This window comes from Typopeltis vanoorti, chromosome 13 (genome assembly GCF_054136105.1).
Source record: "Typopeltis vanoorti isolate ZY-2024b chromosome 13, IOZ_Tvanoo_1.0, whole genome shotgun sequence".
Lineage (NCBI taxonomy): Eukaryota > Metazoa > Arthropoda > Arachnida > Uropygi > Thelyphonidae > Typopeltis > Typopeltis vanoorti.
Window position 1 is genome coordinate 75,842,162 of NC_143561.1, and position 1,042,878 is coordinate 76,885,039.

The window sequence follows — 1,042,878 nt, forward strand, 5'->3', positions numbered from 1 at the left end:
AGTAGTTCCTGGCTTACCTATGAATGGAAACTATTGACAAGCTGGTGTGCATTTAGTGATGATCACCCATTTTCTGCATGAAGACATGTCTAAACTACAGACAAAATTGCTATTTTCAGAGCTAGAAAAACTTCCCTCATCATCATCAGTAGAGTAATGGCTACGTGAAAGGCAAAGGTTCCAACTTTTCTGCACTTCCTGAACTTTTCTTTTTTACCCCTAATGTTACTGCTACTGTTTCTGCTATTTGCCATCTCAGAAATGAATTGTGTCTTAGGTTATGCTTGCTAATGTTCCTTTCTGCTTGAGTAACAAGCTGTAAGCTAATGTAGATTACTGAGAAAGAGAGGAAAGAATACGTCCCCGTAGATACTCTAAAAATTACATACAGAAATTTGTTTTATTTTTCATCTTTCTGATTGATTAGCAGATATTTGAAACATTTTATTCTGATTATTGCTTTTGTAGGTTGCCACTGTTTTTAAAACATTAATTTACCCAATATCACATAATTTACTGAATTATAATAATCAGGAAATAATATTAATGAGAAATGAGGAAATATACAAAATTTGTTAATTTATAATCGTGTGTGTGATAGTTTTTTTTTAGTGGGGTAGCGATCAAAGGTGAAATATAATTTCAATTCTATTACAAATATTTTGGAAATGAAATTTCACTTTTCATGCATATACCTAAACGTGTTTTGAATGATAAACGATAGGGAAAGTATCGCTGCTTCAAAACTGCCGTATAAGTATCTGAATTAGCAGAAATATATATACAGACAGTTTACTTCATAACAGCCATTGATTTAAATTTATAATGAGCGATTTGTGGAAACCAAAAAGTTGAAGTGCAAAGAAGTGCGTTATAAAAATTATACATTACGTGATCTGATTCAAGATTTATGTATATGAGTAGTTCTCTATGAAGCAAAATCGTAAAAGTGCAAACCCTCATGCAGTCTGCGAAGTAATCTTTGAACTAATATTATGAACAAAAAAATAAAGAAAACTTAATTTGGGACAGATGTGGGCTGTATTTTTTTAAGAGGTGGATTTTCATTAATTTATAAAATAATTATCTTGAATCAACTTCTGAGAGAATAAAATGTATTGACAACTAAGATAATTAGAAAAAAACATTGATAATGACATCAGCCTTCCAAGTTGATATAATATTTAAGTGAAAAAAGTATGAAAGGATCTCTTATTTTGCACTGGCATTAAAAATTATAATTATATGATAAAAAAAGTAGAAAAAACAAATAAACAAATATAACTTGTAGGTATTTAGTCTAATATAACTAAGAATCCAGTTACCAAGCAAATGTCAAGCATCTGTGTTTCTTACTATAGGTAACTGAATGTAGCTATGTATATGAGATAATGTTGTTAAGTGTTCTCCATAGCCTGATGGATTATCTCACTTTCTAATGGACATGATGGCCAAATTGCACTTCTTATCCATGTTCTTTCAATAGGTGGTATGAATCATATCTAGGATTTGCTGGACATATAAATACACCCTGGTCAGTAGGAAGGTTAAAATGGTTGCATTAGTTCACTTTCTTTTGAATATGTATATTGCCATATACTATGTAAGCCAGTTTAATCTTTATTGAAGTCTCATCAGCTAGACCTGCAAAGATACTGAGAGAGAAAGCAATGCAGAAGTCTTTTTTCTTTCCCCCCCTTATTCATTTCTCTTATCCATTACACAAGTAGCTAAATGGTTCCAGATTATTAAAATATTCTACATGACAGATGATGAAACCTCAATAAACATTAATACTGGTTGAAGTAGTGACATTTTCTGTAATGCCTGGCAATAGAATACATGTCTTACAAGGATACTGAGGCAATTTGATGTGAAGTTAACTACCTTTGTATATATATATATATAGATAGCCTAGTTGTGAAGATACCTCATGTTCAAATTCAGAATTTTGTTGACTCGTACTAGGGTAAAGGCTACACAAGAATATAATTTCTTGTTACATGTAATTTATGTGATATGGCCTATTCCTAGCTAATGCTGTGTTCCTACAGTTCCTGAAGTTCATAAAGATGCACATTAATTCACAAGAGAACACAGAAAACAAGAATAATTTCAAAGATGATATTCAAGAATACTGGGAATTGGAAATAGGAAGTGATCACGTTTGTAGTGCTGACCAAAAAAGAAAAAAAGTATTAATTATGTGAAGAGCCAAAGGCTTCAATTCGGTGACATGAAATTAATTAAGTCCTCATAGTAGGGTATGTAAGTTCTGCTCGCTACAAACTTAATATTATCTAGATCTAGCTACTCACTGATGAGACCTCAATAAAGGTTGAAACCGGTTTGGGTAGTGACCTTCTCTCATAATGTAGAACAGTAATACAGCTCCTAGGAGTTGGATTTCACATTATGGGTAAATACCAAAAATAGTGATCGGAGCTTGCTTCACCTTTGCTATGAATTGCTTCAGTGTTCACTACCAGATGGACTACGTGTTATACTATCCAGGTATTTACTTATGCTTGGACTTGCCAAACTTTATATAGTTTCTATATTCGGCATGAAACAATATGGGATGTGATATCCCTTAACTTAATTTTAAAAAAAGTATGATTTTGAAAAGAAAGCCGTGTGCTAAAGTTTTGAAAAGAATATGTGAATTGTTGCCACAAATAACATATTTTGAAAACAAGTGAAGTGTGAAATGAAACTGTAGGTAAAGATAGAAAAATAAGAAGTAAGGCAGTTTATTAAAAGATGAAATTATATAAAAAGTCTCCGATTAATAAGCCAGCATGTTCTTTAGAGAATATAAAGAAAAATATATAAAGCTAAGTTTTGTGTAAGAAGTAGCTAAATAAAAGTTGTGAAAACATTTTAGAAAGAATATAGATGATAATATCATGAATGTGGAAAGATGTTTTGAAGACTTCTAGGAAAGCTTAAAAATTGAGAAAAATGCACATCCAAAGCAAATGGTGATCACAAAAGTGATGTTGAACTTGAAGAGAGCGGGATGAACTTGTGCCTAGGGTAACACCAGCCTGGTTGGTCAAGTGGTTATCATATCCTTTCCCCACCCAAATATGGGTTCAAATCTTGTATTTGGCATAAATGTTTGTGATTTAGTCCACTTCATTCTTGAAGTGGATTGAAAAAGTTCCTAGTGGTGTCTAGAGACTAAGGCTTACTGGGCTATGTAAAAAAAAATAACTTGAAAATATAAAATCTATAAAATTAATAATAATAAAAAAGGGATAAAATCCACCCATACACACTACTTGAAGTAGCTGATGTCATTCGTAACCTAAAATGTGGAAAACATAGCTATAGCATTAAAAGCTTACTAATTATATAATTATTGCAACATATTTTGTATGAAAATCAGCAACAAAAAGGCTAAAACTAGGAAATATGCAACAAACAGAAAACAGCAAGTGTATTCTCAGTAGTGAACCTATAAAAACATTATGCATTTTACTTTAGGCACAATTTTTAGTGAAGGTAGCAAAAATATGTAAAATATATATCCTTGAATAAGCTTTGGCGGGAAGCTAGTTGAATAAATTTATATGGAATAAGAAAGAAATCGCTGAATTCAACTGAAAAACCATGTTAGAAATAAAGATATTATTATTATTACGGGCAACTCCAAGGAGTTCACAGACTCATCGAGGGAGGCCCCAACATCATGTCAAGAACAATTATTTGACATTCACACGGTATCTATCATACTTCGCCTTGAACTCATTTACAGTCATGGCACCCACAACAGACTCTTGCAGCTTATTCCACTTATTCACCACTCTCCAAGTAAAAAACCTAGCTCTAACGCCCTTGCTAACCAAACGCATCAGAAAACAGATACCAGAAAAAATATACCAGATATCAGATATTTTCGATATCTGAAATATGTAAGCAAAGCTAACTCGGATGTTATGGTCACTTTCACAGAATTTGAAAGGAATGGTGTACGAAACAAGTATTTTTGGACTAAAATAACAAAATGAAGCATAAGATGGAGTATGGTTAGGAGCTTTAAAAATATTAATCAGAAAACCAACAAATAATAGTTCAATGTGGAAGAAACTGGAGATTGGAAGCTGGTCTTTAAGTCTTTTATGTCTCATTGTCATAATATCTGGTTACACACCTTTAAACTACATCCTTTTGAACAACATAAAAATTACATCCAAGATCATCTGTGTGGCAAGTCGAAATTGTCAGACCATGCTCTGGATACTCCTTCACATAGGATCAGATGGAGAAAAACATCTTTATTAAATAGAAATTTGTGACAGCTCTGAGAGGCTCTTCTTAGAATCAGCATCACCTAGGAAGCACTCTCCCAACCTCAACAAGTATGGTTTCATTAATTTACCAAAGGTCTGGGAGACTATCATTTTAAGACCTAATAGCCGGACTTCTTTGAATTAACTTTGTAATTATCATCCCCACAAATAAATGTATTTTTTCCTCTTGGTGTTAGTTATGCTATCAAGCTTTATTATGGACACCTTTAAAGTATGCACTAGAAGATGCTGATGAATAAAATAACATACTGACTAAAAGAAAGTTTGCAAAATTGTGTAATTGCAAACAGTATTTATAATGAATAATGAAGTGAGCTATGAAAGCATAGTGTATGATAGAATGTAAATACCTGAGAAATTTTACCACCATGCCTGAGATACAGATTGGTCTATAATTTGCTACTGCAGTCTTAGAACCTCCATTATGCAAAGGAATAATTCTGTCCTCTTTCCACTTGCTTGAAACTCTACCAGAGCTGAGACTTAAATTAAAGAACTTAGTCAGAGGCATTGCCAGTGCCCTTGTACATTTTCACAAATCCTGAGCTGATTTCCCATCTAATACCACAGTTGTATTTACATTGAGATTCTGCAGTATCCTAAGAACCTCCAATTCATCCACTTCTCTTTCCACATTAGTGTCTGTCACATAGGTTAAGGCAGTCTTCTTCTTCTTCCTAACATGGAATTTAGGCCATGTGGCCTGTTCCAGTCTCATGCCATCTCTTTCTTGGTCTTCCGATTCTTCTTTTTCCACTTATTTTGTATCTGTATAATATTTTTGGTAGTCTGCTGTTGTGCATTCGCCATTTTTGTTTATACTGTCTTATGTAGTAATTAATTGGTTTTATTTTCAGGGATTGTAAGATTTCATCATTTGTTTTGTGGTCCCACTTGGAATATCCAGCTGTTTTTCTGAGGAACTTCATTTCTGCTGTTTGAATTCGTTTTTCACATTTCCTTTTCATGGTCCATGTTTTGCTTTCGTATAGTAGAGTTGGTTTTGACAAGACATTATATAGTCTGATTCTAGTGTGTTTTTGTACCAGGGATGGCTTAAATATGTTATTTATTATGCCATTTACTTTGACAAAGTTTGATATTTTAGTGTCTGTCTTTTTCTTCTTCGTATGATAGATCACATCCCAAGTATCTGAAAGTGTTTACTTGTTCTAGTATTTTATTATCTATCACTATTTTACTTCTTATTGGGTTTTCTCCTTTGAATGCCATTATTTTTGTTTTTTTCTTTGGATATTGTCATGTTATATTGCTTTCAGATATCATTTAATGATTTTAATGATCTTTGTAAGTGGTCTTCTGATGTAGCTAATACTATTTGATCATCTGCAAATAGTAGTATATCTATCTTCATTTGCGGGGTCATTTGTATACCAAATGGGTTATGCTGTTTCCAGATTGTTAATATTTCATTTATATATATATTGAAAAGCAGAGGTGAGAGAGTACATCCTTGTTGTACTCCTCTTGATATATCTTTCCATTCTGAGGTGTGTTCTAATTTAACTGCTATTTTATTTCCTGTATATATATTTCTTGAATAGATTGTAAAAGTTGGTTTGGTATGTTTAAATTGGTTAATATTTTAAACAATTTTTGTCTACTAATTTTGTCAAACGCTTTTTCATAATCAATAAATGCCACATGTGTTTCTTTTTGAAATTCTCTTCTCTTTTCTATTAATAATTTTAAAGTAAAAATTGGATCTATGCAGGATCGGCCTTTTCGGAAGCCATTTTGTTCTTCTAGTAATTTGTTTTCTACAATGCTGCTTAGTTTCTCTTTTAATATTCCCGCAAATATTTTATATCCTGTATTCAGCAGGCTAATTCCCCTATAATTATTTATTGCAATTGTCTTTATTTCCTTTTTTATAGATTGGGATGACCAGTGCTTTTTTCCAAGAGTTAGGGGTTTTTCCGGACATCCAAACCTTATTAAAAAATTTCAAAAGTCTTTCATTAAATTTTTCACCTGCATTTTTGTATAGTTCTATATTTATATTGTCTTCTCCTGGCGTTTTCCTATTTTTCATCTTCTTTATTATATTTTTCAGTTCTAACATTGTGATATTTTCTATTAGGTCATTCTTTGTCTTATAAAATTTTAATTCATTGTTCTCATCTGTCCAGATATTTTGGAAATAGGTCACCCATTTTTCTAAATCTATTGTTTGTATTTTTATCTTTTCTTTTATTTCTTTATTCATGTATTTTATTACTTTATAGGTTTTGGGTTGTGGCTTAAATAAATCCTTTTCTAGTTCTGTTACGAAATTGTTCCATCTTTCTCTATGTTTTTTCCTTACTTCTCATTTTGCAATTGCACTATTTCTTTTATACTCTATTTCTGCTTCTATTGTTTTGGAATTTAGCCATTTCTGGTAACTGTCCTTTTTGGTTTTTATTATATTTTCTATTTCTTTGTTCCAGTCTCATAGTCCTCTTTTTCTAATACATTTGTGCTTTATTCCTAAGGTTTCTGTTGCTGCTTTTGTGAGAATTTGTTTCAAATTTTCCCATTCATCTTCTATGTCACTTGATTCATGTGTGGTTTCTGTTTTTAAGTTTGTGCATTTTTGATATTGTAGTCTAACTTGAGGATCCTGTAATGAAGAAATTTTGTAGCTTGGCTGGTAAGAATTTTCAATTCTATGTGTTTTTAGCCACTTTGGTTTAAAATGAATTTTTGCTGATACCATATAATGATCAGAGTTTAATTCAAAGCCTCGATATGCTCTTACATCTAAAATTAACTCCGCTAATTTAAAATTTGTGATAACATAGTCAATTACTGATTTGTATCCTCTGGCTGACCAAGTATATTTATGTATTTCCTTGTGTTTAAACATTGAATTCATTATTCTCATATTATTATAAATGACAAAATCGCGCAATCTACGACCATTTTGATTACATGTATCTTCGCCAAATTTACCTATGTTTGTTTTGTATTTTTTGTTCCCTATTCTGGCATTTAAATCTCCTGCTAGCAGTAAATAATCAGTTTTGTTTGTTTTATCTATGGCATTCTGTAATTCTTTATAAAATATATTACTGTCTTCTTCTTTTCCCTCTTCTGGTGCATATGCACCAATTGTTATATACTCTTAATGTCTTGAGTCTAATTTCTATTAGTCTTTCATTCAAATAGTTGTAGTATACAATATTGTTCTTTAGGGATTTATGTACCATAATCATTATATCTGCTTTTGCTCTTTCTTCTTTTTTTACCCCACTGTAGATTTGTATATAGTTGTTTGTTTCTTATGTACCTTTTTGTTTTTTCTTTGTTTCTGTTACTATACATATCTTTATGTTTGCTTGGTTTAGTTGTTTATCAAGTTCTTCTTCTTTGTGTGCAATGCTTCTCACATTTCATGTTGCAATCTTCATTATGTGTTCCTTTTTCCAATTTTGTTTACCGTTTCCTGGGTTGTGGTCTTTTCCCTGACAGTCCGTCCGGCTTTTCTTTGCATGAAAATTGAAAGTATTTTGAATTTCCCCAGGGCAGGTTACTAACCTGTTGCTGGGTAAGTCCAGTGGTAGGGCTGCTGCCTAACACCTCTGGACAGGCAGATCTAACAGCATTTACTCTGTTAGGGTGTTAAGGTTATACCGCCCATACTTGGTCGCCAGTGCCTTGTTTGTACTTTTAGAACAGGATGGACCACAGGAAGGTGAGGTTGACATTTGAGTGGGAGAGGCTATGTGTCCCTTGCAAAGTGATCACTCATTAACTCAACTATTTTATCCGCTTCTGTTCCTCGTGACCATCATTACTCATTAAGGTTAATCTTTCATAGTCTTTTTTCCTCTTACTTGCCACATAACAAAAAAACTCTTTGGGATTTCTTTTGGCGTGCTCAGCTAGATTCTTCTCATAATCTGATTTTGCCTTTCTTGTCATGCTGGTCACCTTTCTCTTTATGTACCCTCCACAGCATTTTCTTCTTCTGCAGCTCGTGCTTAATGATATTTTTAGGTATATAATATAATATATTATATCATCGGAAGCCTGTGTAGCTCAGTGGAAGTGGCGCTTGCATCCTCTGCGCTTGGCCGCTCGAAGTTAGACCTAGGTTCTAGTCTAGTCGCTGACTGGAGGAACTTTTTCTAAGCCTATCTTCGACCGGTTCCCGAGTTAGTCGATCTCTGGCATGGGCAAGTGGGTTTTTCCTCCCGGAAACTCAGGTTTTTCGTCCCGTAAACACAAGAAAATCGACCGTAGTACCCACATTATTTCAGACAGTGACATATCTTGTTAGGGTTAGGTCCAAGAGATGGCAGCACTTGTTTGCCAGCCTCTTCATCGGTGGCTGCTATAATTAGTGATAGACATGGGCCAGCTATCTCTGATTGGCTACCGGTGGAGATTGAACTGCCCACTCAGTCTCCAAAAGCTAGATAGGGTATAAAGGCCTCGCCTACTCCCTATAAGGGATTAAAAGGCGTTAGCTGATTTATTTATTTTATTTATTTATTATTTATATATCATCGAGGGAGGAATGGGAAAAATGTGTGTGAAAATTCAGCTGTGGTATGCAAATGTTATAAAGATATGAATGCCTTTGAACATGGTTATGTATGTGGAGAAGGAGTGGAAAAATATGTTCTGGGGAGGGAAAAGAGAAAATTCTAGAACAAGATCAAACAGATTGCATATCTAATTATAAGAATAGGCTAGGTCGTAATTTATTATGTCTATACACCAATGCCAGGAGCATTAGAAACAAAGGGGTGGAGTTTGTTGCTTTATTGAATATGATGTGGCCTAAGATTGTTGGCATTAGTGAAACCTGGTTATCAGAATCAGATATGGTAAGTGGGATCAAGTCTAACAGATATACTATTTTTAGGAATGACAGAAGAAATAGGAGAGGAGGAGGAGTGCTACTAATGATATCAGATGACTTAAGTCCAGTTAGGGTAGAAATACAAGAAAACAACGATGGTAACAATGTCCCATGTGGCACTGAGTTTGATTCTATCTGGTGTGAAGTGGAGGTTAACAGAATGAAATATATGGTGGGGGTGTTACTACAGACCTGGCAGCTCAGTTGTAGGGGACGAAGAAATGCATTGCCAATTTAGCCTTATAGGTACCAAGCGAATGATCATTATGGGTGACTTTAATTTTCCAAACATTGATTGAGTAGAAGAGAAATCTCGTGATGAGAAAGAACAGGAATTTATTGAATTGTTGCGAGACAACTTTCTCAAGCAGAATGTAGAAGGAACTCTAGATCAAAGAGTGTTGGATTTGCTCATAGCATCAGAAAGGATCTCTGTCAAGAATATGGCTGTTTTACCACCAATTGGTGACAGTAATCATGCTGTTCTTTCTTGGGAAGTATCTACTTGTATGGAAGCTCTGATTAAAACAGGCTACATGCTGAACTACAAAGCTGGAAATTGTAATCAACTTAGATGAATACTATCAGTTATTTAATTGCTGAGCAGGCTGGCTTTAGACCAAGCAAATCCTGCACATCACAAATTCTCGACCTCATTCAATATATAGAAAATGGTTATGAGCAAAAACTAGCCACAGGAGTAGTCTTTTGTAGACCTAACTGCAGCATATGATACCATAAACCATTTCACACTCAGAAATAAAATATACAGAATAACTTGAGACTATCGCCTTGTCCTCCTGATCCAACCACTCTTGGAAAACAGATGCTTTTACATGGACCTTGGGGTAGGAAGAGCCACTGGCACCACCAAAAAAAATGGCATCTCCCAGGGAAGTGTGTGTTATCACCATTACTTTTCAACATCTACATCAATGATCTCCCCATCTTTCCAGGAACTAGAAATTTTATCTATGCTGATGACCTTGCCATAGGTACTCAGTCAAAAAATTTCAAGTCTGTTGAAACTACTCTATCACTTGCCTTAAATAATCTAACCACATACTATACCAGCAATCAACTAAAACCAAAATCTTGAAAACCCAGACTGGTCTTTTCCACCTTAACAATAAGGAAGCTGCAGATTTCTTGGGAAGGCTCTAATATAGAACATTCCTGGAAACTCTAATATAGAACATTCTACCTCGGTGTGACTCTCGATCGCACCCTCTCATATAAAACCCACATAGAAAAAACAAAGGCAAAAGTGAATGCAAGAAACAACATACTAAGAAAGCTTACCTTCTCCAAATGGGGTGCAGACCCTAGCACACTGAGATCTTCTGCCTTGGCCCTTTGCTATTCTTCTGCTGAATATGCCTGCCCAGTATGGTCCAGATCATGCAATGCTGAAAAACTTGATTGAGCATTGAATGAAAGCTGCTGCTTAATTACAGGATGCCTGAAACCAACACCACTAAAAGACCTGTATACTTTGGCTGGTATTTCACCCCTTCAATTCGAAGGTCTGCATTCTCAGTTGATGAAAGAAGCAGACAAATGAATGATGAATGCACCCACTGTTCGGCCAGACCGCAGTGCCCCAAAGACTAAGATCCCGACATAGCTTCCTGACAACTGTTGAACCACCTAAAAACCTCCCAGAGACAAGACTTCAACAATGGCTTGCACTATATCCTGAAAATAATACTGGTATTCCAATAGCCGAACATCTTCCACATGGTGCCTGCTTGGACTGGAATACTTGGAAAAGGCTAAACAGACTCCGAACGACAGGACGCTGCAAACAAAACCTCATCAAATGGGGCCACCTCACTGTCCCAGACAATTGCGAGTGTGGGACAACCCAGTCCATGGAATACCTTCTTTCTTGTCACTTTCTTCCATCGCCTTGTGCAAAAGAGGACCTTATATCCTGCACAGAAAGAGCAGTTGATTGTGCAAGCTACTGGAGGAACATCTGACCATGTTTATTGTATATAAGTTATGTATAGGTTCCTATTTTTTCATATTTAATTATTATTCTCTGTATAATTCACCTACCAAATCTAAGCTGATCTCATTGTAATGTATCCTAATTTGTTGTAAATCATGTTGTACCACTTACTTACTACTGTACTACTTGTGTTTGGATACGAAATAAAAAAAAAAGTTATTTAATGGAAAAAATGTCAACAATGCATGGGAATCTTTGAAAAAATGTTTGAATGAAGCAGTATCTCAATGTATCCCTAGTGTTCGAAGAATAAATAGGCCGGGAGTGAAATGGATGTGCAGCCTTATTAAGTAAGAGATCCACAAGAAGAAGATGATGTGGAAAGAATGTCGTGAGAATAGTTATGAAATATATAAAACTCAGGCCAGAAAAGTAATGAGTATTGTGAAGAAAACTAAAACGGAGTATGAAAAGAAATTGGCCATGCAAGCTAAAGGCAATCCAAATGAATTTTATCGTTATGCCACAAGCAAAAGAAAGAAAGAATATGGAAGAAGAACTTTATTGAATGCAGATGGTACACGAGTGTCGAAAGCTAAGGTGATTGTTCAGTGAATGAATGCTTGCTTTGCTAAGATATATCAACCAAGTGTATGTAGCATGGTGCACAGTGCTACTATTACGCTGGATGAAGAGTTAGAGGTTCATGAAAATGAGGTTGAAGAGCTCTTGTATAACCTGGATAAGAATTTGTCAATAGGGACAGATGGAATATCAGCCCTTTTGCTAAAGGAATGTTCAGGTGAATTGGCTAGGCCTTTCACATATTTGTATAACTTGAGTCTTGGCTCAGTAATGATACCACAGGAATTGAAGGAATGTGTGATAGTTCCATTGCGCAATGGTGGTGCAAAAACTGATATGCCTGACTACTGACCTATTAGTATCTCTGGTGCGTTAGTGAAGATTTTAGAGAAGTTGGTAAGAACTCACATACAGAAATGGGTAGATAAGCATTCTATAGTCTGCAGAGAACAGCAGGGGTTTATTAAAGGAAGGTCATGTTTTAGCAATTTGCTTATATTTTATAACAATTTTATGGCCGAGGTGGATAAATGGAATGGATACATTATGATAATGTTCAATTTTTCTAAGGCATTTGATAGGATACCACATGAAAGGCTGTTCCGTAAATGAGAATATGGGATTGGAATATAATCTATTAACTTGGATCAGGGGGTGATTGACTGATAGATATCAAAAAGTAGTATACAATGGGTGTGAATCTGCCAGATTTAAGGTAACCAGTGGTGTACCTCAGGGTTCAGTCCTTGAGCCATTATTGTTCAATCTGTGCGTTAATGACATCAAGCATGGTCTATCATCATATGTCAATTGTTTGCTGATGATGCGAAGATAAGCAGGGAAATCAGGGATGCTACTGATATTCAGCAATTACAAAATGATTTAAATAGACTGGAAATCTCGGCAAACAAAAATGGCTGTCAATTTAATGTTAGTAAGTGTAAAGTTATGCACTTTAGCATGATTAGAGTTCCAGCAGCATATTATATTATGCTACAAGAAACTGAAGAGGCAAGGAATCTTGGTGTATTGGTGGATAAGAATTTAAAGTTCAAAGATCACATAGCAGATGGTGCAAATATAACCCCTCTGGAGTTATATTTGCAAAGATGCAATGATGAAGCAAACCTTGACATGTAAGGATAAGGAAGTAGTTTTGCCTCTTTATAAGGCTTTGATAAGACCACCTCTGGATTATTGTGTGCAGATTTGGTCTCCCAGGTTGCAAGGGGATAAAGAAGCTATGGGAAGGGTGCAAAGAAGAGTTACATAGATTATATCCGGATTATGGGATTTAGATTATGAGGACAATCTTGCAGACTTATAGCAGATTTATTTAGAAGTATAATGTCATCTGCATAAAGCAAAGAACTGAGATTAACATCTCCAATTTTGATATCAGGTTTAATACCACTTTCCTTCATAATGTGATCCATATAGATAATGAATAACAGAGGGGATAATGTACATCCTTGTCTCACACCAGATTTAACATCAAACCATCTTCCTGTACTTCCTTCAATTCTAATTGCTGACTTACAACTCAAATAAAGACTAAGTATTGCTTGATATAATATTTCATTAACACCATATAACTGTAGTGTTTTGAATAACTTCTATCTTGGCACCTTGTCATATGCCTTTTCCAGATCTACAAAACTTAAATACAGATCTTTGTTATATTCCCATGATTTCTCAAACTATCTTTCGTAAAGTGAAGATCTGATTCTGACAGCCTCTATTTGGCCTGAATCCAGCTTGTTCTTCACCGAGTTTCTCTTCCACAATACTTCTCAACTGTTTTTCAAGTATACTTGCATATATCTTATCAGGAACACTTAGTAATGAAAGATTGTTACGTCCTTACTTTTCCTTTTATTTCTTTTCTATATCTTACGCTGCTAGTCTTTATCTTTAATTTCGTCTAATATATTACTTTATTCTTACTTATTTATCTCTATTTGTCTAAGTCACTTGATATAACATTCTTTCTCCCCTTCTTTCTACTATATACTCTTAATAAAATATTCACTTATTAATATTTTCACAGCTATCTTAATTCTCTCACACATGCAAATAAAACGTTTATTTTCTACCAAGTATTCTTTCCATTAGTTCTTTGCAGTCTCATTGGCCTCTTTATATCTTATGTTTTATCTAATCACATAACAATCTAATAGAGTTCACCCAATAAGTATTAACAGAATTTATTTTTTTTTCATTGCGCCAACTAATACCTAGTTTAGATGGGATTCTTACTCAGGGCGACCCTCTCAGAGTGATACATGAAAATTAGATCGAATTTAATCTTATCCCTCCATTTTCTTATTTCTTCCTCACAGTCATGGCTTGCTTTAGGAGATTATATACAAGGGTTTAACCCACTTAGTTCGTTAGCATTTTATGAGCGGTAGTTTTGAATTCATAAAACAAAAGCAGATCAGGCAGGTACTTTTAATTTTTTTTAATTAAATTACATTTTAATAAGCTTGAGGAATTATGCAAATATACATTATAGACATATTATTAGGAATGCTCTCAAGGTAAATCAAATGCTCAAATTTTAATACACTAGACACACACACATACAAACTTGCATTGACCACTATTACAAGCATCTTCAGCATAAATTCATAGGCTAATATCATACCATCCTAATACACGTGGTCATAAATTAACACAATAACACACTCCATACATTAAGTTTAGCTCCTTCAGAGATATTCTCGGCCTCATAGGGCAAAGAAATCTTAACACAATCTTGGCACGTACTAAGTCATAGGCTATCCTTACAGTTCCTTAATTTTAGTCCATTACAAAATACTCTCTTAGGGGAATCACACTCTTCTATAGCTGGAAATAGGAATTCAAAGGTCTACCTTACCATCTCTGATCTTAATTTCCTTGGCCTTCTTCCTGCCTTGTCTGGTCATCAAGGCCTTCTGTTTTAGTTTCCTATGAGGATATCTTTAGTCGGACTGTACGAGTGGAATCTCAGCGGGAAAGATTGGAGGTGGCACGGTAACGTCGCCTTGACCGGATGGCATCCATTTGGTTCCTCCGTTGCACGACAACACACAGCTATCCTACTCCAAGGATATAGCTTGGCCCATTCCTAATGCTGCGACAGATGAACCAAATGCCTTCCACAACTAGCCAGGAACTTCTCCGACTGCGAACTCGACCACTGTCTGCAAGATCTGGAACCAGGAATCCAAGAAAAAAAGCCTGGAATAGTGCTTGCATGGCCTTTTTGTTTAATTTTCTCCTCTCGGTATTTCTCGATCTTCACGATGCGCACCAATGCGGTCACATGTGTTTACGCCAATCTCCTTAGCTCCCTCTATTTAGTCGCACGTGTACCTGATTTCTCTTCCTGGAAAGCGCTTTGGTTTTTCTTTCCAGTACTTCTTTTCCTCCCTTCTTATGCATAATACAGGACGGCAAAGGTGACCCTTGAACCCTGACTCACAGGCTTAGCTATTTTAGTACTAGAGACGGGGTTCTTAAGTGGATTTGCCAGCTTACATTGATCTCTACATCTGGCCCCCACTTAATACAGATTATTTTTAACAGCTCTTTATACAATTTTATACTATTCCTAAATTTTAAATTGATTTGCATTTACAAACTGCTTACACTTATTCTGTTGCCAACGTTCCATATTCTCTGCCTAAGTTGTATTAAAGTTGTGACCTGAATAATTTATAATAAACATTTCTTAGCCTTTTCAGGACACAACGATATCTCCTATAATTCTCATATTCAGTTTTATTTCCCTTTTTATATATGGATAATATGAGAGCTCTACTCCAATCATCTGGAATTTGTCTCTCTGTTAGAGTTTTATACCTCCACACTTCAGCATTTCTGGTTGAATATCGCCTACTCCAGCTGCCTTTCCACGTTTCAGGCTTTTGATGGCTTTTCTACTTCAAGTATGGATATGTATTCCTGACTGCAAGCCCAGTCAGTGTTTTTTCCACTGTGCTGTCATTACTGCTTGTTTCATTTAGCAATTTTTCAAAGTAATTACTTCATACTTTAAGGATATCTTTTTCTCCTGTTTTCCTGTCACCTTTATCATCTCTAATTCCCTTTACAGCACTCTTTCCTCCATTTCTGAGCTTCTTCAACAATCTCCAGAATATCTTGCCATCTTCTTGATATTTATTTTCTATGTTCTTATCAAAATCCTCCCATAACTTTTGTTTAGCTAGTTATACACCAGTTTTACAGTGTTTAGCTTTTCTTACATCTGTCTCTGTATTCTCTACGAGCACAAGCTGACTTATTTGCCAGGAACTTTTGATATGCTTTCTTCTTTTCCATCACTGCCTCTTTAACTTCCTGTGTCCACCATGGAGTTCTGATTTTTCTATCCTTGCAGACAACCTCACCATATGCCTCTCTGGCTGAATCAATCAGTATTTTCTTCAGGGCTTGCCACTGAATCTCCAAGTTTTTGTTCCTGTTCTCAAACTCTTTCATTTTTTCTTGAATAATGTTTGTGTATTTTAGTCTTCAGTTTACATCTCAAGACTAAATAGTGATCACTTCCAATTTCAAATCCTCTGTACACTCTGGTGTCCTGCACCAGGGAGAAAACATCACTATCAACAATAACATATTCATTGAGACTTTTCTTATTCCTTGCCTCTTCTCTCCATGTGAATTTTGTGCACATGTTAGAACATTGTGTTAGTAATAACCAGTCCATATCCTGAACAGAAATCCAACAGGTATTTGCTATGCATAATTTGCCATTATTATTAGCTTTGCTCTTTTCTCCAAATTTTCACAAAATTATTTTTGTATGTCTGACAATCATTTCCTATTTAGAGCCCCAAGGACCGACTTTTCCTTTTTCATTGTGTCAGTTGCTTTCTCTAAAGCCTCAAAAAATTCCTCCACTTCTACCTTAGTAGAACCTTCTGTGACACCATAGGCACAAATAAGTCTCATTATCTAGTTTCCCCTTCTCATATTTGCCAACATCACTCTACTTGAGACTGCTTGCCATTCAGGAAGATTAGCCTCATATTTATTATTATTATTATTTTAAAACTCTCATGGAGTCAAAGACTCATCGTGGGAGGTCCACTGTTATACACACAGTTTATCATACTGTGCCTTAAATATATTCACTGTCTCTGCACATGCCACTCTCTCGGGCAAAGCATTCCAATCACTCGCCACTCTTCATGCAAAAAACCTGCTGCTCACTATTTTAGTAACATGTTCCAGAAATTTTAGGTCCTTGTCTACAATCACTCTCATTTCCTCTACCTCTTCCAAGATATTTGCACTGATTTTTTACTTTACATCCCATCTGTGCTTCCCAAATTTCAAACTCTTACACTTTGAAACATTGAATTGACATCCCCACTTATTTACCCATTCAGCCAGTGTATTCAAGTCCTCTTGCAAAGCTACAGCATCCACACTACTCCTGATAGTTCTCCCCAACTTTGCATTATCTGCAAACAACTGCACATCACCATTCAGACCTCTCCAGATATCATTTACATACAAATTAAACAGCAATGGACCCAAAACAGACCCTTGAGGTACAGCACTAGTAACTTTCCTCTTCTGGGATATCGCTCCTCCATAGACAACTCGCTCATACCTATCAGACAGCTAATCTCCAATCCAGCAAACCAATTTACTGTTCAGCCCCATCCGTTCCAATTTAATTACCAGCTTGTCATCTGGCAATTTATCAAACGCCTTTGCAAAATCTAAATCTACCACTGTATATGCAACACCCTTATCCAACGCATTTGTCACTTTATTATAAAAAGTAAGCAAGTTGCTAAAGCATGATCTTCCTTTAGTAAATCCATGCTGGCTTCCAAAGAGTATTTTTCTGTTGTCAACCCAATTCTGAATCTTATTCCTAACTAACTTCTCTAATACCTTGACCACAACTCCAGACACACAGACTGGTCTATAATTCAAAGCCTTACTCTTATCACTTCCCTTATGAATTGGAACAATTTTACCCTCTTTCCACTCTTTTGGAACTTGACCCAGTGAGAGACTCATGTTGAAAAGATATACAAATGCTGTTGTTAACTCTCTGGCACATTCCCTCAAGACGTGGTGAAATAGCATCAGGTCCCACAGCCGTATTTACATCAAATCTATTCAATTCTTCATATACTTCCCTGTTCACTTACTAACAGTTCCTCTTCCTCCTTTCCCACTGCTTTCAAGTTCTGCATGATGCCACATTCACAAGAATGAAATACCTTTAGAAATTGCTCACTAAACATCTCAACTATATCCTTCGCAGTGGTTATCATTCTTTCGTTTTCACCAATCAATCCCATCCTACCATAATCATTCTTTCTTCTACTGGCGACATATCGAAAAAACTCCTTAGGATTTTTTTTGGCCGCTTTAGCTAACTGCTGCTCATACTGCATTTTTGCTAACCTTATCAAACTAGTCACCTTGATAAGGGTAGCAAAAATTCACCTGCTCTTTATACTTCTCATGCAACTGGTTGTTATAAATGCTCATTTCGTGTTTCTTCCATAATGCCTTCTTCTTCCAGATTGCATACCTTATCTCTTGATTCATCCATTTCACACCCACTCTATTTACCCTCTTGACCCTTGGAATACACTCTGATATTGCTTCCACCAAATAGTTCTTGAGTATGGCCCAAGCAGCATTGATATCCTTTCCATCCAGTTCCTCTTTCCAATTTATTATCGCAAGCTGTTTCCGGAGCTTTTTGTAATTACCAGTCTTATAATTCCACATATATCCCTTTCTAACAGACGTCCTTGAATGACTGGTCACCCTGCATGTGATCGCCTCGTGGTCACTCTCACCAACTGTTGGAAGATTTGACACCTCATTTATAATAACATCATCTGATGAGATGATCAAATCCGATACTCTTGATCCTCGTGTACCCTCCATTACGTGCTGCCTAAGGTAATTATCTTTCAAAAACTCCAAAAATTAATTTTCTTTACCCCCAGATGCAGTCTCTTGCTTCCAGTCTATATTACCATAATTAAAGTCGCTCATAATGATCACTCATTTATTGCTAGATAGGCCAATTTGCCTATACATTTCCTTCTCATTACTCTCCATATTACCAGGTCTATAGCATCACCCAACTAAATATTTCATCCTGTTTGCTTCTACCTCACACCATACCGCTTCAAAACCGTGACCACTATTTACACCTTGCAATTCCACCTTAGATGGGCACAACTGATCTGCTACTATCATGAATACTATGCTACTCCTTCTTTTCTTTGATTGTCATTGCGTATAACATTTTGTATTTATTGCTGAGAAAGATCTCACCAGTTTTTGCCTTTTTTGTTTCAGTCATCCCTATTATGTCGATGTGGTACTTATCTAATTCCTCAGTTAGCTCCATTTCTTTGCCATTCAGGCTTCTTATGTTGATATTACCGATCTTGAACTCTGGTGATGTTGAATTGGGATGAGTTTTAGGATTTGTTCCAGTAGTTGACTTTTTAATAATAATAATAATAATAATAATAATAATATAGCTTCCTCTAGATGACCCTTAACTGTATCCCATACACTACTAACATCCTTACCCTGCAATGTTTTATGCCATGGTACAGATTTAAGCTTCTTCCTAAGCATATTATAATCACCTGCTTTGTAGTATCAAATACTCCATATCAAGACTGCATGATCACTTTCACCAATTGGAGGCAATGTTGTCACCTTGGTTATGGATAGCTCTTCTGATCCTATGACCAGGCTTAATGTTCTCACCCCTAGTCACCTCCATCACATGCTGCCTTAAATAATTATCTCTTAGCAGGTGTATAAATTTTATTTCCTTCCTACCATTTGATATTTCTTCCTTCCAGTCTGTATCTCCATAGTTGAATCCTTCATAATAATCACTCAGCCCATATTCATGTACTAATTTGGTGATGTATGTCTTCCAGATCATCTGTGTAACTCCTTGGCCTATAACAACAACCAACTGTATATTTTGTCTTCCTGGCCTTAATCTCACAGCAGATTGCTTCAGTTGAACAGCCAGCCTCCTGCCTGTTTCCTATTCTTTTTGGCTGCAATTCATCTGCTATCATAAGCAGTACCCCTTCAACATCCTACCTTCTCTGTCTTCACATTCAATCCCTGTAACTACATCAGCTGCTGTTAGCCAAGTCTCACTAATACCTATAACTTTTAGCAAGATTGCGCTAACCAATGCCAAAAACTCCTCTTTCTTGTTCCTAATACTTCTGGCAGTAGTATATAGAAACTGCAGCACCCCTTTAGTCTCCCACCCACTCCTTACTTTCTGAATTAACTACACTGTTCAATATTTTTGCTTGAGAGACCAGATTCCTCACTTGGTCATTCTCACGCTCACTCGCTTCATGGGTGCTTTCACACAAACTCACTTGCTTCCACCCTATTTGCTTAAGTTTCTTAAACAACTAATCATAGATCAACTGTGATCAGTTGCTTGTTTCTAGTTATAGATTCTTCTCCACTAGTCCTGGTCACCATCATCTTGTGTTTGCACATGTCAACTAGGAGATCTGAAGATAAGGTGGCAAGCTGGAGATTATGGGGTAGAGATATAGTGATGTATGGAAAGGTTGGTGTTATTCTGGTTTTAGTTATTTCTTTAATGGTTGCTTCTTCCCTTCTGAATCTTGGATAAGTGATGTAGTGGGAAAGGACAGGCAACCATGGGAGATAGTCCTTATGATAACAGAGATGGTCCATTGTTCTGTGTCTACAAGAGTCATGTGGTGACTTTGGTTGCAAACTGGTAAGCAATACTCTACCACTAGGAACACCAGGACTGCTCTTCTAATTGAAGCATTGCAACCCCAAGTTGTGCTTGTTTGTTTATGATATTATTTATGCCTTTTTGTTTATGATTGTTTCATGTTATTCATGGTAGATATATCTTGCTCAGCCTCACATGTCAACAGCATCTTTAAAGATGCTGTTGACATCTGAGGTTTATTTTCTGTCTTCTGTGGGCTTCATGGTTATTTAGTTGGAAAGCTTAAACACCAGTTTTGCTAAGGTTTGGAGATAGCTCTCAAGTTTCAAAGTAGTTTTGCAGTGAGCTTAGATCTTTGCTCACTGTTTACTTGAGGCATTGGAAAGTGATTACTTATGTCATCAGCATAAATAAACTTTTGACTGGCTGATGGAGGGATGTGACTCTCATACAGGTTGAATACAGCTGTGACAAGGACAGATCCTTGTAGTAATCTGTCTTGTAGGTGAATGTTCTGCTTTTTTTTTTTTTTTTTTTTTGTGTATTCAGGTGACCCTTATTTTCCTGTTGGAGAGCATTTGTTCTAATAGCGTTGGCTTTTTCAAAGGCTTCTATTTTGGCTGTTTTATACTGAAAGTCTCTCTTTCTGTCATAGGCTGATGCTAGGTCAACGAAGGCAGCACCTGTTTTTAACTCTTTTTCTATCCAGCTGTTATGTTGATTGTGAGGTCTGATAACTAGTTGCAGTAGCTTTTGCCAGATCTAAATCCAGTCTGTTCATTGGATAGGATGGCTTCTATTTTTGGAGGTATCCTGGAGAGGGTAATCCTTTCAGAAAGTTCATAAGGAGTGCAGAGTAATGCTCTAGTTATTTGGGTTGAATTTTAGCAGTACTATTTGTGTTTACTTTTTCTTTAATTCTGTTGGGAGTGTTGGTGCCTCCCATTTGGTGGAGCAGTGACCAAGCCTTTCAGCTTGATCTGGTAAAGTTGATGTTATTCATTTCTTTATGTCAGTGAGCTTTCCTACATTCATTCAAAGAGCTAAAGATGGGAGACTACTGCTTTCAGTTGACCAGCATGATGTATAGGTCTTTCTGAATCTTCTTTGGATGTGTCTCTTGCCAGATGATATGAGGTTTAGTAAATATTTCATAGTTATTGACTTTCAATGAATTCAGTCAATTTGGGCCAGTTTGCTTTCCCGAGATTACAGAAAGCTATGCAAGGTATTGGGAAACTGTTTATTCTGCACTGGCTGTATGGAAAAGGAGACAGTAGTTGATAGATTTAGGTGACAAGAGTTCCTTCTGTATCAGTGGTGGTAAAGCAGAGGCTAGACTCATCTCTGATCCTTATTTTCCAGGTTGGAAGTTTCTAGGTTGCTAGATTGCCATAGAGGGGGGGGGGTGAAGTTTGTTTGATAGCATCCAGTCTCTTAGTTTTAGACCTGGGTTGTCATCATCATTGTATCCCCATAACATACTGTACGAGTTGAAATCCCTGAGGATGATGACAGGATAGACTCGTTGAGGAAATGCAGGACTCAGGTAGTCAAGTAGAGAAGGCTTATATACATTGTAGATTGAGAATTTATGCAGACAGATAACAAAGTCACTAAAGTATTACCATCATAATGTTTAGTTTTTTTAAAATAATTATGGCACTGAAAAGTCTTTTCCATCAGGAAACAAATTTCTTTTATGGTGACTTGTTAATGAATACTATACATTCAGGTTTTATCTTCATGCTGAAAGATTTTCAGTTTCAAATTGGTGGCACTAGTGTCACAAGTGAACATAGCAGTAGATCTAGATTTGAGCTGTCCTAAAAAAAAGTGTTTTAAAATTAGTATGTAGTGTAGCTTTTTATTGCATATTGTGGTGCATTTTTTTTTCAGTTTGGATACAAGTGTCCTCCAGACATTTGTTTTGCTACTTGTTTGTTTGTACTGCTTCTGAAAATGGCATCCATAAAGAAATGTATGTCGGTGTCACGGAAGGCTTCGGTATGAAGATCTAACTCTGCCTTGGATTTTTCGCAGTAGATGCATTGCAAAAGTAATGCACTGAAAAATGACTGTTTGGGTAAACAAGAAGGAAAGCATTAACATATGTGAAAAGTGTTTTGATGGATTAAAGCGATTAGAAATGGGAGCAAGAGTCAGGACCATAATAGAAGAGATTAAACAAGAGTTAACGAAAATGCAAAATCTGGAAGAGATTGGCTGATGAGGAGGAAGAGGAAGTTAGTAGTATGAAGAAAGAATCAAAGGATAGTTGTATATCATTTTATGAGGACTCGATCGTTAGTGGCATGATGACTAATAAAGTGCACAAAACATGCTTTAATGGTGGAACAATGAAGCAAATAACTGATGCGTTGTAGAAAAGAAAGACAAGGCATCAAAATTAGTGGTAGTCGTGGGCACAATTTACTTTGTTGAGGAAAAAATGCACGTTAATAGAGACTTGAGGAAGTGATTGCAGCAGCTATGGACTTTAACAAGAATAGTGTTTTTGGACAAATGTTAACAAGAATAGTGTTGTTGGAAAAGCTGTAGGCATGTTGTCCAGTTATGACAACTGTGAATTGAAAAGGAGAGCAGACATAATGAATAGTATGATGGCTGAGTTATGTGAGGCAAAGAGGGTTTAATTTGTAAATCTGTGGAGTGAATTTGAAGAAAAGTTGGAATGGTTTAAAGTTGGTGGATTACATTTGAATGGGTTTAGTTTTATGTATTTAGAAGGTCTGTTGTTTTCTGAGGAAGGCACAGAGTCAAGAAAATGTAGTAAATGAGCAGTCTACTTGTGAAGCAAGCATAGCACAACTAAAGATTGTAAAACAGGAGGAAGATGAATGTGAGGTTGAATATGGGGGTTTGCAGCAACACATGGTGATGAAATACATGAAGGTGAGGATGAGAGATAGGTAGGAATGGAAATCAGAGTCAGGATCAGGGAGACAAAGTGCTCCGACTGAAGAGAGAGGCGTGGTATAGCAGCTAGAATAAAGGATGTTGGTGCTGGTAGAATGGCCTTAAAGACATGTGGATTATTATATTTGTACACAAATTTAAGGAACATTCAAAACAAGAGAGCTGAGTTTGTTGCATTAATGAGTCAGTATGTCCAAAGATAATTGGATGAAACTTAGTTGTCTGAGGAAGATGTGATGTTGGAGATAGAAATGGAACGATGTATAATTTTCTGGAAGGATAGAAATGTAAAAAGAGGAGGGAGATGTTACTAATGATTGCAGAGGAATTGTGTTCACAGAGTGTGGAAGTTGATAGCGCATGCACAGATTTTGAATCTGTGTGGTGTGAAGTTGAAATAAACAGGTTAGTATATCTGATAGGACACTGTTATAGGCCAGTGAATGCAGAGAATACTGATTGTGAAATGTTTAGGCATATTGGTTAGGCATGTAAAAATAAGATGGTCTTGATGAGAGATTTTAATTACAGGAGTATAGAATGTAAGGTTGAGATAGTGTATGGGAACAAGGAGAGTGAATTTGTTGAATTCACTCTCATTGGTGACTGAAGCAACTTGAGATTTTTAATGTTTTGGATTTGGTAATAACTTCACAAGGTGTAATTGTTAATGGGGTGTTGACACTTGACACTGTTGGTTGGTGAGAGTGATCATGAAGTACTAGTTTTTGAAGTGGTGAAACAAGAAAGGGTTACTGCCAGAAATGGATGTATGTTAAAGTGGTTGGTTATAGGAAGCTGTGTAGTCAGTTAGCATCAGTACATTGGGTAAATGAGCTGAGCAGAAAGGATGTTAACAATTATTTTGGGTGAATGAGCTGTGCAGAAAGGATGATGACAATGCATGGAATTCACAAGGCAGTATCTGACACAAGCAATGTGTAACTGCATGCCAAGTGTTAAGTTTTTTTTGCTATAGGGCAAGCAAGAGAAAGAATAATTATGACATGTTGGAACTGGTGGATAGTCATGGCAGCAGAATAACAGTTGCAAAGGGTCATAGTGGAGTTATTAAATGATTACTTTATCTGCATATATCATAATGGTGTAAATGATGCAGTGCAATATATAGAATGGAGGCTAGTATTAGGAGAATTAGAAGTGAAAGAATCGGAGGTGTATCAGGTGTTGATTCGAGTTAGATGTTAATAAGGCTGTGGGAATGGATAACATATTACCATTTATTCTTAAGGAATGTGCACCATAGCTGGCTATGCCCTTGACCTGGTTATTTAATGAAAGTCTTGCAGTGGGTAGGTTCCTAAGGAGTGGAAAGATGGCAAAATAGTACCACTCCACAAGCATGGTTATAGGACAGAGGTTTCCAATTATAGACCAGTCAGTATTACTGCAGTTGTGGTCAGGGTGTTGAACAGATTGGTTAGGAATAGAATATAGGATTGGATTGATGGACATAGCATTCTTTATTATGGTCAGCATGGATTTTTAAAGGGTGGATCCTGTTTTAGCAATTTACTTCCATTTTATGATAGAGTAATGAGTGTGTTAGATAAAGGAGAATCATATATGGTGATATTCTGTGTTTGATAGATTACCACATGATAAATTAGTGTACAAGCTTCAGAGAATGGGATATAGATAGTATAGTGGTTAGATGGATCAGAAATTGGTTTTCTGATCAATACCAGCAGGTTGTGTATGACCGAGCAAAAAAGGAAGGTAACCAGTAGTGTGTCTCAGGGTTCTGTGCTGTTAATCTTCTTTGTAAATGATATGTGGATTGAGATGGGATCATCAGTTGTTTGCTGATGATGTAAAGTTGGGGATAATGATAAGTAGCATTGCTGATGTTAAAAGAGTGAGATTGTAGTTTTAATATTAATAAGTGCAAGGTGTTGCATTTTGGAGTGCAGAAATATAAGGCTGTGTACTATATCAACAGTGCCATACTGCAGGAAGTGGATAAGATTGGTGATTTGGAAATGATGGTTGACAGTAGACTGTAGTATAGAGGGCATATTACTAGTGCTGCAAAAGCTGCGCATCATAGTACTGCTATGATAAGAAGTACTTTCTCATGTAAGGATAAGGAAGTGGTTGTGCCACTGTATAAAGCACTGGTCAGACACACTTGGACTACTGTGCTGAAATCTGGTCACATGGTTTTCAGTGCGATGTGGAAACATTGGAGAGGGTCCAGAGATGAGTAAAACAATATCAGGACTTTGGAATGCTGGCTACAGAGTCAGGTTGAAGAAATGTGGATTGCAGAAATGAGGTGATATGATAGTGACATTTAAGTTAGTGAGAGCATTTTATCGGATTAATTCAGATGAGATTATAAAAAAGAATAGAAGGTGAGAGGAGAAAAAACCAGAGGCCATTCATGGAAGTTATATAAGAGTGTGGTGAAGAAGGGGTGTGAGTAGTAGATTTTTTACATGGAGAATTGTCTGTGAATGGAACACATTACTAGAATGTGTTGTTAATGTAAGGAGTGTTAAGGATTTTAAGAGTCAGTATGATAAACTTGTTGTCAGTTGAATTTTATTTATTCATTCATATGGAGTTTCCTCCCTTTTCTTCCCCGTCCTATTGGGGCGAATTGAACCCCTCATGGGGGGGGGGTAAGTATTTATGGCTATAGATCCGTGTGTGTTCACTGGGCAGGTTTGCCTGCTTGCGGGATGAAAAACCTCAGATAAACTGGGGGGGAATCCTGCTGTCCACGCCTAAGACCGGCTAACTTGGCTATGGCTGAGGAAGATCCTCAAGCACCTCATGTCGACGACGGGAATCAAACCCGGGACACTCCTTCCCCTGGCATATGGTTGCAAAGCGCAAAGTCACTAGGCTACCGCACGGATGTCAGAACCTCCCATGATGAGTCTGCCCACTCCATGGAGGTTGCTATAATGATAATAATGATAATAATAATAATTCAACATAGATGCTGTATTCTAGTGTCTTGTAAACAGTTCTGCAGAACCCAATTTAGAAATCGGGCTCTGTGAAAACTTGTGAAGGTTTCTCAGAACACACAAATGTTTATAACTTCTATTAGATATAGTTTCTGAAAGAAACTGTAACTGACTTCAGGGAAATGCTAATTTTTATTAAATTGACTTATTTCTATCACAGTTATATTACTTTATTATAATATTATGTATCATCTTTTCTTTGTTAAAATATTTTGCACTTGAAGGTTCATTGTCATAGATCTGTTCTGATAATTTTTTATGAAAATTTTCATGTGGGTTTATCATGGAAATGATAAATATTTATTTATCATTTCCATGATAAATAAATATTTTCATGTAGGGTTCTACAGGCTCAGAAATTTAAGAAATGCTGTTCTGTAACATAATTATTTCATCTTATCTCTTTTGTGAGGAGAATAATAGGCACCCCCACTCCCCTTCTAGACTCATCTGTCATGTAATGTTTCTGGCATCATTTTTTACATGTATTGTATTTTTAATATCACATTATAGTAGGTTTTCTTCATTAAAAAGTCTGTATTTATTTATTTATTTTTGGTTTTGTTGTTTTTCTCTTAAGGTTAATGAAGCGTACCGCAGAAGGTGGGCGTAACATGATTGATATTACATTTGATCAAAGTTCGTCACAAGATAAAGAGAGTAAGTTAAATTAACGTTTTTATATGCTGCTTATTTTTTTTTTAAATTTGATGAACTGTAATTATGCATAAAAACTAATTTTAGTATCAACTTTCTTAAGTAATTAAATGATGGTTTTAATCCCAACTAATACTAATGAATCTCATAATGGAACACCCATTATGGAACATCATGTTGATTTAATGGAAGATGGCACTGTTAGGATTATGATAAAGTTCTTGGACTCCTGAAGGTATCAAGTAATAATAATAATCTTGCCTAAGTTACATGGAGATCTTCAGTGATTAGAGCAACAGTGTTATCTTCAATAAAGATTGTGTACGTTTTGATATTGCATACAGTAAGGCTTTTATGTGTTTAGGAAACATGCATAGTGTCCTTATTATTCTATCCTATAGGCATTCCTCTTGGCTTTTCAGTACTGTGGTTGATTCGGTGAATGTCCTTTATCTTGAATATGTTTTTGTCTGGTCAAGTGGCAAAAAAACCACCTCTATGAGAAACTGCCTAACCTAAAGAAATTGACTGAAAGCTCTAAAGAATCCAGGAAGTGTTGTCTGGGAAGCAGGACATGTCACTTTTCTTCAACACATAAAAACATTAATTACATATAATATCACAATATTTTGCCTGTTTTGAGACAATATTGTTCTGATGTATGAAGATATCAATGCTACTGGATGAAATATTGGATGTAATTAAACATGATTTAATTTATCAAAGAGAAGCGTGACTGAGTAGACTTATAAAATGGAATGGAGCTACTATTAAAAATGTCAGTGGTAAGCTGCATATCACTGTTTTATTGGCTAATTAAATTCTCATTAATTGAAATTTCAAATATACAAAGAAATATTATTATTGAAATTGAAATAATAAATTTAGTTTAATCCTTTATCCCAGTGAGAGCAAACAAAGTTTGCGCCTTAAAATATCTTCAGGACTGAATATAGTGTTGTACTATCTTACCTGGGTAAGTAGTGCAACACCAGGGCAACTCGTAGCAATGGTGGAGCAAGATACCAACACTCCTATCCCAGTATCTCTCATAATGCAAAACACATCTCCTTGTGGCTATGTATACTATTATGCATTAAGGGATTGGCCACTACCCAGACTAGTTTCAACCTTTATTGAGGTCTCTTCAGTGGGAGCCAGGCCCAGAGTTGGAGATACCAGGCAGAAGCAGTAGCAAGGTCATCTTTACCTATAGGAGTTGCCAAAAGGTTTATTATTGCCAAAAATATTATTAACATCTAGCCTCCATGGAGACAGAGCCTCATTGCGGGAGGTGCACACAATGCTTATCCAACTGTGCCTTAAAATGATTCAATGTGTCTACATAAATACAGAGTACAATATTGCAGACCTGGGTACAGGATAGTACTGAGTTTAAAATCACACTAAAAATAGTATGACACTGGAAAAAATATGGACAATATGAACCAGAAAGTGTGCATGGAAATATGAAATGGTATGAATTAAACATAAATTAATTAAAAGACACAGAATCAGGTAAGAAATAGAAACTAAAAACAAGTAATATATGTAATTATTAAAAACAACACGTAAGTCCACAGTAATAACTTTAATTAATAAATAAGGTAGATATTTCGTACCAAAAATAATAATACATCTTCAGTGTTACAAACAGATAGGAATAGAATACAAGTAACGAATATTTGGTGGATCACCTCTTAAAATACAGTGTTGTCGCGAGCTAGGAAATGAAAGAAATTAATAAATAATTAATATTTAAGATAATTATTTTTTTAATGATTACATAAAATAAAAGTCTCCCAGATCTTCGAGAGAGAGGCAATCATTTTGATTTAAATTCGGTCAGTGTAAAAAATGCTTCACAACTTTCTTTAAAGAGGCGTTCATATTTGAACCTGCATCTATGAAGTAGAATAGCTTTATCCCACTGGATATTATGGGAAGTGGTAATACTGCGTTGTCCTAGACCAGATGCAGGTTCAAATATGAACGCCTCTTTAAAGAAAGTTGTGAACCTTTTTTACACCGACCGAATTTAAATTGAAATGATTACCTCTCTCTCTCGAAGATCTGGGAGACTTTTTTATTTTATGTAATCATTAAAAAACTAATTATCTTAAATATTAATTATTTATTCATTTCTTTTATTTCCTAGCTTGCGACAACATTGTATTTTAATGGGTGATCCACCGAATATTCATTTACTTGTATTCTTTTCCTATCTGTTTGTAACATTGAAGATGTACTATTATTTTTATTACGAAATATCTACCTTATTTAATAATTACAGTTATTACTGTGGACTTATGTGTTGTTTTTAATAATTATACTATGCCACAGGTCCCTCTAAAAATAAGTAATATATGTGAAAAGTCCACAGTGTGAATGATGTTGTACTGGTCATTTTGTCATCAAATACCAGAAGATGAACTCTCATTATGAATTAGCTGCATGGTCCTCAAGATAAATATAAGTGGAAATTGTTTGATAGTAAGGGAGAGTAATTTATTCTATTTAATTGCTAGTGAGTAAAATTCGATAAGGTCTTTTTATGTTTATCACACATTTGTCGTTTATTTTTATTTTTATTTTTATTTATATATTAAAATTTTTATTTTTATTGTATGGTGATCTTATCAATTTGAGGAATGTGTTTTAATTGTGTAGTAGGATTTCATTGGTGGAATTTTTGCTAATTGCCAGCATGCTTTTGTTTGAGTCTTCTCTTTGTAGCCTATATCATCCATTACCATAATAATACATTGAATGGTGTTATAGTGCTTTTATGTTTTAATAACTTTCGTAGTTTATTACTAGTTGTGAAGACAATTTTGTAATTGGAAATATATGCTAGTACCTTTTGCTTTGCAGATAAATATATGAAAATTTTAGAACTTTACATGCAATATATCCCAATATGGTTTTGGGTAGAATGGATGATATAGGCTATTATCTGTTTCATATATTCTCAAAGATGGAAGATATCTTTGAGGCACTTGATTTTAGAGTTTAAGAGTGGTTGAAGAAGAGTATTCATAAGAATTAATAAATTAAAATGACAGATCTTTTGATAGGAAGAAAAATGTAATTGCTAAAACTGTTAGGTTTGTGGAACACTTTAGTGTATTCCACAGACAACTCATCATCTTGGTCACTTGCCTAGATCTTCTCCATCACTTTCTCGTCCCCAGGAAAATAAGTGACCTAATCATAGTAATCCAGAGGAGACCATATCAAGACCTTATAAGGATTGATGCCTTTTTTTTTTTTAAATCAAGAACTGTACTCCATTAACTCCCTATTCACCAACAGTTGAATAGGGATTTCATGGAATGCACTTCCAAAATTATGCCACCTGTTAGCTTTCGTTGAAAATTCCTGACTGTTGCGATGATTTTCTGTAGATGAGAGTTTCCAATATCAGAGACAATTTGATGCAACCGGATTTGTTTAGTGTTGAAAGTTTTTTCACTTGGTTATACTATAAATTAAAGATGCCAAACATTATTTTACACTTGGTTAGACTATAATAAATTTAGTTTAATCCTTTATCCAAGTGTGTGCAAACAAAGTTTGCGCTTGAAGTATCTTCAGGACTGGGGTAAAGTGGTACAACACCGGGCAACTCCTTGCAAAGGTGGAGCAAGCTACCAACACTCCTAACTCAGTATCTCCCATAATGCAAAACACATCTCCTTGCGGATATGTATAATGTTATGCATTAAGGTAGCTTCTCCACCTTTGCAAGGAGTTGCCCGGTGTTGTACCACTTTACCCCAGTCCTGAACACACTTCAGGTGCAAACTTTGTTTGCACACACTTGGATAAAGGATTAAACTAAATTTATTATAGCCTGACCAAGTGAAAAATAAACTTTCAACATCTTTCTCTAAATACAGAGTAATTTAATAAAAAGGTGGCACACTGTTTGGCAGCTCCTATAGGAGGAGATAACCTTGCTAATGCTTCTGCCTGGTATCTCCAATTGTCTCCACTTGGGCCTGACGCCCACTGAAGAGACCTCAATAAAGGTCGAAACTACTCCACCTTTGCAAGGAGTTGCCCGGTGTTGTACCACTTTACCCCAGTCCTGAAGAAACTTCAGGTGCAAACTTTGTTTGCACAAACTTGGATAAAGGATTAAAACTAAATTTATTATAGTCTGACCAAGTGAAAAATAAACTTTCAACTTGGTTAGACTATAACATAATAGTTTAATCCTTTATCCAAGTGTGAGCAAACAAAGTTTGTGCCTGAAAATATCTTCAGGACTGAGGTAAGGTAGTACAACACCGGGCAACTTGTAGCAAAGGTGGACTAAGCTAACATCACTCCTATCTCAGTATCTCCCATAATGCAAAACACATCTCCTTGTGGATATGTATAATGTTATGCATTAAGGGAAGAGCCACTACCCAGACCGGTTTCGACCTTTATTGAGGTGTATTTAAGTAAAGACCTCTCTAAAAATTACACAATGCTGAAAGATTGCCCAACTTAGCTTTGTTCCATTGAGTGACAGGCTCAACCTGTCACCAAGAAGAACTTCTCAGCGGCGGTTCTACCCAATGGCAGGCTCATCCCACCACCAGACAGAGCCATAATAATCTCAGCGGTGGCTCTACTCAGAGACAGGCAAAAACCTATCCCATGCAGAGCCTCTCATATATATCCAGCATGGAAGGCAGGGCTCGTCAGTGGGAACCAGGCCCAGAAGTGGAGATACCAAGGCAGAAGCAATGGAGAGGGCATCTTTACCTATAGGAGTTGCCAAAAGGTGTGCCACCTTATTATTAAATTACTCTGGATTTAGAGAAAGATGTTGAAAGTTTATTTTACACTTGGTTAGACTATAATAAATTTAGTTTAATCCTTTATCCAAGTATGAGCAAACAAAGTTTGCACCTGAAAATATCTTCAGGACTGAGGTAAGGTAGTATAACACTGGACAACTCATAGCAAAGGTGGACCAAGCTAACACCATTCCTATCTCAGTATCTCCCATAATACAAAACACATCTCCTTGTGGATATGTATAATGTTATGCATTAAGGGAAGGGCAACTACCCAGACCAGCTTCGACCTTTATTGAGGTCTCATCTGCAGGAGCCAGCCCCAGAAATGGAGATACCAAGGCAGAAGCAATGGAGAGGTCATCTTTACTTATAGGAGTTGCCAAAAGGTGTGCCACCTTATTATTAAATTACTCTGGATTTAGAGAAAGATGTTGAAAGCTTGGATAAAGGATTAAACTAAATTTATTATAGTCTAACCAAGTGTAAAATAAACTTTCAACATCTTTCTCTAAATCTCTAAATTGTTTGCTCATACTTGGATAAAGGATTAAACTAAATTTATTATAATTATAGTCTTGGTTTCATCATCCTTTATTCAAGTGTAAGTAAACAAAGTTTGTGCACAAAGGGATTTCACGTACAAGTGACATCACATCAGTTGCTTTAGTATCTCACTGATCAGACCTGAATAAAGGTTGAAACCAGTCTGGGTAATGGCTCTTCCCATAATGCATAGAATTATACATCCCCCTAAGGATATATGCACTGCATTATAGGATACTAAGGCAATTGATGTGAAGTCATTAGCCTCTATATACAAGTAGTCCAGTCGTGAAGTGACTTCACGTGCAAACTTTGTTTGCTTACTCTTAGATAAAGAATGAAATGAAGAATATAATTTCTTGGCATCTTTAATTCATATTTGTTTAGGTTATTATTATTATTATTATTATTGTTCCAGGCAACTCCAAGGAGTCGACAGACTCATCGAGGGAGGCCCTAACATCATGTCAAGAACAACTATTCGACATTGACACAGTATCTATCATACCTTGCCTTGAACTCATTCATGGTCATAGCACCCACAACAGACTCTGGAAGCTTATTCCACTCATTCACCACTCTCCAATTTTAGGATAGGATAAGATAGGTTAGGATAGTTATTGGGAGGCAGAGCAGATTGGAAAAGCCTCTCATGTTTAAATTTGCTTGTTGAGGTAAGGTGTTTTTTTTCCATCTGATACTGTGGTGTACATGGTCTGCTAACCCTTAGTAGCCATAGTTGTGGAAACAGACTTGGTGTACCCAAGGTATATCCAGATGTTTCAGTGAGTCTTTAGGAGCGTGGATAAGGGATGCTGACTTTCTGCATAGTTTGTAAGTGGTCAAAAGATTGTATATTTTAGGATCTAGGATGTTTTGGGATTATGAAACAGTGATGGATTTGTAGTTTGTGTTTGGAGGGAAGGAGTGGGTACCATATATCCAGATGAAAAGAAGGCCAAGATCCTAAAGATATATGCTCTTCCTGCATTTCTCATGTTCTTTCTTAGTTACTGAAGTAGTGCCTGTGTGCACTTGTTGATACAAATGTATTATTCCCCTGAAACAGCCAGTGAAACTTTGGAGAAATATTGAAAATAATAATTAGTTATATCAATTATGTTGTTAATTTCCTTAAATAACAATTTTATACAATGTATAAAGATAAAGAAGCACAGTGTCACCCTGTGGGTAAGAGGCACCTTTGTTCAAAGTTATATTTCAGCGCCCCCCATAAAAAAGAATTTGCAAATTAAAATTAAATTTCAAGAAATTTTTAATTATTTAGTATATAAATACAGTGATTCCTTGCAATTCGACAGTTGAATTTCGCGAGCCAGCGCATGCACGTGCATGGAATTGTGCGATGTTATTTGTCATTTCTTGTTGGACTGCATTGTGTTTGCTCATGTTGTTTGTGCTAATTTTCAATTCTGCATTTTTCAAAAATTAAAAATTTTGTGCTTCTGCAGTGTTATCATTTTTTCGAGTGAAATTTAAGAATGTGTCCAAAGAGAAGTGAACAGAGGAATAATTCACGAAAGAAGCACGCTTGGTTGAGCATAGAGAAGAAGAAAGAAATTGTAGATGAAGTGCAGAAAGGTAGAACAATCACAGATGTAGTTCAAGAGTATTTCATTCCTAGGTTAACGGTGGCAACTTTTTGGCAATAGAGAGTGAAGATTATGGGTTCCAGGGTGTCTGCTGGTGCAATGAAGATATCTGACAAGAATAGATCGTCAATCAATGAAGGGATGGAAAAGCTGCTTATCACCTGGATTAGAGAAAGACAGAAGAAGGGAGATCCAGTAACTCAGGAAATGATCTGTGAGAAGGCTAGGTTAATTTTTGAAGAATTGCAGAAGAAAACTCCAGGATGTACCTCAGATCAAACTGAGGAATTCAAAGCAAGTCAATGCTGGTTTCACAGATTCCAAGGTAGAACAGGCATCCACAGTGTTCTCAGACAGGGGAGAAGCTGCTAGTGCAGATAAAGAGGCTGCAGAAAAGTTTGTGAAAAAATTTGAAGATTTAATCAGGAAGGAAGGCTACCTGCTATAGCAAATTTTTAACAGGTATGAAACTGGGTTATTTTGGAAGCACTTGTCAAATCGAACTTACATCACGCAAGAAGAAAGTGAAGCTCCCAGGACATAAGCCTATGAAAGGTAGGCTTGCCTTGTTATTGGCAGCAAATGCAAGCGGAGACTTTAAACTAAAGCCACTTCTGGTCTACCACTCAGAAAATCCTTGGTGCTTTGGGAAGAAAATCATTAAGTCCAAATTGCCAGTGATGTGGAAATCCATTGCCAAAGCCTGGGAAGACCAGCAAGTTTTCAAAGATTGGATTTTTGAGGTGTTTGCCCCGAGCGTGAAGAAGTTCCTCACTGACAACAGTTTGCCTTTGAAACCATTGCTGATCCTTGCCAATGCTAGTGCCCACCCTCAAGACTTAGAGGACATTATTGAAATTGACTTTGACTTCATCAAAGTCCAGTTCTTGCCTCCAAACACAACATCACTGATCCAACCCATGGATCAAGAAATAATTGTGTGTTTTAGAAAACTTTACAGCAAAGCTTTGTTCTCATGGCTTTTCGACGTGATTCACTCTTCTGAACAAGACACTGAAGGACTTCTGGAAGACCAAGTTCAACATTCTCCACGCCATTTCTTTTATTAAAACTGCTTGGGATGGAGTGACACAGAGAACCCTTCGTGCATCGTGGAAGAAACTCATTCCTAATTTTTCTCAGGATGACAACAGTGCAGACCAAGCAACTGGAGAATCAGAAGCAGCTGCAGCCATGCAAGAGATCATTTCGACGGCAGAGAATCTCGACATAGAAGAGGTTGATGAGGCTAATTTAGAAGAGCTTGTGGAGGATCACAATGACGAACTGACCATGGAAGAAATCAGAGCACTCAGCGAACAGCAAACAAATGAGAGAGAAACAGGAATTTCACCTGAAGAAGAGGATAGCAGGGAAATAGGGCCAATGCGAACAGCTACCATTAAAGACATTTTATTCCATTGGGAGAAGGTGCAGTCTGTTTGTTTGGAATGGCACCCAACACTGCTGATGTGAATAGAATGACAGACTTGTTCAACAACACCATCATGTATCACTTCAAAACCATCTTGAAAAAGAGAGAGAGAGAAACAGTTCACCCTTGATCAGTTCCTCGTCCCTGTTCAAGCAAAGAGGAGACGAGAAGAGGTAGAACAGGATAAAGAAGACTCCCTTCGAACAGCTAAAGCTCAATAGATTGCAAGTATTGTGTATACAATAGTGTATTTTGTAATTTAGTCTGTTATACAATAGTAAAATATAAGGTAATGTAAATAATATGGTGTATTTCTCTCCCACTCCTCCGTTAGGGGAAGTGTTATAGGGGTCCGACACTGAACTAATCTATTTTCCATAGACTCGTATGGGAAATATTGTCTGCGATTCGACATTAGTTCGGTGATCGGATTAGTGTCAAATTGCAAGGCACCACTCTACAAGATATACTTATGTGTACATAAAAATGAAGTATCTCAAAAAAAAATTTTTTTTCAATTATCACAACACAATTCAAACCTGCTTTGACACACCACTCATAAAGTGGTATGTCAAAACAAAGCAGGTAATTGGTTGTTGAGTTTACTGTTCAGTTTTTATCACCTTACTGTTTATTTTAAGTCATGCAATCTATGTAACAAAGTTTTACTTCATGAATAAGAGCTTTCCATAAAAATTTACTATTATTTATTGTCTTGAAATGGTGCCACCTCCTGATCTTCTGATGATAGCACTAGTAGGAAATGAGAATAGAAACCATATCCATTATATGAATTAATACTCAGCACTAGTATATAAAATAATTAAATGTTCAGTGAATTGATTAACATTTCAAACAGACATGAAAATTCTCCTTTTCAATGGGTATATCTTCCTCTTTCCCTTTCTCAAAACAATGTTTCATTAAATTTAATTAAAAAAAAACAAAAAAACTTGCAAGTATAGGTCATAACAGTTTATCACTCTAACATATGCAATCACAGCTGTATATTCCTAGAGATAAGATGATTGCTAATGAATCAATGAGGAGGTTGTGCAGGAGGGATGGTGTGCAAGTTTATTCTTCTTATTATTATTATTACCCCAAGACCTCATGGAGTCAAAGACTCATCTGGGAGGTCCTTTTATCACACACACAGCTCATCATACCATGCCTTGAACACATTCAAACTCCTTGCAGACACCATACTCTCAAGCAAGGCATTCCAATCATTCACAACTCTGCACGAAAAAAACCTGCCTCTCACTCCCCTACTCACACCCTTTTTATACAGTTTCCAGGGATGACCTCTGGTTCTCCCCAGATCTCTCACTATTTTCTGTAGAACTTCTCCAGCATTGATCCTATAACAACCCCTTACCAACTTGTAGGTCTCTATCATATCTCCCCTCTTCCTCCTGTCCACCAGACTCTGCAAATTACATCTTCTCGATCTTTTCTCATATTCGACGTTCCAGAGGTCAGAAACTACCTTAGTCAATCACCTTTGAACTCTTTCCAACATCTCTTCATCCTTCTGAAAACTAGGTGACCAAATCTGGGCACAATAGTCCATGTGTGGCCTAATCAAAGCCTTATACAACGAAAAAGAATCTCCCTACTTCTACATGTCAGTGTCCTCTGCATCATTCCCAGAAGCCTTTGTGTTGTCTTCACAATTTTGGCTATGCGTCCCCTAAATTTCAGATCCTTATCCACTATGAAAATTTCCCCAGATCTCTTATTTCCTCCACCTCCAACAATATATCCTCACCAAGCATAAATTCTGCATGCCATCTTTGTTTTTCAAATTTTAAAACCTTACATTTTGCAACATTGAACTCGCATCTCCATTTCCATGCCCAATCACTCAATTTATTCAAGTCTTCTTGTAAGGCCACAACATCTTCACTACACTTCATGGTTCATCCCAACTTTGCATCATCTGCAGACAACTGAATATCTCCATCCAAATCTTCACCTATATCGTTAATATACAAGTTAAACAGTAATGGCCCTAAATCAGACCCCTGAGGCACTCCACTAGTGACTTTCCTTTTCTTGGATTTCGCTCCCCCATACACAACTTGTTGATACCTATCAGATAGCCAGTCTCCAATCCAATGCACTAATCTAATATCCAACCCCATCTGCTCTGGTTTGACTATCAATTTATCATGAGGTACTCTATCAAAAGCCTTTGTGAAATCCAAGTATATTACTGTGTATCCTTCTCCTCTGTCCAAGGAAGCAGTCACTTTATTGTAATAAGTAAGTAGATTACTAAAACATGATCTCCCTTTAGCAAATCCATGCTATCCATCAAAGATAATATCATTGTTGTCAACCCAACTCTTTATCCTAGTTCTCACAAGCTCCTCCAACAACTTAACCACAACACCTGATACACAGATATCCCTATAGTTTGATCACCTCCTTTATGAAGTGGCACAATCTTGCCCTCCTTCCACTCCTTAGGGACTTGACCGAGTGCAAGGCTCGTATTAAAAAAATATGTTAAGATAGGTGTCGACTCCCTGGCACATTCCTTCAGAATACGTGTGCGATATATTATCAAGTCCCACAGCCTTATTAACATCTAGTTTACTCAACTCCCCATACGCCTCTTGCTCACTTACAGTCAGTCTCTCCTCCCCATCATCTACTGCTCTCAATCTCTCCATGAAGTCACATTCACAAGATTGAAAGACCTTTATGAATTGCTCATTAAGTATCTTCACCACGCATTCTGCAACAGCTGTCCTTATACCATTTTCTCCCATAATCATTCTTTCTTTTGCTGGCTACATATCGAAAGAACTCCTTAGGATTCTTTTTAGCTTCGTTAGCTAACTGCTGTTCATACCTCTCTTTAGCTACCCTCACCAACCAAGTCACCCTCCTTGCCTGGTCTTTGTAGACCTCATGGAATTGGTTATTTCCATCTCTCTTATGCTGCTTCCACAATGCCCTCTTTCTCTGTATCGCATGCTTAATCTCTTTATTCATCCATCTCATACCTACCTTATTTAACCTTCTCACCCTTGGAATACACTTAGACATTGCATCTACTAGATTGTTTTTGAAAATCCCCCAAGCTGCATTGATCTCTTTTCCAGCTAACTCCTCATTCCATGCTACACCTGCAAGCTGTATCAAGCTGTATTTATTGATATATTGAGTGAATTTGATGAACAAAAGGACTTATATGTGCTTGATGGGCTACTTTTAAATGGTTTGAAGTTAGATGTTTGGAAAGTTGTTGTTTAGTGAGAGTTTGGAAGTGCAAAAACCAAGGAAATTTAAACTAGAGATATTAGGGGGACATGAAATCTTGTACGTGTCTGGTCAGTCACTCCCTGTGATTAATAAGGACAGTGCTGTGCTGCGGGTAAGAGGCAACTTTGTTCAGAGTTATATTTCAGTGACCCCATAAAATAGAATTTGCAAATTAAATAAAATTAATTTAAAGAAATTTTTATTTATTTAGCATATAAATACAAGATATATATATGCATATGTAAAAATAGAGCATATCACAAAAAAATCACAAAACAATTTAAACCTGCTTTGATGCACTACCTACTTATAAAGTGGTACGTCAAAGCAAAGCGGCTAATTGGTTGTTGAGTTTACTGTTCATTTTTAATCGCCTTACTGTTTATTTTAAGTCGTCCAATCTATGTAATAAATTTTTACTTCATGAATAAGAGCGTTTTGTAAAAATTTACTATTATTTATCGTCTTGAAATGGCACCCCTCCTGATCGGGTGCCTTTGTGCAGGGCACAACCTGCACGCGGTGGCGCTGAATAAGCATGTTTACACAAATTATTACATAGTGCTGAATACACGGATTTCACAGATTTCCGATTTGAATGGGTTGGTAATGACATTACATGGGAGACGTGAATGTCAGAAGTATCAGGAACAAGGGAAAAATGTTTGTGGCATTGGTCATCTTTACTTGGCCAAAAATTATAGGCATCAATGAGACTTGGTTGGTAGAAAATGAGTAGCGGGAATAGGACGAGATGATGTGTTGTTGATGATAGCTGAAGAACTACAACTTAAAAAAAAAATTAGATGTTAAAGTGGATTTTGGGTCTTGGAGAGATGGTTCATTTGAGGCTATCTGGTGTGAGATAGAGGCCAATAGGACAAAATATATTGTTGCTTTTTTTTTTTTAATGTTGAGCCCATACACAGGAGATTGGTTGGTCAACTTATAGTACATTAGTACCGTGTATGAGTGGTGGGTTGGGAAAGGAGGAATTTGTTTACATTTGATTCGAATGACTTTAAATTGTATTCCTTGGTGGGAGACTGTTCCACAGTGCAGCAGTTGCAGGGAAGAAGAAAGAGGAAAAGAAACTTGTTTTGTTTGTTTCTAGGTGTACTGTGAAGGGATGTTGTGCAGTAGATGCACGTGTTACAATGAGCTTAGTACTGAGCAGAGGAATTATTGATGTTATTTCAGATGAACATTTCCCATGGAAATATTTGTAGAATATACATACTGCAGAGACCATACGTCTGTGTAAAAGTGGGGAGAGAGAGAGTTGGTAAGGGATGGATCATTGATAAGTCTAATTGCTCTCGTCTGTATTGAGTCAAGCATTTTGAGAGAGCTTTTAGGGGCCCCACCCCATATGTGGGAGCAGTATTCAATAGCTGGGTGGATTTGTGATTTGTATAATGTTAATAGCTGTTCAAGGGTGAAGTAACATCTTGAGCGAAAGAGAAATCCTAGTTTTTTTGAGGCTGAGGATGCAATGGTTGTGATATGTTTATGCCAGGAGAGGTTTGATGTGAGGGTGATTCCAAGAAGCGAGATCTCAAACTGTCTGGAAATTTGGGTATTGTCAAAAAGGATACTGGAAAAAAATGGTTCTTTTTTTATGGGAAATAGTACAGAACTGGGATTTATTGGTATTGAAATTTATGAGGTTATCCAAACCCCATTGTAGGATGGCTTGGAGATTGGAGTTGAGGGTGGTGGTGGTGGTTGATGTTCTGTAGTTTGAGGTGAGTTGTGTAGGGTAGGCGTGTAATGTGCTGTTGTCTACAAAACTATGTATTGGGTTGGAAGTCAATTGCAGTAGGTCATTGATATATAGCAGGAAGAGGGTTGGTGAGAGGACAGAACCTTGTGGGACCCCAGCATTAATTGAAAGGTGAGAGGATAGGGAGCCATCCACCATCACAGTGTGCATCCAGACCGAATGATGGTAGTTTGCCTAGTAGGTCTTTGTGCCAGACCCGATCAAAGGCTTTGGAGATATCTAGTGCAACCACTTGAGATTTGCCAAACTTCTCCATAGCATTTGTCCAGAGATGGGTGACGTATGTGAATAGATCTCCTGTTGATCCGCAGTAACAGAATCCATACTTGCGGTCATTTATTTGGTCTGTGTCTTCAAGATAATGTGGGAGTTGGGAATTGATGCATTTTTCCATTACTTTTGACAGGACTGAGGTAAGCGAGATAGGGCAGTAATTGGATGGCAGTAACTTGTCACCCTTCTTGGGAATGGGCTAAATATAGGCCAATTTCCAGTTTGTGGGATAGATTCCAGTGGAATAAGAGAGTATATAGGTGACATAGGATAGGGGTCAATTCTGGAGCACAAACTTTGAGAACAATTGGGGGAATGCCATCAGGGCCAGGAGACTTTTGTGTCTAATTTGGACAGTATTTTTCTGATCTCATCCTGGCAAAAGGATATAGGGGCATTGTATGTTGGGTGTCTGGAATGGTTGGGGATATTTACCATCGTCAGTTATGCATGCATTTGAAGCAAAGTATGAAGCCAGAAGATTGGCTTTTTCTGTGGATGGTGATGCAGTAGAGCCATCTGGGTATGATAGGGGTGGGAATAGTGTTTTACAGAAATTATGGCCATTTGCTTTGGTGAGAGACCAAAAGGCTTGACTGCTGTTTGGACAGGCTGCCAGTTTCCTGCTTTTTGCTCTTTCGAACTCTGATTTGGAAGTGATGGCAAGTGATGGCAAATGTTTTGGGTTGATTATTATTATTATTTTTTTTTTGCATCTGTTATGGGCTTTGGTGTAAGCTTCGAAGAAGGACAAGGTTTTTGATTTGAGCCAGTTGTGGTATGTCTGCCATTCCCTAACGAAACTCTGGTGGAGAACCAGGGTTTCATTAGGGAATGGCAGTTCAGAGTGCTGTGTGGAATGTATGTATTCATGCCAGTGAAGATTACTTTGGTAATAAGCTCAGTGCATATGTTTGGGTTGGAAGGCCGGAAGCAATAGTCCAACCATGGGAAGGAGGATAGAAGTTGTGGAAGCTGTCCCACTTGGCACTGTTATAGTGCCAAACTACTCTTGTATGGGAGTGTCTGTGTAAACGTTGTTGCATGGGGGGAGGGGGGTTTGATCACTATGTTGTGGTCAGAATTGCCCAGGGGGAATTGCTCACTACTTTCACTGTGTATTTGGAAGGGTCATTGGTGAGGAAGAGATCTAGGGTGTTTGGGGAGTGGTTTGGGTTTTCTGGTATTCTGGTTGGCATCTGGACAAGTTGTGTAAGGTCGTTAGTGATGGTAAATGTTTCAGCATCGCTGCCTGCAAGATCTGTACAACTGGAGGAGGAAAGCCAGCTAGTGTTGTGCATGTTAAAATCTCCTAGGAGGATAATTTCTCTGTTGGGAAAGTGGGATTGGAGAAAGTCGATTTTTAGGGAGAGGAAATTGAAGAGCTCAGGGTGGTTGGTTGTGTTGGGGGAGCGATAGAGACAGCAGATGAATTGGACTGAGTTTCTAAGGATTATTTTCAACCAAAAAAGGTCAAAGTTGGGTGATTCTAGGTTGGGTGCTCTCTGGCAAGGTATGTCAGAGTGGATGTATGCACGGACGAAAGTTGTTAAGGAGTGAGTAGTTTGGAAGGTTGAGATAAGTGGTGCTGGGGGGAGGTGGGATTTGAGTTTCTGCCAGGAAGGGTAGGTGGGGTTTGGTAGACTGTAGGTAGTAGTGGACACTATTCAGGTTGGAGTTTAGGCCACGGATGTTGGTGAAGTGGATGTGTAGGGTTTTGTGAGTCATATGTTGGACCGCATGGGTCTTGCACATTTCCTATGCGGTGCCTGCATGGTCTCCATGGTGGCTGCTAGTGGCATCACTTGGTTTTTTCACCAGTTTGTCTGTAGTCGATGGTCCAACTGTTGTCACCATTTTCATGTTTTTCTTCGAGTTGTCTTCAAAGCTGGCGTCTTTATTCCCTTTGTGCAAATGATAAGTCTGGCTGTGCACGTATGTGTGATTGGGGACAGGTGTCTTTGACCTTGTTGTTGATCTGTTTGCTGCTATGAGACTAGGTAGTCCACTGGAAGATATAAATGCCATGCATCAGCATGCCAAGCAATTTTTATGGGAGACTTCAACTATACTGACATACATTAGAGGGAAGAAAAGGGGCCCAAAGGGGGAAGAAGTGGAATTTATCCAGTTTGCTAAGAGATAAATACCTGAAACAGGTTATAGAGGGGACTGGAGATTTGAGAGTGCTGGAACTGTTAATGGCATCACAACAAGTTTCCATAATGAAGGTAGACACTCTGTCTCCACTTGGGAGGAATGATCATGCAGTTGTGTTCTGGGAAGTTACCAACCATGTAGAATTCTCTGTCAAGAAAGAGTTTATGTTGTGAACTATAAAGCTGGTAATTATGACAGACTAAGGAGGCATCTTGGAGCAGTGCCATGGCTTCACAAGATACAAGGAAAGAATGTCAGTAGTGCTTGGAAAGCTTCTCTCAGATTGTTTTGAGAGAAGCAGTGTCAGTCTGCATGCAAGGTCAGGAAGACAAACCAAGTAGGAAATAAGTGGATGAGCAGAGATAAAGCAATAACTGCAAAAACAAATTAATTAATTAATTAGAATAATTAGAATAATAATAATAACACACTGTGGAAGGAATATAAATAAAAAGGTGATTAGCATACTCATAAGCAGTACAAAGTGCAAGCAAAAAGAGTGATGAGTATGCTAAGAAAGGTCAAAGCAGATTATGAGAGAAAATTAGCTAAGTAGTCTAGCTAATTATTCGGAAGAGTTTTTTCATTGTGTAGCAAGTGAGAGGAAAAATGACTTTGGTAGGATGACTTTAAACAATGCTGATGGTATGAAGGTGATAGAGATAAAAAGAAATTTTGCAAAGGTGTATCATCCAGGTGGAGATTTTGCAGTTACTGATGTGACAGAGATGCATATCATAATTGAGGTAGATGAACAGAAGGGGTTCAGCATATTGAAAAATATCAATGTGAATGCAGCAGTGAGATTGGATAGCATGTCGGCTCGTGTTATATGTGAATGAGAAAGAGAATTCGCATTGCCTCTGAAGTTGTTCAATCTAAATCTCAGTTCTGGCAGGGTTCCAGAAGAGTGGAAAGATGGTGTGATAGTGTATTACATGAAGGTGGCTTCACGACAGAAGTAGCAAATGACAGACCAATTAATATATCAGGAGTTTTTGTTAAAGTATTTGAAAAGTGGATGAAAGGTAAAATTCAACAGTAGACTGATAGAGATGTCACACTCTATAGTGGGCAGCATGGTTTTGTAAAGGATAAGTCCTACCTTAATAATTTATTCAAATTTTTTAAATAAAGTGAAGTAGAATTGGATAAAGGAAATGACTACATCATGATACTACTGAACTTTGCAAAGGCATTTGACAGAATACCACATGAAAAACTATTACAAAAATTGGAGCAAATGGGACTGGATTTGAAGCTAGTAACATGTGAAGCCAATTATTGAATGTAAGGTTATGCACTTCAAGTTGAAAAGATTACACGTGGTGTATCATATTGATGGTATTAGATTGCATGAAATTGATGAAGCTAGGGACTTGGGGATAATGGTCGACAGAAAGTTGAAGTATAGAGGGCACATTGAAAAGTTTGTAAAATAGCTCAAATTATTCCTCTTCATAAGGCTATGATTTGGCTGCATCTCAACTACTGTCAGGAGGATTTGGTTCCCTAGGTTTTTTGGGGATCAAGAGGTGGTAGAGAGGATTTGTGGATGAGTGACTAAGCTGGTGACAGTGTGTGGAATGCTCCTTATGAGGATAGCTTCAAGGTATGGGGTTATCAAGTTTAGTTGATATGTGGAAAAGGTGGCATATGATAGAAACTTATAAGATATTAAATGGATTCTATAAAATTGATGCAAAGAAAATATTTTTTGATATATGACCAATAGTCAGAGAACTAGGAGTTATCCATGGAAGTTGTGTAAGAGTGTGGTTAGTAGGGATGGGCAGACTAAATTTTTTTTGCATAGAGAGTTGCGAATGAGTGGAATGGATTGCCAGAATTAGTTGTGAGTGGTGAATGAGTTTAAGGAGAGGTATGATACGTCTTGTTTGTAAAAATATTTAGTTTGTGTCTCCTACGATAAGTTTCCAGACTTCATACTGCATCATCATAATAATAATAATAAGAAGAAGAATGCTTAATTGCACAGAAATCAACCCATTTTTGTAATGTGTAATATTTTTAAAACAAATGTTATATATAAACTAAAAATAAGAAAACATTACTGAGACATTTTCAATACCATGAAGACAGTTAAAAAACATTACATGAAAATTCTATTTAAAAAATAATTCAATCTGGTATAAACCACGCATATTAATAAATGTGACCTGCCAGATGCACAATGTAAACTCTCTATCCATTTTGCATCATTGCCAAACAGCTGTTTCAACCTCACAATGGTCCATTCAGAGTCTTGATGTACACTGCTAGTCACCTGCTTTCTCCTGGATTTTTGTCCTCTATCAGTCACTCTCCTATCCATATAACCAGCTTCATATCCATCTCCATTTGTTCCAGATTGTAATGGAGTTCCCTGTGATATTTTTCTAATTCCTTTGTGAAATCCAGGAGTATCATTATGGAGTCCTCTTTATTCACCTCAGCCATCACTCTTGTAAAAATTGACTAAATTACTAAGGCATGATTTTCCTATTATATTAACAAAGTTATGCTGTCCCCAAGAGTATCATATTCTTATCAACCAAATCCTGACTTTTGTCCTTGACCGACTTCTTCGATATCTTTACCACCACTCCTGCGATACTAATTGGTCTATAATTTGCTACTGAAATCTTGGAGCCTCCTTTATTGCAAAGAACTATTTTTCCCTCCTTCCACTCAGGAAATTATCATGACTGAGACAGACTTATATTAAACAGCTTCATTGAAGTTACTGATACATTCTTTGTACATTTTTGTAACACACGAGCTGATATCTCGTTGGATCTCACAGCCATATTTGCATTGAGATTCTCACTCATAAATTCTCACTCATTAACTTATGTTGTCTGCTTCTGTCATCTCACTGCCATCAGCACTCATTAAAGTTATCATTCCATAATCATTCTTTCTTTTACTTGTCACATAGTGAAAGAACTCTCTGAGATTTCCTTCAGATTGCTTGCTTGGTTAATTGTTTTTCTCACAATGTGATTTTGCCTTCTTTACCATGCTACTTTCTTGTCTTTTCTTTGTACTGCCTGTGAGCATTCTGATCACTTTTATCATAATATATATTCTTCACACTGTTTTCATTTTTTCAGCTCATATTTAAGGATACTACTCATCTAACTGCTGTCTGATTTATCCTCCTGCTGTTGGCCATATAGTCTGGTACTACCTCCTTCAGATACCACTTGATCATTGCCCATGCACTGCCAACATCCTTCCCTTGTAGCTTTTTATGCAATGGCACTGCTTCAAATTTGCCTGCTAAGCTTGTTCATAATCACTTGTTCTTTAGTTCTACATATATCTCTTAACTGAAAATAAATGTGTTTGGCAACCTCCAGGTCAAGACTGCATGGTCACTCTCCTCATTTGGAAGTAGTGTGACTGCCTTGGTTATGAGCAGACTTTTTGATCCTGTGACTAGATCCAGCACTTTTGAACCCTGTGTCCCCTTCATCACATACTGTTTCCAGTAATCATCTCTTAGTAGGTGAATAAATTTTATTTTCTTCCCATCATATGATCTTTCCTCTCTCCAATCTATGTGCCCATAGTCGAAGTCTTCAACAATAATTACTCAACTTGCACTCGTGCTAATTTGTTGATGCGTGTCTTCTACATCATCTCTTGCAACTCATATAGCAGTAACTGTTTATTTTGTCCTGTTATCCTCTAATTTGTATCATACTGCCTCAACAGTACTCCTCTCCCTCATTCTATTCTTTCTTTGTCCTTAAAAATACCATACTCTTCACATTTTCTTTCTATAACTACATTATCTGCTCTCAGTCAAGTCTCACTAATGCCTATAACTTTTGGTGAGGCTACTCCAACCAATGTCAAAAACTTCTTTTCCTGATACTTCTGGCATTAGTGTTCTTCTTCTCTTCTGTCTAAGATGGATTGAGTCTTCTATTGAGCAGGATCTTTCAGTCTTCTCTATTCCTTGCTGTTCTAAAAAGTTCCTTATATGTTCTGCATTAGTGTTCATAAACTGTAATAGTCCCATCCTCCTTTACATCTTATATTGACTACCCCATTCAATTTTGCCACTTGAAAGACTACATTATACATTTCTGGTTATCCTAACATTCACCTTTATCATCTCTGATTCCATTTACAGTTTACTTTCCTCCAATTTTAAACTTTTTCAAGACTTGAAAAAGTTTAAAAATGGAATAAAAGAATAATCAACATTTTTCATTTGTCTTGCACTAGATTGCAAAAATCATCTTCACCTAATGATTCTCTCAAGTGGCCATGCCACTGTGGGTGCTTAAACTGATGACCTGTTGGTTGGAGAACAGATACACTCTCCTCTTGTTTAACCAGCCCTCACACCCTTAGTTGCTTCAGCTGTAATCGCAAACACCAGCAACTAATGATGATGATGATGATGAGGCTCCAGTAAAGCTAGTTATTATTGGCATGCATTTCACTCTTAAATAAACTATTAAAAGGCACTGTACAGCCCTCTTTGGATATTCTACTGTATAATATAAATAAAAAGAACATTACCATTTTTTATATACCATAATGCACTACTTGAAATTTCAGACTCTTTCATAATAAAAATTCTTTGGATTATACCATAGTGGATTGGATAATTGAATTGCTATGATTCTGTCTTCCAGTTTACAGTATATGAAATAGTCAACAAAAATGAGAATGCAAGGTATTTCTCACTGATATTTAATTTATATCAGTGGCATGGAGTGAAGGATAATTTAGATATGGCTTTTCAAGAGAAGCTGGGTAATGCAGACAGATAAATAAAGATTTCAATGAGAATATTAATATGTGGGAAAAAGTATGAGTGTACCTTTCATGTTTCATTTGATTTTGAATTTTTATCCTATTTTTTGCAAGACACAAAAGTCGTTATTTCTTATTAAGTGAGATGGAGTCGCATTTTGCTATCTGTACTTACACTAATAGCACACGTGTATGCACAAACATCTAAATCTATTTAGGGGAGACAGTTGTGCTTTTCAGGGGTGGGGGGACTTATTTCCTCATATCATGCTTCTCCTCCAACCTCTATGATAATAATCAAGGTGCATTTCCTCCTGTTATAGTGTACTTCATACTCTTATCCTCTCTAAGTGTGAGCTTGCTTGAGAGAGAAACATCAGAAAAAGAATAAACAGCTTGGATATAATGGTTTTTCTGATCCTAATCCTTACGTGTGTGAAAACTAAAAGAGAGATGAGGCCAACTGAGACATCACTATGTGAAGGACAGGGAGCACTAGACCAGCACTAATACCATTTATATCTTTAGAGGTGTGCAGGATGTGGAGAATCATGGTTGCCAGTCTCTGCAATGAGATTATGATTAAATGAAGGAATAAATCATATATCTCTTGTCTCAAAACCTCTAACTTACAATGTGATAGAAAAATATGAGATTTTTCTTGAATGAAGACTAGACTTAGTGTTGGATTATGCCTCGGTTCTTGTTGCATTAAGTGGAAGTGCATAACATTTTGAAATAAAATAAATAAATCTGCTAATGCCTTTTATTCCCTTATAGGGAGATAGGCAAGGCCATTTTGCCCTATCTAACTTTTGGAGATCCCCAATAGTAGCCAATCATGGGCCCAACACTACCACTTATTATAAATTGGCATTCAGTAAAGAGACAGCTGACAAGTTTTCAATATTTTGAAATTTTATTTTATTCAATATTTTAAAAATTTATTTGAAATGTCCTGGGAGCTTCACTTCTTGCATGGTGTAAGTTTGATTTGGCAAGTGCTTTCAAAATAAAACAAAAATATTTTTGATGTTTGATATACAGCATACCTCCCCCTTCCCCCCAACAAATGAATACCAGATGGTTTTCATTTGTTGCGTGAAACTAAACCAGATCTTTCTTTTTCGTCATCATCATCATCAATTTCATAATATATACCTCCAAAGGGTATTCAGGTTACTATGACATCGCTACATAATTAAGTTTCCATTATTATTAATCTCTTATCAACAATTTTCCTCCAAATCAATCTATAATGTTAGATATGATAATATTGGAGTACTTGTGAGCACTCCAATATTATCATATCTAACATTTTGTGCTTCTAAGGTACTTCTGACTGAATCAATCCACCTAGACCTTGGTCTTCCTCTGGGTCTCTTTCCTGCATTTTGGCATCAAACACCTGTTTTGCTCAACTTTCTTCACCCATTCTATTTAACTGGCCATACCTTAGGATATTGCTGGTACATTCTTGAATGGTAATAATGTCAAGTTCCTCTCTAATATCTTAATTTTTAATATGATTCTGCCATTGATACCATTGGTTCACATCCCTAATTTTTCTCAGAGCTCTCATATCTGTGGTCACTAGTCTTTGATCAAGTGCTTTATTTCTAACCCATCTCTCAGATCCATAACTTAAAACTGGTTTAAGTCTTTGATCAAGTGCTTTATTTCTAACCCATCTCTCAGATCCATAACTTAAAACTGGTTTAAACACTGTTTTGTATACTGCTAGTTTGGTGTATTAGCTAATTTCTCTCTTATTCCATATAAATTTATTCTGCTAGCTACTCATCACACTAGCTATTCTTATTCTGTTGTCTATTTCCCGATTTAGCCTGCCATTTTCACTAAAAAATTGTGCCTGAATAGCTAATATATTTTACTTGTTATATAGGATCTTCATTCAGAATGCAACTGACATTTTCTGTGCTCTTGCCTACAAGTATTTTCATAGTTTTGGTCTTTTTATTGCTGATTTTCATGCCAAATTTGTAACAACTGTTATTCAATTTAGTTAGTTAATCTTGGAGACTTGCTCTGGATATGTTTAGGAGTATATCATCATCTGCGTAAAGCAAAGAACTAAATTTGTCATCTCCAATTTATCAGGCTTGATGCCAATTTCTTTCATAATGTGATCCATATAGATGATGAATAAGAGTGGAGATAATGTGCATCCTTGTCTTATCCCAGATTTTAAATCAAACCATCTTCCTGTATTTTCTTTAATTCTATCTGCTGACTGACAACTTAAATATAGACTATGTATTGCTCTGTATAATGTTCCATTCACTCCTTATAATTGTAATGTTTCGAAAAGCCTTTCTCTGAGCACCTTGTCATATGTCTTTCCCATTTCTACAAAACTTAAATAACAGATCGTTGTCATATTCCCACAATTTCTGTACTATTTCTCTTAAAGTGAAAATCGGATCTCGACAACCTCTATGGTGCATGAACCCAGCTTCTTCTCCAAGTTCCACAATCTTTCTCAACATCTTTTCAACTATGCTTGTATAAATCTTACCTGGAACACTTAGTAGAGAAATTCCTCTGTAATTTTCACATTCAGTTTTATTCCCTTTTTTTTTTATGGAAGGGTACTATGACAGCTTTATTCCAATCATTGGGAATGATTTGAGTAGAGCTTCTGACCAGGCCCTCCGAATTATGCAGTGTAGCCAATGTAAAACTTTTATATCTCCATACTTAAGCATTTCTGGTCGCATATCATCTATTCCAGCTGATTTTCCACATTTCAAGTTTTTGATGACTTCTTCTACCTCAAATATTGATATGTACTCCACTTTGCATTCCTCTTGAAAATTTTTGATTATGGTTCTGTCACTCACTGTTTGGTTCATTTAACAGTCTTTCCAAGTAATTACTCCAGACATCTAAGCTATACTTATCTTCAGTTTTCATGTCACATTTATTATCTTTGATTTCTTTTACATTACTCTTTTCTCCATTTCTAAGCTTCTTCATTAGCCTCCAGAACATTTTGCATCTTCCTGATATTTATTTTCTATATTCTTACTAATGCCTTCCTGTAAACTTTTGTTTATCTACTTTTACTCCAACTTAGCTCTCTTAGATTTTTCTCTGTACACTTTTAGAACTTCTGCCAACTTATTTTCTAGGAACTTTTTGGTATGCCTTCTTCTTTTCCAGGACCGCTTCTTTAATTGCTTGTGTCCACCATTGTGTTCTTATTTTTCTATCCTTATAGACAACTTCAACACCTCCCCTAGCTGAATCAATCAATCAATGTCTTCTTCAGAGTTTGCCACTGAGACTCCAAAGTTTGGTGTCCATGTTTCCATGTTTTCAATATACATTTTTAATATCCATGTTTTCAATTTGTTTCATTTTTGTTCAATAAAGTTTGTATTGAATCTACAATTTACTTTTAAAAGCTACTCAACTTTAATTTTTAAAACTTTCTTATATACTGTTGTTTTCAAAGTGATGTCCATTTTTATCCTGCAAGTACTAAGTAATGGTCACTTCCAATTTAAAACCCTCTGTCTACTCTTATATCCTGAACCAGCATTATGATATCACTGTCAACAATGGCATGATCAATGAGACTTATTTCTTGTGTCTTCTCTCCATGTGAACTTGTGCACATCTTAATATGAAACATGGTGTTAGTAATGACTAGTCCATGTCCTGAACAGAAGTCCAGTTGATGATGGGGAAGAGAGACTGACTACAGTCAGTCTCTCTTCCCCATCATCAGTGAGCAAGAGGCGTATGGAGAGTTGAGTAAACTAGATGTTAATAAGGCTGTGGGACTTGATAATATATCACCACGTATACTGAAGAAATGTGCCAGGGAGTTGACACCTGCTTTGACATATTTTTTTAATATGAGGCTTGCACTCAGTCAAGTTCTTAAGGAGGACAAGATTGTGCCACTTCATAAAGGAGGTGATCGAACTCAAGCATCAAACTATAGGCCTATCTGTATATCAGGTGTTGTGGTTAAGTTGTTGGAGAAGCTTGTGAGAACTAGGATCTAGAGTTGGGTTGACTACAATGGTATTATCTTTGATGGACAGTATGGATTTGCTAAAGGGAGATCATGTTTTAGCAATCTACTTACTTATTATAATAAAGTGACTGCTTCCTTGGACAGAGGAGAAGGATACACAGTAACATACTTGGATTTTGCAAAGACTTTTGATAGAGTACCTCATGATAAATTGATAGTCAAACTAGAGCAGATGGGGTTGGATATTAGATTAGTGCATTGGATTGGAGACTGGCTATCAGATAGGTATCAACAAGTTGTGTATGGGGAGCAATATCAAGGAAAGGGAAAGTCACTAGTGGAGTGCCTCAGGGGTCTGTTTTAGGGCCATTACTGTTTAACTTGTATATTAATGATATTGGTGAAGATTTGGATGGAGATATTCAGTTGTTTGCAGATGATGCAAAGTTGGGACGAACCATGAAGAGTAGTGAAGATGTAGTGGCCTTACAAGAAGTCTTGAATAAATTGAGTGATTGGGCACAGAAATGGGGGTGTGAAATTGAAATGGAAATGTTCAATGTTGCAAAAGTAAGGTTTTAAAATTTGGAAAACAAAGATGGGATGCAGAATTTATGCTTGGTGAGGATATATTGTTGCAGGTGGAGGAAATAAGAGATCTTTGGGAATTTTCATAGTGGATAAGGATCTGAAATTTAGGGGACACATAACCAGAATTGTGAAGACAACACAAAGGCTTCTGGGAATGATGCGGAGGACATTGACATGTAGAAGTAGGGAGATTCTTGTTCCGTTGTATAAGACTTTGATTAGGCCACACATGGATTATTGTGCCCAGATTTGGTCACCTAGTTTTCAGAAGGATGAAGAGATGTTGGAAAGAGTTCAAAGGCGACTAACTAAGGTAGTTTCTGACCTCTGGAATGTTGAATATGAGGATAGATTGAAAAGATGTAATTTGGACAGGAGGAAGAGGGGAGATATGATAGAGACCTACAAGTTGGTAAGGGGTTATTATAGGATCAATGTTAGAGTAGTTCTACAGAAAATAGTGGGAGATCTGGGGAGAACCAGAGGTCATCCCTGGAAAGGGATGACCTCTGGTTCTCCCCAGAGGTATAAAAAGGGTTTGAGTAGGGGAGTAAGAGGCAGGTTTTTTCCGTGCAGAATTGTGAATGATTGGAATGCCTTGCCTGAAAGTGTGGTGTCTGCAAGGAGTTTGAGTGTGTTTAAGACACAGTATGATGAGCTGTGTGTGTGTGATAAAGGGACCTCCCAGATGAGTCTTTGACTCCATGAGGTCTTGGGGGTAATAATAATAAAAAAATACTTACCATTATTATTAGTTTTACGCTTTTCTCCAAATTTTCCCAAAATGTTCTTATATGCTGGTGGGATTCATTACTTACTCTGCTGTTCATATCTCCAACAAGGACCACTTTTTCCATTTTCTTTGTCAGTTGCCTGTTCTAATGGATCAAAAAATGTCTCCACTTCTTCCTTGTAAGAAACTTCTATGGACCATAGGCATAAATAAGTTTCATTGTCCATCTACCAAGTTTGAAGTTTGCCCACATAACTCTACTTGAAACCACTTTCCAATTGAGAAGTTTATCTGCATGTTTGCTGTTGAATGCTATTGCTACCCCTTCCTTTTCTTGATCATTATTGACTGAAAATAACATCCTATACTTATTATTTAGTAAGATCTCACCTATTTTTGTCTTCTTTGTCTCAGTAATGCCATTTATGTGGTGGTACCTTTTCATTTCTTCTGCAAGTTTGATTTTCTTTCCATTAATACTCCTTATATTGATGGTGCCTATCTTCAATTTTTTTGGTGTTGTGTTTATTCTTTTCCTTCTAGATGTTGAGTTGGAGCTTGTTCCAATAGCTGACTTTTCACTGTTCACCCTGATTCCCAATGGAAACAGCAGGGGGGGGGACTTGTTTAACTGGGCAATGCCCCAGCCGGCATGAAATCTCATCATGTTATACCATCATATGCATTCGTGGCTTAAGCCAATAGAAGTACAATTTGATCAGCTGTCTTTCTTTTTGACATCATTAAAATGCTCTGACATGCAAATTTCTCTGATGTTATTGCCTATAAGATCCACTATTCATACAGCATAACAAATGCTGCATGAATAATGGATCTTATAGGCACCTAGCTTCTTGAGGGGAACATAAGGAGATTTTGTAGCTGTAAGAATCTGGAGATTGTATGTGTGTGTGTGTGTGTGTGTGTATATATATATATATATATATATATATATATATATATATATATATTAAGCAATCTTTGCAAAATCCTTGTGTTCTTCTCGTGTTTATAGTCAAAACTAAGAGGAAGAGCATACAGTTCAACATCTTCTGATTTTTTTCATTTAATTTTTTATTGATATGTTTTTTTTTATTTTAATTTGATTTGTTCAACATCTTGGCAAAAGAGAAGAGAAATCAAGAACTTTGTTATCTCATCTGTCCTCTATCCATTAATGGATGCATTTGTAAGATTATTATCACCAGGATTTTGAAGACATCTCCCAAGATGTTGATAAATAAGTAAGACTTCAAAGGAGTGGTCTCCCTTCCTTACTGTTAGTGTTATGGACAAAATTTCTTGAATTCTCCGAAGTCAAGGCATAAAGGTGGCTTTCATTCACCTATATAAGATCTCCAGATTCTTACAGTCTCCAAAACTCCTCCTCCTCCTCTTAAGAAGCCAGATGTTTACATGATTGATTGTTTGTGTGGCATTTGTTATTTTGGTTAAACAAGGTTTTCTAGAGAAATCTTCGTGTCAGAGCATTTTAAAGATGTAAAAGAAAACTCAGATCTTGTTTAGATTTTCACTGAACCAATGCAGGCCATCTAGTACTTTTGTCTAAAACAGAAATACTATGCACCCTCACTCAATGCAGTAAGAAAAGAGGTATGATCCTGCACTAAATCTGGTCTTCAGTCATCAGAAATCTCACATGTATTGACTTGGGCTATGATGTATACACCACTTTATATCCACCATGTGAGTATCAGCTAGTTGCTTTTACACATTATTGTTTATTTTAATTTTCATCCATGGTATTCTTTTTTATTTCTTACTGTCCTTTGTAAATTACTGCTTGCTATTTACCCTTATGAGCACACTCCTGATGAAACTACCTGTTGGAACATTTAACCAGTCATGCTATTGCATGTGTGTTAATTTTTTTTTTTTTTTTTTTTTTTTTTTTAAGATAAGATCTAATTATGTGATCATTACACCAGAATTTTGAAGAATGGCAAAAGTATTTTAGTCACTGACATATCTCAGTAGTCACTAAAATGACATAAAAGTAATACACTATAAAGTATGCATAGAATCATAATTTTATTTATGCAATAATTAAACAAGAAATCACTGTTTTGGTTTCTTTATTTGTCAACTAAAAATCTTACTTTCAGTGATGAGTGCTTTTTTTCCCCATCTCTAAATATATCCCCACCATTTTTAATGCGTGTAAATATGTATGTCTATTGCTAGGGTTACTGATTGGAACTTTATTTATTCTCTAGTAAACTGCAGTATCTTCAGTTTCACTTTGATTGTGTACTTAAACTACCTCATGATGCTTGCTGATTTTTTCACTCAGTCTGCAATCTCAGATACTACAGCAGTAACAGCACCAGCAACAGTTGTAAAACCAGGTATCTTCAACTTTACTGATTTAATTATGATTATAACATATTTTATAATTTTTACAGTTCATACAAGTAATTTTTACACTTTGTCATGGTTATGCATTATTAAATTAATAATTTTCACATGATTAATAACTATTTAGTGTACCTTTAACTTAATATTAAGTCACATGGAAATTAATGAAGTTATATTTCAGGTATCTTGATTATATTATAAATAAATGATAACATAAATAGCTTCATAAATAACAGTCATCCAGATCTTTTGAATATGTATTTGACTTCTGAAGAGGTTAAAACAAATGTTGGTAAATGAATGTTATGAATGCAGACATACTAATTGCTATTGAGTGTAAAGAGTAGAGTATTTTTAGGAAGGATAGGAGAGGAGAAGGTGTATTAATATTGTTGGATGATTTGAATACAGTTAGAAACCCACAGGTAATGGACAAAAATGCTGAGCTATTGGGTCGCATTATCAGTAGTTGCAATGCAACGACTATACTGCATCAAACACAGATGCAGTTTATATGCAAATATACTCCCGGCATTCCTAGAGACATATATAAACTGGTAAATGGAAGCCTGCTGCTGTTTATTGCACGTTAGGATGGAATCCAGAGAGGACCTAATTGACTTTGAAAGGGCATGATTGTTGGAACCAGACTAGCAGGTGCATCTGTGATTGCTGAAATTGCACAAGTTAGTCAAGGAACAACCTTAAAGTTATGGCAGTTGACAGGATAAACATCATCATTAGCAAAATGTAATAGTTGACGAAAGTGCTTACTGCAAGAAAGGGACATTCGAACATTAGTTCGCTGTACCATGAAAAATAGGCTGAGCAATTGTGTGAAAAATTCAACACTAGTCTTAAGAAGCCAATTTCAAAAAAAAAACTTTGTGCCTGGAACTACACAGAGATGGATATCATGGTCAGATTGCGTTATACAAGCCTTTGATCACTGCTGGCAATGCGCGTCATCATGTCCAATGGTACAAGGCTACACAACAGTGGAAGGATTATAAATTCAAGTAAAAATAAGATAATACGAGGGTGGTCTGAAAAGTTCTCGTCCTTGACCATAGATGGCAACACTATCGGCAAGATTTTTTTTTCTAAGTTGGTACATCTGTCATAAGCATCGATGCGAAATTGCAAGTCATTCTATCAAGTAGTTTGTTTTATACAGCTGTCTGAAGCAAAAGTGTTGTCTGTATCCCTTGAAATGAATAAAATTAAGTATCGTGCAGTTATAAAATTCTTTGTAAAAGAATGTTTAATGCCAAAAGAAATTCATTCGCAGTAAGTTTATGGGCTATTTCGATAATTATGAAATGGACTGCTGAGTTTAAATGTGGCTGTACCAGCCTTGAAGATGATCCCCATGAAGGACATCCAAAAAATGTAACACCAGAAATCATTGATGAAGTGCACAATATGGTAATGGATGACCGGCGAGTCAAAGTGTGTGAAATTGCTTAAACTATAGGGATTTCAAAAGAATGTGTAGGATACATTTTGCATTAAGAATTCCATATGAAAAAGCTTTGTGCTTGCTCACAGCAATCAAAAACGCACTCGCATGAAAATCTCTGAACAGTGCTTGGAGCATTTTAACAAGAATAAAACTGAATTTGTGCATTGATTTATTACTATGGATGAGACTTGGATTCACCATTACACACCAGAATCCAAACAGTGGTCAGAACCCAGTTGTTCAACCCAAAGAAGACAAAGTTGGTTCCATCAGCAGGAAAGGTCATGGCATCGGTGTTTTGGGATACTAAAGGCATTTTGTTTATTAATTATCTTAAAAAGGATAAAACAATAACCAGGGAATCTTATTCCGATCTTTTAACCAGACTAGATGAAAAAAATTCATGAGAAAAGACCTGGTTTGGAGAAGAAGAAAAAAATCATCTTTCATCAGGACAGTGCACCTGTCCACAAAGGTGTTTTGGCAATTGAAATATTAAGGCATCTGCACTATGAATTGTTGGAACATCCACCATATTCCGCAGATTTGACTCCCCTCACTTCTCTCTCTTCCCAAAAATAAAACTCTTCCTTGCTGGTCAGCGTTTTTCTTCAAAATCAAGAGGTGATTGCAGCTGTAGAGTGATATTTTGCAGATCTTGCTGAGAAAACTACAGGGATGGGATAATGGCACTGGGGCATCACTGGAATAAATGTATTAGTCTTAAGGGAGATTATGTTGAAAAATAAAAGTAATTTTGAAATTATAAATTCGTCTTTTCATTGTTAGGCCGAGGACTTTTCAGACTACCCTCTTAAAAATTGGAAGACACCTGGAAGATATACAGATAACACTTAATCAGGAAACCATAGAATAAGTTAATGGTTTTAATTACCTAGATGCATATTTGACTTCAAATATAAATGATATATCAATAATAAAACACAGATTCTCCATCGCATGATTGATAATGAATAAACTGAATCAAATTTCGAAAAATAACAAAATTCCTACAACTCTAAAAATAAAATTATATGAAAGTATAATACTACCAACAGCTCTCTATGGGGCAGAAATTTGGACCTTAAAAAATAGAAGCAGAGAGGAAACTGTTGGCTTTTAAAATGAAATGCTTCAGGAAAATTCAACAGAACTCATTGGATAGAACATAAGACAAATGCACAAGCACTGCAAGATTTGAATATCCCTAATTCAGACTAGTAAGAGCAAAAGTATGGATCAACAAAAAATGGGAACTGAATTACTTATAAGAAAAAAAATCCAATTTAATGAATCTACAAAACCTCTACCACAATAAAAGCTGTTATAGAGAATCACTCAAAAATGAACTAAAAAAAATTAAGCACAGTTACTACCATCGATGATGTTAATGAAATCTTAACAAAATCTCTCTTGAATTGTGCACTCGAAATAGGAGGTGTAAAAAAGCACCAAAGAGAGGAAAAACTAAGAAGGAAACCTTAGATCTGATGAAGAAAAGAAGAGATATGAAAAGAGATTTGTAAAACTATACGCAAAAGGATGAAAAATGAAATTAGATCATATAATACTAGAAAAATTAAAGAAACAATAGAAAACAATAGTAATATGAAGGTCCTAAGAAGAAGATTATCAGTTCGAACAAAGGAAATAGCTACTGTAAGAGGTAAAAATGGTGAACTTATAAAAAAATAGAGATGCAATAAAAAGAATTCAGAAATTTTATACTGAACTCTATGAAGACAAGGACTGAGACATCCAAGAATCAACTATGGCTAACTCGAGTGAGGAAGAATACATTGCCCCTGAGATCTTACAAGGTGAAGTGGAAATGGCACTGCAGGAAATGAAGAATGGAAAGGCCCCAGGAGAAGATGGAATTATGGTAGACTTCTTAAAATTGGGAGGAAGCCCTGTCATCAGACAATTGACCAAACTCTTTAATAAATGCCTAAAACAGAGAAAAATTCCAAAAAATTGCAACAATTCACTCCTAATAATAATTTTTAAAAAGGCTGACAAGGAAGAATATTAAAAACTACAGACCTATAAGCCTGTTCCCTACCATATATAAAGTTTTCACATATATAAGTTTTGTTATTTATAAATAGAAATTATTAATAATAAAATAAAATTTAAACTTGAGGGAATGCAATCCTGTGAACAAGCTGGATTTAGGAAGAATTACAATACTTTGGACCATATTCACACATTAAGCAGCTCATTGAAAAATCAATTGAATACAATAAACCCTTATGTCTGGCCTGTATAGACTACGAAAAAGCATTTGATTCAGTTAAAACATCTGCAATACTAAATACTGCTCTTGAAACCCAGGGAACTGAGAAACCATATATTGAAACACTGAAACATATTTACAATAATGCAACTTCTGTATTTAAATTATATAAAAACATTGAAAAGTTTCCAATACAAAAAGGCATCCGGCAAGGTGATACTATATATCTCCCAAACTATTTACAGCTGCATTAGAAGAAGTCTTTAGAAGCCTTGATTGGGAAACAAAAGGAATAAACACAAATGGAGAAAGGCTGCATCATCTGAAATTTGCAGATCATGTTATCCCAATATCAGATAATCTTGAAGATCTAGAAGAAAGACTAATCAGTTAAATGAATCCTCCAGAGTAATTGGATTAAAAAAAAATAGACAAAAACACAAAAATAATGATGACTAAATACATAAACCAAAGAACTGTCAAAGTTGAAAACCATGAAATAGAGCAAGTTATCTCCTGTGTATTGGGGATTGCCAAAGAAAAGAGATTGAACGAAGAATTCACCTTGGATGGATAGATGGGAAAATGAGAGACATATTCAGAAGTGATATCCCTATGAGTAAAGCTTTCGACCAGTGCATACTTCCTGTCCTAACATATGGGGAAGAAACATGAACTTTAACAGAAGCCTTAAACAAAAAGCTGAGAACAACACAACATCGCATGGAGAGAAGTATTTTAAAAATAACATTAAGAGATAGGAAGACAAATACCTGGATAAGATCTCAAACAGGTGTCACTGATATTGTAAAATACATTAAACAGGCTGAGTGGAGATGGGCTGGCCATATTGCCAAATGCAATGACAGGAGATGGACTAGAAAAATAACAGAGTGGAGACCAATGGATGGAGCAAGATGAAGAGGAAGACCAAGAAGGTGGAGGGATGAACTTAAACAAGTTGCAGGAGTGAGATAGATGAGAGAGGCAGAAAACCAAGTGGTGTGGAAAACCGTGGGGGAGACCTTTGTCCAGTAGCGGACAGAACCAAAAGGTTGAAGAAGAAGAACTCAACAATTCTTAGCATAGCTAAAAAGCATCAACTTTTTAGTTGATGCTTTTGATGATTTGGTCATATTGTGCAAATGGACAGGCTTCCTTGCCAGGTATTTGAAGTCGCTATGAGGGAATCAGACACAGGTAAAGACCAAGATTAACATGCCATAAAGTCCTTAGAATTGCATTGGACTTTCAAAGCTGTTGGTATATTAAAGAGCTTTCTTTGGACAGAGAATGGTGGAAAGCTCTTATCTGCATGAGACTCAACCCATCTTGAGGATGGAAGAGAAGAGGGAGAAGTGGCTTCTCTCAGATACTTTAATATCCATAGATAGTTTGTTGAATTTCTGATGGATAAATATCTTAAGCAGCATGTGATAGAAACAAGGCTTTAGTGTTTTGGATTTGGTGATAAGTTCACAAGATGTAGTTGTTAATGATTTATTAACACTGCTGCTGGTTGGTGAGCGTGATCAAAGGTACTCGTTTGGAAAATGCCTAAACAAGAAAAGGTTTCTACCAAAAAAAAAAGGATACATAATCATCCATTATAAAGTGGGTGATTATGAGAAGCTCTGTAGTCAACTTGCATCAATATGTTGGTTTGATGAGTTGTGCAGAAAAGATGTTAACAGTGCATGGAAATTCATAAGGCAGTATCTGACACAAGCAATGTATAGCTGCATACCAAGAGTTGTCGTGTGTGGGGGGGGTCCCCCCTGGTTTTACCTCATCTGTCCCTTAGGACTGGTTGAGGTTGTGTCCTCCAATGAGGGTTTCTAAGTATGTATTTTTTGACTGTAGATCCATGTGTGTTCATGGGGCAGTTTGCCTCTTCTGAGGGACGAAAAACCTGAGTTTCCTGGTGGGAAAACCCTCTACTGTATGCCCACAGATGCAAACCCCTTCGACACTTCTGCACATGTCAGAAGAAGGTGAATCCATTCTGATAATAAGGTAATTAATCCATCTTGTGGGATGAGTTGTTTATTGTTACATGTCGGAAAATTAACTTTTCTTTTATGAACATTGAAGTTTTTAAAATGGCAACTATTTTGATTGTGTAAGAGTTGAAAACTTTTACGTTTCTGCATGTGATTTCATGTGTTGGTAACAAATTTGTACATCACCTTATTCATTTCTTCCCTTCAACATGAATTGACTCTTCTTGACACTGAGCCAACTGAGGGTCTCAGATCTGTGGTCGGACAGTACCTCAATGTGAGACTGGCTAACTGACCTTTCGTTGAAAGAGACCAGATAAAGGTTCCTTACATCATAGATGTCAATTGAACCCAGTCTCTTTCTGACCAAAGGGCTTTGTCTGTACTGACTGAGCTACAGAGGCTCATACCAAGAGTTAATAAAGTAAACAGAATAGGAGTGCAATGTATGAACAGTGAAATCAAGCAATCTTTGTTGAAAAAAAAAAGTTCTGAAGAAGGTACAAGACAGTTAGTGGCAATCAAATCTGTGAAGAGTATAAATTACAGGCTAGGAAGGTAACGAGCATGGTGAAGGAGGAAAAGATGTAATATGAGAGGAGATTTTCATTATTATATTAATTTAATTTAATTACAGCCAATAGTATTTAGTCTTTAAACACGCTGCTGTTGAGGGATTCCAATGTATGCATGCACACTAATGCATTTTTTTTTAATGTAATTTGTATTGTTGTTTAATAACTGTACCGATGATGTCTTATGATACTTAAGATGAAATATTTACATATTATTAAAAAGTTAATTATTGTGGCATATATGCGAATTTATAGTTATGAGAGGAGATTGGCTAGTCAGGCCAAAGTAAATTCAAGGAAATTCTTCTGCTATATGGTAAGCTAAAAGAAAATAATTATGGCAGGTTGACACTGGTGGATAGTCATGACAGCAGAGGGATTGCAAAGAATATAGTGGAATTGTTGAATGACCACTTTATCAGCATATATTATATTGGTGTAAATAATGCCATGCAACACGTAGAAGGGAGACAAGTATTATGAGGATTGGAAGTGAAAGATTCAGAGGTGTATCAAGTGTTGATTTGGTTAGATATTAATAAGGCTATGAGAATGGATGACATATCATCACATATTTTTAAAGAATGTGCACAATGTTGAAGTATGTCCTATCTCATAATGCAAAGCACATATCCTTATGGACATGTATAATTCTTTGCATTATGGGAAGGGTCACTACCAGACTAGTTTCAACCTTTATTGAGGTCTCATCAGTGGGATAATAAGGCAAGTGATGTGAAGTCATTAGCCTTTATATACAAGTTGCCCAGTCGTGAAGTTACTTCACATGCCAACTTTGCTTACACTTGGATAAAGGATTAAACCAAGAATATAATTTCTTGGCATCTTTAATTTATAGTATAACCAAGTGGAAAAACTTTCAACAAATATTCATATTTTATAATAAAGTGGTTGTAGAATTTGGATAAAGGAAATGGTTATATGAGGATACTACTGGACTCTGCAAAGGCATTGAACAGAATACTGCATGAGGAAAAAACTATTACAATTTAATGCAAATTGAAATGGATGTGAAGCTGATGCCATGTTTTAGGGGTGGCTCATTTACAGCCAGACAAAATAAGTGGTATGTGGCAGAGTGGAATTTGGGTGAATGAGGAATACTAGCGGAGTGCTTTTGAACTCTCTACTAGGGTCACTATTCTTTAATTTATATATTAATGATATAAGGAGTGATTTAAGGGGAGAGGGATATTTGGTTGTTTGCTGATAACAACTGTGTAGGCTAAGGATAATGGTTGTTAATTTAATGTTGCAAAATATCTCAAAGAATTGTAGAAAGACATTGATAAGTATTCAAAATATTGACACTTGTGACAGAACCAGAACAGCAGATGTCGATGCTTTCTCATCAGCTTATTTTCTCATAAAATATGTTATGGTCTAGCTCAGTGGTTCTTAACCAGTGTTCCGCAGGAGGAGAATAGGTGTTCCGCAAGTTCTGGAATTTGTAATTTTTAAATTAATTTGTCAGCACAAATTAATTTAATGATGGTTCTATTGATGTTTAATTAATTATTAAGCAACAATTAATTATCAATTATTGATTAATAATAAAAAATCAGCTAAATTACCAATTAATTATTAATTTATACATTACAAAATAACCAAGGTGTTCCGTCAAAATTTCAGGATTTGTGAAGTGTTCCGTAGTCAAAAAAAGTTTGAGAAACACTGGTCTAGCTAGTGACTTTAGTTGAAAAGACCTGTGTTTAAATCTAGTTTAGGATGCAAAAAAACCTTTGATTCATTTGATCTTATTGATCCATTCTTATTATGATATCTTTTATTTTAAAATTAATAAGGTAAGTTTCTCTTTTTTTTTCAGTTTTTTTATTATAATGATGTTTGTCATAGCAGTCAGTTCATTAAAACAATAGTTTTTCAGAATCACTAAATATTATTCCATTAATTTATTATAGTTAATTTACATTTAATAACTTTGTGGTTCGTTCACTATAAATATTTCTTTTATTCCAGAATAATTATATATTGAGCAAATTCTTATATAAAACTAATGCTTTTTGCTGTTTTGTATAGACAAATCTCAACAGCTCTCAACAATAGCAGAGACTTCTGCTAATGAAACCATGCCTAAAGAAGTTGATTCTTCAACTATAATAAATTTGAAATTGGAACAACCTGATATTGTTTTGATTGAAGATATTGAAAGTATTGATTCAAATGCTATATTTTTAAATGTGAGTATTTTTATTCATTTTAGATTATTTTAATAAGTTACAGATTATCTTAAAATGTTGAAAACACAGTCTGACAAACATGAACTTTGATGGCTACAATGTTTCTGTAGGATGTATACACTCAACAGAAATGCTTATATATCGTCATTGGCTTAGGAATGGTATGCCATTCCTTTCCTTGAAGTGATAATTCACTTCAAGAATATGATCATTCAGATTTCATGGAGTGAAATCTGAAAACATTGATGCAAGAAAAGCAGGATAATCTAGAATTCATAATAAGCCTTGCCATGTATTGGCATAGGGAGAATCTCAAAACAGTCCCTTACTAGAATGCTATTCCACCAAACATCACTATGTTCATCATGTGTTCTACTTGGAAACATTATTGAGCTTGTGCCATAACAGTATGCTTTCATCTTATGCCATTTGTTGAATAATTGTTCAAAAACTATGCATAATAGTGTACCCCATAGTTTAGTTAGTTTGTACGGTGCCTGTTGGTTGGAAAGATCTAGATTAGCTAGTCTCATACAGAGACTAGCTAACCTAGTTTTTTTTTTGTGTTCTTCCTGGAAACTTAGGCTTTTCATGTGGCAAAAACTGGCAGACTGACCAGTAAAACAACATACACAATTTACAAACACAACAAACAATGCACATAGGATTAAACACCCTATTATAAGCATCCTAAGAAGCCAAGTTACTGCCCATGACAGGAAATCTAGCCTAACATGAAAGGGAAGATGGGATGGGTCTGCATATGAGGAAACCTTGTTTTTTATTATTTCCCTGGTATAAGTCACTGCAGGGAGTTTGTAAAAGCCTTAGCCATGATATCCAGTCTTTCTGAATATATAATATAAATCACAATTAGAATGAAATCTTCCAACCATATTTGATACTTTTCTGTGTAACCTTTACTAGTTAATATGCATGATATTATGCATCTGAAGAAGCATCTGATATTATGAATAACAAAACTATTAGTTTGATTTAAATGTTATTAGAAAAGTAAGACAGAGTACACTGAGATTTTATTATTATTATTCAGGCCTCCATGGAGTCAAAAGACTCATCACGGGAGGTCCTTCCTAAGAAAAACAAAGTCTATACTCAAGACTCATCGTGGGAGGTCCCTCCTAGGAAACACTAAGTCTATCATACCATTCCTTAAACTCATTGACTGTTCTCGCTCTCACCACTCTATCAGGCAATGCATTCCATGGTTCAACCACCCTCCATGCAAAGAAACCACTCCTCACCCTCTTACTCACAATTTCCTTTTGTAACTTCCAGGGATGGCCCCTTGTCATCACTCCTTCCTGCTGTTCAGCCAACCAAAAGAACTCCCCAGTGTCAACCCTGTGACCACCTCTCAACAGTTAAAAAGTCTCAATCATATCACCTCTCCTCCTCCTCCTATCCACCAAACTCTGCAGTCCACATTACCTCAGCCGATCCTCATAACTAACATTGTACAGTCCTGAAACCATCTTTGTTATCTGCCTTTGTACCCTTTCCACAGTTAATTTATCCCCTTCGAATCCTGGGTACCAAATCTGAGAACAATAGTCTAAGTGTGGTCTGATCAGAGTCTTATACAATGGAAATTGCTGCAATAGTCCTTCTCACTATTGCAGCAATCCTTTGTGTTACCTTCACCACCTTTGCAATATGTCCCCTAAATCAACCCCAGATCTCTTGTCTCCCCTACTTCCTCTAGTATAGCTCCTCCAATAAAGTATGCAGCATCCCATCAATGTGTCCGAAACCTCAAGACCTTACATTTTTCTGCATTAAACCGACATCCAATTAATTTTCCCATCTGTCTTGCTTATTAAATTATTATTTTTCACTGTGGTTAATACGTGTGTTTCTTTTAATTATGATCGCACCACAGGTTTCATTATTTTAAAAAAAAAAAAAAAGTTTCTTACTGATCTTTTGTTCTGAGCCATCTCAAAAGTTTTTAAAGCTGTAGCTTCCACCAAACTTGATATGATATCCTCCGGTAGTGCAAATTAAAGCATTAGATGTATTTTAATTGCAGTAGCTCTCAGAGAAATTTTTTAAACATTAAATTATTAAATGTTTAATCAAGTATTATACTTGATTTATTATGGAACATTAATTAATACTAACATAAATAAAAACTATAATGAACTGATTAAACACAAATTGAAGTGTGTTTGGTACAAAAACACTTATTTCACAAGTATGTTATCACATCATCAGAGTTAATAGTGAAAAATTTATAGACTAAAACATATATGATGGAGTAATTACTTATAATTAAGAAAATACACTCAACGTTTCAACGTATGTATTGATGTTATCATCAGGAAAACACATGGTGCTGTCATGTAGCGACACTGTAACACAGTGTCGCTACATGACACTGTAACATATGATGTCGAATGCGCTATTGTAATATCTTTATTATTATAGTTATCTAACCATTAGACTTTTAGCATAAAGAAACAAACTCTCCCTTTTCAGTACTAAATGACTATACAATATGATTACTCAATTACTTCTCTGCTTATTAAATCAAATTACTGAAATTAACTTACTCACGAGGAGGTTAGCCAGTTATGCCAAGTTATCTCACAAATTATATTCCAGTTAATAACAATTCAGAGGAGTCTCTTATAAATACTTCTTATTAGTATTTCTTATCAGTCCATCTATAACATATCTCCTAGATTACAAAAGGAATGTGCAACAAAAGGTGGAACAAACTTATAGAGGCTATGTGTCGCATACACTCATCCAAAGGTCCTGCACTAAAGTCCCTTTGCCTTTCCTTTCATCTCGGGCCTTTGGCTTTCTGGAGAGTCTTGCTTCAGGGGGCGTTTTGTCGGGATATTGGCGGTCTTTGGACTGCAATTTTCCAGTACTCAAAAAGCTCAGGCAAGAGGTTTCAGCATACGGGCTTGAAGATTGCTCTGCGGCTTTTGGCTTTGGTTGACCTCCCGTGACAAAAAGACATCCGAATGACACTGCCTCGGGTATTTACATTGGCTGTTCTCTCGCCATTCCTGGATGTTATGTCCTATGGATCGTACTTCTGGAACTTCTGCCTCTAACTGCCGACTCCGATAACGCTAACTGCCCCTACCGATGTTCGGCTCAGTCCCTTTTTACTTCACTTTCTCCAGGACCTTGCACCAAGGGTTGTAACCCCCGAAGAATTTGGCACGACTCCTTGATCTTCTGTTAAGACTGACCCGTTCTTTCTTCTCTGTGCACTCCTTTAATCCTATCTTGTTGGGCAGCGGAAACTTGTCTGAATGTTGCGCAACTCTTGTTAGCTCGTAAACAACTTTCTTGTGCCCTTATACATAGCTATTATACAAAGTTCCGGTAGCAAAGCGCTACCTTTGTTTTTTACATTGTGAAATTTTTGTTAAAGCAGTAAGTACAGTCAATTCCCATAGGGTTATTTACATTAATATTTAGCATAAAATATATAGAGACAAATAAGGTTATTTTTGTAACAATCTCATGAGACTTGACCTCTGTAAAAATCGATGTAAAGTGCTTTGGTATTTCCAACCTACATCGAGTTTAATTTTATAGTGGAACTACATTTAACACATTTCTGCAGTCCTCTTATATTAAGGTTTTCTTGCGTTGGGGTTCTGCCATCATGTTCTGGATGCTATATAGGTTTCATATGGGTCCTCCAGAATCTTGGCATTACTAATCCATCAGTCTTATTTAGATTTGAATGAGGTTTCAGCATCTCACAAGCTTCCTTGGACTTCCTTTAAAACCAGGTTTAGGTGCATTGTAGTGACTTGGTGCCTGTCCATTTAATTCTGTGATATGTTTGAAGTGCATGGTCTGATAGGCCTGTTTTAACATAGTGGAGGAATTTAATGTGCCATTTATATTTGCCTTTTCTTATTGGGATGTTGTGCCCTGTTTCCCCATATGTAGGGTAGGTTGCAGGTGCACTGAATTTTATAAACCCCTGGGGTGGACAAGGAAGGGAAGGGGATCTTTGGATGAGCTGAGTAGACTTCTTAATTTTACAGAAGGTTTGAGGGTTGCCTTAATGTATTTATGTAGTGTTCTGTTTATTTTTTCTGATATTCCCCTAATGTATGGTATGACTATGGCATTCTTGTAATCTTTTTTTTTTTTTTTTTTCGCTTTCAATGGTGTTATTGTGGAGAATCTTGTGAAGTGTTTTTTTTTTGTTGTAGCCATTTTTTTTATAAATGTTTGGCTAATAATTTCATATTCTTTGTTCAGCACCTGCTCATTGGAGCAAATTGTTACGGCTCTATGCTTGAGGATGCTGATGACCCCCCTAGTTTTTGTGTTGGATGATGGAATGAATTTTTATGTATGTATTGGCCTGTGTGAGAGAGTTTGCAGTATATCATGAATGAAAGGCAGCATTCGGGAATACGTCTGTTACACGTCTTGCCTCAGGATTTAAACAAGAATAATGGATTAGTAATGCATTGAAAATGCATTACTCTTGAAATTTTCTAGTATGTTTGGTTTGTTTAACAATCTTTCAAAGTAATTACTCCAGACATCTAGGATATCCTTCAGTTTTCACGTCACCTTCATCATCTTTTTTTTGTCAACTTTATCATCTTAAGCGCATATGGAGTTCAGTGGAGATGACACGTGCATTTCATGGTGCTAAATTACCTGAAGAGAGCGTCGTAATTTCAATTCTAGTCACCTACTAGAGGAACTTTTACTAAGCCTTTTTGCTGGCCTGGTTGACCAAGAGGTTAGTGTATTCGCTCTCCAGCCGAAACGCTGTGGGTTTGAATCCCTCTATGGGCATGGATGTTTATGATTGTCTGTATAAATACTAGTGGTGGTGGTAAACGGTAGATAGCATATGGTAGAGTCCTTTTACAGTACTCTTTCCTCCATTTCTAAGGATTAGTGATTTCAACAGACTCTAGAACATTTTGCCACTTGGCCAACCAGCCGACCTGGTTGGCCAAGTGGTTAGCGTATGCTCAATCCAGCCAAAAGGCTGCAGATATGAATCCTGCTGTGGGCATGGATGTTTGTGATTGTCTGTGGAAATGCTACAAGCTTTGCCATTGAGACAACATGGTTTGGTTCTTGTTTTCAAACTGCTTCAATTTTTCTTCAGTAATGTTTGTATATTCGAGTCTACAGTTTACCTATAAAAGCTGCTCATCTTTAATTCTTTTTAAAACTTTCATACATACTGTTCTTTTTGATGTAATATCAATTTTTATCCTCTTTGTTGCTAAGTAATGGTCACTTCCAATTTCATATCCTCTGTACACTCTTGTATCTTGAACCAGCATGAAGATATCACTATCAAGAATGATGTAGTCAATGAGTCTCCTCATTGTCTCCTCAAGTCCACATGAACTTGTGCACATCTTTATGTTGGAACATATGTTGGTAATGACTAGTCCATGTCCTGAGCAGAAATCCATCAAATGTTATTATTACTTTTATTATTAGCTTTGCCCTTTTCTCCAGATTTTCCAAAAATTCCTATATGCCTTGTGGGATTCATTTCCTACTCTTCTGTTTAGATCTCTTACAAGGACTACTTATACCATTTTCTTTATGTCAATTGCCTCTTCTAATGACTCCAAAAATTCTTCCACTTCTTCTTTAGATTCAATTTGATTTTTTTTGTTTTTTTAATGGAACAAAGACAACAAGGATCATACTGTGCCAGGACTCAGGTCACAACAATGCATATGGTAACTGGTTAGTAAGGCAATCACAAACATCCATGCCCTTGGCGGGATTCGAACCTGCAGCCTCTTTGCTGGAGAGCAGATACATTAACCACTTGTCTACCATCTGTGGGACGATAGGCACATATAAGTTTCATTGCCCATTTTCATTTTCATAGTGAAGCATGCCCACATCACTCTATTTGAAACTGCCGTCCAATCAAGGAGTTTAACTTCTTGTTTGGTGTTGAATGTTATTGCTACTCCTTCCTTTCCCTGATCATTATTGGCTGAATATAACATCCTGTACTTATTATTTACGAAGATCTCACCTACTTTTGTTCTTCTTTGTTTCAGTCATGTAAATTATGTCCACGTGGTACTTTTCCAATTCTACTGCAAGTTCAATTTCATTTCCATTAATACTCCTTATACTGATGTTTCTATCTTCAGTTCTTCTGACTGATGGGTTTATTCTTCTTCTAGATGTTTAGTTGGAGCTTGTTCCAGTAGCTGACTTTTCGCTGTTTGCCTTGATTCCTGACACAAACAGCGGGGACCTTGTTTAATTGGTGATGTCCCAGCTGATATGAAATATCGTGACACATGTACCATCATATTCATTTGTAGTTTAAGCCAATAAAGAGTACAGTTTGGTTGGCTGAGTCCTCATTCATTCAGTACTCAGTAGATACCTACTAAAGGAATTCATCACATGAAGGCGAGGATTGGACATTAGGTCAGAAGTCCCATTCGATTCTCCACATTGCTGAAAAATAATGTGGAGTTTTCTTGCAGTTATTTGGCTTTGACCTTTGAGCGATCTATTGGAAATTAAATAAAATTCATGTCTGAAGATTAGATGGTTTAATTCTAGTCAATTAACATGAAGTCAGAGTTGTGGCAGATTTTAAGAATAAATACTCCTTTCTGTTATGGCCAAGCTTATTGGTTTCAGATGTAATGTAATATGTTCATTGGTTAACCTATAGAAATTATTCCTGTGTAGAGTACGGATCTGCTTTTTAGTATGCAGTTAAGTTGCAGTGAGCTGACTAATCATGTAAATTATGCAATTTAAAAAATCAAGTGTTTAACAGAAACTTATATTTTAAATGGATGTATGTAAAAATGTTTTTTTCCAGATTTATTATGGATTCATTTTACATGTCTTTACTCAGAAAACTTTTGCAAAGCTGTTCATATGTATAAAATGGCATCTCTTCCTCCCAGTCTACATCACAGCATAATTTTTTCTTTTCATGTACTAACCGGTTCAGAGAATGAAATAATGCATAATTTCAGTACTTCCATGCAAATTTCAAAACTATGTTTTTTGTGTGTAGCTCAGTAGAAGTGGCGTTTGCACTCTACAGCACTTGACCGCACGACGAAAGGCGTTCGAATCTAGTCGCTGACTAGAAGAACTTTTTCTAAGCCTTGTCTCGACCGGTTCCAGAGTTAGTCGATCTCTGGCATGGGCTAGCGGGTTTTTTCTCCCGTAAACTCAAGAAAATTGGTCGTCGAACCCATACTATTTTCAGACATTAAAAATATTGTGTTAGGCTTATGGACCACCAGATGGCAGCACTTACTAGCTGCCTTCTTCACAGCATGCTGATTAATTAGTGATAGCCTTGGGCCAGCTATCTCTGATTGGCTGGAGATTGAACTGCCCACTCAGTCTCCAAAAGTTAGATAGGGCTAGAAAATGGCCTCGCCTTCTCCCTATATGGGAAATCTGTCTGATAATTATATTCACTTTCGATGAACAGACTTTTTGAAATCTATTTTCCGTATAGCGTTTTCATCCTTGTGCTTTGTCTTGCTTGTGTTCCTCATCTATCATATATTTCGTATAGATAGATGACCCTCAAGGTGTTTTTTTTTTATTTGTTTTGTGTCCATAGAGCTGTTTTTGTTGCACAACTGTTGGGGGGGGGGGTATATGAATGGCTAATGATGACTACATAGGGTCTCTGTAACTCAGTTGGTTTCAACAAAACCTCTTGGTTAGAACTGGATATGAATCCCCACTTAAAATGCAGTAATCTTTTATCATTGCTTTTCAATTGAAGGTGAGTTAGCTGATCTGATACAGGTGGCAGCCCCCCCCCCACACACAGCTGGAAACTCAGGTTTTTCATCTGTAGACAAGCAAACCAGTGACCAGAAATGCCCAATTTACTCTCAAAAATGTGTAATTTAGGCACAAGACTAACCACTAACCACTACATCCTATAACTATATTTATAAAAGCCACTCCAGGTGGATTGTGGTCCTTTAAGTAATACAAATTATTATTATTATTAATATGATATATGTAAGTAACTCATCTTTATATATTCATATATCATATGTTACCATAAAGGTTTTTTAGAATTCATAAGTAAAGCTGAATATTTTTATAATAGGTGACTCCTAGTGTTAACATGTAATGAACAGTAGATACAAAAGTGTATATAGTACTGTGTCTGTGAAAGTAAGAGTTTAAGAAGAAAGTAGGAATCAATTAATGTTTCTTGAGCAGATAGAGGCTGTAGTTTTTGTGAAATGTCTCATGAGAGAGAAGTTGTTTTGAAGAACAGTAGATGGAATGAAAGAAAAAAAAAAAAAAAACAGAAAATGGAGAATTGATGGTGCACGCTTCAGAAGATCATTGTCCATGAAAAGGAGACATAGGATAGAAACATAACACTTGTGACAGCAATTGGATGATATCTATATGGAATTTTGTGAATGTTTTCAGTAACCATCCCCCAAAATGTGTGATGCCTCCATATCAGGTGGTTTTGATGAAACCTCAGGTTCAAAGACCATGTTTGAATCCTGTCGGACACGTGAGGAACCTTTATCAGCACTTTCATTTGAAAATGAGTTGGCTAGTCTCTTGAAGTTGACAGGGATTTTCTTCCTGAAATCACAAGTTTCTATCCCACAAAATATGCATAGTGGCCATGGCAACACATGCAGTTTACATATGGAAATAAATATTTAGACATAAAACTATAACCCCCTTTATTCTAAAATTGTAGTTATGAAAGCACATCTCAGCTGTTTGTTGACCTTAAGGTTCTATAAGTAGTGTGAATTATTATTACCCCAAATGAATGTGTTAAAAATCTTAAATCTTCCAAAGTTTGGCTATTTGGGATTTATATAAAGTTAGCAGTTGGAGGCTGAAGAAGAAATATAATAGGTTTTTTCCAGAAAAGGTTACAGATATAATTTAGCTTAAGAAGAGACATCTCATTTTGTTTACTGAATTGGGCATAATCACAAGTAAGGGGAAGTGAAGTTAGATCTTTCTTCTGAGAATTAATACAGGATATGCCCTATGATAAATTTAGTTTATTCCTTTACCCAAGTGTAAGCAAACAAAGTTTGGCCTGAAGTATCTTCAGGACTGAGGCAACTTGTGGTAAAGGTGGGCCAAGCTCTCATCGCTCCTTGTCTCAGTATCTCCCATAATGCACAGCACATCTCCTTACTGACATGTATAATGCTATGCATTAAGGGAAGGACCACTACCCAGACCAGTTTCGACCTTTATCGAGGTCTCGTCAGTGGGAGCCAGACCCAGAAGCAACGGAGAAGTCATATTTACCTGTATGAGTTGCCCAAAGGTGTACCACCTTATTATTAAAATATTCTGGATTCTGAGAAAGATGTTGGAAGTTTTTTCCCCCCACTTGGTTAGACTATAATAAATTTAGTTTAATCCTTTACCCAAGTGTAAGCAAACAAAGTTTATGCCTGAAGTATCTCATGGTAAAGCATCTCATGGTGAAGCAACTCATGGTAAAGGTGTACCAAGCTCTCATCACTCCTTGTCTCAGTATCTCCCATAATGCACAGCACATCTCCTTGCAGACATGTATAATGCTATGCATTAAGGGAAGGGCCAGGATATGCCCTATTTTATCAGTACTGAGGATGTTGCTCAATTTGAATATATATTTACATTTAACATTAGTTTTTCTTTTATAAAACTAGAAATTGTAATATAACATAGGATGTAATACAGAATGTTGTTATATTATTTGAAAACAAAATAATAATGTATGCTCATAATTAAAATCACCTCCAGTGATTTAAATTAATATCCATAGGTAACTTTCATGGAACATAAGATTTCTTCCACTGGTAACTTTGTTACTGAATAATAAAATCATTACATGCACTCTATCATACATCATAATGGTAGTTTGTTATATACTCAGTAAAGAGAGGTATACTGTGGGAGATTAGGGAAATGAGATTTTTTTCACTTTCATTAAGTGAAAAAAATCTTACTTCAGATCTCCTGCTTCATTCTCTTCTTAGCCCTGCTAATCTCTTGATGTTTCTACAATTTTCAGTTTCATGCTTTGTTGATCAGGATGTCAATCAGGAAATAGTAAACATGCTATTTTCTGATTGAAGCTCACTTTGTTCTCCTGAACTTCCACCATCACATATTCAACATTAATTCTGTCTACTCTAATAACTGTTGCTTCATTCTCTGCCTACGGGTACTCACTCTGAAAACACTTAATATACACTTGCTTACAAGTTTTTCTTATTTTCCATAAATCCTTCAGCAATTGTAATGAGTACATCTCATGGAGACACTGCACTGAACAAAATCCTGCAAATTTAATTCGCCTCACAATGACATCTTTGCCACCATTGTTCTGCCATGGATTGTCACCATACCACTAATATTGAATTTAAACAGAAATACAAGCTTTTCTTAAAATAAAATAACTCAGCCTAAGCCTACACACACTCATATAAAACAAAAAAACTAGAATGAATTAACCATATTATTACCTCCCGCGATGAGTCTTTTGACTCCATGGAGGCTTGAATAATAAAAATAATAATAATATTAACTAAATTAAGAAAGAATGACTTATCTTTCAACAATGCTAATAACCAGCAACTTATACAATGCACCACCTTGGGGCAACTCATGCAAAGGTGGTATAACTTTTCATCACTTGCCTTAGTATGTCATTATGAAAAGCACATCTCCTTGTGGGCATGTATAATGCTATGCATTAAGTAAAGGGTCACTGCCCAGACTGGTTTTGACCTTTATTGAGGTCTCATCAGTGGGAGCCAGACCCACTGATGAGATAAATTAAGAATCCCTTCATAACGTGCTCCAGGAAATTGATGAGGCACGAGATTTAGGAGTGTTGGTGGATAAGGAATTGAAATTTAGGGGACACATTGCAAAAGTGGCCAAATCAGCTCATCAAATCACTTGGTTGCTGAAGAATACGTTGACAAGCAGAGACAAGCAGGTTATTGTTCCTCTGTATCGAGCCTTGATAAGACCCCATCTCGACTACTGTGCTCAGATTTGGTTTCACCTAGGTTTCTTCTTGATGGGGAGGAGGTGGAGAGGATCCAGAGGCGAGTGACCAAGATGATAGCAGGTCCAAGATCATAGCCGCTTGGTGTCGCACTGATTAGATCGTCGGCTTGTCGAGAGCTCCTGAAAAGATTAGTAGTATTTTGTGTTAATATTAGATATTTTACTAGAATTTTAAGTAGTATTGTTTGCTTTTTGTTTCTTGGTGTGTCTGTGCAATTTTTGCGTGTTTTCTGTTATTTTAATTATTATTTTTAAGAAAAGATAGCGTACACATGGCACCGATAAAGAAAAAAATGGCGGCCAGGTCGCCATGTTTGTTTAAGAGTTTTGATGTAAACGAATTTATGCAATGTGCTGTCTGTGAGATGTATGCCTTGAGAAGAGCGGTGGGAGTCTGGTTAGAAAGTGATAGTGGAGTTAATATGTGTAGAAAGTGTAAAGAGAATGAGGACTTCAAGCGTATTTCGTGTGTTGAGAGTGATATCATTAACAATAGTCAGAATGTAGAAAATGGCGGTGTGCTAGAGAATTGCGTGGTAGTGCCAGATAGGTGTGAGAGCATCGCTGAAAGTGTAAATGAAGGTAGAAACACAGAAAGAATGGATGATTTGATCGATAATGCAAATGGTGAGATAAATGCGAGTAGTGAAATTGCCCATTTGAATGGTGCGATACACAGAGCTAAAAGACAACTGGAGCGTATGGAAAAATGTGTGTTGAACATACCGACAAATAACTGGCGGAAGTCTGTGACGGCAAATAATAGAATGTTCGTAAACGTCAATAAAATGAAGGAGCGAGTGCTGTATGGGGATTCGCTATTAAGAGGCGTAATAATTGAGAGTTTAACGAAGTCGTACCAGCCGGGTGCAAACATAAAGGACGTCAGGGAATCTATTCGACTGCAAAAACAGAGGGTGAAAGAGATGATAATCGTGGCAGGAACGAATAATTTGAGAGAGGACAAAATGAAAATGATAGAGGATGTGAAGGAGTTGTTTGAGGTAGCAAAAGAGAAGAGTGAGAGAGTTAGGATGGTGAGTATCTTACCGCGGTATGACAGCGAAGTGTTTAGAAGGAGGGCCATAATTGCCAATGACTTTATGCGTGGATTATGCATGGAGAGGTGTGGAATTTGTGGATGTGTGGAATGAGTTCGATGGGCGAAAGGACTTATATAAGATGGATGGGTTACATTTGAATGGAGTTGGTGTACGGAGACTTGAAAGAGTGTTGATGAATGATGTGGAAGTGGATGTACAGACTCAGGGAAACTAGATTTATTAAGAGGGGGGAGTAGATATGCAGACTTTAGGGGGGCTGTTAAGTGTATGAATGAGTATATTATGCCCGAGCGAGTACGACGGACAACAAATCAGAATGGGATAGTTAGTATAAGGCATCAAAGTAGGGATGGGACAAATGGGCTTCTGCGATTCATGTACACTAATGCCAGGAGTATTAGGAACAAGAAGGTAGAGATTTTGGCCATGGTTGGCACTTCCAGGCCACAGGTTGTCGGTATTAGTGAAACATGGCTGACAGAAGATGATAAAGCTAGTGGGATTGAATGCGACGGGTATAGCGTGTTCAGGAGTGACAGGGTGAATAAAAAGGGGGGAGGAGTGTTATTGATGATAGCTGATGAGCTTCAGCCAAGGAGTATAGAAGTTGAACTCCAGGATGGGGAAAAAAGCACATTTGAGGCTGTTTGGTGTGAGATAGAATCTAGCAGAACAAAATATACAATTGGGTGCTGCTATAGACCGGGTGATGGAGTGGATGGTGGGGATAGTATGCATAAGCAAATAGAAGAAATGAGTGGAAGGAGGGTAATTATTATGGGTGATTTCAATTATGGTAACATTGACTGGAAAGAGGAGAGGGCACATGGGAGGAAGGAATTGGATTTTATGCGGTTATTAAGGGACAACTATCTACGGCAACACGTATTGGAAAATACCAGGGGGCAGAGAGTGCTGGACCTAGTAATTGCAACTGAGAATGTGGCTGTAACGAACATGACCATGTTGCCACCAATTGGTGAGAGTGACCATAAGGTCATGATTTGGGAGGTGGCTAAAGGAGTGGAATTTACAATTAAGACAGGGTACATGTGGAATTACCAGGCTGGTAAGTATGACAAGCTTAGGTGTGTGCTTGGCTCAATGCCATGGCATGTAAAACTGCAAGGGCTGGATGTTGATAGTGCATGGGAGGTGGTTAAGAACGGTTTACAGGAGGCAATGGTTGACTTTATACCAAGAGTCCGAATAATAAATCAAGTAGGGGTTAAATGGATGAATAACACTATTAAGCTTGAGCTGCAAAAAAAGAAACAGTTGTGGAGGGAATTTAAGGAGAAGGGTGACCATCAGGTGCAGGAACAGTATAAAGCTCAGGCCAGGATGGTAACAAGGGTGGTAAGAAAAGCAAAAACAGATTACGAAAGGAAATTGGCCACGCAGGCTAAAGAGAATCCCAAACAATTTTTTCAATATGTTGCAAGTAAAAGGAAAAATGCTCATGGTAGAATGATCTTAAAAAATGCTGAGGGTAGGGATGTAACCGAATCAGTCAATATTGTGGAATTACTGAGTGAGCACTTTGCAAGAGTATATCATCCAGGTGGTGACTTTGCAGGAATGGAAGAACCAACAGCTTATACTTGAATTGTGATGAATGAAGTAGATGTAACTAGTCTATTACAGAACCTCAATGTCAATACATCCGTAGGATTGGATGGTATACCAGCTCGTGTCGTACGTGAAGCGGCCAAAGAATTGTCAGTGTCCTTGACCATTTTGTTTAATTTGAACCTCAGGACTGGGTCAGTCCCAAGGGGGTGGAAAGAGGGGAAAGTAGTTCCACTGCACAAAGGTGGTTCCAAGGCTGCTGTTGAAAATTACCGGCCAATCAGCATAACAGGAATCATTATCAAGGTCTTAGAGAAAATAGTCAAGAGGAAAATACAAGATTGGATAGAAGAAAATGGAATACTGTATCGGGGACAGCATGGTTTTGTGAAGGGTAGGTCATGCCTCAGTAACTTGCTCACGTATTATAACACAGCGACGACTGAACTGGATAAGGGTAATGGGTTTACAGTGATTCTACTGGACCTTGCTAAGGCCTTTGACAGGATACCACATGGAATTCTAATCAGTAAATTGCAGCATATGGGAATGGACATAGGGTTGGTGAGATGGATAGGAGGGTGGTTGACAGAGAGATATCAGAGAGTGGTTTACTCAGGAGTAGAGTCCACAAGATGGCCTGTGACTAGTGGTGTGCCACAAGGATCTGTTCTTGGACCACTGCTGTTTAATTTGTTCATAAATGATATAGGAAAGGATCTGAGAGGAACAGTTTATTTGTTTGCGGATGATGCGAAGTTGGGTAGGGCAATAGTGAATGCAGATGACGTCAAAATTTTGCAGGATGATTTGGATAGATTGGAGGTCTGGGCTAAGGAGAATGGATGTCAGTTTAATGTGGCAAAATGTAAGGTTATGCATTTTGGAGTGAAAAGATTGGCGGCAGTTTACTGCATTGGTGGAACCGTGCTCCAGGAAATTGATGAGGCACGAGATTTAGGAGTGTTGGTGGATAAGGAATTGAAATTTAGGGGACACATTGCAAAAGTGGCCAAATCAGCTCATCAAATCACTTGGTTGCTGAAGAATACGTTGACAAGCAGAGACAAGCAGGTTATTGTTCCTCTGTATCGAGCCTTGATAAGACCCCATCTCGACTACTGTGCTCAGATTTGGTCACCTAGGTTTCTTCTTGATGGGGAGGAGGTGGAGAGGATCCAGAGGCGAGTGACCAAGATGATAGCAGGTCTGTGGAATGAACCGTATGAGAACAGGTTGAGGATTTGTGGGTTGCAAAAATTGGTTGATAGGCGGAGGAGGGAGATATGATTGAGACATTCAAATTACTGAAGGGCTTCTATAAAATTAATTCAGAAGATATTTTTGAGAACAGGGCTGGTTGTGGGAGGACTAGGGGACATCCATGGAAACTGGCAAAAGTGTGGTTAGTAAAGGTGTTAGAACTGGGTTCTTTATTTTTAGAGTAGTGAATGAGTGGAATGCGCTTCCTGAGTCTGTGGTGGATGCTGTGACAGTGAATGAGTTTAAGGCGAGGTATGATAGATACTGTATGAATGTCGAATAGTTTTGATGAATATGATTTGGGGCCTCCCTCGATGAGTCTAATGACTCCCTGGAGTTGCCCGTAATAATAGTAATAGTAATGTTTCACATGAAGGGATTCTTAATTTATTACAGCATTATATTTAAACTCTTCATGTTTCAGTGATTCAGGACTTTTGAAAATCCATAATTTTGCTTTACAAAATTATGGATTTTCAGTAGTTCTTAATTGTACTGTGTATGATTGTAGTCACATGAACTACAACATTAAAATATCAGCTTCAAAAGTATTTCAGAGAAATATCAGAAAATACAGTTCTACTTTTAAATGATATTTTTGGAAGAACTTCAAATCATGTTTAAGACTTTATTGGATATATGGATTTTAGTCGTATCTTAAGGATTCAAGGGCAGATTTACCAACATTTGGTTAATTTTTGTTACTTCTCAATAAAAATGCACAATTGCAAATATATTTCACAGAGGGTAAAATAGTGTAAACTTCTATGCATTGCATAAGTAATCTGGATACAAAAATTCACATCTTAGAAATGCAGTTACCTCGCTACAACAACAACTTAATTAACATGAGCCATTTGTTGTAGGAAAGTTATTTTGTAGCTGGCTTGAAACAGAGTTTCAGGGAATTCTTGGAATAACCATCTCACAGTATAATGAAAGTCGATAGATAGTTGTGATCAATACACTGTGGTTTCAACCACAGTGTATTGATCACAACTATCTATCTCTAATCCAGAGTATTTTAATAATAAGGTGTGACACCTTTTGGCAATTCATATAGGAAAATATGACTTCTCCATTACTTCCACCTTAGTATCACTACCTCTGGGTCCCACTGATGAGACCTCAATAAACGTCAAAACCAGTCTAGGCAATGACCCTTTCCTTAATGCATAGCATTATACATGTCTGCAAGGAGATGTGCTTTGTATTATGGGATACTAAGGCAAGTGATGAGAAGTTATATCTTTGTCACTAGTTGCTCAGTCCTGAAATTTTTGGTTAATTTGGTTAATTTTTGTTACTTCTCAATAAAAATGCACACTTGCAAATATGTTTCAATATATTGCTTAGACACAGATAATGGATTAAACCAAGTATATAATTTCTTGGTATCTTTAATTTGTTAATACACTGTATTAAATAATTATCTTCAATCTGTATTGAAAGCATATAGATCTCATCAGCTGTGTGTTAAGGCTTAAGTGCTGGGAGAAACTCATGTTAGAGACATAATGCAGCAAACAGCACTGAGAAAGGATTAAAACTAATATTTAATTCTTCCATTATTTAATCTCAGTCGCTGAGATGAAATATTGTCACTTCAGTCACTGAGATTGAAAATCAGCTCCCTCTTCTCTCGGGACTGTATGGGGTACCCTGTTCCTGCGGGTTGGCCTACTGTGAACACAATGGGATCAGCAAGTATCAACAGAAGAACATTAGGAGCGCATCTGCAGTCATGACTATGGTCAGTCGGGCTTTGCAAACCATGCTTTGGATACAGCTCATAGAATCAATTAAAAAAGACTGTCATGCTCCATTGCATTAAATTTAGAAGAGAAAGGCTGTTTCTGGAATCAGCAGCTGCTCTCTGAAATCAGCCTAATTTAAATAAATGTGGTTGCAATGAACTTCCCAAGATATGGGCACCACTAATACTTCAAGATCCCAGTTTACATGCTAGGCCACTAACAGATGTCCACCGAGGGTGCCCTATCTAATGTTATTTGTCACCATTATAAAGGTGAGAGTATACTGTAACGTTGTGTGCCTTCAAAAAAAAAAAAAAAGACTGGGTCTCATGATATTTTGCATTTCTTTTTTTTATATATTTATATATATATATTATTATTATTATATAAATAATCTCTGAAAATTGTGTGCAGCATCATTTATGGAGTAGAACTGCACCATATATTTGGTTTCAGCTGAATCAAAAAAAACAACAACAACAAAAAAAAAATGCTTTGGTATTTGGCGGGCTGAAGTAGACAAATAACCATTACATGCATCTTAACAAATGCAGCAAATTGGGAACAACCTCTCCTCATCTTGACTGCAATACAAATCCTTGTTGCATTTGCTACAGGCACTTACTTTGGTGTTTTTATTTCAGTTCATATTATGTGGCTGTAAATGTTGCTTCAAAGTATTAAAATTTGTCTTAAAATATTAAAAAACAGTTTTGGCCATGAATTAAAAAAAAAAAAAAAAAAAAGAAGGAAAGAAAAAGCAACATTTCAAAGTTTTATGATTTTGAAGTTTCAAAATTTGAAAATGTTAAATATGAAACAACAGAATATCTGATTGTTGCAAAAGAAAGGAAGCACACATATATGATTACCCCTACTAAAATAAAGAGCCAGAAGGCTTCAGTTCAGTGATGCTAAAATTATAAAAATCAAGTGGATGTTAGATCCAGCATTATTTCAAAGCCGAATGTAGAAACTAGGAAAGTTACATAAAAATCAGTTGACCAGAGAGCTTACGGGAATACGCCTGCCAGCACCTATGAGTCATTCCTAGCACAGATCACCTTCGGAAACATGCACGCTGCCCAGGTGTCCATATTTGCTTTCTAATTTGGTCCATTTTTTTTTTTTTTTAAGGTTTCACTGGCCTGACAGCTGTTTCAAACTAGTTGGGTTTTTTTTAACAGACAAGGCAGAAACCTTAAGAGAGCAAAACTCTCTTTCAATACTAAGGAACTTGAAATGCTGGAGAGGTTTAAAAATAAGTGAACCGAGAATTCACTTCTCGGTTCACTTATTTTTAAGCCAAAAGGCTTCAGTTCAGCGATGCAAAAATCGAATTGTATTGAAAGAGAGAGTTTTGCTCTCTTAAGGTTTCTGCCTGGTCTCTGATGAGAAATGTTTGAAATAGCTGTGATGCCAGTGAAACCTTAAAAAATGGACCAAATTAGAAAGCAAATATATGGATGCCTGGGCTGCATGCATGTTTTCTGAGGCGATCCATGCTAGGGCAACTCACAAATGCCAGAGGACATATTCCCATAAGCTCTCTGGTCAACTTATTTTTTACGAAACTTTCATAGTTTCTACATTCGGCTTTAAAATAATGCTGGATCTAATATCCACTTGATTTTTATAATAGATGTGCACATTTGTGCACATCTATTATAAAAATATAAAAATAAAAGAAAACAGTGAAACTGGAATATTAAACCACACTGCAAGAATAAGTAAGCAATCAAAATCTGAAGTAAATCTACCAAAACAATGAAGGTTACTTAAAGATAAAAATAGTATGTAAATGACAAGCAGTCAAAATCTTTGTATTACATTATTGATGAAGTGATTCCATTGGATAATAGGCCATACTCAATTGTTAAAAAATAAATAAATAAATTTAAAAAATCCAAGGTTAATGAGTAAACTTATTTTGTAATATAATTTCTCAGAGAAAGTTTCTTTTGACACTAGCTACCAGTGTATTTATGGAGAGTTTTTTCAGAAGCTAGAAATATTTATGAAGAAACCATATGTAGACTTCTTCCAAAAACTTCAGAAAATTCGTTTGTCTATTCGTAATGTATCTCAAATTCATTTTCTTTAATAAATCCATGATTATTCTCCATATTTCACAATTTAAAATAAATTTTTCATTAATTTTAGAATTATAATTATTATTATTATTACCATCTGACCTCCATGAAGTCAGAGATTCATCGTGGGAGGTACACTATTTGCACACAATGCTTATCCAACCATGCCTTAAAATAATTCAGTGTGTCTATATTCACAACACACTTAGGCAATGCATATCACTCACCAACCACTCTCCATGTGAAGAAACTAAGCCTCACTCCACTGCTCACACTCTTTTTATACAGTTTCCAGCAATGGCCTCTTGTTCTACTCTCCCACGCTTTCATTTTTATGAAAAATCTCTACCATGTCAACCTGATAACAACCCCTGACTATTGTATATGTCTCAGTCATATTCCCTCTCTTCCTCCTCCTGTTCATGAGGCTTTGCAATTTACTTTCTCTCAGTCTGTCCCCGTACTCCACATTCCAAAGACCACTGACAGTCATTGTGAATCTTCTTTAGACCTTTTCCAACATATCCTCATCACCATGAAAACTTGCCGACCACAATAATCCATATGAGGCCTGATCAAGAGATCTACCTCCTTTAATGGAGGACGAGGTAGATCTCTCATTTCCTCTACCTCCTTTAAAGTGTCCCCACAAAGTATATACTTTGTATCTCATCGTTGCTTACCAAATTTTAAAACCTTACACTTTTTCAATATTGAACTGATAATACCACTTACCTGCCCATTCGTTCAATCTATTCAAATCCTTCTGCAAGGCCATAACATCTGCTTGTGCATTGTTCTTTCTAATTTTGCATCATCTGCAAACAGCTGCATATCACTCGTTAAACCCATCCCAATATCATTAATATACAAATTGAACAACAATGCTCCCAAAACCGACCCTTGCAGTACACTACTAGTGATCTCTCTCTTATGGGATTCCACACCCCCCATATACAACTTTCTGATACCTGTTTGACAGCCAGTCACTGATCCAACTTAGAAGTCTGTTATCCAATCCCATCTATTTCAATTTATTTAATAATTTGTTGTGTGAGGGCTTATTTGAAGAAATAAGTGGAATATTTTTTTCTGTTTTTCATGTTGTATTTTTTTTAAATTAATTTTCCCTGTAAAATTTATGATATGTATATGATATGATATGTTTCATGATGATAGAAAAGGTAAAAAGGGAGGGGGGGGGGGGAGTGCTGTTGATGATAGAGAAAGAGTAATGTCCATACAAGGTAGAGATGCGAGAGGGAGATATGATAATGGTTTTGAGGGGCAGTATGATGTGAGATAGAGGTGAATAGAACGAAATACTTAGTCTGATGTTATTTGATTGGAGATTCACTATCTGATAGGTATCAGCAAGTTTTGTATGGGGAAGCAATATCCCAGAAGAAGAAAGTCACTAGTGGTTTGTCTCAGGGATCTGTTTTAGGGCCATTGAGTGACCAAGATGATAGCAGGTCTGTGGAATGAACCTTATGAGAACAGGTTGAAGATTTGTGGGTTGCAAAAATTGGTTGATAGGCAGAAAAGGGATGATATGATCGAGACATTCAAATTACTGAAGGGTTTCTATAAGATTAATCCAGAAGATATTTTTGAGAATAGGACTGGTGGTGGGAGGACTAGGGGGCCATACATGGAAGCTGGGCAAGAATGTGGTTAGCAGGGGTGTTAGAGCTAGGTTTTTTACTTGGAGAGTGGTGAATGAGTGGAATAAGGTGCCAGAGTGGGTGCTATGACCGTGAATGAGTTCAAGGCGAGGTATGATAGATACTCTGTGAATGTCGAATAGTTGTTCTTGACATGATGATTAATCCAGAAGATATTTTTGAGAATAGGACTGGTGGTGGGAGGACTAGGGGCCATACATGGAAGCTGGGCAAGAACATGGTTAGCAGGGGTGTTAGAGCTAGGTTTTTTACTTGGAGAGTGGTGATTGAGTGGAATAAGTTTCCAGAGTCTGTTGTGGGTGCTATGACCATGAATGAGTTCAAGGCGAGGTATGATAGATACTCTGTGAATGTCGAATAGCTATTCTTGACATGATGTTAGGGCCTCCCGCGATGAGTCTGTCGACTCCTTGGAGTTGCCCGAAATAATAATAATAATAATAACCTGTATGTTAATGATATTGGGAAAGAGATTGGATGGAGATATTCAGTTGTTTGCAGATGATGCAAAGTTGAGATGAACTATGAGAAGTAGAGCAGATGTTGTGGCCTTACAAGAACACTTGAATAGATTGAGTGACTGGTATGGGATTGCCAGTTCAATGTTGCAAAATGTAAGGTTTTAAAATTTGGTAAACAAAGATGGGATGTAGAATTTATGCATTTATGCTTGGTGGGGGATATATTGTTGGAGGAAATAAGATATCTTGGAGTGATGGTGGATAAAAATCTAAAATTTAGAGCACACGCTGCCAAAATTGTGAGGACAACACAACAAATTCTGGGAATGATGATGAGGACACTGACTTGTAAAATTAAAGAGATTCTTGGTCTATTGTATAAGGCCTTGATTAGGCCACATATGGTCTACTGTGCACAGATTTGGTCATCTGGTTTTCAAATGGACAAAGAGATGTTGGATAGGGTCCAGAGGCGATTGACTAAAGTAGTTTCTGATCTCTGGAATGTCGAATATGAGGAAAGGATAAGAAGATGCAATTTACAGAATCTAGTGGATCGGAGGCAGAGAGAGTGATATGATAATGATATCACTCCCTCAACCTATACCAACCCCTTATCAACAGAAGTTGGTAAGGGGTTGTTATAGGATTAATGTTGATGAGTTTTTTCATAAAATGGTGGGAGATCATGGGAAAACAAGAGGTCATCCCTGGAAGCTGTATAAGGAGGGTGTGAATAAAGGAGTGAGAAGCAGGTTTTTTTTGCATTCAGAGTTACAAATGATTTGGAATGCCTTGTCTGAGAGTGTGGTGTCTGTAGAGAATTTGAATGTGTTTAAGGCAAGATATGATGAGCTGTGTGTATGACAAAGGGACCTCCTAGATGAGTCTTTGACACCATGGAGTCTTGGGATGATGATAATAATATTTAATGACAGTTTTATTATATGGAAATGGATAATGCTATTTCTTAATTTTACCAGAGCCCTTATGAGAACATGACCTTTGGCATCAGAGTTGCCTTTGCTTACACTGTATAAGAGAGTAAACTCTGCTTAGGAGACTTAAAAACTTTTGTTCATAGAAATTTAATTTATTATGCCTTTGACCAAATATTTGGTGCTGCAGCCAAATTTCAAACTAGATATTCTGTATTCATTTCTCCAGCCAAACCGTAGTTGGCCACATCTCTACTTCGGAGACGATAAAAATGATCATCATAAAATATTGACATTTTCATCAGTTGCTGTATGTGCTAACCACTCGGCCAACCAGTCTGAGTCGTTAGCATATCCACTCTCCAACCAAAAGGCTATGGGTTCGAATCCTGCTGTGGGCATCGATGTTTGTGAAATTCTGTGAAAGTACTAGTGGTGATAGTTGGCAGTAGATGGCGTTGGTGTTAGATGATGAAGTTTGGTGGAGTAGTGAGACGAAGAGTTGTAGAGCAGATGCCGTCCCTCCTTGATGAGTCTTTGGACTCCCTGGAGGTGTGATGTAATAATAATAATAATATGCTATCAATTTATATGCAAAATATGATGGTCCCAAATCCCACAAGTTGTGAGCTATTGATTTGCTGTTATTATTCACAATTCACAGGTTGTTCATGAGATATGTGATATTTATAAATACATTGCCTATATATAAATATAGGCAATATTTAAACCAATTTTGCTGTGTCATTTTCTAGAGGTGTGATATACAAGCAAGAGGATCCTCCTATTATTTGACAGTGGAAGAATTCGTATTGGTTAAACTTTTTAAAGTTTTATTGCCCTTCTTCAAAATAGGTTGGACATGGGCTAATTTTCAAGGTGTAGAATAAATACAATGGAATAGAAGAGCATAAAAAGGTGACACAAAACAAAAGTCAACTCTGCAGTATAAACCTTCAGGATAACGGGAGAGATACCACGACACTTAGAAGATTTTGGTATCTAAATCATATAAGATTGTGTTATGCTTTCCTTTCACATTCTGATGAAAGATCAAATAGGAAATTGAATGTTGTGAGCTTGATATTTACCATCAGCTTACAGTGTTGTGAGTTTGTGGTAAATATTTCTCTTGATAGTGAGTGTGAGGAAAGATATTTATCATGAGGGTCATTGCAAGAATTTGAATAAAAGTCAGCGTTGAGAAACTTCCCTTCCCTGTAATTGGCGGTACAATGCTATCTGATTGCATAAGAAATGGAAGAATGGTTTGTAAAAAATTATGATCACTTGCTTTTGTAAGGGACTTGAAAGCATGATAGCCATTCGTTTATGATGTGAGTTTCCTTATATCTCTCTTTCAGGTTGGAAATTTGAAAGCTATTTGTAAGCTTGTGATTTGTCTTTTGGGCAGCTTGATATACTTAGTGCAGAAACAAAGTTTAGACAAGGGGGATGAAAATTTAAAATGGAATAGGGAATAAATGTTTTCTTACAATAACAATGAATAATTAACGCTGTTAGTGCATATTTTTGGATAAGAATATTGTGGATAAGAATCTGACTAAGAATGTGATGTACGCCCACAGATACGAGACCCTTCGACACTTCTGCGCATGTCAGAAGAAGGAGAATCCATTCTGATAATAGGGTAATCAATCCGTCTTGTGGGATGAGTTGTTTATTATTACACGTTCGGAAAATTAACTTTTCCTTTATGAACATTGTAGTTTTTAAAGTGGTAACTATTTTGCTTCTTTAACAGTTGGAAAATTTTATATATAAAGCATGTGATTTTGCTTGTTGGTGACCAATTCGTACATCAGCTTATTTCTTTTTCCCCTTCAACATGAATTGACTCTTCTTGGCAAGTTGCCAGACTAAGGTCTCGGATCTGTGGTCAGACAGTATCATTAGCTATTATGAAGATATCTACAATTTCTTCTTGAAAGGTTGTAAACCTTTCATAGTCTTCAAGCCTCCAATTGGCAGCATGGTGGTGTGGCGTCATGTCACACACCTGCTTTCTCTAATGACTCAAACTTTCTCCACCTTTTACTTGGGACCTTAGGACTTTCTGTGGGACCTTAGGCACCCATCACTACCATTCAAGATGATTGTCATGTTTAATGTTGAATATTATAGCTATGCCTTTCTTTCTTCTACCAGGTTCCTCCTGCTTTTTCATTCTTGCACTGATGATGACAGAGTTATAATTATTATAACCCCAGTTCTTCTGATGTTGAGTTGGAGTTATAATAATTATGATAATAATCTCTAACTATTCAGCATCAAGTAAGTCCCTTCTCACAGTGGGGTGCATCCTGCAGTTTTGAATCCTTTGATGTAGTCTGAGAAATTCATTATTTATTCAGAAAAAAATAAATAAAAGTGCCAGCAAGCCAATACACTTGTTATTCCCAGTATGTTTACCTAGCAAATGCACTCTGCAATATACACATACTGGCAATTGAATTACAAATCTTTATGCAGACATATGTAACTATCACTTATGCATTGTATATGTAAAATAATTAGTTGTGTGCCAGCCTGGTTGGCTGAGTGGTTAACGCAGTTGTTCTCCAGCCTAAAAGGCTGAGAGTTCAAATCCTACCTTGGGCATGGATGCTTGTGATTCACTGTGAAAATACCAGTGTGGGCGATAGATGCCAGTGGCGTAGATGATGATGGTAGTTGCAGTTTGTTGTAGTTGGTGGAGACAGAGAGTTGTAGAGTAGGTGCCCTCCCCTCAATGAGTCCCTTGTACTCCCTGGAGATGTCGAGTAATAACAATGTGTTCTAGGCAACTATTTAAGATTATTGCTGGTCAATAATTGTGAATAGTGTTGATCAAAATCAGAAAAACAAAGGATTTTTCAGAGTTTGCTAAAGGACTCATTGTGGATGCTTGTCTGGCTGGAGCAATGAGTTTGAAAGCAGTAGAGCTGACTGGTTTCTCAAAAGGTGAGATATCCTGGATGTTTAATCACTGGAAAAATAACCCATTTGCTCATCTAAACAGGCATAACTTTGGTCCTAAGACAGTCTGTCAGGAATGAGATCGGTGTCATCTGAGAAGGCCTTTACAGACAAACAGAACTTCCTCTGTGCTACAATTGATCAAACATTTAATGAGGGCATGTTCCTGACCCATATCTCAACAAACTGTGTACAGAGAATTGAAGAGGATCGGTATTGGCAGTTACATGCCTATATGGAAATCATTGATTTCTGTGAAGAACCGGAAATTTCATTTACAGTGGTGTCAGGAACACTGTGACTGGAAACTGGAAGACCAGAAAAAAGTCGTGTCTGACAAGTGAAGGTGCACTTTGTTCTTTACTGATAGTAGGCAAAGTGTTTTGGTGAGAGCCTCATGAAGCAATGAACCCAGCATACCTTGTAAATCCATCTCAAGGTTCTGGAGGTGGTATCATGGTGTGGGCAAGTTCTGTTGATACGAAACAGGTCCCCTGATATTGTTGGGTGCCCTGCAAGAAATATCTAAACATTGTTGCCATTGGAGTCCATTCTGCAATGTTGGCTTTTTATCCATCAGGTGACGGCAATGCTACTGTCCATCATGAAAGAATTATTCAGCAAGCATGACAGCAACTTTCACCATCTTCCCTGGCCACCACAAAGCCCTGAACTGAACCCCATTGAGAATATGTGGGATATCATAGAAAAACAGATCTGGGAGCAAAGTCCTCTTCTGGCAAATATGATCCAGTTAAGGGACTCTGATATGTTATAGACAGCCGCAATCCAGCACTTTGTGGAATTATGCCAAACTGCATATGTGCTGTGATTCCGGCTAAAGAAGGTCCAACAGAGTATTAAATAAAAGTTTCTAATTCAGTGGTCACTATGTGTATAATAATATTTACAGTAAACATTCTGTTTATTTTTGTAGTACAGTGATGTGCCCTTTACTGTTTTTTATAGAATGAAGTAAAATTGAAAATGCAGATGACATCTCATGCTATGAATATCTCAGGCACAGTTGGCAATCTTCAGATTTTCACAGCATATTTTAATCCTGCTGTCAGAGAAGATTCAAAAGCAAAGGTTTGAAAGAATCTATTTTTTTAAATAATTATATCAATTAAAATAATTTTTTTAAAAAAGTTTTAAAATGTCTGTATTAAAATTAGATTTAAAAATTGTCATTCATTTCTTGATTAACTGATATATGGGTTATTACATTGAATGGGAGAAGAAATTACATATGTGATTGGGTAATTGGGTAATTTTTTAAAGTTTGAACAATTACCCAGTATATTTTCAAAGATATTCTGTATGTTCTGTATCATAGTGTCATTTTTAAACAAACAATAATCAAATTATCTATGCTGGTTATGAACTCATATTAGTAGTGATTTCTGGAATATTTTCTTTATGTTTCATCTAGGACTATACTGGATTTGCTTGTAAGCCATTAAATTTGCATTTCTAATTCTTTGTTAGTTTATTTGTAGTTTTAGAATGTTCAGTTTGTATGTGATTCAGCATCATTCACCAGATATCGAGTTTGTGTTCTCTTTGTGATCACAGGTTACTTACATATCTCAAATATTTCTTGTACCTTTGGTTTTTGGTCATCTGGAATTATGAAATATTACAGTACTGTATTGGGAAATTCACTCTGGGGTCTTTACCAATTGTGTTTCAGCAGCATACAGTCATTAGTACTTTATATTTATGAAATAGGAATAGTGATGCCTTGGTCCTGTGCATTTGGGAAGTAGGAAGGCCATACAGCATATATCTATTTTGTTGGGGCTGTAGCTATTGTCCATTGTCACAATCCCACAAAAACGCAAGTTAAAAAAAAAAAAAAAAAAAAAAAAAAAACAGTATCTTCACATTATAAAAAAATCTCAAACCCTTTGGGTCCCCCCCCCCAATCTATGGGTTACCTAAAATCCACAAACCTGATTTCCCCCCCCCCCACACACACACACACCTAAGACCTATAGTAGATGCCACTGATGCTCCATGCTACAAATTGTCAGTTGGCTAACTCTTTTAGCCCCTCCCACTAGATTTAACACATTCTATATAAAAAAACTCTACCCATTTAAAAACTTGATTGAAAATCTAACTTAATACAGATATATTGGTAAGCTTTGACATCACCGTACTGTTTACCAATATTCACTTTAATGACACCTTCACACTCTTAAAAAACGTTTTTCCTTCTGATATCTTAGATCTCTTTTCTTTTGTCATCAATTCTGGTTATATTTCTTGGAAGAACAAAATTTACAAACAGATAGAGGAAACCATTATGGTTCCCCCTCTCTCATATCTCCTATCTGGATAGAAGTTTGTTAAACGAAGTTGCATATCAAGAGTTTAAAAGGTGTATGTTCATAAGACAAAATACAAGGGTAAGTTTTTTGTTTATTGAGTAGCAAAATTATTGACTTATAAATAAATTTAAATAATTGGCTTTAATTAAAATAAACTGTTTGCCATAAAATTAATTTCATTTATATATGTATTAAACACACATGCAGCTATTAGTAGTTAATGATGTAGAAATCGGTGAAAAAAAAAAAGTGTCTTTTTTTTTTCTTTTTTTTTCTTTTTCTTTTGACTGAAATTTAAAAAATCAGCACGGGTAATTATAGTGTAGATATAATATTGCTTTCCTGTATGAAATAGAGTCGTAGTTCAGTAATAAATTTTGTACTCCTGGGTAGTACTTTCAAGCTCATGAGTGTCATTCTTATCACTTTCTTTTTCTTCTAATATCCTCTGATGTTTTGCTTCAATTTCCTTCTCAGAATCTTCATTTTACTTATAGTATTGAAGACAACTGTCAATGAACTGCAAATGCTTCATAGATTCTGATGTGGTTCAGGTGTAATGGGATGACATTTTCACTGTTGGATGTATCTGGCATATTAATGATTGAATGCTTAAAACCATAGTGAGCAAAATTTTGAATGGTCTTATTACTGATCCCTCTCCAGCTACTGTGTATTGCCATAATGTATTGCTTGTAAAAGATAAACTTTTGTTTGACCTCTTTAGCAATTGTCAAGAACTTGTCAAAATTTTCTTGATTTCCATCCCAACTCATAAGCCAATTCTTATAAATTTCAAATGATATCGATACATATTTGTTTGCATAGTACTGAACTTATAAGATATCCTTTCTAGTCCCATTAAAGCATCAATGCCTGCTCTTTCTCCAGTAACTTGCAGCTGTTGTTTATAATTTCATGACATATTTGAACTCTATAACACTATTACATGAGCGTAGTGTGTTTATAACACATGGAACCATCTGATGTCATCATCATCATCATTCTTTTCAAGGTATTTAGGCCTAGAGTGGCCTGTTCCAACCTTAGAAGTTATTGTGAATTTCTTTAGAGGACGTCCTGGGTTTTCTTTTTCCTATTGGTTTGTAATTTAAGGCTTGTTTGATAATCTTTCTGTTTTCATTCTTTCAACATGTTCCATCCATTTACGTTTATATTTTTTAAATTTTTTCTATTACTGATTCCTGGGATAATTCTTTCATAATTTCTTCATTTCTTTTGTGATCGAATAGGGTATACTTTGCAGTTTTTCTTATAAACTTAATTTCAGCTGTTATTAATGTTCTGTTTTATTGTCTAGATTTCACTTCCATACAATAGGACTAGTAGGGCTAATGTATTGTATACTTTTAGTCTGGTTTGTTATTGAACTAGGTTTAGGTTTAAATATAGAGTTAATGACACCTGCTATTCTGCAATTTTTAAGTTTATATCTTTTTTCATTTTCACATGTAATCATACATCCTAGGTAGTTAAATGAAGTCACATGTTCTAAAATCTTGTTGTCTATTACTATTTTAGTTTTATTGGATCTTATCCTTTAAAGGCCATCGTTTTTGATTTTTCTGTACTTTATCTTTAGAATTTGTAATTATTATTTAGTCATCACCAAAAAAGAGAGTGTTTAAGTTCACAGTAGGAGAAGGTTTAATACCTTGATGGAAATGTTTATTCTATTTTATTATCATTTCATTTAGATAAATATCAAAAAGAGATACTGAAAGGAGGACATCCCTTTGGACTCCTTGTTTTATCTCTCTTGGATATGATAGTTCATAATTTAATGTTGTTTGTATTTGATTCTCTTCATATATACCTATGATAGCTTTTAGAATATTATTTGGGATTTGTCTTTCTTTTAATATGTTAAATAAAATATCCATGGTCCTCTAGCTGGATCTATCCTCTTTTTCCTCTACTTTAAGGAAGTTCCACTCACTTTAATCTTTCTTATGAGATCTTATCAGCCAACTCTTCTTATTTTATAACCCTTATGCTATTAGAGTATTCAAGGACCCTATAGTCCTTGAATACTCTAATAGCATAAGGGTATCTATGTCCCCTTCCATATTCCCTATTCTTTCTACCGGTTTAAATTTGGAAGAAGACTAGTTCGGAAGCCTTAAGGCTTCTGAACTAGCACTGGACTATCCATCGCCAAGCTAGTAACCTGACATGGGGAATATGCAGCTGTCATGAGCACTAAATTTTTGAATCAAGATTACATAATTTTTCCAGCATTCCATGTGGCAGAGGTTACTGGCTGGTCCAATTAAGTGGAAAAATTACATAATCTTGATCCCAAATAAACCAAGCAAATGGTTGTTATATCCACTTCCTTTTTTTTTTGAGACTTCTCTTAATAAAATGGCTACTCTGATTAACCAGAATCTACTGTATATGAAATTAAAAATGTTTACAAGTAATTATTCCACACATCCATACATCAAGTATGCTTGAGAAATGGCTAAGAAAAATTGTGGAATAGAAACTTGGAGAAGAACAAGCTGGATTCAGGCCAAACAGAGCTTGTCAGAATGAGATTTTCACTTTAAGACAAACAGATGAGAAATCATGGGAATATAACAAGGATCTGTATTTAAGTTTTGTAGATCTGGAAAAGGCATATGACAAGGTGCCAAGAGGAAAGCTGTTCAAATTGCTTCAATTATGTGAGGTTGATGGGATGTTATATCAAGCAATAGTTTCTATTTGAGTTGTAAAATCATTGAAGGATGGACAGGAAGATGATTTGATGTTAAGTCAGGTGTGTAACTAGGGTGCGGTGCACATTATCTCCATCATTATTCATCATCTATATGGATCACATTATGAAGGAAAGTGGTATTAAACTTGATACCAAAATTGGAGATGTTAATCTTCTTTACTTTATGCAGATGATGTTATGCTCCTAAACAAATCCAAGACAAGTCTGCAGGACTCCATGAGCAAATTGAATAACTGCTGTAATAAATATGGTATATGAAAATCAGCATTAAAAAGACAATGACAATAGGCAGAAACATTGAAAACATCAACTGCATCCTGAATGGAGAACCTACAGAACAAGTAAAACATTTAGTCGAAATTTATATGGAATATTTTATATGAAATTAAATTTATATGGAATAAGAGAGAAATTACTCTAAATTAGCTGTATACAACACAGTGTTCAAACCAATTTTAACATATGGATCTGAGAGCTGGGTTAGAAATAAAACACTTGACCAAAGATTAGAGATATGAGAGTCTCAGAACTCTAATGTTACAGATATGAAAGTCCTGAGAAAGATTAGTCTTTCTCAGGACTCTCATATTGCCATCGATGCCACAGATGGCATCGGTGGCAATATCATATTAAAAATTGAGGATATTAGGAAAGAACTTGACATTGTTAGCATTCAGGAATGTGTTAGCAGAGCTAATCTCAGGTATTTTGGCAACTTAAACAGAATGGGAAAGGAAAGATTAGCTAAACAAGTGTTCTTTGCCAGGATGGCAGGAAAACGATCCAGAAGACAATAACTTGACAGATAACAGGCTAATCTGGAGGAAACTTGTTGATAGGAAGTTTGTAATGATGTAACTTTTCGTGTAATACTGTAATGATAACTTTTCGTGTAAGATCCTGTACACCCCACTTCTGAGGGTATGTACAGGAATTTGATGATGATGATATTCCATATATCCAGATATCTTTATCTCAGTTTTCTTTGCTTTTATCATTTTGAATTCCTTTGATAGTATCCTTTCCTACTTTTCTAATCTATCAATATCAGGCCATATCAAAAGTAATGTAGTCTTTTATACTGTACTTGTTCCAACATGTCTCAGCTTGTCTAAATATGAATTTTTAAGGCTTTAAAGGTATCGCTAAGCTAAGGCAGCCTCATTCTAAGGAATTCAACTTTGCATGAACATCATATATAAGTTATTGTTTAAATAACCCTTTATTACAATGGATGTCACTGAAAGAGCACATTAGACGCATCATGCTTTATGAGTTAAAAAATGTGCAAGAAGTGTATGGCGATAATGTTTTCAATGTGCAAAAGTGCCCTCAGTGGTTCCAAAAATTTTCACAAGGGTACTTTAGCTTGAAAGACTCCCCCCCCCCCTCGCTCTGGCATCTTATCTACCTCTCTCTTTCTCTTGATAATGATATGCTGGAAGCCGCTCTATTGCAAGAAATGGCAATGCAACCGTTAAAGAGCAAAAGATCTTAATTCATTGTCATTGACCATCCATCGCTGTTTGCAAGAATAATGTTTGTAGAATAATGTTTAAACTCATCAAGTGAATCCTCATGAACTGAAGAACAACTATTGAAGAGAGTGTATTGACATCTGCACTGCTGTACATTCTCAATAGGTTCAATCTCTGTTTTTGAGTCGTGTAGCCACCGGTGATGAAAAGTGGATACTTGACAAGAATGTTAAGTGCCGAAAGCTGTGGGTTCATTCTGGGGAATGGGCTAAACCTCAGCCAAAACAAGACCTTCGGCTTCAGAAGGTCTTTTTAAACAAAATCACGTACACCCTCATAGTGCAAAAATCACCTGTACCAAGATTGAGAAACTCGGCTGGGAAAAGCTTCCACATCCTCCATATTCTCCTAATCTTGCTTCTTCTGATTGTCACTTAATTCAAAGTTCACAACATTTCATTAATGAAAGACAATATGATACATTAGAGGCACTGAAATTGAGCCTACCTATGCTACTTCTTTGCATCCAAATTTCCTGAATGCTATAGAAATAGCATTATGAAGTTTTCACAACATTGGAAGAGTGTTATTGAATTCGAATGGAGAATATATACTTATTAGCAAGTGATTTATCTTTTATATCCTTTCAAAACTTAATGCTAAAAAACTTAATGTTACATTCACAACTCACTCAGACATTGCCTGAGTGTGTTGCGAATGTAGACACATTCAATCAGTTCAAAGCATGGTTGGATGAGCATTGTGTGCAACAGTGTGTACCTCCCATGATGAGTCTCCAACTCCATTGAGGTCAGACCTGATAGCTTCAGTCATATTTTGTCATCTTCATGAATATCATGTCATATTTATCCCATCAGTTTTGTTTGGGTCCTTTTATACTGAATTCAATGCTCATATACAGTTTGGAAGGTGCTTGACTTCTGTTTAAAATTTTTAAATATGTTTGTTTTAGTATGAAACTCTTTTTTATCCTACTGAAAACGAAATGGTGATCACTTTCTGTTTCATATCCCTGTATAATTCTTGTAACCTGAACCGGTGAGGAATATCACCATCAAGAAGAACTTAATAAGATTCTTTGTATGTGTGGGTGTTCTATCCATGTAAATTTGTGTGTCTTAATGTTGAATATAGTGCTAGTAACGAATTCATACTTTTTTATGCCTTGAATAGAAATCACTTTTGTATGCACATAGGCACAAAAGTGACATTTTCCTATTTTCCAGTTGGTCTGCTTGAAGTTCTCTGCCATTCAAAAAGTTTATATTCTATATAACTAGATTAACATTGCCGAAATTGTGAGAACAACACAAAGAATTCTGGAATGATGCAGAGGACAATGACTTGTAGAAGTAAGGAGATTCTTACTTCTACAAGTTATTACCTCTACAAGTAAGGAGATTCTTGTTCCATTGTATAAGGCTTTGATTAGGCTGCACATGGACTACTGTGCGCAAATTTGGTCACCTGGTTTTCAAAAGGATGAAGAGATGTTGAAAAGGGTCCAGAGGTGACTGACTAGTTTCTAATTTCTGGAATGTTGAATATGAGGAAAGGTTGAGATGATGCAATTTACAAAGTCTAGTGGATAGGAGGAAGAGGATGATATGATAGAGACCTACAAGTTAGTAAGGGGTTGTTATAGGATCAATGTTGGAGAGGTTTTACAGAAAACGGTGGGAGATCAGGGTAGAACCAGAGGTCATCCCTTGAAGCTGTATAAAGAGAGCATGAGCAGGGGAGTGAGAAGCAGGTTTTTTGCATGCAGGGTTGTGAATGATTGGAATGCCTTGCCTGAGAGGGTGGTGTCTGCAGAGAATTTGATTGTGTTTAAGGCATGGTATGATGAGCTGTGTGTATGACAAAAGGGCCTCCTAGATGAGTCTTTGACTCCATGGGGTCTTGGGATAATAATAATAACTACGCCTTCTTATCCTTTATTATTGTTGCTTGAATATCTTTAGATATTCTTTAAAAAATATCTTGCCTGTTGAGTCAACTTTGTTAAGATAAATCTGTTTATGTATATATGATATATTTTAACTGCAGTTCATTTCCTCATGACCTATTTTTTGATAGCTAAATTCAGTTAATTTTATTGAGGCAAAGGAATATCAGTGATGCATAATCACTTTTTCAATCAGGTTTTTATTATAACTTTAATGCCATTTCTAGTAAAGTTTGCACCTTTTTTTGCTCTGAAAGTTTTTAGAGCACATAGTTATTTATAAGATTTGTAGTACATGGGGCTTTAATATATTTTATTATGTAGGCCACAGAATTTAAAAACAAAACAAAACATGTTCTTCAGGTGATACTAAACCACTTGTTACCATTATTTAAAAATAATGGTATTATGACTCCTAATACCAACCATAAATTCAAGAACAAGGATTCTTCTCATCATGATGGTGAAGTTATGACCTATAATTGAAATTTCTTTTTCTTCATTGGCATAGTTTGGAGAGGATAGGTTATCTGTAGTTGCCATCATATTACATTATTGTTATAAAGCTTGGTTATTAAATTTATTGATTCCAGTTTTGCCTGCATTGTAATTGTATTCTGGATTAAGAATGCTTTATAAATTTTGAGATGTGATAGTATAGTTTCTAATTGTTATTTACCTGAGATTACAGGTAAATAACAGTTTACTCATCAAAAGAAGCTGTTGATCATAGTTGTAGTAGAACATTCCTGATGAAGCTTTAGCTTAAGGTAACTAGTAAGTAATTTGTTTGCTGTGTATGTACATATGCGTTTGTTCATTATATCTGTTTATTATTTACAACTGACAGTTCTAATTCAATACAACATATCATGTTTATCTTGATAAATTTCTAACATTTTGAATAATAATCTCTCTCTCTCTCTCTCTTTTGTAGATACTCAGTCCATGTGAAATAAACCTTAACTACAGTTCCATTGCTGCATGTCAGCATATTGATATTGCCTTCACTGATATTATACTTCATGTTTCTCCCAATACAGTACAGTTATTAACTAACATATTAAGTGCTTTATCTAAACCAGAAGTGAGTATTCTCCACAGTTTCAAAATTTCATAAATCAGTGCTTGAAATAATTTAAAAGGTTTTTTTATAATACACATAAGCATTTTATGCAACTTCACAGCCTATTTTTTTTTTTTTTTAAGCTACTGATATTTTTATTTCTGTCACATTTTCCTTTGTTCAAGGAAACAAAAGAGGAAGCTGTAGTAAAAGAAATCAAAGATTATAGTGATATTTGGAAAGTTTGTCCTACCAAAGACTGCGAGTATTGGTTTCTGGAATTGCCAGTAGAAAAGACTGTGGAAGTGACAGAAGATCTTCTGGCTTCACCTGAAGAAGAAGAAGAAGCTACTATTGAAGCTATCGTAACTGAGCAGGTAATGAGACGTGCATTTGCAATAAAACAGAAATTTTAAATTATGAATAAAGTAAATACAGTTAAAAGTTACTATACTTTAGGTCATTGATGTTCATTTTTGTAACTCATTCAGAAATTTTGCCAGCCTTTTCTCATAACCAACCAAAACCACTCCATATAAAAAGAGTTGACATAGACAAAATGTAGGTGTGCTGAAATGCACTTCTTCATGGCAGATAAACCATTATACCATAAATCGATCTTTTATGTTTGGGTTTTTATATCTTAATATTACTTTTAACTACTTTTTTTTTATGGCCATATCCTTTCTCGGTTTTATTTTCATTTCACTTTACCCTGATTTTTGAAATTTCGTGTTCGTATAAAACTTTGTCTAACATCTATACATTTTGAAAAAGTTATTGTAACCCTGATAGAAATTCCAGAAAACTAAATTTGAATAAATATGTACGCCATTTATATACTTCATTTTGATTTTTGCCTTTTCAGAATTTGGTATTAGAGGGGAAAGGCAAAAAAAGTTGCACAAATTGTCTTTGCTTTGTTAAATTTTGAATTTTGACTATAAGCTAAACCCTTCCTTCTGCTATTTGGCAAATCTTACACAGGATCAGTTTAAGTATTTTAGAGATCTGAATGATTTCTAAAATATTGCTTTTAGAATTTGTCAGAACACTTTCCTAAAATTGTGATTCTCTTGGAAGAGGAGACAGTCTAATTCTTACAGACTTGCCTCAGTGACTTTCATCACAAGCATTCTGTTACTACCTCATACCTTTTTCATAAGTGCAGCATTCTGCTGGTTTCTATCATTTCCCTTATTTCTATTAAGCTTGGTTCAGTTTGAAACATAGTTCAGATTCGAACTTTCTAAACCAACTTCTCACCTTCTATTTTTATTCTCTCTACTCTCAACTTCTGAATTGATCCAATAACTTGTTAAATAAACCCCATTTTCCTGGTAGACAGGCTTATATGTTGGTTACTCATAACTAGTATTTTTCAGGAAATAACAACAACATATACTGAAATATTAATTATATTTACTTTAATTAATACTTTCCTATATTTTGACAACTTTACGACTCCATTTTTTTTTTGTGAACGGCATCAATGAATTCTTTCTTTATTCATAACTACTGTCCACACTTCACATTAATGTTCTAAATGTTTTGTAATCTGTCATGTTTGGAACAAGTATAAACATTCAACTCAGGAAAACTTTGCTGTGTTCTTATAATGTCCATTCTTTCTCATTAACTGTTATTTGTGATGTTCACTTGCGATAATCATTGATTTTAGAGTCACTTCATAACTTCAGATATTTTCTTTAAATTTGTACATTTATCTCTTTCCCTTTGTTTATGAAAGCAATAAAAATTAAATAAAAAATGAAAATAAAAACTCTTTATTTGTAATTTGATATTTAGTTCGAAAAAAATGTGATTTTGATGGCAAGAATTTTGCATTTTTTAAAATTTTACTCATTTATAAATTAAATTCAAATATGCAGGATGATACCTTAGAATATGAATATAGAAATTAGAGTTCCACACTGAATTGCTTTGTGTTCATAAATATTTACATCGCCTATATGCTTGAACGTTCATTATAATTATAAATTTAATTTTCTTCTTTAATTATTATGATGGTAGGGAAAAAAAACTCATAAAAACGCTTCATTTGGCAACAAAAATAGCAAAAGAAATGTTTGACTTGGAAATTTAAGAGGCAGTACTATGACAAAATATAATTTTTGGCATAGTACTGCACTACATATGATGAAGTACTGTCAGGTACACATATATCCATTTTTGATTAATGATTTTGATTGAGAGTTTCGCTGGCTTAAGAGTTTTGGTTATTGTCAGAGACTAGACAGAACCCTCTCAATACCATGTTGGAAGGTTACATTTTTCATAAACGAACTTCAATTTGAGTCACTGAATGAATCAATTATTGAATGAAAGCACCTTTATTACACTTCATTTAGGCATCAGAAACTATTCAAGAATACTAAGTATCCTTTTTTTTTGTTTTATATTGAAGTAACAAAATGTTATTTATATTGACAATTTAAAAACTTTTGAAAGTGACTAACAATAAGACAAAACTTTAGAATTTGAGAGTTGCTTCAGACAAGTATCAGAAACTGTTATATGGGGGATATAAATCTGCCAGATTTAAGATGACCAGTAGATTTACATGAATGTGTTAAACAACCTTGGACCATTGTTGTTTAACACATTCATGTCAGGGCAATAGTAGCTTGCTCACCTTGAACCTAAACATATGGCAAAGCAAGCAAAATTACTGTCAATTTCTTTCCTTCATATCATTAGATGCACCACTTTTTCATGATGATTTCTTCGATTGTAACTAATCCTGCATTGTGTGTGGGGGAATAGGTGAAAAGGAATGTTCTTTTTGGAATATATTTAAAAAACAATAATTACTTTGTGAAATATCTTTGTCAAATGAGAAACTGCTCTGCAGATTGAAATCATCATCTGAATTATTTGCTACATCTTTGAAAATTCAAACTTCAACAGATGTTTTTTCTTTTTGACACAGGATCAGGAAAGAACATGTATTTCCCACATATGTTTCTAGTTTGTTGGCCTTCATAAAATTGATTCTTCTTGTAGAATACAAGAGCTGTTTTGAGTTGAGAATCAATAAATTTTTACTCCATATGTGCATACTGTCCGAAGACTGGGAGAGTGTAACTATATATTGAACAACACACCCTTCCCAACAACCACTACACTGCAGATGCAAGAAAAACAAATAGATTTATTATATAACTGAATAAGGTACAGAGATATTTATAGTCTGTGTAATATATTTGTCAAAAATAGTGCAATTAGAGGCAACTGGGATAAAAATGGCACTACCTAATGAATCATGTGTCTCCTCTCACAGAAACTATGCCACATACACTAAGCAAAACTGTCTGCCAAAAACAGTGTCTAACTGAAAACAATTGTCCTAACATTTGTTCAAGTTTTCAATTACATGAAATAAGTATTTGTTCGATTGCATTTGAAATTTTCAATGTCATTACGACAGATCACAAATGCTTACTTCAAATAAAATTCTACCGAAAGAGTTGGAACTAACATGCCATAAAAAATGAGTGTCAGTGAGCTTGCACACCTTACCAGTGCAGGAGTGGTACACAAGCCAGCGGCAATAAAATTCTACTGTAAGAGTTGCAACTAACATGCCATATAAACTTTGTGTCAGTTGAGCCTTCATGCCTGACACAGAAGCGGCATGCAAATGGTAATGAGAAGTCCCATAATTACGATAAACATGCGAAACACCTATCGATGAGAACATGTTAATCTATATATTAATGATATTGGAAAGGGGGACTAATCTTTTTTTTTTCTGAAGACGCAAAGATAAACAGGGCAATCAGCGATATTAATGCTATACAGTATTTACAGGGTGATTTGAATAGGCTGGAAGTGTGGGCAAATAATGATAGTGGCTTTCAGTTCATTGTTAATAAGTATCAAGCTATGCATTTTGGAATGTGATATTCATTGGTGGGCTATGCATAGCTTTGCATATTCCACCAATATGCAGGAACTAACAAGGCTAGAGATCTTGAAATCATGTTGTGTACAGAGTTGAAGTTCAAAGGTCACATACCATAAACTGCAAGTACCACTAAAAGGATAATTGTTGAAACGACCATTGATATGTATGGATGTGGAAGTCATTTTGCCTCTACAAGGTGTTGAAAGAACTGCATCTGGACTACTGTTTGCAGATTCCTCTGGATTCCAGAGGGATAAAGAAACTGTGAAAAGGCTGCAGAGAAGAGTTACAAAGATGATGTCAGCATTATAGAAAGTAGATTAGAAGGATATATTGACAATATGTAGACTGCAGACACTTTAGGCAGAAGGAGGAATGGAATGATATGATAGAGGTCATATACTTTTGAGAAGACATTATAGGATATTAGTTGATAAAATTTTTCATTATATGGAAGGTGGAGAGAGGACAATGGAGAATCCATGGAAGTTAAGTTTGTGTGAAGTTAGAAAAGGGATAAGAGCTACATATTTCTCTCAAAGAGCCATGAGTGGGTGGAACAGTTTGCCTGTTGAAGTAGTGTGTGTAAACGCGGTTGACTTATGTCCCAGGGATTCAGGGACTTATGAGTCCTTGACTCCCTCGAGGTCTAATAATAATAGTGTATGTGTTTATCCATCTTTTATTAGCTCTTTTGATGGAGAGTTTTATAGGCCTGACTGCTGTCTAAAACTGTTATTTCTTGTCACAGTTAGGCAGAACTCTCTGAAGACAAACTATCTCAGTAGTATGCAATATTCTGTTTGAAAGTTGTATTTTCCATAAGTGAACTTGATTTTTGCGTAAAACATCAGAAAGAAGAGGGTAAAAGACTTTACTTAGTAAACAAAAACTATTAGAAGAAAGGATAATAATTATTTGAAATTTTTTATAACAAAGTGCTTCTAATGAAACAAACTAGAGAAATGTTTACCTTTGAAAGTTCAGTCACTTTTGCAAGTTTAAGTTTAAAAGTTAAATGTTTTGCTACTTGGCTATATAACAATAATAGATACTTATCTTAAACTAAAAATACAAACCTATTTTGGAAATGGAGCAGATTCTTTTTATTCAACTAGTTTAAAGAGATATTATTTTTAACGAAATATATTAAAGAAGAATTATTAATTTGACATATCTATAGTGATTTTTGAAAGTAAGGATGATAAAGATGTCATAGTACTTGGAACAAGACTTCATTATTATTATTATTATGGGTATCTCCATGGAGTCAGTAGACTCATATCGCAGGAGACCAAAACTATCAAAACAATATCTATCATACCTCTTCTTGAATTCATTTACAGATGAAGAACTCACAACTGAGTCAGGCAGTGCATTCCACTCATTCACCACCCTCCAAGCAAAAAATCTAGTTCTCACACCCTTGTTAACCACACTTTTCCTTAATTTCCAGGGATGACCACTATCATGCAGCTGAAATATTTCCCCTGCATCAATCTTATAAAAACCTTTTAGTAATTTAAATGTTTCTATCATATCCCTTCTTCTCTGCCTATCAACCAACCTCTGCAATCCACAAGCTCTCAATCTATCAATGTAGGGAGCATTTTTTACATCACTCACCAACTTAGTCACTCTCCTCTGAATCCTCTCCACAACCTTCTCATCTCCAAGGAATCCAGGTGACCAGACTTGAGCCCAGTAATCTAAATGTGGAAGTATCAATGCCTTATTGATCACAGCTGAGATGGTGTACAATTAGGAGGTGATGAAGAATCAATAACTGAGCATAGCAATACTTATCAGATAAAACATGACTAAAATCTATAATGAAAAAATTAATTAACCACCTTACCGGCCATTAAAGATCAAATACGCATCCTCAAATGCTTCATATCCATCATAAATTTCAATGTAATATTAATGGTATTACAATTTTAATATGCACTTCGCATCCATGGCAATGTGGACGTATATATACGTCCTGGCCAGTAGCGTGGTTAAATTATACATTGAAAAGAGTTAAACAGCTGAAAATAAAGAACAAAAGGAACATAAAACATGTTTTTTACATGGCAAGCCAGTAGCATGATGGCCTGCATATCAGATGACATTTCATTTGAAATTTCATCTGATATGGAACAAAGATAAACTGTGAGCTTGTGACATGGTTTAATGAGATGATTTGTTAAGAGAAGTTAGGTTGGTTTGAGAAGTGTTGGAGAGTTTCACTGGTTTGAGGGTATTTTGGTGTTTGATTGGCTCAAGAGTCTTGAGAAAGTATATATGTTATTTTTTTTTTTTTCGTCCTATTTTTATATTGATCCAGTACTCATCTATCGGAGGTTGAGAGATTATAGGCACATCAGTGCCATGTGTGGTGTGCAGATGAAGAATGAGATAGAAGTTTATTGATGTGTTTTTGTTTTTTTTTTGAAGAGCAGGTTATAGCTGTTTGGAAATGCTTCTTGAGGAAGGCTGTTCCAGAGGACAGAGGTAGACAGGATAAAAGATGATGGATAAATGCAAGCTCATTGTGTTTGCAGCTGCACAGTAAAGGGGTATTGAGCAGCTACAGCTCTTATAGTCACTGCTCCAATGAATAGGCAACCATCATTCCTTCACTTTCTGTTGCACCTGTTAATACAAGATCTCTTGCTCTCATGGAAGTACCTGTAGAATAATTGCCATGAGAGCAAGAGTAGTAGGGTCTTTTCATGTTGTGTTTTATGTTTAATCTTTTTTTTTTTTTTAATAAATAATAATTTACACACACACACACACACATTAATTGAGAGTTCAGCTTTGGAAAATACAGTTTTTAAACATGTATGCTATTCCTAAATTTGAATATATTTCACTTAGGTTTCTGTCTTGTTTCTGACAAGAGTCACAGTTTAAGAAAGCTATCCCAGTGAAACATGATAATAAATACTGATAAAAGGAAATATGTAAATTCCTGAGCAAATTTTTAGTTTGCAGCAACAGTATAGTATGTAAAATTTTGAATTTACTCTCATATAATCAAACTTTAGGTTATATCTTTTCACTAACTAATATTTGTATACCAAATTCTCTTCCTTCGCTGATGAAGCACTGTACCCCATTTGGGAAATCTTTCTTTCATAGCTGATGATCACAATGAATAAAATACTCCTGACAGTTGAAGCTGGTGTAGGAACAAGAACTGTTCCAATGGTGCTATTGGAAACAAGCTTTCAATCAGAAGTGAAGAACTGGAGTTCCAATGTATGCACTTTATTATTTATTATTATTCTTTTTTTTACAAATATTTAATGTATTTACTACTTCTGTTATTGTGAGTTGATCAGTCTAATGCTAGAAAAATTACCATTTTTGTCTGTTGAGTGTTAATGGGTTATAATTGCATATCCGTGAACTTTTTAATACATCCTTCCATTCTCCCAATTTGCATAGTTCCTCCTCCGCTCCCTTCATGTTTTTCATAAATAACATTAAAATTACATGCCAAAGTTATTAAATCATTATCAAATATATTGTAGACTCACTGATTTATAACAGCAGACACTGGTTAATTTGGAATTATCTAAATTTTTGCTCACTACTCTGCTGTAGAAGAATGAGCAAAAAAATTTGTTTTATACTGAACGTTCTTGAATGATTTTTTTTTATACATTTCAGCTATTAGAACTGAACATAAACATAATCTTAATTAGGAATAATAATTTAAAACCAATATATTATTAATGCTTTATCAGAGCAGTTGCTGACATTTGTTGAAGAGAAAAAGAAGAATTTATAGAGTGGAAGTAAAAATATTTTCTCTTGAGGAAGATGATAATTTAGTAGGATGGAAGATAACTGTATGTAAACATGGAAATGACAGGTAGGATAAGGAAAGATTAGTAATGAGAGTCACATTGGAGCACTTGGTAGGGTGGGGGGGGTCCTTTTTCAACAGAAAAAAGTGAGATTTGAAATCTTAGTTAACTGATTTTCCACTGATCATTCATGGACGTGATTTCTGCTCTGTAGGGAGTAGTTAAAATTTCTTCAGCTTTTCTTTCTGTCTTACTACCCCACAGACCAAGAAACAGACGACATTAGCATAAACTGTACACCTACTAACATGCACCTAGAGATTCAAATATAGACTGAATTTATTGATATATTTTTTATTGATACACATTGAAATATTTTTGTTTATTTTATCATTATTTCCTCTTCAGTTACAATTATCAGGTTAGTGCTTTTTTATGTAGTTAATCTTATGACCTGTTAATTTTAGATCATACCACCTTTGTCTTTAAACAAGTGTACTCTTGGGTTCTTTGTTTTTCCATAACTCAGTCTGTGTTGACAGTCGTTAGTTGGAAAGATCTGAGTTCATATTTTGTCTAGGATGCAAGCAATCTTTATAAGAGCTTTTCAAATGAAGGTGAATTTGAATTTCCGAGGGGAAACCCTTGTCTCCATCCTTTTAGAACCATTATTTGAATTATCTGGAAGATACGCTATTTTCATCCATTCATCCCCAAACTCTCTCTTTGCTTTCAATACGTCAATGAAATTTTTGTTGATTTGCTCATTCTAAATATGAACTCATTGCTTTCCTATATTATTATTTGACACCTCTAGGAAGTCCAAAGACTCATCGAGGGAGAGTGTCCCAACAGCATCGAATGATTGGTCCCCTTCCAACTGCTAACCGCGCTCAAACTTTACTTAACTGAGCCATTAGTAGCAGAGGCTCTACCAATCGACCAACCTTTGCTGGCTCAGATCAATAGTTTTCACCCATTTGTTCATTTCACTGTGGAAAGAAATTGCTGGTAGTTTATGATTCTTGGACACCCTTCTTACTTGCACAGCCTCTGGTAACTTGTCAGTCAGTGTTTATCAGAAACCTACCTTTATTGGCAGATGTAACATCAAAAGTCTGCTCATTACATCTCGCAAAGATCAGTATTGTATGTGTGCTCCCTACCTTTCTTAGGCTCACAACAAGATCCACAGTCAGTCCACGTGATATATCATATACAAACTAGTTAAACAGCAGGACAAAAGAACAGAACAGAACTCTGTAGCACACCACTGGTTACCCTCCTTTTTTGAGATACTACTCCATCATACACAACTTGCTGGTATTGTTCAGAGTCGATCTTTAATCTACCTAAGCAATATTCTATCTATTCCCATCCTCTGCAGCTTGTACATCAACTTATCATGCAGTAATCTATCACACTAAAATAAGATCTACCTTTTGTAAATGCATGCTGATCATCATAAAGAATGCTTTGTACATCAACCTATTCCTGTATTCTCTTCCTAACCATCTCTCCAACAACTTGACTACAACTGCTGTAATTGGTAACTTCTGCCCTGTAACCACGCTTATGGAGTAGTATTATTTTGCCTTCCCACTCCTTAGGAACCCTACCTACTGTCAGACGTTCGTTAAACAACCACATCAAGGGCAAAGCTAACTGTTGTGCACATTCCTTAAGAATATGTGGTGCTATGTCATCCATTCCCACACCCTTATTAACATCTAACCCAATTAACACCTGATAAACCTCTGATTCTTTCACTTCCAATTTTCCTAATACTTGCCTCCCCTATATATATATTGCACAGCATCATTTACACCAGTATGATATACACTTATAAAGCGATGGTTCAGTAATTCCACTATATCCTTTGGAACAGTCATTCTACTCCCATGACTATCTACTAGTATCAACCTTCCATAATTATTTTTTCTCATCATCATTATCATCAAATTCCTGCCATGTATCCTCAAGGGATGTATAAGATATGATAGTACTACATGAAAAATTTACATCATTACTAACTTCCTTTCTACAATTTTCCTCCAAATCAGTCTGTTACTTGTCAAGACTCCAACATTATCAGATCTTATATTTCTATCATCTAAGGCACATTGTACCATATCAATCCACCTATATCTTGGTCTTCCTCTGGGTCGTTTTCCTGCCAACCTGGCAGAAAACACTTGTTTTGCTAATCTTTCCTTTCCCATTCTATTTAAGTGACCACCTGAGATTAGTTGTGCTAATGCATTCCTGGATGCTAACAATATCAAGTTCTTTCCTAATATCCTCGTTTTTAATATGATATTGCCATTGATGCCATCTGTTCATGCCTCTAATCTTTCTCAGGACTCTCATATCTGCGGTTTCTAGTCTTTGGTCAAGTGTTTTATTTCTGACCCAGCTCTCAGATCCATAAGTTAAAATTGGCTTGAAAACTGTCTTGTATACAGCTAATTTAGTGTTCCGACTAATTTCTCTCTTATTCCATATGAATTTATTCAGTTGACTTCCTACCATACCAGCTTTGTTGATTCTGTTGTCTATTTCTATATTTAATTTACCATCTTCACTAAAAATCATGCCTAAGTAGCTGAAATGTTTTACTTATTCCACAGGCTCTCCGTTCACAACGCAGTTGACATATTTAACGATTCTGCCTATTTTCATTGTCTTTGCCTTTTTATTGCTACAACAGTTATTCAATTTAGTCAGGGAATCTTGCAGACTTGTAGCACATTTATTTAGAAGTATAACATCATCTGCGTAAAGCAAAGAGCTGAGATTAAGATTAACACCTCCAATTTTGATATCAAGTTTAATACCACTTTCCTTCATAATGTGATCCATATAGATTATGAATAACAGAGGGGATAATGTACATCCTTGTCTCACACCAGATTTAACATTACACCATCTTCCTGTACTTCCTTCAATTCTAACTGCTGACTCACAACTCAAATAAAGACTAAGTATTGCTTGATATAATGCCCCATTGACACCATATAACTGTAGTGTATTGAATAGCTTCTCTCTTGGTACCTTGTCATATGCCTTTTCCAGATTGACAAAACTTAAATACAGATCTTTGTTATATTCCCATGCTTTCTCCACTATTTGTCATAAAGTGAAGATCTGATTCTGACAGCTTCTATTTGGCCTGAATCCAGATTGTTCTTCACCAAGCTTTTCTTCCACAATTCTTTTCAAGTATACTGGCATAAATCTTACCAGGAACACTCAGTAGGGAAATACCTTTGTAATTCTCACATTCAGTTTTATTTCCCTTTTTATATATGTGTACTATGAGAGCTCTACTCCAATCATCAGGAATTTGCCCCTCTGTCCAGGCCTTCTGAACTATGTAGTGCAGCCACTATAAGACTTTTATACCACCATACTTCAGCATTTCTGGTTGAATATCATCTACTCCTGCTGCCTTTCCACATTTCAAGCCTTTGATGGCTTTTCCTACTTCAAGTATGGATATGTATTCCATACTGTATGCCTGTTGAGTGTTTTTTACCACTGTACTATCGCTGCTTGTTTCATTTAGCAATTTTTTGAAGTAATTACTCCATACTTCAAGGATATCTTTTTCTCCGGTTTTCATGTCACCTTTATGTCATCTCTAACTCCTTTACAGCACTCTTTCCTCCATTTCTGAGCTTCTTTAACAACCTCCAGAATATCTTGCCACCTTGATATTTATTTTCTATATTCTTGCCAAAGTCTTCCCATGACTTTTGTTTAGCTAGTTTTACAAAGTGTTTAGCTTTCTTACATTTCTTATCTGTATTCTTTAAGAGCAATAGCTGATTTATTTGCCACGAACTTTTTATATACTTTTTTTTTTTCCTTCACTGCCTCTTTAACTTCCTGTGTCCACCATGGAGTTATGATTTTCTATCCTTGCAGACAACCTCACCACATGCCTCTCTGGCTGAATCAATCAGGGTTTTTCTTCAAAGCTTGCCACTAAATCTCCAAGGTATGGTTTCTGTTCTCAAACTCTTTCATTTTTTCTTTAATAATGTTTGTGTATTTTAGTCTTTAGTTTACATCTGAGAGCTGCTCAACTTTTATTTGCTTTAAAACTTTCTTACATGTTCTTCTTTTTAATATGAAATTCAATTTTATCCTGCTCAAGACTAAATAGTGATCACTTCCAATTTCAAATCCTCTGTACACTCTGGTGTTCTGCACCAGGGAGAAAACATCACTATCAACAATAACATAGTCATTGAGACTTTTCTTATTCGTTGCCTCTTCTCTCCATGTGAATTTGTGCACATTTTTATGTTGGAACATGGTGTTAGTAATAACCAGTCCATGTCCTGAGCAGAAAATCCAACAGATATTTGCCATTATTATTAGCTTTGCTCTTTTCTCCAAATTTTCTGAAAATATTTTTGTGTGTCTCACAATCATTTCCTACTCTGCTATTTAGATCCCCAACAAGGACCAACTTTTCCTTTTTCATTGTGTCAGTAGCTTTTTCTAAAGCCTCAAAAAATACCTCCCCTTCTACCTTAGTAGACCCTTCTGTGGGACCATAGGCACAAATAAGTCTCATTATCCAGTTCCCCATTCTGATATTTGCCCACATCACTCAACTTGACACTGCCTGCCATTCAAGAAGATTAGCCTCGTATTTAATGATGAATACTGTGGCTACTCCTTCTTTTCCTTGATTGTCATTGCCTGAATATATAATTTTGTATTTATTGCTCAGAAAGATCTCTCCAGTTTTGGTCTTTTTTGATTCAGTCACCCCTATTATGACGATCTGGTTCTTATCTAATTCCTCAGCTAGCTCCATTTCTTTGCCATTCAGGCTTTTTATGTTGATAGTACCGATCTTTAACTCTGGTGATGTTGAGTTGGGGGTATTTTCAGATTTGTTCCAGTAGCTGACTTTTCACTGTTCGCCATGGTTCCATGGCTTGTTTAACCGGGCGATGCCCCAGCCCGCATGAAATTTTGTCGTGTTGTACCATCATTCTGTATGTAACCAAAATACATTCATCATGTATTTTGGTTTAAGCCAATAAGAATATGATTTGGTCGGCTAAATCCCAAATTGCCAGCCCATCCTCATTCGTTCAGTATTTAGGTAGATACCCAACAGGGTACACCATGAGAAGGTGAGGATTGGACATTAGATCAGAAGCCCTGGTCGGTTCTCCGCATTCCTTTAAAGGCTATGTGGAGGTCTCCTCTCAGTTATACAGCTTTGACCCTTAAGCACCCCCCCCCCCCATTATTCTTTCTCTTGCTTGCAATATAGCAGAAAAATTCCCTTGAATTACCCTTTACCTGACCAGACTGTCTCCTTTCATACTGCACCTTTTGTTTCTATACCATTCTCATCACCTTCCTAGCCTGCACTTTATACTCTTCGTAGATATGATCATCACCATAGATCTGATCAGCTGTCTTATACCAACTCCATAACATTTTCTTTTTCAGCACAATTTGCTTGATTTCACTCCTATTTACTCGCTTAACACTTGGTACGCAGTTATACATTGCTTCTGTCAAATACTGTCTTATGAATTTCCATGCACTGACGACATCTTTTTTGCACAGCTCATCTCCCTAGCATATTGATGCTAATTGACTACACATCTTCCCGTAATGACCCACCTTATAATTCCATATGTATCCTTCTTTTGGCAGTAAGCTTTTTTGTTTCACCACTTCCTAAACAAGTACCTTACAAAATCCAAAACATTGAAGCCTTTAGTTGCTTCAGTCACATGCTGCTTAAGATATTTATCTCTCAGAAAATCACCACACTCACTCTCTATGTTCCTTTACACACTCTTTCCATTTTGCTTCAAGAACATTTTTCCCCAATATTAATTCAGAAATCTTTCAGTATAGCTTTTTGGCCTTCAGAGATACTTGCTTGGAAAAGTTAATGAATTTTTCTGAAAAAATTTTCTCTCATAGTTGAGGATAGTCAAACCTTTGCTCATTAGATGGTTACACTATGTATGAACAACTTCCTCTCCTTCGTCACAATTATACTTTTATTTCAAGCATTAAAAATGTATATTTTCATGATTATATTAAGTTTTGAAGATATTAAAGGAACTTTATTTTTATTTTATTTTTCTGTGTGTATTGCAGCATTTATAGAACTACTTGTTTATGTTTTGAAAGTATTAAAACAAGTTTGCAAAAAAAAAAAAAAAAAACATTTTAATAATAATTAGTAAAAAATTAGTAATAATTAGATAATTATTTGTAAATAAATATTTAGATATATTTGTAAATTAATAAATAGATATTTAGATATATTATTAAATAGACAATTAGATAATAGATAATTAGTAAAAAAAAAAGTAGTAAAAATAAGAATCTAATCTTACTTTTACTACTTTTTTTTCTCTTCTAGAAATATAATAGTGTTATACATAAATTTATCTATGTTTACTAGATAATTGTATTACTTTATTTTGATACATTAGTGACTGACTATACTGAACCTATAGGAGCCAAAGAAACAATTTGTTGTAGCTGAGGGCTTGGTTATGATGAAAGTAAGGAAAAACAGAACCTGGCATTTATTGCATAATAAGATTTTTTCCAGAAAATTTCCATTATTATTTTGATTTTTTTTTACAGGTATATATTCTTTTTATAGTTTTATTTGGAGAATGTTTTATCATGAATAATCAGTAACTAATACTGAATTTTTAAATTATTCTCACTTAACTTCCTTGCTGGCTATGACGTGGTAGTGGAGTACTACTTATGATAAGTGATGACTTATGTCCTCTGAGAGTGGAGGCTTTGGAAGGCAGTGACACTAATGGTTTCGAAAGCATATGGTGTGAGTTAGAAGTGGACAAGACAGGATACTTAGTGGGGTGTTGCTACAAACCAGGGAGCACAGAGGGTAGGGAGCAGGAGATGTTTAGGCACTTGAGCTTGGCAAGTGCAAGAAGAAGAAGAATGATTGCTATCGGAGATTTTAACTACAGGAGTATAAGCTGGGAAGAGGAAAATACATGTAGTAATAAGGGGATAGAATTTCTAGAATTCTTGAGGAACAAATTTCTTAGGCAACATGTAATAGAGGGAACAAGAGGTTCGAGAGTTTTGGATTTGGTCATAGTGTCAGTAGAGCTGATATTAAGTGAGGTGATATCTCCCAACAGTTGAAGAGAGTGACCATGTGGTTTTGACTTGGAAGATGAATAAGACTTGGGTGAATCAAAGAGAAGGGAACGTATGTGGAATTATAAGGCAGGTGATTATAATAGTCTTAGGTATCAATTAGGGGCAGCTCCATGGAATGCAGAATTGGAAGGCCTAGATATCATTAATGCTTGGGAAATTGTGAAGGAATATTTGTTAGCAGCAATAGTAAGCTGTATTCCACGAGTGAAGAAGAGGACACAATTTGGTGTAAAGTGGATGACAAACAATATCAAACAGGAACTGCAGGTGAAAAAGAGATTATGGAAGAGATATAAGGAGAGGGGTGGAGGGCAGATACATGAAGAATATAAGACACAGGCTAGGAGAGTGACCAGTATGGTGAGGAAGGCAAAACTGGAATATGAGAAGAAATTGGTACTAAGATCCAAAAAAAAAAAAAATCCTGGGGATTTTTTAGCTCTGTGGCCAGTATGAGGAGAAATGATTGTGGAAGAATGACATTGCAGGAGATAAAAATGGGAATAGAGTGACTGATGCAGAGGACATAGTGGAGTTGTTCAATGAGCACTTTATTGGAGTATTTCATCCTGGAGAAGAAGGTTTTAATACTAGAGGGATACGGCAGGTTCAGGGTTTAGAGGTGCAAGAGAAGAGTGTGTTCCAAATACTGAGTACTCTGGATACCAGTAAAAACTATGGGACTGGATGGTATTTCACCACGAGTTTGAGAGAATGTGCTAAAGAACTGACAGCTCTGTTGACCTGGCTCTTCAATAAAAGTCTGACTGCAGGAAAGGTACCCAAGGAATAGAAGGAAGGTAAGATAGTGGTGCTGCACAAGGGGGGGGGGAGGTAGCAGACTGGATGTGTCTAATTATAGGCCAATTTCTGTGTCATCAGCAGTTGTCAAGGTATTGGAGAAATTAGTGAAATTGTTGATTCTCCAATAAGGTATTGGAGAATCAACAAGTGGGGTTCCACATCGTTTGGCAGATGAGGGTAATGTTATGTGAGAATCAACATGGATTTGTTAAGGGGTGCCTTGCTGTAGTAATACGATTGCCTTTTATAATAAAGTGACAAGAGCAGATGATGAGGGAAAGGCATATACTGCCATTTTTTTGGATTTTGCAAAGGTGTTTGACAGGGTGGCACATGATAAGCTGATATTTAAGTTGCAGCACATGGGTTTAAATGTCGGGTTAGTCGAATGGATTCAGGATTGACTGTCTGATAGGTATCAGAGAGTTGTGCATGGTGGGGCAGTTTCAAGGAGGCAAAGGGTTACAAGTGGGGTCCAACAGGACTCAGTACTGGGACCTATATTGTTTAACCTTTATAACAATGACATTTTCAATGCATTGCAAGGGGATATTCAGTTGTTTGCAGATGATGTGAAGCTGGGAAGGGTTATCAGTAATAGTGCAGATGTGGCAGCCCTGCAAGAGGATTTTAATAAACTAGACAGATGGGCAAATGAATGGGGGAGTGTCAATTTAATGCAGCAAAATGTAAAGTCTTGAAGTTTGGGATCCATTGATGTGAGGATGCATACTCGATTGGAGCTATACTGGAGGAAGTAGGGGAGACCAGAGATCTGAGGGTGATGATTGATAGAAAACTGAAATTCAGGGAGACTATTGCAAAGGTTGTGAAGGTAACCCAGAGGATTGGTGCAATACTGAGAAGGATGCTGACCTGCAGAGATAAAAGAGTTATCATTCCATTGTATGAGCCCCTGATCAGACCACATTTAGACTATTGTTCTCAAATTTGGTCCCCAGGATTTGAAGAGGATAAATTAACTGTGGAAAGGGTATGGAGGCAGATAACAAAGATAGTTTCAGGACTGTACAATGTCAGTTACAAGGATCGACTGACAGAATATATGTGGACTGCAGAGTTTGGTGGATAGAAGAAGGAGAGGTGATATGATTAAGACTTTTAAACTGTTGAGAGGCAGTCACAGGGTAGACATTGGAGAGTTCTTTCACTTGGTGGATTGGCAGGAAAGAGCAATGACAAGGGGGCCATCCCTGGAAGTTACGAAAGGAAGCTGTGAGCAAGAGATTGAGGAGTGGCTTCTTTGTGTGGAAGGTGGTTGGAGCGTGGAATGCATTCCCTGAGAGAGAGAGAGTGGTTAGAATAAGAACAGTCAGTGAGTGGTATGATAAACTTTGTGTTTCCTAAGAACAACCTCCCACGATGAGTCTTTTGACTCCATGGAGGCCTGGATAATAGTAATAATAATAAATTTGGACATGAAGCATATGATCATAGTGCAAACCACTGATTATCTTCATTAAGAGGTGTGATAATTCTTTGCATCTCAGAGCCTGCACTATTTAAAGCCTGAAATGTGTGGTTCCTTATAGTATGCAGGGTAGCTGTAATTATAAATACAGATAGTACATATATTAAATATATACTCGGGGTCTCTTTTTATGCAGATTTGAAGTTATGCAGTGCACGCCCACAGATACGAGACTTTTCGAGACTTCTGCACATGTCAACAGGAGGAGAATCCATTCCGATAATCGTCTAATCCAGCATTTCCCAAACTTTTCCTACAATGGAAATACTTCACAAATCATAAAATTTTCATGGAACACCTTGGTTATTTTGTAATGTATTCATTAATAATTAATTGTTAATTTAGCTGATTTTTTATTATTAATTAATAATTGATCATTAATTATTAATTAATAATTAATTAAATTTGGGCCAATGGAGGAAAAGAAGCACCAAAGAAATTTATTTTCTTTGGAAATGAAAATTGCAATTTTAGATCGCTTAGCAAAAGGAGAGGATTCTACGGTGATTGGTAAACATTTTAATTTAGGCGAATCTATTATAAGAGCAATTAACAAGAATGAAGTCACAATAAGAAAATCTGTCATTTCAGGTACAAAATTAAGTGCCCAATTATCATCGTACTCAAGAGATGCTTTATTAGAAAACATGGAACGAGCGCTCGTAATTCAGATTGAAGAATTAATGCAAAGAAGAATTCCTATAAGTGGTTATTTAATTAAACAGAAAGCTCTTCCATTTTTATGAACAGATGAAGCAATTGGAGCAGTCTACTTCCGCTTCCCAGGCTGATAAAGAATTTTTGGCTAGCAAAGGATGGTAAATCGAATTTTTAAAAAGGAATTCACTTCATAATATTTTCAAGAAATTTTTTAAGAAAAACTTGAATAAATTTTCAAGAGAAGTTAGCCAAAATTATTGAAGATGGTGGATATTGTCCTGATCAAGTGTTTAACGCTGACGAAACAGTATTGTTTTCTATTATTATTCCTGACACCTCCAAGGAGTCCGAGGACTCATCGCAGGAAGACACCTACAACTGTCTCAACCACTACACCGAACCTCTACTATTAATCAACGCCATCTACCATCCATCACCACCACCACCACAACTAGTATTTTTTGTCTGTAAATTGCGTGTGTTCTGAACGGACGATTTGTCTGTATGTGGGATGAAAAACCCGAGTTTCTGGGAGTAAAAACCCTGCTACCTCCATATGAAATTAGCTAACTCACCTTCGATTGAAAATCGTCTTTTGGAAGATGGTGCCTAGTCGAACTTACATCGCAAAGTCTGAGGAAAAAACAAGGACTTAAAGAAGCAAAGATCGAGTAACGGTGTTACTTTGTAGCAATACATCAGGAGATCGAATGTTGAAACCCCTCCTAGTAAATCGATTTCTAGAACCACATGCTCTAAAAGTCAAAGATCTAAAACAGCTGCCTGTACATTGGATGGCTAATGCAAAGGCCTGGGTAACAATTGCTATATTTACTGAATCGTTCAATAATTGCTTTGTACCAGAAGTGGAAACATACATGAAGCAAAAAGCTCTCAATTTTAAAGTTTTATTAATTGTTGACAATGCACCAAGTCAGCATTTAGAACATCCAAATGTGCAGGTAGTGTTTTTTCCACCCAATACAACAAGCATTATTCAGCCATTAGATCAAGGCATAATTGCTACTTTTAAAAAATATTACGTTAAGTAATATTTTGGTCCAAAGTATTAAGCAGTCCAAAATTTTCTATTTTGGACTGCTTAAATCATTTGCATCTGCTATTGCTGAAATAAGACCACAAATTTTAAATGCTTACTGGAAAGCAGCTTGGCCTAGATGTATTGCAAACAGTGCAACCATGCAAACATCTATTCATTTTTCATTTTTGAAAAATGAATAGAAACACTAAATGAATAGAATAACACTAAAAGAAAAGAAAATGCAAACATCTACATTATCAGATGAAATCATTACACTGGCACATGAAATTGGTGGAGAAGGTTTTGATGCATTTAGTCAGAACGATGTAGACGAATTGCTTGTGGATAATGGACAATGGATAATGCCTTAAGTGATGATGATATTATTGGATATCGATTAACTTTAGATATCGTCGAAGATCCAGAAAACGATAGTGAAGTGGAAGAAATAATTCGAGAAGGTCTTGAACTGTGCAATAAATTGGAAAATCATTTTCTTGTTAATGACACAAATTCTGAATGAGCCTTTAAATTCCAACATGAGCTGAAGAAGAACTGTATGTCTGGATATCGTGAGCTGTATAAAAAATTAGTGAAATCATCATTACAAAGTTTAATCACTGATTACATTGTCAGAAGAAAAAAATTAGCACAGAACGAGGGTGAAGCTAATTCTCTTTGTGAAGAACCATTGCCTTTACTATATAGATCTGATGTGCTCACTATCTCTTCTGGTGATGAAAGTGATTTTGCACCAGTTCGCAAACGTTGCTGAATATTGTCTAATAGCAATGATAATTCTGATGACAAAATGTTAAAAAAAAAAAAAAAAAAATGTTACTTTTCAATAAAATTAAATGAGTAAAGCTTTAAAACAACCTTAGGCATTCTTATTTTCCTGAATTTTCATAAACTTATTTTATGCGATTTTAGGTTTATTTTAATTCATTGCTTCAGTTTTATGCGGTTTTAGAAAATTATAGAACATATCCCTGATTTTTCAACATAAATTTAGTCCTTTTTTGTGCAATTTTTTTATATGCGGTTTTCTGTGGAATGTATCTACTGCATAAAAAGAGATCCGACTGTATATAGTTTTTTGTAGATGATATGAGAAACTTCCAGGTTTGTTATTTTTGAGAGAGAGAGAGGGGAACTGGCCATCAGAGCATGAAATATTGTTGTAATCATTTACTGCATATTAAACTTGTATCAGCCTGGAAAGTAATGTCAGAATCAGTTTTTGTGTTAATTTTGCCTGAATTAGCATAGGTGATAATTCTTTTTTTTTTTTTTCTGTTGCTTGAAGATCTTTATTAAAATAATTACTTTCACAAAACAATTATTTTATAAATTTATTGCATATATCTGAGTTTCAAACAGTTTGCTGTTTGGCGGAAATGAAGTTTTGTTTCATAATAATGATCTATAGGATAAACAGTGCCAAGAGAGGAAAAAATATATTTATTAAACTCACTAATATTTTGCTAGTTTTCTAATCAGCATCATCAGAGTCCAATTATAACTGTGATAGTCACAGAGCACTAAACTACTTAATTGAGGAAAGCAATTTAAATCGTTTTCCTCAATTATATAAATAAATAAAAATAAAATTTAAATTGCAACTGACAACACAACTGACAACACGAACTAGTGAACTACTAAAGCCGAACAACTGTATTAGTGTGTTGAATAAATATATAATTTTTCTCTCTTGGGGTAGTTTATCCCATAAAACATTATTATGAATCATGTTGATTGGATTTTAGCAGTATAGATGCAAACACAGATTGATAAGAAAATAACTATTTATTAATTTAAATGCTAATATTTCACTGGTATTATATCCAGCATCTTCAAAGTACACACACAGAGTTTGTTACAGTAGCAAGACAACTGCAATCCGGTGTAACAGTGGAACTAGTATGAGTAATTGTAGCGTGCAACACAAAGACTAAAGTCCTAATTAGGTGCCATCTAAGTTAAAAAAAAAAAAAAAAAAAAAAAAAAAAAAACATATATTAATTTGGTCTTATGATGACTGTCTCCCAAATCTTTGGTAGATTTATACAGCCATACTTGTTGAGGTGTGGAGTATGTTTCAAGGCTTCTGTTGATTCCAAGAACAACCTCTCTGACTTGTAAAAGCTTCTGTGCAGTACATTTATTTTTTTCCAATTGATCCTGTATGCAAGGGTATCCAAAGCATGGTCTGCCAGACCCGACTTGCCATAGCAAAAGTGCTGGATATATTTTTTGTGTTCACCGAGGTGGATGTCCACAGTTCTTTCTGTCTGTCCATAGTAGGCTCGATGACATGAACAGGGCACTTCATAGATTCCTGGATGTGATAAAGGAGAGAATCTGTCCTTAGGTGAACGTATGAGAGTTGCCAATTTCACATAAAGTTTAAATACGATGCGTAGTTGGTGTTTATTAAGCACCTTAGATATTTTTTCAGATGTGCTTTTAATGTATGGGATGGTGATAGTTTTGTTGTAGTCTTCTGTGGTAGGTAGTGTGTGTGGGGGGGATTGGGGGGGAATATTTAGTATTTTATCTCCCTTACGGAGATTATAGCCATTGGTCAGGAAGGTGTGATGCAGGTGAGAAAGTTCAGCATTGAGAGCAATGTCATTTTAAGATACCATATTGTTGAGAAGGGTGATGGTGCGATTGTTTGTGTAAATATCTCCCTGTATGTGTGGGTTTTCTATAAACCAAGAATGATAAGGAATTTTAGGGTGCTGGTTATTTAGATGCACTAAAAGTTATTTTAAAATAGTTATAAAATAGTTATTTTCTTATCAATCTGTGTTCGCATCTATACCGTTAAAATCAAATCAGCATGTGCGACGAACACATAAGCCTTTCCAGATGATTATTATAAATCATCAACAATACCTAAGCCTTTCTATATATATTAAGTTTTGTTTGTCATTTACTCCTAATCCTAGAAAATCACAGAATACTTATAGATTCTATACCACTTTCATAAAACAAATTGTAAATATTTTCACATGCCATGACATTCATAATATTATCTGCAGTTTCCTAGAATCACACATTATGAATTGAAATAAGCACTTAGACATTCGTACAAATTATCATTGGCTAAGTTCTCTGTTTAACAAGCAATTAAAGGAATATCACTATTAATAAGATCATGATCAAGTCTTGACAAATATGCTTTCCCACTCGCCTCTAGCGAGTAGATTTTGTGAGTTGTTTCTTCTTCTGGTTCCCATCTGCCATACAGCCGGGGGGGGGGGGGGGAGCTATATGTTACCATTCTAGGGAGAGATGATTATGAGCAAGGTGGTTTCCCGTTGCCTTCCTTGCCGTAAGTATTTATGACTGTAACCTGTGTGTTCACGGGGCTGGTTTGCCTGCTTACGGGATGAAAAACCCCAGATAAACTGGCGGAAAAAACCCTGCTGCCCACGGCCAAGACCGGCTAACTTGGCTATGGCTGAGGAAGATCCTGAAGCTCCTCACATCGTGGACGGGAATCGAACCTAGGACACTCCTTCCCCAGGTATATGGTTGCGAAGTGCAAAGCCACTAGGCTAACCGCGCGGACTTGTTTAGTAGCTGTAAACTGGACAAAATGGAATATATATTTTTAATAAAAAAATAACTTTCTTAAACAGGATTTTTTTAACTTTAAGGGAACACAGACAACTATGTATAATATAAAGGTCATTTTAGTAGCAAATTATATCGTGAAAAAATATCATGAGAATAAGAGTGAGAGAAGTTATGAAATATATAAAGCTCGGGCTAGAAGAGTATTGGGAGGAAAGCTAAATCGGAGTATGAAAAGAAATTGGCCATGCAAGCTAAAGGCAATCCAAAAGAATTTTATCGTTATGCTGCAAGTAAAAGAAAGAATGATTGTGGAAGAATAACATTATTGAATGCAGATGGTACTTGAATGTTAGAAGCTAATGAGATTGTTCAGTTAATGGGTGCTCGCTTTGCTAAGATATATCAACCAGGTGTATGTAACATGGTGCACATTGCTACTGCTACATTGGATGTAGAGTTAGAGGTTCATGAAAATGAGGTTGAAGAGCTGTTGCATAACCTGGATAAGAATTCATCTATAGGGCAGGTGGAATATCAGCCCGTTTGCTAATGGAATGTTCAGCTGAATTGACTACACCTTTCATATATTTGTATAACTTGAGTCTCAACTCAGGAATGATGCCACAGGAATGGAAGGAATGTATTATAGTTCCATTGAACAAGGGTGGTGTAAAAACTGATGTGTCTTAACTACAGACCTATCAATATCTCTGGTGTGGTAGTGAAGATTTTAGAGAAGTTGGTAAGAACTCCCATACAGAAATGTGGGTAGACAAACATGATATACTCTGCAAAGAACAGCATGGGTTTATTAAAGGAAGGTCGTGTTTTAGCAATTTGCTCATATTTTATAATAATGTTATGGCCGAGGTGGATAAAGAGAATGGATACACTGTGATAATGTTGGATTTTTCTAAGGCATTTAATAGGATTCCACACGAAAGGCTGTTGCGTAAATGAGAATATGGGATTGGAATATAATCTATTAACTTGGATCAGGGGGTGATTGACTGACAGATATCAAAAAATGGTATACGGGGGGGTGTGAATCTGCCAGATTTAAGGTGACCAGTGCCATACCTCAGGGTTCAGTCCTTGGAAGGATTTAACATCAGATGTGCAATTGTTTGCCAATAATGCGAAGATAGGAAGGGCAATCAGGGATGCTACTGATAGTCAGCAATTACAAATTGATTTTGAATAGACTGGAAATTTGGGCAAACGAAAATAGCTGTGAATTTAATGTTAGTAAGTGTAAAGTTATGCACTTTGGCATGATTACAGTTCCAGCAGCATATTATATTAGCAGAGTTATGCTACAAGAAACTGAATTGGCAAGGGATCTTGGCAAGTTGGTGGATAGGAATTTAAAGTTCAAAGGTGCAAATACAACTCAGAGGATAATTGCAATGTTGAAGCAAACCTTGACATGTAAGGTTCACTTCAACTGCAACATCTTAGTATTACTAATAACCTTTCCCAGCTTCACATCATCTGCAAACAATTGAATATCCTCCTGCAATCCATTTACAATGTCACTGATATAAAGATTAAATAATGCAGGTCCCAGTACTGAGCCCACTTATAACATTCTGCCTCCTTGATATTATCCCTGCCATACACAACTCTCTGATACCTATCAGCTAGCCAATCCTGAATCCAGTTCACTAACGTGATATATACATCCATACGCTGCATCTTAAATATCGGCTTATCATGTGGTACCCTGTAAAATCCATAAAATGGCAGAATATGCCTTTTCCTCATCAGCCGCTGTTGTCACTTTATTATAAAAGCAGTCATATTACTAAAGCAAGATCACTCCTTAACAAATCCATGGTGAATCTCACAGATAACATTACCCTCATCTGCACAATGCTGTATATGCTCCCTCAATAATTTATCCAAGATCTTAACAACTGCTGATGAAACACAAACTGGTTTGTAGTTTGACAATTCCAGTCCACCACCACCTTTGTGCAGTGGCACTATCTTACCCTCCTTCCACTCTTTGGGTACCTTTCCACTTGGCCAGACTTTCATTGAAAACTCAGGTCAACGGAGCCATCAGTTCTTTAGCACATTCCTTAGCATGTCTTGAACCTCGTGTTCCTTCTACTACATGTTGCCTAAGATGTTCATCCCTCAAAATCCATGGTGAAATTCCATCCAGTCCCACTGCTTTGTTGACCATGACATCCAGATTACTCATCTCCTCTTGCACTTCTAAACCTTGAACCTTTCCTATTTCTCCAGAATGAAATACCTCAATAAAGTGTTCGTTGAACAACTCCACTGTGTCCTTTGTGTCGCTCTATTCCCATTTTTATCCAACAATGTCATTCTTCCACAATCATTTCTCTTCCTACTGGCCACATAGCGAAAAAATAAATTAAGAATTTGTTTCAATCTCAGGATCAATCTCTTCTCATATTCCAGTTTTGCCTTCCTTGCCATGCTAGTCACTCTCCTGGCCTGAGTCATATTCTTCATACATCTGCTCTCCACCCCCCCCCTCTCCTTATAGCTCTTCCATAATCCCCCCCTTTTTTTTTACTTGCAGTTCCCATACCCACTTTACACCAAATTGTGTTTTCTTCTTAACTGACAGTACACAACTTGCTATTGCCGCTAATAAATACTCCTTCGAAAGTTCCCAAGCACCGATGATATCTCACCCTTCCATTTCCTGAAGTTGAACTGCCCCAACTTGATATTTTTGACTATTATATTCATCTGCCTTATAAGTCCACATATATTCTTTTCTTTTGATACTCCTACATGTCTATTCATTTTCCATGTCAAAACTATATGATCACTCTCTTCAACTAGAGCAGAGATTCTATCTCTGTTATAGTATGCTCTTCTAATGCTATGACCAAATTTAAATTTCTTGAACCTCATACTCCTTCTACTACATGTTGCCTAAGACATTTGTCCCTCAAGAATTCTAGAAATTTTTCCTTACTACTGCATGCAGTTTCTTCTTCCCAATTTTATACTGCTGTAGTTAAAATTTCCCATATGAATCATTCTTTTTGCACTCACCAAGCTCCACTTCCTCAACATCTCCTGCTCTTCATTCTCTATGCTCCCTAACCATTATTGCCATTGCCCTCCAAATCCTCTACTCTGAGAGGACATAAGTCATCAAAAGCAGTACACCACCACCACTGTATTTTCCCTTTCTGTCCTGTCGAAAAATGCTATACCCTGCTACTCATCCATGCCACAGAGATCCTAATAATCTTTGGACAGGCTGATGCTATCAGCACCACTAATTCATCTTCTTTATTCCAAATACTCCTAGCATTAGTATAAACAATAAAAATGCTGTTTCTATACCTATTATTATCCTCTCCAGGCTCCACTGGATTCAACATTACCCAGTGTATGAGGAATATTTAAAAAAAAAACTGACATTTTTAAATAGTGTGCTGTGGCTACTGAGCATACCTAGTGGCAGGTTTTGACAACAAACTGCCATTTTCCCTTTCTGCTATGAACATTAGTCTTCGAGTTACATCCACTGAAGTGAGCATGTACACAGACTGTTTATCGGATTAGTGACAAAGTGAACAATGAAAGAGCTTGAAGAACAACGTGTGTGTGTGTGTGTGTGTGTGTGTGTGTGTGTGTGTGTGTGTGTGTGAGTGAGTGAGTGAGTGAGTGAGTGAAATTTTGGTGCAAACTTGGTAAAACTTTTTCAGAGACCTTTCAATTGCTTAACGAAGCATATGGGAAGGACTGTATGTGCGAAATGCAGTGCTATGAGTGGTTTAAGCATTTTAAAAAGGGCAGAACATTGGTTTGTGAAGATCCCAGTCCTGGACGACCTTCCACTTCAACAGACGACAACCATGTCAAGAGAGTTTGTGCTGTGATTTGTGGAAATCATCCTTTAACTGTCTAAGAAGTTGCTGATGAAGTGGGCATCAGGCATAGGATCTTGCCATCAAATTTTGACTGAAAAACTTCAGATGCATCACATCAGTACAAAATTCGTGCCATTTTGTTGGCTGATGATCAGAAAAAGAACTGTGTTGAAATCAGTCAGGAACTGCTTGCCAATGCAAATGATAATGAAAACTTTCTTAAGAACATCATAACAGGAGATGAGATGTGGGTTTATGGCTATAATGTTGAAACCAAGATGCAATCATCACAGTGGGTGGGGATAGGGTCTCCTGAATGATGGGAAATTCAGGAGACGTGGATGTTGCACCATTACAGTGATCTGGTGCAAACGGCTCTCCTCGTCCCCAGCTATATAGTAACTATTATATATTGGAGAAAAATTAAAAGACTGAAAGCAAAAACCAATTCTTTGAAACACAGTGGTAAAATCTGAAGAAAACATTGATTCATTTGGAGGGGAGGAGGATCATATAATGGTGTGAAATTTATAATGTGAAATGGTATTTGAATCCCCATTTAAAAAAATGAGGTAAAGAAGTTAAAAAAGCATTCCTGAAAAAGAAAGAAAAATCATAACAAAAAAGTTGCAAGTAAGTCAGCACATGCCTTGAAAGAATATAAAGAAAAATGTAAGACAGCTAAGTCATGTGTAATTGTCATCCTGTTTTGCTGAACAGTTAGCATATCTGCTCTCTAACCAGCAGGCTATGATTTCAATATCAAGATATTTGATTGTCTTAAGGTAGAAGATGAATTTTATCATCTGGTGTGAGACCATTGTCTCACTTACTTGAAGGAATGAAGCTGCTTGAAAAAGTTCCATGTTTAGTCTTGAGAGCAAAATTTCCAGACTATGTAAAGATAAAAATTTGCATCCATGGCATTAGGGTGCTCAAAGAAAGATCATTCCAAGTTTGATTCTAGTCGCTGACTAGAAAAACGTTTTGTAAGCCTATCTTTGACTGGTTCCCAAGTTGGTCAGTCTCTGCCATTGGCAAGTAGGGTTACCTTTCCCTCCCAGAAACTTATGTCTTTAATCCTTCAACTCAAGAAAATCAACTGCACAATCATCACTATTTCAGACAATACTATATTGTAGCATTTAATTTTTAAGGAAATGACAATGTATATTGGATATTAATTAAAATCTTTAATCAGTACCTTCTTACATTTCGGCAATGTTACGTTGCTATCTTCATGCATCACAAAACAATGATATGTGCACTCTGGCACTAACATTGTTATGTTATTAATTATGCAAACAAGGCTGAAGAAAGGCAACTGAAGTTCATCTTAGAGTCCTAAAAGTCTCCCCTAGCAAGCTAAATTGGGCTGTCCTGCCTGTTGGGCTGATATCTTAGAATGCGAGCTTCCCAAATTTGGGGCAGTCTCATGCACCCAAATTTGTTGAGGATTGGGAAGTTTTTCAGAGCTGAGGCTGATTCAAGGAATAATCTTTCATACTTGTACTTGCTGTGGTGTAATAAAATGGCCTTCTTCCATCATATTCTGTGGTGGTCCAATGCATGATCAAGTCCTGGGTGGCTGTACTGGCAAAACCAAGATGTAGTCCTTGTGTTTGGATATCCTGATATTGTCTGTCCTGCCTGTTTGGCCATAGTAGGACAGTTTGCAACTGTAAAGGACCTGGTATACTCCAGGTAGGTCTAGGGGAAGTGGCTGGTCTTTGGTGGAGTGGATAAGAGATACCAATTTCTTATATGGTTTGTAACAAGTCGTGAGGTCATATTTTCTTAGAATTTTTGTTAGTTTTTAAGATGTACCGCAGATATAAGGAATGGTGATAGATTTAGAATAAACTCTGTTATGAAGGGGGGGGGGGGGGTTATGGTTAACTGGTATTGTTTAAGGAAGGTATTGATTAAAAGTTTTTAATTAATATTCTAGTATATGTTGTCATTTCCTTAAAACTTAAAAGCTATGTATAACCAACATATAAGTTTATCTACAAGAAATAGTATATTGTGTTAGAGACTATGAAATAGAAGCAGTTGCCTGCCATACTCTCTTCATAGACACCATTTAAAATCATCGATAATTTGGGTCAGCTATCTCTGATTGGCTAAGGAAGGAGAGTGACTGCCCCCTCAGTCTCCAAAAGGTAGACAGAGCTAAAATGGCCTTATCTATTTCCTTTGGGGAATAGTGTATTTATTATTTTTTATATATAAAATTAATTAAAATAGAAAAAAAAAATGTGCACTCTGGCACTAACATTGTTATGTTATTAATTATGCAAACAAGGCTGAAGAAAGGCAACTGAAGTTCATCTTAGAGTCCTAAAAGTCTCCCCTAGCAAGCTAAATTGGGCTGTCCTGCCTGTTGGGCTGATATCTTAGAATGCGAGCTTCCCAAATTTGGGGCAGTCTCATGCACCCAAATTTGTTGAGGATTGGGAAGTTTTTCAGAGCTGAGGCTGATTCAAGGAATAATCTTTCATACTTGTACTTGCTGTGGTGTAATAAAATGGCCTTCTTCCATCATATTCTGTGGTGGTCCAATGCATGATCAAGTCCTGGGTGGCTGTACTGGCAAAACCAAGATGTAGTCCTTGTGTTTGGATATCCTGATATTGTCTGTCCTGCCTGTTTGGCCATAGTAGGACAGTTTGCAACTGTAAAGGACCTGGTATACTCCAGGTAGGTCTAGGGGAAGTGGCTGGTCTTTGGTGGAGTGGATAAGAGATACCAATTTCTTATATGGTTTGTAACAAGTCGTGAGGTCATATTTTCTTAGAATTTTTGTTAGTTTTTAAGATGTACCGCAGATATAAGGAATGGTGATAGATTTAGAATAAACTCTGTTATGAAGGGGGGGGGGGGGTTATGGTTAACTGGTATTGTTTAAGGAAGGTATTGATTAAAAGTTTTTAATTAATATTCTAGTATATGTTGTCATTTCCTTAAAACTTAAAAGCTATGTATAACCAACATATAAGTTTATCTACAAGAAATAGTATATTGTGTTAGAGACTATGAAATAGAAGCAGTTGCCTGCCATACTCTCTTCATAGACACCATTTAAAATCATCGATAATTTGGGTCAGCTATCTCTGATTGGCTAAGGAAGGAGAGTGACTGCCCCCTCAGTCTCCAAAAGGTAGACAGAGCTAAAATGGCCTTATCTATTTCCTTTGGGGAATAGTGTATTTATTATTTTTTATATATAAAATTAATTAAAATAGAAAAAAAAAATCTTAGTTTTCCTATGGTACAAATATACCATAGGTTTATCTCTCTCTCTCTCTCTCACACACACACAAATTTCCAGGAATGAGTGTTTGAATCCCCCATGCTTAGGATATATATATATATATATATATATATATATATATATATATTACATTGTTTATTTTTTAGTTATTAATTTCTTTATTAATATATAACTTATGTTTACTCATTTTCGATGCAGTTATTTATTTCCTCACGTTTGAGCATGGAAATGGCATATTATAATGAAAAAATAGCTGTATGGGAGCCGTTAATAGAGCCAGTTGATATAGGAACAGGTCATAGACCATGGGAATTATTGATACAGGTAATTTTTTTTTTTATTTTAACAAAAAAGTTTAGTTTTTTAAAAAACTATTTTATGCTGAATATAAACTGTTGCCTAGGTTACTTTATTATTTTTTTTTCTCTCTCTCTCTCTCTTAGTATTAAAATCAAATTTTAAACTTTCAGATGGATATGATATCAGAAGTCTTCAAAACAACATTAACTATTACTATGTTATACCAATGATTCCTGACTTGTATCAACCATGGTAAGAGGATTGTGGACAACATTATCAACATTGAAAAATAAGAATAACTGTAAATAAACTTGAAATGCTATCACTTTTCACTAATTTGTATCGTCTTCTGGGCCAGCCTGGTTGGCCGAACGGTTAGCGTATCCACTCTCCAGCCAAAAGGCTGTGGGTTCGAATTCCATCGTGGGCATGAATGTTTTGTGAAAATACTAGTGGTGGTGATGGGCGGTAGATGATGATTGCAGTTGGTGTATTGAGTGGTAGCAACAGACCTGCAGAGTAGGTGCCATCTCTCGATGAGTCTTTGGACTCCCTGGAGGTGTCAGGTAATAATAATAATAAATAGGTATTTATAGAAATTCCACCCATGAAGGATGAACTTATAGTACTGATAAGGAGGGAAGGTTCCATATGTTTCCAGTCTGAGTAACTCTTTCGTTCCCAAAAGATTGTTGCTGTGATCTTTTTGGTGGACTGAGTGACCTTGGTTTTTCTTGGTGGTGCTTTGCATGGTTTGCGCCACTCCATGGATTCCCTTTTGGAAAGAGGATCGTAATAAAGGACCATGGTTTCATCCCTGGTGACAGTGGATTCCAGCACTTCTCTCTGATTCCCTTGCTATAGCTCTAAAAATTATGGGAACAGGTCACACAATGCTCCTTCTGAATTGAAGAGAGAAAGTTGGGGTATCCACCTTGCACTAACCTTCTTCATGTGAAGCTTCTCATGAATAATTCAAAAGACAGTTGTTATAGAAAGCCTCAACCTTCTTAGATTTCATTGAGCTTCAGCCGTCTATCATTGAGCAGTTCCTTGTCAACAAGAGATACATTTTCCTCAGGAATCACTTCCACAGGCTGACCATCATGAGGATCATCTACAATGCTCTCTCTCTCTTCCTAGGTGAAACTATTTAGCCATTCCTTCACAGTGGAATATGAAGGAGAAGCTTTCCCATGAACACACCATCCAATCGCTGTTTGATAGCACTTGTAGAACGTTTAATAAATGTTTAATAAATGCTTGTGCCTAGTTACAAGGTACATGCAATTTTTTATTAAAAAAGTTATCAAGGGTCATTTGAACAGTTTTAGTTTTTTTCTTATCAGCATAAATTTTACGATAACAAGCAAAATGACTCTCTAGACCATGTCAATCAAGCATTCTTTGATTAACATCTGGATCCATATCCATTATTTGCTTCTTAAGCGATTCTAAAATGTGAAATATTCCATCCAGTTCTTTGATTGTTATCTCCTGTAGAACCTAATTTTCACATTCCATTTGTTCGTTTTCTTGATATGAGCGTTGTTTTTCAATTTCAAGAAGATTGTTGTCACTGAAATCTTTTGAATTTGAATCCAATAATTCTTTAACATCTTCTGCATCAACACCATCAAAACCAAGGTCTTCACCAAATGCAACGATTTCTTCAACCACGTTGTTCACAGGATTTTGAAAACCACCTAAGTCATTAGTGCATTCTGGCAAAAGTTTTCCCAAACAGCTCTCATGCAGCTAGAAGACACTTGCTCCCACAAGTCATGAATGTTTTCAATTGCTTGTTTAATGTTAAAATTTTTCCAAAATTCTTGGAGCATCATCACATTTTCTTGTTGTTGTTTCTACTGCCTTTCAGAATGTCTTTTTAAGAAAATAGGCTTTGAAAGTTGCAATGACACCCCCATATCCATGGATTGTAGCAATGATGTCATATTTGGTGGAAAAAATAAAACTTTCACATTCTCACAGATCATTAAGAGAATTTGGATGACCAAGTGTGTTATCTAAAAGCAAAAGAGCTTTGAAAGCTATTTCTCGTGGGAGGAATGACATCATCATGCTCACGACTTTCTTTCTCTCGGTCAGAAAACACTAGTCGAGGATTGCATGTTTTTGCATGGTAAATTTAAACGCACGTTAATTAAAACTTGCCACAAATATAAAAGGATTGTCGCAATTAATTTTGCTGCGTTAATCAAATCCCACATTAAGCAAGGGATAGATACCTTTATAATAGTCTTAGATATCGGCTTGGGGCAGTTCCATGGAGGGAGGAATTGGAAGAGTGAGATATAATCAGTGCTTGGGAACTTATGAAGGAATATTTATTATCAGCAATAGTAAGCTGTATACCACGAGTGAAGAAGTAAACACAATTTGGTATAAAGTGGATGATAAACAATCTGAAATGGGAACTGCAGGTAAAAAAATAGGTGGGGGGGGGGGAGTATGGAAGAGATATTAGGAGAGGGGTGAAGAACAGATATATGAAGAATATGACTCAGGCCATAAGAGTGACTAGTATAGCAAGGAAGACAAAACACATATGAGAAGAGATTGGCCCTGAGATCCAAAGAAAATCCTGAGGAATTTTTTTGCTATGTGGCCAGAAGGAGGAGAAATAATTGTGGGAGAATGCCATTGTTGGATTAAAATGGGAATAGAGTGACTGATGCAGAGGACATAGTGGAGTTATCAGTGAACACTCCTGGAGAAGTAAGTTTTAATACTAGAGGGATAGGACAGGTTCAAGTTTAGAAATGCAAGAACAGAGTGTGTTTCAAATACTGAGTACTCTGGATATTTTATCCCTACCAGATTATTACACAGTATTAAAGCCTGTTTCATTGGTAAATTTAGAAACATTTTTCTTCTTTTCATTGCAGTATTTATTGTTCTTTTTTTAAATTTGTTTAATACAAGTATTTTCAGCATTATCATCAAATTTCTGATAGATACCATCAAGGGAGTATACAATGATAATACTACATGAAAAGTTTACAATATTACTAACTTCTTATCAGCATCTTTCCTCCAGATTAGTCAGTTATCTGCCAAGTCTGTAATATTGTCAGCTCTTATATTTCGTTCTTCTAAGACACTTCTAATTGCATCAGTCCATCTACATCTTGGATTTCCTCTGGGTCTTTTTCCTGCATATCAGCAACAAAGGAACCTGACCACAATGTCATGTTTCCTCTTAATATCCTCATTTTTAATATGATGCTGCAAGTGATGCTATCCACTAATCTTTCTCAGAAGTCCCATATTGGAGGTTCCAGTCTTTGATCAGCTGTTTTGTATTTATAAAACATCTCTCAGATCCATAATTTAAAACTGACTTTAATAATGTCTTGATGAAGGATTATCAAAGAATATGATTTCTTAGCAAGTATAATTTACTTTTGTAACCATGTGAAAAAACATTTTACAACTATCTTGTATGCTGCTAGTTTGATGTTCTGACTAATTTCTCTCTTATTCCATACAGATTTATTCTCCTGACTTCTCACCATACCAGCTTTACTAATTTGGTTGTATATTTTTATGTTTAATTTACCATCTTCACTAAAAGCTGTGTCAAAATAGTTGAAACATTTTACTTATTCTCTGCCAATTTTCATAGTTTAGGTCTTTTTATTGCTGCAAGTTTCATGCCATATTTGTTACAGCAGTTATTAAATTTAGTTAAGGAATCCTGAAGTTTTCAATCAAGAACTGATTTAAGGTAGTTGTGGTACCTGAGTTAGAACTAATACAAGTCCCTTCCCCTCGCGCACACACACACACACACTGAGTAAATTTTAGGTTATCTTTACTGAGATGGAGAACGCTTGTGATGTATTTGTTTAACAGTTTTAATTAACAATATGAGTAATAAGAAAATAATTAATATTTATTTAAATTATTTGCTGATATTTCATTGGTGTTCTGCCCAGTATCTTCAGAGCACAAAGAACAGTTTGTCACAGTATGCAAACAGTAACAATTAGTTAACCAGTTTTAAAATTATAGTGGACAACACAAAGAACTAAGTCTTAATTTGCACACCCTATATTTGTTGGATGAAGAGAGAGAGAGAGAGTTAACAAGTATTAGTTTTGATCTTAAAATAATTGAGGAATGTTTTAAAGCCGATGCTGATTCCAAAAACAGTCTCTCTGACTTATAATGACTTCTGTGTAGCACTTTTATATATATATATATATATATATATATATATGTTCCTGTGGGAAGGGATATCAAAAGGCATAGTCTGATAGTCCCAACTCACCATAAGAATGGTTCTGAATGTATTTTTATGCTTCCTAAAGTGGATGTCAAGTAAGCAAGGTTGCAAGTACAGGGCACTTCATGTACTCCTGGATATGATAAAGGAGACAATTTATCCTTAGGTGAACAGATGAGGGGTGCCAATTGATATATGATTTAAATGTGATGAGGAACTGATATGTATTAAGCACTCTGAGGATATCTTTTCTTATGTGTCCTGAAGGTATGGGATAGTAAAATCCACTTCATAATGAAAACAGGAATCTAATTACTCTTTGCTCTTCATAGAAACACTAGTTGCATGCCTTTCTAATGGGTCATTATCTTATTCTGTTTGTAAAAATCTACACACACACACACACACACACACACTGGAAGATATGTGCACAAACAATGTCATCATCATCATCATCCAGCTCAACAATATGGTATCCTAATTACATTAACTCACAGAGCCAGAGCTATTTGTTCTGGGGATAATGCTTCTTACCACTGAACTCACTCACCTGCACCACACTATTTTAGCCAATGGCTATAATTCCCAAAATAGAAAAAAATACTAAATGCCCCCTCTCAAATCCTCTTCATCACCTACTACATGAGATCACAGCAGAACAGTTGCTACTCAATACTTTCAGGGCACATCTGTAAATATATCCAGGCTACTTAATAAATATCAGTTCCTCATCTCGTTTAAACTATATATCAAATTGGCAACTTGCATCTAAGGACAAACTCTCTCCTTTATCACATCCAGGAGTATATAAAGTGAATGCCAATTGTACCCATGATCTTCCTTAATATAAACATGGAGAACTTTTGATATCTGCCTCAAAAAACATAAAAATACATTTGGCAACATTATTATGGTAATTAAGGACTAGCAGAACTTTGTGAGGGGGGGCATCCATGCCTTGGATGCTCCCTCACAAGGGAGCAAATGTTAAAAAACAAAAGTGCTACACAGAAGTCATAAGTCAGAGAGATTATTTTTGGAATCATCAACAGCTTTCAGACATTCTCCAAACCTCAACAAGTCTGGCTGTATCAATTTACCTGAGGGGGGGGGGGAACAGTCATTTTAAGACAAAATTATTACTTCTTAGCTTTCTCATTATCGAACATTAGTAGTGCCAATTATGGTTTTGTTATTACAATTTTAAGTTAATCCCACTGTTAACTAATTGTTATTGTTTGTGTATTATGATAAAACTGTTTGTGCCCTGAAGATGCTAGGTATAATACCAGCAAAATATCAGCAAATAAGTTATATGAATTTTATTTTTATTTTTTACTTTTCATATTTCCAAATGTGGAACTTTTTCAGGCTATTTCAAGCTTCCGGGTAAAAAATATTCAAGAAGAATTTAATCAAGAGCACATAGCAATACTTCTTGAAATGTATGCAGTCTCACACCGGGTGATGAAATTCATCTCCCACCTAAAGACAATCACAAATATCTATGCCTTCATTGAGATTCAAACTCCATAGTCTGTGGTTAGAGAGAAGATACCCTAACCACTCATCCAGCCAGGCTGGCAACACTTACGCATTTCTGGTCAGATATCATCTACTCTAGCAGCTTTTCTACATTTCAAGTTGTTGATGTTTTTTTTTTCTTTGCCAGCTTGGTTAGTCAAGTGGATAGCATACCTGCTCTCGATCCAATAGGCTGTGGTTTTGAACCCATGGACGAGCTTGCATAGCTCCTTGGGTTTAGGGTTTATACGTTTTTTGTTTTTTTTATTTGAAAAAAAGTATTGCTATGTGCTCTTGATTACATTCCTCTTGCATATTTTTTACCAGAGTTCTGTCATTTGTTACATTTAGCAGTCTTTCAAAAATAATTATTCCAAACATATTTGAGATATCTTCCAGCTTTCATTTTGCCTCTGTCATCTTTGATTCCTTTTACTGCATTTCTAAGCTTTGCAATAGCCTGAAGAACATTCTGACAACACTGCTTTGCATTTTTACATTTTTCTTTGTACTCTTTTAGGGCATCTGCCAATTTATTTACTTGGAACTTTTGATATGCTTTTTTCTTTTCCACAACTGCCTCCTTTCACTTCTTTTGTCCACCATGGAGTTTTGATTTGCTATCCTTCCTTGCAGAGACCTTCACTACATCTCTCTTGCTGAATGAATCATATATTCTTTAGAGGCTGTCAAGGTTTGATTTTGTTTTCCAACTCTCATTTATTGTGCAATAAGATTACATAAATCTACAGGTCACCTCTGAAAACTGCTCACCTTTGATTCTTTTTTAAAACTTTCATACATTTTCTTTTCACTATGGTATTCATTTTTATTCTTCTCATAACTAAATTGTGATCATTTCCTATTTCAAATTTCCTTACTCCTATGTTCTGAACTATTGCTATTCACAATAACATAGTATGTGAGACTTTTCTTATTCCTTGTATCTTCTTTCTATGCAAATTTATGTACATCTTTATGTTTCAACATGAATATTACTGATGAGGTCTGTGTACTTAGAAATCCAGCAGAAGCTTACCAATATTTTTGTTTAAGGGATACTTCTTTTGCCATGAGAAGTTTCTTCAGTTAACATGAAAAAACACAAGGGGGTAAGTAACACTATTTATGTAATGCCATATATTTCAGCCTGAATATTACAGGCCATTATCCATGGTGACAATAGTTAATTACAAAGTAGAATGTGAACAGTGGATTTGAAAAATTCTTGTGTAGAGGCTTAAGTGCTGTGAGGACATTATGTTGGAGGTTTAATGGATTTTTTACAACACTCAAAAAGAATTAAAATAGAATTTAATACTTCCTATATTTCGTCCTAGTCACTAGGACATCTACGGGGATTACAAAGACAATTAATGTAACATGCACACAAAAACTTACAATACTAAGCCCAACCACGTGGGTGACAATACAGTCCTATCTAGGTGGAGCGCCCTCTAAGGGCAGTTGTAGGTGGCCTGGAATGTAAGGTGGGACCTCTGGTGATGACTGTTTCCCAAATCTTCGGAAGCTTAATGCAACCATATTTGTTAAGATTTGGTTGGTTTTTGAGAGCTGCTGCTGCTTCTAAGAAAAGTCTCTCTTTCTTGAATTTGCTGTGGTGGAGCATGGCGGTTTTCTTCCATGATACTCTGTGGGTGGTGTCCAAAACATGGTCAGCCAAGCCTGAACGGCCATAGTTGTGTTTAACGATGTATGACTTGTGTTCCTCCAGGCGGATGGATGCTGATCTGCCTGTCTGTCCAAAGTACGCAAGCTTACAGGAACAGGGTACTTTGTAAACTCCAGGCAGAGAGAGAGGAGGGAGCTGATCTTTTGTAGAACGGATAAGGGTAGCCAGTTTGCGGTAGGGCTTATATGCTGTGTGTAGGTTATACTTTTTTAGTATCTTGGCTATTTTTTCCGAAGTGATACGGATGTAGGGTATGGTGATGGCATTTTTGAATTCTTGTTGAAGAGAGGGACGGGGAATGGGGGAGGAATTTATTATTTTTTTGATGCTGTGTTCGCTGTAGCCATTGGAGAGGAAAGTTCTGTGTATGTGGTTAAGCTCAGTAGTGAGGGCGGTTCCACTGGAACAAAGATTGTGGGCTCTCTTGGTAAGGGTTTTAATGATGCCATATTGTTGTGAGGGGTGGTGGTGGGAGAGTTTGTGAATGTATCTGCCTGTGTGTGTGGGTTTTCTGTATACAGTGAAGGCAAGTGTATCATTAGGCAGGCGCGTGACTAAGGTGTCTAGGAAGGGTAAACAATTGTTCTTTTCCTTTTCCATAGTAAACTGGATTCTTGGATGTAGGCTATTGAGATGACCAAGGAAGGAATCTAACGTGTCTGGGCCATGAGGCCAAATAGAGAACACATCATCTACATATCTAAGCCAGATAGACGGTTTGAGTGGGGCTGAGTCTATGGCTCGTTTTTCGAAATCTTCCATATAGAAATTGGCAACGGGGGGTGAGAGGGGGGAGCCCATGGCGGTTCCCTCTATCTGCTTGTAGATTTTGTTATTCCAAGCGAAATACCCAGAGTTGATGGCAAAGGAAAAGAGATCTAAGATGTCAGAGGGAAAAACGTTTTCTAAGAGAGATAAAGTGTCAGTTAAGGGAATATTGGTAAACAAGGAGGAGATATCAAAGCTTACTAATATGTCTGTATTATTCAAGGTTAAATTTTCTGTGAGGGCTTTAAAGTGGGTCGAGTTTTTTATATAGGAAGCTGAATTTCCGGTGGGGGGGGGGACAGAGAGTTGGCCAGCTGTTTAGACAGTCTGTAACAAGGTGCATTGGTGGCATCTACTATAGGCCTGAGTGGGGAATTAGGTTTGTGGATTTTTGGTAAACCGTATATTCGGGGGGGACGGGAGCGGAAAGGTTTAAGTTTTTTTGTGACGTCGGGGGGCCAGGAGGTTACTTTTTTAAGTAAGATTTTTAATTTCTTAGCTTGCGTTTTTGTGGGGTCGTGTTCTAGCGGGATGTAGGTAGCGCGATCGCGGAGGATAATGTTCATTTTACGATTGTATTCGCTGGTTTGAAAAAGATTTGAAAAAGTAAAAGCCACATGATGTTATACTTAAAATAACGCAATGGTCCTGTTCTATTCCCTCAGCCATAAGGCTGTTGGAGATAGCTATATGCTACCATACTAGGGAGATAATTATGAGCAAGGTGGTTTCACATTGGATTCCTTATTATTATTATTCAGGCCTTCATGAACTCAAGAGATTCATCATGGGAGGTCCTTCCTAGGAAACACAAAGTCTGTCATAACCACTTAAACTCATTGACTGTTCTTGCTCTCACCACTCTATCAGGCAATGCATTCCATGGTTCAACCACCCTCCATGCAAAGAAACCACTCCTCACCCTCTTGCTCACAGCTTCCTTTCGTAACTTCCAGGGATGGCCCCTTGTCATCTCTCCTTCCTGCCATTCCACCAAGTGAAAGAACTCTCCAATGACTACCCTGTCACTGCCTCTCAACAGTTTAAAAAGTCTCGATCATATCACCTCTCCTGCTTCTATCCACCAAACTCTGTCCACGTTCCCTCAGCCGATCCTCATAACTAACATTGTACAGTCCTGAAACAATCTTTGTTATCTGTTTCTGTACCTTTTGCACAGTTGATTTATCCCCTTCAAATCTTGGGGACCAAATCTGAGAACAATAGTCTGAGTGTGGTCTGATAAAGATCTTAAACAACAGAATGATAACTCTTTTATCTCTGCAAATCACCGTCCTTCTCAGCATTGCAGCAGTCCTCTAGATTACCTTCGCCACCTTTGCAATATGCTCCCTGAATTTCAGTTTTCTATTTATCATCACCCCCCCAGATCTCCTGTATCCCCTGCTTCCTTCAGCACAGCTCCTCCAATTGAGTACGCAGCCTCCCATTGATGTATCCTAAACTTCAAGACTTTATATTTTGCTACATTAAATCAATACTCCCCCATTCATTTGCCCATCTGTCTAGTTTATTCAAATCCTCTTGCAGGGCTGCCACATCTTCACTATTACTAATAACCCTGCCCAGCTTCACATCATCTGCAAACAACTGAATATCCCCTTGCAATCCATTGACAATGTCATTGATATAAAGGTTGAACAATACAGGTCCCAGTACTGTGCCCTGTGGAACCCCACTTGTAACCTTCTGCCTCCTTCATATTGCCCCACCATACACAACTCTCTGATACCTATCAGACAGTCAGTCCTGAATCCAGTTGACTAACCCGACATCTAAATCCATGTGCTGCAACTTAAGTATCAGCTTATCATTTGGCACCCTGTCAAATGCATTTGCAAAATCCAAAAAACTGGCAGTACAGTAAACCCTCGATGTAACGGATTTCGGATTTAACAGACGTTTTAAAATTAACACCCTGTTAATTTTGAATTGCTTTTAACCAAGATTTGCTTATAATTAAATTAACAGGTTATTTTTTGTTATTAATTTCCTGTTATTTTTGACAAATTTTGGCGAATAGGCCATCATATGTTGGAAAAACACTGTAGTAATTTAGCTGACATAAATGAGTCACTGCTCATAAAACATGTTCGGCTAATGGTTAGCATATGATCACACCAATCGCGCTGTAATTGGTTCTTTTGTCTTGTGTTTCGTTCAATTATTATTAAGAAACAATGTGCAAGTGGGAAGCAACTGAAGATTTCATTCTTGCGGCCAACTCGTTCACAGTAACCTTCAGCTATCAAGTAAGTTGTGTCAATGTTACTGATTTGTAGACTTCATCAGAAACAAACAAAAAACTAACAATATAAAGGATTTATATATCTAAAAGTGTAAAACAATTTTTTTGTTATTACAGTGCTAATATTGATAAAATTGCAGTATAACATAACATTACAGATATTTTTATTTTAAAAAATTCACGATTTGACGGACACCCCTATTAGTCCGTTAAATTGAGGGTTTACTGTATATGCGTTTCCCTCATCATCTGCTCTTTTCACTTTATTATAAAAGTCAATCATATTACTAAAGCATGAGCACCCACTTAACAAATCTATGTTGATTCTCACGGATAACATTACCCTCATCTGCCCAATGCTGTATTTGGTCCCTCACTAATTTCTACAAGACATTAACAACTACTGATGGCACACAAACTGGCCTATAACTAGACATTTCCAGTCTGTCACTGCCCTATGCAATGGCACTATCTTATCTTCCTTCCATTCCTTGGGTACCTTTCCTGTAGCCAGACTTTCATTGAAAAACCAGGTCAATGGAGCTGTCAGTTCTTTAGCACATTCTCTGAAAATCTGTATTGAAATAGTATCCAGTCCCACAGCTTTACTGATATCCAGAGTACTCAGTATTCGGAACATACTTTCCTCTTGCACCTCTAAACGTCAAACCTGCACTATCCCTCTAGTACTAAAACCTACTTCTCCAGGATGAAATACTGTAATAAAGTGTTCATTGAACAACTCCACTATGTCTTCTGCATCAGTCACTCTATTCCCTTTATCCCACAATGTCATTCTTCCACAATCATTTCTTCTCCTACTGGCTACATAGCTAAAATCTCTAGTATTTTCTTTGGATCTTAGTGTCAATTTCTTCTCATACTCCAGTTTTGCCTTCCTCACCATACTAATCACACTCCTGGCCTGAGTCATATATTCCTAATGCATCTGTTCTCCACCCCTCTATCTCTTCCATAATCTCTTTTTCACCTGCAGTTCCTGTTTGATATTGTTTGTCATCCACTTTTCACCAAATGGTGTCCTCTTCTTCACTTGTGGAATACAGCTTACTATTGCTGCGAACAAATATTCCTTCATGATTTCGCAAGCACTAGTGATATCCTGGCCTTCCAATTTTGCACTCCATGGAACTGCCCCAAATTGATATCTGAAACTTATAATTCCACATACGTTCCCTTTTCTTTGATACTCATGCATGTCTATTCATATTCCCAGTCAAAACCACATGATCATTCTCTCCGACTGGGGGGGGGGGGGAGAGAAATGTCATCTCAGTCATTATCAGCTCTTTTGATGCTATGACCAAATCCAAAACTCTTGAACCTCTTGTTCCCTCTAATACGTTGCCTGAGACATTTATCCCTCAAGAATTCTAGAAATTCCACCCCCCCTTATTACTACATGCATTTTCATCTTCCCAGCTTATACTGCTGTAGTTAAAATCTCCCGTAACAATCATTCTTCTTCCACTTGCCAGGCAACGGCCTAAACATCTCCTGCTCCCCACCCTCTGTGCTCCTTGGGTTGTAGCAACATCCCACTAAATATCCTGTCTTGTCCACCTCTACCTTACACCATATGCTTTTAAAACCATTAGTGTCACTGCTTTCCAAAGCCTCCACTCTTAGAGGACATAAGTCATCACTTATCATAAGCAGTACTTCACTACTGCATTTTCAATTCCTATTCTGCTGAAAAATGCTGTACTCTGCTATTTCTATTCCTGTTATTATATCATCTTCTGTCAACCATGTGTCAGAGATTCCAATAATCTTTGGCCAGTCTGATGCTATCTGTGCCACCAATTCATCTCCTTTATTCGAGATACTCCTGGCATTAGTATAAAGCATAAAAATGTCACTGCTTCTATACTTATCATTATTCCATTCAGACCCCACTGTACTCAGTGTTACCCGATGTCGTCCCTCTTCCACCAAGCACCCATTCCCACAAGAGGCCACCCCCCACCTGCTACCATCCAAGTTTCCCTGCATTGACACACTGACTTGTTCTGGTGACAGCAATCTCTCCAGATGCCTATGTCCTTCCTCATTCAAATGCAAGCGGTCTCTTGCATACAGTTCCTTTCTGCACTCAAATGCCCTCCAAGCATCTGCTTATTCCATTCCTCTCTTCTGACACATTCTGGCTATTCTGCTGTTCATTATTACTGCTCTTCTGCTCAGCTCATCACTATCATACCTGGGTAACACACACGCAATCTTTCCTCTTTGCACTTTTTTTTGTACAATCTCAAGCAAGAATCTCAGATCTCTCACCACCCTATTTACATTGCCTGTCAAGTCATTCGTACCCACCATCACAATCATCTCATCCACCCTTTCATCCTGCTTAATTGCCATAACCACTCACACACACACACTATTGTTCCAGGCAAACACCCCTCTGACATCCTATCTGGCTCACCACGGATCATTGAGTCTCCATACATCACAGCTCTTACTACTCTGTTCCTTGATTGCTCACCTGCATCCCTCATTCTCTCTTTAACTCTTTCACACTGTGTTCTCCTACTTACCTGTTGTCCTGGCATCACTCTATCCCTGGTTTCAGCACTCACTCACATTCTTCTCATTCCCTCTCTCTGACTGTCCATTCTCTCCTCTTCTATCATTCCCATAACTCTCTCTCATTACCTCTCTTCTACTGCCTCTCTTCTATCATTCCCATACCTCTCTCTCATTCCCTCTCTTCTACTGTTTCTATTCTCTCCTCTAGCATTCCCATAACTCACTCTCTCACTCACTCACTCCTACTCTGATTCATCTCTTCCATTTGCCATATCTCATCTTTCATACTTCATCTCTTTCCCGAGACATTCCACTTCCTCTTTCAGCTCATCTATCTCTCTCCTCCAAGTTAGCCACTCTTACTCGCCATTCATCCTCATAATCAAGACCAGTTTCAAAAACTTCACAATCATTCATGCCTTCCACACTTCTCACTCTTATTTTTTCATTCATATTTTGCTCGTTATTCTCACCTTCTATCACACTACTCTTTCCTCGAAATCATTCATGCCTTCCACACTTCTCACTCTTATTTTTTCATTCATATTTTGCTCGTTATTCTCACCTTCTATCACACTACTCATTCCTCGAAATTCTCCCACCTCTGATGCAACAAGGTTGGTTATCATAATATCTAAGTCACTAAGTTCCTCCCATTGCCTACATTTTGCTCATATACGCACTCCCCCTTCTCTCACCTGCTACATATCTAACTGCTGGGATGCATACATACCACAAGCTCCACATGCCACAAAATCCTGCACTATGTTAAAATAGAGTCCTTAAATGTAGGAGGACTTGGTGACACGCCATTTACAGCCTTCCTTCCTGTAGTATATTTTATGACTGTAGCCATGTGTGTTCACTGGATCAGGTTGCCTGTTTTGAGGGATGAAAAACCCAAGTTACTGGGGGAACCCTCCTCCTCTGTATGTGACCGGTTAACTCACCTTTAGTCGAAAGAGGAACCAGATAAAGGTTCCTCGCGTTACTGGCAGAAATTGAACCCACGTCTTTCCAACCAAAGGGCTTTGTCTATACTGACTGAGTTACAGAGACTAACGCAATGGTATAACTGAGGAAATATTACAATATTGATAATTCATTAGCTATTAAGAAAAAAAAAAATATTGATGTGTTATTAAAATAAGACTTTCTCTCAAGCTTACTTCACCATTCAAACTTAAATGTGATTGTCTGTGGAAATATTAGTGGTGGTGATGGTGGCAGGCGGTAGATGGCGTTGGTGTGGTTGCAGTTAGTTGTAACTTGTGGAGAGTTGTAGGTGCCCTCCCTCGATGAGTCTTTGGATTCCCTGGAGGTGTTACATAATAATAATAATAAAAAATTGGAACCACTGTCTCTCTCTCTCTACCTAAGATATGGGAAAGTCTTAAGGATGATGAATTGTTGGAGAGGGTTTAGAGTTGACTAAGTTGGTCTCTGGAATGTGAGGACAGATTGAGAAAATGTATATTGCTGATCCTGGTGGGTAGGAAGAAGTGTGTGTGTGGGGGGGGAGATATATGAGTTGGTAAATGGTAATTGCCATATTTATGCATTGAAAGTTTATTTTTCACTTGGTTAGAGTATAATAAATTTAGTTTAATCCTTTATCCAAGTGTGAGCAAACAAAGTTTGCGCCTGAAAGTATCTTCAGGACTGGGGTAAGGTGGTGCAACACCAGGGCAACTCATTGCAAAGGTGGAGCAAGATACCAACACTCCTGTCTCAGTATCGCCTATAATGCAAAACACATCTCCTTGCGGATATGTCTAATGTTATGCATTAAGGGAAGGGCCACTACCCAGACTAGTTTCAACCTTTATTGAGGTAGAATGGGAGTTCATGTCTCTCATCATTGGCCTTTGGAGAATAAAGCATGCTGAGGATCAGCAGACAGTAAAAGAGGAGTATGATATAAGATAGAGTAGGATAGTAGGAGGTAAAAAGAGGCCTCAGTCAACCTGTTTAGCCGTATTGGCTAATTGGTCTGTAACATATAATCTCAATTTATCTGTTCAGAAAAAGGTTAAACATAGACTTTTGTCTGTAGTTCACATATTATTTTATCTAAAGTAATGATTTACTCCAGTATTAATGGAGGTTCTTTTTATGTTACTAGATGTAATATCCTTATTTTTATTCCAGGTAAATAATTTTTTTTTTTTTTTTTTAAAGACAAGATGTAAATAATAGGACTTATTTAAATATTTATTTTAAATCTAAAATAACAGGACTTAAGGTCCGGTAAGTAGGAATGAATAGGAACTTACTGAGGAACTTGTATACCTGGTACCACTGGGACTTAGAATGGGGAAGAGACTGGTCCGGGAGATGCCGCTCACGAGGAGCGGCACCGCCTCGCAGTAAGCCTTCGCCGCCCGGGTTCTCAGCTCTCCCCCCCTTGTTTGGAGTAAAGAAACCGTGCCAGCGAAAGCTTTGTGGCTAGGGGAGACAGAGTGGTTATTCTTTTTCCTGGGGTGGGGGGGGTGGGGGGTTTTTTGGGTTCTAAAGAGATATACAGGGCTTGATGCGTCCCTGTATAAGAAAGCATATTGTCGGTGGTTTGCAGTATTGATTCACAAATTTAAAGTCTCCTAGTAAGTGCCTTTCATGTGCAAGAAATTTGGGTAAGTAGAAAAAGAAACCTTTTCTTATTCTTGCATACATTAAATTTGCGTCTCGTACCTGGGATTTTTTCCGTACTTTCCAGATGTGATATTTTAGTACATTGATTAGGAAGATAGTGAACTTTTGGGTTTTTTGGACTGGTGGCAGGAATTGTAGTTGTACAACCTCTTCTACTGTCAGCATGGGGATTCCCAATGCTGTGCTGAGTCTCCGCCAGATGCGTTGGGCTGGTGGGCAAAAATAAAAGAAGTGGTCCACCGTTTCCACGTCCCGGCAGACATCGCAGAATGGGTCGCACGGGTTAGGTACATGCCAGGATTTCACCAGTTTCACCGGGAGCCGCCTGTAGGCTATTCTCCAGGCTAGATCCCGATGAAAAGGCTGTCCCCAGCTATTTTTGATGTTTCTGAAGAGAATTTCATTATTTGTACTAAGATTGGGTTTATCATGCCTGGAAAGTTGGAAGAAATCCCAGTATACTGCTTTGGGTTTGTTTGTGAGGATTGCTATTCCTCTGTCTCTGAGTGTTGTGATCGATTTCACTACTGTACGGTACCACTTGGGCACCCCCCCCCCCTTGCGCGGGGTCCAGCATAGTCCGTGATCCCAAAGAGGGGGAGGAAAAGTCCTATAAAATATCTAATTAGTAGGCCAGAAATGTCGTTGGAGTTTAAGGTCTTCCGTACAGTTTTGAACGTATTTGCTTGTAGCAAGCTTTTGTGATCAGGCAGAGCATAATCCCCTTCTTCCTGTTTGAGTTGTAGGTATTCTTTCTTTACTTCGCGTTTTCTCCCATTCCAGAAGAAATCCAGGAGTTCTTTTGATAATTTATTTTCTTGTGCCAGTGTGATGCCTGTGATATTGACAGTGTGCATCAGCATTCGGGTGACGATTGTTTTTATTACTGTCGCTCTGCCATAAAAGGAGAAGGAGGTTGGTTTGAACAGCCTTATCCTTTCCCTGCTTGTCTCCTGCAATTTTTGGATTGGTAGTGCTAGGGTGTCTGAAAAGGGCACGCCTAGTATAGTTAGGGGCTGTGTCTGTAGCATTAAACCGTAGGGAAGTCCAGTGCTATGGAAATTTCCGAAACTTTTGATTTTGGTTTTTTGTGCGTTAACACGAAGACCACTGACTATGCTGAATTTTTGCAGTGTGTGCAGATAGATATAGATGGACTCAGAGTCTCTGAGTGTAGCCACTACATCGTCTGCATATGCCACTATTTTGCATTGTCTGGAGCCTTGGGGCAGTGGAATACCGTTAATTGCGGGGGTGTTATCAATTCTTTTGATTAGGGGTTCTAATACTAGGGAGAAGAGGAGGGGGCTTGGCGGGCAGCCTTGCCTAACCCCTCTCTTTATGCGGATTGGTTCTGTTAGAAACCCATTAATAGATAGTTGGGTCGTGGCTTCCGCATACATGTTTTTAATTGTACGCCGAAGTCTCGGGCCCATGCCTGTTTTTTGTAGGATGTTCTGCAAGTACCTGTGGTTGATGCTGTCAAACGCTTTCTCCAGGTCGGTGGAGAGAAGTGCCAGGGGGTATATTTTCTCTTTGGACAGTTTGATCAAGTCTCTTAACAAAAAGAGATTGAATTCCATAGATCTACCAGGAATCCCGTAGACCTGTGAGCTTGTTATTATTTTTTCGATACCGCCCTTAAGGCACGTGCAGATAATTTTTGCAAAAATCTTGTAGTCTACGTTGGTTAGGGAGATTGGACACCAGTTATTCGACAAAGTCCGATCTCGGTCTTTCTTGGGGATTTGATGGTGTGGCTCTTAACGAATTCCTCGGGGATGTTTCCCGAAGTAGGGAATTCGTTAAAGATGTTTATTAACACTGCCAATGCAAATTCCCAGATAGATCTATAGAATTCTATCCCCAGTCCATCTGGCCCCGGGGTCTTCTTTGTTTTCATCATTCTGCACGTGGCCTTGAATTCGGCTGCAGTTATCGGCCTGTCCTGCAGGGCACTAAAATGATCAGGAAAACGTGTTGCGTCCCACTCACTGAAGTCATCCGTGCCCTGCCGGTCAGAGAAGATACCGATATACTGCTGATGAAAGTGACGGAGTATTTCGTGGGTTGAGCGTAAAATCTGGCCCTTCTCCTCGATTTGGTGAATCGTTTTCTCATCATTAGCCACCACCCGTTGTTGGTTGTAGAATGCGGCGGAAGGTGTTTCCAAATTTCTGAGATAGAGTCTCCTTCGAAAATCGAGGTCTTCGACTCTACTCTGCCGCTCTTGCTGCAGCTCTATTTCTACTTGCCTGATAAGATGTCCGCAGGGAACTCCGCTCCGTTCGTTTGTCCGGTACCAGCCGAGTTCCCTGTAGAGATCCCTCAGCTGTTTGCGTTGTTGGTAGGCCCTTTCGCGCCCGCATTTTTGGAACAGTTCCCTAGCCTGCCACTTGAAGCTCAGCCAGTTTTCCCAGTCCCAGTTGGTGTTTGTCCATCTGTCACAGAGGTTCTGTAGCTGGTCGCTAAAAAGACTGGGAAAGGTGGGAGGAAGCCTCCAAGGCCCTCTGGCTGTTTCCATGGCCTCTGGGAGCGTGATTTTGAGTATGACCATTTTGTGGTCGGTTGTCATGTTGTGCACTGCAGTGTGACGTATCCTCTGAACATATTGTTCCAAGTTTTGGGACACGTACACCCTGTCTAGTCTTGTCGCTATCTGGCCGCGGCACCACGTAGTTTCTACTTTGGAGGGGTTATTCCGCCTCCAGATATCGACGAGATCAAAATTAATACAGCATCGTTTTAAAGCGGCAATGCCGCCAGTTCCGTTGTTTGGATTCCCACCGATTTTGTCTAGATGTGTGTCTTCCACACAGTTCCAGTCTCCTGCAACTATTAGGTGTTCTGCTCCCAGGAGATAGTTTTCAAGGGCAGAGAAGAGACCAGTTCTGTGGTATGGATTGTTCGGTGCGTGAACTGTAGCCAGTCGGATGGTACGGCCACTGTACTTCCAGTCCACAGTTACTAGGCATCCTGTGGCGTCTTTTTGGACGTTGAAGAACCCCCAATCGCAGTTCTTCAACGGGGGGCGAATTAGTATCCCCACCCCTTGCGAGTGAGCGTCCCCGAAGCACCAGTAGCTGGTGACCGGATAGCTTCTTAAGAAGTTCTCCATATCCCAGTGCTTATAGAAATAGGTTTCTTGTATCAGGAGGATATTGATTTTGTGTGTTAACATTAGCCTCCAGACAGCGCTTTGCGCAAAGGGGTTGCGTAGTCCATTAGTGTTTAAGGTTGCGATTTTAACTTCCATGTTGGTGTTAGTATGGGGGGGGGGCGTTATCTGTTGGTTGTTCTATGCAGGCCAGTTCTGGTTCCTCGTCAGTGCTGGTTTCACATTCAGCACCTGAGTCAATGACGAGCCTGTTTGGGGAGTCCCTCTCTCCTTCGTCTTCAGAGTCCATTTCGTGGACTTGTGGTTCTGTCGGTTGATCCCTTACTGGGGGCAGGCTCTTTAGCATTGTTACGTCATTGTCGAGGGGCTTTGTACCTATTGTTTGACATCGACTTTTAGTATGGGTATACTCTGTCTCATCCTCCGATGACATCAGGCTGCTTTGTTTCGTTTTTTTCTTTTCTTTTGATTCCGTTTCTCTTGTGTGCTTTGTTGGGGCACTGGGTGTGACTTCTTCCTCTTTCCTGCGCATTTCATAGTTTGCCACCTTGATGCTGGCGATGTTGTCCTGCGTGTGGCGGCTTGCCTTGGATATCTTTTGGGTTTTTGTGGAGGTTGTGATTTCCGTTGATGCTCCCTTTTCAGCCTGTTGGCAGAGCTCCGGAAAATCGCTCCTTACTACTGTCTCAGGCTTCCCGATGGGTGTAGCCCTAATCGGTGTTATGATCCCTCCAATTGCTTCTGAGCTTGTCCTGTTTGGACATTGTCCACATTGTGGGTCAGATCCCCACACTTCAGACAAGGTTCCGTACAGCTTTCTATTTTATGTTTTGATGCTTTGCAATTTCTGCATTGTATTCGAGGGCAATCTGCTCCAAGGTGTTTCCGAGTTACATCTAAAGCACCTTCTTTTCACACCCGGGTAGTTGATCATTACCCTCGTTCCCCCCAAAAAATCGAAGTTGGGGACTTCTTTTTTCATTTCAATCTGGATTTCGACGTCTCCTGTTTTCCATCCTTTATAGTCTGCGTACTCCATTGCTTTAATCTCGTGAATTTCCCCCCATTGGCTAAAGAATTTCTTGACTTCAGGTTCGTTCTCTAGGTGTTCTAGTGGAAACCTGGTTATTTTTAATGTTTTGCATAGGCTCCCTACTAGAAACGGTCTGATTGTTTGTCCCCAACAAATGAAACCCTCTAATAATTTCTTTTTTGTTTGTTCGCTTTTGACCACTATTTGGAATCTATTGTTCCCATAAGGTATAAAACCGTATATATTTTCAGCCCCTACTGTTTCGATTAGAGCTCTCGCTAACGTCCACTGATCTACGGGCTTCGTGAGCTCAATACCGAGCGTCCTAGTTCTAGGCAAAAAATGCGACATGGTTACAGAAATTCCTGACTACTGGGTGTAGAAAGGGGATGTAAGGGAGGGCAAAATCGAGGAACGTTTGGCATTCCTCGCCGCAAACAAAGTGATACCAGAATAGACGGATAAAACAAGCAATAAAAAGAAAAAAGGTCTTTCCAAAGCTGGGGTACTACTGCGGAATCTGAGCATGGCGCTCTCTTTTCGGGCCATTGAAACTGGGTCTTCTTGAGAGGTAGATGTCTACCTTCGGCCGGAGCTTTCTCGGGGGTCCTCGGGAACTGTCTCTGGAATCCGCTGTGTTCTGTTGATGTCGATATTGAGGTCTCTTCAGTAGGAGCCAGGCCCAAGCTGACAGGCAGAAGCATTCACAGGTCATCTCCACCTATAGGAGTTGCCAAATGGTGTGCCCCTTTTTTAATAAATTACTCTGGATTTAGAGAAAGATGTTGAAAGTTTATTTTTCACTTGGTTAGAGTATAATAAATTTAGTTTAATCCTTTATCCAAGTGTGAGCAAACAAAGTTTGTGCCTGAAAGTATCTTTAGGACTGGGGTAAGGTGGTACAACACCAGAGCAACTCGTTGCAAAGGTGGAGCAAGATACCAACACTCCTGTCTCAGTATCACCTATAATGCAAAACACATCTACTTGCGGATATGTCTAATGTTATGCATTAAGGGAAGAAGGTTGGCACACCATTTGGCAACTCTTATAGGTGGAGATGACCTGCGAATGCTTCTGCCTGGTATCTCAGCTTGGGCCTGGCTCCCACTGAAGAGACCTCAATAAAGGTCGAAACTAGTCTGGGTAGTGGCCCTTCCCGTAATGCATAACATTAGACATATCCGCAAGGAGATGTGTTTTGCATTATAGGCGATACTGAGACAGGAGTGTTGGTATCTTGCTCCACCTTTGCAATGAGTTGCCCTGGTGTTGCACCACCTTACCCCAGTCCTGAAGATACTTTCAAGCGCAAACTTTGTTTGCTCACACTTGGATAAAGGATTAAACTAAATTTATTATATTTATGCATATGAGATTTTTCATAGAATGGCTGGAGTTGTTTCAGGAGGCATCCATGGAAGCCTTATAAGAAGGGGGGGGGGTATATATATATATATATATATATATATATTTTTTTTTTTTTTTTTTAATAGAGAGTGGTGGGTGATTAGAGTGCATTATCTGAAAGTATGGCAAGTGCATAGACAGTCGATGCATATTAAGTCATCATGTGACATGTGTGTGTGTGTGCGTGTGACCTCCTCTGATGAGGTTCTTGACTCTCTGGAAGTCTGATGATAATAATAGTTTGCTATACAGAATATCCTTTAGCACTTCATTGTATCTATGAGGTTTTAAATAGGCCTCTCCAGTTTTGTGTTATAATGGTGTTTGCTATTTTGAAAGTTAACTATATTCAAGTATCCATGCAATCCCCCCCCTCCCCTCACACACACATCCTTAAGATATACTACAGGAATCCTTAAGAAATGATGAAGAGTTTTCATTATAGTGTTTAAATTCATTTGTTGTATATATATATTTATGTATGTGCTTCATTTTTGTTTTATAAAGTTGCTTCAAATATTCTGGCATTCTTTGTGTGAGTGACTTGATTTAATTTGTATTTAATTGAATCTGTATTTAGAGCCTAGTAATGTGTAATAATTTTATTTCAAAACATATGCTTGGAAAGTTGAACCTTATTTTAAGAAATCATCACTATACTTATTACTTTTACAGATTTCAAAAAATTCGGATGAGGTAGATATTTCTCAGAATGATGAAACACAGGAAGAAATTGCATTCCAGATACCTCTGATGAGCATTGCTGTGATTTCTAATGATGTAATGGAATTAACCATGAGTAAAGTCGCTATGGAAGTTCTTACAAATTTAGGCCAAGTACTTGACTTTTCATTGTGAATTCTATGTATAGTTTTGTGATTGCTAATATCTGTAGATCATATAATGCATTATTTAACTAATTGTCACAAACCAATTAAGGAGATTATCTATAATTACCCTGAATCTTGTGATCAAAATTTTATATCTGATTTAATCAGCCTTCTAGTTCTTCTTCTTCCTTTCCAGACTTATAGCCAAGTGGCCTGTTCTGGACTCAATTCCATCCTTTTAAGGGTCTTCCTCTGCATCGGGTACCTTTTGGGTGGTAATTTAGAATTTGTTTAGGTATTCTGTTTCTATTCATTCTGAGTATGTGTTCTTTCCATTTTTCTCTGTAGCAAATAACTGTTTAATTTAGGGAGTTTGTAATTCCAAGTTTATTTCTGATTTCATTACTTTTAATTTTGTTCATTATTGTGACTCCTTTAGTTCTGTGCAGAAATTTCATTTTGGCTGATTCAAGTCTTCTTTCATCTGCCACAGTGGGCTATCATCTTGATAGCAAGGGAAGTGGCTTTCCCGTGATCCCCTAACTGGGTCTATCCTCTCCTCCCCCCTTTCTTTGAGGTTAGCCCCCCCCTTGCTCTTTAAACTTTCCTATATGGCATCCCTCAGCCAACTCTTGTAACTCACGATCCTAATGATATTAGAGTAATCGAGGGCTATGGGTCCTTCTATTTCTATCCCTAATCCATCCCTATGTCTTCTCTTTAAAATTTCCTCCTACCACTTTAAGGCAAGCTTGAAGGCCTCAAAATGGCAGCCCCATCATCAAGCTAGACTGCAAATGACCAGTAATCCTCTGTCGAAATTTTATTCCACTAAAAAGACTCATGAAGATAGTTAATGGACAGACTTTTCTGGTAACAAACTGGCCTGGAATAAGGATTTGAGAAGAAAACTATCAAAAGCAAAAAAAAAAAGAAGAAATACACCTATTGGAATATAGCTACCTGGAATCTGTGAGAAGCATCCACTACAAAATCATAGAATCAGATCAAGCATTAGAAGAAAGAAAGAAATGTAAAAATTGCAGTAATTACAGAATTTCAAATAAAGCAGAGAGGAACAGATGAAACTAAAAATTATATCTATATATACATGGAGTGAAAGCAGAAGAGAGAGCTAAATCTGGTGTAATAATCTTTTTACACAAATCTCTTAGAAACAATATAATACATTACATCTTTTGGAGTGATAAAATAATAGAAATGAGAATTAAAATAGACAGTGGCTACATGACAGTAATTGGAATTTATGCACCCGAAGAAGGAAAAGAGCAGGACTCAGAAAACTACTGCATTTTAAATAAGACCAATCCTAAGGATCATATCTTGGTAATGGGTGACCTTAATGCAAGAATTGGCAATAAACCATATAAACCAAACATAGGACCTATAGGAGAACAACTGTAATAGGAATGGAAATAGATTAAGAGATTTTACTCTAAGCAATAACCTTAAAACAATGGACACCTTCTTTAAACATAAAGACATCCACAAATACACCTGGGAGGCAAGAAACACAAGAAGCATTATTGATTACATAATCAGCAATATCAAAATGTCAGAAATGATTATAGATACAAGAGTATATAGAGGATCTGAAATTGAATCAGATCATTACCTCTTAATTGGAAAAATAAAATGGGAAACAAGATAGAAAACAAGAAAAAAGTATAAGGAAAATAGGAATTTTGAATCCTTCAAGGTTAGACTTCTAGGTGACAATAGTATTAGAGATTTGTACCAAAAATAAATAAATAAATAAAGAATTGGATGATAAATATAAAAGAAAATCAGAACATAGAAGAAGAATGGTCAAACCTAAAAATCATAATGACAAAAGCTGCAAAAGAAAGTTTAGGAAGAAAGAAACAGTGGAAAAGAAAAAGAGGCCTTAGGGATTGGGATGACGAAATGAAATGCATTATTGAAGAAAAGAAAAAAGCATATAAAAACTGGCTCAACCTGAAAACAGTAGAATCAAAAATCAAATACAATAGAAAAAAAAGCAATAGCAAAAGCAGCATGCAGGAGAATAAATAGAAACAAATGGAACAATTTCGTAACAAAATTAGAATGAGACTGTACACTTAAAAGGCCTAACACATACAAAATCCTTAAAGATAACTAGAGAAAAAAACTAGAAAAGAAGTAACAGAACTAGAGAAAAAGCTCATGTTAATACCATTAAAATAGAAACATGGCTAAATTACTACCAAAATCTGTGGTATGATGAAAGCCTTCTAGTTAATTGACTAATTAGCTATTCATTGCTCATTAGGCTGATAGAAATCAGTGTGATCATACTATATTACATATTAACATTAATAGATGGTAATAACAATCATCTATTAATGTAATCTTTTCTGACTTAAATTTTTTGTTTGAGCAGATGGAAACTGTTGGAAAAAACAGTTATTGTAAATGGTGTGGGGGGAGGGGGGAACAGAAGTCAAAATGAGCAACACATACATAGACAGAGTAGGGTGAAAGTAAGTGTTGCTCATTTTGACTTCTGTCCCCCCACACACACACACACCATTTACAATGATTGTTTTTTCCAACAGTTTCCATCTGTTCAAACAAAAAATTTAAGTCAGAAAAGATTACATTAATAGATGATTGTTATTACCATCTATTAATGTTAATATGTAATATAGTATGTAAAATGTAAGATATCGGAATAATACAAAGGATATCCAATTGACCAGAAATGCTTAAGTATTATTATTATGTGACACCTCCAAATGATCCAAGGACTTATCTCAAGAGGACATTCTACTACACTCCGCTCCACTCATCTCGACATCTCCCCTACTACTTAATAGATAGATAACAGAAAGTTGGTATATTGGGTAGCCAGCTGATACATTTATATGGAATAAGAGGGAAATTAGCCAAAACACCAAACTTACAGTGTACAAAGTTCGGTTAGAAATAAAGTACTTGATCAAAGCCTAGAGACCACATGTATAAGGGTTCTGAGAAAAAATTAGGGGAGTGAACCAATGGCATCAATGGCAGAATCATATTAAAAATGACGATATTAGAATTTGATATTGTTAGCATTCAAGAATGTGTAGACAGAGCTAATTTAAGGTGATATGACCACTTAAATAGAATGGGAGAGAAAAGGTTAGCAAAACAGGTGTTTGATGCCAAGATTGCAGGAAAGAGATCCAGAGGAAGACCAAGGTCTAGGAGGAATGATTCAGTTAGAAGTGCCTTAGAAGCATGAAATGTTAGATATGACAATATTGGAGTGCTCACAAGTAATGGATTGATTAAAAGGAAAATTGTTGATAGGAGATTAATAATAATGTAAACTTAATCATGCAGTGCTGTCATAGTAATGTGAACACCCTTTAGGAATACATATCAGGAAATTGATGAAGGTGATTATGACAACAGTTGAGTGGTCTTAAACAGCAAAAGATAATCTTGGCTAGAGGACACACACACACACAAATGTCACATATGATTTGCATATTAAATCATCATAACAGATTTTTTTCTGGCATTGTTCAAAAAAAAAAATTTTTTTTTAGAGTTTAGTATTTATTTGAGGGAAATAAACTGTTATAACTTTGATTTGTGTTGTGTGTGTGTGTATGTGTACATATTTTTAAATTTTAGCTGTTATTTTTATCTCTTATAGTATTGCACTGTTAATGATATTTTATATTAATAATCTGTTATGAATTTTTAGTTTCTCATAATAAATAAACCCATTCATCTTTATTTCGATAAAAAAGTCATGTATTTATGTTAATTGAGGCCCTATGCTCTGCAGGGAGCAAAGAGGATAGGTAAGGTATTTATGTTAATATAACTTCTGTCTGATATATTACTTTTTTTAAAAAAATAAGATTTAGATCTTGGACATTTCATAAGAGGATATTCCACAACAAGGTGAAGGCAGTACATTTGAATAATCTCTAGTTTTTACATTCCTGACTCTACATTCTTCCTTTCCAAAGGCCTTTGACACTTTTCACATGACAGTTATTTAACTTGAAGGAAATAGATTCAATAAGAGATTAGTGAGCTGAAGAGAAGATCACTTTGTGATCAATGTCAGTAAGTAGTATATGTGGAAATGCAGTGTTATAGAAAACAGGAAGTCAACTATTGGTATGCAACAAGTTTCACTGTTAAGGTTGTTATTTTACTTTTGTAATGATATTATTAGCCATGGTGTGGCTTGTAGTTGTATAGTTATCTGCAAACAGCTGCATGCATCCTATCCAATTCTTCCAGAAAAATTCTCACATGATTTAAAAAAAAAAAAACTAAAACAAACAAAAAAAAAAACTCTCAGAAAAACACCAACAGTAAAACATCCTGTTGCCATTCAAGAGACTATTCATACTTCTGTAACCATAGAAGGAAAGAAAATGCAACAGTCACTCAGGTATCGCATTCAAATCAGAAAGAACATGATGTAAGTGTTTTTCATGATTAAGAAAGAGGACAGTACTGAATAGTGCCAGAAAGAGAAACTGAATTATTTTCTGTCAATAATGATTAATGCAAATTGTTAACCTGACAACCAAAATACCCAATTTTCAGTCTCCTTTTGGCAGCTTCAGCTATATCATTGTTCATATTTTCTTTTCTTCAGATTGACCTTCACCCAGCCAATCTTAGACAAACTGTGGTGCCAGTTGAGATATGACCTTTAGGATATATTTGCCTTTTTTTCTGATCTGATTACTCTTTCCACCTTTCCAGATCCAAACATTGAAATAATACTTGTTGAAATGATGGCTTTTCCCACTTCAGATAAAACCTCTGTCCAAACTACTCTCTAATCCTTGATACTGAAACAAGTGTGTCAGATATATGGATTTTTTTTTTAAATACAAGAAAAAAAAAATCAGCATATTTTAAATAGCTCTCTGCTGAATCCCCACCTTTGCATTTGGTCTACTCTGCAGTCCACAACATCTATTGAAAAAAAAAAAAAAAATTCAACTTAAGCTTTGTTTAGTATACCTCGATGCCACACACACACACACAGTGAAAGCCTTGAAAATGTCAAGGGCTACAGCACAAGTTTCTCCAAACCTTTCCATAGTACATGATTCATGGTAGGTGATGTAAGCTACAATGTCAGCTGTGGATCTTGAATGATGGAATCTGTACTGGTGATCACTGATTAATTCATGGGCCTCTAAATAGTGGAGGTCTTAATAGTCAACTCATAAATAGTTGACTATTGATGACTTTTTCCATTATTTTATAGAGGACAAACGTTATGGCAATTGGTGTCGGTAGTTTGATGGTAGACTTCTATCACCCTTTTTTGGAATAGGATGGATATGAGAGTCTTCTTGTCCTGATAGCATCTCCCCAAATGTTCCCCAACAGGATGGATATGAAATTGCTTTATGGAAGCAATCTCATATCCATTCTGTTGTGGAACAACTGGGGAGATGCAATCAGGACAAGAAGACTTTTTAGTGTCCAAGTTACTTATTTTATAGTGTTCAAGTTTTCTGATTACTTTTTGCCTTAAAACTATAGGAGACATACAGTGCTTGGGTTCTAGTATGGTTGGAGGTGATTCCCCTTGGTCATTTATGCAAGAGTTTGAGGAAAAGAGTGATGCCAAGAGGTCAGCTTTACCTTTGGGTGAAGTAACAGTGGTGCCATCAGAATGAGACAGAGGTGGAAGTGCAGGAAAACAGAAGTTGCATCCAGTGGCCTTAGCAAGCAATCAGAAGGCACTTTTGATTTTTTCCAGTTTCCATTTCTAAAGGAGGCATGTTTTCTGCTGGTGGTGTTTATGAATTCAGATTTGGATCTACTAATGACTGATTTGCATATGTTGCCTGCATTGTTATATACAGAGTAAAAACTGGAGTTCTTCATGCAAGCCTCATGTGGTAGGCTGAATTTTTTTCTTTGACTGCTATGACTCATTTTCGGTTGAACCAGGACTTGAAAGGTGGATGTGAATTATGGGTTGAATGGAGGATGAAGGCCTTCATACCAGTGAGAATAATTTCTGTGATTCATTTGTGACATTTTTTGGCTTCAGGTGAGTGAAGGAAGCAATAGTCAGACCAAGGAAAGGAGGAGTTTTGGAAGTCATCCCTAGCTCCTTTGTAGTGCCAGTGGATGTGTCTAGTTGACATTTCCTCCAACTAAGAAGGTGTTTCTTTGTGGTAGGAATACTCTGTGTATTGCATATCCCTGCCCATTAGTGGCCCTTATTGGTATATATATATATATATATATTACTTATATACTATTTAATGACATATCAGATAGCATCCTGTCCTATCCTGATTTACGCTCACACGTAGACCTACACTTTTTACTGTGTAGGCATTCGGAACCGAAATCCTATGGAATAGGTTGGTTACTCCTTATTCCTGGAAGTATCCTATGACTGTAGCCTGTGTGTTCACAGGACCGGTTTTGCCTGCTTGTGGAATGAAAAACCCCAGATAGACTGGGGGGGGGGGACCCTGCTGCCCATGCCCAAGACTGGCTAACTTGGCTACAACTGAGAAAGTTTCTTAAGCTCCTCACGTTGTCGATGGGAATCAAACCTAAGACACTCCTTCCCAGGCATATGGTTGCTAAGTACATAGCCACTAGGCTAACCGCATGGACCATATCATAATGTAATAAAATCATTTGCACTACTTTATTACTGGATATCCTAGAATCACAAATAGGGAACAAACTAATTTCTCTTTCACAATAAGCAATTTGGTGGATATAATACAATAGAATAATGAGCTTGATTGTATTATATATTTTTTGTTTCATATCTTATTTCGTTATAAGAAGACTTTAATGATGCTACTTGTATAATGTGTTTGTATGTTGTTTGTCTTTTAAAAATATTTTGATATATTAATTATAGGCTTTTGGAGAAGCAGTTAAGCAAGCTGCTGCAGTAGGAAGGGAGCAACCATTAGCTCCTTATCGAATTGATAATAACTTGGGTATTCCTATATCTCTCATTTTAGAGAATGGAACATTTCAAGTAGGTACCTTTTCATTATACTGAACTTCTTATATAAATTAGCCTTCTTTGGAATAAATATTATCCATTACAATAATTCTAATCGCATCCAGGAATGCGTTAGCAGAGCTAATCTCAGATGGTATGGTCACTTAAATAGAATGGGAGAGGAAATATTAGCAAAACAAGTGTTCTCTGCCAGGTTGGCAGGAAAACGACCCAGAGGAAGACCAAGATATAGGTGGATTGATACAGTACAAAGTGCCTTAGACGATAGAAATATAAGATCTGATAATGTTGGAGTCTTGACAAGTAACAGACTGATTTGGAGGAAAATTGTAGATAGGAAGTTAGTAATGATGTAATTTTTTCATGTAGTACTGTCATATCCTGTACACCCCTTGAGGGTACATGGCAGGAATTTGATGATGATGATGATGATGATGATAATTCTAATCACACAGTTAGTGCTCTAACTAGCATAAGCTAAGTAAGAAATTCTGTAGCAAAGAGAATGTAGCAAAGTGTGTGTGTGTGGGGGGGGTTAGTTTATGTATAAATGTATTTTGGTGATTGCATCAGCAGATTTGTCCACAGTCCTCCTCAGTCAGAAGTAAGGTTGCTTCTGACTAGGGAGAGTGACCGTGCATTCTTAACCTGTGAGATGACTGACTATGTAGAATTTTCAGTTAAGAAAGGATATATGTGAAATTGCAGAGCAGGTGATTATGACAAGCTAAGGAGAAAGTTTAGAGCAGCAATGGCATATGAAACTGCAAGTGAATGATATTAACATTGGAAATGGTTAGACTGTTGCATACCTCAGATCACAACAAAAAAATATTAAATGTGAAGTAAATGGATGAGAAACATCATTAAGCAGGAACTTCAGGATAAAATAAATAAAAAATGTTAAAATAAAAATAAATTATAGAGGAAACATAAAGAGAAGCATATTAGCAAGCTCATGAGCAACAAGGCAGCAGGACTGATGACTCTCATGGAAAGGAAGTCAAAATCGGGTTATGAGTAGATATTAGCCAGGCAGGCAAGAGGTTTTGATAGTGGTTGGAAAGGAGGGGAGAAACAGAACCACAAGGATTAGCTGAAGTACTGAGTGATCACTATCTGTGAACATGTTCATCCATGTTCAGATGTTGCAGAGGTAGCTGAACTGGAAACACTTAGGTATTGCAAATTTTCTTTGTGAATACTGCCACAAGATTGGATGGGATATATATACATATGTCAACTTATGTTACAAGAAGATGCAAGAAAATAGAGAGGCTTCCAAGAGAGTGGAAAGAGGCCAAAATATTTCCATTACATAGACGAGGAGGAGACTCCAAGAGAGAGTAAGCATATTACTCAGGTACTGACTGGTCTATACCAGTTGCTATCACTGGAGTGGTGATTAAGGTATTGGAAAAGTTGGATAAGGGCAGAACTCAGGAATGGGTAGATAACACCAATTCCTGAAGGGGAAGGGGACATAGTGGTGTAAAGGGTAGGTCTCACCTCAGTAATTTACTGATATTTTATGATTGTAACAGAGGATAGAGGAATAACATTTGGATAGAGGAATGGCTATGCTATAATACTGTTGGACTTTGCATTTGACAGTAACGTGCATAGGACTTTTGCCAGTGGAGTAGATGATATGGTTAAGATAATTGCTGATGGACAAACGTTGAAGTGTGGTATTTGGCAGAATGCAGACGACTAATGTTGTGCTGCAGAGCCCTGTACTTGGACTAGGGCTCTGGATCCTGTACTTTGAACAAGAATATTCAGTTGCTGATAATGCTGGGAAGGATAATAGTTCATGCCTGTAATGTGCATATATTACAGTATAATTTCTAAGATAATTGTTGCAAACCTGAATATGGCAAAGTATGAAGTTATGTATTTCAGGATGAAAAATTTTTGGAAGAAAAATTATAATTTTTTTCATCCTGTACACTGGTAGAACTAGAATTGATGACACCATCGATTTCAATTTGATGATAGAGAAGGAGATAGTTCAGGGGAGACTATTGAAGAAGTGGTTGGAATAACTCAAATGGTCACTAAGATATTGAGAACTACAATGAAACTGCTTGGGGAGTTGTGAAAGATGATCAAGAGGTGAGTGAGCATTCTACAGACTTGTAACCAAGAACTGTGTCTACCTATCAACCAAATTTTGTTGGTTGCAAAATTCCTCAATAGGCAGAAAAGAGGGATATTATAAAAAATAATCGTAATTTACAATTACAAATCCTTTACGGTTGCTTTTGCATGTTACAATTCTTATTAGTTTTGATTTCATAACTACATATGAATGCACTTGCCATGTACTTGGTTAGAGATTGATGTATATATGTTTAGAAATTGAAAATGTTTTATGTTAAATTGTACTCACAAATGTATAGTTTTGTTAATGACAGTGTGGCAACCATTGTTAACTTCTTTTTGCTGTATAGTGTTGCACATGCTCAGCAGAGAGAGAGAGATTCATGGGAGACTGAAGAATATATGCCTTGCTTTGAGAGGTGAATGAGTAGAAACTAGCTTTGTGAACTTCTCATATATAATATAATAATAATAGTATGTTTAGAAACTAATGTTATCTGAACTTTGTGTTCAAAGATTAAATGTACTTTTGTGTTCCAAAGTTCTAAAATCATCATACACCTCGTTGTATTATTTTTTGGATGAAAACACTCTTTATGTATGCATGGAGGGAGAACTCTTAACAAAGCATGATGTTTGATGATGGAAATAGAATACAACTACATCTTCTGGCCAATTCAATGTAAATTACTTCATAAACTGGGAAGGGGATCTTTGTTCCCACCAAGCATCCTTAATAATATAAGGCATTTATGTGTACTGCAAAAGGACAGTTGAGGAAATACATCATGAAAATTATGGAAACTACTATTGTGTTAGAGTAAAACTTTAGTTTAATATAAACCAAAAGAAACACTCGACTTTTCGATCATCTAAAGATAATCTAATCTAATCTAAAGATAATCTTTTCGATAATCTAAAGTTACTGACCAACCGTTACACCGATTGGCCTGACCTCTGATGAAAAAAAAAAACTTACATCAAAGCTAGAGTCCTATTATTATCTATTAGATTACAAAATTAAATTAATCTGGAGAGCAATATGTTTACAAAAAAGGAAAAAATTAATAAATAATAAAAATGAAAAAAATAGAGAATTACTTTTATAAATATACATATAAATTACAACTAACTGGTATGGATAGTTGCCAATAAAAGCTGAAAAATAGCTTAGAGTCCTAAAGCAAGGATTTTCTGGAAACTAAGTGGGCTGAATGTGTGCCATCCAAATTCTTGGGATTTTGATGCCACCATTATTGTTAAGATTGGGGGTGGTTAATCAAAATTTCAGAGGCTTCTTTAAATTTCTGTTCATACCAGATTTTTATAAAGAACACACACAACACTTCATAAACAAAATTAAAAACATAACACTTGGCAAAGATGATTTATTAGTCAATTTTGACGTATCTGCCCTTTTCACAAAGGTCCTAATCAATGACACAATTCTTCTCTTAGAGAACAAATTTCCACCCAACATTATGGCTCTGTTTGTCCACGTACTATATTCTGGTTATTTTGTGTCTGGCTGGCCGAGTGGTTAGCATATCCGCTCTCCAGCCAAAAGGATGTGGGTTTGAATCCCGCCATGGGCATGGATGTTGTGATTGTCTTTGGAAATACTAATGGTGGTGGTCAGCAGTACATGCCGTTGGTGTAGTTGTGGTCATTTGGTGGATTGAGTGATGGAGACAGAGTGGTAGAGCAGGTGCCTTCCCTCAATGAGTCTTTGGACTCCATGGAGGTGTCTAATAATAATAATAAATAAATAAATTTTACCTACAAAAAGAAGGTATGGCCATGGGCTCACCTCTATCCTCCCCAATTGCTAACTTTTATGTGGGAGCATTTGAGCAACATGTTCTTGATTCCTTTACTCTAAAACCTACAGTTTGGCTTAGATACATTGATGATGTTTTCATTATCTGGCCACACGGTCACCAAACTTTAAACACATTTCTTAGCCACATGAACAAACAACACGAGTGCATACAATTTACTATTGAAATTGAAAATCAGAACTCGCTCCCTTTCCTGGATGCACTATTCATATCCAGGAAAGGGATGTGAATAGTGCTTCCCTCAGGCTGGCTATCATTCACTGTTTACTGCACATGCCAGCCAGTATATACATGCTAACTCATATCACCACCCTTCGCAAAAATTTGGAGTAGTTAACACCCTCAAAAACAGCTATAACAATTTGCTCTAATGAACAAGCTCTTAAACCAGAATTAAAAATTATTAGCAATACATTTATAAATAATGACTATAGCAAAAATACTCTTAATAAAGTTCTTCATAAAACTTCATCAAAAAATAATATAGACTACAAAAAAAACATCTCCTCTAAATCAACTCCTCTAAGGATCTTCCCCCCCCCCCCCATTGGCACATCCTGGAATTTGTTGCATCTATTGCACTTGTAACTTACCTTATATTAGGGGCACCGGACGTACAATCCCTATCCATAAAAAAAAAAAAAGAGCACAAATGACACTCATTAAAGTTAACAATTTTGGTGAAGCAGGCCTCTCAGATCATACTCTTAACACTCTACACCAAATTGACTGGAAAAGTACTTGTCGTAAATCATACAAAAACCTGGTATGAATGGAAATTTAAAGAAGCCTGTGAAATTTTGATCAACCACCTCCAATCTTAACAATAATGGTAGCATAAAAATCCCAAGAATTTGGATGTCACACATTCAGCCCACTTCGTTTCCAACAAATCCTGACTTGGACTATAAGCAATTTTTCAGCTTTTGTTGGCCACTATCCATACCAGTTGGTTGTAATTTATATGTATACTTATATAAGTAATTTTTTATTTTTTATTTTATTTTTATTATTTATTAATTTTTTTCCTTGTTTGTAAACATGTTGCTCTCCAGCTTAATTTAATTTTGTAACCTAATAGATAATAATTGGACTCTAGCTTTGATGTAGTAATTTTTTTTTTCATCAGCAGTCAGGCCAGTCGTAAGGGTTGGTCAGGAACTTTAGCATGCCATGTAGATTGTATGCAGCTTCTTTCTTTGTATATAGGAGGGTGGTCTGAAAAGTTCTTAGCCTCGACCATAAATGACAACACTATCAGCAAGTTTTTTTTTTTTTTAAATGTGGTACATATGTCATAAGCATCCATGTGAAATTGCAAGTCATTCTATCAAGTAATTTGTTTTATTTATACAGCTGTCTGAAGCAAAAGTTTTGTCTATATCCCTTGAAATGGATAAAATTGAGTATCGTGTGGTTATAAAATTCTTTGTAAAAGAAGGTTTGATGCCAAAAGAAATTCATTTGCAGTTCATAAAAGTTTATGGGCACTCTTCTCCTTCATTTTCAACAATGAAGAAATGGGCTGCCGAGTTTAAACTTTGCCCCCCCCCCCCCCCCACCCCCCCCCCCCCCCACCCCCCCCCCCCCCCACCCCCCCCCCCCCCCACCCCCCCCCCCCCCCACCCCCCCCCCCCCCCACCCCCCCCCCCCCCCACCCCCCCCCCCCCCCACCCCCCCCCCCCCCCACCCCCCCCCCCCCCCACCCCCCCCCCCCCCCACCCCCCCCCCCCCCCACCCCCCCCCCCCCCCACCCCCCCCCCCCCCCACCCCCCCCCCCCCCCACCCCCCCCCCCCCCCACCCCCCCCCCCCCCCACCCCCCCCCCCCCCCACCCCCCCCCCCCCCCACCCCCCCCCCCCCCCACCCCCCCCCCCCCCCACCCCCCCCCCCCCCCACCCCCCCCCCCCCCCACCCCCCCCCCCCCCCACCCCCCCCCCCCCCCACCCCCCCCCCCCCCCACCCCCCCCCCCCCCCACCCCCCCCCCCCCCCACCCCCCCCCCCCCCCACCCCCCCCCCCCCCCACCCCCCCCCCCCCCCACCCCCATGAAAGGAAACTAGCTATGCAAGCAAAAGAGAATCCCAAACAGTTCTTTCAATATGCTGCAAGCAAGAAAAAAAACTGTACACAGCAAAATGATTTTAAGGAATGACAATGGTAAGGAGGTCACTGAATCAGTCGATATAGTGGAGTTACTGAGCGTGCACTTTGCAAAAGCATATCATCCAGGTGGTGACATTGAAAAAATGAAGGAACCATTAGTTTATACGGGAATAGTGATGAATGAAGTTGAGGTGACTAGTCTATTACAGAACCTTAATGTGAACACATCTGTGGGATTGGATGGAATACCGGCATGGGTCTTGTGTGAAACGGCTAATGAATTATCAGTGCCCTTGACCATGTTGTTTAATCTGAGTCTCAGGTCTGGTTTAGTCCTGAAGGTGTGGAAAGAGGGGAAAATAGTTTCACTGCATAAAGGAGGATCCAAGACTACAGTTGCAAATTACCGACCGATCAGCATATCAGGAGTCGTTGTCAAGGTCTTGGAGAAAGTAGTCAAGGGAAAAATACAGGAATGGATTGATGAAAATGAGATACTGTACAGGGGACAGCATGGCTTTGTGAAGGGGTAGATCATGCTTCAGTAACTTGCTCAAGTTTTATAACAAGGTGACGGCTGAACTGGATAAGGAAAATGGGTTTACAGTGATACTGCTGGACCTAGCAAAGCCGTTTGACAGGATACCACATGGAATACTAATCGTTAAACTACAACATATGGGAATGGATATGGGTTGGTGAGATGGATAGGTGGTTGGTTGATAGAGAGAGATCAAAGAGTAGTTTATTCAGGAGTAGAGTCCAAAAGACGGCCTGTGACTAGTGGTGTGCCACAGGGTTCTGTTCTTGGACCACTGCTGTTTAATCTGTTCATTAACGATATAGGGAAGGATCTGAGTGGAACAATTCATTTGTTCGCTGATGATGCAAAGTTGGGTAGGGCAATAGTGAATGCAGAAGATGTCAAAGTCTTGCAGGATGACTTAGATAGATTGGAGTTCTGGGCTAAGGAGAATGGATGTCAATTTAATGTGACAAAATGTAAGGTTATGCATTTTGAAGTGAAAAGATTAGCAGCATTATACCACATTTGTGGAACTGTACTCGAAGAGATTGATGAGGCCAGGGAACTCGGGAGTGTTGGTGGATAGGGAGATGAAGTTTAGGGGGGTACATTGCAAAAGTAGCTGAATCAGCTCATCAACTCACTTGGTTGTTGAAAAATACCTTGACGAGCAGAGACAAGCAAGTTATTGTACCTCTGTACCGAGCCTTGATAAGACCTCATCTCGACTACTGTGCCCAGATTTGGTCACCTCGGTTCCTTCTTGATGGGGAGGAGGTGGAGAGGATCCAGAGACGAGTGACTAAGATGATAACAGGTCTATGGAATGAACCATATGAGAACAGGTTGAATATTTGTGGGTTGCAGAAACTAGTTGATAGGCGGAGGAGGGGAGATATGATTGAGACATTCAAATTGCTAAAGGGATTCTATAAGATTAATTCAGAGGATATTTTTGAGATCAGGACTGGTGGTGGGAGAACTAGGGGACACCTATGGAAGCTGGGCAAGAGTGTGGTTAGCAGGGGTCTTAGAGCTGGGTTCTTTACTTTTAGAGTGGTAAATGAGTGGAATAAGCTGCCAGAGTCTGTTGTGGGTGCTATGACAGTGAACGAGTTCAAGGCAAGGTATGATAGATACTGTGAGAATGTAATTGCATAGTTGTGTGGACATGATGTTTAGGGCATGAATGGTTGGTATCTTGGTATGTTAAGTTTTATTTTGATTTTTGCAATCACTGGGTTGTGGTCCGATCCTATGTTTGCTCCAGAATATGTTTTTGTTTGTGTTATTGCATTTCGGAATCTTTTGCTTATTATTATATAGTCAATTTGGTTTCTATAGATGTTCCCAGCGCTTTTCCATGTTTATAGTCTTTCCATGTATGTTGGTAATTATTAGGCCATTGGTTTCACAGAATTGAATTAATCTTTCACCTCTTTCATTTCTGATTCCAAGCCCTTGGTTTCCCATGCAAAATGAGATTTTTTCTGAGCCCACCTTGCATTTAGGTCGCCCATCATTATAATAATATCATCTGACTTAGCACTAGAGATTGCAGTTTGGATGTCTTCATAAAATTGTTCCAACTCTTCATCTGGGTGATCTTGAATTGGTGCATATGCTTGGATAATATACAGGTTGAATGGTTATGCAGTTATTTTGGCTGTTATGATTCTGTCATTTATGGGCCAATAACCATGTAGAGATTTTGCAATTCTATTACTTTGGACAAGCACTACTCCGTTGAGGTGTAAGTCACTGCCAGAGTAGATTATAGTGTGATTTTTTCTTCTTATTATGCCTCTGTCCACCTCACTTCACTGATACCAGTGATATTTATGGGCCAATAACCATGTAGAGAGTTTGCAATTCTATTACTTTGGACAAGCACTACTCCGTTAAGGTGTAAGTCACTGCCAGAGTAGATTATAGTGTGATTTTTTCTTCTTATTATGCCTCTGTCCACCTCACTTCACTGATACCAGTGATATTTATGGGCCAATAACCATGTAGAGAGTTTGCAATTCTATTACTTTGGACAAGCACTACTCCGTTAAGGTGTAAGTCACTGCCAGAGTAGATTATAGTGTGATTTTTTCTTCTTATTATGCCTCTGTCCACCTCACTTCACTGATACCTGCAATATCAGCCTTCATCACTTCTAATTTCTAGAGTAGGTTATCTAATTTGCCTGCCTTGTAGAGTGTTCTGACATTCCATGTTACTATTTTCAAGAGATTGCTCTTGGTTTTTAGACAAGGGACGTCTGAGAATATCCTTCTGGAGGGTTTGGGATATTATTTTCATATACTACCTTAGTAGTTCTTGTCTGACAATTCCTGGTTTCAAGCTCTTCTTCCCTGTAGCTATAAGAGCCGATGGTTGCAGGGGTCTCAACCACATCTCTAACTTCATATTGTGACATGGTGTGTTTCATGTTGACAATGGATAAATACATGGCGAGGCTCCAATCTCTTCCACGGCAACTGGCCACAAGTCCCTTAGATGTCAGGAGTGTGTCCTCGATGTGCCGCACATCTTGTTCTCATGCCACTGATCAGTCAGTGTTGATTCTTCTGCCATCTTGGTAATTCCAGACTTCGTGCACATAAAGGTTGACATTCTCTATTTACAGCATTCTATATTGCTGATACCCTCACTTAGTTTAGTCTGCCAGTCGAGGCGGCTTACCGGGGTGTGGCCGCTGGTGTGCACTACCAACTTCTTGGAGCCTTAAGTGAGAGTTGAGTGTATGTGAGGACCAGAGCCCAACATCCTTACCCTGAGATCAGTAGCTAACATCGATACTAAGGTGCTACCTTTCCATACACTCCATACACCCAATGTTTGGCAACTAGATAGTTAAAATTATCCACTCACTCAAAGGTAATTATCAACCAAGTTGGATTTGTCCTAATGGGTCCTTAAAATGCACATATATTTAGCCTTTTCTTTGTTTATCACAAGACCTTTAGTATTATTTGCCTTAAATAAATTAGCTATAGGTTGTATATTAAAAGTCTACAAGAATAACAATGTCATTAGTATAAGCCATTAGGATATTCTTTCCATTAATTTTCATCTTCATTTGTTCATTTAGATCTGTAATAACTTTTTCCAATGTTAGGTTGAGCAGGGTTAGTGAGAGAACATGACCTTGATGAATTCCATTCTTTTTTTTTAATTTGATGAAAAATCCTGAAGGAAATTGTTATTATTATTTGGGCCTCCAAGGAATCAAAAGACTCATTGCAGGATGTCCTTTCTAGGAAACACAAAGTCTATTATACCACTCCTTAAACTCATTGACCGTTCTCGCTCTCACCACTCCATCAGGCAATACATTCCATGGTTCAACCACCCGCCATGCAAAGAAACCACTCCCCACCCTCTTTCTCACAGTTTTCTTTCGTTATTTCCAGGGTTGGCCCCTTGTCATTACTCCTTCCCACTGTTCAACCCAAGCGAAAGAACTCCCCAGGTGTCAGCCCTGTAACCACCTCTCAACAGTTTAAAAGTCTCGCTCATATCATCCCTCCTTGTATTCACCAAACTCTGCAGTCCACATTTCCTCAGACAATCCTCATGACTAACATTGTACAGTCCTGAAACTGTCTTTATTATCTGCCTCTGTACCCTTTCCACAATTAATTTATCCCCTTCAAATGCTGGGGACCAAATCTGAGAACAATAATCTAAGTGTGGTCTGATCAGGGTCTTATACAACAGAATGATAACTCTTTTATCTCTGCAGATCAGCATCCTTATCATTATTGCAGCAATCCTCTGTGTTACCTTCACCACCTTTGCAATATGCCCTTGAATTTCAGGTTTCTATCAATCATCAACCCCAGATCTCTTGTCTTCCCTACTTCCTCCAATAGAGTATGCAGCATCCCATCGATGTGTCCCAAACCTCAAGACCCTACATTTTGCTGCATTAAACCGACATCCTCCATTCATTTCCCCATCTGTCTAGGTTATTCAAATCCTCTTGCAGGACTACCACATCTGCACTATTACTAATAACCCTTCCCAGCTTCACATCATCTGCAAACAACTGAAAATCTCCCTGCCATCCACTGATAATGTCATTGATATAAAGGTTAAACAATATAGGTCCCAGTACTGAGCCCTGTGGGACCTCCACTTGTACCCCTCTGCTTCGTTGAAACTGCCCCACCATACACAACTCTCTGATACCTATTGCACAGCCAATCCAGAATCCAGTTGACCAAACTGAATCCAAACCCATGTGCTGCAACTTAAATATCAGCTTATCGTGTGGCACCTTGTCAAATGTTCGTTAAATCCAAGAAAATGGCAGTATATGCCTTTTCCCTCATCTACTGCTCTTGTAGTTTTATTATAAAAGGCTAGCATATTACTAAAACAAGAGTGCCACCTCACAAATCCATGTTGACTCTCATAGATAATATTACCCTCATCTGCCCAATGTTGTATATGGTCCCTATCTAATTTCTCCAAGATCTTAACAACTACTGATGACACACAAACTAGCCTATAATTAGACACTTCCAGTCTGCTACTGCCCTTATGCAATGGCACTATCTTACCTTCCTTCCATTCTCTGAGCACCTTTCCTGTACACAGCTTTACTGATGTCCAGAGTGCTCAGTATTTGGAACACGTTCTCCTTCTGCGCCTCTAAACCTCGAACCTGCTCTATCCCTCTAGTATTAAAATTTACTCCTCCAGGATGAAATACACCAATAAAGTGTTCATTGAACAATTCCACTATGGCCTCTGCATCAGTTACTCTATTCCCATTTTTAACCCACAATGTTATTCTTCTACAATAATTTCTCCTTCTTCTGGCCACATAGCTAAAAAATTCCCCAGGATTTTCTTTGTATCTTAGGGCTAGTCTCTTCTCATATTCCAGTTTCACCTTCCTTACTATACTAGTCACTCTCCTGGCCTGTGTCTTATATTCTTCATGCATCCGCTTTTCACCTGTCTCGTTATATCTCTTCCATAGCCTCTTTTTCACATGTGGCTACTGTTTAATGTTGTTTGTCATCTACTTTACACCAAATTGTGTCCTCTTCTTCACTTGTGGAATGCAGCTTACTATTGCTGCTAACAAATATTCCTTCACAATTTTCCAGGCACTAATTATATCCCGGCCTTCCAATTCCTCCCTCCATAAAACTTCCCGAAGTTAATGTCTAAGACTATTGTAATCACCTGCCTTATAATTCCACATATATTCCCGTCTCTTTGATACTCCTGCATGTCTATTCATCTTCCAAGTCAAAATCCACATGGTCATTCTCTCTCCAACTGGTGGGAGAGATGTCATGTCAGTTATTATCAGCTCTTCTGATGATATGACCAAATCCAAAACTCTTGAACCTCTTGTTCCCTCTATTACATGTTGCCTAAGATATTTATCCCTCAGGAATTCTAGAAATTCCATTCCCTTATTGCTACATGCATCTTTCTCTCCCCAATTTATACTGCTGTAGTTAAAATCTCCCATAACAATCATTCTTCTTGCACTTGCCAAGCTTAACTGTCTAAACATCTCCTGATCCCTACCCTCTGTGGTCCTTGGTTTGTAGCAACACCCCACTAAATATCCCATCTTGCCTATCTCTACTTCATACCACATCCCTTCAAAATCATTAGTGTCACTGCCTTCCAAAGCCTCCACTCTTAGAGGCCATAAGTCATCTCTTATCATAAGAAGTACTCCACCACCACGCTTTCCCTTTCTATCCTGCTGAAAAATGCTCTACCCTGCTATTTCCATTCCTGTTATTACATCCTCTTCTGGCAACCACATCTCAGTGATCCCAATAATCTTTGGCCAGGCTGATGCTATCACAGCCACCAATTCCTCTCTTTTATTCCGGATACTCCTGGCATTAGTATAAAGCATAAAAATGCCACTATTTCTATACCCAGCATTATCCCCTCTAGACGCCACTGGGCTCTGTGCTACCTGATGTTGTTCCCCTTCTCCCAAGTAACCTTTCCCTCAAGAGGTCACCCCTGCTACCATCCACCTTTCCCATTCTAGTTTCCCTGCATGGACTCGTTCAGGACAGCAATCTCTCCAGATACCTACATCCTTCCTCATTCAAATGCAAGCTATCTCTCGCATACAATTCCTCTCTCTGTCCTCAAACACTGTCCAAGCATCCACATATTCCAATCCTCTCTTCTGACACATTCTAGCTATTATGCCATTCAATATGACTGCCGTTCTGCTCAGCTAGTCACAATCATACCTAGGCAACATGCACACTATCTTTCCTCTCTGTCTTCTTTTATACTACCTTAAGCAAGAATCTCATATCTCTCGCTACTCAATTTACATTACCTCTCGAGTCATTTGTTCCTACCATCACAATCATGTCATCCACCCTTTCACCCCCCTCTTAATTGCCATAGCCACACTTTCTATTGTTCCTCCATGAAACACTCCTCACACATCCTATCTTGCACACCACAGATCATTGAGTCAGCGTACATCACACCTCTTACCCTCTCTCTCCTACTGTTCCCAACACTCTCTCTCTCATTCCCTCTCTTCCACTTATCCTATTCTCTCCTCTTCCATCATTCCCATAACTCTCTCTCTCATTCCCTCTCTTCTACTGTTCCCATTCTCTCCTCTTTTATCATTCCCTCTCTTCCACTTATCCTATTCTCTCCTCTTCTATCATTCACATAACTCTCTTATTCCCTGTTTTCTACTGTTCCCATTCTCTCCTCGTCTATCATTCCCATACCTCTCTCCTTCTCTCTCTTCTACTGTTCCCATTCTCTCCTCTTCTATTGTTCCCATTCTCTGCTCTTCTATCATTCCCAAACCTCTCTCTTTCATTCCCTCTCTGCTACTGCTTCTATTCTCTCCTCTTCTATCATTCCCAAAACTTTCTCTCAGTCCTACTCTGATTTGCCTTGCATACATCTCTTCCATTCTCCTAATCTCATCTTTCATACTTCTCATCTCGTTCACAAGATATTCCACCTCCTCTTTTAGCTTATTTATCCCTTTCTGCAAGTTAGTCACTCTTACTCGCCATTCTTTTACCCAATCAAAACCATCTCCATAAACTTCACAGTCATTCATGCCTTTCGCACTCCTGACTCTTATTTTCTCATTCATACTTTGCTCGTCATTCTCTCCTATCACACTACTCATCTCCTGACATTCATTTCCCATCCCTGAAGCAACTAGGTTGGTTATTGATATATCCAATTCATTAATTTCTTCCTACTGTCTGCATTTTACACATATATGCACCTCCCCCTTTCTCTCACCCACTACATATCCAACTCCCGGGAAGCATACATGCCACAATCACTGCATGCCACTAAGTCCTGTATTATGTTACATATAATAGAGGTCTTAAATGGTGGAGGACTTGGTGACATGCCATTTATGATTGCAGTTGTGTCCACCATCATTCCTTACTGCCAAGTATGTAACTACTAAATTAATCGCCAAAAAAAAATATATATGAACACTGTATCACAGATATATATGTATAAATAAATAAACATATATAAAAAGATAAGCCAAAATTTTAAACGTTTTTATGTCACTTTTTTTGTCTCTTCATTGTTTTGAAACATCCAACAATGTGTTTATTGGACGTTTTCTCTTCCACTACAATACTGCCAACTGTGACCTGGGCTTCTCAGTAACCCAACGAAACTTGGTAAACGACGAAATGCTAAAAGCAGAACCACTAAATAACACTTGTGTTACTGAGAAAAAAATGCAACATAATTCACAAAAGAATTCACACTATACACCACTTCTTGTAAAGGGTATTGTGGTAGTCTAAAAAGTCTCATTGCATCCTATAGGTTTTGGTGTATATACTGTCATATACATGTTTATAGTCAAGAAATAGTATATGTAATTCTTGAACAAATTCATAATGTTTTTTTAACAATTGTGTAGTATGAAAATATGATTAGTTGTCAACTTTTTCTCACAGAAGCAGTACTGACACTCTGATGATGGTTGAAATATGTACATTAATTTTTTTTTTTTCAGATTAGTGTAGACATTATTTTATAGCAAGTATTCAAGGGAAAGATACTTATATAGTTATTGGTAATCATGGGGGAGGGTCTCCCTTTTAAAAAGATAAGGCACAGTATGGCTCTGTTTTAATCAACTAGAATTTCCTCTCTTTGCCATATTAACTCAATGAGTTCATAAATCTTAGTTATTAAGGCTGTTCTTCCAATTTTTAGTTAAACTGTAAATTTACTTTCATTAGCTTCATTCTTTTTTTTTAGTGCTTTAATAATATCTTCAGCTTCATTCAGAGATGGTTCCTCAGATGCATGGTCTTCAACATTTTGTTCTAAACATTGTACTTTGGGTGTAAGGCTTTCATCTGGTGGTGGTGATTTGTTTAGCAGTCTTTTAAAATACTTTATGAATTCCTCAACAATTTCTTTTTCTTTTGTTATTAAATCTCCTTAATTATTAGTCAGTATTTGAGTTCTTTTTAACATTTTTTTCTGCATATGACAAACCTCTGAGTTATTTATATTATTTTCAATTTATTCAGTTACTTTTTATCTCTGCAAGCTTTTTATGCTGTGTTTTATTAGTTAAATTTCTGCAGGTCTATAATTGTGAGTATTTTTGAGTAAATGGGTCCTGTAGCAGTTTTAATCTAATTTTATTAAGTTTCTTAATAACCTCTTAACATGCAATATTGAAATTTATTTTTATTTTTCTTTCTTTTTTGTTTGGGAATTGAAAGATTTCTTCTTCACACTGAGTAATAACATTTTTAATTTGAATCAATTTGTTTACTGTGTTTGTCTTGGGTATAGGAGAGATTGAATATTGTATTTCTTGCTTTATCTTTTCTGCATGTCTTCATATGTTTATGCTCTTATGCTTCTTGATATTATATTGATTAGTGTTTTTGTTGACATTTCTCATTCAGTTACTATTGCGAACATTCTGACTTGTAAACATAATGCCTGGTTTCATAACTATGTTTTTTTTTTATATTAGACGGGCAGTCTGCTAATACTAACAATCTCCAACCTGGTGGACAAGGGTATCTCTCTTAGTGTGGTCTCTACCTTTCGACCAGCCCAGCATTGAAGGTCTCACTATTATCTATGTTTCCTCTGGCATAGCTCTTGAAGTCATTGAGATATACAAGTTTCCCACCATGATGAGGTGCAGACACCATTATTATTATTATTGTTCCGGGAAACTCCAAGGAGTCGACAGGCTCATCGAGGGAGGCCCTAACATCATGTCAAGAACAACTATTCAACATTCACACAGTATCTATCATACCTTGCCTTGAACTCATTCACGGTCGTAGCACCCACAACAGACTCTGGAAGCTTATTCCACTCATTCACCACTCTCCAAGTAAAAAACCTAGCTCTAACACCCTTGTCAACCATGCTCTTGCCCAGCTTCCATGCATGGCCCCTAGTCCTCCCACCACCAGTCATATTTTCAAAAATATCTTCTAGATCAATCTTATAAAAACCCTTCAGTAATTTGAATGTCTCAATCATGTCACCCCTCCTTCGCCTATCGTCCAATTTCTGCAACCCACAAATCTTCAACCTATTCTCATAAGGTTCATTCCACAGACCTGCTATCATCTTGGTCACTCGTCTCTGGACCCTCTCCACTTCCTCCCCATCACGAAGAAACCCTGGTGCCCATAACTGGGCACAGAAGTCCAGGTGGGGTCTTATCAAGGCTCGATACAGAGGAACAACAACTTGTTTGTCTCTGCATGTTAAAGTATTTTTCAGAAGCCAAGTGATTTGGTGAGCTGTTTTAGTCACTTTTGCAATGTGACTGATAGTAATAATAATTCCATCTAATGGTCCTTTTATGTATCAGACCCAATGGTCTGTTAAGGTAAAGTAATTTGGCTTCTTATAAACCTAATTTTAGTAGCAGTTGAACAGAATTCTGTTTCTGTAGTCTTATTAGGCATGCATACACATATTCTCTATCCAATTATCTGCTTTGCTGAGAGGAAAAGTCAGAATTTTAATTTCTGGAAGGAAAATAAACTGCCATTTTATAGGAGCTCTGCTAATTCACTTTCATTTAAAAAAATATAAATAAATATTCCTCATGCCCTAAATGGCATTTGAAACCAGGTCTTTCCACCCAGAGTTTATTAATACTAAGCATTATCAGAGCATGTAAGAGGTTCTCACAATATATGATGCAAAAAATGTGAGGAAAAAACTTAGTGTCGTTATAATTTTTCTTACTACTGCTTTATTAATTTTTCTGCTCTGATAGGCTTAACAAATAATTGAACAGAAGAAAACAATATTATTAGATAAAAATTTAATATCTCAATTTTGTTTCTTATATACTATATGTCTCCGTGTACACATTTGTATATTATATAATTTAATTCAATTTTAGTGGGCAGTTATACTTAAATTGAAATTATTACTAATAATGAGCTCATTTGTTGTTGATGGAGATACATCGATGGCTAAGAACAGAGAGATGCTAAATTTATTATTTATTATGCTTTAATATTTAGATTGCTGAAGATGAAGGTGCTGGATATACTAGTGTGTTACTGGAGCCAGGTTCTCCACCACTTCATTTAACACACACTTTACCAAAGTTCTTTTCAAGAGTGACAGTATCAGTTTTGAAAAAGCAAGATGTTGCAGAGGATATCTTTTTCACAGTTAAGGTTAGCCTTATTTATTACCTTTATTACCGTAATTAACATCAGTGTTTTAATCTAGAAGTTCAAATAGTTTTTTTTTCTCTTTTTAATTTATACTTTGTTAGAATTTTTGCTGCAAATATCTTAGTGAACTGCAATACTTGTTGTACTGGCTTTGCTATTGCTCTTAATCAAACTTTCATTATATTACATTACATTTCCACTACATGACTGAGCAGTGGTTGATCCTTGATTAACAACTTCTTATCACTAACATTGAGCTAGAATTCTCATCCTAACTATTTCAAATGTTCATATGTTAAGACAAAAGTTTAGCCAGCCATCTCACATGAACATAGGAAATGGTTGCTGCTAAAGTTTCGCGGCTATTATATTGTAGTAGTTAGATATAGTGGGGAGGTATAAACCTCCCCACTCGTCCACGCGGTTAGCCTAGTGGCTGTGCACTTCGCAACCATATGCCTGGGGAAGGAGTGTCCTTGGTTCGATTCCCGCCTACGACGTGAGGAGCTTAAGGATCTTCCTCAGCCATAGCCAAGTTAGCTGGTCTTGGACGTAGACAGTAGGGTTTCCCCCAGTTTATCTGGGGTTTATCATCCCGCAAACTGGCCTTGAGAACTCAACACTACAGGCCATAGGATACACCGGGGCATAAGGCTGACCACCTTATCCTGTGAACGGTTTGAGGTCCGACGATTAACTAACTCTCGACACCGCAAGGTAAAAGAGGGTAAAAGGAAGATGATGAGATGATGACCTCCCCACTCTCCCAAACACTAGCTGAAATAATTGTCATAGAAATTAGGCTTTTCTATTTATGTATTGCAATATTATCATTGCTTCTCTAGGAAGTCCAAGGATTAATCAAGGGAGGTGTTCCTTTTAGTCATTCATACCGTACTTGTCATCTCCTTACTCACACACACACACACACCCCTTATCAACCTTACCCAGGTCTATTTCAAGAATGATAGTATGATTTCTGAGAATACAGGATGTAGCAGAGTGCATGCATAAGTGCATGTGCACACGTCCATTCGTCCCATGTGTGTGTGTTTACAGTTTAGCTTTATTTGTATACCACCAGACACGCTTCTGCCATGGCAATCATACTTGCTAGCATAATAGCTTTTTTCAACAAGCTATGAAAATTTTCCACCTCTCCTGTCATCATCATCATCATTGAAGCTCATAGAACTGAATACTCTGATTTTGCACCTGCCTACACAGATGGTTCAAAATTGGAGGACCCAGTGAGATCTTTTGCTGTCTGTATTGATGGTAGTATATCTGCACAAATACAACTAGAGTGTAACAACTTTACTGCTGAGCTGTAAGTGATAGAACTTGCAATAAAATACATCTGATTCAGACTCCCAAAGTTCTCTTCAGGCAATAAGATGTCTAAAGCTACAGAAGCATCCTGTGTTCTTTCAAATCCAACACCTCCTCTTTCAGTTATGAAGCTACACTTGGACATTTGCTTCTGTTGGATTTCATGCTATGTTGGGATTAAGAGAAATGAGGCTGCAGATACTGCATCTAGTTCAGCTCATTTCTTAAGCGTCCACCATCTGCCTATACCATACTGGCAGATTATCAGACAAAAACTTCTTTCCCGGTGTCAGTTATCTTGGGATAGTGTCACTAATAACTGGCTCTGCTAAATTAAGCCTGAAATTAAATTATGGCAGATCTAGCCTGCAGATGATTTGAACAGCAGAAACCTGCATAGGTCATAGTCATCTTACTCATTCTTTCCTATTGAGGGATCATGACAAGTCTATCTGTGAGTTTTGTAATGTTAGACTTTCCATTACTCATATTTCAAACAACTGCCCAATAAATGAATACAGTCATTAGGTGCATGATTCAGACTCCCAAAGTTCTCTTCAGGCAATAAGATGTCTAAAGCTACAGAAGCATCCTGTGTTCTTTTCTTTCAAATCCAACACCTCTTCTTTCAGTTATGATGCTACACTTGAACATTTGCTTCACTGGCCTGGTTGGCCGAGTGGTTAGCTTATCTGCTCTCCAGCCAAAGGGTTGAGGATTCAAATCCTGCTGTGGACATGGATGTTTGTGATTGTCTGTGAAAATAATAGTGGTGGTGGGCAAGGTAGATGGCGTTGGTGTAGATCATGAATGTAGTTGTAGTTGGTGGATTGTGGTGGAGACAGAGAGGTGTGGAGTAGGTGCCCCTCCCTCGATGAGTCTTTGGACTCCCTGGAGGTACTATGCAATAATAATAATAATAATTATTATTATTATTTTAGCCACTTTCATACTTTGTCTGAGCCCTATACACTCAGGCAGATTTTATCAAACTCATTTGCCCGTCACCATGAATTAAAATTTTTACAGGGTATTAATCTTTATCATCTCATATAAATTATATACTTATTAGCTTAAGTTATTATAAATATGCTTTTAAAAACTTGTTTTTTTATGTTTGTTTTATACCCATCTTTTACATTGATTTTTCTACACTGATTTTATGCTATTTTTCTTATTTATTACAAAGTATACTTTCAAGAAATGTCTTACTTAGGATTATTGTTATGTCAGTTTTTATATATAGATTTTAAACCTATATATGCTGATTATTTATTTTACGTGCTCTGGTGTAGCATGACCATAGATGTTTTTATTTCATTAAACTCAAAACAAACAAAGAAACAAACCCAAATCCACATGAATACCACTGAGAATTATTTGAATTGGCAGTCTTATATAATACCATACTACCTACATAATACCTAACCAGGGAAAGCAGAACTGTGACAACGAAACTCGTGAATAGCACAAACCACAGGCAAAAAAGGTGGCATGCATGCATGCTATGGAATGCAAAATCACATTATGAAATGAAACATTACAAACTGAATCCCGAAGAATTCTTTCAGTACTTATTGAGCAGAAAGAAAAATGATTATTGAAAACTATCTTTCAATTCTACCAGTATAAAGGTAACAGAACCTGAAGAAACAGTTGAATTGCTGAATGATTATTTTTGCAAAGGTTTTTTCATCAGGATGAAGATAAAGTAATAGCTGATTAGATAGGCATGGGTATGATCATTGAAGTAGATGAATTGGAGATGCTTGGAACACCAAAAAATCTCACTGCGAATCGTTTCTCAGGATTAGATGTGTTGCGCAAATGTGCAAGGGAATTAGTCTTACCCTAGACCAGGCTTTTTAATGTAAGTCTCAACTCAGGTGGAGTTCCTAGAGCATGGGAGGAAGATTATGATAGTTCCACTGCATAAAGCTGGTCCAAAACATAGATTGAAAATTATTACTATCTCAGGAGTAATGGTTAGTTTTGGAAATATAGGTGCAAGCCAGAATTCAAGATTGATGAATAATAGTTTATTTCTTTTTAGAGGTTACCATGGCTTTGTTAAAGGAAGGTCTTGAGCTATATAAAAGACAGAAAGCCATTCATTTTTTTATCCCTAAGGAATTGTAAGCTGGTTTGTGTTAATAATGCCAGTATATAAACTGCATGAAACAGATTGGTAGTAAATAATATATTTATTTGTTCCATGTGGTTTACATCTGGCATTGTATTAGATCATACCCTGCTACTGCAGAAATCTTCAAAATGAAATCCAATCTCATGGTGAGTCTATACTTGTATAATAAATTTAGTTTAATCCTTTATCCAAGTGTGAGCAAACAAAGTTTGTGCCTGAAAGTATCTTCAGGACTGAGCTAAGGTGGTACAACACCAGGACAACTCGTTGCAAAGGTGGAGAAAGCTACCAACATTCCTGTCTCAGTATCTCCTATAATGCAAAACACATCTCCTTGCGGATATGTCTAATGTTATGCATTAAGGGAAGGGCCACTACCCAGACTAGTTTCGACCTTTATTGAGGTCGAATGGGAGTTCATGTCTCTCATCATCGGCCTTTGGAGAATAAAGCATGCTGAGGGTCAGCAAACAGTAAGAGAGGAGAATAATGAAAGATAGAGTAGGATAGTAGGAGGTAAAAGAGGCCTCAGTCAACCTGTTTAGCCTTATATGGCTAATTGGTCTGTGACACATATTCTCAATTTATCTGTTAAAAAAAAAAAAAGAAAATTTAACCATAAAAATTTTGACTAATAGTTCACTTATAAATTTATCCTTAATAATTTCGTCAGTTATCTATGAAGGAGATCCATTGACCTGTTTTGAAAACAATAATTTCAGTTAGAACTTTTTTAAATTACATAAAAATCAAAGGACTTAAGGTCTGGTCAGTTGAACTGAAAGGGAACAAAATAAGGAACTTGCAGACCTGGTACCACTAGGACTTAGAATGGGGTAGAAGACTGGCCTGGGAGATGCCGCTCACAAGGAGAAGCACCGCCTCACAGTAAGCCTTCGCAGCCCGGGTTCTCAGATCTACCCCCCTTATTTGGAGTAAAGGAAACCGTGCCAGCGAAAGCTTTGTGGCAAGGAAGAACAGAGTGGTTGTTACTTTTCCTAGGGAGAGTTAGGTGGAGTTTTGGAGATACTAAAGAAATATACAGGGCTTGATGCGTCCCTGTATAAGAAAGCATATTTTCGATGGTTTGCAGTATTTGTTCACAAATTTAAAGTTGCCTAGTAGATGTCTCTCTTGCGCAAGAAATTTAGGAAGGTAAAAAAAGAAACCTTTCCTTATTCCTGCATACATTAAATTTGCATCCCGTACCTGGGATTTTTTCCGTACCTTCCAGATGTGATACTTTAAGACGTTAATTAAAAAAATGGCGAATTTTTGGGTCTTGTTGACTGGTGGCGGGAATTGCAGGTGTATGACCTCTTCTAGTGATAGCATCGGGATTCCCAGTGCTGTGCTCAGTCTTTGCCAGACGCGTTGGGCTGGTGGGCGAAAATAAAAGAAATGCTCCACCGTTTCCACGCCCCTTCAGACATCACAAAAGGGATCGCACGGACTGGGTACGTACCTAGATTTAACCTGTTTCACCGGGAGCTGCCCATAAGCTATTCGCCAGGCCAGATCCCGATGAAAAGGCTGTCCCCAGCTATTCTTGATGTTTTTAAAGAGAATTTCATTGTTTGTCCCGAGGTTTGGTGTATCACGCCTGGAGAGTTGGAAGAAATCCCAGTATACTGCTTTCGGTTTGTGTGTGAGGATTTCTGTTCCTTTGTCTCTAAGTACTGTGAGTGATTTTACTAGTGTGCAGTACCACTTGGGCACAACCCTTGCACGGGGTCCAGCATAGTCCGTGGTTCCAAAGAGGGGGAGGAAAAGTCCAATAAAATATCTAATTAGGAGGCCTCAATTATGGTTTGAGTTTAAGGCCTTCTGTACGGTTTTGAATGTATTTGCATAAAGCAAGCTTTTGAGATTAGGCAGAGCGTACCCCCCCCCTTCTTCATGTTTTAGTTGCAGGTATTGTTTTTTAACCTCATGTTTTTTTTTTCATTCCAGAAGAAATCTATGAGTTTTTTGGATAATTGGTTTTCTTGTAGCAGTGTGATGCCTGTGATATTGATTGTGTGCATCAGCATTGGGGTAATGATTGTTTTTATCACTGTGGCTCTGCCATAAAAGGAGAAAAAGGTCGGTTTGAATAAACTTATCTTTTCCGCACTTATTTCCTGTAATTTTTTAACTGGTAAAGCTAGCGACTCAGAAAAGGGAACTCCTAGTATTGTTAGCGGCTGCGTATGCAGCGCTAAACCGTAGGGAAGTCCGGTGTTATGGAAATTTCCAAAATTTTTGATTTTGGTTTTTTGTGCATTAACTCGGAGACCACTGACTATGCTGAAGTTTTGCAGTATGTCAAGATAGATGCAGATAGACTCAGAGTCTCTGAGTGTGGCCACTACATCATCTGCATATGCTACTATTTTGCACTGTTTGGAAACTTGGGGCAGTGGAATACCATTAATTGCAGGGGTGTTCTCTATTCTTTTGATGAGGGGTTCTAATGCTAGGGAAAAGAGAAGGGGGCTTAGTGGGCAGCCTTGCCTAACCCCTCTCTTTATACGGATTGGTTCTGTCAGAAACCCATTAATAGACAGTTGTGTCGAGGCCCCCTGCGTACATATGTTTAATCGTACGCCGAAGTCTCGGGCCTATGCCTACTTTTTTTAGGGTGTCCTGTAAGTACGTGTGGCTGACGCTGTCGAACACTTTTTCCAGATCGGTGGAGAGAAGTGCCAGGGGGTATTTTTTTTCCTTGGCCAGTCTGATTAGGTCTCTTAGCAGGAAGAGATTAAATTCCATAGATCTACCTGGGATTCCATAGACCTGTGAACTTGTTATTATGTTTTCTATTCCGCCCTTAATGCGTGTACAGATAATTTTTGCGAAAAGTTTATAGTCTAGGTTAATTAAGGAGATGGGACGCCAGTTATTTGACAAGGTCCGATCTCAGTCTTTTTTGGGGATAAAGATTGTATAGCTCTTAGCAAGTTCCTCGGGGATGTTTCCCAAAGTGAGGAATTCGTTAAAGATCTTTACTAGTGCTGGCAGTACAAGGTCCCAGATAGATCTATAGAATTCTATCCCCAGTCTGTCTGGCCCTGGGGTCTTTTTTGTCTTCATCGTTTTGCACGTGGCTTTTATTTCAGCTGCAGTTATCGGCCTGTCATGCAGGGCGCTAAGATGCTCGGGAAAACGTTTGATGTCCCACTCACTGAAGTCATCCGTGCCCTGCTGGTCAGCGAAGATGCCAAGATACTGCTGGTGAAAGTGACGGAGTATTTCATGGGTTGAATTTAGAATCTGGCCTTTCTCCTCGATCTGGTAAATCATTCTTTCATCGTTTGCTGCCACCCATTGTTGATTGTAGAATGCAGTGGAGGGTGTTTCCAAATTTCTGAGATAGAGTCTCGTGCGAAAGTCGAGGTCATCGACTCTCGATCCCAGATAGATCTATAGAATTCTATCCCCAGTCCGTCTGGCCCTGGGGTCTTTTTTGTCTTCATCGTTTTGCACGTGGCTTTTATTTCAGCTGCAGTTATCGGCCTGTCATGCAGGGCGCTAAGATGCTCGGGAAAACGTTTGACGTCCCACTCACTGAAGTCATCCGTGCCCTGCTGGTCAGCGAAGATGCCAAGATACTGCTGGTGAAAGTGATGGAGTATTTCATGGGTTGAATTTAGAATCTGGCCTTTCTCCTCGATCTGGTAAATCGTTCTTTCATCGTTTGCTGCCACCCATTGTTGATTGTAGAATGCGGTGGAGGGTGTTTCCAAATTTCTGAGATAGAGTCTCGTGCGAAAGTCGAGGTCATCGACTCTACTCTGCCGCTCTTGCTGCAGCTCTATTTCTACCTGTCTGATAAGATGTCCGCAGGGAACTCCGCTCCGTTTGCTTGACCGGTACCAGCCGAGTTCCCTGTAGAGATCCCTCAGCCGTTTACGTTGTTGGTAAACCCTTTCAAGCCCACATTTTTGAAACAGTTCCTTAGCCTGCCACTTAAAGTGCAGCCAGTTTTCCCAGTCCCAGTTGATGTTTGTCCATTCATCACAGAGATGAATGGACAAACTTTTTGTAGCTGGTCTCTAAAAAGACTGGGAAAGGTAGGAGGAAGCCTCCAAGGACCTCTGGCTGTTTCCATAACCTCTGGGAGTGTAATTTTTAAAATGACCAATTTGTGGTCTGTTGACATGTTGTGTGCTGTGGTGTGACGTGTCCTTTGAACATACTGTTCCAAGTTTTGGGACACGTACACCCTATCTAGTCTCGTCGATATCTGGCCGCGGCACCACGTTGTTTCTACCTTCGATGGGTTATTCCTCCTCCAGACATCGACGAGATCAAAATTTACACAGCATCTTTTTAGAGCGGCGGTTCCGGAGTTTGCGTTCCCGCCTAGTTTATCCAAACGTGTGTCTTCCACACAATTCCAGTCCCCGGCTACTATTAGGTGTTCTGCTCCCAAGAGGTAGTTTTCAAGGGCAGAGAAGAAACCGCTTCTGTGGTATGGGCTGTTCGGGGCGTATACTGCAACAAGCCGGATGGTACGGCCACCGTACTTCCAGTCTACCGTTATTAGACGTCCCATGGCGTCCTTCTGGACGTTGAAGAACCCCCCCCCGTGATTGGGGAGCGAATTAGTATCCCCACCCCTCGCGAGTGAGCATCCCCAAAGCACCAGTAGCTGGTGACTGGGTAGCTTCTCGAGAAGTTCTCCATGTCCCAATGCTTATAAAAATGGGTTTCTTGAATCAGAAGGATATTAATTTTGTACCTTAACATTAGCTTCCAGACAGTGCTTTGTGCGAAGGGGTTGCGTAAACCGTTGGTGTTTAAAGTGGCAATTTTAAAACCCATGTTGGTATTTGGAGAGGGGGGGTTGTCTGTTTGTTGCTCTACATGTTCCACCTGTGATTCACTATCGGAGCTGTTTGGAATATCCATAACGAGGTCGTTTTGAAATTCCACTTCTGTGATGCTATAAATGTCCGTGCTGCAGATATGTGAATGGGGTTCTGCAAGTTGGTCTGCTACTGGGGATAGGTTTCCTGTCTTTGTTACCGCCTCCTCAAGGGGCTGGATGCCTTCGCGTTGGCTTGTAGTTTGGATGTTGTCCATTTCATCTTCTGACGAGAGTAGGCTGCTTTGTTTAGCCTTTTTTGCCTCTTCTGTTTCTGCCTCTCTTGTGCGCTAAAGCGCACAAGTTTATTGGGGCACTGGTTGTTACAACTTCTTCCTCTTTGCTGCGGGTTTCGAAGTTGGCTGTTATTTCCTTGATGTGGCGGGTTGCCCTGGGTGTCTTACCCGTTACGGGTTTCATGGAGGTTGTGTTTTCTGCTAGTGTTTCTTTTTCGGTCTGTTGCCGGAGCTCTGGAAAATTGCTCCCTGATGATACCTCAGGTGTACCGAGGAGTATAGCCCTGATCGGTATTATGGTCCCTCCGGCTGCTTCTGAGAGTGTTCTGTGCGAGCACATGTCCACTTTATGGGTCAAGTCTCCACATTTAAGACAAGCTTCTGTGCAGTTTACTATTTTGTGCTCTGTTGATTTGCAATTTCTGCACTGTAGTTTTGGGCATTCTGCCCCTAGGTGACCCTCAGAGTTACATCGGAAACACAATCTTTTAACACCCGGGTAGTTAACCATGACCCTTGTTTGGCCCACTAAAATGAAGTTGGGAACTTCCTTTTTCATATCCATCTGTATTTCAACGTCGCCTGTTTTCCAGCCTTTGTAATAAGCATGTTCAAATGCTTTGATACTAATAATATTGCACCATTGGCTAAAAAATTTTTTGACGTTGTCTTCATTCTCCAGGTATTCCAAAGGAAATCTAGTTATTCTTAACATTTTCCGTAAACTCCCTATTAAATAAGGTTTGATCGTTTGTCCCGCACAAGGGAAACCCTCTAATAATTTGCTTCTTGTTTGGTCATTTTTGACTACAATTTGGAATCTTTCTTTTGAGTACGGTGTGAAACCGTATATGTTTTCTGCCCCTACTGTATCAATCAGAGCTTTCACTAATGTCTGCTCATCTGGGAGCCGCTTGACTTCGATGCCAAGCGTTCTAGTTCTGGGTAAGAATAACGGCATTGTTGGGGGAAGACCTAGCTAGTGGCTGTAGAAGGGGGGGGGGGAGGTAAAGGAGGGCAAAGTCGGGGAACGCCCGGTGTCCTTCACATCAAGCGAAGAGATAGCAGAAGGAATGGGTAAAAGAGCCAATAATAAGAAAAAAGGTCTTACCAACGCCGAGGTACTTCTGTAGAAAGTGAGCATGGAGCTCTCTCTTCAGGCCGCAGGAACTGAATCCTCTTTTGGACTGAAAGGCACAGGTTCTTTCTTCTTCGAACTGGAACTGGAGCTCTCTTTCACGTCTTGGCGAATAAGATCTCTTCAGTGGGAGCCAGGCCCAAGCTGAGATACCAGACAGAAGCATTCGCAGGTCATCTCTACCTATAGGAGTTGCCAAATGGTGTGCCACCCTTTTTTTAATAAATTACTCTGGATTTAGAGAAAGATGTCAAAAGTTTATTTTTCACTTGGTTAGAGTATAATAGTATAATAGAGTATAATAGTAAAATAAACTTTTAGCATCTTTCTCTAAATCCAGAGTAATTTATTAAAAAAGGGTGGCACACCATTTGGCAACTCCTATAGGTAGAGATGACCTACGAATGCTTCTGCCTGGTATCTCAGCTTGGGCCTGGCTCCCACTAAAGAGACTTCAATAAAGGTCAAAACTAGTCTGGGTAGTGGCCCTTCCCTTAATGCATAACATTAGACATATCCGCAAGGAGATGTGTTTTGCATTATAGGAGATACCGAGACAGGAGTGTTGTTAGCTTGCTCCACCTTTGCAACGAGTTGCCCTGGTGTTGTACCACCTTAGGTCAGTCCTGAAGATACTTTCAGGCGCAAACTTTGTTTGCTCACACTTGGATAAAGGATTAAACTAAATTTATTATACTCTAACCAAGTGAAAAATAAACTTTCATCTATACTTGCATAGTTCATCATCTCAGTCAATGTTGAAATTTTGACATATCTTTTCTTTACATTTCAGTGATACTGACTTATACTCATAGTTGTCATATACATTAATAATCAATAGAATCAGATTTATTTTTTATTGATTTTTTGTGTGATTTTAATATACTGACTATTATTTAATAAATGCTGTTTGTTGAAAATCTAATAACAATCAATATAAGAAATTTAATGTGCACATTAAATTTAATCTTAATATTAATAGAGAATGTAGTTATTAAACTGTATCACATTGTTTCATTTTTTTTTTTTAATAGATCGAAACAGAGCATATGAGTTTGGTAAGAAAAATATCTGTGGCTCGAACAGATAAGCGTTACTTTCAGTTGCCTTATAGAACTTATCCAGGCGACCATTGGGGATTTGTTGTAACTGTCAAGTCACTTTATGGATCTAAAATTGCATCATTCCATTCTGTTCTTCAGGTAAAAAAACAAAAAACTTTCAATCAAACTGATTATTTCTATAACTATTTCAGGAAAAAATTACTGTGAGGTGCTTAATATTATTAACTATGAATGTTATAATAAAGTCCTTATTTTAATGTTTGCCATCAGCATACTTGACAGTCATGCTGAGGCATCTAATGTAGTGATCTGCGTTGATGGCTGTGCAATCATCATCAGTTTATGATATGTAGCACAAGATAATATTCTAGTACTGGGAAATTAAGCTTACATTATTGCCATCTTCCATCAATAACATTTTTTTTTTCCTTCTTCAAATTAATCTATTATTTAGCAAGGTATTATTTCTGGGAAAATTCCCATGTTACTTCTCTAAAATAATTATTTTAATAGTTTATTTTAGAGGAGTAAAATAAATGGCTTTAAACACTTGCTTTTGCTAACTTTTTCTCTTCCTTTCTGTTTACATGATGTTACTGCTTTAGATTAGCTCTGCTTATATATTCACAAGTTATAACAATGCCAAGTTCCTTTGTAATATATTTATTTTTTTATGACTGATCTGAGATTTTTTTTTTTCATTTCTGTGGTCTGCAGTTTTTGATCAATAGTTTTATTTCAAACCCAACTTTCAGAAACATCAGTTAAAATTTTAATACTGTCTTGCATGATGCTGGTTTAGTATTTTGCAAAATTTCTCTAAATGTTTTGATTATTCAATTATCTGTTTTAAATTTAATTTAGTAGCTTGATTAAACATTCTGCTTAAATAGCTGAAATCATAGGTTCTCCATTGAGAATGTGGTTTATGTTTTTTTGTGTGCTTATTTTCATAGTTTTTATCTTTTTGAAAGTTTATTTTTCACTTGGTCAGACTATAATAAATTTAGTTTAATCCTTTATCCAAGTGTGTGCAAACAAAGTTTGCGCCTGAAAGTATCTTCAGGACTGGAGTAAAGTAGTACAACACCGGGCAACTCCTTGCAAAGGTGGAGCAAGCTACCAACACTCCTATCTCAGTATCTCCCATAATGCAAAACACATCTCCTTGCAGATATGTCTAATGTTATGCATTAAGGGAAGGGCCACTACCCAGACTAGTTTCAACCTTTATTGAGGTCTCTTCAGTTGGAGCCAGGCCCAAGTGCAGATACCAGGCAGAAGCATTAGCAAGGTCATCTCCTCCTATAGGAGTTGCCAAACGGTGTGCCACCTTTTTATTAAATTACTCTGGATTTAGAGAAAGATGTTGAAAGTTTATTTTTCACTTGGTCAGACTATAATAAATTTAGTTTAATCCTTTATCCAAGTGTGTGCAAACTGTTGTACCACACTTGTAAAGTGTTGTACTACTTTACCCCAGTCCTGAAGATACTTTCAGGTGCAAACTTTGTTTGCACACACTTGGATAAAGGATTAAACTAAATTTATTATAGTCTGACCAAGTGAAAAATAAACTTTCAACATCTTTCTCTAAATCCAGAGTAATTTAATAAAAAGGTGGCACACCGTTTGGCAACTCCTGTAGGATGAGATGACCTTGCCTGGTATCTGCACTTGGGCCTGGCTCCCACTGAAGAGACCTCAAGTTGCCAGTTACCAGACCCCGAGAGAGAGAGCTACATGTTCCAGTCCTGCTTCGAACCGAAAAGAGAGCTCCGACTGAAGTCCTGCCTTGATAAGATTTCTTTGTTCTTTCTGTGGGTTCTTTAGGCCTATACACGGCATTCCACTATTTTATAGGAAATCCTTCGAAAGTCTTCTTCCTTTCTTTCTTTAAGTAATGTCTTCGGTTTTACTGAGGGTAAGAACCCTCGGGTTTGAAATTGATGCTGATATTGAGAAGAGGACGTTTGCGACGACTATAATTAACTATGTCGGGGCAGACAACATTTCTGGTTTTACCTCTTATGGGAAGGAAGGTTTCAAGTTGTGTGCACTAACGTTGCAACTGGAGAAAAATTACTGACAGGAGTCGAGTGCCAGGGAAAAGTTTTTCATCCTTTTGTGGTGGGAAGTTTTGCCAAAAGAGTAAGAATAGATCGCTTCCCACTAGAATATCTCGAAGAAGACACTGACATCATAACTAAAGTCTTCTCGAAATGGGGAGCCGTGTGTGATATAAAAATTGGCACGGATGCTGATTTCCCTCAATGGAAGTCAGGTGAAGTCACCTTTTCCGTCATGATGAAGGCAGAAATTCCGAATTTCATCAAGATAGGATCGGCCAGGGTAACGGTCAGATACCCTGGCATAAAGCGACAGTGTTTTAAGTGCAGTGCCCGAAAATGAAATGCAGGAACTGCCTGACAGCGGGCCATACATTGGAGAATTGCCAGTCGGCCTGCTTAAAATGTGGAAACACAGACCATAAAGTGGACACCTGTCTAAGTAGAAACCATGCAGAAAGAGTGGGAGGTACTATTACGCCCAACACTGCAACACTAGAAAATGATAGCAGTGGCATGGAGCAGAACGACTTCCCAACCCTGAAGGCTGCACATGAAAGGGCAGCAACAAAGAACCACACTGCCACATCGCAAATTGGAGTAACAGAGAAACCGATAGACAAAACGGTAGAAGCAGCCAGGAAAGATGCAAAGCATGAGGAGCCAGCCAACGACCAAACCACCACCACAGAAAATAAACAGAAACACCAGCAGGAAGGTCCTATCATGGTAGTTGAAGAAACAACAGAAGAAGAAACAGTAGAAATGGAAATTCATAGCGAAGAAACCACACAAAAAAGGCCAGGCGGCCCTGAAGAAGGGAATGTGAAAAAACCAAAACCAGGGAGTCCGGGCATAGCTGAACCTGGAAAGGTAACAGCAGAACCCACAAAGTACCCTTATGCAAAAGCCAGTGCACCGATACTGCATCTGCTAAAAGACTTCCCCGAGGATGCAAAGGTTTTTACGAAATGGAATTGAAACATTCGGGGATATCCTGCTTATCCTCACAGGGAAAAATGGGCCTAAAGTGGTAAGTGCAGAGTGGAATGATATGTTTGTCGAAGACATAGACGAAATCACTCCAGAACAAATCAAAGAATTTATTGATGCAAAAGATGATGTGGGAGCAGCATTGTACAGAGGCCAAACTACTCCCGCGGAGATAAGTTATATGATCACATCCTTAGTACCTACAACAGTAGAAAGCAGGAGGATTCAAGCCCTGCCTAACACGCTGACAAGTCAGTCGACTCGTTGCATACAGCTGCGGAAAAAAAAAAAGGGTCCTTTTTTGTTCTCTTTCAAATTAGAATTTTTGTTTCGAAAAGGTCTTTTCCACACAGGAGGGGGGGGGGGTACCCTGAGAACCTGGGCTGCGAAGGCCTACATCGAGGCGTGCAGCTCCTTGTGGGATGCATCACCCAGGCCAGGCTCTTCTCCCGCTCTTCTGATCATTCAGTTTGAAATTCCGAAATTCACCTAGTTTCTTATTTCTTTGGTTCTGTCTTACAACTTGTTATATGTACGTTTTAATGTTATTTACCAGTTCCTTTTTCATGTGTTGCTTCTTTCATTTGTTTTTTCCCCACTTTCCTCGGGCAGTCATCTGAAGAGGTGACTGACCGAGGAAAGCTGAAAAGAACGGATGGAGGGAGATAATGTCGGAGATCTGCTTGGCGCTGGCATTTGAGTTAGGCCAAGTAGGTCGACTGAGGCCTCTTTAACCACCTACTACTATCAACTCTATCTTTTCTCCTCCTCTCTCACTATCAGGCTGACTCTCAGCACATCTTTTTTTTAAATCTAAAGAGGCCAGTGATGAATGGCATGAACTCCCATTCTACCTCAGTAAAGGTTGAAACTAGTCTGAGTAGTTGCCCTTCCCTTAATGCATAACATTATACATATCTGCAAGGAGATGTGTTTTGCATTATGGGAGATACTGAGATATGAGTGTTGGTAGCTTGCTCCACCTTTGCAAGGAGTTGCCCAGTGTTGTACCACTTTACCCCAGTCCTGAAGATACTTTCAGGCACAAACTTTGTTTGTACACACTTGGATAAAGGATGAAACTAAATTTATTTTATCTTTTTATTGCTGATTTTCATACATACATAATTTAAAAATTGCAGTTATCATTTAGATCAATAAGTTTTCACTTTATGTAAATAGTTCTTAAAGATTTATACTGTGTTTATTAAAACATAATGTCACTATTTTGTAATAGTAAAAAACTTGAATACTTTGATTTTGATATCAAGTTTAATGCCACTTACCTTTATAATGTAACCCATTACATTATGATGGATCCCATTATCATACAGATGATAATGCACCTTTGTTTTTTCTTATATGAGAGGTTGCACCAAACTATCTTCCTTTGCTTCAAATCTGACTTGCAGCTTAATAAATAATGTTGTTCTGAATGTGTTGTTTACCCTACCCAATGGAACTGTGGCACTTTGAACAGCTTTTCTCTTGCCAAATTAATTTTCAAGATGTATAGACATAGAACCTTGTTATGTTATATTCTTGATTCCTCAACTATTTGTCTTAAAGTGAAAATCTGATTTTGACAAATCTCTATTTGGCCTGGACCGAGCCTGTCGAGCCTGTGTTTTTAAGTTTGTTTCCCCTATTAGTTTTTTTTTTTTTTTTTGTAGTCTTTTCTCAAGCATGCTCACATAAATCCTATCTGGAGCACTCAGTAGAGAAACTTCTCTAATTCTCATATTCAGTGTTATTTTTCTTTTTTATATGAGTATCATGAGAGTTCATCTCCAGTGATCTCAAATTTAATCCTGATGAAGACTTGAATTTTGCAAAACTTCAAATGTGGAGGCATATAAGGCATGGAATTTTGCAAATTTACATGCCTTATATGCCTCCACATTTGAATTTTTGATAACCCCTGCTTGCTAATTTGGTCTCCTCCTGAACATGTACTATAACACATCCATGGGAAATAAGGGCCATTTATTTGCCTTATTACACACACTGTTCTATTAAAAATTTTGAGGTTAAGTTTTTTTTTTTGTTGTTGTTGTTTTCCCCATAGACAAAAACTGTATAAGTATGTACATTATTAGCATTGTGTGAATTGATTTGGAACTAGGATTATTGAATAAATAATAAACAAAACTTAGTTAAGGACAAATAGCAAATTCTTGAAGACATTGAAGCATGCATAATCTTATTAAACAAAATTTATTTAGATGAAAAATGCTTTGTCATCACCTAAGCATAATATACACAAAATTAACAGACAAAAAAAGTTTATTCTGACATTCATTTCTTTACAAAACTGATTCAATAAAAAGTTACATGTTTTTTTCTGACAGTTCTTTTACAAAGCAACTGAATATTTATGTGCAGTAAACAATTTAATCTATATCTCTTATCTCTCAATGGTTGCATAGTTTTCTTTCTTCTTCTTTCCCATATATAATAATACAAATATATCTATTACAGTATAGAAATTTCACTCTCGTTTTGGCTTACCATTACAACATCTGTACTGTAAAAGGACTAGTTATATCAAAATATATAGTATTTGTTTATTTTTAAGTTTGTTTGAAATTATAGCCACCTACATAGAAATTGTTTAAGGTACTCTTATTCTTGAGAGACACTTGTGACATTAAATTAAGAATTATAAACATGTTAACACAAGAATATTTTAATGTTTGTCAAATATTTCAGTCTGAAACTAACAGACTATCCTCTTCAGATAAACTTCAGAAAAACTCTTCAGATTTCTTAAATAAATTAAAAAATATCTCATTACAACCTACTGATCTTATGGTGAGCTTTGATGTAGAATCTCTATATACTAATATACCTCTCAAAGAGACTTTACAATTACTTGCTGACATCTTCCCACAAGATATCATAAAATTATTCAATTTCGTGATGCACTCTGGATATTTCTTGTGTCAAAACAAATTCTACAACCAAGTAGAAGGATCAGCCATGGGAAGTCCACTTTCACCTGCTTTAGCCAACTTTTATTTGGAACATCTAGAAGATGTCCTGTTTTCATCTATATTCCCTTAACCAACCTTTTGGGTGAGATATATATAGACATCTTTTCAGTGTGGCCTCACAACAGAGATTCCTTACCTTCCTTTTTAGCCAAAATCAATTCCTTACATCCTTGTATTAAGTTTACCATGGAGATTGAAAAGACAGCAAGTTATCTTTTTTAGACATCCTCTTCATCCACTCACCTTCAGGTATTCTGACAACAACAGTTTACAGAAAATCACTTTTACTGGACATTACATTCTTAAACAATCTGCCCATCATCCTTATCAAAAAACAGGAATCATAAAATGTTTAATTCGACCAGCTAGAACTAATTTGCTCAACTCCACATGAATTACAGGAAGAACTTTCAACTATCAAACATCACATGAAATTAAATGGCTTCTCCAAAAAAAACTACACATCTGTTCGATTCCTACAATCCAATCTAGAACAACAAAAAATCAATACGTCGAGTTCCAATTCCATATATTTCCTGGATTTCAGAACCAATTTCAAGAATTCTCAAGAAATATGATTTAACAGCCACTTATATCCCTATTAACAAAATATCACCTATTTCCCCTCTTCTAAAGATAAACGCTCAACTATATCTCTGCCTGGTGTATATCAAGTTTCTTGTAACTGCAATCTGTCATATTTTGGACAAACCGGACGCTCTATAGAAAAAAGAATACAAGAGCATCAATCATATATTCTTCTCAACAAATCCATTAAGTCTGGATTGGTGCAGCACAGAATAGAGACAAGCTACAACATTCTCTGGTTCAAGACTTGCCTTCTATACAGATGTCGCTATAAATTTGAATGTCTATTCAAAGAGAGTGCTGAGGCCTTGCTTCAACGCCCTAACTTGAATCAAAATGATTGCATTTCCTTATCAAAAATCTAAAAAAAAAAAAAAAAAATTTTTTTTTTTTAGACATCCTCCATTCAGACCTTTAATTCTTACATTAGTCTAATGTTATATCTTTAATTGAATTTATGAATTAAGATTGTTATATGAAATCGCGAATTAATACCTATGATTTATTCATCACTGATGAAATTTACCTCTCTTTAATGCTTAGCAATGTAACATCATGCGGCTCGTTCTACTTTTGAATGATCAGTTGTTTGTATTCCACCTTGTAAAAACTGTTCCTATCAAGGCACTGAGGATAGCCTGTTAGTTTCAGACTGAAATATTTGGCAAACATTAAAATATTCTTATGTTAACATGTTTATAATTCTTGTTTAAGGTACTAAAAGGGTTTTGTATTCCTACCACTCTCCATACAAAAACCTTACTTTCCCTTTTACTCACCACCTTCTTTTGCATTTTCCAGGGATGGCCTCTTGTAGTTGTTCCTTTACCTCATTCTACCATATGAAAAAATCTACTCAGTGTTAATACAATCATAACCCCACAGCTTAAATGTCTTGATCATATCCCCCTTTGCTTTCTATTCACCAACTCTGCAGTCTGCATGCCCTCAGTCCTTTCTCATAACCAACATTGTATAGTCCCAACACCATTATCTGTTTGTACCTTCTCCACGGTTACATCATCTCTTTCAAATCCTGCTGACCGATATGAGCACAGAAATTCAGATGTAGATTAAAAAAAAAAAAAAAAAAAAGAAAGAAAAGAAAAAAAGTGGTTATCATATGATTATTGAGGGGCCTGTGATTTATGTCAGGATTTTTCCATGACTGCAGGTCATAAAGAGTCCAGCTATTCCTGTCTTGGGCCTTTTTTCTCCATTTTCTTCCAATTTTCTTAATCGTTGGGTCTTCCCACTTTAAGGCTAGTCTTCCATGTTTCCTTTTGGTATCTCTCTCTCTCTCTGGTATCTGAATAGGCATTAGAAAGTTTATGGAATTGCAGATTAGATTGGAGCAGATTGGAATTGCAGATCTCTTTGGTATCTGAATAGGCATTAGAAAGTTTATGGAATTGCAGATTAGATAGAGGAATTCTAGATATGGCTTCTCTGAAATGGAATATTGCATGTAATGAATCATGCATTTTGATGTTATGATGGAAGGAATTATACAGAGGGGAATTTGGAGTTTTCATATATCTAAATCTGATTATTTAAAAAGTAACAAATCAGGTTTAGTCGCATAGTGTATGGTTTAGATTGAAGTTAAAACCATTAACATTTGTAAAGTTCATCCAGAATGCAGTTATGTCTTCAGAATTATGTCAGAGGCATCAGAGAGAGAGATCAATTTCATTTCTTCTTTTAGAGCTTTAAAAATGGTTATTTGAATATTGCTAAACAGAATATTGGACAAAATCTAAAGTGAGTGACCTAAAGGGTCACTAGTAAACTCAATTCATATGATCTGAATCACTACAGGACAGAAAACTCAGCAGTGAAGTTGCTACTAAACAGAACTGCTCCATTCTCCAGATTAGTGGGAGCCATCCAGAAGAGATACCATGGTTGAATAAATGCAGAAATCATATATTTCTCATATACAAGTAGTAAAGAGGCATATTACCTTATTATTAAAACACTCTGGTTCAGAGATAGTTGTAGAAAGTTTGACACTTGATTACAAATGAAATTTAACTAGTAAGAAATTATATTGTTTAATCCTATATCCAAGTGTAAACGAGCAAATTTTGTTTGTGATGCATCTTCATATCAATTGTCTTAGTATCTGATAATGCAAAGCACACTACCTTTTGGCAATGCATCATGTTTTGCATTATGGAAAAATTTGTTTCTCATGCTTATTATAGTTTATATTATAAACTGCATGTACTTTTAGCATAAGTTTAGTCTTGTTTTGTTATCATTGAGTGTGGAATGTTTGCATTTCAAAGTTCATCAATTCAAAGACTTTTTCAGAATAACAGTTAACAGAGGAAAAATGGCAGTAAAAACAAAGTAATCCAGATGTACAGTGGTGCAAAAGTCAAATATGTTGAGTGGTATGGATTTCACCCTGCGAAAGGTTGGAGAAATTATAGGAGAAATTTCCAATTACTTACAAAGAAGAAGAAAAATAGGATGGATTTAAATGGAAATGACGCAGCTAATGGACAGGAACTTCTCTTTGAAAAATTAAAAATAGCTACGTGGAATGTCTGTGGAATTGCACACAAAATTGATGAGTTAAACAGAGAACTAAAAACTAGAAACATTGATATAATAGCAATAACTGAGACAAAAAAGAAAAAGAAGGGATATCAAATTCTGGAAGATTGTTATGATCTTCTTAGGGGTTTCAAAAGAAAAATAGGCTCCATATGGCTTTAGATTTTGCAATTTGGATTAATAAAAAATCAGAAAACAAAATTTCGATTTATACTTGAGTATCAGACAGAATAATCAAAGTTAGAATGAAAATTATACATCAAACATTCAATATTTTTGGAATTTATGCACAAGTAGATGGAAGAGGAAGAGACGGAAGAATTTTACAGAAAATGCTTAGGAATGTGTTGATGAAACAAATAAAAATGAAGCAACAATGTTGATGGGAGATTTCAACACTAGAGTTGAGAAGTAACCCAATAACAGGATGCATTGGATCAGAGGGAGAATCAGTACTTAATAACAATGGAATTTTATTAAGGAACTTGTGAATATTTAACAATCTTAAAATCAGCAATACTTTCTTCAGGCATAAAAATATACATAAATACAGTTGGGAAGCAAGAGGAATCAAATAGATTACATTATTATTAACAACAAACTAAATAATATCAAAGATACAAGGGTTTTTAGAGGGAGGAAAAGTGATCACATGTGTTAGTTGAAAATATTTGTACGCTCCAGAAGATGACCTTAACATAAAGGTCGAAACGTCGAATTGTAGATTTTAGTTATATTAAACTAAAGTTTTTATTCAAACATGGTAGTTGTCTCCATAATTTTCAAAAATGCATTCAGATCACCGTGCAAGCCTAAAAGAAAGGATTAGTTGAAAACAGATTTGAATTCATAAAGCGAACCACATACTCCAAAAGAAAAAAGATAAAGAACCAACAGCTAATAAACAGTTTAAAATCCACTCACTTCCTAGAACAGGAGAGTGTTAGAAGCTTATATAAAAGCAGAACGAGATAAAATAAAACCAACTGCAAATAATATTTGAAACTGGCTGGAAAAATATAAAGAAAACTGTCCTATATAAAAGCAGCAAAAGAAAGCGTAGGATACACATCATGGAAAAACAAAAAATGACTCAGAACTTGGAATAATGATTTAATGGAAAGAGTATCCATAGTATTCAACATAAAATATGAGTTTAATCTTCTTGAATGGCAGTCAGTCTCAAGTAGAGTAATGTGGGCAAATATGAGAATGGGGAACTGGACAACGAGACTTATTTGTGCCATTGGTCCCACAGGAGGTTCTACTAAGGTAGAAGTGGAGGAATTTTTTGATGCTTTAGAAAAAGCAACTGACACAATGAAAAAGGAAAAGTTGGTCCTTGTTGGGGATCTAAATAGCAGAGTAGGAAATGATTGTGAGACATACAAAAATATTTTGGGAAAATTTCGAGAAAAGAGCAAAGCTAATAATAATGGCAAATATCTGTTGGATTTTCTGCTCAGGACATGGACTGGTTATTACTAACACCATGTTCCAACATAAAAATGTGCACAAATTCACATGGAGAGAAGAGGCTAGGAATAAGAAAAGTCTCATTGACTATGTTATTGTTGATAGTGATGTTTTCTCCCTATTACAGGACACCAGAGTGTACAGAGGATTTCATATTGGAAGTGATCACTATTTAGTCTTGAGCAGGATAAAAGTGAATTTCATATTGAAAAGAATAAGATGTAAGAAAGTTTTAAAGCGAATAAAAGTTGAGCAGCTCTCAGATGTGAACTGTAGACTAAAATACGTAAAGATTATTGAAGAAAAAATGAAAGAGTTTGAGAACAGGAACCAAACCTTGGAGATTCAGTGGCAAGCCTTGAAGAAAGCCCTGATTGATTCAGCTAGAGAGGCATGTGATGAAGTTGTCTTCAAGGATAGAAAAATTAGAACTCCATGGGAAATTAAAGAGGCAGTGAAGGAAAAGAAGAAAGCATATCAAAAGTTCCTGGCAAATAAGTCAGCGTGTGCTCTTAGAGAATACAGAGACAAATGCAAGAATGTTAAAAACTGTGTAAAACTAGCTAAACAAAAGTCATGGGAGGACTTTGGCAAGAATATAGAAAATAAATCCCCCCCCCCCCCCCACCCCCCCCCCCCCCCACCCCCCCCCCCCCCCACCCCCCCCCCCCCCCACCCCCCCCCCCCCCCACCCCCCCCCCCCCCCACCCCCCCCCCCCCCCACCCCCCCCCCCCCCCACCCCCCCCCCCCCCCACCCCCCCCCCCCCCCACCCCCCCCCCCCCCCACCCCCCCCCCCCCCCACCCCCCCCCCCCCCCACCCCCCCCCCCCCCCACCCCCCCCCCCCCCCACCCCCCCCCCCCCCCACCCCCCCCCCCCCCCACCCCCCCCCCCCCCCACCCCCCCCCCCCCCCACCCCCCCCCCCCCCCACCCCCCCCCCCCCCCACCCCCCCCCCCCCCCACCCCCCCCCCCCCCCACCCCCCCCCCCCCCCACCCCCCCCCCCCCCCACCCCCCCCCCCCCCCACCCCCCCCCCCCCCCACCCCCCCCCCCCCCCACCCCCCCCCCCCCCCACCCCCCCCCCCCCCCACCCCCCCCCCCCCCCACCCAGATGCTGCATGGACATTAAATGCTATTTAACAGCATTGTCTGAGAGTATTGCAAAGGTGATATTGGCTAAACAAGGTAGGAGTGAAATGGATGGATGGATGGATGGATGAATGAATGAATGAAGAGATTCAATATGAAATCTGGAAGAAGGCACAGTGGAGGTAACATAAGATGAATGGTTGTAATGATCAGTTGCATGAAGAATACAAAGAGCAGGCCAGGAAGGTAACTTGATTGGTAAAGGCAACAAAATGCAGCATGAGAAAAAATTAGCTAATCAAGCTAAGAAAAATCCTAGTGAGTTCTTTCGAAAGTTGGCAAATAGAAGGAAAAATGACTATGACAGGATGATGCTGGGAGATTGGTAATGAATGCAGAGGATATAGATGAATTATTCAATCATCAATTTATTTCATCCTTGTGAAGTCAAGAACTGGAGTGTACAGGGTATGGCAGAGGAAGGATTGCTAGTGAATGAGCAGGAAGTATATGAGAAATTAAGTAAACTTGATTTTAATAAGGCAATAGAATTTGACAATATATCACTGCATGTCTTGAGGGAATTCTCTATGGAATTAATGGAACCTTTATTTTTATTATTATTATTCAGGCCTCCAAGGAGTCAAAAGACTCATCGAGGGAGGTCCTTCCTAAGACATAAAGTCTGTCAAGACTCATCGAGGGGAGGTCCTCCCCTGAGAAACACAAAGTCTATCATACCACTCTTTAAACTCACTGACCGTTCTCGCTCCCACCACTCCATCAGGCAATGCATTCCACAGCTCAACCACCCTCCACACAAAGAAACCACTCCTTACCCTCTTGCTCACAGTTTCCTTTCGTAACTTCCAGGGATGGCCTCTTGTCATCACTCCTTCCCGCTGTTCAACCAAGCGAAAGAACTCCCCAGTGTCAACCCTGTAACCACCTCTCAACAGTTTAAAAGTCTCAATCATATCACCTCTTCTTCTTCTAACCACCAAACTCTGCAGTCCACATTCTCTCAGCCGATCCTCATAACTATCCTTGTACAGTCCTGAAACCATCTTTGTCATCCGTCTTTGTATCCTTTCCACAGTTAATTTATCGCGTTCAAATCCTTGCGACCAAATCTGAGAACAATAGTCCAAGTGTGGTCTGATCAGAGAGTTATACAACGGAATGATAACCCTCTTATCTCTGCAGGTCAGTGTCCTTCTCATAATAGCAGCAATCCTCTGTGTTACCTTCACCACCTTTGCAATATGTCCCCTAAACTTCAGGTTTCTATCAATCATCAACCCCAAATCTCTTGTCTCCCCTACTTCCTCCAGTATAACTCCTCCCATAGAGTATGCAGCATCCCATCAATGTTTCCCTAACCTCAAGACCTTACATTTTGCTGCATTAAACTGACACCTCCCATTCATTTGCCCATCTATCTAGCTTATTTAAATCCTCTTGCAGGGCTACCACATCTGCACTATTACTAATAATCCTTCCCAGCTTCGCATCATCTGCAAACAACTGAATATCCCCCTACAATCCACTGGCTATGTCATTGATATAAAGGTTAAGCAATATAGGTCCTAGTACTGAGCCCTGTGAAACCCCACTTGTAACCCTCTGCCTCCTGGAAACTGCTCCACCATACACAAATCTCTGATACCTATCAGACAGCCAATCCTGAAGACCAATCTGACATCCAGACCCATGTGCTGCAACTTAAATATCAGCTTATCATGTGGCACCCTGTCAAATGCCTTCGCCAAGTCTAAGAAAATTGCAGTATATGCCTTTCCCTCATCTAATGTTCTTGAAACTTTATTATAAAAGGCTAGCATATTGCTAAAACAAGAGCATCCTTTCACAAATCCATGTTGATTCTCACAGATAACATTACCCTCATCTGCCCAATGCTGTATACGGTCCCTCACTACTTTCTCCAAGATCTTAACAACTACTGATGACACACAGACTGGCCTATAATTAGACACTTCCAGTCTGTTACCACCCTTATGCAATGGCACTATCTTACCTACCTTCCATTCCATGGGCACCTTTCCTGTAGCCAGACTTTCATTGAAAAGCCATGTTAAAGGCACTGTCAATTCCCTAGCACATTTTCTCAAAACTCGTGGTGAAATACCATCCAATCCCACAGCTTTACTGACATCCAGAGTACTCAGTATCTGAAACACACTCTCCTCCTGTACCTCCAGACCTCGAACCAGTCCTATCCCTCTAGCATTAAAACTGACTCCTCTAGGATGAAATACTCCAATAAAGTGTTCATTGAACAATTCCACTATGTCCTCTGCATCAGTCACTCTATTCCCATTTTTATCCCACAATATCATTCTTCCACAGTCATTTCTCCTCCTACTGGCTACATATCTAAAAAAAAAAATTCCCTAGGATTTTCTTTGGATCTTAGGGCCAATCTCCTCTCATATTCCAGTTTCGCTTTCCTTACCACACTAGTCACTCTTCTGGCCTGTGTCTTATATTCCTCATGCATCTCTTCACCTGTCTCCTTATATCTCTTCCATAGCCTCTTTTTCGCATGCAATTCCTGTTTAATATTGTTTGTCATCCACTTTACTCCAAATTGCATCCTCTTCTTCACTCGTGGTATACAACTTACCATTGCTGATAACAATATTCTTTCACAATTTCCCACGCACTAGTGATATCCCGGCCTTCCAATTCCTGCCTCCATGAAACTTCCCGAAGTTAACGTCTAAGACTATTATAATCACCTGCCTTATAATTCCACATAAGTTCCCGTCTCTTTGATACTCCTGCATGTCTATTCATTTTCCAAGTCAACACCATATGGTCACTCTCTTCAACTGGTGGGAGAGACCTCAACTCAGTTATTATCAACTCTTCTGATGCTATAACCAAATCCAAAATTTTTGAACCTCTTGTTCCCTCTGTTACATGTTGCCTAAGACATTTGTCCCTCAAGAATTCTAGAAATTCCATTCCCCTATTGTTACATGCATCTTCCTCTCTCCAATTTACACTACTGAAGTTAAAATCTCCCATAACAATCATTCTTCTTGCACTTGCCAAACTTAGCTGTCTAAACATCTCCTGGTCCCCATCCTCTGTGCTCCTGGGTCTGTAGCAACACCCCACTAAATATCCTGTCTTGCCTACCTCTACCTCACACCATACACTCTCAAAATCATTTGTCTCACTTCCTTCCAAATTCTCCACTCTTAGAGGACATAGGTCATCACTTATCATAAGCAGTACCCCACCACCATGCTTTCCCCTCCTATCCTGACGAAAAATGCTATACCCAGCGACTTCTATTCCTGTTGTTATATCCCCTTCTGTCAACCACGTCTCAGTGATCGCAATAATTTTTGGCCGGGCTGATGCTATCTGCGCCACCAATTCCTCTCCCTTATTCCGGATACTCCTGGCATTAGTATAAAGCATATAAATGCCATTATTTCTATACCCAGCATTATCCCTTCTAGACTCCACTGGGCTCAGTGTTACCTGACATTGTCTCGTTCTCCCAAGTATCCATTTCCACAAGAGGCCACCCCTGCTATCATCCTCCCTGGGACACACTGACTCGTTCAGAACAGCAATCTCTCTAGATGCCTATGTCCTTCCTCATTCAAATGTAACGGTCTCTCGCATACAATTCCTCTCTTTCCTCAAACGCACTCCAAGCATCCACATATACCAGTCCTCTCTTGTCACACATTCTTGCTATTATGCCATTCAATATCACCGCTCTTCTGCTCAGCTCATCATTATCATACCTAGGCAACACGCACACTATTTTTCGTCTCTCTGTCTTCTTCCGTACAGTCTCAAGCAAAAATCTCATATCTCTTGCTGTCCGACTTACATTACCACTCAAGTCATTCGTTCCTACCATCACAATCATCTCATCCACCCTTTCACCTCTCTTAATTGCCATAGCCACCCTTTCTATTGTCCCTCCTGGCAAACACTCCTCATGCATCCTATCTTGAACACCACGGATCATTGAGTCGCCATACATTATACCTCTTACCATTCCCTCGCTCCTATTGTTTCCATTCTCTCCTCTTCTTTCATTCCCATACCTCTCTCTCTTCTACTGTTTCCATTCTCTCCTCTTCTAGCACTCCCATACATCTCTCTCATTCCCTCTCTCCTACTGTTTCCATTTTCTCCACCTCTAGCACTTCCATATCCCTCTCTCATTCTGTCTCTCCTTAGTACTGTTTCCATCCTCTCGTCTTCTAGCATTCCCATACCTCTCTCTCATTCCATCTCTCCTACCGTTTCCATTCTCTCCTCTTCTAGCACTTCCATATCTCTCTCTCATTCCATCTCTCCTACTGTTTCCATCCTCTCGTCTGCTAGCATTCCCATACCTCTTTCTCATACTCCCTAAATTCTCTCTCTCTCTCTCCTACTCTGATTCGCCTTGCATTTATCTCTTCCATTCTCCTAATCTTATCTTTCATACTTCTGCTCTCATTCACAAGGCATTCCACCTCCTCTTTCAACTCATCTATCTCCCTCTGCAGGGGTCAGTCACTGTTATTCTAAATTCACTCGCCCAAACAAAACCATCTCCTAAACGTTCACAGTCACTCACACCTTCCACACTATCAACTATTATTTTCCCATTCTCTCCTATCACACTACTTGTCTTCCTACATTCATTCTCCGTTCCTGGAGCAACAAAGTCGGATATCGATATATCTTATGTATTTATTTCCTCCAACTCCCTGCATTTTGCTCACATACGCTCTCCACTGTCTTTAACACGCCACATATGTAATTCCCGAGGCGCATACATGCCACAAGTATTGCTTGCCACAAAGTCCCTTATGATATTGCTAATGATTGAATTCTTAAATGGCGGAGGACTTGGCGTTACGCCACTTGCGACTGCTGCTGAATCCACCATCATTCCTTACTGCCGAGTAGCGTAATCTTTAATAATTATTCAATTAATAAATAAGAGGGGAAAAAAGTACAAACATCAGAACATTTAAGTACTAAATATAATTAAATAAAATGAAATATAACTAAATACAGTAACTTAGCTTCGTGTTGTCTTCCACCGTTACACGTTCGATTCCGACGGTACCAAAATATATTATATCGCAACAGCAACTAACTTCCAAAAAACAACCACTGAAGTACACTCGTATTCAGAGAAACAATTTAGCACTCAAAAACGTAGAAAAATGGGGAAAAAAGCGGACTATTCACCGATTAAAAATCACTTTCTTCTGCACAGCTCAAATTCACCGCCACGTGCTACGGCGACGCTAGCGCCACTAGTGCCAACACAACACAACTTTGACACAACAATTTAATAAGTTTTGCAACATGGCAAGTTCCAAAAGAATGGAAGGTGGGGAAAATTGTTCCACATCACAAAGGAATGATAAGACTAAGGCTATAAATTATATGTCAGTCTGTGTGTCTGGGATTGTTTCAAGGTATTAGAGAAGTTGGTGGGGAATAGGATTCAGAAATGGGTTGATAATAGTAGTGTTCTTTATGATGGTCAGCAGGGGTTTGTTAGCAGGAGATCATGTGTCAGAAATCAGCTGACATATTACAAGGTGATAAATTCATTTGATAAAGATGATGCATATAAAGTGGTATTCTCAGATTTTTCAACGGCTTTTTTGACTGCCAACTGGAACAAATTGGATTAGATAACAATCTAGTAAGTTGGAAAGTTGATTGGCTGTTGGACAGGTATCAGTGTTTGAGCATGGAGGAGTGCCACAGAGATTTTTTTTTTTTTTATGTTGAGTCCATACATGAGACGGTAGATCAACCTATAGTGCATTAGTACCGTGTATGGGTTGGGAAAGAAGGTACTTGTTCACATTTGATTTGAATGGCTGTATATTGTATTCCTTAGGAAACACAACAAGGGGAAGACTGTTCCATAGTACAGCAGTTGCAGGGATGAAGGAGGAGAAGAAACTTGTTCTGTGGGTTTCAAGGTGCACTGTGTAGGGATGTTGAGCAGCGGCAGCACGTTCCAACGAGCTTAGAATAGTTTTGGGCAGAAGTTATGACCGATTGCTTTGGCGACAGACCAAAAGGCTTGGCTTCCATTTGGACAAGCTGCTAATTTCCTGCTTTTTGTTCTTTCAAACTCTGTTTTGGAAGCACCGATTGTTTTTTTGCATTTATTTTGGGCTCTAAAGGAGGATTGATTTCTTGATTTGAGCCAATAATGGTATGTTTAGTTTTTCAGATGTACAGCCTTGGTGCATCTTTTGGAAAACCAGGGTTTAGTTAATGGCAGGTCAGAGTACCTGTGGGGAATGTATGTTTCCATTCCACTGAGGATTACTTTGGTTATGAGTTTGGTGTATGTGTTTGGGTGGGAAGATCAGAAGCAACAGTGTAACAATGGAAATGAGGCATAGAAGTTGCGGAAGCTGTCCCGATTGGCACTGTTATGATGCCAATTACTGTTGTATTGGAGTGGCTGTGTTAGCATCGTTGCATGGGGGGGGGGGGGGAAGAGATGAGCACTAGGTTGTGGTCAGAATTGCTTGGGGGGGGGGGGCCCTCTACATTCACTGTGTATTTGGAAGGGTCATTGGTCAGGAAGAGATCTAGGGTATTTGGGGAGTGGTTCCAGTTATCAGGTATTCTGGTTGGCATCTGAACTAGTTGTGTAAGGTCATTAGTGATGGTGAATGTTTCAGCATCTATGCCTGCAAGATCTGCACAGCTGGAGGAGGAAAGCCAGTTGGTGTTGTGGACAATAAAATCTCTTAGGAGGATGATTTTGCTGTTGGGAAAGTGGAACTGGAGAAAGTCAATTTTTAAGGAGAGGAAATTAAAATGCTCAGAGTGGTTGGTTGCATTAGGGAAGCAATAGAGATAGCATATGAATTTGACTGAGTTGGGTAGGGATGTTTTCATCTAAAGAAGATCAAAGTTGGGCGATTCTAGGTTGGGTGCTTTCTGGCAAGGTATGTCAGAGCAGATGTATGCACAGACGCCACCCTTTGGTCTAAAGGAGTTAAAGAGTGTGTAGTTTGGAAGGTTGAGATGAATAGTGCTGTGGAGAGGTGAGATTTGAATTTCTGCCAGAAAGAGTAGGTGGGATTTGGTATACTGAAGGTGGTAGTCGACACTATTAAGGTTGGAGTTTAGGCACGGATGTTGGCGAAGTGGATTGTAGGGTTTTGTAAGTCATATGTTTGACCACAGGGGTCTTGCACATTTCCTATGCAGTGCCTGCATAATGGTCACCATGGTGGCTGCTAGTGGCATCACTTGGTTTTTGCACCAGTTTAACTTGTCTGTAGCCGATGGTCGAATTGTAGTCACCATTTCAACTTTTTCAGCAAGTTTCTTCGAAGCTGGCATCCTTGTTCCCTTTGTACAAATGTTAAATCTGGTCGAGCACCTATGTGCGATTGGGGATAAGTGCCTTTGAACTTGTTGTTGATCGCTGTTATTAGTTTTGATGTGCTTGTCGGCATATCATAAGTCACTTTTATGAGGTGTGGAAAGTTTGTTCCATCCTTTTTTTTTGTTTATGGGTTTGAAACGATGGCTCCTGACGATATTTTTAGAATTGATGTCGTATTCTTCTGCTAATTTGATGATGTGTTCTTTTAGTGCTTTTCCATTTTCCTTTGGAAAGTTCAGAATAACAGCTTTGAATTTTTTGTTTTTGGCCTCCATTGAGTCATGCACTGTTGAAGCGATTATTTCATGGAGTTCATTCGCAGGGAAGGGTGAACTTGCATTGTGGTGCTAATCATCAGTTAATTTGAGCTTGGTTTCTAGTGCTCTTATTCTGGAGGAAAGAGTTTTATTCGTAGCATTGATGTGCTGTTTGAGGTTTTCAATTCATTTGCCTAAGTTCAGGAACTGTTTTACAGACGGGAGGCACATCGAACAAAAATAGGGCTGGTTAAGGTTGATATATATATCTTGTGCATTGTTTCATCCATTTTTGCACCGGAAGCATGTATCCAATGGCAACAGAACTCGCACGCTATACCCTTTTTTTGCAACTGTGGGTTTTGTGGGTTTTGTCAGCAATTGACGGGGCTACCCTGACGAGGCATGGGGTGCTTGTTCACCATTGACTTTTGTTGCCACCATCTTTGCTTCATACGGTAGGCATAGCGGGCACTTGCACATGGCTGATTTTTAGATCAAAATATAACTGGTTTTGGGACCATTATTCTTTAGATTGTATGTTAATTGACATTGAGACCAGTTTAACTGGAGACGTGCAAATGTTCACTAATGATGCCAAGTTGGGAAGGGCTATGAGAAGTAGAGCGCATGTTGCAGACTTGCAGGAGCATCCAAATAGACTATGTGAGTGGGCAAATGAGTGGAGCTTTCAATGTAATGTTGCAAAGTGCAAGGTCATGAAAATTTGTAGGTGAGGTAGTAATGCAGAGTGTATATTAATGGGAAAATTTCAAAGGAGGTGAGAGATCTGGGAGTGATAGTGGACAGAGGTTTGAAGTTTAGGGGTCACATTGCTAAAATTGTAAGGACATCTTAACAGATTATGGCAATAATGAGGAGGACAGTGACATGTAGAATCAAAGAGGTTATGGTTTCCTTGTATAAGGCTTTGACCAAGCCACATGTGGACTACTGTGCACAAATTTGTAACCTGTTTTCATGGGGATGAGGATGTATTGGAGAAGATCCAGAGAAGGTTTACTAAGTTAGTGTCAGTTCTGCGGAATGTCAAATATGAGGAGAGATTGAGGGAATGCAACTTAAATAGTTTTGTAAATAGATGAAGAGGGAATATGTTTGAGACATATAAGTTGAAGGGTTCATACCAGATTAATCTGAAGGAGATTTTTCAGAGTAGAGGTAGGCAATGGTAGAATGAGAGGCCTTCATGGAAGCTATATTAAGCAGGTGCGACCCGGTTTTTTGCTTAGAGATTGATTGGTGAGCAGAATGCATTGCCTGGAAGTGCAGTGAATGCGGAAGCTGTTTATGGGTTAAAGTCAGGGCTTGATGATCTTTTTGCATGAGAAAATATAGACCTCTCACATGAGTCCTTTGACTCCCTGGAGGTCAGAGATTAGTAATAATAATTGAAAAATTAGTCACACACTAAACTAGCTGTATACAAGACCATATTCAAACCAATTTTTACTTAGGATCTGAGCCTGGTTAGAAATAATCCTTCACCTGTTATAATGACTCGTTCAGATTAGTATCCTCTTTCTCATTTTCCATATCATTTGCATGCAGAACTAGCATCCGTTCTCTTATTCATTCTTTCTTTCCTTCCTTCCAAGTAAATGTTTCATATAGTAAAGAATGCCTTTCTAGACTATATACACTATTGTTTCATTGATGAATTACATATTTTTCTGAGGAAGTTTTATTGCACTTTTCTATTTTGTTCTCATTTGATTTCTTTAGATATTAATATATGTATGCAATTATTGTTATTTAATTTTTTTAGGTCCATAATCACTTTTCCATCCCAATAGATGTTTACTACATGATGACACATGGGAATGAAGTGGAATGGTGTGGATCTGTTGATCCTCACAAGGCATTTTTCATTCCAATATATGCATTATACACTCCAACTGGTGAATTATTCTTTAAACCTAAAGATTCAAACAATTCGTAAGTAGCTTTAAAAGAACTAAATTTACATATCAAGTAGAGTTTTATAGTAAATATATAACTTTTATAGTGATATCTATATACAATTTGATCCATATTACAAACTTACTTAAATTATTATTTAATGAGATACACTGCATAGCTACAGCATAATGCATAATAGAATTAGAACTGGTATAGACAGCTAGGTAGAAATCAGTATGTATGTTCATAATAGAGCTTCATCAACAAAAGGAGAAGAAAAAATATGTTTATTAAGCTTACTAATATAGATGAGTACTATGAGAGCTCTACTCCAGTCATCTGGGATTCAGTTCTCTGACCACATTTCTGAATTATGCAGTGTTAGCCATTGTAAAACTTTTATACTTCTATATCTTTCTGCTGGAATTTGCAAGGCATTTGATGGAATATCGCATGGAACTCTATTACACAAATTAGAACAAATGGGGGATGGATAACAGGGTGGCTGCTGGACAGATATCAAAAACTGGTAATATGGTGGTGGTGCAGAATGAAGTTGAAAACTTGTCGCTAGTGGCTTGTGACAGGGTTCAGTGCTGATCCACTACTGTTTAATTTGTAAATAAATGACATAGGAAATAACCTGAAATGAAATATTCAGTTGTTATTGATGCTGATGCAAAAATAGGTAGAGTAATATTTAAAGCAATGTGGATTGCTTGCAGGATAATTTAAATAGGCTATCAGTATGGGTAAAGGATAATGGATCTCAGGTTAACGTGGAGAAATGTAAAGTTATGTATTTTGGGATAAATTGGTTACAAGCTGTGTACAACATTGATGGGAGTGTACTTCAGGAAATAGATGAAGCTACAGATTTAAGAGTGGTGGTAGACAGAGTAAAGTTAAAGAGAGTTATATATTTTGATATATAAAGTAGCCCATAAGATTACTTGGCTGTTGAAGAACACATTAACAAGTAGTGATAAGGAAGTTGTTATTCCTCTTTATAAGGCCTTGGTATGTCCTGATCTGGATTATTGTGTTCAAGTCTGGCCTCCTGGGTTTCTCGGAGATGAGAAAGTGGTGGAGAAGATTCAGAGGTGAGCAACCAAGATGGTGAGTGGTCTGTGGAATGTTCCTTTTGAGGATGGATTGAGGTTGTGTTTATTGCAGAAGTTGGTTGATAGGAGAAAAAGAGGAGACATGATAGAAACATTTGAGTTGCTTAAAGGGTTTTATAGGATTGATGTTTCAGCACTTGACTGGAGGAGCCAGAACAAGGGATCATCCCTGGAAGTTGAATAAAGGTGTAGTTAGTAGGGGTTTTGAGTACTAGATTTTTTTTCTTTGAGAGTTGTGAGTGAGTGGAATGGGTTCCTGGAGTCAGTTGTGAATGCTTTATCAATTAATGAGTACAAGGATAGGTATGATAGATTGTGTGGATAGTTTGGGTCTCCTGTTCGCTCTCCATGGAGGTGCCTATACAATAATAATAATATATTTGAACATTTATTGTCTGATATCATCTACTCCAGCTGCTTTTCTACATTTCAGGTTTTTTGATGACTTTTTTCCTACTTCAAATTTATTTTGATATCTTCTCCTGATTGCATTCCTCTTCATTTTTTTTTTTTTTTTGGCATTGTGCTGTTGCTGCATAATTTCACGTATTAATCTTTCAAAATAATTACTCTTAACATCTAGAATATCTGTCTTCTGTTTTTTTTTGTCACCTTTATTATCTTTGATTCCTTTTAAAGTACTATTTCCTCCATTTCTAAGCTTTTTCAGTAGCCTCCAGAATATTTTGCCACCTTACAGATATGTATATATGTATATGTCGATTTTTGTTTAAGACAAGCTTTATTAAACTCAATGTACTATAAATCTTGTCCAGAGCAGGCTTTTACATACACCTCTGTCTGTAGTGGAACCTGAACCCATGAGCTGTTGGTTGGAGAGCAGGTATACTATCCTCCCTGACAACCAGACTAACTGGCTGAGTGGATAGAAATTATTTTCTATGCTGTTACCAAAGTCTTCCTATGAGACTTGTTTAGCTAGTTTTACATTTTGCTTTGCTTTCTTACATTTTCTGTGTATTCTGTTAGAGCACATGCTGACTTACAAGAGCTTTTATTATGATTGCTTCTTTTCCTTGACTGCTTCTTTAACTTCAAGCCTCTGTAGTTCAGTAGGGTTCGACAATGCCCTTTGGCTGAAAAAACCTAGTTTGGAATCCTGTCTAGAATCCAGAGAACATTTATCAGGGATTCTCAACTGAAGGTGAGTCAGCCAGTCTCATATGGAGGTCGCAGGGTGTTTTCTCCTGGAAATTTAGGGCAAATTTAGGGAGAGCATACATGTGTATTCAAACCATTAGAATACACATGTATGCTCTCACACACACACACACACACACACACACATTAACAAACATAACACACTGGACTCGTAGCCTATCTTTCTTTGCTGTAAATCCAAATCAACCAATGAATTTCTTTAACTTCCTGAGACCACAATGGAGTTCTGATTTTTCTATCCTTCCAAAAAACTCACAACATGACTGAATCAATCACTCTTTTCTGCATGGTCTGTCTATGAATCTCCAAGGTTTGGTTCTTGTCTTCAAACTCCTTCATGTTTTTTTTTTTTAATATTTGTTTATTTCAGTCTACAGTTCACCTCTGAAAGCTGCTCAATTTTGAATCATTTTAAAACTTTCTCTCTCTCTCTCTCTCTCTCACACACACACACACACACTTCTTTTTTATCAGTATCCTGCTCAAAACTAAATGTGAATGCTTATTGTAAATACTGTCTATAATAATCTAGTGTTCTGAACTAGTATGAAGATATCACTATCATCAATAACATGGTTAGTGAAATTTCTTGTTTTCTCTCCATGTGAATTTCTGAACATCTTTTATGTTGAAACATGGTGTTAGTAATGATGCCTCCATGTCTTGAACAGAAAACTGGGCATATACTTACCATTGTTATTAGCTCTTCTCTTTTTCTCCAAATTTTTCCGAAATATTTCTATTTGTTTGATAATAATTTCATGCTTTGCCCACACATGGCACTGATATGCCAGAGGTATTACATGAACTTTAATGTGTGGGTGTGATATATATATATATATATTGTGGGGGCAGGGTGGAAAAGAGATTACAACATGACCAACTTTTCCATTTTCTTTGGGTCAGCTGATTTCTCTAATGCCAAAAAAAAAAAAAAAAAAATCATCCAATTTTTCCTTGGTCCAATTTTTTCCACTGTGCGACCATTGGCAAGAATAAGTCATTGTCCAATTGCCCATTTGGATATTATTTGATCACATCATTCTACTTTTATATGGCTTCTATGTATGAAAGATTTTTGTAAACCTATATTAAATTGGTAACATGGGTTGGACCAAGGATATTTTTTTCTATTTTTATTAATTTCAAATATTCAGATATAATTTCAGCTAGCATGGTTGGCTGAGTGGGTAATGTATCCACTCTCCAGCCAAAAGGCTGTGGGTTCAAATCCCACTGTGGGCATGGATGTTTTGATTGTCTGTGAAAATACTAGTGATGGTGGTTGGCAGTTAGATGGTGCTGGTGTAAATGAAGGTAGTTGTGGTTGGTGGAGTGGTGAAGCTGGAGAGTTGTAGAGTAGGTGCCCTCCCTCGATTTGAACTCCCTGGAGGTGTTATGTAATAATAATAATATTTCTATATATCTTTATTTATTTGTAAATTGACTAGAAACCCCACTCTAGACACAAAACATGGAACTTTTTCAAGTATTTTCAGATCTCCAATAAGCTGTGGTCTCACTCCATGCTATGCAATTCACTTCTCATCTATAGACAATCATACACTCCCATGCCCACAGCAGAATTCAGATCTGCAGCCCATTGGTTGGAAAGCAGATATACTAAGCACTTATCCAACCCAGCCTGGGTGGCCAAGTGGTTTGTTACTGCCTTGCCATTCAAGAAGATTATCCTTGTTTTTGATGTTGAATACTGTAGCTACTCCTTTTCTTTGGTTGTCATTGCCTGAATATAACATCTTGTAATTGTTGCTTAGAAAAATCTCATGGGTTTTTTCTTTCTCTGTTTTGGTATCACCATCACCTATTATATCAATCTGGTACTTACCAAATTCTCCTCTGCTAGTCTCATTTGTTTTCTGTGTTGATGCTGTGTGTTGAACTCTGCTGATATTAATTTTGATTTTGTCCAGTAGCTGACTTTTCACTGTTTGCCATGGATCTCTGACAAAAACAGTTTGGACTTTAACTGGGTGATGCTCTTATCATCATCTTATTTTAGTTTATGCCATTAAGAATATAGTTTAGTTGGTTAAATTCCAAATTTTCAGCTCATCCATATTTGTTCAGTATTCAGGTGAATACCCACTAATGAGGTGCACTATGATAATGTCAGACTTTGGACCTAATGTCCAATTCTCACCATGAGAATGTGAGGATTAGATGAAGCCTCCATTTGCTTTTCCACATTGGACAATGTGGAGATCTCCTTCCAGTTATCTGACTTTGGTCCTTAAGTAACTATTGCTACTCCTTTTAAGAATGTTGCGATATTAAATCATTATATCACTGTTGGGAATTGGTTTTCTTGATGATCTGCATTAGAAAAATAGCAATCATTAAAGTAATTTGATTATCATTGTTGTCATTTTTAACATAAAATTATAGGACTAGTTTTGCATTAATGATTTCCTTTTAGATTGATCTATTATTTGTCAAGTCTGATAAGTTTTATATCAGTCTTTTGAAGCACTCCTAACTGCATCAAGTTACCTTGTAATATATTGTTGTTTCTTTAAAAATCTTATTAAATCTTTGTCTGCAGCACCTTTGTAAAATATTTACTTTATCTGTCTATCTACTTCCTTACTTATTTATTCTTGCCTCCCCTTTTTCTGTAGCTAGATAGACCTCGTGTAATAAGTCTATCTAACGTAACAGTCCCTGAGCAATCGCGCAATATCAATTAAGAAATTTATTTATTCGTAATGACTGCACCACTTAATTGATTGACCCTTTTATGTTTAAAAGTTAGGGCGAAGAGAAAACAAAAAAAATTAATACCTCTATACAATTTCTTTACATGTAAGTCGTGGCTCATAACTTTATTCTATTCCTGCAGGTTCGTTAATATTTTCGGGATAGTGCATTGGCCAAAGAATGGGAACCAGGTAATTACCAAACAAAAACATGTTACAAAGCACATAAAAGTTAATAAAAGAATTACTTAATCTAAAGCACTTTAACACACAAAGACAACTTGCTATCTAAGCAACAGAAACTATAGTGTGTTCACTATCAGTAAACTTATTGTACTTTGAAATATCAGCATCTTCTATCACACCACTTGGCCTGCAAGCATGCATAAATATTCCAAGAAGGATCATGTTAACTTTCTTCCAACACATTCAATACTTAATTGATAATTAATTCAGACACCATCACAAACATCTTATGAATTAGACATACTTAACAATACAAGTTCTTCCCTTATATCAAATTCAATCTAACCTCCAGTTGACAAATAACCTCTCAATCCTTTACGATTTTGAGTTGCATTCATATGACATACTACAACAAAATAATGGCTTACTTTCTAACGAATCTTGAGAGGAAAGTCCGATTTACCTTCGGTAACACACTTAGAGACTGGAGCATCTTCTTTCCGGTTAATCCTCGAGAGTTTTCTTTCGTCTGACGCGCTGGGGTTCTGCCGGAGCCTAGAGAGAGGGCTGACGGAGAAACATCTGGCATCGGCGGTGGGAAGAACGATACTCCTGGATTCAGGGAAGGAACCCCGTAGCCAGGATTAGCCAGAAGCAGTGAAAGAATTGACGTCATCGCTGGCTGCCAGACCTTACGATTTTGGTGGTACTCAGCACTAATCCGGCTTAACTCCTATCAAGCTTTTACAAACAAGTCCAAAGTGCAGGTGCATTTTAACAGTAATTTATTCTTTTATATTTTTACATCTTACTAAGCACAATTTTTTCTTATTAATTCAGACAAAAAAAATTGGAAAATCTTTAGCGAAAATTCTCTAAAAAAAATAAATAATTTCTCATGACATTTTACAACCTATATATATATATATATATATATATACATCTATCTTCCCCTAGATGTTACCTATAATTCTTATTTCAAACACTTATTTGCCAATCTTTCTTATTCTTTCTATTTCTTTGACCAATGCCACCTTAGAATAGGTATATACACAGTAAAAGCATTATTGTAATGAAATCATTACAAATAAGAAATATGAGAAATCGGCTTTTGCTTTTATGAATGATTTTTACCTTATTTCAGTGAATTCTTAGCGGAGATGGAATGTTCACTAAGTCCATACTGTTCATGTGATGTTTGATATAAGACTTATGTTCTTCACAATGAATTAAAGCATAACTTTACGTTTGTCCATAACATGATAAGCTACAAGAACGGAAAACAAAGAGGAAGGAAGGTTTTTCTTAGGAGAGGCAAGAAAATTAGTGATTTTTCTGACAGGACAAATGGCAATTAAAATGTTCAGTGGTTTTAAAATGTTTGCTATACATTCCAAAATATCTTGTTCATAAGGAAATGGAATAAAAGTTATTTCCTCTTGGGTGGAAGAGGAATTTAGCTTTTTACATTGCTAAAGGACTCCCAAACAGTCTGGCCCATTTGGGTTAAAATAAAAGGGGTTGACAAAGATTTCAGAGACAATTCTACAAGTTGCATCATTCAGTTGATTTCAGCTAAATATGGAAATTTTGTTGTTTCTTAGATTGCTTAGTTTCTATTGAAAAGTGCAGATTAAAATGAAGGGGGTAGAAGGTCTAGGGAAGGTCTTTTTCTTTGCAGAAACTACTGCTATTTATATCATTCAAGTGCTTTTGAAATATAGCTCTTTCTAACATTACTAAAAGATCTAGCCCATTTGAACTGAAGTGAAAATGAGAGGTTGCACCTTAAGTAAACACCTCTACATTTTGCTATGTTCATATGGTTTGAGCTAAATTTGGAATATAGTTATTTCTTATGTTTATCATGCTTTAAAATTTTGGTGCAGTCCAGTCTGATTTAAATGAATTTGTGGTTGGGATATTGAGGGACAAGGGTGGCTCATGCATAGGCACTGTGGAACTGCAGCACCCCCAATTTTTCTTGATATATAAATATATTTATTAATTTATTTATATTTGCTTGTAATATTTAATTTTATCATTAATGATCCTATACAATTCTCTTATTTTGTATAAAAAGTAATAAAAATCCATCTTGTAGCACTTAGTAGGGCGAAGGATGCTAGCAGCACTGTGTTTACCACAGTGTCATATTGCTAATATTTACTAAGCATGCAAGCATATGCACGTCATAGTGAGATGCGAGCTATTAGTGTAATGCGGCACTGTCCATCGTGCAGTTCCACTGTTGTTTATATGCAGTTTGTGCCAGTAGTAGAGTGTTCGTAGTGCTTATCCTGTTTACTCCATCTCTTTAAATATTCAGACATTACAATTAAAGATATAACATTTATTATAGTTTTTATTTTAGAACATTATTGTTAAATTTTTTAACAAGGATAAATTAGCTAATTTTAAGAATAAATTGCCTACAGAAGAAATAAAATTGACCACTGAAGCATATCCCATGATCAACAAAGAAAGACTTGAAACTGAACTTCGAGTATTCTACAGTAGACTCGACATGCGTGATTATTGTAAATTAATTGACTTGTTAAAACTTATAACTGAAAATAATTTAGATTGTGTTCTTAGTGAAATAACTGTATTAATAAAAATTCTCTTGACAATGCCTATGACTACATCACAGCCTGAACACTGTTTTTCAACATTAAAGAGAATAAAAACATTTCTGAGGAGCACTGTGAATCAGGATAGGTTAAATGCACTTGCAATGATTTCAACAGAGAAAAAATTCTTCAACAGTCACACAAACATCAAGGAAAAAGTTACTGACTTTTCGCTCGAAACAAAACAAGAATGGATTTTATTTTTAAGTAATTTTGAATTATACTAAATTGTATAATTTTATCAATAATAGACAATATTTTTTCATGAAACAAAACAAGAAGAATATATTTTATTTTCAAGTAATTTTGAATTATACTAAATTGTATAATTTTATCAATAATAGACAATATTTTTTCATGAAACAAAACAAGAAGAATATATTTTATTTTCAAGTAATTTTGAAGTATACCAAACTGTATAATTTTATCGATAATAAACAATATTTTTTCATGTTTAATTTTTTTATTTTTACCGTAATTTTGATATTTTATCCAAACACATATACACTGTACTTATAATGTGTATGTATATTTCGAAAGTTGCAGCACCCCCACGATTTCAAGCCACAAGCCACCACTGTTGAGGGCTATGCTAACCACTCAGCCGGCCTAGTTGACTGAGTGGTTAGCATATCTGCTCTCCAACCAAAAGGCTGTGGGTTCGAATCCCACCGTGGGCATGGATGTTTGTGATTGTCTGTGGAATTCTAGTCGTGGTGGATGTAGTTGTAGTTGGTGGAGACAGAAAGCTGTGGAGTAGGTGCCCTCCCTTGATGACACTTTGGACTCCCTGGAGATGTAATGTAATAATAATAATATTGCAGGAATCTCCTTTTTTATGTGAGACACCTCTCCAGATTGCATCTTTCAAATGTTTTTGACCATATGTGGAATATAGATGTTTCTTTATTGTATAAGGTCCCTTATCAATTTCTCTCCAGGTGGAGACAAAAATGAAAGCCTCTGAAGGGATAACAAAGAAAAGAAAGAAAGTAGAATGATACAGATACCTTTACAGGTCACATCATTTCACTTGCTTTTGACAGTTTATTTGTTTAACTGTGTTAATTCCATCTTCAAAAGAAATAACTGTGATAGCAAGAGGTTGGTTGCAGTAGCAACCACGTTGGCAATCATTATTTAACAAATTTAATACTTGAGCATGTAAATTTCCTTCTGAAATTTTAGCATTCTCATAACAGAGCAACAACAGTTTGAGTAACTATTCTTAAAAATGAAGATGTCCATTGTTAGCCACATCTTAGTTGCATCTGGTTGCTACCAGCTTTAGTACTCGTTTTTTTTTTTTTATATTGGGGATTTTTTTTTACATAATATATAATTCAGTCATTTAAAAAAAATATAGTATCATAATGTATTGTTATAGTTAATGTCACTTTGTGTGTGTGTTCATTTATGATTATGACAACCCTGAACTAACCTTATTTAATGGTGTTTGTATTCATGCTGCACCAAAAACTGTAACTATGTTTATTGATAATATTTCACTGTGAAATGAATGATTAAATGCTTTTGTTAGTAAATGGACTGAATATTTTAATTGAAATAGTTTTCTGCTGTAATATAATAGAACTTACCATATATTCTTAAATTCTTTCTCAGGTATTCTTTGACTCATGAGCCATACTTATGGAAAGAACTGATAGATACTCCTAATATAAACAGAACATTATCTTGCAGATATAAAGATCTTCAAGGTCAACCCTTTTTCTTAAATGTAAGATGAGTTTTTATTATTTTATTTATCATATTAAATAATTATTTCCTGCAATGCTGCTATCTAATTTTTGTTCCCAGTGAAACTTGCAATTTTTTGTCTAATAAAGTTTAATGTACCTTTTTTTTTGTTTAATCCTTTACCAAATATGAGCAAACAAGATCTGCATATAAAATATCTTCATGACTGGGCTGCTTGTATATAGAGACTAATGACTCTATATACCTATATAATGACCCTCCCACCTGCTGTGTTTCCCAAGGAATACAATTTAAAGTCATTCAAATCAAATGTAAACAAATTCCTCCTTTCCCAACCCACTACCCATACATCGTACTAATGTACTATAGGTTGATTAACCAACCTCCTGTGTGTGCACCCAACATTTAAAAAAAAAAAAAAAGACTTCACATTAATTGCCTTAGTATCCCATAATGCAAAGCACATCCTTTTGGGTGTGTATAATGCTATGCATTATGGGAAGGGTCACTGCCCAGACTAGTTTCGACATTTACTTTAGATTACCTCAGTGGGAACCAGACCCAGAAGAGAGACAAAGAACTTCAAGGTTGAAGTAAAGCAGAAATCATACATTTTCCTTGCACAAACTTTGTTTGCTTACACTTGGATAAAGAAGAAAACAAGAATATAATTTCTTGGCAAGTTTAATTTATAACGAAGTGAAAAAAAAAAAGCTTTCTGCGACTATCTATACTCCAGAATATTTTATTAATGAAGTGTGACACCTTTTCACCACTTGTATATGGGAAATATATGTGTTCTGGTTGACTTCGGTGTTGGTATCTGGGGGATTGGCAAGATGGTGCCTATCATGAAGAGAATTTACGTGTATTTGTAACTAAAGTTACTAATCTTGCGTTTTGATTAATGTGATTTTTTGGAGGGAATTCCGAATGATTTTTAGAGGTAAGCTTCTTCGTTTTGTGACTATTTTTGCACTAATATTGTTTAGCTGGTAGACTATTGCATTAGCCAATGCTTGGCATTACTGGCAGTTCTCTACGGCTGCGGGATTCTCTACATAAATTTTACTGGCAGGTCTCTAGACCTGCAAGATTTATATTTGCACTCATATGCAATTAAATCGATATGAGCATGCCTGATTTGGACATTGTCACTGACTTGCTTGACAAAGAGCCAGCTATCATACTCATTAATAAACTTCAAAAGAAGTTCAAACTGAAATGGCCTGCTAACTTGATTGATCCTGACATCGTCGACTCTCTTGACAAAGGGCTAGCACTCACTTTCATTAAAAAGCTTCTTAAAAAATTTGAACAAGAATGGTCTGACTACTTAAACTTATATTCTTTACCTGAAGTTGATGATGAAGAAAATGAAGACTCTCCTCAAATGGAGGAGCTCAATTTACTGGTGTCTGCCTCTAATCCCACTAATCAAGAAGAAATTCATGCTTGTAAGAAGTGAAAAACTTTCGCTTCTGAACCAACAAATGAAGTTGGTCTGGACAAAGACTCTCCCAATTCAGACTCCTCCGCCTCTCCCAATGAGAAGGTTCCACCGATTATCCTAAGGGAGAAGCAGAGATGGACAACCCTAAGAACCACCATGGCTAACCTACAAATAAATTATAGATTGGCCAAAAATGTAGATGAGGGCATAAAAATTTAGCTTGCCACGGTGGCTGATTATAGAAATCTTACAAAGGAGCTGGACACGAGAGGAATACAATACATATATTTTCGCTTACCTCCAAAAAAAAATCTGAAAGTGGTCCTCCGAGGATATTGACATGAATGAAATAGTCACTGACCTCAACTTGCAGGATCTACCTCCCATAAAGATCAGTAGAATATTCAGATCAAATAAGACACCTATGCCTCTAGTTTTAGTAGAGATTCATAACATTTACAAGGATTATTTACAATCTAAAGTCAATTTGTGGACTTAAAATCACCCCAGAACCATTGAGGAAAAGAGCATTTTCTGGGCAGTGCCAAAAGATGCCCAAAAGTTGTGCAAAGCTCAGTACAGATGCTTAAAATGTGGCGAGAATCACCCCCAAACACTTGCACCAAGCCAAAACCCACCCTGCTAATTATAGAGGGTGTATTCCTCACCCCAAAAACAGATGGAACGATCCAAATAATCAACCTACCTCATTATCTAGTGTGAGAGTTCCTGAAATTCAAGCTCCTCAGTCCTCCAAAAGTGAGAACATGACAACAGATGCTTGCTCATCATTTAACTGAGCCCCTTAAGAAAATGAATCTTCAACATCAAACGAGAACATATGCTGATGTGGCCCACTCCAAACAGATCGTACAAAACAAGAACCTGGTAATCCACATTCAAATCTATCAGCTGTTATCACCACTCTCTCTTGCAAATATGCTGCAGGATTTCGGCAACACAAACCCATCACTAAGCATGACAAAAAGATTTTTACAGCAACTCAATCCATTATCTGCACTCTCTGATGCACAGGAAAAAAATCACTCCAGATTCGCTTAGGATTATCACTTTGAATGCCAACGGTATCAAAAACAAAGTGTTGGAAATCCAGGAATTCAATAATAGATATAATCCAGATATACTTCTAATCAATGAAACTCGCCTGAAGCCTGCTGACAACCTAAAAATCAGAGGATATCAGGTTTACAGAAACGACAGAAGACTTGGGTATAGAGGTGGAGCCACCCTTATCAAAAACTATATAAACCATCATTCAATAACCAACCTTGAAATCACAGGCATTAATGTCCTCACAAACCCAGTTGGAAACCTAAAAATTTTTGCTGCTTACAACTCTCAAACAAAGATATTGTTGACCTGATATCTGGATTTAAAAGGACTGGTCATCATCACTGGAGACTTCAATGCAAAACATCCTGCTTGGAACAATAAATCTACCAACAAAAATGGTCACATACTGTTTAACTACTCAAGTCCCAATTGCATAGCTGTGGCTAGTCCTTCAATACCAACTCATCTCAGTCCAATTGGCTCCTCTGATGTCCTAGATATAGTTGTCCTCCAGAATGTCAAATTACAGTACAACTTGGATTCACTTGACGAATTAACCTCTGACCACAACCCTATTCTGCTCCAATTAAGCAATCAGAAGGGACTTTTCCCCTCGCCTCACACCCTCATACCTTGGGGAAAATTATCCAATGTGCTCCTAAACTACTTTGGTCCTGTTCCTCATATTAACTCTAAAAGAAGAAATTGTTCTGCAGTCAATAAATTTACTCAACAAATCAATGCAGCCTTATCATCTATCACCTCAAATATGCCTACTTCTAAGCCTAAAACACTTCCAGAAGATATTATGAACTTAATCAGGGAAAAAAATAAGGCAAGAAAAAGTTACTCAACTGGTTGAATAGTGCAGTGAGAGTGCACTGAAGGCCCACAGAAAAAGACTATGGAAAGATAAATTAGCTTCCATTTCACCCGGTGATCAAACCGTTTGGAAACTGTTAAGAAATATCAAAAATAAAAATAAAACTCTTCCTCCTCTCAAATCGGATTTAGGCATAGTTCACTCAGATGCTGAAAAAGCCAAAACTCTAGTCAAAAACTTAGAAAAGCAGTGCAGCCCGTCATATGATAACCTGAACTTCAATCATATTTATAATATCCACCACCATGTCAGATACATACTAAAACAGTGTGATACCTGTACCAGCCAACTCACACCTACTTCTCCAGCCAAAATCTACGACATCATACAAAATTTACAAAATAAAAAAGCTCCTGGACCTGGCGGCATCCCTAATAAAGTTATTAAACTGCTACCCCGAAAGGCCATTGTACATCTTACAACAATAATAAATGCCATGCTTAGATTCAAATACTTCCTCTATGCTTGGAAGTTGGCAGATGTTTATTTATAAGCTTATTTATAAGCCTGGTAAGGACCCACAGCTGCCACAAAGTTATCGCCCCATCAGTCTGATTTCCAATTTGGGCAAAATCGCTGAAAAAGTCCTCCAAAATTCAAGTTTCTGTAAACAAGCTAAATATCCTACCTATAGAGCAGTTTGGTTTTCGCAAACTCCACAGCACTACTCAACAGTTCCATAGACTAGTTGAATACATTACCACCAGCTTCCACTGGCATCAATACACCGGAGCAGTCTTTCTTGACTTAGAAAAGGCCTTCGACAAATTATGGCACTTTGGACTCCTATACAAGCTGATTTTAGCTGGCATTCCATTGGATCTCATCCACCTCATTAAGTCCTTTCTTTCTGGAAGACGCATGCAAGTTAAACTAAATGGGGCGGTATCTACACAGTGGCAGATCTTGGTGCCGATACTTTTCTCAATTTACATGGCGGACATCCCGCATAACCCAATGTCATCTATCATTGCTCTCTATGCCGGCGATACAGGCCAGATCGCTTAAACCGCATCTTGTTACAAAGAAACTACAAGATAACCTGCTGAAACTGGAACACTAGTTCTCCATTTGGAGACTGCAAGTAAACCCTCAAAAAAGCAGTGCTCTTCTGTTCACAAAAAATTCAACATCTCCCAAAGAAGACATCTTTCTATTTAACATCAGGATTCCCTGGAAAACAGAAGCCAAATCTTGGCATACTGCTAGATAGAAAACTGACCTTCAGCCCGCATACAAAATCCTTATGTGCAAAGGCATCAAAAGTCATAGCACAGCTTTACCCTCTTATCAATAGGAACAGCAAACTAGATACTAAAATCAAATTGCTCCTCTACTTGATGATTCGTTCCATTATCACTTATGCGTCCTCTGCCTGGAGCCATACTTCAAGCTCAAATATCCTTAAACTGCAAAAGACTGCAAAACATATGCTTATGCATGCTCTTAAATGCACCATGGTACATCAGAAATGTTCAACTTCATCGAGACACAAATGTTCCTTATATCTACTCTTTCCTGTGATCTCTCACAGTAAAGTACTTCTCAAAATCGTCCTCACATCCAAATGAATTAATCCAACAAGCAGCAAATTATGATGAATCTGAATTATGCAAATATAGATGACCTAAGGCCATTCTAGTTCCCTTTCAAGATCTATAACTTGCCCAACTCGGGCTGAGCACGTAGCTCATAAATTTTCCCCTACACAGTAACCTTATCAGATAATAGGGATTAAAAGCATTATGCTTCACCCTTATAGACAGTAACATTCTGCGTGTTGGTATCTCTTCTGGGTCTGGCTTCCATTGTCGAGATCTCAATAAAGGTTTGAAACAGTCTGAGTAGTGATGTTTCCCACAATTTCATTATATACACACCTGACTGAATGCGTTCTTTGAATTATGGGATACAACAGATCATGGCAATAACGAGGAGGATAGTGACATGCTGAAGCAAAGAGGTTATGGTTCTCTTGTATAAGGCTCTGATCAGGTCACATATGGACTACTGCTCAGATATTTGATCTCTCGCAGTTTCAAGGGAATGTATTGGAGAGAATCTTACTAAGTTAGTGTTGGGTTTCTAGAATGTTGAATATGAGGAGAGATTGAGAAATGCAACTTACAGAGTCATGTGAATAGAAGAAGAAGGGGGAGGATTTGATTGAGACATATATGTTGGTGAGGGGTTGTTACCTGGTTGTAAGTGGCTATTCCCTTGACCAAGCTATATAATTAAACCAGATTGAAGCGGATGAAATTTTTCATAGAGTAGAAGGAGCAAGGGTAGAACTAGAGACCTCATCCTTGGAAGCTGTATAAGGAGAGTATGAGCAGGGAAGCAAGAAGCAGGTTATTTTAATGGAGTGATTGGGTGGAAACATGGAGAGTATAGACCTACCACGATGATACCTTAGACGCCATGAAGGTCAAGTTTTAATAATAATTATATGGCATTTAATATGAAGTCATTAGCCTCTATATACAAGTAGTTCAGTCGTTGACGATACTTCACACAAACTTTTTTTTTGCTTACACCTGGTAAAGGATTAAACAAGGATATAATTTCTTGACACGTTTAATTTAATTTATAACCAAATGAAAAAACTTTGTACAAAGTTTAATGATTTTCATTAATTTTTTGATTTTATATTTGAATGTGTGTATGAATTATGGGATACAACAGATTACAGCAATAATGAGGAGGATGCTGACATGCAGAAGCAAAGAGGTTATGGTTCCCTTATATAAGAATTTGATCAGGCCACATAATAGACTGCTGTACACAGATTTGATCTCTTGAGGTTACAAGTGGATGAGGATGTATTGGAGAGGATCCAGAGAAGGTTTTCTAAGTTAGCCTCAGTGTTATTTGGTATAGCAAGTCTATCATAAAAAATGCTGTTGATGAGCATGTTGTAATATCAAATTTTCCAGGAGCTAAAATTAAAAACAGCACATGGAATTCAAAAACAGAAAAAAAAAGTAAACAAGATCATAATTGTAGTAGGTGCTAATAACTAGTATTAAGTTCAGTATGAGAAAGGACATGAAAAGGTTGTTGGAAGAGGCAAGAGTGAGAAAGTGAAAATGGTAAGTATATTACCTTGATATGATAAAAATGAATTAAGAAGGGCTATGATGGGAAACATTTCAGTGTATAGGCTGTGTAGAAGGAATGAATGAGAGTTTTTGGATGTATGGAGTGAGTTTGAGGGAAGATTAGATTTGTATAAGAGGTTCAAGACTCCTGATACCAAACACCTGAATGCGTTTGGTATCGGGAGTCTTGAAAAACTAATAAATGGTATGAGACTTAAAACACAGAGAGTCAGGGAAACAAAATTATAATGGGAGGAATGGTGAGAATATGAGTGTTAAGAGTGACAACGTTATATAATTGTGCTAATGACGGAATGGCATTATCATAGAAATGATTACAAGGAAAGAACGATTCTGATTTTGTGTTTGTATGGTTCAGACCAATCAAACATGTGCAAAGATGTCTACATGCATTTTGTACTAGAGAAGAATAGAGATCTGCAAGTTGTCCAACTGAGTCATGCAGACAAGAATGTACAAAATAACATTTAGGTAGCTTATTATGTCTAATGTGAATGCTAGGAGTATCAGAAACAAAGGGATAGAGTTTTTTGCCTTGGTCAGTATGTTGGGACCTCAGATTTTAGGCATTAGTAAGACCTGCTTATCAGAATCAGACATATTAACTGGTATTGGGTATAAAAGGTGCAGTATTTTTAGGAAGGATAAACAGGATAGAAAGGAGGGAGTATGCTGCTAATGATATTGGATGACTTGAATCCAGTTAGTGTTGAGAACCATGATTGTAGTACTAGTAACAGTATTTCATGTGGCAGTGAATCTGGTGTGAAGTGGAATCTAACACAATCATTTACATAGTGGGGTGTTTTACAGACCTGGTGGATTGGTTGCTAGTGACGAAGAAACGCAACACCAAACAGAAAGTGGGTATGAAAAGAGTTATCATAATGGGAGACTTTAATCATTAGATAGCAATAAAATCTCATGAGAAGAATGGAACTGAATTTATTGAGCTGGTGCAGGACAATTTCCTCAAGCAGCATGTGACAGAACGAACTCGAGGTCAAAGAATGTTAGATTTGATTATAGTGACTATTCTGCCTCCGGTTGGTGACAGTGATCATGCAGTACTCACTTGGGAAGTGACTAAGTTTTTGAATTCTCCATTCAGAAAAGGTTACATGCTAAACTACAAAGCAAGAAATTATGACCAACTGACCAGTATATTGAGTTCAGCGGAATGGTATCGGTTGCTGGATGGGAAGAATATTGAGAGTGCATAGGTAACATTTCGAAAATACTTAAATGATGCAATATCAGAATGTGTCCCAAGAGTTAGAAGCAAGTGATTCATAAGAAAGTGGAAGGAATATGTCTGCATGAGAATGATATCTGTCATGAAAATTATAAGCGGCAGGCCAGAAAAGTCAGAACTGTTGTCAGAAAGCTAAGTCTGAGTATGAAAAGAAACTGACTCTGCAAGCTAAAGACAACTTACAAGTAAACACTACAAGTCAGAAAGCTAAGTCTGAGTATGAAAAGAAACTGGCTCTGAAAGCTAAAGACAATCTACAAGTGCTACAAGTAAAAATAAATATGAAAGAATAACTTTTCTGAATGCAGATGGTGTGAAGGTGACAGATGTAGAATAGGTTGTTCAACTCTAAGGAGGGCCCATTTTGTTGAAAGCTATCAACCTGGTGTATAGAACATTGAATTCACTGCTACCTCTTCTGAAGAAATTCAGGTGTATGAAGAGGAGGAGGTATTAGAGCTGTTACACAAACTGAATAAGAATTCAACAATAGGGACTGATGGGATATCAGTACGGGTGCTAAAAGAGTGTTCAGCTGAACTGGCTATTCTCTTGACCAAGCTATATAATTTGAGTCTCAGAACAGGAAAGATTCTGCAGGAATCGAAAGAATGTATGGTGATCCCATTGCACAAAGGTGGTACAAAGACTGTTGTATCCAGCTGCTCGACCGATCACTATCTCAGGAGTGGTGGTGAAGATTTTGTAAAAATTGATTAGGGCTTGCATTCAGACATGGGTTGATGGTGAATCTCTACTTTGCAACGACCAGCATGGGTTTACTAAGGGAAGGTCATGTTTTAGCAACTTGCTCGCATTCTATAATAATGTTACCAATGTGTTAGACCAGGGGAATGAATGCACTATGATACTTTTGGATTTTGCTATGGCTTTTGACAGAATACAGCATGGAGTGCTGTTGTTTAAATTGGAGAATATGGGATTGAATTATAAACTATTGGCATAGATAAGAGGATTGCTGACTGACAGATATCAAAAAGTGGCATATATGGGATTTGAATCTGCAAGATTTAAGGTAATAACCAGTGGTGTGCCTCAAAGTTCAGTCCTTGGTCAATTGTTATTCAATCTGTACATTAATGACATTGGGAAGGATATGACACGTGACTTACAGCTATTTGCTGATGATGCAAAGATAGGTAGGATAATGAGGAATGCTGTTGATATGTAGTACTTGATGTAAAGTCATGCAGTTTGGCAGCATTGTTAGATATCCAATGTTGTATTATACTGGTGGGATTATGCTAGAAGAAACTGATCAGGGATCTTGGAGTGTTAATAGATAGCAAGTCGTAGTTCAGGGGCCACATAGCAAAGATTGCAAATCCAACTCAAAAGATAATTGCAGTGCTGAAACAAACTTGAACATGTAAAGATAAGGATATCATTTTGCCTCTTGATAAATATTACCTCTTTTATTTTTCTTAATATTTTTCACTCTTACAATAAAATTAGTTTGGTGGTTTTAATGAAATTGCAGAATGTCTGAAATGTTATTTTCAGTATTTTTTTTTTAATATTGCATTTTTTTTCTTTACATTGAATTTTTACTTTATTAATTAATTTACTCACTTACTAAATGTAATGAACTTGATATTGGGCTTGGTTTTTATGTGCATTCTAACCATCCAAGTTTATTAACCTATAGTTATGCACTCTGGTAAGAGATATTCACTAGACATCTCCCACACTGACACACATCCATCTGCTCAGTAAAGGGCGTAGCATGATTCGTCACTCCATAATACTGTTTTCGAAGCTTTCCTGTCCCACTGTACACACACACACACACACACACACACACACACACACACACACACACACACACACACACACACACACACATCTTTGAACCACTGAAGATGATGCTGCATTTTGTTTTGGGTAATGTGAGGGTTTGCATATTGTGGTCCTACCATGGAAACACATGTTGTGAGCCTCTGTTCTGAATGTTTTTGTGCAGATTTGTGTTCCAGTTGATTCCCAGAACTCTGCATTTAATGCATTGGCCAGTGAATGGTGGTTTTTACAAATTATCCTTTGTAGCATCCTATGGTCACATTCAGTGAGTGAGGTAGGTCATCCACTGCAAGTATCACTTGCGGTGCTCTCTCTGCACTTGCATTTCAGTATGGTATCACTGATTGGTGACCAGAGATGGCTCAATTTATCAACAGTTTGCCGAATAGATAGGCCTGAGGTATGACATCCTATCACAATGCCTCTTTCAAACTATGTCAGTTCCCTTCTTGCAGCCATTCACTTGGACACAGTTGCACTGACTTGGGAGCATTACATAGTACGATGCAACTTTCTGTGAGGGTTTCCATTGATTTCTTTCCAAGCGGTGTATGCGTGCGTATGCACACTTCCACATGTAGACTGTTGATTGTCACATTTTACTGAATATGAATCTCTGCTAGTTTTGCATACAATATTACTTGGTATCTTTAACGTATAGTATACCCAAGGTAAAAAACTTTCTACATGTGTGTGTGTATATATATATATATATATATATATATATATAAAAACACACACACACACACACACATGTAGAAAGAAAGGAACAAGCAGGAAACTTTAAGTACATTTTTCTTAAACTTTGTACATTAGAAAAGTTAGCAGTTCAAAAGGAGGATATAATACTGCAACTTCGAGTAATATTAAAGTGGCATTATGGGACGAATTAGATTTCGAAAAAGCCTTCAAATTGCTACATAACATTGCCAAAGTAAGCAGAAATTTAAGAAATGATTTAAAAAAGGACATACTAATGGCAGTGAGCGAATTAACGAAGGTATTCAATAAAATGAAAAATGAAGCTAAAGTATCAATTGAACTAAACTCCAAACATCCAGGAACAGGCTAACTTAGCTCAGCCTACTCAGCTATATTTACATGTCATTAAAAACAATGCTAAAAACAGTCCTTGCTATAAATTAATAGTGAAACCGATAGCTCAGCTAAATAGCGAAGAAACCAAAAATATCATAAAAGAAAAATTGATTCAAGAAAAAAATCGGAATCACACAGAAATGAAAAGCATAAATAATGGAGGAGTCTTAATTGAATCCATGCTACATAACGAAATCTCTAAGGAATGCAAAGACATGTTAGTAGTAAATCCAAGTAAGAAATACTCTCCAGAGCTAATCATATATGACATTCTCAGTGAAATCGATACCAACAACAATTGACTCAATCCGCATGCAGAACGATGAACTCTTCAGTGGCGGTACAAAGATAACACACAAATTTATCATGACAAATAAAAAAACTAACAAAGAAAAACTTGATTATAGAAGTTGATCCAACATCAAGGACCAAATTGTTGAAAACCGGGGTAAAATTGCTGTGGAGAATTTGTCATTGTGCAGACTACCTAAACATTCTGAGGTACTATAACTGCAATAATTTTTTTTTTTTTTTTTAAATAACGAAACCTGTGGTGCGTTCATAATTAGAAGAAACACACGTATAAACCACAGTGAAAATTATTTAATTGTAAATATTTCATCCTAAGTATCTTAGGACATCATCAGTACAGTATTTAAACAAAAATTAGGAATAACATACAGTTAGGGCGCATGATTACAATAGAATCTCATGAAAACGTGCATAACGTGGTACAAAAAAAAAAAAACCTTAATTAATTAACACAGTTTTGTATGATAATTTCCCATACTTTAGGAATAGTAAGAGCGTCATTGCGGTTTAGGTTTGGTCTGTGTAGTAGGGCTTCAGAACTTTCTTTGTATAAACATTCATGTTTAAATATAGATCTATGTAAAAGTTTAGCCTTTTCCCAATGGATCCTATGGTTTGGATTTTCAATTCCGTGTTGAGAGAGGCCAGATTTCTGCGATTTAAGAAGACGAATGTGGTCTTCATGTTCCGAGATGCGTTTCTGAACAGACCTACCTGTCTGTCCAAAGTAAGATAATTTGCATGAGCATGGAATCTCATAAACACCAGGTAACATCACGGTGAGAATTTGTCCTTAGGAGAAGGTAATAAGTTGTAAATTTGGTTGATAGGTTTGTAAGTAGTGACAAAATTGTATTTCTTCATAATTTTAGAAAGACGTTCTGAGATGCGTTTAACGTAAGGTATGGGAATCCTATGCACTTCTTCCTGTCTGGTTTGATGTATGCAGAAGTGACTGATGATTTTTTGAGTTGTTTTGGGATTATATCCATTTAGGATGGCTGTATTTTTGATAACTTCTAATTCTTGGTTTAAAGATTCTTCAGAGGAGCAGAATTTGTGTGCTCTGGAAACTAGTGATTTAATAATGCCAGATTTCTGAGATGGATGATGCGCAGAAGAATTGTGAATGTAGCGACCTGAGAATGTAGGCTTGCGAAAGACGGAAGTGGCAATGGAACCGTCTTCTTTTCTTTTGATGTGTAAATCCAAAAAAGAGATACTCTGTGGAGATTCTTTTTCTAACGTAAAGTTGATGCGACGATGAAGAAGGTTAATTTTATCTAGAAACAGTTGTAATTCAGGTTCGGGATGATTCCATACTGCAAATACGTCATCGACATATCTTAGCCAAATTTTTGGTTTGGGTTCAAAAGTGAATATTTTTTCCTCAAGGTGTTCTAGAAACAAATTTGCTAGGTTTGGTGATAAAGGAGATCCCATTGCTGTTCCTTCCTCTTGCTTGTAAATTTGACCTTTCCAGATGAAGTAACCTGATGCAATAACAAACTTGAACAATTCAACTATATCAGACGGAAATTTTTGAGTTAGTAATTCTATTGTTTCTTTATGGGAAATGTTAGTGAAGAGGGAGACAATGTCGAAGCTGATTAACAAGTCAGTTTTTGATAGTTGAATGTCTTTAATTTTTGTGTGAAACTCATTAGAATTTTTGATTGAAGAGACTGAGTGGCCTATGTGAGGGCGGAGAAGGTTAGATAACGACGTTCTTACTATTCCTAAAGTATGGGAAATTATCATACAAAACTGTGTTAAATAATTAAGGTTTTTTTTTTTTTTTGTACTACTTTAGCATGTTATGCACGTTTTCATGAGATTCTATTGTAATCATGTGCCCTAACTGTATGTTATTCCTAATTTTTGTTTAAATACTGTACTGATGATGTCCTAAGATACTTAGGATGAAATATTTACAATTACGAGTGTCTAAGCATGAACTAATTATGAACGCACCACAGGTTTCGTTATTTAAAAAAGTTTTATTCCTTCATGGGGAAATGACAGCGCAGAAGACAAACTTACTAGGAAAACTGCAACTAAAACAGGGTAAGCTACGATCTAGAATATCTTTTTTAAAAAAGTGCAGACGTGATAATCTTATTCCAACCTTTGCAAAACTGAAAGAAACCATCAAATCTCCAGGCGCCCATAAAATCTATCAAAAAGCAAGTCATTCCTTACTACTCAATCAGTTACGAGTGTCTAAGCATGAACTAGCAACAAACAATTTAAATATTACAGAACTAGAAACAGATTTGTCAAATACGTTAAATCAAGAATTGCTACAATTAATTATAACTGTCTCAAAGAATTCGGGAAAAAAAGCTTTTGATAAAAACAATAGTGCTCTTCATATTAAATACCTTAATCTATTAAATCAATCAAAAAAGATCACTAACAAATTACCAACGGAAAAATGGGTAGTCAATTTATCTAACTGTCAACTAACAAAAGATGAATTAAATGTTCTAGCGAGAGGCCATAAATTTGCGATTTCACCAAAGTGTTTCCCATATTTAGACTTTATACATAATATAGAAAGAAACATCAAGCATCTCTCCAGTATTGAAGCCAACAAACTTCGTTTCGAAGTAGCTAAAGTGATCTACAATGCCAAACCTTCAGAATTAAATATCCCACTGTCGGAATTGAAAGCTATTATTTTCTTAAAACGTATTTTTTTATTATTTTCTTATTACTAGAGCTGATAAAGGAAATACCACTGTGGTTCTTGATACCAATTCATATGGCCGAAAAATGAATTTACTTCTTCGAGATCGTAATACTTACTCCAAATTGGATTTTGATCCTACGAATCATCAGCTCAGAAAATTAAATAAGCTACTTAATGAAACTTCCTCCTTAGATGAAGAAACAATAAAAAAAACTTAAGACATACCATGCAAGACCTCCTAGAATTTATGGCTTACCTAAGCTACACAAAACTAATGTTCCACTTAGACCTGTTGTAGACTGTATCGGCTGTCCAACGTACAAGTTATCAAGAGTCTTATCTAACCTTCTCTGCCCTCACATAGGCCACTCAGTCTCTTCAATCAAAAATTCTAATGAGTTTCACACAAAAATTAAAGACATTCAACTATCAAAAACTAACTTGTTAATCAGCTTCGACATTGTCTCCCTCTTCACTAACATTCCCCATAAAGAAACAATAGAATTACTAACTCAAAAATTTCCGTCTGATATAGTTGAATTGTTCAAGTTTGTTATTGCATCAGGTTACTTCACCTGGAAAGGTCAAATTTACAAGCAAGAGGAAGGAACAGCAATGGGATCTCCTTTATCACCAAACCTAGCAAATTTGTTTCTAGAACACCTTGAGGAAAAAATATTCACTTTTGAACCCAAACCAAAAATTTGGCTAAGATATGTCGATGACGTATTTGCAGTATGGAATCATCCCGAACCTGAATCACAACTGTTTCTAGATAAAATTAACCTTCTTCATCGTCGCATCAACTTTACGTTAGAAAAAGAATCTCCACAGAGTATCTCTTTTTTGGATTTACACATCAAAAGAAAAGAAGACGGTTCCATCGCCACTTCTGTCTTTCGCAAGCCTACATTCTCAGGTCGCTACATTCACAATTCTTCTGCACATCATCCATCTCAGAAATCTGGCATTATTAAATCACTAGTTTCCAGAGCACACAAATTCTGCTCCTCTGAAGAATCTTTAAACCAGGAATTAGAAGTTATCAAAAATACAGCCATCCTAAATGGATATAATCCCAAAACAACTCAAAAAAATCATCAGTCACTGCTGCTTACATCAAACTAGACAAGAAGAAGTGCATAGGATTCCCATACCTTACGTTAAACGCATCTCAGAACGTCTTTCTAAAATTATGAAGAAATACAATTTTGTCACTACTTACAAACCTATCAACCAAATTTACAACTTATTTCCTTCTCCTAAGGGCAAATTCTCACCCTTGATGTTACCTGGTGTTTATGAGATTCCATGCTCATGCAAATTATCTTACTTTAGACAGACAGGTAGGTCTGTTCAGAAACGCATCTCGGAACATCAAGACCACATTCGTCTTCTTAAACCGCAGAAATCTGGCCTCTCTCAACACGGAATTGAAAATCCAAACCATAGGATCCATTGGGAAAAGGCTAAACTTTTACATAGATCTATATTTAAACATGAATGTTTATACAAAGAAAGTTCTGAAGCCCTACTACACAGACCAAACCTAAACCGCAACGATGTTCTTACTATTCCTAAAGTATGGGAAATTATCATACAAAACTGTGTTAAATAATTAAGGTTTTTTTTTTTTTTTTGTACTACTTTAGCATGTTATGCACGTTTTCATGAGATTCTATTGTAATCATGCGCCCTAACTGTATGTTATTCCTAATTTTTGTTTAAATACTGTACTACTGATGATGTCCTAAGATACTTAGGATGAAATATTTACAATTAAATAATTTTCACTGTGGTTTATACGTGTGTTTCTTCTAATTATAACTGCAATAAATTCCACCACACATGAGACTGCAGGAAAAAAATCACCTGTCCATTCTGCTCTAAAGAACATAAGTTAGCGAGTGCCCATGAAATAAGTCTGAGATGAACTTCATAAATTGCCAAAATCACGACTATAAATACTTATAGAAATTACCTACAGAATAATTAAAATTTTTGCTAGAAGTATGTATCTAAACTATCACACTGACATAAAGCACGACCTACAAAAAATGGGCAACATCGTGGATTTTATCATCAACCATGGCCTAATTCTAAGAATAGATAGCAATGCCCATTCAGTATTATGGTTTAACAAAAACACAAACAACAGAGGAAAAAATTTGGAAGAGTTTATAGCATCCAATTCTCTACACATACTAAACGACGATTGTAACAGTCCATCATTCAAAAATACCAGAGGAAGCAGTTTCATTGATCTGACAATAGCAAACAACGCTATCTTACCCCGGGTTTCTGAATGGAAATGCGAAGAAGAAGAAAGCTGTTCTGACCATCATATTAACCACCTTACTGGCCATTATGGATCAAATACGCATCTTCATACGCTTTGTATCCATCATATATTTCAGTGTAATATGGCTGGTATTACAATTTTAATATGCACTTCGCATCCATGGTAACTTGGACGTATATATATATACGTCCTGGCTAGTAGCGTGGCTAAGTTTCATTATCAGTAACAAAAATTTAAACGGAATACACAACACAAACCATTGAATTAATACCAAGTTCTTAACCAATAAAACCAAGTTAGAGAAATTTATAAAAGCATTAAAAAGAGAATTTTCACGCCTAATCTCAGAAGATCACTTTAATGCGAACAGCGAACAACAGCCCAGCTTAGACAAAAACCTAGCCATCTGGGCATCAGTGCAAACCGATACAGACTTCCTTGCTTCTGCGCTTTCATCAAGTCTGATAAAATCCAGCGACCAAACACTCAGAACAACCAAGAAGCTAAACATTAAGGGAAGAAAATCAGTTCCAGGAAAACGCAAAACACACACACAAAGTTAGGAAAGATTAGCGGATTTAAAAAGTACTATCTCTCACAAAGTGGATAGATGTGGACCATCATTCTATGAGGAAACAACTTTTATGAAGTACACTTGTCTTGTTTTAGTAAACTCTGTGTTTATTGCAGATGGCATTCAGCAAGTCCAGACTGTTTGGGCTCATGATATTTAATATAAGACTTATTTTATTCTAGACGAATAAATGCAACTCTTCTGGTTTATTCAAAATAATAGAATCCAGAAGAGCAAGGAATCTGGTAGATGCCTGGAAAACCTATACCTGCAAGCTTGTCCGTAGGAGAAGCAAGAAAGGTGTAGATATTGCTTTATGGTAAAAAAGGGAGCAAATTATTCAATGGTTTTAAAACTTCTGCTATGTGTTCAGAAATGCCTTGCACATAAGGGATAATAGGAATGCAAGTTATTTTTGTTTGTTTGAAGAACATAAAGAATGAGCACGATGTTCTGAAGACTTAATAGTTCAGCCTTTTAACTAGACTGATGGTAAGCTTCACTGTGGATATAATGGCCTGAATGAGTCTTCAAAAAACTGAAAATTGTATGCTTCCCATCTGGTTGATGAATAATCAGAAAATCTAAAAAGGCTAATTAGTTATTTCCTCCTTCTAAGGTGAATTGGATCTTGGTATGAAATCTATTTAGAAAGAAACTGCTGCAACTCAGAGGAAGAGCCATTCCAAATTGGAAAAATGTTATCCACATATCCCTAAGAATGTCTAAATCTAGGTTAAATGTTATCAAAGATACATTGGTCAAAGTTTTCTATGAAGAGTTAGCAGTAGTAGGAGAAATAGTATTTCCCATGGCTGTTTGTTTGATTTCTTGAAATAATTTGTTTTTAAAGGAGAATAACCAGAATGTATAAATGAAATAGTTGAAGAACATTCAAAGGAAATTCTCCTTGAAATAATTCATTGGTGTCTAATAAAGGAATATTAGTAAATAAGGATATAACATATATCGCAAGTGTCCAGTAAAGATCGAAATCAGTCTTAATAGAAGATCATATAATCTGGGGGTGGGATGACCAAAGAAGCTTTCAAGCTTTTTCTTTTATTCTTCATCTTAACTAGAAACATTATAGAATGAAGACTGCAGGATTGATACCAGTGGAATAAGAAAGTGTAAATAGGCAGCATAAATTGAGAGTCAGCTCTGGGACACAGGCATTTAGTACAATTGAAGGGATGCCATCAGGGCTGGGAGATTTTTTGGTATCCAGTTTGAGCAAAATTTTTGATCTGTTTCTGCTGTAAGGTCAAAAGTGGCATTGAGTGTTTGGAATGGTTGGGGATATTTACCAAGATCAGTTATGCAAGAATTGGAGGAGAAGCAGCAGAAAGCCAAGAGGTTGGCTTTTCTGTCAGTGGTGATGCAGTAGTAGTACCATCTGGTTGTAATAGTGGTGCAAGTGGGCAGGAGTTATGGCCAATAGTTTTGGCTAGAGTCCAGCCGGCATTGCTGCTCTTTGGGCAGGATATAAGTTTCCTGCTTTTAGCTCCCTTAGAATCAGTTTTCAATTTGGTGATAATCTTATTGTAGCTATTCCAGGCTTTGATGTAGGCTATATAGGAAGATGGAGTTTTGGATGCAAGCCAGTTGCATTATGCCTGACTCTTCTTTTGTTCAGCCTTGGCATATTTGAGAGCGAGAGAGAGAGAAAGAGAACCAAGGCTTAGATAGGGGACAAAATTTTAGGGTGGAGTGGGGAGTGAATGTTTCCATCCCAATGAGAATTATTTTGGTGATTCTTTCTGTACATAGGTTTGGTTCCAGTGGCTGGAAACGGTAATCTGAACAAGGAAATCAGGCATAGAAGTTGTGATGAAGATTGTTACTCTTGATTTTCTGGTAATTCCATACAATGCATGGATGCAAGTGATTTTGTGTGTATTGCTCCATGGGGGGGGGGGGGGGAAGGATCTTCACTATATTGTAATCTGAGCTGCCTAGAGGGCAGACGATACTCACAGTGTACTTAGATGGGCCACTGGCGAGGAAGAAATCCAAGATGTTTGGGGAGTGGTTGAAATTGTGTGATATTCTGTTGGGCATGTGGACAGATGGTGTGAGATTGTTTGTGATTGCAAAAGTCTGAACCTCTCCACCTGCTTGACCTGTGCAGTTGGAAGCTGGCAGACAGCTGGGAGTGTGGACATTGAAGTCTTTGAACATGATTTCACTGTTTAGAGAGTTGAATTGAAGAAAATCAACATTTAAGGAAAGGTGATTGAAGAGTTCAGAGTGGTTGTTGGCATTAGAAGAGCAATGAAGACAACATATGAATTTCGTAGAATGAGGTAGGGTGATTTTTAGTCAAATGAGATCAAAATTGGGAGATTCCAGTCGGAATCTCCCTCATACTCTCTGGTATGATGTATCAGAGTGAATGTATGTACAGATCCCCCACCTTTCAGGTGAAAGAAGTTAAGGAGTGTGTGTAGTTGAGAAAGCAGAGATGAGTAGCGTTTGATGAGGTTAAGATGTGAGTTTCTGTCAGGTAGAGTAGGTGAGGCTTGCCAGATTGAAGGCAGAAGTGAACATCATTAAGGTTAGAACTGAGTTTGCACATATTTGCGAAATGGATCTTGAAGGTTCTATGAAATTTGCCGTTGACCACATGTTTCCTATACATTGTTTTTTGAATCAGGTTTCCATGGTGGTTATTTACAGTTTGATTTTCTCAATAGTATCCCTTCTTTGTAATTGATTATCCATGCTTCATCTCCACTTTGATGTTTCTCTTCCATTTTTTTTTCTTAATTGTCTCTTTTTTTTTTTTTTCACTGTGCATAGGTCAGATCTGGCTGGAATCATATGGTGTGATATAGGTCTGGTGCCTTCTGTTCATGGCCAATATGAATGCCAGTCTGCTTGTCTGGGTATCACAGGTCACTTTTATTAAGTGGGGAAGTTCACTCCATCTCTTTGTGTAATCGATTGCCCAAAAGAATGACACCTGACAGTTTTCTTGTTAAAGTTGCATTGTTTAGTGAGCTTGCAAATGAGAGCTTGCATCATTATTGATGGTCTAAAAACCGCAAGAATATGGAAAGCACATATTTTACTTGCATAACCTTTCTTCCTAAGAGTCAATTATAAATACGATTATAGGTAATCCAGGATCTTAACTCTAATCTAACAACTCTCATGTTAAATTAGGACATCACTTTTGCTGTAATAAAACTATCTATATGAAATTGTTCTGTGATGTTGTCATAAATAGAATATAGCTTTGATGTAGTTATTTTTTTTTTTTCTCTAGAGGTCAGTCTAGTAGAATAACCGTTGATCAAATCATTGTCTCTTTGGCATACTGCGTGAAATGTAATATAGCTTGTCTCTGTGTGTATATATATATATATATGTATGTATACTCCAGATGATGACCTTAATATGAAGGCCACAATGACGGGAAATTAAAATAATTATTTCTAACATGGTAGTCTCCATAATTTGTCTGAAATGAATCTTTGCTTTGCCTGTACTGCAGGCATGGTTTCTCATTGTCTGACTACAGAAAAACCTTTTTTTTTTATTATTACAGCCCTTGTAATTGATTTAGTGATCCTCAGTCCCGTGAAAACTATTAGTACATATATAAAGTACGTATATAATGTCTAAGAAAATCGATTCAGCTACCGCATGTGAAATGAGGTCAGTTATCTGTTTCTTGAATGCAAGGAATGTTAAAGCAGCTGAAATTCATCGGCAAATTATTGAAGTTTATGGAGACACCTAATGCCTGCCCACACACAGCCGTCTTAGCACAACTTCTCGCCACCTTTGGCTGGGAACAATTCCATCATCCCCCCCATATAGTCCTGACCTCACAGCAAGCGACTTTCACCTGTACAAACATCTGAAATCTTTCCTTGGTGGCCAGCGGTTTCAAGATGATGACGACAAGGTCAAAGAAGCCATCGATATATGGTTTGGGACACAGGCGGCAACTTTCTATGACGAAGGTATACAACTCTTGGTGCCCCGTTAGGATAAGTGCCTGAACAGTAGTAGAAAATCATGTTGAGAAGTAGTGAAAGATGTCTACTTTAATTTCCAATAAAGTTTTTTTTTTGTAAGTATAGTTTTGTTTCTGTGACAGCCCATTGGAACTTACTTTCTGGACATCCCTCATAGCTTCATAACTAGGCTACTTGTATATAGAGGCTAATGACTTCAAATCAATTGCCTTGATAACCCATAATGCAAAGTATAAACCCTTTCAGGTGTGTATAATGCTATGTATTATGAAAAGAGCCACTGCAGACTGGTTTTGTCCTTTATTGGGATATGTTAAAGTGCATCAATATGTCTCCAAAAACTTTTCATGATCTACAAGATCACTCTAAATCTCACTGAGTGATCCTGAGGGATCACTACCAAACTCATCACTCTTGACCTTGAATTGCTCCAGGGCAGAAAACTTAGTGGTGGTTCCACCCAGTGACAGGCAATAACTAGCCACTGAGCAGAACCTCTGTGCTGCCTTTAACAAGAAAACTGCTGCCCAAGAAGCTACCATCAGTTGGAGCCAGCATCAAAGAGATACCAAGATTGAGGTAATGCAGAATTCATATATTTTCCATGTACAAGTAGTCAAAAATTGTCCTACTTTATTATTAAAATACTCTGGATTAGAGATAGATGTTGAAAGTTTTTTCACTTGGTTATATGATAAATTAAAGATGCCAAGAAATTATATTCTTGGTTTAATCTAAGCGTAAGCAAACAATGTTTGCACGTGACGTGTCTTCATGATTGCACTACTTGAATATAGAGACTAATCAGTTTACATCAATTGCCTTAGTATCCCATAATGCAAAGCACACTTTTAGACATGTATAATGCTATGCATTATGGCAAGGGCCCAATAATATAATTTCTTGGCATCTTTAATTTATACTATGACCAAGTGATAAAAAACTTTTAACATCTATCTCATCTCATCTAGAATATTTTAATAATAAGGTGTGACACCTTATTATTTTTCACTACTTGTATATGGGATATACAGTGGTGCCTTGGTTAACGATGGTAATCCATTCCAGGATTACCGTCGTTAACCAAGGCGCGGTTCCCCATAAGATTTAATTGAAAATCGATTAATTTGTTCCAGCTCCTTCCCACAACCATAGTACATATTAAAAATGCAGATAAAACTTATTTGAAATGTCATAAAAATATGGTAAATATCATTTATTTATTATACAGTATATGTATTCGCTACAAAAAAATTAACGTTAATAAAATGAATTGTTCATGAAAACACTTTTTAATTATCAATCTTCACCAGAAGGACAATTGGGATCACTTCGGAGTTTTTTGACAAATGGACCTGTAAAAAACATGTCTAGGGTTGTTTGCTTCTGCCTCTTTTATAAAATGTTTCTGAAAAGCTGCATGGACTTTTCATTAAATAGATCTGCAGTTCTGATAACCTCAGATTTGTTTGGATTCCATTTCATAGCAACATTTTGAACTTCCTCCCACTTTGCCAAAACATTTTTGATTTCATCAGTCGTAATTTGTTCTTTGTCTCCATCTTCAGATGAAATTTCCATTTCCTTTTCTTCACATTGCTGCTTGAAAAGTTCTTTTAGCTCATCAGTAGTCAGTTCTCGGTCATGCATCTCGAATAATTCTTCAACATCTTCCTCTACTTCCAAGTTAAGATCATGAGCAGTTACCACAATATCCTTTACCAATTTGTGTCCTTCATCTGAAGTTTCTTCATTACTAAAGGGAAGGACACAGTTTCCTCCATGCTGTTTTGAGACATTTCATTGTTACTTCTTGCCAAGCCTCTACAATTAGCTTAATTTCTATGACAATGTTGAATTCTTCCTTCCAAAATTTTCTTAGGGTTATGTTGGTAGCCTCACACATTTCAAAGCACCTGGTAAAAAGTGCCATTGTGTAAAGTTTTTTAAAATTTGCAATTATCAGCTGATCCATAGGTTGAATCAAAGATGTAGTCTTGGGAGGAAGAAAGTTCACCTTGATAAAATCTAATTCCTCTCGCAGACCTTCTTGTATGCCCGTTGGATGGCCAGGTACGTTATCCAAGGTTTTAAAATGGCTTTTAGAGGCAGATTGTTTTGCTCAAGATAGGCTTTGACAGTTGGTCCAAACACTTTGCGAATCCAGTCTCTAAATTCTATTCTTGTGACCCAAGCTTTGCTGTTAGACTTCTACAAAACACCGAGATTGGATTTAGAGACATAACTTTTTGAATGCTCGGGATTCTCTGAGTGAAAGATTAACATTGATTTTACCTTGCAGTCTCCACTTGCATTTGCTGCTAAAAGCACTTTTAACCATCATTCATTGGTTTATGCCCAGGAAGTGTTTTTTCTTCTTTTGTGATAAATGTCCTATTGGGCATTTTCTTCCAAAATAACCTTCCAGTCTCATCACAATTGAAGACTTGTTGAGGTAGGTTTTCTACTTCTTCTATAATTCTTGTAAAGCTATTGAGAAATTTATCTGCTGCTGCTTTGTCATCAGCATTAGCTGCCTCTCTGTGTCTGACCACACTATGAATTTCTGTTCTTTTTTTAAAGTTGTCAAACTAACCTCTGCTACCTTTGAAATCATCATCATCTACCTCAGAACTTGATCCCAAAGTCTTCTTTTTCAAATCTTGATAAATCTGTTTAGCTTTCTGACAGATTGCATTTTGAGATGTAGTATCGCCCACCATTTCTCTTTCTTTGATCCAAATTAGTAATAAATTTTCCATTTGCTCAAAAAGAAGCCCTCTGACATTCAACCTTGAAGTTCACTTAGCAACCTTAGCTACCATAAGTTCTTCTTTCTTAGCCAAAATGGTTGATATTGTAGAATGACTGGTTTCATATATTCGAACTGCTGCATAACTTTCACACCTTCATAATGTTTTGCTATTATTTCTTTCTTCTGTTCAATAGGGAAATTTTTTCTGTTTTTTTCCCCTCACTAGCTTTCTTTTTGGGACCCATTTTGTCATGGTAAAAAAATTCATTCTATAATAAAAAAAGAAGAACGGAAAACATAAACATCTGGCTATGATGGGTCAAACATATCTGAGCTTCACAGCTGTGCCGCATGGCTGTTCTCTATTTGACAATGTCTTCTCGTGCATGGCTGAGTGCGATCAGAAAATTCCGGTTTTTTAGATCGGATAGAGGTTCACATAATCAAGAGCCGTTAATCAAAGCCTGTGTCGTTAACCAAGAGTTTTTTCTTACAGCCACTCATCGTTAACCAAGTACGTCATTATCTAAGGCTGTTGTTAACCAAGGCACCACTGTATATGATTTCTGCATTCTGTAATCTTCAATCTAAGATATTTATTAATGCTCATCATTGGGTTTCCTTACTTCTTTAAGTAAAGAGGTTCTACTCGCTGATGGGTTTTTGATTGTCACTGGGTAGAACTACTGAGTTTCCTGTCCTGAAGTGATTCACGTCATGTAGTGTGATTTTGTAAATCATGAAGAGTTTTTGGAGAGGTATCCCTGCATTTAAACATACCTCAATAAAGGTCAAAACCAGTCTGGGTAGTGGCCTGCATGAGTTCTCTCAATTCTGTGTGCGGTCCAGCCACAGATGAGAGAACCCATGACACTTCTGCGCATATCAGAAGGCAAATACATTTTGATTATAGGATAATCAATGCATTTTGTGGGATGAGTGTTTATTATTACACATTGGAAAATTAGGTTTTCTTTTATGAAGATTCTAGTTTTTAAAGTAACTATTTTGCTTGTATCAGTTGGAAAATTTTACGTATAAGGCACGTGATTTTGCTTGTTGCTGATGAATTCATACATTGCCTTATTCCTTTCTCTCCTTCAACATGAAATGATTCTTCTTGGCTCTGCCAGCTACAGTTCTCTCAATTGTGGGAAGAATATAACAGGTTTGTATATTGCTTTATCATTATTCATGTCTCATTTTGCAAAGAAATTAAAAATTTATTTTATAAAAGAAATTTAAAATTTATTGGAAACATTAATATTTGACTACCTAGTGAACCATGCATCAATGGATTACACTGTTTGTTCATAATTTAGACAGGTGAATGTTTATTTATGGGGAAGGGAGGTCCCCCCCCCCAGGAGATGCAGACATATTGGGTAGTGATTTCACATGTAGAGTGCATTTACCATATGATCTTGACTGCTTCAATGTTAACTCTCAATAATAAATAACTGATATATTTTTCCCAGGTGGCAGGAGAAGTAGAACGCATATTCTTTGAAGAAACTAACAAGAAGACCATGATAAGCTCATTTTATAAATTACATTTACATCCAACAGTAGTACTAAGGAATTTGTTGCCTGTTTCTGTCCACTATTCCTTACAGGTGAGTTGCTTATGATTCTTTATACTGTATATTGTCTACTGTGTCTATTTGTGTATGTAATTTACTAACTTACATATTGAGACTCTTCAACATCGGAACAAAATAAGTCCATCAATCACAAACATCTACAGGGTTTGTTCAAATTTAACTGGGAAATTTGAGCAAGCATAGCATTTCCTGATGGTGTTGCTAATGGCATATTGGCATAGAATTTTAGGACAGAAAGGAATTAGTTTACTTTTAAGGATAACTGTAAGGTTATACACTTCGTGTTGAAAAGGTTGCATATGGTGGTATTGGTTTGCAGGAAATTGATGAGGCTAAGGACTTTGGGATAATGATGTACAGAGTTAAAGTTCAGAGAGCATATTGTAAAAGTTGGTAAAATAGCTCAATGAATTATTATGTTGAAAAACGTGCTACCAAGTAAAGATAAGGAAGATATTATCCCTCTTTATAAGACTATGATTCAGCCACATTTTTAATACTGCACACAGATTTGGGCACCTGGGTTTCCTGTGGACCAGGAGGTGTTAGAGAGGATTCAACGATGAGTGACCAAGATGGTGACAGGTCTGTGGAATACTCCCTACAAGGATAGGTTGAAAGTTTGTGGGTTACAAAGTTTAGTTGATAGGCAGAAAAAAGAGGACATAATAGAAACTTTTAAGATATTAAAGGGATTTTATAAAATTGATGCAAGTGAAATTTTTCAATATATGACAAATAGTCAGAGAACTAGGGTCCATCTGTGGAAGTTGTGTAAGAGTGTGATTAGTAGGGTGTGCAGACCAGATTTTTTGTGTGGAGAGAGGTGAGTGAGTGAGTGAGTGGAATGGATTTGCCAGAATTGATTGTGAGTTCCCTGAAAGTGAATGGATTTAAGAAGAGGTATGTGAATAGTGTAGTAACAGGTGAACTCATGCTGAAGTTACATTTCATAGTAACTCTGAATCATTTTCTAAACTCTACTTCAAAAGGTCAGTCACTTTCCTATTTGGCTATAAAATGACAGTGGATATTCTTTATCCTTTAAATAAATGAAAGGGAAAAAAAAGTCCCCTTCTCCAACAGTAGCTTAGCTTAGTTTTTTTTTTTTTCCTCCTCTGGCCCTTCTCCCCATAATAAGCCTTCTTTACAGTTATCTAAACTCATGGTTCAGAAGATTCAGAAAAATGCTCAAAAAAATAAATACAGTCCAGTTACAATAAATTTGATATTATATTAATTACTGAAAGTTATTACACTGAATTTATTTGAATATTTTAAAGGCAGATCTTTGTATTACATGTTTGTCTTTACTGTTTTTTTTTTTTTTTTCAGTATAATTGTATTACAGGCCAAACAAAAGACCATTTATCTCAAATGCATTTATAGTAAATAAATTTTGAGTCTATAAATGAAACATCTTCATAGCATGTAACTGGACATATATCCTTCTCTTGGAAAACAATCCAGGTCACTTCATACTGAGTGCAATCTTTATATGCAATTTTTCAAGTAAAGTTGAGTTATCTGATCTTACACGAAGATAGCAGTTTTTTCCCCCTCTGTTAAACTTGAGGTTTTCATCCCACAAAGTAGGCAATCAACCAAAAAACATATGCTTAATAGAAAAAATTATGTGGTTGATAATAGATGGTGTAGCGTGCAGGTGGTTATTGTCTGGTATTGATGGTGGATATCATATAGTGTAGATAGTGAAATTGCTTTCTGCTCTGAGTTCTCAGACTCATCTACAACTAGTACCTTGATCATTGAGCTACATAGTGTCCTTCATTGGGAGTGAGGACAATCAGGTTATGTTCAGTGCCACCAAAACACAAGTCTTGCCTCTTTTTTCACAAAAGAAATCCCTTATGTTTAGTAATACCACCAGACAAGATCAGATATCTGCTTGGATTAACATTTACCTCCAGTCTCTCCTGGCACACAGGACATCATCAATAACCTCCTCGGCATTCAAAAAACTTGGCAGTCTCTTTTGTTCAAGATGCTATTTTACATCCAACCAACTTTTAGCTTTTACACCGCTAAAGATGCATGTTTCCAGTACTTTTAGTTTTGTGTGCAGACTGATCACTTTAATTTTCCAGATGTTATCCATGGCCTTCAGATTTGTTCTTCCCTTTGCAATCCTGATCTTTATTTCTTTTTTACTTCCAATAATATGTGAATTTTTCTACATTTTCTATATCAATTCCATCCACTTGTATCTTTTGTTTCATGTATCTTCTCACCAAATACTATTGTCTTCGTTTTTTCCACATTCATAACAAGTCCAAATCTCTTCCCTTCCTCGTTTAACAGTTTCAGTGTTTTTTGTAGTTGTCTTTTGTCTTCTTCAATAATAACAATGTTATCTGCAAATCTCAGATTGTTAATTCTCATTCCGTGTACAGATATTCCTTCTGCATCTTCCTTCAGTTTGTCCATTGCTCTTTCTAAATGTGTGATGAAAATACTTGGTGATATTGGATTCCTCCTGTCTAGTACTTCTGCTTGTTCTAAACCATTTCCCAAAATCATCACCTATTCTAACTGCTGAAACTGCATTCTGATAAACATCTTTTAATATAGCTATTAGTTTTTTTATCAATTCCATAGAACTGCTAATGTCACTTTCTGGTCAGTACTGCCAAATGCTTTATGAAAATCAACAAAGCAAGTATGTATGTTTTTATTTTTTTTCCTAGCTTTCTCTGCTGTTAACCTCGTTATCAAAATCTGTTGAATTGTAGTTCTATCCTTCCTAAATCCTGCTTGCTCATCTGCAAGGTATGCTTCCAATTGTGTTCTCAATCTTTCTGTCAATATCATCATCATTTTACCAGGTGGCTTGTCAAGGCAATTGTTCTATAATTTTTACATTCTAGCTTATTTCCTTTCTTGTATAATGTCAATAATATTGATTTCATCCACTCCTCTGGCATTTTCCCTTCTTTCCATACCATATTACATAGTTGGTATATTTCTGTAACCATTCTTTTGCCACCATATTTAATAATTTCTCCAGTGATGTTATCATTACCAGGACTCTTGTTGTGTTTTAGCGATCTTATTGCTTTTCTACTTCTCCTCTTAAAATGTCCATATCATGCTCGTTACCTGGTGGTGATATCTGCTTCAATTCTTCACTCAGTTTCCCAACGCTATCTAAATCTAGTTTTTCTTCATATAACTCACTACAGTATCTTGTCCACCGCTGTACAATTTTTTCTTTATTCATCAATACTTTGCCTTTTTCATCTTTAATTGTGGTATATTTTGGTTGCCACTTTCTATTAATGGTTCTGATCATTTTGTATACCTCCCTTGTTTTATGCTCTCCATAGTACTATTCTGTGCCGGCCTGGTTAGCTGAGTGGTTAACGTATCCACTCTCCAGCCAAAAGGCTGCGGGTTCTAATCCCGCTGTGGGCATGGATGTTTGTGATTGTCGGTGAAAATCTAGTGGTTGGGATGGGCGATAGATAGCATTGGTGTAGATGATGATGGTGGTTGCGGTTGGTGGAGCAGAGAATTCTAGAGTAGGTGCCTTCCCTCGATGAGTCTTTGGACTCCCTGGAGGTGTAATGTAATAATAATATTATTGCATTGGGCTTCTAACCATTTCATCTTATCCATTCTGACTGTTTTTTTTTTCACCTCATTACACTTTCTTCTATATTGCTTCTCTATTTGTTCTGATGTATCCCTTCTTATCTTCAACATTCTTTTCTCCTGTACTAATTTCAGTGTTTCTTGGCTAATCCATTTCTTTTTGATCATCTCTTCTTGTGGTACTGTTTCTTCAATTGCATCTTCTATCACATTCATTATTCTTTTCATTCTTAGATTCAAATTTCTTTCTTTCTCCACACTTTTAAGTTTCTCTTCTAACACTGTTCTCTACCTTCTTCTTATTTTTGCTTCACTTATTCTTGCAGTATCTTTTTGTTTCTGATGATGGGGTTTATATTTCTTTTTTAATTTCAACTTGATGTTTGCAATTACTAAGCTATGGTCCGAGTCTATATCCGCTCTTTGAAAAGTTCGCCATTGCTGTACTGATGTTATCCATCTTCTTTTAATCGTAATGATATCAATCGTGTTCTTGGTTTTCCCATCATTTGATTGCCACATCCATTTTCTACACTCCTTTTGCTGGAATCTTGTGTTATAGATCGTCATATTGTGTCCACAGCAAATTCTAATAATTTTTCACCTTGTTCATTTCTTTCTCTGAAACCATATTTTCCCATGACTCTTTCCCAACCATCATTATCTATTCCGACTTTGCCATTCCAATCTCCTTCAATAATTAGCACATCTTACTTTGGTATTGTTTCTATTGTCTCTGTAAGATCTTTGTAAAATAAGTCGATATCCTCATCTGTGTTGTCAGGTGTGGGTGCATATATCTGGACTATTGATATGTTAAATGGTTTTGCCTGAAATCTTGCTACTATGATTCATTCATTGACTGGTTTGTAGCCTAACAGTGCTTCTCTAGTTCTTTTGTTAAGAAGGACGCCAACTCCTGCTTTGTGCTTGCTGTCATGTCCTGACAGTATTACTTCACATTCATTTATCTGTCCTGATGATGTCTATCACTTCTCCACCAATCCTAGTATATCCCACTGATATCTCTTCATTTCCTCACGAAGTAATTCTAATTTTCCTGACATCTAGAGTGTCTGCACATTCCATGTCCTATTGATAATAGTTCTGTTAGTTTCAGTTTATGTTTCCTTTCAGTATCCCACTTTTCGATCCAACCCCAATAATTTTAATTGTGCACTTTCTTATCATGGACATTATTGTTAAGCAAAGAAATCCCCACAGTTATGCAGCTTAATTTCTCTGCTTAATAATTAAATGAACTTATTGTTTTAAACCTTACATTTTAGTGCATAAGAATGTGTGACACCATTCATAATACAGTTTAATATTGACTTTCCTCTACTGTTAATGTGAGTAAGGTATAAAATTTGTAGTGTATTTGAAAGGCATTCTATATAACAGGAAGGATTCTATATATATCACATTAAAGTAGAGGAAAGTCAAAGTTCACTGAGCTCACCAGTATTTAGATGGATATCCATGGCCACCGAATCACTCTAATAAATTGATCTCATAAATGAAAAAATCAACAATCATATGCAGTGCAAACTAAATTGGAATCCAGTTAATCACTGCTATGATTTGATAATGAGAATCCATGATCAGTTTACTTTGACCATCAATTCTTCACTATCTAATTCCACTCTGAGGTTAGGTTAAGATTGTAAATTAATCGGGTCTTTTTCTTAACCACTTCTCCAGTAGCAATTATTTTTCATCCAGAAACTTTCACAACCATCCATGCCATAGCATGGATGGTTGTGTGTTAAATCAACTGTTCGTTACAAAAGGAGATGATATTATGTTTGATCACCCAAATTAGCAGTATATGTAATTATTGTATGCATATGTTATTTATAATTTCTGTATTAATGTGTCCTATTAATAATTATTTATGTGGAATAATAATATAATATAATATAGAAAATAATAATATCTAATATTTCAAAATATTGCTGATATTTGTAATCTACTTGTTGGCTTGGTTGGCCAACAGAATTCAATACAATTGTTCACAAATGTAAATCTGCAGGCTGTAGATTTAGGTTTTTATGTGGTTCTCATTCACTAAAAAGTTTTTGTAACCCTATGGTTACATTTGTACTGTGAGTGAGATAGGAATTTTTTTTTTTATTAATTTATCTTTTTGTATTTATTTATTTTTTAATGAACTCTGCTCTACAGACCAAATGTGGAACTTTTTTTTTTTTCAAGATACTTCACGAGGTGTGGAGTTGGACAGCACTGGATATTGTTTGAGTCTAGGCCTCTTCTTGTCCTACATATGGGACCATAGTATGTAGCACTGTTTCAATGCAAAGTTAGAAAATAAATAAAATGAAATAATCCAAAGTAAGTGTGTGTGTGTGTGTGTGTGGAGGGGGGGGGGGGGGGCTTGGTCTCACACCATAACAAAATTCATTTCCTACCTAAATAAAATTACAAAAACATCCATGCCCATAGCAGTATTTGAACTGCAGCCTGTTGGTTGGAGATCTGCAACTTAAATATCTTTAGTTGTAGATGATATTTCATTGACTGGTGTAAGTCTTCCACTGCCACCTTTCATACTGGAGGTCTGAAATAGCTTGAAAAATTACCATGCTTTGTCTCTAGAGCAGAATTCTCAAGTTATCTAACCCATAGTTGATTCATGGTACTGGTGTATTATAGATTTACAAAAAAAAATTTTTCTTAATCAAACAAAAAAGTATTTGCTAATTGTTTTATTGTAAAAAATTTTGCACATTTGTTTTTATCATTTCTAGGGTGTGAACAAACAGTTTACATTAAATGAAGGTGAGAGTAATGAGCTGTGGACAGTAGAAGTTGGTAAAACAGGAATTGAACTTAAGGTAATGAATTATAAAATTTAATTACTTTTAGAAAATTCGATAATTTTCAGAAGGAATTTTTCATGGTAAATAGATATACTGTGAGATATTTTATATCCATGAAAAATTATTGTATCTGTTGGTTAGCATTCATTTCCACCCTGTGTTTTAATAGTGTAATCCCTCAATCGTCCAGTCATAGTAGGAAGTCAAATTGATGGTCAGATAATTGAAGAGTTGGTTAAATGAAGAAAAGTTCATTGTGTAGTGCTGCACTGGAAGTCAGTTGATGTATTATCTAAATGCGGTTTAGTTATTCATATTGAGAAATCACTGTATTTAGTATACTTGCAGAATTTCCATACCATAAAGAGTTATTATTATTACCCAAGACCTCTTGGAGTCAAAGACTCATCTAGGAGGTCCTTTTATCATACACACAGCTCATCATACTGTGCTTTAAACACACTCAAATTCTCTGCAGACAGGCAAGGCATGTCAATCATCACAACTCTGCATGCAAAAAACCTGATTCTCACTCCCCTGCTCACATCCTCTTTCCAGGGATCACCTCTGGTTCTCCCCTGATCTCTCACTGCTTACTGTAGACCTCTCCAACATTGATTGTATAACAACCCCTTACTAGCTTGTAGGTCTCTATCATATCTTCCCTCTTTCTCCTATCCATCAGACTCTGCAAGTTGCATCTTCTCAATCTTTCCTCATACTCGACATTCCAGAGGTCAGAAACTACCTTAGTCAGTCGCATCTGGACCCTTTCCAACATCTCTTCATCCTTCTGAAAACCAAGTGACCAAATCTGGGCACGGTAGTCCATGTGTGAACTAATCAAAGCCTTATACAATGGAACAAGAATCTCCCTAATTCTACAAGTCAGTATTGTCTTCACAATTTTAGCAATGTGTCCCCCTAAATTTCAGATCCTTATCCACTATCACCCCAAGATCTCTTATTTCCTCCACCTCTGACAGTATATCCTCACCAAGCATAAATTCTTTATCCCATCTTTGTTTCCCAAATTTTAAAACCTTACATTTTGCAACATTGAACTCGCATTCCCATGTCCAATCACTCAATTTATTCAAGTCTTCTTGTAAGGCTACAGCATCTCTACTCTTCATGATTTGTCCCAACTTTGCATCATCTGCAAACAACTGAATATCTCCAACCAAATCTTTGCCAATATCATTAATATACAAGTTAAACAGTAATGGCCCTAAAACAGACCCCTGAGGCTCACCACTAGTGACCTTCCTTTTCCTGGATATTACTCCCCCATACACCACTTGCTAATACCTATCAGACAGCCAGTCTCCAATCCAGTGCACTAATCTAATATCCAATCCCATCTGCTCTAGTTTGACTATCAACTTACCATGCGGTAATCTATCAAAAGCCTTTGCAAAATCTAAGTATATTACTGTGTGTCCTACTCCTCTGTCCAAGAAAGCCATCATCTTATTGTAATAAGTAAGTAAATTTCTAAAACATGACCTCCCTTTAGCAAATCCATGCTGTCCATCAAAGATAATACCATTGTTGTCAACCAATTCTGGATCCTGGTTCTCACAAGCTTCTCCAACAACTTAACCACAACACCTACACACAGATAGGCCTATAATTTGATGCTTGAGTTCTATCACTTCCCTTATGAAGTGGTTATTTCAATGATATTTTCGGTGTAAATGTTTGGATCAGAAAACTGAAAACCATAACTTAATCAAGAAAATGAGGCATAGAAATCATGAAGAGTATTCCACTTGTCATTTTTATAATGCCACAAAACATGAGTGGCTATGTAAATATTGGTCTATGTTAGATGAAATCAATACTGGATTGTTGTCTGAATTGCCAAAAGAACAAACAGCATCTGTGTTTTACTTGTATTATTTTGTAGTGAGCAAGAGATCAAGTATGTTTGGAGAGTGGTTAAAGTTATCTGTTATTCTGATAGGTATGTGAGCAGTTTGTAAGTTAATTTCAGAATGAATCTAGTTATATATGTGTAGAATTAGCAGTGGATGTAATATCATTCTACATTTGTTAAGAGAAAAAATAATTTTCAATATATTTACTTTATGATTTTGCATATTTTTAAGAGGTCAATTAAGTCTGCTAGACAAAAGTTCTGTGATATCCAAAACCTCTTAAGGTAAGAAATGTTTTTCTTGAAAATTATATTTTTCTCTCCCTTAAGAATTTAAGGGAGAGAAAGGAGCTAGGATATGTTGCTCTTTGTTTGGATCTTTACTAAAGCTGTTTAACAAGTGAAGAAGATGATTGTTGTTGAAGGAAGGTTAGATGAGATTGCTCTTCATATTTAAAAAAAAAAAATTTTTTTTAGAACTTAAATATTTAACTTAAAAATACCATGGACAGCAAAAACGTCCAATCAGGAAGTACTGGAACAAATGGGGAAATCACGTGAACTTTTAGATACCATAAAAAGAAAAAGAAAACTGCATATCTTGGTCACCTACTTTGTAATGAAAAATATAAGATACTTCAATTGATTATAAAAGGGAAGATAAATGCAAGAAGAGGACAAGGAAGATGAAGAAAATCTTGGCAGGTAGACATCAGATGGTGGACTGGTATGAACTCTGAGAGACTGCCCACTGTAGCTAAGAATCACTCAAAATTTGCCAAGGTAATCACCGACCTCTGATAGGAGATGGCACTCAAAGAAGAAGAAATATTTAACCATCTGTTTTTTGAAAGTGAATTATAAGTACTACTTCTCTAAAGTGATATTTAGAATATATTACATGTGTGTGTACTGAGGAAAATTGATTTGATCATATCATAAAGCACTTAAAGAAACAAGAGTTTTTGTGTTTTAATTTTTAAAATCTAAAATTTAATCATGACATCAGATTAAAGATGCCAAGGAATTATATTCTTGATTTAATCCTTTATCCAAGTATAAGCAAATAAAAATTTCCACGTAAAGTAACATCATGACTGGGCTACTTGTATATAGAGGCTAATGCCTTAGTATCCCATAATGCAATGCACATATCCTTATTAATCATGACAATCTTGACATCATTGGATTTTGAAGATAATTCTATGTGAATTGTGCACCAAAAGTGAAAGGAAGTATGAATGAGAAAACAAAGTAAGGTGTGGAAGAATGATAGGTAGCAAAACTATGGGAATGACATAGTTTTGCTACCTATCATTCTTTATACATTTTATACATACTTCATACATATCATTCTATGTCACTATGGGAGTGACATAGACTGAAATTGCTGGAATGCAAGATTTGAAGAAAGAGTTCTTCAAAATGAAAAATAAAATGGGGAATATGTTGAGTGATATTAGGTGTGACAATGATAAGTTCAGATGGAGAGCAAGAATCATGGATATATTGCATGTATTTGATAGAAGAATGGAATTATGTAGACCTTATTGTTTAGAGAAAACCAATGAAAGTGTGCAAACAAATAGAATTAAAGAAAAAAAGGGTACAAGAGATGACGAGCAATTCGAGAATAGCAGTGTATGGAGATATAACAATTGTTAGAGGATTGGTTAATGAGAGATTCCATGAAGTCTACTATCCAAGAGGGAGAATAAGCATGATAATTAATGCTTTGGACTTGAGGAGGAAACAAGCAAGAGAATTAGTAATGATTGTGGAAGTAAATGATTTAAATGGACATAAGGAGAATGTAAAGTCAGATATCAGGAGGTTGTTCAGGAGCTTGAAAGATAACAGTATAGTGGAAAATGTGTCGGTGTGTTGCCAAGGTATGACAATGATGAGTTCATATGGAGAGCAAGAATCATAGCATGTATTTGATAGAAAAAATGGAATTATACAGACATGATGAATTGCATTTGAACGGCTTAGGAGTGAGTGAACTGGAGAAACTGTTGCTAGATGGAAGTGCAGTGTGTGATGCAAGCAAGAGATCAAAAGTAAGAGATCACCTCATCTCTTACTTTGATCTCTTGCTTGCATCACACACTGCACTTCCATCTAGCAACAGTGGTATTGAAGAGACAGACGTCTTTGGCACTGGAAACAGTAGTAGTGTGAGAGATGAAGAGAGAGAGAACAGGAATTCATGAGGAACAGGGAAGCAGGGAGACATAGCATAGAAAGAGAGTGGATGTTGGAAGTAGTAGTGAATGTATGTATGGGGATGATCAGCATAGAAATGGAATATATTGGGATGTGAGTGGGGTAGTTGAGACTGAGTAGACATACGTGGTAAGTAGTGATAAACGTGATTGGGCAAGGGCAGGTGTGATGAGGTAATCATAACCAACAAGTGGTTTGGGTGGGACTGGTTATAGACCTAAAAGCGAACTGCTGTGTCTGTTTACAAATGCTAGACATATCAGAAATAAGGGAGATGGAATGATTTCACTGATTGAGTTTACTAATCCCAAAATTGTTGGAATAAGTGAAACATGGTTGAATGAAGATGATATCCTAACTGGAGTAGAAATTGAAAGATACAGTGTTCTTCACGAGGATAGAAAGGACAAGAAGGGAGGAGTGTTGCTGATGATAGCAGGGGAATTATGTCCACATAAGGTAAACATGAAAGGAGGAAATAGTGGCAATGGTTTTAAGGCAGTGAGTTTGAAGTGGAGGTTGACAGGAAGAGATATTTTGATGTTGCTATTAATCATGACAATCTTGACAGGGAATGTGGAGGGTGGTGATAAAGAATAGTATAAACAACTTGAATTAGCGAACAAAGGAAGGATAATTATTATGGGTGACTTTAATTATGGCAATATAGAGTGAAATTAAGAGATAGCATTTGGGAATTAAGAAAATGAATTTCTTGAGTTCTTTAGACACAACTGTCTCAGGCGGTATGTAAAGAAGGTCATAACAAGAATGTGAAGATTTAGGGTTTTTAGATCTGATCATTTCATCAGAGGATGTAATTTTGAGTGTGGTTTCACACTTCCAGGTGAAGTGATCATCTGGGTTGCGGCTAGCCATAAAAAGACTTCTGATTATAACATGCTTAGGATACAGCTTGAAGCTATAGCATGGAATAAGGAGTTGAGTAGTATGGAAATAAATGCTGCTTGGAAACTGACAAAGAAATACATAATGGCATCAATGTGTGAATGTATTCCAAAGGTCAAAAGGCTGAATAAGGTGGGTGTAAAATGGATGAACAAGTGGATTAATCATAAAATCTGGAAAGAAAAAGAAGCACTTTGTAGGTTGGTAGCACAAGATTAATAATGACAATAATCAGTTTCATGAAGAGTATAAAGAGCAGACCAGGAGAGTGACTCAGTTGGTAAGGACACTAAAAGTGCAGTACAAGCAGAAAGTAGCAAATCAGGCCAAGAAAAACCATTGTGAATTTTTTCTATATGTCACAAGTAGAAGGAAGAATGATTATGGTCAAGATGCTGTTAATGGATGACAGTGGAGATTGGCGACTGGTGAAGAGGACATAGTCAAGGTGTTCAGTGAACAGTTCATCAGGGTGCTTCATTTTCAGCATGAAATCAGAATGAAGTGTAGTGAATGAAATGAGAGAAGACTTAATGATGAGTGAGCAAGAAGTGTATGAGGAGTTTAGTAAGCTAGATGTGAATAAGGAGATAAGATTTAATGACACATCACCACACGTTTTAGGGAATGTTCCAGGGAATTGGCATGCCTATTTATTAAAAGGCTTATAACAGTACAGTTTCCAAGGGAATGCAAATAAGATAAAAATCCAATGGCATCACTTGCCCATTTAGGTTGGGTATGCTGTTGTGTGGTATATGCAACTAGCACTATAAACTTCATGTCTGTTTGATCATATGATTGCATATTTATTGATGTATGAAAGCTTTAAGAGTGCATAGTGCATCAACGCTCATCTTAATTAGTCCAGTGCAGTTAATTGTAGGATAACTTTGAATAATACTTTACTTTATCCATTAATATAATTTTAAATATGGAAAGCATAAAGATTCAAATGAACAATAGCTATGCTTCACGCATGTCGTTTATGTGATATCCATATAAACAGCGTGTGTAGTTACGCTTCGTGGTGAGATTAGATTAACATTGGCAAATACTAAAGTAAGATACGGATCATTTGAATTTTGATATGATTTTTAAATGCAGTCGCACAGAAATTAGAAAAAGTAATCACTTGGGAAATTCTTATTTTTCAGGAATGAACCAAAGAAAGACTGAGATAACTCATTTTATTTACTTAATGTACACAAGTCCAACTTCATTCGGCTATAATCCTACAATCTGCAAACCTCTCTCAGAAAATGGGATATTCAGTAGATCGAGACTTTTTGTCGTTATGAGACCATAGGTTCTTTAACACATTCGCTGCCATGCTACTTTGGCATAGTCTGTTCCCGTACGCCAAGCAATTTCAATTCTTCAGGGTCGGTACTGTAATCTCGTTGCCGGCTGTAGGCGTCATATGAGTATACTCGTAGTTGGCTTGTGTAGAACACATACCATCTATGAGTATACACAGTTTTGCTGCTAGCTCCACAAGCCAAGCATTTTCACTTCTTCAAGGTCAGTACGGTAATCTCATTGCTGGCAGTAAGCATCATACGAGTATACTCGTAGCTGGCTTGTGTAGCTCATATACGAACTACGAGTATACTCGTAGTTGGCAGCGAACGTGTTAATTAATACATATATTAGTATAATCCCGCCTACTAGTTTCGCTAGCGACTGTCTGGCTTTGTCAAGGCTCGAACTGTACACACAAAAAATATGAGAGAATACAGAAACGTTGCTAACTGTTAGGCAGTCACATTTGAACATATGCGTGACAATGTGTGCATGTGTTGAGAAGCTTCAGTCAGTATCATGGATACGTGTTGTATGCACACACGTTACATGATTTTTCGCGTATTGTAGTTCCGTTAAACTGAGTGAGTTGATTAAATTTTTCCATATATCTTTCAGTATGGCACCCTATTTCTGTTGAGGTTGTTACCTGTTCTTAATATCACTGTCGCTTCCTTGAAAATTCTGTAACCGTAATCATCATTAAGTACAGCATAGAGCTATTTTCCCAGTCAATTTCATGTTTGGAAGTTGAAAAGTGATATGCTAAGCCTCCTTAGGCTTAGCATATCACTTTTCATATCACTTAGCATATCACTGTTGGTCAGATCATTCCATGAAGTCACAAGTTTAAGTAATTTGCAAACTTAAAACCATCATTCCATATCAGTTAGAAAGAATGTGACTCTTCTGAATGCTGAACTAATTATCATATGGAATGAGTTGACAAATCATTTTGAGAATATTGTATCTCCTGCTTCTCCCTTGCTATGACATATGTAGAAGAATGTTGGTAGCAGCCTTTCTTCATGTGAACAGGCTGCCCTTAAGGAGGTCATTTACTATCTAGTGAGAGGTATAGAAACACTTCTCACTAGATAGTAAAATAACAACTGCTTCAAGCAGTATAGGAGTCCTGATCTTTCCAGCCAAGCACTCTGCATAAAATCTCACAAAATAAAGAAAGAAAGAAAGAAATAATAACAAAACAGATTTTATTGTACTGTGATAATTGTAGATATTCATGTTACTTAAAATACTTGAATTAAAGATTTAATTTAACTTCTTTAGTGTATATCTTTAACTGCTAATAATACATAATGGTATATCCTGAAAGACTTAAACTTATTATTTTATTTAAATGAAATATAAATAAAAAAAATAATGTAAAAACAATCTATTCAGTTGTTCATTTTTATTTCAGATATTAAATTATCTTGATCGAGACTGGACTTGTTATAGAGTTCTGAACTCCACTGTAGAAGAGTTATCTGTTTGGACATTGGAAGCATTTTCATTAGAAAAGAAATTTACTTTGGTATGCTTTTTATTCAAAAATATATTGTTTAAAAACCCATTAGTCTTATTTTTTAAAGTAACTATTTTACATTTCTATGAGAAAAGATGACTACTGAAGCTTATAGTTGGAATAACATTTTTTTAATAATAAAAAAAATGGAAAATTATATTCCAAAATGCTACATATAAAATTTTCTTTATATAAGAGCTGAAAAAACTATATAAAATTATATAAAAGTTCTGTATAATTTTACCCAGGGAATTTAAATTACTCATTTTGGGAGGTTCATCTCAGATACTACAGCCTATCATACAACTCCTTTATCTCATGCACTCTTGCTATCCTCTCACGCAATTTATTTCATGATCTAATTGCTCTCATTTAAAAAAAAAACTACTTGTACCTTCTCACTTAGGGTAAGAGGGATGGCCTCTTGTCCTTGTTCCTTCCATTTGTTTTATCATATCAAAAACAAAAAGTTTACCAGTATCAATCTGGTAGATCCTCTCAACAGCTTAAATGTCTCAATCACATCATTCCTTTACCTTCTATCCACTATGCTCTGCAGTTTACATGCTGTCAGTCTCTCCTCATCAGGATGTGGAATGCTGATGAGGAGAGACTGACAGCATGTAAACTGCAGAGCATAGTGGATAGAAGGTAAAGGAATGATGTGATTGAGACATTTAAGCTATTGAGAGGGAGGATCCAGATCCTCTTAAATCCCAAATCTTAGACCTGGTAATGAGATCTGAGCACAGTAATCCAGATGTGGGCTTTATACATCAGCACCACTATCCTATTATCTCTGCTAATCAATGTCTTTCTCAACATTGCTGAAATCTTCTGGGTTGCCTTCACCATCTTTGCAGTAATTGTCTCTGAACTTCACATTTCTATCATCCATTACCCCCAAGACCACTGCCTCCTTCAGTAGTCTGCCAATCAAGCATGCAGTCTCCCATTTGTGGATCCCAGAGTTGCACTAAATTGATTTCCTTAATTCATCTCTCCCCATTTTCATCTTATTCTAATCCTTCTGAAGAACCACAACATTGGCATTATTTCCAATAACCCTCATCAGCTTCAAATTATCTGCAAACTGAATATACCCCAACAATCCAGTGTATCATTGAATGTTGAACAGTGAAGGTTCCAGAACCGAGCCCTAGTTTACCCCATTTGTAACTTTCTTTCCTTTTCCCTGATATTCTCTCCAATAACTCATTGATATCTGTCAGAAAACCAGTTTCCATTTCCATTCTGCTTAGTTGTAACTTAAATATCTACATTTCATATAGCACCCTATCAAATATCTTTGCTCAATCCAGAAAAATGGCAGTATGTGCTTTTCCCTAATCAACCATTCTTGTTTACTTTATAATAAAAGATAACTAGATAAATGAAACTGCAGTGCCTGACTTTATAGATAATATTACCCTCATCTTCCCAATTCTGTATGTGATCTGTTACTAATTTTTCCTGAATCTTAACAACTATAGAAGAAATGCAAACCACTTTGTCATTTGATGCTTCCATTCTACCACTCTAATGCAATGGCAGTCTTATTCATTTTCCACTCCATAGGGGGGGGGGACTTTTCTAGTTGCAGTACTGTTATTTAACAGCTAGTTCAATGACTTTTGGTTCTAGCATATTCTCTTAAAACACATGATGTAATCCTATGCAGTCCCACTGCTGTATAATAGGAAGCACTTCCTATTTGAAATACATCCACATTATGTATTTCTAAACCTTCATTCCTTCCCATCGCCCTATAAATATAATTTGCATTACTAGGTTGAATTTCATATTGAAAACAAGAGCATGTATGAATGTTTGAAAATGAATCAAGATTGAGCTGCTTTCATAGGTGAACTGCAAACTCAAAGACACAAATATCATTCAAGAAAAAAAATGATAGAGTTTGAAAACAAGAACCAAACATTGCAGACTCAGTGGCAAACACTGAAGAAAATATTGATTAATTCAGCCAGAGAGGTGCGGGGATAAGTCTGTAAGGAAAAAAAAAAAATCAAAACTCCATGGTGGACTCAAGATGAGGAAGTTAAAGAGGCAGTCAAAGAAAAGAAGAAATCATATCAAAACTCCCTGGCAAGTAAGTCAGCTTGTGCTCTTAGAGAATACAGAGAAAAATGTAAGAAAACAAGAATAGTGTAAACCTAGCAAAGAATAAGAACTTTGGTAAGAAATAATAAGAACTTTGGAAGACTTGGTAAGAATGTAGAAAATATCAGGAAAGCAGCAAAATATTCTGGAAGCTATTGAAAAAGCTTAAAAATGGAGGAAAGTAAAAGGAATCAGAAATGATAAAGGTGACATGAAAACTGATGATAAAGGGATTCTAGATATCTGAAGTAATTACTTTGAAAGATTGCTAAATGAAACAAGCAGTGTCAGCACACTGGTAGAAAACTCCCAACAGGAATACGGTCAGGAATATGTATCCATTCTTGAAGTAGAAAGAGCCATCAAAAGCCTGAATGTGAAAAGCCTACTGGAGTAAATGAAATTTGACCAGAAATGCTCACATATAGAGGTATAAAAGTTTTAGAGTGGCTGCACTGCATAATTTAGAAGGCTTGGTCACAGGGTCAAATTCTTAATGACTGGAGTAGAACTCTCATAGTACCCATCTATAAAAAGGAAAATAAAACTGAATATGAGGATTATAGATGTACTTCCCTCTGGAGTGTTCCTGATAAGATTTATGCAATTATAATTTAGAAATGACTAAGAAAAATTGTGAAAGGGAAGCTTGGGGAAGAACAAGCTGGATTCAGGCCAAGTATATGTCATTGGGATCAGATTTTCACATTAAGACAAATAATGGAGAAATCTTGGGAATATAACAAAGATAAAGATCTGTTTAAGTTTCATGGATCTGGAAAAAGGCATTTGACATGGTGCCAAGAGGAACATGCTACAGTTATATGGGTTAAATGGGACATTATATCGAGCAATAATTAGTCTCCATTTGAATTGTAAGTCAGCAGTTAGATGTAAAATCTGGTGTAAGACAAGTATACATATTATCTTCACTGTTATTCATTATCTATATGGACCACATTATGAAGGAATGTGGTATTAAAGCTGATATCAAAATTGGCAACGTCAATCTTATATCTATACTTTATGCAGATCATGTTATACTTCTGAATAAATGCATTACAAGTCTGCAAGATTTCCTGACTTAATTGAATAACTGTTGTAATAAATTTGATATGAAAATCAGCAACAACCAACAGCACAAAGATGTTGAAATTAGGCAGAAACATTGAAAATATCAACTACATTGTGAATGGAGAACCTATAGAACAAGTAAAACATTTCAGCTATTTAGGCACTGTTTTTAGCGAAGATGGTAAATTAGATATGGAAATAGACAACAGAATCAACAAAATCAGTATGGTAGGAAGTCAGCTGAATAAGCCAACGTGGCTGGCTGAGTGGTTAGCATATCCGCTCTCTAGCCAAAAGGCTGCGGGTTCGAATCCCGCTGTGGGCATGGATGTTTGTGATTATCTGTGGAAATACTAGTGGTGGTGGTAGGCAGTAAATGGCGCTGGTGTAGATGATGACAGAAATGGAGAGATGTAGAGCTCCCTCGATGAGTCTTTGGACTCCCTGGAGGTGACAAATAATAATAATAATAATAAATTTATATAGAATAAGAGAGAAATTAGTTAAAACATTAAATTAGCTCTATACAAGACAGTGCTCAAACCAATTTTAACTCATGGATCTGAGAGCTGGGTTAGAAATAAAACATTTGATCAAAGACTGGAGACCTCTGATATGAGAGTTCTGAAAAAGATTAGTGCAGTGAACAGATGGCATCAATGACAGTATCACATTAAAACCGAGGATATTAATAAAAGAACTTGCCATTGTTATCATTCAGGAACATGTTAGTAGAGCTAATCTCTGGTGGTATGGTCAGTTAAATAGAATGGAGAGGAAAGATTAGCAAAATAAGTGTTCTTTGCCAGTTGGCAGGAAAAAGACCAAGATGTAGGTGGATTGATATAGTAAAAAGTACCTTAGAAGGCAGAAATATAACATCTGATAATGTTGGAGTCTTGACAGAGAGCAGATTAATTTGGAGGAAGATTGTTGATTAGAAGTAGTAATGGTATTAACTTTTTCATGTAGTACTATCACATAATATCCTATACACCCCCCTCCCGCTGAGATTACATATCAGGAGTTTGATGATGGTTGAACTACTCCTATCATTTCACAGCTCCACTATATCATTTGCATTGATCACTTGACCACCATCATATTTAGATTAGATTTCATCTGACATTTATCCACAATCAATTTTCTTCCTACTAGCCACATAATGAAAGAATTCCTTGGGATTTTTCTTGGATCAAATTGCTATTGTCCTCTCATATTCGAGCATTGTCTCCAATTGTCAGTCACTTTTCTAGTCACTTGTCGGTCTTCTATTTCTCATGAAAACTGCTGTCCACTTATCTCTTTATGCAGTACTTTTTCCATAATTTCTTCAGTATATGCAGCTGTTTGATTACAATTTTATCTTTATCCACTTCCGATTTTTTTTTTTTTTTTTCCATTTGAGGTATGAAGTCTGTAATCGACACTAAGAAATATTTCTTAATTAGCTCCTATGAATTGCTGTTATCATCCTTCGAGTTTATCCATTATATAGAACTGCCAAGGTAGTTTCTGGGAGAATTATAAACAACTTCTTCATAATTCCACATAATTTCCTTTCACATTGATACTTCTCACGTTTGTCTATATTTTAACTCAGGACTACACAGTTACTCTCACTAAATGGATCAGGGATAACATGTTGGTTATAATCATAACTGTTTCATTCTTTCTTCAATAATATTTGAACAGTTGAATCTACAGTTTACCTGTAAAAGCTGCTCAACTTTAATCCTTTTTAAAACTTTGTTTTACATACTCTTCTTTCCAATGTGATATTCATTTTTATTTACTTAAAACTAAGTGATATTCAATTTCAAATCGTTGTACACTCTTGTATCCTAAACTAGCATGAAGATATCAGTAATGACATTGTCAATAAGGCTTTTCTTATTTCTTGTGTCTTCTCTCCATATGAACTTGTGTACATCTTAATGACATATTGTGAGTGATGACTAGCCTATATCCTGAACAGAAATCCAGCCAATACTCAGCCTTGCTGTTTTCTCCAATTTTCCCAGCACATTTTCCCTGGTGGGATTCACTCCTACTCTGTTGTTTAGATCTCCAACTTCACATTGGATAGAATAGTATATAAGGGATTTGAAATAGGACTTGCTCACTATTGAGTTTTGAGCAGAATAAAAATGAATCTCAAATTAAAAATAAAAATGTGTTTTTCTTTTCAAATGTTTTAAAAACTTTTAGAATTTTTTCAAAAGCTCACCTTAGACCTTTTAAAAGCTCAACTTTAAAAACTTTTAGAATTTTTTTAAAAGCTCACCTTAGAAAGCTGCTCAACTTTTAAAGTTGAGCTTTCAGGGACAAAGTTTAGATTCAAATACACAAATAGTATTCAAAGAAAAAATAAATACTTGAAAACAACAACCACTCTTAAGTATATATACTTTCAGAAACCTATTATCACAATCCCATGTCTGAAAAGTTGGAAACTTACATTTCGTAAGACTTTTAAAGACATTTTGAAAGAAATTTTATTATCATGAATTATAGAAACATCAAATCTTTGGGAGACATCGAGCATGAGAATGTTATTACCTTAAGAAGAAACAGTCCAGGTAAAATTAAGCAGATGTTAAAAAATAATATTCCTATAAAATTGCTACTTGAGATAATCCCTATATAGGCTATCATGTAGGGAAGGGGCAGGAGGAAAGCAAGCACAAAGGGTGCCAAAATAAGCACATTCCAGATGGATTTTCTGTGTTTCCGTATACAAGTTTACTGCTCAAATGCCATTAACCATTGTGGATTGAAGAATATGGCACTCTACAGTTTATAGTGATTGCAGTTTTAACAACTAGTTTAACAAAATGTAAAGGTAAGTGGAGAATGAACAAATGGAATGCATTACTGCAGTGCATGGTGAATGTTTCAACATTAAATGTTTTCAAGGCAAGTTATGATAGGTATCATACATAGTCTATGAGTTATTGCTTCTGTGATGAGTCTTCATATTCCATGAAGCCTGGGAAATAATAATATGTGGCAAATGTTAGTTGACATAATTAGTCTGAAGTGGTATTATTTGTTACAGGAACTGGGAATACATATTCAAAAGAAAAATGGTTCTCTTGTGATCCAGATGTATGCTCCATTTTGGATGGTCAATAAAACAGGAACAATGCTTACATACAGAGTAAGTTAATATAAAACTTATTCATTTGCTTTGTCATTTGCGTTAGTTGTGTCAATAAGAAGCATTATGCAAGAGAAGTGAATTTGCTGCATTGGAAGAATGATTATCATTAGATCTCTTATATTTCTAGTGTATATGAAATAATCATGTTTTGTTTTATAGCATTAGACTCCACAGTGGACTAAACTTTTATTGCTTCTTTAATTATACATTAAGTTTCATATGTAAAGCACAAGGTTTTAGTAGCATTTACACATGACACTTTTGTGACATAGCATACCTTTGATTACAAAATCAGAGAGTATCTTTTATGAAGAGTACACTTGATTAAGTGAAGAGGCTTCAATCTGGGGTAGTAATAGTGTCTGCCATACCATGAAAACAGAGGACTAGTAAAATCACATTTTCTATTCTTACAATAAAAGCACATGGCAAAAGCTTTTTATATTTTGTTAGTAATTAGTTTAGTGTGTAGCATTTTAAAACAGTAAATTAGTTGTTGATAATTTAGTTTAATGTGTAACATTTTGAAACAGATCAGTTTAACTTATGCACACTAATATAGGAATGTAGGTCTGTCACTGCTCGTCATAAGATCCTGAACCTGGATTTTGGTTTGTGCAATTCCAAAATGTCAGAATGAGAATATATATGGCTGCTATATTAATACTATGCATTGGAACAGTGGCTTATATTCTCATTTTCATGCACTACTGTGATAATATAATAGTTTTCTTTTTATAAGGTGAAGTTTTTCCATTCATTCGACACTCGTTAGAAATACCCTATCCGAGGAGTATTTTTCTGAACTGAAAAAAATTCACAGCAAACATGTAGGAATGGAGTACTCCATTCCATGTAATAAATAAATAACAAATAAGAATTTCAAACTTTTCCCTCCTTTACATGGGTATCAATATTCATTTGTATTCAGTATTTGCTAAACAAAATTTTGCTTTGCTTAATTTTGCATGACAGGTGGTCTGTTTGAAAGAACTAAAAGAAAGGAACACAAAATATATAAAATATATATTTTGTGTGCCTTTCTTTTAGTGTTACATGGTGATCAGCATTCATTTTTGCAATTATGGATTCTACAACCGTGTGCCAGTAGAATAGCATGTGATCAATTCATTGTTTCTCTAGCTTACGGTTTGTAATGTAATGCAGCTTGTCTTGTATATTTGTGTATGCTCCAGATGATGATCTTGATATGATGATCAAAATGTTGGGATAATAAAAAAGAGTTATTTTAACACAGTTGTAGAATCTATAATTTCAAAAATGAATATATTTTGTGTACTTACAAATACCAAATTTTACCTAAATTCTATCCATTCACATCACAGTTATTGCAATATGCAATTTTGAATCCCGCTCTCCTCGTCATCCTCCTCCTTTGAGCAACAGAAAATGGTAACAGATATTGATATGGCTGAACATACTTAATCTGGATTCTAAACACTCGGTTTCAATACCATCCGTCCAACCAGAATGTAGTAGGATGCATCATCAACAAATTCCTGCTATGTACCCTCAAGGGGTGTATAGGATATGATAGTACTACGTGAAAAATTTACATCATTACTAACTTCCTATCTACAATTTTCCTCCAAATCAGTCTGTTACTTGTCAAGACTCCAATATTATCATTATCAGAGCTTATATTTCTATCATCTAAGGCACTTTGTACCGTATCAATCCACCTATATTTTGGTCTTCCTCTGGGTCATTTTGCTGCCAACCTGGCAGAGAACACTTGTTTTGCTAATCTTTCTTTGCCCATTCTGTTTAAGTGACCATACCACCTGAGATTAGCTCTGCTAATGCATTCCTGGATGTTGACAATGTCAAGTTCTTTCCTAATATCCTCGTTTTTAATATGATATTGCCATTGATGCCATCTGTTCATGCCTAGAATCTTTCTCAGGACTCTCATATCTGCAGTCTCTGGTCTTTGGTCAAGTGTTTTACTTCTGTCCCAGCTCTCAGATCCATAAGTTAAAACTGGTTTGAACACTGTCTTGTATACGGCTAATTTAGTGTTCCGACTAATTTCTGTCTTATTCCATATGAATTTATTCATTTGACTTCCCACCATACCAGCTTTGTTGGTTCTGTTGTCTATTTCTATATTTAATTTACCATCTTCAGTAAAAATCGTGCCTAAGTAGCTGAAATGTTTTACTTGTTCCACAGGTTCTCTTTTCACAACACAGTTGACATTTTCAATGATTCTGCCTATTTTCATTGTCTTTGTCTTTTTATTGCTGACCTTCATACCATATCTATTACAACAGCTATTCAATTTAGTCAGAGAATCTTGCAGACTTGTAGCGGATTTATTTAGAAGTATAACATCATCCGCATAAAGCAAAGAGCTGACATTAACATCTCCAATTTTGATATCAGGTTTAATACCAATTTCCTTCATAATGTGATCCATATAGATAATGAAAAACAGAGGGGATAATGTACATCCTTGTCTCACACCAGATTTAACATTAAACCATCTTCCTGTACTTCCTTCAATTTTAACTGCTGACTTACAACTCAAATAAAGACTAAGTATTGCTTGATATAATGCCCCATTGGCACCATATAACTGCAGCGTATTGAATAGCTTCTCTCTTGGCACCGTGTCATATGCCTTTTCCAAATCGACAAAACTTAAATACAGATCTCTGTTATATTCCCATGGTTTCTTGACTATTTGTCGTAAAGTGAAGATCTGATCCTGACAGCCTCTATTTGGTCTGAATCCAGCTTGTTCTTCACCAAGCTTTTCTTCCACAATACTTGCATAGATCTTGCCAGGAACACTCAGTAGGGAAATATCTCTGTAATTCTCACATTCAGTTTTATTTCCGTTTTTATATATGGGTACTATGAGAGCTCTACTCCAATCATCGGGAATTCGTCCCTCTGTCCAGGCTTTCTGAACTATGTAGTGCAGCCACTGTAAGATTCTTATACCACCATACTTCAGCATTTCCGGTTGAATATCATCTATTCCTACTGCCTTTCCACATTTCAAGCCTTTGATGGCTTTTTCTACTTCAAGTATGGATATTCCTGACAGCAGTGATGACAGCACAATGGTAAAAAACACTGACCAGGCAGTGTTTTTTACCATTGTGCTGTCATCACTGCTTGTTTCATTTAGCAGTTTTTCAAAGTAATTACTCCATACTTCAAGGATATCTTTTTCTCCCATTTTCATGTCACTTTTATCATCTCTAACTCCTTATACAGCACTCTTTCCCCCAATCCTAAGCTTCTTCAACAACCTCCAGAATATTTTGCCACCTTCTTGATATTTATTTTCTATATTCTTGCCAAAGTCCTCCCATGACTTTTGTTTATCTAGTTTTACACAGTGTTTTGCTTTCTTACATTTGTCTCTGTATTCTCTAAGAGCACAAGATGACTTATTTGCCAGGAACTTTTAATATGCTTTCTTCTTTTCCTTCACTGCCTCTTTAACTTCCTGTGTCCACCATGGAGTTATGATTTTTCTATCCTTGCAGACAACCTCACCACATGCCTCTCTGGCTGAGTCAATCAGGGTTTTCTTCAAGGCTTGGCACTGAATCTCTAAGTTTTGGTTCCTGTTCTCAAACGCTTTCATTTTTTCTTCAATAATCTTTGTGTATTTTTGTCTACAGTTCACATCTGAGAGCTGCTCAACTTTTATTCGCTTTAAAACTTTCTTACATATTATTCTTTCAATATGAAATTCAATTTTATCCTGCTCAAGACTAAATAGTGATTGCTTCCAATTTCAAATCCTTTGTACACTCTGGTGTCCTACACCATTGAGAAAACATCACTATCAACAATAACATAGTCATTGAGACTTTTTCTTATTCCTTTCCTCTTCTCTCCATATGAATTTGTGCACATCTTTATGTTGGAACATGGTGTTAGTAATAACCAGTCCATGTCCTGAGTTGTCCTATTTGCCATTATTATTAGCGTTTCTCTTTTCTCCAAATTTTCCCCATTCTGATATTTGCCCACATCACTCTACTTGAGACATCCTGCCATTCAAGAAGATTAGCCTCGTATTTAGTGTTGAATACTATGGCTACAACTTCTTCTTTTCCTTGATTGTCATTGCCTGAATATAACTTGTATTTATTGTTCAGAAACATCTCACCAGTTTGTCTTTTTTGTTTCAGTCACCCCTATTATGTCGATCTGGTACTTATCTAATTCCTCAGCTAGCTCCATTTCTTTGCCATTTAGGCTTCTTATGTTGATAGTACCAAACTTTAACTCTGGTGATGTTGAGTTGGGGTGTTTTCAGATTTGTTCCAGTAGCTGACTTTTCGCTGTTCGCCCTGGTTCTCTGGCGAAAACAACAGGGGGCCTTGTTTAACCGGGCGATGCCCCAGCTGGCATGAAATTTTATTATGTCGTACCATCATTTTTTATTTTGGTTTAACCAATAAGAATACAATTTGGTCAGCTAAATCCCAAATTGCCAGCCCATCCTTATTCGTTCAGTATCCAAGTAGATACCCAACAGGGTGCACCACGAGAAGGTGAGGATTGGACATTAGGTCAGAAGCCCTGGTTTGTTCTCCGCATTCCTTTAAAGGCTATGTGGAGGTCTCCTCTCAGTTATACAGCTTTGACCCTTAAGCACCCCAGTAGTAGGATGCATATGCTTAAATAGATATAATAGAGAAATCAAATGAATACATCAGTATCTGAACTGAAAAAGTTCAGATTCTCATGCATTCATACTTTACTGAACACCTACTAAAATCCTTTAAGTTGCTAAACACCTAAAATCTCATCATATTAGAATTTAAATTATAATAATATATTACATGATTAGGAAGTTAGTAATAACAAACTTTTTACATAGCACTATAATTGTACCTTGTTCACTCCATGAGGGTACATACAGTAGCAAGAATTTGATGATGATGATATTTTATGACAAAAGATTCAGGTAGGAAAGAAGTGGAGGAATTTTACAAATCATTAAAGAGTGCTGCTGACATAAAGAAAGAGGAAAAGCTAGTTTTGCTAGAGACTTACCCAGCAGAGGTAAGAAATGAATTAAACATATAGAAATGCTCTGCATAACAAAAGAGCACAGCTAATAATAATGGTAAGTATCTGCTAGATTTCTGTTCAGACTACATGTTTCAACACTATATTCCAACATAAAAATGGTGCACAAATTCTCATGGAGTGAACTTAGTTTTCTAAGCAAGAAATAGAAAAGTCTTATTGACTATGTTATTTTTGATAATGATATCTTCAGACTTGTTTAGGGAAAGTATGTACAAAGGAATTGGAATAGGAGGTGAAAAACCAATTAGTTTGACTACGTTGAAAATGAGTATTATATATTTATATATATAGGTATATATATTTATTTAAATATAAAACCATGTCAGTTTTACAAAGAATCAATCAAGCTGAGCTGTATACCCAATTATATGAATGTTACTGGAGAAAACATGAAAGAGTTTGAAAATAAAAACTAATCTTTTTAAATTAGTTTTTATTTTTAGAGATTCAGTGATAAAATATGAAAAACATTCACTAATCAGCTAGAGAAGCATGCAGTGAAGTTATTGGAAAGGAAAGAAAACCAAAACACTTCAATGTGGACCCAATGTGGACCCTAGAGTTGAAGAGGCAGTCATAAAAAAGAGAAAACCATATTGAAAGTTCCTGACGAGTAAATCAGCTTGTGCCTTTAATGCAATACAGAGCGGGGGGGGGAGAACATTATGTATAAAAGCATCTAAGTACAAGTCATGGGAAGTCTTTGTTATGAATATGAAAGATAAATCTCGTAAAGACAGAAAAATATTCTGGAGGCTATTAAAAAAGCTTAGAAATGGTGGAAAGAGTTCTGTAATAACAGTAATCAGAAATAATAAAGGCAATATAGAAAGTGAAGATAAGGATATTCTGGATATCATGAATAATTATTTTGAAATAAAATTAAATGAGATAAACAGTGAGAGAAGAATGGTGGAATAAATTCCAGAGAAAGACAGGAGTGCATGTAACCCTTGAGGTTACATGCACTCCTGTCTTGATAGAAACCTTTTTCAGGTTTCTGATAGAAAAACCTATCAGAAACCTGAAAAGCAGAGGCTTAGTTGTAACAGATAATATTTGACTATAAATGCTCAAATATTCAGTATAAAATTTTATTAATGAATCTTGCATAATTCTTGTATTTATTTCTATTTTGCTTTTTTGCAGATGTGTATTATGATGGCTCTGTTCCAGTCATCTGGAATTCAGCCTTCTAAAGTATGCAGCATAGTTACTATAAAAACTTTTATACTTTCACATTTGAGCAATTCAAGTCTAATATTCATCTACTCCACCTGCCTTTCCACATATTAGACTTCTGGTGTTTTTTGCGTCTCATTTCCCTCTCTTGGTGTTGTTTATACCATGAAGGGCTATTATGAATTCCTCTTATTTTTTTGTACCACTTTTTTGTCACTGCTTATTTCATTTAGCCATCTTTCAGAGTAGTTACTCTAGATACCACACATTGATTGCAGGATATCTTCAGCTTTTTTTTTGTATCATTTCTGATTCCTTTTAAGTACTTTCCAAGTTTTTTCTATTGCCTATCCTACAGACCATTTTCTTACCTTCATGATATTTGTCTCCTATCTTCTTATCAAAGTCTTTTCTTGACTTTTGCTTTAGCTGCCTTTACATTAGATTTCTTACAATTGTTTACAATAAAAAATTCAGAAAGATTTCAGATTTCTACAAGTCTTCAAGATTTAGTTCTGTGTTCCAAACTCTCATTTTTTCTTTAATAAGTTGCTCAACTTTAAAAAAAAAAAGTTATGCATATTTTTCTTCTAAATATGATTTCATTTATATCCTGCTAAAAACTGAATGGTGATCATTTGATATTTCAAATCTCCCATTTGCTTTTGTATGCAGAACCTACCAATAACATAGTCAATAAAACTTTGTTTCTTGTGTGTTCTCACTACACAAATTTTATACACCTCCTAATGTTGGAATATGGTATTGGACTAGTCGGAATGACTAACTTAACCCATTCTGAACAGAAGTCCAGTAAGTACTTACATTATTATTAGCTTTGCCCTTTTCTCCATATTTTCACAGAACATTTCTGTATGTCTGATATTTGTTTCTTACTCCTATTTAGATCTCTGACAAGAACCAGCTTTTTGGCATTTGCCATCACTAGTGACTCAGAAAAATTCTTGGTTTTTTCCATAGTAGTGTTCTGTGAATAATAGGCATACATAAGTCTCATTTTCTAATTTCCTATTTTGAAATTTATCTAAACCACTCCATTCTACATGAGATAGCCTGCCATTCAAGAAGTTTATCTTCATGTTTAGTGTTGAATACTTTAGCTACTTCTTCCTTTCCTACATCATGATTATTCTATGTTTGCATTATTGTTGTTTATTTTTAAATAATGTACTCAGATTACTATTGTAGAAACACTCTATCTTTTAATTTTAAATTATCTTTCCTAGATTGTAAAACTGTTTCTTGTCTGGCTTTTCATTGCTATTTCTTCTTTTCTCCAGAGGTCTAAGAAGTTAGAAAAAATTGATGGAAAAGATCAAAAGGTGATAAAGAAAACTTTTCCTCATGCATGCGCAACTATTTACTGATGATGGAAATAGTTTTCTTTTCTGCAATTTTTAGAATGCAGCATGCTCACTGTTTTTTAGCTTTTGCATTCATTTTTTAGGAAGTTTAAACCAGTGCTGCTTTTGTTCATGACTTAAAAGGCACTTATGATTTGTTTATTTTTGTGCTGTTTGTGTGATACCAAATCTTAACTACTCCTGTAACAAATTAATATAATGGTATGTTTTCTTTATGATTATTTGCATAAACTTGATTATTTAACAAAGTTTTAACTAATTCGTAGGAATATAAATAATGACTTATTAAATAATAATGATAATCACTGTGTGTGTGTATTAGATGCTGTTTGTTTTGAATTTTGATATTGATATACACATCTGAAAATTTGGTGTGTTAAATTCATGTTTATTTTTCTTTGCTAAAATTTGACTCAAATGTTCTGTTATTTAAAATGTGAAATTTACAACAAAAGTTATGAAATTATGCATATAGCTTTAAATGATTGACAGTTTGACATACCAGCAATAGAGACATTATTCTGAATGTGAAGAAACAAGAAAAAAAGAGGAAACAAGGTAATTAGTATGCAAATGAGAGCATAGAAAATCTGAAAAATGATGAATCAGTGAATAATGAATGTAATGAGAGAGAGAACTTCTTGATATAGTCTTTCAGGTGAGCTGAAGCAGTTAAGAAATGTCTGGTAACTAGTAGTGAAGAAGAGGAAGAAAGAAGAGGTAAGAGATAGGAAAGTATGACAGAGTCACAAGGGGAAAGTGAGATTATTGTATGTATAGGAGGTGTATCTGTTTTGCACCTGGAAACCTATTGGAAGTAGGTTTCCAGGTGCAAAGATGAAAGATATCATTAATTCTGTTAGAATGCAATGAAGAAGAGTGAAAGTGCTGATTATTTTGGAGGTATGAATGATTTGAAAGGTACCTAGTATGGAATAGAAGAGGATATGAAATAGTTACTTGAAGAATGATAGTGCTAAGATTAAGTTTGTTACCATGGTAGGCTAGGAGCAAATTGTAAGGAAGTGTAATGATTGAAATGGGTCAATATTATTATTATTATAATTATTATACAACACCTCCAGGAAATCCAAACACTCATCGAGGGAGATCACCTACTTTACATGGCCAGATTCGAACACACAGCCTTTTGGCTAGAGAGCAGATACCCTGACCACTCTGCCAACTAGGCCGGCTTATATGTAGGTTATGCAGGAGAAATAGTGTGCAGATTGTAGATATGAGAAATAAATTTGGATTAAAAGGCTTATTTACAACTAGTGGGTTTTGCACTTTGGAGAAAGTGTTATCCAGTGAGAAATTTGAAAGTGCACATTTGTAGGAACTAGACTATAGGTGTGGGGAAATATAGGTAAGTGTGTGTCTGTGCAGACAACATTCCAATGTATAAGTGAAAATAGCAATGAACAGAAAATGCCAAATCAGTTCTCAAATATGAATGCAACAGTCATTCATTTCAAAATGTAAGGATAAATGAGAGTACAAGCAGAGATTGCATTTCATAAATGCCAGAAGCATGATTCAGGAATAAGGATGGGGAGTTTTTGGTATTGGTTAATTCTGCTTGGTCAAAAGTTATTGGCATTAGTAAGACTTGGTTTATAGAGGATGATGTAGTTATATAATGTGAAGGTGTTGTATTTTTCAGGGAGGATAGGCATTCAGAATGTGATAGTGTGTGTGTGTGGGTATTGCTGATAATTGTATAACAATTGCAACCAGGTTCACCAGAAGGGCAGAAACAAAGACAGTGCATTTGATGCTATCTCTATGCTATAGGCCAGCAGGGCAGAATGTACATTATATACATGGTTTCCTGCTCTAGGCTGAAAAGAATCAACAGAAGTATTATATTTGCAGAAAAGCTGGTTAAGGGCAGAAATCAGAAATGGGTCAGTAATAGGCTCAAAGTAGGAATGAGATGCATAATTAAAAGCATGCAGGTGTATGGAGTTCTAGACTAAGCAGTAGAATCTAACTTGTTTCTGCCTAGTTAATGTGGAAAAGCAGACCATGGCAGTACTCTCAATACTATATATAAGTAGCTCAGCCTTGAAGTTACTTCACCTGCAAACTTTGCTTGCTTACACTAGGATAAAGGATTAAAAAAGGCTGTATTTTAAACCAAAACAAAAGTTAGAAGAGGTGAATTAAGGTTTTTTGATAGAAATAGAAGACAAGACTATGTTTGGTAGCATTGAAGGTAATTAGTTTTGTCCCTATTCCCTTGAAGAATAATATGGTGATCAAGCCATTTGAAGATCTTAGTATGCAGAATGTGTGACCACCTCAAGTTTTGTCCAATTAGAAAATAAGCATATTATAATAAGCAGAACTGAATAGCATTTAAAGTTACTGAAAGAAAGTCTATGCATTAAAAAAAGAATTAGGGAATAGAACAGAGCTCTGAAGTTATGCTGCTTTTGGTAGAAAAATCGGAAGAGAAGAAGTGTATGCCATAATCAACTAGAGAGAAAACTGGCTACCCAATTACAAGGATGGAAGATAGAGCATAGATAGTAGTTTGCTAAAGAATCTTTTATGCCAGGCTTGATCAAAATACCTGGGAAATGACTTGAGCAACAGCACAGGTTTCTCCAAACCTGTTCATATTCAAAGACAGATGATGTAGATTAGGAGATCTGCTGCAGATTTAGAATGGTAGTATCCACACTAGCAGTCATTGATAAACTAATGGATATTCAGGTGGTAAAAAAGTTGGCTGGATAAAGGGTTGTTTACTTAGGCCATTGTTATTTAACTTGTATATTAATGATATTGGACTTTGTATGGATCATAATATACTGTTATTTACTGATGGTACAAAAAAGTTAGAAAGGTGGTGAGAAACATTCCTGATATAAATGGTCCTTGCAGACAAATGAACAATTGCTAAGAACTTCCTCTATAATAGTTTGATTCTACCCTTGCTTTTTAAGAATGGACTGAATATTGACTTGCTTCCATGCCTTTGGATAGATGTCTGAGTGTAAAAGAGTATTGAGAATGATATAGGATGAGTGTTAGTTTTGGAGCAAGCTAATGAGTGCAATTCGTTCAGTAATCAGGACCAGAAGACATTTTGGTATCCAGGTTCTGTGAATGACCACAGAACATGTGTGCTGTTTCTGCTATGGCCAAAAGTTAGTTGCCTATAGCAGAGATAGTAATCTCTCTCTCTCTCTCTCTCTTTCTCCTGTTCATTAGCCTTTCCATGTGGCTAGAAGGAGCAGTAACCGACATCCATCAAATGACATGTCTCTTGCATTTAGCTCTTTTGAAGTTAAATTTGGATTTGTTGATTGTTGTGCAAATTATTATTTAGCTCTGAATGAATATATAGGAAGAAAAAGACCTACATGCAGACCAAGAAGTACTTGGATAAAGTTGCTGAAAGAACATTTCCATCTACCCAGCTATAGAGCCATGATGGAGATGACTAAAGATCGCGATAAGTGGAGAACCTTTCTTCTTAGTGGACTCAACCCATTATCAAGTAGATGAGATGATGATTGTTGTGCATTTGCCATGTTTCATTATAAGTTGAAATGAAGCTGAGGTTTTTTTAATCAAACGACTTCTGATATGATATGATGAATTTTTACTTAGACTGCTGAGGGATGAGAATTTTGAATGCAACATGGAAAGAAGTCCATATACAATCCTTCCTTCCAGCAAGAATACTTTTTGCAATTGTATCAGAGCAATTGTTTGGATCATGAGATTAGAAACAATAATGTGCCATGGAAAAGAGAAAAGTGTTTCTTTTATCCTATTCAGTACTCTTTTAATGTTAAAGAACACAGGGTTGAGAGTGTCTGACAGAGAGGAAAGGTGACCTCCATAATATTTGTGGAAAAAGAATTGGTTAAGTGAAGATCAAGAGTGTTTCAGAGTGAAGAGGAATGTCTGGTTTTCTGATGTTTAGATAGTCGGTTTGCATTTGATTATTACATACAGCAGGTATCTCAGCACTCCCTTTAGCTTTGATCTTCCTTTTCCAATTCCAGTGACAATCTAATAGACAAGTTTAGGTTTTAGACATTATTTATAACTTATTTTAATGGCATTACAACACCAAATGAACTCAATTATAAAAAAAAAGGTGCTTATTAACTGGCTTTTATTTCACTGAATTTCAAACCAACATCTTCAGAACACAAAACATGTTATGGTTTACATGACAGTAAGTGAAACATTTTGATGCTGACTCTAAAAATAATCTTTCTGACTTATAACAACTCCTACATAGCACATTGGTTTTTTTTTCATCTAATCCTCTGTGAAGGGGTGTCCAGAGCATGGTCTGTCAGTTCAAATGACCATTCTCAGACTTGCCATAATAATGGTAGCAAATGTATTTCTTATGTTCTCCAAGGCAAATGTTAACAGATCTTCCTATCTATCTATAGTAGACCAAGTCACAGGGAACTTCATACACCCTAGGATATGCTAGCAGATGGAGTTTATCCTCAGGAGAGTGGATCGGAATTGCTAATTTCATATGCGGTGTGAAGGTCATATTTTATTAGTACTTTAGTTATCTTTTCAGGTGTATCTCAGATATAGGGTGTTGGAATAGTGGTGTTTTATTCTTGTAAGTTTGAGATGAGGAAAGTGGAAAGATCTGTATCCCTGAAGTAGTCATTATTGGAGAGGATAGTTAGAATATATATCCAGTAGTTATAATTATTGGATATAGAACCATATACATAGCACATCAATCCTCTATAGATGATGACTTGGCTTTGTTAAAGATAGGTCATACTTGAACAATTTGCTCATGTATTTTATAATAGAATTCATTGCAGAGTGGATAAAGGGAAATAGATATATTTTAATACACTTGGATTTTGCTAAGGTATTTGACGGGATTATGCAAAAATAATCCCTTTGAGATTATGAAAACTCAAAGGGATGGGGACATAAAATAGGCTTATATCGTAGAAAATAGCTAACTTGACAGGTGTCGGAGAGTAATATATCTAGGTGTTTAGTTGAAGAAGAATGGCCAGTGAGGGTTATTATAGGGTTGTTTACTTGGGCCATTGTTATTTAACTTGTATATTAATGATATTGGACTTTGTATGGATCATAATGTACAGTTATTTACTGATGGTACAAAAAAGTTAGAAAGGTGGTGAGGAACATTCCTAATATAAATGGTCCTTGCAGACAAATGAACAAAAATTTCATTTCATTGTTTTAAGTGCAAGGTTGTATGCATTTTGGACTGAGAACATTACAGTCAGAGTATTACATTAATGGTATTTTGCTACATGCGGTCTATGAAGTTAGAAAGATTTAGCTACGTAAGGTGATTAAGTGACATTGGCTAACTACAATCTTCAACTAACCTTTAGGAATACAGATCTTATTCTTGTGAACTGCTTGCTTAGATATGGTCACCTTGTTTCACAGAGATAAGACAGTTGAAAAGATCCAGAAGAGCGTAACCAAGAAGAAATATGGTCTGTGGAATTGTGCATCTGAGGACAGTGAGTGAATGTGGTTTTCAATGTTAGCATAATAGAAGATAAGAGAGGTGATAAAATATGAGTTGGTAATGGAATCTTACAGTATAAAGTTCCTGGTAGATAGAAGAACAACTCAGTGTCATTTCGAGAAATTGAGTAAGGGTGTATTAGGAAGCAAGAGGTGTAGGTTCCTTTCATGGTGTGTGTGTGGTTGGTAGGTAGGTATGTGGAATGGGCTGTCAGTGGATGTTGTGAGTGCATTTCAATGATTTTAAAGAAAAATAATAGGTATTTAAACATTGTGTGATCAGAAAGAGGTCTGCTTAATTGAGTCTTAAAGAAGCTTGCATATTGTAAGTTCAGGTGATTATTATAGGCCTTGAGTTATTCTGAAAGAAAGAAAACTGTTTTCTGTCCACAAAACATCTAGGCAATATTTCATATTTCCAGGTATTTTAATTTATAAGAGGTTTTTAGAAAATATCATACATTCATAATCTTCCATTGCCCCCACCCAAAAAAAAAAAAAAATAATAATTAAAAAAAAGGATATTGAGCAAAAATAAAAAATAGTACATTGTGCTTCATTGCACAATGTACTATTTTTTATATTTTTTAAGGAATAATACATATTTAAAGTCCTGAACACACTTGATCATGATATATGACTTCACTTACAGTTTTTTCTTACAATGAAGCACATACCCTCCTTCCACATACACACACATCATTTTTTCTTTAGTTTTGCAGATTAAAGAAGAATCAGTTATGTGGAAGGGAATAATTAAATGATGCTTGGAGGTGTTTTGCTGTTCTTCATATCTAAAAGTTCTAATGATAGTATGCATGTTCCATTCCTTCAAAAATAAATATTCATTATATAAAAAATAATGAGGATACCATTGCTAATAATAAAATTAGCAATGTTATCCTCATTATTTTCAAACTAGTACAGAAAATCATGTGTATCACTATCACTTACTGACATTTGTAATTTCTTGCAAAATTTAAAATTTGTTTGACTTCCATTGGGGTTGCTTTCAAAGAACGTTCCATTTCCATTTTCTGAAGCAGTGCTTTCTCACCTACTAGAAGGTGAATTTATGGGATTTCTTGAGATAGATTTGAATATACATTTTACCATTTCCTTAATAACAAACAGTTGACTTTTTCATATGAGCATCCTTTATAAACTAGTTATATGAACTTTAAATTCGAGGAATTGGATTCTTTCATTTCGTTCAGTAATAATGTTGTATAAATATCTTTCATTTGGTTTCATATACATGTAAAGTTCAAAAAAATTCTGCACATGTATCACCATTTGCTTTTTTTTTTTTAACTGCATCAGAAATTTTGATGTGTGCATTGTTTTGGTCTTTGTGCATTTGAACAATGTAGATTCAGTTTTAATTATAAATTATTTGAAATAGTTCTGATATGTGAATTGGTTTAAAAATCTGATGCTGTATTATCATAGTGAAGTTTTTATCAAAACATTTAAATTTGTTAAATGCTTTGATAACTTTTTCCCTTTTCTAATGCTCAATTTTAAATGAATCATGAAATGAGTTAAATGCAATTTTATTAGAATTATCTTGAAGGGGTTTTACTTGTTCATTTTTATTATTTATTTAATTATTTATTAAGACTGATCATCCAACCTGTTCCAAAAAAATGGAAATAAAAATCAACCTATTTTCCAGTTCTCGCACAGTGAGAGGATCAAATAAGCTGATGCTTAATTCACCACTGTGAAACCTACCAGCTAATAAAATCAATAGTTGCAATTTTACACATTTGATCTATAGATCTTCTTACATGCACCACAATCTCTCACTCAGTGGTTTGGAGAAATACAAGCAAATGAATCTTGACAGATTCAAAGACATTTGATAATGTCTGGCTTAGTGGACTTCTCAGCAAGCATCTCTCTTTTGTAATTGTACTGTTTAGCTCCTTTCTCACTTGCCTCACTCCATGACAGATATCTTTCTTTTTTCAGACTACTCTGCCACTGCAGGATTTCTTCAGAACTTGTTTCTCTCTTTCTTCCACCCAAGACACACACCACTGATCTCTTCTCATGGAATATATATTCATAATTTTACTAATAGTGGTACATTTCATTCCTGTGCTTGATTCACCAAATTTTGCATACCTCAAACACCTTTCTCCAGCAAGTTTAAAAGTTTAAAAACTTTTCTCCAGCAGTGTTTTAAATGCATATTGCTATATTGCTCTTCACTGGAATGGATAATCTAGTCAGTTTCAATGCAGTGAAACACTCAGTATTGTCTTGATTCTTGCATATAAAAAAGGGTCACACCTCATCTCTTCTCCATTCTTCTTTCTTATTTAGTGTTAAACTATTCAGACCCACTTGAAACCATTCCTTATAAATAGTTCTTTAATTGCATCTTTGTATAATTCTTCCTTCAATGTATAACTGCATTTTTTAAAGGAAATTACAATGTAGACTAATATTAACTAAAATAGATTTAATTACTACTTCTAATATTTCGGCATAGTCAAATTGCCATCATTAGGGAACAAAATACAATGACTACGATTCCTACCATATACAAAAAAGATTGGCCATAACTATGCTCTTGTACCTATAAAAATTCCTACAGAAGAAATTATGATTCAGATTGAACATGGGATTCTCATCATTCCTATTCATATTACCAACATTATCAGAGTGGATGTTGCCAGTGTATTAATCACTCTCCAGCCAAAAGGCTCAAATCCCACCATGGGCATGGATGTTCGTGATTGTCTGTGAAAATAATAGTGGTGATAGTGGACAGTAGATAGCATTGGTGTAGATGAAGCAGTTTGTGGATGAGCTTGAGTGGTGGAGACGGAGAGTTGTAGAGTAGGTGCCCTTCCTCGATGAGTCTTAGGACTCCCTGGAAGTGTCAAATAATAATAATAATAATAATAAAGAATATGAAGCATTATTGGAAATCAAGAAGAATAATAAAATAGTAATTGCTAAATCTGATAAGGTAAATTCTATCACAGTAGTTTTAAATTACTGTGATTACACAAAACTTGCTTCTTTACTTAAAGGTCATTCAACCTACCTTCCCCTAGACTGACTGATCTACTGATTTACTGATTTTCCCTTTCAGTCATTTCCAACCATAGGTGACTTTTGTAGGCTTTGCCCACAAAGTATTCCTAGTGAGATTTTTATAGGGTAGTTCACCATTGCTTTCCCCAACCTATTTTATCTGGGCTCGGGACCGGCATATGGCTGAGGCGTATTCATAACTGTAATCCATGTATGTGTTCACTGGGCCGGTTTGTCAGTTCTGGGGGACGAAAAACTCGAATTTCCTGGTGAAAAAAAACCCTACCTCCGTATGAGTATGAGACCGGCTAACTTACCTTTCATCAAAAAGACCAGATAAAGGTTCCTCACATCACTGGTGGGAATCGAAACACAGGTCTTTTCAACCAAAGGCCTTCTTCTATACTGACTGAGCTACGGAGGCTCATCCCCTAGACTATGATCCTACTAGTACACAGATGAGATCACTTCACATATCCCTTAAAAACAAGTCACCTCCTGACCTGTTGAAGCTACTAATAAACAAACACCATTATAGTTCTAGACCCTCTCCCCATACATATGGACTACCTAAAATTCATAAACAAAATGTGCCATTACTCCCAATTGTGGAATCCATTGATTCACCCACATACAATTTAGCCAACCTGCTCTCACAATATAGCAACACTCCTTCACACATAAAAATTCTAGCCAGTATTAAATATTAAAAATTAAAGCCAGTATAGAAAACCTTACGCTTCAACACACCGACATTATGGTCAGTTTCGATGTCTCCTCTCTATTTACCAATATCCCACTTAATGATACTTATTGAAACTGAATTTCCTCCTGATATTTCAGCCTTGTTTAAGTTCACTCTTAAAATTTCATTTGTCAAGGAAAATTCTACAAACAAATAGAGGGGACAGCCATGGGCTCCCCCACCCCCCCACACCCCCTGCTGATTTCTTCATGGAAACATTTGAAGAGGGACTCTCTAAACTCCGCCCCATGTAGACCCACTGTTTGGCTATGGCTTTGTTGATGATATGTTTCCCATTTGGCTGCATGGCCTGAATAACTCTCAGTATTTTTTTTTTTGTACACCTAAACAGTCAGCATCCCAAGATCAATTCACATTAGAAAAAGAAAATGAAAACAGTTTTTCCCTATCTAGACAGTTTAATTACATGCCCCCCCTACCCCACCCACGCATACTGGTAAATACATTCACTGACAGTCAGTGAAGTTTCTTAGCCAATGGCTACAATTCCTGTCATATCTCTAAAATGTTAAAACCCCAAATCCACACATCTTCTCCCCCATCTCCCAGAACAGAGACTGCACCATGACTGTTCCATATATCCAAGACACATAAAAAAAAAAAGCTAACAAAAAATCTTCAAAAAATACAACCTTTCACCCACTTACAGACCATATAAGAAATTAGCATCCCTTATCTATTCCACCAAAGATCACTCACAGTCCCTAGACCTGCCAGATGTTTATCAAGTCTCTTGTAGTTGTAAACTATCCCACTATGATCAAATAAGCAGGACAGCCAACATCAGAATTGCTGAACTTAAGGATTAAAGCTGTTTTCATCACTACAGCCACTCAGGACTTTTGATCAGCATGAATATGCTGATCATAGAATGCATATTCTATGATGATCATAGAATATGCTGGAAGAAAGCCACTTTAGTCCATCACAGCAAATATATATATATGAAAGACTTTTCCTTCAATCTAATCTACTTCTGCCTTAAGAAACTACCCTTACCTGAACAAATTTGGTTTCATGAAACTGCTCTAAACTTGGTAGGCCTTCAACCTCTGCATTCAGCTCACCTGCCAAGGACACCCAATCAGCTCACTAGAGGACACTATTTAGGATTTTGGACATACTTTCAGTTGACATGTTTCATTACTTAGTGCAGTTCTTGTTTGCAGATCTTATTATATTTTATTCCCTGATGATGGCAATTTGACTTTACTGAAATATTGGAAGTATTAATTAAATGTGTTTTGGTTAATATTTGTCTACATTGTAATTTCCTTAAAAATGCAATTATGAATAGCCAACATATAAGCTTTTCACCACACTTCCATCATTGTGAATGCAATCTTGTCAGTGTCAGTGTAATAAAATATAGATACAATATTGATTTAACAGACTAATTATGAAAAGTGGCTGCTGTTGGCAGAAGTCCATTAAATCAAATGTATTTTAAAGACATATATTATTATAATATACATTGAGTAATTTATACAATACTAAAACATCTGTGAAAAATAAATTTACGACAGGAACCACACTTTATTTCAGTGGAGTGTTTATTAATGGAGTGTTTCCACTGCTTTTTTTAAATTTTTTTTTCTTATAGCTCACATAAAGTTGTTTTCTGTGTGAACAATAGTTTTTTTTTTTTTTTTTAAATTTAGATCCATTGTAGAGAGAAAAAATATTTTACAGTTCTTCCCCTGTTTACTCTAGTTTTTATCTTCAGCCACTTTCATATGTTTCCTCTACCAACTGTAGAAGTAATAACATTACTTCTGCAGTTGATAATACATTACAAATATTACATATTTATTGCAAAATATGTAAAAATCATAATTTCATAAAACATAAAAACATCCAAAACATAAACAATAGACTGGGACAAACTACATTGGAAGACTGACAATGTTGATACACCATTAATCACTCTCCCTCTGTTAGCTCCACTCTCTCACTTAGATGATGTAATATCCCAAGCCCAACACTATATGCATGACAAAATAATGTGGCTCATTGACCCTACCTTTTTAGCGTGCTCTGTTTGCGAATATAAAAAATAGAAATAAAAAGATTCTAAATTTTTCCTTTAAGGACAGATTTTTTTGTCCATTAAATCTGAAATTCATTAAGGGCCTATTATGTAGTCATACCTCCAAAAAAAAAAAAAAAAAAAACTTCCAAATTACATCTTATCTTTGATACCTCAATCCTAAGAACAAATCGAAAATCTTTCTTGAGTAATCTGTATCTGCAATGTTTCTTTCCATGACAATAACATTGCATCTGTAGCTCAGTCATTCTCCAATAAAATTCATCATCCTCTGGTTTCAGGCACAACCTCTCTTTTTACCTGATCAACTGCTGCAAGTGTAAATTAGTATTGGTATTATTTCTAGACCTTTGCTAATTCATCACTGGAGGCCAAGCCCCAATACTCATAATTATTTGCCTTGAATGCATTCAGTATTGGTGCATTTAACATTCACTCTAGCAATGTTTTCCACTCATTAGCATTTTGCATGGAGAAAAAAAAATCTGCTTTTCACTCACTTTATTCTTGGAAGCTGGAGAGCTACATATGAAGCCTGATTAGTGCATTATAAAGTATAACTACTATCACCTTATTATCTATACTTGGTGTTGTTGTCATCAACAACACCAAGTATATTTGCTGAATAATTTTCTCAATTTTTCCTTGAACTTTAACTCTCTGTCCATTCACCATATATCTCTTATCTTCTTCACTATTTGGAACCAAGTTCCTCCATTTCAGTATGTAAAATGCATGATTCACTTGACAACAGCGAACTGTGATTTCCACTCAGCTGCCAACAGTACCAACTTATTGAAATTCTTTTATAGTAGTATCACATCAAATATCACTTTACTCACTAGAGAAGCCAACATCTTCTCAACTCATGCATGAACTATATCATTGATGTGATATAGTTCATGCGCGATAAGCAGAGGACTGTAATATGCTGCATGTTATTACAAAAAATATTAATTCTAGTTTATATCTCCATTTTTGATTGTGCTATGGATATCAACTTTTTTTAAGGGGGGGGAGGGAGAAGAAAAGTTGATATCCAGTAATAAGGGTATTACTCCTATGGATATAAAGGTCTTAGCCCCAAAACTCATAGACAAATAAGAAGTCTTGTAGATTTTATAAATTCTTATAGAATTATTTCTAGCTGTTCTCTTTTGTTAAGCATCTTAAAAACTCATTAAAGAAAAAGAATCGGCTGCAAAATTCAAGTAGCGTCTTACAGAAGAAACACTTTTCACAGTTAAAAAAAAAAAAAAGGGACTTTCTACTATACTGCTATTAGCTCATCTGAAGCTCAGCCATTTTGATATATCAGATGCCTGCATTGAATGGAATGGGGGGAGAAGAAAAGGATTACTTTCATACCCATAACTTTTCTTTGTGTAAGTTTTCAGAGTCTGAACTTAAGTATACAGCATGATGGTGGGAAGTTAGCAGTTTTTAAACTGTTTACTTTCTGAACAAAAAATATATTAAATCTGATTATAAGCTCTTATCCTCTTTCGAGCATAGAAGGATAAAAATCAAAGAATAGTTACTAAGAGTATGGAAATTTAGAAATTTGTGGATATTTATGTTCTGATCAAAAATGACTATGCTTCTGAATTTTTTTTTTTAATCAATCCTTTATGAAAGAGAATGAAACGATGATTCCACCTCTTAAAAGAGGTAGAGTCATCTTTTCAACATTTTTTTTTTTTAAATCAATTCTCCCCCATCCCATTCAATGGCTAAATTACCATCTTAATACTGGAACCAATTATCTTTATGACGGTCAGTGATCTTCCCTTTTTGGTTCAGTTCAGTTAGTTAATTAAACTGCTTCAGATTTTAGAAAAAATAGTTATTTTACAAGAACAGATAATAAGTAATTTGAGTTTCCTTAGGTACTTATCTAATAATATGTATGCTTATTGATACTTATCTAAGCATATATTCATTAGTCTTATGAATATTGTCTCATGATGATCTTAGAACAAGTGATTCATGGAAAATTCTTCACAAACAATTTATTGCAGGAAAAATTCTTTGCAAGAAAATTCATGTGAAAATTCTTCAGTTGAAATTAAAATAATATGATAGTGAACACATATATGAAAAAACAAATGCAAAACAAGAAATCTAATAGACAGATTTAGGTGTTGGACATTATTCATAACTTATTTTAATGGTATTACTGTACCAGACATTATAAAAAGATTTATAAAAATTACAACACCAAACTAAATTATGAAAAAAGATATTTACTAACTAAATTATGTGTTTAGATGTTTATAGACTTGACAGAATAATGGTAGCAAATGTATTTCTTATGTTCTCCAAGGTGAATGTCAACAAATATTTCCATTGTAGGCCAAGTCATGATAACTTCATACACTCCAGGATATGCAGGGGGGGGGGGAGTTTATCCTTAGGAAAGTGGATCAGAGTTGCTAATTTAACATATGGTACGAAGATCATATTTTTTTTTTATGCTTTTTTCTTGTGTGTGTGAGAAGGGAGGAAGTATGAGGGCTATGTAGCATTTTATTTATTTTGTAGGAGCAGTAGCCATTCACCATACATCACCAGGAAAGTATGGTGAAGATATTTAAGTTCTGTGGAAAGAGCTGCATTGTTAAATAGCCCTAGCTCTCTGTGTAAGTGTATTTTTAGAATAACATACCATTGTTCAGGATGATGATGTGATTTTCTGAAAGGTGGGTGACTAATATGTCAAGAAAAGGCGATAGATTCTTTTTCTACCATGAAGTGATTTTTGGGTGTTGGCTGTTTAAGTAGGTAACAAAAGTATCCAATGTGTCTTGCTCTTGGGACCAAATGGCAAACACATAATCAACAAAGCGTAACTAGACTAAGGGCTTGTATTTAACTGTGTTTATTTTGTTTTCAAAATGTTCCATGTAAAAATTAGATAAAAGGGAGCCTGTTGCAATAGTCTTTTTGCAGATTTTTCCTGGCTAGATAAAGTAACCTGCATACACAGTAAATTTGAATAATTCAGAGGTATCAGGGAAAAATTAGACTATTTAGTTCAGAGTGTCTATTAGTGGTACATTAGTATATAAGGAAGTAAAACTTCCTTATTTACTAATTCTTCATCTACGGAACAAATTTCCGCCCGACATTATGGCCCTCTTTGTCCACGTACTACGTTCTGGTTACTTCATGTGGCAAAATAAATTTTACCTACAGAAAGAAGGTGCGGCCATGGGCTCACCACTATCCCCCCCCCCAATCACTAACTTCTATATGGAAACTTTTGAGCAAAGCGCTCTTGATTCCTCCACTCTAAAACCTACAGTGTGGCTTAGATATGTTGACGATGTGTTCATTATCTGGACACATGGGCGACAAACACTAAACACATTCCTTAGCTGCCTGAACAAACAACATGAATGCATACTATCGAAATTGAAAATCAGTACTCGCTCTCGTTCCTGGATACACTGGTCACACATCTTCCTTCAGGTAGTCTATCCTTCACAGTCTACTGCAAACCTTCACACACTGGCCAATACATACATGCTAATTCATACCACCACCCATCACAAAAATATGGAGTCATTAACACCCTTAAAAACAGAGCTATAACAATTTTCTCTAACCAGCAAGCTCTGAAACAGTAACTAAAAATCATCAGCGACACATTTATAAATAATGGCTATAATAAAAATACTATTAATAAAGTACTTCATAAAACATCATCAAAAAAGAATCTAGATTACAGTAAAATCATAGCCATCCCACACATTAAAGGGTTATCAGAAAAAATTAATAGAATCCTACACCATTATAATCTCAATGCCACCTTTAAACCATCTACAAAACTTAAAAACATATTCAACTCCTCTAAGGATCCTTCCTCCCATTGGCACATCCTGGAGTGTATTGCATTTACTGCACCTGTAACTTACCGTACATTGGTGAAACAGGACGTACAATCCCTATACGTAAGAAAGAACACATAAGACACATTAAATATAACTATTTTGGTGAAGCAGGCCTCTCAGATCACGCTCTCAACACCTTACACTAAATGGACTGGAAAAGTACCCACTCTTTACACCATACAAAAATCTGGTATGAAAGAAAATTTAAGGAAGCCTGTGAAATTCTGATAAACCACCTGAATATCAACAATAATGGTGGCATGAAAATTCCAAGAATGTGGATGGCACACATTCAGCCTACTTAATATTTAGTATCCAGCATACTTCAGGATTCTAGGCAACCTTCAGCTAGTATTGGAAACTATTCCATACCAGCTGGTTGGAATTTATATGTATAATCATGGTGTGTTAATATATATATATATATAAACTTGTTGTTGCTCCCAATGTAATTTTGCAACCAATAGATAATATTAATAATAGGACTCTAGCATTGATGTAGTAAGGGTTTTTTTTTTTTTCACCAGAGGTCAGGCCAATAATTGTTATATCGGTTGGTCAGTAACTTTAACAAACCATGTAGATTGTAGTGCAGCTTGTTTCTCTGTATATAGTATATATGCTCCAGAAGATGACCTTGATATAAAGGTCAAAACGTCGAATGTGGATTTTGGTTTATATTAAACTAAAGTTTTACTCAAAAACAGTAGTTGTTTCCATAATTTTCCAAAATGTATAGAAACTTCCTTATCTACTACTTTAATCTACTGTCTACTTCCTTATCTACTAAGGAAGTGAAACTTCCTTATTGAAACTATAAAATTTATAATATTAACTCTCAAAAGAAAAAGTTTGTAAGTTATTGGGAAAAGAGTGACTTCTTGACCAAGTAATCATCAACAAAATAAAATCTGTTCATGTTAAACCACCTGTATTTTTGTGATACCTAAAATTCACAAATCTAATATTCCTCTCCATCCTATAGTTGATAGCATAGACAGTCCTACTAGTCAAATCACTAGTTAAAAATCACATCCTTAAAAATTAAGCATGCAAGTTTCAATGTCACTTCCTTATTTACTAATGTACCACTAATAGACACTGAACTAAATAAAGTCTAATTTCCTCCTGATATCTTTGAATTATTCAGATTTACTGTGTATGAGGTTACTTTGCCTGGCAAGCGGAAAAAAACCTACAGACTAACGGTACTGCAGTGAGTTCCCCCACCTCTCCTATTTATCTAACTTTTACATGGAACACTTTGAAAACAAAATACTTACCATAGCTACATACAAGCCATTAGTGTGGTTATGCTTTGTTGATGATGTGTTTGCCATTTAGCTCTACAAGCAAGACATTTTGGATTCTTTTCTTATTTACCTAAAGAACCAGCACTCCAAAATTCACTCCATAATAGAAAAAGAATCTGATAACTATTTGCCTTTTATTGACATATTAGTCACCTGTGTTTCAGATGGGTCACTATCTTTTCTTCCATTTACAGAAAGCCAACACACAATGGAAGATATCTGCTTATACAATCTCATCGTCATCCTGCCCAACAGTATAGTATTCTAAAAATACACACACTTACACACAGAGTTAGGCTATTTTTTCTAATGATCTTTACCGTACTTTCTGGGCCAATGGCTACAGCTCTTATAATATAGATAAAATACTACATAGCCCTCCTATCTAACTCTTTCCCACTCCTCAAACACGCAATAACAAAACACCACTATTCCCTATTCTGAGGTCCATGTGAATGAGTGTCTTAAGCATACAAAAAAAAAAAAAATGGTGAATGGTTAAAAACAAGTAAACATTCTTAAATTTGGTGCTCTTATTCCCCCTACCACTGTATCACAGGTTTGTAAAAAAAAAAAAAAAATTAATATCCTGTCTACAGAGCCTGCAGTATCTAAGTATCAAATATTAATTTCACTGTATACAGAATAAAAATATTTTAGAAAAATGCTAAATAAAATCTAATTAGATATTATTATTATTATTATTACGCCAAGACCTCATGGAGTCAAAGACTCATCTGGGAGGTCCTTTTATCACACATACACACACACACAGCTCATCATACCATTTCTTAAACACACTTAAACTCCTTGCAGACACCACACTCTCAGGCAAGGCATTCCAATCATTTACAACTCTGCATGAAAAAACCTGCTTCTCACTCCCCTACTCACAAGCTCTTTATACAGTTTCCAGGGATGACCTCTGGTTCTCCCCTGATCTCCCATTATTTTCTGTAGAACTTCTCCACCATTGATCCCATAACAACCCCTTACTAACTTGTAGGACTCTATCATACTCCCCTCTTTCTCCTGTCTACCAGACTCTGCAAATTACATCTTCTCAATCTTTCCTCATACTTGACATTCCAGAGGTTAGAAACTACCTTACTCAGTCGCCTTTGAACCCTTTCAACCCCTTCTGAAAACCAGGTGACCAAATCTGAGCACAGTAGTCCATGTGTGGCCTAATCAAAGCCTTATACAACGGAACAAGAATCTCCCTACTTCTACATGTCAGTGTCCGCATCATTCCCAGAAGCCTTTGTGTTGTCTTCACAATTTTGGCCATGTGTACCCTAAATTTTAGATCCTTATCCACTATCACCCCCAGATCTCTTATTTCCTCCACCTCCAACAATATCCTCACCAAGCAAAAATTCTACATCCCATCTTTGTTTTCCAAATTTTGAAACCGTACATTTTGCAACATTGAACTCATATCCCCATTTCCATGCCCAATCACTCAATTTATTCAAGTCTTCTTGTAAGGTCACAACATCTCTACTCTTCATGATTCGGCCCAACTTTGCATCATCTCCAAAGAACTGAATATCTCCATCCAAATCTTCACCAATATCATTAATATACAAGTTAAACAGTAATGGCCCTAACACAGACCCCCTGAGGCACTCCACTAGCAACTTTCCTTTTCCTGGATATCCCCACCCCCCATACACAACTTGTTGATACCTATCAGATAGCCAGTCTCCAATCCAATGCAATAATCTATCTAATATTCAGCCCCATCTGCTCTAGTTTGACTGTCAACTTATCATGAGGTAATCTATCAAAAGATTTTGCAAAATCCAAGTATATTACTGTGTATTCTTCTCCTCTGTCCAAGGAAGCAGTCACTTTATTGTAATAAGTAAATAGATTACTAAAACATGACACAGAAAATATTAACACAGAAAGAAACTATATTTTCTAAAATATTTCTTATTTTGCATTTGTTTTTCAAATATGTTAGCATTACAGTATGATTTTAATTTCCTTACTAAGTATTTTAGTCACAATGAATTTTGGGACACTAGAAAAAATATACCTATTAAAACTCTTACTCTTAAGGCAATGAAATTATAATTCTTATCATGCTTCTAATATGGTAGATCACTAAGTATGTGAAAAAACAGTACATCATATATCTGCAAATTTTTTCTAAAAGAATATTAAGAAAGATATAGAAAAATTTGTAAAATGCTGCACTTGTCAAATTACAGACCCTTCAAGAACATTTCAGCAGACATTAGAGAACTTTTGACAATTTCCAAAATAGAGAAATAAGCATATCCTCATCTTCATAGGCATTTTATTAGATATTAACATTTTATAAGATATTAACATCAATCCTTCAAGCAGTCAAAAGACTCATAATAGGAAGTCCATCACTTAACCAGAAAAGTCATCAAACATGCCCTAAACCCATTCACAGTTTCTGCATTCATCACACTCTCAGGCATTTCATTCTACTCCCCAACCCAACCCAACCCAATCCCCAGTCCCTGCAAAGAACCTGCTCCTGACTCCCTTACTCACATCCTATGTATAGTTGCCAGGGATGACCTCTTGTTCTACCCTTGTCTTCTTCTACTTTATGAAAAATCTCTCCCACACTGATCTGATAACAGGCCTTCATCAACTTGTATGTCTCAGTCATATTTCTTGTGAATACTAAGGCAAGGGATGTAAAAGCCTCTATATACAAGTAGCCTTGTTATGAAGATACTTCACACAAACTTTGTTTGCTCACACTTGAATCATCAACAACCTGGGTCCAATGCCCATAGGTGTCTGATGCCATCTTGATATGATTCTTCCATTGCATTCTATTTTGTGCAAGATGACTCAGTTTGTGTATAGAGTTTCTTCACTATTTGACAATGTCACCACTCCATTCTCTGTTTGGTCTTCCTTTTTTGTTCTTTCCTTCAATACTTTAGCTGAAGTAACTAGAACAGGATTACATATGGGTGAGTCTTTGGTGAATGATTCAGTAATAAATAGTATGGGAGTGATTGGGAGTCAACATAATAAAACCACAAGTGGCCTAGAAGAAATGAGATGTAGCGAGAGTGGGGGGGTAAGTAATAGAGAGTTGAGTAATGAAGCTGGGAGAGTCATGCTGAATAGTGTAGAGAATGAGGCCATGAGTGTGGACTTGAATGAAGTTAAGAGTGGTAAAATATATGGTGATTCTATGATTAAGGGTATGGAGAGTGGTATGCATGAGGAGTGCTTGGCTGATGGGACAATAGAAAGAGTGGCTTTAGCAATAAAGAGAGGGCATGAAACAGACAAGATGATAGTTATGGTGGGTACGAATGACTTGAGAGGTAGTATAAATCGGGTAGGAAAAGATTTAAGAACATTATTAGATATTGTGAAGAGGAAAAGTGTCAATGGGAGAATAGTGTGTGTGCTGCCTCGTTTTGACAATTACGAGTTAAGTAGACGAGCAATGATAATGAATGATATAATTGCAAGAATGTGCAGAAAAAGAGGTCTGGAGTTTGTTGATGTTTGGAGTGTGTTTGAAGGGAAAAGGCAGTTGTATGCTAGAGATGGTCTGCATCTTAACATGGAAGGACATAAGCGATTGAAGAAGTTATTGTTTTCTGAACAGGTTGAAGTTATTGGGCAGGGAAACTAATATTGAAAAGGCTGAGTGTAAGAGAGAGAAACTTTAGCACTGATTGTGTATTTATTGATCCTTATAGGCAGAATAAATTGCAGAAGAGAGGGGATAAAAATCGGCATAGGACTACGGTAGTTAGTGACTTATATATCAGTTCTAAAGCCGGTACAAGATCTAGAGGGAATCTGCAATTTTTGTATACCAATGCTAGAAGCATTTGAAATAAGAGAGAAGAATTTTTGGCATTAGTCAATGAAATTTCACCAAAAGTTGTAGGCATTAGTGAAACTTGGCTGTCAGCAGAAGATGTGGTCACTGGAATTGAATGTGATGGGTACAGTATTTTCAGGGAGGATAGAGAAGATAGAACAGGAGGAGGAGTACTGTTGATGATAGCTGATGTGTTGCAGCCAAAGAAAGTAGTATATCATGATGATAGACATGTAAATGAGAGTTCATTTGAAGCAGTCTGGTGCGAAATAGTGACCAACGCAACCAAATATACAGTTGGATGCTGCTATAGGCCAGGGAGTACGGGGGGAGATATTGAATTCATGCATCAGCAACTTAGTGCAATGAGTGAAGGCTTAGTGATTATTATGGGGGATTTTAATTATGGTGATATCAATTGGAAGGAGGAAATATCACGTAGCAAAAAGGAAATGGAGTTCATACATCTTCTACGAGATAATTACTTGAAACAGCACGTAACTGAAGGGACACTTGGTGTGAGAGTGTTGGACCTGGTTATTGGTTCAGAGGTTATATGCATAAGTAAGGTGTCCTCGTTACCTCCAGTTGGTGAAAGCGATCATGTGGTATTGACTTGGGAGGCTGCAAAATCTGTGGATTTTTCTATTAAGAAGGGGTGTGTACGGAACTACAGGTTAGGCAATTATAACAAGCTTCGAAGTGAGCTTGCAGCCATCCCATGGCAGAACATATTGCAAGGGAAAGATGTTAGCAGTGCTTGGGATAAAATCAGCGGGTATCTGAGGAAAGCAATATCAGATTGTGTTCCCATGGTCAGGAGGTCAAACAAGGCAGGCATTAGATGGATGAGCAGTAGTATCAAGCTTGAACTGCAAAAAAAGAAAATGTTATGGAGAATTTACAAGGAGAAGGGCGATCAGAACACCCATGAGCAGTACAAGGCTCAAGCTAGGAAGGTTACCAGCATAGTAAGAAAAGCTAAATCAGATTTTGAGAAGACCTTAGCCAAAGAGATCAAGTGTAATCCCAAAGAGTTCTTCCGCTATGTGGCAAGTAAGAGGAAGAATGACTTCGGAAGGATAACCTTAGTGGGTGCTGATGGTATTGAGGTGACAAAATCAGATGTAATAGTCGAGTTACTGAGTGATCACTTCTCAAAAGTCTATCACCCAAGTGAGGATATCTCTATACCTATAGCAATACCTAATGTGAGAATTGAAGCTAAAGAATCAGAAGTATTAAATATATTGCAAAACTTAAATGCAAACACTGCGGTAGGCTTAGATGGAATATCAGCTCGGGTGTTGCGTGAATGTGCAAATGAATTGTCAACCCCTCTTACCTGGATATTTAATTTAAGTTTGAACTCTGGTATGGTCCCTAGGGAGTGGAAGTTAGGCAAAGTGGTTCCTTTGCATAAGGGTGGCTCTAAAACTGCGGTATTGAATTACAGACCAATCACCATCTCAGGAGTAGTGGTAAAAGTATTGGAAAAGTTGGTTAAAGACAAAATTCAAGAATGGGTGAATCAGGATATGATACTCTATAGAGGCCAACATGGTTTTGTTAAAGGTAGATCCTGCCTTAGCAATCTATTAACTATTCATAATAGAATAACATCAGAGTTGGACAAAGGAACTGGCTACACAGTGGTACTTCTGGATTTTGCTAAGGCTTTTGACAGGATACCCCATAGAACACTGTTACGCAAATTGGAGCAGATGGGAATGGATATTAAATTAGTGATATGGATAGGAGAATGGCTCAGGGAGAGATACCATAAGGTGGTGTATGGAGGAGCCGAGTCCAGAATGAGGCAGGTGACCAGTGGTGTACCTCAGGGCTCTGTGCTTGGGCCACTGTTGTTTAATTTGTATATAAATGATATAGGAAACGGCTTAAAGGGAGATATTCAGTTGTTTGCTGATGATGCAAAGTTGTGTAGTGCAATAAAAAATCAAGCTGATGTTGAAAGTTTGCAGGAGGATTTAAATAAGCTGGTAAAATGGGCAAAAGAAAATGGATGTCAGTTCAATGTGGAAAAGTGTAAAGTCATGCATTTTGGGATTAAAAGATTACCAGCTGTGTACTACATCGATGGAAAGGTACTCCAAGAGATTGATGAGGCTAGGGACTTAGGGGTATTGGTAGATAGGGAGATGAAGTTCAGAGGACACATTGCTAAGGTGTCCAAGATTACACATAGGATTACTTGGTTGTTGAGGAACACACTGACATCCAGAGATAAGGAGGTTATTATTCCCCTTTATAAAGCATTGATACTTCCACATTTGGATTACTGTGCTCAGGTCTGGTCACCTGGATTCCTTGGAGATGAGGAGGCTGTGGAGAGGGTTCAGAGAAGAGTGACCAAGTTGGTGAGTGATATAAAAAATGCTCCCTACATTGATAGATTGAGAGCTTGTGGATTGCAGAGGTTGGTTGATAGACGAAGAAGATGGGATATGATAGAAACATTCAAATTACTAAAAGGTTTTTATAGGATTGATGCAGGGGAAATGTTTCAGCTGTGTGATAGTGATGGAAGAACAAGAGGTCATCTCTGGAAATTAAAGAAGAGTGTGGTTAACAAAGGTGTCAGAACAAGGTTTTTTGCCTGGAGGGTGGTGAATGAGTGGAATTCATTGCCTGACTTTGTTGTGAGCTCTTCATCTGTAAATGAATTCAAGAAGAGATATGACAGATATTGTTTTGCTAGTGTGGGTCTCCCGCGATGAGTCTACTGACTCCATGGAGATACCCGTAATAATAATAAATCCCAAACAGCAGCATTTTTATTTTCCTCTCATTGTTCATTCTACATATATGGCCAAAGAGACGTAGTTTCCTTTTGATGATTTTCTGGATCAGGTTTTTTTTTTTGTTGTTGTATTCGTCTGTAGATTTTCTCATTGTTCACTTTCTGGATCCAGCATATTCTCAAGATCTTTCTATAGCACTTTCTCTCAAATGCTAATATCCTCCTTTCAGATTCTCTCAGGAGTACCCAGGCCTCACATCCATAGAGCATGCTGCTGAAGATACAGGTTTCTACAATGTGCAGTTTTAGTTTGTATCTTTATAGCTTGGCTCTTCCATATTTTGTCCATGGCTTTTAAAATAGTTGTTGCTCTGGCTGTTCTAATTTTTATCTCTTTTTTGGGGTCTAAGTCATGCGTCATCCAAGATATGTGAAGTGTTCCACATTTTCCAGTTGAAATCTGTCTATCGTAACTCTGTTCATTAACTCCTGTTGTCCGAATATCATTGTTTTAGTTTTTTCAAAGTTGACATTTAGTTCATATCTTTTTCCTTCTGTGTATAGTGTTTGCAATATCTGTTCCAGCCTTGATGCATCTTCTTCGATCAGGACGATGTCATCTGCAAAGCAGAGGTAGTTTATTCTCATGCCATTTATTGAAATGCCTCCACCTGCTTCTTTAATCTTATCTAGTGTTCTTCCCAGATATGTGATGAAGATGATTGGTGATATTGGGTCCCCTTGTCTTGTGCCTTGACTAGTGGCAAACCAATCTCCAGTCTCACCTGCTATCCTGATTTTTGCTTGTGCTTGGCTGTTTATATCTTTCAGCAGGCAGATCAATTTATTGTCCACACCATTGGATTCCAAGACACATGTTATATTTTGGTCAATATTATCAAATGCTTTTTGGAAATCCACAAAACAGCAGTATATCTTTTTGTTCTTTCTTCGAGCTTTCTCTACTATTAGTCTTAGTGCGAGTATTTGTTGCACTGTACTCAGATCTTTTCAAAATCCGGCTTGCTCATCAGGAAGATGTGCCTCTATATGACCCTTCAGGCATTCTGTTAGTATTTTCATTGGCACTTTGCCAAGATGGTTCATTAATGCAATAGTTCTGTAATTGGTGCATTCTAAAGCACTGCCTTTCTTACGAAGAACAATCACGACCGATTTTTTCTACTCTTTGGGGCATACCCTGATCTCCATATTTCATTACATAACTTATGCATTTCTTTTACAACTGATTCTCTCCTCATATTTTAGCATCCCACCTATTATGTTGTCATCTCCAGGACTCCTGTTGTTTTTGAGATGTTTTATAGCCTTATTCACCTCCTCTTCCAAGATGTCATTTTCAAAGATCTCTGCCGGGAGAGATTGCTTTTAATTCTTTGATTACTTCTGCTGCAGTATTATTTAGTTGATTTTTATATAGTTCCCTGCAATATCTTGTCCATCTGTGTATGATTTCTGTCTTGTCCAACAATAGTTTACCATCTTCATCTTTGACTGTTACTGATCTTGTTTGCCACTTCCTATTGACATTTCTTATGAGTTTGTAAACCTCTCTAGTTTTGTGTTCTCCATAGTACTGTTCAATGTCTTTGCACTAGTATAACTCATCTGCTGCCTCTGAATTATCTCTTTTAAGTTTCAGTTCTCTTTTCTCTTGTACCAATTTTAGGGTTTCCTGAGTTATCTATTTCTTGTTGATCTTTTCTCTTTCAGGAATTACTTCCTTTACTACTTTTTTTTTACACTGTAGTCAGTCATTCTGCTTTTGTATTTATATTTTGTTTTTCACTTGGGATCTTAATCTTAGTTATGATAGCTCCTTTATACACACACTCCTTTAATATGCATGGTGGTGTGTTGAATAAAGAACTTGAATAAAGGATTAAAAAAGAATATAATTTTTTGCAAGCTCATTGTAACTAGGTTACTGATACAAGACCAGCCTGTTTCGCCAAGTGCTATTGTACCTACTCTCCAACAGGTCCAAATTCTGCCATGTGCATTGATGTTTGTGATTGTTCTTAGGTGGGAGTTTAATTTTATAGCCTGTGGTGAGAAGATGACCCTGCTTACGCGATGCCTGAAAAAGTTTCACGTTTGGTTTCTAGAACAGGATTTCTGAAATGTATAAAAAATAAAAATATATATATAAATAAAAATAAATATTAAAAAAACTTCCTTAGCCTACATATAGTACTAATGCACAATTGGGTTAGAACCTTTAGTGGGTGGAAATCACGTAAAAAAAAAAAAATTGTTCTTTAATAAACTTAGGCTGTCAACCTTAAAAAATTGCTGTTCTCATCAAACTAGCTTTGTATTCTACTTCTAATCTGCATCTTTCCCATGATATATGATACACAAACTCTCCCTTAATTGCCACCACTGATTTTTCTTTTCCTCCTATGCAGTTGCACTGTTTTTCTTTCTTTTTGCTCTTTAGAAACTCTCATTCTTTTTGAATAATCGGTTCAACAGTGCTGTTAGCTCCTTTACACACACTCCTGTTGATAATGTCTAATCCAATCCCACGGCTTTACTTGAATTCACTTAAATTCCAAGCACTTCACATTCATGAACTACTGATTATTCTATGTGCCTTATACTTCTTGTGTAATTGAAGAGTACATTCCTCTTTATATATATCCCTTTTATAATATATCTCCCTTTTATAAGGTGCATTCCTGTATAATTTGATGACTCATTAATTTACCCCAATATTTTTATTCTTCTAAATTTCAGGAGACAGTCTTATATTGTTGTCAGTAGTAGACCTTGAACCAAGTTCCACGCATCTACAACAAAATATTTAAAAAAAAAAAACCGCATATAACTATGAGGGTGGTCTGAAAAGTTCTCAGCCTTGACTATAGATGGCAACGCTATCAGCAAGGTTTTTTTTTTAAGTTGGTACATCTGTCATAAGCATCAGTGTGAAATTGCAAGTCATTCTATCAAGTAGTTTGTTTTATACAGCTGTCCTGTCTGAAGCAAAATTGTTGCTGTATCTCTAGAAATCTGCACTATGAATTGTTGGAACATCCACTCTATTTCCCTAGATTTGGCTCCTTCTGACTTCTATCTCTTCCCAAAACTAAAACTCTTCCTTGCTGGTCAGCATTTTTCTTTGAATCAAGAGGTGATTGCAGCTGTAGAGAGGTATTTTGCAAATCTTATTGAGAACGACTACAGGGACTAGATAATGGTGCTGGAGCATTGCTGGAATAAATGTGTTAGTCTTAAGGAAGATTATGTTGAAAAATAAAAATAATTTTGAAATTATAAATTTGTTTTTTCATTGTTAGGCTGAGAACTTTCCAGACCACCCTTGTACTTTCACATCCTCTTCACTATCCTTTCTTTTGGCTTTAATACAAACATAAATGATGTGCACTATCCACATGCATCATTTCAGCTGTTGTCCTTAACTTTTACCTTACATGAATCCTTCTGTAAAAATGTATTATATATGCATTTGTCAGTCTGCCATTCCATGTCAAAGACTTCCAAAACTCTCCCTCTTTATGAGAGAGAAATATCCTTCAGGCTCAAAATATCCTACAAGAAGGATATTTTGAGCCTGAAGAAAAGATAAGCATTTTAATTTTATTTTTAAAATTAAAATGCTTATCTTTTCTAATTCTACTCAAGCTAGAACTGATGCCAAAGTGTTTGCCATTGGTAATAATCTAACACAAATTGCCCATTAGTACATCTGATAATCCTTGTCATTCTCCAGAACTTGAGATATTTTTTAACCAGATTCCTTCTAAATATACTGCATATGTAAGCTCTTTACCTGGCATCTGCGACTTTATAGTCTCTTGTCCATCTTTGATGAAAGATGATCCTTATGTATGATCTATCACAAAACTATTCTTTCTTGGTCTGTCTGACATGACAGTAGTGTCAGTGGATATGAACCTGTGATTGGTAAATTCCAAGATTTCTACTTCTTCCTTCCATAGTATAATTATTGTTTGCTCTCTTGATCCAAATATTTGCTCAAACTAGCATGCCTAAATAGTCTAAAATGAAACATTTGGCATATCATAATTGGCTTGAGTCAAAAATTCCAACTTCCAGTCCCTTAGTGATTGCACAATATATAGCTATTCTGCCAAGTCAACCCATTTCATCTGATGTGCCCTATATTCACAATCAGGGTGATACAAAAACATATCTTCTGTAATTGAATGAAATGTTAACATGTCCTTCAGATGGTAGATGACTTTCACATGCAGTGTCACTTTGCTTATTAGGGCCTGAAGTTGCTGTTACCACATTTTATCTCTAATACAAGGTCTCTGGTTCTTGTCCTCACATCTTACTGGACCTATATTGTTTAACCTTTATATCAATGACATTGTCAATGGATTGCAGGGGGGGGATATGAAGCTGGGAAGCGTAATAGTGCAGATGTGGTAGACATGTAAGGGGATTTGAATAAGCTAGACAGATGGGCAAATGAATGGGGGATGTCGGTTTAATGCAGCAAAATGTAAGGTCTTGAGGTTTGGGACACATCAATGGGATGCTGCATGCTCTATTGGAGGAGATATACTGGAGGAAGTAGGAGGAGACAAGAGATCTGGGGTTGATGGTTGATAGAAACCTGAAATTCAAGAGACATATTGCAAAGTGGTGAAGGTAACACGGAGGATTGCTGCAATAATGAGAAGGACGCTGACCTGCAGAGATAAAAGAGAGTTATCATTCCGTTGTATAAGACCCTGATCAGACCACACTTAGACTATTGTTTTCAGATTTGGTCCCCAGGATTTGAAGGGGATAAATTAACTGTGGAAAGGGTACAGAGGTGTCTTTGGATAACAAAGACAGTTTCAGGAATGTACAATGTTAGTTATGAGGATCGGCTATGGGAATGTGGACTGCAGAGTTTGGTGGATAGAAGAAGGAGAGGTGAAATGATTGAGACTTTTAAACTGTTGAGAGGTGGTTACAAGTTCTTTTGTTTGGATGAACATCAGGGAGGAATGATTACAAGGGGCCATCCCTGGAAGTTATGAAAGGAAACTGTAAGCAAGAGGGTGAGGAATGGTTTCTTTGCATGGAGGGTAGTTGAACCATGGAATGCATTGCCTAATAGAGTGTTGAGAGCGAGAACAATCAATGAGGTTAAGGAGTGGTATGATAGACTTTGTGTTTCCTGGGAGGGACCTCCCACGTTGAGTCTTGATAGACTTGTATTTCCTATAAAGGATCTCCCGCGATGAGTCTTTTGACTCCTTGGGGGCCTAAATAATAATAATAATTTGAGTTGTGAATGACACCCTTCAAATGCATGCTATACTCATTGTAATGACTCAGGACTTTCCCCAGTTTAAAATCCTTCCATCACGTGGGTACTACATATGCACACATGTAGAATTCCAACCCTAGCAACCTCTCTGATTCCTTGCCACAGGCATTCTTTAAGGGCTATTTTTAGAGGTTAATTTGAATTAGTAAATTATTTATTTGCATTCCAGTTTCTAAGTAATTTTCTGTTCCAGAAACTTTGACATGAATTAAAATGGCTTCCCTTTTCTAATTCTGTTGATCAAGCTAGAAGAGATGCTGAAGTACTTGCTTTTAGCAATGACCTAAAAAAAAATTACCCATTTGCCCAGAATACTAATAGGGCTCCCTGTCAGCACTCTTGATTTTTTTTCCCTTAATCAATCTCCTTTCATACTGTAATCTAATTTCTTTGGCTCTGAACTTTGACTGTAACCTCGTCCAAGTTTTCCTTTCTATACAATGGTATACTGCATGAGAAGGACTTCCACAACATCTACTCTTCTTTTCCACAGTTGATTTATTCTGTTCTCTTGATTTGAAAATATGCTTTAGTTGATGAATGGAAATAATTCTAACTTATAAAAGTAGAATAAAGGGTTTCATTCCCTCATCCTTCTCAAAAACCCTGGCTGCTCTTCAAATTTTGTTCTACAAATCTGCCAAATCATGAAAAAGAATTCAGAGGACAAAACTTCACCTTTTGTACTCAGTCCAGACTGCAGGTTGGAAGGGAGGGGGAAGCTGTAAACAAATCCAGATCTGATTTCAAGTGAGCCAAATGTAGTAAATCTGCTTCTCCATTCAAATGAACCTCCATGTTGCTTAGCAAGTTCACTGACAGAAACTTCTGCCCTTTCACACTCCCATCTTCGATACATCTGAATATTGAAGATACAGATCTGTATCTTCAGTTGATCATCATACCAGCCAAAGATAAGGCAGACAGAAAGATAAAGTAGAACCTACATCAACAACTATGTCAGATTACCTCCCACAGTGCCAAGAATATCTCATTCTGTACCTCTTTTAATAATTGCAAAAAAGAAAGTTTCAAGGAGAGGTATGATAAATATTGTGTTAATAGTTTGGATCTTCCAAAATGAGTCTTAGGACTCCATAGAGGTGCCTGTGCAATAATCTTAAATAATGTGTAATCTTATTAAGAGATTCGTAAGAAAAGGACAATGTGGAAAGGATACCATTTGCATAAGGATGACGTCCGTTATGAATGTTATAAGCAGCATGCTAGATTAGTCACAACTGTTGTATGGAAAGCAAAGTCGGAATATGAAAAGAAACTGGCTCTGCATGCTAAACACAATCCACAAGAATTCTACAGTATGCTGCGAGTAAAAGAAAAAATGAATATGAAAGAATAACTCTTATAAATCCAGATGGTATGAGGGTTACAGAAGAGGTTGTTCAGTTAATGAGTGCTCATTTTGTTAAAAGCAATCAACCTGGTGAATGCAACATCGAGTTCACTGTTACCTCTTCACTCGATGAAGAAACTCAGGTGTGTGAGACCGAGGTATTAGAGCTGTTGCACAAATTGAATAAGAATTCAGCAATAGGGACTGATGGAATATCAGCATGTGTGCTGAAAGAGTGTTCAGCTGAACTGACCATTCCTTTGACCAGACTGTTTAATATGAGTCTCAGAACAGGGAGGATTCCACAGGAATGGAAGAAATGTATGGTAATTCCATTGCACAAGGGTGGTGCAAAGATCAATGTATCCAACTATCGACCAGTTAGCATCTCAGGAGTGATGGTCAAGATTTTGGAAAAATTGGTTAGGGCTCGCATTCAGAAATGGGTTGACAGTGAATCTCTACTTTGCAATGAACAACATGGGTTTACTAAGGGAAGGTTATGTTTTAGCAACTTGCTCACATTCTATAACAGTGTTACCATTGAACTAGACAAGGGGAATGGATACACCATGATACTTTTCGATTTTGCTAATGCTTTTGACAGAATACAGCATGGTGACTGTTGCAAAAATTGGAGAAAATGGGTTTGGGTTATACAATATTAGCATGGATAAGAGGATGACCAACTGACAGATATCAAAAAGTGATATACAAGGGATCTGAGTCTGTAAGGTTTAAGGGGATCATGGCTCCGACTGCTGCCTGACACCCTTACTGCATATTTCCACACGAGGGTGAAAGACGGCAGGCTAAGGATTCCATCACTTAGATGGCTGATCCCACTCCTGCAGCTGTCCAGAATTGCGAAGTTAAAACTATCTTGTTTCCCTATCTGCAGAGAGGCTTTCTATAGCCGATTTAATACAAGAAGACTTTAGGTGAGCTAAAGGCTGGTCCCATTATCAAGGTACCTTAATTGAGTAGCACCTGCAGAACACAAGAGAAGGGCATCTCTGCTGCACTGTTCTGTAGATGGTGCTCCTTTAAAAGAGTCATATCTGGTGCCTCCCCAGCATAATTGGGTAAGGGATTGCACTAGACTCCTCCCTGGGTTCGAATATATTGATCTTATCAGGATGAGGATCAATGCCCTGCCCACTCGAGCCTGCACAGCTTGATGGGGTAGTAATGACTCAAACTGTAGGGCTGGCTGCCACTACAGTGAGACATTGTCTCATATAGCCCAGTGTTGCTTCTGCACCCATGTGGTCAGCGTGTGGAGGCATGACACCGTGGTCTCCATTCTGAACAACCGCTTTAAGAACAAAGGTTAGGAGACAGGGTGGAACCACATTATAGGACCTCTGGGGGGGGATTTGCTTAAGCCAGACTGCCCAGGTGGTGGGATCAGGTTGCCCTATAGCCATAATAATAAGGTAAACTATTATAAGAATAACCAAGATCTGTTTAGTGTGGAGGAGCATGGGGACAACTCCTAGGTTTACCAGTGCCACCATCTCTTTACATGGCATATGGAGTGCAAATATATGTAAGGACTTAAAACAGCTTGGGCCTATGCAGAAGGATATAAAAGTTCTTTCTTTGAGGGCCCAACAGGGCACACTGGTAACATGGCATTGCCACCAGAGAATGACTACAATGATAACTAGAACAGACATAGGGTAAAACACTTGTAGAGACTTAGGCCTATATCATGTCTGGACGTGATGTAAGGGTAGTACTTCCCATAATCAGTACAAAGATTAATAAAATAAATTAATAAATAAAAAATAATAACAAGTAGTGTAACAGAAGGATCAGTGCTTGGTCCACTGTTATTCAATTTCTACATTAATGATATTTGGAAGGATTTGACAACCAACATACAGCTATTTGCTGACGATGCAAAGATAGGTAGGGTAGGGTAATCAGGAATGCTGCTGGAATTGTGGGTATGGGAAAATGGAGTGTTAATAGATAGGAAGTTGAAATTCAGAGCCATGGGGCAAAGATTGCAATACAACTCAAAAAATTTACGAATTTAGGGAGACAAAGCACACGTGTTGAAATGATTATTTTACTTATTATTAATAAAATAACACTTGACGTTTCGACTGCTGTATTGAGGTCATCATCAGAAAGATGCATGTGTATAGGAAAACCAAGCTACATACTCTTGCACTCTATTAAGGTAAATTAAATCTACGCTGTTAATTAATCTTTTTCTTAGCCTGACCTCTAGTGATAAAAAATAAATTAATAAATAATAATAATAATAATAAAATTTAAAAAAAATTAAATAAATAAAAACTACAATAAACTCTGCTAAAGTTCTCTTGTACTAATATTCTTCTGGATTTGTGGAATTCAGATCGTTATATTACGATTTTCTTCTGGACTTGTACAGTTCAAATTGCTATTGAATGTTAAGGGGAAAAAAAAAAACCACTTCACTAAGTCTTCTTGTATTGGGTTTTTTTTTTGGCTTGTTCTGGTTGCTGCAAAGGTTGCATGACTTATTTTTCACGGTATTAACAACACCACAAACACTTTTATCAACAAGGATGTTTTATTAACGCTAATATTTCGCTGATTTTCAACTCAGCATCATCAGAGCACAACACACATGTAAATGCGACAGTGAGTGAGTGAAACAATATAATTGCAGAAAGACAAAAGATCTAAAGTCCTATTTTTGGTGCCCTCTAACGAAAAAAAAAAAAAAAAAAAAACAGTTATCATGAATAAAGAAGAGTATAACAAAAAAATGCAAGATCTCATATGTGACAGTTCTACGTATCAAAATATACATCGAGACCCTACAATGTCGCAAAAGAAAAAAGTCCGAAAATTACTAAAAAAAGTGACATCATGGCCCAAAGAAATCATCAGGAAAATAAAACCAATTCATGTTAAAACACCCCGTATTTATGGATTACCAAAAATCCACAAAACTAATGTTCCCCTACGCCTCATAGTTGATAGCATAGATAGGCCCACATATAAACTGGCCTAGCATTTAGCTAAGTCTCTTGCCCCTCTTACTGGCAACTCCTCTACTTTTGTAAAAAATTCTATCCATTTCAAAACACTGGTTAAAAATCTAATCCTAAAAAATTCAGACATAATGGTTAGTTTCGATGTCACCTCCCTATTTACCAATGTACCACTTATAGACACTCTTGAATTAATCAAGTCTAAATTTCCCCCAGATATTTTTGAATTATTTCAATTTACCATGAATGCAGGTTACTTTACATGGGGGGGGGGGGAAATTCTACAAACAGATTAATGGTACTGCTATGGGTTCCCCCCCCCCCCCTGTTAGCAAATTTTTACATGGAACACTTTGAAAATGAAGTACTTACCACAGCTACATACAAGCCACTAGTGTGGTTGCGCTATGTAGATGATGTGTTTGCCATCTGGCCCCATGGACAAGACACTTTGGATGCTTTTGTCACCTACCTAAACAGCCAACACCCCAAAATTCACTTCACAGTAGAAAAAGAATCAAATGACTGTTTACCATTTCTTGACACATTAGTCACCTGCCTTTCAGATGGATCACTATCTTTTTCTATTTACAGGAAGCCTACACACACAGGAAGATACCTACATAAACAATCACATCATCATCCAGTCCAACAGTACGGCATTTTAAAAACACTTACACACAGAGCCAGAGCCATTTGTTCTAACGATACAGCTCTGACCACTGAACTCCAGTACCTGCGCCATACATTCTTAGCCAATGGCTACAATCCCTACAAAATAGAAAAAATACTACATAGGCCCATTACTCTGCCCCCCCCTAATACACAAGAATACAACATGACCATTTCTATTCCCTATATCAGAGGTACATCGGAAAAGATAGCCAAAGTATTGTTGAAACATGGCCTTCGCACCACCTTCAAGCCTCATGTCAAGCTGGCAACTCTGATCCGCTCACCAAAAGATAAACTTCACCCTTTAGCACACCCAGGAGTGTATGAAGTTCCATGTGACTGTGACTTGGCCTATTATGGGCAAACAGGAAGATCAGTGAACATCCGCCTGGAAGAACATGAAAGATACATTCGCTACTATTACTATGGCAAGTCGGGACTGGCAGACCACGCTTTGGACACTCCTTCACACAGGATTAGATGGAGGAAAACGAATGTGCTATTTAGGAGTCGTTATAGATCTGAAAGACTATTTTTTGAGTCAGCAATGGCTTTGAAGAATTCTCCCAACCTTAACAAATATGGTTGCATTAATTTGCCAAAAATTTGGGAGACGGTTATTCTAAGAAAAACTCCTGGATAACTGCTGCCTTTTTTTTTTTTTTTTTTTTTTTTTTTTTTTTTCGTTAGAGGGCGCCAAAAATAGGACTTTAGATCTTTTGTCTTTCTGCAATTATATTGTTTCACTCACTCACTGTCGTGTTTACATGTGTGTTGTGCTCTGATGATGCTGAGTTGAAAATCAGCGAAATATTAGCATTAATAAAACATCCTTGTTGATAAAAGTGTTTGTGGTGTTGTTAATACCGTGAAAAATAAGTCATGAATAACCAGCAACGCCTAAGCTTATCTGTTAGATGCAAAGGTTGCAAATGGGTCCTCCACATTCTTGGAATAGTTAGGCCATCATTTTTGTTCAGATTTGGATTATGTTTGAGCATTTCACATGCTTCTTTAAATTTCCTCTCGAACCAGGTTTTGGTGCGGTGTAGGGACTTGGTACCTTTCCAATCAATTCTGTGGTATGTTTGGGGTGCGTGGTCAGGGCCAGTTTTTCCAAAATGGAGGTATTTAATGTGTCATTTGTGTTCAACCTTCCTAATTGGGATGGTTTGCCCCATTTCCCCTATCTATGCATGTGGATAGGCTTATGTCTTCATCAGACATGTTGTAATAGGTTTCACGGTATAATAAGAACACAGATGGTTAAGAAAATAACTATTTATTAACTTAAAGCTAATATTTTGCTGGTATTATATCCAGCATCTTCAGAGCACACAACACAAAGTTTGTTACAAATGTAAGACAACCACAATCCGGTGCAACAGTGGGGGCTAGTATAAGTGATTGCAGCGTGCAACACAAGACTAAAGTCCTAATATGGCGAATCTATGTATGGTATCTATGGTAGGTTACATGTGCATTGTATTTTGTAAACCACTGGATGGGTTAGGTGTGGAAGAGGATCTTTGGAAGAACTGAGAAGGTGTCTTAATTTTGTCAGGGGTTTAAAGGTGGTTTTGATGTTGTATTTGTGTAGTGTCTATTTTTTTGGGGGGCCTTTTTTTTATCACTAGAGGTCAGGCTAAGAAAAAGATTAATTAACAGCGTAGATTTAATTTACCTTTATAGAGTGCAAGAGCATGTAGCTTGGTTTCCTATACACATGCATCTTTCTGATGAGGACCTCAATACATCATCGGGTCCAAACGTCAAGTGTTATTTTATTAATAATTAGTAAAATAATCATTTCAACACGTGTGTTTTGTGTCCCTAAATTCGTAAATATGAATGCTGATTACCGTGTAACCTTAAAAGAAAGAGACAACTCAAAAGATAATTGCAATGCTGAAACAAATATTCACATGTAAAGATGAGGATGTTTAGTTGAACTATGTTTAGAAGAACGTCAATGAGACATCAACTACAACAGAACTCGTGCCAGTGCCTTGTCTAGTCATGTTGTATTTTCAGCTAATTCTAATGAAGAAAACCTTCAACATCAGGTACTCTGGGATAGAACTGACAATATTCACCATTGTTGTGATGAGGTAGAAAGAAAAATTATAGAATCTAAAGAAATAATACCCAACCTCATTCATATTAACAACAATCTAAGCTGCAGCCTACTGGCTTCTCACAGCTCTACTATTCAATATTGGCATGCTCGAGATTTCATATGCATGCATGTGCACAGTAATACAACTGGTTCTTCTTTTTGAAACTCTAAGCTGAAATCTCTACAGTTTGTTTGATATGTTTCTTAGTTTTGTTTTTTAAAATACCAGTTTCTTTCCAGTTATTGGTGTGCACCTGAAGAAATCTAGTTTTAGACTAAACTAGTCGTGAAAAAAAAAGTCTTTTATTTTAACCTCAGTTCAAGTCATTCAATATTATAGAAGATATATATATATATAAATTCCCATATATATTATATCTGTCATCTGTGTCTAGTTGACACCACTGATTACATCAAGACCATAAGAAGTACTCCTTTATTTCTAACTTTTCCTTATCTTCACTCCACACAAGACATTTTGATTTATTTTTTTCCACTGAAGCCATTCCCTGCAAGAAGATGTCTTAGCAAACAGAGTTTGCACCTCAAGTAACTTCAGGACCGGGAAACTCATATATGTAAGCTAATGACGACGTCACTTGCCTTAGTATCCCATAATGCAAAGCACATATCATTACAGACATGTATAACGTTATACATTATGGGAAGGGTCACTACCCAGACCAGTTTTTGAAATTTATTGAGGTCTCATCAGTGGGAGCCAGACCCAGAAGTGATACCAAGGCTGAAGTAATGCAGTAGTCATATTTCAGCTGTAAACTTTGTTTGCTTACACTTGGATAAAGGATTAAACTAAGAATATAAATTAAAGATACCAAGAAATTATATACTTGGATTAATCCTTGATCCAAGTGTAAACAAACAAGTTTGCACCTTAACTATTTTCAGGACTGAGGCAACTCATCAACTAAAGAAGATAATGACTTCACATCACTTGCCTCAGTATCTCATAATGCTATGCATTATGGGAAGGGTCACTACCCAGACCAGTTTTGACCTTTGTTGAGGTCTCATCAGTGGGAGCCAGACCCAGAGGTGATACTAAGGTTGAAGTAATGCAGAAGTCATATTTTCATATACAAGTTGCCAGAAGGTGTCACACCTTATTATTAAAATACTCTGGATAGAGAAAGTTGTTGTACATATCCGCATGGAGATGTGCCTTGCATTATAGGATACAGGCAAGTGATGTGAAGTCAGCTTCTTGGATAGAGGATTAAAACCAAGTATATAATTTCTGGGTATCTTTAATTTATAGCATAACCAAGTGGAAAAATTTCCAACAAAAACTAAGAATATAATTTCTTGGCATCTTTAATTTACATTATTCAGTATAGCTGTTCTGATAGTGAGCAATGCAACCATCTTTTACCACTTGTGAGAGATGATTGCATCAGTCATATCATATGCAATAATCTCTCATCAAGTTGCCTTTCCCACAATCTCTCCTCATGTCTGACATTCCGTAAACCTTAGAAGGTAGTCAGTTCCAGCTGATCATGTATTTGACATCTTACATAGAATCATATGGAAAAAAAACTTCTAGGTATCACCACAGCAAATACAAACTTCAAAGACATTTTTTTTTAAGAATCATTCACCATAAGTCTCTCCTCCACCATATCCTCTACACTCCAGTTTCTCCTGATGTTGCCATCATGAGGATGAAATATACTGATAAACTGATCATTGAATACTTCAACTATATCCTCTGCATTATTTACCAGTCTTTGAGTGTCATTAACCAGCATTAACCTCACATAGTCATTTTTTCCTGCTACTTTACACATATCAAAGGAACTCACTGGTATTTTTTCTTAGCTTGATAATTTTCTCTTATACTCCACTTTTGCTGCTTTTACTGACCAAGTTACCTTCCTCACCTGCTAGTTGTGTTCTTCATGCAACTGATCATCACCACCATGTGGAGACATCTTGTGTTTCCTCCATAGTGCCTTTACAGATTTCATTCTTTACCTCTATATTCATCCATTTTACTCTTATCTTATGTAGTCTTTTCACCTTTGGGATATACTCAGATATTGCTGCTTATTAAATAGCTCTTGATCAATGCCCAGTCAACATCTATATCCTTCTCACTCAAAAAATCCATTCTCCTTATTCCCTGATGCTGTCTGTTCATTCCAATCATATTGCTGTAGTTGAAATCATCCATAATAATCACCCTTTGCTTGCTCACTAAGCTATACATTTCTTTGTCTCCACCTTCCACATTCCCTTTCCTTTATTATTGCTAAATATTGCTTTAAAACCAGTGTCACTTTTTTTTTTCTCCTGGTATTTCAACCTTCCACAGGCATAATTTCCCTTCTTATCATTAGCAGCACTCTTCCTCCTCCCTTTTTGCCTTTTTTTCCTATCTTCATGAAAAAAATCATATCATTCCATTTCTGTTCCCATCAAGATGTCATTCTCATCCAACCATGTTTCACTTATGCCAACTATTTCTGGGTACTTTACTGTGTCAGTGCAACAGTTTCATCCTAATTTCTGATATCTCTGCCATACATAAATAAACAACTAACAATTCTGTTATTGGTCTATAACCACTCTTATGCATGCTATTCCCATCTGTGATTTCTCCTCACCTGTTCATGTCTGTTCATTTTCTGTCCCATAAAGGTTTCCCAGATCTATCCCTCCCCATTTATTGCTGCTTATTCCATTCCTGTGCTGACCATACACATTTTTGAATTCATTGCCATTTTCAGAATCCATTCTCATTACACTGGGTCTCTCTGGCTCACTCCATTTCCTTGTTCAACTTTCGTTCCTGCTCTCACATTCACTTCTCCATTCACAACCTCCTCATTCTCACCTAGTTCACTTTCCTGCTTGTTCATATTATTTTGTGTGCATCACTCATCGCACTTCCTTACAGCAGATCTGATCGCTGTAGCTCATCATTACAGTTGAGCACAGCAACTCATCATCATACCTGGGAAATGCAAACTACTGTTGTCTTTCAATCTACTGATATCCAGTTTCACATTCTCCCTATGAACAGCCAAATCATTCATCCCGACCACAACCACTAGTTTCCTCACATTCTTACTTCTTATATCCAGTTCCTCAATCATTCTGTTCATCTCTCTCTCGTGGAAAACATACTATGTGCATGCTCTCATCCAATGACACCTTTTAAGGTGGAATCTCCATATAGTGCTGTTCTTGAGTCATTTGTTTCACTATCTTTCATTTTAATCTTTTGTACTCTTCTGTTCATATCCACCATAAGTTGAATTTAATTCTGTACATGCATCATTTCATTTCTCACTTTAATAATTTTATTCTTTCAACTCTTGCATTCCAGCACTCCTGCTATTGCATCATTAGTTGAACTTCTTTCATTTCCACATTTATGCCAGGTCTTGCTTTGTCAGTCAGACACACTTCTGCTTCTGTAATTACACCAAGTTTCCTTTCTTAATCATTTCCATATTCACAATTGCATTCTTCACACTGATATTCTCATGTTCACTCTTCTGGCTATCATTCTTAGTCTTACATCCATCATTGTATTTTGCCTTTCCTCTAATATTTTTCACTTCTGGTTCCAGATAGTTCCAGACCCTTACTCTCTCAATTTTCTTGTTTTCTCTTATGAAAGATGCATCTCCCATATTTGCCCATGCATACATTTTACATTCCTGGCAACAAATTATCTAGATAAAATTCATACCAATCAACACACTTGATTTTCATGGAACGTGTCTGGATGGCCTTGTTTATACTGCCATTTTTGCTCTGTTAACTGTTATTCTGAAAAAATGCTGCAATTTAATTAACTATGAAATGCAAACACATCACAATCAAACCAGACTAAAATGACACCAAAGTTATAATATATTGCTAACAATTAAATCCTAACTTACATTTTTTTTTTTTTTTTTGCAGGCTGTACATTGCAGGAGACTGAACCCTTATACTGCTCTTTAGTTGCTGCTGCAATAATTATCAACCATACCAGTCATATTCTTTGTCCTCTCCTCGCTCTTTGTTATCATAACTTGATATGACACTGGCAACTCTTCTCCCTAACCATCTAATAATGCTTTCAAATTCTGTTCATCATTCACATTTCCTTGCAAATTATTTGTCCCATCAATAACCACTGCAGTCAATTTCATTACATGTCTCCTCCTTTCTGCTGTCCCACTCTCTAACAGTTTCAACTTGCTTTGTTTTAAAATCCTTTAGAATATTCACACAACACTATAATCTACCTCTCATTGCCTCTGATCTTTACTATCCTGTTTATTAACCATCATTCATCTGCCTCCATCATTCACCTTCAACTCTGTTCATCACAGAAACATCCATTTCCATAAACAGCTAATTTCCTCTCTAACTGTCCCATTTCACTCCTTACCCATCTTATTCATTCCTGAACCTCACTACTTTCATTATCTCTTTCACTGCAAACATCCAAGTCCATTTTCACATCTTCCATAAATTCTTCATCACTCCTCCATTGTCCCCTCTTCTTTCTTGTTACCGTCAACATTAACCATAATCATAATATTTGTCATCCTGTCTTATTTTTGCTTTATTTTCAGTGGCTTTTTTCATATCATGATCATATGCTCACTTTTTTGCTCCTTTTTACTAGTGACTATACTCTTGGCATTTGTATTCCTATGCATGCAGTGTCATTGTATTCTCTCATAAGTCATAAAGTATTAATTCTTCACTGTACATTTTTTCTTTTACTTTCAGCTGGCATATATGAATAAATTTGTATATTCTAAAAATGTATATTTGATAGTGATAATTCTGATCAGTTTTCTTTTATATAGGCCCCAGTGGTATTTTATAAACTAATTGGAGACTTAAAAATAACATTAAATGTTATTAGTTTTATAAATTAATTCATTTTCTAATTCTGTTATTTTTAATGATGAAAATATTTCTTTTATGGAGTATCATGGAAATTGGTGAGTGGAAAAAAAAATTGTATAATTAATATTTTATTATTTTTCAATATTTCTGTTATTTTTTTATTATATTTTATTTTTATGCATACCATATGTTCTCTTTTCAAAATAAAAACTCTTTTGATGTCCTGATCCTCATTATGAATGCATTAACTTTTAAGAATTAATCCATTTCCTAGCATAGTACTGTGTTATTACTACTTATTCACTCCTAAAATGTGTATGTGCAGCCACATGCATCCACTTCATACCTTCTGCTTTATATTTGTCTTTCCTTCCAATGCAGCAAGATATATCAGATGTTGAAGAAGATGAAAGACGTCAATCTACCCTTTCCCTATCGTCTGTGAGTCTAGTCTGTTAACCCCTTCTTCAAACTGCTTAGCATGCATTCTTTTAGTGTTTGCCTACTGCTTGCCTGCCTCTAAATATAATTACCTCAGTCTCTTGTTGTATAAAGTTGTTATAAATGCTGTTAATTTAAATGTTTATTTGACTATTATGCCTAGTATATTTATATTCTCATAGACAGGCTTAAACGTTGGTTGTACATGCATACTAAATAACTTAAGGAAATTACAATGTACAATAGAATAATATTCTATTGTAGTATATTTATAAAATGTTTAAAGTGCAGATGACATTTAGAATTTCAATTGGTTTTCATATTAGAAACATCCTAAAATGTATCATGCATTTTGGGAAGTTTAAGATATCCATAAGAACTTTATATCGTCTCTTTGCTAATCTTTTTATAGCATATGCATATTTATTTAAAGTAGGTAGCTTTTAAAGTTGGCTACAGATTTTTTATTTTTAGATCTTTCAACCTTTGAACTTGCTCTAATGGAGCATAGTAATGTGCAGTCGACTCAAACTTCTAATCATGATTATTCATGTATTTTTTATGTTCTTACAGTCTGCCCATAGTATGTCACAATGATGCAGGAACAAGGTACTTTGTACACATCAGGAACTTAGGATAATGGATAAGGGTAACCAGTTTTAAGTGTGCCTTGAAGGCAGTGCACACGTTTTTTTTTTTTTTTTTTTACTTATATTTTTTGTGACATATCCCAGAATAGGGAATAATAACTGCATTACCATAATATTTCTGCAGAGAAGGATTAAGTATGGCTATATTTTTGTTTTGGATTGTAGCCATTAGGAAAGTGTGGCATCTATTGTTAACTTGACATGTGAGAGAGACTCCATTGTAACAGTATAATAAATTTAGTTTAATCCTTTATCCAAGTGTGAGCAAACAAAGTTTGCACCTGAAAGTATCTTCAGGACTGGGGTAAGGTGATACAACACCAGGGCAACTCGTTGCAAAGGTGTAGCAAGCTACCAACACCCTGTCCCACTGAAGAGACCTCAGTAAAGGTCGAACCTAGTCTGGGTAGTGGCCCTTCCCTTAATGCATAACATTAGACATATCTGCAAGGAGATGTGTTTTGCATTATAGGAGATACTGGGACAGGAGTGTTGGTATCTTGCTACACCTTTGCAACGAGTTGTCCTGGTGTTGTATCACCTTACCCCAGTCCTGAAGATACTTTCAGGCGCAAACTTTGTTTGCTCACACTTGGATAAAGGATTAAACTAAATTTATTATACTCTAACCAAGTGAAAAATAAACTTTCAACATCCATTGTAACAGATTAATGGCTCTGTTGGTTAGAGTTTAATGATACAATACTGTTGAGAGATGGGGAGGGGGAGTTTGTGAGCTACTATAAAATTAAGATTGCCATTAGGAAGGTCTATTATTAAAGTATCTAGAAAAGCTAGACTGTTGTTAGTCTCATCTGTGTATCTTTGCCAGATAGAAACCTTGAAGGGAGGCTGAGTTACCTGGCTTTTCAAAACTTTCCATGAAAAAAATTGGCAAGGGGTGAGAGAGAGAGAGTAACCCATTGCTATATCCTCTATCTGTTTGTAAATTTTGTTATTCCAAGAAGTAGCTGAAATAAATGACAAAGGAGAAACGACCTGCTGATGATCTCAAGGGGGAAAACTTTTTTTTTTAAGTGTTCTTGCCTTAATACTTCCATTCTGGTATTGATGGAGCAATTGTACTGTAACAGTATGAAAGCAACTGGCATGAATGTGTTGTTGCAAGGATTCTGACTTTAGAAGCATTCAGCCATCATCTCATATGAAGGAATAAAGATATTCATTCCTCAAAGTGTGGTGCATGAACCTGAAGACGTTCGATCCATGCTCCATAATTGCACCACTTATGGTTATTTGATTATTATGATGATTATTGCCAGTCATAGTGTCTCTAGCCTTGCTAATATCAAGTCCAGACCAACCATAGATGCAGCCAAATTATGCAGATTATTCAACATTCTATATTCCCAGTCTGTATCTAGGATTATTTTGCAATATATCACCAGTAAGTGATACATTGTTTACTGTATGATCTCTTATTCCTTCAACCACCACCACCACCACATCAGTCCAGCAGGCACATCATTAAGAGTCAAAAAGAGATCCCTAAAATTACATGTGTAGAAGCACATTGGTGATGTCAGGTATTTCCTGGCTCTAACAATGTTAACATTATAGAGTCATTTCTTGCCTATAGCAATGCTTGTAGGTGCACAGCATAGGTAATACAACTCCACATTTCTAGGAGATATCATCAGTGACTTCCTTACCACACAGAGGAAGCATATGGCAGACCTGTCCTATATATTAATAAATGTGCTCCTTTGGAATATACCCCAGATTATAGATTATACAGAGTTATTTTGGCTAGTTTTCCATGTGAATCAGCACCAGGTATCCTAACCATCCACCTTTAGAGACACGTGGTCACTCCCACCATTTACCCACAGTCTTAACTGTTGTTCTTTAACTTACACATTCAAGCCACTAGGTAGATATCTCACTACACCAACACCTCTCAATGAATATTGCAATTCTCTTTTTAATTAAACATTCAGATTTCCCTGAACATTCTGAATCTGCCATTCTGAATCTGCTGTTAGTTATTGGCATCTGACATGCCATGCCGAGGAATTTAGTAGAAAGGCCCAATGCTAGTTCAGGCTGAACTATTTCATTGCTGAACAGTCTTACTCAGTCCTGGTGCAGTGTCATACCTGCTTCAGACTCTCCAGCTTGACGATTACAGTCCTCACAGCCAATCCATGTCCTAAGGTTATGGATCTATCTGGCCAACTTTCCTTACCTACATTTTTCTATCAACTAGAGGCTGTTCCTACTGGAGACCTGTTGCAGATGTGGGAAGGTCTAGCATGAAAATCACAGTTCTCCCTCAAATTTTCAGTGGTTGCTAGGAGTCCTCCACAAATTGCAGGAGGCATGGTGCTTTAAATTTTCGATAGTAGCTTTAAAATGAAAAAAAAATTTTGATGTAAGAAGAGGTATGACCCATGAGAAATTTAAAAATGAAATTTAGAAATTTCATTTAGAAATGAAATTTAAAAATTGAGAAATTTAGAAACATAAAAAAAAGAGATCTATTTGTATGTGAGTTACAATTTATGATGTAGTTATTTAAGTTAAGGGATATTACATCCCTTATTATTTCATAGCCAAATGAGAAACTCAAAGAGTTTCATGCCGAATATAGAAACTATATAACGGCTAGTCCAAGCATAAGCCAATACCTGGATAGTGCAACAACTAACCTGATTGGTAGTGCAACACTGAGGCAACTCATAGTAAGGGTGGAGCAAGCTCTGATCACTATTCTTGGTATTTACTCATAATGTGAAACACAGCTACTAGGAGCTGTATTATTGTTCTACATTATGAGAGAAGGTATTTACCCATAATTTACCCACTACCTAGACTGGTTTCAACCTTTATTGAGGTCTCATCAGTGAGTAGGTAGACCTAGTAATACCAAGTTTGTAGCGAACTGAACTTACATACCCTACTATGAGAATTGCCAAGAAGGCAATTCTCATAGTAGGGTATGTAAGTTCCTAATAAATTATTAATTATATGAAGAACCAAAGGCTTCAATTCGGCAACATGAACTTATTTAAGTTAAGGGATATTACATCCCATATTGTTTCATAGCCGAATGAGAAACTCAAAGAGTTTCACGCCGAATATAGTTTCTGATGATGTTTTTGTGTTTGAGATGAAATAATGGAAGCACTCCGTTATTTATTTATTTCCCTGTGTCAGGAGAGAAGTTAGCAGTCAACATAAAATGTATAAGTAGTATACATTTGATAACATAGATTGGGTTCTGTTGTGAGATATTCTCTCTTTTGCAGATGATGTGAAATTGGGAAGAATAAAACTAAAAGAATTCTGATATGATTTTGTTGAAGAGGGTTTGGATAGACTTTTTGCAGTGAATTGAAGGGTTGGGATATTATTATCAGGTCATTGTTTCACTATGTCAAGTTGATGGAGTTTTGCAATGGGCAAAGTTTAAAGGACATGTTGCAACAGTTATGAAAATTGCCAAAAGGATTTTTATTGTCTTGAGAAGGACACAGCAACTGAGGGCAAGAATGTTTTGCCAATGTATATAAAGTATAGTTCAGACTCTACTTTATACAGATCTATTATTTTGAATATCTAGGAGATATAGAAATATTTCAAAAAATTACTATAATTGCATCAGAAAACATTGTGGAACATTGAGTATGATGATAGGTTGAGTGTCTGGATTTGTAGAGCTTTGCAAATAGAAATAAGAGAGGTAATGTGGCTGAGACTTACGAGTTTGGGAGTGAAAATTTTCAGATGAATGTAGAGGAGAGATTTCACAAAGCAAATGTAGGGAAAATAAGAAGTCAACTCTGAAAGTTTTTTTTTTTTTTTTTAAGTGTTGTGAGCATTAGGAAAGTAAATGGTAAGTGCACCAGCATGGAAAGAATTCTGGATGAGGTTGATAAGTCATAACTGGGTGTTTAATTAAGTTAAAATTAATTTTGGTTGATGAAAGTACATAAACAAAGATTAATGGAATTTTTTTTTTAAAAAAGTGAGAAATTAGTACGACATTCATATTGAAACTGAATCATGATTAACAAGGTCCATGTCCCTTTAGAATCCATTAAATTTGAATAATAAAGAACAGAAAGTCAATTGAGGATATTTAACAAAATAACTTTTCTTAGCTAGTAAAAAATATGTGAAATTTATGTACTAGTGCTCACAGTTTTTTATTTTGTGAAATTTTTCTAATATACAGTGATGTTTGGCAAGAACTTTTTTTGATAAGATACTTTGTGGCTGATAGTAATAGCATGTTCTACAATATCATGTGCTGAATTTTTAATTTTAATATCAAATAATAATATTACACTCTCCATGGAGTCGGCAGACTCATCATGGGAGGTTCATTCAACTGACCACAGATTTATCATAGTGAAACTTAAAATCCTTCACGCTCCCTGCATAACATATTCTGGTGATGTGCTCCATTCACGGACAGTTCACCACATTCTTACATAACTTCCAGGGATGTTCTCTAGATGTCCTCTCACCTTCTACTCTTTTTATGAACCCTATGGTTTAATTCAATAAAATTCGCTCACTAGCCAATCTATCATATCACTACTTTTCCTCCTATTCACCAAACTCTGCAGTCTGCATTTCAACCTCTTTCCATTGCCAGCATTCTAGTGTCCTGATATTGTCTTATTCACTTGTCTCCAGTGGACTCTCTCCAGTGTTTTCACATCAAAATAAAAACCAGATGACCAAATCTGAGTACAGTAGTCCAACATGTCGTCTGACCAGTGGCACAGTGGTTTAAACAGCGGCATAACCACCTCCTTATCCCTTCTTATTTAATGTACTTCTTAACATAGTGGCAATATGATGTGCGGTCTTCGCAATGCTTGCAATAAGGAGACTTGACAGCAGACTGAAATCTGCTGTCAAGTCTCCTGCTGCTCCCTCCCAAAAAAAAGGAGTCAGTATTGAATTGAAATAATTGGAGGTGTTCTTTTTGTTGTTGTTTAGAAAGTAATGTAACACTGCAGCTAAATTTTGAAATCTTGCCAAACTAATTGGCTGATTGGTAAGATATTCTGAATTCAAAATAAAGTAACAAAACACAATTGTGTTTGTGCTTTTCTGTGTAATGTTTTATATTGTTCATGAAAGTGGTACTGAATTTTAGTGAATTATTCACTAAAATTTTTATCACAAAATCACATTCGTAAAAACATCAAACTACTTGTTCTTTTACAGGGAGGTATATATTTTTAAAAAATGCAGATTATTGTAATGATTGTCTCTGTTTTACTTGCTGAATTTGAAGATGATGCAGTACATGTTCATAAAATCTTAGTCAAATATGCATTGATTAGATGTCTTCAATAGATGCAAAAATCACTAAATCACAAAAATCACTGATTCCTGTTATGTAGTGATGCCAACATATATGCTCAGCAAGCTACTTTTCATACATTCATATGTAGAGCAGGGATTTTAGACACAAAATTATGAAATGGAAAAAGTAATTTGGAAAGGAATGAGGTTAAAGGTTTTAATGTTTAATTCAACGTTTAATTTAATTTAATGTTTAATTCACTTTATAAGAAAAACTATTTAGTACATAATTTTTCTCCTGATAATATCAATGCAAATCAATCATAACAATACTATAGAAAACAGTTATGTGCAGATAGGATTGCACATCATGGACTAGACTATTCTTGCTGCCTGCTATTTCATCACTTGTTATATAATGCATGATACTAAAAAAATAATAATAATAAATTGTAATATTATTGGTTATTTTACTTCTGCAAAAGTACAAAGAAATAGTGTTCAAAACTTAACCAATGTTAAAATTCTGCAAAAAAAAAAAAAAAAAAAAAAATCCCATAAATATTATACATTTGTAAAAATAAGTTCTATATGTAGAAAGTACATGATGTATGGTGGAAGAAATTCTGCTCGATGCACAATATGCAATAGCTGTGAATGTGTTAATTCTAGAAGTAAAGGTATTCATTGAGTTGTTTGAATTTTTCAGTACTTGAGAAATAATATCCAAGCTCTAGCAAAACAGTAATTTTTGCTTGAAATGTACATTTCGCATTACTTATTTCATACTGAAAGGTTAGTGAGATTCTTCACTGTGAAATGCTTGTGTTGTCAACTATAATTACAAAGCACTTTAGGTAAGAATGTAGTACTTTTAATTTAGTGTCTCCAACGAAGCATTCAAAAAGTGTCACCATTTGACAACCATTTTGCTTTTTCTTTGAATCCCGTAAGTGGAGAAAAATTCTCAAGAGTGTAGTTCAATTTCCACTGATAAATTTTATTCTGCAATAGATGTCACTTGTTAGTATGTATATCTGAACTTCAGTATTATTGTAATCGTAAATTCTGAATATGACAAAGCATTACTTAAAATGTTTAATTTTTAAGTAATAAAGTAGCAAATGAGAATTACATTGTTCTTTTATGTAAGATACTATTTGGTGCCACTCCTATAATGTTGCAATCCTTTCATGAATAAATATTCAGATAGCAGAGGGACCAAATATTTGTTAATGAGCGCTACTATTGAAAGTGATCAAGTTATATATTTGTATTCCAAAAATTTCTTAACTTAGCTTTCATTTTTTGTCAAGTTCTTGGGATGCCAGATCATTTTTAGGACTTCCTTAAAACAGTATGGACAAAGCCCAACTATCTTCTACTCAGAATGGTGGAGAATGAGCAGGTTAATTTATTGAGATTGAATATAATGAAAGCTTATGAGCATATAGTAAATTACAAGAAATATTTCTATTCTGAAATATGTAAATTTTTTCCTGTTTTTCATTTCGAATTTTTGTCAAAGTTAACCTTATGATGGCAAACTTATTATTTTTTACCACTAAGTTTTCATTTTTCATGCATTCTAAATATACTAGTATTAGAAGTATGAGCAAATAGCTACCATGATCTTACAATGGTAAAATGACCTTGTTGAATGGGCAACAGACATAGCAACAAACTATGATGATACTAAGTAATGTTTTTTTAGAATTTTCTCTTTTATTCTTTCCTGAAAGGATTCTTTCAGGAAAGAATAAAATTTTATTTTCTACTGCCCAGTAGTTTTGAGAACTTACAGGTGTAACTCACTTTTGGAAGGATGGGTTTTGCTTTAGTAATTTTCATAATGAACTTTATCCTTATGCACATGGTATTCCTTCAGCAATCTCCTTTTCTTATGAATCTCTTGCTTGATAAGATTATACATTCATTTGACTCCTGTTCTATTTGTTCTTTGGACTCATGGGACATATTCTAATATTGCATCATTTAAGTAATTTTTATATGCTTCCCAAGAACTGTTGATATTCTTCCCATCTAGCAACCCATACTATTGCACTGAATCCAGTACATTCCTCAGTTTGTCATAATTTCTTACTTTTGTAGTTCAGCATGTAACTTTTTCTGAATGGAATATTCATAAACTTAGCCACTTCCAAGTGAGTACTGCATGATCACTGTCACCAACCAGAAGCTGAATAGTCACACCTTTAACTGAAACACCCTCTGACACTATAATCAAATCTATCACTCTTTGACCTCTGGTTCCTTCTGTTATCCCACTTCCTGCTGGGATTACAGGAAGTGGGATAACAGAAGGAACTGAGGAAGTTCCTTCTGTTATCCCACTTGTCTGAGGAAGTTGTCTGGCAGTAGCTCAATAAATTCAGTTTCATTCTTCTCATGAGATTTTACTGCTACCTAATCAATGTTTGGATAATTAAAGTCCCCATTACTCATTTTGCTCCCATCATCTTCATTTTTTTGATGATTTCTTCATGACTAGCAACCTATCCACCAGGTCTGTAACAACATCCCACTATGTGTTTGATCTTGTTAGAGATCTTGTAAACATTACAATTCATAGCTCTCAACACTAACCGGATTCAAGTCATCTGATATCAGTAGCAGCATGCCCCCCCCCCTCCTCTCTTATCTTGTCTATCCATCATGAAAATAATGTACCCTTTATACTTAATACCAGTAGTATGTCTGATTCTGATAGCCAGGTCTCACTAATTCCTACAATCTGAGGTCCCAACATATTGACCAAGACAACAAACATAGAATTACTATACATTGCACTATACAGTTTTCATTATTAGTATGATTTCCTTCCAAATTTTCCACTTACTCTGAGAGGACAGAACTTTCTTTTATTATAAGTAACACTCCACCACTGTATTTTTACTCTTCCCATCCTTCTGAAATATGTTATACTCTTTTACTTCCATTCTATCAGGACATATCTTCTGTCAACCATGTTTCAGTGATTCCGGTAATCTTTGGGCAGGCTGATGTCATCTTTGCTGTTAATTCAGTTCCTTCATTCCTGCTCCTCCTGGCATTTTTATAATTTGACAATGCATTTCTTATGGAATGTATTGTCAGCATTTCTGTACAAATTATTATTTCCTCCATCCTCCATTTGACTCTGCAACATATCTCTCACATCACAACCCTTAAAGATACTTTGCTTTCTACCATCTGTCCTTAATCCCCCCCCCCCAGTTTTCCTGTCCTACATTTTCACTTGTGCAGAGAACAATAATCTTTCCAGATGTGATCATCCTTCTTGTTCAAATGCAAACCTTTTCTTACATACAGATTGCTTCCATCTTCAGTTGCACTCCAAATACATATATTTCAGATGTCTTTCAACACGCTCCCACTATCATATCATTAATTATTGCTGCTCTCCTCCTCAGTTCCTTAGTGTCATATTTGGACAATGTTCTCACAATCTTCCTTCTCACACATTTTCTGCTGCATAATGAAAATGTGCATAATGAAGCATTTTGAGAAAATGATAATATGGAGCAACTACTATTCACACCCTGCCATGAGACTGTTTCCAGTCTGATGGCAGGGTGTGTAGGCAGCCTGGTGAATGCTTGTAACCACAGTGTGTTGTACCCACAGTAAAATTTGGTGGTGGAGTGTAATGATGTGGGTGCATTCAGCTGGTTTGGAATTGAAGCACTGGTTGTTGTCCATGGGTTCATGAATGCAGCACAGTACCTTGATATTCTCAATAATCAGGTACTGTCTACACTGTGGAGTTTTATGGAAGGACCCGTTTTACTGTCAAGATGACAATTCCCCATGCCACAAAGTTGCAGCTGTTATGTAATGATATGAAGAGATGGGTGTTAAACAATTGCCCTGTCCTGTGCAGAGTCCTGACCTCAGTCCCATTGAACACTTGTGGAATGAATTAAGTGGCAATTGAAGTCCAGAGCAGCACATCTGCTTTGATGGAGGAATGGAGACAAATTCCACCTGATGTCTACTGGACATTGGGTGAAAAGCCTCCCTCAAAGGGTGCAGGAGGTAGTCAAAGCCAAAGGTGGACATATCGGATATTAAGGTTCACCTGAAGATATCAATTGTAAATTGCTAAAGTGTCCAGACAATTATTGTTAGATAGTGTATATTTAGATTAGGTTAGTTTTTTTTTTTTTTTTTAATCTGTTGCAGTGAAACAGTTTTTGTTCATATGATTCTGTGCACGGTATCCAAGGCATGGTCGGCTAGACCTGACTGACCATAGTTGTGGTGGCAGATGTATGATCATGTGCTCTGCACATGACCATACCTGTTGTCTGCTTATATATGTTGAAGTGGCTACTTTCAACAAGCAAGTAACTGGTATGAATGACAAAATTGAAGAGATCAATGATGTAATTAAGGGGGGGGGGGGGGAGGTCTGCCCCAGGTGGCACTTTGCATTTTAAGAAATCTTGCCATACTGTCTATAGAACAGCAACTGAGTGATGAAATAGATTTCGACAATGTCATCGATGATTTTGCTAACAGAAAATCAAGAAAAATAACATTTTAGAATGTTGGAATTAAAGAAAGTTTTACCTCAAAAATAAACAGTTTAATTTATTTCCCTATACGTTGTTTTGACTTTTTGTAGTATTTTTGTGTGTATTGAGAGGGACTGCAAAAGCACTGGGGGGGGGGGGGCATTTTCAAGTAAAGTGTCACAAAGTGGGATATTAGTGAATAAAGATAATGTCAAAACTGACTATTTAAAACAAAATTTTGGATTAAATATTTGAAATGGATAAAATTTTTTATGTAAGATAAAGTTTGGCCTTTCTGACACATTACTTCATCAGAAGGGCACCATATATAAATTGTTCGGGGTACAGCCATGGACACTCCTCCTCTTGCTAATTTCTTTATGCAGTATTCTGAAAAACATGCCATTGATACTTCTGTTTTCTATATGACTGATATACATTTTAGTCCCATTTAGCTAAATGGAGAACACATTAAACTCTTTCCAAATCTAAATTAAAGATGCCAAGAAATTATATTCTTGGTTTAATCCTCTATCCAAGTGTAAGCAAACAAAGTTTGCACCTGAAGTATTTTCAGGACAGGACAACTCACATATTGAAGCTGGCGATTCACATCAGTTGCCTTAGTATCCTATAATGCAAAGCACATATCCTTACAGACATGTATAATGCTATGCATTATGGGAAGGGTCACTACCTGTAAGGATATGTGCTTTGCATTATGGGATACGGCAAGTGATGTGAAGTCATTAGCTTCTATATACAAGTTGCCCTGTCCTAAAAATACTTCAGGCAATAAACTTTGTTTGCTTACACTTGGATAAAGGATTAAACCAAGAATATAATTTCTTGGCATCTTTAATTTATATTATAACCAAGTGGAAAAACTTCAAACATCTTTTCAAATCCATCTTAATAGTCACCATCCCAGAATTCATTATATAAAAAAAAATATAGCCTATCTTCAGACACTCTAATCACACATCTTAACAAATGCATGTTTTCTTTCTCAGTTTACATAAAAGCAGCACTCATTGATATATACACAAACTTTCCCAATATCTCCTCTCTCTCTCTCCCAACAGTATAGTATCATAAAAACCCTTTTATTACGAGCCTTCACCTAACTAGGCTTTTCTCATAGCTGAACTCTGCTTTATTTGCTTTACCTTTCCATCCATTTGCTACAATGCCAAAAAGATTATGAAAATCATTGTTCCTTGCCTCCTTACATCCCTCTCAACGCAAAGATTATAATAATTCTATTACTATTCACTATATTTTGGGCACCTCAAAAAAAATACCCCTAACTATAAAGATATATAATCCCTTTATTGCTTTCAAACCTCATATGAACTGGCTGCCCTTATCCAATGTCCAAAAAATCAGCCCCCTCTACTCTGTTCAAGGTGGATACGATGTTTCTTGCCATATTATGGACAGACATGGAGATCTGCCTTGAAAAATGCAAAAAATGCATTTGCTACCACAACACCACAACTGTGGTCAGTCAGGTCTAACTGACCATGCCTTGGATACCTTTCATAGAATCAAATGGTGCAGCAAATACAAACATAAAAGACTTTTTTTTTTCTTTTTTTTTTTTTTAATCAACTGCAGATTTAAAAAATCCACCTAATCTAAATACATATATTGTGTTAAACTTCTCAAGATTTGTAATCATTAATTCTTAGAGTTTCTGCCTAACAACCAAAGCTGTCTACCAGCATCCATACTGAACATTCTTTTTTAGGACTTTAAACTTCTAGGTCTAATACATTGTTCATGTATTTTTTTGTGTGTTTTTGTTTGTGTTATTACAGTTTTTGTTTCCCAGAGATGTGGCTGACAGAAATAAAATAGTGGAACTATTAAAGCTGTGTTTAATTATTTCTTTGTGCTGTTTTCATTCTATTAAACTTAAGTACTAGTTTAAACCAGCACTCAAGTCTTGATGCATATTTTATATTGTAGTAGCACAGAATTTACTAAATGAAAAAAAAAGTGCAATACTGAAAACTGTATTTCATCATTGCTTCCTAGAATAATATAAGAAGTTTATACATACGTAGGTGGAGAGAGAGAGAGAGACTATTTTGAAGTGAATTATTATTATTATTACCTGACACCTCTAGGGAGTCCAAAAACTCATTGAGGGAGGGCAGCACCTACTCTACAACTCTCTGTCTGCACCACTCAATCCACCAATGAACTGCCACTCCACCAACATCATCTATTGCCCACCACCACTAGTATTTTCACAGACAGTCACAAACATCTATGCTCATGGTGGATTTCTAATCTGCACCCTTTTGGTTGGAGAGCAGATATGCTAACTACTCGGCCAACCAGGCTGGCTATTAATATACTTCCTTGCTCTATGAATAGATTTTGGATTTCACATCATCAGTTTGATATATTTTTTTTTATTAGATTTCAAAAGTATATGTAAATTTCCTTTTTTTTTCTTGTATGTTTTAATTAATAAACACAGTAATTAACAAACTTTAATACTGTATTGGTGACAGTGGATCCCATTGTGTTATGAGTTCTGGAGTATTTTCATACTTAAAATGAAATGCAAAATAATATTTTGAATAAAACTATAGTAATAAAATCTCTTTCAGAGTGATGAAAACAACATTATTAATCATCCTCCAAACTTAGATATGCCAGTCCTATTTTCATTTAAAGCTAAAGCATTTTTTTCAAAGAAAAAGGTGAGTTTAATATTGATAACTGATTAATGAAAGTAATAACTTAACTCATGAATATATCTGATTGTTGTTATTTATAGTATTTGAATGTTGTATGGAATTTGAATATTCATCTTGTAACAGTGATGTAATATAATTTTTCATGTCTTGATTAATGGCAAAAACTGCCTCAGTATTCGTATTGAAAAATGATTCATGTGTATATGTTTCATAGTAGATATTATACACTCACATAAGCATGGGCACCTATCTAATTAGGCTGACTTTTGCAAATATGTCCTATCTCTTTGATGGCCTAGTAGGCTGGGTAGTTAGCATTGTTACTTTCCAGTAAATATGCTATTGATGTAAATCCTGTCAGGAGCATGAATATTTGTGAATATCTTTAAATGGAAGATGAATTTCATCACATAGTGTAAGACCACTGCCCCAGTGGGACCTGAAATTCAGAGTTTTCAGGTTTTGTAAAAAATAAAATAAAGCATAAAAAAAAAATAATAAAATAAAAAAAAAAGTACTGAAAATTATTTTAGCCCACTTATGGTGCTAATGTACTATAGGTTTATGGCTTTCTGTGGTTTCAGTCCCATTAGAAATCTCACTGTGGCATTGATTCATCAGATATCAGTGGATATGCAGTCAAGATGTCTGCAAGACATCCCACACTATCTCTAATTAGTGGAGAGTGCAGTTTTTGTACATTTCAGCTTTTTACACCTATTCCATCACAGGCCATTCAACACCTTTAAGATGTTGAATGGATTGGGATCCGGTGTATAATATTGCTTTTCAAGTTGATGTCCACTGAGTGCTTCTAGCACCAGTGTGAACTAGTGACATGGAAGATGATCATTCAGGAACATTATTGCTATTTGGAACAGGCAAAGACTGTTGAGTACACACTTTATACTCACACAAAAAATTGCAAAGCCTATAATGCAACAGTGCTATATATGAGGGATTGAATTAAGGAGAAAATAAGAATCTCTGGATGCATTTTCTTGACCATCTGGAGATTGTAGTAGTCTGGGAGACAATGATAATAAGGGAGGTTATTCCAAAAAAGAAATAGATAGAATGAAAGAGTAGGAGAAAGCAAAATTTATATGGTAGTTTTGAAGTTTGGTGGTAAATAGATGTTGTTAAGCAGCTACTTGTGCTCTTGCCATCTTAGAAGAAAATAAAGAAATTATAAATACAAGCATAAACACATCATCTACTTTCTTTCTCATGAAAGACTAGAAAGGCATGTGGTGAGTGTTGTGCTTTTGATATTGTGGGAGGTAACTGGAGGGGTAAATTGGTAACTTGTGGAAGATAAAGATGAATTATTACAGTGAAATGGTGGAAAATACTGTATGAGACTCTATGATGAAAGATGTGAAAATGGAGCAGGTATCAAAAGTATGTCTGAGAGGAGCAATCATAGGAACTTCACTGAGGATGTGAAGAGGAGTTGAATATGCTGGTAGGAAGAAATGGTTTGCATTGAAGTGTGAATGGGGTAGCACAGGATTTGAGCATATAGCTGGAGACACTGTAGCAGAAAAATATGAGACAATGATTTGGGAGGGTGTTGCCAAGGTATGATAGCAGAGAGCTGAGGAGAAGAGCAATGATTATAAATGACATACTAGCTAGAAAGTGCAGAAGAGAGGACTTGAGTCTAAATTGTATGAAATAAATTTGAAGGTAGATGAGCTGCACATAGTTTACATAAGTGGCTTGAATTAGTGTTGATTGTGATAACAAATGATTTAAGTGGACATAATAAGAATGTAAATGCAGGCATCATAGGTTATTCAGGAGAGTAAAAGTATTCATCTTGTATTCCACTTCAGAAGAACACAGGATGAATAATGGTAGTAATAAGTTGAATGAAAAGTATAAAGAGCAGGCATAGAGAGTGACACAGTTGATAAGGACAAGTTCAGTAGTTGATAAGGACAAGAAATTAGCAAATCAGACAAAGAAAAATGTTCATGAATTTTTTCGATGTGTGGCGAGTAAAAAGAAGAATGACTATGGTAAAATGATGTTAACACGTTTGCTGCCAACTATGAGTATACTCGTAGTTGGTATATGAGCATCACAAGCCAACTATGAATACACTCGTATGATGCTTAACTGCTGGCAACGAGATTACCCGTACTTACCTTGAAGAAGTGAAAATGCTTGGATTATGGTAACAAACTATGCCTGAGTAGCGTGGTAGCGAACGTGTTAATGGTATTGTAATTACAGTTGATGACAAAAAAATCGATAAATAATCTCAGATTTGCCAATGACATTATCTAATAACAGAGAATGAACATCAAAATAAAAAAGAAACAATGTCTTCAAGCAATAACTGTATGAAAAATTTAGTTAATGATGAAAAATTGGAAGAAGTAGAAAGATTCACCTACTTTGGAAGTACAACATGAGGGATGGCCATTCTAAACATGGACATTAAAGCACACATTGCTAAAGCAACTGTTGCCCTTCGACGATTACAGCGATTTTGGAAGGACAATGAAATACAGCTAACTACAAGACTCTACCTCATTGATACCCTTGTTAACTTTGTCTTACTATACAGATGTGAGAGTGGACATTGCTAAAGGAAGATGAGAATAGATTATTGGCCTTTGAGATGAAGTGCTTCAGAAAACTTTTGAAGATACCATATACAGCACACATAACAAATGACAAGGTTAGAAAGAAAATCCAGGCTATTGCTGGAACACAAGAAAGTATCACTAAAATACTTTGGAAACAGCTATGGTGGCTAGGTCACATAGCTGGATTGACAGCTTACCTAAATTAGCACTAGAGGACTTGATTTCTGGTTAAAGACATCTGGGGAAGACCTAGAATCACTTGGATAGATAATATTAGAAAGTGGACTAATTCTTCATTCTCCACTTTTTTAAGAAGATCCCAAGACAGAAACATCTGGAGAGAAAGAGAGAGAGAGTATGTTAGGACTGTCACCCTTATAGTTCCCCAGCAGTTTACATAGACTATGGGTATAGAAAATGTTAATGGATGAATGTGGGAGATTGGTAATGGCTACAGAGGACATTGTCAAGGTATTCAGTGATCAGTTCATTGATGTGTTTCATTCTCAGTCTAAGATCAGAAGCTCAAGTGTAGAGAATGAAATGAGAGAAGACTCTTACTGGTGAGTGAGCAAGAGGTATGAGAAGTTTAAGTTATCTAGATGTCAATAAGTTGGTAGGATTTGACAGCATATCACCACATTTCTTGAGGGAATGTTCCAAGGAATTAGCATCAGCCTTAGCCTAGCTGTTTAACAAGAGTCTTGTTCTGCAAATTATAGGCAATCTGTATATTTGGAGTTGTAGTTAAGGTATTAGAGAGATTGATGATAGATAGTATACAAAAATCATTTGATAACAGCAGTATTCTTTGTGCTTGGCAGCATGGTTTTATTAAAAGGAGGGTCATGTATAAGGCCCAAAACAGACCCCCATGGCACACCATTAGTGACTAAACTGAAGCAGATAGGATTGGATAACTAGTGACTTGGATAGTGACTGACAATCAGGTACGTATCAGCAAGTTGTGTTAAAGGGTACTATCTTAAAAGAGGAAAGTTGCTAGTGGTGTGCCATGGGGGTCTGTTTTAGGACTATTATTATTTAATTTGTATATTGATATACAACTGTTTGGCAGATGATGGGAAAACTGGGAAAAGTGATGAGGAATATGTCTTAATAGAAGGACTTGAAATTGTATAAGTGAGCAACAGTATGGATCTGTTAATTCAGTGTTATAAGGTTCTGAAATTTGGTTGACAACTGTGCAGTGCAAAGTATATATACACTTAGTATATACACTTGGCAGGGAAATTTTGGAAGAAATTAAGGAGATAAGAGACCTTGAAGTGGTGATGGACAAGGATCTGAATTTCGGAGGTTACATTGCTCAAGTTGTGAAGACATCACATCAGACTATGGCAATGATGAAGAGGACCTTAACTTGTAGAAATAAAGAGGTTCTGGTTCTATTGTATAAGTCCTTGATCAGGACTCGTATGGATTATCGTATCGTGCATATATTTGTTCCTCTGGTTTTCATGGTGATGAAAAGATGTGCAGCTGTTTGCCAAGCTTTTTCTGGGAAGAATTATGAGAAGTAAAGCAGAATTTGTGGCCTTGCAGAAGGATCTAAATTGATTATGTGAGTGAAATTGATTATGAAAAGATGTGCAGCTGTCTGCCAAGCTTTTGCTGGGAAGAATTATGAGAAGTAAAGCAGAATTTGTGGCCTTGCAGAATGATCTAAATTGATTATGTGAGTGAGCAAATGAGTGGAGCTATGAGTTAAATGTAGTAATATGCAAGTTTTTGAAATTTAGTAGGCAAGATTGGGATGCAGCATGTACATTTAATGGATAAGTTTTGAAGGAGGTAGAGAATTTGGTCCACTGGTTTTCATGGTGATAAGGATATATTGGAAAGTGTCCAGAGAAGACTGATTTAGGCAGCAACTTGAAATCCCTCATCTTTGGGATGAGAGATATGAAGAGACAGATTGAGGAAATACAGTTTGCAAAGCCTTGTGAATAGGAGGAAGAGAGGGGGGGATGTGATTAAGACATTTGAGTTGGTTAAGAGTTGTTAACAAGTTAATGTGGAAGAAAATTTTCTGCTTTGTCAGAATATAATCATTTCCTGGGGGCGGTGAAAACCTGAGTTTCTGGGTGAACCCCACCTCTGTATGAGACTGGCTACTCATCTTTTGTCAAAAGAGACCATATAAAGGTTCTTCACGTCAATGACGAGAATCAAACCCAGGTCTTTCCTACCAAAGGGCTTCTTCTATACCAAATGAACTATGGAGATTGTTATCAATAATTATATAGGGGGGGGTGGGATCTGGATAGTTCTGATAAACACCTAGAACAAAAATGATATTAAAGCAACTGATATAAGCACAAGAAAGAAGAACACACACACACACACACACACACTAGTTGCAGAATTATGAAGATAACTTATGTTCTTATATTCTCATTATTTCTTGTTGTTATATCAATTTGCTTTAATATCATTTTTGTTCTAGATGTTTATCAGAACTATCCAGGACCCCCCCCCCCACCATCATATAGTGAAAAAAATAAATAAATAAACTACTGTACAGAAAAACATTTAGTAGAAGAACCAAATGGATTTATGAAGAATCTCCTGTATATCGGTTCAGTCTTTACTCTAAAATGCTGCATTGTAAAACAAAGAGAATTCTACTTAAATGCTCATATCCTACTCACAGATTTTGAAAATGACTTTTATCTAGTAAAAATAAACTGCTTTAATTGTTTGTTAAAATTGAATTACCTTCACAAGTATTAAAAACCGTTGGCAGTATACACAAAATATGCTGGTATCCAAAAGCTAAGAACAAACTATATTTTTACTTGTATATGAAAAAATGTTCATGACTACAGCCAAATGTGGACATAAATTTATTGCTAACATACTAATAAATTATATTACAAAAAAAAAAGTATTACAAATTTCATGCAAATTAAATTGTAATACATTTTGGCAAAAGTTACAAATTTCCTAAGTATGTAGTTAAGGAATTAATGTACAGTGCTTACAGAAAACTGTGCAGAGAGACATTTCAGTATGGAATATGTCCACCCTGAACTGCGATGTAGCTCTCACAATGTTGTATCATGCTTTCGTACCAAGTGACTCAGGAGTTCTTGAGGGGAAACTGGCCCACTCCTCCTTCAGAGCAAGGATAAGGCCTTGTTTTCTTTCTGGAGGAGAATTTCGAGCAGCAGTGCATCTCCCTATTGTGTCCCAAATGTATTCTATAGGGTTGAGATCTGGGGGAGCATGCTGAACACTCAATTTGATTAATATCCTTAGTCTCCAGAAGTATCTCCATTGCTCATATACAATGTGGTGTGCCATTGTTATCCATAAATGAAATTCTTCAATGTTTCAAAGTCATCATCTAGATCATAGATTCCCAAAGTGGGCGGTACCGCCCCCCCCCAGTGGGCGCTGAAGCCTTCTGGGGGGGGGGGGCTATAGTGGGATCAGAAGCATTTGTGGGCATTCAGGCAGTCTAGGGGGTCAGTGGCTCTTTATAGAAGAAATTAATAATATATATTTAAAAATTAATTATTTTCGTGAATTTGCGATTAGATAATTATTTGAAATTTAAATATTGCATTTTAATTCATCTTATGCCGATCTTACACGATCAATTTTTTTTTATCAATTTTCTATTTCAATTATTTAATCATTTAAAAATTTACCATGTCAGATAGAAATAGATGTCAATTTTCTATGTCACTGAGAAAATAGAGCATGTATATATGTGTGTATAATAGGTTATGTTTACAGTAGCAAATATATTCGTTATATTTCATTTCAAAATATATATAAAATATGTAAAACCACTTTTCTAATTGATTTGTACAAAAATAAACCCAATTTTATATAATTTAATATTACGAATAAAATTAATAATGGCAAGAAAGAAATAAAATCGTCAATTTTAGTTAGCTTTGTTAGTACTAACTTATATGTTAGAGGGAAAAAGCAAGAAAAAACTTTGTTTTTTCCCTCTAACTAGAGGGGAAAAAAAAGCAAATATTATTCGATACTTATTATACTGTTTTCTGTATGTTATGTTTTGCAGGTTTGTTGTTTATATCTTGTGTAATTATTTTATTTATAATTATTCATTGAGTGACAGATTGTTTAGCCAACTTTGTAGTGAAAACGATGAAGATTTCATTCGTTTGTTGCTTCACACAGAAGTTCGTTGGCTTTCAAAAGGTATTTGTCTGAATCGATTTTACAATTTGTTTGATTCAGTACTAGAAAACAGAGACGATGGATTGCGGGCCATCCTGATTACATCCAAAAATGACATCGCTTATTTGACAGACCTCTATGAAATATTTAATGAAGTCAATCTACAACTATAAGGTGATGAATTGCATTTAATTAAAACAAAAAAACGTTATTGCCCCTTTTGTAGGGAAACTTCTTCTGTTCAAGCAGAATATGGGCCGAGGGAATATAGCCACTTTTCAAATTTATCAGCAGTGTCTTTCAAAAATGAAGATTTACTTACATGCTGCCAACACTTGGAGGTTCTCCATGCTGAGAACCTCCAAGTGTTGGCAGTGAACGACGAGCAATTCAAGGATATTCTAAACATGAATATACCAAATTGGGTTCTAGATCCTTTCTCACATGTAAGCGCAGCAGGATCATCAATTTTAGAAGTTGAACTCATAGAACTCACAACAAATGAAGAACTAAAAATAAAATTCAAAACTGGATACCAAGAGTTCTGGCTTCAAAAATCAATACCGACACTGTACCCTCGATTATGGGAAATAGTGCAGAAATTTTTAATTGCATTTCCATCTTCTTATTTGGCTGAGTGTGGGTTTAGTGCTGTAGTGAATTTACTATCTAAGAAAAGGAACTGATTGCATATAACTGAGCATGGCGATTTACGACTGTTTTTAACGAAAGTTGAACCCGATATTAACAAACTTTTAAAAATGCACCAGGCTCATCCTTCACATTAATTTGTTATTTTTTCTTTGTATTTTTACTTTGTGAGTTCGAAATAAACAATTTTCTAATAATACATTTGATGGTGTTTTAATTATTACAATAAGTTTCTTACTAATGTAATGCAATCTCTTAATATGCATTCCAAATTTTCATATTTAAACCATTGTATGAAACTTCACATTAATTTGTTATTTTTGCTTTGTATTTTTACTTTATAAGTTAGAAATAAACAATTTTGTAATATATTTAATGGTGTTTTAATTATTACAATAAGATTCTTACTAATGCAATGCAATCTCTTAATTGTATTCCACATTTTCATATTTAAACCATTGTATGAAACTGTGCATAATGTTATTCGAGCATACATTTTACAATCTTTATATATGGGCTACGTTTCACCAAAATCGGTATAGCAATAACTGTGTTCAAGATGAAGCACATATTGGCCACTTCTTTTTAAAAATTTAACAGCATAAGCAGTAATGTATAATTAGTTGCTATTTACATCAAAATATCAAACGGCTTGAACGCGGAAAACTATTATAATGGGGGGCATTACAAAATTTATGTCTTGCAAAGTGGGCGGTGGCCCGAAAAAGTTTGGGAACCTATGATCAAGATGATTTCACATGGGGAAGAATTATTGGAAAGCTTGATGAAAGCTGCAGAATTACTGATATTGCCAGAGAGTTTGGAATCTCACATAGTGTCACATCCAGGCTCTTGGCAGCATTTCAAATCAGTGCAGTATGTTCCAAATGTTACAAGACATCCAAATTTGCAACTTTATTCCTTCACAAAAAGAGCTTTGTTCGAACACAATTTGCTTAGTGCAGCCTTTTGCCTTTTATCATGTTGAGTGCTACTACGTGACCCTTTGAGCACAATTCGAAAATTTGAATGTACACCTGCTGTCTACTAGATATTTTCAGTTACACAAATTGCTATAAGCTGATTCGTCTGGATTTGTAGTTGTAATCTTCAGAAATAGTGTTCTTGCTTAGGTTTTGGACATCATTGTACCTTAATATGAGAACCAGTGTATTATTACTTTAAAAGAGATAAAAAATAAGTAGATTTGTAATGCAGGGACGTTGCTTGTTGAAAGTTTTTTTCTGCCTGGTAACAAAATATTTTAAGCAGTTATATTCTTAATTTAATCCTCATTATCCTATAATGCACATTTAATCCTCATTATCCTATAATGCACAACTTTCTTTTGGAGATGTATATAATGTTGTACATTATGTACAACATTATATACATGGTCACTACCAAGACTAGTTTCTTGTAAATGAAGTGCATATATAACTGTGTAATCCTTGGAAAATTTTACTAACGCTATCTTATTCATATGCAGGCATCTTTAAAAGTTTTTGACTCAGAATGGTCTGACAAGTTTTCACTTGATGTAGTTGGCAGTTCAGGAACAGTACTTACCAAGTCGAAAGATGGAAAAACATATGGGGTATGAAATGATTTTTTTTATATAAAAATGTATTATAATTTGTTTCATTTTGTCATATATTTTTGATATTTAAGAGAGAATGTTTTACAGGTAAAGAATGTGCAGTAATAACAAGGAAATTAAATTAGTTGTTAAAATTTGAAACTTACACTTATGGTTTGTGCAGCTACAAAGAATTGGCATCTTCAGATCTTAATAATCAACAAAATCAACAAGGCACATGACATACATTAGCTGTCTATACTTAACAACTGAAGGTGAGGATTAGAGAAATCGAAGTCTATGATATTAAAAGATTCAATAAGAGATATCCATACTTTGCTTAATACAAGTCCTTAGTAATTATTCAGAGATCTGTGTGAATTGATGTTCATAACCAATTCCTTTAGAAGTCTGGAAATAAAAATTTTCTTCTAAGGTTGAGTTTCAAAGGACTGGAAGGAGGGCAAGATTGTGCCACTTCATAAGGGAGGTGATAAACTACAGCATCAAATTATAGGCCTATCTGTGTGTCAGATATTGTCAATAAGGTGTTGGAGAGGCTGCTGAGAACCAGGACTCAGAATTGAGTTCACAACAATGATATTATCTTTGATGGACAACATGGATTTGCTAAAGGGAGGTCACGTTTTAGTAATCTACTGATTACAATAAGTTGATAGCTTCATTGGACTGAGGAAAGGGATACAGAGCAGTATACTTAGATTTTGCAAAGGCTATTGATACATTTTCACATCATAATAGCAGATGGCGTTGGATATTAGATTAGTGCTTAGATCGGAGACTGGCTATCTGATAGGCATCAGCAAGTTGTGTAATGAGTAGCAATATCGTGGAAGAGGAAAGTCACTAGTGGTGTGCTCAGGGCCATTGCAGTTTAACCGCACTGGAATGGGGATACCAGTTCAGTGTTTCAAAATGTAAGGTTTTAAAATTTGGGAAACAAAGATGAGATGTAGAATTTATGCTTTGTGGGGATATATTGTTGGAAGTGGAGAAAATTAGAGATCTTCGGGTGATAGTGTATAGAGATCTAAAATTTAGAGGACACATTCCCAAAACTGTGAGGACAACACAACAAATTCTGGCAATGTTGCAGAGGACAGTGACTTGTAGAAGTAAGGAGATTCTGGTACCATTTTATAAGGCTATGAGGCCACACATGGACTACTGTGCACAGATTTGGTCACCTGGTTTTCAGAAGGACGAAGTGATGTTCGAATGGGTCCAAAGGCGACTGACTAAAGTAGTTTCTGATCTTTGGAATGTCGGATACGAGAAAAGGTTGAGAAGATACAGTTTACAGAGTCTAGTGGAGGAGTGATATGATAGAGACCTTAGAAGTTAGTAAGGAGTTGTTATAGGATCAGTGTTGAAGAGGTTTTACAGAAAATGGTGGGAGATCGGGGAGAACCAGAGGTCATCCCAAGAAGCTGTATACGGAGGATGTGAACAAAAGTGTGGGAAGCAAGTTTTTTACATGTAGAGTTGTGAATGATTGGAATGCCTTGCCTGTGAGTGTCTGCAGATTATTTGAGTGTGTTTAAGGCATGCTACAATGAGCTGTGCATATGACAAAAGGATCTCCTAGATGAGTCTTTGACTCTATGAGGTCTCAGAGTAATAATAAAGCATGGTTGAAATGTTCCAGTCAACAGCATGGTTAGTATTAGAAGTATGGTTGGTCAGATCAGATCTTTCTTTTCTTTTATGCTTACAATATCTACAACATTTACAACATCTTCCTTCTTTCTCACTTCCACCAGTAGTTTTGTGGAGATATGTTGATGGTATTTTTATTATGTTGAAGAATGACCTACTAAGTCTGCAACCATTTTTTCATTCCTTTAGCTCTTAGAAACCTGCAGTTAAATTTACTTTAGAGCTTGAAAAAAGATGGAAAACTCCCTTTCCTTAATGTTTTCATCACTAAGAAACCCCCCCCCCCCAAAAAAATGGTTAAATTAAACTTTCCAAGAAAATATATTCTTCTTTAATCCTTGATTTGATTGTAAGCTAACAAAGTTTGCTCATGGAATATCATCATGACTAAGATATTCTATATACAGGCTGATGACTTCACATCAGTTGGCTAACTATCCCATATACCATATTGCATAGCATACATCTTTTTGGACATGCATAATATTAGGCATTGTGAAAAGGGCAACTACCAGACCAGTTTCGACCTTTACCTGCATCGAGACAACCTTGTTAAGAGATAAGGGTTTCTCAATGCAGAAGGCATATATTTTCTTTATACTGGGAGTGAAAAGGATTATCACCTTATTACTAAAATACTATGGATCAGCAATAGTGGTGGAAAGTTTTTTTTTTTGTAGAAGTCGCATGCAAACTTCGTTGCTTACACTTGGATTAAAGATTAAAGAAGAGTATAATTTCTTGACAAGTTTAATTTAATTTAGAACCAAATGAAAAAACTTTCTACAGTTATCTCTGATCCAGAGTATTTTAATAATAATTCATTCAACCTTCGTATCTCTTCTGGATCTGGTCCCCACTGATGAGACCTCAGTGTAGATTGAAATTGAACATGGAAGTGGGCCTTCCCATGCTAGTCTGAAATGAAGCATGCTTTGCATCATGAGATACTAGAGCATTTGATGTGAAGTCATTATACCAAGTAGCCTAGTCTTGAAGATAATTCCCACATAAACTTTATTTACTTATACTTGGATAAAGGATTATGCAAGAATACACACACACACTTGGTCGTCGACTTACGATCGACTTCCGTTCTAGCTGACAGGTCGTAAGTTGGTCTGGTTATATGCCGGCCATATGTTTATTAACAGTATTCTTTAACTTTTCTAATCTTTTTATCATCTTTATAATTTATAATTATGTATATTGTACATAATGTGAAAAATAATACTGTGCATACTGTACTGTAAACACAAAAATACAATCTAAAATTAATACAAATGAAATTTACAAATTCAATTTTTAATCTTTGCTTGTGCTGGGTTGTGGATCATCAGGGTCATGTTCTTGGGTTGAGGTAGGAGATGTTCTCTTGATGAGGAACATGCCGAGCTTTGTTTGAACAGTTTGTTTCTTTTTTTCTTCATATATCTCACAATAACAACGCACAGCATGTTGAATGATATGTTCAACCTTTGTGAATCGTTCGACATTAGGGTCCATTGCTTTTGAAACTGGCGAGATCTTCTTCTTCTTCTCTTCCATCTAAGACGGGTTGAGTCTTCTCTTGAGCAGGATCTTCCAGTCTTCTCTATTCCTTGCTGTTCGAAAAAGTTCCTTATGTGTTCTGCATCTCGAGATGTTCTTTATTAATTTCAGCCAGGTAATTCTTGGTCTTCCAGGTCTTCTTTTTTCAGTTGGAAAAGTATTGATTAGGACGTTAGGAAGTCTGTCTGCATCCATGCATACAGTGTGTCCAAACCATCTCAGTTGTTGTTTTCTAATTTTTTCTATTATTGTTTTTTTATACAATAGTTCTTGTCTGACTGTGATGTTTGTTTTCTTTTCTATCCAACTTGTTCTATTTATTTTTCTTTGAAATGAAATTAAGCATTTCATTTCAAATGCCAGCAGTTTTTTCCTCCTCTCTTTTTTTAACTGTCCACGCTTCTGCTCCATAGATGACTGTTGGTATAATTATTGCTTCATATAATTTGATTTTGGCTTGTTTAGATATCTTGTTTGTTTTCCAGATTTTCTGTAATTTTCCCATGGTGGTCCATCCTATCGCTGTTCTGTGTTTAATTGTTTTGAGTTCATCTATTGTTTCTATTAGTTTTGATCCAAGGTATATGAAGTTGTCTACTTGTTCTCCGTTTAGGGTGGCTGAGGTGGTAGTTCTGTTCCTCCCTATTTTCATCACTTTTGTCTTTTGTATATTTATTGTCATGTCATATGTTTTACAGGTTTCGTTTAACTTGTTGATCAGCTTTTGTAGTTCATTTGTGGTTCTTGCAAGAAGGACGAGATCATCTGCATATTTGATATTATTTATGTTTAAACTGTTGACATTGATTCCAGGGTCATTGTCTATTGCTTTCTTTACAACTTCTTTTTCTAGATATATGTTGAATAGGCATGGGGATAATGGACATCCTTGCATTACTCCTTTTTGGATCTCTATGGGTTCTGTTGTGAGTGTGTCCTTTTTAATTATTGCATTTGTCTTAGAGTAATATTTTATCAGAAACTGTATTATATATTTGTCTATTGCTTTTTCTAGTAGAATTTTAAGAATTATTTCTCTCTTGATGTTATCGAAAGCTTGTTTAAAGTCCACAAAACAACAATATAGTTCTTTATGGTCTTCCCAGCTGAGCTCTGCTAGTTGGTGCAATGTGAAAATTTGATCTATTGTTAAAAAGTTTCCTCGGAAACCATCTTGTTCTATGCCTATCATTTCTTCGTAGGTGTTTTTTAATCTATTTTGCATAATTCTTATGAATATTTTATAGGTGTGAGGGAGTAAATTGATTGGTCTGTAATTTCTGCAGTCTCTTTTGTTTCCTTTCTTATATATTGGGATGATCTTTCCAGTCATCTGGGATCTCTCCTGTTTGTAGTATTTTATTGAATAGGGTTATTATTAAATATTCTATTGATATGCTGCCTCCATATGACCACAGTTCAGTAGGGATAGTATCAATGCCTGGTGCTTTATTGTTTTTCATCTGTTTTATTGCGTATCTAACTTCTTCTTGTAAAATTTTTGGGTGATCATTATTTTCTTCTATTGTTGGCATTGTAGTTTTGTTTCGTTGGGAAGATAGTCTTAAAATGGTTTGACCAGATTTTTCTTATATATTCAATATTCCCGGTTTCAGTCATCTTGTTGTTTATCATTGTTACTGCTTTTGCTGAGAATTCCTTTGTAATTTCTCTTACAGTATCATGGAAGACTTTTAGGTTGTTTTGTTGGTATGCTTCTTGGCATTTCTTAGCATTTTCTTCTAACCATTTTTCTTTGGCTTTTTTGCATAGGTTATCAACTTTATTTTTTAGTGCTCTGTATTTTTCTCTATTCTCTTCATTGTTTTGTTGGTTTACAAGTATCTTGGCCTCTCTTTTCTCTTCTATGGTAGCTATGATTTCTTGGGTTATCCACTGTTTGTTTATTTTGGGTTTGGAACCTAGAGTGTCTTTTGCAATTGATAACACTGTTTCTTTTCCTTCTTCCCAGTATTTTCCATTGTTCTAGAAGATGGAGGGTTTTAATTTCAGGCACATCTGTTCTAAAAATCAACTTCTGCTTGAGCTATCTTTTAGTTTTAATAGGTTGATGTTTTCTGAATGGTTACTGTCTGGTGCATATATTTGGATTATTTTAATTGTTTGACCTTTTTCTTTTGCTTGAAGTTTGGCTGTTATTATTCTAGGAGACACTGGGTTTATTTCAATTACTGAGTGTGTAAGTTTCTTTTCAATTAGTAATGCAATTCCTTCTCTGTGTATGTTATCTTTTCTTCCTGAGAAGTACAGTCTTCCTTCTGGTAAATCCATGAATCCATCTCCACACCAATGTGTCTCTGATAAACCTAAAATACTCCATTTCGGTCTTTTTAAATTTTCCAGGCCGGTATAGTGATCTTATGTTGAGGGTGGCTACATGTTTCACATCCTTGGCTGACCACATTGCTGATTTCTCACCTACTCTATGTGGTCTTTGAGTAGGCACGTCGGTTCTCCCGTACGCAGTAGCACTGTCTCGGTTTGTAGACTTTCTCCTGCTCATGAAAGTTACTGGCATAATAATGTAGCCAGCTTGCCATGCCTCTGCTACATCCTTTGGTCCACGGCTCTTTATTCTTTATTCAGAGCAACCCATTTGGGTTTCCCCCATCCGCCACCTGGGGGATGCGCCTGGTAGGAGTGTGGTCTCCCCGAGCTTTATTCAGTTGCAAAAAAAGAATCTGATAAACTCTTTGCAGTGAATTTCTTTTCTGGCTCCTCTTCTTTCTCTCTCTCGCTTTTTCGTCTGATACTCTGTGCTTCGAATTCAATCAACTCTTCATCCGAAAGTTCTTTTATTTCACAATCTAGCAACTCCTCTACGTCTTCTATTTCACATTCTAATTTAAGATTTTTTGCAAGTTTAACTATTTTTTCCTGTAATCACTTGCAGTTCCTCTCCTTTTTCAAATCCTTCAAATGTATTCGCATAACATTTTAAACACTTTTTCCAAATTCCCAACATACAATTCTTTGTTACACATTCCCATGCAGTTGAAATATTCTTCATACACTGAAGAATGTTGTACTGCTTCCAAAAGTCTCGCAAAGATAAATCAGCATCAGGATCTATCACTTCGATGGCTTGTGCGAATGTCGTTCTGAGGTAGTGAGCCTTGAATGCTGAAATAGCACCCTGATCCATGGGTTGAATGAGAGTGGTTGTGTTAGGTGGCATAAAAACCACTCTAACATCATGTTGAAGGTCGTCCAGATGAGGAGGGTGGCCAGGGGCATTGTCTATAATCAATAAAATCTTGAAAGGGATACTTCTCTCACAATATTCACGAACCTGGAAAATAAAGCAGCAAATAAAGCAGTTCATGAACCAGTTTTCAAACATTGTTTGAGTCATCCAAGCTTTAGGGTTTGAACGGTAGTAAACGGGCAGTGTGTGCTTGTTGATGTGCTTAAATGTCCGAGGGTTTCCTGAATGATAAACAATAAATAAATAAACTTCAGTATTCCCACCAAGCAACAAAGTCAACTGATCCTTAAAAGCTTTGAATCCTGGCATCCTTTTTGCTTCTTGGTGTATGTATGTATGTACGATTAGGTACGCATTTCCATTGCAAGCCAGTTTCATCTACGTTAAATATTTGTTCTGGTAGTATCCTTCTTCTTTGATTAAAGAGTCGACTCTCAACTCAAAGACTATCAATGAATTTTTAGGCTTCATCTTCATCTGCACTTCCTGCTTCTCCTGTGACACATACATTATGCAAAGCAAATCTTTTTTTAAAACGCTTAAACCATCCAGTACTAGCCTGAAAATCTTCTGCGTAATCATCTCCGGCGCATGATTTTAAACTCTGAAACAGACTTCTAGCCTTTGCTTGCACTGTGCAAAGGCTCATGGGTGAATTTTTCTGTATTAAATCTTCCATTCACATAAACAACAATTTCTCCATTTCATGGATGGATCCCTGTCGTTGTTTGGTTAAAGTTGTAGACTTCATAGGTGCGGAACCTTTCACAGCGTCCCGAATTCTTTCTTTGTCCTTAAGTATCGTCGATACCATGGAATGTGATAACTTAAAGTCATGTGCTATTGTATTCACTTTCTTTCTGCCTTCATACTTCTGGATAATTTTCATTTTACACTCTAAATCAATAGTTTTCCTTGACTTCTTAGCTGGCGTATCTGTAGATGAAGGCATTTTCCTTTTACTAGACATTTTATGGGTAGTATTTCAGTAGAATTTTAATTACTACACCACACGCAAGAGATGCTTGAAAGCGACTGAGTGTATGTGAGAGATAGTTATCGTATGCGCAGCTGCCTGATTTATTATTAATTTATTCCTTAAATTAAGGGGATATTAAATCCCACATAGTTTTAAAACCGAATAAGAAACTCAAAGATTGGAATCAGAGAGTTTCTTGCCGAATATAGTAAACTATAAAGTATCGGCGATCACTTAGCGTGAGCTAATGCAAGTGACCCTAGTACGTAGTACAATACCGGACGACTCATTGCAAAGTGGGGAAAGTTCAGATCGCTATTCTTAGGTATTTTCCATAATGTAAAAACACATTTCCTAGGAAATGTATGCTGTTATTACATTATGGAGGAAGGTCACTACCCAGACCAGTTTCAGCCTTTTTTGAGGCTTCATCAGTGAGTAGCTAGACCAAATACCAAAGTGTATAGCAAAAAGAACTTATATACTCTATGATACGAGTTTCCAAACAGGTGCAACCATTAAGTTACTTAAGTATAAAGAGCTAATAAGCTTCATTTCAGCAATGAAAACATTACTTAAATTAAGGGGATATTAAATCCTACATAGTTTTAAAACCAAATAAGAAACTCAAAGATTGGAATCAGAGAGTTTCTTGCCGAATATAGTAAACTATAAAGTATCGGTGATCACTCAGTGTGAGCTAATGCAAGTGACCCTAGTATGTAGTACAAGACCGGATGACTCATTGCAAAGGTGAGGAAAGTTCTTGCATTAGCTCACGCTAAGTGATCGCCGATACTTTATAGTTTACTATATTCGGCAAGAAACTCTCTGATTCCAATCTTTGAGTTTCTTATTTGGTTTTAAAACTATGTAGGATTTAATATCCCCTTAATTTAAGTAATGTTTTCATTGCTGAAATGAAGCTTATTAGCTCTTTATACTTAAGTAACTTAATGGTTGCACCTGTTTGGAAACTCGTATCATAGAGTATATAAGTTCTTTTTGCTATACACTTTGGTATTTGGTCTAGCTACTCACTGATGAAGCCTCAAAAAAGGCTGAAACTGGTCTGGGTAGTGACCTTCCTCCATAATGTAATAACAGCATACATTTCCTAGGAAATGTGTTTTTACATTATGGAAAATACCTAAGAATAGCGATCTGAACTTTCCCCACTTTGCAATGAGTCGTCCGGTATTGTACTACGTACTAGGGTCACTTGCATTAGCTCACGCTAAGTGATCGCCGATACTTTATAGTTTACTATATTCGGTAAGAAACTCTCTGATTCCAATCTTTGAGTTTCTTATTCAGTTTTAAAACTATGTGGGATTTAATATCCCCTTAATTTAAGTAATGTTTTCATTGCCGAAATGAAGCTTATTAGCTCTTTATACTTAATTAATTTATTCTTTTTTTTTTTTTTTTTTGGTGGTCGTAAGTTGCATAGGTCGTAAGTCAACGACCAGGTGTATATATTATTATTATTATTAAATTAGTATTAAATATATATTTAATATCTGATCCACACACAAAAGAAAAAAGACCACAAGACCTATAGCACATTAGTGTCGTGTGTGGGGCCAAGAGGAAAAGAAGAAAGGAGGAATCTGTTCACATTTTGTTTGAACAGCTGCAGGTTGTAATCTTAGGGAAAGGCAGAGTGGGAGAGACTGTTTCAAAGATCAGTAGTAGATGGAATGGAAGAGAAGGCAGGTAGTTTGGTGAGTTTCAAGATGGACTAATGATTTTGGGGGAAAGTGGATTAATAATAATAATTATTATTATTATAATAAGGGCATCTCCGTGCAGTCCGAAGAGTCATTGTAGGAGACTCAATCTACCATACCTCTCCTTGACAGACAAGACACTCACAACTGACTCTCGTAACCCGTTCCACTCATTCACAACTCTCCAAGCAAAAAATCTAGTTCTCACACTCCTACCTCCTAACCACAACTTGATTCAACTTCCATGGATGACCCCCTTGTTCTCTTCCCTCTAGCCAAGTACTGAAACATTTCCCTGCATCTATCCTATAAAATCCTTTAAGCAACTTAAATGCTTCTATCATATCCCCTCTTTTTCTCATATCAACCATCTTCTGAAATCCACACACACACTTTCAATCTATCCTTATAGGGAACATTCCACAGGCTACTCACCGTCTTGGTCACTTGCCTCTGAATACTCTCCACTGCTTCCTCAACCCTAAGAAACCCAGGGGACAGACTTGAGAATTCTAATCCAGACATGGGCATATCACGGTCTTATGAAGAGGAATAACAACTTCCTTATCTCAGTTAATGTGTTCTTCAGTAGTTAAGTAATCTTATAGGCTACCTTAGCATTATATCTTCTAAACTTTAACTCTCTGTCTACCACCACCCCTAAATCTCTACCTTAATCTGTTTCCTGGGCTACACTTCTATCAATGTGATACACAGCTTGTAATCTATTTATCCCAAAATGCATAACTTTGTTTCTTGACATTAAACTGACACCCATTAACTTTTGCCCATGCTGACAGCCTATTTAAATCATTCTGCAAGCTCCCCACATCACCTTGATTAACTATTAATTACTCAGCCTAATTTTGTATGATCAGCAAACAACTGAATATTCTTATTAGGTTATTTCCTATATCATTCATGTACAAATTAAACAACAATGGTCCAAGCACTGAAGCTTGCTGCACCCTACTAGTCACCTGTTTTTGCCTTGATTCTGCCCCTCCATATACCACTTTTTGATACCTGTCCTGCAGCCACCCTCTTATCCATTTAACCAGTGTCAGTCCATTCCAATTTGCTCTAATATTCATAACAGATTTCCATTTGGTATTCTGTCAAATACCTTTGCAAAATCCAGCAAGTAGCCATTTCGTTTATTCAACTCTGCTGTTACTCTGTTATAAAAAGTTAGTAAATTACTAAGGTATGACCGACTCTTCACAAAGTCATGTTTATCCTCATACAGTCTCATATTTTTATGTACCCATTCTTGAATTCTCTTTTTGACCAATGGTGGTTTATTTTTATTTATTCATATGGAGTTTCCTCCCTTTTCTCCCCCATCCCTATTGGGGGCAAATTGAGCCCCCTCATAAGGTATTAAGTATTTATGACTGTAGATCTGTGTGTGTTCACATTTGCCTGCTTGCAGGATGAAAAATCCCAGATAAACTGGTGGATAGATCCTTAAGCTCCTCATGTCACTTACAGGAATCTAACCTAGGACCCCCCTTCCCCAGGCATATGGTTGCGAAGTGCAAAGCCACTAGACCAACCGTATGGACACCAATAGTGGTAAAAATACTAGATTAATCTACTACTTTTACCACCACTCCTGAGATACTGATTGGTCTATAATGCTACTGCAGTTTTAGAACCTCCATTATAAAAAGGAATTATTTTGCCCTTTCCACTGCCTTGGACTCTAACAGAGCTACAACTTGAAGAGCTTAGTCAAGGGGCATTGCCAATTCCCTTGCATGTTCTCACAAAACCTTAGCTGATATCCCATCTAATCCTACAGCTGTATTTACATTGAGATTCTGCAATATTCTAGGAACCTCCAATTCATCCACCTCTCTTCCCACATTAGTGTCTGTCACATAAGTTAAGCAGTAACCTCTCTAGGATGATATACCCTTGCAAAGTGGTCACTCAGTAACTCAACTATTTTAGCTGCTTCTGATTCCTCATGATCATCATCACTCATTAATGTTAATCTTCATAGTCATTCTTCCTCTTGCTTGCCACATAATGAAAGAACTCTTTAGGATTTCCTTTGGCCTGCTTGGCTAGATTCTTCTCATAATCTGATTTTGCCTTCCTTGTCATGCTGGTCACCTTGCTCTTTATATACCCTCCACAGCATTTTCTTTTCTGCAGCTCGTGCTTAATGATATTACTCATCCATCTAACTCCTACCTGATTAACCCTCCTTACCCTAAGTATACAATTTAATACTGCTTCCTCTAGATCAGCGCTTCCCAAACTGTGGGCCGCGGCTCCCTTGGGGCCATAGGTTTTGTTGAGGGGGGGGCATGAAATAATGAAAACAAATTTTAAATGTTTTAAGACTAAGCAGATTTTTTTATTTTAAAAGAAACATATTTAACTTTTATTATTTATTATTTCTTTTTTGTTATTTTTTATATTTTAATGGAAAAAAATCACACATTGGTGTTGTTTCACAAACTTTGCGTCCTGCGTATTTCGGCGCTTAATGAATATTAGTAAATATTGCTTATTTGTGTGTTTCATTTCAAAGCAGTGGTTAATTGTATTTACTTTGAATGCTCTCCAGGGAAGCTCCAAATCTTCCTGTCCCTTTCATCACGAGTTCCTAATCAGGGACTGTTGATATTGACTTTATATACATATCAAAACTCGTTTTATATTATCACTGTCATCCAAGCTAGTTTTCTGTTACCAATAAAAGTTTCGCATATACTTCACACATGAAAAAAAGCTTAAACAAGTTCATGTGGGGAGATAGTAACTCGCTTGCAGTAGTAAACAATTTTATAGTGGCTGCCCTTCCTAGCAGCCACTATAAAAACAAGTACTTTTATTATGCCAGTGAATAAGGTATGAGGAGTCTGTGTAATATATTTCTCAACAAATAGTACAATTAGAGACAACTGGGATAAAACACACTAATTAATGAATCACATGTCCCCTCATACAGAAACTATGCCGTATAGACTGAAACAAAACCATATGTAGCATGGGCAAACACAGTATCTAACTAAAAACTATTGTTATTAATTAAATGTGTGTGAGTTCGATTTCCCAAGGCAGCAATAAAATTCAACCGAATGTGTTAAAATTCGTAAAAGTGTTAAAACTAAGTAATATATATATAGTAAATGTTATGGCAGTTTCACATATGGAATTCGGTTGAAGAGAGTTAGCATTTCAACTCAATTGTCAGCTATGCTTTTATCTTTCGGTTGCGCGATCTTTTGTTAATACCGCACCAATCATATGCACGTTTTAATAACCCGCCTTTGCTGTCTGTTTTGCGTTAGGCTTAATTACCATAAAGGGAGAAAAGTCACAAAAGAGAAAAATGTTCCTGGTTCGGGGATTCCCTTATTCAGGGTAATATTCACTAATTTCATGTTATCGGTCTGTGGTGTGCCAGTATCGGTAAGTGGTGATATTATTTGATCTATTCTACGTTAAAAAATTTAATCCTGAGATGGATAAGTGGCTGATAAAAAAAATAAAAAAAAAAAATTCCCGCAAACAATCAGAAGAAGCAGAAACAGACTAAAAAAAAAAATACAGTATTTCATATTTTACCAGAACAGCCCGCATCGTCTTCAGAACCAAACGGTAAGAGGCAAAAAATGTAATATATGCATTTGATTTTTGCAATATTCGCTGTGTGTGTTTTGTATTGAATATAAATACAATAAATATTATAATAATATATCTCTCTATTACGATTTTTTTTCAAGGGGGGGGGGGCGTGAAATATTTTAATTTTTGCAAAGGGGGCCCTGACATCCAGAAGTTTGGGAAGCACTGCTCTAGATGAACCGTAACTATATCCCATGCACTATTAACTTCCTTACCCTGCAGTGTTTTATGCTATGGTACAGATTTAAGCTTCTTCCTAAGCTTGTCATAATCACCTGACGTGTAGTTCCACAAATATCCCTTCTTGATAGAATATTCCTCATGTTTTACAATCTCCCAAGTCAAGACTGCATGATCACTTTTGGTAATTGGAAGCAATGTTGTCACCTTGGTTATGGATAGAGCCGATGATCAGGTCCAATACGCTCCCACCCCTAGTCCCCCTCCATCACATGCTGCCTTAAGTAATTATCTGTCAGCAAGTGTATAAATTCTATTTTCCTGCCATGTGAGCTTTCTTCCTTCCAGTCTGTATCTCAGTAGTTGAAATCCCCCATAATAATCATTCGACCTGTACTCATTGTACTAATTTTCAATGCATGTCTTCCAAATCATGCTTGTGGAACTCCCTGGTCTATAGCAATAACCCACTGTATATTTTGTCTTACTGGCCTTAATCTCACACCAGATTGCTTCAAATGAACAGCCACACTCCTGCCTGTCTCCTTTTCTTTTTGGTTGCAACTCAACTGCTATCATCAGCAGTACTCCTCTCACCAACCTATCTTCTCTATCTTCCTTGAAAATACTAAACCTTTCGCATTCAATTCCTGTAACTACATCATCTGCTGTTATCCAAGTTTCACTAATGTCTATAACTTTTGGCGAGATTGCACTAATAATGCCAAAATCTTGTCCCTCTTGTTTCTGATAGTTCTGGCATTAGTAATTATCTTCCAGATTAGTATATATAAACTGCAGGACCCCTTTATTCCTCCACCCACCTTTACTTTCTGAATTGATTACCCTATTCAATATTTTTACCAGATTCTTCACTTGGTCATTCTCACACTTACTCACTCACTTCCTGAGTGCCTTCACACATACTCTTATAACATTAACAATACTTAGAATTCCTTAGACAACTATTTCACAACAATATGGAAGTGTGGTTTTCCGACTTCATAACCTTACAACATACTAGCAACTATATAAATAACAATCCCTGCTCTTCTACATAAATCTTACTTGATACATTTCTCAGCCAGTTCAGCATTCATGATCCTAGAGACTACGAATATAACCTTCTTCTTTCCTGTTAGAACTGCAAACAGACATTATTCCATGCAACAATGATATAGCATTCCTGGAGATCACATAAGGAACTTCACAACGGGACTTTCTGGAACAGGCTGACACCACGGTTAAAATCTCCTATCATCGTCGAAATACTGCTAGCGGGATATCCTTCCCCCTTTCATGGAATGGCTGGATACAGGAACCTTCTTCAAAGTGATACCGGAATAAGTCAGGAACAGAGAGCCAGAGCCCAAAGCCAGGAGCAGAGCGCCTGTCTCCTTTTTATTCTTCCTTGATGACTTTGGAACTTCTTCAAATCGACTTCCCCAGGATGTTCTACCCCCCCCTGTGAAAATCGCTGCGTCATGGTGGGAAAACCCCCTTAACTCACTGACCTTCGCACCTCGCGATAGCCTCAGGTCTACATTCTAATTCTATCTGGGCTATCTCTTTGTACAATATTGGGTCCAATCATCATCATCATCATCATTGCCATGCGTATCAAGGATTTAGGCCTAGCATGGCCTGTTCTGGCCTTAGAAGTCATCATTGAATCATTTAAGAGGACGTCCTGGTTTTCTTTTTCCTAATGGCTTGTACTTCAAGGCTTTTTTTGGTAATCTTTCTGTTTTCATTCTTTGAACGTGTTCCATCCATTTATGTTTATATTTTTTAATTTTTTCTATTACTGGTTCTTGATTTAATTCTTTCATAATTTCTTCATTTCTTTTGTGATCAAATAGGGTATACTTTGCAGTTTTTCTTATAAACTTCATTTCTGCTGTTGTTAATCTTTGCTTGTCATTTTGTTTTATTGTCCAGATTTCGCTCTCATACATTAAGATTGGTAGGGCTAACGTATTGTATACTTTTAATCTGGTTTGTTTTTGAACTAGGTTTGGTTTAAATACAGAGTTAATTATACCTGTTATTTTTAAATATTTTGCAATTTTTACGTTTATATCTTTTTCATTTTCATATGTGATCATGCATACTAGGTAGTTAAATGAATTCGCCTGTTCTAAGATCTTGTTATCTGTTACTATTTTAGTTCTTGCTGGATCTTGTCCTTTAAAAGCCATAGTTTTTGATTTTTCCGTTGATATTATCATACCATAATCTTTGGATATCTCATTTAGATCTAAAATAGCTTTCTGTAAGTTATCTTCAGAATTTGTAATTATTATTTGGTTGTCTGCAAAAAGGAGAGTGGTTAAGTTCACTGTAGGAAAGTTTAATTCCTTAATGTAAATTTTTATTCCATTTTATTATTATTTCATTTGAGTAAATATTAAAAAGAGTTGCTGAGAGGGGACATCCCTGTCAGACCCCCCCCCGCTTGGTTTATCTCTCTTGTATATGATAGATTGTGATTTAATCTTATTTGTATTTGATTATTTTCATATATACTTGTGATAGCTTTTAGGATATTATTTGGTATTTGTCTTTCTTTTAATATGTTAAATAATATGTTTCTTTTAACTTTGTCAAATGCTTTTTCAAAGTCAATAAATGCAATATGTGTTTCTAAATTGTATTCTCTTCTTTTCTCTTTCATTAATTTTAGGTAAAAGGCTGGGTCTATAAATGATCGTCCTTTTCTAAATCCATTCTGTACTTCTGAAATAAAGTTTTCGGAATATTTCATTAGTTTGCTATTTAATATTTTGCTATATATTTTGTAACAGGAATTTAGTATACTGATACCTCTATAGTTTTTAGGGTCATCTCTATTACCATTTTTTAAAAATAGGAATCACAATTGCCTTTTTCTATTCTACTGGGAGGATACCAGTTGAATAAATTTTATTTAAAAATAAACAGAGTCTTTCTTTGAATCTTGTTCTGCATATTTATATAGTTCTGAACATAGCTTATCTTCTCCAGGTGATTTTCCGTTTCTTGTTTCTTTCAGGCTGATTTCTAATTGAGTCAGATAATTTAGCAATTCATTACTGGATTACATAGTGGTGGTTAAATATTGTAGCAAATCATTCTAATATTTTACCAGATTACATAAGACACTTATGAAAAATTGTTAATTTAACAATTTTGCATTGATTTTCTTTCTCAAGTAAAATTGGTATATAAGAATTTTTTACAAAATTCTCTCTATACAAGATTTTACAATGCCAAGAAATTATATTCTTGGTTTAATCATTTATCCAAGTGTAAGCAAACAAAGTTTGTGCCTGAAGTATTTTCAGGACAGGGCAACTCATATATAGAAGCTAATTTATTTATTTATTCATATGGAGTTTCCTTCCTTTTTCTCCCCCGTCCTTATTGGGGCGAGTTGAGCCCCTCATGGGGAGGGGGAGTTATATTTATGGCTGTAGATCAGTGTGTGTGTGTGTGTTCATGGGGCTGGTTTGCCCGCTTACGGGATGAAAAACACCAGATAAACTGGCAGAAAAACCCTAGTGCTCGCACCCAAGACTGGCTAACTTGGCTATGGCTGAGGAAAATCTTCAAATTTCTCTCGTCTTCGACAGGAATCGAATCTGGGACACTTTTCCCCCAGTCATATGGTTGCAAAACGCACAGCCACTAGGCTAACTGTGCAGACTATAGAAGCTAATGACTTCACATCACTTGTCTTAGTATCCCATAATGCAAAGGACATATCCTTATGGACATGTATAATGCTGTGCATTATGGGAATGGTCACTACCCTGACATGTTTCAATCTTTATTGAGGTCTTATCAGTGGGAGCCAGACCAGCAGGTGACACTAAGGTTGAAGTAATGCAGAAATCATATTTTCATATAAGAGAAGCCAAAAGGTGTGTCACACCTCATTATTAAAATACTCTGGATTAGAGATAGTTGTTGTAAGCAAGCAAAGTTTGCACCCGAAATATCTGAAAGGATTAAACCAAGAATATAATTTCTTGGCATCTTTAATTTATAGTATAAAAAAGTGGAAAAATTCCAAACAACTATCTGTAATCCAGAGCACTTTAATAATGAGGTTTGACACCTTTTGGCTACTCTTATATGGAAATATGACTGATGCATTGCTTCTACCTTGGTATCACTTTTGGGTCTGGGTCTTCTGGAATAAGGGATGAAAGCCTTCGTTCCTGTTAGGGTGATTTCTTCTATTTGGTCTGAGCAAATGTTTGCATCAGAAGCACTGAAACAGTAATTGGACCATGGGAAAGAGGAATAGAAGTCATAGAGGTCATCCCATTTGTTACCTTTGTAGTACCAAAGGACATGAGACTGAGAACTGGTGGGTGAAGGTTGTCCTGTACAAAAGAGACGTATGAAGTTGATCCTAGTTACCAAGAGGAGAACTGACATTGACAGAATATTTGGAAGTGGGAGCTTGTTAGGCAGAGGACAAGTGTGTTGGCAATTTGAAGGGAGCTGTCTGATATTCTGGTAGAAGAGGTGTATATCATATGTCTACTCATATAGTACTTTATTTTCATCATTATCTCCTACTGATGAGACCTCGCTAAAGGTCAAAAACTGGTCTGGGTAGTTACCTACCCATAATGCATGGCATTATACATGTCCGTAAGGATATGTGCTTTGTATTATGAGATACTAAGGCAAGTGATGTGAAGTCATTAGCTTCTATATATATGAGTTTCTTTGTCCCGAAGATACTTCAGGTACAAACTTTGTTTGCTTACACTTGGATAAAGGATTTAACCAAGATTATAATTTCTTTGCATCTTTAATTTATTCAATACTCTCAAAAATAATGGAAAATGTCATCAGAAGCCTACTATCAACACTGATATATAGTTCAACTCCAAACTCAACAGACAGACTTCTCATCTTCTGTCTTTATTCCCTTCACCTCTGCTCTTTGAAATAGCCTATCCCATGCTGTTTTCCCAATTATTATAACCTTTAGATCTTCAAGAAACACATCAACACAATTCCATTATGCTCTCTAACCTTGTCCACATGTGGTAGGTCATGCCGTCTATCTGCTGTTATATAACTACGCTACTAATCATAGATAGAAAGCTCAAGGTTTTTGTAGAAAGCAAAATGTGTAAATAATAAAAATAAATTACACATCTTAAACAATGTACTGTTTTACATGGATATTTGAACAGAAGTATAGGAGTTTTAAGAATGTGGTATTGGGAAAAAAAATCCTTATTTACTTGTAGTCTTATATATTTTAATTATTGTGTAATTAATTTATTTTGTGTGAAAAATATTTTTCACATTCTAGATTGGTGTTCAGATAAAGTTGAGTCAGTGTGGCCTCACCAAAATTGTCATCTTTACACCTTTCTACTTGATAATGAACAATTCTCAGGTATGGATTATTTGATTCTTGAAATAAAAAATAAAAATAATTCAAATTATATTATTGGCTTTATGCAAGTTTTTCTTGTTACTTAAGAATACCATAACAATGTAGTCAGTATGATTATTATTATAATTTGTATACTTTCCCCTTTAAAATTGGATACATGACCAGTATATGGTAAAATTTATATACGAGGGCTGTTCAATAAGTCCATGCAAAGTCAAAGAGATGGCGCCACTAGTATGTATTGAGGTTATTTTTAGTTGCTGGCAACTGTTGGAGGATTACATTAATCGATCAAGTACTGTGATTTGTGAAAAATGGATGAGTAAGAATTTTAAAGATTAAACGTTACTTTTTGAAAGGTAAAACTGCTCAGGAAAACAAAGCTAAGCTTGATAAACACTATGGTGAGTCTGCACCTTTGATTACAACAGTTTATAAGTGGTTTAGTAACTTTTGAAGTGGCCATATTGATGCTGAACATTCTGGATGCCCTGTTGAGGTCACTACTCCAGAAATTATTGAAAAATTCCATGATATGGTGATGGATGATAGAAGAGTGAAGGTGTATGAAATTACTAAGGCTGCGGGCATCTCAAATGACTGCATACATAACATTTTACACCTAACATTTACATATAAGAAACTATCCGCAAGATGGGTGCCACGTTTGCTCACACTGCATCAAAGTGTGAACTGTTGCAAGGATTGCAGAATTGTACGATTTATGCTACAAGTCCTTTCGCATCCCCCCCCCCCACCTACTCTCCATATTTGGCTCCCTCGGACTACTATCTGTTTCCAAACATGAAAAAATGGCTGACAGGAAAGAGATTTTCATCAAACGATGAGGTGATTGCCGAAACAACTGCCGATTTTGAAGAGTTGGACAAATATTACTATATGAATGAGATCAAAAAACTCAAGCATTGTTGTACTAAGTGCATAGACTTCAAAGGGGACTGTGTTGAAAAATAAAATATGTTTTCTCCCAAAAAATTGTTTTCTTCCTTTTTGCATGGACTTATCGAACAGCCCTCATATATATATATATATATATATATATATATATATATAAATTCTGTGTTATTCAAACTTAAATTAACTGAGTACCTCATATAACTGAATTATAAATTTCAGATCAGTCTAGTTCCATGTTGTTTTGTCACCAGCTTATTTTAATTTCCATCCTTACATTAGAAGTGTTCTTCCAATTAAACTATAATTCTCTAAATTAGAAGGCCAATGTGCAGTATTTTTTTATTTCAGTTATGGTTTTGATGTTTGATGTTCTTGTATACTGTTCTGTTTTTAATATGGCTTGAAAATAAAATTTGCCATTGTTCCAGTTTGAAAGAAGCTGCTTTGTCTTTAATCATGCTATTCTAAAAAGTCTTTGAAAAAAAAAAAAAACAACCAGTGATGTGTCTTATTTATGTCTGCTGAAAATGTGTTTATACCTCTTATTATGTCAACTATAAAAAGACAAGCAGTGAAGCTTTACATATTTTGTGTGTGTTTATTTTTTTGACTTTTCAATCTGTTTTCCCATGCTACTATCTGAATATATTCATTTTGCTCTCAAAATGTTAATTCCATTTTTTTCTTTTACTTATTTAAAAAAATAGGTTCAAAAATCACATGAAATGAATATATTCTTGAATACATGGAAAAAGAAAAACAATTCATTTGCTTACTTGCCCTGTTATTTGTCTGCACTTGTTTTCCAAAAAACTGCATTGCACCACCAGTACAACCTTTGCCTCTATTTTTATTACCTTTCACCATACTTTCATTAGAAGGAGAAAACTTGTCAATTTTAGTCTTTCTATTTCAGCATATTTCAGCATTAATCTTTTGATATTATAGGTAAACTTCTGTGTTATCTGTCTTACATATATCCAATAAAAACTGAAAAAAATTGTTGAGACAGTTACAAATTATTGAAATTGTCACTAGAAAAAGGCGTGCAGTGATATGAATCTGCCAAGGGCACTAAAAATCCAGCTACATTACTATAATTTATTACAGCAATAGCAATAGAACATTTAACTGCATGTTTTGGAAATATGCTTTCCTCTTTTAGCAAAACTAGTCATTTAATAAATTTAGTTTAATCTTTTATCCAAGTGTAAGCAAACTTCCAAAACTAGTCATTGTATATTATATGGCATTTGCTTAGAGATTAATTTGGCCAACTGAATTAATTTCTTATTGCTGCTATTATTGTTATTCTTCTTGTATAACAGTCTGCCAGATTCATCATCACCTTGCTTCTAATTCATTTCCTATCTAGATGATTTGCTGCACTGCTTTTATTGACTGATAAACAGGAGAAGTTTTATTTAATGCATCTGTGGCCATTGGTGTTAATTATCCTATTATTTGCTTGCAAGGTCACAATTTGCATGATTCCCAGGTTTCTTGAAAGTTTCATTGTCACAGAATGTGTTCTTTAGGTAAAAAAACAGGAGAGATGTGATAGAAACATATGAATTACTAAAATAGTTTTCTAAGATAGATACAGAAGGTGCTTTTCAGTAGTGAAGAGGAGAGAACAAGGGGAATCATCTTATAACTTTCCAGTCTATGAGTTTGGCAGATGTGAATGTGAGTACTAGATCTTTTGCTTAGAAGCTAATGAATGAGTGGAATGGATTATCAGAAGTATTGACAAGTGCATTTTCAGTGAATGTATTTAAGAGAGATATGATATTCTTCGGGTAAATAACAGTTGGTGTGGACCTTGCACAATAAGCCTAAAAGCTGTATGGATGTTTACAAATAATAATAATTATTATTATTATTACAACAAGTGACTTCCAGGGAGTTAGGTACTCATTGAGCAAGGCCACGTATCACACCATATCAACTCTTGAATTCATTCATGCTATCTCCACTCATGGCCTCCAAAGGCAGGTTTCAGTCATGCACCACTCTATGAAAGAAACATGTAGCTCTCACCCCTTTTTCAACTTCTGTGGATACCCTCACTCCTCTCCCATCCTCCATAAAATGAAAATTTCCATCTGCTGGTATCCCTGTATGATACTTTCAGAAGTTGGTAGGTCTGTATCATATCACCACTCTTTCTGCAGTGCGCAGTCCACAAATTCTCAATCTCTTTTCATATTCTACATTCCATAGTTCTGATATTATTTTTAATCCTCTCCACTGTATTTGCATGATCTCAGAAACTAGGGGACCAGATCTGTGCACAAATCTCATCCACAGACAAGATCATATCAGGCCTTTTAAGAGGCACAATAACTTTTCTTACACGTCATGTTCCTCTCAGCATTGCAGTTATCCTTTGAGTTATATTTGCAATATTTGCTGTATGACTCCTGAATTTCTTCTTCATATCTGCTAAAACAATATCCTTAGCATTTTCAGTTTCTTTTAGCATCATCCTGCCAATATAACTGGCCATTAGATTTCTTATTACAAGAAAGTGCATAACTTTACTAACATTGAACTGTTAGCCATTTTCACATGCCTATAATTCCAGATTGTTCAAATCATTCTGCAAGTACCATGCCACTTTGCATTCCTCTATGCCTGCCTATTTTTACCATCGGCAAATAGTTGTATGTCATCTGATAAATGTTTCCCAATATCATAAATATAAAGATATTGAATAACAGTGGACCAAGGACTGATCCCTGGGGGAGGTCACCGTAAATCTTGTAGACTTGCATCCCCTATGCACCACTTTTTGATATCTGTCACTCAGCTATTCTCTTATCCAAACTAGTAATTCATAATCCAATCCCATAGCCTCCACTTTATGTAATATCCTTCAATGCTGACTCCTGTGGAAAGATTTAGCAAAATCCAAAAGTATCTTGTGTATATATTTCTCTTGTCTAACTCAACCAAGACATTATTATAAAATGTGAGCAAGTTACTCAAACATGACTACTAATCCCATGCATTCATTCATTGCAAAGTATAGATTATCTGTCCAACTCATTCTGTATGTGATTTCTTGTCAACTTTTCCAATCTCTTCACCACTGCTCCAGAAATAATGATATTTCAATAGCTAGACACATCAATCTTTACACCAGCCTTCCAGAATGGGATTATCATACATTCTTTCTTTTCTTGTGTCAAGACTCAAATTATACAGCCATATCAAAGGAATAACTAGCTCAGTTGAACACTCTTTTAACATCTCTGCTAATATCCCATCAGTCCCTATTGCTGAATTCATATTCAGTTTGTGCAACAGCTGTAGTTCCTCCTCATACACCTGAGTTGCTTCTGTCATTGTAAAGGTTACCTTAAGCTGAATGTTGTGTACACTAGGCTGATAGTTTTTTTGCAAAATGGACACTCATTAGTTGAATGATCTCTTCTGCATCTGCCACCTGCATACTATCTGTTGATCAGAGTTATTCTTTCACATTCATTCTTTCTTTTACTTACATAATAATAGAATTCTTTAGGATTATCTTTAGCTTGCAGAACCAGTAGCTTTTCATACTCACACTTAGCTTTTAATACAATAATTGTAACTCTTCTGATCTGCACTTTATAATTTTCGTAACTGACACTATCACGCATGGCATACCTTCCACATTATTTTTTTCTTAAGAATTTCTTGCTTAATAAGATTGCACATTCATTTCACTCCCATTGGGTTTATTCTTTGAACTCGAAGGATGCATTCTGACACATCATTGTTGATGTATTTTTTAAACACTTCCCATTAACTGCCAGTAGCCTTGCTATCTGGTAAGTGATACTATTGGATTGAATTTAGTATTGTCCTTAATTAGGCATCATTTCATGCTTTAAAGTTCACCATGTAACATTTTTTAAATAGAATATCTATACACTTAGCTACTTCTCACTTCAGGAGGTCATGATTGCTGTCACTAACTGGAGGCATAACAGTCATGTCTTTTACTGAAACCCCAACCCCTGTGGCACTATAATAATCAGGTCTAATATTCCCTGATCTTGAGGTCCTTCTATAATATACTGCTTAAAGAAATTGTCATGCAACAGCTCAATAAATTTGACTTCAATCTTTTCATGAAATTTCATTGCTACTCAATCAATGCTTAGATAATTAAAAGTCACTCATAATGAACAATCATTTAGTAACCATTAGATTTATTTGCTGATGCATTTTATCATCACTAGTAGCTGATCCACTAGGCTTGTAGCAACACGTCAACATGCATTTGATTTTGTTAGGCTCCTCCTTGCAACAAATAACTTCAAACTCATTGCTAGCAGTATAGCAATGTAGTAATAATTAAAAATGGCAGTTTTATTATTGTACAGAATATTTATGCCTATAAAATTAAAACTAGGCCACTATGGGCTGGTGATGTGCAATCAGGCCGGCCTTCTCTATAAAGGGGCCTGGGTGCAAGAAACCTTTTGGGGCTCTAAAATATTTTTCAAAGGTAAAAATTAAAGGATTTGAAATAAATGTATTGTAAAAGCTCTTACCTGCAAATGATTTTGGCACAGGAAAACAAAATAAAACACATTTGAAATATAATATTACGTTGCACCCACTGCAACCCCCCCCCCCCCCCCCCCCCCGAGATGGCCAGCCCTGTGTGCAATATATAGCTTGTCCCGCTCAGGTCAATTCCATCTTCATGAGGAGTGGCCGGTTAATACCATAGGGGCTCTGATATCAGTGAGCATTCCCACAGTAAAAGGATATCTTCCTAGTTGGAGGAAATGCTAACTAAACTAACTAGTTGGCAGATGTCCTTTATTGACTGGTGAAAGACTACCACCTTGCTTATGGCTGGGGGGGGCTGAAATAACTATTGCCATGTTTGGTTCCCAGAGTAGTAATTCTGGTTTCTGCTTCCCCTCTCAATCTTACCATATTGAGAGCGGAAGGGGCACTGAATCTCTACAGTATGCCATACATACTGTAGAGATTCAGTGCTTTCCCCATCTTTGAGGGTACAGCAGTAAAGCTGTTGCTCTGCAGTTTTGGCTGCCAGGTAGAGTACAGGACCAAATGCAATGGGAACGTGCGTTGGAGGCTTCCTGATTGGCCAGCACATAACATTGCTGCCACCTGTGCAGCCATTCATGTCTCGATGAAGGCTGTATAATAGTATGTAAGGGAGCACTGTCAAGGCCATGTTATGGCCAAAATCATTTGCAGGTAAGAGCTTTTACAATACATTTATTTCAAATCCTTTAATTTTTACCTTTGAAAAAAGATTGGAACTGGATGTTTTATGTATGTGCAACATGTCAAAGTTTCTCTTTCTTCTCAGTTTTCATGTTCTTTTTCTTTTCACCTTTGTAATATTAGCATGAGAGTAAATCTAAATAATTGTAGTTATATGACTTTTTTTTTTATATAGTGAAACCTGTGGGGGTATCTATATAACTATAGAATATTTAGAATATATAACTATAAAATAACATGTATGCTGCAGTAAATAACTTTTTTTATTATATAAATATTTCATCTTATGTATCATAAGACATCATCAGTACAGATGAACAGCATTGAACAGGAATTGGATTTGGAAAAAAAACAGTAGTTTGCATGCTTAAATTGGAATCCCTCTGTGTATATGGTTGCATGTTCATAATTAAAACATTGGGCTGAAATTAACATTAATTAAATTAAAATATAGCAAATAATTATTTAATACAATGGAGGATAACAAGCTATTTCGTTTAAAAGGTCTTTAATTTCTTGATGTACACATCCAGCATAAAAAATAAGGATCCAAAACCCAACTTTTTCTGGTCATTATATCCATAATGCATCAGTTTGTCATCCATCTCAAAAATGTGACATCATAAAATCTTTAGTATCCAGAGCACACAAGATTTGTTCTTCTGAAGAATCTCTAAAAGAAAAATTGGAAATGATCAAGGAAACAGCCTTACTAAATGGATATAATCCAATTACAAGCCAAAAAATAATTAAACCACTCTCTTACAAATCAACCCAGACAAGAAGAAGCCCACAGGACGTCTATACCATATATTAAAGGCATCTTTGAACATTTGTCAAAAATTATGCAAAAATATCAACTCACTGCTACTTACAAACCCATCAAACAAATTCACAACTTGCTACCTTCTCCAAAAAACAAACTTTTACCAGTGATGCTACCTGGTGTATACAAAGTACCATGTTCATTTAACTTGTTTTGCTTTGAACAAACAGGAATATCTATAAACAAATATATCTGAAAATGAAGACCACATCTGCCTTATCAAATCTCACAAATCTGGCCTTGCACAACATGCAATCGAAAACACTTACCGCAGGATCCAGTGGCAAAATGCTAAGCTACTACATCGATCCATATATAAACATGGACATTTATATAAAGAAAGTGATGAAGCCTTACTTCATAGACCCAATCTTAATTGGAACAACTGTCTCACTATTCGAAGAAATTGTTATCTTCAGCTGTATTTTAATTTAATTTAATTAATTTTAATTTCAGCCCAATGGTTTTAATCTATGAACATGCAGCGCTGTATACATAGAGGGATTTCAATTTAATCATGCACGCTACTGTTTTTTTAATTCAATTTCTGTTGTTGTTCGATAGCTGTACTGATGATGTCTTATGATGTAAGACAAAATATTTATATAATAAAAAAGTTATTTACTGTGACATATGTGTTATCCTATAGCTATGAATAATTGCAGTGTCACTGTGATTAAATTAAGTACAAAACTTTCCTACCCCCCCCCTGATAAACATCCTGGACTGGTCTATTTTTGACTGAACCTCCAAATTCTATAATGGTCATAGTCCATGAGGTGGTACTTGAGCTTTGTGTGATCTGGCGTCCCATGCTGGGGGAATGTGCAGTCTTGAAAATCCCCTTATTGAGTATAGTTTCTGGGAAAATTCCCAGAAAAAATCTTATTTCCTGCGTCAAAACACCCCCCCCCCCACACACACACACCTTTTTTCTACCTCTTTTATTCTGCCATAATTGTCTTCTATACTCACCCATAATGCCCTAAAATATATATATATATACACCCCTTTTTTGAGTGTTAGCCAATGTATTAAAATAAGGGACACTCCTAAAAAACAGGCTATAATAGCCGTAATTATATTAATCCCCTTATTCACCTTCTGTAACTTAAGATTTCCCTGCATTGTTATGTCTCATTCATCTGCTGTTCTCCAAATTCTGGAGATTGTTCTGATTTTTTTTTTTTTTTTTTTTGTCTTCTTATCCAGGAGGCTTGATTTCATTGATTCCAAATTTCCTATCAGTGAAGTCACCTTTCTCAATGATGTTGATATCAATGACTCTAACTGGCTTCCTTTTTTCAAATTTCACTCACCAAGTTGGAAGAAAAGCAGGAACATTTGCTATTAGTAATGATTTAAAACATTATTTATCTCCTGACCAGAATCTCTGACAGTGCTCTCCATTCATCCAGCACTCTTGATATATCCTTAACTGTTTCTCCTCCAAGGTACACTGTTGTGGTGATAGATGGTAATTTGTTTTGGTAACAATTATGAATTTCCAATTTGTCTATATTCCTTGCACCTTTGACTGTCTTATTTTTACCCAGAATTTCAAATCTCTGGCTGTTCTATTTTATCTGGATGTTCCTTCATGAGGAACATCCAGATAGAATAAATTCCATTAATTGGAACAACCTAGACTTGCTGAACTTACTATCTTCTCAAAACATAGAATTCTTTGGAAAATGACTACAATTCTACTTAAAAGTCATTTTCTTATGTATAAAGGAAGCTGTGAAACCTTGCTACATCACCCAATCTAAATAGATCTGATGGATCTAAGTTATCCTTCCTCCCCTCATGGGAAAGTGTTCTTATTCACACTACTTGTTAACTTTTATATCCTGTTATTTTTTTTATTTTATTTTTTACATTTTTTATAAAAAAAAACACTGTTAAGAGTTTAAAATAATTTTGACCATGCTAGACTATTTTTTTTTTTTTTTCGTGTAGGACTAACATGTCAGTAATATGATTCACCAGATATGTTCTTGAGTCTTGTTTAATTCTTGAATACTAAAGATGCCTAGATACCTAGGTGAATTTCATGCAATTAAACTGGAAGTATTGTATTAATTTTTATTTATATGTGTCATGATGTATCAATGATATGTGACAGATCTATTATCACCTAGAGATTTGTAAAGATGATATCGTTGATATTTATTGCCATTTAATAGAACAGAATTATGTGTCATCCAATCAGTGATCAAGTTAAAGTCTCTCTGTAATTTATGTAAGTGTATGGTGAAGTGAAATCAATGCAAATGAGGATGACTAGTAGAGTGAGTGCCCCAGAGCTCTGTACTAGGACACTACTCTTTAATTTGTATATTAATAATATAGCAGAAGATTTGAAGGAGGACATTCAGTTGTTTGCTGATGATGCAAAACTAGGGAGGGCTAAATTGATAAAGGTGAGGTACATATTTTACAAGACGATTTAAATAAATTGGCAGTGTGAGCAGTGGACAATGGTTGTCAAGTCAGTGTTGTATAATGTAAGATAATGCACTTTGAGATGTAAAGATTACACACTTTATATCATATTGATACTAGTTCACAGGAAATTGATGAGGATAGTCATATGGGAGTGATGGTGGACAGAGATTTGAAATTCAGAGGACATATTGCTAGATATTGCTAGGCAAAATAGCTCAGAAAATTACTTGGATGCTGAAGAGCATATTGACAAGTAAAGATAGGGAGGTTATTAACCCTCTTTAATAGGCTGTGATTTAGCCAAATGTTGACCGCAGGCGACCAAGTCTATCACAGATTTGGTCACCTGCATTTCTTGGAGATCGGGAGGTTGTGGAGAGAATTCAGAGATGAATGACGACAAGTCTGTGCAATGTTTGTTGCACAGACTTGTCATTGATTATAATAGATTATTTATGAAAGTGTTGAAGACATGTTGATAAAATTGTTTCCTGTGGAATGCTATCATCAAGTTTTGTTTCTGTATGTGTCATTTATTTTTGTAATGTAACAGGAAGTTTTCAAACTAGTTATGTAGTTTCCTCTTGTGCCATCATCTTTGGCAATGTGTTCTGTAATATGCCAAAAACATTAAAAAAAAGAAAGTTGAAACTTTTACACAATTAGTTCTGGGTGAAAATAAAAAAAAGTTTTCATCTAGAACTAATTGTGTAAAAAAGATATTGCAGTAATATAGTACAGGAAACCTCACTTAATATGAAAATTCGATATGTGTGATAATCAGTTAGCGCAATTGAGTGAAATGATACTATTGTTGGATTCTGATTATGTAGAGATTAAAGTAATTATTATTTGCTTCAGAATCCAACATGATCTTCCATCACAAAGACTAGACTTGTAAATATTATTTAATGTAAACAACTTATTTTACAATTTAATATTCATATAACTATGTTAATTTTGTCTAATATATAATTATTTAATCAAAGATACATGTATTAATAATGAAAAACTGTGTTAAATATTATTAAGCTATTTTAATTATTACTATGTTAATATTATAAGAACTTGTATTTGATAATTTAACTGCGCATTATTTGAAATGTAAATATTCTCTATTTATTCCTGTTTGTAAAGTTTAACGTTATGTAATAGCTCAATTTTATTATATTTTGTTTTGTTGTCATGGAAACGTATGTTAGATAGTGAGCACGTTTTTGGAACACCACGTGAGAAGGTTTATTGAAAAGAGTTTTAGAAAGAAATCACGTGAACAATTTAGGCGGGAAGAACGGATATAAAAAGAGAGGAACGCTGGAAAAGGGAGAACATGAGAGATTTATAAGAAAGAGTTTGGCATTAGGTTGGAATCGGAGCATTCAGGAATCACAGTGCTATAATAGCGAGTCGGCAAGTCGCTCAAGCAGCTAAATAAAGTCTACTAGTCGAGAGGCGGTTATTATTTAGAAATTAGTTCTAAATTAGTGCTAATAAGTTGTATAATAACAATTATAGCTACGGAAAACAGCTGAGTGACTACTAAATAGACTAGCAATACTTGAGTTGAGATTTAATTTCAGGGCCGACCTTTCAAGGACACATGGAAACTTGAAGCATAGCATGAAGTAACTAGAGAATAATTAGAGGCAACAAAGTTGAATTTAATGATAGCGGTGTTAAGAATTATGGTACCTAAAGGATTAAATTGATGTCGAAGGAGTAGGCAACTGTGCATATTAAACTTCAAGTTAAGGAATTATTGTGTGTTACCTTAGTACAAGAGTTGTTAGTAGAACACTGAATTAGTTAAGTGATGTCAAATGTAGTGCAAGCGGTTTGATCTATGCAAGAACGTTTGATTGTGTGTATTGTGACCGTTAATTAATCCAGTTATTTCTAAGAAGATTTTTTTTTAAATGAGTGTCGTTAATTGATTAAAGTGTATACAGTTCCAAAAAGTGTTCACACATAAGTATATGAAGAAGGAAAATTGTCGGTAAGAATATTCCAACCATTAATATTCCTATGCAGAGATATGAGTGTGTTTCTTCCTAGAATATCCCTATACTAACAGTAACTGTTGCGGAGGTTAGCTGAAGCGTAGATTTAAAAGTGTAAGCTTGTGAAAAAGTATTGCCACCAATAAATTGTATTCGAAACTTAAAAAAACTATGAGATGTTGATGTGAATGATCACTAAGGAATTTTTTGACATTAAGCTTTATTAGGTGTTAAGTGAACTGTGTGAAGACTGTATTTCAGATAACTGACCAATGCCTGAGTTTGTATGACAGTATTATCAGAAGAGCTAAAGCGTTTGTAATATCTTAATTAGTGATTTTGAACTTATGTGTATAATTTGTGATTCTAAATTAAATGTTTGTTTTGTTAATCAAAAGTTGTATTTTGCCTGAATCTCTTTTACTGCACCATTCATAAAATATTCGAACCAAAGCGGGTGAATTAAATAAGTTAAATATACTCGGCCAGTATATATAATAACATCATATAAGGGAAGGGTAGTTGAGAGTTGGTTTATCTTCGATTTTTGAAATAATTCAGATATAGAGTGGCGCAGTCTTTAAATATAAATTTTCTCTATATTTGAGTTAGAAATCAACTTACAACTTATCAATTAGTTAAGAACATCGTAATAGTAATCATGTCGGATCCAAAGTATAGATTAAGACGAAGTAGGATCCAACACTATTTCCTGCTTTAAGTGAGTGATTAATTAGCTAACATGATTTTTTATGTTACGTGAAATTTTTTGTTGCCAATTAGCAGCGAGCGGAAAAGCTGGAAGTCATTAAGAGACATGAAAGTGGTGCTAGTAATACAATGATTGTGCAAGACCTGGGATACAGCGAGTCAACAGTTTGGACTATATTAAAGAATACAAAGAACAAGGAAAAGTTGCTTCTTTAAGCATTCAGATCACTCGAAATAGAAGCCATTTAATGATCAAGATGGAACGTCTTCTGTCACTCTAGAATGGGGATTATAACCAAAAAAAAAAAATACCTCTTAGTACAGGGAATATTCAGGCAAAAGCTCTCAATATTTTTACCTCATTGAAAGAAACCAAATTTCAAGAGGAATGCGAAAGCTTTACTACGAGTTTAGGATGGTTCGACCATTTTAAAAATCGAACTGAACTGCATTGCATAAGAATAACTGTGGAATTTGCTACTGCTGATAAATAGCCAAGTTTCCTGAAGAATTGCAAAGCATAATTCAGGAGGGTGATTATAACGATCAGCAAATATTCAACATCAATGAAATCGGTCTCTTTTGGAAGCGTATGCCAACAAAATCTTTCCTAGCTAAAACTGAGGCATCTCAACTAGGATACAAAGTATCTAAAGATTGTCTTACGCTTTTATTAGGAGGCAATGCAGAAGGCGACTTTAAACTCAAGTCTGTGTTAGTTTATCATGTGCAAAATCCAAGATTTAACATTATTGAGGATATCAGCACAACTGGAAAAGAAGTTGGATTTAATGAACTGGATAATGAAGATGTGAGAAACTTGCTAGATTCCCATTTCGAACAGTTAAGTGAGAATGATCTCCTTCAACTAGAAGAACAGCGTGCATATGAAGAAACAGATAAGATGTGCAAACAAGAAGAGAATGTTATGACTAAGAAGCTAACTGCAAAAGAACTTGAGCTAGTTTTCAATCACATTGAGTATGCTAAGGAAATTTTGTTTGATGCTGATCCTGATATCGAACGAAGCTTCAAAGTCTGCCAAAATCTTGATAAAGTGATCGCCAGCCATCACAAATTGCATGAAAAGATGAAAAAGTTGAGCACGATTCAAACATCTTTACTTAATTTTTTTGTAAAAAAGTATCTCACTTAAATGATTAAACATTAATTAAAAATTTAAGCAATTGATTTTTATTAACTTTGATATTATCTTCCAATATGGTTTATACTATAATTTTTTTTTTTCCAAATTTACACTAACTGATGGATGAATTATAATTATTCTCTTTGTTTATTGTATTCGCTTAACGTGATTTCACTTAGCATGCAGTAACTGATGGATTAATTAATCGTGTTAAGTGAGGTTTTCCTGTACAGCAATACCTTAAATAGCACAGTTAATGTGTCCCAAAAATATTATGTACTAACTGAAACTGCACTGAGTGAGCATTAATATAATGAGTTTTGGTATAATTCATTCCAAACAGAGGTTACTGTATCTGTATGAAAAAACTTATGATTACATTGATCATTAACAGGTATTATTTGAAGTAATGAAACAATTTAATATATAATATTAAATTGATGTAACCTCTTGGTTCAATACCAAGATGCATTTCACACAGACCACATTTGTGATTAAAAAAGATTAGAAATGAAAAATATTCATAATTTTTCATCGTTTACAATTTCCATCTTTTACAATTGATTACAATAGATACACATAAGTCTGTACTGTTTAAAAAATATGGTCATAGTTTGCACACGTTCCTTTCTCTTTTTTCTGCACATATATGTGTCTATAGCATCAAATAGCATTTTCTAAATTTGCTACACTTCATTATTTTGTTGAACGTTGGGTTCCTCATTTATAATTACTTTAGAAGAATTTTCTACTGCCCAAAAACTTTATCCAGAAAATCTATGAAAATTCTTTTGGACACACTTGAGCATTTTGCATCTTATTTTTCTGCTGTTCTGAACAAGATACCTGCACTTACTGAGTCACAGAAATCATTCACATTGGTATGATGTTATTCATCCCTCATTCCATCCAAAATTCCCATCCACTTCCAAGCCCTAGTTCAATAGAAGATGTATGAAAGCAGTTGAAGAAAAAACTCAGCTTACCACAGGCAGCTTGCATTAAGAACTACGGCCTCATACTCAGCCTATACAGAAGCAAGCTATAAATGGAAATCAGTTATCTGCAAATAAAACTTGCCCTTATCCAAACAAAAGCCCTGCCTTCTCATCCTTCACAAAAAGCTATTGGATGCAACTTTTGCTCATGTGCACTTCCAACCCCCAACCCCCCCAGATGGCATCACTGTTACAGCACCCAATGGAAAAAACTGACCTCCTGACATCACCCTTTTCCTCTAACTCTTGCATGGACAATGAAGGCAAATTACTTCTTTCCATGCCAGCAGCTAAGCACCGTATGCTTCTTGTGGTCTTTCAGTTTTTCTTTTTTCAAGTTAGTTAAAAAGACATAAGAAGAATACAAACCACAAACCATCGATACTTGGGTATTGTTTCTTGCAGGCTATTTCTTAAGCTCCAACCACAATTTGAAGTCCAATGAATTCAGATTTGGAACTTCCAGAGAGCCAGTCAGATGTTGATATGTGGTCATGTACATTCGCTTCAAACCCTGAACAATGCTTGGTGTTGTTCAGAGGCTGTATTGGAGGTTCCAGCATAGTATCCTGATACACTTTGGCAGAGGTTTTGAGACTTTTCTTGCAGAATTGCAACTTGGATATCCCAATACATCATCCAAACCAAACCATCGCTGATTCAGGGTGATGTTTCTGAATCCTATCCTGGTTGCTGTACAACCATTCAGGTCATATGCATCATCGTTTTGGGGTTAAACAACTCTTCAGTGGTGAAAATCTTCTCATCTATGAAGAGGATATCCCTGTGACTGTTGTTCATGTAATGCCAGAGAAGTGCCTTTTGATTTATTCACCCCCTCTTCTGTATAAGTTATGGTGTTAGGAAATATCTATTAGAATGACAATCACACCACAGGTCATCAGTTAGTACGCGTGACATCGTTCTCTGTGAAACATTTTTCTCTTGCAACATCACTTTCTATGTTATCACAGGATTACTGCAGAGGCATGCCTTCACAGCCCTCACAAGCTCTTGCATCCTAATACAGCATGGTTGATCTGTTCTTTGGTGGTCAGATATGTCTTCTGTATCAGTGATTTTAGTGTGTTGAACATAACACACTGAACTGAAGTACTGAAAATGAAGTACTATTACAGCTACATGGTTTTCATAAACTCCCCCACTGCATTTAACTCATACAACTAGACAGCTCTCTATCTACTGATAAACACGTGAATGTTGGCTGCTCACAGCACCGGAACTGGGCTCATTCAATTCTGTGCACAGAACGGGCCTGTGAAGAAGTGGTAATAGTATTAATGGCAAGACTGTGTAGTCCATCTCCTGAACTGAAATTGAAACACAAATGGTTATTATTAGCTTTCTCCTTCTTCCTCAGAATTTTCCCACATTTCTGTATGTCTGATAATCATTTACTACTCTACAGTTTAGGTCTCCGACAAGGACCAACTTTTCCCTTTATGTGTTTGCATGCATGTCAGCTACCTTCTCTAATGCCTGAAAAATTTCCTCCATTTCTTCCTTGCTAGAACCTTCTGTGGGATCATAAGCACAAATAAATTTCATTGTTCAGTTTCTCATTCTAATATTTGTCCACATCACTTGATATTGAAACTGCCATTCAAGAAGATTATATTTAGTACCGAATACTATAGCTACAAATTCTTTTCCCTGATGGAGTAGGTATGGTATTCAGTACACTACAGTACTGTACAGAGTAATTTGTTATAATTTGTACCTTGTTTTATTTTAGATTTTGTGCATTTTAGCATTCAGGCATGTTAATTATTAACCTATTCTTATGGTTCACATCAGTATTTTCAATTTGCAATATTTTGACTTGCGGCAGAATGGAACCCTGTAAGTCACTGAACTATCTGTATTTTATTATTATTATTTGGTAACCTCCATGGAGTCAACAGACTCATCGTGGGAGGCCTGCTAAACCAGCAACAAGTCTATCATAATATGCTTTGAAGTTATTTAAACTATAAGCACTCACAATGCACTCAGGAATTGCATTCCACTCACTACCAACTCTCCATGTAAAAAATCGACTTCTGACATCCTTTTTCATCGCATCCTTATACAACTTCCAGTTATGGCCTCTCGTTCTTCCCATCTTAACATCCACTCTTTTTTATAAGTTCTTCTGCATTAATCTAGTAGAATCCCTTAACTAACTTGATAGTCTCTATCATATCTCCTCTTTTCTTCCTGTCCACCAACCTCTGTAATCCACATTCTCTCAAATGCTCTTCATAGCCAACATTCCAGAGTCTTAATATCACTTTGGTTATTCATCTTTGGACCCTCTGTAGTGTTTACACATCACAATGAAAACTAGGTGACCAAATCTGATCAGTATAGTCCATATGTGCTATGACCCAATACCTTATATACGGGCACCACCACCATCTCCTTATACCAACATGTCAATCTACTTTTCATCATAGTAGCTATGCGATGGGCAGTCTTTGTGTCAAGTGTGATGTGGCCTCGGAACTTCAGTACACTGACCACCATCACTCCAAGATCTTGAATCTCATCCAGTTCATAGCCTGATATAATCCAAAAGTGTAACATCTTGCATTTATTAATATTAAAACTGCAACCCCACTCATTTGTCCAAGCTAAAAGTCTATTTTCCTGTAGAGAATTAACATCAGCACTATTTGTGATAATTTTACCTAACTTTCCTTCATCAGCAAACATCTGAAGCTCTCCAATCAATCCACATGAAATATCATTAACAAATAAGTTAAACAGTAGGAACCCAAGAACAGAAATCTGAGGCACGCCACTTGTTACCCTCTTTTTTTTTGAGACACTGCTACATCATACACAACTTGCTGGTATTGGCTCTTTGAACGATACAAGTTGTGTATGATGTCACAGTGTCTCAGAAAAGGAGGATAACAAGTGGTGTTCCTCAGATTTCTGTTCTTGGGCTCCTACTTGTTGTTTAATTTTGACGATATATATATATCAGAACACAGAGTTATAAGTAAATAATTATTTATTGACTTATTGTTGATATTTCGCTGGTGTTAATAGCATCTTCAGAGCACAAAAACACAGTTTGTCACAGTACGTAAGACTACAACAACATGGTGTAACAAACGGACTAGTTTAACAAAATTGTAGCAACAACACAAACACTAAAGTCCTAATTAGGTGCCCTCTATCTAAAAATGGGTTCCTACTGTTGAACTTATTTGTTAATGATATTTCATGTGGATTGATTGGGGATCTTCAAATGTTTGCTGATGAAGGAAAGTTAAGTAGAATTATCACAAGTAGTGCTGATGTTAATTCTCTACAGGAAGATTTGAATAGACTCTTAGCTTGGACAAATGAGTGGGGTTGCAGTTTTCATTATGTGTATCAAGGATTTAGGCCTAGGATGGCCTGTTCTGGCCTTAGAAGTCATTGTTGAATCGTTTAAGAGGATGTTCTGGTTGCAGTTTTAATATTAATAAATGCAAGATGTTACACTTTTGGATACAGAGATATCAGGCTATGTACTGTATTGGTGGAACTGTACTTTATGAACTGGATGAGATTCAAGATCTTGTAGTGATGTTGGTCAGTGTACTGAAGTTCCGAGGCCACATCACACTTGATGCAAAGCCTGCCCATCATATAGCTGCTATGATGAAAAGTGCATTGACATGTAAGTATAAGGAGATGTGGTGGTGGTGGTGGTGCCTGTATATAAGGCATTGGTCATAGCACATATGGACTATACTGATCAGATTTGGTCACCTAGTTTTCATTGTGATGTGGAAACACAATATAGAGGGTTCAAAGATGAATAACCAAAGTGATATTAGGACTCTGGAATGTTATCTATCTAACCAATATACTATATATCCTCTGCAGCTTGTACACCAACTTATATCAATATCTAACTCGAGCAACACTTGATACACCTCTGATTCTTTCTCTTTTAATTCTTCCAATTCTTTTCTCTCTTCTATGTGTTCATTAAATAATTCCACTGTATCATTTGCTATGGTTACTCTGCTACCATAACTATCCACCAGTTTATTTTTTATTTATTCATGTGGAGTCCCCCCCCCCATCCTTTAGGACAGGTTGAGCCCACTTAGTGAGGAATTAAGTATGTATTTTATAAATGTAATTAGTAAATGTGTGTTTATGGGCTGGTTTGCCTGTTCTGAGGGACAAAAAAAAAAAAAAAACCAAGGTTTCTGTGTAAAAACAACAACCCTCTACATCCATATGAGACAGCCTAACTCACCTTTAGTCGAAAGAGAACAGATAAATGTTCCTTGCATCATGGATGGGAACCAAACCCCAGGTCTTTCTGACCGAAGGGGTTTGTCTATACTGACTGAGCTACGGAGGCTCATTAACCACCAGTATCAACCTACTTGATACTGGTGGTTAGTGGTCAAAGCTAATCCAAGGGAAAAATTCCTTTGGATTAGCTTTGACCTGACTTTTCAATCTAATCTCATATTCTACTTTTTAATCATGCTTCTTATTTTTCTGGCCTGCACTTTATATTCTTCATGCATCTGTTCACTGCAAACTTTCTTGTACTTCCTCCATAACAACTTCTTTTGTAACACTGCTTGTTTTTGCTTTTGTAACACTCCTCCACTATTTATTTACTTAACTTGGTAAGCAGCTATGCATTACTTGTGTTAGATGCTGCCTTATCATTTCCCATGTACTGTCAACACCTTTTCTACACAATTCATCATCCCAGTGTATTGATGCTAGTTGACTACAGAGCTTCTGATAATCACCCACCTTATTAGTTCCACATATAGACCTTCTTGATAATAACTTTTTCCTATTTGACTACCTTCCAAACCAATACCTCATGATCAGTTTTACCAACAGATGGTAGTGTTATAACAAACGCTATTTATTATATTTGTATGAATGAGGTTTGTATTATAACAAATCTCATTCACAACCACATCTTGTGAGGATATTGCCAAATCTAATATCAATAAACTTTGTGTTGAATCCATCACATGATGTTTAGATAGTTATCTAAAGCTCTCTTTGTTACTATACACTATCTTTTCTTTCTAATCTATCTTCCTGTAATTAAAATCTCCTATTAGGATCATCTTCCATTTACTTGCTGAACTAATTCGTCTAAACATTTCACAATCAATACTCTCCATTTTCCCTGTCCTATAACAGCATCCTATTAGATATACTATTTTACTGATCTCAACTTTGCACCTAAACAGCTTCAAAATCTTCACATGTACTACTACCATTAACAGTACTCCCCCTTCTCTCTTCACCTTTCTATCCTTTCAGAAAATTCTATATTCCACCATTTCAAGTCCTGACAACATATCATCCTCAGTCAACCTAGTTTCACTTATGCCAATTATCTTTGGGCATACTGATTTGATCAGTGCTACAAACTTGGCCCTTTTATTTCTGGTACTCTATACATTAGTATACAATCATAAAAAGTCTCCACTCTTTGAGGGTATTCCATCAACACAATCACTTTTTACTTTCTCTGCTATAATGCATTGCTCTCTTCATCCTGACCATCCCTGTTTCCCTAATTCTGACTCAGATTTTCATTTATATTCTTATCATCCCCACCGTTATGCACTGCATCACTTTGCTCTGCTATAATCACTTCCTCATCTTTGTATCCATCCTCTTCCTGCCTTCTGTAACCTGCTTCTCACCCTCTCTCTCTCTCTCTCTGACTCTTAATGGTTCTAATTTGATATGAATCCTATGTACTCATAGTAAACAACAGTGACTCCAAATGACCAACCCCAAACCCATTCAAACAGCTTTGAACCATTAATTTCACTTTAAATTCATTCCATACATTCACAAATTGAACACTCTCTGTTTGACACAATTCAAGTATCTTGCTATTCAGTATCATTGCTTTCTTTCTCAGCTCACTACTGTCATATCTGGGTAACAAACTAACTGCAAACCACCCAATAACTATTATCCTTCCCTTCCTGCAACAACTTTTTCAAATCCCTTTCCACATTCTCTGTTTCATTATTCAAGTCATTTGTGCACACCACTATTGCTCTGACGCCCGTTCCTTCCTTCTGTGTAAAACATCTGATATTCCTTTTATTGTACCACCTATAAAACATGTCTTGTGCACTTTATTTTTTACCACTTCTTTAATGATTGAGTCACCATATAAAGCATTCCTATCATCCTAAGATACTTGTTTCTTATTAATTTCTTTTTCATTTACAGTAGTTAACTCTTCTTTAAACATTCAGTTTCCTTCCCCTGACTCATGATTCATAACCTAACTCCTCATTTTCATTTACTATTACCTAAGTTCTTCCATGTCACTCGTATTGTTATCATCGCAAGCAATTCTGTCCATTTTCTGATTATTCCTGGCAACACCATTCTCATTTTTTGAATGTCCTAGCCTTTATTGCACTTCTCACATACTATAATACATTCCTTTTTATCATTTGAGCTAACACTCCAGAAATCTTCAATGTTTTTGGATGCATATATAAAACAATGGTTGCATCTTATCCACTGCAAAAATTCTGGGGAAAAAAATTGATCTATGAGTTGAGACCTTCCACACTACTGACATATGCTTCTTTGCTGTCACTGTCACCATTTTTATAACATTAATTAGCACTTTTATATAAATCAAGATAACAACCAAAGTAAATACTTTTAAAACTGCAATACTATAGTACAGTGATTATATCCAGTCTGACTATCACACTATTATACAATTCTACACAATATCATTTAGGGAAAGAAAAAAAAACACTTTTCGTAACACATTTAAACCATAACTGCTTTTTTTTTTTTAAAGCTAAATCTGAATTTTTTAAATTTCAAAACTAAAAACATACAGTTGCTTATTAATAAAGAATTTTTTTTTGTATCCAACCTATATTTATTATGCTTCAGAATTAACATTGGTGAAATATATATGATATCGTCCTAAATGATATCGTCCTGTGTAGCTCAGTGGATGTGACGTTTGTATACCACTGCGCTTGGCTGCACGAAGGAAGACTTGGTTTCGAGTCTAGTCGGCGACTAGAAGAAATTTTTCTAAGCCTTTTTCGACCGGTTCCCGAGTTAGTCGATCTCTGGCACGGGCAAGCAGGTTTTTCCTCCCGGAAACTCGGGTTTTTCGTCCTGTAAACTCAAGAAAATCGACCATAGAACCCACATTATTTCAGCCATTAAATATATTGTGTTAGGGTTAGGGACCACAAGATGGCGGCACATTTGAGCCATCTCTCTTCACTGCGTACCGCTTAATTAGTGATAGCCTTGAGCCATCTGTCTCTGATTGGGTACCAGTGGAGATTGAACTGCCCACTCAGTCTCCGAAAGTTAGATAGGGCTAAATGGCCTTTCCTACTCCTGTATACGGGAATGATAAAAAAAAAAAAAAAAAAAAAAGGCGTTAGCTGTTTTTTTTTTTTTTTTTTTAAATATATACAGGGTGTTCGGGATAAATTTGACAGTTTCGTAAGGAAAAAGAAAATCTTCTTTGTATCTATTAAATTTAATGAATTGACAAAAAAACATTACAGGCAGAGTTAATTACAATACTATCAACAAGATTTACTCAAAATAACCACCATTAGCATCGATCACAGCTTCAATTCTGCTTCGGAACCTCGAACAAGCTGATGCTACAGTCTCCCTGGGAAGGGCCGCAAAAACTGTTTTAATTTTATCCATTAACTGGGCTTTTGTATTACTGGAAGTGCGATTGGTGTCTTTTTCAACTGCGCCCCATACAAAATAATCCATGGGGTTAAGGTCTGGGGAGTTTGGAGGCCAAACATTTGGACTGGTGAAGTCGTAGAAATTTTCAGACAACCATTTTTGACTTTTCCCAGAGGTGTGGCAAGGGGCCGAATCCTGCTGCCATACATACGGCCTACCATTGGCTACCCTTGTTATCCAGGGCTTGACTACAGTTAGTAACTCCACGAACAAAGCCCGAATTCCAATGCCAGGGTTCTTCAACACCTGTTCCTGCAGATTTGCGAGGAATTCTGCTGTACGAACGCAATCAGATCGTCTGCTAGGGATCTTTCTTCTTGCTACATCCTCGTAGTCACCATTGCAAGTCTCTAGTTCATGCCTGATTGTTTTTACTGTATTCAGGGAGCATTGGGCAGCAGTCGTAATATCCTTATTTTGATGGCGGGCACGAATCATCATGATACAAGTTATTCTCTTCCATGATTCAGGTGGGTTCCAGCTATCCATCCTTTCTGACATCTTGTATATGAATGAAGAAGGGTCCAAACTTTTAAATGAAGAGAAGTGTGTGTTAATACATGTAACTTACGGAAAAATATAATTAATTATAAATATGTCAAATTTATCCCGAACACCCTGTATATGTATTATATATATTATCCTTTGAAACAAATCCAGTTTTTGTTGTTGAATAAAAAACATTTCACTTTCTCTTTCCAGATGTTAACCGTTTTTGAGAACTAACCATAATCATTTTTATTGATAAATTCAGAATAAATTTATTGGAATAAATTTAGAACAAAGTGCTATAAGATTAATATTTTTTTTTTTTTTGAATTTTTTTTTTTACCTGTAGTGGGATATTCAAATTAAAGAGACTGATGAGAATTCTGAATGGATTATGGTCCCTGCTCAAGAGGTAAAGAGTTTTTTTTTTTTTTTTTTTAACAGTAGTGATAAGTTAGTGAATGCTGTAATTTTTTTTTTTTTTGTTTACACTTGACTCGTTTTTTGATACTGTTTTTTTATTGGTTAGCATGCAGAGTAAATAACCATTCTATGGTTATTTACTCTGCATGCTAACCGATGTTGTAAAAGTTTGAAAATAAAAATTCAGATATATCATCATTATTTCACATATCACATATATATCATCACTATAAGAGGCAATCGGCTTGATTGTAAGGGAAGTGGTACTCCCATGGTCCCCAAGCTGGATCTATCCTCTTCTTCTTCTACTTTGAGGAAGATCCACTCACTTTAATCTTTCCTATAAGGCCTTATCATTCAACGTTTCTTATTTTGTGACCCTTATGCTATTAGAGTACTCGAGGACCATGGAATCTTTCCATTTCTGGCCTTATAACTATGTCCCCTCTATAAACCTCTACTATAATTTTACTCTATTCTACTATAATCTACTCTTTCCCTTTCAATATACCCTATTCCTCCTATAGGTTTAAATTTGGAAGAAGACTAGTTCAGATGCCTTAAGGTAGCAGTCCTACCACTGAACTCTCCATCGTCAGCTAGTCACCTGACATGGAGAAAATGAATCTATGGAAAAGGTAAAACAAAAATGGAAATCCCAAAATATAATACATATAGCAAACTGGAATGTAAGAGGAATAGCATATAAAGAAATGGAATTAGACCAAATATTAAATGAAAAAAATTTTAAAATAGCAGTAATCACTGAAACAAAAAAAGAAATTAAAAGGAACCATGAGAACCGAAAAATTTAATGTGATATACAGTAGAGTTGACAGAGACCAAAGAGCACAAGTAGGAGTCATGATTTGGATTCATAACTCCTTTCAAAACAGTTAAAACATTATAAATTATGGAATGAAAGAATAATAGAAGCTAGAATAAAAATAGATAGAGGTTATTTAACAATAATTGGTTTATATGCCCTAGAAGAAGAAGGAAGAGAACAGGATAATATTGAATTTTATAATCAGCTGCAAAATATATACAGGTATCGATTAGCGTGGTTAATTAATCCCTTGATGTTACCATGTATATCAAAATCGCGTTAATCAAATATAATAATCAATGGTAAAAATTACAATTCGTCCATGATCAATTACTGTATTAATGATTAGTTTTATATGGTACTCTTTTAGGAAAGATAAAAAATGAATGCAAAGGAAATGCTTAATAAATACTTGTATCTATGTTAGTTACTGCAATTTTTTATCAAAAAAAAGTTATTAAGAGTCGTTTGAACAGTTTTAGTTTTTTCCTTATTAGCATAAATGCTACAATAACAAGAAAAATGACTCTCCAGACCTCGGCAAACAATCATTGTTCGATTAACATCTGGATCCATATCCATTACTTGCTGCTTAAGCGATTCTAAACTGCGAAATATTTCATCCAGTTCTTTGACTGTTATCTCCTTTGGAATCTCATATTCACATTCCATTTGTTTGGTGTCTTCATTGCACATCGTTGTTCAATTTCAAGAAATTCGTTGTCACTGAAATCTTTTGAGTTTGAATCCAATAATTCTTTAACATTTTCTGCATCAAAACCAAAGTCTTCACCAATTGGAATGATTTCTTCAACCATGTTGTTTACAGGATTTTGAGAACCACCTAGTCATTAGTGGGACACTTGCTCCCACGAGTTGGTAATGTTTTCAATTGCATATTTAATGTTAAAATTTTTCGAAAATTCTTGTAGCGTAATTGAATTTTCTCCTGTTGTTGTTTCTACTGCCTTTAAGAATATCTTTTTAAGAAAATAGGCTTTGAAAGTTGCAATGAAGCCTATGTCCATGGGTTGTAGCAATGATGTCATACTTAGTAGAAAAAATAAAATTTTCATATCACACAGATCATTAAGAGAATTTGGATGACCAGGTGCATTATCTAAACCCAAAGTTCTGCAGTATTTTTTAAATACACCAGAACAATTGGAGCTTGTAATATATCCACTCTTAATGCTTAATGGGAGGAATGACGTCATCTGCTTATGACTTTCTTTCTTTCTTTCTCTCGGCCAGGAAACACTCCTCGAGGCATGCATATTTTTCAGTGGTAAATTTAAAGGCGCGTTAATCAAAACTCTTGTCACGTATCTCAAGGGATTGTTGCAATTAATTTTGCTGCGTTAATCAAATCCTGCGTTAAGCAAGGGATATCTGTATAATAAAATAAATAAAAATGGTTATGTAATTTTAGCAGGCGACTTAAATGCAAGAATTGGAAACATGAAAATTAATAATAATATAGGAATATATGGAAAACATACTCTAAACAGGAATGATAAAAAATTGATTGACTTTGTAGTTTATAATAACCTAAAAATAATGAATTCTTTCTATAAACATAAAGATATACATAAATATACTTGGGCAGCAAGAGGATAGAAATTAATATTAGATTATTTTATCTTAAATGAAAAGACAAAAGTTTTTGTTAGATGTTAGAGTTCACAGAGGATATGAAATAAGTAGTGACCACTTCCTTGTTAAAATAAAATTAAGATTACCATCTAAATGGCTACAAGTAACAAGAACAGAAAGAAAATTTAAAACATTTGTTTATAAAACTAGACTATTAAATGACACAAATATACAATGGCTATATGAACAAAGAATTAACCAATATCTAGATAACATAAAATAAAACAAAATGGAGAAATAGAATGGTTTAATATAAAAATGATACTAAATGCAGCAGCAAATGAAAGCTTATGAAAGACCAAAAAATTCAATAAATGGAAAAAAAACTGAAGATCTGGGATGATACAATCAAAGAAATAATCAAAATGAAAAAATAAGCCTATTATAAATGGTTAAGCAGTAAAAGATTAGAAGATGAAATAGAATATAAAAGAATAAGAGCCATAGCTAAAAGAGAAGTCAGAAAAAGACATAGAGAATCATGGAAGAAATTTGTTTCTAATTTAGAACATGATTTATATAAAATAAGACCTAATGTATATAAGATTTTGAAACATTTAAATGTAGATACTAAAGAAAACATAAAATTAAACACTGAATTGAAATTAGAAGAATTTCTACACAGAATTGTGGACAGATAAATATTTTAAAAAAGACAACTGGCAAACATTTAATGAAAATGAAATAACTAAAGAAGAATTAGAAATCAGCCTGAAAGAAACAAGAAATGGAAAATCACCTGGAGAAGATAAGCTAGGTTCAGAAATATATAAATATGCATGAACAAGATTCAAAAAAGACTGCTATTATTTTTGAATAAAATCTATTCAACTGGTAACCCCCCAATAGAATGGGGAAAAAAAACAATTGTGATTCCTATATTTTTAAAAAAAAAGGTAGTCGAGATGACCCTAAAAACTATAGCGGTATAAGTATACTAAATTCCTGTTACAAAATATATAGCAGAATTTAAATAGCAAACGAATGAAATATTCCGAATATTTCAGATAAGGATAATATCATGCCATTCTGTGAGATCTTATTAAGTCTAGTACACCTGAACTGATCCATGTAAATGTAATTGTTTAGTTGTAGTGATATCAGCTAATTAATATCATTATTATTATTATTCCTGACACCTCCAAGGAGTCCGAGGACTCATCGCGGGAGAACACCTACAACTGTCTCAACAATTACACCAAACCTATATCATGACTCAGGCATATTGTCTCAGGGAATATATTGAGAGACTGAAATCTGCAGAGTAGATTGGGGGGGAAGGGCAGTACAGATGGAGAATGAGAAGAAGAAAACAAGATGCTAACTTAAAATTTGTATAAAGAAATAGTGAAAAAGAAAGAAAGTATTTTATTTATTGATTGATTGATTTCTCACAGTAAATCTTGTGACTCCATTAAGTTTGAATAATAATATTAATAATAATAATTATTATGATTCAGATTAGTAATCTGTGTCTTCAGATTATTCAATTTTTTCTGATTTATTAGTGTCAACCATTCTGGCCAAAGGCAGCAAAAGTTGGTGAGATGATAGCTCGTTATGCTGACTCTACTGAGAAAACTGTTCCATTTTCCTTTAAAGACAACCATACTACATTTCTGAAATTAAAAAATGTAAGTGTAATACTTTGTTTCAGAAAGGTTATTTTAGTTTTTTATATATATATATATATATATACACACAGGTATCCCTTGATATATATATATGCAGCTTTGATTAATGCTGTTTTGATTAGTGCACAAAAAATTATTATGACCATAAACTTGATATATGCGGTATCAAATTTGATTAGTGCGGCACAAAAAGTTTTAAAATAAGCAAAGCGTTAGACTTGGTCAATGAAACTGATCAGATCACATGGTATAAGTCGTGCTCCAACGTTAGTAACTCACTCTCGGCCTCGGTGCTTCAATTTATCAGCAGAGCTTGGCATGTACAGATGCATATGCGTATGTATTATAGTGTATGCTTACGTCCTATCTGCATATCACGTAATTTTGATAGGACGGATAGGTTACTCATTACCCTTCGTAACCATGGCCTCGAAAAAGAGTAACAAATGAAAACGTGTTACTTTGGATACTAAAATTGACATTATTAAAAGATTTGATAATGGAGAAAGCAAAGCAAACATTGGAAGAGCTCTATGATTTGGTGAATCAACTATACGAGCCATTTTAAATAAAGTGACTGAGTACCGCGAACAAGGTAAAGTGGCATCTGCATCTTTGAGTATGCAGTGTACTAGGAATAGAAGCCCATTAATGAACAAAATGGAAGATTTACCGTATTTTTCGATAGATAACGCGCACCCCAACATTTTCATCACTTCTTTTGTTGTATAGATAACATGCATGCGCCAACTAGCGGTAGAGTTAGGAAGTACAGACAGAGGACCGAGGAATTTTTTAAAAGCACGTGCGTTACTAGTAGCGGTGGTCGATTTTTTTAATTCAAAATTTTACAATTTTCACATTATTGGGGAGCACTGTGACATTACTACGACTTTTTGTGTGACCCGAAAAATAACTTGTGTGGGCTGCATTGTTCTCTTGCAACTAGTTGAAGTTACAAGAAAATTGTTGAAGAGAAACAATTTTCAAAAGAAAGACTGTTCCAAAAGGTTGTGATTCCAAAGATATTATTGTTACTTCTAATGATGAAGGTTGGATAAATTCCTAGTTATGAAATTTTGGTTGGAGAATGTGTGGCGAAAGAGAAAACTGGCATTTTTCAACCCAGAATCTTTGTTAGTGTTCGATTCATGTAGGGCACACACGACAGCAGAAGTTAAAACAATTGTAAGTATTCCAAATTGGCTGTCATTGATTATGAAGCTGAAGAAATACCAAACGAAATTTTTAACGCAATTGATTCTTTTAATATTGAGTCTGATGAAGAATTTTTTGGATTTGAATAGTGTAATGTTCAATAAATATTAAGTAATAATTCTACCTTAGTTTTGTTATTACATTTGATTTACCTCTCATACCTTTCAAATGTATACCACACATGTTCATTTTTAATGAATTTAGACTTTTTTTTTTTTGTATAGATACTGCGCTCGTCATCTATCGAAAAATACAGTATTATTTCTTTGGCTAGAAAATTGTAATCAGAAGCATATTCCCATCGACAGCAATAATCTTAGGCTCAAGGCTTTAAGCCTTTTTTCTACACTTAAAGAAAACAAATATCTAGATGTGACCGCAAAATTTTCTGCAAGCAAAGGCTGGTTCAAAAATTTCAAATCTCAATCCGGAATGAAAAATGTAAAATTAACAGGTGAAGCAGCAAGTGCTGATAAAGATGTTGCAACCAGATATCCAGCTGAATTAAAGAAAATAATAGAAGAAAACGGGTCCGATGATCATCAAATATTCATTGTAGACAAAACTGGCCTATTTTGGAAGAAAATGCCAACAAAAACATTTTTAACAAGAAAAGAATGAACCACACCTAGTTATAAAGCATACAAAGATCGCTTAACACTTTTACGTGGAGGTAATTCGAAAGGTGATTTCAAATTAAAGCCGATGCTAATTTATCGAACAATGAACCTAAGGACTTTTAAAGGCTGTAACAAACAATCCCTTCCAGTAATATGGGAACCATTAACAAACAGTTGTTTGAGGAATGGTTCACTTCACATTTTTGTCCCATAGTTGAAAAATACTGCAATGAAAATAATTTAGTTTTCAAAGTTCTTTTAGTATTGGATAATGCCCCTGGACATCCCACCTCACTTAATGATTTAAGTAGTAATGTGCAAGTTGTATTTTTACCACCGAATATGACATCTTTTATACAGCCTATGGACCAGGGAGTCATTTCTGCATTCAAGGATTACTATATTAAAAGAACTTTTGCCCAGGCAATTCAAGTTACAACTGGAATTTTGGAAAAACTCTAGAGGAATTTTGGAAAAAATACGATGTTAAACAAGCAGTTATAAACATTCACGAGTCATGGGAAGAAGTGACAGCCAACTGTATGAGAGCAGTCTGGAAGAATCTTTTGCCTGAATCTGCAAATAATTTTGGTAATTCTATTAATCCCATCAGTGAAGTTATTGATAATATTGTTTTGATTGGTAGTGCTCTTGACTTTGACAATGTCAATTCAGAAAATATTCGGGAATTATTAGAATCACATTCGAAAGACCTAAGTAACAAAGATCTTCTTGGAATCGAACATCAACAGGCATTCAAAAAGGAAGAAGAAAAGGAAACTGCAGAAATGGAAGATGTATCTAAAGAAATAAATATCCAAGAACTTGAAGAATTGTTTAGGACAATTGAGAAGGCAAAAGAACTTATACTAGAGATAGATCCAAATGTAGAGAGAAGCATGAACGTTAGTCACGGTTTAGATAAACAAATTGATTGTTATCGCAAAATAATGGAGGAGAAAAAAAAAGCTACCACTGTTCAGTTTACGTTAGATAAGTTTTTATGTAACAAATATGTATAAATAAAATATATAAATACATGTCACCTTAAAAAATAAATGATGTTTAAATTTTTATATTTTGCAGGATTCATTATAATTATTCCCATTAATTCTTAGCATTGAATAATGCGGTTTTGATATATGCGGTGTCCATCGAGGATTAATTAACCGCATATATCAAGGGATACCTGTATATATATTGAAGGTTTTTTCATTTGGTATATACTATAAATTAAAGATGCCAAGAAATTATATTCTTGGTTTAATCTTTACCCAAGTGTAAGCAAACAGAATTTGCATGCAAAGTCACTTCATGACTGTGCTACTTGTATATTCTATCTTTAATCCAGAGTATTTTAGTAATAAGGTGTGATACCTTTTGACTACTTGTATATGGACATGTGACCTCTGTATTACTTCAACCTTGTTATCATTTCTGGGTCTGGCTCCCACCAGTGAGACCTCAATAAAGGTTGAAACTGGTCTGGGTAGTATCCCTTCCCAGAATGCATAGCATTATACATGTCTGTAAGGATATGTGCATTGCATTATAGGGGTACTAAGGCAAGTGATGTGAAGTCATTAGCCTCTATATGCGAGTAGCCCAGTTACGAAGTGACTTCACACTCAAACTTTGTTTGCTTACACTTGAATAAAGGATTAAACCAAGAATATAAGATATATACATATATATATATATATATATATATATATATATAAACACACATACATACATAGTAATCTACTGTTTATTCAACCACATTAGGAAAGCAATTTGCCATTCTGCTAACTATGAAAGGTCAGATAACTGAAGTACAATTATTTGGTGCTGTACTAGAAGTCGGTTGACATGCAAGGGTTGCTTAATTGAAGGGCTGTTGTTTTGAAGTTTGGATAAACAGTAGATTAATGTACCTTTATATGTTGATGTTTCAATTTATATCTAATTTAAATGTAAAAAATATTGCACAGTAGCTTTTAAATAGGTTATATAAGTAAGAATTTTTGTAACTCTTACTGATTCTTTCATGAATGATAGAAATAAGTTTCATAATTTTTAAATATTTTCTTAACTTATTAAAAGTGAATTAATTAAATCACTTTTAATAAGTTTACTCGTAATTATTGTTAACAAATTAGTTAAGTCAGATATTTGTGACTGACATAGTAATTAGAATACTTTATAATGTATATTATTCCAAATTCAGAATTCTTACTTCATCTATAATATATGCAGTAAGAATTTTGAATTTGGAACAACCATATAATATAATCTGATATATTGTTTTGGTCACTTTTGCAATATGCTCTCTAAACTTCAACTCCCTTTTCCAACCACCAAATCCCTGGTTTCATCAAAATGCTGCAGTTCATTTCCATCAGTATAGTATACTGACTGTTATCTTGTTATCTCTTCATTCCAAAGCACATGACCAGACATTTCACCATGTTAAAATGACAGTCTCAGGTGACTAATCTCAAATGACTAATGTCAGGTGGTATGGTCACTTAAACAGAATGGAACAGGAAAGATTAGCAAAACAAGTGTTCTCTGCCAGGTTGGCAGGAAAAAGACCCAGAGGAAGACCAAGCTATAGGTGGATTGATACGGTAAAAAGTGCCTTAGAAGATAGAAATATAAAATCTTGTAGTGTTAGAGTCTTGACAGGTAACAGATTTATTTGAAGGAAAATTGTAGATAGGAAGTTAGTAACTATCTATCTATCGATGTAAATTTTTCCTGTAGTACTATCATATCCTGTACACCCCCCCTTGAGGATACATGTCAGGAATTTGATGTGATAATGAAAATGACAGTCTGTTTGTCATCCTGCAAGATCTCCACATCATTGTCATTGACTATTACTGTTCCTAGTTTTGCATCATGAACAAAGAATTAAATATTTTTTCTAAGATACTTTTCTTTATCGCTGATGTACAAATTAAACAACAGAGGACTAAATTTTGAATCCTGTGGTGCACTACTAATGACCTGCATTTTCCTTCATCTCTCCCTCACACTATGCTTTGATATCTGCCTATCATTCACATTCTCTTATCCAAATCACCTGATTCATATCCATCACATTTTCTCTAACTTATGCAACAGCATTCTATGTGGAATCCTGTTATTACACGGCTTTGTAAAGAGCTGAAGTTTAGGGGCACATAGCAAAGGTGGCTAAAGCAGCTCATCAGATTACTTGCTAAAGCAGCTACATCAGATTACTGAAGAATACTTTGATGAGCAGAGACAAGCATGTTATTGTTCCTCTTTATCGAGCCTTGATAAGACCACATCTTGACTGCCACATGCAGATCTTGGCACCAGGTTTTCTTAGTGATGAGGAGGAGGTCAAGAGGATCCAGAGGCGAGTGACCAAGATGGTAGCAGGTCTATGGAATGAATGAACCTTACGAGAACAGGTGAAGATTTGTGAGTTACAGAAACTTGTTGATAGGTGGAAAAGAGGTAATATGATTGAGACATACAAATTACTGAGGGGGTTTTTACAAGATTAATTCAGAGGAAATTTTTCAGAACAGGTCTAGTGGGAGAACTATGGGCCATCCATGGAAGCTGAATAAGAGTGTAATTAACAAGGGTGTTAGAACTAGGTTTTTTGCTTGGAAAGTAGTGAATGAGATTGCCAGAATCTGCTGTGGGTACCATTACTGTTTATGAGTTCAAAGCAAAGCATGCTTTGAACTCATCTCTCAATGAGTCTAAGGACTCCTTGGAGTAGCCCGTAATAATATCAGCTGTGCTTGAGAAGTATTTATAAAATACATCAATGTTGCAGTATCAGAATGTATTCCTAGAGTTCGAAGAATAAACATGTTAATGTGCAATATTATTATGCAAAAGAATCTTAAAAAAAAAGGAATAACATATACATAACAATGCTGTCAGCTATGAAAATTATAAGAAGCAGGGTTGGAACTATTGTATGGAAAGCTTTGCAAGCTAAGACAATCCAAAAGAATTCTGTTATTATTATGTCATGTGAAATCCTGTCTAGTATTGCATATCTTCAGCATATATCTGATTATGTAATCCAAATCTATGTTGTTATATGTCACTATGACCATTTTTTTGGTGATTAGAATTTTCCCCTAGTCCTTTTTTAGATTAGTATATAACTTTCTCAGTTCTTTGAAAAATCTCTTGTAACATTTGTACAAATAAAGAAGCTTCTTGCCAGTTCCATATTATGATGATTTAGCCTCACATTCACTGAATTCACAGTGTTCCCCCTCCTTCCTCTTGTGCTCATTGTCAGTTTCGTATAAGACAAGCACAATAGTGAATTTCTTATAATGGTTTCTGAATTGATTTTATTTTGGATTTCCTGATGATGGTTTGTGTGGAGATGTTTATGACGTATGAAATGATACAGCTGGACCTCAGTATGTTAATAGTGTCTGCACATTTTATTCAACATTGTTTGCAGTAAAATGAATTGAATAATTTCAGTAAAATGATTTCAAATAATGGTACATACACAAAAAGTATTTGAAAATGATTCATGTAATAATGACAAACTCATTATAAAATTTAAACAGCTGATTATTTCTTGCTTTATATTCTGCTTCATTTATGGCTATATATTTCACAAACATGCAAAAGTGCTAACTGTGAATTATACTTAATTGTAATTTATTTTCATTTATTCATTTATACAGAGTTTTTCATGACATTGACATAAAAGTACAACTCTTTATGACACCAATGTAAATATCATTGTTTTATGCATATTTCATAAAATTATCTCATTTTATCAGAGAGGCGGACTAAATGTGGAGTGTCAGGTTGCAGAGTCATCTATTATTCTGATGTTTGAAGACTATACACCTGGATTTGCCACTGTACTTCTAGCAAATCAGATGGATAACTATTCATTATTTTACATGCAAAGGTAAGCTAATTTTTTATCACTTTTATAATTAACAAAAGATTTTTGTTTACTTGTCAAAAGCATTTAATAATTTTAACGATGATGATGTTTAATACAAATCTCAATAAAGAAATGGGTTGTAACGTATTGCACAGTTAACGGGTAGATATTACTAAATCACTTAAGGAATTGAACAACATAGATACGAATATAAATTAAATTACACTTTAATAAATATTTCCGATATTTCAAAACGAACTTACAAAAAAAGGCACGTGCACATAGGCACTACAACACAGTAACTGAGAATGAAGTGATGAAGCTATTGTTCTCCTAAAAGTCTGCCCTCTAGCAGGCTAAGTAGGTGTTCTTGGCCGTTGGGCTGAAGGTCTGCTGATGTAAGCCTCCCAAATTTGGAGCAGTCACATACAACCAAATTTGTTGAGCTTTGGAGAGTTTCTTAGGGCTGAGACTGATTCCATAAATAGTCTTTCGAATTTGTATTTGCTACGGTGTATTACTGTAGCTTTCTTCCACCGTATTCTGTGGCGTGTATCCAGAGCATGGTCTGCAAGACCAGAATGGCTGTACTTCTGAAAAACAGATGTAGTCCTTGTGTTCAAAAATTCTGATATTCACTGTCCTGCCTGTTTGGCCAAAGTAAGACAGTTTACAGCTGCAAGGGACCTGATATACACCAGGTAGGTCTAGGGGAAGTGGTTGATCTTTAGTGGAGCGGATAAGGTCAATTTTCTGTATGGTCATGTTTTTTTAGATTTTGGTAATTTTTTTCGAGGTGTCTCGGATGTAGGGAATGGTGATGGATTTAGAGTAATTCTTGTTTTGGAAGGGGGAGGATGGTTGTGGTTTGTAGGTTTTAATATTTTTTGGATTTTTTTTTTTTTTTTTTTTTTGGGAGGGGTAGCCATTGGCTGAGAAAGTGTTGAGGATGTGATTTAGTTCAGTGATTAGGGCCATGTCGTTAGAACAGATTAGTTTAGCCCTGTTGTATAGCGTTTTCACCACTCCATATTGTTGTGGGGGGGGGATTGTTGGTGAATGTATCTGCCTGTATGGGTGGGTTTTCTATAAACTGAGAAAACCAAGGTTCCATCAGGCTGGTGTGTGACTAGTGTGTCTAGGAAAAGGAGGCTGTTGTTTTCCTCTTTTTCCGGGGTGAACTTGATTCTGGTGTGTTGGTTGTTTAAGTGTGTTAAGAAGGAGAGGAGTGTATCACAAGCCACATGGCTCTGATACACTCCTCTCCTTCTTAACACACTTAACCCCTTAACGCACCAATTAAAATCAGAAAGCGGTCGTTTTTCCACCAATTTTTTTATTCTTTCTTTTCTTTATACCCAAAAGAACATTAACAAATCTTGGAAAAAAACACAAAAAATGTCTCTTTTTGCAAAAAAAAAAAAGTTAACTAAACTCATCTACTTCGGTAAACCGAGTTAATTTGGACAACAAAAAAATCTTGAAAATAATAATGTTGTAGTCAAAATTTACCACTGTGTGGTAAATTCTAAAACACGGGATGAAACGGAAAAAATTCAGTTTCTTGGACCCGAGTTAACTCGGTTGAGTGTGTTAAGGGGTTAAATAATCAACATCCCAGAATCAAGTTCACCCTGGAAAAAGAGGAAAACAACAGCCTCCCTTTCCTAGACACATTAGTCACCTGCTAGCCTGATGGTACCTTGGTTTTCTCAGTTTATAGAAAACCCACCCATACAGGCAGATACATTCACCAACAATCCCCCCCACCCACCTCTCACAACAATATGGAGTGGTGAAAACACTATACAACAGGGCTAAACTAATCTGTTCTAACGACATGACCATAAACACTAAACTAAATCACATCCTCAACACTTTCTCAGCCAATGGCTACCTCCCCCCAAAAAAAAAAAAAAAAATCCAAAAAATATTAAAACCTACAAACCACAACCCTCCCCCCCCCCTTCCAAAACAAGAATTACTCTAAATCCATCACCATTCCCTACATCCGAGACACCTCGGAAAAAATTACCAAAATCTTAAAAAAACATGACCTGACCTCCTGTTACAAGCCATATAGAAAATTGGCATCCCTTATGCGCTCCACTAAAGACCAGCCACTTCCCTTAGACCTACTTGGTGTATACCAGGTCCCTTGCAGCTGTGAACTGTCTTACTTTGGCCAAACAGGCAGGACAGCGAATATCAGAATTTCTGAACACAAGGACTACATCTGTAGACCATGTGTTCAGAAATGGATATTAGAATATACCATGTTGAGGATGTTGCAGACCATGCTCTGGATACACGCCACAGAATACGGTGGAAGAAAGCTACAGTAATACACTGTAGCAAATACAAATTCGAAAGACTATTTATGGAATCAGTTTCAGCCCTAAGAAACTCTCCAAACCTCAACAAATTTGGTTGTATGCGACTGCCCCAAATTTGGGAGGCTTACATCAGCAGACCTTCAACCCAACAGCCAAGAACACCTACTGAGCCTGCTAGAGGGCACCATCAGAACTTTTAGGAGAACAATAGCGTCATCACTTCATTCTCAGTTACTGTGTTGTAGTGCCTTCGTGCACATGGCTTTTTTTGTAAGTTCCTTTTGAAGATGGCAACGTGGCATTGCCGAAATATCAGAAATATTTATTGAAGTATAATTTAATTTATATATTTGTATCTACGTTGTTCAATTCCTTAAGTGATTTAGTAATGCATAAACCAACATATAAGCCTGTCTACGAGAATTAACGGGTAGATAATATGGAAAACTTTCTCTAGATACACAGCATGGTATATTCTAAGCTATTTCAGGCTGCTACTAAGCAGGATCTGGTCACATTTCCCCAATAAAAGTCATCTTCTACCTAAAGATATTCAGAAACATTCATGCCTTACTTGGATTTTGAACACCTACTCAATCTACATTACTAGTTACCAAATAGCGCCGGTAGTAAAAAGCCGCAATTATTAATATGAGAAGATGCAGAGCGCAGAGCCCATAGTTCTAACAGATAAGTTCTGTGGATCTTAGGTGTTGACGGTTCTTCATTACTTATTTTTAACGGTATTAACAATGCCAAACAATTTTATTAAAAGATGTTTTATTAACTGCTTATATTTCGCTGAATTTCAAATTGGCATCATCAGTGCACAACACAGCTAGTAAGTAAGTGAAACAATAATTGTAATGGACAAAACGATGTACAATCCTATTTTGGCACCCTCTAATGTTGTAAAAAAAAAAAAAAACATTACAGCTATGTTGAAGTTGTTCTTACAGTAACAGTCTCCCAAATCTTTCGCAAATTAATGTAGTCATATTTGTTTAGGTTAGGAGAATTGACTCAAAAAATAATCTTTCAGGTCTATAATGGCTTCTAAATAGCACATTCATTTTCTTCCATCTAATCCTGTGTGAAGGGGTATCCAATGTGCAGTCTGCTAGTCCTGACTTGCCATAGTAATAGTAGCGAATATATATCTTTTTATGATCTTCCAGGCAGATGTTAACTGATCTTCCTGTTTGTCCACAGGAGGCCAAGTCACAGGGAACTTCATACACTCCAGGGTGTGCTAAAGGGTGAAGTTTATCCTTAGGTGAGCAGATCAGAGTTACTAGTTTAACATGTGCTTTGAATATGGTGCAAAGGCCATGTTTCATGAGTACTTTGGTTATCTTTTCTGATGTACCTCTGACATAGGGAATAGAAATCGTAATGTTGTGTTCTTGTGTATTAGGGGGAGGAAGGGGTAATGGGACTATGAAGTATTTTATCCATTTTTGTAGGGATTGTAGCCGTTGGCCAAGAATGTATGGCACAGATATTCGAGTTCTGTGGACAGACCTGTATCATTAGAACAAATGGCTGTGGCTCTGTGTGCAAGTGTTTTTAAAACGCCATACTGTTGAACTGGATGATGATGTGATTGTTTATGTAGGTATCTTCCTGTGTATGTTGGTTTTCTGTGAATGGAAAAAGATAGTGACCATCTGAAGGCTGGTGACTAATGTGTCAAGAAATGGTAAACAGTTATTTGATTCTTTTTCTACTATGAAGTGGATTTTGGGGTGTTGGCTGTTTAGGTAGGTGACAAACGCATTCCAAATGTCCTGGGGCCAAATGGCAAGCACATCATCTACAATGCATAACCACACTGGTGGCTTATGTAGTGTGGTAAGTACTTTGTTTTCAAAGTGTTCCATGTAAAAGTTTGTTAAAAAGGGTGAGAGTGGGGAACCCATAGCAGTACTATTAATCTGTTTGTAGATTTTTTCTCCCCATGTAAACTGCATACATAGTAAATTTTAATAATTCAGAGATATCAGGGCAAAATTTAAACTTGATCAAATCAAGGGTGTCTATCAGTGGTACATTGGTAAATAAAGAGGTAGCATCAAAACTAACCATTATGTCTGAATTTTTAAGGATGTGATTTTTCAACCAGTGTTTTGAAATGGACTGAATTTCTTTACAGAAGTAGGAAGTTGCCAGTAAGGAGACAAGCGACTTGGCTTGTCTCCTTACTTGGCTTGGGCCAGTTTATACATGAGACTATCTATGCTATCGACTGTGTGTGTGTGTGGGGGGGGGGCGGGGGGATTTTTTTATTTTTGTGGAATATTAGGTTTGTGGATTTTTGGTAATCCATACATATGAGGTGGTTTAACATGAACTGGTTTTATATTTTTGATGATTTCTTTTGGCCAGGAAGTCACTTTTTTCAGTAATTTTCAGACTTTTTTCCTTTGAGACATAGTGGGATCTCAATCTATAATTTAGTATATAGAACTGTCACATCTTTTTATAAAAAGATGATAAATCTTTTGATAACTTTTGATAAAATTATTTGGCATTGTTAATACCATTAAAAATAATTGATGAATAACCGTCAACACCTAAGCTTATCTGTTAGATATAAAGCACGATGGTTCGATAAGTTGAAACTGAAATTGCCCAAAAAATTTGAACAGATTAATGAATCAAGTTTAAAGAGAAGTTAACAGCAAAGGCACATTGTATTTACCGACTAGCAAGTTTAGTGCTTCTCTGGGAATAAATCACTGTACATGCATATAGCTTAATAAGTTAAACAGTTCTATCACTGCTCTACAAGAAAAACTAATCAACATGTTAAACCCTGAAATGTGGACTGTCCTACATCACATCTCCGAAGTTGCAGCAAAAAAAAGAATTCACAAAAGTTAAAAGCAGACACCTAAAGAAATAAAAATCCTAGAACAGCACCAGCATACTACGTACTGACCACAACTTCGTTGAGACCGCATGGTCATAAATTTATCATCTGAAATACTCACTGAAGAAGCTTAGAATGCTCTCAGTCTAAGTCTTAAAAATAAGTAATGAAGATTCCATAGTTCATTAATCTGTGTGTGTGTGTGTGTGTGTGTGTGTGTGTGTGTGTGTGTGTGTGTGTGTGTGTGTGTGTGTGTGTGTGTGTGTGTGTGTGTGTGAAAGTGGTAAAAAAGAGTGAGAGAAACAAATTGCTGTTTTTTGAAAGCTCATGGTTTAGTTTACTAAATAGATAGTTAGACTATAAATGTTAACCAGAAGCAGGTATTCTAATACTTTTATATGTTTGGATGAAAGTGAAGGAGTTATTATTATTATTACTATTGTACAGGTACCTCCATAGAGTTTGAAGACTCATCACGGGAGACTCATGCAATCTATCATACCTCTCCTTAAACCCATTAACAGACAAAATGCTCACGACTGATTCAGGCAACTCAATCCATTCACTCACAACTCTCCAAACAAAAAAATCTAGTCCTTCCTCACACCCTTACTAACACACTTTTACTCAACTTCCAAGGATGACCTCTTGTTCTGGCTTCCCCCTCCCCCTTTCTAGCCAAGTGCTGAAACATTTTCCCTGCAGCAATCCTATAAAAACCCTTTAAGTAACTTATATGTTTCATATAAGTTATCATATCCCCTCTTCTTTTCTTATCAGCTAATTTCTGCAATCTACACACCCTCAATCTATCCTCATAAGGTGCATTCCACAGTCCACTATATATTTAAAAATTTAAATATATAATTTTATTTAAATAAAATAAAATAAAATATAAATTTAAATAAACCATTTAAAACTATATATTTAGAAATTTGTACACAAATTTCTAAATATATAGTTTTAAATGGTCAGTAATTCATTCCGTTAATCAGATTTCAATCCCACCTCTCACTCCCTGAATGATAACAAGAGCAAGTGTGAATTTCAAGACCAGCATTCACCCCTGCTTCTTCTGGTCCCTTACCAAGGCCACTGAATGCAACTTTTGCCCACCCAGGTTTCCACCACTCTCACATACAGATGGTACTGTAGTCACTTCACCAAAAGACAAAGCCAACTTACTTGCATCATTCTTCTCTTCCAATTCTTGCATTGATGACCTGGGCAAAGTTCCCTCCACTCTGCAAAGAACGGCTCCCTTCATGTGTCCCATAGTCTTCCGACAAAAAGAAATCTAAAGAATCTTTAACAATCTGAACACAAGCAAGACAACTAGTCCTGATGGTATCCCACTATTGTGTTAAAAATTGTGTCCCATAGCTTACACCTATCCTGTATCACCTCTTCAATCTATCCCATTCAACTGACATCTACCCGACAACATGGAAACAGGTCCAAGCCTAGCCCATCCCAAAAAAAAGGTGATAAAACTCAACCAACAAACTACTATTCAATTATTCTCATTTCTGTTCTTTCAAAAATTATGGAGAAAGTCATCAACAACCAACTTTTGAACCATCTAGAGACATCAACTATGCTGGTCACTGAATAGTAGATCTGTAGATCACAAGTGGATTCCACCACTTGTGATCTACAGTTGATCTTGTTGTTCTCACCACCCACCTATGGACTTGAAGAAACTTGCATCGTTGCCCTTGACATTTCAAAGATTAAATTCACCAATTTTACATGATTAAATACACCAACCAGTTACAATGTAGCCTTGAACTCAAACAATATTAAAATATCAAGTTACTTAAAGGGCTTTATATGATTGATGCAGGGGAAATGTTTCAGCACTTTGCTAAAAGGACAGAACAAGAACTTATCCATGGAAGTTGAGTAAGAGTGTGGTTAGCAAGCATGTGGGGTGACATTCCATTTATTCATTATTCACTATTCACGTGTATAGTGAATAAATGGAATGTGTTGCCAGTGTCCATTGTGAGTGCTTTATAGATTGTTGGGTTCCAGGGAGGTATGATAGATATTGTGTGGATGTTTTGAGTCTCCAGTGATGAGTCTTTGGACTCCATGTAGGTGCCTGTGCAATAATAATACTAATAATGTCCTGAACAGAAATCCACTAGGTACTTGCCATTATTATTAGTTTCACTCTTTTCTCCAAATTTTTCAACATTTCTTATATGTCTGGTATTCATTGTCTACTGTTAAATTGTGAATGAAGATATTTATAATTAATAATACTTCATTCATAATTAACAAGACATACCATATCATAAGCAGGATTTATTTAAATTTATTTTGTTAGTCTCTTGCTTATAAAATGTTATTCATGAATTCCTTTTTAGTTTTGCTAGTTAATTTTATTTATGTAAGTTTTAAATATATTTAAGACACGAAAAGCCTCTATATTAAAGTGTCATTTATTTTATTTGCCTTATTCTTTTAATAATAATATTAGAAACTGTAATGTATGTAATTTTAATATATCCAGAAGATTCTTTGTGATATCATTTGCTTGGTTGTTGTGAGAAAACATGCAAATTTCTCCTAGCACATGTTGGAGCATGAACTACTATATATGAAGGGAAAAACAAGTTTGATGTGAGCCTAACTGGTGAGAACCAGTTACTGGCAGGAAAAAGGAAGGAGTGAATATGAAAACGAAAGTAAAGAAAAATCGAGTAGGGAAGTAGAGAGAACGGTAGCTGGAGACTGGGAGGAATTTTGACATGCCGAAAACGGAATTTAAAGGAGCGAGAATCGCTTGGTATTTTAACTTACATTTTTCTGAGTTGGATTTATACCAAAACTTCCTAACGCTTAACAGTGGAATAGTGCAGGAAATAGAATAATACGTATAAAAAAAAAGAAGAAATAGGTAGATAATTTACACCAAGTGCATAAAGGTTATATTCTCCCGAGTCTATAAATCAGTCGCGGAAATGGAAGATTCTTTTAACTTTGTGTCACTACAAAGTAAAAGTCAGTAAGGACTTTTAAAATGTTGTTCGATCTACTTATGATGTGTTGAAGCTATATCCTAGTAAGATTACCTTTACTATACTTAGCGAGAAGTAACAAAAATAATTCCTCCGAAAGTAAATTGTTCCTAGTTGCAGTATTCAGTGATTCAAGATTTAATGTGTGATGTGCTAAGACTTTTCCCTCTTCAGATGATAAATGTTATGTTATTGAAGTAAGTGTTCATTAACTGAATGAGAATACTGTGAAGCCTATTTGATGTAATTTAGGAATCTCGAATTTACATGAACTAAAATTGAAACTGAGCCTAGAGAATTCCAAATGAATGTCTGAATGAGTTGTATTCTTCTGAATATCTTGAACTGATTTGATATTTAAAATTGTTTTGAAATGTAACCTTAATCAGAGTAGAGTTATGATATAAGTTCTTTTTAATAAGAAGGATAAGATCTGTTAAATATAATCTTTAATTATAAAGTTTAAGCTCAGCTGAGTAGTATACTAGAATCTTAATGAGAGCTTTGTATTTGTTTAATTGTAATGTCCCTGTTGGAATACTGTGTTATAATGTAATTTATGTGACACTGCATTAAATAATTTTGTTTGAATTGAATCTTGTATTTTTCTGATTGTTTCATTGCACTGCTCATTAAAATAATTTGAATCTCAGCGGGAACCCTATGTAATAAAAACCTCGGCCTAAAATCAACTTATGATAACCTGATACAGTTGAAGGTTGATTTATCTAAGTTGCTCTTGCAATTCAGAATATGGAGTGGCACAGTATAATATAAATTTTCTTCATATTCGATTGATATATCAGCCTACAACTAGTTAAATATAAAGAGAGAATTGTAAGACGATAAAACGTGATTGAGAAGAAGTTATGATACAACACTACTCTGGTTTTTAGATCTCTAACATAAATATGACTGAAAAAATCTTGCTACTTCTTCCTTAAATGTGTTTAATTATTTCATTTTTCTCTTTTCATTTCCTTTTGCCTGAAGATGAGTTTAACCTAAGTCTAAATACACCTTATGTGTGTGAGCAAATAGCATAATGTCCAAAATGGGAAATTTTATAAGACACTTTTGCATACTAGGGATTCCTCTGGATCGATTTTTGACCCAAAGAATTACTATTCAGTCTTTATGTTAACAATGTTATGAATAGGTCACAAAGATATATTCATTTATCTGTAGATTATATGAAAATTTAAAGGATTATTTCATATATGTATGAATAAGTTGGAGACGATTAGCAAATAATAGCTTTAACATATAAGTATCAGATTTTGACTGTAGATTTAGTGATGTTCAGTAAGGGAACTTTCCATCACTAATTTAAAAGTTCTATTAAGGGAACTATTTTAGTCTCCTCCAGAAGTGGAGGAGGCTAAAATCTTGGGATCATGATGAATATAAAGTTAATGCAAAACATTACAGAAGTGAAAACACCCAGAGGATTGCTGCAGCAGTGAAATATTGACCAGAAGAGATAAGGATGTACTGATATCATATAAGATCTTGATGAGCCTACATCTAGACTATGATGTTTATATCCATTCACCCCTATTTTGATTAGGATTGTGAAACGTGCAAAGAGAGATAAAAATGATATATGGCTTGTCAGCTTCACAGATTGTGAGAGTGTACTTTTCAGAGTTTGGTAGACAAACTTTGAAAGGAGGGTGGCTAATATGATTGACATATATCAGTTGTTGAGAGGCATTTTCTAGATAGCTGCCTGCAGAATTTTTTCAAAAGGAAGAACAGGATTACATTCTTCCTTAAAAGTTATGCATTAGAATGACAAGTAAGGCATTAAAATTTGTGCATGTGTATGTATATATGAATGGGTGGGTGAGACTGCATTATGGTGAATGACTATCAAACAGTATGTTAGGTCTTGTGGCATCTAAAGCAGACCTCCTTGTATGATAGAAAAACTACTGTTAGTTTCTTCAAAGATGAAGAGACACAGAGATTATTACAAAAAGGAAATGAAGTATTTAAATTATACATTTTTGGTCGTTTTATAATAGAAATACAATTTTATTAATACAGACCAGTTTACAATAAAACATTTATTAAAACTTACCAGTTTCACCAGCAAACTCTCTGGCTTTTTCAAGGTGTTATGGAGATATGAAAGTTAGTAAATGCAAATTAAAAGAACATAAAAAACGTTGTAAACCAAACTAGTAGCTATAGTTAGCTATCGTGTGGTTAGACGTGCAGAAATGATGTGCTAAGCCGGAAAAGATGCTTCTGTTGTGGTTTACATCACCAACATGTTCTTTTTGTCTAATTTCCAAACTTCGTGAAGTTTGTCCGATGTAGGCAAGACCACAGAAGCAGGGAATGTAATATGCTCCTGGATAATTTTAGAATGGAACTTTATCTTTTGAAGATCCTAAAACTTGTCTGATGTTGGTGGTTGGTTTGAAGACCACTCTGATGTTGTGAAGTTTAGAAATTAGACAGAAAGAACATGTTGGTGATGTAAACCACAACAGAAGCATCTCTTCTGGCTTAGCACATTATTTCTGCACGTCTAACCACATGATAGATTGGCAAAACAGCTCCATGCCATATCTTGATGACGACTACAGGCATCGTGTATTTAAGGAAGCCACAATAGTATTAATAACCAGCGGAAACCTCAACAGAAATCGGGGTGTAATTCTAAACAGTTCATGGAAAAACTTGATCCTCTCTCTCAATCAATCTGAACTACAGCTAGCCAGTAATCACATTACAAGTCTACAACAAACACGCATGCGTGATAATGAATAAGAACAATAAGTCATCTCTGTCACGCGAAACGTGTAACCATAGCTACTAGTTTTATTGTTTATAAATGTTTAATGAATGTTTTATTGTAAACTGGTCTGTATTAATAAAATTGTATTTCTAGGAAATGAAGTACTTATAAGCATTTTAAAATTTTTAGTTCTAAAAAGTTATTTTGTTATGTATTGTGAATATGATGAAATATGCAAGTATTTTACTATATATTTACAGAAATTTTAGTTGTTTATATTCATTTTACGAAATACAATTGTTATCTGGTTGGATTTTTTCCTGCTATGCTTATATTTTGGCATATTTGTAACAAAAAAAAAAAAAAGCATAATATGCTAGTAAAAAAAATGGGTTTCATTGTTTCAGTGAAAAGATAATGTGTACTACATTGGCAGAACTAGATCACAAGATTTGATAAAACTTGGATTTTGAACTGTTGGTGGAGAGGGAGTTGAAGTCCAAATTGGCTCATAAGATTACTTAGCTCTTGAAGAAACCCAGTTTACATGGTCTGAGCAGAAATCAGGCAGCCTGGATTTCTTGGAGGAGGAAGTGAAGGACAGGATCCAGAAGGAAGTGACCAAGATGGTGAAGTGGTCTGTGGAATGTTCTCCTCTATGAAGGGTAGCTTGAAAGAGTGTGAGTTGCAGAAGTTGGTTGGTGGGAATAGGGATGATATAATAGAAATGTATGTTACTAAATGAGGTTTACCTACAAAAATTTCCATTGTACCAATCCTAATTGGTACCAAGGAAATTTTTCAGTACTTGACTAAGGGAGAAGGGATGGTATGAGTATAGTTAGCAAGGTCATCAGGATTAGATTTTTTGCTTTGGAGAATCTTGTACGAGTGGAGTCAGTTGTGAGTGCTTTGCAGTGAAGAGAGATGATAGGTATTGTGTGAAGAGATTAATAAATTTAGTTTAATCCTTTATCCAAGTGTGAGCAAACAAAGTTTGCGCCTGAAAGTATCTTCAGGACTGGGTTAAGATGATACAACACCAGGGCAACTCGTTGCAAAGGTGGAGCAAGCTACCAACACTCCTATCGTAGTATCTCCTATAATGCAAAACACATCTCCTTGCGGATATGTCTAATGTCATGCATTACGGGAAGGGCCACTACCCAGACCGGTTTCGACCTTTATTGAGGTCTCTTCAGTGGGAGCCAGGCCCAAGTCGAGATATCAGGCAGAAGCATTAGCAGGTCATCTCCACCTATAGGAATTGCCAATTGGTGTGCCACCCTTTTTTAATAAATTACTCTGGATTTAGAGACAGATGTTGAAAGTTTTGCAACGAGTTGCCCTGGTGTTGTATCACCTTAACCCAGTCCTGAAGATACTTTCAGGCGCATACTTTGTTTGCTCACACTTGGATAAAGGATTAAACTAAATTTATTATACTCTAACCAAGTGGAAAATAAACTTTCAACATCTGTCTCTAAATCCAGAGTAATTTATTAAAAAAGGGTGGCACACCAATTGGCAATTCCTATAGGTGGAGATGACCTGCTAATGCTTCTGCCTGATATCTCGACTTGGGCCTGGCTCCCACTGAAGAGACCTCAATAAAGGTCGAAACCGGTCTGGGTAGTGGCCCTTCCCGTAATGCATAACATTAGACATATCCGCAAGGAGATGTGTTTTGCATTATAGGAGATACTACGATAGGAGTGTTGGTAGCTTGCTCCACCTTTGCAACGAGTTGCCCTGGTGTTGTATCACCTTAACCCAGTCCTGAAGATACTTTCAGGCGCAAACTTTGTTTGCTCACACTTGGATAAAGGATTAAACTAAATTTATTATACTCTAACCAAGTGGAAAATAAACTTTCAACATGTGTGAAGAGAGCTAGTGTAGGCTTTTGATGATGAGTCTTCAGGCTCCATGGAAATGTCTGTGTAATAATCATAATAAATTCTTTCCCCTGTAAGTGCATAGAATTCATGTTTTAATCCATTTAGAAGATCCTTGTCCACTGTAATTAGTCATATAATTTTATTGAACATGCATTTTTGTGATATAACTTTCACAGTATATTAATCATTTTTCCCCCTCTCACTCACTTTCTTCTCTAATGACCTTTAACTTTTATTACTTTAGTGGCAAAGTCTTTAGTGAATTATTACCACATCACTGTGTTCTTTACACATGGGAAGATGCCCTTGGTAAAAGAATCCTAAATTGGTCCTGTGGTGATAAAAAGGACGGAAGTCATGACTTAGTTAGGGTAATTAGTCATATCTTTCTTTAATTCATTATGCAATAAAGTGCTTTAGGAAATAATTCCATGTATTTAAAAATTTTGTTATGCTTTTTTAAAATTGGTATAATAAATTATGTGAAGTTATTTTCCTCCAAATTTCCTCCAGTTTCTTTACATCAATTCCAATAGTGGCCATCTTTAGTCTGTTGTTTCTGTTTTTGACTTGCCTCACTAAGTATTGTTATACTGCTTCTTGATGAGTTGGTCTTCCAGGTGTCACGATTACAGCTTGTATTGTTTCAGCAAAAATGTGTACTTCTACTTGGGGCACTTGTTCATACTGGGGCCCTACAGAGACATCCACTTTTCTGAGTCATTTTTTTTTATTTCCCTGTTTTGCTAACCTCTATCACTGGAGATCCAAAATTCTGTTGTTCTATGAAATAGACAAATTTGGAGGAAAATTGTTGATAGGAGATTAATATAAATTTAATCTCCTATCAACAATTTTCCTCCAAATTTGTCTATTACTTCTCAGTACTTCAATATTGTCATATTAAGCATTTTGCGCTTCTAAGACCTTACTGAATCAATCTACTTACACCTTGTAGTGCTGTCATAGTAGCATGAACACCCCTTGATGGAACATATCAGGAAATCAATGATGATGCTGTTATTCAATGAGGCATGGACAACATTGACAACTTTTTTAATGCTTTCTCCCCACTTTAGATAATATCCAAATCTTTATACAAGATCATATATTTCTTCTTGGACATCCTTGCACCTCTAGCCTACCCTGGAATAAGCATGTAATATACATACCCTCCTCTGTATCTAAAAATTAGGTATATATATTTTTCCACTCATAATTGCACAACTCATAAAATTGTATGAATCTCAAATCCACCTTACCTTTGAATGTTTTTCTCACATATGGGATATATTTTTCCATCACTTGACTCTCAAACAGTTTTTCCTTCCTTAGACATCAGTGGCATGATATAAGTTTTGCAACCTCTCATATGTGATTGAGATATATAATAAATAAAATGGTGGCTCTATGGTTGGTTTCCAGCCATGCCCAGAACCCCCCCCCCACACACACACACACAGCACATTCTACAAAGAACAGAAATCAACAGACCAGTACTGTCATTTCTAAGTATGCATTAAACAAGCAAACTTCTGAGAAAATAACACCCTTCTCCATCTGGAAGGATCTGCTGGATTCCATAGTCCATAAAGAGACTCTTTTATGCAGTATTTTTGTCAGAGTACCAATGACAGTTACTCCATAAAATCTTAAATCTTTTGACAAGAATTATCAGACTGGACTCTCAAAGTTTCAGTTGATGAAATTTGTTTTGAATTGAATGATCAAGTAGTGAAGGTCCTGAGATGAATTGTGATACATAAATACCAGTCAGGAATGTCATTCTTACTTTTGTTGATGCAAAACCTCTGATATTGGTAAAAGCAGGTTATTCAGAACTGCCCTTGTCAGGCTCTACGTATCAAATCCCTTGAATTCCTTCAAGTGTCAGTTGTGGTTCTGCTTCATGTGGCAGGAAAGAGCATCAAACTGAACACTGTGGTTGCAAGGTGTCTAAATATGTTAATGAGGAGGAACATCCAGCTTACTCCTAGGCATGTTAAAAATGAAAGGATGATCCAAAAGATCAAAACAGAGCAGAACAGTTCATTTTGAGAAGCAAAGAAGAAATTTACCACTATAATATATATACTGGAAAATCCACTTAAGCTAAGAAGTGGCACAAAAAAAAAAAAAAAAAAAATGTATTTAAATGGACAATGGACAATGACCTGCAATGCCTGTGCCAACTTCTCACAATTACATCATTTCTGAAAGTTACATTTGGTCTGTTACACAAGCACTTCCATAGCAGAGTGTTGGAATAATGATGGGACAGTTTGCCTTTAAATGGAAGATTTGAGTTTAATTCTTGTTACCATGAAAGGAATCTTTATGTGGAATTAAATTTACACATAAGTTGGAGGAAATATTAATGGGAACAAGAAAATTCTATATGGCTTAATGAAGAATAGAAGAAAAGGCAATGAGAAACCAGGTTTTTAGTAAAGGGGGATGGAAATCTTGTGGCTACCAGAAGAAAGCAGCTTATGATGATTTAGCAACATTGAGTTAGAGGTCTGTTGTTTAATAGACCTCAAACAATGATGAATGACATAGTGAAATAAACTGGAATGAATGTGAAGATGAGATATAATGTGATAATGAAATGAAGATGAAGATGAGATGTCATAAGAAAGTAAGTCTAGCAAGAAGTATTAATGAAAATGAAGAATGAAAAATCCCCTGGGATAAATTAATTTGCTGTTGAATTGAACAGAGCTTCTAGTAGTACAGGATTGAAATGGTTGTCAAAAATAGTTGTAACTGAAATGATTGAAATTGTTTTAGATCAGAAAAGGCTGATCTAGAGAAAGAAGGTAATATCTGACAATTGGACCAAAAGAATGATTGCTCCATATAAAGCAGGTACAAGAGAAAATATATAAAGCAGACAAAATAGAGAAAAGTCTAAGAGAAGTTTGGTTTTAGAAAAGGAAGATCAATTGATTCCTTGATTTGATTTTTGCTGTTTAAGGGAAATGATGAAGAGACCTTGACACTGGGAATTTGGAAAAGGTCTGTTTATGCTTCATTAAAAAACCTTTTGATTTGGTTCAATGGGGAAAAACTGGGCACAGCAAAGAAGAAATACAGTAGTTATGATCAAAAAATGCATGCTAAGAGTCGTGTGAAGACTAAATTTGGTAATTTTTAATTGGCAGCTGTGGCATAAAAAACAAGAGAACAAATCAACATGTTAAACATAGTAAATAACTTTAATGAAAATAAAAAATATTTCATGCTGAAATAGAGTACATCATCAGTGTCTGGAACAAATGAGTAGTTCAAAGAGACAGGTCAAAGCTATATAACTGAGAGGAGACCTCCATATAGCCTTTAAAGGAATGCAGAAGACCAGGGCTTCTGACCTAATATCCAATTCTTATCTTCTCGTGGTGCATGCTGTTAGGTATCTACCTGGACTGAACGAATGAGGGCTGGAAATTTGCAATTTAGTCAACCAAATTGTATTCTTATTGGTTTAAACCACAATGTAAAATAACAGTACATCATGACAGAATTTCATGGTGGTTCGGGCATTGCCTGGTTAAACAAGGTCCCTCTTGTTTTTGCCAGGGAACCAGGATAAACAGCAAAAAAAGTCAGCTATTGAATCAAATCCTGAAACACATCCCAACTCAACATCACCAGAGTTCAAGATCGGTACTATCAACATAAGAAGCCTGAATGACAAAGAAATGGAATTAGCAGAAGAATTGGATAATTACTAGATCGAAATAATAGGAGTGACTGAAACAACAACAAAAAAAAAAAAAAAAAAAAACTGGTGAAATATTTCTAATCTGAGATCTATACAAAATGTTATAATCAGGTAATAACAAAGATGGAAAAGAAAGAGTATAGTATTCAACACTAAATATGAGGCTAATCTTGAATGGGAGGCAATATCAAGTAGCTAGATGATATCATGCTGTGGACAAAGTGGAGGAATTTTTTGAGACTTTTAGTGAAAGCAACTGACACAATGAAAAAGGAAAAGTTGGTCCTTATTGGAGATCTAAATAGCAGAGTAGGAAATAATTGTCAGACATACAGAAATATTTTGGGAAAATTTGGAGAAAAGAGCAAAACTAATAATTATGGTAAATATCTGTTGGATTTCTGCCCAGGACATGGACTGGTTATTACTAACACAATGTTCCAACATAAAAATGTGCACAAATGGAGAGAAGATGCAAGAATAATGCCAACATCATACTTTCCTAATACCTGGCTTTAAAAAACCATGCAGAAATTAAATCAGTTTTGTTCTCTTTAAACAGTCCAGAACCATACAATACCATACTGTTTGACAAAGAAGAACTGAATGCTGCTTGGTTTCAGTATTTATCAAGTGCTGTAACACCAGATGACATGCATTATGAAATTAATCCACACAAAATATCCCATTCTTTATAATGGAATATTAAGAGTGGAATCTTTTTGAGGAGTAATTTCAGATACTCTTCAAATGGCAATTATTCTTGTACCTTGATGCATACACAATGCATCACACACAATACAACACACGAGTTGTCAGATATCATTGTAAATGTACTTCTGCTGTTGAGTATACCATTACATACTAAATATAATTCACCACTAATATTTAATTCTGAAAAGCTTAACTTTAACATAACCAAGATCTGAAAGTCGCCTATAAATTGACTTTGTCTACTCACTAATTGCACACAGATTCATTCTCCAGGATATCATCTTTATAACTTTTTTTTTTTTTTTGTGTATTTTAGAAGTTGTCTTTAAACATCTGAATAAATAAAACAAATATCTTTAATTTACCAAAAACACATGAACATGTACAACATGAAATTATTAGAGCAGAGCTATGCAATATTCCAATTTATACTTTGTGATTTTGGGCTCAATCATGTAGACAATTCTTTCCAGTAACATTTGAGAACTAAAAGGTTTAAACTAATCAGACTCAAACTAAGTAAACTTTAGTTATTGGATGTTTTTCCACTTGGTTATACTATAAATTAAAGATACCAAGAAAGTATATTGGAAGCTTATCTTTCTCTAAATTCAGAGTAATTTAATAATAAGGTGGTACACTGGTTGGCAACTCTTATAGGTAAGTATGACCTCTCCATTGCTTCTGCCTTAGTATCACCACTCTGGGTCTGCCTCCCACTGACAAGACCTCAATAAAGGTCGAAACCAGTCTGGGTAGTGGCCCTTCCCTTAATGCATAGCATTATACATATCTCCACAGGGAGATGTGCTTTGCATTATGGGAGATACTGAGACAAGGAGTGATGAGAGCTTGGTCCACCTTTGCTATGAGTTGCCAAGGAATGTACCACCTTACCTCAGTCCTGAAGATATTTTCAGGCACAACCTTTGTTTGCTTACACTTGGATAAAGGATTAAACTAAATTTATTATACAAGAAAGTATATATTTGGCTTAATCCTTTATTCAAGTGTAAGCAAACAAAATTTGCACCTTTCAGGACTGGGGCAACTTGTATATAGAAGCTAATGACTTCATATCACTTGCCTTAGTATCCCATAATGCAAAGCACATATCCTTGTGGAGACATGTATTATGCTATGCATTATGGGAAGGTTGCTACCCAGACAGGTTTCAACCTTTATTGAGGTCTCATCAGTGGGAGCCAGATCCAGAGGTGATACTAAGGTTACTAAGGCAAGTGATGTGAATCATTAGCTTCTGTGTACGAACATTGCTCGTTGTTGTCACATTTTGTGGTTCATGTGTGCTATATCCTAGGTCCGGGGCCGTGAAATTTTTGATTAAGGCAGACCACACTTGATATAAAAATCAAGGCTTGATTTTATGGGAATATTGTACTGTATAGGGATCCTAAGTATTTGTGTGGATTCTTTAAATTTTCTTGTGAAACAGTTATTATCGATATATGATATGTTTGTCTGTTGCCAGAGTACTGGCAAAAATTTAACTACCTAGGATATAGTACGTGTGAACCACAGAACATGAACAACAACTAGCAATGTTCCATCATGTATACAGTAACAAATATGTCATTTGTATTCTGGTTTCTCAATTATTTAACAGTTGTGAAGTTATTAAAAACATCTAATATGTGTAATTAATTGCCAATAAGCTTTTGTTGTGTAAAACTTTTATGTACCATTACCCCTGATGATGTAATTCTTATGACACACGGAACTTGTCGGGATTTTTAATTGTTTATTTTTAATGAGCTATTTATATTAATATGTGGTCTCAATATCAAAAACTACCTACAGAACTGCTTAACCACAGAAACCTACATCTACATAAATCTAGACTTTCAGTCTCTTGATTCAAGCAGCACTTCATTGTTTTGAATTCACACAGGAGGATGTGTAACACATAACTGCTCATATCTGTATTACAGTAAAATAGATCAAATAAATTTTTTGTGTATCCTTAATTATGGAATAAAGAATGTATCATCCCAGGCCACCCAGAAATGCCTATAGAGGGTGCACCACCTAGATAGGACTTTAGTTTCACTCTGTATTGTATTTGTGTGTGTGTGTGTGTGTGTGTGTTGTTACAAAAAGTTTTTGTAATCCCCAAAAATGTCTGTGATGGAGACAAAATATTGGAAGTATTAAAATTATAATAAATTTAGTTTAATCCTTTATCCAAGTATGGGCAAACAAAGTTTGTGCCTGAAAGTATCTTCTGGACTGAGGTAAGGTAGTTCAACACCGGGCAACTCGTTGCAAAGGTGGAGTAGGGTAACATCACTCCTATCTCAGTATCTCCCATAATGCAAAACACATCTCCTTGCAGATATGTATAATGTTATGCATTAAGGGAAGAACCACTACCCAGACTAGTTTCGACCTTTATTGAGGTCTCTTTAGTGGGAGCCAGGCCCAAGTGGAGATACTAGGCAGAAGCATTAGCAAGGTCATCTTTACCTATAGGAGTTGCCAAATGGTGTGCCACCTTTTTTTTATTAAATTATTCTGGATTTAGAGAAAGATGTTGAAAGTTTATTTTTCACTTGGTTAGACTATAATAAATTTAGTTTAATCCTTTATCCAAGTGTGAGCAAACAAAGTTTGTGCCTGAAAGTATCTTTAAGACTGGGGTATGGTAGTACAACATACTGATAGGAGATACTGAGATTGGAGTGATGTTAGCTTGCTCCACCTTTGCAACGAGTTGCCCGGTGTTGTTTCCCACTGAAGAGACCTCAATAAAGGTCGAAACTAGTCTGGGTAGTGGCCCTTCCCTTAATGCATAATATTATACATATCCGCAAGGAGATGTGTTTTTCATTATAGGAGATACTGAGATAGGAGTGATGTTAGCCTGCTCCACCTTTGCAACAAGTTGCCTGGTGTTGTACTACCTTATCCCAGTCCTGAAGATACTTTCAGGTACAAATTTTTTTTTTGCTCATACTTGGATAAAGGATTAAACTAAATTTATTATAGTCTAACCAAGTGAAAAATAAACTTTTAGTATTAAAATTAGTTTTAATCCTTTCTCAGTGCTGTTAATATTTCATTAACCTCTAACATGAATGTAGCATATCTTGTTTTCATCATGCTAAAAATAGTTCAGTAATCTGACACAAAGTTCATAATTTACAAAATAGAACTTTACTGGTCCCACTGCATGAATTGACAGTGGTAAAATTTCATCTGAATAGGTCCTATATGAATGAACAACTGTGATAAACTTCCTAACCATATTTTTCAAGTAGTTTTCTTTCTCTGCATCATCATTTGTTTCTCTGATATGCACCATCAAGGGGTCTACATAGCTATACGATTAAGTTTACCTTATTACTAATCCCTTATCAACAATTTCCCTCCAAATTAGCCCATTATTTGTCAGCACTTCAATATTATTATTATGTGATACCTCCAAGGACTTATCATGGGAGGGCACTCTACTCCACTCTGCTACAAACAACTCATTGTCTCCCCCACATTGTGTTATCTAACATGACCATGTTCTGAAGCACTTCTGACTGAATCAACCAACTAGATGTAAGTCTACCTGTAGTTTTTTTTTCCCTGCCATCTTGGTGTAAAACACCTGTTTTGCTAACTTTTCCTCTCTCATTAGCCCTGCCCACACATTCTTGAATGCTAACACTGCCAAGTTTGTTCCTAATATCTTCATTTTTAATATAATTCTGCTATTGATGCCACATGTTCAGGCCCCTAATTTTTCTCAGAACTCTCAGATCCATATTCAAATTCATTTCCTTTCTCAGTCTTTTGTTGTTGTTTCATCTTACCAGAATATGTTTCCATCTTGATCACTCTCTAATGAACCAGTTAGTGAACAATGGAAAGGTGATTGTTATGGGTGATTTTAATTGTGGTAATATATATTGGAATGAGGAGATAGCATTTGGGAATAAGGAAAATGAATGTCTTGAGTTCTTGACAGACAACAGTCTTAGGCAGTATATAAAGGAAGGCATGTGGGGATCAAGAGTTTTAGATCTAATCATTTTGTTAGATGTGATTGTGAGTGATACTTTCATACTTTCCTCTAATTGGTAAGAGTGATGATGAAGTGATCACCTGGTTTGTGGCTAGCCATATGAAGACTTCTGTGAGAAAAGCAGTATTTGGAATTTCAAGGCTGGCGATGATGATGAGAAGCTTAGGAGAACATCTTGCAGCTATAGCATAAAATATGATGTTAAGTGGAAGGAAGATAAATGCTGCATGGGAACATCGAAGATATTTAAGAATATTGATGTGCAAACATATTCTGATAGTCAAAAGAGTGAATAAAGTAGAGGTCAAATGGATGAATGAATGAAAGCATGAAATCTGGAATATGAAGACATTTTGGGGGCAGCACAAGAATAATGTTTGTAATAATCAGTTGCACAAAGAATATAAAGGGTAGGATGAGAGTGACTCAATTGGCAAAGACAGTAGAAGTGCAGTACAAGCTGAAATCAGTCCAAGAAAAACCCTTGAGATTTTTTTTTTTTTTTCAATGTGTAACAAGTAGAAAGAAGAATGGTTATGGCAAGAATATGTTATTGGATGAAAATGATTGGTACCTGCTTCAAAGGACATAGTCAGGTATTCAGTGAGCATTTCATCCTCTGTGAAATCAGAAGCTCAGGTGTAGAAATGATATTATTATTGTTAACATTCGACTTCCATACAGTCAGAGACTCATCATGGGAGGTACACTATTGCACCCAGTGCTCATCCAATGGAGACTTTAAATTATTTAATGTGTCTACATTCACAACACACTCAGGCAATGCATTCCACTCACCAAACACTCTTCATGCAAAGAACCTGTACCTCACTTCTTTGCTCACACTCTCTTTATACAGTTTCCAGCAATGGTCTCTTGTTCTACCCCATCTCTTCATTCTATGAAAAATCTATTCCATGTCAACCTGATAACAACTCCTGACTAGCTTATATGTCTCAATCATACCCCCCCCTTTCCCGCATTCACTAGCCTTGAAATTTACATTCTCTCAATCTGTCCTCATATTCCACATTTCAAAGACCACTGGAAACCTTTGTCAATCTTCTCTGGACCCATCTCCATCATATACTCATCACCATGAAAACCTGGCTACCAAATCTATGCACAATGGTCCATATGAGGCCTGATCAAGGCCTTATATAATGGCATCATAATACATCATCTGTATTTCTGCATGTCAGGGTCCTCTGCATCATTGCCATTATAATTATTATTATTATTATCCAGGCTGCCATGGAGTCAAAAGATTCCATGGGAGATCGTTTTTAGGAAATACAAAGTCTATCATACCACTCCTTGAACCCATTAACTATCCCCACTCCAACCACTCTCTCAGACAATTCATTCCAAGGTTCAACCACCTTCAACACAAAGAAACCACTCCTCACTCTTGCTTGCAGCCTACTTTTGTAACTTCCAGGGATGGGCCCTTGTCATTGCTCCTTCCTGCCGTTCCACCAAGTGAAAGAACTCTCCAATGTCTACCCTGTAACTGCCTCTCAACAGTTTAAAAGTCTCAATCATATCACCTCACCTTCTTCTATCCACCAAACTCTGCAGTCCACATTCCCTCAGTCAATTCTCATAACTCACATTGTACAGTCCTAAAACCATCTTTGTTATCCACCTCTGTACCCTTTCCGCAGTCAATTTATCCCCTTCAAATCCTGGGGAACAAATCTGAAAAACAATAGTCTAAGTGTGGTCTGATCAAGGCCTTATACAACGGAATGATAACTTTTCTCTCTGCAGGTCAGCGTCCTTCTCAGTATTGCAGCAATCCTCTGAGTTACCCTCACCACCTTTGCAATATGCTCCCTGAATTTCAGTTTTCTATCAATCATCACCCCCAGATCTCTTGTCTCCCCTACCTCCTCCAGTACAGCTCTTCCAATTGAGTACGCATCCTTCATCGATGGATCCCAAACCTCAAGACTTTACATTTTGCTGCATTGAACCAACAACCCCATTTATTTGCCCATCTGTCTAGTTTATTCAAATCCTCTTGCAGGACTGTCACATCTGCACTATTACTGATAACCGTTCTCATCTTCACATCATCAGCAAACAACTGAATGTCCCCTTGCAATCCATTGACAATTCATTGATATAAAGATTGAATGGTACAGGTCCCAGTACTGAGCTCTGTGCAACCTCACTTGTAACCTTCTGCTTCCATGATATTGCCCCATCATACACAACTCTCTGATACCTATCAGTCAGCCAATCCTGAATCCATGTGACTAACCTGACATTTAAACCCATGTGCTGCAACTTAAATATCAGCTTATCCTGTGGCACCCTATCAAATGCCTTTGCAAAATCCAAAAAAAATGACAGTATATACCTTTCCCTCATCAACTGCTCTTGCCACTTTATTATAAAAGACAATCATATTGCTAAAGCAAGAACACCCCTTAACAAATCCATGTTGATTCTCACAGATAACATTACCCTCATCTACCCAATGCTATATATAGTCCCTCACTAATTTCTCCAAGACCTTAATAACTGCTGATGACACACAAACAGGCCTATAATTAGACACTTCCAGTTTGCTACCGCCTTTATGCAGCGGCACTATCTTACCTTCCTTCCATTCCCTGGGTACCTTTCCTTCAGCAAGACTTTTATTGAAAAAGCCAGGTCAATGGAGCTGTCAGTTCTTTAGCACATTCTCTCAAAACCTGTGGTGAAATACCATCTAGTCCAACAGCTTTATTGGTATCCAGAGTACTCAGTATTTGGAATACACTCTCCTCTTGCACCTCTAAACCTTGATCCTGCCCTATCCCTCTAGTATTAAAAACTCCTCCAGGATGAAATACTCCAATAAAGTGCTCATTGAACAAGTCCACTATCTCCTGCATCAGTCACTCCATTCCCATTTTTATTCCACAATGTCATTCTTCCACAATCATTTCTCCGCCTACTGGCCACATAGTTAAAAAATTCCCTGGGATTTTCTTTGGATCTTAGTGCCAATCTCTTCTCATATTCCAGTTTTGCCTTCCTCAACATTCTGGTCACTCTCCTGGCCTGCGTCTTATATTCTTTGTGTATCTGGCCTCCACCCCTCTCCTTGTATATCTTCCGTAATCTATTTTTCAACTGCAGTTCCTGTTTCATGTCGTTTGTCATCCACTTTACACCAAATTGTGTCCTCTTCTTCACTTGTGGAATCCAGCTTACTATTGCTGCTAACAAATATTCTTTCACAATTTCCCAAGCACTAATAAAATCCTGGCCTTACAATTCTGCCCTCCATGGAACTGCCCCTAGTTGATACCTAAGACTACTATAATCACCCACCTTATAATTCCACATATGTTCCCTTTTCTTTGATACACCTGCATGTCTGTTCATTTTCCAAGTCAAAACCACATGGTCACTCTCTCCAACTGGTAGGAGAAATGTCATCTCACTTATTATCAGCTCTTCTGATGCTATGACCAAATCCAAAACTCTTGAACCTCTTGTTCCCTCTGTTACATGTTGCCTAAGACTTTTGTCCCTCAAGAATTGTAGAAATTCCATTCACTTATTGTTACATGCATCTTCTTCTCCCCAATTTATACTACTGTAGTTAAAATCTCCCATAACAATCATTCTTCTTGCACTTGCCAAACTCAACTGCCTAAACATCTCCTGGTCCCTAAACATCCCCTCTGTGCTCCCTGGTTTATAGCAATATCTCAATAAATATCCTGTCTTGGCCAATTCTACCTCACACCATATGCTTTCAAAACCATTTGTGTCACTGCCTTCCAAAGCCTCAACTCTAAGAGGACCCAAGTCCTCACGTTATCACATCACATTATCCAATGTGATGTCTTCACAACTTGTGCAATGCGGCCTCTGAATTTCAGGTTCTTGTCCATCACCATTCCCACATCTCTCATATCCTCTACTTCCTTTAAAATTTCCCCCACCAAGTGTATACTTTGCATTACGTCGTTGCTTACCAAGTTTTGAAACCTTACACTTTGCAACACTGAACTGATAGTTCCACTTATCTGCCCGTTCATGTAATCTATTCAAATCCTCCTGCAAGACCATAACATCTGCTACGCTCTGTGTTTTTTCCCCAATTTTGTGTTGTCTGCAAAGCACTAGTTAAACCCCCCCCCCATCCCAATATCATTAATATACAAATTGAACATCACTGGTCTCAAAACTGATCCCTGCGGGACACCAATAGTGACCTTCCTCTTATGGGATACCGCACCTCAGTATACAACTTTTTGATACCTTTCTGACAGCCAGTCACTGATCCAACTCAGATATTTGTTATCCAGTCCTGTCTGTTTCAATTTATTTAATAGTTTGTCAGGTGGAAGCCTATCAAAAGCTTTTGCAAAATCCAAGTGCACTACTGTATTATGCATTTCCCCTGTTAAATAAATTGATCATATTTTACTTATTTGTTACCTTGTTTTAGTACAAGTAAATTAGTGAAATATGATCTCCTCTTAACAAATCAATGCTGATAATCACAAAGAATACTGTTGTTTTCAACCCAAATATGTATCCTACTTCTCACTAATCTCTCTGGTACCTTCATTCAATTCCCTGGAGCATTCCTTTAAGATGCATGGTGATGTGTCATCAAATCCTGTCGCCTTATTGATATCAAGGTTATTTATTTCCTTAAATATCTCCTGCTCACTCACAATTAAGCCATTCTCTCCTATGTTCTTTACACTTAAGTTCCTTGTTATTCCACCCTGATCAGGATGAAGCATTCTTATAAATTGATCACTGTTAATCAGTTGAAGTCCTCAACAATGTCTTCTGCAGCAGTTACCATTCTACCATTTTCATCCATTAACATCATCTTCCATTATCAATCTTTCTTCTACTTGCACATCTAAAAAAACTCTAGGGTTTTTCTTTTCCTGATTTGCCAATTTCTGCTCATAATGCACTTTTGTTTTCCTTACTTACCATGTGACTCTTCTAACTTGTTTTTTATGAAATATTCATGAAATTGATTATTACCATTATTCATCTTGTACTGCTTCCAAAGTACTTCCTTCTTCCAGATTTCATGCTTAGGCCCCCTCATTCATCCATTTTACACCTACCTGATTCATCCTTTTGGCCTTTGGAATACATTCATACATTGATGCTGTTATGTATTTCTTTGTCAGTTTTCAGCATTTATTTTCTTACTGCTGAACTTCTCATTCCATGCTATAGCTCCAAGCTGTCTCTTAAGCTTGTCATAATCACCAGCCTTATAATTCCACATGTATCCTTTCCTTACTAAAGTCTGCATATGGCTAGCCATAACCCAGGTAATCACTTCATGATCACTCTCACCAACTGGAGGAGAGTGTGAAATCCTATTCACAATTACATTCTCCGACAATATGATCAGATCTAAAACTCTCAATCCTGACATGCCTTCCTTTATGTGCTGCCTGAGATAGTTATCTCTCAGGAACTCAAGAAATTCATTTTCCTTATTCCCAAATGCTATTTCTTCATTCCAATGTATACTGCCATAATTAAAATCACCCATAACAATTACCCTTCCTTTGTTCACTAATCCAAGTTGTTTATACATTTCTTCATAACCACTCTCCACTATAGCAACATCCAGCTAAATATGTTTTGTTGTCACTTTCCAAGTTGCACCACACTAGACTCGCTGGTGAGTGAGCAAGAGGAATATGAGGAGTGAAGTAAGCTATATCAATAAAGCAATAGGGCATGATGACACATCATTATATTTCTTAAGGAAATGTTCCAGGGAGTTAGCATCAGCTTTGGCCTACTTGTTTAACAAGAGTCGTTCAACAACACAAGTCCAAAAGGAGTGGAAGGATGGTAAAATTTTCCACTTCACAAAAGTTGTGATAAGGGTAAGGCTGCAAATTATAAGCTGACTTGTATAACTGGAGTTGAAGTCAAGGTGTTGGAGAGGTTGGTGAGAGCTAGGATATAAAAGTGGGTTTATAGCAGTGACATTCTCAGTGTTTGTCAGCATATGTTTTCTAATGGGAGATTATGTTTTACCAACTTACTTACGTATGATTAACAAGGTAACAAATGTATTGGACTTGTATCTAAGTATACTACTATATATGCAGTATACTTAGATGTTGCAAAGGCCTTTGATAGATTGCCACACCACAAGTTGATAACTAAACCAGAGTAGATGGAATTGAATGATAAGTTAATGAGTTGGATATGCAAATTGTTCTCAGATAGGTATCAGAATTGTATGGAGATTCAGTATCCTGAAAGAGAAAGATCACTAGTGGTGTGCCACAGATGTCTATTTTGGGGCTATTGTTATTTAATTTGTATATTAATGATATTAGTATGGGCTTAACTAGTGATATACAACAGTTTTCATGTGATTAAAAACTGGGTGGAGTAATATGAGGAACCAAGCAGATGTTGACTTGAATAGATTGAATGAGTGGGCAATAGTATGGAACTGTCAGTTCAGTTGTTGCAAAGTGTAAGTTTCTGAAATTTTTGTAGGCAACAATGGAGTGCAAAGTATACATAGGTTGTAAAGTCATCACATCAAATTATGACAATGAGGCAAAGAGCCTTAACATGCAAAAATAAAGAGGTTCTGTTTCCACTGTATAAGGCCTTGATCAGGAATCATATGGATTATTTGGCACAGAATTGGTTCCCTGATTTTCATTGCAATGAGGATATATATTGGAAAGTGTCCAAAGAAGACTGACTGGGGTGGTAAATGAAGATACATTGAGAGAATGCTTTGCAAATCCTTGTGAATAATAAGAAGAGAGGAGATATGATTGAGACATAAGTTGGTAAAAGGTTGTTACTGATTAATATTTTTTTAAAAAAAAATGGAATGCGAGAAGGTGGTAGAACAAGGGGGACATCTCTGGAAGTTGTATAAGTCGTATAAGAAGGAGGATGTAAGCAAGTGCATAAGAGCAGTTAACCTGTTCCCTTTGTTACAAATAACATAACCCATATACAACTGATCCCCATGCATCATGGGACATCTCCTCTTCATGTTTACCATTTTGATACACGTGTGTGCACACACATATATGTACTCATTGTCTTGACTCCCATCTCTTCCCTGCCATCTTTTATGCCATTCTCTCATTGTCATCTGTCATCCCTATTTGACTCAAACTTCTCCCCCTATGTCCATTCGCAACAATTCCTTTAATCTAACCTGTTTTATTCTCACTCTATATGTTTTGCTTCTTCAGATCTCTCATTCTTAACATTCTCCCTCTTTCTCTCTAACAAGCCTTTCCAGATGATTCACATGTATAATGTGTGTAATATTACAATTCGCCCCTGTGATATTACATATCAACGGGGCAGATGCTGGCCTTCAAATTCACACTTGCTCTTGTTATCAATCAGGGAGTAAGAGGTGTGATTGAAGTCTGATTAGCGGAATAATGAATTACTGACCATTTAAAACTATATATTTAGAAATTTATGTACATTTAATCATACAAATAGACATTTATTTTACAAATGATATTCTCTCTTTTTCAATTTACTACTTAAATACAAATTCTACCCTACAGTTCTTTATGAACTGGTCAATAACGTTGTCATAAAAAGTTGGTTGTAACTTAATTTTCCCAAGCAACATGCACAATTGTAAAGGCTGGCTGAAGCTCACTGGCTAGAGCTACTTTGACTGTGTATGGCCTGTGTTTAAGACGATGCGAAGGGAGTGGAAATGACTATGTGCATGCATGAAATCACAGTGCTGCAGCAAGGACCTGGAAGCTCCCACAACCGAGCAAGCCAAGGTACCTTTGACTAGACGAGTAAGTATCGGCCTTCGATACACGATGCAAAGCTGAATTATTGCCACTCATTCTTAAGACATCTTCTGTCTACAAAATTAAAAGCCTAAATGGAATGCTTATAAATGCATGCATTTATTGACAAATAAATACTATTTCATTTTTCAAGTAATGAGCTTGATAACAAGCAAAGTAAGTATGGAGAATTCGCCCCTGGTATTACATTTGTAATAATAACTTTTATTATATAGTTCTATCCCTACTTGAATTTTATTCTACATACATTCACTCTGCACTCTCTTTACCTCACATCAGCTTTTCCAGCGTGCCATTTATACTTTGGTAGCTCATTAACCCCCTTTCCCACTATTATCTTTTTTCCCAGTAACTTTTTTATTTCTCCTAATAATTTGTCTTTTTGGAAAATACAGAATGTTTGAATATTTTTTGCATTCCATTTTGCACTGTCAGAACAAGCTGAAAATATGAAATGTAATTTTTATCTGAAAGAAGTGTGTGTGTGTGTGTGTGTGTTACATTCTCTCCCATAAAAGATTAAACCTATAGTATATTATAGTACTGTAGGTGGGCTGAGAAATTTTTAATATTATTTTATTTTTTGTAATTTTTATTATATTTTTACATAGTCCAGAAACCCTGCTCTAGAGACCAAACATGGAACTTTTTCAAGTCACTTCAGGCCTCCAATAATTGGAGCAGTGGGCTCACACCAGGATGTTTGTAGTTGCCCTTAGGTGGGAGATGAATTTAATTGCCTGGTATATCACTGCCCTGCTTATTGGAGCCTGAAGGGGATTGAAAAAAGAAAAGTTCCTTGCTTGGTTTCAAGAGCAGTTTCTGGATTATGTAAAAGTAAATTTTAAAAAATATAAAATTAAAAGTAGAAGAAAAGAAATCCTTAGACATCCCACCCATGTTACTAATGTACTGTAGGTTCACAATCTTTGTAGGTGGGAGTCACATAATCACATAATTTTTTTAAAAAATTAATTTGAATTTGAATTCTTGGAATAAATTAATAGAAATTATTATTATAAGAAATACTGAAATTTTAAAAGATGATTATTTTCTTTGTTTTTATTTATTATATACCATTTTACTAAAATGACAGCTTGGTTAGCCAAATGGTTAGTGTATCCATTCTCCAGCCAAGAGGCTGCAGTTTCAAATCCTGCTAGGTGCATGGAGTTTTGTGATTGCCCTACTAACTGTTACCATACATACCCTGTGTCCTGGTGAACCATGACCCTTGATGTCTTTGTGTTATAAAAATCACAAATAACTAATTTATTAAAATTCTGTTGTTGTTTTTTTTCTCTTTAAATAATCATTATACAAGCAATATTTTATTTTCATTTCAGGATGGAATTGGAGAGTTCACTGTAAAACCAAATGTAAGAGCTTATTGGGTCTCATTCCTGGATGGAATGCAGAGAGTTTTGCTTTTTACAGAAGATTTAGTTCTTGCAACAACAGCCCATGAGGTATGTTGTTCCATTACATGGTTTTAACATCTTTTAATCTGTCTTAAAATAGGTATATATGTATGATTGTCTAAAATAATTCACTTCAGTAAAATTTAGGATTGAAACTGTCTCTGTCCAGATGATTTCTTGAGTAGAATACATAATAACTTAGGTGCTTCAAATCTGAATTAAAATATATGGTAATAATTCCCATAATTCTATTTGGATCTGCTTGAATATGATTTTTTCTCCTAGATTAAAACAAACTATCTACACACCAAAAACATAATAAATCTTATAAATAATATCTTTTTTTTATTCACTAAAAGGAGTACACAGAGCTATTTTATCCCTGACCCACCTTTGGGTAATCAGTAGGCAGTGTTTCCACCTTCACTCATCATCAGCAGCTGAACTATGGCTATTGATGACTTTCAAAGACACTAGGAAGAGAGTATTGCAGACCACTACCACAAAATCCTTAACTCTGACACTCATATTGTTGTTCTGAAATTATGTCAGTTCTATGATCAATTTTTTTTTCTAAGATTGGATAATGTTGCAAAGTTTTACAGATTTCAAGAACAAATGTTCAAATTTAAATCAGCTAGAGTAAAGAATCATAGTTTGATTCCAAAGAACTCTATATTTTGTGGTAAAGGTATAGTAAGCTGCAAGATCAGACTTATGAGATCCCAAAAATTTGATGTTGCACTACTGTTCTAGGATTCTAATCTCAACAGAATGGCCCATCTTTCCAAAATAATGACGTCTCATTGGATTATTGGATGTTGAAGAAAACATTGGTAAGGACAGATGAGATTATCATCCCTCTTTATAAGGCTTTGATAATGTCATATCTTTGCTATTGTATGCAGATCTAGTTGCCTGCATTCCTGAGGATGAAGAAATGGTGAAGAAGATCCAGAAATGAATGATGAAGGAATTCTCCTTTTGAGATAGATTGAAAGTTTGTGGTTTGTGGCTAGTTGATAAATAGAAAAGAGGGTATAATAAAAACATGTTAGTTATTAAAGTGATTTTATAGAATTGACAATGAAGAAAATTTTCAATATGTGATGGGTAAGGAGGGAACAAGAAATTGTGCATAAGTGTGCTTAACAAGAATGTGAGAATTGGATTTTTTGCTTTGGGAGTGGTGAATGAGTTACCAGAGTCAGGCATGGGTTCTTTTTCAGTGAATGAGTTCAAAGAAAAGAATGTATGGTAAACAGCACAAATAATGACGAGAGTGGGTGAGTCTTCATGAACAGTTTTTGACTCCATGGAGGTACCATATGCAGATTCACTGATTTGTCATGAATGCATTCGACTAAGTGCACTTCTCCACTGCAATATTCCAACATGGGGGGGAGGACATTAAATTACCTAGTCAAGGACATAGCTAACCATTGTTGTACACATTCTTTAATAATTATACATGGTGATATGTCAACCATTCTGCGGTCTTATTAACATCTAACCCAGTCAACACCTGATACACCTCTGATTCTTTCACTTCCAGTTTTCCTAATACTTGCCACCCTTCTACATGTTGCATGGCACCATTTAAACCAGTATGATATATGCTTATAAAGTACTCATTCAATAATTCCTACATCCTTTGCAATGGTCACTCTGCTGGCAGCCATGACTATTCACCAGTGTGAATCTGCCATAATTATTTTCCTTCTTACTTGTCATATAGTAGAAAAATTCCCATAAATTAACCTTGGCCTAATTAGCCCATCTCCTCTCATACTGCACTTTTTTCCTTCTTTACTCTACTCATCACCTTCTTAGCCTGGACTTGATACTCTTCATGGATCTGTTCACCACCAACTGTCTTGTACCTCCTCTGTAATATTTTCTTTCCCAACACAGTTTGCTTGATTTCACTGTTCATCCATTTCACTCCTACTCTATTTACTTACTTACTTAAAAGTAAGTAAGTAAATAGAGTATGTGGTATGTAGTTATCCATTGCTTGTCAGATACTTGCATATGAATTTCCATGCATTGTCAACATTTTTTTTTTTTTCCACAGCTCAACTACAGAATGCATTAATGCTAGTTGAATTTTCCATAATCACCCACCTTATAATTCCATATGTATTGTTTTCTGGCAGTAATCCTTTCTTGTTTCACCATTTCCCAAACATGTACCTCATGATTGTTCTCACCAACTGGCAGCAGGGTTAATACCTCATTAACAACTACATCTTGTGAAGTTATGACCAAATCCAAAACACTAAAGCCTCTGGTTGCTTTAGTCCCATGCTGCTTAAGATATTTATCCCTCAGAAATTCAACAAACTCACTCTCCTTGTTCCCATATACAATCTCTTCCTTTCATTCTGTATTTCTATAATTAAAGTCTCCCATCTGGATCATCTTCTTTTTATATTAATTTTAATTCTAAGTTCAATTCCTGTCATGATGGGAGGAATCTTTATATAGGCTTTTTCAATTGAAGGTAAGTTAGCCGATCTCATACAGAGGTAGCAGGGTTTTTTTCTCCTGGAAACTCGAGTTTTTCATCCTGCATACAGACAAATCGGCCCTTCAGAACATATGCAATTTTAAGACAAAAAATACACTTATTGTGGTGGTGGGCAGTAGATGGCATTGATGTAAATGATTGCTAGTAGAGGTTCGGCGTAGTGGTGGAGAAGGAGAGCTGTGGGCTCACACAGGCGTCCTCCCACGATGAGTCTTCAGACTCCTTGGAGGTGTCACGAATAATAATAATAATAATAATAATAATAATAATAATTCTTTTTATATGCCCAACAATTTGCCTAACCTAAACATTTCACAATTAGTATTCTCTATGTTCCATGGCCTACAACAGCATCCTATCAGATATATTGGCCTGTTAATTTCAACTTCATACCACACATATTCAAAATCTAAACATGTACTATCAACTTCCATGCTTTGTGGACACCATTCCTCTTTAGTCATTAACAGTACTCCTCCTTCTCTTTTCTCCTTCTTATCCTTCCAGAAAATTGCATATCTTTCCATTTCTATTCCCAACACGACATCATATTCAGACAACCAAGTTTCACTTATACCAGTTATATTTGGGCATATTGACAAATTCAGCTCCCTTATTTTGAATACTTCTTACATTTGTATAGAAACATAACAATCCCTATGTCTTTGAGGGTGTTCTTCCATTACCAGCTCTTTCTTTTAAGGTTACACAGTGATCAGCATTCATATTTCTGAATTTAGGGACACAAAACAAACGTGTTGAAATGATTATTTTACTTGTTATTAATAAAATAACACTTGACGTTTGGACCCCTGTAGAGGTCATCATCAGAAGGATACATGTGTATAGGAAACCAAGCTACATGCTCTTGCACTCTATAAAGGTAAATTAAATCTATGCTGTTAATTAATCTTTTTCTTAGCCTGACCTGTAGTGATAAAAATAAAAAAAATTAAATAAATAAATTAATAAATAAATTAAATAAAAAAACTACAATAAACTCTGCTAAAGTACTCCTGTACTAAGATTCTTCTGGATTTGTAGGAACAGTTAGGATTGTTATACTACAATTTTATTCTGGACTTGTACAGTTCAAATTGCTTTTGAATGTTAAGGGAGAAAAAAAACACTTCAAGTTTTCTTGTATTGAGATTTTTCTTTGGCTTGTTCTAGTTGCTATAAAGGTTGCAAATGGGTCCTCCACATCCTTGGAATGGTGAGACCATCATTTTTGTTCAGATTTGGATTATGTTTGAGCATTTCACATGCTTCTTTAAATTTCCTCTCGAACCAGGTTTTGGCACGATGTAGGAACTTGGTACCTTTCCAATCAATTCTGTGGTATGTTTGGAGTGCATGGTCAGAAAGGCTGGTTTTTCCAAAATGGAGATATTTAATGTGTTGTTTGTGTTTGTCCTTCCTAATTGGGATGGTTTTCCCTGTTTCACCTATGTATAGTAGGTTACACATGCATTGTATTTTGTAAACCCCTGGGTGGGCTAGGCGTGGAAGAGGATCTTTGGAAGAACTGAGTAGGTGTCTTAATTTTGTCGGGGGTTTAAAGGTGGTTTTGATGTTGTATTTGTGTAGTGTTCTGTCTATTTTTTCAGAAATGCCTTTAACATAAGGTATGGCCATAGCATTCTTGAAATCTTTTTTGTTTTTAGTGATATCTCTGTGGAGAATCTTGTGAATAGTTTTTTTACTGTATCCATTTTTCATAATTGTATGGTTGATGATCTTGTATTCCTGGTTTAGAGCTTGTTCATTTGAACAAATTGTATGAGCTCTGTGTTTAAGGGTGCTTATGACCCCTAGTTTTTGTGTTGGGTGGTGATAAGAATTTTTGTGTGTGTACTGGCCTGTGTGTGTAGGTTTGCAGTAGACTGAGAAGGAGAGACTGCCTGAGGGAAGATGTGTGACGAGTGTGTCTAGGAATGGAAGAGAGTTGTTTTTTTCATTTCAGTGGTGAATTGGATACATTTGTGTTGTTTATTCAGGTGGCTAAGGAATGCATTTAGTGCTTTGTGGCCGTGGGGCCAAATGGCGAAAATGTCGTCAACGTATCTGAGCCAAATTTTGGGCTTTAGGCACACTGACTCTAGAGCTCGTTGCTCAAAGTCTTCCATATAAAAGTTAGCTATTGGGGGGTGGGAAGTGGTGAGCCCATGGCTGTACCCTCTTTTTGAAGGTAAAAATTGTTTAGCCACATGAATTATCCGGAGCAGAGTACGTGAGCAAAGAGAGCCATGATGTCGTGTGGAAATATGTTCTGTAGAAGCAAGATAGTATCATTGATTGGGACATTGGTGAAAAGGGAAATTATGTCAAAGCTGACTAATAAATCTTGGTCGTGAGTGTAATGTTTTTAATTTTGTTTATGAAATGTTGTGTATTTTTTATGTAGGAAGAGGATTGACTTACCTTTTATATGGAAGACTTTGAGCAACAAGCTCTAGAGTCAGCATGCCTAAAGCCCAAAATTTGGCTCAGATACATCGACGATATTTTCGCCATTTGGCCCCACAACAGTGAAGCACCATGGGGCCAAATGATATCAGTGGGGACACTGATATCATTAGTAGCACATACCCTCCCCCCCCCCCCCTCTTCTGCCTTGTCTCTCCTTCCTTTGCTGTAAAAATATTATGTCCTTTACACTCAATTTCATTTAGTATAACTCTGCGCGAAAAGGATATTATTATAGTGATTCTATATTCATTTCGACCATCAATTGAATGCAAGATATGAACATAAACTGGGTTGTATATTGACCGATGAGTTTTTTAATAATAAAAACACCGCCAAGTTTCACCAACTTGGCTGTTTGGCTTCGTTATTGCATACAAAAGTGATACAAAACAACTTAAGCAGTTTATGAAGGAATAAACCGAATATAATTTTTTTTTTTTTTTTTTTTTTTTTTTTACAAATTCAGAAGAACACATACATCAAGGATACTACGTCCAGGCTGGTCTGTTTCCGAGATCGAGATCTCGGAAACACCTCACCCATCTCCTAAAGGCACATCCAAAATTCGGATACATATATAAAGAATTCACAATATTTCATTGATAAATTGAAGAGCATCTTGATCTCAGAAACAGACATTCTTGCCAGCCTGGATGTAGTATCCTTGTTTACTAACATTCCAGTAGAAGAAGCAATCAGCATTTCGAACAACCTATTTTCCCCTCAAGATATTGCTTCTCTTTTCAAGCATTGCCTGAAATTTAATTTTTTCATATGGAATGGAATGATTTACAAACAATTAGCAGGCTTTGCAATGGGCAGCCCTCTCCCCCCCCCCCCTGCAGATCTGTTTTGTGAAGAAACTGGAAAATGACATTCTGTCTCAATTAGACCCTAAACCCACAATGTGGCGGAGGTACATGGATGACATTTTCATTGTATGGAAAATACAAAACAAGACCTTTTGGATTTCTTAACTAAGATAAAGTGTCTCCATCATAAAATAAAGTTCACCTTGGAACTTGAACATGGTAAACAGTTTTCATTTCTAGATACCTTAATTAAAAAACAAATGGATGGACATATCAGCCTTGTGGTTTCCCGCAAACCAACCCACACTGGTCGATATTTGCACTTCTCATCTTTGACCACATTTCTCAAAAACTGAGCATTGTACACATGCTCAATAATAGGACTACTCGCCATCACAACAGACGAAAAAGATCTCAAAGATGAATTATCTCATATATCAAAAACCCTGATAGACAATGGTTATCCAAAAAATCTGATCCATAAGATACTTTTCTGCGATCCTCCACAACAACAGTCTGAGGAAACCTATTACAAATCCTCTATTGCCATTCCTTATGCTGGGATAGTTTCAAAAAAAGATTGCTACACTCCTCAAACCACATGAGATACGAATGACTTTCAAACCTATAAAGACTACCTACCACTTGTTAAGATCTCCAAAAGATAGTAATGCCTTCTTCTTCAAATACACCAGTGTCTATAACATCCTCTGTTCATGTGGTTTAAACTATGTAGGTCAGACTTTCAGAGGTTTGGAAATAAGAAAAAGAGAACACGTTGGTGATGTTAACAACAAGAAAGACAACTCTGGGTTAGCCCATCATTTCTTGAGTACAAACTATACCATCGAATGGGACAAAAGCTCTATGCCCTATCTAGAAGGACTTCTGTCCCGCAACATCAAAGATGCTATAGTAGTCAATCATTCCAAAAACAGCCTCAGCAGAAATCAAGGATTAATTCTAGCTGACATTTGGAAGACCCTCATAAGATCACTACACATGCTGGAGTTTAATTTCACTGCAAATTACAGAACATACTTGCATAACAGTAATTGATATCATACATGCTCCATGCATTTGATGTATGCGTTCTTCTGAATTTGTAAAAAAAAAAAAATTTGTATTCAGTTTATTCCTTCCTAAACTGTTTAAGTTGTTTTGTATCACTTTTGTACACCCTGATGAAGCCAAACAGCCAAGTTGGTGAAACTTGTCGGTGCTTTTATTATTAAAAAATTCTTTGGCCAATATACAACCCAGTTTATGTTCATTTTCTTGTAAAGTATATTATTCCAGAAGAAACAACGGTCCCAGCTCTGTAAAGCTTGCAAAATGCTGATATAACATAAAAAAACTGCAAGGAAAATAAGTTAGCACTGAGTGAGAAATGGTGAATGTGTGTTTGAGCAAAGTAGAGTCAGACTGCATACGTTACGAGAGAGAGAGAGAGAGAGAGAGAGCTAAATAGATGAGTAGCATCATCAAATTGCATCTATAAAGAAAGAAAATGTTATGTAGAAAATATAAAAGAAACTGGAAGAGAAAGATCATAAAGAGTTTGAAGCACAGACAATATGGTTGACCAGCTTAGTAAGAAATGTAAAAAAATCAGACAATGAGATGAATTTATCCAATGAGTTAATGCTAGATGGCAGGTAAAAAGCGTGATTATGTAAGGATAACTTTCATGGATGTAGATGATAGAAGTGATAGAAATAGACAAAAGGTAGAATTATTGAGCAATATCACATTGAAATAGTGTATTGTTCAGGTGAAGATAATGTAGCGACTGATGTGAGAATAGAGGCAGATTAACTGTAAGCATTTAGGCTATATCAGTGTAAATACTACCATAGTTGTTGGAAGCTTTTCCACTTGGTTATGCTATAAATTAAAGATGCCAAGAAATTATATACTTGGTTTAATCCTTTATCCAAGTATAGACAAACAAGTTTGAGCCTGAACTATTTTCAGGACTGGGGCAACTCATATATAGAAGTTTATAACTTTACATCACTTGCCTTAGTATCCCATAATGCAAAGCACATATCTTTACAGATATGTATAATGCTATGCATTATGGGAAGGGTCACTATCCAGATCAGTTTCGACCTTTATTGAGGTCTTGTTGGTGGGAGCCAGAAATATGACTTCTGCATTACTTCAACCTTGGTATCACCTCTAGGTCTGGCTCCCACTGACGAGGTCTCAATAATGGTCGAAACCGGTCTGGGTAGTGACATTTCTTATAATGCACAGCATTATACATACCTCACAGGATATATGCTTTGCATTATGGGATACTAAGGTAAGTGATGTGAAGTTATAAACTCCTATGTACTAGTTGCCCCAGTCCTGAAAATAGTTCAGGTGCAAACTTGTTTGCCCTCACTTGGATAAAGAATTAAACCAAGTGTATAATTTCTTGGTATCTTTAATTTATACTACCATAGTATTGAATGTGATAATTGGGTATGTTACAAAAAAGTGCAAAATAAATGGTAGCACTCCAAACGAGGCTATTTAATTTTCTCCAAGATCTTAACAACTACTGATGACACACAAACTGGCCTATAATTAGACACTTCCAGTCTGTTACCACCCTTATGCAATGGCACTATCTGCAGCCAGACTTTCATTGAAAAGCCAGGTTAAAGGCACTGTCAGTTCCCTAGCATATTCTCTCAAAACTCGTAGTGAAATACCATCCAGTAACAAAGCTTTATTGACATCCAGATTACTCAGTATCTGAAACACACTCTCCTCCTGTAGCTCTAAACCTTGAACCTGCCCTATCCCTCTAGCATTAAAACTGACTGCTCTAGGATGAAATACTATAATAAAGTGTTCATTGAACAATTCCACTATGTCCTCTGCATCAGTCACTCTAATCCCATTTTTATCCCACAATATCATTCTTCCACAGTCATTTCTCCTCCTACTGGCCACATAGCTAAACAATTCCCTAGGATTTTCTTTGGATCTTAGGGCCAATCTCCTTTCATATTCCAGTTTCGCCTTCCTTGCCACACTAGTCACTCTTCTGGCCAGTGTCTTATATTCTTCATGCATCTTCTCTTCACCTGTCTCCTTATATCTCTTCCATAGCCTCTTTTTCGCTTGCAATTCCTGTTTAATATTGTTTGTCATCCACTTTACTCCAAATTGTGTCCTCTTCTTCACTCGTGGTATACAACTTACCATTGCTGCTAACAAATATTCTTTCACAATTTCCCACACATTAATGATATCCCCACTTCCAATTCCTCCCTCCATGAAACTTCCTGAAGTTGATGTCTAAGACTATTATAATCACCTGCCTTATAATTCCACATACGTTACCATCTCTTTGATACTCCTGCATGTCTATTCATTTTCCAAGTCAAAACCATATGGTCACTCTCTCCAACAGGTGGGAGAGATGTCATCTCAGTTATTATCAATTCTTCTGATGCTATAAGCAAATCCAAAACTCTTGAACCTCTTGTTCCCTCTATTACATGTTGCCTAAGACATTTGTCCCTCAAGAATTCTAGAAATTCCATTCACTTATTGCTTCATGCATCTTCTTCTCCCCAATTTATACTACTGTAGTTAAAATCTCCCATAACATTCATTCTTCTTGCACTTGCCAAACTCAACTCTCTAAACATCTCCTGGTCCCCACCCTCTGTGCTCCTGGGTTTGTAGCAACACCCCACTAAATATCCTGTCTTGCCCACTTCTACCTCACACCATATGCTCTCAAAATCATTTGTCTCACTGCCTTCCATAGCCTCCACTCTTCGAGGACATAGGTCGTCACTTATCATAAGCAGTACCCCACCACCACCATGCTTTCCCCTCCTATCCTGCCGAAAAATACTATACCAAGTGACTTCTATTTCTGTTATTATATTCTCTTCTGTCAATCACGTCTCAGTGATCCCAATAATTTTTGGCCAGGCTGATGCCATCTACACCACCAATTCCTCTCCCTTATTCCGGATACTCCTGGCATTAGTATAAAGCATATAAATGCCATTGTTTCTATACCCAGCGTTATCCCCCTCTAGACTCCACTGGGCTCAGTGGTAATTGATGTCGTCTTCCTTCTCCCAAGTATCCATTCCCACAAGAGGCCAACCCCCCCCCCCCCTGCTATCATCCTCCCTGGGACACACTGACTCATTCAGAACAGCAATCTCTCCAGATGCCTACATCCTTCCTCATTCAAATGCAACCGGTCTCTCACATACAATTCCTCTCTTTCCTCAAACGCACTCCAAGCATCCACATATACCAGTCCTCTCTTGTCACACATTCTAGCTATTATGTCATTCAATATTACTGCTCTTCTGCTCAGCTCGTCATTATCATACCTAGGCAATACGCACACTATTTTTCTTCTCTCTGTCTTCTTCCATACAGCTTCAAGCAAAAATCTCATATCTCTTGCTGCCCGACTTACATTACCACTCAAGTCATTTGTTCCTACCATCACAATCATCTCATCCACCCTTTCATCTCTCTTAATTGCCATAGCCACCCTTTCTATTGTTCCTCCTGGCAAACACTCCTCACGCACCCTATCTTGAACACCACGGATCATTGATTCACCATACATTATACCTCTTACCATTCCCTCTCTCCTATTGTTTCCATTCTCTCCTCTTCTTTCATTCCCATAGTCTCTCTCATTCCCTCTCCTCTACTGCTATTCTCTCTCTCTCTTCTAGTATTCCCATACCTCTCTCTCCTACTACTGTTTCCATTCTCTCCTCTTCTAGCTTTCCCATACATCTCTCTCATTCCCTCTCTCCTACTGTTTCCATTCTCTCCTCTTCTAGCACTTCCATATCTCTCTCTCTCATTCCATCTCTCTTACTGTTTCCATCCTCTCATCTGCTAGCATTCCCTCTCTTCTACTGTTTCCTTTCTCTTCTCTTCTAACACTCTCAAAATTCTCTCTCTCTCCCCTACTCTGATTCGGCTTGCATTTATCTCTTCCATTTTCCTAATCTTATCTTTGATACTTCTGCTCTCATTCACAAGACATTCCACCTCCTCTTTCAGCTGATCTATTTCCCTCTGCAGGTCATAACTGGTAATTAGTTTACGGAATTAACAATGCATATAAAGTATATTAATTAAAGGTAACTTTAATGAATAACTTCTATATTTCGGCAACGTCACATTGCCATCTTCAGGAACATAAAGATATGGTATGTGCATGCAGGCACTAACACAAAGCAAATGAGGAAGAAAGCAAGAAACTAATATTGTTCCCAAAGTCCTAATGGTGCCCTCTTGCAGGCTAATTTGGTAGTCTTAGCAGTTGGGCTGAAGTTCTCATAATGTAAGTCTCCCAAATTTGGGGTAGTTTCATGCACCCAAATTTGTTGAGGTTAGGAACATTTTTTAGAGCTGCTGAAGATTCTTTGAATAATCTTTCGTATTTAAACTTGCTGCGATGAATTAGTTTTGTTTTCTTCCAACGAATTTTATGGTGGGTATCTAAGGCATGGTCTGCCAGCCCAGAGCGGCTGTACTGGTGAAACCGGATGTAGTCTTGGTGTTCTGAAATCCTGATATTTGTTGTTCTGCCTGTTTGGCCAAAGTAGACAATTTGCAGCTGCAAGGGACCTGGTATACACCAGGTAGGTCTAGGGGAAGTGGTTGGGCTTTGGTAGAGCAGATAAGGGATGCCAACTTTTTATATGGTCTGTAACAGGAAGTAAGGTCATATTTTTTGAGGATATTGGTTATTTTCTCAGAGGTGCCCTGGATGTAGGGGATGGTGATAGACTTGGTGTAATCTTTATTGTGGAGGGGGGAAGGGGGGTTGTGGTTTACAGGTTTTAGTATTTTTTGGATTTTTTTGGGGTTATAGCCATTGGCTAAGAAAGTGTTGAGGATGTGGTTTAGTTCAGTAGTTAGGGCCTTGTCATCTGAGCAGATTAATTTTGCCCTGTTATATAGTGTTTTTATAACCCCATATTGTTGTGGGGGGGGGGGACTGCTGGTGAATGTATCTGCCAGTATGGGTGGGTTTTCTGTGAACAGAGAAAACCAAAGATCCATCAAGCTGGCAGGTGATTAAAGTGTCTTAGAAGGGGAGGGTGTTGTTCTCCTCTTTTTCTAAGGTGAACTGGACTCTGGGGTGTTGGTTGTTTAAGTGTGTTAGGAAGGAATGGAGTGTGTCTGAGCCATGTGGCCAAATAGCAAACACATCATCCACATAACGAAGCCAAATAGTGAGTTTTTGTGGGGTAGAGTTTAAGGCTTTCTCTTCAAATGTCTCCATAAAGAAATTGGCCAAGGGTGGGGAAAGCAGTGAACCCATGGCTGTCCCCTCTATCTGTTTGTAGAACTTTCCTTGCCAAACGAAATAGCCTGAGTTCATTGTGAACTGAAATAGGGCTGAGATATCGGGAGGAAACTTGGTTGGATGAGCTCTAGGGTTTCTTTGAGTGGGACATTAGTGAATAGGGAGGAGACATCAAAACTGACCATTATGTCAGTGTGTTGGAGTGCAAGGTTTTCTATACTGGCTTTAAAGTGGTCTGAGTTTTTTTATGTGTGATGGTGTGTTACCAGTGTAGTGTGTGAGCGTTTTGGCTAAATGTTTGGCTAATTTATATGTGGGGGAATCAATGCCATCCACTATGGGACGCAATGGCACATTTTGTTTATGTATTTTTGGGAGTCCATATAATCGGGGGGGTCTAGAGTTATAAGTGACTTCCACAGGCCAAGAAGTGACCTTCTTAAGGAGTCTGTGGAGAGTTCTAATCTGAGAGCTGGTTGGATTATATTCAATGGGGAGGTAAGTCGTACGGTCTAGTACTAAAGCAGTTAGCTTACCATTGTAGTCTTTTTGATTGAGCACCACAGTGGCATTTCCCTTATCCGCCTTGGTGATTACTTCTTGGCCTGTGGAAGTCACCAACAAACTAAAGCCTTATAACTCTAGACCCCCCCCCCCCGATTATATGGACTCCCAAAAATACATAAACAAAATGTGCCATTGCGTCCCATAGTGGATGGCATTGATTTCCCCACATATAAATTAGCCAAAACGCTCACACACTACACTGGCAACACACCATCACACATAAAAAACTCAGCCCACTTTAAAGCCAGTATAGAAAACCTCACACTCCAACACACTGACATAATGGTCAGTTTTGACGTCTCCTCCCTATTCACTAATGTCCCACTCAAAGAAACCCTTGAGCTCATCCAAGACAAGTTTCCTCCCGATATCTCAGCCCTATTTCAGTTCACAATGAACTCAGGCTATTTCATTTGGCAAGGAAAGTTCTACAAACAGATTGAGGGGACAGCCATGGGTTCACCACTTTCCCCACCCTTGGCCAATTTCTTTATGGAGACATTTGAAGAGAAAGCCTTAAACTCCGCCCCACAAAAACCCACTATTTGGCTTCGTTATGTGGATGATGTGTTTGCTATTTGGCCACATGGCTCAGACACACTCCACTCCTTCCTAACACACTTAAACAACCAACACCCCACAGTCCAGTTCACCTTAGAAAAAGAGGAAAACAACACCCTCCCCTTCCTAGACACTTTAATCACCTGCCAGCTTGATGGATCTTTGGTTTTCTCTGTTTACAGAAAATCCACCCACACTGGCAGATACATTCACCAGCAATCCCCCCCCCCTCACAACAATATGGGGTGATAAAAACACTATATAACAGGGCAAAATTAATCTGCTCAGATGACAAGGCCCTGACTATTGAACTAAACCACATCCTCGACACTTTCTTAGCCAATGGCTATAACCCCAAAAAAATCCAAAAAATACTAAAACCTGTAAACCACAACCCCCCCTTCCCCCCTCCACAATAAAGATTACACCAAGTCTATCACCATCCCCTACATCCAGGGCACCTCTGAGAAAATAACCAATATCCTCAAAAAATATGACCTTACTTCCTGTTACAGACCATATAAAAAGTTGACATCCCTTATCTGCTCTACCAAAGACCAACCACTTCCCCTAGACCTACCTGGTGTAATACCAGGTCCCTTGCAGCTGCAAATTGTCCTACTTTGGCCAAACAGGCAGAACAACAAATATCAGGATTTCAGAACACCAAGACTACATCTGGTTTCACCAGTACAGCTGCTCTGGGCTGGCAGACCATGCCTTAGATACCCACCATAAAATTCGTTGGAAGAAAACAAAAATAATTCATCGCAGCAAGTTTAAATACGAAAGATTATTCAAAGAATCTTCAGCAGCTCTAAAAAACGTTCCTAACCTCAAAAAATTTGGGAGACTTACATTATGAGAACTTCATCACAACTGCCAAGACTACCAAATTAGCCCACAAGAAGGCACCATTAGGAATTTAGGAACAATATTAGTTTCTTGCTTTCTTCCTCATTTGCTTAGTGTTAGTGCCTGAGTGCACATACCATATCTTTATGTTCCTGAAGATGGCAATGTGACGTTGCCGAAATATAGAAGTTATTCATTAAAGTTACCTTTAATTAATATACTTGATATGCGTTGTTAATTCCATAAACTAATTACCAGTTATATCTGACCAACGTATAAGCCTTGCTACTAGAACCTCTGCAGGTCAGAGGTTCTAGTAGCAAGGTTTTCTAAATTCACTGTCTTAAACTTTCACAGTCACTCACACCTTCCACACTATCAACTATCATTTTCTCATTCATATATATATTTTTTTCATTCTCTCCTATCACACTACTTGTCTTCCTACATTCATTCACCTGTTCCTGGAGCAACAAGGTTGGATAGTGATATTTCTAATGCACTTATTTCCTCCCACTGCCTGCATTTTGCGTACATACGCTCTCCACTCTCTTTCACAAGCCACATATCCAACTCCCAAGACGCATGCATGCCATAAAGTCCTTTATGATATTGCTTATAATAGATTTCTTACATAATTTTTATAGTACAGGTATCCCTCGGTTAACATGGTTAATTAATCCCTCAATGTTGCCATGTATATCAAAATCGCATTAATCAAATCTAATAATCAATGGTAAAAATTACAATTCATCCATAATCAATTGCTGTATTAATAATTTGTTTTATATGGTATTTTATTTAGGAAAGATAAAAAATGAATGCAAAGTAAATGTTTAATAAATACTTGTACCTACATTATTTATTGCAATTTTTTTTCAAAAGAAGTTATCAATAGTCATTTGAACAGTTTCAGTTTTTTTTCTTATCGGCATAAATTCTATGATAACAAGCAAAATGACTCTCCAGACCTTGGCAAACTAGCAATAAAACATAAAGAAAAAACACTGCAAATATAATACATGATGGTACAAATTAAGTGGATATTGAATCCGACATTATTTCATATCCGAATATAGAAACTAAAAGAGCTTCGTGCCGAATATATAGAAACTAAAAGTTTTGGCAGATGCAAGCATAAGCAACCTTATGGGCAACTTGTAGTAAAGGTGGAATAAGCTCCAGATCACTTTCCTTAGTATTTTCCATAATGTAAAGCACATCTCCTAGAGGACATGTATGATAAATAAGCCTTTGACTCTCTATTTCAGTAATACATAATGGTTTATTTATTTTCAGTTACAATCTAGAAATTACTCAACAAAGAATAAAAAAAACAATAACTAAACCATACTATACTGATATCGGAGGTCGTGGTATCTCTCAGATACAATTTACTGTCAAATATCACAAACCTTTACATAACATGTGTTAAACCAAACTGACAGCAAAAAACAGTGCAGAATATCACTCGGAACATATGATTGCACAGCTACTAATGACCTCCAAGCTATACACTGAATTGTGTAAATATATTTATATTAAACATTTTGCATGTATCTGTCAGATCAGCTGCGAGCTCCATAGGGTTAAAGGCGCGTTAATCAAAGCTCTTGCCGCTTATATCAAGGGATTGCCACAATTAGTTTCACGGCGTTAATCAAATCCCGCATTAAGCAAGGGATGCCTGTAATGTGACATCTGAGTGTTGGATAAATAAAAGGCTGCACCATCATATGGACTTTGTTAAGGTATTTGCTAGGATATTGAGTGTAACTGTATCATGTAAATGCAGGCATATGGGAATAAATATGTAGATAGCCGATAGAGAAAGGGTTGCCAACTATGGTTCAGAATCAAAGCAATGGCAGCTGACTCATTCTGTAGTGCACTCTCTCTCTCTCTCTCTCTCTCTCTCTCTACTTGGAATGTTACTGTTTAATTTTGTATATTAATCTTAGCAATGATTTGGTTTTCTGAATGGGAATATCTAGTTATTTTCTGATGATAATAAACTGGGGGAAGGTAATAGTAAACAAAAAGGATGCACAGATTCAGATTATTTGAATACATTATTGCTCTACTCAAAGCATAACGTTTGTCAGTTTAATGTAGTTAGGTGTAAGATTATGCACTTTGAGCTCAAAATATTACAAGCTGCTATTTCATTCATGGGAATGTTCTGCAAAAAAATTGATGACGCAAAGGATTTATTATCCCAAGACTCCATGGAATCAAAGACTCATCTAGGAGGTCCTTTTATCATACATACAGCTCATCATACCATGCCTTAAACACACTCAAATTCTCTACATGCAAAAAATGTGTTTCTCACTCCCTTGCTCACACCCTCCTTATACAGCTTCAAGGGATATCCTCTAATTCTCCCCTGATTTCCCACTGTTTTCTGTAAAACCTCTTCAACATTGATCCTATAACAATCCCTTACTAACTTGCAGGTCTCTATCATATCACCCTCTTCCTCCTATCTACTAGACTCTGTAAATTGCATCTTCTCAGCCTTTCCTCATATTAAACATTCCAGAGGTCAGATTCTGTGGACTCTTTCCAACATCTCTTCACCCTTTGAAAACCAGGTGACCAAATCTGTGCATAAAAGTGTGGTCTAATGCCTTATACAATGGAACAAGAATCTCCTTACTTCTACAAATCAGTGTCCACTGCATCATTCCCAGAATTCTTTGTGTTGTCCTCAAAAATTTTGGTAATGTTTCCCCTAAATTTCAAATTCTTATTCACTATCACCCCCAGATCTCTTATTCCTCTGCCTCCAATAATATATTCCCACCAAGCATAAATTTTACATTCCATCTTTGTTTCCCAAAGTTTAAAACCTTACATTTTGCAATATTGAAATCTCATCCCCATTTCTGTGCCCATTCATTCAATTTATTCAAGTCTTCTTGTAAGGCCACAACATCTTCTCTACTCTTCATAATTTGTCCAAACTTTGCATCATTTGCAAACAACTGAATATCCCCATCCTAATCTTTGCCAATATTATTAACATATAAGTTAACCAGCAAGGACCCAAAACAGACCCCTGAGGCACACCACTAGTGACTTTCCTCTTCCTGGATATTGCTCCCCTACACCACTTGCTGATACCTATCAGATAGCCAGTCTCCAATCCAGCGCATTAATCTAATATCCAACCCTGTCTGCTCTAGTTTGGCTATCACCTTATCATACAGTAATCTATCAAAAGCCTTTCGAAATCTAAGCATGCTACTGTCTATTCTTCTCCTCTGTCCAAGGAAGCCGTCACCTTATTGTAATTAGTAAGTAAATTACTGAAATATTATTATATTATTATTATTATTATTATTACTACTTGACACCTCCAGGGAGTACAAAGACTCATCAAGGGAGGGCACCCACTCTGCAACTCTCCATCTCCACCACTACTAGTATTTTCACAGAGAATCACAAAAAACATGACCTCCCTTTAGCAAATCCATGCTTTCCAACCCACTTCTGGATCCTAGTTTTCACCAGCTTCTCCAACAACTTAACCACAACACCTGACACATAGATAGGCCTATAATTTGATTCTTGAGTTCTATCACCTCCCTTACGAAGTGACACAATCCTGCCATCCTTCCAATCCTTTGGAACTCAATCCAGGGCAAGACTCATATTAATAGAATCTTCTCCCTGGCACATTCCTTCAGAATACATGGTGATATATTATCAAGTCCCACATCCTTATTAACATCAAGTTTGCTCAATTCTCCATACACCTCTTGCTCACTTACAGTCAACCTCTCGTCCCCATCATCAACTGCTCACGATCTCTCTATGATGTCACACTCACAAGAATGAAAGGCCTTTATGAACTGCTCATTAAGTATCTTCATTATATTTTCTGTAGCAGTTGTTCTTATACCATTTTCTCAAATCAGTTTCATCTTTCCATAATCACTCTTTTTTTTTTTTTTTTTGGTGGCTATATATCAAAAGAACTCAATAGGATTCTTTTTGGCTTCATTAGCTAACTGCTGCTCATATTTCACTTTTGTTCTTCTTACCAACCAAGTCACCTGTCTTGCCTGCTCTTTGTTATCCTCATGGAATTGGTTATTACCACTTCTCTTATGCTGCCTCCATAATCCCCTTTTTTCTCTATTGCATACTTAATCTCTTTATTCATCCATTTCACACCTACCTTATTTAACCTTCTGACCCTTGGAATACATTTAGACATTGCTTCTACTAGATAGTTCTTGAATATCCCCCAAGCTGCATTGATCTCTTTTCTAGCTAACTCCTCATTCCATGCTACACATGCAAGCTCTCTCCTGAACTCTTTATAATCACCACCCTTATAGTTCCACATATGTCCTTTTTTCACAGAGGTCCTCGCACTGCTGGCAACCACCCAGGTAATCACTTCATGGTCATTCTCACCAACTGGAGAGTGATTTGACACTTCATCTGATATAATTACATCCTCTGATGAGATGATCAAATCCAAGACTCCTCAATCCTCCTGTGCCCTCTGTTACATACTGTGTGAGGTAGTTGTCCCTCAGAAACTCAAGAAATTCATTTTCTTTACTTCCCATTGCTATCTCATCATCCCAGTCTATATTGCCATAATTAAAATCATCCATAATGATCATCCTTTTCTTATTTTCTGAGCTAATTTGATTATACATTTCATAGTCACCACCATCCACATTACCAGGTCTGTAACAACAGCTACTCAAGTATTTCATTCTATTCACCTCTATCTCACACTATACTGCCTCATAACCACTGGCACTATTTCCCTTTGTGTCAGCATAATTCTTTCTCTATCATCAATAGCACTCCCCCTCCCTTTTTACCCTTTCTATCCTCACGAAACACATCGTACCCTTCCAGCTCTATGCATGTCAGGATATCATCCTCATCCAACCATGTCTCACTTATTGCAATAATTTTTGGGTGAATAGACTCAATTAATACATCCATTTCATTTGCCTTCTTTCTTACACTTCTAGCATTTGTATACAAACACAGGAGGTTATTCCTGGATCTATATCTAGTTCCATTGATACCACTTATTGAATAATGGAATCACCATGCAACACCACTCACAGGTCTTTTATTACCTCTTTTATACCAACATTTGCTTTCATCATTTTCACTCTTCAATATATATCTCGAATTCTCATAACTTCATTCTTTCAAATTTTTGAACTTTCAAATCTTGCATCACACTTTCGCTCTCATTCATTCTTTTGAATTTTCAAACTTCCGAATAACCTTGCATCACACTTTTGCTCTCTTTCATTCTTTCGAATTTTTGAACTTTGAAACCTTGTATCATGCACGCTTGTTCACAGTCAATACCGCTCACCACCTTATCTTTAACTGCACTTTGTTTTGTAACTTCTGCCACATTCACATCACTTTCGTCTTTCTTACGTATCAATTGTTAAGTTTCTCAGATCGCTTGTTCTCTTTTTCAAAACTTTTATTTTTAACATTTTTAGTTACTCTTTTACACCGTCCTTTTCTATCAGATGAGCACTCATCCTCCTCCTCGCAGCATTCTCACTACTAACACTTTCAGTTATCAACATATTAGCCCTCATCAAATCCTCATTCAGCTCATACTTCACACAAACCCTCCTTTCATCTGCCTTTGTTGTTGTTATGATCCATTGAGTCATTTCCGACTCCTGGCGACTCCACATATACATTCTCCATTCTGATCTGTCCCTGACCATGTCTTTCAGAACCTCCAAGCACACTCCAGTTGCTTCTTTAACTCCATCCACCCATCTAATTCTTCCTCTTCTCCTGCTTCCATTAACTTTAGCAAGCATCATCATCATCTTCTCCAGACTGTCATTTGCTTGCATAATATGTCCGAAGTATGACAATTTTTGCTTAATGATCATAGCTTCAAGGGAGAAATCTGGCTTTATTCTGTCTATCACTGATTTATTGGTTTGCTTTGCAGTCCATGGTAAGTAAGCGTCTAGTAAGAGTCTCCAAACCCATAATTCAAATGCGTCTATCTTCCTTCTTTCACTCTTTCTCAAAATAAAAGGGTTCAGGGTCCAACTTTCACATCCATACAGCACCACAGGAAATACCATTGCTTTCACGATTCTGATTTTTGTTGTGAGGCTAATATCTTTAAAGATCTTGCTTAAATTTGTTATTGCTTTTTTTTCAATTAATAATCTTCTTCTAACTTCTCTTTGGTACAATAACCATCTTTATCATTTCAAGATCCTAGGAGCACAAAATTGTTAACTGCTTCCATTTTCTCCCCATTTACTTCAAAATCATTAAGTTCACATGTTGCCATGACTTTTGTCTTTTTGAGGTTAAGTTTAAGACCATATATAGCACTTTCTTCTTTAACTTTCGTAATAAGTTTCTTCAAATCTTCTTTGCATTCTGCTAACAAGGTGGTATCATCTGCATACCTCAAATTATTAATATTTTTTCTGCCAATTTTAATTCCAACTGGAGACTCCTCCAGCCCTGCAATTCTTAAAATGTACAAATGTGCAAGTTAAACAGGTACGAAGATAAAATACATCCTTGTCGCACCCCTTTACCTATTGTGAAATACTCAGTTTCTACAAGATCTGTTCGGACAGTAGCTTCTTGTTCATAATAAAGATTCTTCAAAAGGATAATGAAATGCTCTGGGACTCCCATTGTTCTTAACACATTCCACAGTTTCACATGATCTACAGAGTCAAAAGCCTTGCTATAGTCAAGGAAACAAAGGTAGACATTTTTGTGATATTCCTGTGCTCTTTCTATTATGCATCTCACATTTTTTATTTGATCTCTTGTTCTTCTGCCTTTTCGAAATCCTCCCTGTTCATCTGGCATTTCTCTCTTCATTAATGGTTCCAGTCTTTTCTGAATGATCTTAAGTAAGACTTTACTTGCATGAGAAATCAGTGCTGTGGTTCTGTAATTTTCTCACTCTCTTGCATCGCCTTTCTTCAATAAAGGTATATAAACTGATTTTTTCCATTCCCTGGGCCATGTAGTTATGATCCAAATTCACTGACATAGAACTGTTAAAATTTTAACTGCCTCTTCTCCCATGACTTTGAGCAGTTCAGTGGGTATTCCATCTCCTCCTGGTGCTTTCTTACTGGATAGCTGTTGCAGTACCCACCTCATTTCACTCTCCAGTGGTACTGGCTCCTGTGTATAATATCTCCATCTAGCTTAAATATCCACAATTTATTTATATAATGAAACGAGCATAAGAGATCACTTTAATATTGAAAATACACTCTTATTTTTTTGTATAACTTCTGGATATTATGCTTTAATTTGTTTGACTGGATTTCTTGGAGATGAGGAATGCTTTCTGTGTTGGTGGAATGAACATTTGAGTATTACAAAAGTAAGCTAATAGGTGTATAAAGGGAGAGGAATATGATTGAAACATATGAATTTATAAGGGGGAGATAAAAAGCTTTTCAGTACAGTATATGAAGGAATACAACAGACCATCCTGAAAAATTTGTTAGGGTATGGTTAACACGATGTGAAGACTATGCTTTATTTTTGGACATTAGAAAGAATTAGAATTGCAGAGGGTACTTGTGTATGCATTGCCAATAATAGTTAGTATGAGTTCCCCATACTGAATTTCATCAAGGCATCTCCATGGAGATGCCTTGATTCACCACAATTCGGCTAATTAAAAAAAGGATAATTAAAGTAAGTTTAAAAGAATTGGAATTTAGCTTGTTGAACTGGCAACATTTATACACCTAATTGACAATCTTACCTGAAAACATTTAATTTCCTGTAAATCTTTATATATTTTTGTAATTTTTTTTTAAATTTTAAATTTTTTTAAATTTTCCTATGAAGAATATTATTCTATATGGAAATACTGTTAACATGAAAGGTGTTTTGTTTTCTCTTTTTTAGGCTGTAGAATTAGAAAGAATGGATCAAGATATCACAGTATCTTTGCAAGGAGTTGGTATATCACTTGTGAACAATGACACAAAATATGAGATATTATATATGGGAATTACAAGGTATTTAAACTGTGGATATAAGGAAATGAATTTGTAATACTCATTTTATTTATTTCGTGAAAAGTTCATGTGCAATTATATATTTCAATCATTATTTTTGATGTGGCAATTATATCACTTTAAGAGGTATGAGGGTGTGCTGAAAAGTTGTGATCATCACCATGAAGGAACTGAGGTAACTAACTTATTATTCATCATCTGTGGTAAATTTTGTTCAAGTTGTTCAAGTGTTTCTTTAAATTTGGGAATAGGAAATAGTCAGATGGGACCGGATTTGGCAAATAGAGTGGGTGAGACTAGCATTTGAAAGTCCAAGTTGTGTGTTGTCTGTTGGGGTTCACAAGCAGTGTGAACAGGTGCATGCCTCTGCTCAGTTTTCTGCAGTATTTTTCCTTCAGTTCTTCCTTCAATTCCTTCAGAGCTGTTGTAACAGTTTCACCTTTTTTTTTTTGAAGTACTTGGTAAGATTACACCATTCATATCCCAAAAGACAATGGCTGCTTTCCTGCTGACTTTTAGGTTGGTAACTTCTTTGGCCATGGAGAACTTTGTGTCTCCACTCCATTTACTGTTGTTTGGTCTCTGGGTCATAGTGATGAAGCCATGTTTTATCAATAGTCATAATATGAGCCAAAAAATTTGCATTTGGATATCCTGGGGCAGAGTCCCCCTAAAGTGTCACACAAAGTTTGGCGAATCTCAGTTGCAGACTTTTCTTGCAGCAAGAAAAATTTGATGATGATGACCCACACCTCTGTGTCTTTGAATTTCTTCAAAACCTCTAACACATCTTCTTATATATCCTAAAAGAAAAAGAACAAATTATTACAATTTGAAGAAACATGGAGTTAAAGGGTTTTGAGATATGGTTATGTCAGTTGCTTTAATATCATTTTTGTTCTAGGTTTATCAGAACTTTTCAGCCTCCCCCTTGTAGTTAAAGGAAAGAAAATGAAGTAGTGTTAAATGATTTTCTCTGTTGGACTGATGTTCCTGATGAGGAACCATGGGGGTATGTTGGTATTCTCAAAATATTATAGACTGCACTGAAGTGAGAAGGGTTATTGTGTCATACAGATTTTTAAGGAGAAATAAAAAATAAAGGAAAAAAAAATTTACAGTGATTCTATGATAAAAGGAGTATTCCATGGAAGTGTGATAAAATCATGTTTCCCTGATGCAAAAATAAGCACCAGTCACCTGAGAGGTGAGAAGTATTGTGTGAGGGAGGATATGAAAGGATTATTGGAAGAAGCAGAAATGAAGAGCAAGAGGGTGAGGTTTGTAAATCGGCAGAACCTGTGTGCTGATTCATTAGCTCTCATCAATCAACACACACACACACACACAGGTTCTGCAGAAGGAATAGCATAGAGAGGACTGAAATAAGAATTTGTATAATGCTGATGGACTGCACCTGAATGGATTTGGGGGTAAGGTGTCTAGAGAAAGATAGAGCTTTGTCCACTGAGGGTTTGGAAGCTCAAAATTAGGAAACCATTGCAGTGAGTAGATGCAGGTGAGTGAGTAAAGGCACCCATGAAACAAATGAGTGTGTGAATGTATAAAAATGGCAAAATATAGTCTCTTAGGTAACAGTATCAAATAGGGTAGCCTGTTTAGGATGTAAAGAAGGTAAATGGAGGCCTCCTGTTTTCAGCATTGGTTAGTGCAGTCTTGCCAAAAGCAGTAGGCTTCAGTAAGACTTGGCTAACAGTAAATTACATAGTTACAGGGATAGAATATGATGGTTTAGTATTTTCAGGGAGGATGGAGTAGATAGGATGGGGGGGGGGGGCTTGCTGCTGATAATAGCAATTGAATTGCAGCCAATTTGGCAGTTCTTTTGAGGCAATCTGGTATGAGATTGAACCAATAGGACAAAATATAAACTAAGTTGCTGCTATAGGCCAGGGAATGCCAGATATGATGTGAAAGACTAATTGCATTAATCAGCAGATTAATGCAATCAGTGTAAGTCGAATAATTATTATCGGGGACATCAATGCCAAAAATTATAGCAATTGCTGAGACCTGGCTGACTGAAAATGACATTCTATCCCTGCAACTATATCATTTTCAGTCAACCAGGTCTCAGCGATTGCTATAATTTTTGGCAAGAGTGTTGTAAAAAATCTATTAAGCCTCCAACATGAATTTTTGGCAAGTTGAGCTTACCGATGCCAAAAACTCCTCACTCTTATTCCTGATACTTCTTGCATTCATGTACATGCAATTCAACATCCCTTTGTACCCATAGTTACCAACCCATTTAAATTAGAGACCTGTGAAATCCTGTTCGGCATTGCATAATCATTACTGTACCCATGCTCATTTATCACAGGAATGGCTAGACACATGCTTCATTTCATCCTTCCTAATATCTCTAGTTTCCCTGGTTTTGCACTATCATAAAGTAGTTCATGTATTTTATGCACTTTGGAGATTAATGGTCAGATGTATGGTGGGTTCATTGGACATGTTTCACAGAACTATTGTATGTTACAAGAATATAGATTTTCCAAGTATATTTTCATAGGAAACATTCTCATGTCTCAAGGCACTGATTATTAAGTAGCATACCAGTATATACAAGGCATCAAATTTTCTCTGCAACATAGTACAGTACTGTTTACCTTTTAATTTTTGGCTTTATTGAAAGTAATAGCGGAATGGTGTCTAAAATCATGACCTAGCAAGAAGGGAAGATAAAGAGTGATATTAATACTTCAACATTTTCAGGGAGGATAAAAAGAACAGGACAGGAGTTAGGTATTGCTGATGATAGCTGCAGAATTACAACCAACAAAATTAGAAGTTAAAGAGTATATTAGGTCTGAGGAAGATAGTTCATTTGAGGCTGTTTGGTGTGGGATAAAGGCAAATAGGACAAAATACATTATTGGGTGGTACTATAGACTAGGAGGTCCACAGGAAGATGTAGATGCCATGTATTGTCAAAGCAGCATAATGAGAATAGGCCGAAAATTATTATGGGAGACTTTAACTATGGGGATATCAATTGGATAGAGGAAAGGGGACATAGCAAGATGGAAGTGAGATTTATGCAATTATTAAGAGATAATTACATGAAACAACATGTTATAGAGGGAACAAAGGGGTTTAAGGGCATTGGATCTGATAATAACATCAGAAGATGTATCCATAACCAAGGTAGACACGCTGCCTCCAATTGGGGGGGGGGGTGACCATGCTGTCTTGTTCTGGGAAATTGCCAAACATGTGGAGTTCTCTGTCAAGAAGGGGTTTATGTTCAACTATAAGACTGGTGATTATGTGAGACTCGGGAGTCATCTTGGAACAGTACAATGCTTTGAGAAGCTCCAAGGAAAGAATGTCAGTAGTGTATGGCAAGTGGTCGGAGATTGCTTGAGGGTAGCAGTATCAGACTGCATGCCAAAGGTAAGGAGGATAAACCAAATTGGAATTACGTGGATGAGTATGGCTGTAAAGCAAGAGCTGCAAAAAAAAAAAAAAAAAAAAAATGGAGGAAATATAAAGAAAATAGTGACCAGCATACTCATGAGCAGTACAAAGTGCAAGCGAGAAGGATGACTAGCACAGTCTTCTTTCACTATGCCTTATCCCGTGTTAAACGGAATCGGCGCACCGATCTTTAACCTTCCTCTTCCAAGTTCTCCGGTCCAGGGCATCCTTCAGACTCCATCTTTTCTCCCTAAGATCCTCTGTCACCTTATCCCTCCACCTGAGCTTGGGCCTGCCTCTTTTCCTCCTTCCCTCCAACTCCATATACTTCACTCGTTTACAAACATACTCCTCACCTTTTCTCTCTACATGTCCGAACCACCTCAGCCTACTTTCTTGTATCTTCTTGCCAGTTGGTCCCACCTTAACCGTCCCTCTGATGTAGTCATTCCTTATCCTGTCCTTCTTTGTCACACCACTCATCCATCTCAACATCTGCATCTCCGCTACCTCCATCTTCCTCTCCTGTGCCTTTGTTATAGGCTACGTCTCCGTGCCATGAAGCATCGTCAGCCTCACCATCATCTTATACAGCTTTCCTTTCCTCTCACAACTCACTCTCTTGTTGCACAGGATCCCGCTCATCTTCCTCCAGTTCATCCAGCCACATGTTATTCGGTGTTGTATTTCCTCATCCAGGTCACCATTCCTCTCAACGTTCGACCCAAGGTACTTGAATTTCTTCCCTGAAATTAGCCTTTCACCCTGAAGTCGTATGATCACATCCTCGTCACTCCCCGTTGATATATATTCAGTCTTCTCCCAGTTAATTTTCATGCCTCTCTCCTCCAATACCTTTCTCCACTCTTCCAGGGTATTTTCAAGCTTCTCTCGGGATGATTCGCATAGAACAATGTCGTCGGCAAACAGCATGCTCCATGGTGCCTCCTTCTTGACATCCTCCACTAGTACATCCATGACCAGGTCAAAGAGGTAGGGGCTCATAACTGACCCTTGGTGTAGCCCTATGACAATGGGGAACCTTTCTGTTATGCCGACACTAGACCTGACCTGAGTTTCTGTTCCCTCATACATCTCCTTCACCAACCTCACGTACCTCTCTGACACCCCCCTTCTTCCTCATACACCTCCATACCTCCTGCCTGGCCACTCTGTTGTATGCCTTTTCCAATTTCCACCACTTTATTCTCCTCTGTATCCGCCACTTCCGTCTGTTCTTCTTTTCCCCTTTTATATCACAGTCTGCCACAACCAACCTGTGCTGTGCCACTACACTTTCTCCATTTATCACTTTATACAGTTTTTCACCTCCTTCAGATGTTTCCTACGGCACATAATATAGTCAATCTCACTCATTCTATCCCCGCTCTTATAGGTTATCAGATGCCCAACTCTCTTCTTGAACCACGTGTTAGCTATAGCCAGATCGAAGGCCACAGCATATTCTGTGATTCTTTAGAAAGTTCTCTCTAGAATGTCTCTTTCTCCTCCTCATCACAACCTGCTTGTGGGGTGTAGCCACACTTCCTCCCATCTCAAGCTTAACGCTCATAATCCGTTCATTCTTCCGGCACACCTCACAGACTCCACCCTTCAGCTCCTTATCGATGATAATTCCACCTCCGTTTCTTCCCTTCTCATTCACACCACTATAAAACAGTTTATATCCCTCTGCCAGCTCCTTTGCTTTATTGCCCTTCCACCTTGTCTCCTGCATGCACAAGATCTTCAGCTTCCTTCTTCTCATCATGTCCACTATATTCCTACTCTTCTCATTCATCGTACCCACATTTAGCGACCCGATTCTTGCTTTACACACACTCTCTTTCTGTTGGACTCGCTTCTTTAGCCAAACCCGTGCTTGGTTCAGTAGCCCTAGCCCATTTCTCACGGTTTTCGAGCGACAGAACTGCTCGTCGCTTACAGGATATGCCCTAGCCGTGGTCCTTTCTCTGTTATTCAACATTTCATCCTTGGTTTTGGCATGTTTTTTTTTTTTTTTATGGCCTGATGCCAACCCTCCCCATTTATCCAGGCTTGGGACCAGCACCGAGAAGACTAATTTGCCCTCCCCAGTGGCCGGATGACTAGCACAGTAAGGAAGGCCAAATCAGACTATGAGAGAGAATTAGTCAAACAGGCCAAAGTAAATACAAAAGAGTTATTCTGTTACATAGCAAGTAAGAGGAAAAATGACTATGGTAGAATGACATTAAACAATGCTCATGGTAGGAAGGTGACCGAGCCAAAAGAAATAGTTGAGTTGCTGAGTGATCATTTTGCAAAAGGTGTATCATCCATTTGGAGATTTTACAGTTGCTGATATTACAGAGCACAAATCAAAATTGAGGTACATGAACAAGAGGTGTTCAGCATGTTAAAAAATATGAATGTGAACACAGAAGTGGGACTGGATGGCATATCAGCCTGTATACTACATGAATATGCAAGAGAATTAGTATTTCCTCTGACAAAGTTGTTCAGTCTAAGTCTCATCTCTGGCAGGATTCCGAGGGAGTGGAAAGATGGTACTATCTTACCCTCTTGCATAAAGGTGGCTCCAAGACAAAGGTAGCAAACTACAGACCAATTAATATATATTGGGAGTAGTTAAAAAGTATTGGAAAAGTTGGTGAAAGGTAAAATACAACAGTCGGTGGATAGGGATGCGATATTCTATTGTGGTCAGCATGACTTTGTAAAGGGTCAATCCTGTCTTAGTAACTGATTCACATTTTATAATAAAGTGACAGCAGAAATGGATGAAGGTAATGGCTACATCATGTAGCCATTACCTTCGATTTTGCCAAGGCATTTTACAGAATACCACATGGAAAACTATTACAAAAACTGGAGAGGGGAATAGATATGAGTCTAATAGAATGGATAGTAGGATGGCTGATAGACAGATACCAAAGTGTAGTATATAGTGGGGTGGAGTCTAGGAGAATGATGGTGACTAGTGGAGTACCACAGGGTTCGATACTAGGGCCACTACTCTTTAATTTGTATGTCAGTTACTATTTAGATGATCTGAGTATGGAATGCAGAGCAACGTATCTAGGCTTTTACCCACCTTGGGAAATTGCCCAATCCTAAAAAGTTAGTATGGCATTGAAATACAGCTTATTGAAATACTGCTAGGAATACAACTTAACAAGGTTTAAAACTTTGTGTCACAATGATATAGACCAAGATTTAAACATATCACTTCAGAATATTTGAATTTTTTTTTTTTTAATTTAATGCAGTGGAACAAAATTGCATTCTTCATGTTTTGTGTTAAACAATGAAGAAGAGCTCACAGAAATAATTTTTCTTTCTTAACTAATTTGACTTAAGTAACCTAATTAGAAATAAAAGAAGTATTTTCAAGAAAGCAAAACTGTGATATGGATAAGTGATTCAAATACATACATTCAGCTTACTCAACTGGCAATATTTAATTTTATTATTATTATTATTATTGTTCCGGGAAACTCCAAAGAGTCGTCAGACTCATCGAGGGAGGCCCTAACATCATGTTTGGAACAACTATTCAGCATTCACACAGTATCTATCATATCTTGCCTTGAACTCATTCATTGTTGTAGCATCCACAACAGACTCTGGAAGCTTATTCCACTCATTCACCACTCTCCAAGTAAAAAAGCTAGCTCTAACACCCTTGTCAACCACGCTCTTGCCCAGCTTCCATGCATGGCCCCTAGTCCTCCCACCACCAGTCATATTTTCAAAAATATCTTCTGGATCAATCTTATAAAAACCCTTCAGTAATTTGAATGTCTCAATCATATCACCCCTCCTTCGCCTATCGTCCAATTTCTGCAACCCACAAATCCTCAACCTATTCTCATAAGGTTCATTCCACAGACCTGCTATCATCTTGGTCACTCGTCTCTGGACCCTCTCCACTTCCTCCCCATCACGAAGAAACCCTGGTGCCCATAACTGGGCACAGAAGTCCAGATGGGGTCCTATCAAGGCTCGATACAGAGGAACAACAACTTGTTTGTCTCTGCATGTTAAAGTATTTTTCATAAGCCAAGTGATTTGGTAAGCTGTTTTAGTCACTTTTGCAATGTGCCCCCTAAACTTCAACTCCCAAATCCCTGGCCTCATCAATTTCCTGGAGTACGGTTCCACTAATGCGATATACTGCTGCTGTTCTTTTCACCCCAAAGTGCATAACCTTACACTTTGCCACATTAAACTGACATCCATTTTTCCTAGCCCAGTCCACCAAACTATCCAAATCATCCTGTAAAATTTTGACATCCTGTGCACTCAAAATTGCTCTACCCAACTTTGCATCATCAGCAAACAAGTGAACACTTCCTCTCAAATCCTTTCCAATATCATTGATGAACAAATTGAAAAGCAGTGGTCCAAGAACAGAGCCCTGCGGCACTCCACTAGTCACAAGCCGTCTTTTTGACTCCACTCCTGAATAAACCACTCTCTGGTATCTCTCCTTCAACCACCCTCCTATCCATCTTACCAACTCTATATCTATCCCCATCTGCTCCAGTTTACTGATTATGGTTCCATGTGGTATCCTGTCAAAGGCCTTGGCAAGGTCCAGTAGTATCACTGTAAACCCATTACCCCTATCCAGTTCAGCCGTCACTGTGTTATAAAACGTGAGCAAGTTACTGAGGCATGATCTACCCTTCACAAAACCATGTTGTCCCCCATACAATATCCCATTTTCATCTCTCCAATCCTGTATTCTTTTCTTGACTAATTTCTCTAAGACCTTGACAATGATTCCTGATATGCTAATCGGTCGGTAATTTACAACAGCAGTCTTGGAACCACCTTTATGCAGTGGAACTATTTTTCCCTCCTTCCACCCGCTCGGGACTAACCCAGACCCGAGACTCAAATTAAACAAAATGGTCAAGGGTACTGACAATTCTTTAGCTGCTTCTCGTACTACACGAGCTGGTATACCAACCAATCCCACAGATGTATTGACATTGAGGTTATGCAATAGAAATAGACTACTCACCTCCACTTCATTCACCACAATTCCCGTATAATCTACTGGTTTATTCGTTTCTGCAATGTCATCACCTGGATGATATATTCTTGCAAAGTGCTCACTCAGTAACTCTGCTATCTCAACTGATTCAGTTACCTCCATACCATCGGCATTCTTTAAAATCATTCTGCCATGTACATTTTTCCTTTTACTTGCTACATATCTAAAAAACTGTTTAGGATTCTCTTAGCCTGCATGGCCAATGTTCTTTCGTAATCCTTTTTTGCTTTTCTTACCACACTAGTCACCCTTCTGGCCTGCGCTTTATACCGTTCATGTGCCTGCCGGTCACCTTTCTCCTTAAATTCCCTCCATAGTTGTTTCTTTTTTTGCAGCTCAAGCTTAATGGTGTTATTCATCCATTTAACCCCTACTTGATTTATTATTCCGACTCTAGGTATACAGTCAGCCATTGCTTCATGCAAGCACTTCTTAACTACCTCCCATGCACTATCAACTTCTAGTCCTTGCAGTTGTACATGCCATGGCACTGAGCCAATCAAACTCCTAAGCTTGTCATACTTTCCAGCCCGATAATTCCACATGTACCCTGTCTTAATTGAAAATTCTACACCTTTAGCCACCTCCCAAGTCAAGAACCTATGATCACTCTCACCGATTGGTGGCAATGTGGTCATATTTGTTACAGCCAAATCCTCAGATGTAATTACTAGGTCAAGCACTCTCTGACCCCTAGTATTTTCCATTACATGCTGTCGCAGATAGTTATCCCTTAATAACCGCATAAAATCCAATTCCTTCCTCCCGTGTGTCCTCTCCTCACTCCAATCAATGCGACCATAGTTGAAATCTCCCATAATAATCACCCTCCTTCCACTCATTTCTTCTATTTGCTTGTGCATACTGTCACCAACATCTTTTCCATCACCTAGTCTATAGCAGCACCCAATTGTATATTTAGTTCTGCTAGCCACAATCTCACACCAAATGGCCTCAAATGTGCTCTTTTCTCTATCCTGCAATTCAACTTCTATTCTCCTTGGCTGTACCTCATCCGCTATCATCAGCAATACTCCTCCCCCCATTTTATTCTTTCTGTCATTCCTGAACACGCTATACCCATCACATTCGATCCCACTAGCTATATCATCTACAGTAAGCCATGTTTCACTAATACCAATAACCTGTGGTCTGGAAGTGCCAACCATGGCCAAAAACTCTTCCTTCTTGTTCCTAATACTCCTAGTATTAGTGTACATGAATTTAAGACCCCCATTAGCCCCAACCCTACCTTGATGCCTTATATTAACTATCCCACTCTGGTTTGTTGTCCTTATTTTCTCTAGCATATTATATTCATTCTTACATTCAACTGCCTCCCTAAGGACTGTATATCTACTCCCCCCCCCCTTAACAAATCTAGTTTCCCTGAATTTGCACATCCACTACGTTCAGCAACACTTTCTCAAGTCTTCTTACACCATAACCATTCAAATGTAAGCCATCCATCTTATATAGATCCTTTCGCCCATCAAACTCACTCCACACGTCCACAAATTCCACACCACTCGCCATACATAACCCACGCATAAAGTCATTCGCAATTATGGCCCTCCTTTTAAACATTTCACTGTCATACCGTGGCAAAAGACTAATCATTCTAACTCTCTCACTCTTTTCTTTTGCTACCTCAAACAATTCATTCAGGTCTTCTATCATTTCCATTTTATCTCCTTTCAAATCATTCGTACCTGCCACAACAATAATTTCTATCACCCTTTCCTTTTGCTCTCTAATTGACTCAGTTACATCCTTTATGGTCGCACCAGGTTGGTACGATTTTGTCAAATCCTCTACTAACACACCTCGTACTAACGAGTCTCCATACAGCACTCTATCCTTCATTTTGTTCATGTTCACATTCATACACTTATTTTTCCTGTCATACCTTTTATTATTGGTTGGTTCATTCAGTCGACTTTTGTTCGTGCACTCTAGCTGCTGTTTTGCCCTTTCTATCGCACCATTCAACAACGCGATCTCACTCAATGCATCTATCTCATCTTTTTTATTCTCTGAGAAACCATTAATACTATCATTCACACTTTCTACATTCACACTCTCATAATTCTCATGTACAACCTTGCCGTTTCTTGTCATATCGCTATTTTCTTCATTCTGGAGAAGTTTGACAAAAATATCACACTCACGATCCGAAATACACTTCAATTCCTCATTCTCCCTACATTTTCTACACACATTCAATCCATTATTATCATCTATCCACGCTCCAACCCCAATCCGTACATTTCACAGCTAGTACACTGACTCATTTCTTTTATACTACCGTTCTTTGATAAAGACGGCGAACCATCATTACTGGCCGCCATTTTCCTTCGTACAAGTGCCATAATTATTGCAACGTGTTTTATCAAATAATAAGTTATAACACACCAAAAACACACAAATAGACGCACTAAAATACGCAAGGTAAATAAACTACGCAATATTAAGTAATTTTATCAACGATAACTGAAAATAATACTTATCTTATCAGGAGCTTGCACGAACACTACACACTACGATATAACCTCGAACTCTCTTCCATCCCACTAGCCAACTTTAATTAAACAACTTTAAAGTTGATCATGCAGCACGTGTACTACCATGACCTAGAAAACAAACCACAGTATATCTCCATTGCTATTGGCATGGGAATAAACCTTTTATCACCCACTTGGCAGTCTATCAAAGTAAAATGTAGTGTAAGTTGTTTATTTTCTACAAAAGCGGTTGTAGTTCAGAAATGAATTAGGAGCACAGGTATTGACAAGGTGCCTAGGCTCCCCTACCGCATGAGGTAGTGGTGCCAGAGAAAATTCAGTGTGCCAAACCAATCTCTTACATAATATACAATTAGTTGCTTGACTAAAAGTGTTCAAAAGCATACACATTCCAATATTAAGCTTTTTAAAAATCACTGTTCAATGGAGTGGACAGGCTTAGAAAGCAAAATTTAATATGAGTGAACTGTAACTAATATTTAGCACAGCTTGTAGGGAAATTGCATCCATTGCCATCGATACATTTCTGAAGCCTTTTATTTCATGCTTAATAATCACACCTGCCAAAACTTGTGTTTGTTTTAAATTTTAAACAAATACAATATAAGGAGACGTAAATTTGGATCAATTTCACAAAAAGCAACTAGTTTTGCAAAAATGTGTTACTGTTGATATCATATATCAGCAACTAATGTTATTCAGAAGTGGGGAAGGAAAATATAGTTTTTAAAACCTTTTATCCACAGTCATGATTTTTCTTCTATTACATTATACATCATGTGTTATTTTAGTTTAGCTTATTTCTATATAAGAAGTAATTATTATTATTAAAAAGAATGGTAATGCATAATTAATTAGTATTTGACTCTAGGAGATATTTATAGAATAAAAAAGAAATTTGTGTGTCTAACCCTCTATTGAGCCCCCTTAACTCAGCCCTCTGCTTGGATAGACCCAGGTTCTAATTCCATGTATGATGTGAGGAACCTTATTAGGTGTTTTCAATTAAATTGTGAATTAGCTGGTCTCATACATAGGTGGAGGTTTTTTTTTTGTCCCTTAAAACAGCAAACCAGCGAGAAAAACACACATAATATAAAGACATAGGACACGCTATTCCATCAGATTTGGTTTCAAATACCTGCATGGGTCTACGTGTAAGCCTAAATCAGAAAGAAAGATAGGACCTTCTGCCTCATGGAAGCTCACCTGAACATTGAGTGCATTGTGTATCAAACTTTTTTTTTTTTTTTTGCAGCAAAATATAGTGGAAATTTTCCAAACTATTCTGCCCGCTGTTATAACAATAACCCATTTAAGCACATTTTTTCATAGGCTTTCTTAAACACCATAAATAAAAGAAGGTATGTTCACAAGTATATTAACATGCAGCCAGAACAGCTTTTTCAAAAATGACCAAGTTTTTCTAAAGATATGAAAGACCTTAAATAAATTGATTGCATGACATATGGATAGCTAGTTTGGCTGGCCGATGGTGCATATCTGCTCTCCAGCCAAAAGGCTGTGGGTTCAAATCCCGCCATGGCATGGATGTTTGTGATTGTCTGTGGAAAAACTAGTGGTGGTGGTTGGCGGTAGATGTCATTGGTGTAGTTGCAGTTAGTTGGTGGATTGAGTGGTGGAGACAGAGTTGTAGAGCAGGTGCCCTCCCTTGATGAGTCTTTGGACTCCCTGGAGATGTCAAATAATAATAATATTATGAATTTGGTTGGTATTCATTTACCGATAAATGACCACTAAAAGACACATTCATTATTATACTAAAATGTATATCTCCCATGTTTTATTCTTTCATGTTTCTTCTGTATTTCACTAATTTTACAAATTTATTATAAAATTAGTGTTTATTCTAACATATTAATGCATAGATATTCTGTTTTAATGTTTTTATTAATGAAATGAGAGTATTTGACCTAGTATTGATGGTTTCATTTAGAAACAAGATGTCGTGAAATTATTTTACATCTGTAATATGTATTGATATTATTTCAGCTAATGTTTATTGTTTTTCAGAATTAGAGAAGTTCATTCCTTTGTTTAATGTTATTAGCAACAAACATTTCACTTTCCCTCATTTATATATATTACTTAAAAATAATTTATTATATGAAATGTATGAATTTCAACTGAGATTTATTGCTGACAAGGAAGATATAAAACCATGATCATGATTTAAATTAGTTGGAAACTAATTTAAATCAAATATCTACACATCTACAATACAGTATCTCAAATACTTTAATTAGCATTTTTATTTCTCTAAAAACAAACAGTACTAATTGCTGAGAATTAAAGAGGCAGAAGTATAACCTAAAAATCAACAGTGAACAAAATGGTTTAATGTTATAACTTTATTATTATTATCATCTGAGACCTCCAGGGAGTCAAGGACCCACTGAGTGAGGTTATACATCACCCAAACCAGCTATCATACCTTCCCTTAAACTGATTCATTAGATGCACCCACTGCTGTGTGAGAGAAAAACCTAGCTCTTGCCCCTTTCTTGACTGAGAACAAACTTAAGCTCCATGGATGCCCTGTGTTTTCTCCTCACCTTATAGTAAAAAATTTCATTAGATAATATCCTATAATATCTATTCAGAAGATTATAGACCTCTATCATAATCACTCCTTTCTCTGTTAATCAGTCTGTAAATCTACATGCTATCTGCCCTCATAATCTAAATCCCATAATTCTGATCTTTGTAACTCTTCTTTGCACCCTTTCCACAGCTTCTTTATCCACTTGGAAGACCAAATCTGTGCACAGTAGTTGAGGTGCTGTCTTATCAAGGCCTTATTACAAGGTAAAATGACTTCCTTATCCTTACATGTCAAGGTTTGCTTTAATATTGCAATATCCTCTGAGTTGTATTTGCAATTTTTGTTATATGACTATTGAACTTTCATTTCTTGTCCATTATTATTATTATTATTATTATGGGTATCTCCATGGAGTCAGTAGACTCATCGCGGGAGACCCAAACTAGCAAAACAATATCTGTCATATCTCTTCTTGAATTCATTTACAGACGAAGAGCTCACAACTAAGTCAGGCAATGAATTCCACTTATTCACCACCCTCCAGGCAAAAAACCTTGTTCTGACACCTTTGTTAACCACACTCTTCTTTAATTTCCAGAGATGACCTCTTGTTCTTCCATCACTATCACACAGCTGAAACATTTCCCCTGCATCAATCCTATAAAAACCTTTTAGTAATTTGAATGTTTCTATCATATCCCCTCTTCTTCGCCTATCACCCAATCTCTGTAATCCACAAGCTCTCAATCTATCAATGTAGGGAGCATTTTTTATATCACTCACCAACTTGGTCACTCTTCTCTGAACCCTCTCCACAGCCTCCTCATCTCCAAGGAATCCAGGTGACCAGACCTGAACACAGTAATCCAAATGTGGAAGTATCAATGCTTTATAAAGGGGAATAATAACCTCTTTATCTCTGGATGTCAGTGTGTTCAGTTTTTGCACCATCCTTGTTCAATGGAACTATCATACATTCCTGCAGTATCATTCCTGAGCTGAGACTCAAGTTATTCAAACATGTAAAAGGCCTAGCCAGTTTGGCTGAACATTCCTTTGGCAAACATGCAGATATTCCATCTGTCCCTGTTGACAAATTCTTATCCAGGTTATGCTACAGCTTTTCAGCCTCATTTTCATGCACCTGTAACTCTTCATCCAATGTAGCAGTAGCACTGTGCACTGTGCTACATACATCTGGTTAATATATCTTGGCAAAGTGAGCACTCATTAATTGAACAATCTCATTTGCTTCTGACACTAGAGTACTATCTGCATTCACTAAAGTTATTCTTCCACATTCATTTTTTCTTTTTCTTGTGGCATAACAATAAAAGTCTTTTGTTATTATATTTTATCATTATATTATATATTATTTGTTATTATATTTTGTCTTTAGCTTGCATAGTCAATTTCTTTTCATACTCTGATTTAGCTTTCCACACAATACTTGTTAGTTGTCTGGCCTGTGCTTTATATATTTCATAACTCTTCTCTCTCTTATTCTCATGATATTCTTTCCACATTGTCTTCTTCTTATGGATCTCTTGCTTAATAAGACTGCACATTCATTTCACTCCAATCTTTCTTTTCTTTCTTTTTTTTTTTTTTTTAACTCTAGGATACATTCAGATGTAACTTCATTTAAGCACATTTTCAATGATTCCCATGCAGTGCTGACCTCGTTCCAATTCAGTAACTGAATTCTCCTAAGTTAATTATAATTTCTAGCTTTATATATCTGTTTGTATGTGCGCGCGCGCACACACACACACACACACACACACAAGCAATTAAACTGACATCTTTCATGTTGTGAAAAACTGAATGAAAACCACAAAACTACTACTGTCCAGTATCATCCTCAGATAAGTTTAATAAAACTTTGAGGATGTCAATAGAAACATCACTAGAACAAAAAGAAAAAAATGACATGGATATTTATCAGAAATCAATGAACCCAGTAATTTGTACTGAACAGTGAATGTAATAATAATAATATGCTGGCCTGGTTGACTGGTTCGAATCCCACCATGGGCACGGATGTTTGTGATTGTCTGTGAAAATACTAGTGGTGATGGGCGGTAGATGGTGTTAGTGTAGATGATGACGACGGTAGTTGTGGTTCGTTGTAGTTGGTGAACATCATCAGATTCCTGATATGTATCCTCAGGGGGGGCGGGTGTACAGGATAATTATGACAGTATTTAATTTAAAAGTTACACCATTACTAAATTCCAGTCAATAATTTTCCTCCAAATTAATCTATTATCTGTCTCCCGTGTTATCAGATGCTATGTATCTGTCTTTTAAGGCACTTTTTACTGTTTCATTTCATCTACATCCTGGTCTATGAATCCTTCTCCTGCCAACCTGACAAAGAACACTTGTTTTGCTAATCTTTCCCCTCTCATTCTATTTAAGTGACCATACCACCTGAAATTAGCTCCACTAACACATTCCTGAAGGCTAATAATCACAAATTCTTTCCTAATATCCTCAGGTTTAATATACTACTGTCATCGATGCCATATGTTGACTCCACTAATTTTTCTCAGAACCCTCATATCAGAGTTCTTCAGTCTTTGATCAAGAGTTTTATTTCTAACCCAGCTTTCAGAGCCATAAGTTAAAATTGGTTTGAACACCATCTTGTATACATCTATTTTAGTGTATTTACTAATTTCTTTCTTATCTCATATAAATTTATTATTTTATTATTATTATTATCATCCACCCTCCATGGAGTCAGAGACTCATCGTGGGAGGTTCACACTATTGCACACAATGGTTATCCAACTGTGCCTTAAACTGATTCACTGTGTTTACATTCACAACACACTCAGGCAGTGCATTCCACTCATCAACCACTCTCCATGCAAAGAACCTTCTCTAGTAACTAGTAACATTACTGGCTTAACGGGTGAAGCAAAAGCTTTTCATATTCCCGGCTATCTTAATAGAGACTGTGAGTAGAAAGAGTTTATGAGCTAATTGCTCGCCCTCAGCAGGCTAGGAGATTAATCCTCAGTGAGGGGTTTGAGGATGGCTTTAGGTCTTTTGTGCTTTGAGTAGTCCATAGCATCATAGTCGGCAGCCAGTTGGATCAGTCTGTTAGGGTGCACAGTTGCCTTTGAAAAGAATTTGGTTGCTATAGTCTGCATGAAGGTGTAGATATAGGGGACCTCCGTGTCCCGGTGCAGTCGGACAGTTCGGACGAACCATGGAGCGCCCAGGATCATTCTGAGACACTTGTTCTGAATGCGTTGTAATTTAATGATATTTGAGTTTGAAGTATGGCTCCAGGCCGGTGAGGCATAGGTGAGTATTGGACGAACCATCAGTTTATATATGAGAAGTTTGATTCTGGTGCTCAGCTTACTGTTTCTGTTTATTAGCGGATAGAGCTGGGCTATGGTTTTTGACGTGTTTACACAGAGAGTCTTGATATGGGAGTTGAAAGTCAGTTTTCTGTCCATTACTACACCAAGATATTTGATCTCTGTTTTCCACTGAATTTTTGTGTTAAACAGGAGAATATCTTCATTAGGAAGCACTGATCTTCTAGAGAATAAGACGGCTACGCTCTTCTGAGGGTTCACCTGGAGTCGCCATTTGGCAAAATATTGTTCTATTTGTAGTAGGTTTTCTTGCAGTTTCTTGATGGCTAAATGAGGCTTTAATGATCTGGCCAATATCGCCGTGTCATCAGCGTAAAGAGCTTTAATTGAAGATAATGGGTTGTGTGGGATATCATGCAAGTATAAGGAGAATAAGATCGGTGCTAATAAGGATCCTTGTGGAACTCCAGCCAAGATGTGTTTCTGTGCAGACACTACTCCACTTAATCTCACTTGCATGCGCCTATCGCAGAGGTATGTCTTGATGAGTTGAATGATTCCGATTGGAACACCGGATGATATAAGCTTGTATAGCAAACCATAATGCCAAACCTTGTCAAATGCACTGGCTAAGTCTAGGAAAACAGCCCCAGTGCATTGACGCCAGTTAAAACCTGTAATGATATGTTCCACCAATCTGTGTATTTGTTGAGTGGTACTATGCAACTGTCTGAAGCCAAACTGCTCCTCAGGCAGGATGTTTAACTGGAGTACTGAATCTTGAAGCCTTGTAAGAATTACCTTCTCAGCAATTTTTCCGAGATTAGAGATGAGACTGATTGGTCTGTAATTTTGTGGCAGAGTGGGATCCTTTCCAGATTTATGAATTGGTATTATGTACGCCAGTTTCCAGTAGGAAGGGAAATACTTGTAGTGAAGTATGGAGTTGATTATGTTTGCTAAATGAACAATAGCTTTGCGAGGTAGAAGTTTTATAACTTTGTTGGAGATACCGTCGGGTCCAGGAGCCTTTTTATTTTTGAATTTCTGAACAATAGCATATATTTGAGCAGGCGAGGTGGGTGTGATTTGAGTGGATTGTGTGGGAGCAGAATTGAGCGAATATCTGACATTACGGTGTATCTTGTAAATATGACTAATGTCAAGGTGGTCGTAGGCAGGTTTGCACTGTTTTTCAAGGTGATTCGCTATTGCCTCGGCTTTTTCAGCATCAGTGTGGATGAGGCCTAAATCAGTTTGTAGAGGGGGAAGAGGTTTGTTTTTGTTCTTGATCTTACGGATAAGATTCCATACAGAGTGGTTATCAGTGGAGATGGAGGTCAGTTTTTCTTCCCAGAGTTGAGATCTATGAGTTGCGAGTGCATCTCTCACTGCAGAATTTAACCTATTTAAGATCCGCTTGTCTTGTGGTGCCCTAGTGTTGTGGTATCTTTTCCTAGCCCTGTTTTTTCCCTAATCAGATTCATAATATCTTCGGGCAGATGGTTGGGTTTGTGGGTAGTTACAGGGGTAGTAACTGCTGCACAGGCTGCTGTGATCTGTTCTGTTAGATTTTTGACAGCTATCTCAATTTCCTCTTTTGATTTAATGATGGGAACAGGACCAATATATTTTGGAAGCATCTTGGAGAGCCTTTCCCAGGGAATAAATGAGTGAGGGGGTGGAGATAATTTTTCAAGATTTCCTAATTTTAATCGTATTGGGTTATGATCTGATGATAAATCATTGATTGTCATTAAATTGTATTGGAGTCTAATGTGCTGCAGTATGGCAATGTCCAATACATCAGCCCTACCATAAGTGTTGTGATGGGTGGGATCAGCAGGGCCTATTACGTGAAGGTTGTTGAAATCAGCATAGTTCTGTAGTATCTGTCCATTTTTGTTAGTGGAGTGGCTATTCCAGGTAGGATGTTTGGCATTTAGATCCCCTGCCACAATGGTAGGCTCTCCAGTATCAAATATGGCATTCAAGTCAGAAGATAGTAATGATTTTTGTGGTGGATGGTATGCTGCAAAAATTTTTAATTTGCCTACTGAGCTCGTGAGAATCTCAATGCCAGTGACCTCAAGAGTGGAGGTAGGAGGAAGGTTTATGGAGTGATGTGAGATAAAGTTCTTGATGAAAATTGCTGTGCCTCCACCTCTGTGGGTTGATCTGTCAGTTCTATATGATTGATATCCGTAGATTTTGGGATTGTCTGCTGGTCTTAGATGTGTTTCGTTTAGTAATAGAACATCTGGCCGATGTCTATGGACAAAATTTTTAAGTTCTAGGATCTTATTTCTTAAGCCGTTGGCATTCCAGGCTATTATCTCTAAGGATTCTGGTTTTAATTTTTTACTGTTCATTAGTGAGCGCTGAAATGATGACTTGGGTGTCTGTTAGTAGAACTTTGTGAAGGATTAGATCTGCTGAAATCTAATAGCATATTTGCCAGGGACGCAGTGATGATAGCTGTCAAATTTGGGCGTGAAGCTGGCTGTTCTAGGGATGTCTGTTTAGGGCGGGTTACATCCGCATATGACCTGGACTGCCTTTTTAGAGTTGTTTTTTGAGGGAACTCAGTTTTCGGCAGATGGGCTTCTGAATCTTTATTCTGAACTTTAGGAGACTGTGAAGTAGCTGCAGATGTAGGTGAGCTAATGGAAGGAGAGAATGTTCCCTCTTCTGACCTCCTATTACGTGGATTATATAAACATCCTTTGTAGTTGGATGTGTGAGGGCCGCCGCAATTGGCACATTTAGCCGGGGTAGATTTTGGTTTAGAGCAGGTGTTCGTTGGGTGACCAACCCCACACTTCAGACACTTGAACTCTGCCCTGCACATTTTCTGGGCATGCCCAAATTTTTGACATCTGTGGCATTGCCCAGTAGAAGCTCTCTTCCTTAACGGTTCTACCGAGATTTTCAATCCACAGATGGTTGTCAAGTCATATATGTGTTTGTGGGCTTGACTGATTTCGATCAGCACCAGTGGCATTGGAGTCTTGTCCCTCCTGGTCATTCTGCTGACCTTGATTGGTGGTAAATCATTCGAGTGCAGATCCGCAATGATTTCATCTGTGGAGACATCCTCAGGTACGCCTCTAATTACAATCTTAAGATTTTTTTCGGAGCCGAGCGAATAAGTATGGTACTGGACCCCTCTAGAATTCAGTTCTGCTGTCAACCTACGGTAATCTGAGACAGTGTTGGGGTGGATTTTGACACCATCTGTGATATTCTTTGCATTGTTGTACGAAATCTTTAGGTTGTACGTCATGTTCTTTATTGTCATCCATTTTTTCTTCTCACGCAGAATAATCGGGGGGATCTTTTCCCTTGCGGAGGTAGGAGAGTCTGCAGCAGAGCCATCTTCTACTACAACATCCATTATTGGTGATTCAGAGGTCGCGGTTTTTCGCTTTTTTCTTGCGCGAACCTCCTGAAAATTAGCATCAGCATGGTCAGTGCGGGAATGATCATCAGCCGCCGCTGATTCCTCAGCAGCGCCGCCCTGAAGCAGTTCAAGGAAGCTGAGTATCGTCAGCATCAACCTCTTGGATTTCATGAACTACTACCTTGCCAGGCCATTTTGTGTGGAGCAGATTTCCAATGTGCTTGAAAATGGCCAGGAGCTGTTTAAAGGTGAGGTCCTCGTACGGTACATCTGTGGTTGGATCCGCAAGTTGTTCTGCGGAGCAGTACATGCTGTCCATTTCCACCGCACTATGGTAATAGACAGTTTCTATAACACAATGGCGATGCTGATGGCAGTAAGCCTAGCGTATCGCCGTTGTTTTAGAAAGAAAAGGTTAACTTACCTACTAGATAAAGCACTGAGGAAAATATGTGACTAATTATGGTAGCAAGCAATTAACTACTAACCCTAATGATTAAGCATAACTATAAATCGCTAAAAACATATCAAACTCGATTATAATTCACTATCAATAATACACGACACTAAACACTACAACACGAGCCGCCATCTTTTTTTCATTCCCCAATAAGAACCTTCTCCTCACTCCTCTGCTCTTTATACAGTTTCCAGCAATGGACTCTTGTTCCACCCCCCCCTCCACATTCTATGAAAAATCTCTTCCATGTCAACCTGATAACAACTCTTGACTATCTTGTATGTCATAATCATATCCCCCCCCCATTCCATCTCTTTATGATGCCTTGCAACTTACATTATCTCATTCTGTCCTTATATTCCACATTCCAACCACCAGTGACCACTTTTGTGGACCCTTTCCAACATATCCTCATCACCACGAAAACCCAGCAACTAAATCTGTACACAGTAATCCATATGAGGCCTCCTCATATGGATCTGGAACAAATCCCAGAACACATCCCAACTTAACATCAACATAGTTCAAGATTAGTACTATCAACAAAGAAATGGAACTAGCAGAAGAACTGAATAAGTACCAGATCGATATAATAGGTGTGACTGAAACAAAGAAGACAGAAACAAGGGAGATCTTTCTAAGTGACAAATGCAAAATGTTATATTCTGGCAATAACAATCAGGGAAATGAGGGAGTAGCCATAGTATTCAACACTACATATGAGGATAATCTTTTTGAATAGCAGGCAATATCAAGTAGAGTGATGTGGGCAAATATCAGAATGGAAAACTGGACAATGACACTTGTGGTTGTGTTCCTACAGAAGGTTCTACCAAAGAAGATATGGAGGAATATTTTGAAGCATTAGAGAAGGCAGCTAGCTCAATGAAAAAGAAAAAGTTGATCCTTGTTGGAGATCTAAACAGCAGAGTAGCAAATGATTACACGACATATAGAAATGCTTTAGGAAAATTTGGAGAGAAGTGCAGAGCTAGTAATAATGATAAATGCCTGCTGGATTTCTGTTCAGGAAATGGATTAGTTATTACTAACACCGTGTTTCAACATAAAAATATGCACAAATTCGCATGGAGAGAAGATGCAAGAAGTAAGGAAAGTCTCATTGTCTATATTATAGTTGATACTGATGTTTTCGCATTGGTTCAGGATTTGAAATAGGAAGTTGCAATAAAGAGCCAAATCTCACCAAAATCTCAAATCTCAAAATATTACATTTTGCAACATTGAATTGACATTTCCACTTACCTGTCCATGCATGCAATCTATTCAAGTCCTGTAAGACCATAACATCTGCTCGACTCTGCATTGCTCTCCCCAGTTTTGCATTATCTGCAAACATCTGCTTATCGCTTGTTAAACTCATCCCAATATCATTCACATTCGATGTACTCCCTTCTCCACTAACATACCATTCATGATTTTGGCTCTCCATCACAACTCATGATTGTCAGGTGTGGTACAGAAATCACTACCAACAAGTGGCTTGGATAGGACTGGTTATAGACCTAAAAAGGAATTACTGTGTTTGTTTACAAATGTCAGATGTATCAGAAATAAGGGAGATGAAATGATTTCACTGACTGAGTTTATTAGCCCAAAAATCATTGTGATAAATGAAACATGGTTGAATGAAGATGATATTCTAACAGTAATAGAAATGGAAGGATGCAGTATTTTTGTGAGAATGGAAAAGACAAGAAGGGGGAGGGGGCTAACTTCCTACCATACCAGCTTTACTAATTCTGTTTTCTATTTCCATATTTAATTTACCATCTTCACTAAAAATTGTGCCTAAATAGCTGAAATGTTTTACTTGTTCTATAGGTTCACCATTCAGAATACAGTTGATGGTTTCAATGTTTCTGTCTATTTCCATTATCTTTGTCTTTTTATTGCTGATTTTCATGCCAAATTTATTACAACAGTTATTCAATTTAGTCAGGGAATCTTGCAGACTTGTGCTGAATTTATTCAGAAGCATAACATCAACTGCATAAAGTTCCATTTCTTTGTTGATAGTACCAATCTCGAACTCTGCTGATGTTGATTTGGGACATGTTTTTGTATTTGTTCCATTAACTGTCTTGTTGCCATTCACCCTGGTTCCCCAACAAAAACAATGGGGGGAGGGGGCAGCCTTGTTTGATCCAGCATGAAATTATGTTATGTTGTATCACTTTAAGTTGTGGTTTAAATCAATAAGTATACAGTTTGGTCTGCTAAATCCCAAATTGCTAATCCATCCTCATTTGTTCAGTATCCAGGTAGACACCTAACAGGGTGCACTACAGGAAGGTGAGGATTAGACATTAGATCAGAAGCCCAGTTGGTTCTCCATATTCCTTAAAAGGCTATGTGGAGGTCTCCTCCCAGTTATATAACTTTGACCCTTAAGCATCCCAAAAATTATTATTATTAATTAACTATTTTACCCAATTCGTACAACATCAGAGCATATATCATACATATATATTTCACATATGTACTCTTTTTATGTTAATCCCACCTACAAATGGTTGCAAACCTGTAGTGTTTTGCAGCCATGGGCAGGCTAAGGTAATATCTAGTAAGCTTACTCTAGATACCAAACATTGAGATTTGATTTTGAAGCCACTTCATACCATCAGTGAGCAGCATGTTATTCACGCTAGATGATGAAATAACAATGGGACTAACATGAAAGCAGTCACCTAAGAGCACTCACAGAACATCCGCAGTGGGATTGAACTCACAGCTGTTATTTGTTATTTCAGATTATAGCCAAATCAACTAAGTCTATGAAGCCAGTAGTATTATATCTATTAATTTTGTGTTCTTCTGGCTTTTGTCTGTAACAGGCTGTGAAAGAACTCACAGCCTGTTAATTAGAGAGCAGAGACATTGCTGTGTGTATATTCATTTGTTGAGTCAAGCCAGCAAATTTTACCAATAAAACTTGTTATCCAAGTATAAATTATATGTATAATAGCAAAGATTATACTACAATATTAAAATGATGTTATTATCTTACAATATTGTCACATTACTAATTAAGATGTTTTTCTTTCCCACTTGCAGTTCAGGAATTATCTGGGAAGCGAAAAAAACTGGAAGTAGTGCACGATACAAAGCATTAAATGTTAAGGACTGTATATTGATTGAACAAGCATATCAGAAGTATCAAAATGAAATTCAAGTTGGGAAAAAACAAAAGTCACTTCACATACTTGATGGAAAAATGGAGGTAATTTTTTGTTTTTAATGAGTTATTTTTCATTTAAGTTGCTTTCACATAGTGGACAAAATATTAGAGAAGCTCCCTATGCTGATTGGAATCATTCCACCACTAATGTGCCCACTAATGGCATTGAGCAGGCATCGATACTTAGAACACAGAAGATTTCTTCTACATTCAAATGGATAGTAGGCATTCCAAGTCATCTGAGTCACTTTAAATGGGAAATCATAACAGAAACCAGATGAACCAGTAAAGAACATCAGGAAATTATTTCCAACTAGGAAGGGTAACTGGGAGGAAGAAAATAATGGAGACAGTGGAATCAAGCAGGTATTTAAACCAGAACAGATGGGATTAGATAGTAGATTAGTGCACTGGAGTCAAAGCACTCATCATGGGGTATCTGTACTCTATTGCAAAAAGATCATCAAACCATGCCATAAACTCATCCACAGTTTCTGCACTCACTTTCAGACAATGCATTCCACTCACGAATCACTCTTCATGCAAAGAACCTTCTTCTCACTCCCCTGCTCACACCCTCCTTCTATAGCTTCCAGGGATGGCCTCTAGTTCTACTCTTGCCTCCTTCTACTCAATGAAATATATCCTCCACATTAATCTGGTAGCAACCCCTCACCAACTTATACATCTCTCATATACCCCCCCCCCCCACCCCCCCCCCCCCCCACCCCCCCCCCCCCCCACCCCCCCCCCCCCCCACCCCCCCCCCCCCCCACCCCCCCCCCCCCCCACCCCCCCCCCCCCCCACCCCCCCCCCCCCCCACCCCCCCCCCCCCCCACCCCCCCCCCCCCCCACCCCCCCCCCCCCCCACCCCCCCCCCCCCCCACCCCCCCCCCCCCCCACCCCCCCCCCCCCCCACCCCCCCCCCCCCCCACCCCCCCCCCCCCCCACCCCCCCCCCCCCCCACCCCCCCCCCCCCCCACCCCCCCCCCCCCCCACCCCCCCCCCCCCCCACCCCCCCCCCCCCCCACCCCCCCCCCCCCCCACCCCCCCCCCCCCCCACCCCCCCCCCCCCCCACCCCCCCCCCCCCCCACCCCCCCCCCCCCCCACCCCCCCCCCCCCCCACCCCCCCCCCCCCCCACCCCCCCCCCCCCCCACCCCCCCCCCCCCCCACCCCCCCCCCCCCCCACCCCCCCCCACCATGACTTGAATGCATTTATTGTCTCCATACACACCACATTTCTGGCAATTCATTCCAATGACCCACAAATTTCCATGCAAAAAACCTACTGCTTACATCCTTCCAGAGATATCCTCTTGTCTCACCCATTCTATAAAAAACCTGATCCACATTAATCTGATAATAACACATTAGCAACTTTTGTCTCAATCATGCCCCCCCCCCCCCCATGTCTGTCCTTCTATCCACTAGACTCTGCAATTTATGTTTCCTCAATCTCTCTTCATACTTAACACGTTCGCTGCCACGCTACTTCGGCATAGTCTGTTCCCATACACCGAGCAATTTCACTTCTTCAAGGTCAGTACAGTAATCTCGTTGTCGACGGTAAGCGTCATACGAGTATACTCGTAGTTGGCTTGTGCAGAGCAATACCATCTATGAGAATACACACTTTTGATGCTAGCTCCACAAACCAAGCATTTTCACTTTTCAAGGTCAGTACAGTAATCTCGTTGCCGGCAGTAAGCGTCATACGAGTATACTCGTAGCTGGCTTGTGTAGCTGGTTTACCAACTACAAGTATACTTGTAGTTGGCAGCAAATGTGTTAACATTAGAGATACCAGAAACCACCTAATCAATCGTCTATGCAAGATAATCCGTATGCAGTCTGATCAAATCCTTATACTATGGAATAATAACATCCTTACTCCAATATATCAGTATTCTCTGATCATTGCCATAATGTGCTGTGTAGTCATCACAATTTTAGCAAAATGTTCCCAAAATTTCAGGTCATTATCCACCAATTCCTCCAGATCCCTCATCCCACTAATCTTATATTGTGCTTCTCAAACTGTAAAACTTTACACCTTCCTACATTAAACTGGCAGCCCAGTCTGCTCATTTAGAAAGTCTATTTGCATTCACTTGCTAGGCCACAACATCCATTCTACTCCTCATAGTTTTTCCCCACTTTGCATCAACTGCAGACAATTGTATATCACCATTCAAGTCCTTCCCATTCAAGCCCTTCACATACAAATTAAACAGCAAATTTCCCAAAATGGACCCGTGAGACACACACCAATAGCAACTTTCCTCTTCTGGGATGTTGCTACCCATACACAACTTGCTATCAGACAGCAAATCTCTAATCCAGTGCACTAATCTACTATGTAATCCAATCTGTTCCAGTTTAATTACTAGCTTTTCACATGACAGTCTATCAGAGGCTTAAGCAAATTCTAAACATTCCACTGTGTTTGTGTCATCTTTCTTCTATACATCTTTCACCTTGAACTTCATAGTAAGTAAGTAGATCTTTAAAACACAGTCTTCCTTTAGCAAACCCACATCTTTCACCCTGAACTTCATAGTAAGTAGATCTCTAAAACACAGTCTTCCTTTAGCAAACCCATACTGTTCATCAATAGTTAAAGCTGTTGTTAACTCCCTTGAACATTCTCTCAAGACTTATGGTGATATATCATTAAGTTTTGCAGCCTTACTGATATCCAGTTTACTCAATTCCTCCTATACATCCTATTCTCTCACCATTGGTGACTTCTTCTCCTTCTCCACAACTTTCAAGTTCTACATGATGTTACTTTCATAAAGATGAAATGCCTTTATGAATTGCTCATTTAACATCTTTACTATATCCTCTTTAATACTTATCATTTTTCTCCAGCCAATATCATCCTTCCACGATCATTCTTTTTTCTTCTTCTGGCCATGTAGCGAAAAAACTCCCTAGGATTTCTTTTGGCCTCATTAACTAAATGCTACTCATACTACTGTGCTTTTGCTATCCCTTATGAAGCATATTACCTCTCTTGTCTGTTCTTTATACTCCTCGTGCAACTGATCATTTCCATCATTCATCTTATGCTGCCTCCATAATGCCTTCTTCCAAAAATGCATGCTTCACCTCTTCATTCACCCACCGCCTCTTTTGACCTTTGGAATGTATTTTGACATTGCCTCTGTCAGACAATGAAGAGGTACCAAGTATCATTGATCTCCTTCCTTCCTTCCTTTCAATTTTTCATTCCATGATATCGCTGCAAGCTGTCGCCTGAGCTTGTCATAATCACCAGCCTTATTGTTCCACATATCACTTTCTCACAGAAGTCCTCATATGGCTGACCACCATCCATGTAATCATTTTGTGATTACATGGGTGGTGATCACTTTTGCCATCTGGAGGGAGATTTTACACCTCATTTACATTACCATCTTCAGATGGGATAATCAAATCCAAGTCCCTATGTTACATACTGCATAGGTGGTTGTCCCTCAAAAACTTAAGAAATTCATTCTCTTTATCCTTAGATGCTGTCTCTTCATTCCAATCTATATTACAATAATTAAAATCACCTATAACAATCATCCTTTTGTTATTAGCCAGACTAATTTTCTTATACATTTCCTTCTCACTGTCCTACACATTACCAGGTCTATAGCAACACTCAACAAAATATTTCCAGCTGTTCACTTCACTTCAAATCATAGTGCTTCAAAACCAGTGCCACTGTTTGCTTCTTTCATGTTCACCTTGGATAACTTCCCTGCCACCATTAGCAGCACTCCTCTTCCAGCAAAAAGGGTGTTACAAAAAAACATCATATCCATTCATCCCTATTCCTGCCAGAATGTCATCCTTATCTAACAAATGTCTCACTTATTCCACAATTTTGGGAAAATAGTTTCTATTAATGCTACAGTTTTGTTTCCTTTATATTGTATACTTCTGGCATTTTAAACATACATATTAGTTTATTTCTGGTTCTCTCTCAGGTTGTACAAACGCCACTCCTCTGATATGACTCCTTCATATCCCCCCCCCCACACTTGGCACTCTTCTCTGTTGTCACTGATATTCTACCTCTCCTCAGACCTGTTTGTTTCCCCCCACATCCCTAGTCATCAAAATCCTTTCCCGTACACACATACACACCTACACCCACTTTGTATCCATCATCCATTCTTCTCGCACAGCATCTCCCTGTCCACTCTGACTCCCCATTTCCCTGTTTGTGGTGTGTTCCCTTCACTCAAGCCACTCATCTCTTTATTCATAGGTTCTTATACTCTACCTTCTTGCTTTTCCACATCATTCTTACCACCTCTTGCTTACTCAATTCTTCCATTCATTTGTCATTGCCCTCTCTTGTAGCAACTGTTTCTTCAGATGACTCACATGATGTCCGTTTCAATGTAACCTATCTGTTTTATACTGCTCCATCCTTCCTTCAAATTCATCCTGTCCATTCACAACATGAATTGCTATTTCTTCACACAACTCCACTAGCATCCCATTCATAATCCTCACTCGCCATCTGAAGTCATCACTTCGATTCAAATTCGGTCGCAGCCAATGTAAAAGGGCTTCGCAACTTTTTTGAAAAGGTGTTCATAAGTCTGGTCTAGCACAACATAGCATTGACACTAAACATAATATCCAGTGGGATAAATCTTATCTTCTCCACAGTTGCAGGTTTAAATATGAATGCCTTTTTAAAGAAAGTTGTGAAGTCATCACTATCATACCTGTGCAACACTCTGTTTTCTACCACACCGTAGTCCTTTACTCTCATTATCACCCTCCTGATATCCATTCTTACATTCTCCTTGTTACTATCAGATTAGCTTTGACTACTACCATTACCAACTCTTTTGCTCACTTCCTTCTAATATCTAGTTCTTCACTCACTCTGCTCAATCTACCATTTGGAAAGCAAACTTTATGCATGTTCTCATTAACCACACCCCTAATTATCAAACCTGTATACATAGCCACTCTCAAATCAATGGACACCTCTTTCACATTGCAGTATTTCATACCAGCCTTCCTTTCTCTTCCATACATATCTGTTATTTCATTCCGCATGTGCTTCATCTCTTGCCTTATATTCAACAACTCTACTTTCATATCCTGAATTACTTTGTTGCTACTCTTCACTATCTTTACCAGTTCTGTTGCACTTTCATCCTCACTAAGTTTTGCATATGCTACCTTACTGCTACTTTCAACCACCTCATTTATACTCTCATTCATGTTTCTTTCACTGTCATTCACTCCAGTAACTCCATTCACTCAGTAACTTCGGTACTCAACATTTTCGGATTTACAGCTTCCATTATTTAGTATTCCTACTTCCACCAACGCTTTCATTTCTGACTCATAAAACACCTATGACGCATTCTCTCCCTCTCTTCACTTTAACTCTCAGATTAAAATCTATTTTCTCTCAGCAACAAATATAGTGCATGTGTACACACACACACACACACTGCAGTTTAGTTTTTCTCAGTGTCAAACCCTCTGAACTAGGTGTGTTCACTTCCATTGTTCTCATTTTCATCAGTCCCATGAATAGTACTATTTATGTATCATACACTGTGTAAATATATAAAAACATTTGAAACATGTTCAATCACACAGTCATACACAAGGATACTACAACCAATAACTATCAAAAATATCATGAATTATGTATCAAAACAATGACTTATCTGAGCTGATATTCACACTGTCACTCCAGTACATGCCACCTGGAAGTTGGGCACTGGAGTTTGGGACAAGTTTTTCTGGCACCTCTTAGAACACTCAGTAGAATAACATACCATCTAATAGTGCTATATACACAAGAATACTACAACCAGTGATTATCAGAAATATCATGAATTATATATTAAAACAATGACTTATCTGTAAGCTCCCATTCACACTCTCACTCCAGTACACACTGCCTGGCAGTGGGATATATTTTTTTTGAGGACAATCAATAGAATAACATAATTGTAACAGCAGTGCATGCATCATACTGAAATGATTACAGGAACACAATAGCATCTTTACCTTAATACATCGACTTTTCCTCAATCACCAAGTTTGAATTCTCTTGATTATTTTTGTAATGTGGTCGCATGGGATGCTGTCAAATCTGATAGAACTGCCAGAATTGTGTTGAGAATATTCAGAAAGCTTATGTAGCCTGATGTGCTATTAGATAGTTATTTCTAATAAACAGGATATTTGTTACTTTACTATTTGTAATTTAATTCTTTTCTAAAAACTCATCGAAGTCTAAAACTGATATAGGTATTTTCATATACTCAAACTATAACTGTTATTTTATATTATAAAAGTTATATTATAACAGTTATTTTAATTCATAAACATGTTACAAGAACAAAATCAAAAAAATGGTTTGAAGTTTTGCTTTGTGTTGATGTGAGGGATTGTTTAAAAAAAAAGAAAAAAAAGTTCGCTTACCCATGAGAAGTTTGCCATTGAGCTAAATGTACTATTTCTTTTTCTAAGTTCTTGTTTAGTTCCACTTGAAATTTGAGATAAATATTTCAAACAAGCTCTCAGTTTCTGCTTCATTTATCATATTCATCATTATCAGCAACCTAATGTGGTGCCATTCCTTCCAAGTATACTTCTCAGTTTCACACTCTTGGTAACTGAACCATAGCATTATCCATGTTTCCTTTCTATAGTTTTCTATAGTGCGAGTATGGCATTCCAAATATTCCATATCCAAGTGCAATCTTTGCTTGCTGGATAGTGGTAGTCCGGGGGGGGGGGGGTTTCCTTTTGGGTGGTAAGGATCCACCCTTGGACTACCAAATTCTCCTTTCATTTATAAAGGAGTCTTTCAGCTAATTTTTATTTGGAGACCTCAGCATTCTCCAACCAGATACAGAAACTGTAGCATCATTAACAGACAAACAGAAAACATCAGAGTGGTCTATGAATATACCATCTTTTTTTTTATCATACATGCAACAGATGAGCATCTGATTGGGAAAATATCACCCTTCTTTATTCAGAGGGATTAGCATGATCCCTGAGATGGAAAAAAAATTCATTCAAGACACATTATCATTGAGACATCCTCCCAGAAACATTTCAGGCAATTCCTTTGTACAGTTTCAGTCAGGGAAATATTAATTACAGTAACCTCTCAGCATACTTGGAACATTTCTCAAGGGGGAATATCAGAGTGGGATCTCCTCAGTGTTCCTGTAATGATATTTGCTTCAAATTTAAAGATCAAGGAGTGACAGTATAAGTATTCTCATATGTAGGAATGGTATCCTAGTATCCACCAGAATATCATCCTTACATTTAACACCCATAATCTCCATCATCAATAAAAGCAGGGTTTATTAATTGCCTATTATTAACTATTATTATTGCCTAATATTAACTGTTAGACTTTATATTCAGAATCCTTTTCATTGCTTCAAATGCCAAAAATACAGTCATGCAGACTGCATGTCTTATCTGTGCCCAATATGCATGTGAATAAAGAATGTAAGTGCAAAATATTCAAATGCACTAATTACGAGGTTGAACATGTAGCCTTCTCCCAAACATGCCAAAGGTGGAAGGATGAAAAGGAGAATCAGAATTTCAAGACCAAGCAGAACTTCCACATCAAGATGTGAGGAAAAAGTATGCCAAAACAGCAACATCTTCTAATGGAGATGCTTTCATTACACTGAATGTTCCAGTACTTGCCTGTTATTGGTGTCAGTTTAAGTTTGAGAAGTTGTTTAAAGACTGCTGAAGTGCTTCTGTGCTGCTCAAACTTAAATCAGAATGAGTCTTTCTTTTGCCAAGATTTCATAGTCTTATCATTATAAATGGCAAGTAATAGCCTCTCCCCTTTTTCTTTCTATAAATTTTTAATTGTTTTATTTTTTTAATTTATTTTATTATTTAAAATTAATTTTTCTATTTTTTGTCATGTCATTTAAATTTCATTATTTTTTCATGTAATTTTTATTATTTTGTTGTATTTCTGTGATAATTTATTTTAAGTTTGGTTTTATTTGTAATTTCATTTAGTTTGTAATCACCCATATACCATATATGGGGTGCCCCAACATGTAGTCCAGATCTTTAAATTGGAATGATGTTGCTTTGTTTGAAGCAACCTTCACCTTGTGATTGAACTTATGTACTGACAATGGCCTATTAGTTTCAGACCAAAATATTTGCAATAATAAAATTATTATTTTTGTGAAAACATATTACAAATAACCTTTCCATGCATTTTTACGAGAGGTTTCAAGTGCATGATCTGAGTGACCTGCCTTATTGTGTTATATATAATAAGGCAATTGCACTCTCTTTCTGATTAAAAGTGCTGCAATAAAATATACACTGCCTGATATTCAGTAGTCCCTGGTTTATCTTGAGAGAGAGAGAGAGAGAGAAAGAGAGTGATATTTATGCCTTTAAAGGAGCTAAATATTATCCCTACTTGAGAAACACTTTTCTTGCTTCTGTAGTGTGTTGCCTTTTCGTGTTGAGCTCCTTTGATATAAGGTTTTATTATTGCTCTTTTCTAGTCAAAACTGCATCTTGAGATTTCTCTGTTCATAATTATTTTTCAAGGAAGACATGGTTAGAATGAGATGCTATTATTATTATGGGCTACTCCAAGGGGTCCTTAGACTCATCAAGGGATCCCTGGAAGTTCATAAGCAGGGTGTGAGCAGGAAACTAGGAGTAAGTTCTTTGCATGGCAACTGGTTGATAAGTGGAACGTCTTACCTGAGAGTGTTGATGAGTATGGAAACGGGTGAATGGATTTAAGTCATGGTTCAATGAACTTTAACAGTGGGGCTCTCCCATAAGATTCCTTTGGCTACATGAAAGTCTGATGTTAATAATAGTAATAATAATTTTCCTTCTGCCTTTTATTACTATCCTAGAAGTTTGATGTAATTTGTTTGCCACTGGATGTCAGTCTAGATATATTAATTTAGTAATAATGCTTTAGTTGGTACACAATAAATAACGGAAAAAACTCACGTAGAAAGATTATTTATTAGTATAATTTTCGCCTGTGTGTCACAGGCATCTTCAGTACATTAAGCTCAAAATTAAACACTAACTGACTATTCCAAAAAGCGCCACCTAAGTAGCTGGTGTAAGATAACTAAAAAGGTCAATAACTTTCCTAAAAAAAAAAAAAAAAAATTAATACAATAAAAAGTTAGGAAAGATTAGCTGATTTGTAAAGTACTATCTCCCATAAAGGGGATAGACGTAAGCTGTCGGATCTGTTTAAGTTAGGAGAATGAAGTAGAGTTTCACATGTTTCTTTATAAAGGCGTTCCATGAGAAACTGACTTTTGTGAAGAACTCTTGTCTTTCTCCAATGAACTCTGTGTCTAGTGAAGATGGCATGTTCAGAAAGTCCAGACTTTTCAGGTTTAAAGTATTCAATATAAGATTGGTGTTCCTCTAGCTGAATAGAGGCGGATCTTCCCGTTTGTCCGAAATAAGATAATCCACTGGTAGACACCTGGATGATTAAGATGTGGAAGCTTGTCCTTAGGAGAAGTAAGAAAGGTGGAGATTTTTCTAAATGGTCGAAAGGCAACAAAAATATTCAGTGGTTTTAAAACTTTTGCTATACGTTCACTGATGCCTTGTACATAAGGGATAGTAATGCGCGTTATTTCCTCTGTGTTTGAAGAGGAAGACATATTAAAACTACTCAAAGTTCTTTTAATGAAGCAATTCTTATAACCATTATATAGAAAGGAAGAAGTTATGTATTGTAGTTCTTTCTGTAAAAGATCGTCTGTAGAACAAAAGGAGTGGGCCCGATGAACCAGTGTTTTAATAGTTCCTGCCTTTTGACTGGGATGGTGATGAGATTCCGCATGGATATAATGGCCCGTATGTTTTTAAAACTTAATGCTTTAGTTGTTTTCTTACCTGTTACATACTCTCCATTGGACTACACCATTAAACTCTCCAACTTTTAAATACTGACTTACCTATAGTTTATAAACTGTTGTGAATGTTGTCACATCACTTTTTTAATCAATGGCTCCAGTCCCCCCCCCTCCCACCAAATCCAGAAAATATTAATACCCAAAACCACACTTCTTCTCTTTCTTCCAGAACAGACTACACCAAATCTATCACTATCCCATATATATATCTGAAGCACATCTGTAAAATTAAAAAAAAAAAAAAATCCTAAAAAAATACAACCTTGTAACCACTTACAGAACATATAAAAAATTGGCATTTCTTATCTGCTTCTCCAAGACTAGCTACAGTCTGTAGACCTCCCAGGTGTCAGGTACGTACTGCACAGTCGTAAGCTGTCCTTCTGTGGCCACACAGGTAGGATAGCCAGCATTAGAATCACCAAACACAAGGACTACATCCACTTCCATGTAGCCACTCAGGACTTGTTGACCATCCCTTGAATACCCACCACAGGGTAGGATGGAAAAAAAAAAGCCAAATTACTCCATAGGAGCACATTTAAATACAAAAGACTTTTTCTGGAATCTGTATCAGCCTTAATGAACTTGCCCAAACATCAACAAATTTGATTGAATGAAACTGCCCCAAATTTGGAAAGCACTTATCCTTAGCACTTTGGAAAGCACTTCAGCCAAACAGTCATGAGCACCCATTCTAACCTACTATGGGGCACTATTTAGGACTTTAGGCTTGCTTTGTTACTCCACTTCTGTCTTACTTACCCTGTTTAGTGTCTACATTTGCATATCAGTTTACTCATTATTCCCTAATGATGGAAATTTTACTTTGCCAGCATATTGGAAATATTAATAATTATTATAATTAATATATAGTGCTTGTTGTAATTTCCTTAAATAATATTCATTATTGAAAATCCCTATGTACCATTTAATATGACTCAAATGAATGACTACCTTAGTTTTATCAGATCTCATTCTTTAATCTACTATGGCATTTACAGTTCTTTTTTTATTTATTTTTTAAATCCCAAAACTGGCATTTTTTATATTTCAAGCATTCAGGAATTTTGAAGTTTGTATATGTAGCAAATTATTCTTATCTGTTTCTTTTACACCTATAATGAAATATGTTATATGCAGTCAACCAGACTGTAGCAAATCCCATACTGTAATAAGCTACAAGAAAGTCTCATCCAAAGTCCCAAACATCCAATGATATTTAAAGACAATTATCTACCCACTACACATGGTTCCTGCTAATTAATTAACTATATTAACAGTTATCTGCTGTAATATATCTGAATACTGGGACAGTGTATTTACTCATGCTAAATATTGTCTATTATAGATTGACTTTGAAAATGGAATTATGCGGAAACCAATGGAGAGATCCATACGGCGATCATTTCAGACAGGGTTATGGTGTAGATACAAGACATCACCTCATCAACTTCACTTTCATGCTAAAATTAATAGATTACAGGTGAATTCATAAAGTATAGTCATTATATTCATATTTGTTTGCATTGATATTGTTTCTTATCAAATGAGAGTAGGTGCTAAGTTCATATAGACTTAATACATTGTTTCTGTATATATGATTTGGAAAATGTATACTTCATACCTTACTGTCTCTACTAAAGAAAACATCTCATTTCATTCATTTTCATATAAGAAAATTGTTGACTCACTCTAGCAAACATAACAAATTCACTCACTATAGTGAACATCATTGCAACAAATGTACTCCTTGTAACAATTACAGAGCATCCCTACAGAACTTCAATATTTAATCAACTGTTTTATTTCTAATCCACCTTTTGAATCCATGCCATGTGTTTCTTAAATAGTAGGTGGTCTTAGAGAAAATAGTATGTGGAAGATTCTTTCAAAGAATGGAGGTAGATGGAATGACAGAAAGAACATACTTACTCTTGTTATCTGTTTCCGTATTTAATTTGCCATTGTCATAGAAAATTGCCTAAATAGCTGAAATTCTTTATTAATTCTGTAAATTCTCCATCGGAAATGCAATTGATGTTTCTGTGCTTCTGTCTGTTTTTATAGTTTTTGCCTTTTTTATTGCTGATTTTCATGCCATATTTGCTATAGTTATTTAATAGTAAACAAACCTAAACATTTGTAGTGGATTTATTTAGGAGTATAACATTATCTGCATAAAGCAAAGATTAATATTGATTTGATAATGTTTAACTATTTGCATTCGTAACATGATCCATATAGATCAAGAAGAATTGTGAGTAATAATGGAGTATAGAATATGCACCATTGTTTTACACCCTTTTTTTTTTCTTCACATCATTAATTTCTAACTGTTGCTGACTTACAACTTAAATGTAGAATATATATTGCTCTGTGCAACATCTTATTTACACCATATAATTGTATCATATGGAAGAGATTTTTTCCCCTTGGCATCATATCATATTCCTTTTTTCAGATTTGCAAAACTTTAACACAGAATCTTGCTATATTCCTGAATTCTCAACTATATGTTTTGAAGTAAAAATCTAATCCTGACAATCCATATTTTGCTTAAATCCTTATTCATCTCTTCTTCCCTAAGTTTCTCTTTTGCAAGTTTTCAAAGTCTCTTCTCAGGTATGTTTACATAAACTTTACCTGAAACAGTAGAGAAATTTCTTAGTAATTTACACATTCAGTTTTATTTTCCTTTTTACAGAATTTAACTGGTTAAATTCATCCTGAATTTCCTTTTTGATTCTGTAATCACAGAAAAAATTTTTATACCTACATTTAGCATCTTTTTATTGCCCCCCCCCCCCCCCACACACACACAGGAGGCTGCAAAGCCTGTAACAGATCAATAACATATGTGGAAAAATGTCATGAGAAAAGTAATCCATTGATATAGATTTTGTGCAGGATAGAAGAAAGATAGGAATAAAACAAGAGAAGCCATTCCTGAAATAGCGATATAGTGAGCAAGGGAGTGAGACATGGGTTTTGGGCATGTAGATTGAATGTATTGACTGAGAGTGTGGTGAGTGAAACAATGAATGAATGAATGAATTTAAATCATGTTTTGATAAACCTTGAAAGTGACAGTAATGATCTATCATAATGAGTCTTTGGCTCCACAGAGAATTGGAAATGATAATTTTTTTTCCCAAGAGATTTGGAAATAACTTAGCTTTCATACATTTTTCTATAATTTCTGTGTGGACATATTGAATTACTAGAAATTTTTAATATGATGTCGTCTTTCCCAGAATTACCTCTTTTTGTATCTACCATGAAGTTCTTATTTTTTTCTCTTCTTGAATACAACATATATATATAATAGTAAGATAATATGTTACCGCTACTCTGTACAACACTCTTGTTCTAGGACTGTTCTGCAAATGCTTGATAAAAACAGCATTTGCAGAAGAGTGCTAGAACGAAACTTGCTGCCATCAAACAATAGCACTAGATAATGGTACATAATTCTTTGAATTCTCTGCTGGTACATAAATCCCTGAATTCTCTGGTTTCAAGCAAAAATACTGAATATAATACCAACTTTTCGTGAGCTAAAAAAGAAATAACAATTAGCCTTTCATGGCGACATCGTCATTATGCTAAAGCTCTCAAATGATACCAGCTGGGCCCAAGAAATTGCTAAAAGCACAATAAAAATCACAGGAAGCAGAACAGACGAAATCACAAGAAATAAAAGAAATCATCACAGGAATGAACACAAGAAATCATGTAAAACATAAAAAAAAGGAAATTGCCAGAAATAGAATAAAAGAAACATTGAAAAAAACAGAGAAAAGGAAACAGTGGAAAATGGAAAAAAATTGCAAAAAATAGAACAAAAGTAACTGCAGAAAACATTATGAAGGAAATGGAAAATCTTGCTTTGGATTGACAACAAAATTTACAAGGGGTTGGCAGGAACCATGCCAACTACAAATGCAAAAATTAATCGAAGACAAAGAGCACATCTAGAAGAGTATATAATTATAAATGAAATAAAGTAAAAATTATGAAATGTTATATTAGATTACATTAACATCACTCTCTTGAAATCTTCATAATGAACTAAATAACTAAACGAACTCTATAAACTGCAGTTGTGGTCATGGTATTGGAGACATTGGTTAAGAATGGAATACAGGATTGGGTTGATGGACGTAGCATTCTTTATTATGGTCAGAATGGTTTTGTAAAGGTAGGTCCTGTTTTAGAAATTTACTTGCATTTTATGATAAGTTAATGAGCTTGTTAGATAAGGAAGAATCATATACAGTGATATTCTTCAACTTTGCAAAAGCATATGATAGATTACCACATGATAAGTTGGTGGACAAGCTGCAAATGATGGGAATAGATAGTATATTAAGTAAATGGATTGGAGATTGGCTCTCTGAACGATACCAGAAAGTTGTGTATGATGGAGCAGCATCTCTAAAAAACGGAGGGTAACCAGTGGATTGCCCCAGGGTTCTATTCTTGAACCCCTGCTGTTTAACTCGTTTGTGAATGATATATCATGTGGACTGATTTGGGATCTTCAGTTGTTTGCTGATGATGCAAAGTTGGGAAGAATTATAAGTAGCACTGCTGATGTTAATTCCCTTCAGGAAGATTTGAATAGACTTTTTATTTGGACAAAGGAGTGAGGTTGCAGTTTTAATATCAATAAGTGCAAGATGTTGCATTTTGGAGTACAGAAATATAAGACTGTGTACTATATCGATGGTGCTGTTACTGCAGGAAGTGGATGAGATTAGAGATTTGGGAGTGATGGTTGACAGTAGACTGAAGTTTAGAGGGTATATTGCTAGAGCTGCAAAGGCTGCACTTGGTATTGCTACTGTGATTAGAAATACTCTAACATATAGGGATAAGGTAGTGGCTATGCATACTATATAAAGTACTGGTCAGGCCACACTTGGAGTATTGTGCTCAAATTTGGTCACTTCATTTTCAATGTGATGTGGAAGCAATGCAGAAGGTCCAGAGACAAACAATATCAGGACTTTGGAATGCTGACTATGGAGAGAGGTTGAAGAAATGTGGATTGCAGATAGATAGGTGGAAGAGAGGTGATATGATAGAGACATTTAAGTTAGTGAGAGGATTTTATCTGATTAATCTAGATGAGATTATAAAAAGAGTGGAAGGCAAGAGGGAGAATAGAGGAGTAGTGGAAAATAGTGGAAAACATTACCAGAATGTGTTGTTAATGCAAGGAGTGTTAAGGATTTTAATATTCGGTATGATAAATATGTTGTCAGTTGAATGAACTTTCTGCGATGAGTCTACTGACTCCATGGAGGTTGCAGTAATCATCATCATCATGCTTGTCAAGTATTTAGGCCTAGAGTGGCCTGTTCTTAGAAGTCATCATTGAATCTTTTAAGAGGACATCCTGGTTTTCTTTTTCCTAATGGTTTATGATTTAAGGCTTGTTTTGGTAATCTTTCTGTTTTAAAATTCTTTCAATGTGTTCCATCCATTTATGTTTATATTTTTCTATTACTGATTCCTGGTTTAATTCTTTCATAATTTCTTTTGTGATTGAATAGAGTATGAGGGTTGTTTGAAAAGTTTGATAAAAAAATAAGTTAAATAAAAATCACCTTTATTTCTCAACATAGTCTCCATCGAGGTCTACACATTTGGTCCAGCGAGTTTCCAATTTTTTCATCCCATCTAAAAAGTAGGATTTGTCAAATTGTGCAAAATAGTCATTCACAGCCTTGTTGACATCCTCATTGAAAGAAAATTTTTTCCCGCCAAGCCAAATTTTTAAGTTTGGGAACAAGTCACACGGGCCCAAGTCCGGAGAATACTGTAGATGTGGAACCAATTCGAACCTCAATTCGTGCAGTTTTGCCATTGCGACAGCAGATGACTGGGACAGTGCATTGTGTTGATGAACGAGCACTTTTTTGTGTACTAATCTTGGCCGTTTTTTCTTCAGTTCTCTTAAATGGTCCAAGAACGATGCATAATAGCTACTTTATTGTCTTATCCCTTTCCAAATAGTCTATCAATCCCAAAAAATAGTGGCCATCACCTTCCCAGCTGACAAAAGGGTCTTCACTTTTTTTGGTGCTCTTTCATTAGGCATTGTCCACTGTTTTGACTGCTGATTGGACTCAGGTGTGTGTAGTGGTGAATCCAAGTTTCGTCTACAGTCACAAATCGATGCAAAAAATCCTGCAAATTGCGATTAAACATTGCCAAACACTGCATTGAAATGTCTTTTCACATGTGTTTTTGATTGACAGTCAACAATCATGGCACCAATCGCGCATACAACTTTTTCATGTGCAATTTTTTATGCAGGATATTATACACCCATTCAGTTGAGATGCCTACAATCTCAGCAATCTCGTGTACTTTTACTCAGCAGTCTTCCATAACGATACCGTGGATTTTGTCAATCATTTCCTTTGTAGTGACCTGAGTTGGGCATCCAGAGCATGTTTCATCTTCAACAGACTTCAACAGATCACGTTTAAACTCATTTATCCAAAAATAAATAGTCTTTAATGCTGGTGCAGAGTCCCCATGAACTGCATGTAACTTGGCTTTGATTTGTATGGCCGTCCACTTCTTCGAATAAAGTGTTTTAACACTGTATGAAACTTTTTTTTCTCCATTTTTATGAAAAATGTGAACACAGACATTTTAAATGTTTGCCAAACGAGAACTACAAGTGGCTAAAATTTTTCCAGGGATCATGAAAAAGATGATACATGCCAACACTGGTATGAATGAACGAATTGTGTCACCACCTATTTGAAATTTACCAAACTTTTCAAGCAACCCTCATATACTTTGCAGTTTTTCTCGTGAACTTCATTTCAGTTGTTATTAATCTTCATTTGTCTTTTTGTTTTATTGTCCAGATTTCACTTCTATACAATAGGACTGGTAGGGCTAATGTATTGTATACTTTTAGTCTGGTTTGTTTTTGTACTAGGTTAGGTTTAAATATAGAGTTAATTACACCTGTTATTTGTAAATATTTTTAAATTTTTTGGTTTATTTTTTTTTATTTTCATATGTAATCATACACATCCTAGATAGTTAAATGAATTCACCTCTTCTAGAATCTTGTTATCTATTACTATTTTATTGGATCTTTTATTAGTTTTTATTGGATCTTTTTCCTATAAATGCCATCGTTTTTGGTTTTTTTGTTGATATTATCATTCCATAATTATTGGCTATCTCAATTAAATTTTAAATATCTTTCTGAAAGGAGAGTATTTAAGTTCACAGTAGGAGATAGTTTAATACCTTGATGGAAATTTTTATTCCATTTTATTATTATTTCAATTAGATATTAATAATAATAATAATAAATATGTGCAATCTACATGCACCATCGAAAAAAAAATTACCTGAAAACTTCAGCAGTTATTCAAGCCAGTCATTCTTGATTACAAAGAAGAAGAGAAGTGATGAATGTTAGTTTGCATTAGTCATCTTGAGGGGAATGGAAAAGTGAACACAGTCAGTGTGAATGTCAGCTTCTGATTGGACTGAGACCCAATGATCTGCAACTGGCATAAATCAATACTGTTTGTTGTCTTGGAATTGTAAGAAGTATTACACATTTTGCAGGACTTTTTTTTAATTTGAAGTTTAAATAAAAGTTATGAAATTTGTTTTCGTAAGCTTGTTTTGTTTGAATTACTCTTTATCAATAAGGTAAAGTGGAAAAACTATTCTGAACTTCAGATGTACAATTTGTGACTTAAATTTTTTATTTTAACTGGGAGAGAAATGAAAGGAGAGAAGGGATTGAAGTGGGTCGCATGAGTGTGGATAAAATCTAAATTTTTACTGTCTAATACACATCTGCTTTTCATTATGAAGATTTCAGGTAAGTAACATTAATTTAAGCCAATGTAACCTCTCGAAATTTAAACGTTAATTCTAGGTTTTTATTTTTATGATTTCATACTCTTCTAGATCTTTCTTATATCTTATATTATATTTGCATTTATTCTTTTTCGTGTTGTCATTTTGTCCTTTATGTATAATTCCTACCAATTGTTAGAGTTCTGTCATCAGTGTACAATTTACCACCATTTCCTTTGTTCAGTTTCCCACTGTTTATTTTATTTCCACACATTTTATTTTGAGGATGTCAACAAAAATTACACAAATGGTGAGAAAGTAAATGAAACTGATTGCAAAGAAAAGACTGCGATTGACCATAAGAAAATGTGCAAAAAATGATGGCGAAAAAACTGAGTCTAAGTAATAATAAGATGATGAGTGGGGCTGATTGCCGAAGAGCATGTGACAGTAAAATAGCGAGAGAGAAAGATGGTGAAAAAATGTTGCAAGATTTGAAACTGAGTTGGTGAGATAAGCAAAAGATGAAGCAAATGCTGAATGAAATGAAGAGAATTGTCAATGCTTGTAATTGCTGACTATGGCGGCTGAGTGGTTAGCATACCCCCTCTCTAACCAACAGGTTGCAGGCTTGAATTTCACCATGGGCATGGATATTTTTGATTGTCTTTAGGTGGAAGATGAATCTCTTCTCCTGGTATGAGACCATTGCCCCACTTATTGGAGGCCTGAAGCAAATAAAAAAGTTCCATGTTTGATCTCTAGAACAGGGCTTCTGGACAATGTAAAAATAAATAAAAAAATTACAAAAATAATAATTATATATATATGTGTGTGTGTGTGTGTGTGTGTGTGGAAGAGTGAAGATGACTGGAATGAATGATGTCTGAATGAAAGCAGTAACAAAAGACTCATGAGTGACATTGTATGGGGATTCGGTTATTAGAAGTGTGCTGAAAATGTTCAGCCAAGGTTTGTTTTCCAGGAGGTAGAAAGAGTAGATTGATTAAGGCATTGGATATGAGTAGAATAAGTGAGCAAAAGAGTTGGTAGTGGTAGTAAGAAGGAACAAATGACCTGATTGAAAACAAGGAGAACGTAAGACTGGGTATCATAAGATTGTTGAGAAGAATAAAGATAATGTTGTGATAGGAAAGGTAGTCAGTGTTGTTGCCCAGTTATGACAGTGATGAGATGCAGCAGATGGCAAGAATTATGAATAATTTGTGGAAATGTGCAATGAGAAAGAAGTGCAGTTTGTGAATGTAAATGAGTTTGAAGGATGAATGGAATTGTATAAGAATGATGGACTATAGTAGTTCAGTGGTTTTTACTGTGAACTATCTGGAGAGATGACTACTGCTGGGAGAGTAATGAAAGGAGAGAAGGGATTGAAATGGGTAGCATGAGTGTGAATAATATGAACGAATAAGTGTGCAAGAAAGACAAGGAAGTAGGGGGAGACATCTGGGTGGAAAGGAGATCACAGTATGATCAAGGATGATACCCAAAGTGAAAGTGCGAGTAGAAGAGAATGGAATCAGATGGTTTGGGATGTAGAGAGAACAGTTAGGTTTGGAGAGAGTACTGGGATGAATAATGAGAGCAAGAGAGAGAGAAAAAGGGGAAGAGCTCAAAGAAGAAATTAAATCACATCTAATAAGTGGTATCAGTGAATTTGTTATAGATCCAGAAAGGAACTGTTATGTTGTTTGTATATGACTACTAGAAGTATCAGAAACAAGGAAGATGAAATTCTTGCATTGATACACAGTTATTAGAACCTTATCCACAGCTGGCAAAAGCAGCATTGCAGACACTTTTACCATTTCCCGCCACCTATGCAATGGTGGCGGGAAATGTGAAATGGGATTTTCATCACTTTTGCACATAAAAACAAAAGCCAGAAATCGCTTAAATGCAAGTGATGACTTATGTGTGGCTCTTTCAAAAAAGGAGCCATGCTTCAAAAGTATTATTATGAATAAACAACAACAACATAGCCATTAAAAATTGAGATAATACTGTTTTGTATGTATATGTAAATGTATGTGTTGATTTTTTAATAAATAAATTATCTTGCAATAGATGTAATTTCCTAAATAAAGAAATAGAAACACATTTTTCAAGGGGGTGCAAGAACTTATTTTTAGATTCAAGGGGGGGGGGGTGCCAATCACTATAAAGGTTAAGACCCACTGCTCTAATCCAATGCACCATTCTAATATCCAACCCTATCTGCTCTAGTTTGACTATCAACTTATCATATTTTAATCTATCAAAAGCCTTTGCAAAATCTAAGTATACTACTATGTATTGATTACCCTCATCTAATGCAGTTGTCACTTTATTTTAATAATTAAGTAGATTACTAAAACATAACCTCCCTTTATCAAATCCATTCTGTCCATCATAGATAATACCACTGTTGTCAACCCAGTTCTGGATCCTAGTTCTCAACAGCCTCTCTAACACTTTAACCACAACACCTGACACACACACATACACAGATTGGCCTATAATTTAATGTTTAAGTTCTGTTACCTTCCTTTATGAAGCAGTACAATATTGCTTTCTTTCCACTCCTTTGGAACTTGACCCAGTTCAAGACTCATATTAACAAATATGTCAAGGCAGATGTCAGCTCCCCTGGCACATTCCTTCAAAATACATGGTGATATATCATCAAGTCCCATAGCCTTATTAACAGCAAGTTTGCTCAGTACTCCATATACCTCTTACTCACAGTCAATCGCTCTCTCGCTCTTCTACATCATCTACTGCTCTCACATACTGTCCATGATGTGACATTCACAAGGATGAAAGACCTTTATGAACTACTCATTAAATATATCCTCTGCAGCAGTTGTCCTTATACAATTTTCTCCAGTTAATGGCATCCTACTATGATCATTCTTTTTTTTGGGGGGTGGGGGTGGGGGAGGCTTCATATCAAAAGAACTCCCTATATTGTTTTTTGTTTCATTTGCTAATAGCTGCTGATACTGTACTTTTGCTATCCTTTCTAAACCAAGTCACCCTCCTTGTCTCTTCTTTGTACTCCTCATGGAATTGATTATTACCACTCTTCTTATGTTTTCTCCATAATGCCATTTACCTCTATTGCATGATTAATACTACATTCATCCATTTCACACCTACCTTATTTAACCTCCTGATCCTTGTTTACATTTAGACAATGCTTCTACTAGATAGTTCTTCAATATCACATAAGCAGTGGTAATTTCATTTCCACCCAATTCATCATTTCATGCTACAGCTGCAGACTGTCTCCTGAGCTTCTTATAATCACCAGCCTTGTAGTTCCACATGTACCCTCTTCCTCACATGGCTGGCAAATCACTTCATGAGGTAATTACTTCATGGTGGCTCTCACCAGCTGGAGGGAGATTTGATGCTTCATTTATAATGACCCTCTGATGAGATGATCAAATCCAGCACTCTCAATTCTTGGGTGCCCTCCGTTGCATGCTGCCTGAGGTAGTCAGCCCTCAAAAACTCGAGTAACTAATTTCTTTACTCATTTTTTTCTTTCATTATCTCATCATCCCTGGCTGTATTGCCATAATTAAAATCTCTCATAATTATTATTATTACTACGGGCAACTCCAAGGAGTCCTCAGACTCATCAAGAGAGGTCCTAAACATCATGCCAAGAACTATTCAGCATTTGCACAGTATCTATCATACTTTGCTTTGAACTCATTCACAGTCATGGCACTCACAACAGATTATGGCAGCTTATTCCACTCATTCACTACTCTCCAAGTAAAAAACCTAGCTCTAACACCCTTGCTAACCACACTCTTGCCCGGCTTCCATGTATGACCTCTAGTCCTCCCACCACCAGTCCTATTCTCAAAATATTCTCATAATGATCATCCCTTTTCTTATTTATTTGGCTAATATGCTTATACATTTCATGGTCACTACCCTCCACATTACCAGGTCTATAGCAACATCAAATGAAGTATTTCATTCTGTTCATCTTTATTTCACACTATACTGTCTCAAAACTGTTACCACTATTTTCCCCTTGCATCTCTACCTTTTATGGCTATAACTCTCTTTTCATCATCAATAGCACTCCAGCTCCCTTTTTACCCTTTCTGTCTTCATGAAATACATCTTACCCTTCCATCTCTATTCTTGTTAGAATGTCATTCTCATCTAACCATGTCTCACTTATTCCAACAATTTTTGGTTGAACAAACTCAGTCAATGTAACCATTTCATCTTTCTTGTTTCTGATACTTCTAATATTCATATACAAACATAACAGTTCATTTCTGGATCTATAATAAGCTTAACTATTACCACTAATTAGATTTCACTGCTCCATACCTTCCTGAAGCCATTTCTTTTTCTGTTTCCTCATTCCACAACCTTCTTCAAATCCAAATGTTTTCCCTACATCCTAGTCCATCCCATTCCCTTGTTTTCTACATATGCCTTCATATTCTCTTTGAGCATCAACCTTATTCATGCAGTGTTACCCTGTCCATCCTGAGTCTCCCCATTTTCCTGTTTGTCTTGCAAACTTGTTTTCTTATTCTCTACATTCATGCTACCCACTTCATTCATAAGTGCCACTTCAATCTCTCTTTCCTTACTATCCTTTCCAGCATCAGTCTCTCCAAAGACTCACATTAAAACCATTCAAATGCAGTTCATCACTTATACAGTTCATTTGTTCTTCACTCATTCCACTTATTTTCAAAATGTACTCCTTTCTCTTCACACATTTCTGCTAACATATCATTCATAATTCTTGCTTTCTGCTTCATATCACTGTCATAAAAGATGGGTAACACACTGACTACCTTTTCTGTCACAGTATTGTCTTTTTTCCTTCTCAACAACAACATCCTGATATCCAATCATACATTCTCCTTGTTCTCAATCAAGTAATTTGTCCTAACTCTTTTGCTTGCTTACTCTACATATCAAACTCCTCCATCACTCTATTCATTTTACCTCCTAGAAAACAAACTTTGTTCATCTTCTTGTTTTCTATATCTCTAATAATCAAAGGAGAAACGTATCTTGAAAGGTTATTTTAATATCAACAGTGAGTAAGAGAAATAGGATCTTTCTTGCAGGTAATAAGGTAGGCTATTTTAACAGTATTGAAATTCCCCTAGATTATCTTCATCCCACTTGAGAAGTGTGAGGAGATCAGTGTTTAAGACATAGGTTATTGAAGGATCTTGGAGCTTCATTTATTTGAGTCCTACAATTTTTTTTTCTCTCTCAAAGGAAGAGAGCACTGCCATATGTCAAACTGTGAATAGGCTTTGAAGTTAGAGAGAGAGGTTATTGATGTAAAGGGCAAAATACATGGACAAAAGGACAGAGCCCCAGGATGCTTCGGCATGAATGAAGAAATCTTGTGATAAGAAACCATTCACAATGAAAAGATTGACTACAGAAAAAAGCTAGCAATTCAATCACAAAAGGTAGGAATAAGACCATAAGATGGTAACTTGTTGAAAGGGCCTTAATGCTACAGTCAAATGCCTTTGCGATATCAAGTGTTGCCACATGGGTTACTCTTTCATGGCCTGTGTTCAAAGGTAGCAGGAAGATGGAAGGATTCGTTTAGTAGACCTCAATGCCACACATGGTTGAAAGCTTTAGAAATGTTGAAGGTGGCAGTACAAGTTTCTCTGAGCCTTTCCATGGTATGCATTCAGTGGTGAGTGATGTAGGCTACAATGTCAGCTGTGAATCTCGAGCAGAATCTGTACTGGTGGTTGCTTAACTGATTGGCCTCTAAGTGGTGGAGGAGTTGGGTATTGATGACTTTCTCCATTATTTTGGAGAGGACTGGTCAGTAGTTTGATGGTAGACTTCTCTCTCTCTCCTCCCTCCCTCGTTTGGAATAGGATGAATATGAGATTGCTTCCACTCATTGGAATAAATACTAGTTGTGTGAAATAGATTGTAGAGATGATGCAGGATGGCATTAACTCTGGCGCACAATGTTTAAGAACAATTGGAGAGATGCCATCAGGACCAGAAACATCCAGGTTATTTAGTAGTTTTCTGATTTCTTTTTGTTGAAAAACTATGAGGCATACTGTGCTTGGATTCTGGCATGGTAGGAGGTGATTTCCCGTCATTATCTATGCAGGAGTTTGAGGAAAAGAGTGATGCCAGGAGGTCAGCTTTATCTTTGGGTGAAGTAAGACTGATGCCATAGGAATGAGAGAGAAGTGGTTGGATGTAAAACGACAGTAGTAGTAGTAAAATAGGAGAGTAGTAGTTGCATCCAACAACCTTAGTGAGGGACCAGAAGGTAGACTAGAAGGCACAGTTCTATTTGAACAGGAAGTAAGTTTTTTGCTGTTGGTTTCTATGAAATAAGATTTTTATCTGCTGAAGATGACTGATTTGCACATGTTGTGTGCTTTGGTATAGGCAGCATGTGAAGTTGGAGTTCTTGATGCAAGCCATATGCAGTAAGCTAATTTTTTTTTTTTTTTTCAACTGCTTTGATACACTTTTAGTTGAACCAGGGCTTGGAAAGTGGATGAGGATTATGGGTTGAATGGGGGATGAAGGTCTTCATGCCAGTGAGAATAATTTCTGTAAGCAAGTGTTATAGTCAGATGAGTGGAAACAATAGTCATACTAAGAAAAGAAGGAGCAGAAACTCTAGAGGTCATTCCAATTGGCTCTTTTGTAGTGCCAGCAGATGCAAGGTCAGGAGTGGTTGGAAGAGGGTGTTCTGTGTGAGAGAGGAGACTTGTACAAGATTGTGATCTGAGTTGCTGAGAGGAGAATTGACTTCTATAGTGTATTTGGGAAGAGAACTGGTAAAAAAGAAAAAGTATTTGGAGAGTGAAACAGATTATCAGGAATTAGAGTAGGTAGATGTACAATATGTGTTAGGTCATTACTTATAGCAAAGCCTTCTGTTTTTCATCCAGCTTGATCAGTGGTGTTGGAATTGTGGACATGGGGATCACCCAGGAAGATGAACTCACTATTCAGAGAGCTGTACTGCAGATGGTCAAATCTCATGGAAAGGAATGTGAAGAGATCTGAATGGTTATCAATGTTTGGAGACTGATAAATGCAACAAATGAATGTTATTAAATGGGGCGAGGAAACCTTGAGCCAAAGAAGGTCAAAAGTAGGAGATTCTAAATTACTCATTCTCTGGCAGGCTATGTCAGATTTCATAAAAGTATAGGTGCCATCCTTGAGGCAAAAAGAATCATGAAATGTGTAGTTTGGGTGTGTATGCGGACAGCAATAGATATAGCTGTAATCTGGGTTTCTGTGATGAATAAGATGTCTGGGCTGGAAGACTGCATGGAATGTGCAAGTGTTGTATTAATGCCACAGATTTTAGTAAAGTTGGATATCAAAGTAAGTTTGTAGTGAAAAGATTCCTATTCCTGGCTTGGTTTGTATGTTGTGTCTGGTTGTGATGTAATTTTTTTTTTTGGGGGGGGGGGATTAGTTTATGTGGATATTCATTATTGTGTAGTATGACTGTAAGAGTATTCATAAGTTGATTCATAATTATTAGATGGAAGGATGTAGTGGGGACATGCAGTGAGATAAGATAGACTCTCGGATATGACTCTATGCCATGACTTGGCCTTGACAGTGCCCACCACATACCGCTACTCAAATGTCCTCTCCAGGCATGACCTGGCAGGGTATGTCACAGTGGGATTATGCACCACTTGACAGGCCTCCTGACTTGTTGGTTACAGGTTTGGGCCCTTGCAACTAACTGGTGGCCAGCTTATGGCATCACTGATATATTTTAACTGATATATCTTTGAAATGGAGGAGGTTATGGGTTTCTAAGAATGTTTGTTATGGCCTTGAAGGATACTGCATGGAGAAGAAGGGGGGGGGCATAAACTGGAATTCTTACTCTGGAGACCAAACATGGCATTTGCCATTTCAGAACTCCAGTAAGCCAGGCAGTGGTATTTCACCAAGCAATGAAGAACATCTACCACCTAATAAAACTACTGCTGATAAGTTTAGTCAAGGTCACAAACTCATTTCCTTTATTTCTAATACTCCTATTATTCACAGAGACAAAGCAGTACATTGCTGATATTCCTGTATTAGACACATTGCAGAGGTATCAGGAATTGCTATTCCTGTTATTTATTGCCTCCTTCAACTCAACATACAGAGACCAGAAATTGCTCCAAATGTTTTCCCTTCTCTCTCTCTCTCTCTCTCTCTCTCTCTCTCTCTCTCTGTGTGTCATATCATTGATTATCACAACTGATCTCTTCAACTCAACAATATTATACCAAGGCAAAATCCTGTCCTCCTTCACATCATGTTCCAGTGCTCAGTCTCTAACTTTATATTCAAATCCTTTGTTGTCTTATTCATTCTTTCACTTACATACCACCCATTATTACCTATTCCATATTCTGACCTCTTAGTTGCTAAAACTGACTCTGTTTTAACTCTTTTTGACTTATTTCTCAAGTGCGCTCCATTTCCTTTCTCATTTTGTCCATTTCTCAGTCTCTCTTTGACCCCTTTCTCGTAGAAATTCAGCTCAGATAACCCAAATATGTCACCCCCACATTACTGACCATTACTGACCTCTCTGAATCCTGGGATCTATGGCATGTGCTATGTGACCATCTGGGGCATATACCTGATTTGTTTTGGCAGTTAAATGACTCTTCAGTGGTGAAAATTGTCTCATCTGTGAAGAGGATATCTCTGAATTTGTTGTTCACATACCATTGGAGAAATGCCTTTGATTTTATCAGCTTCTGCCACATAAGTTGTATGTTAGAAAGTGTACAGTAGAATGACAATAAGCTCTCACCCCAGGTCATCAGTTAGTACACATGACATCTTATTCCGTGAAATGTTCATCTCTGGTGATGTCACTTTCTGCATTCTCACAGAATTATGGCAGAGGTGTGCCTTCATGGCTCTCACAAGCTGTTGAATCCTAACACAATGTGGTTAACTTGTTCTTTGGTGGTCAGATACATTTTCCTGTATTGTTATAATGGTTAATATTGCGATACAGAAACATCCTATTGATCCCAAATGTTTTTAGTATGTTGAAAATAACAGGTGGCTTCATTCCAACCTTTTGAAGTGCTATTACAGCTACATGGTTCTTGTAATCTCCCCACTGCATGTTAACCCACACAGCTAGACATCTCTCTCTCTCTCTCTCTCTCTCTCTCTCTCTCTGCCGATAAACATGCAAATGTTGGCTGCACATGGAACAGGGTATGAGCCTAGTTCTGTTAGTGTAACAGTATTTGTAAGCTGTAATGGTGTTTATGGCAAGACTATGTATGTACATCCTATTCATAGAGTTGAGATTGATTATTATCTCATCTTAAAATGACTAGTATTATCTATATGAAACTAATAACTTATTTTCTTAAATCAAGATTGATGATCAACTATTGGACTGTGTATTTCCTGTTGTTCTCTCTCCTGTGCCACCTCCAAAATCTGTTGTGGCAGACAATCGTAAGTTTACCTATCATTTATTTTCTTTTAAAGTTTGGATGTTAATAATAATTTTTTCATGCAAATTAAACATGGAAATAGACAGAATTAGCAAATCTGCTATGATAGGAGGTCAAGTGAATAAATTATAATGAATAAGAGAGAAATTAGGCAAAACATTAAATTAGGAGCATACAAGAGAGTATTCAAATACATCTTAATATATGGATCTGAGAAGCAGATTAAAAAAATAATAAAATGCTTTTAAAAATAAAAATCTGGTCTGGCACAACATACAACATAGTATTGACACTAAACACAGTATCCTGCGGGATGAAGCCCATCTTTCCCATAGAAGCTATTTTAATTATGAACACCTTTTCAAAGAAAGTTGCAAAGCGTTTTTCCTCAGATCATTTGTCCAAAGGACAAATAACTTGAGGAAGAAAGAACCTGACAAACTTGTACAAAAAAGGTTGCTTAAGTAACCCTTTTTGTACAGATTTCTGAAATTACTGTTTTAGAAGCTACCTAATTATTTAATCAAACCATTAGGCTCCTTATTATTATTATTTTCTGACCTCCATGGAGTCAGAGACTCATTGTTGAAGGTACACAATGCTCATCCGACCCTGCCTTACGCTGATTCAGTGTGTCTATATTCACAACACACATACACTCAAGCAATGCATTCCACTCACTAACCACTCTCCATGCAAAGAACCTGCTCTTCACTCCTCTGCTCACACCCTCCTTATACAGTTTTCAGTGATGGCCTCTTGTTCTACTCCCCCATTCTATGAAAAATCTCTTCCACGTCAACCTGATAACAGGCCCTGACTAGCTTATTTGTCTCTATCATATCCCTCTCCCTTTCTTCCTCCTATTCAAGAGGATTTTTAACTTAAAATCTCTCAATCTGTCCTTGTACTCCACATTCCAGACTACTCACCACCTTTGTGAATCTTCTCTGGACCTTTCCAACACATCATCATCATCATGAAAACCTGGCGACTAAATCTGTGCACAATAATCCATACGAGGCCTGATCAAGGCCTTATACAATGGCATCATAACCTTTCTATTTCTGCATGTCCAGGTCTTCTGCATCATTGCCATTATTCATTGTGACATCTTCATAACTTGTGCAATGTGGCCCCTGAATGTCCACCATGTCTCCTAGATCTCTCATCTCCTCCACCTCCATAAAAGTTTCCTCACCAAGTGTATACTTTGCATTCCATTGCTGCTTACGAAATCTCAAAACCTTACACTTAGCAACATTGAACTGATAGTTCCTTCCACTTACCTGCCCATTGATGCAATCTATTCAAGTCCTCTTGTAAGGCCATACAGCCTCTTGACTCTGCATTGTTTACTATTTTACTATTATACTATTTAAAATGCCAAGAAATTATATTCTTTGGTTTAATCCTTTTCCAAGTATAAGCAAACAAAATTTGTGAATGAAGTATCTTCATGACTAGGTTGTGAAGTATCTTTAACTCGGCATCTTTAATTTATAGGTATCTTTCCATTTGGGTTGGTTCTCAGTAGTCTGAACATGAGAGAAAACTGACTCCTTGTATTTATTATCCAAGATGATAAAGCCTATCTTGTTTCATTTATTCAATTTAACTAATTTAATAGAAACTCTGAAATATCATAGACCCTTAGGACATGAAACCATATGGCAAAGATACATGTACCTCATTCATTCTTTAGGTTTGGTGAGGGTAACAAAAGTTTTAAAAAGAATCCATCTAAATGTAGAAGTTAATAATGTGTGGGTGAAATTGTTACACCTTCAGTTTATTGCCTTTGCCACATAGCAAAGATGGTGTTTTTGTAACATTTGGCCTCATAGTAGCCCATTGGTTCTTTCAGACTTTCTACAGTTACTTAACAATGTCCAACTTTGAATTCAGTTTACTTGTGAAAAAAAATCTTTAATGTTCATGGATCCTCTTGTTACAGGTATTCAAATGGTTTCCTCTGGTTTCAGCTACTGTAAACCTATAAGTATGGGCAGATATCTACATGCCACTTCACATCACCACATTTTGCTCAGAAACTTGGAACTTTCAAACTTTAGCCTGCAAGGCAGGATCAGAACTTCATCCAGAACAACAGGCTATATGAATATCATTCAAACATAACTGGATAAAAAAAAATGTGTGTGTGTGTGTGTGTGTGTGTGTGTATATATATAATCTGATTTGGAGGAGTTTGTTCTTTTAAAGGAGAATTTAAAAGAACAAACTCCTCCAAATCAGATTATATATACATAATATCCATGCATTATATCAGAGACACAGCAGATACATTTGGCAATCTTCTAAAATGGCACAGATCCCCCCCCCCCCCATCTCTGATCTGTATGTTTTTAGTAATTGTGGTATCTAGTATTTTGGACAGGCAGGATGGACAAACATTAGTCAAGGAAAAAAAGAATATAAAAGATAAATATTTTACAGACAACCCAAAAGTTGCTTATTAGAATATGCCTTAGATAAAATTCACTTCATATGATGGAAGACTGCCTTAGATGGGGGGGGGGGGACTTGTTTGTGGCTATCCAGTACAGCCAGACTGGCAGTTACTGGATGGCCTATGAGCTATGCTCATTTGGCTAGTAGACTTGCCTGTAAGGATCAACAGTGTTCAAGTGTGATCTAGTGACCTAGTGCTTGCTGTGGTGCCAGTATGTTGTATGGGATAGCTCTAACATTTTCCTTCTGGGCTCAGTCATTGCAGATAATTAGTGTCTATATATAGTTCTGGAGTGGGTGGGGAACTCTGGTGTTGAATTATATTTCCCCTTATGAAAATTAGTTAATCATATGAAGCTGATCAGCAATCCTCAGCTGCAGCAAAATAAAAAGCAAACATTGGAGACACCTACAAATATGCCACAGTGACCAGGCAATTTTCTTATTGGAAAACTGTTACCCATCTTTGGTAAGAAGGATTGGCAAGATCCCCAAAATCTATGAATAAACTCTGTTCAGGAGACATTTTGTTCACATATCCTCCCAGAAAAAAAAATTGGAATGCTACTCCTTTTGCAAGATTACTTGGGAATAGCAATCCTTTAACCCCCTTTCCCCCACAGTAATAACAGAGTGAACTTCTTGATGTTCCTGATGAGATTTTCTGTTTAATTTTGTGAATTAAAATTAAGGCGTGACAGCCATAAGAAGAGTTCCCATACATAGAGATCATATGCAGGGTACTGCACTTGCACAACTCCTTTGTGCAAGATTACTTGGGAATAACAATCCTGTAACCCCCCCCCCCACACACACACACACACAGTAATAACAGAGTGAACCCTCTTGATGTTCCAGATGAGATTTTATCTGAATTAAAAGATCAATTAGTGATAGCCATAAGAAGAGTTCCTATACATAGGAATGATATGCAGGGTACTGCCAGGGAATTATATCATCTTTACATTTAACACTCCAAAAACCACATCATCAGTGAAAGTAGGATATCTTGATTACTGTGTTATGACCATATTCCAAACCCTTTGTACTGTCTGAATATCAGAAATACAGTCATGCTCAGACTATCTACCATGTCTCTGATGCTAAACACTCAAATGCGTTAATCATGAGGAAGAACATCGCAAAAAGAACAAATATGGAGCCAGGAGGTGAAGAGGAAATTCACCAATTTAACATCTGGTGAAAACCCTCTTACACTTAGAGGACAACATTAAACTCTTGGGGGATGGGCGATATATATATGTCCTCATAATTACATTATTTCTGTGTAGTATTATTTTTTCACAGTCTCCATGGAGCAAATTATAGCAAAAAAACTAATATGGCCTCACACTTAAAATGATTCCACTACATCAAAATCTGCTAGTTCAAAAAATAATGGATTATATGCAGAAAGTTGCTTTGCTTTAGTGTAATCCAACTGCTTATAGATGGTTAAACATTCATCACCACAATCATTCATTAGGTGCTGAACTGTTGTGAAATATCTCCTTGTGGCGCACCTGGGCAATGTCTTTGGCAGCTAAACTTTCACAACTATTGGAAGCCGAACCTGTCTTTCTTTCTTTCTTTCTTTTTTTTTTGACCTCCAGCTAATATGTGCAAATGGAAAGGAAATTGTAACAGGAAGAAATGAAGCAAACCTTTTTGAAAAGGTTCCAAAACTGACAAAAAAAATAAGGGAAACTGAATTCACCCTACAGATACTGCATATTAATATAGAGGGTTCCTCCCAAGCCAAAAGTGAACTACTTGAAAAAATCTGTAAGACAAATAACATTGATGTAATCTCTGTTCCAGGAACTACATATCAGCAAAAAAAAGATGAGATTACCACAAGATTTAATATCACTGACTATAGGTCACTGGGCTACATCCTGTCACCGATATATGGCTCTGTTATATATATGCGAGAGAACATGAGAAAACTGCAAACTATCTTTTCTAATCATAATAACATCGAGATCATTACAGCAAAGGCAGCTGGCACAACCATAGTGTCAGTTTACAAACTGCCAAAACAAACTTGGTCTATCCCAGCTCTTCCTGCTCACCAACATCCAGAATTCTACATAGGAGATTTTAACAGTCAACGTTACTCCTGGGACTATTGTAGAAATGATATCAATGGTACTAGACTGATGGAATGGGCTTGAAAGCCTTGGGCTATCACTGGTTTTTGATACAGAAGACTCTGGAACTTTTAAATCAGGTAGATGGAAGAAAGACTCAAACCCAGACCTCTGCTTTTTCACTTATAACACCAAGGATAATCCTTTACCCACTGATAGAAAAGTACTTGAAAACTTTCCAGGATCTCAACATAGACCTGTTATAGTCACTGTAGGAATACAAAAAATCCCAATTATACAATCTGTGGAAACACCAAGATGGAACTTTTGCAAAGCTAACTGGAAACAGTACTCTAAACAAATTGAATCTAACATCCATTGGGTGCAATCTGAAGTTGAAAATTACAAATGTTTTGTAGAAGTACTGATAGGTGCTGAAAAATGATGTATACCAAGAGGTTTCTGGAAACAGTACACCCATGCTGGTCTCCTGAAACTGAGGAACTATAAAAAATACAAAAAAGATCCATATCCTGAAATTGGAAAAAAGAATTTTAGAAATGCTTAATGAACAATGATGCCAACATTGGAAAACCAAAACAGAAAATTTAGACTTCACCCACTCTAGCCGTAAGGCTTGCTATGAAAACTTGGAACTGTATCAGTTTCTAAGCAGAAAGTTCATGGATATCACTCCTAAAGACATAGCAACTAGAATCCAGCAAACATTTAACAACCTAAAGATTAGTGCATCCTATTCTAAAGAAATTAGGACCAAATATATCTATGTTTATAGGAGCGTTAAACAAAATAACCACCTCTCAATGCCATTCACTGAAAACAAACTGATTCAAGCAGTTAAATCTCTGAAAAATAACAAAGCAGCAGGCCTAGACAGTATATACCCTGAGTTCATTAAACATCTCAGAAGTAATGCTTGTAAGTGGCTTTTGCAGTTTTCTGTAAAATTCTAGAAAGCAGGAACATCCCAGAGGAATTCCTGAGAAGCAAAGTTATAGCCATCCTAAAACCTGAGAAGGAGCCTATTGATGCAACAAACTATCGACCAATATCTTTGCTAAGTATTCCCTATAAACATTTTGAACGCTTACTCTATAATTTAATTTACCTATTGATTAATGCCATAGTACCAAATGAACAAGCTGGATTCAGAGACACTTGCAGCTGCTGCAATCAAGTACTTGCCCTTACTACACATATAGAATCTGGTTTTCAAAAAGCCTTAAAACCTCAGTAGTATTCATAGATCTATCTGCTGCATATGACACAATTGGATGAACGGACTCATACTGAAATTTGCAACTGTGCAAGACCCAAAGATGATTAACATCCTAAAGCTCATGATAATCAAGGATAAGAAGGAGTAGCCATAGTATTCAACACTAAATATGAGGCTAATCTTCTTGAATGGCAGGCAGTCTCAAGTAGAGTGATGTGGCCAAATATCAGAATGGGGAACTGGACAATGAGACTTATTTGTGCCTATGGTCTCACACAAGGTTCTACTAAGGTAGAAGTGGAGGAATTTTTTGATGCTTTAGGAAAAGCAACTGACACAATGAAAAAGGAAAAGTTGGTCCTTGTTGGGGATCTAAATAACAGAGTAGGAAATGATTGTGAGACATACAAAAATATTTTGGGAAAATTTGGAGAAAAGAGCAAAGCTAATAATAATGGCAAATATCTGTTGGATTTCTGCTCAGGACATGGACTGGTTATTACTAACACCATGTTCCAACATAAAAATGTGCACAAATTCACATGGAGAGAAGAGGCAAGAAATAAGAAAAGTCTCACTGACTATGTTATTGTTGATAGTGATGTTTTCTTCCTGATGAAGGACACCAGAGTGTACAGAGGATTTGAAATTGGAAGTGATCACTATTTAGCCTTGAGCAGGATAAAATTGAATTTCATATTAAAAAGAATAACATGTAAGAAAGTTTTAAAGCGAATTAAAGTTGAGCAGCTCTCAGATGTGAACAATAGACAAAAATACACAAAGATTATTGAAGAAAAAATGAAAGAGTTTGAGAACAGAGACCAAACTTTAGAGATTCATTGGTAAGCCTTGAAGAAAACCTTGATTGATTCAGCCAGAGAGGTATGTGGTGAGGTTGTCTGCAAGGATAGAAAAATCATAACTCCATGGTGAACACAGGAAGTTAAAGAGGCAGTGAAGGAAAAGAAGAAGAAAGCATATAAAAAGTTCCTGGCAAATAAGTCAGCTTGTGCTCTTAGAGAATACAGAGACAAATGTAAGAAAGCTAAACACTGTGTAAAACTAGCTAAACAAAAGTCATGGGAGGACTTTGGCAAGAACATAGAAAATAAATATCAAGACGGTGGCAAAATATTTTGGGGGTTGTTGAAGATGCTTAGAAATGGAGGAAAGAGTACTGTAAAAGGAGTTAGAGATGATAAAGGTGACATGAAAACAGGAGAAAAGATATCCTTGAAGTATGGAGTAATTACTTCGAGAAATTGCTAAATGAAACAAGCAGTGATAACACAGTCATAACAGTAAAAAACACTCATGGATAGTCAGGAATACATATCCATGCTTGAAGTAGAAAAAGCCATCAAAGGTTTAAAATGTGGAAAGGCAGCAGGAGTAGATGATATTTGAGCAGAAATGCTGAAGTATGGTGGTATAAAAGTCTTGCAGTGGCTGCACTGCATAGTTCAGAAGGCCTGGACAGAGGGACGAATTCCCGATGATTGGAGTAGAGCTCTCATAGTGCCCATATATAAAAAGGGAAATAAAACTGAACGTGAGAATTACAGAGGTATTTCCCTACTGAGTGTTCCTGGTAAGATATATGCAAGTATACTTGAGAAACGGTTGAGAAGAATTGTAGAAGAAAAGCTTGGTGAAGAACAAGCTGGATTCTGGCCAAAAAGAGGCTGTCATTATCAGATCTTCACTTTACGACAAATAGTCGAGAAAGCATGGGAATATAACAAAGATCTGTATTTAAGTTTTGTCGATCTGGAAAAGGCATATGATAAGTTGTCAAGAGAGAAGCTATTCAATAGGCTACAGTTATATGGTGTGAATGGGGCATTATATCAAGCAATACTTAGTCTTTATTTGAGTTGTAAGTCAGCAGTTAGAAATGATGGAAGTACAGGAAAATGGTTTAATGTTAAATCTGGTGTGAGACAAGGATGTACATTATCCCCTCTGTTATTCATTATCTATATGGATCACATTATGAAGGAAAGTGGTATTAAACATGATATCAAAATTGGAGATGTTAATGTCAGCTCTTTGCTTTATGCAGACAATGTTATACTTATCAATAAATCCACTGTGAGTCTGCAAGATTCCTTGACTAAATTGAATAACTGTTGTAATAGATATGGTATGAAGATCAGCAATAAAAAGACAAAGACAATGAAAATAGGCAGAATCATTGAAAATGTCAACTACATTGTGAACAGAGAACCTGTGGAAGAAGTAAAACATTTCAGCTACTTAGGCATGATTTTTAGTGAAGATGGTAAATCAAATAAGGAAATAGACAACAGATTCAATAAAGCTGGTATGGTAGGAAGTCAATTGAATAAATTCATATGGAATAAGAGAGAAATTAGTCAGAACACTAAACTTGCTGTATACAAGACAGTGTTCAAACCAGTTTTAACTTATGGATCTGAGAGCTGAGTTAGAAGTAAAACACCTGACCAAAGACTAGAGACCACAGATATGAGAGTCCTGAGAAAGATTAGAGGCGTGAACAGATGGCATCGATCATATGAAAAACGGGGATATTAGGAAAGAAAACTTGACATTGTCGGCATCCAGGAATGCATTAGCAGAGCTAATTTCAGGTGGTGTGGTCATTTAAACAGAATGGGCGAGGAAAGATTGGCAAAACAAGTGTTCTCTGCCAGGTTGGCAGGAAAACTACCCAGAGGAAGACCAAGATATAGGTGGATTGATACAATAGTGCCTTAGAAGACAGAAATATAAGATCTGATAATATTGTAGTCTTGACAAGTAACAGACTGATCTGGTGAAAATTGTAGATAGGAAGTTAGTAATGATGTAAATTTTTCATGTAGTACTATCATATCCTGTACACCCTTTGAGGGTACATGGCAGGAATTTGATGATGATGAACTGATGACATCAAAGAGCAAATTCAAGGTACAACTGAATGTAAAAATAGTCCCTTTAAAGTACTAAAAAAATGGACTAACTACCACAAGACTTTGTGCTAGCTCTGCTCCTCTTTAATTTATGCATTAGTGACATGTCACAAACCTTCTCCCAAAAGTTCACATACGCAGATGATTTGACTCAGTTCTGACCTTGAAATTCTGTAAACTATTACACCAGATGGCGTCTCTGCCCAAATTCCTCTAAAACTGAAGTTTGTACATTTCACTTCAACAATCATCAAGCTGATAAACAGCTGAAGGTCTCATTCAAAGGAGAAACTTTGAAGCACAACTCCAACCCAAATATCTTGGAGTCAGCTTAGATCACTCTTTAACCCTTCAGAAAACACCTGGAAAATGTCTGCTAAAAGCTAAAAACTAGGAATAATATCATCAGGAAGCTTGTGTGCCCAGGCTGGGGAGAGGAGCCAACACTTTAAAATCTGCTGCCCACGCCGTAGTGTACTCTTCTGCAGAATGCTGTGTGCCAGTGTAGTGTTTGAGTAAACGTGTCAGCAAGGTCGACGTGCAACTTGACGAAACCATGAGAATTATCACGGGTTGCATAAAGTCTACACCCGTGAGTGGCTACCAACACTCTCTAACATCATACCACCAGAAATAAGGAGGAAAGCTGCCACTTACAGAGAGTGGATAAAATGTATGGCAAATTACAACTTACCCATCCATAGGACCTCCAAAATCTACCACCTATTCGCTTAAAGTCCCGCAACCAGATACATATTCTGCTGAAACTGAATGGAAGAATCGCTAGCTTACTTCAACAATAAAAAAGGACACTTTATTACAGACCCCACAACAGAGGCCCCTGGCTTTGACCTGCCCAGGTGACAATGAAGCATACTCAACCACCTGAGGAGCACAGGCAGATGTGCTACCATTATGTACAAGTGGGGCTTGCATCAATCCCCAACATGTGACTGTGGTGCTGATCAACAGACTGTCAATCATATTATTATTATTATTATTATCTCGGGCAACTCCAAGGAGTCGACAGACTCTTCGAGGGAGGCCCTAACATCATGTCAAGAGCAACTATTCGACATTCACACAGTATCTACCATACCTCGCCTTGAACTCATTCACAGTCATAGCACACACACACACAACAGACTCTGGCAGCTTATTCCGCTCATTCACCACTCTCCAAGTAAAATATCTAGTTCTAACACCCCTGCTAACCACACTCTTGCCCAGCTTCCATGTATGGCCCCTAGTCCTCCCACCACCAATCCTATTCTCAAAAATATCTTCTGGATTAATCCTATAAAAACCCTTCAGTAATTTGAATGTCTCAATCATATCACCCCTTTTCTGCCTATCAACCAATTTTTGCAACCCACAAATCTTCAACCTGTTCTCATAAGGTTCATTCCACAGACCTGCTATCATCTTGGTCAGTCGTCTCTGGATCCTCTCCACCTCCTCCCCATCAAGAAGAAACCCTGCCACCCATATCTGGGCACAGTAGTCTAGATGGGGGTCTTATCAAGGCTCGATATAGAGGAACAATAACTTGTTTGTCTCTGCTTGTTAAAGTATTTTTCAGCAACCAAGCGATTTGATCAGCTGTCTTGGCCACTTTTGCTATTTGTCCCCTAAACTTCAACTCCCAAATCCCTGGTCTCATCAATCTCCTGGAGTACGGTTCCACCAATGTGATATACTGCTGCTAATCTTTACACTCCAAAATGCATAACCTTACACTTTGCCACATTAAATTGACATCCATTTTCCCTAGCCCAGTCCTCCAAACTATCCAAATCATCCTGCAAAATTTTGACATCCTGTGCACTAACAATTGCTCTACCCAACTTTGCATCATCAGCAAACAAGTGAACACTTCCTCTCAGATCCTTTCCTATATCGTTAATGAACAAATTGAAAAGTAGTGGTCCAAGAATAGAACCCTGTGGCACACCACTAGTCACAAGCCGTCTTTTGGACTCCACTCTCTGGTATCTCTCCATCAACCACCCTCCTATCCATCTCACCAACCCTATATCCATCCCCATCTGCTCCAGTTTACTGATTAGAGTAACATGTGGTATCCTGTCAAAGGCCTTGGCAAGGTCCAGTAGAATCACTGTAAATCCATTATCCTCATCCAATTCAGCTACCACTGTGTTATAAAACGTGAGCAAGTTACTGAGGCATGATCTATCCTTCACAAAACCATGTTGTCCCCCCATACAGTATCCCATTTTCATCTATCCAGTCCTGTATTATCCACGACTGACCACTGCAGAGTTTTAAGGGCACATTGATGGACTTGTTTCAGTCTACTCCAGACGCAGTCCAATGGATTAGAGACAATCTGAACTTAAATTTGTTATTTTTAGTATCTAGTTTTAGTATATATATATATATATATATATATATATATATATATTCATTTTTTATCTTTCTTTTTGCACAAATCCAACCCATACGAAATGTATGTATCATTCATTGATCAGTAAGTCTACCTCTTTAACAAATTTTGTATACAGAAGAATGTAAATTGCAAAGCTTCATGAATAGGAGGACGAAGGGAGAATAATGATTGAGACATGTTAGTCAGGGGTTGTTATCAGGTTGACATTAAAGAAGATATTTTTCATAGAATGGGGGGGGGGGGGGGGGATGAAACAAGAGGCCATTCCTGGAAACGGTATAATTTGTGTGTGTACCTGCCATTATGAGTCTCTGACTCCATGGAGGTCAGATGTTAGTAATAATAATGTTTTTGGTTTTAAATTTTTGAAAACATCTTTTCCCATATATTGATTGTTCAAACTGTTTTTATTTATACAATATTGTTCTTTGGATATACCCTTTTAATGCCTTTTTTTTTGTTTGTTTGTTTTATGAACTTCATATTTCATTTCTCATTGATCATTTACATCTAATTTTTATCCATTCTCATATACTTGTTTTTATACACCTTTCTTTTTAGAAATGCATTTATACACATTTTTATTTATATCCATTTATTTCATAATTTACTATTTTTTAACTTGTATATTGCTCTGACAATAATGCTGGTGCAGTGTGACCACAGCCATCCCCACATCATAAAACAAGCAATCAAGCCATAACCGTTAACTCTCTCCCTCACATGCTTGTTTTTTATACACCTGCCAGAATCACTCTATTCATTCTCCCTCCAGGATATGCTGTGATCTGTACTGATTTATTTATTACAGTGTCTTTCATATATTTTAGCTTTGTAATACATTATTGAATCATGGCAAAGTTAAAAAGTATTGGAGCTGGGCTATCACCTTGTTTTAATCCTTGAGTTATTGGAAAGGGATCTGTTAAATTGTATTGTGCTTCTGAATTTTCTATTGTTAACCTTATAAGACTTATCTGATATTCCAAAGTTAAATCAATCTCATATAAGTTATTATTAATGCTGTCATATTCTTTTTGGAAATCAATAAACATCTAATGAATATTTATATCAAATTCCTAAAATTTCTCTAATAATTGTTTAACCATATGTATCTGATCAATTGTGGATTTGCCTTTCCTGAAACATCCTAGGTAGGTACCATTTATGTTCTCCATAAAGGAATTTAATCTATTCTTCAAAATAGAGATAAATACTTTTAGTGTTATACATAACAGAGAAAATAATTTATAATTTCCACAAACAATTTTGTCATTCTTCATATGTATTTATGTAAGTATTAGCACTAATACTAATAACCTACCAAACTTGATGTCATCTACAAACATCTGTATAACTGCCTGTAATCCACTGACATTATCATTGACATAAAGATTACATAATAATGAACTCCACTTGTAACCTTTCTGCTCAGTGATATTGCTGCCTCATATTAATATTAACACCAGACTTCATGACAGTATTGACAATGACAGAATTTTTTGGTTCCATTGATGCTCTTAAGCAGACTGTTCTGTGGAGTTGATGTGACAATTTCTCATATCCCATGTGTGTGTGTGGTGAATGTGTTCAAAATGAGGATCTGTTTCTAAATTTCACTTACATCTATCGTTACTCAAAATTTAATTTTTGAATGTAGACATTTCAGTTTTGAAACTCAGTGTTTGATATGTTTTCTTTCTTTCTAGTCCAAAAACCTTTTACAGAAATCAGTTTGATGTTAAGAAAAGCCGAACATAGCTCTGTTCAGCAGGTTAAGTAAGTATTTACAACTTAAGTCTAAGTTCTCCATAATGTAAAAATATGCATCTTAAAAAAAATTCCATCATTTACATTCTGTTAAACTCACAAATATATATAACATATGCATCTTAAAAAATTTCCATTGTTTACATTCCATTAATCTTACAAATATATGTATACTGAACTTATTAACTACATAACCTTGGTCAGCAAACAGCAGAATTTCAGTATATAAATAGGTAATACTTAGGTAATGCCATACTTCACTTTGAGAAGGTAACTGAACAGTTCTATCTTCTATTAACTGAACAGTTCTATCTTCTTTTTTTTTTTTTTTTTTAAGTTGCACAATTTAAAAATGAAGCAGCATAACAGTGCAGTAGTTATTATCATTAACATCCAACCTCAATGGTGTCCAACTAATCATGGAGGTACACAATATTGCACAAAATGCTTATCTAACCGTGCATCACAATGTTTCAATGTGTCTACATTCACAGCATTCCCTCTTTATACATTTTCCAGTGATGGCCTCTAGTTCTACCCCCTTCTCCCATTTTATGAAAAATCTCTTCCATGTCAACCTGATAGCAACCCCTGACTAGCTTATATGTCTCAATCATATTCCCCCCCCCTCTTCCCCCTATTGATGAGGCTTTGCAATTTACATTTTCTCAATCTGTCCTCATATTCTCCACATTCCAAAGACCACTGATCACATTTGTGAATCTTCTCTGGACCCTTTCCAACATATTCTCGTCATCATGAAAATCTGGCAACCAGATCTGTGCACAATAATCCAGTGGCATTATAACCTCTTTATTTCTACATGTTAGGGTCCTCCTCATCATTACCATTATTTGATGCAGTGTCTTCAGGTACTTCTACCAGATGATGCAAAATCTCCAATTTTGTATAGGCTGCAAACAGCTGCATATCACTAGTTCCCCATCCCAATATCATTTATATACAAATTGAACATCAATGGTCCCAAAACTGATTCCTGCAGGACACCACTAGTGACCTTCCTCTTATGGGATACCGCACTCCAATATTCAACTTTCTGATACCTATCTGACAGCCAGTTACTGATCCAACTCAGATATCTGTTATCCAGTCCCATCTGTTTCAATTTATTCTGTAGTTTGTTGCATGGGAACCTATCAAAAGCTTTTGCAAAATCCGAGTACATCATTGTATATGCATCTCCCTTGTACAAGGTATTTGTCTCCTTGTTATAGTACATAAATAAGTTAGTAAAACGTGATCTCCCTTAACAAATCCATCTGATAACCACAAAAAGAATACTGCTGTTTTCAACCCAATTCTGTATCCTACTTCTCACCAATCTCTCTAGTACCTTCATCACAACTCCAGATATACACTGTCCTATAATTAATTTGAAATCACTGCCTTATCACCACCTTTATTCAGTGGAACAATTTTACCTTCTTTCCACTCCCTTGGAATGGACTCTTATTAAACGAGCATGCCAATGCTACTGCAAATTCCCTGGAACATTCCCTAAGATGTGTGGTGATATGTCATCAAATCCTATTCCCTTATTGACATCAAGGTTATTTATTTCCTCAATTACCTGTTGCTCTATCACAATGAAGTCATCTTAAGTTTCTCATGATTTCACCCTGGTGAGGATGAAACACACTTATAAATTAATCACTGATTACCTCAACAATGTCTTCTGCAGCAGTTACCATTCCCATTTTCATCCATTAACATCATCTTATCATAATCATTCTTCCTTCTACTTGCCACATATCTAAAAAAACTCTCTAGGGTTTTCCTTCACTGATTTGCCAATTTCTGCTCATACTGCACTTTTGTTTTCCTTACTAAATTAGTCACTCTCCTGACTTGTTCTTTATATTCTGCATGAAACTGATTATTACCATTATTCTTCCTGTACTGCCTATAAATGCATCTTCTTCTTCCAGATTTCATCCATTTTACACCTACCTTATTCGGTCTTTTGGCCTTCAGAATACATTCATACGTTGATGCTGTTATGCATTCCTTTGTCAATTCCCATGCAGCATTTATTTCCTTACCATTCAACTCCTCATTCCATGCTATATCTCCAAGCTGTCTCCTAAGCTTGTCATAATCACCAACCTTATAATTCCACATATATCCTTTCCTCACAGAAGTCTGCATATGGCTAGCAACAACCCAGGGGATCACTTCATGATCGCTCTCACCAGCTGGAGGAAAGTGTGAATGAAACCCCACTCACAATTACATCCTCTGATGATATGAACAGATCTGAAGCTCTCGAGCCTCACTTGCCCTCCTCCTTTACATGATAATGATAGTTAACTCTCAAGAACTCATGAAATTCATTTTCCTTCTTCCCAAATGCTATTTCTTCCTTCCAATCTATACAACCATAATGAAAATCACATGTGGTAATTTGCCACATGTTATAATGAGGAATGGTAATTCGTCATGTGTTCTAATAATAAAGCAATCATTTTGAACACCTTAGCTTGGCACTAATTACTAAAATTCTTAATCTGATTATGGTGTTTGAATATCTAATAAATCCTGAATGAGAAATCATTATTATTATTATAATACCAGCACCTGGAGTCCAAAGACTCATCGTGGAAGACCCAATCAATCCACACAATCTATCATATCTCTCCTTGAACCCATTAATAGACCAAGCATTACAATTGACTCTGGCAACCCATTCCACTCATCCACAACTCTCAAAGCAAAAAATCTAGTCCTCACACCACTACTAACCACACTTTTATTCAACTTACTGGGATGACCCCATGTTCTGGTCCCACTACCCAAGTGCTGAAATATTTCTCCAGCATCTATCTTATAAAACCCTTTAAGCAACTTAAATGTTTTGATCATATCCTCTCTTTTTATCCTCTCAACCAACTTCTGCAATCCACAGGCCTTCAGTCTATTCTCATAGCGAACATTCCACAGGCCACTAACCATCTTGGTCATTTGCTTCTGAATCCTCTCCACTGCTTCCTCATCCCCAAGAAACCCAGGGGACAAAACTTAAGCACAGTAATCCAGATGTGCGCATATCAAAGCCTTAAAAAGAGGAATAAATCCTTATCTCTACTTGTTAATGTGCTATTCAATAGCCAGATAATCTTATGGGACATCTTAATAACCTTAGCAATACATCCTCTAAGCTTTAACTCTTTGTCTATTCCCCCCCTCCAAATCTCTAGCTTCATCTATTTTGTGGAATACAGTGCCATCAATGATACACAGCTTCTAATCTGTTGGGCTGGCAAATAAGTTGATTCGGTTTATGCATTAGTACAAGTTTACGCCGCTTCGCCTGTCCCTATTGTTGCGCTATCACACAACGCTATTGAGCAGTTGAAAGGCGACATTTCACATAACCTTTCAGTGAATTTTCATTCGGCTTACTTCAGTTGCGTGTGTGTAATATATTTTTAGAAATGGAAGGAAATAACATACATTACCAGCATGTTTTGCTTTTTTATTTCAAAAAAGGCAAACGAGCTGCAGAGGCCCATAAAAAATATGCAGTGTATATGGGGATGGTGCCTTAACAGAACGTGTATACCAAAAGTGGTTTGCCAAATTCTGTTCTGGAGATTTCGACGTCAGTGATGCACCTCGCTGCAGTCGCCTGACCAAGGTTGATTCGAGTGTTGTGAAGGATATCGTCGACAAAAATCCATCACAAACAGTGCGGGAGATTGCTGCAGTACTGAACATATCCCATACAAGCGTTGAAAACCATTTGCACAAGCTGGGATATGTTTCAAAACTCAATGTTTGGGTGCCACATGAATTGACTGAGGCCAGTATGACTGCTCGCTTACCCATCTGTGATTCACTGCGATGTCACCAAGAAAATGACCCATTTTTGAAGCGGATGATTACGGGAGATGAAGAATGGGTTGTGTACAATAATGTGGTACGTAAAAGATCATGGGGCATGAGTGAACCGCTGCAAACAACCTGGAAAGCGAGATTGCACCCAAAGAAGATCATGCTCTCTGTGTGATGGGATTATAAAGGTGTTGTGAACTACGAGGTGTTACTGTCAGGCAGAACGATTGATTCAACTGTCTATTGCTCACAGTTAACTCGACTGGCCCATGCAATTAGCACAAAACGTCCTGAATTGGCAAATCGGAAAGGAGTTGTCTTTCACCACAACAATGCCAGATCCCACACATCGTAACAACCTGGAGGATAAGAATTTGTTGTTTTAAGGATACTTGCGACATAAGACTGAATGATATAATCACGTAATCACAAGAAAGATATTTATTTAACCAAATATTTCGGTCTGGAAATAGCAGACCATCGTCGGTGGTATTACAAGAACAGTTTAAAAAAATATACAAGCTAGAATACTAACAATAGATCGTTGAAATTAGAACATGCCGCGTGATGTTATATCACTAAGTATGAAACGAAATATTTTGAAGTAGAAACATGATTGAATTTGCTATAAAAAAAAAAAAAAAAAAAAAAAAAAAAAATTAATGAGTAATCTTGATTAGGCTTTCCCAGATTTTTGATATAGATATGCAGTCATTACGATTCAGGTTGGGATGATGGAGCAAGGCCTCCACGCTTTCCTTGAACAAACGTTCGAACCTATAACGGGATCTATGTAAGAGGCGAGTTTTGGACCAAAGGATGCTGTGGTCAGTTTCAATCCCGTGTTGAGCCAAACCAGACTTTTCAGGTTTATTGTGAAGAATGGATGATTGATGTTCTTGGATTCTTTTTTCAAGAGAACGTCCAGTCTGTCCAAAGTAAGAGAGATCACAGTTGCAAGGAATTTGATAAACTCCAGGAAGAGATAAAGTTGAGCATTTGTCTTTAGGAGAAGGAAAATGAGAAGACAATTTGTTAATAGGAGAATACGTAGCTGTTAAATCATATTTCTTCAAAATTCTTGCGATAGGTTCTGAAATACCGGAAATATAAGGAATAGGTACTCGACGTATTGAATCTTTGTTGTTTTGTGGAGGATTATAAGATGTAAGAAGACGTTGAATACTTTTTTCAGAAAAGCCATTGAGTTTCATGTGTTGCTGGATAGTAGAAAGTTCTTTCTGTAGATAATCAAAAGTAGAACAATTAGTTTTGGCTCTTTTGATGAGACATTTTATAATTCCTGTTTTTTGACATGGATGATGGGCTGATTCTTTCAGAATATAACGACCTGTGAATGTTGGTTTCCTGTATACTGTAGTTGTAAGAATATTTGAAGATGATCGGATGAGGAGAACGTCTAAAAAAGATAACTGGTTGTTTTCTTCTAATTCCATAGTAAACTTTATGCGATGATGTAAGGAATTAATACTGTTTAAAAAGGAAGATAAAGTGTTTTTACTGTGAGGCCAAATAGCAAATATGTCATCTATATATCTTACCCAAAAAGATGGTAGAGGGAAACTAGATGTGAAGAGGACTTTTTCTAAATGTTCTAAATAAAAGTTGGCTAAAGCTGGAGAAAGAGGACTTCCCATGGCTGTTCCTTCTACTTGGCTATAAAATTTGTTTTGACATATGAAATAACCAGAATGTATAACGAAATCGAATAGTTTTATAATATCTTGAGGAAAGATGTCAGCAAGTAGTTTTAAAGTTTCCTTAAGAGGTACATTGGTGTATAAAGATTCTATATCAAAACTAACCATAAGATCTGTAGGTTGTAATGAGACATCTTTTAATTTTTCTAAGAAATCTGAGGAGTTTTTTAAAAAAGAACTCGAGTTGCCAATGTAAGATTTCAGTAATTTAGCTAGATATTTGGCTATACGGTAAGTATAGCCAAATATCAAGAGATGCTCCACATATCAAGAAATTGATTATAATCCAACCAACAGACAACTAAAGAAATTAAATTCTCTCCTTGATGAAGTCATCAGTTTGGATAAAGACACAATTGAAAGACTTAAAACTCATTTTGCAAGACCTCCTAGATTTTATGGCCTTCCAAAACTCCATAAGATTGACTATCCTCTTCGTCCAATAGTAGATTGCATTGATTCTCCTACTTACCGTATAGCCAAATATCTAGCTAAATTACTGAAATCTTACATTGGCAACTCGAGTTCTTTTTTAAAAAACTCCTCAGATTTCTTAGAAAAATTAAAAGATGTCTCATTACAACCTACAGATCTTATGGTTAGTTTTGATATAGAATCTTTATACACCAATGTACCTCTTAAGGAAACTTTAAAACTACTTGCTGACATCTTTCCTCAAGATATTATAAAACTATTCGATTTCGTTATACATTCTGGTTATTTCATATGTCAAAACAAATGTTATAGCCAAGTAGAAGGAACAGCCATGGGAAGTCCTCTTTCTCCAGCTTTAGCCAACTTTTATTTAGAACATTTAGAAAAAGTCCTCTTCACATCTAGTTTCCCTCTACCATCTTTTTGGGTAAGATATATAGATGACATATTTGCTATTTGGCCTCACAGTAAAAACACTTTATCTTCCTTTTTAAACAGTATTAATTCCTTACATCATCGCATAAAGTTTACTATGGAATTAGAAGAAAACAACCAGTTATCTTTTTTAGACGTTCTCCTCATCCGATCATCTTCAAATATTCTTACAACTACAGTATACAGGAAACCAACATTCACAGGTCGTTATATTCTGAAAGAATCAGCCCATCATCCATGTCAAAAAACAGGAATTATAAAATGTCTCATCAAAAGAGCCAAAACTAATTGTTCTACTTTTGATTATCTACAGAAAGAACTTTCTACTATCCAGCAACACATGAAACTCAATGGCTTTTCTGAAAAAAGTATTCAACGTCTTCTTACATCTTATAATCCTCCACAAAACAACAAAGATTCAATACGTCGAGTACCTATTCCTTATATTTCCGGTATTTCAGAACCTATCACAAGAATTTTGAAGAAATATGATTTAACAGCTACGTATTCTCCTATTAACAAATTGTCTTCTCATTTTCCTTCTCCTAAAGACAAACGCTCAACTTTATCTCTTCCTGGAGTTTATCAAATTCCTTGCAACTGTGATCTCTCTTACTTTGGACAGACTGGACGTTCTCTTGAAAAAAGAATCCAAGAACATCAATCATCCATTCTTCACAATAAACCTGAAAAGTCTGGTTTGGCTCAACACGGGATTGAAACTGACCACAGCATCCTTTGGTCCAAAACTCGCCTCTTACATAGATCCCGTTATAGGTTCGAACGTTTGTTCAAGGAAAGCGTGGAGGCCTTGCTCCATCATCCCAACCTGAATCGTAATGACTGCATATCTATATCAAAAATCTGGGAAAGCCTAATCAAGATTACTCATTAATTTTTTTTTTTTTTTTTTTTTTTTTTTTTATAGCAAATTCAATCATGTTTCTACTTCAAAATATTTCGTTTCATACTTAGTGATATAACATCACGCGGCATGTTCTAATTTCAACGATCTATTGTTAGTATTCTAGCTTGTATATTTTTTTAAACTGTTCTTGTAATACCACCGACGATGGTCTGCTATTTCCAGACCGAAATATTTGGTTAAATAAATATCTTTCTTGTGATTACGTGATTATATCATTCAGTAACAACCTGGAGTAAATTGTTACAACTTGGCTGGGATGTTTTACCGCATCCTCCATATTCACCGGACCTGGCACCTTCCGATTACCACTTATTCTGATCATTGCAGAATTCTCTGAACAGGAAAACCTTCACTAATGAGGAGGCTGTCAAAAGACACCAGGATCAGTTTTATGAAGGAGTTTTATGAACACGGCATAATGAAGTTGGTGGACAGATGACAAGAGGTCATTGATAAAGAGGATCAATATATAACTGACTAGTATGTATTATATATATTAAATAAAATGTGTTTCATTCCACTCTGAAAAACCGACTGAACTTATTTGCCAACCCAATATTTATTCCAAAATGCATAACTTTACATTTCTACATTAAACTGACACTCATTGCCTCGATTAATATTACTCTACCTAATTTTGTGTCATCGGCAAACGACTAAATATTTCCTTTCAGGTTATTTCATATATAATTTGTGTACAAATTAATGAACCTTGAACCTTATGGCACACCACTTTTCACCTGTTTTCACCTTGATTCTGCCCCTCCGTATTTGACTTTTTGGTATCTGAAAAGCAGCCACCCTCTTATCCACTTAACCAGTGTCATCCATCCTCATATGTTTTAATTTGTATAACAGAATTCCATGTGGTATTCTGTCAAATGCCTTTGCAAAATCCAACAGAATCATCATATAACCATTTCCTTTATCCAACTCTGCTGTTACTCTATTATAGAAAGTTAGTAAATTTCTAAGGCATGACCAACCCCTTCACAAAGCCATGCTGACCCTCATATAGTATCATATTTTTATCTACCCATTCTTGAATTCTCTTTCTTACTAGTTTTTCTAGTACTTTTACCACCATACTTGAGATACAGATTGGTCTATAATTTGATACTGCAGTCTTGGAACCTCCCTTGTGCAAAGGAATTATTTTGCCCTCTTTTCACTCCCTTGGAACTCTACCAGAGCTGAGACTTAAATTAAAGAGTCTAGTTAAAGGCAGCCCTTGCAGTTAGCCTAGTGGCTATGCGCTTCGCAAAAAGCATATACCTGGGGAAGAAGTGTCCTAGGTTCGATTCCCGTTGACGACATGAGGAGCTTAAGGATCTTCCTCATGCCAAGTTAGCCGGTCTTGGGCATGGACAGCAGGGTTTTTTCCCACCAGTTTATCTGGGGTTTTTCATCCCACAAGCAGGCAAACCAGCCTCATGAACACACAAGCTACAGCCATAGGATATAGTACGGCAAGGAAGGATGGGAAACCACTTTCTCATAATCATTTCTCTACTATGGTAGCATATAGCTACTCCCACCAGCTGTATGACTTAGGGAATAGAATAGAATAGTTAAAGACATTGCCAGTCCCTTGCACATTCTCACAAAACCCTAGCTGATATCCTGTCTAATCCCACAGCTGTATTTACATTGAGATTCTGCATCCTAAGCACCTCCAGTTCATCCACTTCTGTTTCCACATTAGTGTCTGTCACATAGGTTAAAGCAGTAGTCTCGCTAGGATGATACACCCTTAGAAAAAATGTGTATCATCACCTCAGTAACTCAACTATTTTATCCACATCCTTCTCCTCATGACCATCCTCACTCATTAAGACTAATCTTCCATAGTCATTCTTCCTCTAGTCACCTGTTTTTAACTTCATTCTGCCTCTCCATATGCGATTTTTTTATATCTGCATTTGCCACATAACAAAAGAACTGTTTGGCATTTCCTTTGGCCTGCTCAGCTAGATTCTTCTCATAATCTGATTTTGACTTCCTTTCCATGCTGATAACCTTTCTTGCCTGAGCCTTGTACTGTTCATGAATTTGCTGGTCATTGTTCTCTTTATATACCCTCCACAGTATTTTTTTCTTCTACAACTCATGCTTAATGATATTACTCATCTGTCTAACTCCTATCCAATTAACCCTCCTTACCCTAGATATACAATTTAATACTGCTTCCTCTAGATGACCCTTAACTATATCCCATGTACTCCTTACCATGTAGTGTTTTATGCCATGGTACAGATTTAAGCTTCTTCCTAAGCTTGTCATAATCACCTGCCCATGTAGTTCCACAAATTTTATTTATTTAGCATATGCTGTACAGGTTTCAAGATATTGCATACATATTACATAAAATTTTAAAATAATTAAAATTAAGAATCGGAGATTAATCCTTTAATCCTGGATCCACTCCAGGGATTCAGGGTCGATTTAAAAAAGTCCTCTTTAGTGCCTGAGAATGAGTAGATAGGGAACTCAAGCACAATGTGGTTAATAGCCTGAATCCTGCTTCTGCATTCACAGTTTGGGGTATCAGACAATTTCCATTTATGCAGGAGATGTTTACATCTCCTGTGTTCTCTTCTGACCCGATTTAAAGTGGTCCACACATGTCTAGGGAGATCGAAGCCCTCCAGACGAGATGTCGGATTTGAAATAGGAATTTGAAGACTGGAGGTATGTTGAAGTGACTCAATCTGTGACTCTCACAGGTTGAAATTCTGGTTGTTCATTTGTATTGCACTCCTCCTCCAGGCAGGGGGGGGGGAGTGCTTCGATTTCAGTCTTTGTGTGATATGGAAGGAAATATCTTAGTGGATTGGCAAGGAATTGTTTCCAATTATTTTTGTCCATAACTTGCTTAAGGCTTAGGTCCTTAAGTGAGGGAGGGAGTGGTATTATCTTTGATGGACAGCATGGATTTGCTAAGGGAAGGTCATGTTTTAGCAATCTACTTACTTATTACAATAAGGTGGCAGCTTCATTGAACGAAGGAGATGGTTACACAGTAGTATACTTCGATTTTGCAAAGGCTTTTGATAGATTACTGCATCACAAAATACGTATAGAAGCTGTCAACATTTTAAACCATAACAAAACAATAACAAGCAACATAACTAAATACGAATTAACAGCGATAAAATCACTTAAAACAAATCCGAACATAGTAATAACCAGAGCCGATAAAGGAAATGCCACTGTCATTTTAAACTGTACCACTTATGTAGAAAAAATGAATCTGCTGGTCTCTGACAATAACACATACAAATTAGTTAACTACAACCCAACCAAGAGAACAAAAAACAAAACAGAGAAACTACTTAAGTCAATTACCACATGGCCTGAAGATACGGTCAAAAAACTGTTTCCTCGCTACGCCCGCTCACCAAGAATTTACGGGCTACCGAAAATTCACAAAGAAAACACCCCACTAACACCTATCATTGAAGGAATTGATAGCCCGACGTATCACTTAGCCAAAAAATTAGCGGCAACACTCAAGGAGTTGTTAGGTCATTTCCCCTCCTATATCAAAAACACACAATACTTCATAAACATCATCAAAGACATTACATTAGAAAAAGATGATTTTATTAGTCAGGACGTCTCTGCTCTCTTTACGAATGTCCCAATCAATGACACAATCCTTCTCCTACAGAACAAATTCCCTCCAGATATCACGGCGCTCTTTGCGCATGTATTACGGTCGGGTTATTTTGTATGGAAAAACGCCTTCTACTTACAAAAAGAAGGCACAGCCATGGGCTCGCCATTATCCCCCCTATTGCTAACTTTTACATGGAACATTTTGGACAACTTGCCCTAAATTCCTCCCCTCTAAAACCCAAAGTCTGGCTTAGATACGTTGATGATGTTTTCACGATCTGATCTCATGGCCGCCAAACATTAGACCCATTCCTTAGCCACCTAAACAAACAACACAAACGCATACAGTTCACAACTGAAATTGAAAAACACAACACACTTCCGTTTCTAGATACACTTGTCACACGTCTTCCCTCTGGCAATCTTTCCTTCGCTGTTTACCGAAAACTGACACATACAGGACAATACATACACATAAACTCCTACCACCACCCAACTCAAAACTAGGTGTCATCAACATGCTAAAAAACAGAGCTCAGACGATCACTTCCAGTGCACAGGCACTGAAAGATGAATTTAAAATTATCAGTAATAACTTACAAAAAAACGTATACAGCCAAAACACTATTAACAAAATTCTCTACAAAACCACAATAAAAAACAAAGACAAACCAGACTACAGTAAAACTATAACCATTCCCTACATTAAAGGAATATCAGACAAAATAAACAGAGTACTACAAAAGTACAACCTCAAAGCCACCTTTAAACCTCCTGCAAAATTAAAAAGCTTACTCAACTCATCCAAAGACCCACTCTCTCCGCTGGCCCACCCTGGAGTATACCGTATTTATTGCACCTGTAATATACCATATATAAGAGAAACAAGACGCACAATTCCTATCAGACAAAAACAACATAAACGATGCATTAAATATAATAATTATGGTGAAGCTGGCCTTTCTGATCATGCCCTGAATACCTTACACAGAATTGACTGGAAAACCACTAACTGTCTACATCACACTAAAACATGGTATAAATGGAATTCAAGGAAGCCTGTGCGATTATTATCAACCATCCCCAATCTGAACAATAATGATGGTCTAAAAATCCCAAATATATGGAAGGTATATATTCGACCCACGGAACCTTCCTCACTAAGAACAACTATAAACAGGACTGTAGAAAATCCAGTATTGTAAATCAAAAATAAGAATTGTAATACTAAAAATAGAACACCAATTGTTTCTGAAAGAAAACCATCTGAAAGAATGTTTATTCCTGTCATCGTAAAATAGAATTTAGCTTCATGTAATTTATAATTTTTTTTTTCACCAGAGGTCACTCCAGTAGAATAACATGTGATCAAATCATTGTTTCTCTAGCTTACAGTTAATGATGTAACTCAGCTTGTCCTGTATATTTATGTATGCTCCAGATGATGATCTTGATGTGAAGATCGAAACGTCAGGATAATAAAAAAGTTTTTTAACACGGTTGTAAATTCCATAAACTTTTTAAAATGAATGCTGATCATCATGTAACCCTAAAAGAAAGAACAGCATTTTTAGGAAGGTTTGGAATCAGTTTTTCTTCTGCCCACTTTTTGAAGATCGTAGAATTCATTTGCCCATGGTAATCTCCAGTAGTTGAATTGGCTTTGTATAGTAAGTTTGAATTCAGTAAAAAAACCCATTTCTTCACCCACACACAAAATTATTATGCGCTGCGAGGCATTTCCGGTTTGTAGCACTCCACATTCTTCTTTAGACTGCCAACATTTTCCATAAGTTAAATTACTATCAATCCAAGTTTCATCTGGATACACAATCTATCTTTTCTCCTCCCTGAAACGTCTTATTGCTCTCAAATACTGCGTTCTAGATAAAACAATGTCACTTCGCTCAATGATAAGTTTCCTTTTATTCTGGGACTTTTTAAAACAAAATCCGATTTCATGAAGTATTTTCCTTAAAGTTTCTCTTTTCCAAGGAAAATTAATTTTTTCTTTAAGTAGGAATCAATTTCGGAACAGTTGGCACGCTTTTCTCAACCACGTAAAATTCGTGAATAGTTCTTCTTATAAAGTCTACATCAAAATCATTCAACGGTTTCGAGGTTTTCTTTCTCTCTGGCGCTTTTTTTTTTTAGGAGATTTAAATTTTGGCTTACCTTCATCTTTTGATTCTCTGCGAATTCTTTTAACAGTCGACCCCAATATGCATGCAATTGCACTTGCACATTTTATGACTTGAAAAAGGGAAATAAGGAGACGGCCTTCTGATGATTCTTTTTCGCAGAATGTCAGCACATTATTCAATATTCTTTTGCAAGGGCTACTGAAATGTTTAACAACAGAACTTGTTGACTGTACATGATCCATCATACAAATTAATAATAAAAAAATAATGCAAAAAAGTGACAACAAAAAGCAAGCTACTACTAGTACAGTGACAGACAAGAAAGCACCTGATTTCGCATGTTGGCGACCAATTCGTACATCCTTCATTTCTTTCTCCCCTTCAGCATGAATCGACTATTCTTGGCCAAATGCCAAGGAGAGACCTACAAATGGTGGGCATATTATATTAAGAGCTCTGTCAACCTACAGGGTGCTTAAGGGTTAAAGCTATATAAATGAGAGGAGATCTCCACATTGCCTTCAAAGGAATGCAGAGAACCGACCAGGGCTTCTGACCTAATGTCCAATCCTCACCTTCTCGTGGTGCACCCTGTTAGGTATCTACCTGGATACTGAACGGACAAGGATGGGCTGGAAATTTCGGATTTAACTGACAAAATTGCATTCTTATTGGCTTAAACCAAAATTTCAAATGATGATACAGCATGACAGAATTTCATGCCAGCTGGGGGTGTTGCCCGGTTAAACAAGGCCCTTGTTGTTTTCTCCAAGGAACCAGGGCAAAAAAAGAAAAAAGTCAGCTAGTGGAACAAATCCTAAAACTTACCCCAACTCAACATCGCCAGAGTTCAAGATCGGTACTATCATCATAAGAAGCCTGAATGGCAAAGAAAAGGAGCTAGCTGAGGAATTGGATAAGTACCAGATCGACATAATAGGGGTGACTGAAACAAAAAAAGACAAAAACTGGTAAGATCTCTCTGAGCAATAAATACAAAATGTTATATTCAGGCAATGACATGTTATATGTCATTGCTTGAATATAACCTGAATTGTCACCAAATACGAGGCTAATCTTCTTGAATGGCAGGCAGTCTCAAGTAGAGTGATGTGGACAAATATGAGAATGGGTAACTGGACAATGAGACTTATTTGTGCTTTTGGTCCCACAGAAGGTTCTATTAAAATAGAAGTGGAGGAATTTTTTGAGGATTTAGAGAAAGCATCTGACACAATGAAAAAGGAAAAGTTGGTCCTTGTTGGGGATCTAAATAGCAGAGTAGGAAATGATTGCCAGACATACAAAAATATATTGGGAAAATTTGGAGAAAAGAGCAAAGCTAATAATAATAGCAAATACCTGTTGGATTTCTGCTCAGGACATGGACTGGTTATTACTAACACCATGTTCCAACATAAAAATGTGCACAAATTCACATGGAGAGAAGAGGCAAGGAATAAGAAAAGTCTCTAATAAATTTAGTTTAATCCTTTATCCGAGTGTGAGCAAACAAAGTTTGCACCCGAAAGTATCTTCAGGACTGGGGTAAGGCGGTACAACACCAGGCAACTCGTTACAAAGGTGGAGCAAGCTAACATCACTCCTATCTCAGTATCTCCCATAATGCAAAACACATCTCCTTGCAGATATGTATAACGTTATGCATTAAGGGAAGGGCCACTACCCAGAAAAAATACACAAACGTAATTGAAGAAAAAATGAAAGAGTTTGAGAACAGGAACCAAACCTTGGAGATTCAGTGGCAAGTCCTGAAGAAAACACTGGTTGATTCAGCCAGAGAGGCATGTGGTGAGGTTGTATGCAAGGATAGAAAAATCAGAACTCCATTGTGGACACAGGAAGTTAAAGAGGTAGTGAAGGAAAAGAAGAAAGCATATCAAAAGTTCCTGTCAAAAAAATCAGCTTGTGCTCTTAGAGAATACAGAGACAAATGTAAGAAAGCTAAACACTATGTAAAACTAGCAAGAACATAGATATTAAATATCAAGAAGGTGGTAAGATATTCTGGAGGTTGTTGAAGAAGCTCAGAAATGGAGGAAAGAGTGTTGTAAAAGGAATTAGAGATGATAAAGGGGACATGAAAACATGAGAAAAAGATATCCTTGAAGTATGGAGTAATTACTTCGAAAAATTGCTAAATGAAACAAGCAGTGATGACAGCACAGTGTTAAAAAACGCTGCCCAGGCATGCAGTCAGGAATACATATCTGTACTTGAAGTAGAAAAAGCTATCAAAAGCCTGAAATGTGGAAAGGCAGCAGGAGTAGATAATATTGGATCAGAAATGCTCAAGTATAAAAGTTTAAAAGTCTTACAGTGGCTGCACTGCATAGTTCAGAAGGCCTGGACAGAGGGATGAATTCCAGATTCCAAAGTGGAGTGGAGCCCTCATAGTACCCATATATAAAAAGGGAAATAAAACTGAATGTAAGAATTACAGAGGCATTTCATTACTGAGTGTTCCTAGTAAGATATATGCAGGTACAGTATACTTGAGAAACGGTTGAGAAGGATTGTGGAAGAGAAGCTTGGTGAAGAACAAGCTGGAATCAGGCCAAATAGAGGCTGTCTGGATCAGATTTTCCCTTTACGACAGATAGTTAAGAAATCATGGGAATATAACAAAGATCTGTATTTAAGTTTTGTAGATGTCATAAAGGCATATGATAAGGTGTCAAGAGAGAAGCTATTCAAAACATTCAGTTATATGGTGTTAATGGGGCATTATATCAAGCAATACTTAGTCTTTAGTTTAGTTGTAAGTCAGCAGTTAGAACTGAAGGAAGGTGGTTTAATGATAAATCTGATGTCAGACAGGGATGTACATTATCCCCTCTCTTATTCATTATCTATATGAATTACATTATGAAGGAAAGTGGTATTAAACCTGATATCAAAATTGGAGGTGTTAATCTCCATTCTTTGCTTATGCAGATGATATTATACTTCTGCTAGAAGTCTGTAAATTCCCTGACTAAATGGAATAACTGTTGTAATAGATATGGTATGAAAGTCAGCAATAATAAGAGAAAGACAATGAAAATAGGCAGAAGCATTAAAAATATCAACTGCATTATGAATGGAGAACTTATAGAACAAGTAAAACATTTTAGCTACTTAGGCATGATTTTTAGTGAAGATGGTAAATTAAATATGGAAGTAGACAACAGAATCAGCAAAGCTGGTATGGTAGGAAGTCAACTGAATAAATTTATATGGAATAAGAGAGAAATTAGCCAAAACACTAAATTAGCTGTATACAAGACAATGTTCCAACCAGTTTTAACTTATGGATCTGAGAGCTGTGTCAGAAGTAAAAACACTTGACCAAAGACTGCAGATATGAGAGTCCTTTGAAAGATTAGGGGAATGAACAGATGGCATCAATGGCAATATATTAAAAACGAAGATATTAGGAAAGAACTTAATATTGGCAGCATCCAGGAATGCATTAGGAGAGATAATCTCAGGTGGTATGGTCACTTAAGCAGAATGGGAGAGGAAAGATTAGCAAAACAAGTGTTCTCTGCCAGGTTGGCAGGAAGAAGAAGACCCAGAGTAAGATCAAGATATAGGTGGATTGATATAGTAAAAAGCACCTTAGAAGACAGAAATATAAGACCTGATAATATTGGAGTCTTGACAGGAAATAGACTGATTTGGAGGAAAATTGTAGATAGGAAGTTAGTAATGATGTAAATTTTTCATGTAGTGCTATCATATCCTGTACACCCGTTGAGTGTACAGGATATAATAATGATAATTTGATGATGATGTCAACCTACAGTGTGATTAGAAGGAATCCACCAGAAAGTGAAATCAATAATTAAATAAATTATTGGAAGTGTACAATCTTGGGTTGCTACTATTATTGAGAGGTTATGAATTCATCATGCTCATCTGTATAGTCTGTTTAATGTCCACAAGGATGGCAACCCACTATGCTCAATAATGAACTGTATTGGCTCTCCCCTTTAGTACCTTGCGAATCATTTTTCTTACCATCATTTAAATCTCACTCACCACACTGACTCTTATATTGAAAACAGCCTTTACTTTAAAGAGAAAATTGAATATCTATGTCTGTCTAATAACAAGATTATGGTTTTGCTTGATGTAGTTTCTCTATTTATCGACGTACCACTACAAGAGACTGTTCTGTTTTTGCAGTGTGAATTCCCAGAGGCTGTTGTTATCTTATTTAAATTCACCATCAATACAAGCTACTTTACACAGTGAAATAAAATAAGTTGTTCAAACAAATTCAAGGAACAGAAATGGATAGTCCCTTTACCTCACTATTCTATGGAGCATCTAAAAAATCAACCCTTTGTGGATACCCTAGTAATTTGAAATCCTACAGGCCGGCTTGTGTCTCCCACTGATGAGGCCTCAATGAAGACACAAGGCAGCCTGTAGGATTTCAAATTACTAGGGTATCCACAAAAGGTTGATTCTTTAGGAATTGATTCTTAAGGAATTAAACAAGAATATAATTTCTTGGCATTTTTAATTTAATTTAGTACATATGTCCCATTAAAACTATTTATTATTCATAGAATGTAACAGTGCACTTAGCCTGAATAGAGTTAGCTCCAAGTTACGACATACTTCATAGTCTAACTTTGAATTTAGAATAACTTAGAAAACTTACAGTAAATGCTTAGTTTAACATTGAAATTACAGTTGTATCCTATTTTTGCTAAGTGTTACACAGTTTGTTTATATGTAATATATGGGAATTGAGATGCTGGCACTGTAATTTAGCGATTTTGAACTATGAACTTTCTAGGACTACTAATCTGACCACTGGCTCATACTATGATTTCTTTTTCCAACTTTCTCTTCAAAGAAGGGAGCTTAAAAAAAAAAAAAAGTTTTGGAAAGAAGTGCATAAATGTGCTCCTCACTCATTCTGAAACATACTCAGCATTCAGGAATAATTTTATAAAGATATCTTACATGTGATAGTCATTGAATTTTTAATATTTATATAAATAAACAATTAACTGAAGATAGGAACTATCAATATAAAGTGCATTAATGGAAATGAAATTGAACTTGCAGAAGAATTAGAAAAGCACTGTGTGGATGTAATGGGAATTATTGAGACATAGTAGAAGACAAAAACAGGGGTGATCTTACTAAATAATAAATATAGGATGTTATTTTCAGGCGATAATGACCAACAAAAGTAAGGAGTAGCAATAGCATTTAATACCAAACATGAAAATAAACTTCTTCATCGGAAGGCACTTTCAAGTAAAGTTATGTGGAAACTTCAAAAGGGATAGATGGACAATGAAACTTATTTGTGCCTATGATCCCACAGAAGGTTCTTCTAAGGAAGAAATGAAGGAATTTTTTAGGTTATTAGAACAGGCAGCTGATATAATGAAAATGGAAAAAGTGGTCCTTTTTGGGGATTTGAACAACAGAGTAGGAAATTAATCCTACCAGGCATTTAGGAAAATTTGGAGAAAAGGGCAAAGCTAATAGTAATGGTAGGTATTTTCTAGGCTTCTGCTCAGAATATGGACTAGTCATTACTTACACCATGTTTCAACATAAAGATGTGCACGAGTTCGCATGGAGAAAAGACACAAGAAATAAGAAAAGCCTCTTGATTGTGTCATTGTTGCTAGTGATATCAACATGCTGGTTCAGGATACAAGAGTGTACAGACAATTTGAAATAGGAAGTGATCATTACTTAGTACTAAGCAAGATAAAAATGGATATCTCATTGAAAAGAACAGTATGTAAGAAATAAATTAAAGACGCCAAGAAATTATATTCTTGGTTTAATCCTAAAGGATTAAATCCGAGTGTAAACAGACAAAGTACTAAGCAGGATAAAAATGCACCTGAAGTAATTTCAGGACTGGGCAACTCATATATCCTGTTTAAGTCCTAATGACTTAAAAGCTAAGGCAATTGTTATAATGTTTTCTTGTCTTTTATTCTTATATTTTTATCCGCTGTGCTGCGCGGTTTATGTTGTAACCTCTCTTCTCAAATACAATTACTTTAACATTTTACTATATCTCCTTGATACACTCTATCAGGTAACACATGGTACCTCTGAGGGACAATGGAATTTCCTCGAAATCGAGGCAGTATCAGAGTGTCTGAGATTTACCCTCTTAAAACGCCAAGAAATTTATTTGTTTCGCTGCGCCACTTAGCGCTATTAGATTAATTAATATTAACAACCAAGAGGTAATCTCAGGACAGTACTTATGATACCAATTAGCTCTGCAGACGTGACCAAAATTTACTCTTTTCAAATATCCCATATAGGTTCATATTAATACTTTATAAGCGGTGCATCGGATTCCAGAAATCACAGAAAGTCTTTGTTAGAATCAAAAGCAAGGTTTATTATACTCAAAGATTGTTACACATAATAACACTAAATTAAATCCCATCTTAAGGGAGCCTCAGACAAGATATATAAAATTCAAGCACTACTATTACACTTATAAAACATTATACAGTAGCTTCCTAAAGTAAGAATTATATTAACCTCCGCTAAAACATTAGTCATGTACTATTATCACATTCAAAGACTCCGTAGCTCTGTCAGACTACACAAGATAACATTCATATCTTTCACAATCTCTTTATATTATGCCAATTCTTTACTATAAACATATCCTTAATTTCATTCAATATAATGGCGAACTTAAACACAACGACAGATAATAAACATAAATTCAATATCCTTCTCAAGTCCTAGAAATATCACCTTTTCCTATATCATTAATGTTCTCTTTTACAACATGTTAACGTGGCACAAATCATTTACTCATGTATAGTGAAACACAAACAAAGTCTACTTATCTTCCTTTATGGTTCTTTATGACATCATAAGTTCACGGGATACTGGCCTTCTGCGGACAGCCTGACTTGTCTTTTTCCACGGAGATACTGCCCCGAGACCCGCAACTCTTTTTACGGATTCCCTCCGGTACGGGGCACCGGCACCTACGCCATTACGAGAGGGGAACACACCCAAGATCCAGGGGGGAAAAAAGCCTTGTTTCAGGGTCGCATGACCCTTATATTTCCCCTATTCTTCTCGGCGATACTCGCCCTTTTCGATATGACCGGCCGACTCACTCTTGCTATTACATCATAGCGTCCATATCCCGCTATCGCACGTACGCTGACGTCATTGTTTACTCGGGGCGATCCCTCCCTTGCGTTACGACTCCGTAACTTTTGGCCATGACTCCCCCCCAACTGTTGGATTTGTGCTTACATTTTATTATTCTTTTACACAGTTTAATTTCTAAAGCTCTGGTAATGTTTTACATTTTCAATACTAAATTAATCACGTTCGCGAATGGCACAAATTATACACTTATTTAACCTTTTCATAACAGAACACACTTGATTTATATATACATAATACTTATTCTACACTTAGAGGCAATTTATTGTATTTATCTCATTCTCTTGTTTGGAAAAGCATGTTAGACTGTGATACGATAGGAATACTTAATTTTCCACTCTATCACAATCTAACACAATATACAATTGTCTTAGCTGTCCTAATGACTTAAAAGCTATATACAAGTTGCCCAGTCCTGAAATTACTTCAGGTGCAAACTTTTGTGTGCATACACTTGGATAAAGGATTAAATGAAGAATATAAATTCTTGGCATCTTTAATATACAGGGTGTTCGGGATAAATTTGACATATTTATAATTAATTATATTTTTCCGTAAGTTACATGTATTAACACACACTTCTCTTCATTTAAAAGTTTGGACCCTTCTTCATTCATATACAAGATGTCAGAAAGGATGGATAGCTGGAACCCACCTGAATCATGGAAGAGAATAACTTGTATCATGATGATTCGTGCCCGCCATCAAAATAAGGATATTACGACTGCTGCCCAATGCTCCCTGAATACAGTAAAAACAATCAGGCATGAACTAGAGACTTGCAATGGTGACTACGAGGATGTAGCAAGAAGAAAGATCCCTAGCAGACGATCTGATTGCGTTCGTACAGCAGAATTCCTCGCAAATCTGCAGGAACAGGTGTTGAAGAACCCTGGCATTGGAATTCGGGCTTTGTTCGTGTAGTTGCTAACTGTAGTCAAGCCCTGGATAACAAGGGTAGCCAATGGTAGGCCGTATGTATGGCAGCAGGATTCGGCCCCTTGCCACACCTCTGGGAAAAGTCAAAAATGGTTGTCTGAAAATTTCTACGACTTCACCAGTCCAAATGTTTGGCCTCCAAACTCCCCAGACCTTAACCCCATGGATTATTTTGTATGGGGCGCAGTTGAAAAAGACACCAATCGCACTTCCAGTAATACAAAAGCCCAGTTAATGGATAAAATTAAAACAGTTTTTGCGGCCCTTCCCAGGGAGACTGTAGCATCAGCTTGTTCGAGGTTCCGAAGCAGAATTGAAGCTGTGATCGATGCTAATGGTGGTTATTTTGAGTAAATCTTGTTGATAGTATTGTAATTAACTCTGCCTGTAATGTTTTTTTGTCAATTCATTAAATTTAATAGATACAAAGAAGATTTTCTTTTTCCTTACGAAACTGTCAAATTTATCCCGAACACCCTGTATAGTTTAACCAAATGAAAAAATTTCCAGCAGTATCTAAGAAAGATTTAAAAAGAATTAAAGTTGAGCATCTTTTACAGGTAAATTGTAGACTCAATTGTACAAACATTATTATTATTACGGGCCACTCCAAGGAGTCCTTAGACTCATTGAGGGAGGCCTAAAACATCATATCAAGAACAACTATTCAACATCCACACAGTATCTATCATACTTTGCCTTGAACTCATTCACAGTCATGGCACCCACAACAGACTCTGGCAGCTTATTCCACTCATTCACCACTCTCCAAGTAAAAAACCTAATTCTAACACCCTTGCTAACCACACTCTTGTTTTTTTTTCCATGAATAGCTTCCTAGTCCTCCTACCACTCCTGTTCTGAAAAATACCCTCTGAATTAATCTCATAAAAACTCTTCAGTAATTTGAATGTCTCAATCATATCACCTCTTTTCCGCCTATCAACAAATTTCTGCAACCCACAAATCTTCAACCTGTTCTCATAAGGTTCATTCCATAGACCTTCTACCATCTCACTCGCCGCTGGTCACTCGCTGCTGGTCGCTCTCCACCTCCTCCTCATCAAGAAGAAACCCTGGCACCCAGATCTGGGCACGGTAGTCAAGATGGGATCTTATCAAGGCTCGATACAGTGGAACAATAACGTGTTTGTCTCTGTTCGCCAAAGTATTCTTCAGTAACCAAGTGATTTGATGAGCTGATTTAGCCACTTTTGCAATGTGTCCCCTAAACTTCAACTCCCTATCTACCCACACTCGTCAATCTCCTAGAGTACAGTTCAACCAATGTGGTATACTGCTGCTAATCTTTTCACCCCAAAATGCATAACCTTACACTTTGCCACATTAAATTGACATCCGTTCTTCTTAGCCCAGTCCTCCAATCTATCCAAATCATCCTGCAAAATTTTAACATCATGTGCATTCACTATTGCTCTACCCAACTTTGCATCATCAGCAAACAAATGAACAGTTCCTCTCAGATCCTTTCCTATATCGTTAATGAACAAATTGAAAAGTAGTGGTCCAAGAACAGAACCCTGTGGCACACCACTAGCCACAAGCCGTCTTTTGGACTCCACTCCTGAATAAACTACTCTCTGATATCTCTCCACCAACCCTATATATCCACCCTCATATGCTGCAGTTTATTGATTAGAATTCCATGTGGTATCCTATCAAAGGCCTTAGCAAGGTCCAGCAGTATCACTTTAAACCCATTACCCTTATCCAGTTCAGCCGTAACTGTGTTATAAAACGTGAGCAAGTTACTGAGGCATGATCTACCGTTCACAAAACCATGCTGTCCCCCATACAGTATCCCATTTTCATCTATCCATTCCTGTATTTTTCTCTTGATTACTTTCTCCAAAACCTTGACAACGACTCCTGATATGCTGATCGGTCAGTAATTTGCAACGGCAGTCTTGGAACCTCCTTTATGCAGTGGAACTATTTCCCCTCTTTACACCCCCCTTCAGTACTAACCCAGACCTGAGATTCAAATTAAACAAAATGGTCAAGGGCACTGACAATTCTTTAGCCGCTTCATGTAAGACCCGAGCTGGTATACCTCCAATCCCACAGCATTAGAATTGAAGGAAATACAGGAAGATGGTTTAATGTAAAATCAGGGGTAAGAACAAAGATGCACATTATCTCCACTCTTATTCATCTATATGGATTACATTATGAAAGAAAGTGGCATTGAGCACAATATTAGAACTGGGGATATCAAACTGATCTCTTTGCTTTATGCAGATGGTGTTGTACTCCTAAACACATCTAGTACAAGTCTTCAGAATTCTCTATCTAAATTGAATAATAGCTGTAACAAATATGGCATGAAAATCAGCATTAAAAAGACTATACCTATGCTGATAGGCAGGAGCATAAAAAACTTCAGCTGCATTCTGAATAGAGATCCTATAGAAGAAGTAAAATATTTCAGCTATTTATGCATAGTTTTTAGTGAAAATGGTAAATTAAATATGGAAATAGACAACAGAATCAACAAAGCTGGTACGGTAAGAAGTCAACTGAACAAATTTATATGGAATAAGAGAGAAATTAGCCAAAACACCAAACTAGCAGTATACAAGACAGTGTTCAAACCAGTTTTAAGTAATGGATCTGAGAGTTGGGTGAGAAATAAAGCACTTGATCAAAGACTAGAGACCACAGACATGAGGGTTCTGAGAAAAATTAGGGGAGTGAAGTGGCATCAATGCTAGAATCATATTAACAATGAAGATATTAAAAAGGAACTTGAAATTATTTTCATTTAAGAATGTGTCAGCACAGCAGATCTAAGGTGGTACAGCCATTTAAATAGAATAGGTTAAGAAAGATTGGCAAAACAGGTTTTTGATGCCAAGATGTTAGAATAGAGACCCAGTGGGAGACCAAGGTCTAGGTGGATTGATTAGAAGTGCCTTAGAAGTAGGAAATTTTAGATATGACAATACTGGAGTTCTCCATATGTTAGATATGATAATTTTGCAGTCCTCCAAATTAGATATAGGAGATTAATTATTGATAGGAGATTAATATTTTGAATTATGTAAACTTAGTCATGTAGTACTGTCATAGTAAACTGAACACCCCTTATGTATACATATCAGGAGATTGATAAATAAACAAATAAATTATAATCCTTATTACTCTTTTTTTTTTAAACCAGATACCTAAAAATGCTGATTCAGGAGTTTCATATCAAAGTTGATCAGAGTTTCTTGAATTCATTAATTTCATACTTTGCTGCAGAAGAGCCCAAAGAAGTTATTCATGTAAGTACATATTACTATTTGTTACAATAATACATTTTAATATTTTAGAATGCATCAATAAGAAAATGTGCATTGCACTTCTATATGATCCTTATTACTTTACAAATTTAGATAATGAAAACTCATACAAGAAAATATATGATCTGATTGTGAATTCATACTATTGGAAATGTGTGGCATAAATCATTGTTAAGAAATATTTACCATGTAGTTAATTTACTTGTTCATGTCATTAGCAAATTCCTTGTAAGTGAGTCAGTATGTGCCCTGAGTCAGTTAAAAAGATAAATGGTAAGAAAGTTAAATTATTTTGTTTAGCCTTCTTCTTCAGCCTTTTAGTTCTGTCCACTGCTGGATGAAGGTCTCCCCCATGATTTTCCTGATCACTCGGTTTTCTGCCTTTCCCGTCCATCTCACTCCTGCAATTTGTTCCAGTTCATCCCTCCACCTTCTTCTCAGTCTTCCTCTTTGTCTTGCTCCATCCATTAGTCTCCACTCTGTTGTTTTTCTAGTCCATCTCCCGTCACTGCATCTGGCAATATGGCCAGTCCATCTCCACTTAGCCTGTTTTAATGTATTTTACAATGTCCATGACAACTGTTTGAGATCTTATCCAGGTATTTGTCTTCCTATCTCTTAATGTTATTTTTAGCATACTTCTTTCTATGCAATGTTATATTGTTCTCAGCTTTTTGTTTAGGGCTTCTGTTAAAGTCCATGTTTCTTCTCCATATGTTAGGACAGGAAGTATGCACTGGTCAAAAACTCTCCTTTTTAGACTCATAGGGATGTCACTTCTGAATATGTCTTCATTTTCCCATAAGCCATCCATCCAAGGTGAATTCTTCATTCAATCTCTTTTCTTTAGCACTCTTCAAAGGATAACAATTGGCCCAAATATACATAAGAAGTAACTTGTTCTTTCTTCATGGTTTTCAACTTTGACATTTCTATGGTTAATATATTTATTCATAATTATTTTTGTTTTATCTCTATTTATTTTTAATCCAATTACTCTGGAAGTTTCATTTAGCTGATTTAGCCTTTCTTCCAGATCTTCAAGATTATCTGCTATTAGGACAGTATCATCTGCAAATTTCAGATGATGCAGCCTTTCTCCATTTATGTTTATTCCTTTTGTTTCCCAGTCAAGGCTTCTAAAGACTTCCTCTAGTGCAGCTGTAAATAATTTGGGAGATATGATGTTGCCTTGCCGGATGCCTTTTTGTATTGGAAACTTTTCACTGTTTTTATATAATTTAATTACAGAAGTTGCATTATTGTAAATATGTTTTAGTGTTTCAATATATGGTTTCTCAGTTCACTGGGTTTCAAGTGCTTTTAGTGTTGCAGATGTTTTAACTAAGGCAAACACTTTTTAGTAGTCTATATAGGCCAGACATAAGAGTTTATTGTATTCAATTGATTTTTCAATAAGCTGTCTTAATATCTGAATATGGTCCAAAATATTGTAATTCTTTCTAAATCCAGCTTGTTCACAGGATTGCATTTCCTCTAATTTAGATTTTATTCTATTATTTATAATTTTTGTGAAAACTTTATATATGGTGGGGAGTAGGCTTATAGATCTGTAGTTTTTAATTTCTTCCTTATTGCCCTTTTTAAAAATGAATATTAAAAGTGAATTTTTCCAATTTTTTGGAATTTTTCTCTGTTTTAGGCATTTATTAAAGAGTTTGATGACAGCGCTTCCTCCCAGTTTTAAGAAGTCTACCATAATTCCATCTTCCTGGAGCCTTTCCATTTTTCATTTCGCGCAGTGCCATTTCCGCTTCGCCTTGTAAGATCTCAGGGGCATCCTGTTCTTCTTCACTCGAGTTATCCATAGATGATTCTTGGATGTCATGGTCTTTGTTTTCATAGAATTCAGTATAAAATTCCTGAATTCATTTAATTATTGCATTTCTATTTTTTTTATAAGTTCACCATTTTTTCCTCTTACAGCAGCTATTACCTTTGTTCCAACTGATAATGTTCACCTTAGGACCTTCATATTACTATTGTTTTCTATTGTTTCTTTAATTTTCTTAGTATTATATAATATAAGTTCATGTTTCTCTTTGGATTCTCAGTGATAACTTCTAAAGAAAATATTAATTAATCTGGGGAGGCATCTATTATGATTGTTTTTTGTGGAAGGATAGAAAAAAATCCACAGTGGATTCAAGAGATTAGAGATAGTCTTGGAACAGAAGAGAGCATGTTGCAGTTTTTAATAACAGATGTTCTGAGATAATATAAAGAAGAATTTAAGTAAGTCTAAGTTATATATGGATAAAAATAGATAAATGAAGTTATAAAAAAAATTGGGAAAAATATAGAAGATGAATGTCATGAAGTTGACAAAATGCTCAGGAAATTCTAAAAAAAAAAAAACAAAGAAAGAAGAACATGTACTATAATAAGGAATCAGAAATGGAAAAAAAGGTGACATAAAACTAAAGATATTTAGAATTTCTGGAGAAATTATTTTTCAAATTGTAAGGTGAAACAGGCAGCAACAGAACTAGTAGAAAATATTCAAGAAGAATGCAGTCAGGAATATATATCGATATTTAAGGTAGAAAAGTCATTAAACACTTGAAATTTGGAAAAGCAGCTGGAGTAGATTATAATTATTATTATTACGGGTATCTCCATGGAGTCAGTAGACTCATCACAGAGACCCAACCTATCAAAACAATATCTATCGTATCTCTTCTTGAATTCATTTACAGACAAAGAACTCACAACTGAGTCAGGCAATGCATTCCACTCATTCACCATCCTACAGGTGGAAAACCTCATTCTCACACCCTTGTTAACCATACTTTTCCTTAATTTCCAGGGATGACCTCTTGTTCTTCCATCACTATCACACACAGCTGAAACATTTCCCCTGCATCAATCTTATAAAAACCTTTTAGTCATTTAAATGTTTCTGTCATATCCCCTCTTCTCCGCATATCAACCAACCTCTGCAATCCACAAGCTCTCAATCTGTCAATGTAGGGAGCATTTTTTACATCACTCACCAACATAGTCACTCTCCCTGAACCTTCTCCACGACCTCCTCATCTCCAAGGAATCCAGATGACCAGACCTGAGCACAGTAATCCAAATGTGGAAGTATCAATGCTTTATAAAGGGGAATAATAACCTCTTTATCTGTGAATGTTAGTGTGTTCCTCAAAACCAAGTAATCCTATGTGCAATCTTGGACACCTTAGCACTGTGTCCCCTGAACTTCATCTCCCTATCCACCAACACCCCCAAGTCCCTAGTCTCGTCAATCTCTTGGAGTACCGTTCCACCAATGTAGTACACAGCTGGTAATCTTTTTAATCACAAAATGCATAACTTTACACTTTTCCACGTTGAATTGACATCCATTACCTTTTGCCCATTTTGCCAGCTTATTTAAATCATCCTGCAAACTCTCAACATCAGCTTGATTTTTTATTCCACTATCCAACTTTGCATCATCAGCAAATAACTGGATATCTCCCTTTAAGCCATTTCCTATATAATTTATGTACAAATTAAACACAATGGCACAAGCACAGATCCCTGAAGCACACCACTGTTCAGCTGCCTCATCCTGGACTCTGCTCCTCCATACACCACCTTCTGGTATTTCTCCCTGATCCATTCTACTATTCATATCACCAGTTTAGTATCCATCCCTTTCTGCTCCAATTTGCACAACAGTTCCATGGGGTATCCTGTCAAAAGCCTTAGCAAAATCCAGAAGCACCACTGTGTAGCCATTTCCTTCGTCCAACTCAGATGTCATTCTATTATAAAAAGTTAATAAATTGCTAAAGCAGGATCGACCTTTAACAAAACCATGTTGGCCCCTATAGAGTATCATATCCTGATCCATCCATTCTTGAATTTTGTCTTTAACCAACTTTTCCAATACTTTTACCACCACTCCTGAAATCGTGAGCGGTCTGTAATTAACTACAGTTTTAGAGCCATCTTTATGCAAAGGAACTACTTAGCATTTCTTCTACTCCCTAGGGACCATACTAGAGTTCAAACTTAAGTTAAATAACCAAGTAAGAGGGGGGGCGACAATTCCTTTGCACATTCATGCAACACTTCAGCTGATATTCCATCTAAACCTACAGCAGTGTTTGCATTTAAATTCTGCAATATTCTAAGCACCTCTGATTTATTAACTTCAATTTTCACATTATTTATTGCTACAGGTACAGAGATATCCTCACTTGGGTGATAGACTTTTGAAAAGTGATCACTCAGTAACTCTACTATTACATCTGAATTGGTCACCTCAATACCATCATCACACACTAAGGTTACCCTTCCAAAGTCATTCTTCCTTTTAATTGCCACACAGCAGAAGAACTCTTTGGGATTACCCTTGATCTCTTTGGCTAAGGTCTTCTCATAATCTGATTTAGCTTTTCTTACTATGCTGGTAACCTTCCTAGCTTGAACCTTGTACTGCTTATGGGTGTAATGATCACCTTTCTCCCTGTTAATTCTCTATAACATTTTCTTTTTTTGCAGATCAAGCTTGATACTACTACTCATCCATCTAATGCCTACCTTGTTTGTCTTCCTGACCATGGAGACACAATCTGATATTGTCTTCCTCAGATACCTGCTGATTTTATCCCATGCACTGCCAACATCTTTCTCCTGTAATATGTTCTGCCATGGGACTGCTGCAAGTTCACTCCAAAGCTTGTTATAATTACCTAACCTGTAGTTCCATATATACCCCCTTCTTAAGAGAGAAATCCACAAATTTTGCAAATTCCCAAGTCAATACCTCATGATCGATCTCACCATTTCGAGGTAATGAGGACACCTTACTTATGTATATATTCTGAACCAGTGACCAGGTCCAACACTCTCACACCATGTGTCCCTTCAGTTATGTGCTGTTTCAAGTAATTATCTTGTAGAAGATGTATGAATTCCATTTCCTTTATTGCCATGATATTTCCTCCTTCCAATTGATATCACCATAATTAAAATCCCCCATAATAATCACTAACCCTGGACTCATTGTAATGATTTGCTGATGCATGAATTCAATATCACCCCCTATACCCCCTGGTCTATAGCAGCAACCAACTGTATATTTGGTTGTGTTGGTCACTATTTCACACTAGACCGCCTCAAATGTACTATCATTCACATGTCTATCATCTTGATATACTACTTTCTTTGGCTGCAACTCATCAGCTCTCATCAACAATTTCTCCTCCCCCCCATTCTATCTTCTCTATCCTCCCTGAAAATACTGTACCCATCACATTCAATTCCAGTGACCACATCTTCTGCTGATAGCCAAGTTTCACTAATGCCTACAACTTTTGATGAGATTGTGCTGACTAATGCCAAAAATGCTTCCCGCTTATTTTGAATGCTTCTTGCATTTGTATACAAAAATTGCAGATTCCCTTTAGTTCTTGTACCAGCTTTAGAACTGATATACATGTCACTAATTTCAGTAGTCCCATGCCGATTTTTATCCCCTCTATTCTGTAATTTATTCCGCGAATAAGGATTAACAATTATACAATCACTGCTTAAGTTTCTCCCTCTTACACTCAATCTTTTCAATTTTAGTTTCCCTTCCCAATTACTTCAACCTTGTTCAGAAAACAGCAACTTCTTCAATTGCTTATGACCCATCTCTTGCATACAGCTGTCTTTTGCCTTCAAACACACTCCAGACATCTATAAATTCCAGACCTCTTTTTTTTTGCACATTCTTGCAATCATGTCATTCATCATCATCGCTCATCTACTTAACTCATAATTGTCAAAATGAGGCAGCACACATACACACACTATTCTCCCATTAACACTTTTCTTCTTCACGATATCTAACAATGTTCTTAAATCTTTTGCTACCCGATTTATACTACCACTCAGGTCATTTGTACCTACCATAACTATCATCTTTTCTTCATCGTGCTGCCCTCTCTTTATTGCTAAAGCACTCTCTCTATTGTTCCACCAGCCAAACACTCCTCAGGCATACTGCTCTCCATACCCTTACTCATAGAATCGCCATATATTTTACGACTCGTAGCTTCATTCAAGTCCAAACAAGAGTCACTCATGCCCTCATTTTCTACGCTATTCAGCATGACTCTCCCAGTTTCATTACTCAACTCTCTTTTACTTACTCCCTCACTCTCACGACATCTCGTTTCTTCTAGACCTCTTGTGCTTTCATTCTGTTGACTCCCAATCACTCCCATGCTATTTATTTCTTCATCAATTACCAAAGACTCTCCCATACTTAATACTGTTCTAGTTACTTCAGCTAGAGTAATCTCCATAGTCGTAATTTCTCTATTCATCCAATTCAACTCAGTTTTAATTTCCAGAACCCCATTACTGAGCACTTCCAATTCCTCTTGCAAAAGATAAAGGTCACTTTTCATTTTCCCAAACTCCTGCTGAAGTTCATCCGCTACAGTCCCGATGTCTGCTTCCATTTCTAATCAATCCAGCCTATCCCGACACTTCTCACATACGTTGATATTTTCATTCTTCTCATTTAGCCAAACAGTCCACAGATCCTTCACATTCCTCAGCACATACATATAACAGTTTCTGCAATGCATCCACTGCGAAAAATCACACAGAGCCAGACTTTCATATAGAAGTCCAAGCTGCTGACATACATTTCTTTTTGGACGCCATCTTTAGTCGCTGAAGTAGTGAAACAAACAGCAGCGAAAACACTATATATACAACCAAGTTCCAAACAATAACACCACTGAAGGACACTTGTATCTAACCGAAACACAACTGCAGCACAATTTGAGACAAAAAGGCACACTGTACTTTAATTTAAAAACACGTTTTCCAGCACAACTCAACATGACCGCCACATTCACTAACAACACTAGCGCCACGAATCTAAGAAAAAATCGAATATTAAGGCTTAGGTGCTGGTTTACATTTGTAATTAGGATTAATGGAATGAACACAGCACAGAGAAATAATTAAACACCGGTTTAACAGATCATATATTTTGAATCTGTCACAGAGACATTGTGGATATAATATAAAATTGTAATAACACACAAAAACATATGAAACAATAAGTTGAAGTTGGACTAGAAGCCTAAAGTCCTTCTAGTCTAACTTATTCACTCATAGAGGATCCCCTTCTTCTAAGAGGGTGGGTCTCTGAGTGCCTCAGCTTATTACTGGGAGGCTTAGGTATTAATGTTTCCCAGATGGGAGGTTTAAATATTAATGTTTCTAATTGAAAAGCTTAGATGGATTCATTACTTAGATAATAAGCCGAAAGACTATTTATTTATTTATTACTTATTATTTATTTATTCATTACTTATTTTAATGGTATTGTGATACCAAACAAACTAAATTATAAAAAGATATTTATTAACTGGTTTATATTTCTCTGGATTTCAAACCAGCATCTTCATAGAAAACATGTTACATACACGCAATATTCAGTAAGTGAAACAATTCAAATTGTAATGGATAAAAGATCTAAAGATCTAAATTTGGCACTCTCTAATGTTGTAAAAAAGGAGCATTGCAGTTGTCTTGAAGTGATCTTATTTTTTGGCAGATTAATGTAGCCATACTTGTTCAGGTTAGGAGAATGCTTCATATCCTTTCCTTACTCAAAATAATAATCTTTTTGCCCTGTAACAACTTCTATACTATATAGCACATGAGTTTTATTCCAACAGATTCTGTGTGAAGGGGTGTTAAATCATGGTCTGAAAGCCTACGCTTGCCATAATAATTGTAGTGAATATATTTTTTATTTTCTCCAAGGCGTTAACCAAGATGTTAACAATTCTTCCTGTGTGTCCATTGTAGGCTGAGTCACAGTCACAAGGAACTTCATAGACTCCAGGATATGCTAGAGAATGGAGTTTTTCCTTAGGAGAGCAGATTAAAGTGGCTAATTTGACATATGGTGGAAAGTTATTTTCTTAATTCTTTGGCTATCTTTTCAGAGGTACCTCAGATATGTGGAATAGGAGTATTGGGTTTTTGGTCCTTTTGTGTTTGGGAAGGAGGAAGTAGGAGGACTGTGTAGTATGTTATCTATTTTTGTAAGTGCTATAGTCATTGGCCAAGAAAATATTTGAGTAGTTTAGAATTCCATACTGTTTAGCTGAATGATGATGATGATGTTGTGATAGTTTATATAGATATCTTCCAGTGTTGACTTTCTATAAATGGAAAAAGATAGTGAATAATCTGAAATATTATTCACTATCTTTCAATAAACACGCTAGAAAAATGGATAACAACAACACTCCAAGCTGCTACCTCTTCAATACCATGATCGAACACTGACTGTCTCTCAGATGAATTTCATCCATAAGAACAGAGCCAGGCATCAGTATCACTGGATGCTGGCCCTGAGGACTGACAAATCCTCAACAGAGCCACCTATTCAGTCCGACAAGCACTGAGAGACCATTAGAACCAACAGTGAGAAACGGAACTGCTGTCCCTACACACACACACACACACACACACACACACACACACACTGAGGATCATTCTCTATGGAAGATGACAAAGGCTTTTAGAACAGACTACAGATCCCTCCAACCAATCCATGGTGAAACAGGTTTGGTCTATAATGATGCCGAGAAAGCAGAAGCTTTTGCTGGAAGTTTAGAAAAACAGTGCAACCCAAACCTAAATTTCATCAGGAAAGTTCACACCAGCATACATTGCATGCTGAAACACACAAATATCCCAAATGACACCCAACTGTCATCCACTGAAATAGAGAAATAGTCAAGAAACTAAAAACAGGAAAGTACCAGGCCCAGGTGGGATTTCTGGCAAGGTCATTAAACAACTATCCCACAAAGCTGTTATGCACCTTGTAGCATGATGGCTTTGTGCAATTATTAATAAAATGCTAAGATTTCAACTACTTTCCTCCACAATGGAAAGAAGCTGCCATAATCTTCATCTCAAAACTCGAGAAAGCAAAGAAGTTCTGTGAGAACTACCACCCACTCAGCCTACTTTCCTGCCTAGGAAAGATTACTCAATGAGTGATACTGACAAGATTGCAAAAAATTACAAGGGGGAAAAAACCTCACATCCAATGAGCAGTTTGGCTTCTGTGAAAATCACTCCACTATGCAGTAAATCATGAGAATTGTGTGGAATACAATTGGAAACAGCACACGAGTGCCATCTTTCTTAACTTTGCAAAGGCATTCAGCATGGTTGAGCATAAAGGACCACTCCATAAACTAATTGATGGCAAACTCCCAATTAGGCTTGACCAGCCTTATTGGTTCCTGTGTTGAAGATCAGAAGCTTCATGTGAAACTATAAGGAATCAGATCATCCAAATGCAGATTACAGTAGAAGTTCCCCATAGTTCCCTATTTCCACCATTACTCTTTGCCATCTATATGACTGACACTGTTGTGTATCTATACATGGACTACACCACAACACTGGTCCAATCCCTAAGGCCAAGATTGGTAACTGAAAAGTTGCTGACCACTATCTCAGAATTAGAGCTGTGGTTCAGGAGATGGCACATCAACATCAATCCAGACAAGAGTGTCACATTAACTGTCCTCTTCATGAGGAAATGAGCACACCCTGAAGGCGAGGTATCATGTTTGACATATTGCACTTTATGTACACTAATGTCAGGAGCATTCGTAAAAAAGGGGAGGAGTTTTTGGCATTGGTTAGTTCATCCTGGCCAAAGGTTATTGAGATATGGCTGACAGAAGAATGGGGAAGGAGTATTATAACTGATGAACTGCAACCAAAGGGAGTTGGGGTTCAGTGGTCAGTGAAACTAGCACATTTGAGGCCATCTGGTTTGAGATGGAGGCCAGCATTATAAAATATACAGTTGGTTGCTTCTATTGCCAGAGGATGTAAAGGAAGATGGCGATAGCATGCATCAGCAAATAAGCTCAATGAATGTAGAGCAGCTAATTATTATGGGGATGGGGGATGGACTTCAACTATGAGAACATACTGTAGATTGGAAGGAGGAAAGGACACATGGGAGAAAGGAAATGGAATTTATACAGTTATTGAGGAATAATTACCTTAGGCATCTTATTATAGAATGTAGTTGGGGTGTGAGAAGGCAAGATTTAGTAATTGCATCAGAGAATTTGTCTATAACCAGTATTGACCATATTGCCACCAGTTGGTGTGATCATATGGTCTCAACCTGGGAGGTGCCAAATGTGTTGAATTTTCAGTTAAGGGTGGGGGTATATGTGGAATTATGAAGCTGGTAAGTATGACAAACTTAGATCACTTGGATCAGTGCCATGGCATGTGAAACTGCAAAGGCTGATAGTACATAGGAAGTGATAAAGGAGTGTTTGAGGGAATAGCAGACTGCATACCTAGCATCAGGAAGATAAATCAAGTGCGAGTTAAATGGATGAATACTAGTGTTAAGCAGGACTACAAAAAAAAAATAGAAAAAAGGAAAATTTGTAGGCGGACAAGGAGAATTATGATTAGCAGACACATGGCAGTACAGTACATGCCAGGTTTACCAGTATAGTAAGAAAGATAAAATCAAAGCATAAAAGTAAATTAACAGTACAGGCCAAAAATAATCCCAAAGAGTTCTTTTGGTGTGTTGCAAGCATGAGGGTGGTCTGAAAAGTTCTCGGCCTAACAATGAAAAAATGAATTTATAATTTCAAAATTATTTTTATTTTTCAACATAATCTCCCTTAAGACTAATACATTTATTCCAGTGATGCTCCAGTGCCATTATCCCATCCCTGTAGTGGTTCTCAGTAAGATCTGAAAAATACCCCTCTACAGCTGCAATCACCTCTTGATTCAAAGAAAAATGCTGACCAGCAAGGAAGAGTTAGAAGAGATAGAAGTCAGAGGAAGACAAATCTGGGGAATAGGGTGGATGTTCCAACAATTCATAGTGGAGATCCCTTAATTTTCCCATTGCCAAAACACCTTTGTGGGCAGGTGCATTGTCCTGATGAAAGATGATTTTTTTCTTCTGCAAACCGGGTCTTTTCTCACGAATTTTTTCATCTAGTTTGGTTAAAAGATCAGAATAATATTTCCCGGTTATTGTTTTACCTTTTTCAAGATAATAAACAAAATGCCTTTAGCATCCCAAAACACCAATTCCATGACCTTTCCTACTGATGGAACCGACTTTGTCTTCTTTGATGCTTCTGTCCACTGTTTTGACTGCGGTTTGGATTCTAGTGTGTAATGGTGAATCCAAGCCTCATCCATAGTAATAAATCAATGCACAAAATCAGTTTTATTCTTGTTAAAAGCTCCAAGCACTGTTCAGAGATTTTCATGCAAGTGCATTTTTGATCTGCTGTGAGCAAGTGTGGCATCCATCTTGCGCAAAGCTTTTTCATTTGCAATTCTTCATGCAAAATATATCCTACATGTTCTTTTGAAATGCCTATAGTCTCAGCAATTTCACACACTTTGACTCACCGGTCATCCAATACCATATTGTGCACTTGATCAATGATTTCTGGTGTTGTGACACTTTTTGGATGTCCTTCACATAGATTATCTTAAGGCTGGTACGTCCACGTTTAAACTCAGCAGCCCATTTTTTAATTGTCGAAAACAAAGAAGAAAAGTGCCCATAAACGTTTATGAACTTGGAATGAATTTCTTTTGGCATTAAACCTTCTTTTACAAAGAATTTTATAACCACATGATACTCAATTTTATCGATTTCAAGGGATACAGACAACACTTTTGCTTCAGTCAGCTGTATAAAACAAACTACTTGATAGAATGACTTGCAATTTCATATGGCTACTCACGACAGATGTACCAACTTAGAAAAAAAAAACATTCTTGCCGATGGAGTTGCCATCTATGGTCGAGGCCAGGAACTTTTCGGACCACCCTTGTAAAAGGAAGTGTGATTATATTTTAATGAAAGCTGATGATAGTGAGGTAACTGGGGCAGAGGAAATTATAAAATTACTAAATAAAAACTTTTAAGCAGTTTTATTCTTAATTTTATTCTTAGTTTTATTCCGATGGAGTTGCCATCTATGGTCGAGGCCAGGAACTTTTCGGACCACCCTTGTAAAAGGAAGTGTGATTATATTTTAATGAAAGCTGATGATAGTGAGGTAACTGGGGCAGAGGAAATTATAAAATTACTAAATAAAAACTTTTAAGCAGTAAGATCCAGGTGAAGATACTGCAATAATAAAAGAGACAAGTGCTTATATGGAAATTGAGATAAATGAACTGAAAATGCATAGCATATTACAGAACCTTTATGTGAATACAGCTATGGGATTAGATAGTATATCAACTTAAGTTTTATGTGAAGGTGCTACGGAATTGTTAGTGCCATTGTCTAGGTTGTTTAATCAAGTCTCGTCTCTGGGTTAGTCCCAAGGGACTGGAAAGAGGGCAAACTAGTTCCATTGCATAAAGGAGGCTCCAAGACTAAGGTTGCAAAGTAGCCAATCAGCATGTCGGAAGTCTTAATCAAGTCATTAAAGAAGTTGCTGTAGTGCAAAATACAGAAATGGAATACTATATGGGGGGCAACATGGTTTTGTGAAGGGTAGGCCTTGCTTCAGTAATTTGCTCACCTTTTATAACACAGCGACAGCTGAGTAGGGTAAAGATAATGGGTTTACAATGACATTGCTGGACTTTTCAAAGGTTTTTGACAGGGTACCACTTGGAATTCTAATCAATAATTGCAAGATGTGGGGATGGATATAAAGTTGACAAAGTGGATAAGAGGATAGTTGATGAAGCGATACCAGACAGTACTTTATTTAGGTATAAAGTCCAGTAGAAGGACTCTCACTAGTGGCATGCACAGGGCTCTGCTTGCCACTACTATTTAATTTGTATATCAATGATATAGGAAAGGATCTGAGAAGAACTATTTAGTTGCTTGCCAATGATGCAAAAGTTGGGTATAGCAGTAGATAATAAAGATGATGTTAAAATTTTGCTGTATGATTTAAACAGACTGGCAGTATTGCCTGAGCAGAATAGCTGTCAGTTTAATGCATCAAAGTATAACGTTATGTTATAAAATTAAAGATACCAAGAAATTATATATTTGGTTTAATCCTTTATCCAGGTGTAAGCAAACAAAGTTTGCACCTGAAATATTTTCAGGACTGGGGCAACTCATATATATAGAAGCTGCTCTAGTGCAAAATACAGGAATGAATACAAAATCTTCTTCTGCACTTAAGTGGGATAAGCGGGGTCACTGTTGATGATGAGTCTCCTCCATATCCTCCTGTCTTGGGCTGTCACCACATCCAAGTTCTTCATTCTCAAGTCCTCTTCTACCAGCTCCTTCCATCTCTTCTTTGGCCGCCCACGCTTCCTCCTTCCTTGCGCATCCATCTGCATGACCCTTCTTCCCACATATTCATCCTCCGTCCTCATCACATCACCAAACCATCTCAACCTTGCCTCCTGTATCTTCGCTCCTAAGTTCACTGTTCCCCTCACATAGTCATTTCTCAGACGATCCTTTCTGGTCACACCGCACATCCACCTAAGCATTCTCATCTCTGCTACTTCCATCCTGCTGATGTTATTTTTCCTCAGGGCCACAGTTTCTATAGCATACGTCAGAGCTGGCCTCACTACTGTCCTATAGATTTTGCCTTTCAGATTGATTGGCACCCTCTTATCGCATAACACTCCAGCCATCTCCCTCCAGTTCCTCCAACCCGCTTGTATCCTGCATCCCACTTCCTTCCCAGCTCCTCCATCTTATTCCACTGTTGAACCTAAGCATCTAAAGTCCCTCACCTTCCTGATGACATTTCCTTCCAGCTCCAGATCTTTCTCCTGACCGCCGCCCACTGTGCAACACATATACTCTGTCTTACTTCTGCTCAGTCTCATACCTCTCTCTTCCAGTACTTTTCTCTATCTTTCCAGTTTAGTTCCCGCTTCTTCTCTTGAATCTGCACACAGCAAGATGTCATGTGCATACAACATTATCCAAGGCACATCTTCTCTCACCTCCTCCTCCATCCCACCTCCATCGCAATGTTAAACAGAAATGGACTTAATGCTGACACTTGATGCAAGCCAACTGTTACTTGAAAACTTTCTGTCTGTTCCAGACAGTCCGAACACTTGTCTTCACATTTCTGTACATCTCCTGCACCAACCTGACCTATTTCTCCGGAACCTTCTTCTCCCTCAGACACCTCCAGACTTCTTGCCTTGGCACTCTATCGTATGCTTTCTCCAAATCAATAAATGCCAGATGTAGCTCCCATTGTTTCTCTCAAAACTTTTCCATTAACTGCCGTAACCCAAAGATAGCACATCTTGTTGATCTACCAGACATGAAGCCAAATTGTTCCTTTGTAATCTCCACCTCCTTCCTCAATCTTCCCCAAGAACCCTTCCTAGGATTTTCATTGTGTGGGACATCAACTTTATTCCTCTGTAATTTTTACAGTCTTACATATCCCCTTTATCCTTGTAGATGGGGACAAGAGTACTCTCCCTCCATTCTTCGGGTATATTTTCCTGTTGGCAAACTTTCACGAACAGGTCCCACAGCAGGTCAATTCCCTCTTCCTCCTGTGCCTTCATGCCTCCACTGGAATCCTGTCGGGCCCACCAATTTTCCATTCCTCATCCTCTTCATGGCCTTCGTCACTTCCACTCTACTGATGTTCTGCACCATCCCCTCAGAAGACTGCCCATCTTCTCTGTGAGTCCTTGCGTTTTCCTCATTCAAAAGTCCCTCAGAGTATATTCTCCATCTGTTTCTTATGTCAACATCCCTCCATAATACTCTTCCTTCAGCGTCTTTGATCTGCCTCACATGTAAGATGTCCTTTGCTGCTTTATTTCTACATTTCGCTAGTTGGTAAATTTTTCTCTGTCCTTCCTTTGTTTCTAATTGATCATACAGATCATGATATGCCATGGCCTTCACCTGTGCCACAACTCTTTTGGCTTCTTGCTTTCTCTCTCTGTACACCTCTCTGTCCTCTTCCACTCTTGACTCATCCCACTTCTGCTTTGCCTTCCTCTTAGCTGTCACCACCACTCGATTGCACAGCTCAGGATTACTTTTGAATTATGTTTCCACCAATCTTGTACACTTTCCAGTCCATTCGAAATCCTCTCTAACACCCTCTCCCTAAAACGATTCCTCACACTCTCTTCTTTTAAGCGAAACCACTTAATTGTCTTCATCCCATGGCTTCCAGAGGTTCTTATCTTCGATCTTATTTTAAAGTCTGCGCACAGCAGTCGGTGTTGCTGTGCCACTTGATCTGTTGGAATTACTTTACAATTTGTCACAACCTTAAGATGTTTTCTTCTAGTCAAAATGTAGTCAATTTGTGAACTGTTGTTACCACTCCTAAATGTTATCAAATGTTCTTCCCTCTTGTAGAGTGAATACAAAATACAAGAATTAAATTACTCTTCATTAGAGAAAGTTGTTGGAAGTTTTTTCATTTGGTTATACTATAAATTAAAGATACCAAGAAATTAAATACTTAGTTTAATCCTTTATCCAAGTGTAAACAAACAAAGTTTATGCCTGAAGTATTTTCAGGACTAGGACAACTTGTATATAGAAGCTAATGATAATTTAATTTAATAATAAGGTGTGACACCTTTTGGTATCTCCTATATGAAAATATGACTTTGGTATTACTTCAACCTTGGTTTCACCTCTGGGTCTGGCTCCCACTGATGAGACCTCAATAAAGGTCAAAATTGTCTGGGTGGTGATCCCATAATGCATAACATTATACATACCCGTAAGGATATGTGCTTTGCATTATGGGATGCTAAGGCAAGTGATGTTAAGTCATTAGCTTCTATATGCGAGTTGCCCTAGTCGTGAAAATAGTTCAGGTGCAAACTTTGTTTGCTCACACTTGGATGAAGGATTAAACCAAGTATATAATTTCTTGATATCCTTAATTTATAAGGTTATGCATTTTGGAGTGAAAACATTACGAGCTGTGTACCACACTGATGAAATGGTACTCCAGGAAATTGATGAAGCCAGGGATTTGGAATTGTTAGTGAATAGGACAAGCAGAGATAAGCATGTAATTATATCTCTTTATAGGATCTTGGTGAGACCTTATCTTGACTACTGTGCACAGATTTGGCGGTCATCTTGATTACTTGGGGATGTGGAGGAAGTGGAGAAGATGCAGCAGCAAATGACTAAGATGGTATTATGTCTATGGAATGAACCTTATGAGGACAGGTTGAAGATTTCTAGATTAAGAAAATTTCTAGATTAAACAGAAATTGGTTTACAGGCAGAAAAGGGGTGATATGATTGAGACATACAAAGTACTGAAGGGGTTCTTACAAGATTAATACAGAGGAAATTTTTCAGAACAGGTCTGGTGGTGGGAGAACTAGTGCCATCCTTGGAAATTGAGCAAGAATATAGTTAGCAGGAGTGTGAAGACTAGATACTTTGCTTGAATCTGTTGCTGGTGCATTGACTATGAATAAGGTCAAAGCAAAGTATAATAGATATTGTGTGAATATTGGATAATGCTTGGCATAATGTTTAGGGCCTCTCTTGATGAGTTTCTAGGACTCACCAGAATTGTCCATATAATAAAGTATTTTATTATATGGACAATCATCCATATAAAGATTTTAGAGAAGTTGGTTAGAGGTTGAATACAGAAATGGATGGACAAACAAAATATACTTTGTAAGGAACAGCATGGGTTTATTAAAGGAGGTCATGTCTGCACAATATGCTCATATTTTATAATAGCGTTATGGCTGAGTTGGATAAAGAGAATGGATACCCTTTGATACTGTTGGACTTTGCTAAGGCATTTGATAGGATGCCCCATGAATGGCTGTTGCATAAACTTGAGAATATGGGATTGAAATATAAACTATTGGCTTGGATTAGTGAATAGCTGACTGACAGGTATCAGAAAGTGGTATATGGGAAATGTGAATCTTCAATATTTAGGGTGACCAGGAATTCAATATTTAGGGTGTGTTCCAGGAATCAGCCCTGACCATTGTTGTTAATCTATATATCAATAACATTGGAAAACAGCTGATAGACGATATCCAGTTGTATGCTGATGATACAAACATAGTCAGAGATGTTATTGATAAACAGCATTTGCAGGGTGGTTTAAATAGACTGGAAGAATGGATAAACAATAATGGCTGTCAGTTCAATGTTAGTAAGTTTAAAGTGCATTTTGGTGCAATATCCAACATTATATTATAATGGTGGGACTATGCTTGGAGTAACTGACAAGGCTAGAGATTTTGGAATTATAGTCTGTAGATAAGTTGAAGTTAAAGGTCACATAACAAAAATTTTGCAAATACAACTCGATACAATTTTATCTCAGTGACTAGAAGTTGTGATCAACCAAGTCTCACTAATGTCTGTAACTTTTGGCCGAGTAGTTGAACTAACATACAAAACTTATTTCGAATGCTTCTGGATAAACTGTAAGTAAAGTGACTTTTTTTTGTCCCACTGGATCCAATTACTGATATATAGGGTTTGCTTTACTGAGTGGCCACAGAGTTAGAAATAGATGTAAATTTGGTCTGGAATGTACCATTGTACCCAATTTTAGGTGGCATGGACTCATCCACTAGCCAAACATTTAGCCAAAGTGCTTTCTCATATTACAGGCAACACTTTGCATATAAAAAACTCATCCCACTTTAACACTAGTATACAACACCTCACCTTCTTCAACACTGATTTAATGGTCAGTTTTGATGTGAGAGAAGCAATATTCCCTTCTGATATCTCAGCCCTATTTCAGTTTGCCATGCACTCATGCTATTTCTTTTGGCTAGGAAAATTCCACAAACAAATAGAAACAAACAAACTCTGCCACCTTCAAACCAGCTATCTGGCTATGAGGATTGTTTGAAAAGGTTGGTAAATTTCCAATAGATGGCAACACAATCCTTTCATTCATTCCTACCAGTGTTGGGACATGTCATCTTTTTTTTCGTGATCCCTGGCAAAATTTTAGGCACGTGCGACACGCAGTTCTTGTTTGGCAAACATTTAAAATTACCGTGTTTGCACTTTTCATAAAAAATGGAGGGAAATAAGTTTCATGCAGTGATAAAACACTTTTATTTGAATAAGTGGATGGCCGCCAGATAAAAAGCATTTAGTTCATGGGGACTCTGCACCAGCATTAAAGACTATTTATTTTTGGATAAATGAGTTTAAACATGGTCCTAAGTCCATCGAAGATGAACAGCGCTCCGGACGCCTGACTGAGGTCACTACAAAGAAATGATTGACAAAATCCATGGTATCATAATGGAAGACTGCCGAATGAAAGTGCGTGAGATTGCTGAGACTGTAGGCATCTCAATTGAATAGGCGTATAATATCCTGCATGAAAAATTGCACATGAAAAAGCTGTGTACACGATGGGTGCACGATTCTTGATGTCAATCAATAACTCTTGTGAAAAGACATTTCAACACAGTGTTTAATCGCAATTTGCAGGATTTTTTGCATCGATTCATGACTGTAGACTAAACTTGGATCCACCACTACGTACCTGAGTTCAAGCAGCTGTCGAAACAGTGACCAATGCCTTGTGAAAGAGCACTGGAAAAAAGCACTGAATAAAGACCGTTTTGTCAGGAAGGTGATGGCTGCTGTTTTTTGGAATTTGCAAGGAATTATCATGATAGACTATTTGGGAAAGGGTAAGACAATAACAGAAATCTATTATGCATCATTATTAGATCATTTAAAAGAAGAACTGAAGAAAAAACGGCCAAGATTGGCGCACAAAAAAGTGCTCTTTCATCAAGACAATGCACCGTCCCACACATCGGCCATCGCAATGACAAAATTGCTCGAATTGAGGTTCAAATTGGTTCCACATCCACCTTATTCTCCAGACTTGGCCCCATGTGACTTCTTGTTGTTCCTAAACTTAAAAATTTGGCTTGGTGGGAAAAAATTTCTTTGAACAAGGATGTCATCAAGGCTGTCAATGACTATTTTGCACAATTTGAACAAATCGCACTTTTTAGATGGGATGAAAAATTGGAAACTTGCTGGACCAAATGTGTAGACTTTGATGGAGACTATATTGAGAAATAAAGGTGATTTTTTCCAAAAAAATGTGTTTAACTTATTTTTTTACCAAACATTTCAAACAACCCTCATATGCTGTGTTCACTATTTAGTCTCACAACCTGGATACCCTAAACACTTTTTCTTTCCCATCTGACAGCACACATCCAAGGATCCAATTAATGACAGAAATATAAAGTAATAACAACAGTTTGCCCTTACCAGATATCTTCATTATAAAGCAACTAGGTGGATCTTTGGTTTTCACCCTCTTTAGAAAACCCTCCATTCACAAACACATAAATACACTAAATACATCCACTTCCAGTAGTCACATTACTCCCAATCCTCCCAACAATTATGGCACTATAAAAATCCTAGTCCAGGGCAAAATTGATTTTCTTTGAATTTAAATTTGAGAGGCCATTTTATTATTATTATTATTATTATTATTATTATTTCGGGCAACTCCAGGAGTCCTTAGACTCATCGAGGGAGGCCCTAAACATCATGTCCACACAACTATGCGATTACATTCTCACAGTATCTATCATACCTTGCCTTGAACTCTTTCACTGTCATAGCACCCACAACAGACTCTGGCAGCTTATTCCACTCATTTACCACTCTAAAAGTAAAGAAGCCAGCTCTAACACCCCTGCTAACCACACTCTTTCCCAGCTTCCATAGGTGTCCCCTAGTTCTCCCACCACCAGTCCTGATCTCAAAAATATCCTCTCAATTAATCTTATAGAATCCCTTTAGCAATTTGAATGTCTCAATCATATCTCCCTCCTCCGCCTATCAACTAGTTTCTGCAACCCACAAATCTTCAACCTGTTTTCATATGGTTCATTCCATAGACCTGTTATCATCTTAGTCACTCGCATCTGGATCCTCTCCACATCCTCCCTCAAGAAGGAACCGAGGTGACCAAATCTGGGCACAGTAGTCGAGATGAGGTCTTATCAAAGCTCGGTACAGAGGTACAATAACTTGCTTGTCTCTGCTCATCAAGGTATTTTTCAACAACCAAGTGAATTGATGAGCTGATTTAGCTACTTTTGCAATGTGCCCCCTAAACTTCATCTCCCTATCCACCAACACTCCCTAGTCCCTGGCCTCATCAATCTCTTGGAGTACAGTTCCACCAATGTGGTATACTGCTGCTAATCTTTTCACCCCAAAATGCATAACCTTACATTTTGTCACATTAAATTGACATCCATTCTCCTTATCCCAGAACTCCAATCTATCTAAGTCATCCTGCAAGACTTTGACATCTTCTGCATTCACTATTGCCCTACCCAACTTTGCATCATCAGTGAACAAATGAATTGTTCCACTTAGATCCTTCCCTATATCGTTAATGAACAGATTAAACAGCAGTGGTCCAAGAACAGAACCCTGCGGCACACCACTAGTCACAGGCCGTCTTTTGGACTCTACTCCTGAATAAACTACTCTTTGATATCTCTCCATCAACCAACCACCTATCCATCTCACCAACCCTATATCCATTCCCATATGTTGTAGTTTACTGATTAGTATTCCATGTGGTATCCTGTCAAACGCCTTTGCCAGGTCCAGCAGTATCACTGTAAACCCATTTCCCTTATCCAGTTCAGCCGTCACCTTGTTATAAAACTTGAGCAAGTTACTGAAGCATGATCTACCCTTCACAAAGCCATGCTGTCCCCTGTACAGTATCTCGTTTTCATCAATCCATTCCTGTATTTTTCCCTTGACTACTTTCTCCAAGACCTTGACAACGACTCCTGATATGCTGATCGGTCGATAATTTGCAACCGTAGTCTTGGATCCTCCTTTATGCAGTGAAACTATTTTCCCCTCTTTCCACACCTTCGGGACTAAACCAGACCCCGAGACTCAGATTAAACAACATGGTCAAGGGCACTGATAATTCTTTAGCTGCTTCACGCAAGACCCGTGCCGGTATACCATCCAATCCCACAGATGTGTTCACATTAAGGTTCTGTAATAGACTAGTCATCTCCACTTCATTCATCACTATTTCCGTATAAACTAATGGTTCCTTCATTTTTTTCAATGTCACCACCTGGATGATATGCTTTTGCAAAGTGCGTGCTCAGTAACTCCACTATATCGACTGATTCAGTGACCTCCTTACCATCGTCATCCCTTAAAATCATTTTGCCATGTACAGTTTTTTTCTTGCTTGCAGCGTATTGAAAGAACTGTTTGGGATTCTCTTTTGCTTGCAAAGTTAGTTTCCTTTCATAATCCGCTTTTGCTTTTTTTACCACATTCGTTACCTTTCTGGCCTGCACTTTATACTGTTGGTGTGCCTGCAGGTCACCCCTTTCTTTAAATTCCCTCCACAGTTGTTTCTTTTTTTGCAGCTCAAGCTTAATGGTGTTGTTCATCCATTTAACTCTTACTTGTTTTACTATTCGAACCCTTGGTATACAATCAGCCATAACCTCCTGTAAATGCTCCTTGACCACTTCCCATGCTCTATCAACGTCCAGCCCTTGCAGTTGTACATGCCATGGCACTGATCCAAGCAATCTCCTAAGCTTGTCATACTTGCCAGCACGGTAATTCCACACATACCCTGTCTTAATCGAAAATTCCACACCTTTAGCCACCTCCCAGGTCAAGACCTTATGATCACTCTCACCAATAGGTGATAACATGGTCATATTCATTAGGCAAATTCTCAGATGCTATTACCAGGTCAAGCACTCTCACACCCCTAGTATTTTCAATTACATGCTGTCTCAGATAGTTATCCCTTAATAATTGAATAAAATCCTTTTCCTTCCTCACGTGTCCTCTCCTCCTCCTTCCAATCAATGTTACCATAGTTGAAATCCTCCATAATAATTACCCTCCTTCCACTCATTTCATCAATTTCCCTATGCATACTATCTCCACCATCTATTCCATCACCTGGTCTATAGCAGCACCCAACTGTATATTTTATTTTGCCAGTCTCAATCTCACACCAAATAGCTTCAAATGAGCTCCTTTCACTATCCTGCGATACAACTTCAATTCTCCTTGGCTGCAGTTCATCAGCTATCATCAATAATACCCCTCCCCCCCATTTTATTCTCTCTGTTCCCTCCTAAACACACTATGACCTACGCATTCTATCCCACTAACTATATCATCTTCTGTCAGCTATGTTTCACTAATGCCAATAACCTGTGGCCAGGAAGAGCCAATCAAGGCCAAAAATTCTTCCTTCTTGTTCCTAATACTCCTGGCATTAGTATACATGAAATGTGATCCCTTAGTCCCACTCCTATATTGATGCGTTATTCTAAATGACCCATTCCCATTTTTTGTCCTTAGTGCTGGCTCAGGTACATTATATACATTCTTACACTCATCTGTCTCACTGATGTCTGCATATCCATCCCCCCCCTCCTTGGTAGTTCTAGTTTCCCTGGTTTTGCACATCTATTTTCACTTCATTCAGCAACACTCTTTCCAGTCTCCGCACACCAAGTCCATTCAAATGCAGGCCTTCCTTCTTGTATAAGTCCTTTCGCCCTTCAAACTCATTCCACACGTCCACGAATTCCACACCACACCGTCTGCATAACCTACGCATAATGTCATTTGCAATTATGGCCCTCCTTCTAAACTCCTCTCTGTCATACCGCAGCAACAGACTAACCATTCTAACTCTGTCACTCTTTTCTTTCGCTACCTTTAACAATACTTTCAAGTCATATTTCCTTGAATCTGTTTCTTCCCTCATTAACTATTCTAACCAGAACAAATATGGTTACATCAAACTACCTCTCTTATGAGAAACTCATCTGCAGAGAATGTACCCAACAGCCAACAATAAGCTTTTTTGCATTTCTTTTGTTCATTCTCAGTACTGAAGTGTACCTTCATGCACTTGTTGATACAAGTATATTATTATTATCCTGAAAATGCCAATTTCACTTTGATGAAATACTGGAAATAAGAAGTACATTTATTTATTATGATTATGGTTCAGGCCTCCATGGAGTCACAAGACTCATTGTGGGAGGCCCACCCTACAAAACACAGTCTATCATACCACTCTTTGAACCCATTGACTGTTCATGCTCTCACAACTCTAACAGGCAATGCATTCCATGGTTCAACCACCCTCCATGCAAAGAAACACTCCTTACCCTCTTGATCACAACTTCCTTTTGTAACTTCCAGGGATGGCTCCTTGTCCTTACTCCTCCTTTAGTTATTGCTGCATTGTTAATTTCCTGAAACAACATCATGTATAATAATCAACATATAAGCCTAATCACCAATAGTAGTGCATTGGAAAGATATTAAGTATTCATTAACCCCCCCCACCTAGTGGACATGTTTGCTAAATTCTAGTTCACTTTCTCTTTCACATGACATTTGAGTGGCTTGTTAGAATGGTCTTTTGTTCTTTTCACTGTGATATGAAGCAATCAATTATCCACTGTTTATATGCTATCTTTCACTTCAAAAGCTCAATCTGACTGGCCAGAATATGTTGATTACTATTTTCAGTTACCAATGAATGTAATCAAATACCTGGTTATTTTATAATGATGAATTTGGAATTTTGCAAACTCAAAAATTTTGCTGTTCATAATTTTGCAATTAAAAGTAAAAATTAAAATTTATATTTAAAATAATACATGGGGGCATAAGTTGGCTTTTGTCAACTACAAAATATTGACATTTTTACACTAAATTGAACCTGAAACTAGCTATACCAAACTGGAAATCGTTTTAGTTGAACATTTAATCTTCAAGCACAGTGATGAAATATTGTGCTTGAAGGTTGGTCAATTGATAAAGCTTCTTCTAATGGCTCATGCAAAAGGTTAAGCAAGTTTGAGTGCGGTTAGTAGTTGGAAGGGTTCAATCGTTCACTGCTGTTAGCACACTCTCCCTCGATGAGTCTTTGGACTCCTGGAGGTGTCACATAATAATAATAATATATTAATATATTTTTTTGTTAATTTTCTGTGTGAGTTTATAAATTGGTATAGTATAACCAAGTTTAAAAAAAATTTAATAATGCCATTTTGTTTTATTTACCAGAAAAAGTTACTTGACATTGATAAAGAACTAGTAACAAGTGATTTAAAAGGGCTTGCTGCAACTTATTCTTCTCAGGATATAAAGAATTACTATGATTTTCTACATTTCTCTCCTTTGAAGGTAAAATATATGTGTTATATGAAACAACTTAGATATAATAACTGATTATATAATAAATGATAATAGCATCGAATATTGCAACTCTCACACTAAATATATAAAACACTTGTAGATTATAGCATCCTCTAGAACAGTGATTTCCAGATTTTTCTACTATGGCAGAATCCTAAAATATTTTTTCATTCACCAAGAATTTGGTGCTTAAGGGTCAAAGCTGTATAATATTCCTGGATGTTGACATTGTCAGCATCCAGGAATGCGTTAGCAGAGCTAATCTCAGGTGATATGGTCACTTAAATAGAATGGGAGAGAAAAGATTGGCAAAACAAGTGTTCTCTGCCAGGTTGGCAGGAAAACGACCCAGAGGAAGACCAAGATATAGGTGGATTGATACGGTACAAAGTGCCTTAGACGATAAAAATATAAGATCTGATAATGTTGGAGTCTTGACAAGTAACAGACTGATTTGGAGGAAAATTTTAGATAGGAAGTTGTAATGATGTAATTTTTTCATGTAGTACTATCATATCCTGTACACCCCTTGAGGGTACATGGCAGGAATTTGACGATGATGATGAAGAATTTGGTACCCACCTACACAGCTAAAATATGCTTGATACATAAATAATACTTGTCCATGGTGATCATGCTGTGATTTGTCACTCAAGAAGATAGTAATGGAGTGATAATCAAGCTCCACCCATAAATCAGAGTTGGAATAACCAAAAAAACTTGCAAAAAAGATTTTTATTTATTTATTTATTGTGACTTGATTTGCTTGTGCTTGATGCAATGTAAAATATTTTATTCATTTTGTTCTAATATAATTTTTGCTGAACTCCTGAAGAGAATTCAAGAAATCCTAGGGTTCTGCAGAACCCTTGGAAATCACTGTTCTAGAAAATAAAAACATTATTAACAGTAATAAATTATTGCACACATTTTGTCTTGCGAGAGTATTTTCAGGAATACAGTAGATGCTTGCTATAGCAAACATCCTTAGAGAAATAATTTTGGATCAAGGTTCCATTGTAGTGAATTTAGGGGATTGGAAGATTGTCCCCCACTCTATTTTCATGAAACTGAAAATCTCAGGAAATTTCCGGAAGGAAACAAAGTAAATCACAGAATACTGAAATGAAATTGTAAATTAAGGATTGGTAGGAACCAAACCTAAAAATCACAAAACAACAACCATATGGAAAAGTACAAATACAAACATTTGTAATTTTTCATATAACAGAAAGAACTAGATGAGTATGAAATTATAAAAATGAAAATACAGAATTAATGTTTTAATTTCAAAATGTTACATTAGCTTAAATTAATTTCAATACCTAAAATTTTCATAATAAATTAAATGTGTAGTCTGTACCAGGAATAGAAAAAAAAAAAACCCTCAAAACTTCAGCAGACATCAGCCTTATAATTAGTGACCTCCATTTAAAAAGAGAGAGAGGAACAAGTGATGAACATTAATTTAAAAAAAATGGCTCAACATGCAATATAACTTTAATTTGGAAGTTTTTTAATTAAAAGTTATAAAGTTTGTGTGTTAATAACAGTTTGTTAGGCATAATGTAACTAACCATTCTAATTTAAAATTTTTCATCATGTTTTGATCTGAATTTATGATTGTAATGGTACAGTCCTTACATATTTAGTTCAATATGAAGATTTCAGGTATGCATTATTAATTCTACATTTTCATTTTTATAATTTCATAAATATTTAATTTTTATAAATTAAAGATACCAAAAAATTATATACTTGGTTTAATCCTTTATCCAAGTGTAAGCAAACAAAGTTTGCACCTGAAGTATTTTCAGGACTCAAGCAACTCATATAAGGAAGCTAAAGCTTCACATTACCTTAGTATCTTCACATTTTGCCTTAGTATCCCATAATGCAAAGCTCATCTCCTTGTGGACATGTATAATGCTATGAATTATGGGAAGGGTCACTACCCAGACCGGTTTCAACCTTTATCGAGGTCTCTTCAGTGGAAGCCAGACCCAGAGGTGATACTAAGGTTGAAGTAATTCATAAGTCATATTTTCCACATATGAGTTGCCAAAAGGTGTCGCACCTTATTATTAAATTACTCTGGATTAGAGAAAGTTGTTGGAAGTCTTAGCTTCCTTATACGAGTTGCTTCATTCTGAAAATACTTCAGGTGCAAACTTTGTTTGATTACACTTGGATAAAGGATTAAGCCAAGTATATAATTTCTTGGTATCTTTAATTTATAGTATAACCAAGTGAAAAACTTCCAACAACTTTCTCTAATCCATAGTAATTTAATAATAAGATGTGAAATATTTTCACATCTTATTATTAAATTTTCATATTTTAATAATAAGATGTTTCATATTTTCATATTTTAATAATAATAGTCATATTTTCATATACAAGCTGCCAAAATACCTTTTGGCAGCTTGTATATGAAAATATGACTTCTACATTACTTCAACCTTAGTATCACCTCTGGGTCTGGCTCCCACTGAAGAGACCTCAATAAAGGTTGAAACCACTCTGGATAGTGACCCTTCCCATAATGCATAACATTATACATGTCTGCAAGAAAATGTGCTTTGCATTATGGAATACTGAGGTAAGTGATGTGAAGTCTTAGCTTCCTTTTACAAGTTGTCCCAGTCCTGAAAATACTTCAGGTGCAAACTTTGTTTGCTTACACTTGGATAAAGGATTAAATCAAGTATATAATTTCTTGGTATCTTTAATTTATAGTATACCCAAGTGAAAAAAACTACCAACAAATTTCATTTTTATAATTTCTAGTTCTTTCTTAAATGAATTGTTTGCATTTGACCCTTTTCATGTTATTATTCCTGACCTCCATGGAGTCATAAAATTCATCATGGAAAATCCACTTTAGACAACAGAAAGTCTATTTATTTATTTCATATGGGGGTTCCTTTGTCCCTTAGGATGAGTGGATCCCTCTCCTAATGATGGATTAAGTATATTTTTATGAATGTAGATCTGTGTGTGTGTTTATAGGGCCAGTTTGCCTGCTCTGAGGGAAAAACCTTAGTTTCTGGTGAAAAACCCCCTCCCCCATATGAGACTCGCTAACTCACCTTTAGTTGAAAGAAAAGGTTCCTGACACCATGGATGGGAATCGAACCTTTTGGTCTTTCCAACCAAAGGGCTTTGTCTATACTGACTGTGCTACGGAGGCTCTCAGAAAGTCTATCATAATGCTCCTTAAACTCATCTACTCTTTACGCTTCACCACTCTTTCTCAATGAATACATTTCATGCTCCTACTACTCTTGCACAAAAACTTACTAATTCCTTTTGCATTTCAGGAATTAGCTCCATGTCCTCATTTTTTACCTTTGTTTTACCATATGAAAAACCTCCCCAGTCTCAATCTGGTAAATACCATTCAACAGTCCTTAAATTTCTTAATCACATTCCCTCACCCCTTTGTCTTCTACCCACCAAAGTCAATGGTTTGCATGCCTTCAGTCTATCCACTGTGCACATCTACAAGATTTTTAATCCCCCTTCAAAGTTAAGTGATCTTATCTGACATTGATTTCTGATCAGAGTTTTATACAATGGGACCACCACCATTTTATCTCTGTTGGTCAGTGTCTTCCTCAGTGTAGCAGCAATTCTCTGTATTGTCTTCACAACCATTACAATATATTATTATTAGTAGTAGTATTTTATGAACACCTCCAAGGAGTCTGAAGACTCATCGTGGGAGACTCAATTTATCCACACAATCTATCATATCTCCTTAAACCCATTAAAAGACAAAGCACTAACTACTGATTTTGATCATCTATTTTGTTCACTGACAACTCTTCATGTCAGAATTCAAGTTCTCACACATATACCACATATTACTCAACTTCCAGGAATGACCTCTTTCTGCCTTCATAGCTAAGTGGTGAACCATTTCTCCTATATCAATCCTATAAAACTCTTTAAGTAACTTAAATATTTCTATCATGTCCCCTCTTTTTTTTTTCTTTCTTTTTTTCCCCTATCAACCAACTTTTGCAGTCCACATGCCTTCTATGTATTCTCATAGGAAACATTCTATAGACCACTCACCATCTTGGTTGCTTACCTCTGAATCCTCTCCACCATTTCATCTCCAAGAAACTCAGGAGACCAGACTTGAACACATTAATTCAGATGTGAACATATCAAGGCCTTATAAAGAGGAATAACAACTTTCTTATCTCTTCTTCTTATAGTGCTCTTAAATAGCCAAGTTTAACAATATATCCTCTAAACTTAAGGTCTGTCTACCACTGCTCCTAAATTCCTAGATTCATCTATTTCCTATAGTATAGTTCCATCAATGTGGTACACAAGTTGTAATCATTCCATAATACATAACTTTACATTTCTCCACATTAAACTGACATCCATTATCTTTTGCCCATACTGACAGCCTATTTAAATCATCCTGCAAGCGCTCCACATTGTCTTGATTAACTATTACTCTACTCAATTTTCCATCATAAGCAAATAACTTAATATTTCCCTTTATATTATATTACTGGTGTACAAATTAAACAGTAGTGGTCCTAGCCCCAAACCTAATGCCACACCATTAGTCACCAGCCTTCGCTTGGATTCTGCTCCTCAGTATACCACTATTTGATATTTCTCCAGCAGCCATCCTCTTATCACATAACCAGTGTCATGTCCATCCTTATTTGTTCTAATTTGCTTTACAGAGTTCCATGTAGTATTTGGTCAAATGCCGTTGCAAAATTAAACTGAATCATCATGTAGCCATTTCCCCTATCCAACTCAGCTGTCATTCTATTACAAAAAGTTAGTAAATTACTACTGCATGACCAACCCTTCACAAAATCATTTTGCCCCTTGTAGAGTATCATATTATCATATCTACGCATTCCTGAATTCTGTTCTTTGCCAATTTTTCCAATATTTTTACCACCACTCCTGAGATACTGATTAGTCTATAACTTGCTACTGTAGTCTTAGAGCATCTCTTGTGCAAGGGAATTATTTTGTCCTTTTCCTTGGAACTCTAACAGAGCTGAGACTTAACCAGCCTAGTCAGTTCCCTTGCACATTCCCTCAAAATGCGAACTGATATCCCATCTAATCCCACAGCTATATTCACATAGAGATTCTGCAGTATTCCAAGAATATCCACCTTTGTTCCCACATAAGTCTCTGTCAAATACGTCACAGCATTGATCTTACTTCTGTGATGTAACCTTGAAAAGTGATCACTTGGTAACTCAACTATTTGTTCTGCTTCTATCTCCTTGTAACCATCAGCACCCATGAGGATTATTCTTTCATAGTCAGTCTTCCTCTTACTTGCTACATAACAAAAGAACTCTTTAGGATTGCCTTAACTGCTCAACTAGTTTCTTCATGTAATCTGATTTTGCCACCGTTACCATATTGGTTACCCTTCTTGCATAACCCTTTAATTGTTCATAAGTTTGTAGGTCACCTTTTTCCTTATATACTCTCTACAAGCATTTTCTTTTTCTGCATCTCATTTTTTAATGATAATGGAGAATTGGGTGGGTGTGTGTGTGTATGTATATATATTTGGTGGTATTTTGTTGATTTTTAACTCTGTTGTTAAGTAGTGTTGTTTAGTCAACTATTATTATGCTATATGCTTTCAGAAACATTTTTCGTTATGACACTAATGTATATGAGAAAAATGGCGACATCGATGTTCACTGCTATCAGTATGCATGATTTATTATTGTTATGATTATCCAGGCCTCCATGTAGTCAAAAGACTCATCGTGGGAGGCCCTTCCTAAGAAACACAAAGTCTATCAAGACTCATTGGGGGGGGGGTCCCCCTGAGAAACACAAAGTCTATCATACCACTCCTTAAACTCATTGACTGTTCTCACTCTCACCACTCCATCAGGCAATGCATTCCATGGTTCAACCACCCTCCACGCAAAGAAACCACACCTTACCTTCTTGCTCACAGTTTCCTTTCGTAACTTCTACGGATGGCCTCTTGTCATCACTCCTTCCCGCTGTTCAACCAAGCGAAAGAACTCCCCAGTGTCAACCCTGTAACCACCTCTCAACAGTTTAAAAGTCTCAATCACATCACCTCTCCTTCTTCTATCCACCAAACTCTGCAGTCCACATTCCCTCAGCTGATCCTCATAACTATCCTTGTACAGTCCTGAAACCATCTCTATCATCCATCTTTGTATCTTTCACTCCTCACTCATCCTATCTTTAACACCACAGATCATTGAGTCCCCATACATTATACCTCTTCCATTCCCCCTCTCCTATTGTTTCCATTCTCTCTCTCCTCTTCTTTCATTCCCATACGTCTCTCTCATCCCCTCTCCATCTACTGCTCCTCTTCTTTCTTCTATCATTCCCATACCTCTCTCCTTCCTGCTCTCCTGCTGTTTCCATTTTCTCCTCTTCTAGCACTCCCATACCCCTCTCTCTCATTCTGTCTCTCCTACTGTTTCCATTCTCTCCTCTTCTAGCACTCCCATACCTCTCTCTCTCTCTCTCTCATTCCATCTCTCCTACTGTTTCCATTCTCTCCTCTCCTAGCACTCCCATACTGCTCTCTCATTCCATCTCTCCTACTGTTTCCATTCTCTCCTCTTCTAGCACTCCCATACCTCTCTCTCTCTCCTACTGTTTCCATTCTCTCCTCTTCTAGCACTCCCATACCTCTCTCTCTCTCTCTCTCATTCCGTCTCTCCTACTGTTTCCATTCTCTCCTCTCCTAGCACTCCCATACTGCTCTCTCATTCCGTCTCTCCTACTGTTTCCATTCTCTCCTCTTCTAGCACTCCCATACCTCTCTCTCTCTCCCCTATTGTTTCCATTCTCAAAATTCTCTCCTCTCCTATCATTCCCAAAACTCTCTCTCTGTTCCCTATTCTGATTTGCTTTGCATTTATCTCTTCCATTCTCCTAATCTCATCTTCCATACTTCTCTCATTTACAAGACATTCCACCTCCTCTTTCAGCTTATCTATCTCCTTTTGCAGGTCAATCACTCACGCCTTCTACACTATCAACTGTTATTTTCTCATTCATATTTCTTCCTTCATTCTTTCCTATCACACTGCTCGTCTTCCTATATTCATTTCCCATTTCTGGAGAAACAAGGTCGGTTATTGATATATCTAATGCATTTATTTCTCCCACTGTCTGCACTTTACACACACATGCATCCCCCCCCTCTCACAAGCCACATATCCAATTCCCAAGGCACATACATGCTGCAAGTACTGCATGCCACAAAGTCCCTTATTATATTACTTATAATAGAGTTCTTAAATGGCGGAGGACTTGGCGACACGCCATTTACGGCCGCAGCTGAATCCACCATCATTCCTTACTGCCAAGGAAGTACTAGTGTAACCATTAATTATTCAAAATAGTATCAAAATAAGGTGACACACAAACTGAAAATACAAGAAAAAGTGCAAACAATTACAAGCAAAACAAAACATTTAAGTACACTAAATAAAATGAAATAAAACTAAATACAGTAATGAAAACTTAGCTTCGTTTTGTCTTCCACCATTATGCATTTGATTCTGACCCCGTCTTCTCGGTAATCAAAATACACAATATCGTGACAACAACTAACTTCAAAAAACAACCACTGAAGTACACTCCTATTCCAGAGAAACAATTTAACACTCAAAAACGTAAAAAAACGGACTATTCACTGATTAAAAATCACATTCTTCAGCACAGCTCACACTGCCACGTGCTACGGCAACATTTAGTGCAGTGCAGTGCAGTGTGTTAATATATTCATTGCCGAGAGTGAATGGTTTGTGGTATGAGAGCAAGAACGGAGAAAATATTTGTCGGAAATGTTTCATAAGCAAATATAAGAAATATGATTTATTTTAGGAGCAAAAGAATGAAGTGACCTTATATTATGGATATAAGGCAGGATTGCCAAAGTGTTGTGGAGAATATAGCAGAAGCAGTGAATGATAGTGCACAAAATACAAATGTGTGTTTGAAGGAAATAGTTGGAAGTAATAATGTGGATGATGAGATGCTAGTGCAGAAAGACATTGCATGCCTACACAGACTCCTTCACAGGACAGAATGCGAGCTCGAGTGAGTGGAGAAATGATTGGTGTGTGGTACCAAAGGATGAAGAATGAAAGAAAGAGTGAATGGGAAAAGCCTAAAATTGCTAGAAACTGGGAAAAAAGAAATAGTATTGTATGGAAATTCAATGATATGGAGTATACTTCATTTAGAAAGTGAGGAAAGCATGTTTTCCAGGTGCAAGTATAAAAGATGTTAGTGAAGCTGTAAGTATGCAGAAGAAAGAAGTGAATGAGTTAATTGTTTTGTCATGCAAATGATTTGAAAGGGAGAAATATGCAATGAGAGAAGATATGAAGGAATTGTAGTAAAAGCAAAAATGAAGAGTAAGAAAGTAAAGATTGTTAATATGCTGTCTCGGTATGATAGGACAGAACTGAGAAAGAAGGGCCACAATTTCTGATGAGTCAATGAGAAGATTGTGCTGAAGGAATGTGTGCAGTTTATTGATGTATGGAATGAATTTTATTATTATTGCTTGACGCCTCCAGGAAGTCCAAGGACTCATCGGAGGGGAGGGCACCTACTCTACAACTCTGTCTCTACCACTCAATCCACCAACTACAACAAGCTGCAATACACCAATGCCATCTACTGCCAACCACTACCACTACTATTCTCACAGAGAAGCACAAACATTCATGCCCATGGTGGGATTCGAACACAGCCTTTTGGCTGATGAGCGGATATGCTAACCACTCAGCAAACCAGACTGGTTGGTGGACAAAAGGACTTATATATGCCCAACAGACTACGTTTAAGTCTGTTGGGCATATATATTGTAGTTAGATGTTTGGAGAAAGTGGTGTTGTTTAGTGAGAGTGTGGTAATGCAAAACCAGGGAAACTAGAGATATTAGGGAGGATGAAATCAAGCATATAACTGGCCACCCCTGTGTTAAATGAGCATGTGTACAGTAATGATTATGCAATGCCGAATAGGATTTCACATCTTTCTGATTTGAATGGGTTGGTAATGATATTACACAAACAATGGGTACAAAGGGATTTTGAAATGCATGCACAGAAATGCAAGAAGTATCAGGAATAGGGATGAGGAATTTTTTGGCAGTGGTCAGCTTGACTTGGCCAAAAATTATAGGCATCAGCAAGACCTGGTTGACTCAAAATGATATAGTTGAAGGGATACAATGTAAAGGATATTGTATTTTTAGGAAGGATAGAGAGAACATGACAGGAGGTGGGGTATTGCTGATGATACCAGAGGAATTACAACCAACAAAATTAAAAGTTAAAGAGGATTTTAGGTCTGAGGGAAATGGTTCATTTGAGGCTGTCTGGTGTGAGATAGAGGCAAATAGGGCAAAATATGTTGTTAGGTGCTGCTATAGACCAGGGAACCACACAGGAAATATTGATGCCATGTATTAGCAGAATCAGTGTAGGCTGAACAATTATTATGAGAGACTTACTATGAGGACATCAGTGGGAAGGAAGCATGGCAAGATGAAAGTGAGATTTATACAGTTGCAAAGGTATAATTACATGAAACAACATTTTATAGAGAAGACAAGGGGGGGGGGTTGAGGGTGTTGGATCTGATAATAGCATTAGAAGATGTATCCATAACTAGAGTAGACACTCTGCTCCCATTTGAGATAAGTGACCATGTGGTCTTGTTCTGGGAAGTTGTCAAACATGTAGAATTCTTTCTCAAGGAGTTTATATTCAATTATAAGGCTGGTGATTATGAGAGACTCAGGAATCATCTTGGAACAATGCCATAGCTTGAGAACTACAAGAAAAGAATGTTAGTAGTGCATGGCAAGTGGTCAGAGATTGCTGGATAGTAGCAGTATCAGATTGCTTAACCAAGGTCAGGAAGATAAACCAAATTGGAATTAAGTGGATGAGTAGAGATATAAAACAAGAGCTGCAAAAAAGAAAACATTGTGGAGGAAATACAAGGGTGGTCTGAAAAGTTCTTGGCCTAACAATGAAAAAACGGATTTATAATTTCAAAATGATTTTTATTTTTCAACATAATCTCCCTTGAGACTAATATATTTATTCCAGCAATGCTCCAGTGCCATTATCCCATCCCTGTAGTGGTTCTCAGTAAGATCTGCAAAATATCCCTCTACAGCTGCAATCACCTCTTGATTCGAAGAAAAACGCTGACCAGCAAGGAAGAGTTTTAGTTTTGGAAAGAGATAGAAGTCAGAGGGAGCCAAATCTGGGGAAAATAGGGTGAATGTTCCAACAATTCGTAGTGCAACCTTAATTTAATTTAAAACTAATTTAATTTAAAATTTAATTTTCTCATCCAAAACCAATATCTGTGGGCAGGTGCATTGTCCTGATGAAAGATGATTTTTTTTTCTGCAAACCGGGTCTTTTCTCATGAATTTTTTCATCTAGTCTGGTAAAAGATCAGAGTAATATTCTCCACATATTGTTTTACTCTTTTCAAGATAATTATTAAACAAAATGCCCTTTAGCATCCCAAAATACTGATGTCCTGACCTTTCCTACTGATGGAACTGACTTTGTCTTCTTTGGTGCTGAACAATGGGCTTCTGTCCGCTGTTTTCACTGCTGTTAGGATTCTGGTGTGTAATGGTCAATCCTTGTCTCATCCATAGTAATAAATCAATGCACAAAATCAGTTTTATTCTTGTTAAAATGCTCCAAGCACTGTTCAGAGATTTTCATGCAAGTGCAAATGCATTTTTGATCTGCTGCGAGCAAGTATGGCACCCATCTTGTGCAAAACTTTTCATTTGCAATTCTTCCTGAAAAATATATCCTACATGTTCTTTTGAAATGCCTATAGTCTCAGCAATTTCACTCATTTTGACTCGCCGGTCATCCAATACCATATCGTGCACTTGATCAATGATTTCTGGTATTGTTACACTTTTTGGACATCCTTCACATGGATTATCTTCAAGGCTGGTATAAACCACGTTTAAACTCGGCAGACCATTTCTTAATTGTCGAAAATGAAGGAGAAGCATGCCCATAAACTGTTATGAACCTCTAATGAATTTCTTTTGCTGTTAAACCTTCTTTTGCAAAGAATTTTATAACCCCTTGATTCTCTATTTTATCCATTTCAAGGGATACAGACAACACTTTTGCTTCAGATAGCTGTATAAAACAAACTACTTGATAGAATGACTTGCAATTTCACATGGATGCTTATGACAGATGTACCAACTTAGAAAAAAAAATTTTGCCAATAGTGTTGCAATCTATGGTAGAAAGTAATGCTTGCAGGCAGCATTACTTTCAATCCGAATCTAGAAACTATGAAAGTTTCACTGTAATGAAAGTAATGCTGGAGCTAATATTTACTTTGCTTATATAATCTTACATCACCAGGTGTATCATCCAGGTAGAGATTTTACAGTTGTTGACGTTATGGGAGGTGTTCAGCATATTATAAATATCAATGTGAACACAGCAGTGGGACTGGATGGCACATCAGTCCAATGTATACTATGTAAATGTGAAAGAGAGTTGCCATTGCTGCTGACGAAGTTGTTCAGTCTAAGTCTCAGCTCTGCATAAAGGTGGCTCCAAGATAGAAGTAGCAGACTATAGACCATTTAATATATTCAAGAGTGATTGCTAAGTATTAGAAAAGTTGATGAAAGGTAAAATACAACTGGATGGATAGGGAGGCAATACTCTATAATAGGCAGCATGGCAATGTAAAGTGTACTTATTCGCATGTTATAATGAAGAAAAAGAATTGGATAATTGCATAATGGCTACACCATGATTTTGCTTGACTTTGCCAAGACATTTCACAGAATACCACGTGGAAAACTATTACAAAAACCGGAGCAAATGGGAATTGATATGAAGCTAGTAGCATGGAGTGGCTGATAGATAGACACTAGAAAGTAGTATAACAGTGGAGCAGAATCTAGGAGAATAATAGGGACTAGCAGAGTGCCTCAGGGTTTGGTACTAGGACCACTTCTCCTTAATTTGTATATCAGTGACATAGGAAAAGATTTAAGAGAGATTCAGTTGTTTGCTGATGATGAAAAACTGGGGGAGAACAATAGTTAATAAAGGTGATGTAGATATCCTACAGGATGATTTACATAAACTGGCATTGTGGGCAAAATCCTGCAGGATGATTTACATAAACTAGCATTGTGGGCAAAGTATAATAATAATAATTATGATTATTATGGGCGACACCAAGGAATCCTTGGACTCATCGAGGGAGGCCCTAAATATGATGTCTAGAACCATCCAACATTTGCGTAGTATCTATCATACTTTGCTTGGAACTCATTCACAGTCATTGCACCCACAACAGACTCTGGCAACATATTCAACTCATTCACTACACTCCAAGCAAAAAACCAAGTTCTAACACCCTTTCTGACTACACCCTTACTCAGTTTCCATGGATGGCCCCTAGTTCTCCCACCCACCAGACTTGTTCTGAAAAATTTCATCTGAATTGATATTGTAAAAACCCCTCAGTAATTTGTATGTCTCAATCATATCACCCCTTTTCTGTCTATCAACCAGTTTCTATAACCAACAAATCTTGAACCTGTTCCCATTAGATTCATTCCATAGACCTGCTATTAACTGTGTCACTCACCTCTGAATCCTCTCCACCTCTTTCTTATTGTCAAGAAACCCAGGTGACAGATCAGCACATAGTAGTCAAGATGGAGTCTTATCAAGGCTTGATAAAGAGGAACAATTACCTGCTTGTCTTTGCTCATCAAAATATTCTTCAATAACCAAGTGATCCAATGAGCTGCTTTTGCTGTGTATCCCCTTAAAATATAATAGGTATCCCTCATACCTTAACTTCTTATCCGCTAACACTCCCAAGTGTCTGGCTCTGGCTTCATCAATTTCCTGGAGTACACTTCCACCAATGTGGTATACAGCTTGGAATCTTTTCACCCAAAAATAATAATTGTCAATTTAATGTTGCAAAATGTAAGGTTATGCACTTCAGGTAGAGAAGATTGCATATGATGTATCCTATTGATATTAGATTAAAGGAAATTGATGAGACTTGGGGATGATGGTGGACAAAGAGTTGAAGTTCAGAGGGCATATTGTAAAAATTGGTAAAATAGGATTACTTAGATATTGGATGAAAAACCTGAGTTTCTGGCTAATAACTCACTTTTAGTCGAAAGAGACCAGATAAAGGTTCTTCGCATCATGGACAGGAATCGAACCTAGGTCTTTCTGACCAAAGGGCTTCATCTGTACCAACTAAGCTACAGAGGCCCTTCTAGTCCCACTGCTTACTGACATTTAGAGTGCTCAGTATTTGGAATACATCCTCTTCATTCATTCACTTCTAATTCTTTATCCCTCCATATCCCTAAGAATAAAGCTCTTTGCCAGGATGGACCATCCTGATAATTATCGCAGTCTTTAAAATTTCTTAACTATGTCATCTGCCTTTATCATCTGACTACCATTTCCATCCATCAACGTAATCTGTCTGCAATCATGTTTCTTTCTACTAGTTACATAATAAAAGAATTCCTTGGGATTTTTCTTGAATTGCAGCACTAGTCTCTTTTGGTATTCTAATTTTTATCTTCTTACTATGCTAGTTACCTTCCTAGCCAGAGCCATATATTACTTATGCCAGTGTTCTCCGCCTCTCTTTTTAACGTGCCTTCCATAACCTCCTTTTCATTTGCAGTTGCTGCTTGATTTTTCTAGTCATCCATTTTACTCCAAATTGACTTATTATGTTCTTCACTTGAGGTATACAATCTGTAATTGTTATTAAAAATTTCTTTAACTATCTCTCATGCACTGCTGCCCTCTTACTTCAAACTTTTTCATCCATTTTAATGATCCAAGTTTCTATTATAGTTGTTCTGTCTTATAAACCCCTTCTACCTTGCTATTCTGAATTCCTCTTCATCCTCTAAGTCAGAAGCACATGGTCACTCTCACTGAGGACATATATGACACATTCATCACGATCAGATCCTCTGATGCTGTGACAAGTCACTATCCTCTTATTCCCTCCACCAAATGCTACTTAAGACAGTTGTTCTTCAAGAAATCTTAGTACACTTAGTACTGTAATGCTGCTTGCGTCCTCGGAGTAATTTATATTGCTTTAACTGAAGTAAGTCTTCCATAGTGATCAGTAATTTTAATTTTGCACTTGCCAAGCTAATTTGCCTAGACGTTTCCTGCTCATCGCCATCTATATTTCCTTGTCTGTTGCAGCTTCCCACTAAATATCTTGTCCTGTCCCCCACACTATATTCCCAAAGCCATTAGCATTATTTTTCCTATGAGAGGGTACAGTTCACCTCTTATCTCGAGTAACAGTCCACTATCCTTTTTACTGTACCTTTCTTATACTGTAGAAATATGTGCTTTACTCTCTAATTTCTATCCCTGCTAGAACATCCTCTGTAATTAGTAATGTTTCACTGATACAGTCTTCAGAGAGACTGTTATTCAACACCACAAACCCATTCCCTTTATTCCTAATGTTCCTGGCATTTGTATACAGAAAAACAAAATCAATATATCAGTATTCATATAACTAGTATTACTCTCTGCAAATTCCAATTGACTGTACATTATAGTATATATCATCTCATTTCTCAAGCCACTATCCTATGTAAGGCCATCCTTGCTATCTTCCACCCTTGCAATTTTAGTTTCCCTGCCCAAACACACTCTTGCTAAGAAAACAACTCTCTCAAATGCCTATATCCTTCTCTGTTAAATATTATTAATCTTTTGCGTAGCGTTTCCTTCTGTTTTCAAATGTACTTCGAGCTGTAACTCACTGTCTTCCCTCTCACATATTTCTGCTACATGACCCTTAGCAACAATCTAAAATCTCTCACTACAAGATTCATACTTCCTCTTGGCATTCTTACCAGCCAGCACTATCATCTCCTCTGTTTTTTCGTCACTTCATTGCTATTGCCACACTCTATCTTTCCTCCAGGCAAACTGCTCTTGCACCTCTTCATATGCAATGTTCCTCACAGCTTCATTCATTCTTTCCTCACTATATTCCTGATCCCTTCTGCTTCCTCTCTCTCTTTTTCTTCCCCACAACTTTCTCCAATTTTCTCTAATTCCCTGCCTCTCCCTTGCTTTCTCATGTCCTCTCATACCTACTATCATTCTCCTTGCACTAACTCTCTATTCTCTTAATCTCAACATTTACCCTCCTCAACTCATTCTTCATTACATTTTCTTTCTCTGTAATCCTGTTTCTCTCTCCATACATCCTGCCTTCACTTGGTATTCACTCACATAATCATGGCCATCTGTCAAAACATCTCTCTCTCTCTCTACCACGCTAAAGGCAAATCTGTAAACACTTCTTTCACATTCTCTTCACCTTCTAACACGCTACAGGTACCTGCAAGCTAGCACTCATCCATTTCCAGTATACTACCTTGCTGCTGCCTACATTTAATGCATTCATATACATTTATCTGCACTATTTTTAATTAGTGGGGAGTGTAGCATGCTACAAAATCCTCAGCTATGTTACAGATAATGTTATCTTTAAATGGGGTGTGCTGTTTCCAGGTACTGTTTGTCAGTCCCATATACGGAATGCAGACAGTTTATAATGAGTTAATTACCCAATGGTAGGCATCACAGTAGGAAGCACTGACAAATAAATTGCATGAGATTAAGCTGGAAATTAAACATTGGCACTCTAGCCAACATAGAAGCAGAGGAGCAGAAGTTGTTCTTGCTAGGCTCTGCATGGGTCACAGTTATCTTATATATTGATATTTATGGAGGACTGATGATTATAAATTGATATTTATAATCATCAGTGTGTGAAGAATGCAACTCATGTCTCATCATTTGTGATGTTCTAGTGGAGTGCCAGCACTTCACTCAAGAAAGGAATGAAATTTTTACTAATCTGACTGAGCCATATGCACTCAGACTTATCTCATCAGACTCGGACAAATTGAATAAAGTTTTAACTTTTTAAAAATAATTAATTTATACAAATACATTTGATTTTAAAGTCTATTTTTATGTAAATATTGGTTTGCTACTTAATTTTTTTTTAATGTGCTTTTTTGTACATAACATGATATTTATTATACTATCTCTTTATTACTGTTTCTTATTGCCTCGAGTACTGCTGCAACTTTTGTTAGGTGCATTATGACCTTTGCTGTCCTTGCACCAATAAACTCCTAACTTAAACAAGCAAAAGTTTCTAGTGCCTCTGAAAATCATAGTCAAGAAGATTTAATCATGATTTGTTTAATGTGTTCCGAATGAAAAAAATCACAATAAAGTAGATGTCACAGGAAGTGGTATGTCATTAAGCTTGTACTCACAATACCTAATTAATCAAAATAGTCAGTTGCTTAATGGTATTGGCATTGTCACTGTTGTTATGGGACACATCCAAGGAATCTAAGGACTCATTGTGAGAATGATGAGTCTAAGGACTCATTACTATAATGTCAGTTATTTTTCTGTAGATGAGTGGTGATGAAAATTGTAATGTAGACAGTAGTTATGGAAGTGTAGTCCTGGATAAATTTGTGCACTAGTCATTTAATGGTAGGCCCACCAGAAAGGGAACCATGTGATAACTATGTAGATCCATAAACTACATTTCCATTACATTCATATCTACATTTCTTGGTGGCATTTTAGTAGCATTATACAGAAAAATTATCATTCTCTTGTATCATAAAATATATATATATATATGGAAATTATATTTATTCATTATAATTTTATCAAAGCTCTTTTAAACTGAAAGGATATTTTGAACTTTTAATAGGTTCATATAAGTTTCTCGATGACTGGAGGTACATCTCAAAAGGATGGAAAGCCTACTGCTATTCATTCAGATTTGATTAATTTATTACTTCAGAGTGTAGGAGTAACACTTACCGAAATTCAAGATGTCATATTCAGGTGGTTATCAGCTTTATCGCTATTGCTACTAACATACTTATAAGGTTAAATATAATTCAATTGTTATTCATTATAATATCAGTCTATTTCATTCAAGTTGTCTAAATATCATAATTGATGCCAAATATCACTCATGATATGTAGTTTCTTGGTAGATATTGTAACTTTGTTTCAAATATACACTGGTGTCCAAAGTGGGTACACATTCAAATCTTTGAATTGCATGCAAAAGGGTCATGTGGTAGTACTCAACAGGATAAAAGGCAAAAGACTGCACTACACAGATTATATTTGAAGTAGCTCTTTTTGTAAAGGAATAAAGTTGCATTCATGGATGTCTTGTAATATCTCAAAGACATCATCTAGATATTTCACATGGGAAAATATGGAAGAATTATTGGCAAGCTTGAAGAAGGCTGCAGAATTACTGATATTGCCAGAGAGTTTGGAATCTCACATAGCATTGTATCCAGGCTCTAGGCAGGCAGCATTTCAAAGCAATGGAATGTGTTCCTGATATTTCTAAGAAGTCGCCCTTACTCTATACAGACCATGAAGACAGAATTTTGGTTATAACAGCAAAACATAATTGACGCAACATGACAGATCAGCTTGTAAGACAGCTCCATTCAAGCACAGGTACATTGATATTTTGACAAACTGTAGGCCTATATTCTCTGAGGCCTAGTCTACATCCCTTTATCTTCAGCTCATTGTAGGACACATTTTCAGTGGTGTTGTGTCCATAAAAATTGGATAAGACACCAATGGGCTAATGTACTCCTTACATGAGAATTGTTTTAGTCTTTCCTCTGATTCTGGATGACACTTGATCTGGTGTGAAAGTGGTGCTGCTTACCATCGCAAGAATGTTCTTGAAAGGAATAGATACGGCAATACTGGAATCATGCTGTGGAGAGGCATTATGCTTAATGGATGCACCAAGCTACAAGAGATGGGAAAAGGGACTATGAAATGTGAATGATATTGCAATGAAGTTTTACAATATCATATTTGATTGTTCCATGGTGTGGTAGGTGAAGAATTCATTTTTATGGATGAGAGTGCTACACCACATCGTACACAGCAGTGGAGATACTTCTGGAGACCAAAGATATTAATCAAATTGAGTGGCCAGCTCGCTCCTCAGATCTCAACCCATTAGAACACATTTAGGATGCAATATGGAGATGCATTGCTGCTCAAAATTCCTCTCCAGAAAACAAATGGGGCCTACCCTTCCTCTGAAGGAGGAGTGGGCCAGTTTGCCTCAAGAACTCATGAATCACTTGGTGCTAAGCATAGTACAATGTTGTGAGGGCTATATTGCAGTTTGGGGTCGACATATTCCATACTGAAATTTCTCTCTCTCTCTCTCTCTCTCTGCATAGTTTTCTATAAGCACTGTATGTTAATTCCTTAACTCCACATTTTTTTTAAAATAATATTTGTATACTTGAGTCTACAGTTCACCTCCAGATGCTGCTCGACTTTGTGCATCCTTAGGAAATTTGTAACTTTTGCCAGAAACATATTGCAATTTAATTTGTATGAAATGTATAACACAGTTTTTGTGTAATATAATTTATTAGCATGCTAGCAATAAATTTATGTCCACATTTAACTGTAGTCATGAAATTTTTTTTTTTATATACAGCTAAAATATAGCTTGCCCTTAGCTTTTGGACACCAGCATATTAATCAATTTTATTTTTTCCAACTCAGTTTTAACACTGCTGTAAAATCAAATTTCATGAAACACTTTTCAGTATACTGCTATATTGCTTTTAATTTGGGTATTAATCCAGGGAATGGCACGATAAATTCCATAATCCCTTGCCCAAAATGAATGTAATCCCTTTTCAGATATCATACTGGTGAATAAACTAAGTATAATAAATCTGAAGGTTAACATAATAAAACTGTGTTAGACCAGAGAAAGATGGATACCATAATGTACCTAAAATGTCTTGCTACTTATGTATTATAAGTACAGTCATACCCCAAAGTTACGCAGTAGGTGTGACCAACAAAAAGCACGTAAGTTGAATTCGCATAACTCGGGGTATAATTTTGCATTAATTTATATATACAAACATACAAAATATTAGTTAATTGGGACCAAAGGTGTACAAAAACACCTATATTTTTTTAAGAAATATAATCATAATTGTAGTTTTTCGTACATAAAAAAAAGAAAGTTATTTCGATGTCGAGGGTTTCACATAAAATTAGATTCGTCTGACGGCATGTCTTTTTCTTGTCACGCAAAATTTCTTCATAGCAAGCTAACGATTTTTATATTCCTTGCCTTGATTTTTATATTCCTTGTGGCTACAATTTGTTCCTCGTTAGAATTTATGTCCTCCAAAATCTGTAAACCTTTCTTTTATGATTGTTCTTACTGTGGATTCCTGTAGATCGAACTTCTTTGCTAACTCACAAATTTTCATTCCACCTTCAAAATCCTTAATAATGTTGAGTTTTGTTTCCAAAGTCAATGTTTTTCTTTTCTTGCTAGCTGTAGAAGAATTGGACTTGCTTCTTTTGGATGACATTATTATTTTTTATGTGATAAAATTTTTATCAAGAACATAACATTAAACAATCGCAAGATTTGTAGACTATAAAAATCGTGTATGAATGGAGACCGACAAAACACGTCAGTGCTTGTTCACAGTATGTGCGACACTGGCGAATGTGGCTGGTGCCGAAAAGATACGACTAGTGGTGAGGCGTGAAGCAGGACGGGAATACGTACATATAGGAAACCGCGTAACTCCGGATTCGCATAAGTCGGGGTATGACTGTACTTTCAGTTCCTAATTCTAAAATATTACCTCTCATATAGTCAGAAAAATTATGTAAGTCTATAGTTGGAAGGACTTTTGAATACAGTAAAAGACAACATTTTCTGGACATTTTCAGCATAAGCTGAGTTTGAGGTTTCAAACTAGTTGACTGGTTGTGAAACCTGGAACTGAAGAAGTGCTGTTGCACTTCTTCAGTTCCAGGTTTAATTGTCAGACACTTTCCTATTTAAAATTCTGGTATTTTACAGTTACTAAATCCAGATTCTCAACATATTAGTCCCTAATCATGTTCCATATTTTTTATGCTTCCAATTGCTCCATCCCAATCCATCCATCACAATTGCTCACGTCACATCACAATTGCTCCATCCTGATCCAGAATTAAATTACCTTTAAGCTGGTATCCTCTACTCATGCCATTTACAGCCCATTGTATACTCTTGATATTTTTGACTAAATTTCTATGCTTTCTGCCTAGATTTCTTGTTTGTCGGAGAATAACCCTACCACTTCATGTGAAAATTACTCCTTCACTTCCAGATGAAATAGTCTTATTTCTGATAAATGTTCCTCATATTGGCAATGAGAATCACTGTAGAGCTACTAAACTTGCTGATGAGCACATATAATTGATGTAACTCTAACAACTTACCTTACCTTTTATCCTGGACAGGCTTCTTTACATGTCAGCAATTAGTTTTTATTGTCTGTGTATACCCCCCCCTCCAACTGGAACACTCATCTTGTGACAGGATGCATTCCACTATCTGAGTACATAAATAAATTTTAAACTGAGTTGGAGACATTCCAAATCCTTGCCTTAGACCTTTTGTCTGACATTAACTTTGTCTTGGTTGTATCATAGACCCTTTGTAATTGTGGCTACATTGTAGCATTAAAGCTAAACAACCTAACCCATAACATTCTTCATTATTGACAGTGATTGCAGTATCACAGTATGCACTGTGAATCAACAGTAAACGAAAGAGGTTGTCAGCTAGGGTGTATATTCTGGATGTGCTAGGTGTGCACTGTGCACACCCAGAAAATTCATAAAGAAATAATTTTTGAGAAGTTATTTATTTTGAAATAAATAAATATTATTTATTTATTTATTTATTATATTATTTATTATTTGAAATAAATAGTCATGAACTGTTACAAATATGAAGATATTCATGGTTTGAGTGTAAATCATTTAAGGCAAGTGTTGGCATCGAAGTACATCTTGACTAGTCATATTTAAAGAGAGAGTAATGTGATTCCCTACATGCAATCAATGACAAGTCATCTGCATGCATCTTTAATGGTGGAAGGTAATCAGAGACTAATCATTACACTCACTGGCACATTCACGCTGACTGACATTTGCACAGCAATTAAAGGGATGGATTTGGGCTGTCAATAGCACAATTAGCTTACTGCTCGACTTACTTACACAATTAGCATCCTTTGGTCAAAAAAAACTTGCCTTTTACATAGATCCTGCTATAAATTTGAACGTTTATTCAAAGAAAGCGTAGAGGCCTTACTCCATCATCCTAACCTGAATCAGAATGACTGTATATCTGTATCAAAAATCTGGGAAAGTCTTATCAGGATAACTCATTAATCCATATTAATTTTGTTATTTAATATTAGTAATTAATATCTTTATTTCAATCATGTCTCTGCTTAAAAATATTCCCTTTAATACTTAGTGATCATGTGGCTTGTTCTATTTTTAAATGATCTATTGTTAGTATTCCACCTTGTATTTTTTTTAAAACTGTTCTTGTAGTGCCACTGAAGATGGTCTGCAATTTTCAGACCGAAATATTTGGCTAATTAAATATCTTTCTTGTGTTTACGTGCTTATATTATTCAGCTTACTGCTCAGTAGATTACCTGCAGCCCAGAAGGGAAGCGCAGTTAGTTATTCCTTGTGGTTTTATGCTAGTTAACTGTATTTTTTTTAATTGGCATTTATTTTTATCCTTTGTGACAACTTAAAACATTGTTGAAAATATTGTACACCTTTTTTAAACTGAGATGAGGTAGAGTTAAAATTGTTAAAAACAGTAAAAAACAAAAAAAATCTAAATTTATATACTGTTTACATCTTGGAAATGAATAATTGATGTATAAATAAAATAGTTTTTTTTTTCTTAATAAAGTAAGTTTATATAAATTTAATGATTTTTTAAGAATGTTGCCTTACCATGCACACCTACTGGAATACCCACTACATGCCACTAGTTTTCAGATGTGTAATTTTGAATAAAAAATAATCTCTCAATGTACAGTTGAATACCACTGTGCCAATTGTGTAGGGGTGCCAGAATAGTTTGTTATAGTAAATTTCCTGTAGAATAGCATCATGCTGTTTTTGTTGTTGTTATAGTTAGTAAATTTGCTATACTAATGTTTGTTATAGTGATGAGAACCAACTGTATATTCAATTTCAAGACAAACTTTACACTGAAGACATAATATAGTTTGGCTCTTCCATCTATTCAAAATAATGTTTGTGATTGTGAAGAGAAAGGGATGCTATTTGTTGATGTGTGAAATTCATTTAAAGGCCAAATTGAACTGTATAAAACAGATGAATTGCACTTAAATGGATCTGGTGTGAATCAATTGGAGAGACTGTTTTTAGAAGGAAGTGGTATGAGTGATGGGTACAAGCCATCAGAGGAAATCAAAATGATGTGAAAGAGTAGCAGAGTGGACAAATGATACTAAAGTGTTTAAGAAGATTGAAGAGAAGCATAATCAGAGAGAGACAGTGATAAAAATGTTAAGAGTTGCCTTGTTGGTGTGTGGAATCCATTTAAAGGCCAAATCAAATTGTCTTAAAATTGATGAATTGCATTTAAATAGATTTGGTATGAATCAACTGGAAAGACTGCTGTTAGAAGGAAGTGTTATGAGTGGTGGCAGAAGGCATCAGAGGAAGTCAAAATGATGTGAAAAATAGTGGAGTGGATAGGTGAGTCTAAAGGGTTTAAGAGAATGGAGAGAAGCATAGTGAGAGGGATAAATATGTTAAGATGGACACAGAAAGGGGTGGGAGAAGTCTGGACAGACAGAGGGAGACAAATACAATGAGAGTGATTTCTGGAAGTAACTATGAATTTATATATGGGGATGGAATGGACTTGGTATATTAAAGTAGTTGACTCTCATAAGTAGGTGTGAAAATTTCACAGATGAAAAGTTTTCACAAAGGTGGCATGGATAAGACACCAAGAAATGAATTACTATGCTTATTACAAATGCCAGGATTATCATGAATAAGGAAAATGAGATTGTTGCATTGATGAAGTTTATTTGTCCAAATATAAGTGAAATAGGTTGGATGAGGATATCCTGACTATAAAAAAAAATGAAATGGTATGATTTTTTCCCCATGAGAATAGGAAGGCAAGAAGGTGTGTGTGTGAGGGAGGAATGGAGATTGACGGGATGAAATATTTTGTTAGATTTTGCTATAGGCTAGGAAATGTGAAGGATGACTGGAGACAAAGAAATGTATAGGCAAATTGTCTTAATGAGCAAGAGAAGGATGATCATTATGGCTGATTTTGATGTAGTAATATTGACTGGAATGAAGAGATAGTATCAATGAATAAAGAAAATGAATTTCTTGAGAGATAGCTGTCTTAGGTGATATGTTATGGAGGGTTCATGAGTATTGACAGTCCTAGATCTGATCATACCATCATCAAGGATATAATTATGAATCAGGTGTCTAATTTTTCTCTCAGTTGGCAAGAATGACAAGATAATCACTTGGTACTGTAGCAGTCCTATGAGAACTTATGCCAGAAAAGGATATATGCAGAACTACATCAGCAATTATTATGAAAAAGAGGTAGTGAAAAGGAGAAATGCTGCTTCGACACTGATCAATAGCTATTTAACAGCAGCATTGTCTGAATGAATTCCAAAAGTGAAAAGTCTAAATAAGATAGGAGTAAAATGAATGAATGTGAAAATTAAATGTGCAGTCTGGAAAAGAAGAGAAGCACACAGAGTTATTATAAGAAATTATGGGTGGATGATGTTAGCAGATGAATATGGTAAATTAGAACTACTGCAAAGAATATATTTGTGATTTCAGTAAGCAGTTTATTGGGGTATTTCATCTTCATGAAATACCCTGATAACATACTATCACATGACCTGACAATATATTATTACGTCTTGAAGGAATGCTTCAAGAAGTTAATGGCACCATTAGCATATACCTGTTTAACATAAGTCTTGCAACAAGACAAGATAAGATTGCACCTTTAAATTTATGTCTGGAGTTGTGGTTAAGGTGTTGATGTAGCTAGAATTCAGAATTGAGTTGTTGATAAGAATATTTTCAGTGATGGGCAGTATGAGTTTGTTAAAAAGAGATAATTTTTTAGCAATCTGCTTATGCACTGCAGCGAGATGACAAATTCACTGAATAAGATAAATGCAGATACTGGATTTTTCAAAGGCCCTTTGAAAAAGAACAGGCGGGAAACTAAATTGTAACAAATGGGGTTGGATAATTGCTTAGAAGTTGAATAGATGATGAGCTGTTAGGTAAGTATCAACAAGTTGTGTGTGTTTAGGGAGTTGTGGTATCCCAAAAGCCTTAGATCTGTGAAGAAGATCACTAGAAGTGTGATCTTCTTCACAGATCTAATCACCAAATTTACACAGTAATGAGGATATCTTATAGAACAACTTAAAGACCAACTTGGTGAATCTTGATAAGATTCACCAAGTTGGTCTTTGGAATCTGAGATAGAAATGATATTTTCAGATCCTAGTGGATAAAAGGAGGAGGGAGGATATGACTAAGTCATATAAGTTGGTGAAGGGTTATTATAAGATTAATGCAGAGGAAATTTTGGAAGCTGTATAAGAATAGCAAGGGAGTGAAGAGCAGGCGCTTTTCATGGAAAGTAATTGCTGAGTGGAATGCATTGCCTGAGAGTGGTGAATGTACGAGGGCGGTCTGAAAAGTTATCAGCAAGATTTTTAAGATTTTTTTTTCTAAGTTGGTACATCTGTCATAAGCATTCATGTGAAATTGCAAGTCTTTTTTTCAAGTAGTTTGTTTTATACAGCTGTCTGAAGTAAAAGTGTTGTCTGGATTTCCTGAAATTGAAAAAAATTGAGTATCGTGTGGTTATAAAATTCTATGTAAAAGAAGGTTTAACAGCAAAAGAAATTCATTCTAAGTTCATAAAAGTTTATGGGCATGCTTCATTTTCAACAATTATGAAATGGGCTGCTGAGTTTAAACATGGCCGTACTAGCCTTGAAGATGGTCCATGTAAAGGACGTCCAAAAAGTGTAACAACACCAGAAATCATTGATCAAGTGCACGATATGGTATTGGATGACCGGCGAGTCAAAGTGCGTGAAATTGCTGAGACTATAGGTGTTTCAAAAGAACGTGTAGGATATATTTTGCATGAAGAATTTCAAATGAAAAAGCTTTGTGCAAGATGGGTGCCATTCTTCCTCACAGCAAAATGCACTTTCATGAAAATCTCTGAACAGTGCTTGGAGCATTTTAACAAGAATAAAACTGATTTTGTGTATTGATTCATTACTATGGATTAGACTTGTATTCACCATTACATACCAAAATCCAAACAATAGTCAAATCAGTTGTTCAGCATCAAAGAAGACAAAATCAGTTCCATCAGGAACTGACTTTGGTGTTTTAGGATGCTAAAGGCATTTTGTTTATTAATTATCTTGAAAACGATAAAACAATAACCAGGGAATATTATTCTGATCTTTTAACCAGACTAGATGAAAAAATCATGAGAAAAGACCTGATTTGCAGAAGAAAAAAATAATCTTTCATCAGGACAATGCACTTGAATTGTTGGAACACCCACCCTATCCCCCAGATTTGGTTCCCTCTGACTTCTGTCTCTTCCCAAAATTAAAACTCTTCCTTGCTGGTTAGCGTTTGCTTCAAATCAAGAGATGACTGCAACTGTAGAGGGGTATTTTGCAGATCTTACTGAGAACCACTACAGGGACTGGATAATGGCACTGGAGCATCGCTGGAATAAATGTATTAGTCTTAAGGGAGATTATGTTGAAAAATAAAAATAATTTTGAAATTATAAATTCAATTTTTCATTGTTAGGCTGAGAACTTTTCAGACCACCCTTGTAGACACTGTGAACCAGTTTAAGGCATGGCTTGAAGGTCTTTTTTGCATGAATGTCACCCTCCCTTAATGAGTCTTTTGACCCCTTGGAGGTGTAATATAAATAATAATATATTCTATAATAAATGCTTCCTTCCTTCTCTCCACACAAACAGCCTTAGTGGCCTGTTTATGACCTTTGCTATTGATCATGGCATAATTAGCTATGAGGAGCAGTGACTAATGAAAGAAGTACAGATATTCATTTATTGATATATTCTGTGCTTGTAAATACCATAGAATTTTTTTTTTTTTAAATAATGAAACCTGTGGTGCATTCATAATTAGAAGAAACACACGTATAAACCACAGTGAAAATTATTTAATTGTAAATATTTCATCCTAAGTATCTTAGGACATCATCAGTACAGTATTTAAACAAAATTAGGAATAACATACAGTTAGGGCGCATGATTACAATAGAATCTCATGAAAACGTGCATAACGTGCTAAAGTAGTACGAAAAAAAAAAAAAAATGTTAATTATTTAACACAATTTTGTATGATAATTTCCCATACTTTAGGAATAGTAAGAATGTCGTTGCGGTTTAGGTTTGGTCTGTGTAGTAGGGCTTCAGAACTCTCTTTGTATAAACGTTCATGTTTAAATAAGGATCTATGTAAAAGTTTAGCCTTTTCCCAATGGATCCTATGGTTTGGATTTTCAATTCCGTGTTGAGAGAGGCCAGATTTCTGCGGTTTAAGAAGACAAATGTGGTCTTGATGTTCCGAGATGCGTTTCTGAACAGACCTACCTGTCTGTCCAAAGTAAGATAATTTGCATGAGCATGGAATCTCATAAACACTAGGTAACATCAAGGGTGAGAATTTGTCCTTAGGAGAAGGTAATAAGTTATAAATTTGGTTGATAGGTTTGTAAGTAGTGGCAAAATTGTATTTCTTCATAATTTTAGAAAGACGTTCTGAGATGCCTTTAACGTAAGGTATGGGAATCCTATGCACTTCTTCATGTCTGGTTTGATGTATGCAGAAGTGACTGATGATTTTTTGAGTTTTGGGATTATATCCATTTAGGATGGCTGTATTTTTGATAACTTCTAATTCCTGGTTTAAAGATTCTTCAGAGGAGCAGAATTTGTGTGCTCTGGAAACTAGTGATTTAATAATGCCAGATTTCTGAGATGGATGATGAGCAGAAGAATTGTGAATGTAGTGACCTGAGAATGTAGGCTTGCGAAAGACGGATGTGGCGATGGAACCGTCTTCTTTTCTTTGGATGTGTAAATCCAAAAAAGAGATACCCTGTGGAGATTCTTTTTCTATAGAATAATATAAAGAATAATATAGGAGGAAAATTCGGACATACTTTTTTGGATGTTGTTTTCTGTCTCCTTATCCCAGCGATATGCATTCGTCTGCTGTTAAAGGAAGGGGATTTGAGGAAAGTGGGGGTAAAGTAATGTGGGGGAATTACTTAAAAAAAACCAGGTTTTTTATACATATGATATTATTATTATTAAGGGTGGGTAGAGAGCATCTGGGAGGTGGGGGGGTGAGAGATGGATCTGATGATAGAAATGATTTTTGGGGGGAAGAGGAGGGATTGATGGGAAAAGTCAGGGTAGGGAGTAACTGTGTGTGAGCCATTTTGGCACTGCGTCATCTTCGAACTCATAGGGGAAAGGGAGGCTATGTCATGTCAGCAAGGTGTTTCTGTCTTTGATGTGCTTGTGTTGTCTGCTATTGGTTGGAGTCGTGACCTAATTTTTATGTTAATGAGATTCCAGCTCTTGGAGATTATGTATGGTCAGTGGACGTTTATTGAGTTTTCGTCACATTTTATGGCTGTCGTTTCCGATATTCTAAGCATTGTTTTGTTGTCTTGTATGTCTAATATTATGCCTTGTCGATTTGCGAGGTATTTTTCTGTTCAAGGGCTTAGATTGCAATTTCAGTTTTTCCTGTACTTTGTATCCTGTTTTTCTTTTTTTGTTGCATTTTTTATTGTTTAAATGTTCTGGAAATAGTGATGTTACAGACACGGAAGTGTTCTTCTAGTCTTGCCCATAAAGACCTAATGATAATAATAATGTTATACATATTAAAAAACCCGGATTTTTTCAAATAATTCCCCCACATTACTTTATCCCCACTTTCCCGAAAACCCCTTCCTTTAACAGCTTAACAGCAGCTGAATGCATATCCCTGGGATAAGGAGACAAAAAACAACATCCAAAAAAGTATGTCCGAATTTTCCTCCTATATTATTCTTCATCTATTAGTTTTATAACACTTCAGTAATGCCCTAAAATTTGAGTAAAGAGCCAATGACATTGTAAAAAAAAGGGGCACTCCTAAACCAAAGTAGGCTATATTAGCCATTAAAATAATAATATTGTATATCAGATCCTAATATTCCATGTGCTCTCTGTGGGTTTGAATTGATGTTATTACCTTCCTATAAATACAGTTTGAACTACACATATCCACTGAATTAGAAACGTTTATGCAGATGTATACAAATGTCACTTACACAGCATATATGCAAAATAATACTTAGTTATGTGTGTCACCACATGTTCTAAGCAACTATTTAAGAATACTGCTGTCAGTAGTCACCAATAGGTGTTGATCACAATGGGATAAACAAAGGATCTTTCAGAGTTTTATAAAGGGCTTATTGTTGGTTCCCATCTGGCTGGAGCCATGATTTTGAGAACAGTAGAGCTGACTGATTTCTCAAAAAGGTGAGATATCCTGGATTTTTAATAAGTGGAAAAATAACCTACATAGCTTGTCTAAGAGGCATAACTTTGTTCCTAAGACAGTCTACTAGGAACAAGATTGCTTTTGTCTGAGAAGGCTTGTACGGATAAGCATAACTTCCTATATGCAGCAATTAACCAAAGCATTTCATGAAGGCCATTCCTGATCCATATCTTACTGAACTGTGCACAGAGAATTGAAGAGGATTAGTATTGGCAGTCACATGCCCATATGTAAAATCATCAGTTTCCAAATTTTTTAGATCAATGTAAGTTTTTTAAAAGCCTCTATGAGTCTTTGTAATGTAAAGTTAGAGGTAGGGTTTTGGTTCTTCAATGTCTTCTTCTTTGATGCTTCCTTGCTCTGTCATTTTGATAAGTTCCTCAGTAGTAGCCTTCTTTTCAAGCAAAGTCAACTTTACTAAAGACTTCTAGAGCCAGCTGACTTGCTTTTTCAATCATACTCATTGCATTTCAAAAGAAGATAGAAAACTTCAAATTCTTCAATTGTTGGCAGAATTTCTTCCAAATTCCTTAAGGTTGTTGTGTTTGGCAATTTCATTTCAGGCATATTTATAGCATCCAAAATACTGAAGTTTCACCAAAATTCATAGCAAGAATTTTTTTTAATGCAAATACGTGTTCACTATTTTATTATTATTGTTGTTATTATTATTTTTTTTTTTTATTGTTGTTATTATTATTAGCAGCAGAGCTCCATAGAGTCAAGACTTGGTGTTGGAGGTTACCACTGTTACATGCAAAACTTATCAAACAACTGTTACATGCAAAACTTATCAAACAAATTAAACTCAAAGTTTCTGCACTCACTCACTCTCAGGCAATGCATTCCACTTGCCAACTATCCTCAGTACAAAGAGCCTGTACTTCATCCCCTTGATCCCTACCTTCTGTCACCCTCAATTCTATGAAAAATCTCTTCCACAAAGCCTAGTAACAACTTCTTACTATCTTACATGTTTCAATCATACCACTCTCTTATTCACAAGATTGTAAATGGCATTCTCTCAATCTCTCCTCTTACCTCACATGGATAGACTGGAAACCCTCTTAGTAAATCCTCTTTGGACACTTTGTAATAAATCCTCATCTCCATGGAAAAACATGTGACCAAATATGCGCGCACACACACACACACTAATCCATATGAGGCCTGATTAAGGCCTTGTACAATGGAACTTCTTTATTACTGCATCATGATCTTCCTATCTGATGTGATGATTTTGCAACTTGAACTATGTGACCCTTAAACTTCAGGTCCATGTCCACTCCCAGATCTTTCATCTTCTCTACCTCCTTCAAATTTTTCCCATAATTTTATTCATTGAATCCCATATTTGCATATGAAATTTCAAAACCTTATATATTGCCACTGAATTGGTAGTTCCACTTATTTGGCCACTTATACAGTCTGTTCAGCTCCTCCTCTAGAGCCACAACATTTGCTTGACTTCTCATTGTTTTCTCCAACTTTGCATTGTCTGCAAACAGCTATATATCTCCAGTTAAACCCTTCCAGTATCATTTTGTGATATTGGGATGGATTTTTTTGTAAATGTTTGAATGCAAAACTTAGATATTGCAGAAAAAATTAATCATGCTGATTCAGATATTAGAAATCGTTGATATTAGTTCAAATGTTTTATTCTCCATTGTATGATATGGTCTCAATCAGTCTCCTGCCATTGAACAACATGCATCTCATTTGCCTTGCTTTGGTGGCCCAGCATTTCATACAGTTATAATAGAAAATTTATACCAGTTGTAATGTGTGAAAATTTATAACCAGTTGTAATTTCACACATTGGTGATACTCCAGTTTGTGAGAATGACTATACATTTCTGACTTGAAGTGGACAGACATGGAGGATTAACAATTCAAAAGAGAGTGCACCTGTTGAAGCACACAGCAGGAAATAATGACAAATTTAGAAGCCAGCTTAGGAAGTACTATCTTCAACTGAAGGAAAGAGAAGTCAATAGTGCATAGGAAATAATCAGGAGATGCTTAAAGGAAGTAGTATCTAATTGCATTCCTGCAGTTGGATGACTAAATATGATGAGAATTAAATGCATAAGTAATATTATTAATCAGGAGAGTTATAAGAAAAGAAAATGTGGAGGAGCTCTACATGGCTAATTATGTAGAGCTCCACCACCACCATTGACCACCTGATGGTGGTCAATGGTGGTGGTGATCTCACTGGGAGATGAATTTAGGTATCACATGAAGTCACACACAAAATGTGTTACCTAAATTAGGTATCACATTTTGTGTGCTCCCTGATAGCCTGATAATCAGGTAGCAGAGACACTATTCTGCTTAAACAGGTTGCTTGTATGGCTGGCCAAGTACTGTATCAAAGGTATTGCAACACCTCACTGCAAATGCACCATTGAACAGGATTTCATCATATTGTGTTAAAGGAATCTGTGGACAAGTTGGTAATGCCTTTGACTTGGTTGAATTTGAATCAGAACCAACTGTATCCTTGAATTAAAAGAGATCTAATTATAATCCTATTACATGATGTTAATTGCAGCCCAATCAGTATCACAGGATTGTAGTTGGTCTTAGAAAAGTTCATGGGTCCATATTCAGAACAGGGAGAAATTTGGTGAGAAATGGCATGACTTTGTTAAGGGAAGACCTTGTCTTAATAACTTGCTTTTATTGTATGATAAAGTTATAACTGAAGTGGGTAAGAAATGGATGCACAATCATACAGAACTGTGGGGAAGAGTTACTGTATAAATTAGTGACATGGATAAAAGACTGGCTTACTGATTAGTAAAGTGTATGGAGGTATAGAGTCAGAGAGAGAGAGAGAGAGAGAGATATTCAGGTTGACTAGTAGTGTGCCACAGGGTTCACTTTTTAAATATATCAGTACCTCACTCAAGGATGAATAACTTAGGGAAGATAAAAAATAGTTTTCTTGAAAAGCTGAAGATTGTAGTTGCTGGAATACCATGAGGAAGACTTGCAGATCAACAGAAAGGATGTTTTAGCAGGTTTAGTGGAAATTGGAAGAATGATAGATGCTAATTCAGTGGAACAAAATCCCGTGAAAGAATCTATAGAAAAGTATAGGAAAGATATAAAGCAGAAAAAGACCATCTTCGAGAGAAATTGAAGTAAATCAGTGATGAGGAGATTGTTGATTAGCTGAACTGCCCTCTTGTAAATTACATCATGAATTTTCAGAGGATTTTGATGCACTATTCTAATCACATGAACAATATTTTAAAGTCAGGAAGCTTGAGGATTTGTACAGAGTTAGTATCTGGATGGATAAAAAGTAGCATCTTGGGCAGAAAAGGATGTTCACCTTTTTTAACAAACTGAAAACTGATAGAGTGATGTGATGTCAGGAAATGTAGGAGGTAAATGGCAGTCCAAGAAGAATGATAAGATACCTCTTCTGTATGGTAATAAATCTGTCTATTTGCATATTATCAAAGATAAGGAAAGATGAATTGAGATTCCTTTTGTAAGAAAGATGGCAGGATCTGATTTGGTAATGCTGAAAGTGACTAAGTTATCCTTGCCTTGCTCTGTTGAAGAATAGCATTATTGGCCATGTTGAAGGCACTAGTTGTATAAATCATGAACCTTGGGATATTTATGTACTACAATGTTTGTCAAATGAATAAAGGTTACTTATGTAGGCAACAGAAAAATAGCTCTTGTGCATTCCAGTATTGGTGGAAATCCTGAAGAGAGGAAGCCACCCACATAATGTGCACTGATTGAAAACTAGACTACTCAGTTGCAGAGGCAGAAGGCTGAACAAAATTTGCTGAGCCATGCCTTGGAGCAAGGTTCAATCAGATGCTTTGGAAATGTCAAAAGCAGTATAATAGGGTTCTCCAAACCCTTTGTATAGCACATGTCCAAAAATAAATGATCATCGGCTCATGAATTTTATATAAACATGAGTTAAAAAAATTGCCAAAATGACAGTGATAAGTCATTGTTTTTTGTATAATTATAAATTTCATTCTGTTTTATTCAACACAATTCAAGCTGTCTTTTAACTCTACATTTATTTTCTAGGCTTGACTTTTTTCAAAGAGAACATGTTTTTATGTCTCAAAAGCAACTTACATCAGAAGCTATAAAGCATTATTCACAGCAGGTAAAATATGTATTATATTTACTTTAATGGTGTTTTTATTATTATTATTATTATTATTATTATTATTATCCTAAGACCCCATGAAGTCACAGACTCATGTAGGAGGGCCCTTTTGTCATACACACAGCTCATCATATCTTGCCTTAAACACATTCAAATTTTCTGCAAATACCACGCTCTCAGGCAGTGCATTCTAATCATTCACAAACCCTCGATGCAAAAAACTGCTTCTCACTATCGTGCTCACACCCTCCTTATACAGCTTCCATGAATGGCCTCTTGTTCTCCCCTGATCTCCCACCATTTTATGAAAAACCTCTTCAACATTAAACCATTACCAACTTGTACGTCTCTATCATATCACCTCTCTTCCTCATGGTCACTAGACTGTAAATTGCATCTTCTCAACCTTTTCTCATATTCAACATTCCGGAGATCAGAAATTATTTTGGTTGATTGCATCTAGACCCTCTTCGACATCTCTTCCTCCTTTTGAAAATCATGTGCCCAAATCTATGCACAGTAGTCCATATGTGGCCTAATCAGAGCCTTATACAATGGAACCAGAATCCCTTACTTCTACAAATCCGTGTCCTCAACATAATTGCCAGAATTTGAGGTGTTATTATCCTCACAATTTTGCAATATGTCTTCTAAATTTTAGATTCTTATCCGCTGTACAATATATCCCCATCAAGAGTAAATTCTATATCCCATTTTTGTGTTTCAAATGAATTATTTGCTTTTGTTTAAAATATTTTGAAAATTTTGGATAATTTGCTAGAGATAATTACCTAAAATAAGCATAATATAGGAACTACTTTCACCACAGTGGTATCATCAAATGTAACATTTGGTGATACCACTAAAAGATATGATCATAAATGTCAGTAATGCAAATGATATAAGGCATGAAAGTGAGTATGTTGTAGAATGTAGTAGAATGTAGAATGTGTTGCAGGAGTGAGCATTAGTGGATGAAATATGAATGAGAGTATGGACAAAGTGGTTGAAGGGAATGAGAAAACAGGGTGATAGTGAGAAGGGAAACATCATGCTTATGCAGCCTTTTGCAGGACAAATGTGAGCTCAAGTGACTTGCAAAATGATTGTTGTGAAGCACAGGAAGGAGAATGAAAGAAAAAATGAATGAGAAGAGTAGGAAAATGAGCAACTAGGAGTAAAGAGAGAATCTATGATCAGTGCTTGATGAGAACATGATAAAGTATCAAAAGACACACTGTATGAGCTCGAACTGTATGAATGAGAACAAGAACATGTGACATTGTCCAGTGTTGTTCAATGTCAATAACGTTTTATATCTGCATTCTGTTATTTGAGTTTATGAATAGCCAGACGGTTATGATTTGTATTTATTAGTTCTCTTGTTTAAACTTTAAGTTATACTATTTAACCCCTGAAGATGTAAATCCTACGATTTATGAAACTTGTCGGGAACTATTATTTCAGTATTTTATATAACTAAATAATAATAAAAAAAAATGTGATGTAATCACAGAAATATATCTTTTGAGCCAGTTAGCCACAGAAGTCTACGCCTGCAATGATACAGTATGTTTCCTGTGTACAGAGATTAAGGATGTCAGTGAAGCTGTTAATATTCAGAGAGAAGAAGTAAAATAATTAATTGTATAATTAGTTTTCGTGGAAAGGCTTAGATGTTGGTTATGCATTTTTTACTAAATAATTTAAGGAAATTACAACGTCAACTAGGATATACATTAAAATAAATTTTAATATACTTCATTCAATATTTCGGCAACGTCACATTGCCATTTTCAAGAAACTTAAGAACAAGACACATGCATGCAGGGACAATAAACAGTAAGTGAGGAAGAAGCAGGAAGCTATTATTTCTCCTAAAGTTCTGATGGTGCCCCCTAGCGGGCAATGTTGGTATTCTTGGGCTATTGGGCTGAAGGTCTTCTGATGTAGGTTTCCCAAATTTAAGGAGGTCTCATGCAGCCAAATTTGTTGAGGTTTGGATTGTTTCTTAGGGATGAAGCTGATTCCATGAAAAGCCTTTCATATTTGTATTTACTGTGGTGTATTATCCTGGCTTTCTTCCACCGTATTCTATGGCAGGTATCCAGCGCATGGCCAGCAAGACCAGAGTGGCTGTATTGGTGAAACCAGATATAGTCCCTGTGTTCTGAAATTCTGATATTTGCTGTCCTCCCTGTTTGGCTAAAGTAGGACAGCTTACAACTGCAAGGGACCTGGTATACACCAGGTAGGTCTGGGGGGGGGGGAGGTTGGTCTTTAGTAGAGCAGATAAGGGATGCCAAATTTTTATATGGTCTATAACAAGAAGTTAAGTCATGTTTTTTTAAGATTTTTGTAATTTTTTCCGAAGTGCCTCGGATATAGGGTATGGTGATGGATTTAGAGTAATCTTGTTGTGAGGGAGGGAGTTGTGGTTTACTGGTTTCAATATTTTTTGGATTTTTTTGGGGGGGTGCGGGGGTAGCCGTGGGCTGAGAAAGTGTTGAGAATGTGGTTTAGTTCTGTGGTTAGGGCATTGTCATTTGAACAGATAAGTTTAGCCCTGTTGTGTAGTGTCTTAATGACTCCATATTGTAGCGAGGAGGGGTGGTGGGATTGTTGGTGAATGTATCTGCCTGTATGGGTGGGTTTTCTATAGACTGAGAAAACCAAGGTTCCATCAGGCTGACAGGTGACTAGTGTGTGTCTAAGAAAGGAAGGCAGTTGTTTTTTTCTTCTTCCAGGGTGAATTTGATTCTGGGGTGTTGGTTGTTAGTGTGTTAGGAAGGAGAGGAGTGCATCGGAGCCATGTGGCCAAATAGCGAACACATCATCACCATAGCGAAGCCAAATGGTTGGTTTTTGTGGGGCAAAGTTTAAGGCTTTCTCTTCAAAAGTCTCCATATAAAAGTTGGCCAAGGGTGGGGAGAGTGGAGAACCCATGGCTGTCCCCTCTATTTGTTTGTAGAATTTTCCTTGCCAAACAAAATAGCCTGAGTTTATTGTGAACTGAAATAGGGCTGTGATATCGGGAGGAAATTTAGCTTGGATTAGCTCTAAGGATTCTTTGAGTGGGACATTTGTGAATAAGGAGGAGACATCAAAACTGACCATTATGTCAGTGTGTTTGTGTGTAAGGTTTTCTATGCTGGCTTTGAAGTGGGCTGAGTTTTTTATGTGTGAAGGTGTGTTGCTAGTATAGTGTGAGAGAGCTTTGGCCAAATGTTTAGCTGGTTTGTATGTGGGGGAATCAATGCCATCCACTATGGGACGTAATGGCACATTTTCCTTATGTATTTTTGGGAGTCCATAAATACGGGGGGGGGGGGGGGGGTATGGAGTTAAATGGTTTTAATTTGTTAGTGATTTCCACAGGCCAAGAAGTGACCTTCTTAAGGAGCTTGTGGAGTTTTTTAATTTGTGAGTTGGTGGGATTGTACTCAATAGGGAGGTAAGTAGCCCGATCTAACAATAGAGCTTTCAGCTTACCTGTGTAACCCTTTTGGTTAAGTAATGTATAAAATGTATAACCAGTGTCTAAGCCTTTCCACGAGAATTACAATAATCCACGGAGATGATATCGCACGTAAAGCACACCATTACGGTAAAATGAAGTTAAAGCTATCAAGACAACTGAATCGTCTCACCTTCCTGAAGCACTGCCGGGATAACCAGGTAATTCCTAACTGTGTCAAATTCAAGCACCGTTTCTCTTAACCATGCCAGCCAAGCCTTGCTCAGGGAACAAATAGCCACGCCTCGCCGTTTCCTGAATGATGCTAACTTAGCTATCCAGGCACTCGAAGATGACCTTTCAAGCACCTTAAGCCACAAAATTTGGTCTATTATATACGACACCTCGTACACTGCAGCAGAGAAAGAATTTAAAAAAGTACAAGATCGACACATCAAAAAATTTGAAAATTTAAAAAAGAAATCGATCTCGAAACCACAACTTCCTACTGAAACGGTAGTCAACCTTTCGTCATTTAGTGTGAAACCTGAAGCACTCGATGCCCTCGCATGTGGCCACAACTTCGTCATTGCACCCAGAAGAATACCTGCTGAAGATATTATGATACAAATTGAACGCGGGATACGACACCTTCCAAACCATGTTGCCAACGACATTCGACTGGATGTGGCTTGTGTTCTAACCAAAGCTAAACCACCAAAAGCCAACATGCCCAGTAAAGAAATTAAATCTCTACTAGAATTAAAGAAAAACAAGAAAATAATAATCACCAAAGCTGATAAAGGGAATGCCACAGTATTACTTAACCAAAAGGATTACACAGGTAAGCTGAAAGCTCTATTGTTAGATCGGACTACTTACCTCCCTATCGAGTACAATCCAACCAACTCACAAATTAGAAAACTCCACAGGCTCCTTAAGAAGGTCACTTCTTGGCCTGTATTAAAACCATTGAACTCCATACCCCCCCCCCCCCTGTATTTATGGACTCCCAAAAATACACAAGGAAAATGTGCCATTACGTCCCATAGTGGATGGCATTGATTCCCCCACATACAAACCAGCTAAACATTTGGCCAAAGCTCTCTCACACTATACTAGCAACACACCTTCACACATAAAAAACTCAGCCCACTTCAAAGCCAGCATAGAAAACCTTACACACAAACACACTGACATAATGGTCAGTTTTGATGTCTCCTCCTTATTCACAAATGTCCCACTCAAAGAATCCTTAGAGCTAATCCAAGCTAAATTTCCTCCCGATATCACAGCCCTATTTCAGTTCACAATAAACTCAGGCTATTTTGTTTGGCAAGGAAAATTCTACAAACAAATAGAGGGGACAGCCATGGGTTCTCCACTCTCCCCACCCTTGGCCAACTTTTATATGGAGACTTTTGAAGAGAAAGCCTTAAACTTTGCCCCACAAAAACCAACCATTTGGCTTCGCTATGGTGATGATGTGTTCGCTATTTGGCCACATGGCTCCGATGCACTCCTCTCCTTCCTAACACACTAACAACCAACACCCCAGAATCAAATTCACCCTGGAAGAAGAAAAAAACAACTGCCTTCCTTTCTTAGACACACACTAGTCACCTGTCAGCCTGATGGAACCTTGGTTTTCTCAGTCTATAGAAAACCCACCCATACAGGCAGATACATTCACCAACAATCCCACCACCCCTCCTCGCTACAATATGGAGTCATTAAGACACTACACAACAGGGCTAAACTTATCTGTTCAAATGACAATGCCCTAACCACAGAACTAAACCACATTCTCAACACTTTCTCAGCCCACGGCTACCCCCGCACCCCCCCAAAAAAATCCAAAAAATATTGAAACCAGTAAACCACAACTCCCTCCCTCACAACAAGATTACTCTAAATCCATCACCATACCCTACATCCGAGGCACTTCGGAAAAAATTACAAAAATCTTAAAAAAACATGACTTAACTTCTTGTTATAGACCATATAAAAATTTGGCATCCCTTATCTGCTCTACTAAAGACCAACCTCCCCCCCCCCAGACCTACCTGGTGTATACCAGGTCCCTTGCAGCTGTAAGCTGTCCTACTTTAGCCAAACAGGGAGGACAGCAAATATCAGAATTTCAGAACACAAGGACTACATCTGGTTTCACCAATACAGCCACTCTGGTCTTGCTGGCCATGCGCTGGATACCTGCCATAGAATACGGTGGAAGAAAGCCAGGATAATACACCACAGTAAATACAAATATGAAAGGCTTTTCATGGAATCAGCTTCATCCCTAAGAAACAATCCAAACCTCAACAAATTTGGCTGCATGAGACCTCCTTAAATTTGGGAAACCTACATCAGAAGACCTTCAGCCCAATAGCCCAAGAATACCAACATTGCCCGCTAGGGGGCACCATCAGAGCTTTAGGAGAAATAATAGCTTCCTGCTTCTTCCTCACTTACTGTTTGTTGTCCCTGCATGCACGTGTCTTGTTCTTAAGTTTCTTGAAAATGGCAACGTGACGTTGCCGAAATATTGAATGAAGTATATTAAAATTTATTTTAATGTATATCCTAGTTGACGTTGTAATTTCCTTAAATTATTTAGTAAAAAATGCATAACCAACTTCTAAGCCTTTCCACGAAAACTAATTATACAATTAATTATTTTACTTCTTCTCTCTGAATATTAACAGCTTCACTGACATCCTTAATCTCTGTACACAGGAAACATACTGTATCATTGCAGGCGTAGACTTCTGTGGCTAATTGGCTCAAAAGATATATTTCTGTGATTACACCACATTTTTTTTTTATTATTATTTAGTTATATAAAATACTGAAATAATAGTTCCCGACAAGTTTCGTAAATCGTAGGATTTACATCTTCAGGGGGTAAATAGTATAACAGATCATAACCGTCTGGCTATTCATAAACTCAAATAACAGAATGCAGATATAAAACGTTATTGATGTTGAACAACACTGGACAATGTCACGTGTTCTTGTTCTCATTCATACAGTTCGAGCTCATACAGTGTGTCTTTTGATACTTTATCATGTTCTCATCAAGCACTGATCATAGATTCTCTCTTTACTCCTAGTTGCTCATTTTCCTACTCTTCTCATTCATTTTTTCTTTCATTCTCCTTCCTGTGCTTCACAACAATCATTTTGCAAGTCACTTGAGCTCACATTTGTACTGCAAAAGGCTGCATAAGCATGATGTTTCCCTTCTCACTATCACCTTGTTTTCTCATTCCCTTCAACCACTTTGTCCATACTCTCATTCATATTTCATCCACTAATGCTCACTCCTGCAATACATTCTACAACACACTCACTTTCATGCCTTATATCATTTGCATTATTGACATTTATGATCATATCTTTTAGTGGTATCACCAAATGTTAAATTTGATGATACCACTGTGGTGAAAGTAGTTCCTATATTATGCTTATTTTAGGTAATTATCTCTAGCAAATTATTCAAAATTTTCAAAATATTTTAAACAAAAGCAAATAATTCATTTGAAACACAAAAATTTGATATAGAATTTACTCTTGATGGGGATATATTGTACAGCGGATAAGAATCTAAAATTTTGAAGACATATTGCAAAATTGTGAGGATAATAACACCTCAAATTCTGGCAATTATGTTGAGGACACGGACTTGTAGAAGTAAGGGATTCTGATTCCATTGTATAAGGCTCTGATTAGGCCACATATGGACTACTGTGCATAGATTTGGTCAAGTGGAAGAAATACGGTGGAAGAAAGCCAGGATAATACACCATAGTAAATACAAATATGAAAGGCTTTTCACGGAATTAGCTTCAGCCCTAAGAAACAATCCAAACCTCAAAAAATTTGGCTGCATGAGACTCTCAAATTTGGGAAACCTACATCAGAAGACCTTCAACCCAATCGCCCAAGAATACCAACATTGCCCACTAGGGGGCACCATCAGCACTTTAGGAGAAATAATAGTTTCCTGCTTCTTCCTCACTTACTGTTTGTTGTGCCTGCATGCACGTGTCTTGTTCTTAAGTTTCTTGAAAATGGCAACATGATGTTGCCGAAATATTGAAGTATATTAAAATTTATTTTAATGTATATCCTAGTTGATTAATTTCCTTAAATTATTTAGTAAAAAATTGTTTAATTAATTAATGCTATGGTATAGCATTAATTAATTAAACAATCTTGACTGCTCTGCACAGACTTGGTTTCTTGAATATGAGGAGATGGTGGGGAGAATCTAGTTTGTGGATTATTCTCAATATAAATAGATTGAAGGTGTGTGGGTTGCAAAGTTTATTTGACTGGCAGAAAAAAGGGGATGTGATTAAAGTTTATAAAATTAATAAAGGAATTCTATAAAACTGATACAAAAGAAATGTTTCAATACATGACCAGTAGAAAGAAAACTAGAGGTCATCCCTGGAAGTTGTTTGGTTGGTTAATAAAGGCATGTGGACCAGATTTTTTGCTTGAAGAGTGGAGAATGACTGGAATAGATTTGCCTTAGGTAGTTTGGAAGAGTGCTGTGAGAGTTTAAGCGGAAGAATGATAGGTATTATGTGAATAATGTGGTCAGTACTGTTCTCTCATGATGATTCTTCTAACTCTATAGAGATACCCAGATGTAGAAATTCAACATTCCAGTAATCAACAGATTACTGGAATGTTGAATAGGAAGAAAATTGAGAAGATGCAGTTTATAGAGTCTAGTTGATAGGAATAGGAGGGATGATATGATAGAGATGTATTATAAGTTTGTCAAAGGTTCTTATAAGTTTGATGTTGAAGAAGTTTTTCATAGAATAATGGGAGATGGGATCAGAATAGCAGGTCATTCCTGGAATCTATATAAGGAGGTTGTAAGGAAAGGAGTGAGAAGAAAGTTTTTTTGCATGGAGAGTGGTGAATGATTGGAATGCAGTGTTCAAGAGTGTGGTGTATGCAGAGAATGTGAATGTGTTTAAGGCACAGTAAGTATGATGAGCTGTGTTATGACTGAGGGACATCCCACAAATGAGTCTTTGACTCCATGAAGGTCCGAATATAATTATTATAATAATAATAAACAATCAAATTTTTGAAATAGGATTTATTATTGGAATAACTTGATTTTTGCACCTATCTGCATATTTATGCATATATACATAAATATGCAGAGCAAGGCTACAATTTTGTAATTTTAGCATAATGTTAAATGCAGTATGAGAAAACTGACAATTGCTGCAACAGTCAGTATGTTTTTTTTATAAGCTGTTGAATGACAAGGTTTAGCTGTGGACTATACATGCCATTGTTATGATGCTGACTTGTTTTTGAAATAATCTTATTCCTTTCTTTTATTTGTTTTATTTACCAAAAAAAATTGTAAAATTAATATGACCTCTTACTATTTTTTCTTTATCAACACTAAAGTATCAAGTGGACCAATGCATTTCAAATTGAAGAGTTCTTAGCAAGAATTTTCTAAAATGCTTTGAATAAACTCTATAACTAGATTTTTTGCATAGTATATATCAGTGGCGCACCCAGAGGGGGGGGGAGCAAGGGACCCTGGCATCCCCAAAGAAAAAGGAAAAAAAACACTAGAAAAATTTCCAAAAATCTTTTCCTAATTAAAATTCTTTTTTTTTTTTATTTATGTTGTGTCATGTCTTCTATTTCTATACTACTTATGAATTAGCGATCATTGCAGATGCTCAGTCATAGGTTGTATACGATGCGTATTGTGTATTCTCAAATCGTCTACTAAACTCGGCCTCCTCCAAGATCAAATCCTGAGTGCACCACTGGTATGCTTCACCAGCATACAATTTATGCCAAATCTTATTATCCTAGCCATATTAATATCCCAAGCAACAAACAGATAACATGATGTTACACCCTGATATCTTGAGAATATAGAATTCTCAGCTATCGTGGTGTAACATGAAGAATAATAAAATAAATTAGATCCCTGCATAAAAGATAATAGTTGAATTAATTAAAAGAAAAAGAAAGATTCTTGCATCCAATAAAATATATAAAATATAAAGGTTTTGTTAAACTAACTAACAAAAGAAAGAATATATTAATATTGTGATATGATTTAAATAAGAAGAGTTAAATAAATAAGACAGAAAAGGATTAGTCACAAGAGATAGTATATGAGAGGCTAGAGATTAAGTTATTAAGTAAGTTCATAGAAAATTTTTGGAAAGGGGATTAAATTAGAGGCTGGCAAAGGAAAACAACAGACTATTGCTCAGGGCCGATTCCTGGATTGAGACATCGTCACGGGCTTGCCGATCAAAGGACGTTTGGCAGAAAAACGCCACCCTAATTGGTCGGTGAAGTAAAAACAAGTAGGGGGTGGAGAAAAGAAATTAGAAAAAGTGCCGTTAGGAGAACAGGCATTAAAGGTTTGGAAACCCCCCCCCCCACGAGGCTTTTTTGGTTTTGATTCTGTTCCAAGGGAGTCCTTTGCGTGCTCTTTCGTAGGAATTTCACGGTGTTTTCCTGAGTGGCGAGATAGGGGTTATATCTCCACGTCACAACACGGAAACGAAAGTGAGCGGAATTTCGGTTCCGTATTTCCTATGTGAGAAGCGAAGAATGCCATATAGTCGAAAAAAAAAAGGGAAACATATTCTTTGTGTTTCGACTTCAGTGACAACTACGAGAATGGGAAAGAAGTAGAGAAATCGATGTCCACGTGGCGAGTTGCACAGCCAATATATAGATGATTCAAAGTGTGTTTGGGTTACGAAAAGTTAAGCCAGCATAAGCCTAGTTCAATTCCAAGAAGAACGTAAGAGAAGCAGATTATCGGTGAGGTCATATCAAGATAGTTCAATCAGAAGAAGGTAAAGGTCCATATGAAAAACCCAAGAAAGAAAGGTACTGTAAAATATATCTAATGTTAACTAAAAATTTGTCTGTGATAAGTATCATTCTAATACGAAACTGTTGAAGTGACCAAGGAGAATTTATACTAGGACTTTAGTATCTGACAGAATATATTAAAAGTAAGCTGGCTAGTGCTAATGTTATGTGAATAATTAAGTGTCCTGAGGATTTTGCATGTCTATTGTAATGTATTGGAAAGTTAAAATGTCATAGTTGTGTGTTAGTGCAGAAAAAGGTTTAGTTAATCTACTTAAGTTTGAATAGTTAAATAGTGTGAATTAATCTTATTTGTCCATGTCAAGTGAATTTATGTGTTGAATTGTTATGGCGGCATGATCGTAATACTCATTATTGGATCATAGCCTAATTACTTGTAATAAGCTAATGATAGTTTGTAAGTATTTAGTTTAGCATTAAATTGAGTAATCACAAAAATTGAATTGTACCATGTTAAGGAATTTAATAAACCTTTGTTCATTGATAAATGAGTTGTCTGAAATTGCTGTCCAATGCACCACTTGAAAAATACGAACCTAATCACGCGTGAAATTAATGTTAAGAAACGAGATAAAGTGTCACGACTGCAACATTGTTTCACTTTCAGACATATTTGAGTTCTTTCTCCTTGTTTTTGTATATAATATCTCAAACTAAATATCCCAAAAGGCACAGTATAAATACAAATATTAGGGGTACTAAGGGGAGAAATGACTTAGATATTAGTATAAGTTTTGGTGATATCTCGTGCGTAGAAAATAGTAAAACATAGATAAGCGGGAATTGTTATATGGAATAAAAATCGTAAAATGGGACACAACAATGAGACTGTACTCCATAGCATATCTACACTAGGAAAGAATGATTTTTCTCTACCTGGCATGCTACATAATGGTATAGGTATTATCAAAAGCCTTGTACATCAAGCACACACAATTTGTTCTTCTGAGGCTCTTCTATTAGAAAAATTAAATAAAATAAAACTTACTCTATTACTTAATTACATATTCTACTGGCATCTGCCCAATGGGTAGATGCGAGATCTTTTCCAACCCTCTTCCAGATTACAATCTGATGTTAAAGGAATCAGCATACCCTAATTTTCTGAACAAATAGCAAGGACCCTTTGCAGATATAATTTGTATACCACCTTCAAACCAGCCTGGAAGTTGTCATCTTTCTTATGACTTATCAAAGGAACATTATCACCGTTATCTTTGTCTGGTTTTTATCTCCTTGAACTCCTTCATTCAAAAAGTACTGGAGATTGACTCTGGTAACCTATTCCTTTCATTCACAGTTGTCTGAGCAAAAAACCCAGTTCTCATGCTTTTAACTGCCCTCACAGTTATAGGAGAAAATCCCTTGTTTTCTTTCTTCTTGACATCTGTTGAAAAATTTCTTGGGAATCTACTCTATAAAATCTTTAGTAAATTAGATGTTTTTTATATTTTTTAGTAAAGTAGATGTTTCCCATATCTTTTCAATCCATTAACTAAACTTTTTTTTACCTTCCAAACCTTTAGGGAACATACCATAGATCTATCACCATCTTATTCACTTGTTTCTGGATCCTCCGCCACTTCATCATTCTCCTAGTGAACCCAGGTGACCAAATCTGTACACTCTAGTCTGGATCTGGCCATATCAAAGCTTATGGGTGGGGGGGGGGATTAATAGCCCTCTTATTTTTGTATGTCTTCAGCAACCAGGAAGCCTTTTTAGCTAGTTCGACAGTTTGCCCTCTGAACTTTAACTACCTGTCCTTCAGTAACCAAGTAATCTGGTGAATTATTTTGGCTACTTTGGCAATATATCCTCTGAACTTCAATTCGATGTTCTTCATAACCAAGAAATCTGGTGATGTATTTTTGCTATGTTATTTTGGAAGTATGATTTTTGAACTTCTCCCTCTCTCTCTCTCTCCTAAAATCACTAGCCTAAATTTCTGCAGTCCACTTCCATTAATGTAGCAGACAACTTGGAATTATTAACTGTTATCAGAACTCTGGATTGGATATGTAGTCGTCTAAAGAGGATTGTTGATGTATTCCTAAAGCAAGAGCAGGTTAAAGAATGGAGCTCAATGCTCTGTCATGAGACAGAGCATTGAGCATCCATTACATATAATCAAGAGAAAACTAGTAATCCAGCAGATAACAGACCATTAGATGGAAGTTTGTTTAGTTGATCTTTATACCAAATCCAATAAAATGCCTCACAGATCTTTATAAGAGCAAACCACTTGAGTTATCCCAAAAGTTTAACTTAGCACTTGTCCAAAGATGGGTGAGAGAAGCTGAGATCTCCCTGTTGATCTATACTGGCAGAATCCATAAGCGTAATCAGTTGTTATTATTTTTAAGATGTTTCTAGGTAGTATAAAACTTTGCTGTTAATGTATTTATCCATATCTTTAGAGAGAATTGAAGTGGGAATAAGAAAGTACCATATTTTTTCGTGTATAAGACGCTCCCATGTATAAGACAAACTCTACTTTTTCAAACCCAAAATTAAGAAATCAATATTTTAAATATTAAACAGAACACATTTGATATTTTTGTAAATATTCAAAGTATATTTAGTAATTAGGTAATATTTTTAAGATGCATACTAAGAAATTATGCATCACTCTTAGTTCCGGGAATATCATTTTCTTCATCATTTTTTATTTTCAGATATTTTTATGGGCTAGTGCCCAAAATATTGTTGCATTAGCTTATCCCGCCAACGAGTTGCAGACTTATGAATGCTTTCAAAGTTCTGATTGGTTTATTCAGAATCAGCCGTTAATGATTTCAGTCGACAGAGTTAACAAAGACTAATGATTGGTGGAAGACAAGGTACTGGCTGTTCGTGGAGATAAGGTACCGGCAGTTTTGCCACGGCAACTGCAGGTCTCTCAACTGGTTACACCCTGTGTATAAGATGACCCCCAATTTTTAGTCAAAAAATTTTAGGAAAAAAGTATCGTCTTATACATGGAAAAATACGGTAATTTGATGATCTGTTGCTCTTACCAGTGGAACAGGAAATAAAACAATTAGGGAAAAACTGAATTCATCTGTGGCATTCAAATCTTCAGAACATTTGGAAAATTGCCATCAGGACCAGGAAACCTTTTGGTATCCAGATTGGACTAGATTTTCTAATGTTTTATACAAAAATAATCAATGGGAGCATTGGATGCTGTTAGAGCTTAGAATAGCATGATAATTATCAAAATTGATAATATGCTTGGTACAATTTCAAACCTGAATATAGTTAGGATAATAAGGTAGAGAATTTGGTAAAAGATTATTATTTTTCTACTCAGAGATAACACGGTTATCTCTGAGAAAGTTCCATGTAGGAACTTTCCTACATGGAGATAACTTATTGTGGAAAGCCCCGTCACACACACACACACACACACACACACACACACACACACACACACACACACACACACACAGCACATTATGTCATGCCTTAAATACATTCACATTCTTTGCAGATACCACACACTCAAGCGCTTCATTCCAATCATTCACCACTCTCCATGTAAAAATAAACTAGCTTCTTACTCTTTTGCTCACATCCTCCTTATTTGGCTTTCAGGGATGACCTATTGTTATCTTCCACCATTCTATGATAAACCTCTTCACTGTTAATCTCAGATACACCCCTCTGCCTCCTCATCCTATCCACTAGACTCTATAAATTGCATCTTCTCAACCTACCAATTGACTAATTAGACAATTGACTAAGGTGGTACCAGATACCACCTTAGTCAATTGTCTGTGCACCCTTTCCAATACCGCTTCAGACATAAGGTATTCTTTTTTGGCACACCTACCTACATGTCTAAACCACTGTAGCTGTCTTTTATGTAGTCTATTTAGGATGCTATCAGTGTAGTTCAACTCTTCCCTTACTTTACCATTTGTCTTTTTTTTTTCTTTTTTTTTTTTTTTGCATCATTGTCAGAATTCATTGTGTTGTCCTCACAATTCTAGCACTGTGTACTCTAAATTTTGGATCGCTATCCATCATCACACCCAGAACTCTTATTTCCTCCACCTCCAGCAGTATATCTCCACCAAGTGTAAACATACATCACATCTTTGTTTGCCAAATTTTAAAACATTACGCTTTGCAATATTGAACTGGTAACTCCTATGCCCACTACTATGCCCACTCACTCAGTCTCTTCAAATTCTCTTGTAAATCCACAACATCTTCATTCTCATCCATTCAGGATGGGTTGAACATTCCATGGATTCTGCCCTTTGCCAGCCATGCCATCTGTTGGAATGAGGTCAAGCCTGTACAAATTTTCAAGGTTTAATGCCATCTTCTCAGTCTTTCTCTGCCTTGGTCACCCCAACCCTTCTGTAAAGAAAGACATAAGGTATTCTTTCTTGACACACCTACCTACATGTCCAAACCACTGTAGCTGTCTTTTATGTAGCCTATTTAGGATGGTATCAGTGTAATCCAACTCTTCTCTTACTTTATCATTTGTCTTTTTTCAATCCACTTTGTACTGTTGATTCTTTTTTAAGCACTCTTTGAAACTTTTAATGTCCTTTTGTTTGTCAGTGATTCAGTTCTCTTCTCCATACAGTACCACCAGAAGAATCATTAAGTTGAATAGTTTAGTGCAATTCATTTCCTACTCTGTTGTTCAGATCTCCAACAAAGACCACTTTTTCTATTTTCTTTATGTAAGCTGCTTGTTTTAATGACAAAAAAAAATTCCTCCACTTCTTCTGTGGGACCATAGGCACAAATAAGTTTCATTGTTCACCCCCCCCACCACCACCACCACCACCACCACTTAACTACTAGAAATTGCCTTCCAATCAAGATCAAGAAGTTTATTATCACCATTTTTGATGCTGAATACTATCATTACTCATTCTTTTCCTTGATCATTTTTGCCTGTAAATAACATCCTAGACTTATTATTTAGTAAGATCTCATCTATATAAAGGGGATATCATGTTGTGCTTCAACTGCATCACAAATTAATCCAATAAAAACTGCAATTCTTTTTGATAAATAGACTTCACGTCTTATAATTCATTTTTCAGTGAACTGTTCATTCGATGATTTGTAGTTTCGGCAAATTGTGGTTTTTTGATGAATTGTTGGTTTTTGACAAACTGCCTTTCGATAAATTGTGTTTGTGATTAATTGCCTTTCAATGAATTGCTTTTTGATTAACTGTTGTTTAATGAATTGTCTTTTGCCTTTATTTTCAATTGTTTTTGGTGAATTTTCTGGATACCATGACCTATAACAGAATGGTACCAAGTGATTAAGGAGAAAAATGTAGCCTGTTGATAAGTTTCTTAAAGAATGTATTCAGTGGGAAAACAGTATGGGGAAGATTTTTCCAAAGAATAGAGGTGGATGGAAAGAAGGAAGCCAATGAGAAGTTAGTTCAGTGTGTTTGAAGCTGGACAGTATGTGGATGTTGGCCAGTGGTTGCTTTAGTTCTTCTGTGGTTAGAAGATAGTGGAGGAATGGTAGCAGCCAATTCAGAGAAGCAATGCTCATGAAATTACCTATAAAAAAAGGTACAGCACTGAAACAGAGCGGCTATGATAAAGTGACTGAAGCGAGTCTATAAGAGAAGAATCTCCTATTAAGCATATTGCCCTCTTCTGACTATCATCAAGAATTCTTAGAGAGGGGTCTCAAGTACTCCACTCCAATTGTGGAAACAGTACTCCAAAGTTGGATAGATCTGAGACTTATAGTGTCAGCAGTTGAGAAGAAGAGAAGTAATATTTAGAATGGAAAAGAACAACAAGCTTTTAGAGGCTAAGGAGGCTATGTGAGTAATATGTTTGTGCCAGGATAAATTGGATGTGACAGTCAACCCAAGAAGAGAAAGTTGACTTTGACAGGAAACTGGAACATTATCAAAAATGAGAGGGAGATGAGGAAGGATTTTCTTGTGGGTAATAAGGTTGGCTTGAGTCTTTTTGGCATTAAAATTTACAAAGTTATCTTCACCCCATTTCAGGATGCTGAGGAGGTCATTGTTCAGGTCACTGGTTATGGAAGATCTTGAGGCATCTATTAGGGTACTGCAGGCTTTATCGAATGATGAAGAGTACTGTCATTGGCAAATATAAAGGAGGAAAAGCCTTGGGTGAGAGCATAGAACCCTGAGGTACTTCAGCATTGATGGGTAAATTTAATGACAAGAAGCCATCCACTATGACACAAAATGAACAACCAGTGAGGAAGCTGACAATCCAATCACAGAGTGTAAAAGGGAGGCCATAAAATGGCAGTTTATTCAGGAAGCTTAAGTGCCAGATACAATCAAATGACTTAGAAATAACATGAGCTTCTCCAAATCTTTCCATGGCTAGAGTCCAAAGGTAGGTGAGATTAGCTAGGAGGACAGTTATAGAATGAGAATGATGGAATTAAAATATACAGATGATATTGTATCTTTATTTCCACTATTAATTCCACTATTCTTAACAGTTAATTAACGATCACCATATTGGTGATCGTTAATTAACTGATGAGTCTCCAGCTAATGAAGAAGCTGGTTGTTGACAACCTTCTTCATCACTTTTGTAAGTATTGAGGTGAGAGTAATGGGATGATAGACAGCTGAATTTTGTCTCCCTTTTTGGGTACAGGCTGAAATGTGGCTTGCTTCCATGTTGTTGGGTGAATGCCAGTAGAATATGAAAGTTTATATAGATGATACAGGATGGGTGGCAATTCTGGAGCACATCTTGAGCATGACAGTAGCCTTATTAGTATCAAGATTAATGAGGTTTTTTCTGATGTCCTTTTGGCAAAAGTTTGGAGGAGGTATGCAGTAGGCAGTTTGTGGAAGTATGGGTAATGATTTATCTTGGTTGTTCAGGCAGGAGTTGGAGGAAAAAACTGAAGCCAAGAGGTCTGCCTTTTCCTTGGGTGAGGTTACCATAGTGCCATCAGCATGCAGCATGGTAGAACAGAAATTAAGCTCAACAGCCTTAGCAAGGGACCAAACGGCTTGACTGCCAGTTGAGCTGGAGATGAGTTTATTGCATTTCATTCTTACAAAGTCTGCTTTGGAATCGATGATAACTTTTTTTTACATGTTTCTAGCTGTTGTGTCAACTGAATGAAAAGCTGGAGTTTTTAATTTAACACTTTCATTGCCAAGCTGAAAATTGGAATTTCGTGTAGTGGCCAAATTTAAAAAATTTTTTTATTTAGTTAGCGACGTCCATGCGATAACGCATGATCGGCCATTTGGTGAGAACTCGCATCGCGTGATTGGCAATGAACATGTTAAGCCATTAAATATAAGCTGCATTTATATCATAGACTGCAGAAGCACATTTATTTTGAAAACCAGGGCTTGGATACAGGTTGAGAGTTTGCACTGGAGTGGGGAATGAAGGCTCTCATTTCAGAAAAGTTATTTTGGTTACTAGTTCAGTGCAGGTGTTTGGATCATGAGAGCAAAAGCAGTAATCTGATCACAGAAAAGCAGCATTGTCACAGTTATAGTGTCATAGGGTATGAGGCTGAGATTGGCTGAGAGGAGGACAAACTGTAGAGAAGGAAACTTGAATAAGATTGTGGTCAGAATTGCCAAGGGAAGAGTGGACATCCACAGTATTTGGCGGAAGAGCTAGTTAAGAAAAGGTCGAGAATATTGGTAGAATGATGAGGATTGTCTGGTATCCTGGTTGGCAGATTGATTATTTGTTTAGGCCATGACTGATTGCAAATGATTCAGATTCCCTTCCAATTTGAACTGTGAAGTTGGAGTAGGGGAGTCAGTTTGTGTTATAGATGCTAAAGTTCCCAAGGAGAACGATCTCAAAATTTAGGTAACTAGTTTATAAGAAATCAATTTTTAGTGAGAGGTAGTCAAAAGGGGCAGCAGGGTTGTCAGAGTTAGGAGAGCAGTAAATAAGCAAATGTAGGCTGTAAAGTGAGATATGGATATCTTGAACCAGAGCAAATTGAAAAGTGGGGTTTTTAAGTTGGATAGCCTTGGATATAGGGGATATCGGATTTCACAAAAGCACATGTTCATCCCCTTCCTTTTTTTGCAAAATACATCATGTAGGATGTAGCTGGGATAGTTGAGGGGGGGGAGGGGGCTGTGATCATTGAGGATGCCCACTAAGGTTCTGTTAGGCAAAAGAGATCAGGTTTTGATCTCTTTACAATTAATTCAATCATTAGTGATGTATATCACTAATGTTTGTATTAATGCCTTACTTGATGGTGAAATGAATATGAAAGTGTTTCTTATTGGAAAAAGTTTTGCTATTATTATGGATGGGTTGGGGCATATTTTTATTATTTGTTCTCATTTTTTCTGTTATATTTTTCATATTTTTAACTTGTTTGTTATTTTTTATGGGAGATTTTTTTTATACCCGCAGTGAAAACTCTAGTATTTTAGTATTTTTATGATTGACACACACACAGGGAATGCCCAGACTCCAGTACAAGTGTGGCCTTGGACAGTGCCCCCCCCCCCTGTATACCACTGACCTGGTCTTCTTCCAGGCATGACCTGGCAGGGTAAGCAGCATTATATTAGGATTATTTGCCAGTTGATTGGGATGCCCCCAACAGATGCATTGCCATCAGGTTCAGTCCTCTGCACTATCTGGTGGTCAGCCTGCAGTAAACTTTTGTTGTACACTCAAATAAGCAAGAACTAGCTCCCTAGTTGAAAATGATAACAGTGTAATAATTATGCCCAGTAATGCCATCCCCCCAAACTACAGGTAAGAAGAAAGAAATACCACCATTCCAAAAAGTAGAGTGGTGGTATTTCACTGGGTGATGAAAGAACTCTACTACCTAGAAGTCTAGTTGGTATTTCCTCACACTAGGGAAGATGTGCATTTAAGGTAGCAATGTTTGCTCTGTGATATCAGACTCTGTATGATATCACATTTATGAGGGTGAAATACCTTTATGAACTGAAATATCATTTAATATTTCAACTATATCCTCTGCAGCAGTTATATTTTTACCATTTTGGTGGCCTATTGCCTCCAATTAGGGAGAGTGATCATGCTGTCTTGAAGTGGGAAGTTACTAGATGTGGAATTTTCAGTCAGTGAAGAAGGAGCATATGTGGAAATATAGGACTTGTGCAGAAGGTAGTTTGAAGTAGCGGCACAATGTAATATGCAAGGGAAAGATGATATTAGCAGTTCATGGAAGATGGTCAAGGAGTATCTTAAGAAAGGAGTGTACCCAAGGTCAAGAGAATAAATCAAGTAGAAAGAAATTGGATGGATGAGTAGTACCATTAAGCAGGAGCCGAGGAAAAAAAGAAAAAAAAATTATGTGAATTGTATATAAAGAGCTCCATAAAAGCAGTAAAAGACAAAGTCAAGAAAGGTGATCAGCATAGTAAGGAAAGGATTATCTGATTCTGAAAAGAAATCAGCTGAGAAGGCCAAACGAAATCCCAAAGAAATGTTTTGCTATATGCCAAGTGAAAGGAATAATGATTATTTAAGGATATCTTTAATATGTGCTGATTATAAAGTGACAGAAACAAAATAATTGAATTATTAAGTGACCACTTTGCAGAGGTCTAATGTCCAAGTGAGTGTATACTTGAGACATGTGACATGAACTCATGGGGGTTAGAGATAGTACATAGGTGTTGCAGAATCTCAATGCAAATATGGCTGCAAGATTAGAATAGCTGCTTACAAATTACAGAAAAATTACCAAAGAAATTGGCATTGCCTGTGACGAGGCTGTTTGACTTAATTCTCAGCTCTGATAGAGTCCTAAAGGAGGAGCAGAAGCAGGACAAAATAATTTATTTTATGAGTGTACTCTGAAAAGTTCTCAGCCTCAACCATAGATGGCAACGCTTTCAACAAGATTTTTTTTTCCAAGTTGGTACATCTGTCATAAGCATCCATGTGAAATTCCAAGTCATTCTATCAAGTAGTTTGTTTTATACAGCTGTCCGAAGCAAAAGTGTTGTCTGTATCCCTTGAAATGGATAAAATTGTGTGTCATGCGGTTATAAAATTCCTTGTAAAAGAAGGTTTAACACCAAAAGAAATTCATTCGAGGTTCATAAATTTTATGAGCATTCTTCTCCTTCGTTTTCAACAATTAAGAAATGGGCTACCGAGTTTAAACATGGCCGTACCAGCCTTAAAGATGATCCACGTGAAGGCTGTCCAAAAATTGTGACAATACCAGAAATCATTGATCAAGTGCACGATATGATATTGGATGACCAGCGAGTGAACGTGCATGAAATTGCTGAGACTGTAGGCATTTCGAAAGAACGTGTGGGATATATTTTGCATGAAGAATTCAAATGAAAAAAGCTTTGCACAAGATGGATGCCACGCTTACTCACAGCATATCAAAAACACACTCACACGAAAATCTCTGAACAATGCTTGGAGCGTTTTAATAAGAATAAAACTGATTTTGTGTGTCGATTTATTACTATGGATGAGACTTGGATTTGGCATTACATACCAGAATCCAAACAGCAGTTAAAACAGTGGACAGAAGCCGGTTGTTCAGCATCAAAAGACAAAGTTGGTTCCATCAGCAGGAAAGGTCAGGACATCAGTGTTTTGGGATACTAAAGGCATTTTGTTTATTAATTATCTTGAAAAGGGTAAAACAATAACTGGGGAATATTATTCCGATCTCTTAACTAGACTAAACGAAAAAATTTGTGAGAAAAGACCCGGTTTGCAGAAGGAAAAAATCATCTTTCAACAGGACAATGCAAATGCCCACAAAGGTGTTTTGACAATGGGAAAATTAAGGGATCTGCACTATGAATTGTTGGAACATCCACCCTATTCCCCAGATTTGGCTCCCTCTGACTTCTATCTCTTCCCAAAACTAAAACTCTTCCTGCGGGGGGTTTTTTTCGAAACAAGAGGTGATTGCACCTGTAGAGGGGTATTTTGCAGATCTTACTAAGAACCACCACAGGGATGGGATAATGGCATTGGAGCATCACTGGAATAAATGTATTAGTCTTAAGGGAGATTATGTTGAAAAATAAAAATTATTTTGAAATTATAAATTCATTTTTTCATTGTTAGGCTGAGAACTTTTCAGACCACCCTTGTATAAATTTATAAAAAGTTGGTCAGAGACAATTCAGGAATGAGTAAAAAAAATTATGGTACTCTATTGGGAAGCAGGATGGCTTCCAAACAGAGCAGATCATGTCTTTATAATTTACTAACTTTTTTATAATAGAGTTGGATAAAGAGAATGGCTATATGATAATACACTGGATTTTGCAAAGGCATTTGACAGTATACTACATAGAACTGTATTATGCAGATGTGAAGTGGGAAATATGGATAAGAGGGTAGCTTGTGGACAGAGAAGCATACTGGAGAAAGCATGTGATAACTAGTTCTGCAAGGTTCTGTACTCCGGCCACTGCTATTTAATTTGAGGGGAGGAGTGTTATTGATGATAGCTGATGAACTGCAGCCAAGGAGAATTGAAGTTGTATTGCAGGATAGTGAAAAGAGCTCATTTGAGGCTATTTGGTGTGAGATTGAGATTGGCAGAACAAAATATACAGTTGGGTGCTGCTATAGACCAGGTGATGGAATAGATGGTGGAGATAATATGCATAAACAAATTGGTGAAATGAGTGGAAGGAGGGTAATTGTTATGGAGGATTTCAACTATGGTAACATTGATTGGAAGGGGAGAGGGACACATGTGAGGAAGGAAATGGATTTCATTCAATTATTAAGTGATAACTATCTGAGACAGCATGTAATTGAAAATACTAGGGGTGTGAGAGTGCTTGACCCGGTAATAGCATCTGAGAATTTGACTGTAATGAATATGACCATGTTGCCACCTATTGGTGAGAGTGACCTGAGAGGTGGCTAAAGGTGTGGAATTTTCGATTAAGACAGGGTATATGTGGAATTACCATGCTAGCAAGTATGACAAGCTTAGGAGATTGCTTGGATCAGTGCCATGGCATGTACAACTGCAAGGGCTGGATGTCGATAGAGCATGGGAAGTGGTCAAGGAGCATTTACAGGAGGTTATGGCTGATTGTATACCTAGGGTCTGAATAGTAAAACAAGTAGGGGTTAAATGGATGAATATCACCATTAAGCTTGAGCTGCAAAAAAAGAAACAACTGTGGAGGGAATTTAAAGAAAGGTGACCTGCAGGCACACGAATGATATAAAGTGCAGGCCAGAAGGGTAACGAGTGTGCTAAAAAAAGCAAAAGCGGATTATGAAAGGAAACTAGCTATGCAAGCTAAAGAGAATCCCAAACAGTTCTTTCAATATGCTGCAAGCAAAAAAAAAAAAAAAAAAAACTGTACACGGCAAAATGATTTTAAGGAATGACGATGGTAAGGAGGTCACTGAATCAGTCGATATAGTGGAGTTACTGAGCGAGCACTTTGCAAAAGTATATCATTTAGGTGGTGACATTGAAAAAATGAAGGAACCATTAGTTTATATGGGAATTGTGATGAATGAAGTGGAGGCGAATAGTCTATCACAGAACCTTAATGTGAACACATCTGTGGGATTGGATGGTATACCGGCACGGGTCTTGCATGAAGCAGCTAAAGAATTATCAGTGCCCTTGACCATGTTGTTTAATCTGAGTCTCGGGGTCTGGTTTAGTCCCGAAGGTGTGGAAAGAGGGGAAAATAGTTCCATTGCACAAAGGAGGATCCAAGACTATGGTTGCAAATTACCAACTGATCAGCATATCAGGAGTCATTGTCAAGGTCTTGGAGAAAGTAGTCAAGGGAAAAATACAGGAATAGATTGATGAAAATGAGATACTGTACAGGGGACAGCATGGCTTTGTGAAGGGTTAATCATGCCTCAGTAACTTGCTCGAGTTTTATAACACAGTGATGGCTGAACTGGATAAGGGTAATGGGTTTACAGTGATACTGCTGGACCTGGCTAAGGCATTTGACAGGATACCACATGGAATTCTAATCAGTAAACTACAACATATGGGAATGGATAGGTGGGTTGTTGATGGAGAGATATCAGAGAGTAGTTTATTTAGGAGTAGAGTCCAAAAGACGGCCTGTGACTAGTGGTGTGCTGCAGGGTTCTGTTCTTGGACCACTGCTATTTAATTTGTTCATTAACGATATAGGGAAGGATCTAAGAGGAACAGTTCATTTATTCGCTGATGATGCAAAGTTGGGTAGGGCGATAGTGAATGCAGAAGATGTCAAAATCTTGCAGGACAACTTGGATAGATTGGAGTTCTGGGCTAAGGAGAATGGATGTCAATTTAATGTGACAAAATGTAAGGTTATGCATTTTGGGGTGAAAAGATTAGCAGCAGTATACCACATTGGTGGAACTGTACTCCAGGAGATTGATGAGGCCAGGGACTTGGGAGTGTTGGTGGATAGGGAGATGAAGTTTAGGGAACACATTGCAAAAGTAGCAAAATCAGCTCATCAACTCACTTGGTTGTTGAAAAATACCTTGATGAGCAGACACAGGCAAGTTATTGTACCTCTGTACTGAGCCTTGATAAGACCTTATCTCGACTACTGTGCCAAGATTTGGTAACCTAGGTTCCTTCTTGATGGGGAGGAAGTGGAGAGGATCCAGAGGTGAGTGACTAAGATGATAGCAGGTCTATGGAATGACCATATGAGAACAGGTTGAAGATTTGTGGTTTGCAGAAATTAGTTGATAGGCGGAACAGGGGAAATATGATTGAGACATTCAAATTGCTAAACTCTTTCTATAGGATTAATTCGGAGGATATTTTTGAGATCAGGACTGGTGGTGGTGGGAGAACTAGGGGGACACCTATGGAAACTGGGCAAGAGTGTAGTTAGCAGGGGTGTTAGAGCTGGGCTCTTTACTTTTAGAGTGGTAAATGAGTGGAATAAGCTGCCAGAGTCTGTTGTGGGTGCTATGACGGTGAGTGAGTGAGTTCAAGGCAAGGTATGATTGATACTGCAGAATGTCATATAGTTGTGAGGAGATGATGTTTAGGGCCTCCCTCGATGAGTCTAAGGACTCCCTGGAGTCGCCCGTAATAATAATAATGATTCTGGAAACTGATGAAGCTAGAGATTTAGGAGAGTTGGTGGATATGAAATTAAAGTTTAGAGGACATATTGCAAAGGTGGCCAATGCAGCTCATGGGATTACTTGGTTATTGAATAATGCACTAACAGTTAGAGACAAAGAAAGTTATCATTCCTTTTGAGAAGATCTTGCTATATCTGGATTAATGACCTCATTAATGAGGTCATTAATCCAGATAATCCAGATAATCCCAAAGTCTTTCTCCAGCTGGTGCTGGAGAAAGACTTTGGGAATGATAGAAGAAAACAAGAGAATATCCTTGCTAGTTTTGCATGATAATGAGAAGTAGGGTTTTTTTTTTTTTTTTTTTTTGCATGGAGGCAGGCATTGGATGTGCAGAATGCAATTATTGACTGACTTGTAGGAAGTGGTGATTGCACGGTATCTGACAAAAGCAATGTATGACTGCATACCGAGGGCTAAGCAGGTAAATAGAGTGGGAGTGAAATGGATGAACAGTGAAATCAAGCAAGCTGTGCTGGAAAAGAAAATGTTATGGAGGAGGTACAAGACAGTTGGTGGTGATCATGTCCATGAAGAGTATAAGGGGTAGGCTAGAAATGTGACGAGCATGGTAAAGAAAGAAAAAGTGCAGTATGAGAGTAGATTGGCTGGTCAGGCCAAGGTTAACTCAAGGGAAGTTTTCTGCTACATGGCAAGCAAGAGGAAGAATAATTATGGCAGACTAACATTGGTGGATAGTCATGGTAGCAAACTAACAGCTGTAAAGGATATAGTGGAATTATTGAACGAGAACTTTATCAGTGTATATTATACTGGTATAAATTTTCCGGTACAATATATAGGAGGAAGGCAAGTATTAGTAGAATTGGAAGTGAAAGAAACAGAGGTCTATCAGATGTTGATTGGGTTAGATGTAAATAAGGCTTTGGGAATGGATGACATATCACCACGTATGCTTAAGGAATGTGCACCACCATTGGTTATGTCTTTGACCTGGTTAATTAAAGAAAGTCTTGCAGTGGGTAGGGTTCCTAAGGAGTGGAAAGAAGGTAAAATAGTACCACTCCACAACCATGGTTCTAAGACAGAAGTCTCCAACTATAAACCAGTCTGTATAACTGCAATTGTGGTCAAGGTTTTGAAGAGATTGGTAAGGAATAGAATACAGAATTGGGTTGATGGACATGGCATTCTTTATGATGGTCATCATGGATTTGTAAAGGGTAGGTCCTGTTTCAGTAATTTACTTGCATTTTATGATAAGGTGATGAATGTGTCAGATAAGGGAGAATCATATACAGTGATATTTTGGACTTTTCAAAAGTGTTTGATAGATTTGCCACATCATAAGTTAATGTACAAGCTGCAAGGATGGGAATAGGCATATTACTATTACTATTATTACGGGCAACTCCAGGGAGTCATTAGACTCATCGAGGGAGGCCCCAAATCATATTCATCACAACTATTTGACATATCATACCTCGCCTTAAACTCATTCACTGTCACAGCATCCACTACAGACTCAGGGAGCGCATTCCACTCATTCACTACTCTAAAAGTAAAGAACCCAGCTCTAACACCTTTACTAACCACACTTTTGCCCAGTTTCCATGGATGTCCCCTAGTCCTCCCACAACCAGCCCTGTTCTCAAAAATATCTTCTGAATTAATTTTATAGAAACCCTTCAGTAATTTGAATGTCTCAATCATATCTCCCCTCCTCTGCCTATCAACCAATTTTTGCAACCCACAAATCCTCAACCTGTTCTCATACGGTTCATTCCACAGACCTGCTATCATCTTGGTCACTCGCCTCTGGATCCTCTCCACCTCCTCCCCATCAAGAAGAAACCTAGGTGACCAAATCTGAGCACAGTAGTCTAGATGGGGGTCTTATCAAGGCTCGATAGAGAGGAACAATAACCTGCTTGTCTCTGCTTGTCAACGTATTCCTCAGCAACCAAGTGATTTGATGAGATGTTTTGGTCACTTTTGCAATGTGTCCCCTAAATTTCAATTCCTTATCTACCAACACTCCTAAATCTCGTGCTTCATCAATTTCCTGGAGCAGGGTTCCACCAATGCAGTAATCTGCCGCCAATCTTTTCACCCCAAAGTGCATAACCTTACATTTTGCCACATTAAACTGACATCCATTCTCCTTAGCCCAGACCTCCAATCTATCCAAATCATCCTGCAAAATTTTGACGTCATCTGCATTCACTATTGCCCTACCCAACTTCGCATCATCCGCAAACAAATGAACTGTTCCTCTCAGATCATTTCCTATATCATTTATGAACAAATTAAACAACAGTGGTCCAAGAACAGATCCTTGTGGCACACCACTAGTCACAGGCCGTCTTGTGGACTCCACTCCCGAGTAAACCACTCTCTGATATCTCTCCGTCAACCACCCTCCTATCCATCTCACCAACCCCATGTCCATTCCCATATGCTGCAATTTACTGATTAGAATTCCATGTGGAATCCTAATCAGTAAATTCGTTGAATCCTAATCAGTAAAATCAATATATTGGTTAGATGGATCAGAGATTGGCTCTCTGAATGATACCAGATTATATATATGATGAAGCAGTCTCTCAAAAAATAAGGGTAACAGTGGCATGCCCCAGGGTTCTGTTCTTAGGCTCCTGCTGTTTAACTTGTTTGTAAACAATACATCATGTGGACTGACTGGGAATCTTCAGTTATTTGCTGATGCTGAATCCCTTCAGGAAGATTTGAATAGACTTTTTTCTTGGACAAAAGAGTGGGGTTATAATTTTAATATCAATAAGTGCAAGGTGTTGCATTTTGCAGTGTAGAAATATAAGGCTGTGTACTATATCGATGGTGCTGTACTGCAGGAAGTGGATGAGATTAGAGATTTGGGAGTGATGGTTGATTGTACAATGAAGTTTAGAGGGCATATTGCTAGTGTTGCAAAGGTTTCACATCGTAGTGCTGCTATGATAGAAGTACTCTAACACGCAAGGATAAAGAAGTGGTTGTGCCACTTAAAAGGCACTGTTCAGACCACACTTGGACTATTGTGCTCAGATCAGGTCACCTGGTTTTCATTGTGATGAGAAGACATTGGAGCGAGTCTGGAGATGAGTGACTAAGACAATATCAGTTTGGAATGCTGGCTATGGATAGAGGTTGGAGAGATGTGGATTGCAGAGTTTGGTGGATAGGAGGAAGAGAGGTGATATGATAGAGACGTTAAAGTTAGTGAGAGGATTTTATCAGATTAATCCAGAGGGGATTATAAAAAGAATATAAGGTGAGAAGGGAAGAACCAGAGGTCATTCCTGGAATTTATGTAAAAATGTGAAGAAGGCTGTGAGGAGTAGATTTTTTACATTGAGAATTGTCAGTGAATGGAATGCATTACCAGAATGCGTTGTTAATGCAAGGAGTGTTAAGGATTTTAAGATTCTATATGATAAATATGTTGCCAGTTGAATGAACCTTCCACAATGAGTCTGTCGACTCCATGGAGGTTGTAATAATAATGGCTCTTGACTTCAATGAAGAAGTCCTATGATAATATTAAGCACTGTAGGTCACAAACCATTTTCAAACTTCAACATTTTGAGTTATTAATTAGTTTTCAGATCAATAAGGTAAGATTGTAGGCTATTTCGTGTATTCTACAAAATAAATAAATAAATAAATAAAAATTAAATTTAAAAAAATTGCATTGCAGTAACCTACTAGTTTTTAATGACAAGGTTGTATAATTAGAATTTCCAGTACTAATTAATCCAAGTGAAACTCACTTAAGTGAATATATATATATATATATATATATATATTCACTTGAGGATAGGTTTGGATCAGCATTTAGCTGTATTAGTCATTCTATAGTTTATCTTAGCAAAATTTATTATGTTAGGTATGTTCTCATACATGTGTGTATATCTGGTATGCAGTGGTGTAGCTAGAGCTTTTGCCATCCCTCTCAATACACACCAAAATACTACAAAAAGTCAAAATGATGTATAGGGAAATAAATTAAAACACTATGTTTATTTTTGAAGTAAAACTTTAATTTCAACATTCTAAAATGTTATTTTTCTTGCTTTTCTGTTAGCAAAATCATCAATGACATTGGCGAAGTCTATTTCATAGTAATGTAGGTAATTCTTAATCAATTTTATTTAGAAAAACTCCTCTCACAACTAGCAACACTTACAGCAATTGTGAGGAAAATTCACACTAGTATTACAATATTTGGAACTGAGTTCTCAAGACTAGAATTAACTGAAAAAGTTCAAAAAGATTCAAAGTATCGCCCCCTCCGCCCTCCCCTTGCTACTCCTCTGCTGGTATGTACACACATTATGATATATAAAACATTAATAAGGTCTTATTAATTACTCAAACAAGGTTGTAGTCTTTAAGGGTTTTTTTAAATAATGAATGCTAAATGTTATGTAAAATAGTGAGGGAAAAAGTCTTAATTTTTCTGTTTTTTTTTATGATGTAATGCTATTTTAATCTTTAAATATTTCATATTTAAAATATGATATTACATAGATCACTTATATTTAAATTTGCACTTTATACTTCGAGTTTAAATCTAAGTGATTTCAAAATGTTACCATAAATTAGCTTTGTTGACTCAGAGCATTACTAATACATGGTTTATATCATCAACTATTAAACAGTTAATTTTAAAAGCTGAATTTATCCATGTCAGAGTTTTTAATCCCTTAACATCAGTTTAAAAATATATTAAGATTATGATGTGGCATTAAATTGTATATTTTTTGTCATTAGGGATTGAAACAGTTATATATGTTGGTTCTTGGACTTGATGTAATTGGTAATCCTGTTGGTTTGTTGATGGGACTGGGAGAAGGTGTTACAGACTTATTTTATGAACCATTTCAAGGTGCAATTCAGGGTCCTGAGGAATTTGCTGAGGGGTTAGCTCTTGGAATAAAAAGCTTATTTGGTCATGCTGTAGGTAAGTAGTATATAAAATTAGAAAATTTTTTTTTTTTTTAAATAACGAAACCTGTGGTGCGTTCATAATTAGAAGAAACACACGTATAAACCACAGTGAAAATTATTTAATTGTAAATATTTCATCCTAAGTATCTTAGGACATCATCAGTACAGTATTTAAACAAAAATTAGGAATAACATACAGTTAGGGCGCATGATTACAATAGAATCTCATGAAAACGTGCATAACGTGCTAAAGTAGTAAAAAAAAAAAAAAAAAAAAAAAAAAAACATTAATTATTTAACACAGTTTTGTATGATAATTTCCCATACTTTAGGAATAAACTAAAACTTTTACATAGATCTTTATTTAAACATGAACGTTTATACAAAGAAAGTTCTGAAGCCCTACTACACAGACCAAACCTTAACCGCAACGATGTTCTTACTATTCCTAAAGTATGGGAAATTATCATACAAAACTGTGTTAAATAATTAATGTTTTTTTTTTTTTTTTTTTTTTTTTTTTTTTTTTTTTTTTTGTATTAGCACGTTATTCACGTTTTCATGAGATTCTATTGTAATCATGCGCCCTAACTGTATGTTATTCCTAATTTTTGTTTAAATACTGTACTGATGATGTCCTAAGATACTTAGGATGAAATATTTACAATTAAATCATTTTCACTGTGGTTTATACGTGTGTTTCTTCTAATTAAATTAGAAAATAGTTTCTATAATTGAATAGCATGCTTAAAAATGTAAGAATTATAGAAATTATGGTATAATTTTAATTTTTTTAATTTAAATTTTCTTTATTGTGCATCATATTGAGTGATTGATCTCTACAGGTGGAGCTGCTGGTGCAGTTTCTAGAATAACTGGAACTCTAGGCAAAGGGTTAGCAGCTCTGACAATGGATAAGGAATATCAGAGAAAACGAAGACAAAATCTGAGTAGGAGACCTGCTGATCTTGGACAAGGATTGGCCCAAAGTGGGAAGGGACTTATAATGGTAAGTTGTGATAAGTTACTTCATGCTTATGTTAATCTGTTTAAAAGAAAAAGAAAAAACTATAGCTATAAACACATTCTGTATTATTTATGTTAGACTAGCATAGTATCTAATATTCTTCTTAAGAATATAGGTCAAGAAATGATTATATTTTAATGAAAGAAAGTTTTATGACTAAACATGATACATAGAAAACAGGGATTAGTCATCACTTAAACAAATTACACCAATCAGTTTCATCACCTAAAAGAGAACAGGTGGCTTCATCAGGGCTAGACACATCAAAACATAAATACAAAACTCACAAAGTTGATTGCATGCAAAAAAATTGTTGCAGTGTAAATAGGTAAGTTCATGCTAGACAGTAAACATAAAAACACATGATATGCATCAGCTGCCTGCAGTTAGTCATAAAAGGTGATTGTTAGTGAAATTGAAATCTCTAATTTTGAAAGATTTCTTCATCTCATTTTACTTTTAATATAACTGGTCCTGAACCATTGTATAAGTACATCAGGGTATCTAGTATGAAATATTAGTTTGAATTAAGCAATTGATAAAATTTAATTATGATAAAAATGAATTAAGAAGGCTATGATGGCAAATGATTCGATGCGTAGGCTGTGTAGAAGGAATGGATGTGAATTTTTAGATGTGTGGAGTGAGTTTGAGGGAAGATTGGATTTGTATAAGACAGACGGCCTACACCTGAATGCGTTTGGTACCAGGAGTTTAGAAAAACTTATAACTGGTATGAGATCTAACACAGAGAGTCAGGGAAACTGAATTATAAAGTGGCGAGAATGTGAGTATAAGAGCAACAATGTTATATAATTGTGTTAATGACAGGAAGGGGCCTTTCTCATGGAAATGTTGACTTGTAGGGAACGATTTTGACTTTGTATTCGTCTGGTTCAGACCCATCAAACATGTGCAAAGATGTCTACATGTATAAGGCACTAGAGAAGAATAAAGATCTGCAGATTGTCCAACTGTGTTGTGCAGACTACAGACAAGAGTATACAAAAGAACATGCAGGTAGATTATTATGTCTGTACACGAATGCTAGGAGTATCAGAAACAAAGGGGTAGAGTTTGTTGCCTTGGTCAATATGTTGGGACCTCCGATTGTGGGCATTAGTGAGACCTGGCTATTAGAAACAGACATACTAACTGGCATCGAGTGTAAAGGGTACACTATTTTCAGGAAGGATAGGCAAAATAGGAGAGGAGGGGACATGCTGCTAATGATATCGGATGACTTGAATCCAGCTAGAGTTGAGACCTAGGATTGTAGTACTACTACTATTAATAGTATTTCATGTAGCAGTGAGTTTGAAGCCATCTGGTGTGAGATGGAATATAACAAGATGAATTACATAATGCGGGGGGTGTTGTTACAGACCTGATGTATCGGTTGCTAGTGATGAAGAAATGCATCACCAAATAGGCAAGATCAGCACGAAAAGAGTAATCATAGTGGGAGACTTTAATTATCCAGATATTGATGGGGTAGTAGCAGTAGAATCTCATGAGAAGAATGAAAATGCATTTATGGAGCTGGATTGGTTGTTGGATGGTAAGAATATTGACAGTTCATGGGAAGCATTTAAATAATACATAAATGATGCGATATCAGAGTGTGTCCCGAGAGTTTGCAGGACAACTTCCTCAAGCAGCATGTGACAGAAGGAACTCAAGATCAAAGAGTGTTAGATTTGATTATAGTGTCAGAGGGCATTTCAGTTAAAGATGTAACTATTCTGCCTCTGGTTGGTGACAGTGATCATACGGTACTCACTTGGGAAGTGACTAAGTTTATGAATGTGCCATTCATAAAAAGTTACATGCTGAACTACAAAGCAGGAAATTATGAGCAACTCAGGAGTATACTGAGTTCACTGGAATGGGATTGGTTGCTGGATGGGAAGAATATCGACAGTTCATGGAAAGCATTTAAACAATACATAAATGATGCGATATCAGAGTGCGTCCTGAGAGTTTGAAGAATAAATAGGGTAGAAGTCAAATGGATATATAATCTTATTAACACGTTCGCTGCCAACTACGAGTATACTCGTAGTTCATATATGAGCTTCACAAGCCAACTACGAGTATACTCGTATGTCGATTTACCGACCTCCTATGCCAAACACAAGTTAACCCTTAGTATAATTACCTTAATTTGGACCCTTGGATTCTGAATAAAGTGGAGAGCACGTCTGGGGGCTTGGTAGAACGGAAATAATTTCAACTAAAATATAGTATATTATATATGTGCCTTAGAAGCCAACTACGAATATACTCATATGTCGATTACCAACCTCCTATGCCAAGTGCGAGTTAATCTGTAGTATAACACGTAATTTATAAATCAATTTAAAACTAATAAAATCAATAAAATAAAAAAACAATTTATTCAAATTAAGAATGGTACATTTTAAAACAATTTTCCACGCATAATGGTGGTTTTTCCTGGCAAACAGGACAATAATAATGTGTTTCGTGTACACACACACACACACACACACACAGCATGGCTTTGTCGGGTGATTCTTTTTTTTCCGTTGGTGGTAAAATTTCTAAATAATGAAAATCCCGATTCCTCCTGATATTCTCTGATGCTGTAAGCTCATCCATTCCAACAAAAGCTGAGATAAATTGATCTCTAAATTTTAACGCAGTCATTACATTTCCAGTAATCATGTTATAAAATTTATGTGCATTTTGAATGTATACCTCAAAAATGCATATTGCCAATTTCTTTGGCCATCTAATTGTCTTTCGTAAGGTGGAATAGTAAGAAAGCATTTGATCAGAAAAATCGGTGCCTGACATACCCAAATTATAATCCCTAATGATATTTGGTTTTAATTGAAATTTATCATTGCGATTTTGCACTTCAACCATTTCAAATTTGTGTATATTTGAAATGGAAAGAACTTTCCTCTTATCCTTCCATTTGCTGACTACAACAGGGCCTCTTCTTTGCCCGACAAATTCCCCTTTCTTTAGTTTCTTCTGAATAACATCTGGTGGATTACACCAGATGTATTCTGGTGTAAAGCATATAAATAAGCTTCTACTTCTATATCAGTAAGTTTTCTTTTACTGGCCATGGCGAAATTGAAGGTTCTTAGAGACTAGAAACTAAAACTAGACTAGACGCAATAAACACCATCGTCAGCGCATGTAATATATAGGTGGAAGTGATATGAGATTACTCGTAGTTGGCCTATGAAACAAAATTCTGTCTGATAAGCCGGCTACGAGATTACTCGTAGTGACCTTGAAGATGGGGGTGATACGAGATTACTCGTAGTTGGCGTATGAAACAAAATTCTGTCTGATAAGCCGGCTATGAGATTACTTGTAGTGCCCTTGAAGACGCGAAAACGCTTGGCATGCGTTAACAAGCAATGCCTGAGGAGCATGGCAGCGAACGTGTTAAGCAAGAGATTCATAAGAAAAGGATGATGTGGAAGGAATACCATGTGCATTATGAAAATTATAAGTGGCAAGCTAGAATAGTCACAACTGTTGTACGGAAAGCAAAGTCTGAGTATGAAAGGAAACTGGCTCTGTGTGCTAATGACAACCCACAAGAATTCTATCAATATGCTGCAAGTAAAAGAAAGAATGAATATAAAAGAATAACTCTTCTAAATGCATATGGCGTGAGGGTTACAGATACAGAAGAGGTTGTTCAACTGAGTGCTCATTTTGTTAAAATCTATCAACCTGGTATACGTGACATTGAGCTCACTACTACTACCTCTTCACTGGATGAAGAAACTGAGGTGTATGATGATGAGATATTAGAGCTGTTGCACAAACTGAATAAGAATTCAACAGTAGGGACTGATAGTATATTAGCATGTGTGCTAAAAGAGTGTTCAGCTGAATTGGCTATTCTTTTGACCAGGCTGTTTAATAGGAGTCTCAGAACAGGGAAGATTCCGTAGGAATGAAAAGAATGTATGGTAATTTCATTGGAATGACCGATGTATCCAACTATCGATCAATTAGTATTTCAGGAGTGGTGGTGAATATTTTGGAAAAATTGGTTAGGGCTTGCATTCAGAAATGGGTTGACAGTGAATCTCTACTTTGCAATGAACAACATTGGTTTACTAAGGGAAGGCCATGTTTTAGCAACTTGCTCACGTTCTATAACAATGTTACCATTGAACTAGACAAGTGGAATGGATACACCATGATACTTTTCGATTTTGCTAAGGCTTTCGACAGAATACAGCATGGTAGACTCTTACATAAATTGGAGAATATTGGTTTGGATTATAGAGTATTAGTGTGGATAAGAGGATGACTGACTGACAGATATCAAAAAGTGGTATTTGGGGGATGTGAATCTGCAAGATTTAAGATAACCAGTGGTGTACCACAAGGATCAGTGCTTGGCCCATTGTTATTCAGTCTATACATTACTGATATTGGGAAGGATTTGATAAGCTATTTGCTGATGATGATGCAAAGATAGGTAGGGTAATCAGGAATGCTGCTGATATGAAGTACTTGCAGAATGATTTGAATAGGCTGGAATTGTTGGCATTGGAAAATGGATGTCAGTAAATGTAAAGTCATTCACATCAGCGTGATTAGATTGTCGTATTATATTGGTGGGATTATGCTTGAAGAAACTGATGAGGCTAGGGATCTTGGAATGTTAGTAGATATTAAGTTGAAGTTCAGGGATTGTATTTGCAATCTTGTATCAAAGATTGCAAATACAACTCAAAAAATAATTGCAATGCTGAAACGAATGTTCACATATAAAAATAAGGATTTTCATTTTGCCTCTTTACAATGCCTTCATATGACCTCACTTGGACTATTATTCGCAGGTCAGGTCTCCTGGTTTCCGTTGTGATTTTAATTTATTGGTGAGAGTGCAAAGGAGAGTATTAAAAATGATATCAGGATTATGGAATACTGATTATGAAGACAGATTGAAAATTTACAGACTTGCAGACACTAGCAAACAGGAGAAAAAGGGGGGGGGGTGATATGATTGAGACTTACAAACTTCTGAAAGGGTCATACAGGATTTCAATTGATCGAATTTTTCATTTTATGGAGGGTGGGGAAAGGACAAGAGGGCATCTTGGAAGCTGAGAATGAATGCTGCTAAAAAGGGGATTAGGGCTAGATTTTTCTCTCATAGGGTGGTGCGTGATTGGAATGGATTGTCATTGGATGTTTTGAGTGCAAGCAGTGTTGAATGAATTCAAGAATAATTATGATAGCTGGTGTGTGTAGTATGTGGCCTCCATTAACGAGGCCCTGATTCCCTGGTGGTCTCTCTTAATAATAATTATTATTATTATTTCGATTATAATTTCTGTAATGGGAATTAATGTGTTAGAAATGTAGGTTAGATCTGAGATGCAAAAAAATATTGGGTTGATAAATATACAATTCTTTGTGAAGGTCAATATGCAATTGGCTGTTTTCCTTTATTATATTTGATAATAAAATGACTAAATGTGTTGGATAATCTCAACTTCCCCTTAGGTGTTAGATTCAATGGTCAATCATTAATCACAGTTAACTTGGCATGATAGAAATTTATTTAATCTAATTAAATTTGTGATAGGACATTTAATCATATCTACATAGAACACTGATCTGTGTACATGGGCCTGCACACACACACACACACACACATATAAATCAATTTTATTTATTTTCGAGCAAGTGTCTGTCATATGGGATGAAAAAATCCTACCCTCTTCATGAGACTGGCTAACTCATCTTTAATTGAAAAGGCCTTATTAAGGTTCATCACATCTTAGATGGGATTCATACACAGCTTTCATCATACCAAAGGGCATTGTCATTTTTCCCATCCAAACTATGGATGTTTTTGGTGAGATACATCCATAGTAATATTTCTAGATGTTATTGTGGCATTTGACAGATTATTGCTTAGTAAATTAACGTTATTGGAAAATAGCCATGGATAATAAATTAGAAGATTGGATAGATGTATTGGCTATGTAATAGATATCACTTTATGTATGGGAATGATTGTTTCTGAAGAGAAAGGTAATAAACTATTGTTATTATTATTATTACAGGTATCAAAATGGAGTCTGTAGACTCATTGCGGGAGACTCAAACTATCAAAACAATATCTATCATATCTCTTCTTGAATTCATTTACAGACAAAGAACTCACAACTGAGTTAAGCAATGAATTCCACTCATTCACCACCCTCCAGGTGAAAAACCTCGTTCTCACACCCTTGTTAACCACACTTTTCCTTAATTTCCAGGGATGACCTCTTGCTCTTCCATCACTATCACACACAGCTGAAACATTTCCCCTGCGTCCATCTTATAAAAACCTTTTAGTGATTTAAATGTTTCTATCATATCCCCTCTTCTCTGCGTATCAACCAACCTCTGGAATCCACAAGCTCTTAATCTATCAATGTAGGGAGCATTTTTTACATCACTCACCAACTTAGTCACTCTCCTCTGAACCCTCTCCACAACCTCCTCATCTCCAAGGAATCCAGGTGACCAGACCTGAGCACAGTAATCTAAATGTGGAAGTATCAACGCTTTATAAAGGGGAATAATAACCTCTTTATCTCTGGATGTTAGCGTGTTCCTCAATAACCAAGTAATCCTATGTACAATCTTGGACATCTTAGCACTGTGTCCCCTGAACTTCATCTCCCTATCCACCAACACCCCCCCCCAAGTCCCTAGTCTCATCAATCTCTTGGAGTACCATTCCACCAATGTAGTACACAGCTGGTAATCTTTTTAATCACAAAATGCATAACTTTACACTTTTCCACGTTGAATTGACATCCATTACCTTTTGCCCATTTTGCCAGCTTATTTAAATCATCCTGCAAACTCTCAACATCAGCTTGATTTTTTATTCCACTATCCAACTTTGCATCATCAGCAAATAACTGGATATCTCCCTTTAAGCAATTTCCTATATCATTTATATACAAATTAAACAACAATGCCCAACATAGAGCCCTGAATCACACCACTGGTCACCTGCCGCATCCTGGACTCTGCTCCTCCATACACCACCTTCTGGTATTTCTCCCTGATCCATTCTCCTATTCATATCACCAGCTTAGTATCCATCCCCATCTGCTCCAATTTGCACAACAGTTCCATGGGGTATCCTGTCAAAAGCCTTAGCAAAATCCAGAAGTACCACTGTGTAGCCATTTCCTTCGTCCAACTCAGATGTCATTCTATTATGAAAAGTTAATAATTGCTAAGGCAGGATCGACCTTTAACAAAACCATGTTGGCCCCTATAGAGCATCATATCCTGATCCACCCATTCTTGAATTTTGTCTTTAACCAACTTTTCCAATACTTTTACCACCACTCCCAAGATGGTGATTGATCTGTAATTAACTACCGAAGTTTTAGAGCCACCTTTATGCAAAGGAACTACTTTGCCTTCCTTCCACTCCCTATGGACCATACCAGAGTTCAAAGTTAAGTTAAATAACCAAGTAAGAGGGGGGTGACAATTCCTTTGCACATTCATGCAACACCCGAGCTGATATTCCATCTAAACCTACAGCAGTGTTTGCATTTAAATTCTGCAATATACTAAGTACCTCTGATTTATTAACTTCAATTTTCACATTATTTATTGCTACAGGTACAGAGATATCCTCACTGGTGATAGACTTTTGAAAAGCGATCACTCAGTAACTCTACTATTACATCTGAATTGGTCACCTCAATACCATCGGCATCCACTAAGGTTATCCTTCCAAAGTCACTCTTCTTTTACTTGCCACATAGCCGAAGAACTCTTTGGGATTACCCTTGATCTCCTTGGCTATGGTCTTCTCATAATCTGATTTGGCTTTTCTTACTATGCTGATAACCTTCCTAGCTTGAGCCTTGTACTGCTCATGGGTGTACTGATCGCCTTTCTCCTTGCAAATTCTCCATAACATTTTCTTTTTTTGCAGATCAAGCTTGATACTATTACTACTCATCCATCTAACGCCTATCTTGTTTATCTTTCTGACCATGGGGACACAATCTGATATTGTCTTCCTCAGATACCTGCTGATTTTATCCCATGCACTGCTACCATCTTTCCCCTGCAATATGTTCTGCCATGGGAATGGCTGCAAGCTCACTCTGAAGCTTGTTATAATTGCCTAACCTGTAGTTCCATATATGTATATCCCTTCTTGAGAGAGAATTCCACAAATTTTGCCATATACTGAGATACAAACAATATACTGAGATCTGTTCTTCAGGCATTATTGTTTAACTTTATTATTACCATCAGTATAGTCAACTGACCCATCACGAAGATTCCTATTGTCAGACACATAGCTGATCAGACTGTGCTTGAACTCATTCACTGTTTCTGCACATACCATATACTCAGGTAAATCATTTCACTCACCAAAAGAACTTTCTTCTCATAGTCCCCTGCTCACAACCTCCATAACTATCCAACTTCCAGGGTATGACAACTCTCTTCCACATTAATAATCCTCTACCAACTTGTATGTCTCAGTCTTATTCCCCCTTCCCACGCTATCCATGAAGTTGTGCAAACTGCATTATCCAATCTCTCTCTCACCCAACATTTCAGAGACCAGAAAGCATCTGTCTATTATTATTATTTGACACCTCCAAGTTGTCCAAGGACTCATCGAGGGAGGGTGCTCTACTCTATAACTCTCTGTCTTCTCCACCAACTACACCGAACCGCCACTAATACTGCCAGTTTTCTCTGCTCTCTTTACAGTAAGTATATTCTTCTCCCTCCTAAAAACTGAGTGACCAAATCTGTGCACAGAAATCAATATGTGGCCTATACAAGAATAAACCTCATTTCTATATATCAATTTTCCCTACATCATTGCAATAATCTGCTGCACTCACAATTTTAGCATTCTGTCCACTAAATTTTATGTCCTTGTATACTATCACCTAAAAGATCTTTTATCTCCTCTATCTTATGTAAGATATCCCCTCACTATGTTTGCTGCTCATTTTTCATCTTGCTCATTTCTCATTTGTTCCCTGCATCATTGCCATAATCTGTTCTGCTGCACTCACAATTTTAGCATTCTGTCCACTAAATTTTATGTCCTTGTCTACCATCACCCAAAAGATCTTTTATCTCCTCTATCTTATGTAAGATATCTCCCTCACTGTGTTTGCTGCTCATTTTTCATCTTGTCTATTCTTTTCTTATTTTCCTATATTCCAGACCACCATCACTAGGATCCAGTACACTGCTGCACCATGTATATCCTGGTAGTCTTGCGCTGCTTTGGTACCAGCTATAGCAGGATAGCTTTTCCTGGATGGAAACTGGCTCAACTAGGATCAGTCAGCTAATGGTCATCTCCACATGGTTGAACGGTGTTGCGGGGGGCAGGGCTAATGGCTTGCTATAGTACAATATACCATCCAGAGTAACCCTAGCATTTCACTTTTGAGCACTGTCATTGCTTGTAGAATAATGTACATGTGTGACTCCATAATGGTTAGGGAGCAGTGGCATGGAATTTTCCCTCCATTTGAGCATGAGTCTTTCATTTATTATACACAAATATAAAAAAAAATGCAAATGTATACATCCTCTCTGATTATTCATACAACAGATGAATATCCAGCTAAGGATATCTGAATATCCTTGTTAGACTCTATATCTTGAGCCCTTTTTGCTGTTATAGATGTCAGAAAGAAAGAAATCCTTGCTTAGACCAAGGCTTGTGGCTCTATCTTCTACTCCTGGTGTTGCAATAAAGAGCATCAGAATAAAGACTGCAAGTTCAAAACCACCCAAATGTGCAACTTGTGAAATAGAACATCCAACCTACTCCTGAGCATACCAAAGGTGGAAGAATGAAAATGAGATTCAAAAGATCAAGACCAAACAGAACATATCATATCAGGAAGCAGAGAGGAAGCATAGACTACAGCATTTAGTGGAAAAACCCTTTTACACTAAGAAGGCAACAGTAAAGAAAGCATCCAAGTAGACTCTTTCTTTGCTGTCTGTCCCACCTTCTCACAATTTCATTATCCCTGAACATTATCCATTCACTTCTGGTCTCTATATAGTTAATGTGGAGAAAAAAATACAAATGGCTACAGTACTCTGTGGAGTTGTGCATGCATATTAACATCAGAGGAAGAGTTGTGGAGTGCATGCTTGACAACAGTCGCCTATCTCTCCTCTACATTACACTGGAAAACGCTTTTTTCCAAAGACCTATCTGAAATTAGACAATTTCAGATTTTTTCCAAAGACCTATCTGAAATCTGACCTATCTATTGCTCTTACAATTTGTTCATTATCTCACTTCCACTCTTTAAATGGAAAATGAAAGATGTCTGTAGCCCTGATCATTTTCCTATGATATCCACCCTCTTACATGTAAAACCATGTATTCTTTCACATGTATCATGATGAAAAATAGATCAAGCTGACTGGAATATATTCTTACCCTGGCAGAATTAGATTTGGCAACTGGTAACTTCTCTCCTATTAATGAAAATGATTTAGATTGTATTATACAAGCTGAGAGAACTGTACCACTCAAAATAACAAGTTGATTTCCACCTTTATAAATATAATGGAATTCAAAATGTACAACAGCTAAGAGAGCCCAAAACAAAACTTGGAGATATCTTCTATGAATACCTCTACCAAAACAGTTGCTTTCAAACATACTTGCACCTAATTATGATACAGTTGCTGTCAGAGACAAAAGAGCTCTAGGATCTAATTGGCATCACATATAAACACACAGGAGATCTGTAACAAATCTGGAAAATGAATGGCAGATATTACACTCACCTCTTCAATACTAAAACAAAATGAGTATGTAGTTACTCATCCAAAAGCATACATATATGCTCAGGGGCATGATGAAAGTTTTTTCCACTTGGTTATACCATAAATATACCCATACCATATACCATAAATTAAAGATACCAAGAAATTATATGCTTGGTATCTTGAATTGTATTATTGGTATCACATAATGCAAAAGCACATATTCTTATGGACATGTATAATGCATTATGTGAAGGGTCACTACTGTTCATAAGAATATGCATTTTGCATTATGAGATACCAAGACAAGTGATGTAAAGATTATCCTCTATAGAAGAGTTGCCCAATCGTTAACTTACTTCACGCACAAACTTTGTTTGCTTACACTTGGATAAAGGATTAAACCAAGTAGGGAAATATAATTTCTTGGCACCTTTAATTTAAAGTATAACCAAGTGAAAAAAAAAACTTTCAACATCTGTCTCTAATCTAAAGTATTTTAGTAATAAGGTGTGACACCTTTTGTCTATGGAAATATGACTTCTGCATTACTTCAACCTTGGTATCAGACATAACATAATGTATAGCATTATGTTATGTCTGTAAGGATATGTGCTTTGCATTATGGGATACTAAGGTAAGTGATGTGAAGTGATTAGCCTCTATATACGAGTTGCCCAGTCGTGAAGTTACTACATGTTCAAACTTTGTTTGCTTACATTTGGATAATGGATTAAACCAAGAATATAATTTCATGCCATCTTTAATATATACTCAGGGAGAGTTTTGCAAAACATCACTAACATTCTCTTACACTCCAGAATTCCTGATCCTAAAAAGCAAAGAAAAAAACATCAAATACTGTTCATTTCAAATGATCTGGAAGATTAAAACAGACAAAAACTATCTTATAATTCAGATGACATCATTGAGATCTAATACTTTGTTGCCATGCAGTACAACCCATGGACATCCAGAAAAGGGGATCCTGGTACTCTTGCACTACTTTTGCTTCAGCTTTGGCAAGACGGGTGGTGCTGTATGGCCCATCAAGGATCATTCGTCTAATGGTCTTGCTTGCAAGGATCAACAGTATCACAGCAAGTCTCCTTTCCCATAGCCCAATGGTAGGACACAAGGCTTACTGTGGTGGTGGTAATATAGTGTCAGGAGCAGCTCTGGCATTTCTCTTCCAAGCACAGGCATTGCATGTTGGAAAGTAGGTGTCCATATGTGGCTCTATGGCTAGTAGGGAACTATTGCACTGAATCAAGCTAAGAAACAAAAATAATCAGAAGCTGCAACAAATGCATCACTTTACTTAATCCTGCATTTAATGAGAATGATCACTTGGGAAAATGTTATCCTTCTCTATCAAGAAAAGTTTTAAAGGGTAGACAGAATCTCCAAAATCTGTGCATTCAGAAAGAAGCTGCAGTATAACAATCAGAAAAATTACTTTCATGGGGGGAATACCAATTATTCTTACTCCTACTCCTACAAAACTCTAAACTCTTCTAGAGGCATAATATCAGAGTGGGACCTCCTTGATGTTCCAGTGAGGAGATCTTCACTGAACTCAATGAGTGTTAGCCATAAAAAAAATACTCATATGCCTATCCCTACATATGAGGTAAGGAATATCACCCTTACCTTAAACAAACCAAATCCACCAACATCTGTCAAAGCACTTTATCTCAGTGTCCACTAAGGCTCTATATCCTGAATCTTTAAACTGCTTTAAATGTCAGAAATATGGTCACTCTCAAATACTTTCTGTCGTGACTCTGCTGTCTGTACCCAAGATAGCAGTAAAATCTTTAAAATAAAGACTGTAAGAGCAAATCACCAAAATGTTCTAACTGTGAGGGAGACCACCCAGCATACTTCAAAGTCTACCAAAGGTTGAAAGTGAAAAGGAGATAAAAAATTGAAAACAGAGCAATGCTTCACACACGACAGTAACAACCACTTTTTTTAAACCCTCTTATTCTGAGAAGGCAACTGTACAGAAAGTGTCAGTTGGGATGTTTGCATGTAGGTCCCACCTTCTCACAACTACAACATCCCTGAAAGATATGACCCCTGCTTGCTATCTCCTTACAACAAATCAGAGAGAGAAATCGATATGGACTCACTCCTGAAGACATGCCAAAAATGGTCCCACTACATAAAATCCTTTTATAAAAAAAATAATGGAAGATATCATCCACACCACAGACAAAAATTATGCTTCTGGACTCTTTAATAGATGGACCATCAACAGAAATCGTGTTTACTTCTGCTCTTCCTCAAGAAGATAAAACAGCATACCGAGTGCCCTAGTGTGTCGAATTTGCCTGACATCTTGGTATTTTTTTAGGAGTAGAAGAGATGATGGATACTGACCATTCACAATTCTCAAAAAAGAAAAAATCCAAGTCTAATGAAAGCAAAATCTCTTAACATAGGAAGTAAAGTGTATCACCAAAAAGAAATAATGAAAACATTCCTACATTCGAATTGTCGTGGATTCCATCAAAACGCTGTCACATCAAGGCCCTCTTGAAGAAGTAATAAACTGTTATGCTTCTACCTGCAGGAAACACATCTGAAGCTGATTGATGTTCAGGCATTGCAAAATTTACTACTATCATTCTTAAGGACAACACAAGGGATGGACCTACCCATGGAGGAGTGACCATCCTTGTGGGTAACCATCTCTCTTTCAGCAAGTCCAGCTTACTACATTTGTAGTAAGCTGGACTTGCTGAATCACTCAGAACCTTAATAAAGTGTGCTGCATCTACATTCCTCTTGCTGCTGTTATCTCTCAAGATGACCTTGATGATGTCATACTGCAGTTACCATCCCCTTTACCTTTAATGGAGAGATTTAAATGGGCAAAACACTCTGTGGAGTAGTAGTGCTTAAAAAAAAATCAGAGAAAGAGTTGTAGAGTGTATTCTCAACAATAATAATCTCTCGCTCCTAAACACAGAACGTAATACCTTCTTACATATGCCTACACAAACATTCTCTTAACTCATTGACTTAGTTCACCCTCCCTTTGCCCACTGATTAAGCGGGAAGCTCAGAAGAAAGTTCAGGGGATTTTCTGAAGATACCTTACAACAACAAACCTCATTATTTTCAAACATACCTGACATCAAGCAAGACAGCACCACATGTGTCTTGCTTGAGAAAGATACATCTGGCTTTGTTTAATTGCTCTCACCGGGTGCTTGTGCAAGATGGTATAAAAAATGGTTACCTCTTGATTTTATGGTTTCTGGAGAGAAAAAACTTTTTTTTTTACCCAAGAGCACAATCTGGCTTCTGTAAACATTCCACTACTGATCATCTAGTATATCTGGAGGTACCTATTAGAGACCTTTCTGAAATGTAAACATCAAGTATTGGTTTTCTTTGATATGGAAAAAACAAATAAACAAACAACACTACTTGGAGATTTAAAATACTGAAAGAAATACATGTTTTGGTCTCAGAGGGAATCTCTCTCTTTTCATCAAAAACTTTATCCAAACAAATCTTTCAAATCTAACTAGGAACCACTCTCACTTGACCATATAACCAAGAGGAAGGAGTACCACAAGGGTCAGTTTCAACCCTCAGCCCATGTCTGTGGGATTTTTTTGTCCAGCCAAAAACTATTGGTTGTAATATCTTTTAGGATGGGACAGGTAGCACAATCTGTGATAGTGGTAAAAAAACTTTAGGTAGAGCATTACAATGTAGGCTGGTAGTCCGTTAGTTTCGGTTTGTCCTTTCAGGTGTAAAGAGCCCTCGAAGTTGCTGAAGGACAAAAAAGTCCCACCAACATGTTGTTAAATTGTGAATGAAATTGTTTTGTATATTTTTGTTTGTTTTTTTTCATTCACATTTAACATAATATACCATATACCAAGCAAGACTTGTGTAAATATTATTTAATGTAAACAAGTTATTTTACAATTTAATATTCATATAACTACTGTAATTTTGTCTAATATTTAATTATTTAATCAAAGATATATGTATTCATAATGAAAATACTGTATTAAATATTATTAAGCTATTTTAATTATTATTATGTTAATATTATAAGAACTTGTATTTGATAATTTAACTGCGCATTAATTGAAATGTAAATATTCTTTATTTATTCCTATCTGTAGAAGTTTAGCGTTATGTAATACCTCAATTTTATTATATTTTGTTTGGTTGTCATGGAAACGTATGTAAGTGAGCGAGCATGTTTTTGGAACAGAACGTGGGGAGAAAGCTGAAAGTTTACTAAAAAGAATTAGTTAAAGAGATCACGAGAAGAATTTAGGCGGGAAAAACGGAGATATAAGCGAAGAACGCTGAAAATAAAAATAATAAGGAAACAGAGAGAGAGAGAGAGGATTGGCATTAGGTTCGAATTGGAGCATTCGGCATTGGGGAATCACAGTGCGATAATAGCGAGTCAGCAAGTCACTCAAGCAGCTAATAAAGTCTACTAGTCGAGAAGCAGTTAGCTAATAAGTTGTAGAATAACAATTATAGCTACGGAAAACAGCTGAGAGACTATTAATTAGACTAGCGATACTTGAATTGAGATATAATTTCAGGGCTGATCTGTCAAGGACACACAGAATCTTGAAATAAAGCATCAAGTAACTAGAGAATAGTAGAGGCTGTAAAAATTGAAGTTTACCGTTAACTGTGTTTAGAAATGTAGTGTCTAAAGAATTAATTGAATGCCAGAAGAGTGAGCAACTGTGCATATAAAACTTCAAGTTAAGAATTATTGTGTGTTGCCTTAATTCATGAGTGATCAGTAGTACTTCATGCAAGAACGTTTGTTTATGTGTATAGTGACCGATGATTAATTCAGTTATTGCTTAGAAGATTTATTTAATGAGTACCGTATACTGTTTAAGTGTTTACAGTTATAAAAAGTGTTTATGTATAAGTAGATAAAGAAAAAAGATTATCGGTAAGATTATTCCAACCATTAATAATTCTATACAGAGAAGTGTGTGAGTTTCATCCTAGAATTTCCTTATACTGACAATAACTATTGCGGAAGTTAGCTAAAGTGTAAATTTAAAAGTGTTTGCTTGTAAAGAGGTATTACTGCAATTTTTATTGTATTTGGAACTTAAGGAACTGTGAGAAGACTGTATTATAGAGATAACAGATTTACCATTGTATGAGTTGAATGATTGAATTTACCTGAGGAGTTAAAATGTTTGTGATATCTTAATTACTGATTTGAATTTAAGTGCAAAATTTGTGATTCTAAATTAAATGTTTGTTTTTGTTTATCTAAAGTTGTATTTTGCCTGAATCTCTTTTACTGCACCATTCATTAAATATTTGAACCAAAGCGGGTAAAATAAGTAAGTTAAATATACTCGGCCAGTATATATAATAACAACATATAAAGGAAGGGTAGTTGAGAGTTGGTTTATCTTCGATTTTTGAACTAATTCAGATATAAAGTGGCGCAGTCTTTAAATATAAATTTTCTTTATATTTGAATTAGAAATCAACTCACAACTTATCAATTAGTTAAGAGCATCATAATAGTAATCATGTCGGATCCAAAGTATAGATTGAGAAGAAGTAGGATCCAACAAAATGGCGCAGCAGTCGGCAGGATTGGAATTCACTAACAAAGATTGTAATATTAAGTATTAAAATTTGTAATAGTAAAAAGAAATTAAAGATAAAATAAGTGAATTGGTTGTAAACTAAATTCAGGCAAACAGAGAAATTAATTTAGGATTCTGAATTTCTTTTTTGTTTGTAAGCTGATAAAAATTAAAATGGCAGTTTCATCTAGTTCAGAGATGGAAGACAGTGAATTTTTCAGAAGTGTGAATCCCCAACAGGTAGTTCTCCAGTTTTCAGGAGAAGACTCTGATGATGTGTTATCATTTTTTACTTTTATTGAGAAACTCAGAGAAACAGCAGGTTGGACAGACTTTCAGTTGTTGGTATTACTTAGAAACAAGCTAATTGGCAAGCCTTGAACATATTTTAATTCATCCCCTATTCTTAAGGAAACATTAGAATACAAGAAATTTAATGACGAACTAATCTCTAGATTTTCCCATACTAAGTGCTACCTTCAAACCCTTATAGAGCTCCACAAATGCATGCAAGATGACAAAGAAGATGTGACTAATTATTTTAACAGATTGGTGAACATTGCTAAATCTATGAAGGTGTCCCCTACAGAAAAACCTCACTTAGATTGGATTGTGTTTCAACAATTTCTACTGGGTTTGCATAAAAATTTAAGAGAGGTCATTTACAAAAAAAAAGGCTGTCAGTTTAGAAGCATGTTATAGTCTGGCCAAAGAAAGAGAGAAAATATTGGAGGAAATGCAACAAATATACTCCATGAGACAATCACTTATGCAGGACTGTAATGATCAACTTACACCTTTACCAATTCTTGAATACTTTCCAAACTGTAAAAAAAGGAAAGAGATTAAGAATGAGGAAGTCAATGTAGATAACTCTACCACCTTGAGTAACAAACCAGGTTCACTAGACTACAATTCCCATAGAATGCAAAGTGTGACAATGGCCAAAGAGAATGGTAAGTTACCTTTAACTCTTGTGCAAGGTCTGATTGGAAGGATTCCATGCAATATTCTTTTAGATACTGGAGCCCATATATCAGTTATTTCTAACTCCATGGTGAATAAGCTTGTTGATGATTTTTCTGATAACATCTCCCTAATTCAGAAACCAGTAAAAATCATGGGAATTGCTAAAATTGAACTGATTGCCACAAGAAAAATAAATGCTGGAATTTCTATACCTTGTTTTCCAGTAGAGTTCTCACATGAACTCATTATCCTTCCAGAAGTTGCTGCCATGAATGACCAGATCATACTAGGACTTGATTTCCTAGAGAAAAATAAATTCATGTGTGACTTTGCCTCTGAAACCATTTCCTTGTGTGGCGTGAGTTATCAATCAATGTACAATGAAGACAATAAAAGGGAACTATGTAACAAGATGGAGATTGAAACCTTAAACCCTGAAGACGGATTAAGTGATAAAAAAAGAAAATTGTTGCACGAAGCTATTAATTTAGCAGAATCAAAAACCAATAGAGTAGAAATAAGGAAATTCATTCTATCAATTTTCCAAAAATATCCCCAGACATTCACTGAAGATAGTAGCTCATTGACCTGTACAAATAAAGTAGAGCATTCCATTGAAATCACTTCAGAAATGCCTATCTACACTAAGCAGTACAAAACCTCCCTTAAATATCTAGATAGACTTCAGATCCTTCTGAATGATTATGAAAGAGCTGAGATCATAGAAAAGTCTAATTCCAGATGGAATAGCCCTTTTTTTTGTTGGTAGAAAAACCTGATGGAAGTCTCAGATTTATATTAGATCTGTGTGAAATTAATAAGGTCACTAAGCCCATTGATTTTCCTCTATGTAACATAGAAGAGCTCCTGACTAGTCTAGAGGGAGCAAAATACTTTTCAAAATTGGACCTGAACTCTGGCTATTTCCAGATACCTCTTAGAAAGGAGGACAGACAATTTTTTGCCTTTACCACTCGATGGCAAAAATACCAACTCTGTCGGCTTCCCCACAGGCCAGAAATTCAGCTATGAGTTTTCGGTGTCTGATGAACACTGTACTCTCAGACATGTTAGGAAAGGGAGTCATATGTTTCCAAGATGACCTGTTAATTTACACCCCAGACTTAACATCACATGAAGAAATTTTAGATAATGTATTAATTAGACTAAATTTGTCACATCTATCATTGGAGAAAGATGATCAAGAGGCACACCAAAAAGAACTTGGCTACAGTCTTTGAAGGAAAGGTCAAAATTATCAAGATTCAGAGAGATGATAAAAATGGCCAGAAATAGAATCAAATAGCAAATATTTGCACATAAGGGAACTCAACTCTTCATCTGATGAATGAAAAAGTACAAACTTCTTACCCTCTCCCCCTCTCTCTCTTTTTTTTTTTTAAAGATCATTTTCCACCTGCTTTATTATCAATTTTTTTATATATATTTGTTTTTGTACACCTTTCTTTTCTAGAACTACATTCATATGCACTCTTATCTATATATATGAGGTTTGTAAGGAAATTCCCAAACTTTTGAATTATTGCAGCAACAAGCACCATTAGCTGCATGTTTCATATGCTGCAGTCTAGTGACAATATTGGGAAATAACCTAATGAAAAACTGCAATGTGATATTTTGCTTAGTTATTATACTATGTCTGTATCAACGCGTTCGGTGCAGATGGCGATTTTTTGTTGTGTTTAAAATAAGCTATTTTCATGATCAATGAATTTGTCTGAAGTTTTGCATCAAATTGGAAAAATCTGTTATTGAGACATTTGAACTGTTAAAAACAGCATTTGGGAATGAAGCTTTAGGCTGGACTCAAATGTATGAGTGGTGAAAACATTTCAAAGATGGCCAAACTTCAGTTGACGATGATCCCCACCGTTCGGTATGACCATCAATATTGAAAACTGATGGTCATCATGAACATCATGAAGTCGTCCATTCTAACTGCTGTTTTAACTGTTTGTGAGGTAGCTGAAGAAGTAAACATTTCAAAAAAACTGTCTATCATGAGATTCTTATGCAAAATTTAGGCATGCATCGCATTGCAGCCAAATTTGTGCCTCACATGTTGGATGGTGATCCAAAACAAATTCGAGTTGACATCAGCCAAGAGCTTTTCGGTTGAGTTTAGAAGGATGAAAATTTTTTAAAAACATCATTACCAGACAATTGCAGTCAAGCATCAAAGTCGTGCTTGTATCCTCTTCTACACATAGATTTAGTAAGTTTGTGACATGGTGAATTATCCTGTTTCCTCCCACACTTAATTCTATGTGTATTAGATCATCACCAGGACATTCTTCATTTGTTTTAATGCTTATTTTATTTCATCTGAGGTGAATGGGAGGGGAGATGAATTCCGTATTTGATGGAGAAGTATTATTTATAATTGATTTATCTATTGGTGAATTGCTGTAGAATTCTTCTAGTCTTTGTAAGTTTTGTTTTGATATTGTTCTTGATTTGTTCTTGTCCTTATCACTAGCCTGTATATAAAAATATAATTTCTTGGCATCTTTAATTTAATTTAGAAGCAAGTGAAAAAACAAACTTTCAGCAAGAGCATACTGCACAGGTAAATTGATATAGATAAGGGTGTATATGAATGTAGTTCTAAAAATGAAAGGTATACACAAGTATAAAAAGATGAATAATAATAAATAACTAATAATAATAATTGTGTCAAATTGATGCATTTTATAAAATATCAGGAAATTAACAAGAATCTACTTATCTTAATGAGTATGAATATTTGTTTTTATTATATTTCTAAAATATCATTAAATAATTTTGGCATTGCTATTTGAGCATAAGATCCTCTCACTAGCACACATTTTCAGTTATCTCTTGGAAATTTCTTGATGGTTATGATAATTTACGGTATCTGTTCAGAATAGGAATGTAAGTTGATGTATTCATAGCCAAAATAATATTGATATTGTATGTGTATGTGAAAATTATAATTTATTGTCATAAAAAAGTTTAGCCCATGTTGCATTATTACTATGAAAACAAAATAGAATAACATACCAGCATGGCAAAAGAAAATAAATTAAGCAGTCCACCACTGAAGCTTTAGTAAGCTAAAAAATGGTCAGTTAATTTCTTTGATGATTTGGTTGGCTGCTCTCCAACCAACAAGCTGAGGATTCAAATTCCACTATGAGCATGGATGTTTGCAATTGTTTTTAGATGGAAGATGAAGTTCACTTGGTATGAGATCACATCCCATTTATTGTGGGCCTGAAGTGGCTTAGTAACTTAAGTTCCATGTTTGGTTTCTACCACAGGGTTTAAGGAAGATTAGCAGATTGGAAAAGCATTGGTTAATCTGAGATGCCTGGAAAGTTTAATGGAGAAAAGCTGTAACTCTTCATGTAGTAAGGCACCATAGAACAAAGTGCTTTCCTTTCTTCACTGAAAGACACAGTTTCTCCCTTAAACTTTCCAAGCATTTTGCCAGATTCCTTTGTCATGTAGCTTATCATATTTTAGACAATCCAAAGCTATGCCTCTATTTGTCATGAAGAAAAAGAAATTTACAAGTTTCATGAATCTGAATGGTCAGCTCTTGTAGTACATGCCATTTCCTCTACAACACAAAGCCCTTTGAAAGAATAAGCGTGGGGTTCTTTGAGTTAAAATTGTATGAGTAGATTTCTTATAGAATGATTTTAATAAAGGAAACTGTATGCAGCATTATGAAACTTAATAATTTGAATAAGTCTGATGGCCTACTTATCTCCCATCTGTGAAATAAGACTTTCCCAGTCTGCTAATCTTTCTGTTTTTTTGACACTAGAAATTAATTGACCATTGTTGCCTTACTAAAGCTTTAATTGTTCATTGTTGATTTTTTTTTCCTGTTGTATTTGTATGTTATATATTCAATTTTTCATACCGAAGATCCTATGAAACATGGGCAAAAATTTTATATCAGTAACATTACTTTTTATGTAAGTTCTCCATATTAATTTGGCTATATATATATATTATTTAACTGTGGTATGACTATGATTTAAAATTGCATTCTGTATTAGAAAATGCTGAGTTTGAATCATACTCTCATTTAATATTTGTTTTAATTCTCTCCAATAACAAAGTTAGAAATGGGTAACATAAATTAACCTTTCCCTCATTAGGGTGTATTTGAAGGTGTAACAGGAATAGTAACAAAACCAATTGAAGGAGCTAGAGAAGAAGGAGTTGAAGGCTTCTTTAAAGGAATGGGAAAAGGTTTAATTGGTGTGGTAACTAGGCCTACAGCTGGAGCTGTAGATTTTGCAAGTGGTTCCCTAGAAGCAGTTAAAAGGTATTTAAAAAATAAATAAAGCTTGGTATGCAATTATTATAAGAAAAGGAACTGTGTACAAAATACAGTGAATAATAAATTTATATCAAGATAAATGTTATGCTCAGCTCACATTACCTTTGCATATCTCTTATCTTTTGCTTTTTTTTTCCTCTAGATGTCTAGTTTAGAATTTGCAAATCCTCACATGGATTAAAATTAAAATAAAATAGTCTGTTATAAAAAAATTAACTTCTCTCACCTCCCTATTATATACTAAAAATTAAAATTAATACAATTGATTAAGTTATGCTTAAATAGTATGGAGAGGTTTGATGGTTTGGAAATAAATGAAACAGAGATTTTTAGCATATCAGGTACTCTGGATATCAACAAGATAGTAAGGCTGGATGAAAGTTTATTATTATTATACAGAGTATCTCCATGGAGTCAAAAGCCTCATTGCAAGAAATGCATGTTAACCATGTGTTTCTTGCAATGCAAGAAACAACTACCTCTGGCAGTCCATTCCATCACTCTCCAAGCAAAAATTCTAGTCTACATACTCTTACTAACTATACTCTTACACAACTTTCAGAGCTGACCCATTGTTCTCTTCCTACTCATGATGTATTTGAAAAATTCCTTTTGTGTCAATCCTATGGAATCCCTTTACTAACTTTATAAATTTCTATCATGTCCTCTCTCCTCCACCTGCCAACTAAACTTTGCAACTTGCACACCTTGAATCTGCCCTCATAGGGAACATTCCACAGATATGTCACCAGCTTGGTCACTCATTTCACAATGCATTTAAATAGAATGTGAAACCTTGTTGGAGGCTTGAAGCAGGCTTGATAGTTAAATGTTGGTTTCTAGAGTAGGGCATTTTAATTATCTAGCTCTTAGCCTACCCATAGGTTTATATTCTGCATGTGTGAGAGTCAAAATCCTGGAAAAAGACTTGCACCTATGGTATAGAAGGAAAGTAATGTAGTACCATTGCTTAACGATGACAGTAAATTAGAGGTATCAAACTATAGAATATTTAAGATTGTGGAAAAATATACAGAATAGACAAGATGAGAGTAATATTATTTATGGAGATAAGCATGGATGGATATAAAGGTGAGGAAGTGATTATAGCAGAGCAAAGTGATGCATTGAAAAAACAGTGGAGATGATAAGAATATAAATGAAAACAGTCAGGATCAGGGAAACAGAGATGGTCAGGACGAAGAGAGAAGTGCACTATAGCAGAGAGAGAGTAAAAAGTGATTGTGCTGATGGGATATCTTCAAAGAGTGGAGAATTCTTATGCTTGTATACTAATGCAAGGAGTATCAAAGGGCCAAGTTTGTAACATTGATTGAATCAGTATTTATTATTATTATTATTACGTGACACCTCCAAGGAGTCCAAAGACTCATCGAGGGAGGGCACCTACTCTACAACTCTCCGTCTCCACTACTCAATTCGCCAACTACAGCGAATTGCATCATCTACACCAACGCCATCTACTGCCCACCACCACTAGTATTTTCACAAACAGTTACAAACATCCATACCCACGGTGGTATTGAACTTCGTGTGTGTAGAGACTTAAGTGCTGTGAGGACATCATGTTGGAGGCTTAATGGAATGTATACAGCTCTCAGAAAGGATTAACATAGATTTAATACTTCCTATATTTCATCCTAGTCACTAGGACATCTTCGCGGATTACAAAAACAACTAATGTAACATGAACTCAAATATCATACAATACTAAGCCCAACCACGTGGGTGACACTAAAGTCCTATCTAGGTGGAGCATCGTCTAAGGGCGGTTGTAGGTAGCCTGGAATGTAAGGTGGGACCTCTGGTGATGAGCGTTTCCCAAATCTTCGGAAGCTTAATGCAACCGTATTTATTAAGATCATCCAAATCTTAATAAATATGAATCAACCAAATCTTAATAAATATGGTTACATTAAGCTTCCGAAGATTTGGGAAACACTCATCACCAGAGGTCCCACCTTACATTCCAGGCCACCTACAACCGCCCTTAGAGAGTGCTCCACCTAGATAGGACTTTAGTGTCACCCACGTGGTTGGGCTTAGTATTGTATGATATTTGTGTTCATGTTACATTAGTTGTTTTTGTAATCCCCGAAGATGTCCTAGTGACTAGGACGAAATATAGGAAGTGTTAAACCTATATTAATCCTTTCTGAGTGCTGTATACATTCAATTAAGCCTCCAACATGGTGGTATTGAACCTGCAGCCTTTTGGCTGGAGAGTGGGTATGCTAACCACTAGGCCTGGCATGCCCAAATTCTTTTTCAACTTCAACTCTTTATTCTCCATTATCCCCAAGACCCTAGCCTCAAATGTTTCTTGCAATCCTCTACCATCAATGCAATACACAGTATGTAACCTTTTCAACCAAAAATGCATAATCTTTCACTTTGCAACATTAAATTGCTAATTGTTATTCTTTGCCCACAATGACAATTTATTTAAATCATCTTGCAGGATATTTACACCACCTTTATCAACTGTTGCCCTCCCCAGTTTTGCACATATATCCTCACTTAAATCTTTTCCTATATTATTAATATACAAATTAAAGTGTAGTGGCAGTAGTACAGAACTCTGAAACTCTCCAGTCACCCTCATTCTCCTAGACTCCACTGTAGACTGGTTTCTGGTGTGTGTGTGTGTGTGTATTAGTCATCCCCCCCCTCATGCTACCAGCTTCATATCCATTCCCATTTGTTCCAACTTTTCTTATAGTTTTCCATGCAATATTCTGTCAAATGTGTTTGCAAAGTCCAACAATATCATGGTATAGCCATTTACCATATCTAATTCTCCTGTCACTCTCTTATAAAATGTGAGTAAATTACTATGTCAGGATCTACCTTTTACAAAGCCATGATGTGCACCATAGAGTATTGTATTCCTATTCGCCCACTGCTGGTTTTTAACCTGTAACCAACTTTTCAATACTGTAACCACCCCTCCTGAGAAGTTAATTGGGCTGCAATTTGCTGCTTCTGTCTTGAAGCCTCTTTTATGTAATGGAACTGACTCACCCTCTTTCCACTCACTTGGAACTGTACCAGAACAACTTCATCAGAGGTATACTGCCAATTCTCTTGCACATTTGCATAGCACATGGGGGGGGGTGTCATGCCATCCATTCCCACTGCTGTGTTCACATTGATTTTTCTTTATATGTTGAGAATCTCATGTTCATCTATCTCAATTGTGACATTAGTCTCTGTCACAGCAACTCAGCTATTTCTTCTGCTTCTTTCCTACCATCATCAGCATTGATTCAAGTCATACTTCCATAGTCATTCTTCATCTAACTTGCCTCGCAATGAAAAAAACTCTTTTGAATTTACTTTGGCCTGCTTAGCTAATTTTCTCTCATAATCTGATTTGGCCTTTTTGAACCATATTAGTTGCTCTTCTTGCTTGCACTTTGTACTGCTCATGAGTATGCTAATCACCTTTTTCTTTATATTCCCTCCACGATGTTTTCTTTTTTTGCAGCTCTTGCTTTATAACTCTACTCATCCACTTAACTCCCACTTGGTTTATCCTCCTTATTGTAGGTATGCAGTTAGATGCTGCTTCTTTCAAAAAGTCAGTGCCATGGCTTGAAAAGTTACAAAGAAAGAATGCCAGTAGTGCATGGGAAGTGACTATTTGAAAGAAGCATAACCAAGCAAGATTATGGATACATCCTCTGATGACCCCTATTTCTCTGGCTATTTGTCATATATTGAAAAATTTCCTTTGTATCAAGCTTCCTCTTTTCCTAATGCCTTATAAGTTTCTATCATGTCTCCTCTTTTTTGCCTCTCATCCAAACTTTGTAACCCACTTACCTTTAACTTATCCTGATAGGCTGGTCTCTTGACGCTTAGTCACTTGTTTCTGAATCCTCTCTACCATCTGATTTCCAAGAAACCTAGGTAACTAAATCTGTGCACAGGTCAAGATGCAGCTGAATCATATCCTTATAACGAAGGATAATAACTTTTCTATCTTTACCTGTTAGCATATTTATCAACATTCAAGTAATTCTTTGAGCTGTTTTACTAACTTTTACAATATGCCCTCTGAACTTCAACTCTGTGCCCACCATATCCCCAAGTCTCTGGCCTGTTCAGTTTCCTGCAATCCAGTGCCATCAATATTATTATTATGATTCAGGCCTCCATGGAGTCAAAAGACTCGTTGTGGGAGGCCCTTCCTAGAAAACACAAAGTCTATCATACCACTCATTGACTGTTTGTGCTCTCATCACTCTATCAGGCAATGCATTCTATGGTTCGACCACCTTCCATGCAAAGAAGCCACTCCTCACCCACTTGCTCACAACTTCCTTTCATAATTTCCAGGGATGGCCCCTTGTCCTCGCTCCTTCCCTCTATTCCACCAAACGAAAAAACTCCCCAGTGTCAGCCTTGTAACTACCTCTCAACAGTTTTAAAGTCAAAATCATATCACCTTACCTTCTCTCTACCAAACTCTGCAGTCCACATTTCCTCACCTATCCTCATAATTAACATTGTACAGTCTGAAACCATCTTTGTTATCCACTTCTGTATCCTTTCCACAGTTAATTTATTCCCTTCAAATCCTGAAGCCAAAATTTGAGAACAATAGTCCAAGTGTAGTCTGATCAAGGCTTTATACAATGGAATGACAACTCTTTTATCTCTGCAGGTCACCATCCTACTCAGTATTGCAGCAATATTTCTCAGTATACTCCCCTACTTCCTCCAGTACAGCTCCTCAAACAGAGTGTGCAGCCTCCCATCAATGTATCCCAAACTTCAAGACTTTACATTTTGCTGCATTAAACCATTCATTTGCCCATTTGTCCAGTTTATTCAAATCCTCTTTCAGGGTTGCTACATCTGCACTATTACTAATAACCCTTCCTAGCTACACATCATCTGCAAACAACTGAATATCCTCTTGCAATCCACTGACAATGTCATTGATATAAAGGTTAAACAGTAGAGGTCTCAGTACTGAGCTCTGTGGGACCCCCACTTGTCACCTTTACCTCCTTGATATTGCCCATCCCATACACAACTCTCTGATAGCTATCAGATAGCTAATCCTGAATCCATTTCACTAACCTGACATCTAAACCCATGTGCTCCAACTTAAATATCTGCTTATCATGTGGTACCCTGTTGAATTCCTTTGTAACCCACCCCCCCAAAAAAATGGTAAAATATGCCTTTCCCCTCATTGGCTGCTCTTGTAACTTTATTATAAAAGGCAATCATATTACTAAAGCAAGAATACCTCCTTAACAGATCCATGTTGACTCTCACAGATAACATTATCCTCATCTTCCCAAAGCTGTATATGGTCCCTCACTAATTTGTTTCTATGTACTGCAGCCAAATAGAATAGAAGTTCAACTACAGGATAGTGAAAATAGCACATCTGAGGCTATCTTGTGTGAGATTGAGGCTAGCAGAACAAAATATACAGTTAGGTGCTACTATAGATCAGGTGATGGAATAGATGACGAGATAGTATGCATAGACAAATAGACTCAATGAGTGGAGGACAGGTAATTAATATGAGGGATTTCAATTATGGTAACATTGATTTGAAAGGAGCAGAGGACACATGGGAGGAAGGAAATGGATTTTATGTAGTTACTAAGGGATAATTACCTGAGACAGCATGTAATGGAATATACTAGGGGTTCGAGAGTGCTCGATCTAGTAATTGCATCTGAGAATTTGACTATAATGAATATGACCACTTGCCACCAGTTGGTGAGAGTGATCATAAGGTGGTTGACCTAAATGTGTGGAATTTTCAATTAAGACAGGGTACATGTGGAATTACTGTGCTGGTAGGTATATGACAAGATTAGGAGATTGCTTGGATCAGTGCCATGGCATGTAAAACTGCAAGGGCTGGATGTTGATAGTCCATGGGAAGTGGTAAAGGAGCATTTGAGTGAGGTAATAGCTGACTGCATACCTAGAGTCCAAAGAGTAAATCAAGTGGAAGTTAAATGGATGAATGCATCATTAAGCTTGAGCTGCAAAAAAATAAACAATTGTGGAGGGAATTTAAGCAGAAAGGTGACCTGCAGACACACGAATAGTACAAAGCACAGGACAGAAGGGTAATGAGTGTGGTAAGAAAAGCAGATTATGAAAGGAAATTAGCAAACCAAGCTAAAGAGAATCCCAAACAGTTCTTTCGATATGCTGCAAGTAAATGCAAAAATGTATATGGCAGAATGATCTTAAGGAATGCTGAGAGTAGGGAAGTAACTGAATCAGTCAAAATAGTAGAATTACTAAGCGAACACTTTGCAAGAGTGTATCATCCAGGGGTGATATTGCAGGAATGAGGGAGCCAATGGCTTATATGGCAATTGAGCTGAATGAAATGGAGGTGAATAGTATATTACAGAACCTTAACATGAATACGTCTGTGGGATTGGATGGTATACCAGCTCGAGTCTTACGTGAAGCATCAAAGGAATTGTCAGTGCCCTTGACCATATTGTTTAATTTAAGTCTCAGCTCTGGGTTAGTTCCTAGGGAGTGGAAAGAGGGGAAAATAGTTCCATTGCATAAAGGAGGCTCCAAGACTGCTGTTGCAAATTACCGACTGATCAGCATATCAGGAGACGTTGTCAAGGTTTTGGAGAAATTAGTCAAGAGCAAAATACAGGAATGAATAAATGGAAATGAGATACTGTATGCAGGGGGGGGGGGGTAGCATGGTTTTGTGAAGGGTAGATCATGCCTCATTAACTTGCTCACGTTTTTTAATACAGTAACGGCTGAACTGGATAAGTGTAATGGGTTTATTTACAGTGATACTGCTGGACTTTGCTAAGGCCTTTGACAGGATACCACATGGAATTCTAATCAGTAAACTGCAGCACATGGGGATGGATATAGGGTCGGTGAGATGGATAGGAGGGTGGTTGATGGAGAGATATCAAAGAGTAGTTTATTCAGGAGTAGAGTTCAAAAGAAGGCCTGTGACTAGAGGTATGCTGCAGAGTTCTGTTTTTGGACTACTGCTATTTAATTTGTTCATTAATGATATAGGAAAGGATCTCAGAGGAACTGTTCATTTATTTGCCGATGATGCAAAGTTGGGTAGAGCAATATTGCATACATAAAATCTGAAATTATTATTATTAGACCCCTCCAGGGAGTTCAAAGACTCATCGAGGGAGAGTGTGCCAACAGCATCGAATGATTAACCCCTCCCAACTACTAACTGTGCTCAAACTTGCTTAATGAGTCATTAGTAGCTGAGGCTCTACCAATCGACGAAAATTTTGCAGGATGATTTGGGTAGATTGGCAGACTCGGCTAAGGAGAATGGATGTCAGTTTAATGTGGCAAAGTGTAAAGTTGTGCATGTTAGGGTGAAAAGATTAGCAGCAGTATACCACATTTGTGGAAGTGTACTCCAGGAAATTGACGAAGCCAGAGATTTGGGAGTGTTGGTGGATAGGGAGTTGAAGTTTAGCGGGCACATAGCAAAAGTGGCTAAATCAGCTCATCAGATCACTAATAATTGACGAGCAGAGACAAGCAGGTTATTGTTCCTCTTTATCAAGCCTTGATAAGACCCCATCTTGACTACTGTGCCCAGATATAGGTGCCAGAATTTCTTCTTGATGGGGAGGAGGTAGAGAGGATCCAGAGGCGAGTGACCAAGATGATAATTGGTCTATGGAATGAACCTTAGAAGAATAGGTTGAAGATATATGGGTTACAGAAATTGGTTGATAGGCAGAAAAGGGGTGATATGATTGAGACATTCAAATTACTGAGGGAATTTTTCAGAACAGGTCTGGTGGTGGGAGAACTAGGTTCCATCCATGGAAACTGAGCAAGAGTATAGTTAGCAAGGGCATTAGAACTAGGTTTTTTACTTGGACAGTGGTGAATGAGTGGAATAAACAACCAAAGTCTGTTGTTCTTGCCATACTGTGATTGAGTTCAAAGCAAGTATGATAGATGCTGTGCAAATGCTGAATAGTTCTTGACATGATGTTTATGGCTTCCCTCGATGAGTCTAAGGACTCCTTGGAGTTGCCTGTAATAATTTCTCTAAGATCTTAACAACTACACTACTGATGAAACACAAACTGGTCTATAATTTGATACTTCTAATCTGCTACCACCCTTATGCGATGGCACTATCTTACCTTCCTTCCACTCCTTGGGTACCTTTGCCAGACTTTCATTGAAAAGCTAGGTCAACAGAGCTGTTGGTTCTTTAGTACCTTCTCTCAAAACACGTGGTGAAATTCCATCCAGTCCCATTGCTTTCCAGAGTACTCAGTATTTGAAACAACTCTCCTCTTTTACTTCTAAACCCTGAATCTTCCCTATCCCTCTAAAGTGAAATACCCCAATAAAGTGCTCAGTGAACAATTCCATGTCCTTTGCATCAGTCACTCTATTCCCATTTTTATCCAACAATGTCATTCTTCCACAATCATTTTTCCTATTACTGGCCATATAGCTAAAAAATTCCTTAGGATTTTCTTTGGATCTCAGGGCCCAATCTCTTCTCATATTCCAGTTTTGTCTTCCTTACCATAGTAATCACTCTCCTGGCCTAAGTTTTATATTCTTCATGCATCTGCTCGCTACCCTTCTCCTTATATCTCTTCCATAACCTCTTTTTTACCTACAGTTCCTGTCTGATATTGTCATCCACTTTACACCAAATTGTGTCATCTTCTTCACTCAAGGAATACAGCTTACTATTGCTGCTAATAAATATTCCTTCACAATTTCCCAAGCACTAATGATATCTCACTCTTCCAATCCCTCCCTCCATGGAACTCCCCCAAGTTAATATCTAAAACTATTATAATCACTTGCCTTGTAATTTCACATACATTCCTCTCTCTTTGATACTTCTGCCTGTCTGTTCATTTTCCAAGTCAAAACCACGTGGTCACTCTCTCCTACTGGTGAGAGAGATGTCATCTCAGTTATTATCAGCTCTTCGGATACTCTGACCAAATCCAAAACGTTTGAACCTCGTGTTCCTTCTACTACATGTTGTTGCCTAAGACATTTATCCCTCAAGAATTCTAGAAATTCCATTCCTTTATTACTGCATGTAGTTTCCTCTTCCTAATTTATATTGTTGTAGTTAAAATCTCCCATAACAATCATTCTTCTTGCACTAGCCAAGCTCAACTGCCTAAACATCTCCTGCTCCTCACCCTCTCTGTGTTCCTTGGCTTGTAGCAACACCCCACTGAATATCCTGTCTTGCCCACCTCACACCATATACTTTCAAAACCATTAGTGCCTTTGCCTTCCAAGTCCTCCACTCTGAGAGACATAAGTTATCACTTATCATAAGCAGTACTCCACCACTGCGTTTTTCCCTTCCTATCCTGTCGAAAAATGCTGTATCCTGCTACTTCTATTCCTTGTAGTATATCATCTTCCTTCAACCACATCTTAGAGATCTCGATAATCTTTGGACCGGCTAATGCTATCAGCACCCCCAGTTCATCTCCTTTATTCTGGATACCCCTGGCATTAGTATAAGAAATAAAAATGTCACTATTTCTATTCCCACAAGAGACCATTCCTGCTACCATCCACCCTGATAATTCTTAGTTTCCCTGCATTGACACACACTAACTCATTCAGAAAACAGCAATCTCTCCAGATGCCTATGTCCTTCCTCATTCAAATGCAAGCTGTCTCTCGCATACATTTCCTTTCTGTCCTCAAATGCCTCCCAAGCCTCTCTTTTGATACATTCTTGATATCATATTATAGTAGAAATGTTTCATTTTTTTTTATGTGCTGATTTTAATCCTACATATTCCTACGTACTTCCATAGTAAAATTGGAAGAACGACGGTATGTTGCACCCTTCGATTGAAAAAGACTCAAGTTCGATTCTCGTGATGAGCAGAATCTTTATATGGAATTTTTCAATTGAAGGTGAGTTAGCTGATCTCATACGGAAGTAGCAGGGTTTTTCCCTCCTGGAAACTTTTGTTTTTCATCCCACATACAGACAAATCAGCCTTACGATGCACACATTTATAGACAAAAAATACTAGTGATAGTGAGCAGTAGATGGCGTTGGTGTAGATGATGGAGAGTTGTGGAATAGGTTCCCTCCCTCAATAAGTCTTTGGACTCCTTGAAGGTGTAACAAAATAATAATATGCCACTTATTTATTATGTGTGTTCTTGCACAGCGTGATTATAGATCTCCTTGCATAATTTAATCCAAAAACAAATAAACAAGCATTGTTGGAAGTTATACTGGCAAGAATTAATACCTTGCATTGAAATATACACTTAATTTTTAGGAAGCTGCAGAAGCAATCATTGATATGTGTTTAGAAAATAGCAAGAGGATGAGAATTTAGGTCATTGGTTATGGAAGATCCTGAGGCTTCTAATGCTTGTTCTCACAGACTTCATATGTTATTTATAGCTTTGCTGATGAGTTTAATTCATTCCTCTTCCTTATTTTAAAAAAAAATCTTCTAGAGCTCAATCATTAAGCTGAGCCTTGGGATACTTCTGCATTGATGGAAAAATCTAATGAGAGGACACTGGCTACCTCAACATCACAAGTGTGACTAGAGAGGAAGCTGCTAACCCAATTGCAAATGGCAGAAATAAGATCATAAAATGTTAGCTTGTTGAGCAGGTCTCTCTTCCAAACCCAATCAAATGCCCAGAAATGTCTAGAGCAACCATTAAGTTTCTCCAGTCCCTTTTCATGACTTTGTTCAAAGGTTGGTTAGTAAGATTAGAAGATCAGCTGTGGATTGAGAGTAGCAAGTATGTTTCTTGTTACTACTTAGCTAGCAAGTCTCCAGGTGATGAAAAAGTTGACTGTTGATGACCTCCACGGTTTCTTGGAGAATCAGAGTAAGAGCTGTTGGACAGTAGCTTGTTAGCCTTTTATTATTTTTGGAATTTTTTCATATTCTGTAGGGTAAATGCTAATTCAAGTGAAGTGACAATAGCATTGTAACACAGGTTTTTAGCACAGTGTGTGTGTGTGGGGGGGATATCATCAGGACTAGATGAGTTGTTGGTGTCTGAGTTATTCAGGATTCTTCTTATTGCTCTTTTGATAAAAGATGGAGTTTCATGGGGTGAACATGCAAAACCTTTATATTTTGATCTAAATAAAATGTTGTGTGTCCTAATGAAGTGAAAAGCAAAAAAAAATTTGTGATAGTTTTCTATTTTTATTAAAACAAACCCTTAGTTTCTGTAAACTTTTTTTTCAGAATATTAGTTAGAAAATTCTTTTTTAAGATATTATATAACAACAATCTCATTCTTTCTATTCAGTTAAAGATTACTTTATATTGCAGTCAGTTTATTGAATTATAATTTATTTCTATTTATTGTTAAAAATTTTAAATATGTCTAGCAACTTCTTCATAATAATTTTACTGTTTTAGGGCTACTGAGTTATCTGATGAAGTAAAACGGCTTCGTCCTCCACGTTATATACGTAGTGATGGTATAATTAGGCCTTATCACCGAAAAGAAGCTGAAGGAAATAAATTGCTATTGGTATGTTATCATATTTCTTTTCATATTTCTTTGAAACAGATGATATTAAAAATAAAACCCATACTTTATGCAAATTGTCCGCTTTGGTGTGTAACTGCATAGTTTCATTATGGAACTAATTTTGAAATGTACAAACTAGGATGGAACGCTTATAATTTTTGTTTGAATCCTTTTTTTAAAAGTGCATTTAGTTATATTAGCACAAGTTTACATATATGTATGTAAACTTATTCTTATGTAAACTTGTGTGTGTGTGTGTGTGTGTGTGTGTGTGTGTGTGTGTGTGTGTGTGTGTGTGTGTGTGTGTGTGTGTGTGTGTGTGTGTGTGTACAAGTTTTATATGTTATAAGTTTATGAAAGATTGTAAATGGGTAATATATTTATTGTGCTGTTGAGTGGGCTAAAGTTAGACCATGTGGTTCTCTGCTTTAGGAATGAAAACATATTACTTTTTCAAGGCTGTTTCAGTAAACAGGTAGTTGTCTTACACAGGATGACAAAAATCATTTACCATTAAAGAAATCACACTCAACATGCACGTTGAGTAGGAGGAGGATACTTCTCATTCTCTATACCCCTGTTCACAACTTTCAGGGTAATCCCTGCCTTGTCTCTTTATTTTCTACCATCTGAAATATCCATCCAGTATCCATCTGACACGAGCTCCAGCACCTTAACATTCCACAGTCCCTGATATCATTTTTGTCATCTGTCTTTGCTCCTGTCTAAGGTTTCGTCATCCCTCTTCAAATCCTAGTTACTAAATATGAGCACAGTAATCCAGATGTGGTTTAATCAGGGCCTTATGCAATAGCACCACCACACCTTTATTCCTGCTGGTTGATCTTCTTGTTATTTGCAGCATTCCTCTGAGAGGGCTTCACCACCTCACACCTAAACTCCAAATTTTTATCCACCATTACCACAAGTTCCTGCCTTCTTCACTTCTTCCAGTAAAGCTCCACCAATAAAGTGCATAGTGTGCCATCTGTGAAATTTCAGAACCTTAAACTATATTTATCTATCCTATCCTTCTTGTCCATCTTGGACAGGTTGAGTCCCCTCCTAATGAGGGGTTACTGGCATATTAATATAGCTGGTTCTACACTCCTCTGCTGCATCCCCTAAGGATGATATTCATGACTGTAACCATGTGTGTTCACGGGGCTGGTTTGCCTGCTTGCAGGATGAAAAACCCCAGATAAACTGGGGGGAAAACCCTGCTGTCCACACCCAAGACCAGCTAACTTGGTTATGGCTGAGGAAGATCCTTAAGCTCCTCACGTCATTGACGAGAATCAAACCTAGGACTCTCTTTCCCCAGGTATATGGTTGCAAAGCGCATAGCCACTATACTAACCGTGTGGACTACACTATATTTAGCTACATTAAACCAACATTGCCATTCATTCCCATCCCTCTGGCTTATTCAAACCCTCCTGAAGAGAACTGCAACATTGTCCCTATTACTATTAATCCACATCTTCACATCAACTTCAGTTAAATACCTCCTTTCCTTGCAATCCAGTGACAAATATCACTGATATGAAAATTGAACAATAATGGTCTCACTACTCAGTCCTTTAGAATCTCACTTGTAACCTTTTTCCCTGATGTTGTTCTGCATACAGAATTCTTTAATATCCTTCAGACAGCTAATTTTCATTTCATTCCACTAACCTATTATCTAAACCCACTTTAAATATAATCTTATCATGTGACATTTGTAAGATACCATTGTGAAATCTAGAAAAATGGCAGTATATGCTTTTCCCCTCATCAATCACTTTTATTATTTTATCATAAAAGGCAACTAGACTACTGAAATGAGTGTCCCTTCCTTAACAAATCCTTACTGTAAATTATACATGATCTCTTACGAATTTCTTTAGAATCTTAACAACCACAGAAGCGATACAAACTGGTCTATGATTTGATGACTCTATTCTATCACTACTCTTATGCAACATTGTCATACTTCCCCTCCTCCTCTGCTCCTTAAAGACTCTTCTATTGCATGACCTTAATAAACTGCCGCATCACTGTCAGTTCCTTAGCATATTACTATAAAACAAATGACAAAATCTCATCCATTGGTGCTGACTTCTAGAGAATTTAGTATTGAAAATAATTGACTTCTAAACTTTCAACCCTTCCATCCATTTAGTAATACATCCTGCCTTCCCAAGATCAAATACTCCAATAAAGTGATCATTAATTCACTATCTCCCCTGCATCATCAGCATTGGTAGTTGATGAATATTGTGGAATGACCTTGCTAGCTTGCAAGGTCATTCCACAATCATTTCTCCTGCTGGCCACATAACAAATTAGTATTTTCCCTTGTATTGCACTGTAGGTCCTGTTGAAATACAAGAGGACCTTTTTTAACTGTCTTACTATGTCTGGTGGTAGGGCATAAGCCCTACCACCTTCGAGAAATTACAATGTAGGCTAATGTACTAACTGAAATAAATTTAACTAATACTTCCAATATTTTGTCAAATCAAATTGCTATCATTAGTGAACACGATGAAAACTAAGTGAACACTTGCATGCACATATAATATATGTGCATGCAAGTGCTACACTAAGTAATGAGTTGACATGCTTCAACTGAGAGTAAGCCTAAAATCCTAAATAATGTCTCCTAGTGGGCTAAAATGAGTGGCCTTAGCTTTTGGGCTGAAGTACAAAAGATGAGAGCTTCCCAAATTTAGGGCAGTTTCATATAAATAAATTTGTTGAGGTTTGGGTAGTTTCTTAAAGCAGAAGCAGATTTCAAGTAAGGTCTTTTCTATTTATCATCATCAAATCACAATCCTGTATCATATCCTGTACACCTCAAGGGGTGTACAAGATATGATAGTACTACATGAAAAATTTACATCATTACTAACTTCCTATCTACAATTTTCCTTCAAATCAGTCTGTTACCTGTCAAGACTCCAATATTATCAGATCTTATATTTCTGTCTTCTAAGGCACTATTGTATCAATCCACCTATATCAGGGTCTTTTTCCTGCCAACTTGGCAAAGAACACTTGTTTTGCTAATCTTTCCTCTCCCATTCTGTTTAAGTGACCATACCACCTGAGATTAGCTCTGCTAACACATTCCTGGATGCTGACAATGTCAAGTTCTTTTCTAATATCCTCATTTTTAATATGATATTGCCATTGATGTCATCTTTTCATGCCCCTAATCTTTCTCAGGACTCTCGTATCTGTGGTCTTTGGTCAAGTGTTTTGCTTCTGGCCCAGCTTTCATATCCATAAGTTAAAATTGGTCGAACACTGTCTTGTATACAGCTAATTTAGTATTTTGGCTAATTTCTCTCTTTTCTATTTATATTTGCTGCAATGGAGCAGAGTGGCCTTTCCAGCATATCCTATGGTGGATGTCCAAAGCATAATCAGCAAGTCCTGAGTGGCTGTAGTGGTGAAAACACATATAGTCCTTATTTATGTTTAGCAATTCTGATGTTGTCTCTCCTGCCTATGTGGCCATGTCTCTCCTGCCTATGTGGTTTACAACTACATTGCACTTGGTAAATCCCAGGCAGGTCTAGGGAGAACTGTGGCTAATCTTCGGCAAAGCAGATAAGGGATGCTAATTTTTTATTACTAATTGTTTAATAGCAACATGTGCATTAGATGTACTATTTTTTTTGAATAATGGCTTCACACATGTAAGAGAACAAACATACCAGGTTCCATATATTTCACTCAATATATCATGAGCTTTTTTTTCAGGAAGAAGACAAATAAACTGGTAACAACATTTAAATTCTGAATATAAGAACAAGTCATACAGCATGCATATAATATCATGTCTTGGTCGCAGCTATCCAGTAGGAGGAAGCGCTATTAGAGTTTAGAGACGTGGGAATAGATATATAATTAATTAATTAATTTAAAAATAATAAATAAATAAAAAAATTATAAACAATTAATAGCAATCACTTCCCAACACTTAGAAATAGGCATAGAGTCTGCCCTATTAAAATTATGACAGTGGTGTAGGACTTCACACAATTCATAAAATAAATGATCAAATTTGAAACTACTGCAGTGTAACATCTTGGTACGGTTCCAGTGAACTCTGTGTCTAGTGTCGATGGCATGAGAAAAAAGGCCTGAACCCTCATAATCCACAAATCTTATATAATTTTGATGTTTTTTTATTCTAATAGTAGCAGTATAAGAAATTTAGTTTAATCCTTTATCCAAGTGTGAGCAAACAAAGTTTGCACCTGAAAGTATCTTCAGGACTGGGGTAAGGTGGTACAACACCAGGGAAACTCGTTGCAAAGGTGGAGCAAGCTACCAACACTCTTGTCTCAGTATCTCCTATAATGCAAAACATCTCCTTGCAGATATGTCTAATTTTATGCATTAAGGGAAGGGCCACTACCCAGACTAGTTTCGACCTTTATTGAGATAGCTTGCTCCACCTTTGCAATGAGTTTTCCTGGTGTTGTACCACCTTACCCCAGTCCTGAAGATACTTTCAGGTGCAAACTTTGTTTGCCCACACTTGGATAAAGGATTAAACTAAATTTATTATACTCTAACCAAGTGAAAAATAAACTTTCAACATCTAATAGTAGCAGAACAGCCAGTTTATCAAATACCATGTTCTTGTCATTGTTGCCACTTTGGACAGACTGGCCATTCTGCTACTATTAGAATGTTTGATAATATATCTTTGATAAGCAGTAAGAAAGATGACATCCTCCATGCTGGTTTGGATGCTGCATACAAATGATATGGTATGGTGCAAAAAAAAAAAAGTTCTGAACTTCAAGATCCTGCTACCTCCGCATGAGATCAGCTAACTCGCCTTCAATTGAAAAATTCCCATATAACGATTCCTCTCATCATGATGAGAATCAAACTTAGGTCTTTTCCAATCAAAAGGCACGACATATCATCATCCTTCCAATTGTACTATGGAGGCGCTATATATGTACATCTTTTAAACTCTTGACATACAACTTTGTTTGATTGGAGGCAGTCACTTAATTGGACCAAAGTTTGCTATTCTTGATGTGACTCTATTAACTGAAATCCACTGCATATGACTTCTGGATTAATTCAATCCTGGTACCTCTTCTGGGTATGTGCTTTATGGGATTATAGGATACAAAGGCAATTAATATGAAATCATTATCATTTATATATAAATGATATATATCATTATATATTATAAATATATTTATAATATATTATAAATGATATATATAATTTATATATATAAAGTAGCCTAGTTGTGAATGTATTTCATGTCCAAACTTTGTTTGCTTGCACTTGGATAAAAGTAAAACAATAATATAATTTCTTGGCAAGTGTAATCCAATCTAGATTGCTGTGATGTCAAGCATTTCTCATTTTGAGTTTTTTCAGCTTTCTAAATTAGTTGAGCTCAGCATATGTCCTAATTTTATATAGTTTAAATTAAATGAAGGTATATGAAAGTAAAATTATTAATTTTTATATCCAATGTACAATTGGAAATATATTCTTATGTACATATATTTACTAATTACAATAATATTGATTAATTCAATTATTTATTTTGATATACTGGAGTAATATCTTACTTCAGCTAGAACATTTTAAGATAAGGTCTTTTATATCGAATTGAATACTTGAATCTGAAACCAATAGTAGCATTTTAAGGATGGACCTGATTAATGTTAGCTTTAAAAAGGTAACAGAAAAATCATCAGTTTCAACCATTACTGTCATCACATTCACATTTTCACTTTGCTTTATTGCCATGCTCACACTGTTGTTCCTCAGGTAATCAATCCTCTGACATTCTACTCTGCACACTACAAGTCACTGAATCTCCAGATATCACTCCTCACAGCTTCATTCATTGCTCTCTGTTCTCCTACTTTTCTGCCTCCTATCCTTTGCTCTCTTTTTCTCTCTCTCTCTGTCCCCTTTTGACTTCCTGTTCTCTCACTTTCTCTCGGTTCCATGACTTTCTGTGACTTCTACTCTTGTTATTCTCCTTCCATCAGTTAACCTCTCTGGTTTCCTTATCTCTCCCTTCACTCTCCTCAACTTGGTCTTCATGCTTACTGCTTTCTTTCCTAGTTCCTCTGTTTCATTCTCCAAGTACCCTACCTTCACACAGAATTCATTAAGGCTGTCCATTAGAACTACTGCATGTTTTTCAGTAGTGCTCTCTTAGATTAAATCCATCAACACCTCTTGTGCATTTACCTCACCCTCATTCATACCATTTGCATCTCTGTACCAGCACTTACTTATTTTGATTGATGACTTTCACTACTCATACCAACATGCAAGATAAGCACTTCCCATGGCTTACATTTCCTGCAGACTTGTACACCCTTATTTCTCACTTACCACTTCTGTAGCATGCTACAGAAACCTGGCTTATGTTAAAATTAAATTGTGGTGGGGCTTGGGTGACAACATGAAAAATAATGGAGTTATAGTGGCTACCATTACAGAAATAAAGAACAATATGATACAACAGACACAATATACAAAAACTCCACAAAAGCAGCTGCTCAGATAAACACTCCACAATCAGTTACCATTAACTGAAGCCAGATTTAATATAAAGTTACAAAAAAAAAAAAAAATCAATCAGTAAATAAATAAAATTAAATAAAAATTATCTCTGCTCATTAATACTGAAAACATATTTTCATATAGTTGCCTGAAATATAGTTGCCTTCTGATTTGACTGAAATTTTTAAACACTAAATTTTATTTAATGAAAGGGAAAATGTGAAATTCATTTGTTTTTTAATAGAACAATCATAATATATTTCTGAAGAAACTTGGATAGACACTACAACTTTTGTCAAATATACATCTTTTGCATATGCTATGTAATAATGTTTCTGTACTGCTCATATATATCAAAGTAAAATATATGTTGTTTTTATTATGGCATGTAGGAGGTTGAGAAAGGGAAGTATGCAAGCACTGATAGCTATATTGCCCATATTGCTGTAGCAGCAGATGAAAAATCTTTTCTAGTAATTACCAATAAGTAAGTATAAAATTTATACATATTCATTTAAGGTAAAAATTGGCTGTTCTTATTTTAATACTACTCTGTCCATTGAAACATTCAATTTTATTATTTAGTCTCTCTCTCTCTCTAAATTTTTGATAAGAAATATTAATAGGAAACAGTTTGAACTGGCAGAAGAATGAGAGAAGAACAACGTAATAACATAATTATTATTACTAAAATAAAAAAACTAAAGCCATTGAAACCCTTTCAAATAATGATATATTTAGAGAAAGGAAGGAATACCTGTAGTATTGAATACTAAACACAATGATAAGTTATTTGAAATGGCAGGCAGTTTGAAGTAGAATGATGTTGGAAAATTTCACAATGGCTAATATTAGACAGTGAGAGTTATTTATGCCTATGATCCTACAGAAAGGTCTAATAAGGAAGACATGAAGGAATTTTTGAGTCATTAGCAAAGGCAACTGATAAAAATAAAAATAAAAAAACTATTTCTTATTGGCTGGACTATAAAAAATTTTTGAGAAAATTTGGAGAAAAGCTAATAATCAGGTAAGCACTTTGCTGGATTTCTGTTAATTACCATGTTTCAACACAAAGATATGCACAAATATCTCATGAAGAGGAAACCTTTTTGCATAAAGATACCTGTGGGAATTTCATATTTACATAATACATATATTCACAGTCAAATACTAATTTATTAATAATGCTAAAAATATGCCATTTTACATCTAAGACACTATTGAGATATTTAAAAAATAATAATACAGTTGAGGATAATAATTTTCCAAACTTATGGAATGGACAAGCAATCATTATAATTTAAGTTAAATCAATGTAATAAGGCTTCTGCACTTTCTTTGAATTTTGTAATTAAGGCTATGTAGGAATGAAGAATTATCCCACTAGATTCCCTGTTGAGCCAGACAGGATTTTTGAGGTATAAGCTGAATATGGCTCTGATGCTCTGAAATACATTTTATGATGATCTTTCCATTTGACTGGAATAGCATAATTTGCAGGAAGATATAACTTGGTAAATACCAGGTAGTTCCAATGGCAACGGTTTGCCTTTTGTAGAAGGTAACAGATTGTAAATATGATTGAAGGGATTTGAAGGTGGCAGCCCACTGGAATTTCTTCAAATCAGTGTTGCGTGCTCATAAATGCCTTTATATGAGGAATAGGAATTCTCTAGACCTCTTCTTCTTCACTTGGAATATGAAACTGTCAGTTGTTTTTGTGTGCAATTCTTGAGTTATAAATGTTAAAAATGACATGTTTTCACATCCATCAAGATATGGATGTGAAAATAGAATTGACAAAAGACATAGATAAGAAGTGTAAGCCATCAGTCATCTCCATAAATAGGTGTGATTATTCTTCACACTTAGGAGAACAATGAACTGCACTAAATTATCTCCCATATATTGCTGCTTCTCACAGCCAGAACTACTGAAGGCACAAAATGGTCATTCTTTGCATTAAATACAGTATAGCTGTAATTTTAAAGAGATATTACACTAAACATACATAATATATTTTTATATTTCTACTCCTTTTTTCATATAATTATTGCTTGCTATAAATTATTATTATAATGATATCTCCATGGAATCTGAATCTCCAAAGATTCATCTGAATTCCCACAAAAGCAGAACATTTATTTTACAGGATGGACTGCCACAACATTCTGTCCTTGCCTTGGTGCTATTCAACCTGTACCCTCCAACAGCCATTTAAATCTTTATCTATGTTGATGACATAGCAACTTCCACTCAGCAGTACCTTCCAAAGCCTTGAGGAAACACTGAGCAAAGATCTGAACACACTACAAAACTACATTGAAAACAGGAGGGCTATCCCATAACACCAACAAAACTGTTGTTTCAGCTTTCCACCTAAATAATCATGAGGCTCAAAGAAAACTAAAAAAAAACTTCTGCAGTGGGACTCAAATCCATGAAGGTAATCCTTTCTACCTTGGTGTCATGCTTGATCACCGCCTAATGTACTGACAACATTTGGAAAAAACTAAGTTAAAGATAGCTGTGAGGAAAACCATCATAATCAAACTCATAGGCACAAATTAAGATCATAATGCCTCATCTCTTAGAACAGCAACACTGCTTCTGATCTTCCCAATGGCGAGTATTGCTTACAGTTTCTCGCCAAAGTCACGACATGAATCTTGTGGTTACACAGCTCAACATAACAATGAGCTTCTCCATGTGAGGCATTTTTTGTGGTGGAGATGATCTCCCAGTGATGGTACAGGCCCCTTTTTGTTCTTATTCTTTCCTATGCTTTTTTTTTTCTATACTCTTCGCTTTACTTCTCCTGAGTGTGTATTACTACTATTCGGTCATCCAGATTACCATCATTGGAATCCAACACCTTGCTGCTGCATGCTGTGACCTATGGACATCTGGATCAGGGATCCTCATAGTCTTGCACTATTTTGGTGTCTGCATCTACAAGACAAACAGTCCTTTATGTCTAGGCCAGGATCAATCAGCTAGTGGGTGTGCATGCAAGGGTCAAGAATGTTGCAATCAGTCTCCTTCTCCAAGGCTTGTTGTGGTGCCCATACAGCACCCAGGAGAGTCCTGATGTTCTACTTCTGAGCACAATCATTGCTTGTCAGAGAGTGATCATACATTTGGCTCTGTTCTAGTGCTGAATCCAACACCTCATGAGAATAAACACTTCTTCATCCTCTTGTTTATCAGAGACCCTCACAAGCCCCAACCAGGTACAGAAACTATACAGTCATCAACAGAAAAGAACAGTAAGAAATAAAAACACATCAGAAGCTGCAACAATACATCACTGTTTATAATCATATACTCAACATATGAAATGTTCAATCAAAAAATATCACCCTTCTTCATCCAGAATTGGTTGGAAAGGTTGGCAGGATCTTCAAAATCTATTAAAAACTGTGTTCAGGAGATATCCTTATTGAAGCAGTGACAGTAGCACAATCAGAAAAACTACTCCATGCAACATCTATAGGGAGTCTACTAAAAAAAAAGTGCCAATAGTGATCAACCGTATGTCAATCTCACCTTGAAACAATTATGAAAATTGGAATTCAAACTAAAATACAGCATAAAGAATGTGAATTGACAGTAAAGTAAAAGAAAAAACAAGAAGCATAGAATATCAGTTGGGCCATTAAGCGAAATGACCCAACTGGTATTCATGCTGCTCTGAAATAAAAAGAGAGCAGCAAGGAAACCAATAAAATAACCAGACAACAGAAAAGAAAATTTTTATGTGACATATTAAAGAAATCCAGAAACACTTTACAATAAATAACCCTATAAAATTTTTCCATGAAATTAGAAACCAAAAAAGCAGGTCCACATATGAAAACAGCAATAATCAACAGCAGCAATGAACGAACACTAGCCATTAGAGATAAAATAACAAACAGTTGGAGAGTACTTTAACATTAAATTTAAAAACTTTAAAAATTAAAAAACTCCTAAACTGTGATGAACCTGCTGAGACTTTTAAACAGATTACCTCTCATATATGTCACTCAGAAATATTTAAACCTTCACTAGCTAAAGTAGAAGAAAGTATAAAGCAGCTCAAAGACAACACTGCACCTGGTGCTGATAAAATAGTAGCTGAACTCATTATATATAGTGGAAGTGAATTAATCACTTGTATATATAAACTGATAAATTTAATATGGGGAAAAAAGAAGAAATAAGCTCAAAATGGAAAGATTCACTCATCATTCCAGTATATGAGAAGGCAAACAAATATGAGTGTGAAAATTATAAAGGGATATCTCTTCTGTCAGCAGGCTACAAAATTTTATCTAATATTATACAAAAAATAACCTTACATTATTCTGAAGAAAATATAGGTGAATATAAAGCAGGATTCTGAAGAAATAGATCAAAAGTAGATAGATTTTTACTCTAAGAGGTACTAGAAAAAAAAAGGAATATAATCAGCAGGACCATATTTTATTTATAGATTTTAGAAAAAACACATAATAGCATTCATAGAGAAGTCCTTTGGAGAGTATTAGATGAACTGGGAATATCTTATTATCGTATAATACGTTTAATCAAAATTTGCAGCACTAACAGCCAAAGCATGGTATTGGCTAATGGAATTAGATCTGAACCTTTTCATATTAAGACAGAATAGAATAGAAGTCTTTAACTTAGCTCTAGAAAAATGAAAAAAAAAAAAAAGGATGAAAAAAAGGGTGAGGGGAATGGAGCCTCCATAGCTCAGTTGGTATAGACCAAGCCATTTGGTCGGAAAGACCTGGGTTTGATTCCCATCAGTGATGTGAGGAACCTTTATCTGGCCTCTTTCGACTAAAGGTGAGTTACCTGGTCTTATATGGAGGTGGGGGGTTCCACCTGGAAACTCGGGTTTTTCATCCCCAGAACAGGGCAAACCGGCCCCGTGAACACACATGGATTACAGTCATGAATACGTCCCAGCCATATGCCGGTCCTGAGCGCAGATAAAATTGGGGAGGTTGGGAAAAGCATGGTGAACTACTCTGTAAAAATCTCACTAGGAATATTCTGTGAGCAATGCCTACAAAGTCATCTACGGTCGAAAACAACTGAAAAGGAAATTCCGTCATCAGTCTAGAAAAATGTATTTCAGAAACTGTAAAAGATAACACAAGCAGAAGAGTAATATTAGCATATGCAAAAGATATATGCCCAATTGAAGAAAAGGTTGAAGACATTAGAATAATATTCAGAAAAGTCAAAACTTCTGCTGAAAAACTAGAATTATAAATTAACCAGGATAAAACTAAATATTTAAAAGTATTAGGAAGTTAGTAATAATGTAAGTTTTTTATGTAGTACTGTCATATTCTGTACACCAGAATCTGATGATCATCTTCTTTCACCACGTATTATTCCCGCTTCCTATGCAGGGTCCACGTGTTACTTAGATGTGACTTCTTGTTAGTATCACTCCCAACCGACCTGTCGCCTAGCCTGCCGCTGGGGGGGGGGGGATACATTTTTGACTGTAGCAGTGTATGTTCATGGGGCTGGTTTGCCTGCTTGCGGGATGAAAAATGCCAGATAAACTGGCAGAAAAAAACCTACTGCCCGCGCCCAAGACTGGCTAACTTGACTATGGCTGAGGAAGATCCTCAAGTTCCTCACGTCTTCAACAGGAATCGAACCTGGGACACTGCTTCCCCAGGCATATGGTTGCGAAGCACAAAGCCACTAGGCTAACCATGTGGATGCCAAGAATCTGATGATGATGAAGTATTAGGAAGTCATAATCAAGGGGGAAATGACACCACATTTTCCATTGATAACCTGAAATTTAAAGGTCACATCCTTCATATTTATCTGGTGTGTGTGTGTGTGTGTGTATATATATATATATATATATATATATATATATATATATATATATATATATATATATATATGCTGCTCAAAACAATTGGTGGATATTTTGGTTTTCTTGTAAATTATAAAGTTATAAAAATAATTTACAAATGTAACAGATTTATTTTAAAATATTCTTAATATACAACAGTGTAGAACATGCAACTGCAAAATCATGTTAAGACTTGTCAAAACGTGAGAAATTGATTACCGAATTAGGTCATCCTGCTTATTCACCCAACTTAGCTCCCTATGATTTCTGGCTGTTTCCAAAATTAAAGATTGTGCTAAAAGGACGAAGATTTTCTGACATACTGACATCCAACATAATGTGATAAAGGAACTCAAGAGTATTCTGGAAAAAAAGTTCCAGGCCTGTTTCCAAAAATCGGAACACCATCTAAACCAGTGTATAAATGCACAAGGGGACTACTTCAAAGGCGACATGTAGCCACTAATGTATAGTTCCAAACGTAGGTTTTTTTTTTACAAGTGCATTGATTCCAGGAATTAAATTGTCACACCTTGTATCAAGTCCATATAAAGAGGAATAACACTTCCTTATCTCTACTTGTTAATTGTGTTCTTCAATAGCCAAATAATCTTATTGACTTGTTTTTGTATGAATAAATAGTTTCACTAAAGTAGATTTTCAGTTTTTCCTTTGATTTCCACTTTCTTTGCTTTCTTCACGCCCCCCATAGGTTGAGGATCACTGGTATAGGGACATTTTTATGCTGGTCTTCGGAAACAACAGACATAGTAAAAATGTATCTATTCCAGAATAAAAATGAATACTTCTGTGTATTATAAGAAGTTGTTGATCTACAACAAAATACTAGCATGTGTGAGATATCTATTATTGATAAGACAGAAGAGCCGCTGGCACTAAAAAAAAAAAAAAAAAAGCCTAATGAAAGTAGGATTCCTAACATGTTGATAATTCCAATAATAATTGGATATTATGTATCCTATTATTGCGTAAAATATATACTGAGTCGCAGTGAACAAAAGAAAATTCTTAGAAAATGAAGCAAAATATACATAAACCAGAGAAATGCATATAACATGCACAACAAATTTTATGAGATGATTTGCTGTTCTGTCAAACCACATGTATTCCAGCAATGCCTAAATGAATCACCTCATCAACATGAGGTGATTCACATTATTTTTTATTTATTTATTATTTATTATTATTATTATTTTAATTATGCCATCATAAATTCACTTATTCATTTCAAAACGGTATAGGATCACATGCTATTCATTCTACCTAGCAATTTATAGGACAAACATATCACAAATGTTAATTATTAATAATTCATTTGCCATTATTTCTACTTTCAGGTATTTCTACTCACACCTGTTCTTTCCTTTACATTTCCTATTCTCACATGACTTATTAATGATGGTTCACATATTTTTACCTTTGTGTAATTCAAATATAGTAACCAAATATATCATTCTCCTTCATTATTGTTTTCTAATATATCTTAAAACAAACACATTACCCCCTCACTCTATGCAGATTTGGTTACAATTAAAGTTATCATACAATTAATTGCATTGGACCAATTAAGATGAGCGCTGATGCACTATGCAGCTTAAAACTTTCATGCATCAATAAAAATGCAATCAAATTGTAGTGAATTTTGCAATGTGAGCATAAGCCACACACAACAACACACCCAACTTTTGGCAGACATTTTCCAGGTGTTTCTTGAAGGTTAAAGAGCGATCTAAGGTTACTCCGAGATATTTTGAGTTGGGGGTTGTGCTTCAAAATCTTCCCTCTGAGTGAGACCTTCAGCTGTTTATCAGCTTGATGATTATTTAAGAGAAATGTGCAAACTTCAGTCTTAGAGGAATTTAGGCAAAGATGCCATTTGGTGTAATAGTTGAGAGTTTATAGTTGTACAGAACTTCAAGGATACTGCTAGATTGGAAGATGATGATGTAGGGTTTTAATGGCACAAGGTCAGCAAATGCCAGGCTGGTTGACCGAGTGGTTAGTGTATCCGCTCTCCATCCAACAGGCTGTGGTTCGATTCCCGCTGTGGGCATGGATGTTTGTGATTGTCTGTGAAAATACTAGTGGTGGTGCGTAGTAGATGGCGTTTGTGTAGATGAAGTGGTTTGCTGTAGTTGGTGGGTTGAGTGATGAAGATGGAGAGATGTAAAGTAGGTGTCCTCCCTTGATGAATCCTTGGAGGTGTTTGTGTTTTATTATTATTATTATTATGTGACACCTCCAAGGATTCATCGAGGGAGGACACCTACTCTACATCTCTCCATCTTCATCACTCAACCCACCAACTACAGCTGACCTGTTGGTTGGAGAGCAGGTATGCTAACCACTCGGCAAACCAGGCCAGCAGGTTGGATGGCTTTTGGGAGAATGACACTATGTTCAAAGTTTATAATCCCATTACTTTGAAGTGGAAAGCTTGTGATCAATGTATCTAACATGTAATTATATATGGCAGTGAAGCCTGGAGATTAACTCAAAATATGATTCACAAATCGAAGGTTACCCAAAAAAGAAAGGAATATGCTCAGTGTGACACTTGGACAGGTTACCCTTTCATTTGATAAGATCTCGAGAACAGGTGTATAGTACACCATCAGTTATGTTATGTATTTAAAATGGAGATGGTCTGGACATGTTGCTAGATATAACTATGCAAAATGGCCTAAATCATTTACAGAATGGAGACCTGTGAATGTAGTAGACAAAGGGAAAGACCAAGGAAGAGATGGAAAAATGAAATTGTTAGGATAGCTGGAATGCAATGAATGAGAAAAGCTGAAAATAGAATAGAACAGTTAAAGATACCAAGAAATTATAATCTTTGTTTAATCCTTTATCCAAGTAAGCAAACAAAATTTGCATGTGAAGTATCCTGATGATTGGGCTACTTATGTATATAGAGGCTAATGACTCACATCAGTTGCCTTAGTATCTCATAATGTGAAGCACATCCCCCTTTCAGACCTGTATAATGCTATGCATTATGAGAAAGGCCACTACCCAGATGGTCTCATCAGTGGGAGCCAGACTTAGAAGAGATACCAAGGCAGAAGTAATGCAGAAGTTATATATTTCCCATATATAACTATTGAAAGGGTGTAACACCTTTTATTAAAATACTCTGGATCAGAGATAAATGTTAAAAGTTTTTTTTTTATGATAAAAAAAAAAAACTTTACAAAAACGTTTGCAAAGTTTGTTTGCTTACACTTGGATAAAGGATTAAACCAAGAATGTTGTTTCTTGGCATCTTTGATTTATAGTCTAACCAAGCGAAAAAACTTTCAACAGAATGGAATGGAATGGAGAAAATTGGGGAAAACTTTTGCCCAGCATTGGATTGAACCAGGTTGAAGAAGAGTGGATAGGATGAGGAGAAAGTGAGAGGGATATGATAGAGACCTGTAAGTTAGTAAGAGGTTTTCATCTGCATAATGTGGAAGCAATTTTTCATAGAATGGTGTGAGTTGGGGAGGGGGGGGAACAAAAGTTCATACAAGGGTGTGAGCAAGGAAGTGAGAAGTGACTCCATGGAGATCTGATGACACTGATAAAAATAATTTTCTGTATTTATTCAGGAAATTTGCTTCAGTTTCTTATTATTATTATTCCATGAGCTTTGTAGTTATTTGAAGTTCTTTCTGGAATTCTGTGACAATGTGTTTTTTGCATTTTTTCAAGTTTAGCATCACGTCACTGAAAACTTTGTTTCTTATAATAAATCTGCATTCATTCACCACTGTTCAGTTCAAAAATCAGAGAATTTTCATTTCCACATTTCATGCATTCTCATTTTGATAGTGTTCTGATGCTGGATTGTTCTCCATACTTTCTTGCTACCTCAGCCCCTTTACCAAGCAAAGGAGGGCTGAGCCATGTAGTTAATTTATTGTTATTGCCTGATGCCTGAGAGCTCAAGCAGCAAATGCAGCCTTTGTTGACCCAAGTGATTACCAATCCAGTATGAATTATTTCTTTCTTGTATTTACCATTTGATATGGGAAAAGCACACTTTGTCTGGCTTAGAAGGTTGTCCTGGTGTTACCACTAGCAGCCCTTATTATCCTGAGAACCCACAAGCCTCACTTCTACAACAATGTGATATTCCATGAATAGAAATTACTATTATTGTCTTCATAACACATCATCGCAGAACTTCCAGTAGAGTCAGGAGATTTTTCAAAGGAGGAGTACTCTGAGTAGTACAAATACCACACCTTAAATTAATTCATAATTTATGCACTTTCCACCTTTTTTTCCCCTGAGATTTTTTACAGCTTAAAAACTTAAAAAAACAAATCTAAGAAATAATAATGAAATTTGAATTATTAATCCTTACTGAAAATTCATTTTTTTTTTTTTAGCCGCATTATGTATGTAAGTAAAGGAGATGTTTTTGGACAATGGAATACTGAATGGAATTACAGGTGGGATGAAATTAAAGAAATTCCTACTATTACAGAAAAGGGAATAAAAATTATGCTAAAGGTATTGAAACTTTTGGATTAACTAATCATTTTAGATGAATTTCATTGTAAAGTTTTATCATAGCTTGTTTTCAGATAACACCTTGTTCTTTAAGCACAAACTGCAGCCTGTGAGCTAATATGACCACCCACTTGGAAATTTTTCTAAAATGCTTTTATTGTTATTATTAATAATAAACCTTAGTGAACGAGAAAATTGTTCTTGTTGAACAATAAACTCATTCAGTCTCCTTATACTCCAGCACCATATTGCCCTCACCTACCACTCTGTAAGAAAAAAAAAAAAAAAAAAACACCTAAACTCTCTATTCTTTGCCACACGTTTACACAACTAGAGATAACCTCTTGTTCTTCCCTTTTGCCTTCTAATCCTTGTGTAATTATTCGGTGCTAATCTTGTAAAATGCAGTCTTGATTTGGGAGTTGCAAAACATGAGGAATATACTGCCAATAAGGGTTATATGTGGAACTACAAATGGTGATTATGATAAGCTTAGGAAAAAGCTTGAAGCTGTGCCATGGCATAAAAACCTGAAAAGGAAGGATATTAATACTGCATGGGAAATAGTTAAGAGGCATCTGAAGGAAGCAATATCAGATTATATACCAAAGGTCTGGAGGGTTAATCAGATAGGAGGTAAATGGATGAGTGGTATCATTAAGCAGAAGCTACAAAAATGAAACTGTTCTGGAGGGTATATAAGGAGAAAGAACTCTAGCAAGGTCATGAGCAGTAGGTCAGGCAAGAAAGGTAACCAGCATTATAAGAAGGGGAAAATTAAATTATGGGAAGATATTATCCAAAGAAAATACCAAAGAATTCTTTCATTACATGGCAAGTAAGAGAAAGAATGACTATGAAAGGATAACTTTAATGAATGTTGATGGGGCAAGGTGACAGAAGTAGATAAAATAGCTGAGAATGGTTGATGAACAGATACCAAAAATTGGTATATGAAGGAGCAGAATCCAGAAAAAGGGGGATTTGCAGGTGACTAGTGACCTGTAAGGTTCAGTACTAAGACTACTATTGTTTAATTTGTACATGAGTGATATAGGAAATAAACTAAAGAGAAATATTCAGTTGTTTGCTGATGATGCCAAATTGGGTAGAGTACTGTCTGCCCACAATTTTTGCTTTTTTTTTTGCACTGATTTTTTTATTATTTATTTGTATGATGGATCCAGTACCATCAACAAGTTCTGGTGTTAAACCTTTCAGTAGCTCTTGCAAAAGAATATGGCATAATGTACTGACATTCTGCAAAAAAAAAAAAAAAAAGAATCCTTAGAAGGCAGTCTCCTTTGTTCCAATTTCTCATGTCACAAAATGTGCAAGTGAAATTGTGGGCATATCTGAGTTGACTGTTGAAAGAATTCATAGCAAATCAAAAGGTGAAGGTAAGCCAAAATTTAAATCTCCTATAAAGCACCAGAGAAAGAAAATCATCGAAAACTTAGCATTGAATGATTTTGATGTAAACATAAGAACTATTAATGAATTTTACATGGTCGAGAAAAAAAAATGCCAACTCTTCCTAAATTGATTCCTGTGCTGAAAGAAAAAATTAATTTTCCGTGGAAAAGAGAAACTTTAATGGAAATACTTCATGAAATCAGATTTTGTTTCAAAGAATAAAAGGAGACTTATCATGGAGCAAAGTGACATAGTTTTATCTAGAACGCAGTATTTGAGATCAATATGATGTTTGAGGGAGGAGAAAAGACCTATTGTTTATCTGGATGAAACTTGGATTGACAGTAATTTAATTTATGAAAAATGTTGGCAATCTAAAGAAGAATGCGGTATGTTACAAACCGGAAATGCCTCACGGCACATAATAATTTCGTGTGCAGGTGGAGATATGTATTTTTTTACCGAATTCAAATTTACTTTACAAAGCCAATTCAACTACCAGAGATTACCATGTGCAAATGAATTCTATGATCTTCGAAAAGTAGAAGAAAAACTGTACTTAAATTAAGGGGATATTAAACCCCGCATGGTTTTAAAACCGAATAAGAAACTCAAAGATCGGAATCAGAGAGTTTCTTGCCGAATATAGTAAACTATAAAGTATCGGCGACACTAGCGTTAGCCAATGCAAGTGATCCTAGTACGTAGTACAATACCGGGTAACTCATTGCAAAGGTGGAGGAAGTTCAGATCGCTATTCTTAGGTATTTTCCATAATGTAAACACATTTCCTAGGAAATGTATGCTGTTATTACATTATGGAGGGAGGTCACTACCCAGACCAGTTTCAGCCTTTTTTGAGGCTTCATCAGTGAGTAGCTAGACCTAATACCAAAGTGTATAGCGAAAAGAACTTATGTACTCTGCGAACGAGTTTTCCAAACAGGTGCAACCATTAAGTTACTTAAGTATAAAGAGCTAATAAGCTTCATTTCGGCAATGAAAACATTACTTAAATTAAGGGATATTAAACCCCGCATAGTTTTAAAACCGAATAAGAATCTCAAAGATCGGAATCAGAGAGTTTCTTGCCGAATATAGTAAACTATAAAGTATCGGCGACACTAGCGTTAGCCAATGCAAGTGATCCTAGTACGTAGTACAATACTTATTAGCTCTTTATACTTAAGTAACTTAATGGTTGCACCTGTTTGGAAAACTCGTTCGCAGAGTACATAAGTTCTTTTCGCTATACACTTTGGTATTAGGTCTAGCTACTCACTGATGAAGCCTCAAAAAAGGCTGAAACCGGTCTGGGTAGTGACCTCCCTCCATAATGTAATAACAGCATACATTTCCTAGGAAATGTGTTTTTACATTATGGAAAATACCTAAGAATAGCGATCTGAACTTCCTCCACCTTTGCAACGAGTTACCCGGTATTGTACTACGTACTAGGATCACTTGCATTGGCTAACGCTAGTGTCGCCGATACTTTATAGTTTACTATATTCGGCAAGAAACTCTCTGATTCCGATCTTTGAGTTTCTTATTCGGTTTTAAAACTATGCGGGGTTTAATATCCCCTTAATTTAAGTAATGTTTTCATTGCCGAAATGAAGCTTATTAGCTCTTTATACTGAAGAAAAACTGATTCTAAACCTTCCTAAAATGCTGTTGTTATAATTAATAATGTTCCATATCACTCCATCCAATTAAACAAAATTCCAAATTGTTCTAATAGGAAGCAAGTCATTATGGATTAGATCTCTGCAAATAACATTTCTCATTCATTCCCCAGATATGTGTAAAATTGAATTGCTCAACTTAGTCAAAAGAAACTCAACCAAAAAACTTTAAATTTGACACGATCGTGTCAAATTCCTAGCTTTGAGACTACCACCATGTCATTGTGATATTAATGCTATTCAGTATGTTTGGGCAGAAGTGAAAAATTCCATTCATCATCAGAACATAAGTGGGGATATTGATATGTCGAAACTTTTTAAGATTTCAGAACAGGCAATTAAAAGTATTACAGTTCACAATTGGAGCAAATATTGCTCTCATGTCACTTCATTGGAAAATATGTATTGGGACAGAGATGGAATTATTGAAGAATTATGCAAACCTTTGGTGATTAATGTAAATGAAAGTGATGGTGACATGGATTCAGATGACTATGAAGATTTAAAGGATTTGATGAAAGTATTTTTTTTTTCAAACTTTTATGCATGGTTTTGTTAAAGAGTCACAACAAGTCATAAATAATTAATCGGTTTTAGACATTGAAGTGTGTCAGTTCTCTGAACTATAAGTTTAGAATATCTAAGTTCATTTTAAAAATTTTCTGTTTTTCTGGTAAAAATGGTAACTATTTTGTTTCTTAAATATAAAGAGCCAGTAGGCTTCATTTTGGCGATATAAACATTATTTAAATTAAGTGGATATTAAATCCCACATTGTTTTAAAACCGAATAAGAAACTCAGAGATTGGAATCAGAGAGTTTCATGCCGAATATAGTAAACTATAAAAGTATCGGCAATTACTAGCGTGAGCTAATGCAAGTAGTCCTAGTACATAGTACAATCTCGGGCAACTCGCAGCAAAGGTGGTAAAGTTCTGATTGCTATTCTTGGTATTTTCCATAATGTAAAAACACATTTCCTAGGAAATGTATGCTGTTATTACATTATGGTCGGAGGTCACTACCCAGACCGGTTTTAGCCTTTTTTGAGGCTTCATCAGTGAGTAGCTAGACCAAATAGATACCAAAGGGTATAGCGAAAAGACCTTATATACTCTGCTATACGAGTTGTCAAAAAGGTGCAACCATTAAGTTACTTAAATATAAAGAGCCAACGGGCTTCATTTCGGTGATATAAACATTATACTATGTAAAAACACATTGTACTATGTACTAGGACTACTTGCATTAGCTCACGCTAGTAATCGCCGATACTTTTATAGTTTACTATATTCGGCATGAAACTCTCTGATTCCAATCTTTGAGTTTCTTATTCGGTTTTAAAACAATGTGGGATTTAATATCCCCTTAATTTAAATAATGTTTATATCGCCGAAATGAAGCCTATTGGCTCTTTATATTTAAGTAACTTAATGGTTGCACCTTTTTGACAACTCGTATAGCAGAGTATATAAGTTCCTTTGGTATCTATATCTAGCTACTCACTGATGAAGCCTCAAAAAAGACTGAAACCGGTCTGGGTAGTGACCTCCCACCATAATGTAATAACAGCATACATTTCCTAGGAAATGTGTTTTTACATTATGGAAAATACCAAGAATAGCGGTCAGAACTTTACCACCTTTGCTGCGAGTTGCCCGAGATTGTACTACGTACTAGGACTACTTGCATTAGCTCATGCTAGTAATCGCCGATACTTTTATAGTTTACTATATTCGGCATGAAACTCTCTGATTCCAATCTCTGAGTTTCTTATTCAGTTTTAAAACAATGTGGGAGATTTAATATCCCCTTAATTTAAATAATATTTTGCTTCTGTTATATAAGCAAAATAGTTACCATTTTTAAAACTAGAATGTTCTTAAAATAAAACCTAATTTACTGACCTGTAATAATAAATAAACTCATCCCACACGACAAATTGATTACCCTATTATCAGAATGGATTCTCCTTCTTCTGTCATGCACAGAGGTATCAAGGGGTCTCGCATCTGTAGTCATACAGTAATAGTTAATCAAGACAACATGGAGAGCTTGTAGGATTATTTAAATAGGCTGTCATTGTGGATATTGGTGTCAGTTAAATGTGGAGAAATGCAAAGTTATGCATTTTGGAATAAATAGATTACAAGCTGTGTACCACATTGATGGAACTATACTTCATGAAATAGATGAAGCTAGAGATTTAAGGGTGATGGAATGTGGAGAGAGTTAAAGTTTAGATGGCATATTGCTAAGGTAGCTCAGAGTGTTACTTCACTACTAGCAGAAATAAAAAAGTTATTATTCTTTTTTATAAGGCCTTGATACGTCTACATGTGGATTAGCAGATCTGATTACTTTGGTTTCTTGGAGATCTCTCTCTTGGGATTACTCGCTTCTGATCCAGATGCGAGTTACCAAGATGGTGCATGGTCTGTGTAACGCTTCCTATGAGAATAGACTGGGGGGTTTCTGTGCTGCAGAAGTAGGTTAATAAGTGAAAAAAGAAGATATATAATAGAAACATTTAAGTTACTTAAAGGATTTTATAGGATTGATGCAAAGGGAAGTATTTCAGCACTTGGCTAGAAGGGCTATCAAGTGGTCATCCCTGGAAGTTGAGTAAGGATGTGGTTAGTAGGATGTGAGAATTAGATTTTTTTTATTGTGTGAATAGTTTTGGTCTCCTGTAGTGAATGTTTGGATTCCATGAAGGTGTCTGTGCAATAATAATAATAATGTAATACCTTAATAAAAACTGTAGGTATTCATGCTGGACTATGCAAAGGAGCTGGCGGAGGGATATAAACTGTTTTATAGCAGTGTGGATGAGAAGGGAAGAAATAGAGTTGGAATTATCATCGATAAGGAGCTAAAAGAGTGGAGTCTAGGTGTGCCGGAAGAATGATCGGATTATGAGCATTAAGCTTGAGATGGGAGGAAGTGTGGCTACTATAGTGTGTGGCTACGCCCCGCAAGTAGGTTGTGATGATGAGGAGAAAGAGGCATTCTGGAGAGAACTTGACCAAGTAGTAATGGGAATCCCTGATGGTGAGAGAGTGATCATCGGAGCAGATCTGAACAGGCATGTAGGAAGGCGACGAAGTGGTGAAGAAAGGGTACATGGAGGTTGGAGTAGTGGTGAAAGAAATGAAGAAGGTAAAAAAATCATAGAATATGCTGTGGCCTTCGATCTGGCTATAGCTAACACGTGGTTCAAGAAGAGAGTTGGGCATCTGATAACCTATAAGAGCGGGGATAGAATGAGTCAGATTGACTATATTATGTGCCGTAGGAAACATCTGAAGGAGGTGAAAAACTGTAAAGTGATTAATGGAGAAAATGTAGCAGCACAGCACAGGTTGGTTGTGGTAGACTGTGATATAAAAGGGGAAAAGAAGAATAGACGAAAGTGGTGGGTACAGAGGAGAATAAAGTGGTGGAAATTGGAAGAGGAAGGACCAAGGAATAAGTTTAAAGAAGAGGTATTGAAAGAAATGAAGTTACCAGAGGATGTGGAAGAATGGTGGGACGTTAATAGTCGGAATATTAGAAAAATTGGAGAAGAGGTGCTTGGTATAACATCAGGAAAGGGACCACCTGAGGATAAGGAGGCACATGGTGGTGGAATGAGGAGGTGCAGTTGGAGATCAAGGAAAAGAAAGAGGCAAAGAAAAAATGGGACATGACTGGAACTAGAGCCGACAAGGAGGCATATAGATTAGCAAAGAAAAATGCAAAGAGAGCTGTGGCAAGGGCGAAAGCGAGGGCAGTTGATGAGGTTTATGAAGAACTGGAGAGAAACGGTGGCGAAGCTCAGTTGTTGAGAATAGCGAAAGCCAGAGATAAGGCCTCGAAAGACATAACATCAGTCAAGCAGATAAAGGATGCCTCAGGAGTAGTATTACAAGACGAGGACAAAATCAGAGGAAGATGGAAAGAATATTTCCGAAAACTACTAAATAAGGAGAATCCAAGAGAGAGGTGCGAAGATGGAGAGGTAAATGAGAGACCGGTGCAAGACATAAGTAGAGAGGAAGTGGTTTGGGTACTGAGAAAAATGAAGAATGGAAAGGCTATGGGAGCAGACCAGATACCTGGGGAAGTATGGAAAAGTTTGGGCAGTGAGGGCGTGGATATGTTATGGGATCTGATGTGTAAAATAGCCCAACAGGAAAAGATACCAGAGGAATGGAGGAAAAGTATTCTCATCCCAATCTACAAAGGAAGAGGAGATGTTCAAGACTGTGGAAACTATAGAGGAATCAAGCTGATGTCACACACATTAAAAATATGGGAAAGAGTAATTGAAGCAAGGTTACGGCAGGAAACGAAAATTGGTGAGGAGCAGTTTGGATTTATGCCAGGAAGAGGGACAACGGATGCAATATTTGTGCTAAGGCGATTGATGGAGAAATATAGAGAGATGCAAGTGGATCTTGCACATGGTGTTTATAGATCTGGAAAAGGCATACGACAGAGTGGCCAGGCAGGAGGTATGGAGGTGTATGAGGAAGAAGGGGGGTGTCGGAGAAGTACGTGAGGTTGGTGAAGGAGATGTATGAGGGAACAGAAACTCAGGTCAGGTCTAGTGTCGGCATGACAGAAGGGTTCCCTATTGTCATAGGGCTACACCAAGAGTCAGCTCTGAGCCCCTACCTCATTGACCTGGTCATGGACGTACTAGTGGAGGATGTCAAGAAGGAGGCACCATGGAGCATGCTGTTTGCCTATGACATTGTTCTATGCGAATCATCCCGAGAGAAGCTTGAAAATACCCTGGAAGAGTGGAGAAAGGCATTGGAGGAGAGTGGCATGAGAATTAACTGGGGAGTGATGAGGATATCGTCATACGACTCCAGGGTGAAAGGCTAATTTCAGGGAAGAAATTCAAGTACCTTGGGTCGGTTGTCGAGAGGAATGGTGACCTGGATGAGGAAATACAGCACCGAATAACATGCGGTTGGATGAATTGGAGGAAGATGAGCGGGGTCCTGTGCGACAAGAGAGTGAGTTGTAAGAGGAAAGCTCTATAAGATGGTGGTGAGGCTGGCGATGCTCCATGGTGTGGAGACGTGGCCTATAACCAAGGCACAGGAAAGGAAGATGGAGGTAACGGAAATGCGGATGTTGAGATGGATGAGTGGTGTGACAAAGAAGGACAGGATAAGGAATGACTACATCAGAGGGACGGTTAAGGCAGGACCAATTGGCAAGAAGATACAAGAAAGTAGGCTGAGGTGGTTTGGACATGTTGAGAGGAAGGGTGAGGAGTATGTTGGTAAACGAGTGGAGTATATGGAGTTGGAGGGAAGGAGGAAAAGAGGCAGACCCAAGCTCAGGTGGAGGGATAAGATGACAGAGGATCTTAGGGAGAAAGGATGGAGTCCGAAGGATGCCCTGGACCGGAGAACTTGGAAGAGGAAGGTTAAAGATTCGTGAGCCGACCCGTTTAACATGGGATAAGGCAGAGTGAAAGAAGGAGAAGAAGAAGAAGATTCATGCTGGACTATAATTGGAAACATCTGTACATCATCAGTTTATCAGAATTGAAAACAATAACATAAGAAGAAAATAGCTAAGTTATTTATTTAGCAGAGCCTCCATAGCTCAGTCAGTATAGATGAAGCCCTTTGGTCAGAAAGACCTGCATTTGATTCCCATCCAAAATGTGAGGAACTATTTATCTGGTCTCTTTCAACTAAAGGTAAGTTAGCTGATCTCATACAGAGGTAGGGTTTTTTTTTCACCCGGAAACTGGGGTTTCATCTAAAGAACAGGCAAACTGGCTTTGTGAACACACATACAGATTTACAGCCATAAATACTGACGACAATATGTGGAGAGATAGGATCATCACCACATAGCATAACGCCCATAGTTAACTATGAGTCATATCATGGTAGTCAGCCTCCTTGATAGGAGATGGCACTTGAATGGGGAATAGGATTTATTTAGCTGCTCATATTTTGCTGGATTTAAAACCAGTATCTTCAAAGTACAAACATGTTGTGGTAAGTAAAAGTAACATAATAAAGGACTTTGTGGCATGCAGTGCTTGCGGATGTCTGGCAGGTGAGAGAAGGTGGGAGTGCATATATGCACAAAATGTAGGCAATGGGAGGAATTCAATGAATTAGATATTCTGATAACTGACCTAGTTGAGTCAGGGATGGGAAATGAATGTCAGGAGACGAGTAGTGTGATATGAGAGAATGACAAGCGAAATATGAATGAGAAAATAAGAGACAGGCGTGTGGAAGGCTTGAATGACTGTGAAGTTTTTGGAGATGGTCTTGATTGGTAGAATGAATCGAGTAAGAGTGACTAACTTGCAGAGAGGGATAGATAAGCTGAAAGAGGCGGTGGATGTCTTGTGAACGAGATGAGAAGTATTTAAGATGAGATTAGGAGAATGGGAGAGATGAATGCAAGGCAAATCAGAGTAGGAGTGAGAGAGAGTTTTGGGAATGATAGAAGAGTGGAGAATGGAAACAGTCAGAGAGAGGAAATGAGAAGAATAAGAGGGAGTGCTGGAACCAGGGTTAGAGGAGAGAGAGAGAGAGAGAGAGTGAGGAATGCAGGTGAGCAATCAAGGAACAGAGTGGTAAGAGATGTGATGTATGAAGACTCGATGATCTGTGGTGTGCAAGATAGGATGCCAGAAGAGTGTTTGCCTAGAGGGACGATAGAAAGTGTGGCTATGGCAATTAAGAGGGGTGAAAGGATGATGAAGATTATTGGGATCTCGGAGACATGGTTGATGGAGGATGATATAATAACAGGAATTGAAGTGGCAGGGTACAGCATTTTTCGGTAGGATAGGAAAGGAAAACGTTGTGGTGGAGTACTGCTTATGATAAGTGAAGACTTATGTCCTTTAAGAGTGAAAGCTTTGGAAGGTAGTGACACTGATCACTACCTTACTATCGGGCGGCGAGAGAGATCTGAGATTCTTGCTTGAGGTTGTGCAAAAGAAAACACAGAGAGGAAAGATTGTGTGTGTGTGTGTGTGTTGCCCAGGTATGATAGTGATGAGCTGAGCAGAAGAGTAGTAATACTGAATAGCATAATAGCCAGAATGTGTCAGCAGAGAGGATTGGAATACTTGGATGCTTGGAGGGCATTTGAGCACAGAAGAGAACTGTCTGCAAGAGACCACTTGCATTTGAATGAGGAAGGATGTATGCATCTGGAGAGATTGCTGTTTTCTGAAAACGAGTCAGTGTGTCAATGCAGGAAAACTACAAATCCCAGGGCAGATGGTAGCAGGGGTGTCTTCTTGGGGGAAGGGGAACGACATCAGGTAACACTGAGTCCAGTGGGGGTGAGAGGGGATAATGATAGGTATAGAAACAGTGACATTTTTATGCTTTATACTAATGCCAGGAGTATCCAAAATAAAGGAGATGAATTGGTGGTGCTGATAGCATCAGCCTGGCCAAAGATTATTGTTATCTCTGAGACATGGTTGATGGAGGATGATATAATAACAGGAATTGAAGTAGCAGGGTACAGCATTTTTCGGTAGGATAGGAAAGGAAAACGTGGTGGTGCAGTACTGCTTATGATAAGTGATGACTTATGTCCTTTAAGAGTGGAGGCTTTGGAAGTTAGTGACACTAATCAGTGGCTCACTCAGAGAGGGGGGGGGCCTGCCCCCACCTCAAAGAAAAAGGGAAAAAACACTAGAAAATTTTCCAAAAATCAATGTTTTCCTAATTAAAATTCATTTTTTTTTATTTATGTAGTGTTGTGTCTTCTATTTCTATACTACTTATGAATTAGCGATCATTGCAGATTCTCTGTTATAGGTCGTATGCAATGCATAGTGTGTATTCTCAAATTGTCTACTCAACTCTGGGCCCTACCCAAGATTAAATCCTGAGTGCTACTGACACTAATGGTTTTGAAAGCATATGGTGCAAGACAGAAGTGGCCAAGACAGGATATTTAGTAAGGTGTTGCTACAAACAAAGAGCACAGAGGGTGGGGAGCAGGAGATATTTAAGCAGTTGAGCTTGGCAAGTACAACAAAAATGATTGTTATGGGAGATTTTAACTACAGCAGTATAAGCTGGGAAGAGGAAAATGCATGTAGTAATAAGGGGGATGGAATTTTTAGAATTCTTGAGGGACAAATGTCTTGGGCAACATGTAATAGAGGGAACAAGATGTTCAAGAGTTTTGGATTTGGTCATAGCATCAGAAGAGCTGATAATATATGAGATGACATCTCTCCGACCAGTAGTAAAGAGATAATGACCATGTGGTTTGACTTGGAAGATGAATAGACATGCAGGTGTGTCAAAGAAAAGGGAATGTATGTGCAATTATAAGGCAGGTGATTATAATAGTCTTAGGCAGGGGGTCGGCAACCGGCAGGCCACATTCAGCCCAAACATTCCTTTTTGGTGGCCCATAAAAGGTTGACCATACTTACATGGAATGTGGCCCGTAAAATTTTATCATCAAGAAAAGAGAATTTTATCACCAAAACAGACATTATGGACATTCAAGAGGATGTTATCTACTACTCAACTGTTGGATGGTTAAGTATAGATGCTGTGCTAAAAAGATTTTTTAATTTATGTGAAGAAATAGATATTTTCATGATGGAATACGAAAATACTGTCCCACAACTATCGGATAAAAAATGGATTATGTCTCTTGCATTTATGGTAGACATTTCAACTACCATAATGAACTTAATTACCCTGCAGGGCCAAGGTAAATTACTAGCAGAACTATTTTCTGGCATAAAAGCTTTTAAAGACAAACCATGTCTGTGGAAAAAATATATGATGGAAGAAAATCTACATCATTATATGTTGCAAATCTGCATCTAAAGTTGGATGGCAAACACAAAAGGAAACTTTTGTTGGTATTATTGAAGATTTACAAATGGAATTTTCTATAAGATTTGTGGATTTTCATAAAAATAGCATCAAAATACGATTATTTTTGCACCCTTTTAATATCAGCATTGATGACATACTAAACTGATTATAGACGAACGTTTTGGAATTACAACTCAATGAAACATTAAAGAATGCATTTTCGTTGGAAAATATCCAAAAATTTTATTGATGCTTACAAAAAATTTGAATGTTTAATCATTTTTGCAAAAAAGATGATAGGTGCATTTGGAATCACATATACAAGTGAACAAACATTTCCTACCATGAGTTTTAGAAAAAAAAAAAAAATTTCTTCTCGACTTACTGATGAACATGCTTCAATTCAAATTTTCATCTTATTGATGAAAATTAGGTTATCAAGTGGATCTAGATAATTTGGCTAAGGGCAAACAATCACAAAAGCATTAAGCAGAGAGACACATATATTGTGATGCATAAACTTTGTTTTTATGTGATAATAAATTTTCATTGATTTTAATTTTCATTCTTTCATATCTCGTACTTTAAATATTTCTGTGTGTTTTAAGATTGATATAATAAAAATTGATAACTTAAGTATTTTTTTCAGTCACTATTTTCTATTAATTAAACACTTGCGGCCCGATTATTAAAAATAAAAGTTGAATGTGGCCTGCGAGTCTGAAAAGGTTGCCGACCCCTGCTCTTAGGTATCAGCTAGGGGCAATTTCATGGAGGGCAGAATTGGAAGGCCAGGATATCATTAGTGCTTGGGAAATTGTGAAGGAATATTTGTTAGCAGCAATAGTAAGCTGTATTCAATGATTAAAGAAGCAGACACAATTTGGTGTAAAGTGGATGACAAACAATATCAAACAGGAACTTCAGTTGAAAAAGAGATTTAAGGAGAGTGGTAGAGGGCAGATACACGAAGAATAAAAGACGTAGGTAGTAGAGTGACTAGTATAGTGAGGAAGGCAAAACTAGAATATGATAAGAGATTGGCACTAAAATCCAAAGGAAATTCTAAGCAATTTTTTAGCTATATGCTAGTAGGAGGAAAAATGATTGTGGAAGAATGACATTGTTAGATAAAAATGGGAATAGAGTGACTGATGCAGAGGACATAGTGGAGTTGTTCTATCAGCAGTTTATTGAAGTATTTCATCCTGGAGAAGAAGGTTTTAATACTAGAGGGACAGGTTTAGAGGTGCAAGAGGAGAGTGTGTTCCAAATACTGAGTACTCTGGATATCAGCAAAGCTGTGGGACTGGATGGTATTTCACCTTGGGTTTTGGGAAAATGTGCTAAAGAACTGACAGCTCCGTTGACCTGGCTCTTCAATAAAAGTCTGACTGCCCGAAAGGTACTCAAGAAATGGAAGGAAGGCAAAATAGTGCCACTGCACAAGGGAGGTAGCAGACTGGAAGTGTGTATTACAGGCCAGTTTGTGTGTCATCGGTAGTTGTTATGGTCTTGGAGAAATAGTGAGGGACTATATACAGTGTTGGGCAGGTGAGGGTAATTTTATCTGTGAGAATCAACATGGATTTGTTAAGGGGCACTATTGCTTTAGTAATATGATTGCCTTTTATAATAAAGTGACAAGAGCAGTTGATGAGGGAAAGGCATATACTGCCATTTTTTTTTTTTTGGATTTTGCAAACGTGTTTGACAGGGTGACACATGATAAGCTGATATTTAAGTTGTAGCACATGGGTTTAAATCTCAGGTTAGTCAAATGGATTCAGAATTGGCTGTCCGAAGATATCAGAGAGTTGTGTATGGTTTGGCAATATCAAGGATGCAGAAGGTTACAAAAGTGGGATCCAAAATTGGATCCTTGCAATCCATTGACAATGACATTGTCAATGGATTGCAAGGGGATATTCAGTTGTTTGTGTCTGATGTGAAGCTGGGAAGGGTTATCAGTAATAGTGCAGATTTGGGAGCTCTGGAAGATGATTTGAATAAACTAGACAGATGGGCAAATAAATAGGAATGTCAGTTTAATGCAGCAAAATGTATAGTCTTGAAGTCCCATCCAAAGATCCATCGATGAGAGGATGCATACTCGATTGGAGGAGCTATACTGGAGGAAGTAGGGGAGAGAAGAGATCTTGGGGGTGATGATTGATAGAAAACTGAAATTCAGGGAGCATATTGCAAAGGTGGTGAAGGTAACCCAGAGGATTGCTGCAATACTTAGAAGGACGCTGACCTGCAAAGACAAAAGAGTTATCATTCCATTGTATAAGACCCTGATCAGACCATTTAGACTATTGTTCTCAAATTTGGTCCCCAGGACTTTGGAAAGGATACAGAGGTGGATAACAAAGATGGTTTCAGGACTGTACAATGCTAGTTACTAGGATCGACTGAGGGAATGTGGACTGCAGAGTTTGGTGGATAGAAGGAGAGGTGATATGATCGAGACTGTTAAACTGTTGAGAGGCAATTACAGGGTAGGCATTGGGGAGTTCTTTCGCTTGGTGGAATGACAGAGAGGAGCAATGGCAAGTGACCATCCCTGGAACTTACAAAAGGAAATGAGTAGTTGTTCCTTTGCGTGGAGGGTGGTTGAACCATGGAATGCATTGCTTGAGAGAGTGGTTAGAGCAAGAACGGTCATTGAGTTCAAGGAGTGATATGATGGACTTTGTGTTTCCTAAGAAGAACCTCCCATGACGAGTCTTTTGACTCAACGGAGGCCTGAATAATAATAATAAAAACTAATCTCTTGATTTAAGATTTTTTTTGTTTTAAGACATTATGGTGTTGCTGCACTTATTAATATGATTTTAAAATGATCCCATTCTATTCTTTTATTTGTCCTAGTTTTTCATTTATTTTTTGCAAAGAGGTAGTTAATACTTTTACCATCAAAAGGTTGAACTCTAAAAGATTCCTGGAGATTTTTCTTTACTTTTGTTCTCCTTATAATATATAATGATAAAAAATGACATATCCTTATGAAGACAATCAATATTAAAATTATTTGTAAAAGACCAAAAAGAAAACCTAAAAGAAGATGGATAGATAGCATTAGTCAAATAGCAACGTCATACTACAGTGTCCAAACTGTAGAAGTCAAGTTTTGGACAGACAGAGTTGGAAAACAACAAATCCAGGCGGCCAAACTCTATTTAGGCTGTAGAACCATAAGAAAAAGAAGAATGTTGGGTAAATAGCCACAGTTATTTGGTTAGAGTTTGTCTTAGAATGACTATCTCACGGATTTTTGGTAAATCAATGCAGCCATACTTGTGAAGGTTTGGATATAAATATATGATGAAAGATTTTTTTTTTTCCTGAGGCCTTTACATTGGTCTTTTCTCATCCTTTACAGTTTTTAAGTTTCAGATTTTTAATCTTTTATATATTTCACTTTGAATTTTTACAAGTTTGGACAGTAGAGTTTTTCCCCCAGTTTATCCTCTGGTTTTTCATCCCGCAAAACAGGCAAACTGACCTTGAGAACTCAACAATACAGGACATAGGATACACTGGAACGTAGGGCTGACCACCTTATCCTGTGAATGGTTTGAGGTCGAATGATTAATAAACAATCGACACTGCAAGGTAAAAGGAAGATGAGATGAGATGATATTGCATTTACTATTAATATAACATTCATTTTCAAAATTATGGATTTTACAACCGTGTTATAATTAACTCTTTTTATTATCCCGACGTTTCGATCTTCATATCAAGATCATCATCTGGAGCATACACAAATATACAAGACATGTTGAGTTACATTACAAACCGTAAGCTAGAGAAACAATGATTTCATCACATGTTATTCTCCTGGCATGACCTATAGTGAAAAAAAATAAAATATTTATAATTTACATCAAGCTAGATTTAATTTAAGATAACATGATTAAACATTTTTTCTTATAGATAGTTTTCTTTCAGTAACAATGATGTCCTATTTTTAGTATTACAATTGTTATTTTTGATTTAGGATCCTGGATTTACTACAGTCCTGTTTGTAGTTGTTCTTAGAGAGGAAGGTTCCGTGAGTTGAATATATGCCTTCCATATGTATGGAAGGTATATGCATACTTCCTGTCCTAACATATGGAGGAGAAACATGGACTTTAACAGAAGCCCTAAACAAAAAGCTGAGAACAACACAACATCGCATGGAAAGAAGTATGCTAAAAATAACATTAAGAGACAGGAAGACAAATATCTGGATAAGATCTCAAACAGGTGTCATGGATATTGTAAAATACATTAAACAGGCTAAGTGGAGATGGGCTGGCCATATTGCCAGATGCAGTGATGGGAGATGGACTAGAAAAACAACAGAGTGGAGACCAAAGGATGGAGCAAGACAAAGAGGAAGACCGAGAAGTAGGTGGAGAGATGAACTGGAACAAATTGCAGGAGTGAGATGGATGGGAGAAGCAGAAAACCGAGTGATCTGGAAAATCATGGGAGAGACCTTCATCCAGCAGTGGACAGAACCAAGGTTGAAGAAGAAGATATGTATGGGATTTTTAGACCTTCATATTGGGGGTGGTTGATAATGATCTCACAGGCTTCCTTAAATTTCCGTTCATACCATGTTTTGGTGTGATGTAGAAAACTAGTGCTTTTTCAGTCAGTTTTATGTAAGGTGTTCAGGGCAAGATCAGAAAGATCAGCTTCACCATAATTATTATATTTAATGTGTCATTTATGTTCTTTTTGTCTGATAGGAATTGTGCATCCTGTTTCTTCTATATATGGTATGTTACAGGTGCAATCAATATGGTATACTCCAGAGTGGACCAGCGGAGGGAGTGGGTCTTTGGATGAGTTGAGTAAGCTTTTTAATTTTGCAGGGGGTTTAAAGGTGGCTTTGAGGTTGTATTTTTGTAGTACTCTGTTTATTTTGTCTGATGTCCCTTTAATGTAGGGAATGGTTATAGTTTTGTTGTAGTCTGGTTTGTCTTTGTCTTTTATTGAGGTCTTGTAGAGAATTTTCTTAATAGTATTTTGGCTGCACACATTTTTTTGGAAAGTATCGCTGATCACTCTTTAATTTTGCCTTTCAGTGCCTGTTCACTGGAACAGATTTTCAGAGCCCTGTTTTTTAGAGTATTCGTGACACCTAGTTTTTGTGGTGGTAGGAGTTCATGTGTATATATTGGCAGTATGTGCCGGGTTTTCGGTAAACCGTGAAGGAAAGATTGCCATTAGAAAAATGTGTGACGAGTGTATCTAGAAACGGAAGTGTGTTTTGTTTTTCAATCTCAATTGTGAACCATATGCATTTGTGTTGTTTGTTTAGGTGGCTTAGGAATGCATCTAGTGTCTGGCGACCATGGGACCAGATCGCGGAAACATCATCAACGTATTTAACCCAGACTCGGGGTTTTAAAGGGGAGGAACCTAAAGGGTTAACGGTGTTATTACTGTTACCTGTAAGCGATTGGTGGCTCCTGTCATTTCTTGCTTCTGGTTGGTTATTGTTCACTGTGGAGAAATTTGAATATGGCAGCTGATTCCGTCGATCTTTTAGTCTTTGGAATTTTGAAATTAGGTTCTCTTTCTTCATTTAGAGGATGTCGTTCCCTGTGTTTTCTGTAATCTTTTCCAGGATCATTCAGATATCTGCATTTATGTTGCTTGAAAGTTCTGTTTTTTCCTTTTGTAGCTGGTTTTGTATATAGGCTAAGTTCTTTCTGGTGGCTTGATGTAACTCAGCTTGTCTTGTATGTTTGTGTATACTCCAGATGATGATCTTGATATGAAGATTGAAACGTCAGAATAATAAAAAGAGTTAGTTATAACATGGTTGTAAAATCCATAATTTGGAAAATGAATGCTGATCATTGTGTGACACTAAAAGAAAGGATTATGATAATTCATGGAGATTCGACCCACAAGCGATGCAATCAATATGACAAGCTTGAAGCTTCATGTTTCTAATTTAGTTTAGGGACAGCAATATCATTCCAAATTGCATTAGGCTAAAGAGAAACTTCACCTCAACAAAGGCACAATGAATATACCTCCGCATGGAAAAAGCACTGCTAAGAGAACAGATTCAAGCCACCACTTAGCCGCTACACAAAACCAGCTACAAAAGGAGAAAACGGAACTTTCAAGCTACATAAACGCAGATATCTGGATGATCCTGGGAAAGATTACGGAAAACACGGGGAACCACATTCTCCAAATGAAGAAAGAAAACCTAATTTCAAAATTCCAAAGAATAAAAGATCGACGGAATCAGCCGCCATATTCAAATTTCTCCACAGTGAACAATAACAACCAACCAGAAGCAAGAAACGACAGCAGCCACCAATCGCTTACAGGTAACAGTAATAACACCGTTAACCTATCCAACCACGCTTTAAACAAATATGAAATCTCAATACTAAACAAAGGTTTAAATTATGCTGTAGCACCCAGATCGATAAACAAACTTGAATTTAATCGTAGTATTGAAAGAGGCCTAAGATTCATCCCAAATAACATAGCAGAAAAAATATGTTTAGAAACCCAACATTTTAAATCATAACAAAACAATAACAAGCAACCTAACCAAACACAACATAACAGCGATGAAATCACTAAAGTCAAATCCAAACATCGTAATAGCTAAAGCAGATAAAGGAAGTGCCACCGTTATTTTAAACCGAACCACTTATGTAGAAAAAATGAATCTGCTGGTCTCGGACAATAACACATACCAATTAGTTAACTACAACCCAACCAACAGAATAAAAAATAAAACAGAGAAACTACTTAAGTCAATTACCACATGGCCCGAGGATTCGGGCAAAAAACTATTTCCGCACTATGCTTGGTCGCCAAGAATTTACTGACTACCGAAAATTCACAAAGAAAACACACCGCTAAGGCCTATAATTGAAGGGATAGATAGCCCCACTTATCACTTAACCAAAAAATTAGCGTCAACACTCAAGGAGTGGGTAGGTCATTCTCCCTCTTATATCAAAAACACACAACACTTCATAAACATCATCAAAGACATTACATTAGAAAAAGATGATTTATTAGCCAGTTTTGATGTCTCTGCGCTCTTTACAAATGTCCCAATCAATGACACAATCCTTCTTTTACAGAACAAATTCCCTCCAGATATCACAGTGCTCTTTGCGCATGTATTACGTTCTGGTTATTTTGTATGGCAAAACGCTTTCTACCTACAAAAAGAAGGCACAGCCATGGGCTCGCCATTACCCCCCCCCCATTGCTAACTTTTACATGGAACATTTTGAGCAACTAGCTTTAGGTTCCTCCCCTTTAAACCCAAAGTCTGGCTTAAATACGTTGATGATGTTTCCATGATCTGATCCCATGGTCACCAGACACTAGACGCATTCCTTAACCACCTAAACAAACAACACAAACGCATACGGTTCACAATTCAGATTGAAAAACAGAACACACTCTGTTTCTAGATACACTTGTCACGCGTCTTTCTTCTGGCAAGTTTTCCTTCGCAGTTTATCGAAAACCGACACATACTGGCCAATATACACACATAAACTCCTACCACCACCCAACACAAAAACTAGGTGTCATGAATACTCTAAAAAACAGGGCTCTGAAAATCTACTCCAGTGAACAGGCACTGAAAGGCAAAATTAAAGTGATCAGCGATACTTTCCAAAAAAATGGGTACAGCCAAAATACTATTAACAAAATTCTCTACAAGACCTCAATAAAAAAACAAAGACAAACCAGACTACAACAAAACTATAACCATTCCCTACATTAAAGGGACATCAGACAAAATAAACAGAGTACTACAAAAATACAACCTCAAAGCCACCTTTAAACCCCCTGCAAAATTAAAAAGCTTACTCAACTCATCCAAAGACCCACTCCCTCCGCTGGTCCACTCTGGAGTATACCATATTGATTGCACCTGTAACATACCATATATAGAAGAAACAGGATGCACAATTCCTATCAGACAAAAAGAACATAAACGACACATTAAATATAATAATTGTGGTGAAGCTGGCCTTTCTGATCATGCCCCGAACACCTTACATAAATTGACTGGAAAAGCACCCTAATCTGAAGGTCTAAAAATCCCATACATATGGAAGGTATATATTCATATATTCAACCATACATATATTCAACCCACTGAACCCTCCTCTCTAAGAACAACCATAAGCATGACTAGTAAATCCAGGATCCTAAATCAAAAATAAAAATTGTAAAACTAAAAATAGGACACCATTTCTACTGAAAGAAAACTATCTATAAGAAAAAATGTTTATTCCTGTTATCTTAAATTAAGTCTAGCTTGATGTAAATTATAATTTTTTTTTTTCACTAGAGGTCATGCCAGGAGAATAACATGATCAAATCATTGTTTCTCTAGCTTATGGTTTGTAATGTAACTCAGCTTGTCTTGTATATTTGTATATAAGCTCCAGATGATGATCTTGATATGAAGATCGAAACATCGGGATAATAAAAAGAGTTAATTATAACAGGGTTGTAAAATCCATAATTTCGAAAATGAATGCTGATCACTGTGTGACGCTAAAAGAAAGGATTAAAATAAGATCCTTTATTACCAAATTTATTCTCATCCACAATTCCATCTTTTAATAGTATGGTATTATTTTTACACTTTTGGGATCCAATCTGGGATATTTTCATGTTGGGAGCAGAACTGGAATAAAACTGGGTTGTGATTAGAGCTGAGCTCATCCATGATTTGGGGAGGCGCTAGTGTCGCCATAGCAGTGGTGGTGAATTTGAGCTGTGCTGAAGAAAGTGAGTTTTTAATTGGTGAATAGTCTGTATTTTCACATTTTTGAGTGCTAAATTGTTTCTCTGGAATACGAGTGTACTATAGTGGTTGTTTTTTGAAGTTAATGCTGTTGCGATATTGTGTATTTTGTTTACCAAGAAGGTAAACGAAAGGTTTACTGACAGGGTGTATGCATAACTGTGGAAGACAAGACGAAGCTAAGTTTTCATTACTGTATTTAGTTTTATTTCATTTTATTTAGTGTACTTGATGTTTTGTTTTGCTTGTAATTGTTTAAACTTATTTATTTATACTCCCTAATACTTATTTAGTGTTTATTTTTGAAACTAATTTGAATAATTAACGATTATGCTAGTAGTCCCTCAGCAGTCATGAATAATGGTGGATTCAGCTGCAGTCGCAAATGGCGTGTCGCCAAGTCCTCCACCATTTAGCCACTCTATTATAATCAATATAATAAGGGAGTTTGTGGCATGCAGTATTTGCAACGTGTATGTGTCTCACAAGCCAGATATCCAATTCCTGAGGAATTGGATATCTGGCTTGTGAGAGAGGATGGGGTGCGTGTGTGTTTAAAGTGCAGGCAGTGGGAAGAAATAAATGCAGCAGATATCTCAATAACCGACCTTGTTGCTCCAGGAACGGGAAATGAATAGGAAGACGAGTAGTGTGATAGGGGAGAATGAAGAAAATAATAGTTCATAGTGTGGAAGGCGTGAGTGACTGTGAAAGTTTAGATGGTTTTGTTTGGTAGAGTGATTTTCGATTTAGAGTGACTGATCTGCAGAGGGAGATAGAGGAAGCTGAAAGAGGAGGTGGAATGTCTTGGGAGAAGTATGATAAGTATGAAAGATGAGATTGGAGGAATGGAAGAGATAAATGCAAAGCAAATCAGAGTAGGGGGGAGAGAGAGAGGGTTTTGGGAATAATAGGAGAGGAGAGAAATTTGTGAATGATAAAAGAGGAGAGAATGGAATTGGATATGGAAATGGAGAGAATGGAATTGGATATGGAAATGGAGAGAATGGAAACAGGAGAGAGGGGTATGGAAGTGCTAGAAGAGGAGAGAAGGGTATGGAAGTGCTAGAAGAGGAGAGAATTGAAACAGTAGGAGAGATGGAATGAGAGGAGGAGAGAATGGAAACAGTAGGAGAGAATGGAATGAGAGAGAGGTATGGCAGTGCTAGAAGAGGAGAGAATGGAATGAGAGAGAGGTATGGGAGTGCTAGAAGAGAAGAAAATGACAACAATAGGAGAGAGGGAATGGTAAGAGGTATAATGTATGGGATCCAATGATCCATGGTGTTCAAGATAGGATGTGTGAGGAGTGTTTGCCAGGAGGAACGATTGAAAGGGTGGCTTTGCAGTTAAGAGAGGTGATGGTGGGAACAAATGATTTGAGTGGTGGTGTAAATAGGGCAGCGAGAGATAGGAGATTCTTGGTTGAGGTAGTACGAAAGAAGACAGAGAGAGGAAAAATAGTGTGTGTATGTGTTGCCTAGGTATGATAATGACGAACTGAGCAAAAGAGCAGTAATATTGAATGACATAATAGTTAGAATGTGTGACAAGAGAGGACTGGAATATGTGGATGCTTGGAGTGTGTTTGAGGACAGAGAGGAATTGTATGCAAGAGACCACTTACATTTGAATGAGGAAGGACGTAGGCATCTGGAGAGATTGCTGTTCTGAAAAAGTCAGTTTGTCCCAGGGAGGATGGTAGCAGGGGGTGGCCTCTTGTGGGAATGAGTACTTGGGAGAAGTGGGACGACATCAGGTAACACTGAGCCCAGTGGAGTCTAGAGAGGATAATGCTGGGTATAAAACAACAGCATTTATATGCTATATACTAATGCCAGGAGTATCCGGAATAAGGGAGAGGAATTGGTGACGCAGATAGCATCAGCCTGGCCAAAAATTATTGGAATCGCTGAGACGTGGTTGACAGAAGAGGATATAATAACAGGAATAGAAGTCGCTGTGTATAGCATTTTTTGGCAGGATAGGAAGGAGAAGCGTGGTGGTGGAATACTGCTTATGATAAGTGACGACCTATGTCCTCTAAGAGTGAAGACTTTGGAAGGCAGTGACACTAATGATTTTGAAAGCATATGGTGTGAGGTAGAAGTGGCCAAGACAGGATATTTAGTGGGGTGTTGCTACAGCCCCCAGAGTACAGAGGGTGGAGACCAGGAAATGTTTAGACAGTTGAGTTTGGCAAGTGCAAGAAGAATGATTGTTATGGGAAATTTTAACTACAGTGGTATAAACTGGGGAGAGGAATATGCATATAGCAATAAGGGAATGGAATTTCTAGAATTCTTGAGGGACAAATGTCTTATGCAACATAATAGAGGAAACAAGAGGTTCAAGAGTTTTGGATTTGGTTATAGCATCAGAAGAGTTGATAATAACTAAGATGACATCTCTCCCACCAGTTGGAGAGAGTGACCATGTGGTTTTTGGCTTGGAAAATGAATAGACATGCAGGAGTATCAAATAGACGGGAACTTATGTGGAATTATAGGGCAGGTGATTATTATAGTCTTAGACGTCAACTTCGGGAAGTTTCATGGAGGGAGGAATTGGAAGACGGGGATATCATTAGTGCGTGGGAAATTATGAAAGAATATTTGTTAGTAGCAGTGGTAAGCTGTATAACATTAGTGAACAAGAGGACACAATTTGGAGTAAAGTGGATGACAAACAATATTAAACAGGAATTGCATCCGAAAAAGAGGCAGTGGAAGAGATATAATGAGACAGGAGAAGAGAAGATGCATGAAGAGTATAAGACACAGGCCAGAAGAGTGACTAGTATGGTAAGGAAGATGAAACTGGAATATGAGAGGAGATTAGCCCTAAGATCGAAAGAAAATATTAGGGAATTTTTTAGATATGTGGCTAGCAGGAGGAGAAATGACTGTGGATAAAAATGGGAATAGAGTGACTGATGCGGCGGACATAGTAGAATTGTTCAATGAACACTTTATTAGAGTATTTCATCCTGGAGGAGTCAGTTTTAATGCTAGAGGGATAGGGCAGGATCAAGGTTTAGAGGTACAGGAGGAGAGAGTGTTTCAAATACCGAGTACTCTGGATGTCAGTAAAACTGTGGGACTGGATGGTGTTTCACCACGAGTTTTGAGAGAATGTGCTAGGGGACTGACAGTGCCTTTGACCTGGCTTTTTCAATGAAAGTCTGGCTGCGGGAAAGGTGCCCAGGGAATGGAAGGAAGGTAAGATAGTGCCATTGCATAAGGGTGGTAACAGACTGGAAGTGTCTAATTATAGGCCAGTTTGTGTGTCATCAATAGTTGTTAAAGTCATGGAGAAAGTAGTGAAGGACCATGTACAGCATTGGGCAGATGAGTGTAATGTTATCTGTGAAAGTCAACATGGATTTGTGAAGGGGCGCTCTTGTTTTAGCAATATGCTAGCCTTTTATGATAAAAATGTTACAAGAGCATTAGATGAGGGAAAGGCATATACTGCCATTTTCTTAGACTTAGCGAAGGCATTTGACAGGGTGCCACATGATAAGCTGATATTTAAGTTGTAGCACATGGGTCTGGATGTCAGATTGGTCAACTGAATTCAAGATTGGCTGTTCGACAGGTATCAGAGAGTTGTGTATGGTGGGACAGTTTCAAAGAAGCAGAGGGTTACGTAGGGTCCTAAATGGCTCAGTACTGGGACTTATATTGTTTAACCTTTATATCAATGACATTGTCAGTGGATTGCAAGGGGATATTCCGTTGTTTGCAGATGATGCGAAGCTGGGAAGGATTATTATTAATGGTGCAGATGCAGCAGCACTGCAAGAGGATTTGAATGAGCTAGATAAATGGGCAAATGAATGGAGGGTATTGGTTTAATGCAGCAAAATGTAAAGTCTTGAGGTTTTGGAAACATCGATGAGACACTGCATACTCTATGGGAGGAGTTATACTGGAGGAAGTAGGGGAGACAAGAGATCTGGGGGGGGGGGTTGATGAGTGATAGAAACCTGAAATTTAGGAGACATATTGCAAAGGTGGCAAAAGTAACACAGAGGATTACTGCAATAATGAGAAGGACACTGACCTGCTGAGATAAAACAGTTATCATTCCATTGTATGAGACCTGATCAGCCCACACTTGGACTATTGTTCTCAGATTTGGTCCCCAGGATTTGAAGACGATAAGTTAATTGCGGAAAGGGTACAAAGGCGGATAACAAAGATGGTTTCAGGACTGTACAATGATAGTTATGAGGATCGGCTGAGGGAATGTGGACTGCAGAGTTTGGTGGATAGAAGAAGCAGATGTGATTATGATTGAGACTTTTGAACTGTTGAGAGGTGGTTACAGAGTTGACACTGGGGAGGTCTTTCGCTTGGGTGAACAGCGTGAAGGAGTGATGACAAGAGGCCATCCCTGGAAGTTACAAAAGGAAACTGCGAGCAAGAGGGTGAGGAGTGGTTTCTTTGCATGGAGGGTGGTTGAACCATGGAATGCATTACCTGATGGAGTGGTGAGAGCGAGAACGGTCAGTGAGTTCAAGGAATGGTATGATAGTCTTTGTGTTTCTTAGGGGGGGGGCCTCCCTTCGATGAGTCTTGATAAACTTTGTGTTTCTTAGGAAGGACCTCCTGCGATGAGTCTTTTGACTCCATGGAGGCCTGAATAATAATAATGATGATGATGTTACTAATGCATAATATTTTGTAGCATTATTATGTTAAGTACATCAGGAAGTCCTACCACATTGTAACACGTGGGTTCTGGAGGTCCTATAATCAGGTGTTACTGGTGGCAGCAAAGTTATTGAGGGTTCTACAATTTCAATTTGTAGTTCTGTTGCTCCACGCTATGTGCTTAGCATTCAGGTGTCTCCTGCTAGCACTGCATAGTTTGTGTCCAGAATTTCAGTTAAGTCTGCTTCTAGTAACTGTCTGTACATAGAGTTATATACAAAGTGTATTTTCAGGGGACCTGCATTTGTGGTTTGGATCTGCATTCCCCCTCCCCATGATTTCTGTTTGTAGTGGCAGGATTTATAATTTCATTGTGTTCTATATTGAACCTGATATAGATGATTTTTCCACTCCCCCCATGCCCGGCATTTAGCCTGTCATTTGCAGCATAAACCATATAATTCTCTGAGCTTTGGGTTTGTTGACTGGTCAAAGGTGCATTTCTTTTACAAGAATTACTTCAGCACTGTAGTGTCATAAATTCTTGCTAGGTATGCATTTTGTTTCCTAGACCATAGGCATTCCAGAATCTGTAGAAAGTTTGGCCTTCTATGTTTACTAACCATTGACTAGTGTAGTAATAATTGTTTGTGTATATCTCACAAACTCACATGTGGAATCCTGGTTGGGGAGTCCTTTGCTGAACTCAATTTAACATTTTGCCCAGAGTGGCTGCTACAATTTCAGCTTTACTGGATTTGGTTGGGTCCTGGGGTGTTCAGCTTTTTCTGCTTGTTTTATAGATACCACCTCTGTGTACAAGGTGCATGCGTGGGTGGTTTGTTGTGTTGTTATCAACATTTGTGGTGGGTGCCCATGCAATTGTTGGTGGAGCTCTCTGGTTTTCTTTTGCTGATTTTTGGATGGCTAAGTATTGCTTGCGCTCTTTGTAATTAGTGAGATGTGGTCCAACAATTTTGGCACATTTAGCTGACTTTGTTCTTGATATTTTGCAGGAAGCTGTTATGTGGTTTTCTCTGCATTTAAGACAGTTCAAATCACATTGTGAGCAGCCGAATTTTTGACAATGGTGTCAGTAGATATTTCTTTAGGTCATTAATTTCTTGCTGCTGTTTGCTGACTTCCACGTACACAAGATGAGATATTTATTCGCTGAAGACACATAAGTAACTCTAACAGAAACGGAATCGGAATGATTGTCTCTCTCTCCCAAACGTTTGCGAGATTCTTATCTTATGTAACCATCAAAAATAAATTTTTAATAATAATTTTAATAATATTATTTATTAATACTAATTTCTAGCATGCAGCAACAGTTTTTAATTGGTAAACCACCGACTGCTGTATGTACTTTGTAATCTGGTTCCTTTGATTGCTTGTTTCTACACACTGATGATGTACTGTTATTTTCAGTACAAAATATCTGTACTTGTGTGATTTATTATTTAACCCTAACAGGGCTTAATCCTCAGTGATAACAGATTCTGTTATACTGAGCAATACCACCTTGAAGTTTTGTTCACTTTTTGAAGCAGTTGTGTGGTATTGGATGTTGAGGTTAAGTAGATAAGATGGTAGATGCTTGACAGGTATCAAAAAGTGGCATATGGAGTGGCAGAATCGATGCAAAAACCAGCAACTAGTGGTGTTCCAGAAGGTTTGGTGCTGGGACCATTGCTGTTTAATTTGTGCATAAATGATATAGGAAATAACCTGAAAGGAAATATTCAGTTGTTCACTGATGATGCAAAATTAGGTAGAGTAATAGTTAATCAGAAGTTGGTTGATAGGAGAAAAATAGGGGATATGATCGAAACTTTTAAGTTGCTTAAAGGGTTTTATAGAATTGATGCAAAGGTAAGTATTTTAGCACTTGGCTAGAGGGGCCATCAAGAGGTCATCCCTGGAAGTTGGGTATGGGTGTGGTTCATAGGATGTGAGAACTAGATTTTTTGCTTGGAGAGTTGTGAATGAGTGGAATGGGTTGCCAGAGTCAGTTGTGCATGCTTCCTCTGTTAATGAGTTCAAGGAGAGGTATGATAGATTGTATGGATAGTTTGTGTCTCCCACGATGAGTCTCTGGACTCCATGGAGGTGCCATTATAATAATAATAAATGACCAGAGTGGTTGTTGGCCTCTCCAGCTCAATCTGCAGGTGATTGGTCCATTTTGTTTGCCAGAATTCATGAAACCTTCTGAATTGTACAAACACTTGCTCGAGCAGTAAACTTTCCCACTGGGGATTGTCCATTCAAGGTTTACAAAACAATTTTAAATTCTAAGTTAAGATAAGAAATTAAATAAAAAAGAAAAGAGGAATAGAATAGATAACAAAGTTGAATTAATTTTAAAACATGAATATCTTCCATATTCCAAGTAGTAAGAAGTTGTATCATCTTATTATTAAAATACTCTACATGAGAGGTAGTTGTAGAAAGCTTTTTCACTGGGTCAAAAAGTAAATTATATTTGACAAATTCATTCTTGTTTAATGCTTTAAACAAAATCCACTGATAAGACTTCAAAAAAAAAATGTTAAACATGATCTGGGTAATGGTTCCCATAAGATTTTTGTGTTATGGGATGCTAAGGCAATCGATATGGAGTCAAATGCCTCTATATACAAGTAGCCTAGTTGTGAACATACTTCACATGCAAATTTTGTTTGCTTAAAATCTGATGTGAAACACACACACACACACACACACAGAGAGAGAGAGAGAGAGAGAGAGAGAGAGAGATGAATACTTCTGTATCATCATCATCCAAACCATATATTATTAGCCAAGTCTTGAGGTAATACAGAAATTTCCCTTATACAAGTAGTGAAAAAGTGTAACACCATATTATTAAAATACTCTGGATTAGAGCTAGTTGTTGAAAGTTTTTTCCACTTGTTATAAATTAAATTAAACAAATTACGGCATTTAAAATGGCAGATTGAGGTGGCTCTGACATAAGGAAAGAATGGCTAAACAAGCAATCAAGATTAAATCTGATGTAAAGCGACTAGAGGTAGGCTGTTTCTGTGCTGGCAGGATAATATCCAAAAAAAAAAAAGACTTAGATGAGACATGAATCCAGAGCTGGAATGAAAGAGTTCAAGACAGAAAGGAATAGAAGTTGGTACATGCAGCAAAGAAGAACCTTAGATATTCAGCAAGCCAAAGAGGAAGAGGACATTAGAAATTAAAGACATTAAATTACTTACCTACTTAATCCTCTTCACTCTGCCTGAGAGCATAGGTCTTCCACTACCATTTGACACTGGACTCTGTTTTTTGCTTCATCCAATATCTTTGGAAGGTTTCAGTTTGCATAGCAAAAATTTTTTTCTGAGACTGGGTTGCTAGCCCTGCACTCAACCCTCTCCATATATCAGAGCTTGGGACCGGTATGTCGAGTTCATGGCTGGGTTAAAGACATTAAATTAAATATCTTTAATGTAATTTATAATCAAGCGAAAAAGTTTTCATCAACTGGAGAGGCTGTTGCCAGAAGGAAGAGTAATGACTACTGTGAACAGAAAATCTGGGAAAGTAAGAGTTGATGTTGAAAAGCAGAAAAGTAGGGTAGGCAAGAGATTGAAATTTACCTACCTATAACAATCAACAGATTGTTATAGGTAAAATCAGTATAATATCAGTTATAGTAAAATAAATCAGTCTTTAGAAAGATTTACCTTTAACAAAATCATGCTGTTCTCTGCAGATGATCAAAGAGCTTGCTTCTGATTGTGCCTCTCTGCCTTCATGACCACATCAGAAATAGCGACTAGTCTATAACTGGTTGCATCATCAGTTCTAGCTCTATCCTTACATACTGCAGTTATCATGCCCTCCTTCTCCTCATTAAAAATCCTCTTTATGTAGTAACTCAAGTTGAATATCAAGTCTGAGACACTGCTAATTATCTTACACATTTCTTGAGTATCTGTGCTCTGATCTTTAATCCAATCCTGCTCCTGTGTTTGTCATCTCTCTTACTCATCTGCCACTATCATGCTTTCATAATAGAGCTAATGGATCTGTTAGTATTGCATGGGCATAACTACTCTGCTGTTGAATAGCAGAGGAGTTATGCCCATGCAATTTGAAGATGAAAGAAAAAAAAAGTAGTGCAGTGCTTTTGAGGCATTATGGTTTGAGGTAGAGGTGGATAGGATGAAATATTTAGTCGAATATTGTTATATACCTGGTAATGTGAAGGGTAGTGAGAAGGAAATGTATAGGAAAATTGGTAGCAAATAAGAAAATAGTGATCATTATGGATGACTTTCGTTGTGATGATATAGATTGCAATGAAGAGATAGCATCTGGGAGTGAAAAGAATGAATTTCTCAAGTTTTTGCAATGCATAACTCTGGAACACAGAATGATCAAGGAATTAGATTTGATCATCTCATCACAAGATGTTATAAATGGGATGTCAAAGTTTCCTTCCGATGAGAAGTTCTGTGAGAAAAGGATATATGTGAAACTATAAGGCTGATGATTAGGAAAAACTCAGAAGACAGCTTGCAACTGTATCATGAAATGAGAAATTGGATGGAAAATAGATCAGTGTTACTTGGGCCCTATTCAAGAATTGTCCAGCTATCAATGTCTGAATATATTCCAGAGGAAGTGGTTAGAGCGTTGTCTGGAAGTAGGAGGCAGCACAAGAGAGGAGCACAAAGAGCAAGTAAACAAGGTGATGCATTTGATAAGGATAGCAAGAGTGCAGTAGGAGTACCAGTTAGCTAATAAAGCCAAAAAAAAAAAAAAAAAATCCCAGGAAGTAATTTTTTAATATGTGGCCAGTAGAAGAAAGGATGGTTAGTAGAATGATAACCACTGCAGAGGATATTTCTGAGGTATTAAATGAGCAATTCTTAAAAAGTATGAAAGGATGAAAAAGTATTTCATCCTTTAATGGCATGAAATCATAGTGTAATGTGAAAAATTGGACGAGAGACTGATGATGAGTGAGTTGGAAATATACTGGAATTGAGTCAACTTGATGTTAGTAGGGGGATGATGATATATCGCTGCATTTTTCAAGGGAATGTTCGATTGGTTTAACATCAGCTTTGTCATACTTGTTTAACCTAAGTCCTACATTTGACCAAGTTGCAAAGGAGTAGAAAGAAAACAAAATTGTTGTGGTTTAAAGTATTGGAGAAGTTAATGAAGACCAAGATTCAGAATTTTGTTGACAACTATAGCATTATTTTTTGATAGACAACACAGGTTTGCTAACTCTGGTTGTGGCCCTGTTACTTATTATAACAAGCCAACAGATACATTTGACAAGGGAGACATAACAATAGAGTGGTATACTTAGATTTTGCAAAAGCCTTTGATAGATTGCCACATAACAAGCTGATAATTAAACTAGTGTGAATGGGAATGGATAATAGATTAGTGCACTGGATTGGAGACTAGCTATGTGATAGATATCAGCAAGTTTATTTATGAGGCGCAATATCCTGGAGAGGAGATAAAAAACACTAGCAAAATGCTCCAAGGGTTTTTGTTTATGGAGCTGTTGCTGTTTAACTTGTATGTTAATGTATGTTTGACTTGTATGCACAGGACACAGATATCAGAAAGTAAAGAAATCATGGTTCCATTGTATAGGGTGATCCAAAATAAACTTGAATTTTTCAGTATTAGTGCAAACTGTATAGAACTAAATTGCTATCATATCTTGACAAAAGCAAAAATAAATCACATTATTAAAGCAAATGTTCAAAATGGCCACCTCGTTCTTGAATGCAGGCACGTGATCTTTTTACCAAATTGGAGGCAGTTCTTTGAAAAATGAATTACTGACAGCTCTGATTGCTTCAGTGATGTTCGTCTTCAGTTCATCAATTGTGTGAGGATTATTTTTATATACCTTACCTTTCAGGTAACCCCATAAGAAGAAATCTGGAGGTGACAAATCTGGCAACCTTGGGGGCCAAAAGTCCTTTAGATATCACCAAAAGCTCTTGCAAAAATTGCATTTTTTCATTTGATGCATGGCAAGTGGTACTGTCCTGCTGTAAACAACAACCAAGTTCTTCAATTTCAAGGAGAGCCATGAACTGGGTGATGATATCTTGATACAGTGCACTGTTCAGCATCATCATCTCAAAGAAAATAGGTCCAACAATGTGATGTCATGATACTGCACACTATACTCCAATTTTCAGAGAATGCAAAGATGTTTCATAGAAAACATGAGGATTTTCTGATAAGCAAATTCTGTTATTTTGGCTATTGACATATCCACTTAAGTGAAACCATCCTTGGTCACTGAAGAAAACATTGTCCAGCTCACGAACTCCATTTTCTTCAACAAATGTTCGAAACCACCTACAGTACGCAACACATTTTTCCTTATCCAGCGGCTTCAATTGCTGAACTGAGTGAACACAGTATGGATGAAGCTTTAATTGATTGGTGGCTCTCCAAGTACTGCCATATGACACCTGTCTGTGCAGAGAGTTTTCTAAGACTCTTTGAAGGTGAACGTTGCAACACATCGTGTACCTCACTTGCTTTAGCTTCAGTCAAAATGGAAGGTCTTCCATATACCCCTGTTCGTCTGCAATTGATCTAGTTTCCCAAAAGTGTTTCATTAATCTCATAATTATCAAATTTTGAGGAACAACAAAGTTGGGGTACTTCTGATGAAACTCCTCCACAACTTTTACATAAGAACTACAGGCAAAATAACATTTAAAAATAACAACTCATTACTCCTGGCAAAGTACCATTTCACTTTCCTCATAAACAACTACACAATGTACATGCAATACCCAACACATGGCAGATAAATTACATGATAATGACCAGTAATCCTAGAGTGCCATTTATAGGTGAAATGAATAATTGGAATTGAAACACTCTGATGCAGCTCAGCTTCAACTTTGATGTGTGCAACATTTTTGATCACCTTGTATAAGGCTGCATGTGGATTAATGTTCACAGATGAAGAGATAATGGAAAGGGTTCCTTGAAAATTGACTAAGGTGGTTTCTGGAATATTGAGTATGACAAGATTCAGGAAATGCAATTTGCAGAGTCTAGTGAGTAGGATATGATTGAGACATGTAAGTTGGCAAAGAGTTATTATCAGATTAATGTAGAAGAGATTTTTCACAGACTGGCAGGAGACAGGGAAGAACAAGTGTCCATTGCTAGGACACTTGTCATGGTCACTATCATGTAATTTATCTGCAATGTGTTGGGTATTGGAAGTTTTGTGTAGTTTTGTTTATGAGGAAAGTGAAATGGTACTTTCCCAAGAGCAATGTATAAGGAAGCTATATATAAGGAAGATGTGAGCAGCATAAAGAGTGGTAGGAATGCACTGCCTGAGAGTGTGTGGGGGTAAGTGCAGAGACTGTGAATGCATTTAAGGCACAGTATGATGTTGCTATGCTTGTGACAATTAGATCTCACACAATGAATGAGAGGGAGTGATGAGAGCTGGTCCACCTTTGCTCGGAGTTGCCTCATGTTGCACTACCTTACCTCAGTCCTGAAGATATTTTCAGGTGCAAACTTTGTTTGCTTACACTTGGATAAAGAATTAAACTAAATTTATTTATTATAATATAACCAAGTGAAAAATAAACTTCCAACATCTTTCTCTAAATCCAGAGTAATTCAATAATAAGGTGGTACACCTGTTGGCAACTCCTATAGGTAAATATGACTTCTGCTATTGCTTCTGCCTTAGTATCTCCACGTTTGGGTCTGCCTCCCATTGACGACACCTCAATAAAGGTTGAAATCGGTCTGGGTAGTGGCCCTTCCCTTAATGCATAGCAGTATACATGTTCACAAGGAGATGTGCTTTGCATTATGGGAGATACTGAAACAGGGAGTGATGAGAGCTTGGTCCACCTTTGCTCGGAGTTGCCTGGTGTTGCAAATATCCTCAGTCCTGAAGATATTTTCAGGCACAATTGATCTTACACTTGGATAAAGGATTAAACTAAATTTATTTAATACACACAATGAATCTTTTGACTCCATAGAAGTTTAATGATGATGATAATAATAATAATATTTAGCAGGGCAGTAAAAGCCATAAAGCAGATCAAAATTGAGCTAGAGCAGATTGAAAATTTGATAATGTAGTCAGGATAGCTGAGGTGGATTGTAGTTGTGATGGAGACCAATTGGGTTCTATTAGGAATGGCAGATTGGTTTTGATGCCTGTAAGTAGTGATGTACTGATTTCTCAGATGTTGTTAATGTGGTTGTGGAATTTTTTTTTTTTATTGGATGAAATTTTATTGTCATTTTGAATTTTTTGGGTGAGTATATTTTTTATTTTTTGCATTGTTTTGTTGTACTTCTCATTGTTTTGTTATTTTCTTGGAGATTTTTATACATCTGCAGTGACACTAGCATTTTGTGGAGTTGGTGTAGGAAACTTAAAGAAAAAGGGTATGCAGCTGAGGTGAGGGCTCCCATACACTAAGTGCCCAAAATTCATTCTCCTTTGGACTCCAATCCAAGTATACCAGCATACAGTGCCCCCCCCTCCCTCCTGCATGGTAGACTTGGATTACCTCCAAGAATGGTCTAGCAGAGTAAGTAGAAGCAGGATTCTTCACAAGCTGATCAGAGTCCTTCAGACATGTAATATCAAGTTCTTGTTGATTGGATTATAACAGTATAGATGCGAACACAGATTGATAAGAAAATAACTATTTATTGACCTAATTGCTAATATTTTGCTGTTATTCTAGCCAACATCTTCAGAGCACACAAACAAAGTTTGTTACAGTAGCAAGACAACCACAAACAAAGTTGGTAACAAACTTTATTTGTGTGCTCTGAAGATGCTGGATAGAATACCAGAAAAATCTTAGCAATTAAGTCAATAAATAGTTATTTTCTTATCAATCTGTATTCGCATCTATACTGTTATAATCCAATCAACATGTACGATGAACACATAAGCCTTTCCACACAGTTGAGAATATCAAGTTCTGTCCCATTTATATCTAGTGATCAGCCTGCATGGAAATTACTTTACTGCTGTATCTTCAAATGGAGGCTGTCTGGCTCTCCTTTGTATTGGCAACAGTAACTTGAGCATTCCCGGCAAGGCCATCATACCCACATTATGTGTGAAAAGAAAAAAAAAAGGGGGGGGGGGGGTGACAAGAACTACAGATCCTATTCTGGAGTTGAAATAGGGCAGTAGCCACTGCATACTTCATAATGAATACTGAGATAGGAAATACTAATTTTTCACCTCAATTCTACCTCTCTCTGAATAATAATTCTTAGTGAATAGTGCAGCTGGCCTGGTTGGCCGAGTGGTTAGCGTGTCCACTCTCCAGCCAAGAGGTCGCGGGTTCGAATCCTGTTGTGGGCATGGATGCTTGTGATTGTCCTACAAACTTTGTGTGGAAAGGAATCTGTGACCCTACCACTTATTCTAGCAGAAGACATTATTGCCAAAACCATCTGAGGTACGGCAGTGACCATATGGTGTCTACGGATGTCAAATGCGAATTTTTTTTTTTTTTTAAGTGAATAGTGCAGAGCTCTTTGATCATTTGCTGGTCTGGTTGACTGAGTGGTTAGTGTACTTGCTCTCCAACCAGCAGATCCCAGCAGGTTGTGGGATCAAATCCTGCTTTGGGCATGGATGTTTAGGTGGGAGATGAATTTCGTTGTCCAGTGTGAGACCACTGCCCCATTTATTGGGGGCCTGTAAAGTGGCTTGGAAAAGATCCATCTTTGCTCTCTAGAGAAGGGGGTTCTAGACTATGTAAAAATAAATAAAAAATTACAAAATATATATATAAAAATGGTAAAAAAAAAATCCTTAGACAACCCAAGATGCAAATGTACTATAGGTTTATAATAACCTTTCATGGGTGGGAACCACACTAAAAAAAAAAAAAAGTGTCAGTTGCATTCGAAATTGCTGAATGTTGAGTGGTCACACTAGTAACATATTCCTTCCTTCCTACTAACAGATCCATTAGCTCTCTTATGAAAGGATGATAGTGGCAGATGAGTAAGAGAGATGATAAACACAGGAGCAGGATTGGATTAAAGATCAGAGCACAGATACTCAAGAAATGTGTAAGATAATAGCAGTGTCCCAGACTTGATATTCAACTTGAGTTACTACATAAAGAGGATTTTTAATGAGGAGAAGGAGGGCATGATAACTGCAGTATGTAAGGATAGAGCTAGAACTGATGATGCAACCAGTTATAGACTAGTCGCTATTTCTGATGTGGTCATGAAGGCAGAGAGGCACAATCAGAAGCAAGCTCTTTGATCATCTGCAAAGAACAGCATGACTTTGTTAAAGGTAAATCTTTCTAAAGACTGATTTACCTACCTATAACAATCAACAGATTGTTATAGGTAGGTAAATTTCAATCTCTTGCCTACCCTACTTTTCTGCTTTTCAACATCAACTCTTACTTTCCCAGATTTTCTGTTCACAGTAGTCATTACTCTTCCTTCTGGCAACAGCCTCTCCAGTTGATGAAAACTTTTTCGCTTGATTATAAATTACATTAAAGATATTTAATTTAATGTCTTTAACCCAGCCATGAACTCAACATGCCGGTCACAAGCCCTTATATATGGGCAGGATTGAGTGCAGAGCTAGCAACTCAGTCTCAGAAAAAAATTTTTGCTATGCAAACTGAAACCTTCCAAAGATACTGGATGAAGCAAAAAACAGAGTCCGGTGTCAAATGGTAGTGGAAGACCTATGCTCTCAGGCAGAGTGAAGAGGATTAAGTAAGTAAGTAATTTAATGTCTTTAATTTCTAATGTCCTCTTCCTCTTTGGCTTGCTGAATATCTAAGGTTCTTCTTTGCTGCATGTACCAACTTCTATTCCTTTCTGTCTTGAACTCTTTCATTCCAGCTCTGGATTCATGTCTCATCTAAGTCTTTTTTTTTGGATATTATCCTCCCAGCACAGAAACAGCCTACCTCTAGTCACTTTACATCAGATTTATTCTTGATTGCTTGTTTAGCCATTCTTTCCTTATGTCAGAGCCACCTCAATCTGCCATTTTAAATGCCTTAATTTGTTTAATTTAATTTATAACAAGTGGAAAAAACTTTCAACAACTAGCTCTAATCCAGAGTATTTTTAATAATATGGTGTTACACTTTTTCACTACTTGTATAAGGGAAATTTCTGCATTACCTCAAGACTTGGCTAATAATATATGGTTTGGATAATGATGATGATACAGAAGTATTCATCTTTCTGTGGTGTGTGTGGTTTTCACATCAGATTTTAAGCAAACAAAATTTGCATGTGAAGTATGTTCACAACTAGGCTACTTGTATATAGAGGCATTTGACTCCATATCGATTGCCTTAGCATCCCATAACACAAAAATCTTATGGGAACCATTACCCAGATCATGTTTAACATTTTTTTTTTGAAGTCTTATCAGTGGATTTTGTTTAAAGCATTAAACAAGAATGAATTTGTCAAATATAATTTACTTTTTGACCAAGTGAAAAAGCTTTGTACAACTACCTCTCATGTAGAGTATTTTAATAATAAGATGATACAACTTCTTACTACTTGGAATATGGAAGATATTCATGTTTTAAAATTAATTCAACTTTGTTATCTATTCTATTCCTCTTTTCTTTTTTATTTAATTTCTTATCTTAACTTAGAATTTAAAATTGTTTTGTAAACCTTGAATGGACAATCCCCAATGGGAAAGTTTACTGCTCGAGCAAGTGTTTGTACAATTCAGAAGGTTTCATGAATTCTGGCAAACAAAATGGACCAATCACCTGCAGATTGAGCTGGAGAGGCCAACAACCACTCTGGTCATTTATTATTATTATAATGGCACCTCCATGGAGTCCAGAGACTCATCGTGGGAGACACAAACTATCCATACAATCTATCATACCTCTCCTTGAACTCATTAACAGAGGAAGCATGCACAACTGACTCTGGCAACCCATTCCACTCATTCACAACTCTCCAAGCAAAAAATCTAGTTCTCACATCCTATGAACCACACCCATACCCAACTTCCAGGGATGACCTCTTGATGGCCCCTCTAGCCAAGTGCTAAAATACTTACCTTTGCATCAATTCTATAAAACCCTTTAAGCAACTTAAAAGTTTCGATCATATCCCCTATTTTTCTCCTATCAACCAACTTCTGATTAACTATTACTCTACCTAATTTTGCATCATCAGTGAACAACTGAATATTTCCTTTCAGGTTATTTCCTATATCATTTATGCACAAATTAAACAGCAATGGTCCCAGCACCAAACCTTCTGGAACACCACTAGTTGCTGGTTTTTGCATCGATTCTGCCACTCCATATGCCACTTTTTGATACCTGTCAAGCATCTACCATCTTATCTACTTAACCTCAACATCCAATACCACACAACTGCTTCAAAAAGTGAACAAAACTTCAAGGTGGTATTGCTCAGTATAACAGAATCTGTTATCACTGAGGATTAAGCCCTGTTAGGGTTAAATAATAAATCACACAAGTACAGATATTTTGTACTGAAAATAACAGTACATCATCAGTGTGTAGAAACAAGCAATCAAAGGAACCAGATTACAAAGTACATACAGCAGTCGGTGGTTTACCAATTAAAAACTGTTGCTGCATGCTAGAAATTAGTATTAATAAATAATATTATTAAAATTATTATTAAAAATTTATTTTTGATGGTTACATAAGATAAGAATCTCGCAAACGTTTGGGAGAGAGAGACAATCATTCCGATTCCGTTTCTGTTAGAGTTACTTATGTGTCTTCAGCGAATAAATATCTCATCTTGTGTACGTGGAAGTCAGCAAACAGCAGCAAGAAATTAATGACCTAAAGAAATATCTACTGACACCATTGTCAAAAATTCGGCTGCTCACAATGTGATTTGAACTGTCTTAAATGCAGAGAAAACCACATAACAGCTTCCTGCAAAATATCAAGAACAAAGTCAGCTAAATGTGCCAAAATTGTTGGACCACATCTCACTAATTACAAAGAGCGCAAGCAATACTTAGCCATCCAAAAATCAGCAAAAGAAAACCAGAGAGCTCCACCAACAATTGCATGGGCACCCACCACAAATGTTGATAACAACACAACAAACCACCCACGCATGCACCTTGTACACAGAGGTGGTATCTATAAAACAAGCAGAAAAAGCTGAACACCCCAGGACCCAACCAAATCCAGTAAAGCTGAAATTGTAGCAGCCACTCTGGGCAAAATGTTAAATTGAGTTCAGCAAAGGACTCCCCAACCAGGATTCCACATGTGAGTTTGTGAGATATACACAAACAATTATTACTACACTAGTCAATGGTTAGTAAACATAGAAGGCCAAACTTTCTACAGATTCTGGAATGCCTATGGTCTAGGAAACAAAATGCATACCTAGCAAGAATTTATGACACTACAGTGCTGAAGTAATTCTTGTAAAAGAAATGCACCTTTGACCAGTCAACAAACCCAAAGCTCAGAGAATTATATGGTTTATGCTGCAAATGACAGGCTAAATGCCGGGCATGGGGGGAGTGGAAAAATCATCTATATCAGGTTCAATATAGAACACAATGAAATTATAAATCCTGCCACTACAAACAGAAATCATGGGGAGGGGTCACTACACAGCCTGGTTGCGACTTTTATTGAGGTATGTTTAAGTACGGAGTTACCTCTCCTTAAACTCTTGTGATCCCTCAGATCACCCAGCAGAATCATTTAACTCAGTGGTAGTTCCACTCGGTGACAGGCTCACCCCACCACTGAGCAGAGCTGCTCATATCTCAGGGAAAGCAACCACTTCTGCACAAAAGCACATCAGTAGGAGCTTGACCCAGAAGTGATACCGAGGTTGAAGTAATGCAGAAGGCATATTTCTATATACAAGTAGCCAAAAAGCGTACCACACCTTATTACTAAAATACTCTGGATTAGAGATAGTTGTTGAAAGTTTTTCCACTTGATTATACTATAAATTAAAGATTCCAAAAAATTATATTCTTAGTTTAATCCTTTATCCAAGTGTAAGCAAACAAAGTTCATGAGTGAAGTAACTTCACACACTTATCTCTATATATGAGTTGACCAGTCATTAAGTTACTTAACTTGCAGACTTTGTTTGCTTACACTTGGATAAAGGATTAAACCAATAATGTAATTTCTTGGAATCTTTAATTTATAGTATAACCAAGTGGAAAAACTTTCAACATCCAACTCTAATCCAGAGTATTTTAATAATAAGGTGTGATGCCTTTTGGCAACTTGTATGTGGAAATATGACTTCTGCATTACTTCAACCTTGGTATCACTTCTGGGTCTGGCTCCCACTGATGAGACCTCAATAAAGGTCGAAACTTGTCTGGATAGTAAACTTCCCATAATGCATATCATTATACATGTCTGTGAGGATATGTACTTTGCATTATGGGATACTAAGGCAAGTGATGTGAAGTCATTAAACTTCTATATATGAGTTGCCCAATCATGAAGTTACTTCATGCACACATTTTGTTTGCTTACACTTGGATAAAGGATTAAACCAAGAATATAATTTTTTGGCATCTTTAATTTAGAGTTGAATTGAATACTAACATGTAGGAATAAGGAAGTTTTTTCCCCCCACTTTACAAGACTTTAATAAAGACATAACTGAGAGACAGTTGAACAGATCCAGCAGGTGAAACTAAGATAATATGCAACCTATAGAATTGTGTATATGAACAGATGAAGAAATATGGTCTTCAAAATTTGAAAAACAGACAGATTATAGGAAGCTTGATAGAAACAAAAATTTATAAGAGAATTTTGCAATACAGACACCTGACATTTTGTATTTTTTGGCAGGTGGGAAAATGTGAGATCATCTATGGAGACTGAGTAAATGTGTGGTTAGGATGCATGTGATATCCAGGTTTTTCTAGTTACATGCAGATGGTGTCGAGTAGGCTACCTCTGAAATTGTGTGACAAGGGTACCCCTACTTCAATGAGACTTTAGACTCATTGAAGGAGCTCACAATAATAATGTCCATTTTGATATAACTTTTAATGGAACTCTTGATATAAACCCCCCCATGCTTTTTAATTAATAAGTTTAGCAGCACAGAAATTGTCGATAATTGAAAAACAGAAGTTTTTTTTAATAATAATTACATTCCTAAGATGTATGTCTCTGAATCTCTTGATAATTTTTTGTAGTTCTTCCTATGATGCCATCCATGAGAGGTTATTCTAGTAAAGTTAATTAGCTCATTCTTATTGCAGTTTATGAAAGTACAGTATTAGCTTGTGTTTTCTATACTTTTGTATATGTTCCTGATGATCCTTAAATAAAAATAAAATTTCATAATGATTTATTTTGCTATGAACAGCAATTTATGCCTCTGTAATTTATTATAATAAAAATCAGACAATTAATGAATCTCACATTTTTTGATTATCTTGGCTTGCATCCATACTTGTTCTTTCTACACACTATTTGAGTAAAGTAATTTTAAAATGTTAATATCTTGTTACTTTTAATTAGTACAAATTCCTATTTATTAAAAAGCAGTTCTGCATGTGAATATCTAATTAGTATTAAACTTATTTCATTTCAGTGAATGAATCTGTTCTAGTTATTAAGAATAATTTTTTTATTTAAATTGTTTGTTGATAATTTATGACAAAGTAAGTTATTAAACATAATAACTTTATTTTCCCAGGAACCACAAAAGAAAAAACTAGGTTTATTTGGAAGTAAAGTTGCTGGCAAGATAGTTCATATTAGTAATCCACAACAGTGTATGGTAAGGGTTATGATTTCACTCATTCATTTTAAATTATATTATTTAATGTTAAAAGAAATAGAACACATAAATGATTATGATTTTCTTGTTAAATGCAGTAAATAGTTATGTTTTTAATTAACTATTAAAATATAATTTAAATTAATTTGTTAATTAAACAGTTTTAATTACAGTTCATCTGTGCTTTGAAATTTTCAGAGCTGTATGAAGAAAGTATGACAAAACCATTATCAATTTTCATACCAAAATCAGGATAATAACTGAGTAACTCTAGGGTCATACATTTTATTTTTTCAGGTGAATCTTTACCCCATTAAATGCTGTTAGCTTGTATTAGTGTTAGTTCTGTGGGGAGTAAAAGTAAGATAATCCTGCTTTAGAGACCAAACTATCTGATTTGCCAAGTATCTAGCATATTCTCATTCAGTTTTATTTCCCTTTTCATATATGGGCACTATTAGAGCTCTACTCCAATCATCGGGAATTCGTCCCTCTGTCCAGGCTTTCTAAACTATGCAGTGCAGCCACTGTAAGACTTTTATACCACCATAATTCAGCATTTCTGGTCGAATATCATCTACTCCTGCTGCCTTTCCACATTTCAAACCTTTGATGGCTTTTTCTGCTTCAAGTATGGATATGTATTCCTGACTGTATGCCTGCTGAGTGTTTTTACCACTGTGCTATCACTGCTTGTTTCATTTAGCAATTTTTCGAAGTAATTACTCCATACTTCAAGGATAGCTTTTTCTCCTGGTTTCATGTCACCTTTTTTATCATCTCTAACTCCTTTTACAGCACTCTTTCCTCCATTTCTAAGCTTCTTCAACAACCTCCAGAATATCTTACTACCTTCTTGATATTTATTTTTTTATGTTCTTGTCAAAGTCCTCCCATGACATTTGTTTAGCTAGTTTTACACAGTGTTTAGCTTTCTTACATTTGTCTCCGTATTCTCTAAGAGCACAAGCTGACTTATTTGTCAGGAACTTATGATATGATTTCTTCTTTTCTTTCACTGCCTCTTTAACTTCCTGTGTCCACCATGGAGTCCTGATTTTTCTATCCTTGCAGACAATCTCACTGCATGCCTCTCTGGCTGAATCAATCAGGGTTTTCTTCAAGGATTGCCACTGAATCTCCAAGGTTTGGTTCCTGTTCTCAAACTCTTTCATTTTTTCTTCAATAATCTTTGTGTATGTTTGGTCTACAGTTCACATCTGGGAGCTGCTCAACTTTTATTCACTTTAAAACTTTCTTACATGTTATTCTTTTCAATTATGAAATTCAATTTTATCCTGCTCAAGACTAAATAGTGATCACTTCCAAATTCAAATCAAATCCTGTACACTCTGGTGTCCTGCACCAGGGAGAAAACATCACTATCAACAATAACATAGTCAATGAGACTTTTCTTATTCCTTGCCTCTTCTCTCCATGTGAATTTGTGCACATTTTTATGTTGGAACATGGTGTTAGTAATAACCAGTCCATGTCCTGAGCAGAAATCCAACAGGTATTTGCCATTATTATTAGCTTTGCTCTTTTCTCCAAATTTTCCCAAATATTTTTGTATGTCTCACAATCATTTCCTACTCTGCTATTCAGATCCCCAACAGGGACCAACTGTTGCTTTTTCTAAAGCATCAAAAAATTCCTCCACTTCTACCTTAGTAGAACCTTCTGTTTGACCATAGGCACAAATAAGTCTCATTGTCCAGTTCCCCATTCTCATATTTGCCCACATCACTCTACTTGAGACTGCCTGCCATTCAACAAGATTAGCCTTGTATTTTATGTTGAATACTATGGCTACTCCTTCTTTTTCTTGATTGTCATTGCCTGAATATAACATTTTGTATTTATTGCTCAGAAAGATCTCACCAGTTTTTGTCTTTTTTGTTTCAGTCACCCCTATTATGTTGATCTGGTACTTATCTAATTCCTCAGCTAGCTCCATATCTTTGCCATTCAGGCTTCTTATGTTCATAGTACGGATCTTTAACTCTGGTGATGTTGAGTTGGGGTGTGTTTTCAGATTTTCTGGAAACCCCATATGAATAAATAAATAAAATTGAATTCATTCAAAGCAAATTAGTGCAGGGTTAGTGATTATTAAGGGGAATTTTAATTATGGTGATATCAATTAAAAGGAGGAAATATCACATGGAATTCATACACCTTCTAAGAGATAATTACTTGAAACAGCACATAACTGAAGGGGCTCGTGGTGTGAGAGTGTTGGATCTGGTCATAAGTTCAGTGGACGTATACATAAGTAAGATGTCCTCATTACCTCCAGTTGGTGAGAGAGCGATTATGTGGTATTCACTTGGGTTGCAAAATTTGTGGATTTCTCTCTTAAGAAGGGGTATATACGGAACAACAGATTAGGTAATTATAACAAGCTTCAGAGTGAGCTTACAGCTGTCCCATGGCAGAACATATTCCAGGGGAAAGATGTTAGCAGTGCATGGGATATAATCAGCGAGTATCTGAGGAAGGCAATACCAGAATGTATTCCCATGGACAAACAAAGTAGGTGTTAGATGGATGAGTAGTAATATCAGGCTTGTTCTACAAAAAAAAGAAAAAGAAAATGATATGGAGAATTTACAAGTAGAAAGGTGATCACTACACCCATGAGCAGTACAAGGCTCAATGTGAAAATTGAAGGTTAAAAAATCAGAGGTGCTTAGTATATTGCAGAATTTAAATGCAAACACTGCTGTAGGTTTAGATGGAATATCAATCCAGGTGTTGTGTGAATGTGCACAGGAATTATCATTACCTCTTACTTGGTTATTTAACTTAAGTTTGAACTCTGGTATGGTCCCTAGGGAGTGGAAGGAAGGCGAAGTGGTTCCTTTGCATAAAGGTGGCTCTAAGATAGGATGATTTGGATAAATTGAATGTCTGGGCTAAAGAGAATATATGTCAATTTAATGTGGCAAAATGTAAGGTTATGCATTTTGGGGTGAAGAGATTAGCAGCAGTATATCACATTGGTGGAACTGTACTCCAGGGAGTTGGGAGTGTGGGTAGATAGGGAGTTGAAGTTTAGGGGGGGGGCACGTTGCAAAAGTGGCTAAATCAGCTCATCAAATCACTTGGTTACTGAAGAATACTTTGATGAGCAGAGATAAGCAAGTTATTGTTCCAATGTATCGAGCCTTGATAAGACCCCATCTTGACTACTGTGCCCAGATCTGGATGCCAGGGTTTCTTCTTGATGGGGAGAAGGTGGAGAGAACCAGCGGTGAGTGACCAAGATGGTAGAAGGTCTATGGAATGAACCTTATGAGAACAGGTTGAATATTTGTGGGTTGTAGAAATTGGTTGATAGGCGGAAAAGGGGGTGATATGATTGAGACATTCAAATTACTGAAGAGTTTCTATAAGATTAATTCAGAGGATATTTTTCAGAACAGGACTGGTGGTAGGAGGACTAGGAGGCCATTCATGGAAACTGAACAAGAGTGTGGTTAGCAAGGGTGTTAGAATTAGGTTTTTTACTTGGAGAGTGGTGAATGAGTGGAATAAGCTGCCAGTGTCTGTTGTGGGTGCCATGACTGTGAATGAGTTCAAGGCAAAGTATGATAGATACTGTGTGAATGTCGAATAGTTGTGATGGACATGATGTTTAGGACCTCCCCTCGATGAGTCTAAGGACTCCTTGGAGTCGCCCATAATAATAATAATAATAATAAGACTGTGGTAGTTAATTTCAGACCCAATCACCATCTCAGGAGTGGTTGTAAAAGTATTGGAAAAGTTGATTAATGACAGAATTCAAGAATGGGTGGATCAAAATATGATACTCTATAGGTGCTAACATGGTTTTGTTAAAGGTCGATCCTGCCTTAACAATTTATTAACTTTTTATAATAGAATGACATCTGAGTTGGACAAAGGAAATGGCTACACAGTGATACTTCTGGATTTTGCTAATGCTTTTGACAAGATACCGCATGGAATACTGTTGCGCAAATTAGAGCAGATGGGGATGGATACTAAACTGGTGATATGGATAAGAGAATGGCTCATGGAGAGAGATACCAGAAAGTAGTGTATGGAGGATCAGAGTCCAGGATGAGGTAGGTGACCAGTGGGGTGTCTCAGTGCTTGGGGCCATTATTGTTTAATTTGTACATAAATGATATAGGAAATGGCTTGAAGGGAGATATTCAGTTGTTTGCTGATGATGCAAAGTTGGGTAGCACAATAAAAAATCAAGCTGACGTTGAGAGTTTGCAGGATGATTTAAATAAGCTGGCAAAATGGGCAAAAGGTAATGGATGTCTTTTCAATGTGGAAAAATGTAAATTTATGCATTTTGGGATTAAAAGATTACCAGCTGTTTACCACATTGATGGAAGGTACTCCAAGAGATTCATGAGACTAGGAACTTGGGGATGTTGGTGGATAGGGAGATGAAGTTCAGAGGGCACATTGCTAAGGTGTCCAAGACTGCACATAGGATTACTTGGTTATTGAAGAACACACTAGCATCCAGAGATAAAGAGGTTATTATTCCCTTTTATAAGGCATTTATGCCTCCACATTTGGATTACTATGCTGAAGTCTGGTCACCTGGATTCCTTGGAGATGAGGAGGTTGTGGAGAGGGTTCAGAGGAGAGTGACTAAGTTGGTGAGTGATGTAAAAAATGCTCCCTACATTGATCGGTTGAAAGCTTGTGGATTGCAGAGGTTGGTTGATAGGCAGAGAAGAGGGGATATGATAAAAATATTTAAATTACTAAAAGGTTTTTATAAGATTGATGCAGGGGAAATATTTCAGCTGTGTGATAGTGATGGAAGAACAAGAGGTCATCCCTGAAAAATAAAGAAAAGTGTGGTTAACAGGGGTGTGAGAACTAAATTTTTTGCTTGGAGGGTGGTGAATGAGTGGAGTACATTGCCTGACTCAGTTGTGAGTTATTTGTCTGTAAATGAATTCAAGAAGAAATATGATAGATATTGTTTTGATAGTTTGGGTCTCCTGCGATGAGTCTACTGACTCCATAGAGATACCCATAATAATAATAACAACATACTATATACTATAGTATATACTCTAACATAACAAAAAAAAACATAATATATTATTAAATGTCACAGCTGTAGACCCAGACATAACAGATGTTAAAAATGGTCTTCCATGCAATTTTTGATACCTTTGGTCACATGCTTACTGCAGAAAAATTGATGAATCAGCATATAAAGTTCTTGTGAATCTGAAGCAGCCTTTCGTCTGCCCACTGAGCCTCTCTTCAGTAAAATAAAACAGTTCCTGAATTTAGGAAAATGCATTGGAAGCTTGGAGCAGTGCTTTGCTTCCGATACAATAATCATAATAATATCGATCTTTGATCTTTACTCTTTCTCTAATGTATCATGCATCCCTTAATAATAGCATATTCATCAAGTCTTGACTTGTCAGATTGCTGGAATTCTGTGTATGATGTGAGGTATTTAATTTTAATAGATACCTTTATACTAGTTTGTTCAAATTATGGAGTAATACAAGCTGCCAGAAAAGACACTCAGTTAAGTCATAACCATAATCCAGATTACCCTAATAGAATGATGAGTGATTGCACCATTGGATATGAGGAGTAAGTGCTCAAAAAAGTTGGTAATGGTAGCAGAGAAAATGATTTAGTTGGAAAGAAACAAGGAAAATATGAGAATGGATATCAGGAGGTTGCTGAAGAGTAAAAAAAAAAATAATAGAGTGGTCAGACAGGTAGTCAGTGTATTGCCTGAGCATAACAACAATGACTTGAAATGGCTACCAAAAATCATAAATGGTTTGTTAGAAGAAAGGATCTGTTTGGACTCAATAGGATGTAAAGTGTTGAATTTTTGAGACAGAGCCACAGGTCCATTCATTTCTATAAAAAATTGACAATATCTGGCTTATCAAACCACACAAATCTGGCCTAGTACAACTGAAAACACTAGCCACAGGATTCAAATTGTTACATATATATATATATATATATATGTATAAATATGAATGTTTATTCAAATTGTTGAATCTCTACTTCATTAACTGAACTTTAATTGTAATATGACTGCCTTATCAAACCTAAAACTCTGAAAATTGTTATCCTTGAGAGTGTTAAATAGGTTGTATTTTAATTTAATTTAATTTTTATTTTCAACTCAAGTGTTTTTATTTTTATCTTGAATGAACACGTAACTGCATGTATAGAGGGATACTAATGTTATGTCTGTGCTCTGCTGTTTCTTCTGTTCAAGTTCCTCATTGTTGTGAGGAACTTGAATAAAATAACATATAACAGAATAACAGATAATTTTTACGGTATACACATTTTATAATTACAGTACCTGGGTCATCTATGGACAATTTGTTGCCCGCCTGCATGTCACACCTGAATGGTGTATCATGGGAAGCAGTGGCTACATATATACTTCCATCTTAGTGCCTTCATCACAGAGTAATTGCACCATAACAGTACAAAGGCATGACAGTGCTGCCTTCCCATACACAAAGACATAAAAACATTATCATCATTGCAGTGACTAGGTGGGCTAGCTACCACAAGTGGAACTGTTACATAAAGTAGAAAGGCATCATAGTTGAAAAATTAGATTCTGTATTCACAGAATACAGAATCTCACTGCAGTAAAGCTGCAGGTTTAACATAAAAAATATCCTAAATAAGTTCCAAGATGAGAGAACACAAAGTATTCAATAATGATATATTTAATAGTCTGCAAAATTGGAGAATCAATCTGTTTCCCTTTTGTGGAACATCTGTTGCATCTCCAAACAGATCATCCTCTCCTAACCTGATCCTGTTAAGTGTAGTCCATAGACTTGTTGAAAGGTCAGACCTCTTTGGTTCTGTAGTTGGATCAACAACAGTTACTTGTAAGTCAGGTGTGTGTTCATACCAGACCGCTGATAAGAACCTAGTTCTTATCAGGGGTCTGGTATGGTGGGCTAGCTACCATACCATAGCTACCCAGGTCTCATACAATATTTACATAGTGGTTCTATATGCAGATCATCTTCATTTAGGTATCTGAGTAGCTGTGTGGAAGATGTCTTTATGAATGGGCAAGTCACTATTCTCAATAATTTTACACCTCATTTCCTAAATCCTTTTCTCTCCATAATGGAGAAGGAACAGTATTGCTAAGAGTTGAAACCATTAAGTTTGTATTGATCTTATTGTTCCAGAAATAGATCTCATGGCTTGGTTAAGATGACCTTCAAGAACCAAGGCATGAGCACAGTTGAACCATTCACTCTTATTAGCATTATGAATGCATGATAATCACAGTGGCTTGTTAGTAAGGTTCTCATTTTGCATTGTTAAGATCCTAGGTGCTTATCACCGATGAGTCCCAGCTTCAATTGCCTTGGTGATGTGTATAAGAGGATGCCTGATGGACTGGCATCAGAACAATTTATGGAGGAGTAGAGCCCAGGAGAAGGCCTGTGATTAGTAGTATGCCATAGGGCTCTGTACTCAGGCCACTATTGTTTAATTTGTACATTAGTGATGTAGGAAATGATCTGAGGGAAAATATTCAGCTGGTGATGCAGAACTAGATAAAACAATAGTTAATAAAGATTATGTATATATTTTGCTTAATGATTTAAATAGGCTGACAATCTAGGCAAGGAAAAATTACTTTCAGTTTAATGTGGCAAACACATTAGACATATAAGGTGCATTTTGAGATGCATAACCTTATTGCCAGATATGTACTATATTGATGAAACAAATTCTTAGAGAAATTCAGGAAATTAATGAGGCTAAGAATTTGGGGTGCTGTTGGACTCTTGAGTTAAAATTCAGAGAATATATTTGAAAAGTGGCTACAGTGGCTCATATGATTACCAGTTATTCAAGAACATACTAATAAACAGAGATGAAGAGATTATTTTATATTTTTACAAGATTTGCATGTGGGCTATTGTGTACAAATATAGTCACCTGGGTTTCTTCCAGATGAGGAGGTAGAGCAGATCCAGAGTAGGTAACAGAAATTGGTTGACAGACAGAAAAGTGGGGATATGATAAAAACATATAAGTTACTTAAAGACAAGATTAATGCAGAGGTAAATTTTCAGTATACATGACTAATTGTTGGAGAACTAAGAAATCCAAGTGATCATCCCTGGAAATTGAATAAGAGTTCAGTTAGCACACATGAGGACTAGATTTTTTTGCTTGCAGAATAGTGAATGAATGAATGGGTTTCAGAAATCTGTTATTGAATGTTGCATTGAATGAGTTCAAAACAAAGTATGACAGGTACTACAAATCATGGCTAAGACTTTAGTGAAATATTTAGTGAGCTTCCCACAGTGAGTCATGAACTCCATGGAGGACCTTGTAATAATAATAATTTTTAATGTAGTTTAATATTTTAAAACTCTTACTGATTTGTTTATTCTTTTCCTACAGTGGATTGTTTCTAAAATTGAAGACGTTATGAAAGAGTTTTCTCCATGAGACACCAGTAGTAGTAGTACAGCAATAGTTAATTGCATCATAAAAACTTTTGCACAAGTTTTATAATCATCATTTCAGTATGTCTATACAAAGATTTCTGGCATAAATTTGTCCACCGCTGGAAATTTTATTTTCATATATTAGTTTGCATAAATCATTCTATACAAATCTTGTATGACAATTTCTAGCTGTGATGTTTATTTATGTGATAAGGAAAACTATACAACATGGCCGCTGTTTTTAAAAAACAGAAGTAAATAATGCATAGATTTGTTTATAATGGGATTTTTACATTGTTATAACCTTCTCCTCATTCTTTGATAGTGTAGATGTGATTTGATTATTGCTCTTATAATAAACAACAATCACTGAAAAAAAATTAATTAATACAGTAGTACAGTAATTTAACTCTTATCTGGTTCTCAAATCTGGGTATGGATACTGTAATTGAATTAGTCAGACAATAGTTTCATATGAAAGGTAGAGAGCATACACTTGCCAGCGCTTTCCACGGGTAGCACTTTTATGAACAATACGAATCTGTGTTCATGTTATTACTGAATGATATATTGTATAACCACCAATACTTTCAGTATTGGTGGTTATACATTGTTGTATTTTAAAAAAATGCATAAAAAGAAAATTAGCAGATAAAACCAAAGTGGGTTTGGGTATAAGTGAAGTAATCCTTCACAAAAGTGAGCAAATATTCTATATTAGTCATATTCTGGTTATAAAAGAATAATAGTGTTCATTACATATAAAGTTTGCCATCAAAATATTTATCAAGTTAGAAATCACTTAGCATTCTTAATTGTTATTTACGTTGTTTTGCAGTATTATAAAATAATGGCCAATTTAAAAGCTTTATCAGTTTACAGTCTAAAGCATTTCCATAATGCCTTCCTTAATACTATACTTCATGAAAACTTTTGCTAAATAAGCTTTGCAAAATAAATATTTAAAAAAATATTATAAACTTATGCATAATTTTATTTGTGCAAATACTTTATGAAACAAGTGATAGACTTTAATTGTGACTCTTTATGCAGTAATCATATTTGCATTTTTGAGCAGGAAGGAGAGAAAAGCAAATAGCTTAGGTTACTGCTATGACTATTGCTACTAAGAAATTCTTGTATGTTACACATTATAGACTGCTTCATACAATTAAGATAGATTCGCACTGAATTTCACAGAGATTTCTAATTCTTTTAAAGATTTTTTTTTTTTTTTTTGGAAATATTTTAAAATTTTCATAAGGTACAGTCTTAATGCATACCACAGTTACTATAAAATAGCATCATATTGGCCTGTTGAATATTTTTTATAGTAAACTATTTAATGAAAGTTTCAGTAAGGACTTTTTTTTTTCTCTGTATATAATAAAATGATATATGGAGTCTGATATTGTTTATTTGATTGGTGGCATCATGAAGCTAATGCTCCTGTATTTGCATGACAATAGTCGGCTGTGCTTGCATCTACTAGGTGTGCCAAAGTAATTTACATTGTTAAAAATTAAAATAGTAGCCATCAAAGAGGTGGCTCCACTTTTAAGAATGAATAGGTATGTATTTTGGCATTCTATGTGCACCTAAAGCTTTTGTCTCCGACAATAATCATAATCTTAAATGGTAAATGAATGAAATGATTAGAATATTATGATATTTAATATAAGTCCAGTTAAAGCAATATAGTTAGCTGACACATGGCACAATATAATGTATACTATTCATATAAAAATATTACGATATTTTAATGTCTGATAACAGTCTTCTAAATGAAGTATTTTTGCACCATTTTATTTATTTGCAACAACACGCTTAATACGGTACAACTTCATTCTCTTTTTTTTAAATTTAAAATGCAGAAGTTTTCTTTTACTGACCATGAAACTAAATATATCTAACTAAAAGCAGGACTGGTCAGTTAATTATGTGTCAGATAAAGAGATAAATTACTGTATATAAACTGAGATTTGTCTTTAAAGATACTGTATGAAAAGCATTTTGTATATATATTCTTTCATTTTTATATCAGAAAGTTTCACAAAATATGCATTTTATTCTGTTGTAAAATAAAATATAGCCTTAACTCTCTCTCTCTCTCTTTCACACATAAACACTAGTCTGTCAAGTATTTACAAAGGGGGGATAATACAAAATTTGGCAATTTCGCATGTTATCATGAATAGTGAATTTTATTACTTATGTTTTATTATAAATAATTAGTTAAATTATAAATGTTATATACTGTAAATATACATGTACAATAACTGATACAATATCCAGCTATTTAATATTTGGCTTGTACTATAAACAAGTCTTTTCTCTCTCTCTCTCTCTCTCTCTCTCTCTCTCTCTCTCTCTCTCTCTCTCTCTGTCTGTCTGTCTGTCTGTCTGACTGTGATAAGCTAACAGCTGCTAGCCCACTGTCAGGTGGTTAGTTGAGATAAGCAATTTGTGCCAAATATTGAGGGGCTATCAGATATTGTATTCTTTTATTGCATGTATAATGTATAAAATGTTAACTCTGTAATTACATGTATCAATGTCTTTTGAAGAATAGAAATAACAAAAATTCAGTTTTACATCATATAATTGCTAAAGTTTTATTTGATTATTAAAGTCATCTATTTATATACTGTTGTTGATATAAAAAATACTTTAGCTGTTAGAACTGCTTACTGTTCTCATTAACAATGAAAATACAGTTATAATATTACATTGTTGGAACTGTTTACTGTTCTCATTAATTCTAAAATACAGTTTAAAATATCATCAAATGTATAGCTGAACATTGAAAATTATATATTAATATTAAGAAAAAGATGCTGTTAAAATTTGAGTTGTTCGAACATATTTCTTCTTTGTTATTTCTGTTGGTATTTTTCTTGTACATGATCACAGAAATTTGAAAAATGTGCTTGAAAAACTGTGGTATTATTAAAAATGTGGTTAATAGTTGCATTCATCTAGTAGCTGTTGTGTACTGGGATGCAAAGGGCTAGGTGTCCTTATTTTTTTAAAGATACAGAGCAAGTCAAAAATTTTGCTGTCATGTATATACACTCCCACGCGTGTGCACGCGCACACACACACACACACACACACACACACACACACCACACACACACACATAAAGCATGCAATGTGAGGTTTATCACTTTCTACTGTGCTGTTTACAGATATTAATTTCGTTGTATTTGCTCAGCTTCAAAGGCTTGATATTTTAATCAAGTTTTGTCTAACATTTGTAAAACTTAAAAAAAAAAAAAATTCCTACTCTTATACAAGTAGAAATGGTATATTGTAATACTACACTTGTTTTCTTACTGCTAGCTCTAACTTAAATGTCATTGGAGCTTCTTTTATTGATTGAACTGCCTTAAGAAAATTTTGTACTTTATTATCTTTTTTTTTTTAATTTTACCTACTGAACTGATTGTTTTAATTACTAGAAACTGATATTGTAGTTAAGAGGTTACGCAGAATAAATGAGATAAAGAGGAAAGAAATTATTGTCTTTGTCTTCATTATGGAGATCTGTGTTATTTAAGATGAAGACCTTTTCACTTCTCAGCACAGGTATCAATTTATAGTTGTAGTCATTCTAAATCATATGGAACTTGCCTCATGAAAAGTGTGTTCATTGTCAAGAATGGATGAATACACCTGTTTGTGCATTGCCACTGTTTTGTTATGTGCTTATTTAATAATTAATGTTCATTTATATTCTTGTTTTTATTATGTTTTTATTATGTTTATTATCAATACTGATTTTTAACTTTGCACTATTGAAATTGATGTTTTGTATGATTGGTTTGATCTTATGTTAAGAAATTATTGTCTCTGTATCGTATCCAGTTGCAATTGTATTCATCCTGCCAGCCACCAGAACAAATACATTATCACCCAACTTGCCACCATTTAAAGACGTTATTTGTAGCATAGTTGATGATTTTGTAACTTCCTATCATCTTGTGGTTTAAAAATGTTGTGGGTGAGGAATGGAAATGTGTATGCATGCTTGAAATGTAGTAGATAGTGGGAAGCGCTAGGAGAAATAAATATTTCCATCTCGAGATTTAGCAGCAGGCAGAGATAATGCCTCGGAAAGGCAAATGACAAATTGTGGATACCAATAGCATGTTAGAGAATGAAGAAAGATGTACTTATGGATTCCACCTTGGGCATTCTGCATGGGAGATGGTTCATCTGATGGCCATGATTAGGTGTGTAATCAGTTGAAAACAGGATGTGTGGAGAAAGAAAGAGTACTGCTGAGAAAGGAGTGGAAAGTATGAAGACTAAGTTGAGGAGGGTGAATGAAGAGATGAGGAGACTAGGTTGGCTAGTGCAAGGAGAATGAGAGTAGATGTGCATGAGAGAGAGAGAAGAAGGTGAGAGAATTTGAAAGACAGTGGAAGAGAGGAAATTGGACAAAGTCAAGAGAATGTGGAAGCAAGGGATAGAGAGATGAGAAGAAGGGAGAAAATGGAAGAGAAAGATTGAAAGCAGAAAGAGGCAGGGATGGCAGTGAAAGAAAAGAATGAATGAATCTGCTCAGAATATCATGTATGGAGATTCGATAATTCAAGGTGTGCAGAGTAGAGTGCCAGAGGATTGCCAGGTGAAACAATAGAGAGTGTAGCAGTGACAGTGAAGAGGGGTGAAAATGTAGAGGAGATAATCGTTTGGGATCCACCAATGAGATGCTTCATACTCGGTGGAGTTATGCTGGAAGAAGTAGAGGAAGCAAGGGAACTTGGACTGTTTCTAGATAGAAATTTGAAGATCAGAGGACATGATGCAGAGGTTGTGAAGACTTCTCAAAGAATTCATTCTTGCAATATTAAGGAGGACATTGACCATGGGAGATTTATTCATATGGAGTTTCCTCCCTTTTCTCCCCTGTCCCTATTGGGGCGAGTTGAGCCCCTCATGGTGGGTTAAGTATTTATGGCTGTAGATCTGTGTGTGTTCACGGGACCGGTTTGCCTGCTTGCGGGATGAAAATCCCCAGATAAACGGGGGGGGGGGGAACCCTGCTGTCCATGCCCAAGACTGGCTAACTTGGCTATGGCTGAGGAAGATCCTCAAGCTCCTCACATCGGTCACAGAAATCGAACCCAGGACACTCCTTCCCCAGGCATATGGTTGCAAAGCGCAAAGTCACTAGGCTAAAACCAGTAAACCGCATGGACACCACGAGTGATAAATGAGTGGTAGTCCCATTGTATAAAACTTTGATCAGATACATCTGTATTTCTGTGCTCAGATCTGGTCACCAGGATTTGAAAGGAATGAAGTAACCTTGAAGAGGATACAGAGACATAACAAAAATGATAACATGATCTATCTTCATAACATGTTAGTTATGAAGATAGACTTCAGTTCATGCAGACTGCAGAGTTTGGTGGATAGAAGACAAAGGGTGATATGATTCAGACATTTAAGGAGAGATTTTTAATATGGTTGAAAATAGTGAATTTTCCCCTTTTATAGTGAACAAAAGGGTAAAAAGTAAATACCTAGTCTAGCCATAAATGTTGTTACAACTTGAACAATGCATAAACCTTTAATCTATCAGTAAATCATTTACAGCTTTCAGCACATACAACCACATGAATAGCATGCATATGGCAGCACTCAATATTTGAAATGTCCCCCTTTTGCCTTCATGCACACCCGAAAGTCTGTGCCTCCAATCCCTGTTGTATGGTCCTCACCTTGTGTGAAGGGGCTGAGTCTTGTTGGAAGGTCCACTGTCTACCTTGAAACAAGGTGTTGTTCAGGGGTTGTACCACAGGATATAGCATGGTGTCTTGATACATTTTGGTGGAGGTTTTGTCCCCTTTATCACAGAAATGCAACTTGGGTTCCTGTTACTGACACGGGGTGATGACCTCTCTGAATCCTGGATGCTGTATGACCATCTGGGGCATATATCTGATCATTTTGGAAGTTAAACGACTCTTCAATGGTGAAAATAATCTCATCTCATTGTGAAGAGGATATCTCTCTGTCTGTTATTCACATAATGACAGTGAAGCACCTTTCATTTTATCACCCTTTGCTGCATAAGTTGTGGTGTTAGGTTAAGTTAGGTTGGATGACATAAATGTTCATCTCTCGTGACATCACTTTCTGCATTCTCACAGTGTTAAATATTGCTGTCTGCGCCCATTGTTATGTCATCACTTTTCCTAAAATAATTTACTTCCTTTATGAATTTACCTCTCTACAATAACTACAAGACTTACAAAATTTCTCTGACTCTAATATCTGTATCACTTCTTACGTGCTCATTCTATAAGGAAAGCAAATTCTATATCTCTAGCCGATTCCTAATTTTACTCATGTGCTTACCCTGACTGTTAAAGGTTATTTCTTGCTAAAAGAAACGAATCCTCTTAATTTCTTTCTGGGGCCGTCTCGTCTTCAGATATTGACAAATTTATTTTTTAAAACTGCGCCAGCTCTTAGAATAGAGGGGAATCTTATTCAGGGAGCCTTTACCAGACTTTTGGTTAAAATAGGTGAATAAATTTAGTGCTTAAACTCATAAATTAAATGCTTTACTGTGGCTAAGTAAATTCTGGTTTGCCGTCGTAACCTCTATAACAACATGTTGTACCTTTCTTTCAATTACACCCCCCCCCCCGCTATGGTTCAGATTAATGAGTGGTAGTTTTGGTTCATATCACAGGCAAAACTAAGGTATAAAAGAAAAAACCTATTTATTGGAATCTAAAGACATAATATACACTTAGACCAATCTCATTTTCAATTAGTTCAATGACATGCTAAATCAAACTGTATCAAACTGATTAACACGTTCGCTGCCAATTACGAGTATACTCATAGTTGGTAAACCAGCTACACAAGCCACCTACGAGTATACTCATATGAAGCTTACCGGTGGCAACTAGATTACCGTATTGACCTTGAAGAAGTCAAAATGCTTGGCTGGAGGAGCTAGCATCAAAACTGTGTATTCTCATAGAAGACATATGCTCTGCACAAGCCAGCTACGAGTATACTCGTATGACGCTGACCGCCGGCAACGAGAGTACCGTACTGACCTTGAAGAAGTGAAATTGCTCGGCGTACGGGGAACAGACTATGCCGAAGTAGCATGGCAGCGAACGTGTTAATACTCTAATGCATGAACAATAAATTCTTTTAAGTTAGAGATTTAACACACATAATATGCACATTATACACTTCTAATCAATATTCTACCTACTATGTTAATCTTGCATATTAAACTAATCACAATCATCTATAATCATTCCAAACAATTTGTCTTATGGACATTAGCCACTGCTAAATAATCACTAAAGTTCTTAAATACTATCCATACTCGATTATTACACTACAATGATCTTTCCCTTTTACCGACTGGGTAATTATACAACAAAATCTGTACTTTACCATTTCTTGAGGCAGGATCTCCAGGTCCGTCTGAACTGTCCTTCTTTGTTTAAATTACCTCTCGATACTTCCATAACCCTGCGTCCATGTGGTAGGTAACTATGGTCGTCAGATTAAGCTATGCTCTGCACCTGGCGTTTTATTCCTTGTCTATTCTCGATCTGTTTCAGGCCATCTTCGTTTCTACAGGATACGTCCGCGATACTATTCTGTCGGAACTTTCAACGAAGACAGCATATGCCGACATCTCATGCTTTAGTGTCGGCAGAAATTCAGACATCGAAGGGAAAGGTGCACCGTCCGATATCGTACTATGCCAAGAAACACCATCAGGAACTTCCCATCCATGGGAGAAGTCGAATCATCATCCAGCAAAATAGGCAAAAAAAAAGCTTCAGGAAGGGGTGCAAACCCTTTTTATTCTCCCTTCACTCTCCCCCCCCCCCTTTTTGGCACCCTGTTACTAGCTGCGATTGCACCCTCTTACTTTCTGTGATCTTTTCCAGCCCACTACTTTCATCATCCGCGGGAATTTCATCACATCGCGAGATCTCTAGCAGTGTCTTCCGGGAAACGAATGTGCGTCGCTTTCTGAGATCGCCAATGCCTCAGGCCTGCCCGTGACCTTTGGACTATTGTTTACATCTAATTTACCCATTCATTGTATACATGATGCATTCATATAATACTAATTTATACACAAAGTTCTTTACATGGTATTACAATTCTATTAAAGGAGGTAATTCTATTTCTATTTACAGTTAGTACTTTATTTCTTCTGCTCGAGTACAAGTTTTTTCTCTCAGCTGATTTTTCCGACTTGTTAAATCCTGAATGAATTGTTTCTTTTTTAAAGTTCTTCATTCAGGATGTAACAAAGGTTTTCTAGGAAAAAAAATTTTTTTTTTTCAAAAAATTTCTTTTTAGACGTCCCTCACTCCTCTGGGAGACCTTTCCTTTGCGCCTGTTTTTCTTTTTTTTTTTTTTTTTTTTTTTTTTTGACTTATGCTTAGATAAGAAGGCGGGCTTTGCATCCTTTCTAACTGCCTCTCCTACCTCACAACTGTGCTATGCAGATTGCCCTGTCCTTCTCGAGTCATATACACATTATCTTTTAATCTCTTGCGTGAATTCGTTGGTCCTTGCTCAATATGAGCATAATTGACCGGCAATGTATATTCACCTGTTTCATACTCACTTTTGTAAGTACCTTCCTCATGTCTTCCCCCCCCCTTCTGCTAGGCCGACTATATCAGAACACTAAAGATTCCAACGAGGATGTCTCCTTACATTCTGGTCTTATAGGTGCACTAAGCTCATTATTTTACTTTGTCAGCTTCCCCCTTTTTTTTTTCTTGAATTTCCACTACATGTTAGCACCCTTTCCATTCTGAGCATGTGATTCCTTTCTTTCCTTCTTACCTCTCCTTTGAAAATAGACTTCTCTTCTGGAATAACTACATGAGAATTTGTATTTCTCTAAGAAGTCATTTCCTAGAATTAGTTTCAGATGGGGGAGGGATTTCCTTGGCAAGACTAGAACTTCATGCCAAACACACATGCTATAATCTGGTAATCTAACTTTCAACCTCACTGATTTTGTTGCATGAGTAGGGGAGGGGGAAATTCCTAACAGCTTAACTGCCCTTCTCAAATATATGACATTTCTTCTCACATGGGGCTCCAGTTCTCTGAAATAGCTTTCTGATATCATGGACACTTGGGAACCTGTATCTATTAATGCCCTGAATTTCTTTCCGCAGATGATGTTGGCTATCCCCTTTCCAGGTTTGTTTGGTGCAAACGTGTGATTCTCCCATTGTGTGATAGTTTCCTCTTTTGACAAAGAAATTTTGGGCAAGATGCCCAATCCTACTGCAGTGGTAGCACTTTGGGGGGCTCTCTGATGTGACCTCTCTCATTATCTCCGTCCGAAGACAAAGGAGATTCTGCAGTGTCTCTATCAGATAATTCTTTCAACCGTTGCATTACCGTGTCCATTTTTTCAAGCAATGGTCTCTGCAACCTCTCAACTTCCTTGTGGATTAGACTGCTTGTTTTCTCATGCTGAACGAGCTCTCCAGGTTTCATGTAAACGTTGCCGTCAACTCACCAAGCACAGCATCTAGGCGTTCCATAACAGGCTGCTGAAATCTTTCGACTTCCTGCGTAATTAGTGAGCGAACCTCACTTAGATTAGGAACGCTAGCAGAAACCTGGCAAACTGATTCGGCTCTACTTCCCTCCTTTTTTTGTGGGGGGGGGGGCTTTCTGCCTTTCCTTCATAATGCCCAGATCCCTGTTGTTATCTTTCTCTTCCCTAATTACATTAACCGACCCTATGTTAGCTGTGGGACAGATGTCACTAAGCAGTAGTTCTTTCTCTCTCACGGCGGCATAGCATTCTTGCGAATTGGTTATTTCCTTACCGAAAGCCATCTCCTTCAGTTCTGGTCTTACTCCAATCCTAAAGTGTTGGAAGGCTGCCCAGTCCAAATGGTGCTTGTCTTCACTTTAGATGTTTAGGGTACTGAGAGGGTCAGCAACCTCTTGTGGAAGTCGGACACACTCTCCTTATCCTTTTGCACCATTTTCTGCAGCTTCCACAAATTAGGCCCTACATTCTTTATCCTCGAAAACTGAGATATAAGGATTCCTTTGAATTTTGGGTAGCTCAGGGTCTCATCGGTGAGGAGTAGAAAAAGGTCTTGGCGTTCCCCACTAGCTTATTGCGTAGCAGAATAAGGAGTTGGAAATCACTCCATCTACCGATTTTTCTCAGTTCCTCAATATAACCAAAAAACATTAACACATCATCAGATTCCTCTCCAGAGAACTGGAGGAATACTTGCTGTGGGTTTATCGTATGAAAAAATTCAGTGTCGTTTATCTCCGAACTGGCTGTAAGAGCCATGCTTGTACTTGAGCTTACACTAAGATAACAAAATTTTCTAATATTCCCAACAAATTTCTGATCTGCCCAATATGAACGAAAGACCAACTCACTGTGATATGAAAAATTTACTTAATTTTTTTTGGGACCTAATCACATCCTGTCGGCTGCGCCATTGTTATGTCGTCACTTTTCTTAAAATAATTTACTGCCTTTATGAATTTACCTCCCTACAATAACTACAAGACTTACAAAATTTCCCTGACTCTAATAGCTGTATCATTTCTTACGTGCTCATTCTATAAGTAAAGCAAATTCTTTATCTCTAGCCGATTCCTAATTTTACTCGTGCTTACCCTGACTGTTAAAGGTTATTCCTTGCTAAAAGAAACGAATGTCTAGCAGTGTCTTCCGGGAAACGAATGTGCGTCGCTTTCCAAGATTTCCAATGCCTCAGGCCCACCTGTGACCTTTGGACTATTGTTTACATCTAATTTACCTATTCATTGTATACATGATGCATTCATATAATACTAATTTATACACAAAGTTCTTTACATGGTATTACAATTCTATTTCTATTTACAGTTATTTCTAGTAGCAAGGCTTATACGTTGGTCATACATAACTGGTAATTAGTTTACGGAATTAACAACGCATATAAAGTATATTAATTAAAGGCAACTTTAATGAATAACTTCTATATTTTGGCAACGTCACGTTGCCATCTTCAGGAACATAAATATATGGTATGTGCACGCAGGCACTAACAAAAGCAAATGAGGAAGAAAGCAAGAAACTAATATTGTTCCTAAAGTCCTAATGGTGCCCTCTGGCAGGCTAATTTGGTTATCTTGGCAGTTGGGCTGAAGTTCTCATAATGTAAGTCTCCCAAATTTGGGGTAGTTTCATGCACCCAAATTTGCTGAGGTTAGGAACGTTTTTTAGAGCTGCTGATGATTCCTTGAATAATCTTTCGTATTTAAACTTGCTGCAGTGTATTATTTTTGTTTTCTTCCAACGAATTTTATGGTGGGTATCTAAGGCATGGTCTGCCAGCCCAGAGTGTATAGAAGTTATTCATTAAAGTTGCCTTTAATTAATATACTTTATATGCATTGTTAATTCCATAAACTAATTACCAGTTATTTACAGTTAGTACTTTATTTCTTCTGCTCAAGTACAAGTTTTTTCTCTCAGCTGATTTTTCTGACTTGTTAAATCCTGAATGAATTGTTTCTTTTTTAAAGTTCTTCATTCAGGATGTAACAACAGGATTACGGCAAAGGTGTATCTTTACAGCCCTAACAAGTTGTTCCATCCTAATACAGCGTGGTCAACCTGTTCTTTGGTAGATTTGGCAACCGTTATAACGACACTGAAGTCAGATATATCTTTTTTATCATTATAATGGTTAATAGTTTGATACATAAGCATCCTACTGATCCCGACTGTTTTTAGAATGTTGAAAATAACAGGTGACTGCATTTCTACCTTGTGAAGTGCTATTACAGCCACGTGGTTCTCTTCCCACTGCATGTTAACCCATACAGCTAGACAACTCTCTCTACTGATAAACACACAAATGTTGGTGGCACTAACGGAACTGTGCTCATGCAATTCTGTAGGCTGTGTGTGTGTGTGTGTGTGTATGGAAGTGGCAAGACTGTAGAAGAGAAAGACTGTTTTTAGAATCTATTGCTATTAAAAATCAACCTAATTTGAATAAATCTGGTTGTATAAAAATACTCAAAATATGGGAAACACTAATTCTTCGATATTCCAGTTTACATCATAGGCCTCCAACCAGGGCCGGATTTAGATTTGCTGAGGCCCCAAGCTGTACAAAACCCAGAGGCCCCCTACTGTTTTAAATTACATCAGCTGGTCTCAGAAAAATTTAAAATATATATGCCTTTTTAATATATGAAAATATATTGTGTTTTAATTTTTTATTAAAAAAATAATAAAGTAAGCATTTACAAAATCACAGAAATAATTATGTAATTAAAGGGTTTTAAAAACGACAAATAAGGCTCATAGAACAGAAAATTTTAAATTAAAATAGGAAAATAAAATAAAAATTAAATTAATATAACAACATAATTGGTAGTATATAAAAAATTAATCTTTTATTCAGGTGAAAATATGACAGTAGATATCACATAAAATTGGGTACCCAAAATTCCAAATAATACAGGTACATATATATATAATAAATTAATATTGAAAATATGGAGTGGATAAATTGTTATAATACAACAATATTTAATAGAAATAATTATATTATATAATCCTCTAAAAGGCTCTAAGATATAACTTAAAACATTTTCTTTCTTGATTTCCCAAAAGCAAAATCATTAATTATGTCATCAAAAGATATGCTATGTAACTTATAGCTTTCTATACGCATGATGCTAAGTGCAGACAATATTTCTTTTTTTATTAATTATTATATTTTTTTATTTGAGGCCCCAGCAGATTGCGGGGCCCTAAGCTGTAGCTTTTTTAGCTTATACGTAAATCCGGCACTGCCTCCAACAGGTGTCCACAGGAGGCACCCCATCTAGTTACGACTTTAGTCTTTTGTCTGCATGTTTCACTTTGTTTTGTTCTACCTTTATGTGTGTGTTACAAGTCTTATATTGTACTCACTGATGATGTCTCTGTCACAGAAAAAAAATATTGGAAGAATTAAATACTATTTTTAATCCTTTCTAGTGCTGTTTTATTCCATTAAACTTTTAACATGGGGATTAGATGATAATATCTTAAGGGAGGAGTTTCCTAGCTTCAATATCTGCAGACTAAGTTTCTCTTAATTTCAATATGGCTTGGGATGCAGCACATTAACATCTAGTCAGAGTCTCCATATTTAATAGAATACCTTCAAATACACTTCCCTCCTGTTGGTAGTGCCGACCATAAGTATGTATGTGTTTCTGTTTTACAGATCATCTTTCTACTTACCATTCTCACCCTCGTATCCTATGGCGTTGTAGCAATGCCAATTAGGATAACCTTCAGGATTTCTATGCCTCTTTTCCATAGTCTGATTAATTGTTTCCACTCTCCTGATCAAAACACTGGCTCTGAGCTAATAACTAAATTTATTCTTTACTGGGATGAGTGCCTTCATTCTCCATTCCACTCAAAATCCCTGATCCTAATTTAAGTGAAAGGTTTCCAAGAAATATGCCAGTGTTCCAAGCTATTGCAGTGTCCAAGTTAAAAACTCCAGCCTCTCACCCAGACTACAGTAACAACAACTGGGAAGAAAAAAAAAAATCTAAAACAGACTTCGTAAGGGCTAAATGCACTAAGCTTGCATCCTGCTGAAATAATGACAGTCAAGAAGTCTTGGTTGCTTGCCAGAACTGTTGGACAAAACTTTTGCACCAACTATGTTTCCACCTCTCTTATTCTGACTGAACAATGGCAACATCTAAAAATAACCGAGATCTCTTGGCAGCATTCTTCTCCAACTCTTATTTAGATGACCAAGACAAATCTCTTCCCACAAGCTACCCTCAATATATCTAATGTCAATCTTTTGTCAGAAGGTCATCAGAAAATTACTTAATAGCTGTGATAATAATAAATACCCCAGCCAAGATGGCATCCCTCCAACTGTATACTAAAAACTTGTTCTAACAAGTTTTTAGTATACAGTTGGACTAACAGCTATCCTGTATTGTCTGTATAAGCCTATGCTTATCCAGGTTCTTTCCAACAACATGGAAGTAAGCTTTCATTCAGCATGTTCCTAAAAAGAGATATAAGTCAGTCAGTCATCACACTATTATCCCATTTCCCTCAGCACCCTTGGAAGTGATGATGGTCATCATCAATAACAAGCATTTTCACTACCTAGACACTGATAATTTAATTACTCATGTCAATTTATTAAACACATATCTGTAGATAATAAATATAACTAAAATGATTTAGTTAATAAATTTTTAAGCCAATTTTCAATAATTTAATAATTAATTTTCAAGCACAAAAAAATACACTGAACACACAGGCACACTGACAAGAAAACAGAGTATGGCACCCTCTATGGGAATGATGTGGAAACATGTTGGAAGTCTCACAATTCCCAGTTTATTAGTAAAGTGAGGCAGCCAAATTTTTTAAGGTTTGGTATATCTTGTATAATACTAGGCAGATTATAATAAATTTAGTTTAATCCTTTATCCAAGTGTGAGCGAACAAAGTTTGTGCCTGAAAATATCTTCAGGACTGAAGCAAGGTGGTGCAACTCATAGCAAAGGTGGACCAAGCTCTCATCACGCCTTATCTCAGTATCTCCCACCATGCAAAGCACATCTCCTTGCAGATGTATATAATGCTATGCATTGAGGGAAGGGCTACTACTCAGACCAGTTTCGACCTTTATTGAGGTCTTGTCAGTGGGAGGCAGACCCTGAGGTGGTGACACTAAGGCAGAAGCAATGGAGAGGTCATATTTTAATAATAATTTGAGTTGCCAACCGGTGTACCACCTTATTATTAAATTACTCTGGATTTAGAGAAAGATGTTGGAAGTTTATTTTGCACTTGGTTAGACTATAATAAATTTAGTTTAATCCTTTATCCAAGTGTGAGCAAGCAAGGTGGTGCAACTGTTGGCACCTCGTAGCAAAGGTGGACCAAGCTCTCATCACTCCTTGTCTCAGTATCTCCCACCATACAAAGCACATCTCCTTGCAGACATGTATAATGCTATGCATTGAGGGAAGGGCCACTACCTAGACTGGTTTCGACCTTTATTGAGGTCTTGTCAGTGGGAGGCAGACCCAGAGGTAGTGACACTAAGGTGGAGAGGGCAGATTCTAGAAATAGTCTCTCAGATTATATCTGCTGATATATATACAAGAGGGGCAGTTTTTTCCACTGATTTCGGTGATCTGTATCCATAGCATTGTCTGCTACTCCAGAACAGCTGCAATGCAGGTAACAGATGTAATTCCTGTGTTCTTCCAGGCAGATATTCACTCTTCTTCCTGTTTGTCCAAAGCAGGATGGTCTAGATAATAGATAGTTTTTAGTGAGCAGATAAGGGTACGTAGTTTGGGATGTGGCTTGATGAAGGTTTGTATGTTATATTTTCTCAGAGCACATGAATGTTTTTCTGAGGTGCTTTAGTTATTACTATTACTATAATTAACACCAGACCTCTATCCAGTCAAAAGGCTCATTTCAGGTACACACTATCACACACACAAAACTTATCCAAGTGTGCTTAACTCGGTCAGCATGTTCACATTGGCAAAACTCTCAGGCAATGCATTCCACTTACCTGTAGCTCACTCAGGATTTAATCTTGGGGGGGGGGGGGGGGGAGTAGACAATTTGAGAATACACACTACACATCACACAACCTATGACTGAGCATCTGCAATGATCACTAATTCATAAGTAGTATAGAAATAGAAGACATGACACAACATAAATTAAAGAATGAATTTTAATTAGGAAAAGATTTTTGGAACATTTTCTGTCATTTTTTTTTCCTTTGGGGGAGGGCCCCCCCCTCTGGGTGTGCCACTGCCACTTACAACCACTCTCTATGCAAAGAACCTGCTCCTCACTCCTTCCTTACATCCTTTTTATACAATTTCCAGTGATGGCATCTTATACTATCCTTCCCCAATTCCATTCTATGAAAAATTTCTTCCACATTAACTTGCTAACAATAACAACCTCTGATCAATTTCTATGTCTCAGTCATATATCCTGTCTTCCTCCTATTCACAAAGCTTTTCAAATCACATTCTTTCAATCTGTCTTCATACCTTACATTTCAAAGCCCAGTTACCATTTGGACCCTTTTGAATATATCCTTATCACTATGCAAACCAAATGACCAAATCTGTGCAAAATAATCCATATGAGATTATTGTGTCCTGATCGAGGCCTTATTCAATGGAACCATAACCGCTTTATTTCTGCATGTCAGGGGGTCCTCTTCATTGTTGCCATACTCAAAGGTCACAGCTTGAACAGTGTGACCCATGAAGTTCAGATATTTGTCCACCACCACACCTAGATCTCTCATCTCCTCAACATCCTTCAAAATTGCAAGTGTACCTCACATCCCAATGTTGTCTACAATATTTCAGGAACCCTTACGCTTTTGCAACTTAACTGATAATTCCACTTACTTGCCCACTCATACAATGTATCCATATCATCCAATAGGGAATGGCAATGGAATTTTTGGGAGGAGTAAGATTAGGTTTGAGGATACAAAAATGGCCATTGTCATTCCCTGTATCTTGGTGCACCTCATAAAAAAAAAAAAAGTATAACATACAGACTTCAAGCTATACCAAAAACTCACTATCCATATCAGCTTGCCAAAAGATCCTCTCCATCATCCAAACTAGTGTTTCTCAAACTTTCAGTATCCCCCTTGCTCCTTTTAAAATTTTAATGACACCTGTGTACCACTCATGCAAAGGAAATTTGGGAGAAGTTATATTTCACTCAAGCATGATGTTTTTTAAACGAAAACATTTGTTTAATTTCCTTCCATGTTCAATGGTATGTTTCCTTTTTTAAATAGTTATCCATCCTAAAGGGTTTAAGAAATAAAAGACAGAGTATATACACTACTCAAAACAATTAGGTGATATTTTGGTTTTCTTGTAAATTATAGAAAGTTATAAAATAATTTACAAATGTAACAGATTTATTTTAAAATATTCTTAATATATATATACAACAATGTAGAACACGCAACTGCGTACAAAATCATGTTAAGACTTGTCGAAACGTGAGGTGGGGTATAAAAGCATGGCTTGTTGCGCTCACTTCCACAGCGCATAATTATCACTTCAATTGTAAACTAGTGTCACCTACCACCCGTTGTTTTGTTAAAAATGACAGAGCAATATGATATCCCAGAATCCATAGCTTGGAGGGCCATTGGTCAATTTGAAGCTGGACAAATGCAGCAAGTTGTCGCTGAAGCATGTCATGTATCTCAAAGTATAATTTTGCGACTTTGGAATCGCTTTCTGATGGGAAATATTTGCCGAAGACAAGGTCAAGGTCGCCCATCATGAGCTCCAAGAGACGATCGGTATTTGTCATTACTTGCCAGAAGAAATCGAACATTTAATGCAACACAACTTTGAAGCGAACTTGCCGTAGAGACAGAGAGACTGGTATCGACGCAGACAGTAAAATCATCTTCGTGCCATAGGTTTACATGCTCAAAGATGGTTTGCATTCCACTTATTACAAATCACAGAAGAGCCAGAATAATTTGGGTACAGGAACACTACAATTGGACAAATGAGGATTGAGCTCGTGTGCATTGTAGTAACGAGTGCAGGTTCAGTCTGCAACCAGATAATCGACATATCTTAATATGGCGTGAAAGTGGAACAAGAAATAATCCACAGTTTGTGTATGAAAGACTCAGCATCAAGGTGGGAGTTTGATGGTATGGGCTGGAATAAGTATAGGTGACCATACTGATCTCTATTTTATCAGAAACGGTTCCTTAACAGCCCAAAGGTATTGCAATGAGATTTGGAACCTATAGTTCGTCCGTGTGCTGGTGCTGCAATTGTCCAAGAATTCATTTTTATGGATGACAGTGCTCATCCACACCATACAAATTTGGAACAAGAGTGGTTTGAGGAAAAAGGTATTGAACAAATAGCCTGGCCTGTCTGTTCACTAGATTGTAATCCAATCGAAAATGCCTGGAATACTTTAGGTAGGCATGTTTCTGCTCGACTGCTGCCACCACTATCGTCTCAAGAGCTCAAAATTGCTCTCTCACAGAAGAGTGAGGAAATATCCCACAAGAACTGTTTGATCATCTTATCCGCTCATGCAGTCAAGATGTACCTCTGTTTTGGCTGTTAATGGAGACCATACGCCCTATTAAAAATTAAAAGTGTTTTTACCTATTCTTGTAGTTATTCTTCTTAAAATTATTCCATGCTAAAATGTATGATTTGTTAAATTTGTAATAAATATCGATTATTTAAACAATATCGCATCAATTACACTCTATCCATAAGTAAGAAATATTCATGTATAAAAGTATCCAATAGTTAAAATTATTTGCAGAAATTTATAATTATCCGACAGAAACTAAAACATCTCTTAATTGTTTTGAGCAGTGTATACTAGGGGTGAGAGGTAGATGGAGATGTGTTAATGGTTGTAGTAGTGTGTGTGGTGAAATATTGAGTAAGGAGTGGTGTGTCCTATCAGGCTGAGCTCTTGGAGGTGTCAAGTAATATTAATATTCATTAAATATTTCAATATTGATTATTATTAGACTGCACTTCAATCTTTGTTAATAACCAACACCACTATTGCTAAATAACTAAGAGTATTATCCGTGCATTTATAACCTATATATAATCGTAACAACTTTTGTCACCATTAAAAATGTATAGATGCACACAAGTATGACGAAACAATCACTGAAGACTGTTGCTGTTTAACATGTGAAAGATTCTGAAATTTAGTGGGGAGTTCCGACCACTTGGTTCAAACTATTTGAATTTAAACTTTTAATGCATCTGTTCGAACTAGATGTAGATCGAATGATGCTGTCAACTAGATGTAGCCCTAACTGGGCCAGTGGATGCATGCAAAAATAGAAATATTCAGAATACACGCAATTTAAAGACAAAAAATACTAGTTGTGATGATGGGCGTTGTTGGAGGTGATTGGTTGTAGAGGTTTGGTGGTGGTGGAGACAGTTGTATAGTAGGTGTCCTCCCACGATGAGTCTTCGAACTCCTTGGAGGTGTCACGAATAATAATAATAATAATATTTTATTTAAAGATTTTTTTAGACTTTTATGCTACTGAAAATTTAAATATAGAATAGATCTGCACTTATCTGCAGCAATAAGCCTACAAAGATATAAAAGTCAAATAATAATTATAATAATAGTCTAGGGCCAGCTATCTCTGATTGGATTTTGTTGATAAATATCTTAAGATATTTATCAGAGAGATAAATATCTTAAGTAGCATGTGATTAAAACAACTAGAGACTTTAATGTTTTGGATTTGATGATAACTTCACATGATGTAGTTGTTAATGAGGTGTTGGCACTGCTGCTAATTGGTGCGAGTGATCATCAGGTACTTGTTTGGGAAATGGTGATACAAGAAAAGTTTATTGCCAAAAATGGATATACGTGGAAGTATAAATCAGTTGATTATAGGAAGCTCTGTAGTCAGTTATCCTCAATACGTTGAGTAGATCAGCTGAGAGGAAAAGATGTTCACAATGCATGGAAACTCATTGGCTGGTCAAGCCAAGGTTAACTCAAGGGAATTTTTCCACTATATTGCAAACAAGATGAAGAATAATTATGGCAGGTAGACACTGGTGGATAGTAATGGCAGCAGAATAAGAGTTAGAATATATAGTGGAATTATTGAAGAACACCTGCCCACTCAGTCTCCAAAAGCTAGATAGGGTATAAAGGCCTTGTCTACTCCCTATAAGAGAATAAAAGGTGTTAGCTGATTTATTTATTTTATCTTTTGAATCACTTTATCAGTATGAATCATACACTGATAAAGTGCTCTTTAATAATTTCACTATAAACGATGTAAATGCCAGCAATGGTTGGTCAATTGGTAGAGCCGCTGCTATTAATGGCTCATGCAAAAAGTTAAGCAAGTTTGAGAGTGGTTAGTAGTTGGAAGGGGTTAAAAATCGTTCAATGCTGTTAGCACACTTTCCCTCGATGAGTCTTTGGATTCCCTGGAGGTATCAAATAATAATAATTACGAAAATATAATAATTACGAAATTATGCCATCCAATATATACAATTGAGGCAAGTATTAGGAGAATTCGAAATAAAATAATCAGAGGTATATCAGGTGTTAGATGTTAATAAGGCTGTGGGAATGGATGATATATCAACACGTATTCTCAAGGAAAGTGCACTACAAGTAAGTTGGCTAGATTGACCTGGTTAGTTAATGAAAGTCTTGCAGTAGGTAGGGTTCCTAAGGAGTGGAAAGAAGGCAAAAATATATCACTACATAAGCATGGTTCTAGGATGTTTCCAATTATAGAACAGTATATAACTGCAGTTGTAGTCAAGGTGTTGAAGATTGGTTAGGAATAGAATACAGGATTTGATTGATAGACATAGTATTCTTTATTATAGTCAGCATGGATTTGTAAATGATAGGTCCTGTTTTAGCAATTTACTTGCATTTTATGATAAGGTAACGAGTGTGTTAGATGTGCCTATCCGAAATTAAGTAGTTGGTAATTTTTGGAATGCGATTTGGCAGCCAAAAATTGCGCCTTAGCGAAATGATTCACAATTGTTAGATCCTACTTCTTCTTACTCTGTACCTTGGATCCGACATGTTAGTCGCTACGATGTTCTTAACCAAAAAAATAGTTGCTAGTTGATTTCTAATTCAAATATAGAGAAAATTTTATATTTAAAGACTGCGCCACTCTATATCTGAATTAGTTCAAGAATTGAAGAAAAATCAACCTTCAACTATTTCTCCTTAAAATATACTGGCCGAGTATATTTAACTTATTTAATTTACCCGCTTTGGGTCGAATATTTTATGAATGGTGCAGTAAAAGAGATTCAGGCAAAATACAACATTAGATAAACAAAAACAAACATTTAATTTTAAAATCACAAATTTTACAGTTAAGTTTAAATTAGTAATTAAGATATCACGAACATTTTAATTCCTCAGGTAAATTCAATCATTCAACTCATACAATGGTAAATCTGTTGTCTCTATAATACAGTCTTCTCACAGTTCCTTAAGTTCCAAATACAATAAAAATTGCAGTAATACCTCTTCACAAACAAACACTTTTAAATATACACTTTAGCTAACTTCCTCAATAGTTACTACTAATATAAGGAAATTCTATGATGAAATTCACACACTTCTCTGTATAGAAATATTAATGGTTGGAATAATCTTACCGATAATCTTCTATCTTCATCTACTTATACATATACACTTTTTATAACTGTAAACACTTTAAACAGTAAACGGCACTCATTAAATAAATTCTTCTAAGCAATAACTGAATTAATCATCCGTCACAATACACATAAACAAACGTTGTTGCATAAAGTACTATTGATCACTCATGAAATAATGCAATACACAATAATTCCTTAACTTTAGGTTTTATATGCACAGTTGTTCATCCCTCCGGCATTCGATTAATTCTTTAGGCACTATAATTCTAAGCACAGCTAACGGTAAACCTCAATTTTACAGCCTCTACTATTCTAGTAACTCCGTGCTTTATTTCAAGATTCTGTGTGTCCTTGACAGGTCGGCCCTGAAATTAAATCTCAACTCAAATATCGCTAGTCTATTTAGTAGTCACTCAGCTGTCTTCCGTAGCTATAATTGTTATTCTACAATTTATTAGCTAACCGCCTCTCGACTAGTAGACTTTATTAGCTGCTTGAGTGACGTGCCGACTCGCTATTATCGCACTGTGATTCTCTAATGCTCCGATTCCAACCTAATGCTAATCCTCTCTCTAACATAACATCATTGGCCAGAAGGGTGGAGCAAGATGCTTTTATTCGCCGTTGTCTGATAGGGAGGATGAATTGAAGGAAAGATTTATGAGCTGAGAGCTAGCCCTGGGGGGCACGGAGATTAGTCATTGTTGCAAGTATTTAGGATGGTTTTGGCCTCTTGTATTTGAAGAGGTCAGTCTCTTCATAGTTTGCTGCTTGTTTAACTAGATCGTTGGGGTGTGTAGAGATCTTTGAGAAGAATTTTTCTGCTGTAGTTAATAGGAAGGAGTAGATGTAAGGGATGTTTGTATCTCTATGCAGTTGCACGTTCCTCACAAACCACGGTGCGTCCAATATCATGCATAAACACCTATTTTGCACTCTCTGCAACCTGAGGCTGTTGGAGTTGGATGTGTGGCTCCAGGCTGGAGAGGCATATGTCATCATGGGGCGGATCATCAGCAGGTAGAGGAGCACTTTGATTCTGGTATTCAGTCTACTTTTTCTATTTATTAGAGGGTAAAGTTGTGCAATGGTTAGATACTTTCGTACATAAGGCTTTGCTGTGTGGGTTGAACGTTAATCTTTTGTCCAGAATTACTCCAAGATATTTTGTTTCTGTTTGCCAGGGGATTTTGGTGTTGAAAAGATAAAGGTCCCCATGGAAGTTGCCATTCTTCTGGTGAAAAGTATTGCTACACTCTTCTGGGGATTCACTTGTAATCTCCATTTGGAGAACCAATGTTCTAGTTGTAGTAGATTTTCTTGAAACTTTTTAGTGACAAGATGAGGTCGTAGAGATCTGGCAAGAACTGCTGTGTCATCCGCATAAAGTGCTAAGATGGATGACATTGGGTTGTGCAGGATGTCTGCCATATATATTGAGAATAAGATCGGAGCCAGTAGGGAAACTTGAGAAACTCCTGAAGAGATCCTTCGCTGACTTGAAACTGTACCATTTACTTTGACTTGTATGTGTCTGTCCTGGAGGTAAGATTTAATTAGGTGGACGATACTTGATGGTATACCTGCTGAAATGAGTTTGTGTAGTAATCCCAAGTGCCATATTTTGTCAAAAGCTTTCGCTATGTCAAGGAAGACTGCTCCGGTGTGCTGGTGCCAATTGTATCCAGTGGTATTATACTCAATTATCCTATAAATTTGTTGAGTAGTACTGTGATGTTGTCTGTATCCAAATTGTTCCTTAGGAATGATATTTAACTCATTTACTGAGGCTTGGAGTTTAGAGAGAATGATTTTTTCAGCAATTTTGCCTAAGTTTGAGATTAGGCTGATGGGTTGATAGCTTTCAGGCAGGTGTGGATCTTTACCTGGTTTATGCACTGGGACTACATCTGCGACTTTCCAATAGCTGGGGAAATAGTTAAATCGGAACATGGCGTTGATTATGGGGGTGAGATATACGACAGCTCTTCGGGGCAGCAATTTAATTATTCTTTTTGATATGCCATCTGGGCCAGGGGCTTTTTTATTCTTTAGCTTCTTTAGAATTTCATAGATTTCCGCTGGTGAGGTGTTTGGAGGTATGTTGTTGCAGGTATCGGTGACTTTCAGTGCATGTTTGACATGGAGGTGGATTTTATAGACATGTTTCAAGTCCAAGTTGTCATATGTAGGGCTACACTGTTTTTCTAGGTTCTTTGCTATTTCTTCAGCTTTTTCTGCGTCCGTGTGTATTAGTCCCATGTCTGACTTGAGTGGGGGAAGAGATTTGCTTTTGTTTCTGGGACTTCTTAATATGTTACAGATGGAGTGATCGCCGGGTGATACAGAGGCTAGTTTGGCTTCCCAAGTTTTGTTCCTGTAAGCTTTAAGTGCTTCTCTAACTTCATTGTACAGTTTGTTGAGAATCCCCTTGTCCTGAGGTGCACAGGTGTTGTGGTATCTTTTCCTTGCTTTGTTTTTGTTCCTAATTAGATCCATGATGTCTTCTGGAAGTCGGTTTGGCTTAAAAGTGGTTTTGGTAGAGGTGACAACCTTTATGGCTGAGTTGATTTGCTGAGTCAGACTTTTGACAGCATTTTCAATTTATTTTATGGATCTCATGTGAGGGACAGGTCCAGTGTGTTCTGATAGTACTTCTGGAAGTTTTTTCCATAAGATAAAGGAGTGGGGAGGAGGCAGCAGTTGTTCTTGCTTTCCCAGCTGGAGCAGGATTGGGTTATGATCAGATGTCAGCTCGTTTAAAGAGACTAGGCTATACTGTAGCTTAATATTTTATAATATAGCAATATCAAGTATGTCAGCTGTGACATACGTACTGTGATGAGTTGGTTCTGCAGGGCCTGCCACCACTGTATAATTTCAACTGGAGTAGCTAAAGAGTGTGTAGCCATTTCTGTTTGTGGTTTTACTGTTCCATGCCGGGTGTTTCACGTTTAGATCACCGGCAATGATGACTTGATCATTATTGCCTAGGACGGCATCTAGATCTGAATATAATAGATTCTTTGATGGAGGGTTGTAAGCTGCATAAAGTGTTAGTTTCCCAGTTGAGGTAGTGGGTACTACTATTCCTGTGAGCTCTAAATTTTTAGTTGAGGGGCTGGTTACAGAGTGGTGATCGATGTGGTTTTTTATGAAAATGGCGGTGCCTCCTCCTCTGTAGTTTATTCTGTCATTTCTGTGGAGAAGGTATCCTCTAACTTTGGGGTTGTCTGCTGGTCTTAAGTGGGATTCGTTTATTAAGATGATGTCTGGGTTGTATCTTTTGTGCAAACTCTTGGAGTTCCAGAATCTTGTTTTTAAATCCATTAGCGTTCCAAGCAATGATCTGTAGGGAAACTGGAGTGCTTTTATTTTTATGCATTTATGAGAGCTACTAGGATGGATTGGGTTTCTTGCAGAAATCTTTTTCTGGGGTCCGATGTGGGGTTAGATTTGCTGAAGTCTTTCAGCATATTTGCAAGGGAGTTTGTGATGACTGCTGCTAAATTTGGGTTGTATTGCTCCTGAGTGGTCTTTGTTGAGCGGACTACTTCTGCGTAGGACTTTGTCTGCCAATTGATGTTTGCTTCGATCGGGGCTTCTGGTTACGGCATTTGGTTTTGTATCGTGTTTTGTCGACCTCTGGAGGGTTGCGGAGTTGGAGCTACTGCTGCTGATTTTTGTAGCTTAGTAGAGGAAGCAGATCGTCTGTTTTTTGGGTGTTGTATACATCCGAAATAGAGAATGCTATACAATCAAGTAAAACAGGAAAAGCCAGTGGACCAGATGGTGTGCAAACAGAATTTTTAAAATTAATCGAACCAGATAACATCAAACTTCTTGAAAAACTATTTAATAAAATATATGAAAGTGATGAATTTCCATCAGATTGGCTCAAATCTACATTTATCACTATCCCAAAGAAACCCAAAGCGAATTCCTGTGGTGACTTCAGACTTATTAGTCTAATGAGCCAAACATTAAAAATATTTTTGAAAGTAATTCAGAATCGCATTTATAGAAAAAGTGAAGAAACTCTAAGTGAAATACAATTCGGCTTTCGGAATGGTTTTGGTACTAGAGAGGCCCTTTTCTGTACCCAAATATTGATACAAAAATGCATAGAAAAACAGAAATCTGTCTTTATGTGTTTCATAGATTTTGAAAAAGCATTCGACAAAGTCAGACACACCAACTTAATAGAAATCCTTCAACAAATAAGGCTAGACGAACAAGACATAAGACTAATAACAAATCTGTATTGGAATCAGTCAGCTACCGTTCAATTAGACAACATTACCACCAGTGATATTAACATCAAAAGAGGAGTGAGACAAGGATGTGTGCTCTCACCACTCCTGTTCAACATATATGCAGAGGTAATCTTTAAAAAAGCATTGGAAGAATGTCCAGAGGGAATCACAATAAATGGAAAGATTGTTAACAACCTACGATATGCAGATGACACCGTGCTAATTGCAGATAACATTATGGATCTCCAAAAACTCGTTGACAGAGTATACATAGAAAGCCAAAGAATGGGAATAAATATAAACATCAACAAGACAAAATACATGATCATCAGCAAACATCCAGCCTCATCAATGAAACTGACACTCAATGGGAAAAATATTGATCAAGTGTCAAGATATAAATATATTGGTTGCTGGCTTAATGAACGGTGGGATCCAGAAATAGATATAAAGACAAGGATTGAAGTTGCACGGCAGTCCTTCATGAAAATGAGAAGAACACTATTCTGCAATAAAGACCTAAACATGGAAGTCAGATACCGAATGCTGAAATGTTACGTGTGGTCTATTCTACTCTATGGAGTTGAAACATGGACATTGAAGGCGACAACCATCAAGAAAATCGAAGCCTTTGAGATGTGGCTATACAGAAGAATGCTAAAGATATCATGGACAGAAAAAATTACCAATGAAGATGTCTTAAAATCCATTGGCAAAGCTAAACATCTTGTACAAATAATCAAGAAACGAAAAACATCATATCTTGGACACATCATGAGAAACAGCAAATACCAACTTCTACAAACTATTTTGGTAGGAAGAATTGATGGCAAAGGAACTAGAGGAAGAAAAAGAATATCATGGTTTGACAACATCAAGACGTGGACAGGAAAGAGCAGTGCACAACTGCTCAGATTAGCACAAGAGCGCAGTTTGTTCGCCAAGATGGTCGCTGACCTTCGATAGAAGATAGCACGATAAGAAGAAGATACATCCTTTGTAGTTTGCTGGATGCGGGTCCCCACAGTTTGCACATTTAGCCAGGGTGGATTTTGGCTTAGTGCAGGTATATAATGCGTGGCTCTCCCCGCATTTTAAGCACTTGTATTCCGCTTTACACAATCTCTGAGCATGACCATATTTTTGGCATCTGTGGCACTGTCCTGATGAGGTTCTTTTCCTTAGCGGTTCTGGGCTGATTTTTAGCCCACAAATTGAAGTTAGGTCATATATGTTTTTATATGCCTGGTGAATCTCTACTAAGACGAGTGGCATCGGACTTTTGTCTGCTCTGGTCATTCTGCTGACCTTGATGGGTGGTAGGCCTTGGTAGCAGAGATCAGCGGTTATGTCTTCTGTTTGTATGTGCTCTGATACTCCATGGAGGACCACCTTCAGGCTCCTCTCGGAGTCAAGGGTGAAGGTGTGATATTGTACACCTTTATTGTCTAGCTCCTTTGTGAGTCTGCGGTAGTCCATTAGTGGCAGGTTGGATTTTAATACCATCGTCTAAATTCTTTGCAGTAGTGTATGCAATCTGTAGACTAGTCTAAGTGGCCCATAGTTCTGTCCACCTATTCTTTTCACTTAAGATAATTGGAGGCAATTTCTCTTTAGTGGCGGTAGGAGGGTCAGAGTTGTGTCCATCTTCCTGCATACCTTCATCTGTATGTGGTTCTGTCGACTGAGTTTTGCATTTTTTCTGTGGCTGGGACTCTCCTTGATCCAGGGGGGGGGGGATTGGAGACCACCAAATTCAATTTTTCCTCTGTATTAGCAGAATCCTCACTTTCCTCATTTCATCTCGTTGTGGAGTACAGGTTCAAATAACCTGGCCATTCCACTTCAAATTTTTTTAGTAATTTTTTGAGTAGGCTTAGAGCCAGACCTTTGTCTAGTGTTTCTATCAGGGCGTCGATATCTATGTCAGTAATAATTACGACTAGTAGGTTTTGATTCGGGGTTGGTCAATTACTAAAACGGAGAATTTTGTAGCGAAACCTCACTTATCGCTGAGTGAATCTCAATCAAAATGCACTCCTTTGTATCGAATGCAACTGGAAAAGTTTTCGACAAGTTAGCTTTTCTGCGATAGCTACCGTTAAAATCCAATGACGTATTTTCTTTTAAGAAATCAGGACAATTTCTAAATTGCAACTAAATCAAAGTCTTACCTCTATATATCAATCAAATCACATCACCAGATTCACTGAGTACTTCACAGTCGCCATAAAAATCCCCTTTTTTTTTGCCATCATAGAACCCACACTTTTCAGACATTAATCTAATCCTCCCCTCTGATAACTGATAACTGATAACTGATGTGGCATGATGGATATCAGTCCCAAGGACTCCAATCCCTTTGTCTCTATGAAATAGTCTTGCATTAAAGATTAGCGAGCACTTGGCTCACCCTATTTAGAGCTGTATGGAGGAACCTGAACCGATAAGGAGAGCTGTTTTCGGGCGCTTATGTTTCCACCTGTCGTGTTCGTCATAGTTAGAAGATTCTCGAATGAGTTGATTTGGATGAACAGCTGCTTTGGCAAAATAAGCAGCAGCACTGTTATGGAGGAACGTGGGAATATCTGGAATATCGGCATCACGGTGCAAGAGAGCATTTCTGACAAACCACGGAGCGTTAAAAATCATACGGAGGCACTTGTTTTGAATAACTTGTAGCTTGTTGATGTTGGTGGGGGAAGTGTGACCCCAGGCTGGAGATCCGTAAGTTAACGATGGTCTGATAATTGTTTTATAGATCCGTAGTTTGTTTTCAGTGCTAACTTGACTTCTTCTATTGAGGAGAGAATAGAGTTGTACAATTGCAGAGTTTGCCCTTTTGCATGCATAAACTATGTGGGAGTTAAAGTTTAAACGGTTATCAAGCTGAATGCCTAGATATTTGGTAGTAGATCTCCATGGGATGGCTGTGTTAAAAAGTTTAACTTCTCCAGAGTGAGATGCTTGTCTTCTTGTGAAGAGAATGGCAGTGCTTTTATCGGCATTTACAGATATTCTCCATTTTCTGAACCAGTCCTCCAATTTTCTTGCTGCAGTTTGTAATCGCTGAGTAGCTATATTAGGCCTAAGAGATCTGCTAAGAATTGCCATATCATCCGCATAACTAGCTATAGTGGTTAGTGATGTGCTAGGAACATCAGAAACAAAGATGTTAAAAAGCAGCGGTGAGAGCAGCGAGCCTTGAGGGACACCAGCAGTGATTTTTTTCATTGAGGATCGAATTCCGCGCAACTTGACCTGGATTTTACGGTCCTGTAGAAAGGAGTTAATAATTTTGGTAAGGTAAAGAGGGATGTTGGCTGTAATTAATTTATAGATGAGACCTTTGTGCCACACCTTATCAAATGCTTTTGCAACATCTAAAAAGATAGCTCCTGTATGCTGTTTCCAGTTAAAGCCTGTAGTGATGAATTCAGTCAGTCTGTGAATTTGCTGTGTAGTGCTATGGCCGGTACGAAAACCAAATTGTTCTTTCGGAATTATGTTATTTTTATTCACCTCCTCATTAAGTCGGTTGAGAATGACTCTTTCTGCGATTTTTCCTAAGCATGATAAAAGACTGATAGGTCTATAGCTCTGTGTCATTTGAGGTGCCTTACCAGGCTTGAGAATAAGGAATATATCAGCTTGTTTCCATCTTGAGGGGAAATAATTTAATCTCAGAATTGCATTAATAATGGCTACTAGATGCATGACAGCTTTGTGTGGGAGGGCTTTAATTGTTTTGTTGGTAATTTCATCTGGACCAGGGGCTTTTTTGTTTTTAAGCTTCCTAATGATTGAATAGACCTCTTTAGGTGAGGCGGGACAGATATTATAATCCTCCCCTCTCTGTGTTTCCTTCCCTTTTTATATCCATTCTTCCCGCCTAAATTGTTCTCGTGATCTAAAACTCTTTTCAATAAACCTTCTCTTCACGTAGTGTTCCAAAACGTGCTCGCTCACTTACATACGTCTCCATGACAACCAAACAAAATATAATAAAATTGAGGTATTGCATAACGCTAAACTTCTACAAATACGAATAAATAAAGAATATTTTCATTTCAATTAATGCGCGGTTAAATTATCAAATACAAGTTCTTATAATATTAATATAGTAATAAATAAAATAGCTTAATAAAATTTAAATACAGTCTTTTCATTATTAATACATATATCTTTGATTAAATAATTAGATATTAGACAAAATTAAAGTAGTTATATGAATATTAAATTATAAAATAAGTTATTTACATTAAATAATTACAAGTTTAGCTTATGTGATAGAAGATCATGTTGGATTCTGAAGTAAATAATAATTACTCCAATCTCTATATATTCAGAATCCAACACAATCAACATCTCGACGTTAAAGTGCCTATCGCCAAACATGGCAGCCAGCTTTGCAACCTCGCCATATCACTCCAAGACTATATACAGTATGGGGAAGAGAATGTACGTGACGCTAAACGAAGATATCTGCAAACTTGATCCCAGACAAATCGTCATTTGTCACCACTTCGAGTCCCATGCCAACAAACAGATTGGCGTTCATAGTCGACGTGAATAACATGGCAGTAAGTACGATAGCGATATCACGTGTACGAGTCCATTCAGCTTGAAGCTTGAATCAGAGAATGTGCATCAGGGGACGTTCTCCCCTGCCCCAGTTTCCCCTGCAGGGTTTCCCAATAAGTAAACCCTTCCCATTGTCTCCCCCCCCAAAAAAGCGCCCTTAAACACAATAATATATATATATATATATTTATATATATATTATTAATACAAAACCCAGGTTTCCAAATTTATTTTTCCCGCGTCAAAACAACTCCCCCCCCCCTCATTATAAACAACCTTCAGCAGGAACAGGGAATTAGAAGACATCCTCGTATCAAAACAAGGTATGTACAAAATTTTTCCACCTCTTTTATTCTGCTATAATTGCCTTCTGTACTTACCCATAATGCCCTAAAATATATATACCCTTTTTTGAGTAATTATAGCCAATGTATTTTAAATAAGGGACACTCCTAAACAAAAACAGGCTATAATAGGCGTAATTATAATAACCATGTAAACGTTTATGAGTTGCAAGTGGTTGTCCTTGATATTTCCAAGGATTGCTACCGGATTTGGGAACATAATTCATTTTATGTAATATCCCATTTTGTTGTGGCCCCCTGTCTTCTGCGATTGGACTGTGAGCTTTTTTCCTTGACGCTGTGTGGATAATCTTGTCAATTTCAACGCTAGCATAGCACAGCACAGTCTTATTTCCCACAAGAGAATGGAAGCTTTCTCCTCTAGTCTTAGTTTTGATAACAACCAAATCCTTATGCATAATGCGAAATATCGTGATGGAATGACACTAGTTTCAAACATGTCTTTCCCAAAATCATATCACAAATATTGCCTCCTCAACCTCCAAAATAAAGTAAGATGAATTTATTGATGTGAACTCCGAACAACTTCTAACTTTATACAAATCACAAATCCGAGAGATGGTAACCACCTGAGATGGTTACCATCTCAGGTGGTTCCCAAACGTTTGGCCATCACACCTCCCTTTAGTGTAATCTTAATATACAGACATCACATCCCCTAAAAATACAAATATTGAAATGAACAACGAAAACAATGAAATGAACTTTACTAAAATAAAGAACCAAAAGGCTTCATTTCGGCGATGCACAATGAACTTTATTTTTAACATAGATATAAAAAATAAAAATGTTCAAATGAAACAAAACAAATTATTTATCCTAAACAATTATAAAATAATTATATAATACTTCATAACCGCTTTAATGATATGGATATTGCTGCTTTCAACCAGATGGGAGAGGAAATCGTGAAACGGTCTTTGACAGTGCCACGCAAATATATTATGCCTAACATCCGATCGATCGATATCTAAACTGTCTTCACACTGACTAATGTTCAAAATATAGATTCTCATTAGTCAGTGTGAGTGTGAAGACAGTTAAGGCCAAAAGAGCTATACTTGACAAAACTGAGTATGCAGTCACTTGGGAACACCAGAATTCACCAAGATTTTGATTAACGAAATTTTGCCTAAGCAAATATTTGCTCTCTAGTTTGATGAGACTGGGTTTATTGTAACAATATATAACTAGAAGGTTTTTCATACTTACCCTGGACAGTTTGGGAAACCTTACCCTAAGAGCTCCCTAATGATACTGGATTCTGTATAGGAAATCAGATCAGATTTATTAATGACCCTCCCCTCAATCCAAAAGACACTTCCTCACCTTTAAACAAAAGCCCAATTTCCGTTTCTTGCTACAAATACTAATTCAGTACTTCTTCAGGCACTGTTTATCAGAAATAGCATCAGTAGTTCCCCCCCCCTCTCTCTCTCTGTCAAATCTATTCAGTTGAATGCAGCAACAATTCATCTCTCTCTCTCTCTCATGGTTCAGCTCCAAACTCACAGAATATATATTTCGTCCTCTTCTTTCATTTCTCCATTGCTGCCCTCTGGAACTTCTACCGCCAGGTGTTTCTCAAGAACGTCCAGTAATCGTAAACAAATCTTTAGCACTGTCAGCGGTTTATGCAAATGAACCATAACATAAAAGCGGACGGACATTTTGCAGTTGTTTTTCATTTCGTGTCTGGAGTGAGAACAAAACATTTCATGATAGCAAAATTCTTGGATATGCCTGCAAGACATTATTTAAATAATGAATTCAGTTCACGAGCCATTGTAACACTAGAGGCTACCAAAGTTAGGTAGAGATAGCCAGATGCATGTTAAACATTCCGTGGTTCACAGATAGTTGAAAATAATTTTAAGTTATAAAGAGCATCCTGGAGATTGAGTCAAGAAAGGCCACAGGCTACAACCGTAATGGGTGATGGAGTCTCTGATTATCTTCCAGCCGAAACAGGAGTTCTCCCGAATCAGATATGATCTGCCCTCGTGACCGCTACAGGAATAAGGTATCTGTTTCCACTGTACGCTGAAGGCTTCCCGAATATGGTCCGAATGGCTGGAAATGAGTAGTCTCTGATATTCGCATACCACAGGGAAGAACGTTTGAAATGGAACAGTAACCACGTCTATTGGACGCAGGAACAATGGGATCAGTATTTTACAGCTGATGCCTGAGATACTCTTCATTGCAATACAAAAGCGTGTTCTGATCTGGGTAGAGAGAGGGACATGTAATCATCCGTCTAATATCTGTGAAAAGGACACTGGTGGATATAGTGTGAGAGTCTAGGGAGGCATCTTGTAGCATGAACTCACCGACTTGTATATGCTTCCTAGTTGAACTATGAATGCTATAAGTTAAAGAAATCAGGTTCTGAACTGCTATTTTCGTCCATTTGCGAGGACGATAAGGGAGTTTTTTTTATCCTACAAGATGATAATTCTCATCCTCATGTACTGATATTTTCAAGGCGAGACTATCGTACATATGAGCTGGTCCACCAAGTCTCCTGACCATAATGCTATTGAGCATATCTTGGATGCTCTAAGTAGACGTGTTGTTGCTTTAATTTACTTCTCTTCAAAACATTCAAGGACTCAGGACTGCTTTGCAGGAACAGTGGTTGATATTACTACCTGAACTCCAGGACACCATTATAAACGGCGTAAAGCATAGTTGTGAGCGCTGTGATGGGCGACCATATTCCTTATTAAGGCAATTTGACTGTCTCGATTTGCCCACTTGTTCTGACATTTTTTGCAGGTTTTCTTTCACATTTCATCTTTTCATTGCATTGCTTACGTATATTCATCATTCAGTTTTTGATTTATCATGATTTTTTACTTTGGAAACTAGTCTATATTTTTTTAGGAAATACAACTCATCAGCATTATGTCAGTGATTCTTGAACGTACATGATGGCCTCCCAAAATGTTTTTACCAGAGGAAATCTAGAAATCGCTGGTAGCACTGATGTTGACTGCACTTACAGAAACGTGAGAGAAATTTCCATGAGGTATTCCTTCATTCCTTCGGTCATGTCATGTCTTGTCATGTTTTTTTTTTAATATTCTCTTCTCAGTCATCACGTGCCTGTGTAGCTCAGGGGATGTGGCGTTTGTATACCACGGTGCTTGGCCGCACGAAGGAAGACTTGGTTTCGAGTCTAGAGGAAATTTTTCTAAGCCTTTTTTCGACCGGTTCCCGAGTTAGTCGATCTCTGGCACGGGCAAGCGGGTTTTTCCTCCCGGAAACTCAGGTTTTCATCCCGTAAACTCAAGAAAATCGACAGTAGAACTCACATTATTTCAGATATTAAATATATTGTGTTAGGGTTAGGGACCACGAGATAGCGGCACATTTGAGCCATCTCTCTTCACTGTGTACCACTTAATTAGTGATAGCCTTGGGCCATCTAACTCTGATTGGTACCGGTGGAGATTGAACTGCCCACTCAGTCTATAAAAGTTAGATAGGACTAAATGGCCTCGCCTACTTCCCGTATACGGGAATAAAAAGGCGTTAGCTGATTTTTTTTCTCTCATCTCATTCTCTAGATCCAGTTGAAGTCTCATAATATTCAGAACGGTATACCGTGTTTTTTTCCTTCTCGAGTAATTTGGAGTTAGGGTTTCGATGTTGTTTATGTCAATGCTATAAAATAATCCGCTCCAGCCGTTTATTGTCACATGTGGTGCCATTGTAGCGGAATCTCACTTAGGGAGACTAAGGAAGTTAGTCCAATCTTCACTTGTAATCATTTAGAAGTAGCTGGCCCAAGACTGTCCTGACTACAAATGGCATCCAGTGAAGAGGGGTGGCTGACAAGTGCTGCCATTCGTGTTCCCTAATGCTAACACTATATTTATTGCTTGAAATAGTCTGAGTTCTACAGTCGATTTTCTTGAGTTTATTGACCAAAATCCCGAGGCTCCTGAAGAAAAAAACTCTCTTGCCCATGATGGAGATCCACTAACACCGGAATCAGTCGAATAAAGGCTTAGAAAAAGTGTGACTATAATCGAACTCACGTCACTTTCACTGAATTACAGGCTGATTTACTTAATGGTGTCCCTGAGGTTAGTCTTGAAATACTTTTTTTTATCCTCCTCTTTTTATTTGGTGCTACTTGGTTACGAAGATGATGTACTTCTTGAGATTGAGAGGTAAAAAAAAAAAATATTTTGAGATGTAGTATCTCGCATACGAATAAGTTGACTAATCCTACTAAGGTAATAGTGGATACTCATTACTTCAATACAACAAATGGGAATGCAAATTAAATTGGCATAAACGTTAAGATTCGGCCTACCGTATATAACAAGTTTATGTGACTTTTAATATGATAGAGACAGAGCACACAATAAATGTATTAGTAACAGGAAACAGGAAGCTGACATTTTATTATTATTATTATTATTATTATTATTATTATTATTATTATTATTATTATTATTATTATTATTATTATTATTATTATTATTATTATTATCTGAGACCTCCAGGTAGTCAAAGCCTCATCAAGGGAGGCTATAAATCAAATAAAAAATCAGCTGTAATACCTTCCCTTAAATTCATTCACATTAGATGCACTCACTACCCCTAAAGGCAAACTATTCCATTCACTCACTGCTCTCTGGGAAAAAAAGCTAGCTCTTACCCCTTTCTTGACTACAAATAACTTTAACTTCCATGGATGTTCCCGTGTTCTCTCCCCACCTTCCATATAATGAAAAATTTCATGAGATGATATCCCATAACACTTATTCAAAAGTTTATAAATCTTTTTCATATCACCAATCTTTTTCCTGTTAACCAGTGTCTGTAATCCACATATTCTCAATCTATTCTCATAATCTAAATCCCATAATCCTGATATAATCTCTTCTTTGCACCCTTTCCATAGCTACTTTATCCCCTTGGAAACCCGGAGACCGAATCTAGCAAAAATTATTCAGGTTGTGGTCTTATCAAAGCCTCATAAAGAGACAAAATGATTTTCTTAACTTCACACTTCAAGGTTCGCTTCAACATCACAATTATCATCTGAGTTGTATTTGAAAAGTTTGCAATGTGACCTTTGAACTTGAAATTCCTATCCACCAATATGCCAAGATCCCTGTCTTCCTCAGTTTCTTGTAGCATAATCCCACTAGCAGGGCCGCATTTATACTTTTTGAGACCCCAGGTGCAACATCATAATGAGGCCCCCAAAAGAACAAGTCTATTTCGGTTAATGAAATTCATACGCTTTTTTTTTAGTTTATATAAAAGTCGACATTTCCATAATAACTCATTTTAATAAACTAAAAATAACACAACATTGGTATATAAATCAGTTCAAATTTAAATTACAAAGAAAAAATAATAACTAAAATATTTTTTTTCTAGCTTTGGTTATAAATACATCTAAAATGATATCATAATTAATCGAGTCTATTACATCTGATTCAATGCATAATAACGACAGCTCATTTGTTTTATTTTGGTGCAAGTTGCTTCTTAAATTATTTATTCGTTTCAACACTAAAAATGAGCGTTCAGCACTTGCATTTGAAATAGGCATCCTCAAAAATATTTTTAGAATTGTTTTTACGTTCGGAAAATCAGACCTTAACCCATCGTTTATAAATTTGTACATATTTTAATTGAAAATTTTCTTCTTTTATCATTATTAAAAATTGCTTAACTTCACCAATAAATTTTTCTGAATCAATATCAGCCCCATAAGATTGTAAAATTTTGTTAATATTAGTCTTGTACTTCTCTTGAGCTATATTCATCATCATCTTGGTGATGTGGAAGTGGTGGAGAGGATTCAGAGGCGGGTTACAAAGATTGTTGCAGGTCTGTGGGATGTTCCCTATGAGGATAGATTGATGATCTGTGGGCTCCAAAAACTAGCTGATAGACGTAGGAGAGGAGATATGATAGAGGTATTTAAATTATTAAAGGGATTTTACAGGATTGATACTGATGATATTCTTAAGACCAGTGCAGGATGTGAGAGAACGAGGGGACATCCCTGGAGATTGTGTAAGGGTGTGGTTAACAAGGGTGTTAGGACTAGATTTTTACTTGGAGGGTTGTGAATGGGTGGAATGCTTTGCCAGAGGTGGTTGTGAATGCTTCAACTGTGAATGAATTTAAGAAGAGGTATGACAGGTATTGTGTAAATAATGGTCAGTGTGTCAATGTCGGGTCTCCCGCGATGAGTCTTTTGACCCCATGGAGACAACGTTAAAATAATAATAATAATAATAATAATAATAATAATAATAATAATAATATCTTTATTCAAAAAAATGCCAAACATATCTGTCTAAATAGCTTTTTGTTCTTTCATTCATTTCCAAAATTAGCTTATCGCAAAGACATTAAAAGTATTAACAATGAAATTTTCTTTCCCATGTAATATAATCTCATTGTTAGATTGTGAAACTACGTTACTCATTTTTTTTTCGTTTTTAACTCTTTCCTTTTCATCTTTAAATTTTGTATCATCTGTTAATAAATTCGCTTCTTCATTTACAGCAGCAAAACTATTTCTTATATCTAAAATAAAACCAACTAAAGACTGTAACAAATTATTAGCTAAAAACAAATCCATATCGGGATCTTGTAGAGATTTACTAGTAGCATGTATTCGTTGTAAAATTTTGTTCCCACACAACTAATAAAATTGCTGTTTCTGAATTGTCAAAATGATCAGCCAAATATGAGCTCTAATTTAGAAATAGGTTTTTCACGAGGAGAAATGGATACTTCAAGTAACGCTTCTTTAGTTTGTTTATATCCACGGTTTCAAAGAAATAGTGTCAGCTCTTGTGGTCCACCTCGTTTCGCTTAATCTTTTAACTGTTAAAGATTTTTTTTTCTAAATGTTTAAGGAGTATACTCCGTCTTCTTGTTGAAGATGAAAAGTAATTATATACGTTTTGAATAAAACAAAAATACTGCACTGCTTCCGGACAAGATTCCGCGGCATAGTTGCCAGTTCAATTTTAATGGATCAAAACTTCATCCACATTCTACTTTTTATCATGCAATTACCCTCTTCGCCGTTAATCTCTGAAAGGCGATTTTAGAGCGTTAAGGGATTAATTGTAGTGGAACAACCTTTGACTTTAAGTGTACTATGTTACTTGGAATTTCCTTTACTATCCTGCGATATTTGATTTTTTTTCCCTTTTGTTTTCCTGCACAATTATTGTGTCTTTTTCCCAAAAATAAAAATGAATAAAGAATAAATTCATTACTATTTCACATGTCCGAAAGTAATCAATCCTGAAATGCCTAGAGATCAGCCTTTGCAATGAATCTATTTAGTAATAGTAAATTTGCTGCCTTTTATTCTTCAAATCAGTGTCACGGAACAAGACAACTTTATGTTCTTTCACTTTACTGACAATATAGAAGAATTTTTTTTCGCGAATTTTCCAATGTTTGTTTCATTTAAAATATTGTGTCAAATATTTATATTTTTTAAATAACATTTATTGAAATAAATATGACATTTTGCTTTCTTTCCTTGCAAAACGCCGTTATATGGATCGTAACAATTCAATTTTATGAACTTTTTTTTTTTTTTTGTGAACAAGAAATGATGTTAAACTGCATTACTCGGCGTTTCCGATTGTGAGTCTTTTTAATATATATATATAAAAATTATATCCAATAGTATTTTATCAAGGACTCTTCGCCTTTGTCTTTTGATTAAAACTGCAACAGATTTTTTTTTTTTTTTTTTTTAGAATCCACATTACTATAATATCCAGTTTAACCACTGTAGATATGCTGAAAATATAACATGAAGGATATCTATTCCTATACGAGATAATTCAAAATTTCTGTCATTTTCAAGATTTTCTACTGCATCTACCTCCCTTCTCCTCTCCTGGAACTCAATTACATAACTGCTTTAAATTTCTACTGGTTTGAAAGCTTTCAAAATCTGTTACTTCAGTTTACCGTTTTGACAAAAAAATAAAAAGTAAATTAAATTAATTAAATAAAATAAAATAAAGCAATAATATTCTTGTGCCGTCGAAGCTTCTAATTCTGTACTATTTTTTTGTAATCTGAAATCAGTTGTTCAGCGGTCTGCTGAAATTTCAGTAGTGTTATTTTTGTTATTTATTTATTTTTTTCTTAATTCTAAATATTACTACGTCATCGAAATAGTCCATAATAATCCTCTTAGCTGGAGGAAAAACTAAACTTAGATTATCTCACTGCTATTCAGAAAGACAAGAGAGAAAGTTTTCCCAGAAATCACACTAAATTGCCTAGCTGTAGTGCAGAATACATCAAGAATGTCTTGTTTCGTGTTCCATTCTTGATTACAGACATCCTAACACAGAAATACTGACATATCTTTTACAGGCTGATACAACAGTTATAGCAAAATGATTTCTTAATTTATAGTGATCAGTTTCATTTTTATTATCAAAAAATTATAAATAATTTGATACAATTATCTTGAAAAAAATTGAATTATTTAAAAGAAAAGGCGCATATGTATTACATAATCATTTATGTTTTTTTTGGGGGGGGGGGATTATAGACCTATTCCTTTCTGCTCGAGCTAACGAAAATTACTGAGAAAGTGAGAAACGAACACGTCCAGTAGACGAATTAAAATGTCCCTAACAGTAGCCGAATACACACAGAAATTTATTTTATTTTTTTATTATATTTTTCACCTTTCTGATTGCTTTACAGATGTTCAAAACATTTCATTCTGATATTGCTTTTGTAGGATGAAACTGTTTTTTAAACATTAATTTCCCCAATATTACATAATTTAATGATTTATACTTATCAGGAAATAATATAAATGAAAAAAATATACAAAATTTGCTAATTTATATTAATTACAAATTAATTTCGGTATATTAAAAGTTCTCTGGCACAATTACTTTGGAAAAATAACGAATTCAAACAAAAAGAAAGTGCACATATGTTATCTAGCAGTATTGTGTGTGTGTGTGTGTGGTGATAATTTTGGGAGGGGGGGGGTTGGCATTAAAGGCGAATTCATTCTGTTATGAAAATTTTGGAAATAAAATTTCATTTTGACGCATACTTCAAAACTGCCGCATAATATCGAAAATATGTACAGTACATAACAGTTGACTTCATAACTGCTGTTTATTTCGATTTGTAGTGAGTGATTAGGGGGAAACCAAGAAAGTTGAAATGCAAAAACCTACAGATTACGTTATAAAAATTATGCATTACATGATATGATTCAAGATTTACATATGATTCTCTATAAAGCAAAATTTAAAAGTGCGAACCTTCGCGCAATCTCTGAATTAACCTTCGAACTAAGATTATGAATAAAAAAGAAAACTTAATTAGGAACAGATGGAAGCTGTATTCATTTTTCGATTCGGGTTTTCATGAATTTATAAAATAATTGTTTGACAAAAATAATTATCTACAATCAAGTTCTGGGAGAATTTTAAAATGTATTGGCGATTAAAATAATTAGCCAAAAATTGATAGTGACATTGATCTTCCAAAGTGATACGATATGAAGTGAAGAAAGTATGAAAGGATTTCTTATTTTGCGCTGGTATTAAAAACTATAATTATACGATAAAAACAAGCAGCAAAAAATGAATGTAGCTCATAGGTATTTAGTTATGATATAAATCTAAATATCTGATATAAATCTAATTTATATCAGATATTTAGTTATCTGATATAAATTAGATTCTGGTTACCGAGCAAACGGCAAGCAACTACGATTCTTGCTGTAGGCAACTGAATATAGCTACTAAGTACGCCAAGTAATCTAGTTAAGTGTTCTTTTCAGCATGAAGGATTATCGCACCTTCTAATGGACAAACTACACTTCTTATCCATGTTCTTTCAGCAGGTGGACAGAATTTATCCAGGTTTTCTGGACGTGTATATACGTCCAGCAAAGAAATGGTATGCTTACATCCATGAATTTTATGGAATACAGGAGTTGCTGTTAGTTTTATATTCTAATGAAAGAACAATGTATTTCAAATGGAAATGGGAGGACTCACAAATTTTTCAGCAGGCTCTAGGTTTTATATTATGAATTTAATATTTAAAAATACGCATTTTATTTTGCAACTATAACTACGCTGTTTATTTATTGTTCTTTGTGAGGAGTAAGGTTTTAAAATGTGGCCTCCATAGAGAGTGAGGCCCCAGCTTGCGCTTCATGCGCCTAACGGTAAATGCGGCCTTGCCCGCTAATATAATATGCAGCTGGAACTGTAATCATACCAAAATGCATAACTTTACACTTACTAACATTAAATTGATAGCCATTTTCGTTCACACAAATTTCGAGTCTATTCAAATCATTTTGTAATTGTTAAATATCAGTAGCATCCGTGATTGCCTTGCCTATCTTTGCATCATTGGCAAACAATTGAACATCTGATGTTAGACCCTGCCCAATGTCATTAATGTATAGATTGAACAATAAAGGCACAAGGACTGAACCTGAGTTACACCACTGGACACCTTAAATCTGGCAGATTCACACCCACTGTATACCACTTTTTGATATCTATTTATCAACCATCCCCTGATCTAGTTCAAGAGTTTATATTCGAATCCCACATTCTGCAGTTTATGCAACATACTTACGTGTGGTATCATATCAAATGCCTTAGAAAAATCCAACATTATCATAGTGTATCCATTCCCTTTACCCAACTCGGCCATAGCCTTGTTATAAAATATGAGCAAATTGCTGAGATATGACCTTCCTTTAGTAAACCCATGCTGCTGTTTGTGGAGAATATCTTGTTTGTCTATCCATTTCTGCATGCAAGGTTTTACTAACTTGTCTAAAATCTTCACTGCCACACCAGAGATACTGATAGGTCGGTAGTTAGATGCATTAATTTTTGCACCACTCTTGTACAATGGAACTATCATACATTTCTTCCATTCCTGAGCTGAGACTCAAGGTACACAAATATGTGAAAGGCCTAGCCACTTCGGCTGAATATTCCTTTAGCAAACGAACTGATATTCCTTCTGTCCCTATAGACAAATTCTTTCCATATTATGCAATAGCTCTTCAACTTCATTTTCATGAACCCTATAACCCTTCATGGAATGTAGGAGTAGCACTATACAACGTGTTACATACACCTGGTTGATATATCTTAGCAAAGTGAGCACTCATTAACCAAACAATAGCTTCTGATACCTGAGTACCGTCTGTATTCAATAAAGTTATTCTTTCCTATTTATTATTTGTTTTGCTTGTGGAATAACAATAAAATTCTTTTGGATTGCCTTTAACTTGCATGGCCAATTTCTTTTCATACTCCGATTTAGTTTTCCGAACAATACTCGTTGCATTTCTAGCCTGAGCTTTATATATTTCACAAATCCTCTCATGATATTCTTTCCTCATCATCTTCTTCTTGTGGATCTCTTGCTTAATAAGGTTGCATATCCATTTCACTCCCAACCTGTTTATTCTTCCAACACAAGGGATACATTCAGATACCGCCTCATTGAAGCACTTTCTTTTTCAAAGATTCCCATGCATTGCTGACATTTTTCCCATTCAGTAACTGATACCATGGGACCAAAGTTAGTATTCTTCTGAGTTGATCATAATTTTCAGCCTTTTATTTTGGCATATAACCTGTTTTAATCGGAGTATCAATACAAGTATATACTTTCCAAGAATTCACAGCATGATCACTGTCACCAATTGGTTGTAAAATAACATATTCTTAACAGAATATGTTTGACACACTTAATTGGTTTGACACAATGACTAAACACTCTTTGACCTCGGTTCCTTCTTTCACATGCTGCTTGAGAAAGTTATCTTGCAGCAATTCAATAAATTCCTCTTCTTTCTTATCCTGAGATTTCTCTTCTATCCAATCAATCTTTGGAAAATTAAAGTCACCCATAATGATCACTCGTTTGGCACTCATAAGGCTAAATTAGCGGTGCATTTCTCGTCCCCTGGAACTGATCCGCCAGGTCTGTAGCAACACCCTACCATACATTTCATTCTGTTAACCTCCACTTCACACCAGATAGACTCAAACTCAGTGGTACATGGGACATTGTTACCATCATTATTTTCTTGTGGTTCTACCATAACTTGACTTAAGTCATCTAATATCATTAGTAGTACTCCTCCTCCTCTCCTATTTTTTCTGTCATTCCTAAAAAATAGTATACCCATTACATATCTGGTGCTGATAACTCTGATTTCACTAATACCAACAATCTTAGGCCTCTTGGTAATCAATAAAGCAACGAACTCAACCCTTTTATTTCTAACGCTCCTGACCTTTGCGTATAGACAACTATTCCTACAATTAGATATGCAATCTGTTTCGTATGCGTCCAAAAGTTATGGCTTAAACGGCCTCGCCTACCCCCTATGAGGAGAACATAAAGGCATTAGCTGATTTTTTTAATCTATTTCATCTTGTTCTAGAATTTTTTCTTTTCTCTCCCCATATATACTTAAAAGGGCCGAACCCAAAGTATATCTTTTCACCCATTTGCCACATACATAACCATTTTAGAAGACATTCGTATATTTATCACGTTTGCATAGCATAGCTGAACTTTCATACACATTTTTCACATTCCTCCCTTGATGATCTTGTTTCCCTGATTCTTTGCATTACGTCTCATACAAGAAGTAATGTCTCCAGACTCCTAATATCAAATGAATTCAAATGCAGACCATCCTTCTTATACAAGTCTTTTCTGCCATCAAACACAACTGCACAAATCTAAAAATTCGCATTCATTTCTTCTACATAGCCCACGTGAAATCATTTGCTATCTCGCCCTCCTTCTTAGCTCAGTACTGTCATACTGTCACAATCTGTACTCTCTCATAGTTCTTTCTCGCCTCATCCAACAGACCTTTCATATCTTCTCTTACACTGTATTTGTGAGAGAAGATAATTTAAATTTCCGCCCTCGGGAAAATAGAAGTGGTAACTTCTTAAGGGATCATTATTAAAGGATGAATTTGCAAAAAAAAAAAAAAGAAAAGAAAAAAAAAAGAGTGATAGTAGCAAACAATGTAGACAATTTCTACAATAATTAGGATGCTTGCTAATCCGTAACTTCTTAGAAGATATTGTACTTTTGATTATATGAACTTGTCGATTTGTCTACAGATTTTGCCACATTGTTAATAGGGAAAAGAAATTTAAGAGAAATGCTTTAGAGTTAAGATTAGAACAAATGTCGACTAGAAGAAAAAGATCGAGTGAATATAAATTAGAGATATCAAACATAGAACCTTGAAAAAGAAGGAAAGTTATTTTTAAAAAATGAGAAAATAGCCATGTTATATGAAGTAGGCAAGCTAATGCTTTCGATATAAACTTTTCTCGAATGTTATAAAAATCAAGTGGATATTAGATCGAGCATTATTTCAAAGCCAAATGTAGAAACTATGAAAGTTTCGTAAAAATAAGTTGACCACAGAACTTACAGGAATACGCCCTAACTCGGACCACCTTAGAAAATATGAACACCAAGGCGTCCATATGGTCGCTTTCTTGTAAATGCAGGCTGGCGTATTCCCGCAAACTCTCTAGTCAACTTATTTTAACGAAACTTTCATAGTTTCTACATTAGGCTTTGATATAATGCTGGATCTAATATCCACTTGATTTTTATCATTTTTCCATTGACGAACTGAAGCCTTTTGGCTCTTTACTTTCGTAAATACTTTCACGCACCGACCGAGTGTTCGCTTACGAAAAATACACCACTCCGACGTTTCAAGTCCCATAGTATCGAAAGAGAGTTTTTGCTCTGTTAAGGTTTCTTCTGGAAGTTCGCTCCTGGTGAAAGAGGGGGGGAGCTTAGATTTCGGAGGGGGATTTTGCCTTGTGAGAGCAATTTGAGTTTCTGGGGGAGGTGTTTTCCCGCATGGCCCTTGTGGGGCTTTGTCGGTTTATGCTTTTCCATGGAATATCTGCGGTTCTACTTAATTGTAGGGTGAGCTTCTCACTCAGTGGAACCAACGCTGAGTTGGACGATCTTTCGGTCACTCATAGGGAGTTGTACAGGGGATCGCCTAACTTTTAGAAATGACCCTTTACTTAAACGAAGAGAACCCACTATTTCGAAACAGCTGTCAGGCCAGGGAAAATCTTATCAAAATGGACCAAATTAGAAAGCAACTATATGGACGCTTTGGCGTTCATGTTTCCTAAGGTGATCCGCGCTAGGGCCACTCATAAATGCTGGCGGGCGTATTCTCGTAAGTGCTCTGGGCAAATTATTTTTACGAAACTTTCAATTTCTACATTCAGCTTTGAAATCATGCTGGATCTAACATCCACTTGATTTTTATAATTTTTGCATCGTTGAACTGAATCCTTTTGGCTCTTTACTTTAGTAAATATTTTCTCCAATGGTTTGCAAAGCAGGATTAGCGGAATTTACATTCGGTACATTTTCTTAATACTAAAAAAAAATACTGCTATTAAAAGACATATCCGAACATTATGTTCGCTTTTTATCGCACTTTTGATTCTATAAGTAGTAGTTAACTCAGAGTAAATTTGTTTAATCAGTTCCAATTATTCGAAGAACGATATTCCAATAATTATGATAATTTATTTATGATAACTACAGCGTCCTCTGTTGTATCTATACTATGAGTATTAGTTGTTGATATGACGTCAAGACTTTTATAATTTCACATGACTTCATACAGTTATTTCATGTTGATTGTTAATCGTATGTGAGACGTGCAGTTGCAATGGCTGTTTATTTATGGGTTCCGTTAAAGAAGACGTCCGAAGTAGACTTAGTGAAGCCTTTAAAAAATTTAATTTCGTCGTATTATAGTTCAGCTGATGATCCAGTGGACTGTTCAGATTCTCTAAATGAACTGAACAAATTACGAATGAACTCCACATGGAGGACGCTTGATAAACATGAGAGTTCACTTGAAGTAATGTATAAGTAAGTGTCTGTATAAAGCTATTACAGTGTTGTCACGAATATTACTTTTAAATTATGTGGCGAGAGAGTTGGTCTCTCTCAGATAACGTCTTTATAACTGGTAGCCAATGATTATTGCATCTGTTACTAAGGGGATCAATTCTATGAGATGTCATATGATTCACTGACAGATTATTGACGCAGAATATGTGATTAAATGATTCCGGAATTACGCTATATATATATGTGATAATTTTAGTAAAAATGAGCATTCGTGGAAACGACTATCATTTCTTTTTCATTGCACTCGTTTATGAAAATTCTCTCAATTGAGAGACACGCCTTAGTTCAGCTATTTTCTAATACTTTTGTTGTAGCACAGTTTTTGATATACACATTAGGAACGAAGGTTATTTATGGTTATGCGTTAAATCCTGCATCAACCATCAGAAAATTACAATCCAAATCTTAAATAACAGTATGAGACGTGTGAAACAGATTAAGTTTGCACTTTTCTATATTCAGAGCCCATAATGTAATACTTCTATTAGTTCAAAACAACTTCGGATTCAAAGCTTAAACATGCATACAAACCTGCATTTTTCTTGGATTATGTTAACTGAACCAGATAGAACTGCATTTGCAGGGGGGGGGGGGAGAGAGAGAGAGAGAGAGAGAGAAGAAAAAAAAAGGTTATAGCATTTTTAGTATAATTAGTTACATTATATCATATTATATATATATATATATATATATATATATATATATTTATTTTTTCAGCTTGTAATCCGTGAAGATGGTTGTAATATGATATATATATATATATATATATATATATATATATATCATATTTTATATATTTATTTATTTTTTCAGCTTGTAATCCGTGAAGATGGTAGGAATACAATGCAGTGATACCTAATTTCAAAGGGATCTATGTGCTGCTTTTGAAAAAATGTACATTTAACTGTCAAAGGATACTGATGTCTGCAGCCATTGTGTTTGCATTCTCCCCCCGCTATTATTTTATTATAGAGAACTGCTGTAGAGAACAAACTGAACTCTTAAGCTTCCTGTTAGTAGGATAGTGGTCTTGTTAAGACTTACAAATTTGTTCATTTTAAAACTTGTCACATCACTATTTGAAATTGATTTCTTTCAAGACATTTCATCATTTGCAAAATTATACAATCAGCTAACACCTTTTTGTTCTCGTACATAGGGAGTAGGTGAGGCTGTTTAGCCCTATCTAACTGCCAGTGTATTAGCCTTGCTAATATTCAGTTTAAGTTCTTTGCTCTCACTGATCTCATTAACCCTGCTGAGGATTCATTCTAGTTTTCTTTCTCATTACAGAGTAGATTTGTAGAAAGTAATCTGCATCATAAGAATATCCAGTGCACCTGTCCCAATTCCTGTTGTTCACATTTTTGTTAATGAAATGATGAGAAAGTAGGCTTTCATGTCTACCCAATTTTCAAATCCTGTACCTGTGCCTTTTGCTTGCTGCACAAATTGGCTATCAATGTTGAGGAAAGCTCATTTCTTTCATTGTCTAATACAATTACCTAAACATAGTCAGACATTTTAGTCTTAAATTTGACTTCACTACTATTTAAAGTAATCTTTAGTAGGACCTTGCTTGCATGAGAGATGAAGCTAATAGTTCTTGCATTCCTTCACATTATCCTTTTTGTGCAGTGGTATGAATACCTTACCTCTTCCAGTCTCTTAACCCATACTTCTGTTTCCTTTTCTCTCTCTTTACAGTCTGCTTAAGAAACATTTATCTATCCATCTCTTATGGCCTTATCCCTGCTTGGATTCTTTTATTATTACCTGGGGGGGAGCCTTGTTATTAAGCATCTTAATTTACCCTCAAATTCATGCCAAAGCAGAGATTATTCTGTTAATCATACGCTATATATTGTTTAATTTTTCAGGTAACTATAGTATTAATGGTTACTTTTAAGGTAGTTTCCAAATTGCAAATTTTGCTAGTGAATAAATGTTCTTTCTTTTCATGTAAGTTCATCTTTCATTCTTTACTATATCTGACATTTCATAGTGTGCTGACATCAAATGCTTTGGAGTGAGTGAGCTCAGTAGTCCTGTTGAGTTTTTTTGTTTCTCCAAGCTGCTTTCTAAATAACAGTCTAATCCATGAATTAAAACTGATACTTTAGTGTCCTGAGTAAGTTTGAATAGATAGAGAAAATTTCTGTTTGTTTGAAAGACATGCATATTGTAGGCTCTGGGTTAATGGATGGGAGCAGGGAGAAAAGCTTATTCTCATAATACAAAGGAATTAATAATGAATGAGGAGGAGAAGTGGTTAGTAGTTTAGTTTCTATAATATTTCTCTTTAGTATCTATGGTGATGAAATCAATACTATATAACAGCAATTTAAATTTAGAGCTTAAAGTATGCATGGTTAAATGCTTTGTATTATTATTATTACGCGACACTTCCAGGGAGTCAAAGACTCGTTGAGGGAGGCACTACTCTACAACTCTGTCTCCACCACTCAATCCACCAACTACAATGAATCACAACTACCATCATCATCCACACGAATGTCATCTACTGCCCACCACTACTAGTATTTTCAAAGACAATCGCAAACATCCATGCCCATGGCAGGATTCGAACCCCCAGCCTTTTGGGTGGAGAATGGATACGCTAACCACTCGGCCAGCCAGGCCGTCTGTACAGCAGTACAGACCAGGTATGGTCTATACTGCTGTACAATGCAGAAACTTGGACTTTGAAGACAGTATCGATTTTTAAAAAAAACAAAACTTGAAGCTTTTGAGATGTGGTTATACAAATGAATGTTAAAAATCTCATGGACAGCAAAAACGTCCAATCAAGAAGTATCGGAACTTTCAGATACCATAAAAAGAAGAAACTGCATATCTCTTGGTCACCTACTTCATAATAAAAAATATGATACATCAATTGATTATAAGAGGGAAGATAAATGGAAGAAGAGGATAAGGAAGATGAAGAAAATCTTGGCTGGCAGACAGTGGACTGGCATGAGCTCTGAAGGACTGTTCAGAGTGGATGAGGATCACTCAAAATTTGTCAAGGTGGTCGCCGACCTCCGATAGGAGATGGCACTAAAAGAAGTATATGGTATTATAGAAAGTAGGTTTGTGAAATTTTTCTCTTTGGTTTAGTAGTTTTTCTAATTGTGCTTTTTTTCATTAGAAACAGCAGTTAAATTTAAAAAGAAACTGAATCTGTGAAGTAGCATTGTGAAGTTAACAGAGGAGGTGAATGTGCAAATGGTGGTTAATGAATTTTCTGAATGGCAGAAAATGGTAGAACATTAAGCTCTGAATCAATAAAAGAAACTTGGTTAAAAATTAATTCCATTTGAGCAGTGGAATGAAAAGTAAAGTATATAGAAATAGATATTAAAGATCCAACATTATTTCAAAGCCAAATATATGTAGAAACTGTGGAAATTTCGAAAAGGTGAATATGCTGATCCTTGTCTTTTATGTAGTGCAAGCTAAGGCAACTCCGATGTTGAGGATTGTATTCTCATAAGCTCTCTGGCCAAACTTTCAAATCTTCTGAAGTTTCTAAATATATTCAGCTTTGAAATAATGTTGGATATTTAATATCCATTATTTCTATATAATTCATGTCACCAGAATGAAGCCATGTGGCTCTTTCTTTGAAAAGTAAAGTATTCTTTCAAAGATATTGTATATCAATTTTTGCAAAAAAAAGTGAAATAATTCCCTATTTTAAATTTACAAGAGATAGTAGTTAGGAATTTTTCAGGTGTTAGCAGACAGATCTTGACCCCCCCCCCCCAAATAATAAATATAGTTCCTTGTTGGAACTGTATTAATCTTTTGTGATATAATAATGGTACATTTCAACAATAAAATTTGCATGTATAACCACAATGTTGTGGATAATAAATGGTGTAAATTGCAAATTTTAAATTCAAGTTTAAATATTATAAATTTATGAATTTTAACCACCTCACCGGCCATTATGGATCAAATACGCATTTTCATACACTTCATATCCATCATATATCTCAATGTAATATCAATGGTATTACAATTTTAATACGCACTTCGCATCAATGATAAACTTGATGTCTATAGACGTCTTGGCCCAGTAGCGTGGTTAAACATGTTAAACCAACTGAATGAATTTTGAAAATAGATAATACTCTGATTTTATATTGATACCTATTATGGTGCTTTTCTGTTGTGAATCTAAAACTCAAAACTTCATTAAGGGTGATCTGTGTGGGTAACATTCTGGAGGGTGTTGCTTAGATTTTGTGCTCTGTAGTTTTACTGCTATTTAAAGTGATTTTTACCCAATTTTATATAAGTTCCAAATGACAGTACAGTAATAGATCTAAAGAACCAAAGACCAACTGTAAGTACTTTGAACTTTTAAACAAAAAGATTTTCTCTACTTTAATATCAGCCAAACAAAGTACTCATTCACAATGTACAGATCTGCCTGCAGCATGAACCAAAGATGGTGACAACAAAGCATTGACAGAGTGCTACGGATTTTGCTAAAGCTGACAAGACCACCCGAAGCTCAGAATTGCCTAACTGTAAGCTGGAGATTGCAGACAAGAAAATGAGCCTTCTGTGCGAGTTTTACTGGCACTCGATATGCTAATTGCACAAGAAATTAATGAATCAGCAATAAAACTAATCTCAGCTAGCCATTCTTTTGTGCCTTCATTTGAACAGTTTCTAAACTTCAGAAAGCACACAAACAGCCTAGAGCAGTGCCTTATTATACTCGATGATACTTTTTTGTATAAAATTGATGCATTAAAAAAAAATTCAAAAGGATTCATAATCATTCTCTTGACATTAACTTGCCTACCACAAAAAATTCCAGTGTGCATTCCAAGACATTATGGAGCTATAAAACAAAAAAAAAAAAAAAAAACCATTAGCATTGTACTTAATTTTCATTCAAAAGCAGATGTGATGCTTAGAGAACAATTCAAATTTCACTCCTGGAAAATCATCAGGTGTCTCTGCTTTGGGCCCATGAACACACGAGGAGACAATACGAATCTTTCCGCACTTAGAGTGACCTGCGATATGCAAACAAGCAGATTGGTATTCATAACCATTGTGAATAACGTGTCAGATGGCACCTCCACCATGCCAAGTGTAAGAGCCCAGCCAGATCTCACTTATGCACAGTAGAAACAAGGGTAGACGATTAGCGACAGCTGGAAAAAAAAAGCAACAAAGTGGAGATGACACATGGATGATCAGTTATTTAAAAAAAAAAAAAAAAAAAGCACTAATGTAAAAATCCAGTTCTACTAACAGCCAGGGAAACTTGAACTCTATGACTGCATGGGGAACATGAGTGACCCATGCTGTCAACAGCAGACCTCACAGAACCATCCTAATACACTACACCAATATACTGGGCCTCATTTCCAACATCAGTGATGTTTCTATTTCCAGTCTGCAAAACCTCATCTACTTTTCCTGAGAGAGGCCTACATTTCTACCCCCATCTCAAGCACTACTCATCTCAGCTTTCCCAGTTACACACTCTTTGACTAGTTTCACCTCAAATGTGGGATTTGTGCATATATTTGCTCTGATATGCCATATCAAAGAATGCCCAACCTGGAATTTTCCAATTTTGATCTCCTTTGGATGAAAATCTCTGCACCTAATGTCAAAAAAAATTATACAATCATTTAGAAAAATACCTCATGTTTCAGTGTTCTGTCTTTGTATCACTGACTATGCTAGCGTAATATTTGCACAGTTTCCTTTACTGGCTTGTCTTTATTATAACTGACAAACTTTCACCAACATCTAGTCCATATGAGAACTTTCCTCTCTCTATATATATAAATAAAATGCCTGTGTAGCTCAGTGGATATGGTGTTTGCACACCACAGTGCTTGACTACATGAAGGAAGAGACTTGCTTTCAAATCTAGTCAGCGACTAGAGGAAATTTTTCTAAGCCTTTCTTAGACTGGTTCCCGAGTTAGTCGATCTCTGGCATGGGAAAGAGTGTTTTTTCTCCCGGAAACTCTGGTTTTTCGCCTCGTTTATTTCAGACATTAAATATGTTGTGTTAGGGTAAGGGACCACAAAATGGTGGCACTTGTTGAGCTGTCTCTCTTCACTGCGTGCCGCTTAGTGATAGCCTTGGGCTAGCTATTTCTGATTGGCTACCAGTGGAGATTTAACTGCCCACTCGGTTTCCAAAAGTTAAGATAGGGCTAAAACGGCCTCGCCTACTCCCTATATGGGAATAAAAAGGTGATAGCTGATTTATTTATTTATATTATATATATATATTGCTTTCTATATACTGCCAGAAAAATCTAAATCACATAGAACTTTTTTTACCACAAGCAATTTAAGTCAATGGTTAAATTCTAAACGAATAAGCTCCGGGGTCCTTAAAGTAAGGATCATAAATGTGAGGCTATTGCTGGATTGTCGTGTCGCAACATTTTCTTATTATTTTATTCTGGTGGAGTTAAAGCCATTAGGCCTCTTCCACACCACACCACCAGAAACATTAAATACAGATACAAATACAAAATTACAATTTAATATAATATTTCTAACACATTAAAAGATAATTCAGTTTAAGATAACATTAGGTTATATGAGCGATGGAAAAAACAGTAGCCTATTCAGCATTGTTACATAAATGCAGAAAAGAAGAAATGGAAATAAAATAATGATGAAATAAATAACTGAAATTCCTTAGTAAATTTCTAATTTAACTTATTTAGACTGTAGAAACATTGAACAATTATTGTCTTATTGATATTTGAATGAATATGCTGTAAAATGTAAAATAAAACTTTACTTTTTAAAGATAAAGTTAGACAAACATATGCATTCATATCAGTAAATTAAATTCGAAATATAACAAATGAAATGTACAGGAAAGTGCACAAAAATATTGGGGCTTACCCTTTAGGTAACAGTAGTAGGAGGTCTACAATAGTTTCCGCAAGGCTTCCGATTTGTCTGTCTCTGCATCAAGTCTCTTTTTACAATAAGCAAGGGCACTGTTTCTTCCTTGGCACATTCAGCATTTAACATATGGAAGAAGAAGATCCCACTGGGAAATTGGTGGACCACAACTATTTACTGTCAGCAAAGATGAGACATTTTCAACCATGAGTGCATTTCTTGTTGGTACCACAATATTGTTCATAATGCTGAACACCTGCTCGCACTCTGCATTGCTCACTGGTATTGTTTCAACACACTTCAGAAATTTCTGACACTTGCTTACTTCCACTGTGTTTAAAATCCCTATAAGACTGAATGACCTCATGATAACACAGAAAACAAATCACACAGATCTTTCAATTCTTGTTTACCATAGTCCACGGCAATATCATCTGGCCAATACTCAGGTAAAACTACTTTCATTATTTCTGAGTACTTTGTGTCTTTATCTGTCATGCACCAACTTGTCAAATTTGTGATTATACTCTCATAAAATTGTCCTTTATTTCCATTGTGTCGTTCCTGCCTCCAAATACTTTCAAGGGAACTCCTTTGAATTGATTTGCTTCTATAGCTTTCCAAATTTCCCTCTAGTAAATACCTCCTCTCTTTGTGACCTTTAAATACTTCTCTTGTTCTGTGCAGGAGTTGGTTTGCTTTAGGTAATGTCGCAGTTTGTTTTTGCAAAGATTTTGAGAGGCTAGAAAGCTCATATAACGCATCCATCATTATTCTTAAATTGTTTCTGAAGTACATTTCTTCAAGTTTACTGGCTAGCCCTTGAAATGTTGCTTGTTCTCTACTATCTAGATTTTCATCATGACCTGCATGTGTAGAATGCATAGAATTCACAGCCCGAAAACTTGATGCAACCCAAGGAGTTGACAACATCTTTCCCACTTTGGTGAGACTGCAGAACTACTGTTCTGTACATTTTCTTTGTTCGTGTAAGTTATTTGAAGACATACTAAAAGTTGAATATACCTTATCAAGAAATATCCCAAAACGATTTGTTGTCGTAACATCTTTCATTGAATCATGCACAGCAAGTTCTAAGCAATGATTTATACAATGCCATGTTAAAATTGTCGCAAAATCTGTTTTCATCAGTGTTGTCAAGCCTGCTCGTTTCCCCAGCATAACTGAGGCCCCATCCATACATAATCCAATTAGAATTTCCCATAGGATTTCTTTTTTCAGCCCATGCTTTTCAAGACAAGACACTTCATAATCGAGTTTTTAATGTCCATTAATTTGGTGCTTTCTAATTGAATTAAATCAAAGAATAGTGTTGTAACATCACCACCATTTATTGCACCCTGTATGTACACTATCAGAACAGTATGGTTAGATATGGATGTACTGTCATCCAGAATAGTAGAAATTTTGGTTCTATGGTTTATAATGCTGTCTTCAATTTTGTGTTTCATTTGTTTTGCAATATGATTCACTATCTCAGTGTATGTCACATTACTATATAAAGTACTCCCCACTTCTAGCCCATTAAGAATCTGAAGATCAATTAATTTTGGGTGATCTACAAAAGGACGATTATGCTTTGCAATATGATACGCAGTGCAAAACATGTGGCACGTGATTTCGTGAGCTAAAGAGTTCTGTTCTTTTACAATGTGTTGCACTGAATTCTCACTTTTACTTCTAATAATTACTTCTGCACTTTTGTGAGATTTTGGTATCGCTGTGTTCATAAATTTTCTTTTTGAATTGCTTTTTTAGACGGCATTGTTTAGACCCTTCCCCTTTAATATATATTAATCAATTTATTTATCCGCTCTGATGCTAAGTAAATACCCTGGTGTGAAGAACTTTCACCTAGGGTCTGTACCGCTGCACATGTTATACACCCCCAAACCTCTGTCCTTACAAAATAATCAATTGTATTTACCTTTGAATACTATCCACTAGTCGAGTGTCCAGCAAGTTGGCAAATCTTTCCTTTCCTTCAACGTATTAATATTATTTCATTGCAACTTATGGGAATCCTGGGTTTCTGTGGATTCATTACAGACTTCTTTCTCTTCAGAAATTACAGACAAACATTACAAACTCGTTTTGTATTATTATTACTGTCATCCGAGCTATTTTTCCTTTTAAAGAAGGTAGGCCTATATAAACACTTAAATATTACACGATTTTCTTTGTGCTTCTCACAATCACGAGCTCTGATAAACAACTGCTAATCTGCTGTTCTGTTGTTGGTTGCTGACATGCTGCCAACTAGAAAAGACAAAATATCGCTAAGAGTCTGTCAAAATTCTTCTACAATAATGTTTGCTTGTGAATCGCTGGAAGATAATGCATTACAGGAAGCTCCAAACCTCCCCGTCCCTTTCATCATGCGTTTGTAATTGGACAACTGTTGATATTGACTATATACATATTCAAAATTGTAAACAATTGTTGAATAATAACACAATGTAGGCATAATTACCGTAAAGGGAGAAAAGTCAGAAAACAGAAAAATGTTACGGGTCCGGGCCTGGTACATAAAAAAAAGTTCTGTGGCCAGGCCCAGGCTGAATTTAACCACTCACTTAAGTGCTTCTTGGATAGCTTTCTGTCATCATGAAGTAATTGTTCCTGTAAATAGCAGAAAAAAAATCAGTTGTTCAAAAGAGATTAAACTAATGAAGAAATGTGGAAATGAAAAATATAGGTGTGTGTGTGTGTGTGTGTGTGACACACCACTATTCTTTAGGAAGCAACTTCCAAATGAAGTGGACAGCTTAGCAAGGTCATAGTACCAATTATATATTTGGTTTAATCCTTTATCGAAGTGTAAGCAAACAAAGTTTGTGCCTGAAGTATTTTCAGGACAGGAGAAACTCATAGCAAAGTTGGTATAAGTGCTCATTACTTGCCTTAGTAACCGATAATGCAAAGCACATCTCCTTGTGGACGTGTATAATGCAATGCATTAAGGGAAGGTCACTACTCAGACTGGTTTTGACCTTTATTAAGGTCTCATCAGTGGGAGCCAGACCCAGAGGTGGTGAAACTAAAGTGGTAGTAATGGATAAGTCATATTTCCATATGCCAGTTGCCAAAAGGTGTTGCACTTTATTATTAAAATTCTCTGGATTAGAGATAAGTTGATGGAAGATTTTTCACTTGGCTATGCTACCAATTACATATGGTTTAATCCTTTATCCAAGTGTAAGCAAACAAAGTTTATGCCTGAAGTATTTTCAGGACAGGGGCAACTCGTGTGACATCTTTTGGCAAAAGATGTCACACGAGAAATATGACTTCTCTATTACTTCCACCTTAGTATCACCACCTCTAGGTCTGACTCCCACTGATGAGACCTCAATAAAGGTCGAAACTGGGTAGTGACCCTTCCCTTATTGCATAGTGTTATACATCTCTGCAAGGAGATGTGCTTTGCATTATGGGTTACTAAGGCAAGTGATGAGAGCTTATACCACCTTTGCCACGAGTTGCCCCTGTCCTGAAAATACTTCAGGTGCTTACACTTGGATAAAGGATTAAACCAAATATATAATTGGTAACAAAACCAAGTGAAAAACTTCCATCAGCAAGATCATATTCTTTATTAGTCTGAAGAAGCAGCAGATCTACTTTAACCTACCTTTCTAGTTGTTTTGGTCGAAATACCACGAGGGACAAATATATTATTATTATCATAATCATCCTAAGACTCCATAGTTCACTCATCTAGGAGGTCTCTTTTGTCATACACACATCTCATCATTACCGTTCCTTAAACACATTCAAATTCCTTGCATGTACAGTTTTAAGGCGCGATATGATTTAAGGTTTAAGACGCCATACTCCCAAGCAATGCATTCCAATCATTCACAACTTCCAATGCAAAAAAAACTTGCTTCTCACTCCCTTGTTCACACCCTCTTTATACAGCTTCCAGGGATGACCTCTTGTTCTGCCCCAATCTCCCACCATTTTATGAACACCTCTGCAACATTAATCTTATATGGATTAATGTTGCAGAGGTGTATAAGGAAAATACTAAAACACCTTTCAGTATTTTCCTTATACCCATGCAAGTCAAGAATTTGCATCTTATGCTTTATAACTGCAGTGTATTAAAAACAGAATCACAAGAATGCTCCCACAATATGTGATATGATCCTTTTTAGCAGTGGCTCACTGAATGTAGTCATATTTGTTAATAATGGATTGAAGAAATAGGATCTACAAAGTTTAAGAAATAATTAGGTCAAAAGAGGTATGATAGTAATCCATTAGTTGGTTGAGAGAGTTTCTTATGGTATAAATATGTAACATTTTGCATCTCATGACAGGTCCAGGTTTATAGCAAGTGTGTGAAATGAGCTGCCATTGGATGCAAGTTCATCTTCCATGAATGTGCCATTGGATAGATCTGATCAGGTAATACAGGTAATGAGTTACATAAAGGGACCCCATGATCAGTCCTTACTCCAGTAATGAGTTTCAATTAAAGAAATTCACATACGTTATTTATTCACTTTAATCCTAAAGACATTATTATTATTATTACTCAAGACCCCATGGAGTCAAAGATATATCTAGGAGGTCCTTTTATCATACACACAGCTCATCATACTGTGCTTTAAACACTCAAATTCTCTACAGACACCATACTTTCAGGCAAGGCATTCCAATCATTCACAACTCTGCATGAAAAAAACCTGCTTCTCACTGCCCTACTCGCATCCTCTTTAGTTTCCACGGATGCCTTCTGGTTCTCCCCTGATCTCCCACTATTTTCTATAGAACCTCTCCAGCATTGATCCTATAACATCCCCTTGCAAACTTGTAGGTCTCTATCATATCTCCCCTCTTCCTCCTATCCACCAGACTCTTCAAGTTGCATCTTCTCAATCTTTCCTCATACTCGACATTCCAGAGATTAGAAACTACCCTAGTCAGTCACCTCTGGACCCTTTCCAACATCTCTTCGTCCTTCTGAAAACCAGGTGACCAAATCTGGGCACAGTAGTCCATGTGTGACCTAATCAAAGTCTTATACAATGGAACAAGAATCTCCCTACTTCTGTTGTACAAGTCAGTGTCCTCTGCATCATTCCCAGAGGTCTTTGTGTTGTCTTCACAATTTTGGCAATGTGTCCCCTAAATTTCCGATCCTTATCCACTATCACCCCAAGATCTCTTATTTCCTCCACCTCTTACAGTATATCCTCACCAAGCATAAATTCTGCATCCCATCTTTGTTTCCCAGATTTTAAAACCTTACATTTTGTGACATTGAACTCGCATTCCCATGCCCAATCACTCAATTTATTCAAGTCTTTTTGTAAGGCTATAACATCTCTACTCTTCATGATTCGTCACAACTTTGTATTATCTGCAAACAACTGAATATCTCCATCCAAATCTTCTCCAATATCATTAATATATAAGTTAAACAGTAATGGTCCTAAAACAGACCCCTGAGGCACACCACTAGTGATTTTCCTTTTCCTGGATATTGCTCCCCCATACAGAACTTGCTGATACCTATCAGACAGCCAGTCTCCAATCCAATGCACTAATCTAATATCCAACCTCATCTGCTCTAGTTTGACTATCAACTTACCATGTGGTAATCTATCAAAAGCTTTTGCAAATCTAAGTATATTACTGTGTATCCCTCTCCTCTGTCCAAGGAAGCCGTCACCTTATTGTAATAAGTAAGTAGATTACTAAAACATGACCTCCCCTTAGCAAATCCATGCTGTCCATCAAAAATAATACCATTGTTGTCAACCCAGCTCTGGATCCTAGTTCTCACAAGCTTCTCCAACAACCTAACTACAACACCTGACACGCAGATAGGCCTATAGTTTGATGCTTGAGTTCTATCACCTCCTTTATGAAGTGGCACAATCTTGCTCTCCTTAGGAACTTGACCTAGTGCAAGACTCATATTAAAAAAATATGTCAAGGCCAGCATCAACTCCCTGGCACATTCCTTCAGAATACGTGGGGATACAGGGATCACTTGCTTAACGTGGGATTTGATTATCATGGCGAAATTAATTGCTGCAATTCCTTGATATATGCGGCAAGGGTTTTGATTAATGCGCCTTTAACCCTGTGGGGCTCGCAGCTGATCTGACAGATACATGCAAAATGTTTAATATAAATATTCTTGCACAATTCAGTGTATAGCTTGGAGGTCATGAGTAGCTGTGCATTCATAATATGTTATGAGTGTGATATTCTGCACTGTTTTTTGCTGTCAGTTTGGTTTAACACTGTTAAGTAAAGGTTTGTGATATTTGACAGTAAATTGTATCAGAGAGATACCGGGACCTCCGATGTCAGTATATAGTATGTTTTTTTTATTTTATTTTTTTTATAATATTCTTTGTTTAATAGTAAATATATGAAGAGCCAAAGGCTTCAATTCAGCGACATATAACTTGTTTAAGTTAAGGGATATTACATCCCATATTGTTTCTTAGCCGAATAAGAAACTCAAAAGAGTTTCATGCCGAATATAGAAATTATATAAAGTTCGGCGATTCCAAGCGTAAGCAAATACCTGGATAGCAGCAACTGACCCTTAAGGTAGTGCAAGCTGAGGCAACTCATAGCACTACCTTAAGGTAGTGCAAGCTGAGGCAACTCATAGCAAAGGTGGAGCAAGTTCTGATCACTATTCTTGATATTTACCCATAATGTGAACTTAGCTCCTAGGAGCTGTATTATTGTTCTACATTATGAGAGAAGGTCACTACCCAGACTGGTTTCAACCTTTATTGAGGTCTCATCAGTGAGTAGGTAGGCCTAATTAATATCAAGTTTGTAGCGAACAGAACTTGCATCCCTTTTGAGGATTGCCAAGTGGTGTCCTAATAAATTAGTACATATATGAAGAGCCAAAGGCTTCAATTCGGCGACATATAACTTGTTTAAGTTAAGGGATATTACATCCCATATTGTTTCTTAGCCGAATAAGAAACTCAAAAGAGTTTCATGCCGAATATAGAAATTATATAAAGTTCGGCCATTAACTGATCCTTAAGGTAGTGCAAGCTGAGGCAACTCATAGCAAAGGTGGAGCAAGATCTGATCACTATCCTTGATATTTACCCATAATGTGAACTTAGCTCCTAGGAGCTGTATTATTGTTCTACATTATGAGAGATCACTACCCAGACCGGTTTCAACCTTTATTGAGGTCTCATCAGTGAGTAGGTAGACCTAATTAATACCAAGTTTGTAGCGAACAGAACTTACATCCCTTCTATGAGGATTGCCAAGTGGTGTCCTAATAAATTTAGTAAATATATGAAGAGCCAAAGGCGTCAATTCGGCGACAGCTTACGCTTGGAATCGCCGAACTTTATATAATTTCTATATTTGGCATGAAACTCTTTTGAGTTTCTTATTCGGCTAAGAAACAATATGGGATGTAATATCCCTTAACTTAAACTTTGTTCAATAATTTCTAGATTGTAACTGAAAATAAATAAACCATCATGTATTACTGAAATAGACAGCCAAAGGCTTATTTATCATACATCTCCTCTAGGAGATGTGCATTATGGAAAATACTAAGGGAAGTGATCTGGAGCTTACTCCACCTTTACTACGAGTTGCCCATAAGGTTGCTTATGCTTGCATCCTCTGAAATGTTTTCTATATATTCAGCACAAAACTCTTGTAGTTTCTATATTCGGCTATGAAATAATGTTGGATTCAATATCTACTTAATTTGTACCATCATGTATTATATTTGCAGTGCTTTTTCTTTGTTTTATTTCTTGTTTGCCAAGATCTGGAGAGTCATTTTGCTTGTTATCACAGAATTTATGCCGATAAGAAAAAAACTAAAACTGTTCAAACGACTCTTGATAACTTCTTTTGTTAAAAAAAATTGCAGTAAATAATGTAGGTACAAGTATTTATTAAACATTTACTTTGCATTCATTTTTTATCTTTCCTTTTTGTCTTTGCTCTCCTTAGGAACTTGACCTAGTGCAAGACTCATATTAAAAAAATATGTCAAGGCAGGCGTCAACTCCCTGGCACATATAAAACGAATATAAAAGTATATTCTAATATAAGAGTACCATATAAAACAAATTATTAATACAGTAATCAATCATGGACGAATTGTAATTTTTACCATTGATTATTGGATTTGATTAACACGATTTTGATATGCGGTAACATCGAGGGATTAATTAACCACGTTAAACGAGGGATACCTGTATTATTATCAAGTCCCACAGCCTTATTTACATATAGGTTGCTCAACTCCCCCATACACCTCTTACTCACTTACAGTGAGCTTATGAGATTATGAAAGTAGCATAACATTATTCTGCATAAAATTAAAGTGAGCTCAGTCCAACATCTGATTGCGATATCAGTTTAATACCACTTTCTCATCTTGTTTATGTACACGTATATTAGCCGAAGGGTTTAATCTTGCAACATCTCCCAAGTATATTCCTAAAGTTGACATAATCGCAAATATAAAGCAGTGCTTATATAAAATTCCAAGAGATTCTGCAGACATCATACCTATAACAGCAGCCATTCTAATTCATTTTTTAAAAAAACCCTCCCCTGAACTATATCTAATGCTGAATTTAAGGTGCTGAAAGATTTAAAAAAAAATAAATACAAAAAAAAGATTTTAGCAGATAAAGGAAATGCTAGTGTAGTTCTGGATTTGAACATATACATGAACAAGATCAGAGAACTTTTTAGCATTGTCAGTACTTATAGGTAGTTAAATAATGTCCCTACATAGTTTTAGAGGTGATTTATCACATCTGCTGGTAAAAAAATAAAGATTAAATTAAATTGAAAGAATAATAGCTAACATAGCATTTGTTTAAAAAAATCCAAGTAAGATTAATAATTAATTACATCAGCCATTCAGAACATTCTTATTTATGACTTTTTTTGTTATGTGGTCCCACCCATGCAAATTTTAATTGTAAACCTATAGTACATTCATACCATGGAGTGGGCTGAGGATTTCCTTATTTTTACAGCTTTTATATATACAGTCATCCCTTGACTTACGTCCTTTCGAAGATATTCCTGTAATCCCATAATGGAATAAATAACATTTTCGACTATACTTTCGAACAAGACGCAAGCGAGTGTAAAGTAAAAAGGTTTTTATTTGGCAACAGCGCATTCAGCAGCAACCTCTCTCGTCAGTTGGCACTTGGCTTAACAATTCCTCTGTTGATTTTGTTTGAAAAATATGTTATTTGTGTATTTATCATTAAATATTTAGTGATATTTTGTGCAACATGGGGCTTATTTTCCGAAACATCCATATTTGCTGTGGCAAATATTTAATATGGATGTATCGATGTATATTTGATATGGATGTATTTAATGTATTAACTTATGTTCAAACCAACTTACATCCTGCCTGATGGAACAGAACCCCAACGTAAGTCGAGGGATGACTGTGTGTATATATATATAAAATTGTATCTATCTTCATTTTTTGCATACTTCAGGAATCCAGCTCTAGAGACCAAACATGGAACTTTTTCAATGCACTTCAGGTGAGAAGTATTTGAGGGAGGTATTTGTAAAGGAGTTGGATGAAGCAAAAATGAAGGGCAAGGTGAAGATTGTAAGTCTCCATGTTATACGATAGAGACAAATTGAGGAAGCAGAGGGCATTGATAGCAATATATTGGCGATCTTCACCAAGTTCAAGGTCATGTTTTTCCCTCAAAACACTACTTCATTGATCCAACCAATGAATCAAGGAGTTCTAGTAGTGTTTAAGGTTTATTATATACCGAGAACTTTTTCACAAGCCATTTCTGAGGAAAGGAAATGACCAGACTCTCATGCAATTCTGGAAAGCATTCAATATTTATCATGTTATTAAAATATTGCTGTAGTTTGGGACGAAGTGATTTCTCACTGTATGAGTGGCATATGGAAAAAGACATTAAAAAGGTTTGTGTATGATTTTGGAAGTTTTGAAAAAAATGAAGACCTTTGTAAATTGATTGAAGAAATAGTGGGCCTAGCAAACAGCTTGAATCTCAAAGTGAATGATGACGACATAGTTCAACTCATAGGAAGTGCCACTGAAGAGTTGACCAACGAAGAATTGATCGAATTGGGGGAACAATGTGTTGCAGAAGAGGAAGAAAAGGAAGAGGAAAAAGAGAAACAAGAAGAGGTAGTTAAACAATTCACAGTGGAAGGTCTTGCAGAAATGTTCTCTGCAGTTAGCGATGTTATCAAAATTGTTGAAGACATAGACTCCAATGCCGAATGCTACTTATCAGTAGAAAGCAAAATACATGATGCGTTTGCTTGCTATAAGCAAATTTTGATGAAAAGAAGAAGAGGAATAAGTAAAGCACATCGGACATTTTCATAAAAAAAACAAAGGTTACACCAGAAGAGCTGAAGCCTGGTCCTTCACATAGGGAAGGTAATGAAGATGTAATTATAGAGGAAGATTTGGGTGATTATTCTTCTGTTTTATAGTGCCAGTAACGTACAGTACAGTTTTATAATAAGGTTTAAAAATTAAAATGACAGTATATTCATTACTGTTAAGTCCCTAACCCCCTATAACTCTGTTGATTTAATGTATCAGACTTACATCTGAACTGACTTACATCCTGCCTGATGGAACAGAACCCCAATGTAAGTTGAAGGATGACTGTATATATATATATATACACATATAAAATTGTATCTATCTTCATTTTTTGCAAACCCTGCTCTAGAGACCAAACATGGAACTTTTTCAAGGCACTTCAGGCCTCCAGAAATTTTGGATTGGAACTAATGATTTGAGAGGTGAGAAGTATTTGAGGGAGTATGTGAAGGAGTTGGATGAAGCAAAAATGAAGGGCAAGGTGAAGATTGTAAGTCTCCTGCCATGCTATAATAGATGCAAATTGAGGAAGAGGAGGACATTGATAGCAAATGAATCAACACACAGGTTGTGCAGAAGGAATGATGTAGAGTTTATGGGCTTATGGCCTGTGTTTGATGGATAAAAGGATTCAAATAATGCTGACAGATTACATCTAAATGATTTTGGTACTAGGTACCTAGAGAGAGAGAAAAAGCTTTGTTCATCAAGCATGCTGAAGCACAAATTCAGGAAAACTTAAGCAATTAGTGGATGCAGGTGAATGTGTGAAGGCACCCATGAGTGAGTGAGTGTGAGAATGACCAACAAGTGTGGAATCTAGTCTCTTTAGCAAAAATATTGAATAGAGTAGTTTTTTCAGGAAGTAAAGGGGGGGGGGTCTGGGGCCTAAAGGGATGCTTCAGTTTTTATGTACTTAGGCCAGAAGTATCAGGAACAAGAGGGAGATGTTTTTGGCATTGGTTAGTGCAACCTCCCCAAAAGTTATAGGCATTAGTGAGACTTGGCTAACAGCAAATGATGTAGTTATGGGTTAGAATGTGAAGGGTTTAGCATTTTCAGGAAATATAGGATTGGGGAGGAGTACTGCTGCAAATGAATTGTAGGCCAAAAAGAATAGGAGATAGGCAAGAGAGTGGCTGTTCATTTGAAACATCCTGCTGTGAGATCAAGGCCAATAAGACAAAATATACAGTTGCTTCTATAGATCAGGGTTGATCTGGAAGATATGCATCAGCAAATTAGTGCAATGAGTGCAAGTTGAGTGATTATTATGGGGTCTTCAACTATGGAGATATAGATTGGAAGGAAGAGAGATCACATGGCAGGAAGGAAATAGAATTTATACACCTACAGAGAGATAATTACTTGAGGTAGCATGTGATGGAGAGGACTAGAGGTGCAAGAGTATTGGACCTAGTCATAGGATCAGAAGAGCTATCCATAACTAATGTGGCCACATTGCCTCTGATTGGTAAAAGTAATCATGAGGTCTTGACTTTGGAAATTGTAAAAAATGAGGAATATTCTATTAAGAATGGGTATGTGTAGAACTACAAATCAGATGATTATGACAAGATTAGTAGGAAGCTCAAAGCTTTGCCATGGCATAAACCCCTGGAAGGAAAGGATGGTAGTAATGTATGGGAGATAGTTAAGAGGCATCTAGAGGAAGCTTTATTAAATTGTATACCAAAGGTAAGGAGGGTTAAATGAGGTAGGAGTGAGTTAAATGGATGAATAATATCCATAACTCATCCATTTAACTTAACATGGATCCATTTCCAACAGGGGAGGTGTAACAAGAATCAGGCAAGAAAGGTGACCAGTATAGTAAGGAAGGCAAAATCACATTATGAGAAGAAACTAGCCAAGCAAGCCAAAGAAAATCCCCAAAGTTATTTCGCCATGTGGCAAATAAGAGGAAGAATGACTTGCTTAGGGTTGATGGTCACAAGTTGACAAAAGCAGATAATATATTTGAAATAGCAGATAAAAATGCAGTTGAAATGCAAATAAAATAGTTTACTTGTATGAACAAGTGAGGTTAAATGCTGTGACATATGTGACAGACTTGCGTGGAAACAGAGGTGGATAAATTGGAGATTCTCAGGATATTGCAGAATCTCAGTGTAAATATAGCTATTGGATTAGATGGGATATCAGCTCATGTTTTGCAGCAATTTGCAAGGGTATCTGACTAGGCTCTTTAATTAAAGGCTCAGTTCTGGTAGAGTTCCAAGGCAGTGGAAAGAGGGCAAAATAATTCCTTTGCATAAGGGAGATTTGAAGACTGCAGTAGCAAAGACCAATCAGTATCTCATGAGTGGTAGTAAAAGTACTGCAAAATTTGGTCAAAAAGAAGAATTCAAGAATGAGTGGATAAAAATATGATACTGTATGAAGGGCAACCATGACTTTGTGAATGGTCAGTCATGCCTTAGTAATTTACTGTCTTTTTATAATAGAGTAACAGCAGATTTGGAAATGGTTATATGATGATTCTGCTGGATTTTGCAAAGGCATTTGACAGAATACCACATGGAACTTTGTTACACAAATTAGAATGAACAAATGGGAATGGATATGATACTGGTTTTGTGGATAAGAGGGGGTGACTGCTGAACAGATTCCAAAAAGTGGTATATGGATGAGCAGAATCCAGGCAAAAGCTAGTGAGCAGTCGTGCCTCAAGGTTCAGTGCTAGTACCACTTTTGTTTAATTTGTACATAAATGATATAGGAAATAACTTGAAAGGAAATATTCAGTTATTTGCTGATGATGCAAAATTAGATAGAGTAATAATTAATCAAGGTGATGTGGAGAGCTTGAAGAACGATTGCAGGAAATAGGCTGTCAGTATGGATAAAAGATATTGGGTTCAGTTGAATGTGGGTAAATGTAAAGTTATTCATTCTAGGATAAATAAATTACAAGCTGTGTCATCAATGGAAATGTACTCCAGGAAATAGATGAAGCTAGAGATTTAGGGGTGGTAGACAGTGAGTTGAAGTTTAGAAGACATATTACTAGGGTAGCTATTGAAGAACACACTAATGGTGCCTACAAATCTGAATTACTGTGCTCAGGTCTGGTCTCCTGGATTTCTTGGAGATGAAGTTGTGAAGACAATTCAGAAGCGAGCAACCAAGATGGTAAGTGGTCTGTGGAATGTTCCCTATGAGGATAGATTGAGGGTGTGTGGACTGAAGAAGTTGGTTGATAGGCAAAAAAGAAGGGATATGATAGAAACATTTAAGTTATTTAAAGGATTTAATAGGATTGATGCAGGGAAATGGTTCAGCAGTTGGCTGTAGAGGCTTGAACTATGGGTCATCCCTGGAAGTTGAATAAAGGTCTAGTTAGTAAGAGCTTAAGGACTAGATTTTTCACTTGGAGAGGTGGCAATGAATGGTTGCCAGAGTCTGTTGTTAGTGCTTTGTCTGTTAATTAGTTCAAAGAGAGATATGGTAGAATGTGTGAATTGTATGGCCTCCTGCAGTGAATCTTTGGACTCCATGGAGGTGCCTGTACAATTATAAAATATTTGGTGTGGTGGTCTCATACAGGGCCATGAAACCCATTTTTCCACCTAAAGACAATTACAGAGATCTGTGCCCTTGCCAAGATTTAAAACCCACAGACTTTATTGGAAAGCTGATATGCTAACCATTCAGCCAACTAGGTTAGTGTTATTTTGTTTACCATAAGAGGTCATGCTAAGCGAGTTAAGTAGTTGGTGTACTAATTGCTGTAATAACAGTTGCATATAGATATTCCTGAGGAGAACTTTAATGTGAAGATCAAAACATATTCTTAGTTTTTATCTCAAATTGTTGTTGACTATAAATCATATATGATGGATACTGTTCGGTATTTAATTTCACTATATGAAAGTAATGATGTAACCTCATATAGTACAATCATATCTTACACCTCTCCTCTGAAAGTACATATCAGAGGGGAGGTGTAAGAAATGGGAATAAAATAAAACATTTTATATATATATTTGTATGCAGATTTACTCGGTTTAATAACATGTTTATTAATTTAATTTCAATGACTTAACACTGAGATAATAAATAATAAGGTTTAATGAAGACAATACTAATTTCGTTGGTAATTCAACTTCTTCAGGTGTCAAAGTACAAAGAAAAATACAAATTAATCTGACAGAAACATTACATAATAACAACAGATCTACTAAAAACTGTAGCGCAGTTTAAATTGGAGTCTGTGCTACAGTTCCAGCTGTATGTTTACGTGTGCATGTGAAATCGCGAGAATGCCAGCACCGGACAGCAGAGCTATGTGAATCTGGCAAGCTGTAGCTAAGGCTGCTTCATGTGGGTTGAATCAAGGGCAATTTCTTTTGACTCAAGAATATGTCTTTCAAGTTCATAACATTTGTGAATATTAGAAGTTTGAGACCAATCTATTTGATGTTGGTGGCCTTCATCAGAGTTTATAGAGAACAAGATGTGGCTGGCGAGAGCGCTGGCTCAGATTCTGTTATAGGAAATGTCTCTTTTGTGCTCTTCAACCTGGAGAAGGATAGATTTATCAGTCTGTCGATAATAAGGTTTTCCACAATTACAAAAAATTTTATACTCCTGGGAACTGAAGATGGTGATGTTTTTCTTTAGGTTGACTAAGGATAGAACGGAGTTGTAGGTAATGCAGAGAAACATGTTTTAATGTTGAACTTTTTAAAAATTTTAGTCAGTTTGGGGGAGAGGGAACTAATGAAAGGCAAGGAGATGTAAGCTCTGGGGGTAGTAGAATCTTCATTAGTTTGTTGACGACAGTCAAAAAGAAGTTTCTCAATACTTTTTGAAGAAAACCATTATTATGAAAGGTCCTTTTGAGGAAATTAAGTTCATCTTGAAGCTCTACGTCGTCTGATAATAAGGATATGGCCCAATGTGCAAGGGTGGAAATAATGCCAAATTTCTGTGGAGGGTAGTGGTGAGAGGATGCATGAAGGTATCTGGATAGCTTCATGAAGCACCTGGATAGTTTTATGTCTAAAAAAGAAAGACGATTGTTAACTTCTAGCTCATAGGTGAATTTGATCTTGTGATGAAAATTATTTAGATGATCCAAAAAACTTTGAGGTTATCTAGGCCATGTTCCCATATAAGAAAAACATCATTGATATAACAGAGCCAGATTTTAGGTTTTAGCGTGGCCGAACAAATTGCTTTTTCTTCTACGTCTTCAAGAAATATATTAGCTAGCGCTGGGGAAAGCGAACTATCCATAGCTCGTCCGGAGTTTTGTTTAAAACTAGTCTGCTTTCCCCGGTGCCAACACATACAGGGTGTTCGGGATAAATTTGACATATTTATAATTAATTATATTTTTCCGTAAGTTACATGTATTAACACACACTTCTCTTCATTTAAAAGTTTGGACCCTTCTTCATTCATATACAAGATGTCAGAAAGGATGGATAGCTGGAACCCACCTGAATCATGGAAGAGAATAACTTGTATCATGATGATTCGTGCCCGCCATCAAAATAAGGATATTACGACTGCTGCCCAATGCTCCCTGAATACAGTAAAAACAATGAACTAGAGACTTGCAATGGTGACTACGAGGATGTAGCAAGAAGAAAGATCCCTAGCAGACGATCTGATTGCGTTCGTACAGCAGAATTCCTCGCAAATCTGCAGGAACAGGTGTTGAAGAACCCTGGCATTGGAATTCGGGCTTTGTTCGTGGAGTTGCTAACTGTAGTCAAGCCCTGGATAACAAGGGTAGGCAATGGTAGGCCGTATGTATGGCAGCAGGATTCGGCCCCTTGCCACACCTCTGGGAAAAGTCAAAAATGGTTGTCTGAAAATTTCTACGACTTCACCAGTCCAAATGTTTGGCCTCCAAACTCCCCAGACCTTAACCCCATGGATTATTTTGTATGGGGTGCAGTTGAAAAAGACACCAATCGCACTTCCAGTAATACAAAAGCCCAGTTAATGGATAAAATTAAAACAGTTTTTGCGGCCCTTCCCAGGGAGACTGTAGCATCAGCTTGTTCGAGGTTCCGAAGCAGAATTGAAGCTGTGATCGATGCTAATGGTGGTTATTTTGAGTAAATCTTGTTGATAGTATTGTAATTAACTCTGCCTGTAATGTTTTTTTGTCAATTCATTAAATTTAATAGATACAAAGAAGATTTTCTTTTTCCTTACGAAACTGTCAAATTTATCCCGAACACCCTGTACAGACAGATACTTTCATGCATCCTCTCACCACTACCCTCCACAGAAATTTGGCATTATTTCCATCCTTGCACATCGGGCCAGATCCTTGTTATCAGATGGCATAGAGCTTCAACATGAACTTCATTTCCTCAAAAGGACCTTTCTTAATAATGGTTTTACTTCAAAAAGTATTGAGAAACTTCTTTTTCATCGCTGTCAACAAACTAATGAAGAGATTCTACTACCCCCCCCCCAGAGCTTACATCTCCTTGGCTTTCATTAGTTCCCTCTCCCCCAAACTGGCTAAAATTTTTAAAAAGTTGCAGAGAAACATTAAAACATGTTTGTCTGCGTTACCTAAACTCCATTCTATCCTTAGTCAACCTAAAGAAAAACATCATCTTCAGTTTCCAGGAGTATACAAGATTTTTTGTAATTGTGGAAAACCTTACTACGAACAGACTGATAAATCTATCCTTCTCGTTGAAGAGGTTGAAGAGCACAAAAGAGACATTTCCTATAACAAAATTCGAGCCAGCGCTCTCGCCAGCCACATCTTGTTCTCTATAAACTCTGATGAAGGCTGCCAACATCAAATAGACTGGTCTCACACTTCTAATATTCACAAATGTTATGATGAACTTGAAAGACATATTCTTGAGTCAAAAGAAATTAACCTTGATTCAACCCACATGAATAGCAGTCTTAGCTACAGATTCGCTTGCCAGATTCGCATAGCTCTGCTGTCCAGTGCTGGCGTTCTCGCGATTTCACACAACCACACATAAACATACAGCTGGAACTGTAGCGCAGACTCCAATTTAAACTGCACTACACTTTTTAGTAGATCTGTTGTTATTATGTAATGTTTCTGTCAGATTAATTTGTATTTTTCTTTGTACTTTGACACCTGAAGAAGTTGGATTACCAACGAAATTAGTATTGTCCTCGTTAAAACTTATTATTTATTATCTCGGTGTTAATTTAAATTAAATTAATAAACACACACACACTGTTGTGCCCCATTTTATGATTTTTATTCTATCTAATAATTTCCGCTTATCTATGTTCTACTTATCTATGTTGGTGATATCTATGCTTGAGATATCACCAACATTTTTACTAATATCTAAGTTATTTCTTCCCTTAGTATTCCTAATATTTGTATTATGCTGCACCTTTTGGGACATTTAGTTTAAGATATTATATGCAAAAACAAGGAGAAAGAACTAAAATATGCCATAAAGTGTAACTATGTTTCAGTCATGACACTTTATCTCGTTTTTTTAACACATTAATTTCCCACGTGATTAGGTTCCTAATTTTTCAAGTGGTGCATTGGACAGCAATTTCAGACAACTGTTTTATCATTGGACAAAAGGTTTATTAAATTCCTTAACCTGGTACAATTCAAATATTAGTTATTACTCAATTCAATGCTATACTAAATATTTATAAACTGACATTAGCTTATCACAAATAATTAAGCTATGATCCTATAATGGGTATTACGATCATGCCACCATACACATTCAACACATAAATTCATTTGATATGGACATATAAGATTAATTCACACTATTTAACTATCCAAACTTAAGTAGATTAACTAAACCATTTACTGCACTGACACATAACTATAACATTTAAACTTTCTTATACAATATAATAGACATGCAAAATTCTCAGGACACTTAATTACTCATATAATATTAACATTAGTAAGCTTACTTTCATTATATTCTGTCATATACTAAAGTCCTAGTATTGTTTTCTTGGTCACTTCAACAGTTCAGTATTAGAATAACTAATACAGACGAATCTTAGTTAACACGATATATTTTACAGTACCTTTCTTTCTTGAATTTTCCGTATGGGCCTCTACCTTTTTCTGATCGAACTATCTTGGTATAACCTCTCAGATAATCTGTTTCTCCTACGTTCCTTTTGGCATTGAACTTTGCTTACGTGGTCTTAACCTCTCGTAACTTAGGACACACTTTGAATCATCTATATAACAGCTGTACAACTTGTGACGTGGACATCGATTTCTTTACTTCTTTCCCTTTCTCGTAGTTGACACTGGAGTTGAAACACAAAGAATATGCTTTCTTTTCTTTGACTATATGGCATTCCTCACTTCTTACATAGGAAGTATGGAATCGAAATCCCTCTCACTTTCGTTTCCGTGTTGTGACGACAGAAATATAACCCCTATCTCGCCACTCAGAAAAACACCGTGAAATCCCTACTAAAGAGCTGGCGAAGAACTCTCCTGGAACAAAGCCAAAAGCCAAAAAAAAGGCCTAAAAAGCCCTATGGGGGGGGGTTCCAACCCTTTTATACTTGCTCTCCTAACGGCACCCTCTTTAACTTCTTTTCTCCGCCCCCCCTACTTGTTTTTACTTCACCGACCAATTAGGGTGGCGTTTTTTTTTTTTCTGCCAAACGTCCTTTGGTCTGCGAGCCAAACGATGTCTCAATCCGGGAATTGGCCCTGAGCGATAGTCTGTTTTTGTTCCGCTAGCCTCTAACTTAATCCCCTTTCCAAAATTTTTCTATGAATTCACTTAATATTTTTAATCTCTAGCCTCTCACATACCATCTCTTATGACTAATCCTTTTCTGTCTTATTTAGTTAAATTTTCTCTTTTATATCATATTACAATATTAATATATTCTTTCCTTTTGTTAGTTAGTTCAACCAAACACCTTTATTTTATATATATTTTATTGGATGCAAGAATATTTCCTTTTTCTTTTAAATAATTCATTTAAATTACTATTAGCCTTTATGCAGGGTTTTTAATTTATTTCTCTTCATGTTACACCATGATAGCTGAGAATTCTACATTCTTAAGATATCAGGTGTAACAAAGGTCTCCCCTTTAAACAAAAATTTCTTTAAGAGAAATTTTTCTTACGAAGTGTTGATTGGCCTGGAGGGAGCTAAGTACTTCTCCAAACTAGATCTGAGCTCTGGCTGTTTCCAAATTCCTTTGAGGGAGGAGGACAGAAAATACTTTGCCTTCACCACAAGATGGCAGAGGTATCAGCTATGTTGACTACCTCAGGGAGCTGGGAACTCAGCCATGAGTTTTCAGAGCCTGATGAATTCTGTGCTATCTGATATGTTGGGAGAAGGGGTTATCTGTTTCCAGGATGATCTTCTGGTTTACTCATCTTACGTCGAGGAGCATAAGAGACTATTAATTGGGGTCATGGAAAGACTTAACAGAGCTCAGTTATCCCTAAAGTGTTCCAAATGCCAATTTTTTCTCAAGGAGGTAGAGTATTTAGGTCACGTGGTAAATGAACACGGTATAACACCCACAGAAGAAAATGTGACTGCCATATTGAAGGCAAGAACTCCCTCAACTGTAAGGCAAGTTAGGAGGTATTTGGGAATGATCAACTTTTATAGGAAGTTCATTCCCGAATGCTCCAAACTGATGGAACCTATAGTCAGACTCACAAAGAAGGGAAGAAAATTCGAGTGGGGAAACGAACAGCAGATTGCTCATCAACGCTTAAACCTGGCTCTAACTAAGTCACCTGTTCTGACCTATCCCAAACTGGGTAGGGATTTTTATCTCTCCGCTGATGCTTCCAACGATACAATCGCCTCCGTTGTAGAGCAGAAAGAGGAAGAGGGACTTTAGACCGATTGCCTTTATCAGTAGGAAACGTTCATCTTCCGAGATAAATGACTCAGTAATAGAAAAGGAAGCCCTTGCCATTGTTTATGCATTAAGAATGTTCAGGTATATGTTATTAGGACAACATCTTATCTTGCGTTCTGATCACAAACCATTGTTGTTTATATCCTCAATGAAGGACAAAAATCAGAGAATCATTAGGTGGGCTCTGGAGATGCAAGAATTTGACTTGGAAATAAAATACATCTCTGGCTTAGCGAACATGGTCACTGACTATCTATCCAGATCTCTGGATGTCGCACATGATAGTGATGTCATTCCTAGTGGAGAGGTGATTTTCCCTATATACAGAGAAAAAGGGAGAGGAAAAGGGGGGATCAATTCTTTAGAACAACAAGTATGGGATAAGTCTCGCATAATCGAAGAGCAAAGGAGGGATCCAGTATGGGGGGAGATTTATGAGAAAGTTTTGAGAGGAGAGAAGTCCCATATTAAAGATTCCTTCAATCACACACTATACATTGATTCGAATGGTCTCTTATTGTCTAAGCAAAGCATCACAGGAAGATGGAAGGACAAAATTGTGGTTCCAGAAAAAATGATCCCATGGGTACTGTTCACCTTTCATGACTCTGATCTGGCAGGTCATCAAGGAATACATAGAATGTGGAATCGAGTTTGTGATCGTTATATATGGAAGGGGATGAAGGGAGATGTAGAATCGTATGCGACTTCTTGTCATTTGTGTCAACAGAAGTCCAGCATTGTAGGTAAGGCTCCTCTCCAGTCCTTCCCTAACCCCAGCATCCCTTTCAGGCTGTAGCCATGGATATCGTGGGCCACCTACCTATCACCAAGAAAGAAAATAGGTACATTTTAGTGGTCATAGACATGTTCTCACGATATCCAGAGGCTGTAGCAATTAAGAATCAATCTGCCCAAACAGTAGCTTATAAATTTTTCAAGCTGATTATTTCCAGATATGAGAGAGAGAAGTGACACCCCAGACACTTCTCTCTGACAAAGGCTCCAACTTCACAGCTGAAGTTATGTTACAATTGTGTAAGTTATTAAGAGTAAAGAAATTGTTCACTACTCCTTATCATCCTCAAGGCAATGGAATGGTGGAAAGATTGAACAGGACTTTAAAGCTTACCTTGTCAAAGATATCCGACCTCCACATCTCGAATTGGGATACCTTTCTGCCTCACACGTTATTCGCATGCAGAACCGCCCTACATACTGCCATCAGAGAGGCCCCCGCAGTTATCCTCTATGGTTTTGAGCCAACATTCCTAGCTGATTTCAGGAATTCCCATGTGAATTCGGGGTTTCCAGATATTGATGATTATCTCAATAGCCCGATCACTGATAATAGAATTGCGTATGAGATGGTGTACGAATCCAGTGAAGCTTGCTCACAAAAGGCAAGAAATTATGCCAACAAATTGAGGAGATACAAGGATCTGAATCCCGGCGATCTGGTCTTGTTAGAACAGAATTCCGTTAATAAAAATGGGGGGAAGTTTGGAAGGAGCGCGGCTGGACCATATGAAATTCAAGAAAAATTGTCCCCAGTGACATTTAAAATAAGAGAGAAAAAAGAACAAGGGAAATCTTGGGTAGTACACTCTGATAGATTAAAACTTTATAAGATGAGGTCCAAAAGGTTGGTATGGCTAGGAGATTCAATGGAGAGCCTATGTAGAAATAGAGGGACTACAAGAGGGGGACAACAGTCCTCGTCAAGGAGGAAACTGCGATGTGAATGCCCACTCAGAAAGAGAGAAGAGTACTGATTATCAAGGAGAGAGGGAAATGCCAGGCTCAGATCGGCAGTTCTCCAGGTTCAACCAGTTTGAGCAATGCATGGGGGAAAGCATAGCAAACAAGCAAATGCTGACAAGAACGGAAAATGGGGTCTATAGGGATCAGAGTGAAGACAGAATGCTAGAACAAACCCGAGACAACCTTAGGCCCCGACAAAATGGTAAAGTAGACCACAGGAAAGGAATTTATCCTTTAAGGATGCATGCCTCTGATAAATGGACATCTGACAAAATCTCAACAAAGGGGTTAGGTATGAGAAGGAAATCAAAAGGAGAGGGATACAGGCAGGATAAAGCAAGGTAGTCGAATTGTGAAGACTCAAAAGGGGATACTCCCCCCCCCGAGTTCTGGACTGGTAGACCGGTTCTTGAATTTTGAAGACTAGACACTCAGGTTAACCCCTGAATGTCAAAACGTTTCAGAAAATGTGACATACAAACGTGACATAAAAAGGCTTATCATTTTATATATATATATAGGGTAGATATATGTTGTGACTGGTATTTACTCGGATTGTAGACATTTTAAATCATAATTTTACTGACTTTTATCTTGCCTTATGTTGGTGTTCCTAGTCAGTAAAATTATAATTTAAAAAAAAAAATATATATATATATATATCAGTGGCGTCGCGTGTCCATTTTGGTTGGATGTGCTGTCTTGGGTTATGCAACCCGCGCTACAAATTTCACGTCAGTTTGAATGTATGCATGGGTGTGCATCAGCAAAAATTTCCCAGGCAGGGGGGGGGGAGCTTGGAGACAAATAATTACATCAATAAATGTCTTTTAGCATTTTTTTAATGTAATTATTTGTCGATTCCAACTATAAATACATTATTTTCAGTTTACATCGATTTTAATGATCTTTAATTCTTGGGAGAAAAAGTATTCAGAATTAATAGTTTTTAGCACAATTTCATATATAAAAAAATTGACTGGCATATTTTATTAAAACTCAACTAATTAATTAATCCCAAAATCCTAAATTAAATTATTTCAATTTAAAAGGAAAAAAATCATAAAACTAACAAGTAAAATAATATTAAATTATATTCACTTACATTTTTTTAAAAATGTATTGTTTAAATTTGTTTCGCTATATGATTACAATTCACACTTAACTCAGTGACTCACTAGATGAGGGCAAACGAATGGTTGCTGTTCACACAGTAATGAAAATTTTTTTCACAAATCAGAAAAGGATGAACCAAAAATAGAACTAGTGTTTTATTGCTGCAATAAAATGCATGTTCTATGGCTAAAACAGGCCAACCCATAATAAAATTTTAAGCAGACAAAGCGTCCCATGATCGAGGGTGTAAGGTTACATATCTCAACCACTTTTACGATTATAATTTGTGGAATTTTTTACTCAATTTCAGGGGGAGTGCCCCATTTATCCCCCACCCTCTGCAGATGCCATGACTGTGTGATTGCAGTTTTATCGATGTATGAAAGTTTTGAGAGGGCATAGTGCATCAGCACTCATCTAAATTGGTCCAATGCAATTAATTTCAGGGTTACTTTGAATACTGTATTTGGTTGGTATATTCGAAATACTCAGATGAAAATATGTGATCCATCATTTATAAGACATGTAAGAATAGGAAATGAAAAGAAAGAATAAGTGTGAGTAGAAATGTTTTCATTAATGGTAAATGAATTATTAATAATTAACATTTGTGATATGTGTCCTATAAGTTGCTCGTTAGAGAATAGAACGATCCTATAAAGTCTGGACATGAATAAGTGAATTCATGATTGCATAATTTAAAAAAAAAAAACTTATGAAGAGACAGGAATAAATATGATTTGATGGAGCAGCAAATCATCTTCTAAAATTTGTTGTACATGTTATGTGTATTTTTCTGGTTTGTGCATATATCTTGCTCCGTTTGCTAAGAATTTTCTTTTGTTTGCTGAGACTCAGTATACATAATATCAGAATTATCCATGCTTTCGGGAATCCCATTCGTTAGTTTTTTTTTTTTTTTAGTATCAGCTTATCAATCTCACATGCTAGTATTTTGTTGTAGATCAACGTCTTATAATACACAGAATAATCATTTTTATTCAGGAATAGATATTTTTAACTGTCTGTTGTTTCCAAAGACTAGAATAAAAATGTCTCTATACTGTTTAAAAACTTCGCAACCTCAACAGATGCTATATTGCACAACCAAGAGAAAAAAAACAATTGGCTTTTTACTCCTAACATCCACTTTCAAATTTTCAGTTCCAGAAAACATGTCTAACAGCTGTTTGTAATATAGCCATTGGATATAGAAAGATCTCAACTCATGACAAGTGACAATGTTCAACTGGATTGGTTGACACAATAACCAATCACAGCTACTAGGTGCTCGGTGAGCTCACCCAGCCTCGCCTTCTCAGTGGTTTAGAAATAATAGAACACTAGGAATTTGACCCGCTGCACCCTCTTTGTATCTTTTCAACGCGCTCAAAGGTGTGTGCATTTTGAAAGCACACCCAGCTATTAACGCCAATGTGATGCAATGTTTACGCATCGAACAGTGTCCTCTTCATGAACCACTAATGCTTTTACCCTTGTGAAGAGGACAATAAAGCATTAGAATATTGTGTTCAATTTTAGGAATCATGGAGAATTTAGGAGAACCTTTAATGGGAATTAATGCAAAAATATCATATCAGTGATACTGATATTTGATGGATGAGCACTGCACACCTAGCATGTCTGGAATATTTACCCCTAATATGCGCACGCACACACATTAAATTTTGTATTCATAAATTACATATATTGATAAACACAAAGAGTGACATAAACAATTGAACAAACATGTGTAGACATAACTATAGCGGCGTGCTTCGTCACTCAGTTTTCAGAAATTGATCATTGATCAATTTTTCATTATTGATCATTATCGCTATTGCCAACTTAGCAACTTTGTTACTAGATCTAGCGACTTTTGAGCTCTCATAGTGTACCCCCAAAAATTTTACTATGTACCCCCCCCCCAAAGGGGTATGCGTACCACACGTTGAGAACCCCTAGTCTAGATAGTAGTAACATTCTTAAATTCTTGAGGGTGTTGCAACTACAGTAATCCTCCCAACTTGTACCTACCTGTTTATTACCACTTCTAATATATCTTCTCCAATGGAATGCATAGTTTTCTCGCCCTTAGTCTTACACATACCCATTCTGTCAACCTGTAAATTCTGGAGGGTCATGCCATCGTCATCATCCTTTATTATAATTTTCTCAAACTTTGTGTTACCAATATACCACTGAATATTTGAACCCACTCACTATATCATTTAGCAAAACTTAAATGATACTGGCTTAGAAAGCACCCTGTGGGATGCCACTTGTTATATAGTCTTTCTTGTAGCCATTCTTTTATCCATTACCTGCTTTCTTGTCATTCGGATGCTTTGCAAAGCCTAGAAATTGAATAGACTTAGGTGTTGGACATTATTCATAACTTATTTTTCATCGTATTACAACACGATGAAAACTATAAGCTGGTTACTAAATTCTAGAAAGATGTTTATTAACCAGCTTATATTTTGTTGGATTTCAAACCAACATCTTCATAGCAAACATGTTACAGTTTACATGTGATAATAATATAATATGCCTTTAAGTATATTGCTAAAATATGAAACATCTGGAAGATTTATTCTAAACCACATCGAGAACTGCACCTATTAACACTCTTGGATCCTCACTCTTGCTAACTTTTCCTACATCTTAACCACCTATGGTAAACATAATCCTGGTAGTAAACTACAGATATTTTTATTTTTTTTAGACAGGGAGGGGGTGGGACGAGTTCTTGTCCTTTCTTGTGTAATGTGCATGAGTTTTTTTGGGGGGGGGTGGAGGTTGGCTTTAGCATAAGAGGCAAGGAAGGAGAGGTGTGTGTGTGTGTGTGTGTATTATCTCTTAAATCTGCTTATGTGTTTAAAAAAATTTTAGTTCTCAAATTCACCCTTAGTTAAACATATCTAAACTTTTTTTAAAAATTATTTTCTTACCTTGATTAGTTGGTTTCTCACAGAACTACCACTTCAAGGTCTTTTCAGAGCTTGAAGTGGCTTTAAGCTATTATTTGGTTTTCAGTCAGGATCATGAACACAAAATTACATATTTGTTCACATGGTATTTTTAATTTCTTGCAGAATCTTCTCCATCTTTAGAGAAGCCTTGATCATTATTAGCACACCTCCTGCCATCAAACAATGATTTTTTATTTGCATTTAATTAATTTACCCATCATTCTCAACTGACATACCCATCTTTTTTGATCACTTGAAATGTTAATGACTTGACTGGCTTGAACAGAAAAAAACAATATTAATTATTGGCAAGTCATACTAAACTACAACTAGTTTTTATATAAGAACCTTCGTAGAATTGCACATTATACTTAAATAAGTAATTTCTACAGTTTTGACAGCACTTTTCTGCCTTTCATCTTCAGATGCACATACAAAAAACAAACTCAAAACTCAGTACAAAATGCATAATGTGTTGTGCTATAGTCATTTATGTGCACTGTTATTCCGACCATGTATTGGTTGATGACAGCTTCCCAGTAGGCACTAGAACCTTTTATGCATGACATGCCCCTGAAGGGCCTTTAGAGACCAAACATGGAACTTTTTTTTTCAACTACTGTAGAACAAGAATGCTCAACTATCTAACCATTTATTCCACCAATACTACAGTATGACAAGTATATGTCCTGTGTGAGTGATTCACATTTAAAAAATCACTTATTTATTAAAGTATAATATGCAGATTTTGTGAGGAAAATTGTCATCCCAGAATGACAATACCTTGTAATATTGAGAAACTTATATCATCTTATAATAATCTTATAACAAATGATAACTTGTATTGTTATCATAACATTAGCTAATGATCATGTTATGGTTTAATGATCCAATATTTTGTCTTTCACAAACATCATCCGAAATGTAATATAGAAATTGTAATAACACAAAAAATAATTGGAAGATATTAGACTTTAAGCCAAAAATCCTAAGAAGTGTATCCTCTATGGGTGCTGATAGGCAGCCTTGACTTGTGGGTGGATGGCCTAAAAATTTGAGTTTCCCAAATTTTGGGAAGTTTCACACAACAATATTTATTTAGATTTGGTTGGGTTTTATTTTATGTTTGTATTTAGTTCTGTGAAACATTTCTTCATTTCATTCTGTGTAAAGAATATATTTTTAAAGATGGATTCTGGCAGATTTTCTGGTTTGAACCATAATAAGATAGGTTGCAAAAACAAGAAACCTTGTATATACCACCTGGAACTTAGAGGGAAGGGAGTTGATAGTTATAAGAGTATTTGGGCAAAGAGTTTCAAATAGGGTTTTGAAAACAGTACAGAGATTATATTTTTTTAAAGTTTTAGTTGTGTTTTCTGAGGTGCTTTGGATATGGGAATAGTGATGGCATTGTTGTAATCTATATCTTGAGAAGGGATGTTAGATACAGGAAAGACCAAGTATTCTAATTTTTTTTTAGTATTAGCCATTTGATAGAGAGGTGTGACAAATAAAGGAGAGCTCAACTGCAAGAGAAGTCAGATTGGAAACAATATGATACCATATTGTTGGACATTGGAGGAGGAGGGGGGATAGCTGATAAAGTTTGAATTTTCTTGATACATTCTGAACCATGTGGTCAAATGGAGAATATCAGTGTATCTTAGCCAAACAGTTGGAGGTTTTGAAGTTTTCCATATAGAAATTGGCAAGGGAGGAGAGAAGGAGAGCCTATTGCTGTACCCTCTGTTCTGCTTATATATTGTCTTTCCAAGTGAGGTGATTAACATAGAAGAATTGAAGGTCCAAGGGAAGAACACTTTTAAGTAAAGTTAAGGTGTCAGAAAGAAGAATATTGGTAAATAAAGAAGTGTTAAAACTAACCATGATATCAGTACCTTAAAACTGAATTATGGATTTGAAGTGGATAGAATATATATACAGGGTGTTCGGGATAAATTTGACAGTTTCGTAAGGAAAAAGAAAATCTTCTTTGTATCTATTAAATTTAATGAATTGACAAAAAAACATTACAGGCAGAGTTAATTACAATACTATCAACAAGATTTACTCAAAATAACCACCATTAGCATCGATCACAGCTTCAATTCTGCTTCGGAACCTCGAACAAGCTGATGCTACAGTCTCCCTGGGAAGGGCCGCAAAAACTGTTTTAATTTTATCCATTAACTGGGCTTTTGTATTACTGGAAGTGCGATTGGTGTCTTTTTCAACTGCGCCCCATACAAAATAATCCATGGGGTTAAGGTCTGGGGAGTTTGGAGGCCAAACATTTGGACTGGTGAAGTCGTAGAAATTTTCAGACAACCATTTTTGACTTTTCCCAGAGGTGTGGCAAGGGGCCGAATCCTGCTGCCATACATACGGCCTACCATTGCCTACCCTTGTTATCCAGGGCTTGACTACAGTTAGCAACTCCACGAACAAAGCCCGAATTCCAATGCCAGGGTTCTTCAACACCTGTTCCTGCAGATTTGCGAGGAATTCTGCTGTACGAACGCAATCAGATCGTCTGCTAGGGATCTTTCTTCTTGCTACATCCTCGTAGTCACCATTGCAAGTCTCTAGTTCATGCCTGATTGTTTTTACTGTATTCAGGGAGCATTGGGCAGCAGTCGTAATATCCTTATTTTGATGGCGGGCACGAATCATCATGATACAAGTTATTCTCTTCCATGATTCAGGTGGGTTCCAGCTATCCATCCTTTCTGACATCTTGTATGTGAATGAAGAAGGGTCCAAACTTTTAAATGAAGAGAAGTGTGTGTTAATACATGTAACTTACGGAAAAATATAATTAATTATAAATATGTCAAATTTATCCCGAACACCCTGTATATATATATATATATAGCCAGCAAAGGTTGGTCGATTGGTAGAGTCTCTGCTACTAATGGCTCACGCAAAAAGTTAAGCAAGTTTGAGCTTAGTTAGAAGAAGGGATTAAATTATTCCCTTGATGAGTTTTTGGATTCCCTGGAGTGTCACATAATAATAATAATATACATGATGAAGTAAGGCTAGTTAGTTGGGAACATTAAAAAGCTAGCTAATTTTTAGCTAGAGGATTGGCAGGTTTATGAATATTGGGTAATCCGTATATCCTGGGACATAGCTAAAAAATATTCAAACCTGAAATGTTTGTTTTTTAGTTAATTCAGCCAGTCATGAGATAACATTTTAAATCTTTTTAAAACCATGTTTTCTTCTGGGGAATTAATGGAGGTCATAATCTAAAGATTTGTATAGGATCGTCTCTGAGCACTACATTCATTTTAGTTGTATTCATTGGTATTGATGACCACACTGGAATTATTCTTATTAACAGTAGTGATTATGATTCTAGTAGTAAGACTTATACATTGGTTAGACATAACTGGTAATTAGTTTACGGAATTAACAACGCATATAAAGTATATTAATTAAAGGTAACTTTAATGAATAACTTCTATATTTTGGCAACGTCACATTGCCATCTTCAGGAACATAAAGATATGGTATGTGCACTCAGGAACTAACACAAAGCAAATGAGGAAGAAAGCAAGAAACTAATATTGTTACTAAAGTCCAAATGGTGCCCTCTTGCAGGCTAATTTGGTAGTCTTGGCAGTTGGGCTGAAGTTCTCATAATGAAAGTCTCCCAAATTTGGGGCAGTTTCATGCACCCAAATTTGTTGAGGTTAGGAACTCTTTTAGAGCTGCTGAAGATTCTTTGAATAATCTTTCGTATTTAAACTTGCTGCGATGAATTATTTTTGTTTTCTTCCAACGAATTTTACGGTGGGTATCTAAGGCATGGTCTGCCAGCCCAGAGCGGCTGTACTGGTGAAACTGGATGTAGTCTTGGTGTTCTGAAATCCTGATATTTGTTGTTCTGCCTGTTTGGCCAAAGTAGGACAATTTGCAGCTGCAAGGGACCTGGTATACACCAGGTTGGTCTAGGGGAAGTGGTTGGTCTTTGGTAGAGCGGATAAGGGATGCCAACTTTTTATATGGTCTGTAACAGGAAGTAAGGTCATATTTTTTGAGGATATTGGTTATTTTCTCAGAGGTGCCCTGGATGTAGGGGATGGTGATAGACTTGGTGTAATCTTTATTGTGGAGGGGGAGGGGGTTGTGGTTTACAGGTTTTAGTATTTTTTGGATTTTTTTGGGGTTATAGCCATTGGCTAAGAAAGTGTTGAGGATGTGGTTTAGTTCATTAGTCAGGGCCTTGTCATCTGAGCAGATTAATTTTGCCCTGTTATATAGTGTAACTGTTGTATAAGTGTAACACTATATAAGTGTACCACTTTCTAACCCTGCTTGGTTAGAAAGTAAATTATATAGCCAAGAAATAATATACTTATTCTTCAAGTATAAGCAAACAAAGTTTGCATGTGAAATATTCCACAACCATGGCTGCTTGTGTATAGAGGCTGATGGCTTCACATCCATTGTCTTAGTATCCCTTAAAGCACTTCCTTTCAGAACCAATCTGGGTAGTGACCCTCCCATAATGCATAGCATTATGCACTTTCAAAAGGAAGTGCACTTTGCATTATGAGATACTAAGGCATTTGATATAACATATTCAGCCTCGCTATACAAATAGCGTAGTCGTAAAGATACTTCATGCATAAACTTTGTTTGGTTCCACTTGGATAAAAGATTAAACAAGATTATCATTTCTTGGCTAGTATAATTTACAAATAATTAAAATAAACATATGTTAATTTATTGACATGATAGGAAGCTACTTGTTGAAAATGAATAGATATGATAAAATTGTTTAATCACAGTCTTTAGCTAAAAAGAAATCTCCTTGAGAAGTTATGTTATATTATGCAGAGACGTTCTTTTGTCAAATTATAATACCTGTAACATTATGATCTTTGTGAGGATAAATATAAGATTTTTTTATATTTTAAATAATAAAATTTTTATTATTTAAAATGCTGACATTTCTGAAGGCAAAAATAATAAATATTATTATGTGAACTACTTTAGGTATTATGATCAGTTAACTGCATTGGAAGCTAAATGTCCACCTAATGAAGTTCAGGTAAGGATTGAAATTTCGTGCACTTTTTTCTCCCCACCCCCTTGTTGAAATGTATGAGTGTAAAATTGTTTAAAAATAGTTTGTCTATCTTGATGATCTTAGCAATTATATTCATGATATGTTAACAGAAGGAAGTTTTCTTATAAGCTTTACACATAGAAACCAACCATCTTAGTAGTAAATAATTTACCAAAGAACTGAGAGTTGGTTGATTTTCTGTCTGTGAAAAGGTACTCCACAAGTATCATACAACCTGATTGTGTTGTGTGGTTTGCTTGGTATTTTTCAGTGCTATACTGTGCTCAGCTAGACATCAAATATAACAGCCATAAATCCTTTATACTAAAGGAAGAAAGAATTTAACAACTTATATAAACCTTGCCATAAAAAGCTATAATTTAAAGACCTGTTCTTGCATCTTTTGAGCCCTAAAGAAATGGTGGATATGATCATTTTGCCCAGAAATAGTTCACAACAGAATGGTGTCATTCACTCACCTTCGGATTTAATGGAATAACAGTACAATTAAATATATGCAAGTTTTAATATTTTCTGTTACAGATATCATATGAAATGCTATATAAAAATTGTGATTACACACAAAACACAGACAAAAACAGCAAGTCGAAGATGTTACATTAGATATAGTCATAAGATGGCATCCTCTATGGGTACTAGTAGCTAACCTTGGTTAAGCAAGAGGTCTTTAGAATTACTGTTTCCTAAATTTAGTGAAGAATTGTACAACCATATTTGTTTAGATTTGGTTGTTCTTTTAAATCTACTGCTCATTCCAAAAAGAGAAAAAAAAGTCATTTGATCCCAATTCGACAACAAATTATAAAAACAATGTACTTTATACACAAAGGGGGCAAACTGAGGAGGGAGTTAGAAGAGGAGAATCAGCTTCATATGAGGTTTGAAAGCAGTGCAGTAATAATATTTCTTTTAAGTTTTGGCTTTTTTTTCTTTCTTCCGAGGTGTTCCTGATGTAAGGAATAGTAATTGCTTCAAAACAGGTATCTAAGTTATCATGTTTGTAGAAATTAAAGATGGAAACTCAAACTTATATAGAATAGTAATAGCATTGAGGATGTAAGGTGGCAGAAGGAACAGTTATTTTGTTAATCGTTTTTTTTTTTTTTTTTTTGCATTCTGGCCATCGAATAAGAAGGTATGACAATAAAGGATAGTTCAGCTATGAAGGAAGCCTGGTTGGAACACTGGTTGTGGCTCTCTTAAGAATTTTTATTTTTTATTATTATTTTTTTTTTTACTCCATATTGTTGGGAGGATGATGAAAAAGTTTGAGTATATATCTGCATGTTTGGGTAGGTGTTCTGTAAACTGAGAGGGTACCATTGGGAAGATATGTGATTAGAATGTCTAGAAAATAGACTTTTTCTATAGTGAACTAGAGATTTTGGGGTGCTACTGTTCAGGTAGAGGAGAAAAGAGTTTTTCTGTATGTTTGAGCCATGTGGCTTAAACATATAGAAATTGGCTATGGAAGGAGAGCACATAGCTATGCTCTCTGTTATATATGGTGTCTTTCCAAGTAACTAACTGAAAATTGAAGAGATTGTTAATGTTGGGATGGAGACATTTTTCAGTAAAGTGAAAGTATCAGACTATTAAATCTTGTTGAAAGTTTTTTCACTTGGCTATGCTATAAATTAAAGATGCCAAGAAATTATATTCTTGATTTAATCCTTTATCTAAGCAAGCGTAAGAAAACAAAGTTTGCACTTGAAGTATTTTCATGACTGGGCTACTTGTATATAGAGGCTAATGACTTCACATCAGTTGCTTTAGTATCCCATAATGCAAAACACCCTTACAGATGTGTATAATACTATGCATTATGGGAGGGGCTATTATCCAGGGTGTGTGTGCGCACACGCACATGTGCACTTTGCATTATAGGGTACTAAGGCAACTGATGTGAATTCATTAGCCCAGTGATTCCCAAACTGTGTGCTACGGCACCCTGGGGTGCTGCAGCACACAATTTGGTTAGTGTAGTGCACCGCACTAATTAAGATTTATTTATTCAACGATTTGATTGTTCAAAATATGTACTTATTTAATACTTTTTACATAAATTGTTTGTGAATATGAAATACGTGTTTCATTTATTTTTTAACTTAACCAACCTAATTGCACCAACTGCTCACTGCAACTGTTAGGCAGGCCTATGTTCTGATTTTGGGTGCCGTGTAAAAATCCTGATACACTAAGGGTACCATGAACCGAAAAAGTTTGGGAACCACTGCATTAGCCTCTATATGCCCAGTTGTGAAGATACTTCATGCACAAACTTTGTTTGTATACACTTTGATAAAGGAATTAAGCTAAGAATATAATTTCTTAAAGGTACTAGAGAAGGACTCTACAACATTAGAACTATTATAGAAAGATATCTAGAGAAGTAGAAGTCTACTTATGTTTTATTGACTACACAAAGGCCTTTGACAATATACAACATGAAAAACTAATCAAATACATCAGAATTTTGGAGTAGATGGTAAAGATACCAGATTACTGATAAATCTATATTAGGAACAAACTGCTTCAATAAAAATATCAGGAGAAATCTCTGACGAATTCTCAGGAAAGAAGGGTGTCAGACAAGGCTGTGTTCTTTCTCCTATATTGTTTAACCTCTATACTGAAAATATCTTTCAGCAATTAGAAAAATTTAAAGGAGTCAGCATAGGAGACAGGAATATAAACAACTTAAGATATGCAGATGATACAGTGCTGCTAGCTGAAAATAAAAAAGATCTTCAAACCTACTAGAAGAGATGCTGAAGTTAAGTGAAAAATATGGATTTAATTTCAACTTCAAAAAAAAATCAAAGCCATTGCTGGTAACAGGAGAAAAAGGGAAAATACCTGATATAAATATTAAGATCAGAGGAAATACTTTAGATCAAGTAGAGAGTTATATAATTTGGGTCAACTAATTGCAGAGAATGGAAAGTGTGATAAGGAAATATTAAGAAGAATAGAAATTGCTAGATCAACCTTCATTAGCATGAAAAACATTGACTTCAAGGGAAATTCACACAAAAGCAAGAATTAGGCTGTCCAAATGCTACGTATGGTCATCACTGCTATATGGAGCAGTAACCTGGACAATATAAAAATATTGTGAAAATAAACTAAAAGCCTTTGAGATGTGGATCCTCAGAAGAATTCTTAAGAGTCCCATGGACTGCCAAAAAAATAAATTTAGAAATATGACAGATGATTGGAGAAGATAGGAATCTGTTGAAAACCATTAAGAAAAGGAAACCCACCTACCTTGGTCATATACTAAGGCATGAATCCCTACAAAAAACACTTCTGGAAGGAATAATACAAGGAAAAAGAAGAGAAAGACAAAGAATAAGATTGGATGGGAAATATTAAGGACTGGACCCTTTTGTCCTGTGAAGAATGCAAAAGAGAAGCACAAAACCGTACATGGTGGAAGCTCATCACAAGATAATTTCTTGCCATCTTTAATTTTTAGACTATTAAATCTGTTATTTAATTGTGCTGTTTTCATTCTGTTAAATTTAAAGGTGAGCATAAACAACTAAAGACATTCATGCTGTCAAAGTTATTAGGCCTAGAGTGGCCTGTTCCAGCCTTAGAAGTCATCGTTGAATCTTTTTAGAGGACGTCCTGGTTTTCTTTTTCCTAATGGTTTGTAATGTAAGGCTTGTTTTGGTGATCTTTCGGTTTTCATTCTTTCAACGTAATCTATCCATTTATGTTTGTTTTTTTTAATTTTTTTCTATTACTGATTCCTGATTTAATTCTTTCATAATTTCTTTTGTGATTGAATAGAGTATACTTTGCAGTTTTTCTCAAACTTCATTTCAGATATTTATCTTTGTCTTTTTATTTTATTGTCCAGATTTCACTTCCATACAATAGGACTGGTAGAACTAACGTATTGTGAACTTTTAGTCTGGTTTGTTTTTGAACTAGATTTGGTTTAAATATAAGAGTTAATTACGCCTGTTATTTTTTAATATTTTGCAATTTTTAGATTTATTTCTTTTTCATATGTAATCATACATCATAGGTAGTTAAATGAATTCACCTGTTCTAAAATCTTATCTATTATTATTTTAGTTCCTATCGAATCTTGTCCTTTAACCCCCCCCCCAACTGGCCACGACGTCTTTAGACATCCAGCTAAATCTGGATATGAATATGTAAAACCCATTGAATAACATGGATAAGAAGTGCAATTTGGTCTCACTATTTTGTCCACCTGGGCCAGTAAGGAGGTTAAAGGCCATTGTTTTTTTTTTTGTTTTTTTGTTGCTATTTTTTTTCGTAAGCTTTCGCTATCTCATTTAAATTTAAAATATCTTTCTGTATGTTATCTTCAGAATTTGTAATTATTTGATCATCAGCAAAAAAAAAGAGCATGTTTAAGCTCACAGCAGGAGAAAGTATAATACCTCGATGGAAATTTTTATTCCATTTTATTATTATTTTGTTTAGATAAATATTAAAAAGAGTTGCTGAAAGAGGACATCCCTTTCGGATTCCTTGGTTTATCTCTCTCAGATGTGATAGTTGATAATTTATATTTGATTATTTTCATATATACTTATGATAGCTTTTTGAATATTATTTGGTATTAATTATGATTATGATGTATCTTTTTTTTAATATGTTAAATAAAAGAAGTCTTTTAGCTTTATCAAATGCTTTTTCAAAGTCAATAAATGTGATATGTTTCTAAATTGTATTCTCTTCTTTTCTCTATTATTCATTTTAGGCAAAAAGCTGGGTCTATACATGATCATTCTGTTCTTTTCTAAATCTATTTTGTACTTCTAAAATAAAGCTTTCAGAATATTTTATTAGTTTATTTAATATTTTGCTATATATTTAGTAACAGGAATTTAGAATACTTTCTATCCTATCCTATTCCTTCAGCCATACGGCTGGTGGGGGTAGCTACATGCTACCATACTAGGGGGATGATTATGAGCAAGGTGGTTTCCCATTTCCTTCCTTGGTGTAGTATAATTTATGACTGCAGCCGTGTGTTCCTGGGACCAGTTTGCCTGTTTTGAGGGATGAAAAATCTGAGTTAATGGGAGAAAAAACCCCTCCACTACCATATGAGACTGGTTAACTCACCTTTAGTCGAAAGAGACCAGATAAAGGTTCTTCACATCACTGATGGGAATTGAACCCAGGTCTTTCTGACCAAAGGACTTTGTCTATACTGACTGAACTACTGAGGCTCCTTAGAATACTTATACCTCTATAATTTTTAGGATCATCTCTACTACCTTTTTCAAAGATAGGGATCACTATTGCTTTTTTCCATTCTGTTGGTGGGTTACTTCATGAAAATCCTTTCCTGGTGGGTTATTTGTTGAATAGATTTTATTTAAAAATAAGAGTTTCTTTCCACCTTATTCCTTCATATTTATATAATTCTGAACTTATCTTCTCCAGGTGATTTTCCATTTCTTGTTTCTTTTAGGCTGATTTCTAATTCTTTAGTTACATTTCATTTTCATTAAATGTTTGCCAGTTATCTTATAAAATATTTGTGTCCACAATTCTGTATAGAAATTTAGAAATTCTAATTTCAATTCAATGTTTAATTATATATTGGATTTTATCCTTTATCCACGTGTTAGCAAACAAAGTTTGCTCCTGAAGTACTTTCAGGACTGGGGAAACTCGTGGTAAAGGTGGTATAAGTTCTCATCACTTGCCTCAGTATCTCTCATAATGCAAAGAACATCTCCTTGCAGACATGTAGAATGCTATGCATCAAGGGAAGGGCCACTACCCAGACCGATTTCGACCTTTATTGAGGTCTCATCAGTGGGAGCCAGACCCAGAGGTGGTGATACTAAGGTGAAAGTAATGGATAAGTCATATATTTACCTATACCAGTTGCCAAAGTGATCCACATAGCCTTTAAAGGAATACGGAGAACCGATCAGGGCTTCTGACCTAATGTCCAGTCCTCACCTTCTTGTAGTGCATAATGTTAGGTATCTACCTGGATACTAAACGAACTAGGATGGAATGGCAATTTGGGATTTAGATGACTAAATTGTATTCTTATTGGCTTAAACCAAAATATAAAATGATGGTACAACATGACAGATTTTCATGCTGGCTGCGGCATCGTCTGATTAAATAAGGCCCCCATTGTTTTCGTCAGGGAACCAGGGCAAACAGCGAGACGTCAGCTACCGGAACAAATCCTAAAACCCACCCATCACAAGAGTTCAAGATCGGTACTATCAACATGAGAAGCCTGATTGGCAAAAAATGGAGCTAGCTGAGCAATTGGATAAGTACCAGATCGATATAATAGGGGTGACTGAAACAAAACAGTCAAAAACTGGTCTTTCTGAGCAATAAATACAAAATGTTATGTTCAGGCAATCACAATCAAGGAAAAGGAGTAGCCATAGTATTCAACACTAAATACAAAACTAGTCTTGAATGGCAGGCAGTCTCAAGTAGAGTGATGTGGGCAAATATGAGAATGGGGAACTGCACAATGAGACTTGTTTGTGCCTATGGTCCCACAGAAGGTTCTACTAAGGTAGAAGTGGAGGAATTTTTTGAGGCTTTAGAAATAGCAACTGACACAATGAAAAAGAAAGTTAGTCCTTGTTGGGGATCTAAATAGCAGAGTAGGAAATGATTGTCAGACAGAAAAATATATTGGGAAAATTTGGAGAAAAGAGCAAAGCTAATAATAATGGCAAATACCTGTTGGATTTCTGCTCAGGAATGGACTGGTTATTACTAACACCATATTCCAACATAAAAATGTGCACAAATTCACATGGAGAGAAGAGGGAAAGGAATAAGAAAAATCTCATTGACTATGTTATTGTTGATAGTGATGTTTTCTCCCTGGTGCAGGACACCAGAGTGTACAGAGGATTTGAAATTGGAAGTGATCACTATTTAGTCTTGAGCAGGATAAAACTGAATTTCGTATTGAAAAGAATAACATGTAAGAAAGTTTTAAAGCGAATAAAAGAAGAAACTCGAAATGCAATTTATTGTCAAGTTGAAAGCAACATGATTGTGACATTAATCGCATGAACGTAAACATGCAGAGTCTTAGTAAAAATTTAATTCAATGCTCAGAAAAAATCGTCTGATTTCATCCCCCCCCCGTATGATTAAATAATTCAATCAGGCAGACGGGCCCGAATAAATAACGTGGCCCACGGACCATATGTTGTGCAGGCCTGCTCTAGAGGTTACAGTGTCCCCTGAAAGAGGATTAGTATATAAATGTATTAATCCTTCCCTCCCTCCCCTCTCTTTTTCTATTAACTGGAAACTTGGTTACCTGTACTTCGTCACCACAGGGGGATTTGTGGTGGTTAAAAATGATACTTGCGCATGTTCACTTCTTAACATATTATAAACACATAACCTTTCTTGGATGCAATTCACATATAAAGGTTACTAAAATCCCTGGATTCGTATTCAGTCTAGGATGAGAAAATTTTTTTATTAAAAACTGTTCAGAACTGAAGGTGAGTTACCTAATCTCACATGGAGGTGAGAAGGATTTCTTTCCTGGAAGCATATGTTTTCCATCTCACAAAACAGGCAAGAGAACACAGCATGTTATACTGATATCATAGCCTTGGTTATTTTGGTTATAATTACATCCCACCAGCTATTGGTATTTTGGCCAGGAAGACCCAGATTTGAATCTCGTCAGCAATTCAAGAAACAAGCATTTTCATTAATGGTAAGTTCATACAGAAGCGGCAAAGTTTTCCTTACCTTGTCTTGTCCTCCCACATGCAAATCACCAGTTGCCAAACAGAAAACTGGGTGGAATATGAATGCACTAACATAGAAGACTGCTGATAGGATAAAAAAAAAAAAATTTTAACCTAGCCACTCCAAAATAAAATTAAAAAAAAAAAAATCCATCATAGATTAGTGCTGTGGACATGCTGGATAGATAAACAAGATTTTTTTTCAAGCCACTTCACATTTAGTAATATTTAGTGATTTGAGCTCCAATCATAATCTGTATAATAGCTTTTCCTAGGATTCAGATAGTTATTCCAAACATGGTATTTTTAATTTTATTATTATTATTACGTGACACCTCCAAGGAGTCCAAAGACTCATCGAGGGAGGGCACTCACTCCATAATACTCAATCCACTAACTACAGCATACCACAACTACCATCATCATCTACACCAATGCCATCTACTACCCACCACTATTAATATTTTCAGACAGTCACAAACATCCATACCCATGGCAGGATTCGAATCTGCAGCCTTTTGGCTGGAGAGCAGATATGCTAACCACTCTGACAACCAGGCAGGTGAAATGAAAGCACGTGGTAAATGTCTTCTGCACAGATAACAAAATATGAACCTTTGTGACCAGCTTAAGACATTAGGTGGCAGGTGCAAAAAAAATCATGTGGAAAGTTCCTGGCAAGTAAATCAGTATGTGCCTTTAGGAAATAAGGGAACAAGGTATTCTTTTGAAGTTCCACCATTGTTCTAAATGCAGAAATTCATAATTTTGCTATGTATTAATTTTTGTAAAGAAGGCAGAAGAGAGTGAATAGCAAGTCAATGTTTTGATTTAATGCCATCTCGTTTTGAGCTGAACAGAATGAGGAAAAAAATTACAGGAAAATATGATTTATAATATCTGTTAAAACTTGCCTTTCATGGTAAACTTTAAAGTTTCTCTGCTTATTTACAAAGTAATTTATATTCTTGTTTTATTAAGTTGTTTCAAGTAGTCAGTTATGAAGATACTTAAAAGTTCAAGCTTTGTTTACTTATACTTGGTTAAAGGATTAAACATGTCTTTAATCCATTATTCACATTGTTTTAATCCTTTAAATTATATTAATATAGACCCAATTCTCCATTTACACGGTAGATTGGTTCCAGAAAAAACCATGTATTTTCATATGCACAAGAATACAGTGCATATGAAAAACCAGATACGAACAATAAGTTATTTTCAAACAGAATATGTGAAAATCAATGAATAAAACTATTTAATTTTAATGGAATTTTTTTTAATTTTAAATACTTATTTAAAATATATACTTATGTATCTTTCTTAAAGAAAATAGTGTGTCACTAATAAAACAGAAATTCGAAAAGACTCAAATACACTGCACATATAGTTATTAGTTAAATTTTACTCTCCGTCACTTTCAGACAGCAGTTGCATTCTTTTGTGTGAGACTGGAATAAAATCACTTCCATCACTTGAAACACTTTGGCCTTCTTGTTCACACTTCAGTGGCAAAATTTTTTCTTCAGTAAAAAGAACTAAATTAGCACTAATTTCCAATAATTTTGAAGGTTGATTATTTTTATTTGTTTTTTTTTTTTTTTTTGCCACGAACTGTAATTAATTGTTGAGATCCTGTTTTGACGAACTGTAATTAATTGTTGAGATCCTGTTTTGACTAGGTCTTTGTATAATTCTTCATAATGCACCATACATGACTTCAGTTCACATTTAAACTGTTCAACTCGTTCAGTATTTGGATCATGTGTAAGAAAATGACTTTGCAATTACTAGCCATTTGAAGCCCTTCTTTAATTACTCCTGCAGTGAGTGGAATCTCTTCATCACTTTTTTCTTTTTCATCAAGATTTTCAAGGACAGCTTCTATTATTTCTTCATCACTAATAGCCTTGTCAACCATCAATTCTTCTTTATCTGCAGATGAAAAATCATCAAATCCTTCTCTGCCAACTGCATGTGCTAATCTGATGGTATTGGGATATTCAGTTGTATGCAAAGGTACGGCGTTTTTCTTTTTCACACATTCTGACTAAGTAGCTTTCCAGCATGCATTTAAAGTTGATGGTTTCAATTCTGATAATGCCAATTTAGCAAGTTTGATGCAATCCAAAGTAGAAAATTTTTTCCACACATCAATAACTGTCAGTAAATTATCCTTATCTAATTTATCCAAAATGTATTGGAATGTTCTTATGTAGTAAGTTTTGAAAGTAGCGATCACACCCTGGCCTAGTGGTTGTATTAACCCGGTGCTGGTGAGGTGGGAAAATGTAGCAAAAGTGTTAAGGTGGGGTCCCACAGACCCAGCCAAATAATGCAGTGTATTATAGAAATCCATATTTTTTAATCAATATTAGATTACATATTGTTTAAGATTCTTCCTCAGTCTTGTTCTGTATCAGACTCGTGGTTACTGACTAATTCTAAATCAATTTCACTATCATATCCGCTAAATGGCTCCTTGTCTGTCAAAGTGTCATCTATAAGTTGACGTAACCTCTTTTCTTCCTGCTCATAACTCATCTGGTAAAAAAAATATATTATTCTCAAAATACCCTCTAAATATTTAGAAAACATATTTGCTTATAGTTGATATGTAAAAATATAGAAGAGACATAGTAGTAACGATAATATTTTAGTAGAATATACATGAAAACAATTTTTGTTTTGGATGTAAATATAGTCACACTTTTCATAAGGTGGGATCTGGTGGACCCTAAGCACACTTTACACCTCTGCACACTAAGCTTGCTTGTGCCAACAGCCTGTCGTCTATGGTGTTGAGTATTAGGTTATGGGAGAGGAAGCTATATTGAGGCATGACTCACTGCCATGCGTTGTTTAAAAGTTATAGTCAATTTAAAATCTTTGGAGTCTGTGATATTCCACCTTACTAACGCCAGGTTAAGGATGTTGTGTGGCAAAAAACAAAATTCTACATTCCGGTGTTCTAAAACAGGATGGCCAGGCACATTGTCTATAATCAATAAAACTTTAAAGTCCAGATTTTTTTTTTTTCCCCATCAGATAGTGTTTAACTTCTGGAACAAAACAATGATGGAACCATTCATTAACAATTTATTTTGTAACCCAACCGTTTTTGTTTGTCTTCCAGTGCATTGGTAACGTATTAAAATCCACACCTTTCATTGCCCGTGGTCTTTGGGATCGATTAATGAGTAATGGTTTTAAACATTTCGAATTGTAAACAAGAAATGATTGTTTAGCAAACAGCTTAACTCCTTCCAAGCAGCTTTATATAGGCAGGCCTCTGCTAACAGACCAACTTAACTTCGAGGAATCAGCATAGCATCCTTCTGCTTTCAGGAACCAACAGCAATTGAATATAACGGATCATCTGTTGGCTTAACTTTGGGGAATCATAATTACAAAAAATTATTTTTTTTGTTGTCGCCATAATTGTCTACATTCTGTAGTGTACAGTAATCCCTGATATTTAAAACATCAAGGAGGTCTAGGAAATGATAATTATAATAGAAATACCCTTTTTAACAGAATTTTTAAAAATAAGCACATAGAACCATGTAAAAATAGAATTACTTCTGTTTTCTAAACCATGCTATTTTGAAATTATGTAAAAAAAAAAAAGCCATGTAAAAAGAAAATTAGCTGCAATTTGATTTCTTTTGTAAAATTTTTAGAATTAAAATTAGACACTTGGAAACATTCATTTAGCAGAACAGATGTAGAATATTTTGGAAAACAGTTCCAAATGTGATCAGAATTCATTATGAATAATTATTGAGACAAACTACCATGTTAGAGAACTTACTTTAATTAGATTAAAATATTTGATGTTTTAACCTTTACCTCAAAGCAATTCTCAGAAATGCACATAATATACACTGGATCACAAGTTACTTCAGTGCACACTACAGTGTGCTTGCATATCTATAACCTATCTTGCATATTAAAATAGGACGTACAATCCCAAAATGAAAAGAGCAACACAAATGACATCAAATTCCTTCATTACCAAAAGTAGATGTAGTTCTAGTTTATTCTTGACTTTTTTCCCTCTGGTTGCCAGTCTAAGATCAACGGTTGACTAAATCAATTTCATATAGCCTGCTGTAATGTATATTGACATAGCTTGTGATCAAGTTTATTCAGTAATCCTCAGGAATATCTTGATATATAGATTGAATTGTTGAGTATTATTTTAAGCTAATTAAAGTAAGTTTTTTAACATGGTAGTTTGTTTCCAAATTATTCATGAGTGCCAAATGTTAAACATCTCTAAGAATCAAAATAACATGACATGCAGTATTCATTGCCTGGTTAGTTTCCTGTTTCATTACATTATAATTAGAACATAAACATCTCATATGTTTGTCATATATTTATAAAATTCATAATCATCATCAAATTCCTGATATGTACCTTCAGGGAGTATACATGATATTATGATAGTATGACATGAAAAAGTTACATCATCAGTAACTAGACAGTTTACCTCCATATTAATCTGTTGTGTGTCAAGACTCCAATATTATCAGATCTTATTTCTCTCTTCTGGCCTCACCCTGCTTATTGTCACTCAACCTAAATCTTGGTCTTTCTGTCTTTTTCTTGGAATTCTTGCAAAAAGAACACTTGCTTTGCTAACCTTTCTTTGCCCATTATGTTTAAGTGAAATTAACTCTCACCTGAAATTAGCATTTAGGAATATGTTATTAGAGCTAACAGTGTCCACTTCTTTCCTATCTTTTCATATCCTCCTTTTTAATGATACAGTTGTTGTCTCCCAATCTTTCTTAGAATTCTCATATCTGTGGTCTCCAGTTTTTGATCAAGTGTTTTATTTCTAGTCTGGCTCTAATCCATGTGTTAAACTTGGTTTGAATAGTCTCGTATATAGCTAGTTTAGTGTTTTGACTAACTTCTTTGTTATTCTATATAAAATTTAGTTTACTTCTTACCATACCAGTTCTGCTAATCCTGTTGTCTGTTTCCTTTTTATTCATAATTTGTGTCATCGCTAAATATTGTACCTAAATAGCTGAAACATTTTACTTCTATAGATTCTCCATTCAGGATGCATTTGTCTTTTTTTTTTATTACTGATTTACATACAAATTTTATTAGTTACTATTCAGTTTAGAGAATCCTGCAGACTGTACTGGATTTATTTAGGAGTATAACATCTTCTTTTCTGCCATTTTCTGTCCACTGCTGGATGAAGGCCTCCTCCAGTTCTTTCCACCTTTCTCTGTTCTTGGCAGGTTGACCAACTTTCCCCAATAAACTCTGACAGTTCATCACTCTACCTTCTTTTAGGACGTCCTCGGCTTTGTTTCCCTTCTTTAGGAATCCAGTTTGTAAGTATGGTGGTCTATCGTTCATCTTCTCTTCTGGATAAATGTCCGGCCCATTTCCATTTTAGTCGCTTGTGGTGAAGAATGATGTCAGTGATGCGAGTCTGGCTTCTTATCCAGGTGTTTTGCTTCTTATCTTTTAATGTGATGCCTAGCATCAACCTCTCCATTTTTCTTTGAGTTATTAATTTATTAACAAGTGCTCTTGTTAGTGACCAAGTTTTGCAACCATATGAGATGACTGGAAGTATACACTGGTTAAATGTCTTCCTTTTTAAACAGAGTGAGACATCATCGTTTTGAAAAATGTTTTTCAATTTTCTGGATGCACTCTAGGCAAGTTGAACTCTCCTATTTATTTCCTTTTGGAGTCCGCAGTTTAGGTCAATGAGATGACCTAAGTATGTATATGAAGAGACTCTTTCCAAAAAATTGTTTTCTATTATTATGTTTTTTGGTGTTACTAAACGATTAAACATGATTTTAGTTTTTTCTCTGTTTATCTTTAGACCGACTTTACTGCTTTCATGATATAGGTCTTCTATCATTATATTAAGGTCTTCTGGAGTGTTTGCAAAAATTATGATATCATCTGCATATCTTAGATGTATTAAGTTTCTGTTATTAATTTTTATACCAAGGTTTGTCCAGTTTATATTATTAAATATTTCTTGAAGGACTGCTGTAAAGATTTTGGGTGATAGTCTCCTTGTTGGACACCTTTTTCAATCGATATTTTATTGCTACTCGTGTGAATTTGGATTGTTGCTGTTGCAGTGAGGTATGTTGCCTGGAGGAGGACCGTATATTCTCCAGGAACTCCCTGATTCTGGAGTGCATTGATTATTGCATTAGTTTTGATGGAATCAAATGCTTTTTCATAATCAATGAAGGCTAAACAGAGAGGCAATTGGTTTTCTTCTGCTTTTTCTGTTATTTGTTTTACTGCATGAATATGATCAGCTGTGTTGAAGCCTTTATGGAATCCCGCTTGTTCTACTGGTTGATTTGAGTCTAGAAGAGGTGTTAACCTGTTTGTTATTATTTTTGTGAGAATTTTGTACAGATTAGAGAGAATACTAATTAGTATAACATCTGAATAAAATAGTTGAGATCGACATTTCTAATTTTTATCAAGTTTAATGCCACTTTTCTTCATAATGCGATCCTTATAGATAATGAATAACAGTGGAGATAATGTGCACCCTTATCTTACACCTTATTTAGCATCAAACCATCTTCCTCTAGCTCATAGGTTCCCAAACTTTTTCGGGCCACAGCCCACTTTGCAAGACATAAATTTTGTAACGCCTCCCATTATAACAGTTTTCCACGTTCAAGCCATTTGATATTTTTGATGTAAATAGCAACTAATAATACATTACTGCTTATGCCGTTAAATTTTTGAAAAGAAGTGGCCAATATGTGCTTCATCTTGAATAGTTATTGCTATACCGATTTTGGTGAAACGTAGCCCATATGTAAAGATTGTAAAATGTATGCTCGAATAACATTATGCACAGTTTCATATAATGGTTTAAATATGAAAATTCGGAATACATATTAAGAGATTGCATTACATTAGTAAGAATCTCTTATTGTTATAATTAAAACACCATCAAATGTATTAGAAAATTGTTTATTTCGAACTTACAAAGTAAAAATACAAAGAAAAAATAACAAATTAATGTGAAGGATGAGCCTGGTGCATTTTTAAAAGTTTGTTAATATCGGGTTCAACTTTCGTTAAAAACAGTCGTAAATCGCCATGCTCAGTTGTATGCAATCGATTCCTTTTCTTAGATAGTAAATTCACTACAGCACTAAACCCACGCTCAGCCAAATAAGATGGAAACGCAATTAAAAATTTCTGCACTATTTCCCATAATCCAGGGTACAGTGTTGGTATTGATTTTTGAAGCCAGAACTCTTGGTATCCAGTTTTGAATTTTATTTTTAGTTCTTCATTTGTTGTGAGTTCCACTTCTAAATTTGATGATCCTGCTGTGCTTACATGTGAGAAAGGATCTAGAATCCAATTTAGTATATTCATGTTTAGAATATCCTTGAATTGCTCATTGAAATCAGCATTGAGAACCTCTAAGTGTTGGCAGTATGTAAGTAAATCTTCCTTTTTGAGAGACACTGCTGATAAATTTGAAAAGTGACGATATTCCCCTCTGCCCATATTCCACTTGAACAGAAGAAGTTTCTCTACAAAAGCGGCAATAACGTTTTTTGTTTTAATTCAATTCAATTCATCACCTTGTAGTTGTAGATTGACTTCATTAAATATTTTAGAGATCTGTCAAATAAGCGATGTCATTTTTGGATGTAATCAGGTTGGCCCGCAATCCGTCGTCTCTGTTTTCTAGGACCTCTAGTACCGAATCAAACAAATTGTAAAATCGATTCAGACAAATACCTTTTGAAAGCCAGCAAACGATTGAAATCTTCATCGTTTTCACTACAAAGTTGGCTAAACAATCTGTCATTCAATGAATTGCTTCTAATCTTGTTGACTACGCTAATAACGTAATGGAGCGACGTGTGCAGGCATTCACTTAAATTTTTCGCAACCAAATGTTGACGATGAAGAACACAATGTATAGTGAGGACACTTGGTACTGCTTGTTTCAAATGCCCTATGAAACCCTTGTGGTGCCCTGTCATTGCTGGAGCACCATCATTAGCAGCAGACAAAATATTACGAATAGGAATGTCTTTCTCTTGAAAAAACTTATTCATGATATTAAACATAGATTCTCCTTTTGTATCCGCTTCCAAGTTTTTAACAAATAATAATTCTTGACAAACTTTTCTTCTTTTATGAATCATATATATGATAGGAGTAGTGGTTCATTATTTGGGAGAGTTGATTCATAGAGTTGAATGGAAAATTGACATGTATTCAAATAATTGCAGAATGATTTTTTAACGTCTTCAGCCATTTCATCGATTCTTCTTTGCACTGAATTATTGCTCAAAGGAATTTTCCTGATGATATCTGACGCTAGCTTATGAAGCACAGTGTTTATTACTTCTTTTACTGCCAGCAAGATTAATTCCTTACCAATTGTGTGTGGTTTTCCCGCTTTTGTGATTAATAATGAAATTATTATAAGAAGCTTGTAATCCGTCATTATCTTGTTTAGTGGATGACGTAAAAAGTTTTGATATAGTTAGACGTTTAAAATATTTTTCTTCTAGTACTTGAAAATAGGACAAATCTTTATCCTTTTTGTCAGCATGTATTTTAGTCAAATGCTCTTGTAGCCTAGAAGGCTTCATTTGAAAATACTTTTTGGCAAATCGAGCACATGGGTAATAATTGGTTCGTAGGAGACTGAATAAAACCATATTTCAAATGCTCAATACTGTACTATCGACACTTCTTCTTATATTCAGACATAATGAAGTAATAAAATTTGCAAAAATATTCGCAAAATAAAAGATTTAATTTACACTTTGTATGACTCCAATTATCTATCACACTTTCGACTGATGATTGTTGGCAAAGCACACAAAAAATAATGAAACTTATTCCTAAACCACTGTTATTTATAGATTTGAAATCTAGCCCGAATCGACTTGAATGTATTGACTTGTTTGCGATACCATCATACTCATGCTTTGAAACAAGTCACTACAAGCACCCATATTCCTGTTAAAACATGCTTAATTGAGTGAATTACCTATGTAATAGTTGACTGACATACTACTAGTTAAGACTCGTCTGCTGCGTGGTTAATAGGTATTAGCAAGTTGTGTATGGCGAAGTAATATCCCAGAAGAGGGAAGTCACTAGTGGCTGGTTCCAGGGGGCCACTGCTGTTTAATTTGTATATAAATGATATTGGAAAGGGAGGGCTTAAATGGCAGAATACAGTTGTTTACATATATTGTATTCTTGTAAGAGGACATGAAGAGACTAGGTGGCTGTGGCAAGTTAGGTTGCAAGTTCAACGTTGCAAAGTGTATGGTTTTAAAATTCAAGAAGCAAAGATGGGAATGTAGAGTATAAGATTGGTGAGGATATCTTAGAGGAAGTGGAGGAGAAGGATTTAGGAGTAATAGTAGATAGGGACCTGAAATTTCATAGACATTTTGCTAAATTTGCCTGTATGGCACGATCAATTTTTACAATAGCTAAAAATGAATAAATTTTTTAAGTATATATAAAATAGAAGTTAAAGTATGACACATTCAATTTTTTATTTTGCATGCAAGCGCATTTTGTTCGTGTGACCATGACATTGTCCGAATAATTATAAATAATAATTAATAAATAAAATAATTACACAAGATATAAACAACAAACCTACAAAACATAACCACAGAAAACAGTATAATAAGTTTCGAATAATATTTGCTTTGTTTTTTCCCTCTAGTTAGCACTAACTTATATTGCTAACTAAACTTTAGGATTTCATTTCTTTCTTGCCATTATTTTTACTCGTGATATTAAATTATATAAAATTGGGTTTATTTTTGTACGAATCGATTAGAAAAGTGGTTTTATATATTTTATATATATTTTGAAATGAAATATAACGAATATATTTGCTACTGTAAACATAATAAAGTAGCAAATTACCTATTATACACACATATATACATGCTCTATTTTCTCATTGACATAGAAAATTGACATCTATTTCTATCGGACATGGTAAATTTTCAAATGATTAAATAATTGAAATAGAAAATTGATAAAAAAAAAATTGATCTTGTAAGATGGGCATAAGATGAATTAAAACGCAATATTTAAATTTTAAATGATTATCTAATCGCAAAATCACGAAAATAATTAATTTTTAAATATATATTATTAATTTCTTCTATAAAGAGCCACTAGACCACCAGAATGCCCTCAAATGCTTCTGATCCCACTATAGCCCCCCCCCCCCCCGAAGGTTTCAGCACCCACTGGGGGGGGGGTACCGCCCACTTTGGGAATCTATGCTCTAGCTCCTTCCTAACTGCTGACTTAAAACTCAACTATAGACTATGTAGTGTGCGATATATTCTTCCATTTATGCCATATAGCTTGACAACTTTGAACAGCTTTTCTCTTAGTACCTTGTGATATGTTTTTTCCAGATCTACAAAACTTAAATATAGATCCTTGTTTATGTTCCCATGATTTCTTAACTATTTGTTTTAAAAATCATCATGACCACCTATATTTGGCTCGAATCCAGCTTGTTCAAGTTTTTCTTCCACAATTTTTGTTAGTATTTTCTCAAGTATGGTTACCAGAAACACTGAGTAGGAAAATTCCTTGATATTTCTCATTCACTTTTATTTTCCTTTTTATAGATGGATACTATGAAATCTACTCCACTCAGTGAATTTTCTCCTCTGCATAGGCCTTCTGAATTATGCTGCATTGTATGTTACGCTTTTGTGCAGACCTATACAATTTACCATGTAAGCTTCTGTAACCAATAATTCCGTGTAATAGGTTGGTTGCTCCTTATTCCCAGTGGTATCCCATGTCTGTCGAAGCATGTGTTCACAGGGCCGGTTTGCCTGCTTTGCGGGAGGAAAAAACCCAGGATAAACTGGGGAAAAAACCCTGCTGTCCACGCCTAAGACCAGCTAACTTGGCTATGGCTGAGGAAGATCCTTAAGCTCCTCACGTCACCAACAGGAATCGAATCTAGGATACTCCTTCCCCAGGCATATGGTTGCAAAACACATAACCACTAGGCTAACTGTGTGGACTTATGCAGTATAGCAACTATAAAACTTTTATACTTTCATATTTGAGCATGTCTGGTCAGATAAATTCTACTTCAGCTGCATTTCCACTTTTCACATTTTTAATTGCTTTTTCTATCTCAAGTGTTAATGTGTTGCTATGATTGTATTCCTCTTGAATATTTTCTGCTACCATGCTGTCACTGCATGTTTCATTAGCAATCTTTCAAAGTAATTACTCCAGGCCTCGTGTGAATATCTTAAGTTTTTATGTCACCTTTTATCATTCCTGATTCCTTATACATTACTCTTTCCTTTATTTCTAAGCTTTTCAGTGGCCTTCCACCTTGCTGGTATTTATTTTCTGTACTAAAAAACTAGCCAAATGTTTGTTTAGCTAAGTTTAGCTTTGCTTTCTTACATTTTTCTCTGTTTGCTCTCAAATCACAAACTGACCGACTTGCAAAAACTTATTTGATCTTTCAATACACTTTCTTCTTTTTCTCAAGTTTGCTTACCAGAAACACAGAGTTGGAAAATTCCTTTATTTCTCATTCAGTTTTATTTCCTCTTTAACTTCCTGAGTCCACTATGGAGTTCTGATTTTTCTATCCTTGCAAACAACCTCAACACATGCCTTTCTGGCTAAATCAATGTTTTCTTTAGTGTCTGCTACTGAAATTCCAAGGTTTGGTTCTTGTTTTCAACCTTTCATTTTTTTTTTTTTTTGAATAAGATTTGTTCTATTTGAATCTACCATTTACCCTCTAAAATCTGCTCAACTTAGATTCATTTTGAAACTTTCTAACACACATTTATTTATTTTCAGTATGATATTCAATTTTATCATTCTCAAAACTAAATTGGGATCATGTCTGATTTCAAATCCTCTGTATACTCTTGAACCAATGTGAAGAATATTGCTATTAACATTAATATAGCAAATATAAAAGTCTCGCTGCTTTCCTTCCATGCAAAAATGGGCACATTTTAATGCTACATGGTATTAGTAATGACTACTCCATGTCCTTGAACCATTGAACCATTTTTGGTATTTTTGACATTTTATATTTTTGAATCAATGTTATTAACTTTGTTCTTTTCTTCAAATTTTCCCTAAGCATTTTTATGTGTGTCTAATCATTTCCTACTGTGCTGTTTAGATCTCCAAGTACCAACTTCTTTGTGTCAGCTGTCTTCTCTAATGCTACAAAATGAACAACATTCTGTAGAACCATAGGCACAAATAAGTCATTGTGCAGTTCACCATTTGCCCATATGACTCTACTTGATATGAAGATAACTTGCCATTTAAAATAGCTTATCCGTATTTAGTGTTGAATACTATAGCTACTCCTTCTTTTCCCTAATCGTTATTGCATGAATATAACATCTTGTATTTGTTGCTTAGAAAAATCTTGAACGATTTTTGTCTTCTTTATTTCACTAACATCTGCTATATTGATCTGGTATACTTATCTAATTCTTCTGCTATTCCATTAATTTACCATTAATGCTTATGTTGATGGTGCCAATCTTGAAATTTGGAAGTATTTCCAGTAGCTGTCTTTATGCTATTCACCTTGGTTACTTGATGAAAACGGTGGGGACACCTGTTTAACTGATTATGTACAAGTATGTGCAAAATTTAGTTGTGTTGTGCTATCTTGTTTTGGTTTAAATTAATAAGAATACCATCTGGTAGGCTAAATCCTAAATTTCCATCCATCCTCACTTGTTCAATATTCAGGTAGATATCTACTAATGGCTGGGGTGCACTGCAATAAAGTAAGGAGTGGACATTAGGTTAGAAGTCCTGATTGGTTCTCTGCTTTCCTTTAATTCTATGTGTAGCATTAAAGGAAAGCAGTTATCAAGTTAGCAGTTATCCTCCCAGTTATTGAGGCTTGAATGTTAAGCACCCTTGTAATAATATCTATCTTTTGATAATATCTATCATATCTATGATGATATTATTATTTTAATTTTAGTTATTAACTTGACGTCAGACTGCCTTTGTAATATCTTTTTTATCAGTCGTAATACCGAGTTTATTGTCATTGCTTGAGCTAGTTCTTCATGCACAAAACTTGTGATTATTCTTAATCCCTTTAGTCTGTGTAGTTTTACTCCCCTCCCCTTTCTCTCAAGGCCATAAGTAAGCTATTTCACTTGCTCGAAGTGTAGACTTAGGAAATGTTTCTGACTGGAACTAATTCCTTAATCTACCTTGCTGTATTTCTCTTGTATTGATCCTTAAAATTTATTTTTTTATTTTGACTGTGCCATTAAGGATTGGTGTTAAAGAATTGTTTTTCTTTCCCTTACATGCAAGAGAAACATTCAGCTAAGCACGAAAATATCTCTTAAATTAACTCTAATTTAAGCAACTCCTAATTCTTAATATCAGTCAGTCGTGGCTATCACTATTCTCAGGACATACAGGTTCCATATTTTTATGAGACAGTGCATTGGTAAGACAAGATCAGGCAAGCTATTAGCAAAACTAACATGCTTATTCATTCAAAGACAAAATAAATACAAAATTTAAATTGCACATATCAAGTATCTGGTTCTGACTAATTCAACTACATAACAATGGAGACAGTACAAATCACGTGTCTAATTCTCCACACGATTATATAAGCATTTTCACTTAAGCTTTAAGACAAAGACAATATATATTCACATAACTTTTCAGACACATGGATAGATTAAGAAATTAACTGTGCTTTGGAATACTTTTAGGTTCCTTTTAAGTGGAAAGATGCATTTGATAAAGGTTCTTTCTTTGGAGGATCTACAAGTTTAAGTAAGCTCATGGGTTACCTCTTTAGTAATTATAATGCATTAATAATTGCATAATTAAATACTGTATAAAGCAGATATTTTTAGATGATTTACTTAACTTTGGAAAGATGAAATGTAATATTTTTCAACTGTAAATTTGGACATAGTCAAGTTTTTTGTTGTTTTTTAAGACATGATTTCTGAATACAAGTGATTTATTTGTTTAGGATGCACAGCTATTAATGTCATAATTTGCAGAAATCTGATCTATGTATGAAGAAATCCTCCCTATGAACATATCCAGTATTATGCATAGTACTTGATAGTACAGTATATGTTCAGTACTATGTATAGTTGTTTAAATAGTTATGCATAACTAAACAACTGATGTATTTTTGACTTGTAATAAAGTAATGTTTTTGTAATATAGTCTTTTAAAAGCATATATATCTGATATTTTAAGGATACTTGCGATATAATTAATATAAGTACGTACACACAAGAAAGATATTTAATTAGCCAAATATTTTGGTCTGAAAATTGCAGACCATCTTCAGTGGCAATACAAGAACAGTTTTAAAATACAAGGTGGAATACTAACAATAGATCATTTATAAATAAAACAAGCCACGTGATGTTATATCACTAAGTATTAAAGAGAAATATTTTTAAGCAGAGACATGATTGAATTAAAAATATTAATTAATAATTTCAATAATTTTAAATAACATAAAATTAATATGAATTAATGAGTTATCCTGATTAGACTTTCCGAGATTTTTGATACAGATATACAGTCATTCCGATTCAGGTTAAGACGATGGAGTAAGGCCTCTATGCTTTCTTTGAATAAACGCTCAAATTTATAGCAGGAGCTATGTAAGAGGCGAGTTTTTGACCAAAGGATGTTATGGTTAGTTTCTATCCTGTGCTGAGCCAATCCAGATTTTTCGGGTTTGTTGTGATGAATGGAGGATTGATGTTCTTGGATTCTTTTTTCTAGAGAGCATCCAGTTTGTCCAAAATGGACAAACTGGATCTATAGCGGCATCAGAGAAGGCACTCAAATGTGTCAGAGTATTAGGCCTAATTATAGTGTCAGAGAGGTTTCATTAACAGATTTGACTATTCTGCCTCCAGTTGGTAATGGTGATCGTGCTATACTGACCTGTAAAGTGGCTAAGCTTATCGATGTTATAGAAAGGGTTACATGCCGAACTTCATATCAGGAAATTATGACCAACCAAAAAGAATGCTAGGTTTGATCCAATAGTATAATTTACTAGATGTCAGGAATGTATGGAAAATATTCAAAAAGTATATTAATGCTGCCATATCAGAATGTGTCCTACTTTGAAGAATAAAGATGGTGGAATTGAAATGGATATGCAGTCTATGGGAAGCAATACCATGTGCACATAGTATTGCTTCACATTTTATAATGTGACATTGGAATTAAATAAAGAGAATGGATACACAGTGATAGTTTTGCTTTTGACAGAATTCAGCTTGGAAAGCTGTTGAATATCGAACTGGATTCTAAACTACTAGTTTGGATAAAAGGACGGCTAACTGACAGAGATCAAAAAGTGGTATATGGGAGATGAGTCTGCAAGATTTAAGGTGGCCAGTGGTGTACCCCAGGGGTGAGTTCTTGGTCCATTGTTATTCAATATTTACATTGCCATTGGGAAGGATTTAACAGGAGAAATAGTTATTTGCTGATGATGCAAAGATAGGCAGGGTAGTTAGGAATGATTTGAATAAGCTGGAATTTTTTACATGTGAAAATGGTTATCAGTTCAGTGTTAATAAATTTAAAGTTATGTACTTCAGTGTAATGAGATATTCAATGGCATATTATATTGGTAAAATTATGCTTGAAAAAACTGACCAGGCTAGTGATCTTGTTTTAGTAGATAAGAAGTTGAAGTTTGCTGGCCATATAGCAAAAATTGTGAATGTAACCCAGAGGATAATTGCAATGGTGAAATGAAAATTGATATGTAAGAATAAGAAAGTCATTTTGCCTCTTTACAAGGCTTTGATACCATCTCATTTGGACTCTTGTGCACAGATCTGGTCTCCTGGTTTCTGCAGTGATGTAATACATTGGAGAAGATGCAAAGGCGATTGTTAAAGATGACATTGTAGTCAGGACTGTCGTAACTAACTGTGACAATATCAAGTTGAGGTAAGTTTGGAGGGTGTCAAACATTTGCCCATAAAATCACCATTTGCCAGCCTGGTTGGCCAAGTGGTTAGCATATCCGCTCTCCAGCCAAAAGGCTGCAAGTTTGAATCCTGCCGTGGGCATGGATGTTTGTGATTGTCTGTGGAAATACCAGTAGTGGTGGTGGACAGTAGATGGCGTTGGTATTGTTGGTGGAGACAGAGCTGTAGAGCCAGTGCCCTCCCTCGATGAGTCTTTGGACTCCCTGGAAGTGTCACATAATAATAATATCAGGATTATGGAATGTAGAACATGAGGAGAAAGTGAGAATTTGTGGCTGGCAGATGCTAGCTGACAGGAGAAAGAGGGATGATGTTACGACCTACAAACTTGTGAAAGGCCATACAGGATTGTAGTAGATAAAATTTTTCATTTTAGGGAGGATGGGGCCAGGGTGAAAGAGCTAGATTTTTCTTTCATAGAATTGTACACGACTGGAATGGAATGGCTTGCCTTTTGGATGGTGTTGAATGAATTTAAGAGAAAGTATGATAGGTGGTGTAAGCAATATGCTTTCCCCCCCCCCCTTGATGGTTCCCTAGCTCCTGGAAGAGATCTCTTGTAATAATAATATATTTTTGAATTCTTCTTCTGCAGCTTGTCCCACTTAAGTGGCGTCGCTGTTTTTAGTGAGTCTCCTCCACATCCTCCTATCTTGGGTTGTAACTACATCCAAGTTGTTCATCCTCAAGTCCTCTTCCACCAGCTCCCTCCATCTCTTCTTTGGCTGCTTGCATTTTCTCCTCCGATGCACATCCATCTGCATGACCTTTCTTCTCTCATATTCATCCTCCCTCCTCATCACATGACCAAACCATCTCAACCTTTCCCCCTGTATCTTCGCTCCTAAGTTTTTAACTTTCACCGTTCCCCTCACATGGTCATTTCTCAGACTATCCTTTCTGGTCACACCGCATATCCACCTAAGCATTCTCATCTCTGCTACCTCCATCCTGCTGATGTTATTTTTCCTCAGTGCCACAGTTTCCATAGCATATATGATAGCTGGTCTCACTACTGTTCTATAGATTTTGCCTTTCAGAATGATCAGCACCCTCTCGTTGCATAGCACTCAAACCATCTCTCTCTCTCCAGTTCCTCCATCTTGCTTGTATCCTGCTTCCTTCTCAGCCTCTCCATCCTCTTCCACTGTTGAACCTAAGTATCTAAAGTCCCTTACCTTCCTGATGACATTTCCTTTCAGCTCCAGATCTGTCTCCTGGCTGCCGTCCACTCTGCAACACATATACTCTCTTACTTCTGCTCAGTCTCATCTCTCTTCCAGTACTTTCCTCCATCTTTCCAGTTTAGCTGCCACTTCTTCTCTTGACTCTGCATACAACATTGTCCAAGGCGCATCTTCTGTCACCACCTCCATCACAATGTTAAATAGAAACGGACTTAATACTGACCCTTGATGCAAGCTAACTGTCACTTGAAAACTTTGTCTGTCCCAAGCAAGTCCAAGCTCTTGTCTTCACATTTCTGTACATCTCCTGTAGCAACCTGACATATTTCTCTGGTACTTTCTTCTTCCTCAGACACCTCCAGACTTCTTGCCTTAGCACTCTATCGTACGCTTTCTCCAGATCAATAAACACCAGATGTAGCTCCCATTGTTTCTCTCAAAACTTTTCCCTCATCTGCTGTAACCGAAAGATAGCATCTGTCATTCATCGACCAGGCATGAAGCCATATTGCTACTTCGCAATCTCCACCACCTTCCTCAATCTTCCATTAAAGAATCCTTTCTAGGATTTTCATTGTGTGGGACATCAACTTTATTCCTTTGTAATTCTTAGTCTTCTGCATCCCCTTTATCCTTGTAGATGGGGGACAAGAGTATTTTCCCTCCATTCCTCAGGTATATATTCCTGTTGGCAAACTTTCATGAACAGGTCCCACAGTAGGTCAATATCCTCTTCCTCCAGTGCCTTCCATTCCTCCACTGGGATCCTGTCAGGACCCACTGATTTTCCATTCTTCATCCTCTTCATGGCCTCCTTCACTTCCACTCTACTGATGTTCTGCATCATCCCCTCAGTAGTCTGCCCATCTCTGTGAGTCCTTGCATTTTCTTCATTCAGAAGTCCTTCAGAGTATATTTTCCATCTGTTTCTTATATCCACATCCCTCTATAATACTCTTCCTTCAGAATCTTTGATCTGCCTCACATGTAAGATGTCCTTTGTCTTATTTCTACATTTTGCTGGTCAGTAAATTTTTCTGTCCTTCCTTTGTTTCTAATTGATCATAAAGATCTTGATATGCCATGGCCTTCACCTGCGCCACAACTCTCTTGGCTTCTTGCTTTCTCTTTCTGTACGCCTCTGTCCTCTTCCACTCTTGACTCATCCCACTTCTGCTTTGCCTTCCTCTTAGCCATCACTGCTTCTTGTACATTATTATTCCACCACCAACCCTCCTTCTGCTCTCTAATCTTTCCAGATATCTTACCAATCACCTCGATTGCACAGCTCAGAATTGCTTTTGAAGAATTATGTCTCCACCAATCTTCTACACTTTTTAGTCCATCCGAAATCCTCTAACATCCTCTCCCTAAAATGGTTCCTCACACTTCTTTTAAGTGAAACCCTTAATTATCTTCATCACATGGCTTCCAAAGGTTCTTATCTTCAATCTTATTTTAAAGTCTGCACATAGCAGCCAGTTTGCTGCGCCACTTGATCTGTTGGGATTACCTTACAAATTGTCACTTCCTTAAGATGTTTTCTTCTAGTCAAAATGTAGTCAATTTGTGAACTGTTGTTATCACTTCTAAATGTTATCAAATGTTCTTCCCTCTTGTAGAAAAACAAGTTCACAGTTACCAGATCAAACTCTACTGCAAAGTCCACAATCCTCTCTCTCCTTCATCATTCTCACTCCGTGGCTGCCTTGCACCCTTTCACAGTCCCTATTCTGTCTTCCTATGTGTCCGTTCAAGTCTCCTCTGACAATCACAATCTTGATTTCTTCCAGTTCCCTTATTTCTTCATCTAGCACATTCCAGAACTGATCTTTCTCCTCTGCTGTACAGCCAACCTGCTGGGTGTATACACATAAGACAAACACTTGCTTTTCTCCAAGCCCCAGTCGCATGATTCTGTCATTCCTCCTACCCACTTTCAGTACTTTGCCCTTCATTCTGCCACACACTATAATTCCGACTCCATCTTCTCTCTTTATTTGCTCCAGAGCAGAACAATTTATACCCATTTCTCAGTTCCTTCGCCTTTTCCCCCTTCCACCTTGTCTCCTGCACACACATAAAATTTCCAACTTCCTCTTCATCATCATGTCTGCCACCTCTCTTCCTCTTCCAGTCTTGCTTCCAATATTCATCGTTCTCACTCGCAACATTCTCTCCACCTGCTAGGCTTGCTTCTTTAACTGCATCTGCCCTTGATGCTGTAGGACGATGTTGCTGCACCTCACCTAAGGGGTGTGCCCTAACCTTTGTATCACTTTCTTTTTGAATCATTAGATCATAGTTAGAGCTGGCAGTGAAGTTTTACAACCAGATGACCTTCCTGATGTCAACCTTCGCTATTTATCTGGGCTTGGGACCGGTGCCTATTGAGGGTGGCTGCATAAGACAAATTGACATAGCAAAACACGAAAGATTCACCCCTACCCTTCGAATACTCTAATAGCATTGAGGGGGGGGAAGCAAGAAGAGAAGAAAGAAGGGGAGGGACCAGTCTACAGATAATATAACAGATGTATATTACATGAAGTAAGGCATGGTCCAGCATCAGGCACCTTGGGTTTGCCATGCCTGTAATTATATTTATAATTATATTCTTTGTTATTTCGTCACTAAAATGAGCGAGGATAATATATTTTTTAAATAAAAAAAATACAAAAAAATCTCCTTTCCAGAATTGAAAGAAATGATAGTGTGTTTACCATTGTTAGTTGTTCATCTTAATAATATTTATAATTATATTCTTTATTTCATCACTTATTTAGAAGATTAACTATGCTGTTGGGTTTGCAATATCTTGAAAATTCATTGCTCACCTAAGGACATTCACAAACATCCCTGCTCATTGCATATTCAAAGTACATTGCTTATTGTAGAAAGAATATGCTACCTATTCAGCCAACCAAATCTATTATATTCATCATTCTCAGAACACCATTATTCTTGCATATAAAGAAAATTTACTTTATGTTTGCAGTTATGTTGACAATAGAACATATGTACACAAGTTAATGAATAAAACAATCTTTATCTTCATTGAATCTATAAGTCTGGAGTAATTAGTTTAAAAGATTGTTAAATGAAAGAAAATGAAAGAAAGTGACAGGAAGGATGACAAATATTTAAGACAAGTACAGTCAGGAGTACGTATTAATACAAAGAACAGTGAATGTGAGAATTGAAAGAGGATTTCCTGTTTGAGTGTTTCAGGCAATATTCTATAAATATTTCCATGGGAAATGTTCATCTGAAACATCAATAATTCCTCCTCTCTGTATTAAGCCCATTGGAACACATACAGCTGCTGCCCAACATCCTTTCACAGTACAACTCAAAACCCACAGAACAAGTTTCTTTTCCTACTCCTTCATCCCTCCTGCTGCTGTGCTGAGGAACAGTTTTCACTCTGAAGTATTTCCCAAGGAATACAACATACAGGCTTTTAAATGAAATGTAAACAAGTTTTTCCTTTCCCAACCCACTTCCTGTATATGGTACTAACGTGCTATAGGTTGACTTTTTTATTTGTTTTAAAGTTGAAAATCTCATCCTGACAGATGTCATGATCAGATTTTCACATTTGAAATAAATGGTTGAGAAATTGGGAATGTGTGTGTGTGTAAATATAATATTTGTATTAAAGTTGTAGCTGTCTCTCTTCACTGGATGTTCCTTAAAATTAGTGAGTCTTAGGCCAGTTGTCTCTGATTGGCTACTAGTGGAGAATGAATCTCTCACTCTGTTAGAACTAAAATGACCTCACCTACTCCCTATAAGGAAATAAAAGGCATTAGCTGATTTGTTATTTATTTATTTTTATTTTATGGAAAAGGCATATTACAAGATCCTAAGAGAAATGGGACATTATATAGAGCAATACCCATCTAAAAGTAGAGATTAGCATGAACTACAAAACATTAATAGATGTTTCCTACACCTAATTTTATATCAAAACCATCTTGACCCCGAATTCCAAGTGCTGATTTACAACTGAAATACAGAGATCAAGATGGTTTGTAAATTTAGGTGTAAGAAACATCTATTAATGTTTTGTAGTTCATGCTAATCTCTACTGTTATTCATGATCTACATGGATCACATTTTTGAAGGAAAGTGACATTAAATGTGATGTCAGTATTGGAGATATTAATCTCAGCTTATTACTTTATACAGATGTTTACACTTTTAAATAAACCCAGTACACGTCTGCTGGATTCCTTAATTGAGTAACAAATTTGGTGTAGAAAACAGTAATAAAAGACAAACCCTGAAAATAAGCAGGAACACTGCTTATTTTTGTTCCTGCCTATATTCATAAAATTCATCTATTTAGGCACAAATTGTAGTGAAGATGGAATATTAATTATCAAATAGAAAACAACATGAGCATTGGTATGGTGGGAGTCAGCTGAACCTCTATACAGAATAAAAGAGAATAAAGAGAAAAAAAAAACATCAAAGCTAAACTAGCTGTAGATAAGACATTCAAAACCGTTTTTTAAGTTATGGATCTGAGAGTTGGGTTAGAAATAACAATTGATCAAAGATCATAGATAGCAGTTCTGAGAGCAATTAGGAGAAGGAACAGATGACCAAGATCTAGGTGGATTGATGCAGTTACAAGTGCCTTTGAACATATAAGATCTGACAACATTGGATTTGTGACAGCAGAATAATTTATAATTTTCAGGAAATTGTGGATGAAAACGTTATTACTATTAGTGTAAGTAAGTGGAACAAGAAGAATCGGAAGACCAAGAAAGAGATGGCATCAGACTGGAAAAGGCCACCCGCCTAAAATCCATATTAGGAAGAAGACTATTAGTGTATTATATCAGAAATTTGACTCTAGATTCATTAGTTGGTAATTTGTATAATTATGACTATTAGTATGGAGTTATTATTCAACTTGCTATGTTGGATTGTTTAAAAGTACCTGGTAGCAGTCCTTAGGAACATCTATTAATGTTTTTTAGTCTACTTTGCTATCATATATTTTTTTTTTCTCTTGATTCTCTCCATAGTACTGATATGTGCAACCAAACCTGACTTTTGGTATCTATTAATTAGTGGAGGGATTTTTCAATTCATTAGAGAATGCATCTGCGTGAATCACATTATGAAGAAAGTATCATTAGGCCTAATGTCAAACTTGGAGATGTTAATTTCAGTTTTTTACATAAATAAATTCAGTAACTGCTGTAACAAAATCAAAATTTGAAAATCAGCAATAAAAAGTGATTATGAAAATAGGCTGGAACATTGAAAACAGTCGTTTGTATCCTGAATGGGGAATCTATATATAAAAAAAAAAAAATCAATCATTTCAACTATTTAGGCATAAATTTTTAATGAAGAAGGCAAATTAAATATGGAAGACAACAGAATAAGCAAAACTTATATGGTGTGGAGTCAACTGAATAAATTTGTATAGACTAACAGAAAGTAGTCAGAATGCAACTAACTGTATACAAGATAGCATTCAAATTTTAACTTATGAATCTGAGAGCTGGATTAAAATTGAAACAGACTGGACCTCCAGATATGAGAGTTCTGAGATAAATTTAGGAGTTCTTATATCAGTGAACAGATGAAATCAGAATCATATGAAGATATTAGAAAGGAACTAGACATAGCAATCGGGAATGTGTAAGCAGAGTTAACATAGTATGGGCACTTAAATGGAAATGGGAGAGGAAAGATCAAAGAGCAGCTATTTTATAGCAGAAAAAAGATCCAGAAGACCATAGTCTAGGTGGATAGATGCAGTTAGAAGTACCTTGTAAATCTGACGTAAGATTTACATGTATAGAGGCTTAAGTGCTGTGAGGACATCATGTTGGAGGCTTAATGGATTGCATACAGCACTGAGAAAGGATTAAAACAGAATTTAATTCTTGGAAGAATTAAATTTTGTTGTAATCCTTTCTTAGTGCTGTATACAATCCATTATGCCTCCAACATGACATAAGATTTAATATTATTGTTCTTATGTCAGTCAGTAATTTGGAGCAGGATTATTGATAGAAGATAGTAGTGTAAATTTATGTAATATTATTAATGTATTCTGCATGTTCCTTGAGAGGTATGAACCAGAACATCATGATTACCTACTAGTAGTGCAGAATCATGCCCCCAGCGGTCAACAACTGAGCAAGGCTCTGGCTTCCCCCTAATACTGCATTCCACTTGATCCAGATGTTGGATGAGAGAATTAGGGATGTTGCTCTTCACACCATGCTTGCATGGTGTGAAGAGCAATTTGAACATTGCAAAGCTTGTGATAAAGGGTATTGTCTTGCTGGAAGAATCTAGATCCATTTAACCATATTATCATCATATAGCACAATACCTGGTCCTAAACAATCTCCAGGTAAGAATTACTGGTTGAGGTGTGTGTTCAGTGGGATGAGAGAACCCAGTGATGTTCATGAGAACAATCCCTGTAGCAGGATACTACTGGTAAGCGAATTGGCCAGAAACACTGGCATATTTCTGGCCAATAAAGAGACTACACATTAGTGTATATAATGAATTTTATGATAGGGAGGGGAAAAAAAACTATAGCAAAGTTATAGCTTCTATTGAATTATAGATGCATATCAAATGTATTTTTGCTTTCTTGCTGTATTAAAAGGTGGAGAGAGAGAGAGATTGTAATAGGAAAAGCATGCTTACTGTAGTACTTTGATTACGTGTGTAGAGGCTTAAGTGCTGTGAGGACATCATGTTGGAGGCTTAATGGATTTTTTACAACACTCAAAAAGAATTAAAATAGAATTTAATACTTCCTATATTTCGTCCTAGTCACTAGGACATCTACGGGGATTACAAAAACAATTAATGTAACATATACACAAATAACAAACAATACTAAGCCCAACCACGTGGGTGACACTAAAGTCCTATTTAGGTAGAGCGCCCTCTAAGGGCAGTAGTAGGTGGCCTGGAATGTAAGGTGGGAACTCTGGTGATGAGTGTTTCCCAAATCTTCGGAAGCTTAATGCAACCGTATTTATTGAGATTTGGTTGGCTTTTGAGAGCTGCTGCTGCTTCTAAGAAAAGTCTCTCTTTCTTGAATTTGCTGTGGTGGAGCATGGTGGTTTTCTTCCATGATACCCTGTGGGTGGTGTCCAAAACATGGTCAGCCAAGCCTGAATGGCCATAGTTTTGTTTGAAGATGTAAGACTTGTGTTCCTCTAGACGGATGGATGCTGATCTGCCCGTCTGTCCAAAGTACGCCAGCTTACAGGAACAGGGTACTTTGTAAATGCCAGGCAGAGAGAGAGAGGAGGGAGCTGATCTTTCGTAGAACGGATAAGGGTAGCGAGTTTGCGGTGGGGCTTATATGCTGTGTGTAGGTTGTACTGTTTTAGTATCTTGGCTATTTTTTCGGATGTGCCACGGATGTAGGGTATGGTGATGGCATTTTTAAAATCTTGTTGACGAGAAGGACGGGGAATGGGGGAGGAGTTGATTATTTTTTTGATACTGTGATCGCTGTAGCCATTGGAGAGGAAAGTGCTGTGTATGTGGTTAAGCTCAGTAGTGAGGGTGGTTCCTGGAACAAAGATTGTGGGCTCTCTTGGTCAGAGTTTTAATAATGCCATATTGTTGAGAGGGTGGTACTTTTTTCTTTACGTAGTTTCAGGAGAGCCGTGCGTTGGACATATGATAAATTACTTTTTGGCGACGAAGAATGCGCAAGGATGTTGGCTACGTCAAGTCTGATGTTGTTAGCAATCTCAGACGGTAAGCGACAGATTTCACGTTCGATGTTCACCATTACGTCAAGCACCGGCACTTCCTTCGGAGCGACGGCAAAATTACAGCCGAGGCAAAGGGCGCTGACGGCATCATCGTTGAGCCTTTTGGAAGAGAGGTTTATTACTATCTGGAGCGGTTGTGGTTTGTTTTTCACAAGGTTGCTATATTTCTTGATGTGTTTATTTTTTATTTTTTGGAATTCTCTCTGTGCGGAAGTTTCCGAAATGCCAGAGAGAATCGACCAAAGTTCAGGGTTAAGAACGGTGGAGAGCTCTGAATGTAAGGAGCCAATGGCAGCGTTCGTCACTGCGTGGGTAGCACGTGTAGAGGTGATTTTCTTGTCTAGTAATGCTCGGCTGGCATGGTTATATATACGAAGTGCGACTGATCCGGCTTCAACATCAAATTCTATGCAGATAATATTCTGGAATGCAAACGGTCTTAACAACAAAATTTTGGAATTACAGGAACTTACAGATCAATTGCAAATTGATATTCTCCTCATTAACGAGACTCACCTACGTCCCTGCGATAATCCCAAACTCAGAAACTACTCGTTACTTAGAAATGACAGACTTAATGCCAGAGGTGGAGGCACTGCCATCTTTGTTAGAAGAAACATTCGCTATAATGAGATTAAGAAGATTAATACTTCTAACCTCGAGGAGACAGGCATAGAAATTCATACCAACAATGCAGGCAGCTTAAAAATTTATTCTGTTTACAACCCCCCTGGCAAACCTCTACTCCCCTCTGATCTCTCTCAGCTACTAGATACAAATGAAGCAATAATTGTAGCAGGAGATCTTAATTCCAAGCACCCTTTATGGAACAGCAAGAGTTCTAACAACAACGGAATGATCCTCTACAATTTTGCCTTGAAGAGAAATATTGTTATTGCAGGCCCAATTGAGCCAACACATTATGGAGCGATCGGCAGACCTGATGTTTTGGATATTGCTATTTTTAACAATATTTCCCATCAATTCCGACTTCAAGTGGTTGACGAGCTAAGCTCAGATCACAATCCAGTACTCTTAAGTTTAGGGGAGGAACCTGAGCTCATTCCCAGCCAGTCCCACACTAACTTTGCAAAATTCAAGGCTAAAATGAACACTATCATAGACTCAGTACCCACTATTTCCACCCGTGAAGAAATTGACGCGGCAGTCAACAATCTAAAATGTAAAATACGCGCTGGCTTATCCGCAGCTTGCTCTATTTCCACCCCAGCTCAAGTTAACTTACTTCCTGCAGAAATCCTTGCTCTGATCAGGAACAAAAATAGGCTCAGACGCCGCTATCACAACACGCTATCTCCGCAAGACCGTCGAGAACTAAATAGAGCGTCCAACCTTTTCCGTTACGCTTTAAAAGATCACAGAAACCAGCAGTGGGAAAGAAAACTCTGTTGTCTCAAAACTGAAGATAATTCTCTGTGGAAATTGACTAAAGCTCTCCGTACAGATCGCTCGAACATCCAGCCCATTCACGGAGAAAGAGGTCTTGTTTACAGAGATAATGAAAAAGCGGAAGCTCTCGTTCAGGCCCTCCAACTTCAGTGCCATCCTAATTATGCACAAGCGGATCTAGTCTTCATAGAAAAAATACATCGTAGGGTACACTCTGTGCTTCGGCAACCTTGTTGCTGTGAAAATATCTGCCCCACCTCACCTAAAGAGGTCTGTTCAATCATCAAGAAGCTTAAAAACAAAAAAGCCCCTGGTCCAGACGAAATTACCAACAAAACAATCAAAGCCCTCCCACACAAAGCTGTCATGCATTTAGTAGCCATTATCAATGCAATTCTGAGAATTAATTATTTCCCCTCAAGATGGAAACAAGCCGATATTTTCCTTATTCTCAAGCCTGGTAAAGCACCTCAGATGCCACAGAACTACAGACCTATCAGTCTTCTATCATGCCTAGGAAAAATAGCAGAAAGAGTCATTCTCAACCGACTTAATGAGGAGGTAAATAAAAATAACATAATTCCGAAAGAACAGTTTGGTTTCTGTACAGGACATAGCACTACACAGCAAATTCACAGACTGACTGAGTTCATCATTACAGGCTTTAACTGGAAACAGCACACAGGAGCTATCTTTCTAGATGTTGCAAAAGCTTTCGATAAGGTGTGGCACAAAGGTCTCATCTACAAATTAATTGCAGCCAACACCCCTCTTTATCTTACCAAAATTATTAACTCCTTTCTACAGGACCATAAAATTCAGGTTAAGTTGCGTGGAATTAGATCCTCACTGAAAAAAATCGCTGCTGGTGTCCCTCAAGGCTCGCTGCTCTCACCGCTGCTTTTTAACATCTTTGTTTCTGATGTTCCTAGCACATCACTAACCACTATAGCTAGTTATGCGGATGATATGGCAATTCTTAGCAGATATCTCAGGCCTAATATAGCTACTCAGCGATTACAAACTGCAGCAACAAATTTAGAAGACTGGTTCAAAAAATGGAGAATATCTGTAAATGCTGATAAAAGCACTGCCATTCTATTCACAAGAAGCATCTCATGTTGGAGAAGTTAAACTTTTTAACACAGCCATCCCATGGAGATCTAGCACCAAATATCTAGGCATTCAACTTGATAACCGTTTAAACTTTAACTCCTACATAGTTTATGCATGCAAAAAAGCAAACTCTGCAATTGTACAACTCTATTCTCTCCTCAATAGAAGAAGTCAAGTCAGCACTGATAACAAACTACGGATCTACAAAACAATTATCAGACCATCGTTAACTTACGGATCGCCAGCCTGGGGTCACACTTCCCCCACTAACATCAAAAAGCTACAAGTTATACAAAACAAGTGCCTCCGTATGATCTTCAACGCTCCGTGGTTTGTAAGAAATACTCTCTTACATTGAGATGCTGATATTCCAGATATTCCCACTTTCCTCCATAATAGTGCTGCTGCTTATTTTGCCAAAGCAGCTGTTCATCCAAATCAGCTCATTCAAGAGTCATCTAATTATGACGAACATGATAGGTGGAAACATAAGCGCTCGAAAGCTGCTTTGCTTATCGATTCTGGTACCTCCGTACAACCCTAAATAGTGCGAGCCAGGTGCTCGCTAACATTTAATACACGACTATTACATACCGATTAAGGGATCGAAGTCCACGGGACTGTTGTCCATCAAGCCACATCAGGTTATCAGGAATGGAAATTGATCATTTTAACACAGTTTGGTATCGCTCTTCCAGGCCACCTACTACTGCCTTTGGAGTGTGCTCTACCTAGATAGGACTTTAGTGTCACCCACGTGGTCGAGCTTAGTATTGTTTGTTATTTGTGTATATGTTAGATTAATTGTTTTTGTAATCCCCGTAGATGTCCTAGTGACTAGGAAGAAATATAGGAAGTATTAAATTCTATTTTAATTCTTTTTGAGTGTTGTAAAAAATCCATTAAGCCTCCAACATGATGTCCTCATAGCACTTAAGCCTCTACACACTATTCTAATCATCCATGGAGAAGAATTAGCACGCAAATCCAAGCAATATGGTAAGTCAAAACTACGACTATCTAGGCAACTAAATTGGCTGGCCTTTTTAAAACAATGTCGGGACACGAGTGATACCAAACTGCGTTAAAATGAAGATCAATTTCCATTCCAAAAAGGCACTTCGTGTATATATAACCGTGCCAGCCGGGCATTACTCCGTGAGCAAATCGCCTCTACATGTGCTACCCTCGCAGTGACGAATGCCGCCATTGGCTCCTTACATTCAGAGCTCTCCACCGTTCTTAACCCTGAACTTTGGTCGATTCTCTCTGGCATTTCGGAAACTTCCGCACAGAGAGAATTCCAAAAAATAAAAAATAAACACATCAAGAAATATAGCAACCTTGTGAAAAACAAACCACAACCACAATTTCAACCGCTCCAGACAGTAATAAACCTCTCTTCCAAAAGGCTCAACGACGATGCCGTCAGCGCCCTTTGCCTCGGCCGTAATTTTGCCGTCGCTCCGAAGGAAGTGCTGGTGCTTGACGTAATGGTGAACATCGAACATGGAATCGGTCGCTTACCGTTGGAGATAGCTAACAACATCAGACTTGAAGTAGCCAACATCCTCGCGCATTCTTCGCCGCCAAAAAGTAATTTATCATATGCCCAACGCACGGCTCTCCTGAAACTACGTAAAGAAAAAAGTATCGTCATCACCAGAGCGGATAAGGGTAATGCCACAGTCGTTCTTAATACCAGTGAATACAATTGTAAAATGAACATTATACTTCGCAATCGCGCTACCTACATCCCGCTAGAACACGACCCCACAAAAACACAAGTTAAGAAACTAAAAATCTTGCTCAAAAAAGTATCCCCCTGACGTCACGAAAAAACTTAAACCTTTCTGCCCCCCCCCCCCCCCCCCGAATATGCGGTTTACCAAAAATCCACAAACCCATTTCCCCACTCAGGCCTATAGTAGATGCCACCAATGCACCTTGCTATAGACTATCTAAACAGCTGGCCAACTCTCTGATCCCCCTCACCGGAAGGTCCCCTTCCTATATAAAAAAACTCGACCCACTTTAAAGCCCTCACAGAAAATTTAACCTTGAATAAGACAGACATATTGGTAAGCTTTGATATCTCCTCTTTGTTTACCAATATTCCCTTAATTGAAACCTTATCTCTCTTAGAAAATGTTTTTCCCTCTGACATCCTAGATCTCTTTTCCTTTGCCATTAACTCTGGGTATTTCTCTTGGAACAACAAAATCTACAAGCAGATAGAGGGAACTGCCATAGGTTTCCCCCTCTCACCCCCCTTGCCAATTTCTATATGGAAGATTTCGAAAAACGAGCCATAGACTCAGCCCCACTCAAACCTTCTATCTGGCTAAGATATGTAGATGATGTGTTCTCTATTTGGCCTCAGGGCCCAGACACGTTAGACTCCTTCCTCAGTCATCTCAATAGTCTACATCCATGTATCCAGTTCACTATGGAAAAGGAAAAGAACAATTGTTTACCCTTCCTAGACACCTTAGTCACACGCCTGCCTAATGATACACTTACCTTCATCATATACAGAAAACCCACACACACAGGCAGATACATTCACAAACTCTCCCACCACCACCCCTCTCAACAATATGGTATTATTAAAACTCTTACCAAGAGAGCCCACAATCTTTGTTCCAGTGGAACTGCCCTCACTACTGAGCTTAACCACATACACAGCACTTTCCTCTCCAATGGCTACAGCGATCACAGTATCAAAAAAATAATCAACTCCTCCCCCATTCCCCGTCCTTCTCGTCAACAAGATTTTAAAAATGCCATCACCATACCCTACATCCGTGGCACATCCGAAAAAATAGCCAAGATACTAAAACAGTACAACCTACTCACAGCATATAAGCCCCACCGCAAACTTGCTACCCTTATCCGTTCTACGAAAGATCAGCTCCCTCCTCTCTCTCTCTGCCAGGAGTTTACAAAGTACCCTGTTCCTGTAAGCTGGCATACTTTGGACAGACAGGCAGATCAGCATCCATCCATCTAGAGGAACACAAGTCTTACATCTTCAAACACAACTATGGCCATTCAGGCTTGGCTGACCATGTTTTGGACACCACCCACAGGGTATCATGGAAGAAAACCACCATGCTCCACCACAGCAAATTCAAGAAAGAGAGACTTTTCTTAGAAGCAGCAGCAGCTCTCAAAAGCCAACCAAATCTCAATAAATACGGTTGCATTAAGCTTCCGAAGATTTGGGAAACACTCATCACCAGAGTTCCCACCTTACATTCCAGGCCACCTACTACTGCCCTTAGAGGGCGCTCTACCTAAATAGGACTTTAGTGTCACCCACGTGGTTGGGCTTAGTATTGTTTGTTATTTGTGTATATGTTACATTAATTGTTTTTGTAATCCCTGTAGATGTTCTAGTGACTAGGACGAAATATAGGAAGTATTAAATTCTATTTTAAATCTTTTTGAGTGTTGTAAAAAAATCCATTAAGCCTCCAACATGATGTAGTACTCTGAGTATCATAAGCTGTTCTGAGAATTAGATAATCCAGCAACCCTATACTAGAGACCAAACATGGTATTTATTCAAGTCACACCAGACCACTGATAAACATGATCTCACTGTAAGTGACAAAAGTCTATCATGTAAAGATACAAACATCTGTGATATTGGGGGATTTAAATTCCCAATCTGATGATTGGGAGATAAAGTACTTCATCCAGTCATCAACCAGGGGCCATTAATGGATTTGTTAATCCTAATTTTTATTTATTTATTTTATTATAGTAATGAATAGATATATTTTTAAAGTATTGTCAATATTGAATAAAACTTAAAAAGTGATCCATTAGCAATTGCTTGTTTATGTGAGTATAAAGTTTAAAGATTTTAGCAGTCTGATGCCCTACAGGTATTGAAGAAAAAAAATTTATTAAAAAAATTAATCAAGTTTTCATCCATTTGTCTTTTGTACTAAGACTGATAAGCCTCTTATGAAAATATTTACTTTCACCTTATGTGAAGTTTATAGCCTATTACTAGTTTAATTTATTAACTGTTTAGTTGGAAGTTGCAATTATGATCATTTTTGTTTATCAGTATGATCACTTTATTATGATTACTGAGATGATACTTTTGCATTTTATATTATATTGGGTGTTTTTGTTCCTCTTACAGCATTATCTTCCTTAGCTTATGAAAAGGTATGCATTCTGTTTAATATTGGTGCAATGCAAAGTCAGATTGCTGCTGGCTATAGTGGCGATATCAGAAATGATGAATTATTAAAGTCAGCTGCTAAATATTTTCAGGTATTGTTTGTAAAATAAATTAAAGTGATAAATTAATTTTCTTTTGACATCATTTTATTATTGATTCACTATGAAAAAATTCATGTTAACATTTTTGGGGAACAAATCATTTTTCATTGTAATAAAATTTATAGACATCAGAATTCAAATGAAATAGTGCTATTTCTGGAAAAGGGAGGATATGCAAATATAAAGCTTAACAAGAATATAATATTTACTTTTTTTTTCATGAAATTTGTTATTTTATTTTATATGCAGTATAAATATTTATAAATGTAACAATAATAAAAAGCATTTCTATAAAAAAAAAAAATTAAGATAACCCAATTATTGCCAAATTTAGTATGATGGCCTTTTATTGCTATTTAGCAGATTTGGCACTGCCATAGGATACCTATAAACTACTTTTTGTATTCATCAAGATAGGAGCTTATGCTTCACCCCCCCCCTTTCCACACACAGACACTCACAAACTGCATTTGTTGATAAATGCTAAACAAAATCAGGGTTCTTAAATGATTGCTCATGACAGGAGCATTCATATTAAATTTTTTGTAAGAAATTTGTTTTAAGGTGTTTATGGAGAGAAGTGAAGTGGGATGCTGAGAAGAGAAGTAATCAACTGTTATATCAATCAGCACATGTAGAATGGCAGAATGTCATTCTAAGAAGCAATTATTGAAACATGTGGACAAGAAATTAATAATACTTTATAAAGAAATGACAATCTGAAACTATCAAACTAACTCAGTGCAATAACAATTCAAATACTGTTGAACAATAGCAGTACATTACAGAATGATACAAGCCACATATGTTGGTATTATAATATAGTATATTAGAGAGTGAAATATGATTTTAAAGAAATATATATTGCTGCTGACTTCCCAAATTTTTGATAAAAAAAAAATATAACAGCTCAAATTTGGGTGGTGTAACATTTTAGCACTCTCCTTGAATAAGCATTTAAATTTGTATCTGCAACAATGAAGTGGGTGAGTTAAAGTTAGAGAAATAAAGTTATAGAGAAAGTTAAAGAAGCAAATACATGAAAAAAAGTCATACAGGGTGTTCGGGATAAATTTGACAGTTTCGTAAGGAAAAAGAAAATCTTCTTTGTATCTATTAAATTTAATGAATTGACAAAAAAACATTACAGGCAGAGTTAATTACAATACTATCAACAAGATTTACTCAAAATAACCACCATTAGCATCGATCACAGCTTCAATTCTGCTTCGGAACCTCGAACAAGCTGATGCTACAGTCTCCCTGGGAAGGGCCGCAAAAACTGTTTTAATTTTATCCATTAACTGGGCTTTTGTATTACTGGAAGTGCGATTGGTGTCTTTTTCAACTGCACCCCATACAAAATAATCCATGGGGTTAAGGTCTGGGGAGTTTGGAGGCCAAACATTTGGACTGGTGAAGTCGTAGAAATTTTCAGACAACCATTTTTGACTTTTCCCAGAGGTGTGGCAAGGGGCCGAATCCTGCTGCCATACATACGGCCTACCATTGGCTACCCTTGTTATCCAGGGCTTGACTACAGTTAGCAACTCCACGAACAAAGCCCGAATTCCAATGCCAGGGTTCTTCAACACCTGTTCCTGCAGATTTGCGAGGAATTCTGCTGTACGAACGCAATCAGATCGTCTGCTAGGGATCTTTCTTCTTGCTACATCCTCGTAGTCACCATTGCAAGTCTCTAGTTCATGCCTGATTGTTTTTACTGTATTCAGGGAGCATTGGGCAGCAGTCGTAATATCCTTATTTTGATGGCGGGCACGAATCATCATGATACAAGTTATTCTCTTCCATGATTCAGGTGGGTTCCAGCTATCCATCCTTTCTGACATCTTGTATATGAATGAAGAAGGGTCCAAACTTTTAAATGAAGAGAAGTGTGTGTTAATACATGTAACTTACGGAAAAATATAATTAATTATAAATATGTCAAATTTATCCCGAACACCCTGTATAAGAAGTTGCTAGTAAGCCAGTATATGTTTTTGGGAAATATATAGAAAATTGTAAGAAAAACTAAGTTGCATGTAAAACTAGATACAGTAAACAAGTCATCAAAAAACTTGAAGAATATGGAAGGTAACTATCATGAAGGCAGTAAAATGTTTTGGAAGTGAAATAAATAGTAGCACAGCAGAATTAAAAATTGTAAAGGCAGGAAAAATAATTGGAAAAAAAGAAACTCTATATCTCTAAAGTAATGTTTATCAACACTACACACACCAGAAAGTCACTTGAAAACAGAGCTAGATAGCTGGGAGGAGACTCCGACATGGCCTGTAAGGAATGCAGAAAACTGACTAGTGTTTTTACCTAATGTATAACCTCACCTTGTGATGCTTTTCATTATTAGGTCTTCCCAGATACTAAAAAAGAAGGATGGGTTGAAAAATTGGAACTTAGCTGACCAAACTGTATTCTTTAGCATAAACCAAAGACAGAAAATTATAGTACAACATGTTACTAGCTGCAGTGTTTCTACATTAAACGAGGCTCAGCTATAATAAAGTGTGACATTGAATTCATTGGAAAAAAACTTAGTCCTGCACAAAAATTATTTTATTTTTAAAAGATTATACAAAGAAAGTTTGAAACCCACATTTCAGTCTGAACTAACAAAAATTATTACCTTAAACTTTCACAATTTTGAGAAGTCTTCTTAAGTAACACTTTTCATTTCCATGTTTCTGAAAATTGTAATAATTTAAATTTATTTCTTTGAATTCTGATAGCTGTAGATGGAGTTATTCTCCTACAGTTGATAGCATATACTGGCATGTGCTTGCAATTTACATGGCATTCTTGTGTTTATCTCTTTTCATTGGTATTGACAATGGGTGGGAAACCTAGCCAAAAATTCCACCATTATTAATTTTTTTCTAACATAAGTGTTATTCTGTTACTCTATAATTCTATCATTATAACAAATTCATTCACTATTATAAACTACTGAAAAGTCCTGACCAAAGTTTTTGCTATAGTGAGAGTTGACAACTACATATAGTTGATAGTGATCAGGGAAGGAGCAACTGTATTCAAAACTAAATGTATAAATACTTATTGAATGGGAGGCAGTTTCAAGTAGACTGACATGGGAAAATTTCAAAATGGAAGAGTTAAAAATTGAGACGTCCGCCTTTTGCCAAGTAGGTGCTACTTAAGAAAGAAGTAACAGTATTTTTCAAGGCAAGAGGACATCCAAATAGGGAATAAATACCAGACATAGAAGTGTTTTGGAAAACTTCAAGATCAAAGCTAATAATGGCAAATTTCTTTTAAGGATATGGACTTACCATTACTTATACAATGTTCCAACATAATGATATGCACAGAGCTATGCTGTGTAAAAGTAACAAAACAAAAGTCGTGTGAAGACGTTGGTAAAATTATTGAAGATAAATATCAGAAAGGTAGCAACATATTTTAGGGGCTGTTGACTTAGAAAGGAAGAAATAATACTTGCAAAAGGAATTGGAGATTGTAAAGATGACATAAAACTGAAGAGAAGAATACTCTCTGGATGTATGCAGTAATTACTCTGAAAGCTTGTTAAATGAGAACCATTGATAGTACAACAATAGAAAATAAGAGGGATGCAGTTGGGTGTGTGTGTGTGTCAATATTTGACACACACACACACACACACACACACACACACACACACACACAGTTGAAATAAATGATAATTTGGCAAAAATGATTAAATGTGGAGGTATGAAAATTTTATAGTGACTCTGCAATTCTAGCATTCAGTTTTACACTGCATGATTCAGAGTAGATCAGAAGGTCAAATTCCCTTAGTTTTTTGAACAGAGTTCTCATTGTACATTCTGTCAAAGATGATAATAATCAGTTAAAAATGAATGTAAGAATTATAATAGGAATTTTCCTGCTTGGTGTTCTACATAAGATTTCAGCAAGTATGTTTGAAGAGGCCAAGAAAAATCATGGGACATAAACTTGGGAAAAATTATCTGGGTTCAGACCACGTAGGAGTTTGTCAGGACCAGCATTTTTCAACACAAATTGTTGGAAATTAACAAAGATGTGTGTAAGTTTTATAGATAAAAAAAATCATGTGATAAGATGCCAAGAAAAAACTATTCAGAATGCTACAGTTATGTGGTATAATTGGGACGTTATACAGAGAAGTGCATAGTCTTCATTTAAACTTAAGTCTGGAGTTGGAATTGAAGAAGGTGTGAGAGTCTTACAGTGGCTGCACTGCATAGTTCAGAAGGCCTGGACAGAGGGACGAATTCCTGATGATTGGAGTAGAGCTCTCATAGTACCCATATATAAAAAGGGAAATAAAACTGCATGTGAGAATTACAGAGGTATTTCCTGACTGAGTGTTCCCACAAGATCTATGCAAGGATACTTGAGAAACGGTTGAGAAGAATTGTGGAAGAAAAGCTTGGTGAAGCACAAGCTGGATTCACTTTACGACAAATAGTCGAGAAAGCATGGGAATATAACAAAAATCTGTATTTAAGTTTTGTTGATTTGGAAAAGGCATATGACAAGGTGCCAAGAGAGAGAGAAGCTATTCAATATGCTGCAGTTATATGGTGTCAATGGGGCATTATATCAAGCTGTACTTAGTCTTTATTTGAGTTGTAAGTCAGCAGTTAGAATTGAAGGAAGTACAGGAAGATGGTTTAATGTTAAATCTGGTGTGAGACAAGGATGTACATTATCCCCTCTGTTATTCATTATCTATATGGATCACAAATTTGAAGGAAAGTGGTATTAAACATGATATCAAAATTGAAGATGTTAATGTCAGCTCTTTGCTTTATGCGGATGATGTTATACTTCTAAATAAATCTGCTACAAGTCTGCAAGATTCTCTGACTAAATTGAATAGCTGTTGTAATAGATATGGTATGAAGGTCAGCAATAAAAAGACAAAGACAATGAAAATAGGCAGAATCATTGAAATATCAACTGTGTTGTGAATGGAGAACCTGTGGAACAAGTAAAACATTTCAACTATTTAGGCACGATTTTTACTGAAGATGGTAAATTAAATATAGAAATTGACAACAGAATCAGGAAAGCTGATATGGTGGGAAGTCAATTGAATAAATTCATATGGAATAAGAGAGAAATTAGTCGGAACACTAAATTAGCTGTATACAAGACAGTGTTCAAACCAGTTTTAACTTATGGATCTGAGAGCTGGGTCAGAAGTAAAACACTTGACCAAAGACTAGAGACCACAGATATGAGAGTCCTGAGAAAGATTATAGGCGTGAACAGATGGCGTCAATGGCAATATCATATTAAAAACGAGGATATTAGGAAAGAATTTGACATTGTCAGCATCCAGGAATGCGTTAGCAGAGCTAATCTTAGGTGGTATGGTCACTTAAACAGAATGGGCGAGGAAAGATTGACAAAACAAGTATTCTCTGCCAGGTTGGCAGCAAAACGACCCAGAGGAAGACCAAGATATAGGTGGATTGATAGGTACGAAGTGCCTTAGACGATAGAAATATAAGATCTGATAATGTTGGAGTCTTGACAAGTAACAGGCTGATTTGGAAGAAAATTGTAGATAGGAAATTAATAATGATGTAATTTTTTTTCGTGTAGTACTATCATATCCTGTACACCCCGTGAGGGTACATAGCAGGAATTTGATGATGATGATGAAAGTACAGTAAGATGATTTGTAAAATCAGGGGTAAGACCAGAGTGCACACTGTCTCTACTCTTATTCATCATCTGCAAAAGATCACATTTTAAAGAAAAGTGGCATCTAAATTTGATTAATTCTTTTAAAGGTGATGATAGGTATTTTGGTAATGTTGCCATTGGAGGGGGGACCCTTTTTTACATCTTGGAGAATGTATATATTAATTAATAATTTTGTATAAAAATAAGAAGTAAGAAGACAAGGTATGAAAACAGGAATATTAGAACATTCTCAATGGTAAACCTCTACAATAAGTAAAATATTTCAGCTATTCAAGTGCAATTACTAGTGAAGATGGCAAATTAAATTTGGAAATAGGTAATAGAAAAAATAATGCCAGTGTGGTAAAGATCCAGGTGAATGAGTTTACATGGAATGAGAAAGAAATTAGTTAAAACATTAAACTAACAGTATACAGATGTGTTCAAACCAATTTTAACTTGTGGATCTAAAAGTTGGGTAAAAAATAGTTAATCAGTGACTAGACAATAGTTATAAGTTTGAAAAAAAAAAAATTAGATGAGTGAATAGTTGGTATCAATAGCATAATGATATGAAAAATGAAGAGTGAATTAAGAAGGAACTTTGGCATTAATGTTCAAAAAAATGTGAGCAGAGCTAATATAAGGTTAATTACTTAAACAGAATCAGAGAGGAAAGGTTAGCAATGCAGGTGTTTGATGCTAGGATGGCAGGGAAAATATCCTGAGAAAGATTGAGATCTAGGTGGATTGATGCATTAGTAGTACCTTAGACCAGTGGCTCCCAAACCGTGTGCTATGACACCCTGGAGCACTGCAACAAGCTCAAGGGGTTCCGAGAGGGAAACACAGTGATACTTGACATCTGTCAGGCACTGAGTGAGCTACTAGCACAAGGTAGTTCCTACAGTGTCCGACAGATGTATCTCAACATCAGATCATGCTATTTTCTTTTTAGTGATGTTTTGAACATTTTGAGATATGTTTGTTTACTTTTACTTTCGGCTATGCCACTAACTTCTCAAACTTTCTCGTTTCTTAGCTTTCACATGTAAATACTTGTCATTTTCACAGATTTTTGTCAGTAATCAAAATAATTAAAGAATGTTTTGATCAAGTGTTTGCAAGGTTTAGAGAAGTTCAGGGAATTATTTTGTTAATTTTTAGTCCTTGTGCACAAAAATGGAAAGGATTTTTGAACATTAATAAAGTAGAAAAGGATGATGAACCACAGACTAGAGGCAAAGGTACGGAGAAATAGAAATATAATACTTATCTAGAACTTTGGTTTTTACATCAGTAGATGTCAGTCATGAAGAGCACTACAGTGTATGTTATATCTGAAAGTTTTAGCTCCAGAGTGCATGCTTCCAGTGAATTAAAACCACTTAGACCAATTATCATAATGGCCAATAAATCCCATGATTAATTTACCAGAGAGTAAACAGAATTGAAAGAACAAAAAAGTACATGTTTAAATAAGCATCACTACCAAGCAATGCTTGCTAGCATCCTACAGCATGGCATATTATTACTATTATGTGATACCTCCAAGGAGTCCAAAGACTCATAGAGGGAGGGCACTGCTCTAGGGCTCTCCTTACCCACCACTCAATTCATCATCTACATCAACGCCATCTACTGCCCACCACCACTAGTATTTTTGGAATACTAGTGGTGGTAGGATTCGAATGTGTAGCCTTTTGGCTGGAGAGCAGATATGCTAACCACTCTGCCAACAAGGCCAACAAATAAAGTAAAACAGTAAAAAAGTGTAAAACACCTCTCACCATCATAGAACTGATTTTATTGGTTGCAGTGGATATGGTGAACATTTTGGTTGATGAATCTGTGGGAATGCTGCTTTCAAAGGTAAATCTTTATCTAACAATACTATCAATCATAGAATCCAACACATGGCTGAAGCTCTCAGTGATCAGCTAATTGAAACAATGAAAGGGAAGGAATTCAGGTTATTACAGCTAGATGAGGCAATGGACAGTAACAAGGATGCTTGTTGTATTTGCTACACATGCTTCATAGATGGTGACAAAATTGTGGAGACTTTCTTTTTTGTAAAATCATCACTGCAAATACAACGTCCCAAGACATGTCAGTTTTTTTTGCGTGTGTGAAAACAACTGACTCGCCAAGTGCATTAGCATCTGTACTGATGGTGGTCAAGCACGCACACACACACACATCCCATTAGTAATTATGGTTATTTAAGAATGAAATAAAGATATTGGTATTTCTTGCATTTTATAGTATTTTTTCAAACAACTGAGTTTTTAGGACACAAATACTTAGTAAGTAGTTTGGATCTAACTACTTAATAAACAGAACTGTTAGGTATTGATTTTGGCCTAGGGGTACTGTGAACCAAGAAAGTTTGGGACTCTGCCTTAGACAACCAAAATGCATCATCTGACAACATCGGGATCCTAAAAAATAACAGATTAATTAGAAAGAAAATTGTTGATAGGAAGTTGGCAATAATTGTAAACCTAATCATATCATACTATTGTAGTATTCGGTACCCACCCTCTTGTGAATAAGTGTATAAGCAATTTAATGATGATAGATGGTAAAATAATAGACTTTGCCATTATCTAGCTTTTGAATTTTAACATATTATTACAATATTAAGGTCAACAGTTTTAAAATGCTCTGCACTAAATGTCGTTCATGAATCCAAATTAACAGCCATTTTTGATTTATTTAATTTAACTGAGAAAGCTCAGTGTTTGTGACAGATAGCTCTCACAGAGTAAGCTTTAACTAATTTCCAATTAATACTGGATGAGCAACTGATCTCAAACTTCCAAGATTATGATTGGAGGATTTAGAAACATTTTTTGATTTGCAGAAGAAATCAAACATTGTAAATGTGATAATTGAAAGGAAAGACTGAAACTACAAACTGGTTATTCATGCGATGACTCAGATATTTTTCACAAATAATTGTAGTTGTCTAAGTTTATGAAAATGACAGTTTTATCAAGTCTGTAATCTCGAATATGTTTTCATATTAATAGCAATCAAGTGGGGTGTTTCAACATTTGAAGAACTCTGTGATGTCATGCATTCAACATGAACCAACTCCTGATCTTCATCCAGACACACTAGGTGCATTACAAGCAATCATGTTGGGTCAAGCTCAAGAAACTATTTTCCACAAGGCAGTTGCTGGTATAGTATTATTAGTTTTTTGTTTTTATTTTGCTTTATTGGTGAATTTTAATTTTTTCATCTATTTCAGTTTTATTATAACTCTTGTTAATTATTTTAACTGTATTGAATAAATAAGTGAATACTATGAATTTGGATTTCTGAAAATTATTTCCAAGTAGCTTTCAATATTCATAATAACAAAAAAATAAAGGCCTTAGTCTGATGGAAATCACGGCTTGACCCTGGTCTCTTGATCTGCCTGTAAGGTTACAAATTAAATGTTTAACATTACTAATTAAATTATGGATAGCCAGCAGTGATGATAGTGTGTTGGCTCTTTCAAATAAAATTGCAGATTATGAAAGTTGAAAGCTGAAAACAAGTTGAGCTTGTTATGAGTGTTAGTTAGAGAGTAAATAATGTTATATCATTGTTGTGTGGGTGATGTTTCTGTGTTGCTTAGTTTTTATATCTGAAAATGGAGCAACATAATTTGCTTCAGTTTTCTTTAAAATCAATTATGGTAACCTTTTCAATATCTGGGATGTGTTTTAATTGTGTGGTCATCATCAAATTCCTGCCATGTACCCTCAAGGGATGTACAGGATATGATAGTACTACATGAAAAAAATTACATTATTATTAATTTCCTATCTACAATTTTCTTCCAAATCAGTCTGTTACTTGTCAAGACTCCAACATTATCAGATCTTATATTTCTATCGTCTAAAGCACTTTGTACCGTATCAATCCACCTATATCTTGGTCTTCCTCTGGGTCGTTTTGCTGCCAACCTGGCAGAGAACACTTGTTTTGCTAATCTTTCTTGGCCCATTCTGTTTAAGTGACCATACCACCTGAGATTAGCTCTGCTAACGCATTCCTGGATGCTGACAATGTTAAGTATTTTCCTAACATCCTCGTTTTTAATATGATATTGCCATCTGTTCACGCCTATAATCTTTCTCAGGACTCTCATATCTGTGGTCTCTAGTCTTTGGTCAAGTGTTTTACTTCTGACCCAGCTCTCAGATCCATAAGTTAAAACTGGTTTGAACACTGTCTTGTATACAGCTAATTTAGTGTTCCGACTAATTTCTCTCTTATTCCATATAAAATTATTCAATTGACTTCCCACCATACCAGCTTTGCTGATTCTGTTGTCTATTTCTATATTTAATTTACCATCTTCAGTAAAAATCGTGCCTAAATAGTTAAATTGTTTTACTTGTTCCACAGGTTCTCCATTCACAACACAGTTGACATTTTCAATGATTCTGCCTATTTTCATTGTCTTTGTCTTTTTATTGCTGATCTTCATACCATATCTATTACAACAGCTACTCAATTTAGTCAGAGAATCTTGCAGACTTGTAGCAGATTTATTTAGAAGTATAACATCATCCGCATAAAGCAAAGAGCTGACATTAACATCTCCAATTTTGATATCATGTTTAATACCACTTTCCTTCATAATGTGATCCATATAGATAATGAATAACAGAGGGGATAATGTACATCCTTGTCTCACACCAGATTTAACATTAAACCATCTTCCTGTACTTCCTTCAATTCTAACTGCTGACTTACAACTCAAATAAAGACTAAGTATTGCTTGATATAATGCCCCATTGACAACATATAACTGCAGCGTATTGAATAGCTTCTCTCTTGGCACCTTGTCATATGCCTTTTCCAAATCGACAAAACTTAAATACAGATCTTTGTTATATTCCCATGATTTCTCAACTATTTGTTGTAAAGTGAAGATCTGATCCTGACCGCCTCTATTTGGCCTGAATCCAGCTGGTTCTTCACCAAGCTTTTCTTCCACAATTCTTCTCAACTGTTTCTGAAGTATACTTGCATAGATCTTGCCAGGAACACTCATTAGAGAAATACCTCTGTAATTCTCGCATGCAGTTTTATTTCCCTTTTTATATATGGGTACTATGGAGCTCTACTCCAATCATCGGGAATTCGTCCCTCTCTCCAGGCTTTCTGAACTATGCAGTGCAGCCACTGTAAGACTCTTATACCACCATACTTCAGCATTTCTGGTCGAATATCATCTACTCCTGCTGCCTTTTCACATTTCAAGCCTTTGATGGCTTTTTCTACTTCAAGTGTGGATATGTATTCCTGACTGCATGCCTGGTCAGTGTTTTTTTACCACTGTGCTATCATCACTGCTTGTTTCATTTAGCAGTCCCATTTTCATTTCACCTTTATCATCTCTAATTCCTTTTACAGCACTCTTTCCTCCATTCTTAAGCTTCTTCAACAACCTCCAGAATATTTTGCCACCTTCTTGATATTTATTTTCTATATTCTTGCCAAAGTCCTCCTATGACTTTTGTTTAGCTGGTTTTACACACTGTGTTTAGCTTTCTTACATTTGTCTCTGTATTCTGTAAGAGTAAAAGCTGACTTATTTGCCAGGAACTTTTGATATGCTTTCTTCTTTTCCTTCACTGCCTCTTTAACTTCCTGTGTCCACCAGGGAGTTCTGATTTTTTTTATCCTTGCACACAACCTCACCACATGTCTCTCTGGCAGAATCAACCAATGTTTCCTTCAGAGTTTGCCACTGAATCTCCAAGGTTTGATTCCTGTTCTCAAACTCTTTCATTTTCTTTTCAATAATCTTTCTGTATTTTAGTTTACAGTTCACATCTGAGAGCTGCTCAACTTTTATTCGCTTTAAAACTTTCTTACATGTTATTCTTTTCGATATGAAATTCAATTTTATCCTGCTCAAGACTAAATAGTGATCACTTCCAATTTCAAATCCTCTGTACACTCTGGTGTCCTGCACCAGGGAGAAAACATCCCTATCAACAATAACATAGTCAATGAGACTTTTCTTATTCCTAGCCTCTTCTCTCCATGTGAATTTGTGCACATTTTTATGTTGGAACATGGTGTTAGTAATAACCAGTCCATGTCCTGAGCAGAAATCCCACAGGTATTTGCCATTATTATTAGCTTTGCTCTTTTCTCCAAATTTTCCCAAAATATTTTTGTATGTCTCAGAATCATTTCCTACTCTGCTATTTAGATCCCCAACAAGGACCAACTTTTCATTTTTCATTGTGTCAGTTGCTTTTTCTAAAGCCTCAAAAAATTCTTCCACTTCTACCTTAGTAGAACCTTCTGTGGGACCATAGGCACAAATAAGTCTCATTGTCCAGTTCCCCATTCTCATATTTGCCCACATTACTCTACTTGAGACTGACTGCCATTCAAGAAGATTAGCCTCGTATTTTGTGTTGAATACTATGGCTACTCCTTCTTTTTCTTGATTGTCATTGCCTGAATATAACATTTTGTATTTATTGCTCAGAAAGATCTCACCAGTTTTGGGCTTTTTTGTTTCAGTCACCCCTATTATGTCGACCTGGTACTTATCTGATTCCTCAGCTAGCTCCATTTCTTTGCCATTCAGGCTTCTTATGTTGATAGTACCGATCTTTAACTCTGGTGATGTTGAGTTGGGGTTTATTTTCAGATTTGTTCCGGTAGCTGACTTTTCGCTGTTCGCCCTGGTTCCCTGGCGAAAACAACGGGGGCCTTGTTTAACCGGGCGATGTCCCAGCCGGCATGAAATTTTGTCATGTTGTACCATCATTCTATATTTTGGTTTAACCAATAAGAATACAATTTGGTCGGCTTAATCCTAAATTGCCAGCCCATCCTCGTCCGTTCAGTATCCAAGTAGATACTCAAACAGGGTGCGCCACGAGAAGGTGAGGATTGGACATTAGTTCAGAAGCCCTGGTCGGTTCTCCACATTCCTTTAAAGGCTATGTGGAGGTCTCCTCTCAGTTATTCAGCTTTGACCCTTAAGCACCCCTAATTGTGTGGTATGTAGCCTTTCAATTATTTCAGTAATGAGATTTTTGTTCTTTTTTGTTTTTGCCTTGTAATTTGTAAGTAGTCAGGTATGTAGGATATTACAATCACAGCAATGCTCAATTAAATATCATGATTTTGAAAAATGGATTGTGGATCCAATGTAGTTGGTATTGTTGTATCCAGGTTGACAGCTGAATTTGTAAATGTTATGGCATATATATATATATATATATAGTATGGTGTTATTCTGGTTTTGTAAAACTTAAAACTACAATAACAAAGTTTTAGTAAGTTTTGCAGATTTAATGGTAGCAAAGAAAATATTGCCAGTGGCAGAATATCTTCAAAGTGTGGGATTTCTTGATATCGTGTATTGGTTGATGAAGATTATTTGTAAGCATTAATAAATTGTGCTAATTATGACAATTTTTTTTTATATGGAAAGAATGAGAAGTTGTAATTTCCAATATTTGTAGGTCTATGATATACTTTTGTAATGAAATTCATGTGGTGATCTGATATTGTTAGTGTCCCATTTAAAAAAAAAAAAAAAAAAACTTGTTTGATAATGAATTTTAATCTAGGTTAAAGATGTTATGAGAATCAAATAGTATTGGTATGGAACTCTCATTACCCATACATCAGACATCAACATATTTACTTTATAAATCCCTATGGAAAGAGAGGAGGTAAGAGTTGTGATTCTAAGGAAAAGTTTGGCATGTTGTCCACTAATGTTTTGGCCCATTGGAAGATGGAAAATTCCTAAATATTTTGATTACAATTCAAAAAATTGGTTGAGATTATCATATTAATTAGAAAAAACATCAGAAGGGAAAGTTTAATATGTTTAAGCAGTGTGTAGATGATGTCTAGTTTGGGGAACAAAAGGGAGAAAGTATCAAAGGAAGAGAGAATATTGTTAGTTGATAAGATTATTTCTTTTATGTGAAAAAAAAAAAAGTTCACTGGTGTTTTTGATCATAAATCCTTGAATGTTTTTAGTAATTTTTTTTTTTAAATGTTGAGCTCATACATGAGAGGTTGGTTGATCAACCTATAGTAAATAAGTACATTAGTACCGTAAATGGGTAGTGGGTTGGGAAAGGAGAAACTTGTTTACATTTGATTTAAAAGCCTGTATATTATATTCCTTGGGAAATACATCAGGGGGAAGACTGTTCCACAATACAGCAGTAGCAGGAATGAAGGAGGAGGAGGAAAAGAAACTTGTTCTGTGGGTTTCAAGGTGTACTGTGAAAGAATGTTGGGTGGCAGCTGTATGTGTTCCAATGGGCTTAGTACCGAGTGGGGAATTATTGATGCTGTTTCAGATGAACGTTTGCCGTGGAAATATTTACAGAGTACACAAGTTGTAGAGACCAAACATCTGTATGAAAGTGAGGGAAGTGAATTGTTAAGAGATGATTCATTTATCAGTTTATTGCTCTCCTCTGTATTGAGTCAAGCATTTTGAGGGAAACTTTTAGGACCCCACTCCAAATGAGTGCAGTATTCGATAGCAGGGTGGATTTGTGATTTGTATAAGGTTAACAACTGTTCAGAGGTGAAGTAACATCTTGAGCAAAAGAGAAATCCTAGTTTTTTAAAAGCTGAGGATGCAGTGGCTGTGATGTGTTTGTCAGGAGAGGCGTGATGTCAGGGTAATTCCAAGAAGAGAAATCTCATCTTATCTGGAAATTTAAGTGTTATCAAAAATAATACTGGGGGAAAATGGTTCTTTTTTGTGAGAAATAAGACAGAACTAAGTTTTACTAGCATTGAAATTGACAAGGTTATCTGATCCCCATTGGAGGATGGCTTGGAGATCAGGATCGAGGACAGTGGCAATTGATGTTCTGTAGGTTGAGGCGAGTTGTGTAGAGTAAGGTTTATCAAATGAAATGGAGGAGTAAGTGTGCTGTCATCTGTAAAACTATATATGGGGTTAGAGGTCAACTGAAGTAGGTCATTGATATACAGAAGGAAGAGAGTGGGTGAGAGAAAAGAACCTCGTGGAACCCTGGCATTAGTTGGATGGTGAGAGGATAAGGAACAGTCTACCATCACACACAGTGTTCATTCAGACAGAAAGCTGGCAATCCAACTGCAGTCCAAATGATGGGAGTTTGCTTAGCACGTTTTTGTACCAGACCTGGTCAAAAGCTTTGGAGATATCAAGTATAATCATTAGAGATTTACCAAATTTCCATGGCATTTATCCAGAGATGGATGATATATGAGAGTAGATCTTCTGTTGATCAGCAGTGATAAAATCCATACTGGTAGTCACTTAATAGCTGGGTGCCTTCAAGGTAGTTGGAAATTGATGGGTTTTCTCCATCACTTTCGATAGGACTGAGGTGAGTGAGATAGGGCAGTAGTTAGATGTAGCTCTTCTTGGGAATGGGTTGAATATAGGCAAATTTCCAGGCTGTGGGATAGATACCAGTGGAGTAAGAGAGTATGTACAGATGGCATAGATGGGAGTCAGTTCTGGTGCATAAACCTACAGGACAATTGGAGGAATGCTATTCGGACCAGGAGCCTTTTTTGTATCTAATTTAGACAATGTCCGCACAGTTAACTGAGTTGCTATGCGCTTCCCAACTATATGCCTGGGAAAGGAGTGTTCTAGGTTTGATTCCCGTCGACGACGTGAGGAGCTTAAGGATTTTTCTCAGGCATAGCCAGTTAGTCGGTCTTGGGTGTGGACTGCAGGGTTTTTCTCCTCAGTTTATCTGGGGTTTTTCCTCCCACAAGCAGGCAAATCGGCTCCATGAACACGTGCATTTACAAACATATGACACATCGGGGGGGGGGGGGCATAGGGCTAGCCACTCTATCCTCAGAATGAGTACGGCTTAGAAGGGCTAAGGATAGCCCTGTAACAGGCCACTAGGCCTAATATGTGAAGGGAAGAAGAACTTAGACAATAGATTTCTGATCTCTTTCAGGCAAAAGGATATAGGGGCATTGCGCGTTGGGCTGCTGGAATGGTTTGGAGGCATTTATCATTGTTAGCTTGCATGCATTGAAGGCAAATTGAAACCAGGAGAGTGGCTTTTTCTGTGGGTGATGCAATAGAGCCATCTGGGTATGATAGGAGCGTGTATAGTGTTGGGCAAAAATTATAACCAATTGCTTTGGCAAGAGACAAAGAAGCACAACTGCCATTTGGGCAGACTGCAAATTTCCTGCCTTTTTGCCCATTCAAATTTTGTTTTCAAAGCATTGATAGTTTTCTTGCATCTATTTTGGACTTATGTGTAAGCAACGAAGGAAGATAGAGTTTTTGATGTAAGTCAGTAGTGGTATGCTTAATTTTTCTTTTGTACAGCCTTGGCACATCTTTTGGAGAACCAGAGTTTATTTATGGGACAGCAGTTCAGAGAAGTGTGGGGAATGTATGTTTCCATGGCAGTGGTGATACGTTCGTATGTTTGGATTAGAAGACTGGAAACAATAGTCCAACCATGGGAATGAGGCATAGAAGTCATGGAGGCTGTCCCACTTGGCACTGTTATAGTTCCAAACTACTCTTGCTTGGGAGTGGCTGTATAAGCATTGTTGCATGGGAAAGATGAGCACTAGATTGTGGTTGGAATTATCCAGGGGCTCACTACATTCACTGCATATTTGGAAGGGTCATTGGTGAGGAAGAGATCTCAGGTGCTTGGGGAGTGATTTGGGTTATCTGGTATTCTGGTTGGCATGTGAACAATTTGTGTAAGGTTGTTAGTGATGGCAAATGTTTCAGCATCTCTGTCTGTAAGATCTGTGCAACTGGAGGAAGAAAGCCAGTTAGTGTTGTGGACATTAAAATCTCCTGGGAGGATGATTTTGCTGCTAAGAGAGTGGGAGTAGCAAAAGTTAATTTTTAAGGAGATGATATTAAAGGGCTCAGAGTGGTTGGTGGCATTAGGATAGTAATAGAGATAGCAAATGAACATGACTGAGTGGGGAATGGATATTTCACCCAAAAAAGGCCAGAGTTGGAGTCAAATGGATGTGTGATCTTATTAAGCAAGAGATTTGTAAGAAAGAATGATGTGGAAGGAATACTGTGTCCATAAGGATGATGTCCGTTATGAAAATTATAAGCAGCAGGCTAGAATAGTCGCAACTGTTGTATGGAAAGCTAAGTCTGAGTATGAAAAGAAACAGGCTATGCAAGCTAAAGAAAACCCACAAGAATTCTATCAATGTGCTGCAAGTAAAAGAAAGAACTAATATGAAAGAATAACTTCTGAATGCAGATGGTGTGAGGGAGACGGATGCAGAAGAGGTTGTTTAACAATTTTGCTAAAAGCGATCGACCTGGTGTATGCAACATTGAGTTCATTGCCAACTCTTCACTAAATGAAGAAACTCATCTGTATGAAGAGGTGGTATTAGAGCTGTTGCACAAACTGAATAAGAATTCAGCAATAGGAGCTCATGGGATATCAACTCAGATGATAGAGTGAGTGTTCAGCTGAACTGGCTATTCCTTTAACCAGGCTGTATAATTTAAGTCTCAGAATAGGGAAGATTCCACAGGAATAGAAAGAATGTATGGTAATCCCATTGCGCAAGGGTGGTGAAGACTGATGTATTCAACTATCAACCTATCAAAATCTCAGGAGTGATGGTGAAGATTTTAAAAAAATTGGTTAGGGCTCGCATTCAGAAATGGGTTGACAGAGAATCTCTACTTTGCAATGATGGCATGGGTTTACCAAGAGAAGGTCATGTTTTATTATTGCATTTTTAGTGTGATATTTATATCCTGCTTAAAAATTAAATTATGCTCACTACCTATTTCAAATTCCTTATATACTCTTATGTCTTAAAACAGTGTAAAGATATGTGTCAACAATAACATTGTTGATACTTTCTTCTGTTCTTTCCATACAAATTTGTGCACATCTTTGTTGGATCATGATGTGAATAATGACTAATCTGTGTCTTGAACAGAACTTTAGCAGATACCATTATTATTTAACTTTATTCTTTTCTCCAGATTTTTCCAAAACACTGCTATATGTCTGATATTAATTTCTTCCTCTGCTGGTTAAATGTCCAACGAGGACCAACTTTTATTTTTGTCAGCTGTGTTCTCTAGTGACTCAAAAAATTCCTCCACTTCTTTCTTAATAGAACCTTCTGTTGGACCATAACCACAACTGTCTTTCCAATTCCACATTTTGATGTTTGTCCAACAGAAGGTTCTATTAACCTTCTAACCTATTAACAATCGGTAACCAATTATATTGACATACTTCTCTAATTGTGCTGTTTTACTTCTCTTTTCATTGATACTTCCTGCATTGATAGTGCTTGCTTTCAGTTTTGCAGATGATCGATTTTATTTTGTTCTGTAGCTGATGGTCAGTGTTGATTTCTTGATGAAATCAACAAGGATTTTAAAAAAAAAATTGCCCCAGCTAGCATGACATTTATTGTGCTGTACCATATGTTTGTTTCTAGTTGAAACAAATGCAGAATACAATTTAGTTGGCTAAATTCGAAGTTACTAACTCATTCTCATTTATTCATGCAGATTGTCTACTAATGAGGGGAGAATATACTATTAGATCAAAAGGTTCTGTTGGTTCTCTTCACATTCCTAAAGTCTATGTTGAGATCTCCTATCTCTGACCCTTAAACAATCCTGTAAAACTGTAATATATCACTAGTCTCTCTCTCTCTCTCTCTCTCTGTGTGGGTGTGTTAGACTGTTCCTCTATATGCTAATTTCCATGCCTATCAGCAATCACATTATTGCCTATGCTATTGGCTTTTATTTATTTTTTCCTTTTTTCTAGCTTCTTTAGTTTATATAATAAATCTTTAATATCATTCTGTTGTCAATATTAATGTTGTGTTTTCAATCCTCATAGGATAGGCCTTTAAGAAATTGTCACTCCTCCAGAAACTAAATTGATATTAAAAAAATAATAATCTAACCTTGGCTTAATGTTTGTGACTTTTGTAATGCTTGCTTTTGTTTTGTTTTTCTCCCTCTCAATTATGCCATCATGGGTAATTTGAAGGTGTGTGTGTGTGGGGGGGGGAGAATGGGGAATTCTGGTTTGAATGATTGATTTAACATTTCTCTCTGTGGAACTGAGAACTGAAATTACGGCTCTTATCAAAGAAGAGAATAATTGCTGAATCTGTCATGAGGATGTATTAATTTGCATTATAAAATGTGTTGACATTGCATGCTACAGACTAATTCTTTATTTTTCACAGCAAAGGCACTTGACATAATTTTATGCATGTGTTATCTTTTATTTATTTATTTTATTTATTCTGTCATTCTAGATAATATGAAAAATGCTATAATAGCTAAAATAGCATCACAGTGTGAAGAATTGTATGCAGATGCACTAAGGCAAATGCAGAAAGACTCCATTAGAGTAATACTGGATAAGGTATTTTTTTTTTCTCTCCTAACTTTCATATTTTAGTTATAATAAATAAATACAATTAATTTTTAGCTTTTAACTGGATTAAGAATTTTATTTGGAAGTTTTATTCTTAAGAATAAACTTCCAAATAACATACTACAGTGATAGGTTCGTAACTAGCAAAATTATCCCAGTTCAAAAATTTATTTCAATGAATTTTTTTAAAACTATTAAGAACATTAAACATTTCACTTACAGTAAATTTTAGTTTGTGTGTGTGTGAGAGAGAGACTAAGAGTTTGAGACAGATTACTGGGATAAGATAACATTTATTTTAATTGATAATACAACCATTTCATTGTAATTGCACAGAATTTCTTCAGGTGTAAACAAACTAGTAGTCAGAACAGTAAGGACTAATGAAGGTGACAACTATTATGCAGTTATAGAAGAGTCTTCTAATTGTATGTTGTATTGTTGAGAACATTGAACATGCGCATGAATGCATGTTTACGCATTCATGTGCATGTGTTTGGCTAATGAAGTCTAGGATATATTCAGACAAGCTGATACTTGGGTTAATATTTAGATGTTGAGGATCTAATGCCATTTCCAAAGACTCCCAGATTTTTCTCTCTGTTGTATCATATCAATGGTGTACTAGTTCCAGTTTATCTGATAATACTTGCTGTTTCATTTGCAAAGCATCCTGTGGGTCAGCTGAAGAGAGCACGTGACGAGAAAGCTGAGGCTTCACTCCTATGGTATTCAGTATCTCAAACATGTTTTTGAATATGTTGTTCAACTGATTTTTCTGTCTGTCCATAGTAAGATGACCAGCAGTTGCACCATAGCCAATAAATACCCAATTGAAGTGTGCTGTGTCAAGGCTTTGTGGATTGGAGTAGTGATTCTCATCTTGATAAAGAGGGTAAATACTACCCTCTGACATGAAACCAGAGAAATTACTCATGAAGATGACAACAGAGGATTCATCACACTTCCATATATTAGCTTTATTTCGTTCATTATGTTGTCTTCTTCATTAGCGATTTCTCTGGTTTTATGTCAGTAATCTGGAGATGATGTGGTCATTATAACCATTCTGAAGGAAAGTGTTTTTTTAAATGTTTAAATTCTTTGGCTAATTCATCCTTGTCAGTTTTAAGTTGGTGGTAAATGCAAGTAACATTACCAGAGTTACAGAGAAACAGCTAAAATATATAGACATCCTTAAAAAGCCAGAGGTTGGATATTTGATAATTTTTTTTAGTTAATCACTAGTAATAAGTAATTCCAGTATAATCACCACATCAGCAGAACTCACATTAAAATAAAAACTTTATTAAGCATACTTAATAAAGTTTTAAGAATAAATAGAGTAAATAGTTAGAGGTGTAAAATATATCACAGTAAAGAATAAAAAGAATACAGTGGATGAAAAAAAAAAAAAATGTGTGAAGCAGATGTGCTACTAGCTGATATTATTACATAGTACTGCATGATACATATCATAACAAGTTCTGTAAATGAGAATTCTTTGGATTTCTCAAGATTGATAAGCCAGATTTACCTTTCTCTCCCATTGTGGATAGCAGAGATTCATATACCTTCAATCTAGCCAAATCTATCCCTCCTGATGGCACTACACCTAGGAAAAATAATCATTCATCAAGAACGCATACACTTCACTAAGAGAAGAAAGGAAATAGTTATAATCATCACATCTTAGGGCAAACTTAATGTTTTTAACCTCCTCACAGATGTACCCATAGAAGGAATATTGGAGCTGCATTTTCCCACCAAATACTGTTTTATTCCGACACTGCATAGAACATGCTTTCTTTCATGTCAAGGATAGGTAATGGAAGCAATCCTGGTTGGTTTCAGTTGAGTTTTTCATGGACTCCTCAGAAAAGAAAGCCTTAGAAGAATACCATCAAAAATGTAAAATTTATCTACAGTATGTTAATATTTTCATCATCTGGCTAGGTTAAAACAGAATTTGAAGAACTTGAGAACTACCTTAAGAACTTATACAACTTATACAAGATAATAGACTTCCTTATTCAGTATACGGAAACCCCACCAACACTGGTAGATATCTCTGTGCTTGTTCTCGCCACATTCCTTGCCTTGCAAAAGGTGGGAATAATTAACTCTTAGGGACAGGATGTATATCTCTTACAACATACAGAAGAGAAATAAAGAACTTCATTACCTTGCTTCCACTCTTTTCTTTAACAGGATGTGTGTACAAGATGATCACCAGGATTTTGCAATTCCCTCCCCCCCCTCAACCAAAAGACATCAGTAACTAAAGTTCAAAGGTATAGCACCCTTCCTCTTCTTCCTCAATGCACTATACAAGATTTCTAGATTCTTATAACCTTTGAAATCACCTTCACCTTTTCCTACAAATTCACTCTTCATGTAACATTTGATGATCTTACATTTATTAACATTGAACTTGCAGCCTTCTCATGCACACAATTCCAGCCTATTCAAATCATTCTGCAAGTACTGCATATCAGCAGCACTCCTGAAGAAGAAATCACTGCATATAACATGGGATAATGCAGGATTGCAAAAATCTGTAAAGTGATTACATTATAACTAATAGAGAAATCATGTCAGAAAAAATAATTTATGTAAGAGTTCTAACATGAGCAGATATAACGACATTTTCTTCTAGTTTACGTACGTGGCATTGTTGAAGTAGCTAAACCTTTGCTCCTATTTTACACTAATGGGCATGTTCCCCCAAGTGATTTACCTTTGTAACAGTTATCTTGCGAATAATTTATAAAATAAATTCTCTGAAATATGTACAGATTGAATAGGTCTGCAGATAAAAAAAAAAAAAAAAAAATTATATGACACATATGCTCCTTTTCTTTTAAAATAATTCAAAACCTTGTTTTCAAGATAATTTATAATTTTTCAATAATAAAAATGAAACTGATCATTATAAATTAAGAAATTATTATTTTGGCATAAATGCTGTATCAGCCTGTAAAAGAAATGTCAATATTTCTGTGTTAGTATGTCTGCTAATCAACAATTGAAAGCAAAACAAGACATTCTTGATGTATTCTGCACTACAGCTTGAGGCACTTTAGTGAGACTTCTGGCGAAGCATTCTCTCTTTTCTTTCGCAGTAGCAGTGAGAATAACCTAAACCCTTAAGCTTTTCCTCTAGCTAAGAGGATTATTATCAAGTATTTCTAAGATGTAGATTGTTTTAGAAATAGCAACCAGCAGCAGTACAAGTAGTAATATTTAGATTTTTTTAAGAAAAAGAAACAAAAATAATACTACTGAACTTTCTTTTGTGAGATATGCATATAAACAGTTTCACATGGTGAAAATATAGCATAGTATTTCTAAAATTTCAAATAATTTTAGCAGACAGTAGAACAGCTGATTTTAGATTGCAATGAAATAATACAGAATTAGAAGCTTTATGATACAGCAATATTATTGCCTTATTTCTTTTGTCAACAAGGTAAAATGAACTAACAAATTTTGAATGCTGCCTGGAAAAGCTTTCAAACCTGTAGAAATTTAGAGTAGCTATATAATTGAGTTCCAGGAGAGGATAAGAGGGGGTAGGGGTCGTTCGAAAATCTTCGAATTGAGCATAAATTTTGAATCATTCCATATGATATCTTTCATATTATATTTTCAACATATCTACAGTGGTTATGCACTGGATATTATCATAATGTGAATCCTACAAAAAAAAAAAAAAGAAGAGTCCCTACTAAAATATCATTGGATATAAATTTTTGATGCTAAAAAGACTCTCATTTGGAAACCGAAGAATGCAATTTAACATTTTTATTAAAAAAAAAGAAAAAAAGAAAAAAAAATTAGTTTCTAAAACTGAAATGTGATGATCCACATAATGGTATTTTGCTAGGAAAGAAATCAAAAGATCATATTTATTTCAATAAATATTATTTAAAAATATAAATATTTCAAATATTTTCAGTGCAAACATTTGAAAATTCACAAAAAAAATTGTTTCTATATTGTAAGTAAAGTGAAAGAACAATCAGTTCCGTTGCACTGATTTGAAGAATAAAATACTGCAAATTTACTATTACCAAATAGATTCATTGCAAAGGCTGATTGGTGGTCATTTCAGGATTGATTATCTTCACACTGGAAATTCATTTAAATTTTAGGGAAGCAACACAATAAATCAATTGTGAGGCAAAAAAAAAGTTAAAATACCATAAGACAGTAAAGGAAATTCCAAGTAACACAGTACACATAAAGACAGATGACATAAAGGTCACTCGCCAACAGTTAATCCACTAATGGTCGTGAAGGGAGGTAATGTCATGATAAAAGGTAGAATGTCAATGAAGTTTTGATCCATGAAAAAAAGCTAGGGTCGTCTGGCTATTTCATCCACCTTGGCCGATTGGGAGGGTTAAAGAGGTAGCAGTGAGTTCAGTGTTGCATACACCAGATTGATAGCTTTTATCAAACTGTTCACTTATTAGTTGAATAATCACTTCTACATCGGTCACCTGCATACCATCTGCATTCAGTAGAGTTATTCTTTTAAATTCATTCTTTCTTTTACTTGCAGGATAACGATAGAATTCTTTTGGGTTGTCTTTAACTTGCAGCGCCAGTTTCTTTTCATAATCATATTTAGCTTTCCACACAACACTTGTGACTTTTCTGACCTGCTGCTTATAATTATCATAACTGACATTATCCTTATGCACACTGTATTCCTTCCACATCATTCTTTGCTTATGAATCTCTTGCTTAATTAGATTACACATCCATTTGACTCCTACTCTATTTATTCTTTTAACTCTAGGGACGCATTCTGATATTGGACTATTTAAATATTTTTGAAATGCTTCCCATGCACTGTTGATATTCTTCCCATCCAGCAACTGATACCATTCTGCTGAACTTAATATACTCCTCAGTTGATCATAATTTCCTGCTTTTTAGTTTAGCATGTAACCTTTTCTGAATAGAACATTCATAAACTCAGTCATTTCCCAAGTGAGTACTGCATGATCACCAACTGGAGATGGAATAGTTACCCCTTTAACTGAAACACTCTCTGACGCTTTAATCAAATCTAACACTCTTTGACCTCTAGTTCCTTCTGTCACATGCTGCTTGAGAAACAACCCAGTAAATTCAGTTTCATTCTTCTCATGTGATTTCACAGCTACCCAGTCAATGTTCAGATAATTAAGGTCCCCTATTGCTGCCACCTGAAAAACTTACTAGTATTGCAGTCATTACCAGCATACCCTCTCCTCACCTATCCTTCCTAAATAATATTAATCACTCCATCTCATCCCTTTGTCATTATATACTAGAGTTTGGTATTGTAATCAAGAACATTGAAGTGAAAGTTCTGGTACATGTATTACTGATAAATTTGCACATTTTGCAGTTACTGTTGAACATTTGATATAGAAAGAGTGGACTGTTGTTGTTCATACTTAGGACATTGCTAATTGATGCTGCACTTTCTTCTTACCTTCCCTACATGATTGCCTTTTAATGAGAATGTGTAGCCTTATGTACTTCAGTGTGCAGAGGGGGGAAGATTGGGTAATGCAGTAATTCTTGCTTATTTAGCATGCATCTAGTTACTAGTTAATATTTTGTATATTACATTTTATTGTGAACTGAAACACATTTGAGATTTATTGTAGTTGGGAATGGTGAAGCTAGCATTTAAAAAAATGTACAAGACTTGGAAGACATTATATTTAATCTTATAGATTTATGTAGACTAATTTTGTTCTGTAGGATTGGATTCCAGTTGTTGCTGGAAAACAAGCTGGATTTCATGCATTAGCAGAGTATTACCAGTCTTTAGTTTGTCAGGCAAAAAAAGATGTTGGAGAAGAGCTGGCAAGACTTCAGGTAGAAAAGCTTTAATTAGGTTATATATTATTGTACAGTTTGATTGAATTGTGATGTTTTATATGCTGTTCAATCAGATAACCCATATCACAGTTTTAGGTATTATTTATAATCTAATATGTGTGATCATTACAAATTTATGGAGAAAATCATTTCTAAATAGCTTCCAGAAATGGTTTGATATTGTTCATTAACAAATGTGTTGGTATATGCTATTTTGTCAGGATGTCATAACTGTGAAAATTATGTAATTTTAGGGATTATTGTAACATAGTAAACACAAGAATTTTAACTAATGTTAATTACTCATGAGAATCAGTGATAACAAGGCTGACCTTGTATTTCAACATATGATAGACCATTCCGGTGATCTCAGGATCAATGTGAAATCGGAATCAATTGAGAGGGAGGATATAAACTCCATCTTCTTTGAAATTAGTTCATCTATATTTGAGAACTACTTAAACAGCTTAAAAAACAGAACCACATGGTAGAAAATAACAAACTCATTGAGAACTTTATCTTGAGGGTTTCCTGGACATCAGTGAAAGAAAACTATCAGCAAAATATGGTATGAAGTATAAACTAGGATTATCTTTGAACAGTGATTTTCCACTTAATAAAAACAAGAATTGAAATCAACTTCAGATGTATATTATAACTAAATTCCAGTGTAATACAGATCTCCACTGCAGAAAGTATATTTTAAACAACTCACTTTCATGAGTACTGCTCTCTACACTACATGAAATCACGGTTAGGGTAATGATATGGAACACTTATAGGATTAGCTACATCTCTCATAAGATCTAGTTAATTCTCAGAGCTGGTCAAGCAATATGATCATTCTTCAAGAAATGACCGTTTTATTTTGGACAGTCCATTCATTAGAGAAGAGCCTTAGCAGATATATACAGGGTGTTCGGGATAAATTTGACAGTTTCGTAAGGAAAAAGAAAATCTTCTTTGTATCTATTAAATTTAATGAATTGACAAAAAAACATTACAGGCAGAGTTAATTACAATACTATCAACAAGATTTACTCAAAATAACCACCATTAGCATCGATCACAGCTTCAATTCTGCTTCGGAACCTCGAACAAGCTGATGCTACAGTCTCCCTGGGAAGGGCCGCAAAAACTGTTTTAATTTTATCCATTAACTGGGCTTTTGTATTACTGGAAGTGCGATTGGTGTCTTTTTCAACTGCGCCCCATACAAAATAATCCATGGGGTTAAGGTCTGGGGAGTTTGGAGGCCAAACATTTGGACTGGTGAAGTCGTAGAAATTTTCAGACAACCATTTTTGACTTTTCCCAGAGGTGTGGCAAGGGGCCGAATCCTGCTGCCATACATACGGCCTACCATTGGCTACCTTTGTTATCCAGGGCTTGACTACAGTTAGCAACTCCACGAACAAAGCCCGAATTCCAATGCCAGGGTTCTTCAACACCTGTTCCTGCAGATTTGCGAGGAATTCTGCTGTACGAACGCAATCAGATCGTCTGCTAGGGATCTTTCTTCTTGCTACATCCTCGTAGTCACCATTGCAAGTCTCTAGTTCATGCCTGATTGTTTTTACTATATTCAGGGAGCATTGGGCAGCAGTCGTAATATCCTTATTTTGATGGCGGGCACGAATCATCATGATACAAGTTATTCTCTTCCATGATTCAGGTGGGTTCCAGCTATCCATCCTTTCTGACATCTTGTATATGAATTAAGAAGGGTCCAAACTTTTAAATGAAGAGAAGTGTGTGTTAATACATGTAACTTACGGAAAAATATAATTAATTATAAATATGTCAAATTTATCCCGAACACCCTGTATATATATATATATATATAATATAATATAATATAGTTTTATGAAGAATTAAATGACTAGAACCAAGATTTAAATCTCGGTTCTAGTCATTTAATTCTTCATAAAACTATGTATGTTAACCGAGTCGATGATCATTCTGTCATATATATATATATATATATATATATATATATATATATATATATATATATATATATATATGACATTCAAGGAAAAGGAGTAGCCATAATATTCAACACAAAATACGAGGCTAATCTTCTTGAATGGCAGTCAGTCTCAAGTAGAGTAACGTGGGCAAATATGAGAATGGGGAACTGGACAATGAGACTTATTTGTGCCTATGGTCCCACAGAAGGTTCTACTAAGGGTAGAAGTGGAGGAATTTTTTGAGGCTTTAGAAAAAGCATCTGACGCAATGAAAAATGAAAAGTTGGTCCTTGTTGGGGATCTAAATAGCAGAGTAGGAAATGATTGCGAGACATACAAAAATATTTTGGGAAAATTTGGAGAAAAGAGCAAAGCTAATAATAATGGCAAATACCTGTTGGATTTCTGCTCAGGACATGGACTGGTTATTACTAACACCATGTTTCAACATAAAAATGTGCACAAATTCACATGGAGAGAAGAGGCTAGGAATAAGAAAAGTCTCATTGACTATGTTATTGTTGATAGTGATGTTTTCTCCCTGGTGCAGGACACCAGAGTGTACAGAGGATTTGAAATTGGAAGTGATCACTATCTAGTCTTGAGCAGGATAAAATTGAATTTCATATTGAAAAGAATAACATGTAAGAAAGTTTTAAAGCTAATAAAATTTGAGCAGCTCTCAGATGTGAACTGTAGACTAAAATACAGAAAGATTATTGAAAAGAAAATGAAAGAGTTTGAGAACAGGAATCAAACCTTGGAGATTCAGTGGCAAACTCTGAACAAAACATTGATTCTGCCACGGTTGTGTGCAAGGATAAAAAAAATCAGAACTCCCTGGTGGACACAGGAAGTTTAAGAGGCAGTGAAGGAAAAGAAGAAAGCATATCAAAAGTTCCTGGCAAATAAGTCAGCTTTTACTCTTACAGAATACAGAGACAAATGTAAGAAAGCTAAACAGTGTGTAAAACTAGCTAAACAAAAGTCATGGGAGGACTTTGGCAAGAACATAGAAAATAAATATCAAGAAGGTGGCAAAATATTCTGGAGGTCGTTGAAGAAGTTTAGGAATGGAGGAAAGAGTGCTGTAAAAGGAGTTAGAGATGACAAAGGTGACATGAAAACAGGAGAAAAAGAAATCCTTGAAGTATGGAGTAATTACTTTGAAAAACTGCTAAATGAAACAAGCAGTGATGACAGCACAGTGATAAAAAAAACACTGACCAGGCATGCAGTCAGGAATACATATCCATACTTGAAGTAGAAAAAGCCATCAAAGGCTTGAAATGTGGAAAGGCAGCAGGAGTAGATGATATTCGACCAGAAATGCTGAAGTATGATGGTATAAGAGTCTTACAGTGGCTGCACTGCATAGTTCAGAAAGCCTGGACAGAGGGACGAATTCCCGATGATTGGAGTAGATCTCTCATAGTACCCATATATAAAAAAGGAAATAAAACTGAATCTGAGAATTACAGAGGTATTTCCCTTCTGAGTGTTCCTGGCAAGATCAATGCAAGTATACTTGAGAAACGGTTGAGAAGAATTGTGGAAGAAATGCTTGGTGAAGAACAAGCTGGATTCAGGCCAAATAGAGGCTGTCAGGATCAGATCTTCACTTTACGACAAATAGTCGAGAAAGCATGGGAATATAACAAAGATCTGTATTTAAGTTTTGTCGATTTAGAAAAGGCATATGACAAGGTGCCAAGAGAGAAGCTATTCAAAACGCTGCATTTTATATGGTGTCAATGGGGCATTATATCAAGCAATACTTAATCTTTATTTGAGTTGTGAGTCAGCAGTTAGAATTGAAGGAAGTACAGGAAGATGGTTTAATGTTAAATCTGGTGTGAGACAAGGATGTACATTATCCCCTCTGTTATTCATTATCTATATGGATCACATTATGAAGGAAAGTGGTATTAAACATGATATCAAAATTGGAGATGTTAACATCAGCTCTTTGCTTTATGCAGATGATGTTATACTTCTAAATAAATCTGCTACAAGTCGGCAAGATTCTCTTACTAAATTGAATAGCTGTTGTAATAGATATGGTATGAAGGTCAGCAGTAAAAAGACAAAGACAATGAAAATAGGCAGAATCATTGAAAATGTCAACTGTGTTGTGAATGGAGAACCTGTGGAACAAGTAAAACATTTCAGCTACTTAGGTACGATTTTTACTGAAGATAGTAAATTAAATATAGAAATAGACAACAGAATCAGCAAAGCTGGTATGGTGGGAAGTCAATTGAATAAATTCATATGGAATAAGAGAGAAATTAGTCAGAACACTAAATTAGCTGTATACAAGATAGTGTTCAAACCAGTTTTAACTTATGGATCTGAGAGCTGGGTCAGAAGTAAAACACTTGACCAAAGACTAGAGACCGCAGATATGAGCGTCCCGAGAAAGATTAGAGCCGTGAACAGATGGCATCAACGGCAATATCATATTAAAAATGAGGATATTAGGAAAGAACTTGACATTGTCGGCATCCAGGAATGCGTTAGCAGAGCTAATCTCAGGTGGTATGGTCACTTAAATAGAATGGGAGAGGAAAGATTAGCAAAACAAGTGTTCTCTGCCAGGTTGGCAGGAAAACGACCCAGAGGAAGACCAAGATATAGGTGGATTGATACGGTACAAAGTGCCTTAGATGATAGAAATATAAGATCTGATAATGTTGGAGTCTTGACAAGTAACAGACTGATTTGGAGGAAAATTGTAGATAGGAAGTTAGTAATGATGTAAATTTTTCATGTAGTACTGTCGTATCCTGTTCACCCCTTGAGGGTACATTGCAGGAATTTGATGATGATATATGACATATATATATATATCATCATCATCATCATCAAATTCCTGCCATGTACCCTCAAGGGGTGTACAGGATATGACAGTACTACATGAAAAAATTACATCATTACTAACTTCCTATCTACAATTTTCCTCCAAATCAGTCTGTTACTTGTCAAGACTCCAACATTATCAGATCTTATATTTCTATCGTCTAAGGCACTTTGTACCGTATCAATCCACCTATATCTTGGTCTTCCTCTGGGTCGTTTTCCTGCCAACATGGCAGAGAACACTTGTTTTGCTAATCTTTCCTCTCCCATTCTATTTAAGTGACCATACCATCTGAGATTAGCTCTGCTAACGCATTCCTGGATGCTGACAATGTCAAGTTCTTTCCTAATATCCTCATTTTTAATATGATATTGCCATTGATGCCATCTGTTCACGCCTCTAATCTTTCTCAGGACTCTCATATCTGCAGTCTCTAGTCTTTGGTCAAGTGTTTTACTTCTGACCCAGCTCTCAGATCCATAAGTTAAAATTGGTTTGAACACAGTCTTGTATACAGGTAATTTAGTGTTCCGACTAATTTCTTTCTTATTCCATATGAATTTATTCAATTGACTTCCCACGATACCAGCTTTGCTGATTCTGTTGTCTATTTCTATATTTAATTTACCATCTTCAGTAAAAATTGTGCCTAAGTAGCTGAAATGTTTTACTTGTTCCACAGGTTCTCCATTCACAACACAGTTGACATTTTCAATGATTCTGCCTATTTTCATTGTCTTTGTCTTTTTATTGCTGACCTTCATACCATATTTATTACAACAGCTATTCAATTTAGTCAGAGAATCTTGCAGACCTGTAGCGGATTTATTTAGAAGTATAACATCATCTGCATAAAGCAAAGAGCTGACATTAACATCTCCAATTTTGATATCAGGTTTAATACCACATTCCTTCATAATGTGATCCATATAGATAATGAATAACAGAGGGGATAATGTACATCCTTGTCTCACACCAGATTTAACATTACACCATCTTCCTGTACTTCCTTCAATTCTAACTGCTGACTCACAACTCAAATAAAGACTAAGTATTGCTTGATATAATGCCCCATTGACACCATATAACTGCAGTGTATTGAATAGCTTCTCTCTTGGCACCTTGTCATATGCCTTTTCCAAATCGACAAAACTTAAATACAGATCTTTGTTATATTCCCATGCTTTCTCGACTATTTGTCGTAAAGTGAAGATCTGATCCTGACAGCCTCTATTTGGCCTGAATCCAGCTTGTTCTTCAACAAGCTTTTCTTCCACAATTCTTCTCAACCGTTTCTCAAGTATACTTGCATAGATCTTGCCAGGAACACTCAGTAGGGAAATACCTCTGTAATTCTCACATTCAGTTTTATTTCCCTTTTTATATATGGGTACTATGAGAGCTCTACTCCAATCATCGGGAATTCGTCCCTCTGTCCAGGCTTTCTGAACTATGCAGTGCAGCCACTGTAAGACTCTTATACCACCATACTTCAGCATTTCTGGTCGAATATCATCTACTCCTGCTGCCTTTCCACATTTCAAGCCTTTGATGGCTTTTTCTACTTCAAGTATGGATATGTATTCCTGACTGCATGCCTGGTCAGTGTTTTTTATCACTGTGCTGTCATCACTGCTTGTTTCATTTAGCAGTTTTTCAAAGTAATTACTCCATACTTCAAGGATATCTTTTTCTCCTGTTTTCATTTCACCTTTATCATCTCTAATTCCTTTTACAGCACTCTTTCCTCCATTCCTAAGCTTCTTCAACAACCTCCAGAATATTTTGCCACCTTCTTGATATTTATTTTCTATGTTCTTGCCAAAGTCCTCCCATGACTTTTGTTTAGCTAGTTTTACACACTGTTTAGCTTTCTTACATTTGTCTCTGTATTCTGTAAGAGTAAAAGCTGACTTATTTGCCAGGAACTTTTGATATGCTTTCTTCTTTTCCTTCACTGCCTCTTTAACTTCCTGTGTCCACCAGGGAGTTCTGATTTTTTTATCCTTGCACACAACCTCACCACATGCCTCTCTGGCAGAATCAATCAATGTTTCCTTCAGAGTTTGCCACTGAATCTCCAAGGTTTGATTCCTGTTCTCAAACTCTTTCATTTTGTTTTCAATAATATTTCTGTATTTTAGTCTACAGTTCACATCTGAGAGCTGCTCAACTTTTATTCGCTTTAAAACTTTCTTACATGTTATTCTTTTCAATATGAAATTCAATTTTATCCTGCTCAAGACTAAATAGTGATCACTTCCAATTTCAAATCCTCTGTACACTCTGGTGTCCTGCACCAGGGAGAAAACATCACTATCAACAATAACATAGTCAATGAGACTTTTCTTATTCCTAGCCTCTTCTCTCCATGTGAATTTGTGCACATTTTTATGTTGGAACATGGTGTTAGTAATATCCAGTCCATGTCCTGAGCAGAAATCCAACAGATATTTGCCATTATTATTAGCTTTGCTCTTTTCTCCAAATTTTCCCAAAATATTTTTGTATGTCTCACAATCATTTCCTACTCTACTATTTAGATCCCCAACAAGGACCAACTTTTCCTTTTTCATTGTGTCAGTTGCTTTTTCTAAAGCCTCAAAAAATTCCTCCACCTCTACCTTAGTAGAACCTTCTGTGGGACCATAGGCACAAATAAGTCTCATTGTCCAATTCCCCATTCTCATATTTGCCCACATTACTCTACTAGAGACTGACTGCCATTCAAGAAGATTAGCCTCGTATTTTGTGTTGAATACTATGGCTACTCCTTCTTTTCCTTGGTTGTTATTGCCTGAATATAACATTTTGTATTTATTGCTCAGAAAGATCTCGCCAGTTTTGGTCTTTTTTGTTTCAGTCACCCCTATTATGTCGATCTGGTACTTATCTAATTCCTCAGCTAGCTCCATTTCTTTGCCATTCAGGCTTCTTACGTTGATAGTACCGATCTTTAACTCTGGTGATGTTGAGTTGGGGTTTGTTTTCAGATTTGTTCCAGTAGCTGACTTTTCGCTGTTCGCCCTGGTTCCCTGGCGAAAACAACGGGGGCCTTGTTTAACCGGGCGACGCCCCAGCCGGCATGAAATTTTGTCATGTTGTACCATCATTTTTTATTTTGGTTTAACCAATAAGAATACAATTTGGTCGGCTAAATCCCAAATTGCCAGCCCATCCTCGTTCGTTCAGTATCAAAGTAGATACCCAATAGGGTGCACCACGAGAAGGTGAGGATTGGACATTAGGTCAGAAGCCCTGGTCGGTTCTCCGCATTCCTTTAAAGGCTGTGTGGAGGTCTCCTCTCATTATCTCAGTTTAAATTGGAATGAAACTAAAGTTCAGGAGATTCTGATTCATAATAATTGCAATTGACAATTATTTTTTTTAAAGTACATATCTTAAATCCTCTGACTTATCCCAACGGAATAAAACAGAGCTCTTTTATGCCAACTTTTAGAAGATTGGTGGACAGCTTGTTTATATTCTTCAGCCATTGCTGACAGCTAAGTTAAAGGCTATCATTGAATTAAGACTTTCAGGAGAAAGAGTGAGATTACAGAAGTTAAGCTTCCTCCTCATGATCCAGAATCCTAACAGGTTTGTTTTTTCTGAAATAGTGAGTTCTTCACCTGATATTTTTGAGCTATGGAGTTAAGCGAGTTTCCAAGAGGAAAACTCAACTTGCCATATCAGATATTGACTAACACCAAAAGAAGCTGAAGAAAGGCTTAGATAAAAAGTTCCTCTAGTGCAGTTTGAATGACATCTTAGAATCATACTTTCATTATATCTTTAATATTGTTATTTAGGTTTTTAATTAGACATTGCCTTTCTAGTATGTAATACTTTCCATGAATGGTTAGCTGATAATTATTGTTTCAGTGGTGTTTTAATTTTGTGTGATTGGTTATCACTGGTGGATGGTTGTTTTCTCTCCAAAATGTCTGATTCATATGATCAGTAAGGCATTGTTTAATTCTCTTATGTTTATGTGTTTGTCAATACATTTATTAAAATTATACTAGAAGAAACATGTTTCTTTTGGTAAAATTTCTCTATACATCTTTCATGTACAAAGAAATTAAATATATGTAATATTTCTTGCTGTTTAGCATCTTGAAGACAAGTTGCATCAAGACTAAAAAGTCTTTATATAAAGCAAAGAAATAGAATGCATATTTACAGTGAGAGGTCATTCTCTGACAGTTGTGATATAACAACAGTACAGCTTAATTGATGTTATATCATGATTTGTGCATGGTCATAAAATGACCCTGCATTGTAAATATGTGCTCTAGTCCTTGTTTTATTTAATTAACAGCTTTGGGTTAGTATAACACTCAATGAAATATGAGACACATCAACATATTTAAAATTTAATAAATTGTCTTGATGTTATTTGCAAATCTTAATGCAATTGAGTTGGAATGTAATGAACTCGGACAACAGGAAAAGGTATTATTTTTATAAATAAGTTTTCTAGAAAAGTATCTCTCTAGTCCCTTCCTGAACATTCATCATTTCCTGATAAACACTATATAATTTTTTGTTTGCTAACAGAAATGTAAGTAGGCATCTTAGAAGGGAAATAAATGGATAAGTTGTGTAAAAAAGAGAAAATTTTTTAATTGGGTGATAGGTTCCAGTATGAACTTCATTAGAAGAAAAGTACAAGACTACATTCACAGAAAATTCAGAAATGCTCTTGTTGAATTGATGCTCCCTAATATGTAGATGAAAATTTATAACCTATATTTAACTAGCCACTTCCTTCAGAATAAATATTCTTAAAGGTATTAATTAATGCATGTATTATTTTAAGCTTCAAATATTTAACAGCTAAACTAAAATTCTTTTGACCTTTTCAGTTCATTATTATCTTGGTAAAAATAATACTGACTTTTAAAGTCAATAGATAATTTGATTTAAACTGCCCGTTTTTTTTTAAATCTTTGATATACAAGTAAATCCAAGTCCTAAACTCTGTTTAGGACTTGGATTTATAAAAGGACAAACAGGGCTCAAGACTATGATGAAAAGTAGTTTCTCTCTCCTATAAAAGAAAAAAGTATTTTTATCTGTTTTATTGTTTTTTCTATAATAAACACTATAATTAGTGTTATAGTATATTACTTCTGATTTTTGTATATTTTATTACATTTAATATACTTCCTAATATATTTTCAGTATTGCAATGTTAAAGTAGTGGCATAAAGTGACACTAAATGCACATGAATTAGTAGTAGAGCAAGAACAAAAACAAATACTAATCTGAATAGTGAAGAGTTTACAACAGGGTCCCATGAACAGAAACACGCCAGCAGTACTAATACAAATGAAGATACTGAAAATGAATTAGCTATTCACATTTGATGACAGTGGACACCATATTGTCACTCCCATACCTCATAGGGATTTTGGGAGTGAAAACTGCCACAATTTCAAGGCTTAAACCAATTACTTTACAGATGATACATGAATTACAAACAGTTAGTTTTTAGAGAAACATAGGCAGGATGAGGAAGTTAAGCAGCAAAAGGAGAGACAACAAAGCAGCTAAAATATTAGTAATGATAATCAGGTAAGTAAAGTAGAATATAAAAAGGGTGTTACTACAAGTTTTCTGGGAGCAAAAATCAAAAATATAATGAATGCGATTGAAAAACAGACAAGTAAGAGAAGGTGGTTCTTGTAAGTACAAACAGTTAGCAATAAATAGAGTATAAGAGGATATCAAAAGATTGTTGGAATGTGTAACGATGTTTGCATAAATGAGGCATTAGATAAGAATAGATATCTGCAAGTTGGCCAACTGAATAATGTAGTCTACAGAGAAGAGCACATGCACACTCACTCACTCAAAAAAAAATAATAATAATAATAATAATAAAATAAAAAATCCTGTATCAGAAATGTTTTAAATCCTGTCCTCCGTATTTAAAAACATTAAGTAGTTCTTTGTATAAATCTGCTGTAGTATACAGTTTAATTGGATTAATTTAATTTAAAATCCTTAAACTCAATATTTCCCTATGTGCTTATTGGATTATCTATATTATCAATAACTTGATAAATATAGATAATCTAATTTATAAACTTGCAGTTAACTCAACAGTTAGCCAAGCCACTTGACCTCCCTCACTGGTAATTCCTCTACTTATATATATTAAAAAAAAAAAACTGTCCATTTCAAATTGCTGGTAAAAAAATCACATCCTTAAAAATTCAAACATAGTGGTTAGTTTTGACATTTCCTTATTTAATAATGTACCACTAAACTCTTGATTTAATAAAGTCAACCCCCCCTCCGTGATATCTTTGAATTAATCAAATTTACTGTGTATATGCTAGTTAGTTTACTTGGCAAGGAGAAATTTATAAACAGTGATGATGATGACTTAAATCTACCTCGTATTTTTAATTCTCAATAACTTGATAAAAAATATTCCAAAAAAAAAAATGTCTTAGGGAGAAAAAATTAACATAATTACATGCCAAGATATTATTAGATACTATCATAAGGTCCTATACATCCCTTGAGGGTATATGTTAGGAATTTAATGATATTATTTGTATTTATATGCTTGTACAAACTACAATCACTTAATATTAAACACAAATTATTTGACCATAATGTTTAAACCATATGCTTAATATTAAATGTTTTATTTTTCCATAATTAAAAACAATAATTAATAAACATGACTTCAAGTATTTTTTTTAAAAAAAAAAAACTGACAATAATAATATGTAATTTTATAAATCGACCCATTGTTGCATACAAAATCATTGCTTCCAAATTGTTTAGCAAATTTTTCCACTTGAGTCTTCATGATTGCACTGTCATTAAGAATCCAGCGCTTCTTTAGGTAGTGAACCATTGAAACAATGCTTCGGCATTTGAAAGATCACACTGTGTGTGTGTGTGTGTGTGTGTGTGTGTGTGTGTGTGTGTGTGTGTGTGTGTGTGTGTGTGTGTTATGTTTTCCAGTGCTGATATGTAAGCATCTTTATTCTTCCACAATGTCCATATTGTTGAAGAGAACAAAGAAAACTTTCTACATACTTAAATATTTTTTGCACCACATTTTAATTCACAAATAATTTCAATTTTTTTCGTGAACTGACACTACATTTTTAGTAGACATGTTTCCAATGGAAGGGTTCATTTTTAACTGATTTTAATCTGAGTCTAATGAAAGCAACGCTGTTCGATATAGGAAGCCAGGTGATGCCACCAAAAGGAAATAATGAAAACAATTCCTACAGTGGAATTGTCATGGATAACATCAAGGCCTTCTTTTCAGAAGTATGCTTTTACCTACAGGAAACACATCTAAAACCAAATGATCCAACATTACAAAATATTACCATCATTTGTAAGGATAAGACAGGGGATGGACCTGCCCATAGAGGAGTCACCACTCTCTCTCTCTCTCTTAGGCAGCCATACTCCCTTACCTTACAAGTTTCACTCACTATGAACATACAAGCAGTTGCAGTCCAACTCTCAGTTGGAACTCTATTAGCAGTATGCTGCATCTACGTTCCTCCTGCTGCAGATATCTCTCAAGTTGACCATGATGGTGTCATAAGGGTGCAGTTACAACCTGTTACTTTTAATGGGGAATTTAAATGGACACAACATTGAAGTAGTCTCAAATAAACATCAGAGGAAGAGTTGTTGAGCATATGTTTGACAACAATAATCTTTCCCTCCTAAATACAGTGATCACTTTCCTGTGATATCCAACTTCCTTCATGGGAAGATGGATATCATGGGAATATATCACAGGAATTTACCAAGATGAGAGAGTTCCACAAGGTTAAATTTTAAGTGTCACACTTTTTCAATAAAGTTCATCTTTATTAAAAACAACTTTATTGTTGTAAAAAGTAAGTAATGACCACCATCTTCTGTCGATCATATAATAAGAGGGTTTTAGGATAGCTGCAGCAAGCCATTGACCCTCAAAACCGTTCAAATTTTCACAGCAGTGCCCCACAGCCCACAGATGTGGTCTTCATCCTGATCCAGCACTCTGAATTTTTATTTATTTTATTTTTTTTATGAGGTAAGTTCCAAAAGTTTAAAACACTGTGTGTGACAGATAGCACCATCTATGGGGAGGTTAGTTTACCAGTTTCAACTTTCTACCTTCATCATTCAGTTGGAGGCACTTGTTTGACTGACACTTGGTACTTTAAGGGACTGTAGTTAAAAATTTAATACTGTGATAGTTTTTCACCAAAGAAGGGGTTTCTGCTATCAAACAGCGATTGGATGACATTTATGGAGAAGCTTCTCCTTCATATTCCACTGTTAAGGAATGGGCTAAACAGTTTTGCCCAGGAAGAGAGCACATCAAAGATGATTCTCGTGATGGTCAGCCTGTGGAAGTGATGACTGAGGAAAATCTCTCTTGTTGAGGAAGAACTACTCAGTGACAGACATCTGAAGTTCAGAGAGAGAGAGAGAGAGAGAGAGATCTCAGGAAGGGTGGGGCTTTCTATAACTCTTTTGCATCACTCATGAGAAGCTTCACATGACAAAGGTCAATGCAAGGTGGGTGCCCTGACTTCTCTCTTCAATTCAGAAGGAACAGGAACATTGTGTGACCTGTTCCCACTAGTTTTTAGAGCTTTGTCAAGGGAATCAGAGAGGTGCTGAAATCCATTATCACTGGGAATGAAACCATGATCCTTTATTATGATCCTCTTTCCAAAAGGGAATCCATGAAGTGGCGCAAACCTGGCGAAGCACCACCGAGAAAAGCCAAGGTTACTCAGTCAACCAAGATCATGGCAACAATCTTTTGGGATTGTCAGAGAATTCTCTTAATTGACTTCAAGGAAAGGAATACCACATAAATACAGAATATTATGCTTCACTCCTACACAAACTGCATGGCATCTAAAGAAGAGATGAGGAATGCTGAGTCATGGTGTTTGTCTGCTTCATGACAATGCTCCTGTCCATATGACTATTGTTCTGAAGGCTGCAGTGAAGGACTGTGGCTTCCAGGAAATTGAACACTCAGTAACTACTACCTCTTCTTGAAACTGAAGAAAGAACCTTCGAGAAAAAAAATTTGCAGTGACAATGAGGTGAAAAATGCAATTTTGGGCCATTTTGTAGACAAAAATACAGAACCCCCCCCCCCCCCACAAAAGGCATAGAAATGTTAATTCAAAAATGTGAAAAGTGTGTTGAAGTAAAGGGAGATTATGTTGAAAAGTGATAGTTGTTTTCTTTCTTGATGACAGAAAAGTCAAGCTGGAAACATGGAATTACCCACCCATGAAAAGTTAATTGCAAACCTATAGTACATTTGGTATCATGGGGGTAGGCTAAGGATTCTTTTCCATTTTTCATTAATTTTATATAATTTTTTTTTGTATTTGTAATATATTTTTTGCATAGTCCTGAAACTCTACTCTAGAGACCAAACATGGAACTTTTTTTTCAAGCCACTTCAGGCCTGTAATAAGTGCAACTAGGACAATTATTAAACCCAATTTGCTCCAGAAACTAAGTTCTTGGAACTTATATTTGACAGCAAACCGTTTCCTCTCTTACATAAGTCAGTTGCAAGACAAGTGCTGTAAAGCAGTGAATATTCTATGCACACTCTTCCTTCCATTGGGGTACTGACAGAGTTCTTTGTTTGTTTGTACAGGGCATTGACATAATGAAAACTTGATTATGAGTTCTACATCTATTCTTGTGCCAAGGAGAGTACATTCTGATGGCTAGATCCTATTCATCAACAAGCAGTATTTCCTCATTTTTTTACAGCTGCATGGACCTGCTACTGCTCTGAGCAGAAAATTTTTACATGACGATGACTGCACAGCACGTGACATCACCTTTGTATGAGGCTTGAGTCTATCCCGCGTAACTTCAGGGTTCACTTCAACCAATCATTGCTTTCCCCATCCATTTGAAAATAGGAAGACTGCCTATTTCATTCTTAATAAAGCCCAACAGCCAGCCAAGATCATACGACCTAACTCGCCCACTCGAATGGCAATTGATAAACCAATTAGAATTTATCAGGAAAGGAAAGCATAAACAACCATGTAAATAGTGACTTAGAACCAGCATTGTTTTTAAAAGAAAATTTCGGCTGTTCAGCAATAATTCAGTATGCACAGGAGAATCTCTCACTGTGTGCTCACACACACACACACACACACACCTGTTGCAGCTTCAAGGGAACATTGCCAACAAGCCTTCTGAATTGTAACCTGAGCATTTTGCACATCGCCTATTCCCAGTCTGTATGTCGAGGCAAACAAACCATCTTTGTTGCTTCAATGCCAACAGTTGTCCCTATTCTGTGTAACAAAAATAAAATACTTGCCAGACTACCCGACGTGACCAACTATTTTTCATCCAGAATGGGAGAATCTTTACAATTACAACACTCAACAGACTACCATAAAACCATTTAGTTTGTGGATAAAAGCTCCTTCAAGTTCTAGTGATTGCTGACAAAATAGCCCATATTTTGTCAGCAATCAGTGTTTAGTGACCCATATTGTGTCACTAAACACAGTTCTACCATGGCAGACTTTCATGTAGCTTCTCTTTCAGCAAGCTATTAAAAATTTTCACCATTCCTGTTGTTTACCAATGGCTTTTCAATGCTCACAGAATTTAATATTCTGAATTTCTGCCTGTCTACAAGGACTGTTCAAAATTGGAGGATCTAATGGAATCTTACCATCTTCCCAGACAGCAGCATATCTGTCCAAATCCAACCAGTGTTTACAGCTGAGCTATATGCTATTGGGCTTGCACTAAAATACACCAGATTGCACCAGCAGATTTTATCAGACTCAACAGATGTTCTTTTGTTTTTAAATTTTTAAAAACAGTTAACATCTTTACCTTATATAGATTGTTTATACCATTTTTATTTATACAGCATTATTTTGTGTATATGCCCTTTTAGTACCTTGCTTTTTCTTTGTTTTATGAACTTTTAATTCATAATTAATCAATGATCATTTTACAGCTGCTTTTTATGCATTTTTATGTATAACTGTTTATTTCCTATTTTACTATTTTTTTTTATTAACTTGTAACTGCTATTGCCATTTACTAGTGCATTATGACCACAGCTGTCCTTGTGCCATAAAACAACAAACAGAACCACAAATTAAAGATAGCAAGAAATTATATACTTGGTTTAATCCTTCATTCAAATGTAAGCAAACAAGTTTGCACCTGAACTACTTTCAGGACTGGGGCAAACTCGTATAAAGAAGCTAAGACTTCACATCACTTGCCTTAGTATCCCATAATGCAAAGCACATATCCTCACAGACATGTATAATGCTATGCATTATGGGAAGGGTCACTACATGGACTGGTTTTAATCTTTATTGAGGTCTCTTCAGTGGGAGCCAGACCCAGATCTGAAACCAAGGTTTGAAGTAATGCAGAAGTCATATTTTCTTATGAGTTGCATATACGGTCTGGGTAGTGACCCTTCCCATAATGCATAGCATTATACATAATATGTGCTTTGCATTATATGATGATGATGCAAAGCACATACCCATAAGGATATGTGCTTTGCATTGTATAATGCAAATTACTATTTCTTGGTAACTTTAATTTATAGTATAACCAAGTGGAAAACTTCCAACAAACAGAACCAATCAGGATAAATGTATATGGCTCAGTATTAGTCATTTCATAAACAAGCCTTGAATACTCTGTCATAAACATCATAGGATGACAAGAACTTCAATTTGTGTGTGTGTGTTATCAACAGTTGCCTTCATATTTTGCACCATGAATTCTCTTATACTTCATATGTTTTCTGACATACCATATTTTGTCATCAAGGATTTCTTCCACATCTTCTAATTTTACATGAAGACTGACATATTCTCCAAGCATTGCCACTGATTCACTTTCTTTGTACTGTTGTAGTCCCAAATTGTTGTATATCTAGGTGGCATTTCTCCCATACTTCACTGTTATAGCTCTTCAGAATTCTTTTAATGTTGGCTTGGCTTGGCTTGGCTTTTCTGTTGACTACATCTTAAAGTTTGACATTTGTTGATTGAATCAATATAGGTGTATTCAAAGGTAAAAATTTCACTCATGACTTCTGGGGCATACCTAAGGTCTACATTATGATCTACTGAATCCTTGACACATGGAGACCTTTTTGTGTCAAGTTCATATTCTAAAGATATAACCCTTCTGCTAGCATATAAATAATTTACCGATCTAGATTGAAAAATTTCGCCAATAACATTCATTGATATTTGATTACTGCTCTTAAAAATCACTTGTTAAGATTTAATTACATTCTTCATGCTTTCTGGTTTCTGCAATGATGGGTAACTTTATTGCAAAGTTTCTCAAGGCATTCATTTCCAACATCAGCATTGGTGAGACAATCTTTTGATACCTTGTGTCATGGTATCTTCTGTTCATCCTTCATAATGTAAGAGGGGATACCCAAAAATAACCAGAATTATTTTTTTTTTAAATGTTTTATTAAAGTTTATAATACCATATTCTAGTCTCTTTCAAAGTACTCTTCATGTAGGTCAATGCATTTGTCCCGTTTTTTCCACTGCAGAAACTGTTCAACTGGAATACTGTTTACGGCCTCCAGCAACTTTTCTTTGATTTTGTCCACATCAACGAATTGCTGCCATTTCATGATTTTCTTTATTTGTGGGAATTAAAGAAAAAAATCTCATGGAGAGAGAGAGAGAGAGAGAGAGAGAGAGATCGGACAAGCAGGGAGGGTGGCAAACAACTACCATGTTGTTTTTTGTCAAGAACTGTTGAACAGACAAGGCCATGTTGGGCTTGGGGCATTGTTGAGATGCAGCAACCAATCTCCACTACTCTATATTTCTGGCTGTTTTCATTGCACACTATAATGCAGTCTTCTCATAACATTGAGGTAAAAATGGTGGTTCACTGTCTGTCCAGGAGGAACAAATTCTTTGTGTACAATTCCATTTACATCAACAAAAAACAGATCAGCATTGTGTTGTCATTTAATCAAACTTGACATTCTTAGGTCTCAGCGAAGTTGCTTGTTTCAGTTGGCTTGATGCTTGTTTTGTTTCTGGATCATAATCATAGCATCGAGACTCATTCCCAGTCACAACTTTTGAAAGAAAGTTCTGGTCATTAAGAACTTGCTCCCTCAAATCTTTGAAAACATTCACGTTTTTTTTTTTTTTTTTAATCCTCTGTGAGCAAACGAGGCACAAATTTAGTGAATACACATTTCATTTGCAAATCTTCTGTTAAAATTCACTGGCACAAACTCCTTTGCAAATTTGTCTCTTCAAAAACTTGCTCAATTGTCTTTTGATGATCTTCATTGATTGCCTGGGAAACCTTTTCAATGTTTTCATCATTTCTGCTTGTTGAAGGTCAGCCAGATCAGGGTTGGTCTTCAACTGTGACATAATCCCCATTTTTGAAATGAGAAAACCACACATGCATTTTACCAAAACCATCATCCTTAAAGGCTTTCTAAAGACTTACAATAGTTTCAGCTTCAGTTTTACCCAAAAGAAAACAAAATTTCATGCGTATAATGTTTCTTGTAGTCAGCCATTACAAAATCGGCAAAATTGCTTGTAAGCACTAACAAAAAAAAGCAGCCAGAACAACGAACCAGTTCACACAGGATGATACCACTTGCCAGACTGGCATGGGAAAACTGCACACTTGTGATACCTAGCAGCAGCATCTGGGAAGGTGAATAATTTTGCCCAAAATTATTCACCTTCCCATAATTTTGAGCAAAGTTGGGGAGGTGAATAATTTTTGACAAATTGTTCAAAATTTCTCACAAATTCATTGCTTTCAGCTTTATATGCTGATGTTACTTTTCCATGCCTCATACATTTGGTTTAATATCCTCTTAAAATGCCTGAACTAGTCATAACTTACTTTACATTAAGTGTGCAGTTTGGATCTTTTCATAGATCATTAGTAAATATGGTCCACACATGCTTGCAAATCACTTCTACTTGTACATCTGGATCCTTTTCATGCTTCTGCACACCATTTCATTAGTTTCTTTTCAAGGATCACTAAAATTTCCTTACTTGCCCTGACCACTTTCCTGGAATCTTGTGCACACTTTGCATTCTCATGATATTTTCTCTACTAATGATAATGTCTTTTAGAGTTGTCTGTGATCTATTGAATCAGCGTGCAGTGTCAGCGACGTGCTCACCTCTTATCTTATTCATTGATGTGAAGCTTTGTATTCAAATCTGTGAACTTTTTAGATGTGCTAGTTTTGCTTTTGTTTGAAACAGATTTAGCATTGCTTTTTTATTTTTGCGAGTGTGCATCATTACAAAAATCCATTGACATGTCACCAATTCAAAAAAAAATATTGAATCACTGACATCCACTTTCAATAATAAAACTTGTTCAAATTTTCTGCAATCTCTAAACATACAACGCATGCACCTCTGCATTTACTGAGTGCAATTGTTGACTGTCAGATGCACTGATTAATATGCAATTTGAAAACAAAAATCTAATGCATAAGTGTACAAAAAGATCAAAATCTGAGGGGGGAGGTAGGCTTGAAAAGAAATTTAATCAGTTTATTTAATATCTGTTCTATGGTGTAACATCCTGTAGGTTGTTTTATTTCCCAAGTACATTGCTAATAGGAAGTATTACATTTTACTTTTCACAGATTTTACAGATTTTTGACTTTTTCGTGTATGCTCAAAAAAAAAAGCAATGCAGATGTACTGCTAAACAGTATCGCAATAAATAGACACCCATTGTAATAATCAAACATGATGATCTACTAAAATAAGGAGGGGGGAAGATTGAACATGTTGTGAATGCAACATTTCATTTTAGATTGCGTAGAGGATGTATAAAAATTCTTCCTTAAATGGAGTGATAAAAAGCTTTTTAAATGTGTATTATGAAACAAATTGTTCCTAATTTTTGAAGTGAATTTTAATATCTATCTTTTCAGCATGCTATTGAATTAATGAAAGCAGCAGAAACAAGAGCTGGTACTAGTTTCAGTTTCACTGATTATAATAATCGTATAATTCGTGCATATAACGAATCTAAAAAGGATAATGAATTCATTTATCATGCACGTATTCCTGATGTGAAAACATTAGCACCTATTGGAAAAGCTGTTTTAGCAAAACCACTTCCATTACCAGAAAAATTTTCACAAAATTTTCAAGGTAAGTTGTATTCTGGTTATTCTAAAAAAGAAAAGTATCAAAATAAATGTATATTTGTATGTTGTCAGTTATCAACAGGGCTTCAAAGATTGGTATTTTTAAAATTTCATTATTTTTAAATACTGCTAGGAGAATATTTCAAAATATAATTGCTTTCAAAGTAGTAAAAGGAATGATTATTCTGAAATAACAATTATGACATAAAATGAAAGTTTTCAAAATAGAGGTGATTATGTGCTGTAAAAATGTCAAACATTTTGGCAGATAATAAAAAAAACATCTTTTGTTTTAAGAGATTAAAATGGATCAAAAACAAGACTAGACTTCAAGTTATTTAATGCTGGACTGCTTAAATAACATTTTTATCTTTGTAGGTGAAAAAAAAATAGTATAAAAAATAACCAGTAATTAAAATGTGCATAGGTATAAGATAATTTATTAACATTGAAAGCAGGGTACATGAATTCATCTGTCCATGTGGAATAACCAGATGAATTTGCTTTGGTGTTGTGTGCATTACAGACATTTGTGATGTGTTCAGAATGAATGATAAAAATTCTTTTAATATGTTTACATCTCTTCTTTGAAAGAAATATTCTTTTCTGATTATTAAAAAATTTGTCAGTAATTGAGTGTTTTTATAAGTTAATAAAAATAAATTTTTATTTAATAAAAATATCATTGATTGAAGCCTGAAGTTTTCATTAACCTCCCACTCAAACATCGAAAACAATCAAGCATTAGAAACAGCGAGATCTCTCTCTCTCCCTCCTCCCCCACTTTATATTGAAAATATTCTTCATTACTGGTGATGTTTCCACTCTAAAATTTTCCATTGTGATCATTCACTAAGATTGTCAGCCATTTTGCAAGTTTGTGTGTGTTAATGAAATTAGTTCTGTTTATTCTATTACCTCAGCCATACGGCTGGTGGGAGAATAGTAGTATGGTAGTAAAAGGCCTGATTATTCTGAAATAACAATTATGACAATAAATAAAAGTTTTCAAAGAAGAGGTAATTATGTGCTTCAAAAATGTCAAAAATTTTGGCAAATAATAAAAAACATCTTTTGTTTTAAGAGAATAAAATGGATCAAAAACAAGACTAGATGTCAAGTTATTCCGTATTATATTGTATATTATAGTGTATCTTGCGGTGAAAAATAGAAATATTTTTCACCTACAGTGATTTTAGAAATATTTTTCACCTATATCGAAGTTTCATTGACTTTGTTATTGCTGATAGTGATGGTTTCTCCTTGGTGCAGGACACCAGAATGTACAGAAGATTTGAAATTCAAAGTGATCACCATTTAGTCTTGAGCAGAATAAAATTGAATTTCATTTCGAAAAGAAGAACATGTAAAAAAGTTTTAAAGCGAATAAAAGTTGGGCAGCTCTCAGATGTGAACTGTAGACTAAAACACACTAATGTTATTCAAGAAAAAATGAAAGTTTGAGAACAGGACCAGAACCTTGGAGGTTTGGTGGCCTTGAAGAAAACATTGATTCAGCCAGAGATGCATGTGGTGAAGTTGTCTGCAAGGATAGAATAATGAGAACTCCATGGTGGACACAGGAAGTAAAAAGGCAGTGAAGGAAAAGAAGAAGAAAGCATATCAAAAGTTCCTGGCAAATAAGTCAGCTTGTGCTCTTAGAAAATACAGAGACAAATGTAAGAAAGTTAAACACTGTAAAACTAGCTAAACAAAAGTAATGGGAGGACTTTGGTAAGAACATACAAAATAAATATCAAGAAGGTAGCAAGATATTCTGGAGGTTGTTGAAGAAGCTCAGAAATGAAGGAAAGAGTGCTGTAAAATGAATTAGAGATGATAAAGGTGACATGAAAACTGGAGAAAAAGCTATCCTTAAAGTATGGAGTAATTACTTCAAAAAATTGCTAAATGAAACAAGCATTGATAGCACAGTGGTAAAAAAACACTCAACAGGGATGCAGTCAGGGATATATATACATACTTGGAGTAGAAAAAGCTATGAAAGACCTGAAATGTAGAAACCTAGCAAGAGAAGATGATATTCAAACAAAAATGCTCAAGTATGTAGGTATAAAAGTCTTACTGTGGCTGCACTGCATAGTTCAGAAGGCCTGGACAGAGGGACGAATTTCAGATGATTGGAGTAGAGCTCTCATAGTACCCATATGTAAAAAGGGAAATAAAACAATGTGAGAATTACAGAGATATTTTTCTACTGAGAAAGTTAAAGATTTATGCAAGTATACTTGAGAAACATTTGAGAAGGATTGTAGAAGAAAAGCTTTGTGAAGAACAAGCTGGATTCAGGCCAAATAGAGGCTGTCAGGATCAGATTTTCATTTTACGATAAATAGTCGAGATATCATGGGAATATAACGATCATGTATTTAAGTTTTGTAGATCTGGAAAAACGTATGACAAGATGCCAGGAGAGAAGCTATTGAAAACACCACATTTGTATGGTGTCAATGAGGCATTATATCAAGCAATACTTAGTCTTTATTTGAGTTGTAAGTCAGTAGTTAGAATTGAAGGAAGTACAGGAAGATGATTTAATGTTAAATCTGGTGTGAGACAAGGATGTACATTATCCCCTCTGTTATTCATTATCTATATGGATCATATGAAGGAAAGTGGTATTAAACCTCGTATCAAAATTGGAGATGTTGATCTAGGCTCTTTGCTTTATGCGGACAATATTATACTTCAAAATAAATCCGCTAGAAGTCTGCAAGATTTCCTGACTAAATTGAATAACTGTTGTAATAGACATGGTATGAAGGTCAGCAATAACAAGACAATGAAAATAGGTAAAAGCATTGACAATATCAACTGCATTGTGAATGGAGAACCTGTGGAACAAGTAAAACATTTTGGCTACTTAGGCACGATTTTTAGTGAGGACGGTAAATTAAATATGGAAATAGACAACAAAATCAACAAAGCTAGAATGGTAGGAAGTTAATATGAAATTTTATATTATAAGAAAACTTATATGAAATTTATTTCATTGAATAAATTTATATGAAATAAGAGAGAAATCAGTCAAAACACTAAATTAGCTGTATACAAGACACTGTTCAAACCAATTTTAACTTATTGATCTGAGTCAGAAGTAAAACACTTGACCAAAGACTAGAGACTGCAATATGAGAGTCCTGAGAAAGATTACTGCATGAACAGATGGCATCTATGGCAATATATTAAAAACGGGGATAATAGGAAAGAACTTGACATTGTCAGCATCCAGAAATGCGTTAGCAGAGCTAATCTCCTGTGATATGGTCGCTTAAACAGAATGATAGAGGAAAGATTAGCAAAACAAGTGTTCTCAGCCAGGTTGACAGGAAAAAGACCCAGGTTGATGGGGTAAAAAGTGTCTTAGAAGATAGAAATATAAGATCTGATAATGTTGGAATCTTGACAAGTAACAGACTGACTTGGAGGAAAATTGTAGATAGGATGTTGTTAATGATGTAAATTTTTCATGTACTACTATGATATCCTGTACACTCCTTGAGGGTAAATGACAGGAATTTGATAATGTGATAAATTAATTATAGAAATAGATGATAAAATAAAAAAAACTGATATGGTGAGGAAGTTAAATAAATTTGTATGGCATAAAACAGAATGTTGACAAAATAGTAAACTAGTACTATACTTAAAAAAAAAAAAAAAAAAAAAAAAAAAAAAAAAAAAATTGCTGCTTGTTTCTGTCCAAAGAAAAAGTAGACCTTTAGTCAGTCAGTGCCAGGTGTTTTACAGCATTCCATCCTCAAACGGCCTTAAGTATTATGGTTAGACTTGCCATTCTGCCAAGGTTAAGTGCAAAGAACATAGATTATATTATCTTCATGACTTGGTGAATCTGGACTAGATCATGATATTAAAACAGATCACCAAATTAATTACATCATTAAGATCTTTTTAACATCACTGTCTTTCATGTGAGGATTTCCTGCATTGACCAAATCCCAGGACTGATTCTGTATCTATTTCTTGCTTCTGAGAAGTATTATCCAAGAGACTAATATATAGTAAATTTAATTACCATTATTGTGATTAACCATGCTACCGGCCAGGATGTATATATACGTCCACATTACCCTGGATGCGAAGTGCATATTAAAATTGTAATACCATTGATATTACATCGAAATTTATGATGGATACGATGCTTTTGAGGATGCGTATTTGATCTTTAATGGCCGGTAAAGTGGTTAACAGAGATGTCACTTCAGTATAGATATGAACTTATTTAAATTAAGGGATATTACATCCCATATTGTTTCACAGCCAAAAAAGAAACTCAAAGAGTTTCATGCCGAATATAGAAACTATATAAAATTCGGCGAGCCCAAGCGTAAACAAATACCTGGATAGTGCAACACATAACCCATTTGGTAGTGCAACACTGAGGCAACTCATAGTAAGGGTGGAGCAAGCTCCGATCACTATTCTTGGTATTTACCATTAATGTGAAACCCAGCTCCTAGGAGCTGTATTACTGTTCTAATTATACTGATCTGTTTAACTAGATAACCTACTAGAGGTTGTGGCCAAACAGACCTTCCGACATAATCTCCTGACGTCTGTTCTTGCAGCTTTCATCTGTCAAACATCTTTTACGATGTTTGACAGATGAAAACAGAACCTTACACAAACAACAAAACGACAAACAGACCAAGAAGTGAGATAAATAAACTCTGGAGTAAATCAGAAGAATAAGAAACAAGTGGACTGTAAAATTGGGGGAAGAGCCTGTGCCGAGTGATGCAGCCCACCAGGGGCTGCACCTCCTCGATGTAAGACTTCGCAGCTCGGGTTTTATCAGGCCGACCCCCTCCTGTGTGAACTACATATAAAATGATTAGAACAAAAAGGCAAATCCTTGTAGTCTTGATTAGTTATTACACCAAAGCCTTCTACTAAATTTCTTGAGGATTCATGCACTGTCTTCCAGGATATCATCTTTGTTCAAGTTGTGACATAGCTGAGTTTTTCTTTCCTCGTTTAGTTTCTTCAAATGACCCTTTATTTTGTCTGGCATGGCTGTGTTGATGTAGACGTCTAACCAGTCGAAACTTGTTTTATCATACCGAAGGTGAACGCTGGCTGTATTTCTGTGTGCTGCATTATTATGAACAAGTTTTCTGCAGCGTCTATGGGTCCCTTATATCTTCTTAATATTATACCTCCATTTATATGCCTGTCTTTATGAGGGTCAGATTCTTCGTCAAGTTCATCCGATGGGGTTATGTTATCTGTTTTTGGCTTCTTTTTATCTTCTTTCTCTGGGCTTATGTGACACTTTTGTGTGGCATTAGTAGCCTCCATTTCCTCTGCGTCTTCTTCCTTTTTTTTTTAGATTCCTGGTTATTACGCTTCTTTTTTTTCTTGTTTTTCTGTGCTGAAATTTCTGTAGCGGCGACTGTAGAGATCTCCATTCCTTCCTCTTCTGTGTCATCTTTGATGTTTTCTGCATTAGAATCTTCTCTTATAATGAAGGTTTATTTTCTTGATTATGAGAATTAGTAATAATATTTTTGGTTTACAGATCAAGTGTTGATCAATTTTATTAACTTAACCAACTAGTTTTGCCACACTTTAACTATTGGCATCTTCAGGGCACTTACATATAGGCTGAAACAATCACACAATTATGTGTAACTATAAAACTGACTAGTATAATTACAAATAAAATAATATCGAATGTACGTAAAGCACGTATCGTGTGTACAAGATTAGCTAGCTGTTGCTAAGGAACTTTCTGTAGTTTGTATTAAAGTTGATTTCTTTTGTTTTTAGAGATTTGATTAGGGTTTTCCATATCTCTGCGAATATTAAGCCTTGGTTTCTGTTAAGGTTGACAGTAGAACGGGCAACTGTGGCTGCTTCTTTGAAAATTCTTGAATGATAATCTTCCTCTAAGTAAGGGGAACAACTTTTGTCCCACTCTATGACATGATTAGTTGTAGAGAAATGAGACGAGCCAGAAATGTCCTGTCTGTTGTTTTTGACATAGCCAATATGCTCTTTTTGCCTGATTTCAAGGCTTCTCGAAGTCTGTCTGATGTAACTAAAGCCACACGAGCATGGAATATTATAAACTCCAGCATATTTATAGAAAGGGTGGTTGTCTTTTGGAGATCTTAGTAGTTTACGAATAGATTCTATTGGTTTAAATGTTACTCTTATTTTGTGTTGTTTGAGGAGGCTAGAGAGCTTGTAGGAGATGCCACTTACAAACGGAATTGCAATAGTTTTTATATATTGAATATCTTCTTGTTCTCTTTGTGGTGGTTCAGAGAAAAGGACTTTATTGACTAGTCTTCTTGGATAGCCATTCAAGTACAGATTGTTGGAAATTAATGTTAACTCATCTTGAAGGGGCTCGTCTGTTGTGATGCGAATCGCTCTCTTCAATTAACAGGCTTGGCAATGGGGAGCCTACTCTCACCATGTGCTGCTTTATGGAAGACTTAGAAAATAAAATCCTATTCCAAATTATTCCCAAACCTAAAATTTGGTTCAGATATGTGGACGATATCTTCGTGTGGAACAACAACAAAGATGACCTATATGATTTTCTCAAAAAGATCAACTCCTTCCATCATTCTATTAAATTTACTCTGGAACTTGAAAGAGAAAAACGACTACAGTTTTTAGACATCTTAATCAAAAAACAAATTGATGGCAGTATAAATCTATCGGTGTACAGAAAACCGACCGATACAGGTCGCTACCTACATTTCAGCTCCTCGCACCACGTCTCACATAAACTCAGCATTGTACACATGTTAAAGAAGAGAGCGATTCACATCACAACAGACGAGACCCTTCAAGATGAGTTAACATTAATTTCCAACAATCTGTACTTGAACGACTATCCAAGAAGACTAGTCAATAAAGTCCTTTTCTCTGAACCACCACAAAGAGAACAAGAAGATATTCAATATATAAAAACTATTGCAATTCCGTTTGTAAGTGGCATCTCCTACAAGCTCTCCAGCCTCCTCAAACAACACAAAATAAGAGTAACATTTAAACCAATAGAATCTATTCGTAAACTACTAAGATCTCCAAAAGACAACCACCCTTTCTGTAAATATGCTGGAGTTTATAATATTCCATGCTCGTGTGGCTTTAGTTACATCGGACAGATTTCGAGAAGCCTTGAATTCAGTGGCAAAAAGAAGAACATGTTGGCTATGTCAAAAACAACAGACAGGACATTTCTGGCTCGTCTCATTTCTCTACAACTAACCATGTCATAGAGTGGGACAAAAGTTGTTCCCCTTACTTAGAGGAAGATTATCATTCAAGAATTTTCAAAGAAGCAGCCACAGTTGCCCGTTCTACTGTCAACCTTAACAGAAACCAAGGCTTAATATTCACAGAGATATGGAAAACCCTAATCAAATCTCTAAAAACAAAAGAAATCAACTTTAATACAAACTACAGAAAGTTCCATAGCAACAGCTAGCTAATCTTGTACACACGATACATGCTTCACGTACATTCGATATTATTTTATTTGTAATTATACTAGTCAATTTTTTAGTTATTCTTGTCAGTTTTATAGTTACACATAATTGTGAGATTGTTTCAGCCTATATGTAAGTGCCCTGAAGACGCCAACAGTTAAAGTGTGGCGAAACTAGTTGGTTAAGTTAATAAAATTGGTCAACACTTGATCTGTAAACCAAAAATATTATTACTAATCTTAACTTATGTTGTGGTCATTCTTTTTCTTTACCTCTGCTGAAGTTTCTATGGCAGCGGCTGGGTTTTCTGCCGTTGTTGAGACAGTTCCGGCATTTAATATAGGGAATGCCTCTTCATTTGCCATTTCTAATTTCTCCTGTTCTGGTTCTCCTATTTTCCTAGATTTGGCAGGTATGACAGTGCCCCCTATTCTTTCGGCATGCATCCTGTTGGCACAAGCATTTATCTTTTGTGTTTGTTCCCCACATTTCAAGCAAGGTGCCTGGCACTCATCTAGAGTATGTCCTGCCACGATGCAGTTGCTGCATTTGTTCTTAGGGCAGTCTTTACCTAGATGCTCCAGAGAGCTGCACTTAAACACTGTTTCTTAACTTCAGGGTAGTTAACTACTACTCTGGCAGAGCCTAGAAAGACAAAATTGGGGACTTCGCCCTTCATTTCCATACGGAAAGTTACCTCGCCAGTCTTCCAGTCTGGAAAGTCTGTATCGTTAGCGATTTTGATGTGGCGTACGACTCTCCATTTTGAAAACACTTCGTTAATTATTTCGGTCCCCCCTCGAGATATTCTACAGGGAACCTCTCTATCCTTATTGTCTTGAAAACACTCCCTACTACAAAGGGAAAATTTTTTTGCCCTTGACATTCTAGTCCTTTAGTTAACTTGTTCCTGGTTTCCACATTCTTTACTACTACCTGGAACCTGCCTGCCCCATAAGGGATAAAGCCAACTATATTTTCTGCCCCTACTGCTTCGCTAAGAGCTTTCGCCAGTGTCTTCTTCGGTATGTTGCCTTCCGCTTCAATGCCAAGGGTCCTGACTCGCAGTGAAAACGAAATCATTATTTAGAGAAAAAACTAAGTCCCAAAAAGGAAGGACCTTCGGAACCAGGGCCAAGTGTTCCCTGTTTGCTAAAATCTCCTGCTAGACTAGCTAGAGGCAGAAGACTGCAAAACAGGCACAAGGCAAAATTAGGAAAAAGTAGAAAAAAATAGATTGCAAATGATCTTGCCACTAGGATCAGGGACTGGATTCTGGAACAAGGAGCTCTCTCTCAGGGTTGCTGGAAATAGGAACTTCTGGCAATCAATGAGTAGGTGGATCTAGATAATACCAAGTTTGTGGTGAACAGAGCTTACATACCCTACTATAAGAATTGCCAAGAAGGTATCCTAATAAATTACTAAATACATGAAGAGCCAAAGGCTTCAATTCTGCGACGTAAATGGGATGTAATATCCCTTAATTTAAATAATTTTACGTCGCTGAATTGAAGCCTTTGGCTCTTCATATATTTAGTAATTTATTAGGACAACTTCTTGGCAATTCTTCTAGTAGGGTATGTGAGCACTGTTTGCCACAAACTTGGTATTATCTAGATCTAGCTACTCACTGATGAGACCTCAATAAAGGTTGAAACCGGTCTTAGTGACCTCTCATAATGTAGAACAGTAATACAGCTCCTAGGAGCTGGGTTTCACATTATGGGTAAATACCAAGAATAGTGATCAGAGCTTGCCCCACCCTTACTATGAGTTGCCTCAGTGTTGCACTACCAAATGGGTTATGTGTTGCACTATCCAGGTATTTGCTTACGCTTGGACTCGCCGAACTTTATATAGTTTCTATATTCGGCATGAAATTCTTTGAGTTTCTTTTTTGGCTGTGAAACAATATGGGATGCAATATCCCTTAATTTAAATAATTTTACGTCGCCGAATTGAAGCCTTTGGCTCTTCATATATTTAGTAATTTATTAGGACACCTTCTTGGCAATTCTTATAGTAGGGTATGTAAGCTCTGTTCGCCACAGACTTGGTATTATCTAGGTCTAGCTACTCACTGATGAGACCTCAATAAAGATTGAAACAGGTCTGGGTAGTGACCTCTCATAATGTTGAGCAGTGATCAGAGCTTGCCCCACCCTTACTATGAGTTGCCTCAGTGTTACACTACCAAATGGGTTATGTGATGCACTATCCCAGTATTTGCTTTCATTTGGACTCGCCGAACTTTATATAGTTTCTATATTCGGCATGAAACGCTTTGAGTTTCTTTTTCGGCCATGAAACAATATGGGATATAATATCCCTTAATTTAAATAATTTTACGTCATCGAATTGAAGCTTTTGGCTCTTCATATATTTAGTAATAGATATGAACTTTTATCAAAAATATAGACTGAAACATTTAAACAAATGGGTGAAATATGAGTTTTTGAATGAATTCTATATAACTTTTGTTATAATAATAGAGGGATTCATAGTCGTTTCTGTTTGTTGAGAGCTCCTGATAAGATAAATGTTATTTTAAGTTATCATTGATAAATTTACTTGAATATTATGTACTTTTGTTTGCCTTGCGTATCTTAGCGTGTCTGTTTGTGTGTTTTTGGCGTTTCATTTTATATGATAAAATACGTTAGAAGTGAGTGGCTCCCGTACGAAGGAAAACGGTGGCCAGTAATGATGGTTCGCCATCTTTATTCAATAACGGTAATATAAAGGATATGATTCGGTGTACTATCTGCGAAATGTACGCTTTGCTGAGTGCAGTCAGAGTATATGGTTAGATGATAATAAAGGAGTGAATGTGTATAGAAAATGTAAGGAGAATGAGGAATTAAAGTGTATGTCAGGTAGTGAGTGTGATATTTTTGTCAAGCTTCAGAATGAAGAAAATAGTGATATGATAAGAAATGGCAAGGTTGTACCAGAGAATTGTGAGGGCGTGAATGTAGAAAGTGTGAATGATGGTATTAATTGTGAGCAAATTAATGGTTTTACAGAGAATAAAAAAGATGAGATAGATGCAATGAGTGAGATCGCGTTGTTGAGCGGAGTGACACAAAGGGCAAAGTGGCTGCTAGAGCGTATGAATAGAAGTCGACTGAGTATACCAGCCAATAATAAAAAGTATGACAGGAAAAATAAGCGTATGAGTGTGAACGTAAACAAAATGAAGGAGAGAGTGCTGTATGGAGACTCGTTAGTACGAGGTGTGTTAGTAGAGGATTTGAAAAAATCGTACCAACCTGGTGCGACCATAAAGGATGTAACTGAGTCTATTAGAGAGCAAAAGGAAAGGGTGAAAGAAATAATTGTTGTGGCAGGTACGAATGATTTGAAAGGAGATAAAATGGAAATGATAGAGGACCAGAATGAATTGTTTGAGGTAGCAAAAGAAAAGAGTGTGAGAGAGAGTTAGGATGATTAGTCTTTTTCCGCGGTATCACACTGAAGTGTTTAAAAGGAAGGCATTAATTGCAAATGACTTTATGCGTGGGTTATGTATGATGAGTGGTGTGGAATTTGTGGATGTGTGGAGTGAATTTGATGGGCGAAAGGATCTATATAAGATGGATGGCTTGCATTTGAATGGATATGGTGTATGGAGACTTGGAAAAGTGTTGCTGAATGTAGTGGATGTGCAAAATCAGGGAAACTAGATTTATTAAGGGGGGGGGGGGGGAGAGTAGATATACAGACCTTAGGGAGGCAGTTGAATGTATGAATGAGTATAATATGCCCGAGCGAATAAGCACAACAAATCAGAATTGGATAGTTAATATAAGGCATCAAGGTAGGGATGGGGCTAATGAGGATCTTCAATTCATATACACTAATGCTAGGAGTATTAGGAACAAGAAGGAAGAGTTTTTGGCCATGGTTGGCACTTCCAGACCACAGGTTATTGGCATTAGTGAATCATGGCTAATTGTAGATGATATAGCTAGTGGGATTGAATGTGATGGGTATAGTATGTTCAGGAATGACAGGGAGAATAAAATGGTTGGAGGAGTATTGTTGATGATAGCTGATGAGCTGCAGCCAAGGAGAATAGAAGTTGAATTGCAGGATAGAGAAAAGAGCACATTTGAGGCTATTGTGGCTAGCAGAACGAAATATATAATAGGGTGCTGCTGTAGACCAGGTGATGGAAAAGATGGTGGAGACAGTATGCACAAGCAAATAGAAGAAATGAGTGGAAGGAGGGTAATTATTATGGGAGATTTCAACTATGGTCGCATTGATTGGAGTGAGGAGAGGACACACGGGAGGAAGGAATTGGATTTTATGCGGTTATTAAGGGATAACCATCTGTGACAGCATGTAATGGAAAATACTAGGTGTCAGAGAGTGCTCGACCTAGTAATTACATCTGAGGATTTGGCTGTAACAAATATGACCACATTGCCACCAATTGGTGAGAGTGATCATAGGGTCTTGACTTGGGAGGTGGCTAAAGGTATGGAATTTACAATTAAGACAGGGTACATGTGGAATTATCGGGCTGGAAAGTATGACAAGCTTAGGAGTTTCACTGGTTCAGTGCCATGGCATGTACAACTGCAAGGACTAGAAGTTAATAGTGCATGGGAGGCAATTAAGAAGTGTTTGCATGAAGCAATGGCTGACTGCATACCTAGAGTCTGAATAATAAATCAAGTAGGGATTAAATGTATGAATAACACCATTAAGCTTGAGCTGAAAAAAAAAAAAAAAAAGAAACAATTGTGGAGCGAATTTAAGGAGAAAGGTGACTGCAGGCACCTGAACGGTATAAAGCCCAGCCCAGGAATGGTAACAAGTGTAGTAAGAAAAGCAAAAAAAGGATTACGAAAGAACATTGGCCATGCAGGCTAAAGAGAATCCTAAACAGTTTTTTCGATATGTTGCAAGTAAAAGGAAAAATGTATGTGGCAGAATGATTTTAAAGAATGTCTATGGTAGGGAGTTAACTGAATCAGTTGATATAGTTGAGTTACTGAGTGAGCACTTTGCAAGAATATATCATCCAGGTGGCGACATTGCAGAAATGAATGAACCAATAGATTATATAGGAATTGTGGTGAATGAAGTGGAGGTGAGTAGTCTATTGCATAACCTCAATGTCAATACATCTGTGGGATTGGATGGTATACCAGCTTGTGTCATACGAGAAGCGGCTAAAGAATTGTCAGTACCCTTGACCATTTTGTTTAATTTGAGTCTCGGGTCTGGGTTAGTCCCGAGCAGGTGGAAAGAGGGGAAAATAGTTCCACTGTATAAAGGTGGTTCCAAGACTGCTGTTGTAAATTACCGACCGATTAGCATTTCAGGAATCGTTGTCAAGGTCTTAGAGAAATTAGTCAAGAAAAGAATACAGGATTGGATAGATGAAAATGGGATATTGTATGGGGGACAACATGGTATTGTGAAGGGTAGATCATGCCTCAGTAACTTGCTCACATTTTATAACACAGTAACGGCTGAACTGGATGAGGGTAATGGGTTTACAGTGATTCTACTGGACCTTGCCAAGGCCTTTGACAGGATACCACACGGAACCCTAATCAGTAAACTGGAGCAGATGGGGATGGATATAGGGTTGGTAAGATGGATAGGAGGGTGGTTGATGGAGAGATACCAGAGAGTGGTTTATTCAGGAGTTGAGTCTAAAAGACGGCTTGTAACTAGTGGTTTGCTGCAGGGCTCTGTTCTTGGACCACTACTTTTCAATTTGTTCATTAATGATGTAGGAAAGGATCTGAGAGGATGTGTTCATTTGTTTGCTGATGATGCAAAGTTGGGTAGAGCAATTGTGAGTGCACAGGATGTCAAAATTTTACAGGATGATTTGGATAGTTTGGAGGACTGAGCTAGGAAAAATGGATGTCAATTTAATGTGGCAAAGTGTAAGGTTATGCATTTTGGGGTGAAAAGAATAGCAGCAGTATATCACATTGGTGGAACTGTACTCCAGGAAATTGATGAGGATAGGGGATTTGGGAGTGTTGGTGGATAGGGAATTGAAGTTTAGGGGACACATTGCAAAAGTGGCTAAATCAGCTCATCAAATCACTTGGCTTCTGAAAAATACTTTAACATACAGAGACAAACAAGTTATTGTTCCTCTATATCGAGCCTTGATAAGACCTCATCTGGACTACTGTGCCCGGTTATGGGCGCCAGGGTTTCTTCGTGATGGGGAGGAAGTGGAGAGGATCCAGAGACGAGTGACTAAGATGACAGCAGGTCTGTGGAATGAACCTTATGAGAATAGATTGAAGATTTGTGGGTTGCAAAAATTGGTTGATAGGCGGTAAAGGGGTGATATGATTGAGACATTCAAATTACTGAAGGGTTACTATAAGATTAATCCAGAAGATATTTTTGAAAATAGGACTGGTGGTGGGAGGACTAGGGCCATACATGGAAGCTGGGCAAGAATGTGGTTAACAAGGGTGTTAGAGCTAGGTTTTTTACTTGGAGAGTGGTGAATGAGTGGAATAAGCTGCCAGAGTCTGTGGTGGGTGCTACGACTGTGAATGAGTTCAAGGCAAGGTATGATAGATACTTTGTGAATGTCAAATAGTTGTTCTTGACATGATGTTGGGGCCTCCCTCGATGACTGTCTGTCGACTCCTTGGAGTTGCCCGGAATAATAATAATAATAATATGTGTAAGCCGTGAAAGTTATTTTAATGTCTAGTGCACGTTTTCCATTAATGCCATTAATTACATTAAATGTTTTGTCCATTGGCTCTCTCTGGTGCTAATGTTACACTAAAGAAATAGTATCTAAGTTTATAAATACAGGTAACCCTTGTATAACGTGGATGTTAGGTTTCATAGAAATATCACGTTATGCGAGACTCAGATCACAGAAAAAGTAGGGCTAGGTTCCGAAATCATTCTTTTTTTCATGTAAGTTAAGAAAACGTATAAACTATGAATCAAATACATAGTATAAAATTATAATTGTACGTAAACTTCTTTGCACATAATACATAAATGTTTTAGGCAAAATAAAGTGTTTATTTTAATGTTCGTCACTCTCTTCAAAACTAACATTTCCTAGATGTTCTTTATTTATGAGTGGCTGGACGTCGTCCTCACTTGAAATCTTTTGGACAACATTAGTATAATTCTCATTCCATACTTCGGCTGTTTTAGTTATCAACAAGTCAGTAATAAGACCTTGCTTTCCACTATGTTGCAATTTTTTTATTAAGTTCATAATATGGAGCTAAACAAATATCTAATTGTCTCATGAATTTTCTGGAGAGTGCTCCATTGAGAGATCATTATCCATAAAATAACTTTTTTGCCAAGTTCAATCCTTCTGCTAATTTCTTTAAACTGAATTCTTTAACGGATTCATCGCAATCAGAATCTTCAGCAGAACTTTCTCTGCCATTTGGTTCGACATCATCTATTAATTGCACCAGTTCCTCCTCATTTAAATCTACTTTCCCATCAATTAATTCACTAATTTCGTTTTCAACCATATCGCAAAAGCGCTCTAAGTGGCCATTACTATAAAAACATTTTTTTTTACATAAAAAAACATTAATTGTATGTAACTCACCAAAAAATAAAGTGCACAGATTGAGATTAATGCAGTTTTGATTTTTAATGTTCTTTCCTGGCAGAAAACGAAGACAATTTTCAGCAATAAATATTTTATACGGTAAACAATTGACTTACATGCATGCTAAGGAGTCTTTCCCCTAATATAAATTCGTTATTTATAACTACATGCGTGACATGGGCAGACTCGAGTTTAATGAAGATAAAATTTGATTTTTAAGTTGCATGGTGAAAAATATATGAAAAGATAAAGGTTACTACAGTTTGTAGACCATCTTATATTGAAACCACATTGTATAAATATTGCTTTCCATAAGGGTTACTACAATTTGTAGACCGCGTTGTATCGAAACAAAGTTGTATTAGTACTGCATTATACTGTATACTGATTTTGTAAATTGGATCTAATTTAATCTCTCTTTTTTTTTCTTTTTTTTTTTTTCCAAAGACATAAGTTTAAAGACTGGAATTCATAATCAAAATGTGTTTTCTTTCTCATTATTTTTCTAATATCAAGAGACGAACTATATTTATAATTCGTCTTAAGCAAGCAAAATAAAAATTTATTTTGCTTGCTTATGTGCTTAGAAAATTATGCTTGACTGACTACTTATTCAGCAATATAAAATTCATTGCATTGGGTTTTGAAATTAAGTGTTTCACATTCTTGGAGGATGAAACATGTATGATTTTCGTTTTAGCAATTTTTCAAGTGTTTCTTTCCTCTCTCATGTATTACTGTAAACTTTGGAATTACGCAACTTCTGAAGAGTATCAAATATACTTGGTGATATTTTCAAATCGGAGTGGCCATAGATTTATGGTTTAATATTAGCAGAAGACAAATAATAATGTTCTCACATTCAGTTGTATCAATTATCTTATTTCAAGAAAAATTTAATCCAGTGTTATAAATGTTATTATAATATTATCTTTTTTGTTCTGGATATACCTGCATTTGCAGGTATGTCCAGAACAAAAAAGAAAATATTCTATATAACATGTTCTTTTGAGTTACTGCCTTAGACTTACCAGATTTGAGAGGTGAACTTATGAAATACACCTCTATTGTAATACTGTAGAAACCACCCAGCCATTTTCAAAAAATAAATATTCCACAATTCCAAAATACTAAAGTTTTCAAATATTCATAATATCTGTAAAGCCGTTAAACATATATTTAGATATTGATAAGTTTGAAAACAATGTTTACACAACTTGGAAATTTTTATTATGTTTATTATAACAATAAACAAACTGGCAATAATTACCACTTAAATGCAATCCATGGTTATGAGTATATGGCCATTCCTATTAGTCATCATCAGTGCCCATGGGGTTCAACACCCAATGGTGGCTGATACTTGTTCATCATTCTTTGCGATTTCTCTTTGTCCATTGCTAGGTGACTCAAATTTTGCAAACTCTTTCCACTCCACTCTTTCACATCATCTACCCACTTTGCCTTGGCTGTCCTCTTCGGTTTATACTATTTATTGTACCAAGTTTTGATCTTTCTACTGTTATCCATTCTGCAGGCATGTCTAGAAAGCTTTAGTTTCCTTCAAACTGTTTTCTGCATTATATTCTCTTTGCAGTTTACTTTACTACACAGTTCATTTGTTACCTTTTGCACCCATCCAATTTGTAGAATCTTTCTATAAAGTGTTCTTTCGAAAGCTAATATTTGTCACACAGATTCTTTGTGTGACAAATACAATCCACAGCAAATTTTACTAGGCTTTTTTACATGCATTTTCACAAATGCACTCTCTGTAGAGTATACTTGTGAACATGCATGTTTCCAGCAGTTTCAGTTTTATGGGAAGGTTGTTCACTGATTTACTTTTCCATATACCACATGGGTGGAACTGTACCCCAAGAGGTTTGATGAGGCCATGGACTTGGGAGTGTTGGGGGATAGGGAGATGAAGTTTAGGGGGCACATTGCAAAAGTAGCTAAATCAGCTCATCAACTCACTTGGTTGTTGAAAAATACCTTGACGAGCAGAGACAATCAAGTTATTGTACCTCTGTACCGAGCCTTGATAAGACTTCTTCTTGACTACTGTGCCCAGATTTGGTCACCTCGGTTCCTTCTCGATCGGGAGGAGGTGGAGAGGATCCAGAGGCGAGTGACTAAGATGATAGCAAGTCTATGGAATGAACCATATGAGAACAGGTTGAAGATTTGTGGGTTGCAGAAACTGGTTGATAGGTAGAAAAGGGGAGATATGATTGAGACATTCAAATTGCTAAAAGGATTCTATAAGATTAATTCAGAGGATATTTTTGAGATCAGGACTGGTGGTGGGAGAACTAGGGGACACCTATGGAAACTGGACAAGAGTGTGGTTAGCAGGGGTGTTAGAGCTGGGCTCTATACTTTTAGAGTGGTAAATGAGTGGAATAAGCTGCCAGAGTCTGTTGTGGGTGCTATGACGGTGAGCGAGTTCAAGGCAAGGTATAATAGATACTGTGAGAATGTCGTATAGTTGTGTGGACATGATGTTTAGGGCCTCCCTCGATGAGTCTAAGGACTCCCTGGAGCAGCCCGAAAATAATAATAATAATAATAATAATAATATCTTGTCCATTGCCTGTAGGTTTACTTTTGTTATCTGAGATCTGATCTCTTTTTTTTTTTTTTTTTTAACCATATAAATCATGTGATTTGCTCCCTGGATATGTGAAGTTCTTAACCTCTTCCAGCTCTTGTCCACTGACTTTTATTTGCTTTTTCATCCTTGGCTCTTTTTATTATTATTTTTTTTTTATGTTCATTATAAACTCATCTTTCATTTCTTCACTTAACTGCAGCACTGTTTGTTTTAGTTCCTCTTCATCTTATTCAATAATGACTGTTATCTGCAAATCGTAAATTATATATTTTTATACCTTGTATTGAAATTTCCCTTATATTATCCTTTGATATCCATTGTTCTTTCCAAAAGTGTGATAAAGATGCTTGGGGATATTGGGTCTCCTTGTCTTATTTCTCTTTCTTTGTCTGGAACCATCTTCCTGTTCTTCCACAATTTCTCAATACAGTGTCTACATTGTCATTGATATTCTGCAATAGACATATCAAATTCCTGTCCATTTTCATAAGATTTGAGTGCAATGCATGCCACTTTCTGATCTATGTCAAATACTTTCTAAAAGTCAACAAAATGAATATAAACATTTTTATTTTTATGTAAAGCTTTCTCCACATAATTAATATTTGGTGCACAGTACTTCTGTCTCTTCTAAATCCTGCTTGTTCATCTTTCAGATTTTCTTCCATTAGGTTCCTTATTCTTTCTGTTAATATCATAAGTATTTTTCCCACATGACTTATTCAAGCAATTGTTCTCTAGTTTTTGTACTCCATTTTGATTTTTTAAGAATGGGTATTAGGACCATTTGTTCTTTTGGTGCTTTGCTTTTGTCTTACTTATGCAATATTATACAACTGATAAAGTTTGTCTATGAACACCTCACCACCAAGCTTCAGCTTCTCTCTTCAGTAATCTTTGGGACCTTTATTTGTTTCTGGGATGTTTTATTGCCTTTACAATCTCATTTCTCAGTATATCTGTTTCTTCCCCTCCTTCCTATGCTTGGTGATAATACAGGGTGTTTCAAAAAGAATGTCCCAATTTGAAAATTGTATATCTCTGCAACCACAAACCACAAATGAATGGCCTTGGCCCAGAGTTTGATGTGATGAACCGCTAGACGCCGCTACTAGCACCCAAATAGCCGCTATGCTTAGTTCACATGGTACAAGTCTCATTCATTTGTGGTTCGTGGTTGCAGAGATATACAATTTTCAAATCGGGACATTCTTTTTGAAACACCCTGTATTTTCCTCAGTTCATCAATTAACCTCTTTTGGACCTCAATATCTGACTGTGTCTTATATCACCGAGCAATATCTTGTACGTTTCTTTCTCTCTCCTATTTCTTCTGTGTTTATCAAAATTTCCCCATTTTCATCTTTAATGGTTCTCTGCTTTTCTGAATCAGAAACATCAAAAGATGGTCAGAAATGCATTTCTTGTCACTGTTTCTGATCATCTTATATCCTTCTTTTGTTTTACACACACAAATATATTTATTGATATCCTTGCACTCTTTCTCTAGCCATTCTGATTTGCTTTCTGTCTCCTTTATTTCACTGAATTTTGCTCTGTATTGTTCTTTCACAGCCTAATCTTTAATGCTCTTTTTTTTTTTTTCCTCCTGTTAGATCCATTTCTTCTTTGCCTTCTCTGTATTTGGGACTGTTAGTTCCACTGCTCTCTTGATTGCAGATACTACTTCATTGTTTCTGTCCTCCATTTCCTTTTCCATAATGCTCACATTCTATAATAATGTTACCATTGAACTAGACAAGAGGAATCATATACCATGATACTTTTTGGTTTTGCTAAGACTTTTTGACAGAATATAGCATGGAACACTGTTGCATAAATTAGAGAATATGGGTTTGGATCATCAAATATTAGCATGGATAAGAGGATTGCTGACTGACAGATATCAAAAAGTGGTATATGGGGGATGTGAGTCTGCAAGATTTAAAGTAACTAGTGGTGTACCAAGGATTAATTCTTGATCCACTGTTATTCAGTCTGTACATTAATAATATTGGGAAGGATTTGACAGGCAACATACAGCTATTTGCTGATGATACAAAGATAGGTAGGGTAATCAGGAATGCTGCTGCTGCTGATATGCAGTACTTGCAGAATGATTTGAATAGACTGGAATTGTGGGCATTGGAAAAGGGATGTCAGTTCAGTGTCAGTAAATGTGAAGTCATGCACTTGGGTGTGATTAGATATCTAATGTCATATTGTATTTGTGGGATTATGCTAGAAGAAACTGATCAGGCTAGTAATCTTGGAGTGTTACTAGATAGCAAGTTGAAGTTCAGGGGTCACGTAGCAAAAATTGCAAATACAACTTAAAAGATAATTGCAATGCTGAAATGAAATCTCGCAAGGATGCCATTTTGCTTCTTTACAAAGCCTTGATCAAACACCTCACTTGGACTATTGTGTGCAGGTCTGATCTCCTGGTTTCTGTTGCGATTCTGATACAGTGGAGAGAGTGTTCAAAATGATATCAGGATTGTGGAAGACAGATTGAGAATTTGTAGACTGTATACACTAGCAAACAGGAGAAAGAAGGGTGATATGATTGAGATTTACAAACTTCTGAAAGGGTTATACAGAATTTCAGTAGATGGAATTTTTCAATTTATGGCGGGTGGGAAAAGGACAAGAGGGTACCCTTGGAAGCTGAGAATGAATGAATGCTTCTAAGAAGGGGATGAAGGTTAGATTTTTCTCTCATAGAGTGGTGTGTGATTGGAATGGAATGCCATGGGATTGTGTGTGCAAGTAGTGTGAATGAATTCAAGAATAGGTATGATACCTGGTGTGTGTAGTATGTGGCTTCCCTCGATGAGTCCCTTACTCCCTGGCGGTCTCTCTTAATAATAATGGATGTCAATTCTTTCTCAAAAACTTTCTTGTACACTTTGTGATTTCACTGCTCACTGCCCTTACCTCTCTGAACTCTGAAATTGTGCCTTCACTTGTGTTTCAACTTGATAGTGGCAATCACTATGATCTGATTCCATGTCTGCACCTTGAAACGTTTGTTCATTGCTGAACTGATGAGCCCATCTCTTGGTTAATATCACGTCTAGCATGTTATTCGTTTTTCCATCAAGTGATTGCCATGTGCACTTCCTACGGTCTTTTTGCTGGAATTTTGTGTTGCAAATTATCATTTCATGCTTCAAGGCAAATTCAAGCATTCTTTCTCCTCTCCTTTTTCATTGCTTTCTTCATATCTATATTTGCCTATTCTTTCCCTTCCTTCATTGTCCTTTCCTCACATTCCAGTCTCCTTCAATGATTAGTATATCTTTCTTTAGTACTTATTCCAAGATATTTCCAAGTTGCTATAGAATAATTGAGTGAAAGATTTTTTCCTTCATCATTTCACTCATCAATCTCATCTTCTGTATAAAGCTTTGATCAGGCCTCATATGGATTATTGCAGTGTTTCTCAAAGTGTGGTACATGTAACCACCCCCGGAGGTACTCGAAAGGTCTTCAGGGGGGTACGTGGTAATTTTCGGCTATGCATCATTAACACATGGAATCATTATTAAGAAAAATATAATTATTTTAAACGTATGTATTTCTCAATAAATTATATATTATGTATGAATTCTCCTACTCAAATTGCGAGTTACTATCGCTACGACGTTCACGTCCTAGCAATAGTCACTCGCTCCCTGCAGTAAACAACTCGCCCTCCCCAACAGCGTTACTTTCCTGAAGATGCTAGAAAAACAAGTAATTTTATTGTATCACTGAATAAGATAGAGACATTTGCAGTCTGTGCAATATATTTATCAACAAACAGTGCAATTACAGACAACTGGGATAAAAACGGTGCTAATTAATGAATCGCATCTGAAGCATTCCACTGAAAAGTGCACGGAATCTATTCCAAATTTCGTTGTATTAAAATTAAATCATTTTTTTGTTTACATAAACATATAAATTCAAATAAAATAGACATTTACAATGAAATATACTTTATTTATTTATTATTATTTTGATAAGGGGGTACTTGGTAATAATAAAAATTTAAGAAGGGGTATGCAGATATCTGAAGTTTGAGAAACACTGGATTATTGTGCACAGATTTGGTCACCAGGTTTTCATGGTGTAGAGGATATGTTGGAAAGGGTCTAGTGAAGATTCACAAAGGTGGTCAGTGGTGTTTAGAATGTGGAATATGAGGACAGATTGAGAGAATATAAGTTGCCAAACCTTGTGAAGAGGAAGGGAGGGGTATGATTGAGACATAAGATAATCAGGGGTTATCAGGTTGACATGGAAGAGATTTTTCATAGACTGGGAGTGGAGGGATAGAGCAAGAGGCCATGCTGGAAACTGTATAAGTTGGGTGTAAGTAGAGGAGTGATGAGAAGGTTCTTTGCATGGAGCGTAGTTGGTGGATTGCTATTGGATGTTGTGTTGGCAGGTAGTGTGAATGAATTCAAGAATAAGTATGATAGCTGGTGCGTGTAATATGTGGCTGTCCTCAATGAGTCCCTGACTCCCTGGAGGTCTCTCTCTTAATATAATGGATGTCAGTTGGAAGTTTTTTCCACTTGGTTAGACTATACTAAATTTAATTTAATCCTTTATCCAAATGTAAACAAACAGAGTTTGCCCCTGAAGTATCTTCAGGACTGAAGCAACTCATGGTAAAGGTGGACCAAGCTCTCATCACTCCTTGTCTCAGTATCTCCCATAATGCAAAGCACATCTCCTTGCAGACATGTATAATGCTATGCATTAAGGGAAGGGCCACTACCCAGACTGATTTTGACCTTTATTGAGGTCTTGTTACTGGGAGCCAGACCCAGAAGTGGTGATACTAAGGCAGAAGCAATGGAGAAGTCATATTTACTTATACGAGTTACCAAAAGGTGTACCACTTTATTATTAAATTACTCTGGATTTAGAGAAAGATGTTGGAAGTTTTTTTTTCTACTTGGTTAGACTATAATAAATTTACTTTAATCCTTTATCCAAGTGTAGGCTAACAAAGTTTGCCCCTCGAGTATCTTCAGGACTGAGGCAAATGTGAGAGCTGTGAGGAACCGTACAGCAGAATAAGGAAAATTTGGAAGAGCCCTCTAACCATGAAAATTATGATTTGGAACCATCTCTACTTAGACATGAGATTGAAGGAGCAGTTAGACAGCTTAACAACAGTAAGACCCCAGGTGCAGACAGAATCCCAGCAGAATTAATGCTACAGGGAACGAAGGATTAAGTGTTCCATAAATTTGATTACAAGGATATGGGAGATTGGATCATTGCCCCCAAGACTGGAGAGTTAGTATTGATAACACTACAAGAAGGGAGATGATATTAATAACACTGCATGAAGGGAGATATGAAGAATTGCAAGAACTATAGAGGTATTAGTTTAATCGCTCATACAAGCAAGATTTTATTCAAGACATTCAAAATAGGATTGATGCAAAGTTTGAGATGGAGATGCCTGAGGAACAAGCTGGTTTCAAGAAAGGCAAATGTACCATACTAGATGCTTTGCAGTAGACAGATCATTGGGAAGTATAAAGAGTCGAGACCCCCTTTTAAGTAATGTATTTCATAGACTACTCCAAAACTTTTGTGTGCATGTGAAATTGTGGGAGGTAATGAAAATGAGTGCAGATTTCCAAAAACAGGCTAGGAAAGATGAGGAAAAACATGTAAAGAAAAGGTGCAAGGAAATTGAAGAAAGCATTATTATGGGTAGAACAAGAGATCTGTTTAGAAAAAAATGTTACAGGTAAGTTTATCCCTAGATGAGGAGTTATAAAAAGTAATTCGGGTAAATGTCTGATGGAAGAAGTTGTGAAAAAAAGGATGGAAAGAGTATGTAGAGGATTTGTACAAGAAAAATAATAATATTGAAGGAGAATTTGAAAGATGCGAATTTGTTGAGGAATCCATGTAATGAAAAGTGAAGTGATATCAGCAGCAGAACAGTTGCCAAAAGGGAAAAGCTCCTGGAGCTGAAGGTATGTCAGTGGAATTATTCAGAGCAGCTGGGGATGAAATAGTGAATATATTGACTGAAATTTGTCAACAGGCTTGGAAGAAAATATACTGGCCTAGAGATTGGAAAACATTAGTATTCATTACCCTCCCCCCCCCCCCCAAAAGCCAGAGATTGTGAGAATTATAGAACCATCACTTTAATCCCCCCCCCCCCCCAAGTTCCGGACCGGTAGGCCGGTTTTCCTTGAATTCTGATGACTCGAATTTTGAAGACTCGACACTCAGGCTAGCCCCTGAGTTTCAAAACGTTTCAAATAACTTGACAAAAAAAGTTACAAAAAAAGCTTATTTTATATTATAGAGTAGTCTTAATTCCAGCTGGAATTAAGATTGGTAGCAGAAAAATAAATAATTTAAGATATGTTGATGCTACATTCCTCATAGCAGAAACTAAGGAAGATCTGGAGCAGTTGATTGGTTAAGATGGAAAGTAACAAAGCTGGACTTAATTTAAACATCAACAAAACAAAAGTGATGGCTTCTGTCAATTTAAATGAATTTATAATAGAGAGAGATAAAATAGAAATTGTTGCAAGTTATGATTTACTAGAGTCCAGAATCAGAAATGATGGTAAATGTGAAAATGAAATTAAAGGAACGATAGTCATGGAAAAAAAGTGATATTAAACCTGACAAAAATTATGAAAAATAGAAGTGTGAGTAAGGCCATGATAGTTTGAATTATCAAAGCAATGGTATTTCCAGTAGTGATGTATGGATGTGAGAGCTGGATTATTAAGAAGAAAGGTAGAAACCAAATTGATTCATTTGAATTATGTGGCATGGAAGAGACTATTAAGAATCTCATGGATTGCAAGAATGAGCAATAAGGTTTTAGAGAATAGAAAGAGAATTCTCCTTGCAGGTGATGATTGCTAAACAGAAGTTGATGTACTTCAGACATATCATGCGAGCTGATGAATCATTGGAAAAGGCAGTTATGTTGAGGGAATGAAAAGAGGAAGACCATGAAAGAGTTGGATGGACAACATAAAAGAACTTATCAACTTAAACTACTGAAAGGAAGAACAAGAGGCTGAGTGGGATGGATAGTCTTTATTCACAGGATCACCAGTAGTTGAAAATGACCAGGGTGATTATGTCTCCTGGTACATAACAAAATGAGTTATCCTTACAAAATGGGTTATCCTCAACACATTAATCAGTTGATAGCTAACTTGTACAGTGTGCAAGAAGCCACAATAAGAACAGGTGTTGGATTAACTGATTGGCTTCAGGTGGGTAGGGGAATTAGGCAAGGATGCCGAAAATTTGTCAAAGGCAGAATACAGAAATAAGAATATGACACACTATGTATGTCGTACTCGGAAAACAACACAGCTTTGCAAAGTTAGGTCTTGATATTAAAGTACTCGCTTTCCTAGAATAAAGTGACAGTTGAGTTAGACTAGAGAAATGGCTATATCATAATGTTGCTGGACTTTGGAAATGGATATGTGGGTGGTGGTGATGTGGGTAAGATGATGGCTAATGTACAAACTTTGGAGCTTCTTGGCAGGTGATCAGTGTTCTATTATAAGCCACCTGTACTTAGGTTGGGTTGTTACTACCGTTTAAGTTGTATGTTAATGATTTGAAGGAAAATATCCAGTTGCTTGCTGATTAAACTGGTGAAGGAAAGTGGTTGAGAAAACTTGTGTAGAGATCCTGTAGGTTAATTTATATAAAACACAGTTTTGGAAGGATAATGATTGTCAGTTCAGCATTCAGAAGTGTATGTACTTTGGGATGAAAAAAAATAATGTAATATATTAAACAGAGCTAGACTGCAAGAAATTGATAAAGGCAAGTGACCAAATTAGTGACTAATCTGTGGAGTGCTTCATATCAGGATAGATTAACAAAGGTTTGTGGGCTATAAAGTTTAGTTGATAGGTACAAGAGGGGGAGATTGATAGAAATGTAAGTTATTTAAAGGATTTTATAGAGTAGATAATGAAATTTTAAATATGTGACAGAATGAGAGAATAATGGGTTACTATTTCATGACCTTAAGCATAAGTTTAATCCCAAATTGAATATTATCAAAGATAGGAATGGAATAGTGCTAACAGAAGTTGTGTACAACTAACAACAGCAGTCACTGCTTGTGTTTTGGTAGCTGCCTTATTTAATGGTAAATAGATACAGGAATCAACAGAAGACTAACACAATTATCTACTATTGAAAGGGGGGGATAGAATTTTCTAATGATTTTTATTTTTAAATATCACTTTAATGTAGGTGATGCAGTATAAGCTTTTTGGTGTATGAAATGAAATGCAACATCAGGAACCATTCATCTAAACATTCATTGCCACAACATTTACATATTTGATATTATGCTTTCTCAAATTGCATAATTTGGAATAGAGTTAACCACTATTTCAAACATCATAACAAATTACTATAACACTGAAGTCTTAATTAAGAACTCCATAGCCATAATGCTCTTAGGAAATAAGTCCTACAGCAAACTATTCCTTTGGTCCCCAAAAGTTTGCTTATAGTAAGAGTAGACTATTTTGTATTATAATGAGAAAAGGTAGAAAATGAATTTAATTGTAAAACTTGTTTTCTCAAGAGATTTTATTTTATTTTTTGCAATAAGTGTAATCAGGATACACACACACAGCATCTGCTGATGTTATTTAGGAAACTGCTCTTAACATGGAATTTTGATATTTTATTGCATTTTTCAGATTTGTTTGGTGCCTTATTACCAGTTTCTGTTCAGCAGGCTGTACAGGCCTTTGAAGTGAGAAAGGTTGACTTAGTAAATACTGAAATTGGTAAACTTAGAGAGCAAACTCAACTTTTAAATGGGTAAGGATTAATTATTCAGAAATTATTGTGTTTAACAAATTGTCATCTGAATATTATTAGCATTCTTAAAATTTCATGAAGTCTTTAATTTATAAAGATTAAGGTATCCAAATATTATAAAACCAAAATAAAGATTTTCAGTAACAATGTATAGACCATATTATTATATGGGTCAAAGACATGGAAATTGATAATGAAACAAGAAATAAAACATTTTATGCATAAAATATTTTTAATATTTTAGCCACAGCATATAAAAAATGTGTTATATAAATTTAAAAAAAAAAAGGTATGTACAGTGACATAAAAAGATGCAGATGAAATGGGTATTTTGAATGGGCAGAGGAGAAATTCCAAAGATAGCTTTGGCTTGGATTCTGGAAGGAAAAGGGAAGGCCTTGACTAACTTTGCAAATGATAAAATAAAAAAGAAAAATAATTGTTTTAAGAGCAGGGAGGTTTATTGTACCATAGGACACAAAGAGGGTAGGTAGGAAAGATGAATGAACTTGAATGTTATAGTTTCCCCAGATTTAAACTATTGATGTTAGGTTTCTTTTATTTAAATAAAAGCTGAAGCACCTGTAGTTTCGCTTATCTTCCAGTCACTCTTATTTGAGACACCATCATAGAATCGTGACTTTATTAACCCTTAAATGGTCATCGAGATTTGGAGTATATCTAATAAGAAAGAAAGGTGGTAAGATTAGGTAAATGTTTTTCGCACAGTTTTTTTATGAATAATGCAGAATTTTATTTATAATTTTCACAGTTGCTCGTCACGGGAAATGTCAACTAGTAATCAACGTATCTATTGTATTTAACCTCAAATATATTCCTAGCATTCACTGCATACTCTAACAGTGCATTCCATTTGCCATTTTGCCCTCCATACAAAAAAATTACTCCCCATTTCCCCTCTTCGTCTTACCTTTTACATAACTTCCAAGAATGGCTTGTTGTTCTATCCCTCTCACCTTCTGCTCTGTATAATCCCTTCTGACTTCAAACATTCCAGAGTTCATATATTGCCTTAGTTACCTGTCTCTAGGCCCTTTCTATAGTCTTCATATCTCAGTAAAGCCTATGTGACCAAATTTGAGCACAATAGACCATGTGGGGTTCTGACCAGCTTGTTCAGTGGCACAACCACTGCCTTATCTCTACTGTCAGTATCCTTTGTATCATAGCAATAATGCACTGTGCAGTTTTTGCAACACTTGAAATGAGCCCTCTGAATTTTCAAGCCACTTTTGACTATCTCTAAATTCAGAATCTCATCCATCTCCTGATGCACAGCTCCATCAATACAGTATAACAGCTTTGTATCTTTGATTGCATTCCAACATATGACACTTCATGCTTATCTGCAACCTCCATTTCCTTGGTCCCAGCTAAAAGTTTATTTAAATCTTCCTGAAGGGAGTTGATATTAGTATCATTCCTTATAAATTGTTTAACTTTACATCATTAGTAAACCATTAAATATCAGTCATTCTACAAGAGATGTAATTAACAAATAAGTTAAACACTAGGGGTGCCAAGAATAGAACCTTATGGCATACCATACCAAAGGTTGCCATTCCTTTTCAGGTTGCTGTCCTGCCATACCTAAATTGCTGGTATTGTTCAGAGCCAATCGCCTGTTCATCTGACCAGTCTTTAATCTATCCTATCTTCTCCAGCTTCTCTAACAGCTGTATACCAATTAATGTACAATGTTTGTATGCCGCTTAATGCTATACATATGTACACACACACACACACACACACACATATATATATATATTTTAAATCAGTATTTAGTATTTAATCAGAATACTAAACATTTTGATGAATTATATGTATATATTTGCTAGTTTGAAGACATACTTCAGCCATTCATAACTATTTAGTAGGTGATCCAAAAAAAAAAAAAAAAAGATCCAGTATGGAGGAGAAAAAAATCTTCAAGTTTTTTGTTATTTGCTTAATAATTTTTGCAGTGACATGAAAATGGAAGTGACCATTTTAAATTATGGATTGTGATTATCCTACAGCAATTAAACATTTGAAAAAAAATTGCTATTCTTTCAGCATTATCAGATATTTACAAGCTAAAACAAATGCTTTGTAATGGTTGTAATCAAAAACAATACATGCCTTACTGCCCAGTTGTAGATTGCATTGATTCTCCCACATATAGTTATTCCATCTACATATAGTTACTCCATTAACTTTTTATTCCATCTACTAAACTCTGAAATATTTTATTTCATCAAATACATGTGAGCATTTCAAAACATTGACATGGGACACTGGTTGTAAACCTCAGCATTTTGTCATTAGCATAGTCTTCAAAAAAATTATTGAATTATTCTGCTACTTCAGAATTAAATTAGAGTAAAAGCTGTTGTTGAAGAAGTACCTATGCCATACTTGTAAAATTAGATTTACACTTACTCACGGGGAAATAAATTAATAAGCTTTTTATTTATGTAACTTTCTACAATTGTTCCTTTGAACTCTAATAGTTTAATATCATATACTTCAGCTACAACTGAGACACAAGATAATATATGCATGATTCAAGACTCATTATTGTGATTTGTGTTTTGATTGTAGTTAACAATCAGCTCCCTGATGTAATGCTGGATGAAATATATTGGAGTTTTTGAATAAAATTCTATATAATTTTTGTTACACGTGTAAGTCTGTAAATCACTTTTCTGACTTACATGTGTAAGTCAGGAAAGTGATTTAAATATGTCTAATGCATATGTTCCATTAAAACTATTTATTACAAACCTCTACAGTAAGGAACATTGGAAATATATAAGATATGGTGAGCTGCATTCGAAGAAAGCTAATCTGCATAATAGATTAGTGTTCCTTAAGCATTGTCGCACTGCTGATATTATTCCTAATTTCGTTAAAATTAAAAAAGACCATCCCTTTGCATTCTGCATGGAAGATTTATCAAACAGCAAGCAAGGTGTTGATAGTAAATCAAATATGTGAAACAAAGAAACATTTTTATTTAAATAATGATAAACTTCTGGAACTTGAAAGTAGTTTAACTTTCAAGTACTTGTATTTCACTATCCTCAGCCAAACGAGCACATGCCATTCCTAAACATGGATTAATTCATAAGTTTGAAATATTAGAAGGAAGAACTGCTACAACATTCAACCAATAACTGAGTCTAACCGTGGCAGCTGGATTGTATATAAATTTTTGTCTAAACATCCCGATTTTGCATCGTCTCCTCGACATATACCTTACAAATTATAGTAAGTGTGGAAAATGGTATTAGATAATTGTGCACAGATTTCACAAATGAAAATAAATTACTTTTTGATATTGCCCAAATTCTATGCAAACAAAACCACTGTCTTTAAATATACCTTCTCAGAAGTATCTTCTCAGAACACCAATATTGTTATCAAAGGTTGACAAAGGTATTTGTCAGCCTTTGATAAACTAAATGAAAATACCAATGTCATAAATACCAAGTATAATCGTAAAATTAATACCTTATTAAGAGATAAGTCAACCTACAGCAGTGTTATTTGCATGGATCTAACAAAAAGTGAAATCAATAAATTAAAAAATTATTTGACAATGTACAATTGTGGGCTACCACTACTGTTGAGAGGTTATGAATTCACCATGCCATCTGCCTTGTATCTATGGTCTTTCTAAAATACATAAGGATGGCAACCCACTACACCCAATAGTGGGCTGTGGCTTGGTCTCCCACTTATTACCTTACAAAACATCTTTCTCTCATCATTTTGTAATCTCACTGGCCATACCAGCACTTATATCAAAAATAGTCTTTACTTTAAAGAGAAAATAAAAGATATATATCTCTAATAACAAGATCATGGTTTCTTTTGATGTGGTCTCCTCACCTACATACCACTATAAGAGACCTCAGTTTTTACAATCTGATTTTCCAGGAGACATTTTTAACTATTTAAATTTACCATCAATGCAAGCTATTTTATATGGCATAAGTTGTTCAAAGAAAAATAGAAGGAGCAGCAATGGGCAGTTCCTGTCTCAACAACCCTAGCTGATTATTTTATGGAGCTGAGCATCTAGAAAAAGAACTTGTTGACATTATAATTTCTCAGCCTCTTTTATATGGTTATGTTTTGCTGATGATATATTTGCAGTCTGGTTCCACCCTGAGTCAGAATTACTTCAGTTCCTAGAGCAAATATCCTCTACCTCCTCTCTGTTCCAGATGTTTACAGGGTTCCTTGTTCTTGCAACCTATCATATTATGGTCAAACTGAGAGATCTGCTTAGAAGAACATAAAAAATACATCTGCTGCCATACATATGATATATACTTATCCCTACAGCAACCTCAAAACAGTATGAAGACTTCCAATTTCAAGAAATATAACCTAGCACCTATACAGGTAACCCTCGTATAACGCAGATGTTCGATTCCATAGAAATGCCGCATTATATAAATCACGTTATGCACGACTCAGATCACATAAAATTTGGAACATAATCCTACTTTTTTTTAAAATTATATAAACAATGACATATCCAAGAAAAAAATATTTTTATTTAATTCAGGTAATTTATGTAAGTTAAGAAAACATATAAACTATTTATTTATTCATATGGAGTTTTCTCCCCTGTCCCTATTGGGTCGAGTTTAGCCCCCTCATGGGGGGGGTTAAGTATTTATGGCTGTAGATCCGTGTGTGTGTGTGTCCACGGGGCCAGTTTGCCTGCTTGCGGGATGAAAAACCCCAGATAAACTGGGGGGGGGGGGTTAATTCACTATAACTACATGCAGGATACGGACATACACAAATTTAACAAAGATAAAATTTGATTTTTAAGTTGTGTGGTGAAAAACATGAAAAGATACAGGGTTACTACAATTTGTAGGCCCGTATTTTTATCGAAACTGCATTGTATTAGTACCATGGTGAACAAGGGGTACTGCAATTTGTAGACTGCGTTATATCGAAACCGCATTGTATAAGTATCGTGTTATGCAAGGATTACCTGTATTTATTCTGTTCAACAAACTCTTCTTACAGTTCATAGTGAAGAATTTATGGAGACAAGCACGTGTTGGAGTAATTACTTTACTTTTAATTAAGAAAATAATACTCTCCATTTTGACCTATGTATTGAGGTCATCATCAAGAAAACTTACATATGTACAGGACACAAGCTACATGACACTATACTGCACAATACCGTTTGTATTCAGAGCAATACCTATACAAGTTGCTCTAGTCCTGAAAATACTTCAGGCACAAACTTTGTTTGCTTACACTTGGATAAAGGATTAAACCAAGTATATAATTTCTTGGTATCCTTAATTTAGAGCAATACCTAGTCTGCATTTCAGGCTCTGTATTTCCATTAGTAGTCAGCAGTTTGAATTAAAGTATAGGAAGACAGTTTGATGTAAGACAGAGTTATACATTATCTCCAGTATTATTCATCATCTATACGAATCACATGGAGAAAAGTGACATTAAGCATAAAAATCGGCAATAAAAAGGTGTAATATAAATAATCAGAACAGTGAAACCATCACCTACATTCTCAATAAATAATCTTTAGAATGAGTAAAATAAATTAGCTTTTTACACACAGTTTTAGTGAAGATGATGAATTAGTATGGAAGTAGACAATAGAATGAACTGTTAGATCTGAAATAGGCGACTTCAGACTTTACTTGACATCACCATTCTAGAATCTAACAATTAACAAAAAAACCATACATGCATACTTATCTTTTAGCAGTATAAATATATTTTTTGTTTATAACAACTTCCTGTATGATAATCTGTGAAATTTGCAAATTTTAAAGTTTTATATCTAAGCATCTAGCATGAATGTAAGTCAGAAAAGGGGGCAAAATAAGAAAGGAATTATTAATGAAATAATATAAGTGAAAGAATGCGTACTATTCAACAACATAGGGCAAAGATCACCCTAAATACTGTAAGATCAGAAAGCACCCGCGGGCATCGCATCTTAGAAGGCATCATGATGCATATGTTCCCTGAAACAAGAAGTTCCGTATGTTAATCGGTGAAGTCACCCAAATGGAGACCAATGCGTGAGACGATGAGGTATTTCAAACTCGGAAAGGTGGTGCTCTAGGAGAGCGAATAAAACTCGCTACACGGAAGTAAATGACCCCCGTTTTTTCTTGTTCCTGAGTTTTCTCTCCATGTGCTCCGAGAGGTCTTTGCAGTTCAGCTCTCATTTTTGACGGCTGACTTACGATAGAGTTTGGTATGACACCGCAGTAGAGTTTCGGCAAGATTAACTGCAGGCTGTGGTGAGAAGATCATCGACGTAAAATCCTAAGCAGAAGTATAGCGTTCAGCCCAAGCGAGCACGTGTAACCCACGTGGTGATAAAAATCGAGACAACCAGATTCGGAACGAAGGACGGCAGAAAACCAAAGAAAAAGAATAGATAAGTACTCTCACTTGTTCTAGTGAGAGTACTTATCTATTATTGCATTTAAGAGAATGCAATCTGAAATTTGTATTAAAAGAAAGAGTGAAAAATTAAGATCTGTGTAAATGACTATGTTTTCTTGAATAAATGCGTGAAAGAATGCGTACTATTCAACAACATAGGGCAAAGATCACCCTAAATACTGTAAGATCAGAAAGCACCCGTGGGCATCACATCTTAGAAGGCATCATGATGCATACGTTCCCCGAAACAAGAAGTCCCATATGTTAATCGGTGAAGTCACCCAAATGGAGACCAATGGGTGAGACGATGAGATATTTCAAACTCGGAAAGGTGGTACTCTAGGAGAGCGAATAAAATGATTTAAGACTGAGAGAGTGAATGAAAGGTAGAGATTTAACATTAGTTTTGATGATCAATTTAACTTGTATGGCATTACTAATTGAATTTAATAAATGTTCTGATTCTTTAATTATGTGTGTTTCTGATCATGATGACTGACCCTGACCCTTCATAAAATATCGAACCTGAGAACGTGTGTGTGTGTGCGTGCGCGGGAATACCCCAATTGAAAGCAAGGGCACGACTGCAAATAAGAGTAAAATTATGCCAGAGAGCCCAGGTTTCTAGGAATTTAATTTATATTGTTAGTAGCACCTGATATTCTATATTTAACCTAAAGGCAGTGTCTATCTCTAACTTTAAGGCTCAGGCTGGCGCAGTAAAAAAAATAAATTTTCCTGAGTGATCAGGATAATATATAGAATTCAAGGAATGGGTAAACTTCTGGTGGCCCTTTAAAGGTTAAGCTACGTAAGAAGGAGCATAAGAGAAACGACACGTAAGGCTAAGCTTATTATTAATGTGGATCGCATAACAATGACACAACCTACTTAACATAGAGACACGTGCGATAGAACTTGATATTGCAACTGTAATAAGAAAGGCTAATATTAAATGAGTTGTCCCAATATATCAATGAGAGAGATAAGACACACAATAACATAATAAAGAAAGAAGGGACGACACGACAGAACAAAGCTGATATGGTGCAGATCCACTTGAATAAATTCATATAGCATGGGAAAGAGATTAGAAGAAAAAAAAAAAACGTCCATCAGTGATATTAATCTTAACTTTCTTTCTTTGTGCAGGTGTTACACTTCTAAATAAATCTAGTACAGGTCTGCAAGATTTTTGACTAAATTGAATAACTTGTAATAAATTTGTATAAAAATCAGCAATAAAAAGACAGACATTGAAAACATCAAACTGTATTTTGAATAGTGAACCTATAGAACAAGTAAAACATTTCAGCTATTTAGACACAATGTTTAGTGAAGATAGCAAATATGGGAATATGGGAATAGGCAACAGAATTAGCAAAGCTGATATGATTGGGAGCCAGTTGAATAAATTTATATGAAATAAGAGAAATTTGCCAAAAAAAAAACTAAACTAGCAATATACAAGACATTGTCTAAACTAGCTTTAAGTTATAGATCTAAGATTTGGGTTAGAAATAAACCTCTTGATCAAAGATTTGAGACCATGGATAAGAGAGTTCTGAGAAAAGTTAGGGGTCTAAATAGATGATGTCAATGGTAAAATCATATTAAAAATGAAGCTGTTAGGAATAAAACTTGAATTGTTAGCATTTAAGAATGTGAGAGCAGGGCTAATTTAAAGTGGTATGGTCACTTAAACAGAATGGGAGAGGAAAGATCAGCAAAACAAGTGTTCTTTGTAATATTGGTATGAAAAATGACCCAGAGGAAGACCAATCTATAGGTAGACTTATATAGTAAAAAGTGCCTTAGAAGACAGAAATATAAGATCTGATAATATTAGTCTTGACAGGTAACCAATTAATCTGGAAGAAAATTGTTGATCAGAAGTTAGAAATGGTATAACTTTTCATGTAGTTATAATATCCTGTACATCCCATGAGGGTGCATATCAGTAATTTGATGATGATAGATTCATGAGTTCAGTTAGGAATCAAACATTTCATTGCAGACTGGAGACTATGAGAGTTGAAAAAAAAAAAATTAGGAAAGTGAACTGATGTCATCTGTTAGAATTACATGAAAAATTATAGCTATCATTGCTTTTGCTCTTTCCAGTTCAGAATCCATGTTGTTCTTCATTTAATTAATTTAATAGACTTTAACCTTCTTTCAGATTTTGATATCTAATATTCTAAAAATAATTCAAGGCATTGCATATTAAGCTAATTGTTGTATAATCTCACTGTTTTAGTGAGTTTGGCTTTTTCAGTATCAGCATGATATTAAATCTTCATTTTAAACCAGTTTTTTATGGTAATCCTATGTCTGATGTTTGACTGATAATGCATTAGTACCAGAATAAGCAGAAAGTTGAGGAGAAAAAAAGCTTATTAGATTTGAAAATATGCAGAGGGAATATGTCTTGAAAAAGAATGTGAAAACCACTTATACATTTCAGCAACTAAAAATTCTAATTTTCTTGGGAGAGATTCTGCACAAGTATGAGATATTGCCAGTTGCAATGAATGGCATACACACCTAATTAAGATTAAGGAGGGAATATATACCTTCAATTGTTCATAAACGCAATTATTGACGCCAACCATTGGTGTGTCTGTACTAATTGCAATGAGATTTTTAACGTCCAGTTTCTTGGTCAAGAGCTCTGTTTTTTTTTCAGTGCAGCCACAATACCACTAGAAATGTATGCATAATTTTGTTGAATTTCTTGCTATAATAAATGATCGTAATTTCTAAAATCTTATTCACTGTGATATCATTCGATTCATCTATTAGCATTCTGAAATTTCCATCTCTAATATCTGCAATTAGATCTTCTTCAAAATGCTTGCTTTTAGAATATTCTTTACAATTGCAGAGCACCTGATTCGGTGCATTTTTACCTTTGGCATAATTTGACTGTTCTGGGATGATATTTTTGCAAAGATCTACTAGATGATCGCAACTGTTCAATGATGAGTGACAACAAAGAAATAATGCTAAGCTGCCTTCGTAGTTCGCTGTCTTCATACTCTTCACAAGCATATTTGTAAAAGGAACAACCTTATATGGAACTGCAGCAAGATGTTTTAGTTTCACTATGCTTTGCAAGCTGACAATATTTAGCAGCTATATCACATCTGCAAAACTTAGTGGCCTTTTGTAGCTTGAGGAACTTCACACAGCCATTTACTAAACATTCCCATTTGCAACCACTCCCTCCTAAATTTTTGCTTGTAAGCTTTATTTGTCTCTTTGCTCATTTTTGAAAAAGAGTATGCCACTCTTTACTGCAATGAATTGTGATCAGGCTCTGAAAACTTTCCACTCATTATTGTAACTATCAACTCGAACACTGCAACAGACTAACTTGTAGAACTGTACTATCAACTTCAAGGCAGCAAAATGGCAGACTGTTGGGTCACATGACTGACATCATCGTGCATTTGAAATGTGTATGATACTTGCACCAAATGTACAATACAATTCTTTATCAAATGCGAACATCTGGAAAACTTTTAAAACAATTTCTTTAAGAGTAGATTATAAAAACAACTAAAAAAGAGCTGAAACAAAGTCTGAAGGAACTAGATTTGGAGCTAGGTGCTAGATTAAAATTTTTGGAGCTGAGGAAGGAAAAAAGGAGCTAAATCTAGCTCCAAAAAAGCTAAATTAGCAACAGTGATTTGTGCTAGAATAAACTGGTGTGACCCAAAAAGAGAAAGTTGATCTTGGAAGGAAACTGGGACATTATCAGAAATGAGAGGGGATAAGGTAGGATTTATCTAGTGGAGTGATAAGACAGGCTTGAGTTTTTTTTTTTTTAATTGAAATTTACTAAGTGTCTTCACCTCATTTGAGAATGTTGAGGATGTCAGTGTTCAAGTTGATGGTTATGGAAGGTCTTGAGGCATCTAACATTAGGGTGCTGCAAGGTTTATTGAATGAGGAAAAAAATGAAAAGTACTGTCGTCAGCAAAGCTGTGAATAGGATTTGAAGTCTGAGAAAGGAAGTCATTGATATTAAGGAGGAAGATCATGAGTGAGAGCACAAAACCCTATGATATTTCAGCATTGATGGGGAAATCTGATGAGAGGAAGCCATCTACCATGACACACAATGAATGACCAGTGAGGAAGCTGGCAATCCAATCATAGTGTAGAAAGGAGAACATAAGATAGCAGCTTATTCAGGAGCATCAGTGCCAGACACAATCAAATGCCTTTGAAATGTTGAGAGCAATAACACGAATTTGTTCAAATGTGAGTAAGATTAGCCAGGAGGTCGGCTATGGAATTTGAATGACAGAATCCATACTGGTGATTGCCAATTAACTGCTGAGTCTCCACGTAATGAAGAAGCTTGTTGTTGATAACTTTCTCCATCACTTTTGAAAGTACTTAGGTGAGATGAATGGGTCGATAGTTACATCTTTTGTCTCCCTTCTTGGGTACAGAATTTGAATGAGAGAATGTAGGCTTGCTTCCATGCTGTTGGGTAGATGCCACGGTTTGCATTGGAGTGGGAATGAAGGCTCACATTGCTTTCAGTGTAGGTGTTTAGATCAGGAGAGCAAGGCAGTAATTTGACCATGGAAAACAGCATAAAAATTCCAGAGGTCATCACAGTTGGCACAATTACAGTGCCGTAGGGTATGAGGCCGAGATTGGCTGGGAGGAGGACGAACTGTAGAAAAGGAGACTTGAATAAGATTGTGGTCAGAATTACCATGTGGAGAGTAGATATCCACAGTGTATTTAGAGGGAGAGCTAGTTAAGAAAAGGTCAAGAATGTTGGTAGAATGATGAGGATTGTCTTGTATTATGGCTAGCAGATTGATTATTTGTGTTAGGTCATGACTAATGGCAAATGATTCAGCTTCCCTTCTAACTTGATCTGTGAAGTTGCAGTAGGGATAGCTAGTTTGTCTCCTCATTGGGGACATCCATAACACAATCTCACAATTTGGGTTTTAGTTTGTAAGAAATCAATTTTTAATGATAGGTAGTCAAAAAGGACAGCAGGAGTGTCATAGTTAGGAGAGTGGTAAAGGCATCAATGAAGACTGTAAAGTTGAAGTAAGGAAATCTTCAGCTAGAGCAGATCGAAAAGTAGGGATTCCAAGTTGGATAGCCTTTGATGGGGGATTTTTAGGAAAAAGAGATCATATTTTGATGTCTGTAAGTGGTAATGTATGTCACTAACGTTTGTAATGCTTCAAATATCGGTGAAATGAATATGGACAATTTTTTTTTTTATTGGAAAAAATTTTGCCTTTCTTTTGAATGGATTGGGGCATATTTTTATTATTTGTTCCAATTTTTGTATTTATATTTTTAGATTTCTTATTATTTTTTATGGGAGTTATCTGCAGTTAAAATGCTAGTAATTTTATGATTGCCTTTCATGTGTAAACCGGTTGATTCAGGAAATAAAGAGTAGGGGCATGTGGGAACTTGTGTACATAAACTCCAGTTTAAATGTGGCCTTGGATAGTGTGTTCTGCATACCATTGACTCAGTCTCCCTCCAAGCATGACCTAGCAGGGTAAGTGGCAGCAGGATCATTTGCCAGCCGATCCAGAAACTTCCAGCAGATGCATTATAGTTCGCCCACTGATTAGAGGTCCTTCGACACTTCTACGCATCTCAGAAAAAGGAGAACCCATTCTGATAATAGGGTAATCAGTCCATATTGTGGGATGAGTTGTTTATTATTACCGGTCGGAAAATTAACTTCTCTTTTATGATTATTGTAGTTAACTATGTTGCTTGTATAACAGTTGGAAAATTTTACCTATAAAGCACGTAATTTTGCGTGTTGGCGACCAATTCGGACGTCCTTCATTTCTTTCTCCCCCTTCAGCATGAATCAACTATTCTTGGAAAGATGCGAAGCAGGGACCTACAAACGGTGGGCGAATTATACCATCAGGTTCAGCTCCATGCGCTATCTGGCAGCCAGCCTGCAGAAACTGTTTTACTGCTGTACCCTCAAATGGAGCAGTTACTGGCTCCCTAGTTGAATAATAACAATGTAACAAGTATGCCCAGCAAGGACATCAGCCAAAATGCATGCATGAGAGGGGGGTGCAGAAACCAGAGGTCCTACTCTGAGAATGAAACATGGCAGAAGCCACTTCACACCTCCAAAAAGCAGGGTGGTGTTTCTCTAGGTGTTGAAAGAAATCTAGCACCTAGAGGTTTAGTATGCATTTCCTTACAACTAGAGAAGATATGCACAACTAAAGCAGCAATACTCGCCATGCCAGAGCTCTGTTTGTGGAAATAGGCCATTACAATGAGAAGGTAGGGATGACTTGACTGGAAGAGGCTTTATATTGTGTGTTTGACAGTCCATACTGACCCATATGTGGTGATAATGGTAATCTCTAGTATTTTGGAAAGGAAATGGGTAACTTTGTCAATTTCATTTGAAACTAAATTGGCCCTGTCTTTTTTTTTTGGGGTGGGGAGGTTGCAATTATGATCTTTTGATCATCAAAAGACAAACCTTTCTGATCAAAACATAAAGTGCTGCACTAGCTTTCAGAAAACATCAAACATTCTTTTCTTTTACAGTAGGGAAAGCAGGTTTTCCTATATAAGGTGCTTGTTTTACAAAATCTAAATCAGCTGTACATTTGAATGATACTGAAACCTTACTCTTGATTCCTCTGTGGAAGTAGTAGTCTAGCTAATTAGTGACACCCCTTGCAAACTCATTTTACTCTATCATATAGCCTGTTTATGCTCTATATGTTTCTGTAGGTACTTCCCTTGATCCTCTTCAGCTAAACTAGCATCTACAATCTTTCCATTCTCAATACTTTCACAAGAAAAAACAACAACCAGTCAATATATGTATATATCCAACTCAACTTACTAAGCCAGCTCTGTCTTCTTTCATCCTTCCATTTCTACTCATTAAAATATACTTTATTCATCACAACTTACTGGGATTATAACTATACTTAAGACATCAATGGGTTCTTTGATCTTTTCCCAACATTCTAATCTGTCCCATAGTACTAATGCAATGTTTTTTTGTTTGCTCTTTTTTTTGTATATGGGATTATTACTTTAAAAAGAAGTTTATGCACATTATGTAAATTTAAACATCAAAATATGAGAAAGTAATTGAAAGCATAGTATGTTAAAGGACTTGTGCCTACCACAATATAGTTCATATTCCATTATTAGGTATTGTTTTTAGAACAATGTAAATTATACTGTAAATCTGTTGAAATATTAATTTTGAATAAAATTAATAATTTTAATAATTATTTTCTTGTAGTGTTTTAGCATCTTTAAACCTTCCAGCTGCTTTAGAAGATACAACTGGGAATACTTTACCTCAATCACTTAGAGAAAAAGCTTATTCTGTTAGAGAGAAAGGTGGAATTGATGCTATTCAAAAGCTCTTTGATGATTTACCAGAACTTCTTAAAAGAAATAAAGAAATTTTAGATGAGGTAAGACTAAAGAAAGTGAATTAAATTCATTTAACCAGGTTACCCAACAATCAGAAGAAGTAGTTTAATAAGCATTAAAATGTAAAAATTTAATTAGTGCCATAATAAATAATCATGAATAATATGATTGTTTAATATAGTTGTTATAAACAGAATATATGACTAAGTTTAACACATGGAAACCACAATAGTAGGTTTTTTATTACATAAATATTTCGTCCTGGTATCTTAGGACATCATCAGTACAGTAAGGCAATACTAGGAATAACAAAAGAAAGGGCACGTACTTACAAAGGAATCCAAATTGCGTGCAGTGGCACATTGTGGTCTGAACTTAAATTAAAATTAATTACAGTTAAGTTATTATTTTACACAATTTTGTATGACAATTTCCCATACTTTAGGGATGGCAAGAACATCATTGCGGTTTTAGATTTGGTCTGTGGAATAGGGCTTCAGCACTTTCTTTATATAAATGTTCATATTTATAGGAAGATCCGTGTAGAAGTTTTTGTGTTTTTCTAATCAATGTTGTGGTTTGGTTTTCAACTCCATGTTGAGCAAGACCTGATTTAAGCGGTTTGATGAGGTGGATATGGTCTTGATGTTCTGAAATTTTGGAACATCAAGACCATATCCTAGTCTGTACTGTACTGATGATGTTCTAAGATACCTAGGACGAAATATTTACATAATAAAAAAAACCTACTACTGTGGTTTACGTGTGTTAAACTTAGTCATGAATTCTCCACAGGTTTCTCTATATAATCAAAACAAAATATATTTTTATATAATAATTCAAAATAATCAAGTAGATATCTTAATATTTTCAGTTGCATAGTCTTTGTAGAGCGACTTTTCGACTAATTGCACCTTATCAGTGAGTTTGAAGCAAACTTGCAAGAAATAATTGTTGATAGCAATATTTAATTTGGTTTGGAATACAAGAATATAAGGAGATTTTAAAATATGAAGTGGTGATCATTTAGCTTCAATCACTAAATGCCGATTATTTATTTTATAATATGATAAAATGAGTATCACTTCGAAAAGAGAAATGTGTATGCAAGTTTTAAAAATAGTCAAAGTTGAGCAACTTTTACAGTTGCTCAACTTTGACTTATCAAAAACTGTAAACTCAAATATACAAATATTATTCAAGAAAAAGTAAAGGGAGTTGATAACAAAAACCAAGCATTCAAAGAACCATAGAATGGATGGACATACAGGAAAATGCTTTAAGGCAAAATCTGGCATAAGACAAGGATGCGCACTATCTCCGTTGTTCATCTGTGTAGATCACATGAAGGAAAGTGACACAAAGATTACCTGATATCAAAGTTGGATACAGTGCAGTTTTCAGGACTCTTTGACTAAATTAAATACTGCTGTATTGAGTTTGGTACAGTAGGCATTTCTGAAAAATCAGGAGAGAGAGGAGGGGGAAGTCAAAACAGGCAAACATATGGGAAAGATGAACTGCATTCTTAGAGAGACCTAAAACGAATAAACTTTTATCTATTTAGACAAAATTTTTTGTGAAAATGGCATAAATCTGGAAATGAGAACAGGAGAAAAACTATCAACCAAAATACCTTAAAGTAGATGTATACATTACAGTGTTTTAACTTTATGGATCTGAGAGCTGGGTTATTATTATTGTGTAAAACCTCCAGGAAGTCCAAAGACTCATCGAGGGAGGGCACCTACTCTACAAATCTGTCTCCACAACTAACTGCAACTACACCAACACCATCTACTGTCCACCACTAATATTTTCACAGACAATTGCAAACATCCATGCTCGTGGCGGGATTCGAACCTGCACCCTTTTGGCTGGAGTGCAGATATGCTGACCACTCGGCCAGCTAGAAGTGACAGTTAATCAAAAACTTTTGATATGAGAATTTGAGCATAATCATTAAAAATATGATAAAGGAAGACCTTGACATCATTAGTTCGAAAATATATGAATAGAGCTGATCTAAGGTGGTATAAGCACTTAAACAGAATGGGAAATGAATAAGTTAACAAAACAGGTGTTTGATACTAGGAGAAAGAAAAATAATCCTAGGAGATGGATCTTGGCCTTATGTGCCATGGGGCACAAAGGAGATTAATAAGTATCAGAGTACCCCTTATACTTCATAAGGATTTATATCAAGATTGTGGATGAAGATAATATAATGAAATGTTCTTTTGTGCATCAAGGCTCAAGTTTTTGATATAAATTAATTTTTGAAAATTAATTACAAATTTTCAGAGTATGTCATGGAATTTTAAGAATTTATTGCCATTTGGTTATTAACGAGGGTTGCTCAAGGGTCAATGCTAGATAACTGGTATGAGACCCCTACATAGCCTGTGAGGAATGCAGAGATCTGAGTGAGCTTTTCACCTTGTCATTTGTGTATCCCATTACTAAATATCTGCCAGGAAACATGTCCTTCTTTTATTCTGTTCAGTAAAAGATACTGAACTCATTTGTTCAGCATATATTGCTCTATACTGAACAAACAAGGATACACTTGTAATTTGGAGTTAGCCAAGCAGAGGACTCAAATACCATGTTGACGTAATTGGTGCTACCAGAAGAAACAGAAATGTAAAATTCTTCTGAATGATAACCATGGCATAAACTTATTAAATGATGAGCAATTTCAAATACTGGTGTGTGTTTGAGTCATTAGAGGTGACAAAGGAAAAGCTGGTTCTTGTTTAGCCTGAATAGCAGATTAGGAAATGAATTCCAGACATAAAGAAACGATTTGGGAAAATTTGGAGAAAAGAACATAGTTAATGCTTGCCAGTTTACTCTTGGACTAGTCTTTACTATCCAACACTGTTCCAATATAAAGATGTGAATAAATTCACATAGATAGAACACTCAGCATATCGCATTAAATTGGTGTATTTCTATTGTGTATCATGTAATTTATGTCTCTAAATTACATATTCTTTGGCCAATTTTTAGTGAAGATGGCAAATTAAATATTGAAAATAGACATCAAAATTATCAAAGCTGGTATGGTAGACTGAACCCATTGGATAAATTTATATAGAATAAGAGAGAAATTAGCCAAAACACTACACTAGTAGTATATAAGATGGTATTCAAACCAGTTTTAAATTATGGATCAGTGATATTGGATTAGAAATCAAGCACTTGATTAAAGACCAGAAACCTATGGATACGAGAGTTCTGAGAAAAATTAGGGGGATGAACAGATGGCATCTATAGCAGAATCATGTTAAAAATAAAGATATTAGAAAGGAACTTGACTTTGTAGCATTCAAGAATCTGTGAGCATAGTAGCTACTTAAATAGAATGGGTGAAGAAAGTATGGCAGGAAAGTGACCCAAAGGAAGGCAGGTTTAAGTGGATTGATTCAGTCAGAAGTGCCGTAGAAGCATGAAATGTTAGATACGACATTATTGGAGTGTTGTCAAGTAACAGACTAATTTGGCAGGAAATTGTTGATAGGAAATTAATAATAATGTAAGCTTAATCATGTGGTTCTGTCATAGTAGTCTATACACCCTTTAGGGTACCTATCAGGAAATTAATGATGGTGATAGAATTAAGATCCTGGGTCTTACTTACTCTTTAGATAAAATTTTCTTGAGTTTTATTAGAATCTCAAAAGGTAGAATGAGCTAGCCAAACTTTTGCATTGATTTGAGTCATAAGAAAATTATATATTTATTTTGTGTTCCTAATGCTTACTAGTTTTAATAAGTAGTAAGCATTAGGATATACCTAATATACCTAAACACAATCACCTGTTTCCCCCCACCACACATACACATGGATCAGAGGACCAAAACTGTTAAACTACTATGAGTTATAAGAGGAAGCATACCAAATTTGATTAGTCAGCTTTTACTGTTTAAATACATTCTGAAAGAATTTGGTAGAGTCCAACCAAACATCTTTTTTTACACTTATGATAAAAGAAAGCTGTATGCCATATTTGGTTAGTCTAATTCTTGCAACTTTTAGGTAAATTTTTTGCGAGTTATACCCACACACCTTCTTAGGTATAGAAGAATTCATTCAAACCCTTTTATTGCTTTTCATTATGTGTAAAGCAATAAGAGCTTGAAGGTGTATAATAAATACAGTAGTTTAAATAAAATTTGAAAGAGTTTGATTAGGACCTTCAGGTTTTGGAAGGTTCATCAAATTTTGACCAAATCTCATCAGTAATGATGAGAGATAGAGGTACAGTAGTTTTGTGAATGTGTAATATATAAGAGAGCTTATCACTTCATAAATGAAGTGTATGATTTTAACAGAATGGCAGTTTATGAAATCTGTTAGTGAATTTCATAAATTATCATTTTCATTCCATTTTATTGGGAATGGTCTTTGATCTTTTCATAATAAAGAACTTCCAATGATTTTATAAGCATATAGAATTATCGTAAGGTATTATTTTTGTATTTGGTAGTGTTAATAATTGGTGGATTTTTATATAGATAAGGATATTCATAGATATTATATCTTAATATTATTCCTACCATAGAGATGATCTCTGTTTCTAACAATTATTTTTAATTTATTATCGAATGTACCTATATGTTATTATGTGCACAAGGGTTCACTCCAATTGATGCAGTGATCTTAACTCTTTCTTTCAGAATCCAAATAATCACTGACTCAAGACCAAAATACAAAATAAACACATTTAATAAAACAAAAACAATATATATATATATATATATATATATATATGGGATCCAAGGCCTTTTAAAAATAAACTTACACTTAAGACTAAACTAAACACTTTGTTTGCACAATCACAAAAAATGTTCATAGCCAGTTTCTTTCTCGGTCAAGGCTTTTTTCAATAGATATATGACTCTATTCTTCATTTATACAGGATTCTTTCTCATCACTTATGTAACACACATTAATTCTTCCTGACTTAATTCTTTCTCTTTTCTTCAGTAGAAATAATAGTCAGATCTGGCATCCTTAATACAGATGAAACTTCCTAATCAGAGTTTTCTCGAACATTCCTTTAGAACGTAAATAGCAAATTCTTCTTTTATTCACTAAATGCTTATTGACAGTCTTAACTCTTCCAATAAAAAAAATTCTATTCTTCATTTTTACAGGATTCTTTCTCATCACTTATGTAACACACATTAATTCTTCCTGACTTAATTTCAGTAGAAATAATAGTCAGATCTGGCATCCTTAATACAGATGAAACTTCCTAATCAGAGTTTTCTTGAACATTCCTTTAGAACGTAAATAGCAAATTCTTCTTTTATTCACTAAATGCTTATTGACAGTCTTAATTCTTCCAATAAAAAAAAACTTACAGTTCTACGATTCCCTTTTCGGAATCTACTATTAATCTTTCAATTAGTGTTTCCTCCAATATTCCATTTAAAACGCATATAGCAATATTTTCCTTTTATTCATCCACATACTTATTCCACATTAAAACTTAATAGTTCCACGATTCCTTTTTCGGAATCTACTATTAATTTTCTTCCGACTGTCACATAAAAAACTTAAGTTCTTCCTGAACCTAAATATCTCTCGGCCTGTGTTCTAAATTCCTTCCGAACGCTCACTTGTTTACAGGCATTACTCAGATACCGAACGCTTTCTTGTCAGCTGTCAATCACTCATCATACTTTTCGGCGAGCATGCGCACTCCGTGGCAAGCGAGGAAACTAAGTACTGTATAATGGCTGACACGTTGTCTCCGTTAGCGACAAGAGAATGTCCTCATAAAACACAAAACTTAATATTTCAAACCATAATAAATTTGTTTAAAGTAACACAACTATTCAAATCCAGTAAGTACATTAAATTTTTAACTGCTTTATATATCACTTTTAACAAAACAATTTCCATAACGGGCACATCGCAAGAGCCGATAATGTGTGTTATGAAAACAAAACTAATAAACATATTAACATAAACAATACGTAAAAATATTCAGAATTTTAATTGATTATTTTCACAGTAGTATATGTTACTGTTTGTTTCCCTTATTTGTTTAGAGAATGACAATACCTGATGTCCATTGATTTGCCAAATAATTTTCACCAATCCATTACTCAAAAATTTAAATTAGATTGTGTGTTATGAGTAAAATTTTCATCCTTTTTATAAATTTTAAATCATGTAGTTTACAGCTGCTTGCTATATGATGTTACTTTATATTAATTTTTTCCTCTGTTTTTTGTTATTGTTATTATTAAACTTAAAAATTATTATTAATTCAAGGCAGAGAGAATGCTGCAAGAAGAAGAGGAGTCTGACAATCAATTACGATCACAGTTTAGGGAGAAATGGACACGTACACAATCGGATAAATTAAATGCTCCACTTAAAGTTAATGCACAGAAGTATCGACAAATTATCAATAATGCAGTTGCAGCTGATGCAGTAGTAAGAGAGAAATTTGGAAAACACAGCGATAAAATAGAGCTTTTGAGCAGATCAGAGGTAAATTATAAAAATAGTTTTTCATTAGTTCTTACATTTTTGCTAGTTTAGGTTCAGAATATTGTGGAAAATGCATTGATATTACTATGTTCTATTTTTTTTTCTAAGTATTTGCCTGGATCAGCCAAATACTTAGTGAAAGAGTAATCCATTGGATACTTGCAAAACAAATTACTGCATGTTGTAATACTTCCTTATAAAAATAAAAAAATACTTGATTACTTCAGGTTTGTTTTAGTATATATCATGATCAACCTTCCATTAGGAGACCTAAGTTCATTTAGGAAGGCAAAGACATGAACTCCACAAATTACCAATCTCCTGCTCTCTGCTCATTTATTTTATTTTTGTTTTTATATTACCCCCCCCCCCCCCACACACACACATGCAGATTCACAAGCAATTGTAAATTCTGTAGCACATCAGTGTCACGTGCAAATGCAAGTAGTTAAAGGAGGAGGAGGAGGAACTTATATATTAACAACTGGTAGTTCCAATCATAGAAACATCATGTTTTGATGAGGGATAGGATGGTATTTGGAATAAAGAGGGAGATCAGAAATAATAGTTGTACCGAAATGGATGTTGACCTACCATTAGCTGCTTGTGTTTTAACAGCCTTGGAAGAAAGTGGAGAAATGATGAAATACAGATTTCATGAAAATACAGTGTCTGTGAGAAAGTGACTGAAGTGAGCCTGTGTCAGTTAACCAGATTACCATCTTCTAATTGCAATCAATAATTAGGAAGTTTTGGTGTACTATATACCAAATGTATTTTAAAATGTTGGGTGCATTGTGAATTTGTATAGGACATGTAGTTATACATATAGAAATTATGCCTTCATCAAGAACATGATTTTTGAGGCTTTGGATATGTTTCTGCCAGGAAAGACCAGAGGTTTAAATAAGTTGGCTTGAAAAATCTGATCATTCCTAGTGATCTGGATATTATCATATTTACAGGAAAGGATGTGATCTTTCATTTGAGAAAGAAGAAAGGACTGAGTTTTTCTGGCATTTAAATTGACAAGAATAACCTTATCTCACTGGAGAGCAACAGTCAGTGTTTAAGGCATTTGTTATGGAAGAACTCGAAGCTTGGAATGTTTTAGCTAGTACCACATGGATTATTAAATGAAGGGAAATTGAATGTATATTGATTCTGATAGACCATCAAGGTGCTCCTGCACATAAACTAGTCTACTTTTATCTGCATCAGACATGAAGCAGTTTGAGAATCAAATTGTTTCATCCATAAGATCAGGACAGGAGATGGACCTGCCCACTGAGGAGTTACAATCATTGTAGTAAGTCATATTCCATTCCATGTTCTGACATCTGTTGCCATCTGCCTCTCAGTAAGTCTCTTAACAATTGTAATTTAAATGGGCACAAATAATTTTTGCCTGTTAGAAATTATTGTTAGCAAATGCAAGGATTCGTATTCTCTACTATTGACTTGACCATCTGCCCTCCATCTCTCTTCGCACTCTTTGAGGGGAGGAGAAATGGAGAGCGGTTATGAGGCAAGCATTTTCCTATGTTATTGATCCTTTTACTTGAAATCATATACGATTTTTTGCACAAATATTATAATGAAAAATTGAACTAGCTGACTGAATACCTTCCATTGAGCTGAATTTGATATTGTAACACTTAGCTTATCATTCATCATTAAAATAGTAATGTATGTTAGTGCATTGTACAAGCTTCACCAGTTGCAATTCCAAAAAACTTCAAATTGGTTTTCACTTCAAACTATGTTGGAACCCGAACCCTATTTATAAATAAATTACTGTATAACCATTTTTTTTCTTCCATTTTGCAATTAAGCATACTTTATCTGTTTTCAGGAGGAAATTGTTAATAGTATCCCATCTGGTAGCCCATCATCATTAGGTAACAGTTCTTCTATTCAGCAGTTGAAAGATTTAATGGAGCAAGTGGAAACTATTAAATCAGAGAGGGAAGCTATTGAAGCTGAGCTTAAAAGTGCTACAACAGACATGAGTAAATATCTTTGAAAGTATTTTTAAGTCGTATTTATTTTATAATCAGTTGAAATTTATCTTTATAAACATAATTATCACCAGTACTGCTCCTATTTGAAGCATTTTCTATGCATGATTCTCAAAATTATATGTACATTTTATATATAATATATATAGAAAACCCACATTGGGAGTTGTGTTGTGAATGAGTTGATAATCAAAAGAAACTTAACATTACATATGAAAATTTATGGTTGTAGTGTTTAGGGAACATGTAAGAAATGGAAGTTATTCTAAAGAACTATGTCGGAAGGAATGAACAAAGAGAAAGAAGAAAATTGTTCTGTGAGTTTGGAATTGAATTGTGAAGGGATTGCAACCATCCACTGCACAGAGCTATGAAAATAAGCTTAGCTCATTTAGAGTAGGAAAATAATTACAGTGAAACCCTGATTCATCATTCCCATTACATTCGTTTTCCCTCATATTTCATCTACTTTTTTGGTCTCGGAACTAGCATTATATGAATAGCACTATTTTTTCCTGACTCCATCGATCCTCGAACTGTCATTTTATTGCATCAATTGTTTACAAATCAGTTCTGATGTGATATTTTCCCCATGGATAGTTTTTTAAAAATTTGAAACTATGTACTGTTTGCTCTCCATCCTTTTCTTTGGACTAAGTGAAGACTTGGCAGTACTATTGTCGAGAGTAACACTTCATCACGGATGGTTATGAGCATCACTTTTGAGCTTTTCTTCATTGCAAGTGATTTTGTGTGTTCTCGTGTGCTTCATCTGTTACCCTGGCTTACTTTTATGCACACAGCACTAGTGATCATGAAAGTGTTCTAGCCCTTGAAAGATCATGCTTTGAATTGAAGCATCAAGTTTGCATAAAACAAACATCAAAGATTTTTTTTCAGCAAGAAGTGGTGTTTTAAATATTTTATACTGTATTTCATTGAATAATAATCATTAAATTGTTATCTATAATTTTTAATAGTTTCCCAGTACTTTTGTTTTTGTTCTCCATCCACTTAAAAATGATGAATCGAGGTTTCACTGTACTACAATTTTTAATAAAGTGAACTGCCAAAATCTGTGGGAGGTGAATCCATGTTAAAGATTGTGCATATATTTAAACTTATGTGTTAGTTATACCTTAGTAAAACAATTTTAATAGTTCATTAAAAACACAACGGGTAAAAAATGCAGTATGTCACATACTGTAACTGAGGCATTTTCAAGGTTAGTGATGATAAAGGCAAACAAAGCATAATTGAATAAGAACATGAATTTGAATTGTACACATTGAAATTGTTTATTTCAAACCTGGTGATTTTTGATCCTTGAAGCTTCAAATTAAATTGATTAGGATCTATTACTGGTATTACTTCTGTAATCATGGGAGAATATCCTCAGTCAGATAGTTTAAATTATGATGGGCAAGAAATTATATTTTTGTTTTAGTCCTATATCCAAGTGTAATTCAGGTATGATAAGATACTTTGTACCTGAAGTATCTTCATGACTAGGTTATTGGTATAGAAAAGTTAACTTCACATCAGTTGTCTTAGTATTCCATAGTATTCCAAGGCACACTTCCTTTCAGATATGTATATTGCTATGCATTATGGGAAGGGTCACTATCTGGACCAGTTTTGACCTCTGTTGAGAGCTCCTCAGTGCGAGTTAAACTCAAGAAGATACTGAGGTAAATCAGTGTAGAAGTCTTATTTTTCATATATAAATAGCAAAATGGTATATTACAAATTTTTTTAAAATACTCTCGTAGATAGCATCAGAAAGTTTTTTTTCATCTGTTTATCAAGTAAATTATAGCACACAAAGCTTGCTTGTAAAGTATCTTCGCAACTAGGCTTCTTGTATATAGAGACTGTTGACTTCATATCAGTTGCCTTGGCTTGCTTAAAATTATAATTTATTTCATAACCAACTGAAAAACTTTCTACAGTTTTAACATTTTTTTTAGATGCTAGTGTATAACCTTAAACATTTGAAATTACAAATATTCAATGTTTTTCAGCTGTAAAATTCAAAATATAAGCCATTATGTTCTTTAGTCTTGATTTATCTCTTTGCAGGTAATTCGATTCCACGTACAATACCAGGTCTTGTCCTTTGAAACAAAAAACTTAACGCCTCGTTCTTAATTTCTTCAGCATTTCTGAAGTGCTGTCCATACAGAAAGTGCGCCACCATTCAGAACAAGAGATCAGGCAATTTCAAATCTAGATTCTGGATTAGGAAATTTCAGAAAACTTTTTTTTTCTTGCATTTAAACTGTGGTATACAGTTTGCCATTATCTCATTGATAGAGAAACTACTTTTCAATTTGTTTCCAAGTAGTCCTCATACAGAACAGTTTTTACTTAACTGTTTGAAAATAATGAAATAAGGACAATCATTCTTTATAGAATTTTGAGACAGTCCTTTAAATTGACTATACTTTTAAATTAAACATGCAAAATGACATTTTTTTTTTTTCAAGCTGTCCTCATTGAAATGAGAAATGCTACTTGATCAGATTAATCCATTTGATGTTCTTTGTTTGAACATAGTTTATGTTGATGCTGATAAGCAATTCTCTACAGACATTTTCACAATACTGAGATTGATCTAGTGTCATTTTATGCAGAAAATTTTGATAGTAGCTTTTAATCTTGACAAGCCAGCTGGCGAAGACTTCTCACAGTTTTCCCTTTGCATACCAATTCAGCTAACAATATCTGAGTATGCTTATGTGCTTTACATCTTCATCGGCTGATATATTTATGCTTGACACCATTGATCTCAGACTGAGTAGCCTTCTGGAACTGGATATAAGATATAATAAATTTTTAAAGGCTAGAAGCACAAGTATCTCAGACTTGTGCTTCTAGCCTTTAAAAATTTATTATATCTTTAAACCTAATCATGTGCAGTGGACTTCTTTGTAGAATTGTGCCTTTTGTTTTGCTGATATTTCAAACTGCTTTGGCTGCACTATGCTAAAGTTCATTCTCATCAAGTAAAAGTTTTTCAATAAGATAACTTTAGTTGCACATTCTGAACAGGAACAAAATCCTAAGTGTAAAACATTAATGATGCATATAGCTTTTGGTACACATCTTGGATATAATTATTTATTATGATGTACAGTAAGTGAAAGTAGAATATAATGACAGTTTTGGAAAACTTTAAGACATGTTCCTGAAGTTCAGGAAATCTACCCCAGTATTATTGAAATACAAAGAAAAAAACTTAATCTTCTTTCTGATGCCAGTTTTTTTAAACCTGTTCAGTGACATTATTTTATCATTGGAAATGTGGTCAACAAGATGCATAGTTTTCTGTTCTTCCTCAGAACATCACCAGAAGCTCAAATTTACCATCACTATGATGATAAATTTGAGATGCTATAATTAATTATCAAAATAACCAAAAAGAACCCTTAGAAGTGCACCAAAAATCCACTGAAATCGACCATTATTTCTATCTTGCTGCCATTCCCACAAAAATAAAAGAAAAAAAGGGAAGAATTTGACCTAATACAGTATAATCAAGTTATCCACAATAGTTAATCTAATGCAAATCATAATACAGTAGTCCCCCCCTCCCCTTATTCATAGGGGATATGTTCCAAGACTCCAAGCGGATACCTGAAACCTCTGATAGTACTGAACCCTATATATATACTTTTTTTTTTCCCCTATACATACATAAATACCAATGAAGTTTAATTTATAAGAGATTAATAACTAATAATAAATAGAACAATTATAACAATATGCTGTAATAAAAGTTATGTGAATGAAATCTTAGCAACCTCAGCATAAGATTTTTTTCATTTCTTACGAAGTCAAGAACTTGCACCTTTTTCACTTAAAGGAAGCATTTTACAGCTTCTCTTTGACATATTTGAATTGTCGGCATCCCTACTCTTGCAATTGGGGCCATTATTAAGTAAAATAAGGGTTACTTGAACACAAGCATTGCGATACCGTGACAGGCAAACTGATAACCAAGGCCGCTACTAAATGACTAATGGGCATGTAGTGTACACACTACAGTGTGAATTATCTGGGCAAAAGGATGATTCACATTCCAGGTGGGATAGTGTGAGATTTCATCATGCTATTCATAACTGCACACAATTTAAAACTTATGAGTTGTTTATTTCTGGAATTTCCCATTTAATATTTTCAGGCTGGGGTTGACCATGGGTAATTGAAACTGCAGAAAGCGAACCCATGGATAAGGGGGGGGGGTCTACTATATACATTACAGCCACTAGATGTAAGAATTTCTCTGTATGTAAACCATACAGAGAAAATACTTTACTGTATTTTTAGTGTTTTGTAAGAACATTAGTAGTATGATTTATAAGAGAAAAAAAAATCTGGTCTAACTGGTCTGATCACTAAAATTCCCTATTTAGAAAACCTTCTGAGCATATTATTTCAAGCAGATTTATTTACATGATATGCATAAATCTTGAGCAGAATACATTCATTGTTCCATTATCAACAATTTTTTTTCTTGTGTTACAGTCAGTTCTCATTATAGCAAACTCGAACTTTCCACAATGTCAAAGTATTATTCCTGTGGTTCCTATGAGTACCTTGAGAAAAGCATGGTAGATTTTGATTTGTGTATTAAATAACAATCGGCCTTGTGTTAATTTGTCCAAATTTTGATAATCCTTTAGAGTTGATCTAAAAAAGAAAATTGAACTGGTTTTGTGAAATTGATGAATGTAATAAGTTTTACAATGCAGAATGCTTTTTATAAGCACTGAATGTCCATATGGATTCTGCTTGGTATATTTTTATATTATTAATTTTTTTTTTCAGTATTAAATTCCTGTTTTATACATTAAGTGTTATATTTTTTTCTTTTTAACAGAGGCCAAATTCTTGTCATCCTTGTCCCAAGATGGTAGTGTTAATGAACAAGCTCTTTCTGTGGAAATGCTAGGGGAGATCTATGGACCTATACAAAAACAAGTTCGTGAAAGTATAAGCAGACAGGAAGAGCTAATAGCTGCTATTCAAGTTAGTGGGCAATTTTTTTTCACTAAATCACACACACACACACACACACACACACACACACACACACACACACACACACACACACACACACCTCTGTTTCTCAATACTTCAAACTATCCAACCTTTTAAAAAGTAATTATAAATTTTCATGAATTTTCCTTGTTCCAGCTTTAGATACCAAATACTAAGTAATATCTAGTATTACTGCTAATACACCTATAATATGAAACTTTATTCATGTGCTAAAGGAATAACAAACACACCCTTTAATAAGCATTTTTGTTTTGTAAAATTCATCACTTTTGTAAAAAATCAATATTCTTTTTAAAACAGTAACAACACAGTGAATACTTATTTGAAACAAAAACTTGTTTATTAATAAGTGTTTCTCACCAAAATTACAAAAGGCTATACTGTTTGCTACCATATCATTCATTTCGATGATGATGATTATTTTTACAGTGTTGCTCTGAATATATTAATTTCAGGTTTACCTAGCTTTTTATCAGTGGCCTGTCCTTGTACTTTATGTATTAAATGCTAATTAATCAGTTTGTTTAAACTTAGTTTTTAGTTTGAGATGAGGGAAGCATTTTAATAGAGGAGAATTGTTTAAAAAAAAAAAATGCAGCCAGAAATTACAAAAAAAAAAAAAAAAAGTAACTGTGCACAATGTTTACATTTTGATGCCTAAAAATGAAAATTTTTTTGAAGGATCTTATCAACATGAACATAAGACAGCTATATCATCTAAAGTACCCAAAAAAAAAGTTATGGTAAAAATATAGAAGAAAGATATCACAATCATGAATCTTGCAAAATGTGTGAAGACTATTGAAGCAGGGGGGGGGGGCATTAGGCATCAAAAAAGTCCAATTTAAAGGAATTAGAGATCATATAGGAAAGTCTAAATCTATAAATGACAAAATCCATAAATAGCAACATTTTGGATGGGCTGGAGTAATTACATTGAAAAATTATTACACAAGCAGTGATGGAATGGTGGTAAAAGATATCCAGGAGAAATGCAACCGTGAGTACATTTTGGAGAGGAAAAGGTGCCAGAAATCTGAAGTGTGGAAAGGCAGCTCGAGTAAATAGTTAACTAGAAACATTCAATCATCATCATCAAATTCTTCCATGTACCCTCAAGGGGTGTACAGGAAACTGGAGTTGAGCACTCATTGCTCATCAATGAAAAGAAATAAAATGTGAGAATTATACAGGAACTTTCCTATTGAATGTTCCAAAAGCTAAAAGAAATTGTGGAAGAAAAATAGTTGATGTCAAGATTAGATCTTACTTGAAGACAAATAAGTGAGAAATCATGGCAATATAATAATCAGTTGGGCACCATGTAGGAACTTACTTAACCCTTTCAGGCCCATGGGACATATGTGTCCCCACATAAAATTTTAATATATTTGCAACCCTTTACATCCATTGGGACACGTGTCCCATGAAATTCTATAAAACCTAAGATTTTTTCCTACATGATGATGTTTTATGTTAAATAGATACCTAATAAAATCATTTTAATACCTAAAAACTTTGTATCATAAGTCCTTCTTGTCCTGAAAGGGTTAACAGTTGAATGAAAAAAAAAAGTTTTGAGAAAGTGGATTGGAAATGAGAAATCACAGTCTGGGACACTAATCAGCTGGTCACAGTGCAGAAAGTATTTAAAAGGTGTCCACAAAAATCAGTGTGGTGTGCATCTCTTGAACTAAACATTTCACCATTAGCAGTGCACAAAAATTCTGAAATGGGACTTTGTGAACATGATCTTAAAGGATAAAATGTTAAGTGTGAAATGGTTCAAATGTTAAAGGACAAAGACTACTATGTGAGACTGGATTTCTCTCAAAAGATGTCAAAAATTGTCAATTCCCATGAGTTTCAGAGAAAGGACCCTCAAGAAGTTCTGCATTATTGGTCCTTTTTGAAGAAGCAATGTTCACTAGTGAATATTATAGTATTGCAGAATTTCTTCATCCTTGAACTGCTGGGAGTTAAATATTTTAGATAGTACCTTCTTTCATCATGATGTCATGGTTCACCCTGCTGTGATAATGAAAGATCCTTAAATGAATAACATTAAGTCTGTATTAGCCAATGTACTATTGGAAAGATGCACTGAAATTACTTTATCATAATCCTATACATGAGAGGTTGGCCAACCTGTGTTACGTTAGATGGGAAAGAAGAAACTTGTTCACATTTCAAGAGTTGTGGATTGTATTCTTAGGAAACATAAGATGAGAGACTGTTCCAGAGGGTAGCAGTGGAAGGGATGAATGAGGAGGAGAAATTTGTTCTGTTGGTTTGGAGTTACTGTGAAGGAGTATTAAGTAGTTGCTGCACATTGGAAAATCTTTCTTAGGCAAGATTTCCCAACATATAGCATCAAATTCTTTACCAAAAGTTAAAGGAACAACAATAGGAAGTTCTTTCCTCTACATTAGTACAATACTTTGTGGACAATTTTGAACATCTGCACACCATTTTAGTAATATTTTAATGATATGTTTGCAGAATACCATGGTTCAATAACATGCTTCAAGAATTTATCACCAAAATGAATAGCATTGATTTTGGAGATATGTCATTTATCAATCAACAGATAATAAACTACCAAAAAGTTCCAACTAACTTTGTATCATCGTTACTATATTAATGAAGTTCACTGTAACAAACCTTTCTATAACCAATAATTTTTGAATTGCTTTAGGTTTCTCTACGGTGAGTTTTAATTGTTTGACATTATTGTGAAAATTACTTTCCACTTACACCATGATAAATATTATTTATTAATGTATAGGTAAAAATACAAGAAATTGGTGAGCAAAACTTTATACAGATTGGCAGTTCAGTTAACCAATATCAATATTTGAGAGTAAGTGCAAGTTTCTGAGGCCTCCAAAGGAGTATGTGGGGGCTTTCATCAGTATTATGATGCATGATCTTCACAGTGTCACATCACAAAACAGTGAGTGAAATGTCCCACTGATATAGTAGGTGGACACAGCAGTCTTGCCTAGCCTAAATCTGTTTAACTAGCTCCAGAAGTGTTGAGGTAGATGGAATCCTGGAGGTTTGACAGTTGGATCTTTGATCAGGTATTTGTTTGTATTCATTCATCTTCTCCACCAGTCCTGGTGACCAACATCTGGTATTTCCACAAGCCAGATGGGAGGTCTGGAGGTGGGGAGATATCTTAATATATGAGAAGGTTGATGTTATTTCTGATTTATTTCTTTGATGATAGTTTCTTCTCTTTGGAAGCATGGAGTAATGTGGGGAAAGGAAAGGCAGACATTTGACTCCAAACTGACAAACAATATTCTGCAACTGGAAAATCAGAGCTAGGACTGTTGCTCTAAGGGTCGAAGCATTACTACCCCAAGTAATGAAAACTAAAACCATAAAAACTAAGATATTTTTATCTTAGTTTTTTCCAAATGCTCTTCATAGGTGAGGCTGTGATCAAGTGTGACACGAAGTAGCAAGGGTTGCCTTCGTGATAAAATATAACAAGAATATAATTTATCAAATATATTATACAGTCTAGCAGAAAATCTTGCTACCATTATTGCCAACCCAGAAATTATATTAAAAATATTATACACCATTTTGTTGTTTGTATAGGAAAAATTACTTCTACCATCAGGTTAAGTCTCCCTATCATGATGAGTATTTCTTTTCACTGATAAGACCTCAGCAAATATTCAAGCAAATCTGGAAAGTGACTCTCACCATAATTGAAGAATATCATACTTGCTAGGAAGCATCATAGAATATGCCACTTGTAATAAAGCAGCTCTTGCTAGCTGAAGATACTTCAGGCTTAAACTTTTGTTCACTGATGCTAAGATAAATTATGGATGAAAACAGGAACATAATTTCATCCAGTGGACAAACTTGCTACAGTGTTATCAACATTCTCATCAATCTTACATTGTAATTAATAGTTTTATTTTCTATGCTGCAGTTGATAATGCTATTTTCAGTCACTTTCATTTGCTTCCATATCTTTAGTTCTCAACATGTGTGCACATACAAACACTCATACATTTTTAAGTCCTCTGGGACTTAAACCCCTGAACTCTACCCAGAGCTGTTCAGTTACTGAAGACAATCCAGGACTGTTGCATAAGTAACCTATCTGTGCAAACTGTTTATAGCAGAATAAGTGAAATAAATATGGAATGGAACATTGATTCCATATTGCTCTTTGAAAATGTCTGAGAACAGAAATTCATTTAATCTAAATTGAAATCACAAATAGTTATTTTCTGTTCACAAACAATGTTTTCTGTTGCTGCCAAGTTACCATTGGACTAAAATGACATGCATCCCTCAGTCAATTTTTGACATATATCAAGACTTTCTGTATGTTTGAGTTCTGTAAATATTTCAGTTTTTTTTTTTTTCCTAATAGTATTTTAAAGTGTACAGATCATTTGTGATTAGCATACAGTAGGGAACAAGTTAAAGGTAATTTAAATTGCTCTTATCACATTCATTGCATGTCATTATACTTGATAAACTGTTTACTATTATATGCATCTTGAGTGGATTTACTAATATCCATTGGATTCTTTTCGAACAGAATACAAATTCAGAATTTTGTAAACAAAAGAACACATCTGAGAGTTCAGCTAATAGGGAAACTATGATGAGTGAACTTGCTGCTGCCCATGATGCTTATATGGAGCTTACCGCAAACCTTCAGGAAGGTACCAAAGTAAGTGTTATTACAGAAGTTAAGTAAATTGTAAATAGTTCATTTGCCTTTTACTTGCATTTTAAGTATACAGATTATGATGTTTGTTTAGATCTAAAATGACCAAAATAGAACATTCAAAAGCAATTAAAAGATTAGTTTATTTCATGAAATCATTCATGTGCATTATGTTAGTATTATAAAGATATTTTTATCTGCTTATAGCTATAAAAACTATATTTTCATGTTTTTAGCCTTCTGAATTTGCTCATAATATCAATCTTATGTAAAAAAATAAAACTTAAGTATATGGTTAGATATGAATTCTTTCAGTAGGGTAAACCTCAGAATCATGCAATACAGTTATTCTACCTTATAAAGGATTCTCAGTTCCAAAGTCTAACTAATGTGCTATATCACATTAGTTAGACTTTGGATATTAGTTAGAGGAAAAACGTGCTGAAAAGCATGTTTTTCTCACAATTACTAAGAACTTGGTTCTATCTTAATAACCAGCTGCATGAAAGCTTAAGGTTTTATCCAAGAAGTCACTATCTTTCAGTACACACTTATCAGAGCTAGGACTGTTGTTCTAAGGGTCGAAGCATTACTACCCCAAGTAATGAAAACTAAAACCATAAAAACTAAGATATTTTTATCTTAGTTTTTTCCAAATGCTCTTCATAGATGAGGTGATCAAGTGTGACATGAAGTAGCAAGGGTTGCTTTCGTGATAAAATATAACAAGAATATAATTTATCAATTGTAATATATTATACAGTCTAGCAGAAAATCTTGCTACCATTATTGCCAACCCAGAAATTATATTAAAAATATTATACACCATTTTGTTGTTTGTATAGGAAAAATTACTTCTACCATCAGGTTAAGTCTCCCTATCATGATGAGTATTTCTTTTCACTGATGAGACCTGTGTATTCATCAGAATATATACTTCATCAGAATATATACTGTATATTCTGATGAAGATAAAATCAAGGTATTCAGTAATACTCTTGATTTTATACTAGTAACTGTATCAGATATATACTAAAGAGTTAGGAGGGGAGTAGGCCTAGCCACTTCCACTTACCGGTTTACACCACTAATTGCTGAAACATTATAATGTTCCAGGCTTGGTGAAAATGTTAACTTGTGCATAGCCATTACAATCTGTCTGATTTATGTATTAAAAAACAGATGCTTTGTAGATTTTGTTGTTGTTTGTCTTTGAATGTAGCAAATTCTTAGTGTGTGTGTAATGAACTTTTTTCTTTCCCAATAACTAGTTCAATACTAAATGAATGAATGTGGTTAGGTTGGCAATTTGATAAAATTTTATTCTGTATTAGTGAATCTTAAACAAGTCCTGTGATTCATCATAATCAAATACAAGTCATCTAATTCAACATAAATATTATGCTGGCTTTGATCTTGCTTATTTCAAAAGTCTCTGCTATTTTCATTATGAACTAGGATTTATGTTCAAAAGTCAGCTAGTATAAAAACGTAAATAACAACACGTGAGTATGATCGGTGGAAAAGAAGAGAGCAGAAATGAGAAACAAAAAGTTTTTCCGTCCAAAACTGAGATAAAAAATATTGCATTGTTTTTTTCTCTTGAAAACCTGGAGTTTTCTCTTTTCATTGAAGACATGCAATGATATTCATAATATTCTCACCTTGTGATCATTGCTTCCATGGTATTCCTTCTGAACAACCCAACTCATCTGAGACAAAAGGATATAGTGGTTTAATAAGACAATAAGGCAGTGTGCGGTTTCAGTTAATAAGTAAATTTCTAAATGAAAAACGAAACAAACTTGCATTAAAAAACTTGAAAAAGTAATTCTTTATTGGAAACTTAATAGAAATTGAAATCAAAGCTTAGGAAATGGTTTAATTAAAAAGTTCCTGTTTTCTGAATTATTATTTATATTATTCTTCTTTTTGAAACTTAATTTTACCATTCATTCTGGCCACGTCACTTGGAAAGATGCTATTTATAAACAGAGGGAGGGTACAGCCATGGGTTCTCTCCCTGAAGCTAATTACTATATGGACCATTTTGAAAAATGTGCTCTTGATACTGGTATTCTGAAATCTTCTATCTGGTTAAGATGCAGTGATGATGATGATGATGTGTTCTCTATTTCACTGCATGGCTCAAATGCATTCAATTCCTTCCTCCTCCATCTTGACAGACAGCACCCCAGAATCCAGTTCACTATAGAAATGGAAAATAATAATAGCCTGCCATTTCTGGATACTCTAATTACACATCTTTCCAGCAGTACTTTTGCTTTCTTTCTCAATTTACAGAAAACCTACCCACACAGGCATATACATACACAAACTTTCCAATCATTCACCCTCTCAACAATACAGTGTTATCAAAACTCTTATTAATAGAGCCTCTAATCTCTGTTCTGTTGAGACTGATCTTAGTGCTGAACTCTTCATTTGCCAGACTTTCCTGTCCAATGGCTATGGTACCAGAAAGGTCAACAAATTAATTTTCTCCCACCTCCTCTCATCGCTGCCAACATGTTGATGATAGTAATGTTATCATCATTCCTTGTATCCAGGTACCTCAGAAAAAATAGAACTCTAAAATAAGTACAATCTCTGTATGACATTCAAAGCTTATCTAAAGCTGGCTACCCTCATCTGCTCTTCCATCGATCCTCTGCCTCCTCTATCAGTTCCAGGTATTTACAAAGTTCCTTGTTTCTGCAACTTATCATATTATTGTCAAACAGAGAGATCTGCTAACATCTGTCTAGATGAACATAAATACATCCGTCACCATAAGTATGGTGACAGATCAGTCCGGGCTTGCTGACCATCCCTTGGATACTTTGCAGAGAATCAAATAGAAGAAAACTACTATGCTTCACAAAAATATACAAATATGAAAGACTTTTTTTTAGAATCAGTATTAAAAAACTGAACTAATCTTAAAAAATATGATTGCATTAAACTTACCAAGATTTGGGAAACTAATTCTTATGCCTCCTGTCCAATATAGCTAAGGCTAGCCAACAGTGCTCATAGACTGAAAGTCAAAAGTCCTCATAGGACTTTTGGCTTTCAGTCTCATCTTTTTCCACTTAGTGTTTGTGCAAATTTGTGTGTTTTTGCAATTTTAATATTGTTTTTCTGACAATGAAATATAGGAATGATGAAATGTGTTATTTACTTTTGCTGTATTTTTTCCATTAAATGACATATTGTTACTCTAGCAGAGAATAGACAGCATTTATTTTAATTTTCTTTAGCCAGCAGACATGGATCTGTTAGTTCTCATGATAATATCCTTATATTGGGCTTTTTACCTCAGTCAAGAGCACAGTAATGTACAGTAGTTTGTTTTCTGTTGAAATATGTACATATACTTTCCATCACTTTTAAAAGACCAAGCATGTTTTTGTTCTGTTTCCACCATTTATATATTTTCACTAAAATTTTAAAACGTGTCATTTTATTCTACATTTTAACACTGAAATATTTTAATGATTTTTATTGTATTTCCAATGTAAATGCAGCTGTTTAACTCTAAGACTTCTGAAGTGAAAATAAAAAGAGGAGTTAGACAAGGTTGTATCCTTTCACCAAATCTGTTTAATATCTATAGTGAGACGGTGATGAAAAAGATTGAAAAACAAAAAACAGGAATTAGTATCAATGGTATAAAATACAGCAATCTTAGATGTGCAGATGATATCATTCTAATAGCAGAAAACAGAAACAAATTAATCAAATTACTGCAGCTACTAATTGAAGAAGGTAAAGAATTTGGATTAGATATAAATGCAAAAAAGACCAAATTTATGAAAATCTCAAAAGAAAGCAGATCCGAGCCAGAAATATTCATAAACAATATGAAAATTGAACATACAACAGAATACAAATATTTAAGCACCTACTGTACTGCAGATGGAAAGCAAGATAAAGAAAAAAAAATAAGAACAGCCATAGCTAAAGATGCATTCTGGAAAAATAAAGATCTGCTCAGAAGTTCTGTGAGTATCGAGACCAAGATAAGAACATTAGTGTAGCCAATTTTCACATATGGAAGTGAAACCTGGATATTCAAGAACAGAGTAAGGCAACAGATGATGGCCTTTGAAATGTGGTGCTATAGGAGAACATGATAGAACATGTGACAAATACAGATCTCTTACAGAGAATGAGAACACAGAGATCTTTATTACAGGAAATGGTCCAGAGAAAGATGAGATTGGCAGGACATGTACTGAGAGGTTCAGCAGGACAGAGGATATTAACAGTTTTAGAAGGAAAAATTATGGGGAAAAGATCAAGAGGCAAAAAACGAAGGACATGGCTTGAAGATATAAGATCATGGACATGATCACATGGCTATGTAGAAACAAAAAGGAAAGCCACCAACAGAGAGAACTGGAAGGACACGGTGTTGCACTCTCTCACTGAGGAAGCTACATGAAGAAGAAGATTATATTTCCAATGCCTTTTCTGATTTTTATTGTCTTGGTCATTTAAAGGGAAGCAAGCTCTGCACATATATAATCAACTTCTTTGATTTGATTTGATTTTCTTTTCTTTTAAATTATTATAAATGAATTATTTGCTTAAGTCTTGGAATACAAAACTGCTATAAGGGCAGAATACTGGTAATGTTCTCCCTCCTTTTTAGATGTTATGTAAGTTAAAAGTGAACACTTTACCCCTTCTCCTCCACATCTCTCTCTCTCTCTCTCTCTCCATTTGTACCATGTGTTGGATTGTATTTCCTTGGTTTAGATCCACCATCTTGTTTTAACTCTATTCTTAAACAAGTAATAAGTTGCTGGTTGATTACTAATTTTAATATAGAGAAATTTATATTTTTAGACTGTGCCACTCTATATCTAGATTAGTCTAATGAAATGTAGTGAAACCAAGCATCAACTAATTTTATCTTAATATTATTTCTTACGTTGACCGAGTATATCTCTTATTTTTGACGCTCCTGCTAGGGCCGATAATTTCATGAATGATGCAGTAAAGGAGATTCAGGCAAACACAATTTTGAAATCATCGAAACAAAACATTTAATTCTGGGATATATATTATACATATAAACTCAATTCTGAGAACAAGATAATATAAATGTCTTAGCTTAACTGGTCACAACATCTTACAGATTCAGTCTATGGGCATTCTACTATCAGACTCATAGCTTTCACAATATTAAAATAACTTTTAATAGAGTTCAATATCACAATCTCTTAGTAACAAATTTTACTATTATCACACAGTCAGTAAAGTCTCAATAGATTAATGGTGGCAGCAACTGCTTCATGAGTATACACTTTCATACTTCATACTCCGGCTGAGTTTAGCAAAAAACGTTATAGTTAATGTGGGGAATAACAGGAGGAATTACACATATATCTCTGCACTGAAGTAACATAAAATTGGACAGTTCTTACCGGATAAATTCTTTGCTCATCAATTTCACTATGGGCACACTTTATAACTATATTTACTTAGCACACTATGACAACACTACTTAGAATAAATCTTCTCAATGATAACTGAACTATTAATGGTCACACTTCACGTGTATAGACGTATTTGAATAAAAGAAAATTCTCATTCCTTCTTTAACACTATTCGACCAATTCAGCTCTCTGTTAAAGTTCCATGAAACTAATGGAACACAGTAATTCTTTAACTTCTAGAATTATTCTTAGTTGCTAGTTCTAGAAACAGCAATCCTTTGCATTCACTTTGCTGCCTCTCAATATTCTCCTCGTCTGTCTGTGCTATACTCAATGCTCTCGTGTCCCCAAATGGTCGGTCCTGAAAAAGAGAAGAGCCACCCGGTTTTCTCTGCTCTCAGCTTATATACTGCCCTCCTTTTTCCCCAAAAATTCTTTCTCACGCTCTAGCTTATGTCAATTCTTTCTCTGCCGTTAAATACCATATCTCGCGATCCAAGCTCGCGCTAGCTATTTCTAGCCTGTCTCCATAGTAAGAAATAAAATAAAAACAGAAATATTGCATAACATTATACCTTTACATACTGGTAGTGATAAATAAAAAATTAAAATATTATAATTCACATAAGGCATATTAAACTTATATATACAATTCCTCATAATAATAAATTAGGAATAAACAAAATAAACAGAATAATATTTCAATACAAGGTCCTACCATTGCTAACACATATTTTAGATTAATTAATAAAACTTAATAATTAAACTCAAGGCAATTACATGAATAATAATTTACAATCATGGGATTAATATCAAATAATTTTTACAAGTACAGCCTTTGGTATGGTGGATTAAGTTGGATTCTGTAAGGAATATTAATAACTTAAATTTCTCCTTATTCAGAATCCAGCACGTGAAAAATAACAATCAGTTTGATCTAATTCCGAGTAATTTCAGTTTGCTAATGTGAATTTTTTTTGTATTACTTTGTAATTTAAATAACATGCTTTCTTTTAATATTTTTGCATCTCCTGATTTTTATAGGAAAGATTTTTTTTTTCAGCATGACAATTTTGCATTCCAAGTATTGTAGTTTAAAAATTAAAGAACATTATAACAAGATTTTTTTCTTTTATGAGTATATTAAAATGATTAATTCATTGTTTTCTAGAATAAACGAATGAATGACAATTTGTAATTCCTCTGCAAGCCCCATCTCTTTCCATTGATATATCTTATGTTAATGTTGTTTCAATTAAGTTTGTTCTGGGTAGCTGACTTATTGCTGTTTAATTGTTTCTTGAAAAAAAAAAAACATGGCTTTTCTTATTTGATTGTTGTACCCTCATAATGTATATGTTGTTTTGGTCAATATAGAATATTTGTTTATTAAAAATATAATTTATTGACTCATATGCTTACCATTCAGATGAATGCCTAGTAAAGCTGACTTGCTATAGCAGACCCTGTTATTACAAGCTCACTCACTATTACAAACTACTGAAAATTCTGACCAAGCACCATAGGTACATTGCTGTGGTAAAAGAAATTCACAGTATAACAAACTGTTACAGTAGTCTGTGTATTTGCGCTGTAGTGTCAAGTGTAAAAAAAAAAGTTCACGCGAGAGTGTGAGGATTGAATATTAGGTCAGAAGCTCAGTTGGCTTTTCTGCATTCCTTATTGACAAACTGAATGTCATACCATTATCTAGTTTTGACCCTTAAGCAAGGAGCCTCCATAGCTCAGTTGGTATCAATAATATCCTGTGGTTGGAAAGGCCCAAGTTCAAATCCTGTTTAGGAACTGAAGAACCTTTTATCATTGTTTTTTAGCCAGTCTCATATAGTGGTGATAGGGTTTTTCATTCTGCAAAACAGGCAAACAGGCCAGAAGAAAACATGCCGTTGATAGGCATGCATGTGTTTTTTTTGACCTGTTTGTAAGTAATAAACAATTGTTTTTGCTTGAGACATGGTCAGGATTTTTTATTTTTGGTATGACAATTTCAAACTGAATTTGGGAACTTATTTGAAAATTTATATTTATTTATTTATTTTCGTGTTGTAGTTCAGTGGAAGTGGTATTTCCATTCCACGGTGCTAGACCACCAAAAGAATGATCTAGTTTTGATTCTAGTTGGGTTTTTCATCCTGTAAATTCAAGAAAATCAACCATAGAACCCACACTATTTCATACAATAACCATAGTCTTAAGATTAGGGACTATGAGATTCATCAGCTGTCTCTTCACTGGATGCCATTTATAATTAGACATAATCATAAGACTATCCCCAATCAAAAAGTTAGATAGAGCTAAAACAGCTTCACCTTCTCTATAGAGGAATAAAAGGCATTGGTGGATTTGTTTATTTTGTATTATTTCTTATAACATCACAGTAAATTGAAAATGTAAATCTAAGGATTTTTTTTTTTTTCATTTCATTGTATATATATTGCTTTTTTTTTTTTTTGTTTCATTTTCAGTTTTACAATGACTTAACTCAGTTGCTTGTGACATTTCAAAGCAAAATCAATGACTTTTGCTTTGCCAGAAAGACTGAGAAAGATGAGCTTTGTCGAGACATGCAACAGAGTATAGTAAACCAAGCATCACAGCCTGCTCCAGCTCCACCTGCTCATCATAATACATGTAAGTATTAACACATAGTTAAATGCATTTTGTTCTGGATTTCTTTTAAAAATAAAATTGAAATGTGAATGCTATTTTTTTTTAAAATAGGAAAATTAAAATATAGTTTTCCCATGACCAGAATGGGTGCTCCTTGTAAACAGTGTCCATGTGTTGAGGCTTAAGTGCTGTGAGGACATCATGTGTCTGGGCCATGAGGCCAAATAGAGAACACATAATCTACATTTTTGAGAGGGACAGAGTCTATGACTTGTTTTTCAAATTTTTCCATGTAAAAATTGGCAAGAGGGGTGAGGGGGGATACCCATAGCAGTTCCCTCTATCTTTTTGTAAATTTTGTTCTTCCAAGAAAAATAATCAGAACTGATGGTAAAGGAAAAGAGATCTAAGATATCAGAAAGAAAAAACGTTTTAAGGGAATATTGGTAAATTGTGAGGTGACCGAGCTGTTAGCCTAGTGGTTACACGCTCTGCAACCATATTCGTTGGTGACGTGAGGAGCTTAAGGATCTTCCTCAGCCATAGCCAAGTTAGCCTGTCTTTGGGGTGGACAGCAGATTTTTTTTTTTCCCCACTTTATTCTGGAGTTTTCCCTCCTGCAAAGCAGGCAGACCAGCTCTGCGAACGCATGCTTTGACAGACATGGGATACCACCGGGAATAAGGAGCAACCAACCTATTTTGCAGGATTATCAGTTACGGAAGCTTACACGGTAAAATGTGTAGGCCTGCGTGAAAGCGTAACATACGATGAGTGAGGTGATGTCAAAGCTTACCAATATATCTGTATTGTTTAAAGTTAGATTTTCAATTAAGGTTTTAAAATAGGTAGAGTTTTTATATAGGATATAGCAAGTCTAGCGGGGGTGGGGGTAATGGAATAATACTTCCGGCCAACACTGCACTCGGAAAATTACAGAAAGAAAAAAAAAGTATCATCATCATCATCACCACAGCGGAAAAGGGTAATGCCACAGAATGTAATCAAAAAATGGAGATTATTCTCAGAGATTGTGCTACCTATGTCCCACTAAAGCACAATCCCACAAAAGCACAAGTTTGTATTCTCCTGGCTGCCAAACATTACAGAAAAACTCGAACCTTTCAGTTCTCGTCTCCCCTTGGTTATATGGTTTACCCCCACACACACATACACCCTAAGACCTATTAGTAGATGCCGCTGATGCACCATGCTAGAAACTGTTAAAGCAGCTGGCTAACTCTCTTACCCCCAAACTGGACTTACCACATCCTACATAAAAAAAAAACTATCCATTTTAAAACCTTAATTGAAAATCTAACTTTAAATAATACAGATATATTGGTAAGCTTTGACATCACCTCACTGTTTACCAGTATTCCCTTAAAACGTTTTTCCTTCTTATATCTTAGATCTCTTTTCCTTTGCCATTAGTTCTGGTTATTTTTCTTGAAAGAATAAAATTTACAAACAGAGCGAACTACTATGGGTCCCCCCCCTTCGCCAATTTTTACATGGAAAATTTTGAAAAACAAGCCATAGACTCTGTCTCTCTCAAATCCTCAAAAAAAATGTAGATTATGTGTTTCTCTATTTGGTCTCATGGCCTAGACACATTAAACTCCATCACTTCACTAGCCTACATCCCAAAATCCAGTTTATGATGAAAAAGGAAAATAACAATAATTTATCCTTCTCAATGGTAACCTTTCCTTCACTGTATATAGAAAACCTTACTTATACAGGCAGATAATACACAAACTCTCCCACCACCATCACCCCCCCCCCTTCTCAACAATATGGCATTATTAAAACTCTAACCTAACAGAGCCCACAATCTTTGTTCCAGTGGAACCTCCCTTTCAACCGAACTCAACCATATACACACCACCTTCCTTTCCAATGGCTACAGTGATTACAGAATTAAAAAAATAATCAGTTCCTCCCCCATTCCCCTACCATCTCTTCAGAAGGATTTCAGAAAGGCCATAACTATACCTTCCATCCATGACACATCAGAAAAAATACCCAGGTCCTTAAAAGTACAACCTTCACATAGCATTTAAGCCCCACAGTAAGCTTATCCGTTCTACCAAAGATCAGCTCCCTCCTATCTGTGCCTGTTCCTGCAAGCTGGCTTGCTTCAGACAGACAGGTAGATCAGCAACCATCCATTTAGAACACAGATCATATATCTGCAATCAAGACTGTGGTCAATCTGGCCTTTCAGACTATGTTTTGGATACAACCCACAGGATCTCCTGGAGGAAAACCACCATGCTTTACCATAGTAACTTCAAAAAAAGAAAGACTGTTTTTGGAATCCATAGCAGCACTCAGAAATCAACCAAATTTAGATAAATACAGTTGCATAAAACTTCCCAAAATTTTGGAAATATTAATTGTCAGAGATCCCACTTTACATCCCAGACCACCCACAAACACCCATAGAGGGAGCATCAACTTCATAGGACTTTAGAGTCAACCACGTGTTTCACTTGGTATTGTGTTGTATTTCAGTGTGTGTTACAAGAGTTATTTGTAATTCCTGAAGATGTCTCAGTGACTGAGACAAAAGATTGCATTAAAATTAGTTTTAATCCTTTCGTGGTGCTGTAAATGTTCCATTAAACCTCCAATATGATGAGCTCCTTGTAAACAACCGCATGCCTATGGAAAATCTGACATGATCTAAATTTTTGCTGTAATAGAATGAGCTCTAGAGGATGCCTTTTCATCCTATTATCCTTAGTAGTGTTTGAATATAAGTTAAATATAAGACACTGAGAAGTGTCTTATATTTAACTATGTTCAACTTTTGTCTTCATTGCTACTGGTGCTTCTTGTGTATATTTATGGTTTCCTTGGCTTTGCTTCTTGTGAAGGAGTATTGCCTGCCATTGTATATTGGTCACATCCATCTCTGTCTTTCTACACTACCAGAAGTTACAAGGATAATGCAGAGATGACACAGCTAATTCACCTTTATTTGAAGGTGAATTAGCTGTGTCATGTGGCATGAACTTTCATGTAAACTGATAAGCTAATAGAAATTAACATATATATTGTTATGCTACTGGAACAAATCCTAAAACATACCCCAACTCAATATCACCAGAATTGAAAATCAGTACTATCAAATAAGAAGCATGAATGGCAAAAAAATAGAGCTAGCTGAGGAATTAGATGAGTACCAGATTGACATAATAGGGGTGACTGAAACAAAAAATACCAAAACTGGTGAACTCTTTCTGAGCAATAAATACAAAATGTTATATTCAGGCAATGACAATCAAGGAAAAGGAGTAGCCATAGTATTCAACACTAAATATGAGGCTAATCTTCTTGAATGGCAGGCAATTTCAAGTAGAGTAATGTGGGCAAATATCAGAATAGGGAACTGGACAATGAGACTTATTTGTACCTATGGTCCCACAGAAGGTTCTACTAAGGTAGAAGTGGAGAAATTTTTTCATGCTTTAGAGAAAGCAACTGACACAATGAAAAATGAAAAGCTGGTCCTTGTTGGGGATCTAAATAGCAGAGTAGAAAATGATTGTCAGACATACAAAAATATTTTGGGAAAATTTGGAGAAAAGATCAAAGCTGATAATAATCGCAAATACCTGTTGGATTTCTGCTCAGGACATGGACTGGTTATTACTAACACCATGTTCCAACATAAAAATGTGCACAAATTCACATTTAGAGAAGAGGCAAGGAATAAGAAAAGTCTCATTGACTATGTTATTGTTGATAGTGATGGTTTCTCTCAGGACACTAGAGTGTACAGGATTATTTAGTCTTGAGCAGGATAATATTGAATTTCATATTGAAAAGAATAACATGTAAGAAAGTTTTAAAGTGATTAAAAGTTGAGCAGCTCTCAGATGTGAACTGTAGACTAACATACACAAAGATTATTAAAGAAAAAAATGAAAGAGTTTGAGAACAGGAACCAAGCCTTGAAGAAAACTCTGATTGATTCAGCCAGAGAGGCATGTGGTGAGGTTGTGTGCAAGGATAGAAAAATCAGAACTCCATGGTGGACACAGGAAGTTAAAGAGTAAGTGAAGGAAGAGAAGAAAGCATATCATAAGTTCCTGGCAAATAAGTCAGGCTTGTGCTCTTAGAGAATACAGAGACAAATGTAAGAAAGCTAAACACTGTGTAAAACTAGCTAAATGAAAGTCATGGGAGCACTTTGGCAAGAACATAGAAAATAAATATCAAGAAGGTGGTAAGATATTCTGGAAGTTGTTGAAGAAGCTTAGAAATGGAGGAAAGAGTGCTGTAAAAAGAGTTAGAGATGATAAAGGTGACATGAAAACAGGAGAAAAAGAAATCCTTGAAGTATGGAGTAATTACTTTGAAAAATTGCTAAATGAAACAAGCAGTGATAGCACAGCAGTAAAAAAAACACTCAACAGGCATACAGTCAGTAATACATACCAATACTTGAAGTAGAAAAAGCCATTAAAGGCTTGAAATGTGGAAAGGCAGCAGGAGTAGATGATATTCGGCCAGAAATGCTGAAGTATTGTGGTATAAAAGTCTTACAGTGGCTGCACTGCATAGTTCAGAAAGCCTGGACAGAGGGACGAATTTCAGATGATTGGAGTAGAGCTCTCATAGTACTCACATATAAAAAGGGAAATAAAACTGAATGTGAGAATTATAGAGTTATTTCCTTACTGAGTGTTGCTGGCAAGATTTATGCAAGTATATTTGAGAAATGGTTGAGAAAGATTGTGGAAGGTAAGCTTGGAGAAGAATCAGCTGGATTCAGGCCAAATAGAAGCTGTCAGGATCAGATTTTCACTTTATGACAAATTGTTGAGAAATCATGGGATTATAACAAGGGTCTGTATTTAAGTTTTGTAGATCTGGAAAAGGCATATGGCAAGGTGCCAAGAGAGAAGCTAATCACCATCCCCTACATACAGGGCACATCTGAGAAAATAACCAATATCCTCAAAAAATATGACCTGTTCTTGTTATAGACCATATAAAAAGTTGGCATCCCTTATCCGCCCTACCAAAGGCCTACCTGTATACCAGGTCCCTTGCAGCTGCAAATTGTCCTACTTTGGCCAAACAGGCAGGACAGCAAATATCAGGATTTCAGAACACAAAGACTACATCCGGTTTCACCAGTACAGCCACTCTGAGCTGGCAGACCATGCCTTAGATACCCACCATAGAATTCGTTGGAAGAAAACTAAAATAATACACTGCAGCAAGTTTAAGTACGAAAGATTATTCAAGGAATCATCAGCAGCTCTAAAAAACGTTCCAAACCTCAAAAAATTTGGGTGTATGAAACTACCCAATGAGAACTTCAGCCCAACGGCCAAGACAACCAAATTAGCCCACCAGAGGGCACCATTAGGACTTTAGGAACAATATTAGTTTCTTGCCTTCTTCCTCATTTGCTTTTGTTAGTGCCTGCGTGCACATACCATATTTTTATGTTCCTGAAGATGGCAACGTTATGTTGCCAAAATATTGAAGTTATTCATTAAAGTTGTCTTTAATTAATATCCTTTATATGCGTTGTTAATTCCTTAAGCTAATTACCAGTTATGTATGACCAACGTATAAGCCTTGCTACTAGAAGTACATATGGTAATCGGTTAGTAGGACAAGCACAAACATCCAAACAGACAAGCGATTCAAACCTGCAGCCTCTTGGCTGGAGAGTGGATACACTAACCACTCTGCCAACCAGACTGGCACACTCTTATGTGGTATATGCCAAAATCCTAACATGTAATTGAGGCTGTATATTTCAGTGTGACAGCTCCTTCCAGAGGAGCTTTTTAACAAGTGACTGCAATCCCTATAAAATGGATGAAATGCACAATATGTCCATCTCGCCTTTCCAAAATCACCCCTTCTCTTTCCCAACCCAAGACAAAGCAAAACTGTTTCTATCCATCATGGTAACAATAGCCAAACTACCAAATAAAGTCAGTCTCCACACACCATGTTCAGAAACCACACGTCATACTAGCAACCCTCATCCATTCATTTAAGGATAAACTCCATCCTTTATTTGTTAGCATCTGCCAGGTGTAAAGCACACTTCATAATAGTAGAGAAATACTTTCTCTACTATTATGATTATAAGTCACTATTCATTGGTAGACCATGATGTGGACATCCCATCATGCAGGAACAGATGGAAGAAAACTGCATTCTAACATAGAAATTAGTACAAGTTAGAAAGACAGTTTTGTTGCTAGCTGTAACAGTTTTCTGACCTGGTTGGCCAAGTGGTTAGTGTACCACTCTTTAGCATGTAGGCTGCAGGTTTGAATCCCTACCCCTCTTGCCATTGATATATGTGAGAGATAAATTTTATTATCTGGTGTGAGCCCATTGCTCACTTATTGGAAGCCTGAAATGGATGGAAATTCTAGAGAATTTCCAGGGTATGTAAAAAGTAAATAAAATAAAAAAAATTGCATAAAATGAATTTAAAAAAAAATAGAAAAAAATCCTTAGCCAACCTGCTGTATTAATGTGCTTTAGGTTTTCAACATATGGATTGGGAGTCACATAAAGCATTCTCCAGACCTCATTAATTTACTAAATATTTGGGTAGCCATTTTAAGACCAATTCCAACTGGTAAACAGCTAAACTTCTTTTTATTCAACATTAGAGAGTGCCATCATTAAGCTCCTCATGTCGCCGATGGGAATTGAACCTGGGACACTCCTTCCCCAGGCATATACCAGGGTGCGGTATTAGAGCTGTTGCACAAATTGAATAAGAATTCAGCAATAGGAACTGATGGGATGTCAGCACGTGTGCTAAAAGAGTGTTCAGCTGAACTGGCCATTTAATGACCTTTGACCAGGCTGTGTAATATAAGTCTCAGAACAGGGAAGATTCCACAGGAATGGAAGGAATGTGTGGTAATTCCATTACATAAGGGTAGTGCAAAGACCGATACATCCAACTATCGACCAATTGGTATTTCAGGAGTGGTGGTGAAGATTTTGGAAAAATTGGTTAGGGCTTGCATTCAGAATTGGTTCAACAGTGAATCTCTACTTTGCAATGAACAACATGAGTTTACTAAGGGAAGGTCATGTTTTAGCAACTTGCTCACATTCTACAACAATGTTAACATTGAACTAGACAAGGGGAATGGATACGCCAGATAGTTATGGATTTTGCTAAGGCTTTTGACAGAATACAGAATGGTAGACTGCTGCATAAATTGGAGAAAATGGGTCTGGGTTATAGAATATTAGCATGGATAAGAGGATGGCTGACTGACTGACCTGACAGATATCAAAAAGTGGTATACTGGGGATGCGAGTCTGCAAGATTTAAGGCTGTCAAGAATTGCGAAGTTAGAACTATCTTCTTCCCCTATCTGCAGAGAGGCTTTCTATAGCCCATTAATACAAGAAGACTTTAGGCTGGCCTTTACCCCCATTATCAGGGTACCTTAATTGAGTCAGCACCTGCATAACACAAGAGGTGGGCATCTCTGTTGCACTGTTCTGTAGATGGTGCTCTCAGATTGCTGCTGTGTAGGACTCAACAGTCGTGATTTGTCTACAGTCAGTGAAATTAATTCCTTACAAGAAGCACCCTTGCATCATTATACTGCCATCTTCAATGCTGAGACAACACACTCATGTAAAAAAAAAAAAAAAGTAATCCTCCAAACTATCAGATTGGAAGAGCATGTTGTAACATGACTTGTTGCTCCATAGGATTGACTTCCATTTCCACCATCTAGGTTCTATGTGCCTTGCCCTATGATATTTGACAATGTATATTTGTTATTAATAAATGCTTGTGTGTTACATCTCTTCTATGATAATTCATCATGATCAAATTCCTGACATATACCCTCAGGAAGGTGTACAGAATCTTATGATAGTGCTACATGAAAAGTTACAACACTACTAATTTCCTATCAACAATTTTCATCCAACCTGTTATCTGTCAACGTTCCAATATTATTAGATCTTATGTTTCTCTTCTAAGACACTTTACTATATCAATCCACCTACATCTTGGTCTTCCTCTGGATTTTTTTCCTGCCATCCTGGCAAAGAATACTTGTTTAGCTAATCTTTCTTCTCTCATTCTGTTTAGTGGCCATATCACCTGAGATTAGCTCTGCTAACACATTCCAGTATCAAATTCTTTACTGATAGCCTTGTTTTTAATATTATACTGCTATTGATGCCATCTATTCAGTCCCCTAATTTTTATCAGGACTCATGTCTGTGTTTGATCAAGAGTTTTATTTCTAACCCAGCTTTCAGATAAGTTAAAATTGGTTTTTGAACATGGTGTCTGGTAGATGGCTAGTTTAGTGTTTTCAATAATCTTTCTTATTCCATATAAATTTATTCAGTTGACTTCCTACTATACCAGCTTTGCCAATTTAGCTGTCTATTTCCAAGTTTAATTTCCATCTTCACTAAAAATTGTGCCTAAATAACTGAAATATTTTACTCAGGATACAGTTGACGAGTTTACTGTTACTGCTTATTTCATTGTTTTTGTCTTTTTAATGCTGATTTCGATACGACATTTATTACAACAGTTATTCAATTTGGTCAGGGATTCTGCAGACTTGTCCTGGAGTTATTTAGCACTATAATATTATCTCTATAAAGTAAAGAGCTGAAGCCAACATTTCCAATCTTGATATGAAGTTTGATACTGCTTTCCTTCATAATGTGATCCATATAGATGATGGGATAACATTGGAGATAATGTACACCTTTGTTGCAAGCCTGACTTGACATCAAACCATCATTCTGTACTCCCTTCAATTCTAACTGCTGATTTACAACTCAAATAGGGATTATGTATTGCTTGATATAATGTCCCATGCCATATAACTGGAGCATTTTGAACAACTTCCTTCTTGGTAAATTGTCATGTATGTTTTCCAGATCTACAAAACCTAAATACAGATCCTTGTTATATTCCCATAATTTCTAAACTATTTGTTTTAAAATGAAAATTTGTTCTTGCCAACCTCTATTTGGCCTTATCCCAGCTTGTTCTTCTCCATCACAATTTTCTTAGTCATTTTTCAAAAATACTTGCATATATTTTACCAAGAACACTCAAACAGAGAAATTCATCTGTAATTCTCATATTCAGCTTTATCTCTTTATTATAGATGAGTACTATGAGTGCTCTACTCCAATTATCTGAGATTCAATACTCTGACCAGTCTTCTGAATTATGCAGTGTAGCCACTTCAAACTTTTATAGCCATATTTTATCATTTTTGGTTGAATATCATCTCCAGCTGCCTTTTCAGGTTTGTGATAAGTTTTTCTACTTCAAGTACAAATACATATATTCCAAATGGCATTCCTGTTGGGTGTTTTCTATCACCATGCCATCACTACTCTTTTCATTTAGCAATCTTTCAAAGTAATTACTCCATACATGAAGAATATCATTATCCTCAGTTTTCATGCCCCATTTATCATCTCTAATTCCTTTTATAGTACCCTTTCCTCTATTTCTGAGCTTTTTTGATAGCCTTCAGAATATTTTACCTTGCAGATTTCCTCACCACCTGCCTCTTTGGCTGAATCGCTGAATCGAAGTTTTCTTTAGGGTTTTTCACTGAATCTCCAAGGTTTGGTTCTTGTTTTCAGACTTGTATATTTGAGTCTACAGTTTGCATCTGATAGCTGTTCAACTTTCATTTGTTTCAAAACTTTCCTACACATCCTTTTCAATATGAAGTTCAATTGTATCCTGCTCAACACTAAATGGTGATCACTTCCTATTTCAAATCCTCTGTGTACTCTTGTGTCCTGAACCAGTGGATATCACTGTCGACAATAACAAGGTCAATGTGGAGAGAGAGAGAGACCTTGGTCCTCTCTCTCTCTCTCTCTCTCCCCCCCCCCCCTCAAAGGCCACGTGGAGGTCTCCTACCAGTTATCCAGTCTTGGCTCTTAAGAATCCCTCTAAAAATTCATTATATGCTATTCTTAGTGTGTTGTGGAAACAATCAAGATTGCTTTTTTTGCTGCTTATCTCCAGATGCTGTTGTGCTGGAAGGGTATCTATTCTTCTGTCAGTATTATAGGAATACCTGTTGCATTTTTGACTCTCTGTCTGATGTGGGGTTTGAATGCTTAATTGCTGCCAAATAGAATGGACCGATATTTTTCCCAAATGACATTCAACTATTATTTCTCTTCAAAATGCTGTTAATGCTTCATGCTTACCATTCGGCACAAGACTACAAAATGCCTGAACTTTTAATCTCCTTACCATGCCACAAAATTTGTATATGTTTGCTGGTCACATCCTTTTTTTCTTTTAGTTTATATTTTTGTGTGCTTTTCATCACAGAAGTTGAATATTATTATAAGACTGAATATTTTTGAATGATATATAAAAATATGACTTTTTGGATATAGTTGTCAGTATTTTTTAATGTCTTATTTCTTGTTTAGCCCAAATGCCTAAACCTACTCCTCCACAGAGGCCACCACCTCCACAGTCTACTGCACCAGCTGCTCCATCAAATACTCCTTATCCAGTAGCACCTCCACAAAGTGGTGTCAGCCCTCCCCAGCCACCTCCACCTTATCCTACCTATCCAACATATCCATCCTACCCATATCCTCCAGCTCCAATGCCAACTGGTTATAATCCATATGTACAGCCAGCAATGACTGCTTTTCCACAAGGTGAAGATTTTTGATATTGTTTATTATAATTTAGATAATTTTTGAAATTGTTTTGTAATTGAAAAATTTTATATGTAGCTTGTATTGTATCTGTTAGTTGTTTACAAATCATGAGTTTTTGTGCATGTGCAATATACAATAGATATCATGTATTATTTTGTTTTTTCTTTCATGCTAGATTAGTTTCACTGAATGAATTGTTATTACTGAATGACCACACTTAATCCATGATGTATCATCTCTTGCTCAGTGAATGTGTCTGTATACATTTTTGTCTTATGACAGATATTGTATTATGAATGATAAAAAGGATGAAGAAAAACTTTCTGTGTAAGCACATATTCTTATCCTTTTTTACTCAGATGTCATTCATTTTACTTAATGTATATTTGACATCCCGTTATACATGATAAAGTTCATTATATAAACTTTTTCATAGTGAGTAGATTTTGTCATCTGGTAAGTAGCTTCAGACTGGACAAAGTAAATACTTTTTATTTAATAAATTTATTTTTGTTTTTGTTTTTTTTAAACTAAGAATGTAGAAGAATATGCATAATATAAAGGGCCAATCCACCAACAAAAATTAATGTAATAAATTGTATTTTCAAAAAAAAAAATTTATATATATATATACTTGGGGTCCCCCTCCCCCGGCACTCAACTCCCAGAGTTCTGGGCTGGTAAGCCAGAGACAAAAAATATGACATAAAATGTTTCAAATTTTGGCTTATCTTTTTATATATATAGAGTAGATATATTATTTTTAACTGTTCTTATTTACTGACCATTCCCTTCTTGGAATGGTTCTCACATGAAGTGTCCTTCAAACAAATCAATCCCCTGACTATACTGCACCACTAATCACTTTATGGAACTCCTAATTGAGACATTAAAAAAGATTTGGGGGGAGAGCAAGTGCACTTTTTTGTGGTGAGTAGGATATTGCATTATTTGTCAAGTCCTGTTGATGATTATTTAAACTGAGCAACTTTTCTTTGGAAGTTTGGTTTTTGCTTAGTTTACCATACTGTCATGTGGGTTTTATAGGAATTTCTCATTGCTTCAGCATAAAAGGCAAATAACTTTTACTGGGCACTAGAGAGCATGATTGCTGAATTATGGCAGCTAGCTTTTTTGCATTCTCAGAAAATCATGATATACCCACTAATATCCCATTTTTATTCCATTATTTAATAGTTAATAAAAGTTAATCAATGATAGTTAATGTCATTATTACTATACATGTTACTATTATAGTTAATTATTTGTTCAGTTTAATGAGTTGTGTGGTAATGAACATTCAACTAGCGCTATAATATATCCATATTTTTAATATGGTTATATGGCTAATTGCAAACATTTTAAACAAAATTAGAAGTTTTAAAGGAACATGTGTACTAGAAATTTTTCAACACTTACATGACTAACACATCTAGAAAAAAATACAGAATATTAAAAACTAATATATTTCATCTGACGTAATATGAATGTCTTCAGGAAGAGAACAAATCAGTTAATTACATAGATTCAAAAAATGAATGACAAGATATAAGTCACATAGAACTGACTCATGTAGCAGTCAAAGCTGAAAAAAAAATCACTACTGGTTTCAAAGGAACAAACTGGATAGTTTCTATAACTAAAAATTAAATAACCTAATCCGTATTTTTTTTAAAATAAAATTAGAACAGTTAATGGCAATCACTTCCCAGAAAACTTTGAAATTGGCATACAATCAGCAGTTAAGGTTTAGATATTTTCATAAAGTTTCACATGTTTCAGGGAACAGATAATCAAATTTGAATCTGCTGGAATGAAGAGTCTGGTTCTGGAGAACTCTGTACTGGTGTGCCATGGGAGGCAAGGCCAAATCCATCAGATTCTAAAAAGGCAGTATAGTCCTGATGTTCTTGAATTCTAATCTTAGCAGAATGACCAGTTTGTCCATGTCAGCTTTGTTTTAGCTGGCATGAACAGGGTATTTGATAGATACCTGGCAGGAAAGAGATGATGATTTGTCCTTGGTAGATGGTAGAAAAGATAGCTCTAAGCTAGTTGGAAGGAAATGTATAGATTGTACTTGCAAAGAATCAGTGCCATTTGTTCAGACGTTCCTTAAAGGTAGGGCATGGAAATTCTTTTTACATCAGATTGCTGTCCTGCTGAGAGATGATGATGAGTGTCAATAATTTTTAATAATAATAACCATTAGTCATCAGTGAAATTTATTTAATTTATCTAACAGGAGGGAATCATAAGAGCAGCATGATCTCTGTGTACAAGATCCTTGTTAAGAAGTTACCAATTCAATATGCTTATCCACAATGTCTGTAATCTTCCATAGCTCCATAAAGTTGACTATCCACAGTATTGGCTCTCACTTATTTTGCCAAACATCTTCAAAGCCTCACTGGCCAAACTAGTTCTTATATTAAGAATTCATTGACGTCAAAGAAAAACATTAAATCCCTCTCTCTGCTGGATAATAAATAATGCTTTACTTTAATGCAGTTTTTCTTATTCACTAGTATACCATTTCAAGAGATCCTTTAATTTTTTTCAAGATGATTTTCCTGAGGACAATGTATAACTGTTTAAATTCACCATTAATGCAATCTTTTTTATGTGGTAGAATAAACTGTTCAAAGAAATTGAAGAACAATGATGGGCAGTCCTATCTCACCAGATTTGGCTTATGGAATATCTAGAAAGTCAATTCTTCTGTACCATTTCCCCTCAACTTCATATCTGGCTTTGTTTCGTTGATGATACAAGGGTGGTCTGAAAAGTTCTCGGCCTCAACCATAGATGGCAACAGTATCGGCAAGATTTTTTATCTTTCAAAGTTGGTGTGCATCCGTGTGAAATTGCAAGTCATTCTATGTAATAGTTTGTTTTATACAGCTGTCTGAAGCAAAAGTGTTGTCTGCATCCCTTGAAATGAATAAAATTGAGGATCATGCAGTTCTAAAATTCTTTGTAAAAGTTTAGTTTAACACCAAAAGAAATTTATTCAAAGTTCGTAAAAGTTTATGGGCACTCTTTTCCTTCGTTTTTCACAATTAAGAAATGGGCTGCCTAGTTTAAATTTTAAATGGGGCCGTACCAGACTTGAAGATGATCGTACAAAAGAAGAACGTCCAAAAAGTGTATCAACACCAGAAATCATTGATCGAGTGCACGATATGGTATTGGATGACTAGCGAGTCATCCAATCCAATAGGCATTTCAAAAGAACGTGTAGGATATATTTTGCATGAAGAATTGCAAATGAAAAAAGGCTTTGCGCAAGATGGGTGCTGGACTTGCTCACAGCAGATCAAAAACGCACTCACATGAAAATCTCTGAACAGGGCTTGGAGCATTTTAACAAGAATAAAACTGATTTTGTGTGTCGATTTATTACTATGAATGAGACTTGAATTCACTATTACACACCAGAATCCAAACAGCAGTCAAAACAGTGGATAGAAGCTAGTTGTTCAGCACCAAAGAAGACAAAGTCAGTTCCATCAGCAGGAAAGGTCATGGCATCGGTGTTTTGGAATGCTAAAGGCATTTTGTTTATTAATTATCTTGAAAAGGGTAAAACAATAACCAAGAAATATTATTCCGATCTTTTAACAGACTAGACAAAAAAAAAATTGTGAGAAAAGACCCAGTTTGCAGAAGAAAAAATATCAATAATGGCACTTGAGCATCGCTGGAATAAATGTATTATCTTAAGGAAGATTATGTTGAAAAATGAAAATAATTTTGAAATTATACATTCGTTTTTTCATTGTTAGGCCAAGAACTTTTCAGACCACCTTTGTATCTTCATAATTTGGTCCCACTCAGAGACAGAATTATTACATTTTTTTAATTGTCCAAAAAGAGATGATTAAGGTATCCCTTTTTGGATACCTTAATCATAGGGTTAATGTTCCTTACTGTACTGACAGAGACATCTATTTGTCCTCACATCATCCATTATAGAAGAGGGAGTTCCTACAATTCTAGTTCCCTTCTGTTAGATGAATTAAATAAAAATCATTCTGATAGTTAATGGTTACCACAGAACTACTCCAGAAAATTGACAGTTATCTCTGTCAGGCTACAGTTTGTGAATAGAATTTCAATACCCTGCTTTAAAGGAACATCTGAACAAATAGCATAGATTTTTTTGCAAGTATAATCTTACAATCTATACACTTTTACTTATGAACTATATACTTCTTTCAAACCAGCTTGGAAGCTGTCTTTTCTACTGTCTACCAAGGATAATTTACCACTCCTTTCTCCTTGCCAGGTGTCTATCAGGTGCTATGTTCATGTTGGCTGTGTTACTTTGGGCAGACTGGCCATTCTGCTAAAATTAAATTCCAAGAACATCAGAACTACATTGCTTTTTTAGAATCTGACTAATCTGGCGTTGTTTCCTATGCTATTGACACTAGAAGAGTTCTTTGGAACCAGCCTAAGCTTTTTCATTCCAGCAGATACAAATTTGATCATCCGTTCCTTGAAATGTAAAACCTTACAAAATGAACCTTAACTGTTCATAATTTTTTATTCAATTTTTTAAATATTGATTGAGTTATTTAATTTTTAGTTACAGAAACTATCCAACTTATTCCTTTGAACAGTACTAGTGCATTATCTTTTCAATTCAGCTCTGACCACGAAACGCCAGCAAGCACATGCCATGTGACTTATGTCTTGTGATTCATGTTTCAAATGTATGTGATTCACTAATCGTCTGCTCTCTCCCTGAAGATATCCATGTTACATTGGATGAAACATACTGGAGTGTTTAAAATTAGTTCTACATTTTTTGACATGTGTTAGCATCCATAAGCAATATACAGTAATAAACAGTAATATCTAGATGGTTATGGTGTGTGTTGGGGGTGAATGCAGTTAGCTGCCTCTTTTTAGGAAGTGGAAGTGTTTTTCTCCCAGTAATTTATTATTTATTATTATTATTGCGTGACACCTCCAGGGAGTTCAAAGACTCATCGAGGGAGGGCACCTACTCTACAACTGTCTCCACCACTCAATTCACCATCTACTCCCAACCATCACCAGTAGTATTTTCACAGACAATCACAAACATCCATGCCCACAGCAGGATTTGAACCCACAGCCTTTTGGCTGGAGAGCGGATATGCTAACCACTCGGCCAACCAGGCTGGCTGGTTAGCATATGTAGTGGTGTCATATCTCTGGACATAACACCTGCCTATTTTGATAATTAGCATTATCAAAGATAAGTGTTTTCAGTATAGGAGAATAGAAGTTGTATAAAGGCAAGTAAACACAAACCCGATCTATAAATTTGGGGAAAGGAAGAAATATCATATTACACATCGGTTTCATTTTCCCACAGTAGTGACAGTAAAGTCAATATATGTCTTTACTGTTTCAGCGCTGAGCTAATTAAACTATGGTTTTGGGATTGGTTTTTAATTGGGGGGGGGGGGGAGCACTGATCTCAAACACATTTCTATTACATAATGTTTATTTAATTCATGATAGTATTTCAGCAATTTGTAGAAGTCAGCCATTGGTCATCCTAGATTGACTAATGTCTCTTGGTAGAAATTATAGTGACAAAGGGTGTCATTTACAGTAGTCATGTCATTCCTTGAATGCAGTTTTGTTCTAAATTATATAAATAATTTTGTTTCAAATATGTGTTTGCATTTCAACTTGCAGTTGAAATGCCTGTATGCTGAGATGCTACATATATAACTTTAAAGATTTTATTTTATCAGTGGATGATTTTTATCACACCCTTTGATCTCTTAGAAACCTAATAGTTTCAGGCCTAAAACTAAGGTTGAGTTTCTAGTAACCCTAAACTTAGTCCACCCACAGTATGCCTGACAGAGTTGCTATTAATAATAAAATATTTCATAAATTAACACTGCTAGTTGAGTTTGTGTCTCAGAGATGCACTAATTGACCAAATTATCATGGTCCACAGAAAAAGTGACCTTGTCTACTTTGTGGCATGTACAGATTACTAGAATAGCACTCTTCACAATGCAGAAAAGCATTATCGTTTTTGATTTGCTAATTTCAAGTTTCTAGTTACCTCTGCAAAAAAGAAATTCAGGCAAAAAGGAAAAGCCTGCAACACTCAAGTGGATCCTCTCCTCATGGCCTAGTGGCACAACTAGCTCTGCATTGAGGAAGTGGCAACTAGGCAGTGAATTTCAACTTGAAACTGTTAGCTTTCATTGTAGTTCAGTTCAGCATCTACTGTGTATATACATGCATTCATCCATCAAAAACCTCTGAAATGAAAATCCATGTATTGTAATGAAACAAGTATGACATTCCCAAATTAACTGTAGCCCTAACTTTAGATTTTGTAATTGCACCAAAGTATCTGACTGTGCTGCAAAGTTATACAGTCCTCCAAATCCTGCAAATGCTTCTTGCACTGTGATAGAGCTGCCCAACTATGCTATGATGTGCTCCTTATTCTAAAAGCACTTAATGTAGACTATTCCATCAGCTCTAATTGAAATATTATGGTAAATGATGAGTTGCATCTTTATTAGTAAATATTAAATAGTGAATAGAACATTTTTAATAAAAACCAAAAGCTGAAAAAATTACAAGTAAGGATATAAATTCCAAGTATAAACTGTTTGCTGATTCTTAGCATAGAGGCTGAAAATGCTATAAAATAAAAGCTCTTCTATTTGATTTACAAATGCAGTTGGTCTTGCATTGCATAATTTATTTTGAACCATAAAGAGAAGGGGAAATGTGTTTCAGCCATATATAGCAACTACTGCTAACTACAACTAAGTTCCAAGGCATCCATAGCATTTGATCTGAAATAACAGTACTTGGATAATGTAGGATATTGTGTATGTTTATTCTTCACTGTACCAACAGGGACATACATGTAGATAGTAAGATCAGGTCTAGCTCAGGTATCTCTGGTTTGCCATGCCCATACTGACCAGTTTTGAGCCCCTGATCAAAAACTTGCATGAAATTCTTAGGAGCATCTAATTCCTACATAAACGTTTTCAGTTTACATTTATCTTCAGTTCTCTAGACCAAATCTCAGCAGGCTCACATTGGTGCATATGGGCATTGCAAACCCGAGATACCTGAGCTAGACCTGATCTTACTTCCTATAATATACACTTGGTATATCATATCTGTAGACTGGTCTTCTACTCTTCTTTCCTCTACTCTCTCTTCTTACTCCTTCTCCCCCTTACTAGTGCTATTAGAGCAATTCGAGGGTGAGGGGTGACTCTTTCCTCTCAAACTGTAGTTTCCACTATCTACTAAAAAAAAAAAAAAAAAAAAGCAAGCCTAGTTGTCTTAAGGTAAGGTGGCAGCCCCACTACTAGGATACATATCGTCATGTTAGTCACTTGACATAGGGAAACACACATTACTTTCAAGTCTCAATGAAATCCAAACTGGACAGAAAACATGGTAAAATATGCTACGTAGAATAAATTTAGTTTAATCCTTTATCCAAGTGTAAGCAAACAAAGTTTGCACCTGAAAATATCTTCAGGACTGGGGTAAGGTAGTGCAACTCCGAGCAACACCAGGCAATTCCCTTAATGCATAGCAGTATACATGTCTGCAAGGAGATGTGCTTTGCATTATGGGAGATACTGAGACAAGGAGTGATGAGAACTTGGTCCACCTTTGCTCGGAGTTGCCTGGTGTTACTGCCTTACCCCAGTCCTGAAGATATTTTCACGTGCAAACTTTGTTTGCTTACACTTGGATAAAGGATTAAACTAAATTTATTATAGTCTAACCAAGTGAAAAATAAACTTCCAGCATCTTTCTCTAAATCCAGAGTAATTCAATAATAAGGTGGTTACACCTGTTGGTAACTCCTATAGGTAAATATGACCTCTCCTATTGCTTCTGCCTTAGTATCTCCACAGTTGGGTCTGCCTCCCACTGACGAGACCTCAATAAAGGTTGAAACCGGTCTGGATAGTGGCCCTTCCCTTAATGCATATCAGTATACATGGCTGCAAGGAGATGTGCTTTGCATTATGGGAGATACTGAGACAAGGAGTGATGAGAGCTTGGTCCACCTTTGCTCGGAGTTGCCTGGTGTTACACTACCTTACCCCAGTCCTGAAGATATTTTCAGGCGTCAACTTTGTTTACTTACACTTGGATAAAGGATTAAACTAAATTTATTATAGTCTAACCAAGTGAAAAATAAACTTCCAACATGCTACATAGAACATTAGAAACATAGCACATAAAGAAGAATTAGATTTTAAATGATGAAAATATAGAAATTGCAGTTCTTACAGAAACAAAAAAGAAACTTAAAGGTACAAACGAAACAGTTAATTACAATATCATATATAGTGGAGTACAAACAAATACATGCAAAAGCTGGTGTAATGATTTGGATTCTTAAATCAATTAAAGCAAAAATAACTCATTATACATACTGGAATGGAAGGATATTATTAAAAGTGCGATTAAATAAAGATAATTTAACAGTTGCTGGAGTCTATGCCCCTGAAGAAGGAAAATGAAGAGGAAAATGATTATTTTTAAAAAGAGTTACAAGGAATATATGAAAAATTAAATAAAACAGACCATATAATTATAACCGGAGAACTTAATGCCAGAATAGGAATGAAAAAAATTGACAATAATGTACGAAAATTTGGAGAACCAACAGCAAACAAAAATGGAAAGCAAATCAAAACAAATTATTATATTGATTATATAATAATTTAAAAATAATGAATACATTTTATAAAAAATAAAAATATATATAAATATACATGGTGTGCAAGAGGACAAAAATCAGTAATAGACTACTTTATAGCAAATGAAAAAGCAGCAAAGCACCTCTTCCTAGATGTTAAAGTCTGAAGAGGGCTAGAAATAGACACAATCACTATTTAGTGCAGGCAAAACTAAGGTTTCCACCAAACTGGTTACAAAAAAATAAAAAAACAAACTAGAGAAATAAAATCTAATTACCAAGTAAGACTACTAAATGATTCAAGTATAAGAAATTTATACCAACAGAGGATTAATAACTACTTAGAAGAGATACAAGAAAATGAAGACTGAGAAAGAATGGAATAATATAAAAGAAATTATTGCATCAGCAGCATATGAAAGTTTAGGAACACAAAAAATATAAAAACATATATAGGACAATAAAATAAAAACAATAATTGAAAATAAAAAGCTGGCTTTTAAAAGATGGTTAAGTAGCAAAAAAACAAGAAGATAATGAATATAAAAAAAAAAAGAAAAGCAATAGCCAAAAGAGAAACCAAAAAGAGAGACAAAGAAAGCAGGGGAAAATTTCTATCATATCTAGAAAATGACATACAAAATAAGACCCAATGCATATAAAATACTAAAGCACATGAATGCAAATATAAAAGAAACTGCAAATATAAATTGTGAAATTGATGTAAAGAATTCTTGGATTACTTTACAGATATTTGGACAGATAATACTAGCATCAGAAAAAAATTGCATCCGAAACTTGCAAAATACTTTAAATGATATAATAACAATGAAAGAATTAAAGGACAACCTAAATAAAATAAGAAAATGACAAATCATCAGTAGAAGACTGGATAAACTCTGAACTGTATAAATTTGCTGAAAAAACTTCACCAAACATTTGACATTTTAAATAAAATGTATGGACAAATATCAATAGAATGGAATACAAGTGTAGTAATACCTATATTTAAAAAACCTGGAAACAAAACCTGCTAATTACAGAGGTATTAGTTTATTGAATACATGCTACAAAATATATAGTAGAATACTTATTGAAAAACTGAAAATATACGGTGAAAAAACATTATTAGAATGTCGAAATGGATTTAGAAAAGGATACTCTACAATGGATGCAGCTTTCTGTTTAAAACTACTTACAGAAAAAACAAAAAAGAATTTAATTTAGAAACTCATCTTTTGTTTATAGATTATTTTCATAATCTATAAACAAAGCATTTGACAAAGTGAAAAGATGTATACTGTTTGATATATTAAAAAGAATAAAAATATACCTAATATTGAATATATACAAAGATAATGAAATAAAAATAAATGAAAAAAATGTCTCAAACAAACTATAAACCAAGAAGTAAGACAGGGATGCCCTCTGTCTGCAACACTTCAATATTTACATTAATGAAATTCTTATTGGTTAAACCAAAATAAAAAATGATGGTACAACATGACAAAATTTCATGCCGGTTGGGGCGTCGCCTGGTTAAACAAGGCCCCCGTTGTTTTCGCCAGGGAACCAGGGCGAACAGCGAAAAGTCAGCTACTGGAACAAATCTGAAAACAAACCCCAACTCAACATCACCAGAGTTAAAGATCGGTACTATCAACGTAAGAAGCCTGAATGGCAAAGAAATGGAGCTAGCTGAGGAATTAGATAAGTACCAGATCGACATAATAGGGGTGACTGAAACAAAAAAGACCAAAACTGGTGAGATCTTTCTGAGCAATAAATACAAAATGTTATATTCAGGCAATAACAATCAAGGAAAAGAAGGAGTAGCCATAGTATTCAACACAAAATACGAGGCTAATCTTCTTGAATGGCAGTCAGTCTCAAGTAGAGTAATGTGGGCAAATATCAGAATGGGGAACTGGACAATGAGACTTATTTGTGCCTATGGTCCCACAGAAGGTTCTACTAAGGTAGAAGTGGAGGAATTTTTTGAGGCTTTAGAAAAAGCAACTGACACAATGAAAAAGGAAAAGTTGGTCCTTGTTGGGGATCTAAATAGTAGAGTAGGAAATGATTGCGAGACATACAAAAATATTTTGGGAAAATTTGGAGAAAAGAGTAAAGCTAATAATAATGGCAAATATCTGTTGGATTTCTGCTCAGGACATGGACTGGTTATTACTAACACCATGTTCCAACATAAAAATGTGCACAAATTCACATGGAGAGAAGAGGCTAGGAATAAGAAAATTCTCATTGACTATGTTATTGTTGATAGTGATGTTTTCTCCCTCGTGCAGGACACCAGAGTGTACAGAGGATTTGAAATTGGAAGTGATCACTATTTAGTCTTGAGCAGGATAAAATTGAATTTCATATTGAAAAGAATAACATGTAAGAAAGTTTTAAAGCGAATAAAAGTTGAGCAGCTCTCAGATGTAAACTGTAGACTAAAATACAGAAATATTATTGAAAAGAAAATGAAAGAGTTTGAGAACAGGAATCAAACCTTGGAGATTCAGTGGCAAACTCTGAAAGAAACATTGATTGATTCTGCCAGAGAGGCATGTGGTGAGGTTGTGTGCAAAGATAAAAAAATCAGAACTCCCTGGTGGACACAGGAAGTTAAAGAGGCAGTGAAGGAAAAGAAGAAAACATATCAAAAGTTCCTGGCAAATAAGTCAGCTTTTACTCTTACAGAATACAGAGACAAATGTAAGAAAGCTAAACAGTGTGTAAAACTAGCTAAACAAAAGTCATGGGAGGACTTTGGCAAGAATATAGAAAATAAATATCAAGAAGGTGGCAAAATATTCTGGAGGTTGTTGAAGAAGCTTAGGAATGGAGGAAAGAGTGCTGTAAAAGGAATTAGAGATGATAAAGGTGAAATGAAAACAGGAGAAAAAGATATCCTTGAAGTATGGAGTAATTACTTTGAAAAACTGCTAAATGAAACAAGCAGTGATGACAGCACAGTGATAAAAAACACTGACCAGGCATGCAGTCAGGAATACATATCCATACTTGAAGTAGAAAAAGCCATCAAAGGCTTGAAATGTGGAAAGGCAGCAGGAGTAGATGATATTCGACCAGAAATGCTGAAGTATGGTGGTATAAGAGTCTTACAGTGGCTGCACTGCATAGTTCAGAAAACCTGGACAGAGGGACGAATTCCCGATGATTGGAGTAGAGCTCTCATAGTACCCATATATAAAAAGGGAAATAAAACTGAATGTGAGAATTACAGAGGTATTTCCCTACTGAGTGTTCCTGGCAAGATCTATGCAAGTATACTTGAGAAACGGTTGAGAAGAATTGTGGAAGAAAAGCTTGGTGAAGAACAAGCTGGATTCAGGCCGAATAGAGGCTGTCAGGATCAGATCTTCACTTTACGACAAATAGTCGAGAAAGCATGGGAATATAGCAAAGATCTGTATTTAAGTTTTGTCGATTTGGAAAAGGCATATGACAAGGTGCCAAGAGAGAAGCTATTCAATACGCTGCAGTTATATGGTGTTAATGGGGCATTATATCAAGCAATACTTAGTCTTTATTTGAGTTATGAGTCAGCAGTTAGAATTGAAGGAAGTACAGGAAGATGGTTTAATGTTAAATCTGGTGTGAGACAAGGATGTACATTATCCCCTCTGTTATTCATTATCTATATGGATCACATTATGAAGGAAAGTGGTATTAAACCTGATATCAAAATTGGAGATGTTAATGTCAGCTCTTTGCTTTATGCGGATGATGTTATACTTCTAAATAAATCCGCTACAAGTCTGCAAGATTCTCTGACTAAATTGAATAGCTGTTGTAATAGATATGGTATGAAGGTCAGCAATAAAAAGACAAAGACAATGAAAATAGGCAGAATCATTGAAAATGTCAACTGTGTTGTGAATGGAGAACCTGTGGAACAAGTAAAACATTTCAGCTACTTAGGCACAATTTTTACTGAAGATGGTAAACTAAATATAGAAATAGACAAGAGAATCAGCAAAGCTGGTATCGTGGGAAGTCAATTGAATAAATTCATATGGAATAAGAAAGAAATTAGTCGGAACACTAAATTAGCTGTATACAAGACTGTGTTCAAACCAATTTTAACTTATGGATCTGAGAGCTGGGTCAGAAGTAAAACACTTGACCAAAGACTAGAGACTGCAGATATGAGAGTCCTGAGAAAGATTAGAGGCGTGAACAGGTGGCATCAATGGCAATATCATATTAAAAATGAGGATATTAGGAAAGAACTTGACATTGTCAGCATCCAGGAATGCGTTAGCAGAGCTAATCTCAGATGGTATGGTCACTTAAATAGAATGGGAGAGGAAAGATTAGCAAAACAAGTGTTCTCTGCCAGGTTGGCAGGAAAACGACCCAGAGGAAGACCAAGATATAGGTGGATTGATACAGTACAAAGTGCCTTAGACGATAGAAATATAAGATCTGATAATGTTGGAGTCTTGACAAGTAACAGACTGATTTGGAGGAAAATTGTAGATAGGAAGTTAGTAATGATGTAATTTTTTCATGTAGTACTGTCATATCCTGTACACCCCTTGAGGGTACATGGCAGGAATTTGATGATGATGATGATAATGAAATATTAATACAGTGGAATACTTTAAACAATCCAGGTATAGAAATTTCCTGGAAAGTATGAAAGGAAGTTGTGAGCAAGAGGGTGAGGAGTGGTTTCTTTGCGTGGAGGGTGATGGAACTGTGGAATGCATTGCCTGATAGAGTTGTGAGAACAAGAACGGTCATTGAGTTCAAGGAGTGGTATGATAGACGGGTTTCCTAGGAAGGACTTCCCGTGATGAGTCTCTTGACTCCATGGAGGCCTGAATAATAAAATAAATATGCTATTCTTTGCAGATGATCAGGTAACAATATCAGATAAGGAAGACAATTTACAAAGAGCAATTATAATTTAATCATTACAATTTGGGATGAAAATTTCCATAAATAAAACTAAAACAATGCCATTTTGTGGACAAACTGTAGTTAGAAGTAAAATAGTTACTAATAATAGAACAAATAAATACTTGCAGTTATCTTGGATGTGAATTATCATATGAAGGAGAAAAAACGAAATTAAATAAATATGCTATTCTTTGCAGATGATCAGGTAACAATATCAGATAAGGAAGACAATTTACAAAGAGCAATTATAATTTAATCATTACAGTTTGGGATGAAAATTTCCATAGATAAAACTAAAACAATGCCATTTTGTGGACAAACTGTAGTTAGAAGTAAAATAGTTACTAATAATAGAACAAATAAATACTTGCAGTTATCTTGGATGTGAATTATCATATGAAGGAGAAAAAACGAAATTAAAAACTTCAAAAATTTTACAGGTTATAGGCCTGATAAATAGAACACTCAAATTCAAATATAGTACAAAAAGAAATACACTTGAAAATATATACTTTAGCAGTGCCCACATTGTTATATGGGGCAATGTCAATTTAGGCAATAAACAAGATAATAAAAACAAGTGAAATGAGATTTATGAGAACTGCAAAATACACATTATTAGACCCAAAAAAAAAAGGAATATATTTTAAAAGAACTAAAAACTAAACAATTATAAACAAGGATAGAACATGTAAGCTCAATGGTCAACACTGATATCCTAAACAAATACTGAAATATAAGCCAATTGGAAAGAGAAAGCAGGCTAGACCACTAAAAAGGATATTGGATAATGAGAGCAGAACAGATCATTTTGGTCTATATACCTATAATTAGTGTTATGATCTCTAGAACAAGTGCTAAATCACATGCTGTTATCGTGTGTGTTAGCTAATCATCACATTACCCAATAGTCATAAAACACTGTCAACTCAATATGTTGTCCAGAATGTTCTGCCACTCCCAGCATCTTTGAAAAAGTAGCTCATAACATTTTGCAGCTTACTCCCATTACTCATATTGACCCCATTACTTAAAATATTTCAGCTAGAACTCTGCTTTTTATCACTTAATAATATGCTCCTATTTTAAAGATACACTTCTCCTGATTGTTTGAAGTCATCCTTCCAACATTTGTTATATGGGATGGCACACAAAAAACAGTTCTGAACTTTGACACTCCCATCGGTACACTCATTATGAAATATGCCAATTGGCTGCATTAACATTAATAGAAAGTACATGTAGAGTCTACACTATTACATTTAGCTGTAGCAATGCTGTTTGTTGATGCTGGAAGAAAAGACATTTATTGTTGATCATTATTTTTGTTCAGACGAGTTTGTAGAGCAAGTGGTCCAAGCCTAGGCCATGTTTGTGAGCAGTTTGTTCATTTTTTCTGTAAGCATGCCACAATGCAGGGAACATTTGGGGAGACCGTGGACTGTTAATACAAATGAGAATCATTGGTGTGTATTGGAGCAGGTGTTAGTCTCCAAAATGCTATCAAGGCTGAACATTTTCTGTAAGCATGCCACAATGCAGGGGGCATTTGGGGAGACCATGGACTGTTAATACAAATGAGAATCATTGGTGTGTATTGGAGCAGGTGTTAGTCTCCAAAATGCTATCAAGGCTGAACAGCAGTAAAACTTGGGATACTGAGGTGGTCACTACAAAGAATCCTTAACGAAGTGGGTGTCTTTTCGTACGTCATTCAGGTGGGTCAGTATTTAACAGCAACAGATTATGCTGCACTGCGAGAATACTGTGCACTTATGCTGGCCAATGTCTTGAAGATCTCTCCTTCCTCCATAATGTCTGGTTCTTGAATGAAGCACATTTCCATCTTAAGTGGTCATGTAAACAGACAAACGTACAGGTTTTTGAGACCTGAATTTGTCCCAGAGAAACCTTTTCACGGCGAGTAGGAGTTTCCGACCATGGCATAATTGAGTCCTCCTTCATTGAAGTTGGTGGCTGAAACTGTGACCTTGAATAGTGAATGCTACATTGAGAATGTGTTGGTTCCATTCACCAAGAAAGGATTTGTGTAGGATGTGTTGTGCAAAAATTATTCCATTTCATGCACAGGTATTCCAACAGAACAAAGCAACCTGTCACACATCCCATGGTTCTAGAGCTTATTTATCAGAACACTTCCCGGAGGCTCATTTCAAGGTTCACAGAATTCCCGCACCCTTCACATTCTCCTGATCTTACATTTGATCCTTTTATTTGGGGATATGTTGTAGGAATGGGTGTTCCACCATGACCTGCCTTTTAACCTTGATGAACTAAGGGATAAAATTACACAATATGTCCAAAAGATGTCCCAATCCTCGTTTTTCAAGATGATAGAGAACCTTCAAGGGCTATGAAATCTGTCATAATATTTCGACAGGCACCCATGTCAAAATGGTCACCTTGTCTTAAAAGACAAGGTACCCATTTTGAGCACGTAATCTACTGTCATTAATGCCTTATTCAATCAAGATTCCAGCAATAGTTGTGGACATACACATCATCATGCGCAAACATATTTCTTTGTTAATAATACTGTATTTCCACTAGGCCTGCAGCTTCTTTGTCATATTCCATTATATATCTGCAGCATTTTGAAATCCCTTCTCCTTTAGGGACTTTTCATCCTGGTGTAGAGGATATTTCACAAAGAAATCTGTTAAGGCATGTGAGAAACCGAAGAATGCAGTATGTGGCTAAATTCCTGGACATTCACACTTGCAAGCCATGACACAAGGCTATACTACAGCCTTCAGAAAATGTACTATAGGTTTACTAATAACCTTTCATGGGGTGGGAACCACATTAAAAAAAAAAATGAATATACAAATTTATTACATCCAAACAGCATATTATTGCATGAAGGTTCATGATGGTTTTGTGTTTGTAATCAGTTAGAATATGATTCTCTTAAATGAATTCATGAAAAATCGACATGTACAAGTTAACATTTCCACTTGACCTTGTAACCAGCCCTTTCCACTTTGGGCACGCAAGGAATATTTTTACTCTGCAACATATATGCCGGTTTCAATTTTTTTTTCAGTAGAATTTTCATGTAGTGTGTGTAACATAATGTTTGCTTTATAAATATTATTTTAAAAATTGATAGTTATTATCTACAAAAACATAAAAAGAAAAAACAAAGGCAATCATTGCAGTCATTATTTTCTTCCTCTTATCTGTTGAAATATAGAAGTACAATCACATTTATTTTATATACTGGTGCTGAATATTGCTGTTTATGTAAATATGGTTTTCATTCTTATTTTTCTCTAGTACAGTCATCAGAAATAAAATGCAAATACTATTAAAAAAGCCATAGTCATTTCTATCATAAAATAAGCATACTTTCTTTGTTTATATCATTTTGAAAATGACATAATATATCTCTCATATTTCAGTCTCATGTCAAGCCTCTCATACTTCACTAGTCTTGGAAATGCAGATTTTTGCATAAAGCTTCACAATTCTTTATTCCACAGTTGATTTCCAAAAACAATGCAAGCCTCGATAATCTTTTAGGATTAGTTACGGTTTGCTTGAATTTCCAAAATCAAAGTATTTTCATTCTTGAGGTTAAAGAATAGATGTGTGATGATTAAAAATTTTTCCTTACTGGCTTTTCTTGCTAAGTGATTTATTTATTTATTTTTTTTTTTTTTTTTGCTTGTACCTGTGATGGTGGTGTGTGTGGTTGGGTATTTATTTACTATATATATATATATAGAGAGAGAGAGTTTCATTACATTAAATAAAATTTGTCTTAGTGCATAAAAAAATGAATGTTTTATATATATAAATTTCCATCAAGGTATTAAGCTTTCTCCTACTGTGAACTTAAACACTCCTTTTTGCCGATGACCAAATAATTACAAATTCTGAAGATAACTTATAGAAAGATATTTTAAATCTAAATGAGATAGCCCAAAGATTATGGTATGATAATATCAAGTGCCTTTAAAGGACAAGATCCAGTAAGAACTAAAATAGTAATAGATAACAAGATTTTAGAACAGGTGAATTCATTTAACTACCTATGATGTATGATTACATGTGAAAAAGAAAAAGTTATAAACCTAAAAATTGCAAAATATTAAAAAATAACAGGTGTAATTAACTCTATATTTAAACCAAATCTAGTTCAAAAACAAACCAGACTAAAAGTATACAATACATTAGCCCTACCAGTCACCTATTGTATGGAAGTGAAATCTGGACAATAAAACAAAAAAGACAGATTAATAATAGCTGAAATGAAGCTTGAGAAAAACTGCAAAGTATACTCTATTTGATCACAAAAGTAATGAAAAAATTATGAAAATCAGTAATAGAAAAAATTAAAATATATAAACATAAATGGATGGAACACGTTGAAAGAATTAAAACAGAAAGATTACCAAAACAAGCCTTGAATTACACACCAGGATGTCCTCTTAAGAGAGATGACTTCTAAGGCTAAAACAGGCCATTCTAGGCCTAAATCTTTGACAGGCATGATGATATATATTTTTCTATTCTATCACTGGTCCTAACAGACACTTAAGTACCCATGACATTTCCAAGTATTCTTGGACTTCATGGCCGTAACTGGATAAGGTGATTAACTCTATGCCTCCTGGTGTGTCTTATGTCTGTAGATGTTCATGGGACCGGTTTTCCTGTTCTGGGAATGAACCCCCCCCCCCCCCCCCCACCCCCCCCCCCCCCCACCCCCCCCCCCCCCCACCCCCCCCCCCCCCCACCCCCCCCCCCCCCCACCCCCCCCCCCCCCCACCCCCCCCCCCCCCCACCCCCCCCCCCCCCCACCCCCCCCCCCCCCCACCCCCCCCCCCCCCCACCCCCCCCCCCCCCCACCCCCCCCCCCCCCCACCCCCCCCCCCCCCCACCCCCCCCCCCCCCCACCCCCCCCCCCCCCCACCCCCCCCCCCCCCCACCCCCCCCCCCCCCCACCCCCCCCCCCCCCCACCCCCCCCCCCCCCCACCCCCCCCCCCCCCCACCCCCCCCCCCCCCCACCCCCCCCCCCCCCCACCCCCCCCCCCCCCCACCCCCCCCCCCCCCCACCCCCCCCCCCCCCCACCCCCCCCCCCCCCCACCCCCCCCCCCCCCCACCCCCCCCCCCCCCCACCCCCCCCCCCCCCCACCCCCCCCCCCCCCCACCCCCCCCCCCCCCCACCCAATATTTTTAAGGCTACAAAATATTTTTAAAAAGTTTAAATAAAACAAAGCATGTAATTAATGTAAAATATTTCATTTAAATTGTGGCATAAATTTGTTTTCTGAACTTAAAAGTGCAAATATTTTTAGCTTACTATATGTATACTAATAATTCTGATAAATAAAGAAAAAGAGAGAAAAAAAAAATCTTCATTAGTGAATAATTTACTTTAGTTCTATGTGCCTGTATTCTGGAAACATCCTTCCCTCAGACTTTAGTTATAATACAGGTTCATCCAAATTCATGAAACAGTTATGTTCTTCAGAAAAAAATCTTCATTAGTAAATAATTTACTTTAGTTCTATGTGCCTGTATTCTGGAAACATCCTTCCCTCAGACTTTAGTTATAATACAGGTTCATCCAAATTCATGAAACAGTTATGTTCTTCAGAAATTTTTTTTTGTAAATTAAGTGTGATTTTCCATTGACTCTCAATATGTAAAGCATCGACACAGTGCAGAAATTTTCTTCTCAAATATAGCATAATTGCTCCCAAAAATGACAGATATACACATTTATTTATTTATTCGTATGGCATGAATATCAAAACATGCAGTACAATACACTTTAATAACATAAAATTAAAAGTCATTTTAAAAACCATTAAAATTAAAAGGTTACATCCATATTGGTCAGATAGTGCATAGCTTCGGTTATAGCACTTAAAAAGTCCAATTTGTCTTCTGAATATGCTCTGAGATAAACACTGAGTCACAATATGGTTCACAGTTTGTCTCTGAGCTCCACAATCACAATGCGAGGATGGTCGTTTACCCCATTCAAAAAGCATGTCCGCACATACACCACGACCAGTTCGTATTCTATTAAGCTGAGTTCAGGATTTTTATGGGAGGTGTGAGCAAGCATCAAAACTTTCTTGTAATTCATTGAGAGAAAATTTTGTGATGTCATCTGTATGGCTCTCCCACTGTTCTTGCCACTTTTGCTTCAAGTCAAAGTTAGAATGTAGTAGTAGTTGGGCTAATTGTAGTGGTGGATGTCTTGATCTCAATTGTCGTACACTTAAATCTGGGAGATCTAAATGTATTGGTAGGGCTGTGTTCTCCAAGATTTTCTTATACTCATGTAAGAGAGCCTTAGTCCTGTGCAGATTCGGTGGAACAGTGTTACTAAGAGCTGGAAGCCAGTGTGTGGGAGTTGATTTAATTGTGCCAGAAATCAGTCTCATTGTATTATTTAGTTGGCTATCAACAAGTTTAACATGTGTGCTATTTAGCCACACTGGTGAGCAATATTCGGCAACAGAGAAAACTAGGCCAAGAGCAGTAATCCGCAGATTATCAGCTGTTGCTCCCCATGTCGTGCCTATTAGTTTTTGTATTATGTTGTTACGAGTTCTTAACTTAGCAGAAACGTTTGTTAGGTGTTGCATGTAAGAGAGCGTGTGGTTCAAGGTAATGCCCAAGTACTTTGGAAACTTATTGTGTCGTAGTAAACATCCTTCAAAGAAGATATGTAAAGTGACATCTGCCATGTGATTATTAAGGTGAAAGCTTGATACTTCTGTTTTGTCTGGATTGAGCTGGAGCCTCCATTTTTTATAATATTCATCTATAGTTTTCAGATCTTTTGTAAGTACTTCTTCAGCCTGACTCATGTTTTTGTGTCGAATGGCAATTACAGTGTCATCAGCATAACAGAACTTGCGTGAGATGGTAGCACGCAAGTCATATGTGTATAGGTTATAAAGTAAGGGTGCCAATACTGACCCTTATGGAAGACCATTATTAAGTTTTCGTTGTCGGGACATTTTATTTCCTAATATAACTTGAAAGATATACACAAATTAAATTCAATAACCTGCCCATTTGTTGCTGTGACAGAATCATATACATTGCATTTGCTGTTTTTTTTTTTAATTATGTATCCAATGTGACTTGCAGAAGAATATTTTTTATGCCACTAGGAAACATCACATAGTTAATAATAGTGCATGTGTATACGCTAATGCCTTTTGTTCACTATAGGGAGTAGTAGGTGAGGCTATTTTAGCCTCATCTAACTTTCAGAGATTGAGAGGACAGTTCAGTCTAAATTGGTAGTCAATCAGAGATGGGTGGCCCAAGATTATCGCCAATTATAAACAGCATCCAATGAAGAGTAGCAGACTAATGTACACAAATTAAATTCAATAACCTGCCCATTTGTTGCTGTGACAGAATCATATACATTGCATTTGCTGTTTTTTTTTTAATTATGTATCCAATGTGACTTGCAGAAGAATATTTTTTATGCCACTAGGGAACATCACATAGTTAATAATAGTACATGTGTATATGCTAATAATGCCTTTTGTTCACTATAGGGAGTAGTAGGTGAGGCTATTTTAGCCTCATCTAACTTTCAGAGATTGAGAGGACAGTTCAGTCTAAATTGGTAGTCAATCAGAGATGGGTGGCCCAAGATTATCGCCAATTATAAACAGCATCCAATGAAGAGTAGCAGACTAATGCCACCACCTCATGCTCCCTAAACAGTATATATATATATATATATTATTATATGACTGAAATTAATGTGGGTTCTACGTTTGATTTTCTTGAGTTTATGGAGGGGGGAAGCACCTGCTTGCTCATGCACAAGATTTGACTAACTTGGGAACTGGTTGAAGAAAGAGTTCGAAAAAGTTTTCTCTAGTCAGCAAGTGGATTTGAACTGAGAATGGCTTTCTTTTTTTGCAACTCAGTTCAATTTATATACTAATACATTGAAGCAATAAATTCATGAATTCCTATAATCAGAAATCTCCATTATGTGGCAGCTGCAAACAAGCTTAACACTTTCATAAAATACAAGGACAGAACCTCAAAACTTGAAGGTAATCGTAAATGCCATTTTAAATTGTATAATTTCATTTGTATTAAGTAGCTTGACAAAAATTCTACATACAATTGAGAATAAATAAAGGGTGAAAAACCACTTGTCCATGCCAGAGATCAACTAACTCGGGAAACAATTTAAAAAAAAGGCTTAGAAAAAATTCCTTTAGTCGGTAACTAGACTCAGACTTGCAATGCCCTTTCTTTGAGCAGTCTAACGCTGCAGAGTGCAAACACCGCGTCCACTGAGCTCCTCTGCCTAATTTATTTATTTATTTATTTTATTTTTTAAATTAATTAATATTTACTTAATTATTTCATTTTATTTATTTATTTTTTTTGTGTGCATGGAGTACAGGCAGTCCTCGTGTTACAGATGACCTGACTTATAGTGGCCTGTAGTTACGAAAGGGCTCCCCATGGTGTAAGCAGTTCATTTGCACAGCATCTTTATGCTATCAGCTAGTCTCAGTGTTTTTACAGTTGTTTACGCACAGCATCAATTTCATCCTAACTTTTTCATTTGATTTTGTGAGTCTGTGATTACCCTTATGACCATGCCTCCAAAGTGAAAGTCCAGATGAACCTGCTCTGATTCTCTGATTTTCCCTTTCAGTCGTTTTCCAACCATAGGTGACTTTGTAGACATTGCCCACAAAGTATTCCTGGTGAGATTTTTACAGGATAGTTCAGCATTGCTCCTTCCCCCCCCCCCCATTTTATCCAGTATTGGGACCAGCATATGGCTGGGTATTCATGACTGTATGTAATCCTTGTCTGTTCATGAGGTCGGTTTGCCTGTTCTGGGGGACGAAAAACCCGAGTTTCCAGGTTGGAAAAACCCTACCTCCGTATGAGACTGGCTAACTCACCTTTAGTCAAAAGAGACCAGATAGTTCCTCACGTCACTGATGGGAATTGAACCCAGGTCTTTCTGATCAAAGGGCTTTGTCTATACTGACTGAGCTACAGAGGCTGTCACTGAACCTGCAGCGAACAGAAAGGTGATTACATAGAAAATGAAAGTAGAAATAATTAAACATTCAGAGAAAGGCCAGACACCATCATTCTTTGGGAAAGCATTAGGCTTCAGTCACCCTACTATCGGAACAATTATAAAGGATAAAGTGAGAATAACGGAATATGTGAAAGGCATCAGTTATTATGTGAAAGCATCAGTTATTACTAAGTAGCATAGTGGATTAATTATTGAAATAGAAAAGTTATTATTGATTTGGTTAGAAGATCAAAATAAGCATAACATTCCTATTAGCCTAGCATTAGTGCAGGAAAAGTCCTGAAGCATTTTCAACAGTTTAAAAGCTGCATGTGCAGAATGCGAATGTAGCTGTGAAGAATTTATTAAAAGTAAAGGTTGATATAATCGTTTCAAAAATAAGGCAAATATGCATACTATTAAAGTGCAAGGGAAGGCAACCAGTGCCGATGTTGCCACTACAACTGAATTTCCTGAAATGTTGAAGAAAATTATTGAGGAGGGGGGAGAGGGGATATTTGCCAGAACAAATATTTAACATAGGTGAAAGTGGATTGTTCTAGAAAAAAATGCCTGAAAGAACTTACATCTCAAAAGAAGAAAAAAGGGCACCAGGACATAAAGTAGCAAAGGACAGACTAACCTTATTGCTTGGGGGTAATGCATCCAGAGATTTTAAGATCAAGCCTTTGCTTGTTTACCACTCTGAAAATCCAAGAGCACTTCACTACATTATTAAAGCAGCTCTTCCCATTATCTTGAAGGGCCTGGGTCACGTTTGCCATGTTTGAAGATTGGTTCTTGAACCGGTTTATTCCTGCTGTGGAATGCTATTGTTCAGAAAAGGAAATTCCCTTTAAAATTCTGCTTGTGCTGGATATCCAACATCTTTAGATGACCTTCACCCTAATGTAAAGGTCGTATTTTTACCACCCAACACTACATCGTTACTACAGCCAGTGGACCAGGGAGTCGTTTCTGCATTTAAGGCTCGTTACTTATGGCATACATTCCTGCAAGTAGTCAGGGCTACAGAAGATGATGTGATGACCTTGAGAGAGTTCTGGAAGAATCTGGAAGAATAATAACATCTATGATGGCATCAAAAACATTGCTGATTCTTGGGAGGAAGTGAAGCAATCAACAATGAAAGGAGTATGGAATGAACTATGCCCTCAATTCTGTGATGATTTTCGTGGCTTCACAGAAGAAGACTTGCTGACGCCAGAAGAGCTGTGGTGGATAGTGGCAATGCACTGCAATTGGACATCACTGAAAATAGTGCCATTGACTTACTAGTCCCATTCACAAGAATTAACGAATGAATACCTTATAAAGATAGAGAAGCAGCTAGTAGGAACACGAAGAATCAGAAGATCCAGAGCCAAGAAAGTTTACCACAAAAGAATTAGCTGCAGCCTTTAGTCTCATTGAAGCAGGATTTGCTAAGCTTGAGGAGTAAGATCAACAATGTTCTCACTAACTGCATGGTAAACAGAGGTTTACCGTACAGTTAGTGAGAATATCAGCTGCTACAAGGCCATTTATAATGGAAAAAAGAAAAAGGCCTGTGCAAACAACCCTAGATACCTTTTTTAAGAAACTGACTTCAGTGGCAAGCTCTCCTCCTCCAGTAACAGAATCAGATCCTGATTCTCCACCCCCAGGTCTATCCTCTCTTGCACCAGAATCTGATCCTGATTATTCAGCACCATCTCTATCATCTTCCGATTAATGCTAGCCTAACTTCTTGCCTCAAAAATGTCCATTCCAGTAAGCAAGACATTGCAATATTAGGTGAGTGTTAACTTTAATATTCTTTTTTGAAATTTCTCCTATCTAAATTTTTTTGTATGAGTTTGTTTGAATTAAAACAAAGCCACAGTAGTTTCTGTAATTTACTATTACAGTATGAGCGTGGTTGAAAAGTTCTTGGCCTAACAATTTCAAAATTATTTTAATTTTGAAAATTATAATTTCAAAATTATTTTTATTTTTCAACATAATCTCCCTTAAGACTAATACATTTATTCCAGCGCCATTATCCCATTCCTGTAGTGGTTCTCAGTAAGATCTGCAAAATACCCCTCTACAGCTACAATCACCTCTTAATTCAAAGAAAAACACTGACCAACGAGGAAGAGTTTTAGTTTTGAGAAGAGAGAGAAGTTAGAGGGAGTCAAATCTGGGGAATAGAGCGGATGTTCCAACAATTCATAGTGCAGATCACTTAATCTTCCCATTCCCAAAACACCTTTGTGGGCAGGTGCATTGTTCTGATGAAAGATTTTTTTTTCTTCTGCAAACTGAGTCTTTTTCTCACAAATTTTTTTTGTCTAGTCTGGTTAAAAGATAGGAATAATATTTCTTGGTTATTGTTTTACCCTTTCCAAGATAATTAATAAACAAAATGCCTTTAGCATTCCAAAACACCGATGCCATGACCTTTCCTGCTGATGGAACTGACTTTGTCTTCTTTGGTGCTGAACAACCAGCTTCTGTCCACTGTTTTGACAGCTGTTTGGATTCTGGTGTGTAATGGTGAATTCAAGTCTCATTCATAGTAATAAATCGACACACAAAATCAGTTTTATTCTTGTTAAAATGCTCCAAGCCCTGTTCAGAGATTTTCATGTGAGTGCGTTTTTGATCTGCTGTGAGCAAGCCCGGCACCCATCTTGCACAAAGCTTTTTCATTTGCAAAATGAAAAAGCTTTCATTTTTCATGCAAAATATAATTTTGCATGAAAACTTTCATGCAAAATATATCCTACACGTTCTTTTGAAATGCCTATAGTCTCAGCAATTTCATGCACTTGATCAGTGATTTCTGGTGTTGGTACACTTTTTTTTTTTTTTGGATGTCCTTCACATGGATCATCTTCAAGGCTGGTACAGCCATGTTTAAACTCTGCAGCCCATTTCTTAATTGTCGAAAATGAAGGAGAAGAGGGCTTATAAACTTTTATGAACTTCAAATGAATTTCTTTTGCCGTTAAACCCTTTTTTACAAAGAATTTTATAACTGCACGATACTCAATTTTATTCATTTCAAGGGATGCAGACAACACTTTTGCTTCAGATAGCTGTATAAAACAAACTACTTAAAAAGAAATAGCTTTCCTAACTAGAAAAAAAAAAGTTAGAATCCTCCAGCTTAGCTGTTGGTTGTAGTTATAAAGACTTGGGCTCAGTTTTTATCATAGTATGAGTGAAAACTTTGTGATGGGCTTTCATCTCAAGGTGACTTAAGATGGAGATGGAAGTTTTTAATCTCAGGTCTTTTCTCCCTTGAACAGTAAAATTGGTCCTATGTATACATACTTCTGTGGATATTATACTTATGTGACCAGCATTTACCGGTCCTCTACAGCAGTAGTATGTGTACAACATTTAAAATATTTTATTCACCTTAAGAGAAAGAGTAAGCTACGAACATACTTACATTAGTTGTTTATTCTGAGGAACTTTTTCATGCAAAATTATTTTTTGATTATATGGCAATCTTTTATTTTAAAGTTCAAAAAAATTATCATCGTCAATCAATGTAATCTAAATTTATGTAATACCAACGTTTTATGTTTTGTTTTTACTACTATAATTTACATAGTGTATGTTTAATGCATGTCATTTGTATTCTGTTTTGTAAAAATATTACCTATTGGACTAATGCCCATAATAAACATTATTATTATTATTATTATTATAGTTCAGATATGATATCTGTTGCTTTTAAATTGCATTCATAAAATAAACAATTAAGCGTGACAGCAAAAGCTGTATTTTCCCTTTTTTAATAACAAATGTAATTTAAGTTATTGTTAGTTTGAGGTCTTTCAGTACCTCAATCATGTCGATACAAAATTGATTGTGGAGCAAAGGAAACTACGAAACGATATATATCGACCATGGTTATAGTAATGGTAATTTAAAGAATGATATTTTGTTGTATGTTTCAAAATCAAAGTTTTACCTGTAGACATCGTATTACAATTGTTGTTTTTGATATCATAGATCCCAGGTATTCGCAGACGTGATACTTTGCTATATCTTTTTTTTTATATGTTTAAAAATTGGAAAGTTTATAATTATTTTTAAATATTTAATCATTTTTTTAATAATCAGGTTTAAACCATGTGAGTAAAAAAAATGAAGGGGCAAACTGACAGATAATTTGAAAAAAGAGTATCTGTTTTTATTAAGGAGTATGAACAGGAGGGAGGATATGTGTCATGTACAATCTGTTTGGGAAAATTTTTTGTGACCTCTGGAGGAAAGCGAGATATCATAAAGCATTTAGCTTCTGATACAGGCAGCTTTTTCATCTGTAAAGATGACCAATTTTCTCTGTCAAACTGAATTTGGGATGAAAGAAAGAGAATTAGCAATTGCAGAGGCTGTGTTTTCTTTCCATACCATATATCACAATCAAACTTTTAGATCCTTGGACTGTACATCCAAATTGATCCGCAAATTATTCGGTAGCAAATTCACATGTGCAAGGACAAAAGTAGAAGCTATCATCAAGAATGTATTAGCACCACATGCATTGAAAGAGCTTGGTAAGGAATTACAAAATCTAAACTTTATATCTGTGTTTTCTGATGTATCAAACCATAAAGATGTAAAACTTTTTCCTACTATCATTTGTTATTTTGATTCAAAAAGTGGTGTGAAGAATATGATTATTGATTTTGTGTCCCTACATGGGGGAGACTGCAGAGCTTATCAGGAATTCTATCTTAACTGTTCTTGAAAAAAAAAATTTATCTAAGAAGGTTGTTGCATATTGTGCTGATAATGCAAATACCAATTTTGGTGGTGTAGGTAGAAAGGGTATTAACAATGACTTCGCTATATTGAACAGAAGTTTAGAGCAGAGTATTATTGAAGTAAGTTGTGCAGCTCATATAGTTCGCAATGCCATTCAAACTGCTGCTGATCTTTTACCACATTACATAGAGTCTATTGTAACAAAAATTTATAGCCATTTTTACATTTACACTGTCAGAGTAGAATCTTTGAAAGAACTCTGTGTAGAAGTAGAAGTTGAATATCACAAAATACTAGGCTACAGTAAAACTAGATGGCTAGCTTTAATGCCTGTGATTGAGAGGATTCTGAAATTATATAGTCCATTGAAGTCATATTTCTTATCCCTTGATAAGTGTCCAAGAATAATTGAACTCTTTTTCAATGATAATACCTCTCAGTTGTGGTTAACATTTCTTCATAGTCAGGCATCGATCTTTGAAGCAGTAGTCAGAATCATTGAAGGAAATGATTGTACAATAACGGAAGTCTCAGAGGGACTTGATATGCTAAAAGCAAAATACAGAGAACTTCTTGAGAATTATTGATTCGAGAATTATTTGCATAAGAAGAGATTTAAGAATTTTAGAAGATGATGGAAGCATAAAAAAATTTTTTTTATTTCTCATGTTAAAACTTTTTACAGTAAATATTTGGAATATTTGGACATGTGGTCATCCCAGTTCCTGGAAATTAAGACATTTAAATGGGTGAACCTTAAAAATAGGATATCATGGCATGATTTTGAGGCATCATTGGAGTATATAGATTCTAATTTTGGAAAAAATCATGGAATATATGAAAATAACCTTTTTGATACGGTTTCTTGTGTAAAGAAATATATAATTGATTCAAAATTGAAGAATGGAAGGAGAAAAAAACTCCTACAAGAGATAGATGAGTTGAGATATTTGTATTTTTTGAGAAACAAAAAGTGCCTTATGGTAATATAAAAAAAACAGTCAAATTTGCTCTTTGCTTATCTGGGACAAATGCTGTTACAGAAAGAGTATTTTCAGTTGTGAATAAATTATGGATTGCAGAGAAAACACAATTAAAACTTGAGACAATTAAGGTCATTCTTATTGTGAAATATAATGTGGGTTGATTCCTGTGAAGATTTTATAGGTGAAATATCAGAGGATGATGAATTATTGAAAAGAATTCATTCTTCCGAAAAATATGTTTAAATTATTCATTTGGAGAGTTTTAATAGATATTCATTGTATAAGATAAATAAGTTTTGTGTGATATTTACTTTTGCATATATTATTAAGCAGAATATTTTATTGAAAAGGTATGATTATGTTTCTGTTGGGATAAGACGAAATACAGCAATTTTAGAATATATGCCTGGAGGGAAGGCAAACTTGCAAAACAGGAAACAAAAATTATGCAACCAGTGGAACGTGTCCAGCATTGGTCCTTGGATAATCTGGTCGCTATATATTATACACCTCCGAATCAAAAAATTAGAATAATGAAAGAAAATGTGTTGAATCATTTTCAACTCTAATTTATTGCATAGAAAATAATTATTACCAAATATGAATTAGCATCATCTAAATCTACATACTTTGTAGATTACATAACCATGTAAACATAAAAATGTAATTATAAGAAAACTGTTATTTGAAAATGCACACAATATTATTAGAATAGTTTGTAACGTGGTTCAAAATATTAGAATATTCTAAATTTTTCCTGTTTGGTTTTCAGGAGAGCATAGAAATAGCATATATTTCAGTAGCTGCAGGACTGATTCATGTGTGAGAGGAATCATTTGCACTTGGATTTCAGTTAGTATTTGCTAAACTTGGGTCGAACGAGTGACATATCAGAAGCTAAGAAGTTTCGTATGGTGTCTCTACACAAACAAGACTACACTCAACAGTTTATAGCTAAGGAATTGAAATGTTTCTCAAGCAGGTGTGAGTAGAGTATTGAGACAGTATTCTAATAACTGCTGCAATAGCAGTTGTAAAGTAATAACCACATCAAGAGATGACAGGATATTGAAGAAAAACCGTTAAAGAAGTGTAAGGTATTTTCACAGGAGATGGAAAGAACTAGGTGTGAATGTGTCTAAATGTATGACGTTGAGACAACTTCACAAATTGGGTTTTAAATCACGTGTGCCTAAAATGAAGCTGCTTATAACGTCCAAGCAAACAGCAGCCAGAGTGTGATGGTGTATGCAAAGACTTGTGGGGTTATGAAGACTGGATAAAGGTAATTTTTTTTTAGCAACGAAAGTATGTTTTGTGTATCCTATGGTCATCAAGAGATACATGTTTGGCGTCTTAAGCAAGAAGCAGTTGATAAAGAATGTATGAAACCATTCGGTGAAATTTGCAACCTCTGTCACAGTATGGCTTGTATGACTGCAGAGGGGTTCCAGGTAGGCTGTGTATTGTGTACGAAAGAGTCAATTCCAAAGTGTACCAAGAAAATTCTTGAGTACTTTATGTTACCGGCATCAGAAGATTTATGAGATGGTGATTTCCATTTTCAGCAAGATTTGGTTTGTCACACTTCCAAGACCACTACTAGATGGCTCAAAGAAAGGCAAATCACTGTAATAATTCCATGGCCCAAACTCACCAGATTTAAACCCCATTGAAAATTCGTGGGGAATTATGAAGAAATGTCTTCAAGAAGTTGCCCCAAGAGACAAAAATGAACTTATTTCTAGTCTGCAGACCATATGGGCATGTTTTGATAAAAAAAATTAAAAAAAAGATTGAACTGCTAGTAAATAATATGCCCAACCATTTACAAATGGTCATAAAAGCTAAGGGGAATGCAGGAAAGTACTAATTATCTTGTTATTTCCCTTTGACTGTAATTTTTGTGCATTTATTTTTGCATTATTCTAATATTTTGAACCACATTAAAAATTATTGTCATTTTGTGAATGTTTTCAAATAACAGTTTTCTTATAATTGATATTATATTTTTATGTGTTTAATGGTTATATAATCTACAAAGTACAGTACATAGATTTAGATTATGCTAATACATATTTGGTAAAAATTATTTTCAATGCACTAAACTAGAATTGCAAATCATTCAACACAATTTCTTTGATTATTCTAATTTTTTGATTCATAGATGTATATACAATATTTTATTTTATTAGCCAGGCTGTTCCATTCTTCTGAACAAAACACATGCAGTAACCAGACATAAATACATGAGCATTATTGCTTTAGTTTCTTTGCCATAACTCCAAACAACAGCATCAGTCAGGATAACAAGTGTTTGAACACACACAACTAAAACTTGTAATACATCCCAACAAAGATTGGAAAAGACAGAGGAAGAAAGACAAGAAACAGTTAAAAAATTCATATTCTGCAGTCAGAGCACTAACTGACTTGTGAATAAAATTATAACACTTAAAAACCATTTCTGCAAGTTTACATACAATGAATATTATATCCTAACTCAATCTTATCATCACAAAATTATGTTACTAATATAACTTTACTGCAAAAAATTTGTGCATATCTGAATGTTTTAAACACTTCAATATGCAATTTGCAACAATTACAGATTCCAGTTGTCCTAGATAAAATTTCACTAAATGTTGTTAAATGTTCACATAATTTGGCCAGCTCCTCTGATAAAATGGAGTTGGACATTAAGTTCTCATGCACTTCGTTTTTTAATTTCCCTAAGGTGTTTTATAGGTTTCAGATCCAGACTATTCTAGCTAGTCTAATCTTTGTATTCCCATTTCTCCAAACTGTTGCAACATGACATAGTTCGTATTCGTGTCAACTCATATGGGCCCTTTTTTGTATAATCCAAACTATAAGCAACACAGAATTGTCCAGATTGTAAATATATTATTATTATTTATATGGGCATTCCATATAGTGAAAAGACTCATCACAGGAGACCCAGTCTATTCACAAACACTCAATACCTATCATACATCTTAAACCTGTTCACTGTTGGAGAACTCACAACCACCTCTGGCAACCCATTCCACTCATTCACTGCTCTCCAAGAAAAGAACCTAGTTTGCACACCTTTACTAACCACACTCTTAGACAGCTTCCAAGTGTGAGCCCTTGTTTTGCCCCTTGCTCTCCATGTATTGAAAAATTTCTTCTGTGTCAATCTTATAACTTATAAGTTTCTATCATATCCTCTCTCCTTTGCCTGTCAGATAAACTCTGCAACCCACACACCCTCAATTTATCCTCATGGGAAACATTCCACACAACTGTCATCAACTTGGTCACTTGTCTTTGAATCCTCTCAACCACCCAATACCCAAGACATGCAGGACCAAATATCTGCACAGCAGTCAACATGTGGCTGAATCATAGTCTTATAAAGAGGAATAATAATCTCCCTATCTTTAGTTTACGGTGTGCTCTTCAGCATCCAATAATCCTCTGAGCTATTTTGCCAACTCTTGCAATATGTCCTCTGAATTTCAAATCTTTATCCACCATTACCCCCAGATCCATAGCCTCATCAATTTCCTGTATACTAGTACCATCAGTATGATACGAAGTTTGTAATCTTTTCATCTCGAAGTGTATTACCTTACATTTTACAACATTAAATTGATAGACCACACTGCCAATTTAGTTAAATCATCTTGTAAGATATCTACATCAGTGCGTCCCGAACTTCTGGATGTCAGGGCCAAAATTAAAATATTTCACGCCCCCCCCCCCCTCGAAAAAAAAATCGTAATAGAGAGATATATTATTATAATATTTATTGTATTTATGTTCAATACAAAACATACACAGCGAATATTGCAAAAATCAAATGCATATATTACATGTTTTGCTCTTACGTTTGGTTCTGAAGATGATGCGGGCTGTTCTGGTAAAATATGAAATACTGTCCTTTTTTTTTTGAGTCTGTTTCTGATTGTTCGCGGGATTTTTTTTTTATTTTTTGTCAGCCACTTATCCATCTTAGGGTTAAATTTTTTAACGTAGAATAGATCAAATAATATCACCACTTACCAATACTGGCACACCACAGACTGATAACATGAAATTAGTGAATATTACCAATAAGGGAATCCCCAGACCAGGAACATTTTTCTCTTTTGTGACTTTTCTCCCTTTACGGCAGTTAAGCCTAACACAAAACAGACAGCAAAGGCAGGGTATTAAAAGGTGCATTATATATGATTGGTGCGGTATTAACAAAAGATTGTTCAACCAAAAGATAAAAGCATAGCTGACAATTGAGTTGAAATGCTAACTCTCTTCAGCCGAATTCCATATGTGAAACTGCCATAACGTTCATTATATATATATATTACTTAGTTTTAACACTTTTACGAATTTTAACACGTTCGGTTGAATTTTATTGCTGCCTTGGGAAATCGAACTCTCACACATCTAATTAATACCAATAGTTTTTAGTTAGATACTGTGTTTGCCCATGCAACATATGGTTTTGTTTCAGTCTATACAGCATAGTTTCTGTATGAGGGGGACATGTGATTCATTAATTAGTGTGTTTTTATCCCAGTTGTCTCTAATTGCACTATTTGTTGAGAAATATATTACACAGATTCCTCATACCTTATTCACTGGCATAATAAAAGTACTTGTTTTTATCCTCTGCAGTATAGTGGCTGTTAGGGAGGGCGTGTTGTTTACCACTGCAAGCGAGTTACTATCTCCCCACATGAACTTGTTTAAGCTTTTTTTCATGGGTGAAGTATATGCGAAACTTTTATTGGTAACAGAAAACTAGCTCGGATGACAGTGATAATATAAAACGAGTTTTGATATGTATATAAAGTCAGTATCAACAGTCCCTGATTACGAACATGTAATGAAAGGGACAGGAAGATTTGGAGCTTCCCTGGAGAGCATTTGAAGTAAATACAATTAACCACTGCTTTGAAATGAAGCATATGAATAAGCAATATTTACTAATATTCATTAAGCACCGAAATACTTAGGAAGCAAAGTTTGTGAACCAACACCAATGTGTGAATTTTTCCATTAAAATATAAAAAATAACAAAAAAGAAATAATAAATAATAAAAGTTAAATATGTTTCTTTAAAAAAAAAAAAATCTACTTATTCTTAAAACATTTTAAATTTGTTTTCATTATTTCACACCCCCCCCTCAACAAAACTTATGGCCCCCAAAGAGGCCGCGGCCCACAGTTTGGGAAGCGCTGATCTACATCACTATTGTCCTCCCTAGTTTTGCATCATCATCATCATCAGCAGCAAACAAATGAATTCTTTGATTTCACTCCACCACCATACATCATCCTCTGATGTCTCTCACCCACCTCCCTATCAATGCCACCAGCTTCATACCCATTCCCATTTGCTCCAACTTATGTGATAGTTTTCCATGCAGTATTTTGTCAAAATGCCTTTGCAAAGTCCAGTAGTATCAGGGTGTAGGGATTGCCGTTATCTAATTCCACTGTCACTTATAAAATGTGAATAAATTGCTGGAGGCAGGACCTACCTTTTACAAAGCCATGCTGCCCCCTATAGTGTAACATATTCCTATCCATCCATTTCTGAATGTTACTTTTAACCAACTTTTCCAATATTTTAACCACCACTCTAGAGATACTAATTAGTCTGTAACTTGCTACTTGTCTTAGAACCACTTTTATGTAATGGAACTAGTTTACCCTTTTTCCACTGCCTTGAAACCTTGCCAGAGCTGAGACTAAGATTAAACAATTTCATCAGAGGCACTGCCAGTTCACCTGGTACACGAGCAGACATACTTTCTAGGCCCACTGCTGTATTCACATTGATTTTTTTCAATATACTGATTACCTCCAGTTCATCTGCCTCAATGCCCACATCAGTCTCTGTTCACCTCAGTAACTGCAAAGTCATTCACATCTGATCACTTAGTAATTGAACTATTTTTTCTACTTCTGCCACTTTCCTATTATCAGCACTGTGTAAAGTTATGTTTTCATAATCATTCTTTCTCTTACTTGCTATGTAGCAAAAACCTCATTTGCATTTATTTTGGCCTGCTTAGCTAATTTTCTCACAAAATCTGATTTAGCCTTCCTTACCATACTAGTTACCTGTCTTGCTTGTGCCTTATACTGCTGATGGGCATACTGTGATCACTTTATTGTTTATATATTCCTTATACAGTTTTTTTTTTTTTTTTTTTTTTTTTTTTTTTTGCAGCTCCTTTATATTGCTAGTCATCCCCTTAATCCCTACTCAGTTTATCCTCCTGATCCTGGGTATGCACTCTGATATTGCCTCCCTCAAACAATCCTTGACCACTTCCCATACACTGATGGCATTCATTCCATGTAGTTTTGTATGCCATGCACTGCTCCAAGTTGCCTCCTAAATTTGTCATAATTACCAGCTTTGTAGTTCCAAATAAACCTTTTCTTGACTGAAACTTCCACATGTTGAGCAACCTCCCAGGACAAGGCTGCATGGTCGCTTTCCCTGATCGGAGATAGAGTTACTACTGAAGTTATAGATCTTCTAATGTTATTACCCGATCCAACACTCTGAAATTCATCGTCCCTTCTATCACATGCTATTTCAGGTACTTATCCCTTAGTAACTGTATAAATTCCCTTTCCATTTTGCCATGTGTCCTTCCAATTTATATCACATAGTTGCCCCCCCCCCTAATATCTCTAGTCTTCCATGATAATTACTTGACCTGCATTCATTGTGCTAATCTGCTGAGAAAATCGACCGTAGAACCCACATTATTTTTTTTAGACAGTAGCATATCCTGTTAGGGTTAGGTACCAAGAGATGGCAGCACTTGTTTGCCAGTCTCTTCATCAGTGGCTGCCTATAATTAGTGGTAGACATGGGCCAACTATCTCCAATTGGCCTATGGTAGAGATTGAACTGCACACTCAGTCTCCAAAAGCTAGATAGGGTTTAAAGGCCTCGCCTACTCCCTATAAGGGAATAAAAAGGCATTAGTTTATTATTATTATTTTATGAAAACTAAAAAAAAATTACTTATACTTCATAATGTAATGTTTTTGGAATAAGAACAACAAATTGAGTACAGGTTGATCATAATTAAGCTTCCCTTATTCAGAGCCTTATGTAGCTCTATTTAACGACTGGAATGTCATCATATTTGATAGGGAGACTAATCTAGACGTGAAGAAGGATTTCCTCAAAAAACATTTTAGTTCGAAAAGTTGCCAATAGAGGGAATATGGCATTGTATCCCAGAAAGCCAAAAAATTATATAAAACAAAATTGAACACCTGTTTGGCTGGAATAAGAGCTATAAGTAAGGGGAGAAACTTCACCAACATATATCCATTGATAGTAGTGTTCAACATGGGCCGCGCTTTATCTTACTGTGCGTAATCCCCCCCCCCCCCACGATTGTTGGGGGCGATTACACACAGCAACATGAAAATGTCGTGCTACTCTAAGCAACATGAAAATGTTGCTTAGAGTAGCACGACATTTGGAAATGCTTTATTCTACAGTATGGAAAATTTTGCACAAAATTATTACATTTTATCCATACAAGATCAGCTACATGATGATTTATTTCAGCAATTGACATTTGCTCTGACGTTTCTGGTTTGAGATTGGAAGTCAGCGATGATTGGCCTTGGAAAATTCTGTGGAGAGATGAGACGCATTTTTGTCGGAAATTTTTAACATTCCTTCAGACATGTTATTTATGGTCTGTTGTTGAGAATGCTATGTACCGGATGCAATTTCTGGTCCACGAGAATGGTGGCCACATTGAGCCAGGTTCACAAGGATAAACTCAATGCGCTCAAGTTGTTCAACAGATTTGTGACACTTGCATTCCATAAACTGTAATATCGTAATTACTGTGCTAAATTACATTGACATTAAATGTTATTACTGCATTATCATAAGTGCAACACATAAAGGCAATCTTTCATTTCAGTTTAGTCCTTTGTCATTCGTCTGTCCATTTTAACGCTTTTTTATATTGAACGGCACCATGCGACTTTTCGAACTAATGTTTTTTGGTGGAATCTTTCTTCCCATGTCTTGATTAGACCCCTTACCAAATTTGGTGACATTCTGGTTGTCAGATTGAATTACATAAGTCTCCGAATAGGGGACGTTTAATTGTGGTAATTGTGGTATATAGCACAGTTTATTATCAAAAAATAAATAAAATGTATACCATAATTTTAAATATTTTATATAGTAAATATTTAAAAAAAATTAATATAGCTAATATCCTAACAATAAATGTGAAAAATGTAAATTTCATCAAATAATTAAGCTTATTTGCATAGTAGGGTAATTGTGTAAAAATTTACTGAATGTTACAAATTTCTAAATGTATTTCATTTGTATTGTCACACATCATCACTAAAGGTTTCAGTATGCTATAGTGTTGCATACCATCCCCCAAAACACTGCCCATTTCACATCAGGATAACCATCGTTCCAAAAAAAAAAAAAATACAGTCAACTATCATTATAGCAAACTCAAACAATAGAAAGGGCATTTGGGGAGACCTGTACCCTTCACGTTCTCCTGATCTCACATCACTTGATGCCTTCATTTGGAGTATGGTGAAGGAATGGGTATTCCACCATGACCCGCCTTCAAACCATGATGAACTAAGGCAGTGGTTCCTAAACTTTTTTGCCCTGCAGCGCACATTTTGGGAACCAATGAACTAAGGGATAAAATTACACAATATGTCCAGCAAATGTCCCAACTTTTGTTCTCCAAGATGGCAGAGGAACTTCACACGAGCTATGAAACCCGTCTTGAAAGACAAGGTGCCCATTTCGAGCACGTAATCCAGTCGTTAATCCTTTGTTCGACCAAGATTCCACTGATGCTTGTGAATGTATATATCATCATGTGTAAGCATCTCAGTACTGCTTTCACCCCCCCCCCCCTTCATATTGTAGAAATGCACAGATATTTTTTGTGATAGTATATAAAAGCAAATTTAGTTTTTGATCTCCCGGCAGTGGCGCACTTAGGATTTAATCTTGGGTGGGGGGAGGCAGAGTTGAGTAGACGATTTGAGAATACACTACGCATTGCATACGACCTATGACTGATCATCTGCAGTGAACGCCAATACATGATAACCGTGATCTCCTCTAGCCCGACTCGGCAAATGAAGTAGCGCTTGGTCCTCCCGAGCACTGCTTCGTTCACCTCGTGTTCACAGCGGCACTGATTCCCGAGAGCTATAGGGTATTCCCACCTTATGGGACCGCTAATTCATAAGTAGAAATAGAAGACACGACACAACATAAATAAAAAAAATTAATTTTAGTTAGGAAAAGATTTTTAAAAAATTTTCTAGTGTTTTCTTTCCTTTTTCTTTTGGAGGGGGCCAGGGCCCCTCGGCCCCCTCCCTGGGTATGCCACTGTCTCCTGGAGAATAAATATAAATATGCCAGATACTCCTATATGATAAGAAATATGAATTTTTTCCTCCCTCTGTGTTTCTGTATTGCAGTCAATTGTAATACAGTTCAGTGGTGGTTACTTTAACATATAAAATATGTATTTTCTTTAATTTTTTCATTATGTGTATTAGTTGCTGGGTGATTGGTTTAATATTAAAATACTATTTAATATATTTTTTATTTTCTTTATTTTAGTTAATATCCTCCCAATGTTAAACAACTGATGTGATCGACAATTTGATCCTTCGGACTAGTAGCAATTCAGGTGATTTTCCATAAAGTGGGTCTTTATGTTTTCTGCTGGTATATATTTACACATATACATACACTATACAATAAAAATCTAGTAAGACTTGATTAAACACATACATTAGGCGTGACAAGATAATTTAGGGTTATTCAGAGCACCGATATGAATTCTACACCACAATATCAACTATTGTTCACCTTAACGATCCAACTTACATTCTACGTCATTCCTTCTATAAGGAGGAATGATATAGAATGCAAAACTTGACGTTTGTCATATCTGACCTTTCAAACTAGAGAATACTAAACTTAGAATCTTCTTCTTTCTGTTTTGTTTGTTTGTTTTACACTTTGCCACATGATACGAGACACCTGTTTGTGGTGGAGGGGACTTCCCAGTGACTGTACCGGCCCTGAGTCTCTTTTACTAATGTCATGCTGTGTGTTTGCCATGGGGTGTGACCTGTGGAAAGATGGATCCTAGTAGTCTTACAGTACTCTACTTTGGCAAGATGAGTAATCCTGTATAGCCTGGCCTGACCAGGATTATCTGGCTAATGGGGCTGGCTTGCCTGCAAGCCAAGTAGAGTGTTGTCATAAGTTTCCTTCACCTATGGTATGGGAACATGGTCCAAGGATTGCTTTGCTGCTGGTATAACATCTGGGTGACTTTCCACTCCTGGGAGAGTCAATACTCGCCGAGAAGTGAGCATCAATGTATAGCTCCGTAGTGGGTGGGTGGAGAGCTCTGGTGCTGAATCAAACTCCTGATAATGAACAACTTTTCATCCTCTTGTTTATCAGGAGCACTCAACAAGTTCCATCCAGTTTCATAAAAAACTGAAAAAGGAAGAAACAAAAATCATCAAATGGGACAGAAGAAAATAGTCAGAAATCTAAAAAGCACTGCATTCAAACCTCATCTGTTGCTAGCTGGCCTCATATGCTCACCCCGTTCCAGATGTTTATAAAGTTCCTTGTTCTTGCAACTTATCATATTGTGATCAACCAGAAGATCTGCAAACATTCACCTAGAAGAACATAAAAAATACATCTGTTGCCATAAGTACGGTCAGTCAGGTCTAGCTGACCATGCCTTGGATACCTTGCACAGAATCAAATGGAAGAAAGCTACTATGCTTCACCATAACAAATACAAATTTGAGAAAAGTTTTTTTTTTTTAATCAGCAGCAGATTTAAAAGACCAACCTAATCTTAATAAATATGGTTGTATTAAATTCCCTAGATGTGGGGAAACTTCAACCACCTAACCTGGGACTTGCGACTTGCAGGCACAGGCATGGCTAACCTGGAGTCCCAGAGCTAAGTATGATCTATTTCAAAGTTTTTGGTCATACTTTTCTCTAACTCTTCCACTTCCTGCTTCTACCTTCATACTAACATTCTTCCTAATGAGGATTCTTTACTTAAAACTTTCTGTCTGTCTCTTTTCTTGCTTACTAACCTCAGGAGGAGGTCCTCCATTCTCCCTGAAGCTATTAGAGTACTCAAGAGCTAGGGGTGTTTCCTCCTCTTTCAACTAACCACTAATAGTTATAGTAGTGGGTAGCAGCGCTACTTGTATTAACCTCCTGTAGCATACATGTTACAATAGTGCGATGTGGAAGGCAAGGGGAAACCACCACATTACATTCCCAAGTAAAAGCAGCAATGGAAGTTAAAAATGAAATCAAGATTGGCGATGGAGCCTTCACTGAAGGATTCATGCCTGGCAGGAGAAGTAACCGAGCTTCTCAGGTCGACAGCCAACGAAATCCTGGTACTTATTCAAAAATGAAGATAAGAAATAAGCTGAATATTGGAACATGGAATGCAAGAATACTGCTAGAACCAAGTAAAATAGAAAATGTGAAAAAAGAAATGGAAAGACTTGAAATAGACATTCTGGGCATTAGTGAGGCGAGATGGGAGGAACAGGGTGATTTCTGGAGTGGAGAATTTTGGATAATATATTCAGGACAAAAGAAGGGAGAGTCAGATGTTGCAATAATGCTTCATAAAAAAGTTGGAAAGTTAATCACTACAATAATTAACTATAGTGACTTCAATATTATAATGGTCTACATGCCAACATCACAACATAGCGATGAAGAAATAGAAAAAATTTATGAACAAATAGAAGAAATCTGGAGCAGCTTTAAAGACAGAGACAATACAATAATAATGGGAGATTGGAATGCTATAGTGGGAGAAGAGAGCAATGATAATGTTTCAGGAAGATTTGGTCTTGGACGTAGGAATGAAAGCGGAAAGCAATTAATAGAATTTTGTACACAAAAACAGTCAGTTATAGCAAATACACCATTTCAAGTGCCAAAAAGAAGAAGATACACCCAGAAAGCACCTGGGGATTCAAATAGATATCAAATAGATTATATATTGGTCAAGAAATGATACAGAAACCAAATAAAAAAATTTCTAAAGCTATCCAGGTACCGACATTAGTAGTAACCATAACCTTGTCTTAATGAAAACAGAACTGAAACATAGGAAACAAATCCAAAGATACAAACCAATAAGATGGAACCTTGAAAAATTAAAGAGTAAAGAAGTAAAGAGAGGATACCAAGAGGCAACTGATCATAACATTCCAGAAAACATAAATAGTCAGAATAATATTGAAAAGCAATGGAATATGATTAAAGAGTTAATTACAAATTCATCAAATCAATTATTGAAAAATGCAGAAAAATAAAAAAAGAAAACATTGGATAACAGATGAAATACTTGGCCTTATGGATGAAAGAAGAAAATATAAAAATGCTGTTAAAGAAGAAGATGTGGCAAAATACAAATATCTTAAAAATCAAATTACAAGAAAATGTAGACAAGCCAAAAAGGAATACCTGGAAGAACAGTGTAATAACATAGATGAATTATTTAAAAAAGAAAACATAGAGAAAGCCTATAAAGAAATTAACAAACTGACTTTCAAATTTAACAAGAACAGCAAAAACAATGCCATCAAAGATGAAAATGGAAAATTACTAATAGAATCTGAGGATATATTAATGGAATGGAATAATTATCTTGAAAATCTCTATAATGGCGACAAATTTGATGTTGATATCAGCATAGAAAATCAAAATGAAGATAATCTAGGACTCCCAATAATGCGAGAAGAATTTGATAAAGCACTGTCCGAAGTAAATGATGGAAAATTTTCAGGTGTAGACATTCCTATAGAACTGCTACAAAATCTAGGTGTTGAGACAAAAACCTTACTCTATCAATTAATAGCCCAAATCTATGATAGAGGAGAAATACCAAAGGAGTTTATGAAATCAATCATAATACCAATATCAAAAAAGAATAATGCAAACAAATGCAGCCAATTTAGAACAATAGCTTTAAATCCCACATGTTAGCAAAATTCTGCTAAAAATTATTCAAAAATAGATTGTCTACTGGATGAAGACCAGTTTGGATTCAGAAAGAATAAAGGAACAAGAGAGGCAATACTGTGTTTAAGAACAATAATAGAGAGAAGATTAGACCTTAGTCAAAATACTTAAATTTGCTTCCTTGATTTAGAGAAAGCATTTGATAAAGTAAACCAGCAAATACTCCTAAATTGTCTAACTAATATCGTCATAGATTTGAGGGATAGGAAAATAATTGATCAAATTTATAAAAATCAAAATGGACGGATTAAAATCAGTGATAAGGAGAAAATAATAAATATCAGGAGTTGAGTAAGACAAGAATGTATACTTTCATCACTTTTATTTAATTTATATATTGAAAAGGCCATTCAGGAAATTAAAAGATAAAATAAATAGTAGCATAAAGATAAATGGTGAGCAAGTCGTGTATAAGATTTGCTGATGACATAGCCCTTGTAGCAGAAAACAGAAGAACGTTTAAAAACAATGTTAGAATTACTAAATAATAACCTTGAAAAATATAAAACGAAAATCAACACAGATAAGACTAAAATCATTGTTACAAAGGCAAAATCCTATCAATACAGAGCATATAGACATCAGTGGGGAACAAATAAAACAAGTGAAAAGCTTTAAATATTAGGAAGCCTAATAACAGAAGATGGCAGAACAAGAGAAGACATAAGATCAAGAATAAATAATGCAAAAGCCCAATTCTCTAAGATGAAAAGCATTTTAACAGGAAACCTCAACATACAATTGAAAAAAAAAATTAGTAAAGACATTGATATGGAGCATTGCACTGTATGGATGTGAAACCTGGATTCTAGGCAGAGAAGATGTAAGAAGATTGGAGGCTTTTGAAATGTGGTGCTGCCGTCGACAGAAAAAAAAAAAACAAACCAACAAGTCCTGAGAGAGATAAACAAAACGGGAACTCTAATAAAATCGATCAAAATTAGAAGGGATAGATGGTTTGGACATATACTTCGACATGATGGACTTGTGAAAAGAATAACGAGGGGAAAAGAAGAAGAGGCAGACCAAGGAAAAGCTTTCTTGACCAAGTCAAAGACAGCACGGGTTTGAGGAGTTACTACGAGGTTAAGAAGAAAACCAATGACAGAGCGGAATGGAGGAAATTGCTGCTGAGCTATCAGTCCCAAGACTGATGCAACTGATGATGATATGTAATATACCCTTCATATCCATATTATTTCTATTATATTCAAAGGTTATGTTGACGTATATACATTAATTAAACAAGAATCAAACATCTAAGCTAGTAGGTGTTTAATTCTTAGGCTGCCCAATAGCTAAGGGTAGCCAACAGCACTTATAGAGAGAGTGCCCTTCCTTTTGACTTATTGTTTTGTGTGCTTTTGGAATGTTAATATTGTTGATGTCATTTCTCCTCAGTCATTGAGACATCATCAGAGATGATGTCTCAATGACTGAGGAGAAATATAGATTGATTAAACGTGTGTTTAATTTTTTGCATGTGCTGTATTTATTCCATGAAAGTTTTATATTCAGAAAAAAACAGATGCAGCATCACTTTTCTTAATCCTTTATTCAACAGAGGGATGTTACTTGGGAAAATGTCACCCTTCTTTATCTGCAAGGGTTGGCAGAATCTCAAAAATCTGTAAAAAAAAAATGCAGTTGCAGCAGTACCTCAGAAAAATTACTTCATGCAACATCTGTTAGGATAATGCCAATTACGGTTACCCTCATGAAACTTCAATCTTTTTAAAGGCATAATGGATTCCTCCTGGAAGCTCTTGATTACATCTGCACTGAATTTAAGGATCAAGGAGTGACATCCATAAGAATAAACCTCATACATAGGGATAGCACCTGGTTCCCACCAAGAACACCATCCTTATCTTCAAGAAACCCAAATCAAAATCTGTCAAAGCAGGTTTCAACTGTTCAGTAAGGCTCTGCGTCCTTAAATGTCAAAAATATAGACTCTATCAAACTGCCTGTGTGATGGTACTATCTGTATTCCCTGTATACTAAAAGTTGACAAAAAGGAGATCCAAACATTAAAAACAATGCAATATATCGTCTATTGGGGACAGAGACAGTATATCACAACAATAGAAACATTTGAACCCTCTTACCCCAAGAAGGCAACTGTAAAGAAAGTCAGTAGAGATGTTGACACCTTGTCCATCCCGACCTTTCACAGGTTATAACATCCCTAAAAGATGAGACTTACTTGCTTTCTCCTTAGAGTGAATCAAAGAAAAAATTTGATACCGACTCAATAATGAAGACATGCCAAAAATGGTTCCACTTTATTTAAACCTTTCTTTAAAAATCTCTATTTAAACCTCTAAAAAAATTGAACATGCAATACAGAGGATCAGAGACGTGCCTCCTGGCACTATAATAGATGGTCTGTCAAGATACAGTGTGTATATTTCCACTCCCCTTTAGGAAGATAAACCAATTAATATACCAAGTGCCCTAGAGAGAATTGAAATCATACCCAAAATGAATCCTGAATCCAATACACATCTTCCATAACTAGAATAGCCAATAGAAACTAAGTCTGTGACAAAATCCTAAAAATGAAAGACAGATACTCTGCCCACCAGTTTTCCATCGTAGAACATAATGAGCATATAGCTTTGAAAACAACAGAAATTACCGCACAATTGGGAAGATTTTGCTAAAACATCACCAGCATCTCCCTATTCCAGCTTCCCTGAGTTACTTGTTGAAAAATACAAAGCAGAAAGACAACTTCTGTTTTCTTCAAAGAGTACTGAAAAATATATCAGGCTCTTCAGAAAAGAAATGATACTGCTTCGTTTAAATGTTGCCAGCTGCTGTTCAACCCAACAACACCACTATGAAATTATTATTATTACGTGGCACCTCCAGTGAGGGCACCTACTCTACAACTCTCCGTCTCCACCACTCAATCCACCAACTCCAGTGAACTGCATCATCTACACCAACGACACCTGCTGTCGTGTTTTGATGTGAGATGTGTTTTGCATTATAGGAGATACTGAGATAGGAGTGTTGGTAGCTTGCTCCACCTTTGCAATGAGTTTCCCTGGTGTTGTACCACCTTAACCCAGTCCTGAAGATACTTTCAGGCACAAACTTTGTTTGCTCACACTTTGTTTGGATAAAGGATTAAACTAAATTTATTATACTCTAACCAAGTGAAAAATAAGCTTTCAACATCTTTCTCTAAATCCAGTGTAAATTATTAAAAAAGGGTGGCACACCAATTGGCAATTCCTATAGGTAGAGATGACCTGCTAATGCTTCTACCTGATATCTCCACTTGGGCCTGGCTCCCAGTGGAGAGACCTCAATAAAGGGCGAAACTAGTCTGGATAGTGGCCCTTCCCTTAATGCATAACATTAGACAACACCACTATGAAATTATTATTATTACGTGGCACCTCCAGTGAGGGCACCTACTCTACAACTCTCCGTCTCCACCACTCAATCCACCAACTCCAGTGAACTGCATCATCTACACCAACGACACCTACTGTCGTGTTTTGATGTGAGATGTGTTTTGCATTATAGGAGATACTGAGATAGGGGTGTTGGTAGCTTGCTCCACCTTTGCAACGAGTTGCCCTGGTGTTGTACCACCTTAACCCAGTCCTGAAGATACTTTCAGGCACAAACTTTGTTTGCTCACACTTTGTTTGGATAAAGGATTAAACTAAATTTATTATACTCTAACCAAGTGAAAAATAAGCTTTCAACATCTTTCTCTAAATCCAGAGTAAATTATTAAAAAAGGGTGGCATGCCAATTGGCAATTCCTATAGGTAGAGATGACCTGCTAATGCTTCTGCCTGATATCTCCACTTGTCTCCACTTGGGCCTGGCTCCCACTGAAGAGACCTCAATAAAGGTCGAAACTAGTCTGGGTAGTGGCCCTTCCCTTAATGCATAACATTAGACAATCTGCAAGGAGATGTGTTTTGCATTATAGGAGATACTGAGATAGGAGTGTTGATAGCTTGCTCCACCTTTGCAACGAGTTGCCCTGGTGTTGTACCACCTTAACCCAGTCCTGAAGATACTTTCAGGCGCAAACTTTGCTCGCACTTGGATAAAGGATTAAACTAAATTTATTATACTCTAACCAAGTGAAAAATAAACTTTCAACACTAATATTTTCACAGACAATCGCAAAGATCCATGTCCATAGCGGGATTCAAACCTGCAGCCTTTTGACTGGAGAGTGGATACGCTAACCATTCGGTCAACCAGCCTGATTAAATGGTTAATCAACTGTCGCTATCTTCTGTGGGTCAACCATTGCACCTTTACAACAGAATTTGCTGGGAAAGCATCTTCCAGATTCCTGGCAAAAGGCAATTTGTATTAAACTTGCCAAGAAATTATATTCTTGTTTAATTCTTTATCTAAGTGTAAGCTAGGGGTCAGCAAACTTTTTAGACCATTGACCCCTTCATTGAATCCTTGATCCCTCATCAACCCCCATCATGTTAAATAAATGAATAAATGTTATCAATAATAATTCCTTCACTCTTTTACTTCATTACTGCTTCTCGATAAGAAATTTAAATAAAATACTTAAAGAAATTCCCAGCCATGTAAGCTCCTTAGAGAACAACTTCAATGTTTGCAAATCAAAGAATCTACAATGGTTATCCACTCGTAAGATGCACTCAGCAGAAATCAAGGAATGATTCTATGCGATCTGCACGTCAAACTAACTTTTCTACCAACTATCACGCATAATTGCTGAACAATGACTCACCCATTCCAACTATGAGTAAGTCATTGTTCCACGCTCCACATGTTTTCTGTTTTTTACTTATCTGTAACGGTTTTCACATGTTTTGTTTTAGTTGTATAATGGTTCACATTGATCCTTTTACTGTAAGATTTTTTTGTTCTTCCTAATCCAGAGGAAGCCACTATCATGTGGTGAAACTAGTTGGTATAATCATCTGTAATATTGTGGTCTAATAAAACCCAATGTCAATAATTTAATCACCTTTGTTTTTTGGTCGAAAATATTCTACATACTCATCATTAGCGCAAACCTTTTGCTTCCAATGAACGGAGACGTCGGTTCAGCCTTGATTTATTTATCTCAGGTTCAGGAATCACGCAAATAGGATTTTTACTCCCTAAAACTCCCTGTAATAAAAGGGGGGGAAAACGATTGTAGCTTACACTATTTCTGACAAAACCAGTATATATGCCTGAACCTGTTTGATGTTGATTTGTTTACCTATCTGTAGTTTCAGGAAGGAAAGGCATTGATTACTTGTGCCAGTGATAAACTAACTTGGAAATAAACGAAGAAATGCTTGGAAAAATTCCTGTGGTTGGCTAATATATAATTCTAAATCTTTTTTCGAGCCATCTCTACTATAAGAGAAAATGCTATTTCCACAGACTACTTACTCCAGTATCTTGACAGTTTAATTTTATGTAAAAATTACATTAAATAAATAAACTCCATGCCTCTTTTTTATTCAAGAGAGGAGAACGATTTCATTCCTAACCAGTATGTGCTTGATATATTGGCTGCACTTCTCCTTCAAAGTCGAAATTCCTTCCCACAGTGTCCCAGATAAGACCTTTCTAATCCGTATTTGGCTGCATGTATTCTGATATGTTCTGCTCCAAATTTGCTGAGTTGTTTTAAAACTTACATGCATACATGCCTGTGTAGGGGAATCAGTTTTTTAAAAAATATATGTAAAGGTCTAGAAAAATTTTCTGTGCTTAGTGACTGGGATCCACCCTATATGATGATTTTTCTGAAAGTATGGCATAATAGGCTTCCACAAGGTTACAGGCATTTCTTATCTTATATTAAATAAATACTAAATGCATGATTTTAAAAATATCAAAATATTAAGAAATTTAAATGTTTAAAAAATCCAGTAAAGCTTTTTACTTCCCTATAGGGAATAAGCAAGGCTGTTTTCTCATTATCTAATTGTTTGAAGACTGAGGGGAGAGTTCAATCTCCACTCGTAGCCAATTAGAGATAGCTGGCCCAAAACCACTAATTTTCAATGGTTCATGTGAAGAGATGACTAACAAGTGCGGCCATCTTATAGTCCCTAATGCTAACACAATATATTTATTGTCTGAAATTGTGTAGGATCTGTGGTCAATTATTTTGAGTTTACGAGAAAACGAAGCCAAGTTTTCGGGAGAAAAAGTCCGTGCTAGAGATCAACTACCTTGAGAACTAGTCTAAGAAGCGTTAGAAAAGTTTCTTTAGTCATAGACTAGATTCGAATTGATGCAAACGCTTGGGCTACCTAGGCTAGTTCATCGATCTTTGGTACATGCAAGTAGAGATATTATCTCCAGGAAAACTCCATTTTAACTTCTCAACTCAAGAAAATTGACTATAGAAATCACACTGTTCCCAACAATGATATATGATGTTAAAGATACCAAGCAATTTTATAAGTTAGGTTTCAATCCTTTTACCCAAGTAAGCAAACGGACACCAAGCAATTTTGTAAGCTGGGTTTCAATCCTTTTCCCAACAGACTGTCGTTTGCTTACTTGGGAAAAAGGATTGAATCCTAGCTTATAAAATTGTTTAGTATCTTTAACATAGTATCTACCCAAGGTAAAAAACTTTCTACAATGATATATTGTGTTAGAGACTACAAGACGGCAACAGTTTTCTATCACACACTCCTTCCTAGATGCCAATGAAATTATTGCAAAACCCTGGTGCCAGGTATCGGTGATGGAGTAAGGGCAAGGATGCTGTCTCCATTCTTCAAAAAGTTGCGTTAGCTAAATTGGCTCACTAAATGTCAGGATATATATCATGGTAAAATTGTAAATAAGTGAAGTTATTGTTTTCAATGGAAAAGGAAGATATTATTAGTGGATAAAGAATCGTGTCGTGATTGGTGAGACACTTCTGACAAGATCAAGATAAGATAAGGAATCATGACGTGTATAAAAATATCTTTTCGTGATTTAAACATATCTTTATTAACTACTTTTTAAACTGCTACAAAGTGTATATTGAAAACTATATTTTTGCAATTGTTTCTTCATATGAAGGTGGTGGAACAGATGGTAATTGAGATTGAGAAGATTCACTGGAATTTATGTTGTTTGCATATGTTGGCAGTCTTAAATAAGAGTCATCATAACTTGGAGGTGGGCACTCATTCTGGATGCTAACTAGACACTGCTGTGATGATAAAGGTGCACTCTCACTAAAAGCAGATCCTATCGCCGCTTCTTCATTACATCCTGACAGTACTGAAGCAGTAGTGGTATCTTGTGTCTTAAAAAAAATAAATTTTAAAATTCGTTAAATCATCACTTACAAAAAGACACAATTTAAAATCTCAAGGATTATACATATTATCGTGTTGGGATTGGTCTTACTTATTTAGAAACGTTTATGAGATTTAAAAATCTCATAAACGTTTCACATCACATTGCATTTGTAATCAAATATCTCTGTTATTACAGCATCAAGCATTTTAAAATTTTATTTACAGGGTAATCAAAATTAAAGTATCCCTGTTTTTAAGACCTTGTTGACTACCATTTAATGAACCAAATGCTGTGAAACTGCAGGAATACATTGTGCGCCATGTGAAAGCGATACGTGAAAAAAAAGTAGTTCAAAATTGCGTCCACTTCTTCCAGAGTTACGTCCACTAATTACATCCACAAGGTTCACTATCTCCATGTGCTCTGCGACGAATGATTAGTTGTTTTGAAGAATTAGTTGGGAGTTAGACCTGGCAGAGATCGCAAAGAAATCTATTCACAAGTGAAGGAAGTTGCTACTGCAGTTGTGGAGCAGGACATGAATAACACGGTTGGTTCCTGCAGTGCATATATATCAAGAACGGATAGATGTGCCTTACACAACTGTGGAAAATTCTGCATTTCTACTCATTCAAGTTACCCCTGACACAAAAGTTGCATCCGAGGGACTTTGAAAGTCAACTGACATTCGCTTTAACATTCCTTGCTCGGGTGGAGTTGGATGCTACATGGCTGTGGATGATTTTGTGGGCAGGTGGGGCGAACATTCACCTGAACGGAGATGTGAATACCCATAATTGCCAGGAATGGGCTATGAAAAACCCACATGCAGTCCAAAAACTTCTGCATGCAATTCCAAAAAAATCTTCCATCCAAAGTTACTGTTTGTGCCAGTTTACAGCTTCATTTTTCGTTGAACAGTTCTTTGAGGATATTCGCCAGTTGGTACTGAGTTACTGCCGAGGTATCGCTATATTATAAACACTTTTGTTGTGCCACAACTATAGCAGCGCCTGTGCATAAATGCAATCATTTTCACGCAGGATAGGGCCTCTGCACACATCGATCAGTAGTAGTAGGGGCAGTTCTGACAAGATCCAGATAAGATAAGGAATCATGACGTGATTGGTTGTTCATTTAATGACGTCATTGTTTGTGTGGCATCATGAGTTTGGAATTTTTCTGGGGACCATCTGTGTGTGTAACGTCACGTTTGTTTTGTTCGCGTATGGAATTATGGGTGATGGTAGCAATAAGGATTCATGTCATGATTAGTGGGGCACTTTGAACAAGATCAAGATAAGGAATCGTGTAGTGAATGTTTGTTATTATCAGATCATGAGTTTGGAATTTTTCTGGGGACCATCTGTGTGTGTAACGTCACGTTTGTTTTGTTCGCGTATGGAATTATGGGTGATGATAGCAATAAGGATTCATGTTGTGATTAGTGGGGCACTTTGAACAAGATCAAGATAAGGAATCGTGTAGTGAATGTTTGTTATTATCAGATGTAGATAAGTGACATAATTTGTTAGTTGTAAATAAGTGACGTTATTAAGATGAAAAGCCAAACGGCTATTTTTTTTTTTTTCTGGCGAGGTTGATATAAGTTAAGGGGATAAAAATCCCTTATTGTTTTTCAGCCAGTAAGCGAAAGTAAGATCGAAAACTACGATCTGTAACGTTTCGTGCCGACGAACTGTCAGCATATCCAAGCATAAGTGACCACTTGGTAGTGCCACACCACGCAACTCGTTGCAAAGGTGGAGCAAGTTCCCTCACTGTTCTTGATATTTTCTCATAATGTAAAACACACAGCTCTTAAGAGATGTAGTACTGTTTTTCATTATGAGGAGAGGTCACTACCCAGACCGGTTGCAACCTTTTTTGAGGTCTCATCAGTGAGTAGCTAGACCTAGAATATCAGAGTTTAAGTGAAGAAAACTTACATACTTTTGCTATAAGATTGCCCAAAAGGTGTGTCACTACATTATATTATAACATAGTATAACTAAGATGAAAAGCCAAACGGCTATTTGTACTACATCTCTTAAGAGCTATGTGTTTTACATTATGAGAAAATATCAAGAACAGTGAGGAACTTGCTCTACCTTTGCAACGAGTTGCCGTGGTGTGGCACTACCAAGTGGTCACTTACGCTTGGATATGCTGACAGTTCGTCAGCACGAAACGTTACAGATCGTAGTTTTCGATCTTACTTTCGCTTACTGGCTGAAAAACAATAAGGGATTTTTATCCCCTTAACTTATAAAGTGACGTTATTGTTTCGAATGGAAAAGGGAGATATATTAGTGGATAAGGAATCGTGTCGTGATTGGTGAGACACTTCTGACAAGATCAAGATAAGATAAGGAATCATCACATGTATGTGTGTTGTTTTCAGATGAAGATAAGTGACGTTATTTGTTAGTTGTAAATAAGTGACATAATTGTTATTTGTAAATAAGTGAAGTTATTGTTTTCAATGGAAAAGGAAGATATTATTAGTGCATAAGGATTCGTGTCGTGATTAGTGGGATACTATGAACAAAATAGGGGTATGGTGAATGGGGGGGAAGCAACGTCAGTGTCTTGGATGTTTATTGTTATGAGTTGTAGATAAGTAAATATTTTGCGTATGTCATTATGGGTGATGGATAGTGATAAGATAAATTTTGAAATGTTTGGAATTTCGCTGGGGGGAACCCCTTCTGTCAGGTTCATCACATGGTGTGTTGGGTTCGCAAAAATGCACTGTGGATTATATTTAGAGATAACCAATCATGTGTTTGGAAATTTCTGAAGAAGATATGTCTCTCTGTGATATCACATGGTGTTTTGTTTTGCCCATGGAATTGTGGACTATGTTTTTGAGATAAGATATCTTGGAATTTTCCCAGGGTGATAAACATCCATCATTGTCAAGCTTTGTGTTGGTTGTCTATAGATGGCGATACTAATTTTTCAATACAGCTTGGGGTATTTCTTTCCTGTTAAAAAACTATGGGAATTCTTAGATTATTGTAGAGTCGTGATTGTGGCAGGGATTAGGCTTTTCTGTATAATTTAATTATATGCTGGTGTCCCTCAAACACACACATTACAGATGAAAAGTCACTAATGTATCCATGTTGATACCCTAATGTGCACCCTATGATTATTCTTATGAAAAAAAAAACGATTCAATATTAGAATTACACTTACCAAAACTCGCGAGCAGTGATTATTGTAATTACAATTATCAGTTGTTATGTTTAAGTTAAAAAAAAAATTAACTTACATTTCTTTCCAGAATGGGAACATCGTGGTACTATCTAGGTTTTCTGAATATTCCAAATTGTTGATTTTTAACATATATTCACAAACACAAGTCTGAAAATGCAGTTGACTTTTTCATTATAGGTTACTGGGTCTAACATTTATTCACAGCACAAAAAAGACTATGGAACTGTAGTTTAATCTGTTTGTATTAATCACATCCTGTGATATATGAGTTACGGTATTGTTCAAAAGGTATCATTTTCCCACGGTTGGTTGTTTATATTCACTTAGAAATATGTAAGTGTTCAAACACTTACATATGACTAAGTGATTAGCATTCACATGATTGTGATGACACATATCCTAAACTAATTCATTCCTGATTAAGGATTTTATACACTTATTGTTTTCAAGTAGATGGCTTGTTTCTTTGTTTACATTTTGTGTAGCTAGGAAGCTGGAATTTATTTCAAATGAATATTAGCTCTGTAATATATATATACTTTGTTAATTTCTATGTTACCTTTTATTTCACTGTAATATTATTAAAAAATTGTATTTACTGAATCTAACATACAAAAAATTAAATAAAGTGAAAAATACAGTATTTTTATTCTTATTCTTCTGATTTAACATTTGCACTGATGTTCATAGTGTATGATTTGCTAGTGCTTACATGTAATTCATGTGATTTTTCTCCATATGAAATTTCAAAACAAGTTGAACTATGGTTTCTATATAGTTCAACTATGTAAAACTCATTTCTGTTGGTCCCAATTGACTGTTGGCCTCTCAGCCCAACATTTATTTCACTGTAGGGATATTATACATATTTTAACACAATTATTATATTAGATATTCTTTCCAATACAAATAAATAATTATTTATTCTTATTTCAAATGGAAATTAGCTCAGAAAGAAAGAAAGAAAGAAAAAAAATGTTTACCTTCAAATAAATATTTATGATCACAGCAAACAAGAAATCCATCAGCTTTTTCAAAGTATTCAAATTCATGCAAATATTGTCTTCATCATTTGGTATCATTTAAATGAAGAACAGGTCTGGCTACTAAGTTTGTTAATGTTTTTTTTTTCTCTTCCAATGACGAGTATTATTTGATATATGCATGTTGATTCACGTGATGTTATCTGCACACTATGATACCTTTTTTCTACAGCAATCTTTTTAAGTTTTAGTAACACGTAGGTTTAAAATATTTAATGTCTCTCTCTGTAAAATAACCAAATTCTAACAGGTCGTACTTTCACTGCAATTGTTTTTTCTACTCTGTTGGAGGTATCTACAGCTATAATAATAAAATTATGACTTTTTAGGTGAAATCTTCTCCACTCAAATTCTGGCTATTAATTTAATACCCAATTCCTTTTGCTTCCAAGAGTTGACAGTTTCTTGAAATATTTGAGGGCTTGCATGAACAAATAAGACTTTTAATTCACTGAGTGGATTTAAAAAAAATATATTTAATTTGTGGCATGAAATTTCACTAAAAAAAAAGTCTTACTTAAATTTGTATAACAGATCAACAACACCCAATTTGTTCATTCTAATTTACGCATTTTATATGAGTGAAAATTTTATTTACAGTGTATTTACTGAATCTAACACAGAAAATAAATAAAGTGAAAAATACAATCTTATATTTTTGTCCTTAATCTGCTTATTGTTAATTTTGCGCTGTTCAAAGGTTCATCCCATGGTTGCCGAATTGCCATCATGTGGTTTTCTACAATGTGACTCTCATCTGAAAGTTTCTTTCAGATGAGAGTCACATTGTAGAAATCACAGATCGTTTGTGATCGTTTGGAATTTTTTACTGCAGTGAAATTAGAGGTCACATTTTTATTATTTTGAAACCAATACATATATTTTGAGCATTATTAAAAGCACAGAAACGTTCAGCATTTAAAAGTACACCTAATGTTTTCACGTTTTGGGCATCCAATTTCATTTAAATCAAGAACTGGTCTCTCTAACAACCTTGTTAATGTTTTTGATTTTTCTCTTCCTTTGGCGAGCAATATTTGATATTTTCATGTTGATTCTATTATCGAATTTCTTAGTTTGTCCAGAGATAGTGAACCAATTTCCCACTTCAGCTGATGGTTATAATTTATTAACCAAGAATTCTTTTTTTTAACTCTTTCAGGTAATTCATTCCAACTACAAGGTGACTAGTGAGCTCATCTCACTAGTCTGAGCAGACCTCTTCTGGAGGAGAGGGGAATAAGATGGGGGGAGCATTGCAGGGAAGACCCCTGTCACCCTCTTGACTAGCCTTTCACTTCCACCACCTAATGCTATTTTTTTTCCTATCCCAACAATTTTGGACATATGAGTGAGAGAACTAGTCACATGGTCTAACATCAAAAATGCTGTTTGAGGATAAAGTACTTAACATAATAAGGACTTATAATATAGAATACCCTTAGAGCCACAGAGATAAGGTTTGCCCAATGATGTCACAATGTAAGATAATCTCACAACAACATTATATCCAATAACATGTAGAAACATATCCATGAATTATCTGCACGAAAGTTTCATTTGGAAGGAATGGTAAGGGTCAGGTAAACAGTACTATAAGGAAAAACAAACAAGTCAAGTGTCTTTGCAGTTACAGTAATTCGTTCATCCAGTGCAGATATTGTATTGTGTTGTGGTGTTTTGTGTCCAGTGAAGTAAAGTAAAATAATGGGTGAGCCACAAAAGTTATTGAAATTTTCTTTCTTCAGGAAAATAGCACGAGACAAAACTCTTCACATAGTTCTAAAACAATGGAAACTGATTATTATTTTAGAAGACACATACATTGTGATGTATTTATCCAGGACCACTTGGGTAAAGTTACTTAGGAAGTTCTGATATGCATGGCTACTTGCAAAGAAGAGTTGACTACGAAATGGACCTCGGTGAGTGTTATATTCTGAAATGCCAAGATGGGGAACTAATACTTGATGATACAGGAGCTGATGGAAGTAAAGTATTTTCTATTAGTTGTGAAGAAGCTAAGAGATTGTCACCAAAAATGTACGACATTGATAATCATTTACTATTTTTGGAAACTGAATTACCAGCTATTCGTATTATGGAGAAAATTATTGCTAATCATTTAAATTCATCAAGGGTAAAATTAGACTTTCAAGATTTTATCCAATTTGATAAAGATTCTTTGTTTTGGGACATTTACGAACATTTCATGAAAAGTTTGTGTATATTTTGTGACAAAAGAATACACAGAATGTTAAGGGAGGCATGGTGTCATTTCCAGACTGACACAATATCAAATGTATGGATCTGTGCTTACCATGGTATCTGATTTAAAAACTCTTTTGCGTGACCAGCTATTTTGATGTAATGTAACCAAGAAACGGTGAGTAACGAAAATTTTATTCATTGAACTGTTGAAAATGTTAAGAGTGTAAACTAAATATTGTGAAATATTTTTAGGTAATTACATGTTTCAAATTTTTTCCGCAGTGAATTTTTTACTCGGTTATTCTGATTAGAAATTGAAATTTCTTTTTACATTTCGGTAATGTAAAAAAAAATCACTACTGTGAAATTAATACCAGGAATTGGGGAAAAAGTGGTGAAAACTAATATCCATGTAATTATTTTAGAAATTGTCTAATGCTACCTATTGACATTGTTTAAGTTATCTGAAAACATTTCGTTCACATAATTGAAAATCCGAACTGTTAGAATTTGGTGGTTTTACAGAGAGACAGCAGATAATTTAACCCAAAAACGGGACTTAAGCTCTTAAAGTTTGGTATAGAAAAAATGTTTGTACTCTCCAGATTTTACCTTTCCCCACACAAAGTAAGATAAAAACACACCAACAGTATATCCAGCAGCATGTGAAAACATGTCGTTGAGTCATCTGCACAAAAGGTTTCTTTTTGAAGGAACGGTCAGGGTAGGGCATGGTAAGTGTAAACAGTACTATAAGGAAAAAAACCATAGAGTCGAGTGACTTTAGACTTAAGGTAATCATTCATCTGCTGCAGCTGCTGAATTTTGTTGTGGTGTTTTGTATTCGATAATGTAAAAATAATGGGTGAGCCACAAATTTCTTTGAAAGTTTCTTTGTGAAAAGTTCTAATTGTTTAGAATTTTGTAACAGAAAGTTAACATAAAATATAAGATCACAGCTAATAATAATCAGTGAAATAATAATAATAATTAAATAACTATTTATTTATGGTGCCATATGAAGCAATCTATGAAGAATGAAGGAAAACGAATATGAAAAATCGACAGTGGGTGAAAAATATACGAATTTTCAGTTATCATTGGTATAATTCATGTTCAATTTCTTTTGAATAAGACTTCAAATTTATTTCCTAAAGAAATTTGTATTTCTGATGGAATTATTTTAAGATATGCATTGACAAAATCACCTTGTAGTTGGAAAGAATTACCTGAAAGGGTTAAAAAAAACAGAATTCTTGGTTAATAAAATATAACTATCACCAGAAGTGGGAAATTGGTTCACTATCTCTGGACAAACTAAGAAATTGGATAATAGAACCAACATGCAAATATCAAATATTGTTCACCAAAGGAAGAGAAAAATCAAAAACATTAACAAGGTTGTTAGAGAGACCAGTTCTTGATTTAAATGAAATTGGATGCCCAAAACGTGAAAACATAAGGTGTACTTTTAAATGCTTTTGGAAACATACCGAATGTTTCTGTGCTTATAATAATGCTCACAAATATATGTATTGGTTTCAAAATAATAAAAGTGTGACCCTTAATTTTACTGCAGTAAAAAATTTCCAACAATCACAAACGAAGAAACTTTCAGATGAGAGTCACATTGTTGAAAACACATGATGGCAATTCTGCAACAATGGAGAGAACCTTTGAACAACAGCGCAAAATTAACAATAAGCAGATTAAGGACAAAAATATAAGATTGTATTTTTCACTTTATTTATTTTCTGTATGTTAGATTCAGTAAATACACTAAATAAAATTTTCACTCATATAAAATGCGTAAATTAGAATGAACAAATTGGGTGTTGTTGATCTGTTATACAAATTTAAGTAAGACTTTTTTTTTAGTGAAATTTCATGCCACAAATTAAATATATTTTTTTTAAATCCACTCAGTGAATTAAAAGTCTTATTTGTTCATGCAAGCCCTGAAATATTTCAAGAAACTGTCAACTCTTGGAAGCAAAAGGAATTGGGTATTAAATTAATAGCCAGAATTTGAGTGGAGAAGATTTCACCTAAAAAGTCACAATTTTGTTGTTATAGCTGTAGATACTGCCAACAGAGTAGAAAAAATAGTCGCACTGAAAGTACGACCTGTTAGAATTTGGTTATTTTACAGAGAGAGACATTACATATTTTAAACCTACGTGTTACTAAAACTTAAAAAGATTGCTGTAGAAAAAAGGTATCATAGTGTGCAGATAACATCACGTGAATCAACATACATATATCAAATAATACTCATCATCGGAAGAGAAAAAAAACATTAACAAACTTAGTAGCCAGACCTGTTCTTCATTTAAATGATACCAAATGATGAAAACAATATATGCATGAATTTGAATACTTTGAAAAAGCTGATGGATTTCTTGTTTGCTGTGATCACAAATATTTATTTGAAGGTAAACATTTTTTTCTTTCTTTCTGAGCTAATTTCCATTTGAAATAAGAATAAATATTTATTTATTTGTATTGGAAAGAATATCTAATATAATAATTGTGTTAAAATATACATAAAAATATCCCTACAGTGAAATAAATGTTGGGCTGAGAGGACAACAGTCAATTGGGACAAATGGAAATAAGTTTTACATAGTTGAACTATGTAAAAACCATAGTTCAACTTGTTTTGAAATGTCATATGGAGAAAAATCACGTGAATTACACATAAGCACTAGCAAATCATACACTATGAACATCAGTGCAAATGTTAAATCAAAAGAATAAGAAAAAAAATACTGTATTTTTCACTTTATTTAATTTCTGTATGTTAGATTCAGTAAATACAATTTTTTAATAATATTACCGTCAAATAAAAGGTAACATAGAAATTAACAAAGTATATATTACAGAGCTAATATTCATTTGAAATAAATTCCAGTTTCCTAGCTACACAAAATGTAAACAAAGAAACAAGCCATCTACTTGAAAACAATAAGTGTATAAAATCCTTAATCAGGAATGAATTAGTTTAGGATATGTGTCATCACAATCATGTGAATGCTAATCACTTAGTCATATGTAAGTGTTTGAACACTTACATATGTCTAAGTGATTATATACAACCAACCGTGGGAAAATGATACCTTTTGAACAATACCGTAACTCATATATCACAGGATGTGATTAATACCAACAGATTAAACTACAGTTCTATAGTCTTTCTTGTGCTGTGAATAAATGTTAGACCCAGTAACCTATAATGAAAAAGACACTGCATTTTTAGACTTGTGTTTGTGTTCTGTGCTGTGAATATATGTTAAAAATCAACAATTTGGAATATTCAGAAAACCTAGATAGTACCAAGATGTTCCCATTCTGGAAAGAAATGTAGGTTAATTTTTTTTTTTAACTTAAACATAACAACTGATAATTGTAATTTCAATAATCACTGCTCGCATGTTTTGGTAAGCATAATTCTAATACTGAATAGTTTTTTTTTCATAAGAATAATCATAGGGTGCATATTAGAGTATCAACATGGATACATTAGTGACTTTTCATATCTAATGTGTGTGTTTGAGGGACACCAGCATATAATTAAATTATTCAGAAAAGCCTAATCACTGCCATCATCATGACTCTACAATAATCTAAGAATTCCCATAGTTTTTTAACAGGAAAGAAATACCCCAAACTGTATTGAAAAATTAGTACTGCCATCTATAGACAACCAACACAAAGCTTGACAATGACGGATGTTTGTCACCCTGGGAAAATTCCAAGATATCTTATCTCGAAAACATCACCCACAATTCCATAGGCAAAACAAAACACCATGTGATATCACAGAGAGACATATCTTCTCCAGAAATTTCCAAACACATAACGTCATGATTGGTTAACTCTAAATATAATCCACAATGCACATTGATCATCACTTCTGTGGTGATTCTTCACCACAAGTACTTCTAGATCTAGTACTTTTTATTAATTTTTAGTGTTCTGGTACGCTCACCAACAGATCTAATACTTTCTTCCTTCTGAATAATAACAACATGAATTTAATATTTTCTCTTCTCCCTCTTCCCCTAAAGTTTGTCAGATTTTGGAAAACGAAATACGGGACACGGGTGACCAAAAAATTTTTATTTATTCATATGGAGTTTCCTCCCTTTTCTTCCCCTTCCCTATTGGGGAAAGTTGAGCCGCCCTCATGGGGTTTAAGTATTTTTATGGCTCTAGAGCCGTGTATATGATGTTTTATGCCATGAAAAGCCATAGTTATTTTGGCAGCAATAACTTTTCTTTCATTGCTGGTATTTGGTTTTACAAAATAGGTATAATCAATGCTTTTGGAACTGGAACTCTAAATACTCGATTTGTGGTTCTGAGTATTAATGTGTTGTGTAATCAGGGCCGACGTTACCATTCATGGCTTGCCTATGGCGCAAGCCATGAAGGGGCGCTTCTACACTAGATTTAAAGGAAATGGTAGAAAATTTTGCAAAATTGAAGGCAAGAAAGATTAAAATTTGAGTTTCTTATATTATTCATTTTGTATATTATTAATAAAGCATGCCAAAATAATTTTTCTTTTTTATATTTAAAATTTCATTTTAAAAAATATCCAACTTGTGAAATAAGGGACGCACTTGTAAACTTTGCCTACGGCGCAAAATAACCTGGCACCGACAGTCTATGTAATATCCGATCAACTTCGTCGTTATGTTTTCCTTTTGCAATAAAATTCCATTCTTTCGAATAATCATTAAAAAAAACGCACTTTCGTTTTGGCATTGTTAAGAGCTTAAGGAAAGAAACAAAATTTAATTTACCTTTGTATAATTAATAAACAAAGTTAATTTACCTTTAATTATATATTTTATGTATTAACCAAATATCGCAGAATTATAAATATACTAAATAAAAAGCGACCAATGAAAGAGGCCGTCGCCGCCATGCCACCGCCGTAAACTGTAAACACAGTTAATTTCTTCGAATTGTCAGTTTTTATGTCTTACAAATCAATTTAAGTTGGATTATTCGAAAAGAATATTGAAAATTATAATTACTTAACATAATATTTATAATTTTATCTTTTCATTAAAATATGGAACATTAGGCTGTCCCTACAAGTACAATACGGGGCAGCAAAATTCGACGTAAAATACGGGACGTCTGGCAAGTCTAACCTCCCCCATATGTCACATTCAGTGACACAAGCATGATTTCTTTTTTTTTTACATCCCCTCTCACTGCACTGTTCGCTAACCTTCCCCCCCCCCCAATCTCCCATACTCACGCAATCCGACTGGTATTAGTCAATGAAATATATTCTTCGCTATTCAAACACTTCTCGCACGTTATATAAGATTATTACAGCAATGAAAACAAGTGAAAATTTAAATATTTTAATATGAGTAACCACCTTTTATTGAGTCACAGCGTAATTTGGACCCCACTGTGTAAATTTTAAAACATTCAAAACTTATCACACAATGGAATTGTCGGGATATTTAAACAGTCAGATGTTTTAAAAAATTCAAACTTTTTACAGTCTAATGCCACTTACTGTAAATTTCCTGATGTTATTCGACAAAATAGTTATGAAGAGCTTGATAGAGAATGGCAACTATTAAAGACTGTAGGAGCATTGAAAAATGGTCAAGAATTCGTGGTTTTTTGGAATAAAGTTTTGAAATGAAAAATGCCGTAGAACAAATGTTTCCTAATTTAACAACATTAGTTAAAGCTGTGCTGTACCTCCCTCATTCATCAGCAGCAACTGTAAGAATATTTTCAGCAGGGAAAATAAGTAAGAATAAAATTAGAAATCAGCTACAAACTCCTTTGATGAATGGACTCCTTTTGACAAAAGAAAAATTGAAACTTTCATCAGCTACAGATTTTACTATTTCTGAAGAGTTAATTTAGCAAAATCTGCTAAAAATAATGAATAAAATACTTCCAGTGTTTTTTCTTGCGAGTGGGGACCCCTGTATATATGGAAATAGCATATGAAATAACTGAAAATTTAATGTTACATTATTTTAAACACTAAAATGAGACTAAAGTTATATGATAAATTAATACACATGTTAAGTGCTAGAGCTTCAACTGGGACTTCTGTTATGATGGTTGACGACTGCAGTTTCTTGGACTCATAGATGACTACAGTGAGGCGAGGTGAGTTTTGACTTTTTTTCTTTTCATATTTGTCGTACATGTGTTAAATTAGCGGTTTCACATTCTATGATAATAAGGTAACAATATCGTAAAATGGCTTAAATAGAGTGAAACGAAAGCAAATAAAAATTTAGTACTTTTTTTTTTTCTTTCAGATTGAGTATATTTTTCCTGCATAAGTTGGTACAAAATATTTTTTCTGGGTGGTCGCCTTGCTTAAACAGAGATACTTTAATTTTGATCACCTTGTACTTCAATCAAGATGCCATATTAGTAGTAATTAATTTTACAAATAGCATCTACATGAATGGTGCCCGTTTGGTTTCTAAACGATATCAATTTACCATTTTCTCCTATACACAGCATATTAGTTTCAATAATTTTCACAATCCCATATCCAATCATATACTATTGCTAATAATAACACAAGTGCCAGGGTTTGGAAACCACGACAAGAGAACAACTCTCTCTCTCTCTCTCTTGAAGATCTTTAACTCGTTGATAGCTTGGCTCACTATTAGTGAGATAGAGACTGGCTGCATCCTGTGTTCAAAAAGTCAGTTAAGGCTACCCTGCCTTCTCCCTTTGAGGGATGAATGAAAGGCGCCAGAGGATTTTTTAGGAGGTCCATATCCATTATAAAGTTATATCAACGTAAACATATGGTATTGGTTGATGCAGTATATTCAACTGAAAAAAAATATATATATAAAATTACAGAAAATATCAATTTATTTCAGTTTTGTTTTTAATAAATGAATGCTAATTTGCCTAATTGTATGAAAAATATAGAAATTTCATGCTTGGAAAACATGATTTATATCCGAATTTACGATATTTCAACACATGGCGTTGAACTTGTTACAAAAGATTTAATGGATAAAAACAAGTTGGGGGGAGAAAGATTAAAGTTTTTATAGCTTATATTTCTCTAGTGTAGCACTAGTATAGAACAATAGGAAATTGACATCTAATTTTTCATCCAATGTTTTCGACATGCTTCATGCTGATTTCACCAGGTTTAGCATCATGTTAAATGATGCTAAACCTGGTGAAATCAGCATGAAGCTAAATTCATTTCTAGTCTACCACTAGCGAATTTTTTTCATAGCCTTTTTTTAAGTTCAGTTAATTACTGAGTTATTTAATCTTTGGAGCAGGCAAGCAAGGTTTTTGTGTTCACTTTAAGGCTTTGAAAAATTAACCGTAGAACTCATAGCAGTTGTCTGTTATGCTCTCACTCATAGACATCTTCAAAATGATAATCGTGAACTCAACTATCGCTGATGAGTAAGATAAGAGTATTACTGGTACACAATAAATAACGGAAAAAACTTACGTAGAAAGATTATTTATTAGTATAATTTTCGCGAAAATTATACTAATAAATAATCTTTCTACGTGAGTTTTTGCCGTTATTTATTGTGTACCGATATGTCTACTCACCGTTTACCTCTTTTAAAACTTAAGAGTATTATTGCCTACAGATATCCATAAATTGGTTTAAAAGACTATGATGATTTTTGTCTAGCTTAAAGCGGAATATATCAGGAATTCCATTTGGTTCGAAATTTATCTTGTTGAAGTGTTTCCTTAAAAGAATTTTGAAAATATTCACTAATAATCATGAACAAAAACCTTAACTTACTAACATAATCCCGCAGAAGCTAGCACCTACACGTAATAGAAGTGCTGGCGATATCAGAACAGCACTAACAATATAACCGGTCCGATCTGTACCAACTTTGTTTCCATTTACTTCCATCAAAAACGTTACCATTAGCAATGTTAATCCAATAACAAACATTCCGCAGACAATATAAAGAAGTATAATGATGAGTATCGTTTTTCGCTTTGATACAGGGAACTGTCTTGGGTCTATCTCACTGATGGCAGTAGGCATCTGAAAAGACAAACGCCCTTATTAAAGGAAATCTTTGATAATAAATATATACTACAGGATGACTCATAAGTCACGGAGGGGTTTAAACATTTCATAACTTTTTTTATTTATTATTATTATTATTGTTTGTTATAATGAAATACAGAATGTGGAGATTTTTATTAGTTATGAAAAACCACTTATTTTAAACCCGTTCGAGACTTATGAGCCACCCTGTATAATGTATGATTATAAATATCCAACTGTAAACTACTGATGGTAGTTTACAGTAAATACGTTTTCACAACTTGGTATGTGATATTGATATTAAATTAAAACAAGGATTCTCTCCAAAAAATGGAGATTGCATTTGGAACATATTGAATATTTATAATGGGGAGAATAATTAGAATCAGGGACGGCTCGTGCATAGGCACTGCGGAACTGCAGCACCCCCAATTTTTCTCGATATATAAATATATTTATTAATTTATTTATATTTACTTGTGACATTTAATTTTATCATCAACAATCCTATACAATTCTCTTATTTTGTATAAAAAATAATAAAAATCCATCTTGTAGCACTTAGGAGTGCGAAGGACTCTAGCAGCACTGTGTTTACCACAGTGTCATATTGCTAGTATTTGCTGCGCGCGCAAGCATATGTACGCCATAGTGTGATACGAACTATTAGCGTAATGCGGCACTGTCTGTCGCGCAGTTCCACTGTTGTTTAGTATATGCAGTTTGCGCCAGTAGGAGTGTTCGTAGTGCTTATCGTGTTTACTCCGTCTCTTTAAATATTTGGACATTACAATTAAAGACATAACATTTGTTATAGTTTTTATTTTAGAACATTTTTTAGGGTTATTGACAATTATGACCTTAGAAATGCAACCTCAAGAAATAAGTTCTGTAATAGTAGTGACTGTAAGTGAACTAGAAAATTTTCTGCAGTCACACAAACATCAAGGAAAAAGTTATTGACCTTATAGCTCGGAACAAAACAAGAATGGATTTTATTTTTAAGTAATTTTGAATTATACTAAACTATAATTTTATCGATAATAAACGATATTTTTCATGTTTAATTTTTTTTAAAATTTTTACCATAATTTTGATATTTTATTCAAACACGTATACACTGTACTTACAGTGTGCATGTATATTTCGAAAGTTGAAACTCCCCACGATTTCAAGCCACGAGCCCCCACTGAAATTTAGAATGATCGGTGATTTTTTTTTCAGATTAGAAATACAGCTTTAAATCTTAAAAGTCATAAAAAATGCGAAAAAAAGAAATATAATAATATGGGCGTGTTCATATAATATGCTAAAAGCTTCTGTAATGCTTTTTGAAACAAAATTCCCGAGAAAAGTGTGACGTGATTCTATTGATGATCCCTAAGATGAAAAACATGTCATACAATTTAACTTTCAAAGCAATAAATTAAATGTCTTGATTTGTTTTATTAAACAAATATCCATATAACATTAAACTTTTGTAATATTTTTGTTTCTCTGTACAGAAATAGTTTCTTGCCTTTCTCTTGGTATGCCATGCTAACTATATTCAGAACATTACCAAAATATGAATGTAATTCGTTCATTTTCTCTCTTATTTAACATCCATATAAATCTGTAAACTTACGCTGATCCTGCATGTTGTGTTGCGATTTTTCGATGCCTATTTTTTAAATTGGACTCAACAATTAACTCTTGATATTCTTTTCAAACAATATAGCAATCAGTCAGAAATTTCAGTTCATTTATTATTAAGTGAACAGTAAAAAATTTAAATATCTAGTAATGTTAATGTTGCATCACTCAGCTTTACAACATGCTTTAAATGTGATTTGCAATTAAATTTCATATATAAGTGGTGGGAAAGTCTTAATACCGCGTCGCTAATAAAACTATAATCATCTAAAGCTAAAATAAAAAAAAAAATCAGCTAACGCCTTTTTTTTTTTTTTTTTTTTTTTTTTATTTATTCCCGTATATACGGGAGTAGGCGAGGCCATTTAGCCTTATCTAACTTTTGGAGACTGAGTGGGCAGTTCAATCTCCACTGGTACCCAATCAGAGACAGATGGCCCAAGGCTATCACTAATTAAGCGGTACGCAGTGAAGAAGGCGGCAAGCTAGTGCCGCCATCTCGTGGTCGCTAACCCTAACACAATATATTTAATGTCTGAAATAATGTGGGTTCTACGGTCGATTTTCTTGAGTTTACAGGACGAAAAACCCGAGTTTCCGGGAGGAAAAACCTGCTTGCCCGTGCCAGAGATCGACTAACTCGGGAACCGGTCGAAAAAAGGCTTAGAAAAATTTCCTCTAGTCGCCGACTAGACTCGAAACCAAGACTTCCTTCGCGCGGCCTAGCGCGGTGGTGTGCAAACGCCACATCCACTGAGCTACACAAGCACTAAAGCTAAAATATCATCATCATTATTATTATTATTATGTGACACCTTCATGAAGTCCAAGGGCTCATTGCGGGAGTGACTGCTACAACTATCTGTCTCCACCATTTAATCCACCAACTACACAGAATCACTACTACCATCATCTACACACAAAGCCATCTACTGCCCACCACCGCTAATCTTTTTTGTCTGTAAATTGCGTGTGTTCTCAAGACCGATTTGCCTGTATGCAGGATTAAAAACTTGAGTTTCCAGGAGAAAAATCCCTGCTACCTGACTATAAGGAAGCAGGATTTTTTTTTTTTTTCATACATATAAATATTTCTCTCGTCAAGACGAGAATCGAACTTGAACTTCGACCTTTTATTTAATATAATTTAATGATTATTTTAAAATAACAATAATGATTTTATTGTAAATTCCAAATAGCCAATTGATTCTCACAAAATATTTTTGTTTACTTTTACCTAGCTCTTGTATCCGTAGCCAATTTGACAAATGGAGTTGCATCCCAATTTACTAGCTCTTTTCCCCAATAAATTTATTGTCATTAAATCCGATATGTAATCCATTGTTAAACTAAATCTCACTCTCATACATATTATGTTCGTTTAACTGTAACCTCTTTCAGCTTCAGTGCTAATGGTTGCAAATATGTTTTTATTTTATTTTATTTTATTTTTCTATTTTATCTTTTTGAAAAATTACGGGAGGAAACTTTTTTTTTTTCGATTCTACATATTATCTACAAAATCTTGAAGATCGTTCATATCAATTTCATATTTCACTTAAATAGTACATTTTTTTTCACCATCTGTCAATGGTGAACTTGGTTCTTTATAAGGAGAAATAGATGGTGCTTATAAATCGAAATAATTTAATATGTTTACATTATCTGATAAAAGACGTAAATTCATGTGTTGAATTATATTTTTTTGTAACAAATGGCGATATCGATAAAATATGCGCTTTTCCTTTTGCTGAACAGAGAGAGAGAGAGGGATCTTTTGTCAACACTTAGAGTTTAATTCTATCAAAAAAAAAAAAAAAAAAAAAAAGACATGTTTCTGATCCTTTTTTAAAATGACTCCGAGTTCAGTTACCTCAGGAAATGGCAGAATATTTTCTTTTCTGGAAACTACCTTTATTTCTAAACAGACCACCTTGAAAATGTTCTCAATTGACAAATATGATGCATGGGTGTCTCGGTTTTTATTAGAAACATTTATGCGGATTTAAGTCTGTAATTTTCTAATATTATTTATTGAGGTATTGTTTTCCGAATGAATTATCCAAGGTCGAAATGCATCGTTCTATAGCTCTTTTTTGGTACACTTTTTTATGCTAATTCTGTAATTCGATATTGGAGTTATTCCAATTCTCTCTCTCTCTCAATGTTCTTAAATTTTCTGTTTTATTATTATTATTATTTATTTATTACATCGTTTCCTATCCGCGAATACATTCGACCTGAGGAATTGTGAAACAACAACAACAACAAAGATTGTTGCAGGTCTGCGGAAACAGCCAAAAATTAACTGATAGATGTAAGAGAAGCGATATGATAGAAGCATATTTAAAGGGTTTATAGGATTTACACTGTTGCTTTTTTTTTTTTTTGTACAGTACAGGGAAGGAGAGAACGGATCATCCCTGTAAATTGTACAAGAGTGTGGTTAACACTCTTGTACAATTTATAAAAAAAATCTAGTCCTAACAAGAATGTTAGGACTAGATTTTTTTTTTTTGCTTGGAGGGTGGTAAATGTGTTTAATCTGTTGCCAGCAGTGGTTGTGAGAGTTTCGTCTGTGAATGAGTAAGAAGTATGATAGATTATCATCATGCATATCAAGGATTTAGGCCTAGCGTGACCTGTTCCAGCCTTAAACGATTCGTTGAATCGTTCAGGGCGACGTCCTAGTTTTTTTTTTTTCTTTTCTAATGGCTTATACTTTTAAGGCTTGTTTTGGTAATCTTTCTGTTTTCAAAATTATCACATGTAATAACTTCATTTCTGCTGTTGTTAATCTTTGTTTGTCTTTTTGTTTTATTGTCCAGATTTTACTTCCACGCAATAAGACTGGTAGGGCTAATGTATTGTATACTTTTAGCCTGGTTTGTTTTTGAACTAGGTTTGGTTTAAATATAGAGTTAATTACACCTGTTATTTTTAAATATTTTGCAGCTTTTAGTTTATATCGTTTTCATTTTCATATGTGATCATACATCCCAAGTAGTTAAATGAATTCACCTGTTCTAAGATCTTGTTATCTATTACTATTTTAGTTCTTACTGGATCTTGTCCTTTAGAGGCCATAGTTTTTGATTTTTCTGTTGATGTTATCATACTATAATCTTTGGCTATCTCATTTAAATAGATATTGATATTGTGTGAATAATGATGAGTGTATCAATTTAAGATCTCCAACGATGAGTCTTCTGACTCCATGGACAAACACACACACACACACACACATATAATAATAATAATAATCCACGGTATTTGAAGCTTCTTAAAGCCTGTGGAGCCCTATCGAAGCGTCATTTTTGAAAAAATCTTCAGCTGTCTCTTTTCAATTAAACAGAGGATGACCAGGGATGATTCTCCAAGAATGTTTATTGAAATGGTCCAAATGACGAGCAATATAAGCAAAATTTTCCAGATCCATTTTCCCTATACCTCAGCTTCGAGAACAAAAAAGAGTCTAGTCATATAAAACCAAGTTTTGAACAATGTATTTCTACTTCCAATAAGTCAATTCTTCAAAATGTTTTTCTCCAAAGTGCATCGGTCATATCTGCTGACCAAAATGTGGGTTGCGTTAAAAGGCATACTGTTGGATGGTCCTGCAACCTGTCAATTTTGTAAAGAGCCAGAAAGACTTTACCATATAATGATTTATTGTAAAAAAAAAAAAAAAAGCGTACAAAATCTGGACTGTCGTGAAATAACAGAATCTTCAGATTCCCATGATAAATTAAAACACCATTTTGGTTAAAAGAGAGCAAGCTAAGTAAAGTAAAAACAAACAATTTATAGTACTAAAATAAAACAAATGGAATAAATGTATAAAAATGAATGTAACTAAGAAGGCAATTGCTGCTCTGTAACTATTCTTATGTAATTAGAAATACTTATGGAAAAAAACGAAAGTGTGTCACATGTAATAAGAAATAAAGTTTAAATATTAAATAATCTTTAAAAATCAATTGGTCAAGTAGAAGAGAAACCAAAGCAGAAATGAACTTACATATTAAACATTATTGATTGTAGGACTATAGATACGTGGAAACACTTCATACTCTTAGAGTTAATGATCATGCGAAGTAATTTCACAAATAATGAAATTAGTGATAAGTGTAAGAAATTTACGATATTTATTATGATGTACTGTTGGCTTAATAAAATAGTCCCTGTGGAAATGTCATTTTCATCCATAGAACTGAAGAAAGAAAATACGTTCTCATTTCGAATCTGCTGGATGAAACAGTAGGAAGCTTATTACATTAGAAAGGTATTTATTTTCAAATAGAAACAATCATCGCCATCATTATTATACAGTGATAACGATATCTTTTCGGACCTTTATAGGGTAGTCTCAAAAATTTTTGTGTGTCTTTTTCTAACTCTTCCTTTGTTCAGTTTCCGAGTTACTCAATCTCGGGCAGTGTTTTTTACCCCTAAAACTTGGAATTTTCGTACTGTAAACGCAAGAAAATCGACTCAAGAACCCACAATATTTCAGACAAATAACATACTATGTTAGGGGAAATGAGATGGCAGCACTTCGTCGGATGACACCAATAATTAGCGATAATCTTGGGCCAACTATACATGACCTACTGGAGATTGAACTGAAATTATCTCAGTTTCAAAAGTTACACTGAGTTAAAACGATCTCTCCTACCTGCTTATAGGGAACAAAAGGCATCAGCGAATTTACATTTATGTTAAGACCTGCCTATTTTAACTTTCGTTAATTAATGCGATCTAGCGCCGTGGGAGTTACACGCCACTTTCACTGAGCTACACAGGCCAGCTAAAAGTAAAAAAATAAAAATTATTTATTTTTCTCTCGAAAAAAATATCATTATACAATCGTAATCGCCACTATTAAATGGAGAGTGCAAAAATACAGTAACAAGCTTTTTCAAGTGAATTATTTCCAAAAGTAGGGCAAGTCGGTAGAGCATTATCTTAAGAAAGGTGTTCATTTTCAAATATATAAACCATCATCATCATCATTTTTATACAGTGGTTATATCTCTTTAGATTGTTATGTGGCTACTCAAAAATAACAATACATGTAAAATGGAAATCAGAAATATGAGATTTTGTATAAAGAACAACGTACAAAGACAACAATAATTTTATTATTATTATTATCTAAGACCTCCAGGGAGTCAAGGGCTCATTGAGGGAGGCTGTAAATTACCCAACCCAGCTATCATACCTTCCCTTAAATTCATTTACACTAGATGCACTCACTACCCCCTAAGGGCAAATTATTCCACTCACTCACTGCTCTCTGAGAGAAAAACCTAGCTCTTACCCCTTTCTTGACTGAAAACAACCTTAACTTCCATGAATTCCCGCGTGTTCTCTCCCCGCCTTCCATATAATGAAAAATTTCATCATTTGAAATGCTATAACACCCATTCAAAAGTTTATAGACCTCTATCATATCACCCCTCTTTCTCCTGTTAACCAGAGTCTGTAATCCACATACTTGCAATCTGCCTTCATAATCTAAATACCATAATCCAGATATGATCTTTGTAACTCTTCTTTACACCCTTTCCACAGCTTCTTTATCCTATTGGAACCCGGGAGACCAAATCTGAGCACAGTAATCCAAGTGTGGTCTTATCAAAGCCTTATAAAGAGGCAAAATTACTTCCTTATCCTTCATGTCAAGGTTCGCTACAGCATAGAACTTATCCTCTGAGTTGTATTTGCAACTTTGACTGTGTGACCTTTGAACTTTAAATTCTTATCCACCAATACACCAAGATCCCTTGCCTCTTCAGTTTCTTGTAGCATAACCCCGTTAATAATATAATATGCCACTGGAGCTCTAATCACGCCAAAGTGCATAACTTTATACTTAACTAACAATAAACTGACAGCCATTTTTTTTGCCCAGTTTCCAGTCTATTCAAATCATTTTGTAATTGCTGAATATCAGTAGCATCCCTGATTGCCCTGCCTATCTTCACATCATCAGCAAACAACTGCAAATCTGATGATAGACCCTGCTTGAAGTCATTAATATATAGATTGAACAATAATGACGAGCAAATTGCTAAAACATGACCTTCCTTTAGTAAACCCATGCTGTTCCCTGCAGAGTATAGAATGATTGTCTACCCATTTCTGTATGCGAGTTCTTACTAACTTCTCTAAAATCTTCACTACCACACCAGAAATACTAATAGGTTGGTAGTTAGACACATCGGTTTTTGTACCACCCTTGTGCAATGGAACTATATTACATTCCTTCCATTCCTGTGGTATCATTCCTGAGCTGAGACTCGAGTTATACAAATGTGTGAAAGGCCTAGCTAATTCTGATGAACATTCTTTTAACAAATGGGCAGATATTCCATCTGTCCTATTGACTAATTCTTATCCAGGTTATGCAAAAGCTCTTCAACCTCATTTTCATGAACCTCTAACTCTTCATCCAACATAGCAGTAGCACTGTGCACCATGTTACATACACCTGGTTGATATATCTTATATCTTAGCAAAGTGAGCACACATTAACTGAATAATCTTCTTAGCTTCCGACACTCGTGTACCATCTGCATTCAATAAAGTTATTCTTCCACATTCATTCTTTTTTTTTGCTTGTGGCATAATGATAAAATTCTTTTGGATTGCCTTTAGCTTGCATGGCCAATTTCTTTTCATACTCCGTTTTAGCTTTTCTCACAATACTCGTTACTTTTCTGGCCTGAGCTTTATATATTTCATAACTCCTCTCACTCTTATTCTCACGATACTCTTTCCACATCATCTTCTTCTTGAGGATTTCTAGCTTAATAAGGCTGCACATCCATTTCACACCCAACTTATTTACTCTTCGAATACTAGGGATACATTCAGATACCGCCTCATTCAAGCACTTTTTCAAAGATTCCCATGCATTGCTGACATTTTTTCCATTCAGTAACTGATACCATGGGACCAAAGATAGTATTCTTCAAGGTCGATCATAATTTCCAGCTTTTTAGTTCAGCATGTAGCCTGTTTTAATCGGAGCTTCAATACAAGTAGATACTTCCCAAGAAAGAACAGCATGATCACTGTCACAATTGGTGGTAAAAAAAAAAATATTCTTGACAGAGATCCCTTCTGACGCTATGAGCAAATCCAACACTCTTTGACCTCGAGTTCCTTCTTTCATATGCTGCTTGAGAAAGTTATCCCGCAACAATTCAAGAAATTCCTGTTCTTTCTGATTATGATATTTCTCTTCTACCCAATCAATGTTTGGATAATTACAGTCGCCCATAATGATCATTCGCTTGGTACCCATAAGGCTAAATTGGCGATGCATTTCTTCATCCCCTGCAACTGAGCTGCCAGGTCTGTAGCAACACCCACCATATATTTCATTCTGTTAACCTCCACTTCACACCAAATAGACTCAAACTCATCGCTACATGGGACATTGTTGCCATTATTGTTTTCTTGTATTTCTACCCTAACTGGACTTAAGTCATCTGATATCATTAGTAGCACTCCTCCTCTCCTATCTCTTCTGTCATTCCTAAAAATAGTATATCCGTTACTCGATCCCACTTACCATATCTGATTCTAATAGCCAGGTTTCACTAATGCCAACAATCTTAAGCCATATCGTATTCAATAAAGCAACGAACTCCCCCCCCCTTTTGTTTCTAATGCTCCTGGCATTTGTGTATAGACATAATAAATTACGACCTAGCCTATTCTTATAATTAGATATGCAATGTATTTGGTCTTGTTCTAGAATTTTCTCTTTTCCCTCCCTATACATAAAAAGTCCGAACCCAAAGCATATTTTTCCACTCCTTTACCACATACATAGCCATGTTCAAAGGCATTCATATCTTTATCACGTTTGTATACCATAGCTGAACTTTCACACACATTTTTACCATTTCCTCCCTTGATGATGTAGTTTCCCTGACTCTCTGCATTAAGTTTCATTCCAAGAAGTAATTTCTGCAGGCTTCTGATGTCTAATGAATTCTAGTGCAGGCCATCATTCTTATATAAATCTTTTCTGCTCCAAGAATATGTCATATAAATCTACATCAGAACCGATTGGCTCAATACTTCTCTAAAATTTCTGTCACTTCGGACATAAATTAAGATTAGATAAACATGAGAAAATTAATAAAACAAACATCAGAAGCCATTCTTTGGACAAACAAAGAACAAGAATTTAAAAAATTAAAAATGGGCAAAGATGAAATAATAACAGCTATAGAAGAAAATACGCGCACAAGTTACATTTTCAAAAGCCAGCACCAGTAACACTCTATGTCCTCATAACTAAACATATTGTAAAGAAAAAGATATGTAAGAAAAGCTCACCAAGTTGAGTGGGATCGATTCATTAGTCATGTTAGAAATGATTTTGAGTGCTTGCACATGGTCATCAAAACTTATAAATTAAAGAAACATTTGAATAAATAAGAAAATGATCAAACAAAAAATTTGATACTCACAAAACAAAAACGAAAACTCAACATTACAGACATTTGGTACAATCGAACACAGTAAAAACGAAATCAAAACTAAAAACGTAAATAATATAGGAACAGATTTACTGTAGATAGACAGTGAAATTGTCTACAACAAAAAATAGAAAAGTAGCAGAAACTCTTGAGATTACTATAGATTTAATTAAATATAATGAAATATCCTTTAATGTAAGATTGCTGAGTTTGTTAAATATTTGTGTATATCTGCAGATATTCTTGAAGAATGGGGAAAAGGTTAAAATAATGTTTTTAAGGAGAGTGATAGAAGTTTATATGAAAATTCTAGAGTTATTAGTTTATTAAATCCAGGGTATAAATCTACTTTATAATATAAAATGATAAGCCTTTTTATGAAACGTTTTTATGCGCGGCAATAACGTTTTTGTGTCACGTTTTTTGAAACGTTTTGAAACTCAGGGACTACACTTAGGATCGGCGCCACGAGAGGGGCGAAACCCCCCCCCCTTTCGAGCCTTCAAAATTCGAGTAATCAGAATTCAAGGAGAACCGGCCTACTAGTCCGGAACAAGGGGTGCAGTAGCTCCCCCCCCCTAGTTATATAATAAGATTTTAAGTGAAATGCTTGCCACCATTGCTGATAGTTTGTTATTAGAGGAACATATCTAATAATAATAATAGACTTCTAGGAAGTCGAGGATTCGTCATTAATACCTGCTATCTCACCTGCTCTTAAGATCATTCATACTAGATGCCAGGGGGGGATTCTCCATGCTTGCTGCGCAAGCTCATTACTTGAGAAAGAAGCAATATTTATTTGTTAATAAATGCATGCATTTATAAACATTCCATTTAGGCTTTTACTTTTGTAGACAGAAGACGTCTTAAGCTTCCGCGGCAATAATTGAGCTTTGCATTGTCTATAAGGTCGATGCTTGCTCGTCTAGTCAAAGCTACCTTGGCTTGCTCGGTTGTATGAGCTTCCAGGTCCTCGCTACAGCACTGTGATTTCATGCGCGCGCATAGCCATTTCTGCTCCCTTCACATCGTCTTAAACACAGCCATACGCAGTGAATGTAGCTCTAGGCAGTTAGCTTCAGCCAACCTTTTCAAGTGTGCGTGTTGCTTGGGAAAATTAAGTTACAACCAACTTTTTATGACGATATTATTGATCAGTTCATAAAGAAGAACCGCAGGGTAGAATTTGTATTCAATTAGCTAAATTGAAAAAGATAGAATATCATTTGTAAAATAAATGTTGTATTCGTATATGATTAAATGTACATACATTTCTAAATATATAGTTTTAAATGGTCAGTAATTCATTATTCCGCTAATCAGACTTCAATCACACATCTCACTCCCTGAATGATAACAAGAGCAAGCGTGAATTTCAAGACCAGCATTCGCTCCTACTCACCTCTTCAACAAGCAAATCGATTGACTCATTCACAATTCCATGAGACAAAAATTTAGCTCTTGCCCTCCTTTCTTAACTGCACACAAACTTAGCTTCCAGTGTTGCTCCTGTATCCTCTCCTCATCATCAATATAAATCACAAATTTTATCAACCGATATCCTATTACTCCATATCAAACGCTTATAGACCACTATCAGATAACCTCTTTCTTCTGTCTACCAATGTCAGCTTTCAGGATACTCTCAATATCCTGAAAGCTGACATTGGTAGCCATAATCCCGATATCATATTTGTAACTCTTCTTTGCAGCTTTTTTAACAACTTCTTTATCCCTTTGGAATCCAGGAGACCAAATCTGCGCAAAGCAGTCCATATCGGTTGTATCAAGGCCTTATAAAGAGGCAAAATGACTTCCATATCTTTAGATGTCAATATTCGCTTTAACATCGCAATTACTCTCTAAGTTATTTTTGCAATTTTTAGCTATGGGACCTTTGAACTTCAACCTACTATCTATCATAACTCCAATATTTCTTAGTCTCGTCGGTTACTCCAAGCATAATTCCACCAGTATAATATACTGTTCGATATAGAATCACGCCGAAGTGCAAAACTACATTTATTAACATTGAATTGACAACCATAATCGTTTGCCTACCCTTCCAACCTATTTAAATCGCCCTTTGATGCTACTGATACATATCAGTAGCATCTTTGATTGCCATGTTATCTTTGCATCATCATCAATAAACAACTGACGTTTTCCTATCAGGCCCTTCTATTTCATTAATGTATAGATTAAACAACAATGGCCCAAGGACGGATTCCTTTAGCACACCGCTGGTCACCATAAATCTTGCAGATTCACCTCTCCATATACCACTTTCTGATACTTGTCTGTCAACAACTCACATATCTAAGCTAATAGTTTATAATCCCATCCCATTTTCTCTAGTTTATAAAATCTCTTTCATGTGGGATCTTATCAAATGCCATAGCAAATTCCAACAGTAGCACAGTGTATCCATTCCCTTTATCCAACTCAGCCAGTGGCGTACTCAGGATTTAATCTGGGGGGGGGGGGGCACTCAAGATTTAATCTTGGGGAGGGGGAAGTTAAGTATACGACCTATGACTGAGCATCTGCAGTGATCGCCAATGCCATGATACCCGTGATCTCCTTTGGCCCGGCTCGGGCAAAAGAAGTAGCGCTCGGTCCGACGGAGCAATACTTCGTTCGCCTCGCGTTCAACAGTGGCCGTGATTCCCGATTTTTATGCTATAGGGTATTCACAGCTTATGTGACCGCTAATTCATAAGTAGTATAGAAACAGAAGACACGACACCATATAAATAAAAAGAAAAAAATGTTAATTAGGAAAAGATTTTTGGAAAATTTTCTAGTGTTCTTTCCTTTTTCTTTTGGGGGGACCAGGCTCCCTTGGCCCCCTCCCTGGGTATGCCACTGAACTCAGCCACAACATTGTTATAAAATATGAAGAAATTGCTCAGACATGACCTTATATTAAATCAACGCTGTTTCTTGCAGAGTATATTTTGTTTGTCCATTTATTTTTGTATTCGAGTCTTTATCAACGTCTATAAAATCTTCATATTCACTCCAGAGATACTGACAGGTCGATAGTTAGACCCATCGGCCTTCTGCACTGGGATTATCATATATTCTTTCTATTCCTCTGGGATCTTTCCGGAGCTAGGACTCAAATTATAAAAGCATGCCAAGCACATAGCCAGTTTGGCAGAACATTCCTTTATCACACGTGCTGATATTCTATATATCACAATTGCCCAGTTCTTGTCCAGATTATTCAACATCAAGAATCTCCTTCCAATGCACCCGTATCTCTTTATCTAATGTAGTGAGAGCACTGTGCATTATGTTACATACACCAGGTTGATAGATTTTAGTGAAGCGAGCACTCACAATAAAATTCTTTTGGCTTATCTTTAGCTTATGCAGCCAATTTCTTTTCATATTCTAACAGCTTTCCTTAGAATACTTTTAACTTTTCTAGCCTGTGATTTATATATTTCATAACTCCTTTCACTCTTATTCTCACTTGCACATCATCTTCTTCTCCTTCTTATTATTATTATGTGACATCACCAAGGAATTCAAAGACTCATCACGGAACAGGACTCTCTCCACTCACGACACATATCTCACCGTCTCCCATACTACTTAATTCTCCTAGTACAGTGGTGGCGAACCTTTTTATGTGCGCGTTCCAAAAATTTGCAAATCGGGTTGCTGACGTGCCAGACAGTTTTTTAAGGGGAAAATTAATAGAAAATTAATTTATCTTAATTTTATTTATTTATAAATTTATAATATACACATTTAATTATAGTTTATAAATAATTATTTATAATTTTATAAATAAATAATATTTTATTTTATTTATAATATTTATTTATATATACATTTATAATATTATTTAGTGTAAAATTGATTATTGTATTATTAAATTGATTTTAATGATGTTGGTTTGAAAAAAAAAAAAAAAGGTAATGAGAAAAATATTTATGCATTGTAACTCACCATAGTCAGCTGAGGAGGGGAAGCAGCAGAAGAATGTCAACTTGTCGGCGAAACGCTTACCGTATTTACTCGAATATAACTTGTCCTCGCGTATAAATCGCATCCCTGATTCATGAAAAAAGACATTAAAAAGTTTTATTATCTCGCACACGAAAAATGTTTCAGCATTTTGTGCCTGAAGTATCTTCAGGTCTGGGGCAACTCGTGGCAAAGGTGGACTGACTTCATATCACTTGCCTTAGTATCCCATAATGCAAAGTACATCTCCTTGCAGACATGTATAATGCTATGCATTATGGGATGGGTCACTACCCAGACCGGTTTCGACCTTTATTGAGGTCTCATCAGTGGGAGCCAGACCCGGAGGTGATACCAAGGTTGAAGTAATGCAGAAGTCATATTTTCCTATACCAGTTGCTCAGAAGGTGTCACGCTTTTTATTAAATTACTCTTGATTAGAGAAAGATGTTGGAAGTTTACTTACTTGGTTAGACTATAAATTATATACATGTGTCTTCTGAAAAGTTCTCAGCCTAACAATGAAAAACGAATTTATAATTTCGAAATTATTTTTATTTTCAACATAATCCCCCTTAAGACTAATACATTTATTCCAGCTATGCTCCAGCGCCATTATCCCGTCCCTGTAGTATTTCTCAGTAATATCTGAAAAATACCCCTCTACAGCTGCAATCACCTCTTGATTCGAAGAAAAACGCTGACCAGCAAGGAAGAGTTTAAGTTTTGAGAAGAGACAGAAGTCAGAGGGAGCCAAATCTGGGGAATAAGGTGGATGTTCCAACAATTCATAGTGCAGATCCCTTAATTTTCCCATTGCCAAAACACCTTTGTGAGAAGGTGCATTATCCTGATGAAAGATGATTTTTTCTTCTGCAAACTGGGTCTTTTCTTACGAATTTTTTTCGTCTAGTCTGGTTAAAAGATCGGAATAATATTCCCCGGTTATTCTTTTACCCTTTTCAAGATAATTAATAAAAAAAAATGCCTTTAGCATCCCAAAACCCCGATGCCATGACCTTTAGTGTTGATTGAACCGACTTTGTCTTCTTTGGCGCTGACTAACACTTTTGCTTCAGACAGCTGTATAAAACAAACTGCTTGAGAGAATGACTTACAATTTGACATGGATGTTTATATGACAGCTGTACCAACTTAGAAAAAAAACCATTTACCGATAGTATTGCCATTTATGGTTGAGGCCGAGAACTTTTCAGACTACCCATGTATTTAATTTAATCCTTTATCCAAGTGTAAGCAAACAAAGTTTGTGCCTGAAGTATCTTCAGGACTGAGGCAACTCATGGCAAAGGTAGACTGACTTCACATCACTTTCCTCAGTATCCCATAATGCAAAGCACATCTTCTTATGGATATGCATAATGGGAAGGATCATTACCCACACCAGTTTCGACCTTTATTGAGGTCTCTTCAGTGGGAGCCAGACCCGGAGGTGATACCAAGGTTAAAGCAATGCAGAAGTCATATTTTCTGCCTTATTATTAAATAAGTCTGGATTAGAGAAAGATGTTGGAAGTGTGACACCTTTTGGCAACTGGTATAGGAAAATATGACTTCTGCATTACTTCAACCTTGGTATCACCTCTGGGTCTGGTTCCCACCGAAGAGACCCCAATAAAGGTAGAAATCGGTCTGGGTAGTGACCCTTCCTATTATGCATAGAATTATAAATGTCTGCAAGGAGATGTGTTTTGCATTATGGAATACTAAGACAAGTGATGTTAAGTCAGTCTACCTTTGCATGAGTTGCCCCGTTCCTGAAGATACATCAGGTGCAAAATTTGTCTGCTTACACTTGAATAAAGGATTAAACTAAATATGAAATTTAATGTTTGAACATGTTCATGCTGAGGCAATAGTAACTCGCTCCCTGTGGTTAACAACATGCCTTCCCCAATAACCATTATACTGCAGATGCAAGAAAAACAAGTAGTTTTATTGTATCCCTGAATAAGGGACAAAGCCTTTTGCAGTCTGTGTAATATATTTCTCAACAAATAGTACAATTACAGACAGGTGGAATAAAAACGGCACCAACTAATGAATCACATGTCCCTTCTAACAGAAACTATGCGGTATAGACTCAAGCAAAACCATATGTTGCACTGGAAACACAGTATCTAACTAAAAACTATTGTCCAATTTTTCATTTACATGAAATGAAAAATTGGACCAAAATTCAACCAAGGGTTGAAACTTTGTGCGAGTTGAGCCTGCCAGTAATGAAAAGTTCCATCGGAACGATAAATGACTCAACTTCGTGAATGTGTTAAAACTAAGAAATATAGAGAATTAGCATTTCAACTCAAGAATTGTCGTTTGCCTTTGTCTTTGGGTCGCGATTTCACCAATCACATGCACGTCTTCATAGCTGCTCTCTCGAGTAAATAAAAATGTAACTTGTACGTATTGTAGCAATTAAAAAAAATCGCTGAATAATTTATAAGCGTATAAAAGGATATCACCTGTAAATAGTTGACGTGCCACCTCTGGCACGCTTGCCATAGGTCCGCCATCTATGTCCTGGTACATACACACGACTACCACCAACGCTATCTACCGTCGATCACCACCACTAACAGGAAAAACCCGAATTTCCAAGAGAAACACTTTGTTAACCCACATATCAGATTGGTTAACTCACTTTCAATTAATTAATAATAATAATAATAATTATATATACATAATTATTATTATTTCTCTTGTTACCACGCGAAACGAACTTAGGCCTTTCCAATCGAAGGGCGCATTGTACCGTCGTTCTTTCAGTTCGAATTCGGGTTTTTCTAACTAAAGGGCTTTGTTTATACCGACTGAACTACGGACGTTTCTTATGGATCTCTTGTTTAATGAAGGTGCACATCCATTTCACTCCCATTCTGTTTGTTCGAACTCTTGGGATATATTCCACATTATTCAAGCATCTGTTTTAAAGCTTCCCATGCACCACCGATACCCTTCCCATTCAACAACTGATACCATGGAACCAAAGATAGTATTCTCCTAATTTTATCAGGTCAATACTATTTGGTTTGTTTGTTTTATAGTATAGTTTATATTTATACTATAATATATATACAGTTATAATCAGTAGCGCACTCAGGATTTAATCTTGGAGGGTGGCCGATTAGAGTAGATTTCAACTACGCATCGCACACGACCTATAACCATCTGCGATGATCATAATTCATAAGTAGTATAGATACAGAAGACACGATACAACCTAAATAAAAAAAATGAATTTTAATTAGGAAAAGATTTTTGGAAATTCTTCCAGTGTTTTTTCCTTTTCTTTTGAAGGGGGGGAAGGGCACCCCCATCCTCTGGGTGCGCCACTGGTTATAATGCTAAGAATATAGTACCTATAGTACCAGTGGAGCTATGGAAATTTTAACAAAGGGCTCGCATCATCGAGAAAAAAAAAGAAAAAAAAGAAGCTGTATTAAAGAGCCTGTGTAGCTCAATAGAAGTGGCATTTGCACTCTATGGCGCTTGACCGCATGAAGAAAGGATTTGGTGGTTTAAATCTAGTTGCCGACTAGATGAAATTTTTCTAAGCCTTTTTTCGGCCGGTTCCCGAGTTAGTCGATCTCTGGCACGGGCTAGCGGGTTTTTTCTCCCGAAACTCAGGTTTTTCGTCCCGTAAATTCAAGAAAATCGACCGTAGAACCCACACTATTTTCAGACATTAAAAATACTGTGTTAGGGTTAGAGACCACGAGATGGCGGCACTAGCTTGCCGCCTTCTTCACTGCGTACCGATGCATCAGTGATAGCCTTGGGCCAGCTATCTCTCTGATTGGCTACCAGTGGAGATTGAACTACCCACTCAGTCTCCATAAGTTAGATAAGGTAAACGGCCCCGCCTATTCCCTATACGGGAACAACATAGGCGTTAGCTGATTTTTTTTAGCTGATTAAAAAAGCGCCTCCGTAGCGCAACTGGAAGAACGACTGTACATTGCGCCCTTCGATTGGAATAGGCCTAAGTTCGATTCTCGTCGCGACGAGAGGAATCTTTATCTGGACGATTTCAGTCGAAGGTGAGTTAGCCGATCTCATACGGCGGTAGCAGGGTTTTTTTCTCCCCGAAACTCGGTTAAAGACAGACAAATCGGCCCTTCAGAACACACGCAATTTACAGACATAGAATACCAGTTATGGCGGTGGTGGGCGGTAGATGGCGTTGATTCGTAGTAGATGTTCGGTGTAGTGGTTGAGACAGTTGTAGGTATCATCCAGTGATGAGTCTTCGGACTCCTTGGAGGTGTCAGGAATAATAATAATAATAATTTCACAGAAAAACTTTTATTAA

At 36.1% G+C, this 1,042,878-nt stretch overlaps 2 protein-coding genes across 3 annotated transcripts; both read left to right on the plus strand.

The window, feature by feature from the left end:
- Positions 1–63,849: 63,849 nt before the first annotated feature.
- On the plus strand, positions 63,850–718,534 carry LOC150100293 (intermembrane lipid transfer protein Vps13-like). Of its 2 annotated transcripts, XM_090402852.1 has the most exons (42): positions 63,850–63,986; positions 89,847–89,969; positions 98,350–98,499; positions 98,664–98,855; positions 105,542–105,661; positions 128,361–128,486; positions 150,410–150,571; positions 157,463–157,585; positions 174,710–174,868; positions 185,607–185,774; positions 206,892–207,061; positions 216,494–216,608; positions 241,407–241,544; positions 247,919–248,005; positions 255,739–255,852; positions 262,100–262,201; positions 269,779–269,820; positions 324,002–324,094; positions 333,020–333,127; positions 351,433–351,519; positions 374,447–374,509; positions 378,514–378,639; positions 385,265–385,398; positions 398,515–398,641; positions 415,929–416,051; positions 438,052–438,164; positions 462,053–462,218; positions 473,490–473,624; positions 489,433–489,514; positions 502,377–502,446; positions 526,903–527,008; positions 551,205–551,324; positions 568,233–568,369; positions 584,192–584,273; positions 613,530–613,719; positions 614,552–614,715; positions 636,302–636,471; positions 647,943–648,057; positions 655,008–655,102; positions 664,903–665,026; positions 706,212–706,295; positions 714,750–718,534. In XM_090402852.1, the coding sequence occupies exons 1-42, from the start codon at positions 63,876–63,878 to the stop codon at positions 714,795–714,797; spliced, it is 5,064 nt and encodes a 1,687-aa protein (XP_090258978.1). In that variant the 5' UTR covers positions 63,850–63,875; the 3' UTR covers positions 714,798–718,534. The 2 variants fall into 2 exon arrangements, with proteins under 2 accessions (XP_090258978.1, XP_090258979.1); XM_090402853.1 differs by lacking the exon at positions 269,779–269,820.
- Positions 718,535–760,032: 41,498 nt separating this feature from the next.
- ALiX (programmed cell death 6-interacting protein-like protein AliX) lies at positions 760,033–960,949 on the plus strand. Its single transcript, XM_090402630.1, has 16 exons — positions 760,033–760,316; positions 798,460–798,514; positions 820,134–820,197; positions 838,076–838,209; positions 846,960–847,113; positions 857,266–857,375; positions 863,157–863,273; positions 883,127–883,349; positions 909,794–909,917; positions 923,692–923,869; positions 930,124–930,345; positions 932,201–932,357; positions 937,252–937,400; positions 942,013–942,147; positions 950,081–950,246; positions 960,699–960,949. Exons 1-16 carry the CDS (start codon positions 760,111–760,113, stop codon positions 960,947–960,949), a joined length of 2,445 nt encoding a protein of 814 aa, XP_090258756.1. The 5' UTR covers positions 760,033–760,110.
- Positions 960,950–1,042,878: the final 81,929 nt, after the last annotated feature.

Coding starts and splice junctions, on each gene's coding strand:
- LOC150100293 (XM_090402852.1), top strand. CDS start 63,876: ATGCCTAAAGAAGTTGATTCTTCAACTATAATAAATTTGAAATTGGAA. Junction 185,775..206,891: donor CATTCCATTCTGTTCTTCAG/GTAAAAAAACAA, acceptor TAATTTTTTTAG/GTCCATAATCACTTTTCCAT. Junction 255,853..262,099: donor TAGAAAAGAAATTTACTTTG/GTATGCTTTTTA, acceptor TATTTGTTACAG/GAACTGGGAATACATATTCA.
- ALiX (XM_090402630.1), top strand. CDS start 760,111: ATGGCTGTTTATTTATGGGTTCCGTTAAAGAAGACGTCCGAAGTAGAC. Junction 863,274..883,126: donor AAGAGCTGGCAAGACTTCAG/GTAGAAAAGCTT, acceptor CTATCTTTTCAG/CATGCTATTGAATTAATGAA. Junction 932,358..937,251: donor AAGTGCTACAACAGACATGA/GTAAATATCTTT, acceptor TCTTTTTAACAG/AGGCCAAATTCTTGTCATCC.